Consider the following 1,153,433-nt stretch of genomic DNA (forward strand, 5'->3'; position numbering starts at 1 on the left):
AGCAGACACGTTGGTTAAACCAAAACATACGACCCCAAAACCAGGCTCTAACTAGGAAACACCCTCTACTTACTCCAATATCCCAACGAATAATCAACTACCGTAACGAACACCAAATAGGAAACCAAAAACAAAACTGCAAACAATCAAATATATTCACTCCTAAACATAAAATCCCCAAAATAGACACATCTCTAGCAAACTCAATAAATAAGCAAACCGATCCAAACATAGCTAAATCCACCTCACTAGCTTACATACATCAAAACTGGCCAAATTGGTGTCACATCTACACAGACGGATCCTCTAATCCGATCACAAACCGCACAGGTTTCGGAGTCCACATAGCACAACCAAATAGGAATACGCAATCTTTTCGACTCCCAAACAACCAATCCATCTTCACTGCAGAGCTAATGGGCATGGCCACAGCCCTCCATAACCAGCACACTAAAAACCATAAAAAAATCCTAATACTCACAGACTCTCTGAGTGGACTTCAGGCCCTCCAAAACAAAAAAACACCAAGAATCACCCTAAACACATAAACCCAATACTCAAAAGCGCAAATAACTTAACAGAGGCAAGCAAGCAAATAGTATTCATCTGGATCCCAGCCCACGTAGGAATATACGGAAACGAAAACGCCGACCAAGCCGCTAAACAATCCCTCAAAATACCCGAAATAAGCCTAAAGCTACCAATATCTAAATCAGAGATCAAAAGTATCAACAAACGTAAAATCACTCAAAGATGGCATAACCGCTATCTAAAACAAATACTCAAATCATAAAAATCCTCAAAAAAAACCTAACCAAACCAAAAATCCTCCACCCCTCCAAAAAAATCGATAGAATTATCACCAAACTCCAAACAGGCAATACTAAACTTAATAGCCAACTCCTAAAAATGAAAAAACACAACCGGGAAGTGCCCCCACTGCACACACCTAGAAACCCCGGATCACGCACTCTTACACTGCACCCACTACCACACCCACCGAGCAACATTACAAACAAACCTAAATCTAAATAAGGCTCTTACTCTAGAGGCAATCCTAAACTCACAAAATAACATAGAAAAATGTAAAGCCCTAGTCGTATACTTAACCAAAACAGACCTAATAAATCGCATCTAAAATAATCCAACCACCCAAACATACCACATAAACCAACAAACACACCTTAACAAACTCCCTTAGTCCCCACCACATCCCCCAGGCATTCATTCCAAATTTCAAAATTTCAAAATCTTATATAAGCAATCACTAAAAACCCCCTGTCTGGTTGCAAACCTTTCGTTTTCCCTTTCAAACCACTAAATGGCCCGGCCGGGCCCGTGTGCGAAATACGCTTCAGTCGGAAAGCGCACGTAAAATCTCCTAGTATAAGTAAGTAAGTTAAAGTAGACCTCTTCTCCCTATACTCACAACTGTCAAACAAGTGTTCGGTCCGACTTGGCCCGGGGTGTCAAAATTAACTTTAAACTCACATATGTGTCATCAAAAGGATTCACATCTATAAACTAGTATAATATCTACCAAAATACCACTTTATAGTGTCTCAGATTGCAGTATTTATAGAAAACAAGGGGCTCAAAGTGAAGCCCTTTTCCCTCTACATTCTCAACATAGTCTTTATCAGAAGTGTTTGGCTTGTGTGGGTCCGACTTGGCCTGGGCTGTCAAATCAACAGATGTATCATCGAATGTATTTACATGTATACAAAGTGAAGCATACTCTCAAAGTAGTGGTTGTTTCGCCTTAGCCAAAATTCACCATAACCTTATAGATATGAACCTTGTATTTGTCATTTTAACTGTAACCTTTTGATCGAAATCCTATTCTTTTGTAAAAGAAAATAACTTACACGTTTAGAGGCCTCCCAATCTTAAATCCTTGGTAGAAAAAGAATGACAAGGTAGACACAATTGTATGGATAACATTATCAATAAAATTGTGTCTAACCTGTCATCCGTCACCTTCTAAGTAATGCCTCTCAAAGAAAGAGAAAACGAATGCGTTGATGTACAAATGTTTCAACTGTTAGATGAATAGTTGACGTCACACATCGTTCGATCATTGTAGTGGTCAGTTTACTGACCAGGTGTATTGACATTTGTCATCAGCAGGTTGTCAGTTACTGACCAGACCAGACCACACCACGTGTGTTTGTGTCTACGTAAACATACTAATTGTGTTTTAAGATCACAGACCCCCCTCGTATGAAATTAGTCCTTTTTAATTGAAAGAAACGCGGGAAAGGATTATTCCAAATAATTAGATACTGACAGGTTGCGTAGACGGGGACGAAACATATAAGTTGTTGGCTTCTAATTGTGTCACTATCAAATCATCCAACCCAGGAAAACCCACCGTCCCTTGGTGGAATGAGGAAATAGAACTAACTAGACTAAAACGCAAATCGGCCTTCAACAGAGCTAAACGAGACCCCTCTCATCTCAAAACAGCCCATGAACTTAACCACCAAGTCCAAAACCTAGCTAGTTAAAACTGCTAAAACCAAAAACTGGAAAAAATTCTGTGAGGAGCTAAACCACCACACCGACGCTAGGAAGGTGTGGCGCAAAATTCACGCCATCCGAGGCATCAAACGGCACAAAAAAAGCCCCAATATAAACAACTCAACTAACCCCACCCAAAAGGCCAACAACCTAGCCAAACACTTCTCTAAAGTTAGTAGCAACATTAACTGTAGCAAGAAATTCCAAGATAAACTAAAAAAAGAAACCAAATTCTCCAAAGAAAACAGACAAGACAACCTAGAAATAAACCAGCCTTACACCCTAGAAGAACTAAATCACGTACTAAACAATAGAAAAAAAGGAACAGCCCCTGGCCTAGACCTCACCTCTTACCAAATAATAAAACACTTACCTACCAAACTACTCCAAACTTTACTTAAACTATACAACCTAGTCTACCTAAACGGACAGGTCCCATCCTCATGGAAGGAAGCTCTAGTAATCCCAATACCTAAACCAAATAAACCAGCAGATCAGGCTAACTCCTATAGGCCCATCTCCCTAACCTCAAATCTCTGCAAAATAATGGAACTTATGACTAAAAATAGGCTACAGCACTACTTAGACCAAAACAACATCATAAACCTCGACCAAAGCGGCTTCACTCCTGGCCGATCAACCCTCGATAACCTCGCCCGACTAGAACAGGATATAAAAACAGGACAGCTAAACAAGCAATACACCATAGGCATATTCCTCGACTTCTCTAAAGCTTTCGATATGGTATGGCACCACGGGCTAATACAAAAACTTAAAAAAATAGGACTAAAAGGCCAAATAATAAACTTCATCCAAGATTTCCTAACTGTGACAATCGCAAAATAACCGTGGGTATAGACCACACGCTATCGGACCAGTGTCCCTTAGAAAATGGCACTCCCCAGGGCACCATCCTCAGCCCAACCCTCTTCAATATAATGATAAACGATCTATTCGAGGGCTTATCCCCTAAACTAAACACTTCAAAATTCGCGGATGATGGAGCCATCTGGATCCGCACTAAAAGCATGAAAATGGCAGAAAACTTAATCCAAAAATCTCTAAATAAAATACAACAATGGGCAGACAAATGGGGCTTCTCCCTTAACTCAGATAAAACAACAGGAGTAGTATTCAAACATAAAAACATGAAACCTGCCTTCCCAATCCTCCAGCTAAACAACCAAAAAATCAAATTCCAAAAACAAACCAAATTCTTAGGACTCATTTTCGATCAACACCTCACCTGGGAGGCTCATGTCCAAAACCTAATAACTAAATGCAGCAAAGACCTTAACACACTAAGATGTATCACCGGCTCTAACTGGGGAGCCTCTAAAGATACCCTCCTCTCACTCTATACAGCACTAATTAGATCAAAACTAGACTACAGCTGCGCCATATACAATACCCTAAACAACTCTCTATCTAAAAAAACTTGACTCAATACAATACCAAGCCCTTAAACTAATTACACGCACCCAACATGGCACCTCCTACACCTCACTTCAAGCACTTACAGGGGAAATGCCACTAAATCTACGCAGGGAACATCTAAGCCTTAATTTCTGGGCCGCATCCCAAACAAACCCTCTCATCCAAAACTTGATTAACCAAAACATTAGCCCAAGAAACCAAGCTCTAGCTCGCAAACATCCCTTACTCATCAACAAACTACCTAAATGAACACCAAACTCAAAATTTTAAACAAAACTGCGAAAAAACAAATATCTTCACCCCTAAACTCAAAATACCCAAAATAGACACAACGCTAGCAAACCAAATAAATAAACAAACCGACCCAAACATAGCTAAAACCACCACACTCGCATACATACACGAAAATTGGCCAAATTGGTGTCACATATACACTGACGGATCTTCAGACCCGATCTCCAACCACACAGGCTTCGGAGTCCATACCACACAACCAGTTATATCCACACAATCTTACCGACTCCCGAACAATCAATCAATATTCACGGCCGAACTTATGGGCATGGCCTCAGCCCTGCATAACCAACAATCTAAAAACAACAATAAAATCCTAATTCTCACCGACTCCCTTAGTGGACTACAAGCCCTCCAAAACAAAAATACCAAAAAACGACCTAAATTAATAAACCAAATACTTAAAAGCTCCAACGACCTAACAAAAGCAGGCAAACAAATAACCTTCTTGTGGATCCCCGCCCACATAGGAATTTACGGCATCGAAAGCGCCGATAAAGCAGCTAAATTATCTCTCAAAATACCAGAAATAGGCCTAAACCTACCCATCTCAAAATCAGAAATTAAAAGTGTTAACAAACAAAAAATAACCAAAATATGGCATAATCAATATCAAAACTCAAATAGCCAAATCAAAAAAGTGCTCAAAAAACCACTAACCAAACCTAAAATCCTACACCCCTCAAAAAAACCAACAGATCAATTACAAAACTCCAAACAGGACACACTAACCTAAATAACCACCTAAAAAAACTTAAAAGGCACACCACAGGCAACTGCCCCCACTGCAAACAACCCGAAACCACAGAACACACACTCATCCACTGCACCCACTACAAAACACACAGAACCACACTACAAACCACCCTCAATCTAAATAAGGTTCCTACTCTAGATGAAATACTAAACCCTCAAAATAAACTAGAAAACTTCAAGGCCCTAGACGTATTCCTAATCAAAACAGACCTAATTAAGCGCATCTAAAAACTAATTAATCTACCAATCCAAAATCCAATAAACATACAAAAACCCACCCCACCCGGCTCCCTTAGTTCCCTCCTCCACCCACCTCGGAATTTATTCCGAATTTAAAAATTCCTAAAATTCAATATAATTAAGCAACCCCTAAAAGCCCCCTCTTGGGTTGCACACACCACTTTCACCCTTTTCGGAATACACTAAATGGTCTGGCCAGGCCCGTGTGCGAAATACGCTACAGTCGGAAAGCGCACGTTAAATCGTCTATATCAGTCAGTCAGTCTGTGTCACTATTAGTTCGATGTATTTACTACATGCCATTCCACTTCCCGTTATTAGTATTTCTATATTTATAATCCCAAAATAAGTGAGTAAATGCTTTTGACATCCGCATTCACGAGATTAATATAAGCTTGTATACCTTGTTTGATCTCATTGTAGAGTAAGTTTTGCAGCTATGTTGCTGAATAAATTGTAACTTAAACTGTTTATTCCAACAACAGATAAAGTCTGTTGAAGTTTTGGCATGTTTATATGGTGTCATAAGCTATGATCTTTAGTCAAACGTGTTTTGAATTTGTGAGAAATGTAAAAAACACTATTTTCAAGACTCACATATATGTTGTTGTTTTTTATGTTGATTCAGAAAACTCAGCATTCATATTCATATTTATTGTAATGTGAATTTTAAACATGTGTTTCTCAATTATGTTTTGCCATTTTACGCAATATTTGTTCCAACATCAGATGTAGACACTTGTCTGTCAGAAACACAACCTTGCGGTTTCTTTGCCGAACGCAAATTATAATCTCAGAAGATAACTAAACTGTAATTATGAATATACCGATGCGGGTTGAGAATGCATTTACAAATCTGATTCACATGTACTCATAGAACAAACGCATAATATTTCCAAATGAGAATTATTCATAACGTACTCGTTGATAAAAGTGACAAAAATCCGGAATTTTTCCACTTTTATCAACTCGTGTTGATATATTTGATATCAAAAGGCACTCGGGTGAGATTCTCTATATGTACTTACATCTGAGGTACCACTTGGGTACCAGGTTTTCGTACCTTAATATATGCACATGTACATCTCTTTTGCACGAAAAATACCTTCCTGCACCAAAACTGTTGAGTTGATAACATTAATGTTTGGTTTCACAGTTCATGCATCGTCTCACAATACGCTGATTTGATTATTCGATTACACTGAATTATACTGGAGAAACGTTTTTGAGAAACTTGTGTCTCATCGATCATTCTCATAGCGTCCGTATATGCACGTTAAGTGTGGAATTAATCCAAATTACACCTGTACTCAGCTTGCTTAATTGCCCCTTGTGTAATTGCGATCAAGTAGGTGTTGCGTAATCAATTTTCCAATTGCCCTTAATTAGCTGTCCAGAGCTTTTAGCTGTAGTTAATAGCATACCGTTTCATTGATAACTTATGCATTTAGTGAGGCTAATTAACAAAACCCATTTATTTTATCTTCAACTTCCGTTAACATGTTTGTCCTAAAATGCTTGATAGTGTCGTGTCCCTCACAAAGAAGGAAATAAAGTTATAACATATCGCCATATTGGTATGAAAAATACTATCACTGGCCACTGACAAATACTAGCAGTATTAGAATAAGAAACATAATTAAATCCAGTATGACGTGATGATGTGTAAGCATACAAAAAAATAGAGAGCCCAACTTACTTCAGTTTCTGTTGGTGTACTTGGGCTTACCTCCTTTTGCATCCAGCGTATCATTCAACCTGTCGGATCGACTTGACCCGGGTGGTTAATAATCTTAAACATCACGACTGTAAACTTACTTACTTATATTGGAGATTTTACGTGCGCTTTCCGACTGCAGCGTATTTCGCACACGGGCCCGGCCAAGCCATTTAATGTGTTTCCGAAAAGGGGAAAAAGTTGTTTGGCAATCCAGTAGTGTTTTAGTGGTTGCTTATATAGAATTTTGGAAAAATGCCAGGGGGGTTTTGGGGACAAACTAAGGGACCTGAGTATGGAAGTTTGTTAGTTTGATTATGTGGTCTGGTTTTGGTAGTTTATTGGGGTTTTAAATGCGATTTATTAGTCCTGTTTTGATTAAATATACGCCTAAGACTTTGAATTTTTCTATTTTATCTTATGGGTTTAGGATTGCTTCTAGAGGAAGAGCCTTATTTAGATTAACAAACTCCCTTAGTCCCCACCACACCCCCCAGGCATTCATTCCAAATTTCAAAATTTCAAAATGGGTGTTGTCTGGTTGGGAAGTTTGGTTTGTTTTAGTTGGAGTAGTTTCTATTGTTTCCTCAGTAGTGGAGAAATCATAGGTTAGATTAGGGTTAGCTGTTTGAGTTTCCATGGGGGAGGCATGTGATGTGTAGGGTTGTGTAGGTGTTTGCGGGATGGGTGTAGCTGATGATTTCTTAGTGTTTGTGTTTTGTTGTTGTGCTTGCTTGAGGGGGAGTGTTGTTGCCATGTGGGCTGTAGGGTGCTTGGATGAGGGTCGTGTTGTTTTGTGGTTTGTTTTGCTTACTTACTTACTTACTTACTTACTTTGGAGATTTAACGTGCGCTTTCCGACTGATGCGTATTTCGCACACGGGCCCGGCCAGGCCATTAAATGTGTTTCCGAAAGGGGCGAGGGTGGTCTGTGCAACCCAAGAGGGTGCTTTAGGGGTTGCTTATATAGAATTTGGGAATTTTGAGATTTGGAATAGATGCCGATGGGGTTGGGGAGGAGAACTAAGGGAGCTGGGTATGGTGGATGATTGTTTGTTTATGTGATTTTGATTTGGTAGGTTATCATGGTTTTAGATGCGTTTTATTAGTTCCGTTTTGATTAAGAATACGCCTAAGGCCTTGAAGTTTTCTAGTTTATTTTGTGGGTTTAGTATTGCTTCTAGAGTGAGAGCCTTGTTTAGATTGAGGGTGGTTTGTAATGCGGTTCGATGTGTTAGGTAGTGTGTGCAGTGGATGAGTGGTGTTCTGGGGTTTCTGGTTGTTTGCAGTGTGGGCAGTTACCTGTAGTGTGTTTTTAAATTTTTTTAGGTGGTTATTTAGGTTGGTGTGTCCTGTTTGGAGTTTAGTGATTACTCTGTCGATTTTTTTTGATGGATGGAGAAGTTTTGGTTTGGTTAGTGGTTTGCTGAGCACTCTTTTGATTTGGCTATTTGAGTTTAGATATAGGTTATGCCATTTTTTGTGATTTTTTGTTTGTTTACACTTTTAATTTCTGATTTTGAGATGGGTAAGTTTAAGCTTATTTCTGGGATTTTGAGGGATAGTTTAGCTGCTTTATCGGCGTTTTCATTACCGTATATTCCTACGTGGGCGGGTATCCACAAGAAGGTTATTTGTTTGCCTGCCTTAGTTAGGTCGTTGGAGCTTTTAAGTATTTGATTTATTAATTTAGGTCGGTTTTTGGTATTTTTGTTTTGGAGGGCTTGTAGTCCACTTAGGGAGTCAGTAAGTATTAGGATTTTTTGGTGGATTTTGGATTCTTGATTGTGGAGGGCTGAGGCCATGCCATTAGTTCTGCCGTGAATATTGATTGGTTATTTGGGAGTCGGAAGGATTGTGTGGTTTTAGTTGGTTGTGTGGTATGGACTCCGAAACCTGTGTGTTTGGAGGTCGGATCTGAGGATCCGTCTGTGTAAATGTGACACAAATTTGGCCAATTTTTGTGTATGTATGCTAGTGTGGTAGTTTTAGCTATGTTTGGGTCGGTTTGTTTATTTATTTGGCTAGCTAGTGTAGTGTCTCTTTTGGGTATTTTAAGTTTAGGGGTGAAGATATTTGATTGTTTGCAGTTTTGTTTAAGATTTTTAATTTGGTGTTCATTTAGGTAGTTTGTTATTCTTTGGGATATTGGGGTAAGTAAGGGGTGTTTACGAGCTAGAGCTTGGTTTTTAGGGCTGATGTTTTGGTTTATTAAGTTTTGGATGAGAGGGTTTAATTGGGACGCGGCCCAGAAATTTAAGCTTAGCTGTTCCCTGCGTAGACCTAGTGGCATTTCTCCTGTTAAGGCCTGAAGTGAGGTGTAGGAGGTGCCATGTTGGGTGCGTGTAATGAGTTTGAGAGCCTGATATTGTATTGAGTCAAGTTTTTTAGATAGAGAGTTGTTTAGGGTGTTGTATATGGCGCAGCCGTAGTCTAGTTTTGATCTAATTAGGTATATGTAGAGAGAGAGGAGAGTATCTTTGGAGGCTCCCCAGGTAGAGCCAGTTAGGCATCTTAGGGTGTTTAGGTTTTTACTGCATTTAGTTGTTAGGTTTTGGATGTGAGCATCCCAGGTGAGATGTTCATCGAAAATAAGTCCTAAGAATTTGGTTTGTTTTTGAAATTTGATCGTTTGGTTCTTTAGCTGGAGGATTGGGGAGGCGGGTTTCATGTTTTTATGTTTGAATACTATTCCTGTTGTTTTTTCTGAGTTAAGGGAGAAGCCCCATTTGTCAGCCCATTGTTGTATTTTATTAAGAGATTTTTGGAGTAGTTTTTGGCCATTTTCATGCTTTTAGTGCGGATCCAGATGGCTCCATCATCCGCGAATTTTGATGTGTTTACTTTAGGGGATAGACCCTCGAATAGATCGTTTATCATTATATTGAAGAGGGTGGGGCTGAGGATACTGCCCTGGGGAGTGCCATTTTCTAGGGGACATTGGTCCGATAGAGTTTGGTCTATACCCACGGTTATTTTACGATTGTTTAGGAAGTCCTGGATGTAGTTTATTATCTGACCTTTGAGTCCTATTTTTTTAAGTTTTTGCATTAGCCCATCGTGCCATACCATGTCGAAAGCTTTAGAGAAGTCTAAGAAGATGCCTGTGGTATATTGTTTATTTAGTTGTCCTGTCTTAATATCTTGTTCTAGTCGGACGAGGTTATCTAGGGTTGAGCGGCTAGGAGTGAAACCGCTTTGATCTGGGTTTATGGTGTTATTTTGGGTTAAGTAATGTTGTAATCTATTTTTAGCCATTGATTCCATTACTTTACATAAGTTTGAAGTTAGGGATATTGGTCTATATGAGTTAGCTTGATTAGCTGGTTTATTAGGTTTAGGGATTGGTATGACTAGGGCCTGTTTCCAGGGAGTAGGAACCTGTCCGTTTAGGTAGATGAGATTGTATAGTTTGAGTAGTGCCTGGAGTAGTTTTAGGGGGAGTTTTTTAATTATTTGGTAAGAGGTTAGGTCTAATCCTGGGGCTGTGCCCTTTTTCCTGTTTTGGATTACGTAGAGGAGCTCCTCCATTGTGTAGTGTTGATTTATTTCTAGATTGTTATTGTTTGGTTCTTTGGTGGGTTTGTTTTCTGTTTTAAGTTTATCTTGGAATCTTTGGCTGAAGTTGCTGTTACTGCTAACGGCCGAAAAGTGGTTGGCGAGATTATTTGCTTTTTGGGCGGGGTTGGTTGAGTTGTTAATGTTATGGGTTTTTTAATGTCGTTTTAAGCCTCTAATGGTGTGGATTTTGCGCCAGACCGTTCTGGCATCTGTACGGTTATTTATACCTTCACAGAATTTTTTTCAGTCTCTACTTTTGGCTATTTGGACTAGTTTTTGAACCTGGTGGTTTAGTTCGTGGGCTATGTTTAAATATTTGTAGTCGCGTTTTGCTTTATTGAAGGCTGATTTACGTTTTCGTCTAGTCTGTTCTATTTCCTCATTCCACCATGGTACTGTCGGTTTGCCTGTCTTAGATGTTTTGAAGGGGATGGAGGTTTTGGCTGCGTTTATTATATAGTCTGTTAGGTTTTTACAATGTTTCTGGATCATTATTTTCTATTTCGTTTAAGTTAGCTTCGTTGCAGATATCTTGGAATTGGTCCCAGTTAGCTTTATTGTAATGGAATTTTGGTTCTTGGTTTTCTGTTTGGATTGGTACGTTTGTATTTACTATGGTTATGTTTATGGGGAAGTGGTCACTACCTAGCGGGACTTCGTGCACTTCCCATTGAGTACTTTGGGCTAGATCTGTGGTGCATATGGTTAGGTCGATAGCCGACATTTTTTGGTTTATCTTATCGTACCTCGTGGGTTGGTTGCTATTAAGGAGTACTAGGTCGTTTGTTTCTATCCATTCGGAGATTAATTTGCCATGATTATCTATTTTATCATCTATGCTCCATGTAGGATGGTGAGCGTTAAAGTCTCCTAGGAATATAGTAGATTTATCGCTTATTTTGAGTAGTTTGTTTAGATCCTCAGGTTGGACTTTTTGTTCCGTCCAGTGGTAAATATTTATGATGTTTATGTTTCGGTTATTTAATGTGATTTTAATGCCGTTGGCTTCTAGGTTTGGCGTGTCTATTTTTATTTCTTCGTAATTTATATCTTCCCTGTTTTGCATGCGGGGGTTGATGTTTTGGCTATGTGAGATGTGGGAGGGTTCGTGGTTGGTTGAGTGGCTGCTTGTGTGTTTGAGGTGGGTGCGGTTTCTTGGTAGGGGCCCCAGGCAGAGCTGTCAGTTATGGGTGGGGTGTTTGTTTGTGGGAGGGTGTTTGGGTGTGGTGTAGGGTTTAGATGCAGGTGTAGCAAATTTTCGTGTTTGGAATTTAGCCGTGTCTATGTTTATGTGTTTGTTGGCCTGCTGGGTGAGTGTGTGTCTGTGTGGGCATTGGTTTGAAAGTGAAGTGTGTTGGGTGGATTTGCAGTGGATGCACCAGGGTGTGCATGTGCCTGGGCAGTCTGTTTGTGCGCATTTTTTACATTTAGTTTTACGGTATGTGCATTGGGAGGCAGTGTGGTTGTATTTGAGGCACTTTGAACATTGCTTAACCTGCTTTATATAGGGTTTGACTTCTAAGTTGGTGTGGGCTCCGAAGGATATGTGTTTGGGAGCTTCAGGGAATTTAGCGGTCTTTTTGAAGTTGATTATGACAATGGAGGTTGGGGCCGTTTTTCCGTTTCTAGTTGAGGTTATTCTACGCGTGCTGGTGATTAGGGGTTGAGGGTTTTGGTCTTGGTTTATGTTAGCTTCTAGAGAGTATAATTGTAAGTCCTCAGTTGTTTCCCTTGGGTTAACCCTAATTACGCCTCGGGTATATTGTTGCCAATTAGGTGTTTGTTTGATTACCGTGACGTGGAATATTTGAGTTATTTTATTTGCTGCGTTGTAAGATTCTTGGTTAGGGAAGATTATCTGGTATCCTTTGTTGGCTTTTCTAATATTGTTGTAATTTATATTTTCTCTTTTAAACCAAAGTCCTGTTTTATCTGCCGAAAGTTCTAGTGAGAGAGTGGTTCCTGAGCCTGCTGAGAAGAAGTAGAGGGCGAAGGTGGTGAGGAAGGCGGCCGGGGAGGGTGTGGGCGATGGAGGTGGAGTGGATGTGTCGAGTTTGCGTTTTTTGGTGTTTTGAGGTGGCGAGTTAGCTGGTTTGGTAGGGGTGGTGTGTGTCGTGTTTTCGCCATACTCGGTCGGGACGATGTGTTGTGCGCTTCCGCAGGCGTGGGTGAATAAGGAGCTGGAATGTCTGCGAGTGTGGCGTTTCTGGTGTCAGTCATGTTGTTTGGGTGTTGTGTTGGAGTTACTTACTTACTTACTTTGGAGATTTAACGTGCGCTTTCCGACTGATGCGTATTTCGCACACGGGCCCGGCCAGGCCATTTAATGTGTTTCCGAAAGGGGCGAAGGTGGTCTGTGCAACCCAAGAGGGGGGTTTTAGGGGTTGCTTATATAGAATTTGGGAATTTTGAGATTTGGAATAGATGCCGATGGGATTGGGGAGGAGAACTAAGGGAGCTGGGTATGGTGGATGTTTGTTTGTTTATGTGATTTTGAATTGGTAGGTTATTGTGTTTTTAGATGCGTTTTATTAGTTCCGTTTTTATTAAGAATACGCCTAAGGCCTTGAAGTTTTCTAGTTTATTTTGTGGGTTTAGTATTTCTTCTAGAGTTAGAGGAAATACTAAACCCACAAAATAAACTAGAAAACTTGGAGAGTTGGAGAGCGTGTGTTGTGGTGAGTGGTGGTGAAGTGGGAGTGGTGTTTTGGGGAAGTGAGTTGGTTTGTTGTTTTTACTGGGTGAGTTGTGTTTAGGAGGCGGAGGAGGTTGCGGTGGTTATTTGTTGTTGGTTTTAGTAGGAGGGTTTGGGAAATGGATTAATTATTATTAAAGATGCTTAATTGCCTCACCCCTATTATATGAATGGGCATTGTCCATCTCAGGCTGTTAACTAATCCAAGCTCTAATCTAATCCAAGCGGCCTAGAGGTTCAAAGTGAAGTTTTTTACAACCTATGACAACTTCTCACAACTCTTGTTTGGCTTGGTCATTCTGTTAATCTTTAGTTGTTTTGAATGTGCAAGTAAATCTTGTTTAGTAAATAAATCTTATTTAATAATTAAGGTGTAAAGAAGCCTATCATCGCTTCTCACATTGTTTGTAATTGTTACAAATTGGTTAGTTCTTAGTATTGGTTTAATTAAAGGAAATAAGATGTCTGCTCAATAGTTGAACTGTTATTGTTGTTATTATTGTATTGGTATATATGTACCTGACCTATCAACTTACTATCAAAACTATCACAAAGTCCAAAATTTACTCCAAAAATCTCTTAATAAAATACAACAATGGGCTGACAAATGGGGCTTCGAGAAAAAACAACAGGAATAGTATTCAAACATAAAAACATGAAACCCGCCTCCCCAATCCTCCAGCTAAAGAACCAAACAATCAAATTTCAAAAACAAACCAAATTCTTAGGACTTATTTTCGATGAACATCTCACCTGGGATGCTCACATCCAAAACCTAACAACTAAATGCAGTAAAGACCTAAACACCCTAAGATGCCTAACTGGCTCTACCTGGGGAGCCTCCAAAGATACTCTCCTCTCTCTCTACATATACCTAATTAGATCAAAACTAGACTACGGCTGCGCCATATACAACACCCTAAACAACTCTCTATCTAAAAAACTTGACTCAATACAATATCAGGCTCTCAAACTCATTACACGCACCCAACATGGCACCTCCTACACCTCACTTCAGGCCTTAACAGGAGAAATGCCACTAGGTCTACGCAGGGAACAGCTAAGCTTAAATTTCTGGGCCGCGTCCCAATCAAACCCTCTCATCCAAAACTTAATAAACCAAAACATCAGCCCCCAAAACCAAGCTCTAGCTCGTAAACACCCCTTACTTACCCCAATATCCCAAAGAATAACAAACTACCTAAATGAACACCAAATTAAAAATCTTAAACAAAACTGCAAACAATCAAATATCTTCACCCCTAAACTTAAAATACCCAAAAGAGACACTACACTAGCTAGCCAAATAAATAAACAAACCGACCCAAACATAGCTAAAACTACCACACTAGCATACATACACGAAAATTGGCCAAATTGGTGTCACATTTACACGGACGGATCCTCAAATCCGACCTCCAAACACACAGGTTTCGGAGTCCATACCACACAACCAACTAAAACCACACAATCCTTCCGACTCCCAAACAACCAATCAATATTCACGGTAGAACTAATGGGCATGGCCTCAGCCCTCCACAATCAAGAATCCAAAAAACACAAAAAAATCCTAATACTTACCGACTCCCTAAGTGGACTGCAAGCCCTCCAAAACAAAAATACCAAAAACCGACCTAAATTAATAAATCAAATACTTAAAAGCTCCAACGACCTAACTAAGGCAGGCAAACAAATAACCTTCTTGTGGATACCCGCCCACGTAGGAATATACGGTAATGAAAACGCCGATAAAGCAGCTAAACTATCCCTCAAAATCCCAGAAAAAAGCTTAAACTTACCCATCTCAAAATCAGAAATTAAAAGTGTAAACAAGCAAAAAATCACAAAAAAATGGCATAACCTATAACTCAAATAGCCAAATCAAAAAAGTGCTCAGCAAACCACTAACCAAACCAAAAATTCTCCATCCATCCAAAAAAATCGACAGAGTAATCACTAAACTCCAAACAGGACACACCAACCTAAATAACCACCTAAAAAATTTAAAAAAACACTACAGGTAACTGCCCACACTGCAAACAACCAGAAACCCCAGAACACGCACTCATCCACTGCACACACTACCTAACACATCGAACCGCATTACAAACCACCCTCAATCTAAACAAGGCTCTAACTCTAGAAGAAATACTAAACCCACAAAATAAACTAGAAAACTTCAAGGCCTTAGGCGTATTCTTAATCAAAACGGAACTAATAAAACGCATCTAAAAACACAATAACCTACCAAATCAAAATCACATAAACAAACAAACATCCACCATACCCAGCTCCCTTAGTTCTCCTCCCCAATCCCATCGGCATCTATTCCAAATCTCAAAATTCCCAAATTCTATATAAGCAACCCCTAAAACCCCCCTCTTGGGTTGCACAGACCACCTTCGCCCCTTTCGGAAACACATTAAATGGCCTGGCCGGGCCCGTGTGCGAAATACGCATCAGTCGGAAAGCGCACGTTAAATCTCCAAAGTAAGTAAGTAAGTAAGAACTATCACAAAATGGAGTTGAAGGGAACATGGCAAACTTCATAGACAGCTTCCTGCAAGACAGGTCGCTATCAGTTAAAATAGGGAACAATCGATCGGATCCTATGGCACTGGAAAATGGCACGCCACAAGGCAGCATTATAAGCCCAACCCTGTTTAATATCATGATCAATGATCTTTTTGACCATGTCAACTCTCCTACCCAAACTTCTAAGTTCGCTGATGACGGAGCAATATGGGTAAAACACAGAGATATCTCACAAATCAGAAAAAAACTCCAGTCAGCCCTGTACGGAGTAGAGCAATGGTGCAATAAATGGGGATTCACCCTTTCAAGTGAAAAAACGGTTGGAGTTCTATTCAAACGCCGGGGGAAAGATGCCCCGTGTCTCCATAAAAGGCAAACCTATCAAATTCGAAAAATCTGCAATATTTCTTGGAGTTATCCTTGATCAACACCTCACTTGGCGCACGCATATAGAATATGTGGAAAACAGATGTCAAAAATACCTGAACGTATTACGGGCAATTTCAGGCACATCTTGGGGCACATCGAGGGACACTCAGCTGGACCTCTACAAAGCTCTTATCAGATCAAAAATTGACTACAAAGGGTTACACCCTCCCTGGACTTTACAAACTCCCAAAGTTGACACTGCTTTAACATCAGAAGTCACTAAAAGAGAAAACCCAACCCTACTACGATCAGTAGCTATCACTAAAATTCAAACTACCTGGGACAGCTGGGCCCATATATACACTGATGGATCCAAGAATCCTATCAACAACAGTGCTGGTTACGGAATCCATATCCACAGCTCCAAACCCCAAGCACATTCAGTTCGCTTGCCTGATGGTCAGTCAGTATTCACGGCTGAATTGGAGGCAATTAATCATGCACTCAAACTCATACCGGAACTCCCGGAAGCAAAGGCAGTCGTCCTATCAGACTCGCTAAGTGCACTTCAGGCCATCAGTGGGAGAAACTCAAACTCCAGGCCAAACACAGTCAACAATATTCTATACGAATATACAAAACTATCGGACCAAGGGCAACAGGTGGAGCTGTGTTGGATCCCCTCTCACATAGATATTCATGGAAATGAAAAAGCAGACTCACTGGCGAAGCTAGCTCTAGACAAAGCGGATATACAGCCTATTCCCTTTAGTAAACTAGAGATAAAAAGCAAAATCAAAGCCTCCATAGCAAAAAGATGGCAAGCCCAATGGGACGCAAGTAAGATCGGCAGATGGCTATACAAATTTCAACCCAAGGTCCAACAAAAGCCAAACTCATACTCAAATGAAAGGAAAATTGAAACTGCTATCTCACGCCTCAGACTTGGTCACAAAAAGCACTATGACAAGGTTTGTTCATCTTGCAATCAGGCTGAAACCATTGACCACGTGTTACTAGAATGTCAAGACCATGCCCCAGCCCGGGCTAGGTTAAAACAAGAATTGCAGTTAGATCCGCTATCTGTCATAGATCTCCTAAAGCCAAGAGATGCAATAGCGAAGGCCAAACTAACTCTATTTCTGAGAGATGGACAGCTGCTCGAACGTATATAAACAGAGCAGCCAAGGATAAAAATGAAATCATATCAATATAAGAAAATAGAAATCATATCAATGCAAAAACAGAAATTATGTGAACACCGAAATCACAATAGATATGTGAACCCTTCTCACACACAGGAGTCCCAAAGAGGGACAGGTCAGCCGAAAGGACGACAATCTCTTAAACACCTAATGCAACAACAACAACTTACTAGTAAAAATGGCACTCCACAGGGCAGTATCCTCAGCCCCACCCTCTTCAATATAATGATAAACGATCTATTCGAGGGCCTATCCCCTGAAGTAAACACATCAAAATTCGCGGATGATGGAGCTATCTGGATCCGCACTAAAAGCATGAAAATGGTCCAAAATTTACTCCAAAAATCTCTTAATAAAAAACAACAATGGGCTGACAAATGGGGCTTCTCCCTTAACTCAGAAAAAAACAACAGAAATAGTATTCAAACATAAAAACATGAAACCCGCCTCCTCAATCCTCCAGCTAAACAATCAAACAATCAAATTTCAAAAACAAACCAAATTCTTAGGACTTATTTTCGATGAACATCTCATGTGGGATGCTCACATCCAAAACCTAACAACTAAATGTCGTAAAGACCTAAACACCCTAAGATGCCTAACTGGCTCTACCTGGGGAGCCTCCAAAGATACTCTCCTCTCTCTCTACATATACCTAATTAGATCAAAACTAGACTACGGCTGCGCCATATACAACACCCTAAACAACTCTCTATCTAAAAAACTTGACTCAATACAATATCAGGCTCTCAAACTCATTACACGCACCCAACATGGCACCTCCTACACCTCACTTCAGGCCTTAACAGGAGAAATGCCACTAGGTCTACGCAGGGAACAGCTAAGCTTAAATTTCTGGGCCGCGTCCCAATCAAACCCTCTCATCCAAAACTTAATAAACCAAAACATCAGCCCCCAAAACCAAGCTCTAGCTCGTAAACACCCCTTACTTACCCCAATATCCCAAAGAATAACAAACTACCTAAATGAACACCAAATTAAAAATCTTAAACAAAACTGCAAACAATCAAATATCTTCACCCCTAAACTTAAAATACCCAAAAGAGACACTACACTAGCTAGCCAAATAAATAAACAAACCGACCCAAACATAGCTAAAACTACCACACTAGCATACATACACGAAAATTGGCCAAATTGGTGTCACATTTACACGGACGGATCCTCAAATCCGACCTCCAAACACACAGGTTTCGGAGTCCATACCACACAACCAACTAAAACCACACAATCCTTCCGACTCCCAAACAACCAATCAATATTCACGGTAGAACTAATGGGCATGGCCTCAGCCCTCCACAATCAAGAATCCAAAAAACACAAAAAAATCCTAATACTTACCGACTCCCTAAGTGGACTGCAAGCCCTCCAAAACAAAAATACCCAAAACCGACCTAAATTAATAAATCAAATACTTAAAAGCTCCAACGACCTAACTAAGGCAGGCAAACAAATAACCTTCTTGTGGATACCCGCCCACGTAGGAATATACGGTAATGAAAACGCCGATAAAGCAGCTAAACTATCCCTCAAAATCCCAGAAAAAAGCTTAAACTTACCCATCTCAAAATCAGAAATTAAAAGTGTAAACAAGCAAAAAATCACAAAAAAATGGCATAACCTATAACTCAAATAGCCAAATCAAAAAAGTGCTCAGCAAACCACTAACCAAACCAAAAATTCTCCATCCATCCAAAAAAATCGACAGAGTAATCACGAAACTCCAAACAGGACACACCAACCTAAATAACCACCTAAAAAATTTAAAAAAACACTACAGGTAACTGCCCACACTGCAAACAACCAGAAACCCCAGAACACGCACTCATCCACTGCACACACTACCTAACACATCGAACCGCATTACAAACCACCCTCAATCTAAACAAGGCTCTAACTCTAGAAGAAATACTAAACCCACAAAATAAACTAGAAAACTTCAAGGCCTTAGGCGTATTCTTAATCAAAACGGAACTAATAAAACGCATCTAAAAACACAATAACCTACCAAATCAAAATCACATAAACAAACAAACATCCACCATACCCAGCTCCCTTAGTTCTCCTCCCCAATCCCATCGGCATCTATTCCAAATCTCAAAATTCCCAAATTCTATATAAGCAACCCCTAAAACCCCCCTCTTGGGTTGCACAGACCACCTTCGCCCCTTTCGGAAACACATTAAATGGCCTGGCCGGGCCCGTGTGCGAAATACGCATCAGTCGGAAAGCGCACGTTAAATCTCCAAAGTAAGTAAGTAAGTAAGAACTATCACAAAATGGAGTTGAAGGGAACATGGCAAACTTCATAGACAGCTTCCTGCAAGACAGGTCGCTATCAGTTAAAATAGGGAACAATCGATCGGATCCTATGGCACTGGAAAATGGCACGCCACAAGGCAGCATTATAAGCCCAACCCTGTTTAATATCATGATCAATGATCTTTTTGACCATGTCAACTCTCCTACCCAAACTTCTAAGTTCGCTGATGACGGAGCAATATGGGTAAAACACAGAGATATCTCACAAATCAGAAAAAAACTCCAGTCAGCCCTGTACGGAGTAGAGCAATGGTGCAATAAATGGGGATTCACCCTTTCAAGTGAAAAAACGGTTGGAGTTCTATTCAAACGCCGGGGGAAAGATGCCCCGTGTCTCCATAAAAGGCAAACCTATCAAATTCGAAAAATCTGCAATATTTCTTGGAGTTATCCTTGATCAACACCTCACTTGGCGCACGCATATAGAATATGTGGAAAACAGATGTCAAAAATACCTGAACGTATTACGGGCAATTTCAGGCACATCTTGGGGCACATCGAGGGACACTCAGCTGGACCTCTACAAAGCTCTTATCAGATCAAAAATTGACTACAAAGGGTTACACCCTCCCTGGACTTTACAAACTCCCAAAGTTGACAATGCTTTAACATCAGAAGTCACTAAAAGAGAAAACCCAACCCTACTACGATCAGTAGCTATCACTAAAATTCAAACTACCTGGGACAGCTGGGCCCATATATACACTGATGGATCCAAGAATCCTATCAACAACAGTGCTGGTTACGGAATCCATATCCACAGCTCCAAACCCCAAGCACATTCAGTTCGCTTGCCTGATGGTCAGTCAGTATTCACGGCTGAATTGGAGGCAATTAATCATGCACTCAAACTCATACCGGAACTCCCGGAAGCAAAGGCAGTCGTCCTATCAGACTCGCTAAGTGCACTTCAGGCCATCAGTGGGAGAAACTCAAACTCCAGGCCAAACACAGTCAACAATATTCTATACGAATATACAAAACTATCGGACCAAGGGCAACAGGTGGAGCTGTGTTGGATCCCCTCTCACATAGATATTCATGGAAATGAAAAAGCAGACTCACTGGCGAAGCTAGCTCTAGACAAAGCGGATATACAGCCTATTCCCTTTAGTAAACTAGAGATAAAAAGCAAAATCAAAGCCTCCATAGCAAAAAGATGGCAAGCCCAATGGGACGCAAGTAAGATCGGCAGATGGCTACAAATTTCAACCCAAGGTCCAACAAAAGCCAAACTCATACTCAAATGAAAGGAAAATTGAAACTGCTATCTCACGCCTCAGACTTGGTCACAAAAAGCACTATGACACGGTTTGTTCATCTTGCAATCAGGCTGAAACCATTGACCACGTGTTACTAGAATGTCAAGACCATGCCCCAGCCCGGGCTAGGTTAAAACAAGAATTGCAGTTAGATCCGCTATCTGTCATAGATCTCCTAAAGCCAAGAGATGCAATAGCGAAGGCCAAACTAACTCTATTTCTGAGAGATGGACAGCTGCTCGAACGTATATAAACAGAGCAGCCAAGGATAAAAATGAAATCATATCAATATAAGAAAATAGAAATCATATCAATGCAAAAACAGAAATTATGTGAACACCGAAATCACAATAGATATGTGAACCCTTCTCACACACAGGAGTCCCAAAGAGGGACAGGTCAGCCGAAAGGACGACAATCTCTTAAACACCTAATGCAACAACAACAACTTACTAGTAAAAATGGCACTCCACAGGGCAGTATCCTCAGCCCCACCCTCTTCAATATAATGATAAACGATCTATTCGAGGGCCTATCCCCTGAAGTAAACACATCAAAATTCGCGGATGATGGAGCTATCTGGATCCGCACTAAAAGCATGAAAATGGTCCAAAATTTACTCCAAAAATCTCTTAATAAAAAACAACAATGGGCTGACAAATGGGGCTTCTCCCTTAACTCAGAAAAAAACAACAGAAATAGTATTCAAACATAAAAACATGAAACCCGCCTCCTCAATCCTCCAGCTAAACAATCAAACAATCAAATTTCAAAAACAAACCAAATTCTTAGGACTTATTTTCGATGAACATCTCATGTGGGATGCTCACATCCAAAACCTAACAACTAAATGTCGTAAAGACCTAAACACCCTAAGATGCCTAACTGGCTCTACCTGGGGAGCCTCCAAAGATACTCTCCTCTCTCTCTACATATACCTAATTAGATCAAAACTAGACTACGGCTGCGCCATATACAACACCCTAAACAACTCTCTATCTAAAAAACTTGACTCAATACAATATCAGGCTCTCAAACTCATTACACGCACCCAACATGGCACCTCCTACACCTCACTTCAGGCCTTAACAGGAGAAATGCCACTAGGTCTACGTAGGGAACAGCTAAGCTTAAATTTCTGGGCCGCGTCCCAATCAAACCCTCTCATCCAAAACTTAATAAACCAAAACATCAGCCCCCAAAACCAAGCTCTAGCTCGTAAACACCCCTTACTTACCCCAATATCCCAAAGAATAACAAACTACCTAAATGAACACCAAATTAAAAATCTTAAACAAAACTGCAAACAATCAAATATCTTCACCCCTAAACTTAAAATACCCAAAAGAGACACTACACTAGCTAGCCAAATAAATAAACAAACCGACCCAAACATAGCTAAAACTACCACACTAGCATACATACACGAAAATTGGCCAAATTGGTGTCACATTTACACGGACGGATCCTCAAATCCGACCTCCAAACACACAGGTTTCGGAGTCCATACCACACAACCAACTAAAACCACACAATCCTTCCGACTCCCAAACAACCAATCAATATTCACGGTAGAACTAATGGGCATGGCCTCAGCCCTCCACAATCAAGAATCCAAAAAACACAAAAAAATCCTAATACTTACTGACTCCCTAAGTGGACTGCAAGCCCTCCAAAACAAAAATACCAAAAACCGACCTAAATTAATAAATCAAATACTTAAAAGCTCCAACGACCTAACTAAGGCAGGCAAACAAATAACCTTCTTGTGGATACCCGCCCACGTAGGAATATACGGTAATGAAAACGCCGATAAAGCAGCTAAACTATCCCTCAAAATCCCAGAAAAAAGCTTAAACTTACCCATCTCAAAATCAGAAATTAAAAGTGTAAACAAGCAAAAAATCACAAAAAAATGGCATAACCTATAACTCAAATAGCCAAATCAAAAAAGTGCTCAGCAAACCACTAACCAAACCAAAAATTCTCCATCCATCCAAAAAAATCGACAGAGTAATCACGAAACTCCAAACAGGACACACCAACCTAAATAACCACCTAAAAAATTTAAAAAAACACTACAGGTAACTGCCCACACTGCAAACAACCAGAAACCCCAGAACACGCACTCATCCACTGCACACACTACCTAACACATCGAACCGCATTACAAACCACCCTCAATCTAAACAAGGCTCTAACTCTAGAAGAAATACTAAACCCACAAAATAAACTAGAAAACTTCAAGGCCTTAGGCGTATTCTTAATCAAAACGGAACTAATAAAACGCATCTAAAAACACAATAACCTACCAAATCAAAATCACATAAACAAACAAACATCCACCATACCCAGCTCCCTTAGTTCTCCTCCCCAATCCCATCGGCATCTATTCCAAATCTCAAAATTCCCAAATTCTATATAAGCAACCCCTAAAACCCCCCTCTTGGGTTGCACAGACCACCTTCGCCCCTTTCGGAAACACATTAAATGGCCTGGCCGGGCCCGTGTGCGAAATACGCATCAGTCGGAAAGCGCACGTTAAATCTCCAAAGTAAGTAAGTAAGTAAGAACTATCACAAAATGGAGTTGAAGGGAACATGGCAAACTTCATAGACAGCTTCCTGCAAGACAGGTCGCTATCAGTTAAAATAGGGAACAATCGATCGGATCCTATGGCACTGGAAAATGGCACGCCACAAGGCAGCATTATAAGCCCAACCCTGTTTAATATCATGATCAATGATCTTTTTGACCATGTCAACTCTCCTACCCAAACTTCTAAGTTCGCTGATGACGGAGCAATATGGGTAAAACACAGAGATATCTCACAAATCAGAAAAAAACTCCAGTCAGCCCTGTACGGAGTAGAGCAATGGTGCAATAAATGGGGATTCACCCTTTCAAGTGAAAAAACGGTTGGAGTTCTATTCAAACGCCGGGGGAAAGATGCCCCGTGTCTCCATAAAAGGCAAACCTATCAAATTCGAAAAATCTGCAATATTTCTTGGAGTTATCCTTGATCAACACCTCACTTGGCGCACGCATATAGAATATGTGGAAAACAGATGTCAAAAATACCTGAACGTATTACGGGCAATTTCAGGCACATCTTGGGGCACATCGAGGGACACTCAGCTGGACCTCTACAAAGCTCTTATCAGATCAAAAATTGACTACAAAGGGTTACACCCTCCCTGGACTTTACAAACTCCCAAAGTTGACACTGCTTTAACATCAGAAGTCACTAAAAGAGAAAACCCAACCCTACTACGATCAGTAGCTATCACTAAAATTCAAACTACCTGGGACAGCTGGGCCCATATATACACTGATGGATCCAAGAATCCTATCAACAACAGTGCTGGTTACGGAATCCATATCCACAGCTCCAAACCCCAAGCACATTCAGTTCGCTTGCCTGATGGTCAGTCAGTATTCACGGCTGAATTGGAGGCAATTAATCATGCACTCAAACTCATACCGGAACTCCCGGAAGCAAAGGCAGTCGTCCTATCAGACTCGCTAAGTGCACTTCAGGCCATCAGTGGGAGAAACTCAAACTCCAGGCCAAACACAGTCAACAATATTCTATACGAATATACAAAACTATCGGACCAAGGGCAACAGGTGGAGCTGTGTTGGATCCCCTCTCACATAGATATTCATGGAAATGAAAAAGCAGACTCACTGGCGAAGCTAGCTCTAGACAAAGCGGATATACAGCCTATTCCCTTTAGTAAACTAGAGATAAAAAGCAAAATCAAAGCCTCCATAGCAAAAAGATGGCAAGCCCAATGGGACGCAAGTAAGATCGGCAGATGGCTATACAAATTTCAACCCAAGGTCCAACAAAAGCCAAACTCATACTCAAATGAAAGGAAAATTGAAACTGCTATCTCACGCCTCAGACTTGGTCACAAAAAGCACTATGACAAGGTTTGTTCATCTTGCAATCAGGCTGAAACCATTGACCACGTGTTACTAGAATGTCAAGACCATGCCCCAGCCCGGGCTAGGTTAAAACAAGAATTGCAGTTAGATCCGCTATCTGTCATAGATCTCCTAAAGCCAAGAGATGCAATAGCGAAGGCCAAACTAACTCTATTTCTGAGAGATGGACAGCTGCTCGAACGTATATAAACAGAGCAGCCAAGGATAAAAATGAAATCATATCAATATAAGAAAATAGAAATCATATCAATGCAAAAACAGAAATTATGTGAACACCGAAATCACAATAGATATGTGAACCCTTCTCACACACAGGAGTCCCAAAGAGGGACAGGTCAGCCGAAAGGACGACAATCTCTTAAACACCTAATGCAACAACAACAACTTACTAGTAAAAATGGCACTCCACAGGGCAGTATCCTCAGCCCCACCCTCTTCAATATAATGATAAACGATCTATTCGAGGGCCTATCCCCTGAAGTAAACACATCAAAATTCGCGGATGATGGAGCTATCTGGATCCGCACTAAAAGCATGAAAATGGTCCAAAATTTACTCCAAAAATCTCTTAATAAAATACAACAATGGGCTGACAAATGGGGCTTCTCCCTTAACTCAGAAAAAAACAACAGAAATAGTATTCAAACATAAAAACATGAAACCCGCCTCCTCAATCCTCCAGCTAAACAATCAAACAATCAAATTTCAAAAACAAACCAAATTCTTAGGACTTATTTTCGATGAACATCTCATGTGGGATGCTCACATCCAAAACCTAACAACTAAATGTCGTAAAGACCTAAACACCCTAAGATGCCTAACTTGGAACATGGAAGAGTTAACAAGACTAGCTCAAATAGTAGGCAAAAATGGGATAATCCTTGGTGACTTTAATGCCCACAGCCCTCTCTGGGAAGACAGGAATGATTCATGCAAATACGGCAAAATGGTAGAAAATGGGTTGAGGACGACAATCTCATAACTCTGAACAACGGCAGTCACACACGTTATGACCAAGTCCACAACACGTGGAGTTCAGTTGATCTCACAATTGCCACCAAAAACCTCGCCTCACATTGCCAATGGCAAGTCCATGACGACACTTGGGGAAGGATCACCTTCCTATACTCACCTACATAGGTAGCCCACCACAATTAGAGGAACAGCCCAATCCTCAGCCCACATGGGACTATGCAAAGGCTGACTGGCCTAAATTCAGGAAGGAATGTATATCATTCAAGTCCTCAGAAATTGCCTCGGATGATCCTGATCTTTTTTGCCAAAACCTCACCTCAGCAATTATTGCCGCAGCTGAAAAATCAATTCCAAAAAAAGACCACAAAACTGGCAAAACGCCGGTACCATGGTGGAACAGGGAAATAGCAAAAGCTAGGAGAGTGAGAAAGAAAGGGATAAATCAGCCTTCGCCCAAGTCCGAGCAGCCAGGACAAAAGTAAGACAACTCATAGACGATTCTAAAAAAGAGTCATGGCAGACCTTCTGCAAATCCCTTAATGAGAAAACAAATGCTAAAACAGTAAACGTAAACCCACAAAAATTCCCAAGTTAGCCAACGCCCATACAGTCAAAGAAAAGGCCAACATTCTAGCTGAGCACTTCTCATCTGTCAGCAGCAACACAAATTGCAGTGAAGAATTCAAACAGGAAAAAATGCTTATGCCTAAGATCTCAAAACGGCCGCAAAGCAAGCATCTGGTATACAATATACCATTTACTGTGACAGAGTTTGATGATGCGATACAACATAGAAAAGGCACAGCACCTGGTCTTGACACAACCAGCTACGATATATTGAAAAACCTACCTGATCAAACCAAAGGCTTACTCACTGAGTTGTATAACACGATATGGTCCAAAGGAGAAGTCCCAAAAGCATGGAAACATGCTGCGGTTATCCCGCTGCTAAAGCAAGGGAAAGACGAAGCCCTACCAAACTCTTATCGACCGATCTCACTCACCTCAAACATGTGCAAAGCCATGGAAGCCATGGTTACAAAAAGGCTCATGCATCACCTTGAAACTGGCAACCACATAAAACCTGACCAAAGTGGCTTCAGGAAGGGACACTCGTGTCTAGATCATATTCTAAGACTGGAAAATGAAATTAAAAAAGCTCAATTAAACAGACATTACCTAGCCGCTGTATTTCTGGACTTCAGCAAAGCCCTCGACATGGTATGGCATGACGGACCCCTCTCAAAACTATCACAAAATGGAGTAGAAGGGAACATGGCAAACTTCATAGAAAGTTTCCTGCAAGACAGGTCGCTATCAGTTGAAATAGGGAACAATCGATCTGATCCTATGGCACTGGACAATGGCACGCCACAAGGCAGCATTATAAGCCCAACCCTGTTTAATATCATGATCAATGATCTTTTTGATCATGTCAACTCTCCTACCCAAACTTCTTAGTTCGCTGATGTCGGAGCAATGTGGGGACGGAGTAGATCAATGGTGCAATAAATGGGGATTCACCCTCTCAAGTGAAAAAACGGTTGGAGTTCTATTCAAACGCCGGGGGAAAGATGCTATGATACCCCGTGTCTCCATAAAAGGCAAACCTATCAAATTTGAAAAAATCTGCAATATTTCTTGGGGTGATCCTTGATCAACACCTCACTTGGCGCAAGCATATAGAATATGTGGAAAACAGATGTCAAAAAGACCTGAACGTATTACGGGCAATTTCAGGCACATCTTGGGGCACATCGAGGGACACTCAGCTGGACCTCTACAAAGCTCTTATCAGATCAAAAATTGACTATAGTTGTAAGGCTTTTCATTCAGCATCAAATACTGTCTTGAGGCACCTAGACAGAATACAATACAAAGCCCTAATGCTGGCCACAGGCACCTCACTAGAAGCACTACAAGTAGAAACGGGAGAACTCCCATTGAAACTAAGAAGAGAGCAGGCAATATTATCGTTCTGGGGACGAACATCAAACCCTTTGGTTAAAAAGATATGGCAAGACAAAAACACTCGAGATGAAGCCCTAGCTCGAAAAAATCCCTCACTAAAGCCATCTGGGATATTAGTACGTGAACTCATTCGAAGTCACAATTGCGATGACATTCAGCCTCCAGAAAGTCACTACAAACGGTTTACACCCTCCCTGGACTTTAAAAACTCCCAAAGTTGACACTGCTTTAACATCAGAAGTCACTAAAAGAGAAAACCCAACCCTACTACGATCAGTAGCTATCACTAAAATTCAAACTACCTGGGACAGCTGGGCCCATATATACACTGATGGATCCAAGAATCCTATCAACAACAGTGTTGGTTACGGGATCCATATCCACAGCTCCAAACCCCAAGCACATTCAGTTCGCTTGCCTGATGGTCTGTCAGTATTCACGGCTGAATTGGAGGCAATTTCATCATACACTCAAACTCATAGCGGAACTCCCGGAAGCAAAGGCAGTCGTCCTATCAGACTCGCTAAGTGCACTTCAGGCCATCAGTGGGAGAAACTCAAACTCCAGGCCAAACACAGTCAACAATATTCTATACGAATATACAAAACTATCGGACCAAGGGCAACAGGTGGAGCTGTGTTGGATCCCCTCTCACATAGATATTCATGGAAATGAAAAAGCAGACTCACTGGTGAAGCTAGCTCTAGACAAAGCGGATATACAGCCTATTCCCTTTAGTAAACTAGAGATAAAAAGCAAAATCAAAGCCTCCATAGCAGAATGATGGCAAGCCCAATGGGACGCAAGTAAGATCGGCAGATGGCTATACAAATTTCAACCCAAGGTCCAACAAAAGCCAAACTCATACTCAAATGAAAGGAAAATTGAAACTGCTATCTCGCGCCTCAGACTTGGTCACAGAAAGCACTATGACAAGGTTTGTTCATATTGCAATCAGGCTGAAACCATTGACCACGTGTTACTAGCATGTCAAGACCATGCCCCAGCCCGGGCTAGGTTAAAACAAGAATTGCAGTTAGATCCGTTATCTGTCATAGATCTCCTAAAGCCAAGAGATGCAATAGCGAAGGCCAAACTAACTCTATTTCTGAGAGATGGACAGCTGCTCGAACGTATATAAACAGAGCAGCCAAGGATAAATATGAAATCATATCAATATAAGAAAATAGAAATCATATCAATGCAAAAACAGAAATTATGTGAACACCGAACTCACAATAGATATGTGAACCCTTCTCACACACAGGAGTCCCAAAGAGGGACAGGTCAGCCGAAATTGCCAAGGCAGAAGGCGACCTCTTAAACACCTAATGCAACAACAACAATTACTAGTAAAAATGGCACTCAACAGGGCAGTATCCTCAGCCCCACCCTCTTCAATATAATGATAAACGATCTATTCGAGGGCCTATCCCCTAAAGTAAACACATCAAAATTCGCGGATGATGGAGCCATCTGGATCCGCACTAAAAGCATGAAAATGGTCCAAAATTTACTCCCAAAAAATCTTTTAATAAAATACAACAATGGGCTGACAAATGGGGCTTCTCCCTGAACTCAGAAAAAACAACAGGAATAGTATTCAAACATAAAAACATGAAACCCGCCTCCCCAATCCTCCAGCTAAACAATCAAACAATCAAATTTCAAAAACAAACCAAATTCTTAGGACTTATTTTCGATGAACGTCTCACCTGGGAAGTAGTATAGGTAATGATGGTTCTGGACCACTTCCACTGGAGCCGGATTTATCTACCCATACCACCACTACAGGGGCATTTTTCAATGCCAAAATGATTATGCGATTCAATGATAGTCATAAGATTCAGCTAAATTGACTGTAGCTCACCACCACCTGGAGCCAATGATATAAATTTTTATAGGTAATGATGGTTCTGGACCACTTCCACTGGAGCTGGATTTATTACCTATACTGCTACTACAGGGGGGATTTTTTATGCCAAAATGATTATGCGATTCAACGATAGTCATGAGATTAAGTTAAATTGGCTCTAGCTCACCAATACCTGGGGCCAATCATTGCTTTAGATGAGCCTAAATGGTAATAAAAATATTCTTCATTATTTTTATCGATAAAGCGATATTCAACATTTTTATTAAGTTCTTCGTTCATTTTACTAGGAGACCAGACTATATAACTACACTCTTCTTGTAAATTGATAAGAAACAATTGATAACTGTATTTGGTTGGTTTGACATCACTGATATAATAAAAACCTTGTGGTAATTCTCTCCATTTAATAGCTTTTTCCATTATTATATATATTTATGTAAGCATTTGTCTAAATGTGATCAAACGATAGTAAGCAATCTATTTTTAATCTCCAACCAGTTCTTTGGTTTTGGCACGGAATAATTGACGCACTTGTTGCCTCCCCTGTTCTATGAACTTTTTTTTCTCATCCTCGCTAATACTACTGGTCTTATAAGATTTTGATCGAATCTCCTGCTTCATTTCATTGTATTTGGTGAGTTCTGACAGCACTAAACGAAACTCATCCTCGGATATCTTACAATCGACCATTGCTGTCGAAATATGAGCCTCAATGCTGTTCAACTTTGCTTCGGCGAGTATTCGAATACTATCGTGTTTTAATGCTTTCTTTTGTAACCTACGAGAAATGAATTTTATCGCTATTCCTGCCAGTCCAGAGACTCCAGCGGCTATTTCCATGCCGAGCACGATAGGCGCGTTGATTATAGTTGATAGTAAACCGACACCGGCTACACCGAGTCCCATACCAGCTGCTACAAGAGCGATGTCAACTCCGTCCAGAGCATTCACGTCTCTGCGATACTTTTTATACAATCCAAGTCTCAACTCCCTATCCTTCTCTATTCAATGTTTTATGTCACTTATTTGATGTAATCGAAATCCATCAACAGTTTCCATCTTTTCAATTGCTTCATCGAGCGCTGGATATAAACTCATAGTGTATATTACGAATATATAATAGTCTTTAATTGGTCTTATTAAATGTTTTGAGAGTATACATCAACCTTATCAAATGTATATTATACGGCAAGAATATCTTAGAAAGAGAAATACTACCACCTTTAATAATTTGAACCCCCTCGAGGGTTGCAACGGGTGATGCTCCGACATGAATAATACTGCAACGTTGACGCTCGTGTTTCTTGAGCCATTTAATTGATAGACCTGGTAATATTTCAAAGGCATCTACCGGTGTATCTCCGAACAAGACTTCAATAATAAGCGTAGAAATATTAGGTATTGCACTCAAGTTAACTTTAATATCATCTAATTCAGCAACCAAATTAAAACTAACATTTTGGATTGCCGGAAGACTATATAACATATGACCTGGTTTTTCTTGCAGGGGAGTGACTAACACACTTTTTCGTTTTGACGGGATATAGGCCGCGAGTACGATACCACTATTTATTATCTTAGTTAGATTAATTCCCTTACCCATCATCGCATAAGGTGGGGTAATGACGATATTCAGTAGCACTTGATGTTTGCTTCGACCATAGTCCATTTATTCTCGGCGCTGCGAATAATATTGTACGGAGTGTTTTTAAGGAGTCTACTAACGTCGACATCGCTTAAATCTTCTAGATTTTCCGGGAATATAACTTCTTTCCGCTTGTATACATTATTGTGTAAGTGTAAAGCGTATAACTTACCATTGGTACCGGGTTTACCGAATCCTTCTGTGTCTCCGAGATCGGAAAGCGCAATAGTATTACATTGTCTGAGCGTTCCAGGGCCTGATGCATCAACCATTATTTATAATATGGAGTGTTACACTTAAGTATCCTATATGTACAGGTTGGTGTTTTACATCTAATATAGAAATTTTTAGGTCTGAAATAATACCCCGCTTCAATTTTTTATATTGTAATAACGAGAAAGATTCCGTTCTGCCACTATTGTATTTTTCATTTTTCACTGGAACACTTCTGAGCAGAGTTGAAGGACTTTCTAGTTGAATATTATCGGTCGTGCTTATTTGATCAAGATGGATGAACAACTCTTTATAGGGAACTAAATCAGGTAATTTAACCTCCTGATCTGGTAACTTGCGTATTGTACCAACTAAGCGTGTAAATTCAAGTGTAGCTGATCGGTCCAATAAAATTATAGTTTCTTCATGGTCGAATTTCACTGTCCCAGTCGCCTCATTTTGTGTGAGACTAATTCCACTAGGCTTAAAATTTTCATCATTGAGTGAGTTTAGGCTGTAATATCCATCAGGTATAGTAATGGATTTGCTAGTACCACGTGCGGTTAATATCATTATCCTATTATTATCTTTTGCAGCATTTATATTGGTCCACCTCGGGTAATACGTTACATCTCATAGAGCGACTTCGAGTTGTCCATCCGAGTTATCGATAGTACGAAGCAGTTGAATAGACTGATTATTTGTTATTCCCAGGAGTGTAACATACATATCAAATATACAATGATACTATATCATAACTTAAATATGGAATCAACCATTATTTATAATATGGAGTGTTACACTTAAGTATCCTATATGTACAAGTGGGTGTTTTACATCTAATACAGAAATTTTGAGGTCTGAAATAATACCCCGCTTTAATTTTTTATATTGTAATGATGAGAAAGATTCCGTTCTACCGCTATTATATTTTTCATTTTTCACTGGAATATATCTGAGCAGAGTTGAAGGACTTTCTTGTTGAATATTATCCGTCGTACTGATTTGATCAAGATGGATGCACAACTCTTTATAGGGAACTAAATCAGGTAAATAGAGTCCCTGATCTGATGTCTTGATTATTGTCATTTCTCCTCCCCATCTAAGTGTGTATGCTAAGTTCTCGTAAAGCTTTACATCCTTTTTTCCAGCGTTTAAAATCAGTAACCCATTCGACTCATTTTGTGTTAGACTAATTCCATTAGGCTTAAAAAATTCATCATTGAGTGAGCATACGCTGTAATACCCATCAGGTATAATGTATTTTTGACCATTTATTTCTGTCTCATTATTATAACCCCTCGTAGCATTTATATTGGTCCACCGTGGGTAATACGTTACGTCACAGAGGGCTACTTCGAGTTGTCCATCCGAGTTATCGATAGTATGAAGCAGTTCAATAGACTGACCATTTGTTATTCCCGGGAGTGTAACATGCATATTAAATATACAATGATACTATATCATAACTTAAATATGAAATCAACTTACATTACTAATCAATCGATTATAGTAACTGCCTCTGGTGCTGAATTTTTCGTTAAATTCCCCGATATCTTTGAAAAGTACAGGGTCACGGCAACTAGCGATATAATGGTGCACGATTGGTTTCACAATCCGATGCAATTTTGGCAGAATCAGTTAAACTTTGCCATATGGTGTGCCACAACGGGATGTGGCGTATCTCTTTATGCTCCAGGATTTGAACAGAATAAGACTGTTATAACATTTCACGTGTACTATCAGATTAGACGTATACTTAAAGAAATTAGTGCTCCATTACCGCATAATCGAGCGTGGAATTCCACAAATAATAATTATGATAGGTCCGCGTATGAGCGTATTTGTCAGGAATTTAATGTTTCTACGAGTAAAGATTGGCGTATTAAAGGAGCAAACCATGGTCTAGTTGTTCCTTACACAGAGGAAAAAATATCCGTCAAAGAAGAAAGCGATTATGTATATAAAGTACTTAATACATTTTCAGTTAATTTTGGTAAGTTGTATAGTACCAGCAAACTTTACGCAAGACTATATGATCATTGGCATAAAACCGGTGATTGGTATAAAGGCTGGGAACTTTATAGTAACGATTGGAGAGGGGATATTATGAGTTTTAAGAGTGGTTTAATTTACATTGTTACAAAATTTATACAAATGAACGATACCGTAAACGCTTGGAATGAATTTCTTAATGATAAAACGGAAAATAATTTTACTAACCCAGGATTTGTAAGAGTTAATGAATCGATAAGAACTTATGTATGGGCAATTCTCGGAGCACAATCGCACAAACACCACATGTTTCACAAACATCTACTGACGCACAAGTACCACCGCATATTGCGGCTAAAAATCAACAACATATCGATGAAAAAACAGCGCTTGTAGTAGGTGGAGTCACGGTTGGTTTACTCATGATTTGGTTAAATAGTTCTTAATGAACTGATTTGGTTAAATAGTTCTTAGCGAATACGTACAACAGCCCTGCAATTGCTACGATCAACCCCCACAAGTTTTGACTAAGCCAAGTGGTGGTCTTAGCTAATAAATTCAATAGCCAGGAAACAACACTCCCTATTATACCGGGAAGTGCGGCCGTGGCTTTCTCAGTGAGCTTTCCCAGTGCTGAACCTAATGCTTTTAAATGCCTTTTTATCCACTCTTTTATCCCATTTTTATCGTTAGGCGGTGTACTACCACCTGTACTGCCACCTGTTAATGAGAGAGTCAAAGTCGATATAATAAATCCCAACGCGGTTAAAATACTGGCAATTGTTATTCCCTGTTCTCTGAACAAGGTTTTAATTTTATCGGCCAGTGTAGTGTCATCGTTGAGGACTCGATCGATAGTTTCTCGAATTCTACTGATTTGTGAACGAAGTGCCTCTTCATTAGTGGAAGCCGCTTTGATGCGGGTCGATCTTTCGTCTTCTAGGTTACGCAATCTTTCCGCTACGCTGCGTCTACTGAACTCATCGCCCGCCTGTTCGAGTTTTGTTTTCTCATAAGCTACATGCTTGTCGAGTTCGGATAGCACGGCTATATTATTTATCAGTTCTCCCCGAATTATTTGCATTGCCTTGTCAAGACCTCGTAAATCCCTAAGACTGAATTCTAAGGATGGTGATACCTGTAACTGAGGATTATCAATGGTATCCAAGATTTCTCCGAGTCCGTTCGAGGCCCGCATCGAGGCTGCTCCCAAATCATCTGTATTATCGAGTTCATCACGCACGGTTCGAAGAACCTTAGTAGTCTTGGCGGGAAGTCGTTCGTAGTCCACAAAACCTAATTCATTGCGAATAAGGTTGATACCACCACGACGTCCGGCTAAAGTAGACAAGGCTAGGGGCTTACGAGTACTATAATGCATAAGATCAATATGCGGAGAGTCACGCAGTCGCAATATTCCTTTACTATCTTTTGTAAACTTTAAATAGTCACGACCTATTGGGTTAACATAATTTTTATCTTCTTTTAAGGCATCGTAATAATCATTGACGTTTGATTGTAAAAGTTCATCGTTACCATTATGGAATACTGTAAGGGACATTCTCGCGATCTCGCATTCTCGCGATCTCGACCTTTGGAAATATGACCAAAACACGAGAATGCGAGATCGCGAGAACGCGAGAACGCGAGATTTGGCCAAAATCTTGCGTTCTCGCGATCTCGCATTCTCGTGTTTTTGGTACATAGCACTTTTTGTCAAAAGTCGACAACGCGAGAATGCGACATTTGGACATGATGCAAAATCTCGCGTTCTCGCAATCTCGACTTGTCAAATTAGGCCACAAAAAACACGAAATCGCGAGAACGCGAGAATGCGACATTTCATTTTCTCGCGATCTCGCGATCTCGCGTTCTCGCGTTCTCGCGTTTTAGACGCTGTCCGTGCGCATGCGTAATATCATAAGGTCAAGCGCATGCGCACGTTAGTAGTCCTATGGTCATGCTTCTTTCATGCTCTTCATTCTCCAAGTAGCATTTTGCAAACTTATGACTTGAGCTTGGAAATGCTATGTAATTTACATACACAAAGTTGTTACAGTTTCCTATGTACTTTTTAATAAACCCCTCAACATGCACAATATAATTTACAAAAGACATTGTGTGCATGACTCTCCAATAATGGTGAAAACATTAGTGTGTCCGAAAGCTGGAAACAAAACTATCACCGTCAGTGAGTGAGTGAGTAATATTGCTTAAAGCCGCATCAGCAGTATTGCAGCTATTCGCGGCTACACTGTGAGTTACAGAAATAATCACAAGCCAGTGAGTTTCTCAATGAGGCAATTTTATACACGGCTAGAATATTCATTAAAATAAAATTCTCACAGACCAATTTGTAGCATTCGGATAAAATGATATTGTCCGATGTTTTTTATTGTTTTTGTTTTTTTATACGATACCATATTCGCTACTTTAATTAATTGATTTTCATCCCGCCTGACAACAAAACATCCTGCCTTACATTATTCTAATGCCCTCAAATTCCTAGAAATAGAAGTATCGTTAATATGAGTGTTCCTACTTTCTTTACCTGATAAAATATTCCGCACACGTAGCCCTACTGAACACACATGATGCATGCGAATCGCATCCGTCGACAGCAATTGTACACATATGCCTAAAGTAGGTTAATAAGAACAAAATAGAACGTTAAATTTAAACGTCTTCTGTCTCCCATGTTTTTAAAAAATCAATCAAACTGTAACTATTAATTTATTGCAGCCTTAACATCCAAATGACAGGCATGCTTATACTGAAAAAGTACCCCCAATATCAAGCCTGGGGGACCGGCATGGCTCTGAATAAGTGAGTGAGTTTGGCTTAACACTGCTTTGAACAGTATTTATATTTCAGTTATATCCCAGCTTGTAGGTTTAAAGGGGCACTAATCTCCTTCTCGGCTGTCTAACACTGCCAGCGGGGGTTCACTATCTGCCGATTTGCTCGCTGACGCAACTGAGCGTGACAAGACTACCGTGTTCAAGAACACTGATTGGTTACCTGTAATCTCTGAATCTCAGACACAGGGCGCATGTTAATTAATTTCGTCAGCCTAACAAACGGACAAAAAGAACGATGGAAGCTCATCGGATGTCGTTATTTGGAAATACCCCAGATGGTTATAGACTGAGGGCCAAAAGAAACGTTACCAACATTAACTGATTTGCCACTTTGAAACAAACAGTAAAGAACACATTTCACGAATACAACCTTCATGTTCTCTGTCGTTCTTTACACGTGCTTTACGGATTTTGGGAAATATTGGTGTTTTCAGCATTTTTATAAAACATTCTTTCCCCAATTACCGTGCAACCCGGGTATAAGTTACGCACGGATCTGTTCCCTATCACTGGTTGCGATGATTAACACCAACGAACATGCCAAGACTGACCGCTGTCCAGAGGGAGAGAGCCATGTATGCTGCAGATAGGAGCGACACGGAGAGCGGTTGCCATTAACATGAACTGCTCCAAGATGACCATTACCAGACTGGTCGCACGTCTCCGACAGACCGGCAGAACCGCAGACAGACCACTGAGTGGCAGACCAAAGGTCACGTAACCGCAGGATGACCGCTTTTTACGGGTACTTCATCCGAGGAACAGATTTCTTACTGTGACGTCATCAGCTGCCAACAACTTAGGACATCCGGTCAGCAGACAAACAGTGACCAGAAAACTACGACATTATGGTCTCCGGGCTTATTGCCCTTTCAAGGGCATGACCTTGACCCGTCAACATCGACGTGCCAGATTGACGTGGTGCAGGCAAACTCAGCGATGGCAACAAAGGGATTGGCGGCGAGTGCTGTTTAGTGACGAGAGCAGGTTCCAACTCTTCAAACCTGATGGGCGGACGCGAGTTTATCGACGACGTGGTGAACGTACGGCTCCTTGTTGTGTCCAGGAGGTTGAACCTGACGGGGGCGGAAGTGTGATGGTCTGGGGCGGCATTTGCGGGGACGAGAAGACGGAACGTCTCATCATCGAAGTCAATCTGACAGCACAACGCTACATTGACAATATCTCACGGCCAGTGGTTCTTCCTTTCATCCAGCGACAACAACGGACGGTGTTCCAACAAGATAATGCCACACCCCATAAAGCCCGTATTACTAGAGACTTCCTCAACGCCAACAACGTGACTGTTCTGCCGTGGCCAGCTCGATTACCAGATCTCTGGGACCAGCTGGGGCGTCGGCTTCGGAAACGTCAACATCCTCCCTTCACGAGACAAGCGTTGATCGTTGCCCTCCGTGAGGAATGGAATCGGATACCTTCGGTCGATGTGAGGACGCTTGTCTACTCAGTTCGACGCCGCTTTCGAAGATGCATTGCCGCTCATGGAGGTCATATCCCGTATTGAACGGTCTGGGCCGTCGTCACCTTAAAGTTGTAACCAATGTTGTTGATCGAATACTGGACGAATGACCCCTTGTCAAGAAATGTCCCTTGAGGTCAAGGACTTTGTTGTCGAATTAGCAATTTTACGGTTCTGAATGATGAATTTCTACAATACAATAATTGGCCCATGGGAGAGATGGTGTAAATATTGAGTTTTTGAACTCTTTTTTTTTCATTTTTCCTTCCTTAGTATGTTCCCATGAAAACAGCATGCTTATTTTTGTAAATACCTTTGACCGAGACTGGGAAAAGACCGTAGAGTTTCTGGACTTTTGGGTTTCCAGAATTAAAATGGGACGTGTTAATTGTTATTGCTGCTTCAATTTGTGTTGGTCATATTTTATCCTAGAAATATCGTTGGTAACGTTTCTTTTGGCCGTCAGTTTATTTTTATAGTTTAAAAAATGGTATCCCAGCAGTGAAAGCATTTTCGGATTTTGGATTGCGCGGATAATACGATCGCTACCTCTTGTTGTTATCCACGTTTTCGGGCATAACCCTACACCTGTGTCTTTGCTGAGTTAATGAACCTATTACAGGTATAGTTCGTGGTAGCACTACTCAGATTACCTGAAAACGGTTCCCATTTGGCATGTCTTGTGTCTGGGGTAATCATTTCACCTGAATCCAGGTTTGAAGTAAGGTGAAATGTATGTTATGTAATATTCACGTCGCAACCCAGCAAGAGGAGTGATCAGTTCATTTACGTTTTTGTAAACGGATCATTCCTCGCCATCAAATGTTCCACAGAAAATACGTTCATTTATTAATCACTGTTATCTTGCACAGTGGATTTGTAAGTGTTTACATGTGTAGGTTTACTAAAGCAGACGGAAAACATCATGGCAGGAAGTGCCGATGTAAAAACAACATACTTGGTTCAAAGGATTAGCCGATATTACGTTTATTGATTGTTCATTGCTTTCTAACTCCATGGATATTTTAAAGCACCATGGACATCATGAACATAATTGTCACACGTGCTATCTCAGCTGACCGATGAGACTAGACACCTGTGTGAAACATCTGAAACAAACTTAGTGATCAGTGGAGAAACGAACACGGGTTATAATATCCAGAAACGCTATATGTATATATTTTAAAACATTTGAATGTAACAGAGCCATGTGAAGTCGAATAAATTTATTTGTACAGCTGCAGACGTATGGGATATTGTTCCTATATGTGAATGTTCACGGATGTATACATAAAACTTCGGTGGGTCGTTATTATGATATTTGTATTTTGTTTTCATTCATTTGCTGTTGCATTGGATAGAATCATTTTTGTTCCTCTTGTGCCTGTAGGCGTGTATACATGTATGTTACAGTCAATGTGCAAAATGGGATTCACTCAGGCAATTTATAAAATGTCTAAATATATCAGTAATATAGAAATTGACTGAATCCGAGTCTAGATTGACTAACAATTTTTAAGAGGTCTAAAAGGGCTTAAAAATAGACTATTTATCCTAGTATTAGAGTGAGTGAGTGTGTTTGATTTTACCCCGCTTTTAGCACTATTTCAGCAATAACCACTAGGCTACCCGACCGCCCCGCAAGTATTAGAAGCCAAAACTATAGAAACGTACTTTGAATTTCGTTTTCTTTAATTTAATTCTATCATTTTCAGTCACTGGGTGATGAAATTAAAACATAAAAATGTTTGGAATTCGTAATTACAATAACATAAATTGACCGATTTTCAGTCAATTTGTAAAAATAACTGAATATTTAGGCGTTGCAAAAATTGCCTTCGTGAAATTTTATACATTTTGGCTAAACAATATACCCACGATGAAATACTATAATAAATAAAAGCGATACATGCGCTTACGAATGGCGCACCACAGGTCTCGAACTAGTCTTGATATCTGCTAAATCATTCGGATACTCACGGTGGGGAAACAATAGCAAAGACAACCAGTCTCGGGGCATTGCTGTAGATCAGTGCCCCTTTAAAATGGGAGGACACCTACCATTGGGATTGCCTAAAAGTCGGGCCAAGAAAAGTCGGGCCGGGCCGGGCCAGCGGGTAAATACTAAATATGGATTGCAGAATAATAAAACGAAACGTGCATATCTAGGCAGATCTCAAATGTCCAGAAACGTATAGTTTTGCTTATTTAATTGAGTTTGAATCAAAATGCATCTTCAGCAGTGTAATAAACTGATAATTATAGCTACATACCGAGAGTCCATACCGAAAAGTCAGTGTCTTGACTGTGTCTTTACTTTGATGATAAGGTTTCTCACCGACCATAGCGTGCAGGGGTGTGATGTACTGGGCAGGAAATGACAGTGTTTTGACTACTCTTCTTTCATTAATTTACATGTTTGGCATCCCTAATTAACCTTTACTAATTCATGTTAAACAATCACAGGAGGTTTTCTGCAAGTGGATATTCGCGAATGTCATAGGACTGACACGACACGTGTTAATAACTGTCAAAGCGCTTCTAAAATTACCAACACAAGCCAAACACTTCTGATACAGACTATGTTGAGAATGTAGAGGGAAAAGGGCTTCACTTTGAGCACCTTGTTTTCTTTAAGTACAGCGATTTGAGACACTATTAAGTGGTATTTAGGTAGATATTATACTAGTTTATAGAAGTGAATCCATTTGATGATACATATGTGAGTTTAAAGTTGATTTTGACAGCCCGGGCCCAGTCGGACCGAACACTTGTGTGACTGTTGAGAGTATAGGGAGAAGAGTTCTACTTTAACCAACGTGTCTGCTTTAAATACGACGATCAGTGACATCATAAAGTGGCATTTACTTAAATATAGTACGTTCCTATAAATATAAACGCTATGCTGACAGATGAAAATTTGTATCACGATAGCTAGAAGTATTTGATACGTTTCAAATCTTATTTCGTTTAACGATTGCTCTTTTACATGTTACCATGATCAGCGACGCTTACACACAGCTCCACTTTCTGGTTTTCAAGCGATTTACTCCGAATTACTTATTTATGGTGCACGTATTTTGTTGGTGATTGTTCATTAATGTCATGTGTGTATGTTGCATCAATTATGTGTAGGTATGATCGCCGATAATGAAGTAATTAGCCAGTAACACTTTGGCCCGTCTTGGCCCGGCCCGGCCCGGCCCGACTTTTAGGCAATGCCCCTACCATTGTAGGTTTCTGGCACATCCAAGGGACGCAACTCTACACAACAAATTGCGACAACTCAGACGACTGAGCCACAAGATAACTGTACAGGCAATCAAGCACAAAAACACGAGAACGCGAGATCGCGACACTTGACCAATGTCGTCATTGGTCAAGTGTCGCGATCTCGCGTTCTCGTGTTTTTGAAAATAGTTACAATAACTGTATGGGCAATTAGCACAAAAACACGAGAACGCGATATCGCGAGATCGCGACACTTGACAAATGTTTTCGTGTATTTTATAAATAGCTACATTTAAGTGTATAGGCAATTGTATGGAATACTGTAAGGGACATTCTCGCGATCTCGCATTCTCGCGATCTCGACCTTTGGAAACGAGCTAAATATGCCCAAAACACGAGAATGCGAGATTTGGCCAAAATCTCGCGTTCTCGCGATCTCGCATTCTCGTGTTTTTGGTACATAGCACTTTTTGTCAAAAGTCGACAACGCGAGAATGCGACATTTGGACATGATGCAAAATCTCGCAATCTCGACTTGTCAAATTAGGCCACAAAAACACGAAATCGCGAGAACGCGAGAATGCGACATTTCATTTTCTCGCGATCTCGCGTTCTCGTGTTCTCGCGTTTTAGACGCTGTCCGTGCGCATGCGTAATATCATAAGGTCAAGCGCATGCGCACGTTAGTAGTCCTTTGGTCATGCTTCTTTCATGCTCTTCATTCTCCAAGTAGCATTTAGCAAAATTATGACTTGAGCTTGGAAATGCTATGTAATTTACATACATAAAGTCTGAGTCATCTACCGTTGTTACAGTTTCCGATTTTTTTAATAATAAAACCCTCAACGTGCTCAATATAATTTACAAAAGAAATTTCGTGCATGAATGTCCAAAGGTAGTAAAAAAAAATTAATGTGTCCGAAAGCTGGAAACAAAACTATCACCGTCAGTGAGTGAGTGAGTAATATTGCTTAAAGCCGCATCAGCAGTATTGCAGCTATTCGCGGCTACACAGTCAGTTGAAAAAATAATCACAGGCCAGTGAGTTTCTCCATGAGGCAATTTCACACACGGCTAGCATATTCAGGAAAGGCAAAATTCTCATAGACCAATTTGAAATACAAAATTAACTATCATATTTTCATCCGCTCCAACCTGACTACAAAACATCCCGCTTTACATTATTTTATAGTTAAAATGGATATCATTCGCATTAAACCGCCCGCATCCATCATAAATGAGCGGGCCACTGTTGAAGAAATATACGACGACTGGGGGTACAATACAACACTGCAGGGAGAATAAACCACGAGGGGCGAGTGTTTTATTGTACAATAAACAACAACCACGAGTCGTTTAATGATTTTATGAGATAATAACATTATGTACAGCCTCTTTAAGGATGTTGATAAAATGTACAAGGTTTAAAAATATTTACCACTATTTAAGGTGGGTATTTCCCGCATATGCTCACACAATCCTCAGGTCGATTACACGTACCTTTCTCCCAAAACCGATTGTCAAATTGTAACCGGGGACTGTGATGGAAAATACAATTTCAACCATAGGCTACGGGTGTGAGTGTTTACTTCCAGAGTACAAAATGACATCCTTTAATGTACAAAACAATAACATTATAAAGACAATACTGCATAGGTTTCACACACATACATATTCACACATTCATTCATTTCATATAAACATACGTCTATATTCTGTACATGAACATGAACTTAATAATCAATGGTATACAAAATAATTATCTTAACCCAAAATAAACCAACAATTCATCAAGGGCGATAACTCGATCCCGACATCACTCATAAGATACAATATAAACCTGGTCCATGTTGTAAAATACACTTAACATTATAAATACAATTACCACTTTTTTGAAACTGCTGTATTTATTCAGTAACTCACATATATTTGGCACGATACACTATTTACAATTCATATTTCGAGACACGACAAACATGTAAATTACCCGTACCCTGTTGGTGACATTGAGATGCTTATCGCCTTCATGCAACCGCATTTCTTACGAAATCACTGCAGCTACTGAGCCCTCGAGAAAGGCGAATGTTTCGATCCCACAATCATAAGTTTCGGGCGTGCCCAACTGACGGAACTCTGCACAGAGAATCGCGGCGCCTCAGACGACTGGGCCACCCTAACGAGTGTTGATATATTTGATGTTAAATAGCTGGAAAATTGATGAGTGCCGCGTTAACAACAAACAAACTCTTTCTGAAAAATACCTTTAGGCATCCATGTTGGTTATTTGAATGTTAGTTGTCAGACAATATTTGTCAAATTCAGTCAGTTCAGAGGCAAGAAACGGAGAGTGTTCTTGACATTATTATGTTACCAGTCTACATATATATTTCTGTATAATCAAAAGACTTGGAACATTTGCATTCTGACATTGTCAAAAGTCACGTGATTTTGAGCAGCCATTTTGAAATAAACTGCATTAATTTGCAAAGCAGAAATTTCTATGAACGTTGTGGTTCATCCCGTCGTTTTGATGTTAAAAGACACGAGCGTGAGATTTTATTCATCATCCAACATCATTCTTCCAACTTTTTTCAGTTTGTAGACAGTAATAAGATGTTGGATACAATGGTTCGTGCGCACCTCAGTTCACACCGCTGCACGCGAGTTTACCGTGAGTGAGTGAGTTTGGTTTTACGCCGCTTTTAGCAATATTCCAGCAATATCGTGGCGGGGGACACTAGAAATGGGCTTCAAACATTGTACCCATGTCGGGAATCGAACTCGGGTCTTCGGCGTGACGTGCGAACGCTTTAACCACTAGGCTACCCAACGGCCCCGAGTTTACCGTGACGAATTCCCTTACAAAATAGTTACATATAACTGTAAAGACAATTAGCACAAAAACACGAGAACGCGAGAACGCGAGAACGCGACACTTGACAAATGTCGCAATCTCGCGTTCTCGTGTTTTTGAAAATAGTTACATATAACTGTATGGCAATAAGCAGAATAACACGAGAACGCGAGAACGCGACACTTGACCAGTGGTTTAGTGTGAACATTACCATGGTTCAATGTGAACATTACACAGGTTCATAGTGAACATTACGGTGGTTCAATGTTAACATTACAGTGGTTCAATGTGACCATTACATTGGTTCAATGTGACTATTACAGTAGTTCAATGTGATCATTACAGCGGTTCAATGTGATCATTACAGTGGTTCAGTGTGACCATTACAGTGGTTCAGTGTGAACATTACAGTGGTTTAGTGTGAACATTACAGTGGTTCAGTGTGAACATGACAGTGGTTCAATGTGATCATTACAGTGGTTCAATGTTAACATTACGGTGGTTCAGTGTGAACATTACAGTAGTTCAATGTGAACTTTACAGTGGTTCATTGTGATCATTACAGCGGTTCAATGTGATCATTACAGTGGTTCAATGTGAACATTACAGTGGTTCAATGTGATCATTACCATGGTTCAATGTGAACATTACACAGGTTCATAGTGAACATTACGGTGGTTCAATGTGAACATTATGGTGGTTCAGTGTGACCATTACAGTGGTTCAATGTGAACATTTTAGTGGTTTATAGTGAACATTACGGTGGTTCAATGTTAACATTACAGTGGTTCAATGTGACCATTACATTGGTTCAATGTGACTATTACTGTAGTTCAATGTGACCATTACAGTGGTTCAATGTGAACATTACAGTTGTTCAATGTGAACATTACAGTGGTTCAATGTGAACATTACAGTGGTTCAATGTGAACATTACGGTGGTTCAATAAAAACATTACAGTGATTCAATGTTACTATTAAAGTAGTTCAATGTGACCATTACAGTTGTTCAATGTAACCATTACAGTTGTTCAATGTGACAATTACAGTTGTTCAATGTGAAGATGACAGTTGTTCAATGTGAACATTACAATGTTTCAATGTGAACGTTATTACACTATTTGAATGTGAGCATTACAGTTGTTTAATGTGGCCATTACAGTAGTTGAATGTGAACTGTGCAGCGGTTCAATGTGAACATTACAGTGGTTCAATTTGACCATTACCGTGGTTCAATGCGAACATTACATTGGTTCAGTGTGAACATGACAGCGGTTCAATGTGAACATTTTAGTGGTTCAGTGTGAACATTACAGTGGTTCAATGTTAACATTACACTGGTTCAGTGTGACCATTAAAGTGGTTCAATGTGAACATTACAGTGGTTGAATGACCATTAAAGTGGTTTAGTGTGACCATTACAGTGGTTCAGTGTGAACATGACAGCTGTTCAAAGTGAACATTTTAGTGGTTCATAGTGAACATTACGGTGGTTCAATGTTAACATTACAGTGGTTCAGTGTGACCGTTAAAGTGGTTCAATGTGAACATTACAGTGGTTCAATGTGACCATTACAGTGGTTCAGTGTGACCATTAAAGTGGTTCAATATGAACATTACAGTGGTTCAATGTGAACATTACAGTGGTTCAATGTGACCATTACATTGTTTTAATGTGAAAATTACAGTAGCTGTATGTGAACATTAAAGTATTTCAATGTGGATTGTAGTAATAAACGCGACGTACACTGTGTACTTTATTGCCTTTGTTGTCTTCTTGCTTTAAGAAAAGGAAGGTTAATGTATACTATTACCAAGCGTTTGTCGAAGACACTCTCTAACTCGCTCTAACACTCTCTCACATGGCAGAGCCACCTTCATAAATCAGTTGACATGCGAGATCTGCAGTGAAAATCTTAGATGTTTCAGCCAGATATGCCTTTTCTCGCATTAGCGGCCATTATTACCGAAGGTTGTTGATCACTCGATCAACGAGTGCAAGCCCATGTCTTTGGTGTGTGCACGCAAGCTTATGGGAAGCATGGTGACACAATGGAGGCGTTAGTAGTCCGGCGTTGACAGCTACTGGTTCAGTGGGCTCCGCGGCGGACACAGATATAACATAGAGGGCCGACAAACAGAGAGACTGTCATGGCGTTCCTATGTCCCAGCAGGCTAGGTGGCGGCAAGGAGAAGAGGAAAAAGAAAGGTAAGGGGTGTTTCGTGTCGCAGGTTCAAGTGTGTGTGTGTGTGTGTGTGTGTGTGTGTGTGTCCTGGAGTTTGTATGTGGGTATGTCCGTGGATGAGTGTAGGATGATAAGCTTCGATGCTAATGTGTAGGGACAGGTGTCACCCTGCCCCAGTATGTGTTTGGCTAGCTCTATATATAGCTTTAAAAATAGGTGTTCGATGCCGTCTGGTCGATATCCTACACAATGTATGTCATAGGAATAGTCATGACATGACTTCCACTCGTGAGATATTTACATGTAAGTACATCGTGCTACTGATACTTTTATTCGATTGACGCCAGGGCCCAGTTCCACAAAGCGAAAAACGTTAGAGTAGATTTATGTTATAACGCGTCTAGCGGGAACCAAAACACTGGAAATAGAACTGTCCCGTCGACTAACTGTACCAGTTATCGCCATAACACGCACCCTGGTTCGGTTCGTTTTTTTTAGTGTCTCTGTTGTCGCACCCAGTTATTTTATTCATTAAAATTAATAACAAAGGGGGTTTTGATATCTTAAAATTGTATTTTGGGAAGATAATGTCAAATAAAAGTCAAATGGATTAGGCACAAGTGACAGACTTACGATGCCTTCTCCTACATACATTTCATTATATTGTAATATGTGAATAATAATAGAAAAATGTACAGGGTATAATACAGACGTACATATAAACAGTATTACACACGTAACATCTACCTACATGGACACACACACATACACGCAAACACATGTACGCGTATACATATATATACATGAGATACATTTATATTTATTGTTATACAATGGTGCATGTGTTAACGATATTTAATGTATTTATAATAAGACAGTAGTTTTAATTAAACGATAGACATTTTAAGTAAAGGACGGAAACTATAGAATATTACTAAACTGTGATAATTACATGGAATGTTATTGATTTACATCAAAACCAAAGTCATAACGAATACCAAAACTATCAGAAAAGTAAATATAAGTAAGACCGGGAATACATGACAGACACGTGGTGACAAGCGACAGAACTAAATGTGCATCGTCGTGTTCTTGAATTTCTGTTTACGGGATGAAGTCACGTGACACCACACGCATTTCTTCAATTGTAATGAGTATATCAAAGCGTCAGCTAATCTCTTACTGCCATTGTATGTACAACTAGTCAGCCATGCATTACATAATGGTGTCTTACCCGAATCATGATCTACTGATAACACGATAACTATTCCCAAAAACAAAGGCAATCCAAAAGAACCAGAAAGCTACAGAGGCATAACCCGTGTAAGCTATTTAGGTAAGCTCTTCACTTCTGTAATCAGTACACGCCTCCAGTCGTATTCTGATCATGTTAATCGTCTAGGTGTTAACCAAGCCGGATTCAGGAAAGGGTAATCAGCAACAGATAAACATGTAATAAAAGCCCTCATCGGTATTTGTTCTAGCCAAAAGAAAAGACTATTTCAGGTTTTTGTTGATTTTCAAAAAGGGTTTGATACTGTATGGAGATGTGGATTGTGGTCATTGATAATATAAAGTAATGTCAAAGGAAAATGTTTTAGAATTATATTTAACATGTGTCAAAGTATTAAATCTTGTGTGTCTAGCTATGGAAACATATCGTCATTCTTTGACTTCAAAATCACTGACAGACTGAGTGGAAATCGGTCTTATTTGCGTTGTATTTCAATGATCTTGAGCAGTACCCTTTACAAAATGATGTAATTGATATGAAATGTGTTAGTGATCCAACACAGCATGATGTACATATATTTCTAAAGCTTCTCAGATTATTATTATATGCAGATGATACAGTAGTAATGGCAGAAACAGATAAGGATCTTCACAAATCAGTAAATGTTTTTAGTGATTGTTGCATTTTTTTTTAAACTTAAGATAATGTGGTGGTCTGTTTTGTAGGGCACACAAGCACCTATGCGAGCAAGCCTCCAGAGCCATGTTTTGTTGTTCTTACAAAAATACGACAGTTGGAAATGTCCGTTGACTTTCAATTAAATTTGTTTGACCACATCATTCAACCAATATTATTATATGCCTCTGAAGTGGGCGGCTTTGAAAAGCCAGTTATGATAGAAAGAATTCATTTCAAATATTGCAGGCGTATCCTTAGAGTTAAGCAATTAACCCCAACCTTTATGGTATGCGGTGTACTTCGTATATGGCCACCAAACATTATAAAACCTAGAATGATTTTATATTGGATCAAAGTTTTACTTACACCAAATCAGCTGGTGAATGCAATGGACGTATGTATCAACTGCATCAATGTAACAAGTGTCAGTTTTGTTTATCATCTTCGGATAAATATTTCTCTCGTCTAATGAAAACGAACAAATGCAAAACGAGATGCAATCACGTGCGCACTATAACGGGGTGCTGGCGATAATTGTTCCTCGGCGATATCTGGTCGCTAGCTACCGGTAATAATTAATGACGTGTATAGCGAACTAAAAACGCAATCAGTATCACTGGCAATTAATAGCACTCGCCTCAATTAGCAGCGAATCAACATCAGTGGCAAATCTGCATTATCAACAAAACACTTCTAAATCTCAACTGCCAGGCAGGAGATAAGTACCAGTACCCCCGTGAATGTGAGGTGAAATACCTAAAGCCACTTCTGCGAGGCATGTAACCGAGGTCAAATCCGATAATGTTCTCACACGGGGTAATGTATATGCATTATGGTGGTAACCTCCTATGTGTCAGACAGCTTGTTACAACATATTTAGTTGAGTGCACAGCAAACCAATTGCCGATTACCTCTAGTTGGTGAGACCAGTGAAGGTCCGGGCTAGAATAGGTCTTCAGCAACCAATTTTTGCCATAAAAGGCGACGATGCTTGACGTAAGAGGCGACTGACGGGATAGGGTGGTCAGACTCGCTGACCTGATTAATGCATGTCGTATCCCAATTGCGGAGATCGATGCTCATGATGTCTATCACTAGACTCGATTGTTTACAGACCGCCGTCATTTAGCTGGAATATTGCTGAGTGCGGCGTTAAACAACATACATTCAAACAAACAAATCCAATTGGTGATGGAATCATCCATATGTAAACAACAACAAATTTATTGTAGCCTCTAGTTTCCCAGACAAGTGTCTTATTTTTCAAATTTTATTCAAAGCATGTTTCTGTGTAGCATATATGATCCAACACTATATGCAGGAAAGCACCGAAGGCATGTAAACAGGTACACTTTGCACACTCATATGCACGAGACTTCACTGACTTCTGAACTGAACGTTTTTACTGAAATGTATCCGCAACATTGTAACCATGGTGAGTGAATCTGCTTATAAAGCCAATGCCAAATTATTTGACTTAACATTTTCAAATGTTTTGGGTATGTTCACCCCTCCTGACAAGGAAGTATATATTTTTTTAAATCTGAAATAGGATATGTAAAATCAGTTGAAAAATCCAATATTGTCTACAGAATAATGCTGATGGCAGTGACAACTAGTGATGTGAAAAATACTTTTAATTTCTCACTTAAGTATGTGTGACTTCGGAATTCCTATGAAAAATCTTACCTGTCACAGAAAAATATTCACATTGCCTTTATTTTATCTACAATTAATTTGAACACTGATGATCTTAGAAAGTTTTTAAGTGTATCAAAAGCTTCATTAAGCCTGTTCCATCAATAAATAGTTGTGTATCATCTGCATAATGTCATTGTTTGTGGTCCTCCACATTGAGCTGTATTGATTTCGGTATTGTCCCTTATATATTTTTTAAATATTTCAGCAACAAGGAGAAATAAATAGGATGAAAGTGCATCTCATTGTCTGTACATCCTCTTTTATTCGGGATTAACGATTACAACATATCCGTTGTGTATATAGAGATTACACGAGTTGTAACATAAATGCTATCTGACAGGCACGAGGTCAGTAATCTTTTTCTTACAGACCCTCAAATCGCACCTTTTTAGTATCGAATCGAAGCATTTTGTCTATTCTTATGATCGCAGTGGCGCATTATTTCATAACACCACGGTCATGAGTGACGTCATCCGATGTACTGTTAACTATTCATAAATAATGTGACCCTACAAGTAGTCTCCGTGTGCGACAAATCTCCAATATAAGGAAGTAAGTAGTCTCAAATGTGGGAGCCAATGTATACAACAATATTAGAAGAATGGATCTCTCCAATAGGAGAAAATGCTACACAGTGTAAAATCTGAATTTTGCTTTGTTTACATTTCAACAAGTACAATTTTCCAAGCATAGTGTTCGTTTCCACACCTAATTTATTTCGCGTGATTTCATCTAAATATTTTGCAGTGGTGACAAAGATCATTTGTCATTTGATTCTAAAATGTATGAGGAATTCAGGGATGCATGTATCGCAGCTGAATTTGAAATATACGTGATCTAATAGGCGTCTTTTATAACCGCATACGTGAAAGGTGATTTTGTAAACACCATCCAGTATGATGGAACGTACACTTCGGCCTTCGTGTTTGCGTATTTTTACCATTTTCCAAAACATTCTAAACGATTCTAGCCTTATCGGCAACGTTTCAGAATTATCATTAGTGTTTTGATGAAAAAAAGATACCCGTAATCACCAATATGCTAGTTTTGAAATTCAATCCTTCGACTAAATATGTAATATTTAGATTTCTACACACACTGTAAATAACGCCGTGAATGTGTGATTTAGTAATGTATCAAACCTCGCGAGATTTACGATGTACCTCATATCATCCACTGTCATTTTAGTCAAAGCAAAATTACTGAAAAGGACATCTGATAATTAGGTACATAGATTAGTCCGGACTGATGCCGATTTATAGTGCTAGCTCACTGAGATACCATGCTGCAGTTTAACATGAATATCCCACTCAAACACAGTGTACTGACTCCGAGCCGACCAGTCCTTGTTGCAACCGAGCGCCAGACAGGGTAACAACAAGTACCATCTTTTAACTTCTTTTGGTATGACGCGGCCGGGGATCGAACCCCGGACCTTCCGCTCTCCAGGCGGACGCTCTACCACTAGACCACGGAGTTGGAGATGCCGAGTAGTTTTTTCTGACGTACATTTTCCAAAGATCTGAAAATTAAAGGTGGTGCGGCACTTGATCTACCTCCGGCTATAAAATTACTTGGAGATGTATAATATTAAATTCCCCCTCGGATGGTGTAAATTGAACTGCAATTATTAAACCGGTTTTAAAAAAAGACACTGTTAAGTGTTTTCCGAGGTTTTATTCTGCGTTGAGAAACAGCTAATCCCTCCGCTTTTCATCGTACACCGATAAAAGTACTGTCCGGCGATTTTTGTTATTCAGCAGTTTTACCGAAAAAAATAGCGAATAAAATATCTGAATGATATAAATACATACCCTAATGGTTTTTTGTTTATGCATAACGTTATACATTAAATACAAAAAATAGCCTGCCGTAAATGACAAAAACTGATTTGCCCCTATGACGTCAAAAGACGACAGAGATTACACACGTACAAAGAAAAGGGGCATAACTCCGCTATACTTAGCACTAGTTTATAACTCGGATCACTTGGTGAGAATTACCTGTCGGTAAGGACAGTATATTTTCGTGGTGATTTGTTCACGAGGAGCCAAACTATTCCAACACATATATCGATATTGAAACTGTATACGTTTAGGTATAAACAAACCCATAAGAAATGATGAAATCGTACTTTAAAAAAAAAGTAATAGCGAAATTGATGGCCCTATCTAACCTATGAATTAGTTCTTAGATTCCAACATTCTCCTCATTGCGCAAATGTAATTTGACTAATGTTGCACCATTATTAATGAAGCACTAGCCTTATCATCAAATTAATGACTTACTAAAAATATGACACCATTATATTTGACGTCATGGCTTGTTTCCTGGCACTGACAACGTCGAAGAAAGACACTCGTTAGACACCTTTTGAAACAACTCGTTGTAAGATAAATGGTAGATCCAAACTCATATAGACCAATAACAATTCTCAGCTGTTTCGGAAAATTCTCCATAAGTATCCTTAATGCGAGGCTCACTAAGTTTGTAGAAACTAAAAATATTTTAAGTCCAGCCCATGCAGGATTCAGAAAAGGTTTCTCCACAAGTGACAATGTATTTGTTCTACATGCAATCAGGGAAATTTTAAAACAAACAAAACGAAATCTCTTTTGCGTCTTTATTGATTTTACAAAAGCATTCGACATTGTGTGGAGGGCTGGTCTACGGGATAAATTGATAAATTATGGTATATATGGTAAATTTCTTAACTTAGTAAAGAACATGTACCATAACATAAAATCCACAAAAATATGTGCACAATTGGCCTACCACGTTTTTCATGTTTATACTATAGACTATGGCCAAGATGCTCTTTAGCTTACAATGTAACATAAAAGTAGGTATGTTCCCTGATCTGATTGGTTAAAAAGTGTTGTCGAATGAGCATAACATCGCTGAATGTTTGGGGTCTCATCACCGTGTATGTATACATTAATTAATGGAACTATTTTTGAAATCATCAATATGTAGGAACAGAGGGAAATTTACCTTGACTTCCACATCGGAGATTTCGATGAAATATTGAGTGAATGGGACGACGAGGCATTTTCTGAGATAATTCGAGAATTTGCAGGTAAATGAAATTTACCTTTTTCCATTAATTACAAAATAATAATCATAATTAATGTAATTTTCTTGGGCTTGGCCAAAGGAAAAACAAAACAAAATCAATTTTTAACAGAGTAAAAAACATTTATTGCAACTCTTTATTAGTTATGACTTTCATACACCCACCTAATTTTGTTCTTATTATAACCCACAACAGCTGTTGAAGCTGAAAACAGTTCTGAGATGGCCCCTGAACTAGGAAATACAGCCAGCGTTACCGTAGAGCCCAAAGTTCAAGCGTCCAGTGACCGCTTCGCGTCCCTTGATGAAAAAGCATTAAAAGGACATCGTGGATGGGAACCTCTCCAAATCTACAGGCAGTTAAAATATTTCGACGTAAGCCATTGAAACATAAAAGAATACATAAACACATACCAACATTTCCTACGCAGTTTCGATCAACATCAGCGAGAGTTACCTCCCTTACACCATTGCCATGATAGCAATGTAAAGCGTGACCAATGTGTCATCGCAAAAATTGGCAATAATATAACGAGATTGACCAAAATCTTAACATAAATTAAATATTTCGTTTTGTAAGATTTGAGATATGTTATACTAAATGGATATACGGAAATTTCATTTAAACACGACACCGTAATAATAACGAATTACTCCCACTTACCGTCACATTTGTACCCTGAACAAGGCAATCTTTTCACTTCCAGAATGGCTTGGTTTCCGAGGTTTTGAAACCACGTTCGAAGAGCTTCCTGCTTTTCAACTGAATGAGAGACTGGGGTTCTTTTATGCCGAAGTCAGAAATGCTGAGGGAGACCTTTACTCAAAATCGAGTTTTGTTGGGTTGCGTGCTGCCATGCACAGGCACATCAGGGGACCGCCATTTGAGCGCAGCATAAACATTATCCAAGACCGGGAATTTCACACTGCAAACTGCCGTCACTTTGCTGTCAAACGCAGGTATTGAAAATCGAGAGATTTGCAAAATTACCGGCCACAAAACCGATGAATCGTTGAAGTCGTATTCCATTGACTCGAGCTCGGCTCAAAAACGACATTATTCGAAATTTTTTCAGGGACAGCAGCAGCTCGCTAACGAACGTAATTTGGTACCTGTCAAAGATACAAATATCCTGCCACTGTCCACTGCTCCCGTGAATAATTTCCAGGTTAATTCTTCTGCTAATTCCCACGGTCTCTCTCACATGTGTTATTCCACTATAACAGTAAACAACTTTTTTCCATCCCAGCTAAGCTGCATGTCTGAAATTTCGCACATGTTTGACGTCTCTTGTCACCACCTCAGTTTCAGGCGAGTTGACACTATCTTGTACAGGGGCCAAACAGTATGTACGTCTTTTCTAATTTTGATTATTTGTATTTCATAGATACGCATAACTACAAATTACAAGTAAGATGAGGAACTGTGATAAAGAATTGAATTTGTGATATTTCCTCCTGTTTGTTTATTTTCTGAGAAATGGGCTTGAACATGTGACCACCCCTTTCGTAAAATGGACCATCATTATTGGAGTACCTCGAAACCATTGATCGGTTTCGCGGCACCCCATATCATGCATCTTTTCGAAGGCGAGCACGAGGAGACGTATTACGAACGACAGTCTTGTTGTGTCATGCGCTCAGTAAATTAGTTCCTCCTAAATATCTATATGGATGTACGGAAATTTTTCATTTGAAAACTCCGCCTTACGGCGTCGTGTTCAAATGAAATTTCCGTACATCCATTCAGCATAACATCACGCAAATCTTACAAAACGAAATATTTATCTCCTACCAAATCATGGTACTTGGGGATAATATTATATGAAATGTTGTTTACATTTCTACTGTAAAAATCCTTTTATTGTAACATGCATGCATAACTTACACAGATATTAATATGAATAGCAGCCCTGCTTACATTAAAAAAACATAAGCTAAACATAATGCTTTAACAACATAAAAAATGTAAGATATCAAATTCACTTTAATCACATTATTATTCATAATTATTGTCCCTTAGAATTGGCAAGACCAATGTATGGAAGTATACACATATATGTTTATGTATGTAACAGGTATGTGTATGTGAAGGCATGTTTTTATATGTATATGGTTGATATATATTTGGTGTTTAGATGCACACAAAAACGAAACAATACAGGCAAAAATAATTATTTTACTACCCGATAATAGGTAATCGTAGTGTAAAACATTGTTGTTTTTTTCCGTCATTACAAATTAATAATTCTACTATAACTCCCTTGAAATAATCAAAATAAAAACTTACTTTCGACAGATTTTCGCAAAAAATAAGCCCTCTAATAATATTTACAGTTAAAAAATAAACACATAATCACAAACAATTTATTGAACATTGTCAAATCAAACTGGTATTGAATAATACAGTAATCCTCACTTAAACACTGCCACAACAAATTAGTTCTTGACAAAACTGCCCTGACAAAGGTAAGCTGACCTAGATCTGAGACCGCCCCGTCCGGCGGGCGACTTGGGCGAGACGCACGTGCCGTACCTTTTTCTCTCGATCTGCATTCGTGCGGATCTGATCACTCCACTCTCACTGAGCCTGCACTTAAAGGGGCACTGATCTAACGCAATTCCCCGGACTGGTTGTTGCCTTTGTTATTGTTTTTTCCCCGTAAGTACCCGGATGATACGCAACGCAACTGAGCGTGACCAGAGACTGGGCTACCGTCTGCAAGGACAGCTAAATACACTTGGAGGCCGGAGGCAATATTTGTTTTACGAATTTTTGCATTAACACTGATTGGTTAACTGTGATTTCGACAAAGGGCGCATGCAAATTAATTTCTTCAGCCTAAACAAACAGACAAAAAGAAAGGCGGAGCTCATCGGATTTGGAAATACCCCAGATGGTTATAGTTTAATACTAAAAAAAAGTATCTATTCAGTGAAAGCATTTTCGGATTTCGGATTGCGTCGATAATACGACTACTACTCTCTTGTTGTCATCCACGTTTTCTGGTATAACCCTACATTTGTCGTCATTCACTTGATGCTCAGTTAATGAATTTATTACAGGTACAATTAGTGGTAGCACCACTTAGATTACCTAACAAAGGTTCCCATTTGGCATTTATTGTGTCTGGGGTAATTATTCAATCTAAATCCAGGTTTGAAGTGAGGTGAAATGTGTGTTATGTAATATGCACGTGGCAGACCAGCAAGAGGTGAATGATCAATTGATTTACTTTTTTTTGTAAATCAACGGATCGTTCCAAGTCATCAAAGGATTAAGAAAATACGTTGATTGATTAATTACTGTTATCTTGCACAGTGGATATGTCAAAAGTGAGTGTTTACATGTCTAGGTTTACTAAAACAAAGGTAATACACTCATATCAAGGCGGGAAGTGCCGATGTAAAAACAACATACTTTGTTCAAAGGGTTAACTGATAATACGTTGATTGATTGATCATTGTTATCTATCACTCAATGGATTTTTTAGGAACCGTGGACGTTATGAAAATAGTTGTCACGTGGGCTTTCTCAGCCGACCATTGAGACTTGGCACCTATGTAAAACACCTGAAACAATCCAAGTGATCAGTTGAGAAACGAACACGGGTTCTAATATCCCGAAACGATATATATGTTTTAAAATATTTGATTGTTACTGAGACACGTGACATCGAATAAGTTTCTTTGTACAGCTGCAGACGAGTGGGATATTGTTCCTTTGTGTGGATATTCACGGATACATTCCTCGAACAAGGAAGCTCCTAAAATTTATACACATAAATTTGGTAGGTTGCAATTATGGTATTTGCATTTTGTTTTCCTTCATTTGAACCGATTCGTTCTTGTTTCTCAACGTCTTGGTTGGGAAATTCTACAATGCACGACAGACGTTGTTTTCACATGTCTTTTCCTTTTTAAGCGTGTATATATTACCGTCAATTTGTAAAATGTGATTCTCTCAGGCAATTTATAAAATGTGTAAATATTTCAGTCATTTGGACTAAAACATCTGTCCAGATTGATTAAGATGATCAAAAGGGCCTACAAACATCACAACAGACTATTATGTAGGATTAGAAGCCAAACAACATAGAAATGTACTTTTCAACGTAACATTTTCAGTCTCTTGTGGTGACATTAAACATCAAAATGTTTGCAATTCGTTAACATAATAATACAAATGGAAATCTTTTTTAGTCACTTTTAATAAATTTGAAAATGTTACACATTTTGACAGTAAAAATTATACACAATATAAAAAAGCAATGCTCAGGTGAAATATTTACTTTGTGTTGCTAGTCAAAATAGTGTAAACGAAAATCGCAAAATTACAAAGCAAGTGACTTATCAAAACTTCGTCGCCATTACCGATGCTACCAACAAATATACCTACATTTCCTTATTATCTCGAAAACTGTATTTCATTTTGTTGATCAATGTGACCATACGCCCTTATTACTACCCATAAAAGTGACTGATGCGCTTACGAATTGCGCAGCAGAGGTCGCGAACTAGTCTAGATTTCTGCTATACATCCGGGTACTCACTGGGAAAAAACAATAACAAAGGCAACAACCAGTCCCGGGGAATTGCGTTAGATCAGTGCCCCTTTAACTATAACAACTACGCCGCCTGTTTCCCAGTGTCCAAAAGAAATGTCAAAGACTCTTGAAAAACTCCGCATCATGGTAGACCATATTAACTTGTGAGTAAATGTATTTTTGTGTCATATCTATTTCTTACTTTCCTGTTCTTTCATTCCTTTCTTGTTACAGAATATACCGTGTACACAACATACTCTTATCTATCGAGTTCACATGCAAAATTATGACATTGGAAGATCAGATAATGGTTGACAATATAAAAATAATCAGCACAAATTGCCAAGGCCTGAACAACAACAAAAAACGTATAGATGTTTTCAAAATTTGAACAGGAAAAAAAAGCAAATATACATTGCCTGCAGGACACCCATTTGACTAAGAACATTGAAAATAAAATTAAACAAGAATTGGGATAAAAACATTGTATATTTAGTTGTTATAAAAGTAACGCCCGAACGGTAGCTGTCATGTTTGAAGCAAACTTTGAATTAAAAATATTAAAAGAAGTCCATGATAATGAATTTGGTAACTTTCTGCTCTTAAAATACTATAAAGAGAAAAAACATTTACTTTAATCAACCTGTAGGGATCCTAAACGATTGTGTAATGTTGCCTTCTGATCAATAAAAAGAAGACCACTATTAGATCTACCATTGAAAAAAGGTTCCATCCAAAATAGATTAAAATATACACTTATTGCGGGATGAATGACTTTGATAGGTGTTGAGAATTAACTGTTACTTGAATTGAAAACTCTTGTATCTGTCTGTTACAGTTGACTTATTCACTCACATTAAAAAAATACAAAAACAGATTTTAGTACCGAAATAATGCAATTTATATTTTCATTAAATATGTTTTCACCTCAGTACACAATAAGAATTACTTTGAATAATGAGAAAGTATTGTTTTAAGAAAAATGAAACACACCAAACTTTGCCCAAACAAGTCCATGGTCCACCACTGTATGCAGCTCAGGGGCGTCTGCTACACCAAAATATGATATTTCCTTACAACTATTAATGAATGACTTGGTGTTCATTACACAGTGGCCTCAGAAGAATAGTATTCAGAGTTATATCCCATTACTTTCTTGACAACTTATTTTATAGCAGTTCATGCCTTATGCACCTCAAATGAATGGATTATGAACTCACTACTTGGAAAATTATGCAGATAATGTAGGACTTTAAATCATACCTTCACCACACATTATGGATCTTTTTATCTACCAAACGTAATAAAATAAAGTTACCATGGCTCATCAATTTGTGCATCCTCTCACCAAACAAGTTACCACAAAGTGCAAGTTTTGAATATTAAAATGATGTGCAAATATTAAGAGTATATTTTAGCATTCTAATTATCATAATTATCATAAAATAGAAAGTAATAAACTCAAAGTGTTTCAGAGTGGTTTCAAGAGTGATAAAAGAATATCCATATTACTATTCACTACGGTTTATTTAACTGTTATTACTTTATGTCTATACATCATATATATGTTTCTAATGTTTGGCATAACATTTCAACATATGTTTGAAGAAAATCGCAATCATTTTAAACGGCATTTATCTATTCATATGCCTGTGTTTCACAGAATCCTTCACTGAAATGATTTGTTTGTTTGCTGTTTAACGCCGCACTCAGCAATAAACAGCTGTATGGCGCCGGCCTCTGAATACTCAAATCTGGACCAGACAATCCTGCGATTAACATCATGAGCATCTATCTACGCATTTGGGATACAATGACATGCACCAACCATGTCAGAGAGCCTTGCCACCCAATTCCGTTAATGGCCTCTGACGAACATGGGTTGCTGTAGATCAACTTTAACCTGGTTTTGATATTACCATGACAACTTGAGATATATATTGGTAACCATCTAGTCAGCAAAATACAGTGAACATGCATGTTTTAAATTTTGTACGTGTTTACACAGTATTTAGTTTTTGCAGAATGATGTACATTTTCTTTTATCATGACGTCATTTTTGTGAACCAAATATGCGCTCTCAACTTGATGACGTCATATATTGGATGACATTATTTCTTAGATGGAAGTGTCCAGTGGGTTGTTCCCCATAGATGTAGCTAAGTCACACAGATAAAGACAGTGGCAGAACGATCACACCCAAAAGTGGGAGACATATATGACAATCAGTATTAGGAGAAATGGTACAGTTAATGGACGTGAGGATGGCGAGAAAATGCGGGAAATACCAAACTTAACCCACTTGTTTGTAAAATTGACTTGTTTGACATTTCTGAAGTCAGTTTCTGTTCAGGGAGTCATTATTATTAACATTTGGGTAAATATTTTTAAAGCTTCCACAGGGGGCACGGGTGGCCCAGTCGTCTAAGGCGCCGTGATTCGCTGTGCAGAGTTGCGTCCCTTGGGCACGCCAGAAACCTATGATTGTGGGTTCGAATCCTGGTTCGCCCCGATTATGTTTCTAGGTTTGTCAGCACCATACCCGTGCTCGTGGGTTTCACCGAAGTGGTAAACGTCTGAGACCTGCATCACTTCGGGCTTTCCTCCCACATTAAGCTGACACGCCATGATATAACTGGAATACTGTTAAAAGCGGAGTCAAACCCAACTCACTCACTCACTCACTCACTAAAGCTTGCACAGTTCATCAACATCCTTAAACAGGCAGTTCATAATGTTGATATCATATATAAGAAATAGACATCTCGTGGTCGTTGTTTTTCATACAATAAAACACTGCTGCGCCCCTCATGGTTTGTTCTCCCTGCAGTGTTTTATTGTGCGATAAATAACTCAAACTGGAATAATAAACCAGATAAAATTAAAACGCAAAATCTGAAAAAAAATTATGCTGATGGTGGGCTTAGAATGGTGGACATTAAAATATTTATAGAATCACTAAAATTATCTACATTAAAAGAGTACATATAATAATCCCTCAGTTTTTTCTTTCACTGATATGATAAATTTAGGAGTCAATGCTGATAAATATTTATGTGTGAAAAACCCTTTTTGGAGAGATGTTTTAAATGTTTGGGGAAATTACGGCAGAAAATTTACAACAAATTCAGAAAGGATTTCCGAAATTCTATCACAGCCCCTATGGCTAAATCACCAATTTAAACATGAAAACTATATAATCAAAAATTGGTTTAAAAAGGGTATAATGGCAATTAAGGACTTATGTAATGAGAATGGATTTTTGCCATTTGAAATATTAAAAGTACGTTATGATATACAGGGTACAATACTAGATTATAATAAGGTTAAACTTAGTATACCTAAAGAATTGAGAGACACTGTCAATCATTATATCAAAATACCAATATATGACTTAAATCTTTGTCCACAATTGAGGGATATATTTATACCCGTTCAAGGATCTAGGTTCTTTTATGATAGACTAATTACAATAACAAAACCACCCTTAGTAAATGGAAAATGGCAATCTCTTTTTGACAATGATATTCAATGAAAAGAAGTTTATTCAAATTTCAGAAAATGTACTAAAGATACTAAATTGATTGACTTTCAGTTTAAGTTTATCCATAGAATAATTTACACCAAAAAATGAAACTAGTTGATAATGAAATCCTACACAAATTAAAATAATAATCATGCCCTGTACAATAAGGCGATAGATCAGTTACGCCTCAAATAACAATACTATCATAATTGTTTTAGTTATATCTGACTATCGGTACAACTTTTCATGCTCTTCTTGAAGTGTGTGTGTGTGTGTGTGTGTGTGTGTGTGTGTGTGTGTGTGTGTGTGTGTGTGTGTTTGTGTGTGAACCTGATGTACAACCCTTTGAAAGGAAAAAAAAAGTCCCCAAAAAACAAAACTCACACTGGTTGTTTATTTCTTAAATACAATCACTTTTATACAATATGTACATTTGATTTATGCGATAAACAGATACCCTAACATGAAATTAATACATCCTATTAACATATAGTTCACAAAAATAGTACACAAACGTCAAAGTTTCCTTTTCTGTTTGCCATAACAATCTGATTGTTAATGTAGTGGTAAGTGCATATTCACATCTTATCAATTATTTATTATTAACACAACACAAGCCTGAAACAAAAACAAACAAGTTTCGAATTATATAATAGCACAGCATGAACAGTTTCATAAACCTCAGTGTTAATTTTAACTAATATGTTTCTCGTGCTCAATGCAAATGCTTTCAACCGAAATGTAAACACTTTTCTATCCCTGAATGGGTATAACTGTACCTCAATTAAATGTATTATTATACATGTAAACTTATATTTCATATCACTATTACATTATCAAATGGTTACAATTCAATGCAAAACTTACAGGGTATCTGCTACTCATATGTTAGGCACTCCACATCATTTTGTGACCACATGCTGAATGTGTAATTGTCTCGTGCGATCCGTGTTGACACTTCATTTATACCCGTGCAAAATAATACCGGGCATGTCATTTACGGTTTGTTTTATTCTTTATATTAATTAAAACCGTTATTATTTACACATCCAAATATTTAATGTTGCGCGCGATCTTCCTGTTTTATTACAGTTGTATTTATCAAATGCCTTTATCTTCAAGATTGTCTCCATGACAGTTTTCTTACGTACCGACATGGAGAAATAAATCATTAAATACACAAAGGTTAAACTACATGGTCATAAAATTACACATTCGGAAGTGTGAAAAATATTTACGTTTGTTCTTCTTATAAAAATTAGTGTAAACCGTAAGAATAATTCCGCCCGGAATTACAAGTTGAGCCGATGTGAATGATCGAGCAGCACAAACGGCAGCCATTACAGCCGAGTCGGGATCGGACGTGGGATTGGCGCTCTGCGTTTGGATCCAACTGACATATATCTGGATACTGTGCTATGCTGATTTCTTGATAATTATCCCCCGCCCCAACGAAGTTGGCGGGGGATATAGAAATGGGTTCCGTCCGTGTGTGTGTGTGTGTGTGTGTGTGTGTGTGTGTGTGTCTGTGTGTCTGTCTGTCTGCGTCCGTCCGTCCCGATATCGTTTCCGGAGCATAACTCAGAAACCGTTAAATATTTCTCTACGAAACTTTGCATGTCTATCAGACTCATGCTGAACTGGTGCCTTTTGCTATTTGGGAATTTTATAAATTTATATTTTTTACGTTTCCATGGCAACAAGTTTGACTTAGGTTCTATATGGGTGGTGTTCGTTTCCGGAGCGTAACTCAAAAACCATTAAATCCTTTCTTACAAAACTTTGCATGTCTACTAGGCACATACTGAACTGGTGCCTTTTGCTATTTAGGAATTTTATAAATTTATATTTTTTACGTTTCCATGGCAACAAGTTGGACTTAGGTTCTATAAGGGTGGTGTTCGTTTCCGGAGCGTAACTCAAAAACCATTAAATCCTTTCTTACAAAACTTTGCATGTCTACTAGGCACATACTGAACTGGTGCCTTTTGCTATTTAGGAATTTTATAAATTTTTATTTTTTACGTTTCCATTGCAACAAGTTGGACTTAGGTTCTATAGGGTAGAGTTTCTTTCCGGAGCATAACTCAAAACCCATTCAATACTTTCCAACAAAAACTGTGCATGTTTACCAGACACATACTGGACTGGTGCCTCTTGCTATTTAGGAATTTTAGAATTATTTATTTGTCACGTTTCCATGGCAATAAGTTGGACTTAGGTTCTACAGGGGTGGTGTTCGTTTCCAGAGTGTAACTCAAAAACCGTTAAATACTTTCTTACAAAACTTTGCTTGCCTACCAGGTACATACTGAACTGGTGCCTTTTGATATATAGCACTTTTAGAATTTTTTATTGTTTATGTCTCCATGACAAGTTGGATTTAAGTTTTGATATAGGATTGGTTTACTTAAGTAGTATAACAAATAAACTGTTAAATATTTCCTTGCCAAACATTGCATGTCTATATATAAAGCGCATACTGAACTAGTGCCATTTGATATTAAGGAGTTTTAGAAATGTTTATTTTAGAATTTCCATTGCAGCTATTTTGACATGGGCTAAGAGAAATGTTGGGTCAGTTACCTGGTTTGGGACCATAACGAGTTAAAATGGGCGGGGGATATAGATGACTTTGTCAACTATACGCTTGTTATGTTAAGTATTGCTGTTATTGGTTATTCAGATTGTTTATTTGTCGGATAAGTGCATATTAAAGAAGGATTGCAGCTTTTATTTCAAGGCATTTTGCAGTTTCGTAAAGCACGCATCCGGGGAATCCCGTGACGTCATTAGGCTGCCTACAACCTGTACGGTCCAAATACCGACACACCAGCATTCTTCGAAAAAATAATAGATACTGTCACTGAGTTTGAGTCGGATCACTGCTCCATCTGTTGAGATTGGAATTTTATCCAAAACCCAGACACTGATTTGTATAACTATAAAAACGTAAACAACCCAAAAGCTAGAGATATAATATTAGATTTCATAGATGAACAATCCTTTTTTTTTTAACCCTTGGTGAGATTTGAACCCAGACGAGAGACGATACACGTGGAGACAAACCAAACCCATAAAACAAGCCAGATTAGATTACTTCTTGTTTTCAAGAGACCTTGAAAACCCCGTAGATAAAGTTGGTATAGACCCTGCTTACAGATCAGATCTTTCTATACATTAGATCTCGTTAAAGAAGAGGCTATTGGAAGTTTAATAATTCCCTACAAAACGACAAAACTTTTGTTGAAAAAACTAAAGAAGCAATTAAAAATACAATAGAACAAAATAAAACAGGTGTCGATGAACACGTCAATGACATATTTAATATAGACGACCAACATTTTTTTGAAACACTAATGTTGATAAGAGGCCAAACTATAAAATACTCCTCGGAAAGGAAACGAAAGCGACAACAGAAAGAAAACGACTTACAAAAACATATCGAAGCATTGCATAGACACCTCAAAGGATATAGAAATTAAAAACAAAATACTAAAGAAACTTAAAGAGGCAAACATTGAACTGGAAGAAATAAATAACATAAAAACAGAAGGAATAATCCTGCGATCTCGGGCAGAATGGAGAGAAATGGGAGAAAAGCCAACAAAATACTTCTTATCCTTAGAAAAAAGAACTATCTGAATAAGGCAATAGCTAAACTAGAAACAAAGAATGGACATACCATAACTGAAACAAAAAAATATCATCAACGAAACCAATAGATATTACGAACAGTTGTACATAAACCAAAGCAGCACTTAAAAAATTGGAGACCAATTTCGCTATTAAATGTTTCCTATAAGATAGCATCAGCAGTAATAGCAAATAGAATTAAAAAAAGTTCTGCCAACAATAATTAACGAAGATCAAAGAGATTTTATGTCAAAACGATACATTGGAGAATGCACTAGAATAATTTATGAAATTATGGACTTTACTGAATGCATGGAAACCCCAGGGTTGTTGTTACTTACAGACTTTGTAAAGGCGTTCGATTCAGTAGGCTGGGTTTTCATCCAAGAAGCTTTGACCTTTTTGTAATGTTGGACCTTCAGTGAAGCACTGGATAACAACATTCTATCACGATATAAAATCTAGTGTTTTAGTTAACGGTTTTGCTTCAGATTATTTTTAAAGTAACAAGAGGATGTAGACAGGGTGACCCGTTATCTCCTTATATATTCTTGTAATGCGCAGAAATGTTGGCAATAATGCCACGCGCTAATAAAAATATAAACAGAATTAAGATCGATGAGATAGAATGTCTAATTTCCCAATACGCAGACGACACATCTCTCATATGAGATGGATCTGAAAAATGTCTCCAAAACGCCATGACAATTTTTCAAACATATGCGTCTTTTTCAGGCCTAAAAATTAACACAAGCAAAACGCAAGTGTTGTGGATTGGCTCACAACGCTTCTCTGATAAAGCTATGTGCATACCAAATTTCCCACTCGTCAAACAAGAAATAACCGATTCATATTACATGGACAGAAATATATCATATTCACAATGTAAATACACACAGTTCATGACATTTTGGTCTCACTGTCACCACCTATTCGTTTAAAATCACGAACTTGCACAATCCAACAATATGACACTGGAATAGTTTTTGTTTGTTATCATCTATAGATATACTTTGTAACTTGTATGTATTTAAGATTGCATGTGAACTATATTCTGTAAACATATTGTTTGTGTACTCCAAAAGGAAATAAAATCATAGAAAATAAATAAAAAATAAAATCCACTGTTATGATACATAATGAAATATCCCCATTCTTCCCATGCAACTTTTTTTGTCACTTTTTATTAATGACATTGAGGCCTTCCTACTGGAATGAGGAAGTAAAGGTGTTAATTTAAATTACCAAAACGACATCAATCGAATATTTTGGCTGCATGAGATCGAACCCCAGACCTTCCGCCCTCCAGGCGGACGCTAACTGGACCACGGAGGCGGTCGAATGGTATCTATAGACGTATTGCGTTGGTCACAAGTATTGTAGCGGAAACAAAATCACCGGTGTGTACCTCGCAAATACATGAATCACATCTCTTCATATTCAACGTAACATCGAATGGTGATGCTTGTATATCATCAAAAGTTCAAATAAAAGAAGGGGCAGTCGGGTAGCCTGGTGGTTAAAGCGTTCGCTCGTCACGCTGGATGACCCGGGTTCGATTCCCGACATGGGTACAATGTGTGAAGCCCATTTCTGGTGTCCCCCGCCGTGATATTGCTGGAATATTGCTAAAAGCGGCGTAAAACCATACTCACTCACTCAAATAAAAGATACCGATAAACTTGCATGTGGCGTGTTGATTCATTGTCTACCGTTTCCGGGTCAAGGGAGCATGCAAGGTCAAACGGATTTAATAATATGTCTATTGTATCGTGAAAATCACATAGTAATTTCATGTTAATGTTGATTACTGAAACTATGTAGTGATTTGTGTTCATTCTGTATGTGACAGGCGAAATGTTTCAAAATTTACTGTAATTATTTTTTAACGAAAGATTATCAGTAGACCACCCCCTGACTGTGACATCACATCCGGTGACCTTTGCACTTACTGAAATATTGCTGTCAGAAATCACGATCTTTATTTTCTTTTCTCTTTCGTCATATTAACGGAAAATGGCAAATGATAATTCTTCGATTGAGAAGATCGTCAACTTTCGTCAAGGCATATGTATGAAGGCAATGTAAACTTTGTTGGTATTAAAATAGCAATTAGTTATGCCGAGGTCGGGCGAGATCCGCCATGTTTGATTTTCGAACGTCTGCAAGCATCATGACACGAGATTTGTATTTTCGCATATCGTAAATATTCAACCAAAACACTTGAAATTAGGATTGGTGAATATTTATCAGTCATTAATTGTTGCCTGCCAAATTTTATGACATGACACGTCAGATAAACCCGAATGTTCGTATTTCTGCTGACATGATGACCTCGGAAATTGAGTTTTATTTACTGACATGGTTCATAATTTACCATCGCGCTGTTACATGCCGATAAAAAAACCCATCGAATTTATACTCTGGTAAAATTAAGATATCGAAGATTTGATTATTAACATCAATTTGTACAAATTTAACGATTTAAACAGGTTCCTAACATGAAACGCAAACCGCCTTCAATAACGTAAGTCAAGTCATAAAATAACAAGTAAATTTTCATATTTTGTGTACTCTTTGGTCTTTACCTTGGCATGATTGAAAGCATCAGGATATGTTTACATAGTAATGTGTAGTTTTCTATCAGGAATAAATATGCCAAAGATTTCTTCAATAGGCCCTTGTTTAATGAAACACCGACGGAAATCGTCCACCCTATTCACAGCGCCCGATGCTAAAACAATTCAGCAGGCTAAAGGTTAAACAAAAACACGGACACGTGGTTACACTTTCCCAAACGTTTTAGTGGAATTAACATTAAACTTGGTATATATATTTTCTAGGATAGAGTCCGTGTATACAATATAGCATGTGTTATGAATCACTATCAAATAGTGATGATACAAGGTGTTTATAAAATGGTGAGCGTATCCTGCCCCACTGATGACGCCCGTCACAAAGACATACAACGCATCTCATAAACACGGGAACATATGGAACACGTCAAATTTGGGAATTGGGCACTGTATAAACAAGAAGTTATCGTGTTCTCCCAGAAAAAAAACTAAAAACTAAAATGCACCGCCACTTACTTTTTTTTCAAAAGTTAGATGATAATCTGGTATTAATTTATATCGGCCTAATCTAGGAAGGGTAGAAGTATGTTGGTGTCGCTCTGTGTTTATTGGATGTTGCCACGGTGTTATAGCTTCTTATATAGAACTCTAAATCTTTACAATGTATAAAGAAAGTATGATAATGACAGTTTAGTGAATATTTTCATTTAAAAAAATCCCCCATAAAATCAGAGGTTTACAGTTTTGTGTGTTTCTTAAAACATTTTGCAGTTGTACACTTATCTATACAAAAATTATTTCTTAATCTTGAGTGGATGTATGTAAATATATAGATATGAGAATGACTGCTCGAAATAAATTAGTATTAGTACGTTAGTAGGTTATGTACCAGACAATCGGCGCATGAAGTTTGTTGTCTCCCCCTGCACAGTTATGGCATTTAGAAGTTTTGGAAAGTTAATCTAACCTCTCTCAGTCAAATACTAGTATATAAAACAAGAATAATGCCTTATTTGGCACGTCCTACTTTTTTGTGACAGTTAGATGATATGTCGATCATGTGCAATTACTTAGCCAATGGCATGATCCAATCAATATAAATATCTAAATCTACAGTTTTAGTGTTATCGTTTGTTTTAACATGACCAATTAATGACATTTTCAAATGGGTTGTGTGAAATTATTTCATGAAGCAAATGGGATAAAGGTCGTCATTCACATTAATTTGGCGACTCTTTAAATTCATGACAGTATTTAGATTCTTCTTGTATGTGTTTCCCGTCTATAACTAGTCCAAGAAATGGTGTTGTTTAAGATACTGGCCCAGAGGACAATAAAGCAGATGCATATAGAGGACATGTTATGGTGGTTGACATATTTTACAACAACTGTTAATTATTCTCTTTTATCATACCATTCAAGTTGTTTTTGCATGATTTTACTTCTCAAACGAAATGGTCGCGACCAAACCACTTCCATCAAGGCTCATCTACAAGTTTATAGAAAATAGTTCCAATTTTACGGAAAAGTATTAAACAAATGGTCCTCGCGTGCTGGAATGGTTTGTAATGACTAGGAAAAAGTATGCCAGTATGATATATGTCCATTGTAAGCACCTGAAGGAATAAAGTATGCAAGTACAATATTTGTCCATTGTGAGCATCTGAAGGAATAGAGTATGCAAGTGCAATATATGTCCATTGTTAGCACCTGAAGGAATAGAGTAGGCAAGTAAAATATATGTCCATTGTTAGCACCTGAAGGAATAGAGTATGCAAGTACAATATATGTCCATTGTTAGCACCTGAAGGAATAGAGTATGCAAGTACAATATATGACCATTGTTAGCACCTGAAGGAATAAAGTATGCAAGTACAGTATATGTCCATTGTTAGCACCCCTAGGAATAAAATATGAAAGTACAGTATATGTCCATTGTTAGCACCTGAAGGAATAAAGTATGCAAGTACAATATATGACCATTGTTAGCACCTGAAGGAATAGAGTATGCAAGTACAGTATATATCCATTGTTAGCACCTGAAGGAATAAAGTATGCAATGAAATTAGAACAGTCGCTATATTTTCGAACAAGTGATCAGCCCCATATGTAAACATTCTGCATATGTCATCAACGAAGAATGAACCATACAAAAAATAAGGTTTAGAAAAACATAAACAACTACCAATAAGTGCCAAGTGTCGTTAACTATCGTCTATGGTTCTTTTCATGCCATGATGTCAGTTGTTGCAGTGAAAGTATATTATATATATCATATTATCACAAGAATGAGAGTACCTTTTATCGTCATTCGTTTGAGATTTCCAATTGTATAAGAATGTTATTGAGCCAATATCGGCAGAAATATTTAATGTCAAGCATAAGCATCTAATTTTGTTGCAATCAGTCTGTGACCGGGAATGGGTTAAAAGACTTTTACAGCCTGAAAAATTATGATTAACAATATTATTAACAATATGATAAACAGATTGTATGGAAAATGAACAAAGAAAAACTTACATGGACATTTCGAGAATGAAGACCATTTTCTGTTATTATTCAATGACTTGATAGGTTTTAATTAAAACACAGATCGTTATTTTACTTTAATGATTACAAATGTGTCCATGTCATTGCTATCTTCGAAACTAACCAAAATATCCTTAATGTGATTTGACTTTGTATTTTAAAGAGAGGGAACCACTGTTTGGTCGGATCACCGGCAGTGATAGTGTGGACACACTGGTGCGAGTTGGCATGGAGAAGCAGCATGGACTCTGTCCAGACTCCAAGATGGTGACGGTTCGCGGCTTCACGGCGTGTGCAGATAGAGAGCTCAGCCTCGACCAGGGCCAAGCAGTTTACGTCTTGTACAAGGAGAATGGTTGGGCATATGTCCTCACAGAAGATAACAGAGAGGGTTTTGTCCCATTGTCCTATATAGCTGCGTGTGCCAGTTCCAATGCTTGTAGGTCCCTTTCTCCGCCACTGCAGGGTGTGTCCGAAGAGCTGGAAGTAAGAGAAACGGACCCTTTCTCTATCGCGGCGGTGTCTGAGTCTCGGTCATCTGATTCTCAAAGTAGCATTTTCGCCTACCGGAAGCAGTCATACGGCCGCTATGTAGTAGTGTTCGACTTCGATACCAGCGAAGAGAATGACGTGAGTGTCGAACGTTGTGAGCTTGTCACTGTGGTCAACATGGAGGACCCCGACTGGTACTGGGTCGTCAGAAGCATGGGAGAGGAGGGATTCGTACCAAGATCCTACCTCTGTCCTTTCCCCGCCGACCTTGCCTTCAAAGAAGAGATATCAGGCACTATGTCAACAGCATCCTCCCATTGTTAGGAATGACGCCTTTTTGTAACACAATGATCTGAAATGTTGAATAATTTGACATTAAATCGTGAATTCATTTATTTGATTGTATTTCACAAAAGTGTGATCCTACTTGTAATAAGTATTTAGCTTTACCTCCAACGTTTCACGTTTGTACATGTTCATTTTGTGTTGTCAGAGACAGACAGACATACAGTTTGTTTTGCATGAGACCCATGAAGATCCGGGCTAGTAAAGGTCTTCAGCAACCCATACTTGCCGTGAAAGGCGACTAACGGGATCGGGTGGTCAGGCTCGCTGACTTGGTTGATGCATGTAATCGTATCCCAATGGCGTGGATCGATGCTCATGATGTCAATCACTGGATTGTCTGGTCCAGACTCGATTACTTACAGACCGCTGTAATAAAGCTGGAATATTGCTGCGTGCGGCGTCAAACAACAAACAAATAAATAAATATTTTGCATGAAGCCCATCAAACTCATTGTAGAAAACTATGTTTACAAGTACGATTTACAAGTGATTTATTTTACTGTGAAGATATAATTCAGGAACCTGGCAATATTTAACATGACATTACCATTTGTTGACTGACATATTCTTTGTATATACTAATTATCATTACAGTTTTGGGAATTGACTATTTCCACTCACTATCGTAGAACACACAGTGATACATCACATGTATTTTGCATTCAATTACATTACAATGCTTGCACACAACTGGATACCAAAGGTGTTATGACCACTTCTAAATTTAGTTAGCAGTCATAAACTCTTTCACCCAAACTTGTGCAGGGGGCACGGGTGGCCCAGTCGTCTAAGGCGCCGCGATTCGCTGTGCAGAGTTGCGTCCCTTGGGCACGCCAGAAACCTATGATTGTGGGTTCGAATCTCGGTTCGCCCCGATTATGTTTCTAGGTTTGTCAGCACCATACCCGTGCTCGTGGGTTTCACCGAAGTGGTAAACGTCCAAGAGCTGCATCACTTCGGGCTTTCCTCCCACATTAAGCTGACACGCCGTGATATGACTTGAATACTGTTAAAAGCGGCGTTAAACCAAACTCACTCACACCCAAACTTGTGCAAAATAGACGAGTGAGTGTGGTTTTACGCCGCTTTAAGCAATATTTCAGCAATAATACGGCGGGGGACACCAGAAATGGGCTTCACACATTGCATAAACCAGACGAAGCCAAATCCATAAAGACATAGCAAATGTTTTACATAAGATGCCCATTTAGGGCGTTTTCTGTCTGCCGTTTACAATAACAATATATTACATACAGATGGATATCTACTTGGGTGCATTTGTAATATTTTGAGCCAGTACTTAATACATTTAATGTGATACATAGTATGCAATGAAACTTTACCACATTATCCATGGGTTACTGCATTGTCTATACTCTCTTTTTCAAAACCGCAGATTTCTGTTTCATGTTTATTGGCACAGTCTTCTTATCAAATATATTAAAAGCAGTCAGATTGCTTGGCAGCCAAGTTATCATGAGACGACCCCTCTAATGCGGTCATTCCCTGTACGGTTATGTAGCACGTGCAATACGTGTTTGCCCTGTTCCTTCTACTGTTGCGGAAACGTCCAATTATGTTCCTACATGTACCCTAATCAATCCAGATACTTCAGGATATCGTTTGTTCACTTATTTTCGGCACTACAATGTCAATATTGAGGGGAGAGACAGCAATTATTCCCCTCTGTCAAATCCACTGTCTTCCTGGTCAAGGGCGGGATGTATGTGTCACAATTCAATTCGTACTTGATGGCTTAGACACGGAACAACATCCATTTGGTATATATCTCTGTCAGCATGTGTCAGGTTTATAGCTAGAATATTGCTGAGTGCGGCGTAAAACAACAAACCACCAACAACAACAATTTGTTACTATTCTGTTGTTTTTTAATCTTGATGTCGCCAACCTTATAATAATATATAATGTTGGCATGAACAGCTCACCTTACTTGTGGTTTGCCGGGTATACCCTGGGCCCTGGCACATGCAGCCCCCGCAATTACTGTAGGGGAAGGTCATATGACTGTTCTCTGTAAAAAAAACTACATGTGCTTGGGGCCCAGCACACACAATGCCGGGCAGCCTAGATACCACGTAACATCTAATTTGAGTGAGCATAGAGTGAATGTTGAATTATAACAATTGCAAGTTTTAGCTGTTTTATTTAAACATGCAATAGTTTATTTTCAAGTGTGAAGTATATTATAGATGCTTCTACGGGTGGCCCAGTCGTCTAAGGCGCCGCGTTAAATTGTGGGTTCGAATCCCAGTTCGCCCTGATTATGTTTCTAGGTTTGTCAGCACCATACCCGTGCTCGTGGGTTTCACCGAAGTGGTAAACGTCTGAGAACGCATCACCTCGGGCTTTCCTCCCACATTAAGCTGACACGCCGTGATATGACTGGAATAATGTTAAAAGCGGCGTTAAACTCAACTCACTCACTCACTCACTCACTCACTCAAGTGACCAGGGGACAAGGGTATTGTACCCAACACCAAAGGTAACATATACTTGTAACAAATAAAAAGCATTGTTTCGTTTATTGATATACGCTGCAGTCAGCATGAATGCAATATTTCAGCAATATCACAGTGGCCTGAGTTTGGATGTGGTTAAAAAAAGTCTTGGTTGTCAGGCGCCGCCCGAATCATCAAAATGTCTGACGCACATTTCGTTTTTATTTCCATTTTAAAAAAAAATCCTTAAATATTCCATGTCTCGAACACATGAACCGGGAAGTGAAATCCTACAATACTGATAAACAATGAGATTTACATATTCAATGGTATTTGTGTACTGTATGCCGGGCAATGTGTCATACCCAGAGGTTAAGATTGCATGTGTATTTGTCTCGTAAGATAAGCTGGAAATAGCAATCAGCTGTTCACACATTTTCACCCTGATCAGTGGGTGATTTAGTTTAAAAATACTAAATGTCATGGCCAATATCATAACTGAAAAGAAATTTCAATACACTGATAGGAAGGCCGAAGACTGTATCTAATGTTCGTTTCAAGGCGAGTTCATGGTAAGTTGATGAGATTTGCCGATCAGTTCATACAGGTTTCATCGAAATTTATGTAAACAATATTGAATGAAATCTTGGATAAAAGTAATATAATGGATTACAATACACATGAAACACTTTTATAGCCAGATAGTGTAATAAAAGGACTAACTGCGTACCGCAGTACAGCAATGTCGACATGATTTTTCTGTTGTGTCCTCCAGGTTGTGAAATAAAATCAAAGCCCATTGTATGCGTGTAAGTATAGGGAATGGTGATTCTGGCTCACTTCCACTGGAGCCAGATTTATACCCCAATACCTGTACTACAGAGGTATTTTTTTGTGCAAAAACCACGATGCACACAAATAATCGTCATGATACTAAACTAAACTGTAATGAAAAGGCCTCTGGCTCACCACCACCTGAGCCATTCCCGAACCCGATCAAAGGATATAAATTTTTATAGGCAATGGTGACGTGCATGCACGTGTATGTGTGTGTGTGTGTGTGTGTGTGTGTGGCTGCTTGTACTAGTCCGGGCTGATGCTGATTTATAGTGCTAGCACACTGACATACCATGCCGCAGTTAAACATGAATACCCCACTCAGACACAGTATACTGACTCCGAGCCGACCAGTCCTTGTTTTAGCCCCTTAATGCCGAACGCCAGACAGGGTAACAACAAGTACCATCTTTTAACGTCTTTTGGTATGACGCGGCTGGGGATCGAAGCCCGGACCTTTCGCTCTCCGGGCGGACGCTCTACAACTAGACCACGGAGGCGGTCCCCCAATACCTATACTACAGGGGTAAATTTTTTTATGCAAAAACCGTGATGCTATTCAATAATCGTCATGAGACTAAACTTAATTGTAATGAAAATAACTTCTTATATTTTTACTCATACCATCATTGTGAAGAAAGTTATATTCAACATTTTTATTAAGTTCTTCTTTCATTTTACTAGGAGACCAGACTGTATACTCTTCTTCGAAATTGGAAAGAAACAATTGATAACCGTATTTTGATGGTTTGACATCACTGATACAATATATACCTTGTGGTAATTCTCGCCATTTGATAATTTTGTCCCGGAGCATAAATGCTTCAGTAGCTTTTTCAAGTTCTTCCTTTGTTGGCTTGTAATTCTCCAGTATTATAGACTTATGTAGGCATTCATCTAAATGATTTTTTTTTATTGCATGTGATTTACAGTAATATCCAGGAAAACAATCTATTCTTAATCTCCTGCCAGTTCTTTGGTTTTGGTACAGAATAATTGACGCTCGTATTGTCTCCCCTGTTCTATGAACTTTTTTTTCTAGTCTTCACTAATGTCACTGGTCTTACGAGAATTTGATCGAATCTCCTGCTTCATTGTATTGTATTTGGTTAGTTCTGGCAACACTAAATGAAACTCATCCTCGGATATCTTACAATCAGCCATTTCTGTTGAAATATGATCCTCAATGCTGTTCAACTTTGCTTCGGCGAATATACGAATACTATCACGTCTTAATGCTTTCTTTTGCAACTTACGAGAAATATATTTTATCGTTATTCCTGCCAGTCCAGAGACTCCGGTTGCTATTTCCATGATAAGTAGGCGCAGCGATTATATACTGAACCGCAAAATGGTTCGTCACCATGGATAGATATATGAGAAACCTTATTTGTCCAAACACTGTAAACAAACTTTGAGACATATTAAAAAGATGACACTTGGCGAAACTGATCATCAAGGTTGAAATTAAAGTGTCAAATGTTCTGAAAGTGAAACACAACACTAGTCTCTGAGAAAATGGCATCACAAGTCAGTATCTCATGTGTCGCCATGTGCATTGATGACGTGCTACGACGATACATTGAATGGATGAGGTGCTGGATAAAGGCCATAGGCACTTGAGCCCACACTCTGAGGAACGTCTGATGCAGTTCAGCTGCAGTTGTTGGTCTTGGTCGGATGTCATTCAGCCGTCTTCGAGTCTCGTCCCACAGGTGCTCAATGGGATTTAAATCGATACTGAGGGCAGGCCACTGCATCATTCTGATGTCATTCTGCTGGAGGAAGTCTTTTGTTGCTCTCGCAGTGTGGGCATGGGCGTTATCATGCTGAAACTCTTGGTTGCGGCGACGTGCCAAATGAGGTATGGTGTGTGGTCTCAAGACTTGAACAATGTACCAAGCTTCTCTGACACCATTGCCTCTTCCTGGACTGATGTTCCGTAAGACCACAGGGCCAACCCTCTGTGCAAGAGCAATTCCACCCCACATTAAGATGCTCGGACCCGCCCACGAGTCTCTCTCAACAACACAAGCATCGGAATAATGTTCCCCAGGGCGTTGCTAGACTCTCTCTCTGCCATCTCCTGATGAGATACAGTAACGGCTGTCGTCTGAGAAGAGGACTCTTCTCCACTGCTGTTGGCGCCAATGCTGGTGCTGTGTTGCCCACTGAAGACGGTCCCGGCGATGATGTGGTGTCAGAGTTGGTCCTCGGTGTGGCCTGTGACAGTGGAAGTGTCTGCTCATTAATCGTTGACGCACGGTGTCCGCACTAATGTGTAGCTGGTGTGTCTCCATGGTCTGTTGAGCAGTTTCCGCAGCAGTAACAAAGCGATCTTGAAGATGCTGTCGCACAATCTGACAATCCTGACGTCGGGTGGTGACCCTTGATCTTCCACTACTGGTCGGTCATCTGTAGTTTTGGTGGTCTGGTACCATTGCTGGAGCCTGTATATGGTCCTTAAGTGGACTTGAAATGCAGAGGCTACGAGTGCCGGGCAGTTTGTCCAGCTTGCAATCGTCCAAGGGCTTGGTGTCGCTGATTTCTTGTCAATCTTGGCATGTGGTATCAATTCAATAACAAATGAATGTTATCCGATCTGGGTGGATTTTTATAGGGCACGAAATGGGGGACGCGTTCGGGCCATCGGTTTTATTGTCATCTGATTTGTTTTTTATCATCAAATTTCATTTTTCCGGACAAGGTAATGTTAAATTTTAGAAACTTTGACAAAAATTACCCAGATATTTAGATGACAACTTTTCATGCATTGTGACTTGGGGTGACGTTTCTTTTGCGGTTCAGTATAGTTGATAATTAACCAACACCGGCCGCACCAAGTCCCAAGCTAGCTGTTACAAGTGCAGTGTCAACTCGGTCGAGAGCATTCACAACTCTATGATACTTTTTATACAATCCAAGTCTGAACTCCCTCTCCTTCTCTATTCGAGGGGGCACGGGTGGCCCAGTCGTCTAAGGCGCCGCGATTCGCTGTGCAGAGTTGCGTCCCTTGGGCACGCCAGAAACCTATGATTGTGGGTTCGAATCCCGGTTCGCCCCGATTATGTTTCTAGGTTTGTCAGCACCATACCCGTGCTCGTGGGTTTCACCGAAGTGGTAAACGTCTGAGACCTGCATCACTTCGGTCTTTCCTCCCACATTAAGCTGACACGCCGCGATATAACTGGAATACTGTTAAAAGCGGCGTTAAACCAAACTCACTCACTCACTCTCTATTCGATGTTTTATGTCGCTTATTTGATGTAATCGAAATCCTTCAACAGTATCCATCTTTTCAAATGCTTCATCGAGCACCGAATATCGAGCATGAATATTATTATATTATATAAGAGTCTTTAATTGGTCGTGTGAAAATGACGAAGTGGAAGGGGGATATAGGAATGGGTGCCGTGCCGTCCGTCCGTCCGTCCGTCACATTTTGTTTCCGGAGCAGATCTTGAAAACCGTACCATATTTCTTCACCAAACTTGGCACATAGATAGATCTAGTGTTGAACTGGTGCCTTTTGATAGTTTGGGATTTTTAAAAAAGGTATTTTTTGAGTTTCCATGGCAACGACTTTGATTTAGACTGAAAATGGCGTTTGTCCTCGTTTCCGGAGCAGATCTTGAAGACCGTACCATATTTCTTCACCAAACTTGGCACATAGATAGATCTAGTGGTGAACTGGTGCCTTTTAATAGTTTGGGATTTAAAAAAAAGTTGTTTTTCGAGTTTCCATAGCAACAACTTTGATTTAGACTGAAAATGGAGGTAGTCCTCGCTTCCGGAGCAGATCTTGAAAAACGTACTATATTTCTTTACAAAAAGGCCCAGTGAACATAGTTCACAGGAGCTAATGCATTGCACACACCCGACATGTCATATTGGCGGGGGATGTGAGTATTTCATGCTTGTTAGATGTATAATATATGGCATAAATATCTTAGTAAGCGAAATGCTTAAACTTTTATTAACTTGGACCCCCCTCAAGGATTGCATCGGGCGATACTCCTATATAAATAATACCACAACGTTCGTGTTTTTTAAGCCATTTAATTGATAGACCGGGTAATATCTCTAGGACATCTTCTGGCGCATCCCCCAACAATACTTCAATAATAATTATAGAAAGACCAGGAACAGCATTCAAGTTATTTAATATATCATTGAATTCAGTAAACAAATTTAATCTAATATCCTTTAATGATGGGCGACTCAATAACATATAGCCTGTGTCATCTAGCTAGGGAGCGACTAAAACACTCTTTCGTTTTAAGGGGATATAAGCCCTGAGTATGATACCACTATTTATTATCTTAGTTAAATGATGTCCATTCCCTTATGGTGGAGTATGACCATATTCAGTCGCCATTCGATTGTTTGTTCAACCATAGCTCATTTATTATCATCACTGCGAAAAAGATTATATGAAGTGTTTTTATGGAAACTACTAATGCTGACATCATTTAAATCTCCTAAGTTAGGTGCTGGTCCTGTGAATACAACTTCTTTCCGTTTGTATACATTATCTTCTAAGTGTAAAGCATATAACTTGTCATCGGTACTGGGTGTATCAAATCCTTCTGTGTGTCCAAGATCAGAAAGCGCAATTGTATTACATTGTCTATGGTTATGCGTTGCATTATTTATGATATGGAGTGTCACACTCAAATATCATATATGTACAGGTTGATGTTTTACATCTAATTCAGAAATTTTGAGATCTGTAATATTACCCCGCTTTAATTTTTTATATTGTGATGATCAGAAATATTCTGTTCTACCACTATTGTATTTTTCATCTTTGACTGGAATATCTCTTAGAAGCGTTGAAGGACTTTCGAGTTGAATATTATGCGTTGTCTTCTCAAGATGGATGCAAAAATTTTCACGGGGAACTATATCGGGTAATTTAACTCCATGCACTATTGTGTTGAATGTTACTTCTCCTCTCATAAATCCAAGTGTATTTGTTCCTAAGTCCCTGTGAAGAATAATAGCCTGTTCTCTACTGCTTAAAATCAGCACCCCATTAGACTCATTTTGAGTGAGACTAGCTCCAAAAGGGTTTAAAATTTCATCATTGAGTGAGCATACACAGTAAGACCCATCAGATAGTGTGCCAGTCCATACCTATATATATGTTATTATTACCTCTTGCAGCGCTTATATTGGTCCACTGCGTATCGCAGAGAGAAACTTGAAGTTGCCCAGCCGAGTTGTCGACAGTGTGAAGCAGTTGAATAGACTGGCCATTTGTTAATCCTGGGAGTGTAACATACATATTAAATATACAAAGATACTTTACCAGATACTTTATTATAACTTCAATATTTGAGGTGCTAATACCGAGAGTAGTATCGAAGCAACATACCTTACGAACCAGTCGATTTTAGTAAGAGCCTCTGGCGCTAAGTTTTTTGTTCAGTTTCCTGATATCTTTGAAAAATACAGGTTCATGGCAACTAGTGCCAAAATGGTACATGATTGGTTCCACAATCCAATGCAATTTTGGCAAAACCAGTTAAATGTGCCACTGGCAACAGGATGTGGTGTATCTCTTTATGCGGCTGGCTTTGAACTTAATAAGTCTGTTTTGTCATTTCATGCATACTATCAGATTAGATGTATACTTTAAGAAATAAGCGCCCCATTACCGCAGGATAGAGCATGGAATGCATCAAATAATCTGTACAATAGTTGGGCATATGAGCATATTTGTCAGGAATTTTATGTTTCTATGAGGTAAAGATTGGCGTCTGCATGGAGTGAACCATGGTCTAGGTATTCCGTACGCTGGTGCACACTCTGTAAAAGAAGTCAGCAATGATTTACTGAAAAGAGGTCGGCTTCTTTCAAGCTTTGCTCTCTCGAGTAACGAGTGGATAGACGATCGTATGAACTTTAAGGATGGTGTTGCTTTCACCATCCAAAAGATTGAACAACCACAAGATGTCAAAAATGCTTGGAATGAATTTCTTTATGATAAAACAGAACATAATTTTACAAACCCAGGAGTTGTAAGAGTTAATGAATCAATAAAAACTTATGTATGGGCAATTCTTGGTGCACAGTCACAAACACGAACAGGAATAATTGGTTCTGGGATGGTGCTTGATGCACAAAACAGTTTGTTGCAAATGTAGAGGATGCTATTGTTTCACGAGTTGACATACCATCTTCTATAAAATGTTATCAAGATGTATTACAGTACACTCAATCCAAAGTAGACTATGTTTTAGGGGCAGGACTATACATGTCTCCAAGAATATGGAACAAAAGATTGGCCAAGTGATAGGTTATAATAATAAAATTGTGGTTGCTACCGATAAACAAAAACCAGGTATAAATTCAGATATTAACAACGAATTAATTATGCAAACAAACACAGGTGAAACAGGAATAGTCAAGCCACAGTCATCTTCAAAACCACATGTTTCACAGCCACAAGTTGTAAAACCACATATTGCAGCCAAAATTCAACAACATATCAATGAAAAAACAGCGCTTATAGTAGGTGGTGTCACGGCTGGTTTACTCATGATTTGGATAAATAGTCTTTTACGGATAAGTACAACAGCCCAGCAATTGCTACGGTCAGTGCCCACAAGCCAAGTGGTGGTCTTAGCTAATAAATTCAAGAGCCAGGAAACAATACTCCTTATTATACCGGGAAGTGCAGACGGGGCTTTCCCAGCGAGCTTTCCCAGTGCTGAACCTAATGCTTTTAAATGCCTTTTTATCCACTCTTTTACACCCTTTTTATCAGTAGGGGGTGTGCCACCTCCTGTACCACCGGTTAATGCGAGAGTCAAAGTTGATATAATAAACCCCAATGCGGTTAAAATACTGGCAATGGTTATTCCCTGTTCTCTGAACAATGTTTTAATTTTATCAGCCAGTGTAGTATCATCGTTGAGGACTTGATCGATAGTTTCTCGAATTCGACTGATTTGTGAAAGAAGTGCCTTTCTATTACTGGAAGCCGCTTCGAGGCAGGCTGATCTTTCGTCTTCTAAGTTATGCAGTCTTTCAGCAACGGCGTCTACTGAATTCATCACCCGCCTGTTCAAGTTTTGTGTTCTCATAAGCTATATGTTTGTCGAGTTCGGATGGCTTAGCTACATTATTGACGAGTTCTCCCCGCATTGTTTGCATTGCCTTGTCAAGACCTCGTAATTCCCTAATACTGAACTCCGAGGATGGTACACTGACCGTGGAATTATCGTAGTAGGTATCCAAGATTTCTCCGAGCCCGTCCGAGGCCCAGCTTCGAGCTTTCTTCCAAATTATCTATATCTATGACACCGAGTTCAGCATGCACAGTCCGAAGAACCTTAGTAGTCTTCGCAGAAAGTTTTTCTCGTGAGTAGTCTAGAAAACCTAATTCATTACGAACAATATTGATGCCATGTTTACTGGCTATCGTAGACAAGGCTAGGGGCTTACGAGTACGAGAATTCATAAGACCAATATCTGGAGTGCCATGCAGTCGCAATGTTCCTTTACCATCTAATTCAAACTTTGAATAGTCATGACCAATTGGGCTAACATCTTTAAAGGTATCGTAATAATCATTAACGGTTGATTGTAAAAGTTCATCGTTAAGATTCATGCCACCAAAGCTGGTTTCATCAGTACTCTCTTCGATTGTACTAGGGTTATCAAAGTCATCTAGATTAAAATCAATCATTTTTATATTAAACATAAGGTTACATAATTTCAATATAACAATGTCTTCGCAATACGGAGGCAGGTTAAACCCACAACGTAGACTTTGAGACCCATTAGGGGTCAAAGCAATTCGTCAGTCTGTAACTATAACTAATAACCCTTGTTCCATCGATCAGAATCAAACACTTCTGGTTTCGCTTTCCTAATCTCGACGCACACGATGTGTTAGTTCCGGGTACTGTCCGACTAGCATTTACGATTAGTTTGAATTCTACTGACGTTAACAGGGAGCCTGTTCAGAACATAGGTCGTGCTATCGTTAAGAAAATCACGATTAAAATTAGTGGTAATGAAGTTTTGAGTATCGATGATAGCGATGTATACTATTGTTACATGGAATACTGGAGAACGGATAAAGAGCGGAAAACTTACAGTACCAAGGTATTTGTAATTGGAACACATTGAGACTGCGTGTAGGTGCTGATAATGGTGATAATACTGTCGTAAAAGATCTCGCTGTTGCCGGCGCATTAGGTAACCGATCCTATATTCCGCTAGACTTTGAATTACTAGATAGACACATGCCCTTTTATCAAGCATCCCTAGGCGATAGGTAAGAATTCGAACTCACTTTTGATGACTACGGCAGAGTAATCAGAGCTGCTGAAGATGCTAGCTATTCCATTGACAATATCTCACTGGAGTATGATATGATAACAGATCCTGAATTAGCCAGACAAATTCGTAACCAGTATACCGGAAGTTTAGCCATTTTGTACGATCGCATGCTTCGACATCGAAAGATCATATGGAGCATAAAAGATATGACGTGGAATATCAATCTAAACGTCCCCACGAGATCATTGAAGGGTATTTTAATGTTGTTACAAAAGAACAATTGACTATCGACGGCGTGCCTAATCAACTATATAGTCAAGGAATGCTAGCGTATCAACAATGGGATGAGATTAAAAAACTCCCTTCTATAAAACGAAGCCCAGAAGTTAACGCGGTCGCGAAAGATTTGTCTCTCGGGGATGTATCGATGGGTGAATACCTCACCAAGTATGCGCTATGGCTCGACATGCAAACCATGGACAATGACTAACTACACGGCAGTGGGAGGAGAATAGAAAATGCTAGCGAGTGTGTCACTAAACAGATAACGAAGCTCCAGGAATCGGCTGGTAAATTAAACATATATTTGTGTGTGATTATGGATGCGCAACTTAATATACAGAATGGATGATTCGTGCAAGCAATCTATTGATAATCTTTTACCTAAAGAACCACACTGCACTATCATCTGCAGCCAAACGGGTTGTGGAAAAACAGCTTTTATTCTAGATATTTTAGAAAGTCATTATCGGGGTGTTTTCGACCATATTATTATTCTGTGCCCGACTATAAGCGTTAATAAAACATACGTATCGAGAGATTGGGTAATGAATGATCCTGGGGTGTACAAAGTTGATCCAGGCGATCGTTTACAAGACTTTTTACGAGTATGTAACGAAAAATACAAAGGAGAATCAACCCTTTTCATAATAGAGGATTGCAGTGTGAGTAAAGAACTAACCAAAAAGAAAGATATGCTTTCATATTTAGCATTCTCCGGTCGACATACTCAGCATAGCGTTTGGGTACCTACTCAAAAATACAACTCTGTCCTGAAAGATCTGAGAGAGCAGACCAAATGGGTAGCCCTGTTTCATTGCAAAGACCCAGATTCATTTGAGGAATGTCTATGCGAAAATGATGTTATTTATACCAAGCTCGAACGAGATAAAGGCAGAAAACTGTTAGCTTCAACAAAGCGCTGTAAACTTGTATTAAATTGCTTAGCAAATTATAGCAAAAATAGCAAAATAACAGCAAATATAGCAACTGCTAAGCAAAATTATATAGCAAAAATAGCAAAATTATAGCAAAATTATAGCAAATTTATAGCAAATTTATAGCAAAAAGATAGCAAAATGGCAAAACTACGATAAATTGAACATTAATGGTTATTATGTAATAATGTGGCTTGAAATCCTCATTCTTTCACAAGAGGTAATAATTACTGGTTGTATTGGATATGCCATATTTTATTATGTTAGACTTAAATATCTCCTTAGGTATTACATTATGGAATGCGACGAACTCATCGAACAAATGCTCAAAGAACCAGATCAACATGCAGAAGAACATACAGATAAACATAGTGAAAGACTCGCCGCTTTAGTAGCTGGTGGAAAATGTTCCGAATATTTGGGGGAAAATTATACCATCGAAAAAATTGATAACATGACCAATGAAGAAATTAAAAAACTGTACGCGCGTTACGAGTCTAGACTGGGAGCTACCATGACTAAAACAATAGGGTTGGCTATGTTACAACTATACACAGTCAAAGCTAGTGCATTTCTTCCTATCCCGGCAGAACATCGCCCATATTTATGCGAATCTCTCGAGAAAGACCCATTCATCAAACACGCTATAAGCGCAGTAAGCTGTGTTTTATCATAGATACGGAATGTTCTTAGCTCCGATGACCACTGCTTTTAATAACAGCTAGGTATTGTCAATTTAAACATAAGTGCCTACTTAATAATAATGGAGACTCAAGTGACACCACAGATTGTGGAGACGCAACAACAAGTGAACGAGGAAATACCAGTGATTGCGAAATCACAAGCCAGAGTTACTAAGAACCCCAGAAAAATCTCAGCTGGTAGGAAGGGCGCGCTAGCGAGGAACGTGAAACTAATGCATAATTCAAACATAATCGTCCGATTAAAACTTGGGCTCCCTATGCACTAGGAGTTGTTGCTATAGCGGTGGTATGGTTGTTTTATAAGACTGGAGAAGAGAAAACGTCACCCCCAATTACACAAGTTCAATTATAATGCTATAATGACTACTCCAGTTACAGACGGTAAAATGTTGGTAAACGCAACGTATCATTCAGCGGTGGTCAGTGGTTTGGCCAGTGGCTATGCCTGTATAGCTAAAGTGATTACTAAAGCCACACCACGCAAGCAAAATTTTTTAGGTTATGATATCGGTATGGTAATTCTCGATATTGGATTGGTTATGGCTACAAAATATATGCTCATCAAACAAGGGCTTATCCCAGAAGACATAATGAAGTAATTAAACATTTGAATATTTTATATTCATATAAATATGGCAACAATTTCGATGATGGTTGGTTGAGCTATTGTTAATGCTCTAGCTTTTTCGGGGAGTAATTATTTATTTTCTACTCTGAGGGAATCAAATGCTAAAGAAGTTGAAGAGGAGCGTAAACGACATAATAAAGCATTAGAACAACTCGAAGCAGCCCAGTCACAATGGACAAGACAGAGGATATTAAGATTAGATTTTAGTAATGAAGAACTGCGTAAGCAAGGACATTCAATTCAAACGTTTAAGGATGTTGAATCTGCCATGCACGAATACTTCCTCGTTTATGGAAAAAAACTTGACCCAATACAGAGACCAACAATAGGTCAGTTTTATACACCATCAGAGGAACAAAAAAACAGAACAGAGAGATAGCATTTATAGCTTGGGATTGACAGTCATTGTAGATTTCAGTTATACTACATTTACTACACATAAACCATGACCTGGTCAGGGTGAGTCTTATCAACCATGTCACCCTGACTGCTAATCTATAAATAACCCTGACTGGCTGTTAAGTTATGTCTAGCTGGCTGTTGTCTATTTTTAGCTACACATAAGCTATGATCTATTATCAGCCCAATCAGCCTTTCCCTAACAGAAAACCAGCCGTCAAGGCAGGTCAATTCAATGGCCCCTTCCCCCGTGGATCTCAATGAAATGGCACCCTGGTTACACCAATATGCTAAGGTCAATGACAGAGATGCAAATTATTTATGGGTAGGTTTTAGCTTTGGTTTTAAGCTAGAGTTCCAGGGAAGCCGCACTGGTCGCCTGGCACGAAACTTGCGATCACAAAAGGAAGTCGACATTGGCAGGATGGCGGGGCCCTTCAAGGACACCCCCCTGGACAAAATTCGACATTCAGTCGGCCTTTAGAATTATACCAGTCCACCCATCCAATTTCGAGCTGCTAGGCATCAGATTCGAAGGTGAGTTCTATTTTGATAAATGCTTACCATTTGGCTGCTCCATATCTTGCGCCATATTTGAAACGTTTAGTACCTTCTTGCAATGGTGCATGCAATCACATCGTGTCAGATCATGCATTACCTGGATGACTTCCTAACAGGGGGCACAGCAGGCACCAGCCACTGCTCAGACAACCTCAACGGATGCGTGAATACACTAGAACAGCTTGGGGTCCCTATTGCGCACGACCAAACGGACATTCTTAGGGCTGGAAATCGACACTAATGCAATGTAGATCAGAATCACAGAGTCCAAGATCAAGGAGGCGACAAGGGAAATCCAAGACATCCTGTCAACAGGTAACATCAAGGTCACAAAAAGGGCCCTTCAGTCCCTCATAGGCAAGCTTAACTTTATGTGCAGGGCTATACCGATGGCAAGGGCATTCAGCTGAAGTCTAATCGATCTGCTTAGCAAAGGTAAGCAACCATTTCACCACACTAGGATTACCAGCTGGGTCAAGGAAGACCTACAAACGTGGTTAACATTTCTTATGAGTTATAACGGCATTTCAGTGTTTCAGGACCAACTATGGGTAGACAGCGATTTCCTCCAGCTGTTTTCAGACGCAGCGGGTGGTGCCGGCTTTGGGGCCTACATGCAGGGCAAATGGTTTAACGGCGCATGGCCAACCCAGTGGGTGACGGATGGAACTACACGGGACTTGACGCTCCTTGAGCTGGCTCCTTGAGCTGGCTCCTTGAGCTGTTCCCCATCACACTGGCCATCCAACTCTGGGGCAAGCAACTTGCAAACAAAAAGGTCCTCTTCTACTGCGACAACCAAGCCGTCGTAGCAATAATCAACATACAGTCTACCAAGGCCCCCTGAGTGATGAACTACTCGTCGCCTAATCCTGCAGTGCCTCTTATATAATATTCTGTTTAAGGCAAAGTATGTCTGTTCCACTGCTAACACTATTGCCGATGCTTTCTCGAGGTTTCAGCTCAAACTCTTCCGAGAGGCAGCACCAGCCGCGGACCAGAACCCCACACCTATCCCGTGCAACATATGGCTGATTTGAGGCAGGAAGCCGGTGTCCCGGTATAAACTCTCCCCCGTACAAATTCTCCCCCCCCGGAGATTTTATACCGGTACAGATTCTCCCCCGGAGAATCTGTTCTGAAATAAAATCTCCCCCGGGCGGATATGTTTCGCGCCCCCCTCAGTATAAAGTCTCCCCCCTTATTATTCGGTTTGTTGCAATGTCTTTCAGTACTATATTCTTTAAATAGTTATCTTTAATGTAAGGAGGGTTACTTTAAAAAAATATATTATGAAATATGGTCATAATGAATTGATATTTCAGCATATTTTATTTGGTAACTGTACCTTCCATCCTAAAATAATTATAAGACATAATCATACCAAACAAATTTGAATGAAATGACTTAATGTAACAAATACATGTACGGTTACTGTTGTAACAGAATTCAGAAATCTTATTAATCCTCGCAAACATTCGGTTTTAACACTTACTACGTAAAAACTGTCAACATATCCACGCGCGCCTCAAGCTCAGGCTGTCCGTTATACTCTGATATAAGATCTAAAATATATTCCTTAATACAGGCTACGATTTGAAAATGGTATCAGTGTAATATCAGTGGCTAGAATATCATGGTGCAAGCAGGTTTCTGTTAAACATACATCATAACTATCTAATTCAGCACTGATAAAATCTACTTTGTCTTTAAGACTGCGTACGTTTAGATATATAATCTTTAAATCTGGACTATGCAAAGGTCCTGGATTCGGATGGATATCACCGCAGCAGAAGAGAAAAAGTAAAACTAAGAATGATAATCGGAAATTAGATAAGAAAAGTAACCCAAAATATAGAGAAATGTGTATCATCTTCCCGAAATGATTAGCATGTAGAATAGATTCAAAAACACCCACCACCAGCCTGTACTGAATAACATCAACCGGCATCGTCAAAGCAAAGTGTACATGTAATTGTTACAATCGGGCTGGCCGTGAATCTTAATGAAGAACACCCTGTTAAAAAGACACACCGAAACTGATTTGCATAACTGATGACCACAACCATCAAAATAGTAAAAATGATACAGTATAACCTCATACAGAAGAGAAAACAAGAAAAACACAGAGAAGTAAAATAGCATGTCATATAGAAATGAGATAAAGTAATCTGAGAAGGGATTCATACGTTATATACAACTTAAAAAAATAATATTATGAAAAAAAAAATGAAAAAAAGAAAGAAAGAAAAATACCCCGCAAAATCAATAAAAACCAAAATCAACAAATAAAAGAACACAACTACACACACACAAGTAACTAAATGTATATTTAGATAAATATATAACTCAGAAAAAATAAAGGAGAGAAAAAAATAAATACAAAATACATTTTTTTATTATACAAATAAACATTAAAACCTAGAGGAATATGAAAAGCCAATGTGTAATGCTAAAGCACGAAGACACGATAAACTGTACCAACATTACAATGTTCCCCGATGTGCATGCTTTACCTGGGCTACATACGGGTGATCTAAGTTAGAAATATATGACTGATATAAATTCTTTATACACGGTAATATCGAATATGCTTGGATTATCTTTTTTTTCAAATGTGCTCCATTCAAGAAAAGTTATTTAGAATTATATATTTACGCTCCCCCGTGTATTTTGCTCTTTTATGTAAAAGCTTTTTCACCTTACACATTTTAATTACAGATTCCTTTGTTTTGATTTCAATGCAAACAAACCAGGCTTTTGAAATGCTATACAAAAAGTATGCTTAAAAGTTCGGCGACTTTGTTTCCATAGTGCCCGGTTTGGCGCGGTTTCACCAACTGCAAACCGCTAGGGGCTAGCGGTTGGTAAAACCGCGCAAATCGAAACAGTTCATTTATGATGACGATGTAGTATTTCCATTGGCGCGGTTAGGACCGTTCGGCTAAAAAAAAAATCGAACAGTGCTCGATTATCTTAAACCGCGTGGTTAGCCCAGCGGTTCTACCCGAGCAAAGGGTAATTTTACAGAATAAGGCCTAGTATCTTGGAAAAAACCTTGCATAGCGGTTTCACTTGAGGTGCGCCGTTTGAATTTATACAGAGTTTTTGTATTACATTTCAACCACCTCCCAAAACGGGCCCCCAAACCGCGTGGCGAACTGACCGAATGAAAGTGTTTTTCATTCAAAAGAAACACGTCAGAAAGATATATTCTTAATTGAATATTGAATTTTAGGATTTTTAATATAGCTATTGTTGCTTGCATTATTGAAAAGTAAGCTTATAAACGTAATATTAATTTATGAATGTAGTACAAACCAACAAAATCATTTTCAAACGAACTATTCCAACGTGTCAGTAGATGACTAGCCGTCACTTCGTTGTAGTTGTGTAACCGAAAGTTGTACTGTAAATACAAACCTAACACTGACATATTTAAACTAGAAATTATGTCCAATGAACGTGATGTATTGAAGCAATTGACCTTGAATTTGTTTTCCAAAATATGCTATCATGCTTGTGAAAGTGCTATCCATAAATACAGAGTTTGTTGTTTCTAATAGAGTTTTTGTTGTCTGTATACATTTTTTTTAATATACCAGTTTGAGTCTACATGTGAACACAATCGATGGTTGAAATGTAAGTCTAAGAACAAAACATGAACTAATTCTCAAGAACTCTGATGTATAAAGTTTCCTTCATCTTTGATTGACTGATGTATTTTCAATCTTTATTCAGCACTGAAGAGGCCACATGCCTATAGTAGGAAGCATGAATAATCAGCATTGATTTTGACTCCATAAACTGTCATAAAGTATTCATAAAGTATCAGGGGTCATTTCAACTTGCAAAATAATTGACATAGTCCTTTATAGAGCGAGGATTGGGCTGTTTTCCCACCCGATTGACTGATATTACAAGATTCACATGGTTTAGAACGGTACAATGAATGGTTAAGCATGCATATTACACTAATACGCGATATTTCATAAGAAAATATCATATCTCCGTTAAAACATAAAAGTAATATTTATGAGTCTACATATTGATATAAGACTTTATCACTGTATCCAATTCCAAAATTTTAGATATAAACTTAGGACAGTACAGTTCAAAATTCTTCAACCTTTAATACATCACAGGATTTGTAGCTAGACGATGGGAATCTACAGTCTTGACTGTGTTTTCTTTGATGAGAATGTTTCTCACCGACCTTAGTGTGTAGGGGTGTGATATCCTGGGCAGGAAATGACAGTGTTTTGACTACTCGTCTTTCATTAATTAACATGTTGGGCATCCCTAATTAACCTTTACTAATTCATGTTAAACCAACACAGGATGTTTTCTGGAAGTGGACAATCGCGAATGCCATATAGGGCTGACACAACACGTGTTAATAACTTCTAAAGTTACTAAACAATCTTTATACCTAACGACTAGCATATAAACTAAACATCGTCTCTATCAGAAGCAAACCACTAACCAAACCAAAAATTCTCCATCCATCAAAAAAGATCGACAGAGTAATCACTAAACTCCAAACAGGACACACCAACCTAAATAACCACCTAAATTTTTTTAAAAAACACACTACAGGTAACTGCCCACAATGCAAACAACTAGAAACCCCAGAACACGCACTCATCTACTGCACACACTACCTAACACATCGAACCGCATTACTAACCACCCTCAATCTAAACAAGGCTCTCACTCTAGAAGCAATACTAAATCCACAAAATAAACTAGAAAACTTCAAGGCCTTAGGCGTATTCTTAATAAAAACGGAACTAATAAAACGCATCTAAACACAATAACCTACCAAATCAAAATCAAATAAATAAACAAACAAACATCCACCACACCCAGCTCCCTTAGTCCTCCTCCCCAACCCCATCGGCATCTATTCCAAATCTCAAAATTCCAAAATTCTATATAAGCAACCCCTAAACCCCCCACGCCATGAAAAATCCACGCCATTAGAGGCTTAAAACGTCACCAAAAAAATACCCAACATAAACAATTCAACCAACCCTACCGAAAAGGCAAAAAACCTAGCAAACCACTTCTCGGCCATAAGCAGCAACAATAACTTCAGCGAAAAATTCCAACAAAAACTTAAAGCAGAAGCCAAACCTACTAAAGAACCAAATAATGATAACCTCGAAATAAACCAACCTTACTCAATGGAAGAACTCCAGTACGTACTCCAAAATAGGAAAAAGGGAACTGCCCCAGGACTAGACCCAACATCCTACCAAATAATCAAAAAACTCCCCCCCCCCCCCCCAACCTACTCCAGGCACTACTTAAACTATATAACCTAATCTATCAAAACGGACAGGTACCAACTCCCTGGAAACAGGCACTAGTCATCCCTATCCATAAACCCGATAAACCAACTAACCAGGCAAATTCTTATAGACCAATATCCCTAACCTCAAACCTATGTAAAGTAATGGAATCTATGGCCAAAAATAGACTACAACACTACTTAACTCAAAATAACATCATAAACACAGATCAAAGCGGTTTCACTCCTGGCCGCTCAACCTTAGATAATCTCGCCCGACTAGAACAGGACATCAAGACAGGACAACTCAACAAACAATACACAACAGGCATCTTTCTGGATTTCTCCAAAGCATTCGACATGGTTTGGCACAACGGACTAAAAAAAATAGGACTAAAAGGACAAATAATAAAATACATTCAGGACTTTCTAAACGAACGTAAAATAACAGTGGGGATAGACCAAACTCTATCGGACCAGTGTCCCCTAGAAAATGGCACTCCCCAGGGCAGTATCCTCAGCCCCACACTCTTTAATATAATGATAAACGATCTCTTCGAGGACCTATCCCTTAAAATAAACACATCCAAATTCGCGGATGATGGAGCCCTCTGGATCCGCACTAAAAGCATGAAAATGGCCCAAAATTTACTCCAAAAATCTCTTAATACAATACAACAATGGGCTGACAAATGGGACTTCTCCCTTAACTCAGAAAAAACAACAGGAATAGTATTCAAACATAAAAACATGAAACCCGCCTCCCCAATCCTCCAGCTAAAGAACCAAACAATCAAATTTCAAAAACAAACCAAATTCTTAGGACTTATTTTCGATGAACATCTCACCTGGGATGCTCACGTCCAAAACCTAACAACTAAATGCAGTAAAGATGTCCTAAACACCCTAAGATGCCTAACTGGCTCAAACTTGGGAGCCTCCGAAGATACCCTCCTCTCACTCTACATATCACTAATTAGATCAAAACTAGACTACGGCTGCACCATATACAACACCCTAAACAACTCTCTATCTAAAAAACTTGACTCAATACAATATCAGGCTCTAAAACTAATTACACGCACCCAACATGGCACCTCCTACACTTCACTTCAGGCCTTAACAGGAGAAATGCCACTAAGTCTACGCAGGGAACAGCTAAGTTTAAATTTCTGGGCCGCATCCCAATTAAACCCTCTAATCCAAAACTTAATAAACCAAAATATCAGCCCCAAAAACCAAGCTCTAGCTCGTAAACACCCCTTACTTACCCCAATATCCCAAAGAATAACAAACTACCTCAATGAACACCAAATTAAAAATCTTAAACAAAACTGCAAACAATCAAATATCTTCACCCCTAAACTTAAAATACCCCAAATAGACACAACACTAACTAGCCAAATAAATAAACAAACCGACCCAAACATAGCTAAAACCACCACACTAGCATACATACACGAAAATTGGCCAAATTGGTGTCACATTTATACAGACGGATCTTCAGATCCGACCTCCAAACACACAGGTTTCGGAGTCCATACCACACAACCAACTAAAACCACACAATCCTTCCGACTCCCAAACAACCAATCAATATTCACGGCAGAACTAATGGGCATGGCCTCAGCCCTCCATAGTCAAGAATCCAAAAACCACAATAAAATCCTAATACTTACCGACTCCCTAAGTGGACTGCAAGCCCTCCAAAACAAAAATACCAAAAACCGACCTAAATTAATCAATCTAATACTTAAAAGCTCCAACGACCTAACTAAGGCAGGCAAACAAATAACCTTCTTGTGGATACCCGCCCATGTAGGAATATACGGTAATGAAAACGCCGATAAGGCAGCTAAACAAACTATACCTCAAAATCCCAGAAATAAGTTTAAACTTACCCATCTCAAAATCAGAAATTAAAAGCGTAAATAAGCAAACAATCACCAAAAAATGGCATTACCTATATCTAAACTCAAATAGCCAAATCAAAAAAGTGCTCAGCAAACCACTAACCAAACCAAAAATACTCCATCCATCAAAAAAAATCGACAGAGTAATCACTAAACTCCAAACAGGACACACCAACCTAAATAACCACCTAAAAAAAATAAAAAAACATACTACAGCTAACTGCCCACAATGCAAACAACTAGAAACCCCAGAACACGCACTCATCTACTGCACACACTACCTAACACATCGAACCGCATTACAAACCACCCTCAATCTAAACAAGGCTCTCACTCTTGAAGCAATACTAAACCCACAAAATAAACTAGAAAGCTTCAAGGCCTTAGGCATATTCTTAATCAAAAACGGAACTAATAAAACGCATCTAAAAACACTATAATCCACCAAATCAAAATTACATAAACACACAAACATCCACCATACCCAGCTCCCTTAGTTCTCCTCCCCAACCCCATCGGCATCTATTCCAAATCTCAAAATTCCCAAATTCTATATAAGTAACCCCTAAAGCCCCCTCTTGGGTTGCACAGACCACTTTCGCCCCTTTTGGAAACACATTAAATGGCCTGGCCGGGCCCGTGTGCGAAATACGCATCAGTCGGAAAGCGCACGTTAAATCTCCAAAGTAAGTAAGTAAGTAAGTAAGTCTATCAGAAGTGTTTGGCTTGTCTATAGATGTAAACACATTTGATGATACATCTGTGTGTTTAAAGTTGATTTTGACAGCCCTGGCCAAGTCGGACCGAACACAAGCCAAACACTTCTGATAGAGACTGTTGATAATGTAGAGGGAAAAGGGCTTCACTTTGAGCACCTTGTTTTCTTTAAATACCGCGATCTGAGACACTATAAAGTGGTATTAAGGTAGATATAATACTAGTCTATAGGTGTGAATCCATTTCATGTTACATCTGTGAGGTTTAAGTTGATCTTGACAGCCCGGGCCAAGTCGGACCGAACACTTGTGAGACAGTTGAGAGTATGGGGAGAAGAGGTCTACTTTAACTAACGTGTCTGCTTTAAATACGATGAACAGTGACATTATAAAGTGGCATTTACTTAGATATAGAACGTTCCTATAAATATAAACGCCATGACGACGGATGGAAATTTGTATCACAATAGCTTGAAGTATTTGATACGTTTCAAATCTTATTTCGTTTAACGATTGATCTTTTACATGTTACCTAGATCAGCGACGCTTACATCTCACTTTTGGTTGGTGCTTGTTCATAATGTCATGTGTCTATGTTGCATCAATAATATGTAGGTATGATCACCGATAATGAAGTAATTAGCCAATAACACTTTGGTCCGTGTTGGCCCGGCTGGCCCGACTTTTAGGCAATACCCTCAACTATTGACTTACTTACTTACTTACTTTGGAGATTTAACGTGCGCATTCCTACTGATGCGTATTTCGCACACGGGCCCGGCCAGGCCATTTAATGTGTTTCCGTCCTATTGACACTCAAACAGCTTAACCTAATCTAACCGATGATGTAGATTTCTCCACTACTGAGGAAACAATAGACACTACTCCAACTAAAACAAACCAAAATTCCCTTTCAGCCCCAAAAAGGAAGAACAAACTAAACCGCAAAACTCCCCAACCAGCTAACTTGGGACCCAAAACTGAAATAACCTCACCTGACTCCTAGTATACATGCATAGTCAAAACTCACCAAAAGCTAGCATGAAATGCTTCCACAAAGTAGCTTTCAATATAAAATTAACCAATCTTCCCTTCTTCCTCTTTAACCTCCACCTAAAAGAAGTCACCGAATAAAATAAAAACTAAAAATTAAATCACCAATCACCCGAACCCAATAATGGAAGGACTAATTATTTTTCAGTGGAACGCCAACGGACTCACCTCCCGCGGCCATGAACTAAAAACTAAATTTAAACTAAATAAAGGCCTTCACATTGCTTGTATCCAGGAAACAAAATTCTCAAAAAAATCCAAATTCACACTACCTAACTACAACTCAGTTAGAACTGACAGAGCTAAACCAAAAACAAGAAGAGCCGCAGGAGGACTAATCATATTTATCAGGGAAGATATAAATTACGAAGAAATAAAAATAGACACGCCAAACCTAGAAGCCAACGGCATTAAAATCAGATTAAATAACCGAAAAATAAACATCATAAATATATACCACTGGGCGGAACAAAAAGTCCAACCTGAGGATCTAAACAAACTACTCCGAATAAGCGATAGATCTACTATATTCCTAGGAAACGTTAACGCTCACCATCCTACATGGACCATAGATGATAAAATAGATAATCATGGCAAATTAATCTCCGAATGGATAGAAACAAACGACCTAGTACTCCTAAATAACAACCAACCCACGAGTTACGATAAGATTAACCATAAAATGTCGGCTATCGACCTAACCATATGCAACGCAGATGTAGCTCAAGGTACTCAATGGGAAGTGCACGACGTCCCGCTAGGTAGTGACCACTTCCCCATAAACATAACCATAGTAAATACAAACGTACCAATCCAAACAGAAAACCAAGAACCAAAATTCCATTACAATAAAGCTAACTGGGACCAATTCCAAGATATCTGCAACGAAGCTAACTCAAACGAAATAGAAAATAATGATCCAGAAACCTATTGTAAAAACCTAACAGACTATATAATAAACGCAGCCAAAACCTCCATCCCCTTCAAAACATCTAAGACAGGCAAACCGACCGTACCATGGTGGAATGAGGAAATAGAACAGACTAGACGAAAACGTTAATCAGCCTTCAATAAAGCAAAACGCGACTACAAACATCTAAAGTTAGCCCACGAACTAAACCACCAGGTTCAAAAACTAGTCCAACTAGCCAAAAGTAGAGACTGGAAAAAATTCCGCGAAGGTATAAATAACCGTACAGATGCCAGAATGGTCTGGCGCAAAATCCACGCCATCAGAGGCTTAAAATGACAAAGAAACTAACATTAACAACTCAACCAACCCCGCCCAAAAAGCAAATAATCTCGCCAACCACTCTTCGGTTGTTAGCAGTAACACCAACTTCAGCCAAAAATTCCAAGATAAACTTAAAACAAAAAACAAACCCACAAAAGAACCAAACAATAACAATCTAGAAATAAACCAACCCTACACAATGGAGGAGCTCCTCTACGTAATCCCAAACAGGAAAAAGGGCACAGCCCCAGGATTAGACCTAACTTCTTCACAAATAATTAAAAAACTCCCCCTAAAACTATTCCAGGCACTACTCAAACTATACAATCTCATCTACCTAAACGGACAGGTTCCTACTCCCTGGAAACAGGCCCTAGTCATACCAATCCCTAAACAAAATAAACCAGCTAATCAAGCTAACTCATATCGACCAATATCTCAACTTCAAACTTATGCAAAGTAATGGAATCAATGGCTAAAAATAGATTACAACATTACCTAACCCAAAATAACATCAACTATTGAACTGCATGGCAAGTATTTATAAAACGACCGGGGGAGGAAATATTCTGGGGGGAGATTTTATTTCGTAGGTTGGGGGAGAGTTTATTTCGAGAGGGGCAGAACTGTACCGGTATAAATTCGCCGGGGGGAGATTTTATTCTGGGGGCAAATATATTTCGTGACACCGGCAGACTCCTACAACAATCTCTGTCTACAAACACATGGGCCACTTACCAAACAGGCATCAATGCCTTGCACCAGTTCCGGTCCACACACCAGCTACAAAAGGTGTGGCCAGTCCCGCTGGATCAGGTTGTAAACTTTATTGCTTATCTGTCAGTCACTCACCACACCCCTAACACAGTCAAGACTTACATTGCAGCGCTGTCTTCACAGCACAAATTCCACGGGCTCACCGACTGTACAAACCATTTCCTGGTGGGCAAGATTTTAACAGGCTTACACAAATCAGCGGGCCGACCAGACACCATGCAGATCTGCTGCAGGTAGTAACCAACAATCTGCCACAAGTATGCTCATCAGCATATGAAGCCAGACTGTTCAAGGCAGTCTACTGCACAGCCTTCTTTGGTTTCTTTGGGGTTAGCGAGCTGGTCCAAACTGGACCCTCAAAAAACAGGTTGTGCCATCCAGATTTTAAGATTCTCAGGGAACCTCCAGCAGCTTTCAATCCATCTACCACACTCAAAGTCTGATCAGTACAGGATGGGGACAACAGTTACAATGTCATCTATACAAGGTAATCCGCTATGTCCGGTAGTCGCCATCAAACACTACTTGGAGGTGCACCCTTCCGGCCCACAACATGCATTCGTTCATTTCGACCATTCCCTGTTACAAGGTACCAATTCCAGGCACTCCTAAAAAAGGCCTAAGCACACAGCAACATAAACACGGCTTGCTATTCTTTGCACTCCTTCCGCATGGGGGCAGCCACATCAGCAGCCATGAACGGGGTGCCGGAACACCTCATACAGCAATACAGCAGGTGGAAATCAGATTGCTACAATGCTTACCAACAAATGTAATGCTGCACAATTAATTCAAATAGTCTTTTCATGGTACTTACTACACTTCTTATTGTCTACAGTTTGGATGGTGGGATCCAGCTACATGGCCAGGGCACGACAGTACTTGCTCCTGAATGGCACCAGTCCGAACCAACCGAGGATGCTATGGCTGGCACGAGGGGGGATGAGGTGGAAGGAGCTGGACACCATTCTAGATGCACAGGTCAAGGCGACATGGCGCAGCCCCAGAGCCCTCATCATTCACCTGGGCTCTAACGACCTGTGCTCGGTCAAGGGCAGCCAACTCTACCTTGACATGGTGGCATCAATCCTTCGGATACAACTCCAGCTTCCTGACACCAAGGTCATGGTATCGTCAATGCTACCCAGGCGCTACTGGCACGATGCCAGGGATCCACTAAAGATCGAGGGGATGCGGAAGAATATCAACCGCCAACTGGCCAACCGAGTCAAAGAGCTCGGCGGTACAATAGTGCCACATTCCCAGATCCTAGCATCAGACAAGACATGGTACGCCTTGGAGAGCGTCCACCTCAGTGACAAAGGACTGTGTGTGTTTAAGGACAATTTATTGCATGCTCTGGCGCTTGTTTTGCGCCAGTAAGGATGTTTTCAGTACATAGGCAAGCTGGGCAACAATGCTATCTCCCCGTGGGTGTGGGGTAGCACTCTGGTGCTTTGTGGGGGGGTTCTTGTGGGCTACACTGCTAGTAACAAATTAACTTGCTTCCAAATTAATACTCGTGCTTAAGGCTACCTGCTTTTCAGCGAGAACCTTTCTGGGGCTACCTGCTTCTCAGTGGGATCCTTGTCTTTCCCGATTTTTCAGCCGGGGAATCGTAAAATAACATACGTTGGGGCAAACAATTGCCACATATATGGGCCCGGCGGCAGAAGTCGTCTTGTCAAGCGGTAGCTGACATTTGGGTCCGCGGCGGTAGTCGCACAATGGTTTGCTAATGGGGCCAGGCAGTGGGATCTGCTTTGGCCGGCTACCTGGGGCCGGGCAGCGGTAGCTGCTTTTGACAGCTTGGTAGTTGCCAAGCAATGGTAGAGTTTAAATATGTTACCGTGGGGGCCGGACAGCGGTAGCACTCTCAGGCCAGCAGCGCTAGCTGCGAATCGCCGTTGGCCACGCTAGAATTTTGGTATACACAACTAGCAGCTTAGTAGCCCACTAGTACCTTCACACCCTCAGCCATTTAATCCAATCTCATCTTGTGTTTTTATTATCGGCACGGGCATCCACGGCTTGGTGGCCCATGCCTCTCCTTGGCATATCGCGGGATAACCACTCTTATTACATCAGGCAGGGAAACATTAACTATACATGTTCTGTGTGCGGGATAGGGGTCAAAGGTCGTTATTGTTTATGTAAGAAACACTGTGCTGATAGGGTCAGAAACCAGATTATTTACTCTAGGAAGAGAGATTACATCAAGAGGAATAGGTTGGGGAGAATACGTATTTAGATATATGAAAAACAACCATTTAGAGATTTGACTCATTTTGCATAAACCATTAAATCACAATGGTTTTTGTCAGAGAGTTGAAGGCCTTGGCAAAGCAACGCGGTCTACATGGATATTCTCGAATGAGAAAAGCTGAATTGATTGATTTACTCGGTTTGGAATACAACAAACCCCAGACTGTTAGAGAACTCAAAGATCAAGCAAAAAACAGTGGGCAGAGAGGTTATTCTCGAATGAGAAAAGCTGAATCAAGCGCTTTACTAGATAATAATCAATCCGATGATGTTGATAAAAATAATAAATCCGATGATGTTGAAAAAAATAAAAAGTTAAAATTTGTACCCACAGCCGGCGTTGGTAAATATCTAAGAGGTTGGAAGATGGATATTAATTCCAACATTGAGGTTAATGATGTTAAGCTCATCGTATCAAGCAAAATTAACGAGGAGTTAGATGATTTACATAGAATAAAATACCAGCTGACGATTAAAATGTCATTGAGTAAAAGTAACAAAGACGATAGCACTGAATATACCGAACCATATTTCCGTAGCAATCAAGAAGTTATAACTGAATCTGATACTATAAGCGCATCATTAGATACATCAATTCAGAGGATACAAGAAATTTTAGAACGCTGGACTAATAGAGGTTCGGGTTGGGGTGTGGATAAAATCGATAGTTTATATTTAGATATAGCAAATTATATGCCTTTCAAAGCTGGATCTTATATAGATTTACCCCCGTATTATAAAAAGAAAAAAGCCATAATCAATGTAAAAAATAAATCCGATGACTGTTTAAGAATGATGATAAGATCTGCATTGTTCCCCGTAGATTCTAAAATTGCAAATAGACCTTCTAGCTATCCTCAAAACGATGGACTAAACTTTGATGGCATAGGCGAAACTACACCAATATCATAAATTGATAAGGTGGAAAAGCAAAATAATTTAGCTATAAATGTTTTCGGACATTCTAAAGGAATTGTTGTATACAGGATCAGCTCCGCCCCAGAACAAATTCCCAGAATCAATTCATTTCTGATCGAAAAAGATGGAACATATCATTATACGTGGATAAAGAGTTTAAACAGGCTATTATACGATCAAACAAAATATAAGGAAAAGAAATATTTCTGCGAAAGATGCCTACATGGGTACAGCAGACAAGATCTATTAGAAGCGCATAAAGAAGACTGCAGAGGTGTTGGACACAATGCTATCAGTGTGATATGCATAAAGAGGGGAAAAATATATTAAAATTTGAACATTATTGTAATCAAATGCCAGTACCGTACGTAATTTACGCTGACTTCGAAGCACTTATCAAACCTATAGAAAATACCAACTGAAGCAATCAAGATAATCAAGATAGTTTTACATACAAAACTCAAGAACATATTCCTTGTGGGTTTGGATATATAGTTGTAAGGTATGATGGGAAAACAAAACCGCCTGTGATTTACAGAGGTCCCGATGCAGCAGGAAAGTTCCTAGAATATCTACAAAATGAAGAGAGAATAAACAGGGAAAATTGATCGCGTAAGAAACCCATGTGTATGACGAGGGATGATTGGAGGGCCTTTAAGAAGTCAACGAGTTGTCATGTTTGTAATAAACCCCTGAATGGAATCCCTAAGAGATCATTGCCACGTCACGGGTAATTATCGGGAAGCCGCGCATAACAAGTGTAACTTGAAACTAAAAATGAATTCTCAAACAATACCCATCCCTGTTGTGTTTCATAACCTTAGAGGATATGATTCACATCTCATTATGCAAGCTATCTCAAAGACTGACGGCGGCAATAACAAATCAATATACTGATCGGATAACTCGTCATTTGTTGTTGAGAAAAGGTTTATATCCTTACGAATATATGGATGATTGGTCTAGATTCGACGAAATTAAATTACCACCCCTTGAATCATTCTATAGTAACTTAACAGAATCTAATATAACCGATGCCGATTATGAACACGCTCTGACTGTGTGGGATAAATTAGGTTGTAAGAATTTAGGTGATTATCATGATCTGTACTTAAAAACCGATGTACTGTTACTTGCCGATATATTTGAGATATTCAGAAAGACGTGTTTAAAACAATACGGCTTGGATCGGGCATGGTACTATTCCAGTCCCGTACTGTTGTGGGATGCATTTTTGAAGAACACCGGTGTAGAACTAAAACTACTCACCGATTACGATATGCACATGTTTATTGAGAAAGGATTAAGAGGTGGTATATCGATGGTAGCGAAAAGGTATTCTAAGGCTAAAAATAAATTAGTGGAAGGATATGATCCGAGTAAACCCGACACGCACATATTTTATCTCGACGCCAACAATTTGTATGGATGGGCTATGAGTCAACCTTTACCCACGAGTGGTTTTGAGTGGGTCGATGATATCGATGTGAATGATATCCCCACAGATTCCGATAAAGGGTACATACTAGAAGTTGACTTGGAATATCCAAAAGAGTTGCACAAAGACCATAACAGTTATCCTCTAGCTCCCGAAAGGTTAATGGTGAATAAAGATTGGATGTCGGAATATCAACACTCCTTGATGGGTAATACTAGGTTAGCTAACGTAGAAAAACTCGTACCAAATTTGATGGATAAGACAAAAAACCTATATAAGCTCATGAATAACTCAGTATTTGTTAAAACTATGGAGAATCTTAGGAAGCGTGTCGATGTTCCGTTTTTAAACAGAAGCAAGATATTTGATAACGACTTAGCGGCGCTGCATATGCAGAAGAGTAATATAAAATTCAACAGACCGGTGTACGTTGGTATGAGTATTCTTGACTTGTCAAAACACTTAATGAATGACTTTTATTACGACGAACTTAAGAAGCAATACGGCGATAGATGTGAGGTGTTATATACCGACACAGATTCTTTGTTGATGGAAATACAAACAGAGGATGTATATAAAGATATGGCAGAAAAAATAGATATGTACGACACGAGCGATTACCCAAAAGATAATCCACTGCACAGCGTAGTAAATAAAAATGTGTTAGGTAAGATGAAGGATGAATGTGCTGGGACTCCTATAGTGGAGTTTGTCGGATTAAGACATAAGATGTATTCTATAAAGAAGTCTGATAATGGAGAAATAAGAAAAGCTAAGGGCGTTAAGAAGTATGTGGTAAAAAGAGACAAGAACAGTATAAGGAAGCATTTTACATTCAAACATGAGATGAACACTTTAAGAAGTGACAGTCACAGGATCTATGGATTAAGAATGAACAAGACATCATTATCCCCCTTAGATACAAAGAGATGGATTGATAAGGATGGTGTAACTACCTATGCTTATGGTTATGGTGGTCATACTGTATCGTCGGGAACTATGAGCAACTCTTCTCGTACAAATGCCCTGCCCGGTCCATCTTTAAGATAATAAAAAATAGGCTCTCCATCGTACAAATGCCCTGCCCGGTCCATCTTTAAGATAATAAAAAATAGGCTCTCCTTCTTTCATAACCAATCGACTAATGTTATATGTTTTAAGGGACCAAATCCGTTCAGTTGCGCAACGTAGGCCTCCTTCAAGTTCACCGGGCTGGTATTAATATCTTACGCTTACTCTATCCGGAAGTTTTTGTTCTTTGCCTCTCCTCGGTGCTGAAGATTCGGAAGTAACAGATTTCATTTTAATTGCATCGGATGGTTTCTTCCCAATTAATCCCGTTACTTCATTATTCAGTGCTGATACAACAGCTGATAATCGTGTCACCCATTCGGTTGATTTCAATTGTTCCGATTTCTTTTCAATCCCATACTGATAGCCAAACAAACGTTCCGCTTATGTCCGGTTAAATCTTTTGACGATAGCTTGACTACAGTGGGCCTCTTATTGACCACCGCTGATTTCGACATCGTGCTTTGTTAACAGTTTAGTTACTGATCCCATAAACTCACGACCGGGATCTACTTGAAATAACTTAGGCCATTTAAGTGGTCCGCGTTTATATATGCGACTCTGTGCATTAGCGACTTCTGTTGAATCTTTCGAGGTTAATGGCTCAGCCTCTTTGTATCAACTAGCCACATCCACTACTGTTAAAGCGTATTTATACGTTTTGCGTTTTACCTTATCGTGGGGAAGAAACAAGAGGTCAGCCTGATGAACTTTATTCGTTGTAAAAAAATCAAACTTCTTCCTCGGTATATAACGCGGTGCTGGTAAGTATATTTGCCACATCGCTTGTTTCTTTAGCCAATCCTTGGCAACATCTTTAGATACCTTAGCCACAGTGACTAATTTTTTTATTGCTCCTATACCTTTCCAATATCCTCGTGGGCTATAGTAAATTTTATTCATTATCAATTAATATAGATGTTTCTTTTAATACGACTTATGACGATCGTTAAATCGCATCAGCGTTTTGCATAAAAAATTCCCGCTGTATTGGTGGTATAGGTATATAAATCTGGCTCCAGTGGAGTTGCGGCAGAACCCCTATTACCTATACTACTTCCGGAGAGTCACTCAGTCGCAATATTCCTTTATTATCTATTGGAATAGTCATGGCCAGTAGGAGTAACATATTTTTTGTCTTCTTTTAAGACATTGTAATAATCATTAACGGTTGATTGCAAAAGTTCCTTGTTAAAATTCATAAAGCTGGTTCTATCAGTACCATCTTCTACTGTACTAGTATCAGTTAGGTTATCTAGATTAATATCATCCATTTTCATATTAAACATAAGGTTACATAATGTCAATATAAACAAGTTCTTCAATATACGGATGCAAGTTAAATTCACAGCATAGACTTCGGGACCCATTAGGAGTCATAGCAATTCGCCAGTCTGTATCTATAACTTACAACCCAAGTACCATTTATCAGAATCAGACACTTCTGGTTTGCTTTCCTAATCTCGGCGCACACAATGTGTTAGGAACTGCCCGACAATCATTTACAATTAATTTGACTTCTGTGGACCTTAGAAGGGTCAACAAATGTTCAGAACATAGATCGTGCAACTGTAAAGAAAATCACGGTTAATGATCGAGCATTAAAAAGATGGAATGCGATGAACTTATCAAGCAACTGCTCCAAGATGAGCCAGAACTTGTAGTTACAGATCAACATAGAGAAAGACTCGCGGGTTTGGTAGCCGGTGGAAAATGCTCCCAATACTTGGGGGAACAATACACCACTCAAAAAATTGATAACATGACCGATGAAGAAATAAAAAAAATGTACACGCGTTACGAGTCTAGACTGAGAGCTACCATGACTAAAACAATAGGGTCAGCTATGGTAAATCTATACACAGCAGAAGCTAGTACGTTTCTTCCTATCCCACCATAAAATTGTGTGTATTTTTGCGAATCTCTCGAGAAAGACCCATTTATCAAACATGCTTTAAGCGCCGTAAGCTATGAGTTTTACCATAGATACGGAATGTTCTTGGCGCCAGTTACTACTGCTTTAATAACGGCTAAGTATTGTCTATTCAAACATACATGCCCACTTAATAATAATGGAGGTCGAAACACCACAAGTGATTGCACAATCACCGCAAGTGAATGAGGAAACATCGCAAGTGAGAGTGACTAAGAATCCTCGAAAAGTCGCAGCCGGTAAAAGGGGAGCGCTAGTAAGGAAGGCAAAACTACTACACACTGAACTTAGTTCACACCCTATTAAAACTTGGGCTCCCTATGCCCTCGGCGTTATAGCAGTGGTATGGTTGTTTTTTAAGACTGGAGAAGAGAAAACACCACCAGTCGAGGTTCAATTAGAGTTAAGCCCTCATGTAATGTTATAAAAAGCATGACTACTCCAGTTAAAGATGGTAAAATGGTGGTAAACGCAGCATATCGGCTGTGGTTAGCGGAAGAGCTATCGGCTGTACACATATAGGTAAAATGATTACTAAAGCCACACCACCCAAGCTAGAATTTATTGGTTATATCGATATACTGGTCCTAGATGTAGGCTTAACTATGGCTACTAAAGATATGCTAATCAAACAAGGGCTTATCCCAGAAAACATTATGAAGTAATTAAACATTTGAATATTTATCAACATAGCATTGTTGAACACAGTTCAAGCATTAAATGGCATCAACTGCGATGATGGTCTATGGAGCTATTGTTAATGCTCTAGCTTTTTCGGGGTGTAATTTTTTTATTTTCTACTATGAGAGAATCACATGCTAAAGAAATTGAAGAGGAGTGGAAATGACACAATAAAGCATTAGAACAACTCGAAACAGCCCAGTCACAATCGTCCAGGAGAGGGACCCAGAGATTAGATTTGATTAATGATGAACTTTGTAAACAAAACCATTCCATTCAAATGTTTAAGGATGTTGAATTTGCCATGCATGAATACCTGAGTACAAGACCAAGGCTATCACAGTTTTATACACCGTCAGAGGCTCACAAAGACCGCGAGATAGCCTTTATAATTTTGGGATTGTTGGTGGTGTCTATTTTTAACTACGCTATTACGCATAAGCCATGACCTATTAATAGCCATGATGGCTCGGCTGAGTCTCGGCTCTGTCGCTATGACCTGGCAACACACTAGGCAGCATAAATCATGAGCTATGACGCGCTGGGTCTTATCAGCTATGAGCTGGCCGAAACTCGGTTGATTTGCATTTAGACAAATGATATGATAGGTGTATAACAACCATGAATCTGTGCAGATTTACACTCATCTGGAAACCCCCTATTTGTGGAAGACGGTGTGTGAGTCTTTACTGTGGAATTCATGCTTATTACATTAGACAGGGAAAAATTAACTATACATGTTTTGTATGTGGGGTAGGGGTCAAAGGTCGTTACTGCTTATGCAAGAAACACAGTGCTGATAAGATCAGGAACCAGATTATTTCATCACAATGGTTTTTGTCAGAGAGTTGAAGGCTTTGGTGAAACAATGTGGTCTACGTGGTTATTCTCCAATGAGAAAAGCTGAACTGTTTTCCTTACTGAGTTTGGAATACAACAAATCCCAGACTGTATCATGATATAACATTTATACTAAGTTTTCCTACAATAATTAGATCGACATCAAGTGCTTTTATGACTTATCATGGTGTAATATTTATACATCATTTCATATAATTATAGTTTAGTAAGTAATACTTATCAGGTAAAATGCATATATAAAATATCAGTAGTTTCAGTTATAGCTTTTTAGATAGATGCTAGCCTAAGGTAATGGGAGCGCAACTCCTAGACATACTATTCAATAAGACAAGGGTTATGTCTACATAGTTTAATAGATTTGAAGCTTTTAGATAAATGCTAGCCTAAGGTATCAAGATCCCATCTCCCAGACAAAAGATATGTCTACATAGTCTTATAGATTACCTTGAACTATTTTATTTAGGTAAATCTGTCATCACCTATATTAGAATAACATTCAGCAATTACTTACAGGATTAGCCCCCATACAAGCTTCTCTATAGTGCATTAAGGATTAGCCCCCATACAAGCTCGTCTATAGGGCATTAAGGATTAGCCCCAACACAAGCTCGTTTATAGTGACGCCATAATCTCTTGCAAAGCATCCAGTAAATATGTCAACAAGATTAGTGCCAGTCCAACAGGATAAACAGGATTAAGTATTCCCCTCTGTCTAGCCATTCATTTAGCATAGGGCACAACCCATCGTGTATCAACCAATCATATTCCATTTTATTGTTCTAATTTTTGTTAAATACATACAGAAACCTTGTTAGGGCAGAGAATCTAAACTTAACCAATCTACCCTTCTTCCTCTTTAACCTCCGTCTAAAAGAAGTCACCGAATAAAATAAAAACTAAAAACTAAATCACCAATCACCCGAACCCAATAATGGAAGGACTAAATATTTTTCAGTGGAACGCCAACGGACTCACCTCTAATGGCCATGAACTAAAAACTAAATTTAAACTAAATAAAGGCCCTCACATTGCTTGTATCCAGGAAACCAAATTCTCAAAAAAATCCAAATTCACACTACCTAACTACAACTCAGTTAGAACTGACAGAGCTAAACCAAAAACAAGAAGAGCCGCAGGAGGACTAATCATATTTATCAGGGAAGTTATAAATTACAAAGAAATAAAAATAGACACGCCAAACCTAGAAGCCAACGGCATTAAAATCAGATTAAATAACCGAAACATAAACATAATAAATATTTACCACTGGGCGGAACAAAAAGTCCAACCTGAGGATCTAAACAAACTACTCCGAATAAGCGATAAATCTACTATATTCCTAGGAGACTTTAACGCTCACCATCCTACATGGAGCATAGATGATGAAATAGATAATCATGGCAAATTAATCTCCGAATGGATAGAAACAAACGATCTAGTACTCCTAAATAGCAACCAACCAACGAGGTACGATAAGATAAACCATAAAATGTCGGCTATCGACTTTACCATATGCACCGCAGATCTAGCCCAAAGTACTCAATGGGAAGTGCACGACGTCCCGCTAGGTAGTGACCACTTCCCCATAAACATAACCATAGTAAATACAAACGTACCAATCCAAACAGAAAACCAAGAACCAAAATTCCATTACAATAAAGCTAACTGGGACCAATTCCAAGATATCTGCAACGAAGCTAACTCAAACGAAATAGAAAATAATGATCCAGAAACCTATTGTAAAAACCTAACAGACTATATAATAAACGCAGCCAAAACCTCCATCCCCTTCAAAACATCTAAGACAGGCAAACCGACCGTACCATGGTGGAATGAGGAAATAGAACAGACTAGACGAAAACGTTAATCAGCCTTCAATAAAGCAAAACGCGACTACAAACATCTAAAGTTAGCCCACGAACTAAACCACCAGGTTCAAAAACTAGTCCAAATAGCCAGAAGTAGAGACTGGAAAAAATTCTGCAAAGGTATAAATAACCGTACAGATGCCAAAACGGTCTGGCGCAAAATCCACGCCATCAGAGGTTTAAACCGACATAAAAAAACACCTAGCATTAACTCAACCAACCCCGCCCAAAAAGCAAATAATCTCACCAACCACTTTTCGGCCGTTAGCAGTAACTCCAACTTCAGCCAAAAATTCCAAGATAAACTTAAAACAGAAAACAAACCCACAAAAGAACCAAACAATAACAATCTGGAAATAAACCAACCCTACACAATGGAGGAGCTCCTCTACGTAATCCCAAACAGGAAAAAGGGCACAGCCCCAGGATTAGACCTAACTTCTTCACAAATAATTAAAAAACTCCCCCTAAAACTACTCCAAGCACTACTCAAACTATACAATCTCATCTACCTAAACGGACAGGTTCCTACTCCTTGGAAACAGGCCCTAGTCATACCAATCCCTAAACCTAATAAACCAACTAATCAAGCTAACTCATATAGACCAACATCCCTAACTTCAAACTTATGTAAAGTAATGGAATCAATGGCTAAAAATAGATTACAACATTACTTGACCCCAAAAAACATCATAAACCCAGATCAAAGCGGTTTCACTCCTGGCCGCTCAACCCTAGATAACCTCGCCCGACTAGAGCAAGATATTAAGACAGGACAACTAAATAAACAATATACCACATGCATCTTCTTAGACTTCTCTAAAGCTTTCGACATGGTATGGCATGACGGGCTAATACAAAAACTTAAAAAAATAGGACTCAAAGGTCAGATAATAAACTACATCCAGGACTTCCTAAACAATCGTAAAATAACCGTGGGTTATTGACCAAACACTATCGGACCAATGTCCCCTAGAAAATGGCACTCCCCAGGGCAGTATCCTCAGCCCCACCCTCTTCAATATAATGATAAACGATCTATTCGAGGGCCTATCCCTTAAAATAAACACATCCAAATTCGCGGATGATGGAGCCATCTGGATCCGCACTAAAAGCATGAAAATGGCCCAAAATTTACTCCAAAAATCTCTTAATACAATACAACAATGGGCTGACAAATGGGACTTCTCCCTTAACTCAGAAAAAACAACAGGAATAGTATTCAAACATAAAAACATGAAACCCGCCTCCCCAATCCTCTAGCTAAAGAACCAAACAATCAAATTTCAAAAACAAACCAAATTCTTAGGACTTATTTTCGATGAACATCTCACCTGGGATGCTCACGTCCAAAACCTAACAACTAAATGCAGTAAAGACCTAAACACCCTAAGATGCCTAACTGGCTCAAACTGGGGAGCCTCCGAAGATACCCTCCTCTCACTCTACATATCACTAATTAGATCAAAACTAGACTACGGCTGCACCATATACAACACCCTAAACAACTCTCTATCTAAAAAACTTTACTCAATACAATATCAGGCTCTCAAACTAATTACACGCACCCAACATGGCACCTCCTACACTTCACTTCAGGCCTTAACAGGAGAAATGCCACTAAGTCTACGCAGGGAACAGCTAAGCTTAAATTTCTGGGCCGCGTCCCAATCAAACCCTCTCATCCAAAACTTAATAAACCAAAATATCAGCCCCAAAAACCAAGCTCTAGCTCGTAAACACCCCTTACTTACCCCAATATCCCAAAGAATAACAAACTACCTAAATGAACACCAAATTAAAAATCTTAAACAAAACTGCAAACAATCAAATATCTTCACCCCTAAACTTAAAATACCCCAAATACACACAACACTAACTAGCCAAATAAATAAACAAACCGACCCAAACATAGCTAAAACCACCACACTAGCATACATACACGAAAATTGGCCAAATTGGTGTCACATTTACACGGACGGATCTTCAGATCCGACCTCCAAACACACAGGTTTCGGAGTCCATACCACACAACCAACTAAAACCACACAATCCTTCCGACTCCCAAACAACCAATCAATATTCACGGCAGAACTAATGGGCATGGCCTCAGCCCTCCATAATCAAGAATCCAAAAAACACAAAAAAAATCCTAATACTTACCGACTCCCTAAGTGGACTGCAAGCCCTCCAAAACAAAAATACCAAAAACCGACCTAAATTAATAAATCAAATACTTAAAAGCTCCAACGACCTAACTAAGGCAGGCAAACAAATAACCTTCTTGTGGATACCCGCCCACGTAGGAATATACGGTAATGAAAACGCTGGTAAAGCAGCTAAACTATCCCTCAAAATCCCAGAAATAAGCTTAAACTTACCCATCTCAAAATCAGAAATAAAAAGCGTAAACAAGCAAAAAATCACAAAAAAATGGCATAACCTTTATCTAAACTCAAATAGCCAAATCAAAAAAGTGCTCAGCAAACCACTAACCAAACCAAAAATTCTCCATCCATCAAAAAAAATCGACAGAGTAATCACTAAACTCCAAACAGGACACACCAACCGAAAAAACCATCTAAAAAAAATTAAAAAACATACTACAGGTAACTGCGCACACTGCAAACAACTAGAAACCCCAGAACACGCACTCATCCACTGCACACACTACCTAACACATCGAACCGCATTACTAACCACCCTCAATCTAAACAAGGCTCTCACTCTAGAAGCAATACTAAACCCACAAAATAAACTAGAAAACTTCAAGGCCTTGGGCGTATTCTTAATCAAAACGGAACCTTTAAAACGCATCTAAAAACACAATAATCTACCAAATCAAAATTACATAAACAAACAAACATCCACCATACCCAGCTCCCTTAGTTCTCCTCCCCAACCCCATCGGCACCTATTCCAAATCTCAAAATTCCCAAATTCTATATAAGTAACCCCTAAAGCTCCCTCTTGGGTTGCACACACCACTTTTGCCCCTTTCGGAAACACATTAAATGGCCTGGCCGGGCCCGTGTGCGAAATACGCATCAGTCGGAAAGCGCACGTTAAATCTCCAAAGTAAGTAAGTAAGTAAGAAAAGGGGTTTGTCACTCTAACCAAGCAGATCTCTCTCCCACAGCCCAGAGGGTTGTAGCGACTCTCTGTGGCACCCTCAGTTATTTTTCTAAGATATTGTAACTTGCTCATTGTTAATTGTTCTTGTAAATAAAATTGTAATTAGTCTCCTGTGACTCCGGCTCTTTGCTTACTAATTCCCCAAGAAAACCAGCACGCCATTTGGAAGGTATGTTCACCAAGAACAGTTCCATGATAACTGTTAGAGAACTCAAATTTCAAGCGAAAAAAAGTGGGTTGAGAGGTTATTCTCGTTGAGTTAAGATTTGAACCCACTTCCGGAGTTGGATGGATAATAATTCCAACATGGATGTTAATGATGTTAAACCCATCATATACCTAACCTTATTTCAGAGGCAACCAAGAAGTTATAACCAAATCTGATTCTATAAGCGCATCATTAGATGCTTCTATTCAGCGGATACAAAAATCTTTAGAAAGCTGGACTAATAGAGGTTCGGGTTGGGGTGTGGATAGAATTGATACTTTATATTTAGATATAGCAAATTATGTGCCTTTGAAAGGTGGATCTTATTTAGATTTACCCTCGTATTAAAAGAAGAAAAAAGACTGTGAACAATAAAGGCGATGATAATATCTTCCCAGTTTCCCGCAGACAAAAATCCTGATAGGCCTTCTAGCTATCCCAAAGACGTTGATCTCAACCTTGATGGTATAGACAAGCATACACCAATCTCACAAAATGATAAGGCGGAAAAACAAATAATTTAGCTATACATGCTTTAGGACATTCTTCTACAGGAATTGTTGTACACAGGATAAGAACATATTCCCAGAATCAATTCATTTCTGATTGAAAAAGATGGGAAATATCATTTTACATAGATAAAGAGTTTTAGCAGGCTGTTATGCGATGAAACAAAACATGCGGGAAAGAAATATTTCTGCGAAAGATGTCGGCATGAATTCAGCAGACAAGATCTATAAGAAGCGCATAAAGAAGACTCCAGAGGTGTTGGGCAGACTACTATCAGGATCGATATGCCTAAAGAGGGTAAAAATATATTAAAATTTGAGCATTATTGTAATCAAATGCCAGTACCGTATGTAGTTTTCGCTGACTTCGAAGCACTTATCAAACCGATAGAAAAGACCGAAAACAGTTCTGAATGTAGTTTTACATACAAAACATAAGAACATACTCCTTGTGGGGTTAGTTGTTAAGTATGATGGGAAAAAAAAATGCGCCCATGATTTACATAGGTCCTGATGCAGCGGAAAAGTTCCTAGAATATCCACAAAATGAAGAGAGAATAAACAGGGAAAATTTATCGCTTAAGAAACCAATGTGTATGATGAGGGATGATTGGAGGGCCTATAAGAAGTCAACGCGTTGTCATGTTTGTAATAAACCCCTGAATGGGGATTCTGCAAGAGATCATTGTCACGTCACGGGTAATTACAGGGGAGTCGCTCATGACGAGTGTAACTTGAAACTAAAAATGAATTCTCAAACAATACCCATTCCCGTTGTGTTTAATAACCTTAGAGGATATGATTCTCATCTCATTATACAAGCTTTCGCAAAGACAGATGGCAGCTTAACGTGCATTCCTAATATATAAGCTGATGAATAACTCGGTATTTGGTAAAACTATGGAGAATCTAAGGAAGCGTGTTGATGTTGAATTGGTCAGATCTAATGAGGAAGAAAGACTTAAAAAACTTATAGCCAGTCTGGCTCTTAACAGAAGCAAGATATTTGATAATGACTTAGCAGCATTAAATATGCGGAAGAAAAACATAAAATTCAACAGACCGGTGTACGTTGGTATGAGTATTCTTGACTTGTCAAAACACTTAATGTGTGACTTTTATTACAACGAACTTAAGAAGCAATACGGCGATAGATGCAAGGTGTTATATACTGATACTGATTCTTTGTTGATGGAAATACAAACCGAGGATGTCTATAAAGATATGGCAGAAAAATAGATATGTACGATACGAGCGATTACCCAAAAGATAATCCACTGCACAGCGTAGTAAACAAGAGTCATCAGAAGATGACATATCCCCCCGACGTTGCATGTCGGTTAACTGTGTGTACCTTCAAATGTATTTAGATTGGCAAGGAAATCTTTTTCCTTGATGCCAAAACCAGAAATATAATGAAGGTTATTAAATATTGGTTCATGTAGCTCACTTTCTGATGATCTCATGAAATTGTAATAACAATAACTTCGCAGATTCGCATATAAATAGCGCTGTAGTAGCCTCATGACACAAAGGCATAAAGAGAATGTACTAGGTTATGTAGCTCACATCATATATAGTATATGATATCGGTAAACAACAAAAATATAAAATTCTAAAAATCTCAAAATAGCAAAAGGCACTTCTACTGAGCCTGATTGTTAAGTGTACCAAGTTTTGGGAAGCTAGGTTGTACGGTTTAGGTAAAATGCTCCGGACAAGAGCACTACCCTCAAATTTCCTAAGTTCATCCATCATATTTCCACGTAAAAACGACAAAAATAAAAAATTCAAAAATTCTCTAAATAGCAAAAGGAACTACTACTGATTGATAAGTGTACCAAGTTTTGGGAAGCTAGGTTGTACGGTTTAGGTAATATGCTCCGGACAAGAGCACTACCCTCAAATTTCCTAAGTTCATCATATTTCCATGGAAACGACTAAAATAAAAAAATCTAAAAATCTCTAAATTGCAAAAGACACTTCTACTGTCCCTGATTGGTAAGTGTACCAAGTTTTGTGAAGCTAGGTTGTACCGTTTAGGAAATATGCTCCGGACAAACAATGATTACAGACGGACAGACATACTGATGGCTATATTCCCCCGTCATTATATGTCGGGGGGATAATAAAAAGGTATTAGGTAAGATGAAGGATGAATGTGCTGGGACCCCTATTGCGGAGTATGTCAGATTAAGACCTAAGATGTATTCTAAAACGAAGTCTGTTAATGGGGAGATAAGAAAAGCTAAAGGCGTTAAGAAGTATGTGGTAAAAAAGCATATCAAACACGAACAGTATAAGGAAGCATTTTACATTCAAACATGAGATGAACACTTTCAGAAGTGTCAATCACAGGATATATGGATTAAGAATGAACAAGACATCATTATCCCCCTTAGATACAAAGAGATGGATTGATAATGATCAAATCTGAAACAATTTTGGTTTGCAACAGATAAAAGACTCATATAAGTGTTCAAATGGTTTAATTTGCCATACTAACTTCAGAAAATGCGTGATTTCATAAAAAAAAATGAAGATGACAAAATGGCAATTTACAAATCATTAGCGTGTGTGTCCACCTCTGGTTGTGATGCAAGCAACACATCTTCGTCTCATGGAATGGACCAGGCGTAGCACAAAGTCCTGTGGGATATCTGTCCATATCTGCTGGAGCATGTTTCGAAGTTCCTGGAGTGTCTGGGGAACACGTGGTTGACATCGAAGGCGCCGATTCATCTCATCCCACATGTGCTTAATTGGTGAGAGGTCAGGGGAGCGAACCGGCCAGGAGATGACATTCACGTTGTTTTATTGAAGAAAATCCTGAACAAGTCGAGCAATATGAAGCCGGGCGTTGTCATGTTGAAAGGTAATGCCTGGGCCATGACGACGCAAAAACGGTAGAACAACAGGGCCGATGATCTCATCGCGGTAGCGCTGTCCATTGAGATTTCCCTCTTCCACTATCAAATGGGTCCTCTGTCTTGCAGTAATTCCTTACCATACCATAACGCTGCCGCCCCCGAACCGATCTTCTTCTGTGACACAATGATTGACCTAACATTCACCTCGACATCGGTACACTTGAATCCGTCCATCGCTGTGGCTGAGGTGAAAACGAGACTCGTCAGTGAATAGAACTTGTCCCCACTGCATGGCCGTCCAGCGCAGATGCTGTCTGCACCACTGTAGACGTGCTTGACGGTGGTTTCTTGTCAAAATGGGATGTCTGGCTGGTTTTCTGGCGACAATCCCTGCACATTTGAGGCGATGACGTTGTTTGTGAAGATATCCGTCGAAGGCCAGGGATGCTTCTTGCAGTCACTGTTGCTGGCTGGAATCGAGGTGTGTTGTTCGAATCCAGCTGTCTCGTGGCCTGCCACTCCGAGGATGGTCTCTGACTGCATGTTTGCCAACGTTGCCATAAACACCAAATGGTGTGTCTGTGGATGTTAAATTGTCTTGCAAAATCACGTTGACTCAATCCTGCTTCAAGCATACCAATGGCTTGCAGACGCTCATTTTCGGACAGGCGTGGCATTTCGTAATGTTGAATAATTTTGTTGTTTTTCTGAGTGGTTGTTGTCAGCACGATACTAAACAATGCATATGGAATCCTGTTAACAAACGTTTTATATCCATTCTTGGGTAGTGAATTGCATGGGGCTTGCATAAATGGCACCTTTTGCATGAAATGCATGCTTTTCTGTAGCAGTTGCGTTTTTGTGACGTGATTCCATACATGTACTACAATATTGAAAACCAAACTTTGTTTGAAAAATACACCAAAATATTGGTGTAACAGGAACTTTTGTTGTTGAGTATAGTTATGCTGGTAATACTGTATCATTGGGAACTATGAGCAACTCTTCTTGTACAAATCCCCTTTCAGGTCCATCTTTAAGATGATATAGAATAGGCTCACCTTCTTTAATAACCAGTCGACTAATGGTATATCTTAAGAGACCAAATCATTGGCCTCCTTCGAGTTCACCGGGCAGGTGTAAATATCTTACGCTGGCTCTATCCGGAAGTTTTTGTTCTTTACCTCTCCTCGGTGCTGAAGATTCGGAAGTCACAGATTTCATTTTAACCGCATCTGATGGTTTCTTCCCGATTAATCTCGTTTCTTCATTATTCATCGCTGATACAACAGCTGATAATCGTGTCATCCATTCGGTTGATCTTAATCGTTCCGATTTCATTTCAATCCCATACTGACATCCAAACAAACCTTCTGCTTATGTCCGGTTAAATCTTTCAACAATAGCTTGACTACCGTGGGACTCTTTTTACCCGTGCCTGATTGTGACATCGTGCTTTGTTAATAGTTAAGTTACTGATCCCATAAACTCGTGACCGGGATCTACTTGAAATAACTTAGGCCATTTTAATGGTCCTCATTTATATAAGTAAGGATAAGAATTTATGAACAACTTCTTTATTACAATTAAGAGCGACGTTTCGGTGTAGGTTCTAACACCGTTATCAAGCAAGTTAGAACCTTGTTAGAACCGTGTTAGAACCTACACCGAAATGTCGCTCTTAATTGTAATAAAGAAGTTGTTCATACATAAATTCTTATCCTTACTTAGTACTCCAACTTCTATATGCCTATCAAAGAACTCATTTATATACGCTGTTCAGTGCCATTAGCTACTTCTGATGAATCTTTTGAGGTTAATGGTTCAGCCTCCTTGCTGCGACTAGCCACATCCACTACGGTTAAAGCATATTCATATGTTTTGAGTCTTACCTTATCATGGGGGAGAAGTAAGAGGTCAGCCTGATGAACTTCATTCGTTGTAAAATATCAAACTTCTTCCTCGGGATATAACACAGGGCTGGTAAGTATATTTGCCACATTGATTGTTTAGATCTTTAGATACCTTAGCCGCTGCAGTTAGTTTTGGTATTGCCCCTATACCTTCCCAATATCCTTGCCGACTATAGTAAATTTTATCCATTATCAATTAATATTGATGATTCTTTTAATACTAGTCATGACGATCATTTGTTCGCATTGTGGTTTTTGCATAAAAAATTACCTCTGTAGTATATTGGGGGTATAAATCTGGCCAGAATCAGCATTCCCTATGAAAATTTACAGCATAGAAGCATTGATGGGGTTCGGGAATGGCTCAGATGGTGGTGAGCCAGAGGCTTTTTCATTACAATTTAGCTTAGTCTCATGACGATTATTTGTTTGCATCATAGTTTTTGCACAAAAAATTACCTCTGTAGTATTGGGGTATTATATTATGCACACACTGTAAGTCCAACGGTAGGCAAATACAGTATTCCAGTATTTTACTCATCAAGGAATACATGTATGTAGGGAGGCCCTTTCCCAGGTTGATTGTAGACAAATGGTAATTTGGTTACATATTAGTCTGAACAACAACAAAAACAAAACACAATGCCCGCCCGCACTGTTTTCAAAAGCCATTGCCTGAGAACCAATTCTTTTATTTTGTGAAGCCTATAACATTCGAATTGAAATATCACAACACAAGAATAATGGTAATTAAATTTATTATTTACAACAACTGAAGGAGTCGGATATTTGCCATTAGAAACACGCAGAGGTTAAACTGTACATGGCAGACTTATATCTGGCAACAGAAAGATTAAGTAATACATATGAATGGCAGGCAGACAGGAGGAAGGAGGGTAAGGTAACCACCTGAACAAAAAAACACATCTAAAACTGGACAGTTATTGATGAACAAAATCTAGATCAAGAGATCATAGCATCCATTTCGTATTCATAACCTACTGGCCAATTTTGAAAATATATACAAGTTTTACCAAAATTATAACAATGAGGCCTATATTTAAACATTACAGGAATAATTTCAGACAATCCTTAATTTGAGACAGGTTTGTAAGCAAAACTACAGCAAAAGATGAACATATATATAATTTACCTGTTCAATTAGTGAAAATATCAATGGGGAAAATGTTTCCTACAATTGTTGTCATTTTTCACACAAAACATGCTGTTGGAATGTGGAAAATAATTCAAAACTATGATAGAAATTTGTTTGTTCTTCATAGTAAAATAAACACTGAATATTAAACAAATATTTTAAAAAATTGTAAAACAAATGTTCTTTCTTTCAAATCCATTTATGATGATTCACACTGATTAAGAACCCACATGTACTTATTTCTCAATATGTAATGTTCTTAAAATCTGGGATTAGATACAATGATAACCATCTTAGATATGATTCTATGAACTTGCTGCTTTAAAAGAAAACAGTGAAAATTTCTAAAATGGCTCAAGATGATTAATACATTGCAGTTTCAAGTAAACAATGGAAAATATTGGAAATACTGATGGGCGGATCTATCTTTCACTTTGCAACAATGAAAAATATCCAGTGTTTGGCCAAAGTGTTTCTTTATCACAAAATATCATCTTGTCACTGTACAATGGTTGATGTAATCCTCACATAAAGTGTTCAATGCTGATGCTAAATATGGCTGCTAGTTGAGCATACAAGACTCATATGTAGGAACCATGTACTTGATATTAATAAACGCATCTTCGCCACCATGACGCTCAAAGGCCTCCAATGTTTCTTGTATTAAGTCTCCCACATTTTCCCGTTTTTGCTGGCTGTAGTCTATTCCATCACCAGAATTCACTGAAACACAGTTAATCATATTAGGGTCAATACACCGTGTGATCCTCCTGGTAACAATTGGGAAGATTATGATTATTATCTGAATTGTTTGATAGGCATTACTTAGAAGTTGATGGATGACAAAGTAGACACAATTTTATGGATAACAACTTCTTTAATATTGTAAAGGCGACGTTTCGCCTTGCTTGACATTGGTACAAGGATCTATACCGAAACATTGCCTTTAAAATATTAAAGAAGTTGTTATCCATAAAACTACTTTGATTATCATCTGATAAGAAATTCACATAACAGCAATGTTGACAGTTGATTGAAAGAGGGAGGCCATTACATTAGAGCTTTGCTATTGCAGCAAAAAACAAACTAGTTTTGACTTCTCTTCTTATATTTGAGAAAGTTTTCAGTAGCAAAAATGTTTCTTATTAAATTGAAACTTATTAATCATTCCTTCTTCCAGTAACTATTGAGTTTCCCATTTCACAAAATAAACATCGGACTAGTTCTCACAGTTCTTCTGTTTGAAGATGTTGAGGATGGGAAGGATCTGGCGGTAGTACGGGACGAGGGCCTCTCCCACCATGTCAGCAGAAACCACTAGATGCTGCAGCACTTTCAGGGTAGTACACAGAACAATATGTGTTCGCATATTCAAGGCATCTGTCACATAATCACAAACACATATATACATAATATATACATTCTTTATGCAGGGATTATACACAAATTAATAATATATATCACAATTACACAACATGATGCAGAAAGCATGACACAAGCTGATGCATGCAGAAGAAAGTTCAGTGTAAACAAAGCTATATTTGGTCCTGCTTCTAATGTGCCTTGATTAAAAAAGTATTGTAGTCAAGCTCAAAACCAAGACTATCCTTAATTTTGAACATTAGCTGATATACTAACAAAAAACACTCAATACTGCTTGTGACCAAAATGATATGCTACAATGTCATGTATAACAATATTGTGCCAAGTACTAAATTAGGGTTGCTCATTAAACAGATGCATTAAGGACCTGGTAAGGAATATGTAGAACAGAATTTTGAGATACACAATTGATCCATGAACCAATATAATTGTAAATATTTTTACTAACAAAGCATGGAATGTTTTTTTAAATATGTTACACTCTGTGCTGTCGTGGCAAGAGACTTACTCTTGATAGGGATGATAAGCTGAGGTATTACAGGTAGAATCTTAGAGCCACCATGCTCCAGCATGTCATGAACACCCTGTCTGGCAAAGAACTCATATGGGTGTTTAGTCTCACACAGACCATCATAAAACAGTGGCAGGTAGTGGTGGTAGTCTAACTTCTCTATCTCCACCTAGAAACAGATATATATTGACGTTAGCACTCAGTAGAATGAGTAAAATCTAAATATTTTTTACATTTTTTACTGACCTTCCGTCGCTGTCCTGTGACCTTCATGACACCTAAGGTCATCTTCTTCACATCACTGCCTGTCTCCCGAGCTCTTAGAAAAACATACTTTTCAGCTTTCTGAAGCCAAAGTGGGGAAGCAAGTCTTGCGACGGATGGGCCTTAAACTTAGTAATGCAGGATAAGTATACAAATGTAACAAATATTTAGATTTTACTAAATTTTTTACTTATCCTGCATTACTCCTTAATGCATATGTATCGGATGGTTTGGAGGTGGGTAAACCTTCAGAATACAGAAACCTCAATAATTCACACCCTGAAATACGACACCAGTTGGTCGATAAACCGTGAAGTTCAGAAAAACGTCATTACGGTAGGGTTGTTCAAATATCCGATTGAACATAGGAATTAAAGAGAAATACCCTGTACACACTTAGTTATAAAGAAAATAATAGCTAATCAGCTAATTCTTTACTTACTACGTCATAGAGCCGTCGTAGACAAACAAGATTGTCTAATATTCTTCCACTGGCGGCAACGGAGTAACTGCACATGGAAGTAGGCTGGCTCTGTATAGGGTGAGTTCATTATTGCGTCAGGGGTTGGTAACCTGCTGGGTTACAACCAGAGGGCAAAAACTTCACATGTCTTCAACGTCCTCAAGAGCCACAACGCCAAGATAATGACTAACGAAACCTGTGTCGAACCTCCAAAAATATTCTTCCGTGATTGTTCATAATAAAAACCAATTGCAGTGTTAAGCCCTGGTAAAGGCTAACACCCTGAGATCGTGAGGGTAATTCGCTCTTGGCGGATTCCGTTTTAGCGATCTCGTAGCCCTGAAGGATGACTGTGCATAACCATAGAGATATGGTGTTTGCGACTAACTTCAGTAGTGGACGTAGTAAACACGGGTATAAATAACCACTTCCTCGAACCACGCCTAGTCTTGGAGCGGCGAATGAAAAACTCGAAATTGCTCGCACCGAGCCCAGGAGAAATTCACCTTCATGTACAGCTCCCACAATAGTCGATATTGGTGGGATGATGAAGGAATGATCGAGTTGGCCTGGTAGTTGATTTTAGCAATAAAATCCCAGCATAACCCAAAATGTACCGCTCCGTGCGTTCAATGCTCGATCACATGTAGTTCACTCACCCATGCCGCCGTGGCTAAAGTCAAGAAAAAACATTTCCTTGGTGAGGTCATAAAATGAGGAAGCATAGAGGGGCTCGAAGGGGGCAGTCACACACCTCGAAGTACCATGTTCAAGTCCCAAGCAGGTGGGCGGAACTTGGCCTTCTGATCCTCAAAACCTGAATGAGCGTAAAAGGGCCTGTAGTTCCGTGACGTTAATCCTTTGTGATTATCCGGAACAGCCAACAGAGTTAAGTGCAACAAATTACGTAGTAATGGTGCTACCTTCCAAGTGTTTTTGGGTACGCAAAGGAGGTAGGAGGTATTCCACGAGGGATTATTGTGATGTAATCGTAGGGTCTTGATTCTTTTGCCTTGAAAAAGTCTCAAATGATCTTTGCTGCCTGTGCGAAAATTAACCCTTCGCACTTCGCCTTTTAAAGACGAACCATGCGTGCAGACGTTGGCTGAGGCAATTTTGCTCTTAGGTTGGATCAGTAGGGTGGAGGGGTAGTGGATCATCTTCTGCTAGATTTTTCTGAGCTCGACAACCACCTTCTCGCCGGCCACCAGGGCGCGACCAAAGTGAGAGCAAGATACCTGTATCACCTTGGGAAGTAAAACTGGTGGCGGTAAAGTGTATGGTTTTAGCCCTTCCCAAGGGATACTGAACGCGTCCACTGCCCAAGTCTGCAAATCTGGTAACGAGGAGACATACATCATGAGTTGGTGAACTTGGCAAGTAGCAAGCAAGTTGATGTTTGGTTGCCTGAACTTCTGAAGCAGTAATTGGAGTGCTTCTGTGTGAAGTTTCCACTCTTAGGGGGCCACCTTGTCTGGACGCGATAAAGCATCGGCCAGAATGTTTCGACATTCGGGGATGTGCTGAACTATGAACTGTAGTTGCAGCCGATCCACTAGATGGAAAAATCTGAATGTCTGTTGAAGTGGAGAGTGGGAGTGCGTTTGTCCCTGATTGCGCCGGCACCACACCACAGTGTTGTTGTCAGTGGATATTGTGAGTTGGGCTGACTGTAGTTGATATGGCCAGAATTAAAGCCTCCAACTCCAAGTTGTTTATGTGCCACTTTCGCTGAGCTCCGGACCATAGCCCTCAGGTTGTCTGGTTTTGCAAGTGAGCACCCCACCCCTGAAGGGAGGCATCCACGAACAGGTGTATATTCGGGGATAACCTGAATAAAGAGACCCCTCCGAAGACATTCAACTCCACCAATTGAGGTAAGGCCTTAGTTTAGCCGGTAGAGTGATGGCCTTGAGTGGATCCTGATGCAAGGGTTCAGGAAATAATGAATTGTAAATGGCAAAAGCTAGTTAAGTCCTGTGCCGGGGTGAGTAACCCTAGCAATACTTGCCCTATGTGAAGTGTGCGTGGTTGGTGTAGAACAGATGACAAGAGGCGTAGAATCTTGTGCCATCTGTTCCTCGGTACTGATAGGAGATCCTGGTCTGTCTGGAACAGGTCTCCTATGTACTGAAGACGATAGGAAGGAGATAACTCCAACTTCGACTCATAGAATATCCATCCCAGTTAAAAGATGTAGTAGCCGTCTGCCTGGTGAATACCCAGTGACGTACTAACATTGGCATGTGTTGATGACACTGTAGACTGCTCTCTAACTATGACTCAAACCAAGTGTTCGTCAAGTGTAGATACGCAGTTATTGGCTTCGTTACTCCTGTAAATAGGGTCACTGAAATGCCAAATGGGAACACTACCCATTGGTAGTGAACCCCACTGAACTGGACCTGAGGAGTCTGCAGTTGGGATAAATAGTCGAGACTTACAAAGGATAAAATGTATTGATGTTGATTATGAGCGATCTCAACGTGGTGAGGCAGCAACAATGTGGATGCTTCAGATAACGGTTGTTGAACACGGAGAGATCATTCTCATCTTGTCTGGGTCCTTCATGGGTTACGGTACCCTGATATAGTATGATGAGTACGTAATCGTCCTTGAGACTTGCCTCTGCCACGCCCTTTCTCACTAAGGGAATACTGGTTTTTCTTGAGAGACACGCGTCAAGGCTTAAAATTGCCTGACCTGCCAGCCCACTGGGATAGACTAAAAGAGACGTGCTCTTAGACTAGTCTTGGTTACAGTGTCATTCCAAGCGTTTTGGGACCTTGGCGTGCGTGTCTGTGATCTGTTCATTGAACAAGGAAGTAGTTGACCAAGGTTGATGTAGCAGCCTGCCCTTGAAATCAGAGTCCCAGTTGGAAAAAACTCTAAGGTCTTGGTGTGACGGTAAACTCCACCAGGATGGCCTCAAAATGAATTTTCCTGTGTTCAATCTGACGCTGTAGGAAAATCACCATAGTTTGGAAGTGATCTAATCAGATAGGGTTATCCTCTGATAGATCCTGATCCACTGCAAGCATTGGCGATGTTGGTGGCTTAAATGACGGAGCAAATGTAAGTTTGGAGAAGTCTTTCTCCAATGACCTCGTGGTGTCTCTCTTATTTACCCCACTTTTCGCATTAATTTCAAGATTTACAGTATTTATCTGTTAACAAATTACCCTACCAACGTTAATCCATCTTCACAAAAGTGCTTTTGGTTTAACAGCCAATTAAGTATTCACTCAGAGTCTATGCATGTCAGAGCTTTACACTAGAATACATTGCATGAAGCATTTCTACACAAACAGCCAGTTTATGTGTGAATAAAGTATTGATGCAAAGTTATCTAAACTTTAATGTTTATCAAAGCATACATCTCTTTCGATACTTGTGCAGTAAAGATGTATGAATAAATAAATAGAACTCCATCTCTCTGATCTGTATGTGACCTATAGCGCTTTACAGCACTACCTCAAACCCCACACTGAAGCACTATAGAGATGTGGTGCAGTGAAGCAGACAGCTGCCATGAGGAGTTCACAAAAATATACAGTTATTGTGGAAAGAGATTTTCAAGGAATATATGATCATTAAAATATGTAGATTAGTATTTTATTATCGATATTATGATTACTTGATCAATAATTGAATTTTGGTATACAACCAGTAAGTGGATAGGATTAATCAGAGCAACACTAGTCACATATTTAGGCAAACTGCATTGTTAAAACCAAAAATAACTTTAAACATAAATAGGTTTACAAATAGTCTTATATTATTGTGCAATCATTTTATAAAGTGCATAGTGTTTCAATCGTAAGCTAATGCACCTTTTTTTTTCATGGATTTGAGTTTTCGTTCCACTATATCCTTAAACTCATTACCATTCAAGAGCATTTACAAAGCCTGGAAAATAGATGCAGATGAGAATGTCAACCAAATAAATGTCACTTGATCTCTCAAAACAAAATGTCTGAAGATTCAGAATATATATTTTACCACCAATGCAAAAATACAGTCTCGCAACATTTTGTTTTGCCAGATGAAAGCACCCTCTTAGAATAATTGTGAATGCTCTATGTTTGTGCATGTGTAAATCATCAACGGAAATGGGGGCACCTACATGTGTGTCCAAATTTTCTGTGATGGGAAAAGAGACAAACAAACACTGGAAAAGAGTCATTACCAAGTTGACAGTTGGGGATGTAATTCCTGATTACCCTGAAGACAATTCAGAACTACATGTACAGAGAATTCTTACATCCAAGATAGTGGAAATCGTTGGAACAGACACTATCGTGCAATACCACAGTTCATGTTTTGCAGTATTTCAGCTGCAAATATATTCGCATGTACAGAGATGTCTGAGAGGCTCATGCCAAGGTTACAGTTCTCATACACACGTCTTACCCAGGAAAAGTTCATATTTACCAATATCTTAACCTTTTATAGAATGTACATGTACTAAACAGAGTTGGAGTATTTTAAACATTTTACCTTCCAAGCTATTTTATTGCCCTTTGTGTCATGTTCTAGCGCAATGGGAAAATCTCCTCTTTCATAGAACTTCTTGAAGGCTGTTGCCTTGCTTCGTCTCTCTTTGAATGCCCCAGCTTCAGGGGGTCCTTCAACCTGCAAGTAGCATCAATGAACATCATGAACAAGGACATAATTAAATCTATCCACCTGTACACACCAATATTCTTTATGAAAGATTTAAAATGTCAGTACTTGATCAGTAACATGTTAAGGCATTACAGTTTAGAAACATGCATAAGTTCAGTAATTATTATCTTCTACATCATAACAAAATGTACTACAATTTAAGAATGATTGATTTGGATGTAACTCAACTCTGAACATTTCTTTCATTTATATTATGGTATGTCAGCTTCATATGTTTACCAATGAGCATAGTAATGGTGCTGATAAACCAAGGACAAATCTGGCATTTGAACCCATGATAACAAGATCTGTGCATATCTAAGTGACCTAACTCTGCATGGTGCATGGTGCATGGTGGTGTTCTGTGCCCAGTGTATGAATTAGTTTCCAAAGTTAACTGGCCATGATGGCTTGTTAACTAAAACATGTTGCATGCATCTCATCCTATTTTACTAGCCTTAAAGCTATAGCCAACATAATTTGTGTTAACCTAAATGTATTTTGTTTGTTTTGGGACCATTATGCTGAACAGCGGTGATGCTCCTTGGTACTAAACATTGTCTGACATTTGTGGTGGTTCTTACACTTTCACATGCTTCGCTAATAATGTGTGTCCTTGTATATGAATCTTGATGAGTGTACAGCAAAAACCCTACTTACTACTTCGCATGGGTTTTTGAGAACCTATGAAATGAAAACAAAATGACAACAGACTTTTACAGTAAGCGACACCTTAACTGATTTGATGATTTGTAGAAATAAATATGTATTGACTAGAATTTTTACTAAACAGTCAGGCACTAAGCTTCATGGAAATGTTACTAACCCAAGTTTAAAGTCATTGGCATTTGGCTAGCAGGTAGGCACACTGCCTGAGCCCTACAATTAATAACTTTTTGGTACATACAACTAGATGAAAGTGATAACATGCACAAGACCTCAGGCTGCCTGTTTGGCTCCAAATCATTCTTGGGCCATCAAATATAATTGTAACATAGTTATACACCTAAAACACAATATGTTTACCACCTAATTTGACCATTTTATGCATGCATCTTATTAACAGTGGGTCCTGCTTTGGTGCTTTTTCAAATTCTAGTAACGAGGTGAAATCTTAAAGTCAGTTTAGGTATCACAATATTTTCTGTTCATTTTGTAGATTTATATCAGTTTGGTTAACCTGTTATATCTTTATCAGGTGGTCAGGCTCGCTGACTTGGTTGATGCATGTCATCAATCCTAATTGCGTGGATCGATGCTAATGATACTAAACACTGGATTGTCTGGTCCAGACTCAATTATTTATAGACTGCCGTCATATAGCTGGAATATTGCTGAGTGAGGCGTTAAACAACAAACCAACCAATCAAAATTATATCTTGAAAAGGTATAACAAATTAGTTTCAATTAGGTGTGAGTTTTCCCTTTACAATATTGCTTCTATCTTCTGGCAACTGACAGTATATTAATAAGACTATCAAAGAAAGATTTTTTTCTTGTTCATCGATGCAATCAGCAATATTCTGCATGTATGAAAGAATAAAAAGAGTAGATCAATCAAGTAGTATGATTCATATTCAGCTTAATTTGTGAAGCAATATACATAGTGTTTTGACTGCTTGTGTGCAAATGAGAGGTGATATTGCATTACGTCAATATTAGGAAAAGTTTACATTGTCCATGCCATCAGTACATTATTCCAAAATCTCTTTGGTGTTAATCCAATTAAGCATGAGGCACAGATGATAAATCATTAATTTTGACCACGGTCTGAAGATAACTATTGCTGGAATGAAATTGCCTTCTTATTGTGTGAAGAGCAACATGAAAGCGTGAAACCCAGAACATTAAGTAAGTCTCTTTTGACCGTTTGTCAGCTACAACTGGACCATTTACCTACAATTTAATAGATATCATTTTGTTGGCGACAAACCAAGGATTATAAATAAACATGGCCTAGATCATCATATTCTGTCATGAAAACGGGACAAAAGTCTGCACAGCAAATTGTTGCGCCTTAAATCACTGGGCTGCTACTCCTAATAAATCATGATAAAGCAAACTAATGAATTCACTTCATAAATTATTATGTTATCTTTAAACAATAAAGAAAATCATTGAATAAGTACAATCAAACAGCAAGTGCTAACAACAGGGTGCAATAGAACTCACAAGAGTATGCAATCACTTTTGAAATAATTGTAATTACTTGAAACAATAGCTAAAATGGAACACCAACTTGAAAACAATCAAGAAAATGTGCAATAAACTATTCATGAAAATTAAATCTACAGCAAGACTAATAACAGTGCTAACAACAGTGTGCATTATTAAGAATCTCATTCAAATCACATTTTAGTGCTTGCTCCAACTACACACAAATCTGAGGACATCCCAACACAGGTCATATCAGAAATTGTAGTTACCGCTCAGCTTTTCCAATCCATCATCTACTGTCACTGATACACAGATTAGGGTTATATCTAGGAATGAAAATTAAGTGCCCTTGGCAGGCAACTTGGGAAAAATTGTTATTTTGTTTCACATTGAGATGTTTTTAAAGTTCTTATTTTTACTGAATTCAGAAGAATCTTAACTTTGAATTTTAACATTACATTCAATGCAAGAAAGTTAAACTGAGCATTAAAGCCTCTTCCATTATACTTGTCTTGTTATCAGTGAAACACAAGTCACATCTACAAAGCCATAACATTATTTGGCCTATCTTAAGAATACAATACCACAAACTTTTCAAACATGTGACAATACCCTATGACGTAATCTGTAGTATTTTGTTACCAGACACACCAGAGAAACAATGCCCTGGACATCAGGGGTCATCGAGTGTGCATAAGCTCCTCCCAGTGATCTATCATCTCTACATGCAATGTCATTGAATACGGCAGCAGTGTTGAGAGTTTTGAATATTTGTTTACTAAATATAGCCTGCTGCGATGCATTTTATAGCAAGCGCTAGTTAATGAAAGCACTTTTATTTTCAATACATTTTTTATTTTTATTTTTTCGTATTTCAATTGGCTAAAATGATTATAAATGAGAACTAATTTTCATATATTATTTTTTTTAATTCATTAACTTTCATTATTATGCAAAGGAATGCAATTTATTAGGTATATTATATTTGCGCTGAACACATCCAAATGTAGACAGTGTTAGGGTAGCTTACCCCGAACTCTATCCTTAGCTCTTGGATCCCTTTTATGATCAATCACCCCTTTACTATCATTAGGGTTAGGTAGCCCTTGAATCCCCTTTATGATCTATCAACCCTAGCTTTACAATTATTAGGGTTAGGTACTGTTTAGTGGCTATTATAGATTCTATAGCGGCTCCTAATATTCTTCACAAAAAATAACGTCGAGAAAGCAGGAAGAAATGGTTCAGTGTAGAATATTTTAGCTACTGGAAACTGTCCTGGAACATTCACACAAGCCACTTTCACCCGCTACATTTATTCAGTACTGATTCAAAAGCCAACCTGCACTAATGCCATCATTAGCCATGCTTATGCCTCCCTCGTTCCTTGACAATTATCCATGTTATCCTTACAGTGTTCCCTACCACAATTTTCTGTCACAAAAATCATCCGACGAATTATTAAAATAACCATGTCATTCATGGGTACCCGCGAGTTTGACGTCCAACGACAAGAGCTGTTTTCACTTCATTCTTCACCACTCAGTATCTTGTAGATTACTGAATGAGACGAGTGTGTCACATGACATTGGGGTCACTCGTGAGCAGCGTTAGAAATTGGCACTAGTCCTATAGGCCTTGCCAAGTTAATGTATCCTAAGGACAAGTAGAAATTTGCCCTTTTGGATTTTACTATAAGTTATCATTTAAGGACTAATGGACTAAAACTCTTAGTTTCTACCACTGGTAAGTGTCTATAGACTAAAGACACTAGACACCATGCCTGTCCGTAACCAAGTTTGCTGCAGGTTTGAAGGCAAATATCAGCCCCTCTGCAGATCTAGACAAATCCTTGCCCATACAATTTCCTACAATATAACAACTAATGTAGAGTACGATGTTGATTTTACATATTCTGAAAATGAATTGAGTTAGGTTTTCCCCTTGTTGAGTTCTAAAAATACTTACCATGGTCGAGACAAGGACTCAAATCATATTAATTTTGGGACAAAATACATTCTTGAATTAAGATATTTTTTTCTCAAGGAAATACAGTACTTAAATGGTTTGGGAAATAGAGGGTCTCTTTAAGGTGCACCCTGACTGGAACAAAATCAGCAGACCCGAAAGAATGTGGCTGTATGAGGGACATGTCACTACATTATCAACCAGTAGATGTTGGATATAGTAAATTCTGATAACTTAGCTATGATTTATTATAAATGGCCGAGGGGATACAGAAACCACAGAGTTCAATGTGACGTGAAGATTCACTAAAGTAATAGCTTGAACAAAACACAACTAAGAACAATGTCCTTACGGATTAGGGAAGGGATGGTCGATTTCTCTGCTTGAAATTTCTTTATCCCAACAGGCGTTTGGTACACTTTTTCAAGTCTCTCCGAAAAATTTCACTGAAAGTTATACTAATGAAAGGGGATATTCTCTTCCCTTATAATTATTCTTTTACGATAATTAATGACCGCAGCAACCGAATTATGAAGTAAAGTTTTGTTATACTGCAAAGTTATACTGCAAAAGCGACGCAAAAAATACGCAAAAATGAGAGGTTGTTGGGTACCAAACTCCTGTGATTCCCATACTCACCGTGGCTTGTGTTTGGTAGCTCTTCGATGTGAAAGCAGTTGAACACGAACGTTTAGGCCTAGTTACCTTCTGTTTTCCCATTCCTTTGTTGGACTGTTGTGGGATGCCTTTTAGCATCTTGGCTTGTTTGTCGAATGCTGCACGAAAAGGTGAAATCACTTAACTAATGTGAAATTCCTTGCGAAATAACTACCGAGTAAATGCGACACCAAATATAATATGGATACCAGACCTCAGTATCTTGGCAACAGCCAAACAACCCGGATGACCATGTTTACGCATGGTCTGTTGCTATGGTAAGTACTTCCGGGTCAACTCACGAAACCTCGCGTTTACCGATTTAGACATCCGTTTCCGGCCAAAGTAACAAGGATGAGTATCAAACTCCCTTCAATGTATATAACTGCAAGAAGGCTGTTAACAAAAAATTGGATAACCGAGTCGAATATTCCTTTGGGTATCAACCAGCGCCACTTTCAACAACACCCCAACGTAAATAAATTCGACCGGCGATTGCTTACCTGTCAAGGTTGGTTTTGTTTACCATGATGCATGGGAAAAGTAATTCAAAGTAAGCCTAATTACAAATGAACTGTTCGCCAATTTGTACACAATTCGTACACACATCGGGTACCTCACATCAGCACATACTATAATGTGCTATTGAACTCGCCACTATAATTCCTCTTTAGCAGAGACAGGACATGCACTTATCCATCGTACTAGATCCGTGAAGAGCCAGGGTACCGTTTCACAAAGCAGTCGTAAGTCTTACGTGCGTGTAAAACTGGCGTAACTCGGAAATACTGAACTAGGGGCGTTTCACAGAGCTAAGTGTAATATTACGTCTGTGTAAAATTGGCGTAAACTCTACGTGTGGTCTTGGGGTGGTGTAAATATTTACGCAAGCGATAAAGATGGCGATCAATCCAAACACGGACGAGATTGCCAAAAAAGTATGTAAGCGAGAACGTGTTTTCCGCGACAGGTCGAACCCCCTCGACGATTTGGATGATCATGACATCATCGAGAGGTACCGCCTATCACGACACATGATATTTCCTATCATTGGTAAAGTGAGTGACAGACTTGAACATCAAACCCAGCGTTCCCATGCAATACCACCTTACCTTAATGTTTTAATTGCTCTGAGATACTTTTCCAAGGGTGGGTTTTACAGTGAGATTGCCGATATCCACGGTGTGAGTAAATCCTCCGTCTGCAGAGCAATCCACGCAACAACAGACGCATTATGTGCAACCATGGGTGATTTTGTATTTCCCACAATGCCTTCCACTCAGAAGAGTACCAAAGAATCATTCTTCGACATAGCTGGATTCCCTAAAGTACTCGGTGCAATTGACTGCACACTCATACCCATAATGGCGCCGAAACGTGACGAAGTAGCCTACGTTTGTCGGAAGGGTTACCATGCACTGAACATACAGGCAGTATGTGATGCCAACATGAGGTGAGATACATACACACACGGTAGATATGTCTGTTATCATGAATCAATTATTCTTATTCCTCTTGAACAAGGCACGACAAAATGTAAACATTACAACATGAAATAGACGTCCTTGACATTGACGCATGCTGCGCCTCCTAGGTAACGTTTTGGGCGAGATAAGTCATGATGCATACCAGTAAAAATGAATCCATTGTGATAATGTTTTCAAATTTCCATTGTTTCCATGTAGTATAACTGTTCCATAATTAAAATGTGAATTAATAGTGTTTATTTGTAGGCAGATGTAGATCTCTATATATATACATTAAATAACTAAATACGTAAATGAGCTTTGTAAAATTATGCATGTGCATTTTAAATACTGGATTTCTGTTGGATTTATATGGATATTAATTGTTATATTTTTCTCTCAGATTTACAAACTGTGTCTTCAAGTGGCCTGGCTCTGTCCATGACAGTTATATATGGAATAACTCTGCCCTTGGTCAGTACTTTGAAAAGAAGAATATTGATGGATGGCTACTTGGAGACTCTGGGTAAATAAAGCTACAACATATATACCTGAACTTCACTGATATATGGTAAATTCAGTTGAATCTTACAATGTGTGATAAACAAATCTGACAAAACTGCACTTAGTAAAATATTGATAATGTTTGATGACCTGTCTGGATATAGTGTTATCCTTATTACTTATGTTACAGATATGCCTGCAGACCATGGCTGCTGACCCCGGTGCTTAATCCCAGCTGGGAAGGACAGGAGAAATACAATAGATGCCATATCAAGACACGGAACACAATAGAGAGAGCATTTGGCTTGTGCAAGTCAAGATTTAGGTACGGTTTAAAGTGGCAACAGTAAGTTGGTAATGTAACCAAGAAATTATTGTAAGTGAAATAGTTAAATATTGAAGGTACAGTTACATGAAGAAAACATGTAATAGTATCTATTCATGGTATCATTGTTGAAAACTTGAAAAAACAATAAAATGGAGTTACTTCTTATCTCAAATTGAGCTTTTTTAAGTTGTTGTAGTATTTCAAAAGAATTGTTAAAAAACATTATCAACTTAATTTTGAACAAACTCATAGCCTGTCTAACAGGCGTCTGTGAAGAAGTTGGGAAAATAACTTATAATACAGAAAATGTGTTTCATCACATTTCCAGATGCCTTCACAAGACAACTGGTGTCTTACAATTCACCCCAGAAAGGAGTTGGTGTGTTGTCCGGGCTTGCTTCTTGTTGCATAACATGTGTATCAATGAAAGACTGCCACTTCCCCAGGACATTGAGCTACTCAGAGGAGAGGGAACTGCTACAGAGTTGCGATGTGCAGCTGATTTCGCAACAACAAGCTCTGGTTGTGATGGACTGTCAGCAAGAAATCAATTAATTTTGCATAAATTCACTTAAATTACAGCCTTATGCTATTGTTTTCATCATTTATAATAAGCACAAGAATATAAAATATGAGATGTAAGTGACTTTCTACTCTGTATTACTAGACAGTCATGACTTAATATAATTTCATATTATACACACAAAAAAATTACCCAGCTTTTGTCATGATCAAAAGAATTTTATTATGGGGGATACATTTTGTCCATTAAGTGGAGAAACATGTACAAATTCCCTGAGAAGCTTTAACTTCTCCTCCTCAATCTCTACTCTTCTGTTCTCTGCCAAGAGAATCTGGCTCTGTACAGCTATTAATTGCTGTATAGCTTCAGCAACTGGATCTGGTCCTGTAATAAAAAAATTGTCTAAATCAATATTGCAGTCTTGTATATTTTAGGGGTTTATGTAAAACTCATCACAGCTTGATATTCAGCCACAATTATGCAGCAAATGTAAAATTACAATATTTTATTTAAATAAAACAAATCCTCCAAGCATGTTAAAAAACACATAACTTGACTTAACCCTGATAACAGGACCGATGAAGAGGAAGATATTTTAATGTCTGTTTTTACATTAATATTGCATTCAATTTGACAGCCAAGGGCACTTAATTTGGAATCCTGGATAAATTCCTTCATTCATTATAAAGAAAATCATTAATCAATTTCAATGTGACTAACAGTGCCAAGTGCCTAACACCTTTGAATATACAAGCCCCAACTTGACCCAGAGCATCATTATCAGACATGTATTGTTATATGGATAAGTATTACCTGATCTTTCTATACTGAAGACAATGTTACCAGATTCGAGCTTCTGACACTTCGCTGATTGCACTTATAATTTAATAAGTGGTAATTTTAACTTTGTTCTGTTCACATATTGATAACTGATAAAAATGTGTGACTAAATGTTGCATAAATCTTTACCTGGTTCACCTTGTGCCTTTCTTGCTGTGATGTCTGAAAATAAAACGTTTGAGCACATTTATAATATATTTTGTGCAGTACATTGTTCAAAACTGACAAATGTCTCTGATACCGGATTACAATGACTGTGTTGATGCCAAGTTATTAATAACTATATATGTATTATATTATAATATGATGTAATTTATTGGTAGAAGATCAATACCTTCCATCATAATTGCAGTTCCTGTCCCTGCTGGAGTGATACACATTGATTCTGTTGTGTTGCAAGTGACTGTGTCTATGAAAGAAAGACAAATAAAGCAGTTCATCATCAAAAGTAACTCAATTTGTGTGGATAACATTTGTATCTCCCACCAAAAAAAATAAAGCAATTTGAAGCTGTCACATGTACACAAGTTTTATGACCTGTCCATGTCAGTATTTAGCATATCATCAAACAAAAGAGTTTTGTTTTAAATTTGTTTGATCTATATATATCTTTCAGGAAATCAATGTTACTATGAATATCTGAGTTGAGTATCTGTTTTGATAGGACCAAATAACTAAAACATCAACTGGTCTAATAATGTTGTTTTTTTATGTTTGCAAGAGTTATTATAATGCTTTATCTCAAATTATTTAATACATAAGGTCACAAACATTCCAAAAATTTATATTTGTGTATTATTTTTAATTAATGCCTACCATTAAAGTCACCGGTTAATGAAGATGTAGCCATTGCTGCTGTGCTCATATCAGGATCAGCCTCCAAAGCATAGTCCAGAAAAGACCCATCAACTTGAAATATAAATGGTTCAACACATGAATGATGACTTATGTAAATTTGCTTATCTGGGAGCATATCAATGAGTTGACTATGCCATGAAGATAATGAAAAAAAACATTTATATGGTTTGTGAACCACAGTCACTATCCTTAAATCAGCACTGTTAAGAGGAATGGCATGTAAATATTTACCTCCCGAATCAAATCCTCCAGCAAGTCCTTCAATCTGGCAAGGAGGAATCAAACTCACAATCTATAATTAAAGAAATGAAGAACACAGTTACTTCATGAAATATGAAACAAGTAAATAACTAAATGGTATCAGTATTTTGCATAAATATTTCTTCTATGCCAGTAGAAATAAAGTCAATTTAAGCTTTTTACAAGTCATATATCATTATATATAACACAAATAACTAAGAGAGGTAACATTTGTTTGTCTAGGTATCATATCACAATTTCTGGCCCAATCCATATGTTCATGCATAATCCAGATGTCATGCATTTAGGCAATTAGACTATTACATATGATCTGACATATTCTTCCTGTTGTGTTTCATACCTTCTGTTCAACAGTAGTGACTTGTGTAGGAGGGCAACCTCCACCAGTTCTCACACTCTCCTCCCTCCTTGTCACCTCCTTCTTCTTGGCTGCAGCCCTGAGGTCCTGCCATTTCTTTTTCAGCTGAGGCACAGTCCTTATATATATATTACCTCCGTGTTATTGGCGTTGATCCTGTAAACAAAAAATATTTCAAAATTATAAAATATGTTTTGCTCGATGTCACCCATGTTTGACAATTGCCTTGTTGTTGTCTACCATTAAATATGAAGATGTTTATAAATAAGTGATTCTGGAGTTTTTTGTTCCTAATCACTGAGCCGGACATTTAGGAAATTTACGTTTAGTCTATATGCAATTTGTTTTATAATGTGAAAATAGTTATACTTCCGCGACCTCTTATATGTGTGCATACATGTATATGCACTTATGCACAATATTTCAGATCTGTATCCCTAGCAATAACAGTAATTCCCACCTTTTCAAATTTTGCACTATCAAAGAAATATAGGCCTCTTGCAAGTTCAAGCAGATTTACAGTCACCTTTTATCGCTATTTGTTTACTTCCGCATAACAACAAGCGCGATAACTCTAAATGGAATAGGTATATCACTTCCAAATAAAACACATCCTTCATATGACAGATGTGGGTTCAATGCCGTGAAATGCACTCACTTTGTCAGAATATCCTCCCATATCTTCTTCTTCCGATTGTTTGTGATGCAAGAAGAAAAAGATGAAAACAACACATCTGAATTGCTGCCAACTTCTTCTGTAAGAATTTCTACTTCTGTGGCCGAAAAGTTTCTCTTCCTCGATTTCTTGTCGCTAATTTCCTCCATTTTAATGCGCTTCGTCATCTGCTCAGAGCACCTGCCACGGTAGACAACTCTAGTGCGGATTTTCCTACCTCACAAAGGGAAAGAGCTCCAATCGTATTTTTTACGTGCGTGTAAGTTGGCCGAGGTTACGCCAGTTTTTGTGTAGCTTTGTGAAACAGTCTTAGACTATGTCGTAAACATTGCGCAAATATGGCGTAAAATCTACGAGCGTGTAAATTTACGACTGCTTTGTGAAACGGTACCCAGGTTAGAAAAGCTCTTCAGCATCCCATGCTTGCCGTAAAAGGCGACTATGCTTGTCGTAAGAGGTTTTCCATGAATATTTCGCTCATCGCTTTCTGCACAGTTTCGCGGATACAAGCCATCGGACAACGTTGGGCCTACCTTCAGAATTCAGAACCACAAAGTTTACACGCAGGCCACAATACCCTATGATGTAATTTGTGACATTTTGTTGCAAACACACTGGCGAAACAATGGCATGTGACATTAGCCAAGCAACAATGTTGCTGGGGTCATTGAGTGTGCATAAGCTTTTCTCAGTGATATATCACCTCTACATGCATTGTCATGAATAAACCCAGTGATGTTGAGAGTTTTCAAGATTTGTTTACTAAATATAGCCTTGAAGCGACACATTTTATAGCAAGCGCTAGATTATGAAAACACTTTTATTTTCAATATTATTTATGTTTCTGTTTCAAGTTAGTTTATGGGACATAACAGATTATAACAAAGGAACTATTATGCATATATTATTTTTCAATTCAGACATTGTCATCATGATGCCAGTGTATAAAATTCCCTAAAATTTCAGTTAGACAACTGGACTGGAAACTTTGCAAAGTTACCAGACCAGATAAAATGTTGCCAGTCCAGAATTTTCTAGACTAACCAAAAAAGGAAAGAAAATGGTAAAAAAAAATGGTACTGTTTAATGTTAATTCTCAGCAAGTAACAATAAACTGGTGGATTGTAAACTTAGTAACTTTAACTTATTGAAATTAAATACATCAATAATGTGTTTAACGTTAACAGTTGATAAAAGGTGACTAATGGGATCGGGTGGTCAGGCTCGCTGACTTGGTTGATGCATGTCATTGATCCCAATTGCGTGGATATATGCTCATGATGTCACTTACTGGATTGTCTGGTCCAGACTCAATTATTTATAGACCGCTGTCATATGGCTGGAATATTGCTGAGTGTGGCATTAAACAACAAACAAACAAAACAAAACAGTTGATTTACCTCTTATATTGCATTAAAACTAGAATGCTTAGGTAACTTATCAGGCATGCAACTTTCAATACTGACTGTCGGTCAGCAAAATAGATTGTTTCGGACTGTCGGATGGGTGTTTTGAACACTGATTATGCACATGAATGAGAAGGATGTGTAGTGATATAGGTAATGGTGATTCTATCGCAACCCCACTGGAGCCAGATTTATATACCTATACTGCTACCACAGAGGGACTTTTTTTATGTCAAAACGCTGATGTGATTCAACGATCGTCATGACTCGTATTAAAAGAAACATCAATATTAATTAATAATGGATAAAATTTACTATAGCCCACGAGGATATTGGAAAGGTATAGAAGCAATACAAAAATTAGCCACCGCGGCTTAGGTATCTAAAGATGTGGCCAAGGATTGGTTAAAGAAACAAGCGATGTGGCAAATATACTCACCGGCACCGCATTATATCCCGAGGAATAAGTTTGATATTTTTACAACGAATGAAGTTCATCAGACTGACCTCTTGTTTCTTCCCCATGATAAGGTACGACGCAAAATGTATAAATACGCATTAACCGTAGTGGATGTGGCTAGTCAATACAAAGAGGCTCAACCATTAACCCCGAAGAATTCAACAGGAGTAGCTAATGAACTGAGCCGCATATATAAACACGAACCACTAAAATGGCCTAAGCTATTTCAAGTAGATCCCGGTCGCGAGTTTATAGGATCGGTAACTAAACTGTTAACAAAGCACGATGTCGAAATCAGGCGTGGTGAAAAAGAGGCCCACCGTAGTCAAGCAATCATTGAAAGACTTAACCGGACATTAGCGGAACGTTTGTTTGGCTATCAGTATGGGATTGAAATGAAATCGGAACGATTAAGATCAACCGAATGGATGACACGATTATCAGCTGTTGTATCAGCGCTGAATAATGAAGTAACGAGATTAATCGGGAAGAAACCATCTTATGCGATTAAAATGAAATCTGTGACTTCCGAATCTTCAGCACCGAGAAGAGGCAAAGAACAAAAACGTCTGAATAGAGTAAGCGTTAGATATTTATACCAGCCCGGTGAACTCGAAGGAGGCTTATGTCGCGCAACCGATCCGATTTGGTCCCTCAAGACATAAAACATTAGTAGGTTGGTTATGAAAGAAGGAGAGCCTATTCTTTATTATGTTAAAGATGGACCGGGCAGGGCATTTGTACGAGAAGAGTTGTTCATAGTTCCCACCGATACAGTATTACCACCATAACCATAAGCATAGGTAGTTACACCATCCTTATCAATCCATCTCTTTGTATCTAAGGGGGATAATGATGTCTTGTTCATTCTTAATCCATATATCCTATGATTGTAACTTCTTAAAGAGTTCATCTCGTGTTTGAATGTTCTACCATTGAATAATGCTTCTTTATACTGTTCGTGTTTGATTTGCTTTTTTACCACTTACTTCTTAACACCCTTAGCTTTTCTTATCTCCCCATTATCAGCCTTCTTTATAGGTCTTAATCCAACATACTCTGCAATAGGGGTCCCAGCACATTCATCCTTCATCTTACCTAACACCTTTTTATTTACTACGCTGTGCTGTGGATTATCTTTTGGGTAATCGCTTGTGTCGTACATATCTATTTTTTCTGCCATATCTTTATACACATCCTCTGTTTGTATTTCCATCAACAAAGAATCTGTGTCGGTATATAACACCTCACACCTATCGCCGTACTGCTTCTTAAGTTAGTTGTAATAAAAGTCATACATTAAGTGTTTTAACAAATCAAGAATACTCATACCAACGTACACCGGTCTGTTGAATTTTATATTACTCTTCTGCATAGGTAGCACGGCTAAGTTGTTATAAAATATCTTGCTTCTGTTAAAAGACGGACTGGCTATAAGTTTCCTAAGTCTTTCTTCCTCATTAGATCTGACTAATACTGTGTTATTCATGAGCTAGATGTAACTGGAGATTTCTATAGTGAACTATATATTTTGTCTTATCCATCAAATTTGGTACGAGTTTTTCTATGTTAGCGAACCTAGTATTAGCCATCAAGGAGTGTTGATATTCCGACATCCAATCTTTATTAACCATTAATCTTTCGGGAGCTAGAAGATAACTGTTATGGTCTATATATAACTCTGTTGGATATTCCAAGTCAACTTCTAGTATCAGGGTTCCCCCTAGACTTCAATATCTGAGAGTCACCTTGACTCCGCCTATGAATTTTTGGGAGTCAAAAATATATTTTGAGAGTCAAATGTTTTATTGTATGATTAATGAAATTTAAAGTGTTCACTTTAATGTTACACTTAAAGCTAAGTATCTTTTAAATATTATATGTCTTTAGTTTAAGTTAACAAGTGCTAATTAATGTTCTCAGCTGATTGTACTACAGAGAAATAAAGGATATATGAATGAAAAACAAAGTTTGTTGGTTATATTTTTTCACAATCTTTAATTACTTCACAGCTCATGAAACAATTTACAGTGACACAAATACAGGATAAATAAATAACATCAGTCTCAACTGTGAGACATAATTTTTAATCATGGATGGATATTAAAATACATTTCATATCAGATTATAATTTAATACCACTAACTCATTTACATGTTTTATCTAGTTATCTTGTATTATCTATCAACAGTGAAGTTGAACTGAAGAATTGTGAACACTCTTAATATTTTCTGGTTGAATACAGTTTATTAGCAACAACAAACACGCCCAAAGCTTTACATTTCGTAAATACCATATTTATTTGTGTATAATACACACTCGTGTATAATACACACCCCTAATTATAGGCAGTTAAATCCTGATAAAAATATCCCTCGTGTATAATACGCACAGACTTTTCTTCAGTCTCATTTCAGGCTGTCATGATCCGTCATCGGAAATAGCATAACAAATCCAAATTGAATTACGCAAGTTAATCCTGTTGTTACACTATCTGGTAATAAAAATGTGTTCTCTGTATATCTGACCTTATGTTTGTCATCTATTTTATTAATATTATTTAAAATTTCATTTAATAATGTTTACCTAAATTTCGTCAAAAACATGTGTCCCTCCGATACTTTCAACTTCTGTTTACCCCTTTCCATAGGTTCCGCTTAACCACATACTGTGACCGCGCCAAATCACATTATTCTCCGCAACATTGATAATATTTTCTTCTGTTTCACTTTGATGAATAAATATATTTTGTCCTGTACCTCACAGTCGCACAGTTTTAGTAGCATATCTATATAAATCATGCAAAACAATATGTAAAGCCCCTGGCTGTTCTGATTTTAGCGTTTGTTTTAAAACGAGAGAAAAGTCTGGTCATGTGACAGGCTATTCAAATTAGTCCGTGGCAGTGGTGTTATGCGAAGTTATGTTACTTCTAAAAACGACGATTAATTAAAAACTAGACGCAAATTTTAAGATGTTTGCATATATTGTCTTCAGAAAATGTTTATAAATTAAGTTCAGGTGAGTAGTTGTAATATTTTCATTCCAAAGCTGGTAAACAACAACATAGATATTTTGAAATTGCGTCAGTCATGACGCAGTCATTTATTTCTGGACGTATTTTTCCTTAATTGAGAGTCATATATGCAAGAATTCTGCGTCAGGGGAAACCCTGTAGTATGTATCCTTTATTCGCATCAACCTTGTGAATATCATTCACATCGATATCATTCACATTGATGCTCTCAAAACCACACGTGGGTAAAGGTTGACTCATAGCCCATCCGTACAAATTGTTGGCATCGAGATATAATATGTGCGTATCGGGTTTACTCGGATCATATCCTTCCACAAATTTACTATTAGCCTTAGAATACCTTTTCGCCGCCATCGATATACCACCTCTTAATCCTTTCTCAATATACAAGAGCATATCGTAATCGATGAATAATTTTAATTCTACACCAGTCTTCTTCAACAATGCATGCCACGATAGTCCGGGACTGGAATAGTACCATGCCTGATCCAAGCCGTATTGTTTTAAGCATGTCTTTCAAAATATCTCGAATATATTGGCGAGTAACAGTATATCGGTTTTTAAGTACAGATCGTGATAATCATCTAAATTCTTACAACCTAATTTATCCCACACCGTCAGAGCCGTCAGAGCGTTCATAATCGGCCTCGGTTATTTTAGATTCTGTTAAGTTATTATAGAATGATTCAAGGGGTGGTAATTTAGTTTCATTGAATCTTGACCAACCATCCATATATTCGTAAGGATATACACCTTTCTCAACAACAAATGACGAGTTATCCGATCGGTATATTGTTTTGTAATTGCAAAGTCATCGGGATTGTTCGCATTAGATAAATTGTCCAGGGAAGATAACAGAAACTGTATGGAGTCTATGAATTTAAGCCCATTACTTTGCTTTGTTCTAGCTTTCCCATCCTTGTACGTAAAATGTATAGTTTTAGTCAACGAGAATGGTGTGTATTTTTCCATATTATTAGGAATGCACGTTAAACCGCCGTCGGTCTTTGAGATAGCTTGCATAATGAGATGTGAATCGTCTCCTCTAAGGTTGTGAAACACAACAGGGATGGGTATTGTTTGAGCATTCATTTTTAGTTTCAAGTTACACTCGTTATGAGCGGATCCCCGATGATTACCCATGACGTGACAATGATCTCTTATGGGAATCACCATTCAGGGGTTTATTACAAACATGATAACTCGTTGACTTCTTATGGACCCTCCAATCATCCCTCGTCATACACATAGGTTTCTTACGCGATAAATTTTTCCTGATCATTCTCTCTTCGTTTTGTAGGTATTCTAGGAACTTTCCCGCTTTAGTATATTTTTTCCCTCTTTAGGCATATCGATCCTGATAGCATTCTGTCCAACACCTCTACAGTCTTCTTTATGCGCTTCTTAAAGATCTTGTCTGCTGTACCAATGCAGGCATCTTTCACAGAAATATTTCTCCCCGCATGTTTTGTTTGATCACATAATAGCCTTCTTAAACTCTTTATCTACATATAATGATATTTACCATCTTTTTCTGGGAACATGTTCCGTGGCGGAGCTTATCCTGTGTACAACAATTGCTTTATGGGAATGTTCGAAAACATTTATAGCTAAATTATTTTGCTTTTCCACCTTATCAATTTGTGAGATTGGTGTAGGTACGTCTATACCATTAGGGTTGAGTCCGTTATTTGGGGATAGCTCGAAGGTCTATTTGCAATTTTAGCATCTACAGGGAACAATGCAGATCTTATCATCATTCTGAATCAGTCATCACCTTTATTTTTTACATTAATTATGGCTTTTTTCTTTTTATAATACAGGGGTAAATCAATATAAGATCCACCTTTGAAAGGCATATAATGTGCTATATCTAGATATTAACTATTGATTTTATCCACACCCCAACCTCTATTAGTCCAGCGTTCTAAAGTTTCCTGTATCCTCTTGATTGCTTCGGAAATAAGGTTCGGTATATTCAGTGCTATCGTCTGCGTTACTTTTACTCAATGACATTTTAACCATCAGCTGGTATTTTATACTATTTAAATCATCTAACTCCTCATTAATTTTGCTTGATACGATGGGCTTAACGTCATTAACATCCATGTTGGAATTAATATCCATCTTCCAACCTCTTAGATATTTACCAACGCCGGCTGTGGGGACATATTTTAACTCACTATTATCAACAACAGTGGGTTTATCAACAGTCAGCGCTATTTATAGCTGAGTAGTCAGGGTTATTAATGGCTGATACGCAATAGATCATAGTTTATGTGTAGTTATTGCAATGACTGGTAACCCAAACATTATAAATGCTACCTCGCGGTCTTTCTGAGCCTTTGACTTATTGTTGGCCTCGGTATTGGGTCAAGTTTCTTTCCATAAACAAGGAAGTATTCGTGCATGGCAGATTCAACATCCTTAAACGTTTGAATTAAATGCCCCTCTTTACGCAGTTCATCATTAATAAAATCTAATCTTAGCATACTATTTGGGGCCCATTGTGACTGGGCTGTTTCGAGTTGTTCCAATGCTTTATTATGTCGTTTACGCTCCTCTTCAACTTCTTTAGAATTTGATTCCCTCAGAGTAGAAAATAAATAATTACTCCCTGAAAAAGCTAGAACATTTACAATAGCTCCATCGACCATCATCACAATTGTTGCCATGTTCAATAATATAAAATATTCAAATGTTTAATTACTTCGGGGATAAGCTCTTGTTTGATTAGCATATCTTTAGCATATCTTTTGTTGCCATTGCCAATCCAATATCAAGAACCACCATACTGATATCATAACCATTAAAATCTAGCTTGGGTTGTGTGGCTTTAGTAATCATTTTAGCTATATGGGCATAGCCAATGGCCAAGCCGCTGACCACCGCTGAATGATACGTTGCGTTTACCAACATTTTACCATCTGTAGCGGGAGTAGTCATTGCTTTTATAACACTATATGAGGGCTTAACTCTAATTGAACTTCTTGTGATTGTGAAATCGGGGGTGTCTTAAGTAGTATAGGTAATGATGGTTCTGGCTCACTTCCACTGGAGCCGGATTCATATACCTATACCATCACTACAGGTAGCATTTTTTATGTGTAAATGACTATGCGATTCAACGATAGTCATGAGATTCAGCTAAATTGACCACCACCTGGAGTCTATGATATAATTTTTTATAGGTAATGATGGTTCTGGCTCACTTCCACTGGAGCTGGATTCATATACCTATACTGCTACTACAGTTGGAATTTTTTATGCCAAAATGATGATGCGATTCAATGATAGTCATGAGATGTATTAAACGAAACATCAATATTAATTAATAATGAATAAAATTTACTATAGCCCACGAGGATATTGGAAAGGTGTAGGAGCAATAAAAAAATTAGCCACCGCGGCTAAGGTATCTAAAGATGTGGCCAAGGATTGGTTAAAGGAACAAGCGTTGTGGCAAATATATTTACCGGCACCGCGTTATATACCGAGGAAGAAGTTTGATATTTTTACGACGAATGAAGTTCATCAGGCTGACCTCATGTTTCTTCCTCACGATAAGGTAAAACGCAAAACGTATAAATACGCTTTAACAGTAGTAGATGTGGCTAGTCGATACAAAGAGGCTGAGCCATTAACCTCGAAAGATTCAACAGAAGTAGCTAATGCACTGAGCCGCATATATAAACGCGGACCGCTAAAATGGCCTAAGATATTTCAAGTAGATCCTGGTCGAGAGTTTATGGGATCGATAACTAAACTGTTAACAAAGCACGATGTCAAAATCGTCCGTGGTGAAAGAGAGGCCCACCGCAGTCAAGCTATCGTTGAAAGATTTAACAGGACACTAGCGGAACGTTTGTTTGGCTATCAGTATGGGATCGAAATGAAATCCGAGCGATTGAGATCAACCGAATGGGTGACACGATTATCAGCCGTTGTATCAGCGCTGAATAATGAAGTGACGAGATTAATAGGGAAGAAACCATCAGATGTGATTAAAATGAAATCCGTGACTTCCGAATCTTCAGCACCGAGGAGAGGCAAAGAACGAAAACTTTCGGATAGAGTAAGGGTAAGATATTTATACCAGCCCGGTGAACTCGAAGGAGGCCTCCTTCGTGCAACCGATCCCATATGGTCCCTTAAGACGTATAACATTAGTAGATTGGTTACGAAAGAAGGAGAGCCTATTCTTTATTATCTTCAAGATGGACCGGGTAGGGCATTTGTATGAGAAGAGTTGTTCATAGTTACCACCATAACCATAAGCATAGGTAGTTACACCATCATTATCAATCCATCTCTTTGTATCTAAGGGGGATAATGATGTCTTGTTCATTCTTAATCCATATATCCTATTCTACCGTTGAATAATGATTCTTTATACTGTTCGTGTTTGATATGCTTTTTTACAACATACTTCTTAACGCCCTTGGCTTTTCTTATCTCCCCATTATCGGACTTCTTTATAGAATACATCTTAGGTCTTAATCCTACATACTCCGCTATAGGAGTCCCAGCACATTCATCCTTCATCTTACCTAACACCTTTTTATTTACTACGCTGTGCAGTGGATTATCTTTTGGGTAATCGCTCGTGTCGTACATATCTATTTTTTCTGCCATATCTTTATACACATCCTCTGTTTGTATTTCAATCAACAAAGAATCTGTGTCGGTATATAACACCTCGCATCTATCGCCGTATTGCTTCTTATGTTCGTTGTAATAAAAGTCATACATTAAGTGTTTTGACAAGTCGAGAATACTCATACTGACGTACACCGGTCTGTTGAATTTTATATTACTCTTCTGCATATGCAACGCGGCTAAGTCGTTATCGAATATTTTGCTTCTGTTAAAAGCCGGACTGGCTATAAGTTTCCTGAGTCTTTCTTCCTCATTAGATCTGACTAATTTAACATCAACACGCTTCCACAGATTCTCCATAGTTTTACCGAATACCCAGTTATTCATGAGCTTATACAGATTCTTTTCGAAATCGCTGGTGGCTATCTTTCTTAAATCTGTGTTCAGCCTTATATAGGGCTCCATCCAAGGGCTTTGATCAAACTTTAGAACTCTGTGTATTTTCTTAAGTTTCATACCTAACGATAGATATAACTTGAGATTTCTGTAGTGAACTATATATTTTGTCTTATCCATCAAATTTGGTACGAGTTTTTCTACGTTAGCTAACCTACTATTACCCATCAAGGAGCGTTGATATTCCGACATCCAGTCTTTATTAACCATTTATCTTTCGGGAGCTAGCGGGTAACTGTTATGGTCTTTATGTAAGGAACTCGGATATTCCAAGTCAACTTCTAGTATGTACCCTTTATTCTCATCATTATTATTGATATCATTCACACTGACCCACTCAAAACCACCCGTGGGTAAAGGTTGACTCATAGCCCATCCGTACAAATTGTTAGCATCGAGATATGATATGTGCGTGTCGGGTTTACTCGGATCGTATCCTTCCACTAATTTATTATTAGCCTTAGAATACCTTTTCGCTGCCATCAATATACCACCTCTTAATCCTTTCTCAATAAACAAGTGCATATCGTAATCTGTGAGTAGTTTTAGTTCTACGCCGATCTTCTTCAACAATGCATCCCACGATAGTCCGGGACTGGAATAGTACCATGCCGGGTCCAAGCCGTATTGTTTTAAACACGTCTTTCTAAATATCTCGAATATATCGGCGAGTAACAGTACATCGGTTTTTAAGTACAGATCGTGATAATCGCCTAAATTCTTACAACCTAATTTATCCCAGACCGTCAGAGCGTGTTCATAATCGGTATCTGTTATTCTAGATTCTAGTTACTATAGAATGATTCGAGGGGTGGTAATTCAGTTTCTTCGAATCTAGACCAATCATCCATATATTCGTAAGGATATACACCTTTTCTCAGCAGCAAATGACGAGTTATCTTATCGGTATATTGATTTGTTATCGCGAAGTCATCGGGATTGTTCGCTTTAGCTAAATTGTCCAGGGAAGATAACAGAAACTGTACGGAGTCTATGAATCTAAGCCCATTACTTTGCTTTATTCTAGATTTCCGATCCTTGTCCCTATAATGTATAGGTTTAGTCAACGAGAACGATATGTATTTTTCCATATTGTTAGGAATGCACGTTAAACCGCCGTCGGTCTTTGAGATAGCTTGCATAATGAGATGTGAATCGTATCCTCTAAGGTTATGAAACACAACGGGGATGGGTATTGTTTGAGCATTCATTTTTAGTTTCAAGTTACAATCGTTATGAGCGGCTCCCCGATAATTACCCGTGACGTGACAATGATCTCTTACGGAATCTCCATCCAGGGGTTTATTACAAACGTGACAACTCGTTGACTTCTTGTGGGCCCTCCAATCATCTATAGTCATACGCATGGGTTTCTTACACGATAATTCTTCCCTGATTATTCTCTCTTCATTTTGTAGATATTCTAGGAACTTTCCCGCTGCATCGGGACCTCTGTAAATCACGGGAGTGTTTGTTTTCCCATCATACCTTACAACTATATATCCAAACCCACAAGGAATATGTTCTAATAGATCTTGTCTGCCGTACCCATGCAGGCATCTTTCGCAGAAATATTTCTTTCTAGCATGTTTTGTTTGATCATATAGCAGCCTGTTTAAACTCTTTATCCACTTATAATGATATTTTCCATCTTTTTCGATCAGAAATGAATTGATTCTGGGAATATATTCCGGAGCGGAGCTTATCCTGTGTACAACAATTCCTTTAGAATGTCCGAAAACATTTATAGCTAAATTATTTTGCTTTTCCACCTTATCAATTTGTGATATTGGTGTAGGTTCGTCTATACCATCGAAGTTGAGTCCATCGTTTTGGGGATAGCTGGAAGGTCGTGCCCGGATTTTTGTCTACGGGGAACAATGCAGATCTTATCATCATTCTTAAACAATCATCGGATTTATTTTTTACGTTAATTATGGCTTTTTTCTTCTTATAATACGGGGGTAAATCTATATAAGATCCACCTTTGAAAGGCATGTAATTTGCTATATCTAAATATAAACTATCGATTTTATCCACACCCCAACCCGAACCTCTATTAGTCCAGCGTTCTAAAGTTTCCTGTATCCTCTGAATTGATGTATCTAATGATGCGTTTATAGTATCGGATTCGGTTATAACTTCTTGATTGCTACGGAAATATGGTTCGGTATATTCGACGCTTTCGTCTGTGTTACTTTTACTCAATGACATTTTAATCGTCAGCTGGTATTTTATACTTTGTAAATCATCTAATTCCTCGTTAATTTTACTTGATATGATGGGCTTAATATCGTTAACATCCAAGTTGGAATTAATATCCATCTTCCAACCTATTAGATATTTACCAACGCCGGCGGATGTGGGTACAAATATTAATTCTTGTTGTTGTTGATTAACATTATTATTATCATCATTATCATCATTATTATTATCTAGTAAAGCGATCAATTCAGCTCTTCTCATTCGAGAATAACCTCTCAGCCCACTGTTTCTCGCTCGAGCTTTGAGTTCTCTAACAGTCAGGGGTGGTTCCAAACCGAGTAAGGTAATCAATTCAGCTTTTCTCATACGAGAATATCCACGTAGACCACGTTGCTTTGCCATAGCCTTCAACTCTCTGACAAAAACCATAGTGGTTGAATGGTATATGCAAAATGTAACAAATGTCTAATTGGTTGTTTTCATATATCTAAATACGTATTCTCCCCAATCTATTCCTCTCATTGATGTAATCTCTCTTCCTAGCATAAATAATCTGATTCCTGACCCTATCAGCACCGTGTTTCTTACATAAACAATAACGACCTTTGACCCCTATCCCGCATTCAGAACACGTATAGTTTATGTGTCCACGCTTGATGTAATAATTGTGTATACCGCAGTAAATTTCAACACAGTGGCGGTTACATAGAGTCGTCTTCCCCATGAGTGTAAACTTGCAGTTATTCATGGTATATACATCTATCATATCATTTGTCTAAATGCAAATCACATCTACACTATTGTTTAGCTGAAAATCAATACTGCAGATAACCCCATAATAACAAATGCGACCTCTCGGTCTTTCTGAGCCTCTGCCGGTGTATAAAACTGACTCATTGTTGGTCTAGGTATTGGGTCGAGTTTTTTCCCATAAACGAGGTAGTATTCGTGCATGGCGGATTCGACATCCTTAAACGTTTGAATTGAATGTCCTTCCTTAATCAGTTGTTCATGAATAAAGTCTAATCTCTTCATTCTCTGCTGCGTATATTGTAACTGAGCTGCTTGGTATTGTTCTAATGCTTTATTATGTCGTTTACGCTCCTCTTCAACTTCTTCAGCGTTTGATTCCCTCATACTGGAAAATAAATAATTACTCCCCGAAAAAGCTAGAGCATTAACAACAGCTCCACCGACCATCATCGCAATTGATGCCATATGAATATAAATATTCAAATGTTTAAATACTTCATTATGTCTTCCGGGATAAGTCCTTGTTTGATGAGCATATCCTTCGTTGCCATTGCTAATCCTATATCCAGAACCATCATACCTATATCAAATCCATTAAAATCTAGCTTGGGAGGTGTGGCTTTAGTAATCATTTTAGCCATACGAGCATAGCCAATGGCCAAGACGGTGACCACCGCTGAATGATACGTCGCGTTTACCAACATTTTACCGTCTGTAACTGGAGTAGTCATGCTTCTTATAGCATTATATGAGGACTAACCTCTAATTGAACTTGTTGCGGCGGGGGTGATGTTTTCTCTTCTCCGGTCTTATAAAAGAACCATACAGCCACTATACCAGCAACTCCTACTAGTGCCCATGTTTTAATCGGATTTGAATTATTTATTAATTTTGCTTTGCGCGCCAGCCCTCCCTTTCTTCCTGCATGCAATTTTTGGGGGGTTCTTAGTAACTCTGGGTTGTTTTTGTGTTTGTGGTGCATCCTCATTCACTTGTGGTTCCTCATTCACATGTGGTTCCGTAATCTGTTGTGTCTGTTGTGGTGTCACCTGTTGTGTTTCCGCAATCTGTTGTGTCTCCATTTATATTATTTAGTGGGCACATATGTTTAAATTGACAATACCTAGCTGTTATTAAAGCTGTGGTGAACGGAGCTAAGAACATTCCGTATCTATGATAAAACTCACAGCTCACTGAGCTTATAGCGTGTTCGATGAATGGGTCTTTCTCTAGAGATTCGCATAAATACATGCGATGTTCTGCCGGGATGGGGAGAAACGTACTAGCTACGACTGTGTATAGTTGTAATATAGACGACCCTATAGTTTTAGTCATGGTAGCTCCCAGTCTAGACTCGTAATGGGCGTACAGTTTTTTAATCTCTTCGTCGGTCATGTTATCAATTTTTTCGATGGTATAATTTTCTCCCAAATATTGGGAACATTTTCCACCGGCTACCAAAGCCGCGAGTCTTTCTCTATGTTTATCTGCATGTTGATGTGTATGTTGATCAGGCTCAGATTCTTTGAGCATTTGTTCGATGAGTTCGTCGCATTCCATAATGTAATACCTAAGGAGATATTTAAGTCTAACATAATATAATATGACGTATCCAATACATCCCGTAATAATGAACTGTTGCGAAAGAATGATGATTTCGAACCACATTTTATATTATATTAACCGCTAATGTTCAATTTGCTACATTTTTGCTATAATTTTGCTATAATTATGCTATAATTTTGCTACATTTGCTACAATTTGCTACATTTTGCTACATTTTGCTAAGCAATTGCATTAGCAGCTGGTTGATCGGTTTTTAATACGAGTTTACAGTGCTTCGTTGCCGCTAACAGTTTTCTGACTTTGTCACGTTCACCCTTGGTATAAATGACGTCATTTTCGCGTTAACATTCCTCGAATGAATCTCGGTCTTTGCAATGAAACAGCGCTACCCATTTGGTCTGCTCTCTGAGATCTTTCAGGACAGAGTTGTATTTTTGAGTAAGTACCCAAACGCTATGTTGAGTATGCCTTCCGGAGAATGCTAAATATGAAAGCATATCTTTCTTTTTTGTTAATTCTTTACTCACACTGCAGTCGTCTATTATGAAAAGGGTTGATTCTCCTTTGTATTTTTCGTGACATACTCGGAGACAGTCTTGTAAACGATCGATCGGATCGACTCTGTGTACCCCGTCATCATTCATTACCCAATCTCTGGATAAGTATGTTTTATTAACGCTTATAGTCGGGCACAGAATAATAATATGATCGAAAACGTCCCGATAATGACTTTCTAAAATATCTAGAATAAAGGCTGTTTTTCCGCAGCCCGTTTGCCCGCATATGATAGCGCAGTGCGGATCTTTAGGTAAAAGATTATTAATAGATTGCTTGCACGAATCTCCCATTTTGTATATTAAGTTGCGCATCCATAATCACGTACAAATATATGTTTAATTTACCAGCTGATTCCTGGAGCTTCGTTATCTGTATGGTGACACCCTCGCTAGCATTTTCTATTCTCCTCCCACTGCCGTGTAATTGGTCATCGTCCGTTGTTCGCATGTCGAGCCATAGTGCGTACTTCGAGGTGAGGTATTCACCCATCGATACACTCCCGAGAGACAGAATTTTCACGACCGCGTTTACTTCCGGAGAGCGTTTTATAGAAGGAAGTTTTTTAATCTCATCCCATTGTTGATACGCTAGCATTCCTTGGCTATATAGTTGATTAGGAACGCCCTCGATAGTCAATTCTACTTTCGTAATCTTGGGATTGTAGAACTTCTCGGTATTTCTTTTAAACGCATCGGAGGGGTCCTCGAACAACATTAAAATACCCTTCAACGACCTCGTGGGGACGTTTAGATTGATATTCCACATCGTATCTTTTTTGTCCCTCGTGATCTTTCGATGTCGCAGCACGCGATCGTACAAAATGGCTAAACTTCCCGAATACTGGTTACGAATTTGTCTGGCTAATTCGGGATCCGTTATCATATCGTACTCGAGCGAGATATTGTCAATGGAATAGCTAGCTTCTTCAGCAGCTCTGATTACTCTACCGTAGTCGTTAAAAGTGAGTTCGTATTCTAACCTATCGCCTAGGGATGCTTGATAAAAAGGCATGTGGGAATCTAGTAATTCAAAGTCTAGGGGAATATAGAATCTGTTACCTAATGCGTCGGCAACGGCCTGATCTTTTACGACAGTACCATCACCACTAGAAGCATCTCCGCGCAGTCTCAATGTGTTCTTATTACAAATACCTTGGTATTGTAAGTTTTCCCGCTCTTTATCCGTTCTCCAGAGATCCATGTAACAATAGTATACATCGCTATCGTCGATACTCAAAACTTCATTACCGCTTATTTTAATCGCGATTTTCTTAACAATTGCACGACCTATGTTCTGAACAGGCTCCCTGTTAACGTCGGTAGAATTCAAAACAATCTCAAATGCTAGTCGGACAGTTCCCGGAACTAACACATCGTGTGCGCCGAGATTAGGAAAGCGAACCAGAAGCGTTTGATTCTGATCGATGGTACTAGGATTATTAGTTATAGTTACAGACTGACGAATTGCTTTGACCCCCAATGGATCTCGAAGTCTACGTTGTGGGTTTAACTTGCGTCCGTATTGCGAAGACATTGTTATATTGAAAACATGTACCCTATGTTTAATATGAAAATGACTGATTTTGAACATAATGACTTTGATCTAAGTACCTTTGGTGACCCAATCGAAGATACTGATGAAACCAGGTTTAGTAGTCTTAACGATGAACTTTTACAATCAACCGTCAATGATTATTACGATGCATTAAAAGATGATAAAAATTATGTTATCCCAATAGGTCGGGACTATTCAAAGTTTATGCTAGATAGTAAAGGAACATTGCGAGTGCGTGACTCTCCGCATATTGAGCTTATGCATTATAATTCTCGTAAGCCCCTAGCCTTGTCTACTATAGCCGGCAGATATAGCCGCGAGTTTGTTCGTGATAAATTAGGTTTTGTAGAATACGGACGACTTCCCGCGAAGACTACTAAGGCTCTTCAGACTATGAGGAAAGAACTCGTTAATACAGATGATTTGGAAGCAGCCTCAATGGTGGCCTCGAACGGACTCGGAGAAATCTTAGATACCTACTACGATAATTCAACGTTACAGGTACCACATTCAGAGTTCAGCATTAGGGAATTACGAGGTCTTGACAAGGCAATGCAAACTATGCGGGGAGAACTCATCAATAATACAGCCAAGCTATCCGAAATCGACAAACATATAGCTCAAGAGAAAACAAAACTCGAACAGGCGGGCGATGAAAGATTGCGTAACCTAGAGGAGGAAAGATTGGCCCGCCTCGAAGCAGCTTCCAGTAATAGAAAGGCACTTCGTTCGCAAATCAGTCGTATTCGAGAAACTATCGATCAAGTCCTCAACGATGACACTACACTGGCCGATAAAATTAAAACATTGTTCAGAGAACAGGGAATAACAATTGTCAGTATTTTAACCGCGTTGGGATTTATTATATCGACTTTGACTCTGTCGTTAACAGGTGGTAGTACAGGTGGAGGCGGATCACCGCCTAACGATAAAAACGGTATAAAAGAGTGGATAAAAAAGCATTTAAAAGCATTAGGTTCAGCACTGGGAAAGCTAGCTGAGAAAGCCGCGGCCGCACTTCCCGGTATAATAGGGAGTGTTGTTTCCTGGCTATTGAATTTATTAGCTAAGACCACCACTTGGCTTAGTCAAAACTTGTGGGGGTTGATCGTAGCAATTGCAGGGCTGTTGTATGTATTCGCTAAGAACTATTTAACCACCAAATCATGAGTAAACCAACCGAGACTCCACCCACTACAAGCGCTGTTTTTTCATCGATATGTTGTTGATTTTTAGCCGCAATATGCGGTGACACTTGTGCATCAGTAGATGTTTGTGCATTAAAAGATGTTTTAGTAGATAACTGCGGCTTGACTATTCCCTTTTCGCCCGTGAACGTTTGCGTTATTAATTCGACGTTCATATCTGAATTTATACCTGGTTTTTGTTGATCGGTAGCGATAACAATTTTATTATTATAGCCTATCACTTGACCGATCTTAAGTTCCATATTACTCGGTGACATGTATAGTCCCGGTGCATAAACAAAGTCCACTTTGGATTGAGCGTACTGTAATGCATCTTGAAAACGCTTTATAGACGATGGTATGTCAACTGGTGAATTAATGGCGTCCTCCACGTTTGCGACAAACTGTTTTTGCGCATCGAACGCCGTCCCAGTACCGATAATGGACGTTCGTGTTTGTGTTGTGCACCGAGAATTGCCCATACATAAGTTCTTATCGATTCATTAACTCTTTCAAATCCTGGGTTAGTAAAATTATTTTCCGTTTTATCATTAAGAAATTCATTCCAAGCGTCTGTTGTATCATTTGGATGCACAAACTTTGTTATGATATAAGGAATGCCGCTCTCAAAGTTCATACGATCTGCTCTAAACTGTTTATCCGAGAGAGCAAAGCTTGAAGGGATCACACCCTCTTTAATTAAATAATCGCTTTTATCTTTAATAGTTCTTTGTCCAGAGTACGGAATACCTAGACCATGGCTAGGTCCTTTAATGCGCCAATCTTTGCTCGTAGAAACATTAAATTCATTACAAATACGTTCGAAGGCCCTCTTATCATAAATATTATTGGCGTGATTCCATACTGGATCCAGCGGTAATGGAGCATTAATTTCTTTAAGTATACGTCTAATCTGATAGTACACGTGAAATAATATAACAGACTTATATAGTTTAAATCCTGGGGCATTAACAGATACGCCACATCCCGTTGTGGCACACCATACGGCAAAGTTTAACTGATTCTGCCAAAATTGCATCGGATTGTGAAACCAATCGTTCACCATTTTATCGTTAGTTACCATGAAACTGTATTTTTCAAAGATATCGTGGAATTTAACTAAAAATTCAGCACCAGAGGCAGTTACTATAATCGATTGATTAGTAATGTATCTCGATTTCATATTTAAGTTATGATATAGTATCATTGTATATTTAATATGTATGTTACACTCCCGGGAATAACAAATGGCCAGTCTATTGAACTGCTTCAAACTATCGATAACTCGGATGGACAACTTGAAGTAGCTCTATGCGATGTAACGTATTACCCACGGTGGACCAATATAAATGCTGCAAAAGATAATAATAAGATATTTAGAATAGATGACCAAAATAGAATTAATAGAATTATTACTATACCTGATGGGTATTACAGCGTAAGCTCACTCAGTGATGAATTTTCTAATTCTAATGATGAATTTACTAATTCTAATGGAATTAGTATCACACAAAATGAGGCGACTGGGACAGTGAAAATCTACAATGAAGGATCAAAAATACTTATTAGTGAGAACTTAGCAATTACACTTGGATTTAGAGAAGAAATAACATTACAAAGCGGCTCAAATGTTATTGTAAGGAATACCGTACCTGATTTAGTTCCCTATAAAGATTTGTTCATTCATCTTGATCAAATAAGCACGACGGATAATATTCAACAAGAAAGTCCTTCAAATCTGCTCAGAAGTGTTCCAGTGAAAGATGAAAAATACAATAGCGGTAGAACGGAATCTTTCTCGTCATTACAATATAAAAAATTGAAGCGTGGTATTATTTCAGACCTCAAAATTTCTGTATTAGATGTAAAACATCAACCTGTACATATAGGATACTTAAGTGTAACACTCCATATTATAAATAATGGTTGATTCCATATTTAAGTTATGATATAGTATCATTGTATATTTGATATGTATGTTACACTCCTCGGAATAACAAATGGTCAGTCTATTGAACTGCTTCGTACTATCGATAACTCCGATGGACAACTCGAAGTAGCTCTATGCGATGTAACGTATTACCCGAGGTGGACCAATATAAATGCTACGAGAGGTTATAATAATGAGACAGAAATAAATGGTCAAAAATACATTATACCTGATGGATATTACAGCGTATGCTCACTCAATGATGAATTTTTTAAGCCTAATGGAATTAGTCTAACACAAAATGAGTCAAATGGGTTACTGATTTTAAACGCTGGAAAAAAGGATGTAAAGCTTTACAGGAACTTAGCATACACACTTGGATGGGGAGGAGAAATAACAGTAATCAAGACAACAGATCAGGGACTCAATTTACCCGATTTAGTTCCCTATAAAGAGCTGTGCATCCATCTTGATGAAATAAGTACAACGGATAATATTCAACAAGAAAGTCCTTCAACTCTACTCAGAAGTGTTCCAGTGAAAGATGAAAAATACAATAGCGGTAGAACGGAATCTTTTTCAACATTACAATATAAAAAATTAAAGCGGGGTATTATTTCAGGCCTTAAAATTTCTGTATTAGATGTAAAACACCAACCTGTACATATAGGATACTTAAGTGTAACACTCCATATTATAAATAATGGTTGATGCATCAGGCCCTGGAACGATAAGACAATGTAATACAATTGCGCTTTCTGATCTCGGAGACACGGAAGGATTCGGTAAACCCGGTACCAATGGTAAGTTATACGCTTTACACTTACACGATAATGTATACAAGCGGAAAGAAGTTACATTCCCGAAAAATCTAGAAGATTTAAGCGATGTCGACGTTAGTAGACTCCTTAAAACCACTCCGTACAATATTATTTACAACAGTGAGAATAAATGGACTATGGTCGAGGCAAACATCAAGTGGCTACTGAATATCGTCATTACCCCACCTTATGCGATGATGGGTAAGGGACATAATTTAACTAAGATAATAATTAGTGGCATCGTACTCGCGGCCTATATCCCGTCAAAACGAAAAAGTGTGTTAGTCAGTCCCCTGCCAGAAAAACCAGGTCATATGTTATATAGTCGTCCGGCAATCCAAAATGTTAGTTTAAATTTGGTTACAGAATTCGATGATATTAAAGTTAACTTGAGTGCAATACCTAATATTTCTACGCTTATTATTGAAGTCTTGTTCGGAGATGCACCGGTAGATGCCTTCGAAATATTACCAGGTCTATCGATTAAATGGCTCAAGAAACACGAGCGTCAACGTTGCAGTATTATTCATGTTGGAGCATCACCCGTTACAACCCTCGAGGGGGTTCAAATTATTAAAAGTGACAGAATTTCTCTTTCTAAGATATTCTTACCGTATAATATACATTTGATAAGGTTGATGTATACTATCAAAACCTTTAAGCAAGACCAATTAAAGACTATTATATATTCGTAATATACACTATGAGTTTATATCCGGCGCTCGATGAAAAGATGGAAACTGTTGATGGATTTCGATTACATCAAATAAGCGACATAAAACATCGAATAGAAAAGGATAGGGAGTTGAGACTTGGATTGTATAAAAAGTATCGCAGAGCCGTGAATGCTCTGGACGGAGTTGACACCGCTCTTGTAGCAGCTGGCATGGGACTCGGTGTAGCCGGTGTCGGTTTACTATCAACTATAATCGCCGCGCCTATCGTGCTCAGCATGGAAATAACCGCCGGAGTCTCGGGACTGGCAGGAATAGCGATAAAATTCATTTCTCGTAGGTTGCAAAAGAAAGCATTAAAACACGATAGTATTCGAATACTCGCCGAAGCAAAGTTGAACAGCATTGAGGATCATATTTCGACAGCAATGGCCGATTGTAAGATATCCGAGGATGAGTTTCGTTTAGTGCTGTCGGAACTCACCAAATACAATGAAATGAAGCAGGAGATTCGATCAAGATCTCATAAGACCAGTGGTATTAGCGAAGACGAGAAAAAAAAGTTCATAGAACAGGGGAGGCAACAAACGCGTCAATTGTTCCGTGCCAAAACCAAAGAACTGGTTGGAGATTAAAAATAGATTGCTTACTATCGTTTGATCACATTTAGACAAATGCTTACATAAATATATATAATAATGGAAAAAACTATTAAATGGAGAGAATTACCACAAGGTTTCTATTATATCAGTGATGTCAAACCAACCAAATACGGTAATCAATTGTTTCTTATTAATTTACAAAAAGAGTGTAGTTATATAGTCTGGTCTCCTAGTAAAATGAACGAAGAACTTAATAAAAATGTTGAATATCGCTTTATCGATAAAAATAATGAAGAATATTTTTATTACCATTTAGACTCATCTAAAGCAATGATTGGACCCAGGTATTGGTGAGCTAGAGCCATGACTATCGTTGAATCGCATCATCATTTTGACATAAAAAATGCCACCTATAGTAGCAGTATAGGTATATGAATACCGCTCCAGTGGAAGTGAGCCAGAACCATCATTACCTATAAAAATTTATATCATAGACTCCAGGTGGTGGTGAGCTAGAGTCAATTCAGCTGAATCTCATGACTATCGTTGAATTGCATAGTCATTTACACATAAAAAATGCTACCTGTAGTAGCAGTATAGGTATATGAATCCGGCTCCAGTGGAAGTGAGCCAGAACCATCATTACCTATACTACTTCTTATAAAATAACCATACCACCGCTATAGCAACAACCCCTAGTGTATAGGGAGTCCAAGTTTTAATCGGACGACTATGTTCAATATTTGAATTGTGTATTATAGTATGGAAGTTAATTTAAGGTACCGACATTTACTACAATATCTGAAAAACTATTGGACCTACTCAAGTCAAAGTTGGTATGAGATTATTAAACAGTTTTACATAACTGGATATTACATTTAAAGACAATCGGTGCATGAATAAAAATCTGTCTATTTCTCTATCACTATATTTCATCAACAACCAGACCTGTTCGTCACTGGTGGAACGAGCATTCATTGTAACAGCCATCTGCATAATGCTACCACAGCATATGACACAGTTGAACCAATCAACTCAAGTCGAAAGGTTGCACAGGAATCACGCACACACAAATACGGTGTTAGCATTAGATTTCATGATGTCTCAGCGCAAGCATCTTTCCGCTGATGCGAAAGGTTTCGTTGTTAAAATATTTCAATACTTTAGGGCTGAAAGTGAATGATGTTCGCCCTTCTTTGACATTTCAAAGTACACGAAAAAAACAATTCATGCGTTACAGCTCCCAAACAAACTGTAGTTAAGATTTTGAACTGTCATAAAAACACATGCTCCCCTGCACATCCCTTAGGGGGGCATCTCAAAACAGGATAGGAAATTAAAGTTAGGTTCCTTTGATAAGAAAGTTGTCAGGGACGTGATTCAGCGGTTAACATGAGAAAATGAATTTATTTCAACACGAAAACTAAAACAAATTCTCCTTACAGAGCATGACTTAGATATTTCCAAATGGATCATTTGTAAACTACTTTCCAAGTTTGGATATCAGTACAAAAAGACGAAAGGGTGGAAACTAGCAATATGTGAACGACCAGGTATCATTCGTTTGCGTATCAATTATTTGCGCACTATTAAAAAGAAGAAGGAGACTATGAGCCTGTCTGTTTGGATAAAACCTGGGTTAACGCCTGCCACACAGCGGCTTACCAATAGTCTCACCCAGATACCCTGGTAAAGGGGAGCGCTTAATTGTCCTCCGTGCAGGCTCCCACAGAGGTTTCCTCCCTGGGTGTGATGTAGTGTTCAGATCCAGATCTACAGATGGCAGAGACTAATATACCGAGATGAATAGTCAGGTTTTCACAACGTATGTTGCTCCTCTTAGCACTGCCTGATAAATCCTTAGTGGTTATAGACAATGCTCCCTATCACAGTTTTCGAGATCCTATTAACCATTGTCCAACCTCAAATTCCACCAAAGGTGAGATATGTCAGTGGTTGGACAACAACCGCATTGCTCGGCCAACGAAAGCCAAAAAAACTGACTACTACCAACTGGTTCTTCAGAACAAACCCCCGCCCACTTATTTGATTGACAACATGTTGAGAGAACACAGTCACGTAATGCTTAGACTTCCTCCTTACCATGGTGACTTCGAACTAATCTGGGGTTATTTGAAAAATATGGTTGCATGGCAAAATAAGACCTTCAAGCTTGCTGACGTCAAGCAGATTGTCTTGAAAGTGATGGGAGAAATTACAGATGTACGTTTGGCAAACTGTGTCCAACATGTTATCAAAGTTGAGGAAGAGTATTGGAAACAAGACTGTATCCGACCAGATACTGTCCAGTCGGTTGTTGTTCATAGATGACGGCACAGACTCCGAATCTGACGACGAGGGCATTTCGTGAGACCAAGAATAGTGCAATACATATACCGCTGTTTCACTATGACATGTAATAGCCCGAATTACCACGGATATGAATTCTTACATATTCGTACATATTCTTAATCATTTCGTAAGAATGTTAAATATATCTTATTTGATTCCCAAACATTCTTGTAGTTCGTGGGATTCGTGAGAAAAAATTTGTTTATCAAAGAATTTCTAGGAATTGTCTACGAATTTCAGGTTCATGCTTTGTAGTACATGTCGTAATTGGATCTTGTCCACTTTGTGCAATTCTTGGCTCAGAATTTGATTGTCTTTCACCCGAAACAGCCCCGAAAGTCTTGAATCATCTACGAATATATTACAATATTTTCTTCGAAACCATAAAGCAATGATTTGTCTAAATGAATAATTACGTATGATATATTACACCTAATAACATGATGCATGAAATATAATAATGTGGCAAGGAATGATACATTCAAGTCAATAACACTGACCTGAAAAAGAATGCAAAAATAATTGGATAAATATTATTAAATATCTGCACCGTATTCGTGCGTGCGTGATTCCCGTGCAACCTGTTGAGTTGATTGATTCAACTGTGTGCCATAATAACCGCTAATGTTCAATTTATCCTATTTTTGTTATATTTTTGTTATATTTTTGCTATATATGCTATTTTTTGCTATATTTTTGCTCAGCAGTTGCTATATTTGCTAAATTTTGCTATATTTTTGCTTAGCAGTTGCTATTTTTGCTCAGCAGTTGCTCAGCAGTTGCTATATTTTTGTTCAGCAGTTTCTATATTTGCTATATTTTTGCTTAGCAGTTGCTATATTTTTGCTAAGCAATTGCATAAGCAACTGGTTGATCGGTTTTTAATACGAGTTTACAATGCTTCGTTTCTGCTAACAGTTTTCTGACTTTATCTCGCTCGAGCTTGGTATAAATGACATCATTTTCGCGTAGACATTCCTCAAATGAATCTCGGTCTTTGCAAGGAAACAGGGCTACGCATTCAGTCTGTTCTCTGAGATCTTTCAGGACAGAGTTGAGTAAGTAACCAAACGCTATGCTCCATATGTCGACCGGAGAATGCTAAATATGAAAGCATATCTTTCTTTTCGGTAAGTTCTTTACTCGCACTGCAATCGTCTATTATGAAAAGGGTTGATTCTCCTTTGTATTTTTCATCACATACAGCAGATGATAGCGCAGTGTGGTTCTTTAGGTAAAAGATTATTAATAGATCGCTTGCACAAATCTTCCATTCTGTATATTAAGTTGCACGTCCATAATCATGTACAAATATATGTTTAATTTACCAACCGCTTCCTGGAGCTTCATTATCTGTATAGTAACACCCTCGATAGCATTTTCTATTCTCCGCCCACTGCCGTGTAGTTGGTCATTGTCTGTGGTTCGCATGTCGAGCCATAGTGCATACTTCACGGTAAGGAATTCAGCCATCGATAAATCCCAAAGAGACAGATCTTTTACGACTGCGTTAACTTCTGGGATTCGTTTTATAGAAGGGAGTTTTTTAATCTCATCCCACTGTTGATGTGCTTGTATGCCTTGACTATATAGTTTATTAGGCATGCCCTAGATGGTCAATTCTACTTTTGTAATCTTGGTGTTGTAGAACATCTCGGTATCTCTTGCAAATGCATCAGAGGGGTCCTCGAACAACATTAAAATACCCTTCAATGATCTAGCGGGGACGTTTAGATTGATATTCCACGTCATATCTCTTTTGTTCCTCGTGACCTTTCGATGTCGAAGCATGCAATCTTACAAAATGGCTAAACTTCCGGCATACTGGTTACGAATTTGTCTGGCTAATTCAGGATCTGTTATCATATCGTACTCCAGTGAGATATTATGGAATTGTTCGGATGAACAAAACCTTCCAAATGGCGTGCTGGTTTTCTCAGAGGAATTAGTCAGCAAAGAGCCGGAGTCACAGGAGACTAATCACAATTTTATTTACAAGAACAATGAACAATTTACAATATCTTAGAATATAGCCGAGGGTGCCACAGAGAGTCGGTACAACCCTCTGGGCTGTGGGAGAGAGATCTGCTTGGTTAGAGCGACAAAACCCTTCTGCTTAACATTTTGCTTCTGTATGTATTTAACAAAACTTAGGACAATAAAAAGGAATATGATTGGTTGATACACGATGGGGTGTGCCTTATGAATGGCTAGACAGAGGGGAATACTTAATTCTGTAAATCCTGTTGGACTGGCACTAATCTTGTTGACATATTTACTGGGTGCTTTGAAAGAGATTATGGTGTCACTATAGACGAGCTTGTATGGGGGCTAATCCTTAATGAATCTAAATTGAAGTAATTGCTGAATGTTATTCTAATATGAGTGATGACAGATTCACTTAAATAAAATAGTTCAAGGTAATCTATAAGCCTATGTAGACATATCTTTTGTCTGGGAGATGGGATCTTGATACCTTAGGCTAGCATTTATCTAAAAGCTTCAAATCTATTAAACTATGTAGACATAAAATTCCTGTCTTATTGAATAGTATGTCTAGGAGATGCGCCCCCATTACCTTAGACTAGCATCTATCTAAAAAGCTATAACTGAAACTACTGATATTTCTTGATGAGATGTATTACTTGCTAAACTATAATTATATGAAATGTATAAATATTACACTATGATAACTTATAAAAGCACTTAATGTGGATCTAATTATTATAGGAAAACTTAGTATAAATGTTATATCATAGAGATATTGCCAATACAATAGCTAGTACCATCTTCAGCGGCTTTGATTACTCTGCTGTAGTCATTATTCTAACCTATTGCCTAGAGAAGCTTGATAAAAAGGCATGTGACTATCTAGTAATTCAAAGTCGAGTGGAATATAGAATCCGTTACCTAATGCATCGCCAACAGCCTTACCTTCTACGACGGTATTATCGCCACTATCAGCACCCACACGCAGTCTGAATGTGTTCTGATTACAAATACCTTGGTACTGTAAGTTTTCCCATTCTTTAGCCGTTCTCCAGAGATCCATGTAACAGAAATATACATCGCTGTCGTCAATACTCAAAACTTCATTGCCGCTAATTTTAATCGCGATTTTCTTAACAATCGCATGACCTATGTTCTGAACGAGCTAGAGTCTGTAGAATTCAAACCAATTGTAAATGATAGTCGTACAGTTCCCGGAACTAACACATCATGAGCGCTGAGATTAGGAAAGCGAACCAGAAGTGTTTGATTCTGATCAATGGTACTCGGGTTATTAGTTATAGTTACAGACTGGTGAATTGCTTTGACCCCTAATGGATCCCTAAGTCTATGTTGTGGGTTTAACTTGCATCCGTATTGCGAAGACATTGTTATATTGAAATTATGTAACCTTATGTTTAATATAAAAATGGATGATTTTAATCTAGATAACTTTGATAATCCGAGTACAATCGAAGAGGGTACTGATGAAACCAGCTTTATGAATCTTAACGATGAACTTTTGAAACCAGCCGGTAATGATTATTACGATGCCTTACTAGATAGCCCAATAGGTCGTGACTATTCAAAGTTTACGATAGATAGTAAAGGAATATTGCGACTGCGTGGCTTTCCGGATATTGATCTTATGAATTCTCGTACTCCTAAGCTCCTAGCCTTGTCTACGATAGCCAGTAAACATGGCAACAACACTGCTCATAATGAATTAGGTTTTGTAGACTACTCATGCAAAAAACTTTCTGCGAAGACTACTAAGGTTCTTCAGACTGTGCATACTGAACTCGGTAACATAGATAAAGATAATTTGGAAGAAAGCTCGAAGCTGGCCTCGGAGACATCTTGGATACCTACTACGATAATTCCATGTTACAGGTACCATCCTCGGAGTTCAGTATTAGTGAATTACGAGGCCTTGACAAGGCAATGCAAACAATGCTGGGAGAACTCATCAATCATATAGCCAAGCTAAATGAATTCGACCAGTAGAAAGGCACTTCTTCACAAATCAGTCGAACTGGAGAAACTATCGATCAAGTCCTCAACGATGACACTACACTGGCCGATAAAGTTAAAACATTGTTCAGAGAACAGGGGATAACCATTGCCAGTATTTTAACCGCATTGGGATTCATTATATCGACTTTGACTCTCGCGTTAACCGGTGGTGGTGGTACAGGAGGTGGCACACAAAATGGTGTAAAAGAGTGGTTAAAAAAGCATTTAAAAGCATTAGGAGAAGCACTGGGAAAGCTTGCTGGGAAAGCCGCGTCTGCACTTCCCGGTATAATAGGGAGTATTGTTTCCTGGCTCTTGAATTTATTAGCTAAAACCACCACTTGGCTTAGTCAAAACTTGTGGGCACTGATCGTAGTAATTGCCGGGCCATTGTACTTATCCATTTAAGACTATTTATCCAAATCATGAGTAAACCAGCCGCGACTCCACCTTCTATAAGTGCTGTTTTTTCACCGATATGTTGTTGATTTTTAGCGGCAATATGTGGTGGCACTTGTGGTTGTGCGTCAGTAGATGGCTGTGGTGTCTGTGGCTTGACTATTCCCGTTTCGCCTGTGTTTGTTTGTGTTATTAATTCGGTGTTAATATCTGAACCTGGTTTTGGTTGATCAGAAGCAATAACAATTTTATTATTATAACCAATCACTTGATCGATCTTAAGTTCCATATTACTCGGTGACATGTATACTCCCGGCGCATAAACGTAGTCTACTTTGGATTTAGCATACTGTATTACATCTTGATAACGCTTTATAGAAGAGGGTATGTCAACTGGTGAATTAATAGCATCCTCTACGTTTGCGACAAACTGTTTTTGTGCATCGAGCGCCGTCCCAGAACCAATTATTCCCGTTTGTGTTTGCGATTGTGCACCAAGAATTGCCCATTCATAAGTTCTTATTGATTCATTAACTCTTACAACTCCTGGTTTAGTAAAATTATTTTCTGTTTTATCATTAAGAAATTCATTCCAAGCGTTTGCGGTATCTTTCAGTTGTACAAATTTTGTAACAATAAAATTAAACCACTCTTAAAACTCATAATATCACCTCTCCAATCATCACTCGAAAGTTCCCAGTCTTTATACCAATGATTTTTTTTTTAGAAAAAAATCATACATTCTTAAGTAAAGTATGCAACAACTTAAACGGACCTTTGTTAACTCCTTTTAATAAATCATCACTTTCTTCTTTGATGGTTGGGGGCGGTCGGGTAGCCTAGTGGTTAAAGCGTTCGCTCATCACGCCGAAGACCTGGGTTCGATTCCCGACATGGGTACAATGTGTGAAGCCCATTTCTGGTGTCCCCCGCCGTGATATTGCTGGAATATTGCTAAAAACGGCGTAAAACCATACTCACTCACTCATTCACTCTTTTCCCTGAGTAAGGAACGCCTATACCATGGTTTATTCCTTTAATACGCCAATCTTTACTCGTAGAAACATTAAATTCATTACAAATACGTTCGAATGCCCTCTCATCGTATGGATTATTTGTGGAATTCCATGCTCAATCCTGCGGTAATGGTGCACTAATTTCTTTAAGAATACGTCTAATTTGATAGTACACATGAAATAATAAAACAGACTTATTTAGTTCAAATCCTGGGGCATAAAGAGATACACCACATCCTGTTGTGGCACACCATATGGCAAAGTTTAACTGGTTCTGCCAAAATTGCATCGGATTGTGGAACCAATCATGCACCATTTTATTGCTAGTTGCCATGACCCTGTATTTTTCAAAGATATCAGGGAATTTAACAAAAAAACTTAGCACCAGTGGCACTTACTAAAATCGACTGATTAGTAATGTAAGTTGATTTCATATCTAAGTTATGATATGGTATCTTTGTATATTTTTAATATGTATGTTACACTCCCGGAAATAACAAATAGCCAGTCTATTCAACTGCTTCATACTATCGATAACTCGGCTGGTCAAATTGAAGTCGCTATCTGCGATGTAATGTATTACCTGCGGTGGACCAATATGAATGATGCGAGAGAAAAAAATAAGATACAGCTAATTGATATTGACAGTAGAGAAAGCACTCCCATTATTATACCTAATGGGTATTACAGTGTATGCTCACTCAATGATGAAATTTTTAAGTCTTTTGGAGCTAGTCTCATACAAAATGAGTCGAATGGAATGCTGATTTTTAGAGCTGGAGAAAAGTATGTAAGGTTTTTCCCAAACATATCAGCTACACTTGGATCTTTTAGCGAAGAAGAAGTAGAAAGGGGAGTAGAAAGAGGAGAACTAATACGATCCAACACAACAGTGTATTGAAGTAGATTACCCGATTTAGTTCCCTATTAAGAGTTGTGGATCCATCTTGATCAGATTAGTACAACGGATAATATTCAACTCGAAAGTCCTTCAACTCTGCTAAGAGCTATTGCAGTCAAAGATGAAAAATACAACAGCGGTAGAACGGAATCTTTCTCAACATTACTATGTATAAGATTAAAGCGGGGTATTATTTCAGACCTCAAAATTTCTGTATTAGATGTAAAACATCAACCTGTACATATAGGATACTTGAGTGTAACACTCCATATTATAAATAATGGTTGATTCATTAGTTCCTGGAACGCTTAACCTTAAAGGGGCACTGATCTAACGCCATTCCCCGGACTGGTTGTTGCCTTTGTTATTGTTTTTTCCCCCGTGAGTACCCGGATGATACGCAACGCAACTGAGCGTGACCAGAGACTGGGCTACCGTCTGCAAGGACAGCTAAATAAACTTGGAGGCTGGAGGCAATATTTGTTTTACGCATTTTTGCATAAACACTGATTGGTTAACTGTGATCTATAAAGATTCGACAAAGGGCGCATGTTAAATAATTTCTTCAGCCTAAACAAACAGACAAAAAGAACGGCGGAGCTCATCGGAAGTCGTCATTTGGAAATACCCCAGATGGTTATAGTTTAATACTAAAAAAAGTATCCATGCAGTGAAAGCATTTTTGGATTTCGGATTGTGTAATACAATTACTACTCCCTTGTTGTCATACACGTTTTCTCGTATAACCCTACACTTGTTTATTTGTCGTCATTCACTTGATGCTCAGTTAATGAATTTATTACAGGTACAATTAGTGGTAGCACCACTTAGATTACCTGACAAAGGTTCTCATTTGGCATTTATTGTGTCTGGGGTAATTATTCAATCTAAATCCAGGTTTGAAGTGAGGTTATGTAATATGCACGTGGCAGCGCAGCAAGAGATGAATGATCAGTTGATTTACTTTTTTTTGTAAATCAACGGATCGTTCCTAGTCATCAAAGGATTAACAGAAAATACGTTGATTGATTAATCACTGTTATCTTGCACAGTGGATATGTCAAAAGTGAGTGTTTACATGTCTAGGTTTACTAAAACAAAGGGAATACACTCATATAATGGCGTGAAGTGCCGATGTAAAAACAACATACAATTTGTTCGAAGGGTTAACTGATAATACGTTGATTGGTTGCTCATTGTTATCAAACTCAATGGATTTTTTAGGAACCGTCGACGTAATGAAAATAGTTGTCACGTGGCCTTTCTCAGCCGACCCTTGAGACTTGACACCCGAAACGATATATATCTTTTAGAATATTTGATAGTTACAGAGACACGTGACATCGAATAAGTTTTTTTGTATAGCTGCAGACGAGTGGGATATTATTCCTTTATGTGGATATTCACGGATACATTCCTCGAATAAGGAAGCTGCCTATTTATACACATAAATTTGGTAAGTTGTAATTATGGTATTTGCATTTTGTTTTCCTTCATTTGAACCGATTCGTTCTTGTTTTTCTACGTCTTGGTTGGGAAATTCTTCAATGCGCGATAGACGTTGTTTTCACAGGTCATTTCCTTTGTAAGCGTGTATAGATTACCGTCAATTTGTAAAATGTGATTCTCTCAGGCAATTTTTAAAATGTGTAAATATTTCAGTCATTTTGACTAAAAAATCTGTCCAGATTAAGACGATCAAAAGGGCCTACAAACATCACAACAGATTATTATGTAGGATTAGAAGCCAAACAACATAGAAATGTACTTTTCAACGTAACATTTTCAGTCTCTTGGTGATGACATTAAACATCAAAATGTTTGGAATTCGTTATCATAATAATACAGATGGAAATGTTTTTCAGTCACTTTGTAAAATAACTGAATATTTAGACGTTTAATAAATATGTTACACATTTTGACAGTAAAAAAATATACACACTATAAAAAAAGCAATGCTCAGGTGAAATATTTACTTTGTGTTGCAAGTCAAAATAGTGTAAACGAAAATCTCAAAATTACCAAGCAAGTGACTTATTAAAACTTCGTCACCATTACCGATGCTACCCACAAAGATGCCTACATTTCCTTATTATTTCCAAAACTGTATTTCATTTTGTTGATCAATGTGACCATACGCTCTTATTACTACCGGTATCCATAAAAGTGACTAATGCGCTTACGAATGGCGCAACAGAGGTCGCGAGCTAGTCTAGATTTCTGCTCTACATCCGGGTACTCACTGGGAAAAAACAATAACAAAGGCAACAACCAGTCCCGGGGAATTGCGTTAGATCAGTGCCCCTTTAAACAATGTAATACAATTGCGCTTTCCGATCTCGGAGACACAGGAGGATTCGGTAAACCCGGTATCGATGGCAAGTTATACGCTTTATACTTACAAGATAATGTATACAAGCGGAAAGAAGTTACATTCACAGGTAATCTAGGAGATTTAAGCGATGTCGACGTTAGTAGACTTCATAAAAACACTTCATACAATCTTACTCGCAACGATGATAATAAATGGACTATGGTCGAAGAAAAATTTGAGTGGCTATTGAATATCGTCATTACCCCACCGTATGTGATGATGGGTAAGGCACATAATTTAACTAACATAATAAATAGTTGGATCGTGCTCGGGGCTTATATCCCCTCAAAACAAAAAAGTGTGTTAGTCTCTCCCTTGCCAGAAAACCCAGTCCATATTTTATTGAGTCGTCTGGCAGTAAAAAATGTCAGTTTAAGTTTGGTTACTGAATTCAATGATATAAAACAGAACTTAAGTGCATTACATAATCCTTCTACGCTTATTATTGAAGTCTTGTTTGGGGATGCATCAGAAGATGCCTTCGAGATATTACCAGGTCTATCAATTAAATGGCTTAAGAAACACGAGCGTCAACGTTGCAGTATTATTTATGTAGGAGCATCACCTGTTTCAATCCTTGAGGGGGTCCAAATTATTAAAGGTGATAGCATTTGTGTTACTAAGATATTTATGCTGTATAATATACATTTAATAAGGTTGATGTATACTCTCAAAACACTGAAGCAAGACCAATTAAAGACTATTCATGGACAATAAGTAACTGTCACGGTGCTCTCTCATAGTCAGATAGATGTGATCAATGTAGAGAGCTTAATAAGGATGAATTTGCGAATGTGAGAAGAGTTAGTGCTAGGCATTCAAAATCTATGGATGAACATAGACCGTTGGCAGCTAAAAAAGCCAAACGCTTGACTTTGTAGGCTATACATTGACGAAAGGTGTTACGAATGTACCATTGTCAAATGATATGTCACTCTTCTTATTGGAAGGCTCAGACTCCTCTTTCTTACATCAGACATACCTGGTGAAGCATCTTCTTCGCCTTGATTGGTCATCAGTAAGGTCGATAAACCTGCTACAATCACGTCTTTGGCTTCTTATCATGACCTGTGACACAAGCTTCAGAGAGGAACGACAAACTTTACTTCTGCTACACGTTCGGTTAGACAGATTGGAGCATCGGGTAGAGAGTCCCAGGGACGTTGATGGACAGGAGCTAGCTACGATCATCAACAGCGTCATACCGTTCGATGTTCGACGAACTGTCCAGGAATTGGAAGAGGTTTGGCAATCGGACGTTGAGCATCAGAATCGACAAACACCAACTCATTCAATGAACCCTCCCTCAGAGGTTTGATGATCGGGATCTGGATTGTCAGCTTTCATATGACAGAGACTTTTGTCGAGAGAGTGATCATTCAATGTATTTGTACCAGAAGTATTGGCAAATGATTGATGATCACGATCAGGACTTTTTGCCCCTCTAGGATAGATATCATCAGGAAAGGTAGGATTGACAGGAGCGTTTGTTAAACCTCCACCCAAATGAGCGACAATTGTGATCAGGACCTTCTGGGGCTTGATTTAGTGATAAAACATGCACGATAGTGCTCATACATGACAGATTCCAGGGATTGATGGACCAACTATCCCAATTCTCTGGATATATAACAGCTATGCGTAGGAGGGTACACTTGCTCCTTGGACGGTCAGTTCCAAGTTAAATTAATTCAACTACCCTGGTCCTTCACCATGTTGTTTGCATACAGTATTCAGGCAGTCCGTGAAGTTACTGAGGACACTCAGCTTTAGATTTCAGTAGACTTATTGCAACTTCAGCGTCAGTAACTTCAAGAGATTCAGCACCGCAGGAGATCGACTCAATACAATCTGTCGCACTCGGATTTGAAGGAGGCCATTCGCTTCAAAAAGACCAACTTTTGTTGAGGATGCAGAAGTCCAGTGGCCACAGTCTAAAAAAACGTCATCTTCAATCAACGATTGGACAATATGGGGCACTCAGCACATGGACTTGTCAACTTTATAGCACAGCTGGAACCTTCTTCGACTAATTATTTGATCAGGAGACTAAATGGTCTGTCTGGACCTTCAAGATGCGTACCTTCATTTACCAATCTATCCTGATCATCGAAGATGTCTTCACGTCATCTTCCTATTATGGGAGGATTGGTTTCGAGCCATACATCGACCACATTCAAGCTCATGCGATTCCTTGTATCTTAAAGAAACAACTGCAATTCACCATGAGATTGTTACACCATCTAGGCTGGCTCGTTAATGCCAAGAAATTGGAGATGATCCCCACACGACTCAGGAGAGATAGGTGAAGATTCAATTAAAAAGTACCTTTGGCACTCAAACAATCTTGGAAAACTTTGTCAGTGGCAAGAAGCTTTTGGTCTCCAAACTCCACCCAGGCTCTTAAAACAAGATGTCGTTCCTGCAGAGGACCAAAGAAAAGAAGTATACATGCCTATCCCACAGAGATCCGACCACAGCCATCATCATGCAGACCCTGCACAATACAGAAGCCGCCTCACGGGCACCTATAAGGTGGACACTGTGTGTACAAGATATCTCATTGCGACTTACTAATTTGTGTTTACTTACATGAACGCAATCAAGGATATATATATTGTGTGACTGTTGAATAGTGCAACCAGGTATGTTTAATCAAAGCCAGTATGTTAATGCCAAAATGTGTCTTTCCAAAATTCAGTTTTGTATATGTGCAATATACTCCAAATTAACAATGCGTGTGGTCTGACGTTGATTAATGAATAATTTGCATAATCCTATATGCAAGGGGCCGACATATGGTTCTCAGTAGAAAGTGACAACTTGGAAACTATGGCTTGCAGTATATACAGTTTTACTTTATACATGTATATGTAGATATATACATGTACATACAAAAGACACAATGTGCCAGGTCAGCACATAGTGGTAGTGGTTGTCTACGTGCCCCGGAGCACCCAGCCTAGCCCTAGCTAGGCTAAGGGTAAGACCTTTCTTTTTTTCCTCTCAATCTCTTACTTACTTACTTACATTGGAGATTTTACGTGTGCTTTCCGACTCTAGCGTATTTCTCACATGGGCCCGACCGGGCCATTTAGTGTATTTCCGAAGAAGGAAAAGAAAATTGGCAACCCGGGGGGGGGATTTAGTGGTTACTTATATAGAAAAATTTGGAATTTTTGAGATTTGGAATAGATGCCAAGGGGGTATGGTGGGCGGACTAAGGGAGTTGATTAAGGTGTGATTGTTGGTTTATGTGGTTTGTTTTGCTAGTTTGTTGGATATTAGATGCGCTTAATTAGGTCTGTTTTAATTAAGTATACGCCTAGGGCTTTAAAATTTTCTATTTTATTTTTTGGGTTTAGGAATGCTTCTAGAGTAAGAGCCTTATTTAGATTGAGGGTTGTTTGTAGTGTAGCTCAGTGTGTTTGGTAGTGGATGCAGTGTATGAGTGCGTGTTCTGGGGTTTCTAGGTGTTTGCAGTGTGGGCACTTTCCTGTTGCGTGTTTTTTAATTTTTTTGAGGTGGCTATTTAGGTTGGTGTGTCCTGTTTGGAGTTTACTGATTATTCTATCAATTCTTTTGGATGGATGAAGGGTTTTTGGTTTGGTTAAGGGTTTTTTGAGAACTTTTTTAATTTGGCTATTTGATTTTAGATAGAGGTTATGCCATTTTTTGGTGATTTTTCGTTTGTTGATACTTTTGATCTCTGATTTGGATATGGGTAGCTTTAAGCTTATTTCAGGGATTTTGAGTGATTGTTTAGCAGCTTTGTCGGCGTTTTCGTTGCTGTATATTCCTACGTGGGCGGGGATCCAGATGAATACTATTTGTTTGCCTGCCTCTGTTACGTTGTTTGCGCTTTTTAGTATTTGGTTTATGAGTTTGGGGCGGTTTTTGGTGTTTTTATTTTGGAGGGCCTGCAGTCCACATAGGGAGTCTGTGAGTATTAGGATTTTTTTATGTTTTTTAGATTGCTGGTTATGGAGGGCTGAGGCCATGCCCATTAGCTCAGTCGAAAGGATTGTGTATTTCTGGTTGGTTGTGCGATGTGGACTCCGAAACCTGTGTGGTTGGAGATCGGATCAGAGGATCCGTCTGTGTAGATGTGACACCAACTTGGCCAATTTTTGTGTATGTATGCTAGTGTAGTGGATTTAGCTATGTTTGGGTCGGTTTGTTTATTTATTGAGTTGGCTAGAGATATGTCTATTTTGGGGATTTTTAGTTTTGGGGTAAATATATTTGATTGTTTGCCGTTTTGTTTTAGGTTGTTTATTTGGTGTTCGTTTATGTAGTTGTTTATTCGTTGGGATATTGGTGTAAGTAGGGGGTGTTTCCTAGTTAGAGCTTGGTTTTGAGGTTGGATATTTTGGTTTATTAGGTTTTGGATGAGGGGGTTTGATTGGGACGTTTAAGGTTAAGTGTTGTCTGCGTAGATTTAGTGGCATTTCTCCTGTGAGGGCCTGGAGTGAAGTGAGAGAGGTGCCATCTTGGGTTCGTGTGACTAATCTAAGAGCCTGATATTGTATTGAGTCTAGTTTTTGGGTTAGAGTTTGGTTTAGAGTTTGGTTTAGAGTATCGTAGATGGCACAGCCGTAGTCTAGTTTAGATCTAATTAGTGAAATGTATAGTGAGAAGAGGGTATCTTTAGAGGCCCCCCAGTTGGAGCCAATGAGACATCTTAGTGTGTTTAAGTCTTTGCTGCATTAAGTAGTTAGGTATTTTATGTGAGCATCCCATGAGAGATGTTCATCGAAAATTAGGCCTAGGAATTTAGTTTGTTTTTGGAATTTGATTGGTTTGTTGTTTAGCTGAAGATTAGGGGTGGCCAGTTTCATGTTTTTGTGTTTGAATACTATTCCTGTTGTTTTTTCCGAGTTTTGGGAGAAGCCCCATTTGTCAGCTCTCAGTCTCATATAGCCAAGGTCAGCTGACATTTAGTAAGTAATAAATATAAATGTAAACAGTAAATCATCAGTGACATACTTGCACATTTCGTTCAGGATGGCAGACGGTCGATGTACACAAAAATGGGGATTAACAACTAGGATTAGCATCTTATAAATAACAGCAATTAAGTGTTTCAAGGCATATAGATGTCATGGCTCCAGGGTAATGAGCCTTTGCAATTAAATGTTCTTCAGACAATGGGTGTCATAAATCAGTCGCTATGACACAACTCTCTCTATTTTCCTTAGGGGTTTCTAATAGAGCCTATATCATCAATTGTTTTGCTCACTTGACTGAAATTCAAATGAGCTTATGTCATAGCCTGCTTATTTGTCATCCGTTGTTGTTTGCAAACTTCTGAAAAAATACTGGAGCAAAGGCTGAGACCTATATGATGTAATTGATGTCATTGAATTTGATATTCAATATGGCCACCATGGCGGCCATTTTGGAAAAGCTACTTTCACTTTTGTACAAAATGTAATGCAAGTTTGTGTATGTTCAGTTAGTAGTGGATTTCAACACATATGAGGGTGATTGGTAAGCTCTAAGCCTTACATTGAAGGAATTGCATAATATTGAAATCTTTTGTTGTTGACATTACATGTTGTCACAGAGGTATACGCTCACAAAAACTGGAGTCAATTGTGGAAATTGTTAAGCCTGTGGGCTTGTGACCTTTGAAAAATGGACAAGCTTGAGGTGCTGTGGTCAAGTACTTGTTTGGGCTCAGGCTAGAAGCAGTGAACCCAGGTTTCGTCCTCAGTCACGAATTGTTGTTAGAACCATCCTGTATCAGCTTGGAACAAAGCTAGATTATCACGAGACATGTTGTGCCTGACGCAGATGTCAGAAGTTTTGGAACCTAAATCATGTTATGTCCACAACAAAGATTTCACTATTATGCAATTCCTTCTAGGCTTACAACATATCAATCAACCCTCATAAGTTCTGTTTTTCAATGATACGTTAAATTCTGATGCCATAGCAGTCATGTTAAAAGTTTTATTCCCATTACCAATTATATGGTTTTCTATTGGTGCCACTAGTTCACAACATCCTAGTGGCTCTGTGTTTTTAAGTATTAATTTCTTTTTTTTCAGGTACCTTGTTGCAGTTATTTGCAAGAAACTATGCTACAAAGCAGAACGTGTTTGCGTACTCTGGTAAGTTTGCAGGATCAGCTTGGTACCCATGGGGATTCCGGGTAAGAATAAAGAATCCCAAGCAACCTATGCTTGTTGTAAGAATTGGAAGGTTAGGCTTGGTGAATTGGTTGGTAGCATGTAGTAGTATAGGTAATGATGGTTCTGGCTCACTTCCACTGGAGTCAGATTTATATACCTATACCACCACTACAGATGGAATTTTTTATGTCAAAATGATGATGCGATTCAACGATTGTCATGAGATTAAACTAAATTGTCATGAAAATATTCTCTATTATTTTTACACATACGCATACCATTATTGTGAACAAAGTAATATTCAACATTTTTACTAAGTTTGTGGTTCATTTTACTAGGAGACCAGACTATATACTCTTTTTCGAAATTGGAGAGAAACAATTGACGACCGTATTTGGTTGGTTTGACATCATCGATATAATATATACCCTGTGGTAATTCTTGCCATTTGATTGGCTCCATTATTATATACTTATGTAAGCATTCGTTTAAATGTGATCAAGCAATCTATTTTTAATCTCAAACCAGTTCTTTGGTTTTGGCACGGAATAATTGACACGCTTGTTGTCTCCCCTGTTTTATGGTAAATGATACTTTATTTTCTCGTCTTCGCTAATACATCTGGTCTTACGATAATTGGATCGAATCTCCTGCTTCATTACGTTGTATTTGGTGAGTTCTGACAGCACTAAACGAAGCTCCTCCTCGGATATCTTACAATCAGCCATTGCTGTCGAAATATGGACCTCAATGCTGTTCAACTTAACTTCGGCGAGTATCGAAATATTATCATGTTTTAATGCTTTCTTTTGCAACCTATGAGAAATAAATTTTATCGCTATTCCTGCCAGTCCTGAGACTCCGGCGGCTATTTCCATGCCAAGTACGATAGGCGCCGCGATTATAGTTGATAATAATAATTCAACGCTGGCTACACCGAGTCCCATGCCAGCTGTTACAAGCGCAGTGTCAACTCCGTCCAGAGCATTCACAGCTCTTTGATACTTTTTATACAATCCAAGTCTCAACTCCCTCTCCTTCTCTATTTGATGTTTTATGTCGCTTATTTGATGTAATCGAAATCCATCAATAGTATCCATCTTTTCATGGAGCGCTGGATATAAACCTATAGTGTATATTATCATGTCATATAATAGTCTTTAATTGGTCTTGCTTCAATGTTTTGAGAGTATACATCAGCCTTATTACGGCATAAATATCTTAGTAAGAGAAATGCTGTCACTTTTATTAATTTGGACCCCCTCAAGAGTTGCAACGGGTGATGCTCCTACATGAATTATACTATAACGTCGACGCTCGTGTTTCTTAAGCCATTTGATTGATAGACCTGGTAATATTTCGAAGGCATCTTCTTGTACATCTCCAAACAAGACTTCAATAATAAGTGTAGAAAGATTAGGTATTACACTTAAGTTCTGTTTTATATCACTGAATTCAGTAACCAAATTTAAACTAACCTTTTTTACTGCCGGACGACTCAATAACATATGACCTGGGTTTTCTGGCAGGGGAGAGACTGACACACTTTTTCATTTTGAGGGGATATAAGCCGCGAGTACGATCCCACTATTTATTATCTAAGTGAATTGATGTCCCTTACCCATCATCACATACGGTGGGGTAATGACGATATTCAATAGCCACTCGATTTTTGCTTCGATCATAGTCCATTTATTATCATCGTTGCGAGTAAGATTGTATGAAGTGTTTTTATGAAGTCTACTAACGTCGACATCGCTTAAATCTCCTAGATTACCTATGAATGTAACTTCTTTCCGCTTGTATACATTATCTTGTAAGTGTAAAGCATATAACTTGCCATCGATACTGGGTTTACCAAATCCTTCAGTGTCTCCGAGATCGGAAAGCGCAATTGTATTACATTGTCTGTGTGTTCAAGGGCCTAATGAATCAACCATTATTTATAATATGGAGTGTTACACTCAAGTATCCTATATGTACAGGTTGATGTTTTACATCTAATACAGAAATTTTGAGGTCTGAAATCATACCAAGCTTTAATTTTTTGTATTGTAATGTTGAGAAAGATTCCGTTCTACCGCTATTATATTTTTCATCTTTGACTAGTATCAGTTAAGTTATCTAGATTAAAATCATCCATTTTTATATTAAACATATTAAGGTTACATAATTTCAATATAACAATGTCTTCGTAATACGGACGCAAGTTAAACGCACAACGTAGACTTCGGGATCTATTAGGGATCAAAGCATGTCGTCACTCTGTAACTATAACTAATAACCCGAGTACCATTGATCAGAATCAAACACTTCTGGTTTGCTTTCCTAATCTCGGCGCACACGATGTGTTAGTTCCGGGAACTGCGTGACTATCATTTACCATTAGTTTGAATTCTACTGACGCTAGCAGAGAGCGCGTTCCATTAAAATTAGCTGTAATGAAGTTTTGAGTATTGATGACAGCGATGTATATTTTTGTTAAATGGATCTCTGGAGAACGGCTAAAGAACGAGAAATCTTACAGTACCAAGGTATTTGTAATCAAAACACATTCAGACTGCGTGTGGGTGCTGATAGTGGTGATAATACTGTCGTAGGAGATAAGGCTGATGCATTAGTTAACCGATTCTATATTCCGCTAGACTTTGAATTACTAGATAGTCACATGCCATTTTATCAAGCATCTCTAGGTGATAGGTTGGAATACGAACTCACTTTTAATGACTACGGGAGAGTAATCAAAGCTACTGAAGATCCTAGTAACTATTCTATTGACAATATGTCACTGGAGTATGATATGATAACAGATCCTGAATTAGCCAGACAAATTCGTAACCAGTATACTGGAGGTTTAGCCATTTTCTACGATCGCGTGCTTTGACACAGAAAGATCACCAGGAACAAAAGAGATACGACGTGGAATATCAATCTTAACATCCCAGCGAGATCGTTGAAGAAAATTTTAATGTTGTTCGAGGACCCCTTTGAAGCATTTGCAAGAGATACCGAGAAGTTCTACAATCCCAAGACTACAAAAGTAGAATTGACTAATCAACTATATAGTCAAGATATGCAAGCATATTAACGGTGGGATGAGATTAAAAAACTCCCTTCTATAAAACGAAGCCCAGAAGTTAACGCGGTCGTGAAAGATCTGTCTCTCGGGGATGTATCGATGGCTGAATTCTATACCACGAAGTTTGTGCTATGGCTCGACATGTGAACCACAGAAGATGACCAACTACACGGCAGTGGGTAGAGAATAGAAAATGCAAGTGAGGGTGTTACTATACAGATAACGAAGCATCAGGAAGCGGTTGGTAAATTAAACATATATTTGTACATGATTATGGACGCGCAACTTAATATACAGAATGGACGATTCGTGCAAGTGATTTATAATAATCTTTTACCTAAAGAACTGCACTGCGCTATCATCTGCGGGCAAACGGGTTTTATTCTAGATATTTTACAAAGTCATTATCGGGACGTTTTTGATCATATTATTAATCTGTGTCCAACTATAAGCGTTAATAAAACATAAGTATCGACAGATTGGGTCATGAATTGCCCCGAGGTGTACAAAGTTGATCTGGGCGATCGTTTACAAGACTGTTTACGAGTATGTCACGAAAAAAAATACAAAGGAGAATCAACCCTTTTCATAATAGACGACTGCAGTGCGAGTAAAGAACTAACCAAAAGAAAGATATGCGTTCGTATTTAGCATTCTCCGGTCGGCATACTCAGCATAGCGTTTGGGTACTTACCGTATATGACCGCGGATAAGCCGACCCCGTAGATAAGCCGAGGTGTTAACTTGACCATTGAAATACGAAAGAAAATGATATGACCCGCATATAAGCCGAACCAGGAAGTGCAAGGCAAAAAACACTGCGAAGTCGGACTGCGCTGGTGGAAGACATGTGCCGGTACTAGCAGATATTCAATAATATAAGATGAAAAACGTTGTAATTATATTGAAAAAGTCATTATTATTTCTAATAAAGATTTAACAAACCAGTCATCCACTTTCATAATGTGGGAAGCTGAGAAAATGTACCAACAAATGAAACACAAGTCAAATATTTAGTTTCAAATCATTGTATTTTTGGTTATTTATTATGACCGTGTACAAATAACTAAATAAAAACATATATACATTATCATTTACATCACATCACATCATCCCTGGTAAATCCATCAAATTCGGTGTCGCTGTCCTCACTGGCCAGAATTGCCCACGCAGCTTCTTCTGTCGCATCGTCGTAGTAATCATCGAGGTCATCGCATGCCATGACATCTTCCACATCCGTAGAAACCAGGGCGGGGGAGACGAACTCCTCGAACAAAATGTCATCTTCAGATCCGTCCATTGCGTTTGAAATTCCACATTTCAAAAACGATTTCTGCACCACGTCTGTGGGGATCTCATCCCAAGACTCCACCACCCACTTTGCTACTTCTGCGAGTGGAGCTCCTCTCATAGCGTTCGACTTGGTGAAGGTGTGGTCGCTGTTTAGCATCCACTCGGACCACTTCTCACGGACGTGGGTCTTGAATGGTTTGTTAAGGCATACGTCAAGGGGCTAGAGATGGGATATTCATCCGCCTGGTATGACTGCTTGGTGTGTCTTGCTTTCTGTCAATTCCTTCTTTACACTCTGGCACAGGTGAGCTCGAAACATGTCCCATACATGTAGCGACTTGCATCCCCTCATGCCACCCTGCCTCAACATCTACACATCTGTCACCCATCGTTTAACTAAGTCCTTTGGGGTGTACTGCGACAACAACTCCAGCTGGAAACTTGTCTTTTGGCATTGTCTTTCTTTTGAACACAACTATAGGTTTCAGTTTTGTCCCATCAGCCAAACAGGTTAAAACAACAGTAAAATGTTGTTTCTCATTCCCCGTTGTCTTTACCGATATCGTCATGGCACCCATGTGGTCAACTATTCTGGAGCCTGGCATATCGACTTTCAAAGGTGTTTCGTCCATGTTGCCGATTTGACAAAGTTCATAGGCCATAGCTTTCCGTTCTTTGATGACAAAGGCATGAAACAAGTCCACTTTTGTGTTTACCTGGTCAGGGAGCCTCTGGGCGATGTGAGTTTTCTGCTTAAGTGTAAGGTGTCTCCTGTTCATAAACCTTGAACACCAGTGTGAAGATGCCTTAAACGTTGTTGGGAGGTCGAATTCCTTTTTCTTTGCCTTGTAAACCGTCAGTGCCCGTTGGCGAATCATATTTCCGGTTCCTGTGTAACCACACTGTCTTTGTTCCGTTATCCACTCATACAGGACATCCTCTAGTTTACTGTATGGTGATACGGCAAACCGTCTAGCTTTCTTTGTTTTCGGCATTTCTGTTAGTGCCGTCTTTTCTTTCTTCCAATTTCTAACTTGCCTCTCGTTAATATCAAATTGTCGTGCAGCCGCACTGTTGTTTGTCGACTCAGCAAAAGCAACGACTCGCAGTTTGAAATCAGCATCGTAAGCATGGCGTTTTCGTTTTGAACTCATGATGAGAATGCCAATCAATAAAAATATTCCAACTTTTATACACCTATGCAGTAACTCACCAATTTGCTTCAATTCAACTTCAAACATTGCCGCCACTATTGTATGTTAATCCAATTGAATTAAATATACTATGAACAAATTAAATGACCATCACTTACTCACAGGCTTCTTCAGTTTATTAAACTAATCTCTCGAAAACCAAAAAAGGAATTAATCCCCTACTCCCAACACGATCGCTAAGCACTCACAACTTGAAAGTGTTTGTGTAAACAACATAACAATACCAATCGGCCCGTTATCATCAGTGCTCATTTCCTTGTGTACCGTGTTGCTTTTTAAACAACAGGAAGCAATCACAGTGGTCACCGTTTGTGACGTCACAGGAAACAGCTGATCACATGTTTTTGCAAATGGCGAACGGAATAACTCACCGTTACAGTTGTTTATTTCCCCCTTTCAATAAAGGTAGATACTTGTTCACTATCAATTCATGATTTTGGCAAAACGTATGTACCGGTAATAGCTATGGCGATTTCATCTGCAGTGTCTGCTCTGGCTTAAATTTTCTTGGGGTCACTTGGACCCGTTCATCATAAAATTAGGGGTCCCAAACAAAATTGGAGGGGTCCAATTTATAGCATTATAACATAACATTAACAACAGAACACAGTGGTTGTGTAAAATAAGAAATCTTTTCGCAACTGCAAAATATCAACAAACAGGCAAAGTGAGAGAAAGGTTCACATCAGAGCACATCCTGCTCTCATAACCAAAAGGTTTACATTAAGGGACAAACAATTTCTTAAAAGGGACATTTGATATTAATGAATATTATAACACAAAATTATCCATGTTAATATCTAACTTCGTATATGAAAAGGCAGTACACGGGTCAGCCATTGGTAAGGGGTCATTGTGACAGACATTTGTGAATGTTTTTACCGAGATCTACCAATGATTTGAAGTTATGGATTCAGTTAAGTTCAGTGGCTGTTCTGATGCTACTGTACTGAGTATTGAGTTCATGTTGTAACTGTGACAATGATCAATGAGTCATAAAATATAATTGGCATATCGAACGTTTTTTTAGTAAGAGTATACAAAAAAAAAAGGCCAGAAAAGATGCATCCGAGACCGCCTTAATCATTCCCCGCAAGGCACATTTTTACCTTCTCCACAGGGTCTTAAGGAAGTCTCTAGATATTCCCAGCAAATGTCTCCACACCATCTCGGCAAACTACTCCAACTTGCAGCTTGCTGAGAAGTATCCAAGACTTCCTCACAGTACCTACTGAAGTAGTCTCCGATACTTCCTCAGAATTAACCTTATATGGCTAATTAAATATGCTTTGAACCATCTCGGCAAACCCACTTAGGAAGTCCCTGATTATTCTCCACAAACGTGTGTGACATAATCAAAGATGTTTCTAATGCATCCCCACAACACTTGCAAGGAAGTCTCCGAAGCATCTTCGCAAACCTATCAGGGGTAATTAAATATGCTTTGAACCATCCCGGGAAACCTTCTAAGAAAGTCCCCGAATAGTCTCCACAAACTATTATTAGGTAATCAAAGATGTTTCTGAAGCATCCCAGCAAAACTTGCAAGGAAGTCTCCGAAGCATCTTCGCAAACCTATCAGGGGTAATTAAATATGCTTTGAACCATCCCGGGAAACCTTCTTAGGAAGTCCCCGAATAGTCCCCGAATAGTCTCCACAAACTATTATTAGGTAATCAAAGATGTTTCTGAAGCATCCCAGCAAAACTTGCAAGGAAGTCTCCGAAGCATCTTTGCAAACCTATCAGGGGTAATTAAATATGCTTTGAACCATCCCGGGAAACCTTCTTAGGAAGTCCCCGAATAGTCTCCACAAACTATTATTAGGTAATCAAAGATGTTTCCGAAGCATCCCAGCAAAACTTGCAAGGAAGTCTCCGAAGCATCTTCGCTAACCTATCAGGGGTAATTAAATATGCTTTGAACCATCCCGGGAAACCTTCTGAGGAAGTCCCTGGTAAGTCCCCACAAACTTGTGTTATGCAATCAAAGATGCTTCTGAAGCATCCCCACAACACTTGCAAGGAAGTCTCTGAAGTGTCTTCACAAACCTGTCATGGGTAATTTAACATGCTTTAAACCATCCCGGCAAAGTTCTAAGGAAGTCTCCATAACAAAGATGTTTCAGAGACATTTTACCTTTCCATCATTTTCAGTAATACAAAAGATGTGCTTACATCATAATCTAGTCTTTCAACAGCATCCCAGAAGTGTCTGTGAAACATCCTTGCCAAACCTGTACTGTCAAAAATGAGATAACGAAGTTGTATAGTATTCTCTTTATTTGGAGTAATAACAGCAATAACAAGTAGCCAGAGGTGGACATCATCAACAGAAGATATCATTATATGGTAGCCATCATATGAAAGTGGAAGTCATCATATGAAAGTGGAAGTCATCCTCGTCCTGGCAGGGGTCGTCATGGAAGCTGTCCTTCAAGAGGCTGAAATGGGATCAAATGTTATTGTATATCAGTGACATAAATGAGTGAGTGAGTATGGTTTTACGCCGCTTTTGCGCAATGTTCCAGCAATATCACGGCGGGGGACACCAGAAATGGGCTTCACACAATGTACCCATGTCGGGAATTGAACCCGGGTCTTTGGCGTGACGAACCATCTTTAACCACTAGGCTACCAGACAGCCCCAATCAGTGCCATAAACAAATTACTTTATGTCAGACGTCATGGAGTGAGTGAGTGAGTATGGTTTTACGCAGCTTTTAGCAATATTCCAGCAATATCATGGCGGGGGACACCAGATATGAGCTTCACACATTGTACCCATGTCGGGAATCGAACCCGGGTCTTCGGCGTGACGAGCGAACGCTTTAACCACTAAGCTACCCGACCGCCCCCAGACGTCAAGGAGACTCATTAAAAACTATTACAAAAATTACTTTTTGGGGGCTACAAAATTACTGATGTTATGGTCAAAGAAACAAACCATGGCTCATTCACTTGAAGGCATTCCTAAGCGTGCAGATCTTGTTGCTCACCACAAAGTTCCAGTTGTTTTTTCTTTGCCGGTTTCAGAACTGATGAAAAAAATAACATGTTACACTGGATGATAAATCAAAGCTTCATAATTCATGATACAGTAAAAATAAATTGCAAACAAGATAAGAGCATTAAAATTGCACTCAGGTGAAATGGTTCCAGTCCAAATGTATGATGACTTGAAAGTTACAAAACTTACCACTTGTACCAAAACTAGATTTTAAATGATGTCAATTAGTTAACATCTTGTGATTAGATATTAACTTAATATTGATATGTCCATGTAAGTTGACCAAAGCATTACACATTCAAATGTCAGTGTGTTCTAGAAAAATGTAAAAAATGGTTTTGACATTTACAAGTACTCATATTGGCTCAAAAGTTAAACACAGGAAGGATATTTAGATTGTAAAACCTATTGATTCCTTACTATGATTCTGATATTAAATTATAAAAATTAAACCTTTAGTTTCATAACTTATTTAGTTACAGTTCCATTAACCTGAAATGAAATTTACCTGACACTTAACAAAGATACTGACCTTCGAGTACCACATCGGTGTCGGTAGCATCGTAAAAACACCAAGTTGCTGGCCACCAGGCAGCAACTGGCTTCTTTTCCTTGATCCCTTCTCATGAAACAGGCACATCCGCAGGAGTTCACGTCTTCCTATGAAGTATCGTTCCTTTTTTGTCTTCAAAAATCACCACAAGGAAGGGGGCTGAAAAATCAAGTTGCATTCATTAATAACCTAAAACTAAAAGGCGGGTATTGCTGGTCACAAAACAAAGTTCACACAGGCAACTTTGCCAAAATTTCAACAACCTGGTGCCAGTCCAAAACGTAATTCAGGATCTATACCGCGATGGCGATGGAGCATGTCGACGGGGAAAACGATAAGTCCACAACATTTACTGGGAACATATATCTATTTCAAACAAACGTTACAAAACATGAGTTTCCCTTACTTACGAGTTCTTAAAAAAATATCAACCAACATCCTCGTTATAAAACAGCAGGTTACAAAATGGCGGCGAATTCCGTACTAATTACCATACAACAATGGACATTTGTTTGTAAAAAAAACTAAGTTTTAATTTAAAATACAACTTAAGATAAATAGAGTTTAACATAATACAAATATATAATTTGTTATCTATTAATTCAATAATTTTATGAACTTATAACTACAGTCTGCGATCATATTTCACATTTCAGTGACCAGATACATAATTTGTTTTGAAGAAATACTTTTTTATCTCAGTCCCACATCGGTGCTCTCCGTAAATTTAACGGAGAACCACGATGTGATCGAAACATAAAATCTGAAAGGCCTGCGCAATATTACAAAATTACATCTGCGCCTATTATTTTTCATAAATAGTCCCAAATTAGATCAGTTTGAGGTTCCAAATTAGAACATAAATTTACGATTTATAAATTGAGCTTGAAAAAAGATTTCTCTTTCAGCGAATGCTAAAACTAAGTTCAATATCTAAGTGAGAATTGGTTTGGATCGGGGGTCGTTTCGGTGGATTATTTAGCATAATTGTTATGGAGACAATATAGAGGGCTATATTTTAAAAATATATTTATGTAACACAAACAGATCTAAAGTGTACCTACCGTTTGTTCAGGAACATACGTTGTCATCCTTGCTGAACTCAGAGTCGGCGTAGATTCTATCTCGATGAAGGTTTGGTGACTTTCTTTTTCAGTTTTTGCTTCTCTTTCAAATTATTATTTTTTATCGATAGATTAAAATATTATTCACTAGATCTATTTCCCGCAATGTTATTGAAAATAGAATTCTCCGACACACACTTTGACAATGGGTCCACATCGAACAAGTCAAAGAGCAAAATGAAAACGTGTCAATCAAATCTTTAGATTATATTTTACAAAGTAATAAATGAAATCAACAAAATTATTTATCTGTCTAAAAGTTGTCAAACTTAGATATAAGTTATCATTTCCATCTTTTCGTGCGATCGCGTGTGATGCGAGTCAAATGGCATCGCGGCTTTTAATAGTTTTATCGCCTCGATTTCTCCACAATGTTTAATGCCAAATATATGCAAGAAAAATCTTTGTCTCAGCTCGTAACCTGGCACGATACATCCACGAAGTTTCATATTTTTAATATAGATCGCGATTTCCTGCTTAAAACGTTCAGAACAACACGATTTAACTAAAACCTTTCGTCGAAGTCTGATATACACGAGTGCCGTTGCTGTAATTGGTTGTATAAGGTCACGTGCTCAATTTGACCAATCACGAATCTTATAGCAGATTTCGGCAAGAAAGCGTCACCAGAAACCAATAAAATAGCATGTTATAGTAATGTAAATACTCAAGGCGAGTTGACTATCGTGTAGATGACAAAATAAACGTTGAAGATAATGGTGTGTCACATGGTACGTGTTATTCATGCGAAGCTTCGAAAACGGAGATATTTCTTCATGCTACAGATCGGACAGCCACTGTCATCGGGAAAATGATGACAGATATTATTAATAATTCTTTTGAAAATAATTTTCCGATTAGAGTCTATATCTACGTATACAATAAATATGAAAAACAACAACAACAATAAATAGGTAGATCCACGGACGTATATATACGTCTTTGGTAGATCTAAGTTCTGAAAATCGTCAAATTTTTGTTTCCTCTGTCCTTATTCTGGACGTTATGAATGTGTTAGCTTGGATTATTTTTATTTACAACACACTTAATTTAGTTGTAAATGCATCATTTAAATAATGTGATAAACATAACTTTCATTGGTGGGGGGTGGTGGGGTGAAGAGGGACCACACCCAATGGACACAGAACAGCTACAATTAAAATATACCAGTTGTGAACAGAAGCTCATAAATCCTGAGACTATTATAACTGGTATTGCAGTACTTACTAAGGTGCAAAGACAATGAGTAACTTGAGTGATGTGTTTGAATTTTCTGATTGATCATTCATTCTAAGTATAATTTAACTTGAATAAACACTTTGACAGTCACTTGACTTGTATTTGAATTATGATTATAACCATTAAAACAGCCAATCATGTATTTCCTGGCACCCCTAAAAATGTAATGGCACTCTTAATTTGGCATAATTGTGCCCATTGGCAAACTTGAAATAAATTTAATTTCGATCCCTGTTATGTATATCTTGAGCCACAAATCAGCCACTATGTCTACAAGTAATATTACTTTATGTTGCCTTTTCTTATATACCTTTTTCTGAGGAGACTGTTATATGGAACACGGACACTGTTACGTTCTGATTGGAATTTATGAATATATTGTACATTTCTTTCTTTTTTTCTGATTATTGCATACTAATAATTCCTGCATTTGTTTTAACTGTATTTAATAGAAATATACCTCGGAGCATTAATTGTGTTGGGTATTTAATTATTAATGTCCTTGCTGACATATATAGGATTTCTAATTCATTGCATGTGAATGTTTTAGATAAAGAGCTTTAGTATTATCCTTAAAGAAAAATCAAAATAAATAATAATGATCATGTCATCTCTTCCAAGCAAGGGGCCTAGTTTTCCGAGATTTTGACTAAAGCTCAATGTATTGATCTGTATCAATTGAAAGGAAGTCTTTGAAAGATATATACTTACAATATAGTTTTGGCTAGTGAGGATGTATTCACATCATCATTGCAAACCGGTTATCAAGTTGCCTTGTGAGGAAGTCTCTGAATAGTCTTTGCAAAGTTCTTTCGAAGATTTCCACAAGCAAAGAAGACTCCACAGTATCTTTTCAATTTTGTTTATTTGTAAAGAAGTCTCCAAAAAGTCTTCGTTAGTGAGAATGCACTCAATACATCCTTGCAAACAGTCAGCTATTTTATTGCCTTATGAGGAAGTCTCCGAATAGTCCTCACAAAGTCTTTGTGGGGTCTTCGCTAGCGAGGATGCACTGATACATCTTTGCAAACCTTCAGCTACTTTATGGCCCTTCTGAGGAAGTCTCCGAATAGTCTTTGCAAAGTTGTTTTGAAGGTCTTCGCTAGCGAAGACGTATCGGAGACATCTTAAGAGATCTCTTAAGACATCCCCTGCTAGTGGAGATGCACTAGAAACGTCATCAGTAGGTTAATGCCTTTGTGGGGAAGTACTTGATTATTCCCCGGAATAGTCTTCGATGGGTCTCCGCAAAGTCTCGGCTAGCCGAGACCATAAAAATTGGCTAAAATCCCACAAAAGATGCATCGGGACGGTCTCGGGGCGGTCTCGGGTACATCTTTTCTGGGTTTTTTTTTTGTAAGGGTATGTTCAGGATCCAGCATTTCTTTGATAAATCTAGTCAACATGTTTCAGGTGCTATAAATGTTTAAACATGTCAGTAAAACCAATAACGGTCCTGGCAAAATGTGTTTTGCAATTCTTAATATGACTCACAAGATATTGAATTATTATCAGCTTGATAAGTCTGTTGTAGAATAACTAAATATTCAGAGTCCGCTAAATAAAAACAATGTACATCATTGTACATTCAAGTGTTCGCATTCATTCTTTATCATATACAGTGTCGCGGTATTGATAAATCTCGTAATCCACACAACCTGTCGACTGTTTACTTATGCAAATCTAAGCACGATATATTTCATCGCATGATCGAATACAGGACTCGTTGCGGTATGTCACGGCTACTTGTACACACGTTAACTTTTTTTATGACAGTTCCTGGGATGTTTTTGAAGTGGAATTACCCCTTCCTCCATTCAAAATTGATTAGAAAAAGAACCCATTTGTTCCAACAAAGTCCCTTGACCAAACCTCGGTCATATGCAAAATTCAAAACAGGAAGTGATATACCATATAATCCACACAGCCTTACTTACTGCAGTAAAGAAAATCAGCATCAATCAATCCAATGAACAACAAACATTTTGTGAATCACATATTTAATAAGTTTGTAAGCATGCCCCACTACGATCCATTATAAATTAACTACCGCAATAACATATCGTATCATCCTACACGGTCGCTCGATTTCGCGGGTCACTGTTACAATGTTCTGAAGTATACCCTTGATGTGCCTGGCTATTTTTAGTTTGACACAAGGTCAGGATATTTTCGACCAATCAGCAAGCTAAATTAATTACGACTATATCCGACTTGCTTAATATGTGGCACCTGATTGGCTGAAGCAAAGCTACCGGCCATACCGAAAATTAATACATGCAAAACCGACAATAGATATAGGTCAAGAAACCGGTTTGGGTATTTGTCATAAAAAGGGAGAGAATAATGAAACTGGTTTGGTTTAGCAAACAAAAGTGTTAATCAACATGCTTCGCTGTCTTGTTTGGCAACAAATACCTTTACGCAAAGACGTACGTCTTTGATTTACGATAACAGTGTCAATTCGATATGAAATTAATATAGCCCCAGTGACTGCGTCCACGAGACCCACAAATGTTACGCAGGTGCGTTCAAACTTATTTTTGTACGTCCAAGACTCAAAAACTCGCTCTTCAGCCAACACTGCATCTGTGAGTTATATATTGTCAAATGTAAAGATTGTGGAGTTTATGAAGAACAATAAACTTTGAACATTCAGTTGAAAACTTATTATCGGAAGTAGTAACATGCATAACATTTTTTTAATAATGACAACTTTGGTGTATAATGATAACTTTATTTATAATCTTTTACAATAATGGCTCTAATCCTGGCAACTTCCAAACTTTCTGGTTGTAATCTATCAGACCGTCATTCAGGCGATGTTTCTGTCGGATCACGATCTGAAAAATACTATCATGAAAGTATATCCCGTGGATAAGCCGACCCCTTTCTACAGAATCTTTTTTCTGGTCCGCTTTAATAACGGCTAGGTATTGTCAATTTAAACATAAGTGCCCACTTGACTCAAGTGACACCGATTGTGGAGACACAACAACAAGTACAAACCCCAACCTCACAACAAGTGAACGAGGAAACACCTCAAACACAGATTGCACCACAGATTGCACAAGAAGTGAATGAGGAAATACAAGCGATTGCACAACAACAAGCCAGAGTGACTAAGAATCCTTGAAAAGTTGCAGCTGGTAGGAAGGGTGCACTAGCGAGGAAGTCAAAAATAATACACAATTCAAATACTGAACATAGCACAATTAAAACTTGGGCTCCCTATACACTGGGGGTTGGTGCTATAGTGGTGGTATGGTTGTTTTATAAGGACGGAGAAGAGAAAACGTCACCCCGATTGACCAATCACAACAACAAGTTTACTTAGAGATAAGCCCTCATATAATGTTATAAAGGCAATGACTACTCCAGTTACAGACGGTAAAATGTTGGTAAACGCAACGTATCATTCAGCGGTGGTCAGCGGCTTGGCCACTGGCTATGCCCGTATAGCTAAAATGATTACTAAAGCCACACCACCCAAGCTAGATTTTAATGGTTATGATATCAGTATGGTGGTTCTTGATATTGGATTGGCAATGGCAACAAAAGATATGCTAATCAAACAAGAGCTTATCCCAGAAGACATAATGAAGTAATTAAACAATTGAATATTTTATATTATTGAACATGGCAACAATTGTGATGATGGTCGATGGAGCTATTGTAAATGTTCTAGCTTTTTCAGGGAGTAATTATTTATTTTCTACTCTGAGGGAATCAAATTCTAAAGAAGTTGAAGAGGAGCGTAAACGACATAATAAAGCATTGAAACAACTCGAAACAGCCCAGTCACAATGGGCCCCAAATAGTATGTTAAGATTAGATTTTATTAATGATGAACTGCGTAAAGAGGGGCATTTAATTCAAACGTTTAAGGATGTTGAATCTGCCATGCACGAATACTTCCTTGTTTATGGAAAGAAACTTGACCCAATACCGAGGCCAACAATAAGTCAAAGGCTCAGAAAGACCGCGAGGTAGCATTTATAATGTTTGGGTTACCAGTCATTGCAATAACTACACATAAACTATGATCTATTGCGTATCAGCCATTAATAACCCTGACTACTCAGCTATAAATAGCGCTGACTGTTGATAAACCCACTGTTGTTGATAATAGTGAGTTAAAATATGTCCCCACAGCCGGCGTTGGTAAATATCTAAGAGGTTGGAAGATGGATATTAATTCCAACATGGATGTTAATGACGTTAAGCCCATCGTATCAAGCAACATTAATGAGGAGTTAGATGATTTAAATAGTATAAAATACCAGCTGATGGTTAAAATGTCATTGAGTAAAAGTAACGCAGACGATAGCACTGAATATACCGAACCATATTTCCGAAGCAATCAAGAAGTTATAACCGAATCCGATACTATAATCGCATCATTAGATACATCAATTCAGAGGATACATGATACATTTAGAACGCTGGACTAATAGAGGTTCGGGTTGGGGTGTGGATAAAATGGATAGTTTATATTTAGATATAGCAAATTATATGCCTTTCAAAGGTGGATCTTATAATATAAATATCATTATACGTGGATAAAGAGTTTAAGCAGGCTATTATACGATCAAACAAAATATGCGAGAAAGAAATATTTCTGTGAAAGATGCCTGTATGGGTACAGCAGACAAGATCTATTAGAAGCTCATAAAGAAGACTGCAGAGGTGTTGGACAGACTGCTATCAGGATCGATATGCCTAAAGAGGGAAAAAATATATTAAAATTTGAGCATTATTGTAATCAAATGCCAGTACCATACGTAATTTATGCTGACTTCAAAGCGCTTATCAAACCTGTAGAAAATACCGACCGAAGCAATCAAGATAGTTTTACGTATAAAACTCAAGAACATATTCCTTGTGGGTTTGGATATATAGTTGTAAGGTATGATGGGAAAACAAACCCGCCCATGATTTACAGAGGTCCCGATGCAGCGGGAAAGTTTCTAGAATATCTACAAAACGAAGAGAGAATAATCAGGGAAAATTTAATGTGTGAGAAACCCATGTGTATGACGAGGGATGATTGTAGGACCTATAAGAAGTCAAAGGGTTGTCATGTTTGTAATAAACCCCTGAATGGGTTATTAGTAAGAGATCATTGCCACGTCATGGGTAATTATCGGGGAGCCGCACATAACGAGTGTAACTTGAAACTAAAAATGAATTCTCAAACAATACCCATTCCCGTTGTGTTTCATAGCCTTAGCTTACATGATGAGATGAGAATCATATCCTCTATCTCAAAGACCAACGGCAGCTTAATGTGCATTCCTAATAATATGGAAATATGCTTTATTCTGGCTTTCCCATCCTTGTCCCTATAATGTATAGTTTTAGTCAACGAGAATGATATGTATTTTTCCATATTTCAGTGATTCCTCACTATTGGGCGCTTCGATAAAGCGCTACCTCGGTTACTACGCGCGGTATCGCATGGCTCCCACATGGTACACTTTTAATACTGAGAGTTTTACACAGCCGTGATTGTATTGTTCATTGTTCATTGGCACATAACGCTTCTCATTGCATAATCAACCGTTTATCGTTGAATGGAGTTCTAATAATCTGTTTGAAAACATCCGCGGCAAGTCCCGGAAATACGATTGTTCTACTAGTTAACTTTTCACACTATACATCCTTTGATCTTAGAAGCGCATGCATTCAATAAAAGAGAACCACAAGCGAAGTTTATTTTCTTAATTAGTTGGCAATTCAATTTGAGGCGACACTGTCAACTCACATGTAGTTGCTGTCACAACACGGCGGTCATTCCTTTTGATTCGGATCAAGTAACCGTATCAAACCAATTAATCTGGCTTGAATGTGTATCTATATTTGCATGAATGTGTATGAATGCGCGTAGTGCTGGTCAAAACTCTCGTTTTCCGTATTTTAAGCAACATGACCAATCAATGCCACTGAATCACTCTGTACTTGTGTAATGAATTGTGATTGGCTCTTCACTCATAGCGTCTGGTACTACCATTATCGATCGATATTTTCATGTAAGTAGACTGCATTCACATTGAATGTGACAGTTAAGGCTTGTAAATGATAACAAACGGCGAAAACATAATGGATATATATTTTTACACTATGAACGGTAAACAACTTGTATCATTGCAATGTGTGAGACAAGGCGAAGATCGTGAGATTGGCCGAGATCGCTCCCCCGCCTCGGCCTCGGTTAAACGGCTCATCGTCTATAACGCCCACCAATTATTTGGACCCCATTGGTAGCGTTGTAGCGAGGGACCACTGTATTAGGAATGCAGGTTAAGCCACCGTCGGTCTTTGAGATAGCTTGCATAATGAGATGTGAATCGTATCCTCTAAGGTTATGAAAGACAATGGGGATGGGTATTGTTTGAGAATTCATTTTTAGTTTCAAGTTACACTCGTTATGCGCAGCTCCCCGATAATTACCCGTTACGTAATGATCTCTTACGGAATCCCCATTCAGGTTTTTTTTTTACAAACATGACAACTAGTTGACCTCTTATAGGCCCTCCAATCATCCCTCGTCATCCACATTGGTTTCTTACACGATAAATTTTCCCTGATTATTCTCTCTTCCTTTTGTAGATATTCTAGGAACTTTCCCGCTGCATCGGGACCTCTGTAAATCATGGGCGGGTTTGTTTTCCCATCATACCTTACAACTATATATCCAAACCCACAAGGAATATGTTCTTGAGTTTTGTATGTAAAACTACTATCTTGATTATTATCTTGATTATTTTCTATAGGTTTTATAAGCGCTTCGAAGTCAACATAAATTACGTACGGTACTGGCATTTGATTACAATAATGCTCAAATTTTAATATATTTTTTCCCTCTTTAGGCATATCGATCCTGATAGCAGTCTGTCCAACACCTCTACAGTCTTCTTTATGAGCTTCTAATAGATCTTGTCTGCTGTACCCATGTAGGCATCTTTCGCAGAAATATTTCTTTCTAGCATGTTTTGTTTGATCGTCTGCTTAAACTCTTTATCCACGTATAATGATATTTACCATCTTTTTCGATTAGAAATGAATTGATTCTGGGAATATGTTCTGGAGCGGAGCTAATCCTGTGAACAACAATTCCTTTAGAAGAATGTCCGAAAACATTTATAGCTAAATTATTTTGCTTTTCCCCCTTATCAATTTGTGATATTGGTGTAGGTTCGTCTATACCATCGAAGTTGAGTCCATCATTTTGGGGATAGCTAGAAGGTCTATTTGCAATTTAGAATCTATGGGGAACAATGCAGATCTTATCATCATTCTTAAACAGTCATCGGATTTATTTTTTACATTAATTATGTCTTTTTTCTTTTTATAATACGGGGGTAATTCTATATAAGATCCACATTTGAAGGGCATATAATTTGCTATATCTAAATATAAACTATCCATTTTATCCACACCCCAACCGGAACCTCTATTAGTCCAACGTTCTGAAGTTTCCTGTATTCTCTGAATTGATGTACCTAATGATGCGTTTATAGTATCGGATTCGGTTATAACTTCTTGATTGCTTCGGAAATATGGTTCGGTATATTCAGTGCTATCGTCTGTGTTACTTTTACTAAATGACATTTTAATCGTTAGCTGGTATTTTATACTATATAAATCATCTAACTCCTCGTTAATTTTGCTCGATATGATGGGCTTAACATCATTAACATCCATGTTGGAATTAATATCCATCTTCCAACCTCTTAGATATTTACCAACGCCAGCGGATGTGGGTACAAATATTAATTCTTGTTGTTTTTTATCAACATCGTCAACTGATTTATTATCAACATCATTATTATCTAGTAAAGCGATCAGTTCAGCTCTTCTCATTCAAGAATAACCTCTCTGCCCACTGTTTTTCGTTTGAGCTTTGAGTTCTCTAACAGTCTGGGGTTTGTTGTATTCGAAACCGAGTAAATCGATCAATTCAGCTTTTCTCATTCGAGAATATCCACGTAGACCACGTTGCTTTGCTAAAGCTTTCAGCTCTCTGACAACATAAGTCATTGTGATATATAGAGGTTATCACGCGAGTGTGTTTGGGGATGGTAAATATCCTGCATTAGGAATAAACATTGTATTTAGCGGGCCTTGGCGACGCCATGTTTGTTTACAAACAGTGAAAGTAGTCCTACTTGACCTTTGATATTTGCATCTCTATCCGCATATGACCCCAATGGATATCGTTTTTTTCCGTTGGCTTTATCCTGTCGAGAAACCTACCCATTATATGATAAATAAATACACGTGAACTAATGTCTAATTGGTTTGAATTCTACCCAATCTATTTATCTCATTTCGGTAAGCCTTTTTCCTCTCATAAATAATTTGAAACCGTTTCTTGTCAGCACCATGTTTCTTACATAAACAGTAACTACCTTTAACCCCAATCCCACATACAGAACACGAATAATTAATGTGCCTTTTTCTAATTGCAATGGAATGGATTCCACAAAAATCCGACATACAGCTCTTTCCACAAATTTGTGATCGGCCCATGCGTATGAATTTACATTTTGATGTGCCTCTCGCCATTGTGATAAATATACACTTCTAGTATCATTTGTCTAAATGCATGCCCAGCCTAACATCTCCACTGGTGATTTATTGATTAGCAGTCACTCTGACCTCGCTCGCGCACTCTAACTAGGTCATGGTTTTTAACTAGGTTATAGTATGAATGCTACCTCATGGTCTTTTTGTTCCTCTAACGGTGTATAAAACTGACTTATTGTTGGTTTTGGCATAGGTTTAAGTTTTTTCCCATAAACGAGGAAGTATTCGTGCATGGCAGATTCGACATCCTTAAACATTTGAATTGAATGTCCCGGTCTACGCAGTTCTTCATGAATAAAATCTAATCTCTCTATTCTCCGTTGGGTCCATTGTGACTGGGCTGCTTCGAGTTGTTCTAATGCTTTATTATGTCGTTTACTCTCAGAACCTCTCATCTGTCTGCCGTACAGAGGGAGTTAGCGGGAGAGGGGCCGGCCGACTCTTCGGAGTTGGCCGCGCAACTTACGGAGGTACATAGTCATCTTGCGAGGGACGCTATTCGTAGCTGTGCCTCGCAGATGATGTGCGCAGTCATGGGCATGCGCAGGCTGTGGATGTCGGTATCCAAATACTCGGCTTCCACACGCCAGGATCTACTTGCTTTGCCATATAAGATGGGTGCCACCCTCTTCCCTGGGGCTCAGCAGGTGGTCCGAGAGGCCGCACAGTTGTATGCCTCCATCAAGGATTCTAAGGCCTTGTTGGAGGTACCATGCGTTAAACCGTGTAAGCGGACCTCTCCACTTGCTTCCTCCTACGCTGATGCGCCGGGTCAGAAGTCTGCACCTGCTTGGAAGCAGCCGCTTCCTTCAGGTAAGGGCGCCGGGAGGAGCAAGAGAGGCAGGGGCCGGGGCAGGGCAGCTGGTCGAGGCCAGCAGCTTTTTCGCACGGCCGGGAGATGGGTTCCCATTAGCGCCCGAAGTGCCCCGGGCGGACCCACGGTCGCATGTTATCGAACTGCCGACAGCCGGGGTCCACTGCCTCAAGCCGGATGTCCCCGTAAGCGGCCGACTGGCTCTATTCCTGCAGGAATGGGAGACAGTCACATCCAATCCCTGGACCCTGTCCAATCTAAGGGATGGCCATTTGCCTCGGTGGAAACATCATCCGCCCCCCTTCTCCGGGATAAAGCACACTCCGGTGCCTGCTACCCTAGAGAGGGCGGAAATCCTCCGTGCCGAGGTCGACGCACTTCTTATGAAGGCTGCGATCGAACCGGTTCCCGTGGGACAGGAAAGCGAGGGCTTCTACTCGACATATTTCCTAGTCACCAAAAAAGACGGAGGGTTGAGGCCTATTCTCAATCTGAGAAGGCTGAACAAACTTATAGAGGTACCGTCCTTCAGGATGGAGACACTGCGCTCGGTGATCTCAGCTGTCGAGACCGGAGAATGGCTAACGTCAATAGACCTAAAAGACACCTATCTCCACGTTCAAACAGACGCGTCACTCTCCGGCTGGGGAGGCGTTCTGAACGATCACACTGCCTCAGGACTATGGTCCCAGCAGGAGATCAAACTGCATATCAATGTGCTAGAACTGAGAGCGGTCAGGTTGGTGTTCCAACGCTTCCTGGATCTGCTTCGTGGCCAAGTGGTGCGTCTAGAGATGGACAACCAAACGGCGATGACTTACATCCGGAAGCAGGGGGGAACGGTGTCTCCGTCGCTTCTCCAAGAGACGTGGCAGTTCCTCCTATGGTGCGACTCACACGTTATCAGGGTGCTACCTGTTTATCTCCCGGGGGTAGACAACGTCCTGACGCTCTGTCTCGCCGGATCCTCGCTCCTCACGAGAGGAGGCTCGACCCAGGGATATTCGGGATTATCTCCCAGTTATACGGGTCGTTCCAGGTGGATCTGTTTGCGTCTGGGGTGAATCACCAGACACCAACGTTCTGCTCCCGAGTCCCTGACCCAAGGTCGGTGGCACCGGACGCCTTCCAGCTAGATTGGACGGACAGAATTCTGTGGGCATTCCCCCCAGTACCTCTGATTTCCAAGGTCCTGTCTCAGCTAGCCACTCAGCCTGCGCGACTACTTGTGCTCCTGGCACCCCTTTGGTCGGCGCAGAGTTGGTTTCCAGTCATACTCAGGTTTCTGGCTCAGCCTCCTGTTCTATTACCTTTACGACCGGACCTCCTATCCCAGAACGAGGCCCTCCACCCGAATCCCAGGATTCAGTGGGTGGCTTGGCCACTGTCTGGAATCGCCTCCAGGAGAGTGGTATTCCTGCACGAGTTGCAGACACAATACTGGCTTCGCGGAGGGATTCGACAAACGTTCAGTACGAGGATAGATGGGCCTGCTATGCGCGCTGGTGTGTCCCTTTTCTGCAGATCTCGTAGCCGTACTTGAGTTCCTCCAGTCGCGACTAGATGTCGGCCTGGCCGCATCGACAGTCCGGGGGTACTCTACAGCTATCGCTGCCTTTCACGTCCCCGTCGACGGGGCACTGTTGGGTGCGCACCCATTAGTGCAGCGTTTTTTAGCAGGTGTGGACAGGATCCGACCGCCTGTCCGGCGGATCAGTCCCCCTTGGGAATTGTCAATCGTTCTTCATTGGCTGTCCGGTCCTTCCTTTCGGGATCTGTCGTCTCTCTCTCTTCAGCTGTTGAGCTGGAAGACGGCATTCCTTGTGGCGGTAACGTCCAGCAGACGGGTAGGCGACATTCACCATTCACGCAATGTCAGCCGATCCCGAACTAACTGTCTTTCACCGAGAAAGTGTCAGTATTCGCCTGCCGGACTCTTACCGTCCTAAGGTCGCACACGCCTTCCACGTGACGGCTCCTATTGAGCTACCTACTCTTTTACAGCCTTCTTCGTCGGGGACCACTACAAGACATGCTCATGTCTTGGATGTCCGCAGGACACTTAAGTCCTATATCAGCAGAGCTAAGGGTATCCTTAAGGATAATCAACTATTTTGCTGTTATGGCGGTAGGAAGGCTGGCTCACCTGCGAGCAAACAAACTATCTCCAGGTGGATAGTCTCTACTATATGTAAGGCGTACACACTTCAAGGCAGGGACCCCCCTACCAAGTTGAAGCCTCATTCAGTTAGAGCAGTGGCTACGACACAAGCGTATGCCGCGGCTCCGCCCATTGAGGAGATCTGCTCCGCGGCTATTTGGAGCCAGCCGAGCACGTTCATCAAACATTACAAACTCGACAAACACTCAAGCGAGCGTGCTCGGTTTTGTCAGTCAGTTCTCCGAACTGGGCAAAGTGCTACATCTCTAGCCGATTGAGCCTTCGAGATTTTAGACCGCCCGGACCGGTCATAAAACTGCTCAGTAACGGTCCGGATTTTATCTTCTACGGTCGATACAATACCAGCCATTACTACTCGATAATCATCGTATTTGCACATGCACTGCTTTGATTTACAGGGACCCTCTGGCCTAGCTCTGTGCAGGTTTATAGTATCTCGTGATCTGTGCCCCCAATATCACTTGTTCAAAAAAGTGGGGGGTGTGTGTCTCGAGTTCTCGATATGATAAGCCACAAAGAATGGCTCTTTTCATTGTGTATGGTCGATAACGCCCTGTCTCCAGCCCCCGCCTTTCGACGGTGGTGCCTCACGATAAGGTTGGTACCATTTATTGAACTCTTGTTTATTCATTGAAATAATCAAAATACGATGTTTTTATGCACGCTTGTTGCTGACGGATGCCACTTCCTAGATTATCTTTAGGAGTCTATCTTGATGCAATAAGTGCCCCAAGGAGGATTTAATCTGAAAGACAATTTTACAAACCTGTAGAGGTTATGAATTCTCTGATGAAATCCTCCTTGGGGCACGGCCACCCGCCTCCCCACATTCCGTCAGCATTTGACATATGGAAAGTGATTTGGGTGAGAGTTGCTTCCCTTGGCGTGACGGGCCGTTGAGGTTGAGGCACCATAAGGGTGGACGTATATCATACAAAAACAAAGTTTTTTGTGTGGTAACAATTTTTATTAAGGAAAATGGTTACAACTATGTCATGTAGATTTTCTTGAGCCAGGAAAATGCAATAAGTGCCCCAAGGAGGATTTCATCAGAGAATTCATAACCTCTACAGGTTTGTAAAAGTTTAGGTGAAAGCAGTTTCATAAGTTACCTGTTATGACCCGATAATACCACCTCTTAATGAACAATCACAACATTACACTGTCACTTAATAACAGCAATAACTTCACCTCACCACCCACTTACACAATGTAAGGTAGGTATTAGTAGTACTAAGTTACTGTATAGGAAAAAGTAACTTTAATTACTTAATGTGACTTGGTTACTTCATGGCTAACTACTACAAGGTAGAATATAACACCAGTAATACTAAATGAATATGATACGGTACCGTGATATATATATCCTATTTGAGTTCAACACCACTGACTAACCAATAACTAAGGTCAAACTATAAAACACTAATCCCATTAGAAATACATGACCCAAAACAATACTAAATTACTAAATAGCAAATGTTAGTATGCATGGTAAGTGATAAATACGTGCTATATTGTCTGTTCAGTTCAGTGTTCTGTCTGTTGTCAATGAGAAAAAAACAATAAGGAAACCTACTAGCCTATATAGGTGAAGGTATAAGTGTTAACATAGCTTTAGGGTAAGTTAGGTTTATGTTTCTTTGGAGCAAAAGTTAATAATTTAGTTGCTCTCCCTCACAACACAAGACTCATTCACACTAAACTTGATACTGAGTTTGAATATGGCAGCATGTCTATAATAAACCATGGTATACCAAAGCATGAAAACAACAGGTAATATTTTCAAATAGATCAAATTAAATAAACAACACAATCGGTGATCACCGGTATATTTGCAAATCATGACAACACAGCGCGTCAAGGGGATCCCGCCATCTGTGAAAGTGGCCAAGCATCTCATTCCGCGTACTTACAAGGAATAGTCCGAACATATATTTCATGAATGTCATAATTTGTTTTTAAGAACTGAGGTAAACAATTTTCCGAGGCAACTTACAAGACTTATGGGCCAGAAAGTTTCCTTGGTCATCTGTACTTCCTTTGCCTTTGTAGATCGGACGATTAATTCTGTTACACCATTGTTCGGGAAACATCCTAGTAGCAAATATAAGATTAAATCGTCCTTTATACAAGGGTAAAAATGTTGGCACTGAAGCTTTAATATATTCATTGATAATGTTATCCTGGCCACATGCCTTGTTACTCTTTAGTAGTTTGATGTCACATATTTCTTGTTCGCTTATATCAGTATTTAAAATATCATTACAATTATTGACATCAACATCAATATTAAAATCAGTCAATCATCAGGGATAGAGTTGACATTATGTGCATTTAGGTTTTTAAAAGAGTCAAAAAGTTTATCGATAGGTGGCAAAATTGCGTCATTCTCTTCTTGATGTAACATTTTCCAAAATGAGTGGGTGTTATTTTTCCGTAAATTAGAAATATTGTTTTGCATTTTGAAGTGATGACTATTATTGAATTTGAGAAGGTTTTTTTTAATAGCGTTGACTCCTGTTTAAAAGTTGAGTTTTGTTTTGTAAACTTTATTGTTTGTTAAAATTACATTTTGCCTGGTGATACCATCCCCTACTAGTCCTGCATTGGCGTCCAAACCAGGGCTTAGGTCTATTGCATCGAGGTCTACACAGGCGGATACCATGATTGACACGCGTCAGACCAAATGCTGATTTTGCTGTGTGTAAGAAAATGTTGTTAATATTACGTACAATAAGGTTTACATCGGCATTACAAATATCACCGGAAACCAAGGAATAAATGTGAAACATCATACAAGAAATGTCACTTTTTTTAATTGATTGTACAAAATCGTCAGCGCGTGTCTTATCCTAGGGTCCCAGAATGCACGTGGAGTCAGTGTTGTGAATTTCAGAGTCTGATTGACAGAGGTCCCTTGTTGATTGGGTTTGACCCGTGATATTGTTTACATTTGCTGATTCACATTTTAAAAGCAATTTCAGAGTGCAATGGGCATCAGATAAAATAGGATAAAAATTTACAGGTATTTTTCGTAAAAACCTTATCTTGACCAACTCTGCCATATACAATAAACAGTGAGTTATTTTTACACATGTCTGTGAGTTTATGTCCAAGATTTTTAACTCTCCCAGAATCACTAGTACATCTTGTATCTGAAATGCCTAGGTCAGATAAGCAATCAATGTCATTTACTTCATCGATTATATCATTTGGTATACCCAGGTGTTTTTACATAACACTTTCAATACATGTCTCTTCACAATATCAGCTAGACCCCCTGATCTTGTAGATGAGTGGCTGTTCTTGGTGTACACATCAAACAAAGGCAGATTTTCAGTGTCTGTGTCATCAAGTTTGGTCTCTGCAAATAGACCAATATTCAAACTTTCAATAAAATCAGAGAAGTCAGGATTTATCAATTTGGATGCAAGTCCACACACATTAATAAATTTTATACAGAGTTCAGTCATGTTATATGGATTGTTGTTTATGGTACTGTTGTTGTTGTTTTAGTTGTGAGTACTAGTGTCACACTTGTTATTACTGTAGTTGTTGCCGTCATATAGCTGGAATATTGCTGAGTGCGTCGTTAAACAACAAACCAACAACAACAACTGTAGTTGTTACTATTGTTGTTGTTTGTTGCCCCTAAGGGTCACTGTACCTTGCCTTTTCCCCGGGTTGAACAGTTGCTGGTGGAGATATGAGGGTGTTAGATGTCTCTCTGTTACTCCTGAAAGGCGGATAGTCTCTCTCATATTGCCTGTCTCCAGTGTTATGATCATGATAGTCACTGTCTGGGTAGATTTTTCTGTTCTCTATGTACAACCTGTACCTCACAAACACTGCCTGTTTACCATTTGCCTTAGCCTGTTTATATCTTGGCCACAACACTTTCCTTCTCTGGATTATTTCAGTAGGTAGATGGTCATTAATACCAATACTGGAATTTTTGAGTTTGTATGCATTTTTCTTTTACTAAATTTCTGTCCATCTTTGAATCAAACCAGGACCCTGAGTACTTCTGCGCCTGATGGAGGTACCTCTCAGATTACTGGAACACTGAAGTCTGTTACTACAACCTGGGTCCAACATCATGCACAGAAGTCTTCATGCTCTTCACCTTTAAATTGGAGGTTATTGAGCAGAAAATATTATCTTCAGAGGAAGTTGCTTGATCTTGAAGACCATCCTCCTCCGCCGTATTTGATAACAGATGGGGAAAGTTCTGCCAGTGGCGCTGAAGACGAGGATTGGATTGGGGAACTGTTTCAGTGCCTATGGTGGCGGAGTTTCTGTTCCACCTGAGAATGGTGGACAAACTCCTGACATTGAGGGATACCTGTCTGCCCTTACATCAGCTCTACAGCATGACAGGCTAAGAATTGAGATTATCCACTGCTCAGTTTTCTTATGAGATCGTTTCTGACTGAGGACATCAAGACTCAATGCACTTTTTCCAAATGGAACCTTTCAGTGGTTATATAGGTGCTTTTAAAACCTCTTTTTGAACCTTCAGCCATGTTACTTCAAACGACGAGGAAAACAGCTTTCCTGCTTGCCATGGCCACAGCAGCAAGAGTATCTGTTTAGCATGCTCCCAATGTCTCTAGTACGACACATGCAGAGGTTTGGAGCAATATTACTATTAGTGCCTTACTAGTATTGGTGGCGAAATATCAGGCCTTGTCTCTGGGAAGATTTTATAAAATCCCTTTTCTTGGCAAAGTGATGGATCCACCAAATCGACGTCTGTGCCCTGTTCATGCTCTCCGGTATTATTAAAGGGCGTCACAAAGTCAACGGAGCCATAGAAGACATGCAAATCAGCTTCGGATAAGGACATAATTAAAGCCACTGCAGCAGGCTAAAGACAACTATCTCAGATAGAAAGGGAGTGGAGTGGAGTGGAGTGAGTGCCTAAAACCACGAAAGAAGTTATTTTAGAATGATAGGCACTGGTTTGTAAACAACAGGGTAGTTGCAGTTGCGCCTTTAGTTGATTGTAGGGTTTCCAAAGCATGTGTGTCATCAACTGGACGTTGGCAGATATGTTCCAGGTCTTTTCATGCTTTTTATTCAAGGCACTCAAGTAATTTCACGCAAGGGACATAGAAGGGACATAACTGGAATTTTGTAGTCACTTAACTCCCTTGCCTCGGGAAGATGCCCAGTATTCTGCATCTAGGATTGCTCAAGTTGAAAAGAAGTGAGGTTTTCCTGCTTTGCATCTGTGCAAGAGGCCTGCATAGCAAGATGCGATTACTTGCACAACTTATTACGGATAGTTGACAGTGAAGAAGACTACTGTTGAAAATCTGAAGATTTTGTAGTGCGATGTCAGCCAAAATATGGGATTTAGGGCTATGATGTAATAGAAGAAGTATTCTTTGATATTATTAACAATGATAACTATTGTTTGATATAACTGTTGAGGTTGTTGGATCAGACTTTTGTTTTTATGGTTGAACTGCAAATGCCACATATTGTCCGTTTGTTGCGATATCGTACCGAAGAAATGCAAAATAGATACGATTTTGCAGCAAACAGACTATAATAGGAAGTAATTATTACTTTTTTTTATCTAGGTAGCTACAGAAATAGGACTATTATTATAATTATACTGCATTGCCGATGTGTTTTTCAAAACAGAAATGATGCCATTTGACAGAAAGCAATGTCATTGAGTGGAAATGCCTTGTAGTTCCTCGATATTTTAGCAAGAGGCACGGTACTTTCATCTGGTATATATCTGAGCATCCCACCCAATTGAAGGTAATGGTATCACACTGGAAATGTGTGGTGGTATGTACCAGTAATGAGTTCTGGTGCCTTTCTAATTCTAACGATGGTGGTGAAAGGGATGCTCCTGTGTTTGCAAGTATTTGAAAACACTTTTTCATAATAATGTTATGATCCATCTGTGTTTCTGTTCAGGGGACTTGGCCATGCGAAAGCCTCTGGAGCCACAGACTGTGCTGTACAGTGCTAAGGGACTGACAGACTCTTTGCAACAGTGAGTAATCTATACCATGTATATATACCACCAATGTTCTTTCAAGCTTAATGCAAGTGAATAATGCAGCCCCAAAATTTGTAGCATGAAAGTTACTGGGGACATTCTAGCTCACCTGACTCAAGGTCAAATGATCTTGTGTCATGGCCTACTTTTCTGGCATGATGCATAGGGACCAACATCTGTTGTCATCTCTTCTCAGAAACCAATGGACAAATGAAGCTGAAACTTCACTTGTTCCTGCTATCCTGCTACAGTGTGCAATGTGCTTCTTAACTTCGATATCCCTACCAAAAGTGAACAGTTCACTCCAACTCACCCTGGAAATCGGTCACCCATTTTGAAGTCAACTGCCCATGAACTTCCATTTGGTTTTCTGTAGCTCATAGGCATTCTTCCTTACTTATTTTTGTGTTAGTTTTTTATTGGCCATATTGTAATAATGCCCATAATGTTACTTCTGTGTGGATGTTTGTTACAACAAGGGGGTTCAAGTTGTTCAAGGCATCATAATTGGCTGTCAGGTAGCTGTCTTTGAGTAAAACCAAGAACAATTAAAAAATCTCCAGGAGGTTTGAATCTGATTTTCTAGCCATGTTGAAAATGTAAATACTATACGTTGGAGCTTGAGGCGATTATCATACAATGTTTGGCCCTCACTCCATGAAGGTTCATACTCCAATGAACTCACACAAAGTGAAAGTCAATCAATCATCTTACACAACACATGTTTTCAAATAATATTACCATTAGATGAGAAAGGTCTGTAAAGAACTACCTCAGTAAGTCAGTCACAATGACAGCGTGTCGTAATACATTGACATCAAGTACAAGACGTCAAAATGGCCGACACGATAAATGTGACGGGAGAGATTTCCGAAGTTGTTAATGAACTTGTGGTGGTTACATGTGTTAGTCATCATTGATCTGGCCGATCATTGAAAGGTGATTAAAGATGCGTCAAACAAACACAATGGTAAATTCATAGATTGCTGGAGACGGTAACTGTCAGCCTAGACACGGATCGAGTCGATACTTCTACCTTGGGTACTGCAAAAATTCTCGGACACAAAAAGGCTTCAGCTACTTTTTGTAGTGCCCTTCTGCATCTCCAGAATTTGCTAATTGCCAAGGAACATTCTTGGACATTCTAGGACACTAAGGTAAATTCATAGATTACTGGAGACAGTCACTGTCAGCCTAGACATGGATCGAGACGATACTACAATAGTTTGGATGTGCATTTCTTCGTTTGCTCATTAGGATGGGCCGTAGCGAGGATATTCGTGAACAATCATGCAGTCAAGCTCTCTGACTTTACTCAATGCATACTGAAACGCTGAGACCAAGATTAAAGGTTCTAAAAGATCAGAAAGACCGCTTATGTATGTTTTCCTGCAAGGGAATTCCCAGGGGTTTCCCAAGGAATGTAGTCCGTCAGTGTTTATGTCATTTCAAGAATACAGTCTCGTGAAAAACGTATGAACGTCAAATTGTTTCGTTCATATACTTATGAACGTCAATTTCACGGTCATGTGACCGACCTCTCGTCAAATGGAAAAGCCTTATATCGTGTAAACTTCAAATTAAAAAATTATTATGAAATAATTACAATAATTGTTACTCTATTAACTTGATGTTTTAGGAAAGTATAATCACAACACTAGGCATACAAGACCCTTCAGACAGGACTTATGTGTTTATGAACTTTGGTTGACTATTGAAAGACTGTCAGAATACAAAAAGACAATTATCAAAGATAATGTTTCGAAAAAGGGCAATCTTTTGAATGCATCTTTCAGACCAGACAATCCAGTGATTGACATCATGACTATCACTCCTCTCAATTGGGATAGGATGACAAGTCAGTGAGCCTGACCACCCGATCCTTTTAGTCGCCTCTCATGACATGCATCACCTTTTACAGGCAAGAATGCAATAGACTTAATAGCAACAGAAGATCTCAATCTACTTCAGTAGAACATGGATAATCTTATGAGAAGAAGGCCAAGAAGACAACACCGAGAGCAGTAGGTAGAAAATCCCTGCATTTGTCTGCTCTCTATTATTGATGATGATACATCAGACTCTTTCCTAACTAAACTGGATCACATTCGAACAAACCCGTACAACAGGATCGCCGCTGGATCTCCCGTCCCAGACACAAAAGATACTCAGTCTTCCGATTTTGACATTCTAGGACATTCTAGGATAGTGGCTTTAACAATGACAGATGCACATCAATTACATTAAGTAATACGTTACCACTGTTATACCGAGGCTGTTGTCTCCCACATCTGCTCTTATAGCGAAATCTACCACAGAGATGTCAATTACCTCATGCAGCACATGCGTAGCCACCTGAGCTGCCATGTGACACCCTTCACTCTTGTCTCTTCGCTTGCCTCAGCAAGACGTACAAAGACTGCTCGGAAGCGTTCTTGTTTCTTCATCCTTTGGTGATATTTATTACTGTTTAATACTTGCATATATACTGTATCTATTGAGGGCGTTTGCTTTAACTACGCTCGGAAATATTTTTCCCGCCAAAAGGAAAACAAATTCCCGCCCTTTTCTCTATATACTGAAGGGGGTGTCTCGTCTGCACGTTGCGTCTTACGTTTCCCTGTTATAGTATGTTACAAATTTTCACATCACCTATTTCTCTAACGCTAAAATATGTGGTTGATCTTTATTCGCATTACTCGTTTATTTTCTTGTGAAAATGTTCGTTGTGAATATTTGTGGTGCTTGTGTTGTAACCATGATTTGTTCTTTGTTTATAGCGTAAACAATGTCTGACATGGACACTTCGCCGTGCTCCACCCCCTCCACTCCCGCAACCAGGTGTTGCACGGTGTGCCGCAAATTTCTATCGTCCCGGGATCCCCACAATCATTGCCCGCAGTGCAGGGTTCCTTGCGGGGACACCCGATGTGCCCTGTGCGACGGTCTGGGGCCTGAGGCATTCGAACGCTACAGGTCTCCACCCCTGTGGTGGCCAGCTCGTCTGATCGGGGTCCCCTTGCGGGTACCACTTCCACATCTGCAGCGGATCCCCTGGCAGCCCTTGGGCTGACCGGGGACTCTGTTACCGCGTTGCTTTCGCAACTTGTTGACTCCAAGCTGGCGGCCTTATCCAAGGATAGGCCGCTGGCTGTTCCGTCCCCGGCCTCTTCGTTGGCAGGGGGTTGGCGACGGGGGCTCCCGTGGTCACCGGTCCTTCCCCCAAACCATTGGCTCTGCTATCAGTTAAGGTCCGTGTGACCATGGTTTATGACCTCTTTGAGGCCATGCCTAAGCCCCTGCATGTACCACGGTGAATCCACGGCTCCGTGGATTCCGCCAAGGTCTACAAGGAGTCGTCTGACAAGTCTTTCCCCGCTTCAACCTTGTTGCACGGTATTAAGCCTTCCCTGGAGAAAGCCTTTGCAATACCTCTGGTCGGGGACTCCCGTTGCCTCCGCCGTCATGGAGAAAGGGTTCATTCCCGTTGCATGACCTTGCCTTCCCCGACGCCAGTCCCACCGCGGAGGCCCACGTTGAGCGTTAAGGTGTTCGTGCCCCACCGCCTGCTACGCTGCCACAGGCTACCTTGGCGATCCATGCTCGCTATGTCGCATGGGGATACCTACTTGGCAGCAGCAGCCAGTCTGGTTGAAGGTTCTCCCACAGACCGAGACCAGCGCATTTAAACTGTTTCATCGGTTTAAATGCTTCGCTTGAGTACGTCGCCGGGGCTTCGGCCTTTCTTTCCGGTACGTGCCACTTGCCGCCTCGGGGTTGGACGCTGCTAACCAGGAGGTCCTCCTTTTGCAGCCTTGGTCTGCACGGACCCTGTTTAATAACAAGATCCCTGGCGTTCTGAAAGAACAACAGGCTGCTGTGTCCGCCGAGGCCTCTTGGCACACGCTGGATCCTGATGGGTCCTTGCATCGACGCCTGGGGGCGGCTGCTAGGCGGAGCGCCCTCCAGGATGCTGCGGATGGTAAGTCCAAGGGGTCGAGTCCTTCTTCCTCTGGGAAGAAGCCCCGCCCCGAGGGCGCCGGTAAGGGCAATCTGCTGCCCTTTCGCGGGAAGAAGGGACACTGGGGGAAGCCCAAACCGTCTAAGGACAGCAAGGGCTCCTCCATGTGACTCTCGTATGCCGACAGCGTCAACTTCGGTTGGCCCGTAGGCGAACCCGAATCACTCGGCCCTGGACAGTTGCGCCTGCCGCAGCCTGTCAGGCTTCCCTTTCCTTCCCCGGTAGGAGCCAGACTCCAGACTTACTGGGAGAATTGGGAACAAGTGTTCGACGACCCCTGGGTGGTCAACATGATCCGGTACGGCTATCAGCTAGATCTCAAGGCGGATCTGCCGCTCACCGTCGCCCCGTTAAAAGGTTTCTATTCGGAAGCCGATCTTCCTTTCCTAGCCGATGCCATTGGCAGGTTGGTGGAGAAGAGGGCGTTTTACTCCAGGATATTTCTCGTTCCCAAGAAGGACAGAATGATTCACAACCTGAAATCGTTCAACGAGTTTTACCTACACAAAACGCCGAAGTTCAGAATGTTGACCTTGGCAGACCTGAAAGCACTGATCATGCCCGCCGACTGGCTCGCATCGAACGACCTGAAGGATGCTTATCTGCATGTTCCGATTCATTCGGACCATCACAAGTATCTCAGATTCGTCTTTCAAGGCCGGCACTACGAATGGGTAGCACTCCCATTCGGCCTATCATCCGCTCCCTGGCTGTTCACCCGGTTAACCACCCCCATTGTAGGGTTCCTCCACCAGAGGGGTATCAGGTACTTCGCGTACCTGGACGACTCGCTAGTGGCCAATCGAATGACGGACACCCTGTCACACCAACTCGATTTCGCACTTCAGCTCTAGGAGCAATTGGGGTGGATTGACAATCTCCCCAAGAGCGAGTTAACCCCCTCGCAGAACTTGAAGTTCATCGGAGGTCGGTTCGACACGGTGACCCATCGCCTCTTTGTCCCTCCAGATCGTTGGCACAAGATTCAGGCGATGATTGCCAAAGTCTTAGCGGTGCAACAGACTGTTCACTTTTGGGAACAGCTGTTAGGGCTACTTGTATCAGCCCAAGACTGCACCACTGAACGGGGTCGTCTCCAACTCCACCCACTGCAACGGTTTCTCATCCAGTTGTTAGTACAGGGGGAGAACAGTGCGTCAGTTGCCCTCCCAGATGGTCCCATACAACGTCTTATCAGGAGTCTCTATGTGGCCCTTCCAGGCCACGTTGAACCTGTATACAGACACCTCTCTAGTGGGCTAGGGTGCCCATCTAGAGGGGGAGGTGAGCTCGCGCCTGTGGTGCGTAGACGAGCTAGGTCCTCACATCAATTGCCTAGAGTTCAAGGCAGTGATCAACGCAGTCAATCACTGGAAGCATCGTCTAGTCGGGGCCAGACTCATGCTGGCGACCGACAGCACGACGGTAGCGTCTTATGTGAACAAACTGGGGGGAACCCACAGTCACTCACTACTTGATCTCACTTTCGAGTTTAACGCTCTGGTTGACAGTATACTGTGCCAGGTGCGCGCCCGTCACATCCCCGGTGTGCGGAACGTACTGGCAGACGCTCTGTCGAGGCCTCGGGATCCGAGCCCCACGGAGTGAATGCTCAATCCAGTAGTGTTTCAGTGGCTGTGCGAACGCTGTCGAATGTTACTGATCGCGCCCATGTGGCTGAACAGATCGTGGTACCCCGACTTGCTGGCCCATGCCACGCAGTCGCCACTTCCACTGCTTCCACACCCTCACACCCGTCAACTTTATCTAAACGCAGGGCAGTTCAATCTGCACTTGTGGATGTTGTCACCGAGCGACTGAGGTGGAAAGGTTTCTCTCATCGGGCGTCTCGGGCATACGTTAGTATGCATCGTGATTGTACCCAGAAGGTGTATAATGCACGCTGGGCTATTTTCACAAACTGGTGTAGTAAACATCACATTCGTTCGCCGGATAAGGTATCTGTGCAGGACGTTGCTCGTTTCATGTCTCACTTATGAGAGACCCGGAAACTCTCCGGTACGGGACGTTGCTATGGGTACCAGTCTCTCCAAAGAGCCGGTGATTCGGGGTATTATCAAGGGTTTCAAGCAGCAAGATCTTAAAAAGGGCCGCCTTCAGGCACCGGCCTGGGATCTCTCCTTAGTGTTGCAATCATTTACGGAGGCTACGTATGAACCCTAGAGTAGTGCTTCGTTCCAGCATGTGACTCAGCATTTTTCCTCTCCTTTGCCATGGCGGCACGAGTGTCGGACATACATGCACTCGATGTCACCAAGGTTCGATTCGATAGGGGCGACGAAGGAGCGGTCCGCCTGGGCCTGCTCATGGGCTTCGTCGCTAAGAATCAGAAATTTGGCCAAACGGAGAGAGAATTCACTGTAAGATCACTCAATGAAATCCTGCTGATACCGAGGACAGATCACTGTGTCCGGTTAGGGCCGTTAAGCATTATCTTAAGGCCTCGAATGAACGTAGACAAGGGCACGACCGTCTGTTCATATCGTGTAACCCTAATCGGACTGCTGACAAAACTCGCAACTCGATTGCATTATGGCTTCGTTCTGTCATCAATCTGGGGGGGGTACCGGGGGGGTACCGGTTGCGAGGTCAAACCCGCACGAGATCCGGGCACTAGCGGCAACATTTGCCCTACACTCTAATATCTCTGTTCACAGAATATTGAGAGGTTGTTACTGGCGTTCTGACTTGGTATTTGCCAATCTTTACCTCAGAAAGGTTTCTGATGAAGATGTGGAGGGTGTGCACCGTCTTGGGCCGCTGATCGCGGCGCAAGCGGTCATCTAAGGGGTGTGCCTAGTGCAGTTACGAACTCCTCAGGCTTCAGACCTTTGCACGGTGGTCAATCTGGGTCAACTCCAATGTTCCCTCTGCCGTGGGAAACAGGAGTGGGGGTCCCGCAAACCAGCGCTCTCACACCACAGGTGAGGCGGCTTTTTGTGTGTTTTGTCCTTTTTTGTCTTTTTGACAATTATGTATTTAATTGTCCGTCATGTGTTCCAACCTTGTAATGCATGCTTACAAATACTGGAATTAGGTCACGCATCTAACGCATACTTTAAGTAGGCTTGCTTTTGGGATATACGGTCCGGATGAAATTAAATTCCCTCTTCCCGACTGTTTAACCTGATCTAAGATTCAACTCACACGGGTACTGTGTTCTCATCCACTGCAGCGATGAAATACCTATCCAGTGAGGCCGTTTGGAGTCACCAATCGTTTGGCAAAGACGATTGAGCCTTACGGTATGCCCTTGACACTGCTTTGGTATTCCTATAGGGTAATGCCAAGCTGGGAGCATACGCATCGAGTGCTTCCGCCTTGTTTACTTCCGCTGGTCGGAAAAGGAACAACGAGCAGTCAGGTTTGGGTTGTAGCGCTCCCCACCGCCTACTGTGGTAATCAGCCTCGGTATAACAGTGGTAACGTATTACTTAATGTAATTTGTAGAATTTTCCTATTCGGAATATTCTATAAGAAATACGTTACCACTGGGCTGATGCCTGCCCGACCGTCCCCCTGAGCACTTGCTCTCGCAAGAGACAAGAGTGAAGGGTGTTACATGGCAGCTCAGGTGGCTACGCACGTGCTGCATGAGGTAATTGACATCTCTGTGGTAGATTTCGCTATAAGAGCAGTTGTGGGAGACAACAGCCTCGGTATAACAGTGGTAACGTATTACTTATAGAATATTCCGAAGAGGAAAATTCTACAAAACGTCCACGAAGAGTCTTATGACCATAAATGGAAGTCATTTGAAGGAAATTGCAAGTCTAGTGATATACCATCCCCAACTACTGCAACACCTCAACACATAGTGGAATACCTTCAAGAAAGTTGAAGGGATCTACTCTTGCTACCTATCTAGCTGCTATCAACTTAGCGATTGCTGCGACCACAGTCTTAAAAATCTCCACTGTTGCGGAACTTCAACCTTTGAGATTCCGGCGTCCACCCTTGGATCTTTACATTACTACGCCATTTATCAGCTGAAGCTTATGAACCATTGGAAGACAAAGACCTAAAAACTTGTCCTATTTAAGACAGACTTTCTACTAGCACTAGCTACTGCAGCTTGAGTTGGCGAGGTCCATGCCCTTAATGTAAACAGGGTATGATTTGAAAGACACAGTCATGAAAAGGTAGGTTTAGGCCTCACTATTTTTTTAATAATAATTTTCCGATTTTGTAAACAATGAAAAAAAATAAGAAAAAGGTAAGTGGATATTATAAAATCTTACTATTGCCCCAAATCGCCACGATTTTCGCTTCCTTGGTGATCAATCAGGACAGTATGAATGCATTAGCTTCCTTTTTTTCTTAAAAGATAATGTGATAAACATAACTTTCTTATTCATTAAACAGTAGGATTAGACCTTTCAAACAGTGTATAACATAAAGCATCAAAGATGTTTTACAAGCAGATAATTTCCTTAATATATGTAGACTTTATCTATCACCCCAAAACTGTGAACTCAATGTCATGGCAGTAAAAGCTTCTAGTTGACTGGTGTTGAAAAGTTAAAGATCTAACTACAAGCTTTCAAACCCCTTCGTAGACTATGAAGGAGATCCACAATATCCTTCTGGCTGCGATCAGTCATTCGACAAGCTTTTCATACGCGGGTAAGCGATAATGGAGGGCTGTTTTTGGAGACAGTGTTTGCTTCACACTACCTGAGGGACCCCTCTGTCTTGGATGTGCAGGGACTGCACCAGTTTGGACCAATTGTACTGTCTCTACAATTGACAGCAGCCCACCAACGCAGATGATCAAGGATCAGTACTACACCAGTGTGTCTTATTGTGTATAGACGAGAAGAAATCTTTGAATTTATATCATCTTGTAGTCCTTATACTTATAGTTCGGGTTCCCAGACTTGAATACTGTAAATCTTGAAATTAATGTGTCTCCAAATTAATACGACTTCTGACCCCGAGCTAAAAATGCAACTCAATATCAATGCGACTCCCTGCCACCCCATCCACAGTGGAATGAAACATATCCTTTCCTTAATCTAATCAAACAGCAAATAGCACCGCCAATGAGCGCTGAGAAGAGCACTTCCGTAAAAACAGTAAACAATGTTTTCCTAAGGACAACACACAGTTTATATGTTTATTCTGTTGACTGGCATTAAGGATGTTCAAAGGCAATAAAATAATTGACACAACAACAGTTCACTGAGTGGTATGCATAGAAGGTGTCAACAAACTTGAAGGCAGATGACAAGACAAAGGGTGCAGATCTGAGGAGTGTGGTGAAGCCTATCGGGGGGAATTGTGTCGTTTCGGCCACTGACGAAGAGTTGTGTGGATGGCATCTGTCTGGTCTGCTGGAGTCAATGATGCCTAGTTTGACACAAGTAGGTTGAACTCTTGACCCCAGCAGTGATAACACACCGGATGTTCGTTGTTGAACATGGTGAAGACTGACACAGAAATGCTGTTGCAGTGCCGCTTATACACTACATGACCTACGTGACCAAAATAAACAAAAATATGTCGTATGAAGGTCTTGCTCAGTCATATGGAGATCGTGTTTATTTTTGTAGTCGTATGGACATCGTAATGATTCGGGTTTAATCGTATGGCGGTCGTGTTGATTTGTGTTAAGTCGTATGGGCGTCGTATGACAGTCGTGTTTGGTCATATGACAGTTGTATTGGGGTCGTGTTAAATAAGGTTAAATCGTGTTGTATTGTATAAATATCTTATGATGGTCGTATTAGTGTCGTGTTCAGTCGTATGAGGGTCGTTTTTTTAGCCGTGTGAGGGTTGTGTTTGGTTAAGATATTTGCATAAACCACAAGGTCGAGCACGGATCAACACGATTTTTCAACTTTTCTTAAATGGTGTTCGCAATTTCTTAAATTGTGTATGTGAGATAAGGGATTAATTCCTATTCTTTTAATGACATTGTTATATACTTGTTACAACTGCTGCTCAACAAACAATGTTTGTGTTTATATTCAAGTTGGTATTTCTGCTATCCAAAGTGTGCAGTGAGGCCGTCTGATTGTTGATAGTCATTTTGGAGAAATAAATACGAACTTTCATTAATGCAAGCAAAGACCATTGCATTTTTCACATTTAATTCACGCTCACATTCATTTCAAGATTTACAGAACCTATGAAGGGAGGAGATTCGTCTGTAGAGACTGTATGTCTTCAACACATCAGAAGTCGCGGCTTGCTATTAATAGATCTGTGTCCCAAATCCTCCAATCACCAACCGGTGGTTATGATTGAATAGTTTTGTTTCGAAGGCCCCCGAGAGTAGTTGTCGATCGTTCCTCTTCCTGTCATAGTGTTAGTCAATGACGAAGGTTGAAAGTTTTAACAGAGCGTAAAAAGATATACCAAGCAGTCACACCTTACATCAAAAGATGTATGTGTGCAGTCAGTCTTGAAGAACTTAACTGTCCAGGCAGGGCAAGGGATGATTAGCTCTCTGCTTCCTGCAGGGTGCGGTATTAGACCTACTTGAACAAGTTTGTCTTAGTTCCATTCTACGTGGTAATTCATGATCAAAGAATGATGTCCTGTGCAAAGACATGAAAACACATGGGTTACCTGACCTCATGATAATATTCCAGCTATATGACATCAGTCTGTAAATAAACAAGTCTGGATGAGACAGTCCAGTGTTTGATATCATGAGCTTCGCAATTGAGAAACTATGATATCCATCAACCATCACGGCGAGCCTAAATATTGGTTGTCTCTTATGGCAAGCAGGGGTTGCTGAAGACCAATTCTAACCATAAATCTTTGTATATATTTGTATTGTGTGGAATATTTTAGACTTCTATGCTTTATACCAAAGATCATTATTACCCTATGTGAGGACCTGTGAAGTGATTTGTTTCCTACAGTCATTCCAAAAATCTGTTAAATCTCTGCTTTACATAACAGCTGCAATAAATCACACGAGCAATATGGCAATGTTGAAAATTCATCCTCCGTTTAACGAAGGTACCACTAATTAGTTTTGTTTGGTATTCAGTCATGGTCTTATGGTGAGTATTGCATGTTGTGGATTAGATTTATGAAGGCTGGAAGTGGAATGGGGATATAGGAATGGGTGCCTTTCATCCGGTTTCGTTTCTGGAGCAGAACTAAAAAAAACATGAGATATCTATATTTGGTACATAGACTTTGACATAGAAAATGGTGGTAGTGTTTGTTTCATACACCATACACCAATATTATCATGTTTTAATGCTTTCTTTTCCAACCTACGAGAAATGAATTTTATCGCTATTCCTGCCCGTCCTGAGACCCCAGCCGCTATTTCCATGCCAAGTACGATGGGCGTGGCGATTCTAGTTGATAACAAACCAACACTGAGTCCCATGCCGGCTGTTACAAGAGCAGTGTCAACTCCGTCGAGGGCATTCACGGTTCTTCGATACTTTTTATACAATCCAAGTCTTAACTCCCTGTCCTTCTCTATTTGATGTTTTATGTCGCTTATTTGATGTAATCAAAATCCATCAACAGTAGCCATCTTTTCATCGAGCACTGGATATAAACTCATAGTGTATATTATTATATCATATAATAGTCTTTAATTGGTCTTGCTTCAATGTTTTGAGAGTATACATCAACCTTATTAAATATATATTATACTGCATGAATATCTTTGTAAGAGAAATGCTGTCAATTTTAATAATTTGGACCCCCTCAAGGGTTGCAATGGGTGTTACTCCCATATAAATAATACTGCAACGTTGACGCTCGTGTTGCTTGAGCCATTTAATCGATAGACCTGGTAATATTTCGAAGGCATCTAACAGTGCATCCCCAAACAAGACTTCAATAATAAGTGTAGAAAGATTAGGCATATCCTTCAAGTTATCTTTTATATCATTGAATTCAGTAACCAAATTTAAACTAACATTTTTTGCTGCCGGACGACTGTATAACATATGACCTGGGTTTCTTGGTAGGGGAGAGACTAACACACTTTTTCGTTTTGAAGGGATATAAGCCCCGAGTACGATTCCACTATTCATTATCTTAGTTAATTGATGTCCCTTACCAGTCATCACATATGGTGGGGTAATGACGATATTCAGTAGCCACTCGATTTTTGCTTTCGATCATAGTCCATTTATCATCATCGTTGTGAATAAGATTGTACGAAGTGTTTTTATGGAGTCTACTAATGTCAACATCACTTAAATTTCCTAGATTACCTGTGAATGCAACTTCTTTCCGCTTGTATACATTATCTTGTAAGTGTAAAGTGTATAACTTGCCATCGGTGCCGGGTTTACCGAATCCTTCTTTGTCTCCAAGATCGGAAAGCGCAATTGTCTTACATTGTTCCAGGGCCTCATGAATCAACCATTATTTATAATGTGGAGTGTTACACTCAAGTATCCTTTATGTACAGTTTGATGTTTTACATCTAATACAGAAATTTTGAGGTCTGAAATAATACCACGCTTTAATTTTTTATATTGTAATAATGAGAAAGATTCCGTTCTACCGCTATTATATTTTTCATCTTTCACTGGAATAGCTCTCAACAGAGCTGAAGGACTTTCGAGTTGAATATTATCCGTTGTACAGACCTGATCAAGATGGATGCACAACTCTTTATAGGGAACTAAATTGGGCAATTTAACTCCACGCTCTGTTTTGTTGGGTCGTATTAATACTTTTTGTCTAAAAAATCCAAGTGTATCTGCTAAGTTCTCGTAAAGAATTACAACCTCTTCTCCAGCTTTTAAACTAGACATCCCATTCGACTCATTTTGTGTGAGACTAGCTCCTGAAGGCTTAAAAATTTCATCATTGAGTGAGCATACGCTGTAATACCCATCAGGTATAGTGTGCTTGCTCCATTTATCCATATCTCTTTATTATATCTTGCTGCACTTATATTGGTCCACTGCGGTTAATACGTTACATCGCATAGAGCGACTTCAAGTTGACCATCCGAGTTATCGATAGTATGAAGCATTTCAATAGGCTGACCATTTGTTATTCCTGGGAGTGTAACATACATATTAAATATACAAAGATACTATATCATAACTTAAATATGAAATCAAATTACATTACTAATCAGTTGATTTTAGTAAGTGCCTCTGGTGCTAATTTTGTTGTTAAATTCCCTGATATCTTTGAAAAATACAGGGTCATGGCAACTAGCGATAAAATGGTGCATGATTGGTTTCATAATCCAATGCAATTTTAGCAGAACCAGTTAAACTTTGCCACATGGTGTGCAACAACAGGATGTAGTGTATCTCTTAATGCTCCCGGATTTGAACTAAATAAGTCTGTTTTATCATTTCACGTGTACTATCAGATTAGACGTATTCTTTAAGAAATTAGTGCCCCATTACCGCAGGATCGAGCATGGAATTCCACAAATAATCCGTACAATAGGTTCGCGTATGAGCGTATTTGTCAGGAATTTGGTATTTCTACTAGTAAAGATTGGCATATTAAAGGACTTAACCATGGTCTAGGTGTTCCGTACAATGGACAAATAACTGTTAAAGAAGAAAGTGATGATTTAGTTGAAGAAATTCACCAAAAACCATTCAATCCATTTAGGTTGTTACAGACAAACAAACTTAATGTAAGAATACATGATCTTTATTTAAAAACATATAATTGGTATCATGGCTGGGAACTTTCGAGTAAAGATTGGAGAGGGGATATTATGAGTTTTAAGAGTGGTTTAATTTATATTGTTACAAAATTTGTACAACTGAACGACACCGCAAACGCTTGGTATGAATTTCTTAATCGAATGAATTTCTTAATGATAAAACAGAAAATAAATTTACTAACCAAGGAGTTGTAAGAGTTAATGAATCAATAAGAACTTATGTATGGGTAATTCTTGGTGCACAATCGCAAACACGTACGGGAATCATCAGTTCTGGGACGGCGCTCGATGCGCAAAAACAGTTTGTCGCAAACGTGGAGGATGCTATTAATTCACCAGTTGACATACCATCTTCTATAAAACGTTATCAAGATGTATTACAGTATGCTCAATCCAAAGCAGACTATGTTTATGCACCGGGACTATACATGTCTCCGAGTAATATGGAACTTAAGATCGATCAAGTCCTCGGTTATAATAATAAAATTGTTATTGCTTCCGATCAACAAAAAACAGGTATAAATTCAGATATTAACACCGAATTAATAGCGCAAACAAACACAGGCAAAACGGGAATAGTCAAGCCACAGCCACCACATGTTTCACAACCATCTACTGACGCACAACCACAAGTGCCACCACATATTGCAGCTAAAAATCAACAACATATCGATGAAAAGACAGTGCTTATACTAGGTGGAGTCGCGGCTGGTTTACTCATGATTTGGTTAAATAGTTCTTATTTGGATAAATTGTCTTTAGCGGATACATACAACAGCCCTGCAATTGCTACGATCAGTGCCCACAAGTTTTGACTAAGCCAAGTGGTGGTCTTAGCTAATAAATTCAAGAGCCAGGAAAAAATACTCCCTATTATACCTGGAAGTGCAGACGCGGCTTTCCCAGAGAGCTTTCCCAGTGCTTCTCCTAATCCCATTAAATGCTATTTTATCCACTCTTTTACACCATTTTTATCACTAGGGGGTGTGCCACCTCCTGTACCTCCACCACCGGTTAACGCGAGAGTCAAAGTTGATATGATAAATCCCAATGCGGTTAAAATACTGGCAATGGTTATTCCCTGTTCTCTGAACAATGTTTTAATTTTATCAGCCAGTGTAGTATCATCGTTGAGGACTTGATCAATAGTTTCTCGAATTCGACTGATTTGTGAACGAAGTGCCTTTCTATTACTGGAAGCCGCTTCGAGGCAGGCCGATCTTTTGTCTTCTAAGTTACGCAATCTTTCTGCAATGCGGCGTCAACTGAATTCATCACCCGCCTGTTCAAGTTTTGTTTTCTCATTATCTATATGCTTGTCGAGTTAGGAAAGCTTGGCTATATTATTGATGAGTTCACCCCGCATTGTTTGCATTGCCTTGTCAAGGCCTCGTAATTCCCTAATACTGAACTCTGAGGATGGTACCTGTAACGTGGAATTATCATAGTAGGTATCCAAGATTTCTCCGAGTCCGTCCGAGGCCAGCTTCAAGCTTTCTTCCAAATTATTTATAGTACCTGGTTCAGCACGTACAGTCCGAAGTAACTTATTTGTCTTCGCAGAAAGTTTTTCACGTGAGTAGTTTACAAAAGTTAATTCATTACGAACAATGTTGATGCCATGTTTACTTGCTATCGTAGACAAGGCTAGGGGCTTACGAGTACGAGAATTCATAAGATCAATATCCGGAGAGCAACGCAGCCGTAATATTCCTTCACTATCCATCGTAAACTTTGAATAGTCACGACCAATAGGAGTTTCTTTTAAAGCATCGTAGTAATCATTTACGGCTGGTTTCAAAAGGTCATCGTTAAGATTCCTAGAGCTGGTTTCATCAGTACCCACTTCATTTGTACTCGGGTTATCAAAGCTATCTAGATTAAAATCATCCATTTTTATATTAAACATAAGTAAACATAATTTTAATATAACAATGTCTTCGCAATACGGATGCAAGTTAAACCCACAACGTAGACTTAGGGATCCATTAGGGGTCAAAGCAATTCGCCAGTCTGTAACTATAACTAATAACCCGAGGACCATTGATCAGAATCAAACGCTTCTGGTTCGCTTTCCCAATCTAGGCCCTCATGATGTGTTAGTTCCGGGTACTGTCCGACTAGCATTTACGATTAGTTTGACTTCTGCCGATGCTAGCAGAGAGCTTGTTCAGAACATAGGTCGTGCGATTGTTAAGAAAAGCGCGATTAAAATTAGTGGTAATGAGGTTTTGAGTATCGATCATAGCGATGTATACTATTGTTACATGGATCTCTGGAGAACGGATAAAGAGCGGGAAAACTTACAGTACCAAGGTATTTGTAATCAGAACACATTGAGACTGCGTGTGGGTGCTGATAATGGTGATAATACTGTTGTAAAAGATCTTGCTGTTGCCGACGCATTAGGTAACCGATTCTATATTCTGCTCGACTTTGAATTACTAGATAGTCACATACCCTTCTATCAAGCATCCCTAGGTGATAGATTAGAATACGAACTCACTTTTGATGACTATGGTAGAGTAATCAGAGCTGCTGAAGATGCTAGCTATTCCATTGACAATATCTCTCTGGAGTATGATATGATGACAGATCCTGAATTAGCCAGACAAATTCGTAACCAGTATACAGGAAGTTTAGCTATTTTGTACAATCGCGTGCTTCGCAGGGAAAGATCATAAGGAGCAAAAAAATATGACGTGGAATATCAATCTAAACTTCCCCACGAGATCGTTGAAGGGTATTTTAATGATGTTCGAGAACCCCTCCGATGCATTTAAAAGAAATACTGAGAAGTTCTACAATCCCAAGATTACAAAAGTAGAATTGACTATCGAGGGCGTTCCTAATCAACTATATAGTCAAGGAATGCTAGTGTATCAACAATGGGATGAGATTAAAAAACGAAGCCCAGAAGTTAACGCAGTCGTGAAAGATCTGTCTCTCTGTGGGTGAATACCTCACAACGAAGTATGTGCTATGGCTCGACATGAGAACCACGGACGATGACCAACTACATGGTAGTGGGAGGAGAATAGAAAATGCCAGCGAGGATGTTACTATGCAGATAACGAAGCTCCAGGAATCCAATGGTAAATTAAATATATATTTGTACTTTATTATGGACACGCAACTTATAGCCAGAATGGAAGATTCGTGCAAGCGATCTATTAATAATCTTTTACCTAAAGAACCGCACTGCGCTATCATATGCGGGCAAACGGGTTGTGGAAAAACAGCTTTTATTCTAGATATTTTAGAAAGTCATTATCGGGATGTTTTCGACATATTATTATTGTGTGCCTGACTATAAGCGTTAATAAAACATACCTATCCAGAGATTGGGTAATGAATGACCCCGAGGTGCACAGAGTTGATCCAGGCGATCGTTTACAAGACTGTTTACGAGTATGTCACGAAAAATACAAAGGAGAATCAACCCTTTTCATAATAGACGTCTGCAGCGCGAGTAAAGAACTTACCAAAAAGAAAGATATGCTTTCATATTTAGCATTCTCCGGTCGACATATGGAGCATAGCGTTTGTGTACTTACTCAAAAATACAACTCTGTCCTGAAAGATCTGAGAGAGCAGACCAAATGGGTAGCCCTGTTTCATTGCAAAGACCGAGATTCATTCGAGGATTGTTTACGCGAAAATGATGTTATTCATTCCAAGCCCGAACGAGATAAAGTCAGGAACGAGATGAAGTTGTTAGCTTCAACGAAGCATTGTTAACTCGTATTAAAAACCGATCAACCAGCTGCTTATACGATTGCTTAGCAAAAATATAGCAAAAATAGCAACTGCTAAGCAAAATTATAGCAACTGCTAAGCAAAAATTTAGCAAATATTGCAAAAATATAGCAAAAATACGATAAATTGAACATTACAGTTATTATGTAATAATGTGGTTTGAAATCCTCATTCTTTCACAACAGTTTGTTATTTCAGGTTGTATTGGATCTGCAATATTTTATAATGTTAGACTTAAATATCTCCTTCGGTATTACATTATGGAATGCGACGAACTTATCAAACAACTACTCCAAGATGAGCCAGAACCTATGGTAGATAAATCTTTAGATAAACATAGAGAAAGACTCGCTGCTTTGGTAGCTGGAGGAAAATGTTCCGAATATTTGGGGGAAAATTATACCATCGAAAAAATTGATAACATGACCGATGAAGAAATTAAAAAACTGTACGTGCGTTACGAGTCTAGACTGGGAGCTACCATGACTAAAACAATAGGGTCGGCTATGTTACAACTATACACAGTCGTAGCTAGTACGTTTCTTCCTATCCCGGCAGAAAATCGCCTGTATTTATGCAAATCTCTCGAGAAAGACCCATTCATCGAACACGCCATAAGCGCAGTGAGCTGTGAGTTTTATCATAAATATGGAATGTTCTTAGCTCCGGTAACCACCGCTTTAATGACGGCTAGGTATTGTCAATTTAAACATAAGTGCCCACTTGATAATAATGGAGAGTCAATCACAACAAGTACAAACCCCGATTGTATCACAACAAGTGAACGAGGAAATAACCCTGATTGTGAATGAGGAAATACCAGCACAACAAGTCAGAGTGACTAAGAATCCTCGAAAAGTCGCAGCTGGTAGGAAGGGCGGGCTAGCGAGGAAGGGCGGGCTAGCGAGGAAGGCGAAACTAATGCATAATTCAAATATTGAACATTCGATTAAAACTTGGGCTCCCTATGCACTAGGAGTTGTTGCTATAACGGCGGTATGGTTGTTTTATAAGACCGGGGAAGAGAAAACGTCACAAGTTCAAAAATTAGATGAGGTTCATTTAGAGTTAAGCCCTCATGTAATGTTATAAAAAGCATGACTACAGATGGTAAAATGTTGGTTAACGCAACGTATCATTCAGCGGTGGTCAGCGGCTTGGCCATTGGCTATGCTCGTATAGCTAAAATGATTACTAAAGCCACACCACCAAAGCTAGATTTTAATGATATCGTATGATGATTCTTGATATAGGATTAGCAATGGCAACAAAAGATATGCTAATCAAACAAGGGCTCATCCCGGAAGACATAATGAAGTAATTAAACATTTTAAATATTTTATAAACATACTATTATTGAACACAGTTCATAACATCAAGGCAACAATTGCGATGATGGTCGGTGGGGCTATTGTTAATGCTCTAGCTTTTTCGGGGAGAAATTATTTATTTTCTAGGGAGGGAATCAAACGCTAAGAAAGTTAAAGAGGAGCTTAAACGACATAATAAAGCATTAGAACAACTCGAAGCAGCCCACTCACAATGGGCTAGGCGAAGAATGGAGAGATTAGATTTTATTAATGATGAACTGCATAAAGAGGGGCACTCATTTCAAACTTTTAAGGATGTTGAATCCGTCATGCATGAATACTTCCTCGTTTATGGAAAGACACTTGATCCAATGCTGAGGCCAACACTCTCTCAGTTTTATACACCATCAGAGGCTCAGAAGGACCGTCAGATAGCATTTATAGTGTTTGGGTTGTCTGCAGTTGCTATTTATAGCTACACAATTATGCACAAGCTATGAACAGATCTGGCTGGTTGAGAGACTCGATATGTGCTTTTCATTTAGACAGATGATATGATAGGTGTATAATCATGAATCTGTGTAGATATACACTCATGGGGAAGCCAATTCAATGTCAGAAACCATGCATTGGTGTATATTGTAGTACTTACGCTTTTTACATCAGACAAGGAAATGTAAATTATACATGTTCTCTATGTGGGATAGGTGTCAAATGTCGTTATTGTTTATGTAAGAAACACGGCGCTGATAGGGTTAGGAAGCAGATTATTTATGCTAGGAAGAGAGATTACATCAACGAGAGGAATAGGTTGGGGAGAATAAGATATATGGAAATATAATCATTCAGACAAATGTCTTATTTTGTATATATACCACAATGGTTTTCGTCAGTAAGTTGAAAGCTTTGGCAAAACAACGTGGTCTACGTGGTTATTCTCGAATGAGAAAAGCTGAATTGATCGATCTACTCGGTTTGGAATACAACCAACCCCAGACTGTTAGAGAACTCAAAGCTTGAGCGAAAAAAAGTGGGCTGAGATATTATTCTCGAATGAGAAAAGCTGAATTGATCGCTTTACTAGATAAAAATCAACCAGATGATAAAAAAAACAACCAGATGATGTTGATAAAAATCAACCAGTTGATTAGTTCAAATTTGTACCCACAGACGGTGTGGGTAAATATCTAAGAGGTTGGAAGATGGATATTAATTCCAACATGGATGTTAATGATGTTAAGCCCATCGTATTGAGCAAAATTAACAAGGAGTCAGATGATTTAAATAGTATAAAATACCAGCTGACGGTTAAAATGTCATTGAGTAAAAACCGAACCTTATTTCCGAGGCAAGCAAGAAGTTATAACCTAATCCGATGCTATAACCGCATCATTAGATACATCAATTCAGAGGATACAAGAAACTTTAGAACGCTGGACTAATAGAGGTTTCGGGGTGGGGTGTGGATAAATTCGATAGTTTATATTTAGATATAGCACAAATTATATGCCTTTCAAAGGTGGATCTTATATAGATTTACCCCCGTATTATAAAAAGAAAAAAGCCATAATTAATGTAAAAAATAAAGGCGATGACTGTTTCAGAATTGCGATAAGATCTGCGATGTTCCCCGTAGACAAAAATCTGGATAGACCTTCTAGCTATCCTCAAAACGATGGACTCAACTTTGATGGCTTAGACGAACCCCCAACAAATCTCACAAATTGATAAGGTGGAAAAGCAAAATAATTTAGCTATAAATGTTTTTAGCGGAGTATGTCAGATTAAGACCTAAGATGTATTCTATAAAGAAGTCTGATAATGGAGAGATAAGAAAAGCTAAGGGTGTTAAGAAGTATGTAGTAAAAAAGCATATCAAACACGAACAGTATAAAGAAGCATAATTCAACGGTAGAACATTCAAACACGAGATGAACTCTTTAAGAAGTTGTCAATCACAGGATATATGGATTAAGAATAAACAAGACATCATTATCCCCATTAGATACAAAGAGATGGATTGATAAGGATGGTGTAACTACCTATGGTTGTGGTTAATTAGGGAGGTAAAACAGTTTCGTTGGGAACTATGAGCAACTCTTCTCTTACAAATGCCCTGCCCGATCCATCTTTAAGATAATAAAGAATAGGCTCTCCTTCTTTCATAACCAACCGACTAATGTTTTATGTCTTGAGGGACCAAATCGGATCGGTTGCGTGACATAGGCCTCCTTCGAGTTCACCGGGCTAGTATAAATATCTAACGCTTACTCTATCCAGAAGTTTTTGTTCTTTGCCTCTCCTCGGTGCTGAAGATTCGGAAGTCACGGATTTCATTTTAGTCACATCGGATGGTTTCTTCCTGATTAATCTCGTTACTTCATTATTCAGCGCTGATACAACAGCTGGTAATCGTGTCACCCATTCGGTTGATCTTAATTGATCCGATTTCATTTCGATCCCATACTGATATCCAAACAAACGTTCTGCTAATGTCCGGTTAAATCTTTCAACGATGGCTTTACTACGGTGGGCCTCTTTTTCACCGTGCCTGATTGCGACATCATGCTTTGTGAACAGTTTAGTTACTGATCCCATAAACTCGTGACCAGAATCTACTTGAAACAACTTGGGCCATTTTAGTGGTCCACGTTTATATATGCGGCTCAGTGCATTAGCTACTTCTGTTGAATCTTTCGAGGTTAATGGCTCAGCCTCTTTGTATCAACTAGCCACATCCACTACGGTTAAAGCGTATTTATACGTTTTGCGTCTTACCCTATCATGGGGAAGAAACATGAGGTCAGTGGGAATGAGGCACGTTATTCCCCGTTAAGTGAACAACAAGTCAAAAATATCATGTCGGACATTTTAATTAAACAGAAACAGAAGACAGAAACACAAACCTTCATTGACACACTAACCAAATCGCCCCAAAATGAAATGTTTCTATATATTCATCGAAAGTGAATAATTGACCACTTTCTGTTATAAAGTGGATAATGGAAGTTAATTCTAATATAAGCAAAGGCAATCTCCTGACTGGAGCTCTGAGGACGTCTTCGTCCCACAACGAATAAATGTCAACTTCCACATGTAACCCCGTTCAACGTAGTGGTCTGTCACATCAGCATGACACGCACGAGATTTACCACAAAAAAGAACATGCGCAACGGGTGTGTTCGGCCGAGCACTTCCATATCAATGGAGTGTATTTGGACGAGCTATACCAACCCAACCAAGAACAACTATTTCCTTCTGTTCATTCCCCCCTCCTTGACAGATTCCTGGCAACACAATACAAACAATATCAACACAATACTAACACTTCTAGCTTTTGCAATGAATTGAAATAAAACTGTACCATACTTACAAAATGATTGAAATTATTACAATCCATTAGTCCTTGAATATCCATGAATGCTCTTATCACATTTTACAATGTCACAGTTCAAGAGTCACGGTTCACAACACAATTCAGTTTCACGAAGTCACTGTTCACGACGTCAGTTCATGAAGTCACATTATCCGAAGTCACATTATCCAAAGTCACAATATCCGAAGTCACAATATCCAAAGTCACAATATCTGAAGTCACAATCCCGGATCACAGTTCACAGTTGACCACTCCAGTGGACAAATCTTGTTTGCTGCTCTAGTAATCACTGATTGTCCGATCCGTACATCCACGACACGCACATGTCCATCTCTTCCTGGGTATGTCTTGACAATTCTACCAAGTGGCCACTGTCCCCGTGGAGTGTCAGGAGATATCACCAGCACAACATCATCGATACACAGGTCTCTGCTTGGAGTTCGCCATTTCCGTCTTGGGTTCAGACCTGGGAGCCATTCCTTCATCCAACGCTTCCAAAAGTGCCTAATCAGTTCCTGAATACGTCTCCAGCGCTTCCTTGGGTGATAATCGGTTGTGTCTACGGATTCCGGAGCAAACATTCCTCCAATCTGGCCATGCAGGAAGTGATTCGGAGTCAGAGGAATCTCATCTTGGGGATGAGTCGACTGATATGTCAGAGGGCGCGAGTTGATCAGCTCTTCAGCTCCGGTGAATGCCGTTTCCAGTTCCTCATCTGTGACGTCACCATTCCCCAGGATAGCGAAGATAGCACGCTTAGCCGATTTTATCATCGTCTCGAATACCCCTCCAAAATGCGGCGAGTATGGAGGGTTGAAGTGCCATTTCACTCCTCGATTGGCCATGGAACGCCGTACAGCATCTTGATCCAGCATGTGAAGAAGTTCCTTGAGTTCTTTGACAGCACCAACGAAGTTTGTTCCATTGTCAGGTATGACATCTTGTGGTAGACCTCTTCGATTTACCATTCGGTAAAACGCATTTAGGAATACGCTGGTGTCCAAGCTGTATGCCATCTCTAGGTGAACAGCTCTTGTAGTCAAACAGGTGAATAGACACAAATAACGTTTCTGACGTGATTTTCCTCTGCCTTGGACTGTTATGAAAGGTCCAGCATAGTCAACAGCAGCCTGGCTAAATGCACGGAAGGATGTTCGAAGTCTCATTTTTGGTAACGGAGCCATCATTGGATAGGCAGGGTTTGCTTTATCCCTATGACATCGAGCACATTCTTTCTCCCAGTCACGTATAGCTTCTCGTGCTGAGATAATCCAGTATTTAGATGACACTGCAGCCAATGTTTGGTTTGTGCCCAGAACATGTTTACCATCTTCGTGATACTGTTTTATGATGAGCTTTGTCACCCAACTTCTACGAGGTAGAATTATGGGAAATCGCGCTCCAAGTGGCAAACATTCAGCATCGCCTAAGCGTCCACTCAATCTCATGACCCCATTTTCATCTAGATGTGGCTGAAGTGTAAGGAGTTTGGAACTGGAAGCCAACATCTTACCTGACAACAAAGTTGCATATTCAATTGAAAATGCTTCCGCCTGTGAATCGGCAATGATTCTGTGCTCAGAATCTGCTATTTCTTCTTCCGTCAGTTCACCTTTCATTTTGTAATCATCTGACGTGGAACAGTTACGCAAGAATCTGAAAATCCAAGCATTCACACGTGTCAATTTTCTCCAGCTGGACAGCTGGAGAATCTGGAAGGGTCAAGTCTCCACATCTCAAGATCAGGTTTCTGTATTGAAACTAGAGAAACCTGCTTATTGCTCGTTCTTCTTTCATCATCATTGATGATGTCAAGGGACAATGCTTTATCAGATGGACATTCAGTTTCATCTCTGAGCAAAAACCTAGGACCAGACCACCATAACTCATTGTGTATGAGTTGTGAAACAGACAGACCTTTTGTTAAGTGATCTGCAGGATTTTCTGCAGATGGTACGTGTCGCCATTGAGATGGATTTGTAGTGCTGTGTATTTCTCCAACTCTGTTGGCAACAAACGGTTTGAAAGTACGACTATTGTTTCTTATCCAACACAAGACATTCCTACTATCTGACCAGAAGGTAACTGTTTCAATCTCAATCTGAAGGACTTTAACCACTTCAGAGACAAGTCTGAGGCCAAGTACAGCTGCCATCAGTTCAAGGCGTGGTATGCTACAGGCTTTCAACGGAGCTACACGACTCTTTGCAGCAACTATCCTGCTTGACTTCTTTCCATCCATGTAAGTATAGATGGCGTAAACAACGGTGCCATATGCATCCTGTGATGCATCAACAAAGGTATGAATCGAGACTGAACAAACCTCAGCATCAAGGCGCAAACATCTGGGTGCCTGAACACCTTGTACTTCTTTCCATTGTACTAACCATTTTTCTATTTTCTGTTGCAGGTTCTGAGGCAGTTCATCATCCCAATCGTGTCCTGTTAACCACATTTCTTGTAACAGAATCTTTGCAGTGATTATAAATGGTCCTATGAATCTAAGAGGATCAAACAGTCTTGCAATTTGCCTGAGAAAACCTCTTTTAGTGGTTTCTTCTTCAGGAAACGTACCAACTTTGAATGTGAACATATCTTTTTCAGCAACCCACATTAACCCAAGTGCTTTCACTGATGGTAAATGGCCTTTACAAAGATCAATTTCAGAAGCCCTATCTTCTTCAGGAATGTTATCAAGGACATTCAGGGAATTGGACAACCATTTCCGAGCATGCATTGAAGCACTGGACCATAACTGAGTTAATTGGTTGTACAGTTCTATACCTTCATCCACATTCTCTACCGAGTCCATACTGTCATCCATGTATGTGGATTTTATGACAGTTTCTGCAGCCATAGGCAGATCTACCAGATGTGCCTTAGCATGTTCCTGGGTAACATACTGAGCCAAGAAAGGAGAAGAGGTGTTACCGAATACAAGACGACTGAACTCGTATACCTCAGGAGGCATATCTGTATTCATAAATCTCCAGAGAAATCTGTGGTAAGGTCTATCTTCCGGTGATATTTTGATCTGCAAGAACATCTCTGCTATATCACAAATGAGAGCTACTGGTTTTCTCCTGAACCGTATCAGCACATCAAAAAGCTCACTATGAAGCTTCGGACCTGGACTGATTACATCATTCAATGATGTGTCCTGATACTTTGCCGAAGCGTCAAAAGCAATATGGACCTTTGTTGTGGTCTTATCTGGGCGCAATATCGGGAAATGAGGAAGATACCACACATCTTCCCTCGATTCTTCATGATCTACTTTATGGATATAACCTTTTTCAACATACTGCAAGATGATATTGTCATAGGCTAGTGCCGTGTCCTGGTCTTTGGATAACTTCTTTTAAGTGCTAAGCAGCCTACGAAATGCCATGGCATAGTCATTTGGTAATGATGGAACGTTCTTCCAAGGAATACCAATCTGGTATTGGCCATTCATATACACTAGTGTCCCCTGTGCTTTGTGAAGAGCTTGCTCTTCATCTGGTATAAGGCATTTGAGAGGAGTCTTCAACTCTTCCAATTTCCCAAAATGACTTCACCAATGAGCACAATTCACCGTCTTTGCTGTATGTGTGGTATGTATATGCACAGTGTGTTTGGGATGTTGCCTGACTGCTTACATTGCCTATGCATGTCCACCCAAGAGGCATTCTCCTTGCAATAGGATCACCTACATCTCCACAAACCTCTTCGAATGACTGATGTAATTGCACATGATCAATACCTATCAGGAGATCGATAATTGGACGTCGCCCAATACTTGGAAAACTTATGTTCTTCAAGTGACTCCATCTGTGCCTGCATTTCTGCCAATCAATCACTTGCAAGTCGCCCGTGACCCTAGTAGTAGTCAGTGCTGTCATTTCCATATCCACCCTACCATCTTCACTCTCAATTCCAAATACCACTGGCTTGGTCTCAAATGTTTCTTTCTTACCATTCAAGACACTCACAGATATTTTCTCGATTGACCCCTGCATCCCTAATTCTGAAGCTACATCAGCATTAATGTATGACCTGGTACTTGCATCATCCAATAATGCGTTGACATGGATCCTTTTAGTTCCATTCTTCACCACTACTGGGACTGTCCGAAGTGCTGTGAACGGATGGTCAAATTCCGATGGCATAGTTGCATGTGCTCTTTCAGAAAAGCCCTGGTCATGACCTTTTGTTTGAGAACCTACCTGAATATCCTCCTTATCCACAACAAAACTATTTTCTGCAAAATCCAGATTGCCTTGTGCAATGTCAATTCCGGGTATGTTCTCATGTAAGAGTCTATTGTGGGTTTTCGTACACCCATTGATCCCACACCGATATGCATATCTACATTGTGAGCCAGGATGATTACCACCAAGACAGCGAAAGCATACTTTCATTTTCTTAGCAGTGTTCCATCTCTCAGAAACATTCATATTCTTGAACACATTGCATTTCCATAACACATGCTGTTCACCACAAACCTTGCATATGACCTCCCTCTTTGACTTTCTATTCAGCTCACCTACAAATGAGCACGATTCTTTTCTTTTCAACTCTAGTCTTTTGTTTTTATCAGAAACACCATGTATTGTTTCCGCTGCTATCGTTTGGTATTCAGCTTCCTGAAGTACCCATTCTCTTAGAGTCTCGACAGACTCTTGCCTATCTCTGTCATGAAGCCATCTTTGGCATTGTGCAATCATTGACTCAGTCATTTTCTTTTGTAAAGTGGCATAAAATAACCCATTACCAAGCTCTTCTATTCTATCTGCTTCTTTCAGACTAACGACTGCAATGTCCAAGACATCAGCAAATCTTTGAACATCTCTAGCATTCCATTGGCGAATAGTCTTCAAATTAGTCACTTCTTCTAACTGTAACGCTACTTCACGCCTCCTACCACCATACCTCCTTTCTAGGCGCTCTAATGCAATGTCATAAGCTATAGCACTATGCCCCAAAGCTTGTACTGTTTTCCAAGCCTCACCAGAAAGATATTGCCTTAGCTGCAATAGCTTGTATTCAGCAGTTGCTGGTGCTTGGTCTATGCATGTCAGAAATGCAGCTTTCCAACTTTCATAGCATTTAACATCTCCAGAAAATACTGGGATAGAAACACGCTTGAGTTGTTTCCATAGATCAGTGCCTATTGCATAACTGTGTGACTCTGCTTTATAAGTTCATGTGGTATGCTATGAACATCATGCCGAATGTCTTTCTGAATACATGGCTCACTTCCCGCAGCCTGTTCAGGTCTATACAGTTTATTGCGTCCCGTACTTGACAAGGAAGTCACATCTGACCTATTATCTAAGTGAAATTGTGCCTGTTCAACTACAGCATTAGTTTCATCCTCAAAATGACTAATCTCTCGTTCAGTTTTAGCGACATTTTCACCTTGCTGATTCTTTGCAAAAGCTAGAGTGAGTTGTGTCATAACATCGATTGCTTTCACCAGACTTTCATTTACTTTATCTATACCATCTCGTATGTCTATTCGAGATGGTTGGTCAGAAGATTCTAGTAAGCTGTACAGCTTGTTTTTGGCTTTTGTAAAGGTTGTTTTAACAACGCGTGTCAGTCCGACGTTGATTTATGAATAATTTGCATACTCGTATATATACAAGGGGCCGACATATGGTTCTCAGTAGGAAGTAACAACTTGGAGACGATGGCTTGCGGTATATACAGTTTTACTTTATACATGTAGATATATACATACAAAAGACACTATGTGCCAGGTCAGCACATAGTGGTTGTGGTTGTTGTCTTGGTGCCCCGGAGCACCCAGCCTAACCCTAGCTAGGCTAAGGGTAAGACCTTTCTTTTCTCCTTTTCTCCTCTCTCTGGACCAAGGCTTATATAGCCAAGGTCACCTGACATTTAGTAAGTAATAAATATAAATGTAAACAGTAAATCATCAGTGACATACTTGCACATCCTGTTCAATATGGCAGACGGCCGATGTACACAAAAATGGGGATTAACAAATAGGATTAGCATCTAATAAATAACAGCAATTAAGTGTTTCAAGGCATATAGATGTCATGGCTCCAGGGTAATGAGCCTTTGCAATCAAATGTTCTTCAGACAATGGATGTCGTAAATCAGTCGCTATGACAACTTCCCTCCGTTACGTGAAGCTTGGACCCCAAGCTTACATGAGTCCAAATTGATATGTGTGAGTTTTTTCACCAATGAAAACGACCATGCAAATGTGAACAAAATCAGTTACATGAAATCCTTATGCAACAAATATATCTATGCAATGGCGGTATGAAAGTGATCATCTAGCCAATTTGAATTAGTGCCAGTTTGAAAACTAAACAAAGTGATCTTTGTAATGTGCAATTTCACTACAAGTTAATTACCGCTTTGCACAGATTCAATAAATATATCACTGAATGTTCTTTGAATTCAGGAGTCTGGCTTGGCGGTACGACTCAGTACCAAATAATGATAATGATTAATGTCATAAAAAGTACAAATTAAACATCTCAGCAAATATTTCACATAAAGAAATTTGAAACCAGGAGTCTAGCTTTACCGCGTGACTCAAACGGTACTTGTGGGTACTATTGCCCTTTTAAGTACAATGGGTGCTCTTCCCGTGTCTTTGACGGAGCTTACCCAGATATTGTGGGTGCGATGCCCCCCCAAAAAATAAAAAATCCTTAATTCCGACATCAAAACTCTGAAATGCTGATTACTGCTGTGCTGTTAATTACTTAATACTGACATAAAATAAACATATGTGTGGGGGTGGCTCACCCAAGAATATCCCTAATCTGAATTCAAAGTCCCAGACAATACATTCAATTTTGTACGAAACTGTGCACATTAATTACTTGTAACAAATGACAAATTTTGTCGTTTAGATTTTTGAAATTACGAGTCGAGCTTAGAGGTGTGACTTGATAACCCTACAGCTTAGGTTTGTCTGGGCCCTAGCTGCAACTATATGTCTGGCGTAGCCTGGAGACATTTCAAAGATTCCCTACACAATAACTTCAAAGATCTAGCTTGACTAAAGATGTAATTTGGAGTATATTGCACACATACAAAACTGAATTTTGGAAAGACACATTTTGGCATTAATATACTGGCTTTGATTAAACATACCTGGTTGCACTATTCAACAGTCACACAATATATATCCTTCATTGAGTCCATGTAAGTAAACACAAATTATTAAGTCCCAATGAGATATCTTGTACAGTGTCCATCTTGTAGATGCCCATGAGGCGGTTTCTGTATTGTGCAGGGTCTGCATGAAGATGGCTGTGGTCGGGTCTCTGTGGGATAGGCGTGTATACTTCTTTTCTTAGGTCATGTGCAGGAACGACATCTTGAAGGGGAAGTCTTAGCAGTGTTGCTAAGATATTCGAGCAGGGAAGGTTTTGGATCGGAGAACTTGTTCTTGATCGGAGAGGTTCTTGTTCTTTCTTCAATCTTGTTACAGGCCGTTTCTTCGTTCTTGGTGATTGGCCTCCAGGAAGGTAGTATATCCTTTTAATAAGAGACTGTCACTTCCTACAGTTTTGTGAACCATATGCCATGCTGCAAAGAGGTACAGGAAAGGACAGACTAAGAAGTCTGTCATACCCGATAGCTCCACCAAATTAACAACGCATGTCAGTCCGACGTTGATTTATGAATAATTTGCATACTCGTATATATACAAGGGGCCGACATATGGTTCTCAGTAGGAAGTAACAACTTGGAGACGATGGCTTGCGGTATATACAGTTTTACTTTATACATGTAGATATATACATACAAAAGACACTATGTGCCAGGTCAGCACATAGTGGTTGTGGTTGTTGTCTTGGTGCCCCGGAGCACCCAGCCTAACCCTAGCTAGGCTAAGGGTAAGACCTTTCTTTTCTCCTTTTCTCCTCTCTCTGGACCAAGGCTTATATAGCCAAGGTCACCTGACATTTAGTAAGTAATAAATATAAATGTAAACAGTAAATCATCAGTGACATACTTGCACATCCTGTTCAATATGGCAGACGGCCGATGTACACAAAAATGGGGATTAACAAATAGGATTAGCATCTAATAAATAACAGCAATTAAGTGTTTCAAGGCATATAGATGTCATGGCTCCAGGGTAATGAGCCTTTGCAATCAAATGTTCTTCAGACAATGGATGTCGTAAATCAGTCGCTATGACAGTTTTAACATTTGCTTTTTGTTGTTGAGTTTCAAAATATTCTCCAGTTTTAACAGAGACCCTTCTGTTTCTTGGGCCAGAGACTCATTGCTCTTTACAGAGCCTCCCTCCTGCAGATACGACATAATTTATTTGACTTACCTTTTGAAACCACGCTCTGCTACCATATGGGAATGAGGCACGTTATTCCCCGTTAAGTGAACAACAAGTCAAAAATATCATGTCGGACATTTTAATTAAACAGAAACAGAAGACAGAAACACAAACCTTCATTGACACACTAACCAAATCGCCCCAAAATGAAATGTTTCTATATATTCATCGAAAGTGAATAATTGACCACTTTCTGTTATAAAGTGGATAATGGAAGTTAATTCTAATATAAGCAAAGGCAATCTCCTGACTGGAGCTCTGAGGACGTCTTCGTCCCACAACGAATAAATGTCAACTTCAGCATGTTACCCCGTTCAACGTAGTGGTCTGTCACATCAGCATGACACGCACGAGATTTACCACAAAAAAAGAACATGCGCAACGGGTGTGTTCGGCCGAGCACTTCCATATTAATGGAGTGTATTTGGACGAGCTATACCAACCCAACCAAGAACAACTATTTCCTTCTGTTCAGTCAGCCATGATGAACTTCATTCGTTGTAAAAATATCAAACTTCTTCCTCGGTATATAACGTGGTGCTAGTAAGTATATTTGCCACATCGCTTGTTACTTTAACCAATCCTTGGCCACATCTTTAGATACCTTAGCCGCGGTGGCTAATTTTTGGATTGCTCCTATACCTTTCCAATATCCTCGTGGGCTATATAAATTTTATTCATTATTAATTAATATTGATGATTCTTTTAATACGACTTATGATGATCGTTGAATCGCATCATCATTTTGACATAAAAAATTCCCTCTGTAGTAGCAGTATAGGTATATGAATCTGGCTCCAGTGGAAGTGAGCCAGAACCCCATCATCTATACTATAGATGTGAAGTTTGTAAGTGTGATTCATGTTTTATGTTTCACTGAAACTCACATCAATGATTACAGTAAAAGAGACCTCCAAGGATATCAAGTCTATCCAGGAGACACTATACATGGTATTACTGTGTATGTGTTTCTAGAACAGTGTCCAGCTATGTGATCTCCGAGTATTGAATACATTTCCTTTCCTGCTGGCAAGTTCTGCATTGCTTGTAGTGTTTACGTTCCTCCAAAAGTGTCATGGACATGGTTGTCCCATTCACTTACCGGTACTGATTTCAGGTAAAACCTTCAGGATTTCTCCAAGCAGCTTGAATGTGAACATATCCTAGTTACTGCGGATTTCATCTGTCATCTCAGTGAAAAACTGAAATTTGGAGATTTCTTTAATTTGGTGCTCAATGTATACTCTTCAAAAAAAGAAACTTGACAGTGACTTTCAAAATGTAATATAATGCGATTGTTTCCAAATAGGACACAGAAACCATAATTGAAACACTGTTTGAAGATCAATGCACACAGTGTTCAAAACATTAATCGTGTCACCTAGACAGACACACATACACGATACAGTTAATGTCACAGGAGTACAGAAAATGTCAGTATCGGTTGTGCCCACCACGTGCATCAATCACCGCTTGACACCGTCGACCCATAGATGCAATCAAGTTGTCAATAACACGCTGTTGGATGTGCTGCCATTCATGCTGAAGTGCATCAAGAAGCGCCGGAAGTGTTTGGGGCGGTGGATTCCTTCTGCAGACGCATGGATCCAACTCGTCCCACAGATGCTCAACCGGGGACAAATCTAGTGACCAGGCTGGCCAAGGTAATGTCTAGATGTTGTTGTTCTGTAAGAAGTCCTGACAAACACGTGCAATATGCGGTCGAGCGTTGTCCTGCTGGAACTGTCCGCCATGAACGTTGACGTGAGGAAGAGCGTAAGGCTGTAACGCACACCTGTCAATGCACCTGCCACATGCACGAGAGGCATCCTACCACCGTGATGAATTCCGGCCCATACCATGACACTCCCGCCGCTAAATAAGACAACCTGCTGCACACAGTTGGGGGCGTAACGTTCAGCCCGACGTCTGTAGACACGTGCGCGCCCATCAGCAGGAAGCAGTATGAAACGGGACTCGTCAGTAAACAGTACATTTCTCCACCTTGCACGTGCCCATCTAACCCTCTGTTGGCACCAAAGCAGATGGTCCGCCAGATGATGTGGGGTCAATACATGACGTTGAACAGGTCTTCGTTTAAAAAGTCCAGCCTCGCTCAGTCTGTTGCATACCGTTTGATCTGATATTCTGTGTAACCCAGGTATATGTGTGGTTGTAGACGTGGCTGTGGTAGTGTGGTCTCAGAGGTGTCGCAGCCGGATGTATCGATCTTGTGCTTGGGTTGTCACCCTTGGTCTTCCTGACCTTGGTCTGTCGTCAATTCTGTTGGTGTTGTTGTATGGGGTCCACAGTGCGGAGATTGTCTGTCTGGATACGCCTAAGTGCCTGGCCACTTCTTGCTGAGTTGCTCCAGCTTGTAATCTCCCAATGGCGTTGTTCCGTTGAGCTGCATTCAGTCTTGGCATTCTGTCACCGCCTCTACTGCCGTTATAAGGACTGTATGAACAGCCGTTGATGTGGATTTTTATACCCATTCAGTAGTGGGGCCTGCATGCCTAAATGCAGGATCCTGTGCTGCACGTTTTTTACAGGCTGTTGCGTTTGGATGAAGCTGTAAAATTGATCCCCAAACGCTACGTTTATGTGCTTTGCATGTGTTTTCGCGTATCATAGACACATCATCTTTCTGTTTGACTTATTTGGTTCTCATTTAATGTAATTATTTTAGATATTTGGCAAAAAGTGGTTTTACATCTATGTCAAGTTTCTTTTTTTGTAGAGTATATATTGAGGGAGTTTATAATGATAACTTAAAACTGCTATGTCGTTATTTTCTCATATTTTCCAAGTTCAATGTAGCATACAATATATTATAATGTATTAATTCCAACAGCGTTTAGTATTGGCACATCATTAATTATATTCTATGGTTTTTATTATAAGGTAAACATAAAGTCAACATTAATAGCCAGAAGACAATCTTCTTGCAGTTTATAACCAGATAAGGGTAACACTAACCACCCGGTTATGTATTAATATTATTATAAGAATCTACAGTAAGACAAACGTCAGTAATACATACATGTATCATGCTTGATGCAATTTCCCAGCATGCCAAAGTACGAGCATGCGCAACAATGATTCAAGGTCAGCCATCTTGTTCAGGTTTCATAAACAATGACAAGCAATCCCACCTCCATCCCCAACTACCGTCCATGTTTTTCCTTGTTGCACTCCTATTTTTGTTTCTGGATTCTCACTGTTGTATTCAATTTTTTGTATTTGCAGTGGGGGTATATTTACCCCTGCAGTCATTAGGATGGAATGCATTGGATGCCTGTTGTCAAAACACAGGTCAGGCTGGACCTCCATGGTATTTAACATCCAATGCGTTCTATCTGTAGTGTAGAATGATATATCATGGAACTGTTCTGGGTGAACAATACCTTCCAAATGGCGTGCTGGTTTTCTTGGGGAATTAGTCAGCAAAGAGCCAGAGTCACAGGAGACTAATCACAATTTATTTACAAGAACAATTAACAATTTACAATATACTTAGATAATAACTGAGGGTGCCACAGAGAGTCGGTACACACTCTGGGCTGTGGGAGAGAGGTCTGCTTGGTAAGAGAGTCAAACCCCTTCTCTGCTAAAACTTGGCTCCAGTATGTATTTAACAAAAATTTGAACAATAAAAAGGAATGTGATTGGTTGATACACGATTGGTTGTGCCTTATGCTAAATGGATGGCTAGACAGAGGGGAATAATAAATCCTGTTAATCCTGTTGGACTGGCACTAATCTTGTTGACATATTTACTGGATGCTTTGAAAGAGATTATGGTGTCACTATAGATGAGCTTGTGTGGGAGCGAATCCTTAATGCCCTATAGACGAGCTTGTATGGGGGCTAATCCTTAATGCACTATAGACGAGCTTGTATGGGGGCTAATCCTTAATGAGTCTTAATTGAAGTAATGTTATTCTAATATACCCCGGTAGGTGATGACAGATATACTTAAATAAAATAGTTCCAGGTAATCTAGTAGTTCCAGGTGTGTATAGACAAAACTCTATCGGACCAATGTCCCCTAGAAAATGGCACTCCACAGGGCAGTATCCTCAGCCCCACCCTCTTCAATATAATGATAAACGATCTATTCGAGGGTCTATCCCCTAAAGTAAACACATCAAAATTCGCGGATGATGGAGCCATCTGGATCCGCACTAAAAGCATGAAAATGGCCACAAATCTACTCCAAAAATCTCTTAATAAAATACAACAATGGGCTGACAAATGGGGCTTCTCCCTTAACTCAGAAAAAACAACAGGAATAGTATTCAAACATAAAAACATGAAACCCGCCTCCCCAATCCTCCAGCTAAACAACCAAACAATCAAATTTCAAAAACAAACCAAATTCTTAGGACTTATTTTCGATGAACATCTCACCTGGGATGCTCACATCCAAAACCTAACAACTAAATGCAGTAAAGACCTAAACACCCTAAGATGCCTAACTGGCTCTAACTGGGGAGCCTCCAAAGATAATCTCCTCTCTCTCTACATATCCCTAATTAGATCAAAACTAGACTACGGCTGCGCCATATACAACACCCTAAACAACTCTCTATCCAAAAAACTTGACTCAATACAATATCAGGCTCTCAAACTCATTACACGCACCCAACATGGCACCTCCTACACCTCACTTCAGGCCTTAACAGGAGAAATGCCACTAAGTCTACGCAGGGAACAGCTAAGCTTAAATTTCTGGGCCGCGTCCCAATCAAACCCTCTCATCCAAAACTTAATAAACCAAAACATCAGCCCTAAAAACCAAGCTCTAGCTCGTAAACACCCCTTACTTACCCCAATATCCCAAAGAATAACAAACTACCTAAATGAACACCAAATTAAAAATCTTAAACAAAACTGCAAACAATCAAATATCTTCACCCCTAAACTTAAAATACCCAAAATAGACACAACACTAGCTAGCCAAATAAATAAACAAACCGACCCAAACATAGCTAAAACTACCACACTAGCATACATACACAAAAATTGGCCAAATTGGTGTCACATTTACACGGACGGATCCTCAGATCCGACCTCCAAACACACGGGTTTCGGAGTCCATACCACACAACCAACTAAAACCACACAATCCTTCCGACTCCCAAATAACCAATCAATATTCACGGCCGAACTAATGGGCATGGCCTCAGCCCTCCACAATCAAGAATCCAAAAACAACCAAAAAATCCTAATACTTACTGACTCCCTAAGTGGACTACAAGCCCTCCAAAACAAAAATACCAAAAACCGACCTAAATTAATAAATCAAATACTTAAAAGCTCCAACGACCTAACAAAAGCAGGCAAACAAATAACCTTCTTGTGGATACCCGCCCACGTAGGAATATACGGTAATGAAAACGCCGATAAAGCAGCTAAACTATCCCTTAAAATCCCAGAAATAAGCTTAAACTTACCCATCTCAAAATCAGAAATTAAAAGTGTAAACAAACAAAAAATCACAAAAAAATGGCATAACCTATATCTAAACTCAAATAGCAAAATCAAAAGAGTGCTCAGCAAACCACTAACCAAACCAAAAATTCTCCATCCATCAAAAAAAATCGACAGAGTAATCACTAAACTCCAAACAGGACACACCAACCTAAATAACCACCTAAAAAAATTTAAAAAACACACTACAGGTAACTGCCCACACTGCAAACAACCAGAAACCCCAGAACACGCACTCATCCACTGCACACACTACCTAACACATCGAACCGCATTACAAACCACCCTCAATCTAAACAAGGCTCTCACTCTAGAAGCAATACTAAACCCACAAAATAATCTAGAAAACTTCAAGGCCTTAGGCGTATTCTTAATCAAAACGGAACTAATAAAACGCATCTAAAACCATAATAACCTACCAAATCAAAATCACATAAACAAACAATCATCCACCATACCCAGCTCCCTTAGTTCTCCTCCCCAACCCCATCAGCATCTATTCCAAATCTCAAAATTCCCAAATTCTATATAAGCAACCCCTAAAGCCCCCTCTTGGGTTGCACAGACCACCCTCGCCCCTTTCGGAAACACATTAAATGGCCTGGCCGGGCCCGTGTGCGAAATACGCATCAGTCGGAAAGCGCACGTTAAATCTCCAAAGTAAGTAAGGTAATCTATAAGACTATGTAGACATATCCTTTGTCTGGGAGATGGGATCTTGACACCTTAGGCTAGCATTTATCTAAAAGCTTCAAATCAATTAACTATGTAGACGTAACCCTTGTTTTTATTGAATAGTATGTCTAGAAGATGTGCTCCCATTACCTTAGGCTAGCAACTATCTAAAAAGCTATAACTGAAACTACTGATATTTTATATATGCATTTTACCTGATGATAATTATTACTTGCTAAACTATAATTATATAAAATGATGTATAAATATTACACCATGATAAGTCATAAAAGCACTTGATGTAGATCTAATTATTATAAGATAACTTAGTATAAATGTTATACCATGATAGATAGATGTGTAGTAAATTATAAACCTTTGTATTCTATGTATCACTCTTGACAATTGATCCCAACAGCTTGGGCCTGACCGATGCTCAGTGAGGTACGCATAATTCAGGTAGATGTAGTCAATTCTCCTGTGTTTATACCCAATGCTTGGGAAGGTTGTCAGTTGTGAAAGGCAAATCGATCCCTAGCTGGGCATGACTGATGCTCAGTCATGTACATGTACTAATAGCTTTCTAGTCACATGTTTGCAGTGAGAATCCCCTTACGCCAAACTTTGTTAGGTATGTGTTATATTGAATGTGTCTCAGGTATTAAATCATTGTTGCAATTTTTGTGTTGAATTGTCATTATAAAGTGCAGAAAATGACTCAACTCATTCACTCTCCAACTCACTGTCTTGAAGCTACACTGGACTTGTTGTTTACTGATCATGCCAGTGTTGTAGCATGCCAGACTCCAGTCTACTATTCAGATCATCAGATGATTGGTGCTGTACTTCTCAGCACACCTCATGGTCATGGTAACCCCTGCCTTCAATGATCTCTAAGTAAAGAAAGAACTCCTTTACTTCCCTGATTATTATTTAAGTAATAACACAACTCATCACAAATACAGTTCACATATTCTATCATAAACTGCAGATGGCAAGAAACACTTGTAATAACCTTTTTAGTGCTGCAATTAGGCCATTTACAAAAAGGTCCATTGAACACAGTTTATGGGGGCTAATGGCTTGCACACAATTGGACATGTCATATTAGTGGCAGATATGACTATTTCATGCTTGTTATTATTATAACAGAGTCACATTCGCATATTTCTATAGTTCGTTTAAGACTTCCCTCATAGCACTTCAAATCTTCACCTCAAATCTGAACTTGCCCTGAAACTGGAGGTTTTTGTTTTGCTTGCATAAACTTGGTATTGTTATCATTACAGATACATTCACCTTTGTAGCATGTGTCATTGGAAGAAGTCAGGGTGGGACCACCATCTGCGCCAAGACTTCTAGATGTAAATGCGGCAATGGCATGCATGACGCTGACTAATTTGAGCCCCTCTCTACCTGCCCCTTACCAGCTCTCCACGACACTTCAGGCGTCCCAGGATTTGGACAGTCGACCTTCCTCTCTGGGCCTCTCCAGCCGCCTCAGACGCCCTACATGGACTCGTCTTGGTTCCACGTCTTGCAGTCAATGTTCTCAGCAACCCATACCTAGGTTCACGGCCCATACCTATGCTCTCAGCCCCTCTGGTGCCTCTAGTCTAATCAGAGCCTCCAGCCTCTGTTACGCCTTTGGTGCTTCAGACAGCGCCTCCAGTGGACCTCGGTGGCGCCACTATGATACGCACTTCATCCTCCTTCAGCTCGACCTCTCCTGCCTCAAGGTGTTGTGGGAGTAAGTCCTTTCTATCTAGGCATAGCTCCCGTAGTTGTTCTCCGGTCTGACACCGTAGAGACTACCATTCAGACTCCTCGAAGGGCTCCTTCATCCCATCTTATGAGGGCTCCCTCGCTGATAGTGACTCTCACCTTGGCCTCAGCCAGGTATCAGACTGGATGGTGGATTGTGTGGCGGCTGTGGCACCCTCCCCTGGCTCTGACGTAAACAGAATGGACACTATATAGTCTCCTCCCACACCCATCCCTCCTGACCCTATGATTAAGGACATGGTCACGGTCTTAGATGAGGACTTTGCCAAGCTCTCATTTGCACCGTCCTTCAAGGCACCTAAATATAGGAAGGAAGGTATTCCTATCCACACCTTGGACATCGCATATACAGCTCACATCTTGGATGAGTACCTCCACCGGATGACCGGTTCCAACATCTCTACCACCATCCGTGTCCCAGACAATTGGCTGGCTTTTGTTGAAACTGAAATCTGACGATCCATTAGAGGACATACAAACAGCACCAGATTGATTACATGAGGGCCCATGTGAGAGGGGAATTAGCCAAACTCGCTAGCACTCGTCTTCTTGGCTACTTAGCACCTACTGAGTGGGACACAGAGTTTAAGAGGGATCTACTTTGCCAACCTGGTCTTCTACTTCCTTCTTCAACAGCCAGGTCTCCACCACACATGCTCATGTCTCTGCTTATGCCAGATGGGACTGCCCTCAAGTCCCTGGTGCATGTGTCTCAAGCCAGTGCTCCCAAGCCTTTTAGATTGGACACCTATCTGCCTAGGAGAAATTCCCTCCAGCCAAAACAACGCCGTGATACCATGGCTTTTCTGGGCAGAGGCCAAAGCAAAGGCAAGACTTCTAGTACCTACCAGCCACGTAGTGACCGTTCTCAGGGCAGGAGTGGGGACTGAAAGCAAAAGTATTGACTGGGAACTCCCACCCCCAGCTGTTAAAGTTGTCGAGACCCCTGTAGGTGGGAGATTAGGGTGCTACTGGCAGAACTGGGACATCCTCGGGGACCCACACATCATAATAAATACTGCGCCGAGGGTACCAACTCACTCTGAAAGACGACCCGCCCTTGATGGCGTCCCCCCTAGCCGACACTGACCCCTCTACACAACAGCAGCTTCCGCGCACCAAACGCTGCTTGCCAATGAGGCCATAGTTATCGTACACGCCAGCATTTACACCAGGCTTTTACTCACTGATATTCCTCGTCTCCAAAAAGAACTCTGACCAATATTGAAAGATCCACAACTTGGCTACATTCAACAAGCACTACCTGGACTGTCCAATGTAATTTCGGATGTCCACACTTAGGCTACACAGATCCAAGATCCAGGCCTGAGATGCCTTAATCAGCCTTTACATCAAGGACACGTACCTCCATGTACAGACCAACCCCAGTGAAAGGAAATTTCTCCGCTTCTTCTTCGGTGTCAATGGGCTGTCCTCCCATTTGGAATTTCCTTGGCCCCTGACTCTGCTGATAGGTGCGCCGTTTGCACCACTTCACTCAGCGTCATATTACAACCTCACCAAAAAGACCATATTTCTTTTGGCTCTAGCGACAGAGGCATGTCTGAGTGTGCTACATGCACTAGACATCACTTGTGCCAGATTTGAGCGCAGCTGTTCATCTTGGGTTGTGCTGGGACTTAATTGCAGAGAACAACTCCCAGGACAGCCGGAAGGAACCTTCACCATCCCACCTCTATCTTCGATAGTTGGGATGATGAACAAGAGCTCCTACTATGTAGGTACGAGCCAGCGATGTTTCATCCGACGCTCCAAGAATCGTTGGGGAAAAAGTTGTCGCCTCTTCATACCGATAGCTCAGACATCGCAGGCGGAAGTTCACTCAATATGTTCACTCTGTGGCTTAGTGCCCTCATCCTTCAGGCCTACGAGGCTGCGGGATTGAATCCTCCAAGAGCCAACAACCCTCAAGAGATCGGGGCGGTCGCCTCCACCATATTACTACATAGAAACTGCTCTATACAAGGAATCATGGAAGGCTGCTTCTGGCCCTCAGGCACCATCTTCACCAGCCACTACCTGCGAGTTGTTGCCCTTGAAGACGTGGAAGGCCTCCACAGACTGATGCTTCCACATGTCCAGAGCCAACCTATCGGACATCGCTGTTGCTGTTGGATGCAGTTTATAGAGAGCCCTCCTCTGTACTGTCCGATGCAGATGCATTAAGGAGTAAAGCAGGATGAGTTAGGAAATCTAATAAAATTCTCGATATTTTTTATAATACCCCTGACAAAATGTCGGGGGTATATAGTTATTCAAAGGTTCCGTCCGTCCGTCTGTCCGTCCGTCCGAAAACTTTGTCCGCGCGATTTCTCTTAAACTATTCAGTGGATTCACTCCAACTTAGTACATATAATATGTGTCATATGAAGGGGTACAGTCAAAAGAAAAAAATTGTTTTTATTAATTTTTATCGTTTTTTTATGAATTTTTCAAACCCTAACGTCCGTCTGAAAACTTTGTCCAGGCAATTTCTCTTAAACTATTCAGTGGATTCATCTCAAACTTAGTACATATAATCTGTGTCATAGGGAGGGGTGCAGTCAAAAGAAAAATATTGTTTTTATTAATTTTCCATTTTTTAATGAATTTTTCAAACCCTAACCCTATCCTAGCTATTTAATTTGTAACTACTGACACACTAGGCGGGTCGTGGGTATTAGTGAGCCACGCTCACTTTTGCACTTGTTTTTGTATACTTATCCTGCATTACTTCATCTGAATTGGCCCACCCTTTGCTGAGCTACCTCCCCTTGATGCCTTAAATTCAGTTATGCTGTTACAGCAGCAATGTGCTGTTCAGTGATGTCACCGCTTCCGGGATCATATGGGAGCTGTGTGATTGGGTTAGCCACACAACCAGTTGGAACAACATCTTCTTAAAGCCTGGTTCAACACTCTTTGGGAGAAATACCAAAATATTGATAATTATCTTTTCTCTGTGTCCCACACACTGCCAAAATGATTGATATAATTTTAATATTCTTTGTTTTTTGTATATGTTCTTTGTGCTTATTGAAAATCAAGCTGTGCAATGTGTGTTAAACTGAATAATTTTCAGAATTTCCTCTGGTAACATCAAAGACAAAACGGTTACACCAAAGGACATTAGCATTACTCTTACAACTTTTCTGTCACGTCACAATATTCTATGAGGAAACGATGCAGTATAGTTGGTGTTGCATATTTGCAATGGCATCAGACATTTTTGTTTCACAGTTACTTTGAAGTTAATACTGCTAACTTGTGGTAACAACACATTACCGTATTCGACTTAATAAGCGCCTCGCTCTAAAAAGCGCCCACGGCGATATTTGCTAATATATAAGCTAGTGAACAATCCCAATTAGCATCCCTTTCCGATTGATCAATGTACACAAGACTTATTTATTTGTGTATAATATGCACTCGTGTGTTATATGCACCCTTATTTATGGGCAATTAAATTCTGGAAAATATATCTATCATGTATAATACACACAGATTCTTCTTTTGTATCATTTAAGGCTGTCAGCATAAACCACGAAATTTACATTCTTTCAACTCTGTTTTTTTCTTACAAAAATTATATTCTAATAAGAGCCCCCTATTTCTAATTTTGAGAGTGCCGTGGGCGCTTATTACGTTGAATACGGTAAGTAATACCAAAGACATTTAGGGATCATAAAAGGACCTCAGTTATCATAAACTTAAATGTTAATTTGAGTTAAGAGTTGTAATAACAATGACATAAGACATGTTTTACCCATTTGATAATGACCCGTGTTCAAAAATATTCGTCCATATTCAAATCCTCAAATGGTTTGCTTCTACCAACGCCATCAAAAGATAGTAACCGCTTGCAGGACATCGCCGCCAAAAAATTGGCATGTGCCTGAGTGTCCTAGGGTTTTCTAAAGCCATTCAGAACATTGCGACCATGTTTGAATCCCCAAATGGTTTGCTTGTATCAATGCCATTAATATTTTTGCATACGTTTGTACACGTGTGTCACTTTGAGCCTGCCATTGCTGCTTTCAGCAATCTTTTAACATACACCCAAGAACAAAACGTGCGATGATGACATATAATACAAATTTCAATGGTTTCTGTGCATAACCGAGTTTAAAAGTTGATTTCTGAACCCACAGAAGTGTCTAGAATCTCTTTTTTTGTCACACCACAAAATGACACAAAACAAAACATGTCAGATCACAGTTTAGTGTATGTAGAAAACATGGAAGTCAAACCTGGGATTTGTGGATGCCTTTTAATATCGATTTGCATATGTAAATACTAAAAAGTGCCAAGTCTGACAGTTATTTGATGATCTGCTGAGGAACAATAGGTTAAGAGATGTTGTTATGCATGAATTATGTGTTATTTTCTCTCCGTAGACTTAAAAGCTATGTGGCTACAAGTAGATATGACAATCTACAATCATAGTCTACATACACACACAAAATTTGGTCGATCAGTGGTAGCCGAGTTACAGGTGTTTAAAAAACAGTGTATTTGAGGTCTAGAAACCCTGAACGGATTGCTTAAACACAGCTGTGGTCACTGGGTCATGTAATACCTTCAGTCATCTTGTTTTGCCAGCTGTCTTGTCTACATGTCTTGTGCTTTGATAATTCAGAGTCTATCTTAGCCCTTGTTTCATGTACTACATACCTTATTATCAAGGGCCTGTTATAAGTTTATGATTATACTCTTTACCTCGTCATTGATCTCGCCAAGTTTTCCAAAGTTTTGAGCTACAAAGCCATGCCCTTTGTCTCTTTGTTTACATGTTTGTCTATTCTAATGAATTATGTATCTTTTTTATATTAGTGTTGTGTTGTTCTCAATGCAGGGCGATAAATCAGCCAAGGATCCGCATTCCCGTTGTGCTGATTGTACTTTGCATTCATCCTCGTCGTTGAGGTGATTTTTGTCGCAGTCTCTCACCTAGTGAGTTTGCTATTTACATTAAAGTCTTAAGAAAAAGATACAACCAAGGTGACTGCAGATGGCTGACCACAGGGACACTTCACTGCAAAAAAAATCCATATATACAAGCTTGTATATCCTTGGGAAAGATGATATTTCCAAAGGATATACAAGATTGGAATGATGATATATACAAAAATATACAAGTTTGTATATACGACATATACAAAAATATACAAATTTGTATGTATGGTATATCCAAATTTGTTTTCTTTGTATATATTGGTAAAGGGAGATAATTGTTATGTATTTGTGTATAATTATTATATATATATGCAAATTGAAGTGTTTAAAGTTGAGCACTGTGTGTCTTTGTATATGTTTGTAAAGGAGCATAATTGTTTTGTATTTGCAAAATAGTATCAGCAAGTTACAAAAAACTGATATTGTTGCGTGTAACATTACTGGAATGTTTAATTAGTACTCCACACTGTTAGCGGGAGTACATACTCTCCTTGCAATGATATTGACGGGTAAGCGTCTGGTACTTGTACTGGCGCGGTGCTTGGTATGTGAGTAGACTTTATGGTCAAATGCACAGAGAGGATAAGCTGTCGGGGGTGATTGGCGGTGACTTCTGTATTGAAAGTGTTGAAATCGATTTGTGCTGAGCTTGGATTCGTTTGTACGGGGAGGCCACGATGTGATTTGTAACATGCTCTCGTGCACATGGCAGATTAGCCAACAGTGTGGATTGCACAGAGGATGAAAACTATTTTATTATTAATTTAAAGTGTTGAATTTGGTTTGTTCTGGGGTGTGGGTTTAATTGTAGGGAAAACATTGTTATAATGTCAAATCTAGGCGGAACGCGGAAAATCGCGTTTTTTTTAAAAACGGCAGTCCTTGGAAAAATCCTCTTAAAAAAATAATGAAAGATATTTTTTTTAGAATACTCCGAAAATACCGTGTTGCCGGACAACCTTTGCGGATTGTCCTGTTTTCGAGTTTTCAGCATCAAACATGCCTTTATTATTATTCATCACACAATCATGGGATCATTTCCGGACACCATACGTTTTCTATCCTGAATACTTGCACTATAACGGGAGGGGGTGTGGGTTGGGGGGAGGCGTCACACAGAAATTGTTAATAATCCAATAATGACTTTTTTTATGATACAGTTGTCTTTTATAAGTGAATGAGATGTTTTACAGTTGTTCATGTGAAAAAACTATGAATGTTTATTCAGCGTCCGAAAACCCATAAAACGGGGATATATGTTGTATTAATGTTTTATGTTTTACAAAAGATAATAAGTACAAAGGTATGCTTTTCTCAATATGCTTCAACATGGGGAAAGGGACATTGCACGTTTGTGGCAGTATTGCTTCCAGGTGGCGTCCTCGTCCACTAATGCCTACAGCCACTAATGCCTACGGCCTACAATAAACAAAGTCATGCACCAGTGATTTTCAGCGACACCTACTATCAGTGCATCATTTGTGCATCATTGCATTAGTTCTTATAGTATATACACCAGCAGATATTTGATGATTTCAAAGAAATTTCAAAGAGTTCATTCCTAGCATGGGTTTGTTGTTTTCATTGTGTAGGCATTATTCCACACTGTTTTATTTATTTGTAGGCAATAGTAACTGTAGGCAAAAGTGGACTTACGCATTAGTGACTGGAACCCAGATTGCGCAGAAACTATTCCCGATTTTTTAAAAGTACTGATTTAACTCCAAAATTTTACATCCGCCATCTTTGTTTTTTTACTTTTGCCACTGTTACATTTGTTGGTATGAATATTGTCCAAACGGCACAAAATTGCTTAAAAAGCAATCAAAAGCAATCAAGAAAATTTAAAAAAATTCTTACAAATACAAATGATAAGAAGTCGAATATGAATACTTATACCTGTACTTTTTAGAACAAGAAATTGACACATTGACATATTCAGATTAAATTGATATGTTCTTTACTTATGTAAATGGAAATGATAAAAAAATAATTAACAGTGAGATACTATCGCTATTGTGCAAAGCATCCAGTCCCAATGAAAGTGAACAGCATGCCGATGTTATACAAAGCAACCATATAACATATCGCAACTGATAGTTCTAAACAATCAGGCAATCAACATAATGACGGTATCAGCGGGCACATCGAGATATTTGAAGATAAAAAAATGATAACACATGTCAGCAGTCTGGGAAGTAATACACAGCATCTTGACAATGAACAAAAAGAAGAAGAAGAAGAAGAAGAAGAATAGTTTATTAAAGTGTCACTATTTAACCAACCATTTGGGCTTTTGAAACAAAATACGCATCACACACCCTACCCCCACCCCCCATAGAAGTACAACGAACACACACATCCGCAAATTCAGTCACTAACCCACCCACATATATTACGTTACACACCACACCACACCACACCACACCACACCACACCACGGGATTCCATACTCGGTATTGACCCATGACATATCCTTCTTCATGTCAGGGAATGGGTTTTTGGATGGTGGTCAACGGACATGTCTTGCCTTAGGGAAAGCTGCTGTACTGTCCAGCTTCTTCATGTATGTCTCATCTGCGAGCCTCTTCGCCATCCGCAGTTCCGTCGACTCGCAGTTCTTTGGTCGTACTGTAAAAAATCTTTATGCCGTCTTCGTCATAGTTACTTTCCTCGGAGGGCATCAACTGAGCTATCTTTAATGCGTCCTCGTACCTCTGTTTCTTCTGGACGGGAGGGGTTGCGATGGCGTATCCCGAGGACTTGGTTACGACTCTTCTGAAGAAAAACAACAACTTTATTTACAATTGCATTTCATACCGATAACCCTTAAGCAACGTGTCAGTATTATAGCTTGATGTATTAGAACAACACTATTTGGGAATGCCAGGTGCTACTGGTAGTGTTGGGTATGCTTACCCTTTTTGAAGATTCACTATTTGTAATTCGACATCAAACGGATTACATCACACTCTGAGTAAACAATCTCATTTAACCCTTAATTAGTTAATTAATCTGCAGTATATTGTATCACTTAGTATTGCCTTAACAAGGAGTAATCGCTTGTCAGTTGATGGTGAGTGATCAATTTATGTCTGGAGAAAGGGATTAGCCTTACTCACAATAAATTAACATTTCACACTGCAACAGAAGAGATTATCGATCATTATGCCTTTATAAGAAAGTGAGAAAGATAAAGATTGAATGATACATAACGGGCCGTGCCTGCATTATATAGCCTACAAGAATTGTCACTGTAAACTTATAGAGGATTAATTTCAATTTTACAGAATATTCAACTGCTAAGTATATGATAAAGTGTTGAAGTAGCATTAGATATGTTTGAGATTACAGTTTTCAATTAACTGTATAATGTAGCTTGCTGTCTTTGAGAGAGTCAGTATCTGTAGAGCTGGCTTGGTCTAATTGGTATTCAGTCCCTGGGACACAAATATTGTTTAATAGCATTGTTTTGTGAGCAGCCGGATGCGTAAATTATATGTAATATATTTCCGTATTATATTTTATAGTACTTGTTGTTTTTATATTGTTAACAACAGAGAGAACGAAGATTTTTTTTTGAAAAACCATAACAGTATGCATATGTTCTAGCAAAAGGAAACTTGATAAATATTCATTTTGCTTAATTTCTACTTTGGAAAACTTATTTGGAGCTCTGAAAACTTGAAACTGTATAATTTGGGACGCGCATGGCTGGATGCAAACTAAATGTTTAATTCTCGCAAATTAAGACACCAGCGGCGGTGTAGGAGCATATATCTAATGTCATTCAATGCAGAATAATACATGAAGATGAATCAATGTTAAGATTAAATATATCTAACGATATGGAAATTAAATCTTGCCAACTGTTTTTAATCTATGATATTTTGGGAAAATAATAGTGGAACTGGTTGAGTGACTGACGTATTCTACATTAAAAAATGACAGATACGTGATTTACATCATTAAAATTTAAAGTGATACAGTGATACAATTATAAGTGAGGGTTGTGATTTATTTAGGAACGAAGTCAGTATTTGGGGATTTAACTTGCGCTTTCCGATAAATATGCGTATTTCGCACACGATTAAGAAAATAATGTAATTCATTTATTTATATGAAGTACAAATGCATCAATCCTAAATCACCCGACTTGTTGAATGTTATTTCGTGAATACACAAATTGCATAACACATTCCCTGAGGACAAACCCAAATGGCCCGTCCCTTTGTGACAGGTGTTAATTAGAGAATGTATTGCCACCACATTATGTCCCGGCACTTTTATGACTTTTATGATGGTATACCTGTGGACGTTTTGAAAAATGAAGAAAGTCTTAAGTTTTTATACAGAACTTTTAACTTGTGTTTTCTTACTGGTAAAGTTCCAACTGACTGGTCAAAAGGAATCATTAACCCCATACCAAAGTCAGCAACAGATGACCCACGTGATCCACTCTCATATAGAGGCATAACGCTTGCCAACACATCTTATAAATTGTATTGTGGAGTTTTAAGCAATAGATTGACAGAACATGTGGAAGGGGCTAATATTTTATGTGATGAACAAAACGGTTTTAGAAGAGGACGATCAACTACAGAGCACATTTCTACTGTGACATCCATAATAGAGACTCGTAAGAGTATGGGGAAGCAAACTTTTGCTGCTTTCGTGGACTTCAAGAAAGCTTACGACTGTATTGATCGAGGTATTCTATTTAGTAAATTGAGTGACATCGGGATCCAGGGGAATATGTTTAATGCTATTGTCTCACTGTATCGGAATGTTCAGGCTTGTATGCGGATAAACGGGTCGTTTACGTCTTGGTTTAACGTCAAGAGTGGTCTACGCCAGGGATGCCTACTTTCTCCACTGTTATTCAACCTGTACATCAATGACCTCATAACTACGCTGAATGCCTTAGAAGTTGGTGTATCTGTTGACGATGAATGCATTTGTGTTCTAGCTTACGCTGACGACATCATTCTTCTGGCTGAGAGTGAACAGGACTTAAATATACTTCTTAACGGGCTTGGGCAGTGGTGTACGACAAACAAGATGTCAATTAATCCCAACAAATCGAAGATTGTGCATTTTCGGAGCCAGGCAGTGACAAGAACGGATAGTTTATTCCAGTGTAGCGGCAATAATTTGGAAATAGTGGAGAGTTACTGTTACCTCGGTTTGTTACTAACAGAACATCTGGACTACACTCGGATGGGGAATGCCGTGGCAAGTGCTGCAAGTCGTGCTCTGGGACTTCTCATATCAAAGAGCAAGATTCTAGGAGGGATGGAGTACAAAACATTTACCAAGCTGTATGACTCCATGGTGTGGGCAACAATAGACTATGGAGCTGCGATATGGGGAGCTCATCACATTCCAGCTATCAGCACCGTACATAACAGGGCCATGAAGTATTTTATGGGAGTGAGGAAGTCAACCCCAAACAGCGCTGTATCTGGGGACATGGGATGGGAGCCACCGGTTGTACGGCTATGGAGAAATGTAGTAAGGTATTACAAGCGATCATGCGACGTGAATCCGGACAGATTTATATTTAAAGTGTTCAAGTGGGCAGACTCAGCGGCGTCATTAGGCACACGTAACTGGAATCTCCGTGTCCACAAGAAACTACGAAGTTTACAGTTAGACCATTTTATCCCTATTGGAAACACTTTTTATATACACTTTTTAACGAGTACGGTTGGAGAGAAGATAAAGCAGAACTTCATACAGGAATGGAGTAAGTCAGTCAGACAGGAGGAAAGTAGACATGGAACAGGAAAGAACAAGCTCCGACTTTATCGACATTTTAAGACAAGTTTTGAAGTTGAACGGTATTTACAGTTTCCCCTACCCCGGTCTCACCGCCGTGCTATAGCTCTATTCCGCTGTGGTGTTGCCCGCTCCGTGTTGAGACAGGTCGCTACAATAATATACAATTGAATGAACGGGTGTGTTTTAACTGTCATGAATGCGTGGAGGATGAAAGCCATGTTTTATTTCATTGTCCTTTATATAAAAACATTACTGATAGCCTTTTAACTACATGTGCGAATCTCTGTGCTACTTTTCAAGTTTTATCTGATGTTGATAAGTTCTCTTTTATTATGTCCAATGATGATTTGTTGTTTCTAACGGCCAAAACCTGCAAACTTTTACTCGAAAAACGCAAGAATATTTTATATAATGATTTATCTTCGTGATATATTTTACCACTTATAAATTATACCTTGTATTTTTTTTTATGTGACCTCGTCTCTCATAACTCATACTGAGTGGTTCTGTACTTTTATCTATGTTCTATGTATATATGTATGTAGTATGTTGTACAGAAGTGAGACGTAAATAAACAATTGTCTGTCTGTCTGTCTGTCTATGACATGTAATGAACCTAGTCGGTCCCTGAATCTATAACAACATTGGTCTTATAAAATCAAAGTAGCATAAATGTTACGTAATTCGTATTAAAGAATTGACTGATAAATATAACATGAATATAATTGCCCTTTTGGGGATAACATAATATTGGGAAAATATACTTAAAAGTACATGATTAAAGAATTTCAGAATCAACTGTTTCTTGTATTTATGACTGACTTCACACAAACTGAATAATTAAACATATGTTTATATAGCTATAATTACATGCATGACACCTACATTATCATGAAATAATAATGTTGGTCATGTTTGTTAATTTGTACATTTCGTTGTTATTGGTATCCTGGGGATGTTGTAATTATACATGTGTTCTGATCTTATTTGACGTAGAATACATGAAAAACGATTGGTCAACAGTTTGGTGCGGTCGATGGAAAGGTGTTCAATTACTAAGAAAAGCTATTTAACTGTTAAATACTTAATACGTGTCTTAAAATATGAATTAATTCTTAAGTTATAACATTAGTGCAAATTCACCCGAACGCAGGATGTACATGGACCGATTTCAATATAGCTAAATTGACAAATTGTTTCCCATAAACCACTGAATATAAACTCACTTAGTCTTTAGAATAGAAAGGCGAATCGTTTCTTAATATATTGTCTTTTAAGCCGATGGAAGTTTAAATCACTACAACCGAGTCCGAGGCGATAAAGGATTATGTGACAAATTCTGGTATCATAGCTTAACTGTATATAAGTCACACTGTCCAAGTTTAATAATCCTCTATATCAGATGACTATTCCAATTATTAATGGTATCAGGTAGGAATAACTTGGCATAGCATTCTGTTCTACAACATATAGCCTGTATATTGGTTTGATTTCTATAAATGTAATTACTAACAGCAAAGATGTTTTCCATCTTGTAAAAAGGTGTAATGGCTGTATTAGTTTCTCTATATATTTTCTCGTGGCCTGTACCCCTTATCGCCCCACAAATAGTCCGTATAGTCCGTATTCAGTGAGTGAGTTAAAATTTAACGTCTCATCGGCAATATTTCACCGTCCGGAATGAATCTTAGTGTAAACATTCTAGGATTAATTCTTGTTCTTGGTACAATTATCCCAAATATGGGCATTATATGCTTGTTCGTAACTTCTAACGATTTATGTGAAAGGAGTTATTTAACTGGAGTTATTTAACTGAGTAAGTGAGTATGGTTATGGTGGACACCAGAAAGGTATCTAAGACTTCTAAGGCAATTAATCATAGGGATTTCCTTTTTAACTCGTCAATATCAGAATCTGACTGAAATATTATTCCCAAAGTCATAAATATTAATTCCTTTCATTTTAAGATTAGGTTTTGCACTTGGGAAGACTTTAATTTAAGGTGAAATAGAAAGCTTCTGTTTTCTCTGGATTCAATTTTACATACTTTCATCCATTTGGTAATTTTCTCCAAATCAGCATTAATATTTTACGCAGTAGTATTTGGAATTGTCCCTTTGGGGAATTGTCTGGACCCCACCGCAAACACAGTAAACAGAAATTCCAATGTGAATAATATGTACAATAGTTTGATGGCTCGACATGCAAGACTCCATAATTTTAGTTATAATTTCTAAAACTCATAGTAATATTAAATTATATTTAAAACAAATAATTAATGTATTTTACATGGGAGACGAAGCGACACACATTGTATTTTATAATAATGCACAATTTTGAATGCTTTAAACCTGTTGCATTAAACAAATACTGGATTTGATGTAGTCATATAGTGAATCAATATGTGTCTAGTCTTCCAAATGTTCTATTGCGAACACATATAGTGTCAGTGCTCATGATCGCCATATCTATGAATGAATAAAAATATCATCATTAATAAACTCACCTGAGCTCACTGTGTGTTCTGAAGACAAATCGCTGTTAGGAATCCTGCACGGCTTCGTTCAAGTTCACCCTCAAATGTACCATAGAAATCTGTGATTGTGCGTGTTCAATGTTCGAATGCATTTTTGCGACAGGCGTTTGTTTATTTATTAAAATTCCACTAATTCATTAATCACATTGAGTTGCTCGCCTCTTCTCCAGTTGCTTACACTCTCAACTGATGTAGCTGCTTTGATTAACTGGAGTCCGGATGTACCTAATTACAAACTCTGTTCTAATTATGCTAATCGTGGAAGTGCATTATACTGGATGACAAACTTAGTAATCCTTTCACACTAATGATCCTTGTTTACAATGAACGCATGCCAATTGACTAAACAAACATCCTTAAGTAGAAGTATCACAATGGACGGTGTGTACAACTGTTTGACAAACAAAATCAACCAATATTTCATATTTAGAATCACCATTACATGAAATCACAGAAACATATATATTAAATTTTACTTTGAAAACTCCAGAACTAATGTCGTGAACGTAATATAATAGGAATTTATTCCAACGATGTGTTTCCTATATATGTTTCCTTGTACAATTTTAAATTCATGGATTTTTTATCTATTATTTTGCAATGATCGTGACAATCACTAAAAGGCTACTCTCTTGCTATTCCGTTTAGTGGTTATTCTAGTTTAGACAGCGATAGCCTCTCGTTATACAACCAGTGCTTTTCTAACCCTGATTTATTTAAGACAGCGTCTGTCATTGTTATACAAACAGTGTTTTTTCTAACCCCGATTTAGTTAAGACAGTGGCAGCCTTTCCCCATACAAACAGTGCTTTTCTAACCCCAATTAAGTTTATACAGCGGCAGCCTTTCGTTAAACAAACAGTGCTTTTCTAACTCCGACCTAATTAAAACAGCAGCAGCCTTTCGTTATACAAACAGTGCTTTTTCAAACGGCGATTGAATTAAGACAGCGGTATTATTTACATTATCTGTTACTGAAATCTGCACAAATGTTCTATTTCTTATGTAAAATGCTGTCAACATAAAGAAATAAAAATTATTTCATAACACTCCAAATATAGTTGCCATAATGAAATAGTATTAACGTATTATTACCACGTGCAAAAATACTGTTCGGTAACATTAGTTTCAAACCCGAAGAAAACCTCTTACGAGTTCAAAAAATTCAATGAAGCAGTGGTAAAATCTATCCATATATACAAAATTGTATAGTTTTGGAAATACCAACTATACAAAATTGTATATTTTGGAAATACCAAATATACAAAATTGTATATTTTGTATATATGGGTATTTTTTCTTGTGCTTCTCCGATCTTGGAGATAGCCGATCACAATGACACAGATGTTTTATCTCTAACAATGCCGCAATCTTCACTGATGGAACAATCCCTCTCCTCACCACCGTTGTCTAATGCTTTCACACCTCGCCGTGACTGCATCCACAATTACCTCTGTGTCATCTGCATCCTGGCGCGGGCACGCCTAATATCTCCACATCTTTCCTCATGGTTTCAGCTCGTTTGCGACTATGTATTTGGACCCCGCCTGGGTTCACTGGATGCAGTCCATCGATGCACATTGCACCCCCGATTATACCACCAGTCCCGGCGCCTCTAGTGCCTTCAACCTCTGCTCCTGTGTTAATTAGTCCACTTATGCAACACATGCACAGTGCATCATCACCAATCACGATGACCACCAGTCATCCGCCGTTGGTTTCTTTAGAGGACACCACTTCATTTCGTTGGTCTCACGCAGCTACACCCCTAGATCATCCCATTCTAGACTCCAATCCTGTAGTCGCTCTCCATAGCGTCGATCATACGACTATGGCTCGGACTCTTCAGCAGGCTCAGCTCTTATCACTTGATTCAACAACATTGGAGCTTAACTCTCATTAAGGCCTTAACCATGTACAAGATTGGATAGCGGACCAGTTGACCTCTGATTTTTCCAGAGTCGGTACACACGAGTTCTTCCATCTGAACGATACAGCCGGAAACGGGACTCGTCGCTGAACCACACCCTCCTCCAACGGAGTTGCTGCCATATCCTGTGTGCGTGACACCACTGACGTCGATTTTGACGGTGCTGTGCTGTTAAAACGACCCCACGAAGGGGACGTCTTCCCCTAAGTCCTGCTTCTCGTAATCGGTTCCTAACTGTTTGGGCTCATATCCTTCGCATACCCGGAATGTTGGATGCCGTAGAGGATGCGGTTGTGACTCTGTCCCGGAGATAACGTAACCGGATGTATCGGTCCTACCCCCTGGTTGTCACTCGTGGTCTACCTGATCTGGGACGGTTACGTGTTGTTCCTTGATTTTGATATCGGTCCCACAGTCTTGTTATTGCTTGGCGACACGTTAAACACCCTGGCTACTGCAGATCGTGAATTACCAGCTTCCAATCTGCCTATTGCGTTGTTTCTCTCTGCTTTGCTAAGTCTTGGCATTGTTCTGCATTACAGTGTGCGTCAACAACAATTGCCACTCGAGTGAAAACCCTGCGCTTTTAATGCCTATGGAAGCATGTTACACGTGCAGTGAATGGGTGTGTTTTGGTGACATGGTTAGCACTTGGCTGCGTTTTGGTCAATTTTGCATGTTTTTCTCGCTGAAAAAATCTGAATCAAATTTCCATCTCATTCTTCATGGCATTTTGTACCCATAACACTACATCTCCCAAATCTTTCCTGAAAACACCAACATCCTCTATAATACTACTTCAGTAACCATTTTTATCCCTTTTGCGTTTCTTTTTTGGGGGAGTATAATAAATCGAACGATTACAATAGGCCTCTATAGCCTTTCGGCTTGGAGCCCTAAAAATATTTAGATTTTACTAATTTTGTGGCTGGGCAGTCAAATAGATAGTCAGTAGCTGATTAATTTTTCACATGAATTACAAATTTGTTCCAGAGCTTCAGAAAGTGTTCAACGCCTTAGCACAGTTGGGTATGCAGATGGGGTAAGTTGCCTTGGAGTCTTTATTTTACTTTGATTATGATGTTTTGATGTCAAACATGACAAGGTCCCTAGACTAGCAGTGTTAACATCAGACTGATTGTCTTCACTCTGTAGATCTTCCTCGCTTTCCTCGCTGATGACAAGACTTGTTTTACTAACCACAGGCATATATTGATATGGATGAATATGTGTATGGTCATTGAGCAGAAATTCAACATTTTCATCGATGGTATGTAAGGTGATGCCATTATGAACATGTGGAAGGTTTGGGGTTCGATCATACCACAAGACATTAAAAGATGGTACTTGTTGTTATCCTGTCTGACGCTTGGCATTAAGGGGCTATATCGATGGTATGTAAGGTGATGCCATTATGAACATGTGGAAGGTCTGGGGTTCGATCATACCATAAGACGTTAAAAGATGGAACTTGTTGTTATCCTGTCTGACGCTTCTCATTAAGGGGCTAAAACAAGGACTGGTCGGCTCAGAGTTGGTATACTGTGTCTGAGTGGGGTATCCATGTTAAACTGCGGCATGGTATCTCAGTGGGCTAGCACTATAAATCGGCATCAGTCCGGACTAGTACAAGCAGCCAGACACGTATGCATGCATGTCGCTATATAAGTGCAATCTTGGATGTGATGTTAAACCCCATTTCACCTCACCTCACCATTGTGAATGCTACTAATCTTCAAAACACTATACAGAAACAGTTATCATCTGCAAGTCAACTCTACACTACGATGTCATGACATGTGATGATAACTCAGCTCATTAACTCTCGGTAGTCTCTGGAATACGAGTAGGTTTTAACATTTTTTGCCACAAATAATGGCTTCAGAATTTTTTCCTTCTAGATACTTGTTTTAATATGCTTTGTAAATGATGTAGTCACATATTTATAGTTTACTGTAAATCTCCTTTAAACTTGGGATATTCATTCTTCCTATCATGTTTTTTTCTGTTTTTAAGCCCTGGGTTTAAATTTGGATAAAGTGTTACTCAATTGAGTTGGCAAAATCCATAATTAAACCCAGGGCTTATAAACTGGCAGTCCCAGTATTATTTACATTTGAGAAATATGTGTAGTGTGTACCGTATCGAAGGAAATTTTGTTGAATTTTCAATTAATTTGTAATGCCAGTTCATCATATGTCTATTATACAATGAATATTGTTCCAGGTTCACTCTTTTGTTTAATTAGCATCAGTTAAGTCATTTATTTCCTGCAGAAGGCAGCATGTTTGCCAAGTGCAGCAGCCAGAAAATGTTAACGAGTAACCAGCTGGTAACCGAAAGTTGAAAAGACTGTTGACATCACAGTGTTTATGAGTTACATTTGAATGATTAAGTCATATGTTTCAATTCTTATGGACAAATCTGGAATAAAACATTTCGTAGCACATTCTACTTGCTGTTTGGCCACTAGAAATAGTTCAAAATATGTCATTCTCACATGGTGGCCATTCTTGCAGAATGGTACATTCATGAAAACTCTACACCAGTGCTGTCTAATCTAAGGGCAAGGCAGATATCATCCAAAATATGATCATTTTTTATTTGAAATTTGTTTATCATTATGGTGAAAGAGTTACATGTATATCCATTTAGTTTTTGTTTTATTGTCATTCTGAAAACAAAAAAATTCTATGTTAGGACAGATTTTACCTGATTGTTTTTTTTCCCTTGATTCTTGGTATGATTTAAATGACAAAAAACATGATTTAACAACTTGGGTGTTGTAGATCACTGTCTTAAATGGATTAAGATCTTCCTTAGAAGAAGTCATCTTTGGAGATTGAGCTTTGATGTTCTTTAATTCAGGTTTTGAGGTGCCTAGATGTTTATCTTATGTAAGCTTGTCCACAATTGCACGGAATGTGGTACACTGCTCCTGATGGTTCTAGCTTGTGGCTGGATGGTGGTTTCCCTGTGGCTTTTATTGTGTTCTGAATGGTATGACTTCTTTCAAACTACATCAATGTTGGCCTGTTTCTTTAAGAGTCTCTGGATTTTGTGGCTAACTGTTCCAAAGTAGGGGAGGCTGGTCACAAAGGGTGCAGACTGTTGAGGGAAAGATTTCTGTGATTTCTTAGTCATGTTCTGTATCGTCTGTTGTTCTAGTTGCTCAGGGTAGAGGTTAGACTGTGTAAATACTTGTTAGAGGTGGCTTAGTTCAGTAGTTGATTCGTAGAGACATCAAAGCTCAGTTTCCAAAGATGACACAAAATCAGCTCTATCAGACCACATCCGTGACAACCCAAGCCACAGCATTCAGTGGGATAACGTCAAAGCCCTCACCACAAACCTCAAACGACGACCCCCTGTGTCGTATGAAAACAAACTAGTAAAAAATTGGAACTGGATTTGAAACTAACGAAAGAAAGACAATAAGAGTACAGAGTGTCTTTCTTTCGCGTGGAATGTGGACATGGCTTCCACTACGGACCTGCTTTCATCGGTCCAGGCTTCACCATTCTTCAATGACATTACTGCTTCGTTGAAGAGTGTTGGCATGGGGGTCAGGGATGACTTGGCCTTCAGTTTGAGATTCTGCAACGACTCTCGGATCTGTCAAATATACAAAATCACATTTAAGAAATGCAATATTTTAATACGTTTTATACGTAATTACATTTGCATAAATACATTTTCTCATACAGTAATCTAGTCTTTTTTACCTACAGTATCAATATTGATATTCTTATGAGGCCGTAATGCATACCTTAAAGTCATGATTCACTGGTTCATGGTTATGAGGACTTGACTCTTTCGTCATGATGTCATTGAATGTCGATACTGTGGAACGACAGTCTTTGTTGGTGCACTTCCAAGTAATCCAGTTATTCCTCTTCCTTTTTCCAACTCGGTAGGTGTAGCCACCAGTACAAAGGTATCCACTTCCGTGTGTAGTTGGAAGAAACGTGTACTGTAACTACGCGTTTGCCATATCGCGAATGATGACAGACTACCATGTTTCGGAGATTTATAACATAGTAACTGTTGAGTCAATCAGTTGAGTAAATGGTACTCACTAGATTATCAAAATCAGAGTTCACCAATTCAGTGAACACATTTCAGTTTGCGTGTACATATTTCAGTTTTTGACACTAACCAAGGAGTTAATTCCCTCCTAAAACAACACCACACATCAAAGGCGTACAGGTGGGTCGCCGTCCTGCGAATGGAAAAATTCAACGGGTCGTCGTCCTGCGAATACCCCACATCAAAGACTTCAAAATCAGAAAACTACAAGAAGCCATCAACATCAAAAGACTCCCGATGTCAATCAACCGTGACCAAGGCTATTACATTCCCTTCGCATACTATCAACTCATCAAAGACCCCAATCAGCCATAATCCTGTTGTTTATATTACTGGCTTCATCCTTTGTTTATGTCACTGACTTCACTGATGATTGTCATTACTACCCTTGTGTGTACATAAGAGACATCTCCATTCCAGTATAGCTACATCTGATATCTACGATACTGTATAAACATTGCCTCCTACCTATACATATACTTGTCACTTGCTTGATAACGGTGTTATCTCATTAACATTCACGAACTACAAACTGCACTTAAAAACAAAAACACAGCCCCAGCCACTGGATTAGACAACATTAGCTATAAAATCCTTAATCATGTCCCCATCAAAATTCAAAAATTAATACTACAATTATATAATCAAGTTTGGACCTCTGGCTACCTCCCCAAAACATTGAAAAATGCATTAGTGGTGCCAATTCTGAAACCAGGGAAATCCCCATCACGTCTATGTAAAATTATGGAATCAATAATTAATAATAGACTAAAGCATAAAATCCAAAACAATAGCCTCATTAAAGAGGACCAGAGCAGCTTCACAGCAAACGGACAAACATTAGACCATATTTTTAATTTAGAACATGATGTTAAGACAGCCCAAGCACAAAAACAATACACTGTGGCCATTTTTATTGACTTTTCTAAAGCATTTGATATGGTTTGGCAACAAGGCCTAATTCAAAAATTACTAGATAAAGCCATTGATGGAAGAATTTTAAATTTCATTCACTCTTTCCTAAATAACAGAAACATAACAGTAAAGTCAAACAACACACTATCAGATCCCCACATCCTAGAAAACGGTACACCCCAGGGAAGCATCCTGTCCCCCACACTATTTAACTTAATGATTGATGACATTTTCCCAACTCTTCCCAAAAACATAACTACAGCAAAATTCGCTGACGATATTTCATTCTGGACGTCATCAACATCCATAAAACAAATCGAAAAAAGAATTAAACCAATCCTCTCGGAACTAGAATACTGGGCTTCCCATTGGGGGTTCAAAATTAATACAAAAAAAACTATCGGCATTGTTTTCAAAAAAACATTCATGCTAAATTTAACGCCCAAACTCACCCTTAACAAAGAAACTATTAAATTTCAAAAAAATGCAAAATTACTAGGAGTCACATTTGACCAACACCTAACATGGGCTCCCCACATCAATAACGTGGTCAACTCCTGCCAAAAAGATATCAATCCAATGAGAGCCATCAGCGGCTCTCACTGGGGAGCTGACAAACAAACACTCATAAACATATACAAAACACTTATCCAAGCTAAAATAGATTATGCCGCTCCGGTCTTTCACTCCTTAACAGATAACCTCGAAAAAAAGCTTAATTCAGTACAATATAAAGCCCTCAAGATAGCCCTGGGGACCAGAAATGGCACCTCCCTAAACACCCTACAAATCATCACAGGCATTACATCAATCCAACTTAAACGTCATCAATCTATACTTAGTTACTGGGCTTGGGCACAACAAAACCCCATTTACAAAGAAATACTCCCAAAATACAAAAACTCAAGACCAGCTACCATCAAAAAGTTCAAAAACAACAAAAACCTAGCCCCCTTCATTATTCACCTTCACAATCTCATTAAAACCTACAATCTAGAACATATAACTCACTAGCCCCCAAACAACTCATACATTCTCGACCTCCCCCCGAAACAGACACATCTCTAACAAAAACACTCAGCAATCATAACAAACTCACAAACCTAGAAAAAGGTACCATATCACTAAATTACATCCAACAAAACTGGCCGGAACATACACACATCTACACAGATGCATCATATAACAGAAATAACAAAAAAACAGGGCTTGGTGTCCATACAACACAACCTATACCAAGCACAAAAAAATACCAATATGCAAACTATACACATACAAACACAGCAGAGCTACTAGCCATTCTTCAAGCTTACCACCAAGCTGAAACAACAAACCAAAACAAAATCATCATTATTTCTGACTCACTTAACTCAATAAAACAAATTGCAGATAAATATTCTAAATCCAGACCCGACCTAATCAAACAAATAGTAAACACCCACTCAAAACTCAAAATGGCAAATAAAACAATAACACTAGTATGGATACCCAGCCATACAGGCATACCAGGCAACGAAATAGCAGACCAATCAGCAAACCAGCAACAATTGACCAACTACCCACATTACAATTCCACACAAGCAAAGCCGAAACAAAAACACTAATAAAACAGACAACAAAGCTTTATTAATAACATCCAAAAATGTAAATCACAATGGATTAAAACACTGTTTACTAACCCAATCACTAAATGCAAGAACTACACAAACTCCATATTAGCAGATAAAATTATAAACAGAATACAAAGCAATCAAACAAACTTAAACGAGACACTCTATAAACAAAACAGACATCCAAATCCAAACTGCATACACTGTAATACCACAGAAGACATAAACCACATATTCACCACATGTAGTAAATATAAACAACAACAGCAAACACTATATAACTCTCTCCCGCCTAACTACAAAAACAATGTCACCATGCTATTCAAACCAAACAACCCACCAGCTACCTACCTACAAATAGCCACCTTCCTTAAAGACACAAAATTACTAGCTAAAATTTAGACCTTCCCAAACAAATTCTCCAAGCAATTTTCTCTCTTTACAGCAATACTTTAGATTCGTCTCGGGATTGAAATTCCCAGCGCGGACTGTCTTCTACGACGCCCGCGGCTCAAAATCTCAGCGCGGATTGTCTTCAGTGACGTCCGCACCCCAAACTCTCCCATATCCATTCATAGTGCCAACAACATAGCCGTTCAACCAGCCATCCACCCAATGTCAAGGACAACACGCTCACTGCCACACACGCCGACACATAGCCCTTACTTTTTTGGGCTAGACGTTTATCATTATTACCACTATTCATGATTCTATAGGACCCGTCTGCCCCGAGTGCGAAATAGCCAGAGGCTGAAGCGCTCGTTAAATCTCCCAACTATTGATTGATTGATAACCGTGTTAGTACCTACACTGAAACGTCGCTCTTAATTGTAATAAAGAAGTTGTTCATCCATAAATTCTTATCCTTACTTAATCATCATCATCATCATCATCCTTCAGAAGTCAATTATTAAATCAGTGGACTTGTGTCTTGAGATTGTTGTATATTTACAGAGGGAGAGGAAAGCACATTATGTGGAGGACATACAAGACAGGATGGAGGACCTTTTCGGGGCTGGTGCACACCTTGAACTTAGAAGTAAGTCAGTTCCTTATAACCTATGCCACATCCCCCTACCCCTGCCCCTTGAAGGTAACAACTGTATTCATCCTGTGAATATTTTCCATCCTCAGCCCAAACTGTCAAACTTCATTCCACCCAATGTTTTACACTGCATTGAATATGGGTTGCTCTCTTTAATGTTTTCACAAAGTTGGACTTCTAATTTCAGTTGCCAAATTGACAGTGGACATTCGAACAGTCATCCCACACTGTGTCAAGTTCAGTCAGGTAACTGACAGTAGCAAGGATGTAGTTTTGCATTCTGACAACTTGAGTGTGGAACTCCTACAATGTTGAACTTCCACAAAAAACAACAGGGATATACCTCTGTAACAGCATAAAATTCCTGTTTAGGCTGAGAATGATACCATATATCGCTGTGTATAAGGCAAGTTTTTCTTACCTAGAATTAGGGGACTTTCAAGTGGGGTCATCTTATACACAGGGTTGAAGAGTTTTGATGTTTCTCTCTGTTATGTACACAACTCACTGTTATGTACAGCAGCCACGGTCATATTACCACTATTGACTTTAGTGGATAGAGAATAAATATATATATACTCAACAACAAAAGTTCCTGTGACAATATTTTAGTGTATTTTTCAACCAAGTAAAGTTGGTTTTCAATATTGTAGTACATGTATGGAATCAAATCACAAAAACGCAACTGCTACAGAAAAGCATGCATTCCATGCAAAAGTTGACTTTTATGCAAGTCCCATGCATTTCACTACCCAAGAATGGGTATAAAAACATGTGCGTTAATGGGATTCCATATGCATTGTTTAGCATCGTGCTGACAACAACCACTCAGAAAAACAACAAAATTACGCAATTATTCAACATTACGAAATGCCACGCCTGTCCGAAAATGAGCGTCTGCAAGCCATTGGTATGCGTTATGGTATAGGGTGGGATTACCGCAAGGCAGAGGACTCGTTTGATAGTGGTAGAGGGAAATCTCAATGGACAGCGCTAACGCGACGAGATCATCGGCCTTGTTGTTCTACCGTTTTTGCATCGTCATTGCCCAGGCATTACCGTTCGACATGACAACGCCGGGCCTCATATTGCTCAACTTGTTCAGGATTCCCTTCAACAAAACAACGCGAATATCATCCCCTGGCCTGCTCACTCCATTGATCTCTCACTAATCAAGCACATGTGGGATGAGATGGATCGGCGCCTTCGACGTCAACCACGTGTTCCACAGACACTCCAGGAACTTCTAAATATGCTCCAGCAGATATGGACAGATATCCCACAGGACTTTATCCTCACATTGACTCTCTGAAATTCATATTTGTTGTAGTTTGACTATTATGTGTCAACATAAAGATTTCGCTATCGCGAGCCTGGGAGCATTGATGGTGATTGGTCAAATTGTTCCGTATGAAAAAATATCTGGCAATAGCGATCATCTGTACCGAAGTGCTACACTTATGGTTATTAATTTATTTCAAATATATATATATAGTAAAGCTGCAACTAAAATAACATGATATCGGAATAAATAAATTAGACGGGGAACCATCACTTCTTTCTGTGTTTCCAGATGAAAACAATTAAGACTTTTGTTGATCACATCTGAACACTTCGGTTGCTATTTTAAAATATTATGTCCACTCATCTCACCAGAAAAGCTAAAAGCTGTTCCACATCAGATCGGGGGTACGAGAAGAAAGAACGATATAGTAATTGGTTACAAATGTATTGTGGGATGAGGCTTTCATCCCCATTGTGACTGGTGTCTTCTCCGGATGTGGTAAAGATCAAGTCACTGGGGATCAACATCCAAGGTGCCAGTCATGCAGAATGAGCACTTGCATGCCTATTTGAAGATGCAATTATTTCAATAGTCTCTCTAACAAAATGTTAGACAAGGTTTCTAAGAGTGGCACAGAAATACTGACTCTTCTAGAAGCACTTAGTCATAAGTAAAAAATTAAGAATCATCGTCTGCTAATATTAAGAAGGGGCAAGTTTCTGGTGTGATACACACCACTGCAAGTCACTTGAGGGGCAACTTTGTTGCTCATCCCACCTTCTCACACTATTTAAAGGGCAGACATACCTTTCTGGTTTTCTGACGCCACTTGCGTACATCAAGGATGTCTGGTAAGGTGGGCCATCTAAGCTTGGTAGAAGTATCTGATCTCCACCAAATGCCATGGTCCCCCTTTAACTTAAATGAGTTCACAGATAAAATCATAGACAAAAAATGATAGACGTACACTTTTAATTATGAGCTGAGGAATTATTGCTTCTAAAAACCTCCGTATCCCAACAGATCTTTGATTGAATATGACAGGCCATTACCATGAGTTATCATGGACACAGCCAAGCTGAATCAGCAGATTACAAGGACAATAGAAGGGTCATTACAAGGCGTAGTGAATCTCATGGATCCCAGTTTTACCATGCACAGCATGAGGAAGATCATGCATCATGGGCATCTCAATTCAGCTGGCATAGAGGTGGACACTACTCCCCATCTAGTCACCATCATAATACCAGGTGGGCTGAAAGGGACTCTCATGCTAGTTACACAAGACCTCATAAGCATGCCCCTTCTCATACTGTTACGTGCTCCAGCCAAGCGTACACTGACTGAAGATGTTGCGTCATTCTCACTACGGTTATACTACACATGCTTCCTGCTCCTCAAGCCACAGATCTGATGACCAAGACAATACTTCGCAACATCATCACTTCTCCTCACTGCACAGATTACTTAGCAGGTGCGGCTCCATATCCAACACTGCTACTTCCTTGGATTTGGAATCTCCTTCAGAAGTCTCCAATAACTACTCATTCAAAGACATCATTGAAGGATTATATCACTTGATGTCAGCTTTACGTCCCACCACCAAGGAGAAGCAACCTACCAATCCTTTGCTAGCGCGCAGGGTATGATGAACTACTGTCCAGTACCTAATACTGAAGAATTCCACATTCATCCCTTACTGTCATACATGGAGAACATCATGAAAAAGATTGAATTCTCTCTAAATGGATCAGCTGCTTACATCCTTAGACTTGGGATGCCTTCTATCAGCAGTAATGGTTACAAAACACATGAATCTCCTTTCCTGCCTCATCCTATGATCGATGATGAGCATCATGATTTTGTCAAGAATCCCAACACTTGGATGCACATAGAGACAGCTAGAATCAGAGATCTGGATGTCAACAAGCAGATGTTGAATATCAGCTTGTACATCAATTGAGTTGCCGCCAGCATTAGTCCAACAGACCCAAACTCAGACCTTCCCTCAGACACATCAGTCAAAATGACCCTGCATCAAGCCGCATTTATTTACAGCTCCTTGGACCATATATTAAAAATGCAGGAAGATCTACAATCAGTGCTGATATGGATGGCAGATCATCTCATACCATTCAAAGGAATCACCTGCACCAACAAGTTCACCATGTGCTTCTGGAGTCGTTGAGAAGATGCATGTTGTCGCAGCCTATTACAGCTCCACAGATCTTCAACATTAGACTGAAGGATATCAAGGAAGCGATCATGTTGGCTACCAACCACAACTTCCAAGAATCAACTTGGCATGCAATATCAAAAAGCAATTCCCAGACTTCCAGATGCAGCGACAGCCTCCCAAGAGAAGACATGTGATGTCAAGGTGAGAATCCTTTCATGCCCCAGCCTTGAAGGATAGATCATCTTGTTCAAAGACCAGAGTCTCAAAAGAAGATCATCACTTCTCACAGCATCGAAGAGCCAGAGGCGTCCCCAGAGGCGGTCCTCGTCGCAAGGGATTCAGCAACAGTTCAGCACATCTCTCCTCTCTTCTGTTGACCTTGCCTGTCTAACTGACATTGATTTAAGACAACCAATATGCAGTACAACACGTAAACCAGGTCCAGTCAGAGGATGTCTAATGCAGTGTGCCAACTGTGATGCTGTCACAGTCGACTCCTGAAACCTCTATTTCCAGGAGTCTCCATTTTCTACTTTGACTAAGTCTGGTGATTCATCCTACAGGACAACGTTTTCATCTGACAGGCACCAAGGGAGCTCAAGCCAACTTGGCAGTACACTAGCTCCTAGACAATGGAGTCATGAGCGCTTAGAAGAATCAGATACCACACTGAATTCTACTCACCAATCTTTCTGAAATTTATGAAGAAATTAAGAAACGCCCTTTGAAAAAGAGATTGGATGGTCAGCCTAGAAGATATTCAGGAAGCGTATCCTCACATCCCCATCCATCCAAGTTACTATCTATCTACGGTTTGCAGTCTTCGGGCAGAGGTATCAGTTCAATGTTCTACCATTCGGCATATCCATAACTCCATGGTTGTTCTCCAGGATCACCATCATTGGGTTTGCCCATCTATTGTTGGTAAGACTAAACGGCCTCATCGACAAATTCCTATCAGCCAACCAGGACAAGTCACAGTTCAAGAAAAACTTCCTTATCCAACTATTAACTCACATGGGCTTCCTGGTTTTCCCCGACAAGTCAGAGTTAGAACCCATTCAAGACCAACTCATATTAAAGATGCCACAGTACAGGGGAAAGGGTCTACTCAAGAGAGACTTACATGACAATAGGCTGGAAATGTTAGCAATATTTCTAGCTATCTAAGCATGGCAAGTTCATGAGGACCAATCATCAGTACTGATTGCTACAGACAACTCGCCAGTGTAGCATCAAGGGGGCACATGGTTGAAGGTGGTTACACATTTATATGCCTTGGCAGGAACACTGAGCTGCCAGATGGAAACTCGTCACATACTGGGCATGCTCAACATACTAGCAGATTGATTTCCTAGGAGAACAAAATCATGTTCACGGAAATGTTCCTCCATCCAGAGATATTCCAATGGATAACCTCAGTTTGGGATTCTCCAAATCTCGACCTATTTGCATCCTGCCTCAACAAGATACTGCCTGTTTATATTCGCCCCATGCAAGACCTGCTAGCCCTCCAGGTCAATACCTTATCCATGAATTGGGAGGGAATATTCGCCTAAGCATTCTCCCCTTGGTCTCTCCTTGACAGAGTACTGTGGAAAATAGAAGAGACAGAATGCAGGATGATACATATAGCTCCGGCATGGCCCATCAGGACATGGTTTCCGAAATTACTACTCCTCCTAATGAGAGGACCTACCTTCTGCGACATATTTTAGGGCAGCCTCAACAACCCCAACCTTTACGCCTGGAAATTAACTTGACAAAGATGCTACTTTAAATCAGCTGCACAAAGACTGGCATGTTTATGTCAGATAATAGCCAAGAAGTGGTACATATAACCAGAAGTGAGGTCATAGATGACATCAGAACTGGAAATGACGTCTAAAGATGATCTCAGAACAGGTGGGTATGTAAGAGAGGACATCATAACCAGAAGTGACGTTATATGAATAGACCCGGAAGTGACAAGTGAAAGCCAAGTAAGTACTGGAAGTGACATCAGAACAAAATGCCAGCTATCTAGTGATACTAGATGCCACACCCCACCGATCCCACATCCCACCAGTCCCTCTGGTCTATACTGGCTAGGATGTAATAGAGGTAGGGTATTCGAAAGAATACTACCTCTATTACATCAGGAGTTAGTCTGTCCTACCTCCCCAACTAACTACATCTAATTGATGAGGGTTGTGGGTTGAAAGAAGTGATGATTTCCCGCCTTGTGCATGCAGTTTCATTTCCTGCGAAGGACAAAAAATTATTAAATTTTATAGTGTCATTCTCAGCCTAAACAGAAATTAATGGCTATGATGTAATAAAGGTTGTATTCTTGGAATTGTACACAATGATAAATATTGCTAGTTTTTTCATTGATTAATAGTAAACACTTTCTTTTTTGTTTTCATGTGTCAAGGTCATATCAAAGGTCAAAGACAGTCACACAGTGAAAGATGTGTGAACAGTATGATTAAGATTGTATTTACATTATGCTACACTAACTTTATGTTTAAATAACCACTTATGCTTTCAATTTGAAATTATCTGGAAATTCATGGATGAGCTTGAAGGACAATCATTAGACCCAAAGTGCTCATTACTTTCCTTTGAGAGTAGCTGTGGGCATGAGTTTCTGGTTTAAAATTGTGCTGCATTGGATATGTAAATCCCGTAGCAGAAAAGCTATACTTATGCTCGAAGTAAGGTCATTAGCACAATTAGAGTGGAAATACTTCATTTCACCTTTTAAGCTTCTCCTATGTTTGTCAGGGGAATGTAAAGCCTATTTTTCATGAGGGAATAACGGGAGAAATGACTGACTATTCCCACATACATTTGAGATTAGTGATGTTGAAATGTTGTCAGGACAAGAAGACCAAGGCTCAGCTGGTGGAGAAGATACAGATGAGGAAGAAGCTGCTGAAGTATCTTCGCCAGGAGGACTATCAGCGCTTCCTCTGGCTCTTGAGAGAACTGAAGATTCGCTATGCCCCCATCCAGGAATACCATGGCCATGCAAGCAAGAAGTTCCTTAAGAGAAGTTCCACAGTGAAGGCAGCATTTGATGTGAGAAAACAGAAACTGTTTGAACTTCGAGAACAATTAGATGCTGAACGGGTGGACTATGAGGTGTACAAACAAAAAACTTTGGTTAACATTAAGAATGATATTGACAAGCTAAACCTTGATAGAGAGCTTCTGTGGAAGCAGCAGGTGCGTGAATCAGTGACCAAGGCAGAGGTCAATTTACTTAAAAAATGATAGGCTGGCAGGACCTAAGATGCTTTTTCTGGGAAGAGCTGTCAGGTTGTTTGTGAGATATATAACTAAAAGGTTGAAACTAGCAGAAAATTTAAAGGTTTGTGTCAAGGTGAGTTGTCTGTGAGTTCTATTGAACTTTTATCATAGTTTTAGGCTTTCCATCTTCATCTCCTCTGAACCCAAAGTCATATGAAGCTAACATTTTGCATGTGAATGATGCAAGCATCTGTGGTCCACATGTGCTCACAGAATTACCCGTACATCATTTTGTGAATATGTTCTCTCATAGATGTAGACATAAAATAGTTCATTCAGCTATATTGTATTCATATTCTTCTAATAAATCTATGCTCGAATCAGGAAAGTGTATTTTTTAATTACTTTGACAAAAAACATCTGTTATATTAATCTGGCTGTTTGAAACAAGTGGAATATTCAACAATAGTAACAATTCTTCCGTTAACTTCTTTGAGTGGCATTTAGAAGTTGGAATGGTAACAATTTTGTCTTAATTCTTCCGTTGCAGATATTCAATGTATAAATGAATGTAATTACCAATTCATGGAAGGTTGATTTCTTTGAGTGTGTCCATAAAATTGTTATCATGGAAGTGTAGCAGGGCGTGCAGTCATCCCACAGATGACATCCTTTCCTTGTCAGCTTGCTGACGGGGTAAACCTCTTTGGTCATGTGGACAAGGCGTCCGACCTCTGATCAGAAGGTCCGTGGGTCGAATCCCATCATGGGACTCGGAAATTTTATGGCCGCTACATTGGCGCCCAATGTGGGGCTGAGCATGTTCATATTTAATTTAAGCAAATAAGTATCAGTACCCTGCTCAGAAATTTTATGGTCGCTACAGAAGCAAGATTGTTTTTAAAATATTACATACAAAATCCCTAAGGAGATAATTTATATGAAAAATTGTGATCTATTACATTATTGATATCAAGGGTATGAACATGTACCTGAAATATAATTTACAAATATGAGGTGTCTTATATTGTTCCAACATGACACTAAAAGAGTCTTGATTCTGATTGGTCAAAATAAAGATGAAAATCAGGTATCTAGTTCCATTCGATACCAAAAACATTGACATGCTTTTTTCACAACTCTATGACAGTTAGTAGCAAGTTGAACGTTATCAAATTATGTTGAATTGGCCATTGTGGACATTGTGTAAGCAGCTCATATTGCTGAAGTAGTAACCGCTTACAACAAGCATGGTTTCTGAAGACCAATTCTAACACAGATGTTCATTTGTTGAAAATCAAATATTTCTTATGAATCCTCTACCTCTATTACATCATTGCCAAATTCCTGTATTTTGGCTGCAATCACACTAAACTAACTTTCGGACTAAGTCCTCTTCACTGTCAAATTTAATTAGTTGTACCCGCAATAGCACAGCTTCTCATGCGTGAAGGTGGGAAAAACCTCACTTCTTTCCTGTGTGTGAGTCATCAACGCCTCCTCTAGCACTTAGTTGTACACGCCGTGATGTAACTGGAATACTGTTAAAAGCGGCGTTAAACCAAACTCACTCACTCACTCACTTGGTTGTATAGACACTATTCTAGTCCTTTTCAGTAAACAGTTATTAAAACTTCTATTATAATATTACTACATGAAGAAATACCGAGAAGTTCTACAATCCCAAGATTACAAAAGTAGAATTGACTATCGAGGGCGTTCCTAATCAACTATATAGTCAAGGAATGCTAGCGTATCAACAATGGGATGAGATTAAAAAACTCCCTTCTATAAAATGAAGCCCAGAAGTTAATGCGGTCGCGAAAGATCTGTCTCTTGGGGATGTATCCCTGGCTGAATTCCTTACCACGAAGTATGCGCTATGGCTCGACATGAGAACCACGGACGATGACTAACTACACAGCAGTGGGAGGAGAATAGAAAATGCTAGCGAGGGTGTCACTATACAGATAGCGAAGCTCCAGGAATCAGCTGGTAAATTAAACATATATTTGTACGCTATTATGGTTGCGCAACTTAATATACAGAATGGACGATTCGTGCAAGCAATCTATTAATTGTGTTTTACCTAAAGAATCGCACTGCGCTATCATCTGCAGGCAAACGGGTTGTGGAAAAACAGCTTTTATTCTAGATGTGTTAGAAAGTCATACTTCCCGGTATAATAGGGAGTATTGTTTCCTGGCTCTTGAATTTATTAGCTAAGACCACCACTTCGCTTAGTCAAAACTTGTGGGCACTGATTGTAGCAATTGCAGGGCTGTTGTATGTATCCGCTAAAGACTATTTATCCAAATCAGTTCATTAACCAAATCATGAGCAAACTAGCCACGACTCCACCTACTATAAGCGCTGTTTTTTCATCGATATGTTGTTGATTTTTAGCTGCAATATGTGGTGGCACTTGTGGTTGTGCGTCAGTAGATGGTTGTGAAACATGTGGTGTCTGTGGCTTGACTATTCCCGTTTCGCCTGTGTTTGTTTGCGTTATTAATTCGGTGTTAATATCTGAATTTATACCTGGTTTTTGTTGATCGGTAGCAATAACAATTTTATTATTATAGCCTATCACTTGATCGATCTTAAGTTCCATATTACTCGGAGACATGTATAGTCCCGGCGCATAAACGTTGTCTACTTTGGATTGAGTGTACTGTAATACATCTTGATAACGCTTTATAGAAGATGGTATGTCAACTGGTGAATTAATAACATCCTCCACGTTTGCAACAAACTTGTTAATGCGCATCGAGCGCCATCCCAGAACCGATGATTCCCGTTGAGTGGCTATTGAATATCGTCATTACCCCACCATATGTGATGACGGGTAAGGCACATAATTTAACTAAGATAATAAATAGTTGGATCGTATTTGGGGCTTATATCCCATCAAAACGAAAAAGTGTGTTAGTCACCCCCCTGCCAGAAAACCCAGGTTATATGTTATTTAGTCGTCCGACATAAAAAAATGTTAGTTTTAATTTGGTTACTGAACTCAATGATATTAAAGTTAACTTGAGTGCAATACCTAATCTTTCTACGCTTATTATTGAAGTCTTGTTCGGAGATGCACCGGAAGATGCCTTCGAAATATTACAAGGTCTATCGATTAAATGGCTAAAGAAACACCAACGTCAACGTTGCAGTATTATTTATATGGGAGTAACACCCATTGCAACCCTTGAGGGGGTCCAAATTATTAAAAGTGACAGCATTTCTCTTACTAAGATATTCATGCTGTATAATATACATTTGATAAGGTTCATGTATACTCTCAAAACATTTAAGCAAGACCAATTAAAGACTATTATATGATATAATAATATGGATTTATATCCAGCACTCGATGAAGTTGATGAATTTAGATTACATAAAATAAGCGACATAAAACATCGAATAGAGAAGGAGAGGGTGTTGAGACTTGGATTGTATAAAAAGTATCGCAGAGACGTGAATGCTCTCGACAGAGTTGACACCGCGCTTGTAACAGCTAGCATGGGACTCGGTGTAGCCGGTGTTGGTTTATTATCAACTATCGCGGCGCCTATCGTACTTGGCATGCAAATAGCTGCCGGAGTCTCGGGACTGGCAGGAATAGCGATAAAATTCATTTCTCGTAAGTTGCAAAAGAAAGCATTAAAACACAATAGTATTCGGATACTCGCCGAAGCAAAGTTGAACAGCATTGAGGATCATATTTCAACAGCATTGGCTGATTGTAAGATATCCGAAGAGGAGTTTAGTGTTGTCAGAACTCACCAAATACAACGCAATGAAGCAGGAGATTCGATCAAAGACCAGTGGTATTAGTAGCGAAGATGAGGAAAAAAAGGTCATAGAACAGGGGAGACAACAATTAATCCGTGTCAAAACCAACATTTAGGAGAATGTTTACATAAATATAAAATAATGGAAGTTATGCTCAGGGACAAAATTATCAAATGGAGAGAATTACCACAAGGTATATATTATATCAGTGATATCAAACCAACCAAATACGGTCATCAATTGTTTCTTTCCAATTACCAAGAAGAGTATATAGTCTGGTCTCCTAGTAAAATGAACGAAGAACTTAGTAAAAATGTTGAATATCACTTTGTTAAAAATAATGGTATACGTATGAATAAAAATAATAGAGAATATTTTCATTACAATTTAGTTTAATCTCATGACGATTGTTAAATCGCATCATCATTTACACATAAAAAATTCCCCTTGTAGTGGTGGTATAGGTATGTAAATCTGGCTCCAGTGGAAGTGGTCCAGAATCACCATTACCTATAAAAATTTATATCATAGAAGCATTGATAGGTTTGAAAATGGCTCCAAGTGGTGGTGAGCTAGAGACATTTTCATTACAATTTAGTTTAATCTCATGATGACCATTGAATCCCGTCATCGTTTACACATAAAAAATTCCCCCTGTAGTGTTGGTATAGGTATATAAATCTGACTCCAGTGGAAGTGAGCCAGAATCACCATTACTTATACTACTCACCTCACAAAAATATTTACATAGATGCATATAACAGGATATAAAAGTGAGCCACTCGTTAAGGGTTACGAGAGACTTAAAATATATCACAGTATATGCAGCATGAATATATTAATGTAAAAGGGGTATATAGAATATACTACCCGTCACTAGATGTATAATTTTGTTTTTCATTGGATAATTTTAAAGCAGGTTTTGACTGTGAAATATACATAATAAACTGACGTCCAAAAGAAACTTTACCAACTAAAAATATACATTTCAGACAAAATGTTTTGTTTTTTTCAATGAAGTCTATCTAAAACACATAACCTAAATACAACAATAGTGTATGCAGAAAATATTAATCGTCTGTTACATGTTTGCGAGATAACATGCGAAAAAGTGAAAAACACGTGCACCACGGACAACTGCAAATGCACGTGCGGGGAAGGGTATAAAACGATTGCAACGGCAAGTCAGACATCCACAGTCAGAGACTCAGGGCTTATGGAATCAGGGCTTTTAGACCATACAGAGGACAGCTATTGACAGCGCAACATCGTCGTCTGCGATTGAGACGGGCCCGGACTGTACGACGTTGGCAAAGACGTGACTGGCAGAGGGTTGTCTTCACTGACGAAAGTGGATTCTGTATGATTAGGGCTGATGGAAGACAATCTGTTAACCGCCGAAGGGGTGAAAGAACAGCGGCGTGTTGCGTGCAGGAGGTCGTACCATACGCTGGAGGGAGTGTCATGGTGTGGGGAGGGATCTGTGGTCATCGTTGTAGGAAACTTGACAGCTCCAGTTGTCCTACCATTTCTCCAACAGCAGCCACGTGGTGTCATTTATCAGAATGACAACGCTAGAGCCCATACAGCCAGAATTGTCACTAACTTTCTCGCAGCCAACAACATCAACGTCCTGCCGTGGCCTGCACGCTCACCCGACATGTCCCCCATAGAACACCTCTGGGACTTGATGGATCGTCGTGTTCGACAATGACCACACTATCCAGTCAACCAGCAAGAACTGATCTTGTCCCTTCAAGAAGAATGGCGTCAAATCCCACGTGACCTCATCAGACGACTGACTTTTTCTGTGCATCGAAGAGTTTTGGCGTGTATTGAGGCATTTGGTGGTCACACACGCTACTAATGACTTGTTATTGAACGTGAGCGATTGTTTATGTACTCTGCCTATTCTCCATGATTCTGAGACCTCGAGTTTTGTACCACACCCAACTTTGGGGGGCTCTGACGTCATTCTCGGTCGCGGTATGATTGTCATTTTCAGTGTTGATTATGGTGATATATAGATCTTCTCAATACACTTTACTTCATGCATGTATGTTTTGTTGTTTTGTTGTTTATCAGTTTTGCATAACTCTAGAAAGTTGGAATAGCTAAATTGACCTTTTCGTATAAACTTTCACGCAAATCATTGTACACAGGACAATCCAGCATGACAATTATCCTCAATACTTTCCTTACACTGAAATCACACTCTTTCATTCACATTCATATTCTAATATCTGCCTGTTTCCAACTTCAGAGGAGCAGTACCTGATCTAAATTTGGAGAAGGCAGAGCGGTAAGAATGAGGCATATACATACTTACATAACTTTCACACCCATACATATCTTTAAACATTCTATACGTACGTAATTTATTACCACCCGTTCTTCCGACAGACTTGCATAACGGGGTTCATTCCAATCAGACACATACTTTCCCATGCATATATCATGCACACGTACAACTACAATTTTCACGCTAACATTCTCAGAAATATTCAGACCCCATTCGTTTGCCTTACCCTCACACAAAAATTCCAGTTTTTCACACGTCCACCAGCATACCTTTCAGACCACATAAAAACATACTTATTTCATCTAAGGGACATTTTAGTAAAATGACAATACTGTCTAACAATACACATCCACAGTCTAACTATCGGGGGAATCCATCCCATATATCCATTAACAGTAACATTTGGAGCGTATTTACCCAGCCCTAAGAAAAATCTCAAAGCACGATGGTGAACAGTATTTACAGGAGAAATGTCACATAGACCCCAGATAGATGCCCCATAGCTCAAGACTGGCCAAACCATCGTATCATACAATTTGGAATATGAAGTGGATTGCATACCTCCGATTGCCTTGAACACAACCCTCCACGCTCACCAGGGTCAGCCCAACCCAACTGACGGGAATCCCTTCACTCTGGTCACCAGAAAAAAACTTCCAGAACAAACAGCCAAAGTGACTTATAGTCAAGCCTCATTAAATGTCCCTGACCGTTTTCAGAACAGATTCGCATTCCCAAGAACTAAAAACAAAGAACAAATCAATTACCATGTTCTCAGTGCTCAAGACATGCTTAAACGACCAAGCCCACCCAAGGCTAAAATCAAACAGAAAAGACAAAAAAATGGTCTCATCAGAGTCGAAGACAAAACAGAATAAAAGGTCATAAACCCAATGGGGAAAAAGTAGTCTTTAGCACTGACTTCTCCCAAGATCTTAAATAAGATCCTAACAGCTCAAGATATTGCCAAAGAGCTGAAGCACAAAAATATTAGGATAAATAAGTATGGAAGAGGCTACGTTGTTGTCTGGGACAACCTTACAGAATCAATTGACATGCCAAAAAGCATTAGCAAAATCAAACTAAAATGGGATACCATAAAATGTCTTAGTAATGTGTATTCAACTCTCTAAGGTTGAAAAATCCAAGCGACTACTAATCACTCTACTGAGCAGACAATCGAATCTGTGAGCACTGACACTGCTCACAGACACAAAGTCACTGCTACACGCAAGGGGAAGAAGACCAAAGCCCCCAAATCAAACCTCATGGATTCTACTACTCAAAAGGCTCAGATCTCAAACAAAGTTGATCTAAATGACAAGCAGGAAAATCAGTTCCAAAGCCAAAGCCACCCGCATCTTCGAACTGGTTTCAAAATACTGAAATACAAAGGAACAAGAAACAGTTCCCAAATAGTGTATGCCCTAAAATTCAATGAGCGCTAAACAATCATGGACTTGCTATTATTACAGTGGAACGCAAATGGCCTTAAGAGCCACGGCAACGAACTAAATGCACTCGTAAAAAAATAGGTGATAAAGCTGCATGTCATTCTAATACAGCTGGGGCCCATACTCAGCAAAAAAGCCAAATTCACGCTACCTGGGTACCCCTAATATAGAAAAGACAGAAACAGCCTGTCAACAAGGGAAGAGGACTAATGACCCTTGTCCACGACAGCTGTACCTCTAACACATCGAATCTAATGTAGGAAACCTTGAAACCCAAGTTATCACTTTAAAACTCCTAACTCTAAACAACGGCAGCCACACACGTTATGACCATGTTCACAAAGCATGGAGTTCAAATGATCCCACAATTGCCACCAACAGCCTCTCCTCACATTGCCAATGGCAAGTCCATAATGACACTTTTGGAAGCGACCACCTTCCTTTGCTCACCTACTGGACCTAGGTAGTTCACAATTATGGGAATAGCCCAGTCCTCAGCCAACATAGGATTATGCAAAGGCAGATAGGCCTTAAAGGGGCACTGATCTAACGAAATTCCCCGGACTGGTTGTTGCCTTTGTTATTGTTTTTTCCCCCGTGAGTACCCGGATGATACGCAACGCAACTGAGCGTGACCAGAGACTGGGCTACCGTCTGCAAGGACAGCTAAATAAACTTGGCAATATTTGTTTTACGCATTTTTGCATAAACACTGACTGGTTAACTGTGATCTATAAAGATTTCGACAAAGGGCGCATGTTAATTAATTTCTTCAGCCTAAACAAACAGACAAAAAGAACAGCAGAGCTCATCGGATGTCGTCATTTGGAAATACCCCAGATGGTTATAGTTTAATACTAAAAAAAGTATCCATGCAGTGAAAGCATTTTCGGATTTCGGCTTGCGTCGATAATACGATAACTACTCCCTTGTTGTCATCCACGTTTTCTGGTATAACCCTACACTTGTGTATTTGTCGTCATTCACTTGATGCTCAGTTAATGAATTTATTACAGGTACAATTAGTGGTAGCACCACTTAGATTACCTGACAAAGGTTCCCATTTGGCATTTATTGTGTCTGGGGTAATTATTCAATCTAAATCCAGGTTTGAAGTGAGGTGAAATGTGTGTTATGTAATATGCACGTGGCAGCCAAGCAAGAGGTAAATGATCAGTTGATTTATTTTTTTTGTAAATCAACGGATCGTTCCTAGTCATCAAAGGATTAACAGGAAATACGTTGATTGATTAATCACAGTTTTCTTGCACAGTGGATATGTCAAGAGTGAGTGTTTACATTTCTAGGTTTACTAAAACAAAGGGAATACACTCATATCATGGCGTGAAGTGCCGATGTAAAAAAAAAACATACTTTGTTCAAAGGGTTAACTGATAATACGTTGATTGATTGATCATTGTTATCTATCACTCAATGGATTTTTTAGGAACTGTGGACGTTATGAAAATAGTTGTCACGTGGGCTTTCTCAGCCGGCCATTGAGACTTGACACCTATGTAAAACACCTGAAACAATCCAAGTGATCAGTTGAGAAACGAACACGGGTTATAATATCCCGAAACGATATCTATCTTTTAAGATATTTGATTGTTACTGAGACACGTGGCATCGAATAAGTTTCTTTGTACAGCTGCAGACGAATGGGATATTGTTCCTTTGTGTGGATATTCACGGATACATTCCTCGAACAAGGAAGCTGCCTAAAATTTATACACATAAATTTGGTAGGTTGTAATTATGATATTTGCATTTTGTTTTCCTTCATTTGAACCGATTCGTTCTTGTTTCTCTACGTCTTGATTGGGAAATTCTTCAATGAGCGATAGACGTTTTCACAGGTCATTTCCTTTGTAAGCGTGTATATATTACCGTCAATTTGTAAAATGTGATTCAGACAATCAAAATGGCCTACAAACATCACAACAGATTATTATGTAGGATTAGAAGCCAAACAACATAGAAATGTACTTTTCAACGTAACATTTTCAGTTTCTTGGTGATGACATTAAACATCAAAATGTTTGGAATTCGTTATCATAATAATACAGATGGAAATGTTTTTCAGTCACTTTGTAAAATAACTGAATATTTAGACGTTTAATAAATTTGTTACACATTTGACAGTAAAAACATATACACACAATAAAATCCTCAGAAATTGTCTCAGCAATTATTGTCGCCGTTGATAATTATATTTTGAAAAAAAGCCCACAAAACTGGCAAAACTCCAGTACCATGGTGGAACAGAGAAATAGCAAAAGCTAGGAGAGTGAGAAAGAAAGCCCTTAATAGGTCAAAAAGGGACAATTCAGCCTTCACCCAAGTCCAAGCAGCCAAGACAAAAGTAAGACGGCTCATAGACAATTCTAAAAAAGAGTCATAGCAGACCATCTGCAAATCTATAATGAAAAAACAAATGCTAAAACACTCTGGAGCAAAATACATGCAATCAGGGGTAAGCATAAACCTACAAATATTCCCAAGTTAGCCAACACCCATACAGTCTAAGAAAAGGCCAACATTCTTGCTGAACACTTCTCATCTGCCCGCATCAACACAAATTACAGCAAAGAATTCAAACATGAAAAAATGCTTAAGATATCAAGACAGCCGCGAAAAAGCAAGCATCTGGTATACAATATATCTTTTACTGTAACAGAGTTTGATGATGTGATACAACATAGAAAAGGCACTGCACCTGGTCTTGACACAACCAGTCACGAGATATTGAAAAACCTACCTGATCAAACCAAAATTACTCACTGATTGTACAACATGATATGGTCCAAAGGAGAAATCCCCAAAGGATGGAAACGTACTGCTGTTATCCCGCTTCTAAAGCAAAGGAAAGACAAAGCCCTACCAAACTTTTATCGATCCATCTCACTCACTTCAGTATTGTGCACAGCTATGGAAGCCATGGGGCCAAAGGGCGAAAATTTGATAATAAGAAACTGAGTTCTTATTTAAGACACAAGGGCATCACTTACTATGTCACACAGAATGAAACCAAGGCTTCTTATGCTGAGAGAGTGATACGGACCCTCAAGACAACGATGTACAGATATTTTACGTTCAAACAAACATATCATTATTTGGATATTTTACAAGACCTCGTCCAGGATTATAACCACAGACCTCACAGATCGTTGAACAGAACAGAATAATACCTCTCTACTTTACCATCCCCTCTAATGCAGTGGTCGTGGGTCCATCTGGTTGTGGCAAGAACAGAATAATACCTCATAGAAAATACACATGAAACTTTGATTACGTAGTACATGCATACAGATGTAGATAAAATACAAACATATACAGCACATCTGTATGCATGTACTACGTAATCAAACTTTCATGGGTATTTTCTATGAGGTATTATTCTGTTCTTGCCACAACCAGATGGACCCACGACCACTGCATTAGTGGGGATGGTAAAGTAGAGAACTGTTCGTTTAGTGTTGGAGGAGGGGAGGTTAGGTTCCGGGAGGAGGTTAGGTTCCCGGAGGAGGAGAAGGAGGATATGAATGCATCTGCCTCATATGTCTATGCATATTATCATGTCTAGAGAACTGTCTCCCACAATCAGGATACGATTTGGACTTCATGACGAGCGGAGAGTAAATGAACATTTTCCAAAGAGGAAGACCCTTATATACTCTGAAGATCAGCTTCTGGGATCCAACTGTTAAACCTTTTAGGAAAGCTCATCCATTTCACAAACACTTTATTCTGACCAGATCTCTTTCTTTTCTTGAGTATTTTCTCCACTCTCCACACAGTGTCAGCATGCTTGTCTACTCTCTGTAGTTCATTTACATACAAACTGCCTTGAACTGGATCCTCTGCCATATCTTTCAACAGATAGATTATACCATCACGATAGTACCTTCTTCTTATGATAAAGATTTCCTCAGTCCATTTTTCTTGATAGTCTCTTTGAAATGTATGTCTCAAATGAGACAGTCTCACTTGATCGCCCACTTTAAACTTAAAGGGTTTCTTCATTGACTTCTGTGTGATTTCAACTTTCAATTTTGCCGGTTTCGTCAAAGCATCAATGTATTGTTCCTTCCATACTAGAGCATCATTAGTTTGATTAATATCTGAGGATTCTGTTCAGTTCAACAATCTGTGAGGTCTGTGTTTATAATCCTGGACGAGGTCTTGTAAAATATCCAAATAATGATATGTTTGTTTGAACGTAAAATATCTGTACATCGTTGTCTTGAGGGTCCGTATCACTCTCTCAGCATAAGAAGCCTTGGTTTCATTCTGTGTGACATAGTAAGTGATGCCCTTGAGTCTTAAATAAGAACTCAGTTTCTTATTATCAAATTCTCGCCCTTTGTCTGATCGTATAATTTGTGGCAGGGTAGCGCGGGTAAATATCTTTTTCAAGGCCTTAATGACCGCATCTGGTGTTTTATTTTTAATGGGCTCCACCCACAGAAATCGTGTAAATACATTTATAGCTATGAGTAAGTATTTCACACCATCATTGACCAAGGCTATATTAGATACATCAGCCAAGTCAATATCCCATCGAGCATTGAGACCTGAAGCCACCACTCTGTTCCGCTTGAACTTGTATCTTAAAGGTCGCTGAAGCGAATAGGCATCTTGTGATGCCAGCCATTTCTTGATGTGATGTAAACTAATATCAAATTTCCCCTCCTTTTTCACAATGTGATACAACTTAGCAGGGCCAGAAAAGGAGGCTGGGTGTTTGGGATTCAAATAAATACTAGACAAATATGCTTTCCATCCGTCAGCAGGCATGGTTACATGTGAAATGAAGACTACACGATGTAAATAGAGCCTTAATATTTATCCACTACATAGTCATTCATAACTATAGAGACGGGGCTGGGCTACATTCAGTGATAAACGTACTTGTGCATTTACGTTAACCCGTGGATACAGAGGAATGCCTTCCTCTAAGGTTTGTTTACACAGCTGATTGCCTTCAGTGGACAAGGCTGTTATGTGACCTAGTTCATCACTCTGTTCACAGTAACAAAACATTTTTCCTTTACCTATGCAACTAATGTAAACATAAAAGAACGGACAACATTGCTTCCTCACTATTTCAAAGGAATTTCATACATACTATTCTACAGATTTTGATACTTATTAGACCATGTTTGAATGTGTAACCGTTGATCTGTCTATAGCGCGGGATTTCCCGGTTATCGCACCACACCTTGAAATACACTGGTTCATGGCTACTGATCTCTATTTCTAGTGTGACGTCACCGTCTCAGACATGAATAGCCAATCAGAAGCACGTCCCTTCCTGTTAACCAATCAGAATACCGTCCCTTTGATGCAGAACACCCATTTCATATTCATCAGCCACAGGTGCAGCAACAGGTACGTCACTAGAAGCACTGCAAGTAGAAACAGGAGAACTCCCATTGAAAGGAGAGTGTAGGCAATATCATCATTCTGGCGATGGACCTCAAATCCTTTAGTGAAAAAGATTTGACTAGACAAACACACAGAGATGAAGCCTTAGCTCGGAAAAATCCCTCACTAAATAAATCTTGGATACATGTATGAGAACTCAACAATCGTGATGCCATGCAGCCACCAGAAAGTCACCACAAAGAGTTACAACCTCCCGGACTCCAAAGGTTGACACTGCATTAACATCAGAAGTCACTAAAAAAGAAAACCCAACCCTACTACGATCAATAGCTATCACTAAAATTCAAACAACCAGGGACAGCTGGGCCCATATATACACTGATGGATCCAAGAATCATATCAACAACAGTGCTGGTTACGGGATACATATCCACAGCTCCAAACCCCAAGCACATTCAGTTCGCCTGCCTGATGGTCAGTCAGTATTGTATTCACTGCTGAATTGGAGGCAGTTCATCACGCACTCAAACTCATACCGGAACTACCAGAAGCAAAGGCAGTCGTCCTATCAGACTCGCTTAGCACACTTCAAAGCCATCAGTGGCAGAAACTCAAACTCCAGGCCAAACACAGTCAACAATATTCTATACGAATATACAAAACTATCGGACCAAGGGCAACAGGTGGAGCTGTGTTGGATCCCGTCTCACATTTATACTACCCATCAAAAGTTTAGACTCGCTGAAACCACTCACTATATCTCGTAGGAAAATCGTATTTGTGAAAGCTAACAATAAAAATTTAAAAAATCATTCATTTAGGTCTTCAAATCCATGTTCAGAAGGACGTGTGCATTGATGATTAGTGAACCAGAATGCCGTATTCGCTAGTACCATACAAAAGTGAAATTGCAAAAGTTAATAATGGGTATGACCACCCCTGGCTCTAACACAGGCATTGCATCGACGTTGCATACCACGAATGAACAGTCCAATCTGCCGCTGGGGAATGTTTTGCCATTCCTCTAACAATGCATTGCGAAGTTGGCGAAGGTTAGCAGGGGAAGGAACTCTGGCATAAACACGCCGTCCCAGCAGATCCCAAACATACTCAATGGGGTTCATACCGGGCAATAATGCTGGCCAATCCATTCGATTCACCCCATGTTTGTGTAAACAAGCTGTCACGATGCGACCTCTGTGAGGCCTGGCATTATCATCTTGGAAAACCGTGTGACCTGGCATGGCCCTTAAGAATGGAAACACAATGGGAATGATGATCTCGTCCCTGTATCTCTGCCCAGTCAGATTTCCTTCCAGTACCAGTAAATCAGTTCTTCCAGTCATGGTGATACCTCCCCAGACCATAACGGATCCATCTCCAAACCGATCGTGCTCCACAATAACAACGTCAGCGTACCGCTCTCCCTGACGTCTGGAGACTGGGATCCGACCATCGTTGAAATGCAGATTGAACCTTGATTCGTCAGAGAAGAGTACCCTTGCCTATCTGCGGGGACCCCAGCGTAAATGTCCATTTGCCCAATTCAGTCTGTTCTGACGGTGCCCTGTAGTAATAGGGGGTCTTACGTCTTACAGCTGGACGACGTGCCCGCAGTCCGTAGTGACGTAATCGGCGGTGTATTGTTGATACAGATACACATCGTCCTGTAGCTTGTAGGAAAGCATTATTGGCTGCTGTGGCTGTAATGTGTCTGCCCATGAGACGTATCGGTCATCTTGCTGTGATGTTACCCTGGGCCTACCCCACCTGGATCGATCCTGGATCGATCCTGGACGGAGTTGGTCTGTTGAAAGCGTACCCAGAGGTTGGAAACTGCCTTTTGGGATACGCCAAGATGTCTGGCAACATACCGTTGTGATCTGCCATCTTGTAGGAGTGCCAAGGCTTGATGTCGTTGCTCCATACGGAGACTTCTCCCTCTACCCATGCTTGCATCAAAGAAGAAATTCTCCACTAACTCAGAGGAGCCAACTGCAATCCTTATAAAGATGAATTGCACGAGTAACCCGCGTATAATTGCTGCTAAAACACGTGCATTATCGTGCATGTGAACAGCTGCATTTTGGTGCGAAGTTTTGTATAAACATTTGCGACATTTCACTGAGTTTGATCAATTAATGAACTCAAAACTCTAATCTTTTCACCAGTACAGGTTTGGTTTTACGTCACATCAGTTCAAAAAGTACCTGTAAAAAGTTTAGAATATTTGGCTTTATCTGGTTTGGAACGGTTGAGTATAGTGAGTGGCTACATTTACACTGGTGAGTCTAAACTTTTGATGGGTAGTATATATTTATGGAAATGAAAAAGCAGACACACTCATGGGCGATGTTAGCACTAGACAATAAGAGATACTGACTATTCCCTTAAGTAAACTAAACTAAGCGGCAAAAGAAAGTATAGGTTGGCAATTTGTAACCACAAACGATAACTGGTGGAAAGTGGGTATTGGGAATATGGCTGCCCAGGAACAGGTACCCCAAAACACCCCACCCGAACGCGCCACCTTTGACGACGCTCGTGCAATGACAAAAAAATGGTGAAACAGGTTTCCCGCCTATGGCATAAACTGCACGTGCATGTAAACTGTATAAATGCGTTCGTGTCCAGGGTATAACCACACGTGATGAAAGCACACAAAAGGAATGCCACGACTGTCACAGGAGCAGAGAGAGAGAGCCATCGGTATGGCTGAAATGGCAACACAGGTCCAAATTGGCAGAAGTTTGGTTGTACACCATTGACAGTAGCTAGGCTGATTCAACAGTACAGGCAAACAGGGAGGACACAGGGCAGGCCTAGAACTTGACAACCCCGAGTGACAACACCACTGGGAGACAGGTCAGATACGGCTCATTCATCTGCGAAACACATTCGTAACGGCGACGGCGACGGCGACGGCGACGGCAGCAACAGCGTTGGGACATCCCATTAGCCAACGTACAGTACTACGACGACTTCAAGCTGCTGGAATCCGAGCGTATCGTCCTTTCCGAGGAATGGTACTGACTGATCAACATTGACGCCTGAGACTGCGAATGGCGAGGCAGGTTCGACGCTGGCAAGTGAGAAATTGGCGTTGAGTGCTGTTTACTGATGAAAGTCGGTTTAACTTGTTTCGAAATGACGTCAGAGAGCGCGTTTTACGACGCAGAGGGGAACGTTTGGCTCCGGCGTGTATTCGAGAGGTCCATCCATTCGGTGGGGGAAGTGTCATGGTGTGGGGCGGTATTTGTGGAGATCAGAAGACTGATTTGGTGTTTATACAGGGAAACCTGAACGCTGTGCAGTATTGAGACCACGTGTTACAGCCAGTTGTGCTTCCTTTCTTACAAAACCAACAGCAGGGGACATTTTTTCAACACAACAATGCCAGGCTCCATACTGCAAGACTGACTCGGAACTTTCTAAACCAGCAGAACGTTGACGTTTTGCCCTGGCCTACCCGATATGAATCCTATTGAACATCTGTGGGACCATCTTGACAGACAGATTAGAGCACGCCATCAGCCTCCCGTCAACAGACAAGAATTGTAGCAGGCCCTGAGAGACGAGTGGCAACGGATTCCAGTTCACGTCATCAGAAGACTGATGTCATCGATGAGGCAGCGTATCACAGCATGCATTGAGGCAGCTGGATGTCATACACGCTATTGAAGGCAACTGTGTCGACAGTGAACTTGTAGTGTGTCTGACAATGTTTTGGTGACATTTCAGACAACTTTTGAAATTGAAATTTCTTACCCCCCCCCAATTGTTACCTTGAGCTTACATTACCTGTGATTGCACAATTTCATGTAAATTGTGGTTGATCAATCGTTTGTTACCCCTCCCTAGATTATATTATCATTCACAACAACACCTCTTCTTGTTATTTTTTTATTGATCATGGAACTCGACCTTTACTTTCTTTTGCCGCCCAGTTTAGTAAAAGTCAAAACCTCCAAAGTGCAAAGATGGCAAGCCCAGTGGGACGCAAGTAAGATCGGCAGATGGCTAGCCATACTCATACTCAAATGAAATGAAAGTTGAAATAGCCATCTAACGCCTCAGACTTGGTCACAAAAAGTACTATGACATGGTATGTCCAACTTGCAATCAACCTGAATCCATTGCCCACTTGTTACTGGAATGTCAAGACTATACTGCAGCCCCGGCTGGGTTAAAACAAGAAATGCAGTTAGATCCGCTATCTGTTGTAGATCTCCTAAAATTTAAAGCCAAGTGATGCAATAGCGAGGGCCAAACTAATTTTATTTCTGAGAGATGGACAGCTACTCAAACGCATATAAACAGAGCAGCCAAAGATAAAAATGAAATCATATCAATATACGAAAATAATATCAATACAAATACAGAAAATCTATGAATACTAAAACTCATTATAGGTATGTGTACCCTACTCACATACATGAGTCCCAAGGAGGGACAGGTCAGTCAAAGACAGAAGGCGACCTCTTGAATTAGAGGTAACTAGACATACAGCATTTTCAGTGTATGCTGGCCACCCGTCGTTTCACTCGGTACTGAAAACCTTCATATACAAGACTGCGGCCACCACGATGGTTGGGAATGAACTTGACAATCACATGTGCATTTGCCATTTTTAAAAAAGTTCTCAGTATCTTTTACTCTGATGTATACTGAAAGTGCCTTAATTATTTAAATTCCAGTGAACAGAGTTTTGGGCATGATCAATGTGCTCTTATAAACACAGTGATATAAATCCCATGCAGTGTGGTGACAAAGTGAGAATAAGCATCTGTGTTAAAGACGACCCAACTTTGTCAGAATCTGTGTTTGTCTGTAACAACTTCCAGCTGGTGAAATTTTGGTGAACTGACAAGTGATGATGAATGTTTATATTCATATCATTATAGTTTGTCAAGTCCATGTGGGGAAATGTCAGTGTGGGGTATTGTCCGAGCGGGGAATTGTCCTACATTCTCGCCAAATATATAGTGTTTGTGTGTGAGTTTAAATGATAAGTCACACCAGCAATTTTTCAGCTATATTGGGACGAAATTATTACCAGCTTGTTGGATTAAATGTAACATAGCTGCTTTACTTGACATGTATATTTTCTAATAATACAGATGCTTGAATGCTCCAGTAGTTCACGATCAATTAGATATTCTATTGTGTCAACCAATCAGTCAAGCTTGAAATAAGCTGATAAATATGGATCGCACAACAATGAATGTTGGCACTGACTACCAATTTTTTCTCTTACTTTTAGATTTAATTCATCTCAATTTTTCAGTTCATCGAAACTGTTAAGAATATGGTTAACATGATCACGAGGTAATGAGTCTGTTGAATGTTACCCTGTGAGATCTGTCACATCTAGCACTAATTTGATGCTTTCTTCGCATTTAGCCATTTCTACATTTGTTTGTCCATTTCATGGACTAGCAAATAGGCAATAACATTATGAATTAACAAAGTCTTTGTGTGGGATCGAACTGACGTCTATGTTCATAAAGAAAGGAGGAGGGTCTTTCTCTGACATAAATAATTCAACATACTCAATTCGCAAATACAACCAACTATACAACTGAAACAGGGGTTGAATGTGCAGAGATGTGGATACAAAACTTGATGCACATGGTGAACAAGTTCATGTTGATATAGAGTTTTCAGCAACATGTATTTGGAGGAGATTGTTTGTGGGAAAAAGTACACGATATAGAGGTGAAGCAAGTAAATTGACATAGAGGTCTTTAATATAACAACAATCAACAAGTATTAATCTGTTAACGAGTTAACCTTGTTTTCTGAATGTCATTATGTATCATTGATTATATACGAAATTCACCGTTTTGTAGTGCCTCCAATTCCATGTGTGATATGCTACTTTCGTTTGAATGTATCGCTGTTATCGTGTTAAAAGACTTTGACATCGTATTTAAATTTCTCTTGTTTTGAACATATTTATTTCACAGAATGTGTGAAACTGGTTTGGCAAACAAGTAAAGACTTATGTCAATACCGCTGCAGTTGTCAACAATTATAGTGTACAGTCAAAAGTAAGTAATAGGGTAATTATTTTGCATGAAAACACAGTTGTCGACTCTGAACCTGCTGAAGAAAAACGCTACAAGCACAAGTCAGTAACATGAGAGATTAAATGATAGTTTGCATTTAGACTAAGTTTGGAAATCTGCCAGAGGCTGTTCTGAAATTATAAATGGATTTGAGTATTTTGCATTTCCATAAAGATTAGAATTTAGATCACAATCTTTTGAGTAAAAGTAAATGTTTTTTCTTCTGCTGTAGTAGTTGGTACAGGTAAAGAAATAGTGAAGTGCATCTTCATGGTGGTAGCCAAAGGAACAGTTTGGATTAGCTGATGTAAACATTTTAAGCCTGTCAGCATAGAGGTCACTACAACCAAGTCTCAGGCGACACAGTATGGTTGAAGCTTGAGTCATAGTGTAAAAAGTTGTTTGTTGCAATGCTTTTCATCACCTTTTGTCATTCTAAAAAGTCTTTCAATGTATTGGCTTCAGTATATGCAGTAGTCTGACTTAATCCGGAAGAAACGATTTGGTATTTCTTGCTGTTCTGCAATTTAGAGTCGATGTTTTAGAACTATTCTTCAGGTTGTAGTCATTAGTTCACAGAGAAAGCTAGCTGCAAGATTATGTATGTTAGTATGGTTTGATATCTTCTTTCACTTAGAGGCAGAAAATTTGTTTCCATATATATTTTGCAGTGCCTAGTACCACGAACCGCCCCATATATTGTCCTAAACTCATCTAAGTTTAGTTGTTCAAGCATCAGTGACTGCTCCTTCAAACAGTTATCCCAGATGTGAGAGCAGTAGTCAACATTTGGTGCTATAAATGATATGTACATAGTTCTTAAAGTTTTCCTATTTAAGCGATATTTAAAACTTCTGAGACAGTTTATCATAGGACTAACCTTTGTAACTATTTCACTGATATGCTCACCCCAAGATCAATGGTATTCGAGACTAATTCCTAAATGTTTGTAGAATTGAACTTCCTTGATGATAATGTCTCATTTTTAGATCAGGTATAGGAGTTACTTTACATGTGAACTTGATAGATTCGGTCTTCTGTAGATTAAATTTAACTTGCCAGGCGTCCACTCAAGTAGACATTCTACTTCGGTCATTATTTAGGTACTTTGCTGCAATGGTCGGGTCATGCACTGCACCTCTAATCTGTTCAATCTTACCCGACTGCAGTCAGACATTCTACATATCAATCATCACATCCAAATTACCAACCCAGTCACCACCAGTTACAGCCTTTCAGCTTCCCACTCTACGTTCTGAACATTACATTCCTCTGCCACATACAATTAGGGATAAGGGGTCATGTGGCCCTCTGCCTCCCAGCTGGTGACTGTGGACAATTCTCAGGTCCAAGGCAGCATAACATAATGAAATCTTCTAAATACACAATACTTCTTTCTGTTTGTTGGCTTGAGTAAACGTATCACAATAGCAAGTGTACACACATTAAAACAATTGAAATATAACAAAACGGATCTCACTTCTAAATTATATTTATGTATTATTTACATTATGGTGTATGATAACAAACGATAAAAACAGTTTCTTCAGCAAAACCAATGGCATATAAACAAATGTGCCTCAAAAGGAAATTGTGCCCCGACTCAGAATAGTCAGAGTTAGCAGGCAACACGTAATTGCATTGGTGCAGCAGTATATACACGTCGTTGTCCTATTCAGATTCAAAATATCTGGCCAGTCTCAGTTTTTGAGTAAAGTTCTTTAAGTCTGTTTTGATAGCCTCCGGATTGGGTGTGGGTGTGGGTGTAGGTGTAAACTTTAAACCTTTTTTCAGTAAACTGACTTCATTTACACTGAGGGGATGACAAGACAGGTTTATGATTTTAGGATCTTTTATGTGATTCCCTGCCTGGAATTGAAAGCGCTGGCCAATTAAAACTGTGTTCAATCTTACTCCACTTATTTAATTATTACTATATTGTGCCTGAGAGTAAGAACTTTACTCTGCTATATATATATATAGCTCAAAAACTGAGACTGGCCAGATATTTTGAACCTGAATAGGACAACGACGTTGAATGAGATGATGACGCAGGCAATAAGAAAAATGGTGAAAGTCTGGTGAAAAATAAATAAAGATTTATACCTCCACGCGGGAGAGAAAAATATTTGTAAGCCTTTTATGGTAAGACTTGAAAGTGCTCATATTCATGTAAAAAAAACCAAAAAAACCTATCTAAATGTGAATTGAAAGGCCTTACTAATCTTAAAAATAATACAGACATCGTTGTTAAAGAAGCCGATAAAGGAGGCGCTATTGTTATTATGAATAAATCATTTATCAAAGAAAGATAATGTCCATTTTAAATGATGATAAATATTATAGCAATTCTAGTAAAAGTGAAAAAAATCTGTCCAGAATAAGGTTAAGAAATTGTTAGATAGTTAGTATGATGACGAAATTTTAGACAAAGAAAAAGACTATCTTACCAATTTTGAACCTAAGACCGCAAATTTGTAAGGCCTACCCAAAGTACATAAAAGTAAATGAATTCAAAGGAAATCAATGATAAAATTGTGAGGTTATTTCTATTGAAAATCTATTTAGATTTACCATTTAGACCTATTGTGGGAGGATCAGAGAGCTGTACTCAGTGTCTTAGCAATTTCAGAGATATTATTCTTAAGCCTTTATGTAAACATGTAAAAATGTTTCTCAGAGATGACATTGATTTTTAATGTAAATTACCTACTGAGGTGCTGGAAGGATCTATGTTGGTTAGTTTTGACGTTGTTAGTTTGTATAGTAATATTGAAACTGAGCTCGGACTGGAAGCTATCAGATACTGGCTGAAAGAATACCGCCATGAAATACCAGATAAATTTTCGGTTGAGTTTATCATTGATGCAATGAAGTTGGTTATTGCCAACAACATGTTTTATTTTGATGGATCTTATTATTCACAGAAGTTAGGAGTAGCCATGGGTATTAAGGTAGCACCTACTTATGCAACCCTTGTGTTGGGATTTTTAGAGAATATGTTTTATGATAAGGTGAGAGATACTCTTGGTGAATCTATGAAAGAACAAATTGAATATTCATGGAAAAGGTATTTAGACGACTGTTTTATCATATTAAAAACAAGTGAAAGTCAACTTACAGCTGTTCATGAAATTCTAAATTCACTTAATGCGTCACTCAGTTTCACTATGGAAAAAAGCGAATCCAGTTTAACCTTTCTCGATGTAAGAATCAATTTAATATCTGGGAGATTTGTACAAATTGATATATTTTATAAAGATACTGATACGCACCAATATTTGGATTTTGGATCATGTCACCCGTATCATACAAAACGAAATATCCCTTACTGTCTCGCAAGACGTATTTGTACCATTGTTTCCGGGAATGATGTTAAAACTACCCGCCTTGCTGAACTTAAGAGTTTCCTACTGCATCAAAATTATCCCGCAAAGCTAATTGAAGAAACCCTACAGAAGGCGCTTAGTATTGAGCAACTAAAACTGAGAGAAAGGTCTGAAGAAAACAATATGGGGAATAATTTAACTCTAGTGTCTACCTTCAACCCTAATAATCATGAAAAAAAACATTATCCATGGTTCAACGATACCTGCCTATTTTGAATCAAAGTATTAAAATGGAGAAGATATTGAGCAAATACAAAATTATCAACAGCCAAAGACAACCAAAAAATCTTAGAAAGATTTTGACAAGTTCTAAATGTGATTCTGTTGTTCATAAATGTAAAGGTGTAAGTTATTTGTCCATAGTCACCTTGGTATTGTGACGTCATAGTTCTCCTAAATGTTATGACGTCACGTAACTATATGTTATCAACAGTCGTCCTCTTCACTGGCAACATATCTAATAGTTGTGGGGGAAACCGTACCCCTCACTTCTTTCAATCCCTTACCCCTAATCCACTAGATGCAGACATTTTGGGAGGCGGGGCGGATTAATTCCTGATGTAAGAGAGGTAGAATTCTTACAATTGTACACAATGATAAGTATTGTTAGATAATTGTTCTGGGTTAGACATAGATGATGTCATATTACTAATGTATTATACTTATATTTAGCCATCAATGTGATACTCAGACATACTATAACGTCACTTCTGGTGATGACATCACTTGTGACGTCACTTCTGGTTGCAATTCCTATGACTTCATTTCCGGTTTTACGCCTTATATGACATCATTTTACTGATGGTAGTATCACCACTTCTTGGCTATTGGTAAGTTCTTAGTCCAGATCTCAAGTCTCTTCCGGTGGTAGTACATTATACATCCTAGATTATCATGTAGAAACTGCATATCACTTTATATCCCTTCGATCTATGATTTCAGTGTTGCCACTTGACTTGCCTACTATTCGATAGGGGGGCGGTCTGGTAGCCTAGTGGTTAAAGCGTTCGCTCCTCACGCCGAAGACCCGGGTTCGATTCCCAACATGGGTACACTGTGTGAAGCCCATTTCTAGTGCCCCCCGCCGTGATATTGCTGGAATATTGCTAAAAGCAGCGTAAAACCATACTCACTCACTCACTATCCGTACAAAGGCTAACTTGCCCTGAGTTCATGAGGTATTATGAAATCTTCATACCCTTGGTTTTGCCCTTTCCTGACGAAGGTGTGCAAGAGATAAAAGGCGTTTTCTCTGCTTTTTGTGGGGTTGAGTAGCTGTAATGAAATATCTCAAGGCTCTTGTGGGACAAAGTAATCTGTCTGGATAGTCCACACTTTTACTTAGGGCTGGTATCGTATATTGCCTGTGTCCGAGAGGGCCGAAGGTCGATGATTGGTTTTTTGGCATTATAATCCGGAAGTGATCTGAACGACACTGATTTCCATTCAAGGGTATGAGTTACAGTGGAAATGTCAGTAGCGTGTAATTCTGATACACGAGCCGAGCCGCAGTGGCCATGGCTAGGAGGAAAGCTGTTTTCTGGAAATTAAGATACTCTTAATAAAAGAACATATACATGCATAAATTTGATGACACCGGACCCGATCGTTTTTGTATGGTAGAAATTTAATTTTATTTCTTATGTAATCATTGAATTTCATTAGATTTTCGAGTAAACATGCAGATTGCCCGAAACGTAATGTTGTGACGTCGCGACGGAGCAATTCGCCAAAATTCGCCAGTTGCAATGCCATACACGTGCAGCATACAATTTTCTGAACTGTCGTGACAATTCCTCTGTCAGTAAGGTTTAAAAGGCCAGGACAATGACAATGAAACACAACAGCATGTGGCGCAGGTGATGGGTGGGACCAGATTGACCATCTCTAAGTTGTGGACACATTACAACCATATGGGGAAGGCTCATGCCACTGATCGGCACATGCGACAGTAAAAAGTGCCTGTGAGCTGACCCACATCTCTGTGTTATTGTTTATATCCCCTAGTAGTATAGGTAATGGGGGTTCTGGACCACTTCCACTGGAGCTGGATTTATTACCTATACTGTTACTACAGATGGCATTTTTTATGCCAAAATGATTATGCGATTCCACGATAGTCATGAGATTCAGTTAAATTGGCTCTAGCTCACCAATACCTGGGGCCAATTATTGCTTTAGATGAGCCTAAATGGTAATAAAAATATTCTTCATTATTTTTATCAATAAAGCGATATTCAACATTTTTATTAAGTTCTTCGTTCATTTTACTAGGAGACCAGACTATATAACTACACTCTTCTTGTAAATTGATAAGAAACAATTGATTACCGTATTTGGTTGGTTTGACATCACTGATATAATAAAAACCTTGTGGTAATTCTCTCCATTTAATAGCTTTTTTGATCTCCATTATTATATATATTTATGTAAGCATTTGTCTTAATGTGATCAAACGATATTTTTAATCTCCAACCAGTTCTTTGGTTTTGGCACGAAATAATTGACGCGCTTGTTGCCTCCCCTGTTCTATGAACTTTTTTTTCTCATCCTCGCTAATACCACTGGTCTTATGAGATTTTGATCGAATCTCCTGCTTCATTTCGTTGTATTTGGTGAGTTCTGACAGCACTTAACGAAACTCATCCTCGGATATCTTACAATCGACCATTGCTCTCGAAATATGATCCTCAATGCTGTTCAACTTTGCTTCGGCGAGTATCCGAATACTATCGTGTTTTAATGCTTTCTTTTGTAACCTACGAGAAATGAATTTTATTGCTATTCCAGTCCCGAGACTCCAGCGGCTATTTCCATGCCGAGTACGATAGGCGCGTTGATTATAGTTGATAGTAAACCGACACCGGCTACACCGAGTCCCATGCCAGCTGCTACAAGCGCGGTGTCAACTCCGTCCAGAGCTTTCACGGCTCTGCGATACTTTTTATACAATCCAAGTCTCAACTCCCTATCCTTCTCTATTCAATGTTTTATGTCACTTATTTGATGTAATCGAAATCCATCAACAGTTTCCATCTTTTCAATTGCTTCATCGAGCGCTGGATATAAACTCATAGTGTATATTACGAATATATAATAGTCTTTAATTGGTCTTGCTTAAATGTTTTGAGAGTATACATCAACCTTATCAAATGTATATTATACGGCAAGAATATCTTAGTAAGAGAAAAACTACCACTTTTAATAATTTGAACCCCCTCGAGGGTTGCAACGGGCGATGCTCCGATATGAATAATACTGCAACGTTGACGCTCGTGTTTCTTGAGCCATTTAATCGATAAACCCGGTAATATTTCGAAGGCATCTACCGGTACATCTCTGAACAAGACTTCAATAATAAGCGTAGAAATATTAGGTATTGCACTCAAGTTAACTTTAATATCATCTAATTCAGTAACCAAATTTAAACTAACATTTTGGATTGCCAGACGACTATATAACATATGACCTGGTTTTTCTGGCAGGGGAGTGACAAACACACTTTTTCGTTTTGACAGGATATAGGCAGCGAGTACGATACCACTATTTATTATCTTAGTTAAATTATGTCCCTTACCCATCATCACAGAAGGTGGGGTAATGACGATTTTCAGTAGCCACTTGATGTTTGCTTCGACCATAGTTCATTTATTCTCACCGTTGAGAATAATATTGTACGGAGTGTTTTTAAGGAGTCTACTAACGTCGACATCGCTTAAATCTTCTAGATTTTCTGGGAATATAACTTCTTTCCGCTTGTATACATTATCGTGTAAGTGTAAAGCGTATAACTTACCATTGTTACCGGGTTTATCGAATCCTTCCGTGTCTCCGAGATCGGAAAGCGCAATTGTATTACATTGTCTGAGGGTTCCAGGGCCTGATGCATGCATCAACCATTATAAATAATATGGAGTGTTACACTTAAGTATCCTATATGTACAGGTTGGTGTTTTACATCTAATACAGAAATTTTGAGGTCTGAAATAATACCCCGCTTCAATTTTTTATATTGTAATAACGAGAAAGATTCCGTTCTACCACTATTGTATTTTTCATTTTTCACTGGAACACTTCTGAGCAGAGTTGAAGGACTTTCTAGTTGAATATTATCTGTCGTGCTTATTTGATCAAGATGGATGAACAACTCTTTATAGGGAACTAAATCAGGTAATTTAACCTCCTGATCTGGTAACTTGTGTATTGTGCCAACTAAGCGTGTAAATTCAAGTGTAGCTGATCGGTCCAATAAAATTATATCTGGGTCTTCATTGTCGAATTTCACTGTCCCAGTCGCCTCATTTTGTGTGAGACTAATTCCATTAGGCTTAAAAATTTCATCATTGAGTGAGCTTACGCTGTAATACCCATCAGGCATAGTAATGGATTTGCTAGTACCATATGGGGATAATAGCATTATCCTATTATTATCTTTTGCAGCATTTATATTGGTCCATCTCGGGTAATACGTTACATCGTATAGAGCGACTTCGAGTTGTCCATCTGAGTTATCGATAGTACGAAGCAGTTGAATAGACTGACCATTTGTTATTCCCAGGAGTGTAACGTACATATCAAATATACAATGATACTATATCATAACTTAAATATGGAATCAACCATTATTTATAATATGGAGTGTTACACTTAAGTATCCTATATGTACAGGTTGGTGTTTTACATCTAATACAGAAATTTTGAGGTCTGAAATAATACCCCGCTTTAATTTTTTACATTGTAATGTTGAGAAAGATTCCGTTCTACGGCTATTGTATTTTTTATCTTTCACTGGAACACTTCTGAGTAGAGTTGAAGGACTTTCTTGTGGAATATTATCCGTCGTACTGATTTGATCAAGATGGATGCACAACTCTTTATAGGGAACTAAATCGGGTAAATCGAGTCCATGATCTGATGTCTTGATTACTGTTATTTCTCCACCCCATCCAAGTGTGTATGCTAAGTTCTCGTAAAGCTTTACATCCTTTTTTCCAGCGTTTAAAATCAGTAACCCATTCGACTCATTTTGTGTTAGACTAATTCCATTAGGCTTAAAAAATTCATCATTGAGTGAGCTTACGCTGTAATACCCATCTGGTATAGTAATGGATTTGCTAGTACCATATGGGGATAATAGCATTATCCTATTATTATCTTTTGCAGCATTTATATTGGTCCACCTTGGGTAATACGTTACATCGCATAGAGCGACTTCGAGTTGTCCATCCGAGTTATCGATAGTACGAAGCAGTTGAATAGACTCACCATTTGTTATTCCCGGGAGTGTAACAAACATATTAAATATACAAAGATACTATATCATAACTTAAATATGGAATCAACCATTATTTATAATATGGAGTGTTACACTTAAGTATCCTATATGTACAGGTTGGTGTTTTACATCTAATCCAGAAATTTTGAGGTCTGAAATAATACCCCGCTTTAATTTTTTACATTGTAATGTTGAGAAAGATTCCGTTCTACGGCTATTGTATTTTTTATCTTTCACTGGAACACTTCTGAGTAGAGTTGAAGGACTTTCTTGTGGAATATTATCCGTCGTACTGATTTGATCAAGATGGATGCACAACTCTTTATAGGGAACTAAATCGGGTAAATCGAGTCCATGATCTGATGTCTTGATTACTGTTATTTCTCCTCCCCATCCAAGTGTGTATGCTAAGTTCTCATAAAGCTTTACATCCTTTTTTCCAGCGTTTAAAATCAGTAACCCATTCGACTCATTTTGTGTTAGACTAATTCCATTAGGCTTAAAAAATTCATCATTGAGTGAGCATACACTGTAATACCAATCAGGTATAGTGTATTTTTTACCATTTATTTCTGTCTCATTATTATAACCTCTCGCAGCATTTATATTGGTCCACCGTGGGTAATACGTTACATCACATAGGGCGACTTCGAGCTGACGATCCGAGTTATCGATAGTATGAAGCAGTTCAATAGACTCACCATTTGTTATTCCCGGGAGTGTAACATACATATTAAATATACAATGATGCTATCTCATAACTTAAATATGAAATCAACTTACATTACTAATCAATCTATTATAGTAACTGCCTCTGGTGCTGAATTTTTCGTTAAATTCCCTGATATCTTTGAAAAGTACAGGGTCACGGCAACTAGCGATAAAATGGTGCACGATTGGTTTCACAATCCGATGCAATTTTGGCAGAATCAGTTAAACTTTGCCATATGGTGTGCCACAACGGGATGTGGCGTATCTCTTTATGCTCCAGGATTTGAACTGAATAAGTCTGTTATAACATTTCACGTGTACTATCAGATTATTAGTATACTTAAAGAAATTAGTGCTCCATTACCGCATGATCGAGCGTGGAATTCCACAAATAATAATTATGATAGGTCTGCGTATGAGCGTATTTGTCAGGAATTTAATGTTTCTACGAGTAAAGATTGGCGTATTAAAGGAGCAAACCATGGTCTAGGTGTCCCTTACACAGAGGAAAAAATATCCGTCAAAGAAGAAAGCGATTATGTATATAAAGAACTTAATAAACTTCCAGTTAATTTTGGTAAGTTGTATAGTACCAGCAAACTTTACGCAAGAATGTATGATCATCGTCTAAAAAACGGTGATTGGTATAAAGGCTGGGAACTTTATAATAACGATTGGAGAGGGGATATTATGAGTTTTAAGAGTGGTTTAATTTACATTGTTACAAAATTTATACAAATGAACGATACCGCAAGCGCTTGGAATGAATTCCTTAATGATAAAACGGAAAATAATTTTACTAACCCAGGGTTTGTAAGAGTTAATGAATCGATAAGACCTTATGTATGGGCAATTCTCGGAGCGCAATCGCAAACACGAACGGGAATTATCGGTTCTGGGACGGCGCTCGATGCGCAAAAACAGTTTGTCTCAAACGTGGAGGACGCCATTAATTCACCAGTTGACATACCATCGTCTATAAAGCGTTTTCAAGATGCATTACAGTACGCTCAATCGAAAGTGGACTTTGTTTATGCGCCGGGACTATGCATGTCTCCGAGTAATATGGAACTTAAGATCGGTCAAGTGATAGGCTATAATAATAAAATAGTTATTGCTACCGATCAACAAAAACCAGGTATAAATTCAGATATTAACGTCGAATTAATAACGCAAACGATCACGGGCGAATAGGGACAAGTCAAGCCACAAACACCAACTATCGCTCAACCATCTACTGACGCACAAGTACCACCGCATATTGCGGCTAAAAATCAACAACATATCGATGAAAAAACAGCGCTTGTATTAGGTGGAGTCGCGGCTGGTTTACTCATGATTTGGTTAGCGAACTGATTTGGTTAAATAGTTCTTAGCGAATACGTACAACAGCCCTGCGATTGCTATGATCAGACCCCACAAGTTTTGACTAAGCCAAGTGGTGGTCTTAGCTAATAAATTCAATAGCCAGGAAACTATACTCCCTATTATACCGGGAAGTGCGGCCGCGGCTTTCTCAGCGAGCTTTCCCAGTGCTGAACCTAATGCTTTTAAATGCTTTTTTATCCACTCTTTTATACCATCACTGGGCGGTGTACCACCACCTGTACAACATGTGCCACCGGTTAACGCTAGAGTCAAAGTCGATATAATAAATCCCAACGCTGTTAAAATACTGGCAATTGTTATCCCCTGTTCTCTGAACAATGTTTTAATTTTATCGGCCAGTGTAGTGTCATCGTTGAGGACTTGATCGATAGTTTCTAGAATTCGACTGATTTGCAAATGAAGTGCCTTTCTATTAGTGGAAGCAGCCTTGATGCGGGCCGATCTTTCCTCTTCTAAGTTACGCAATCTTTTCGCTACGCGGAGTCTTCTGAACTCATCGCCCGCCTGTTCAAGTTTTGTTTTCTCGTAATCTATATGCTTGTCGATTTCGGATATCTTGGCTATATTATTTATGAGTTCTCCCCGCATTGTTCGTATTGCCTTGTCAAGACCTAGTAATTCCCTAATACTAAACCCCAAGAATGGTGGTACCTGTAACTGAGGATCATCAATGGTGGTCAAGATTTCTCCGAGTCCGTTCGAGGCCACCATCGAGGCTGCTTCCAAATCATCTGTATTATTGAGTTCAGTACGCACAGTCTTAAGAACCTTAGTAGTCTTCACGGGAAGTATTCCTTTGTAGTTCACAGAACCTAATTTATCACGAACAGTTTTGATGCCGTGTCTAGTGTATATCGTAGTAAAGGCTAGGGGCTTACGAGTTTGAGAATTCATAAAATCAATATGCGGAGAATCACGCAGTCGCAATACCCCATCCCTATCTAACATAAACTTTGAATAGTCACGACCAATAGGACTATCATGTTTAAACCAATTGTAATAATCATCAATGGCTGGTTGTAAAAGTTCATCCATAAGATTCGGGCCAACAAAGCTGGTTTCATCAGTACCCTCTTCGATGGTACTAGTATCAGTTATGGTATCTAGATCAAAGTCATTTTTATATTAAACATAGGGTACATGTTTTCAATATAACAATGTCTTTGCAATACGGACGCAAGTTAAACCCACAACGTAGACTTTGAGATCCATTAGGGGTCAAGGCAATTCGTCAGTCTGTAACTATAACTAATAACCCGAGTACCATCAATCAGAATCAAACGCTTCTGGTTCGCTTTCCTAATCTCGGCGCACACGATGTGTTAGTTCCGGGAACTGTCCGACTAGCATTTACAATTAGTTTGACTTCTACCGACATTAACAGGGAGCCCGTTCAGGACATAGGTCGTGCCATCGTTAAGAAAATCGCCATTAAAATTAGTGGTAATGAAGTTTTGAGTATCGACGATAGCGATGTATACTATTGTTACATGGATCTCTGGAGAACGGATAAAGAGTGGGAAAACTTACAGTACCAAGGTATTTGTAATAAGAACACATTGAGACTGCGTGTAGGTGCTGAAAATGGTGTTGATACCAACGAAAAAGATAAGGCTGTTGCCGACGCATTAGGTAACCGATTCTATATTCTGCTAGATTTTGAATTACTAGATTCCCACATGCCCTTTAATCAAGCATCCCTAGGCGATAGGTTAGAATGCAAACTCAGTAATCAGATCTGATGATGATGCTAGCTATTCCATTGACAATATCTCGCTCGAGTACGATATGATAACAGATCGAAAGATCACGAGGGACAAGAAAGATACGATGTGGAATATCAATCTAAACGTTCCCACGAGGTCGTTGAAGGGTATTTTAATGTTGTTCGAGGACCCCTCCGATGCATTTAAAAGAAATACCGAGAAGTTCTACAATCCCGAGATAACAAAAGTAGAATTGACTATCGAGGGCGTTCCTAATCAACTATATAGCCAAGGAATGCTGGCGTATCACCAGTGGGATGAGATTAAAAAACTTCCTTCTATAAAACGTTCTCCGGAAGTTAACGTGGTCGCGAAAGATCTGTCTCTCGAGAGTGTATCGATGGGTGAATACCTCACCACGAAGTACGCGCTCTCGCTCGACATGCGAACAACGGACGATGACCAATTACACGGCAGTGGGAGGAGAATAGAAAATGCTAGCGAGGGTGCCACCATACAAATAACTAAGCTTCAGGAATCAGCTGGTAAATTAAACATATATTTGTACGTGATTATGGATGCACAACTTAATATACAGAATGGGAGATTCGTGCAACCAATCTATTAATAATCTTTTACCTAAAGATCCGCACTGCGCTATCATATGCGGGCAAACGGGCTGTGGAAAAACAGCTTTTATTCTAGATATTTTACAAAGTCATTATCGGGACGTTTTTGATGATATTATTATTATGTGCCCGACTATAAGCGTTAATAAAACAAACCTATCGAGAGATTGGGTAATGAATGACGACGGGGTACACATAGTCGATCCGGGCGATTGTTTACAAGACTGTCTCCGAGTATGTCACGAAAAATACAAAGGAGAATCAACCCTTTTCATAATAGACGACTGCAGCGCGAGTAAAGAATTAACAAAAAAGAAAGATATGCTTTCGTATTTAGCATTCTCCGGTCGGCATACTCAACATAGCGTTTGGGTACTTACTCAAAAATACAACTCCATCCTGAAAGATCTCAGAGAGCAGACCAAATGGGTAGCACTGTTTCATTGCAAAGATCGAGATTCATTCGAGGAATGTTTACGCGAAAATGATGTTATTTATACCAAGCTCGAACATGACAAAGTCAGAAAACTGTTAGCGGCAAAGAAGCACTGTAAACTCGTATTAAAAAACGATCAACCAGCTGCTTATGCAATTGCTTAGCAAATATAGCAAAATTATAGCAAAATGTAGCAAAAATATGGCAAAAATGTAGCAAAATTATAGGAAAATTATAGCAAATATAGCAAACTTACAGCAAAAATACGATAAGTTGAACATTAGCGGTTAATATGACATAAAATGTGGTTCGAAATCATCATTCTTTCGGAACAGTTCATTATTACGGGTTTTATTGGATATGTCATATTATATTATGTTAGACTTAAATATCTCCTTAGGTATTTCATTATGGAATGCGACGAACTCATCGAACAAATGCTCAAAGAATCTGAGCCTAATGTAGATAATTCTTTAGACAAACATAGAGAAAGACTCGTGGCTTTGGTAGCCGGTGGAAAATGTTCCCAATATTTGGGAGAAAATTATACCATCGAAAAAATTGATAACATGACCGACGAAGAAATTAAAAAACTGTACGTGCGTTATGAGTCTAGACTGGGAGCTACCATGACTAAAACGATAGGGTAGGCTATATTACAACTATACACAGTCGTAGCTAGTAAGTTTCTTCCTATCCCGGCAGAACATCGCATGTATTTATGCGAATCTCTCGAGAAAGACCCATTCATCGAACACCCTATAAGCTCAGTGAGCTGTGAGTTTTATCATAGATACGGAATGTTTTTAGCTCCACTCACCACAGCTTTAATAACGGCTAGGTATTGTCAATTTAAACATACATGCCTACTTAAAAATATAAATGGAGACTCAACAGGTGACACCACAACAGATTGTGAAAGAGAATGCACAACAGATTGTGGAAACGGAACAACATGTGAACGAGGAACAACAGATACTGAATGAGGAACCACAAACATAACATGTGAATGAGAAAATACTAAAAGCCAGAGTGACAAAGAACCCCCAAAAAATAGCAGCAGGAAGAAAGGGAGGACTGGCGCAAAGCGAAATTAATAAATAATTCAAATATTAATCCGATTAAAAAACATGGGCAATAGTAGGAGTTGTTGGTATAGCGGCTTTATGGTTGTTTTATAAGACCGGAGAAGAGAAAACGTCACCCCCAATAAAACAACAAGTTCAATTAGAGGTTAGCCCCCATATAATGCTATAAGAAGCATGACTACTCCAGTTACAGACGGTAAAATGTTGGTAAACGCAACTTATCATTCAGCGGTGGTCACCAGCTTGGCCATTGGCTATGCTCGTATGGCTAAAATGATTACTAAAGCCACACCTCCCAAGCTAGATTTTAATAGTTTTGACATCGGTATGATGGTTCTGGATATTGGATTGGCTATGGCAACGAAGGATATGCTCATCAAACAAGGGCTTATCCCGGAAGACATAATGAAGTAATTAAACATTTGAATATTTTATATTATTGAAGATGGCAACAATTGCGATGATGGTCGGTGGAGCTATTGTTAATGCTCTAGCTTTATCGGGGAGTAATTATTTATTTTCTAGTATGAGGGAATCAAATTCTAAAGAAGTTGAAGAGCAGCGTAAACGACATAACAAAGCTTTAGAACAACTCCAAGCAGCCAAGTCACAATATACGCGGCAGAGAATGAAGAGATTAGATTTTATTCATGAAAAACTGCTTAAGGAAGGACATTCAATTCAAACGTTTAAGGATGTCGAATCTGCCATGCACGAATACTTCCTTGTTTATGGGAAAAAACTCGACCCAATACCGAGACCAACAAAAGAGTCAGTTTTATACACCGTCAGAGGAACAAAAGAACCGCGAGGTCACATTTGTGATTATGGGATTGACTGCTGTATTGATTTTCAGCTATACAATTACGCATAAATAACCACAGCTGTGGCTATGCATAAACCATGATCTATAAATAACGTTGGCTGACTGCCTAATCAATAGTGTAGCTGTGATTTGCATTTAGACAAATGATATGATAGATGTATAACCATGAATGATTGCAAATTTACACTCATGGGAAAGACGACTCTATGTAACCGACGCTGTGTTGATATTTACTGCGGCGTACACAATTATTACATCAGGCGCGGAAACATAAACTATACGTGTTCTGAATGCGGGATAGGGGTCAAAGGTCGTTATTGTTTATGTAAGAAACACGGTGCTGATAGGGTCAGGAACCAGATTATTTATGCTAGGAAGAGAGATTACATCAATTAGAGGAATAGGTTGGGGAGAATACATATTTAGATATATGAAAACAACCAATTAGACATTTGACTCATTTTGCATATACCATTCAACCACAATGGTTTCTGTCAGAGAGTTAAAAGCTATGGCAAAGCAACGTGGTCTACGTGGATATTCTCGAATGAGAAAAGCTGAATTGATTACCTTACTCAGTTTGGAATACAACAAACCCCAGACTGTTAGAGAACTCAAAGCTCGAGCGAGAAACATTGGGCTGAGAGGTTATTCTCGAATGAAAAGAGCTGAATTGATCGCTTTACTAGATAATAATGATGATGTTGATATTGATAATGATGATAATAACCAACAACAACAAGAATTAATATTTGTACCCACATCCGCCGGCGTTGGTGATAATCACGGGTAATTATCGGGGAGCCACGCATAACGAGTGTAACTTGAAACTAAAAATGAATTCTCAAACAATACCCATCCCCGTTGTGTTTCACAACCTTAGAGGATACGATTCACATCTCATTATGCAAGCTATCTCAAAGACCGACGGCGTCTTAATGTGTCTTCCTAATAATATGGAAAAATACATATCGTTCTCGTTGACTAAACCTATACATTATAGGGACAAGGATGGGAAATCTAGAATAAAGCAAAGTAATGGACTTAGATTCATAGACTCCGTACAGTTTCTGTTATCTTCGCTGGACAATTTAGCTAATGCGAACAATCCCGATGACTTTGCAATAACAAATCAATATACCGATAAGATAACTCGTCATTTGTTGCTGAGAAAAGGTGTATATCCTTACGAATATATGGATGATTGGTCTAGATTCGAAGAAACTGAATTACCACCCCTCGAACTTTCTATAGTAACTTGACAGAATCTAAAATAACAGATACTGATTATGAACACGCTCTGACGGTCTGGGATAAATTAGGTTGTAAGAATTTAGGTGATTATCACGATCTGTACTTAAAAACTGATGTACTGTTACTCGCCGATATATTCGAAATATTTAGAAAGACATGTTTAAAACAATACGGCTTGGACCCGGCATGGTACTATTCCAGTCCCGGACTATCGTGGGATGCATTGTTGAAGAAGATCGGCGTAGAACTAAAACTACTCACCGATTACGATATGCACTTGTTTATTGAGAAAGGATTAAGAGGTGGTATATTGTTATAGAAGTCCAATTTAAACAGTAATTGTAATCAGAGTACATTTAGAAAACCTTATCCATCATTAGTGTCACCTATTTTCGTTACATCACGATCTATCTGCAAATGTCCATTCACAATTTTCACATTAAAGCAAATAATAAGATTATAGTATCATAGATAGTTACCTGGACATGAACTTCTATCGGATTCAACTTTGTGGGTCATGATCACTGCTGATAGCTATGTTTATCTATCACTGAACGTTCGCGCGAGCAGCACTTGTCAGGCATGACCTGATTACCACTGTGTGTCACTACGCTATTTACATCCATGAATAATATACCTATTGTTATTATTATGCACTATCACTGTACAGGTTGATGCATTCCATGTTACCTTGTTATTATATTTGTTCACTGTTTAGATTCATGATGTATTTTCGGTGATAAGAATAATGTTTGTCAGGGACTATTTCTTGTATACACTCTTGCATCGTGGCTATTTTTAGACAGTAAGTTGACATTTGATCTAGATAAACAATGACCTAATACACTGGTTATTGAAGATTTTCCGATAACTTTCTTGCTCTAAAATGTTTCAAAGTATATTTCACTTTGGATATTAATGATAATTACACTTGATTGCAGTAAATAACTAATTTGATCAGTTTGACATTTCTGAGGTTACGGTGACCTGTCAATTATGTCTACGCTTGGCATAGTGACTGTTTATAACTTGGATGTCCGTTTTCACATCAAAGTCATAGATTCATGATAAAGTATTTTTCTGCAGTCTAATCTAGATTTGCAATATTCAGACACATAGAGGACAGCATATACGTTCCCATATTTCTTGCATTTGTACCTGCAATATGACAGTTGTTCTGTGTTATGACATTTCATTGCCGACAGTTCAAGGCAATATTGACTTTCTGTTTGTCCGTTTCTCTGTTAATATTTGCCAAGTATTTTAATGAATCGTGTTACTGTCCGAATTATTAAAGGACTTATAGGACAACACCAATACTTGGAATGAGGGCATATTTTGTCCTATAGGCCTATATTTGTCAATAGTCTTAGCGTACGTTTGACGTCTGTCAAACTGTCCTCCCAGTCGCTTGGTCTGAATCTATCCTTGTCCTAAATATCATTGTATCAGATATTAGCACAAATTCTGTTTGTTCAACATGTTCAATCTATTCGGACACTTTGTACATTATAAGGACAATACCAATTGATAACAGAAACTGATTGTTTTGTAAATTTCACTTGTAACGGAGATGACCACCAACCAAGATGGCGGCCGCTGACGCTACGTTGGCGTAAAGATATTGTCCATTTAATTATAACAAATCGTCTCGATGTCCTGATTATTTCTACTGTGTCCTAATTGTATTCGGACAAATAGGACAAAACAAGGACATTTTGTAATCACTTACTTGTGTTGGAAATGACATTACCTATGCCATGCTTGGGATATGAAAGCCATCCAACTTGTGTTCTGATTGGCTAAGAAAGGTCACATGACCTGTTAATGATGCCTATAAATACGATCACGGGTCAAGGTCTAGGACACTTCTACTTATCATTCACTACCACTAGGTACATATTTTGATACATTTTTAGGCCAAATTTAGAAGAAATCTCTTGACATTTTATTACTTAAAATAACATTTTCTCAAAACAATAAAGCTAATATAACTTAATATTATTACTTCTTTGGAGACTGAGCCCTGTTAGTAAAATCGTTTAGACTTAATAGTAGTTGGTCGAAACTGGGGGTATTTATTGGCATCACTTTTCATCACATTGTTAATAATTTATGTCCACATTGTTGACATTTAAAACCAAAATTAAACATAAAGTTTGTAAACGCCATTACAAACTTGGACTGCTAAATTTCATCGTTGCTTGTGTTATTTGTGTTTTCACTAGCACCCTGAGGGTGTTACAATATCGATGGCAGCAAAAAGGTATTCTGAGGCTAATAATAAATTAGTGGAAGGATAAGATCCGAGTAAACCCGACACGCACATATTATATCTCGACGCCAACAATTTGTACGGATGGGCTATGAGTCAACCTTTACCCACGGGTGGTTTTGAATGGGTCGATGATATCGATGTGAATAATAATGATGAGAATAAAGAGTTCATACTAGAAGTTGACTTGGAATATCCAAGTTCGTTACATAAAGATCATAACAGTTATCCGCTAGCTCCCGAAAGATTAATGGTTAATAAAGATTGGATCGGAATATCAACGCTCCTTGATGGGTAATACAAGGTTAGCTAATGTAGAAAAACTCGTACCAAATTTGATGGATAAGACAAAATATATAGTTCACTACAGAAATCTCCAGTTGTATCTATCGTTAGGTATGAAACTTAAGAAAATACACAGAGTTCTAAAGTTTGATCAAAGCACTTGGATGGAGCCCTATATAAGACTGAACATAGATTTAAGAAAGATAGCTACCAGCGATTTCGAAAAGAATCTATATAAGCTCATGAATAACTCAGTATTTGGTAAAACTATGGAGAATTTAAGGAAGCGTGTTGATGTTAAATTAGTCAGATCTAATGAGGAAGAAAGACTCAGGAAACTTATAGCCAGTCCGGCTTTTAACAAAAGCAAGATATTCGATAACGACTTAGCCGCGTTGCATATGCAGAAAAGTAATATAAAATTCAACAGACCGGTGTACGTCAGTATGAGTATTCTCGACTTGTCAAAACACTTAATGTATGACTTTTATTACAACGAACTTAAGAAGCAATACGGCGATAGATGTGAGGTGTTATATACCGACACAGATTTTTTGTTGATGGAAATACAAACCGAGGATGTGTATAAAGATATGGCAGAAAAAATAGATATGTACGACACGAGCGATTACCCTAAAGATAATCCACTGCACAGCGTAGTAAATAAAAAGGTGTTAGGTAAGATGAAGGATGAATGTGCTGGGACCCCTATAGCGGAGTATGTAGGATTAAGACCTAAGATGTATTCTATAAAGAAGTCCGATAATAGAGAGATAAGAAAAGCTAAGGGTGTTAAGATGTATGTGGTAAAAAAGCATGAACAGTATAAAGAAGCATTATTCAATGGTAGAACGTTCAAAGACGAGATGAACTCTTTAAGAAGTTACAATCATAGGATATATGGATTAAGAATGAACAAGACATCATTATCCCCCTTAGATACAAAGAGATGGATTGATAATGATGGTGTAACTACCTATACTTATGGTTATGGTGGTAATACCGTACCATCAGGAACTATGAACAACTCTTCTCGTACAGATGCCCAACCCGGTCCATCTTGAAGATAATAAAGAATAGGCTCTCCTTCTTTCGTAACCAATCTACTAATGTTATACGTCTTAAGGGACCATATGGGATCGGTTGCGTGACGTAGGCCTCCCTCGAGTTCACCGGGCTGGTTTAAATATCTTACCCTTACTCTATCTGGAAGTTTTCGTTGTTTGCCTCTCCTCGGTGCTGAAGATTCGGAAGTCACGGATTTCATTTTAATAGCATCGGATGGCTTCTTCCCTATTAATCTCGCTACTTCATTATTCAGCGCTGATACAACAGCTGATAATCATGTCACCCATTCGGTTGATCTTAATCGTTCGGATTTCATTTCGATCCCATACTGATAGCCAAACAAACGTTCCGCTAATGTCCTGTTAAATCTTTCGACGATAGCTTGACTGCGGTGGGCCTCTCTTTCACCACGGACGATTTTGACATCGTGCTTTGTTAACAGTTTTGTTATCGATCCCATAAACTCGCGACCGGGATCTACTTGAAATAGCTTAGGCCATTTTAGCGGTCCGCGTTTATATATGCGACTCAGTGCATTAGCTACTTCTGTTGAATCTTTCGAGGTTAATGGCTCAGCCTCTTTGTATCGACTAGCCACATCCACTACGGTTAAAGCGTATTTATACATTTTGCGTTTTACCTTATCGTGGGGAAGAAACAAGAGGTCAGCCTGATGAACTTCATTCGTTGTAAAAATATCAAACTTCTTCCTCGGTATATAACGCGGTGCCGGTAAATATATTTGCCACAACGCTTGTTTCTTTAACCAATCCTTGGCCACATCTTTAGATACCTTAGCCGCGGTGGCTAATTTTTTTATTGCTCCTATACCTTTCCAATATCCTCGTGGGCTATAGTAAATTTTATTCATTATTAATTAATATTGATGTTTCGTTTAATACAACTCATGACTATCGTTAAATCGCATCATCATTTTGGCATAAAAAATGCCATCTGTAGTAGCAGTATATGTAATAAATCCAGCTCCAGTGGAAGTGGTCCAGAACCCCCATTACCCCCATAATGAATAAAATTTACTATAGCCCACGAGGATATTGGAAAGGTGTAGGAGCAATAAAAAAATTATTCATTCTTAATCCATATATCCTATGATTGTAACTTCTTAAAGAGTTCATCTCGTGTTTGAACGTTCTACCGTTGAATAATGCTTCTTTATACTGTTCGTGTTTGATATGCTTTTTTACAACATACTTCTTAACACCCTTAGCTTTTCTTATCTCTCCATTATCAGACTTTTTTATAGAATACATCTTAGGTCTTAATCCTACATACTCCGCTATAGGGGTCCCAGCACATTCATCCTTCAATTTACCTAACACCTTTTTATTTACTAGGCTGTGCAGTGGATTATCTTTAGGGTAATCGCTCGTGTCGTACATATCTATTTTTTCTGCCATATCTTTATACACATCCTCGGTTTGTATTTCCATCAACAAAGAATCTGTGTCGGTATATAACACCTCACATCTATCGCCGTATTGCTTCTTAAGTTCGTTGTAATAAAAGTCATACATTAAGTGTTTTGACAAGTCGAGAATACTCATACTGACGTACACCGGTCTGTTGAATTTTATATTACTCTTCTGCATATGCAACGCGGCTAAGTCGTTATCGAATATCTTGCTTTTGTTAAAAGCCGGACTGGCTATAAGTTTCCTGAGTCTTTCTTCCTCATTAAATCTGACTAATTTAACATCAACATGCTTCCTTAGATTCTCCATAGTTTTACCAAATACTGAATTATTCATGAGCTTATATAGATTCTTTTCGAAATCGCTGGTAGCTATCTTTCTTAAATCTATGTTCAGTCTTATATAGGGCTCCATCCAAGGGCTTTGATCAAACTTTAGAACTCTGTGTATTTTCTTAAGTTTCATACCTAACGATACATACAACTTGAGTTTTCTGTAGTGAACTATATATTTTGTCTTATCCATCAAATTTGGTACAAGTTTTTCTACATTAGCTAACCTTGTATTACCCATCAAGGAGTGTTGATATTCTGACATCCAATCTTTATTAACCATTAATCTTTCGGGAGCTAGCGGATAACTGTTATGATCTTTATGTAACGAACTTGGATATTCCAAGTCAACTTCTAGTATGTACCCTTTATTCGCATCATTATTATGGATATCATTCACTTCGATATCATTCTCATTGACCCACTCAAAACCACCCGTGGGTAAAGGTTGACTCATAGCCCATCCGTACAAATTGTTGGCGTCGAGATATAACATGTGCATGTCGGGTTTACTCGGATCTTATCCTCCCACTAATTTATTATTAGCCTCAGAATACCTTTTTGCTGCCATCGATATACCACCTCTTAATCCTTTCTCAATAAACAAGTAATATCGTTATCTGTGAGTAGTTTTAGTTCTACGCCGGTCTTCTTCAACAATGCATCCCACGATAGTCCGGGACTGGAATAGTACCATGCCGGGTCCAAGCCGTTTTGTTTTAAACATGTCTTTCTAAATATCTCGAATATATCGGCGAGTAACAGTACATCAGTTTTTAAGTACAGATCATGATAATCGCCTAAATTCTTACAACCTAATTTATCCCAGACCGTCAGAGCGTGTTCCTAATCGGCATCTGTTATTTTAGATTCTGTTAAATTACTATAGAATGATTTGAGGGGTGGTAATTCAGTTTCTTCGACTCTAGACCAATCATCCATATATTCGTAAGGATATACACCTTTTCTCAGCAACAAATGACGAGTTATCTTATCGGTATATTGATTTGTTATTGCAAAGTCATCGGGATTGTTCGCATTAGCTAAATTGTCCAGCGAAGATAACAGAAACTGTACGGAGTCTATGAATCTAAGTCCATTACTTTGCTTTATTCTAGATTTCCCATCCTTGTCCCTATAATGTATAGGTTTAGTCAACGAGAACGATATGTATTTTTCCATATTATTAGGAAGACACATTAAGACGCCGTCGGTCTTTGAGATAGCTTGCATAATGAGATGTGAATCGTATCCCCTAAGGTTGTGAAACACAACGGGGATGGGTATTGTTTAAAAATTCATTTTTAGTTTCAAGTTACACTCGTTATGAGCGGATACCTGATAATTACCCGTGACGTGGCAATGATCTCTTACGGAATCCCCATCCAGGGGTTTATTACAAACATGACAACTCGTTGACTTCTTATGGGCCCTCCAATCATCCCTCCCCATACACTTGGGTTTCTTACATGATAATTTTTCCCTGATTATTCTCTCTTCATTTTGTAGATATTCTAGGAACTTTCCCGCTGCATCGGGACCTCTGTAAATCACGGGCGGGTTTGTTTTCCCATCATACCTTACAACTATATATCCAAACCCACAAGGAATATGTTCTTGAGTTTTGTACGTAAAACTACTATCTTGATTATTATCTTGGTTGGTATTTTCTATGGGTTTGATAAGCGCTTCGAAGTCGGCGTAAATTACGTACGGTACTGGAACTTGATTACAATAATGTTCAAATTTTAATATATTTTTTCCCTCTTTTGGCATATCGATCCTGGTAGCATTCTGTCCAACACCTCTGCAGTCTTCTTTATGCGCTTCTAATAGATCTTGTCTGCTGTACCCATGAAGGCATCTTTCGCAGAAACATTTCTTTCTAGCATGTTTTGTTTGATCGTATAATAGCCTGTTTAAACTCTTTATCCAATTATAATGATATTTTCCATCTTTTTCGATCAAAAATGAATTGATTCTGGGAATATGTTCCGGAGCGGAGCTTATCCTGTGTACAACAATTCCTTTAGAATATCCGAAAACATTTATAGCTAAATTATTTTGCTTTTCCACCTTATTAATTTGTGATATTGGTGTAGGTTCGTCTATACCATCGAAGTTGAGTCCATCATTTTGGGGATAGCTAGAAGGTCTATTTGCAATTTTAGAATCTACGGGGAACAATGCAGATCTTATCATCATTCTTAAACAGTCATCAGATTTATTTTTTACGTTAATTATGGCTTTTTTCTTCTTATAATATGGGGGTAAATCTATATAAGATCCACCTTTGAAGGGCATATAATTTGCTATATCTAAATATAAACTATACATTTTATCCACACCCCAACCCAAACCTCTATTAGTCCAGCGTTCTAAAGTTTCCTGTATTCTGTGAATTGATGTATCTAATGATGCGTTTATAGTATCGGATTCGGTTATAAATTCTTGATTGCTTCAGAAATATGGTTCGGTATATTCGGTGCTATCGTCTGTGTTACTTTTACTCAATAACATTTTAATCATCAGCTGGTATTTTATACCATGTAAATCATCTAACTCCTCGTTAATTTTACTCAATATGATTGGCTTAATATCGTTAACATCCATGTTGGAATTAATATCCATCTTCCAACCTCTTAGATATTTACCAACGCCGGCGGATGTGGGTACAAATATTAATTCTTGTTGTTTATTCTCAACATCATTATCAATATAATTATGTTCAACATCATTATTATCTAGTAAAGCGATCAATTTAGCTCTTTTCATTCGAGAATAACCTCTCAGCCCACTGTTTCTCGCTTGAGCTTGGAGTTCTCTAACAGTCTGGGGTTTGTTGTATTCCAAACCGAGTAAGGTAATCAATTCAGCTTTCTCATTCGAGAATATCCACGTAGACCACGTTGCTTTGCCATAGCCTTCAACTCTCTGACAAAAACTATTGTGGTTGAATGGTATATGCAAAATGAGACAAATGTCTAATTGGTTGTTTTTCATATATCTAAATATGTATTCTCCCCAACCTATTCCTCTCGTTGATGTAATCTCTCTTCCTAGCATAAATAATCTGGTTTCTGACCCTATCAGCACAGTGTTCCTTACATAAACAATAACGACCTTTGACCCCTATCCCGCATACAGAACACGTATAGTTCATGTTTCCGCGCCTGATGTAATAATTGTGTATGCTGCAGTAAATATCAAGTTTTTTACCCATGAGTGTAAATCTGCAATGATTCATGGTTTATACATCTATCATATCATTTGTCTAAATGCAAATCACATCTACACTATTGATTAGGCAGTCAGCCAACGCTATTTCTAGATTAGCTGTCACTCTGACTCCCCTAACTAGGTCATGGTTTATGCGTAGCCACAGCTGTCACTCTGGCTTATGCGTAATTGTATAGCTGAAAATCAATACAGCAGTCAATCCCATTATCACAAATGTGACCTCGCGGTGTATAAAACTGACTCATTGTTGGTCTCGGTATTGGGTCAAGTTTTTTCCCATAAACGAGGAAGTATTCGTGCATGGCAGATTCGACATCGTTAAACGTTTGAATTGAATGTCCTTCCTTGCGTATTTCTTCATGAATAAAATCTAATCTCTTCATTCTCTGCTGTGTATACTGTGACTGGGCTGCTTGGAGTTGTTCCATTGCTTCGTTATGTCGTTTACGCTCCTCTTCAACTTCTTTAGCGTTTGATTCCCTCAAAGTAGAAAATAAATAATTACTCCCCGAAAAAGCTAGAGCATTAACAATAGCTCCACCGACCATCATCGCAATTGTTGCCATGGTTTAATAATATAAAATATTCAAATGTTTAATTACTTCATTATGTCTTCCGGGATAAGTCCTTGTTTGATGAGCATATCCTTCGTTGCCATAGCCAATCCAATATCCAGAACCATCATTGGTATATCATAACTATTAAAATCTAGCTTGGGAGGTGTGGCTTTAGTAATCATTTTAGCTATACGGGCATAGCCAATGGCCAAGCCGGTGACCACCGCTGAATGATAAGTTGCGTTTACCAACATTTTACCGTCTGTAACTGGAGTAGTCATGCTTCTTATAGCATTATATGGGGGCTAACCTCTAATTGAACTTGTTGTTTTATTGGGGGTGACGTTTTCTCTTCTCCGGTCTTATAAAAGAACCATACAGCCGCTATACCAGCAACTCCTACTATTGGCAACCCCATCTTTTAATCGGATTAATATTTGAATTATTTATTAATTTCGCTTTCCTCGCCAGTCCTCCCTTCCTTCCTGCTGCTATTTTTGGGGGGTTCTTAGTAATTCTGGGTTCTTTTTGTGTTTGTGGTGCAATCGCTGGTTTCTCATTCACATGTGGTTCACTAGTTGTTCCTCGTTCACATGTTGTTGCGTTTCCGCAATCTGTTGTGCATCCTCGTTCACAATCTGTGGTGTCTGTTGAGTCTCCATTATTTATTTGAACTTCGTTCTTTATATTATTAAGTGGACACATATGTTTAAATTGACAATACCTAGCCGTTATTAAAGCTGTGGTGAACGGAGCTAAGAACATTCCGTATCTATGATAAAACTCACAGCTCACTGAGCTTATAGCGTGTTCGATGAATGGGTCTTTCTCGAGAGATTCCCATAAATACATGCGATGTTCTGCCGGGATAGGAAGAAACGTACTAGCTACGACTGTGTATAGTTGTAATATAGCCGACCCTATCGTTTTAGTCATGGTAGCTCCCAGTCTAGACTCATAACGCACGTACAGTTTTTTAATCTCTTCGTCGGTCATGTTATCAATTTTTTCGATGGTATAATTTTCTCCCAAATATTGAGAACATTTTCCACCGGCTACCGTGAGTCTTTCTCTATGTTTATCTAAAGATTTATCTACATTTTGATCTGCATCAGATTCTTTGAGCATTTGTTCGATGAGTTTGTCGCATTCCATAATGTAATACCTAAGGAGATATTTAGGTCTAACATAATATAATATGGCATATCCAATACATCCCGTATTAATGAACTGTTGCGAAAGAATGATGATTTCGAAACCACATTTTATGTCATATTAACCGCTAATGTTCAATTTATCATAATTTTGCTATATATTAACCACATTTTGTTATAATTTTGCTACATTTTGCTACATTTTGCTACATTTTGCTATAATTTTGCTACATTTTGCTATATTTGCTAAGCAATTGCATAAGCAGCTGGTTGATCGGTTTTTAATACGAGTTTACAGTGCTTCGTTGCCGATAACAGTTTTCTGACTTTATCTCGTTCGAGCTTGGTATAAATAACATCATTTTCGCGTAAACATTCCTCGAATGAATCTCGATCTTTGCAATGAAATAGGGCTTCCCATTTGGTCTGCTCTCTGAGATCTTTCAGGACAGAGTTGTATTTTTGAGTAAGTACCCAAACGCTATGTTGTGTATGCCGACCGGAGAATGCTAAATACGAAAGCATATCTTTCTGTTTTGTTAATTCTTTACTCGCGCTGCAGTCGTCTATTACGAAAAGGGTTGATTCTCCTTCGTATTTTTCGTGACATACTCGGAGACAGTCTTGTAAACCATCACCCGGATCGTCTGTGTACCCCGTCGTCATTCATTACCCAATCTCTCGATAAGTATGTTTTATTAACGCTTATAGTCGGGCACATAATAATAATATGATCGAAAACGTCCCCATAAAGACTTTGTAAAATATCTAGAATAAATCTGTTTTTCCACAGGCCGTTTGCCCGCATATGATAGCGTAGTGCGGATCTTTAGGTAAAAGATTATTAATAGAGTGCTTTGCACGAATCGTCCATTCTGTATATTAAGTTGCGCATCCATAATCACGTACAAATATATGTTTAATTTACCAGCCAATTCCTGGAGCTTCGTTATCTGTATAGTGACAACCTCGCTAGCATTTTCTATTCTCCTCCCACTGCCGTGTAGTTGGTCATCGTCCGTTGTTTGCATGTCGAGCCATAGCACGTACTTCGTGGTGAGGTATTCACCCATCGATACACTCCCGAGAGACAGATCTTTCACGACCGTGTTAACTTCCTGGAAACGTTTTATAGAAGGAAGTTTTTTAATCTCATCCCACTGGTGATACACTAGCATTCCTTGGCTATATAGTTGATTAGGAACGCCCTCGATAGTCAATTCTACTTTTGTAATCTTGGGATTGTAGAACTTCTCGGTATTTCTTTTAAATGCATCGGAGGGGTCCTCGAACAACATTAAAATACCCTTCAATGACCTCGTGGGGACGTTTAGATTGATATTCCACATCGTATCTTTTTTGTCCCTCGTGATCTTTCGATGTCGCAGCACGCAATCTTACAAAATGGCTAAACTTGCGGTATAATGGTTACGAATTTGTCTGGCTAATTCGGGATCCGTTATTATATCGTACTCCAGCGAGATATTGTCAATGGAATAGCTACCTGCGGCTTGACTATTCCCTTTTCGCCTGTGATTATTTGCGTTATTAATTCGACGTTAATATCTGAATTTATACCTGTTTTTTGTTGATCGGTAGCAATAACTATTTTATTATTATAACCGATCACTTGACCAATCTTAAGTTCCATATTACTTGGAGACATGTATAGTCCCTGCGCATAAACGTAGTCTACTTTGGATTGAGCGTACTGTAATACATCTTGAAAACGCTTTATAGACGATGGTATGTCAACTGGTGAATTAATGGCGTCCTCCACGTTTGAGACAAACTGTTTTTGCGCATTGAGCGCCGTCCCAGAACCGATAATGGACGTTCGTGTTTGCGATTGTGCACCGAGAATTGCCCATACATAAGTTCTTATCGATTCATTAAATCTTACAAATCCTGGGTTAGTAAAATTATTTTCCATTTTATCATTAAGGAATTCATTCCAAGCGTTTGCGTTTGCGGTATCGTTCAGTTGTATAAATTTTTTAACAATATAAATAGACCCACTCTTAAAACTCATAATATCCCCTCTCCAATCGTTACTCGAAAGTTCCCAGCCTTTATACCATTTATGTGTTTTTTTATTATAATCATATATTCTTAAGTAAAGTTTGCTGGTACGCAACAACTCTAGAAAATCAACTTTACCTTTATTAAGTTCTTTATATAAATAATCGCTTTCTTCTTTGACGGTTATTTCCCCTGTGTAAGGAAAACCTAGACCATGGTTTGCTCCTTTAATACGCCAATCTTTACCTGTAGAAACATTAAATTCCTGACAAATACGTTCGAATGCCAACCTATCATAATCATTATTTGTGGAATTCCACGCTCGATCATGCGGTAACGGAGCACTAATATCCCCTCTCCAATCGTTACTATAAAGTTCCCAGCCTTTATACCAATCACCGTTTTTTTAGACGATGATCATACATTCTTGCGTAAAGTTTGCTGGTACTATACAACTTACCAAAATTAACTGGAAGTTTATTAAGTTCTTTATATACATAATCGCTTTCTTCTTTGACCGATATTTTTTCCTCTGTGTAAGGGACACCTAGACCATGGTTTGCTCCTTTAATACGCCAATCTTTACTCGTAGAAACATTAAATTCCTGACAAATACGCTCATAGCGGACCTATCATAGTTATTATTTGTGGAATTCCACGCTCGATCATGCGGTAATGGAGCACTAATTTCTTAAAGTATACTAATAATCTGATAGTACACGTGAAATGTTATAACAGACTTATTCAGTTCAAATCCTTGGGAATAAAGAGATACGCCACATCCCGTTGTGGCACTATATGGCAAAGTTTAACTGATTCTGCCAAAATTGCATCGGATTGTGAAACCAATCGTGCACCATTTTATCGCTAGTTGCCGTGACCCTGTACTTTCCAAAGATATCAGGGAATTTAACGAAAAATTCAGCACCAGAGGCAGTAACTATAATCGATTGAGTAGTAATGTAAGTTGATTTCATATTTAAGTTATGATATAGTATCATTGTATATTTAATATGTATGTTACACTCCCGGGAATAACAAATGGTCAGTCTATTGAACTGCTTCATACTATCGATACCTTGGATGGGCAACTCGAAGTCGCCCTATGCAATGCAACGTATTACCCGCTGTGGACCAATATAAGTGCTACGAAAGAAAATAATAAGATACATATAGCTGATGGAGTTAGTTTTCCCGAAATAATTACTATACCTGATTGGTATTACAGCGTATGCTCACTCAATGATGAAATTTTTAAACCTAATGGACTTAGTATCACACAAAATGAGTCGAATGGGTTACTGAAATTAGACACTGGAGAAAAGGCGGCAATGATTTTATTGGACTTATCAATTACACTTGGATTTGCACGCTTAATTGGCACAATATACAAGACATACTCACAGGGGGTTAATTTGATCAAATCAGTACGACGGATGATATTCAACTAGAAAGTCCTTCAACTCTGCTCAGATCTATTCCAGTGAAATATCATGGAAATGTTCTGTGAGGACAATACCTTCCAAATGGCGAGCTGGTTTTCTTGGGGAATTAGTCAGCAAAGAGCCGGAGTCACAGGAGACTAATCACAATTTTATTTACAAGAACAATTAACAATTTACAATATACTTAGAAAATAACTGAGGGTGCCACAGAGAGTCGGTACAACACTCTGGGCTGTGGGAGAGAGATCTGCTTGGTAAGAGAGTCAAACCCCTTCTCTGCCCAAAACTTGGCTACAGTATGTATTTAACAAAAATTTGAACAATAAAAAGGAATGTGATTGGTTGATACACGATTGGTTGTGTCCTAAGCTAAATGGATGGCTAGACAGAGAGGAATACTAAACCCTGTTAATCCTGTTGGACTGGCACTAATCTTGTTGACATATTTACTGGATGCTTTGAAAGAGATTATGGTGTCACTATAGATGAGCTTGTGTGGGGGCTAATCCTTAATGCCCTATAGACGAGCTTGTATGGGGGCTAATCCTTAATGCACTATAGACGAGCTTGTATGGGGGCTAATCCTTAATGAGTCTTAATTGAAGTAATGTTGTTCTAATATACCCCGGTAGGTGATGACAGATATACTTAAATAAAATAGTTCCAGGTAATCTATAAGACTATGTAGACATATCCTTTGTCTGGGAGATGGGATCTTGACACCTTAGGCTAGCATTTATCTAAAAGCTTCATATCAATTAACTATATAGACGTAACCCTTGTTTTATTGAATAGTATGTCTAGAAGATGTGCTCCCATTACCTTAGGCTAGCAACTATCTAAAACGCTATAACTGAAACTACTGATAGTAGCTCGTGAACACCCCTTACTTACCCCAATATCCCAAAGAATAACAAACTACCTAAATGAACACCAAATTAAAAATCTGAAACAAAACTGCAAAAAATCAAATATCTTCACCCCTAAACTTAAAATACCCCAAATAGACACAACACTAGCTAGCCAAATAAATAAACAAACCGACCCAAACATAGCTAAAACTACCACACTAGCATACATACACAAAAATTGGCCAAATTGGTGTCACATTTACACCAACGGATCCTCAGATCCGACCTCAGAACACACGGGTTTCGTAGTCCATACCACACAACCAACTAAAACCACACAATCCTTCCGACTCCCAAATAACCAATCAATATTCACGGCAGAACTAATGGGCATGGCCTCAGCCCTCCACAATCAAGAATCCAAAAACCACCAAAAAATCCTAATACTTACTGACTCCCTAAGTGGACTGCAAGCCCTCCAAAACAAAAATACCAAACACCGACCTAAATTAATAAATCAAATACTTAAAAGCTCCAACGACCTAACTAAGGCAGGCAAACAAATAACCTTCTTGTGGATACCCGCCCACGTAGGAATATACGGTAATGAAAACGCCGATAAAGCAGCTAAACTATCCCTCAAAATCCCAGAAATAAGCTTAAACTTACCCATCTCAAAATCAGAAATTAAAAGTGTAAACAAACAAAAAATCACAAAAAATGGCATATCCTATATCTAAACTCCAATGGCCAAATCAAAAGAGTGCTCAGCAAACCACTAAACAAACCAAAAATTATCCATCCATCAAAAAAAATCGACAGAGTAATCACTAAACTCCAAACAGGACACACCAACCTAAATAACCACCTAAAAAAATTTTAAAAACACACTACAGGTAACTGCCCACACTGCAAACAACTAGAAACCCCAGAACACGCACTCATCCACTGCACACACTACCTAACACATCGAACCGCATTACAAACCACCCTCAATCTAAACAAGGCTCTCACTCTAGAAGAAATACTAAACCCACAAAATAAACTAGAAAACTTCAAGGCCTTAGGCGTATTCTTAATCAAAACGAAACTAATAAAACGCATCTAAAACCATAATAACGTACCAAATCAAAATCACATAAACAAACAATCATCCACCATACCCAGCTCTCTTAGTTCTCCTCCCCAACCCCATCGGCATCTATTCCAAATCTCAAAATTCCCAAATTCTATATAAGCAACCCCTAAAGCCCCCTCTTGGGTTGCACAGACCACCTTCGCCCCTTTCGGAAACACATTAAATGGCCTGGCCGGGCCCGTGTGCGAAATACGCATCAGTCGGAAAGCGCACGTTAAATCTCCAAAGTAAGTAAGTAAGTACTACTGATATTTTATATATGCATTTTACCTGATGATAATTATTACTTGCTAAATTATAATTATATGAAATGATGTATTAATATTACACCATGATAACTCATAAAAGCACTTGATGTAGATCTAATTATTATAAGATAACTTAGTATAAATGTTATACCATGATAGAAAAATGAAAAATATAATAGCGGTAGAACGGAATCTTTCTCATCATTACAATATAAAAAATTAAAGCGGGGTATTATTTCACACCTCAAAATTTCTGTATTAGATGTAAAACACCAACCTGTACATATAGGATACTTAAGTGTAACACTCCATATTATAAATAATGGTTGATGCATCAGGCCCTGGAACTCTCAGAAAATGTAATACAATTGTGCTTTCAGATCTCGGAGACACAGAAGGATTCGATAAACCTGGTACCGATGGTAAGTTATACGCTTTACACTTACACGATAATTTATACAAGCGGAAAGAAGTTACATTCCCGGGTAATCTAGAAGAATTAATTGATGTCGATGTTAGTAGACTCCTTAAAAACACTTCGTACAATATTATTCTCAACGGCGAGAATAAATGGACTATGGTCGAAGCAAACATCGAGTGGCTATTGAATATCGTCATTACCCCACCTTATGTGATGATGGGTAAGGGACATAATTTAACTAAGATAATAAATAGTGGTATCGTACTCGCGGCCTATATCCCGTCAAAACGAAAAAGTGTGTTTGTCACCCGTGCCAGAAAACCCAGGTCATATGTAATATAGTCGTCCGGCCTTACAAAATGTTAGTTTAAATTTGGTTACTGAATTCGATGATATTAAAGTTAACTTGAGTGCAATACCTAATATTTCTACACTTATTATTGGAGTCTTGTTCGGAGATACACCGGTAGATGCCTTCGAAATATTACCAGGTCTATCGATTAAATGGCTAAAGAAACACGAGCGTCAACGTTGCAGTATTATTCATATCGGAGCATCACCCGTTGCAACTCTCGAGGGGGTCAAAATTATTAAAAGTGGTAGTATTTCTCTTACTAAAATATTCTTGCCGTATAATATACATTTGATAAGGTTGATGTATACTCTCAAAACATTTAAGCAAGACCAATTAAAGACTATTATATATTCTTAATATACACTATGAGATTATATCGAGCGCTCGATGAAGCAATTGAAAAGATGGAAACTGTTGATGGATTTCGATTACATCAAATAAGTGACATAAAACATCGAATAGAGAAGGATAGGGAGTTGAGACTTGGATTGTATAAAAAGTATCGCAGAGCCGTCAATGCTCTGGACGGAGTTGACACCGCGCTTGTAGCAGCTGGCATGGGACTCGGTGTAGCTGGTGTCGGTTTACTATCAACTATAATCGCTGCGCCTATCGTGCTCGGCATGGAAATAGCCGCTGGAGTCTCGGGACTGGCAGGAATAGCGATAAAATTCATTTCTCGTAGGTTGCAAAAAAAGCATTAAAACACGATAGTATTCGGATACTCGCCGAAGCAAAGTTGAACAGCATTTAGGATCATATTTCGAGAGCAATGGTCGATTGTAAGATATCCGAGGATGAGTTTCGTTTAGTGCTGTCAGAACTCACCAAATACAATGCAATGAAGCAGGAGATTCGATCAAAATCTCGTAAGACCAGTGGTATTAGCGACGACGAGAAAAAAAAGTTCATAGAACAGGGGAGGCAACAAGCGCATCAATTATTCCGTGCCAAAACCAAAGAACTGGTTGGAGATTAAAAATAGATTGCTTACTATCGTTTGATCACATTTAGACAAATGCTTACATAAATATATATAATAATGGAGATCGAAAAAGCTATTAAATGGAGAGAATTACCACAAGGTTTTTATTATATCAGTGATGTCAAACCAACCAAATACGGTTATCAATTGTTTCTTATCAATTTACAAGAAGAGTGTAGTTATATAGTCTGGTCTCCTAGTAAAATTAACGAAGAACTTAATAAAAATGTTGAATATCGCTTTATTGATAAAAATAATAAAGAATATTTTTATTACCATTTAGGCTCATCTAGTTTGAGTTTGAGCAAGAAAGTCTATACTGTGGGGGTTTATAGTTAAATTGAAATTGAATTAATTAAATTCTCCAAACAGTTAAGAGCTCCTGAATTATATTTCCCTTCCACCACCAGCCCCTCTAGCCACCTATATTCATGTACATTTTAGTTCACTGTACTGTTTCAGCATGCATGTTCCAGTGTTTTTCTATTGAATTCAATTATGCGTTTTTATTCTATTTCTCCAGTCTGGGTCATCCTAAATAAGAACACACCACACACCCCCCCCCCCCCCCCCCCCACACACCCCCCTCTCACACACACACCCCCCCACCCCACCCCCAAATAAACTTACAGACCAAGTGAGCATAACATCGCTTGAAGCTACTATATATAATATGATTCATAGGATCAGTAGTTTGACCTTTGTGTAGTTCTTTTGTATGCCCGTAATGTTACCAATGGTCAAAGTTTCATTGGAAACAAAATAAGAAACATGGTTGCAAAATTACAATAAAATCTAAGTTAAATACAACACATTGGTAAAGAAATATATTACCAAGGGTAAACACCATTATCTTAGTAGTAAAGTCAAGAAAATTACAGTCACATCATATGCTTCTTCTGCATAACTCCCAAACTGTAAAATTGATCTTATGCATGTTGTTATTCATTTCGCTCTATAACCTGTCTCGGAAACTATATAGCTTACCTTTACCACAGGGGGTTGTCTATGCAAACGTCAGAATGGAAATAGCCTGAAAACTTAGTGGCACATCTGTGGGCCTCTTTTTTTTCGCATGGAAATAGTTGAAAATACAGGTTTGAAATATGATTACCTCTTTCCTTAACCGTTTAGACATAAATAGAATAAAAAGGATCGTTCTATATCATGTCTCGGAAACTTTAAAGCTTCCTTTTAACACGGGGGGTTGTCCATGCAACCGTCCGAATGGAAATAGCCTGAAAACTTAGTGGCACATCTGGGAGCCTCGCATGTTTCGCATTGATTTTACTTAAAATACGGGTTTGAAATATTATTATATCTTTACTTAACCGTTTAGGAATAACATAAAGTAAAAAGAGTCGCTCTATATCATGTTTCGGAAACTATATAGCTTACCTTTACCAAAGGGGGTTGTCTATGCAAACGTCCGAATGGAAAACTTAGTGGCACATCTGGGAGCCTCGCATTTTTCGCATGGAAATAGTTGAAAATACGTGTTTGAAATATTATTATTTCATTCCTAAACCATTTAGGCATAACATTATTTAAAAGGAGTCGCTCTATACACACTTTTGGAAACAATATAGCTTCCCTCAAACACGGGAGGATATCTATACAAACGTCCCTATGGAAATAGGCTAAAACTTAGTGGCACATCTGGGAGCCTCGCATGTTTCGCATTGATTTTACTTAAAATACGGGTTTGAAATATTATTATCTCTTTACTTAACCGTTTAGGCATAAAATGAAGTAAAAGGAGTAGCTCCATATCCTCTCTCGGAATATTTATATAGCTTCCTTTTACCACAGGGGTTTTTCTATACAAACGTCCCTATGGAAATAGCCTGAAAACTTAGTGGCACATCTGGGAGCCTCGCATGTTTCGCATTGAAATAGTTTAAAATATGGGTTTGAAATATTATTATCTCTTTAATGAACCGTTTAGACATAAAATAAGTAAAAAAGGATCGTTCTATATCCTGTCTCGGAAACTTTATAGCTACCCTTTAACACGGGAGGTTGTCTATGCAAACGTCCCTATGGAAATAGCCTGAAAACTTAGTGGCACATCTGGGAGCCTCGCATGTTTCGCATGGAAATAGTTTAAAATACGTGTTTGAAATAGTATTATCTCTTTCTTCAACCATTTAGGCATAAAATAACTTTAAAACAGTCGCTCTATACCCCCTAATGGAAACTATATAGCTTCCCTTTAACACGGGGGGTTGTCCATGCAAACGTCCGAATGGAAATAGCCTGAAAACGTAGTGGCACATCCGGGGAGCCTCACATTTTTCGCATGGAAATAGTTTAAAATACGTGTTTGAAATATTATAATCTCTTTCCTCGACCATTTAGGCATAACACTACTTAAAAGGAGTCCCTCTGTACCCCCTCTTGGGAACTATATAGCTTCCCTCAAACATGGGAGGCTATCTATACAAACGTCCCTATTGAAATAGGGTAAAACTTAGTGGCACATCTGGTAGTCTCGCATTTTTCACATCGAAATTACTTAAAATACCGGTTTGAAATATTATTATCTCTTTACTTAACCGTTTAGGCATGAATAAAGTACTATGTCTTAGACGAACGTATTGTCTCTGAAATTAACATATGTTACAGATACAATCAGTTGTTAAATATTAGTTATGAAATATATTAATAATAAATACTCTCTTCATTTTCAGAGACAGGGAGGGGGTCAGGCTTGGGAAGGCACGGTGTCGGCTGGCGAGCTTGTGTGGTGGTGGAAGCTGGAGCTTACTGTTTCTCCCCAGCCAGGAGCCTCCTGGCTAGGTCAAGCTCCCCTAGAGGGGGGAGAGTCAGGGGGAGAAGATACTTTTCCTCTTTCTCTTCTTCCTTCCGCGTCCTGTCCCTCTGGAATCGAGGGGAGCGAGTTCCAATGCTGCTGTTGGGGGCGGAGGGGTGGTGGGTAGGCTCTCCTGGATCTCCATGGCGGCGACTAGTGGAGCCTTCCTCACTTTGGGCGGCCTGGCCTTCTGTACCGGGCGTGGTGCAGCAGGGATAGGGGCCGAGGTGGTTTTCTCCTTAGGCTAGGTCTTGACCGGAGCTTTGACCAGAGGCTTTTTCTTTTGACCTAAGTCAAAGGAGATGGAGAGGGTGGAGCAGTTGGACTTGAAGGAAGTCCTGAGGGAGTAGTCCCCAACCCTGAAAGCCAGCAAGGGCTCCAGGATGGCAACTAGCTCCCTCGGTAGCGACAGAGCGATGTCTCTCATAGTTGAGCGTGGGTAGCGAGCTTGGAAGGACACGTCTGCACGGGGTGAGAGTCTGGTATAACCTTACACTTGCGTATTTGTCGTCATTCACATGATGCTCAGTTAATGAATTTATTACAGGTACAATTAGTGGTAGCACCGCTTAGATTACCTGACAAAGGTTCCCATTTGGCATTTATTGTGTCTGGGGTAATTATTCAATCTAAATCCAGGTTTGAAGTGAGGTGAAATGTGTGTTATGTAATATGCACGCGGCAGCCCAGCAAGAGGTGAATGATCAGTTGATTTACTTTTTTTGTAAATCAACGGATCGTTCCTAGTCATCAAAGGATTAACAGAAATTACGTTGATTAATTAATCACTGTTATCTTGCACAGTGGATATGTCAAAAGGGAGTGTTTACATGTCTAGGTTTACTAAAACAAAGGGAATACACTCATATCATGGCGTGAAGTGTCGATGTAAAAACAACATACTTTGTTCAAAGGGTTAACTAATAATACGTTGATTTGATTGCTCATTGTTATCTATCACTCAATTGATTTTTTAGGAACCGTGGACGTTATGAAAATAGTTGTCACGTGGGCTTTCTCAGCCGACCCTTGAGACTTGACACCTATGTGAAACACCTGAAACAATCTAAGTGATCAGTTGAGAAAGGAACACGGGTTATAATATCCCGAAACGATATATATCTTTAAAAATATTTGATTGTTACGGAGACACGTGACATCGAATAAGTTTCTTTGTACAGCTGCAGACGAGTGGGATATTGTTCCTTTGTGTGGATATTCACGGATACATTCCTCGAACAAGGAAGCTGCACAAAATTTATACACATAAATTTGGTAGGTTAAGTTGTAATTATGGTATTTGCATTTTGTTCTCCTTCATTCGCTGTAGCATTGAACCGATTCGTTCTTGTTCCTCTACGTCTTGTTGGGAAATTCTTCAGATTGACTAAGATTGATTAAGACGACCAAAAGGGACTAACAACATCACAATAGATTATTATGTTGGATTAGAAGCCAAACAACATAGAAATGTACTTTTCAACGTAACATTTTCTTTCCTTTGGTGATGACATTAAACATCAAAATGTTTGGAATTCGTTATCATAATAATACAGATGGAAATGTTTTTCAGTCACTTTGTAAAATAACAGAATATTTAGGCGTTTAATAAATTTGAAAATGTTACACATTTTGACAGTAAAAAAATATACACACTATAAAAAAAGCAATGCTCAGGTGAAATATTTACTTCCTGTCGCAAGTCAAAATAGTGTAAACGAAAATCGCAAAATTACCAAGCAAGTGACTTATCAAAATTTCGTCACCATTACCGATGCTACCCGCAAAGATACCTACATTTCCTTATTATCTCGAAAACTGTATTTCATTTTGTTGATCAATGTGACCATACGCCCTTATTACTACCCATAAAAGTGACTAATGCGCTTACGAATGGCGCAGCAGAGGTCGCGAACAAGTCTAGATTTCTGTTATACATCCGGGTACTCACTGGGGAAAAAACAATAACAAAGGCAACAACCAGTCCCGGGGAATTGCGTTAGATCAGTGCCCCTTTAAGTGTCTAATGTCCAGAAATCTCTCGAAAAATCCGACAACGATTTCAAAGTTATTTAATATTTCTGCAAAATCTAAAGGTTCTAGCTCTGTTTACACTATACTTGTAATGGGATGCTCTCAGTGGTAGCGAGAACGTGTATCCGATTTCCTGAGATTGAGGTAATCTAGGCATGTGATTAATCCTGTTTTGTTTATTTAAAGCAGTAATTGTTTATTGTTGAGCAAGTTTATCTCTGCAGCCGTTGAGTTATGCAGCTACTCGCCGATTCGTCTCGCATCAAAACGCGAGGCTGTGTACTCGCGGGCAACAACAACACAACAACAACAAACGTATATTTCGCTTCAAGGTCATAGCTATGACATATTGAAGGTACAAATGGAGATTTATGGTGACACGAGGCAGGAGACTATACGTTTAACTGCAACACACTCTTTGTTTTCTTTGTTCAGGTAAACTTTCAGTATTGAATAACATATCAAGAAGTATCGAACTAGGTCTTGTAAAATACTTCTTTTGAATATATAACTTACGCAAGTTATGCAGAAAAGGACATATTAGTAGATAGTGATATTCGTCAGCTAAGTCATGTTTATTACAGTGACTACAAATTCTGTCTTCCCGCGGTATATTTTCCCATCGCCCCTTTTCTATTAGTAATCTATGGTTTGTGGATCTTATTATAGTAATCGGGATACTGAGTCTTTAGGGTAGCGACAGCATATGATTTTGTAACTGGATTTTATGTTTAAATATTCGATAAAATACTTCCTTGGGAGAGTTGTTTATATAACTTGTCCACGTCTGGCTAAACAGATCAAAGATAGTTTTTAATAACACGTTTTGATACGTTTATATTTGGCATGAATTGTTGGGTCCGTATAAAACTAAGGCCTAATCCATCAAATAGTCCTTTAACATATTCGAGCCAGCTGTATTTATGGTTACAGGAGTCTGCAAATAATACATGATACTTAACAGTACACAATTTCGTTGGTTTACTATAAGTTATCTTGGACCAAAAAAACATTCCCGAAAAAACAAAACATCATAATTCATACATACACATATACAGACAGACATACATACCTGAAAACACAAAGAAATAATTTAATTTATAGAAAATATCAACAGTACAGATTTGATGATATTATACATAAAATGCCATAGGTTGATCAACGGGTATATATTGCTTGACATCATACATTTGGAACATATGCAATTGATTTGATGGCTCAATATTTGAGAGGATGTGGTGAAATAATTTGCTTTCATCATTGTGGACATTTACATTTTGTGTGGATACTTTTCCAAAGAGTATATTTCTTTCTTTTGTGATTTTGGTACAGTAAAGTAGGTAGTGTTTTTCCTCATCAGTGGTTGAACATGTAGAGCATAGTTATAGTGGGGTGGGTGGCTTTGTATGTCTTCCAAGTTCTATAGTTAATTTATGGTTACTTGATCTTAGTTTAGAAAAGTGCACTCGATATTTTCTTATTTTACAGTGACTGAAATAGGATTCTAATTTTATTTCATTTTTAACTGTCCTGAATGTCCTCATTTTTTTCTTGCGCCTTTTGGGGCACGGTTGGCCCAGTCGTCTGAGGCGCAGCAATTCGCTGTGCAGAAATGCGTCCCTTGGGCACGCCAGAAATCTATGATCGTGGGTTCGAATCCCGGTTCGCCCCGACTATGTTTCTTGGTTTTGTCAGTACGACAACCGTGCTCGTGGGTTTCACTGAAGTGGTAAACGTCTGACACCTGCATCACTTCGGGCTTTCCTCTCACATGGAACTGACACACGGTGATATAACTGGAATATTGTTCAAAGCGGCATGAAACCCAACTCACTCACTCACTGTGCCTTTAGTTGCATTGGCATCTTGAAGAGATTCCTTGAAGAGGGAATCGAATTAAGACTGTGTTGTCTCTTTGAAAGACTTATATATTTTGTTTTTCTAAGAATAGATTGTGTTGATATTCCAATCCCAGAACCAGAACTTCACTATGTTGAAGAACCAACATAGTGATATCATTTCGTAATTTATATTAGTACTGTGTACATAAGAGTTCTGCTCGCCTTGCCCAATTGTGTGTTGTTTTGTTGACACCTAACATGGATTTACAACATCTGCGCCGCAGTTTCTCGGGGATTAATTAATCAAAGTTGTTCAGGCTAGGGGGATTGCTCCTATATCCCAGATTTGGGTAGATTATTGGTAGACTGAAGCTTATGGTAGGACCTAGGCCCTTTTCAAGAGAGGTTTGGTGCTATTATTAAGTTTACCATTTGCTTCAAATGTTATTCATAAATAATTATATCTATCCATAACTAGAATTTTTGTATCAACCACGGTCCAAGTATTCGTTTCTCCTATTTTACTTGATTTGCCAAACACTGCAACATTTTTTTTTTCACATTTAATCTTTAGGTTATTTGTTACACAAAATACTCTTAGACCATCAAATAACTCGTGCAGATTTTTTGGAAGTGGCAAATAGTACTGAGTCATCGGCAAACAATAAATGACAAATGTTTGAAACATTAAGTGTTATTTTTTTATTTTCCTGTTTGATATGTGTTGGACGATCATTCTGGAATATATTAAATAATGTGGGAGACAAAAAGCACCCATGTCCTTATGCCGATGTTGGATTTAAAGGATTGTGAAATGCCCTCGTCAATTTTCACTTTATACGAGCTATTTCCTGACATTTTATTTGAAATAGCTTTTTTAGGGGTAGTGCTCTGTCAACTGAATCAAAGGCCTTTTGAAAGTCTACAAAGCAAGTGTATACTTATTTCTAGGGAGTTATAGATGTCACAGCAATAACTGGATGACACATTTAGTGCTTCTGTGAGATCCTAAAAAGATAAGCACATTTCTTGCATTTGGCCTGGTACTATACTACCTGAAACCCAGAATGGGGCCAGCAGTTGACATTATGTAAGAGTGAGGTTCCTGGAGACGACAGGGCTAATTGATACATATAAACAAGGAGCATCCTGCCTCATGATTAAAGTGCTAACACCAACTAGCTACAGATGTTGGAAACTTAGACCGTGGTCAGCCTTTAACAGAACAGAACAGATATTTATTCATAAAAAAGACTTGGGCTTCAGCCCCTCGTCTAACAGAGACAACAAAAATATATATTGACACAACATTACGAAATGCCACGCCTGTCCGAAAATGAGCGTCTGCAAGCCATTGGTATGCTTGAAGCAGGATCGAGTCAACGTGATGTTGCAAGACAATTTAACGTCCACAGAAACACCATTTGGTGTTTATGGCAACGTTGGCAACAGACGAATGCAGTCAGAGACCATCCTCGGAGTGGCAGGCCACGTGTAACCAATAATCGACAAGACAACTGGATTCGAACAACACACCTACGAAATCAATTCCAGCCAGCAACAGTGACTGCAAGAAGCATCCCTGGCCTTCGACGAATATCTTCACAAACCGTACGTCCTCACCTCAGATGTGCAGCGATTGTCGCCAGAAGACGTGCCAGACGTCCCATTTTGACGGGAAACAACTGTCAAGCACGTCTATAGTGGTGCAGACAGCATCTACGCTGGACAGCCATGCAGTGGGGACAAGTTCTATTCACTGACGAGTCTCGTTTTCACCTCAGCCACAGCGATGGACGGATTCGAGTGTACCGACGTCGAGGTGAACGTTACGTCAGTCATTGTGTCATGGAAGACGATCGGTTTGGGGGCGGCAGCGTTATGGTATGGGGTGGGATTACACAAGACAGAGGGCCCGTTTGATAGTGGTAGAGGGAAATCTCAATGGACAGCGCTACTGCGACGAGATCATCGGCCCTGTTGTTTTACCGTTTTTGCGTCGTCATGGCCCAGGCATTACCTTTCAACATGGCCTCATATTGCTTGATTTTTCAGGATTCTCTTCAACAAAACAACGTGATTGTCAGCCCCTGGCCGGCTTGCTCCCCTGATCTCTCACCAATCGAGCACATGTAGGATGAGATGGATCCGCGCCCTCGTCGTCAACCACGTGTTCCACAGACACTCCAGGAACTTCGAAACATGCTCCAGCAGATATGCGACAGATATCCCACAGGACTTTGTGCAATGCCTGGTCCATTCCATGAGATGAAGATGTGCTGCTTGCATCGCAACCAGGGGTGGACACACACGCTATTGATTTGTAAATTGACATTTTGGCATGTTCATGTTTTTTTTATGAAATCACACATTTTCTGAAGTCAGTATGGCAAATTAAACCATTTGAACACTTACAGGAGTCTTTTATCTGTTGCAAACCGAAACTGTTTCAGATTTGGTAAAAAACATAACTTTGCATTAAATCTTTTTCAATGTCACAGGAACTTTTGTTGTTCAGTATATAAAACAAAACAAAATCCTTTTTGTCATCTGGACACACATGAAAAAAGTGAGGTGTTCCGGCCTTGCGTGCGCAGTTGCGTCTCTCACGTGGGATAGGGTTTCCCTCACAACTATTAGATATGTTGGCAGTGAAGAGGACGTCTGTTGAAAATTTATTCAACATTTGTAGTGCATTAACAGGAATTTATGGCAATGGTGTAATACAGGTAGGGTATTCAAAAGACTTATAAGAGTAGTTCCAGTGAAGGAGGTATCACATATTCACTGATTATATCCACTGCACAATTTTTAAATCCTCTAGAAGTGGTTCAAAGGATGTCAATTCTTGGAGATTCGAAGCAGTTTTATATGATGGGAACCATAGGTTTATAGGAATTGCTGTCAACTATACAGGGAGTGTACTGGAGGCAGAACCTGCATTTCCTATGGTATATTCTGGCAATGATGAAATAGAGGTAGAGGATTCGTAAGAATTCTCAAACAATAGTTACCATTGTTAATAATTCGAAGAAAACAACCTTGGTTACATCAGAAGTACTCCCTCTCACCTCCCCAATCATCTGTCTCTAGTAAATTGATCTTTTGAGAAAATCATTTGATGTTTTTCCCACCTTCACACACGAGAGTGATGTGGGCTGTTGGTGCTCTTGCGGATGCAACTAATTATTGTACAGTTGACAGTGAAGAGGACTTCTGTTGAAAATCTGAAAGTTTAGTTTAGTGCGATTGCAGCCAAATACAGGAATTTGGCAATGATGTAATAGAGGTAGTATTCTTAGAATTATTAACAATCATAACTAGTGTTTGATGTCTGCTCCCCAAGGGATTTGTCAGTAGAAGACGTGAAAGGCTTACGTTAAGTTGGACCACTGGTGTTGTGAAGCATTTGACCCTGCCACATGCATGCAGTAACAATTGAATGTGAATGTTACCAGATATACAGCTTGTTGGAAGTATCGCACCACCAAATTTGAAGTGTTTGTTTTTGTTTGTTTGTTGTTTAATGCCGCACTCAGCAATATTCCGGCTATTTGATGGCGATCTGTAATCGAGACTGGACTAGACAATCCAGTCATTGATATCATGAGCGTCGATAACTATGCAATTGGGATATTATGATATGCATCAACTGAGTCACCGTGCCTGACCATCCGATCCCATTAGTCGCCTATGACAAGCACAAAATTTGAAGTGTTCCATGGACAGATTTTCAAATGCTCCACTGTTTGTTGACACATCACCTGCTTGTAGAATGGTTGCCACCTTAAGTGCCCAGCCTTGTGGGTGCGTTTATGGGAGCAGTATGCACACATAAGGGGTCTCTATAGAGAAATTCATGTTTGATGACCGAAAGTCATGTCTTTACTGCTATCAATTTTGAAAGAATGACCTACTTATATGAAAGTCTGTCTTTAGAATGATTGTAACTGAAATGCCAAAAAAAAATATGAGATAGCAAATCATTTGCATGCACCAAACTGGCATGTCATGTTAGGCTTGGTTGAACATTAATCATACTCTAATCAGTCGATGCATTAGAAAACACACATTGACTGGACATATGAGAGACTTGCAAAAATCAAGATGTCCATGGAAGACCAATGCCAGAAAGGACACAGTCCTTGTATGCTTGCCTGCCAACTTCAACTTGCACCGTGCCTTGTCACAACAGTGTGTTGATATATATATCGTCTGCTAAGCTAGTCCCACTGCGCATGTCGGAAGTGGGGCTGCTGGGAAAATCTCGTGTTGTGAGAAAGCGAGTGAGCATGTGCCGGCCGGCGTGACAGGTTGTTTTTGTGTGGATGGTGTAAAGCTGAGGAAGAATAAAAGAAGCAAAGTGTCTACAGCGGTTGGTTTTGGTTATTGGACTGGCATTAACAATGGTAGCAGAGCGTGGTTGCTGAAAGGATTGATAATTCCCAGACGTAAATATCACTTCTTCTCACTTCATGATAGAACGGAAAATTTATCACCGTTCGCAAGTTGTTGACATGTGTGAAGTGTCACATATTATCTTAAATTCCGGACCTCTTGTTTTTCACAACTGTGAATGATAGAAACATTTGTGAGTGTATTTCAACAAACAAGTAATTTTTGTGATTGATTCGGCGAGATAAAAGCTTGTTTGAGAGATCGAAAGCTGGACAATTTTGGAGTGTTGACATTTTGTTTACGAGTGCGTTCGGCGTTGAATAGTTGAAAGATAGAATGGCAGCGAAACTGAATCCCCCCAAATTCTGCAAAGGGAAAAGTTATGAGAGATACAGACAGGAGCCACTTGCTTGGCGGGAAATTACTGAAGTTAAGAAAATGAAACAAGGAATAGTATTAGCTTTATCACTCCCAGAAAATGAATGTAGTATACGAGAGAAAATATTTGATGACATTCCTCTTGAAGATTTGATGAACGAAAATGGTTTTGAAACTCTGATAGATTTCTTTGACTCTCAGCTTGGAAAAGGTGATCTTGTTGATAGTCTTGTTAAATTTGAAGATTTTTCAAGGGAAGTGGGGCAATCTATCAATGAATATATCTCCAAATATGATCAAAAATATAATAAGATATTAAAGAAAAGCATGAGTCTGCCACAGGAAATCTTAGCATTCAAGCTCCTCAAAGAAGTAAAAATGTTAGTGTTGACAGGTATGGACTACACAAACAAAGCCACATTATATCAACAGGCCAAATTATCTTTGAAGAATATTCTTGGACAAAGGTCCTGTGATGGAGGAAATGGTATCAGTCAATTAAAGTTGAATCCTCAAACATCATTAATCATGACAATGAGGAAGCAGTAGTATAGGTAATGATGGTTCTGGCTCACTTCCACTGGAGCCGGATTCATATACCTATACTGCTACTACAGGAGGAATTTTTTATGCCGAAATGACTATGCGATTCAACGATAGTAATGAGATTCAGCTAAATTGACTCTAGCTCACCACCACCTGGAGTCTATGATATAAAGTTTTATAGGTAATGGGGGTTCTGGCTCACTTCCACTGGAGCCGGATTCATATACCTATACTGCTACTACAGATGGAATTTTTTATGCCAAAATGATGATGCGATTCAACGATAGTAATGAGATTCAGCTAAATTGACTCTAGCTCACCAATACCAGGGGCCAATCATTTTTATTAAGTTCTTCGTTAATTTTACTAGGAGACCAGACTATATAACTACACTCTTCTTGTAAATTGATAAGAAACAATTGATTACCGTATTTGGTTGGTTTAACATCACTGATATAATAAAAACCTTGTGGTAATTCTCTCCATTTAATAGTTTTTTCCATTATTATATATATTTATGTAAGCATTTGTCTAAATGTGATCAAACGATAGTAATCAATTTATTTTTAATCTCCAACCAGTTCTTTGGTTTTGGCACGGAATAATTGACGCGCTTGTTGCCTCCCCTGTTCTATGAACTTTTTTTTCTCGTCTTCGCTAATACCACTGGTCTTACGAGATTTTGATCGAATCTCCTGCTTCATTTCATTGTATTTGGTGAGTTCCGACAGCACTAACGAAACTCATCCTCGGATATCTTACAATCGGCCATTGCTGTCGAAATATGATCCTCAATGCTGTTCAACTTTGCTTCGGCGAGTATTCGAATACTATCGTGTTTTAATGCTTTCTTTTGCAACCTACGAGAAATGAATTTTATCGCTATTCCTGCCAGTCCCGAGACTCCGGCGGTTATTTCCATGCCGAGCACGATAGGCGCGGCGATTAAAGTTGATAGTAAACCGACACCAGCTACACCGAGTCCCATGCTAGCCACTACAAGCGCGGTGTCAACTCCGTCCAGAGCATTCACGGCTCTGCGATACTTTTTATACAATCCAAGTCTCAACTCCCTATCCTTTTCTATTCGATGTTTTATGTCGCTTATTTGATGTAATCGAAATCCATCAACAGTTTCCATCTTTTCAGTTGCTTCATCGCGCTGGATATAAACTCAGTGTATATTACGAATATATAATAGTCTTTAATTGGTCTTGCTTAATTGTTTTGAGAGTATACATCAACCTTATCAAATGTATATTATACGGCAAGAATATCTTAGAAAGAGAAATTCTGTCACTTTTAATAATTTGAACCCCCTCGAGGGTTGCAACGGGTGATGCTCCGACATGAATAATACTGCAACGTTGACGCTCGTGTTTCTTGAGCCATTTAATCGATAGACCTGGTAATATTTCGAAGGCATCTACCGGTGTATCTCCGAACAAGACTTCAATAATAAGCGTAGAAATATTAGGTATTGCACTCAAGTTAACTTTAATATCATCGAATTCAGCAATCAAATTTAAACTAACATTTTGGATTGCCGGACGACTATATAACATATGACCTGTTTTTTTCTGGCAGGGGAGTGACTAACACACTTTTTCGTTTTGACGGGATATAGGCCGCGAGTATGATACCACTATTTATTATCTTAGTTAAATTATGTCCCTTACCCATCATCACATAAGGTGGGGTAATGACGATATTCAGTAGCCACTTGATGTTTGCTTCGACCATTGTCCATTTATTCTCACTGTTGTAAATGATATTGTACGAAGTGGTTTTAAGGAGTCCACCAACGTCGACATTGCTTAAATCTTCTAGATTTTCCAGGAATATAACTTCTTTCCGCTTGTATACATTATCGTGTAAGTGTAAAGCGTATAACTTACCATTGCTACCGGGTTTACCGAATCCTTCCGTGTCTCCGAGATCGGAAAGCGCAATTGTATTACAATGTCTGATCGTTCCAGGGCCTGATGCATCAACCATTATTTATAATATGGAGTGTTACACTGAAGTATCCTATATGTACAGGTTGGTGTTTTACATCTAATACAGAAATTTTGAGGTGTGAAATAATACCCCGCTTTAATTTTTTATATTGTAATGATGAGAAAGATTCCATTCTACCGCTTTTATATTTTTCATTTTTCACTGGAACACTTCTGAGCAGAGTTGAAGGACTTTCTTGTTGAATATTATCTGTCGTGCTTATTTGGTCAAGATTGATGAACAACTCTTTATAGGGAACTAAATCGGACAATGCCTCTCCATCAAATGTTGACTTGAATATTGCTAAAATTCCGCGTGTAAATCCAAGTGTAGCTGATAAGTTCCCTACAATCCGTACACCTTTTTCTCCAGTGTCGAATTTCAATATCCCATTCGACTCATTTTGTGTGAGACTAATTCCATTAGGCTTAAAAATTTCATCATTGAGTGAGCATACGCTGTAATACCCATCAGGTATAATAATGAATTTTTAAATTAGATTTAGTTCATCTAATATCCATATCTTATTATTATCTTTCGCAGCATTTATATTGGTCCACCGTGGGTAATGCGTTACATCACAGATAGCTACTTCGAGTTGTCCATCCGAGTTATCGATAGTAGGAAGCAGTTCAATAGACTGACCATTTGTTATTCCTGGGAGTGTAACATACATATTAAATATACAATGATACTATATCATAACTTAAATATGAAATCAACTTACATTACTAATCAATCGATGATAGTAACTGCCTCTGGTGCTGAATTTTTCGTTAAATTCCCCGATATCTTTGAAAAATACAGAGTCACGGCAACTAGTGATAAAATGGTGCACGATTGGTTTCACAATCCGATGCAATTTTGGCAGAATCAGTTAAACTTTGCCGTATGGTGTGCCACAACGGGATGTGGCGTATCTCTTTATGCTCCAGGATTTGAACTGAATAAGTCTGTTATAACATTTCACGTGTACTATCAGATTATTAGTATACTTAAAGAAATTAGTGCTCCATTACCGCAGGATCGAGAGTGGAATTCCACAAATAATAATTATGATAGGTCCGCGTATGAGCATATTTGTCAGGAATTTAATGTTTCTACGGGCAAAGATTGGCGTATTAAAGGAGCAAACCATGGTCTAGGTGTCCCTTACACAGAGGAAAAAATATCGGTCAAAGAAGAAAGCGATTATGTATATAAAGAACTTAATAAACTTCCAGTTAATTTTGGTAAGTTGTATAGTACCAGCAAACTTTACGCAAGAATATATGATCATTGGCATAAAACCGGTGATTGGTATAAAGGCTGGGAACTTTATAGTAACGATTGGAGAGGGGATATTATGAGTTTTAAGAGTGGTTTGATTTATATTGTTAAAAAATTTGTACAAATGAACGATACCGCAGACGCTTGGAATGAATTTCTTAATGATAAAACGGAAAATAATTTTACTAACCCAGGATTTGTAAGAGTTAATGAATCGATAAGAACTTATGTATGGGCAATTCTCGGAGTGCAATCGCAAACACGAACATCCATCATCGGTACTGGGACGGCGCTCGATGCGCAAAAACAGTTTGTCTCAAACGTGGAGGACGCCAGTAATTCACCAGTTGACATACCATCGTCTATAAAGCGTTTTCAACTTAAGATCGGTCAAGTGATCGGTTATAATAATAAAATTGTTATCGCTACCGATCAACAAAAAACAGGTATAAATTCAGATATGAATACCGAATTAATAACGCAAACGATCACGGGTGAAAAGGGAATAGTCAAGCCACAAACACCACATGTTTCACAAACATCTACAGACGCACAAGTACCACCACATATTGCGGCTAAAAATCAACAACATATCGATGAAAAAACAGCGCTTGTAGTGGGTGGAGTCACGGTTGGTTTACTCATGATTTGGTTAGTGAACTGATTTGGTTAAATAGTTCTTAGCGAATACGTGCAACAGCCCTGCAATTGCTACGATCAACCCCCACAAGTTTTGACTAAGCCAAGTGGTGGTCTTAGCTAATAAATTCAATAGCCAGGAAACAACACTCCCTATACCGGGAAGTGCAGCCGCGGCTTTCTCAGCAAGCTTTTCCAGTGCTGAACCTAATGCTTTTAAATGCTTTTTTATCCACTCTTTTATTCCGTTTTTATCGTTAGGGGTTGTGGGCGGTGTACCACCTGTGCCACCTGTTAACGCGAGAGTCAAAGTTGATATAATAAATCCCAATGCGGTTAAAATACTGGCAATTGTTATTCCCTGTTCTCTGAACAATGTTTTAATTTTATCGGCCAGTGTAGTGTCATCATTGAGGACTTGATCGATAGTTTCTCAAATACGACTGATTTGCGAACGAAGTGCCTCTCTATTAGTGGAAGCTGCTTCGAGGCGGGCCGATCTTTCATCTTCTAAGTTACGCAATCTTTCCGCTTCTAGTTCTTTTCTATTGAACTCATCGCCCGCCTGTTCCAAGTTTTGTTTTCTCGTAAACTATATGCTTGTCGATTTCGGATATTTTGGCTATATTATTGATGAGTTCTCCCCGCATTGTTCGCATTGCCTTGTCAAGACCTCGTAATTCCCTAATACTAAACTCCGAGGATGATACCTGTAACGTGGAATTATCGTAATAGGTATCTAAGATTTCTCCGAGTCCGTCCGAGGCCACCTTCGAGGAAGCTTCCAAATCATCTGTATTACCGAGTTCATCACGCACGGTTTGAAGAGCCTTAGTAGTCTTCGCGGAAAGTTTTGGTTGTCGGTAGTAGTCCACAAAACCTAATTCATCACGAACAGTGCCGATGCCGTGTTTAGCAGCTCTTGTAGACAAGGCAAGGGGCTTACGAGTACGAGAATGCATAAGATCAATATCCGGAGCGCCACGCAGTCGCAATATTCCTTTACTATCTATCTCAAACTTTGAATGTTCACGAACAATAGGACTATCATCTTTAAAGGAATCGTAATAATCATTGACGGTTGATTGTAAAATTTCATCGTTAAGATTCATGCCACCAAAGTTGGTTTCATCAGTATCTTTGATTGGATTCTGGTTATCAAAGTCATCAAAGGTACTTAGATCTAAGTCATTATGTTCAAAATTAGCCATTTTTATATTAAACATAGGGTACATGTTTTCAATATAACAATGTCTTCGCAATACGGAGGCAAGTTAAACCCACAACGTAGACTTCGAGATCCATTAGGGGTCAAGGCAATTCGTCAATCTGTAACTATGACTAATAACCCTAGTACCATCGATCAGAATCAAACGCTTCTGGTTCGCTTTCCTAATCTCGGCGCACACGATGTGTTAGTTCCGGGAACTGTCCGACTAGCATTTACGATTAGTTTGACTTCTACCCACGTTAACAGGGAGCCCGTTCAGAACATAGGTCGTGCTATCGTTAAGAAAATCGCTATTAAAATTAGCGGTAATGAAGTTTTGAGTATCGACGATAGCGATGTATACTATTGTTACATGGATCTCTGGAGAACGGATAAAGAGCGTGAAAACTTACAGTACCAAGGTATTTGTAATAAGAACACATTGAGACTGCGCGTGGGCGCTGAAAATGGTGTTGATACCAACGAAAAAGATAAGGCTGTTGCCGACGCATTAGGTAACCGATTCTATGTCCCCCTAGACTTTGAATTACTAGATAGACACATGCCCTTTTATCAAGCATCCCTAGGCGATAGGTTAGAATACGAACTCACTTTTAATGACTACGGCAGAGTAATCAGAGCTGCTGATGATGCTAGCTATTCCATTGACAATATCTCGCTCGAGTACGATATGATAACGGATCCCGTATTATCCAGACAAATTCGTAACCATTATTCAGGAAGTTTAGCTATTTTGTACGATCGCGTGCTGCGACACCGAAAGATCACGAGGGACAGAAAAGATACGATGTGGAATATAAATCTAAACGTCCCCACGAGGTCGTTGAAGGGTATTTTAATGTTGTTCGAGGACCCCTCCGATGCGTTTAAAAGAAATACCGAGAAGTTCTACAATCCCAAGATTACAAAAGAAGAATTGACTATCGCCGGCGTTCCTAATCAACAATATAGCCAAGGAATGCTAGCGTATCACCAGTGGGATGAGATTAAAAAACTTCCTTCTATAAAACGTTCTCCGGAAGTTAACGCGGTCGTGAAAGATCTGTCTCTCGGAAGTGTATCGATGGGTGAATACCTCACCACGAAATACACGCTATGGCTCGATATGCGAACAACGGACGATGACCAACTACACGGCAGTGGGAGGAGAATAGAAAATGCTAGCGAGGGTGCCACCATACAGATAACGAAGCTTCAGGAATCGGCTGGTAAATTAAACATATATTTGTACGTGATTATGGATGCGCAACTTAATATACAAAATGGGAGATTCGTGCAAGCAATCTATTGATAATCTTTTACCTAAAGATCCGCACTGCGCTATCATATGCGGGCAAACGGGCTGTGGAAAAACAGCTTTTATTCTAGATATTTTACAAAGTCATTATCGGGACGTTTTCGATCATATTATTATTCTGTGCCCGACTATAAGCGTTAATAAAACATACCTATCGAGAGATTGGGTAATGAATGACGACGGGGTACACAGATTCGATCCGGGCGATCGTTTACAAGACTGTTTACGAGTATGTCACGAAAAATACAAAGGAGAATCAACGATTTTCGTAATAGACGACTGCAGCGCTAGTAAAGAACTAACCAAAAAGAAGGATATGCTTTCGTATTTAGCATTCTCCGGAAGGCATACTCATCATAGCGTTTGGGTACTTACTCAAAAATACAACTCTGTCCTGAAAGATCTCAGAGAGCAGACCAAATGGGTAGCACTGTTTCATTGCAAAGATCGAGATTCATTCCAGGAATGTTTACGCGAAAATGATGTTATTTATACCAAGGGTGAACGAGATAAAGTCAGAAAAGTGTTAGCAGCAACGAAGCACTGTAAACTCGTATTAAAAACCGATCAACCAGCTGCTTATGCATTTGCTTAGCAAAATGTAGCGAAAATGTAGCAAAATTATAGCAAAAATATAGTAAAATTATAGCAAATATAGCAAAATTATAGCAAAATGTAGCAAAATGTAGCAAATTGAACATTAGCGGTTAATATGACATAAAATGTGGTTCGAAATCATCATTCTTTCACAACAGTTCATTATTACGGGTTGTATTGGATATGTCATATTATATTATGTTAGACTTAAATATCTCCTTAGGTATTACATTATGGAATGCGACGAACTCATCGAACAAATGCTCAAAGAATCTGATGCAGATCAACATACACATCAAAATGTAGATAAATCTTTAGATAAATATAGAGAAAGACTCACCGCTTTGGTAGCCGGTGGAAAATGTTCTCAATATTTGGGGGAAAATTATACCATCGAAAAAATTGATAACATGACCGACGAAGAGATTAAAAAACTGTACGCGCGTTACGAGTCTAGACTGGGAGCTACCATGACTAAAACGATAGGGTTGTCTATATTACAACTATACACAGTCGTAGCTAGTACGTTTCTCCCCATCCCGGCAGAACATCGCATGTATTTATGCGAATCTCTAGAGAAAGACCCATTCATTGAACACGCTATAAGCTCAGTGAGCTGTGAGTTTTATCATAGATTCGGAATGTTCTTAGCTCCGTTCACCACAGCTTTAATAACGGCTAGGTATTGTCAATTTAAACTTACATGCCCACTTAATAATAATGGAGAATCAACAGGTGACACCACAACAGATTGTGAACACGCAACCACAAGTGAATGAGGAACAACAAGTGAATGAGGAACGACCACATGTGAATGCACCACATGTGAATACACAAAAACAACCCAGAGTTACTAAGAACCCCCCAAAAATAGCCGCAGGAAGAAAGGGTGGGCTGGCGCGCAAAGCGAAATTAATAAATAATTCAAATATTAATCCGATTAAAACATGGGCACTAGTAGGAGTTGCAGGTATAGCGGCTGTATGGTTCTTTTATAAGACCGAAGAAGAGAAAACGTCACCCCCGCCGCAACAACAAGTTCAATTTAGAGGTTAGCCCTCATATAATGCTATAAGAAGCATGACTACTCCAGTTACAGACGGTAAAATGTTGGTAAACGCGACGTATCATTCAGCGGTGGTCACCGGCTTGGCCATTGGCTATGCTCGTATGGCTAAAATGATTACTTAAGCCACACCTCCCAAGCTAGATTTTAATGGATTTGATATAGGTATGGTGGTTCTGGATATTGGATTAGCAATGGCAACGAAGGATATGCTCATCAAACAAGGACTTATCCCGGAAGACATAATGAAGTAATTAAACATTTGAATATTTTATATTCATTTACTATGGCAACAATTGCGATGATGGAGCTGTTGTTAATGCTCTAGCTTTTTCGGGGAGTAATTATTTATTTTCCAGTATGAGGGAATCAAACCCTAAAGAAGTTGAAGAGGAGCGTAAACGACATAACGAAGCGTCAGAACAATACCAAGCAGCCCAGTTACAATATACACAGCAGAGAATGAAGAGATTAGACTTTATTAATGAAAAAATGATTAAGGAAGGACATTCAATTCAAACGTTTAAGGATGTCGAATCTGCCATGCACGAATACTACCTCGTTTATGGGGAAAAACTTGACCCAATACCGAGACCAACGAGTCAGTTTTATACACCGTCAGAGGAACAAAAGAACCGCGAGGTCACATTTGTGATAATGGGATTGACTGCTGTATTGATTTTCAGCTATACAATAGCTACGCAGTGACAGCTGTGGCTATGCATAAACCATAATCTATAAATCAATATCTCACCAGTGTAGCTGTGATTTGCATTTAGACAAATGATATGATAGATGTATAACCATAAATAACTGCAAATTTACACTCATGGGGAAGACGACTCTATGTAATCGACGCTGTGTTGATATTTACTGCGGCGTACACAATTATTACATCAAGCGTGGACACATAAACTATACATGTTCTGAATGCGGGATAGGGGTCAAAGGTCGTTATTGTTTATGTAAGAAACACGGTGCTGATAGGGTCAGGAACCAGATGATTTATGCTAGGAAGAGAGATTACATCAATGAGAGGAATAGGTTGGGGAGAATACATATTTAGATATATGAAAAAACCAATTAGACATTTGTCTCATTTTGCATATACCACAATGGTTTTTGTCAGAGAGTTGAAGGCTATGGCAAAGCAACGTGGTCTACATGGATATTCTCGTATGAGAAAAGCTGAATTGATTACCTTACTAGGTTTGGAATACAACAAACCCCAGACTGTTAGAGAACTCCAAGCTCAAGCGCCCGTAGCAATCAAGAAGTTATAACCGAATCCGATACTATAAACGCGTCATTAGATACATCAATTCAGAGAATACAGGAAACTTTAGAACGCTGGACTAATAGAGGTTTGGGTTGAGGTGTGGATAAAATCGATAGTTTATATTTAGATATAGCGAATTATATGCCTTTCAAAGGTGGATCTTATATAGATTTACCCCCATATTATAAGAAGAAAAAAGCCATAATTAACGTAAAAAATAAATCCGATGATTGTTTAAGAATGATAAGATCTGCATTGTTCCCCATAGACAAAAGTCCGGATAGACCTTCTAGATATCCCCAAAACGATGGACTCAACTTCGATGGTATAGACGAACCTACACCAATATCGCAAATTGATAAGGTGGAAAAGCAAAATAATTTAGCTATAAATGTTTTCAGACATTCTAAAGGAATTGTTGTACACAGGATAAGCTCCGCTACGGAACATATTCCCAGAATCAATTCATTTCTGATCGAAAAAGATGGAAAATATCATTATACATGGATAAAGAGTTTAAACAAGCTATTATACGATCAAACAAAACATGCTAGAAAGAAATATTTTTGCGAAAGATGCCTACATGGGTACAGCAGACAAGATCTATTAGAAGCGCATAAAGAAGACTGTAGAGGTGTTGGACAGACCGCTATCAGGATCGATATGCCTAAAGAGGGAAAAAATATATTAAAATTTGAACATTATTGTAATCAAATGCCAGTACCGTACGTAATTTACGCCGACTTCGAAGCGCTTATCAAACCCATAGAAAATACCGAACGCAATAAAACGTACAAAACTCAAAAACATATTCCTTGTGGGTTTGGATATATAGTTGTAAGGTATGATGGGAAAACAAACACTCCCGTCATTTACAGAGGTCCAGATGCAGCGGGAAAGTTCCTAGAATATCTACAAAATGAAGAGAGAATAATCAGGGAAAAACTATCGTGTAAGAAACCCATGCATATGACGAGGGATGATTGGAGGGCCTATAAGAAGTCAACGAGTTGTCACGTTTGTAATAAACCCCTGGATGGGGATTCCGTAAGTGATCATTGTCACGTCACGGGTAATTATCGGGTATCCGCTCATAACGATTGTAACTTGAAACTAAAAATGAATGCTCAAACAATACCCATCCCCGTTGTGTTTCACAACCTTAGAGGATATGATTCACATCTCATTATGCAAGCTATCTCAAAGACCGACGGCGGTTTAACATGCATTCCTAACAATATGGAAAAAATACATATCGTTCTCGTTGACTAAACCTATACATCATAGGGACAAGGATGGGAAATCTAGAATAAAGCAAAGTAATGGGCTTAGATTCATAGACTCCGTACAGTTTCTGTTATCTTCGCTGGACAATTTAGCTAATGCGAACAATCCCGATGACTTCGCGATAACAAATAAATATACCGATAAGATAACTCGTCATTTGTTGCTGAGAAAAGGTGTATATCCTTACGAATATATGGATGATTGGTCTAGATTCGATGAAACTGAATTACCACCCCTCGAATCATTCTATAGTAACTTAACAGAATCTAGAATAATAGATGCCGATTATGAACACGCTCTGACGGTCTGGGATAAATTAGGTTGTAAGAATTTAGGTGATTATCACGATCTGTACTTAAAATCCGATGTACTGTTACTCGCCGATATATTCGAGATATTAAGAAATACGTGTTTAAAACAATACGGCTTGGACCCGGCATGGTACTATTCCAGTGCCGGACTATAGTGGGATGCATTGTTGAAGAAGACCGGCGTAGAACTAAAACTACTCACAGATTACGATATGCACTTGTTTATTGAGAAAGGATTAAGAGGTGGTATATTGATGGCGGCGAAAAGGTATTCTAAGGCTAATAATAAATTAGTGGAAGGATACAATCCGAGTAAACCCGACAAGCACATATTATATCTCGACGCTAACAATTTGTACGGATGGGCTATGAGTCAACCTTTACCCACAGGTGGTTTTGAGTGGGTCGATGATATCGATATCCATAATAATGATGAGAATAAAGGGTACATACTAGAAGTTGACTTGGAATATCCAAATTCCTTACATAAAGACCATAACAGTTATCCGCTAGCTCCCGAAAGATTAATGGTTAATAAAGATTGGATGTCGGAATATCGACATTCCTTGATGGGTAATAGTAGGTTAGCTAACGTAGAAAAACTCATACCAAATTTGATGGATAAGACAAAATATATAGTTCACAACAGAAATCTCCAGTTATATCTATCGTTAGGTATGAAACTTAAGTTCTAAAGTTCGATATAATATAAAATTCAACAGACCGGTGAACGTCGGTATGAGTATTCTCGACTTGTCAAAACACTTAATGTATGACTTTTATTACAACGAACTTAAGAAGCAATACGGTGATAGATGCGAGGTGTTATATACCGACACAGATCTTTGTTGATGGAAATACAAACCGAGGATGTGTATAAAGATATGGCAGAAAAAATAGATATGTACGACACGAGCGATTACCCTAAAGATAATCCACTGCACAGCCTAGTAAATAAAAAGGTATTTGGTAAGATGAAGGATGAATGTGCTGGGACTCCTATAGCGGAGTATGTAGGATTAAGACTTAAGATGTATTCTATAAAGAAGTCCGATAATGGAGAGATAAGAAAAGCTAAGGGTGTTAAGAAGTATGTGGTAAAAAAGCATATCAAACACGAACAGTATAAAGAATCATTATTCAACGGTAGAACATTCAAACACGAGATGAACTCTTTAAGAAGTTACGATCATAGGATATATGGATTAAGAATGAACAAGACATCATTATCCCCCTTAGATACAAAGAGATGGATTGATAATGATGGTGTAACTACCTATGGTTATGGTGGTAATACTGTACCGTCGGGAACTATGAACAACTCTTCTCGTACAAATGCCCTACCCGGTCCATCTTGAAGATAATAAAGAATAGGCTCTCCTTCTTTCGTAACCAATCTACTAATGTTATACGTCTTAAGGGACCATATGGGATCGGTTGCGCGACGTAGGCCTCCTTCGAGTTCACCGGGCTGGTATAAATATCTTACCCTTACTCTATCCGGAAGTTTTCGTTCTTTGCCTCTTCTCGGTGCTGAAGATTCGGAAGTCACGGATTTCATTTTAATCGCATCGGATGGTTTCTTCCCTATTAATCTCGTCACTTCATTATTCAGCGCTGATACAACAGCTGGTAATCGTGTCACCCATTCGGTTGATCTCAATCGCTCGGATTTCATTTCTATCCCATACTGATAGCCAAACAAACATTCCGCTAATGTCCTGTTAAATCTTTCGACGATAGCTTGACTGCGCCGGGCCTCTCTTTCACCACGGACGATTTTGACATTGTGCTTTGTTAACAGTTTAGTTATCGATCCCATAAACTCGCGACCGGGATCTACTTGAAATAGCTTAGGCCATTTTAGCGGTCCACGTTTATATATGCGGCTCAGTGCATTAGCTACTTCTGTTGATTCTTTCGAGGTTAATGGCTCGGCCTCTTTGTATCGACTAGCCACATCCACTACTGTTAAAGCGTATTTATACGTTTTGCGTTTTACCTTATCGTGGGGAAGAAACAAGAGGTCAGCCTGATGAACTTCATTCGTCGTAAAAATATCAAACTTCCTCCTCGGTATATAACGCGGTGCCGGTAAATATATTTGCCACAACGCTTGTTTCTTTAACCAATCCTTGGCTACATCTTTAGATACCTTAGCCGCGGTGGCTAATTTTTTTATTGCTCCTACACCTTTCCAATATCCTCGTGGGCTATAGTAAATTTTATTCATTATTAATTAATATTGATGTTTTGTTTAATACATCTCATGACTATCGTTGAATCGCATCATCATTTTGGCATAAAAAATTCCATCTGTAGTAGCAGTATAGGTATATAAATCCGGCTCCAGTGGAAGTGAGCCAGAACCATCATTACCTATACTACTGAAACTTTTGCCAATCAGTATACAAGTTCTGTCAGAAGTCGGGGTCGAAGTTACGTGTATGGTCGGGGCACGTGGCTTTCGGGGCAGAAGACAAGGCTGTGGAGAGGATTAAGACAGCCAGAGCGTAACATGAATCCAGTTGGCACCAATGGAAAAACTTTGGCCTGTGGGTCTTTCAGGCATTTAATTGCACACTGTCCTCACAGTTGGGAAAATATGTCTAAAGTTCACTATGTTGAAGGTGGAAGTGAAAATGAAACTGTTGAACAGGTCATTTTGTTTACAAGGAACATTAAAGATAACATGGCGCAGTTAGGCAAGATGTTGTTCGGTATTGGACAGTGGGGAAGTACGTGGATTCTTTATTTGGTTGACATGTGGTCAAGACTTACCATTTCTGTGTTTATTCAAAGGAAAACACCTAGTGAAGTAATTGACAAAATTATGACTCATGGGATCGGTGCAGGTTTTGGTGTCATGCAAGCTATATTAACAGATTATGGGGGTGAATTCAGTCTTTGAAGAATATTCTTGGACAAAGGTCCTGTGATGGAGGAAATGGTATCAGTCAATTAAAGTTGAATCCTCAAACATCTTTAATCATGACAATGAGGAAGCTTTTGCCAATCAGTATACAAGTTCTGTCAGAAGTCGGGGTCGAAGTTACATGTATGGCAGAGCACGTGGCTTTCGGGGCAGAAGACAAGGCTGTGGAGAGGATTAAGACAGCCAGAGCGTAACATGAATCCAGTTGGCACCAATGGAAAAACTTTGGCCTGTGGGTCTTTTAGGCATTCAATTGCACACTGTCCTCACAGTTGGGAAAATATGTCTAAAGTTCACTATGTTGAAGGTGGAAGTGAAAATGAAGAAACTGTTGAACAGGTCATTTTGTTTACAAGGAACATTAAAGATAACATGGCACAGTTAGGCAATGATGCAAGATGTTGTGCGGTATTGGACAGTGCATGTTCAAGTACAGTATGTGGCAGAATGTGGTTGGATGTGTATATGGACTCGCTGGACAAGAAGGATAGAGATACAGTTACAAGATGTGAAGGTGTGAAAATGTTTAAGTTCGGTGGAGGTGAAAAACTCAAGTCACAAGGTAGCTATGAATTACCAGCATTTATGGCAGGAAAGAATGTGAGAATTCGAACTGATGTGGTGGATTCAGATATACCGCTTTTACTTTCCTTAAGGTCAATGAAGGAAGCATGTGTCAAATTAGACTTGGAACATGACTCAGCAGAAATCCTTGGTGAAAAAGTTAGTTTAAATTACACATCATCAGGACATTACTGCATTCCCATAGACAAGTATGAAAAAATGCCAGTTGAAGTTAATGCTGTATTGTTACACAAGATGGAAGATGATGAGCGTTACAAGGTAATTCTCAAGTTACATAGACAGTTCGCCCACCCACCGGAGAGAAAACTTGTTGCTCTTATGAAAGATGCAGGAGTGTGGCAAAATGAATTCCAGGACACAATCAGCAAAATTTACAGAAATTGTCAGATGTGCAAAGCTTATACGAGAACACCTGCCAGACCTGCTGTAGCCCTGCCAATGGCATCACAGTTCAATGAAACAGTTGCAATGGATTTGAAGAAGTGGGGAAGTAGGTGGATTCTTTATTTGGTTGACATGTGGTCAAGACTTACCATTTCTGTGTTTATTCAAAGGAAAACACCTAGTGAAGTAATTGACAAAATTATGACTCATGGGATCGGTGCAGGTTTTGGTGTCATGCAAGCTATATTAACAGATAATGGGTGACTTCAGTGCTGACTAGATGAGAGAGGTAGCCAGTGTACTGAATGTCAAGGTTCACACCACTGCTGCCGAGAGTCCATTCCAGAATGGTCTGTGTCAGAGGATACATTCTGTTGTTGACATGATGTTCACAAAGATGGAAGAACAGTGTCCTAAAACTCCACTGAATGATCCCTTGTGTTGGGCAAATATGGCATGGGTATAGTAGTTATCAGCTTGTGTTTGGACAAAATCCAAACTTGCCGAATATCATGACTGATGGTGTTCCTGCCCTGGATGGTGTGACGAGAAGTGAGGCATTTGCACAGCATTTGAATGCTTTGCATCTTGCCCGCAAGGCTTTCATGGAGTCTGAGGCAAGTGAGTGGATACATAGAGCTTTGCGATCCAAAATTAGAGCATCAGAGGAAATCTACAATAATGGAGAACAAGTTTATTACAAACGAGAAGGCAGTGAGAAATGGTTAGGCCCAGGCAAGGTGATTTTCCAGGACGGTAAGGTTATCTTTGTGCGTCATGGTGGTGTATTTGTAAGAGTCTTCCCAAATAGACTGATTAAGACAGGACATGAAATTGGTGAACAAAAGTGTGAAGCGGCTAATCTTCGAGGACAAGAATTTGAAAATGACAATTTGAAAAATCTACCTTTTGAAATGCTTGAGTGTGACAATCATGTAACTGTTTCTTCAGATCGTCTGACTGCCAACACAGATGGTGAAAGTGTTGATACTATCAGTCTATGTAAGAATGATCAGATAATGTTCAGAGAGACAAGCTCAGATGATTGGGTGATTGAATAAGTAGAGCAGGGAAAGTTTCAGGTCAAAATAGGAACTGGTTTAATGTGCAAGTAAAGGGAGGAGAAAAAACAATGAGTGTAAATCTGGAAGGTGTTGATAGCTGGAAGCGTGTGACCCCAGAGGAAGTGAATATTGTTTCCATTCCAAAGTCGAGACATAGTGAAGAAAACAGTGTTAAAGCAAAACTAGAAGAACTGAACAAGTTGAAAGACTGTGGGCAGAATAAAAATTTCAACCAGATGGGTAGTATGTTAGAAAGGAGAACAAGTCAAGGCCAGAGGTTTTGAGGAAGATGTGGAAATAGAGATTTTCCAACAATAGGAAAGAGTGTATTGAAAGTGTTTTTAGCTTGGCAGCTTATCACAAATGGACTGTAAAAACCACTGACATTAAGTCTGCATTTCTACAAGGCAAGTTATTGGATAGAGATGTGTTCATCATTCCACCTCAGGAAGCTGAAATGGAAAATAATGGAATCATATGGAAGTTGAAGTATTGTTTATATGGTTTGAATGATGCAGCCAGGCAATTCTACAAAAGTGTCCGAGATGAATTATTGCAACTGAAGTGTGTGCAATCTTCACTTGACCCTGCTTTGATTTATATGCAAGACCATGGTCGTCTTATCGGCATGATTGCTAGTCATGTTGATGACTTTTTACATTGTGGACACATGTATTTTGATGCTAATGTGATTATGAAGCTTCAGGTGCGATTCTTAGCAGGAAAAATAGAAACAGGACTGTTTAGAAATGTGGGTTTTCAAATCACACAAGATCCTGTTGGAATCATGGTAGATCAACAAGAGTATTTGGACGAGTTGGAGATAGAAAACATTTCATTACAAAGGAAGACACAGAAACATGAACCTTCTCAGTCCTCATGAATATACTGTAACCTTTGGTTCCGGGTACTTTACCCTTCTACCTTTGGTCACTTGTACTTACAACCACTCCTTGGTTCTAGGGATGATGTAGCTCACTCAAAATCACAAGTCAGATGGTTTGCTCAAGTCCTTTTTATTTAGGATAGAATTAATCATAAATATACACACATGGTCCTCAGATAAGTTCTTGTTGTTGCCTGTATTACTTAAGTACAACACGTACCTAGATGATGCGTAGAAGAGCCTGATAGTTTTTCTGATGAATGTTTAACTCTACTTCTTTGCTGACACGGGTTCCCACTCTACATTGAACCTCTGTTCAGTTGTATGCTCCCGACTCCCCGCACCACTCTTGGACAACTAACAAAATACTATCGATCATAATTTTAGCTCCTCCCTCCAAAATCATATTTGACATCATGAGAAATGAGTCATAACGCTCACTTCTCTATGAACCCCAATTCCCATTTCAATCAGTCTTCTATCAAGTTCTTCTAACCAAACACTCAACTAATTTCCTAAATTAATGGTCAAACCATTGGTCAACTGAACATACCCACAACTCAAAACAACCCTAGATGAAAACCCAATACTCTCTCAGACTGGAAGGTGCCGAAAAGATACCCAAGCTTGTTATTTAGACATTCCGATCACGTAGTAGCACTCAGAAATATTTGATCACATCAAGACTAACAATTTTTGTTCCATCCATTCATTTCCCTTCTGGCCCTTATATTGCAAAACCAGATTCTACTAATTTCATCGTACTAATGAAAAGTTATCTCGATCACTTAAGAGAAGCAAAATCAATACTCATTTGCCCTGGGGGTGATGCCCTCACCCTGTACAGTCACTTCTCTCATATGCATCTATATTTTACCCAAAAGCTTAATTTAGTAAACTACATTTTAAGTAAATACCAAAAACCCTTTTTCTAAAATACCCTGGTTATACAACCAAGCTCAGAAGTCTTGTTGGAAAGCTCAACTGGCTTGTACAGGGTTCTAGGCCTGACCTTGCGTTTGAAATGATTGAACTCAGCACAAAGTTTAAGAGTGGAATTGTGGATGATCTACTGAGGGCTGTAAAAGTGATTCGGAAATTGAAAGACTCTGAAGCAAAGATTTACTTTCCATACATTGGGAATTTTTTGAGTTGGAAACTTGTGGTTTTCACAGATGCCTCACATGCCAATTTATGTGATGGTGTGAGTAGTGTTGGAGCACATGTGATTTTCCTTATTGGGGAGAATAATTGCTGCTGTCCTTTGGCATGGCATGCTGGCAAGATATACAGTTGTGAGATCTACGATAGCTGCAGAGACACTGAGTTTGCAGGAAGGACTTGAAGATGCATTCTATTTAAGAAAACTCATTGAAGAAATGACAGGCATGTTTAACATTCATGCGTTTGTTGATAACAGAAGTGTGGTGGAGGCTGTACATTCAACCAGTCTTGATGATGACAAGCGTTCGAGACTGGATACTGCTGTAATTAGCAGTCTCTACAAAACAAGGAAGTGACCTCTGTCAAGTGGATTCCTGGTTATCAACAACTTGCTAACGCAATGACAAAAAGAGGAGCGTCTTGGGTTCAGCTTTTGAGTATGTTGCAAACTGGACGTCCTCAAATTGATGGATGGTGACTTTGTGATGGTTTAAAAGATGCATGTGAGTGATAGTATGGGGCAGGAGGGAAGTCTACCCCTGAGATTTTTTTTCACATGCCTGTGTACATTGTATGTACATTGTATTCTTTTAAATATAAGTTAAAAAGTCCTAAAATATTTTTGAAAACATTAATTTCTTTACAGATTTTTATGAACAATGTTTGACACTGACTTCTCTGCTGGCAAGTAATGAAGAATAAAAAATAGAAAAAGAAAATGTATTGAATGTTGATATATCGTCTGCTAAGCTAGTACCACTGTGCATGTCGGAAGTGGGGCTGCTGGGAAAATCTTGTGTTGTGAGAAAGTGAGTGAGCATGTGCCGGCCGGCGTGACAGGTTGTTTTTGTGTGAATGGTGTAAAGCTTAGGAAGAATAAAAGAAGCAAAGTGTCTACAGCGGTTGGTTTTGGTTATTGGACTGGCATTAACACAGTGTCCCATTGCACCATCTGGAAGGATTAGGGGTCAGAAGATCAAAAAGACTGCCACTCCTCTCACCTAAACACATGAGGGCATTGTTCTGGCGATTTTTATTCTTTTTTTTATTGCACCACACTGATGGTTGGAGGCAAAGGAAACATCTTATCATCAGTGCAACATCCACTAAACAGTATCATGTGGTGGCCGCTCTGTGATTGTACGCATATTTTGTTCCTTTGATTGTAAACTTGATTTGGTCACAGACAAAGGTACCAAGATACAATATTAACAGTAATTTTGTTGTGCCTCATTTTGATAACCATGCTGTCTTCACGGAAGACAAAACCCTAAATCCACTGAGCACAAGCTTAGACTGGCTCCAGAACAAAGTCATTGAGACTGTTGTGGCCTTTTGATGCCCAGACATGAATCCGATCAAGCATCTATGGGATCAGTTGGGACTTAAGGTTAGAGCCAGGGACCCTCCAGTAAGGAATCTTCAAGAATTGACTCAGGCATTGCACTAGGAATGGCAACACATACCTCAGTTGAGGATCAGGCTTCTGATTTTGAGCATGTCAGTGGAGACGTCTTGCGGATGCAATCCGCTTACAGGGTGGCTGCAACAGATATTGACTTACACTGATCATTCAACTGTGACATGTACTTGTTGATCTGTCCATCTCATTCCGTACAGTTATCATACGTATACTGCCTCCATTTATCCCCAATTACAGTCCTTGTAGTTATGGCAAATAAACTTTTTTGTTTTCTTTGCAAATGCTCATACCTCCTATTACTCATAGTTGTGTAACTAAGCTTAACTCTTGTGTATTGCAACAGTGTTATGGTGTACCATATAAAATAATATATTCATTATTTCAAACTAAGAAACAATATCATCATGCATTCGATATTTCTTAATACTTATACATGGAAAATATTTTAATTCAGTTAAATAGTCAACAAAGACAAGTATTACTTATCTGGGTCAGTGTCGTAGCACTATTTTGTAATATCTTAAACAAATATTGATATACATACACATATGTACAGACTCTTCAAATTCTGTACGCACGAAGGGTGGACATTATTAATGAAAAGATATCATGTTGCTACTATTTATTGTGTATGGTTGATCATGCTTAAGGACAAGTAAACACCAATATATATATATATGAAACTGACTTTATTGCCGATGATGCAATGCGGTCTTCAAATAAGTATAAAGATAATATGACAACAAGAAATCAAAATTAGCCAAATCATTGAAAGTCAGCTCTGAAATAAGAAATAAGTAAAACAACATGTACAAGGACATGAGACAGGTGTGAAAACGACAGAATTTACAGCACACATCGCAACTCCAACAACCCAAGACAAATGTTTGAGTAGTATATTAAACCATGTTAGAAGTTAGAGAATACCAGTTCGATTAAGATGCAGATCTGATATTTTTTACTAAGTGTTGTCCCACAGTGAGGACATAACATGGGTTTCACCAAGAGTCACATGGGCCGCGGCCCATCTTCACTTACAAATAACACTACAGAAGACTGAATAACAAAAGGTTGATGTAAACAATTTGTAAAAAAACAACAATGATTATGAACATAGTTCAGATGAATAAAGGTCCACGGTGTTCAGTCTTGTTAACAGTCAACTTGCTGACAATCATAGATGAGTCACTCCCTCTGCTCGTTTGAAAAGGTAAATTTCAAACAAAACTCGGGTAGATAGTGTGAGCAATCATTGGGGTTTGAAAGTACTGAGTTTGTCTCCACTAATCCATCAGCCACTGTGGCCATATTGTCCCTGTGAAAATTCTTGACATTTTTTTGCTTCAGATAGTTGAATAAAAAAATGGGTTTGCAGCTGTAGCTGATAAATTATGTAGTGTCCACACAAAATCCAAAATCACAGCCCCTACCCCTCGAAATATCAACAATGACTGAAGGGAATAAAACTTTCACCTTGTTAGTGAACTCTACATGGCTTTTGAACATAGCACCATGTCTCTCTCCAGGAAGGAGGAGCATGTACAGACATCCAACACTGTACATCTGTTGGTGTGACACTTGCTACTGATAATGTGTTGAGTAGAAGAAAGGTGTGACAGTGGTCTCCATTGATGGAATATAGAGGAAACATGCAAGATATGTTGAGGAATGGTCTAAGATTCTTTCACAACCATGAGACAGGTGACATGCCACTTAAACAGTGACTTTTGCACAAGGTCACTTGACATACCGAGCAGGTCTTGAAGCAACACATCATATTCACCTGACATGGACTAAAGTTTGAATTAGTGCTCAAAACTAACGCACTGTTTTTGCAAATTAGGGACAGTCATATTTACAGATGAAAACAAACATCTTATGCAAAAAGGAAACATGGACAGTGTAGTGAAATCTTGAATTACAAGGAGCACATGGAATGTTGATGTACATCAGGACCTGGATGAGTCATCATCTACCAGGGTATAGTACTTTAAATACAATATGAGAGGTTTCTGTTGGTTCAGCTTACCAAAATTTGTTCATTTAAAAAATAAATATAGTATACAGCATTCAAACAAATGAAAGAAACTTATTTAAGTGCAAAAATTAAAGACCCTAGAAAAAGGACATGGAAGATCTATCCCTCATTACTTATTATTCACATCAGAGTGCTGATGAAGTCAGGAAATGTCAGGAACCATAATTACTGTAAAGGATAACACTGTCAAGGCTCTTCTTCCTAGGATAGCTTCCTGTTGCTTCCTCCCAGTCTAGGTGAGTCACTGTACAGGCATGTCCTCCTTCAGCCCACACATATCACAACATGCCTACATCCCAGGTAATACTTATCACCCTGAACATGCCCATATAACCGAGATCAGGTGCACAATATACATATTTCACTTGTTAACTATGTCCCTCTCAACGTAGGGTTTCATAAAATATTTGTATAGCATAACATATATCGGTAAATATCTATACACACAACATAAACCTCAAACCACTGAACCCAAAACATCAGAAAAGGTATGATTCCAAGACAAAAACAAATCTTAATTGCAAATATAGAAATGCAACATCTGTCTAAATTCTTTAGATTTTGACGAATACATGTTTGTAAAAATATTTATGTACAGATTTAAAAATCTGGAACCAAGAGAATCGGAAGATAAACTATAAATAAAAATAGTCATCATTGTGTATTATTCGAAGAATACAACCTCAATTACATCATTGCCTAGTTGCAGGAATAATGTGGAATCACACTAAAAAACTCCCTAGATTTTAATCAGACCTCCAATTCACAGTCAGCTATCCTTAACAGTTGCAAGGTATACCGTACCACATGCAAAAGCCATTGCACATGGCGGGAACAACATCACTTCTTTCTAATCACCACATCCACTAGATGAAGATAAATTGGGGAGGTGGGAGGGACTGCTCCTGATGTAAATGAGGTGGTATTCTGAGAATTATTCACAATGATATGTATAGCCATATATCAATACCCAACCTCTTACATCATAGCCAGAATACACAAGATGGATTGGTGGAATCTAGCATATAGTAATCTAGGATAGCTCATGCCAATAATGATAATGATCCATGGAAACATTAAGAAAATGCACAATACCTTGTTGCTTTCACTGGAAATACCATGATATTTGGCATCTTCATGATGTCACTTCTGGCTGTTACTATGTCACTTCCGGTTGTGATGATATCACTTTTCTATGAGTGATCTCCATCTGGATTTATTGACATCACTTCGGGCAACCTGTTGTCACTTTCTTCCATAGAACTATAGATCACCACAAGATGTTAGTATGAAAACCTGGATCTGTCCCCCTGAGGCCTATATTTGATAAAACAGTCAAATTTCCCTTGTTCTTTCCAGAAGAAAAAGCATGACCTGTTACAGGGATACTATAGCATGTGCACCAACCAAATGCCTCAAGGAATATAGACCCCTTTAATCTGGAAATGTCATGGAAGTAAAACTTGGTAAATGTATTTTGGGACCTCCAATGACAGCTTGATACAACTTGTTCTACTGAAACTGATCCCCAAGAAACCAGCGAAGTTGCTAATGCTCTGATCTCATGAGCCTTAAAGTCACTCAAGAAAGGCAGGGAGAGCTCTGCATGTTTGTACTTGCGGGGATTGTGGTTTGGAGATGTCTTCGGACGGCTTGCAGGACTTTTCCTGTGGTGACAATGGTTTTGCATTGCTGCAAAGTAATACTTTAGCGCTCGCATTGGACATAAAAGTCAGAATCCACACTTCAGCCTAGAGGAGGGATGGAGTATTGCCAATGACCTAACGGGCCTCTTGCCATAGTCCGATTATTTGGCAATGAACTCTGTGAGAGCCTGCAAAATTGGCACCCTCTCTCTCCTCTAGGGCTAGGCCTGCTTCCCCCTCGATTGTGATGCTAGAAAGTTATGGTTGTCTGAGGGGCGAGGACATGAGTAGCCAGGACAAAATAATCCTTCAGGCTCACACTTTTCCTTGCCACTGTTAGCAATTGTCCTAATGAGACTGAGCAGACTGAAACAGTCCAGATTTTCCCATGTCAAGCATGAAGAAACAGTCGGCCTCTTGATTTATGCCTGGCATATACTTCTTTGCCTCTCTTTGCGTGTAAACACTGTGCACTTGACCATCACATGAGTGAGTGGTAATCTTACAGAGAAATGTGAATCATGCTACTCCTCAACAGACAACTGTCGTGTTTTGTCGTGTCTGGGATAACCTTTCCGTGTTGATAAACCCGGACCCCTGGCTACTACAGCGATCTGGGCAGGGAGATAGAGGTGTGGTCAGACGGATTGGTAAGTCAAATGTCCAGACATGCAGCCTGTTGTCATGGATTCTAAACGATGATCAATATAAGTCGAAAAGGATTTAGCTGACAACGCTGTGATTAAGGCTTGCATGGATTCATTAATGGATGACATCAGTGACTTAAGTCGATGGTGATGGGAGGACACTACTGTATCCTTCCTGCCTGTGTGGGATATAGGACAGAGTCACAAAGTCCTTCTGCATAAAAAAATGTCCTGGTGGAGGACTCGGTAGATGCCTTCCCCGATGTTTTTGTCTTCCTAGATTACTTTGAAGATGACGACATAGCAGCAATGCCTCCCCATGACGATCGTAGAATGACGAAAGACGAGTCAGAGACACCGGTACATTCAATGTGTCGAGATGTAATAGTGCATAATACTGCTCGAAAGATATTACACTGAGTATGCGGTTCCCCGACTGTCATGGTGTTGCGGTACTCCAGGCAGGCTGGCAATGGGGTTGAGTGCCTGCTCCCAAAATACATAACAAAATCTTACCTACGTGCACCTAGATAAGAATGAATGTATAGTTTTGTCTTTTGCAATTTAGAACTTTAACTTTTGTAGTGAACAAAATAATGTAACTTGCACACAGAGGAAGGGAGTGCCGATTCCCGCCATGTGCAAAGGCTTTTGCATGATGGTTGCAAGTGAAGTTAATGTCTGTTAAAAATCTAGGGATTTTTTTATTGTGATGTTAGCCAAACTAGCTTTAGTATATTTTTATTTGCCGAACTGCTTCATCTTTAATTAGACAGAAAAGTAAATAGAGCTGCTAAAATGAAATAAAAGGTTCTTATTAACTTCATAAATAACTGATCAAATGAATGGTATGTATTCTGTAGCCTCTACAAGCACTCTATCTTGAGAACAAGCCTTCTCGGACAAGTAAATCCATAAAACCTTAAAAACAGTAAAGATACCTAAAAATGAACTTGTATTATTATGAATACACAATATTGTATTATTATATTCCCTCTAAACCGACTGCCCCATGCTACTCACCGGCAAATAAAAATATAAACATTGAGATACTATAATTTACTTTTCTATCTACCTATCCAAACTACTTGTTAAAAATAAGTGTAAACCATACAAAAAGTGTCCTTCTTTCACCATGCAATTGTACAATGACATAAAATGTAGATTGGGGAATCTTCCCATACACAGGATAAGAGTATGATAGATGCTCATAAACAAGTAGCCAATTTATTTGGCCCACTCCAAGTCTTCAGTTTGGCATATGAATTGGTTGATCCATTCAGTGTCAGCTAGGCTGAAGTTAACGGAATATGTTAATGCATGAACACCTTGGTCAGTATAATAATGACACACGGCCAAGAAAACATCATTCCTCTTGAACATGAGAAAAAAACTATTTTCATTAAACTACATGTACTTTGAATTAACCTTAAGGCAACATACCTTGTAAGGGTGTCTGAAGAATAGAAAATCTTTGCTCAACTAAGCATCGTAAGAATGGACTATAAAATGAATGTATTATTAACTTTATACTAGTGATAGGTTATATAGCTCAACATGAACTAAGTCAAGATTTCCTGTCACTTGGATCATCAGGATGCACAGATTGAAAGAAAAGAAAATAACCTCAGCCATCGGGCTCTGCAGGTGATGTGGATATTGTATTACATCAAATATTAATCAATCATACTTTCCAATCATTTAAAATAATATTTTGATTTTGGAAGTGTGGAAGTGGAATATTATTCTGAAGTGTTTATTATCCTTAAAATACAAGTCAGGTTACAGGCAAGATGGAGGACATGGTGAGCATAATATCAATCCTCTTGGGATCATACTAGTTAAAGTGAGAACCAATCAATAAGCCTTCTAACAACTGATCTGAAATTAGAGCAAAGAAATTAAACAAAATGTTTTTGCAAGTACTTGTCAAAGCAGAAACATGTTTCTTACAATCATTTTCATCAAAGCCTGAAAAATAGAGAAATACCACTGTGCACTTCCAGTTCAAAACCATTACTTGCTTACTATGAAAAATCTCAATCCAGAAAATACCATGTCTCCAGTTACAATAACAAAGAACTTAAATAAAATTCCAATCTGGACCAGGAACTTACATGCCTAATGAAGGAAAACTTGAGCTTTTCCAAGCCTAATAATAAGAAAGTAACATATCCAGTGTCACCTCTGGTTTTAAGAAACATATTTATACAGTGCAGGAGGACTTTAAAGAAGGACATTCCCTGTACCTCAATCTTACTTAAAAAGTAATTAAGATGCACTGCTGGTTGCGATGAACCAAAACTGTTATGACGTCATTAGCTGTTGTCCATAAATTATATATCTAAATACTACAACCACTGCTAAACAACATTTTACTGACTCCATTCAATGACGCTGTGGCCTTGATTTTGATATAAATCAGCTGAACTACTAATGATTCTCTAAAATCTAAAGATTCTACATGTAACTGTGCAAAGCTACTACCAAAGAATGAAAAATCAAGGTTCACAGAAACCTCAACACTGTAATCTTTTAACAGCAGGGTCCCATCCTAGAGTAGGCACAGTGGAATCTGTCTAAATCAGACTGGTGTGAACTGAGATTTATAAAGTCTGGTTTAGACAGCAGTCTGAATGAGAGACAAATCTGATTCTAGCAAACAGTTACCATATGTCTCTTGACGTCCAACGTGTACATGACCGTGATGCTTGGAATCCAGCCTACACTGGCAAAGCCCACTTGTCTTAACTGATCACAAATAAACACAATAAATATTCAAAACAATGACATTGCCTCCCGCAGTACCAGATGTGGCTTTTCTAAATTAGATGAGGTAAAATGGGGCTTAATATCCCATTCAAGATTATTGCATTACTATAGAGACATGCATGTGTGAGCGACTAAAATCAGTCTTAATAGCGCTAGCCCACTGAGATACCATGCGCAAGTAACATATTTATGTTTGTATAAGGCATATTTACATTCAAAAGATCTGATTAACTTGTGAAACAATACTTGGAACATTTACAGTCATCCCTGGTTGACCTGACCTGTCTCAGCATGCTTTATTTCCCATTTTCTGGCATTCTTTTCAGAGAAGAAAGACATCACATGACAAGAAGGGGAGAGAAAGGGTAAACACTATTTTTCAAACAAACTTAATCTTAACACTCAAATATACTATAATTCCTTATCAAATGTATCTGTTTGAGGTATTTGATAGTTATGTAAATGGAATTTAGAATAAAACTTTATTGTATGCTATGATATAAGGTATGTTACCTTAGAGCCAAGGCCATTCTCAACATCAATCAATCAATGAAACAAAATTTCATGAGCATGATATAGATATATAATTTGAATCATCCAATCAAAGTTACTGGACCAGAGGCATTATAGTTACAGGGAGGAAGTGAAAACTGTAAGTTTATGCTCTAGTGTTGGACAGAGCAATAGACAATGCACCAAAGCTACAAAAAAAAATCACTTGAACTTAAGTTCAGGCGAGCTAAAACAGTGAAAATGTTCATGATACCCAAAACAGATACTAGAAGACAAAGGTAAAGAAAAAACATATAACCCCACAAATACCAAAATCTGAGATGATCCAATAGGCCAGGTCTAACACTCTACTTGACTGTATTCAGCCTATTTCTGTGGCAGCTATCAGCTCATTTCTTCATGGTGTCAGCAGGATGTGATGCATTGGTCATAAGTTACCTCCAGAACATGAAGGTTGATCTGTCCACAAGTGCTGACACATCTCTTATCCATTATTTGAATCTGTATGTAATCTATTTGGTTTTGGCATTGTGGCACTTATTGGTTTCCTTGTGTATAGTAATAGAAAATGTCAGATCTTGTATCAAGGGTCCAGACTGTTTGGCACATTGTGATGATCCCTTGTCCTGATAGTCTCAATCAGTAGGCTAATCTTCTGTGTGCAGGCTACAGGTTGAGACATTATGACTCAACACAATCACAGGTCTAAGGTAGGTCAAGGCACAATTTATGTATGCTAGTATTTGATGTGTCTTCACTACCACAGTGTGACAATACATACTCTCTGTGTGAGCAATGACAACAATTTGCATAGAGATTATATGTGTAGTTAAATATATATCTATATAAATGTATGCCTCTCTTCAAGCAAGGCTAAATCTCACATCTGTGGCATACTGTGTGATACTTACACTGACAGCTAAAGGTGGTGCCAGTTGCAGGAATGTTGTCAAGTCTACATATTGTACAGATCATAAATAGTAATATCATTTAACAATAGACAGGAAAAAACAGTGTAAAAATATATACACTAGAAACAGCTTAACATGGGCATCGACTTTGGTTGGGACTTTAATGTTGATGCAGCACATATCCACTTAACATTAGGAATATAACATTTTTCAGTGTATTTGTAACATAACATGATCCATAAATGTTTTCAAATAGTTATTTTTAAACAGGAACATTCCTCCTTCATTACTGAAGACAAGTAGTGAACCTAGCTATGTCCATATCAGTGTGGAATACTTGGGGTTCCTTCTAAATCCTTGTAGTTGTGGGAAACATTACCGAGCTCCCATCTAGTATGCAGCAGTGACATGGCACTGATCAAGACAGCGACAGTTCAGAATACAGTATTAAATCAGCCTTCTACTCTTTTTCAATTTGTTTAGAACATGATCATGTAAAGTCACTGGGAATGACATTAAGACATCTTCATATAATCACAAACATCACTTGAATGGGAATGACATTATGGAGTTCCCTTCCTCTCTGTGTTGGCCATGAGGTTTCGCAGCTTCTGTAGGTTGGCCATTGTCATAGAATCATCAGGTTTCAGTTTGAGAGCAGACAGGTAGCTGCGCTCAGCCTCGGCCAACTTCCCATTGATATGCAGGATAGCACCCAGATTCATGTGAGCTGATGGCAACTGGAAAACAGAAATGATCCTTCAATTACAACTAGAAAGGTGTTTGCATTAGATGTAAATACAGAAACAGCTCCATCCCCACCTTTCCCTGAATGACCTATAACTTTCCCATGAGGAGAATGTATCATGAACTGTTTTGACTTTACCACATTAGGTGACAGTTGACATCACACTTGCCCAATGCAGTACGAACTATGAAACAGAAAGTCCTATACCTGTAGCTACTTTAATAACAAAGTCATAAGCACTTCAGCTTTAAAAAACATCTCTTCCTGTTTGGACCAACCCAAACACAATGCAGGACAACCCTGAAAGAGAATGTCATATGCTTCTGAATATCCTAATGAAGCACTATCGGTTTAATGACATCACTCTTGCCTCAGGAAAACACAATCGAATATAGTATTACTTTGATTTGGTTGGTTGGTTTGTTGTTTAACGCCGCACTCAGCAATATTCCAGCTATATGACGGCGGCCTGTAAATAATAGTATCTGGACCAGACAATCCAGTGATTAATATCATGAGCATCGATCCATGCAATTGGGATTGATGACATGCATCGACCAAGTCAGCGATCCTGACCACCCAAACACATACTACATACCAATGAATGCTAATATTTACAAGTCATTTCAAAACAGCCATGACATTATGACTCAATCATGACACATGGAAAGTGTTAAGTTAGTTATTTTGAACTAATTTCCAGTATTCATATGTATTTGCTACTTTTCTCCTGTTGGGTCTTGCATCCACGCTGATGAACCTATATTTGATATCTTGGAAGATGATATATCAAACATCACATCTCAATATCAACACTGTCATGTTTACATCACTGGTGATTTAAACGCCAGAACTGGGACGCTACCCGATTACATTGTAGAAGATGACGTCACTCTGTTACCAATTGAAGAAGAAGCAGGCTATTCACAAGATACTCCATGCGCAAGAACATCACAGGATACAGTCGTTAATAAACGAGGTCGTGAACTGCTTGAATTATGGCCAAAACCATATGAATAAAGAAGTTGTTTTACTTTTAGTGCCAAACAATTTATTCCTTTTTCTGCCAGATTGTATTGATAAGAATACACATGGCTAAGGATTATATTAGTTTTTTGAGAAACAAGTCAGAGCCAATATTTGACAATACGAACATGTTGATTGACTTGAAGTGAATAACGTCCAAGCTCACCAGGAGCAACTATATTGGGGACAAATCTCCCATATTGTAAAATATTCTTACAGATTCTATCATGTACATTGATGAAAGCCCCATATGTCTGAGCAGTGGAGAAGAACAGGTAGTATTTTGACATCAAATATCTGTAAAAGTACATTATAAGGAAGTTTCATAAAATCACTTGAGCCTGACCACTACGTGTAAATACAATAACTTTACTTTTGATTATATTGATAGACAATTTCCATTTATGACAATAAATCTTCATTTTGTCGAGGCGTCTTTGCAACCCCACTATTGAACTATCGAATAAGACCATATCATCTGCAAACATTAGAATAAAAAGTTCAATCATTCCTAATTAAATATTACGTTGCCCGTCTGAATTAAGAAAATCAACAATATCATTTACAAAGAATGAAAACAGAAAGGGAGATAACTCACATCCCTGTCGTACACCTGACTGGCAATGGAAAAAGTCTGTGTAGCCACCGTTAACAAATATACAAGATTTAACGTTTTCATACAGATTTTTAAGTATTCTAAATATTTTACCGTTAACATTACCTTTCCAGAGTTTGTAAAATAAACTTGTCCTACACACTGAATCGAACGCTGACTTAAGATCTATGAACACACAATAGAATCTACTTTTATGTAACAATAGATATTTTTCAATCAAAGCATTGATAACATACACATTATCAGATGTTCTAAATCCTTTTCTAAACCCGGCCTGCTCAGGTACTAAAACACTATCTTGATCTGCCCAATCGTTCAAACGTTTACACATTATCTTAGCAAATATTTTCCCTGAACACTCAAGTAATAATCAGAAGGGTTGTTTCTACTGCCTTTTTTGAATAGAGGCATAATTACACCTAGTGACCAGGCTTTAGGATATACACCAGTATTTAAAATGAGATTAAATAGTGAAAGTAACATTTCAATACATATGGTAGGGGCATTCTTCAAAAAATCTATCGGTATTCCACTATAACCAGGGAATTTACCATTTTTCATATCATTTATAGCATCAACAATTTCGCTGTGAGTTATATATCTATATCAAGTTCACTATTAATATCAATATTATCTTCAATAGAAGAAACAGACAAGGATAACACAAAATGGTTTATGTAATTATAAAAGTCTTGCTGTTCTTCGTGTAGGAAGTATTATTAAACACACTCTTAAAATAATTCACAATGTCAGATGGTTTTATGTTATCAAAACAAAGGTTTTTTCGTCCTTTCTATAATTTCCAAAAGTCTGCATTTTTTCGTTTTTAGTGCTGTTTTTAAACTGTCACAATATGTATTAAAAGCATGTTTTGACTTCTGGTTGCAAAGGTGTTTATAGTAGTTCCATGACTCGATGTATTCATGCCATGCACGAGCGTTGTTGGCAGCATGAAATGCACACAGCTTGTATTGTGCATGTGACCTAGCGTCTCGGCATTTGTTGTCATACCAGTTGCTTCCATTTGCAGAATTTGACATTTTGTATGTTTTCTTACAGTCATTTGCACAGGTTAATAACTTATTTTGAAATTAGGAGATAAACATACTGTGTTTTCAATGTAGAGCTAGGTTACCTGTAGTTTTAACCCCGCTAAATTGAATTTGGAACCGAACGCGCAGCGTGAGGTTTCAAATGTTAAATTTAGCGCGGTTAAATCTACAGGGAACCTAGCTCTACTTTGAAAACAGTATGTTTATCACCATTCTACCATGACTAAATAAAACGCGAACTCTTTGGTGTTAGCAAATATACTGAGTGAAGCGGCATGGGTTGAGTTCAGTGTTTTGAGTGGGTTATTGATCTGAATTACGGAATCACCGAACAAAATATGGTGCTCTATATACTCAAGCAGTTTGTTTACACCGTAATACTTCACTCGAACATATGACAGGCATTGAAAGCATATAAGCACGGCAACTTGGTAAGCTAACATGAGGTGAGCATCCCTATAGAAAACAAAGCAAGCTTTGCAAGGCTTTCGCTCTACGTCTCGTGTCACCATTATGACGCCATATCGCTCATTGTGACGCAAAAGATACGACGTCACAGTCGTATATAGAAAAGCGCCAAAATTTCAAGCTCTCTGTTGTCTCCAACATGTAAATACATTCCCTTTGTTGATTTCTGTCGAGTTTTTCTGCACGAAATGTATTGCAACACATCCTTTGAATATTGTAGTAACCGCATCTGTGCATTTTGTGACCTGTAATTGTAGATATAGTTATTTAAATATGCCTACCGACAATGACTGAAAATAGTACTATTCTATGAATATTAGCTTCCGCGGTGATGGCGGCCGTCAAACCAGCTGTTTCAATCAGAGGGGGTTTATTGTGATTTAATAGCCTCTGATTGACCAATCAGAATCAAGTAAATTCCAAATTCATGGTAGAATTCTTCATATACGCTGTCTACATCGTCAGAATGTTCAGTTTGGTTGTTTTCACCATTCCAGTTTTCTACATATTTTTCATTAAAGTTCTGTGGCAAGGTATATCTAACTCTTGGTAACACATATTCGTGTCCATTAACGGGATGGTTATCTGATGTAAATAATGAAAAACAAAGCGGCATAAGGGAAGATCCTACTTCTGTCATTACCTTAAAGTCTCTAATAATTGATCTTGCGTTGTTATCACATATCTAATAGTCAATAACACTTTGCCCATCATTTGTGATATATGTAGATTTACCAATATCTAGGTCACCGAATAGTATCCCATTACAGATCCTGAGACCATTTATTTTACACTGGAATTGTCAAGGAGTAAATCATATTGGTTTTATTGATAACTTTAAAACAAGATGTATTGATATAGATAACCAACAATGGTCTAGCAGTTTAAGAACTTACTCAAAACTTTCTTTTTATTCTTGTATTAAGCAATATAATGTATTTGAAAATTATCTAGATTGTATTCCAGTAAGTGCCTATTGTATTGCTTTGAGTAAATTTAGATGTTCTGGTCATACTTTGCTAATTGAAAATGGAAGGAAGTACAATATACCTAGAGCTAAGGGACTATGTCCATTTTGTGTAAGACCTGAAGTGGAATCTGAATATCATTTTTGTTTACAATGTCCATACTATGACAGTTTGAGACGTAAGGTTCTACCTTATTATTTTTACACAAATGTAACTTTTGATAAATTTGTAACACTCTGTACATCTAAAACACCATGCATAATTAATGCTTTAGCTAAATTTATATTTCTTGCTTTTAAAAAGCATAATAACTTTCTCATTGGCACTGAAATTGTCTAACTCTGATATCATGTATTGTATAATAGGCCGGAGACCCCCTTTACTGACATAAAGCTCCATCTCTCTATTTTGAACTAATCTTAACCGATTGCATATTAAACCTTTGATCTTTCATGTATAAATACGAAATGTCCTGACCTGTGAAACATATTTCAGAATTTAAGTTTTAGTGACCTTGACCTGATATTGAGATCACCAAGAGTTGATGCCATCGAGAGTGTTATGAGGTTGATTAACAACCTACAGACGATCAAGATGAATTAAGATCATGTCATGACACTGAAGTATTTATCATGACTAACAGCCTTATGTATGTTCCACTCCGGAGACAGTGAAGTAAAGCTCTACGAGTTGGGGATGTGAAGTTGTATGTTCCACTGTTGAAACAGTTGTTACGAGTGGAAGTGGAACGAAGGGATACACTCCAAATCCATTCGCACAATTAAAGGATCGCACAACAATTAAGACAGATATTTATTAACAATGCATGATAGATTACCAATACAGTTAAGTTTACTATGGGAGAATAAGGCTTGGGCTACCATGTACAAATAATATCACCATCAAAGGGCTACAGCAAATTGTATACTTATATAGTCACCCTGATTTCCATGTTTGATTGTTCACTCCACTCCTTGGTCCACGAAAACACATATATCCATAGTTGCACATAAGCTCACACTGCAAGTTTTCCAAGGCACACATTTGCAAATATCAGCATGATTTTTAGTTCAGTTTCACAAGCCCCGACATGGGATACAATCTCTCACACAGTGTTCTGAACTTTAACATTAAAAATGAGGAGGTTAAAATACAGGTCTGGCCAACACCCAAGAAGCAGAAAAAACTAACTATTTTTGAATCACCACCACCTTATACTATAATGCTGATGAGCTACAAGCTTCACTTGTGACATAATTACTTAACCCGCTCAGTCAGCCCGCTCCCCAGGTGTAGTATTCAAACAAAATTACGCAACCCAAGCCTTCTTGTTTCAATTCAAGTCTAAATGCATCTGATATACTAACAAACATATAAAAGCATACACCCATACACATAACACAGTGAAGTTATGACCTTAAGAGTTGGGTAGGTGAAGTTGTATGTTCCACTGTTGAGACAGTGAAGTTATGACCTTAAGAGTTGGGTAGGTGAGTGTGAAGTTGTATGTTCCACTGTTGAGACAGTGAAGTTATGAGCTAAGAATTGGACAAGTGAGAGTGTAGTTGTATGTTCCACTGTTGAGACAGTGAAGTTATGAGCTAAGAATTGGACAAGTGAGAGTGAAGTTGTATGTTCCACTGTTGAGACAGTGAAGTTATGAGCTAAGAGTTGGACAAGTGAGAGTGAAGTTGCATGTTCCACTGTTGAGACAGTGAAGTAAAGAGCTAAGAGTTGGGCAGGTGAAGTTGTATGTTCCACTGTTGAGACAGTGAAGTTATGAGCTAAGAGTTGGACAAGTGAGAGTGAAGTTGTATGTTCCACTGTTGAGACAGTGAAGTTATGAGCTAAGAATTGGACAAGTGAGAGTGTAGTTGTATGTTCCACTGTTGAGACAGTGAAGTAAAGAGCTAAGAGTTGGGCAGGTGAAGTTGTATGTTCCACTGTTGAGACAGTGAAGTTATGAGCTAAGAGTTGGACAAGTGAGAGTGAAGTTGTATGTTCCACTGTTGAGACAGTGAAGTTATGAGCTAAGAGTTGGACAAGTGAGAGTGTAGTTGTATGTTCCACTGTTGAGACAGTGAAGTTATGAGCTAAGAATTGGACAAGTGAGAGTGAAGTTGTATGTTCCACTGTTGAGACAGTGAAGTTATGAGCTAAGAGTTGGACAAGTGAGAGTGAAGTTGTATAGTCCACTGTTGAGACAGTGAAGTCATGAGCTAAGAGTTTGACAAGTGAGAGTGAAGTTGTATGTTCCACAGTAATATAGACAATGACAGTTCTGGCTCACTGCCACTGGAGCCAGATTTATATACCACTATACCTGTACCACCACTACAGATGGAATTATTCATGCAAAAATGATGATGCGATTCAACGATCATCATGATTCGTATTCAAAGAAATATCAATATTAATTAATAATGGATCAAATTTACTATAGCCTGAGAGGATATTGGAAAGGTATAGGAGCAATACAAAAATTAGCCACTGCGGCTAAGGTATCTAAAGATGTGGCCAAGGATTGGTTTAAGAAACAAGCGATGTGGCAAATATACTTACCGGCACCGCGTTATATACCGAGAAAGAAGTTTGATATTTTTACAACGAATAAAGTTCATCAAACTGACCTCTTGTTTCTTCCCCATGATGAGGTAAGACGCAAAACGTATAAATACGCTATAACCGTAGTGGATGTGGCTAGTCGCTACAAGGAGGCTGAGCCATTAACCTCAAAAGATTCAACAGAAGTGGCTAATGCACTGAGTCGCATATATAAACGCGGACCACTAAAATGGCCTAAGCTATTTCAAGTAGATCCTGGTCACCAGTTTATGGGATCAGTAACTAAACTGTTAACAAAGCACGATGTCGAAATCAGGCGTGGTGAAAAAGAGGCCCGTTTGTTTGGCTATCAGTATGGGATCGAAATGAAATCGGAACGATTAAGATCAACCGAATGGGTGACACGATTATCAGCTGTTGTATCAGTGCTAAATAATGAAGTAACGAGATTAATCAGGAGATACCATTCGATGCGATTAAAATGAAATCTGTGATTTCCGAATCTTCAGCACCGAGGAGAGGCAAAGAACAAATACTTCCGGATAGAGTACCGGTAAGCGTAAGATATTTATACCAGCCCGGTCAACTCAAAGGAGGCCAACGTCGTGCAACCGATCTGATTTGGTCCCTTAAGATATATAACATTAGTCGGTTGGTTATGAAAGAAGGAGAGCCTATTCTTTATTATCTTAAAGATGGACCAGGCAGGGCATTTGTAAGAGAAGAGTTGCTCATAGTTCCCAACGATACAGTATTACCACCATAACCATAAGCATTGGTAGTTACACCATCCTTCTCTTTGTATCTAAGGGTATCTAAGGGGGATAATGATGTCTTGTTCATTCTTAATCCATATATCTTGTGATTGACAACTTCTTAAAGAGTTCATCTCGTGTTTGAATGTTCTACCGTTGAATAATGCTTCTTTGTACTGTTTGTGTTTGATATGCTTTTTTACCACATACTTCTTAACACCCTTAGCTTTTCTTATCTCTCCATTATCGGACTTCTTTATAGAATACATCTTAGGTCTTAATCCGACATACTCCGCAATTGGAGTCCCAGCACATTCATCCTTCATCTTACCTCACACCTTTTTATTTACTACGCTGTGCAGTGGATTATCTTTTGGATAATCGCTCGTGTCGTATATATCTGTTTTTTTCTGCCATATCTTTATACACATCCTCGGTTTATATTTCCATCAACAAAGAATCTGTATCGGTATATAACACCTCGCCGTATTGCTTCTTAAGTTCGCTGTAAAAAAAGTCATACATTAAGTGTTTTGACAAGTCGAGAATACTCATACCAACGTACTCCGGTCTGTTGAATTTTATATTACTCTTCTGCATATGCAGCGCCGCTAAGTCATTATCAAATATCTTGCTTCTGTTAAAAGACGGACTGGCTATAAGTTTCCTAAGTCTTTCTTCCTCATTAGATCTGACTAATTTAACATTGACACGCTTCCTTAGATTCTCCATAGTTTTACCAAATACTGAGTTATTCATGAGTTGATATAAGTTCTTTTCAAAATCGCTGGTAGCCATCTTTCTTAAATCTGTGTTCAGCCTTATATAGGGCTCCATCCAAGGGCTTTGATCAAACTTTAGAACTCTGTGTATTTTCTTTAGTTTCATACCTAACGATAGATATAACTTGAGATTTCTGTAGTGAACTATATATTTTGTCTTATCCATCAAATTTGGTACAAGTTTTTCTACGTTAGCTAACCTAGTATTACCCATCAAGGAGTGTTGATATTCCGATATTCCTCGAATATATCGGCGAGTAACAGTACGTCTGTTTTTAAGTACAGATCGTGATAATCGCCTAAATTCTTACAACCTTATTTATCCCAGACCCTCAGAGTGTGTTCATAATCGGCATCGGTTATTTTAGATTCTGTTAAGTTACTATAGTTTTTTCAAGGGGTGGTAATTTAGTTTCGTTGAATCTAGACCAATCATCCATATATTCGTAAGGATATACACCTTTTCTCAACAACAAATGCAGTGTTAACCGATCAGTATATTGATTTGTTATTGCAAAGTCATCGGGATTGTTCGCATTTGCTTAAGATAACAGAAACTGTACGGAGTCTATGAATCTAAGCCCATTACTTTGCTTTATTCTAGCTTTCCTATCCTTGTCTGTATAATGTATAGTTTTAGTCAACGAGAATGATATGTATTTTTCCATATTATTAGGAATGCACGTTAAGCCGCCGTCCGTCTTTGAGATAGCTTGCATGATGAGACGAGAATCATATCCTCTAAGGTTATGAAACACAACAGGGATGGGTATTGTTTGAGAATTTATTTTTAGTTTCAAGTGACACTCGTTATGTGCGTCTCCTTGATAATTACCCGTGACGTGGGAATGATCTCTTACGGAATCCCCATTGAGTGGTTTATTACAAACATTACAACTAGTTGACTTCTTAAAGGCCCTCCAATCATCCTTCATCACACACATGGGTTTCTTATGCGATTAATTTTCCCTGATTATTCTCTCTTCGTTTTGTAGGTATTCTAGGAACTTTCCCGCTGCATTGGGACCTCTGTAAATCACGGGCGGGTTTGTTTTCCCATCATACCTTACAACTATATATCCAAACCCACAAGGAATATGTTCTTGAGTTTTGTACATAAAACTACATTCAGTATTGTGTTCGGTATTTTCTATAGGTTTGATAAGTGCTTGGAAGTCAGCGTAAATTATGTATGGTACTGGCATTTGATTACAATAATGTTCAAATTTTAATATATTTTTTCCCTCTTTAGGCATATCGATCCTGATAGCAGTTTGCCCAACACCTTTGCAGTCTTCTTTATGAGCTTCTAATAGATCTTGTGTCATAGCGACTGATTTACAACACCCATTGTCTGAAGAACATTTAATTGCAAAGGCTTATTACCCTGGAGCCATGACATCTATATGCCTTGAAACACTTAATTGTTGTTATTTATAAAATGCTAATCCTAATTGTTAATCCCCATTTTTGCGTACATCAACCGTCTGCCATCCTGCTGATGAATTACTGTTTACATTTATATTTATTACTTACTAAATGTCAGGTGACCTTGGCTATATAAGCCTTGGTCCAGAGAGATTGAGAAGGAGAAAAAGAAAGGTCTTACCCTTAGCCTAGCTAGGATTTTTGTCTTCGGGGAACAGTGCAGATCTTATCGCAATTCTAAAACAGCCATCGCCTTTATTTTTTACATTAACTATAGCTTTTTTCTTCTTATAATACAGGGGTAAATCTATATAAGATCCACCTTTGAAAGGCATATAATTTGCTATATCTAGATATAAACTATCGATTTTATTCACACCCCAACCCAAACCTGTATTAGTCCAGCGTTCTAAAGTTTCTTGTAACTGTTGAATTGATGTATCTAATGATGTGTTTATAGACTCTGGTTCAGTTATAACTTCTTGATTGCTCCGTAAATAAGGTTCGGTATATTCGGTGTCATTTTTACTCAATGACATTTTAACCGTTAGCTGGTATTTTATACTATTTAAATCATCTAACTCCTCATTAATTTTGCTCGATATGATGGGCTTAATATCATTAACATCCATGTTGGAATTAATATCCATCTTCCAACCTCTTAGATACTTAACAAGGCCGGCTGTGGGTACAAATTTTAACTCGATGGGTTGATTATTTTTATCAACATCAACATCTGGTTGATTTTCATCAATAACCGGTTCATTTTTTTCTACTAAATCAATCAATTCAGCTTTTCTCATTCGAGAATAACCTCTCAACCCACTGTTTTTTGCTCGAGCTTTGAGTTCTCCAACAGTCTGGGGTTTGTTGTATTCCAAACCGAGTAAATCAATCAATTCAGCTTTTCTCATTCGAGAATAACCACGTAGACCACGTTGTTTTGCCAAAGCTTTCAGCTCTCTGACGAAAAAAACATTGTGGTATATACAAAATGAATCAAATGTCTAAATGGTTATATTTCCATATATCTTATTCTCCCCAACCTATTCCTCTCGTTGATGTAATCTCTCTTCCTAGCGTAAATAATCTGCTTCCTAATCCTATCAGCACAGTGTTTCTTACATAAACAATAACGACATTGGACACCTCTCCAACATACAGAACATGACTCGTGACTATTCAAAGTTTATAATAGATAGTAGAGGAATATTGAGACTGCGTGGCTCTCCGGATATTGATCTTATGAATTCTCATACTCGTAAGCCCCTAGCCTTGTCTACGATAGCCAGTAAACATGGCATCAACACTGTTCGTAATGAATTAGGTTTTGTAGACTACTCGCGAAAAAAACTTCCTGCGAAGACTACTAAAGTTCTTCAGACTGTGCGTACTGAACTTGGCGCCATAGATAAAGATAATTTGGAAGAAAGCTCGAAGCGGGCCTAGGACAGACACGGAGAAATCTTGGATACCTACTACGATAATTCCACGTTACAGGTACCATACTCGGAGTACAATATTAGGGAATTACAAGGTCTTGACAAGGCAATGCAAACAATGCGGGGAGAACTCATCAATAATACAGCCAAGGTATCTGAACTCGTGAACTCGACAAGCATATATAGCTTATGAGAAAACAAAACTTGAACAGGCGGGTGATGAATTCAGTAGACGCCGCGTTGCTGAAGGATTGCGTAACTTAGTAGATGAAAGATCGGTCCGCCTCGAATCAGTCGAATTCGAGAAACTATCGATCAAGTCCTCAACGATGATACCACACTGGCCGATAAAATTAAAACATTGTTCAGAGAACAGGGGATAACCATTGCAAGTATTTTAACTGCATTATATATTCATTTATTACATATATTTATATATACTTTGACTCTCGCGATAACCAATGACAAGTACAGGTGGTCGCACACCGCCTAGTGATAAAAATGGTGTAAAAGAGTGGATAAAAAATATATTTAAAAGTATAAGGAGAAGCGCTGGGAAAGCTCGCTGGGAAAGCTCGCTGGGAAAGCCGAATCTACACTTTCCGGTATAATAGGGAGTATTGTTTCCTGGCTCTTGAATTTATTAGCAAAGACCACCTCTTGGCTTAGTCAAAACTTGTGGGCACTGATCGTAGCAATTGCCAGGCTGTTTTATGTATCCGCTTAAGACTATTTATCCAAATCATGTTTGATTTTTAGCGGCAATATGTGGTGGCACTTGTGGTTGTGCGTCAGTAGATGGTTGTTGTGGTGTCTGTGGCTTTACTTTTCCCATTTCGCCTGTGTTTGTTTGCGTTATTAATTAGGTGTTAATATCTGAATTTATACCTGGTTTTTGTTGATCGGTAGCAATAACAATTTTATTATCATAGCCGATCACTTGACCGATCTTAAGTTCCATATTACTCGGAGACATCTATAGTCCTACCCCATCAACTTAGTCTACTTTGGATTGAGCTTACTGTAATACATCTTGATAACGCTTTATAGAAGATGGTATGTCAACTGGTGAATTAATAGCATCCTCTAGGTTTGCAACAAACTGTTTCTGTGCATGGAACGCCGTCCCTGAACCGATTATTCCCGTTCGTGTTTGCGATTGTGCACCAAGAATTGCCCATACATAAGTTCTTATTGATTCATTAACTCTTACAACTCCTGGGTTAGTAAAATTATTTTCTGTTTTATCATACAGAAATTCATTCCAAGTGTTTGCGGTATCGTTTAGTTGCACAAATTTTGTAACAATATAAATTAAACCACTCTAAAAAACTCATAAGATCTCCTCTCCAATTGTTACTCGAAAGTTCCCAGTGATGATTGAGATTATGCAATCTTACAAAAAGATTGATTCTGTAACAACTTGAATGGATCGAATGGTTGATGAGTTTTTTTAACTAAATCATCGCTTTCTTCTTTAACAGTTTTTTGTCCACTGTACGGAACACCTAGACCATGGTTAAGTCCTTAATACGCCAATATTTACTCATTGATGTACCAAATTCATGACAAAAATGCTCATACGCGAACCTATTGTACGGATTATTTGAGGAATTCCATGCTCGATCCTGCGGTAATGGTGCACTAATTCTTTAAGAATATGTCTAATGTGATAGTACACGTGAAATGATAAAACAGACTTATTTAGTTCAAATCCTGGGGCATTAAGAGATACACCACATCCTGTTGTGGCATACCATATGGTAAAGTTTAACTGGTTCTGTCAAAATTGCATTGGATTGTGAAACCAATCATGCACCATTTTATCGCTAGTTGCCGTGACCCTGTATTTTTCAAAGATATTGGGAAATTTAACAAAACAATTAGCACCAGAGGCACTTACTAAAATCGATTGATGTAATGTAAGTTGATTTCATATTTTAAGTTATGATATAGTATCTTTGTATATTTAATACGTATGTTACACTCCCAGGAATAACAAATGGCCAGTCTATTCAACTGCTTCATACTATCGATAACTCGGCTGGGCAACTTGAAGTCGTTCTCTGCGATGTAACGTATTACCCGCGATGGACCAATATAAATGCTAATAATAGGTAATAATGAGATGTGGATAAATGACAGGGTTAGAAATTGGCACTAGTCCTATAGTCCTTGCAACACTGCCCAATAGTTAAGGTATCATAAGGACTAGTAGATATTATTTTAAGGGTTTTGCTATATATTATCATTATAAGGACTAGTGGACCAAAATATTAGTTTCTATCGCTGAAATTGTGGTGTGTACATTATATATGATGGGTATTACAGCGTATGCTCACTCAACGATGAAATTTTTAAGCCTTTGGGAGTCAAATGGGATGATGATTTTAAGCGCTGGAGAAGGGTATGTAATTCTTTACGAGAACTTAGCAGATACACTTGGATTTTTTAGACAAAAAGTAGTAACACAAACCAAGGAAACAACACATGGAGTTAAATTGTCTGATTTAGTTCCCTATAAATTGTGCATCCATCTTGATCAGATCAGTACAACGGATTATATTCAACTCGAAAGTCCTTCAACTCTGTTAAGGGCTATTCCAGTCAAAGATGAAAAATACAATAGCGGTAGAACAGAATCTTTCTCATCATTACAATATAAAAAATTATAGCGGGGTATTATTTCAGATCTCAAAATTTCTGTATTACATTTAAAACATTAACCTGTACATATAGGATACTTGAGTGTACCACTCCATATTTTAACTAATGGTTGTTTCATTAGGCCCTGGATCGCATAACCTTAGACAATGTCATACAATTGCGCTTTCCGATCTCGGAGACACAGAAGGATTCGGTAAACCTGGTACCGATGGCAAGTTATACGCTTTACACTTACAAGAAAATGTTTACAAGGGGAAAGAAGTTACATTCACAGGTGATTTAGGAGATTTGAGCGATGTCGATGTTAGTAGACTCCATAAAAACACTTCATACAATCTTACTCGCAACGATGATAATAAATGGACTATGATCAAAGAAAAAATTGAGTGGCTACTGAATATCGTCATTACCCCACCATATGTGATGATGGGTTAGGCACATAATTTAACTAAGATAATAAATAGTGGGATCGTACTCGGGGCTTATTTCCCATCAAAACGAAAAAGTGTGTTAGTCGCTCCCCTGCCAGAAATCCCAAGTCATATGTTATTGAGTCGTCTGGCATAAAAAAATGTTAGTTTAAATTTGGTTACTGAATTCAATGATATAAAACAGAACTTGAGTGCAATACATAATCCTTCTACGCTTATTATTGAAGTCTTATTTGAGGATGCATCAGAAGATGCCTTTGAGATATTACCAGGTCTATCAATTAAATGTCTCAAGCGTTGACATTGACGTTGTATGAGCTAAGAGTTGGGCAGATGAAGTTGTATGTTCCACTGTTGAGACAGTGAAGTTATGAGCTAAGAGTTGGACAAGTGAAGCTGTATGTTCCACTGTTGAGACAGTGAAGTTATGAGCTAAGAGTTGGGCAGGTGAAGTTGTATGTTCCACTGTTGAGAGAGTGAAGTTATGAGCTAAGAGTTGGGCAGATGAAGTTGTATGTTCCACTGTTGAGACAGTGAAGTTATGAGCTAAGAGTTGGGCAGATGAAGTTGTATGTTCCACTGTTGAGACAGTGAAGTTATGAGCTAAGAGTTGGGCAGGTGAAGTATGTTCCACTGTTGAGACAGTGAAGTTATGAACTAAGAGTTGGGCAGGTGAGTTGTATGTTCAACTGTTGAGACAGTGAAGTTATGACCTAAGAGTTGGACAAGTGAAGCTGTATGTTCCACTGTTGAGACAGTGAAGTTATGAGCTAAGAGTTGGGCAGGTGAAGTTGTATAATCCACTGTTGAGACAGTGAAGTTATGAGCTAAGAGTTGGGCAGGTGAAGTTGTATGTTCCACTGTTGAGACAGTGAAGTTATGAGCTAAGAGTTGGGCAGATGAAGTTGTATGTTCCACTGTTGAGACAGTGAAGTTATGAGCTAAGAGTTGGGCAGGTGAAGTATGTTCCACTGTTGAGACAGTGAAGTTATGAACTAAGAGTTGGGCAGGTGAGTTGTATGTTCAACTGTTGAGACAGTGAAGTTATGAGCTAAGAGTTGGACAAGTGAAGCTGTATGTTCCACTGTTGAGACAGTGAAGTTATGAGCTAAGAGTTGGACAAGTGAAGCTGTATGTTCCACTGTTGAGACAGTGAAGTTATGAGCTAAGAGTTGGACAAGTGAAGCTGTATGTTCCACTGTTGAGACACTGAAGTTATGAGCTAAGAGTTGGGCAGATGAAGTTGTATGTTCCACTGTTGAGACAGTGAAGTTATGAGCTAAGAGTTGGGCAGATGAAGTTGTATGTTCCACTGTTGAGACAGTGAGGTTATGAGCTAAGAGTTGGGCAGATGAAGTTGTATGTTCCACTGTTGAGACAGTGAAGTTATGAGCTAAGAGTTGGGCAGGTGAAGTATGTTCCACTGTTGAGACAGTGAAGTTATGAACTAAGAGTTGGGCAGGTGAGTTGTATGTTCAACTGTTGAGACAGTGAAGTTATGACCTAAGAGTTGGACAAGTGAAGCTGTATGTTCCACTGTTGAGACAGTGAAGTTATGAGCTAAGAGTTGGGCAGGTGAAGTTGTATGTTCCACTGTTGAGAGAGTGAAGTTATGAGCTAAGAGTTGGGCAGGTGAATTTGTATGTTCCGCTGTTGAGACAGTGAAGTTATGAGCTAAGAGTTGGGCAGGTGAAGTTGTATGTTCCACTGTTGAGACAGTGAAGTTATGAGCTAAGAGTTGGGCAGATGAAGTTGTATGTTCCACTGTTGAGACAGTGAAGTTATGAGCTAAGAGTTGGACAAGTGAAGCTGTATGTTCCACTGTTGAGACACTGAAGTTATGAGCTAAGAGTTGGGCAGGTGAAGTTGTATGTTCCACTGTTGAGACAGTGAAGTTATGAGCTAAGAGTTGGACAAGTGAAGCTGTATGTTCCACTGTTGAGACAGTGAAGTTATGAGCTAAGAGTTGGACAAGTGAAGCTGTATGTTCCACTGTTGAGACACTGAAGTTATGAGCTAAGAGTTGGGCAGATGAAGTTGTATGTTCCACTGTTGAGACAGTGAAGTTATGAGCTAAGAGTTGGGCAGATGAAGTTGTATGTTCCACTGTTGAGACAGTGAAGTTATGAGCTAAGAGTTGGGCAGATGAAGTTGTATGTTCCACTGTTGAGACAGTGAAGTTATGAGCTAAGAGTTGGGCAGGTGAAGTATGTTCCACTGTTGAGACAGTGAAGTTATGAACTAAGAGTTGGGCAGGTGAGTTGTATGTTCAACTGTTGAGACAGTGAAGTTATGACCTAAGAGTTGGACAAGTGAAGCTGTATGTTCCACTGTTGAGACAGTGAAGTTATGAGCTAAGAGTTGGGCAGGTGAAGTTGTATGTTCCACTGTTGAGAGAGTGAAGTTATGAGCTAAGAGTTGGGCAGGTGAATTTGTATGTTCCGCTGTTGAGACAGTGAAGTTATGAGCTAAGAGTTGGGCAGGTGAAGTTGTATGTTCAACTGTTGAGACAGTGAAGTTATGAGCTAAGAGTTGGGCAGATGAAGTTGTATGTTCCACTGTTGAGACAGTGAAGTTATGAGCTAAGAGTTGGACAAGTGAAGCTGTATGTTCCACTGTTGAGACAGTGAAGTTATGAGCTAAGAGTTGGGCAGGTGAAGCTGTATGTTCCACTGTTGAGACAGTGAAGTTATGAGCTAAGAGTTGGACAAGTGAAGCTGTATGTTCCACTGTTGAGACACTGAAGTTATGAGCTAAGAGTTGGACAAGTGAAGCTGTATGTTCCACTGTTGAGACACTGAAGTTATGAGCTAAGAGTTGGGCAGATGAAGTTGTATGTTCCACTGTTGAGACAGTGAAGTTATGAGCTAAGAGTTGGGCAGATGAAGTTGTATGTTCCACTGTTGAGAAAGTGAAGTTATGAGCTAAGAGTTGGGCAGGTGAAGTATGTTCCACTGTTGAGACAGTGAAGTTATGAGCTAAGAGTTGGGCAGGTGAAGTTGTATGTTCCACTGTTGAGACAGTGAAGTTATGAGCTAAGAGTTGGGCAGGTAAAGTTGCATGTTCCACTGTTGAGACAGTGAAGTTATGAGCTAAGAGTTGGGCAGGTGAGTTGTATGTTCCACTGTTGAGACAGTGAAGTTATGAGCTAAGAGTTGGGCAGGTGAGTTGTATGTTCCACTGTTGAGACAGTGAAGTTATGACCTAAGAGTTGGGCTGATGAATGTATGTTCCACTGTTGAGACAATGAAGTTATGAGCTAAGAGTTGGGCAGGTGAAGTTGTATGTCTGACTGTTGAGACAGTGAAGTAAAGAGCTAAGAGTTGGGCAGGTAAAGTTGTAAGTTCCACTGTTGAGACAGTGAAGTTATGAGCTAAGAGTTGGGCAGGTGAAGTTGTATGTTCCACTGCTGAGACAGTGAAGTTATGAGCTAAGAGTTTGTCAGGTAAAGTTGTATGTTCCACTGTTGAGACACTGAAGTTATGAGCTAAGAGTTGGGCAGGTAAAGTTGCATGTTCCACTGTTGAGACAGTGAAGTTATGAGCTAAGAGTTGGGCAGGTGAAGTTGTATGTTCAACTGTTGAGACAGTGAAGTTATGAGCTAAGAGTTGGGCAGATGAAGTTGTATGTTCCACTGTTGAGACAGTGAAGTTATGAGCTAAGAGTTGGACAAGTGAAGCTGTATGTTCCACTGTTGAGACAGTGAAGTTATGAGCTAAGAGTTGGGCAGGTGAAGCTGTATGTTCCACTGTTGAGACAGTGAAGTTATGAGCTAAGAGTTGGACAAGTGAAGCTGTATGTTCCACTGTTGAGACACTGAAGTTATGAGCTAAGAGTTGGACAAGTGAAGCTGTATGTTCCACTGTTGAGACACTGAAGTTATGAGCTAAGAGTTGGGCAGATGAAGTTGTATGTTCCACTGTTGAGACAGTGAAGTTATGAGCTAAGAGTTGGGCAGATGAAGTTGTATGTTCCACTGTTAAGAAAGTGAAGTTATGAGCTAAGAGTTGGGCAGGTGAAGTATGTTCCACTGTTGAGACAGTGAAGTTATGAGCTAAGAGTTGGGCAGGTGAAGTTGTATGTTCCACTGTTGAGACAGTGAAGTTATGAGCTAAGAGTTGGGCAGGTAAAGTTGCATGTTCCACTGTTGAGACAGTGAAGTTATGAGCTAAGAGTTGGGCAGGTGAGTTGTATGTTCCACTGTTGAGACAGTGAAGTTATGAGCTAAGAGTTGGGCAGGTGAGTTGTATGTTCCACTGTTGAGACAGTGAAGTTATGACCTAAGAGTTGGGCTGATGAATGTATGTTCCACTGTTGAGACAATGAAGTTATGAGCTAAGAGTTGGGCAGGTGAAGTTGTATGTCTGACTGTTGAGACAGTGAAGTAAAGAGCTAAGAGTTGGGCAGGTAAAGTTGTAAGTTCCACTGTTGAGACAGTGAAGTTATGAGCTAAGAGTTGGGCAGGTGAAGTTGTATGTTCCACTGCTGAGACAGTGAAGTTATGAGCTAAGAGTTTGTCAGGTAAAGTTGTATGTTCCACTGTTGAGAAAGTGAAGTTATGAGCTAAGAGTTGGGCAGGTAAAGTTGCATGTTCCACTGTTGAGACAGTGAAGTTATGAGCTAAGAGTTGGGCAGGTGAAGTTGTATGTTCCACTGCTGAGACAGTGAAGTTATGAGCTAAGAGTTGGGCAGGTAAAGTTGTATGTTCCACTGTTGAGACAGTGAAGTTATGAGCTAAGAGTTGGGCAGGTGAAGTTGTATGTTCCACTGTTGAGACAGCGAAGTTATGAGCTAAGAGTTGGGCAGGTAAAGTTGCATGTTCCACTGTTGAGACAGTGAAGTTATGAGCTAAGATTTGGGCAGGTGAAGTTGTATGTTCCACTGTTGAGACAGTGAAGTTATGAGCTAAGAGTTGGGCAGATGAAGTTGTATGTTCCACTGTTGAGACAGTGAAGTTATGAGCTAAGAGTTGGACAAGTGAAGCTGTATTTTCCACTGTTGAGACAGTGAAGTTATGAGCTAAGAGATGGGCAGGTGAAGTTGTATGTTCCACTGTTGAGAGAGTGAAGTTATGAGCTAAGAGATGGGCAGGTGAAGTTGTATGTTCCACGGTTGAGACAGTGAAGTTATGAGCTAAGAGTTGGGCAGGTGAAGTATGTTCCACTGTTGAGACAGTGAAGTTATGACCTAAGAGTTGGACAAGTGAAGCTGTATGTTCCACTGTTGAGACAGTGAAGTTATGAGCTAAGAGTTGGGCAGGTGAGTTGTATGTTCCACTGTTGAGACAGTGAAGTTATGACCTAAGAGTTGGACAAGTGAAGCTGGATGTTCCACTGTTGAGACACTGAAGTTATGAGCTAAGAGTTGGGCAGGTGAAGTATGTTCCACTGTTGAGACAGTGAAGTTATGAACTAAGAGTTGGGCAGGTGAGTTGTATGTTCAACTGTTGAGACAGTGAAGTTATGAGCTAAGAGTTGGACAAGTGAAGCTGTATGTTCCACTGTTGAGACACTGAAGTTATGAGCTAAGAGTTGGGCAGATGAAGTTGTATGTTCCTATGTTGAGACAGTGAAGTTATGAGCTAAGAGTTGGGCAGATGAAGTTGTATGTTCCACTGTTGAGACAGTGAAGTTATGAGCTAAGAGTTGGGCAGATGAAGTTGTATGTTCCACTGTTGAGACAGTGAAGTTATGAGCTAAGAGTTGGACAAGTGAAGCTGTATGTTCCACTGTTGAGACAGTGAAGTTATGAGCTAAGAGTTGGGCAGGTGAAGCTGTATGTTCCACTGTTGAGACAGTGAAGTTATGAGCTAAGAGTTGGACAAGTGAAGCTGTATGTTCCACTGTTGAGACACTGAAGTTATGAGCTAAGAGTTGGACAAGTGAAGCTGTATGTTCCACTGTTGAGACACTGAAGTTATGAGCTAAGAGTTGGGCAGATGAAGTTGTATGTTCCACTGTTGAGACAGTGAAGTTATGAGCTAAGAGTTGGGCAGATGAAGTTGTATGTTCCACTGTTGAGAAAGTGAAGTTATGAGCTAAGAGTTGGGCAGGTGAAGTATGTTCCACTGTTGAGACAGTGAAGTTATGAGCTAAGAGTTGGGCAGATGAAGTTGTATGTTCCACTGTTGAGACAGTGAAGTTATGAGCTAAGAGTTGGGCAGGTGAAGTTGTATGTTCCACTGTTGAGACAGTGAAGTTATGAGCTAAGAGTTGGGCAGGTGAAGTTGTATGTTCCACTGTTGAGACAGTGAAGTTATGAGCTAAGAGTTGGGCAGGTGAAGTTGTATGTTCCACTGCTGAGACAGTGAAGTTATGAGCTAAGAGTTGGGCAGGTAAAGTTGTAAGTTCCACTGTTGAGACAGTGAAGTTATGAGCTAAGAGTTGGGCAGTTGAAGTTGTATGTTCCACTGTTGAGACAGTGAAGTTATGAGCTAAGAGTTGGGCAGGTAAAGTTGCATGTTCCACTGTTGAGACAGTGAAGTTATGAGCTAAGAGTTGGGCAGGTGAGTTGTATGTTCCACTGTTGAGACAGTGAAGTTATGAGCTAAGAGTTGGGCAGGTGAGTTGTATGTTCCACTGTTGAGACAGTGAAGTTATGACCTAAGAGTTGGGCTGATGAATGTATGTTCCACTGTTGAGACAATGAAGTTATGAGCTAAGAGTTGGGCAGGTGAAGTTGTATGTCTGACTGTTGAGACAGTGAAGTAAAGAGCTAAGAGTTGGGCAGGTAAAGTTGTAAGTTCCACTGTTGAGACAGTGAAGTTATCAGCTAAGAGTTGGGCAGGTGAAGTTGTATGTTCCACTGCTGAGACAGTGAAGTTATGAGCTAAGAGTTTGTCAGGTAAAGTTGTATGTTCCACTGTTGAGACACTGAAGTTATGAGCTAAGAGTTGGGCAGGTAAAGTTGCATGTTCCACTGTTGAGACAGTGAAGTTATGAGCTAAGAGTTGGGCAGGTGAAGTTGTATGTTCCACTGCTGAGACAGTGAAGTTATGAGCTAAGAGTTGGGCAGGTAAAGTTGTATGTTCCACTGTTGAGACAGTGAAGTTATGAGCTAAGAGTTGGGCAGGTGAAGTTGTATGTTCCACTGTTGAGACAGTGAAGTTATGAGCTAAGAGTTTGTCAGGTAAAGTTGTATGTTCCACTGTTGAGACACTGAAGTTATGAGCTAAGAGTTGGGCAGGTAAAGTTGCATGTTCCACTGTTGAGACAGTGAAGTTATGAGCTAAGATTTGGGCAGGTGAAGTTGTATGTTCCACTGTTGAGACAGTGAAGTTATGAGCTAAGAGTTGGGCAGATGAAGTTGTATGTTCCACTGTTGAGACAGTGAAGTTATGAGCTAAGAGTTGGACAAGTGAAGCTGTATTTTCCACTGTTGAGACAGTGAAGTTATGAGCTAAGAGATGGGCAGGTGAAGCTGTATGTTCCACTGTTGAGAGAGTGAAGTTATGAGCTAAGAGATGGGCAGGTGAAGTTGTATGTTCCACTGTTGAGACAGTGAAGTTATGAGCTAAGAGTTGGGCAGGTGAAGCTGTATGTTCCACTGTTGAGAAAGTGAAGTTATGAGCTAAGAGTTGGGCAGGTGAAGTATGTTCCACTGTTGAGACAGTGAAGTTATGACCTAAGAGTTGGACAAGTGAAGCTGTATGTTCCACTGTTGAGACAGTGAAGTTATGAGCTAAGAGTTGGGCAGGTGAGTTGTATGTTCCACTGTTGAGACAGTGAAGTTATGACCTAAGAGTTGGACAAGTGAAGCTGGATGTTCCACTGTTGAGACACTGAAGTTATGAGCTAAGAGTTGGGCAGGTGAAGTTGTATGTTCCACTGTTGAGACAGTGAGGTTATGAGCTAAGAGATGGGCAGGTGAAGTTGTATGTTCCACTGTTGAGAGAGTGAAGTTATGAGCTAAGAGATGGGCAGGTGAAGTTGTATGTTCCACGGTTGAGACAGTGAAGTTATGAGCTAAGAGTTGGGCAGGTGAAGTTGTATGTTCCACTGTTGAGAAAGTGAAGTTATGAGCTAAGAGTTGGGCAGGTGAGTTGTATGTTCCACTGTTGAGACAGTGAAGTTATGAGCTAAGAGTTGGGCAGGTGAAGTTGTATGTTCCACTGTTGAGACAGTGAAGTTATGAGCTAAGAGTTGGGCAGGTGAAGTTGTATGTTCCACTGTTGAGACAGTGAAGTTATGAGCTAAGAGTTGGGCAGGTAAAGTTGCATGTTCCACTGTTGAGACAGTGAAGTTATGAGCTAAGAGTTGGGCAGGTGAGTTGTATGTTCCACTGTTGAGACAGTGAAGTTATGAGCTAAGAGTTGGGCAGGTGAGTTGTATTTTCCACTGTTGAGACAGTGAAGTTATGACCTAAGAGTTGGGCTGATGAATGTATGTTCCACTGTTGAGACAATGAAGTTATGAGCTAAGAGTTGGGCAGGTGAAGTTGTATGTCCGACTGTTGAGACAGTGAAGTAAAGAGCTAAGAGTTGGGCAGGTGAAGTTGTATGTTCCACTGTTGAGACAGTGAAGTTATGAGCTAAGAGTTGGGCAGGTGAAGTTGTATGTTCCACTGTTGAGACAGTGAAGTTATGAGCTAAGAGTTGGGCAGGTGAATTTGCATGTTCCACTGTTGAGACAGTGAAGTTATGAGCTAAGAGTTGGGCAGGTAAAGTTGTATGTTCCACTGTTGAGACAGTGAAGTTATGAGCTAAGAGTTGGGCAAGTGAAGTTGTATGTTCCACTGTTGAGACAGTGAAGTTATGAGCTAAGAGTTGGACAAGTGAAGCTGTATGTTCCACTGTTGAGACACTGAAGTTATGAGCTAAGAGTTGGGCAGGTGAAGTTGTATGTTCCACTGTTGAGACAGTGAAGTTATGAGCTAAGAGTTGGGCAGGTGAAGTTGTATGTTCCACTGCTGAGACAGTGAAGTTATGAGCTAAGAGTTGGGCAGGTGAAGTTGTATGTTCCACTGTTGAGACAGTGAAGTTATGAGCTAAGAGTTGGGCAGGTGAAGTTGTATGTTCCACTGTTGACACACTGAAGTTATGAGCTAAGAGTTGGGCAGGTGAAGTTGTATGTTCCACTGTTGAGACAGTGAAGTTATGAGCTAAGAGTTGGGCAGGTGAATTTGTATGTTCCACTGTTGAGACAGTGAAGTTATGAGCTAAGAGTTGGGCAGGTGAAGTTGTATGTTCCACTGTTGAGACAGTGAAGTTATGAGCTAAGAGTTTGGCAGGTAAAGTTGTAAGTTCCACTGTTGAGAGAGTGAAGTTATGAGCTAAGAGTTGGGCAGGTGAAGTTGTATGTTCCACTGTTGAGACAGTGAAGTTATGAGCTAAGAGTTGGGCAGGTAAAGTTGTAAGTTCCACTGTTGAGAGAGTGAAGTTATGAGCTAAGAGTTGGGCAGGTAAAGTTGTATGTTCCACTGTTGAGACAGTGAAGTTATGAGCTAAGAGTTGGGCAGGTGAAGTTGTATGTTCCACTGTTGAGACAGTGAAGTTATGAGCTAAGAGTTGGGCAGGTAAAGTTGCATGTTCCACTGTTGAGACAGTGAAGTTATGAGCTAAGATTTGGGCAGGTGAAGTTGTATGTTCCACTGTTGAGACAGTGAAGTTATGAGCTAAGAGTTGGGCAGATGAAGTTGTATGTTCCACTGTTGAGACAGTGAAGTTATGACCTAAGAGTTGGACAAGTGAAGCTGTATTTTCCACTGTTGAGACAGTGAAGTTATGAGCTAAGAGATGGGCAGGTGAAGTTGTATGTTCCACTGTTGAGAGAGTGAAGTTATGAGCTAAGAGATGGGCAGGTGAAGTTGTATGTTCCACGGTTGAGACAGTGAAGTTATGAGCTAAGAGTTGGGCAGGTGAAGCTGTATGTTCCATTGTTGAGAAAGTGAAGTTATGAGCTAAGAGTTGGGCAGGTGAAGTATGTTCCACTGTTGAGACAGTGAAGTTATGACCTAAGAGTTGGACAAGTGAAGCTGTATGTTCCACTGTTGAGACAGTGAAGTTATGAGCTAAGAGTTGGGCAGGTGAGTTGTATGTTCCACTGTTGAGACAGTGAAGTTATGACCTAAGAGTTGGACAAGTGAAGCTGGATGTTCCACTGTTGAGACACTGAAGTTATGAGCTAAGAGTTGGGCAGGTGAAGTTGTATGTTCCACTGTTGAGACAGTGAAGTTATGAGCTAAGAGATGGGCAGGTGAAGTTGTATGTTCCACTGTTGAGAGAGTGAAGTTATGAGCTAAGAGATGGGCAGGTGAAGTTGTATGTTCCACGGTTGAGACAGTGAAGTTATGAGCTAAGAGTTGGGCAGGTGAAGTTGTATGTTCCACTGTTGAGAAAGTGAAGTTATGAGCTAAGAGTTGGGCAGGTGAGTTGTATGTTCCACTGTTGAGACAGTGAAGTTATGAGCTAAGAGTTGGACAAGTGAAGCTGTATGTTCCACTGTTGAGACACTGAAGTTATGAGCTAAGAGTTGGGCAGGTGAAATTGTATGTTCCACTGTTGAGACAGTGAAGTTATGAGCTAAGAGTTGGGCAGGTAAAGTTGCATGTTCCACTGTTGAGACAGTGAAGTTATGAGCTAAGAGTTGGGCAGGTGAGTTGTATGTTCCACTGTTGAGACAGTGAAGTTATGAGCTAAGAGTTGGGCAGGTGAGTTGTATGTTCCACTGTTGAGACAGTGAAGTTATGACCTAAGAGTTGGGCTGATGAATGTATGTTCCACTGTTGAGACAATGAAGTTATGAGCTAAGAGTTGGGCAGGTGAAGTTGTATGTCCGACTGTTGAGACAGTGAAGTAAAGAGCTAAGAGTTGGGCAGGTGAAGTTGTATGTTCCACTGTTGAGACAGTGAAGTTATGAGCTAAGAGTTGGGCAGGTGAAGTTGTATGTTCCACTGTTGAGACAGTGAAGTTATGAGCTAAGAGTTGGGCAGGTGAATTTGCATGTTCCACTGTTGAGACAGTGAAGTTATGAGCTAAGAGTTGGGCAGGTGAAGTTGTATGTTCCACTGCTGAGACAGTGAAGTTATGAGCTAAGAGTTGGGCAGGTAAAGTTGTATGTTCCACTGTTGAGACAGTGAAGTTATGAGCTAAGAGTTGGGCAAGTGAAGTTGTATGTTCCACTGTTGAGACAGTGAAGTTATGAGCTAAGAGATGGGCAGGTGAAGTTGTATGTTCCACTGTTGAGACAGTGAAGTTATGAGCTAAGAGTTGGGCAGATGAAGTTGTATGTTCCACTGTTGAGACAGTGAAGTTATGAGCTAAGAGTTGGACAAGTGAAGCTGTATGTTCCACTGTTGATACACTGAAGTTATGAGCTAAGAGTTGGGCAGGTGAAGTTGTATGTTCCACTGTTGAGACAGTGAAGTTATGAGCTAAGAGTTGGGCAGGTGAAGTTGTATGTTCCACTGCTGAGACAGTGAAGTTATGAGCTAAGAGTTGGGCAGGTGAAGTTGTATGTTCCACTGTTGAGACAGTGCAGTTATGAGCTAAGAGTTGGGCAGGTGAAGTTGTATGTTCCACTGTTGACACACTGAAGTTATGAGCTAAGAGTTGGGCAGGTGAAGTTGTATGTTCCACTGTTGAGACAGTGAAGTTATGAGCTAAGAGTTGGGCAGGTGAATTTGTATGTTCCACTGTTGAGACAGTGAAGTTATGAGCTAAGAGTTGGGCAGGTGAAGTTGTATGTTCCACTGTTGAGACAGTGAAGTTATGAGCTAAGAGTTGGGCAGGTAAAGTTGCATGTTCCACTGTTGAGACAGTGAAGTTATGAGCTAAGAGTTGGGCAGGTGAGTTGTATGTTCCACTGTTGAGACAGTGAAGTTATGAGCTTAGAGTTGGGCAGGTGAAGTATGTTCCACTGTTGAGACAGTGAAGTTATGAGCTAAGAGTTGGGCAGGTGAGTTGTATGTTCCACTGTTGAGACAGTGAAGTTATGACCTAAGAGTTGGGCTGATGAATGTATGTTCCACTGTTGAGACAATGAAGTTATGAGCTAAGAGTTGGGCAGGTGAAGTTGTATGTCCGACTGTTGAGACAGTGAAGTAAAGAGCTAAGAGTTGGGCAGGTGAAGTTGTATGTTCCACTGTTGAGACACTGAAGTTATGAGCTAAGAGTTGGGCAGGTGAAGTTGTATGTTCCACTGTTGAGACAGTGAAGTTATGAGCTAAGAGTTGGGCAGGTGAAGTTGTATGTTCCACTGTTGAGACACTGAAGTTATGAGCTAAGAGTTGGGCAGGTGAAGTTGTATGTTCCACTGTTGAGACAGTGAAGTTATGAGCTAAGAGTTGGGCAGGTGAGTTGTATGTTCCACTGTTGAGACAGTGAAGTTATGAGCTAAGAGTTGGACAAGTGAAGCTGTATGTTCCACTGTTGAGACACTGAAGTTATGAGCTAAGAGTTGGGCAGGTGAAGTTGTATGTTCCACTGTTGTGACAGTGAAGTTATGAGCTAAGAGTTGGGCAGGTGAATTTGTATGTTCCACTGTTGAGACAGTGAAGTTATGAGCTAAGAGTTGGGCAGGTGAAGTTGTATGTTCCACTGTTGAGACAGTGAAGTTATGAGCTAAGAGTTGGGCAGGTGAAGTTGTATGTTCCACTGCTGAGACAGTGAAGTTATGAGCTAAGAGTTGGGCAGGTAAAGTTGTAAGTTCCACTGTTGAGACAGTGAAGTTATGAGCTAAGAGTTGGGCAGATGAAGTTGTATGTTCCACTGTTGAGTCAGTGAAGTTATGAGCTAAGAGTTGGGCAGGTAAAGTTGCATGTTCCACTGTTGAGACAGTGAAGTTATGAGCTAAGAGTTGGGCAGGTGAGTTGTATGTTCCACTGTTGAGACAGTGAAGTTATGAGCTAAGAGTTGGGCAGGTGAAGTATGTTCCACTGTTGAGACAGTGAAGTTATGAGCTAAGAGTTGGGCAGGTGAGTTGTAAGTTCCACTGTTGAGACAGTGAAGTTATGAACTAAGAGTTGGGCTGATGAATGTATGTTCCACTGTTGAGACAATGAAGTTATGAGCTAAGAGTTGGGCAGGTGAAGTTGTATGTCCGACTGTTGAGACAGTGAAGTAAAGAGCTAAGAGTTGGGCAGGTGAAGTTGTATGTTCCACTGTTGAGACAGTGAAGTTATGAGCTAAGAGTTGGGCAGGTGAAGTTGTATGTTCCACTGTTGAGACAGTGAAGTTATGAGCTAAGAGTTGGGCAGGTGAAGTTGTATGTTCCACTGTTGAGACACTGAAGTTATGAGCTAAGAGTTGGGCAGGTGAAGTTGTATGTTCCACTGCTGAGACAGTGAAGTTATGAGCTAAGAGTTGGGCAGGTAAAGTTGCATGTTCCACTGTTGAGACAGTGAAGTTATGAGCTAAGAGTTGGGCAGGAGAAGTTGTATGTTCCACTGTTGAGACACTGAAGTTATGAGCTAAGAGTTGGGCAGGTGAAGTTGTATGTTCCACTGCTGAGACAGTGAAGTTATGAGCTAAGAGTTGGGCAGGTAAAGTTGTATGTTCCACTGTTGAGACAGTGAAGTTATGAGCTAAGAGTTGGGCAGGTGAAGTTGTATGTTCCACTCTTGAGACAGTGAAGTTATGAGCTAAGAGTTGGACAAGTGAAGCTGTATGTTCCACTGTTGAGACAGTGAAGTTATGAGCTAAGAGATGGGCAGGTGAAGTTGTATGTTCCACTGTTGAGAGAGTGAAGTTATGAGCTAAGAGATGGGCAGGTGAAGTTGTATGTTCCACGGTTGAGACAGTGAAGTTATGAGCTAAGATTTGGGCAGGTGAAGTTGTATGTTCCACTGTTGAGACAGTGAAGTTATGAGCTAAGATTTGGGCAGGTGAAGTATGTTCCACTGTTGAGACAGTGAAGTTATGAGCTAAGAGTTGGGCAGGTGAGTTGTATGTTCCACTGTTGAGACAGTGAAGTTATGAGCTAAGAGTTGGGCAGGTGAAGTATGTTCCACTGTTGAGACAGTAAAGTTATGAGCTAAGAGTTGGGCAGGTGAGTTGTATGTTCCACTGTTGAGACAGTGAAGTTATGAGCTAAGAGTTGGGCAGGTAAAGTTGCATGTTCCACTGTTGAGACAGTGAAGTTATGAGCTAAGAGTTGGGCAGGTGAAGTTGTATGTTCCACTGCTGAGACAGTGAAGTTATGAGCTAAGAGTTGGGCAGGTAAAGTTGTATGTTCCACTGTTGAGACAGTGAAGTTATGAGCTAAGAGTTGGGCAGGTGAAGTTGTATGTTCCACTGTTGAGACAGTGAAGTTATGAGCTAAGAGTTGGGCAGGTAAAGTTGCATGTTCCACTGTTGAGACAGTGAAGTTATGAGCTAAGAGTTGGGCAGGTGAAGTTGTATGTTCCACTGTTGAGACAGTGAAGTTATGAGCTAAGAGTTGGGCAGGTGAAGTTGTATGTTCCACTGTTGAGACAGTGAAGTTATGAGCTAAGAGTTGGGCAGATGAAGTTGTATGTTCCACTGTTGAGACAGTGAAGTTATGAGCTAAGAGTTGGACAAGTGAAGCTGTATGTTCCACTGTTGAGACAGTGAAGTTATGAGCTAAGAGATGGGCAGGTGAAGTTGTATGTTCCACTGTTGAGACAGTGAAGTTATGAGCTAAGAGATGGGCAGGTGAAGTTGTATGTTCCACGGTTGAGACAGTGAAGTTATGAGCTAAGAGTTGGGCAGATGAAGTTGTATGTTCCACTGTTGGGACAGTGAAGCCATTTGAGATGAAGCAACTCACCTCCGGCTTCAGAATGACAGCCTTCCTGTACAGGTCCTCTGCATCAAGGTCTCTACTGTTTTGCCTGCAACCACACGAAACATGCTCTGTGTAGACAATGTTGATACATGTTCTGTGTACTCAATTACTGGTAGTAGATACATGTTCTATGTACACAATTACAGATAGTAGATACATGTTCTATGTACACAATTACAGGTAGTAGAGACATGTTCTATGAACACAATTACAGGTAGTAGATACATGTTCTATGTACACAATTACAGGTAGTAGATACATGTTCTATGTACACAATTACAGGTAGTAGATACATGTTCTATGAACACAATTACATGTAGTAGATACATGTTCTATGTACACAATTACAGGTAGTAGATACATGTTCTGTGTACACAATTACAGGTAGTAGAGACATGTTCTATGTACACAATTACAGGTAGTAGATACATGTTCTATGTACACAATTACTGGTAGTAGATACATGTTCTATGAACACAATTACTGGTGGTAGATACATGATGTTCTACGTACATAATTACTGGTAGTAGATACATTTGTCATTCTCCTAGGACACTTAAAACCCTGGAGGCCGAGTTATTCCTCTGATCTACATGTTTATTAGTTCTCAAAAGTGACTGTCTGGTGAGAATTGCGCTAGTGTGGCACTGGATCTATCTCAGACTATAAAATGACGCTGGGATGTAGAATATTTAAGTTCCCATTTGATGGTTTGAAAGTGAACTGCAAATGTTAAACTGGTTTGAAAAAGAGACTGGTAAAGGTTGTCCGAGATTTTGTTATGTGTACAAAAACAACTTATTTCGCCACTTTATTTCATATACTTAAAGAAATGTGCGATGACAAACTTTATTTAACAGCCTTATGGAAACTTTGAGCGAACAAAATAATGCCCAATATTTGAACAACGTACATATATATATATATCTCAAATGGGTTTGTTTACTGATGTAATCTTATACACTCGATACAAAAAAATCGCTTGCCATAAATGACGAAAACCTCTTTGATGTTAAAAGACAAGAGAGGGGTTACAAATGGGGTATAAGTCTGCTATGCTTAGCACCAGTTCTTTCTAACTCTGCTCAAATAGCCTGCCGACACCTTCCGTTTTTATCCTTCCCAAATTATCGAAAAGGTATGTTGTTTCACACTTCTTCAGCATGGACTCAGATAGAAATATATTGTAAGCTATCGACTCCACAGTTATGTGGATTGCTGTCGCGATTAAGAACCTTTTTGACGTGAAATCCTTGATGCGTGCTTCGTGTTTTCGAAGTGTCAATTTAAATCACACAGTTTTACAAAATGAAATGTCAATGTTTGGACGTAAAGCAGACTAATTGTTTGTCAAAATATCTATGGAAAGGTATGCCACCATCTTGGATGAAGATAAAATAAACTTATGACAGGTATGGGGCTATCTTAGATTTACAACAATCTTGAGATATCTTAGGGCTACGATAGTTTCGAAAATATGCTACGATAGCCTACGATTTCCTTACGATAAATTTACGATAATTATAGGGCTACGGTCGTTTCGAAAATCTAGGCCCTGAATAAAGAATTCAATACAATACTCAATACATTACATATCAATGCTTGGTATTCATACACCACTCTGAAAGTATACTGAAGCATACGTAAAATATGTATATCAGGCCCATTGTCAATACATAACACCTATGTGAGAGAGTATCATTATTCCCATTAGCTTTGCTGCTATAATGAACAATGTCAAAGGTGAAGGCAGAATGTTCCAAAGATCACTGCCCTAACCTACCTGTGGCATCCTTAATGGATTTGAACCATTTCCATGCTAGACTGTGTAGACTATGAATTTACAATTTGCAAAATATGGACACAATGACCTAAATGCTTCAACCAGAGCTAAGCCTTCCTTTTTTGTTATGCTCCTGTTCTTCCTTGTCAAAATTTACACATAGCATATTTGAGTGTGTTGAATGCCTTAGGGACCACGGCGACTTTGGTTTCTTCCCTAGGGCCTCCTTTTGCCTCTGAATGCTTCTTTAGTAATGCATTCAGTGGAAGCACTATGTTAGCGTAATCTTTCACATACCGGTACTCTCTGTGGAAGCTTGTGCAGCCTAATAAAGTGTGAACCTACTTTGGCCATCGGGAAGGTTTTAATTGCTTCTATCTTTTTGCCATAAACTTGAGAACACCTCCACATGATAAAACATGACCCAGAAATGAAACCTTGTCTGTTGTAAAAATTGCATTTGGTTTTCTTTAGTGTTAATTTTGGCTGTTCGAGGTAGTAGCAATCTCATTAAAATCAGACCTTAGTTTTCGCTACTGCCAAACAAAGATCTGAGGACATCCCATTACGGGTCACGTCAGAATGACCTTTCGCAAACTTTGACCGACCAATGAAATGACTGACAAGAAATCGACATAAGCCAATCAGAAGACAGCTTTCTCGAGCTTTACAACACCAGTTTCAAACTGGTGACTACACTTAGAAACACATTTTCACACATTCTCGATTAAAATGTTTAAACCTGATCAAAAGAACATTCTTGAATGGCTTATAGATTGCCTAGATTGTATGGATATAATCATAATACCCGTAACTGTCATTCGTAATACCTTCTGTTAAATATTTCGAGGTTGCATGATTAGAAAACATATTCCAACTGTCACTTTCATGATCTGGTAAGAGACGCTCTGATTGGTTGGATGAAAGGACGTGGTGATCCGTAATGGGATGTCCTCAGATTTGTTTAGCGGTAGCGAGAACTAAGATCTGATTTTAATGAGAATGAGGTAGTAGAATACTTGCTTCAATGCTTCAATTGTTTGAGATGCTCTTCAAAGTTTTTTGCTGTAAATTATCATCAATGATAATCAGTGCAACCTTGAAAAGAAGCTTTCATAACAGTTTGCTCACGAGCTGCTGAAAAGAAAGTGGGGAGTTTGACAAATCTTGGGGCAAATGTTTTAACTGATAAAGGCCTTCATTGGTGACAACAGCAGTTGTATGCTTTGAATTTTCCTGTTTTGGAACATGGGAAAAAACATTAGTAAGGTCTGAGTGGAGAAAATCTTAGCTTGGGCATTCAACTTTCTGTAGTCACAAACAAATCTATATAAGCCATCACATTTCTTGACTAGGATGATGTACCTGAATAAATAGAATTAAACACCTCAATCAAATCATACTTTAGAAAATAGTCTACAAGTTCTTCAGTGTCTTTTGAAGATGAGGAGATTGGCGATAGGGTCTATACTTAACGGGTGGGTGGTTGCCAGTATCAATAATATGTTGGTGCATTTTAGTCTTTTCTAAATCTATCAGACCTATTGAGAACATGTCTCTGTTTTGTTCCAAAATCTAAGTAGTCTGTGTTGTTGGTCTGGAGTCAGTTGTGTATTGGTCAAATCAAATCCTAATTCTTGTGCAATCTTGACATAATCGTTGGTGTCACTGTCAATCTTCCCATCTCCAAAAAGTCAAAGACATATACTAGTTTAGTAGGCTGGGGTGCATTGTATGGAGAAAAAGTACACCGGTGGATCCATAGGGGGGTGCATAGGATGCACATCCCCCCTTTTATTCAGACACCTTACAAGTTAATTGGGACTTGAGTATTATATGCAACCAGGTGGTAGATGGTCAATACTGGAAAGAAAAGCTATTTGGATGGCATAGCAGGCATTTACTCTGGCACATGACTTCAGAGGAAAACACACTGATCTTGTGTCTGATGACACCACTACTGTATCTCCATGAAAAAGGCGGATCAAGATATGAAGTCTGCAATGAACTTGAAAGAGAAAACAAGATTTGGTGTAAAGAACATTTATTATATAAAATGTGGTTATCACTTTCTCACATTGCAGAAGAACGCAACTCAATGGTCCTGGGACACCAAAATGTTTGGTGAGACCATTTCTCATCTTAAAATCAACTCAAATATTGTTATGTTTGCATCTCATCTCAATAGAAACATAAATGAATTTGTCAGTTGGTGACCAGAGCCAGAAGCAATAGCAGTTGATGCACTCCACCAGTCAAGGAGTTCAGATTTGATATACTTAATGATTTCTGCCATTTTGTCTTATGTCTAGATGTTTACAAAAGATTGAATCTGATCAAGCTACTGTACTCTTTATTACTCCACTATGGGCGATTCAAGCTAAGGAATAGGAGATAGAATCAAAGTCAAACATCAGCTTACAGGTAAATTATCAGATAATAAGGAAAGAGTAGTCTGCTAGTAGGTGTGACCTAGTGTGTTTGGCTTATAAAACATAAATGCAAAAATATTTGCTGGGTTTGTTGAACAAATGTCATGGAAGTAATGGAGTATCTGACTTTCAGAAAATAGAAAGTGTTGGATTACCATATGGGGTAATCTGCCACTAATTACTTTACTGTCCACTGCCTGTACATACAAGGTTTACATGCAACAATTGATAAAATTTTATCACAACAAATTTCTTAAAATATCTATTCTTTTCATTTTGGGTGGCCTGATTGTCTAAGGTGCAGTAATTCGCAATGCAGAGTTTCGCCCCTTGGGTATGCCAGAAACCTATTATCGTGGGTTTGAATCCTAGTAGTATAGGTTCACCCTATTTCTGCTTTTTTGATGGTCAACACCATACCAGTGCTCGTGGGTTTCACCAAAGTGGTAAACGTCTGAGATCTGCATTACTTCAGGCTGTCCTCCCATATTAAGCCGACATGCTGTGATATAACTAATACTGTTAGAAGCGGCGTTAAACCCAACTCACTCATTCTTTTCAATCTAAGTTATGTAAAGAATATATGTATGAACTTCAGTGTCAAATTCTAAACAACAAAAAAGTGAATGCAAAACTAGCAGAAAATCTTAATAACAATGTTGTAAGCACTTCTGGTTGACTGACCTTGACCTTCATAGGAAAAACTTTCTCAACTTCGAACTGCATAGACCTTGACAATTGGCACATGAAAAGTGTTGATTCAATTATTTAGAGTCTATCATAAGTGATTAGAAACACTTTGCTGTTTCATGAACTAATCTGAAATTTCTTGAAATTTGGACCATGTTTCATAATTTGTGCTTTAGTAACCTTGAACTCATACAGAGGTCAGTATCTGTGATCATGGGCCTGTCTTTCATCAAATTCCATTCATAAATACTCAAGTTGTTGAGTAGGTGTAGTTTTATACTTCCACTTCATCCTGAGTGCCATCCAGTCATACATCAGAACCTGTCCCCAGAGTAAATAGGAGGTATATCTGGTATAAAGCAGCTAATGGCTGTCATAACCGTGTGATTGAGAAAATCAATTGAGGCAATTAGACAAACACATTAAACAGCCCCTACTAAATTCAGAATTTATCAAAGCAACTAGAGAACAGGGATAGTTTCAAATGCATTTTTCTTGACATTATATACAGTCTTCAATCTAAAATGTGTTGTAAGCTGATCAATGCAAAAAAAATTGGTCAAAATGCACAGATATATGTTCAAGATTCTGTGTGATCATTGACCCTTCAAGCTTTGCCCAATTGGCTACTGATTGAATTTGACTTGTTCCAAATATAGAACGCTAAAAGTACCAAATAGGTGAAATCCACAACATTTGTCAATGTTTTCATTCCCAACACAGGCTCAAAACCAGCTTGAGTCACTGTCATCTGACCTCTGACTTTGTTAATATCAACAGGTTTGACTGGTTACTGAACTTGACATGTCTTTACATGTTGAGTGAAGATAAATACGAGTTACATAAATCAGAACACACAAATAACTACCGGTATGTTGATATCTCCAATAAACTGTCTATGTAGAGTTGTAGTATGCCACAGGAGACAAATTTCAACACTTTCTACTTCTTAAACATACATACCTCACAGCTGTCTTGATCTACTTCTGGAACATAAATGAAGACAGCCTGTAGAACAGGGCAGTCTGGTCCTGATTAGATTACAACCTACCTGAAGGCATTTGCTGCATTAAACAAAAGCTCAAAGTCTGGTGTTGTTTTTGACAGGGCTAATCTGTAGCGGACCTCTGCTTCTATGTGACGGCCAGTCTCTGTCAGGAACTGGGCTGAAACACATCGCATGCAGTACAGGCTACTGTGTCATCTTGTTACATATAATAAACACGGATGTAAGAGGAACTGCTGATTTTGCAACTAGTCCAAAATGTGTTCACAGGTTTTCTTTTATAAATTGAACATGCTCAATGTTGGAAAACCAGAGTACCACACATGCAGGAGTTCATCTGTATTTAGTGATAAAGCATTTCAGGGTTGAACATGCAATATATACACTATACATGGACACTTTACACAGTACATGAACATTATTTACATTACATGGACACTATACACATTACATGAACAATGTATACACTACATACATACTACATGAACATTATATACATTACATGGACACTATACACATTACATGAACAATGTATACACTACATACACACTACATGAACATTATATACATTACATGGAAACTATACACATTACATGAACAATGATACACTACATGGACACTTTACACACTACATGAACAATAGATACACTACATGACACTTAGGATTAGGATTAATTCAGACCTTTCAAATAGTGTATGGCCAAACATGTAGTAGAAAAGATGTTTTACAAGCAGATAATTTCCTTGATAAATGTTGGCTTCATCTATCACAAAATAGTCTCTGGGAACTTGGTGTCACAGCAGTAATCTTCTTGTTGGCTGGTGCTGAAAGAGTTAAACGTTGCCCATGCTGCCAAAATAGCAGCGTCTTTCAAGCATTTCCACCCATGACATGAATATTGTTATATTGGCATTTGTGCACAAGCTAAGATATTTTTTTTTCATACCTACCTTACTTTTTAGGACAAAATTCAAGTTAAAAAAAATGTGAGAAGATTTTCATTTTTTTAAATTGCCCTGCCTCACTTTTGAAATGAGTTTGAAATCCGTAAACCAAGCAATAAAAAAAAGTGTCGCCATACATGAACAAAATATACACTATATGGACACTTTACACAATACATGAACAATATATACACTCCATGACACTTTACACACTAAATGAATAATATATACACTATACATGGACACTTTACACACTACATAAACAATATATACACTATACATGCACACTTTACACACTACATGAACAATATATACACTCCATGACACTTTACACAATACATGAACAATATATACGCTATACATGGACACTTTACACATTACATGAACAATATATACACTATACAAGGACACTTAACACACTACATGAACAATATATACACTATACAAGGACACTTTACACAATACATGAACAGTATATACACTATACAAGGACACTTTACACACTACATGAACAATATATACACTCCATGACACTTTACACACCACATGAACAATATATACACTATACATGCACACTTTACACACTACATGAACAATATATACACTATACAAGGACACTTTACACACTACATGAACAATATATACACTATACAAGGACACTTTACACACCACATGAACAATATATACACTCCATGACACTTTACACACTACATGAACAATATATACACTATACAAGGACACTTTACACACTACATGAACAATATATATACACTATACATGGACACTTTACACATTACATGAACAATATATATACACTATACATGGACACTTTACACAACATGAACAATATATAAACTCCATGACACTTTACACACTACATGAACAATATATACACAATACAAGGACACTTTACACACTACATGAACAATATATACACAATACAAGGACACTTTACACACAACATGAACAATATATACACTATACAAGGACACTTTACACACTACATGAACAATATATACACTATACATGGACACTTTACACACAACATGAACAATATATACACTCCATGACACTTTACACACTACATGAACAATATATACACTACACATGGACACTTTACACACTACATGAACAATATATACACAATACAAGGACACTTTACACACTACATGAACAATATATACACTCCATGACACTTTACACACTACATGAACAATATATACACTACACATGGACACTTTACACACTACATGAACAATATTTACACTATACAAGGACACTTTACATAATACATGAACAATATATACACTATACATGTACACTTTACACACCACATGAACAATATATACAGAACATGACACTTAACACACTACATGAACAATATATACACTATACATGGACACAATACACACTAAATAAACAATATATACACTACATGACACTTCACACACTACATGAACAGTATATACACCATACATGGACACGTTACACACTACATGAACAATATATACACTCCATACACACTTTACACACATGAACAATATATACACTCCATGACACTTTACACACTATATGAATAATATATACACTATACATGGACACTTTACACAATACATGAACAATATATACACTCCATGACACTTTACACACTACATGAACAATAGATACAGTACATGACACTTTACATGCTACATGAACAATATATACACTATACATGGACACTTTACACACTACATGAACAATATATACACTACACATGGACACTTTACACACTACATGAACAAAATATACACTACATGGACACTTTACATAATACATGAACAATATATACACTATACATGTACAATTTCACACCACATGAACAATATATACAGAACATGACACTTAACACACCACATGAACAATATATACACTATACATGTACACTTTACACACCACATGAACAATATATACACTACATGATACTTTACACATGAACATAAGTTGTATAGGTAATGATGGTTCTGGACCACTTCCACTGGAGCCAGATTTATATACCTATACCACCACTACAGGGGGAATTTTTTATGTGTAAACGCTGATGCGATTCAACGATCGTCATGAGATTAAGTTAAATTGGCTCTAGCTCACCACTACCTGGAGTCAATCAATGATACCATAGAGGGAATTTTTAGTACAAAAACGATGAGACTAAACTAAATTGTAATGAAAATATTCTCTATCATTTTTACTCATACATATACCATTATTTTGAACGAAGTGATATTCAACATTTTTACTAAGTTCTTCATTCATTTTTCTAGGAGACCAGACTCTATATTCTTCTTGGTAATTGGAAAGAAACAATTGATGACTGTATTTGGTGGGTTTGATATCACTGATATAATATATACCCTGTGGTAATTCTCTCCATTTGATAATTATGTCCCTGAGCATAAATGCTTCGATAGCTTTTTCGAGTTCTTCCTTTGTTGGTTTGTAATTCTCCATTATTATAAATTTATGTAAGCATTCGTTTAAATGTGATCCAACGATAGGAATTTTTAATCTCCAACAAGTTCTTTGGTTTTGGCATGGAATAATTGACGCAATTGTTGTCTCCCCTGTTCTATGAACTTTTTTTTCTCGTCTTAGCTAATACCACTGGTCTTACGAGAATTTGATCGAATCTCCTGCTTCATTGCGTTGCATTTGGTGAGTTCTGACAAAACTAAACGAAACTCCTCCTCGGATATCTTACAATCAGCCATTGCTGTTGAAATATGATCCTCAATGCTGTTCAACTTTGCTTCGGCGAGTATCCGAATATTATCATGTTTTAATGCTTTCTTTTGGAACTTACAAGAAATGAATTTTATCGGTATTCCTGCCAGTCCAGAGACTGCAGCCGCTACTTCCATGCCATGTACAATAGGCGTTGCGATTATAGTTGATAATAAACCAACACCGGCTACAGTCCCATGCTAGCTGTTACAAGCGCGGTGTCAACTCCGTCGAGAGCATTCACAGCTTTGCGGTACTTTTTATACAATCCAAGTCTCAACTCCTTCTCATTCTCTATTCGATGTTTTATGTCGCTTATTTGATGTAATCAAAATTCATCAACAGTATCCATCTTTTCAGATGCCTCATCGAGCGCCGAATATAAACTCATAGTGTATATTATTATATCATATAATAGTCTTTAATTGGTCTTGCTTCAATGTTTTGAGAGTATACATCAACCTTATCAAATGTATATTATACGGCATGAATATCTTTGTAAGAGAAATGCTATCACTTTTAATAATTTGGACTCCCTCAAGGGTTGCAATGGGTGATACTCCGACATGAATAATACTGCAACGTTGACATTGGTGTTTCTTAAGCCATTTAATTGATAGACCTGGTAATATTTCGAAGGCATCTTCTGGTGCATCTCCAAACAAGACTTCAATAATAAGTGTAGAAAGATCAGGTAATGCACTCAAGTTATCTTTAATATCATTGAATTCAGTAACCAAATTTAAACTAACATTTTTTGATGACGGACGACTCAATAACATATGACCTGGGTTTTCTGGCAGGGGAGAGACAAACACACTTTTTCATTTTGATGGGATATAAGCCCTGAGTACGATCCCACTATTTATTATCTTAATTAAATTATGTGCCTTACCCATCATCACATATGGTGGGTTAATGACGATATCCAGTAGCCACTCGATTTTTTGTTTGATCATAGTCCATTTATCATCATCGTTGCGAGTAAGATTGTACGAAGTGTTTTTATTGAGTCTACTGAAGGCGATATCGCTTAAATCTCCTAGATTAACTGGGAATGCAACTTCTTTCCACTTGTATACATTATCTTGTAAGTGTAAAGCGTATAACTTGCCATCGATACCAGGTTTACCGAATCCTGTGTCTCCGAGATCGGAAAGCGCAATTTGTGCCGTAACAACACAAGAAGGAGTAAATGGAATATATTTATTCATTAATATGATATATGGCAAAATTTGGAGGCAGACTCAGCCCGAGATGCGTTGTCGTGGGGTCGAAGACCCGGACTATCTCGTGGGATATGATGCCCTGGGGTCGTGGACCCGGACTATCCCTGGAATGTGTGCCCTGGGAATGTGGACCCGGACTATCCCAGCTATGTGCCCTGTACTACTTGGGGGATACTTAGTTCACTCCATGTGAGTGTTGCCATGGGGTGATGTATAAATGCCGTATAAAAGCTGAGGTGGTGTATAAATGCTGCCAAATCTGCCTCCTCACATGGGAGGGTGGGCAGGAGTTAAAAAACAATGGCAACAGGACAAAGTTGAACAAGGCAGAGGTCATGTGATCAATTCTTTAAATAGCAAAACAGACCGATGAGCATGCGCATACGTAATACTGTGTAAATAAGTTGTAACTACTAAAAGTGGAAAAAGGGGTACTGGAAACAGGATTGTGATAATTATAAATGATAAGAAATAAGAGTGCATGGATGGATAAGATAACTGTTATGAGCTGCACAAACAAAAATATATAATTTACATTTGTATTACATTATCTAAGATTATGCGTTCCAGGGCCTAATGAATTAACCATTATTTATAATATGGAGTGTTACACTCAAGTATCCTATATGTACAGGTTGATGTTTTACATCTAATACAGAAATTTTGAGGTCTGAAATAATACCCCGCTTAAATCTTTTACATTGTAATGTTGAGAAAGATTCCGTTCCACCGCTATTATATTTTTCATCTTTGACTGGAATAGCTCTCAACAGAGTAGAAGGACCTTCTAGTTGAATATTATCTGTTGTACTGATTTTATCAAGATGGATGCACAACTCTTTATAGGGAACTAAATAGACTGACCATTTGTTATTCCCGGGAGTGTGACATACATATTAAATATACAATGAAACTATATCATAACTTAAATATGAAATCAACTTACATTACTAATCAGTCGATTTTAGTAAGTGCCTCTGGTGCTATTTTTTTTGTTAAATTCCCTGATATCTTTGAAAAATACAGGGTCACAGCAACTAGTGATAACATGAGGCACGATTGGTTTCACAATCCGATGCAATTTTGGCAGAACCAGTTAAACTTTGCCATATGGTGTGCCACAACAGAATTTCAACTAAATAAGTCTGTTTTATCATTTCATGTGTACTATCAGATTAGACGTATACTTAAAGAAATTAGGGCCCCATTACCGCAGGATCGAGCATGGAATTCCACAAATAATCTACACAATAGGTTCGCGTATGAGCGTATTTGTCATGAATTTGGTATTTCTACTAGTAAAGATTGGTGTATTAAAGGACTTAACCATGGTTTAAGTGTTCCGTACAATGGACAAATAACTGTTTAAGAAGAAAGTGATGATTTAGTTGAAGAAATTCACCAAAAACCATTCAATCCATATAGGCTGTTACAGACAAACAAACTTTGTGTAAGAATATGTGATCTTTATTTAAAAACACATAATTGGTATCACGGCTGGGAACTTTTGAGTAACGAATGGAGAGGAGATATTATGAGTTTTAAGAGTGGTTTAATTTATATTGTTACAAAATTTGTACAACTGAACAATACTGCAAACGCTTGGAATGAATTTCTTAATGATAAAACAGAAAATAAATTTACTAACCCAGGAGTTGTAAGAGTTAATGAATCAATAAGAACTTATGTATGGGAAATTCTTGGTGCACAATCGCAAACACAAACGGGAATAATTGGTTCTGGGATGGCGCTCGATGCACAAAAACAGTTTGTCGCAAATGTGGAGGATGCTATTAATTCACCAGTTGACATACCATCGTCTATAAAGCGTTATCAAGATGTATTACAGTACGCACAATCCAAAGTAGACTATGTTTATGCACCGGGACTATACATGTTTCCGAGTAATATGGAACTTAAGATCGGTCAAGTGATTGGTTATAATAATAAAATTGTTATTGCTTCCGATAAGCAAAAACCAGGTATAAATTCAGATATTAACACCTTATTAATAACGCAAACAAACACAGGCGAAATGGGAAAAGTAAAGCCACAGACACCACAACAACCATCTACTGACGCACAACCACAAGTGCCACCACATATTGCAGCTAAAAATCAACAACATATCGATGAAAAAACACAGCTTATAGTAGGTGGAGTTGCGGCTGGTTTACTCATGATGTAGTTAAAGAGTTCTTAATGGGATAAATACTCTTTAGTGGATACATACAACAGCCCTGCAATTGCTACAATCAGTGCCAACAAGTTTTGACTAAGCCAAGTGGTGGTCTTTGCTAATAAATTCAAGAGCCAGGAAACAATACTCCCTATTAAACCGGGAAGTGCAGACGCAGCTTTCCCAGCGAGCTTTCCCAGTGCTTCTCCTAATGCTTTTAAATGTTTTTTATCCACTCTTTTACACCATTTTTATCACTAGGTGGTGTGCCACCTCCTGTACTGCCTGTACCACCGGTAAACGCGAGAGTCAAAGTATAATAAATCCCAATATGGTTAAAATACTGGCAATGGTTATTCCGTGTTTTCTGAACAATGTTTTAATTTTATCGGCAAGTGTAGTATCATCGTTGAGGACTTGATCGATAGTTTCTCGAATTCGACTGATTTGTGAACGAAGTGACTTTCTATTACTGGAAGCATCTTCGAGGCGTGCCGATCTTTCATCTTCTAAGTTACGCAATCTTTCAGCAACGCGGCGTCTATTAAATCCTTCGCCTGCCTGTTCAAGTTTTGTTTTCTCATAAGCTATACGCTTATCGAGTGCGGAAAGCTTGGCTATATTATTGATGAGTTCTCCCCGCATTGTTTGCATTGCCTTGTCAAGGCCTCGTTATTCCCTAATACTGAACTCCGAGGATGGTACACTGGCCGTGAAATTATCGTAGTAGGTATCCAAGATTTCTCCGAGTCCGTCCGAGGCCAGCTTCGAGCTTTCTTCTAAATTATCTATGTTACTGAGTTCAGCACGCACAGTCTGAAGAACCTTAGTAGTCTTCGCGGAAAGTTTTTCTCATGATTAGTCTACAAAACTTAATTCATTACGAACAATATTGATGCCGTGTTTACTGGCTATCGTAGACAAAGCTAGGGGCTTAAGAGTACGAGAATGCATAAGATCAATACCCGGAGAGCCACTCAGTTACAATATTCCTTTACTATCTATCGTAAACTTTGAATAGTCACGACCAATTGGGCTAACATATTTTTTATCATCTTTTAAGGCATCGTAATAATCATTAACGGCTGGTTTCAAAAGTTCATCTTTAAGATTCATGCCACCAAAGCTGGTTTCATCAGTACCCTCTTCGATTGTACTAGTATCAGTTATGTTATCTAGATTAATATCATCAATTTTTATATTAAACATAAGGTTACATAATTTCAATATAACAATGTCTTTGCAATACGGACGCAAGTTAAACCCACAACGTAGACTTAGGGATCCATTAGGGGTTAAAGCAATTCGTCAGTCTGTAACTATAACTAATAACCCGAGTACCATCGATCAGAATCAAACGCTTCTGGTTCGCTTTCCTAATCTCGGCACACACGATGTGTTAGTTCCGGGAACTGCACGACTATCATTTACAATTAGTTTGAATTCTGCCGACGTTAGCAGAGAGCTCGTTCAGAACATAGGTTGTGCGATCGTTAAGAAAATTAGCGGTAATGAAGTTTTGAGTATTGACGACAGCAATGTATATTTCTGTTACATGGATCTCTGGAGAACAGCTAAAGAACGGGAAAACTTAAGAGTACCAAGGTATTTGTAATCAGAACACATTCAGACTGTGTGTGGGTGCTGAAAGTGGTGATAATACCGTCGTAGGAGATAAGGCCGTTGCTGATGCATTAGGTAACCGATTCTATATTCCGCTAGACTTTGAATTACTAGATAGTCACATGCCCTTTTATCATGCATCCCAAGGCGATAGGTTAGAATACGAAATCACTTTTAATGACTACAGCAGAGTAATCAAAGCTACTGAAGATCCTAGTAGCTATTCTATTGAAAATATCTCACTGGAGTATGATATGATAACAGATCCTGAATTAGCCAGACAAATTTGTAACCAGTATACCGGAAGTTTAGCCATTTTGTACGATTGCGGGCTTCGACACCGAAAGATCACCATGAACAAAAGAGAAACGATGTGGAATATCAATCTAAACGTTCCCGCTAGATCGCTGAAGGGTATTTTAATGTTGTTCGAGGACCCTTCTGAAGCATTTGCAAGAGATACCGAGGTGTTTTACAATCCCAAGACTACAAAAGTAGAACTGACTATCGAGGGCGTGTCTAATCAACTATATAGTCAAGGCATGCGAGCATATCAACAGTGGGATGAGATTAAAAAACTCCCTTCTATAAAACAAAGCCCAGAAGTTATCACGGTTGTGAAAGATCTGTCTCTCGGGGATGTATCGATGGCTGAATTCCTTACCACGAAGTATGCGCTGTGGCTCGACATGCGAACAACGGACGATGACCAACTACACGGCAGTGGGCAGAGAATACAAAATGCCAGCGAGGGTGTTACTATACAGATAACGAAGCACCAGGAAGCGGCTGGTAAATTAAACATATATTTGTACGTGATTATGGACGCGCAACTTAATATACAGAATGGACGATTCGTGCAAGCAATCTATTAATAATCTTTTACCTAAAGAACCACACTGCGCTATCATCTGCGGGCAAACGGGTTGCGGAAAAACAGCTTTTATTCGAGATATTTTACAAAGTCATTATCAGGATGTTTTCGATCATATCATCATGGAACTGTTCTGGGTGAACAATACCTTCCAAATGGCGTGCTGGTTTTCTTGGGGAATTAGTCAGCAAAGAGCCAGAGTCACAGGAGACTAATCACAATTTTATTTACAAGAACAATTAACAATTTACAATATACTTAGAAAATAACTGCGGGTGCCACAGAGAGTCGGTACACACCCTGGGCTGTGGGAGAGAGGTCTGCTTGGTAAGAGAGTCAAACCCCTTCTCTGCTTAAAACCTGCCTACAGTATGTATTTAACAAAAAATTTGAACAATAAAAAGGAATGTGATTGGTTGATACACGATTGGTTGTGTCCTAAGCTAAATGGATGGCTAGACAGAGGGGAATACTAAATCCTGTTTATCCTGTTGGACTGGCACTAATCTTGTTGACATATTTACTGGATGCTTTGAAAGAGATTAGGGTGTCACTATAGATGAGCCTGTGTGGGGGCTAATCCTTAATGCCCTATAGACGAGCTTGTATGGGGGCTAATCCTTAATGCACTATAGACGAGCTTGTATGGGGGCTAATCCTTAATGAGTCTTAATTGAAGTAATGTTATTCTAATATACCCCGGTAGGTGATGACAGATATACTTAAATAAATATCCTTTGTCTGGGAGATGGAATCTTGATACCTTAGGCTAGCATTTATCTAAAAGCTTCAAATCTATTAAACTATGTAGACGTAACTCTTGTTTTATTGAATAGTATGTCTAGAAGATGTCTTCCCATTACCTTAGGCTAGCAACTATCTAAAAAGCTATAACTGAAACTACTGATATTTTATATATGCATTTTACCTGATGATAATTATTACTTGCTAAACTATAATTATATGAAATGATGTATAAATATTACACCATGATAACTCATAAAAGCACTTGATGTAGATCTAATTATTATAAGATAACTTAGTATAAATGTTGTACCATGATAACTTGGTGGAGAATCCGGGTATGACAGACTTCTTAGTCTGTCCTTTCCTGTACCTCTTTGCAGCATGGCATATGGTTCACAAAACTGTAGGAAGTGACAGTCTCTTATTAAAAGGATATACTACCTTCCTGGAGGCCAATCACCAAGAACGAAGAAATGGCCTTTAACAAGATTGAAGAAAGAACAAGAACCTCTCCGATCAAGAACAAGTTCTCCGATCCAAAACCTTCCCTGCTCGAATATCTTAGCAACACTGCTAAGACTTCCCTTTCAAGATGTCGTTCCTGCACATGACCTAAGAAAAGAAGTATACACGCCTATCCCACAGAGACCCGACCACAGCCATCTTCATGCAGACCCTGCACAATACAGAAACTGCCTCACTGGCACCTACAAGATGGACACTGTGTACAAGATATCTCATTGCGACTTACTAATTTGTGTTTACTTACATGGACTCAATCAAGGATATATATTGTGTGACTGTTGAATAGTGCAACCAGGTATGTTTAATCAAAGCCAGTATATTAATGCCAAAATGTGTCTTTCCAAAATTTAGTTTTGTATGTGTGCAATATACTCCAAATTACATCTTTAGTCAAGCTAGATTTTTGAAGTTATTGTGCAGGGAATCTTTGAAATGTCTCCAGGCCACGCCAGACATATAGTTGCAGCTAGGGCTCAGATAAACCTAAGCTGTAGGGTTATCGAGTCACACCTCTAAGCTCGACTCGTAATTTCAAGAATCTAAACGACAAAATTTGTCATTTGTTACAAGTAATTAATGTGCACAGTTTGGTACAAAATTGAATGTATTGTCTAGGACTTTGAATTCAGATAAGGGATATTCTTGGGTGAGCCACCCCATCACATATGTTTATTGTATGTCAGTATTAAGTAATTAACAGCACAGCAGTATTCAGCATTTCAGAATTTTGATGTCGGAATTAAGGGTTTTTTTTCTTGGGCATCGCACCCACAATATCTGGGCAAGCTCCGTCAAAGACACGGGAAGGGCACCCATTGTACTTAAAAGGGCAATAGTACCCACAGGTACCGTCTGAGTCACGCGGTAAAGCTAGACTCCTGGTTTCAAATTTCTTTATGTGAAATATTTGCTGAGATGTTTAATTTGCACTTTTTATGGCATTAATCATTATCATTATTCGGTACTGAGTCGCACCGCCAAGCCAGACTCCTGAATTCAAAGAACCTTTAGTGATATATTTATTGAATCTGTGCAAAGCGGTAATTAACGTGTAGTGAAATTGCACATTACAAAGATCACTTGGTTAGTTTTCAAACTGGCACTAATTCAAATTGGCTAGATGATCACTTTCATACCGTCATTGCATAGATATATTTGTTGCATAAGGATTTCATGTAACTGATTTTGTTCACATTTGCATGGTCGTTTTCATTGGTGAAAAAACTCACACATATCAATTTGGACGCATGTAAGCTTGGGGTCCAAGCTTCACGTAACGGAGGGAAGTTGTCATAGCGACTGATTTACGACATCCATTGTCTGAAGAATATTTGATTGCAAAGGCTCATTACCCTGGAGCCATGACATCTATATGCCTTGAAACACTTAATTGCTGTTATTTATTAGATGCTAATTCTATTTGTTAATCCCCATTTTTGTGTTCATCGACCGTCTGCCATCCTGAACAGGATGTGCAAGTATGTCATTGATGATTTACTGTTTACATTTATATTTATCACTTACTAAATGTCAGGTGACCTTGGCTATATAAGCCTTGGTCCAGAGAGAGGAGAAAAGGAGAAAGAAAGGTCTTACCCTTAGCCTAGCTAGGGTTAGGCTGGGTGCTCCGGGGCACCTAGACAACAACCACTACCACTATGTGCTGACCAGGCACATAGTGTCTTTTGTATGTATATATCAACATGTATAAAGTAGAACTGTATATACCACAAGCCATCGTCTCCAAGTTGTCACTTCCTACTGAGAACCATATGTCGGCCTCTTGCATATACGAGTATGCAAACTGTTCATTAATCAACGTCGGACCGACACACGTTGTTAATATTATTATTCTGTGCCCGACTATAAGCGTTAATAAAACATACCTATCGAGAGATTGGGTAATGAATGATCCCAGGGTGTACAGAGTTGATCCGGGCGATCGTTTACAAGACTGTTTACGAGTATGTCACGAAAAATACAAAGGAGAATCAACCCTTTTCATAATAGACGACTGCAGTGTGAGTAAAGTACTCACCAAAAAGAAAGATATGCTTTCATATTTAGCATTCTCCGGAAGACATACTCAGCATAGCGTTTGGGTACTTACTCAAAAGTACAACTCTGTCCTGAAAGATCTCAGAGAGCAGACCAAATGGGAAGCCCTGTTTCATTGCAAAGACCGAGATTCATTTGAGGAATGTCTATGCGAAAAGTATGTTATTTATACCAAGCCCGAACGAGATAAAGTCAGAAAACTGTTAGCTTCAACGAAGCATTGTAAACTCATATTAAAAACCATCAACCAGCTGCTTATGCAATTGCTTAGCAAAAGTAGCAACTGCTAAGCAAAAATATAGCAAAATTAGCAACTGCTAAGCAAAAATATAGCAACTGCTGAGCAAAAATATAGCAACTGCTGAGCAAAAAATATAGCAACTGCTAAGCAAAAATATATCAAAAATACGATAAATTGAACATTAGCGGTTATTATGTAATAATGTGGTTTGAAATCCTCATTCTTTCGCAACAGTTTATTATTTCAGGCAGTATTGGATATGCCATATTTTATTATGTTAGACTTAAATATCTCCTTAGGTATTACATTATGGAATGCGACGAACTTATCGAACAAATGCTCAAAGAACCTGATCAACATGCAGAAGTAGTTACAGATAAATCTTTAGATAAACATGGAGAAAGACTCGTGGCTTTGGTAGCCGTAGGAAAATGTTCCCAAAAATCCCCCCAATATTTGGGGGAAAATTATACCACTGAAAAATTTGATAACATGACTGATGAAGAAATTAAAAAACTGTACGCGCCTCTAGACTGGGAGCTACCATGACTAAAACAATTGGTTCGGCTATGTTACAACTATACACAGTCGTAGCTAGTACGTTTCTTCCTATCCCGGCAGAACATCGTCCGATGAACTTATCGAACAAATGCTCAAAGAACCAGATCAACATGCTGAAGTAGTTACAGATAAATCTTTAGATAAACATAGAGAAAGACTCGCGGCATTGGTAGCCGGTGGCAAATGTTCCCATTATTTGGGAGAAAATTATACCATCGAAAAAAATTGATAACATGACCGACGAAGAAATTAAAAAACTGTACGCACATTACGAGTGTAGACTGGGAGCTACCATGATGAAAACAATAGGTTCAGCTATGTTACAACTATACACAGTCGCAGCTAGTACGTTTCTTCCTATCCCGGCAGAACATCGACCGTATTTATGCGAATCTCTCGAGAAAGACCCATTCATTGAACATGCTATAAGCGCAGTAAGCTGTGAGTTTTATCATAGATACGGAATGGTCTCAGCGCCGGTGACCACTGCTTTAATAAAGGCTAGGTATTGTCAATTTAAACATACGTGCCAACTTCATAATAATGGAGAGTCAAGTGACACCACAAAAGCTTGTGGAGACACAACCACAACAAGTGAACGAGGAAATAACCCCGATTGCACAATCACAACAACGAAATCACAAGCCAGAGTGACAAAGAATCCTTTGAAAATCGCCGCTGGTAAAAAGGGTGCGTTAGCGAGGAAGGCTAGAAAACTAATGTATAATTAAAAAATTGAACACTGGAGTCAGATTTATATACCTATACCGCAACTGCAGATGGAATTTTTTATGTCAAAATGATGATGCGATTCAACGATCGTCATGAGATCGTTTTAAAAGAAACATCAATATTAATTAATATTGAATAAAATTTACTACAGCCCGAGAGGATATTGGAAAGGTATAGGAGCAATACAAAAATTAGCCACTGCGGCTAAGGTATCTTTAAAGATGTGGCCAAGGATTGGTTAAAGAAACAAGCGATGTGGCAAATATACTTATCGGCACTGCGTTATATACCGAGGAAGAAGTTTGATTATTTACAACAAATGAAGTTCATCAGGCTGACCTCTTGTTTCTCCCCCATGATAAGGTAAGACGCAAAACTTATGAATACGCTTTAACCGTAGGGGATGTGGCTAGTCGCTACAAGGAGGCTGAACCATTAACCTCAAAAGATTCAACAGAAGTAGCTAATGCACTGAGCCGCATATATAAATGCCGACCACTATAATGGCCCAAGTTATTTCAAGTAGATCAAGTAGTTTATGGGATCAGTATCTAAACTGTTAACAAAGCACGATGTCGAAATCAGGCGTGGTGAAAAAGAGGCCCACTGTAGTCAAGCTATCGTTGAAAGATTTAACCGGACATTAGCGGAACGTTTGTTTGGCTATCAGTATGGGATCGAAATGAAATCGGAACGATTAAGATCAACCCAATGGGTGACATGATTATCAGCTGTTTTAGCTGAATAATGAAGTAACGAGATTAATCGGGAAGAAACCATCCAATGTGATTAAAATGAAATGTGACTTCCAAATCTTCAGCACTGAGGAGAGGCAAAGAACAAAAACTTCCGGATAGAGTAAGCGTAAGATATTTATACCAGCCCGGTCAGCTCGAAGGAGGCCTACGTCGCGCAACCATTCCGATTCGGTCTCATAAGATATATAACATTAGTTGGTTGGTTATGAAAGAAGGAGAGTCTATTCTTTATTATCTTAAAGATGGACCGGGCAGGGCATTTGTACGAGAAGTATTACTACCATAAGCATAGGTAGTTACACCATCCTCTTTGTATCTAAGGGGGATAATGATGTCTTGTTCGTTCTTAATCCATATATCCTGTGATTGACACTTCTTACAGAGTTCATATCGTGTTTGATTGTTCTACCATTGAATAATGATTCTTTATACTGTTCGTGTTCGTGCTTTTTTATCACATACTTCTTAACACCCTTAGCTTTCTTATCTCCCCATTATCTGACTTCTTTATAGAATACATCTGAGGTCTTAATCCGACATACTCCACTGTAGGGGTCCCAGCACATTCATCCTTCATCTTACCTAATTCCTTTTTATTTACTACGCTGTGCAGTGGATCATCTTTTGGGTAATCGCTCGTGTCATACATATCTATTTTTTCTGCCATATCTTTATACACATCCTCAGTTTGTATTTCCATCAACAAAGAATCTGTGTCGGTATAAAACGACTTGCACCTATCACTGTATTGCTTCTTAAGTTTGTTGTAATAAAAGTCATACATTAAGTGTTTTGACAAGTAAAGAATACTCATACCAACGTAAACCGGTCTGTTGAATTTTAAATTACTCTTCTGCATATGCAACACGGCTAAGTCGTTATCAAATATCTTGCTTCTGTTAAAAGCCGGACTGGCTATAAGTTTCCTGAGTCTTTCTTCCTCATTAGACCTTACTAATTTAACATCAACACGCTTCCTTAGATTCTCCATAGTTTTACCAAACACTGAGTTATTCATGAGCTTATATAGATTCTTTTCAAAATCGCTGGTAGCTATCTTTCTTAAATCTGTGTTCAACCTTATATAGGGCTTTGATCACACTTTAGAACTCTGTGTATTTTCTTTAGTTTCATACCTAACGATAGATACAACTGGAGATTTCTGAAGTGAACTATATATTTTGTCTTATCCATCATTTTGGTACGAGATTTTCTACGTTAGCTAACCTAGTGTTACCCATCAAGGAGTGTTGATATTCCGACATCCAATCTTTATTCATCATTAACCTTTCAGGAGCTAGCGGATAACTGTTATGATCTTTATGTAACGAACTTGGATATTCAAAGTCAACTTCTAGTATGTACCCTTTATTCACATTGACCTCATGGATATCATTCACTTCGATATCATCCACATCAACCCACTCAAACCCACCCGTGGGTAAAGGTTGACTCATAGCCCATCCGTACAAATTGTTGGCGTCAAGATATGATATGTGCATATCAAGTGCATATCGTAATTGGTGAGTAGTTTTAGTTCTACACGGGTTTTCTTCAACAATGCATCCCACGATAGTCCGGGACTGGAATAGTACCATGCCGGGTCCAAGCCGTATTGTTTTAAACATGTCTTTCTAAATATCTCGAATATATCGGCGAGTAACAGTAACTCGTTTTTTAAGTACAGATCGTGATAATCACCTAAATTCTTACAACCTAATTTATCCCACACCATCAGAGAGTGTTCATTATCGGCATCGGTTATTTTAGATTCTGTTAAGTTACTATAGAATGATTCAAGGGGTGGTAATTTAGTTTCATCGAATCTTGACCAATCATCCATATATTCGTAAGGATATACACCTTTTCTCAACAACAAATGCCGTGTTAACCGATCAGTATATTGATTTTTTATTGCAAAGTCATCAGGATTGTTCGCATTAGCTAAATTGTCCAGGGAAGATAACAGAACCTGTACGGAGTCTATGAATCTAAGTCCATTACTTTGCTTTATTCTGTCTTTCCCATCCTTGTCCGTATAATGTATAGTTTTAGTCAACGAGAATAATATATATTTTTCCATATTGTTAGGAATGCACGTTAAGCCGCCGTCAGTCTTTGAGATAGCTTACATAATGAGATGAGAATCATATCCTCTAAGGTTATTAAACACAACGGGGATGGGTATTGTTTGAGAATTCATTTTTTGTTTCAAGTTACACTCGTTATGCGGGGCTCCCCGATAATTACCCGTGACGTGGCAATGATCTCTTACGGAATCCCCATTCAGGGGTTTATTACAAACATGACAACCCGTTGACTTCTTATAGGCACTCCAATCATCCTTCGTCATACACATGGGTTTCTTACACGATAAATTTTCCCTGATTATTCTCTCTTCGTTTTGTAGATATTCTAGGAACTTTCCCGCTGCATCGGGACCTCTGTAAATCACGGGCGGTTTTGTTTTCCCATCATACCTTACAACTATATATCCAAACCCACAAGGAATATGTTCTTGAGTTTCATACGTAAAACTATCTTGATTGCTTCGGACTGTATTTTCTATATGTTTTATAAGTACTTCGAAGTCAGCGTAAATTACGTACGGAACTGGCATTTGATTACAATAATGTTCAAATTTAGAAATATTTTCCCCCTCTTTAGGCATATGGATCCTGATAGCAGTCTGTCCAACACCTCTGCAGTCTTCTTTATGCGCTTCTAATAGATCTTGTCTGCTGTACCCATGTAGGCATCTCTCACAGAAATATTTCTTTCCTGCATGTTTTGTTTGACCTCATAATAGCCTGCTTAAACTCTTTATCCACGTATAATGATATTTACCATCTTTTTCGATCAGAAAGTGTCGCCTCCGTGGTCTTGTGGTAGAGCGTCCGCCCGGAGAGCGGAAGTTCCGGGTTTCGATCCCCAGCCGCGTCATACCAAAAGACGTTAAAAGATGGTACTTGTTGTTACCCTGTCTGGCGCTCGACATTAAGGGGCTAAAACAAGGACTGGTCGGCTCGGAGTAAGTATACTGTGTCTGAGTGGGGTATTCATGTTAAACTGCGGCATGGTATCTCAGTGAGCTAGCACTATAAATCGGCATCAGTCAGGACTAGTACAAGCAGCCACACACACACACACACACGTGCATGCACGTCGCTATATAAGTGCAATAATCTTGGACGCGACATTAAACCCAATTTCACCTCACCTCACCTCGATCAGAAATGAATTGATTCTGGGAATATGTTCTGGAGCGGAGCTTATCCTATGTACAATTCCTTTAGAAGAATGTCCGAAAACATTTATAGCTAAATTATTTTGCTTTTCCCCCTTATCAATTTGTGAGATTGGTGTAGGTTCGTCTATACCATTAGGTTTAGTCCATCGTTTTGGGGATAACTAGAAGACCTATCCGGATTTTTGTCTACGGGGAACAATGCAGATCTTATTCTGAAACAGTCATCGCCTTTATTTTTTACATTAATTATGGCTTTTTTCTTTTTATAATACAGGGGTAAATCTATATAAGATCCACCTTTGAAAGGCATATAATTTGCTTCAACTAAATATAAACTATCGATTTTATCCACACTCCAACCCGAACCTCTATTAGTCCAGCGTTCTAAAGTTTCCTGTATCCTCTGAATTGATTTATCTAATGATGCGCTTATAGTATCGGATTCGGTTATAATTTCTTGATTGCTCCGGAAATAAGGTTTGGTATATTCAGTGCTATCTTCTGCGTTACTTTTACTCAATGACATTTTAACTGTCAGCTGGTATTTTAATCATCTAACTCCTTGTTAATTTTGCTCCATACGATGGGCTTAACATCATTAACATCCATGTTGGAATTAATATCAACAATGCATCCCACGATAGTCCGGGATTGGAATAGTACCATGCCGGGTCCAAGCCGTATTGTTTTAAACATGTCTTTCTAAATATCTCGAATATATCGGATATATCGAATAACATCATTAACATCCATGTTGGAATTAATATCCATCCTCTTAGATATTTACCAACGCCGGCTGTGGGTACAAATTTTAACTCATTTTTATCAACAACATCGTCAACTGATCGATTATTATCTAGTAAAGCGATCAATTCAGCTTTTCTCATTCGAGAATAACCTCTCAGCCCACTGTTTTTCACTTGAGCTTTGAGTTCTCTAACAGTCTGGAGTTTGTTGTATTCCAAACCGAGTAAATAGTTCAATTCAGCTTTTCCCATTCGAGAATATCCATGTAGACCATGTTGTTTTGCCAAAGCCTTCAACTCTCTGACAAAAACCATTGTGATTTAATGGTATATACAAAATGATTCAAATGTCTAAATGATTGTTTTATATATATAAATATGTATTCTCCCCAACCTATTCCTCTCATGAATTTTTATAACCCTGTCTGATATAATAAGAATGGGTCCCACAGTAAACACCAACACATGGCTTCTGACATTGAATTGATTTCCCCATGAGTGTATATCTGCACAGATTCATGGTAATACACATATCATATCATTTGTCTAAAAGGTAAATCACATCTCCACTGGAGAGTCATAGCTGTCATCGCTATTTATAGCTCATAGCTTATGTGTAGCTTTGAATAGACAACAGTCACCGCGACATAGCTGAAGAGCCAGTCAGCGGTATTTATAGATTAGCAGTCAGGGTTATTATTAATGGTTGATACGCAATAGAAAATAGCTAAAAATAGCCACGGTGGACAATCCCAAAGCTATAAATTTTAATCTCTCGGTCTTTCTGAGCCTCTGACGGTGTATAAAACTGACTTATTGTTGGTCTCTGTATTGGGTCAAGTTTCTTTCCATAAACAAGGAAGTATTTGTGCATGGCAGATTCAACATCCTTAAACGTTTGAATTGAATGTCCTTGCTTATGCAGTTCTTCATAAATAAAATCTAATCTTAATATTCTGCGCCTGGCCCATTGTGACTGGGCTGCTTCGAGTTGTTCTAATGCTTTATTATGTCTTTTCTGCTCCTCTCCTCTCATACTAGAAATTACTCCCCTATAAAAATTACTCCCCGAAAAGTTAAAACATTAACAATAGCTCCATCGACCATCATCGCAATTGATGCCATTTTATATGAATATAAAATATTCAAATGTTCAATAATATAATATATTCAAATGTTTAATTACTTCATTATGTCTTCTGGGATAAGCTCTTGTTTGATTAGCATATCTTTTGTTGCCATTTCCAATCCTATATGAAGAATCATCAAACCGTTATCATAACCATTAAAATCTAGCTTGGGTGGTGTGGCTTTAGCAATCATTTTAGCCATACGGGCATAGCCAATGGCTAAGCCGCTGACCACTGCTGAATGATACGTTGCGTTTACCAACATTTATCGTCTGTAACTGGAGTAGTCATGCGTTTACATTATATGAGAGCTTACCTCTAATTGAACTTCTTGTTGTGTAATCGGGGGTGACATTTTCTCTTCTCCGGTCTTATAAAACAGCCATACCACCGCTATAGCAACAACTCCTAGTGTATAGGGAGCCCAAATTTTAATCCGACGACTATGTTCAATATTGCGTATTAGTTTTGACTTCCTCACTAGCGCACCCTTTCTGCCAGCTGCAACTTTAAGAGGATTCTTAGTCACTCTGGCTTGTGATTTCGCAATCTCTGGTATTTCCTCATTCACTTGTTGTGATTTCGCAATCGGGGTTATTTCCTCGTTCACTTGTTGTGATTGTGTCTGCACAATCTGTGATACAATCTGGGTTTGTACTTGTTGTTGCGTCTCCACAATCGGTGTCACTTGAGCACTTATGTTTAAATTGACAATACCTAGCCATTATTAAAGCGGCGGTCACCGGCGCTAAGAACATTCCGTATCGATGATAAAACTCACAGCTTACTGCACTTATAGCGTGTTCGATGAATGGGTCTTTCTCAAGAGATTCGCATAAATACGGACGATGTTCTGCCGGGATAGGAAGAAACGTACTAGCTACGACTGTGTATAGTTGTAACATAGCCGAACCAATTGTTTTAGTCATGGTAGCTCCCAGTCTAGAGGCGCGTACAGTTTTTTAATTTCTTCATCAGTCATGTTATCAAATTTTTCAGTGGTATAATTTTCCCCCAAATATTGGGGGGATTTTTGGGAACATTTTCCTACGGCTACCAAAGCCACGAGTCTTTCTCCATGTTTATCTAAAGATTTATCTGTAACTACTTCTGCATGTTGATCAGGTTCTTTGAGCATTTGTTCGATAAGTTCGTCGCATTCCATAATGTAATACCTAAGGAGATATTTAAATCTAACATAATAAAATACGGCATATCCAATACAGTCTGGAATAATAAACTGTTGCGAAAGAATGAGGATTTCAAGCCACATTATTACATAATAACCGTTCAATGTATCGTATTTTTGCTATTTTTGCTATATTTTTGCTTAGCAGTTGCTATATTTTTGCTTAGCAGTTGCTAAAATTTTGCTCAGCAGTTGCTATATTTTTGCTTAGCAGTTGGTAATTTTGCTATATGTTTGCTTAGCAGTTGCTACTTTTGCTAAGCAATTGCATAAGCAGCTGGTTGATCAGTTTTTAATATGAGTTTACAATGCTTCGTTGAAGCTAACAGTTTTCTGACTATATCTCGTTCAAGCTTGGTATAAATAACATCTTTTTCTTGTAGACATTCCTCAAATGAATCTCGGTCTTTGCAATGAAATAGGGCTTCCCATTTGGTCTGCTCTCTGAGATCTTTCAGGACAGAGTTGTACTTTTGAGTAAGTACCCAAACGCTATGCTGAGTATGTCTTCCGGAGAATGCTAAATATGAAAGCATATCTTTCTTTTTGGTGAGTACTTTACTCACACTGCAGTCGTCTGTTATGAAAAGGGTTGATTCTCCTTTGTATTTTTCGTGACATACTCGTAAACAGTCTTGTAAACGATCGCCCGGATCAACTCTGTACACCCCGGGATCATTCATTACCCAATCTCTCGATAGGTATGTTTTATTAACGCTTATAGTTGGGCACAGAATAATAATATGATCGAAAACATCCCGATAATGACTTTGTAAAATATCTTTGTAAAATAACCCGTTTGCCCGCAGATGATAGCGCATTGTGGTTCTTTAGATAAAAGATTATTAATAGATCGCTTGCACGAATCGTCCATTCTGTATATCAAGTTGCGCGTCCATAATCACGTACAAATATATGTTTAATTTACCAGCCGCTTCCTGGTGCTTCGTTATCTGTATAGTAACACCCTCGCTGGCATTTTGTATTCCCCGCCCGCTGCCGTGTAGTTGGTCATCGTCCGTTGTTCGCATGTCGAGCCACAGCGCATACTTCGTGGTAAGGAATTCAGCCATCGATACATCCCCGAGAGACAGATCTTTCACGACCGTGTTAACTTCTGGGCTTTGTTTTATAGAAGGGAGTTTTTTAATCTCATCCCACTGTTGATATGCTCGCATGCCTTGACTATATAGTTGATTAGGCACGCCCTCGATAGTCAGTTCTACTTTTGTAGTCTTGGGATTGTAAAACGCCTCGGTATCTCTTGCAAATGCTTCAGAAGGGTCCTCGAACAACATTAAAATACCCTTCAGCGATCTAGCGGGAACATTTAGATTGATATTCCACGTCGTATCTCTTTTGTTCATGGCGATCTTTCGGTGTCGAAGCACACGATCGTACAAAATGGCTAAACTTCATGTATACTGGTTACGAATTTGTCTGGCTAATTCAGGATCTGTTATCATATCATACCCCAGTGAGATATTTTCAATAGAATAGCTACTGGGATCTTCAGTAGCTTTGATTACTCTGCTGTAGTCATTAAAAGTGAGTTTGTATTCTAACCTATCGCCTTGGGATGCTTGATAAAAAGGCATGTGACTATCTAGTAATTCAAAGTCTAGCGGAATATAGAATCAGTTACCTAATGCATCAGCAACGGCCTTATCTCCTACGACGGTATTATCACCACTTTCAGCACCCACACACAGTCTGAATGTGTTCTGATTACAAATACCTTGGTACTGTAAGTTTTCCCGTTCTTAAGCCGTTCTCCAGAGATCCATGTAACAGAAATATACATTGCTGTCGTCAATACTCAAAACTTCATTACCGCTTATTTTAATCGTGATTTTCTTAACAATTGCACGACCTATGTTCTGAACAAGCTCTCAGCTAGCGTCGGTAGAATTCAAACTAATCATAAATGATAGTCATGTAGTTCCAGGAACCAACACATCGTGTGCGCCGAGATTAGGAAAGCGAACCAGAAGCGTTTGATTCTGATCAATGGTACTTGGGTTATTAGTTATAGACTGACGAATATCTTTGACTCCTAATGGATCCCAAAGTCTATGTTGTGGATTTAACTTGCGTCTGATTGTGAAGACATTGTTATATTGAAATTATGTAACCTTATGTTTAATATAAAAATGGATAATTTTAATCTAGATAACTTTGATAATCCAAGTACAATCGAAGACGGTACTGATGAAACCAGCTTTATGACTCTTAACGATGAACTTTTACAATCAACTGTAAATGATTATTACGATGCCCTAAAAGAAAGCCCAATAGGTCGTGACTATTCAAAGTTTACGATAGATATTAAAGGAATATTGAGACTGCGTGGCTCTCCGGATATTGATCTTATGCATTCTCGTACTCGTAAGCCCCTAGCTTTGTCTACGATAGCCAGTAAACACAGCATCAACACTGTTCGTAATGAATTAGGTTTTGTAGACTACTCACGAGAAAAACTTTCTGAGAAGACTACTAAGGTTCTTCAGACTGTGCGTACTGAACTTGGTAACATAGATAAAGATAATTTAGAAGAAAGCTCAAAATTGGCCTCAGACGGACTCGGAGAAATCTTGGATACCTTCTACGATAATTCCATGTTACAGGTATCACCATACTCGGAGTACAGTATTAGGGATTTACGAGGTCTTGACAAGGCAATGCACACAATGCGGGGAGAACTCGACAAACATAGCTTATGAGAAAACAAAACTTGAACAGGCAGACGATGAATTCAGTAGACGCCGCGTTGCAGAAAGATTGCGTAAGACGAAAGACAAAGACGAAAGATCGGACCGCCTTGAAGCGGCTTCCAGTAATAGAAAGGCTCTTCGTTCACAAATCAGTCGAATTCAAGAAACTATCGATCAAGTCCTCAACGATGATACTACACTGGCCGATAAAATTCAAACATTGTTCAGAAAACAGGGGATAACAATTGCAAGTATTTTAACTGCATTTTATATTCATTTATTATATATATTTATATATACTTTGATGCCAAAGTATTTTAACTGCATTGGGATTTATTATATCGACTTTGACTCTCCCGATAACCGGTGGTGGTGGAACAGGAGGTGACACACCACCCAGTAATAAAAATGGTGTAAAAGAATGGATAAAAAAGCATTTAAAAGCATTAGGAGAAGCACTGGGAAAGCCTTGTCTTCACTTTTAGGAAAACTTGGCTTAGTCAAAACTTGTGGGCACTGATCATAGCAATTGCCAGGCTGTTGTATGTATCCGCTAAAGACTATTTATCCAAATCAGTTCATTAAGAACTATTCATCCAAATCATGAGTAAACCATGAGTAACTCCACCTACTATAAGCTCTGTTTTTTCATCGATATGTTGTTGATTTTTAGCTGCAATATGTGGTGGCACTTGTGGTTGTGCGTCAGTAGATGGTTGTTGTGGTGTCTGTGGCTTTACTATTCCCGTTTCGCCTGTGTTTGTTTGCGTTATTACTTCGGTGTTAATATCTGAATTTATACCTGGATTTTGTTGATCGGTAGCAATAACAACTTTCTTATTAGTACCTATCACTTGACCGATCTTAAGTTCCATATTACTCGGAGACATGTATAGTCCCGGCGCATAAACGTAGTCTACTTTGGATTGAGCGTACTGTGATACATCTTGATAACGCTTTATAGAAGATGGTATGTCAACTGGTGAATTAATAGCATCCTCTACGTTTGCGACAAACTGTTTTTGCGCATCGAACCGATTATTCCTGTTCATGTTTGCGATTGTGCACCGAGAATTGCCCATACATAAGTTCTTATTGATTCATTAACTCTTACAACTCCTGGGTTAGTAAAATTATTTTCTGTTTTATCATTAAGAAATTCATTCCAAGCGTTTGCGGTATCGTTCAGTTGTACAATTTTTGTAACAATATAAGCTAAACCACCCTTAAAACTCATAAGATCTCCTCTCCAATCGTTACTAGAGAGTTCCCAGCCATGATTAAGATTATGCAATCTTACAAAAAGATTAAATGGATCGAATGGTTGATGAGTTTTTAAACTAATTCATCGCTTTCTTCTTTAACAGTTCTTTTTCCGCTGTACGGAACACCTAGACCATGGTGAAGTCCTTTAATACGCCAATCTTTACTCGTAGAAATATTAAATTCCTGACATATACGCTCATACGAACCTATTGTACGGATTATTTGTAGAATTCCATGCTCGATCCTGCGGTAATGGGGCACTAATTTCTTTTAAGTATACGTCTAATCTGATAGTACACGTGAATTGATAAAACAGACTTATTTAGTTGAAATCCAGGGCATAAAGTGATACAGCACATCCTGTTGTTGCACACCATATGGCAAAGTTTAACTGGTTCTGCCAAAATTGCATCGGATTGTGAAACCAATCGTGCACCATTTTATCACTAGTTGCCGTGACCCTATATTTTTCAAAGATATCAGGGAATTCAACAACAAAATTAGCACCAGAGGCACTTTCTAAAATCGACTGATTAGTAACGTAAGTTGATTTCATATTTAAGTTATGATATACAGTGGTCCCACCAATGGGATCCAAATAATTGGTGGGCGTTATAGACGATGAGCCGTTTAACCGAGGCCGAGGCAGGGGAGCGCGCTCGGCAAATCTCAAATCATCAATATGTGTTTATCTCACGTCATGTCAAAATAGTATATATTTTTATGGACCTATATCTACCTGTAATATCATTCATTTATTAAATCTGTCACATTTCACAATGTCTCAAATACGTATTCCATTTCAATTTACCATATTTTCTTGAGTATAGTGCGCATCCATGTATAATGCGCACCCCCCTCTAGCGGGTTCAATATTTTGGAAAAAAAAGAAATTTGAATATTAAACGTTGAAAAAATTTACACAGTACCCTTTCAGCGAAGTCCGGCAAACGAACGGGTGATGAAAAACTTTGTCCTAACAAATTCGAAATTTGAGATAAAAAATCACCAGACATGTTTATTTACCGTTTAAATAGTATTTATTGTTCTGCTAGGCATTGTTTTATATCCAGGGATTAAGATTACCTTGTGTATTTTCTCGTAAACTAAGCCGGAAACAGCAATCAGCTGTACACACGTTTTCTTGGAATCGACTGGTGATTCGGTCAAGACACACCCAATGATATAACTTTATAGGATTTTTTAATGCAAGGATCGGCAAAAATTGTATCTGAAACTATTTTATTTATCAGGAATAATATATTTCATTATTTTCTTAATTATATGCAGCCTTTACTAAACATATTTAAAATAAAAATAACCCTAAGCGAAGCAGCTGATCGCTATTCCCGGGTAATATTTTTTACATGGAACCAGACTGACCAGTCACCGTCAAGGCTCACGCGCACGTGATCGCGTAATCGCGAGAATTTCATGTTGACATAGAATCGTCAAACAAAAACAAATATGACTTTTAACGAGTCTAAGTATGTCATTTATGATATATGTATCCATTCTCTGTCAACTAAAGTTCGTTTTAAGGGGTCAATAGCGGTATTCTGACCATGGTTGCTGTTAATAACGGTGAGTTGTGCGATCTTCCGATCGCTTCACACACGATTTTGCCGAAATTAATAAAAACAATATTAAAAGGAATTTTCAACAAGTATTTGTCACAAAGTGTCAAATGTCCCCCGCCTGTATATACACCATAGTTCCAAATATGAAGGCAATCCTGCGATTAGTTCTTGAGATATCGCGGCAACACCGTTTTCCAACTCCACAAGCAGATTTGCCGGCTGTCACCTTGAAAATGGGGTCAAGGTCACCAAAACTGACTGGTGTCTGCGATGTCTGTATATACACCATAGTTCCAAATATGAAGACAATCCTGCGATTAGTTCTTGAGATATCGCGGCAACAAACAGGTGGGATGGACGTACGGACGGACGGATGTGCGTACGGACGGTCGTGAATACTATATCCCCCGCTTCACGCTTTCGCGCTGCGGGGACAATAAAATTAATGAAATAAGTTACAAACATAAGTCTAGATATACAAAGAACACTTTTTATAGCCAGACAGTGTAATTACATGATTATTTTGCGTACTTCAGTATGGATTACGGTAATATCTTTCCATGGGGGAAAAAAACATCCAAACTCATAATTCATGTATAATGCGCACCCCCTTCTGTGTTTTTTGGAAAAAAAAGTGCGCACTATACTCAAGAAAATACGGTATCATTTTTTATCCATAAATTAAAAAAATATTTCACTATTTCCCGCGATGTTATTGAAAATAAAATTCTCGGATACACATTTCGACAACAGGTCGGCATCGAACATGTCAAAAAGCAAAATAAAGACGTTTTAAGCAAATCTTTAAATATATTATACAAAGTACTGTACCATTTTATCAGTAGTTAGACATGTAGACAGTGATAGTAATTTCCAATATTACTTGCACCGGACAAGTTAAAATAAGTGATTTTGTTACTTTACTTACTTACTTAGAGATTTAACGTGCGCTTTCCGACTGATGCGTATTTTGCACACGGGCCCGGCCTGGCCATTTAATGTGTTTCCGAAAGGGGCGAAAGTGGTCTATGCAACCCAGGAGGGGGGTTTAGGGGTTGCTTATATAGAATTGGGGAATTTTGAGATTTGGAATAGATGCCGATGGGGTAGGGGAGGAGAACTAAGGGAGCTGGGTATGGTGGATATTTGTGTGTTTATGTAATTTTGATTTGGTGGATTAGAGTGTTTTTAGATGCGTTTTATTAGTTCCGTTTGGATTAAGAATACGCCTAAGGCCTTGAAGTTTTCTAGTTTATTTTGTTGGTTTAGTATTGCTTCTAGAGTGAGAGCCTTGTTTAGATTGAGGGTGGTTTGTAATGCGGTTTGATGTGTTAGGTAGTGTGTGCAGTAGATGAGAGCGTGTTCTGGGGTTTCTAGTTGTTTGCAGTGTGGGCAGTTACCTGTATGTTTTTTTATTTTTTTCAGGTGGTTATTTAGGTTGGTGTGTCCTGTTTGGAGTTTAATGATTACTCTGTCGATTTTTTTTGATGGATGGAGAATTTTTGGTTTGGTTAGTGGTTTGCTGAGTACTTTTTTGATTTGGCTATTTGAGTTTAGATATAGGTTATGCCATTTTTGGTGATTTTTTGCTTATTTACGCTTTTAATTTCTGATTTTGAGATTGGTAAGTTTAAAGGGGCACTGATCTAACGCAATTCCCCGGGACTGGTTGTTGCCTTTGTTATTGTTTTTCCCCAGTGAGTACCCAGATGTATAGCAGAAATCTAGACTAGTTCGCGACCTCAGCTGCGCCATTCGTAAGCGCATTAGTCACTTTTATTGTTAATAATAAGGGCGTATGGTCAAATTGATCAACAAAATGAAATAGCATCGGTAATGGTGACGAAGTCACTTGCTTGGTAATTTTTCGATTTTCGTTTACACTATTTTGACTTGCAACAACCAGTCCGGGGAATGTCGTTAGATTAGTGCCCCTTTAAGCTTATTTCTGGGATTTTGAGGGATAGTTTAGCTGCCTTATCGGCGTTTTCATTACCGTATATTCCTACGTGGGTGGGTATCCACAAGAAGGTTATTTGTTTGCCTGCGTTAGTTAGGTCGTTGCAGCTTTTAAGTATTAGATTTATTAATTTAGGTCGGTTTTTGGTATTTTTGTTTTGGAGGGCTTGCAGTCCACTTAGGGAGTCGGTAAGTATTAGGATTTTATTGTGGTTTTTGGATTCTTGACTATGGAGGGCTGAGGCCATGCCCTTTAGTTCTGCCGTGAATATTGATTGGTTGTTTGGGAGTCGGAAGGATTGTGTGGTTTTAGTTGGTTGTGTTGTATGGACTCTGAAACCTGTGTGTTTGGAGGTCAGATCTGAGGATCCGTCCGTGTAAATGTGACACCAATTTGGCCAATTTTCGTGTATGTATGCTAGTGTGGTGGTTTTAGCTATGTTTGGGTCGGTTTGTTTATTTATTTGGCTAGCTAGTGTTGTGTCTATTTGGGGTATTTTAAGTTTAGGGGTGAAGATATTTGATTGTTTGCAGTTTTGTTTAAGATTTTTAATTTGGTGTTCATTTAGGTAGTTTGTTATTCTTTGGGATATTGGGGTAAGTAAGGGGTGTTTACGAGCTAGAGCTTGGTTTTTGGGGCTGATATTTTGGTTTATTAAATTTTGGATTAGAGGGTTTGATTGGGATGCGGCCCAGAAATTTAAGCTTAGCTGTTCCCTCCGTAGACTTAGTGGCATTTCTCCTGTTAAGGCCTGAAGTGAGGTGTAGGAGCTGCCATGTTGGGTGCGTGTAATTAGTTTGAGAGCCTGATATTGTATTGAGTCAAGTTTTTTAGATAGAGAGTTGTTAAGGGTGTTGTATATGGCGCAGCCGCAGTCTAGTTTTGATCTAATTAGTGATATGTAGAGTGAGAGGAGGGTATCTTTGGAGGCTCCCCAGTTTGAGCCAGTTAGGCATCTTAGTGTGTTTAGGTCTTTACTGCATTTAGTTATTAGGTTTTGGATGTGAGCATCCCAGGTGAGATGTTCATCGAAAATAAGTCCAAAGAATTTGGTTTGTTTTTGAAATTTGATAGTTTGGTTGTTTAGCTGGAGGACTGGGGAGGCAGGTTTCATGTTTTTATGTTTGAATACTATTCCTGTTGTTTTTTCTGAGTTAAGGGAGAAGCCCCATTTGTCAGCCCATTGTTGTATTTTATTAAGAGATTTTTGGAGTAAATTTTGGGCCATTTTAATGCTTTTAGTGCGGATCCAGAGGGCTCCATCATCCGCGAATTTGGATGTGTTTATTTTAGGGGATAGGCCCTCGAAGAGATCGTTTATCATTATATTAAAGAGTGGGGGGCTGAGGATACTGCCCTGGGGAGTGCCATTTTCTAGAGTATGGTCTATCCCCACTGTTATTTTACGTTCGTTTAGAAAGTCCTGAATGTAGTTTATTATTTGTCCTTTTAGTCCTATTTTTTAAAGTTTTTGTATTAGCCCGTTGTGCCAAACCATGTCGAAAGTTTGGAGAAATCCGGAAAGATGCCTGTTGTGTATTGTTTGTTGAGTTGTCCTGTCTTGATGTCCTGTTCTAGTCGGGCGAGATTATCTAAGGTTGAGCGGCCAGGAGTGAAACCGCTTTGATCTGTGTTTATGATGTTATTTTGAGTTAAGTAGTGTTGTAGTCTATTTTTGGCCATAGATTCCACTACTTTACATAGGTTTGAGGTTAGGGATATTGGTCTATAAGAATTTGCCTGGTTAGTTGGCTCATAGGGTTTAGGGATAGGGATGACTAGTGCCTGTTTCCAGGGAGTTGGTACCTGTCCGTTTTGATAGATTAGGTTATATAGTTTAAGTAGTGCCGGGAGTAGGTTGGGAAGGGGGTGGGGGGGGGTGTTTTTTGATTATTTGGTAGGATGTTAGGTCTAGTCCTGGGGCAGTTCCCTTTTTCCTATTTTGGAGTACGTACTGGAGTTCTTCCATTGAGTAAGGTTGGTTTATTTCGAGGTTATCATTATTTGGTTCTTTAGTAGGTTTGGCTTCTGCTTTTTTGTTGTTGGAATTTTTCGCTGAAGTTATTGTTGCTGCTTATGGCCGAGAAGTGGTTTGCTAGGTTATTTGCTTGGTTGGTTGAATTGTTTATGTTGGGTGTATTTTGTGACGTTTTAAGCCTCTAATGGTGTGGATTTTTCGCCATACTGTTCTGGCATCTGTGCGATTATTTACTCTTTCACAAAATAATTTCCAATCTTTGGTTTTAGCTATTTTGACTAGTTTTTGGACCTTGTGGTTTAGTTCGTGAGCTACCGTTATATGGTTATGGTCGCGATTGGCTCTATTGTTTTACGTTTGCGTCTAGTTTGTTCTATTTCCTCGTTCCACCATGGTACCGAGGGTTTGCCTACGTTATTTGTTGTATAAGGTATTGATGCTTTGGCTGCAGTTTAGGTTTTTGCAGTAGATTTCTGGGTCCTTATTTTCTAGTTTGGTTAGGTTGGCTTGGTTGCAGATATCCTGAAATTTGTCCCTGTTAGCTTGGTTATAGTTGAATTTCGGTTCTAGGTTTTCTGTTTGGGTAGGAACGTTTGTATTGCCTATGGTAATGTTTATAGGGAAGTGGTCACTACCTAGTGGGGTGTCGTGAACTTCCCATTGAGTACTTTGGGCAAGCTCTGGGGTGCATATGGTTAGGTCGATAACCGACATTTTATGTTTTTTCTTATCGTATCTAGTTGGTTGGTTATTGTTTAGGAGTACAAGGTTATTTGTTTCTATCCATTCAGAGATTAGTTTGCCATGATTATCTATTTTTTCATCTATGCTCCAGGTGGGGTGGTGAGCGTTAAAGTCTCCTAGGAATATAGTTGATTTATTGCTTATTTGGAGTAATTTGTTTAGGTCCTCAGCTTGAATTTTTTGTTCTGCCCAGTGGTATATGTTAATGATGTTTATTTTTTGGTTTTTGAGTGTTATTTGGATGCCGTTTGCTTCTAGGTTTGGTGTGTTTATTTTGATTTCTTCATAGTTAATGTCTTCTCTGATTAGTATAATTAATCCTCCTGCGGCTCTAGCGGTTTTAGGTTTGGCTCGGTCTGTTCTAACCGAATTGTAGTTTGGTAAAGTAAATTTAGATTTTTTTGAGAATTTGGTTTCTTGGATGCAGGCAATGTGCGGACCCTTATCTTGTTTAAATTTTGCTTTTAGTTTGTGGCTGTGGAAATTAAGTCCGTTGGCATTCCACTGAAATATGTTTAGGCCTTCCATTATTTGGGCTTTTAGTGTTTGGAGGTTAGGTTTGATTTAGGCTGTTGGTTTTTACTTGGTTGAGGTAGGGCTAACTAATTCGAGGCCTATGCTGAAGAATTCGTAGGTAAGGGTTGTCAGTTTAAGCTTATTTGCTACGGTATAGAAAGCTTTAGTGCTAGCGTTTGGGTTTACTTCCTTTAGCATGTATGCGAGAAGGATGGTTAAGTTGTTTAGTTTGTTGTTTGACATTTGCTGAGGCCTGCGTTTAAAGATTTTGTTTTTTTGGGGGGTTGAGAGAGTTATTTCGTTTATGTCTTCCTCGGTTGTGCATTCGTATTCTTCTGTGTTGTTAAGTTTAGTTTCCTCACATTGCATGGGGGTGGTTTGCGTGCGTGCTTGTGTTTGTGGTAGTGGTCTGGATGTGGTTTCCTTACTGTCTGGGTTTTCGGGTTGTGATTGCTTGGGATCGGTTGTTGTTGCCATAGCGGCTGTGGTTTGTATGGTGCCGGGTTGGGTTGTGGCGGGCGTATTGTTGCTTTTTTTGCGTGCAGGTGTGGATGTTGTAAATGTGCTAGTGGAGGTGGAGGGTTGTGGGATGGATGTGTGGTGGATGTGTGTTTTGGGCGCTGGGTGTACTCTTTGCAGGATGCCATCCCATGCCGAGTTTAAGTGTGGTGTGTTGTTTGGTTGTGGTGTGGGTAGCAGAGGTTGTTTTGTATGCTGTGGTTGTCTTTTTGTTTGGAGTTTGGGCGTGTCGATATTGATGTGTTTGTTGGCCTGTTGTGTGAGGGTGTGTCTATGAGGGCAGTGGTTGGATAGTGAAGAATGTTGTATACTTTTACATTGTCAGTTTGGGCGCATTTCCTGCATTTAGTTTTTTGGAATTTACATTGATTGGCTGTGTGGTTGTATTGGAGACAGTTAGAGCATTGTTTAACTTGTTTTATGTATGGTTTGACTTCTAATTTAGTGGTTGCCACGAAGGAGATAAATCTAGGTGCTTCTGGATATTTAGCTGATTTTTAGAAATTGATTATGACTATTGGTGTGTTTGAGATTTTCCCGTTTCTATTTGAAGTTATTCTTCGGGTGCTAGTTATTTTAGGTTGGGGGTACATATCTTGGTTATCGTTAGCGTCTTGTGCGTACATGTCTAAGTCTTCGTTGTTTTCTTTAGGATTTACTCTGATAACGCCCCTAGTGAATAGCTGCCAGTTTGGGGTTTTGGGTTACTGTGTATTGGAAGATTTGGGTGATTTTTTTGGCTGCGTTTAGGGAGTCCTGGTCTGGGAAAATTATTTGGAAATCTTTGTTAGCCTCTTTAATTTTGTCGAAGTGAATTTTGTGCTGTTTGAACCAGATTCCTACTTTATTGGCTGTGAGACATTTAGAAAGGACGTTTATGGGGCCTGTAGCGCAAAAGTAAAAGGCGAATGTGGTGATGATGGATGCGGGCGACATGTTTGGTGTCGGTTGTGTGTTGGAACTGTTCAGCTTCCTTTTTTTGGTGTTTGTTGTGGGGATCGGCGATACGGCTGTTTTGGTGGGTGAAGCTACTGGTGATTTGGAGCTGAAACCGCCAAGTATGAGTGTGATGGATGTCCTCCCGGAAGTGTTGCGGGCTTCCGAAGGTGTGGGTGATTCTGTTTGGTGGATGTCTGCCTGGGTAGTGTTGCGGGAGTCGGACATGTTTTGCGGCTAGTGGGGTGAGGTGAGTGGATGTGGTGAGTGGGTTTGTGTGGAGTGAGTTGGTAGTGAGAGGTGTGTTTTTAGGTTGAGCAGGTTTGTTGAGATGTGTTTAGGTTTTGTGGATTATCCTATTGTTTACCTATGAGGATTTTTAGTGTTTTTGTGGATTTGCAGGCTTGGGTGTGAGTAGATTTAAGAGAGAATGTGGGTGTGTGTTTTGATAATTACCTCCTTTGCTGGCTATCAGTGAAACTGTTCTGGCTTGGGAGGCTTTGCTGGGTGAGGTTGGCTTGGTGGCTGGTTGGCTTGGGTGGCTTGGTAGGCTGGAGGGGTGTTGCTAGCTTGGAGTACAAACTGCGGCTGAGTGATTTTGTTGCCCGACCTCATATTTCTACCTGCCCCGGGAGTCGGGAAATGGCAAATTTCCACCCCTGAGTGGCATTGATTGGTCATGTTGCTTAAAATACGGAAAACGAGAGTTTTGACCAGCACTTTGACCAGCACTATGCGCATTCATACACATTCATACAAATATAGATACATATTCAAGCCAGATTCATTGGTTTGATACGGTTACTTAATCCGAATCAAAAGAAACGACCGCCGTGTTGTGACAGCAACTACATGTGAGTTGACAGTGTTGCCTCAAATTGGATTGCCCACCAATTAATAATATAAACTTCGCTTGTGGTTCTCTTTTATTGCATGCATGCGCTTCTAAGATCAAAGGATGTATAGTGTGAAAAGTTAACTAGTTGAACAATCGTATTTCCCGGACTTGCCGCGGATGTTTTCAAACAGATTATTAGAACTCCATTCAGCGATAAACGGTTGATTATGCAATGAGAAGCGTTATGTGCAAATGAACAACGAACAACAATACAATTATGTCTGTGTAAAACTCTCAGTATTAAAAGTGTACATAAATTTTGGGAGCCATGCTTTACCTCCAGTTGCAGTTTCTACCCCAAGCGAGCAACACCTCCCAAGCCAGCACAGAGCATTGCCTGATAGCCAGCCAAGGAGAACTCCAACATCGGTAATTATCACGTCATCCTTTCAGCCTTATTCACATACTCTTACAATCACTCTCACCGTTTGTTTGTTTGTTGTTTAACGCCGAACCTAGCAGTGTTCCAGCTACAGGACAGCGGTTTGTAAATAAACGAGTCTTGGCCAGACAATCAGTTGCAGTTTGTACTCCCAGCGAGCAACACTTCCCAAGCCAGCACAGAGCATTGCCTGACAGCCAGCCAAGGAAACTTCACCATCGGTAATTATCATCACGTTATCCTTTCATCCTTACTCACATACTCTTATCATTCTCACCAAATTAATCACAAAACCCCTACATCCTTAAAAAAAACAACAACACTCAAACACACCCTTTAGTCTCAAACCAACACCTTACCCTCCCCCATCTCCTTAACACAGCACGCTCTCATTTCTATTCACTACCCACGCCCTCCACTCAAACGCACCCTTTGACCCAACTCCTAAAAACAAAAAACACCTAATCCCCCCTTCTCCTAAACACAACGCACGCATTTTCCTACTCACCACCCACGCCCACCACTCACCTATCACTCCACTCCTTCGACTAAATATTTCCTAATCCCAGCTCTCCACTTGTCTCACCAACCCCAGCAAAAAAATAAATCTCTAGGGTTCAGGCACCACACATCTCAACTCTCCCAAACACCCCAAAACATGACAGACACACGCATCATCTCACACGCAGACACCCCAGATCCTGACTTACCCACACCCGCGGAAGCGCACAACACCTCCGGGAGGACAGTCGAAAACATTGTTCCGGACGAGTATGGCTCAGACATGGAACATACCACCCCCACCAAACCAGCCAACTCGCCTCCACAATACACAAACCCCAAAAAACGTAAGCTCGACTCATCCACTCCACCACCTTCTCCCACACCCACCCCGGCTTCCTTCATCACCACCTTCGCACTATACTTCTTCGCCGCAGGCTCAGCATCAATCCTAACTAAACAACTCTCAGCAGATAGGATAGGTTTATGGTTTAAACGCGAAAAAATCCATTACAGCAACATCAAAAAAGCAAATAAAGGTTACCAAATAATATTCCCAAATCAAGATTCATTCAATGCAGCTAAAAAAATAGTACAAATGTTTCACGTAACCGTAACAAAACAAATTCCAAATTGGCAGCAATTCACCCGAGGGGTAATAAGAGTAAACCCTAGAGAAACAGCCGAAGACCTAGAACTCTACACCCAAGAAGCAAACACAAATCAATACCCTCAACCCCAAATAACAAGCACCCGCAGGATAACAACAAACAGAAACGGCAAAACGGTCCCTACATCAATCGTTATTGTAAACTTAAAAAAAACTGCTAAATTTCCTGAAGCCCCTAATCACATCTCTTTCGGTGCCCACACTAAACTAGAAGTTAAACCATACATCAAACAGGTCAAACAATGTTCTAACTGCCTTAGATATAACCACACGGCCACCCAATGTACATTCAAAAAAACTAAATGTAAAAAATGCGCCCAAACCGATTGCCCAGGTACATGCTCTCCCTGGTGCATCCATTGCAAATGCATAAAACATACATCACTCTCAAACCAGTGTCCGCACAGACATGCCCTAACACAACAGGCCAACAAACACATAAACATAGATTCGGCCAAAATCCAAACAAGAAAATATGCACCACCTACATCCAAACCTCTCCTCCCCACACCACACCCAAACACCACACACAAACTCTCGGATTCAATCTGGGGCAACCACATAGAAACCGCACCCACCACTTCCACACATCACCTCACACAGCCACCTACCAACTCCCCCATAACACCCGCATGCAAAGCAAACAGCAAAACCACAGACACACAACGACCCTCAGCCAGACACTCTACAGCCCACAAGGCAACAACACTTCCCCACAAGCAACCACAACAAAAAAACTCAAACACTGAGGAAACTACAGCTACACCCAACACGCAAGCACAAACTCAACACCCCACACCACAAACACCTCCACAGGCCTCCCCAATGAAAACTCAAACAATAAAAACCAACCTAACCGACGAAGACGAGTATTCTTCCACCGAGGAAATAAATGAAATCACTTTCTCAGCCCCTAAAACCAACAAAAACTTCAGGCGCAAAAATCCTCAATTAACCAGCACTAAAACTCTTAATAACCTCACACTACTCCTAGCCTACATGCATAAGCAAAACTCACCAAATGCTAGTACTAAAGCTTTTCACTCAGTAGCACAAAAACTAAAACTCACAACTCTCTCCTTTGAGTTATTTCTCTCCCAACTTAGGGAAGCTACCAATTAAACAAAACCTAAAACTCAAAACAAAATAATAACCTCTCATCCCCCAAAATGGAAGGACTAAATATATTTCAGTGGAACGCCAACGGATTAGCCTCCCACGGCCAGGAATTAAAAGCTAAATTCAAACGAGACAAAGGTCCACACATAGTCTGTATACAGGAAACTAAATTCTCTACCAGATCTAAATTCACCCTACCAAACTATAACTCAATAAGAACTGACCGAGCCAAAACAAACCCAGGTAGAGCCGGAGGCGGCCTAATCATATACGTCAGGGAAGATTTAAGCTACAAAGAACTAAAAATAAACACACCGAACCTAGAAGCAAATGGTATCCAAATAACAAATAACAACCAAAAAATTAATATCATAAATATATACCACTGGGTAGAAAAACAGGTCAAACCTGAGGATTTAAACACCCTCCTCCAAATAGGCAATAAATCTACAATCTTCCTAGGAGACTTTAATGCCCACCACCCTACCTGGGGTATAGAAGATAAAATAGATAAACACGGAAAACTCATCTCAGAATGGATAGAACAAAATGACCTAATACTACTAAATAACAACCAACCTACTAGATACGACAAAATACACCACAAAATGTCGGCTATCGACTTAACCATATGCACCCCAGATTTAGCCCAAAGTATTCAATGGGAAGTACACGGGGTACCACTAGGTAGTGACCACTTCCCCATAAATATAACTATAGGAGACGTAAACATCCCATCGCCAGCCCCAAACCAGGAACCTAAATTCCACTACAACAAAGCCGACTGGGACAAATTTCAGGACATTTGTAACCAGGCTAACCTAGCTGACCTAGAAAGTAACGACCCCGAAATCTACTGTAAAAACCTCACTGACTATATAATAAACGCAGCTAAAAACTCCATTCCTTTCAAAACAACCAGCATAGGCAAACCCTCGGTTCCTTGGTGGAACGAGGAGATAGAACAAACTAGGCGTAAACGCAAATCCGCATTCAATAAAGCCAAACGTGACTTCAAACACCTAAAGATAGCACATGAACTAAATCACAAAGTACAAAGCTTAGTTAAAACAGCTAAAACAAGAGACTGGAAAAAATCTTGCGAAGAAATTAACCATCATACAGACGCCAGAACAGTTTGGCGCAAAATCCACGCCATTAGGGGCATTAAACGTCATAAAAAAACTCCCAACGTAAACAATTCAACAAACCCCACTGAAAAAGCTAATAACCTAGCAAATCACTTCTCGGCCGTCAGTAGCAATAGCAACTACAACCACAAATTCCAGGAACAACTAAAAGCAGAAACCAAATTTACCAAAGAGCCAAAAGATAATAACCTAGAAATTAATCTCCATTTCACAATGGAAGAACTACTCCACGTCCTACAAAATAGGAAAAAGGGCACAGCCCCAGGCTTAGACCTTACTTCATACCAGATAATTAAACAACTACCACCCAAACTACTCCAAACTCTACTGAAACTCTATAACCTCATATATCTAAACGGACAGGTCCCATCACCTTGGAAACAAGCCCTGGTCATACCAATCCCCAAACCCAATAAACCAGCTGACCAGGCTAATTCATACAGACCAATCTCCCTAACTTCTAACTTATGCAAAGTAATGGAATCAATGGCCAAAAACAGGTTACAACACTACTTAGAACAAAACAACATAATAAATCCAGACCAAAGCGGTTTCACTCCTGGACGCTCAACCTTAGATAACCTCGCCCGACTAGAGCAGGACATTAAAACAGGCCAACTTAACAAACAATATACTACAGGCATCTTTCTAGACTTCTCCAAAGCATTCGACATGGTTTGGCATAACGGGCTAATACAAAAACTACAAAAAAATAGGACTTAAAGGTCAAATAATTAACTACATCCAAAGTTTCCTAACAAACCGCAAAATCACCGTGGGCATAGACCAAACGCTATCGGACCAATGTCCCCTAGAAAATGGCACTCCCCAGGGCAGCATCCTAAGCCCAACACTCTTCAATATTATGATTAACGATCTATTCGAGGGACTATCCCCCAAAGTAAACACATCAAAATTCGCGGATGATGGAGCCCTCTGGATCCGCACTAAAAGCATTAAAATGGCCCAAAACTTACTACAAAAATCTCTAAATAAAATACAAAAATGGGCTGACAAATGGGGCTTCTCCCTAAACTCAGAAAAAACCACAGGAATAGTATTTAAACACAAAAATATGCAACCCGCCACCCTAAACCTCCAACTAAACAACAAACCAATCAAATTCCAAAAACAAACCAAATTCTTAGGATTAATCTTCGATGAACATCTCACCTGGGATGCTTACATTAAAAACCTTGTAACCAGATGCAGCAAAGACCTAAACACGTTAAGATGCCTAACCGGCTCCAACTGGGGGGCCTCTAAAAACACTATCACTAATTAGGTCCAAACTAGACTATGGCAGTGCCATTTACGACACCTTAAATAACTCTCTCATTAAAAAACTAGACTCAATCCAGTATCAGGCCCTAAAACTAATCACACGAACTCAACATGGCACCTCTTCCACCTCACTCCAGGCCTTAACAGGAGAAATGCCACTTAAACTACGTAGGGAACAACTTACCCTAAACTTCTGGGCCGCGTCCCAATCAAACCCACTAATCGAAAACTTAATAAAACAAAATATTAGCCCTAGAAACCAAGCCCTAGCCCGGAAACATCCACTACTTACTCCAATTTCCCAAAGAATAACCAATTACCTAAACGAACACAAAATAAATAATCTTAAACTAAACAATAAATCATCCAATATCTTCACTCCAAAACTTAAAATACCAAAAATAGACACAACACTAGCCGATACACTAAATAAACAGACCGATCCTAACATCGCTAAAACCACCTCACTAGCATACATACATGAAAATTGGCCAAATTGGTGTCACATATACACAGACGGATCCTCAGATCCGATCTCAAAACACACAGGTTTCGGAGTCCACATCGCACAACCAGCCAAAGACACACAATCTTACCGACTCCTAAAAAACCAATCAATATTCACGGCCGAACTAATGGGCATGGCCTCAGCACTACACAATCAGCAATCTAAAAAACACCAAAAAATCCTCATCCTAACCGACTCCCTCAGTGGACTACAAGCCCTCAAAAATAAAAACACTAAAAACCGCCCCAAACTAATAAATCAAATACTCAATAGCTCAAACAACTTAACTAAGGTAGGTAAACAAATAGAGTTCATTTGGATCCCCGCCCATGTAGGAATCTTTGGAAATGAAAAGGCAGATAAAGCAGCAAAATTATCCCTTAAACTCCCAGAAATAAGCTTAAACTTACCCAGCTCAAAATCAGAAATCAAAAGTGTCACTAAACAAAAAATTAACAAAAAATGGCAAAATATATACCAAAACTCAAATAGCCAAATCAGGAAAGTACTCAACAAACCCCTAAATAAACCAAAAATACTACACCCATCCAAAAAAATCGACAGAATAATTACCAAACTACAAACAGGCCACACCAAACTAAATAATCACCGTAAAATAGGTAAACTACACACAACAGGAAACTGCCCACATTGCAAACAACAAGAAACACCAGAACACATACTCATTCACTGCACACACTACCAAACACACCGAACAACACTACAGACCACCCTAAATCTTAAAACCGGACTTACACTAGAATCAATCCTAAATCCACAAAATAAATTAGAAAAATTCAAAGCCTTAGGCATATACCTAATAAAAACAGGACTAATTAGTCGCATTTAAACCCCAAATAAAATATTAAAACCAAACCTACCTTATTTGATAACCACCCAACACACACAGCTCCCTTAGTTCGTCCCCCACCCACTCTTGGCATTCTTTCCAAATCTCAAAATTTCAAAATTACTATATAAGTAACCCCTAAAGCCCCCTCCTGGGTTGCACAAACTCACTTTTCCCCTTTTTGGAAACACATTAAATGGCCTGGCCGGGCCCGTGTGCGACATATGCTTGCAGTCGGAAAGCGCACGTTAAATCTCCAATATAAGTAAGTAAGTAAGCTTTACCTCGCGTAGTAACCGAAGAGCACAATAGCGAGGGATCACTGTAGTATCTTTGTATATTTAATATGTATGTTACACTCCCGGGAATAACAAATGATCAGTCTATTCAACTGCTTCATACTATCGATAACTCGAATGGCCAACTTGAAGTTGCCCTATGTAATGTAACGTATTACCCTCGTAGGACCAATATAAATGCTGCGCGATATAATGATAGATATATAATTGATAGTGACAATACTAAATTCATTCACATCTTTATATCTGATGGGTATTACAGTGTATGCTCACTCAATGAAGATATGTTTAAGCCTAATGGACTTAGTCTCACACAAAATGAGTCTAATGGGATGCTGATTTATAACACTGAAGAAAAGCTTGTAATTCTTAAAGAGAACTTAGCATCCGAGACCCCCTTAATCATCCCCCGCAAGGCACATTTTTACCTTCTCCGCAGGGTCTTAAGGACGTCTCTAGATATTCCCGGCAAATGTCTCCACACCAACTCGGCAAACCACTCCAACTTGCAGCTTGCTGAGAAGTATCCAAGACTTCCTTACAGTACCTACTGAAGTAGTCTCCGATGCTTCCTCAGAATTAACCTTATATGGCTAATTAAATATGCTTTGAACCATCTCGGCAAACCCACTTAGGAAGTCCCTGATTATTCTCCACAAACGTGTGTGACATAATCAAAGATGTTTCTAATGCATCCCTACAACACTTGCAAGGAAGTCTCCGAAGCGTCTTCGCAAACCTATCAGGGGTAATTAAATATGCTTTGAACCATCCCGGGAAACCTTCTTAGGAAGTCCCCGAATAGTCTCCACAAACTATTATTAGGTAATCAAAGATGTTTCTGAAGCATCCCAGCAAAACTTTCAAGGAAGTCTCCGAAGCATCTTCGCAAACCTATCAGGGGTAATTAAATATGCTTTGAACCATCCCGGGAAACCTTCTTAGGAAGTCCCCGAATAGTCTCCACAAACTATTATTAGGTAATCAAAGATGTTTCTGAAGCATCCCAGCAAAACTTGCAAGGAAGTCTCCGAAGCATCTTCGCACACCGATCAGGGGTAATTAAATATGCTTTGAACCATCCCGGGAAACCTTCTTAGGAAGCCCCCGAATAGTCTCCACAAACTATTATTAGGTAATCAAAGATGTTTCTGAAGCATCCCAGCAAAACTTGCAAGGAAGTCTCCGAAGCATCTTCGCAAACCTATCAGGGGTAATTAAATATGCTTTGAACCATCCAGGGAAACCTTCTTAGGAAGTCCCCGAATAGTCTCCACAAACTATTATTAGGTAATCAAAGGTGTTTCTGAAGCATCCCAGCAAAACTTGCAAGGAAGTCTCCGAAGCATCTTCGCAAACCTATCAGGGGTAATTAAATATGCTTTGAACCATCCCGTGAAACCTTCTGAGGAAGTCCCTGATAAGTCCCCACAAACTTGTGTTATGCAATCAAAGATGCTTCTGAAGCATCCCCGCAGCACTTGCAAGGAAGTCTCCGAAGTATCTTCACAAACCTGTCATGGGTCATTTAACATGCTTTGAACCATCCCGGCAAAGTTCTAAGGAAGTCTCCATAACAAAGATGTTTCAGACACATTTTACCTTTCCATCATTTTCAGTAATACAAAAGATGTGCTTACATCATTATCTAGTCTTTCAACAGCATCCCAGAAGTGTCTGTGAAACATCCTTGCCAAACCTGTACTGTCAAAAATGAGATAACGAAGTTGTATAGCATTCTCTTTATTTGGAGTAATAACAGCAATAACAAGTAGCCAGAGGTGGACATCATCAACAGAAGATATCATTATATGGTAGCCATCATATGAAAGTGGAAGTCATCATATGAAAGTGGAAGTCATCCTCGTCCTGGCAGGGGTCGTCATGGAAGCTGTCCGTCAAGAGGCTGAAATGGGATCAAATGTTATTGTATATCAGTGACATAATGAGTGAGTGAGTATGGTTTTACGCCGCTTTTGCGCAATGTTCCAGCAATATCACGGCGGGGGACACCAGAAGTGGGCTTCACACATTGTACCCATGTCGGGAATCGAACCCGGGTCTTTGGCATGACGAGCGAACGCTTTAACCACTAGGCTACCGGACAGCCCCAATCAGTGCCATAACCTAATTACTTTATGTCAGACGTCAAGGAGACGCATTTAAAACTATTACAAAAATTACTTTTTGGGGGCTACAAAATTACTGATGTTATGGTGAATGAAACAAACCATGGCTCATTCACTTGAAGGCATTCCTAAGCGTGCAGATCTTCTTGCTCACCACAAAGTTCCAGTTGTTTTTTCTTTGCCGGTTTCAGAACTGATGAAAAAAATTACGTTACACTGGATGATAAATCAAAGCTTCATAATTCATGATACAGTAAAAATAAATTGCAAACAAGATAAGAGCATTAAAATTGCACTCAGGTGAAATGGTTCCAGTCCAAATGTATGATGACTTAAAAGTTACAAAACCTACCACTTGTACCAAAACTAGATTTTAAATGATGTCAATTAGTTAACATCTTGTGATTAGATATTCACTTATTATTGATATGTCCATGTAAGTTGACCAAAGCATTACACATTCAAATGTCACTGTGTTCTAGAAAAATGTAAAAAATGGTTTTGACATTTACAAGTACTCATATTTGCTCAAAAGTTAAACACAGGAAGGATATTTAGATTGTAACACCTATTGATTCCTTACTATGATTCTGATATTAAATTATAAAAATTAAACCTTTACCTTACAAGTCTGTGTGTGCACTTTGTAAGTACCAGTTAGTTTCATAACCTATTTAGTTACAGTTCCATTAACCTGAAATGAAATTTACCAGACACTTAACAAAGATACTGACCTTCGAGTACCACATCGGTGTCGGTAGCATTGTAAAAACACCAAGTTGCTGGCCACCAGGCAGCAACTGGCTTCTTCTCCTTGATCCCTTCTCATGAAACAGGCACATCAGCAGGAGTTCACGTCTTCCTATGAAGTATCGTTCCTTTTTTGTCTTCAAAAATCACCACAAGGAAGGGGGCTGAAAAATCAAGTTGGATTCATTAATAACCAAAAACTAAAAGGCGGGTATTGCTGGTCACAAAACAAAGTTGACACTGGAAACTTTGCCAAAATTTCAACAACCTGGTGCCAGTCCAAAACGTAATTCTAGATCTATACCGCCATGGCGATGGAGCATGTCGACGGGGAAAACGATAAGACCACAACATTTACTGGGAACACATATCTATTTCAAACAAACGTTACAATACATGAGTTTCCCTTACTTATGAGTTCTTAAAAAAATATCAACCAACATCCTCGTTATAAGACAGCAGGTTACAAAATGGCGGCGCTTTCCGTACTAATTACCATACAACAATGGACATTTGTTAGTAAAAAAAACCTAAGTTTTAATTTCAAATACAACTTAAGACAAATAGAGTTTAACATAATACAAATATATAATTTGTTATCTATTAATTCAATAATTTTATAAACTTATAACTACAGTCTGCGATCATATTTCACATTTCAGTGACCAGATACATAATTTGTTTTGAAAAAATACTATTTATCTCAGTCCCACATCGGTGCTCTCCGTAAATTTTACGGAGAACCACGATGTGATCGAAACATGAAATCTGAAAGGCCTGCGCAATATTACAAAATTACATCTGCGCCTATTATTTTTCATAAATAGTCCCAAATTAGATGAGTAAAGGGTCTAATATTGAAGTTTCTAACTGACTTATTTCAGTTTGAGGTTCCAAATTAGAACATAAATTTACGATTTATAAATGGAGCTTGAAAAAAGATTTCTCTTTCAGCGAATGCTAAAACTAAGTTCAATATCTAAGTGAGAATTGGTTTGGATCGGGGGTAATTTCGGTGGATTTATTTAGCATAATTGTTATGGAGACAATATAGAGGGCTATATTTTAAAAATTTATTTATGTAACACAAACAGATCTAAAGTGTACCTACCGTTTGTTCAGGAACATATACGTTGTCATCCTTGCTGAACTCAAAGTCGGCGTAGATTCTATCTCGATGAAGGTTTGGTGACTCTTTTTCAGTTTTTGCTTCTCTTTCAAATTATTATTTTTTATCGATAGATTAAAATATTATTCACTAGATCTATTTCCCGCAATGTTATTGAAAATAGAATTCTCCGACACACACTTTGACAATGGGTCCACATCGAACAAGTCAAAGAGCAAAATAAAAACGTGTCAATCAAATCTTTAAATATATTTTACAAAGTAATAAATGAAATCAACAAAATTATTAATCTGTCTAAAAGTTGTCAAACTTAGATATAAGTTATCATTTCCATCTTTTCGTGCGATCACGTGTGATGTGAGTCAAATGGCATCGCGGCTTTTAATAGTTTTATCGCCTCGATTTCTCCACAATGTTTAATGCCAAATAAATGCAAGAAAAATCTTTGTCTCAGCTCGTAACCTGGCACGATACATCCACAAAGTTTCATATTTTTAATAAAAATTGCGATTTCCTGCTTAAAACGTTCAGAACAACACGATTTAACAAAAAACTTTCGTCAAAGTCTGATTTAAACTAGTACCGTTGCTGTAATTGGTTGTATTAGGTCACGTGCTCAATTTGACCAATCACGAATCTTATAGCAGATTTCGGCAAGAAAGCGTCACCAGAAACCAATAAAATAGCATGTTATAGTAATGTAAATACTCAAGGCGAGTTGACTGTTGTATAGATGACAAAATAAGCATTGAAGATAATGGTGTGTCACATAGTACGTGTTATTCATGCGAAGCTTCGAAAACGGAGATATTTCTTCATGCTACAGAGTGGACAGCCACTGTCATCGGGAAAATGATGACAGATATTATTAATAATTCTTTTGGAAATAATTTTCCGATTAGAGTCTAGATCTACGTAAACAATAAATATGAAAAACAACAACAACAATAAATAGGTAGATCCACGGACGTATATATACGTCTTTGGTAGATCTAAGTTCTGAAAATCGTCAAATTTTTGTTTCCTCTGTCCTCAATCTGGACGTTATGAATGTGTTAGCTTGGATTATTTTTATTTACAACACACTTAATTTAGTTGTAAATGCATCATTTAAATAATGTGATAAACATAACTTTCATTGGGGGGGATGAAGAGGGGCCACACCCAATGGACACAGAACAGCTACAATTAAAAATATACCAGTTGTGAACAGAAGCTCATAAATCCTGAGACTATTATAACTGGTATTGCAGTACTTACTAAGGTACAAAGGCAATGAGTAACTTGAGTGATGTGTTTGAATTTTCTGATTGATCATTCATTCTAAGTATAATTTAACTTGAATAAACACTATGACAGTCACTTGACTTGTATTTGAATTATGATTGTAACCATTAAAACAGCCAATCATGGATTTCCTGGCACCCCTAAACATGTAATGGCACACTTAATTTGGCATAATTGTGCCCATTGGCAAACTTGAAATAAATTTAATTTCAATCCCTGTCATGTATATCTTGAGCCACAAATCAGCCACTATGTCTACAAGTAATATTACTTTATGTTGCCTTTTCTTATATACCTTTTTCTGAGGAGACTGTTATATGGAACACGGACACTGTTACTTAGTGATTGGAATTTATGAATATATTCTACATTTCTTTTTTTTCTGATTATTGCATACTGATAATTCCTGCATTTGTTTTAACTGTATTTAACAGAAATATACCTCGAAGCATTAATTGAGTTGGGTATGTAATCATTAATGTCCTTGCTGACATATATAGGATTTCTAATTCATTACATGTGAATGTATAAGATAAATGGCTTTAGTATTATCCTTAAAGAAAATTAAAAATAAATAATAATGATCATGTCATCTCTTCCAAGCAAGGGACCTAGTTTTCCGAGATCTTGACTAAAGCTCAATGTATTGATCTGTATCAATTGAAAGAAAGTCTTTGAAAGATATACACTTACAAAAGTCTTCATATAGTTTTGGCTAGTGAGGATGCATTCACATCATCATTGCAAACCGGTTATCAAGTTGCCTTGTGAGCAAGTCTCTGAATAGTCTTTGCAAAGTTCTTTCGAAGATTTCCACAAGCAAAGAAGACTCCACAGTATCTTTTCAATTTTGTTTGTTTGTAAAGAAGTCTCCGAAAAGTCCCCACAAATCTTTTTGTGGGATCTTCGTTAGTGAGAATGCACTCAATACATCCTTGCAAACAGTCAGCTATTTTATTGCCTTATGAGGAAGTCTCCGAATAGTCCTCACAAAGTCTTTGTGGGGTCTTCGCTAGCGAGGATGCACTGATACATCTTTGCAAACCTTCAGCTACTTTATGGCCCTTCTGAGGAAGTCTCCGAATAGTCTTTGCAAAGTTGTTTTGAAGGTCTTCGCTAGCGAAGACGTATCCGAGACATCTTAAGAGATCTCCTAAGACATCCCCTGCTAGTGGAGATGCACTAGAAACGTCTTCGGTAGGTTAATGCCTTTGTGGGGAAGTACTTGATTATTCCCCAGAATAGTCTTCGATGGGTCTCCGCAAAGTCTCGGCTAGCCGAGACCATAAAAATTGGCTAAAATCCCACAAAAGATGCATCGGGGCGGTCTCGGGGAGGTCTCGGGGAGGTCTCGGATACATCTTTTCTGGGTTTTTTTTTTTGTAAGGGAAAGGAGATGTAGCAATACCGCCCCATGCAACACGGTATGGAGTTACATTACCCGATTTAGTTCCCTATAAAGAGTTGTGCATCCATCAGATAAGTACGACGGATAATATTCAACTCCAAAGTCCTTAAACGACCGGTGAAAAAACAGCTGTGTTTTTTGGTAAAAAAGCGCACACTATACTCAATAAAATACGGTATGCTGAGAGCTATTCCAGTCAAAGAAGAAAAATATAATAGCGGTAGAACGGAATCTTTCTCATCATTACAATATAAAAAATTAAAGCGGGGTATTATTTCAGACCTCAAAATTTCTGTATTAGATGTAAAACATCAACCTATACATATAGGATACTTGAGTGTAACACTCCATATTATAAATAATGGTTGATTCATCAGGCCCTGGAACACTCAGACAATGTAATACAATTGCGCTTTCCGATCTCGGAGACACAGAAGGATTAGGTAAACCCGGTATAGTGGGATCGTACTCGGGGCTTATATCCCCTCAAAACGAAAAAGTGTGTTAGTCACTCCCCTGCCAGAAAACCCAGGTCATGTGTTGTTGAGTCGTCCAGCATTAAAAAATGTTAGTTTAAATTTGGTTACTGAATTCAATGATATAAACCAGAACTTAAGTGCAATACATAATCCTACGCTTATTATTGAAGTCTTGTTTGGAGATATACCAGAAGATGCCTTCGAGATATTACCAGGTCTATCGATTGAATGGCTTAAGCGATGACGTTGTAGTATTATTTATGTAGGAGCATCACCCGTTGCAACTCTTGAGGGGGTCCAAGTTAATAAAAGTGACAGCATTTCTCTTACTAAGATATTTATGCCGTATAATATACATTTAATAAGGCTGATGTATACTCTCAAAACATTTGAAGCAAGACCAATTACAGACTATTATATGATATAATAATATACATTATGGATTTATATCCTGCGGTCGATAAAAAGATGGATACTGTTGATGGATTTCGATTACATCAAATAAGCGACATAAAACATTGAATAGAGAAGGAGAGGGAGTTGAGACTTGGATTGTATAAAAAGTACCGTGAATGCTTTCGACGGAGTTGACACCGCGCTTGTAACAGCTGGCATGGGACTCGGTGTAGCCGGTGTTGGTTTATTATCAACTATCGCGGCGCCTATCGTACTTGGCATGGAAATAGCAACTGGAGTCTCATGACTAGCAGGAGTAGCAATAAAATTTATTTCTCGTAAGTTGCAAAAGAAAGCATTAAAACATGATAATATTTGGATACCCGTGAAGCAAAGTTGAACAGCATTGAGGACCATATGCATATTTCTACAGCAATGGCTGATTGTAAGATATCCGAGGAGGAGTTTCGTTTAGTGCTTTCAGAACTCACCAAATACAACATAATGAAGCAGGAGATTCGATCAAATTCTCGTAAGACCAGTGGTATTAGCGAAGACGAGAAAAAAAAGTTCATAGAACAGGGGTCACAACAAGCGCGTCAATTATTCCATGCCAAAACCAAAGAGATTAAAAATAGATTGCTTCCTATCGTTGGATCACATTTAAACGAATGCTTACATAAATATATAATAATGGAGAATTACAAACCAAGAAAGGAAGAACTTGAAAAAGCTATTGAAACATTTATGCTCAGGGACAAAATTATCAAATGGAGAGAATTACCACAAGGTATATATTATATTAGTGATGTCAAACCAACCAAATACGGTCACCAATTGTTTCTTTCCAATTACCAAGAAGAGTATATAGTCTGGTCTCCTAGTAAAACGAACGAAGAACTTAGTAAAAATGTTGAATATCACTATGTTAAAAATAATGGTATACGTATGAGTAAAAATAATAGAGAATATTTTCATTACAATTTAGTTTAATGTCATGAGGATCTTTGAATCGCATCATCATTTTGACATAAAAAATTCCATCTGTAGTAGCAGTATAGTATATAAATCTGACTCCAGTGGAAGTGAGCCAGAACCATCATTACCTATACTACTCTGTATATAATGTTACATATTCAATATAAAAATAAACTTAACATAAATGAGGGGAATTAAGTTTTCACTATGACATGAAAGACGACAGAGAGGCGTTAACTCCACTGTGCTTCAAACTAGGCCATTGTAACTGAGATTGCCGGGCTAGAATTGGCTATGGATCATGACAGTATCTTTAGGTATTCTTTTGTTCACGAGTAGCCTGACCTGACTTTGAGATATTGAAGTGATGATTACTATTGGAAGAATGAGTGAGTACAAAGATGTGTGACTGTTGGAGCAGATCCGCTACTTACCATAGTGGTGATCTATACTGGCATCCTTGGAATCAATGGCAGATGCCTTCTTGAACCATTTCTCAGCTTCTTCATATTGTTTCTATAACAGTTATCACACACAATGTTACCAACTGAGTGAAAAAATTTAATACAGCTTGAAACAATCAAACTGCACAGACATGTTCCACATAATTATTTTTTCGATTATATAAAAATACACTGTATTATGTATAAATGCAAATTTTCCACTGCAAAATCTTAAACATCAATACTCAGTGAAGAAACAATGTTTTCCCTCATAAGGTACTATTGACGCAGCTGCTCACACAAAAGGTAGTTTTGTTAGAGGATTCAAATATAAAATGAATATCATAGATTGCTTTGAATTTGCATACTAGTTAATGTTGTGGGCAAATCTATAAATTTGTATTTCGGCATCTATCGAATGATACTTGTTAGTGTACTTTTATGGATTATAATATACTCAATAAAAAACAAACAACGCACATCCTAAAGTTTGGATGTCGCCACCTGAGATTAGCCATTGACAACTGATGCACTGAGTTTCCTGACACAGGTCTGTGGTTGGTTGTAATTGTCTGTCTGGCAGTAGTTGATGCTGGTAGGTGGTGTTGGTGCAAGTGAGAAAGGATGATAACCATGTCTCTACACAAAAACTTTACACTTTGACAACTGCTTCTTGGGCGACCCTGCTCACTGTTTGTTTGTGCATTACGTGCAAAAAGATGGGAAATCATAGTGTGGTGAAATTGTTGCTACAGTTCACTTTCATGTGCGCCTTCCACACCAATCAATCCATGTTTCACATTACAAGTGTGCATGTTGCTCTTAGCACGTCCTCAGAAAGACACATTCTAACAAATTTGTCTCATGGATATGAACAGTTTCTTTTCTGTTTCAAATCTAAAACGAATGCATGGAACATTTCCAGACATGCTAAAAACTTAGCACTGTGTGTCTTTTGTTGTGAAAGTTGTTCACTTTTATTGGATATCAATGAGATTGGAAGTTACAAAATCAGAAGAGCGTTTCTTTTGGAATTTAGTATATGTCTTACATAATTATTTTTTAAATACCTTAGGTCTTGACAAAACTGTAAGAGTGTTCAAAAGAGCATAAAACCCCAAACCTGAAGTCAGTGCTTAAAAAAAAAGAAAAAAACACTTTCAATTGTTTGGGTCTTCTGTGAAAACATGGTCGGTAGGTATTGAAAAAATATGTTGCACCAAACTCTGACAGAGCAGAAACTGGAACTGTAGCTTTAGTGTCATTCCTATTATGATTCTCTCCAAACTTGCCACACTTGCTACACATGATATCAGATATGATTGCGTTATCTCCCAACATAAGAGGAAGAGCATCTCCTTTTGTCTCCATGAGTCTGAGTTTACAAAATATTAATGTCAGTGAACTCTTCCCTGGGAGACCAATAGAGACTTTAAAATAGGAGTACTGTATTTTCTTGTGTGTAGTGTGCACACATTTTGAAAAAAAATAAATTCAGTTGTGTGGAGGGGGGGGGGGGGGTGGCCGGCCTTATACAGGCCTACAATGAATGTTGATGTTTTACACGAACGCAAAGACATTGCTGATTGTTTACAGGCCACTTGCAGAAGAGAATATACACAAAACTGAACTCTTCAATCAACAACAGACTGCATTATAGATCAATCAACATCAGGACTGCCATGAAAATAAACACAGATCTACACCAAGGCATATTTTATTTCATTAATTTGTTTATGGAAACACTGACCATAAAAAGCAGAAAAAAATTAATCTCAGTTAAGACTTTTTTATGTCCACTGAATCTGAAAACCCCATTTAGCAAAAAAATACATAATAAATTGTGTTCATACCTGTCCTGACAAAAGATAAATACTGGATGACCCACAAAACGTGCACACGCTGTGCAACTGGCGGTGAATCGATACAGGCGAGGCCACTTCTGTTTATAGCTGCACTAACATACCATAGTTTTCACTGCGATGAAAAGCCAATCATCAGATTGATGATCATCAGATTACCATATTGACACTAAACTAGATGGTAGGTGACAGCTATTGTTTTAGGTGGTTAGCCCCTGGTAATTAGGGTGCTGTCTAGACTCAAGGTTATTTTAGGATATTGGTGTTTTTTTTGGGTTGGATTATAGGGTTTCAGGTTTGTTTACATTGATACTTAGACACCACAAATTAAGTCATAGCTTACATGGCATTTAGATTAAACATTGTTTCAATACAGATAACTATTGAATGTTTTGGTTCATGTGGCAATGTATCTATGAACAAGTGCAAAAGTGAGAGTGGCTCACTAATACCCCTGACCCGCCTAGCGTGACAGTAGTTACAAATTCAATAGCTAGGATAGGGTTAGGCAGGGTTCCCCCTTGACTCCAATATTTGAGAGTCACCTTGACTCAGGCAATGAATTTTTGGGAGTCAAAAATATTTTTTGAGAGTCAAATGTTTTATTGTATGATTAATGAAATTTAGAGTGTTCATTGTTAATGTTACACTTAAAGTTAAGTAGTATCTTTTAAATATTATATGTCTTTAGTTTAAGTTAACAAGTGCTAATTAATGTTCTCAGCTGATTGTACTACAGAGAAATAAAGGATATATGAATGAAATACAAAGTTTGTTAGGTTTATTTTTTCGCAATCTTTAATAACTTCACAGCTCATGAAACAATTTACAGTGACACTAATACAGGATGAATAAATAACATCAGTCTCAACTGTGAGACATAATTTTTAATCATGGATGGATATTAAAATACATTTCATATCAGATTATAATTTAATACCACTAACTCATTTACATGTTTTATCTAGTTATCTTGTATTATCTATCAACAGTGAAGTTGAACTGAAGAATTGTGAACACTCGTAATATTTTCTGGTTGAATACAGTTTATTAGCAACAACAAACACGCCCAAAGCTTTACATTTCGTAAATACCATATTTATTCATGTATAATACACACTCGTGTATAATACGCATCCCTAATTATGGGCAATTAAATCCTGATAAAAATATCTCTCGTGTATAATACGCACAGACTTTTCTTCAGTCTCATTTCAGGCTGTCATGATCCGTCATTGGAAATATCATAACAAATCCGAATTGAATTACGCAAGTTAATCCTGTTGTTACACTATCTGGTAATAAAAATGTGTTCTCTGTATATCTGACCTTATGTTTGTCATCTATTTTATAAATTTTATTAAAATTTCATTCCATTATGTTTACCTAAATTTCGGCAAAAACATGTGTCCCTTTGATACTCACAACTTACATTTACCCCGTTCCATATGTTCCGCTTAACCACATACCGTGACCACACAAAATCACATTATTCACCGCAACAATGATAATATTTTCTTCTGTTTCATTTTTTACGAGTCTACACATCTAGATAAACATATGTCATGGTTAACTTTTAGTGAGAAAATATGCCGAAACGTGAAAAACTGTGTCCATTGCGGAGTTTTCCTTTGTTTACATCACATGCTGTCATCGAAGCCACACGGAGACAGAGTGTGAGAGTTACGTTCACTTTGATGAATAAATATATATTTTGTCGTGTACCTCACAGTCGCACAGTTTTAGTAGCACATCTATATAATTATGCAAAACAATATGTAAAGCCCCCGGCTGTTCTGATTTTAGCATTTGTTTTAAAACGAGAGAAAAGTCTGGTCATGTGACAGGCTAGCCCATGCAAATTAGCCCGTGGCAGTGGTGTTATGCAAAGTTATGTTACTTCTAAAAATGACGATTAATTAAAAACTAGACGTAAATTTTTAGACGTTTGCATATATTGTCTTCAGAAAATGTTTATAAATTAAGTTCAGGTTAGTAGTTGTAATATTTTCATTCCAAAGCTGGTAAACAACAACATAGATTTTTTGAAATTGCGTCAGTCATGACGCAGTCATTTATTTCTGGACGTATTTTTCCTTAATTGAGAGTCATATACTCAAGAATTCTGCGTCAGGGGAGACCCTGGTTAGGGTTTGAAAAATTCATAAAAAAATGGAAAATTAATAAAAACAATTTTTTTCGTTTGACTGCACCCCTTCATATGACACAGATTATATGTACTAAGTTTGAGATAAATCCCCTGAATAGTTTAAGAGAAATTGCGCGGACAAAGTTTTTGGACGGACGTTAGGGTTTGAAAAATTCATAAAAAAATGGAAAATTAATAAAAACTTTTTTTTTCTTTTGACTGCACCCCTCCATATGACACAGATTATATGTACTTAGTTTGAGATGAATCCCCTGAATAGTTAAAGAGAAATCGCGCAGACAAAGTTTTTGGACGGACAGACGGAACCTTGGTATAACTATATACCCCCCGACATTTTGTCGGGGGTATAATTAATATTTAGAACATTGCAATGCTATTTTATTTCAATACTTTATTTATCAATGTATATCTATAATGTATGAAACTACGGCCTGCCTTTAGAATACAGTACCACAAACTTTTCAAACACGTGACAATGCCCTATGATGTAATTTGTAGTATTTTGTTGTAAGTCACACTGGGAAACAATGGCCTGTGACATCAGGGGTCATCGAGTGTGCATAAATAAGCTCTCCCCAGTGATCTATCATCTCTACACGCAAGGTCTTTGAATATGCCCAGCGATGTTGAGAGTTTTGAATATTTGTTTACTAGAAAAAGTCTGAGGCGGCGCATTTTATAGCCAGCGCTAGTTTACGAAAGCACTTTTATTTTTTATATATTTTTTATTTTGTTTTTCTCATAATTCAAGTTGCTAAAATGGTCATATATGGGAACTAATATACATATATTATTTTTTCTGTTCCTTAATTTTCATTTTTATGCACAAGAATGCAGTTTGTAGGGATATTATATTGGGGCTGAACACATCCAAATGTTGCCAGTGTTAGGGTAGGTTACCCCAAACTCTATCCTCAGCCCTTGGATCCCCTTTACGATCAATCATCCCTTTTTGATCATTAGGGTTAGGTACCCGTTTAGTGGCTATTAGATTATCAGAACCCTATCCTTAGCCCTTGGATCCCCTTGACGATCATTAGGGTTAGGTAGATTTACCCGTTTAGTGGCTACTTTAAATTCTATAGCGGCTCCTAATATTCTTCACACAAAAATGTTGAGTAAAAAGGATGAAATGGTTTTGTGTCGAATACTTTGGCTACTGGAAGCTGTCCTGGAACATTCACACAAGCCACTTACACCCGCTACATTTTTTCAGTACTGATTCAAAAGCGAACTCACCGTTGTGTCATCACTAGCCATGCTCATGCCTCCCTCGTTCCTTACTATTATACCATGTCATTCATGCGTACTCGAGAGTCTGACGCCGGGAGCCGTTTACAGTTCGCACCATATCAAATCATTTCTCGCCAATCGGTATCTTGTAGATTACGGAATGGGACGAGTGTGCCAAATGGCATTGGGATCATTCATAAGTGTCCGTAGCCTAAAGTCACGAGACAACATGCCTACCCGTAACCTTCGTCAGTGTCCGTCACCTATTCCACCCTTTTCGTTCAGTTCCGTAACGTCGTAGGCATGACTAGGTAAATTTGCATTTTGTTTCACAGTGTGGACGTAGCTCAGTCAGTTAGCTGTTGGGCTAACAATCCGATGGTCGCGAGTTCACGTCCAATGGATTCTCACTAAAACTGGTTGCTTGTCTTTGAGACATGAGACCTACGACAGACATTGTCCTCACGAGATGTTGTGGTACTGTATTCTAAAGGTGCTCTGAAACTACCAGTTTCTAAGTTAATTTAGAATGTTAATTTTATATTTTTGTTTGTGCAGTGATCAACATTGCCTTTCACCTATTATTAACATTGATGTCTACACAACAGATGTATATATTTGTCACCTACGTAAGGTTTTTCCCTTTATTTCCAGTTGTCATTTATCATTCAGAACCATCCATGAACGATCACATTTCTTCTCTGTATCAAGTTACTATTTTCTATCCCAGAATGCAATATTTTTTCTACAGAGCATGCTCAGTACTACGGATGTGACGTCAATTTGTTTATCTATATTAACAACAAGAGCCTAAATGTCGTTAAGCTTGTTTCCATTGTTCTCTCAGGTGTCATTACGAATCACGATCATTCAAGGAAAATCTACAACAATCCTTTGCCATCCTATGCGGTAAAACAGTTTGTTGTTATCGTAACAATGGCTGACAGACAACGATCTAAAGCCAGATCTCAATCAACACGAAGGGTTAACCTGGGTACAACCTCTGACCTGAATGAAAACAACAATGGCGACGATCATGGCGAAGCGTCTTGTCCAGCTTCCTCTCACAGGAATGTAAACAGAAGCCCTCCATATTTGACAGCAGCTGATATTCGATAACAGAAAGCCACAGGAGCAAGTAGTGATGTTCCCAGACAGCTAAACAGGGATGTACCCTTGGATTCACTGCCACACATACACACCATTTCCTCCACTCTAAAATGGAAAATACAACAAGGTAAATATGTCAATTTAGCCTTGCTTCTTCTGCCAAATCAGGAAAATTTAGACAGAGTGTCAGATTTTGATGGACAGACTTTCAACTTACATGATGAACCAAGGATTAATCGCTCATTAACACTTGGAGAATTCATCAAGGCATTTGGCATATACAAGGACATATACTGTGCTGGCAATGCAGAGAAATGATGTCAACTGGACGGCCATGAACAGACAGTGATTGATTTGGCCACTCAGTATGGTGGGACAGCCCACTATGATTACCACAGATTGTTCGCGGCAAGAGTGGCAGCCTTTTCTGAGAAAGGCACCAGCATTAGGTGGGACATATCCGATCAGAGACTATGGACAAGAGTTTCATCTGGCCTCCGATCTCGTGCTTGTAATGTTTGCCATAGCTTTACCCACAACGCAGAGTACCAATGTGGCAGATCCCAACAGACGATCAACCTATAAGATCTTGGACTCATAACAACAACAATCATCAGACAGACTAAAAGGGCCGTCCACGTGTTATGAATCACGGATGAGAAGTATGTAACAATTTTAATGACTTTGGGTGTACTCTACACAACTGCCCATTCTTACATGTTTGTACAAAGTGTCAAGTCACTTCACATGGACAATCCAAATGCCACGGCCACGGCAGTAGCAAGAAAGACAAGAACTGACTACCAGCCCCAGTGACTTCCCAATATCCATTACCACCAATCAATGTTACAAACATGCAACTTGAACTTTCTTCCCATCCAGACAGGAACTTTGTAAATTTTCTGATTCACGGCTTAGAGGATGGTTTTTCACCCATGCTAAATTATTTTCCCCAAGACACTGTTGAAGGTAGAAACAACCTGTCGGCACGCAAGGCCCCAGATGTCGTCACTAAAGCAGTGGAAACAGAAGTCACAAGGAGTTATGTGATTGGACCTTTCGGCACACCACCATACAGCGTGTATAGAGTCTGTCCTCTAGGTGTCGCTGAAGGGAAATATTAAAAAAAGAAGAGACATATTCTGGACCTATCAGCACCTCATGACAGCGAGTCCCTAGTATCAATGAACCTATTGATAAAGAGACATGCTCTCTCCAATATGTGACTTCTGACCATGCAATTCGCATTATTAAAATCCTAGGGCAGGGGGCCGAAATGTATAAAGCAGATATCATAGACGCCTTCTAGCAAATGCCTTTGAACCCTACCTGTTGGCCATATTTTGGATTCAAGTGGCTTGATGAGTATTATTTCTATACCAGACTTGCCTTTGGATGCCGATCAGCTGCAACAGTTGGCCATGGTGGATACTTCAATGGGGCCTGGTTTGCAGAGAAATGGCCATCAGATGTTACAAAATTCCTGGAGCACAAACCTTCCATGGCATTCATGCAGCTGTATCCTATCGTGGTTGCTGCTAAACTTTGGGCACATTTGTGGCATTGTGACAACCAAACCAGTGTGTTTATTATTAAGAAAGGTTGATCAAAATGCAGGAAGATTATGGCTTTGATGAGAACACTGACTTGGACGGCAGCTTGAAATAATTTTGTTGTGTCAGCTCAACATGTGCCTAGAATACACAACAAAATTGCTGATTCTCTTTCTCGGTTCCAGATGGAGAAATTCCGCAGACTGGTGCAGCAGGCAGATGTACTTCCGCAACAGTGCCCACCCAGCTCAGACATCATGTGGACTTGAACAGTTACCTCAGTACCCTGTGGTCAGCAGTCAGGGTACTAAATCTGCATACTCTACAGGCTTCCAGTGCTATGTAAATTTTCTGTTGAAATTCAGCCTAGTCAGCAACCTGTTACTCCAGTCCACACTCCCACCGATAAGTGAGACTTATCAACAATATTTCATGGTCCATTGTTTCAGAGTGCTAAAACTGAAACACGACACAGTGAAAACTTACCTGGCCGGCATCAAGTTCATGTACCTCCAAGCTGGTATCAAGACCCTTTTTGACGATGTATCTTCTCGAGCAGTACACAGACTACAGACTTAATTAAGAGGTTACAAGAAAATGCAATCAACATCTACAAAGAAGAGCTTGCCAATTACTGAGTGTCTTATGTAAACTAGTGGCTCAGTTACGAGCAGGTGTGTTTGGATATTTCAATAATCTGGCTATGCAATGTATGTTCATAACTGCCTATTTTGGATTTCTCTGTTGTGGAGAATTTACTTGTGCCTCGTCGTTTGATCCAGATGTACATCTAACAGTGAGCGATGTGCAATTTGAACAGACACAACATAATTGCATCCTAACCTTAAAAGCTTCCAAAACAGATCCCTTCAGAAAGGGTGTGCAACTAGCGTTGTTCGCTTCATCGAAGACTGAGTGTCCTTACATGACCCTTATGACAAGGCTTCAAGGTAGGAAGTTGAACGGAGCAAGACCCAGTGATCCTCTCTTTGTGGAATTGAACTCTAGAACTATATCCAGAACTGTCTGTCTTTTTGTCCTGGCTGAACATTGCTTTCACCAGGCCAGGCTTAGAATCCAGTGCTCATTCTGGACACTCGTTCCGCATTGGTGCAGCAACTACAGCTGCCAGTGCCAGTGTGGAAGATCATTTGATTAAGACATTGGGCAGGTGGAATTCAAACTGTTTCACCAGATACATCAGAACACCAGAAGAGACATTAAGGAAAGCACAACAAGCATTATGCTATGAGTGACTCTTTCGTTCACTAGAGGCTTGACCAATGTGTGTGTTGTGACTAACATTATTCTGTGCTTCTGATGCCTCAACCCACTTGACTGAACTGTTATTCCTATTGGTGCAACTAACACTCATCAGTGCTTCCTGACACTGTTCAATCTTGTTCTGTGACATTACCTGGATAACATAACTTATTGGATTCAGTTTTTAATTCTCATATGTATGATATTTAACATCATCGCCTTACATCACTCATTTTATACTTTTCTTATCACTATGGGGGCTCTCAGTTTTCACCTCGCTTTGGGCTTTGCAAGTCAATCATTCTGTAAACTATCAATATATGGCTTGCGGCCCCCAAAGTATTTTCATTCACTCATACCCGCAGGGCATCACCCTATCCACTGACCTGCAGGGTCTCTAAATTACATTGCCCGCAGGGCAACCTTTCTCGTCTGGTATAACCTTTTTAGATCTACCCGCAGGGTTCTAAATCATTTTCATATATATTTCAAATTTACTTATGCAACCCGCAGGGCCGCCTTTTTTATACTACTTACCCGCAGGGTAAGTTACCTTTCCATCACCGAGTCAGCCCCCGAATCTTATGTCATGTCTTGTATATAATAAACATTTGATCGTACTCAATTGTTTTTTGTTGTCACTGCACAAATTTAAACATTATGCATTATTATAAAACTCATGTTCATATTTTATGCCCATGAAACAGTTCACCAATATTTATGTAAACAATATTGAATGAAATTTTGAATAAAATCAATAACAAACATAGTCCAGATGTACAATGAAGCATTACCAGTATTTTGGCAATATTCCAGCCATATTACGAGGGAAAGGAGACTTTGTTTGATAGGTGGTGTTCATGGAAGGATGTTGGCAAAGATTTTGATAAATTGAGTCAGCTGATTTTATTGGAAGATTTCAAGCAGTGAGTGCATGCCAAGATTAAGACTCATTTTGATGAACAGAATGTAGATCAGTTAACTGGTTCAAAACAGGATTCAGGTTTGACATCAGGTATTAAATAATAATGATGATGTGTGTACTATATGGCACTAGCCTCCATACACTCAGTGCTCGCTCAAAGCGCTAACATTATTACCATGGTCAATGGATCAGAGTGAACTTGATTGTTATTCCCAGCTCCCTACAGTCTAAGCTGCCTTGTCAGGTACTAGAAGGTTAACAGTCACATTACAATCTCATTCTACTGGGTACCCGTTCTATTGCTGGGTCAACAGAAGCTTATTTAGGAAGATTGGCCCAACACAGCTGAGGTTACTGGCTGGCTCTGGACCTGTCTTAGGTGTCGTTTCATCTCATACCAGACGTGTTCTATGAGGGAGAGGTTTGGAGTTATGCAATGTTATGCTGCCTCAAAAAGTGCATGGGCGGGTATTATACTGCCGGAACGTGACGTTATGTCCCAGCATTTACACTAAGGGTAGAACATGATCTCAAATGATGTCATCTTGGTAGCATATGCCATTCAAATTGCCATTAAGAATGATGCGTTGTGTTCTTGCATGAGTTGTAATGCCAACACATACCATTACGCTTCCACCCGAAAACAGGTGACGTTTAGTAACACAAGTACCATTAAAACATTCTCCCCGATGATTGTGGACCATCAGAGCTGTCCAGATGAAACCTGGACTCATCGGTGAACAGTATACCGTCCCAGTCTTGTCTTCTGAACCTCAGATGCTGTCTACACCAAACTAGGCATGCCAGACGCTGATGTGGAAGCAAAATTGATATAATCCGTATTCAATACTTGTAACCATCATCAGGACCTGAGTAAAACAATGATAACACTCAACCTAGGTACTTGTCTGGATTTCACCTTGACAGCACCCTGTATAAATACTAAAATTTAATGCAAACACAGATACATATGACCAGCCAAGTCATACAATACATGAGCTTATTGGTTATCAGATTTATCAGAAACTACTGGTAGGCGAGGATAAGTTGAGTTGTGACCTGAAAAATAACCCCGTACGACTGTATGAGGTTCGCCCACTGGCGCATACCATTGTGAAGAAATGGGCAGTGAGTGGGCCATGACAAGTAGTACGATGGACATGTGCGCGTCCTGTCTCGGCTAACACGAAGTTTTAGTGGCGCGATCGATAGCACATAATGGGAGGTACCTGATGATTGTGAACTGAACTGAACTGAACTGAACTTTATTTACGCTCAGGCCTCTATAAGCGGCATCAGAGGTACAAAATTATTTCAACAACATAATACATATACATATATATATAGAACATATTACAAAAAACATCTTGGCCGAGCATGCATGCATATTTATACAGATTTACTATGGTAGCAATGTATGTGCAATTCAAAAAGAGGGAGAGTTACTTGATAGATTTAAACAATGACATGATGATTTTACAGAATTTCGACAGTATTCTCGGTGTTCCTAGTCGTGAATTATTGATTTCATTTTCTAAAGATGGACAAATAAACAAATAATGAAATTCATCACCTATGTCAGATAATTTGCAAAGTTGGCATTTCCTTTCGGTTAAAGGTATTTTTCTCCATCTCCCAGTTTCAAAAGGTAGATTATGATTACAAGTTCTAAACTTAAGTAAGACTCGCCACGTGTTTTCCTGCAGTACGTTTAAATAATATTCAAAATTAAGGCAATCCTTTTTAATGATACTATACATTGTGCCTTTTGAAGACTTATCCCCTGTAGTGGTCCAACACTGTCGGTTAATGTCATTTATTTTGTCATGGACTAGATGTTTTAGGTATGAAGGATTTTTGAAACTTTGTGAAAACCAAATTTAGCTAAGTCCAAGTTCATCAAAAGTTCTTTGATATATGTAATCCATTTATGTTTACATTTTCCAAATAGGTCATCATTAAATAAGAACTTGTATACAAGAAAGGATAATTTAGATGATTTCCCGGAAAGTAATTTTGCCCCCAAACTTATCATTCTCATTTTGACGATGTTTGATAGATGAGGTCTTCCATGAAATTTGGTGTACATTTTCTTAAAGGGGAAGTGTACACACAAAAATCACTTTCTATCTTTGTCTAAACAAAACGCAATGTTAGAATGAGTTGGTATCTGTGTTTGAAAATATACACTCATTTTTTTCACAGTGAAAGTAGGAAGCTCACAATAGTGTGAAAAGGATATGCCGTTATGAGGCCTTTGTTTTTCGAGATAAACAGGCCTGAGTTATCCCCCTTAGATTATGACGTAATTGGTGCCAATTCAACTGGGTCCCTGTCTATTCTCAACGCAAAAGATATCAAGTACCAGTTTGTGGTAAAACAACATGGCCTACGACACACTCCGGCGCAGTGGTGACCCAGCATAACACTATGCTGGCTGGCATCTTGAGACGCTAGAATCACACACCTGTACCTACACCACGTGAAGCGGCTCTAACAAAGCTTGATGACGTCATAATGTTTATCAATTGGCACCAATGACGTCATATTGTAAGGGGCATAAGCCATGGTGTTTTTGTTATGGAAATAGAACACTTGGTAAATGTGAAAAATATAAATCATTTTAATGCAAAAAATATGTCAATTATTAGTGATATTTTTATATTTTTGACAATGACACTTCCAGGTTAACACTTTTAATGTGGAAAAAGTACAAGAAAAATAGGTTCATTTCCGTGTGAACTTGCCCTTTAATGATAAAAGATATTTTAGGAAACGCAAATGTAAACTTTCTGGAGCTGAGATGTTTTCAAATCCCCATACTTCGCATCCGTAGAGAAGAAACAGGTACAACCATACTGTCAAAAAGCCGCAGTTGACATTTGAGTGACAAATTTAACTTCCGTCCTTGGCATAAAACATAGAACATAGCTTTCGTTGCTTGTTCTATTAACTTTTTCTTTGTTAAAGTGAATTTTCGAATTTTTTGGGAAAGATAACACCAAGGTAGTTATAGGAATCAACTTTATCCAAAATATCATGACCAATTTTGAAATTATGTTTATAATCAGTTTTTGATCCACCAAATATTAATATTTTAGTTTTGGTAGTATTAACCTTAAGCCACCAGTGTATACATTAATTATGAAATGAGTCTAACATATGTTTCAGATCATAAGCTTTAGCGGCCAATAGCACTGCATCATCTGTGTACAGTAATACAAATAGTGTGACAATATTTTCTATTTGATCATAGAATTCATCTGGTTTCAATTGGACACCTTTACATAAATCCTGTACAAGAGATGCCTTGAGGTCATTTAAAAATATTACAAACAAGACAGGCGACAGGTTTTCTCCTTGTCTTACTCCAAATTTGCATGAAAAGAAACCTGTTAAATTACCATTGCAGGAAACACATGATTTGATATTCTGGTACATATTATAAATAACGTTAAAACAGTTTCCAGATATGTTATTTTGTAATAGTTTTTGCCAAAGTCCTGATTGCCAAACTGTGTCAAATGCTTTCTGAAAATCTACAAATGCCGAAAATAATTTCTTTTTCCTAGCTTTTAATAATTCCATGAGGTTATATGGAGCAAAGATGTGATCACTGGTAGAATAACCCTTTCTGAAACCTGCCTGAGCTTCCAACAATATGGAGTTTGTTTCGATGAATGTTTGTAAACGGTTATTTAAAACTGCTCTGAAAAGCTTACCGAAACAGATAAGCAGGGTAATGGTTCTGTAATTTTCAGGGTTTTGTGGGTCACCTTTACCCTTAAATATGGGTTTGATAACACCTACTAACCATTTTTCTGGAAATGTACCAGTATCAAGAACCATGCTAAAAGGTTTGGTATAAATATCTACGAAGACATCAATTGTGCTTGTAATATATTCATTAATTATATTATCAAGACCAGCATCTTTGTTATTTTGTAAATTCTGCACACAGTTTATTATTTCACCTCTTGTTACAGCTGCATGAAGTATTGTGCTTTCTTCCATGTTTACTTTACGTAGATTATCAATATCAAAGTCGCCATCTGCCGAAACTTCATTTAAAGATTTAAACAAGAGTCATCAGAAAGATGACATATCCCCCGGCAGCTGTCTGTAAAGTAACCACTAGTAAATGTGCAACTCTGTATGTAATGAGTCAACAGTTTAATGTTCTTTAAGAAGCATACATTGTTTACCCACAAAAGATCCACCATGGCCGCATCCATATGAATACCAAGTTTCGATCCAATACACTGAATGGTTTGGGAATTCTGCCCCGGAAACAAACCCCATCCCCAATTGAGTCTATGTCCAACTTCATTCCATAAAAATTTAAAAAAATAAAAATTAGAAAAATCCCCAAATATCAAAAGGCACCACTTCAGTATGTGCCTGATAGCTTTGCCAAGTTTCAATCAAATACACTGAATGGTTTTGGAATTCTGCCCCGGAAACGAACCCCATCTCCAATTGAGTCTATGTCCAACTTCATTCCATAAAAATTTAAAAAAATAATAATTAGAAAAATCCCAAATTATCAAAAGGCACCACTTCAGTATGTGCCTGATACCTTTGCCAAGTTTCGATCAAATACACTGAATAGTTTTCGAATTCTGCCCCGGAAACGAACCCCATCCCCAATTGAGTTTATGTCCAACTTCATTCAATAAAAATTTAAAAAAATGAAAATTCGAAAAAAATCCCAAAATATCAAAAGGCACCACTTCAGTATGTGCCTGATAGATTTGCCAAATTTCGATCAAATACACTGAATGGTTTTGGAATTCTGCCCCGGAAACGAACCCCATCTCCAATTGAGTCTATGTCCAACTTCATTCCATAAAAATTTAAAAAAATAATAATTAGAAAAATCCCAAATTATCAAAAGGCACCACTTCAGTATGTGCCTGATACCTTTGCCAAGTTTCGATCAAATACACTGAATAGTTTTCGAATTCTGCCCCGGAAACGAACCCCATCCCCAATTGAGTTTATGTCCAACTTCATTCAATAAAAATTTAAAAAAATGAAAATTCGAAAAAAATCCCAAAATATCAAAAGGCACCACTTCAGTATGTGCCTGATAGATTTGCCAAATTTCGATCAAATACACTGAATGGTTTGGGAATTCTGCCCCGGAAACGAACCCCATCCCCAATTGAGTCTATGTCCAACTTCATTCCATAAAAAAATTAAAAAATAAAAATTCGAAAAATCCCAAAATATCAGGAGGCACCACTTCAGTATGTGCCAGATAGATTTGCCAAGTTTCGATCAAATACACTGAATGGTTTGGGAATTCTGCCCCGGAAAAGGAAATGATTACGGACGGACAGACGGACGGACGGACAGACTGGCTGATCGCTATATCCCCCCACATTATATGCCGGGGGGATAAAAAGCTGAATAATGCTTCACTATCTGGTAGGTTTTCATCGACAGACTGCCTTTGCTTAAGAAGTTTCCAAAATGAACAGGGTTCATTTCTTTCAACATTATAATTTGTCTTGAAGTTTTTAAAAATGCATATTTGAAAATTTATGAATGCAGTTTTTATAACTTTTACTTGCATTAACTAGTCGTTGTTTATTTTGGAATGTTTGACTACGTTTGAAATATCTCTTGGCCTCAAAGTATTTTCCACGGGCGATTTTACATTGTTTACCAAACCAAATTTTAGAGTGCTTGTGGGGTGTTGATTTTCTCAGACTCTTTTTAACAAATCCGAACACTTTGACAGTAGTACGAAGAAGCACATCACTTATTTTGTCATTTTCTTTTGTTATAACATCAATTGGCTTACAATAATCAGCACAAAGTAGCTCAGATTCAATGGATTGTATAAGCCCTTTGTCAGTAGAGTCGACATATTCAGTAGCAAGCGTCCTATTCCATTTTCTAAGGTTGGGGCTTGTGTCGTTCTCTGGTCTCAACGCTTGGGGTGTAACAGGCTTATCCAAGTTTTTTGTTAGTGTTACAGTGATAGGTGAGTGGATATCTGAGAACCATGGTTCAAAATCCAGGACCTTGAAATCTTCTATTGTTGGGAAAACATTAGCACTCGCTACAGCATAATCAACCAAGCTTACTCCTTTACATGTATCTTTGCCAACTCCTTTGTCATGTCCAACTCGGCCATTGACAATGTATATATTGTTGTTTTTACATAAATCAACTAGCTTATAACCATGTGAGGTTGGCATCCCTACATCCTGAATTGACCTTTCTAACAATACATTAGCATATTTTAGTCTTTCAACATCATTCATATAGTCAACAAAATCGTTGGGGAATATATCCTCGTTGATAGAGCTTGAGTTTTTTGTAATAAAATCTGACAAAGTCAACAATGATAAAAATACTATTGTTGCAATCTACTGATAATTTACACAAGATTTCATTATGTAGTTTTAGAAATGTTTCGTCAGAATAATATGGTGAACCCTCTGGTGGGATATATGAGATACCAATATATATATCTCCATTACAGGGTACATTAAATATTTCATAGGAAGCGAGAAACCATATAGCATATTCTGAGGATACGGCTATTCTTTGGAAATGCTGTACGTAATCATGCTTCATAGCAGCGGCTATACCGCATTATTTTCTTGTAATTCTATGTTTATAAAACATTACATATCCAGGAATGTCAATACAATCAAATTCATCTGGTTTTGTTTCAACATAGCATAACGTTTCATAGTTTCAAATTCGTAAATTCAGGAATAAGTAATCTCGATTTCAAACCACATACATTTAAGTAAATCAGTTTAAAATGAGAACCCTCACTGTAAAATGATATGAAAGCGCCTGTTGGCGAGGGCTCATACACAGGCGGCTCTGTTGGTTTTCATTATCTGCATGTACACGAATATCGTCACAATATGATTCACATGCTTTTTGTTGATGGGTGACACATTATTGTTATTTGTAACATACACATCACAATGGTCTATTGCTAGCTGGATATATATTGAGATAACTGGATAATCATAGCACTAGTCTTCACATTGTGATGTGCTTTAGCGTAGATTCAGACAGACCAGTGGCAATGCTAGCTTTTGACAAATCCGAGATTTCTTTGTACATTCTTTTGTCAATGTAACATAGGCACTATAGGCCAAGTCTCGAGCCTGAAAATGTACGATTTGGCCATACTTACCTAGCTTTGACATGCTTACCCGGTATTTGTTTGTAATTAACTTCTATCCAACAACTTTTAGAGAATTGTGGTAGCGACTTGTAGTATGTAGTATGTAGCCTACATAGTGATTAATATTTAGAGTGTGGATATGACAGAGTTTGATTGCATAAGTTATTTTTATGAGAAATCGAACAATAGTTATCATTGTTTATAATTCTAAGAATACTACCTCTTTTACATCGTTGCCATGTATTTTGGCTTCAATCACACCATACTTAACTTTCAGATTTTTAAATGGTGTCCTCTTCACTGTCAACTATACAATCAGTTGTACCCGCCATAGCACTTTAGCAGCCTACAGCTCTGCTGTGTGTAAAGGTGGGAAAACCTCACTTCTTTCCAAACACCAGTCTACTAGAGCCAGATGACTGGGGAGGTGAGAGAGGGTACTTCTGACGAATTAGAGGTAGTATTCTTAGAATTATGAACATTGATAACTATTGTTTGAACTTGAATGCAGTCATCTAGATAAGAATTGAACATGATCCCTTGAAGATGTAGGAACTTCGTGATGGGTCGGGTCTGGCGTGTAAAAAGCCACGGGGCCGAAAAAATTGCAAACGGGAGCACCTTCCATTGGTAATGGTGGTCTTGAAAAACAAACCGGAGGATGTGACGGTGCTCCCGATGGATGGGAATGTGCAGATAAGCGTCTTGGAGATCGTGATGGATCATATAATCGCCGGGATGAATGAGCGTACGAAGGAGCGCGATTGATGTCCTGCGAAAATGTGGTGGGGTTTCGAGGTATGTAGCGTTGAAAGTCTTCATGTTGAAAATGAGCTGTAGTTTTAAACTGTCCTTTTTGGGTACAAGTAAAATGGGGGAATAAAACCCGGGGGTCGCGGGAAGTGTGCCGAGAAGTGTTTGCAAGTTACGTACCTACCGTTTCAATCAATGTTGGTAGCTGCCTGGACGGATACGTTTTCCGATGGGGATGGAGTGCCGTAGGTGGTGGTGCGATCATCAGTAATCGATACCCTTGTTGAAGCAGCTGCGTCACAAAGGGGTCTGCGAGCGTGGTCCAATTGTCTGCAAAAATCTGGAGTCTTCCGCCTACGGAAGGTTCGCGCTGGGCAGGAACAAATTTGGGATATTGGTAATCCTTTTTCTGAACCTCCAATTACCTTTTCTGGAGACATAGAAGGTCCAACTTGACCTAGGCTAGAATTTCTCTGCACGTCCTGTGCAACCTGTTGTATCACGTCAGCAAACAAGGAGCGGGAAGACCAGGGTTGCTGATACAGTTTGGCCTTAAATTGGTCATCCCAGGAAGAATGTTGTAGCGCACCATGGCGACGAAGAGCCGTCATGGAGCCGGCGTGGTGAGTGAGGAGGTCCAAAATCTGCGTAAGCTTGTCTTGTGTAAGGTTGATTAATCCCCGAGTAAAGGCATCTTCTTGGGAATGAGTGGAGAGAGATGGAGACTGCGTCCATGGCTGACATAATAGTAGACACGAGTGGGAGGGTACGGCGTACTGTGGTATCCAAGTGCGTTAGGTCCCGATCTTCAACCACTTAAGACGAGGTTGAGTGCTTCTGAGACAGAGTAGAAACGTCACTGTCAATCTCGGGGGAGACGACCGTAGTAGACATGCCATGGGTGTCTGTGTCTTCAAGGATGAAGCAGGGGATATGGAGACGATCCCGAAGTCGACGAAAGGACGCGAAAGCCGTATCTAGGTTAGAGTTAATGTCCAGTAAGACCGGTCTTGGAGGGAGCGTGATCTTGGACAAACTAGCTGATGGAACTCCCACAGAGGAAGGCGCTGACACGGGGTCGTCAAGTACGCCTATCGGCTGTGAACTGTCAGTTGGTTGAGCCTGGGTATTGGGATCGCCCAAAGTAGAAGCCAAACCACCCGAGCCGGGTGGCGTTGAACGGGAGGCAACCAGAACAGGAACAGGATCAGTAGGTTGAGGATTCGATGAAGGATCTGAACGGTGAAAGAGGACAGTGGGTATTGCTTTCACCAGAGAATTAAACGATGTTTCCGAAGTCTGTTGTTGATCCCTGTGATCCCAACTCGTGGGAAGGATTGGTGGACCAGGGTCAGAAGGAGCCGACCTAGAAGAATTACACTCCGGCGATCTGTGTGCCGAACGAGAATGGCTCCGAGAATGACTTCGACGATCTCATTCTTTATACGACGACGAACGCTAATCCTGTGAACTGTGAGGTGGGTAGGCGTAGACGGCAGAAGAACGGTAGTCAGGAAACCGTGAGTAAGGGTATCGGGGACGCTGGATCGCTGGTAATAAGCGTCATGGTAGATAGGGTAGGTATCCCATCCTCTATGGGCCGCATAGGTATCCCCGCCGACAAGGTCCCGTGAGGCTAGCCGCTATGCTGGTAGTCAACAATGGATGACCGGTCTCTATCGTTAGTCGAAGACGATCGGGAGCAGGATCGATAATGCTCATTGAAACTCGATTGAGAATGCCGATCCTTAGAGCAGGAGCGCCGATCCTGTGAGCGAGAGCACCAATTCCGGGAGCAGGAATGCAGATGCTTGGAACGAGAGCGCTGATCGTGGGAGTGGGAATGCCGATCAGTCGTCTTGGAGGGAGAACGTTGTAACGAAGTGTGACGATGTAAAACGACCCGAGATGAAGTCATATCGACGACCGTATCTCTAGCCCCCAGGGGGGGTGCTGAGCTAGCCGAAACCAAGAGCGGGACTTTAGAAAGGGCAATCTGGAGCAATCTGTCGCTGGTATAACGGGAGCTGGACCTGGGTTGATCAGACGGACCGAGCGCACATCGACCTGCATATCTTGCTTTGGAGTTGTAGACAGGTTGTGAGAAGACAAGTTGTCTGTAAGGAAGCTGTCTGAGAGGGTGTCGTCTGTGACAGAAATTACAGGTTCGACAGGATTGTCTTTAAGGCATGATGAGCTGGTACTAGCTTTGGAATCCCCTGCTTTGGAACGGCGATCGGTAATACAACGACGACAACGTTGCAGGTAAACTTTAAAAGCCAAGTTAGTTAGGGAATGACATTTCGCACATCGGGAACCCAGGGTGCACTGTCCCTGACAGTCGCAACATAATGAGTGGGGATCCGACGTGGAATAGGTACGTCTGCATTCTTTACAAGCAGGACGTTGATCGGCCTTCTTTCCCATATTTTTCTATTTAAGATACGCAAACCAACTGGCGAAGGACAATAATTCTGTTCACGGAGGCGATGAGAAAGAGAATGAATTGGTAGAGGCGCACACGTGGGCAGTTCAAGCAGGCACTGCGTGCACGAGAGGCACATAATTGACCTAGCCTTTGGACCTAACCATGGAGATGCAGGGGGGCTTGGGGGGCTATTTTTAGTTTAGAAGCTGGAAACATGATTCAAGCACGTTCCCACATAGGATCGAAGAAGAAGGGAGAAATGCAAAGTGTGAGATAGGATAAGTTTAGAAATATAAGATTTCATAAAATCCACTTACCTATTTCTTTTTTAATTTCATTGTTTAGGTAATTTGAAAATTATTTTAAAAAGAATTATAAATAGTATCTGTCATCACCCATTTCCGATAACAGTGGCTGTCCAATCAGTAACATGTAAAAATGCCTCCGTTTTCGAAGCTTCATATAAATAACAAGTTTGTCAAAGACTGACATATGACACATCGCCAGAAAGCTTGTTTTTTCATCTACACGCTCGTTACATAGCCTCAAGTCTATTCGTATATATAACATGTGATTTTATTGGATAAAAATTGGTTTCTTATGATGCTTTCTTGCTGAAATCTGCTCGGTTTGATTGGTCAAATTTGAGCATGTGACCTAAGGCAGCCATTCAAATTACGGCTATGGTACCGTCCTTGCGTATGATGAATTTCAGATTTTGACAAAAGATATTTGTTAAATCGTGTTATTCTGAACATTTTAAGCAGGAAAACATGATCTATATTAAAAATATGGTGCTTTGTGGATGTATCGTGCTAGGTTACAAGCTGTGACAAGCATTTTACATGCATATATTTAGGCATTACACATCATGTTCGAGCCGAGAATTCGGGGCAACGAAAGTTTAGATGTCATTTGACTTACCACCTGTGAAGATCTGAGGGTAGAATAGGTCTTCAGCAACCTATGCTTGCCGTAACAGGCGACTACGCTTGTTGTAAGAGGCGACTAATGGGATTGGGTGGTCAGACTCGCTGATTTGGTTGATGCATGTCATCGATTCCAATTGCGTGGATTGATGCTCATGATGTCAATCACTGGATTGTCTGGTCCTGACTAGACTTATTTACAGGCCGCTGTCATATAGCTGGAATATTGCTGAGTGCGGCGTTAAAAAACAAACAAACAAATCATTTTTACTCTTACATTACATGTGGATGCGAGAAAAGATGGAAATAATAACTTATCTGTAAGTTTGACAATTTTTAGATATATTTTTGTTGATTTTATTTATTACTTTGTATGCTATATTTTAAGATTTGCTAGAAACGTCTTTATTTTGCTCTTTGACATTTTCGAAGTCTGCCCGTTGTTGAAGTGTGTATCCGAGAATTTTATTTTCAATATTGCGGGAAATAGTGAATAATTTTTTATTCTATTGATAAAAAATGATAAATTGAAATAGAATACATATTTCAGACATTGTGAAATGTGATAGATGTAATAAATGAATGATATGACAGGTAAATTCATAAAATTATGTACTATTTATAGGTAATGATGGTTCTGCCGCAACCCCACTGGAGCTGGATTTATATACCTATACTGCTACTACAGGTGGCATTTTTTATGCGTAAATGACTATGCAATTCAACGATAGTCATGAGATTAAGTTAAATTAGCTCTAGCTCACCAATACCTGGGGCCAATCATTGCTTCTATTAGTATAAAAATGATGATGTGATTCAACAAAAGTCGTTTTAAAAGAAATATCAATATTAATTAATAATGAATAAAATTTACTATAGCCCACGAGGATATTGGAAAGGTGTAGGAGCAATAAAAAAATTAGCCACCGCGGCTAAGGTATCTAAAGATGTAGCCAAGGATTGGTTAAAGTAACAAGCGATGTGGCAAATATATTTACCGGCACCGCGTTATATACCGAGGAAGAAGTTTGATATTTTTACGACGAATGAAGTTCATCAGGCTGACCTCTTGTTTCTTCCCCACGATAACGGTAACCAAGGTAAAACGCAAAACGTATAAATACACTTTAACAGTAGTGGATGTGGCTAGTCGATACAAAGAGGGAGAGCAATTAACCTCGAAAGATTCAACAGAAGTAGCTAATGCACTGAGTCGCATATATAAACACGGACCACTAAAATGGCCTAAGCTATTTCAAGTAGATCCCGGTCGCGAGTTTATGGGATCGGTAACTAAACTGTTAACAAAGCACGATGTCGAAATCAGGCATGGTGAAAGAGAGGCCCACCGCAGTCAAGCTATTGTTGAAAGATTTAACAGGACATTAGCGGAACGTTTGTTTGGCTATCAGTATGGGATTGAAATGAAATCCGAGCGATTGAGATCAACCGAATGGGTGACACGATTATCAGCCGTTGTATCAGCGCTGAATAATGAAGTAACGAGATTAATCGGGAAGAAACCATCTGATGCGATTAAAATGAAATCCGTGACTTCCGAATCTTCAGCACTGAGGAGAGGCAAAGAACGAAAACTTCCGGATAGAGTAAGGGTAAGATATTTATACCAGCCCGGTGAACTCGAGGGAGGCCTACGTCGCGCAACCGATCCCATATGGTCCCTTAAGACGTATAACATTAGACGATTGGTTACGAAAGAAGGAGAGCCTATTCTTTATTATCTTCAAGATGGACCGGGCAGGGCATATGTACGAGAAGAGTTGTTCATAGTTCCCGACGGTATGGTATTACCACCATAACCATAAGCATAGGTAGTTACACCATCCTTATCAATCCATCTCTTTGTATCTAAGGGGGATAATGATGTCTTGTTCATTCTTAATCCATATATCCTATGATTGTAACTTCTTAAAGAGTTCATCTCGTGTTTGAACGTTCTACCGTTGAATAATGCTTCTTTATACTGTTCGTTTTTGATGTGCTTTTTTACAACATACTTCTTAACACCCTTGGCTTTTCTTATCTCTCCATTATCGGACTTCTTTATAGAATACATCTTAGGTCTTAATCCTACATACTCCGCTGTAGGGGTCCCAGCACATTCATCCTTCATCTTACCTAACACCTTTTTATTTACTACGCTGTGCAGTGGATTATCTTTTGGGTAATTGCTCGTGTCGTACATATCTATTTTTTCTGCCATATCTTTATACACATCCTCGGTTTGTATTTCCATCAACAAAGAATCTGTGTCGGTATAGAACACCTCGCATCTATCGCTGTATTGCTTCTTAAGTTCGTTGTAATAAAAGTCATACATTAAGTGTTTTGACAAGTCGAGAATACTCATACTTGAATTTTATATTACTCTTCTGCATATGCAACGCGGCTAAGTCGTTATCGAATATCTTGCTTCTGTTAAAAGCCGGACTGGCTATAAGTTTCCTGAGTCTTTCTTCCTCATTAGATCTGACTAATTTAACATCAACACGCTTCCTTAGATTCTCCATAGTTTTACCTAATACCGAGTTATTCATGAGCTTATATAGATTCTTTTCGAAATCTCTGGTAGCTATCTTTCTTAAATCTGTGTTCAGCCTTATATAGGGCTCTATCCAAGGGCTTTGATCAAACTTTAGAACTCTGTGTATTTTCTTAAGTTTCATACCTAACGATAGATACAACTGGAGATTTCTGTAGTGAACTATATATTTTGTCTTATCCATCAAATTTGGTACGAGTTTTTCTACGTTAGCTAACCTACTATTACCCATCAAGGAGTGTTGATATTCCGACATCCAATCTTTATTAACCATTAATCTTTCGGGAGCTAGCGGATAACTGTTATGGTCTTTATGTAACGAACTTGGATATTCCAAGTCAACTTCTAGTATGTACCCTTTATTCGCATCATTATTATTCACATCAACATCATCGACCCACTCAAAACCACCCGTGGGTAAAGGTTGACTCATAGCCCATCCATACAAATTGTTGGCGTCTAGATATAATATGTGCATGTTGGGTTTACTCGGATCGTATCCTTCCACTAATTTATTATTAGCCTTAGAATACCTTTTTGCTGCCATTGATATACCACCTCTTAATCCTTTCTCAATAAACAAGTGCATATCGTAATCTGTGAGTAGTTTTAGCTCTACGCCGGTCTTCTTCAACAATGCATCCCACGATAGTCCGGGACTGGAATAGTACCAAGCCGTATTGTTTTAAACACGTCTTTCTAGATATCTCGAAAATATCGGCGAGTAACAGTACATCGGTTTTTAAGTACCGATCGTGATAATCACCTAAATTCTTACAACCTAATTTATCCCAAGACCGTCAGAGCGTGTTCATAATCAGCATCTGTTATTTTAGATTCTGTTAAGTTACTATAAAATGATTTGAGGGGTGTTAATTCAGTTTTTTCAAATCTTGACCAATCATCCATATATTCATAAGGATATACACCTTTTCTCAGCAACAAATGACGAGTTATCTTATCGGTATATTGATTTGTTATCAGCAAAGTCATCGGGATTGTTCGCATTAGCTAAATTGTCCAGGGAAGATAACAGAAACTGTACGGAGTCTATGAATCTAAGCCCATTACTTTGCTTTATTCTAGATTTCCCATCCTTGTCCCTATAATGTATAGGTTTAGTCAACGAGAACGATATGTATTTTTCCATATTATTAGGAATGCACGTTAAACCGCCGTCAGTCTTTGAGATAGCTTGCATAAAGAGATGTGAATCGTATCCCCTAAGGTTATGAAACACAACGGGGATGGGTATTGTTTGTGAATTCATTTTTAGTTTCAAGTTACACTTGTTATACGCGGCTCCCCGATAATTACCCGTGACGTGACAATGATCTTTTACGGAATCCCCATCCAGGGGTTTATTACAAACATGACAACTCGTTGACTTCTTATGGGCCCTCCTTCGTCATACACATGGGTTTCTTACACGATAATTTTTCTTTGATTATTCTCTCTTCATTTTGTAGATATTCTAGGAACTTTCCCGCTGCATCGGGACCTCTGTAAATCACAGGAGTGTTTGTTTTCCCATCATACCTTACAACTATATATCCAAACCCACAAGGAATATGTTCCTGAGTTTTGTACGTAAAACTACTATCTTGATTATTATCTTGAATATTTTCTATGGGTTTGATAAGCGCTTCGAAGTCGGCGTAAATTACGTACGGTACTGGCATTTGATTACAATAATGTTCAAATTTTAATATATTTTTTCCCTCTTTAGGCATATCGATCCTGATAGCGGTCTGTCCAACACCTCTGCAGTCTTCTTTATGCGCTTCTAATAGATCTTGTCTGCTGTACCCATGCAGGCATCTTTCGCAGAAACATTTCTTTCTAGCATGTTTTGTTTGATCGTATAATAGCCTGTTTAAACTCTTTATCCATGTATAATGATATTTTCCATCTTTTTCGATCAGAAATGAATTGATTCTGGGGATATGTTCCGGAGCGGAGCTTATCCTGTGTACAACAATTCCTTTAGAATGTCCGAAAACATTTATAGCTAAATTATTTTGCTTTTCCACACTATTGGTGTAGGTTTGTCTATACCATCGAAGTTGAGTCCATCGTTTGGGGGATAGCTAGAAGGTCTATTTACAAATTTAGAATCTACGGGGAACAATGCAGATCTTATCATCATTCTTAAACAGTCATCGCCTTTATTTTTTACATTAATTATGGCTTTTTTTTTTTATAATCCGGGGGTAAATCTATATAAGATCCACCTTTGAAGGGCATATAATTTGCTATATCTAAATATAAACTATCGATTTTATCCACACCCCAACCCGAACTTCTATTAGTCCAGCATTCTAAAGTTTCCTGTATCCTCTGAATTGATGTATCTAATGATGCGTTTATAGTATCGGATTCGGTTATAACTTCTTGATTGCTACGGAAATATGGTTCGGTATATTCGGTGCTATCGTCTGTGTTACTTTTACTCAATAACATTTTAATCGTCAGCTGGTATTTTATACTATGTACATCTAATTCCTCGTTAATTTTACTTGATATGATGGGCTTAATATCGTTAACATCCATGTTGGAATTAATATCCATCTTCCAACCTCTTAGATATTTACCAACGCAGGCGGATGTGGGTACAAATATTAATTCTTGTTGTTGTTGAATATTATCATCATCATTATTATCAATATCTAGTAAAGCGATAAATTCAGCTCTTCTCATTCGAGAATAACCTCTCAGCCCACTGTTTCTCGCTTGAGCTTTGAGTTCTCTAACAGACTGGGGTTTGTTGTATTCCAAACCTAGTAAGGTAATCAATTCAGCTTTTCTCATTCGAGAATATCCACGTAGACCACGTTGCTTTGCCATAGCCTTCAACTCTCTGACAAAAACCATTGTGGTTGAATGGTATATGCAAAATGAGACAAATGTCTAATTGGTTGTTTTTCATATGTATAAAAAATTCGTATTCTCCCCAACCTATTCCTCTCATTGATGTAATCTCTCTTACTAGCATAAATAATCTGGTTCCTGACCCTATCAGCACCGTGTTCCTTACATAAACAATAACAACCTTTGACCCCTATCCCGTATACAGAACACGTATAGTTTATGTTTCCGCGCCTGATGTAATAATCGTGTATGCCACAGTAAATTTCAACACAGCGTCGGTTACATAGAGTTTTTTTACCCATGAGTGTAAATCTGCAATGATTCATGGTTTATACATCTATCATATCATTTGTCTAAATGCAAATCACATCTACACTATTGATTAGGCAGTCAGCCAACGTTATTTATAGATCATGGTTTATGCATAGCCACAGCTGTGGTTATTAATGCGTAATTGTATAGCTGAAAATCAATACAGCAGATAACCCCATTATCACAAATGTGACCTCGCGATCTTTCTGAGCCTCTGACGGTGTATTAAACTGACTCATTGTTGGTCTTGGTATTGGGTCAAGTTTTTTCCCATTACGTTTGAATTGAATGTCCTTCCTTACGCATTTCTTCATGAATAAAATCTGATCTCTTCATTCTCTGCCGCATATATTGTGACTGGGCTCCTTCGAGTTGTTCCATTGCTTCGTTATTTCGTTTACGCTCCTCTTCAACTTCTTTAGCATTTGATTCCCTCAAAGTAGAAAATAAATAATTACTCCCCGAAAAAGCTAGATCATTAACAATAGCTCAACCGACCATCATCGCAATTGTTGCCATATGTTTAATAATATAAAATATTCAAATGTTTAATTACTTCATTATGTCTTCCGGGATAAGTCCTTGTTTGATGAGCATACCCTTCGTTGCCATAGCCAATCCAATATCCAGAACCATCATTGGTATATCATAACTATTAAAATCTAGCTTGGGAGGTGTGGCTTTAGTAATCATTTTAGCTATATGGGCATAGCCAATGTCCAAGCCGGTGACCACCGCTGAATGATACGTTGCGTTTACCAACATTTTACCGTCTGTAACTGGAGTAGTCATGCTTCTTATAGCATAATATGGGGGCTAACCTCTAATTGAACTTGTTGTTGCATTGGGGGTGACGTTTTCTCTTCTCCGGTCTTATAAAAGAACCATACAGCCGCTATACCAGCGACTCCTACTAGTGCCCATGTTTTAATCGGATTAATATTTGAATTATTTATTAATTTCGCTTTCCTCGCGAGTCCTCCATCCTCCCAGCTGCGATTTTCAAAGGATTCTTTGTCACTCTGGCTTTTAGTATTTTCTCATTCACATGTTGTGTTTTCTCATTCACTGGTGGTGGTTCCTCATTCACTCGTTGTTCTGCAATCTGTTGTGGTTGTGCAGTTTCGTTCGCAATCTGTTGTGGTGTCACCTGTTGAGTCTCCATTATTTATTTGAACTTCGTTCTTTATATAAGTTGGCACGTATGTTTAAATTGACAATATCTAGCCGTTATTAAAGCTGTGGTGAGTGGAGCTAAGAACATTCCGTATCTATGATAAAACTCACAGCTCACTGAGCTTATAGCGTGTTCGATGAATGGTCTTTCTCGAGAGATTCGCATAAATACATGCGATGTTCTGCCGGGATAGGGAGAAACGTACTAGCTACGACTGTGTATAGTTGTAATATAGCCGAACCTATCGTTTTAGTCATGGTAGCTCCCAGTCTAGACTCATAACGCACGTACAGTTTTTTAATCTCTTCGTCGGTAATGTTATCAATTTTTTCGATGGTAAAATTTTCTCACAAATATTGGGAACATTTTCCACCGGCTACCAAAGCCGCCAGTCTTTCTCTATGTTTATCTAAAGATTTATCTGTAACTTGTTGATCAACATGATCTGCATGATCTGCATCAGATTCTTTGAGCATTTGTTCGATAAGTTCGTCGCATTCCATAATGAAATACCTAAGGAGATATTTAAGTCTAACATAATATAATATGACATATCCAATACATCCCGTAATAATGAACTGTTGCGAAAGAATGATGATTTCGAGCCACATTTTATGTCATATTAACAGCTAATGTTCAATTTATCGTAATTTTGCTATATTTACCACATTTTGCTATAATTTTGCTGCATTTTGCTATATTCGCTAAGCAATTGCATAAGCAGCTGGTTGATCGGTTTTTAATACGAGTTTACAAGGCTTCGTTGCCGATAACAGTTTTCTGACTTTATCTTGTTCGGACTTGGTATAAATAACATCATTTTCGCGTAAACATTCCTCGAATGAATCTCGATCTTTGCAATGAAACAGTGCTACCCATTTGGTTTGCTCTCTGAGATCTTTCAGGACAGAGTTGTATTTTTGAGTAAGTACCCAAACGCTATGTTGAGTATGCTGACCGGAGAATGCTAAATACGAAAGCATATCTTTCTTTTTTGTGAGTTCTTTACTCGCGCTGCAGTCGTTTATTACCAAAAAAGGTTGATTCTCCTTTGTATTTTCCGTGACATACTCGTAAACAGTCTTGTAAACGATCGCCCGGATCGACTCTGTGTACCCCGTCGTCATTCATTACCCAATCTCTCGATAAGTATGTTTTATTAACGCTTATAGTCGGGCACAGAATAATAATATGATCGAAAACGTCCCGATAATGACTTTGTAAAATATCTAGAATAAAAGCTGTTTTTCCGCAGCCCGTTTGCCCCCATATGATAGCGCAGTGCGGATCTTTAGGTAAAAGATTATCAATAGACTGCTTGCACGAATCGTCCATTCTGTATATTAAGTTGCGCATCCATAATCACGTACAAATATATGTTTAATTTACCAGCCGTTTCCTGGAGCTTCATTATCTTTATAGTGACACCCTCGCTAGCATTTTCTATTCTCCTCCCACTGCCGTGTAGTTGGTCATCGTCCGTTGTTCACATGTCGAGCCATAGCGCGTACTTCGTGGTGAGGTATTCACCCATCGATACACTCCCGAGAGACAGATCTTTCACGACCGCGATAACTTCCAGGGAACGTTTTATAGAAGGAATTTTTTTTATCTCATCCCACTGGTGATACGCTAGCATTCTTTGGCTATATAGTTGATTAGGAACGCCCTCGATAGTCAATTCTACTTTTGTAATCTGGGATTGTAGAACTTCTCGGTATTTCTTTTAAACGCATCGGAGGGGTCCTCGAACAACATTAAAATACCCTTCAACGACCTCGTGGGGATGTTTAGATTGATATTCCACATCGTATCTTTTTTGTCCCTCGTGATCTTTCGATGTCGCAGCACGCGATCGTACAAAATGGCTAAACTTCCTGTATAATGGTTACGAATTTGTCTGGTTAATTCGGGATCTGTTATCATATCGTACTCCAGCGAGATATTGTCAATGGAATAGCTAGCATCTTCACCAGCTCTGATTACTCTACCGTAGTCATTAAAAGTGAGTTCGTATTCTAACCTATCGCCTAGGGATGCTTGATAAAAGGGCATGGGGGAATCCAGTAATTCAAAGTCAAGAGGAACATAGAATCGGTTACCTAATGCGTCGGCAACGGACTTATCTTTTACGACAGTATCATCACCATTATCAGCCCCCACGTGCAATCTCAATGTGTTCTTATTACAAATACCTTGGTACTGTAAGTTTTCCCGCTCTTTATCCGTTCTCCAGAGATCCATGTAATGATAGTATACATCGCTACTGTCGATACTCAAAACCTAATTACCGCTAATTTCAATGGCGATTTTCTTAACGATAGCACGACCTATGTTCTGAACGGGCTCCCTGTTAACGTCGGTAGAAGTCAAAATAATCGTAAATGCTAGTCGGACAGTTCCCGGAACTAACACATCGTGTGCGCCGAGATTAGGAAAGCGAACCAGAAGCGTTTGACTCTGATCGATGGTACTAGGGTTATTAGTTATAGATACAGACTGACGAATTGCTTTGACCCCTAATGGATCTCGAAGTCTACGTTGTGGGTTTAACTTGCGTCCCTATTGCGAAGACATTGTTATATTGAAAACATGTACCCTATGTTTAATATAAAAATGGATGATTTTGATCTAGATACCTTTGATGACTTTGATAACCAGAATCCAATCGAAGATACTAGTGAAACCAGCTTTATGAATCTTAATGATGAACTTTTAAACCCAACCGTAAATGATGAACTTTTGAAACCAGCCGTTGATGATTATTACGATACCTTTAAAGATGATAGTCCTATTGGTCGTGACTATTCAAAGTTTGAGATAGATAGTAAAGGAATATTGCAACTGCGTGGCGAACCGGATATTGATCTTATGCATTATCGTACTCGTAAGCCCCTAGCCTTGTCTACGATAGCCGGTAAACACGGTATCAGCACTGTTCGTGATAAATTAGGTTTTGTGGACTACTCGCGGCTTTCCGCGAAGACTACTAAGGTTCTTAGGACTATGCGGGAAGAACTCGTTAACAACACAGATAATTTGGAAGCTTCGTCGATGGTGGCCTCGGACGGACTCGGAGAAATCTTGGGTACCTATTACGATAATTCCACGTTACAGGTACCATCCTCGGAGTTTAGTATTAGGGAATTACTAGGTCTTGACAAGGCAATGCGAACAATGCGGGGAGAACTCATCAATAATACAGCCAAGATATCCGAAATCGACAAGCATATAGCTTACGAGAAAACTAAACTTGAACAGGCGGGCAATGAGTTCAGTAGACGCCGCGTAGCGGAAAGATTGCGTAACTTAGAATATGAAAGATCGGCCCGCCTCGAAGCAGCTTCCAGTAAGAGAAAGGCACTTCGTTCGCAAATCAGTCGAATTCGAGAAACTATCGATGAAGTCCTCAACGATGACACTACACTGGCCGATAAAATTAAAACATTGTTCAGAGAACAGGGAATAATTATTGCCAGTATTTTAACCGCGTTGGGATTTATTATATCGACTTTGACTCACACGTTAACCGGTGGCACAGGTGGTACAGGTGGTGGCGGATCACCGCCTACGTCGGATGGTATAAAAGAGTGAATAAAAAAGCATTTAAAAGCATTAGGTTCAGCACTGGGAAAGCTCGCTGAGAAAGGCGCGGCTGCACTTCCAGGTATAATAGGGAGTATAGTTTCCTGGCTCTTGAATTAATTAGCTAAGACCACCACTTGGCTTAGTCAAAACTTGTGGGCACTGATCGTAGCAATCGCAGGGCTGTTGTACATATCCGCTAAGAACTATTTAACCAAATCAGTTCGCTAAGAACTATTTAACCAAATCATGAGTAAACCAACCGCGACTCCACCTAATACAAGCGCTGTTTTTTTCATTGATATGTTTTTGATTTTTAGCCACAATATGCGGTGACACTTGTGGTTATGCGTCAGTAGATGGTTGAGCGATAGTTGGTGTTTGTGGCTTGACTATTCCCTTTTCACCTGTGATTGTTTGCGTTATTAATTCGACGTTAATATCTGAATTTATACCTGGTTTTTTTTCATCGGTAGCGATAACAATTTTATTATTATAGCCTATCACTTGACCGATCTTAAGTTCCATATTACTCGGAGACATGTATAGTCCCGGCGCATAAACGTAGTCCACTTTGGATTGAGCATACTGTAATACATCTTGAAAACGCTTTATAGACGTTGGTATGTCAACTGGTGAATTAATGGCGTCCTCCACGTTTGAGACAAACTGTTTTTGCGCATCGAGCGCCGTCCCAGAACCGATAATTCCTGTTCGTGTTTGCGATTGTGCTCCGAGAATTGCCCATACATAAGATTCATTAAATCTTACAAATCCTGGGTTAGTAAAATTATTTTCCGTTTTATCATTAAGAAATTCATTCCAAGCGTTTGCGGTATCGTTCATTTGTATAAATTTTGTAACAATATAAATTAACCCACTCTTAAAACTCATAATATCCCCTCTCCAATCGTTACTCGAAAGTTCCCAGCCTTTATACCATTTATGTGTTTTTTAAAAATAATCATATATTCTTGTGTAAAGTTTGCTGGTATGCAACAACTTAAGAAAATTAATTTGACCTTTATTAAGTTCTTTATATGAATAATCATTTCTTCTTTGACGGTTATTTCCCCTGTGTAAGGAACACCTAGACCATGGTTTGCTCCTTTAATAGGCCAATCTTTACTCGTAGAAACATTAAATTCCTGACAAATACGCTCATACGCGGACCTATCATAATTATTATTTGTGGAATTCCATGCTCGATCATGCGGTAACGGAGCACTAATTTCTTTAAGTATACGTCTAATCTGATAGTACACGTGAAATGTTATAACAGACTTATTCAGTTCAAATCCTGGGGAATAAAGAGATACACCACATCCCGTTGTGGCACACCATATGGCAAAGTTTAACTGATTCTGCCAAAATTGCATCAGATTGTGAAACCAATCGTGCACCATTTTATCGCTAGTTGCCGTGACCCTGTACTTTCCAAAGATATTGGGGAATTTACCGAAAAATTCAGCACCAGAGGCAGTTACTATAATCGATTTATTAGTAATGTAAGTTGATTTCATATTTAAGTTATGATATAGTATCATTGTATATCTAATATGTATGTTACACTCCCGGGAATAACAAATGGTCAGTCTATTCAACTGCTCCATACTATCAATAACTCGGATGGACAACTTGAAGTTGCCCCATGCGATATAACGTATTACCCGCTGTGGACCAATATCAATGCTGCGAGAAAGAAATAATAAGATGTTTATACCAGGGGAAAACAGTGGTATTAAAAAATTCATTATTATACCTGATGGGTATTACAGCGTATGCTCAATCAATGATGAAATTTTTAAGCCTAATGGAATTTGTATCACACAAAATGAGTCGAATGGGACAGTGAAAATATACACTTGAGAAACAGGTATAGTTATTGACGAGAACTTAGCAATTACACTTGGATTTGGACAGCCAGTAACATTACCACCCAACAAAACAGTGAGTGTATATGCATTACCCGATTTAGTTCCCTATAAAGAGTTGTGCATCCATCTTGATCAAATCAGCACGACGGATAATATTCAACTAGAAAGTCCTTCAACTCTGCTAGGATCTATTCCAGTGAAAAATGAAAAATATAATGGTGGTAGAACGGAATCTTTCTCAACATTACAATATAAAAAATTAAAGCGGGGTATTATTTCAGACCTCAAAATTTCTGTATTAGATGTAAAACACCAACCTGTACATATAGGATACTTAAGAGTAACACTCCATATTATAAATAATGGTTGATTCCATATTTAAGTTATGATATAGTATCATTGTATATTATGTATGTTACACTCCCAGGAATAACAAATGGTCAGTCCATTCAACTGCTTCATACTCTCAATAACTCGGATGGACAACTCGAAGTCGCCATATGCGATGTAACGTATTACCCGCTGTGGACCAATATAAGTGCTGCGAAAAGAAATAATGTGATGTATATAGTAGGTGAAAACAGTGGTATTGATAAAAAACTCAGCATACCTGATGGGTATTACAGCTTATGCTCACTCAATGATGAAGTTTTTAAGCCTAATGGAATTAGTCTCACACAAAATGAGGCGACTGGGACAGTGAAATTCGACCATGAAGAAACTATAATTTTATTGGACCGATCAGCTACACTTGAATTTACACGCTTAGTTGGTGCAATACGCAAGTTACCAGATCAGGAGGTTAATTTACCTGATTTAGTTCCCTATAAAGTGTTGTTGATCCATCTTGATCAAATAAGCATGACGGATAATATTCAACTAGAAAGTCCTTGAAAATGAAAAATACAATAGTGGCAGAACGGAATCTTTCTCGTTATTACAATATAAAAAATTGAAGCGGGGTATTATTTCAGACCTAAATATTTCTGTATTAGATGTAAAACACCAACCTGTACATATAGGATACTTAAGTGTAACACTTCATATTATAAATAATGGTTGATGCATCAGGCCCTGGAACGCTCAGAAAATGTAATACAATTGCGCTTTCAGATCTCGGAGACACAGAAGGATTCGATAAACCCGGTACCGATGGTAAGTTATACGCTTTACACTTACAAGATAATGTATACAAGCGGAAAGAAGTTACATTCCCGGGTAATCTAGAAGATTTAAGCGATGTCGATGTTAGTAGACTCCTTAAAAACACTTCGTACAATATTACTCGCAACGGTGAGAATAAATGGACTATGGTCGAAGCAAACATCGAGTGGCTATTGAATATCGTCATTACCCCACCTTATGTGATGATGGGTAAGGGACATAATTTAACTAAGATAATAAATAGTGGTATCGTACTCGCGGCCTATATTCCGTCAAAACGAAAAAGTGTGTTAGTCTCTCCCCTGCCAGAAGACCCAGGTCATATGTTATATAGTCGTCCGGCCTTAAAAAATGTTAGTTTAAATTTGGTTACTGAATTCGATGATATTAAAGTTAACTTGAGTGCAATACCAAATATTTCTACACCTATTAATGAAGTCTTGTTCGGAGATGCACCGGTAGATGCCTTCGAAATATTACCAGGTCTATCGATTAAATGGCTCAAGAAACACAAGCGTCAACGTTGCAGTATTATTCATATCGGAGCATCGCCCATTGCAACCCTTGAGGGGGTCCAAATTATTAATTAAACTTATTATCGATTGTAAGGTATCCGAGGAGGAGTTTCGTTTAGTGCTGTCGGAACTCACCAAATACAACGCAATGAAGCAGGAGATTCGATCAAAATCTCGTAAGACCAGTGGTATTAGCAAAGACGAGAAAAAAAAGTTCATAGAACAGGAGAGGCAACAAGCACGTCAATTATTCCGTGCCAAAACCAAAGAACTGGTTGGAGATTAAAAATAGATTGCTTACTATCGTTTGATCACATTTAGACAAATGCTTACATAAATATATATAATAATGGAGATCGAAAAAGCTATTAAATGGAGAGAATTACCACAAGGTTTTTATTATATCAGTGATGTCAAACCAACCAAATACGGTTATCAATTGTTTCTTATCAATTTACAAGAAGAGTGTAGTTATATAGTCTGGTCTCCTAGTAAAATGAACGAAGAACTTAATAAAAATGTTGAATATCGCTTTATTGATAAAAATAATAAAGAATATTTTTATTACCATTTAGGCTCATCTAAAGCATTGATTGGCCCCAGGTATTGGTGAGCTAGAGCCAATTTAACTTGATCTCATGACTATCGTTGAATCGCATAGTCATTTACACATAAAAAATGCCACCTGTAGTAGCAGTATAGGTATATAAATCCAGCTCCAGTGGGGTTGCGGCAGAACCATCATTACCTATACTACTCGAGGCTTCTTGGCTGGTGTACCGGCCTACAGTGTTGAAAGAGTTAATGACATCACTTCTGGAACCAAAAGAAGTCATTTTCTTCCTTATGACCTCATTTCCAGTACCTATGGCATCATTTATGACGTTACTTCCGGTCTCATTTATCCTCTGATTTCACTCCTGGTCATCCAGTTGACTCAACTTGAATGATGCATGGTTTCTTTAAGGATCTATCCTCAGTGGAAGAGAAGAAAGGTAGCTGAAGCTATTGGTGAAAATTCCTCTCCCCAACCCCCCCCAACACACATACACTTTTTTTCGTAGAAGGGAGGGAAAACTACTGATTATTTATCGTCTATGCTGTGACAATAGGGCCTAGCGAGTAAATCTTTTAAGATCGCGCTGAATATCAACTAAGTAAAAGGATGTGAAAGTGTTCTGCAATTCCCCCAGGCAGCTTGAAATCACTTGTTCTGAGGAAACTGCATGAAGTCCATGAGGCAAGACTTGGGGCTAGACCTCTGATTTCATGGGCGGAACACGATCCAAGGAGAGGACGGGAGTCCTGGGCCTGACGATAACTTGAGGCTGTGGTTGCCTTAAGCCATCCCGCTACTGTGGCCTTAGTAATGTCTTTGTCGGAATGAGTCTGGCCAGAGATGAATAATTTTTCCGACATCAGCAATGAGGATCTGTCGCTGCTAGATAGCACTGAGAGCTCTTATTGGGCACAAAAGATGGTCGGGATGATCCACCGAAGGTCCTAGTGCAGGAATGGTGTAATGTCAGTGACCCAAGGGGCAAAGCGCAACAGCTTGGTTCTTTGCTACGAATTCTGTGAGAGAACCTAAGGTGATGAAGACCAGTTAGGGGTATTAGTGAGACTTGAGTAGTCCAGTGCAAGTACCTTAGAGAACCTAGCAACAGTAGCCATCGATAATAGGAAGGCTGTTTTCTTTGATTTTTTTTAGAAATGTAGCGAAAGCGAGTGGTTCAAAGGGTTCTGTTAGCAGAGCTGATAAAACCACTGACAGGTTCAATTTCAGGAAATTGCGAGGAACACAAACATCTTCCAAAAGGAATGAATGCATGGGTGTGTGTAAGATAGGATGAAAAGATCTCGTTTTGGAGAACTGAATGAAGAGCAGATCGATGACGAAACTTGTTATTCTGACACAGATGTAGGACTAAGTCGGCAACTATAGTGATGGTATTAATAGTAACATTTTCTAATTCAGATCGTTGTCCCCACTGGATAAACTTATCCCATCATCTGATTGTACCAGTCGGTAATGTTCGAATGATTTCAATCATGAGATTTAGGGATGTTATCGGCACATGGAGATAGGCATCTTGAAGGTCTATGCTGATGGACGAATTTTCCTGATGCAGTGTAGATCTTAGCTTCCACACAGATTCCATCTGGAATTTTGGAGGAGATATGAGAAAATCCTTGTTCATCTTGAGGTTGATGATCATTCTCATTTCTGTGTTTCTACTTCGGTAAAAGGAATACTGGGGAATAAAAAAGCCCTTGCTGACATCCTTGTCCTGGAGAAGGCATATGGCTCATTTCTCCAATAATGTGTTGATGGCAAGATTGGCTGCCCGTAATGAAATTCCAGATGAAATCTGTGGCCTCAGGGTTGAGAAGTGAGAAGAGGTTGGGTCTGGAAGTGTAGTTTGTAGCCTTGAGAGACTACATCTAGGATCCAGTGATTGGAGGTGATAAATTTCCAGTAGGATGACAGACTTCTGCCAACTGGACCCATGTTGGTGATAAGTCTAACAGTGTCCATGACTCTGACAATATCTGTCCACGGATTGGCTGTTGTGTAACAGATACTCCCATACGGAGCTTGTGTTGTTGAGTGGCTAGTCCTATTACCGGTTTATAATCCAAGCAGTCAAAGTGGCCCAGTTGTTTCTCATACGGTAGCCTTGAAGTCCATAGAGCCTGTGGGGTCCGTACAGAAGCCAGACTGTGGTAAGGCCTTAACAATGGGTTGGGAGGCTAATAACCAGTGCGGTCTGTGAGAGAACCATTAGGCGGCTTCTCTACTGGCTTAGTCAGATGGCTGGTAGAGCCGTGTGGGGACTTGCATGGTCTTGCCACCTGTGAGGGTAAGGGAGACGGCTGTTTAGAGATGGACAGTTGGCTGGTGGCTGGTGGCTGGACTTGAAGCTCCATCCGGTGGCCCATGGTCCCACATGTGGTCTCTTGGCCTGGGGATTCTTCTGCGCCTGGGTGGAATCGAGTCTTTTCATCCATTCTACCTGCAGTGATAGAGACGAAAGACAGAATTTAAAACGTGATATCTCGGATTTCTGCTGAGCAAGTAATCGCTCCAGTAGGGCAACAGGAAATTCCGGGTGTGCCGGCAGCACAAACAACTGTTGAGTGTCGGACGGTTGATCAGGCTGAGGGGTAGGTTGTTTATTAGTCTGGGAGATAATAATATCATCAACCTTTCCCTTGGTTGCATCTTTCCTCTTAGCCTTAGTGATAGCATCATTTAGCTTGGCAAAGGCTTTCTTGGAGAGAGGGAGACAGATAGGACAGTGACTGTCCTCTGTACAGGTAGACTCTTTGCACTTCCAACACTTTTATTTATGTATGGGTCACCCGAGATCACAAATTGGCCACATTTGTGACAAGCTGACTGAGAGGAAGCCATCGTGGAGAGATTGCAAGATAACACTCATGCAACCCGTACTTACGAATCAAGAGTCCACAAAACTACTAATACATTAGTAGATTTAGAAACTCATACTGAAACAAATTAGAATAGTGTGACTACAGCTTAGTGCTAGAGAAATATGTAGACGTGTTGACTCTCGCATACACAGGAAAGAAGTGAGGTTTTCCCCCTTTATGCACTGAAGAGCTATAAGCTGCTATGGCGAGGACAACTAATTGTATATTTGACAGTGAAGTGGACCCCAGTTGAAAATCAGAAAGTTTAGTACGGTATGATTGCAGCCAATATACAGGATTTATAGCAATAATGTTATAGAGGTAGAGCATTCGCAAGTATTATGTATATTAATGATGTTAACCATAAAATGAGAGTGCTATAACAGTGTTCACTCGATTTTGCATCCCTCAATACAGCACAAACTCACGGTAATCCATGGCTCCCAAATTTTACATACATTTTAAATAAAAACAAGTTTTGCACTGGTAACATATTTTTCCCAACGTAAAGACATTGCCAGCTGATTTACATGAGAACATAGCCTGGCTTACCCTAATCTTGCAGTACTTACAGTTTTCAGTGTGTATTTGTAATAAATACACCGTGGCAAGCTTCATCATTTTTCACAATATTTATAAGTAGTAACAAGTATTTGTCACAGAGTGACGAAATATCCCCCGCCTGTACACCATAGTACCAAATATGAAGACAATCCAGCGATTAGTTCTTGAGATATTGTGGCAACACCGTTTTCCAACTCCAAAAACAGATTTGCCTGCTGTGACCTTGCAAATGGGGTCAAGGTCACCAAATCTGACAGGTGTATGCAGTGTCTGTATATACAATATAGTTCCAAATATGAAGACAATCCAGCGATTAGTTCTTGAGATATCGCGGCAACACTGTTTTCTAACTCCAAAAGCAGATATGCCTGCTGTGACCTTGAAAATGGGGTCAAGGTCACCAAAACCGACTGGTGTCTGCGGAGTCTGTATATACACCATAGTTCCAAATATGAAGACATTCCAGAGATTAGTTCTTGAGATATTGCGGCAACACCGTTTTCCAACTCCAAAAGCAGATATGCCTGCTGTGACCTTGAAAATGGGGTCAAGGTCACTAAAACCAACTGGTGTCTGCGGAGTCTGTATATACACCATAGTTCCAAATATGAAGACAATCCAGAGATTAGTTCTTGAGATATTGCGGCAACACCGTTTTCCAACTCCAAAAGCAGATATGCCTGCTGTGACCTTGAAAATGGGGTCAAGGTCACCAAAACCGACTGGTGTCTGCGGAGTCTGTATATACACCATAGTTCCAAATATGAAGACATTCCAGAGATTAGTTCTTGAGATATTGCGGCAACACCGTTTTCCAACTCCAAAAGCAGATATGCCTGCTGTGACCTTGAAAATGGGGTCAAGGTCACCAAAACCGACTGGTGTCTGCGGAGTCTGTATATACACCATAGTTCCAAATATGAAGACAATCCAGTGTTTAGTTCTTGAGATATCGCGGCAACAAACAGGTGGGACGTACGGACGGACGTACGGACGGTCGTGAATACTATATCCCCCGCTTCGCGCTTTCGCGCGGCGGGGGATAATTATTGCTTACTGTATGATTATTAGATTTCTGTCGTCTTCAGTAAACACGGATCATAGCGGTCATGTTGGAAGGGTGTGTCTCATAATCTTGCGGTATGATTTCAATTGGCCTATAGTTTTTTTTCTGAGCACCCTAGGTAAGCTGGTGATCATTTGACTTTAAGTAGCAAGCAAACCAAGTTTTGCGATTAGCAACAAGTTTGTGAGACAGGAACTTGTTAAATCATTATGCATTATGGACACAGGGTGAATATTCAGGTTCTATAGACCCATGTTTTCATTTCCTCATTATATAATTACTTCGTAATAACAATAGCCAAAACATTCTGGAAAATTTAGCCATAAATGACATCCTTGCACTTTCTAGTTATTGCATCTGCAATGTAAACAACTGCGTTGTCTATTTATAGCAGAAAAATGTATTGCCACAAGACTAAAGAAAGGGAGAAAAATGTAGAAGGGAGTATAAAACCAGAAATACCAGTCAACAAATCCAAACTGAAATATGCAATTTAATCCTCTTATCAACTTCAATAAAATTTCACTCAATATTGTTCACATTAATTTCGGAGAAATCATGTGTGAAGTGATTGGCAGATTGTACCAAACCACTGTTAATTACAGTAACTACGATCAGATTACCGCTATTAATGCCTCAAAAGAACCTTAGTTGTCACAGAATGGATACATGTATCATAGATGCTATACTTTGAGCCATTGAAAGTCATATTTTTGCAGTCTGACTCTCATCAAAATCAAAATACATGTAGCGCAGGAAGTCTCAAGAGTCACTGGTCAAATTGTTCCATAAGTAAAAAGTATTCGGTAATATCAATCAGCTGTACCGAAGTGCTGCACAAAATGTTATAATGTTTTAAAATATATACAGTAAAAAATGCAGCCAAAATATAATGATATTAGAATAAATTTTTCCTGATAAAATAATAAATTGTTACGATCATTATATCAAAATTATTTGAAGTTGAATCATCGGTAGATTTGGAGAAAATGTGTGTACAGCTAAATAGCTATTTCCAGCTTAGTTTATGAGAAAAGACATATGGTAGTCTTAATCTTTGCATATAAAACATGCCAAGCAGAACAGGAAATACAACTTAAATGGTAAATCATCATTTCTAGTGATGTTTTATCTCAAATTTCACATTTTTATTGACCAAGTTTGTTGTCACCTGTTCGTTCACCTGAATTTCTGAAGGGATACGATGAAGTTTTTTCTCTGTTCATAATATTTAAATAATAAAACATAACATCTTTCTTTACACTATGAATCATAAACTACGATATTCTAATTTTTCTTTCAAAACTGATATGCAACGTACAAGGCAAGGCAAGGCTATAGCATGTTAAGTAGGTCGAGTATGTACTGTTGAGTTGTTCTACTACTCTCTACAACTCCCCCTCCCTTAAACAGTTGATCGTCGATAATGCTCATCAATCATTTGGACCAAGGGGCAGTCTGGTAGCCAAGTTGTTCGATTCCCGACATGTGTAAAATGTGTGAAGCCCATTTGTGGTGTCCCCCACCATGATATTGCTGAAAAATTGCTAAAATTGGGGTAAACCCATACTCACTCACTATTACAGTGTTGTAGTGAGGGATTACTGTATATATCATAAGTTGTCATTTGTTTCTATATTCAAATTCTCCCTGATAGATGCAAACATTGGACTGATGCTAAAGGCTATGACTATGCCTGACATACTCTGGCCATTTATCACATGTATGTGGTAAGGTCCTGCTGTTTCCAATCTGAGCATGTGAAAGTGTCCATTCATTCAAGGAATGCAATTCTGAGACTGTAGATGCAGTGGCCAGTGTCATAAAAAAAGCCCCAACATCCGATCCGCCTAATTGGGCCGCATGCACAGTAAACATATTTAATGAATAAGGGAAAAGGTTCAATCCCATTGTGCCTACATCTGAATTTACCGACAGAAATTAATGTAGGTACATTGGGAACTCAGTTTCATCCCTATTTATGTAAATGGACTGAACCTAACTATTGTTTGACTTATTATTTAGTTATCTGTTGCCCAATCAAGGCAGGCTTGTACTGTTGCAGATTCCTGTATAAAATGTTAGTAACTAAAAAATACTGAGTAGAGGAATTAATTATTCATTTCTGTATAAACAACTATTTTTAAGATTAATGCAACTTAAGTTCTAATCCATTGTTGTTCAAACAAGCAAATTCTTAAGCTGAGAGAAGATGTTAATAAATATGACTATAAACTTTAGTTTCTGATAATTTGATGAACGATCATCGCAACATCTGTCAAACAATCAGGTCTCGCAAAATACAGCACTACTTATAGGCCAGTTGATTGGGTTGATCTGCCACATCGGTGACCATCTGCAACATATCTTGATAAAATAATCTTCTGGTGGACTATCTATTCCATTGTCTAGTTGGAATCTGACTCCAATATATATGATATCTTGCATAGGGTTTACTTCCGACTTGGTTTGGTGAACCAAAAAGCCAAGATGAAACAACGCTTGTATCAGGAAGATGGTACTCTGACAAATCTGATTCTTGTTCTGATCTGCCGATAGAAGTCATTGACATATCTATGAAGGAGCACTAGTTTAAAAAAAATTGTGAGCCAATATGCCAGGAGATTTAGAGCCTATAGTGGGGAAACACAAACAAATTGCAACAGAAACAAATTGTTTTGATTCTAAGTCAGAAATACCTCACATACTAAAAGTCTTAAGATATCTTAGGTGGGGAACATTATCGAAATTTAAGTTAATTATAAAAATATGATATTTAAAAACAACAACCAAGATCTGTTTTTCATATTTTTTAACGAAATATCTTGAAACTTTATATTTGTAAGCAATATATCTAGTGAAAGGTTATAATTCTATATTCATATTGATATAAATCTGAACAATTTAATTTTAAATAGTAAAATAATATTTTAGATTTATATGCAATTTTACCTATTATGACAGAGAAGGATTTAGAACTTTTCCAAAAATAATTATTTTAGCAAATTTTCTTGATAAAAAGTAAGAGAAAAAATACTTTTTTGTTCTTGATAAAGTGTATATGCTAAAACTAATTATTAAGACATACATTTTATTTTATGTATTATCTTGTGGTTTGAGAAGATCATATTGCATAACAAATAGTCTTCAGGAAAAGAAGTGATAAGAGTTATCCCCCTTTGACAACATTGACAATGCCTTGGAACATTTCATCTGGACTGGATATTGTTTTTTGTGCACTGCAACGGTCTTCGAGACAATTTTCACTGATAAGAGAGGTATGTACATGCATTTATAGATGTTCTTGACCCAACTGTAATTGACAAAGTTAATAAACAAATACTGATATATCTAGCCTTAAGCAAGCACTGATTTCAAGAATTGCAGTACCACCAGACATATCTGTAGCATTATAAATGGGAGATTATTAACCTTATAAAAATTGATCAACAGGATTTGCATCTTCCTAAATGAAATATGTTAACCTCTGCAACTATATGATGCTTTGTTTGATGAAATACTTTATTAATTGGAATTATGGACCCATGGTCACTATGACCTAGGAAAGGAAGTTGTTACAGGATACTATTTTCAAACTCTATTTCTCCTGGCCTATGCGGTGCAATGGATATCCTGAACAGGAGTACTAAGAACTTGGAATGGTGACCATCTACTGTGAATTAGAGTTATTACCTGGATCTCCAATGAATAGAACATGTATGGTACACATCCTGTAAATCCAGGCTGGTCATCCAGTTCCTCCCCTGCCCATCCCCAATTCTGAGCAAAATCTGCATTTTGTTTCCATCCAGAATTTTGGGGATTGTCCAATAGTTAAAAGTGCTGATCCCCTTTGCCAGCTTGTTGTCCAACCTAGTAACCGGACCTGTAGTAAGGACTGGGCCACTGATGGGGATCTGTCTTTTGGAGTTGCAACTGCAAAAGCTTGTCTCCCCAGTAAGTAGGCCTGTATCCCTGTTGTGAGTCCTTCCCAGATGGCACAGAAGATTTATAAGCTGGTATGTATCTTTTTGTGCACAGATATTGACAGGATGTAGGCAGACAACATTTGTAATGCTTGGGAAAGTGGTGAGACCTGACATTGTTTCTAGAGAGCAACTGTAATTAGCATGGCTAAGAGTCTCTAGTCTGTTCATGTGCAATCTTGCCTGACCTCCTGACCACTGACTGAGTGGTGGTCTAGGTCCTTGTTTCATCTGCCATCCTCTTTACATGCACAAAAACTGAATGCTATTCTGTACAAAGTTTTATTGTTGACAGTCATTAACAGTCCTGTCTGTGCCAAACCTGTCCGTGTTAAACATGTTAAACCTTTAAAGTGCAGTCAAAAGGTCCTTAGGAGCTCATTCCTACATTCTTGTCATCATTCCCTGATGTATTATTGGCTGCAATGGGTATTATATCCTTAGTTCAATGATGACCATACTTCAGTTGGAGTGACATATACATGTATTATCTCCCTTGGCACATAACGTGAAGCATCACTTAAACAACTGTTAGAATAACGTAGAATTGATGTGCTGTCCCCTCTTACTTGATAACTGCATTGGAAGAATAGTTCTTATATTAGATGCAAAGAAAGAGAATTAGGACAAAATACCTATCAACGATCTGCAAAACAGAGTTGACGGTGTGTGAATATTAGGATAACAATATCATCCTTTAGGTTTAGGATTCAGATAGAAGTCATTCTTGTGCATAGTGTAGATTCTTTTTCCATTGGCTTTGGAAAATTATCTGGACACCATACTTGCCATAATAAGGAACCTAGGCGCTTATCAAATTGACAAGAAGGTTGCTTATTAACACCATACACAACAAGATAATTGTTGTCGATAAGAAGTGAACAAACTTAGTTCAAACGTCAGTGAAATTAACATAATAGTTACTAGGCATCTGAACCAGTCATCGGGAGAACACCAATGAGCCGTTGGGACTTCGCCTCCTTAAAAGAAGACTGAAAGGTCACCAAAACTGGTAAGGTCTAGTTGCAGGTCAAGGAACTTGTAAAGCCAAGTTGCAGGTCAAGAAACTGGTAAGATCTAGTTGCAGGTCAAGAAATTGATCTAGTTGCAGGTCAAGAAAATGGTAAGGCCAACTTGCAGGTCAAGAAACTGATAAAGGCCTAGTTGCAGGTCAAGAAATTGGTCTAGTTGCAGGTCAAGAAACTGGTAAGGCCTTGTTGCAGGTCAAGAAACTGGTAAGATCAAGTTGCAGGTCAAGAAATTGGTAAGATCAAGTTGCAGGTCAAGAAACTGGGAAGGTCCAGTTGCAGGTCAAGAAACTGGTAAGGCCTAGTTGCCGGTCAAGAAACTGGTAAGGTCTAGATGCAGGTAAAGAAAGTCCTAGTTGCAGGACCAGAAATTGGTAAGGTCCAGCTGCAGGACCAGAAATTGGTAAGGTCCAGTTGCAGGTCAAGAAACAAGGAAGGTCTAGTTGCAGTTCAATAAACTGGTTAGGTCTAGTTGCAGGTCAAGAAATTGGTCTAGTTGCAGGTGAAGAAACTGGTAAGGTCGAGTTGCAGGTGAAGAAACTGGTAAGGTCTAGTTGCAGGTCAAGAAACTGGTAAGGTCCAGATGTAGATAAAGAAACTGGTAAGATCAAGTTGCAGGTCAAGAAACTGGTAAGATCTAGTTGCAAGTCTAGAAACTGGTAAGGCCTAGTTGCAGGTCAAGACACTGGTTAAGTCTAGTTGCAGGTCAAGACACAGGTAAGGTCAAGTTGCAGGTCAAGAAATTAGTAAGGTCTAGTTGCAGGTCTAGAAACTGGTAAGGCCTAGTTGCAGGTCAAGAAACTGGTAAGGTCCAGTTGCAGGTCAAGAAACTGGTAAGATCTAGTCGCAGGTCAAGAAATTGGTAAGCTCTAGTTGCAGGTCAAGAAACTTGGAAGTCTATTTGTGGGTCAAGAAACTGGAGAGATCTAGTTGCAGGTAAAAAAATTGGTCAAGTTGCAGGTCAAGAAACTGGCAAGGCCGACTTGCAGGTCATGAAACTGCTAAGACCTAGTTGCAGGTCAAGACACTGGTCTAGTTGAAGGTCAGGAAGAAGGTAAGGCCTAGTTGCCAGTCAAGAAATTAGTAAGGTCTAGTTGCAGGTCAAGAAACTGGTAAGGCCTAGTTGCAGGTCAAGAAATTGCTAAGGTTTAATTTTAGGTCAACAGAGTTAACCAATGGTATTTTAGATGTCTTTACAAAAAATGTAAGACAGAAGACATTTTAAATTAATACTCATACTCAATTCGAAAGATCATGAAGCGAGGGTCGCATTATAGGATATGGAAACCAAAATACCAACTTTAACAGACAGACATACATTAGTGTTTCGTGTCTCTGCTGTACTAAAAAAAAACATGCATAAAATTACAGCTATACAAAATTGTGATTTATGAGAATAAAATATAGGCACCAGTAAGATTACATGCTTGACGTCCTTTTGCATGTTAAAGCCCCTCCAACGAAGGGATTGGATGTTATTTCTTGAAATCCGGATGATAAGTGTGAGAAGCCATCAAAAAGATGGCATCGTGTTTGTTTAGGATAAATAACAATGACTTCAAACACATTACACTACGCAGTCCATTAATCATCTTGTTCTAAACATTCCTTCACTGCAATTGGATTGATATGCAGTATTTAATTAATTTCAATTACTTTAAATTTGAAGCTAAAGGGTAATGACAATTTCATGTATCAATACCAGCTCTTTTTAAATTTTCACAAAAGGAGAGAGAGTTAAAATTGAGACATTCTCAAGTCAAATTATAGATGTGCGCCTGCACTAATGAAGTAAGTGAAAGTTAAGAAGACGAGATCACATGTATCCAGCATCATAGAAAACAATGGCGGGTATACTCAACATATGGTTTGACATGTTTGTTAAAAATGGATCGGATAAACAAGCCAGTGCTGGACTATGTTAGTGCCTCTCCGAAGATCTGAATTCAAGGTTATCATACTCATGGCATATATTATATACTAAAATAAACACATCTACAACGCGTGAGTGTTGGCTCGTTGGTTATATACTACACCATGCATCAATGGTGTGTAGGACATTCTCTTAGTATCAGTACATGTTTTAGCATTTCCATATAATACTAAATCATATAATACATGAAGTCTTATCCTTTAATGCAGTAATACATAGTGTTCTGAAGATTGCAGTAGTTACATGGAAAGAAGTAATGTGTAGGATCCTCATAATGGTATCCACAGGAGCAGGTAGTAGACTCATGAATATGTCTATGATATTTGTGTGCATTTAAATCACTGCATCATAACCTGAGGCGGCAAGGGATAATTTGACAGAAACGGTTACCATAATCTATGTTAAAGCCAGATATTTTATGATTTTCCATTGTGGTGATATTTTTAGTGAAGTCATATACAGTAATAGAGGTTATCACACGAGTGTGTTTGGGGATGGTAAATATCCTGCATTAGGAATAAACATTGTATTTAGCGAGCCTTGGCGAGCTTAATACATAATGTTTACTCCTAATACAAGATATTTACCATCCCCAAACACACAAGCGTGATAACCTCTTTATCATATAATGTCATTCTTTAATTCTGTGCTTTAAAATCGCTTTCCTTCTCTCACAAATATTACCGAAACATTGCGTGTTTTCCTTAAATGTGCGCATTAATATTTATTACGTCACAGGGAATGTGATGTGTCAGTCGGACAGTGACAGTAGCCAATATAGTTCCAACTGAAAACAGTGGCGAAGCAACACATACGCAAAACAACAGTTGTTTTTAATTGCCTTTCGCGGCAATCCATCGGTCTGTCCACTAGAGTAACTGCCCTTGCGAAGCTACTCTAACCCTAGTCTATGAGACGTCACAGCCACGGTCAGACGTTGACAGTCGGTCCATCCTGTCATAACGTTAAGAAGTGTAGTCAGATGTATACACAGCGACAAAACGAAACAAGGTAACAATTCAAACATATTTCGGCCAAATCCAACTATTTTAATTTGTGGAGAAGGTTTCAAGCCGCAGGTCTTCTACAGGCACAGATATGGCTACTGATCCCGCTTGGCTAGGCCTCGTGCCCTCGCAAAATTGTTTCGAAATTTATATCTCCAAAGTTGCCAAAACTTATAAAAATGCCTTAGCTACGTCACAGTTAAACACTGATTTTCAGTATATTAGACTGTTCTTTTGATAATGATAGCAATTATCCCTGTAGTTTATCCAGATTCCTGAAGGTTAATTCTGACTCGATCGCCGAATGACGAGGCAAAGCCATGTTTGTTTATAAACAGTGAAAGTAGTCCTACTTGACCTTTGATATTTGCATCTCTATCCGCATATGACCCAAATGGATATCGTTTTTATCCGTTGGCTTTATCCTGCCGAGAAACCTACCCATTATATGATAAAAATGTTTACTAAACATTATCCGGTAATTATCCCCTGTCCAACAAAGTTGGTGGGGGATATAGAAACGGGCTCCGTCCGTCCGTCCGTCATGTTTCGTTTCCGGAGCAAAACACAGAAACCGTTCAATATTTTTTCATCAAACTTTGCAGGTCTGTCAAGTACATGCTGAACTGGTGCCTTTTGCCATTTAGAAATTTAAGAAAATTTTATTTTTTACTTTTCCATGGCAGCAAGATGGACTTATGTTCTGTGAGGGTAGGGTTTGTTTCCGGAGCATAACTCATAAACACTTTGAAACTATGACACTTTGCAGGTTTGTCAGGTACATCCTGAACTGGTGCCTTTTGCTATTTAGAAATTTTAGAAATTTTTATTTTTTAGGTTTCCATGGCAACAAGATGGACTTAGGTTCCAAACTCTTCTTTTTTTAAAAATTTCCATGACAAGTTCCACCTCGGTTAAAAAAGGTTAGGGTTTGTTTAGATTTAATTATGTCATAAATTCTGCAACAGGGGCGGGGGTTATAGCCACGTTAGTTGCAAACTCTTATCTATTCTTCATTCGCTCTCTATTGGGTAAAAATGATTTGGTTGTAGTTAACTGTTCTAGCATTTACAGTCTTTGTTTATCTGTTCTCCATTTAAAAATTTTAGATTTTTAAAATGAATTTACTTTATAATAGCCCAAGATTAAGAACATTGACGATCGGTTGTGTAAACTAATTAGAGTTTAAACCCAGAAAGAATATTTCATAAATATGTTTACAAATTTTTAGTAAAGTTATCTTTTTACCCCATCTGACTGCTCAGAAAATAGTCTCAGATAAACACAGATTCTAGCCAAGAGATCTTTTTTGACAAAGAATGTATGAACTGGTTGAGTGACCTCCTTCCATCAGGTTGAAAGGATTACCCATCGAGAAAGAAAGGATTAGAAATCTACATGCTATTATGTATTCACTACCAACTTCCTCTAATACTAAACTGATACCCTTGGTATCCCCTAATGAGATCATGTAAACATGGTCACGTTCGGTAATTGTTGAGATTGCAAATACTATCTACAGTCGGACAACAAGGCAGTCTATCTGTTTCCAATATGCTCTTATAATTAGTGACAAATGTAGGAAAACACATTCTGAAGGACATTAGACGCCTCAAAACGTCCACTTCATAATATTCTTAAGTCTAATGTTTGATGTTGGCTTATCTACTTACACCAATAATAAGCTTATCGCGAACAGTATTATATTGGAGTTGGTGCATACAATGAGTACAGATACATGAGGGCGGATATAGTTATAGTGTAGTTGATAAAGGGGCATGATGAGAAGGGTGTGTATGTACGTAAGCATGAGTACGATGGATACATTGTGGCTGATATAGATATAGTGAGATGGATGTAATATGGTGAGGAATCATAATTATGTGCGTGCGTGCAAGGAGATATGAGGGTTGGCGTAGATATATAGAGAATACTACTCATTTCCTAAAAATGGTATCTAACGAGAATGAGTGTGGTATTTTATTTATTACCCACGTTAAATATATATTTAAGAGTAAATACATAACAACTTTCATTCGTTGACAGACCAAACTGAAACTGGTTGCAAAATCTGGTTGCCCATGAATATTTATATATGACCAAATATGGGCATTGTTGACATGTTTATGCATACACATTAACAACATGCGCCTGCTGTTCTGTTTGCAAACAAACCAGCACCGACGCTCAAGATCCTTTTGGAAGAAAGTCTTCATCTTATGGTAATTCAAGCGCCATGTTGTTAGTACGCAGGACACCGATAAGAAAATTTGAAATGTCACATTAGCTCCGCGCTTTGAATATCGGACCAACAGTCACATGCATCACACTGCCTGGGCCCCGTCTGTGCAATCAAAATGGTTCGGTTTCCTTGATCTATCAGCTGAATTTATATCATGTCCGTACCATTTTGGAAGAGGGAAATCAGACTGTTCGCCAAAGACATTCATGTTAACTATACCACCCTATATACTTGTTGTAGCCATTATATGTGCATATGTGTCCCAGATAACATAATGACACAGGCTAGGGTGTGAGGTCTGATTATTTATTCTGTCGTGATAAACCGACACCCTTTATATAAGTATATCCTTTCTTCCAGTCCAGTGCACAGTAAAGTAGTAATGCCAAGTGCAGGGTGAAAACAAAGGGGTTTGAAAGTGGGACACAGAGATTTAAAACTAGCCAATCCAGAGGACGCCTGGGCTTACACTCTGATTGACCACCAAGCAGTTGACTGATCCATTAAGTAAAACATGACATTAGAATAGGGCTTTAATGATAATACTTGACTTACAACTATTTAAGTATGCAGCCTGAAATGAGAAATACAATAAATAATTCTTGATTACTGCAATATCTGAAATATACAAAATACCATTATTGACAACATACATAGTAAATTAAAAGCTAATTAATAAAACATGATTAATATATACAGAACTACTATCTACCACACACTTCCCCCCCCTGGGACTAAATGATGTCCTCATCATTTGCCTGAGATAAGGTGAAGTAGAGTGTCTTGAACTTGTCCAGGATCACTCGTCAGAATACCACTGAGCATCAATGAAGTGAGGTACTCTGCTCTGGACTTCCAATCAGGTTTTGGTACAGCTGCTGACATCACATATTCACCACTGGTCATCCACTGTGGTTTAGTCCTGGAACGACTGGATGTCCTGGGACATGGTACTGGTGGTGTGACCAATCTCTCTTGAGGTACGCTAACATCTTGTGCTATCCCTGGTTCTGAAGGTAAATTCAGAACTTCAGATGTTTTGTCCTCCTGTGATGTCTGTGCTGTGTCAGATGTATCATTGTTGGAACTATCCACTGCTGAAGATGCACCCACATCCTGCTCCAAATCTGGAGCAACTTCCTGTGACTGGTCCTCTGCATCTTCATCATCAGCAGTACTATCTATATCTGCCTCTACCTCAGCTGGCCTATCAACTACATCTGCAGCTGAAAGTGACGGTTCTGATGAAGAGATGGGGACAAGTACAAAGTCATCATCTTCACTCTCTGCGGTGGTGTTTTGATCATTATCGGTTGATGTTGTCTCTCTCATAGTAGGTTGCAGACGTGGGCTAGACCTCCTTTTCCGTGGTTTGGGGACAGGAATAGCTGTTTCTGGTCTAGGAAGAGAACCAATGGGCAGTAACAGATTCCTATGAAGAGTCTTCTTCCTGCCCCCTCCGTTTTCCTTTTCAACAACATACACTGGTATAGAAGGGTTTGGTTGGCTTGTGACAATGTAAATGTCATCTTCCCACTTGTCAGCTAGTTTGTGACGACCGTCAAAAGCTACTACTTTAACAAGGACACGGTCACCCACATCTAATACAGCTGCTCTTGCACTCTGATCGTAGTAGGACTTTTGCTGGGATTGAGACTGTTTGGCTTGTCTAGTAGCTATCTCATAGGCATTACGCAGCTTTTCCTGAAAGGTCTTGGTGTACTTGAGAATTGATCTCGTGGTGACAGGTTCTATGTCTAGTCCAAAGGCCAGATCTATAGGAAGTCTGGGATGACGACCAAACATGAGATAGAAAGGAGAGTGTCCAGTAGATTCATGTCGTGTACAGTTGTACGCATGCACTAGTGGTGCAAAATGGGTCTTCCAATCCTTCTTGGCTTCAGGTTCAAGTGTTCCAAGCATATTGCACAATGTCCTATTAAACCTCTCGCACATTCCATTACCCATGGGATGATAAGGTGTTGTGGAGGACTTGTCGATCTTTAGAATCTGACAGAGCTCAGTCATCACCTTGCCCACAAAGTTAGCTCCCTTGTCCGAATGAATCCTTTTGGGCAAACCATAATGGACTACAAAGTTGTTGAAGAACAGCTCTGCTGTGGTTCTTGCTGAAGTGTTCTTTGATGGATATGCCTGTGCATAACGAGTAAAATGATCTGTTATCACAAGAACATATTGCTGACCACCTGTAGAGGGTTCCAATGTAAAATAATCCATGCACACTAGTTCAAGTGGCTGAGATGTTGCGATACTAACCAGAGGTGCACGAACTGAGGTGGAGGACTTGCGCTTCATGCATCTGCCACAAGATTGTATGTGAATCTCAACATCCTTGGTCATACCAGGCCAGTAGAACCTTTCCTTGAGGAGAGAAACTGTCCTGTCTCTGCCTGGGTGTCCTATATTTTTGTGAAGACTTCGTAAAGCTGCTGCTCGACACCGTGAAGGGAGAACAAGTCGCTTCTGTTCAGTTCCATGCTGTTGAACAACACGGTAGAGAACATCCTTCTGGATTTTGAAGTGGTCGTAGTTCTTCAACAATATTGTCATCTCTGAGTTCCCTATATATGACCTTCTGTCAGGCTTGATCCTGTTCTCCAGTCTCTCAATGATGGTTGCAAGACAAGGGTCTCTAGCTTGCGCACGTCTCCAATCACTGGCATTCATGTTACACTGATCTTCGTCTACATTGATTTCCTTCTCTCCTGTTACATCTGTGGACATACAGAGACTTTCTACCAAGCTGTTTACATTGATCATTCCACAGATAGCACGAACTGAATCTGCTGTGATTTGATCAACTTCAGTATTGGCTTCTTCAGTGGGCAGCCGGGAAAGAGTGTCTGCATCCACGTTCTCTTTTCCTGGTCTATATCTGATGCTAAAGTTGTAGCTTGCCATGGCTGCCAAACAAAGATGACCCGTAGCATCAAGTCGAACTGTAGTTAGTACTTATGTGAGCGGATTATTATCTGTCACTACAGTAAAGTCATTACCATACAGGTAGTCGTGGAACTTATCAGAGATAGCCCACTTCAGACATAAGAACTCTAATTTATGTGCTGAGTAGTTTCTCTCTGAACGGTTCAAACTCCTACTGGCGTAAGCAATGACCTTTAGGTGACCTTCTTGTTCCTGGTACAGTACTGCACCGAGACCTTGGGTACTGGCATCAGTATGAAGTTCAAAAGGCTTCAAGAAATCAACGTAACCAAGCACTGGCGGTGTTGATAACTTTATCCTCAACTCATTGAAAGCTCGATCCTGCAAAACACCCCATGTCCATTCCTGTTTGGTCAGCTTCTGAGCTCTTGACTTCTTGGAAGCAGTCTTTGGCAGTAGTTCAGATAAAGGCTTTGAAATCTTTGAAAAGTCCTTGACAAATTTTTGATAATAGCCTGCAAACCCCAGGAATTGTCGAACTTGTTCTGGTGTAGTTGGCGTAGGCCATTGACGAATCTTGTCAATCTTCTCAGGATCTGCTTCAATGCCATCAGCTGAAACAATGTACCCGACGTATTTGACCTTTCTCTTGAAAAACTTGCATTTCTTGGGAGCTAGCTTAAGTCCACATTCCTGCAGCCGCTGGAACACAAGCTTAAGCCTCTCAACATGCTCCTCATATGTCCTGGAGAAAATGATCAAGTCATCAATATAGATCAGACATATATTCAAGTGCAGACCTTCTAAGCACTTCTCCATCAGTCGTTGATAAGTAGCTGGAGCATTGGATAAGCCAAAGGGCATGCGGTTATACTCAAAAAACCCTAAAGGACCTACTGTAAATGCGGTTCTTTGCTTATGATCTTCCTCCACCTCTACCTGATGGTAGCCGCTCTTCATGTCAAGGACAGAAAAATAGGTCATACCACCTAAACAGTCAAGCATTTCTTCGATTCTGGGGAGTGCGTAGGAATCTTTGATGGTTCGGCGGTTCAGTTGCCTGAAGTCTATACACATCCTGAGTTTTCCATTTTTTTTCTTAGCAAGGACTACATTGGATGCCCATGGGCTGTGTGAGTGTCTTATTACACCTGCAGATAGCAACTCCTGTAAATGACTTCTAACTTCATCAAACATAGCTGGTGGAATACGACGATGTCTCTGCTTAAAGGGCGTGTGGTCATAGAGCTCAATCCCATGCCGAACTTGTGTTGAGTGACCCAAGTCATCATCTGCCTTGGAAAAGATGTCCTTGAATTTGAGTATGGTGTCTAATCCTTCCTCAATCTGATCACGTGTTAGGCCCTCCTTATCCATCTCTATCTGATCAATCAATGTGTCAGAGTCTACGGGACGACCAGGTGGTAGATCTTGAATTGTGACTGGTTGCAGCTCACATAAAATAGCCCGAGTCGGAATGACGACAGCCTTGGTAGTGACATTTGAGATGTGCACTTCAATGGTATCCTGTCCTTGAGGGTTGTATTGGATGATAGTTGGGGCAATGTCAAGATCATGTGGTACTGCAGAAATGATGGTTGGTTGTAGCAATGCACATACCTGAGGATATGCTAACCCTCTGCTCAGTTGGCCCTTGATGACTGTGGTGCTATTACTAGGGATTATAACACTTTTATGTTCTGCATTCCTAACCAAAGCAAGTTTCCCATGGTTTCTCTCCAATTCCTTTTCATGTAATACAATACTTCTGAATGCTAAGTACCAGGGGGTATGCAAATTGGCCTTCTGTAAAAACCTATCTCCATTTAGGTTTTGGCATGTTTCAAGAAAATGTGATAACACATTTGTGCCCAGTAAAACTGGCACCTTTGCATTGTATCTGGTGTCAGATACCACAAGAAATAGACAAGATACAGAGTCCTCATTAACACCACCTCCAGGAGTCCTAACTGTAACCTCGATAATTCCCTGATATTGGAGTTGCTCACCACCAGCACATTCAATATCAAGCAACTTATCCAAAGACACTAATGGGATGATTCTCATAAAAAGATTGAGAAAGTATTGATACAGTGGCTCCAGTATCAAGAAGGGCGCACACTGGAATGTCCTCAATGTAAACTTCAACTTCATTAGAAGTTCCTACTAATCCTTGAGGCAGTTGCCTGTGTGTGGGGCGTTGAGAATTGCCTAATGGTAGCCCCTCCCCATAGGCCCGGGCAAGTTTAAAGGGCGCCTCTGATGATCCAATAAGACACGACAACCATAGGCTAAATGGCCTGGATATCCACATCTGTAGCAAATAGGTGTGTTTCCTTGAGGTTGTGTGTTATTCCACTGTGACGTGATACGTCCACCTGTCGGCTGAGACTGCTGTGGGCTGGGGGGCTGATACAGTGGTGCAGCCGCACCCTGTGGGGCATCCCCTGACTGTGCACCCCTCCAAGTAACATTTTGTCCACACCCTCTACGTCTGGGATCTCTGCCTCTTCCCCTCCATGAACCACTCTGGTGTTGTCTGTCCTCATAGCTTGGTGGATTGGGATGTATAAATGACTGACACTGATATACCTGAGCAGACATCTGTGTCTGTTGTTCTTTCATCTCTGAAATTTCTGCTTTCAATTCTTCCATCATGTCCTTTAGTTCCGAAAGGTCTCTTTCTTTGGCAGTCTCAGTTGTCGAGGCCATCTTCACAGTTGCAGACTTGGGCCTGATCTTGGGTGTGTCTCGTTTCCCATGGTTCAGATCAAACTCAAGTTCACGGAGGCATAGTCTTAATTCATCAAAATTGGATATAGCATCGTATTTGTATCCAGCTAGACTCTTAAGCGATGAGTGTAGACCATCCCAAAGTCTTGACCTTAGCATATCATCCTGTTCTTCTTGTGAGATGTGCTTTAGTTCAGTAAGCTGGAACAATAACCTCTCCAACCTACAACTCCAGGTTGCCACGTCCTCGTCATCATGCTGACTGGTACTGTAGAACTCTGATAACAAGGAGGAACAACTCCGTAATGTTCCAAAAGCACTCTTAAATTTGGACAACAACTCTGCAATAGATGCCTTATGACCTAATTTCATGGAAACCAAAGCTGCTTCTCCTTTAAGTGATTTGCGAAGGGCTTGCAATATTACCTCGGGGCTGTATGTCTTACTCTCCATGAGGCAATCCACCTCACATCTCCAAAGATCATACTCTGTATCTTTCCCATGTTCTCCACTGAAGAATGGTAATCTGGGGAAATGCTGGTAAGACACTGATGTCGGATGGCTTTGACTTGTTTGCGGCTGTGAGGTATCAGACGAGTCTTCCATCTTTATAGCAATACCTTCCTCTTGAGACATTCCATGTATCCAATGCTTTAAATCCTCTGGAGTATCATCTTTAGGTGTCATCCCCATCTTTCTAAACAGTTTCACCATGTTACCCATCTCCTCCTTACTGAGTTCCATATTGGACAGAGTGGATATAATCGCGGACAAATGTTCTAAGAAGAGTTTATATTAACAAGTGTCACTAAGACGAAAAAACTAAAGTGCAATATGGCGCCAGCGCTGTTGTCACCTTTGTGACTAAGTATGTATGTGACGATGAAAGAAGCAAATTGACAAGAATGTGATTATAGCTAAAAAGAAGGCATTATGAGCTGAAAACGAAATGAAGGGCAGTAAAGCAGACTTGATATAACCAAGTGAAGCAGCAAAGTCATCTGAGTTGATCACCTGGAAAAGAATATGAACATGTGTGCAAGGTGCCGAGAGTGCAGGGTGTTGATAAATATATGTAGTGAGTCAGTCACAGAGTCATTCTGGGTTTATGGATAACCTGTTTTGGTTTGGTTAATGCATAATGCCTAAGATGAATGCCTACACACTTTATTAATTAAGCAAGTATTTAAATCTTATCTAAGCATTATGTAAACACAAAGCACACCACTCATACACATCACAATGATATACCATGCATCACTAATGCATGTGTATCCGGGTACATGTAGTCAACACTAATAAATAAAGAAATACAGTTTACAGTGACCTTCAGGGTAAGACTCAACAAACTGACACACCTAACTGAGTCATGAGTAATGGCACCATGGTTGAATATACAAAAGAAAAAAATGTGTTGCAACACAGGAATAACACTGCAGTGTACAATCAGTAACAAAGTATGACAGGGAACACCATTTGAATTTTCAAAGAAATATAAGATGCATCTTCTGTAGAGTATAACACAATTATGACTGTTTGCTGACAATAGAACAAATGCGCATTTGATGAGACAGAGCTTAAGCAATTGCTTCATAGCTAGCTTTGGAAACGAGTCCATGATTGCGTGAATCTTGGTACAAGTTGATAACATTCTGCACCCAAATAGTTCATAATTACCACGTATTCACATGGGTATGCAGTCCATTACTGGATCACTGGGATGGTCACTGGATCACGGGAATTGTCACTCCACCCAACATCAGTCGTCAACAGATCCTCACTGGGGGCTCCATTGTTGTAGCCATTATATGTGCATATGTGTCCCCGATAACATAATGACACAGGCTAGGGTGTGAGGTCTGATTATTTATTCTGTCGTGATAAACCGACATCCTTTATATAAGTATATCCTTTCTTCCAGTCCAGTGCACAGTGAAGTAGTAATGCCAAGTGCTGGGTGAAAACAAAGGGGTTTGAAAGTGGGACACAGAGATTTAAAACTAGCCAATCCAGAGGACGCCTGGGCTTACACTCTGATTGACCACCAAGCAGTTGACTGATCCATTAAGTAAAACATGACATTAGAATAGGGCTTTAATGATAATACTTGACTTACAACTATTTAAGTATGCAGCCTGAAATGAGAAATACAATAAATAATTCTTGATTACTGCAATATCTGAAATATACAAAATAACATTATTGACAACATACATAGTAAATTAAAAGCTAATTAATAAAACATGATTAATATATACAGAACTACTATCTACCACATACTGAAGACGTGAAAATCAACAAACTCAAATCTGCTTGCATGTCAGTGACAGCTTCGAACGATCGAAGGGCAAGGTCGCCACCGGAATAAGAAAAGACAACCGCGATCCACTCACAGCGTTTTACGCTGGAGATAGGGAATGTTACTGTTCACATTTGGGATGTTTGGGGCCACAAAATCAGAAGTCAAGCACACTTCCACGGAGTTTTCGAATGATTTGTATCGGAACTGTGAACATTGAGTGATCTGGTCGTGCTGTCGTGTTCGTTCATTCATGAACAACACCTCCCGAAACAGCGCCATAAAATACGCCTCAAAGGGGACACCAATGGCACAACCGGATCATCCCAAGTAAGTCTAGATATCTGTCCAGATAGTTTAAACAGACTTCATTTCACCACGCTTATCCTTTTACATTAAATCAAATTGAAAGTTGCGAAAATGGTCGGGTGCGTCACGCTCAAGGGACGCGCTCGATCGGCAGTCGTACATTGTAAATCGATTTATAGATCTAGCTCGATTATATGTCTGTGGGAGCTCTATGCATAACTTATATAGAATGCAAACCGAATTTGATGCGTGTGACTATCTTGTTTGGTTTAATAAAGTGTTTGTAAATATCCCTCGTTCTCATGAATTTCTTCAGTTCTGCCTTGTAATCGCAAAATGAATGACATCTCGCGATTTTTTATGAATGAAAAAAGTAGTCCCGGTGTGACAGAGGTCACGGTTATCCAATCAAAACAAATAAAACAAGGTCAACCTTGTACGACACACGTGTGACGTACGGATTTAGTATCTTACCACCTGTATCTTCACCACGTGGGTAATAAAGTAAGTGAGTGAGCGGTTTTTAATTTTACATCGCATTGGCAACATTACAGCCATATTGTGATGCGTACCAGTAGATATAGTAAGATGGTTGTGTAAGTATGTGAGGTGGATGACGATGCATGCAGGCGGGTATGTGTATGGATATATGAGAGGACATGAGTACTTGAAGTTGCATGATTAGACATTATTAATTTTTTTTTTAAAAACCTTGGCCGGGCATTGTACATAGCCACCCGAAATACCCGGACTATGCTGGCAGACTGCATGGGAACAGCTATATTTACACAGACTGAAGCCCTTACAAAATGATATCATATTTGCATCGCTTAAACAAAATTTATTTAAAAAGGAAAGGGGATTGTGTCGACAGCCATAGAAGTGTAAAGGACTATATGAAGAACTCTACAGTACACAATAACGATCAGAAATGTAACATGTAACCGAAATTAGTAACAGAATACATCTTGCCTTGCCGGCATTCATTGGAAATATCAAGGTAGGTTTTAACATGAACATGTAAAATAACATCAATATTATTTCTGATAATACCTTGGGTCGTTGTTGAGAATATTGTGGTTCTCATTACTTAACCATTCGGGTGACTCCAATATGTTTTGTGTGTGTGACTGATAATTGCATTGCACATTTTTAAGTACCACAAATGGTGAGGCATTAATACATTCTAATACCCCTCTGGTACTTTGCCTCGTCTCTCGAATAAACAAATCAAAGCAAAGCTTGTGTAATTGGCAACGATGTAGTCACCCTAACAGACGAGCATGAAGCTTTGATGATAATACCCCAATTACTTCATGACATACATGATGATGAATGAGCGACCATAGTGTGCCTTTGTTGTCTATGCGTATGCTTTATAGCACCTGGTCGTGTTTAACAGTAGGTTATTGATGCATAAGCGTTTGTCCGGAAGCGATATTTTAAATACGAATTTTACAAGGATTGGCATATTCTTTTCATTTATAATTCATTTTCATTTGCATGTGTTCAAAATTCATTAATCAAGATTCACAAATGTCATAATGGGATCCACAAATGCAAACAAAATCATTTGTGATATGGTATATAGAATATGACACTATATATGTGCATATGTTGTTTTTTTTTATATGAATAAGCGCATTTACAAGCAAATATAATTTGACAAGTGTCGTGGCATTGCTGAATGGTTGTCTGGCCAATCAGGGGCTGGTGTTGGGGTGTCTGCAGTGTGTTATCAGGCACCCTATAATTTATCTGGCAAATAAATATTAAAATGCCAGCCTTCGTGGATAGTTGAAACCTTAGTTCACCATCGTTAACTTCACTTACTTGTCTGTGAAACAGTCCCGATAATCCTCTTTTGTTTTACCAATCAACATGTTTCATTGGTTTGCCTACATGAAACAATAGAAGCAGACATTCCGGGAAGTCCCCACAATAGAATTACATTTTCCTTGAGGATATGAGACATTCTGGAAATATGTTTTTACAAAAACGCTTTTCGCAAAAGAGTGATCTTGGTTGTTTTTTTTACATTGTTTCTGACACATGTTCTCTGGATAGAGCAGTTATTAGCGATGTTGGTTTCATTGTTTGATATTTGTAAACACTTCAATTTTATTAAGTTTGAGCTTGAGCATATGTTCAGGAAAGTAAGTGGTTTAAACTTATTTTTATTTCAACTGAAAATTGGGATCGGTAAACAAGTTAGCTCTTATTTGAATACCTCTCCCTACATGGAAATCAGGTAAAAAGATAGTCAAGGTGTAGACACACATAATATTTACACAGAAATACCTTGGTGGTCAGTTAATTATCAAGCATGATCAGCAGTTTCCTGGTTTTGATAGTCAGAATAATGGGGTTATACATAATATTAAGTACCACATAATGTACACAATATACATATATATTATATGTGAGGGTTTGGTGTATTATTTATGTTTAAATCTACCAGAATTTGTGATGAAAGTATGGACAGATAGATGAAGTTCTTGATTCGAATCAGATGATAGGCCTTCACATCTGTAAAGTTCTGAATTAATATTATATCCTTTTATGTAATATAATAAATTGTTTCTAATTTGATCATAATTGCAACAAACAAAGAAGTTGTGTAGCGGGTCTTCATAGAGGTGACCACAGGAACAACCTGGGCTGTCAATTATGAACCTATCAAATTTACAATATTGATAATAAAAGCGACAAAATCCTTTCCATATTTATAAGAACTCTGTGCTAAAAGCAGTCGATTGTACGATTCCGACTGTATCGTGGGCATGTGTTTATAAATGACTATAAAATAGTGATGGTACAGGGAATTCGCGAAAAGGCAATACCATGAAAACGGAAAATAATACAACACAATCGTCTTGCCACCTTTAATTCCAGAAAATACCACTGAATGTCTTTGACTTGCCTTTGCATGGGTTTGAAATGGATACGCTCTAAACCTGGTATCATCATTAAATGATTATGATTCATAAACACATGCTTTTGATATAGTCAGATTTGAAAATGTACTCTGCTTTGGGCACAGATTTCTTATGATTATGGAAATGGTTTTGTTGGGGTTTTATTTGCATCTCAAAAAGCGTATTGTTTACAATGTTAATACCCGTTTACACATCAGGAACTGTGTAACAGCACTGTGTAATACAAACACCTAACCATGTAATATTGGTTGAAGGACTTTATCATAGGAAAACTTTAATAACAAAACGATTTAGTCCAGACTAGTTCACGTTATATACAGAATGAAACTTATCAAGAAACATAATGGAATACTGGACATGTACTGAACATAAGTTTGTTAGAGCTTTCCTGAAGGTCATATTGGCCTACATAAGATTGGGTGTGAATCTGTTCTCTTTAAGCTGTAACCGTGAAAAATACTGTGTACAAGTATCTCTGATTATGGCCAAAAGGTCACCTTACGTTTGCAGTTTAAATAAAATATAGTAGTATAGATGATGGGGGATCTGGACAACTTCCACTGGAGCCAGATTTATATACCTATACCACCACTACAGGGGGAATTTTTTATGTGTAAACGCTGATGCGATTCAACGATCGTTATGAGATTAAGTTAAATTGGCTCTAGCTCACCACTACCTGGAGTCAATCAATGATACCATAGAGGGAATTTTTAGTACAAAAACGATGAAGGTTGTGTCTCGATCAGTAAAACATCACTGTCAATCTTGGACAGAGTAATCAACTGCAGCATCAATGTTTTACTCTGCTTCCTCAATTTGTTCACACCTCGAGTCAATGCAACCCATGATATCTCGGCACATGGAACAGGGAAGATGGGGGTCCTTGGTGGACTTGTAGAAATGACAGACCCAACACTTCTTATCATGCCTTGGTCTTGAAGCCATACTTGTGCACAATTGAAATAAACAAAATGATATTTTGACTATTGTGTAAAAGTGAAAAATTTAAATATAAAGCACTGAATAATAATTTGATATGTATAGAAACTAAATGAACTTAAAGCATAAACTGTAAATATTGTGAGCCTTTTGGAAAACAAATCTGGTCATGTTAGCACAAGTTAAAATAATGCTGGTTCAAGGTGGAGTCTGCAGTTTCCTGTGCATGTGATAAAGGAGGAAACTCATACAAACTCATGTGCCACACTCAAAAACATTATTTCTTGTGGAGTCTCCCTAACATGGAGAATAAGGCTATTGTAGTCTTAGTCGTGGTGTTTAAGCTAAAATTATATTTTTTCACAAACCAATTACTTCAAAGCTCAATTTTCAATTAATTACTTATATCTTAGATGTAGTAAGTATGATTTCATGTGAGAATGACTTACAGAGAAGGTTAATGTGGTTTTTTTCTTGTATCTCAAATGGTATATGATCTTATCTTACAATAAGTATACTGATAAGGGATGAGGGACTATTGCTATGATCAATTGTGGGTTATCTCTTGTAAGAATCACTTACTGTCAAGAGATTAAAGACTGATGCAAATACTTGCCAGGGTAAGTAGTAGATGATCTCATGGTAGAAGCATACAAATCATTCCTATACCTGTATACCATAACATGCTCCTCATTAAACACTAAACTAACTGGGGACAAGCCCATTTTTAATTCATGGGGGTGCAATATCGTAAGTGTACACAGGCACACCTGATTACCTTTCTGTAGGCAAAAGAAGATGTAGGCGAAAGTGGATGGAACCTTCACATGGACATCAGAATGAATGACAAAATGTCTATGAATGCACCAACCTTCTTCTGCAGTAGCTTGGCTATAGTGAGATGTGCAGGAACATGGTCTGGCTTGGACTTGAGAGCCTTTCGGTACCAGCGTTCTGCTGTCACCAGGTCGCCCATCTTGCTGTATACCTCACCTGGAAACATATAAACATATAAACACATAAACAGAAACATCCCAGTCATGAACACCCTCCAAACAGCTTGTCTCCATTACCTTCCACTTTCAGAAGTAAATTTCCATGTTATGTCCTAACAAAGAATGAGGGTCATGCTGACCCTCAGTTTTCCAACATGACATGGTGAACATTACTTGGACAGCCTTGAGACTGTATGGTAGACAGGAAAATGTCCCACTCTCAAAAAGATAGTCTTGGAAGGCTCAAATTGACAAGACACAAGTTCAAATAAAATATAAAGAAAACATTAATTTGAAGACCCTTCAAACCAATTTTCTTCTAAGATACTGAAATACAAAAAATAGTTATCATTCTGTATAATTCAAGGAATTCTACCGCTACTCCATCATCTATTTAATATCTGTCTTGAGGTGAAACAGTATCTACAGTCTTAGTGCTTCTGAGCATGCATGAGGAGGGATAACCTCACTCCTTTCTGTGAACCAACATCCTCTAGATGCTGATAAAATGGGAAGGTGAGGCAATAATCCTGATGTAATAGAGGTAGTATTCTTAGAATTATACACAATGATAACTGTTGTTTGAAAATTCCTTCGAACACTTCACCTCACCTCTATTACATCATAGCCAAAATTCACCAGATGGAAAGGAGTGATATGGCATCTTGTAATCTGGGATAGTTTACAGCAGTAAAGAATAAGTACATGGAAAATGATAAGAAAAAAGGCATAATACCTTTAATTTCTTGAAATCTGTAATATCAAACAATAGATATCATTGTTAATAATTCTAAGAATACTACCTCCATTACATCTTTGCCATAAATCCTGTATTTTGGCTTTGGTCACACTAACTAAAATTTTCAGATTTTCAACAGACGTCCTCTTCACTGTCAATCACACACAATTAGTTGTTCCCAATATAGCACCATAGCAACCAAAGCTATGACATGCGTAATGGTGTGAATCTCAATTCTTTCTTGTGTGTGCTAGAGTCAGCACCTATTGTTATAGCACTTGGTAGTAGTTGCATTAGTCTAAGATTGTTCTGATAGTTTTCTATAAAACAGACCCATTAAGTCAATATTAATAGCTGCTAATTGTAGTGACGATCATACTCACGCAAGTATAAGCTGGAGGGAATGTCAATTCTTTCCCACATCTTACCACTAGAGGTAGGGGAATTGGGGAGGTGGATGGGAGTACTCTTGATGTAATAGAGGTAGTATTCTTAGAATTATTAACAATGATAACTATTGTTCGATAATTCTTGCGAATCCTCTACCTCTATTACATCTTTGCCAGAATATACCACAGGGACCAGGCGGGATCTGCCTCTAGTAACTTTCTGTAATCCTCTTCTGGAAACCATTTCATCAAGGATTCTAATCCTGACCCAAGATAATTTCCTCTGAAATTTTTCTTGAGGACAATGAAAATCAGAATGCATCAAGAAACAGTCAAATACATGATAACTTCGCTAGAATTACCATTATGTTTGCTGATCTTGTTAGCTATAATCACGTGATTTCTGGTCTTTTTCTCCCAAATGACGTCATTTTCTGTTAAAATGGACTTCTGACACTATTTCCGGTGCTGACGTCACTTCCGGTTCTCATTTCCGGTTTGTCACTTCCCTTTTATTGGATAATGATGTCTCTTATGGTCTATTTCTACTTAAAGACGTCATTTCCTGATTAGATGGATCTTGTTTTCGAGACTGGATAACGAAGGATCTTCCCACTGAACGGATGTCCATGAAGCAAGACTCGTGGCTAGGGCTCTGATCTCATGAGCCGAGGAGGATCCAAGACGGGGAGTGGAATTCTGTGCCTGTGTATAACTCGCTGCAATGGTAGACTTAAGCCAGCCTGTTACCATAGCCTTGGTGATGTCCTTGTTGGAAAAGAGGCTTGCAGGATATAAATAGTCTCCTTCAATGGTGTCTATGTAGGTCTGTAGCCGAGAGGTAGAATTTGAGAGCTCTGATGAGATAGAGAAGTCTGTCTGGGTGATCCACTGTTGGCCCAAGACAGGAATGGTAAGTGTCTATGGCCCCTACCATGGTGGTAGACTGGTTTGGGCTACAAAAAGTGGCAGTGATCTTAGAGTTATTGATGCCCGATGTTGATCATAGATTGCGGGTTACTGGCGATGTATGAAGAAGCTGAGAGCAATTGAGGCCCGATGTTGATCATAGATTGTGGGTTACTGGCGATGTATGAAGAAGCTTAGAGCAATTGAGGCCCGATGTTGATCATAGATTGCGGGTTACTGGCAATGTATGAAGAAGCTGAGAGCAATTGAGGCCCGATGTTGATCATAGATTGCGGGTTACTGGCGATGTATGAAGAAGCTGAGAGCAATTGAGGCCCGATGTTGATCATAGATTGTGGGTTACTGGCGATGTATGAAGAAGCTTAGAGCAATTGAGGCCCGATGTTGATCATAGACTGCGGGTTACTGGCGATGTATGAAGAAGCTGAGAGCAATTGAGGCCCGATGTTGATCATAGATTGCGGGTTACTGGCGATGTATGAAGAAGCTGAGAGCAATTGAGGCCCGATGTTGATCATAGATTGCGGGTTACTGGCGATGTATGAAGAAGCTGAGAGCAATTGAGGCCCGATGTTGATCATAGATTGCGGGTTACTGGCGATGTATGAAGAAGCTGAGAGTGAAGCTGAAGAAGAAGATCGACCCTCAGAGGTAGATGGTAAAATCTTCTGTCTGCGACATTGTTAAGTGTTGTTAACCAACTTCGTGTTGGTCAATTGGGTGTGACCAAAAGCAGTGTGAGGCTGACTGTATCTTCTGTATAACCTGATGTATAATGCCGGTTGTGGATAGGCGTAAGCGTGTAGTCTCTCCCATGGGATTGCTGATGCATCGTAGTGACTTTGACGTATTTCAGTGAATTCCCACTTTTCATTACAACCATTCAGTTGAGTTTGCCTGTGCAACCTTTGGGAGACACCCAGGAATGAGCACATGGCTGAATAAACTTAGTCAGATGAGCTCTCCTGTTGAGTCTTAATTACCAATACATGACATGGTCTCAGAAGTGGTAACACTAGTGTAAGAAGCCAGAACAGAGACCAAGCAGGTACATAAATGTTGAAATGGAGGGAGCTGCATGGAATTAAGTCATTCAAAACACATGCACAGTTCATGTTTAATGGGCCTCTGAAGAAGGAAACAGGAAGAAAGCTGCAATTACCTTATGATATGGATAGGAGAAAAGGGAAGAATGTTATTCTCAACAAGGGATTTAACTGAAGAAGAGGCAAAGTTGTTGAAAACTTACTACGACAGGTTTGAAGCATATGTGCTACCCAAAACAAACCATGTGTTTTCAAGGTACAAGTTTGGTTGCAAAGTACAAGAAGAAGGGTAAACTTGTGAACAGTTTGTCACACAGCTCAAACTTTTAGTTAAAGATTGTGGCTATGACAATCCTGACGAAATGGTGCGAGACAGAATTGTGTTTGGCCCTGACACAACAAAGTACGAGAACAGCTTATCAGTGAAGGATCAGACCTTACCCTGGATAAGGCAGTTAACATCATCAGAACATACGAAACAACTATGGCACAACTTAAATCCATGACGACAGAAACCATGTAGATGTAGATGTAATTTCCAGACAAGGAAGACAAGGAGGGCCAGGTACCCTTGTGGACAGCATGAGAGGTGGTGGTAGGGGACAGCATGAGAGGTGGTGGTAGGGGACAGCATGAGAGCTAGTGGTAGGGGATATTTAGAGCTGTGAAAAAGAGACCGAGAGGAAATGTGCGTCAACTACCGAAACCAAAAGTGCCCGGCTGAGTGCAGGAAGTGCAACAAATTTGGCAGATTCAATCACTTTTCGTCTGTATGCCACTCACAACCACCATTTCGCAGCAGTTCTCAGCACCAAACTGTAAACCAACTAGATCTGAAGGAAGATCCCCCCAACTATGTGTATTATGACTGTGATGGAGATGACTTCTTCATCGGAATGTTAAATATACATGGTCTGGACTAGGAATCTGTAACTGGACCACAGAGACAACAATTAATGGAAACACTGTAACATTTCAGATTGACACAGGGGCCAAGTGTAATGTGTTACCATTGGAAACTGTTAGGAAGATAACAGCAGGGCCACTGAAAAAATCATCAACTCCCTCGAAATCTTATTCTGGACATGTCATTCCAGTTGAAGGAACAGTAACATTGCCTTGTGTGGTAAAGGGAGTTGAACATCACGTCCTGTTCCATGTTGTAGATATGACAGCCACGCCTGTTTTTGGTGCGCAGACAAGTAGTGAGATAGGTCTGGTCCAGCTCTCAAATCAAATTTCAGAATCTTTGGCATAGAAGAAGAGTATATAGATTTGTTTGAGGGACTAAGATGCTTGCCTGGAAAACACAGCATTCAGATTGACAAAACGTACCATCCCATCGTCCATCCACCAAGAAAGGTCCCATATGCCTTACAAGAGAGAATTCAAGACAAATTAGACAGAATGGAGAAGGCAGAAGTTATTGTGAACCAAACAGAACACACTGAGTGGGTTAACAGTATGATTACGGTCATAAAGCCCAACAAAATCCGGATATGCATTGATCCAGTTGATCTCAACCGAGCAATAAAGAGAGACCAAGAGCTCCAGATAAGCTTTTGGTGTTATGGGTATTTTACCAATGCATTTTAAAATCATTGGGTATCAGTAATTCTATCTGGGTATTCAAATTTCTGTTACCCACTAGTTTTTACAGATGTGGGTATTTAAGTTGAATATTTAAAAACACTATTCATCTAGTCCCTGCAAACTGGTGTCGTGTGGGTTCGAGAGCTTTATAGGACTCAAAAATACCAACGATACTTCCACAAGAAAGTGAGATGGCAAATGATCATGATGTAACTGTCATCGTGGAGTTTGGCAAGGTTGACGGAATGCCTGTTTATAATTTCAAAATAAGTTGCTGATTTGCTAATCAAATACGCAGGGTTACTTCACAATATTTTGATGATACGCACAAGTTTTATTTTTGTAGCATATCTGTAATGTTCGTTGCGTATTTGATATGCTTGGATTTTATTTTACTGCATATTTCTGCATTTCTGATCTGTATTTTACGCAGATACGCAGCCTATCTGGAGTTCTGGAGACCACTTAAGACAATTGAAGATTTTGTAGCACAATTGCCAGATGCAAAAGTCTTTACCAAGCTTGATGCCACGTCAGGGTTTTGGCAGATACAGCTTGATGAAGATAGCTCAAAGGTTTACACATTCAATTCACCATATGGAAGATTTTACAAGGCTTCCATTCAGGGTAAAGTCTGCTCCTGAAGTATTTCAGAAAATTATGAGCCAGATGGTGGAAGATATCAAAGGTGCAGAACCTATTATGGACGACATCTTGATCTGGGGAACAAACACACAGGAACATGATGATCGGCTGAAGCAAGTACTAGACAAGGCCAGATCGTACAACCTTAGACTGAGCAAGTCCAAGTGTAAATTCGGCAAAGAACAAGTAACATATGTTGGACATCTGCTTACCAGTGATGGTTTGAAGCCAGATTCTGAAAAAGTAAGAGCTGTTCAGAATATGAACAGACCGGAAAATGTCAAAGAACTTCATACGTTTTTAGGTTTCATCCAAAATTTGGCAAAGTTCATGCTAATCATGTCTGATGTTGCCAGACCCCTCTGTATCCTCATCTCAAATGATGTTCAGTGGCACTGGGATCAACAGCAGGAACAAATTTTGCCATGCATAAGAAAATGGCAGCAAGTGCTCCTGTCCTTGCCTACTATGATTCCGATAAGACAGTCACCCTGTCTGTTGATGCTAGCTCTACCGGACTCGGTGCAGTACTGCTTCAAGAAGTAAAACCTGTTACTTATGCATCGTCTGCCCCAACTGCAACTCAAACACGGTATGCTCAGATTGAAAAAAAAAGCTACGTGAAACATGGACAATAGAAAATGATTTTAGTGACATTTTTTCAGAGTATAAACTTTTTTTGTTTACCTTCCACAAAAATGTCCCAGTTCAGGAAGTATTCAGGAGGAACAGAGGTTTTGATAAAATATTCACTGGTAAGATATATTATTGATGTTAAATACGGAGAAAACGCTATCACTATTCTGTTTGATAAAAGTATGTTGGTTTCAATAGAGATACATTATGTGTGTTTACATATATCCAACCAGAGAGATCGACCTGGTATGATAACAAAGATAGACAAAATGGGGTAGAGATTTTACTGTATTTTTTATTGAGTACATTGGAGGTGTACCCAGCTGTTTCTATCATTGTACTTGGAGACATGAACAGTAGAACCGCTGTGACGCTGTACTATGTGGAGAACGATGTTATTCACCAAGTTGAGGGTAATGATTACTAAGTAGATTTTTTTACACAATTTGAGATGGAAAGGTATTCATGTGATAAATTATTTAATAACTTTGGAAAAACACTTTTGGATATGTGTTCAATTCTGAACATATATATTGTAAATGGAAGATTTGGGACTGACTATCAAATTGGTGATTATACATTTATTGGACATTTAGGGTGTAGTGTCACAGATTATGTCTTATCATTGAGTGACATGTTCCCAGGTATCACCGATTTTGATATATTATCTAGATCGAAATCACAGCATCTACTTGTACATTTAGGCATTAAAAAAAGCTGTTGCAGAAAGTCAGACTCCTTAGGTAACCGTAAAGAATACAGATATACATGGAAAGACCATGTCCACAGTATGGGATCCTCTTTGACAACAGACATATTAGAGAATGCAGCACTGTGTTCTCTTACAGACGTGTCTGGTGCAGTCGCGTTATAAACTGATGCTATTTTATCAGACGCTTCTGTGATGAAGACACGAGTGAGCTATAACTACAGACGTTCACCGTGGTATGATGATGAATGTCTGTGTAAAAAATAAGAACAGTGCCATTATATAAATGCGTTTAGAAAAACTAAAGATAACTCAATTCGTATAACAAAGTTAGCAATGAATACAGATCACTATGTAGAATAAAGAAGAACCAATATGCAAAATGTAAAAGGAGTGACCTAGAAAATGCTGCAGCGGGAGACCCAAAACGTTTCTGGGACACAATAGAGCTTATGTCTGGACGACCGCAAGGCCCCAACCCTATTGATATACAAGACTGGGGGGACTATTTCTCGTCGCTATATTCCGAACAGATGGGTATCCAGGCTGATCTTGGTGAGGTAGAGGACATGGTGACATGTCCAGAATATGTGCAAGAACTAACACTTGACATTTTAGATTCTTCAATCACCAGATCCGAACTTTTTGAAAGTATCAGTGCCCTGAAAAATAATAAAACAGCTGGTCTTGATGACATTCTTAGTGAATATCTAAAATATTTGTCCACTGTTATAATACCTTATTTAGAAATCATATTTAACAGCATTAATCAAAATGGTGTTTTTCCTGAATGTTGGGCAACTGTTATAATTATCCCATTACAGAAAAAAGGGGACGCCTCGGTTCCTGATAACTATAGAGCTATAAGCCTTCTGACTATCCTCCGTAAAGTTTTTACATCTATTTTAAACAGAAGACTAGTGTATTGGGCTGCAATACTTGACAAAATATCTGAATGTCAGTCAGGGTTTCGAAAAGGTTATTCATCTATTGATAACTGTTTTGCTATAAATTCTGTTATTCAGTGTTATCTTTCACGTAAAGGAGGTAAATTTTATGTAGCATTTGATTTCTCTAAAGCATTCAACTCAATTCACCGTCATCTTCTATGGAAGCTATTGTACAAACATGGTTTGAGTTCTAAAATGGGTAAAATGTTACAATCCATCTACAGTAATGTAAAAGCTTGTGTTCGTTCAAACAACAGAGTATCTGGTACATTTAATTGCTTCATGGGTGTGAGGTAAGGGTATATGCTTAGTCCTTTTTTGTTTCCGTTTCTTATCAACGAATTGGTTAGAGAAATGGAACAAAATTGTCGTTTTGGTGTTCAGTTACATCCGGAATGTATTCACATTCTTCTACTTCTATTTGCGGATGATCTTACTGTGTTTGGCAATACTGTCAACAACTTACAAAACAACTTTCGAAAACAAAAATAGTTGTTTTTAAAAATGGGGGAGGTTTATCACGTTATGAAAATGGTATTATGATGGAAATGAGGTTGAAGTGGTTACTGGATACAGATATCTTGGTTTGTATTTTAGCAATAGATTACTGTGGTCGAAAGCTTTAAGTAATATTGCAATTTAGGAAAGAAAGGTGTTCATGATCCTTTTAGTACTATTCATTCCTTGAAACCATACTCGCCTCACTTTTACATCAAATTATTATCATGCAGCCTGGTTTCCTGGGTATGCTGCGCTGGCGCTACACTGAACCAGGCAATTACTGCACAATGGCTGCCTCCACTAGACGAACAAACATGGCCGACACGCCATGTATTTACTATAGAAAAACTCTAGAACTGATGGTTATAAAATTTTCTTAGCATTTTCATGAATGCTCTTGAAATGTATATGTCATGAGAATAATGTCCATTCCTACTTTTACTGAAGGAAAACATTATTTAAGCTGTTTCAAGACTCAAAAGTGGTTGTCACATCGGTGAAATGTAAACAATGACACATACCCCGTTTTCAACAGTGATATGTGCGTTAATATTTCATGTCAGCTCACTGTTGTCACGAAATCGTATACATAATACATGGAATTAAACGACCACGTCAATGAAATACCTTTGGCATCTTTATCTTAGCAAATTCAATGAAGCAAATGTGGCTGATTATGCCACCTTTTCTCCCATTGTGAAATGGTGGTTTAGCGGAATTATTGAATGCCCAGTATCTGTAATAATGGTATTTAATGATAGGGTCTGTCATTGGTTCTGATATTTGGCCTCTGAATTTTATTCACTTGAAAAGCCATTTATTTGGCATTTGTTTTCTTATTACACAATTAAATTAATCAGAAATAGATCTAATAATTTTGCCATTGTGCAGTCATTGCCTGGGTCAGTGTAGCGCCAGCCCAGCATACCCAGGGAACCAGGCTGTGATTGTACAAGTTCCATCCAATCGCTGATGTTACGATTCCGATTGTTTTTGTTTACAATTAGTTACACCGAAAGTTGCTAATTTTTAGAAATTAAGGAAATATCGTCAGCAAAAAACCAACTATGATCGTATATGAAAAATGATAAAATTGTAAAGAAAATATCAGACTGCATGCCGATCAACGTGATGTGCCTTAAGTCAACAATGGCCGTTTCTTGTAGTTGTGTGCTAAAAAGATAGGCCGAAACATTTTTAACTCGATATATTTTCATTTTGAGGTAAATAAACTACTGAAAGTTTTAATATTGAACAAGCTGAAAATTTATGCATGTTCTACGTAATTTAAATGTTATGCAAAGCCTTCTTGGTAAATAGATATGGCGAGTTTTATTTTGAGGTGTCGTTATCAGTTGCACTGGAGGTGACACCTCTGTCGAATGGGTTCGATGTTAGCGTGCAAAGCTTTAATGCCAGTCAACAGAATAAACATATAAACTGTGTTTTTTTTTAGGAAAACACTGTTTTTAAGGAGGTGCACTACTCAGTACTAATAAGGGGTGCTATTTGCTGTTTGATTGGAATAAGGTACGGATATGTATCATTCCACTGGGGATGGGGTGGGGGAGTATTTTTGAGTCACATTTTTGGCTAGGGGTCAGCAGTCGTATTAATTTGGAGACACACTAAATTCAATATTTACAGTATACATTTTTCCAAAATGGTATATGAACAACTGATATGCACACACGGGGGCACACATCATCACATCCTGTGTGTGGCACGGGGGCACACATCATCACATCCTGTGTGTGGCATGGGGGCACACATCATCACACCCGGTGTGTGGCACGGGGGCACACATCATCACACCCTGTGTGTGGCACGGGGGCATACATCATCACATCCTGTGTGTGGCATGGGGGCACACATCATCACACCCGGTGTGTGGCACGGGGGCACACATCATCACATCCTGTGTGTGGCACGGGGGCACACATCATCACACCCGGTGTGTGGCACGGGAGCACACATCATCACATCCTGTGTGTGGCACGGGGGCACACATCATCACACCCTGTGAGTGGCAAGGGGGCACACATCATCACACCCGGTGTGTGGCACGGGGACACACATCATCACACCCTGTGAGTTGCACGGGGGCACACATCATCACACCCTGTGAGTTGCACGGGGGCACACATCATCACACCCGGTGTGTGGCACGGGGGCACACATCATCACACCCTGTGAGTGGCAAGGGGGCACACATCATCACACCCTGTGAGTGGCAAGGGGGCACACATCATCACACCCGGTGTTTGGCACTGGGGCACACATCATCACATCCTGCTTCCTGCGCCGGACTGTACAAATCTCAATATATTCACAAGCATCATGATTGGTAATATGTACTCAATACAGCTGTAGCTCTGGAAAACAATTTCCATATATCAAACAATGGTTATCATTGTGTATAATTCTGAGAATACTACCTTCTATTACATCATAGTCAATATTCTTGTCTTGTTTGATAAGCATTACTTAGAAGTTGACGGATGACAAGGTAGACACAATTTTTATGGATAACAATTTCTGTAATACTGTAAGACGTGACATTTCGGTATAGATCCTAAAACTGTTGTCAAGCAAGGCTGAATGAGGGACATATACTTACTTACTTACTTACTTTGGAGATTTAACGTGCGCTTTCCGACTGATGCGTATTTCGCATATATTGTATAGAATATATATATAGTAGGTGGAAGATTAACAGTTACAACAATTGCATACATGAGTGGGATAACATAATGAGTAAGTGATGACAACAGAAGGATAATACTGTCACAACATGATGGACAGAGAACACATAGTTGGAAGCCAATGGGACATGAAGCCAAGTAAGCAGGATAAGTGATTATTGCTTAATGAGTTCATAGAAGGCGTATGGGATGAAATTGCCTTGATCTCTGTTGATTGGTGACTTGTGCCGGTAATTGTGGACTGCTTCTGTTGGTTTCCTTTCATTGAAATCATGGAGGTTGTTAGAGAAGATTTGGACGTTGTCCCAGTTGATGTTGTGATTAGGACAGTTGCTGATATGGTCCAAGATGGCTGATTTACTGTCGGATTTGATGGCCTACTACGAACTCATTAAGCAATAACCACTTCTTTCCTATCACTACTTCCACCATCTAAAAAAAATTAAAAAAACATACTACAGGTAACTGCCCACACTGCAAACAACTAGAAACCCCAGAACACGCACATATCCACTGCACACACTACCTCACACATCGAACCGCATTACAAACCACCCTCAATCTAAACAAGGCTCTCACTCTAGAAGCAATACTAAACCCACAAAATAAACTAGAAAACTTCAAGGCCTTAGGCGTATTCTTAATCAAAATGGAACTAATAAAACGCATCTAAAAACACCATAATCTACCAAATCAAAATTACATAAACAAACAAACATCCACCATACCCAGCTCCCTTAGTTCTCCTCCCCAACCCCATCGGCATCTATTCCAAATCTCAAAATTCCAAAATTCTATATAAACAACCCCTAAAGCCCCCTCTTGGGTTGTACACACCACTTTCGCCCCTTTCGGAAACACATTAAATGGCCTGGCCGGGCACGTGTGCGAAATACGCATCAGTCGGAAAGCGCACGTTAAATCTCAAAAGTAAGTAAGTAAGTAAGTACTACTTCCACTTGATGCAAATATATTGGGGAGGTGGGTGGGATTACTTTTTGATGGTTCTTTGAATTATACACATTGATGACTATTGTTTGATAATTCCTTCAAATACCTTACGTTTATTACATCATAGCCAGATTTCCCATGAGGGTTTAGTGGGATCTAGCATACAGTAATCAAGGAGTTAATGAAATATAAATACATAAAAATGTTAAATCACCAATACCTTGATACTTGCACTGTAAATACTGTTATATTGGCATTCCCATGATATCACTTCCAGTCTATGACATCACTTCTGGGTCACGTGACATCAATACTGGTTGTGTCTCTTCTGGTTCCAATGACATCACCTCTGGTAACCAGACGTCACTTTCTTCTAGTATGTCACTTCCGGTTGCGTTGACGTCATATCCGGTGCTGACAACTTCTTATGCTGTCATCACTTCCACTTAAATCTAAGATCACCTTCAGATATTCCAGTGTGAAACCAGTAGCTAACCTATGATCTTGGTGATCACTTTATCAGCAGTATGCTTGCAGGAGATGAAAAGTCATTTCCTGTGTTGACAATGTTCTTGCCTATATGTGATATAATATCTCAGTACTTGCACTGGACACTGAGTAGCCTATTTGGATGGTCCATGTTGCTGCTTATGCCAGGGATGGAGTATTGCCGGTGTTCTAGCAGACCTCTAAGCCCTGACTGATTCTTGGCAATGATCGCAAAGTGATTCTACTCCAATCAGGTGCATCAGTGAGAAGTAACTTGCATGTAGCTCTGACACTCTCTAGCTGCAGTTGCTATGGCAAACAGAAAGGCAGTCTTCTTCGTATATGTAACTGTCTACCCAAATATATTGTCGGACATATTTTATAAACTCTGGCCCATCATGGCCATGAGGGGTGATGGATAAAATGCTGACAGTGATGGAAGAGTCCAGATGGGAACTGTGGTTGCTCGACAACCCCAACAACTTACACAAACTTATACAAATTGTCTCCAATTGATCACCCATTATATTTTAGTCCTGATTTTAAACTCAAATTGTGTGCAAAATGTACTGAAAATGTTTCAGGTGTCAGGCTTAGCACACACATATAGGACAGAAGTGATATTTTTCTAACCCCTGCACATGCTCTGTGGCATTTGGCATGATATGCAGTATTCCTAACAACTGATTAGGATGGCTGACAGTGATGAGGACATCCTTTGAAAGAAAATCAAAAGATTTGTGTGAAGTTAACCAAATTACAAGAATACTGGCTATGATGTAATAGAGATAAGGTATTCATAGGAATTCTACAAGGAATTAACCAGTTGTACCCTTGGCAAGAAATCAGAACTATGTTAAGCTTCAACATGCCAAACTTGTACAAATACAATATATGCAATAAAAAAACACTGGCAATGCGGTAATGTCAGGAAACTTAAACATGCTCACTGAAATTGGATCAGATTTATGTTTTTAAATGGCCCCCAAAGCATCTATATTAAATATACTTCTAATCTCCCAGATGTTATCCATCCATACAAAGGCACAATTTCATAGTCCCTGCAATTTCAGAGGACAAAAGGTCAATTTTAATGAATGAATGACAAACAAACAAATGACGGAAAACCCACCATAAAATAATATTTTGCACAAATCACATGGAGCATCACTACATTTGCATTGGACCATGAAGGTTAAAGCCTCTGGTACACATCGCCCATGAGTGGTGTCCGAGATGCTCAAGAATAAGCCAGGGCACTGTAGCCAACCTGGATATGTCAACAGTCAAATGTCAACAGTCAAATGTCAACAGAGACAGACACTTAAAAAATGTTTTTCAAATCCTTTCTGAATAAATACTGAAGACAAAAAGTATTAACAAATATGAAACATTCTAAATCAGCAGGAAAAGAGTACTACTGGGGCTGTTGCAGAACATTGTTGCAAAACACAATAGTTAAATGTACTTCACACATAACACCGAGCCACATAAACCTTCCAAGGAGATTAATATTTCTAATACAATAGAAGTCTTAGAATTATTTTATAAACAACACAGTACAATCCTGTGGATTTTAAGTTCAACTTCCTCAGTCTGTCAATTTCAGAGATTCTTTTGTGTTTACAGAGAAAATAAACTGTGGTGTTCTGAAATGAATTTCATCACGTTTGATAAGCTGTCACTTCAGTTGGGACATTGTTTTCGTGGACTTTCGAAGGGGAGTGTTTTCTGATGGACTTTCAAATCCCTCCTGCCAAATTCGAACGGTGGTGGTTGACGGAGATGGCAACGAATATCGATCAGAAAATGGTTTGTAAACAACATGTTGTCATGAATAAAGTTTTTTCAAACAATTTTTATAATGTTATATTTTACTTTCATTGTTGGTTGTTTCAATGAGGAAATAGCTTAAATTGTTCCCGAGTCTTGTCACCATAGAACATTTCTCTAACACTTTCATAAACATTTCATTTGTATGCATTCGTTAAATCTTTTAATGTCATCATCAGTCAGGGTTGCGGCCTAGAACGCCCCAAACATCCGATATCAAACTACCCTTGACTCGGCGTTTATCAGAGACCTGGCTGGTTTTAGAGACCCAGCATGTATTAGAGGAAATAAAGATTTGTTTAACAGTTTATATGGGGGTGATTGATCGACAGCCATTTTTTATGAATCGATGAGCACACATTTTTGTGTGAAATGGCTTAATATATTTGAAAGGGGTTTCCATAGCAAAAAGGAAACCTCTTTTTAACCAATCAGAATCAAGCATTCATCAATGTCATGGTAGAATTAATTCAAACAGTTTTTTACAGTTATGGCTATGGCAGCCATACTCATTTCAACCTCTTGAATAAATTCAGATTTAATCAGTGGTGGGAATAAGCATCTGGAGTTTTAACTTCATTGGTAAAGGTTGAAATGTATCATATTGCAAAAATTCGAACAATTTTGTTAAGACCATACTTACTACACATAAACCAAATCTAATTACACTATGGCTCAGTAATGGCCATAAAATAATTCAGCTTTTAGCATGGCTGAAGTGCAAAGGTGAAATGTATTACATTTTGTACAAAAATGAGTAATGGCTACAAATTGCATTTTTCAATATGGCTGTAGGGACGGCCATAGGGAAAATCAGATTCAAAACTCTTGATCAAATTTGGGTTTCATCATTGGTGAGAACAATAGTGAGGTGCACATTCATTTCAAATTGATGCACAAGTTTTGTTTTTTGAACTCATATGAGGGTGAAGTCCTATAGATGAATCCTGGTCCGAGTGTTAAAGGGGCACTGATCTAACGCAATTCCCTGGGACTGGTTGTTGCCTTTGTTATTGTTTTTTCCCAGTGAGTACCCGGATGTATAGCAGAAATCTAGACTAGTTCGCGACCTCTGCTGTGCCATTCGTAAGCGCATTAGTCACTTTTATGGATACCGGTAGTAATAAGGGCGTATGGTCACATTGATCAACAAAATGAAATACAGTTTTCGAGATAATAAGGAAATGTAGGGATCTTTGTGGGTAGCATCGGTAATGGTGATGAAGTTTTGATAATTCACTTGCTTGGTAATTTTGCGATTTTCGTTTACACTATTTTGACTTGCAACATAAAGTAAATATTTCACCTGAGCATTGCTTTTTTATAGTGTGTATATTATTTTACTGTCAAAATGTGTAACATATTTATCAAACGTCTAAATATTCAGTTATTTTTACAAATTGACTGAAAAACATTTCCATCTGTATTATTATGATAACGAATTCCAAACATTTTGATGTTTAATGTCATCATCAAGAGACTGAAAATGTTACGTTGAAAAGTACATGTCTATGTTGTTTGGCTTCTAATCCTACATAATAATCTGTTGTGATGTTTGTAGGCCCTTTTGATAGTCTTAATCAATCTGGACAGATTTTTTAGTCAAAATGACTGACTGATATAGAAGATTTAACGTGCGCTTTCTGACTGTAGCGTATTTTGCACACAGGCCTGGCCGGACCATTTAGTGTATTCCGAAAAGGGTAAAAGTGGTGTGTGCAACCCAAGAGGGGGCTTTTAGGGGTTGCTTATATTGAATTTTTGGAATTTTTAAATTTGGAATAAATGACTGAAATATTTACACATTTTATAAATTGTCTGAGAGAATCACATTTTACAAATTGACGGTAATATATACACGCTTAAAAGGAAAAGACCTGTGAAAACAACGTCTATCGCGCATTGAAAAATTTCCCAACCAAGACGTAGAGAAACAAGAACGAATTATCGGTTCAAATGAAGGAAAACAAAATGCAAATACCATAATTACAACCTACCAAATTTATGTGTATAAATTTTAGGCAGCTTCCTTGTTCGAGGAATGTATCCGTGAATATCCAAACAAAGGAACAATATCCCACTCGTCTGCAGCTGTACAAAGAAACTTATTCGATGTCACGTGCCTCTGTAACAATCAAATATTTTTAAAAGATATATATCGTTTCCGGATATTATAACCCGTGTTCGTTTCTCAACTGATCACTTGGATTGTTTCAGGTGTTTCACATAGGTGTCAAGTCTCAAGGGTCGTCTGAGAAAGCCCACGTGACAACTATTTTCATAACGTCCACGGTTCCTAAAAAATCAATTGAGTGATAGATAACAATGATCAATCAATCAACGTATTATTAGTTAAACCTTTGAACAAAGTATGTTGTTTTTACATCGGCACTTCACGCCATGATATGAGTGTATTCCCTTTGTTTTAGTAAACCTAGATATGTAAACACTCACTTTTGACGTATCCACTGTGCAAGATAACTGTGATTAATCAATCAATGTATTTTCTGTTAATCCTTTGATGACTAGGAACGATCCGTTGATTTACAAAATAAAGTAAATCAACTGATCATTCATCTCTTGCTGGGCTGACACGTGCATATTACATAACACACATTTCACCTCACTTCAAACCTGGATTTAGATTGAATAATTACCCCAGACACAATAAATGCCAAATGGGAACCTTTGTCAGGTAATCTAAGTGGTGTTACCACCAATTGTACCTGTAATAAATTCATTAACTGAGCATCAAGTGAATGACGACAAATACACAAGTGTAGGTTATACGAGAAAACGTGGATGACAACAAGGGAGTAGTAATCGTATTATCGACTCAATCCAAAATCCGAAAATGTGCACTGCATGGATACTTTTTTTAGTATTAAACTATAACCATCTGGGGTATTTCCAAATGACGACATCCGATGAGCTCCGCCGTTCTTTTTGTATGTTTGTTTAGGCTAAGAAATTAATTAACATGCACCCTTTGTCGAAATCTTTATAGATCACAGTTAACCAATCAGTGCTTATACAAAAATGCGTACAAAAAATATTGCCTCCAGCCTCGAAGTTTATTTAACTGTCCTTGCAGACGGTAGCCCAGTCTCTGGTCACGGTCAGTTGCGTTGCGTATCATCCGGGTACTCACGGGGGAAAAAACAATAACAAAGGCAACAACCAGTCCGGGGAATTGCGTTAGATCAGTGCCCCTTTAAGCACTCTAAAAAAAATGTCCATTTTTGGACAATTTTTCAAAAATTGAATCTGAAATTGCGAATTGCAATTGTTTGAGTAAAATGCGCATACTTTGCCTGCATAACATAACTCTAATTGTTATTTGAAGCTGTAACTATGTCGGGGACAAACAAGAATGAAATTATTAATGTTTTGAATATATTTGCAGGCCACAAATTAAAGTTGACTGCTAATTTAGATATTCTTTCAACTGGGACCAACATTGTCTACAAATCCCAGAAAGTAGAAGCAGGCAACAGTGGATCCATCCTGCTTCTTTTGTATGCACTTCTACAACCTGTGGGCCATAATCTTGTCAACCAACCTCCGATAAAACAAGTGCATCCAGTGGCAAAAAGTACATTTGCTGAGGAGAAACAGCACGAACAGGAATGGATGACTGCAGTTCTAATGCTCCATACCTTCTGATTTTGATACTAAAAGTGGGACTCCAGTGATGTGGTCTTCATTCTGTCCAAGGGCATAGCTTTTGCCCTCGGATGGCAGCTCAGGGTGATGGTGGAAGACAAATCTCAGGGGTGAAGTTTAAGACAACTGCAGCCATGTTTATTGTTGCAGGTTGAAACAGGTTGAAATGGTACGAGTTGATAATCATGTGACAGAATGCACACTGGGACTGAGTTGCCAGTGATCCTGGGTGTGGAGACCCGCTCTGTCACTTACACACAGCAGGAAGTTGGATGGTGATTCTTCATCATCGACGTAGTTGTTTGTGAGGTGATGGCCTTGGCTGACGCCACGACTAGCCGTACAATCTGTCCGCTTCTGTTGCTGATCTGGGTCTGTCTCTCTGATTGACCATGTCAGTCAGGTTTTGGGGATACAGTGAGGTATTACATAAGACTGAGCAAGGCCAGTGACCAACATACATGTACATACATGAGATTTGATGATGTAAGGTAGTGTAAACTGACATTTTTTAGACACCACTGGGGCCCGGAGGGGGCTTACAATTAGAAGGGATATGCCAAACCTTTGCTGTACATATACACAAAGGAAAAAGTTAAGCACACCCTAATATATTTCATTATTGTTCGGTCCCAATATTTGTAACAGTCATGAAAGATATAATTACGAGAAGAATTATGTAAGAATAAGCAGTATATCCAAACATCAAAATTGCTTGGTTTTAAACAGTTATTCCATGACATTGTGTGATCATGGCACGAAGGCGATTATCAAACGCCACAAGATTGCAAATAATCAACATGCATAATGCAGGAATGTCTTGTAATGCGATTGGTCGGAATTTGGGGTATCACACTGTCGTAAGCTGTTTAGTCGAGAAACATGCTCAGACCTGTGATGTACAGGACCATCCCAGATCCGGAAGATCTACTGTGACGACACATTGCGAAGACAGGGACCTCTTCATCTCATATGACGAGAACCCTTTTTAACAAGTACTCGTCTGAAACTGCCCAATCATCGTTTCAGCACAAAAACGGTCAGGAACCGGCTGAAAGCAGCAGGACCGAGGGCTAGATGAGTCATAAAGCATCCAGTGTTGAGAGATCACCACAAAGTTGCTTGTTTAGCATGGTGTATTGTGCAACAGAACTGGAATCTGGGTCCATTGGTCAGACAAAAGTCGCTTTCTGCTCTATGTCACTGATGGAAGAACGAGAGTTTGGAGGCACCGGAACACGGCCTACACCCCAGGTACATTAAACCGACTGTTGCATACGGCGGGGTCTCGGTAATGGTTTGGGGGTGTATTTCTCATGATTGCAGGTTGGATTTGGTCACCATAAGGGGCAACTTAACAGGGGCTCAGTACATCCGGGATGTTTTGAGGCCAGTCGTTCCTCATTTTGACAACCACCCTCTTGCTACTCGACCTCATTACATGGATGACAATGCCAGGCCTCATCGTTTGCATGCAGTCGTGGATTACATGAGGGCATATGCAATAACGACTCTACCCTGGCCTGCAATGAGCCCAGATTTGAACCCCCTTGAACATGTTTGGGATATTCTGGGGCGGCGCATACAGGCACAAGATCCTCCTGTACAAGATTTACGCCAATTGGAAGCAGCATTGCATCAGGAGTGGTTGTATCTTCTTTATTTGTTATCAAATGTTTGTTCTATCCGATGACATTGGTATCGCCCAGCTCCTGTGGTCTGTCATCCCATGCCATGATTTTTGCAATTTGTCATGGTTCAGAAATAGGGGTGTGCTTTACCTTTTTCTTTGTGTATATTACACAAGCAAATGGGATAGAATTTGGTGCACTTGGATACATTGAAACAATTAGGTATTTTAGATACAGGTAGTTTTAAAGAAACATATTGAATGGTTTGCACTATAGCAATTCCATGCTGCTTGATCAGATGCTGTTGGGTAAGCAGATAAAAGCATTGAAGCTCTTCTGCCACTTTTCCATGAAAAAGTGGCCACTCCAGAAATAAGTGAGTTGGGTTTAATGCCGCTTTTAACAGTATTCCAGTTATATTGCAGCTTGTCAGCTTAATGTGGGAGGAAAGCCCGAAGTGATACAGGTCTCAGACGTTACCACTTCGGTGAAACCCACGAGCACGGGTATGGTACTGACAAACATAGAAACATAATTTGGGCGAACCGGGATTCGAACCCACAATCATAGGTTTCTGGCGTACCCAAGGGCCGCAACTCTGCACAGCGCATTGTGGCGCCTTAGACAACTGGGCCACCCGTGTCCCCCATTCCAGAAATAATTGGACTTTGGATGGGGCTGGTGAGAAAAACTAGAGAGCACCTCAACCCAAACCAAATTCCTGTGTTGGGAGTTGACCAACTACAATGACCAAAATAATGCTGCGGCCCTTCCCTGATATCTTTAGGGAGGACAAGTATGTGGTAATGCTAGGTGAACTTCACATTGAAATGACATTGTGGAGCACCATGGGCGATCTTTTGCATCCTGAAAGAAGTGGGACTAGTGAAGACTGAAGCAGCATCTACAGCTGAAAGCATCCAATGCAATGAGAACAAGATATGGCCCTCAATTCACTGTTGAAGTACTCAACAGCTTTCTGAAGTGAGCCTATGGAGACATTGGATCCGAGAAGACCCTTGAGGATTGGGTCATGCTAGCTTCTCAAGAAAACCCAAGTACCAACAGAACATGTTCATGCTCATGGTCATCTGGTCACATAGGGAACGAAAGTTAAAGTTCATGGTCAGTACCCTGTGGAAACTTGTGCCACTGTTTTTAGCTCTGGATCACCCGAATTATGCAAGGTGGCTTCCAATTTTTATCTTAGACCTCTAAGCAATCACCGTTTCTCGTTCTTACTAACTGATCAAGCACACGAGCAAGTCAACAAAAGTCTGAAAGGAGTTGGTGGCATGTTTGGTGTCTAAGAGAACACTGCCATGTTAGAATGCTGGATTGTGACTAACCCTGAAATCTGCCTTGTCATTGAGGAATTCACAGGTGTGAGCGATAATAATGATGGTGAAGAGCTACCTCATCAAGAGGAAGGATTTACATCTCAGCACCAATTTCAACACCAAGTCAAAAACCTTACAGAGGCATTATTGAGCAAGAGGAATCCTTTTGAGGAGGACAGTGAAGACCTGGTAACAAATGACAACAAGGTATGTGAGTCTGTGGCTGCTGCTGTGTCTTTCCATGGAGTCGAGTCTACTTTCTTGAATGAAATCAAACACCTCTGACAGCACTGATCAAGCTGAAACTTAATGTTATTCCATGACAAAAACTATTATGAAGACAACAATGATGCTGAGAGTGCAGCATTTCAAGCATCATGCAGAGCTCTATGGACAAGCTTTTATTTTGGCTAAATAGCTGTGGAGGGGGATTGGGAGGAGATTTTTCACCACATACCTTCCCCATACCCACCTGCTCTGTCAATCAAAGGGTCCTTCAACTCTTGTACCAAGTCAGATTTATTGGTGCACATCATGGAAGACACAAATGCAAGTGTTTCTGCTTCTGTTGAAGAGCTAGTTGCACCAGTTATTTATGACGGCGCATTGATACACACACTTTCTGGAACAACTGCTCAAGACAAGACCATTCATTCCAATTTTGACACGGTTTTCCTCCCAAGAGTTTGCCATGACTTGAAATGATCGACAAGATTAGACAGTCTGGGACCAGTTTCATGCACTGACAATCAAAGGAGGCACAAGGGGAAGATATGGAACAGGCACCCCACAGCATGCATCATGCACTGCCAAAATCCCGGGAAATTGGCAGACGTCTTTTTGCAAATGCTGATAACAAGAAGGAACTCTTCTTTTTTCTGTCCAAAAAGAAAAAAGTGCAATTGCCTGATGACAATGATGTCTACATCACTGCAAATGATCAAATCCACCATGTTAGAAACAGTTCACCAATGGGTTAATGCAACCTTGGGGAAGCAGACACTCGTGTTCTAGTACATCTCCACTGTGCCCTACAAACAGCTTCACTTTGGATGGTTCATACTGGAGATACAAATGTAATTCTTCTGAGTTATTTCCATAACATCAAGGCTATCATTCTAGCTGCAGAAATCTGGATCTGATTCAAAGCAGGAAAGACAACATGAATGATCTCTCTGAACACTATTGCTATAATCCATGGCACAATAAGTAGTATAGGTAATAGGGGTTCTGGACCACTTCCACTGGAGCTGGATTCATATACCTATACTGCTACTACAGGGGGAATTTTTTATGCCAAAATGATTATGCGATTCAACGATAGTCATAACTCCAGCTCACCAATACCTGGGTCCAATCATTGCTTTAGATGAGTCTAAATGGTAATAAAAATATTCTTCATTATTTTTATCGATAAAGCGATATTCAACATTTTTATTAAGTTCTTCCTTCATTTTACTAGGAGACCAGACTATATAACTACACTCTTTTTGTAAATTGATAAGAAACAATTGATTACCGTATTTGGTTGGTTTGACATCACTGATATAATAAAAACCTTGTGGTAATTCTCTCCATTTAATAGTTTTTTCCATTATTATATATTTATGTAAGCATTTGTCTAAATGTAATCACACGATATTTTTAATCTCCAACCAGTTCTTTGGTTTTGGCACGGAATAATTGACACGCTTGTTGCCTCCCTTGTTCTGTAAACTTTTTGTTATCGTCTTCGCTAATACCATTGGTCTTACGAGAATTTGATTGAATCTCCTGCTTCATTTCGTTGTATTTGGTGAGTTCCGACAGCACTAAACGAAACTCCTCCTCGGATATCTTACAATCGGCCACTGCTGTTGAAATATGATCCTCGATGCTGTTCAACTTTGCATCGGCGAGTATCCGAATACTATCGTGTTTTAATGCTTTCTTTTGCAACCTACGAGAAATGAATTTTATCGCTATTCCTGCCAGTCCCGAGGCTCCAGCCGCTATTTCCATGCCGAGCACGATAGGCACGGCGATTATAGTTGATAGTAAACCGACACCGGCTACACCGAGTCCCATGCCAGCCACTACAAGAGCGGTGTCAACCCCGTCCAGAGCATTCACGGCTCTGTGATACTTTTTATACAATCCAAGTCTCAACTCCCTATCCTTTTCTATTCGATGTTTTATGTCGTTTATTTGATGTAATCGAAATCCATCAACAGTTTCCATCATTTCATCGAGCGCTGGATATAAACTCATAGTGTATATTACGAATATATAATAGTCTTTAATTGGTCTTGCTTAAATGTTTTGAGAGTATACATCAACCTTATCAAATGTATATTATACGGCAAGAATATCTTAGAAAGAGAAATACTACCACTTTTAATAATTTGAACCCCCTCGAGGGATGTAACGGGTGATGCACCGACATGAATAATCCTGCAACGTTGACGCTCGTGTTTCTTGAGCCATTTAATCGATAGACCTGGTAATATTTCGAAGGCATCTACCGGTGCATCTCCGAACAAGACTTCAATAATAAGCGTAGAAATATTAGGTATTGCACTCAAGTTCTGTTTAATATCATCGAATTCTGTAACCAAATTTAAACTAACATTCTGGATTGCCGGACGACTATATAACATATGACCTGGTTTTTCTGGCAGGGGAGTGACTAACACACTTTTTCGTTTTGACGGGATATAGGCCGCGAGTACGATGCCACTATTTATTATCTTAGTTAAATTATGTCCCTTACCCATCATCGCATAAGGTGGGGTAATGACGATATTCAGTAGCCACTTGATGTTTGCCTCGACCATAGTCCATTTATTCTCACTGTTGTAAATAATATTGTACGGAGTGGTTTTAAGGAGTCTACTAACGTCGACATCGCTTAAATCTTCCAGATTACCCGTGAATGTGACTTCTTTCCGCTTGTATACATTATCGTGTAAGTGTAAAGCGTATAACTTACCATTGGTACCGGGTTTACCGAATCCTTCCGTGTCTCCGAGATCGGAAAGTGCAATTGTATTACATTGTCTGAGCGTTCCAGGGCCTGATGCATCAACCATTATTTATAATATGGAGTGTTACACTTAAGTATCCTATATGTACAGGTTGGTGTTTTACATCTAATACAGAAATTTTGAGGTCTGAAATAATACCACGCTTTAATTTTTTATATTGTAATGATGAGAAAGATTCCGTTCTACCGCTATTGTATTTTTCATTTTTCACTGGAATAGATCTCAGCAGAGTTGAAGGACTTTCTTGTTGAATATTATCTGTCGTGCTTATTTGATCAAGATGGATGAACAACTCTTTATAGGGAACTAAATCGGGTAATTTACGCCCCTGACTTGATGACATAATTACTGTTGCTTGTCCTCTCCATCCAAGTGTAAATCCTAAGTACATTGAAATCAGTACACCCTTTTTTCCAGCGCTTAATTTTATTTTCCCATTCGCCTCATTTTGTGTGAGACTAGCTCCATAAGGCTTAAAAAATTCATCATTGAGTGAGCATACACTGTAATACCCATCAGGTATAGTAATGGATTTGTCAACAACATTGTCATCGTTTTCATCTAATATATACATCTCATTATTTCTTCTCGTAGCATTTATATTGGTCCACCGTGGGTAATACGTTACATCGCATAGAGCAACTTCGAGTTGTCCATCTGAGTTATCGATTGTATGAAGCAGTTCAATAGACTGACCATTTGTTATTCCCGGGAGTGTAACATACATATTAAATATACAATGATACTATATCATAACTTAAATATGAAATCAACTTACATTACTAATCAATCGATTATAGTAACTGCCTCTGGTGCTGAATTTTTAGTTAAATTCCCCGATATCTTTGAAAAATACAGAGTCACGGCAACTAGCGATAAAATGGTGCACGATTGGTTTCACAATCCGATGCAATTTTGGCAGAATCAGTTAAACTTTGCCGTATGGTGTGCCACAACGGGATGTGGCGTATCTCTTTACGCTCCAGGATTTGAACTGAATAAGTCTGTTATGTCATTTCACGTGTACTATCAGATTAGACGTATACTTAAAGAAATTAGTGCTCCATTACCGCATGATCGAGCGTGGAATTCCACAAATAATAATTATGATAGGTCCGCGTATGAGCGTATTTGTCAGGAATTTAATGTTTCTACGAGTAAAGATTGGCGCATTAAAGGAGCAAACCATGGTCTAGGTGTTCCTTACACAGAGGAAAATAAATCCGTCAAAGAAGAAAGCGATTATGTATATAGAGAACTTAATAAACCTCCAGTTAATTTTGGTAAGTTGTATAGTACCAGCAAACTTTACGCAAGAATATATGATCATTGGCATAAAACCGGTGATTGGTATAAAGGCTGGGAACTTTATAGTAACGATTGGAGAGGGGATATTATGAGTTTTAAGAGTGGGTTAATTTACATTGTTACAAAATTTATACAAATGAACGATACCGCAAACGCTTGGAATGAATTTCTTAATGATAAAACGGAAAATAATTTTACTAACCCAGGATTTGTAAGAGTTAATGAATCGATAAGAACTTATGTATGGGCAATTCTCGGTGCACAATCGCAAACACGAACGTCCATTATCGGTTCTGGGACGGCGCTCGATGCGCAAAAACAGTTTGTCGCAAACGTGGAGGACGCCATTAATTCGCCAGTTGACATACCATCGTCTATAAAGCGTTTTCAAGATGCATTACAGTACGCTCAATCCAAAGTGGACTACGTTTATGCGCCGGGACTATACATGTCTCCGAGTAATATGGAACTTAAGATCGGTCAAGTGATAGGCTATAATAATAAAATTGTTATCGCTACCGATCAACAAAAACCAGGTATAAATTCAGATATGAACGTCGAATTAATAACGCAAACGATCACGGGTGAAAAGGGAATAGTCAAGCCGCAAACATCTTTTAATGCACAACCATCTACTGATGCACAAGTGTCACCGCATATTGCGGCTAAAAATCAACAACATATCGATGAAAAAACAGCGCTTGTAGTGGGTGGAGTCTCGGTTGGCATACTCATGATTTGGTGGTTAAATAGTTCTTAGCGAATACGTACAACAGCCCTGCAATTGCTACGATCAACCCCCACAAGTTTTGACTAAGCCAAGTGGTGGTCTTAGCTAATAAATTCAATAGCCAGGAAACAACACTCCCTATTATACCGGGAAGTGCAGCCGCGGCTTTCTCAGCTAGCTTTCCCAGTGCTGAACCTAATGCTTTTAAATGCTTTTTTATCCACTCTCTTATACCGTTTTTATCGTTAGGCGGTGATCCTCCGCTACCTGCACTACCACCTGTTAACGAGAGAGTCAAAGTCGATATAATAAATCCCAACGCGGTTAAAATACTAGCAATTGTTATTCCCTGTTCTCTGAACAATGTTTTAATTTTATCGGCCAGTGTAGTGTCATCGTTGAGGACTTGATCGATAGTTTCTCGAATACGACTGATTTGCGAACGAAGTGCCTTTCTATTACTGGAAGCCGCTTCGAGGCGGGCCAATCTTTCCTCTTCTAGGTTACGCAATCTTTCAGCAACGCGGCGTCTACTGAATTCATCGCCCGCCTGTTCGAGTTTTGTTTTCTCTTGAGCTATATGCTTGTCGATTTCGGATAGCTTGGCCATATTATTGATGAGTTCTCCCCGCATAATTTGCATTGCCTTGTCAAGACCTCGTAATTCCCTAATACTGAACTCTGAATGCGTTGAATTATCGTAGTAGGTATCTAAGATTTCTCCGAGTCCGTCCGAGGCCACCATCGAGGCTGCTTCCAAATCATCTGTATTAACGAGTTCTTTCCTCATAGTCTGAAGAGCCTTAGTAGTCTTCGCGGGAAGTCGTCGGTAATCTACAAAACCTAATTCATCACGAACAAGGCCGATGCCTTTTTTAGCGGCTATCGTAGACAAGGCTAGGGGCTTACGAGTACGAGAATGCATAAGATCAATATCTGGAGCGCCACGCAGTCGCAATATTCCTTTACTATCTATCTCAAACTTTGAATATTCACGACCTATTGGAGTAACATAATTTTTATCATCTTTTAATGCATCGTAATAATCATCAACGGCTGGTTTTAAAAGTTCATCATTTACGGTTGGGATCATAAAGCTGGTTTCATCAGTACCCTCTTCGATTGTACTAGTATCAGTTATGTTATCTAGATCAAAGTCATTATGTTCAAAATCAGTCATTTTTATATTAAACATAGGGTACATGTTTTCAATATAACAATGTCTTCGCAATACGGACGCAAGTTAAACCCACAACGCAGACTTCGAGATCCATTAGGGGTCAAAGCAATTCGTCAGTCTGTAACTATAACTAATAATCCTAGTACCATCGATCAGAATCAAACGCTTCTGGTTCGCTTTCCTAATCTCGGCGCACACGATGTGTTAGTTCCGGGAACTGTCCGACTATCATTTACGATTGTTTTGAATTCTACCGACGTTAACAGGGAGCCGGTTCAGAACTTAGGTCGTGCTATCGTTAAGAAAATCGCTATTAAAATTAGCGGTAATGAGGTTTTGAGTATCGACGATAGCGATGTATACTATTGTTACATAGATCTCTGGAGAACGGATAAAGAGCGGGAAAACTTACAGTACCAAGGTATTTGTAATAAGAACACATTGAGACTGCGCGTAGATGCTTCTAGTGGTGATGGTACCATCGTAAAAGATCAGGCCGTTGCCGACGCATTAGGTAACAGATTCTATATTCCCCTAGACTTTGAATTACTAGATTCCCACATGCCATTTTATCAAGCATCCCTAGGCGATAGGTTAGAATATGAACTCACTTTTAACGACTACGGTAGAGTAATCAGATCCGCTAATGTAGATGCTAGCTATTCCATTGACAATATCTCGCTCGAGTACGATATGATAACGGATCCCGAATTAGCCAGACAAATTCGTAACCAGTATTCGGGAAGTTTAGCCATTTTGTACGATCGCGTGCTGCGACATCGAAAGATCACGAAGGACAAAAAAGATACGTTGTGGAATATCAATCTAAACGTCCCCACGAGGTCGTTGAAGGGTATTTTAATGTTGTTCGAGGACCCCTCCGATGCGTTTAAAAGAAATACCGAGAAGTTCTACAATCCCAAGATTACGAAAGTAGAATTGACTATCGAGGGCGTGCCTAATCAACTATATAGCCAAGGAATGCTATCGCATCACCAGTGGGATGAGATTAAAAAACTTCCTTCTATAAAACGCTCTCCGGAAGTTAACGCGGTCGTGAAAGATCTGTCTCTCGGGAGTGTATCGATGGGTGAATACCTCACCTCGAAGTACGCGCTATGGCTCGACATGCGAACAACGGACGATGACCAATTACACGGCAGTGGGAGGAGAATAGAAAATGCTAGCGAGGGTGTCACCATACAGATATCGAAGCTCCTCGAAGCGGCTGGTAAATTAAACATATATTTGTACGTGATTATGGATGCGCAACTTAATATACAAAATGGGAGATTCGTGCAAGCGATCTATTGATAATCTTTTACCTAAAGATCCGCACTGCGCTATCATATGCGGGCAAACGGGCTGCGGAAAAACAGCCTTTATTCTAGATATTTTAGAAAGTCATTATCGGGACGTTTTCGATCATATTATTATTCTGTGCCCGACTATAAGCGTTAATAAAACATACTTATCCAGAGATTGGGTAATGAATGACGACGGAATACACAGAGTCGATCCAGGCGATCGTTTACAAGACTGTCTCCGAGTATGTCATGAAAAATACAAAGGAGAATCAACCCTTTTCGTAATAGACGACTGCAGCGCGAGTAAAGAATTAACAAAAAAGAAAGATATGCTTTCGTATTTAGCATTCTCCGGTCGGCATACTCAACATAGCGTTTGGGTACTTACTCAAAAATACAACTCTGTCCTGAAAGATCTCAGAGAGCAGACCAAATGGGTAGCGCTGTTTCATTGCAAAGATCGAGATTCATTCGAGGAATGTTTACGCGAAAATGATGTCATTTATACCAAGAATGAACGTGACAAAGTCAGAAAAGTGTTAGCAGCAACGAAGCACTGTAAACTCGTATTAAAAACCGATCAACCAGCTGCTTACGCAATTGCTTAGCAAAATGTAGCAAAATTATAGCAAAATTGTAGCAAAATGTAGCAAAATGTAGCAAATTGAACATTAGCGGTTAATATTACATAAAATGTGGTTCGAAATCATCATTCTTTCGCAACAGTTCATTATTACCGGATGTATTGGATACGTCATATTATATTATGTTAGACTTAAATATCTCCTTAGGTATTACATTATGGAATGCGACGAACTCATCGAACAAATTCTCAAAGAATCTGATCCTGATCAACATGCAGATAAACATAGAGAAAGACTCGCGGCTTTGGTAGCCAGTGGAAAATGTTCCCAATATTTGAGAGAAAATTATACCATCGAAAAAATTGATAACATGACCGACGAAGAGATTAAAAAACTGTACGAGCGTTATGAGTCTAGACTGGGAGCTACCATGACTAAAACGATAGGGTCGTCTATATTACAACTATACACAGTCGTAGCTAGTACGTTTCTCCCCATCCCGGCAGAACATCGCATGTATTTATGCGAATCTCTAGAGAAAGACCCATTCATCGAACACGCTATAAGCTCAGTGAGCTGTGAGTTTTATCATAGATTCGGAATGTTCTTAGCTCCGTTCACCACAGCTTTAATAACGGCTAGGTATTGTCAATTTAAACATACGTGCCCACTTAATAATATAAAGAACGAAGTTCAAATAAATAATGGAGACACAACAGGTGACACCACAACAGATTGCGCAACCACAACAGATTGTGGAAACGGAACAACAGATTGCGGAAACAGAACCACAAGTGAATGAAGAACCACCAGTGAATGCACCACAAACACAAAAACAAGCTAGAGTTACTAAGAACCCCCAAAAAATAGCCGCAGGAAGGAAGGGAGGGCTGGCGCGCAAAGCAAAATTAATAAATAATTCAAATCCGATTAAAACATGGGCACTAGTAGGAGTTGCTGGTATAGCGGCTGTATGGTTCTTTTATAAGACCGAAGAAGAGAAAACGTCACCCCCGCCGCAACAACAAGTTCAATTAGAGGTTAGTCCTCATATAATGCTATAAGAAGCATGACTACTCCAGTTACAGACGGTAAAATGTTGGTAAACGCGACGTATCATTCAGCGGTGGTCACCGGCTTGGCCATTGGCTATGCCCGTATGGCTAAAATGATTACTAAAGCCACACCTCCCAAGCTAGATTTTAATGGATTTGATATAGGTATGATGATTCTGGATATTGGATTAGCAATGGCAACGAAGGATATGCTCATCAAACAAGGACTTATCCCGGAAGACATAATGAAGTAATTAAACATTTGAATATTTTATATTATTGAACATATGGCATCAATTGCGATGATGGTCGGTGGAGCTGTTGTTAATGCTCTAGCTTTTTCGGGGAGTAATTATTTATTTTCCAGTATGAGGGAATCAAACGCTAAAGAAGTTGAAGAGGAGCGTAAACGACATAATAAAGCATTAGAACAATACCAAGCAGCTCAGTTACAATATACGCAGCAGAGAATGAAGAGATTAGACTTTATTCATGAAAAACTGATTAAGGAAGGACATTCAATTCAAACGTTTAAGGATGTCGAATCTGCCATGCACGAATACTACCTCGTTTATGGGAAAAAACTCGACCCAATACCTAGACCAACAATGAGTCAGTTTTATACACCGTCAGAGGCTCAGAAAGACCGAGAGGTCGCATTTGTTATTATTGGGTTATCCGCAGTATTGATTTTCAGCTATACAATAGTTTAGATGTGATTTGCATTTAGACAAATGATATGATAGATGTATATACCATGAATAACTGCAAGTTTACACTCATGGGGAAGACGACTCTATGTAACCGCCGCTGTGTTGATGTTTACTGCGGTATACACAATTATTACATCAAGCGTGGACACATAAACTATAAGTGTTCTGAATGCGGGATAGGGGTCAAAGGTCATTATTGTTTATGTAAGAAACACGGTGCTGATAGGGTCAGGAATCAGATTATTTATGCTAGGAAGAGAGATTACATCAATGAGAGGAATAGGTTGGGGAGGATACGTATTTAGATATATGAAAACAACCAATTAGACAAATGAATCATTTTGCATATACCATTCAACCACAATGGTTTTTGTCAGAGAGTTAAAAGCTATGGCAAAGCAACGTGGTCTACGTGGATATTCTCGAATGAGAAAAGCTGAATTGATTACCTTACTCGGTTTGAAACCACCCCAGACTGTTAGAGAACTCAGAGTTCGAGCGAGAAACAGTGGGCTGAGAGGTTATTCTCGAATGAGAAGAGCTGAATTGATCGCTTTACTAGATAATAATCAACAAGACGAGGATGATATTCAACATAATGATGATAATGATGATGATAATGATAATGTTAATCAACAACAGCAAGAATTAATATTTGTACCCACATCCGCCGGCGTTGGTAAATATCTAAGAGGTTGGAAGATGGATATTAATTCCAACATGGATGTTAACGATATTAAGCCCATCATATCGAGTAAAATTAACGAGGAATTAGATGATTTACAAAGTATAAAATACCAGCTGACGATTAAAATGACATTGAGTAAAAGTAACGCAGACGATAGCGTCGAATATACCGAACCATATTTCCGTAGCAATCAAGAAGTTATAACCGAATCCGATACTATAAACGCATCATTAGATACATCAATTCAGAGGATACAGGAAACTTTAGAACGCTGGACTAATAGAGGTTCGGGTTGAGGTGTGGATAGAATCGATAGTTTATATTTAGATATAGCGAATTATATGCCTTTCAAAGGTGGATCTTATATAGATTTACCCCCGTATTATAAGAAGAAAAAAGCCATAATTAACGTAAAAAATAAATCCGATGATTGTTTAAGAATGATGATAAGATCTGCATTGTTCCCCGTAGACAAGCATCTGGATAGACCTTCTAGCTATCCCCAAAACGATGGACTCAACTTCGATGGTATAGACGAACCTACACCAATATCGCAAATTGATAAGGTGGAAAAGCAAAATAATTTAGCTATAAATGTTTTCGGACATTCTAAAGGAATTGTTGTACACAGGATAAGCTCCGCTCCGGAACATATTCCCAGAATCAATTCATTTCTGATCGAAAAAGATGGTAAATATCATTATACGTGGATAAAGAGTTTAAACAGGGTGCTATACGATCAAACTAAATATAAGGGAAAGAAATATTTCTGCGAAAGATGCCTGCATGGGTACAGCAGACAAGATCTATTAGAATCGCATAAAGAAGACTGTAGAGGTGTTGGACAGACAGCTATCAGGATCGATATGCCTAAAGAGGGAAAAAATATATTAAAATTTGAACATTATTGTAATCAAATGCCAGTACCGTACGTAATTTATGCCGACTTCGAAGCGCTTATCAAGCCCATAGAAAATACCAACCATAATAATCAAGAGAGTAGTTTTACGTACAAAACTCAAGAACATATTCCTTGTGGGTTTGGATATATAGTTGTAAGGTATGATGGGAAAACAAACACTCCCGTGATTTACAGAGGTCCCGATGCAGCGGGAAAGTTCCTAGAATATCTACAAAATGAAGAGAGAATAATCAGAGAAGAATTATCGTGTAAGAAACCCATGCGTATGTCGATAGATGATTGGAGGGCCCACAAGAAGTCAACGAGTTGTCACGTTTGTAATAAACCCCTGGATGGGGATTCCGTAAGAGATCATTGTCACGTCACGGGTAATTATCGGGGAGCCGCTCATAACGAGTGTAACTTGAAACTAAAAATGAATTCTCAAACAATACCCATCCCCGTTGTGTTTCATAACCTTAGGGGATACGATTCACATATCATTATGCAAGCTATCTCAAAGACCGACGGCGGTTTAACGTGCATTCCTAACAACATGGAAAAATACATATCGTTCTCGTTGACTAAACCTATACATTATAGGGACAAGGATGGGAAATCTAGAATAAAGCAAAGTAATGGGCTTAGATTCATAGACTCCGTACAGTTTCTGTTATCTTCCCTGGACAATTTAGCTAAAGCGAACAATCCCGATGACTTCGCTATAACAAATCAATATACCGATAAGATAACTCGTCATTTGTTGCTGAGAAAAGGTGTATATCCTTACGAATATATGGATGATTGGTCTAGATTCGAAGAAACTGAATTACCACCCCTCGAATCATTCTATAGTAACTTAACAGAATCTAGAATAACAGATACCGATTATGAACACGCTCTGACGGTCTGGGATAAATTAGGTTGTAAGAATTTAGGCGATTATCACAATCTGTACTTAAAAACCGATGTACTGTTACTCGCCGATATATTCGAGATATTTAGAAAGACGTGTTTAAAACAATACGGCTTGGACCCGGCATGGTACTATTCCAGTCCCGGACTATCGTGGGATGCATTGTTGAAGAAGACCGGCGTAGAACTAAAACTACTCACAGATTACGATATGCACTTGTTTATTGAGAAAGGATTAAGAGGTGGTATATCGATGGCGGCGAAAAGGTATTCCAAGGCTAATAATAAATTCGTGGAAGGATACGATCCGAGTAAACCCGACACGCATATATTATATCTCGACGCTAACAATTTGTACGGATGGGCTATGAGTCAACCTTTACCCACGGGTGGTTTTGAGTGGGTCGATGATATCGAAGTGAATGATATCCATAATATCAATGTGAATGATGAGAATAAAGGGTACATACTAGAAGTTGACTTGGAATATCCGAGTTCCTTACATAAAGATCATAACAGTTATCCGCTAGCTCCCGAAAGATTAATGGTTAATAAAGACTGGATGTCAGAATATCAACGCTCCTTGATGGGTAATAGTAGGTTAGCTAACGTAGAAAAACTCATACCAAATTTGATGGATAAGACAAAATATATAGTTCACTACAGAAATCTCCAGTTGTATCTATCGTTAGGTATGAAACTAAAGAAAATACACAGAGTTCTAAAGTTCGATCAAAGCCCTTGGATGGAGCCCTATATAAGGTTGAACACAGATTTAAGAAAGATAGCCACCAGCGATTTCGAAAAGAATCTGTATAAGCTCATGAATAACTCGGTATTCGGTAAAACTATGGAGAATCTAAGGAAGCGTGTTGATGTTAAATTAGTCAGATCTAATGAGGAAGAAAGACTCAGGAAACTCATAGCCAGTCCGTCTTTTAACAGAAGCAAGATATTCGATAACGACTTAGCCGCGTTGCATATGCAGAAGAGTAATATAAAATTCAACAGACCGGTGTACGTCGGTATGAGTATTCTCGACTTGTCAAAACACTTAATGTATGACTTTTATTACAACGAACTTAAGAAGCAATACGGCGATAGATGCGAGGTGTTATATACCGACACAGATTCTTTGTTGATGGAAATACAAACCGAGGATGTGTATAAAGATATGGCAGAAAAAATAGATATGTATGACACGAGCGATTACCCTAAAGATAATCCACTGCACAGCGTTGTAAATAAAAAGGTGTTAGGTAAGATGAAGGATGAATGTGCTGGGACTCCTATAGCGGAGTATGTAGGATTAAGACCTAAGATGTATTCTATAAAAAAGTCCGATAATGGAGAGATAAGAAAAGCCAAGGGTGTTAAGAAGTATGTTGTAAAAAAGCATATCAAACACGAACAGTATAAAGAATCATTATTCAATGGTAGAACGTTCAAACACGAGATGAACTCTTTAAGAAGTTACGATCATAGGATATATGGATTAAGAATGAACAAGACATCATTATCCCCCTTAGATACAAAGAGATGGATTGATAATGATGGTGTAACTACCTATGCTTATGGTTATGGTGGTAATACCGTACCGTCAGGAACTATGAACAACTCTTCTCGTACAAATGCCCTACCCGGTCCATCTTGAAGATAATAAAGAATAGGCTCTCCATCTTTCGTAACCAATCTACTAATGTTATACGTCTTAAGGGACCATATGGGATCGGTTGCACGACGTAGGCCTCCTTCGAGTTCACCTGCCTGGTATAGATATCTTACCCTTACTCTATCCAGCAGTTTTTGTTCTTTGCCTCTCCTCGGTGCTGAAGATTCGGAAGTCACGGATTTCATTTTAATCGCATCGGATGGTTTCTTCCCTATTAATCTCGTTACTTCATTATTCAGCGCTGATACAACGGCTGATAATCGTGTCACCCATTCGGTTGATCTCAATCGCTCGGATTTCATTTCGATCCCATACTGATAGCCAAACAAACGTTCCGCTAGAGTCCGGTTAAATCTTTCGACGATAGCTTGACTGCGGTGGGCCTCTCTTTCACCACGGACGATTTTGACATCGTGCTTTGTTAAAAGTTTAGTTACCGATCCCATAAACTCTCGACCGGGATCTACTTGAAATAGCTTAGGCCATTTTAGCGGTCCGCGTTTATATATGCGACTCAGTGCATTAGCTACTTCTGTTGAATCTTTCGAGGTTAATGGCTCAGCCTCTTTGTATCGACTAGCCACATCCACTACTGTTAAAGCGTATTTATACGTTTTGCGTTTTACCTTATCGTGAGGAAGAAACAAGAGGTCAGCCTGATGAACTTCATTCGTCGTAGAAATATCAAACTTCTTCCTCGGTATATAACGCGGTGCCGGTAAATATATTTGCCACAACGCTTGTTTCTTTAACCAATCCTTGGCCACATCTTTAGATACCTTAGCCGCGGTGGCTAATTTTTTTATTGCTCCTACACCTTTCCAATATCCTCGTGGGCTATAGTAAATTTTATTCATTATTAATTAATATTGATGTTTCCTTTAATACATCTCATGACTATCGTTGAATCGCATAATCATTTTGGCATAAAAAATTCCCCCTGTAGTAGCAGTATAGGTATATGAATCCAGCTCCAGTGGAAGTGGTCCAGAACCCCTATTACCTATACTACTCAATAACATGTGAAGACCTGGATGTGAAGAGCACTTGCACAAGTACCTGCTCTCTCTGCAATGTAAGGGGGCAAAGTTAAAATGTACATGTCTCTGCAAATGCAAATGCGAGAGGTAGATGGGCCAGAACAATCTCAATAATTCTAATACTGTGCATTTGTTAGAATCTTTCAGCTTATCGGACCTATGATCCTTGTTCTGTTTTGTGGATATTTGCCAATATTGGCAAAATTATTGTTTCTATGCTTAATAAACTTGACAAATAAGTTGTTATTCCTGATTTCCAATCAAACTATATCTTTTTTGAAAGTTCTGGCCATACAATCAAAAGTTATAGTAGTTTGAATATTTAGCATAGGCTAGTGAGGGGGCATGGTCGTGTGCCACAGCCCAAAAAGGCCAATTTCTTATACACACTCGGACCTAACTTGTTCTCAAAGACCTTACCTTCAAGTTTGTACTGAAAAAGAAACATTTGCATTAATTTGAAATGAAATGAAACTGTTACATATGTGGGGAACCCCACTACAAGCATGTGAAGTTGAACAATATCTGTTCAGTAGTTCTGAGGAGAAGATGTCGAGGAAAGACGCAGGACAAACAGGTTGCGACAGAAGCTGACATGACTTTCAGTTAGGTGAGATAAAAACACTATCTAAGAAAACCATTTTATGGGGCAACTGTTTATTTAGACATATAGAGATGTTATATACATGTATAAACTGAAACAGTTGTGCTGCTTATAGAGATGTAAAAATCTGATCAGTAACTGATATTTAGTGTGCTGATGAGTGAGGTGTGCTTTTGACAATATTGAGACATGCAGACATCAATGAAGTCCATAGAGGTACAACAGCTAGATAAGTCACAGTTATGTCTTACTTATTCCAGCTGCATATGGGGGACAAAGCAGAAACACATGAGTCAGCACAAAACAAGATGGAGGAAAACAAGTACACTACTTACATTATATATGTTCTAACTGGGACTGAGGGTGAGGGAGTGTGAGGTGTTATTGGTGGGTATAATTGTGATGATTACAGTTCATGCAACATCACATTCTACTAACCAGATTCAGAAGTCAAATAGAACAAGTAATATGAATTAATAGTACTTTTCTATGACAAAATAAAAATAATCTAGGATCTTATCTATCTACAAGGAATACAGTTTATTATTAAAACAAATACTGCTGAAGATCCTACACACCATATATTGCATGAAGAGCAGAGAATGGCAAGGTAACAGTCTGCAGCATCTGTAACTCCTTAAACAGATCAATGTAGCTTCCAAACTGATGCAACAAATTCAAGTGATCAGGCAAAAATGACAAGAGTTTGCCACTAATGTGGCTATATCCCCCGCCCCTGTTGCAGAATTTATGACATAATTAAATCTAAACAAACCCTAACCTTTTGTAACTGAGGTGGAACTTGTTGTCATGGAAATTGTAAAAAAAAAAGAGTTTGCCACTAACGAGCCCAAGTCTCCTGTCCAGCAAATGAAGCGTATATTATGTCAACAATAGTGAAATTTGATCACACAAACACACACATTTGAAAATATTCAAAATTTTGTAAGGTGTAAAAGGCAGCAGGTGAGCATCTTCTTGATGTAAATGCAAAATATCCCGAAGAAACAAAATAAAATGCTGCAAAACACAATTTCTATGAAGTTCAAGAAAAAAATGAAACCTTCTCCATAAAAAAACATGATGGAAGTATAAACTGACAAAACCAGTCACTACATATTTACTACTGAATTCATTAGGGTGGGAGAAAGAAAAAACATTACAAGTCATGTTACCGGCACTCACAACGAGAAAGTAGGCTGCCACGAGTGCCACACACATTTTATGTTGTGGCTTTTTAACAATGTGGTCATACCATGAGATATGATAAAGTGAAAAATAAAACTAGACAATATTATAAATGTGAAGGTTAAAACTTGATAGCACAAAAGTGTGCTGAAAACTGTAAAAAGTTTCATAGAGAAGTATGCCATCTTATCGCACACTCATCTCTGTCATAATCAATGCAGAAGTAAGGGATGATGGATTTGATAATGAAGTCGTTAAACGAAAGTTACCCTCAACCATTATTGAGGCACATACGGACAACTTGGTAGAAGGCATGCACAGTTTCCCCTACTATGGGAGATACCTCAAACACAAAATGTAGGCACACAAAAAAACTTTGTTATGACTTATAAGAACAGGTTAAATGGGTATCAAGTTGAATATTTTGGCATTTATTAGAAGAATTCATTAATTTCTAAAAGTTCAACTTGTTGCCATGGAAAAATAAAAAAGAATATAAATTTCTAAAATTTCTAAATAGTAAAAGGCACTGGTTGAGCATGTACCTGACAGACCTGCAAAGTTTCATGAAAAAATATTGAACGGTTTATGAGTTATGCTCCGGAAACGAACCCTACCCTCACAGAACCTAAGTCCATCTTGTTGCCATGGAAATGTAAAAACTAAAAACTTCTAAATAGTAAAAGGCACCAGTTCAGCATGTACCTGACAGACCTGCAAAGTTTCATGAAAAAATATTGAATGGTTTATGAGTTATGCTCCGCAAAAGAACCCTACCCTCACAGAACCTAAGTCCATCTTGTTGCCATGGAAACATAAAAAAATTTAAAAAAATTCTAAAATTTCTTAATATCAAAAGGCACCAGTTCAGCATGTACCTGACAGACATGCAAAGTTTCATGAAAAAATGTTTAACGGTTTCTGCACCCACTCAAAGACAAATGTTATGTAGTAACATAGCTTAACTTCCTGTTGGGCGGGCTGTGCATACAGGCGGGACTTAGTGAGTTTTTCAATTGCCACGTGTCCTTCCAGCATTGCCTAAAAAATTGGGTTTCATTACTCAGTATCAGTGACTATATGAATAAGTTTCAGAGGACGCAACATCGTCACCATGGGAAAGGCAAAACTGAAGAAAACTATATGTTCTCAAGCAGAATTTGAAGAAAATGAATTTACTGAGTTGGTTGATGCAAACAGGTTGTCGTTTGAAAGTAGGGGAACTTTCCGCACACTAAGTTTCATTTCACAACTAATCACTGAGGATACAGTCGATAGACACTTCTCTGACTGTTTACCGTTGGCACAAACACTTTTGCTTAAGAGGGCAGTCAAGAATTTAACTCCTGAAATGTGGGAAACTGACAAACCGGAAACTGACGAACCAGTTTGCTCTCCAAGTGACATCACCAACAAAGATGGCAAGCCCCATGATTGCCTGCCATTTGCCCAATCGGAAAGAAAACCTGCTCTAAATAAGCCCCCGCAAGCCTCACCAGTGACAAAGAATGATAGCCTGTCTGCGGGGGGACATTGCTAACTTGCTTTTGTTTGTTGTTTAACACCGCACTCAGCAATATTCTAGCTATATGACAGTGGTCTGTAAACAGAGCTCCAGATAACCTTTTGAGCAATTGGGTTATTACATTTTTCATTGGGTAACTAATAATTTTTTCATCACTCTATTGTTTTTTTTCCAAGATGAGTAAGCATTTTGAGATTTTAAAAAATCAAATAATGTTTTAGATGTATATAAAGGTTCTAAATATATGCTTGACTCCGAAAGTAAATTAGCTCCTAATAGTGTTTCGGAAATTAGCTCCGTTGTACACATGTTAAAAAGCTTCATTGGGTATTTACGCCTGCTGTTTTCAAACAATTGAGGTTTTTTATTTTACGCATGCGTTTCTGTACAAAAGTTTAATGAAAGTAATTGGGTTTTGAATAGTTTGGGGGGGTATTTAATAAAAAATATGCGGCTTATCTGAAGCTCTGTGTAAATAATTGCTTGTGAAAAGAGAGCAGCCAAAGCTCAGTGCAATACCCCAGCCAGGACGTACACTCAGACTAAGTCAACCTCGCCAAACAGCCAAAATCAACCCCCACTCAAACATACCAATATGTAACAAATGGAACTCGAGGGGTGGTTGTCCCTATATACCATGCCGTGTCTCGCATGTTTGCAGCATATGTTTTGGATCCAATACCAATTTAATAGAGCATCCCTCAGTACCAGTGATGCAGTCTCATTCTAGGAACTACAATAAAGTACAGTCGGAAATGCTAGAAAACTGCTTTTCTGGCTTAGTAGTATAGACAATGATGGTGGGAGCCAGATTTATATACCTTTACTGCTACTACAGAGGGAATTTTTTATGTGAAAATAATGATGTGATTCAAAGATCGTCATGATTCGTATTAAAAGAATCATCAATATTAATCAATAATGGATAAAATTTACTATAGTCCACAAGGATATTGGAAAGGTATAGGAGCAATACAAAGATTAGCCACTGCGGCTAAGGTATCTAAAGATGTGGCCAAGGATTGGCTAAAGAAACAAGCGATGTGGCAAATATACTTACAGGCACGACATTATATTCCAAGGAAGAAGTTTGATATTTTTATAACGAATGAAGTTCATCAGGCTGACCTCTTGTTTCTTCCCTATGATAAGGTAAGACGCAAAACATATAAATACGCTTTAACCGTAGTGGATCTGGCTGGTCGCTACAAGGAGGTTGAACTATTAACCTCGAAAGATTCAACAGAAGTAGCTAATGCACTGAGCCGCATATATAAATGAGGACCACTAAAATGGCCCAAGTTATTTCAAGTAGATCCTGGTCGCGAGTTTATGAGATCAGTAACTAAACTGTTAACAAAGCAAGAAGTTGAAATCAGGCGTGGTAAAAGAGAGGCCCAACGTAGTCAAGCTATCTTTGAAAGATTTAACCAGACATTAGCGGAACGTTTGTTTGGATATCAGTATGGGATTGAAATGAAATCGGATCGATTAAGATCAACCGAATGGATGACACGATTATCAGCTGTTGTATCAGCGCTGAATAATGAAGTAACAAGGTTAAACGGGAAAAAACCATCCGATGCGATTGAAATGAAATCTGTGAATTCTGAATCTTCAGCAGCGACGAGAGGCAAAGAACAAAAAACTGCTGGATAGAGTTAGCGTAAGATATTTATACCAACCTGGTGAACTCGAAGGAGGCCAACGTCGTGCAACCAATCTGATTTGGTCTCTTAAGATATATAACATTAGTCGGTTGGTTATGAAAGAAGGGGAGTCTATTCTTTATTATCTTAAAGATGGACCGGGCAGGGCATTTGTACGAGAAAAGTTGCTCATAGTTCCCTAAGATACAGTATTACCACCATAACCAATAGCGTAAGTAGTAACACCATCCTTATCAATCCATCTCTTTGTATCTAAGGGTAATGATGTCTTGTTCATTCTTAATCCATATATCCTGTGATTGACACTTCTTAAAGCGTTCATCTCATGTTTGAATGTTCTACCATTGAATAATGCTTCTCTTTATACTGATAGTGTTTGATATGCTTTTTTTCTCACATACTCCTTAACACCCTTATCTTTTCTTATCTCTGCATTATCGGACTTCTTTATAGAATTCATCTTAGGTCTTAATCTGACATTCCCCTGCAATAGGGGTCCCAGCACATTCATCCTTCATCTTACCTAATACCTTTTTATTTACTACGCTGTGCAGGGGATTATCTTTGGGGCAATCGCTCGTGCACTCTTTATGCACATCCTCGGTTTGTATTTCCATCAACAAAGAATCTGTGTCGGTATCTAACACCTTGCATCTAACACCGTATTGCTTCTTAAGTTCATTATAACAAAAGTCATACATTAAGTTTTTTAACAAGTCAAGAATAGTCATACCAACGTACACAGGTCTGTTGAATTTTATATTACTTTTCTGCATATGTAGTGCAGCTGTGTCGTTATCGAATATCTTGCTTCTGTTAAAAGCCGGACTGGTATACGTTTCCTGAGTCTTTCTTCCTCATTAGACCTGACTAATTTAACATGAACATGTTTTTCTTAGATTCTCCATTGTTTTACAAAATACTGAGTTATCCATGATTTTATATAGGTTCGTTTTTAAATCGCAGGTAGCCATCTTTCTTAAAACTGTGTTCAGCCTTATGTAAGGCTCCATCCAAGGGCTTTGATCAAACTTTAGAACTCTGTGTATTTTCTTTAGTTTCATGCCTAACGATAGATATAACTGGAGATTTCTATAGTGAACTATATATTTTGTCTTATCCATCAAATTTGGTACGAGTTTTTCTACTTTAGCTAACCTAATATTACCCATCAAGGAGTGTTGATATTCCGACATCCAATCTTTATTCACCATTAATCTCTCGGGAGCTAGCGGATAACTGTTATGATCTTTGTGTAACTCTGTTGATTATTCCAAGTCATCGTCTAGTATGTACCCTTTATCGGAATCTGTGGGGATCGATATCACATCGATCGACTCAAACCCACCCGTGGGTAAAGTTTGGCTCATAGCCCATCCGTACAAATTGTTGGCGTCTAGATATAATATGTGTGTGTCGGGTTTACTCGGAACATATTCCTTCCACTATTTATTATCAGCCTTAGAAAAACTGTCTCAACAAACAAGTGCATATCGTAATCAGTGAGTAATTTTAATTCTACACAGGTCTTCTTCAACAATGCATCCCACAATAGTCCGGGGCTGGATCCAAGCCGTATTGTTTTAAACATGTCTTTCTAAATATCTCAAATGTATCGGCGACTAACAGTACATCAGTTTTTATGTACAGATCAGGGGTCCGGAAAATTTAAAATCCCAATTGGACATTTGCATTTAGGCCACGCCCCCTTCAAATAGCATATTTTAGTACGACTTTTCACACACATTACAAGTTATTACGAATTCATAATATGATGAATTATGAATTGTTTCAATTTAAATTGTTTAATTCACCTGACAATTAATAACAAATATTGTCATATTAGATATACATGGAAAACATACGTTTGTTTCTGTTATAATAACGATCTGTTCTGACGATCATGAGTTATATTCATGAGTCTGCTCAAGTGTACGCGTTGTAACATTTGGATCGAGACTATTATCCCATATTTGGTTATCATGTGACCTCACGGGAAAAGTTGTTTTTTACACTAAAGATTATTTAAAAGCAAGACAGATAATATAATCACAAATACTAAAATATCATTGATAGCAATAGTTATTTGAATACTTTTTTCATCTGTACTTAATTATTGACCATATTTGATATCGATCGTCACAGAAAGCAAAATGGCAGTCAATCAAGATTCTATTATACGACTAGCTACTGAAAACAATAAAATCTGCAAATCCTCATTGTATGTCAACCAAGTGAAAGTCGTTAGCCACGACTTACAAAATGATCGTCCAGACTTTGAGGGTTTGGCAGATCCGCTTGACTGATCTGCATCGGTCGACTGGCTGTTGTCACGCTTTCGCTTCTTGTCTGAGGTTACGTATCGTAGCATTGTGAGGATAATGAGGTACATCGATTATGCAAGGTATTTATGAACAGTTGTAAACACCTTTCACTCAAATTAACAAGATGTTCTCAGTAATTAATCCTCGATTAATCAGTGTCAACTCAGTTTATTGCCAATTACAGTGATTGACCGATTGGACTATCATGTAGGTACGATGTATTTACAGCAATCAAAACAAACAAAGCTTGTCAGTGTAGATAATCTTCATTGTGTTACAACTGCAGCACTAGCATACATACACGAAAATTGGCCAAATTAGTGTCACATTTACACGGACGGATCCTCAGATCCGACCTCCAAACACACGGGTTTCGGAGTCCATACGACACAACCAACTAAAACCACACAATCCTTCCGACTCCCAAATAACCAATCAATATTCACGGCAGAACTAATGGGCATGGCCTCAGCCCTCCATAATCAAGAATCCAAAAACCACAAAAAAATCCTAATACTTACCGACTCTCTAAGTGGACTGCAAGCCCTCCAAAACAAAAATACCAAAAACCGACCTAAATTAATAAATCAAATACTTAAAAGATCCAACGACCTAACTAAGGCAGGCAAACAAATAACCTTCTTGTGGATCCCCGCCCACGTAGGAATATACGGTAATGAAAACGCAGATAAAGCAGCTAAACTATCCCTCAAAATCCCAGAAATAAGCTTAAACTTACCCATCTCAAAATCAGAAATTAAAAGTGTAAACAAGCAAAAAATCACAAAAAAATGTCATAACCTGTATCTAAACTCAAATAGCCAAATCAAAAAAGTGCTCAGTAAACCACTAACCAAACCAAACATTCTCCATCCATCAAAAAAAATCGACAAAGTAATCACTAAACTCCAAACAGGACACACCAACCTAAATAACCACCTAAAAAAAATAAAAAAACACACTACAGGTAACTGCCCACATTGCAAACAACTAGAAACCCCAGAACACGCACTTATCCACTGCACACACTACCTCACACATCGAAACCGCATTACAAACCACCCTCAATCTAAACAAGGCTCTCACTCTAGAAGCAATACTAAACCCACAAAATAAACTAGAAAACTTCAAGGCCTTAGGCGTATTCTTAATCAAAATGGAACTAATAAAACGCATCTAAAACATAATAACCTACCAAATCAAAATCACATAAACAAACAAACATCCACCATACCCAGCTCCCTTAGTTCTCCTCCCCAACCCCATCGGCATCTATTCCAAATCTCAAAATTCCCAAATTATATATAAGCAACCCCTAAAGCCCCCTCTTAGGGTTGCACAGGCCACCTTCGCCCCTTTCGGAAACACATTAAATGGCCTGGCCGGGCCCGTGTGCGAAATACGCATCAGTCGGAAAGCGCACGTTAAATCTCCAAAGTAAGTAAGTAAGTACAACTGCAGACAGAAACTGCTCAGTCCTAACTGTTGATCATGTCCGGTCAAAATTTAAAATATGTCCGGACAATACTTTTTAAAATGTCCGGACAGAAAAATTTAAATGTCCGGTAAGCAATATTTTAAACCGGACATTTGAGATTCCCAATCCCAAACCCCTGGTACAGATCACGATAATAGCCTAAATTCTTACAACCTAATTTATCCCACACTGCCAGAGCGTGTTCATAATCGGCATCGGTTATTTTAGATTCTGTTAAGTTACTATAGAATGATTCAAGGGGTGGTAATTTAGTTTTGTCGAATTTAGACCAATCATCCATATATTCGTAAGGATATACACCTTTTCATAGCAACAAATGCCGTGTTAACCGATCAGTATAATGATTTTTTATTGCAAAGTCATCAGGATTGTTCGACTCAGCTAAATTGTCCAGGGAAGATAACAGAAACTGTACGGAGTCTATGAATCTAAGCTTATTACTTTGCTTTGTTCTAGCTTTCCCATCCTTGTCTGTATAGTTATAATTATAGTTTTAGTCAACGAGAATGAGATATATTTTTCCATATTATTAGGAATGCACTTAAGGCGGCGTTGGTCTTTGAGATAGCTTGCATGGTGAGATGAGAATCATATTGGGTATTGTTTGATAATTCATTTTTAGTTTCAAGTTACACTTTTAATGCGCCGCTCCCCGATAATTACCTGTGATATGACAATGATCTCTTACAAAAGCCCCATTCAGGGGTTTATTACAAACATGACAAATCGTTGACTTCTTATAGGCCCTCCAATCATTCCTCGTCATACACATGGGTTTCTTACACGATAAATTTTCCCTGATTATTCTCTCTTCATTTTGTAGATATTCTAGGAACTTTCCCGCTGCATTGGGACCTCTGTAAATCACGGGCGGGTTTGTTTTCCCATCATACCTTACAACTATATATCCAAACCCACAAGGAATATGTTCTTGAGTTTTGTACGTAGTACGGTATTTTCTATAGGTTTGATAAGTGCTTTGAAGTCAGCGTAAATTATGTACGGTACTGGCATTTGATTACAATAATGTTCAAATTTTAAAATGCAGTCTTCTTTATGCCCTTCTTATAGATCTTGTCTGCTGTACCCATGCAGGCATCTTTCGCATAGATATTTCTTTCTTGCATGTTTTGTTTGATCGTATAATAGCCTGTTTAAACTCTTTATCCATGTTTTATGATATTTACCATCTTTTTGGATCAGAAATGAATTGATTCTAGGAATATGTTCTGGCGCTGAGCTTATCCTGTGTACAACACAATTCCTTTAGGAGAATGTCCGAAAACATTTGTAGCTAAATTATTTTGCTTTTCCACCTTATTAATTTGTAATATTGGTGTAGGTTCATCTATACCATCAAGATTGAGTCCGTCGTTTTGGGGATATCTAGAAGGTCTAGATCTATATAAGATCCACCTTTGAAAGGCATATAATTTGCTATATCTTAATATAAACTATCGATTTTATCCACACCCCAACCCGAACCTCTATTAGTTCAACGTTCTAAAGTTTTTTGTATCTGTTGAATTGATGTATCTAATGATGCATTTATAGTATCAGATTCGGTTATTACTTCTTGATTCCTCCGGAAATAAGGTTTTGTATATTTGGGTCATTTTTACTCAATGACATTTTAACCGTCAGCTGGTATTTTTATACTATTTAAATCATCTAACTCCTCGTTAATTTTGCTCGATACAATGGGCTTAACATCATTTACATCCATGTTGGAATTAATATCCATCTTCCAACCAGTTAGATATTTACCAACGCCGGCTGTGGGTACAAATCTTAACTCAATGGGTTAAATATTTTTTTCAACATCATCTGGTTGATTTTTATCAACATTCAGTAAAGTGATCAATTCAGCTTTTCTTATTCGAGAAAAACCTCTCAGCCGAATTTTTTTCGCTTGAGCTTTGAGTTCTCTAACAGTATAGGGTTTGTTGTTTTCCAAACCGAGTAAATCAATCAATTCAGCTTTTCTCATTCAAGAATAACTATGTAGACCATGTTTTGCCAAAGCCTTCAACTCTCTAACAAAAACCATTATGGTTTAATGGTATATACAAAAGGAGTCATATGTCTAAATGGTTATATTTCCATGTATCTAAACACATATTCTCCCCAACCTATTCCTCTCGTTGATGTAATCTCTCTTCCTAGCATAAATAATCTGCTTCCTGACACTATCAGCACCATGTTTCTTACATAAACAATAACGACCTTTGATCCCTATCCCACATACAGAACATGTATAATTTACATTTCCTTGTCTGATGTAAAAAGCATGAGTACCTCAATATATACCAACGCATTGTTTCTTACATTGAATTGGCTTCCCCATGAGTGTAAATCTGCACAGATTCATGGTTATACACCTTTCATATCAATTGTCTGAAGGCAAACCACACATAGAGTCTCTTGTGTGATAGATGAAGCCAACATTTATCAAAGAAAATATCTGCTTGTAAAATATATTTGCTACTACATGTTATACACCATTTGAAAGGTCTGATCCTATGGTTTTAAATATGAACGTTATGTTTTTCACATTATTTAAAATAATGCATTTACAACTTAATTAAGTTCGTTGTAAATAAAAAATGTAAGCTAACATGTTGTTAACATCCAGATTAAGGACCAAGGAAGCGAAAACTTGACGATTTTCGGCAAATATAAGATTTCATAAAATCCACTTACCTATTTCTGTTTTATTTTCATTGTTTACGTAATTGGAAAATCATTTTAAAAAGAATTATAAATAGTTTCTGTCATCACCCATTTCCCGATAACAGTGGCTGTCCGCTCAGTAACATGAAGAAATACCCCCGTTTTCAAGGCTTCGTATGAATAACACGTTCGTCGAAGAATGGCATATGACACATCGCTGGAAAGCTTATTCCTTCATCTACACGCTCGTACCATTGCCTGTTTTTTTTCCGCAGTAATAACAAGCGATTTCACTGGATTAAAATTGGTTTCTAATGACGCTTTCTTGCCGAAATCTGCTACAAGTATCGTGATTGGTCAATTTTGAGCACGTGACCTAAGGCAGCCAATCAATTTACAGCTGTGATACCAAGCTCGTGTTTGATAAATTTGGCGAAAGATTTTTTTCAATTTTTTTCATGTTATTCTGAACGTATTAAGCAGGAAATCACAATATATATATATTTAAAATATGGAACTTCCTGAATGTATCGTGCTAGGTTACGAGCTGTGACAAAGATTTTTCATGCATATATTTTTGCATTAAACATTGTGTCCGAACCGAGAATTCAAGGCGACGAAAGCCGAGATGTCATTTTACTTACATTACACGCGATTGCACGAAAAGATGAAAATAATAACTTAGATGTAAGTTTGATTACTTTTAGATATATTTTTGTTGATTTTATTTATTACTTTGTATAATATATTTAAAGATTTGTTTAAATTTTTTATTTTGCTCTTTGACATGTTCGATGTGGATCCGTTGTCGAAATGTATGTCTGAGAATCTTATTTTCAATAACATCGCGGGAAATAGTGAATAATTTGTTAATTTATCGATAAAAAATGATAAATTGAAATGGAATACGTATTTCAGACATTGTGAAATGTGATAAATTTAATAAATAAATGATATTACAAGTAGGTCCATAAAAATATATACTATTTTGACGTGACTACGGCTTGGCCGGTTAACCGGCCTACGGTGTTGAAAGAGTTAATAGCTGATATGACTCAGCCCAACATAGATCATAGCTTATACGTAATTGTGTAACTGAAAATCGCAACTACAGACAGCCCAAAAACTATAAACGCTATCTCGTGGTCTTTCTAAGCCTCTGACGGTGTATAAAACTGAGAGTGTGTTGGCCTTGGTATTGGGTCAAGTGTCTTTCCGTAAACAAGGAAGTATTTGTGCATGGCAGATTCATTCATCATGGCAGCTTTATAATGTCGATTACGCTCCTCTTCAATTTCTTTAGTGTTTGATTCCCTCAGAGTAGAAAATAAATAATTACTACCCGAAAAAGCTAGAGCATTAACAATAGCTCCACCGAACATCATCGCAATTGATGCTATATTATATGTTTATAAAATATTGAAATGTTTAATTACTTCATTATGTCTTCTGGGATAAGCCCTTGTTTGATTAGCATATCTTTTGTTGCCATTGCTAGGCCTACATCTAGAACCATCATACCAATATCATAACCATTAAAATCTAGATTGGGTGGTGTGGCTTAAGTAATCATTTTAGCTATACAGGCATAGCCAATGGCCAAGCCACTGACCACCGTTGAATGATACTTTGCGTTTACCAACATTTTACCATCTGTAACTGGTCATTGCTTTATAACATTACATGAGGGCTTAACTCTAATTGAACCTCAGCTAATTTTTTAACTTGTGTTTTCTCTTCTCCGGTCTTATAAAACCATACCACTGCTATAGCAACAACCCCTAGTACATAGGGAGCCCAAGTTTCAATAGGACTATGTTCTGTGTTTGAATTGTGGGCCTTTGCCTTCCTCGCTAGCGGACCCTTCCTACCAGCTGCGACTTTTCAAGGATTCTTAGTCACTCTGACTTGTGATGCAATCACTTTCGGTGGTTGTGCAATCGGTGTTTCCTCGTTCACTTGTTGTGCATTCGAGAATTGTACTTGTTGTATCGACAATACCTTGCCGTTAATAAAGCGGTGGTAAGTGGCACTAAGAACATTATGTATCTATGATACAACTCTGTCCTGAAAGATCTCAGAGAGCAGACCAAATGGGTAGCCATTGTTTCATTGCAAAGACCAAGAATCATCTGAGGAATGTCTACGCAAAAATGATGTTATTTCTACCAAGCTAGAACGACATGAAGTCAGAAAACTGTTAGCAGAAACGAAGCACTGTAAACTCGTATTAAAAACCGATGAATCAGCTGCTTATGCAATTGCTTAGCAAAATTATAGCAACAAATAGCAAAATTATAGCAAAATTATTGCAAATATAGCAAAATTTAGCAAAAATACGATAAATTGAACATTAGCGGTTGTTGTGTAATAATGTGGTTTGAAATCCTCATTCTTTTACAACAGTTTATTATTTCGGGCTGTATTGGATATGCCATATTTTATTATGTTAGACTTAAACCTTGGTTTACAAATGATAACAATGCTGCGGACATGTACAAACTGCACATGAGTGGGAGGAAGGCTTGTAAGCTTCCTGAGAGGAAACGCGTATCTGCGCATGCTCCTGTCAAACTTCCTTCCTGTCAAAACAAATAGTTAAGACTATGACAGATGTGGCTGTCGATGGCACAAGCAATAAACTGTAAAGGTTAAGAGTGCATTTAGAGAAGGGAATTATATAGCTGGTACAAGCTAGGACAGCATGACCTGCAAAAATATGTACGTAGCAGCACCTTTGTCGTCACTTAGTGTAAACAATGCATGATGGGCAAACTGCTGCTAACCGCAGCATAGCACACATATACCAACAAAATTACTTTACAAGTAAAGATATACATGCAAGTAGCAAAAACAATACATGGTTGTTTTATTGTCATCATAAAAGTGCTCATAGTACCAAAGAGCTATAATTGATCTGTAACTACAGGCTCATCTTGGAGCAGTTGTTCGATAAGTTCATCGCATTCCATAATGTAATACTTACAGTTTTTGTCCACTAGTCCTTATAATGATAACATATAGCAAAACCCTTGAAATGGGCCAATTTCTACTAGTCCTTAGGATACCTATACCATTGGGCAGTTTGGTAAGGACTACAGGACTAGTGCCAATTTCTAACACTGTAAACAATGACAAGCAGTTTTTAATCGAAGCCATCTTGCCTCCCCGGGCTTGTTACGAGTTGGAATAAGAGTAGTCGTGCTTCACAGTAATAATGCCACCTGTGAGACGAAAAAAGACACCCAAGTCATCTAGGAACTCAGCCACTCCTGGGCGATCAGGTAACGCAGAATCTCATGTCGATCTTCAGAATGCTGACACAGGAGAAATTCTTCATGTGGAGAATGTAAACTTACCAGGGTCTTCCACAGCATTCCAGTCTTCAGTCCATGTTAATGCTACAGGGAGACCGGCTACAGTATGAAGCAATGTCAGAAGAGATCAACGTCCATACCAGACATTCCCTCGGAACTGGTCACTGCCCCTTATCTGCAGCTATATCAAAGACACACTCAACATCACAGCCCCATCAGGCCTGAACCGACAACAGTACCAGCGGTTTTATACTGACAATCTCCACCTTCTTCACAACCAACCATCAGTGAGTGAAAACTTCTCAGATAGTGACATAAACACTCAAGTGCTTCCTCCGGACATCCCACCTCATTCCAGTGTTAACTTAACAGACATTATGACTGCCATGTCGTCTTCACATCTTCATAAAATGATACAGCGGAATGTCCACGATTTATCCAACGCAGTCCAACACAGAAATTATAGATGTTCCAGTTCTGAGCTATTCTAGGTCTCTGGACGAGAATGAAATATGTTTGTCGTGATGAATATGAGCAGCGTAATTGAACAAAAAAACATAATATGTTTTACGGCACCAATCTTTATCCAGTGGTGTACGGTATATCTGCAGTTTATAAGTAGCATTTCCCACAATATATATGGCAATTGGTGATTTCAACAGTGTTTTTCTTCGTTGTGTTCGTCTTGCCTCATCTGGAATCTGGATGACAACGATCGTGTAAAAAACCCTGGCAATGGTCAAAAATATTTTCAAGTGATCAAAGTGTTTTTTTGTCATTTCCATGACATGTTTTCATTGTCCATTAGCAATGTATTTTGGCAAAGTCACACTTGTCTGATGAAGCTCCTCATGCCGAATCTAGTCTATGAATCAATTTATGATGTAGATCGATTCGCTTTGCTTCGGAAACATATTTTTAATAAACATCGGAACAAAGATAAAGTTGACCTGGTTCTTTTATGCTGGTGCAATGGTAGATGTAGTAGTATTTCTTTTATTAGATCGGTGCGCAATTTTCCACAGCGGCAGCAAAATTGAGACACGAAAACATTGTATTATTTCACGTCGGAATGGAGATAAAAATATTAAAATACGGACAGCCTCACAGACTTCGAAACCATGTGCAGATAAATATTTGTTCACATTAATTTTGTCATGTGCGTGAAAATGGATTTCAACATTATTTTCATCAAGCTTATTCAGGTTGCTGGCTGCACAGATCATACTCTCTTGTAAACTACTTCGGCATTAACACATGTTTTGTCTCGAAGCTCAAAGCAACAATGTTTCTCTCAGATACATTTTTTTCTCCATCCATGACGAGCATCTGTAATAATGTCAGTGCCTCAACAATCATCCTGGTCAGTTGAATTCAACGATGTAATACACATGGCCGCATTCATGGCGTCATCACAAAGATTCCTTCCAAATACCAATCACGTGATCAGGGTTTCGAGCTTAGGATAAATTAATAAATTAATTTGCATTTTTAGAAAAGAATTTTTTGTGTGAATGTGATTATTAAAATATATCCTGTACATGGTACTTTTGGATTGCACTGCATATTTCATTTATTACTTTCTAAAACATTTTGTTTTCCCCTTTCTGACCATACGATCTCCAAGCAACCATGCCCCATGAGCGCATCGAGTTGCTGCTTACAACTGTCAAGAACTTTGCAATTTCGCTTGTCTTCGCTTATGAGCAACAAAACATTTTGTTTAGGCAACAAGCCTAATTTGATGAAGATAATCAGGGAGCCTTTGGTCCAATTCAGTGATTCTTGGGATTAGTGAATCAGTGTCAGTGCTAGATTTCATTGTGGAACCATATGAAGCCGAATATGTATGTTTGATAATGACATTGGTGACTTTATCGTGGAGAAAGTTCCAATTCAAGATGACATCATTCTGATTCACAACTCGAAATGACCAGATGGCGCCTCTCTTCCCACCCTTGCAAGTGCAACAGAAACTTAGACAAATTCAGTGCCGATTCTTGGAATTAGTGAATCAGTGTCACAGCTAGATTTCATTGTGGAACCAGATGAAGCCAAATATGTATGTTCACACTTCTTTTGTCAACCATGCGTGACACGGCACAGGCAATCACAGTTAGGGAATGGTGCAGCAACCATGTTGCAGGAATTCGACGATTCGAACACATTGCTTCTGGACTGAGCTAAATAACGAAGTGTTTGGAGAGATCATAGATACTTGGACTTGAAGAATCGGATATTAAATGTTGCAGCAGATGAAGGATTGGTGTGGACAAAATGGGAAAAGGATCCCAGATGTGCGCAAAGTGTAGCCAAATACCCAGAACAAACAAGTGCAAAAGTGAGCGTGGCTCACAAATACCCCTGACCCGCCTAGTGTGTCAGTAGTTACAAAATTTATACCTAGGATAGGGTTAGGCAGGGTTCCCCCTAGACTCCAATATCTGAGAGTCACCTTGCCTCAGCCTTTGAATTTTTGAGAGTCAAAACTATTTTTTGAGAGTCAAATGTTTTATTGTATGATTAATGAAATTTAAAGTGTTCACCAGGGGTCCGGAAACCGTCATATGCGCCGGACATGTCCGATTGGGAATCTCAAATGTCCGGTTTAAAATATTGCTTACCGGACATTTTAAAAAGTATTGTCCGGACATTCTTAAATTTCGACCGGACATGATTAACAGTTAGGACTGAGCAGTTTCTGTCTGCAGTTGCAACACAATGAAGATTAACTACACTGACAAGCTTTGTTTGTTTTGATTGCTGTAAATACATCGTACCTACATGATAGTCCAATCGGTCAATCACTGTAATAGGCAATAAACTGAGTTGACACTGATTAATCGAGGATTCATTACTGAGAACATCTTGTAAATTTGAGTGAAAGGTGTTTACAACTGTACATAAATACCTTGCATCATCGATGAACCTCACTATCAAACACACAGAACCACACTACAAACCACCCTCAATCTAAATAAGGTTCCTACTCTAGATGAAATACTAAACCCTCAAAATAAACTAGAAAACTTCAAGGCCCTAGGCGTATTCCTAATCAAAACAGACCTAATTAAGCGCATCTAAAAATTAATTAATCTACCAATCCAAAATCCAATAAACATACAAACACCCACCTCACCCGGCTCCCTTAGTTCCCTCCTCCACCCACCTCGGCATTTATTCCAAATTTAAAAATTTCAAAAAATCAATATAAGCAACCCCTAAAAGCCCCCTCTTGGGTTGCACACACCACTTTCACCCTTCTCGGAATACACTAAATGGTCCGGCCAGGCCCGTGTGCAAAATACGCTGTAGTCGGAAAGCGCACGTTAAATCTTCTATATCAGTCAGTCATCAGTCGATGTACCTCATTATCCTCACAATGCTACGATACGTAACCTCAGACAAGTGGCGAAAGCATGACGATAGCCAGTCGACCGATGCAGATCAGTCGAGCGGATCTGCCATACCCTCAAAGTCTGGACGATCATTTTGTAAGTCGTGGCTAACGACTTTCACTTGGTTGACATACAATGAGGATTTGCAGATTTTATTGTTTTCAGTAGCTAGTCGTATATTGAATCTTGATTGACCGCCATTTTGCTTTCTTGGACGATCGATATCAATTTTTTTTATGGTCAATAATTAAGTACAGATGAAAAAAGTATTCAAATAACTATTGCTATCAACGACATTTTAGTATTTGTGATTAAATTATCTGTCTTGTTTTTAAAAAAATGTTTAGTTTAAAAAAAACCTTTTCCCGTGAGGTCACGTGATAACCAAATATGGGATAATAGTCTCAATCCAAATGTTACAACGCGTACACTTGAGCAGACTCATGAATATAACTCATGAATATTAATTAGACCGTTCGCTACGTTAACAGATCGTTATTATAACAGAAACAAACGTATGTTTTCCATGTATATCTAAAATATTATTTGTTATTAATTGTCCGGTGAATTAAACAATTTAAATTGAAACAATTCATAATTCATCATATTATGACTACGTAAACTTGTACTGTGTGAAAAGTACTAAAATACGCTATTTGAAGGGGGCGTGGCCTAAATGCAAATGTCCGATTGGGATTTTAAATTTTCCGGACCCCTGGTTTTCACTGTTAATGTTACACTTAAAGTTAAGTATCTTTGAAATATTATATGTCTTTAGTTTAAGTTAACAAGTGCTAATTAATAAACTACAGAGAAATAAAGGATATATGAATGAAAAAGAAAGTTTGTTGGTTTTATTTTTCACAGTCTTTAATTACTTCACAGCTCATGAAACAATTTACAGGACACTAATACAGGATGAATAAATAACATCAGTCTCAACTGTGAGACATAATTTTTAATCATGGATGGATATAAAATACATTTCATGTCAGATTATAATTTAATACCACTAACTCATTTACATCTTTTATCTAGTTATCTTGTATTATCTATCAACAGTGAAGTTGAACTGAAGAATTGTGAACACTCGTAATATTTTCTGGTTGAATACAGTTTATTAGCAACAACAAACATGCCCAAAGCTTTACATTTCGTATATACCATATTTATTCATGTATAATACACACTCGTGTATAATACGCACCCCTAATTATGGGCAATTAAATCCTGATAAAAATATCTCTTGTGTATAATACGCACAGACTTTTCTTCAGTCTCATTTCAGGCTGTCATGATCCGTCATCGGAAATATCATAACAAATCCGAATTGAATTACTCAAGTTAATCCTGTTGTTAATAAAAATGTGTTCTCTGTATATCTGACCTTATGTTTGTAATCTATTTTATTAATTTTATTTAAAATTGCATTCAATAATGTTTACCTTAATTTTGGAAAAAACATGTGTCCCTACAACTTCCGTTTACCCTGATCCATAGGTTCCGCTTAACCACATACCGTGACCGCGCCAAATCTCATTATTCACTACACATCTAGATAAACATATGTCATGGTTAACTTTGAGTGAGAAAATATGCCGAAATGTGAAAAACCTTGTCCATTTGCGGAGTTTTCCTTTGTTTACATCAAGTGCTGACATCGAAGCCACACGGAGTGTGAGAGTTACGTTCACTTTGATGAATAAATATATTTTGTCTTGTACCTCACAGTCGCAGTTTTAGTAGCATATCTATATAATTATGCAAAACAATATGTAAAGCCCCCGGCTGTTCTGATTTTAGCATTTGTTTTAAAACGAGAGAAAAGTCTGGTCATGTGACAGGCTATGCAAATTAGCCCGTGGCAGTGGTGTTATGCGAAGTTATGTTACTTCTAAAAACGACGATTAATTAAAAACTAGACGTAAATTTTAAGATGTTTGCAGATATTGTCTTCAGAAAATGTTTATAAATTAAGTTCAGATGAGTAGTTGTAATATTTTCATTCCAAAGCTGGTAAACAACAACATAGATATTTTGAAATTGCGTCAGTCATGACGCAGTCATTTATTTCTGGACATATTTTACCTTAATTGAGAGTCATATACCGTATATGACCGCATATAAGCCGAATTTTGAGGACCAGAAAAAAGATTCTGTAGAAAGGGGTCGGCTTATCCACGGGATACACTTTCATGATAGTATTTTTTAGATCGTGATCTGTCAGAAACATCGCCTGAATGACGGTCCGATAGATTACAACTTCCCGAAAGTTTGGAAGTTGCCACGACTAGAGCCATTATTGTTATAAATTATCAATAAAGTTATTATTATACACCAATGTTGTCATTATTAAAAAAATTGTTATGCATGTTACTAATTCCGATAATAAGTTTTCAATTGAATGTTCAAAGTTTATCGTTCTTCGTAAACTCCACAATCTTTACATGTAGCAATATATGTAATTCACAGCTATAATATATAATCCCCAGATAAAATCGCCAATAGCTATGACGTACGTTTTGCAAAGTTCATAAATTGATAGTGAACAAGTGTCTACCTTTATTGAAAGAGGCAAATAAACAACTGTATCGGCGAGTTATTCCGTTCGCCATTTGCAAAAACATGTGATCAGCTGTTTCATGTGACGTCACAAACGGTGACCACTGTGATTGCTTCCTGGTGTTTAAAGCAGCACGGTACACAAGAATTCTGCGTCGGGGGAAACCCTGGTTAGGGTTTGAAAAATCCATAAAAAAATGGAAAATTAATAATAATTTTTTTTTCCTTTTGACTGCACCCCTCCATATGACACAGATTATATGTACTAAGTTGGAGATGAATCCACTGAATAGTTAAAGAGAAAACGCGGACAAAGTTTTCGGACAGACGAACGGACGGAATCTTGGTATAACTATATACCCCCGACATTTTGCCTGTTGCTTTTTTATCGTCTGTTTCATGCTATTTCTGTTTTTCAAATTTGATTTTGGTCAAGCATTTGTGAATATGAATACCCTAAAGTATTAAAATCTGCAAAGTTGCCATGTTAACTTGACTTACCCCTTAAGGCTCTACTGGACAGTTCAGCTAATGATTATCAGAATGAGGGCTAAAACTGAAAATTTCAAATGATTAGAAATCTGTTCATCTGTGTAATTTCCAACTTCTAATTAACATTTTCAGCAGAGAGTGTACATATGACATCTACACATTTTCCCCAAACTACCTACCTATATCTTAAACCCATTTACAAATGAAACTTACTGGGCATGCCAACCACCAAAACTAGGTACAATGTGCACACACTGCTAGTGATCCAGCTATGACAGCTAGAACAAAGACTGTACTTGCTAGACAATTGGTGGGGTCAGCGAATATGGAGGATGGGGTTGGCTTCTGTGGGAGGTACATACCCATCATGTTGTACAGCGACTGGGGTGCATAGTGGGAGGGCCGACGTTTGAGAGCCTCCTCATAAACTGACAATGCCTCCTGCAAAACAAAATAACATGTAATCTCAATTCAACAGAAACTATTGATGATTATATTACAATGGTATATTGGTGATGTTATAAATATTATCAGTATTCAATATCTAGTTAATTGTTTTCTCTCATCGTCAGCACTTCTGAATTTTGCATACTATATGGGTTCCATGCACATATTACCAACACAAATCTTTTTCTGCTTAACATGTTGTGTACATACATCTTCCCAAGGCAAGGGAGTTGACTGACTTTAAAAGTCCAATTTCCACCCTTGCCGCACTAGGCTGGAATTACGGAGTAATAATTTGGCTGGACTAACGAGTCTATAAATAGTCCAATCAAAATGCTGTAACTAAATCGACATCTGGTTTATTAACAACATGGCAACAGCCATGCCGATTTCGTTAGACAGCAGAATTTGCAGAGCATGTGTACCATCAGTTGAGCGTTGACAGATATTTTACAAATCTTTTCATGTTTTCAGTCAAGTTACTCAAGTGACATGATGCACTTTGGGAGGTAAAACCAATTTTATTACAACAAAGAACTTTATTGCAGATGAAATCGTCTCGACTGGGCGCCACCATTTTGTTTGAAGCAAATTCAAGTGATATGAGAGGTGGAATCTCATTGGTCAGGAAGGGGGAACATAGAAGGCACAAAACTCGTAATCGCCACTGGTAGCACTCCAACCAAGCCCAGAAATTCCAGTCTAGTTCAGCAACAGATGTATTTTTTTTCAAATACAAAGTTTTCAAATCTTTTGAAATTTCACTGTAGTTCAGTCCCATCACTGACAGATCCTATATATAGATTGATTGCATTATGTAAGATAGTTTCGCTATAAATCACAAAGAAAAGTGAAGGTATATTCTATTATGATGTCATTTCTGGAGATCTGAACATGCACTCGCAATTTTTATAAAAAAAATTTAAAAAATTGTTATTCATTTCAGTATATGATGCTATATATTTTCACATAAAATAACACAGTACCTAATATTATAGTTATTAGGTGTAGATTACATATACTCACACGCAAAAGAAACGCAAGTGGTTTTAAGCAAATAGGTAACAAACACGGAACCATAAATTGATACAAGTTTTAGCATGTAGTGAAGCCTGATGGTGTTATCAATATTTTTGGTTGCATTTTGGAAGCTCCAAGTAAAAACGCAACATAAAAAACGAATCGCCAAAACGCACCATTTCAATGAATATGTGGGTATCATGCACCCATTTCTCGCAAAATTGAAAATGCACGAACTGTCACGAACTGTAGTGGGTATAAAACTGTGGCCGATTCTTGGACCTACCACTCCTTGGTCAACAATGCCACGCCTAACTCAAATTCAGAGAAACCAGGCTATTAGACGTTTGGAAGCTGGAGAGTCAGCCCGTCATTTCAACGTTAACATAACCACAATTTACAACACTACACAGACCACAGATGACCTTCCTCGGAGCTGTCATCCTAGGGTCACCACACCTCGACAAGATCAGCAGATTACCCATCAACACCAGTGACATCCGTTCCCTAAGTGAAAGTGCTCGACAGACCATAGGAACACATAATCAACACATTAGCCGGGACACTGTGATCTGATGTCTCCGTTCCAACAACCTCAGATGTCGCCGACCAGCACGTCGTCCTGTTCTCCAACCACGGCATCGACAAGCACGACTTCATTGGGCACAGGGTCATCGCAATTGGCGTCATCGTGAGTGGAGGCGTGTCATCTTCTCTGATGAAAGTCGCTATTGTGTCTCCGATGCAGACGGAAGAGTCAGAATATGGCGGCGTCAAGGTGATCGTTTCACTGACAGAAACGTTGTGGAAAGGGATCCATGGGGTGGACCTTGCGTCATGATATGGACAGGGATTGGACTTAATGCGAGACTTGGACCCATGTGCTTTCTGAATATTGGTCAAGGTCGGGGACACGGCGTCACTGCTCAGCGGTATATCAACCAAGTGATCAGACCCCACGTTGTTCCATTTTTTGCACAACATCAACTACACATTTTCCAGCAGGACAACACTCATCCTCATGTTGCCAGAGCTACCATGGCCTTTCTGCAACAACACAGCATCCGTGTTCTACCGTGGCAAGCCCTCAGCCCTGATCTGAACCCCATCGAACACTTGTGGGATGAGGTTCAAAGGCGTCTGCACAATGTGCACCCTGTCCATACAACTACCAATGAACTACGCACAGCTGCTCTGGATGTGTGCAGGGCCTTCACAAATTGTCTGATCCACTCCGTGTACAGGAGATGTGTGGCAGTGATCAATGCTAATGGTGGTCACACCAGGTATTGATTGACATTTTGGGTATTGACCCGAAACTGTGTAAGCCCTTAACATTTGAAAAAAACAATGTATACTGCATACTCGACTTTTGTGTCTTTTGCGTGTGAGTATATATACGTATACAGAGGATAGCAAATTATCGTTGGCTAGTCATTATACAATTAATTTCTCTAGGTGAAATAAGTCTTCATAAAGTTTTCAAGTGACAATTTGGTTTTCTTACCTGTAAAGTCCTAGATATTTTTTATAATCGCTATACTTATCCTCGTTACTGCTTAATGCATATATTGCTTGTTCTTGACAGAGATAGAGAGCTGTATGAGGTCTTGTTGAACAAGAGTGCTCTGAGAGCAGAACATCCCCCGCATGAATTTTTTTAACAAGTTTATATTTTCTTTGTATTTTATGAAATAACAACAGTAGATGGCACTGCATTTGAAACAAACTGTCAAGAACATTTTGTTGGGAGGCATCAAACCAAGCATTACCATTTAGCAAATATCAAAATATTTACATCAGATCACAATTGAATATCTAACATCAATGTGAATATTTGACAATGTTGAAAGGAATTAAATTGACATGAAAATATCATATAGCCATCTACAGTAAGATTCATTAACAGGCTCAATGTTTTATGGAACATAAACAATCAGATGCAATATAACTCTTTTGAAACTGATAGCAATGGATTATCATTGTCATATGTTTATATAACAACATACATGCATCCAATGTATTGTTTCGAAAATATTATCTGGATTTCACAGAATCTTTCAGTTGACAAAAATGAGGATCATAAACCAGGGTAGTAACTCTGTTATAATAAATCAAATTAATAACGACTGCGATATTTGTATCAATAACACATGTTGTGTGTAGAGCGGCATGTGTTTAGAGCAGGGGTTCGGAAAATTTAAAATCCCAATCGGACATTTACATTTATGCCACATCCCCTTCAAACAGCGTGTTTTAGTACGACTTTTTACACACAAATTACAAGTTGTTACGTATTCATAATATGATGAATTATGAACTGTTTCAATTTAAATTGTTTAATTCACCGGACAATTAATAACAAATAATATCATTTTAGATATATATGGAAAACATACGTTTGTTTCTGTTATAATAACGATCTGTCAACGTTGTGAACGGTCTAATTAATTTTCATGAGTCTGCTCAAGTGTACGCGTTGTAACATTTGGATCGAGACTATTATCCCATATTTGGTTATAACGTGACCTCACGGGAAAAGTTGTTTTTTTAAACTAAAGATTATTTAAAAACAAGACAGATAATATAATCATAAATCCTAAACTATCATTGATAGCAATAGTTATTTGAATACTTTTTCATCTGTACTTAATTATTGACCATAAAAAAAATTGATATCGATCGTCCAAGAAAGCAAAATGGCGGTCAATCAAGATTCAATATACGACTAGCTACTGAAAACAATAAAATCGGCAAATCCTCATTGTATGTCAACCAAGTGAAAGTCGTTTGCCACGACTTACAAAATGATCATTCAGACTTTGTGGGTTTGTCAGATCCGCTCGACTGATCTGCATCGGTCGACTGGCTGTCGTCACGCTTTCGCTTCTTGTCTGAGGTTACGTATCGTAGCATTGTGAGGATAATGAGGTACATCGATGATGCAAGGTATTTATTTAACAGTTGTAAACACATTTTACTCAAATTAACAAGATGTTCTCAGTAATAAATCCTCGATTAATCAGTGTCAACTCAGTTTATTGCCTATTACAGTGATTGACCGATTGGATTATCATTCTAGGTACGATGTATTTACAGCAATCAAAACAAACAAAGCTTGTAAGTGTAGATAATCTTCATTGTGTTACAATTGCAGACAGAAATTGCTTAGTCCTAACTGTTGATCATGTTCGGTCAAAATTTAAGAATGTCCGGATAATACTTTTTAAAATGTCCGGACAGAAAAATTTAAATGTCCGGTAAGCAATATTTTAAACCGGACATTTGAGATTCCCAATCGGACATGTCCGGCGCATATGACGGTTTCCGGACCCCTGGTTTAGAGCATCAGGGATATTCCCTGAAAAATGTAGGAGGTGACATCACAAAAACAGTACCCTCTCTCACTGTTGTGCAAATCAAGCTTCATAAACCAAGGGCAGTAACTCTCAACATGAAGAGAAATGAAACGTGACTGTGATATGGATATATTAAACATGTGCAAATTTTAACTGTAGGAGGAGTTGATTTCACAAGCTTAGTGCCCTCTCTCACAATTAGGCAAATAACGCTCTGTAAAACAGGGGCAGTAACTCTTGTCAAAAATTTGTCGATATGAAACGGGACTGCGATTTGAGTATCATCAACATGTCGACATCTTGTGTGTAGAGTGTCAGGGATATTCTCTAAAAGCTGGAGGAGGAGTTGATTTCACAAGCTTAGTACCTCTCTCACAATTAGGCAAATGAAGCTCCGTAAAACAGGGGCAGTAACTCTGTCAAAATTAATCGAAATGAAACGGGACTTGATATGCGTATCATCAACATGTCGACATCTTGTGTGTAGAGTGTCAGGGATATTCTCTGGAAACTGTAGGAGGAGTTGATTTCAAAAGCTTAGTACCCTCTGTGGGACGGACAGACGGACAGAGAGACGGACAGACGACCGCACGGACTGCGCCATGACATAATCCCCCTTCAGCCATTCTGGCCGGGCGAGAGATAAAAAGGACAGTCAGTTAGCCTAGTGGTTAAAGTGTTCGCTCGTCATGCGATGACCCGGGTTCAATTCCCGACGTGGGTAAAATGTGTAAAGCCCATTTCTAGTGTCCTCCGCCTTGATATTGCTGGAATATTGCTAAAAGCGGCGTTAAACCATACTCACGCACTCACTTGTTGAAAAAGAAGTTGTTCCAACTAGCTGAGTGACTAACCCTTGTCTATCACACAACTCCCATGTGACTACGGAAGTGTTGACGTCAGTGATCAGCACATTACTGCTAAAAACAAAGCATCTGAAGACATCGTGGGGAGGCAGCTCGGCAATGGGTGGGCCACTTTAGACGCAGTAATGCAGTATAAGTATACAAATATACAAAAATATCCAGGATTTTACTAGATTTTTTTAACTTATCCTGCATTACATCTTAATGCATCTTAATGCATCCAGTGGTATGACTGAAGGCATACTTTCAGAAGCCATCTTCAATTAAGTTCTCCAAACCAATCAGCAATAGCAATGGCTGGCATCGAGTGACCATTCCTGTTGACAGGGAGGGAGAAAGTTAGGTATGCATGAAATACAGGTATTGATACTGTTAACAACGCGTTGGTCTGACGTTGATTAATGAATAATTTGCATACTCGTATATGCAAGGGGCCGACTTATGGTTCTCAGTAGGAAGTGACGACTTGGAGACGATGGCTTGCGGTATATACAGTTTTACTTTATACATGTAGATATATACATACAAAAGACACTGTGCCAGGTCAGCACATAGTGGTTGTTGTTGTTGTCTAGGTGCCACTGAGCACCCAGCCAAACCCTAGCTAGGTTTAAGGGTAAGAACCTTTCTTTTTTCCTTCCTCTCAATCTCTCTGGACCAAGGCTTATATAGCCAAGGTCACCTGACATTTAGTAAGTAATAAATATAAACAGTAATTCATCAGTGACATACATGCACATCTCGTTCAGGATGGCAGATGGTCGATGTACACAAAAATGAGGATTAACAATTAGGATTAGCATCTTATAAATAACAGCAATTAAGTGTTTCAAGGCATATAGATGTCATGGCTCCAGGGTAATGGGTGTCGTAAATCAGTAGCTATGACCGTCATGAAAGTTAAATGAAATTAAAGTCCAGAAATGATGTACTGAGTGTGGGGATTTGTATTTGGTGCCACCTATCCCCAGGTACAGAGAGGACCTCTCGGCTGGTTTGGAATAGGTCACGGATCAATTGGAGATTAAATGAAGATGTAAGTTCCAATTTCCGCACATTGATGATCCATCCTAGTTGTGTGAAGTCCCTCTGACAGATGAGCGTGGCTCAGTCCTGATGGTTCAGACACAGCCATGCCTGTGATGATCATGAGTAAGTGATGAATAATCCAAGGCGTGTAATTCAGAAACTCCACAAGCCGTTACCCTGGCAAGGAGGAAGGCCTCTTTTTGTGATTATTTCAGCAAGGTAGCATTATAAAGAGGGTCAAAGGAATCCATAAGAAGTGCCGACAAGACTACCGATAAGTTCCATTTAGGGAAAATCCAAGGAGTCCAAACATCCTCCAGTAGAAAGGATCCATGAGCCTGTTGAGAATGGGATGATTGCCAATAGAGAGTCTGTCATGCTGAAGGATCGAGTGAAGCGCAGAATGATAACCCTCCATTGTGCCACTATCAGGATGGTAACTGGATCATCAACTATTTCTCATCATCATCTCCAGTGGACAAAGTTATCCCATCGGTTGTCGTATATGGAGGAGAAAGAAGGTCTCAATGACTTAGCTTAAGACACAGCTGAAGAGGCAGATTGAGAGAAGCCGGAAGCTTTCATCATCTGTGTGATAACTTTCAGGGGGCGAGATGAAGATTTGAGAGATTCTGAAAAAAGATAACTGGGTTGGCGTAGAAGATTGCTGTGGAGAGGAAGTGGAATTTGGTCTTCCATCAGTAATGGTAGAAGTTGAGGGAACCAGGTTCTGCTTGGCCAAACGGGAGCGATCAGAATGACCAAACAATCTGTGACTTCCAGTATCCGAAAGAACCTTGTCCAGGATGGACCAAGGATGGAAAGCACACCAAATGATACCTATCCAGTCCATCGAGAGAGAGTCGACTTGGTGAGCCTTTGAATCCAGTACCGGACTGGCGTACACTCGTAATTGATTGTTGTTCAGGTAACTGGCAAAAAGTACTAGACTTGCTCCACGAGAAGACTTCTGGGTGAAGATCCATTCCTTTGTTATAACTCATCCCCGGTGGGAAAGGCTGTCCGCCAGTATGTTGAACTTCCAGGGTATATGCCTCGCTTCCATCCTGCAGTTGATGGAGTCTGCCAAGGCAAACAATGGTGTAGTTTTTGTCATAAGGGAGATGTAATTGGTTCTGCCTTGTTTCTGTAATTAAGCCACGACCATGGTGTTGTCAGTGGCTATGAGGACCGAGGAGCAAGAGAGTAAGAGTGTCTGAGAGCATAATATATAACGTCTTATATTTCCCTGCAGTTGATGTCCCTGGATCATGAGATCATCCATGTGGGCTCCCCATCCTGAGTCAGAGGTGTCTGTGAACAGGTGATGTTCCGGGACGGGAAAACTAGAGGGATGCCCATCATCACGTGATCCCTGTGAGTCCATCAAAGTAATACCTGTAACAATTCAGGGGGTATCTGAATTAGAGAGTCCAAGGCTAGGGAACAAAGTATGTTGATTGAGCTCTGGAGGGGGCAACATCGTAATCTCACCCTGAAGGTCATGTCTTGGAGTGACGTCAAGTTTCCCAGTGGAGACATCCACCTACAAATGAGCCAAGAGGGCCAAGATGAGATCATGTGTATCATCATCAGAGCCTTGACAAGGCGATGTTCCCGTGAGTAGAGGCCCCAATGTATATGATGTATAACAAGTTCAATCAGGAAGATCATATTCTGGAGGAGTTGGCCTTTGTCTTGGTCCGCTGTCCAGATACCCTTGAAGATGTACTAGATGTAGATTGGCGAAGCTGATGATGGGAGCCGTAATCCTGGTGAAGGTGATGTGGTGAAATGAGGTGTAACATCGTGAACCAAGATTATTGCACTAATATAGTGACGTGCCTGCACGTATGTAAGTGTATGTGTGGCTGATTGTACAAGTGGGAGGAGGTGCCAGAAACAATTTGTTTTGGACTTTCAGATTGATTATCAGTTGATGAACTGCAGCTTGTACAAATGAGTAACCAGGTTGAGGATCCAGAGGTCGGACGTGATATGTTTTGGGGCATAAAACGACAAATGTCCTCCCACTGGACCCACTGGACCCGAAGATCATAATATGTAAACAAAGCCAGATCGATAGGGTCGGGAATGGCGTAATGAACGAAGGTAGTCATTGTTGGTTGCACCCTCGTCCGGCAGATTTGAATCCTTTTCTACCAGAACTACGATGTCTGATTGATAAAAAGAGTCGGCTGGCCGTTGGGATCTGTCAGGGTGAAAAGAGTTGGCTGGCCGTTGGGATCTATCAGGGTGAAAAGAGTCAGCTGGCCGTTGAGATCTGTCAGGGTGAAAAGAGTCGGCTGGCCGTTGGGATCTGTCAGGGTGAAAAGAGTTGGCTGGCCGTTGGGATCTGTCAGGTTGATGGTTAGGTTAAAAAAAGACTTGTGGCAGAGATCTTTAATATGGGATGCTGGTAAAGACATCTTGGTGTTGGGTGTTCGTTCCAACTTAAGGAAATCATCATCGAGAACTGGAGGATCTGGAAAGAGGCTGTCATTGGTCTGATATAATCTTAATTTAAGAAGAGGTAAGGGAAATTGCTCATCAAATTTCAATTCTGTAGATTCTCTGGAGCCTGTTTGATTACCAGATGTGCATAGCTAGGCCAAGGCAAAGACTCATGAACATGTAGTGATGTAGGAGGGGTGTGGCAGCCCACATACTCCGGCATTTAGTCTGTTCCAATTCGGGTTGTACTGTGAGTATCAAGTGATTAATTTCCTCAATAAGGTCCACAAAAGTATGGCCTGGGACATAATCACGATGAGGTGAGTCCGAAGATTGAGAATAAACATCGTCTTGAACATCAGCACCTGAGTGTGACAGGGTATGAGAAACTCCCAGGAGTTCCATTGACTTGTGAATAGTATCCATGGTGACGTAGGTCTCCAATAGGCTTCCGTGGTCAGATGATGGGGTCCATGATTCAGCAATGAACTGCGTACCTGGAACAGGAGAAATGTAATGCTGAACAGGACTTGAATGGGTACCTTGGTCAGCTGTAGATCCATTAGGGTCATCAAAGGCAGCAAAGGTATCACAACTGCATACGGAAGGTGCTGGTCGTGTATGTGAATCCTGTGCGGGGTTGTTCATTGCAGCTGAGAAATCCATGCGGGAGCTGCATGGGAGGCCCATAATGATAAACGGCATGAGGCATGAACTGTCTGTGCATGGACCGGATGAATTATGGGCAGATTTCGCAGTAGAAGGCTGGTGTCCTGCGGAGTCAGTGCGCGAGCCGAGAGATTAATTTAACAATCCTGTGGACTTAGATGTCTCCTGATCGAACAGTATTGGCACCTGCTGGTCCGTGAGCATCATGTGATAAGCAGGATGGTCAGGACTCACAGTGGGGTAAAGCATGAGAGCTACTATCTAACTGAAGTGGTGATAATCATCTGGAGGCTGTGCAGCAAGGTTAGAATGTCGTGGCTCAGCAGGAATCAGATCCCAATGAGGCCTCTTGGTGGGGGATTTCTTCTGAGCCAATTCTGTCTACGATCGTATTATTTGTTTCACTTCCAAGGACAATGCTGACGGATGTGAATCTAACAAGGCCGAATTCTATTTGGAGAAAAGATGCTCCAGGAGGCTAATATAAAACTTGAGGTAGAGTCGGGTTGAGCCGGTATCTTGGGGTTAGAAGGCCATGTCGAAGAGGTGGTGAGAGGTGCAGACGAAAGAGAAGATACAGCAGTCAAAACTTCAATAGACTTCTTGGTGACTTCCAACAAGTGGAATGAGGGTCACCAGGCTGTCACAATGAAACGTCTACACTTTGTGCAGTTGGAAGGAGAGCTTGTCAACACAATGGTAAACATGCATGAACACACTCAACTAGTAATACTCATGTGAATAACCGGCTCTTACGAATGATAATTCATTGTTAGAGACAAGATCCTGATAGGACATGTGTCCTTTAGCACACACACAGGAAGAAAGTGACTCCCCCCCTGCCCCCTTGCACACAGGAAAACTGTAAGTGCTATTAAGAGAAAAAATTAATCATGTGCAGATGACAGTGAAAAGAACTTCTGTTGAAAATCAGAAATGTTAGTTACAGTTTGATTGCAGCCAAAATACAGGATTCGTGGCAATGATATAAAAGAGGTAGAGGATTTGTAAGAATTTTGCAACTTTATGGATAACAACTTCTGGTTTCTTGCACTCTGCAACATTTGTATGTAGCTTCTTATACGGTTATCAAGCCCAAGTGACTACAACCCCAAGCGATATACAGTGACATCTGTCCAAATCGGACTCTGTCAAGTTTGGATTTTGGTGAAAACTGGAAGTTTTCTCCTGACCCGTCAGTACCTTAATAAATCATCATTTCTCAAACTGACCTACAACACCATAGTTCAGACTTTTAACACTTAATAATCAATTGTTCCCAGTTACCGAGACACTCCAAGTTACGTGGACGGCCAATCAGAAGGCTAAGATGAATTCCCAGCTTTTTTCTGATTGGCTGAAGGACTTGAACAGACAGATGCTCAGATAGAGAAGGAAACTTTTCTGTTTATAGATAATTCTCCATCTCATCCAAACATTGTATCTTGCAATGTGAAAATTGATGACTTTGCCTCCTAACTGCACCTCTGCATTACAGACACTCGATCAAGGAGTCTTTAGAGTGCTCAAAGCATGGTTACGAAAGCTGCTAATGAAATCACTTGTGTCTCAAATAGACTCAAATGGACTGTGTAAACCAAACCTTTTTAACAGTCCCAACCTTTGACCCCAATCCCATATACAGAACACGAACAGCTCTTTCCACAAATTTGTGATCGGCCCATGCGTATGAATTTACATCTTGATGTGCCCCTCGCCATTGGGATAAATATACACTTCTAGTATCATTTGTCTAAATGCGAGTCCTGCCCAGTCAGTCAGTCAGTCATCACGACATAGCTGAGTAGTCAGGGTTATTAATAGCTGAGTAGTCAGCTCGACATAGCTGAACAGCCAGTCAGCGCTATTTATAGATTAGCAGTCAGTGTTATTGTGGCAGTTACAGGTTTTTTGTTTGATGGTAAACTAACCAGTAAATCACTTAGTGTCAGTATTACTATATAGTTTATATACCGGTAATACATAGTGTAGTTAGTATTAGCATTTGTCATTAGTATTATTATTAATATTAGTATTTAGTATTAATATTTAGTATTAGTATTTAGTATTAGTATTTAATATTAGTATTTAGTATATAGTATTAGTATTAGTTTGCAGCATGGGTTTTAGGGATTTTAATGAAGATTTGATACAACACCTCAGCTTTGCATGCTTTTTAACCCTCACTTGCACCTCAGTCACTACACAGACAAGTCACTGACAGACGACAGCAAGGTATGTTTCCAATTAAATACTTAAACATATATAAACCTATCTTTTCATAAATAAGATTATATATATAGGTGTACATTAAATAAGGTATTTGATATGATGTGTGTGAGATTTAGTCAATGTCTGATTCTCCTGGACAGGGTGTTGTTTGAATATTTTTATGAGGCTATTATCATATATGTGTTAAATATATTGTAAGTGTGTGGACATTTATGATAGTTTTAGGATGTTTAGTCATTTATTGTGTTTTATGGTAGTGCTGAAATCTGTAAATATGTATAAACAATAGCACTGATTTGATAATAATGTCCACACTTTATGTATGTATAAGGTAATCCTAATGAAGTATCATGTTCTCATTTTAATTGTCATAATTTACAAGATTCTTATTCAGTGTTATTGTGCACTTCAGGGTGTGAAAGAAAAGTATACCATATATACTCGTCATCTAATAAAATGAATCACACCTGTAGCCGTGTTTCGACATCATTTATCGATGCACACACATATTCTGCTACATTAATAATCTGCTACATACATAATAGATCATGGATTATGTGAAGTTATTGTATAACTGAAAATTGCAATGACTGATAACCCAAACATTATAAACGCAATCTCGCGGTCTTTCTGAGCCTCTGACGGTGTATAAATTGAGAGATTGTTGGTCTCGGTATTGGGTCAAGTTTCTTTCCATAAACAAGGAAGTATTCATGCAAGGCAGATTCAACATCCTTAAACGTTTGAATTGAATGCCCCTCTTTACGCAGTTCATCATTAATGAAATCTAATCTCACTGGGCTGTTTCGAGTTGTTCTAATGCTTTATTATGTCATTTACGCTCCTCTTCAACTTCTTTATCATTTGATTCCCTGAGTAGAAAATATAAAATTATTACCCGAAAAAGCTAGAGCATTAACAATAGCTCCAGCGACCATCATCGCAATTGTTGCCATATTCAAATGTTTTATATGAATATAAAATATTCAAATGTTCAATAATATAAAATATTCAAATGTTTAATTACTTCATTATGTCCTCTGGGATAAGCCCTTGTTTGATTAGCATATCTTTTGTTGCCATTGCCAATCCAATATCAAGAACCACCATACCGATATCATGACCATTAAAATCTAGTTTGGGTGGTGTGGCTTTAGTAATCATTTTAGCTATATGAAAATAGCCAATGGCCAAGCCGCTGACCACCGCTGAATGATATGTTGTGTTTACCAACATTTTACCGTCTGTAACTGGAGTAGTCATGCCTTTATAACATTACATGAGGGCTTAACTCTAATTGAACTTCTTGTTGTGATTGTGCAATAGCCTGTGACGTTTTCTCTTCTCCGGTCTTATAAAACAACCAAACCGCTGCTATAGTAACAACCCCAAGTACATAGGGAGCCCAAGTTTTAATCGGACGACTATGTTCAATATTTGAATTGTGTATCAGTTTTGCCTTCCTCGCTAGTGCACCCTTCCTACCAGCTGCGACTTTTCGAGGATTCTTAGTCACTCTGGCTTGTTGTGATTGTGCAATCGATGTTATTTCCTCGTTCACTTGTTGTGATTGTGTTTCCACAATCGGTGTCATTTGAGTATGTTTAAATTGACAATACCTAGCTGTTATTAAAGCGGTGGTCACCGGTGCTAAGAACATTCTGTATCTATGATAAAACTCACAGCTTACTGCACTTATAGCTTGTTCGATGAATGGGTCTTTCTCAAGAGATTCGCATAAATACGGGTGATTTTCTGCCGGGATAGGAAGAAACGTACTAGCTACGACTGTGTATAGTTGTAACATAACCAAACCTATTGTTTTAGTCATGGTAGCTCCCAGTCTAGACTCGTAACGCGAGTATAGTTTTTTAATTTCTTCATCGGTCATGTTATCAATTTTTTCAGGGGTATAATTTTCCCTCAAATATCTCTATGTTTATCTAAAGATTTATCTACATGTTGATCAGGTTCTTTGAGCATTTGTTCAATAAATTCGTCGCATTCCATAATGTAATACCTAAGGAGATATTTAAGTTTAACATAATAAAATATGACATATACAATACAGCCTGAAATAATAAACTGTTGCGAAAGAATGAGGATTTCAAACCACATTATTACATATTAAGCGATAATGTTCAATTTATCGTATTTTTGCTATATTTTTGCTATTTTTTGCTAAATTTCCAACATAATTTCTTAGCAGTTGCTATATTTTTGCTCAGCCATTGCTACATTTGCTATATTTTTGGCTATTTTTGCTATAATTTTTCTCAGCAGTTGCTATTTTTGCTGAGCAATTGCATCAGCAGCTGGTTGATCGGTTTTTAAAACGAGTTTACAATGCTTCATTTCTGCTGATAGTTTTCTGACTTTATCTCGTTCGAGCTTGGTATAAATAACATCATTTTCACGTAGACATTCCTCAAATGAATCTTGGTTTTTGCAATGAAACAAGGCTACCCATTTGGTCTGCTCTCTGAGATCTTTCAGGACAGAGTTGTATTTTTGAGTAAGTACCCAAACGCTATGCTGAGTATGTTGACCGGAGAATGCTAAATATGAAAGCATATCTTTCTTTTTGGTAAGTTCTTTACTCACACTGTAGTTGTCTATTATGAAAAGGGTTGATTCTCCTTTGTATTTTTCGTGACATACTCGTAAACAGTCTTGTAAACGATCGCTCCGATCAACTTTGTACACCTCGGGATCATTCATTACCCAATCTCTCGATAGGTATGTTTTATTAATGCTTATGGTAGGACACAATATAAAGATATGGTCGAAAACATCCTGATAATGACTTTGTAAAATATCAAGAATAAAAGCTGTTTTTTCACAACCCGTTTGCCCACAGATGATAGTGCAGTGCAGTTCTTTAGGTAAAAGATTATGAATAGATTGCTTGCACGAATTGTCCATTCTGTATATTAAGTTGCGCGTCCATAATCACGTACAAATATATGTTTAATTTACCAACCGCTTCCTGGTGCTTCATTATCTGTATAGTAACACCCTCGTTGGCATTTTCTATTCTCCGCCCACTGCCGTGTAGTTGGTCATCATCTGTGGTTTGCATGTCGAGCCATAGTGCATACTTCATGGAAAGGAATTCAGCCATCAATACATCCCCAATAGACAGATCTTTCACGACCGTGTTAACTTCTGGGCTTCGCTTTATAGAAGGGAGTTTTTTAATCTCATCCCACTGTTGATATGTTCGCATGCCTTGACTATATAGATGATTAGGCACGCCCTCGATAGTCAATTCTACTTTTGTAATATTGGGGTTGTAGAACTTCTCGGTATCTCTTGCAAATGCATCAGAGGGGTCCTCAAACAATATTAAAATACCCTTCAACGATGCAGCGGGGACGTTTAGATTGATATTCCACGTCTTATCTTTTTTGTTCCTGGTGATCTTTCGATGTCGAAGCACGCGATCGTACAAAATGGCTGAACTTCTGGTTACAAATTTGTCTGGCTAATTCAGGATCTGTTATCATATCATACTCCAGTGAGATATTGCCAATAGAACAGCTAGTAGGATCTTCAGTAGCTTTGATTACTCTGCTGTAGTCCTTAAAAGTGAGTTCGTATTTAACCTATCGCCTACGGATGCTTGATAAAAGGGCATGTGACTATCTAGTAATTCAAAGTCTAGCGGAATATAGAATCGGTTACCTAATGCATCAGCAACAGCCTTATCTCCTACGACGGTTTTATCGCCACTATCAGCACCTACACGAAGTCTCAATGTGTTCTGTTTAAAAATACCTTGTTACTGTAAGTTTTCCCGTTATTTAGACGTTCTCCAGAGATCCATGTAACAGAAATATACATCGCTGTCGTCAATACTCAAAACTTCATTGCCGCTAATTTTAATCGCAATTTTCTTAATAATCGCACAACCTAGGTTCTGAACGAGCTCTCTGCTAGCGTCGGTAGAATTCAAACTAATTGTAAATGATAGTCGGGTAGTTCCTGGAACCAACACATGTGCGTCGAGATTAGGAAAGCGAACCAGAAGTGTTTGATTCTGATCAATGGTACTCAGGTTATTAGTTATAGTTACAGACTGACAAATTGCTTTGACCCCTAATGGATCCCGAGGTCTACGTTGTGGATTTATCTTGCCTCCGTATTGCGAAGACATTGTTATATTGAAATTATGTAACCTTATGTTTCATATAAAAAAAGATGATTTAGATCTAGATAACTTAACTGATACTAGTACAATCGAAGAGGGTACTCATGAAACCAACTTTATGAATCTTAACGATGAACTTTTACAATCAACCGTAAATGATTATTACGATGCCTTAAAAGAAAGCCCAATAGGTCGTGACTTTTCATAGTTTAAGATAGATAGTAAAGGAATATTGCGACTGCGTGGCTCTCCGGATATTGATCTTATGAATTCTTGTACTCGTAAGCCCCTAGCTTTGTCTACGATAGCCAGTAAACACAGCATCAACACTGTTCGTACAGAATCAGGTTTTGTAGACTACTCACGAGAAAAACTTTCTGTGAAGACTACTAAGGTTCTTAAGACTGTGCGTGCTGAACTCGGTACCATAGATAAAGATAATTTGGAAGAAAGCTCGAAGCTGGCCTCAGACAGACTCGGAGAAATCTTGGATACCCACTACGATAATTCCATGTTACAGGTATCACCATACTTGGAGTACAGTATTAGGGAATTACAAGGTCTTGACAAGGCTATGCAAACAATGAGGGGAGAACTCATCAATAATATAGCCAAGCTATCTGAACATTTTAAAGCATTAGGAGAAGCACTGGGAAAGCTGGCTGGGAAAGCCGCATCTGCACTTCCCGGTATAATAGGGAGTATACTTTTCCTGGCTCTTGAATTTATTAGCAAAGACCACCACTTGGCTTAGTCAAAACTTGTGGGCACTGATCGTAGCAATTGCAGAGCTGTTGTACTTATCCGTACTATAAGCGCTGTTTTTTCATCGATATGTTGTTGATTTTTAGCGGCAATATGTGCTTGTGCGTCAGTAGATGTGTTAGTAGATTGTTGTTGAGGTGACTGTGGTTTGACTATTCCCGTTTCGCCTGTGTTTGTTTGCGTTATTGATTGGGTGTTAATATCTGAATTTATACCTGGCTTTTGTTGAACGGAAGCAATAACAATTTTATTTTTATAACCTATCACTTGACCGATCTTAAGTTCCATATTACTCGGAGACATGTATAGTCCCGGCGCATAAACATAGTCTACTTTGAAGATGGTATGTCAACTGGTGAATTAATAGCATCCTCTACATTTGTGACAAACTGTTTTTGTGTATCGAGCGCCGTCTCAGAACCAATTATTCCCGTTCGTGTTTGCAATTGTGCACCAAGAATTTCCCATACATAAGTTCTTATTGATTCATTAACTCTTACAACTCCTGGGTTAGTAAAATTATTTCTGTTTTATCATTAAGAAATTCATTCCAAGCGTTTGCGGTATCGTTCAGTTGTACAAATTTTGTAACAATATAAACAAGAGTGCTCTCAGAGCACAACATCCCCTGCATGAGTTTTTTTAATGAGTTTATATTTTCTTTGTATTTTATGAAATAACAACAGTAGATGGCACTGCATTTAAAACAAATTGTGCAGAACATTTTGTTGGGAGTAATCCAGGCAGAATGCTAATGCCATAAGGATGTAGGTCACCAACAAAAGCCTTTAACAAGGAAACTAACTATAGTTATAGTTAGATATTGTGATATTCTCTGGAAACTGGAGGAGGAGTAGATTTCATGAAGGTCCGTAAAACGGGCAGTACATCTGTCAAAATTTGCCGAAATGGAAAGGGACTGCGATATGTGTATCATCAACATGTAGACATCTTGTGTCTAGAGTGTCAGGGATATTCTCTGGAAACTGTAGAAGGAGTTGATTTCACAAGCTTAGTACCTTCTGTGGGACGGACGGACAGACAGACGGATGGACTGCACCATGACATAATCCCATTTCGGCCATTCTGGCCCAGCGGGGGATAATTAATCCACTCTTAAAACTCATAATATCTCCTCTCCAATCGTAACTCGAAAGTTCCCAGTCTTTATAAAAATTATCGATTTTAGAAAAAAATCATACATTCTTATGTAAAGTTTGCTCGTTTGCAACAACTTAAACGCATTAAACAGACCTTTGTTAACTTCTTCAAATAAATCATTGCCTTCTTCTTTGACGGTTATTTTCCCTGTGTAAGGAACACCTACCACAAGACCAAATAGCGTCCATTCCAATTTGGAATGAACGTTGGAATGCTTTGGAAAGATAGCTCATTCCAAACTTTCCAAAGCTTGGAAAGATCGATCTTTCCAAAAAATCCAAAATTGGAATGGCAACATTTCCAAACATATTTCCAACACTGGAAATGTTTGGAATGGTTTGGAATGGTTTGGAAATATGGTTAGAAGGAACAAGTTAAAATATGTTTTATCAGTAATTTGAACAATAAAAAGACTATAAATAAGGGGCTATAGGGCTTGCTTATATAGTAATTTTGAAATTTTGAGATTTGGAAAGAATGCCAAGAGTGGGTGGGGGACGAACTAAGGGAGCTGTGTGTGTTGGGTGGTTGTTAGATAAGGTAGTTTTGGTTTTATTATTTTATTTGGGGTCTAAATGCGACTAATAAGTCCTGTTTTAATTAGGTATAAACCTAAGGCTTTGAATTTTTCTAATTCATTTTATGGATTTAGGATTGATTCTAGTGTAAGTCTGGTTTTAAGATGTAGGGTGGTCTGTAGTGTTGTTCGGTGTGTTTGGTAGTGTGTGTAGTGAATGAGTACGTGTTCTAGTGTTTCTTGTTGTTTGCAATGTGGGCAGTTTCCTGTTGTGAGTAGATTAGCTATTTTACGGTGATTATTTAGTTTGGTGCTGCCTGTTTGTAGTTTAGTAATTATTCTGTCGATTTGTTTGGATGGGTGTAGTATTTTTTGTTTATTTAGTTTTTTTTTGAGTACTTTCCTGATTTGGCTATTTAAGTTTTGGTATATATTTTGCCATTTTTTGTTGATTTTTTGTTTAGTGAGACTTTTGATTTCTGATTTTGAGCTGGGTAAGTTTAAGCTTATTTCTTGGAGTTAAAGGGATAATTTTGCTGCTTTATCTGCCTTTTCATTTCCAAAGATTCCTACGTGGGCGGGGGTCCAAATGAACTCTATTTGTTTACCTGCCCTAGTTAAGTTGTTTGAGCTATTGAGTATTTGATTTATTAGTTTGGGGTGGTTATAATGTGTTTTTATTTTTGAGGGCTTGTAGTCCACCGAGGGAGTTGGTTAGGATGAGGATTTTGTTTTTGTTTTTTAGATTGCTGATTGTGTAGTGCTGAGACAACTACTGACTGATATAGAAGATTTAACGTGCGCTTTCCGACTGCAGCGTATTTCGCACACGGGCCTGGCCGGACCATTTAGTGTATTCCGAAAAGAGTGAAAGTGGTGTGTGCAACCCAAGAGGGGGCTTTTAGGGGTTGCTTATATTTTTGAGATTTTTAAATTTGGAATAAATGCAGAGGTGGGTGGAAGAGGCTAAGGGAGCCGGGTGAGGTGGGTGTTTGTATGTTTATTGGATTGGTAGATTAATTAGTTTTTAGATGCGCTTAATTAGGTCTGTTTTGATTAGGAATATGCCTAGGGCCTTGAAGTTTTCTAGTTTATTTTGAGGGTTTAGTATTTCATCTAGAGTAGGAACCTTATTTAGATTGAGGGTGGTTTGTAGAGTGGTTCTTTGTGTTTGGTTGTGGGTGCAGTGGATGAGTGCGTGTTCTGTGGTTTCGGGTTGTTTGCAGTGGAGGCAGTTGCCTGTGGTGTGTCTTTTAAGTTTTTTTAGGTGGTTATTTAGGTTCGTGTGTCCTGTTTGGAGTTTTGTAATTAATCTGTCAATTTTTTTAGAGGGGTGTAGGATTTTAGGTTTGGCTAGTGATTTTCTGAGCACGTTTTTGATTTGGCTATTTGAGTTTTGATATTGATTATGCCATTTTTTGGTTATTTTTTGTTTGTTTACACTTTTTATTTCTGATTTTGAGATGGGTAGGTTTAGGCTCATTTCTGGTATTTTAAGAGATAATTTAGCTGCTTTATCGGCGCTTTCGTTGCCGTAAATTCCTACGTGGGCGGGGATCTACAAGAAGGTTATTTGTTTGCCTGCTTTTGTTAGGTCGTTGGAGCTTTTAAGTATTTGGTTTATTAATTTAGGTCTTTTTTTGGTATTTTTGTTTTGGAGGGCTTGTAGTCCACTAAGGGAGTCGGTGAGAATTAGGATTTTATTGTTGTTTTTAGATTGTTGGTTATGCAGGGCTGAGGACATGCCCATAAGTTCGGCCGTGAATATAGATTGGTTGTTAGGGAGTCGGTAAGATTGTGTGGATATAACTGGTTGTGTGGTATGGACTCCGAAGCCTGTGTGGTTGGAGATCGGGTCTGAAGATCCGTCAGTGTATATGTGACACCCATTTGGCCAATTTTCGTGTATGTATGCAAGTGTGGTGGTTTTAGCTATGTTTGGGTCGGTTTGTTTATTTATTTGGTTAGCTAGCGTTCTGTCTATTTTGGGTATTTTGAGTTTAGGGATGAAGATATTTGACTTTTTGCAGTTTTGTTTAAGATTTTGAGTTTGGTGTTCATTGAGGTAGTTATATATTCTTTGGGATATTGGGGTGAGTAAGGGGTGTTTGCGAGCTAGAGTTTGGTTTCTTGGGCTTATGTTTTGGTTAATTATGAGACAACTAATAGGTCTCAAGATTAAGTATTCGGCTGGATGGCAGCTGCCATTTAATTACAAAACAGACAGTCGTCTAGACGGCTCACATGTAAGTGCGCCGACATGTGCCTAAGATCATAAAATGGACAATCTTTGGTAACATCTAATTTATTGTTGTCTCACGCCAGAGCTGTGAATAATTCTGTTCATTGAACAATTGGAATTCAGGAAGTTATCAATAATTGTTTTACTTAACATAAGATAAGATAAGTTGTTTACAACACAACATTATGATGTCAGGACGTACTACAATCAAAACCATATATTTTAAAATCAATTTAATGACAGACTATGATTTCCAAGTCCCGATTAGCAAATCAATGAGGTATCAGTTTCACCACATGTGCACAGACCGCCTATACTTATATATATATTTTTCATAACTATTCTCCAGTTAAAGTCCTATCCTCTTATCAAAAAATCTGTGAAAGTGATCATCATTAACGAAACTCATTCTCGTCAAAGAATACAGAACAAATGAAGAATCAGATGCAAGTCTGACTGATATACCGGTAGAAGATTTAACGTGCTCTTGCCGACTGTAGCGTATTTCGCACACGGACATCACAAATTAGTTAGTTAGTTACTTTGGAGATTTAATGTGCGCTTTCCGACTGATGCGTATTTCGCACACATCACAAGTGCGCACACAAACCTTATATATGCAATAAAAATATGTTTATCTTGCGTTGTTTTTTTTCTACAATGATAGGTCGCGTGTGTAACTCCGGCACACGTCGCCATTTTGTGTTTACACGGTACGATACCAAATTGGTGCCCGTAAAATAAAATTCATTTATGAAGTAATAACATATAAGAGACAATGGTGAGTAATTTAATCGCCAATTAACTATGTTGTAACTAACTAGGCTTATGTTTGCTTCACATTCAGCGTGTTTATTCCACAATCACTTGTACACACCGTCTCCAGCACTTGTTAATACAACTGTGAAAACAGCGGGAATTGATTTCAGCTTCACCGGTTATCACATGTTAGGTCACATGTGCAATATGCAAATGATTACCGGTACTTCCGGCTCTCTACTCACGGATGTTGATTGTTTTACCGTGTCAGCTGGTTTGACAATCTGCATCGAGGAGAGGGTCATTTCAACTTTATTTGCAGAAATTATTAAACTTTATTCAAGGAAAAGAGATACAAATCATGTTTATGTATCGAAATAGTTATTTGAACAGTTATTTAGGACGAAATGCGAAGTTTTATTGTCAAATGCTGGGCTGGCTATCGGATGCCGGTTGACATCGACAGTGGAAAAAAATGTGAGATCTTCGACTCCGTGTATAAGACGACCCCCCTTCTTAGCCCCCTCATTTTAGGTACGAAAAACTCGCCTTATACACAGCGATATACGGTACATTTATTGCCATGCTTCATTCATCACGAAGTAGATTTACATACATTTGTGAATAGCACTTAAACTGTGATAATGAATTTTACCATTGTCCATATCATATTATAAATATTAACCATAATATGGATTTCCGAATATATAAACGACTCCAAACGTTGATATTTCAGACAAAAACAAAGTCAGCTGTCTTTTAACGTTCAGGGCAAAAAAGGGTTTGCTTTCACAATTGAACATTTGTTTTCACCAAAGGACAATCAAATCAAGCCAAAAACAGTAAAAATACACATATATGGTTAGCGACCGCCTTTATACAGCAAGGGGGGAAATTCGTCTGCATTAACTGCCTTCACAAAAAACATTCCAGCCCTTAATTACCGAGGCAGCTGTGACGTAGTAGCATTACATTCGCTGCGTTTGCAGCATATAAGATGTGTGATCTGTGGAATGACTAACGTAATATTACGGCTGAAATCTTACTTGCATGGTTGTTTTAATAGAAAACTTACGGTTTAAAAACACAATTGTTCTTATATAATGTTTTTAGGTTTGGTTTATAAATACAAGAGAAGATTTTTTATACATATAAAACTGGTCGAAAATACAGCTGAACAATAGAAAAATAAAAATAGGAGTTGTGAATAGTGACAAATTTTAATTACATCACCGTGTCAATAATTATTGATTGATTCCGTCAAACAATTGTCAAACCATTTATTGCCATGTACGTACATGTACACAGGAAGTCGGCGCTGTCGGAGGCTCCAGGTAAATAAACATCGTGGTTTTATGACGGGAGATCAGACGAACCGTGAACCAGGGGCATGCGACGTAATTACACCTAAAGGTGGTAGAACCAGGGTATTGTCTCTTGGACTGGCTAATTGACTGTATGTATAATTGGTAAATATATTCGTTTTGACACCCGTGTTTCATGCGCATCCCGGCTCATAAGCAGAATACAGACAAATGAGGCCCCGTGATCAGCGGAGCGTGAACAACATGGATGCTGCCTTTCCGACGTACCCAACAGTCAAGCTGCGATCTCGGAACTGAATCCAATTGCAAGCGGAGACAAGATTACTTCCCTTACCCAAACATGATCGTTGCTCAGAAATGTTCAAATCTATCTTCAGTAAATCATGAAATTAATGCGAGCATGACATTTATGCGAAAAATGCGATCGTCAGTCCCTCTGATTATTTTAATATGTTTCATTTCATCATGATAAAAAAGTTAGTCACTTATAAGGTTACCACGTTGAAAATGGAAATGATCGTTAACAAAAACAACAAAATGTATTCTCTCATCACTCAGCCTAACAGTGATATAACTGCAAATTAAACAATCAAGTACGCTAAAGTATTACTCATGGAGGACCAGGGGCACTTTGAGTTTGACAGGTGTCATCAACTGGTCAAGTAACATCACGGTTTGTATATTCACGTTGATTGGACAGTCTAGACTGGCGCCAACTAATCATGACGGCGTATTCAGAACAGAACAGAACTTTATTTCTCCCAGGTTTAGGCTTACGTGGATAACGGAAAATTTTGTTTAAGTGATAGCACATTTGTAATTCAATCTAATATACTTTCCTTGATTGATTATATGGCTGCTGTCGTAGATCCGGATGTATCTAAATATGCTCAGTATATGCACAGGGTTTATTGTTATACTATTAGGATTAATAGATACAATTGAGTATTTATACCCTTGATCATAAAGTTAGTCACTACTTTCACACTTTGATTTGTTTGATTTGGGTTATGATTAAATTGACAAAATAAGAAATCATTCCATGTATATGAGTATTATATATTGTACCCCAATACATAATTAAATTGTGTATAAATAAGGACACTAGGTTCATTACTGTAACTGATTATTTGATAAACATATTCACATTTAGTTGTGTGATATGTCACAGAGGTAAAGCTAATTCATAACAACTAATTGTCCCATTTATTTGGTTTCTATCTTTTATATGAAACAAATGCTATAACATGGGGTGATAAACTTCATTGGCAATAGACGTTAGATATAATTGTCCACATGAACAGTCTACTCTGTTCCAGATATGTTTATTCATTTTGTCAGCATTTAAATCGTTGCATTCCTGGCTAGATGATTCATTTGACGAAATCTTGTTCCCTGTTTTGAATTACCGTCAGATAGTTCCAGAACAATTATAAAATTTTCAGCCCTATGTGTTGTGCATAATTCCGAGATAATTCGAAGTTCATATTCTTGTACGAACACTTATCAAAATTCATTTATACCTAGTACTATTATGTACATATGTATATTAGTTCAAATTATAATAATGTGTCCCTCTATATTCTCGAAACGGTCTGTGTTCTACGACAACCATAAGGCGGTATGGGAAAACAAAATATTTGTTTAATTGTTCAAAGTTCAAAGTCAGTGTCATATGATTATAGACAAGGAAGATAAGAAATTAAATATAAAGAGCAGCCACTTTAATGACAGAATTTCTTTTAGTTAAATTTGCTCATGATTTGGTCTTTTCGTGGTACATAGTGCCAAAATACTCTTAATTATTTACTTTCATGTCATTACTAATCTCACATAAGGTCAAAAGTTGTATAACAGATATGATTATGACATGTTGTATCCAAACATTTCCAAACAAATCCAAACAAATCCAAACAAATCCAAGCTTGGAAATATGACATTTCCAAATATTGGAATGGTCATATTTCCAATTGGAATGGTCATATTTCCAATTGGGAATGGTGGTATTTCAAAGTTTTGGATTTTTTGGAATGGATGATATTTTGTCCAGTGTACACCATGGTTAATTCCTTTAATACGCCAATCTTTACTCGTAGAAACATTAAATTCATTACAATACGTTCGAAGGCCCTCTTATTGTATGGATTATTTGATGCATTCCATGCTCGATCCTGCGGTAATGGTGCACTAATTTCTTTAAGAATATGTCTAATGTGATGGTACACGTGAAATGATAAAACAGACTTATTTAGTTCAAATCCTGGGGCATAAAGAGATACACCACATCCTGTTGTGGCACAGCATACGACAAAGTATAATTGGTTCTGCCAAAATTGCATTGGATTGTGGAACCAATCGTGCACCATATGAGGATTTTATCGCTAGTTGCCTTGACCCTGTACTTTTCAAAGATATCAGGGAATTTAACAAAAAAATAGCACCAGAGGCACTTACTAAAATCGACTGATTAGTAATGTAAGTTGATTTCATATTTAAGTTATGATATAGTATCTTTGTATATTGTTACACTCCTGGGAATAACAAATGGTCAGTCTATTCAACTGCTTCATACTATCGATAACTCGGCTGGTCAACTTGAAGTCACTTTATGCGATGTAACGTATCACCCGCGGTGGACCAATATAAGTGCAGCGAGACATAATACTCAGGTACTAGGTGGATTAGATGATGGTGATTACATTATACCTGATGGGTATTACAGCATATGCTCACTCAATGATGTATTTTTTAGGCCTTTGGGATTTAGTCTCACACAAAATGAGTCGAATGGGATGCTGATTTTAAACTCTGAAGAAAAGTGTTTCATGCTTACCCTGAACGTAGCATAATAATGACAATAATAAATCCCAACGAAACACGGCATGGAACTAAATTACCTGATTTAGTTCCCTATAAAGGGTTGTGCATCCATCTTGATCAGATCAGTACGACGGATAATATTCAACTCGAAAGTCCTTCAACTCTGCTGAGAGCTATTCCAGTCAAAGATGAACAATATAATAGCGGTAGAACAGAATCTTTCTCAACATTACAATGTAAAAAATTAAAGCGTGGTATTATTTCAGACCTCAAAATTTCTGTATTAGATTTAAATTTCAACCTGTACATATAGGATACTTGATTGTAACACTCCATATTATAAATAATGGTTGATTCGCAATGATGATAATAAATGGACTATGGTCGATGAAAAAATCGAGTGGCTACTGAATATCATCATTACCCCACCGTATGTGATGATGGGTAAGGCACATAATTTAACTAAGATAATAAATAGTGGGGTCGTACTCGGGGCTTATATCCCATCCAAACGAAAAAGTGTGTTAGTCGCTCCCCTGCCAGAAAACCCAGGTCATATAGTCGTCCGGCAGTAAAAAATGTCAGTTTATATTTGGTTACTGAATTCAATGATATAAAACAGAACTTGAGTGCAATACATAATCCTTCTACGCTTATTTTTGAAGTCTTGTTTGGGGATGCATCAGAAGATGCCTTTGAGTTATTACCAGGTCTATCAATTAAATGGCTCAAGCAACATGAGCGTCGACGTTGTAGTATTATTTATGTAGGAGCATCACCTGTTGCAACCCTTGAGGGAGTCCAAATTATTAAAGGTGATAGCATTTCTCTTACTAAGATATTTATGCCGTATAATATACATTTAATAAGGTTGATGTATAATCTCAAAACATTGAAGCAAGACCAATTAAAGACTATTATATGATATAATAATATACACTATGAGTTTATATCCTGCGCTCGATGAGGCATCTGAAAAGATGGATACTGTTTGATGGATTTCAATTACATCAAATAAGCGACATAAAACATCGAATAGAGAAGGAGAGGGAGTTTAGACTTTGATTGTATAAAAAGTACCGCAGAGCTGTGAATGCTCTCGATGGAGTTGAAACTGCGGTTGTAACAGCTGGCATGGGACTCGGTGTAGCCGGTGTTGGTTTATTTCCAACTATAATCGCTGCGCCTATCATACTTGGCATGGAAATAGCAGCTGGAGTCTAAGGACTGGAAGGAATAGCGATAAAATTTCATTTCTTGTAAGTTGCAAAAGAAAGCATTAAAACATGATAATATTCGGATACTCGCCGAAGCAAAGTTGAACAGCATTGAGGATCATATTTCAACAGCAATGGCTGATTGTAAGATATCCGAGGATGAGTTTCGTTTAGTGCTGTCAGAACTCACCAAATACAACGTAATGAAGCAGGATATTCGATCCAATTCTCGTAAGACCAGTGGTATTAGTGAAGACAAGAAAAAAAAGTTCATAGAACAGGGTAGACAACAAGCTTGTCAATTATTCCATGCCAAAGCCAAAGAACTGGTTGGAGATTAAAAATAGATTGCTTGATCACGTTGGATCACACTACAATAATTTAGACGAATGCTTACATAAGTATATAATAATGTCAACAACATTTATGCTCCAGGACAAAATTATCAAATGGCGAGAATTACCACAGGGTATATATTATATCAGTGATGTCAAACCAACCAAATACGGTCATCAATTGTTTCTTTCCAATTTCGAAAAAGAGTATATGGTCTGGTCTCCTAGTAAAATGAACAAAACTTAGTAAAAATGTTAAATATTACTTTGTTCAAAATAATGGTATGCGTATGAGTAAAAATAATAGAGAATATTTTCTTTACAATTTAGTTTAATCTCATGACTATCGTTGAATCGCATCAGCCATTACACTACTCATAGAGCCCTAATAAATCGAATGATTACAATAGGGCTCTACAGCCTTTCGGCAGAGCCCTAAATATTTGTTTCAGTTATAGTGTTTAGATAAATACTAGCCTAAGGTAACAAGAACCCATCTCCCAGATATACTATTCAATAAGACAAAAGTTACGTCTACATAGTTTAATAGATTGCCTTGAACTATTTTATTAAAGTAAACCTGTCATTACCTATATTAGAATAGCATTGAGCAAATATTTCAATTTAGGCTCATTAAGGTTTAGCCCCTATTCAAGCTTGTCTATTGTGATATCATAATCTCTTTCCAAGCACCCAGTAAATATGTCAACAAGATGATGCCAGTCCAACGGGATTAAGTATTCCCTTCTGTCTAGACATTAATTAACTGTAGGGTACACCCCATTGTGTATCAACAGCCAATCATATTCTTTTTATTGTTCTAATTTCAGTTAAACACATGCAGAAGCAAGATATTAGGCAGTTGGGGTTTGAAGCTCAAACCAAGGAGACCTTTCACCCACGGCCCAGAGTGTTGTACCGACTCTTTGTGGCACCCTCAGCTATATAAGATATTGTTCATTCTGTTCTTGTAAATGGAATTGTAATTAGTGTCATGTGACTCTGGCTCTTTGCTGACTCATTCCCCATGAAAACCAGCACACAATTTGGAAGGTTTTGAATATCAGAACAACAGAGCCATAATAATAGATTTAATTGCAATCTTTAGTACGGATTGTTTACAGGTACTTCCAGTTTTACGTGAGCACTGTAATCAGCTGGCAATGTCTAAGAATTGGTGAAGAAAGATTTTGTCAGTGTAAAACTTAAGTTTATTGCAAATGTACATAAATTTTGGTAGCCAAGCGGTACCTCACACTATTACCGAATTAACTATATATTGAAGGGTGCAATAGCAAGGGGAAACTGTTCTTTTGAAACTGACTGACTGTCGAAACATGATTAACCAGTTACAGCCTAACTTACTGTTAGTAGAATCACTGCTTATCTGTTATAGTAGGGCTGGGACGGGTAATTCGGGTACCCGGGTCGGGTGGGTACTGAGTAGGACTACCTGGACCCGTGGTTAGTCACATGATATATTGTTTAATGACAAAAATTATCTTGAACCCTATGGTTACACTACAAGTCAATAATGTCACATTTCTTTCTGACTATGCACCCATTCTTTCTGATTTTTCATATGGTTGAATAAAGATATAACTTAATTCAACTTCAGTGTATGAATGACCAGATTATTTAATACGTCTATCTAAATACATTTTGCCAGGGCTATGCTAAAAATGTTCCCAATCAGACATTTTGAGACATCTCCTGAGACCTACAGTGGGTACCCGGGTAGGGTTGGGTAATAAGGGGGGGTACCCAGGCAGTAAATTTGGACGCATCCCAGCCCTTACTTACTGTTGTATTTCTTATCGAGGCTACTGCTAATTGATGGTGGGAGGATGAGTGTTTACATGTTGTCTTTCAGCTCCCTGCCTATTTGGTAATGGTGGGTGTAGGGTCCCTTGCTTGTTATAGTTGTAGTTGAGTTGTAGTATGTTTAAGTGCTCAAGCTTTAAATAGTATGTCACGGTGGGTTAGACTGCCAGTGTTTACATAAAAGGCTTGTTAACAGCTCTTTGCCACAGCATCTTGGGTACCAGCTAACCAGTTAAACATTATACTGTACACCACATGATTACGATTGGTGCCGTGATACATATTATGGATATTTGTTCAATTACACTGCTCTTATTCATCATGACAAAGATATTTCGTTCTTGTCCAGAGAATAATTTGTGTGTTGGATAAATCGTGGACATTCCACAGTATCATTTTATATAGATGTGAAGACGACATGGCAGGTAGGTTTTGAAACCCAAGACATACACGTTTTTTTAAATGTCTTGGAATCCTTTGATGGATATTTACCATTAAATCTTACATACTTGTTGTCAAATGGCCCAAACGGTCAAGTGAGAAAGGTCCTCATCCATCGCCATAATCATATCCTTCAACATGGGGTCAGGTGGGATGGTGTCCAAAAAGTGTCCTTCTGAGCCAGGACAAGGCACTACAGCCTATAGATGGTCAGCCATCCAGTCTGGCATCTGGGCAGAGGTGAGTATCCCACTCCGCAGGGTTGTTGAAGGACTCAGCTAATGACCCCTCAGAGGAGTCCGATAGATAATGCTCTGAACGGCGGACAGGAAAGCGGCTCCTGGCATGTTGATAATGAATCCTGAGACTTGATCAGTGATGAAGACAGGGTAACCAAGCCCACCCCGGGTACAGCCATAGACGTAGATGGGACTGAGACAATCCCACCCAGGGTACAGCCATAGACATTGAGGGGACTGAGACAATCCCACCCGGGGTACAGCCATAGACATTGAGGGGACTGAGACAATCCCACCCGGGGTACAGCCATAGACGTAGATGGGACTGAGACAATCCCACCCGGGGTACAGCCATAGACGTAGATGGGACTGAGACAATCCCACCCCGGATACAGCAATAGACGTAGACTGGGACTGAGACCAGGGGTCCGGAAACCGTCATATGCGCCGGACATGTCCGATTGGGAATCTCAAATGTCCGGTGTAAAATATTGCTTACCGGACATTTAAATTTTTCTGTCCAGACATTTTATAAAGTAATGTTCGGACATTCTTAAATTTTGACCGGACATGATCAACAGTTAGGACTGAGCAGTTTCTGTCTGCAGTTGTAACACAATGAAGATTATCTACACTGACAAGCTTTGTTTGTTTTGATTGCTGTAAATACTTCGTACCTACATGCTAGTCCAATCGGTCAATCACTGTAATAGGCAATAAACTGAGTTGACACTGATTAATCAAGGATTAATTACTGAGAAACATCTTGTTAATTTGAGTAAAATGTGTTTACAACTGTACATAAATACCTTGCATCATCGATGTACCTCATTATCCTCACAACGCTACAATACGTAACCTCAGACAAGAAGCGAAAGCGTGACGACAGCCAGTCGACCGATGCAGATCAGTCGAGCGGATCTGCCAAACGACTTTCACTTGTTTGACATACAATGAGGATTTGCAGATTTTATTGTTTTCAGTAGCTAGTCAATATTGAATCTTGATTGACCGCCATTTTGCTTTCTGTGATGATCACCATATCAAAACTTTTTCAATAATTAAGTAAAGATGAAAAAAGTATTCAAATAACTATTGCTATCAACGATATTTTAGTATTTGTGATTATATTATCTGTCTTGTTTTTAAATAATCTTTAGTTTTAAAAAAAACTTTTCCCGTGAAGTCACGTGATAACCAAATATGGGATAATAGTCTCGATCCAAATGTTACAATGCGTACACTTGAGCAGACTCATGAATATAACTCATGAATATTAATTAGACCGTTCACTACGTTAACAGATCATTATTATAACAGAAACAAACGTATGTTTTCCATGTACATCTAAAATGATATTATTTGTTATGAATTGCCCGGTGAATTAAACAATTTAAATTGAAACAATTCATAATTCATCATATTATGAAGACGTAACAACTTGTAATGTGTGTGAAAAGTCGTACTAAAATACGCTATTTGAAGGGGGCGTGGCCTAAATGCAAATGTCTGATTGGGATTTTAAATTTTCCGGACCCCTGACTGAGACAATCCCGACCCGGGTACAGACATAGACGTAGATGGGACTGAGACAATCCCACCCCGGGTACAGCCATAGACGTAGATGGGACTGAGACAATCCCACCCGGGGTACAGCCATAGACATTGAGGGGACTGAGACAATCCCACCCGGGGTACAGCCATAGACGTAGATGGGACTGAGACAATCCCACCCCGGGTACAGCCATAGACGTAGATGGGACTGAGACAATCATCATTGTCTCATTTGCAGGAGATGCTTGAGATATTACATGATTTGGGTATCTGTGCTTATCTGAGGCACGAGCGCTGGCGTAACTTGCTGTTAGTGTAGTTGCAGGCGTCTGAACAAAGGAAGGCGCATGCGCTTGATAAAACATGGCCTGCATAAATTATTGTCAATTGTAGAAAAGAATGACGGTATTAGCTGAGCGGATTCCGATGATGAAGACATGCAAGGAGGGATCGATTGTGTGGAACCAGCCATACCCTCCTTTGCAGATGCAAATAAGACTCTTAAAACATTCAGATTTCCTGAATACGCAAAAGTCAACTGTGTTGACATCATTCGATAGTTTGGCTGATCTCAACGATGCAGCTTCACAATTGCAGTCAGCAAAACAAGGCCAGGATGTTATGAATTTAATGTTATTAAGGGAATGCTAGGAAGTGATCACTGCTGCAGTTATGTGTATTGTGTTTTGTTTTGTATTATCAAAGATGGCAGATGTTTCTGGGCAAAAATCTATATAACGAACATATACATAACAAACTGATTTCTCCGGTCCCTTGTAGTTTGATATATCTGTGTTTTTCTGTACACTGAAACATTTTACGCAGAAGTTGCTATGAGTACGGTATCCAATTAAAGAGAACAAAGTTTACATTCAAGATAATGGATTTTAACATATAATAAAGATGTGTATTACACTATAAACGTGGAGAGAGAGCTAAAGGTATTTATACGTAATGATAATACCTAACCAACAATGAGCGATAGTTGCAAAGGACCGCAATGTGACAGCATTTCATGATGGCGGAACAGAACAACAACACATGAGTGAGTGAGTTTGGTTTTACGCAACTTTTAGCAATATCACGGCTGGGGACACCAGAAATGGGCTCCACACAAGGTACCCATGTGAGGAATCAAACATGGGCAAGCGAACGCTTTAACCACTAGGCTACCCAAACAAGGGTAAACGACCCAACAACACATGAAAGACACATGCTAATATTAAATATTACTGCATATAAGGAACATCAAACCAGACACCACGTTGAAATTGACAGGTCACACCATGCAGATAGGCCCAACCTCATGTCAAAATGTCCAGCTCGTCTGCAGGCTACAAAGTGGCTGTTCAGTCATACTCAGTTCCATTGGTAATCATACTGTACCAGCAAGCTTGATCATTCCCAGTAAATCTACAGGTTAATGTTGAACCACATCATAGATTGGGGTTGTCATCATGCTTCATTTAACACGTTACGGAGAATGTAAACACAAGATTGTCAGCCATTGACAGCTGTGAGGTGTGAGTAATTGTATGTAGGTCAAGTTCTGCCACATCCAAGTTCGGGGTGGAGAGGCATTTATTTTGATGTTATTATTGGTTACTGGGGGTAATTGCTTACTAACTAATAACACTTACACATGTTAGATGTATAATAGAATGTTATTTCATAAAATTTGTTGTAGAAATATATTCGTTTAGCATTTTAAGACTTTTTTGTTCAACATGTCATCCCTATGATGGAAATGGCATGTTCTATTTCCAAGAAATGATCTCTCTCGCATAATTCCAAGAAAAGACATCGCCAGTCCAAACAGTGCAGAACGGGGTCGTAGAAATTAAAACTTCTGTCTTTGGACTAAGTTTGGAGTGTTTTTGTCAACTTCTTCTTTAAAAACTGTGTGTTTTGAACACTTATTTTAAACTTCTTAAGACTATGGTGTTTTTAATCTTGAACTTTAGTAATAATTGTTACATATATAACTACCTGTGACCACTTTTTGGAATTTTCTAAGATTGCAGACCTGTGTACCTGTGTTGTTATGCATTGCAAGTGACAACTATTTTCAAACAGTTGTTGATGTAGTCCCACTGTAGAGTACATACCTCCTTCTTTCAATATCCAAATTAAAATAATGAGGTATCTACTCTATAGTGGGACTGCATCAAATGAATGAAAACAAAATTGTAAATATCATAATTACAAAAGACCAATGTGGTATGTATAATATTAGGTAGTTATCTTGTTCGTGGAATGTATCCGTGAATATCCACATGAAAGAAAAATATCCCACACGTCTGTAGCACACATGACAACTATTTTCATGATGTCCATGGTTCTTTAAAAAAATCCTTTGACTTAGATAAAAATGACCAGTCAATCAATGTATTATCAACTACCTTTGTCCTTCGAACAACATGTGTAGTAGAATAGGTAATGGTGATTCTGGCTGACTTCCACTGGAGTCAGATTTATATACCTATACTGCTATTACAGAGGGAATTTTTTATGCAAAAACGCTGATGCGATTCAACTATAGTCATTACATTAAACTAAATTGTAATGAAAATATTCTCTATTATTTTTACTCATACATATACCATTATTTTTTACAAAGAGATATTCAACATTTTTACAAATCTCTTTATTCATTTTACTAGGAGACCAGACTATATACTCTTCTTGGTACCGGTAATTGGAAAGAAACAATTGATGACTGTATTTGGTTGGTTTGACATCACTAATATAATATATACCCTGTGGAAATTCTCTCCATTTGATAAATTTGTACCTGAACATAAATGCTTCGATAGCTTTTTCGAGTTCTTCCTTTGTTGGTTTGTAATTCTCCATTATTATATACTTATGTAAGCATTTGTTTAAATGTGATTCAACGATAGTTAGCAATCTATTTTTAATCTCAAACCAGTTCTTTGGTTTTGGCATGGAATAATTGACACGCTTGTTGACTCCCCTGTTCTATGAACTTTTTTTCCTCGTCTTCACTAATACCACTGGTCTTAAGAGAATTGGATCGAATCTCCTGCTTCATTACGTTGTATTTGGTGAGTTCTGACAGCACTTAACGAAACTCATCCTCGGATATCTTACAATAAGGCAGTGCTGTTGAAAAATGGTCCTCAATGCTGTTCAACTTTGCTTCGGCGAGTATCCGAATATTATCATGTTTTAATGCTTTTTTTTGCAACTTACAAGAAATAATTTTATAGCTATTCCTGCCAGTCCTTAGACTCCGGCGGCTATTTCCATGCCAAGTATGATAGGCGCAGCGATTATAGTTGATCATAAACCAACACCAGCTACACCGAGTGCCATGCCAGCTGTTACAAGCGCGGTGTCAACTCCGTCGAAAGTATTCACGGCTCTGCAATACTTTTTATACAATCCAAGTTTCAACTCCCTCTCCTTTTCTATTCGATGTTTTATGTCGCTTATTTGATGTGATCGAAATCCATCAACACTATCCATCTTTTCATTGATATAAACCCATAATGTATATTATTATATATTATAATTGATCTTGCTTCAATGTTTTGAGAGTATACATCAGCCTTATCAAATGTATATTATACAGCATAAATATCTTAGTAAGAGAAATGCTATCACTTTTAGTAATTTGGACCCCCTCAAGGGTTGCAACGGGTGATGCTCATACATAAATAATACTACAACGTCGACGCTCATGTTGCTTGAGCCATTTAATTGATAGACCTGGTAATAAGTCAAAGGCATCTTCTGATGCATCCCCAAACAAGACTTCAAAAATAAGCGTAGAAGGATTATGTATTGCACTCAAGTTCTGTTTTATATCATTGAATTCAGTAACCAAATATAAACTGACATTTTTTACTGCCGGACAACTCAATAACATATGACCTGGGTTTTCTGGCAGGGGAGCGACTAACACACTTTTTCGTTTGGATGGGATATTAGCCCCGAGTACAATCCCACTATTTATTATCTTAGTTAATTGATGTCCCTTACCCATCATCACATATGGTGGGGTAATGATGATATTCAGTAGCCACTCGATTTTTTCTTCGACCATAGTCCATTTATTATCATCATTGCGAGTAAGATTGTACAAAGTGTTTTTATTGAGTCCACTAACGTCGACATCGCTTAAATCTCCTAGATTACCTGAGAATGTAACTTCTTTCCGCTTGTATACATTATCTTGCAAGTGTAAAGCGTATAACTTGCAATCGATACCGGGTTTACCGAATCCTTCTGTGTCTCCGAGATTGGAAAGGCAATTGTATTACATTGTCTGAGTGTTCCAGGGCCTGATGAATCAACCATTATTTATAATATGGAGTGTTACACTCAAGTATCCTATATGTACAGGTTGATGTTTTACATCTAATACAGAAATTTTGAGGCCTGAAATAATACCCCGCTTGAATTTTGTATATTGTAATGATGACAAAGATTCCGTTTTATCGGTATTATATTTTTCTCCTTTGACTGGAATAGCTCTCAGCAGAGCAGAAGTTGAATATTATCCGTCGTACTGATCTGATCAAGATGGATGCATAACTCTTTATAGGGAACTAAATCGGGTAATGTAACTCCATACCATGTTTGGTTGGGTTGTATTAAACTTGCTCCTCATAGACCAATTCCAAGTGTATCTGCTATGTTCTTATAAAGAGTTAATTGCTTTTCTTCAGCTTTTAAACTCAGCATCCCATTCGACTCATTTTGTGTGAGACTAGCTTCCAAAGGCTTAAAAATTTCATCATTGAGTGAGCATACGCTGTAATACCCATTAGGTATAACAATGCGAGTGTGATCAATACCAAAGTTACCTATTAAAAACCAATTATTATATCTCGCAGCATTTATATTGGTCCACCGCAGGTAATCGCAGAGAGCGACTTCAAGTTGACCATCCGAGTTATTGATAGTATGAAGCAGTTCTATAGACTGACCATTTGTTATTCCCGGAGTGTAACATACATATTAAATATACAAAGATACTATATATCAAAACTTAAATATGAAATCTAACTTACATTACGATTTTGGTAAGTGCCTCTGGTGCTAATTTTTTTGTTAAATTCCCTGATATCTTTGAAAAATACAGGGTCACGGCAACTAGCGATAAAATGGTGCACGATTGGTTTCACAATCCAATGAAATTTTGGCAGAACCAGTTAAACTTTGTCGTATGCTGTGCCACAACAGGATGTGGTGTATCTCTTTATGCCCCAGGATTTCAACTAAATAAGTCTGTTTTATCATTTCATGTGTACTATCAGATTAGACGTATACTTAAAGAAATTAGTGCCCCATTACCGCAGGATCGAGCATGGAATGCATCAAATAATCCGTACAATAGGTTCGCGAATGAGCGTATTTGTCAGGAATTTAATATTTCTACGAGTAAAGATTGGTGTATTAAAGGACTTAACCACGGTCTAGGTGTTCCGTACAGTGGACAAAAAACTGTTAAAGAAGAAAGCGATGATTTAGTTAAAAAAACTCATCAACCATTCAATCCATTTAAAGGGGCACTGATCTAACGCAATTCCCCGGGACTGGTTGTTGCCTTTGTTATTGTTTTTTCCCAGTGAGTACCCGGATGTATAGCAGAAATCTAGACTAGTTCGCAACCTGTGCTGCGCCATTCGTAAGCACAGTTAACGTTGTCCCTTTTATTGATAGTATGAGGACGTATGGTCACATTGATCAACAAAATGAAATACAGTTTTCGAGATAATAAGGAAATGTAGGGATCTTTGTGGGTAGCATCGGTAATCGTGATGAAGTTTTGATAATTCACTTGCTTGGTAATTTTGCGATTTTCGTTTACACTATTTTGACTTGCAACACAAAGTAAATATTTCACCTGAGCATTGCTTTTTTAATAGTGTGTATATTTTTTTACTGTCAAATGTGTAACAAATTTATTAAAGGTCTAAATATTCAGTTATTTTACAAAGTGACTGAAAAACATTTCCATCTGTATTATTATGATAACGAATTCCAAACATTTTGATGTTTAATGTCATCACCAAGAGACTGAAAATGTTACGTTGAAAAGTACATTTCTATGTTGTTTGGCTTCAAATCCTACAGCATAATCTGTTGTGATGTTTGTAGGCCCTTTTGATCGTCTTAATCAATCTGGTCAGAGTTTTTAGTCAAAATGATTGAAATATTTACACATTTTATAAATTGCCTGAGAGGATCACATTTTACACATTGACGGTAATATATACACGCTTACAAAGGAAAAGACCTGTGAAAACAACGTCTATCGTGCATTGAAGAATTTCCCAACCAAGACGAATCGGTTCAAATGAAGGAAAACAAAATGCAAATATCATAATTACAACCTACCAAATTTATGTGTGTAAATTTTAGGCAGCTTCCTTGTTCGAGGAATGTATCCGTGAATATCCACACAAAGGAACAATATCCCACTCGTCTGCAGCTGTACAAAGAAACTTATTCGATGTCACGTGTCTCAGTAACAATCAAATATTTTAAAAGATATATACTTGGATTGTTTCAGGTGTTTTACATAGGTTTCAAGTCTCAATGGTCGGCTGAGAAAGCCCACGTGACAACTATTTTCATAACGTCCACGGTTCCTAGTGATAGATAACAATGATCAATCAATCAACGTACTATCAGTTAACCCTTTGAACAAAGTATGTTGTTTTTACATCGGCACTTCACGCCATGATATCAGTGTATTCCCTTTGTTTTAGTAAACCTAGACATGCAAACACTCACTCTTGACATATCCACTGTGCAAGATAACAGTGATTAATCAATCAACGTATTTTCTGTTAATCCTTTGATGACTAGGAACGATCCGCTGATTAACAAAAAAAAGTAAATCAACTGATCATTCATCTCTTGCTGGGCTGACACGTGCATATTACATAACACACATTTCACCTCACTTCAAACCTGGATTTAGATTGAATAATTACCCCAGACACAATAAATGCCAAATGGGCACCTTTGTCAGGTAATCTAAGTGGTGCTACCACTAATTGTACCTGTAATAAATTCATTAACTGAGCATCAAGTGAATGACGACAAATACACAAGTGTAGGGTTATACGAGAAAACGTGAATGACAACAAGGGAGTAGTAATCGTATTACCGACGCAAGCCGAAATCCGAAAAAGCTTTCACTGCATGGATACTTTTTTTAGTATTAAACTATAACCATCTGGGGTATTTCCAAATGACAACATCCGATGAGCTCCGCTGTTCTTTTTGTCTGTTTGTTTAGGCTGAAGAAATTAATTAACATGCGCCCTTTGTCGAAATCTTTATAGATCACAATTAACCAATCAGTGTTTATGCAAAAATGCGTAAAACAAATATTGCCTCCAGCCTCCAAGTTTATTTAGCTGTCCTTGCAGACGGTAGCCCAGTCTCTGGTCATGCTCAGTTGCGTGGCATATCATCCGGGTACTCCCGGGGAAAAAAACAATAACAAAGGCAACAACCAGTCCGGGGAATTGCGTTAGATCAGTGCCCCTTTAAGTTGTTACAGAAAAACAATCTTTTTGTAAGAATGCATAATCTTAATCATGGCTGGGAACTTTCAAGTAACGATTGGAGAGGAGATCTTATGAGTTTTAAGGGTGGTTTAGCTTATATTGTTACGATACCACAAACGCTTGGAATGAATTTCTGTATGATAAAACAGAAAATAATTTTACTAACCTAGGAGTTGTAAGAGTTAATGAATCAATTAGAACTTATGTATGGGCAATTCTTGGTGCACAATCGCAAACACAAACGGGAATAATTGGTTCTGGGACGGCGCTCGATGCGCAAAAACAGTTTGTAGCAAATGTGGAGGATGCTATTAATTCACCAGTTAACATACCATCTTCTATAAGGCGTTATCAAGATGTATTACAGTACACTCAATCCAAAGTAGACTACGTTTATGCGCCGGGACTATACATGTCTCCGAGTAATATGGAACTTAAGACTGTTCAAGTGATCGCTTATAATAATAAAATTGTTATTGCTACTGATCAACAAAAACCAGGTATAAATTCAGATATTAACACCGAATTAATAACGCAAATAAACACAGACGAAACGGCAGGGCTTGAAATGCAATTTTGCCAAGTGTGCCACAAGGCACAAGGTATAAGATTTAGGTGTGCCTTGGGAAATCATGGGGTGCCCAGCCAATTATTTGTTACATTTCAGCATTAAAATTTTTAACAACCATTAAAGTGTTTGTTGTTTATTTGTGTCTCTCTGTCAGTAGTTCAATCAAAATGTTAATAAATTCATGTAATTGTAAGTAAGTGAGACATCTGTGATCTTAATAGTAAGTGATTTATTCAAGTTAAAGTGAGTTACAAACTTACTTTACTGACTTCCATTTAATGACTGTGACAGACAAGCCCCCACAACTCAGTTACTGTCAGATTGTGACACAGAGGCTTTAACCCTAGGCTCATAAGCTGGGGTCCACCTTCTGTTGACTGCACACATCCACTTAGCTATTGCACCCTGTGGACTGTATTTCTCTAGTGTTGTGTTGCACTGGGCAACTGTCATGGGTGTACTTGACTTTAAGCATGATTTCCAGGCTGTCTTTACCCTCCCCATTGTTTAAGGCTTCAGGTCTGTCTTAGACAAAGACATGAATCTTGGGGTTCTAAGATACCACAAACAGTGAGAGTTTGGTGGACATGTTTTACTCAGTCGGCAAGATGGCTGCACACCCAAAGTTGTGACGTCATACACATGACGTTATACAAATGACGTCATACACAAATGCTGCTAGTAGTGAGACTACTTGTCACATATCCCTTTCAATAAACAAATTAAAGTTCACATGGAATGTAGGGAGTATTGATGGATGACTAGAGTCATAAGTTAAAGTCAAAATATTTGGCACAACTGTTCCTTGTATATCGCATTTCTTGTATGTCACTGTTGTTAACTTTCACTTGCTCAAGAGTCATCATGGCACAGTAGGGAAGATTATGAACACCTTCATGTCTGTGGTGACTGTCCAACATAACAATGAGAAACATTAACTTTAACTGAGAATGGACAACAAACGTAAGACTGAAAGTCGGTTAGTTGACCCACTTAAATTAAGTTTAACTGCTAACATTTTTAACACTTTAACTTGATACGTCCTATTCTGTGTAGTCCTTGAGATATTCTGGTTTGCGTATCTCTCTACCTGACCGTGTTGTAACACGATGCTGGGGTTCATGGGTTTGGTACCCATGTTCTGGCTGTGACTTCGTAGGTGTGTGTGCAGGACTGTGATGCACACCTCTCGAAGGTACGTTCACACTTGTCGTCTCAGGTGAGCTTATGTCTGTCAGCTTTGGAGATTTCCTTGTTACCTCGAGTGTTTCACGACTTGGTGATTCAGATGTTTTTCTCAGATGTCTGCGATTTCGTCTCAGGATCTGATTGTCCTCTGTAATGACCTCGTAGGAACGGGGTCTGTCTTTGATTGGTCCCAAGACTTCTGCTTTCCGCCACAGTTTGTCGCCAATTGTTTTGGGTGAGATTCTCACGCTATCACCTCTCTGAAGAAAAGGAAGCTGTTTCGTACCCTGGTTGTAGTATTGAACTGCCTTGTACTTGAGGTTTCTCATCTTTTCAGTAGTTCCTGAAACAGTCTCCGGAATCAGCAGATTTTCAGGGATAGGTAACAATGTTCGTGTTCGCCTGCTCATGAGCCTTTGAGCAGGACTCGAGTCAAGACCCTGTGTCGGTGTGTTACGAAAGTTCAGTATGGCCAAGTAAGGGTCACTCTTGGCCTGTTTGGCTTTCTTCAGTAATTGTTTTGCAGTTTTCACTGCCTGTTCTGCCTTTCCGTTGCTCTGAGGGTAGGCTGGAGAGGATGTTACATGATTAAATCCCCAGTCATGAGCAAACTTCTTGAATTCCTCTGCTGAGAACTGTGGACCGTTGTCAGATATGCAAGTGTCTGGTATGCCATGTCGTGCGTACTGTCCCTTTAGCTTGTTCACTACTGTGGCTGACCTGGTATCTGTAAGGTAATCAATTTCCCAATAGTTTGAGAAGTAATCTACAGTGATGAGATAGTTGTTGCCATCTAGAATGAACAGGTCTGCTCCAACTTTGGACGATGGTCGGTCTGCTACTGCGTGTGACAACAAGGGTTCCTTAGCTTGTTCCCTGTCACTTTCACGGCAGATGTCACATTTTGCGACATAATCTTTGACTGCCCCATTCATCCCAGGCCAGTAAATACATTCCCTTGCACGTCGGAGACATCCTTCTGCTCCAATGTGTGAAGAATGAATTTGCACTAACAAGTCTCTTCTGAGGATTCGGGGAATCACTACTCTTTGATCTCGGTAGATAATTCCATCTTGTACAGTCAACTCATCTCGACAGTGGAAGTATGGTCTTGCAGCGTCAGGAACATCTTTCAACTGATCCGGCCAGCCCTTCCAAATGATGTCATACACTTGTTGTAGATCTGCGTCCGACTTGACTTTCTCCCGTATCTCTTCTATTCTTGGTTTAGCAATTGGGACGTAGTCTATCATGTTGATGAATTCCTGGTCCATTCCTGTATCTGCAAGTTCAGGCAGTGGTGCTCTGCTTAATGTGTCGGCTAAGTGCATCTGTTTCCCAGGCCTGTATGCGAGCTGAATGTCGTAGCGCTGCAGTCTTAGCAACATTCTCTGCAGACGCTTGGGTGCACTGTGTAGTGGCTTCCTAACTATAGTCTCAAGTGGCTTGTGGTCAGATTGAACGTCAACTGGCCTTCCGTACGTGTATTGGTGGAACTTTTCCAGCCCATATACAACTTCCAACAATTCCTTCTCGATTTGGGCATACCTGGTTTCGGCGTCTGTCAATGCCCTACTAGCAAAGGCCACAGGTTGACCATCTTGGAGAAGAGCTGCGCCCAAACCTGACATAGATGCAACACACTGAATCGTGACCTGACTCTGTGTGTCGAAGAACTTAAGCACAGGGTACTTGCTTACAAGCCTCTTGATATCATCGACGGCGTCATCATGAATCTGTTCCCAATGCCACTCAACATCCTTCAGAGTCAGCTGCCTAAGTGGTTCACAGGCACTGCTCAGATGTGGGAGGAACTTGCTTAGATAGTTCACGAATCCAACGAAGCGAAGTACACCTTGTACATCTGTTGGTTTCGGCATATCCAGAACAGCTTTGGTCTTTGCTGGGTCAGGCTCTAGACCTATGGATGTAAGACGATGTCCGATGAAGGTAACTTCCTGTACTTTAAATGTTATCTTGTTGGGGTTGATCCGCAGGTTGCGAGCTCTGCAGCGTTCCATGAGCGCTCTGAAGTTTGCATCATGATCTACAGATGCTTCTTCAATGGAGTCTCCTTCGCCATTGATGAGAATATCATCCGCAACTCCTCGTACACCCTTGAGCCCTTCTATGACCTGATCTTGCCGTCGCTGGAATTCCTCTGGAGTGGAGGATATACCAAACGGCATACGTAACCAACGAAAACGTCCAAACAGGGTGTTGAACTTAGTGAGGTATGAACTACTGTCTTCCATAGCCACATGCCAAAACCCATTCTTTGCGTCCACAACGCTAAACACTTAAGCTTTGCCAAGGTCCGGTAAGATATCCTCAATAGTTGGTAGTGGGTAGTGACTGCGGAGAATTGCCCGGTTTAAGTCTTTTGGATCGATGCAAATCCTAAGTTTATTGGGTTTCTCCACGATGACGAGACTAGATACCCAAGGTGTTGGTTCAGTGACAGGAGCGAGTATTTTAAGATTCACCAGACGCTCTAGTTCAGCCTTCAGCTTCGGCTTCAGTGCTAGTTGCACTATCCTTGGAGGGTGAACGACTGATGCCACTGATGTGTCAAGTCGGATCTTGTATGCTCCTTCAAACTCTCCTGTTCCCGTGAAGACTTCTTTGAATTCCTCTTTTACTCCCTTCAATGTTAGATTCTGAGGAACATTAATTGAGTGCATGGATGCTGTCATTACTTTATCAACCATAGTAATGTGTTCATGATCCACTCTTATCAACTTCATACTCATAGACGCGTGACTGCCTAATATTGGCGTAGCACAAGGGTCACTGAGGACAATAAAGTCTACCTTGTACTTTCTCCCATCCTTGGGGTTGACTACTTTTACAGGGCATTTGCCTAAAGGCTTGACGACAGTCTTGTCGTACATTCTCAACAACTGGGATGTCTGCTGTAATTCTGTAGTAGGAGGTAGTAGAGAACTTGGTATCAGGTTGCAGGTGGCTCCCGTGTCGACTTGAAATGAAACTGGTTTACCTGCAATGTTCATGGATGCGAATATTTGTCTGGGATATTCAGACTCCTCTTGCACCTGATGCACATCTATCACTGGCTCTGTGAGAGTGAGTGAGTTGATGGTGAAATATTCATCCGAGTCTTCATCTTCATGGATGATATTTACACATGGTCTAGAGTGGTGAGGTGATTGCATTGTGCGACACATGGCTGGACACATCTGGAGCAAGTTTTTCCAAATGCAGGGCAGACACTTCAGTTCCTCTCATGTTCTCGCCCACAGAATCTGCACTGTATTGTGTTGCTACTTACAATTGGTTTCACTTGAGTGGCCCGTTGACTGTGCAATCTATAATTCTTTTTCTGTGAGTGATGCTCGCCGACATGTGCAGTGTTCCAATTCTTTGGTTTATTTGACCAGCTCTTTTCTCTAACTGTGTGAACTGTTTGCGCAGTGTCCAAGGTTTTTAATTGTTCCTTAGAAATTTCTGATGCTCTGCAAAAGCGTACACACTTCTCCAGATCCAAACCATCCTCTCTCAAGAGTCGTTCACGAAGTTGCTTGTCTGTAAACCCACAGACAATGCGGTCTCTAATCAGTGATTCACTCAATGTACCAAAGTTACATGTGGTAGCTAGGATTTTCAGGTCAGTTATGTATACATCATAGCTCTCACTAGTGTCCTGATTCCTGGTAAAGAATTTATACCTCTCCACAGTTTCCGATTTCTTTGGATTACAATACAGTTCAAACGCATCAAAAACATGTTGTAATGTTCTTTCACCCTCTACCAAGGTGAAGGTTTCATACACTTCCCTACCTTGGGGCCCGATCAGATATCGAAAGTACTTTATTTTCGATTCTGCAGACTTGCCTTCCATAGAAAGATCTAGGTACAGCTCCGTCTCTTCTCTCCACTTCTTCCATCTGTGTTGAAGATTAGGGGAGTGAAAATCTAACTGATTTGGAGGTTTGAGATGTATGGGTCCTCTCACAACACTCACGTGGTTGCCGCCATTTTCTATGATCTCTTGCGCCTCCTCGTCTCCCATGACGATCCAATGCTGTTTGAAAACGAACGTACGACTCTCCTCACTGTAATACGTGATGAATGACGTCCGCTTACACTTCTGACACCATGTTTAAGGCTTCAGGTCTGTCTTAGACAAAGACATGAATCTTGGGGTTCTAAGATACCACAAACAGTGAGAGTTTGGTGGACATGTTTTACTCAGTTGGCAAGATGGCTGCACACCCAAAGTTGTGACGTCATACACATGACGTTATACAAATGACGTCATACACAAATGCTGCTAGTAGTGAGACTACTTGTCACACCAATCATTGAAAATCCCCTCTCACATTCTGCAGAAGAGACTGCAAGTACCAGACTAATTTTCAACAATTCCAGGATGTTGCAGTATTGGTTGTAAACTCTGTCCTGTTTCGATCATTCTTGACCATATGTGCAATACAAGGTATAGCTATAACATGAGGTACATCATGTTTCAGTTTAGTGGCCACACCCCCTTTCTTCCCATCATAACTGGAGCCCCATCTGAAGTAAAATCCACTTACCTATTTCTGTTTTATTTTCATTGTTTACGTAATTGGAAAATCATTTTAAAAAGAATTATAAATATTTTCTGTCATCACCCATTTCCCGATAACAGCGGCTGTCCGCTCAGTAACATGAAGAAATACCCCCGTTTCGTCGAAGAATGGCATATGACACATCGCTGGAAAGCTTATTCCTTCATCTACACGCTCGTACCATCGCCTGTTTTTTTCCCGCAGTAATAACAAGCGATTTCATTGGATTAAAATTGGTTTCTAATGACGCTTTCTTGCCGAAATCTGCTACAAGTATCGTGATTGGTCAATTTTGAGCACATGACTTAAGGCAGCCAATCAAATTACAGCTGTGATACCAAGCTCGTGTTTGATAAATTTCAGAAGTTGACGAAAGATTTTTGTTAAATTGTGTTATTTTGAATGTTTTAAGCAGGAAATCACGTTATATATTAAAAATATGGAACTTCGTGAATGTATCGTGCTAGGTTACGAGCTGTGACAAAGATTTTTCATGCATATATTTTTACATTAAACATCGTGTCCGAGCCGAGAATTCAAGGCCACGAAAGCCGAGATGTCATTTTACTTACATTACACGCGATCGCACAAAAAGATGAAAATAATAACTTAGATGTAAGTTTGATTACTTTTAGATATATTTTTGTTGATTTTATTTATTACTTTGTATAATATATTTAAAGATTTGTTTAAAACGTCTTTAATGCTCTTTGACATGTTCGATGTGGACCCATTGTCGAAATGTGTCGGAGAATTATATTTTCAGTAACATCCCGGGAAATAGTGAATAACTTTTTAATTTATCGATAAAAAATGATAAATTGAAATGGAATACGTATTTCAGACATTTTGAAATGTGATAGATTTAATAAATGAATGATATTACAAGTAGGTCCATAAAAATATATACTATTTTGATGTGACTACGGCTTGGCCGGTTAACCGGAATACGGGGTCTGGGGACTCGATGCTTCTTGGCCGGAAAAGGCAAGATTGATATTTATCATTAAAATTTAGTAAAATCTAAATATTTTTTACATTTGTATACTTATCCTGCATTACTCCTTAATGCATTCACTGCTTACTTACGACAACTAGAAGGACAGCGCTGCGAAGGTCCTGGGTGAAGAAATAAAGTTGTTGTTCTCAAGTCCCAATCAGTGGCCTTCCGTCGCTGTCCTGTGACCTTGATGACACCTAAGGTCATCTTCACATCACTGCCTGTCGCCCAAGCTCTTAGAAAAACATACTTTTGAGGTTTCTGAAGCCAAAGTGGTGAGGCAAGTCTTACGACGGGTGGGCCTAAAGCGTAGTAATGCAGGATAAGTATACAAATGTAAAAAATATTTGGATTTTACTAAATTTTTTACTTATCCTGCATTACTCCTTAATGCATCTGTATCAGACGGTTTGGAGGTGGGTAAACCTTCAGAATACAGAAACCTCAATAATTCACACCCTGCAATACAACACCAGTTGGTCGATAAACCGTGAAGCGGAAAAGTTCAGACAAAAACGCCATTACGGTAGGGTTGTTCAAAAATCAAAAAGATTGAACATAGGAATTAAAGAGAAATTCCCTATACACGCTTAGTAATAAAGAAAATAATAGCTATTCAGCTAATTCTTTACTTACTGCGTCATAGAGCCGTCGCTGACAACCAAGATTGTCTAATATTCTTCCACTGGTGGCGACTGAGTGACTGCACATGGAAGTTGACTGGCTCTGTATAGGGCGAGTTCATTATTTGCGTCAGGGGTTGGCAATCTGCAGGATAACAACCAGAGGGCCAAACTTCGAACGTCTTCGACATCCTCGAGAGCCCAACGCGAAGGTTGTGACTAACGAAAATAGGTGTCGAATCTCCAGAAATATCCTTCCGTGATTGTTCCAAAACCACAATTGCCGTGTTGAGCCCTGGTAAGGCTGACACCTTGAGATCTTGAGGGTAATTCGCTCTCGGCGAGTTCCGTTTGATGATCTCGTAGGCCTGAAGGATTACTGCTCGTAACCATAGAGATATGGTGTTTGCGATTATGCGACTAACTTCTGTCGTGGACGAACCACGCCTAGTCTTGGAGCGTCGAATGAAAACTCGAACTGCTCGCATCGAGCCCAGGAGAACTTCACCATGTACGATTCCCACAATAGTCGATATCGGTGGGATGGTGAAGGAACGGTCGGGTTGGCCTGGTAGTAGATTTTAGCAAAAAAAACCCAGCATAACCCTAGATGAGTCGATCACATGTAGTTCGCTCACCCGTACCGCCATTGCTGATGCCAAGAGAAACCATTGTTTCCTTGGTGAGGTCCAAGCTCCTCACACCGATAGCCCGTTCACGGAGCTCTCTATACTATACCGAGAGTGTAACGAAGGTGTCACGCGCTGGGAAGGAGCTTGAAAATGAGGATGCAATGAGGGGCTCGAAGGGGGCCCTTGCAAACCTCGAAGTACCACGTTCAAGTCCCAATCAGGTGGGTGGAACTTGGCCTTCTGATCCTCAAGCCTGAATGAGCATAATATGGCCTGTAGTTCCGTGACCTTAATCACATTGTGATTTTCCGGAAACGGCCAACACTAAGATAATTGCAGCCAATTACGTATTAATGGTGCTACCTTCCAAGTGTTTTTGGGTACGCAATGTAGGAGGTATTCCTCTAGGAATTGTGACGCAATCGTAGGGTCTTGATTCTTCTCTTCCCTGTAAAAAGGCTCAAGTGATCCCCACTTGTCATCGTCGTCTCTGGGAGAGTAACGATGAACTAAAGCTATAGCTTTGCTGCCGTGTCGAAATAACCCTTCGCACTTAAACGCCTTTTAAATACGAACCATGCGTGCAGACGTTGGGTGAGGCAATTTTCTGTTGAGGGTGGATGAGTAGGTTGGACCACTGTGAGAGGGGTAGTGAATCGTTTTAGATTTTTCCGAGCTTGACGAACTACCCTCTCGCCGGTTACCAGGGTGCGACCAAAGGAGAGATCGAGATACCCTGTCTCCTTGATCCCCTGTATCACCTTGGGAAGTAAAAGTGGTGGCAGAAAAGTGTTAGTTTTTTGCCCTTCCCAAGTGATACTGAACTCGTCCACCGCCCAAGTCTGCGGATCCGGCAACGGGGAGATATACGTCATGAGTTGGTGGCCTAGGCAAGTAATAAACAAGTCAATGTTTGGTTGCCTGAATTCCTGAAGCAGTAACTGGAATGCTTCTGTGAGAAATTTCCACTCGGTGGGAGCCACCCTGTCTGGACGTGATAAAGTATCGGCCAGTATGTTTCTACACCCGGGGATGTGCTGAACTATGAACTTTAGTCACAGCCGATCCACTAGATGGAACAAATCTGAATGTCTGTAGAAGTAGAGAGTGGGAGTGTGTTGTTCCCCGATTGCACGGGCACCACACTGCAGTGTTGTTGTCTGTGGACATTGCGAGTCAGGCTAACTGTAGTTGATTCTGCCAATGTGATATAGCCAGAATTAAAGCTTCGGCAACAATGCAGTTTACCGGGCGCAGCCCGAGCTCTACCATCCGCTCAATTACCGCGCTATAGTGCCACCGCTGTCTCGTTATACCGTTACCGTGCCTCACGCTCTGGTGACTCTCGCTTCACGATCCAACACCCGTTTTCGATCTTAGGGAAACTTACACATCTTTACAATCAAACACCCCTTTTCGGTCTTAGGGAAACTTACACGTCTTTACGATCCAACACCCGTTTATCGGTCTTAGGGAAACTTACACGTCTTTACGATCCAACACCCGTTTATCGGTCTTAGGGAAACTTACACGTCTTTACGATCCAACACCCGTTTTCGGTCATTAGGGTTAGCCTGCTTTGGGCAAGGGTGAGCCATAAATTCTTACCTTTACAAGCGTTAATCCTTTTAATCCCATTGGTCGGTCATGCTGACAAAAACAATTGCGGGTGTGGTTTCAAGAAAACATGAATGGGAGCGCGGACCGTGACGTCATACGCATGCGCAATTCATTGTTTACTGATTACGCGAGCATGTCAATGGGGATTCTAATGACCCGTTGAACGAGCACTGATTATATGTGATAGCGCCTGTGGTCCAGTGGTAGAGCGTCGGCTAATTAACGCATTAATTAGCAGAACCGGTGAGCCGGCGAAGCGCGTTCGAGCCCCCACAGCGCTAATTGGATCTGAAAAAGTGCGCCCGGTAAAGTGCACTACTCCCAAAGCTTCCAACTCCAAGTTGTTTATGTGCCACTTCCATTGAGCGCCGGGCCATAGCCCTGAGCTTATCTGGTCTTGTAAGTGAAGACCCCACCCCTGAAAGGGGACGTCCACAAACAGGTGTGTATTCGGGGAAAACCCGAATAAAGAGACTCCGCAGACATTCAATGCCACAAATTGAGGCAAGGCTCTAGCTTAGTCGGTAGAGTGATGGCCTTGAGTGGATCCTGATTCCTGATGTAAGGGTTCAGGAAAAAATTGAATTGGTCGCAGTTGTAAGCGGCCAATGCTAGTTAACTCCTGTGCCGAGGTGATTAACCCTAGCAACACTTGCCACTGGCGAAGTGTGTGTGGTTGGTGTAGAGTAGATGACAAAAGAAGTAGAAACTTGTGCCATCTGTCCCTCGGTACAGATAGGATATCCTGGTCTGTCTTGAACAGGTCTCCTATGAACTGAAGTCAATAGGAAGGAGAATACTCCCGACTCTGCCTCGTTGATTGTCTATCCCAGTTATTGACATGTGTTGATCATACAGTAGATCGCCCTCCATCTACGACTCGAACCAAGTGTTCGTCACGTGTAGATAGTTATTGGCTTCATTACTCCTGTAAATAGCCATAAGTGTCACTGACATGTCAAATGGGAAATACTACCATTGGTAGTGAACCCCAATGAACTGGACCTGAAAAGTCTAAAGTTGGGATGGATAGTCGAGACTGATCAAGAATCAAACGTTCGTTGAACACAGAGATGTGGATCATTCTCATCTTGTCTGGGTCCTTCATGAGTACCAGGTAGGTGTGAGGATAAAACCCTGGTGTAAAGACTGGGTTGTGAACCCACTCTACAGCTCTTCTTACCAACAGTATGGCTATGTTGGATTTTCCCAATCAAACTGTGGTCAACGGTAGGGTTATCTCTACCCGTATACGGACACCATGATATAGTGCAATAAGTACTAAATCGTCCTTGAGACTTGTCTCTGCCACTCCCTTTCTCAGTAAGGGAATGCTGGTCTTCCCTGAGAAACGCGCGTCTAGGCTTATAATTCCCTGACTTGCCAGCTCGCTTGGACTTTCCAAGCTTTTTGGGAACTTGACGTGTGTGTGTGCGATCTGTTCGTTGAACAGGGGAGTAGATGACCAAGGTTGACGTAATAGACTGCCCAGCATCTCAGTTGGAAACGCTATAAAGTCTTGGGTATAACGATAATCTCCGTCAGAACGGTCTCAAGATGAATTTTCCTGTGGTCAAACTGACGCTTGTAGGAAAAACACCATAGTTTGGAAGTGATCTAATCAGATAGGGTTATCCTCTAATAGATTCTGATCCACTGCAAACATTGACGATATTGGTCGCTTAAATGAGGGAGCAAATGTGAGTTTTGGAGAAGTCTTCTTCCAATGACCTCGTGGTGTCCCTCTTATTTACCCTGTTATCAGGGGAGGACGTTACTGACACAAGATGGTCTGCTTCCCAATCGGGTACATGTGCTAAGCTGATCATGTGCCGATTACGTAACCGAGTACACTGTAAGCCTTGGGCTAACGTCATTGTAGAGACCTTGATTGGTACGCAGACGCTGCGCTCAGCGCAGGTCTGGAATGTTGGAATGTCTGCGTAATAGGAGCGCTTTGGGTAGCAGTCAGACGCTGCGCTCGGCGCAGGTCTATGCTGGATATGTTGGAACAGCGTTAAGCTGATCGTGCGAAGCTTGCGTAATAGGAGCGCTTGGGTAGCAGTCAGACGCTGCGCTCGGCGCAGGTCTATGCTGGATATGTTGGAACAGCGCTAAGCTGATCGTGCGTCGCTTGCGTGATAGGAGCGCTTGGGTAGCAGTCAGACGCTGCGCTCGGCGCAGGTCTAAGCTGGATGTGTTGGAACAGCTCTAAGCTGATCGTGCGTCGCTTGCGTAATAGAAGTGCTTGCATTGTAGTCAAGTGCTGCGCTCGACACAAAGCTCAAAAGTATTGACTGGATCAAGGCTTGTGTCTAATCTACCCCCATCATAGCATTGTGATACGCTGGTGCTGTCGCCGACGTCACAGATTAACATACATGTATCTGGAAGTGTCCAGCGGCTGAAAAAATAGGAGCAGTTACGATACTCACAAAATCCTCCGGTATTGTTGATTTCGGTGGATGGTGTACTTCTGCAGTCACAGGCGCCATAATACCTGCCGATAATAACGGTTGGGTGGTAATGACCGAACCATGTCATTCGCTATTCTGCGATAGTGACATTCCTCTCGTCTCACGACGGAATAACTGCAAAATATGATTGTGAGTAATCTGCTTTATATAGTAAACTCGTTGGATTAGAGATTTACACAAAAATTACATTTTGAATTTTGGCGAGCACATCCACGTGCATGCCTAGGACCGTGGATAAAAAGCTTTGGGCGATTATTCCACGACAATATGTACACCACGCAAACATAAATTACGCAATTAAACCATTGAAGAAATGGTACTGGAAGAATGCCGTAGAATTGAACAGTAATCTATCGGCAAAAATACGAATTGCAAGGGTATACAAAAAAAGTATATACGCAATTCAATGTAAACCAAGGCTATTTACATTTAGAGATTGGAGAGCACATCTGCGCGCAAACCAACCAACGTGGATGATAATCTTTGTAAGTTTTTTTCCACGACAATTAGTACAATGCTCAAAGGTATGTTACGCAATTAAACCCTTGTTGATGAGGAAATACTGGAAGAGTGCCGAAGAATTTGAACACTAATCTATCGGCAAAATTATGAGTTGCAAGGGTATACAATATTTTTGTATGCGCAACTCAATGTAAACCAAGGGTATTTATATTTTCATTTAGGGTTTGGAGAGCACATCTGCGTACAGACCAAACAACGTGGATGATAATCTTTGTAAGATTTTTCCCACGACAATTAGTACCACGCTCAATCATAAGTTACACAATTACGCCATTGTTGATGAGGCGGTACTGGAAGAATGCCATAGAATTGAACAATAATCTATCGGCAAAACTACGAGTTGCAAGAGTATACAATAGTTCATATACGCAACTCAATGTAAACCAAAAAGACCAACAACAAAAACTATTTAATCGCATAAACATAGGTACGCAATAAAAGAATTGTTGATGAAGCGGGACTGGAAGAAAGCCGTAGATTTGATATTAATCTATCGGCAACCATATTTTTAACGAGTTGAAAAAGTATACAATAATTTGAGTATACGCAACTCACTGTTACGCCAAAGCTAGTAGTATTTAAGAACATAAGAATATGTTATACATATGTAGCTGAGAATTGTAAACAATACGAGGCAGGCAAACGATAGTAACACAATTCAAAATGGCGGCGAACAACAATATTTTGGCGGGAAAAAAGACAAGAGTCTTTTCACGCCTAACTAATTCACATAAAACTACACAACATGGTGAAAGTAATATGAAAAGAATACATCACCCATCGCAGATCAATTTTTAAGATTGTAGACAAACTGAAGGTCTAAAATTAATCCAAAAGGAGAGCTCCGCTTGGACACGTCCTAGCTGTGCTGCGACAAGCAGTGATGTGAAGATGACCTTAGGTGTCATCAAGGTCACAGGACAGCGACGGAAGGCCACTGATTGGGACTTGAGAACAACAACTTTATTTCTTCACCCAGGACCTTCGCAGCGCTGTCCTTCTAGTTGTCGTAAGTAAGCAGTGAATGCATTAAGGAGTAATGCAGGATAAGTAAAAAATATGCCTTATTTGGCAAAGGTTAATTCCTGTTTTCCAAGCTAGCCATCAAGGCACGAAGAGCATGATTTAGCCCTGCCATTTACATTTTAGGTGTGCGATGGCACGCAAAATATGGTTAATTTCGAGCCCTGAACGGGAGTAGTCAAGCCACAGATATCTACTGACGCTCCTACTAACACATCTACTAACGCACAACCACATGTGCCACCACATATTGCAGCTAAAAAATCAACAACATATCGATGAAAAAACAGCGCTTATAGTAGGTGGAGTCGCGGCTGGTTTACTCATGATTTGGATAAATAGTTCTTAATGAACTGATTTGGATAAATAGTCTTTAATGGATAAGTACAACAGACCGGCAATTGCTATGATCAGTGCCCACAAGTTTTGACTAAACCAAGTGGCGGTCTTAGCTAATAAATTCAAGAGCCAGGAAACACTACTCCCTATTATACCGGCTTTCCCAGCGAGCTTTCGCAGTGCTTCTCCTAATGCTTTTAAATGCTTTTTTATCCACTCTTTTACTCCATTTTTATCACTAGGCGGTGTGGGTGGTCCACTACCACCGGTTAACGCAAGAGTCAAAGTCGATATAATAAATCCCAATGCGGTTAAAATACTGGCAATGGTTAGCCCCTGTTCTCTGAACAATGTTATTTTATCGGCCAGTGTAGTATCAGCATTGAGGACTTATTTGTGAACGAAGTGCCTTTCTTTTTCTGGAAGCAGCTTCGAGGCGGGCCGATCTTTCGTCTTCTAAGTTACGCAATCTTACAGCAACGCGGCGTCTACTGAATTCATCACCCGCCTGTTCAAGTTTTGTTTTCTCATAAGCTATATGCTTGTCGAGTGCAGATAGCTTGGCTATATTATTGATGAGTTTTCCCCGCATTGTTTGCATTGCCTTGTCAAGACCTCGTAATTCCCTAATACTGAACTCCGAGGATAGTACCTGTAATGTGGAATTATCGTTGTCGGTATCCAAGATTTCTATGAGTCCGTCCGAGGCCAGCTACGAGCTTTCTTCCAAATTATCTTTATCTATGGTACCGAGTTCAGCATGCACATCAAGAACCTCAGTAGTCTTCGTGGAAAGTTTTTCTCATGATTAGTCTACAAAACCTAATTCATTACGAACAGTGTTGATGCAGTGTTTACTGGTTATCGTAGACAAAGCTAGGGGCTTACGAGTAAGAGAATTCATAAGATCAATATCCGGAGAGCCACGCTATCGTGAACTTTGAATAGTCACGACCTATTGGGCTTTTTTTTAAGGCATCGTAATAATCATTAACGGTTGATTGTAAAAGTTCATCATTAAGATTCATAAAGGTGGTTTCATCAGTACCCTCTTCGATTGTAGTCGGATTATCAAAGTTATCTAGATTAAAATCATCCATTTTTATATTAAACATAAGGTTACATAATTTCAATATAACAATGTCTTCACAATAAGACGCAAGTTAAATCCACAACACAGACTTTGGGATCCATTAGGAGTCAAAGATATTCGTCAGTCTATAACTAATAACCCAAGTACCATTGATCAGAATCAAACGCTTCTGGTTCGCTTTCCTAATCTTGGCGCACACGATGTGTTGGTTCCTGGAACTACATGACTATCATTTATGATTAGTTTGAATTCTACCGACGCTAGCAGAGAGCTTGTTCAGAACATAGGTCGTGCAATTGTTAAGAAAATCGCGATTAAAATAAGCGGTAATGAAGTTTTGAGTATTGACGACAGCGATGTATATTTCTGTTACATAGATCTCTGGAGAACGGCTAAAGAACGGGAAAACTTACAGTACCAAGGTATTTGTAATCAGAACACATTCAGACTGTGTGTGGGTGCTGAAAGTGGTGATAATACCGTCGTAGGAGATAAGGCCGTTGCTGATGCATTAGGTAACTGATTCTATATTCTGCTAGACTTTGAATTACTAGATAGTCACATGCCCTTTTATCAAGCATCCCAAGGCGATAGGTTAGAATACAAACTCACTTTTAATGACTACAGCAGAGTAATCAAAGCTACTGAAGATCCTAGTAGCCATTCTATTGAAAATATCTCACTGGGGTATGATATGATAACAGATCCTGAATTAGCCAGACAAATTCGTAACCAGTATACATGAAGTTTAGCCATTTTGAACGTTCCCGCTAGATCGCTGAAGGGTATTTTAATGTTGTTCGAGGACCCTTCTGAAGCATTTGCAAGAGATACCGAGGCGTTTTACAATCCCAAGACTACAAAAGTAGAACTGACTATCGAGGGCATGCCTAATCAACTATATAGTCAAGGCATGCGAGCATATCAACAGTGGGATGAGATTAAAAAAATCCCTTCTATAAAACGAAGCCCAAAAGTTAACGCGGTCGTGAAAGATCTGTCTCTCGGGGATGTATCGATGGCTGAATTCCTTACCACGAAGTATGCGCTGTGGCTCGACATGCGAACAACGGACGATGACCAACTACACGGCAGTGGGTGGAGAATAGAAAATGCCAGCGAGGGTGTTACTATACAGATAACAAAGCACCAGGAAGCGGTTGGAAAATTAAACATATACTTGTATGTGATTATGGATGCGCAACTTAATATACAGAATGGACAATTCGTGCAAGCAATCTATTCATATCTTTTACCTAAAGAACCGCACTGCGCTATTATCTGCGGGCAAACGGGTTGAGGAAAAACAGCTTTTATTCTAGATATTTTACAAAGTCATTATCAGAACATTTTAGACCATATTATTATTTTGTGTCCGACTATAAGCATTAATAAAACATACCTATCCAGAGATTGGGTAATGAATGATCCCGAGGTGTACAAAGTTGATCGGAGCGATCGTTTACAAGACTGTTTACGAGTATGTCACGAAAAATACAAAGGAGAATCAACCTTTTTTATTATAGAACTGCAGAGAAAAGAACTTACCAAAAAGAAAGACATGCTTTCATATTTAGCATTCTCCGGTCGACATACTCAGCATAGCGTTTGGGTACTTACTCAAAAATACAACTCTGTCCTGAAAGATCTCAGAGCAGACCAAATGGGTAGCCCTGTTTCATTGCAAAAACCAAGATTCATTTGAGGAATGTCTACGTGAAAATGATGTTATTTATACCAAGCTCGAACTAGATAAAGTCAGAAAGCTGTTAGCGGAAACGAAGCATTGTAAACTCGTATAAAAAAATGATAAACCAGCTGCTTATGCAATTGCTTAGCAAAAATAGCAACTGCTGAGCAAAAATATAGCAACTGCTAAGCAAAAATATAGCAAAAATAGCAACTGCTGAGCAAAAATATAGCAACTGCAGCTGCTAGGCAAAAATATAGCAACTGCTAAGCAAAAATATAGCAAATATAGGAAAAATATAGGAAAAATAGCAAAAATATAGGAAAAATATAAAAAATATGATTAATTGAAGATTAGCGGTTATTATGTAATAATTCTTTGTTTGAAATCCTCATTCTTTCGCAACAGTTTATTATTTCAGGCTGTATTGTATATGTCATATTTTATTATGTTAAACTTAAATATCTCCTTAGGTATTGCATTATGGAATGCGACGAACTTATTGAACAAATGCTCAAAGAACCTGATCAACATGTAGATCAACATACAGATAAACATAGGGAAAGACTCCCCCAATATTTGGGGGAAAATTATATACCATCGAAAAAATTGATAACATGACCGATGAAGAAATTAAAAAACTATACTCGCGTTACGAGTCTAGACTGGGAGCTACCGTGACTAAAACAATAGGTTTCGGCTATGTTACAACTATACACAGTCGTAGCTAGTACGTTTCTTCCTATCCCGGCAGAACATCGTCCGTATTTATGCGAATCTCTCGAGAAATAGCGTGTTCGATGAATGGGTCTAAGCCCAGTAAGCTGTGAGTTTTATCATAGAAATGGAAATTTCTTAGCACCGGTGACCACCGCTTTAATAACTGCTAGGTATTGTCAATTTAAACATACGTGCCCACTTACTAATAATGGAGACTCAAATGACACCGATTGTGGAAACACAATCACAACAAGTGAATGAGGAATTACCAGCGATTGCACAATCATAACAAGCCAGAGTGACTAAGAATCCTCAAAAAGTCACAGCTGGTAGGAAGGGTGCGTTAGCGAGGAAGGCAAAACTAATATATAATTCAAATATTGAACATAGTCGTCCGATTAAAACTTGGGCTAGCTATGCAGTAGGGGTTGTTGCTATAGCGGTGGTATGGTTGTTTTATAAGACTGGAGAAGAGAAAACGTCACCCCCGATTACAAAACAAGAAGTTCAATTAGAGGTAAGCCCTCATATAATGTTATAATGACTACTCAGGTTACAGACAGTAAAATGTTGGTAAACGCAACATATCATTCAGCGGTGGTCAGCGGCTTGGCCATTGGCTATTCCCATATGGCTAAAATGATTTCTAAAGCCACACCACCCAAGCTAGATTTTCATGGTTGTGCTTTCGGCATGATGATTCTTCATATAGGATTGGCAATGGCAACAAAAGATATGGTCATCAAACAAGGGCTTATCCCAGAAGACATAAATGAAGTAATTAAACATTTGAATATTTTATAATATTCAACATTGGAATATTTTATATTCATATAATATGGCATCAATTGCGATGATGGTCGCTGGAGCTATTGTTAATGCTTTAGCTTTTTCGGGGAGTAATTTTCTATTTTCTAGAGGAGAGGAGCATGAAAGACATAACAAAGCATTAGAACAACTCGAAGCAGCCCTGTCACAATGGGACAGGCACAGAATATTAAGATTAGATTTTATTAATGATGAACTGCGTAAGCAAGGACATTCAATTCAAACGTTTAAGGATGTTGAATCTGCAATGCACAAATACTAACTTGTTTATGGAAAGAAACTTGACCCAATACAGAGACCAACAATCTCTCAATTTATACACCGTCAGAGGCTCAGAAAGACCAAGAGATAAAATTTATAGCTTTGGGATTGTCGACCGTGGCTATTTTTAGCTATGTTCTATCGCGTATCAACCATTAATAATAACCCTGACTGCTAATCTATAAATAACGATGACAGCTATGACTCACCAGTGGAGAATTGATTTATCTTTTAGACAAATGATATGATATGTGTATAACCATGAATCTGTGCAGATATACACTCATGGGGAAATCGATTCAATGTCAGAAACCATGTGTTGGTGTTAACTGTGGGACCCATACTTATTACATCAGACACAGATATAAAAATTATGTTTGTTCTGTATGTGGGATTGGGGTCAAAGGTAGTTTCTGTTTATGTAAGAGTCACGATGCTGATAGGGTCAGGAAGCAGATTATTTACGCTAGGAAGAGAGATTACATCAACGAGAGGAATAGGTTCGGGAAAATGCGCATTTGATATGAAAAACAACCATTTAGACATTTGAATCATTTTGTATATACCAAAGCTGAATTGATTGATTTACTCGGTTTGGAATACAACATACCCCAGACTGTTAGAGAACTTAAAGCTCAAGCGAAAAACAGTGGGCTGAGAGGTTATTCTCGAATGAGAAAAGCTGAATTGATCACTTTACCAGATAATAATCGATCAGTTGATGATGTTGTTGTTAGTAATGAGTTAAAATTTGTACCCAGAGCTGGCGTTGGTAAATATCTAAGAGATTGGAAGATGGATATTAATTCCAACATGGATGTTAATGATGTTAAGCCCATCGTATCGAGCAAAATTAACGAGGAGTTAGATGATTTAAATAGTATAAAATACCAGTTGACGATTAAAATGTCATTGATAGGTCTTCTAGCTATCCCCAAAACGATGGACTAAACCTTGATGGCATAGACGAACCTACACCAATATCACAAATTGATAGGGCGGAAAAGCAAAATAATTTACCTATATATATGTTTTCGGACATTCTTCTAAAGGAATTGTTGTACACAGGATAAGCTCCGCTCTGGAACATATTCCCAGAATCAATTCATTTCTGATCGAAAAAGATGGTAAATATCATTATACATGGATAAAGTGTTTAAGCAGGCTATTATGCGCTCAAACAAAACATGCAGGAAAGAAATATTTCTGTGAAAGATGCCTGCATGGGTACAGCAGACAAGATCTATTAGAAGCGCATAAAGAAGACTATAGAGGTGTTGGACAGACTGCTATCAGGATCGATATGCCTAAAGAGGAAAAAAATATATATAAATTTGAACATTATTGTAATCAAATGACAGTACCGTATGTAATTTACGCTGACTTTGAGGCGCTTATCAAACCTATAGAAAATACGGAACACAATACTGAATGTAGTTTTACGTACAAAACTAAAGAACATATTCCTTGTGGGTTTGGATATATAGTTGAAAGGTATGATGGGAAAACAAACACGCCCTAGAATATCTACAAAACAAAGAGAGAATAATCAGGGAAAATTTATCGCGTTAGAAACCCATGTGTATGACGAGGGATGATTTGAGGGCTTAGAAGAAGTCAACTAGTTGTCATGTTTGTAATAAACCTCTGAATGGGGATTCCGTAAGAGATCATTGCCACGTCACGGGTAATTATCGGGGAGCCGCGCATAACGAGTACAATTTGAAACTAAAAATGAATTCTCAAACAATACCCATCCCCGTTGTGTTTCATAACCTTAGAGGATATGATTCACATCTCATCATGCAAGCTATCTCAAAGACCGACGGTGGCTTAACGTGCATTCCTAATAATATGGAAAAAAATATATATCATTCTCTGGACTAAAACTATTCATTATACTGACAAGGATGGGAAAGCTAGAACAAAGCAAAGTAATGGACTTAGATTCATAGACTCCCTACAGTTTCTGTTATCTTCCCTGGACAATTTAGCTAATGCGAACAATCCCGATGACTTTGCAATAACAAATCAATATACCAATTGGTTAACCCAGCATTTGTTGCTGAGAAAAGGTGTACATACTTACGAATATATGGATGACTGGTCTAGATTCGATGAAACTAAATTACCACCCCTTGAATCATTCAATAGTAACTTAACAGAATCTAAAATAACTGATGCCGATTATGAACACGCTCTTACGGTCAGGGATAAATTAGGTTGTAAGAATTTAGGTGATTATCACGATCTGTACTTAAAAACCGATGTTCTGTTACTCGCCGATATATTTGAGATATTTATAAAGAAATGTTTAAAACAATACAGCTTTTGACCCGGCATGGTACTATTCCAGTCCCGGACTATCGTGGGATGCATTGTTGAAGAAGACCGGTGTAGAACTAAAATTACTCACCGATTACGATATGCATTTGTTTGTTGAGAAAGGATTAAGAGTTGGTATATCTATGGTAGCGAAAAGGTATTCTAAGGCTAATAATAAATTAGTGGAAGGATATGATCAGAGTAAACCCGACACGCACATATTATATCGCAACGCCAACAATTTGTATGGATGGGCTATGAGTCAACCTTTACCCACGAGTGGTTTTGAGTGGGTCGATGTGAATGATATCGATGTGATATCGTTCCCTCAGATTCTGATAAAGGGTACATTCTAGAAGTTGACTTGGAATAGCCAACTTTGTTACATAAAGATCATAACAGTTATCCGCTAGCTCCCGAAGGATTAATGGTGAATAAAGATTGGATGGCGGAATATCAACACTCCTCGATGGGTAATACTAGGTTAGCTAACGTAGAAAAACTCGTACCAAATTTGATGGATAAGACAAAATATATAGTTCACTTCAGAAATCTCCAGTTATATCTATCGTTAGGTATGAAACTAAAGAAAATACACAGTGTCTAAAGTTTGATCAAAGCCCTTGGATGGAGCCCTATATAAGGTTGAACACAGATTTAAGAAAGATAGCTACCAGCGATTTCGAAAAGAATCTATATAAGCTCATGAATAACTCAGTATTTGGTAAAACTATGGAGAATCTAAGGAAGCGTGTTGATGTTAAATTAGTCAGATCTAATGAGGAAGAAAGACTTAGGAAACTTATACCCAGTCCGGCTTTAAACGGAAGCAAGATATTTGATAACGACTTAGCCGCACTACATATGCAGAAGAGTAATATAAAATTCAACAGACCGGTGTAGGTTGGTATGAGTATTCTTGACTTGTCAAAACACTTAATGTATGACTTTTATTACAACGAACTTAAGAAGCAGTACGGCGATAGATGCGAGGTGTTATATACCGACACAGATTCTTTGTTGATGGAAATACAAACCGAGGATGTGTATAAAGATATGGCAGAAAAAATAGATATGTACGACACAAGCGATTACACAAAGGATAATCCACTGCACAGCGTAGTAAATAAAAAGGTGTTAGGTAAGATGAAACATGAATGTGCTGGGACACCTATAGCCGAGTATGTCGGATTAAGACCTAAGATGTATTCTATAAAGAAGGCTGATAATGGGGAGATAAGAAAAGCGTTAAGAAGTATGTGGTAAAAAAGCATATCAAACACGAACAGTATAAAGAAGCATTACTCAATGGTAGAACATTCAAACACGAGATGAACTCTTTAAGAAGTGTCAATCACAGAATATATATGGATTAAGAATGACCAAGACATCATTATCCCCCTTAGATACAAAGAGATGGATTGATAAGGATGGTGTAACTACCTACGCTTATGGTTATGGTGGTAATACTGTATCGTTGGGAACTATGATCAACTCTTCTTGTACACATGCCCTGCCCAGTTCATCTTTAAGATAACAAGCATATGTTGACAAAGCCATCTATATCCCCCGCCCATTTTAACACGTTATGGTCCCAAACCATGTAACTGACCCAACATTTTGCTTAGCCCATGTCAAAATAGCTGCAATGGAAATTCTAAAATAAACATTTCTAAAACTCCTTAATATCAAATGGCACTAGTTCAGTATGCGCTTTATATATAGACATGCAATGTTTGGCAAGGAAATATTTATCAGTTTATTTGTTATACTACTTAAGTAAATCAATCCTATATTAAAACTTAAATCCAACTTGTTGTCATGGAAACAAACAATAAAAATTTCTAAAATTCCTAAATAGGAAAAGGCACCAGTTCAGTATGTGCCTAGTAGACATGCAAAGTTTTGTAAGAAAGGATTTAACAGTTTTTGAGTTATGCTCCGGAAACTAACACCACCCTTATAGAACCTAAGTCCAACTTGTTGCCATGGAAACGTAAAACATAAAAATTTATAAAATTCCTAAATAGCAAAAGGCACCAGTTCAGCATGAGTCTGATAGACATACAAACTTTCGCAGAGAAATATTTAACGGTTTCTGAGTTATGCTCCGGAAACAATTTCGGGACGCACGCACGCACACACGCACACGCACACGCACACATGCACGCACGCACGCACGCACGCACACATGGACGGAACCCATTTCTATATCCCCCGTCAACTTCATTGGGGCGGGGGATAATAAAGAATAGACTCTCCTTCTTTCATAACCAACCGACTAATGTTATATATCTGAAGGGACCAAATCGGATCAGTTGCGTGACGTAGGCCTCCTTCGAGTTCACCGGGCTGGTATGAATATCTTACGCTTACTCTATTCGGAAGTTTTTGTTCTTTGCCTCTCGTCGCTGCTGAAGATTCAGAAGTCACAGATTTCATTTTAATTACATCGGATGGTTTCTTCCCGATTAATCTTGTTACTTCATTATTCAGCGCTGATACAACAGCTGATAATCGTGTCACCCATTTGGTTGATCTCAATCGCTCCGATTTCATTTCAATCCCATACTGATAGCCAAACAAACGTTCAGCTAATATCCAGTTAAATCTTTCAATGACATCTTGACTACGGTGGGCCTCTTTTTCACCACGCCTGATTTCGAGATCGTGCTTTGTTAACAGTTTAGTTACTGATCCCATAAACTCGCGACCAGGATTTGTTTGAAATTCTTTTAGGCCATTTTAGTGGTCCGCATTTATATATGCGTCTCAGTGCATTAGCTACTTCTGTTGAATCTTTCGAGGTTAATGGGCTCAGCCTATTTGTATTGACTAGCCACATCCACTACAGTTAAAGCGTATTTATACGTTTTGCGTCTTTCCTTATCATGGGGAAGAAACAAGAGGTCAGCCCGATGAACTTCATTCGTTGTAAAAATATCAAACTTCTTCCTCGGTATATAACGCGGTGCCAGTAAGTATATTTGCCACATCGCTTGTTTCTTTAACTAATCCTTGGACACATCTTTAGATACCTTAGCCATGGTGGCTAATTTTTGTATTGCTCCTATACCTTTCCAATATCCTCGTGGGCTATAGTAAATTTTATTCATTATATATTCATTTTGACATAAAAAATTCCCTCTGTAGTAGCGGTATAGGTATATAAATCTGACTCCAGTGGAAGTGAGCCAGAATCACCATTACTTGTACTGTTTTTACATCGACACTTCACGCCTCGATAGGAAGTATTCCGTCTGCTTTGGTAAACCTACACATTTAAACACTTACTTTTGACAAATCCTCTTTGCAAGATAACAGTGACTAATCAATCAACATATTTTGCGTTACTCCTTTTATTGATGTTTGTTTGTAACTCAACTGATCATTCCTCTTTTGCTCAGGTGCCACATGTACGTGGGGTGTTCATTAAAGATTTCCCCTGACCCACTTCTGATGGACCTAGTGGAATGAAACTTGGCATAGGTATTAGTCTTTCTCCACATAGGAACCACCAAGAGTTACACACTTCTCCCATCGTTTTATGCAACTATGGAGACCTCGCTTGTAAAAGCCCTCATTTTGCGTCTCAAACCAGGACTTGACTTCAGGAATCAGTGTTTCATCATCTGTGAAACGTTCTCCCTTCAAAAATGACTTCATGGTTGGAAAGAGGTGGAAGTCAGATGGTGCAAGGTCAGGAGAGTAAGGAGGATGTGGAAGGATTTCATAGCCACAGGATCATGCTTCTGTCAAGACAAGACAAGACAAGACAAGACAAGACACTGGAGCATTGTCTTGCAGGAGACCGACACCCTTGGTCAGCATGCCACGCCTCTTAAGCTTATTAGCGTCCCGCAATTTCCGCAGCACCTGTAATTGTGGTACCCTTTGCCAAGAAATCCATCATCACTACTCCGTGCTGGTCCCAAAACACCGTGAGCATGAGAGGGGTGGCGACTCCACATGCTTCCATTGCATCGACTGAACTTTAGTCTCAGGATCATAGTAATGGACCCATGTTTTATCCTGTGTGATAAGTCTGTCAAACAAGTTTGCCTGGTTTTTGGGGCACATGTCCAAAAGATCCTTTGAGCAATTGACTCGTTCCTGCTTTTGGAAAGGTGTGAGCAACCTGGGAATCCATCGTGCAGACACCTTATGCATGTTCAAATTGTCATGGATGATTTTTTTCCACAGACCCTACACTGATCTTGACATCTTGTGCTAACTGGCGAACAGTTATACGTCGGTCTGCCAAAATGGCGGTCTCCACTTGATGGATAGTGTCCTCATCAATGGCTGAATGGGGGCGACCAGGAATGGCAGCTGTTTCCACAGATGTCCGACCACACTTGAACTGGCGTTGCCAGTGTTTAACAACGTCATATGATGGGGCATCTTCCCCATAAGTTGCTTTCATTTCATCGAAAGTTTCTTTTGGTGTGCGACCTTTCAAATATAAAAACCTAATCACTGCTCGGTATTCTACTGGCTCCATTGTCACCCCCTACTTGATCATAACACCTGTAAAAGTGGTAAGATTAATAGTTCGGTGCTGCAAATTCAGACATAACCTATAGATACATGTATCATTACACATGTGAAATTTCAACCAAATATGATAACCCTAAGTGGTTTAGGGGAAATGTTTAATGAACACCCCTCGTATATTACATAACATACATTTCACCCCACTTCAGACCTGGATTTAGAGTGAATAATTACCCCAGACACAAGAAGTGCCAAATGGGGACCATTGTCAGGTAATCTGAGTGGCGCTACCAATAATTAGGCCTGTACTACGAATAAATTCATTGAATGAGCATCAAGTGAATGACGACAAATACACAGGTGTAGTGTTATATCATGAAACATGGATGACAAAAGGGAGTAGTCATATCATGGTTTCGGTTGAAGAAAATATTTAAGATGTGCCCTTTGTAATACTGAAATCTTCAGAGATCAAGGGTAATCAATCGGTGTGCAATCAAGTCTGCCCAGGGTCCTGCAGAGTGGGAGAGATGGTTTAAGCATGTCTGCTCAGGGTCCTGCAGAGTGGAAGAGAGGGTTTAAGCATGTCTGCTCAGGGTCCTGCAGAGTGGAAGAGACGGTTTAAGCATGTCTGCCCAGGGTCCTGCAGAGTGGAAGAGAGGGTTTAAGCATGTCTGCTCGGGGTCCTGCAGAGTGGAAGAGAGGGTTAAAGCATGTCTGCTCAGGGTCCCGCAGAGTGGAAGAGAGGGTTAAAGCATGTTTGCTCAGGGTCTTGCAGAGTGTTAAAGCATATCTGCTCAGGGTACTGCAGAGTGGAAGAGAGGGTTAAAGCATGTCTGCCCAGGGTCCTGCAGAGTGGAAGAGAGGGTTTAAGCATGTCTGCTCAGGGTCCTGCGGAGTGGAAGAGATGGTTTAAGCATGTCTGCCCAGGGTCCTGCAGAGTGGAAAAGAGGGTTTAAGCATGTCTGCCCAGGGTTCTGCAGAGTGGAAGAGAGGGTTAAAGCATGTCTGCCCGGGGTTCTGCAGAGTGGAAGAGAGGGTTTAAGCATGTCTGCCCAGGGTCCTGCAGAGTGGAAGAGAGGGTTTAAGCGTGTCTGCCCAGGGTCCTGCAGAGTGGGAGAGAGGGTTTAAGCATGTCTGCTCAGGGTCCTGCAGAGTGGGAGAGAGGGTTTAAGCATGTCTGCCCAGGGTCCTGCAGAGTGGAAAAGAGGGTTTAAGCATGTCTGCCCAGGGTCCTGCAGTGTGGGAGAGAGGGTTTAAGCATGTCTGCCCAGGGTCCAGCAGAGTGGAAGAGAGGGTTTCAGCGTGTCTGCCCGGGGTCCAGCAGAGTTGAAGAGAGGGTTTAAGCATGTCTGCTCAGGGTCCTGCAGAGTGGAGGAGAGGGTTTAAGCATGTCTACTCAGGGTCCTGCAGAGTGGAAGAGAGGGTTTAAGCATGTCTGCTCAGGGTCCTGCAGAGTGGAAGAGAGGGTTTAAGCATGTCTGCTCAGGGTCCTGCAGTGTGGAAGAGGGTTTAAAGCCCCATCTGCGGTAGTAACTACCGCACTCTAGTGGGCGGAGCTTATACAAGTGATCTGACAGGTCAATCTGACGTCATGATAACACATACATTTCATTGGTTAATGCGTAAACGGGTGACGTCATGTAAACACCCAAAGGACGTTTAATGGTTATATAAATATCTACCAAACGATTCCAAGACTTTTCAACAAACACGTACGTCTTTGGTTTCAAAACCTACCTGCCATGTCGTCTTCACATCTTCATAAAATGATACAGTGGAATGTCCACGATTTATCCAACACAGTCAAACACACAAATTATATTTCTAGATCTCTGGACGAGAACGAAATACGTTTGTCGTGATGCATATGAGCAGTGTAAATGAACAAGAAACATAATATGTGTTGGCGCACCAATCGTTATCCTGTGATGTACGGTATATCTGCAGTTTATAAATAGCATTTCTCACAATATATACGGCAATCAGTGATTTCAACAATGTTTTTCTTCGTTGTGTTCGTCTTGCCTCATCTGGAATCTGGATGACAACGATCGTGTAGAAAACCCTGGTAATGGTCAAACATATTTTCAAGTGATCAAAGTAGTTTTTTGTCGTTTCCGTGACATTTTTTCATTGCCAAGTAGATCTAGCAATGTATTTTGGCAAAGTCACACTTGTACGATGAAGCCCTTATGCTGAAGTAACTCGATCCGTGAAACTTGGCGGGTCCCAGTGACCCACATCCCTGTTGACTGGCATGCCAAGTGTCATTTGCATAAAGCCATCCATATTGTTTGTATGTGTTTCTCCCCTCAAGCCTGAACTAACCAGAGAGTGGGCGGACGAAATAAAATATATTACTTATAAAAAAATCTCTTTCAATGATTGTGTAAGTTATTTTATGACATTTAAAAAAAGGGTTTAACACTTGGTACTCGAATCTAGTCTATGACATTAATTTATGATGTAGATCGATTCGCTTTGCTTCGGAAACGATTTTTTAATAAACAACGGAACAAAGATAAAGTTGACCTGGTTCTTTTATGACGGTGCAATGGTAGATGTAGTAGTATTTCTTTTATTAGATCGGTGCGCAATTTTCCACAGCGGCAGCAAAATTGAGACACAAAGACATATTATTTCACGTCGGAATGGAGATATAAATAATAAAATACGGACAGCCTCACAGACTTCGAAACTATGTTCAGATAAATATTAGTTCACATTAATTCTGTCATGTGAAAATGGGTTTCAACATTATTTTCATCAAGCTTACATTCAGGTCGCTGGCTACTTCGGCATTAACACATGTTTTGTCTCGAAGCTCAAAGCAACAATGTTTCTCTCAGATACATTTTTCTCTCCATTCATGACGAACATCTGTCAATATGTCAATGCCTCAACAATCTGCCTGGGCAGTTGAATTCAACAATGTAATACACACGGCCTCATTCACGGCATCATCGCAAAAATTCCTCCCAAAAACCCACCACCTGATCAGGGTTACGACCATGGGATAAATTGATAAACTAATTTGCATTTTTAGACAAGATTTGTTTTCGTGAATATTATTATTAAAAAATATCCTGTACATGGTACTTTTGGATTGCACTGCGTATTTCTGTTATTACTTTCTAAAAAAAATTGTTTTTCCCCTTCTGAGCACCGCGATCTCCTAGCACCCACGCCCATGAGCGCATCGAGTTGCTGCTTACAACTGTCAAGAACCTTGCAATTTCGCTTGTCTTCAATATGAGCAACAAAACATTTTCATGTGAAGCCTAATTTGACGAAGAGTTGTTCGAGATAATCAGGGAGCCTTTGGTCATTTCAATTATGACATTGGTGACTTTATCGTGGAGAAAGTTCCAATTCAAGATGACATCATTCCGATTCACAATTCGAATCGACAAGATGGCGCCTCTCTTCCCGCCCTTGCAAGTGCAACAGAGACTTTGATAAATTAAGTGCCGATTCTTGGGATTAGTGAATCAATGTGACAGCTAGATTTCATTGTGGAACCAGATGAAGCCGAATATGTATGTTCACACTTCTCTTGTCAACCATGCGTGACACGGCACAGGCAATGTGCTTTGCTATTTATAGCGCAACCGTAAATAAGCTCCGCCCACTGTGATTGATGCAGACACCAAACACGATCGATTCGATTTTTTATGATAAAACTACAGAAAATTTATTGACTTATATCTTGATATGGAGCCATTTATTGTATCCATGGTTTGTCATTCAAGTTGATACGAAGTTTGACGGTCAATGGTGATCTGGTTCCCGTATGATTTTCAAAAAACCTCTCCCGACACTCGGTTGTGTTTACATTGACAGTCATTGTCCGAAACTGAAACACCGCCACCTTGCGGGCTATCTATAGTCAGGGTGGGGCTTTAAGCATGTCTGCTCGGGGTCCTGCAGAGTGGAAGAGAGGGTTTAAGCATGTCTGCCCAGGGTTCTGCAGAGTGGAAGAGAGGGTTTAAGCATGTCTGCCCAGGGTCCTGCAGAGTGGGAGAGAGGGTTTAAGCATGTCTGCTCAGGGTCCTGCAGAGTTGAAGAGAGGGTTAAAGCATGTCTGCCCAGGGTCCTGCAGAGTGGGAGAGAGGGTTTAAGCATGTCTGCTCTGGGTCCTTCAGAGTGGAAGAGAGGGTTTAAGCATGTCTGCCCAGGGTCCTGCAGAGTGGGAGAGAGGGTTTAAGCATGTCTGCTCTGGGTCCTTCAGAGTGGAAGAGAGGGTTTAAGCATGTCTTCTCAGGGTCCTGCAGAGTGGAAGAGGGTTTAAGCATGTCTGCCCAGGGTCCTGCAGAGTGGAAGAGAGGGTTTAAGCATGTCTGCTCAGGGTCCTGCAGAGTGGAAGAGGGTTTAAGCATGTCTGCCCAGGGTCCTGCAGAGTGGAAGAGAGGGTTTAAGCATGTCTGCTCGGGGTCCTGCAGAGTGGAAGAGAGGGTTTAAGCATGTCTGCCCAGGGTCCTGCAGAGTGGAAGAGAGGGTTTAAGCATGTCTGCTCAGGGTCCTGCAGTGTGGGAGAGAGGGTTAAAGCATGTCTGCCCAGGGTCCTGCAGAGTGTAAGAAAGGGTTTAAGCATGTTTGCCCAGGGTCCTGCAGAGTGGAAGAGAGGGTTTAAGCATGTCTGCCCAGGGTCCTGCAGAGTGGAAGAGAGGGTTTAAGCATGTCTGCTCGGGGTCCTGCAGAGTGGAAGAGAGGGTTAAAGCATGTTTGCTCAGGGTCCCGCAGAGTGGAAGAGAGGGTTAAAGCATGTTTGCTCAGGGTCTTGCAGAGTGTTAAAGCATATCTGCTCAGGGTACTGCAGAGTGGAAGAGAGGGTTAAAGCATGTCTGCCCAGGGTCCTGCAGAGTGGAAGAGAGGGTTTAACCATGTCTGCTCAGGGTCCTGCGGAGTGGAAGAGATGGTTTAAGCATGTCTGCCCAGGGTCCTGCAGAGTGGGAGAGAGGGTTAAAGCATGTCTGCTCAGGGTCCTGCAGAGTGGAAGAGAGGGTTTAAGCATGTCTGCCCAGGGTCCTGCAGAGTGGAAGAGAGGGTTAAAGCATGTCTGCTCAGGGTCCTGCGGAGTGGAAGAGAGGGTTTAAGCATGTCTGCCCAGGGTCCTGCAGAGTGGGAGAGAGGGTTAAAGCATGTCTGCCCAGGGTTCTGCAGAGTGGAAGAGAGGGTTTAAGCATGTCTGCCCAGGGTCCTGCAGAGTGGAAGAGAGGGTTTAAGCATGTCTGCCCAGGGTCCTGCAGAGTGGGAGAGAGGGTTTAAGCATGTCTGCTCAGGGTCCTGCAGAGTGGGAGAGAGGGTTTAAGCATGTCTGCCCAGGGTCCTGCAGAGTGGGAGAGAGGGTTTAAGCATGTCTGCTCAGGGTCCTGCAGAGTGGGAGAGAGGGTTTAAGCATGTCTGCCCAGGGTCCTGCAGAGTGGAAGAGAGGGTTTAAGCATGTCTGCCCAGGGTCCAGCAGAGTGGAAGAGAGGGTTTCAGCATGTCTGCCCGGGGTCCAGCAGAGTTGAAGAGAGGGTTTAAGCATGTCTGCCCAGGGTCCTGCAGAGTGGAGGAGAGGGTTTAAGCATGTCTACTCAGGGTCCTGCAGAGTGGAAGAGAGGGTTTAAGCATGTCTGCTCAGGGTCCTGCAGAGTGGAAGAGAGGGTTTAAGCATGTCTGCTCAGGGTCCTGCAGTGTGGAAGAGGGTTTAAAGCCCCATCTGCGGTAGTAACTACCGCATGTAGTAACTACCGCACTCTAGTGGGCGGAGCTTATACAAGTGATCTGACAGGTCAATCTGACGTCATGATAACACATACATTTCATTGGTTAATGCGTAAACGGGTGACGTCATGTAAACACCCAAAGGACGTTTAATGGTTATATAAATATCTACCAAACGATTCCAAGACTTTTCAACAAACACGTACGTCTTTGGTTTCAAAACCTACCTGCCATGTCGTCTTCACATCTTCATAAAATGATACAGTGGAATGTCCACGATTTATCCAACACAGTCAAACACACAAATTATATTTCTAGATCTCTGGACGAGAACGAAATACGTTTGTCGTGATGCATATGAGCAGTGTAAATGAACAAGAAACATAATATGTGTTGGCGCACCAATCGTTATCCTGTGATGTACGGTATATCTGCAGTTTATAAATAGCATTTCTCACAATATATACGGCAATCAGTGATTTCAACAATGTTTTTCTTCGTTGTGTTCGTCTTGCCTCATCTGGAATCTGGATGACAACGATCGTGTAGAAAACCCTGGTAATGGTCAAACATATTTTCAAGTGATCAAAGTAGTTTTTTGTCGTTTCCGTGACATTTTTTCATTGCCAAGTAGATCTAGCAATGTATTTTGGCAAAGTCACACTTGTACGATGAAGCCCTTATGCTGAAGTAACTCGATCCGTGAAACTTGGCGGGTCCCAGTGACCCACATCCCTGTTGACTGGCATGCCAAGTGTCATTTGCATAAAGCCATCCATATTGTTTGTATGTGTTTCTCCCCTCAAGCCTGAACTAACCAGAGAGTGGGCGGACGAAATAAAATATATTACTTATAAAAAAATCTCTTTCAATGATTGTGTAAGTTATTTTATGACATTTAAAAAAAGGGTTTAACACTTGGTACTCGAATCTAGTCTATGACATTAATTTATGATGTAGATCGATTCGCTTTGCTTCGGAAACGATTTTTTAATAAACAACGGAACAAAGATAAAGTTGACCTGGTTCTTTTATGACGGTGCAATGGTAGATGTAGTAGTATTTCTTTTATTAGATCGGTGCGCAATTTTCCACAGCGGCAGCAAAATTGAGACACGAAGACATATTATTTCACGTCGGAATGGAGATATAAATAATAAAATACGGACAGCCTCACAGACTTCGAAACTATGTTCAGATAAATATTAGTTCACATTAATTCTGTCATGTGAAAATGGGTTTCAACATTATTTTCATCAAGCTTACATTCAGGTCGCTGGCTACTTCGGCATTAACACATGTTTTGTCTCGAAGCTCAAAGCAACAATGTTTCTCTCAGATACATTTTTCTCTCCATTCATGACGAACATCTGTCAATATGTCAATGCCTCAACAATCTTCCTGGGCAGTTGAATTCAACAATGTAATACACACGGCCTCATTCACGGCATCATCGCAAAAATTCCTCCCAAAAACCCACCACCTGATCAGGGTTACGACCATGGGATAAATTGATAAACTAATTTGCATTTTTAGACAAGATTTGTTTTCGTGAATATTATTATTAAAAAATATCCTGTACATGGTACTTTTGGATTGCACTGCGTATTTCTGTTATTACTTTCTAAAAAAAATTGTTTTTCCCCTTCTGAGCACCGCGATCTCCTAGCACCCACGCCCATGAGCGCATCGAGTTGCTGCTTACAACTGTCAAGAACCTTGCAATTTCGCTTGTCTTCAATATGAGCAACAAAACATTTTCATGTGAAGCCTAATTTGACGAAGAGTTGTTCGAGATAATCAGGGAGCCTTTGGTCATTTCAATTATGACATTGGTGACTTTATCGTGGAGAAAGTTCCAATTCAAGATGACATCATTCCGATTCACAATTCGAATCGACAAGATGGCGCCTCTCTTCCCGCCCTTGCAAGTGCAACAGAGACTTTGATAAATTAAGTGCCGATTCTTGGGATTAGTGAATCAATGTGACAGCTAGATTTCATTGTGGAACCAGATGAAGCCGAATATGTATGTTCACACTTCTCTTGTCAACCATGCGTGACACGGCACAGGCAATGTGCTTTGCTATTTATAGCGCAACCGTAAATAAGCTCCGCCCACTGTGATTGATGCAGACGCCAAACACGATCGATTCGATTTTTTATGATAAAACTACAGAAAATTTATTGACTTATATCTTGATATGGAGCCATTTATTGTATCCATGGTTTGTCATTCAAGTTGATACGAAGTTTGACGGTCAATGGTGATCTGGTTCCCGTATGATTTTCAAAAAACCTCTCCCGACACTCGGTTGTGTTTACATTGACAGTCATTGTCCGAAACTGAAACACCGCCACCTTGCGGGCTATCTATAGTCAGGGTGGGGCTTTAAGCATGTCTGCTCGGGGTCCTGCAGAGTGGAAGAGAGGGTTTAAGCATGTCTGCCCAGGGTTCTGCAGAGTGGAAGAGAGGGTTTAAGCATGTCTGCCCAGGGTCCTGCAGAGCGGGAGAGAGGGTTTAAGCATGTCTGCTCAGGGTCCTGCAGAGTTGAAGAGAGGGTTAAAGCATGTCTGCCCAGGGTCCTGCAGAGTGGGAGAGAGGGTTTAAGCATGTCTGCTCTGGGTCCTTCAGAGTGGAAGAGAGGGTTTAAGCATGTCTTCTCAGGGTCCTGCAGAGTGGAAGAGGGTTTAAGCATGTCTGCCCAGGGTCCTGCAGAGTGGAAGAGAGGGTTTAAGCATGTCTACTCAGGGTCCTGCAGAGTGGAAGAGAGGGTTTAAGCATGTCTGCTCAGGGTCCTGCAGTGTGGAAGAGGGTTTAAAGCCCCATCTGCGGTAGTAACTACCGCACTCTAGTGGGCGGAGCTTATACAAGTGATCTGACAGGTCAATCTGACGTCATGATAACACATACATTTCATTGGTTAATGCGTAAACGGGTGACGTCATGTAAACACCCAAAGGACGTTTAATGGTTATATAAATATCTACCAAACGATTCCAAGACTTTTCAACAAACACGTACGTCTTTGGTTTCAAAACCTACCTGCCATGTCGTCTTCACATCTTCATAAAATGATACAGTGGAATGTCCACGATTTATCCAACACAGTCAAACACACAAATTATATTTCTAGATCTCTGGACGAGAACGAAATACGTTTGTCGTGATGCATATGAGCAGTGTAAATGAACAAGAAACATAATATGTGTTGGCGCACCAATCGTTATCCTGTGATGTACGGTATATCTGCAGTTTATAAATAGCATTTCTCACAATATATACGGCAATCAGTGATTTCAACAATGTTTTTCTTCGTTGTGTTCGTCTTGCCTCATCTGGAATCTGGATGACAACGATCGTGTAGAAAACCCTGGTAATGGTCAAACATATTTTCAAGTGATCAAAGTAGTTTTTTGTCGTTTCCGTGACATTTTTTCATTGCCAAGTAGATCTAGCAATGTATTTTGGCAAAGTCACACTTGTACGATGAAGCCCTTATGCTGAAGTAACTCGATCCGTGAAACTTGGCGGGTCCCAGTGACCCACATCCCTGTTGACTGGCATGCCAAGTGTCATTTGCATAAAGCCATCCATATTGTTTGTATGTGTTTCTCCCCTCAAGCCTGAACTAACCAGAGAGTGGGCGGACGAAATAAAATATATTACTTATAAAAAAATCTCTTTCAATGATTGTGTAAGTTATTTTATGACATTTAAAAAAAGGGTTTAACACTTGGTACTCGAATCTAGTCTATGACATTAATTTATGATGTAGATCGATTCGCTTTGCTTCGGAAACGATTTTTTAATAAACAACGGAACAAAGATAAAGTTGACCTGGTTCTTTTATGACGGTGCAATGGTAGATGTAGTAGTATTTCTTTTATTAGATCGGTGCGCAATTTTCCACAGCGGCAGCAAAATTGAGACACGAAGACATATTATTTCACGTCGGAATGGAGATATAAATAATAAAATACGGACAGCCTCACAGACTTCGAAACTATGTTCAGATAAATATTAGTTCACATTAATTCTGTCATGTGAAAATGGGTTTCAACATTATTTTCATCAAGCTTACATTCAGGTCGCTGGCTACTTCGGCATTAACACATGTTTTGTCTCGAAGCTCAAAGCAACAATGTTTCTCTCAGATACATTTTTCTCTCCATTCATGACGAACATCTGTCAATATGTCAATGCCTCAACAATCTGCCTGGGCAGTTGAATTCAACAATGTAATACACACGGCCTCATCGCAAAAATTCCTTCCAAAAACCCACCACCTGATCAGGGTTACGACCATGGGATAAATTGATAAACTAATTTGCATTTTTAGACAAGATTTGTTTTCGTGAATATTATTATTAAAAAATATCCTGTACATGGTACTTTTGGATTGCACTGCGTATTTCTTTTATTACTTTCTAAAAAAAATTGTTTTTCCCCTTCTGAGCACCGCGATCTCCTAGCACCCACGCCCATGAGCGCATCGAGTTGCTGCTTACAACTGTCAAGAACCTTGCAATTTCGCTTGTCTTCAATATGAGCAACAAAACATTTTCATGTGAAGCCTAATTTGACGAAGAGTTGTTCGAGATAATCAGGGAGCCTTTGGTCATTTCAATTATGACATTGGTGACTTTATCGTGGAGAAAGTTCCAATTCAAGATGACATCATTCCGATTCACAATTCGAATCGACAAGATGGCGCCTCTCTTCCCGCCCTTGCAAGTGCAACAGAGACTTTGATAAATTAAGTGCCGATTCTTGGGATTAGTGAATCAATGTGACAGCTAGATTTCATTGTGGAACCAGATGAAGCCGAATATGTATGTTCACACTTCTCTTGTCAACCATGCGTGACACGGCACAGGCAATGTGCTTTGCTATTTATAGCGCAACCGTAAATAAGCTCCGCCCACTGTGATTGATGCAGACGCCAAACACGATCGATTCGATTTTTTATGATAAAACTACAGAAAATTTATTGACTTATATCTTGATATGGAGCCATTTATTGTATCCATGGTTTGTCATTCAAGTTGATACGAAGTTTGACGGTCAATGGTGATCTGGTTCCCGTATGATTTTCAAAAAACCTCTCCCGACACTCGGTTGTGTTTACATTGACAGTCATTGTCCGAAACTGAAACACCGCCACCTTGCGGGCTATCTATAGTCATGGTGGGGCTTTAAGCATGTCTGCTCTGGGTCCTGCAGAGTGGAAGAGAGGGTTTAAGCATGTCTGCCCAGGGTTCTGCAGAGTTGAAGAGAGGGTTAAAGCATGTCTGCCCAGGGTCCTGCAGAGTGGGAGAGAGGGTTTAAGCATGTCTGCTCTGGGTCCTTCAGAGTGGAAGAGAGGGTTTAAGCATGTCTGCCCAGGGTCCTGCAGAGTGGGAGAGAGGGTTTAAGCATGTCTGCTCTGGGTCCTTCAGAGTGGAAGAGAGGGTTTAAGCATGTCTTCTCAGGGTCCTGCAGAGTGGAAGAGGGTTTAAGCATGTCTGCCCAGGGTCCTGCAGAGTGGAAGAGAGGGTTTAAGCATGTCTGCTCAGGGTCCTGCAGAGTGGAAGAGGGTTTAAGCATGTCTGCCCAGGGTCCTGCAGAGTGGAAGAGAGGGTTTAAGCATGTCTGCTCGGGGTCCTGCAGAGTGGAAGAGAGGGTTTAAGCATGTCTGCCCAGGGTCCTGCAGAGTGGAAGAGAGGGTTTAAGCATGTCTGCTCAGGGTCCTGCAGTGTGGGAGAGAGGGTTAAAGCATGTCTGCCCAGGGTCCTGCAGAGTGTAAGAAAGGGTTTAAGCATGTCTGCCCAGGGTCCTGCAGAGTGTAAGAAAGGGTTTAAGCATGTCTGCCCAGGGTCCTGCAGAGTGGAAGAGAGGGTTTAAGCATGTCTGCCCAGGGTACTGCAGAGTTGAAGAGAGGGTTAAGCTTGTCATCGACAAGATAATCTTGTGCTTGTTATTATTAAGTCATGATCAGTTTGTGGGATTGTCTGTGGTTTGACCAGACACTAAATTTTGTTGATGTACCTGATATCGTTCTTCCTCTGTATAAAGGCGTCCAAGGTTGTACAAGCAGGATATTTTTGTTGCCTCATGTAGTCTAGGGTCCTTAAGGCCAGATGTGTCCAGATCAGCACAGTGACGGTATATCTGAAAACACATGAATGTTGTATCAGTCTGTTGTACATCATCCAGTACTGAAATGGCAACACTGAGGACAACCACCTTATTCTTATATTTGTTGGATGTAAATGGGCTCAAAGCAAATGCCGAGATAAAACAAAAGCATGTGAGAAAGTATCTGCCTTGTTGAAACTTTCTCATCTGACATAATAATGAATGATTGGTTCCCAATATTACGTTTGAGTGTAATGAGGCTATCTAAGTATAACAACAGTTATTATAGAGGAGGTAATCTGCATAGGTGTCAAGGAAAAACTATTCACTTTGTCATTTAATGGAGACTGTATTTGCCATTGGTGTTTAGAAAATGAACAAATGGGTGCTCTTATTGAAACCATTCACAAGTTTAAATATAATGCTAGAGATCATTGTTCAAATACAGATGGCAACTATGATAAAAGGTTATGAGATTTGAAAATTTTAAGTATATTGTTCTGGTAGGCATCTAAAAACGAAAATTTAGCCATAAAGCTCTGTAGTTCACATGAATCATGAAGAAACAATTAAATGATGGTTCAACTTTAGGTAGTGCAAGTAAACAAGAAAACAGCGTCATCCCTATCCCCTGCCATCAGCCACATTAAAATTTTGCTTGTTTATATTGTAGTGAATAGCACATTTTCACTCAAGTAACGTCGGTTGTTTTAGAGAAGAATTGTCCCCATTGCAGACACCATGCACAAAGTTGAAAAAGCATGGAGCAAGGGCCCTAACAAATTTAAGACACCAATTCTCGAACTCAACGAGATTATGACCAGTTATATCAGTGTGTAAAATTTCATTTCTCTAACTTAAATAGTTTTTAAGAAAATTTGTGCCCTTTGAGAAGTGGACAGGCGGACGGACAGATGAACTCCGATTCTATATTCCCTGCCCCACTTTGTGTCAGGGCATAAAAATCAAATTGGTCGTGTTTGGCTGCATCAATGTCTGTGGGTGGAGCTTATTTAGGGTTTACTATATACGGCCCTGTGTGACACATTCAAAGGAATTGAAATTATTAATCAAATTTTAGGGAATTGGAGGAAAAGAAATGGAACATTGATAGGTAAAATTACAATTGTCAAAACCTTGGCCCTGTCAACCTCAGTACATATATTTTCCTCTCTTCCAAACCCTCCAAGTGACTTTATTGATGAACGAAACAAAATATTAAGCAGATTCATCAGGAATGATAAAAGGGACAAAATAAAACGAACAACATTAATTAGAAAGTATGACAAAGGCAGACTTAGAATGATAGAGGTAAGGTCTTTTATAATTTCTCACCAACTGTCAATTCCAAAAAAACATCTTCAAAACAAAACACTGTGATAACCCAAGCATCTTTCCAATAAAAAACATATTCCTACTTGGGGCCAATATTGAAAACTGTATACACTTTCCTAACCCTTACTGGAGAGATGTTTTGTCTGCTTGGGTAACATTGTACAGAAGACACAGAACTAACTCCACAAAACCTGGAGAAGTACTATCAGAACCTCTTTGGTGTAACCATCAGTTTAAAAAAACTGATTTCATCATAAGAAATTGGTTTTTAAAGTGAATTTACAATATTAAAGATCTCTGTAAAAAAATGGAGATGATATAATGCCCTTCAATGAACTTAAAAGAAAATACCAAATTAAAGGCACAATTATATAAACATTATATTGAACATGCCAAAATCCTGGAAAGATGCTATTAGAAATAATCACATTATGTTATATAATCAGCATTTAAATACGACTTCGATGGACTTACTTGTAGTGCCTAAAGGCTCCAGATACTTTTATGATAAGACTTTAACTACAGCAAATCTACCAACAGTCTGTGAAAAATGGGATACCATTCTTGACTTATCTATATCATGGAAGGATGTTTTTATCAGATACGGAAACCATACAAAAGATGTAAAATTACCTGATTTTCAATACCGTATTCGACGTAATAAGCGCCTGGGGCGCTCTCAAAATTAGAAATAAGGGGTTCATATTTGAATATAATTTTGGTGAGAAATATATTTTCCAGAATTTAATTGCCCATAATTAAGGGTGCATATAACATACGAGTGCGTTTTATACACGAATAAATAAGTCTTGTGTACATTGATCAATCGGAAGGGGTGCTAATTGGGATTGTTCACTAGCCACTATATCAGCAAATATCGCCGTGGGCGCTTATTAAAGCGGGGCGCTTATTACGTCGAATACGGTATATATTTATTCATTGCATCATCTTTACAAAGAAAGAATTGTTTAAAAGGAAAATTCTCGATGATGATCTATGCTCACTTTGTGCAACTGATACTGAATCCTTACTTCATGTATATTGGGACTGCAAGCATATTAAAGAGTTTTGGCCAAAGTAGAATGTTTTCTTAATGCAAAACTGGCATGCAAAAAATATATGTATTTATCAAGTATTAAAAAAACCAAATTGTCACCTGAAAACTTTCTGAAGACTTTAATCGATATATTTTGGATAGAGAAATCAATTGCACACAGAAATAATACAGTAAGACAGTTTGACAGAAAATGGAAAAAATTGGCAAATGAATTGTCTAGTTAATATGTCTCTATTTTGAACATGAACAATTTCCACAAACGTGCTGTAAGGATTTAGCTTCACACGTAGTTAATGATGACCCCAATAAACATGGCAAATGTAGCCGGCTCATTTCACCATTGGTTAACATTGTTGTACACCTGTAGCCAACTAAAATTTGCTGTCTGCTGTATAGGTATGTAACCTACACCTGATAAGTATATTACATGTCATGTTTACTCAATGTAAAACTATGTTCCATCATGTACAGAATTGAATAAAAAATGAAAAAAAAAATGTGACAGTAATGATACATAAATACGAAATTGACGTTAGTTACATAAGAATTATCCGGGTATAGAATAGGTCTTCAGCAACCCATGCTTGCCAAAAGAGGCGACTATGCTTGTTAGATGATGCAACTAACGAGATAGGGTGGTCAGGCTCGCTGATTTGGTTGATGCATGTCATCGTATTCCAAATGTGTAGATCCATGCTCATGATATCAATCACTGGATAGTCTGTTCCAGACTTGATTATTTACAGGCCGCTGTCATATAGCAGGAAGTGAGGCATTAATCAACAAACAAACCTAAGCATTAGCGACCAGTAGTATAGGCAATGGGGGTTCTGCTGCAACCCCCCCCAAGACCAGGACCGAACCCTATCAATGCTTCTACAGAGGGTCATTTTTTTATGCAAATTATGCGATACGATCCAATGATCGTCATGTGACTAAGCTAAATTGTTGTGAAAACATTATTTTTACTCATACGCATACCATTATCAGTATTAAAGAAAGATCAATATTAATTAATAATGGATAAAATTTACAACAGCCCACGAGGATATTGGAAAGGTGTAGGGGCAATACAAAAACTAGCTGCAGCAGCTAAGGTATCTAAAGATGTTGCCAAGGATTGGTTATAAACCAAGTAATATGGCAAATATACTTACCAGCCCTGCGTTATATACCGAGGAAAAAGTTTGATATTTTTACAACGAATGAAGTTATCAGGCTGACCCCTTGTTTTTTTCTCATGATAAGGTAAGACACAAAACATATAAATATGCTTTAACTGTAGTAGATGTAGCTAGTCAGTCCAAGGAGGCTGAATCGTTAACCTCGAAAGATTCATAAGATTACTAATGCACTGGGTCGTATTTATAAACGTGGACCAATAAAATGGCCTAAGTTGTTTCAAGTAGATCCTGGTGGCGAGTTTATGGCATCAGTAACTAAACTATTAACAAAGTACAATGTTGCAATCAGGCGTGGTGAAAAAAGTGGCCCACCACATCCAAGCTATCGTTGAAAGATTCAACCGGACATTAGCGGAACGTTTGTTTGGATATCAGTATGGGATTGAAATGAAATCAGATCGATTAATATCAGCTGAATAATGAAGTAACAAGACTAATCAGGAAGAAACCATCCGATGCGGTGAAAATGAAATCTGTGACTTCCGAATCTTCAGCACCACGGCGAGGCAAAGAACAAAAACTTCCTGATAGAGTAAGAGTAAGATATTTATACCAGCCCAGAGAACTCGAAGGAGGCCAACGTCTTGCAACTGATACAGTTTGGTCTCTTATGATATATAACATTAGTCGATTGGTTATGAAAGAAGGCGAGCCTTTTCTTTTAGCTTCTTAAGTAACCATAAGCATAGGTAGTTACACCATCCTTATCAATCCATCTTTTTGTATCTAAGGGGGATAATGATGTCTTGTTCATTCTTAAACATATATCCTGTGATTGTCACTTCTTAAAGTGATCATGTCGTGTTTGAATGTTCTACCATTGAGTAATGCCTCATGTACTGTTCGTGTTTGATATGCTTTTTTACCACATACTTCTTAACGCCTTTAGCATTTCTTACTTCCCAATTCTTTATAGAATACGTCTTAGGTCTTAATCCAACATACTCTGCAATAGGAGTTCCAGCACATTCATCCTTCATCTTAACTAATAACCTTTTTATTTACCGCACTGTGCAATGGATTATCTTTTGGGTAATCGCTTGTGTCGTACATATCTATTTTTTCTGCCATATCTTTATACACATCCATTTGTATTTCCATTAACAAAGAATCAGTATCGGTACATAACACCTCACATCTATCACCATATTGCTTCTTAAGTTCCTTGTAATAAAAGTCATACATTCAGTGTTTTGACAAGTCAAGAATACTCATACCAACTTATACTGGTCTGTTGAATTTTATGTTTTTCTTCCGCATATGTAATGCTGCTAAGTCATTATCAAATATCTTACTTCTGTTAAAAGCTGGACTGGCTTTAAGTTTCCTAAGTCTTTCTTCCCCATTAGATCTGACCAATTTAACATCAACATGCTTCCTTAGATTCTCCATAGTTTTACCAAATACTGAGTTATTCATGAGCTTTACTTGAATCATATCCTTCCACTAATTTATTATTAGCCTTAGAATACCTTTTCGCCGCCATTGATATACCACCTCTTAGTCCTTTCTCAACAAACAAGTGCATATCGTAATCGGTGAGAAATTTTAGTTCTACACCGGTCTTCTTCAACAATGCATCCCACGATAGTCCGGGACTGGAATAGTACCATGCCGGATCCAAGCCCTATAGTTTTAAACATGTCTTTCTAAATATTTCAAATATATCGGCGAGTAACAGTACATCGGTTTTTAAGTACAGATCATGATAATCACCTAAATTCTTACAACCTAATTTATCCCACACCGTCAGAGCGTGTTAATAATCGGCATCAGTTATTTTAGATTCTGTTAAGTTACTATTGAATGATTCAATGGGTGGTAATTTAGTTTCATCTACTCTAGATCAATCATCCATATATTCGTAAGGATATACACCTTTTCTTAGCAACAAATGCCATGTTAACTGATCAGTATATTCATTTGTTATAGCTAAGTTATCGGGATTGTTTGCATTAGCTAAATTGTCCGGGGAACATAACAGAAACTGTATGCTATCCACAAATTTAAGTCCATTACTATGTTTTGTTCTTGCTTTCTCATCCTTGTCCGTATAATGTATAGTTTTAGTCAACAAGATTGATATCTACTAAACCGCAAACGAAACGTCACCATGGATAGATATATGAGAAACCTTACTTGTCTAAACACTGTAAACATACTTTGAGACAGTAAAGAAGAAGAAACTTGGAAATTAAAGTGTCAAATGTTCTTAAAGTGAAACACAATACTAGTCTCTGAGAAAATGGCATCACAAGTAAGTATCTTGTGTGTCCGCCATGTGCATTGATGACTGCCGTGCAATGTCGATACATGGAATGGATGAGGCGGTTGATGAAAGCCATAGGCACTTGAGCCCACACTCTGAGAAACGCCTGACGCAGTTCAGCTGCAGTTGTAGGCCTTGGTCGGATGTCATTCAGCTGTCTTTGAATCTTGTCCCATAGGTGCTCAATGGGATTTAAATCCGGACTGAGGGCAGGCCACTGCATGGTTCTGATGCCATTCTGCCGGAGGAAGTCTCTTGTTGCTCTCACAGTGTGGGCACGGGCGTTATCATGCTGAAACTCGTGGTTGCAGTGACGTGCCAAATGAGGTATGGCGTGTTGTCTCAAGACTTGATCAATGTACAAAGCTGCTGTGACACAATTGCCTCTCCCTGGACCGATGTTCTTAAAGACCACAGGGCCAACCCTCTGTGCAAGACCAATTCCATCCCACACCATGATGCTCGGACCGCCCCATGAGTCTCTCTCAACAACACAAGCATTTGAATAACGTTCCCCGCGGCAGCGCCAGATTCTCTCTCTGCCATCTGCTGTTGAGATACACTCTCGTCTGAGAAGAGGACTCTTCTCCACTGCAGGTGGTGCCAATGCTGGTGCTGTGTTGCCCACTGAAGACGGTCCCGTCGATGACGTGATGTCAGAATGGGTCCTAGGTGTGGCCTGTGACAGTCGAGGTGTCTGCTCGTCAATCATTGACGCACAATTTGAAGATGCTGTCGCACAATCTGATAATCCTCATGTCGGGTGATGACCCTTGGTCTCTTCCACTACGTGGTCGCTCATCTGTAGTGTTGGTGGTCTGGTACTGCTGCTGGAGCCTGTATATGGTCCTTACGTGGACTTGAAATGCATTGGTTACTTGCGAGGTGGTTTGTCCAGGTTGCAATCGTCCAAGGGCATGGTGTTGATGATTTCTTGTCAATCTTGGCATCTGGTAGCAATTCAATAACAAAAAATGAATGCTATCTGATGTGGGTGGATTTTTATAGGGCAAGAAATGGGGGAACACATCTGCATTTCAATTTGTATTGGTATTGTTTGAGAATTCATATTAAGTTTAAGTTACACTCGTTATGCACGGCTCCTCTGTAATTTCCTGTGACATGACAATGATCTCTTACAGAATCATTTTCCATCAGCCACCAAAGCTGCAAGTCTTTCTCTAAGTTGTTTTGTAGATTTATCTACTACTGGTTCTTGCTCATCGTGGAGCAGTTTTTCGAGAAGTTTGTCGCATTCCATCTTTTGAATTTAATACACTAGCCGATATTTAAGTCTAATATAATGAAATATGAAATATCCAATACAGCCCCAAATAATAAACTGTTACAAAAGAATGAGGACAGACCACATTATTACATAAATGGTTTTTAAGTACTGTTGGAAATGCTAGAAAACTGCTTTTCTGGCTTCATTTAATAAATACGAGTCATAGGACTAAAAAAAGAGCTTATATCAAAATAACGCGCTATAACGCGATTAGGGCGCTAAATTGCCCTAATCTAGCCTGTCCTGACACTGTGATTACTCTTAAAATGTACTTTTACAGGTAAAATGATCAAAAAATTAGAAAATATTCGTGTTTTGTCATGCTTGTATGAAATGGCCTATAACCTGAGGTAATTACCTATCACCTGTCCCGAGGTGATGACCTCACACAGGCCCGTGCATTCTCCCAGGTGCAAATGTCACCGAGTTGGGGGTGGTCTCAAAATATTGCTGTTATTGTACTTAATTGACATGCATTGATGAGGTAGCAATTCAGGATATGTACTGCATTATATTTTCTTGGGAACATGATGGACCAGTTAAGAGCTATGAAACGGGATGAGTATTGGAAGGTTGCGGTTTTGGAATCCAGAAGTATTTGTTGTTCTACAGATGGTTTCTTGGGGTAGCATTTATCTCCGCAGATGACGTATATGAATCTGTACTTTTGAATGATGTGTTGTGTCTTGCCACGAACCCTGTACATTTAGCCAAGATAGACACAACAGGGTTGAGCTCACAATGTCTGACTGCCGTACGTAAGACAAAACCGTGTTGTGCCGCCAACACATATGTCTTGTACTTTACTTGTTTCTTATTCAGCCAAATTTTTTCCATGAGTTGAACTTTCGTTTCATATGGTCTGAAGTCTACCAATGTCATATATTCCTGTATGGTCGCCTTCAGACTACTCATGGTTTGGGCGACAGTATCTGATTCCCAGACGTTATATTAACTGGCGTTATCCATGACAATCACACTGACGTTGTTTAAAACGGGTAATAGCTGAAGTTCCAACCAGTGTATGAACACATCATCTCTTATAATGTCCTTATGAAAATCACCAGTTTTCTTTTTCGTCTCGAAAACATCCATCAATAAGCCCCATATCATGGGTTGCAGTGTGCAAAACAATGACACGATTACCTTTACCTGATTGTACCGTGGGTGCTTTTTGTCCATTTGCCAATAGCCACATGTAGTCAGTGGAAAGATTCACCAAGGTAAATTATCTGAACGCCCTGACTGTGATAGTTATGAATGGTTTGGAGATAATGTGACCTCATAGACAGGATGGAATATTTTCCCCTGAAAAGTGTTCGGTCTAAATCCTTTTACGCCCCAGTTTTGTTTTTGAGACCACCCCTATACTTGTTTTGTTTTCTTATCATACCGTAGACTTGATGGTATGAATTGAAAACACCATAGCTTGGGCAGTTCGGTAATTCATCCTATATAAAATATTAAATTGTTTCCCTCTATCTCTCTAAAGTGTAAAGAACTTGTATGCATTTCCAAGTACAGATTCCATATCGTGTACCTTGGTTATCGCTATGCAAGTGGTGTAATGTAACATGCATCATGGGAGCAATGTTAACAAAAAAACGCAGCGTCATTTTGTCCTTTTAGAAGATGCTCATATAGAATTTTCTCAAAATGATTTTTGTGTGTGGAGTAGATGTTTTTTGAAGACTACATTATTATCATTGTAACGGAGTCACGTGCGCATATTTCTATAGTCCGTTTCAGACTGCCATCATTGGACTTAGAATAAATGTGAACTTCATCTTTTCATTCGAATTTGTCTCCTGTAAACTTGTCGATTGGACTCCTTGTGACTGAAATAATTCAAACCACAGGTAGGGCGATCGGTAGTTATTCGATATTTCAATAACAACAGGCTGTGAAAAATTATATTCCTTTTTAACAGACAAAAAGCAGTTTTCTAGCATTTCCGACAGTACTTTAGTGTTCAATTTACCGCATTTTGCTATATTTTGCTAAAATTTGCTAGGCAGTTCCTAAAATTTGTGAAGCATTTGCTTAATTTTGCCAAGCGTTTGCTAAATTTTACTTAGCATTTGCTAAAATTTGCTAAGCAGTTGCTAAATTTTGCAAAGCAGTTGCTAAAATGTGCTAAGCAGTTACTATATTTTGCTAAGCAATTGCATAAGCAGCTGGTTGGTCAGTTTATAATACGAGTTTACAGTGCTTTGTTTCTGCTAACAGTTTTCTGACTTTATATCGCTCGAGCTTGGTAGAAATAACATCATTTTTGCGTAGACATTCCTCAAATGAATCTTGGTCCATGCAATGAAACAGGGCAACCCATCTTGTCTGTTCTCTGAGATCTTTGAGGACATAGTTTATGTTTGAGTAAGTACCCAAGCACTATGCTCCATATGCCATCTGGAGAATGCTAAATATGAAAGCATATCGTTCTTTTTGTTAAGTTCTTTACTAGAACTGCAGTCGTCTATTATGAAAAGTATTGATCGATTCTCCTTTGTATTTTTCATGCAATAATTGTAAACAGTAAACGATCGCCCGGATCAACTTTGTGCACCTTGGGATCCTTCATTTATAGTCTAGCACAGAATAATAATATGCGCGAAGAAATTGTGATAATGACTGATAAATATCTAGAATAAAAGCTGTTTTTCTGCAACCCGTTTGCCCGCAGATGATAGCGCAGTGCGGTTCTTTAGGTAAAAGATTATTAATAGATCGCTTACACAAATCTTCCATTTTGTGTATTAAGTTGCGCATTCATAATCACGTACAAATATATGTTTAATTTACCAGCCGTTTCGACCATCACATTGTCTGTATAGTAACACCCTCACTGGCATTCTATATTCTCCGCCAACTACCGTGTAGTTGGTCATCGTCTGTTGTCCGCATGTCGAGCCACAGCGCATACTTCGAGGTAAGGAATTCAGCCAGCGATACATCCCCAAGAGCCAGATCTTTTGCAACAGCATTAACTTCTGGGCTTCGTCTTATAGAAGGATGTTTTTCAATCTCATCCCACTGTTGATATGCTCGCATGCCTTGACTATACAGTTGATTAGGCATGCCCTCGATAGTCAATTCTACTTTTGTAATCTTGGGGTTGTAGAACACCTCGGTATCTCTGGAAAATTGTTCAGAAGGGTCCTCGAACAACATCACAACCCTGGCACATTTAGATTGATATTCCACATTGTGTCACTTTTGTCCCTGGAAATCAATCGGTGCCGAAGAATGTGATATTACAAAATGGGTAAACGGCTATTCTGGTTACAAATTTGTCTGGCTAATTCAGGATCAGTTATCATATCATACTCCAGTGAGATATTGTCGATGGAATAGCTAGTTTATCACCGGCTTTGATTACTCTGTGGTTAACATTAAAAGTGAGTTCATATTCTAACCTTTCGCCTAGTCATGCTTGATAGAAGGGCATGTGACTATCTGGTACAGTGATCCCTCGCTACAACGCTACCTTTGATGTCCAGTTAATTGATGAGCGTTATGGATGATCAGCGGTTTAATGAAGGTTAAGTCGTAGGTGGAAGATGACCAACAAAACAGTATACATGCTCTGCCTACCTAACACGATCTACGTTGCACATTTCAGAGTTTAAAAAAAGATTAGAATAGAAGTTGTTTAGGATTCATAGTGTAAAAAAGTATCTATCGAGTATTAATATGCACTTTCAAAAAGCCACATCGTATCCCTTCAGTGAATTCAGGTAAATAAACAGGTATAACAAACTTGGTCAATAAAAGTTTGAAATTTGATATAAAACATCACTGGTCGGAAGAAATTGTATCTGAAATTATTATTTTATCTGGAATAATATATTCCAATATTGTTTTATTTAAGTTGGAGCTTCCACTATTCATATACTTAAAATTATAAGAATCATAAGCGTAGCACTTTGGTACAGGTGGTATACGGGATATTATTTTTTTTACGTATGGAACAATTTGACTACTCACCGTAGGGGGCGGTCGGGTAGTCTACTGGTTAAAGCTTTAGCTTCGTCACGCCGAAGACCCGGATTCAATTCCCGACATGGATACAATGTGTGAAGCCCATTTGTGGTGTCCCCCACTGTGATATTGCTGGAATATTGCTAAAAGCGGCGTAAAACCTGACTCACTCACTCACTCACCGTACTTCCCGCGCCATATGTATTTCGATTGAGAAAACATTATGTTGACATTTAATTGTCAAACTGCCTCAACTATGACTTTTAGTGAGTCATAGTACAGCATTTATGATAGGTGTATCCATTCTCTTGCAACTAAATTTTGTTTCAAGGTGTCACTGGCAGTAATCTGACCGTGGTTGCTGTAAATAACAGTGAGTTGTACAATCTACCAATCACTTTGCATATGATTTCACCAAAATTATTGTAAACATTATCAAAATTATTGAATGAAATTTTGAATATAATTAATAAAATATATTGCAAACATTAGTCCAAATAAGTGAGTGAGTGATTGAGTTAATATTTAACGTCACATCGGTATTATTTCAGCCATATCGTGACGATAGTCCAAATAAACAATGAACAATTTGTCTATAACCAGATATTATAATAATAGAATTAAATTGCGTACTTAGTTTGGATTTGTTGACTGGTATTTCCGGTGTTACGTGATCGCACTGATCAGCTGATAATGTTTTCTGAGATGGGGGTAAACATCGTGTCATTGGAAAACTTGAGTTTATCTTAGTAAACTTTGGAAGCCATGCTTTACCGCTCGCGCTATAACCGAGTTAGCACTATATTGAAGAGGGAACACTGTAATTCAAAGTCAAGTGGAATATAGAATTGGTTACCTGATGCATCATCAACAGCCTTATCTTTTACAATGGTATTATCACAACCAGCATAACCTACACGCAGTCTCACTGAATTTTTATAACAAACATCTTGATACAGTTCCTGGAACTAACACATCAAGAGCGCCGAGATTAGGAAAGTGAACCAGAAGTGTCGGATTCTGATCAATGGTACTTGTGTTATTTGTTATAGTTACAGACTGGCGAATTGCTTGGATTCAATATGGATCCCAAACTCTACATTGTGGTTTAACTTGCGCCCATATTGCGAAGACATTGTTTATACTGAAATTATGTTTCCTTATGTTTAAATCAAAACTTAACTGATACTATTGCAGTCGAAGGGGTACTAATGAAACCAGCTTTATGAATCTTAATGAGGAACTATTGCAATCTGCTGTTAATGACTATTTGTGCAGAAACAACAAAACATGATGTAGGTAAAAATATGTTTATTTACAACATTATTTGGAGAATTGAGGAGGCTACTTCGGTTGCCGGAGGGTCACCAACCCTGGGTATGTTAGATATTAAGGATAACCTGTAGGTCGTGGACCCGCGGTTAGAGGGCAAGGGAAATAACCTGTAGGTTGTGGACCCGCGGTTAGGACGGCGAGGACCTAATGGTGGGATTAGTTGCCCTGGGGTCGTGGACCCGGACATCCCTATGGACGGTTCCTGGTGTAAGATCGGAAAGCCCATGTAGATAGTGTCCCGCCGCCGTATGAATTGGGGGCTAGTCAGCTCACTCTGTACTTCCGTACTGGCGATTAAAAGCACTGAATGAGCTGAAGGCCCAAAGGAGGTTAGCAACCGAGAGCCCCCAATGAATAGTAGGGATATATATGTAAGATGTAAGGAGAAAAACATGAATATGTGAAAGTTACCAACGTTTGATTTTCAGTGAACAGAATGCAGATGTTAGAAAATTTACATGGTGGAAACATAAACCCAGACAGCAAGCTAGGCTAGACTTTTTTTAGGTTAGTGAAGATATTTTAAACCTATCCTTTGCTGCTGACATTCTCCCAGGTTATAAATCTGACCATTCGGCTATTTCTTTATGCCTAAATGATTCTCTGATAAATAATAGGGGCCGTGGATATTTTAAATTTAACACTTCCCTTTTAAGAAATAAACAATATGTGGATATGGTTACGACTGTTTTGGATGAAACAAAACAACAATAAGTTGATCCATCTTATAGATCAGACCATTCTGCTCCTTTTGATGATTTGGATTTAAAACTGAATATACATGATTCCCTATTCTTGGAAACCTTTTTAATGAATTTGCGAGATAAAACAATCTCTCTTTCCTCATATTTGAAAAAGAAAAGAGGAAAGAAGAAGAAAGCAAGATAAATGCTTTTAATAAGAGACTACAATGGTATGAGGAGGGAGAGAAACCAACAATACTTTTACCGTCTTGAAAATAGAATTTTTACAAATAATATCATCTCCTCCTTGATCAATAATGATGCTGAGGAACTGAATGATACAACTCTCATTATCAAAGAACAAGAATCATTTTATAGAAACTTGTAGCAAAAAAATAGTTCAGTAGATACTGATCCAAGCCTGATGTTAAACAATATTCCAATTCCAAAACTAGAGAATGATATGAACAGCCGTTATCCTTAAACAAAATTGGTAAAGCTACACTTGCAATGAAAAATAATAAGCGCCCAGGTCTTGATGGCTTCCCAATTGATTTCTTTAAATTTTTCTGGAAAGATTTAAGAGTCTGGATATGGAGATACTTTAATCACGCTTATCATTCTAACTCTTTGACTTTTACTATGAACTGGGGCGTGATTACTTGCATTCCAAAAGCAAATAAAGATAGAAAAAGGTTAAAAAATTGGCGTCCCATTACTTTATTAAATGCTGTATATAAGATTTTAAGCTCTTCTATTACTAATAGAATTAAGCAATCCTTAAACAAATTAATTCATTGTAATCAATCAGGATTTATCCCTGGGAGAATAAGTGAATATACTAGATTACTTTACGATATCATTTTTGAAACTAAGAGACTTGACAAAAAAGGTAAGTTGATACTCATTGATTTTGAGAAAGCGTTCGACACCGTGAATAAAGATTTTATTTTCCTCGTTCTGGAAAAATTTGGCTTTGGGCCAAATATGATTAAATGGATACATATACTCATATCTAATGCCTCTTCTTGTATTGTCCAAAATGGCCACCTCTCTGAATTTTTTATGAATGAAAGGGGTTGCAGACAGGGTGACCCAATTTCCCCCTATTTGTTTCTTTTCGTTGCTGAAATTCTCGGTATCATGTTTATAATAATGAAGATATAAAAGGTATACTTCTACACAACATTGAACACACATTGGGCCAATATGCTGATGACACCCAACTCTTTTTAGATGGCTCCGAAAAATCTTTAAAATCAGCCATGGATACACTTGAAACTTTTTACAAAATTTCAGGATTAAAAATGAACTCTGAAAAAAAAAGCAATATGGATAGGCAGTATGGCTAGTAGTAAAGTCCGATTTTGTCCTAACTTAAAGCTAGATTGGCATGATGGCAACTTTGAAGTTCTGGGCATATGTTTTAATGTTGACTTAAAAGACCTTTGGGTAATCAACACTAAAAAACGCCTAGATAATATCTATGGTATTATAAGCAAATGGAAAAAACGTAATTTGACTTTGGTGGGTAAAATAACAGTTGTTAAAACTTTAATTCTCTCTACACTTGTACATATTTTTTCTGCTCTCCCAAATCCATCAAAAGCTTTTATTGATCAAATGAATAGAACTCTTTTTAACTTTATTTGGAGTGACAAAAGAGATAAGATTAAGAGGGATTATTTGAAAAGGAATTATAGTCAAGGTGGATTGAAAATGACTGATATACCCAAATTTATATCATCTTTGAAAATTTCATGTTTAAAAAGATATTGCGAAAAAAACCCATTAATTATGACCTTGCTTGTTTTCAGTTAGCTCATATCTACACTTTAGGTGCCAGTTTGCACAAGAATCGGGAAATTGTAAATCCTTTCTGGAAAGATACCCTTATAGCCTGGAGTGACTTTATGCATTTATATGACATTGAAGACTTCGAAAAAGCAGAAATTGCTTCCCAACCCATATGGTTAAACCATTATTTTAGAGATCCAGTATTAATTTTTAATGACTGGTTTAAAAAAATTATAAATACGATAAAAGACTTGTATGATGAAAACGGATGGATCCCTTTCCCACGTTTACAACAACTTTATGATCTTAAAGGAACTTTTCTCGACTATAACCGTATGTTTTTTAATATTCCAAGAAGTTGGAGACAAAACATTGATAAAAATCTACATTCCTCCTCTAACCTCACAGTATCTCCTTGGATTTATGATCTTACACGTTCTATTAAAGGAACAAAAGTTTTTTATAATAAACTGATAGGGAATTCCCTCCCTCTCACTAAATCTTGTTTGAAATGGGAAAATCAGCAAGGATGTTCTTTTCCATGGAAACAAATATTGAGTGTATATTGCCATGGGTTAAGGGACACAAAACTCTGAGACTTCCAGTATAGATTTTTTCATAAAGTAATATTTACTAAACGTGAGTTATCAAGAATGAAACTTATTGATAACGATGAGTGTTCTATGTGTCATACTCACAAAGAAAATGTTTTTCATGTTTATATTGAATGTCATGTTGTTAAGAATTTTTGGTCAGATTTCTGTATTTACTTGACAAGCTCCTTTTTGGTACCTCTGATGTTTTAATTAACCATTTGACTGTAGCTGCTAAAAGATTTATCTTTGTCCAGTGTATTAAGAATGAAAATGTTGACTTTGTTGCTTTTAAGAACACAATAAGAAGTATCTATGACGTTGAATATCATATTGTACGTAGAAATAACGACTTCTCTGCCTTTAACAGAAAATGGGCTTTGTTTACTCAAATTGTAAAATAACTTATTCACTTGATGCTTGCAACATAATTTGATGTACCATAAATACCGCACCTTCTTAATTGTATACATAAATATGCCTTCATCTGTACCATGCTGTGGATTATGCCTTATGCCTCCTCTGTACCACATCCTTTTGCAAATTACCTTTATACATGAATTTGTACTGTTATTCCACTGTATCTGTATCCTGTGTATATGACTGAATAATAAAAATTTAAAAAAATAAAAAAATAAAAACAATAAAAAATTAAAGCTGCAAGCAGCAATGGCGGGCTCCAAGAAACACTGTGCCCAAACGTCCATGTTCGAATCCTCAAAGGGTTTCCTTGAACCAAATCCGTCAAATGTAGGCACCACTTGCAGGGTATCGTCGCAAGGAAAATGGCGTGTGCCAGGGTGTCCAGGTCTGTTCTAAAACCATTTCCGACCTCGAACATGTTCGAATCCATAAAAGGTTGGCTTGTTCCAACTCTGTCAAAAGATAGTCACCGGAAATCGCCGCTACGAAATTGGCGTGTTCCAGGGGTGTCCCAAATATAAAACACCAAGCGGTGTTACTTTTAGCATACAACCAATAACAATAAATGAGATGCATATGGCACACTAACTTCATATAAACTTGCAATAGTTTCTGTGGAGAACCTTACAAAATTTCGTTGAAAAAAATGATCAAAATCAAAATTCAATACGACCGTAACTAAAAAGAATTCCAAAATCGGCTATTAAAGTTTGATGTGTTATGTATGGAGACAATTATCAAAAAGTTTGAAAGCATTTCATGCTGTGGACTCGGAGTTGTATGCGTTTAAAGACAGGTACCCAATAAACACTGCGGAAACCTTGAATCCAAAATGGCTGCCAAACCACGAGACCAATGACCAAAGTTAAAGAACAAAAAATGTCAAGCAGCTCAAGCAGCAGATACATGCAAGGTTTCAAAGTAATCGGATAAGCGGTTGCTGAGCAATAGGGCGAAATACATCTTCAAAATATTCTGTTCTTTTAGTTATCTGCCCTTGGCTTTTGAGCCTACGGCCTTGGGTTTTTGGGGGGCACTAGTACCCAACAGTCCACATACACACACAAAATGTGAACAAAATCGAGCCAGTGGTTATTTTTCTAGCTCTGGTACAAAAATCAGCGGAATAATAATAATATTAAATCAAACGCTAACACTGGGACTCTTCAGCCTTTCGGCCTGGTGACTCTTTAACAGGCCGTAACTTCTTTGTCAGTTGGGCTCCAGTCAAACGGATTAGCGTTCTGCGTTCGTCCGGGCCCCGGGGTTCCTGTCGCATTGCTGAGATAAAGTGCTAAATCTGTTTCCCACCTCGTTCATATATTCGAATCCTCAAAGGGTTTACCTGTACCAACGCCGTGAAATGTAAAGAACCTCTTGTGAGACAATCACCACTACTAAATTGACCTGGGTGTCCCAGGATGTTTTAACCAATTTCCAACTTCGACCATGTTCAAATCCTCAAATGGTTTGTTAGTATAAACGCCATCAAATGTAATGAACCGCTTGTGAGACATCACCACACGTGTCCCAGTGTGTTCTTAACCCATGTTTGACTTCGACCATGTTCGAATCTGCATATGGTTTGTTTGTACCAACGCCATCAAATGTAATGAACCGCTTGTGAGACATCACCACACGTGTCCCAGTGTGTTCTTAACCCATGTTTGACTTCGACCATGTTCGAATCCCCAAATGGTTTGCTTATACCAACGCCATCAAATGTAAAGAACCTCTTGTGAGACATCACCACTACTAAATTGACCTGGGTGTCCCAGGATGTTTTAACCAATTTCCAACTTTGACCATGTTCGAATCCTCAAATGATTTGTTTGTACCAACGCCATCAAATGTAAGGAACCACTTGCAAGACATCGCCACATGTGTCCCAGTGTGTTCTTAACCCATGTTTGACTTCGACCATGTTCGAATCCGCATATGGTTTGCTTGTACCAACGCCATCAAATGTAATAAACCGCTTGTGAGACATCACCACACGTGTCCAGGGTGTTCTTAACTCATGTTTGACTTAGACCATGTTCGAATCCGCATATGGTGTGCTTGTACCAACGCCATCAAATGTAATGAACCGCTTGTGAGACATCACCACACGTGTCCCAGTGTGTTCTTAACTCATGTTTGACTTAGACCATGTTCGAATCCGCATATGGTTTGCTTGGACCAATGCCATCAAATGTAATGAACCGCTTGTGAGACATCGCCACATGTGTCCCAGTGTCTTCTTAACCCATGTTTGACTTCGACCATGTTCGAATCTGCATATGGTTTGTTTGTACCAACGCCATCAAATGTAATGAACCGCTTGTGAGACATCACCACACGTGTCCCAGTGTGTTCTTAACCCATGTTTGACTTCGACCATGTTCGAATCCGCATATGGTTTGCTTGTACCAATGCCATCAAATGTAATGAACCGCTTGTGAGACATCACTACACGTGTCCCAGTGTGTTCTTAACTCATGTTTGACTTCGACCATGTTCGAATCCGCATATAGTTTGCTTGTACCAACTCCGTCAAAAGATAGTCACCGTTTGAAGGACATTACCAAATTGGCGTGTGCCACAGTTTCCCAGAGTGTACTAAACCAATTTCCGACCTCGACCATATTCTAATCCGCAAATGGTTTGCTTTAACCAACGCCGTCAAAAATAAGGTACCCTAGCAATTGGCAATTGAGAAATGAAGAACTAAGCCAGCGAGTCTGACCACCCAATCGGATTTGTCGCCTCCTGTGACAAGCATAGTTGCCTCTTGAGACAAGCATAGGTTGAAAAAGGCCAATTCTGATCCTGGTCATCAAGGGTAGTACACACAATATTGAACAAGGCTGTGGAGAACGCTTGGATATCTGCAAAGCCAGTGAATGGGGGTGTATGGTAGATTTATGAGGCGCTTCCTTCAGTATTTGTACTCAAGTCTGATTTTTTTACTTAAATCAAATAATACCACACCAAGCAGTGGTGCTTTCAGTATGCAACCCAGCACAAAATGAGCTACATATAGTCTCAAAACTTCATGCAATCTTTCAATAGTTTCTGTTAAGAACATTACAAGCTATGATCTTAAAGGTAAAATTTCCGTGAAAAAAATGATAAAAATCAAAATCCAATATGGCCTTAACTACAAAAGATATCGAAAAATGGCTATGCTCATTTGTTGTGTTCTATATGGAGACAATTCTCGGAAAGTTTGAAAGCTTTTCATGCAGTGGATTCAGAGGAGATAGTATTTGAAGACAGGTACCCCAAACACCCTTTGAAAACCTTGAATCCAATATGGTTGCCTAACCACGTGTCCAATGACCAAAGTCAAAGAACATAAAATGTCAAGCAGCTCAAGCATCAGATACATGCAAGGTTTGAAAGTAAACGGACAAACGGTTGTGGAGCAACAGGGCAAAATATATCGTCAAAAAATACTTGTTTTTCAGTTATCTGCCCTTGGCCTTTGGGCCTATGGGCTTGGCCTTTTGGCGGGCACTAGTACCCAACGGTCTACAAACGTGCACAAAATTTGAACAAAATCGAGCCAGTGGTTATTTTGCTAGGGCAGGTACAAAAATCGGCGGAATAATAAATAATAATAATAATAATTAAAGCTGCAAGCAGCAATGGCGGGCTCCAAGTAACACTGTGCCCAAACGTCCCTGTTCGAATCCTCAAACGGTTTCCTTGAACCAAATCCGTCAAATGTAGGCACCACTTGCAGGGTATAGTCGCAAGGAAAATGGCGTGTGCCAGGGTGTCCAGGTCTGTTCTAAAACCATTTCCGACCTCGAACATGTTCGAATCCATAAAAGGTTGGCTTGTTCCAACTCTGTCAAAAGATAGTCACCGGAAATCGCCGCTACGAAATTGGCGTGTTCCAGGGGTGTCCCAAATATAAATCAAATATTACCACCAAGCGGTGTTACTTTTAGCATACAACCAATAACAATAAATGAGATGCATATGGCACACTAACTTCATGTAAACTTGCAATAGTTTCTGTGGAGAACCTTACAAAATTTCGTTGAAAAAAATGATCAAATCAAAATTCAATACGACCGTAACTAAAACGAATTCCAAAATCGGCTATTAAAGTTTGATGTGTTATGTATGGAGACAATTATCAAAAAGTTTGAAAGCATTTCATGCTGTGGACTCGGAGTTGTTTGCGTTTAAAGACAGGTACCCAATAAACACTGCGGAAACCTTAAATCCAAAATGGCTGCCAAACCACGAGACCAATGACCAAAGTTAAAGAACAAAAAATGTCAAGCAGCTCAAGCAGCAGATACATGCAAGGTTTCAAAGTAATCGGATAAGCGGTTGCTGAGCAATAGGGCGAAACATATCTTCAAAATATTCTGTTCTTTTAGTTATCTGCCCTTGGCTTTTGGGCCTACGGCCTTGGGTTTTTGGCGGACACTAGTACCCAAAGGTCCACATACACACACAAAATGTGAACAAAATCGATCGAGTGGTTATTTTTCTAGCTCTGGTACAAAAATCAGCGGAATAATAATAATATTAAATCAAACGCTAACACTGGGACTCTTCAGCCTTTCGGCCTGGTGACTCTTTAACAGGCCGTAACTTCTTTGTCAGTTGGGCTCCAGTCAAACGGATTAGCGTTCTGCGTTCGTCCGGGCCCCGGGGTTCCTGTCGCATTGCTGAGATAAAGTGCTAAATCTGTTTCCCACCTCGTTCATATATTCGAATCCTCAAAGGGTTTACCTGTACCAACTCCGTCAAATGTAAAGAACCTCTTGTGAGACATCACCACTACAAAATTGACCTGGGTGTCCCAGGATGTTTTAACCAATTTCCAACTTCTACCATGTTCGAATCCTCAAATGGTTTGTTTGTACCAACGCCATCAAATGTAAGGAACCACTTGCAAGACATCGCCACATGTGTCCCAGTGTGTTCTTAACCCATGTTTGACTTCGACCATGTTCGAATCCGCATATGGTGTGCTTGTACCAACGCCATCAAATGTAATGAACCGCTTGTGAGACATCACCACACGTGTCCAAGTGTGTTCTTAACTCATGTTTGACTTCGACCATGTTCGAATCCTCATATGGTTTGCTTGTACCAATGCCATCAAATGTAATGAACCGCTTGTGAGACATCACCACACGTGTCCCAGTGTGTTCTTAACTCATGTTTGACTTCGACCATGTTCGAATCCGCATATGGTGTGCTTGTACCAATGCCATCAAATGTAATGAACCGCTTGTGAGACATCACCACACGTGTCCCAGTGTGTTCTTAACTCATGTTTGACTTCGACCATGTTCGAATCCGCATATGGTGTGCTTGTACCAACGCCATCAAATGTAATGAACCGCTTGTGAGACATCATCACACGTGTCCCAGTGTGTTCTTAACTCATGTTTGACTTCGACCATGTTCGAATCCGCATATAGTTTGCTTGTACCAACTCCGTCAAAAGATAGTCACCGTTTGCAGGACATTACCAAATTGGCGTGTGCCACAGTTTCCCAGAGTGTACTAAACCAATTTCCGACCTCGACCATATTCTAATCAGCAAATGGTTTGCTTTAAACAACGCCGTCAAAAATAACGTACCCTAGCAATTGGCAATTGAGAAATGAAGAATCAAGCCAGCGAGTCTGACCACCCAATCGGATTTGTCGCCTCCTGTGACAAGCATAGTTGCCTCTTGAGACAAGCATCGGTTGAAAAAGGCCAATTCTGATCCTGGTCGTCAAGGGTAGTACACACAATATTGAACAAGGCTGTGGAGAACGCTTGGATATCTGCAAAGCCAGTGAATGGGGGTGTATGGTAGATTTATGAGGCGCTTCCTTCAGTATTTGTACTCAAGTCTGATTTTTTTACTTAAATCAAATAATACCACACCAAGCAGTGGTGCTTTCAGTATGCAACCCAGCACAAAATGAGCTACATATAGTCTCAAAACTTCATGCAATCTTTCAATAGTTTCTGTTAAGAACATTACAAGCTATGATCTTAAAGGTAAAATTTCGGTGAAAAAAATGATAAAAATCAAAATCCAATATGGCCGTAACAACAAAAGATATCGAAAAATGGCTATGCTCATTTGTTGTGTTCTGTATGGAGACAATTCTCAGAAAGTTTGAAAGCTTTTCATGCAGTGGATTCAGAGGAGATAGTATTTGAAGACAGGTACCCAAAACACCCTTTGAAAACCTTGAATCCAATATGGTTGCCTAACCACGTGTCCAATGACCAAAGTCAAAGAACATAAAATGTCAAGCAGCTCAAGCATCAGATACATGCAAGGTTTGAAAGTAAACGGACAAACGGTTGTGGAGCAACAGGGCAAAATATATCGTCAAAAAATACTTGTTTTTCAGTTATCTGCCCTTGGCCTTTGGGCCTATGGGCTTGGCCTTTTGGCGGGCACTAGTACCCAACGGTCTACAAACACGCACAAAATTTGAACAAAATCGAGCCAGTGGTTATTTTGCTAGGGCAGGTACAAAAATCGGCGGAATAATAAATAATAATAATAATAAATAATAATAATAATAATAATAATAATAATAATAATAATAATAAATCGAACGATTACAATAGGGCTCTACAGCCTTTCGGCTTGGAGCCCTAATTAAAGCTGCAAGCAGCAATGGCGGGCTCCAAGAAACACTGTGCCCAAACGTCCATGTTCGAATCCTCAAAGGGTTTCCTTGAACCAAATCCGTCAAATGTAGGCACCACTTGCAGGGTATTGTCGCAAGGAAAATGGCGTGTGCCAGGGTGTCCAGGTCTGTTCTAAAACCATTTCCGACCTCGAACATGTTCGAATCCATAAAAGGTTGGCTTGTGCCAACTCTGTCAAAAGATAGTCACGCGAAATCGCCGCTACGAAATTGGCGTGTTCCAGGGGTGTCCCAAATATATATCAAATATTACCACCATAGGTGTTACTTTTAGCATACAACCAATAACAATAAATGAGATGCATATGGCACACTAACTTCATGTAAACTTGCAATAGTTTCTGTGGAGAACCTTACAAGATATGATCTTTAAAGCAAAATTTCGTTGAAAAAAATGACCAAAATCAAAATTCAATACGGCCGTAACTAAAAATGAATTCCAAAATCGGCTACTAAAGTTTGATGTGTTATGTATGGAGATAATTATCAAAAAGTTTGAAAGCATTTCATGCAGTGGACTCGGAGTTCTTTGCGTTTAAAGACAGGTACCCAAAAAAACACTGTGGAAACCTTGAATCCATAATGGCTGCCAAACCACGTGACCAATGACCAAAGTCAAAGAACAAAAAATGTCAAGCAGCTCAAGCAGCAGATACATGCAAGATTTCAAAGTATTCAGATAAGCGGTTACTGAGCAATAGGGCGAAACATATCTTCAAAATATTCTGTTCTTTTAGTTATCTGCCCTTGGTTTTGGGGCCTACGGCCTTGGGTTTTTGGTGGGCACTAGTACCCAACGGTCCACATACACACACAAAATGTGAACAAAATCGAGAAAGTGGTTATTTTTCTAGCTCTGGTACAAAAATCAGCGGAATAATAATAATATTAAATCAAACGCTAACACTGGGACTCTTCAGCCTTTCGGCTTGGTGACTCTTTAACAGGCCGTAACTTCTTTGTCAGTTGGGCTCCAGTCAAACGGATTAGCGTTCTGCGTTCGTCCGGGCCCCGGGTTCCTGTCGCATTGCTGAGATAGAGTGCTAAACCTGTTCCCTACCTCGTTCATATATTCGAATCCTCAAAGGGTTTACCTGTACCAACGCCGTGAAATGTAAAGAATCTCTTGTGAGGCATCACCACTACTAAATTGACCTGGGTGTCCCAGGATGTTTTAACCAATTTCCAACTTCGACCATGTTCGAATCCTCAATTGTTTTGTTTGTGCCAATGCCATTAAATGTAAGGAACCACTTGCATGACATCACCACACGTGTCCCAGTGTGATCTTAACCCATGTCTGACTTCGACCATGTTCGAATCCGCATATGGTTTGCTTGTACCAACGCAATCAAATGTAATAAACCACTTGTGAGACATCACCACACGTGTCCCAGTGTGTTCTTAACCCATGTTTGACTTCGACCATGTTCGAATCCGCATATGGTTTGCTTGTACCAACGCCATCAAATGTAATGAACCGCTTGTGAGACATCATCACACGTGTCCCAGTGTGTTCTTAACGCATGTTTGACTTCAACCATGTTCGAATCCCCAAATGGTTTGGTTGTACCAACGCCGTCAAATGTAATGAACCGCTTGTGAGACATCACCATATGTGTCCCAGTGTGTTCTTAACCCATGTTTGACTTCGACCATGTTCGAATCCGCATATAGTTTGCTTGTACCAACTCCGTCAAAAGATAGTCACGGTTTGCAGGACATTACCGCTACCAAATTTACGTGTGCCACAGTTTCCCAGAGTGTACTAAACCAATTTCCGACCTCGACCATATGGTTTGCTTTAAACAACGCTGTCAAAAATAAGGTACCGTAGCAATTGGCAATTGAGAAATGAAGAATCAAGTCTGAAGCGAGTCTGACCACCCGATCCGATTAGTCGCCTCCTGTGACAAGCATAGTTGCCTCTTGAGACAAGCATAGGTTGAAAAAGGCCAATTCTAACTCTGGTCGTCAAGGGTAGTACACATAATATTGAACAAGGCTGTGGAGAACGCGAGGGTATCTGCAAAGCCAGTGAATGGGGGTTTATAGTAGATTTATGAGGTGCTTCCTTCAGTATTTGTACTCAAGTCTGATTTTTTACTTAAATCGAATAATACCACACCAAGCAGTGGTGCTTTCATTATGCAACCCAGGACAAAATGAGCTGCATATAGTCTCAAAGTTTCCTGCAAACTTTCAATAGTTTCTGTTAAGATCCTTACAAGCTATGATCTTAAAGGTAAAATTTCGGTGAAAAAAATGATCAAAATCAAAATCCAATATGGCCGCAACTACAAAAGGTATAAAAAAATGGCTATGCTAATTTGTTGTGTTCTGTATGGAGACAATTCTCAGAAAGTTTGAAATCATTTCATGCAGTGGATTCAGAGGAGATAGTATTTGAAGACAGGTGCCCAAAAAACCCTGGCAAAACCTTGAATCCAATATGGCTGCCAAACCACGTGATCAATGACCAAAGTCAAAGAACAAAAATTATCAAACAACTGAAGCAGTAGATACATGCAAGGTTTGAAAGTAAACGGACAAACTGTTGCTGAGCAACAGGGCAAAATATATCGTCAAAAAATACTTGTTTTTCAGTTATCTGCCCTTGGCCTTTGGGCCTACGGCCTTGGCTTTTTGGCGGGCACTAGTACCCAATGGTCTACAAACACACACAAAATTTGAACAAAATCGAGCTAGTGGTTATTTTGCTAGGGCAGGTACAAAAATCGGCGGAATAATAAATAATAATAATAATAAATAATAATAATAATAATAATAATAATTAAAGCTGCAAGCAGCAATGGCGGGCTCCAAGTAACACTGTGCCCAAACGTCCATGTTCGAATCCTCAAAGGGTTTACTTGAACCAACTCCGTCAAATGTAGGCACCACTTGCAGGGTATCGTCGCAAGGAAATTGGCGTGTGCTAGGGTGTCCAGGTCTGTTCTGAAACCATTCCCGACCTCGAACATGTTCGAATCCATAAAGGGTTGGCTTGTTCCAACTCTGTCAAAAGATGTCACCGGAAATCGCCGCTACGAAATTGGCGTGTTCCAGGGGTGTCCCAAGTATTGATCAAATATTACCACCAAGCGGTGTTACTTTTAGCATACAACCAATAACAATAAATGAGATGCATATGGCACACTAACTTCATGTAAAACTTGCAATAGTTTCTGTGGAGAACCTTATAAGATATGATCTTTAAAGCAAAATTTCGTTGAAAAATATGATCAAAATCAAAATTCGATACGGCCGTAACTAAAAAAGAATTCCAAAATCGGCTATTAACGTTTGATGCGTTATGAATGGAGAGAATTATCAGAAAGTTTGAAAGCATTTCATGCAGTGGACTCAAAGTTGTTTGCATTTGAAGACAGGTACCCTAAAAACACTGTGAAAACCTTGAATCCAATATGGCTGCCAAACCATGTGACCAATGACCAAAGTCAAAGAACAAAAAATGTCAAGCAGCTCAAGCAGCAGATACATGCTAGGTTTCAGCGTAATCGGATAAGCGGTTGCGGAGCAATAGGGCGAAATACATCTTCAAAATATTCTGTTCTTTTAGTTATCTGCCCTTGGCTTTTGGGCCTACGGCCTTGGGTTTATGGCGGGCACTAGTACCCAAAGGTCCACATACACACACAAAATGTGAACAAAATCGAGCCAGTGGTTATTTTTCTAGCTCTGGTACAAAAATCAGCGGAATAATAATAATATTAAATCAAACGCTAACACTGGGACTCTTCAGCCTTTCGGCTTGGTGACTCTTTAACAGGCTGTAACTTCTTTGTCAGTTGGGTTCCAGTCAAATGGATTAGCGTTCTGCGTTCGTCCGGGCCCCGGGTTCCTGTCGCATTGCTGAGATAAAGTGCTAAATCTGTTTCCCACCTCGTTCATATATTCGAATCTTCAAAGGATTTACCTGTACCAACGCCGTCAAATGTAAAGAACCTCTTGTGAGACATCACCACTACTAAATTGACCTGGTGTCCCAGGATGTTTTAACCAATTTCCAACTTCGACCCAAATCGGCTATTAACGTTTGATGCGTTATGAATGGAGAGAATTATCAGAAAGTTTGAAAGCATTTCATGCAGTGGACTCAAAGTTGTTTGCATTTGAAGACAGGTACCCTAAAAACACTGTGAAAACCTTGAATCCAATATGGCTGCCAAACCATGTGACCAATGACCAAAGTCAAAGAACAAAAAATGTCAAGCAGCTCAAGCAGCAGATACATGCTAGGTTTCAGCGTAATCGGATAAGCGGTTGCGGAGCAATAGGGCGAAATACATCTTCAAAATATTCTGTTCTTTTAGTTATCTGCCCTTGGCTTTTGGGCCTACGGCCTTGGGTTTTTGGCGGGCACTAGTACCCAAAGGTCCACATACACACACAAAATGTGAACAAAATCGAGCCAGTGGTTATTTTTCTAGCTCTGGTACAAAAATCAGCGGAATAATAATAATATTAAATCAAACGCTAACACTGGGACTCTTCAGCCTTTCGGCTTGGTGACTCTTTAACAGGCTGTAACTTCTTTGTCAGTTGGGCTCCAGTCAAATGGATTAGCGTTCTGCGTTCGTCCGGGCCCCGGGTTCCTGTCGCATTGCTGAGATAAAGTGCTAAATCTGTTTCCCACCTCGTTCATATATTCGAATCCTCAAAGGGTTTACCTGTACCAACGCCGTCAAATGTAAAGAACCTCTTGTGAGACATCACCACTACTAAATTGACCTGGTGTCCCAGGATGTTTTAACCAATTTCCAACTTCGACCATGTTCGAATCCTCAAATGGTTTGTTAGTACAAACGCCATCAAATGTAATGAACCGCTTGTGAGACATCGCCACATGTGTCCCAGTGTGTTCTTAACCCATGTTTGACTTCGACCATGTTCGAATCCGCATATGGTTTGTTTGTACCAACGCCATCAAATGTAATGAACCGCTTGTGAGACATCACCACACGTGTCCCAGTGTTTTCTTAACCCATGTTTGACTTCGACAATGTTCGAATCCCCAAATGGTTTGCTTGTACCAACGCCATCAAATGTAAAGAACCTCTTGTGAGACATCACCACTACTAAATTGACCTGGGTGTCCCAGGATGTTTTAACCAATTTCCAACTTCGACCATGTTCGAATCCTCAAATGGTTTGTTTGTACCAACGCCATCAAATGTAAGGAACCACTTGCAAGACATCGCCACATGTGTCCCAGTGTCTTCTTAACCCATGTTTGACTTCGGCCATGTTCGAATCCGCATATGGTTTGCTTGTACCAATGCCATCAAATGTAGTAAACCGCTTGTGAGACATCACCACACGTGTCCAGGGTGTTCTACACCCATTTCAGACGCCGTCCATGTTCGAATCCGCATATGGTTTGCTTGTACCAACGCCGTCAAACGTAAGGAACCGCTTGCGAGACATCATAACATTTTTCCCAGTGAGTTCTTAACCCATTTCCGACCTCGAATCCTCATGTTCGAATCCTCAAAGGGTTTGCTTGTACCAACTCCGTCAAAAGATAGTCACCGTTTGCAGGACATCACCTCTACGAAACTGGTGTGTGCCAGAGTTAACCAGAGTGTTCTAAACCCATTTACCTCCCAGACAATGTTCGAATCCCGATAATCATCTCTGAGACAAGCATGGGTTGCTGAAGACCAATGCTAACCCTCATCTTCAAGGGTAGTATGCATACTGCAAAAGACACTTTACGGTCAAAGGGAAATAAACCTAGGTTTCCTGGGCGATGTATTCGGTATTTTGTCAATATTACCACCAAGTGGTGTTACTTTTAGCATGCAACCAAGAACAAAAGATGAGGTACTTATGTCCGACTAACTTCATGTGAACTTTCAATAGTTTCTGTGGAGAACCTTACAAGATATGATGTTTAAAGTAAAATTTCGTTGAAAAAAATGATGAAAATCAAAATTCAATACAGTCGTAACTAAAAAAGATGTCAAAAATCGGCTAATAAGATTTGATGTGTTATGTATGGAGACAAGTCTCAGAAAGTTTGAAAGCATTTCATGCAGTGGATTCAGAGAAGATAGGTTTTGAAGACAGGTACCCAAAAGACACTGTGAAAACTTTGAATCCAATATGGCAGCAACTAAAAAAGATATCCAAAATCGGCTAACAGAGTTTGATGTGATATGTATGGAGACAATTCTCAGAAAGTTTGGATGCATTTCATGCAGTGGGTTCAGAGGAGATATGCTTTGAAGACTGGTACCCCCAAAATCCTGTGAAAACCTTGAATCCAATATGGCTGCCAAACCACGTGACCAATGACCAAAGTCAAAGAACAATAAATGAGGTACATATGGCACTTTAACTCCATGTAAACTATCAATAGTTTCTGTGGAGAACCTTACAAGATATGATGTTTAAAGTAAAATTTTGTTGAAAAAAATGATCAAAATCAAAATTCAATACGGCCATAACTAAAAAATATATCCAAAATCGGCTAACACAGTTTGATGTGTTATGTATGGAAACAATTCTCAGAAAGTTTGAATGCATTTCATGCAGTGGATTCAGAGGAGATATGCTTTGAAGACAGGTACCCAAAAAACCCTGTGAAAACCTTGAATCCAATATGGCTGCCAAACCACGTGACTAAGGACTAGTGACGATTGAACATAAAATGTCCAGCACCTCAAGCAGAAGACACATGCAAAGTTTCAAAGTAATCAGACTTGCGGTTGCGGAGCAATAGAGCAAAATATACCTTCAAAAAATATTTGTTTTTCAGTTATCTGCCCTTTGTCGATGGGCCTACGGCATTGGGATTTTTGTGGTATCTAGAACGCCATGGTCTAAATACACATACAAAGTTTGAACGCAATCGTGCTACTGGTTACTTTGCTAGCTCTGGTACAAAAATCGGCGGAATAATAATAATAATAAAATATAGCTGCAAAGCAGCAATGGCGGGCTCCAAGCTATACTGTGCACAAACGTCCATGTTCGAATCCTCAAAGGGTTTCCTTGTACCAAATCCCTCAAATGTAGGCACCACTTGTAGGGTATCACCGCTACAAAATTGTCGTGTGCCGGGGTGTCCAAGTCTGTTCTTACCCCATTTCCGACCTCGGACATGTTCGAATCCATTAAGGGTTTGCTTGTACCAATTCCGTAACAAAATAGTCACCGGAAATCGCCACAACGAAATTGGCGTGTTCCAGGGGTGTCCCAAATATTAATCAAATATTACCACCAAAGGTGTTACTTTTAGCATGCAACCAAGAACAAACAATAAGATGCATATGGCACACTAACTTCATGAAAACTTTCAATAGTTTCTGTGGAGAACCTTACAAGATATGATCTTCAAAGTAAAGTTTCGGTGAAAAAAATGATCAAAATCAAAATCCAATAGGTCCGTCGATATAAAAGATATCCAAAATCGGCTAACAGAGTTTGATGTGCTATGTAAGGAGACCATTCTCAGAAAGTTTGAAAACATTTCATGCAATGGACTCAGAAGAGTATGCATTTAAAAACAGGTACCCAAAAGACACTGTGAAAACATTGAATCCAATATGGCTGCCAAACCACGTGACCAATGACCAAAGTCAAAGAACATAAAATGTCCAGCATCCAAAGCAGCAGACACATCTAAAGTTTGAAAGTAATTGGACAAGCGGTTGCGAAGCAACAGGGCTAAATATAGCTTTAAAAATTGTTTATTTTTCAGTTATCTCCCCTTGGTCTTTGGGCCTACGGCCTTGGAATTTGTGTGGTATCTGGTACATAAGTATCTGGATACACATACAAAATTTGAACAGAATCGAGACAGTGGTTATTATGCTAGCTCTGGAACAAAAATCGGCGGAATAATAATAATATTAAATCGAACGATAGCACTGGGACTCTTCAGCTTTTCGGCTTGGTGACTCTTTAACAGGCTGTAACGTCTTTGTCAGTTGAGCTCCAGTCAAATGGATGAGCGTTCTGAGTTCGTCGGGGCCCCGGGTTTATGTCGTATTGCTGAGATAAAGTGCTAAACCTGTTTCCGACCTCGTCCATGTTCGAATCCTGATATGGTTTGCCTGTACCAACGCCGTCAAATGTAATGAACCGCTTGTCAGACATACCCACATGTGTCCCAGTGTGTTCTTAACCCATGTTTGACTTCGACCATGTTCGAATCTGCATATGGTTTGCCTGTACCAACGCCGTCAAATGTAATGAACCGCTTGTCAGACATCCCCACATGTGTCCCAGTGTGTTCTTAACCCATGTTTAATTTTGACCATGTTCGAATCCTCAAATGGTTTGCCTGTACCAACGCCGTCAAATGTAATGAACCGCTTGTCAGACATCCCCACATGTGTCCCAGTGTGTTCTTAACCCATGTTTGACTTCGACCATGTTCGAATCCTCAAATGGTTTGCCTGTACCAACGCCGTCAAATGTAATGAACCGCTTGTCAGACGTCCCCACATGTGTCCCAGTGTGTTCTTAACCCATGTTTGACTTCGACGGTGTTCGAATCCTCAAATGGTTTGCCTGTACCAACGCCGTCAAATGTAATGAACCGCTTGTCAGACATCCCAACATGTGTCCCAGTGTGTTCTTAACCCATGTTTGACTTCGACCATGTTCGAATCCTCAAATGGTTTGCCTGTACCAACGCCGTCACCGTTTGCAGGACATCACCACTACGAAATTGGCGTGTGCCAGAGTCAACCAGTGTGTTCTAAACCCATTTACCACCCAGACAATGTTCGAATCCCGATAATCGCCTCTTAAGACAAGCATGGGTTGCCGAAGACCAATTCTAACCCCGATCTTCAAGGGCAGCATACATACTGCAAAAGACACTTGACGGTCAAAGGGAAATAACCCTAGGTTTTCTGAGCGATATATTCGGTATTTTGTCAATATTACCACCAAGCGGTGTTACTTTTAGCATGCAGCCAAGAACAAAAGATGAGATACATGTGCCCGACTAACTTCATGTAAACTTTCAATAGTTTCTGTGGAGAACCTTACAAGATGTGATCTTTATATAAAGGAAAAAATCGGTGAAAGAAATCATCAAAATCAAAATCAAACAGAGCCGCCACTAAGACAGATATCCAAAAACGGCTAACAGAGTTTGGTGTGTTATGTGTGGAGACAATTCTCAGAAAGTTTGAAAGCATTTCATGCAGTGGATTCAGAGGAGATAGTATTTGAAGACAGGTACCCAAAAAACCCTGTGAAAACCTTGAATCCAATATGGCAGCAACTAAAAAAGATATCCCAAATCGGCTAACAGAGTTTGATGTGATATGCATGGAGACAGTACTCAGAAAGTTTGGATGCATTTCATGCATTGGATTCAGAGGAGATAGGATTTGAAGACGGGTACCCCCAAAACCCTGTAAAAACTTTGAATCCAATATGGCTGCCAAAGCACGTGACCAATGACCAAGATCAAAGAACAGAAAATGTTAAGCACCCGAAGCAGCAGACATGTGTAAAGTTTGAAAGTAATCGGACAAGCGGTTGCGGAGCAATAAGGCGAAATATATCTTCAAAAAATACTTGTTTTTCAGTTATCTGCCCTTGGCCATTGGGCCTACGGCCTTGGGTTTTTTGTGGTATCTGGTACCTAACAACTTGCACACACGCACAAAATTTGAACAAAATCGAGCCAGTGGTTAAACTGCTATCTCTGGAACAAAAAACGGCGGAATAATAAATAATAATAATAATAATAATAATAATAAATAATAATAAATCGAACGATTACAATAGGGCTCTACAGCCTTTCGGCTTGGAGCCCTAATAATAAATCGGCCGATTACAATAGGGCTTCCAGCCTTTCGGCTTGGAGCCCTAATAATAAATCGAACGATTACAATAGGGCTCTACAGCCTTTCGGCTTGGAGCCCTAATAATAAATAATAATTAAGGCTGCAAGCAGCAATGGCGGGCTCCAAGAAACACTGTGCCCAAACGTCCATGTTCGAATCCTCAAAGGGTTTCCTTGAACCAAATCCATCAAATGTAGGCACCACTTGCAGGGTATCGTCGCAAGGAAAATGGCGTGTGCCAGGGTGTCCAGGTCTGTTCTAAAACCATTTCCGACCTCGAACATGTTCGAATCCATAAAAGGTTGGCTTGTTCCAACTCTGTCCAAAGATAGTCACGGGAAATCGCCGCTACGAAATTGGCGTGTTCCAGGGGTGTCCCAAATATAAATCAAATATTACCACCATAGGTGTTACTTTTAGCATACAACCAATAACAATAAATGAGATGCATATGGCACACTAACTTCATGTAAACTTGCAATAGTTTCTGTGGAGAACCTTACAAGATATGATCTTTGAAGCAAGATTTCGTTGAAAAAAATGATCAAAATCAAAATTCAATACGGCCGTAACTAAAAAAGAATTCCAAAATCGGCTACTAAAGTTTGATGTGTTATGTATGGAGCAAATTATCAAAAAGTTTGAAAGCATTTCATGCAGTGGACTCGGAGTTCTTTGCGTTTAAAGACACGTACCCAAAAAAACACTGTGGAAACCTTGAATCCATAATGGCTGCCAAACCACGAGACCAATGACCAAAGTCAAAGAACAAAAAATGTCAAGCAGCTCAAGCAGCAGATACATGCAAGGTGTCAAAGTAATCGGATAAGCGGTTGCTGAGCAATAGGGCGAAACATTTCTTCAAAATATTCTGTTCTTTTAGTTATCTGCCCTTGGCTTTTGGGCCTACGGCCTTGGGTTTTTGGAGGGCACTAGTACCCAACGGTCCACATACACACACAAAATGTGAACAAAATCGAGAAAGTGGTTATTTTTCTAGCTCTGGTACAAAAATCAGCGGAATAATAATAATATTAAATCAAACGCTAACACTGGGACTCTTCAGCCTTTCGGCTTGGTGACACTTTAACAGGCCGTAACTTCTTTGTCAGTTGGGCTCCAGTCAAACGGATTAGCGTTCTGCGTTCGTCCGGGCCCCGGGTTCCTGTCGCATTGCTGAGATAAAGTGCTAAACCTGTTCCCCACCTCGTTCATTTATTCGGATCCTCAAAGGGTTTACCTGTACCAACGCCGTCAAATGTAAAGAACCTCTTGTGAGACATCACCACTACTAAATTGACCTGGGTGTCCCAGGATGTTTTAACCAATTTCCAACTTCGACCATGTTCGAATCCTCAAATGGTTTGTTTGTACCAATGCCATCAAATGTAAGGAACCACTTGCATGACATCGCCACATGTGTCCCAGTGTGTTTTTAACCAATGTTTGACTTCGACCATGTTCGAATCCGCATATGGTTTGCTTATACCAACGCCATCAAATGTAATGAACCGTTTGTGAGACATCACCACACGTGTCCCAGTGTGATCTTAACCCATGTTTGACTTCGATCATGTTCGAATCCCAAAATGGTTTGGTTGTACCTACGCCATCAAATGTAATAAACCGCTTGTGAGACATCACCACACGTGTCCCAGTGTGTTCTTAACCCATGTTTGACTTCGACCATGTTCGAATCCCCAAATGGTTTGCTTGTACCAACGCCATCAAATGTAATGAACCGCTTGTGAGACATCACCACATGTGTCCCAGTGTGTTCTTAACCCATGTTTGACTTCGACCATGTTCGAATCCGCATACAGTTTGCTTGTACCAACTCCGTCAAAAGATAGTCACGGTTTGCAGGACATTACCGCTACCAAATTTACGTGTGCCACAGTTTCCCAAAGTGTACTAAACCAATTTCCGACCTCAACCATATCCTAATCCGCAAATAGTTTGCTTTAAACAACGCTGTCAAAAATAAGGTACCGTAGCAATTGGCAATTGAGAAATGAAGAATCAAGTCTGAAGCGAGTCTGACCACCCGATCCGATTAGTCGCCTCCTGTGACAAGCATAGTTGCCTCTTGAGACAAGCATAGGTTGAAAAAGGCCAATTCTAACTCTGGTCGTCAAGGGTAGTACACATAATATTGAACAAGGCTGTGGAGAACGCGAGGGTATCTGCAAAGCCAGTGAATGGGGGTTTATAGTAGATTTATGAGGCGCTTCCTTCAGTATTTGTACTCAAGTCTGATTTTTTTACTTAAATCGAATAATACCACACCAAGCAGTGGTGCTTTCAGTATGCAACCCAGGACAAAATGAGCTGCATATAGTCTCAAAGTTTCCTGCAAACTTTCAATAGTTTCTGTCAAGAACCTTACAAGCTATGATCTTAAAAGTAAAATTTCGGTGAAAAAAATGATAAAAATCAAAATCCAATATGGCCGCAACTACAAAAGATATCGAAAAATGGCTATGCTTATTTGTTGTGTTCTGTATGGAGACAATTCTCAGAAAGTTTGAAATCATTTCATGCAGTGGATTCAGAGGAGATAGTATTTGAAGACAGGTGCCCAAAAAACCCTGGCAAAACCTTGAATCCAATATGGCTGCCAAACCACGTGATCAATGACCAAAGTCAAAGAACAAAAATTATCAAGCAACTGAAGCAGTAGATACATGCAAGGTTTGAAAGTAAACGGACAAACGGTTGTGGAGCAACAGGGCAAAATATATCGTCAAAAAATACTTGTTTTTCAGTTATCTGCCCTTGGCCTTTGGGCCTACGGCCTTGGCTTTTTGGCGGGCACTAGTACCCAATGGTCTACAAACACGCACAAAATTTGAACAAAATCGAGCTAGTGGTTATTTTGCTAGGCCTGGTACAAAAATCGGCGGAATAATAAATAATAATAATAATAATAATAATAATAATAATAATAATAAATTAAAGCTGCAAGCAGCAATGGCGGGCTCCAAGTAACACTGTGCCCAAACGTCCATGTTCGAATCCTCAAAGGGTTTCCTTGAACCAAATCCATCAAATGTAGGCACCACTTGCAGGGTATCGTCGCAAGGAAATTGGTGTGTGCCAGGGTGTCCAGGTCAGTTCTCAAACCATTACCGACCTCGAACATGTTCGAATCCATAAGAGGTTGGCTTGTGCCAACTCTCTCAAAAGATAGTCACCCGAAATCGCCGCTACGAAATTGGCGTGTTCCAGGGGTGTCCCAAATATTAATCAAATATTACCACCAAGCAGTGTTACTTTTTGCATACAACCAATAACAATAAATGAGATGCATATGGCACACTAACTTCATGTAAACTTGCAATAGTTTCTGTGGAGAACCTTACAAGATATGATCTTTAAAGCAAAATTTCGTTGAAAAAAATGATCGAAATCAAAATTCAATACGGCCGTAACTAAAAGAGATATCCAAAATCGGCTATTAACGTTTGATGTGTTATGTATGGAGATAATTATCAGAAAGTTTGAAAGCATTTCATGCAGTGGACTCAAAGTTGTTTGCATTTGATGACAGGTACCCAAAAGACACTGTGGAAACCTTGAATCCAAAATGGCTGCCAAACCACGTAACCAATGACCAAAGTCAAAGAACAAAAAATGTCAAGCAGCTCAAGCAGCAGATACATGCAAGGTTTCAAAGTAATCGGATAAGCGGTTGCGGAGCAATAGGGCGAAACACATCTTCCAAATATTATGTTCTTTTAGTTATCTGCCCTTGGCCTTTGGGCCTACAGCCTTGGGTTTATGGCGGGCACTAGTACCTCACGGTCTACATACACACACTAAATTTGAACGAAATCGAGCCAGTGGATATTTTTCTAGCTCTGGTACAAAAATCGGCGGAATAATAATAATATTAAATCCAACGCTACAAGGGGACTCTAGAGCCTTTCGGCTTGGTGACTCTTTAACAGGCTGTAACTTCTTTGTCAGTTGGGCTCCAGTCAAACGGATTAGCGTTCTGCGTTCGTCCGGGCCCCGGGTTCCTGTCGCATTGCTGAGATAAAGTGCTAAACCTGTTTCCCACCTCGTTCATAAATTCGAATCCTCAAAGGGTTTACCTGTACCAACACCGTCAAATGTAAAGAACCTCTTATGAGACATCACCAATACTAAATCGCCACCGCCACATGTGTCCCAGTGTGTTCTTAACCCATGTTTGACTTCGACCATGTTCGAATCCGCATATGGTGTGTTTGTACCAACGCCATCAAATGTAATGAACCGCTTGTGAGACATCACCACACGTGTCCCAGTGTTTTCTTAAACCATGTTTGACTTCGACAATGTTCGAATCCCCAAATGGTTTGCTTGTACCAACGCCATCAAATGTAAAGAACCTCTTGTGAGACATCACCACTACTAAATTGACCTGGGTGTCCCAGGATGTTTTAACCAATTTCCAACTTCGACCATGTTCGAATCCTCAAATGGTTTGTTAGTACAAACGCCATCAAATGTAATGAACCGCTGGTGAGACATCGCCACATGTGTCCCAGTGTGTTCTTAACCCATGTTTGACTTCGACCATGTTCGAATCCGCATATGGTTTGCTTGTACCAACGCCATCAAATGTAATGAACCGCTTGTGAGACATCACCACACGTGTCCCAGTGTTTTCTTAAACCATGTTTGACTTCGACAATGTTCGAATCCCCAAATGGTTTGCTTGTACCAATGCCATCAAATGTAAAGAACCTCTTGTGAGACATCACCACTACTAAATTGACCTGGGTGTCCCAGGATGTTTTAACCAATTTCCAACTTCGACCATGTTCGAATCCTCAAATGGTTTGTTTGTACCAACGCCATCAAATGTAAGGAACCACTTGCAAGACATCGCCACATGTGTCCCAGTGTCTTCTTAACCCATGTTTGACTTCGACCATGTTCGAATCCGCATATGGTTTGCTTGTACCAACGCCATCAAATGTAGTAAACCGCTTGTGAGACATCACCACACGTGTCCAGGGTGTTCTTAACCCATGTTTGACTTCGACCATGTTCGAATCTGCATATGGTTTGCTTGTACCAACGCCATCAAATGTAATGAACCGCTTGTGAGACATCACCACATGTGTCTCAGTGTTTTTTTAACTCATGTTTGACTTCGACCATGTTCGAATCCGCATATGGTTTGCTTGTACCAACGCCATCAAATGTAATGAACCGCTTGTGAGACATCACCACACGTGTCCCAGTGTGTTCTTAACTCATGTTTGACTTTGACCATGTTCGAATCCGCATATAGTTTGCTTGCACCAACTCCGTCAAAAGATAGTCACCGTTTGCAGGACATTACCAAATTGGCGTGTGCCACAGTTTCCCAGAGTGTACTAAACCAATTTCCGACCTCGACCATATTCTAATCCGCAAATGGTTTGCTTTAAACAACGCCGTCAAAAATAAGGTACCCTAGCAATTGGCAATTGAGAAATGAAGAATCAAGCCAGCGAGTCTGACCACCCAATCGGATTTGTCGCCTCCTGTGACAAGCATAGTTGCCTCTTGAGACAAGCATCGGTTGAGAAAGGCCAATTCTGATCCTGGTCGTCAAGGGTAGTACACACAATATTGAACAAGTCTGTGGAGAACGCTTGGATATCTGCAAAGCCAGTGAATGGGGGTGTATGGTAGATTTATGAGGCGCTTCCTTCAGTATTTGTACTCAAGTCTGATTTTTTTACTTAAATCAAATACTACCACACCAAGCAGTGGTGCTTTCAGTATGCAACCCAGGACAAAATGAGCTACATATAGTCTCAAAACTTCATGCAATCTTTCAATAGTTTCTGTTAAGAACCTTACAAGCTATGATCTTAAAGGTAAAATTTCGGTGAAAAAAATGATAAAATTCAAAATCCAATATGGCCGCAACTACAAAAGATATCCAAAAACGGCTATGCTGATTTGTTGTGTTCTGTATGGAGACAATTCTCAGAAAGTTTGAAAGCTTTTCATGCAGTGGATTCAGAGGAGATAGTATTTGAAGACAGGTACCCCAAACACCCTTTGAAAACCTTGAATCCAATATGGTTGCCGAACCACGTGTCCAATGACCAAAGTCAAAGAACAAAAAATGTCAAGCAGCTCAAGCATCATATACATGCAAGGTTTCAAAGTAAACGGACAAACGGTTGTGGAGCAACAGGGCAAAGTATATCGTCAAAAAATACTTGTTTTTCAGTTATCTGCCCTTGGCCTTTGGGCCTATGGGCTTGGCTTTTTGGCGGGCACTAGTACCCAACGGTCTACAAACACGCACAAAATGTGAACAAAATCGAGCTAGCGGTTATTTTGCTAGGGCAGGTACAAAAATCGGCGGAATAATAAATAATAATAATAATAATAATAATAATAAATAATAATAATAATAATAATAATAATAAATCGAACGATTACAATAGGGCTCTACAGCCTTTCGGCTTGGAGCCCTAATAATAATAATAAATCGAACGATTACAATAGGGCTCTACAGCCTTTCGGCTTGGAGCCCTAATAAATCGAACGATTACAATAGGGCTCTACAGCCTTTCGGCTTGGAGCCCTAATAATAATAATAAATCGAACGATTACATTAGGGCTCTACAGCCTTTCGGCTTGGAGCCCTAAATATTAATACCACCCAACGAAACACAGCATGGAGTTAAATTACCCGATTTAGTTCCCTATAAAGAGTTGTGCATCCATCTTGATCAGATCAGTACAACGGAAAATATTCAACATGCAATCTAGGATATTTAAGCGATGTCGCCGTTAGTGGACTCAATAAAAACACTTTGTACAATCTTACTATTGAACTATTGAATATCGTCATTACCCAACCATATGTGATGATGGGTAAGGGACATCAATTAACTAAGATAATAAATAGTGGGATCCTACTCACGGCTTATATCCCCTCAAAATGAAAAAGTGTTTCAGTCTCTCCCCTACCAGAAAACCCAGGTCATATGTTATTGAGTCGTCCGGCAGTAAAAAATGTCAGTTTATATTTGGTTACTGAATTCAATAATATGAAACAGAACTTGAGTGCAATACATAATCCTTCTACGCTTATTATTGAAGTCTTGTTTGGAGATGTACCCGTAGATGCCTTCGAAATATTACCAGGTCTATCAATTAAATGGCTCAAGCAACACGAGCGTCGACGTTATAGCATAATTTATGTAGGAGCCCATTGCAACCCTTGAGGGGATCCAAGTTAATAAAAGTAATAGCATTTCTCTTACTAAGATATTTATGCCATATAACATACATTTAATAAGGCTCATGTATATACTCTCAAAACATTGAAGCAAGACCAATTAAAGCCTATTATATGATATAATAATATATATTATGAATTTGTATCGATGAAAAGATGGATACTGTTGATAGATTTCGATTACATCAAATAAGCGACATAAAACATCGAATAGAGAAGGAGAGGGAGTTGAGACTTGGATTGTATAAAAAGTATCGCAGAGCCGTGAATGCTCTCGATGGAGTTGACACCGCGTTTGTAACAGCTAGCATGGGACTTGGTGTAGCCAGTGTTGGTTTATCATCAACTATAATCGCGGCGCCTATCGGACTTGGTATGGAAATAGCCGCCGGAGTCTCTGAACTGGCAGGAATAGCGATAAAATGTATTTCTCAGAAGTCCCAAAAGAAAGCATTAAAACATGATAATATTCGGATGCGCGCCGAAGCAAAGTTGAACAGCATTGAGGGACATATTTCAACAGCAATGGCTGATTGTAAGATATCCGAGGAGGAGTTTCGTTTAGTTTTGGCAGAACTCACTAAATACAACGTAATGAAGCAAGACATTCGATCCAATTCTCGTAAGACCAGTGGTATTAGCGAAGACGAGATAAAAAAGTTCATAGAACAGGGGAGACAACAAGTGCGCCAATTATTCCGTGCCAAAACCAAAGAACTGGTTGGAGATTAAAAATAGATTGCTTCCTGTCGTTGGATCACATTTAAACGAATGCTTACATAAGTATATAATAATGGAGAATTACAAATCAACAAAGGAAGAACTCAAAAAAGCTATCAAAGCATTTATGCTCAAGGACAAAATTATCAAATGGAGAGAATTACCACAAGATATATATTATATTAGTGATGTCAAACCAACCAAATATGGTCATCAATTGTTTCTTTCCAATTACCAAGAAGAATATATAGTCTGGTCTCCTAGTAAAATGAACGAAGAACTAAAAATGTTGAATATCACTATGTTAAAAATAATGGTATACGTATGAGTAAAAATAATAGAAAATATTTTCATTACAACTTAGTTTAATGTCATGATGATTGTTGAATCGCATCATCGTTTACACATAGAAAATTCCATCTGTAGTATCGGTATAGGTATATAAATCTGGCTCCAGTGGAAGTGGTGCAGAACCATTATTACCTATACCACTTTCTCATCTCATTATGTAAGCTATCTGAAAGACCAACGGCGGCTTAACATACATTCCTAATAATATGGAAAAACATTTTTATCATTCTCGTTGACTAAAACTATAAATTATACGAACAAGGATGAGAAAGCAAGAACAAAACATAGTAATGGACTTAAATTCGTGGATAGCGTACAGTTTCTGTTATCTTCCCTGGACAATTTAGCTAATGCAAACAATCCCGATGACTTAGCTGTAACAAATGAATATACTGATCAGTTAACATGGCATTTGTTGCTAAGAAAAGGTGTATATCCTTACGAATATATGGATGATTGATCTAGATTAGATGAAACTAAATTACCACCCATTGAATCATTCAATAGTAACTTAACAGAATCTAAAATAACAGATGCCGATTATTAACACGCTCTGACGGTGTGGGATAAATTAGGTTGTAAGAATTTAGGCAATTATCATGATCTGTACTTAAAAACCGATGTACTGTTACTCGCCGATATCTTTGAGATATTTAGAAAGACATGTTTAAAACTATAGGGCTTGGATCCGGCATGGTACTATTCCAGTCCCCGACTATTGTGGGAGGCATTGTTGAAGAAGACCAGTGAAGAACTAAAACAACTCAACAATTACGATATGCACTTGTTTATTGAGAAAGGAATAAGAGGTGGTATATCGATGACAGCGAAAAGGTATTCTAAGGCTAACAATAAATTAGTGGAAGGATATGATCCCTTTAAACCCGTTTCACACATATTATATCTTGACGACAACAATTTGTACAGATGGGCTATGAGTCAACCTTTACCCACGGGTGGTTTTGAGTGGTTTTGAGTGGGTTGATGTGAATGATATCCACAATGTAGATGTGAATAAAGGGTACATACTAGAAGTTGACTTTGAATATCCAAAAGAGTTACACAAAGACCATAACAGTTATCAACTATCTCCAAAAAGATTAATGGTTAACAAAGATTGGATCTCAGAATATCAACACTCCTTGATGGGCAATACTAGGTTAGCTAACGTAGAAAAATTCGTACCAAATTTGATGGATAAGACAAAAAGAATCGTTCACTACAGAAATCTCCAGTTATATCTATCGTTAGGCATGAAACTAAAGAAAATAAATAGAATTCTAAAGTTTGATCAAAGCCCTTGGATGGAGCCCTTTATAAGGGTGAACACAGATTTAAGAAAGATGGCTACCATTTCGAAAAGAATCTATATTAGCTCATGAATAACTCAGTATTTGGTAAAACTATGGAGATTCTAAGAAAACGTGTTGATTAGTCAGATTTAATGAGGAAGAAAGACTCAGAAAACTTATACCCAGTCCGGCTTTTAACAGAAGCAAGATATTTGATAACGAATTAGCTGCACTACATATGCAGAAGAGTAATATAAAATTCAACAGACCGGTGTATGTTGGTATGAGAATTCTTGACTTGTCAAAACACTTAAATGTAAATTATATATTTTTGTTTGTGCAGCTAATAACAGTTATCTCATCCATCCATGCACTCTTATTTCTTATCATTTATAATTATCACAATCCTGTTTCCAGTACCCCTTTTTCCACTTTTAGTAGTTACAACTTATTTACCTACCTACACAGTATTACGCATGCTCATTGGTCTGTTTTTGCTATTTAAAGAATTGATCACATGACCTCTGGCTTGTTCAACTTTGTCCTTTCGCCATTGTTTTTAACTCTCATTATGTCACTTTGAATCCCGGCTCAATCGATCTAATTTCAAGCCATCCATGACACTTACGTATTGATCTCAAAAGCAAAGATGTCGAAGAAATGTTCTTCCATGCCTACAAGCCCGAGAACACATTCTAATTCTCATACATCGATTCCTCCTAACAATGACGTGGAAAGTGGAAGGGTCAATGTTGCCTTGGTTTCCAGAATGCCGACTTCCAACCCGTATTTGACAGCCAAACAACTACAGGCTCCTTTATTGGACATGGGATTTCGCATTCCAGTATCTTGGAGTAGGAGGACGATGATCCAGCTCTATACAGAAAATCAGAGTGCGACACGAGAGAGGTCACGACCCAGATCCAGGCAGCCAATGAGTACTGTGACGTCATCGGACAGTTTACCTCTCGCTTCAACATCAGCTCAGTCCCCTGCCCAGGTTTCTTTACACCCAAGGAACGTCAGTCCTGATGACTTAGCATCGGAATTTCCAGCTGATAATGTTGCTATCAGAATTGTTGATCTGCACGACTCCACACTCAGTGACGGCAATTCATTCATGCGCACTGAGCAGCTTCTGCCATCTTCTTCTTCCGTTGATCTGCTTGGCATCCGGCAAGAGTTACAGGAATTAAAAGATCTTGTTTACACTGTCGTCAAGGATAAGCAATGTGATGCCACACGTCAAGACAACACCATGCAGCCTGCAACAGTTCGACAGCCAGTGTCATCTAACTCTTTGCCGCATATTGACACTGTCGCACCAGCCATCGTGAAACGCATATAAGCAGGTAAATACGTGAACTTATCACTTCTACTTCCTAACCTAACATCAGGGGAATACCCAACTGCCAAATTCAACGGACAGACATTCCAACTGAAGGATGATCACAGGTTTAACAAGTCACTCACTCTGCCCAAATTCCTAGATGCGTTTAGCATATATAAACAGATCTTTTGTTCAGGTAATCAAGAGAGGTCAGACGACTTAGACAATCATCAAAGAAATGTGGTGTACTTAGCAAAACACTATGGTGGTACTGCATTTTATGATTACCATAAAATGCTTGCTTCAAGAATTGCTGCATACGCTGAAATTGGAACACCAGTTCGTTGGGGTGAGAAAGATCCTGATTTATGGAGTCTGTGTACGTCTGGTCTTAGAGCCAGAGCTTGTGCTGTATGCCACAGTGTGACGCATGCCACAGACATGTGCCCAAGTGTAGCAAGTAGTCCCACCAACACAAATTAGCGCCATCACCAATACAGCCAGCAGGACTTCCAACAGAAATTCTCCTCTTCATCAACTGACGCCAGGGGTCGACAAAGAATCAGAATCCAAGGGAAAGAAATGTTTGGAATTCATTATCATAATAACATAAATAGACACATTTTTCAGTCCATTTGTAAAATAACTCAATATTTAGGCAGCTAATAAATTACCTAAGTGAAAATTTTACACATTTTGACTATAAAATACACACACGATAAAATAAGCAATGCTCAGGTAAAATATTTACTTTGTGTTGCAAGTCAAAATAGTGTAAACAAATTTCACACAATACCAAGCAAGTGACTTATCAAAACCTTGTCATCATAACTGATGCTACCCACAAAGATCCCTACATTTCCTTATTATCTCGAAAACTGTATTTCATTTTGTTGATCAATGTGACCATACGTCCTCATACTATCAATAAAAGGGACAACGTTAACTGTGCTTATGAATGGCGCAGCACAGGTTGCGAACTAGTCTAGATTTCTGCGATATCATCCAGGTACTCACGGGGTAAAAACAAAGGCAACAACCAGTCCCGGGTAATTGCTGTAGATCAGTGCCCCTTTAAGTTTAAAAATATAAACAGATCATTGTGTAGCATAACTGTTGAATGCAAGTGACTAAAACTTAACATATAAGCTACCCAAATATATGTAATTTTCGGATTGAACTGAAAGAATCTTGTCGCTAATACTTGTGTAACAAAAGTCAATTTCATATTTATGTATCATGACTGTTAATTTACTGAAACTGTATTTGTGCTGTAAATATATACACCACAATACAATCTGACCACAAATGCATCGAATGTATCACATGCAAACATGACCATGTGCTATGGTATCTATAGCGCAACCCTAAATAAGCTCCAACCACTGTGATTTGAGGCAGACGCTCAAACACGACCAATTCTATTTTTTTATGACAAAACTACTGAAACTTTATTGACTTATATCCAGATATGGAGCCATTTGTGATATCCAAGGTTTGTCATTCAAGTTCATATATGAAGTTTGACGGTCTTTGCTGATCTAGTATATGTACAGTTTTCAAAAATCTTGACGTTGCCAGTCACTGTTTCACACTGAAACACTGCCACCTTGCGGGGTATTTATAGTCAGGGTTGGGCTTTAGGTCCATCACAAGAAAAAGACCCATCTTGAAGGGTTGAAGGTCCATTAATGCTCTCAGTGCAACTGTTGAACCCATTTGACAGTGGAAGAACACCCCAAATGAAACTCTCTCTAACTGTTTAACGAGTAGGCTTTGCATATATTTTATGTTACATACGGTATGCATAAATGCGCAGCTTGCAAAGTATCAAAACTTTCAGTTGTTTATTTACATTAAAAAGAAAACATCTCAAGTTAAAAAAGTATCGACCAAATTTATCGACCATTGTTGATTTTTGGCACTTCATGTTGAGCGGCATACAATCCAATATTTTCTTTATAATTTTATCATTTTTCATATTCGATCATAATTTTTTGTTTGCTGACGAAAGGAAAACACTCAAGTTCCTTAATTTCTAAAAATTAGCAAATTTCAATGTAACTTAATTATAAACAAAAACAATCTGTATTGTAACATCATCGATTGGATGGAACTTGTACGATCATGGCAACGGCGGTAAACAAACAACTCCCATAAGACTGTTACAATAATTCTGTTACATCCAACTTAATTTTCCTGATTTATTGACATGGATGTATAACTCTTTGTAAAAAAATATCTAGGTTTTATACAGTTTGCAAATGATTTCGTTTGATTAACTTTCGGACACATTGACAAGCCGACAATAGTCAGTGACACGTTTAGGGCGTGGCCTAACTCGCGATTTGTTTGGTTGAACTAAGTCAACAAACACTGCAAATAATGACAAATAAACCCTTCAACAGCAAAATAATACAGTTTATGAAAAATAATCAAAATACTTGCAATTTTAGCTATCATTTCTGAAACCAGAAGCACGTACCACATGACACACATCAAAGCAAAATATGCAAAAGTTGGTAAGCTAACATAATCAAATTCTGAAATAGATTCAAATTCAAAAGAAAATACATACTATTTTTCATCAACTGTTTACTATTAATTGATCTGGATAGCAGTCTTCACTCCTATTTGTTTCATATTTGTTTGTGATTGCGTAACATCAAATTTGTAAGTCTTAATCCAAAACTGTAAAGGATTCCACGCTCGATCATTTGAAAATTATTGTCTGAAAACGACGGCAGCGGGGAGCGATATAACATATTCATATGCCATGATAATAACAACATAATATTGTTATTGGTCTGTCAGTGCAAGAACAATTTAGAATTTTAAAAATTGTTTTTTAAAAGTTTACTCCCCCTCCCCAATCTTCAGAACGGATGAAAGCAAGTACACATGTCGACTGTATGAATGTAGGGCCTATGTGATTTTGTACCCCCCCAAAAATTGTATCCAAAGTACTGGGTGATTTTGTACCCAAGAAAACTAAATTAAATCTGTATTATTTTACTATTTTTTTTCATGTTAATTGCAAACAATGAACTGATTATTATGATAAAACATTTCATCAAGATCATAATATGACTGACCTAAATGTATGTGGTCCTTGAGTGAAGTCAGTCCACATTGGTACAACTCAAATTGATTAAATGTGAGAGGAAAGTAATAAATTCTTGAAGAAGAGGCCAGTAAATTGGTGAACTTTAAGTTAATTGTAGTGTTTTGACAAGAAAGTGATTATAATTTTACTTTTTCATACAAAAAGTAATGTGTAGCTTTGAAACTACATAACTGTTACATAAAATTATGCTGGATACATACCGGTTTGGGTACAAATTCTCAAGAAATTTTACATACAAAAAGCACATTTCAAATGGATTTTGTGGAACGATGGGATAAAAAAAGATTTCTCATCAGTGGAATACCTTTTTACATATTAAAACAAGTATTTGTTTATGTATTCAAACTCAGGTAGATGGCCCATGTTTTGTCCTAAAAGCAGAAAAAAAATCTGAAAAGTATTGACACCTCAGAAATGAGGGCTTTTATAGTAACAATTCTGTCTCACTTGTCAGATGGTTTGACGTTGGTCTATCAAAGAAAACTCCTCATGAAATTTAAAAAAACTAAATTATGACACTGAAAATTTCAAGCACTTAACCTAAAATAATTCAAGGAAAGACAAATGTTTGTTGCAAATACTTTTGTTTTTGGCAATTCTTGTCTCATGATGGGCACTTACATACACACCAACTGAGGAACTTGTGACACACCAGCTGATGAAGTTGGATACTGTGATTGGATACAAGGGAAAAACAGGTTTGCAGCAGTACATGTATGCAAAAATAAACCGCATGAGGTGACATAAAGTCCTGGGGTGTGGCTGACAGGATAAAATACATCTGACAAGGATAATCATGTATACAGGGACATTTCTTTTAACTCCACCCAGAAGGCTGAGACACATATAGAACAAAAGGACCTATACTGACTGGACATTCAGAAACCCATCAAATGATAAAGGATGTCAGATCCAAAGCCGGTGATGATCTGCATTTGTTTTGAATTTTTGTACATCACATTGACTGATAGACGAAAACCTGTTAATCACATTTCACAATGGTTCATGTTCCTTAAAGGGGGACATGCATGAGCGTCACTGTCACACACACAAGAGCATACTGTAACAATCCTGGAAAGTCCTGCCAGATTAATTACACATTATTTCATTGGTGAGAACCCTGAAAAAATACATAAAAAAGGATATTTCCATGTACCTTTCTCCAACAGAACTGCAAAAATTGTCAATGTACGTATATATGTGCCCTAGTCATTTTTCAAAAGATAATGTTCTCTCATAAATATATGGCTAACTCACCAGTTTAAGTGCCACCCTGGTTCTTGTGATTTAACATACAAAAATCTCATGTAACTGATACAAGAAATTAATGTATCGTATTCATATAACAATTATATTTAAGAATTGTTTGGAAAGAAACCACTTCACACACAAGATTAATGTCCATATGAGTTGTGTATGTGTATGTTCATATGGATCTTATCTATTTCTTTATTTTTTATGGAACAATAAATTGAAATAATGATATCAAAGAGTAACTTATTCACATATTTGATAATCAGGTGAAAGAAAATAATTGTTGAATAAACTATCTTTAAACTAAAAATAATAATTGAAGTTTGATCAGTTACACTGTGCTGATGCATTGACCAATATTTAGTGCCGATACACATAATCATTGTGGAAAAAAAGCTATTATTTATGAAAAAATATAACATAATATGTGAACAGCTGTAAATAATTAAACATTAACAAATCTATCATCAAGATGCAATTATGGCGGTTTTTGGAATAAATTTTAAAATGCTCCGTGAACATCATGCTAGAATTGATAAATGTATTATAAAAGGAAAAGTTCTTTAAATCCCACATTTAATTAGAAAATAACACTGAAAATAAGTATGTAGTATTTTATTGATATATACATCACACGTTTGGGTATATCCTATCATATTCGGCATCGCATGAATGCTATTTTGACACACGTTTTGTCACGCCTATTTTCGTGCACATGTGGTGGGTGATCATTGCAGATCGACGATATCTATAGACCAATTGCCTTAAAATCAATTATTATAGTGAAAACAAAATCATCATCATGTACATCACAGATACATGGATCATATCCATTTATATTCAACGTAACATCAAATGTTGATCCTTATATATCAACAAATGTTCAAATAAAAGATACCGAGAAACTTGCATGTGGCATGTTGATTCATCTTCTACCTTTTCCGGGTCATGGGAGCATGCAAGGTCAAACAGATTAAAAAATATGTCAATAATATCGTAAAAATCACTTGTGTTAATTTGTGTTAATTTGTGTGAATTCTGTATGTGACAGACGAAATATTTCAAAATTGACTGTAATTGTTTTGTAACAAAAGCTTATCAACGGACTACCCCTGTCTCTGACATCACATCGGGTGACCTTTGCACTTACTGAAATATTGCTGTCAGAATTGACAATCTTTATTTTTGTTTTTCTCGTCATATTAAACGGAAATTGACAAATGAAACATTCTTCGATTGAGAAGATCATCAACTTTTGCCAAGGCATATATATGAAGGCAATGTAAACTTTAAGTTAAGCCAAGGTCGGGCGAAGCGCGCAATGTTTGATATTAGAACGTCTGCTAGCATCATGACACGGGATTTGTATTTTCGTATATCGTAAATATTCCACCAAAACATTTGCAATTAGGAATGGTGAATATATATGAGTCATTAATTGTTTCCTGCAAATTTTATAATGTGCCACGTTAGATTAACCCGATTATTCGTATTTTTGCAACTGACATGATGACCTAGAAAATTAGTAAAATCTAAATATTTTTTACATTTGTATACTTATCCTGCATTACTCCGTATTGCATTTACTGCTGTCTTTGACAGAGAGAAGAACTGTGTGAGATCCAGCTGCTGAAGAAAGTTGTTTCCATCTGTCCAGGAAGCAGCGCCCCCTCCCACACAGTCAGCACGTGACCCGGAAGACATGACGTCATGTCAAAACACATAACTGCTTTAACATAACATCGGAAACTTCGTGGGGAGGAAGCGGAGCGCAGGGGGGCACTTAGACTTCGTAATGCAGGATAAGTATACAAATGTAAAAAATATTTAGATTTTACTAAATTTTTTAACTTATCCTGCATTACTCCGTATTGCATCTTTATCAGACGGCACGGCCGGTGGGCATACCTTCAGATGTGAGCCAGAAGAAAACCCTCGTCAAGGTCCGATGAAATTGCACCGCATGGACAAGAGATGACCGGAACACCAGCGACCATTCCTGTCGAAGGAAACGAGAGTCGATGCAAAAGAGGGAACCCGAAATAGGTGACAGAAATAGTATGAGGCGGGAAGGCCAAACTAGAACTGACCTAAGAGCAAATGCGGAACGCAGTAGAGCCCTCTAGTCTGGGGTGATAAACACCAGAGAGTTCGACGGGCCCCGCTCAGGGTAACGGAGAATCAGTGGCGTCGGAGGTTGGTGACCTGTTGAGCTACCACCAGGGGACCAAAGCTATGAACGCTGGCGACATCTTCCAAGGCTACATCACGGAGGTAGTGGCTGGCGAAAACGGTGTAGGATCGCCAAAAACAGCCTTCCATGATCGATTTGAGGGAACAGTTACTGTGCAGAGCCATGGTAGAGGCGACCGCCCGAATCTCGTGGGGGTTGTTAGCCTTGGGGGGGTCCAATCCGGCGACTTTATATGCTAGGAGAATGACCGCCCGGAGCCACAGGGAGATAGTATTCCGGCTGACCTCCGACAGCGACGAAGGGGAGACCGGTAGGAAAAGGCGTTTCCTAGACTTACGGCAGTCTTTAGATCGTCGCAGGAAAACCTTCAGGGCCCTACTGGGGCATAATAAAAGCTCCTCCACGTCGTCGGCACCCACAATCGACGAAAGGGGAGGGATGGTGAAGGATCTATCAGGCTGACCTGGGAGTTGATTCTTTGCGATGAAGTCCCAGCACAGCCCAAGATGAACTGCGCCATGAGTCCCGCGTTCGAACCGGACCCGAGAGACGTCGAGGGCATGGAGCTCACTAACCCGGGCGGCCGTAGCCAAGGCCAGTAGAAACACCGTCTTCTTCGTTAAGTCGTAAAAGGAAGACGTGTGGAGTGGTTCGAAGGGAGCCTCCTGAAGAGCCTTTAAGACCACATTCAGATCCCATGCAGGCGGTCTGAACTTGGCTTTCTGGTCGTCGAGACGAAACGAGCGCAGCAACGCCTGAAGTTCGGGAATTTTCGTCATTCTCCGGTCATCCGGGATGGCAAGGACGGAGTTAATGGCGACCAGGTACATGGATATGGTAGTACAGAAGAAACTCAGCCAGGAACTGCGGTGACGCCGTCATCGGATCCTGATGCTTGTCAGAGCAGAAAGCCTGGAACGAGGACCATTTATCATCATATAATCCCCGAGTAGATGGACGATGGGCGAAAGCAATAGCCTTGGCCGCTCTAGTTGAATAGCCCTTGGCTCCTAGGGCTTTTTGCAGATGTGCCAGGCGTGCAGATGAAACCGAGCGGGACTTGGGTGTGGCAACCGACTGTGTGGGTGGAGCAGCAGCTTGGACCACGCCGGCAGTTCTAGAGGGTTGTCTCTGGTGACGTTTCAGAGGTCGACAAACCAACTTCTGGCTGGCCACCAAGGCGCGACCAAAATCAGTGTCAAGTGTCGAGTGGCCTGGATCTTTTGCAGAACCCTGGGAAGGAGAACCGGAGGCGGAAAAGCGTACGCGCAGCTGGCAGTTCTGAGACGTGGCGAACAGATCGATGTTTGGAGTGGCGATCGTTTGACAAAGGACGGTGAAGATCTCTGGGTGGAGTCGCCATTCGGTGGGAGCCACCTTGTCCGGCCTGGACAGAGCGTCTGCCAGAACATTCTTGCAACCTGGAATGTGCTGAAAAAGGAATTGCAGGTCTAAGCGGTCCACCAGGTCGAAGAATCGGAAGGTCTGGTTGAGCAGGGACTGAGAGTGGAGAGTACCCTGATTCCTCAGACACCACACCACGGTGATGTTGTCCGTGGAGATGGTCAACTCGGCTTGACGGAGAATGTTCTGCCAGTGGGAGACGGCCAGGATGAGAGCTTCGAGTTCGAGGTTGTTGCTGTGCCAGTGGAGTCGATCTCCGGACCACAGCCCTGCAACTGTTTGAGTCCCCAAATGAGCCCCCCAACCCTGTTTGGATGCGTCGACGAACAGGTGGAGGGAGGGCTGTAGAGCGGTCAAGGAGACGCCGCCGCAGACGTTCCATTCCACCGTCCACCATCGGAGGAAGGGGTGGAGGTGGACCGGGAGGACGATGAGGGACTCCGGATCCTGCTGCCCGATAAAGGGTGCGAGAAACCGTTGAATTGGACGGAGTTGGAGACGACATCTGGCAGTCAGGTCTTGAGCCGACGTGAGGAGACCCAATAGAACCTGCCATTGGCGGAGAGTTCAAGCCTGTTGGAGGGCGGGGAAGAGATGAGCGAGGATTTTCAACCACCTGTCTCTGGGGACTTGAAGGAGGTCCTGATCCGTGAGAAACAGGCCCCCGATAAACTGCAGACGGAACGATGGGGTCAGCTCTGACTTCGTCTGATTGACGATCCAACCCAACTGATGGAAGAGCCGCAGGGTAAAATCCCTGTGACGCAGTAGCAACGCCGAGTCCCGATTGTTGAGGAGACAATCGTCGATGTAAGGATCGAAGTTGATGTGCCTCAGGTGCAGGTAGGCGGCAACCGGTCGGGTGATCCGTGTGAAAAGCCACGGGGCCGTTGAAATTCCAAATGGTAGGACCGCCCACTGGTAATGGGTACCATTGAAAAAGAACCTGAGGAAGCGCCGGTCGTTGGGGTGGATGGGTACATGAAGATAGGCAATGACTGCATCCAAGCTTGCATCCAAGATGGATCCATAAACGATGACGGAAGGGCATGTCCATAATTAGGAGGCGCAGCACAATTCAAAGGCGCCGAAGTAGACAGAGGCGCCGGATACATCGGAGGTGCCAGAGACATCAGAGGCGCCGGATACATCGAACACATCAGAGGCGCCGGATACATCGGAGGCGCCGGTGGTAGAGGCGCCGGTTGTAGAGGCGCCGGATACGTCGGAGGTGCCGGTGGTAGAGGCGCCGGAGTTGTCGACTTAGATGGTAGAGGTGATAGGGAACCCGAAACGGGCGATGCTGCAGACAATGATGTCGAAGCAGGCGATGGTAAGGGTGGTGTAGGAGACCGTGTACGGTCGTATGTCGTGCCATGGGAGGCAGACTCTACGTTGGATGGCATGTTGGAGTGTCGACGCACACGTTGAGTGAAGCGTTTCCGAGACACTCGTAGGTAGGCGGTGAAGGAGACTGGCGACAGGGGACTACAATATCTGCACCGCTCTGTGAAGGTACACGGGTACAGTCCAGGCAGCAGGGGTGGGGGTCCCGTCCAGAATTATTCCCGCGGCAGCGAGAGCAGCGAGACATACTGGAATTGAAGCAAAAGCATAACGATGTGTAAACACACAACGTTAAACATAATGCAACTCAACATAACTTATTCTTGGTACAAAGTTAATAAGAGCAAACAATTACGCTTCAACAACGCCAAAAACAACCATTAAACTTAATGTAAAACTCCAACCACAGAGCGAATTCAAGACACAAAACACGAAAGTACGTGGACACTACTTGTGAATCGCAAAAGGGCCGGAAAAAATGGCGGGAAACCAAAATGGCGGGAAACAACATTACGCTCGGAAAAACCGTGACGAGAGCCACAGCCCGAGCAAGAAACGTTACCAATTAACAATATAATGAAGGCAAAGGTAACAAACCAAATACAAGAAACAACACAGCAGACTTTTGTTGTAGTAAACGATAGAAAGTCAGGACCAATAAAGCTTTAATAATTCCACTGAGGGATACAGTATACGTCTGATCCATGTGGTTGACAAAGCAGTTATGTGTTTTGACATGACGTCATGTCTTCCGGGTCACGTGCCGACTGTGTGGGAGGGGGCGCTGCTTCCTGGACAGATGCTTCTCTGTCAAAGACAGCAGTAAATGCAATACGGAGTAATGCAGGATAAGTTAAAAAATTTGAATTTTTTTTCTGTTAAACGTTTGGATAATAAATTTACTGAAATGGTTCATAATTAACAACCGCACTGTTAATTGCTAATAAAAAACATCGAAATTTATACTGAGTTAAAATTAAGATATCGGAGATATGAATATTGAAATCAATTTGCACAAATTTAACGATTTAAAAAGGTTCCTTACATGAAATGTAAACACCTTCAATAACGTAATTCAGGCAAGTTCACGAAAATTTACAATTTTTTTGGTTCGCTTTGGTCTTAACCTTGGTATGATTGAAAACATCAGACAATTTTTACATAGTAATGTGTAGTTTTCTATCATGAATAAATGTGCAAAACATTTCTTCAAATGGCCCTTGTTTAATGAAGCACCGACAGTTTGAAATCGTCCATCCTCCAGCGCCTTATGCTAAAACAATTCATCAGGCCAAAGCAATGGGTCTTTTGGCTTTGCCTGACCTAGGGCTAGCCAACACACTGTCAAAGTAGTCGTAATGCTGGCCCACCATCCGTACACAGCTTTGATCTAGTTGAACTTGTTTCACTATTTGCTCATTTATCATAAGGTTTAGGATGGTAAAATATTTCCAGGCTAATCCTTGTCACTTCTTGCCATTGCTCCATAATGTAAGCAGGCAATTCCATGAAACATAGTGGCAGGCTTTTCTTGTGAAGTCTAAGATATACTTGTCCAGCTTTGCATCTACCTTGACTTTTCAGCTTTTCCTTTCGGGTGATACACCAATTATCACAGTGTAAAGGTGTCAAGGTTGAATCAAGATAAAAATTCATAATATCCGAAAGAAACAGAACATACATGTTCGGCCCTAACTACACATATGCAAAAAAAATCAATACATTTTGAAAAGATGGCCTTAAATTAATGGCTGTGGATCAGAACCTCTTTGAACAATTTGGGATTTCATCGTTGGTGGAAACAACCGTGTGAAATTTCACACATTCATACAAACAGCCCACAACAAAATCTCACTTGACTTTTAGTCACATGACCTAAAAATTATAAACAGGCTTTACTGTATATTGCCATCTATAATACAACCCTGCCTATAAGGGTTTACCCCTGTAAAAGCCTTCAAAGTTGAGAATAAATATCACTAGACATGATTTACCGATTAAATTCAATTTCCTGTTCTGCTAGGCATTGTTTTGTTTGCAGAGATTAAGATTAACGTGTGTATTGTCTCGTAAACTAAGCCGGCAGCACTCAACTGTACACATGCTGTTCGGAATCTACCGATGATTCAGTTACAAATTACCCAATAATATAACTTAAACAATTTTGATACAATGAGCAGAAGAATTGTATCTGAAACAATTATTTCATCAGGAATAATATATTCCAATATCATGTAATTTTAGTTGCAGCTTTACTATATTTGAAATAAATAAATAACCATTAGCTTAGCACTTTGGTACAGCTTATTGCTATTGCCGGATATTTCTTTCTATGGAACAATTTGATCAATCACCATCAATAGCGGTAATCTGACTGCGGTTGCTGTGAATAATGATGTGTTGTGCGATCAGTTGAAATGAATGTAAACAGTATTGAATGAATTCTTTATCAAAATTAATAAAATAGATTACAAACATAAGTCCAGATATACAATGAACACGTTTTATAACTAGACAGTGTAGTCACATGATTAATTTGCGTACTTCAGTACAGATTTGTTGACATGGTATTTCCAGTGTTGAGTGCTAACAACAATGTCTTTGTGTTGGGGAAAAATACCATCAAAACTCTTCAACCCTGAGTACAAGGCGACTGCCCTTAAAAGCCCCCTAATTCTAGGTATGAAAAACTTGCCTTATCCTCAGCGATGTACTGTAATTGATATTTCCATTCATGCTGCCATGGCAGCCTTATTCTAAAATCAAATCGTAATTCTGTAGGCAATTTTAAACACAACATTGCTAGGATCCTTCATGCAAAGTTTCAGCTTCATAAGCCTTTTGGCTTCACAGGATATGTCATAAAGTGGACTGCCAAATGGACAGACAACATGACATAACACAAGCTCAGGTGAGATGAATGACATTTGGAAATTGGCTAAGATGGATGCCATTTGTAAAATCAAGTACACATTTTGTGCACCATTTTTGGAGACATATATATATATATTTAGCATGATAGATCATATTGAATAATGACAAATGACAAGACATATAACAGATGTCTTTTGTGGCTACAGCTGTTGCAAAAATGTTAACTATTGTTGATAATAAATCTATCTAATATATGCTGGAACTCCTAGGGAAGTAGAAGGGTGTTCTCACCTTGGCAGCATTTTCATTTTGACCAAACTGAGCCGTGAGGATGCCAAGGTTTAGATGTGCCACTGTAAGAATAAATATAGTTCATTTAACATTCTGTACATCTGGCAGAACTAGCTAAACATCTTGTGTGAAAGATCGCACAACATGATTTTCTTAACATTATCAAAGTTATTCATGGTATGTCAGTGGTTGTAACAGCTAAAACTTGCCACAGCACTGTAGCTCAACAGGAAAAAATACACACAAAAGCACTGTCGGAAATGCTTTTTGCCCGTTAAAACAAGATAGAAGAATGTTTCACAGACTGTTGCTATTGAAATATCAAGTAACTACCGATCTACTTAACAGTAGTTTGAAGAATTTCAGTCACAAGGAGTCCTATCGGCAATTTTACAGGAGAAAAAAAATGAACGAAAACAGCAAGCTCAGATTTATTTAAGTCCAATGAGGGAAGTCTGAAAATCGACTATAGAAATATGTGCACGCGACTTCACTAATTATTGCTTTCCAAGTGATAGGATAGTCAATACACTGACCATGGCATTATGACCGAGCACTTTTCAGGTAAAAATATTTCATCCTGTCTATGAGGTCAGGGCTTTCAGATTATTTACCTTGGTGAAACCTCGGTGACTAAGAATCTTTCCACTGATGAAAAGCACCCTTGTTACCATCAGGTTAAGGTAATCGTGTCATTTTTTTGCATGCCGGAACCGGTGGTCTTGGGCTTATTGATGGATGTGAGCTAGTTTTCTATGTGAAAATAAAACTGATTGTCATCAGGAAATGAATGGTGATGTGTTCATAGACTGGTTGTAGCATCAGCTACTGCACAATCTGAACAACTCCAATGTAACTATCACGGATAACGCCACTTATAAAGTCAGGGAACCAGATACTGTCACACCAACCATGAGTAGTCTAAAGGCGACCTTATCTGACAGGATGTCGTTCAGACAATAGGCAGTATATTGCTTGCTCAGTTTCCATAAAAATGTTCATTCCACAGTACTTTTATCGGTGCATGATAAAATGTGGCAAAATTTGCTGTTTTCTTGTATCCAACAAGATCGTGGATAGCATTAAGCAGTGTCTACTTTCTAAACTAGTTTAAATATCTGTAATTAATTTGACATTCTCAGACAGGTAATTTCTCAGCGTAATTTGATAGTCAAACACTCCACAGCAAATTCTTGCACAATATTTACTTTCAGAGTTTATAAAAATGTACATCATAAAAATAACTTAGCATCCAGGGGGTTAAATCATCAAAGAACATTTCAGAGAAATAAATACACAAACATCATGAAACATCATAAATATCACTGGCACCATAGAATCTTAGCATTTGTCAATAACTATTGTTTGATAATTCTCGTGAATACTCAACTTCTTTTACATCATTGCTGCATGCAAAAATGTACGAGAGGGAAACTGGGTTCTGGCTTCAGTATAATCCCTGTATAGTTGACAGTAACGTTGTATTATCCTTGTGTTTCCATCACATAACTGTTTCAAATCCCTAAGACTGTTATGTCTTGAGCCATTTCCAGAGGCCTTGAAAATCATGTAGTGGAGTAATCAGTCATTATGTGATAACTTCTTTAGAACTACCATTATGTTGCTGATATCCCTATTTATGATTATCCCTATAGATATTCTTGGATATCATAACTTTGATATATTTTATGTCATTTCCTGTCTTTTCTGTCGGCTTCTGATGTCACTTCTGGTTGAAATGATGTCATTTCCTGTTTATGACATCACTTCCGATACCTAAGACACCAATAATGACGTCACTTTTGGTCCCAAAAGAATTCATTTCATTTCTTATGACCTCATTTCTGGTCCCTTTGACGTCAATTATGACCTCTCTTTCGGTTATGACGTTCCGGTCTCATTTCTCTTCTGATTGTGATGTCACTTTCGGTCATAAAGATGACTCAGCTGTTATGATACATGGTTTCTCTAGGTATCTATCCTCATGGAAGAAAGGTGTACTCACCTGCTGAAGTTGTAGGTGAAAATTCCTCGTCCCCACCCCAAATGTTTTCCATAGAAGGGAGGAAAAACTATTGGTTAATAATCGCAAGTAAATCTTTTAAGATCGGGCTGAATATCACCCAAGTAAAAGGATGTGAGTTCTGCAATTCCCACTGGCAGCTTGAAATCACTTGAAATCACTTGTTCTGAGGAAACTGCATGAAGTCCATGAGGCAAGACTTGTGGCTAGACCTCTGATTTCATGGGCGAAACACAATCCAAGGAGAGGAGAAGAGTCCTGGGCCTGACGATAACTTGAGGCTGTGGTGGCCTTAAGCCAACCCGCTACTGTAGCCTTAGTAATGTCTTTGTCGGAATGAGTCTTGCCACAGATGAATAATCTTTTCCGACATCAGCAATGAGGATCTGTTGCTGCTAGATAGCACTGAGAGCTCTTATGGGGCACAAAAGATGGCCGGGATGATCCACCGAAGGTGCTAGTGCAGGAATGGTGTAATGTCAGTGACCCAAGGGGCAAAGAGCAACAGCTTGGTTCTTTGCTACGAATTCCGTGAGAGAACCTAAGGTGATGAAGACCATTTAGGGGTATGAGTGAGATTTGAGTAGTCCAGTGCAAGTAGTGAGTGAGTACGGTTTTATGCTGCTTTTAGCAATATTCCAGTAATATCAAGGCTGGGGACACCAGAAATGGGCTTCACACATTGTACCCATGTCGGGAATCGAACCCGGGTCCTCGGCATGACAAGCGAACGCTTTAACCACTAGGCTACCCGACCCTCCCTCCAGTGCAAGTAGCTTAGTGAGTGAGTTAAGAATTAACTTCACATCGGCAATATTTCAGCCATATAGTGACGATCAAGTAGCTTAGAGAACCTAGCATGGATAATAGGAAGGCTGTTTTTCTTTGATTTTTTTAGAAATGTAGCGGAAGCAAGATGTTCAAAGGGTTTAGTTAGTAGAGCAGATAAAACCACTGACAGGCTCCATTTCGGGAATGTACGAGGGACACTAACATCCTCCAAAAGGAGTGAACGCATAAGTCTGTTTAAGATAAGATGATTGCCGATCGAAAGGCTCTTGTGTTGGAGAACTGAATGAAGAGCGGATCGATATCCCCCGATTTGTCCCATGACTAAACTTGTTATCTCGACAAAGATGTAGGAGGAAGTCGGCAACTATAGTGATAGTAATGGCAACATTTCCTAATCCAGATTGTCGTCGCCATTGGATAAACTTATCCAATCTATTATCATAAAGGAGAGAGGAAGACGATCTCAGTGATTTAGCCACCACTGTAGAGAGAGATTCAGAGAATCCGGAGGCCTGCATTCTTTGCATGATAGCCTCCAGGCGTTGAGATATAGGTTCAGGGGATTCTCGTAGGAAAGGTCCGATCAAGGCTGACGCAAAAGATCTCTGCGGAACAATATTAGGAGAGGATCTTCAAATTAATAGGGCAAGGAGTCTGGGAAACCAAGGTCTTTTGGTCCAGATCGGGGCCATTAGAAAGATGATACAATGTGTTAAACCTATCACCTTGTCTATGAGAGACCATGGAGGAAATGCATATGCATATAGGTTGACCCATTCCATGGACAGAGCGTCAATCTGCAGATCCGGTACCAGGCTGCTGTAGACTGGGAACTGATGGTTTAGACAAGTCACAATCAGATCCAGGTGAGTGTCCCATGACGATGTCTGGATGAAGAGTCCATTCTGTGGAAACGATCCTCCCGTGTCTGGACTGGCTGTCCGTGAAGATGTTCAACTTCCCTGGAATACGTCTTGCTTCCATCCGGCAGTTGTATGAGTCGGCCAAGTAGAATAAAAGCGAGGTCTCCATCATCAGAGAACTGGGCTTGGTTCCTCCTGTTTTTGTACACTGTAAATTTTGAAATTAATGCGAGCATGAATTAAATGCAAAAAATGAGAGTGGTCTTTGCTCGCATTATTAAACATCGCATTTATGTCAACAATAAGACATTTTGGATAGCAGAAATACCAACTTAGACATATCCTGAAAAGAAACAACTGTGTATTCCACATCACTTGTAACAAGCATATTAACAATTTTATTCAAACACTAATTACATCCTGTGAATTGTCACTGCTTGGGTCAAGACAAGGTGAGGTGAGGTGAAATGGTGTTTAACGTCGCGTCCAAGATTATTGCACTTATATAGCGACGTGCATGTATGTGTGTGTGTTTGTGTGGCTGCTTGTACTAGTCCGGACTGATGCCGATTTATAGTGCTAGCTCACTGAGATACCATGCCGCAGTTTAACATGAGTACCCCACTCAGACACAGTATACTGACTCCGAGCCGACCAGTCCTTGTTTTAGCCCCTTAATGCCGAGCGCCAGACAGTGTAACAACAAGTACCATCTTTTAACGTCTTTTGGTATGACGCGGTCGGGGATCGAACCCCGGACCTTCCGCTCTCCGGGCGGACGCTCTACCACTAGGCCACGGAGGCGGTCTGGGTCAAGACAAAAGTTCTACTCACTTATGTCATCACTGATCACACCTGCAAGTCCAGACAGACGCCACCCACGCAACACGGTGCTTTTGTTCTTTGCGACTACGTCAAAGGCCGACACAAGGCAGAACGCATGTATTGTTTTAGCGAAAGTACTCAACTCAGCTCTAATAAGCAGTGCTATTTGGTGTGTGATTGGATTTATGTAAGGTTCGATTAAGGTTAGGATTCAGAGGACGTTTTCTTTAGACATAAATCCACTGATGCTTGAGGGGAGGGGGGTGTCACATTCATATTGAGTTGCATAGTCTGTGGCGAAAAGAACTAAGGAGATCTTAGCCCTCATCTCCCTGCAGTTGATGTAGAGATCCTTCTCTGTCTCCATCCATGAGACCTGTGTCCGGAGATCTGACAGATGGGCTCCCCAACCCGAGTCTGAAGCCTCTGTAACCAGACAATGCTTTGGCGGGTAAAAAGTGAGAGGGATGCCCATCATGAGATGCTGTTGATGCGTCCACCACAGGAGGTGGTCTTTGAAGGTGATTGGTTATGTAACCAGGGTGTCTAACGATAGGTTTCGATGACCGTTTATCCAGGCCTGTAGAGGCAGTACATGTAGCCTTCCTCTGTAGGTCAGGTCCTGGAGAGATATAAACCTTCTGATGATGGACATCTACCATCTGATCGTATGAGTCAGTAAAGTCAGAGCATTGTAGATCAGGAGGGTCAGAAAAGTCCAGTTTTGAGGCAGAAAATCATCCAGGTATCCATGAAGGCGGACAAAATGGAGATTGGCACAGCTGATCATGGGTGCTGTTATTCTGGTGAACAGCCATGGCACAATCAAGATTCAGAATGACCTGGAACTCGTGGCAAGACCATTCATTGTGAACCTGAGGCAGTTCTGAGATAAAGGATGAATCAGCACATGGAGATAGGTGTCTTGAAGGTCTATACTATCTTTCTGACACAGTGTAGATCTTATCTTCCAGACAGATTCCATCTGGAATTTTGGAGGAGGTATGACAAAATCCTTGTTCAAGATCTTGAGGTCGATGATCATTCTCATTTTGGTGGAATTCTTCTTCCATATCATGAACCCTGGTGAATAAACGCCCTTGCTGGTGTCCTTGTGTGCGTATGGCTCATTTCTCCAATAATGTGTTGATGGCAAGATTGGCTGCCCTTAATTTCTTGCCTTCCAGAACAGGTCAGGTCCGTAAAAGTAATTTGTCACCATGAAAGACAACATCTAGGATCCAGTGATCGTTGGTGATCAATTTCCAGTTGGTGGACGTCTGCCAACTGGACCCAGGGTTGGCGAAATGATGAAGGGGGGTAATCGTAGATTGTAGTCCACAGAAATCAAACAATAGTTATCATTGTGAATAATTCTAAGAATACCACCTTTATCACATCAGTGCCATAAATTCCTGTTTATGCTGAGAACCACAATATAAATTTTTATAAATTTTCAACAGACGTCCACTACACTGCCAACATATCCATAGTTGTGAGGGAAACCCTATCCCTTGCCAGAGGCGCCACTGCGCATGCGCAAGGCGGGAATCTAGTCACTTCTTTCAACCCATACTCTCATCAACTAGATGCAGATATTTTGGGAGGTGGGAGGGATTAATTCCTGATGTGATAGAGGTGGTATTCTTAGAATTATTCACAATGATAACTATTGTTTGATAATTCTTGTGAATACCTCACCTCTATCACATCAGTGCCAGTATACACCAGAGGGACCGGCGGGTTCTGGTATCTAGCATCCCATAGATATTTGGCTAGTGAAGTGGTAAAACCAAGGATTATATGCCAAAAGGGGTCTTAAACGGATGTGTCTAATAGTCTACTTACAAGACTTAGACGTATAGAATTTTCAAGGCGTCATGTGAAGGGTATATGTTTATTCCCTTGTGATACTTAGACTTTTTAGTGACGTCGTTTCCTGTGATGATGTCATCTGTGACGTCACTTCCGGTGATGATGTCATCTGTGACGTCACTCCCGGTGTCACTATTCTCCCGTATCAGTTATGACGTGGTTTACCGTTATGCCCTTTTGGATAGTGATATTTAACGTATCTTAACGTTTCTCCGGTGTGATGACTCCTATGACGTCACTTCCGGTGGTAGTACATTGACGTTCCTATCATGTAGATTACCGTATATCACTTAATCCTTCGATCTCTGATTTCAGTGTTGACATTTGCCCTGTTTTACTAACTCAATAGCGCAGTCCAGTAACAAAGTACAACTTACCCTGAGTTCATGAGGTACTTCTGAAATCTTCGCCCCCCCCCCCCCTCTTTTTTCCCTTTCCTGGAAGAGGGAGGGAACAGGTTACTTTAGTTGGTGACTATCACCTGGTCGGCCACCAAAGGCCCCAGAGTGTATAGTCCCTTTAGATCGGTCTGTATGTCTCGTAAGTAAAAGTTTGAAAAAGTGTTGTGGGACTTCCAATGGCAGCTGGCCATGATTTGTTCGATGGATGCAGTATTCCATGTGGCTAGGCTTGTTGCCAGTGCTCTGATTTCGTGGGGTCTGCAGCTACCCCAAATCGGAGTGGAGATTTGCGCCATTTTATAGCTATCTGTGATAACTGTTTTAGCCTTCCCGCTACAGTGCCCTTTGCGTTGTCCTTTTCTGACGAGGGCTTGCAAGAGATAAATAGGCGTTTTCTCTGCTTTCTGTGGGGTTGAGTCGCTGTGATAAAATATCTCAAGGCTCTTATGGGGCAAAGCAATCTATCCAGGAAGTCCACACTTCTACTTACGGCTGGTATTGTGTTTATTGCCGGTGTCCGAGTGGGTCAAAGGTTGACGACTGTTTTTTGGCAATAAATTCATGGAGCGATCTGAACGACACTGCTTTCAATTCTTTGGTATGGTTTACAGTGAAGATATCAATAGCGTGTAGTTCTGACACGCGAGCCGCCGTAGCCATGGCTAAGAGAAAAGCAGTTTTCTTGGAGACTGATAGTAATGTCGCACTACTCATGGGTTCATACGGTGCTTTCATCAATGCTGACAATACTATAGATAGATCCCATTTAGGAAAAGTACGTGGTACTTTTATATCTTCCAGGGCAGAAGACTTCATAAGTCGATTTAGTACTGGATGGGTACCTATAGATAGGTCATCGTGTTGTAATACTGATGACAGGGCTGATCTTATCCTTCGATAGTGCCGTGTCGTAATTTCTTGTCATTTCTGAGATGGAGCAAGAAATCGGCTACTATAGGTATCGTTATATCTCCATTCGACGAAATTGTCCCATCTCTTATTGTATAATGCAGATGAGGTTGGTCTCCATGACCTAGCCACTCTTCGTGCAGCTGATTTAGAGTAACCAGCTGCTTGCATCTTATGCGAGATAACTTCCAAGCGTGAAGATGAAGGTTGTCGAGGCGGCCGTAAAATATGTCGGTCTTTGGTTGTCTCAATAGGTCGTGACGTACTGGGAGTTTCAGAGGTACATCTATCAGGTGTTGTAGAAGTCTGGGAAACCAAGCCCTTTAGGCCAAGCCGGGGCTATGAGGATTATGACACAGTCCGTTTCCTCTATTTTCTTCAGTACTCTGTCTACGACAGCCCATGAGGGAAAGTGTATGCAAACATTCCCTCCCTTTCCATGGTGAGCGCATCGACTTGGAGTGCTAGTGGGGCTGGTACCGGGCTGACGTAGACTGGTAGTTTGTTGTTGAGACATGTGGCGAATAGATCTAGGTTTGGAGTATCCCACTGAGACGGGGTGATATGGCTGAGGGTAGCGTAATCCCGGTCGTCTGATCTACGGCTGGCCGTGCGGGAATCACGTGTTCTATAACTGTGTAATAGTGACGTAACATCTCCCTCGCTTTCTCCGCCCGTGTAACTGGACTGTGTGGCAGTATGAGATGGCGCATGCTTAGGAATTCTATCCTGATTAGCACGAGCTTTGTCAATTCGTCTATATTCCTGAGCCTACTGCGATGCAAAGTCCGTGATTCACGATCTGCCCTATGGTGCGTGTGGTAGGGAGGTAATCTATCTCTTTTATGTCCTGTGTCCTCATAATAATCACATACAGCATAGGCTTGCATTATCTGCTGTATGAGGAAGTACTGCCATATTCAGCCTTAGATCTCACTTAATCTCGTGCTTATCAATCCCCGTTTGGTCATGCCGGGTTTGTGCAATCACTTCTTTTAGATATGATTATTGAGCCATTGATTGCGTGCGCTTTTATCAATTATTACAACATTGAGTTGGTTAATTTCTCCGAATCCCTTTAGTTAAAATCCTGTGAGGTACATCTGCTCCTCAACTTTATTGGGAGATCTTTAGATCTCTTGAATCTCGTGATCGACCCCTGTTGGCCAAGCCCGGGTTGTGCGACAGATTCTTTTGGATATGAGATTTCCTGAGACATTGATTGCATGCGCTTTTATCAATCTGATCGACCCCTGTATGGCCAAGCCGGGGTCATAGATTGCATGCGTGTGTCAATCATAACAGACATTGAATTTGTTATTCTTTCCGTGAACTCATTTATGTTAAAGAGGTAACGCGGCAGAGGGTGAAAATCGTTAGTTTCTGTCCAAACTCGATGATCGACCGTACGAAGACGTTGCCGGATGCAAGTTAGAGGCTTTCTGTTTGACCGGTAAAATGCATCTGTTCCTCAACATTATTGGGAGAGTGGGATGAGCGACGGGGTCTCTTCTCCTCATAAGGTGAGACGGCGCCCTCGCGCGACACTCACGCTTTTACGCTTTATACATCATTACAGACACTGAATTCCGAACTCAATTTAGTTAAAAGGGGGAACGCGGCAGAGGGTGAAAATCGTTAGTTTCTGTCCAAACTCGATGATCGACCGTACGAAGACGTTGCCGGATGCAAGTTAGAGGCTTTCTGTTTGACCGGTAAAATGCATCTGTTCCTCAACATTATTGGGAGAGTGGGATGAGCGACGGGGTCTCTTCTCCTCATAAGGTGAGACGGCGCCCTCGCGCGACACTCACGCTTTTACGCTTTATACATCATTACAGACACTGAATTCCGAACTCAATTTAGTTAAAAGGGGGAACGCGGCAGAGGGTGAAAATCGTTAGTTTCTGTCCAAACTCGATGATCGACCGTACCATACGTTGCCGGATGCAATTTAGAGGTACTTTCTTTTTGACCGGTAAATGCATCTGCTCCTCAACTTTTGTGAGAGTGGGATGAGCGACGCGTTCTCTTCTCCTCATAAGGTGAGACGGCGCCCTCGCGCGACACTCGCTTGTAACCCACGTGATTAATATGGCCACCAATGGCTTCATCACTTGTTTTTACTTGATGCTCTAGTAATGTTTGTAATCAGGATTGTTGATACATGCCTTGTAGAGCTTGTCAATTTTCTCCTTTGACAGAGGCTCGCAATAGCTGCACCTTGCTTTTGTGTGCAACTGCTTGCATGATAGACTTCCAGGGTGAGGGACACCAGGTATCTGGTGTTGCCCACAGCCTGAACAGACGGGTGTCTGTCCTTGAGATGAAGATCTCATCCCACAAAACGTTTCTAACTAATTACTTACTAGAACTTCCGATCTTCTTATACCCCCGTTCTCTGCTTGTAGAACTGCTCACTGCTTGTAGTCCTATGAAGCTTGAGAAGATCTAATGTGCTTTGTAAGTGTGGAACTCAATCACGTGTACGGATGTGCAACAAAATATTTTCCTTGTTGTCATCTGGACACACAGGAAAGAAGTGACTAGATTCCCGCCTTGCGCATGCGCAGTGGCGCCTCTGGCAAGGGATAGGGTTTCCCTCACAACTATGGATATGTTGGCAGTGTAGTGGACGTCTGTTGAAAATTTATAAAAATTTATAGTGTGGTTCTCAGCATAAACAGGAATTTATGGCACTGATGTGATAGAGGTGAGGTATTCACAAGAATTATTGCCAGATTGATTAGGTTTGTGAGGAGGAGCAGGAATGTAGTCATCTATGGTCTCTGCAACCTCCCAACTTGGAGCCCTTCTGTTGATCCCAGACCTGATTGACAAAAAGAGATGATACTGTGATTGATCTGTTCGTCTGAATGGTTGAGATGATTCTTTGCCAGAAGGGATATACTTCTTCCAGGGTGGTTCAAGGAAGGGTCATCTCTTGAATGGTCTCTAGGTCTTTTAGATGCTTCATGAGCTCTGGTGGTGAGGTTAATAGTAGATACTTGAAACCTCTCAGCTGTATCTGTTGGAGGTGGATAGTTCATTAACGTGATTAGCAGGTAGAGACAATCTCATGCTTGGATTCTTGACAGTTTTGAGAAAATCAGTGTCCATTTCTTGAGTCTTCAGAAACGGCGACTCATGTGTCTGGCTTCTCTTCAAGTCATCATGTCAAAATTTTTGAAGATCATCTTAAGTACAGTCAATAATCTCTTGCGCATAAGTCGGTCATGGGAGTGTCTGGTGGACGTGAGATGTCACTGGGGCGTGGCAGTCTGCATATTCCAGCATAAGTGATGAAATTGTCCACAAAGGATAGAAGAGCATGGCATAGAAACTTAACTTCATGAAATTCAACAAATGTTATATTTGGGACAACACATTCTTAGTAAAGTACAGATTCTTGTTCTTTTTTCAGGTTGAGTCCTATCCAGGATTTAAACTCACACTGCCAGAAACTTCTTGTTCAGAAGGGATGTGGGAGGCGGTTGTATGCTGGTCATATAAACGATTAGAGTCTAGGTAGCCAAGCGGGGGCCATGTAATGTCCATGCAGATCATCGTCTAACAGTGTTCATGACTCTGGCAAGATCTGTCCACAGGTTGGCTGTTGTGCAACGGAAGCACCCATATGGATGTCTGGCTGTTGAGTGGATAGCCCCATGACTGGTTGATAATTCAAGAGGGCCGCGCTGTCCATGCGGGCACTGTATGGTGGCCCGAGTTGTTTCTTAACGGTAGCTTAGAAGTCCGTAAGCTCCAGCAGTTCAGACGGGAGCCAGCCAGTTGAAAAACTGACTCCTTAACAATGGGTTGGGAGGCTGAATAACCCATGCAGTCCAAATGGTTCGTGAGATGGCTTCTCTATTGGCTTAGTCAGATGGTTGGTAGAGCCGTGCAGGGATTTAGACAGTCTTGCCACCCATGAGGGTAAGGCAGACGGCGTTTTGGAGCTGGACGGTTGGTTGGGAGCTGAGCTTGAAATTGCGTCTGGAGGCCGGTGACTATAGCCCCAGCAGTAGCTGGCTGAAATGAATCCGGATTGGCTGGAGGATTTTTCTGTGCCTGGGTAGAACCGAGCAAATAACTGCTCCAGCAGGGCGATAGGAAACTCCGGATGTTGAGATTCAGACGGTTAATAAGGTGGAGGAGTAGATTGTTTATCAGTCTGGGAGATAATATCATCAACCTTTCTACTTGGCCGCATCCTTCCTCTAAGCCATTGTGATAGCATCACTTAGCTTGGTAAAGGCTTTCTTAGAGAAAGAGACACTCTATATTGAGGGTCGCCTGAGATCATACATCTGCCACATTTGTGACAAGCTTGTAATACACTAGTAGGATTAAGAAACTTAAACCGAAACATGTTAAAATAGAGTTGAGTGACTACAGCTAAGTGCAAGAGAATATACATCGACGTGTTGACTCTCACACACAGGAAAGAAGTGAGATTTTCCCGCCGTCATGGACTGAAGAGCTGTAAGTTGCCAAGTGCTGTAGCTGTGTGGTGTGACTGCAGCCAAAACACTGGATTTATGACAATGATGTAATAGAGGTAGAGTATTTGCACGAATTATGAAATTTTGAAAACTTCCTAAATAGCCAAAGGCACCACTTCAGCCCCTGGTGAATACATGGAGCAGGTTTGGAAGAAACATTTTCACGATTTTCAAGTTATGCTCCGGAAACGAAATACGGATGGACAGACGGACTACATGATGACTATATCCCCCCCCATTATATGCCGGAGTGATAAAAATGACATAAATGACCAGTCATTCTGCAGCTATGGTAAATAGGAAAATATGTTTTCAAATGATGCACTGAACATTAAATCTGGAACAACCTTCAACATTTTGCATCAGATGCAAAAAATAAATTGTGCAAGCTCTTGGACTAAAATATATAAAGTTCTTGACTCACTTGAGAGCTTGGGTCGGTAGTGTATTGCTCGCTGATAACTCTCCAAGGCCTCATGGAATCGTTTCTGTTCTTGCAGCAGGATGCCACTGTAATTAAAACAGATTACACATACCAACAAAAGTTCAATCAGAAATGTCTAATTTGTGTCTCACCACATTAATTATTCCCAACTTACTTGTCCATATTGAATTTCAACTTTCATCACATTAATCTTTATGGTTACAATATTCATCAATATTCTCATAAAAAAGCCACAAGGCTCTGCAGCTCACTTGAACTTTTCTGTAATTTACGTAAAATCAGAAAGGTCTTACTAGTCAGGCTTCAAAGTAAACTCTTAACAAGGAGCCCAAAGAATCTCAAGGAGCCAAGCCATAATGCATGAAGCCAAAAGTTACATTTGCATTTGGATTGTGTTATTTGACATCACAAAGTAATAAAACACAAGTTCAAGCTAACACAAAATTCCTTTTTAATTTGTCAAGTCACTGGACTCCAGTTATATCGAAAACAACAATGATTTGTTATAGCGAAGCAAAGTTGCCAACTGGCAAAGGCATTCCTCAAGTCTGCAGTCTGATACATGATTGAGTGAGTGAGTGAGTTGGGTTTCACCCTGCTTTTATCATTATTCCAGTTATATCACAGCGTGTCAGCTTAATGTGGGATGAAAGCCCGAAGTGATGCAGGTCTCAGACGTTTACCACTTCCATATGGTGCTGACAAACCTAGAAACATAATCGGGGCAAACCAGGATTCAAACCAACAATCATAGGTTTCTGGCGTGCCCAAGGGTCTCAACTCTGCACAGCGAATCGCGGCACCTTAGACGACTGGGCCACCCGTGTCCCCCCACTTGATTGAAGCATACCGTCCAGGCATTCCTCAAGTCTGCAGTCTGACACAAGATTGAAGCATACTTTGCAGGCATTTATCATGTTCTGCTGTTCATTGCTGACGATCGGGTTGGCTGGGCTGCTGTCTGTCGTCTTCTTCTGTTTCCCGTCAAGATGGCGGCTGGCTTGACGCTGCTTTTGTCCCCCATCACCTCTGAACTACCATTTGGTTTGCTGTGAGTTAGGGTAGGGACAGCAAACTCACGCTACCCGGATAATTCTCCATCATCTATCATGTTCTGATTAAAGGGGGTAGCTTAGCCAGGTAGAACAAGAGATGACTAGTACAATATACATAGATTCATATACATGAACATCATATACATAAGTAGCTAACAAATATTACAACATTGGCGAGCATACATATTCTTCCCAGGGACCGAGCATGTTCCTAGGAAGGCAAAAGCAAGTCTGTAGACACTTACTTACTTACTTAAATTAGGAATTTAACGTGCGCTTTCCGACATATGCGTATTTCGCACATGTGCCAGCCAGGCCATTTAGTGTTTGGTCGAAAAGGGTTATGTCCGAAAAGGTGAGGCAACCTAGGTGGGGCTTTTTAGGGTTGCTTACGTAATTTGGAGAACAAATTGGAATTTTGAAATATGCCATGCAAAAACGTTTGTAAGTCATTTAGGGGGTTTAGTACCGTTGCTAGTGTCATTTGATGTCAATTAAGTGTGAATTGGAGTGTTGTTCTGTGTTGCTGGAAATGTGTGCAGTATAGTATTACGTGTTCAGGCGTTTCTTTTAAGTTGCAGTGGGGGCATTTACCGGTTTGGTGTTTTTTGATTTGGTGTAGGTGGGAGTTTAACTTAGTGTGGTCGGTTTGTAGTTTAGTTATTATTACTCTGTCATTTTTTTTGGTTTTATGATGCATTTTTGTTTTTTGGAGTGGCTTTTGTAGGAGGTGTTTTAGTTTGCAATCAGATGTCAGATAGTTATTTTGCCACTTTGGGAAGATTTCTCCTTTGTGATACTTTTGATTTCATTTTTGATATTGATAGGTTGATGCATACTTCTTCCAATTTTAGTGCTGATTTGGCTGCTTTGTCTGCGTGTTCGTTGCCAAACACTCCAATGTAGGCAGGGATTTAAACAATTTCTATGTCTTTACCTAGTTTACATAGATTGTTGGTACTTTTTATTATCTGTTGTATTAGTTTTGGGCACTTTTTTGTGTTTTTGTTTTTTATGGCCTGGAGCCCACTTAATGAGTCTGAAAGAATTAGGGTTTTTTGGTGTCTATTTATTTGATCGCTGTGCAGGGCTATTACTATCCCCATTAATTCGGCTGTGAAAATTGATTGATTATTTGGGAGCCTATATGATTGTGTTTCTTTTGGGGGTTTGTTGATATGGATGCCGAATCCTGTGTGGTTTTGAGCACTGGTCAAAGGACCCATCTGTGTAAATGTGACACCAATTTGGCCATTTTTCGTGAATGTGTGCTAGTGTGATGGATTTAGCAGTATTTGCATCAGTTTCTTTATTTAGTCTGGTGGAGAGAGATATGTCGATTTGGGGGGTTTGGAGTTTGGGTGTGAAGGTGTTATTTGGGGCTGTGTTTAACTGTAAATTATTTAGCCTGTGTGTATTTAGGTAATTTATTATGCGTTGTGAGATTGGTGTTAATTGAGGGTTTTTGCGAGCTAGAGCTTGGAGTCCGGGGCTAATGTTAGTTTTAAGGATCTGTTGGATTTGTTGGTTTTGTTGGTTTTGTTGGGTTGAGGCCCAGTAATTTATTGTTAGATGTTCTTGGCGTAGTTCCAGGGGTATTTCGCCTGTTAGTGCTTGTAGCGAAATGCGCGGCGTGCCATGCTGGGTGCGTGTGATTATCTTGAGTGCTTGATATTGAATTGAGTTTAGTTTATTGCTTAATGAGGAGTTTAAGGTGTTGTATATTTGGCACCCATAGTCTATTTTTGATCTAATTAGTGATTTGTAAAGTGACAGTAGGGTCTCCTTGGAGGCCCCCCAGTTGGAACCTATCAGGCAGCGTAGTGTGTTTAGGTCTTTAGTGTATCTATTTGTTACCGTATATCGCTAAAAATCAACCCAAAATCCTATACTCCGTGTATAAGGCGACCTGGAATGAAACACATCACAAGTCTGACTGATATACCGGTAGAAGATTTAACGTGCTCTTGCCGACTGTAGCGTACATGTATTTCGCACACGGACATCACAAATTAGTTAGTTACTTTGGAGATTTAATGTGCGCTTTCTGACTGATGCCTATTTCACACACATCACAAGTGCGCAAACAAACCTTATATATGCAATAAAAATATGTTTATCTTGCGTTGTTTTTTTTCTAAAATGATAGGTCGCGTGTGTAACTCCGGCACACGTCGCCATTTTGTGTTTACACGTTACGACACCAAATTGGTGACCGTAAAATAAAATTCATTTATGAAGTAATAACATCTAAGAGACAATGGTGAGTAATTTAATCGCCAATTAACTATGTTGTAACTAACTAGGCTTACGTTTGCTTCACATTCAGCGTGTTTATTCCACAATCACTTGTACACACCGTCTCCAACACTTGTTAATACAACTGTAAAAACAGCGGGAATTGATTTCAGCTTAACCGGTTATCACATGTTACACTACTGCCTAAAAGTTCATTCCCCTAACACGCGTTGAGAACGCGTGTTACACGCATGTGACACGGGTGCTCAACGGGTTGGACACGGGTGTGCAACGGGTGTGCGTCGCGTGTGCAACCCGTTGCACACGCGTGTGCCACGCGTGTAACACGGGACCGGGTTCCAGTTGAAGTTGACAAATTTATCAAATGAATAGTGAGATAAAACAAAACAGTGAGATGTGAAATTTGAGTTAATGAGCGGCCATTGAGCTGTGCTCACCAGACCGTAAATACAAGGTCGGCCCATCTTAATTAGTGTTCGGTTGCTAGACTTTTATGGCATGAACCATTCCACTAGGGTCCAGTCTAGCCATTGTGGCTAGCCGACAGTAGAACAGTAGTGAATTTAGATGCGAGTTTATTGCTAGGGGAACCCCCGTGTTGACACGATTGTCGCGGGTTGGTAAATGTTCGCCATTAATAAAATGATTGTTTGTGGATTGCGAACATATTCATTTGCCCACACGAGTCATTCCATCTGATTGCAAATATAACGTTTTTCGTTCGCCAAATTTATGCTTTAGACAGTACAATTATGATATAGCCGTCACCAATACTAATGTCTCATTATTTCATGTAGGAATATGTCCCATTTCCCCACACCCCACTTTCTGTGTTGTATTTTGAAAGAATAAATAAAAGAAGGTTCTGTGTGGGACACTTTTATACTAATTATAAGAGGATGTTGTAAATGAATATGAACAGCCATGCTGTCTGACAGTTGATAGAATTTGAGATCTTCACAATCACCGGGTGTGACCATGTTGACAGAATCACGTTAGGGTTTGTGATTTTTACATTTGCCCAATGACCATGGTGAGTATTGCTGGGGATACCAAACGTAACAGTTTATTATTAGAGGTTGTGAGTACCTATACCACGTAGATAGGATATCTTTAGGATTTTAATCCTTCTTTGAGAGGCATTTAGAAGTTGGAGTACTACGTTAGGAGAAGATTTATGGGTGACTTTAATCCTTTCTTTCTCTGTGGGTAATCCTTTCATGTTGATTGGAGGAAGTCACTCAACCAGTTCATGACAGGTCGTGAGTTTACTCACTAACTACTGTGAGCGTTTTTGGCATGACATCTTTTCTTGTATAAACATAGAAACGATGCTCACTCACTCACTGTTAATCTTCTGCAGTTTGCTGGCAAAATGGGGATAAACCTCAGCGTCAAAGACGATCAAATTTAGTTCGAATCCTTGTTTATATGTGACATCTCCCAAATGGGGACATTTTCATAAACTTGGCAAGTGATGATGAATTTTAATATTAATATTATTATAGTTTATGAAATTGTTAATAAAACTTTAATAAAATTGTGCTTCACTCTCACGAAAAATATATTGTCTGTGAGTAAATTTATATGTCACGTTACATCGGCATTTTTCAGTGATATTGGGACTACATGAAACATGGCTGGTTTTACATTTCTGATACAGGTGCTTGACTGACTGAGTAGTTCATGATCAATAAGATATGTTTAAATCAGTCAAGTTTGCAACAATAGACGAATAAGTTGATACATTTGGACCGCAGTTACCGATTAACAACTTCAGACATAGAGACAGGGAGGAGATATATAACCAAACCTATGATCCTGTTGAGACAGTTGACAGTTAGAACATTGGATTAAATGACAGTAACTAATTTGAACATTCCCCATTTATATCATAAAATACATCATAACTCATAACAGTCCGAGAGACAGCTTCCAGACTTATACTAGTATTGAAGGGACAATAGCTTTTGACAGTTTAAAAGTAAACTCACCTTAAGGTGCTTGGCAAGTCAAAACTTACCTCCCTGTATATGTTTTTTAGGTTTGACAGCAACTATGCTTGTAGATTTCATAGATAGACATGATTGGTTAGCTAGATGTTATTACAATAAGCGAAAATGTCTTAAAAGTCCACAGTTTGTTTAAAAGTACAAAAAGTGTGTTATAGATCTATCAACGTTTTCTTTTATTGAACATAATATTTGCACTATATTGCTGTAAGCTGTAAATAATCTAGCCTCCCAATGTACGTAACTTACATATATTTATGTATGACCAGAACAGCAAATAAAGTTCTGGTAGATAGGTACCTCGGAGATTTAACGTGCGCTTTCCGACTTTAGCCTATCTCGCACACGGGGAAGCACTTATACTATTAGGGTAAAAAAGCGTAATGATTAAATAAAGAAGTGCAAACACAGAGAAGTGGTACAAGTCTGTGGAGTTTGTGATGTCTTACTCGATGTCCTGTCCCCCTTTCTTGTGCACCATGACGAAAGGGACTCCTTGTTTGGCGTAGAGATATTCCTTTGGGGTGTTGATCTGGTCAACCTTGAGATCCGGCCGGGGCTTGTAGTGGTTGATCGGAATGTGTGATTTTTCCACTAGTAAATAAAGTTCTTTGGTATGACCTCTTTTATCCCTGCTGACGTTATCCTAATGTTCAATTTCAGTCTGCCTCACCAAGCGTAAGAAAGCATTGTACATGATAAACCACACTGATGCAATTTTCTCTATATATATTTGTAGATATGAAGCATTCTAGTTAATTGTGGATACACTGGGCAGACAGAATTGTGTTTATTTCCAGGCCATCCTGATCGTCGTTTACTACTATAAGGTGTATGGTTGGAGGCAAGATCAAATGCGCCGCACAGCATTTATTAGATAACAGACGGGGTCGTCCGTTTCGCTTTGAACAACCACCCCACCTGTCTGTAGGAGTTATATAATCAGTGCGCAAATAACTGTGTCAAGTCCACTGCCGGGCTGATGCGGTGTCAGTGTCAGCGATGAACATGAATGCCAAAATCATAGACCTGTAGCACTAACAAGTTGCTTAGCCAAAATATTTGAAAAGTGTATATTCAATTCTCTGATAACAGCAAATATAACCTTAGAAAAAGATTCAACATACAAACAATCAAATGTAGAACACAGACCTATGCTTATTATCATTTCTTCTGGATATGATCAACCTGCGGAACCCTCTATCCGATGAAGTAACTAATGCTCGCTCATTAAAAGAAATCAAATCCTTAATTAATCGTTCTGATGCAATTATTAATAATTTTGACTTCAAATATTTTCATAGATCATGCCAAATTGTCCACTGTCGCCTTAGGCTCGGCTGCAGTGACTTAAACGTTGATAAGTTTAGACGACATGTATCAGACATACCAGACTGCACTTGTGGATATCACCTTGAAGATGCAATTCACTTTTTCTATAACTGTTAAAAAATACGATAATATCAGAAACACTGTGTATTTCTACACACATGGGTATGGTCTAAACATGATATTACATGGCAGTAGTTAAGCAGTTCTACAAACATGACTCTTCTTAAATCAGTTCATGACATCATTGTCAAAAGCAAAAGGTTTGAGTAAATTAATTTTATGCATGTAGTATTAAAGGAAAACTGCATTACCTTATTTCACAGACACCACTTGCTTCAGTGTACTGGCTTCGTGTATTTCATTTGTGCATTTTGTATGTTTATGTTCATCACTCTCTTATATATATATATCCAGCTGTTGTTAAGTTGTTACCTGGAGAGGTATTACATAAGCAAGTTTTGCTTGTTTACCGATCCAGATTTCTTTTGAAATAAAAATACGTTTAAGCCAACACAGCTAACCCTAAAACACATGATTGTAAACTATTCAAAAAGGAGCACTAATCTCTGGCTTCTTCTCGGGTGTCGAACTCAAACGCAAACTCATTTATTCTTAGAATAACATGACATACAATTATCTACAATTTTTATTATGTACAATTTAACAAAAATAATAAAAATAGGATACGTGGATACTAATACAATTTACCAATTGTATTGTACACATTGTTAAGGAATTTAGATAGGCCTTTTAGATTTCTTACACTGTTAGTGGTCATAATTTTCTTAAATGTTTGGAAACTTAAGATATTGCTTATTTAAGAGTTCATATCGCCGTTGGTGTAAAGCTTCACATCGGAATGAATAATCCAATTCATCTCCCACAGCGATTGAATCACAGAGTGGACACTGGCTGTCTTCCCTGGGAATGTTCAGCCATCGACCAGTTTCAACTGGTAATCCGTGGTTAGAAAGTTCTGAATTTTAGTATTGGGAGAAATATTGATTTTAAGAGCAGTAGATATTTCGCAAATGAAGGTTGATTCTTCAGGTAATACGACCTTTGGATTTCCGCTTGGGCTTACTAGCTGCCGTGAGTCAATTTGCTCGTTAACGCAACCGAGCGTGACAAGAGACTGGGCTACCAGTCTGCAAGGACAGCTAAATAAACTTACGCATTTTTGAAAACTGATTGGTTACCCGTGATCTATGAAGATTTCAACAAAGGGCGCATGGTAATTAATTTCTTCAGCCTAAACAAACAGACAAATAACGGCGAAAGCTCATCGGATGTCGTTATTTGGAAATACCCCTAATTGTTACAGTTTGATAATAAAAAAAGTATCCCTGAGTGAAAGCATTTGCGGATTTCGGATTGCGTGGATGATACAATTACTACTCCCTTGTTGTCATCCACATTTTCTGGTATAACCCTACACTTCTGTATTTGTCGTAATTCACATGCTGCTCAGTTAATGAATTTATATTATGTATACTCAGTTGTAGCACCACTCAGATTACCGGATAAAGGTTCAAATTTGGTCTTTCTTGTACCTGGGGTAATTATTTAATCTAAATCCAGGTTTGAAGTGAGGTGGAATGTGAATTATGCACGTGGCAGCCCAGCAAGAGATGTATGATCAGTTGATTTACTTTTTTTGTAAATCAACTGATCATTCCCAGACATCAAAGGATCAACAGGAAATACGTTGATTGATTAATTACTGTTATCTTGCACAGTGGATATGTCAAAAGTAAGTGTTTACATGTGAAGGTAGGGTTACTAAACCTAGGGAATACACTCATATCATGGCGTGAAGTACAGATGTAAAAACAACATACTTTGTTCAAAGGGTAACCGATAATACACTGACTGGTTGTTCATTGTTATCTAACTCAATGTATGTTTTTAAGAACCGTGGACATTATAAAAATAGTTGTCACGTGGGCTTTCTCAGCTAACTTGGCACCTATGTGAAACAATTGAAACAAACTAAGTGATCAGTTAAGAAACAGACACGGGTTATAATATTCGATACATTTAAATAACGTTTAAAAACGATATATTTAAATATTTTAATATATTTCATATATATTCCAAATATTGTTTCCAAATAATTATTATTAAAGTATTTGATTCTCACATAGACATTTGACATCGAATAAGTATTTTTGTACAGCTGCAGACGCAATGGATATTGTTCCTTTAGGTTGATATTCCCGGATACATTATAACTTTGGTAGGTTGTAATAATGATATTTGCATTTTGTTTTCATTCATTCGCTGCAGCTTTGAACAGAATCATTCTTGTTCCTTTCCGTTTGGTTGGGAAGTTTTTCGATGCGTGATAGACGTTGTTTTCACAAGTATTTTCTTTTGTAAGCGTGTATATGTTACAGTCAATGTGTAAAATATGATTCACTCAGGCAATTTATTAAATATCTAAATATTTCAGTCATTTTACAAATTGACTGAATAATCCATTCATTTATTTAACCGACTGACTAAAAATGATAAAGACGACCAAAAGAGCTTAAACACATCACAATATATTTATTATGCTAAGAAAAGAAGCCAAACAATACAGAACTGTACTTGGTGATGATATTAAACATAAACAAATATTTGGAATTCGTTATCATATTAATAAAGATGGACATATTTTTCAGTTAATTTGTAAAATAAACTGAATATTTAGGCGTTTAATACATTTCCTTAGTGAAATCTGTTTACATTTTGAATGTAAACATATATACACGGTAAAATAAGCAATGTGCAGATGAAATATTTACTTTGTGTTGCAAGTCAAAATAGTGTACACGAAGATCGCACAATTACCAAGCAAGTGACTTATCAAAACTGCATCACCATTACCGATGCTCCCCACAAATATACCTACATTTCAAAAACTGTATTTCATTTTTGTTGATCAGTGTTACCATATGTCCTTCTACTTTCAATAAAAATGCGCTTACGAATGGCGAGCACAGGTCGCGAACAAGTCTAGATTTCTGCTATATCATCCGGGTACTCACTGAGAAAATACAGTAATGCACAGGTAACAACTACTCCCGCGGAATTGCTTTAGATCAGTGCTCTTTTGTACGTTGAAATACTATATATTGTGAATGCCAAAATGATGTATCAAGGATCAAGTAGAAGATACATTGACCGTTGCACTGGGAGTTTATTCAACAGACCGTGAAAATAACACTGCTGTATCTTATTATTTATTTTAGATGACGCAGTCAAAGCTCACTTCTCCTGGCGGCCATTATCGAACGGCCAGCTAAAACACAACCCCGCGCTTACGTCTACAGGTCTCTTCCTGTAGTACGGTAATTAGTATTCTCTCCCTCAAGTGTATCCTCAATGATATAACTAACCCACCCTCATTAATTACATGCTGCTCTTTTCCAGCCTCACGGCTATGGAGCTGTGATAAAGAGTCCAAGTCATCATAAAGTAATTAGGGTCCAATAAAAACAATGCGCCGCCAAACCTCATACATATTATCACTGAAAGTCGTACTACAGATGGTTAATGTCAAATCACAATAAAAGCATTTCAATTGCAATAACATGTTCCAGGACCATGTATTCTCTTAACACCATCGGATTTAGAAGCAATGGTCGTATAAAACAAAACACATCTATTTGATCACAACAGTATTCATGTTATTCCCACAAAATCACATAAAGAAAGGAGACATTAGGAAATACATGTGCATTATCATTTTTCGTCAGGATAACAAAATTTTCTCTCCTTGTTACCACCTCCAGGTTCAGCTTAAGACGGGTCCTCCTTTGGTCAAAAGTTTGTTCCCCCTCTAATGAGTGTGTCACGCGTTGCACACGAGTGGCGGACGGGGTGCACACCCGTGTGCAACGCGTTGCACACGGGAATCACACGCGTGACCAACCCGATGCACACTGGTTGCGTAACGCGTTGCCCATGCGTGTAAGGGGAATGAACTTCTAGGCAGTAGTGTAGGTCACATGTGCAATATGCAAATGATTACTGGTACTTCCGGCTCTCTACTCACGGATGTTGATTGTTTTACCGTGTCAGCTGGTTTGACAATCTGCATCGAGGAGAGGGTCATTTCAACTTTATTTGCAGAAATTATTAAACTTTATTCAAGGAAAAGAGATACAAATCATGTTTATGTATGGAAATAGTTATTTGAACAGTTATTTAGGACGAAATGCGAAGTTTTATTGTCAAATGCTGGGCTGGCTATCGGACGCCGGTTGACATCGCCATTTGAAAAAAATGTGAGATCTTCGACTCCGTGTATAAGACGACCCCCTTTCTTAGCCCCCTCATTTTAGGTACGAAAAACTCGCCTTATACACAGCGATATACGGTAGGTTATTATTGTGAGTACCCCAGGTGAGGTGTTCATAAAAGATTAGTCCAAGGAATTTGGTTTCTTTTTGGAATTGTATGGGTTTTTTGTTTAGTTGTAGTTTGGGGGTGTTTGCACGCATATTTCAGTGTTTGAATACTATCCCTGTGTTTTTTTTTCGGCATTTAGCAAGAAACCCATTTATTTGCCAATATTTGAATTTTATTTAATGCATTCTGCAGTAATTATTGAGCCATATTTATACTTCTGGCGCAGACCCAGAGGGCTCCATCATCTGTGTATTTGGAAGTTTGAATTTTATTGGGTATTCCCTCGAATAGGTCATTAATCATAAGGTTGAAAAGTGTTGGGCTTAGAATGCTACCTTGGGGTGTGCCATTTCCTAAGGGACACTGGTCCGATAGCGTTTGGTCGATACCCACAGTCATTTTACGATTAGTTAGGAAGTCTTGGATATAGTTTATTATTTGACCTTTAAGTCATGCTTTTTTTAGTTTTTGTATTAGCCCGTTATGCCATACCATATCGAAAGCTTTAGAGAAGTCTAGAAATATGCCTACTGTGTATTGTTGGTTTAGTTGGCCCGTTTTGATGTCTTGTTCTCATTGGGCGAGGTTGTCTAAGGTTGATCGGCCTTGGGTGAATCAACTTTGATCTTGGTTTATTAGATTGTTTTGGTCTAGATAGTGTTGGGAGTCTATTTTTGACCATTGCCTCCATGATTTTACATAAGTTTGAGGTTAGGGAGATTGGTCTGTAGGAGTTTGCCTCATTTGCTGGTTTGTTCGGCTTTGGTATTGGGATGACCAATGCCTCTTTCAATGAAGTAGGAACCTGACCGTTTTGGTAGATGAGATTGTATAGTTTAAGTAGTGATTCCAGAAGACTTTGAGGTTGCTGTTTAATCATTTGGTATGAGGTAAGGTCTGGTCCTGGGGCTGTTCCTTTTTTTCTATTATTTAGTACATGGAGTTGTTCCTCTAGTGTATATTGTTGGTTAATTTCTAGGACATCATCTTTGGGTAATTTGAAGAATTTATTTTGATTTTTGATTTTTTTTTTGAATTCCTCAGGGAAGTTACTATTACTACTAATGGCTGAGAAGTGGTCTGTGAGGTAATTTGCTTTTTGTTTAGGGTTTGTTGAGTTATTTATGTTTGGTGTTTTTTTGGTTGGTTTAATGCCTCGGATTTTGTGTATTTTACGCCATACTGTTCTTGCGTCTGTGTGTGGGTTATTTCTTTGCAGAATTTTTTCCAGTTTTTGGCTTTTGCCTTTTTGACAAAGCTTTGTACTTCATGGTTTAATTGATGTGCTATCTTTAGATATGTGTAGTCTCATTTAGCTTATTAAATGCGCTTTTGTGTTTTTTCCTAGTTTTTTAAATTTCCTCAGTCTACCAGGGTACTGTGGTTTTGCCTACTATTGGTGTTGTGAAGGGGATATTCCTATACTGCTACTACAGAGGGAACTTTTTATGTCAAAATGATGATGTGATTCAATGATCGTCATGGGATTAATATAATTAACCTAAATTGACTCTAGCTCACCACCACCTGGAGCCAATCAATGCTTCTATGATATAAATTTTAATAGACAATGTCAGTTTTACCACAACCCCACTAGAGCCAGATTTATATACCTTTACTGCCACTACAGAGGGAATTTTTTTACAAAAATGATGATGTGATTCAACGATCGTCATGATTCATATTATAAGAAACATCAATATTAATTTACCATAGCCCATGAGGATATTGGAAAGGTATAGGAGCAATACAAAAATTAGCCACCATGGCTAAGGTATCTAAAGATGTGGCCAAGGATTGGCTTAAGAAACAAGCGATGTGGCAAATATACTTACCAGCACCGTGTTATATACCGAGGAAGAAGTTCATCAGGCTGACCTCTTGTTTCTTCCCCACGATAAGGTAAGACGCAAAACGTATAAATACGCTTTAACCGTAGTCTATGTGGCTAGTCGATACAAGGAGGCTGAACCATTAACCTCGACAGATTCAACAGAAGTAGCTAATGCACTGAGCCGCATATATAACCACGGACCACTAAAATGGCCAAAGTTATTTCAAGTAGATCCTGGTCGCGAGTTTATGGGATCAGTAACAAAACTATTAACAAAGCATGATCTCGCAATCAGGCGTGGTGAAAAAGAGGCCCAGCGTAGTCAAGCTATCGTTGAAAGATTTAACCGGACATTAGCGGAACGTTTGTTTGGATATCAGTATGGGATTGAAATGAAATCGGAACGATCAACAGAAGAGGTGACACGATTATCAGCTGTTGTGTCAGCGCTGAATAATGAAGAAACAAGATTAATCAGGAAGAAACCATCAGATGCGATTAAAATTAAATCTGTGACTTCCGAATCTTCAGCACCGAGGAGAGGCAAAGAACAAAAACTTCCGGATAGAGTAAGCGTAAGATATTTATACCAGCCCGGTGAACTCGAAGGAGGCCAATGTCGCGCAACTGATCCTATTTGGTCCCTTAAGATATATAACATTAGTCGATTGCTTATGAAAGAAGGAGAGCCTATTCTTTATTATCTTAAAGATGGACAGGGCAGGGCATTTGTACGAGAAGAGTTGCTCATAGTTCCCTAAGATACAGTATTACCACCATATTAAGCATAGGTAGTTATACCATCATTTTCAATCCAACTCTTTGTATCTAGGGGGCATAATGATGTCTTGTTCATTCTTAATCCATATATCCTGTGATTGACACTTCTTAAAGTGTTCATCTCGTGTTTGAATGTTCTACCATTGAATAATGCTTCTCTATACTGTTTGTGTTTAATATGCTTTTTTACCACATACTTCTTAACACCCTTAGCTTTTCTTATCTCTCCATTATCGGACTTCTTTATAGAATACATCTTAGGCCTTAATCCGACACTCCGCTATAGGGGTCCCAGCACATTCATCCTTCATCTTACCTAACACCTTTTTATTTACTACGCTGTGCAGTGGATTATCTTTTGGGTAATCGCTCCTATCGTACATATCTATTTTTCTGCTATATCTTTATACACATCCTCGGTTTGTATTTCCATCAACAAAGAATCAGTTCCGGTATATAACACCTCACACCTGTCACCGTACTGCTTCTTAAGTTCGTTATAATAAAAGTCATAATTTAAGTGTTTTGACAAGTCAAGAATACTCATACCAACGTACACCGGTCTGTTGAATCTTATATTACTTTTCTGCATATGCAGCGCCACTAAGTCATTATCAAATATCTTGCTTCTGTTAAAAGACGGACTGGCTATAAGTTTCCTGAGTCTTTCTTCCTCATTAGACCTGACTAATTTAACGACTTATTTAGGGCTCCATCCAAGGGCTTTGATCAAACTTTAGAACTCTGTGTATTTTCTTTAGTTTCATACCTAACGATAGATATAACTGCAGATTTCTATAGTGAACTATATATTTTGTCTTATCCATCAAATTTGGTATGAGTTTTTCTACATTAGCTAACCTAGTATTGATATAGTGTTGATAGTGTTGATATTCCGACATCCAATCCTTATTAACCATGAATCTTTCGGGAGCTAGCAGATAACTGTTATGATCTTTGTGTAACTCTGTTGGATATTCCGAGTCAACTTCTAGTATGTACCCTTTATCGGAATCTGTGGGGACATCGATATCATTCACATCGATCCACTCAAAACCACCCGTTGGTTAAGGTTGACTCATAGCCCATCCGTACAAGTTGTTGGCGTTGAGATATAATATGTGTGTGTCGGTTTTATTTGGATCATATCCTTCCACTAATTTATTATTAGCCTTAGAATACCTTTTTGCTGTCATCGATACACCACCTCTTAATCCTTTCTCAACAAACAAATGCATATCGTAATCGGTGAGTAATTTTAGTTCTACACCGGTCTTCTTCAACAATGCATCCCATGATAGTCCGGGAGCGGAATAGTACCATGCCGGGTCCAAGTCGTATTGTTTTAAACATGTCTTTCTAAATATCTCGAATATATTGGCGAGTAACAGTACATCGGTTTTTAAGTACAGATAGTGATAATCACCTAAATTCTTACAACCTAATTTATCCCACACCGTCAGAGTGTGTTCATAATCGGCATCGGTTATTTGAGATTCTGTTAATTTTTAAGTTACTATAGAATGATTCAAGGGATGGTAATTTAATTTCGTGAAATCTAGACCAATCATCCATATATTTGTAAGGATATACACCTTTTCTCAATAAAAAATGCTGTGTTAACCGACCAGTATATTGATTTGTTATTGCAAAGTCATCAGGATTGTTTGCATTAGCTAAATTGTCCAGGGAAGATAACAAACTGTACGGAGTCTATGAATCTAAGTCCATTACTTTGTTTTGTTCTAGCTTTCCCACCCTTGTCCGTATAATGTATAGTTTTAGTCAACGAGAATAAGATATATTTTTCCATATTATTAGGAATGCACGTTAAACCACCGTTGGTCTTTGAGATAGCTTGCATGATGAGATGTGAATCGTGTCCTCTAAGGTTATGAAACACAACGGGGATGGGTATTGTTCAAGAATTCATTTTTATGAGCGACTCCCCGATAATTACCCGTGACGTAAAAAAGGTTCTCTTACGGAATCCCCATTCAGGGGTTTATTACAAACATGACAAATCGTTGACTTCTTATAGGCCCTCCAATCGCGATAAATTTTCCCTAATTATTCTCTCTTTGTTTTGTAGGTATTCTAGGAACTTTTCTGCTGCATCGGGACCTCTGTAAATCATGGGAGTGTTTGTTTTCCCATCATACCTTACAACTATATATCCAAACCCTTAAGGAATATGTTCTTGAGTTTTGTATGTAAAACTACATTCAGTATTGTGTTCGGTATTTTCTATAGGTTTGATAAGCGCTTCGAAGTCAGCGTAAATTATGTACAGTGCAATAATGTTCAAATTTTAATATATTTTTTCCCTCTTTAGGCATATCGATTCTGATAGCAGTCTGTCCAACACCTCTGCAGTCTTCTTTATGCGCTTCTAAAAGATCTTGTCTGCTGTACCCATGCAGGCATCTTTCACAGAAATATTTCTTTCCTGCATGTTTTGTTTGAGCGCATAATAGCCTGCTTAAACTCTTTATCCATGTATAATGATATTTACCATCTGATTCTGGGAATATGTTCCAGAGCGGAGCTTAACCTGTGTACAACAATTCCTTTAGGAGAATGTCCGAAAACATTTATAGCTAAATTATTTTGCTTTTCCACCTTATCAATTTGCGAGATTGGTGTAGGTTCATCTATACCATCAAGGTCGAGTCCATCATTTTGGGGATAGCTATAAGGTCTATTTGCAATTTTAGAATCTGCGGGGAACAATGAACCATTATTCTGAAACAGTCATCGCCTTTATTTTCTACATTAAATATGGCTTTTTTCTTTTTATAATATGAGGTTTAATCTATATAAGATCCGCCTTTGAAAGGCATATAAGTTGCAATATCTAAATATAAACTATCGATTTTCTCCACATCCCGACCCGAACCTCTATTAGTCCAACGTTCTAAAGTTTCTTGTATCCGTTGAATTGATGCATCTAATGATGCGTTTATAGACTCAGATTCGGTTATAACTTCCTGATTGCTCCAGAAATAAGGTTCGGAATATTCGGCGTCATTTTTACTCAATGACATTTTAACCGTTAGCTGGTACAAGTAACCTTGGTATTTAAATCATCTAACTCCTCATTAATTTTGCTCGATATGAAGGGCTTAACATCATTAACATCCATGTTGGAATTAATATCCTTCTTCCAACCTCTCAGATATTTACCAACACCGTCTGTGGGCACAAAATGGCTTGATTATTTTTGTCATCTGGTTGATTTTTATCAACATTCAGTAAAGCGATCAATTCAGCTTTTCTCATACGAAAATAACCTCTCCCTTGAGCTTTGAGTTCTCTAACAGTCTGGTGTTTGTTGTATTCCAAACCGAGTAAATCAATCAATTCAGCTTTTCTCATTCGAGAATAACCATTTAGACCACGTTGTTCTGCCAAAGCCCTCAACTCACTGACAAAAACCATTGTGGTTTAATGATATATACAAAATGAGTCAAAAGTCTAAATGGTTATATTTTCATATAACGTATTCTCCCAAACCTATTCCTCTCGTTGATGTAATCTCTCTTCATAGCATAAATAATCTGCTTCCTGGCCCTATCAGCGCCATGTCTATCCCACATACAGAACACATGTAATTTACATTTCCTTGTCTGACGTAATAAGCATGAGTGTCGCAGTATATACCAACGCAACGCCGGTTGCATTGAATTGACTTCCCCATGAGTGTAAATCTGCACAGATTCATGGTTATACACCTATCATATCATTTGTCTAAAAGGCAAATTACACCTCCACTGGTGAGCAGTTGAGTCATCGCTATTTATAGCTTAGCCAGTCAGCGTGACATAGCTTAGTAGTCAGGGTTATTAATAGCTGATAAGACTCAGCCCGACATAGATCATAGCTTATGTGTAATTGTGTAGCTGAAAATTGCAACTGCTGAGAACCCAAACATTATAAATGCTATCTCGCAGTCTTTCTGAGCCTCTGATGGTGTATAAAACTGTTGGTCTCGGTATTGGGTCAAGTTTCTTTCCATAAACAAGGAAGTATTCGTGCATGGCAGATTCAACATCCTTAAACGTTTGAATTAAATGTCTTTGTTTACGCAGTTCTTCATTAATAAAATTTAATCTCAACATCCTCTGTCTGTCCCATTGTGACTGGGCTGCTTCGAGTTGTTCTAATGTTTTATTATGTCTTTTTTGCTCCTCTCCTCTCATACTAGAAAATAAAAATTCACTCCCCGAAAAAGCTAGAGCATTAACAAAAGCCCAACCGACCATCATCCCAATTGATGCCATGATATGTTTATATGTTTATAAAATATTCAAATGTTTAATTACTTCATTATATCTTCTGGGAGAAGCCCTTGTTTGATAAGCATATCTTTTGTTGCCATTGCTAATCCTATATCGAGAACCATCATACCGATATCATAACCATTAAAATCTAGCTTGGGTAGTGTGGCTTTAGTAATCATTTGAGCTATACGGGCATAGCCAATGGCTAAGCCACTGACCACAGAATGATACTTTGCGTTTACCAACATTTTACCATCTTTAACTGGAATTGTCATGCTTTAATAACATTACATGAGGGCTTAACTCTAATTGAACCTCATCTAATTTTTGAGCTTGTGGTGTTTTCTCTTCTCTTAAAAACCATACCTCTGCTATAGCAAAAAACCCTAGTACATAGGGAGCCCAAGTTTTAATCGGGCTATGTTCAGTATTATAGGCCTTTGCCTTCCTCACTGGCGCTCCCTTCCTACCAGCTGCGACTTTTCGAGGATTCTTAGTCACTCCGACTTACGGTGGTTGTGCAATCGGTGTTTCCTCATTCACTTGTTGTGCAATCAAGAATTGTACTGGTTGTATTTCCGTCTCCATTATTAGTTAGTGGGCACATATGTTTAAATTGACAATACCTAGCCGTTATTAAAGCTGTGGTAAGTGGCGTTAAGAACATTCTGTATCTATGATAAAACTCACAGCTTACTGAGCTTATAGCGTGTTCGATGAATGGGTCTTTCTCGAGAGATTCACATAAATACAGTCGATGTTCTGCCGGGATAGGAAGAAATGTACTAGCTACAACTGTGTATAGCTGTAACATAGCCGAACCTATTGTTTTAGTCATGGTACCTCCCAGTCTAGACTCGTAACACGCGTACAGATTTTTAATTTCTTCGTCGGTCATGGTATCAATTTTTTCAGTGGTATGATTTCCCCAAAAATATTGGGAACATTTTCTACCGGCTACCAAAGCCGCGAGTCTTTCTCTATGTTGATCTATATGTTGATCAGGCTCATCTTTGAGCATTTGTTCAATAAGTTCAACGCATTCCATAATGTAATACCTAAGGATATATTTAAGTCTAACATAATGAAATATTGCATATCCAATACAGCCATAAATAATAAACTGGATTTCAAACCACATTATTAAATAATAACCGCTAATGTTCAATTTATCGTATTTTTGCTATATTTGTGTGAAATTTTGCTATATTTTCTAAATTTTGCTCAGCAGTTGCTATATTTTTGCTTAACAGTTGCTTTTTTTCCTATATTTTTGCTAAGCAATTGCATAAGCAGCTGGTTGATCGGTTTTTAATACGAGTTTACAGTGCTTCGTTTCCGCAGTTTTCTGACTTTATCTCGTTCTTTGCAATGAAACAAGGCAACCCATTTGGTCTGCTCTCTCAGATCTTTCAGGACAGAGTTGTATTTTTGAGTAAGTACCCAAATGCCAACCGGAGAATGCCAAATATGAAAGCATATATTTCTTTTTGGTAAGTTCTTTATTCGCACTGCAGTAGTCTATTATGAAAAAGGGTTTTCCTTTGAATATTTCGTGACATACTCGTAAATATTCTTGTAAACGATCTCCCAGTTCAACATTGTACACCTCGGGATCATTCATTACCCAATCCTTCGATAGGTATGTTTTATTAACGCTTATAGTCGGTCACAGAATAATGATATGGGCGAAAACATCCCGATAATGACTTTGTAAAATATCTAAAATAAAAGCTGTTTTTCCACAACCCGTTTGCCCGCAGACGATAGCGCAGTGCGGTTCTTTAGGTAAAAGATTATTAATAGATCGCTTGCACGAATCTGCTGGTTACGAATTTGTCTGGCTAATTCAGGATCTGTTATCATATCATATACCCCAGTGAGATATTATCAATAGAATAGCTGGCATCTTCAAGTAGCTTTGATTACTCTGCCGTAGTCATTAAAGGTGAGTTCGTATTCTAACCTATTGCCTAGGGATGCTTGATAAAAGGGCATGTGACTATCTAGTAATTCAAAGTCTAGCGGAATATAGAATCGATTACCAAAAGCATCAGCAACAGCCTTATCTTCTACGATGGTATTATCACCAGTAGAAGCACCCACACACAGTCTCAATGTGTTTTGATTACTAATACCGTGGTACTGTAAGTTTTCCCGTTCTTTAGACATTCTCCAGAAATCCATGTAACAGAAGTATACATCGCTGTCATCAATACTCAAAACCTCATAACCGCTAATTTTCTTAACAATCGCATGACCTATGTTCTGAACGAGCTCCCTGGCAGTGTCAGTAGAAGTCAAACTAATTGTAAATGATAGTCGGGCAGTTCCTGGAACTAACACATCGTGAGTGACGAGATTAGGAAAGCGAACCAGAAGCGTTTGATTCTGATCAATGGTACTCGAGTTATTAGTTATAGTTACAGACTGGCGAAATGCTTTGACCCCCTAATCAGGGGTCCGGAAAATTTAAAATCCCAATCGGACATTTGCATTTAGGCCACGCCCCCTTCAAATAGCGTATTTTAGTATGACTTTTCACACAGTACAAGTTTACGTATTCATAATATGATGAATTATGAATTGTTTCAATTTAAATTGTTTAATTCACCTGACAATTAATAACAAATAATATCATTTTAGATATACATGGAAAACATACGTTTGTTTCTGTTATAATAACGATCTGTTAACGTAGCGAACGGTCTAATTAATATTCATGAGTTATATTCATGAGTCTGCTCAAGTGTACGCGTTGTAACATTAGGATCAAGACTATTATCCCATATTTGGTTATCACGTGACCTCACGGGAAAAGGGTTTTTTTTAACTAAAGATTTTTTTAAAAGCAAGACAGATAATGTAATCACAAATACAAAATATCGTTGATAGCAATAGTTATTTGAATACTTTTTTCATCTGTACTTAATTATTGACCATAAAAAAATTTGATGTCGATCGTCCGAGAAAGCAAAATGGCGGTCAATCAAGATTCAATATACGACTAGCTACTGAAAACAATAAAATCTGCAAATCCTCATTGTATGTCAACCAAGTGAAAGTTGTTAGCCACGACTTACAAAATGATCGTCCAGACTTTGAGGGTTTGGCAGATCCGCTCGACTGATCTGCATCGGTCGACTGGCTATCGTCACGCTTTCGCTACTTGTCTGAGGTTACGTATCGTAGCATTGTGAGGATAATGAGGTACATCGATGATGCAAGGTATTTATGTACAGTTGTAAACACCTTTCACTCAAATTTACAAGATGTTCTCAGTAATTAATCCTCGATTAATCAGTGTCAACTCAGTTTATTGCCTATAACAGTGATTGACCGATTGGACTATCATGTAGGTACGATGTATTTACAGCAATCAAAACAAACAAAGCTTGTCAGTGTAGTTAATCTTCATTGTGTTGCAACTGCAGACAGAAACTGCTCAGTCCTAACTGTTGATCATGTCCGGTCAAAATTTAAGAATGTCAGGACAATACTTTTTAAAATGTCCGGTAAGCAATATTTTAAACCGGACATTTGAGATTCCCAATCGGACATGTCCGGCGCATATGACGGTTTCCGGACCCCTGCCCCTAATGGATCCCGAAGTCTACGTAGTGGGTTTAACTTGCGTCCATATTGCGAAGACATTGTTTATATTGAAATTATGTAACCTTATGTTTAATATAAAAATGGATGATATTAATCTAGAAAACCTAACTGATACTAGTGCAATGGAAGGGGGTACTGATGAAACCAGCTTTATGAATCTTAACGATAAACTTTTGAAACCAGCCGTTAATGATTATAACGATGCCTTAAATGAAACTCCTATTGATCGTGACTATTCAAAGTTTACAATAGAGAGTAAAGGAATTTCGTGACTGCAAGGCTCTCCGGATATTGATCTTTTGAATTCTCGTACTCGCAAGCCACTAGCCCCCTAGTCTACGATAGCCAGTAAACATGGCATCAACATTGTTCGTAATGAATTATGTTTTGTAGACTACTCACGAGAAAAACTTTCTGCGAAGACTACTAAGGTTCTTTGGGGCGGTCGGGTAGCCTAGTGGTTAAAGCTATAGTTCGTCACGCCGAAGACCCAGGTTCAATTCCCGACATGGGCACAATGTGTGAAGCCCATTTCTGGTGTCCCCCGCCGTGATATTGCTGGAATATTGCTAAAAGCGGCGTAAAACCATACTCACTCACTCACTCACTCACTAAGGTTCTTCGGGCTGTGCTTACTGAACTCGGTGCCATAGATAAAGATAATTTGGAAGAACACGCGAAGCGGGCCTCAAACGGACTCGAAGAAATCTTGGGTACCTTTGGTGATCCCACGTTACAGGTATCACCATCCTTGGAGCTCAGTATTAGGGAATTACGAGGTCTTGACAAGGCAATGCAAACAATGTGGGGAGAACTCATCAATAATATAGCTAAGCTATCTGAACTCGACAAGCATATAGCTTATCAGAAAACAAAACAGGCGGGCGATGAATTCAGTAGACGCCACGTTGCGGAAAGAATGCGTAACTTACAAGACGAAAGATCGGCCCGCCTCGAAGCGGCTTCAAGTAATAGAAAGGCACTTCGTTCCCAAATCAGTCAAATTCAAGAAACTATCGATCAAGTCCTCAACGCTGATACTACACTGGCCGATAAAATTTAAACATTGTTCAGAGAACAGGGGATAATCATTGCCAGTATTTTAACTGCATTGGGATTTATCATATCAACTTTAACTCTCGCGTTAACCGGTGGTACAGGAGGTGGCACACCCCCTACTGATAAAAAGGGTGTAAAAGAGTGGATAAAAAAGGCATTTAAAAGCATTAGGTTCAGCACTGGGAAAGCTCGCTGGGAAAGCCGCGTCTGCACTTCCCAGTATAATAGGGAGTATTGTTTCCTGGCTCTTGAATTTATTAGCAAAGACCACCACTTGGCTTAGTCAAAACTTGTGGGTACTGACCACTGCAATTGCCGGGCTGTTGTACTTATTCGTAAAAGACTATTTATCCAAATCATGTGTAAACCAGCCGTGACTCCACCTACTATAAGCGCTGTTTTTTCATCGATATGTTGTTGATTTTTAGCAGCAATATGTGGTGGCACTTGTCGTTGTGAAACGTGGTGGTTGTTGCGGTGACTGTGGTTTTACTAATCCCGTTTCGCATGTGATTGTTTGCGTTATTAATTCGGTGTTAATATCTGAATTTATACCTGGTTTTTGTTGATCAGTAGCAATAACAATTTTATTATTATAAGCGATCACTTGACCAATCTTAAGTTCCATATTACTCGGAGACATGTATAGTCCTGCCCCATAAACATAGCTAGTCTACTTTGGATTGGGCGTACTGTAATACATCTTGATAATGTTTTATAGAAGATGGTATGTTAACTGGTGAATTAATAGCATCCTCTACGTTTGTGACAAACTGTTTTTGCGCATCAAGCGCTGTCCCAGAACCAATTATTCCCGTTCGTGTTTGTGATTGTGCACCAAGAATTGCCCATACATAAGTTCTTATTGATTCATTAACTCTCACAACTCCTGTTTTATCATAGAGAAATTAATTCCAAGCATTTGGGGTATCATTTAGTTGCACAAATTTTGTAACATTATAAGCTAAACCACTCTTAAAACTCATAAGATCTCCTGTCCAATCATTACCCGAAAGGTTCCCAGCCATGATTAAGATTTTGCAATCTTACAATAAGATTGTTTTTCTGTAACAACTTAAATGGATCCAATGGTTGATGAGTTTTTTAACTAAATCATCACTTTCTTCTTTAACAGTTTTTTGTTGGGTGCTTAATGGGTCGAATACAGTATTAGTAATGTAAGTTGATTTCATATTTAAGTTTTGATGTGGTAGCTTTGTATATTTAACATGTATGTTACATTCCCAGGAATAACAAATGGTCAGTCTATTCAACTGCTTTATACTATCGATAACTCGGCTGGGCAACTTGAAGTGGTGGATCAATGTAAGTGCTACGAGAAAAAATGATATGGTATTACTAACTGAAAACAATAAAATAATCAAACCATCATTATACCTGGTGGGTATAACAGCGGATGCTCACTCAATGATGAAATTTTTAAGTCTTTGGGAGCTAGTCTCACACAAAATGAGTCGAATGGGATGCTGATTTTGAATGCTGGAGAAAAGGGTGTAATTCTTCTCCCGTACTTAGCAGATTCACTTGGATTTTTTGGACAAAAAGTAGTAACACAACCCAACAAAACATCACATGGAGTTAAATTACCTGATTTAGTTTCCTATAAAAGTTGTTTCATCCATCTTGATCAGATCAGTACAACAGATAATATTCAACTCGAAAGTCCTTCAACTCTGCTAAGAGGTATTCCAGTCAAAGATGAAAAATACAATAGCGGGATCTTTCTCATCATGACAATATAAATAGTTAAAGCCGGGCATTATTTCAGATCTCAAAATTTCTGTATTAGATGTAAAACATCAACCTGTACATATAGGATACTTGGGTGTAACACTCCATATTATAAATAATGTTTGATTCATCAGGCCCTGGAGCGCATAACTTTAGACAATGTAATACAATTGCGCTTTCTGATCTTGGAGACACAGAAGGATTCGGTAAACGCGGTACCAATGGCAAGTTATAAGCTTTACATTTACAAGATAATGTATACAAGCGGAAAGAAGTTGTATTCACAGGTAATCTAGGAGATTTATGCGATGTCGACGTTAGTAGATTCAATAAAAACACTTCATACAATCTTACTCCCAATGATGATAATAAATGGACTATGGTTGAAGAAAAAATCGAGTGGCTACTGAATATCGTCATTGCCCCACCATATGTGATGATGGGTAAGGGACATCAATTAACTAAGATAATGAATAGTGGGATTGTACTCTGGGCTTATATCCCCTCAAAACGAAAAAGTGTTTCAGTCGCTCTCCTGCCAGAAAACCCAGGTCATATGTTATTGAGTCGTCCAGCATTAAAAAATGTTAGTTTAAATTTGGTTACTGAATTCAATGATATAAAACAGAACTTGAATGCTATACCTGATCTTTCTATACTAATTATTGAAGTCTTGTTTGGAGATGCACCAGAAGACGCCTTCGAGATATTACCAGGTCTATCGATTAAATGGCTCAAGAAACACGAGCGTCGACGTTGTAGTATTATTTATATGGTAGTATCACCCATTGCAACCCTTGAGGGGGTCCGAGTTAATAAAGGTGGAAGCATTTCGCTTACTAAGATATTAATGCCGTATAATATACATTTAATAAGGTTGATGTATACTCTGAAAACATTATAGCAAGATCAATTAAAGACTTATTATATTATATAATAATATACATTACCGTATATCGCTGTGTATAAGGCGACCCCACGTATAAGACGACCCCCCTGTAGACGCCTTAAAAATCAACCCAAATTCCTATACTCCGTGTATAAGGCTACCTGGAATGAAACACATCACAAGTCTGACTGATATACCGGTAGAAGATTTAACGTGCTCTTGCCGACTGTAGCGTATTTCGCACACGGACATCACAAATTAGTTAGTTACTTTGGAGATTTAATGTGCGCTTTCCGACTGATGCGTATTTCGCACACATCACAAGTGCGCACACAAACCTTATATATGCAATAAAAATATGTTTATCTTGCGTTGTTTTTTTTCTACAATGATAGGTCGCGTGTGTAACTCCAGCACACGTCGCCATTTCGTGTTTACACGGTACGACACCAAATTAGTGCCCGTAAAATAAAATTCATTTATGAAGTAATAACATATAAGAGACAATGGTGAGTAATTTAATCGCCAATTAACTATGTTGTAACTAACTAGGCTTATGTTTGCTTCACATTCAGCGTGTTTATTCCACAATCACTTGTACACACCGTCTCCAACACTTGTTAATACAACTGTAAAAACAGCGGGAATTGATTTCAGCTTCACCGGTTATCACATGTTAGGTCACATGTGCAATATGCAAATGATTACCGGTACTTCCGGCTCTCTACTCACGGATGTTGATTGTTTTACCGTGTCAGCTGGTTTGACAATCTGCATCGAGGAGAGGGTCATTTCAACTTTATTTGCAGAAATTATTAAACTTTATTCAAGGAAAAGAGATACAAATCATGTTTATGTATGGAAATAGTTATTTGAACAGTTATTTAGGACGAAATGCGAAGTTTTATTGTCAAATGCTGGGCTGGCTATCGGACGCCGGTTGACATCGCCAGTGGAAAAAAATGTGAGATCTTCGACTCCGTGTATAAGACGATCCCCCTTCTTAGCCCCCTCATTTTAGGTACGAAAAACTCGCCTTATACACAGCGATATACGGTATGAGTTTATATCCGCTGCTCGAAAAAGGATCTGAAAAGATGGATACTGTTGATGGATTTCGATTACATCAAATAACCGACATAAAACATCCAATAGAGAAGGAGAGGGAGTTTAGACTTGGATTGTATAAAAAGTATCGCAGAGCTGTGAATGTTCTCGACGGAGTTGACACTGCGCTTGTAACAGCTGGCATGGGACTTGGTGTAGCCGAGTTGGTTGTTATCAACTATAATCGCCGCGCCTATCGTACTTGGTATGGAAGTAGCAGCTGGAGTCTCAGGACTGGCAGGAATAGTGATAAAATTTATTTCTTGTAAGTTGCAAAAGAAAGCATTAAAACATGATAATATTCGGATACTCGCCGAAGCAAAGTTGAAAAGCATTGAGGATCATATTTCAACAGCAATTGCTGATTGTAAGCTATCCGAGGAGAAGTTTCGTTTAGTTTTGTCAGAACTAACCAAATACCACGTAATGAAGCAGGAGATTTGATCCAATTCTCTTAAGACCAGTGGTATTAGCGAAGACGAGAAAAAAAAGTTAATAGAACAGGGGAGACAACAAGCGCATCAATTATTCCATGCCAAAACCAAAGAACTGGTTGGAGAATAAAAATAGATTGTTTACTATCGTGGATCACATTTAAACGAATGCTTTCATTAGTAAAATATGTTAAATATCACCTTGTTCAAAATAATGGTACGTGTATGAGAAATAATAGAGAATATTTTCATTACAATTAAGTATAGTCTCATGATGATCGTTGAATCGCACCATCATTTTGACACCATTTTGGTCTGTTTTATCTTTAACCCCCCAGGAGGGGTGGTGGGCGTTGAAGTCCCCTTAAAAGATGGTGGATTTACGGCTATAGACACTGACAGCGTATGTCACACACTGGACACTTCTTCCAGACCAATATTTATACTAACTAATATAAGGGTAACGCTATTTTTCAGGGCATTATCATTTGCAGAAGCCCGAGGTCTTCCATTAACTGCCCGACGAATGATAATGCCCTGAAAAATAGCGTTACCGTTATTATAGCTAAAATGGATGGAATTTGTTTTTAAATAAAACGAAACAACAATATCGATTTTTGAAACATTTACTGCAATCAACATGAATGTCACTGATCCACTTTTACAAATATGGAAACGTCATAGAACAAACCAGATGACGTCACTATAGAAAGTGACGTCACCTATCTCTATCCTATGACATCACCTAACAACGGGCGTGATAATGGCCCGTCATCAAGTAATATGAAGGCATTATCAAGTTACAGTGGCCCGCACATTTCTGATAACATGCAGGCGTTTTAATGATAACTCTATCCATTTTAGCTATAATATGTGGTATACCATGGGTTTGGGTAAGTTGACCAATCACAACAAGGTTAGGTTGTGTTGACCAACCATATTAGGGATTCACATTTTTGTGAATGTTTTTATAAGATTTGGAACTATTTGGAACCTTAAGATGTGTATCCTTTGACGCTAACTAGTTGGCAGGTGATATCTATTGTTTTAGATGATTAGCTCTAGGTAATTAGGGTGCTGTCTAGACTTATTGAATACAAAGGTAATTAAGTGGTGGAAACAATGTTATTTTAGGGTTATGTTTATATAGTTGGATTATGGGGATTAAGTGGTGTTTTTGTGTATATAGCATCATTACAAAAGTTATATACATATTTAATGCCCATGATACATTCCTCAAGTCTGCAGTCTGACACATGATTGAAGCATACTGTGCAGGCAATCCTCAAGTCTGCAGTCTGACACATGATTGAAGCATGCTGTGCAGGCAATCCTCAAATCTACAGTGTTAAACATGGTTGAAGCATACTGTGCAGGCAATCCTCAAATCTACAGTGTAAAACATGATTGAAGCATACTGTGCAGGCAATCCTCAAGTCTGCAGTCTTATACTTGATTGAAGCATACTGTGCATGCAGGCAATCCTCAAGTCTGCAGTCTTAAATATGATTGAAGCATACTGTGCAGGCAATCCTCAAAGCTACAGTGTTAAACATGGTTGAAGCATACTGTGCAGGCAATCCTCAAATCTACAGTGTAAAACATTATTGAAGCATGCTGTGCAGGCATTCCTGAAGTCTGCAGTCTGACACATGAGTGAAGCATATTGTGCCGGACATTGCTTATAGAGGGACCATATTTGCCATAAGTCATTTGACTCAAGTTCTTTTAAAAAACACAACAAACTTCTCAGAGTCATCATCAGCCATAGGGGTCATTGCAAGACTGAAGTTGTCAGGATTATTATCCTTTTCATTAAAATGCCCCTTTGTTGTTTGTACCTTAGTAAAGATTTTTATATATTTGCAGCTATTTTTCGGGCAACTAAACCTTTGCACACTGAAACAATCACGTGTAGTAAATAGTGAACAAGTGCTTCCTTATATCCTTGTTTGGAGCTTACATTAACAGTAACTAGGAAGCGAAAAGTTAAGATTTGCTAGCATAATATATATTTTTAGTGAGAACATGCTATATTATTAACTTTATTTCCTGTTTATTTTGTGAAACCTTTGACTTTACAATGACACTGCAATGTACAACCTGCATGGAAAAATGTATGAACGTTCAGCCTCTTCGATATATGTTTTAACTTTATGGATATCAAACAATAGCTTATTATTGTTATTTAATTCTAAGAATACTACCTCTATTACATATCCGCCATAAATCCTTTATTTGAAACTATTGGTAGACGATAGTTTCTGCTGCGACCAGGGGTCCCGAAAATTTTAAATCCCAATCGGACATTTGCATTTAGGCCATGCCCCCTTCAAATAGCATATTTTTGTACGACTTTTCACACACATTACAAGTTGTTACGTACAGTGTTCCCTCGTTATTGCGCACTTCGGTTATAACAGCGGTAAAGCATAGCTCCCAAAATTCACTAACATTTTTAATAAACTCAAGTTTTCCAATGACACAATGTTTTCCCCCATCTCAGAAAACATTATCAGCTGATCACCGCGATCATGTAACACCGGAAATACCAGTCAACAAATCCGAAACTGAAGTACGCAATTTAATCCTATCATTATGATTTCTGGTGATAAAAAAAATTGTTCATTGTTTATAAGACTTAGCTAAGTCAGATTTCTAAAACTTAAGTTTAGACTTAAGAAAAATCTTTGTTTTTTTATGAATACTGCCCCTGGACTAGAGTTTGCAATATATTTGATTAATTTTATTCAATATTTTTGAAGTAGCTTTAGCCATAGGCTCATAAGGTTCCATTAACAATGCCGATAGTACCCGAGATAGATTCCACATGGGGAAGATACGAGGAGTTCTAATATCTTCTAGTAGAAAGGATCTCATTAGTCTGTTGAGAATGGGATGGTTTCTCATTGATATTCCGTCACGTTGAAGTACAGAATGAAGGGCTGATCTGTAACCTTCTATCGTCCCATGTCAGAATTTGTTGTCTTGACATTGATGGAGTAGAAAAACCGCTACCATAGGGATTTATATAGCATAAGTAAAAATCCCTAGTTGTCTTCTCCACTGGACAGACTTGTCCCATCTGTTGTCATATGAGAGGGAGGCTGCAGGTCTCCACAATCTTGCCACAGCTTCTGAGGCAAGCTCAGAGTATCTTCTGCAGATTTTCGTGAAAATTGCTGGACTTGGGCTGTCATAGCAGATCTTGAAGAAGTGGTTCACTGTATAGGTTCCACCATTAGTAGCTGACCCGTGAAGATCCGGGGTAGATTAGTTCTTCAGCAACCCATGCTTTGCCGTAAAAGGCAACTATGCTTGTCGTAAAAGGCGACTAATGGGATCGGGTGGTCAGGCTCGCTGACTTGTTTGATGCATGTCATCAATCCCAATTGCGTGGATCGATGCTCATGATGTCAATCACTGGATTGTCTGGTCCAGACTCGATTTTTTAAAGACCGCCGTCATATAGCTGGAATATTGCCGAGTGCTGCGTAAAACAACAAACAAACAAAACCATTAGTAGCTTTAGTAGTCTGAGCCTTACTGGAGTTATCAGTATTATTACACAATCCGTCTCCACCACCTTGTGGATGACTTTGTCTAGGAGAGACCATGGTGGGAATGCGTAGCCAAATAGGTTCGTCCAATCCATAGAGAGAGCATCGATCTGGTGAGCTCTTGGGTCCGGAACTGGGATGACATCAACCCGGACGCTGGTTGTTCTGGCAGGTGGTGAATAGACCTATATGTGGTATGTCCCATAACTTGGTTATCCAGGTAAAGATCTGTGGATCTAATGTCCATTCTGCTGCCACTATTCTCCCCCGAAGTGAAACACTGTCGGCCAGTATGTTCAGTTTCCTGGGTATATGTCTCGCTTCCATCCGGCAGTTGAAGGAGTCTGCCAAGGCAAACAATCGTGTCATCTCCATCATCATGGAGCTGGATCTGGTTCCTCCCTGCTCTTGAATATAGGCCACTGCTGTGGTGTTGTCCGTGACTATGAGAACGGATGATAGATGAAGATGTATCCTCCATTCTAGGATCGTATAATATACTGAACAACAAAAGTTCCTGTGACATTGAATAAGATTTAATGCAAAGTTATGGTTTTTACCAAATCTGAAACAATTTCGGTTTGCAACAGATAAAAGACTCCTGTAAGTGTTCAAATGGTTTAACTTGCCATACTGACTTCAGAAAATGCGTGATTTCATAAAAAACATTAACATGCCAAAATGTCAATTTACAAATCAATAGTGTGTGTGTCCACCTCTGGTTGTGAGCAACACATCTTCATCTCATGGAATGGACCAGGCATCGCACAAAGTCCTGTGGGATATCTGTCCATATCTGCTGGGCATGTTTCGAAGTTCATGGACTGTCTGTGGAACAGAGCCGGCTAAGTGAACACGTTCACGTTGTTTTGTTGAAAGAGAATCCTGAACAAGTCGAGCAATATGAGGCCGGGCGTTGTCGGGTTGAAAGGTAATGCCTGGGCCATGACAACGCAAATACGGTAGAACAACAAGGTCGATGATCCCGCCGCGGTAGCGCTGTCCATTGAGATTTCCCTCTACCACTATCAAACAGGTCCTCTGTCTTGCTGTAATCCCTCCCCATACCATAATGCTGCCGCCCCCGAAGCAATGATTGATGTAACGTTCACCTTGACGTCGGTACACTCGAATCCGCCCATCGTTGTGGCTTAGGTGAAAACGAGACTCGTAAGTGAATAGAACTTGTCCCCATTGCATGTCCGTCCAACGTAGACACTGTCTGCACCACTGTAGACGTGCTTGAAGGTGGTTTCCTGTCAAAATGGGACGTCTTGCAGGTCTTCTGGCAACAATTCCATACATGTAATACAATATTGAAAACCAAACTTTACTTGTTTGAAAAATACACTAAAATATTGGTGTCACAGGTACTTTTGTTGTTGAGTATATATGGTCTTCATTTCCCTGCAGTTGATACAGTGGTCCCTCGCTACAGCGCTACCAATGGGGTCCAAATAATTGGTGGGCGTTATAGACGATGAGCCGTTTAACCGAGGCCGAAGCAGGGGAGCAAGCTCGGCAAATCTCAAATCATCAATATGTGTTTATCTCACGTCACGTCAAAATGGTATATATTTTTATGGACCTAGATCTACCTGTAATATCATTCATTTATTAAATCTGTCACATTTCACAATGTCTGAAATACGTATTCCATTTCAATTTATCATTTTTTATCTATAAATTAAAAAAATATTCACTATTTCCCACGATGTTATTGAAAATAAAATTCTCGGACACACGTTTCAACAACGGGTCCGCATCGAACGTGTCAACGAGCAAAATAAAGACGTTTTAAGCAAATCTTTCAATCAAACACGAGCTTGGTATCACAGCTATAATTTGATTGGCTGCCTGAGTCACGTGCTCAAAATTGACCAATCACGAAGCTTGTAGCAGATTTCGGCAAGAAAGTGTCATTAGAAACAAATTTTAATCCAATGAAATCGCTTGTTATAACTACGGAAAAAAACCAGCCGATGTTACGAAAGCGCGATTACGAAATGAATGACCGCCGTGTTGTGACAGCAACTACATGTGTGTGACAGTGTCGTCTCAAATTGGATTGCCCACTAATTAAGAATATAAACTTCGCTTGTGGTTCTCTTTTATTACATGCATGCGCTTCTAAGATCAAAGGATGTATAATGTGAAAAGTTCACTAGTTGAACAATCGTATTTCCGGGACTTGCCGCAGATGTTTTCAAACAGATTATTAGAACTCCATTCAGCGATAAACGGTTGATTATGCAATTAGAAGCGTTATGTGCAAATGAACAACGAACAACAATACAATTATGTCTGTGTAAAACTCTCAGTATTAAAAGTGTACATACATTTTGGGAGCCATGCGTTACCGCGCGTAGTAACCGAGGTAGTGCTTTATCGAAGAGCACAATAGCGAGGGATCACTGTATGAAGGTTCTTCCCCTCTGTTTTCAATGATCCCTGTACTATGAGATCGTCCACATGGGCTCCCCATCCCAAATCTGACGCGTCTGTTAATAGATGGTGTTCTGGTGTCGGATAAGTCAGAGGGATCTCACTTATCACATGATTCCAACAATGGAGGTCTTGTAGTAATCAAGGAGGTTACTGAGTATAGAACTCTAGGCCGTGAGATCGTATAGAGTTTACCCATGTCTTTAGAGGACGTAGCATCAGCCTTCCTCTGAAGGTCATATCCTGTAGAGATGTTAAGTTGCCTAGAAGAGACATCCACGCTTGACAACTTTCAATTTCCCGTTGACTGTTGTGGTTGCTGATATAGGCTGTGACATCATGAACTTCTTGGTTTGGTTTGACACGGCTCTGGATCTGATCTGGGCTAAAAGTTGTAGCCTTAGAAGTTGTGTAGAGGTCCAGGAGAGTAATTCATCCTGCATCCTGACAATCAGGTCTAGGAGGCTATGGATGAGTCCGACTTGATCGGTCCTAATAGTCATGCGTGTTTCCGGCATAATTCCTTCATAGGATGGTTGTAAAGGTTGGATGATAGTGGCCTTTGGTATCTCCCATGGGGGGTGGATAATCAAAGCACTCCAAGTATGCCCCATAGGGTTCGTCACCCTCTGGTGACCATGATTCCGGTATAATCTGTCCCTGTCTGGCTTGTGGCCTGTGGATAACATTAGCCATGTGGTGGCTGTCCTCTCTGCTGGCTGGCCGGTCGGCTGGACGGCTGGCTGGGTAATCCCGTGTAGTCTGTGCGGCTGGCTTAGTAGCCGTTGGTTGATGAAGGTCATACGGCAAGCCATTGTTGTTCGGTTGGGTAGCCGTAGGTGGCTGGACCATGGAGTCTGTGTGACGGCCGTACAGTGTCTTAACGGCTGGCTGAACGGCTTAATGGTCAGCTGGGTTGCCATGGAAGGCAGGCCCATGGGGTCCAAGTGACCATTGTACGGCCTCTGGCTGGATGGCTTGGTTGCCGCGGATGGCCTTTCCATGGACACCGTGCGGCGCCTTAAGAGTTTCGTAAGAATTATTACTTATTATTTATGTAAACTTTTCTCTGAATTTAGGAGGAAATAGCTATCAATATTTAAAGGTGTAAATCCCTCTCTCTTATTGTAATCATAAAACCAATAATATAACATAGCGGAACCCACAACAAATTCCGCACACCAACCGAAGAACTTGTGGCGCACCAGCTGATGAAGTTGGATACTGTGATTGGATACAAGGGAAAAACAGGTTTGCAGCAGTACATGTATGCAAAAATAAACCGCATGAGGTGACATAAAGTCCTTGGGTGTGGCTGACAGGATAAAATACATCTGACAAGGATAATTATATTTAAGAATTGTTTGGAAACAAACCACTTCACACACAAGATTAATGTCCATATGAGTTGTGTATGTGTATGTTCATATGGATCTTATCTATTTCTTTATTTTTTATGGAACAATAAATTGAAATAATGATATCAAAGAGTAACTTATTCACATATTTGATAATCAGGTGAAAGAAAATAATTGTTGAATAAACTATCTTTAAACTAAAAATAATAATTGAAGTTTGATCAGTTACACTGTGCTGATGCATTGACCAATATTTAGTGCCGATACACATAATCATTGTGGAAAAAAAGCTACTATTTATGAAAAAATATAACATAATATGTGAACAGCTGTAAATAATTAAACATTAACAAATCTATCATCAATATGCAATCATGGCAGTCTCTATATTGATGGAATAAATTTTAAAATGTTCCGTGAAATTGTTCTAAAATCATGCTGGAATTGATAAATGTATTATGAAAGGAAAACTTCTTTAACTATCCCACATTTAATTAGAAACTAACACTGAAAATATGTATGTAGTATTTTATTGATATATACATCACACTATACATCCTATCATATTCGGCATCGCATGAATGCTATTTTGACACACGTTTTGTCACACCTATTTTCACACACCTGTTGTGGAGGGTGATCATTGCCAATCGACGATATCTATAGACCAATTGCCTTGGGACACGATTATTATGGTAAAAACAAATAGAATGTTAATAAGATCCAAAGCTTTATGGGTGGAAATGGGAGCCAAAATATCAAAATACTTTTTGAACCTGGAAGCAAGGAATTTCACAAACAAAGCATATGTGCACATTGAAACTGTTTATGGAAGTATATTAATGAAGCAACACAAGATTCTAATCCATCCTACATCTAATTGACAGGATAATCAAGGTTGCTGCGATCCTCGCCCCTCCCCCCCCAACTTTTTTTTTCGATAGGAGGAGGAAACTATTGGTGGATGATAAGTTTGCGTTGCAACAATGGGCCCAAGAGAATATGCACTCCTGCATGTCACGCAAGTAAAAGTTGGTGAAGGTGTTTTGTGAGGCTAGACACCACTTGTTCACCGAACGAATGTCCATGAAGTGAAACTCGTGGCTTGGGCTCTGATCTCATGAGCCGAGCAGGATCCTAGACGGGGAGGGGAATTTTGTGCCTGCGTATAACTCGCTGCAATGGTGGACTTAAGCCAGCCTAGTACAGTAGCCTTGATAATATTCTTGTTGGAAAGAGGCTGGCAGGATATGAATGGTCCCCTTTGATGTCATCTATGTGGGTCTGTAGCCGAGAGGTAGAATTTGAGGGCTCTGATGGAATAGAGAAGTCTGTCTGGGTGATCCACTGTCGGCCCCAAGGCAGGAATGGTATGGTGTCTATGGCCCAACAGCCCCATAGTAGTAGACTAATTTTTGGCTTCAAAATCTAGGAGCGATCTTAGAGTAATTGAGGTCCAATGTTCATCATGGGCGAGACTATAATAGTCCAGAGCATGAAGTTCTGAAACGCTTGTTGCTGTTGCTATGGCTTGGAAGAAGGAAGCTTCCTGGATTTTCGGAGTAGGCGGCCTTAGCCAGGGGCTCATAAGGTTCTGTTAAAAGTGTTGATAACACAACAGATAGATTCCACTTGGGGAAGATACGAGGTGTGCGAACATCTTCTAGTAGGAAGGATCTCATTAGTATGTTTAGAATGGCATGGTTTCAAATTGAGAGTTTGTCATGTTGAAGTACAGAGTGAAGTTCCGATCTGTAACCTTCTATCGTCCCATGTCAGAACATATTGTCCTGACGTAGATGTAGCAGAAAGTCCCCTACAATATTAGTTATAATCCCTTGTCTTCTTCTCCACTGGATGACATTTTCCCATCTGTTGTCATATATAAGGGAGGATGAAGGTCTTGATGATCTTGCCACATCTTCCGGTGCAAGTCCAGAGTACCTGGATGTCTGCATCTTTTCATGATAACTTCCGGCGGTTAGATGTAGGCTAGGCAGATTGTCATAGAAAATGTTTGACCTGGGCTGTTGTCTCAGATCTCGACAGGGAAGTAACTGGAGAGGCTCTTCCATTAATGGACTTAATAATCTGCGGAACCACGCTCTGCTGGGCCAGATTGGTGCTATCAGGATTATCATGCAATCCATCTCCTCCACCTTGTGGATGACCTTGTCAAGTCAAAACCATGGTGGGAATGCCGTCCAATCCATCGATCTGGTGAGCCATTGGATCGGGAACTTTTTTTTTTTATTTAAACATATTTTATTCAGATTGAAATGGATTGGGAACAAGTTATCAAACTTAGGACTCCCTCTCCATGGTATTTACAAAGCTTGTACAGTAAATCATATACAAGGAAAACAGAAAAGAAGATGAGTGTAAAGATAACAAGAAATGTACAAAAGAGAGAGACTAGTATATGTACATTAAAGTGTTACCCAAATCTCTTTGTATGACTTATAAACATTTGCACTGCTTTAAAGATGTGTTGATTTTCGATAATGGGCAAACATTCATTTCCGTTTAACATCAAATTTAAATCTAATTTAGCATTTTTGTTCACGGCGTTCTGTAAAATGTCCCGAATTATTATTAACATAGTTTTTCTTTGGTGGGCGTACGATGGACACCTTAATAAATAATGAAATGCGTTTTCACATGGATCACCACATTGACATGTTGGATCACATTTTACCTCTATTTTGTATAAATCATAATTTAACTGGCTTTTCATGTATCTTAATCGAGTATGATAAATATTCAACTTTCTAACACCATAGGAAAAATATGGAGGTGCAATGACTTGCTCTTTTTGTATGTATGTCTTGAATTGGGATCTAGATGTACAATTTCTACCTGCTGCAGGAATAGTGTTCCATAACCTTACAGTTGATGGAATAAAAGAACACGTTGAGTGTTTTAATCTAGTATATGGAATCTCAATATTGTCTGAATTTCTTAAATTATATGATATATTTGAACCTACAGTGGTTGGTACATTGTCTTTAAGGTAAGTTGGGGCAATATTACTTTGTATTTTGTAGAACAAACATAGCTTGCGTTTCCTTCTTCGTTCTATTAACGTTTCCCATCCTGTTTCATAATACAGATGTGTGTGCGAAGTATACTTTGGGAGCCCAGTAACTACTCTGGCAGCTTCTAGCTGGAGATTTTCTAACTGAGTTGATAATTCTATATTACACCCATCCCACACTTCACACGCATATTCAAAATGGGGTCTTATGAAGATTGTATATACTTTATTTAATGTATTTCTGTTCAATATGAATTTTAATTTTCTCATTGAATTTATCATTTTTGATGTTGACTTAATTATGTTATCTACGTGGCAGGACCATTTTCTGTTTGATGCAAACGTTATACCCAAATGTTTATGATTGTGAACATTCTTAACTTTACATTCATCAAAGTACAAGGTAATGAGGTCTGATTCATCTTTTAGGGAAAATTTAACCGCTTCTGTTTTATCTGGGTTGTATTTAATTAACCAGCGTTTTGCCCAGTTACACAGCTTGCTCAGATTTAAATTTAGAGTTGATTCAACAAGTTGATTGTCTGGTGAAGAAAAGCCGAGTGCTGTATCGTCAGCAAAGAGTCTTGTTATGCAATCTAATTCATCAGAAATGTCGTTAACAAACACAATGAATAAAAAGGGACCTAACACCGACCCCTGTGGAACGCCAGCCTTCAAAATCCTTGGCTTGGATAGAGCCCCGCTTACAAACGCTGATTGAGTACGATTGCTTATGTAACTGGACAGCCATTCAAGTAAATTCCCTTTTATACCATACATTTCTAATTTGTACATAAGCCCTCTATGCCAGACACGATCAAATGCTTTTGACACATCGCAAAAAAACATGCAATATTTTTCTCTATTATCTAAAGATATACAAATTTGATTATACAATTCAATTAATTGATGGACAGTGGAATGGCCTTTTTGAAAGCCCGACTGGTATTTAAATAACAATTTATTGTCATGAAAGTAGTTATAAAGATGCTTTAATACAACTCTTTCAAATACTTTACCAATACAACTAATGAGCGATATTGGTCTGTAATTTGTCACAACTGAATGATCTCCTTTCTTATACAATGGCATGACATGCGCTCTTTTCCATTCTGTTGGATATGCTTTTAAAGCCAATGAATGATTGAATAACATACATAAAACAATACTAATGCTGTTTACTGTTTTCTTTGATAGGTTGTTACTTATTCTGTCTGGACCAGATGCCTTGTTAATTTGAAAACATTTTATAACGTCAGATATTTCATTTTCTGAGACAGTTAATTTGTCAAAAATACTCTTAGTGCGTTGATTGAAATATGGTAATTCTTCCCGTTCTTCTGTTAGGGTAGATATGGATTGGAAATATTCATTTAATCTCTCTGATTTTTCTAAATAGGAAAATATAGTGGGACAGTAATCGGTATCTTGTTTCCTTAACGGGGGGATGCTCGTAGATGTTCCAGAGATTTTGACGACATATCTTAGTAATTTCCAATATGATTGTTTATTTACTATATATAGTTCCGAAAGAAATTCATCGATGTTAGAATAGAACTTTTCTTTCGCATAACTTTTCATGTTGTTGACTTTATTGCGTTTTTTTTTGTATGCTATAATATCTGTCTCCTTATTACTCCTTTTTGATTTCTTTCGTAACCTATTACGTATCCTACACTCCTTTCTTAAATGTGAATCAAACCATGGTTTGTCATTTGGTCGAATAGTGACAATTTTAGATGGAATACATTGTGTTACAAAATCATTCAATCTTTCATACAACACTTCACACATATCATCAACATTTGTACATTCATTAAATAATACAGACCAATTGGTAGTGTTTATGAGATCATTCAATTTAACAAAGTCACCTTTGTTATAACATAAAACCTTGCATTTATAAGCTATCTTGGTGCATATCTGTGTGTCCATTTCCATATAAGTACCTCTGTGATCAGATATTGTACTATCGAAGTCGATCACACCACTGACCTTTACATCAACATCTTCACTAACAATGATTGGATCTAAAAGTGTGCTAGATTTAGAAGTGACTCTGGTGGGCTCATCAATTACATTCCTTAAATTTTTTCTGTGTAAAATTTCGTTTATGTAATTTTTCCTGTTAGATAATAAATTTTCATTTAAATCACCGACAATCACCATTTTACTAGATATATCCAATGCACCCTCGATAGAAGTATCTAACCGACTCCAAAACTGTATAGAATTGTGTTCTGGTCTGTAAACAGCACAGAGTAATAAAGGCCCTTGAGGAAGAAATATTTTTATCCATATACTTTCATCAGTAATATTTTCTAGTTCGTGCATTCTCTTGTATGTTAAACACTTAGTGATGTATATCATAACCCCTCCCCCAAAAGCATTTCTATCTTTCCGTAATGGATTATGAAATGATTGCCACTGTAAAGTTTCATTACCTACAGATTCATCCAGATGTGTTTCAGTGAAACAAACTACATCATATTCAGACAAATATTCTGCAAGATACCTTTGCTTATTACGGACACTCCTGGTGTTTAAATGGAAGATCAACAATGAGTGGTCAAGATTAGTTACATCACCGGTCAGTGGGCCAGGATTAAGTTCAACGTCCCCTGCAAGCTGTATTAATAATAGGAGTACGAGAATTACATTTACATTGCCGAGATAAGCCTGCAGAACACAAAGGCACAGTCGAGTGTTACAAGCTTTAACTTCTAGTGATAAAATATAATGCATTATGTCCAGCTCGTTCAAAAGAAACTTTGTGATGGAAGATTTGCAGATAAACAATTAACACAACCTGTTAGAAGACTTTACAACACAGTCGAACACCCCGATCGCAACGCGATACTGAGATATATCGTTACCCATATATCAGTTTTAGTCTGGGAACAATCGTACTTTTCTTCTGGGTTAACGATCGGGGAATGTTAGGACGCTGTGACAATATGCTGAGTGAGGAATCTGCGTGTACATAGCATGGCAATACAAGAATGGATTGTATATATATTGGATTTTTCATTTTCTGGGAATATAAGAGGAGAGTGAGATTCAGGGATATGGATAAAACAGGAAGTAAATGGAAAGCTAAGGATAAGGTAAGACAATATACAGATAGTATGTACAACATGACTAACATTGTCAGCCCAGGCGAAGTAATGTATGTGTTGTGTTATCATAAATATACATATACAGTATATACTGTGTTTAATACTCACTAATACGTTCCTTGGAGTAATAAAGAAATCCTTACACATACATCCTTTGAAATGGCATATATAAATCCACATACACTTTCGTCCCTTGCGATATCACAAGTTTATTCTTGACACCTAATGTTTTTACACAAAGCAGTTTTTGCATCTTTAGTTCTTTTGGCGGTATCTGTCCAAATCAGCATCACGCTGTATGTGGCGGATCTTCCCTTCTGGTTGGTCTCTGGTGTAGATTCTCCCATCAAATGTCCATGTGCCATCAAACCTTCCTTGTTTCTTTAATTCTCTGGCAGATTTGTACAGCAAGCTCCTGCGTTGAGTTAGGTCCTCATTGATGTACACCGAATCCATCTGTCCTCGAAGTTTTCTTCTGTTCATTATCACCTGGTTCCTGTCCCAGTAGCTCACAAATTTAACGATGATCGGGAACTGGTCTGACATAAACCGGAAGTTGATGGTTTAGGCAGGTGGCAAAGAGATCTTGATGCGGTGTGTCCAATAACGTGGTTATCCAAGCAAAGATTTTGGGATGTAAGGTCCATTCCGTTGCCACTATTCTCCCCGGCGGGAAAAGCTCACGGCAAGGATGTTCAGCTTCCTGGGAATATGTCTCGCTTCTATCCAGCAACTGATGGAGTCTACCAAGGCAAACAATCATGTAGTCTCCATCATCAGAGAACTGGATCTGATTCCTCCTTGTTTCTGAATGTAGGCCACTACTGTGATGTTGTCCGTGGCTATGAGGATGGACGAATGGAAGAGACATATTTCCCTTGCCAGGATGGCGTAATAAATGGCCTTCATTTCCCTGCATTTTATATGTAGGATCCTCTCTCCAGTTTTCCACGATCCTTGTACCGTGAGATAGTCCATAGGGACTCCCCATCCCGAATAGGACACATCTGAAAATAGATGGAGTTCAGGCGTCGTAGTGTCAGAGGAATGTCGCTCATCACATGATCTCTGTTAGTCCACCAATGCAGGTCCCATAATAAGTAGGGAGGTAACTGAGTCTTAGTGGTTGTAGTGAGTTGATCCATGTCTGTAAAGGATGTAACATCAACCTTCCTCTGAAGGTCATAACCTGTTAAGACGTTAGGTTGCCTAGAAGAGACATTCACCACCTCAGTGACCTGCTGGGTTGAATTGATAGGGATTGAATCATCACAACAGTCTTGACGAATCGATCCTCTGGTGGACATAGATATCCTTTGTTAAGTTGGAAACGTGCTCCGATGTATACGATGTCTTGATCCGGAGTGGTCTCGGACTTGGAGGGATTGACTAAGAAGCCAAGATAGGTCATAACCTGAACCAGAAATAGCATGTTCTGGTGTAACTGAGCTTCTCCTTGGTCTGCTGCCAGGAATCGTCCAGGTACCCAAGCATTTGTATTAGCTGGAGGTGGGAAAACTTGATGACTTGCGCTGTAATCCTAGTTAACATCTAAGGGACTATTGATATCCCCAGTGGTAAGACCTGGAACTCATAGTGTCCACCATTGATTAGGTCGAGACTGAAGAGCCAATCTCCTGTCCTCAAAGTTGACCACAACTTCCGTACGGATTCCATTTGGAACTTTGGAGGAGGTACCAGGCATGATTTGTTGAGGAACTTTAGTCTATCATCATCCTCATGTCGGGCAAATTTTTCTTCGGAACTAAGAATACAGTGCAGAATGAAGCTGCAAAGTGTGGTCGTTGCAGTTGATGGTGAACAAGCGGTTGAAGTGACGCTCCCGTAACAGTCTGCTGGCTACTGTCGGATCCATGCGGTGACCGTACGGTGTCTTAGATGAGGAAGATGGCTTTGTGGTACCCCCACGGGACAGTAGATACAATTCACACTTGTGGACTTAATACACTGTGGTCGGCAAATAGGGCACGCTGGGTGTGGGTCCCTCACCAATTTGATCTTTTGCCACAGACTTGCATATTGCAAGGCTTTACATGCCCCTTGCAGAGTGTACACTGCAAAGCAGCGTAGACAATACGGAAGTCACACACGACCGTGAACTGATACATGGCTGACATGAAACAAATTACACACATGCCGAGCTCAAATGACAAATTTAGGAAGTGATAAGCAAATACCACATGCAAGACATATAATAAAAATATAGTACATTCAAATCTGTACAAAGGATAAACTGGGTGAGAGCTTCTCATGACAGGACTTGTCTCTGTGCGCGAAAAACAACAAGAGTGTCGTGTGCACCTTGGTTCACATGTTCGCGAATGTTTTTTGCAGATGTTTCCTCTCTGAGAATAATCTGCTGGGCTTATGTTTCAGTTCTACAGCACGAGATTGCATTATATGTAAAGTTAAAAACAGGACAATGTAATGGCCATAAAATCAGATTTGAACCTCTTGAAGCAACCGAGATGTTATCTATCAGAGGAATAATATTTGAAGTTTCAGCTTCATTGGTCCACTGGTTTCTAAGGAGACTATGTTTTTGTCGGAAGCCGAACGCTGCAAGGTGGAGGCAAGACAAACAGCCCATGACATAAACTCACTTCACTTTCAGTGAGGTCAGCTGAAAATGCATCTCATACATAAGGACTGTCAAGTAAACCTTCTGGCCGAGTACTTGGTGCTCATAAAGATTACTTACAGCTTGGTCTAAATGTTGGTCAGTGGGTGCTAAGACTGCAAATATGGTACTTGTAATGTGTCATACAATAGGTAGATACATCTCACAACAGATAATGTACATGGTCATATTTATAAAATAGACATTAACATATTATATTTTGCATGACATCTTACACACAGCTAAGGTCCAGTTTACCTTAAAGCATAGGGACCAAAAAGACATGGGTCACAAAAACAAAGCTTTTTGACAGTGACCAAGTTGGGATTATCACTGCCTTGAACAGTATTTCAGTTACATTGCAGCCTGTCAACACAATGTGGGAAGAAAGACCAAAAGTGATACAGGTCATGGACATTAAATAAAATATATTTGTTGAATGACTCGAGGCAGGAAACTAGATGTTTGACAGGAATGATGGATGTATGGTCTACTCACAGGTTGTAGTGGACATCAGCCATGTTGCCTCTGTATCTAAGGGCATTACGATATGCCTCCTCAGCATCTGATGTCCGGCCCTGCTCGTTCCAAACATTGGCCAAGTTTCCCCAGGCTGTGACAGGACAAAGAACTACCCATAGTTGCATTCATTCACAAGTACCAATCCTTGTTTTTATACAATAGATATTTGCATTAATGTAATTCTGTTAGTGAAAAATAATCCAAATTGTAGTGCTATATGAAGAAACTGACATCATGTTATGGCTGGAAAAGCAATTCTATGAGGAGTCTGATTGTGACACCTCTGTAATATTCCTTATTTATAAAAATACACACGTACAAGTGAAACATACATGGCAGTATATATATATATATATATATATATATATATATATATATATATATATATATATATATCATAAATAGTAAGCAGATAGATAGCTCGGATAAATTGTCCTATCATCAACCCAGTCAGTGTAACAAATTACTTCAACGTGTTGTTTAACCTGGAATTGCTGAGTCTGAGGAAATGCATGAAATGCAAGTGGGAGTGTGCAGTGACTGCAGTCATGTATGCAGCATGAAATGTGTCAGAATTGTACACATATGTACAGTGCAGAATGAAGCAGATTATGCAACATACCAGCGATAACTCACGCCACAGGAAGCAACAGCATTTCCCAAATGTATGTATGCAAGAAACGCATCATCTGACATCCATATGACCAACATTTGAAATGTACATATCATTTGGCAGCCAATTTGCTTATATAACGCAGGTCATGAAACATAAGAGCATACAAGTGATTATGAACATATCTGACAGAGGTGTGTGATTATGGTCATCGTTTTCATGTATTGTCTGAGGTGAGAAATAATCATAAATGTTGCTCTTAGCAGACAAAGATTTCATTACAATTGAAATCTTGAATGACAAGGTTTAGATATATCCTATGTTTCATATGGTCCAAAATGTTTGGTCAAAGGTAAATGGAAGAGTACCATATTGTGAAAGTAGTATAGGTAATGATGGTTCTGGCTTACTTGCACTGGAGCCAGATTCATATACCTATACCACCACTACAATATGAAACATCAATATTAATTAATAATGAATCAAATTTACTATAGCCCATGAGGATATTGGAAAGGTATAGGAGCAATAAAAAAATTAGCCACTGTGGCTAAGGTATCTAAAGATGTGGCCAAGGATTGGCTAAAGAAACAAGCGATGTGGCAAATATATTTACCGGCACCGCGTTATATACCGAGGAAGAAGTTTGATATTTTTACAACGAATGAAGTTCATCAGGCTGACCTCTTGTTTCTTCCCCATGATAAGGTAAGACGCAAAACGTATAAATACGTATTAACCGTAGTGGATGTGGCTAGTCGATACAAAGAGGCTGAACCATTAACTTCGAAAGATTCAACAGAAGTAGCTGCACTGAGTAGCATATATAAACGCGGACCACTAAAATGGCCTAAGCTATTTCAAGTAGATCCTGGTCGCGAATTTTTGGGATCAATAACTAAACTGTTAACAAAGCATGATGTCGAAATCAGGCGTGGTGAAAAAGAGGCCCACCGTAGTCAAGCTATTGTTGAAAGATTTAACCGGACATTAGCGGAACGTTTGTTTGGCTATCAGTATGGGATCGAAATATAATCGGAACTATTAAGATCAACCGAATGGGTGACACAATTATCAGCTGTTGTATCAGCGCTGAATAATGAAGAAACAAGATTAATCGGGAAGAAACAATCAGATGCAATTAAAATTAAATCTGTGACTTCCGAATCTTCAGCACCGAGGAGAGGCAAAGAACAAAAACTTCCGGATAGAGTAAGCGTAAGATATTTATACCAGCCCGGTGAACTCGAAGGAGGCCAATGTCGCGCAACCGATCCTATTTGGTCCCTTAAGATATATAACATTAGTCGATTGCTTATGAAAGAAGGAGAGCCTATTCTTTATTATCTTAAAGATGGACAGGGCAGGGCATTTGTACGAGAAGAGTTGCTCATAGTTCCCTAAGATACAGTATTACCACCATATTAAGCATAGGTAGTTATACCATCATTTTCAATCCAACTCTTTGTATCTAGGGGGCATAATGATGTCTTGTTCATTCTTAATCCATATATCCTGTGATTGACACTTCTTAAAGTGTTCATCTCGTGTTTGAATGTTCTGCCGTTGAATAATGCTTTTCTATACTGTTCGTGTTTAATATGCTTTTTTACCACATACTTCTTAACATCCTTAGCTTTTCTTATCTCTCCATTATCGGACTTCTTTATAGAATACATCTTAGGCCTTAATCCGACACTCCGCTATATGGGTCCCAGCACATTCATCCTTCATCTTACCTAACACCTTTTTATTTACTACGCTGTGCAGTGGATTATCTTTTGGGTAATCGCTCGTGTCATACATATCTTTTTTTCTGCCATATCTTTATACACATCCTCGGTTTGTATTTCCATCAACAATGAATCAGTTCCAGTATATAACACCTCACACCTGTCACCGTACTGCTTCTTAAGTTCGTTGTAATAAAAGTCATACATTCAGTGTTTTGACAAGTCAAGAATACTCATACCAATGTACACTGGTCTATTGAATTTTATATTACTCTTCTGCATATGCAACGTGGCTAAGTCGTTATCGAATATCTTGCTTTTGTTAAAAGACGGACTGGCTATAAGTTTCCTGAGTCTTTCTTCCTCATTAGACCAGACTAATTTAACATCAACACGCTTCCTTAGATTCTCCACAGTTTTACCAAATACTGAGTTATTCATGAGCTTATATAGATTCTTTTCAAAATCGCTGGTAGCTATCTTTCTTAAATCTGTGTTCAACCTTATATAGGGCTCCATCCAAGGGCTTTGATCAAACTTTAGAACTCTGTGTATTTTCTTTAGTTTCATACCTAACGATAGATATAACTGGAGATTTCTGTAGTGAACTATATATTTTGTCTTATCCATCAAATTTGGTACGAGTTTTTCTACGTTAGCTAACCTTGTATTACCCATCAAGGAGTGTTGATATTCCAACATTCAATCTTTATTCACCATTAATCTTTCAGGAGCTAGTGGATAACTGTTATGATCTTTATGTAACAAATTTGGATATTCCAAGTCAACTTCTAGTATGTACCCTTTATCAGAATCTGAGGGGATATCATTCACTTCGATATCATTCACACCGACCCACTCAAAACCACCCGTGTGTAAAGGTTGACTCTTAGCCCATCCGTACAAATTCTTGGCGTCGAGATATAATATATGTGTGTCGGGTTTACTCGAATCATATCCTTCCACTAATCTATCATTAGCCTTAGAATACCTTTTCGCTACCATCGGGACTGGAATAGTACCATGACGGGTCGAAGCCATATTGTTTTAAACATGTCTTTCTAAATATCTCGAATATATCAACGAGTAAGAGTACATCGTTTTTTAAGTACAGATCGTGATAATCGCCTAAATTCTTACAACCTAATTTACCCCACACCGTCAGAGCATGTTCATAATCGGCATCGGTTATTTTAGATTCTGTTAAGTTACTATAGAATGATTCAAGGGGTGGTAATTTAGTTTCGTTGAATCTAGACCAATCATCCATATATTCGTAAGGATATACACCTTTTCTCAACAACAAATGACAACTACGATCAGTATATTGATTTGTTATAGAAAAGTCATCGGGATTGTTCGCATTAGCTAAATTGTCCAGGGTAGATAACAGAAACTGAGTCTATGAATTTAAGCCCATTACTTTACTTTATTCTGGCTTTCCCATCCTTGTCCGTATGTATAGTTTTAGTCAACGAGAATTATATATATTTTTCCATATTATTAGGAATAATAATATTGTTTGAGAATTCATTTTTAGTTTCAAGTTACACTCGTTATGTGCGGCTCCCCGATAATTACCCGTGTCGTGGCAATGATCTCTTACGGAATCCCCATTCAGGGGTTTATTACAAACATGACAACTCCTGAACTTCTTATAGACCCTCCAATCATCCCTCGTCACACACATGGGGTTCTTATGCAATAAATTTTCCCTGATTATTCTCTCTTCATTTTGTAGATATTCTAGGAACTTTCCCGCTGCATCGAGACCTCTGTGAATCACGGGCGGGTTTGTTTTCCCATCATACCAGGGATTGACTTAGCCCGCGATTCCGCGATATTCTCGCATTGTTGTCGTAGATATCGCATCAACATTCAATCAGCGCGATTGAAAATCGCGAAGAGCTTTCAATAGTTTTATCTGCATTAACACTCTCATTTTCACCAACAAAAATCTAAAATGTTGTATTGGTTGAATAAATTTACCTACGGTACCTAAAAATATCAATACAAAACTTACACGCTTGTTTATTCCATCGTCAAATGTTGTCACTCGCAACATTGCATGCTACATTTGTATCTCTTAATACTGTGCATAACCGATTCCTATATCACTGCATGGAGCTTTGCATCAGCTGACAATGGCGGAGTGCGCAACATTTGTTTTATCCCCGATTGGCAAACAAGTGATTGTTTTTACAAACTAAACACTTTGGTAGCGTACAAAAATGTTATTCCGTGATCTACAAATCCAAGTCATTAAACATATTTTTTTAAGACTTAAATCCTAGCAGAAATCAAAGACGTTGAATTACATGTATGTGCGTCCAAGCAGAAATTAAGAGAGAAAAAGTCAATCACGGGTAAAGTTTCAAAACATGAGCAAATTTCAATTTTGGAATGACAGCAAAACAAAAACTAAATGAATATATATACAACTCTTTCTCCATAATAATCTACAAATTGTGGATCAGAAACGATCGTGATTTAGATGAGATTCGCCTAGCCAGTGACGGCACCAGTGGAAGAGCTTTCATGAACGTACCTCGTGCAAGAATGGCCACCGTGCGTGAATTACAAATTTTGAACTATTTCTAGTGGCCCACGTTTGCTTCAAAATTTGTCCATAAAAATTTAAAACTGTGACTTAATCATTCAAATGTAAGTCTTAAACATTGTTAAAGTCAACAGTCTTTTCAACTTCCGGTTACTCGTAAACATTTTCTGGCTGCTGCACATGGCAAACACGCCGTCTTCTGTGTGAAATAAATGACTTAATTGTTGCTAATTAAAAAAGAGGGTGAACCTGGAGCAATAGTTGTTGTATAATGAACTGATTAATTGATTAATTAATTGAAAAGTGCATATTGATAAGATTTCATTTGATACGATCAGAGACCAGGCCTCTGATATGGAACACACTTCAGACGGAAATAAGACAGCGAAATTGATGAAAGCACTGCAATGTAAATAATATATTTTTTGCCAACAAACTGTAATACCATTCATGTCATCACTCTAAATATATTGAATTACGATCTAAACACACATTGTCGAAATTTGATAACTGCAGATTGTTGTCTCCTGCATGCCAACGACATGAACAGCTGATGGTGGTAAACATGCCTCCTAAACGTTCTATAATTGTCCTCGCGAATAATTCCCCATCAAGTCAACAATGAACAGAAATACATAAATATTAGTGTAATTTATTCTTAAGTAGAACAGATGTGTAAGTTGAATGTAAATTTTTGTTAATACGAATGATAATATTTTTAAATAGAATCTACATGTATTCGCAGTGGAATAATTAATGTTCGAAAATAGGATATATCTATATAATCTAGTAATATTACTTGCAACATTATTTGAGTCACAAGTACCAAAAATCAAATACAGTTTTCACACTGTGTGAATATGAAATATCTCTGAAAATTAGCAAAATCTCATCACACGCCAAAAAATCTCATTGCTTTTGGACCAGGGGAGATTTTCTCTCATAGGTAAAAATTTCCAGGATAATCCCTGTCATACCTTACAACTATATATCCAAACCCACAAGGAATATGTTCTTTAGTTTTGTACGTAAAACTACTATCAGTATTGCGTTCAGTATTTTCTATAGGTTTGATAAGCGCTTCGAAGTCAGCGTAAATTACGTACGGTACTGGCATTTGATTACAATAATGTTCAAATTTTAATATATTTTTTCCCTCTTTAGGCATATCGATCCTGATAGTGGTCTGTCCAACACCTCTGCAGTCTTCTTTATGCGCTTCTAATAGATCTTGTCTGCTGTACCCATGCTGGCATCTTTCGCAGAAATATTTCTTTCTAGCATGTTTTGTTTGATCGTATAATAGCCTGCATTTCTTTATCCACGTATAATGATATTTACCATCTTTTTCGATCAGAAATGAATTGATTCTGGGAATATATTCCGGAGCGGAGCTTATCCTGTGTACAACAATTCCTTTACAAGAATGTCCGAAAACATTTATAGCTAAATTATTTTGCTTTTCTGCAATATCAATTTGTGAGATTGGTGTAGGTTCGTCTATACCATCGAGGTTTAGTCCATCATTTTGGGGATACAGTGCCGTGCCAGTTATATTCGTACGATCCATAACGGTTTATAACCGTCGAATATTTTACGAGCACAAAAATGTTTCGTGTAGCATCAATAATGCTCGGAACCATGTTAAATTTGACATGACGTCACGTGATGTCCTTCAAAGTGTAGTCTGCTGTTTTGATCAAAACATACGATAATCAGTGCAAACATGGGGAGAAAATCTAAGGAATTGAGTAGTGATGTGAAAAGAATAGCGTTAAAGTTAAAAGAAGAGGAGAAAAGTTATCAAGCGATTACTGACCTGTTGGGGGGTTCCCAAGTCTACTTTGGGTAGTATTTTTGCTAAAGTTCAGCGAACGGGTTCGGTAGAAAACATCCCGAGACATGCTAGACAAAGAAAGTTGTCAGACAGAGATCACACTGCCCTGTTCAGACCCGTTAAAAATAATAGACAGAGACCTTTGAAGGATATCACTGGTAATTTCAATTCTGTGAAAGACCAACCTGTCTCTAAAAGAACAATTCAAAGGGAATTACACGGAGAAGGATTTTACAGGCGCATCACGAAAAAAAAAAGATGGTTGTTAGGGGGGTGAACAGAAGAAAACATGTCTTATGGTGTCGGAGTATGCGGAAACAAACTGTCAATGATTTTTGGAAAAATGTAATCTTTACTGATGAGAGTCAGGTGGTTATTGGAAATAATAATCGTGTATACATTTGGAGAAAGAAAAATGATGCTGATCGACCCGAGTGCGTGTGTCCCCCTCGAACCAGGAAGTAGAGTTTGATGGTGTGGGGGAGTATCAGTTATCATGGTGTGGGGACTTTGGTGCGTGTAAATTGTAACATCAATACCCAGAAATACATAGAAATTGTGGACAATAATTTGTGGCCAGTAATTTGTAGACATTTTCCTGACAATAACTACATATTTCAAGACGACAATGCGCCCGTTCATAGGGCAAATATTGTGAAAAAATTCATTGCCGACAATGCCATAAACACGATGGATTGGCCAGCACAATCACCGGATTTAAATGTTATAGAAAAGGCTTTGCCAAAACTAAAGAAAAAACTACAGGACACCGTAAATGACATCACTAACCAAGATCAGCTGTTTGAAGCGATCCATATCACTTGGCAGGACATTGAGCTAGACATTATTCGTGGCCTTTATGAATCTATTCCACGCCAGATATCTAAAGTTCTGACTATGAAAGGGCATCTTCACAAGTATTAAGGTATGTAGATAATTTTTTCATTAATAAATGACGCTCTGTAAAAGCGATATGTGAACAAACGGCGGCCATTTTGGATCATACAAATACGACTAGCACGGCATTGCAGCTAGAAGGTCTATCCAGATTTTTGTCTATGGGGAACAATGCAGATCTTATCATTCTGAAACAGTCATCGCCTTTATTTTTTACATTAATTATGTTTTTTTCTTCTTATGATACGGAGGTAAATCTATGTAAGATCCACCTTTGAAAGGCATATAATTTGCTATATCTAATTATAAACTATCAATTTTAACCACACCCCAACCCGAACCTCTATTAGTCCAGCGTTCTAAAGATTCTTGTATCCTCTGAATTGATCTATCTAATGATGTGCTTATAGTATCGGATTCGGTTATAACTTCTTGATTGCTCTGGAAATAAGGTTCGGTATATTCAGTGCTATCGTCTGATTTACTTTTACTCAATGACATTTTAATCGTCAGCTGGTATTTTATACTATTTAAATAATTTAATTCCTCGTTGATTTTGCCTGATACGATGGGCTTAACATTATTAACATCCGTGTTGGAATTAATATCCATCTTTCAACCTCTTAGATATTTACCAACGCCGGCTGTGGGTACAAATTTTAACTCAACAGTGGGTTTATTTTTATCTAGTAAAGCGATCAATTCAGCTTTTCTCATTCAAGAATAACCTCTCAGCCCACTGTTTTTTGCTTGAGCTTTGAGTTCTCTAACAGTCTGGGGTTTGTTGTATTCCAATCCGAGTAAATCGATCAATTCAGCTTTTCTTATTCGAGAATATCCATGTAGACCACGTTGTTTTGCCAAAGCCTTCAACTCTCTGACAAAAACCATTGTGATTTAATGGTATATACAAAATGAATCAAATGTCTAAATGGTTGTTTTTCATATATAAATACATATTCTCCCCAACCTATTCCTCTCATTGATGTAATCTCTCTTCCTAGCGTAAATAATCTGCTTTCTGACCTTATCAGCACCGTGACTCTTACATAAACAGTAACTGCATTTGACCCCCAATCCCACATACAGAACAAACATAATTTTTAAAACCCTTTCTGATGTTATAAGAGTGGGTCCCACAGTAAATACCGACAGATGGCTTCGGACATTGAATCGATTTCCCTATGAGTGTATATTTGCACAGATTCATGGTTATACACATATCATATCATTTGTCTAAAAGGTAAATCACATGTCCACTGGTGAGTCATAGCTGTCATCGTTATGTATAGATTAGCAGTCAGCGCTATTTATAAATTAGCAGTCAGGGTTATTTATAGATTAGCAGTCAGGGTGACATAGTGTGTTTACAGGTCATAGTGGTTGATAAGACTCACCCTCACTAGGTCATGGTTTATGCGTAGTTATTGTATAACTGAAAATTACAATGACTGATAACCCAAATATTATAAATGCTATCTCGCGGTCTTTCTGAGCCTCTGACGGTGTATAAAACTGACTTATTGTTGGTCTCTGTATTGGGTCAAGTTTCTTTCCTTAAACAAGGAAGTATTCGTGCATGGCAGATTCAACATCCTTAAACGTTGAATTGAATGTCCTTGCTTATGCAGTTCTTCATAAATAAAATCTAATCTTAATATCCTATTTCTGGTCCATTGTGACTGGGCTGCTTCGAGTTGTTCTAATCCTTTAGCATTAACAATAGCTCCACCAACCATCATCGTAATTGTTGCCATGTTCAATAATATAAAATATTCATATGTTTAATAACTTCTTTATGTCTTCTGGGATAAGCCGTTGTTTGATGAGCATATCTTTTGTTGCCATAGCCAATCCAATATCAAGAATAACCATACCGATATCATAACCATTAAAATCTAGCTTGGGTGGTTTGGCTTTAGTAATCATTTTAGCTATACGGGCATAGCCAATGATCAAGCTGCTGACCACTGCTGAATGATACGTTGCGTTTACCAACATGTTACCATCTGTAACTGGAGTAGTCATGCTTTTTATAACATTATATGGGGGCTAACCTCTAATTGAACTTGTTGTTGTTTAATCAGGGGTGACGTTTTCTCTTCTCCGGTCTTATAAAATAACCATACCACTGCTATAGCAACAACTCCTAGTGCATATTTGAATTATGCATTAGTTTTCTAGCCTTCCTCGCTAACGCACCCTTCCAACAAGCTGAGATTTTTAAAGGATTCTTTGTCACTCTTGCTACTGATTTCGCAATCGCTGGTATTTCCTCATTCACTTGTTGTGATTGTGTTTCCACAATCTGTTCTGATTGTGCAATTGGGGTTATTTCCTCGTTCACTTGTTGTGATTGCGTCTCCACAATCTGTTGTGTCACTTCAGTCTCCATTATTATTAAGTGGGCACGTATGTTGAAATTGACAATACCTAGCCGTTATTAAAGCTGTGGTCACCGGAGCTGAGAACATCCCGTATCTATGTTAAAACTCACAGCTTTCTGCACTTATAGCATGTTCGATGAATGGGTCTTTCTCGAGAGATTCGCATAAATACATGCTATGTTCTGCCGGGATAGGAAGAAACGTTATAGCTACGACTGTGTATAGTTGCAACATAGCCGAACCTATTGTTTTAGTCATGGTAGCTCCCAGTCCAGACTCGTAACGCGCGTACAGTTTTTTAATTTCTTCATCGGTCATGTTATCAATTTTTTCGATGGTATAATTTTCCCCAAAATATTGGGAACATTTTTCACCGGCTACCAAAGCCGCGAGTCTTTCTCTACGTTTATTTAAAGATTTATCTACTTCAGCATGTTGATCTGGTTCTTTAAGCATTTCTTCGATGAGTTCGTCGCATTCCATAATGTAATACCTAAGCAGATTTTTAAGTCTAACATAATAAAATATGGCATATCCAATACAGCCAGTAATAATAAACTGTTGCGAAAGAATGAGGATTTCAAACCACATTATTACATAATAACCTCTAATGTTCAATTTATCGTATTTTTGCTATATTTCCTATATTGTTGCTATATTTTTCCTTAGCAGTTGCTATTTTTGCTATATTTTTCCTTAGCAGTTCCTATAATTTTGCTATTTTTCCTATAATTTTGCTATTTTTGCTTTATATTTTTGCTTAGCAGTTGCTAATTTTGCTATAATTTTGCTTAGCAGTTGCTATTTTTGCGGAGCAATTGCATAAGAAGCTGGTTGATCGGTTTTTGATATGAGTTTACAATGCTTCGTGTCCGCTAACCGCTTTCTGACTTTATCTCGTTCAGCCTTGGTATAAATAACATCATTTTTGCGTAAACATTCCTCAAATGAATCTCGGTCTTTGAAATGAAACAGGGCTACCCATTTGGTCTGCTCTCTAAGATCTTTCAGGACAGAGTTGTATTTTTGAGTAAGTACCCAAACGCTATGCTGAGTATGTCTTCTGGAGAATGCTAAATATGAGAGCATATCTTTCTTTTTGGTTAGTTCTTTCCTCGCACTGCAATCGTCTATTATGAAAAGGGTTGATTCTCCTTTGTATTTTTCTTGACATACTCGTAAACAGTCTTGTAAACGATCGCCCCGATCAACTCTGTACACCCCGGGATCATTCATTATCCATTCTCTCGATAGATATGTTTTATTAACGCTTATAGTCGGTCACAGAATAATAATACGATCGAAAACATCCCAATAATGACTTTGTAAAATATCTAGAATAAAAGCTGTTTCTCCGCAACCTGTTTGCCCACAGATGATAGTGCAGTGTGGTTCTTTAGGTAAAAGATTATTTATAGATCGCTTGCACGAATTGTCCATTCTGTATATTAAGTTGCCCGTCCATAATCACGTACAAATATATGTTTAATTTACCAGCCGCTTCCTGGTGCTTCGTTATCTGTATAATAACACCCTCGCTAGCATTTTCTATTCTCCGCCCACTGCCGTGTAGTTGGTCATCGTCCATTGTTCGCATGTCGAGCCATAGCGCATACTTCGTGGTAAGGAATTAAGCCATGGATACGTCCCCGAGAGACAGATCTTTCACGACTGCGTTAGCTTCTGGGCTTCGTTTTATAGAAGGGAGCTTTTTAATCTCATCCCACTGTTGACATGCTCGCATACCTTGACTATATAGTTGATTAGGCATGCCCTCGATAGTCAATTCTACTTTTGTAATCTTGGGATTGTAGAACGCCTCGGTACCTCTTGCAAATGCATCAGAGGGGTCCTCGAACAACATTAAAATACCCTTCAACGATCTAGCAGGAACGTTTAGATTGTTCCTGGTGATCTTTCGATGTCGAAGCAATCGATCGTACAAAATGGCTAAACTTCCGGTTTACTGGTTACCATTTAATCTGGCTAATTCAGGAGCTGTTTTCATATCGTACTCCAGTGAGATATTTTCAATAGAATAGCTACTAGGATCTTCAGTAGCTTTGATTACTCTGCTGTAGCCATTAAAAGTGAGTTCGTATTCTAACCTATCACCTAGGGATGCTTGATAAAAGGGTATGTGACTATCTAATAATTCAAAGTCTAGCGGAATATAGAATCGGTTACCTAATGCATCAGCAACGGCCTTATCTCCTACGACGGTATTATCGCCACTATCACCACCAACACACAGTCTCAATGTCTCAGCTGATTTTCTTAACAATCGCACAACCTATGTTCTGAACGAGCTCTCTGCCAGCGTCGGCGGAATTCAAACTAATTGTAAATGATAGTCGTGCAGTTCCTGGAACTAACACATCATGTGCGCCGAGATTATGAAAGCGAAGCAGAAGCATTTGATTCTGATCAATGGTACTCGTGTTATTAGTTATAGTTACAGACTGACGAATTTCTTTGACCCCTAATGGATCCCGAAGTCTACCTTGTGGGTTTAACTTGCATCCTTATTGCAAAGACATTGTTATATTGAAATTATGTAACCTTATGTTTAACATAAAAATGGATGATATTAATCAAGATATCATAACTGATACTAGTACAATCGAAGAGGGTACTGATGAAACCAGCTTTGGTGGCATGAATCCTAACGATGAACTTTTGCAATCAACCGTTAATGATTATTACGATGCCTTAAAAGAAACTCCAATAGGTCGTGAGTATTCAAAGTTAACGATAGATAGTAAAGGAATATTGCAACTAAGTGGCTCTCCCAATATTGATCTTATGAATTCTCGTACTCGTAAGCCCCTAGCCTTGTCTACGATAGCCGCTAAACATGGCATCAACACTGTTCGTAATGAATTAGGTTTTGTAGACTACTCACGAGAAAACTTTCTGCTTAGGTTCTTCGGACGGAACTCGGTAACATAGATAAAGATAATTTGGAAGAAAGCTCGAAGCTGATCTCGGATGGGCTCGGAGAAATCTTGGATACCTACTACGACATTTCCACGGCCAGTGTACCATCCTCAGAGCTCAGTATTAGGGAATTATGAGGCCTTGACAAGGCAATGCAAACAGTCCGGGGAGAACTCATCAATAATATAGCCAAGCTATCCGAACTCGACAAGCATATAGCTTATAAGAAAACAAAACTTGAACAGGCGGGCGATGAATTCAGTAGACGCCACGTTGCTGAAAGATTGCGTAACTTAGAAGACGAAAGATCGTCCCGCCTCGAAGCTGCTTCCAGTAATAGAAAGGCACTTCGTTCAGAAATCAGTCGAATTCGAGAAACTATCGATCAAGTCCTCAACGATGACACTACACTGGCCAATAAAATTAAAACATTATTCAGAGAACAGGGGCTAACCATTGCCAGTATTTTAACCGCATTGGAATTTATTATATCGACTTTGACGCTCGCGTTAACCGGTGGCAGCGGACCACCCACACCACCATTTTAAAAAAGCATTTTAAAGCATTAGGAGAAGCACTGGGAAAGCTCGCTGGGAAAGCCACGTCTGCACTTCCAGGTATAATAGGGAGTATAGTTTCCTGGCTCTTGAATTTATTAGCTAAAACCACCACTTGGCTTAGTCAAAACTTGATCGTAGCAATTGCCGGGCTGTTGTATGTATCCACTAAGAACTATTTAACCAAATCATGAGTAAACAAGCCACGACTCAACCTACTATAAGCGCTGTTTTTTCATCGATATGTTGTTGATTTTTAGCTGCAATGTGTGGTGGCACTTGTGGTTGTGCGTCAGTAGATGGTTGTGAAACATGTGGTGTCTGTGGTTTTACTATTCCCGTTTCGCCTGTGTTTGTTTGCATTATTAATTTGGTATTAATATCTGAATTTATACCTGGTTTTTGTTGATCGGAAGCAATAACAATTTTATTATTATCACTTGACCGATCTTAAGTTCCATATTACTCGGAGACATGTATAGTCCCGGCGCATAAACGTAGTCTACTTTGGATTGAGCGTACTGTAATACATCTTGATAACGTTTTATAGAAGATGGTATGTCAACTGGTGAATTAATAGCATCCTCCACGTTTGCGACAAACTGTTTTTGTGCATCGAGCGCCGCCCCAGAACCAATTATTCCCGTACGTGTTTGCGATTGTGCACCAAGAATTGCCCATACATAAGTTCTTATTGATTCATTAACTCTTACAACTCCTGGGTTAGAAAATTTATTTTCCGTTTTATCATTAAGAAATTTATTCCAAGCGTTTAAGCTATCGTTCAGTTGTACAAATTTTGTAACAATATAAATTAATCCACTCTTAAAACTCATAATATCCCCTCTCCAATTGTTACTCGAAAGTTCCCAGCCGTGATACCAATTGTGCGTTTTAAATAAATATCATGTATTCTTACATAAAGTTTATTTGTCTGTAACAACCTAAATGGATTGAATGTTTTTTGGTGCTTTACTGGTAGAAATACCAAATTCCCGACAAATACGCTCATACTCGATCCTGCGGTAATGGAGCACTAATTCCTTTAAGTATACGTCTAATCTGATAGTACATGTGAAATGATAAAACAGACTTATTTAGTTCAAATCCGGGGGCATAAAGAGATAGGTTGTGGCACACCATATGGCAAAACTGGTTCTGCCAAAATTGCATTGCATTGTGAAACCAATCGTGCACCATTTTATCGCTAGTTGCCGTGACCATGTACTTTTCAAAGATATCAGGTATTTTAACAAAAAAATTAGCACCAGAGGCACTTACTAAAATCGACTGATTAGTAATGTAAGTTGATTTCATATTTAACTTATGATATAGTATCATTGTATATTTAATATGTATTCAACGCATTCAGAACTCTGCAGCTAGATGCATCACTAAAGTTTCAAGAGCCAATCACATCAGTCCTGTCCTCAAAGCACTACATTGGCTTCCAGTCTCCTTTCGTATAAACCATAAGATATGTATCATCACTCACGACTGCCTCAACAATAGCGACTATCCTGACTATCTCAAAGATCTTATATCCCTGTACTCTCCAGAGCGTGCTCTCCGATCCTCTGGTGGAACTCTACTGTATCAGCCTCTGTCTACTTTTGCTATGTCTGACCGTGCCTTCTCCTTTTGCAGTCCACAGTTATGGAACTCTTTGCCTTTGAATCTGAGAAACTCTGCTTCTAAGGAAACGTTTAAGTCTCTCCTCAAAACCCACTTCTTCACTTCAGCTTTTCAATAGATCTCCTGATTGTTGGCATATGTACATAGACATTACTTTTTAACTTTGTCACAGCGCGAGTGAGCAACTGTCGATGGATATTAGGCGCTTTACAAATCAATTATTATTATTATCATTATTATTATTATTATTATTATTATTATTATGTCACACTCCCGGGAATAACAAATGGTCAGTCTATTCAACTGCTTCATACTATCGATAACTCGGATGGTAAGCTTGAAGTCGCTCTATGCGATGTAACGTATTACCTGCGGTGGACCAATATAAATGCTGCGAGAGATAATAATAGGTTTGTAACAGGTAACTTTGGTATTGATCACACTAGCATTGTTATACCTAATGGGTATTACAGCGTATCCTCACTCAATGATGAATTTTTTTTAAGCCTTTGGGAGCTAGTCTCACACAAAATGAGTCGAATGGGATGCTGAAATTAAGCGCTGGAGAAGAGAATTTACTTCTTGTCGAGATCTTAGCAAAAACACTTGGATTTGATGGCAGAACGCGGAAAATACCACCCAAAGATATAGTGCATGGAGTTAAATTACCCGATTTAGTTCCCTATAAAGAGTTGTGCATCCATCTTGATCAGATCAGTACGACGAATAATATTCAACTTGAAAGTCCTTCTACTCTGTTGAGAGCTATTCCAGTCAAAGAAGAAAAATATAATAGTGGTAGAACGGAATCTTTCTCATCATTACAATATAAAAAATTCAAGCGTGGTATTATTTCAGACCTCAAAAGTTCTGTATTAGATGTAAAACATCAACCTGTACATATAGGATACTTGAGTGTAACACTTCATATTATAAATATTGTTTGATTTCATATTCAAGTTATGATATAGTATAATAGTATATTAAATATGTATGTTACAATCCCAGGAATAACAAATGGCCAGTCTATTCAACTGCTTCATACTATCGATAACTTGGATGGACAACTTGAAGTCGCTATCTGCGATGTTACGTATTACCCGCTGTGGACCAATATAAATACTTTGAGAAATAATAATGAGTTCGTACAAATTAACTTAGATGATGGGGATAACACTTGCATTGTTATATCTGATGGGTATTACAGCGTATGCTCACTCAATGATGAAATTTTTAAGCCTTTGGGAGCTAGTCTCACACAAAATGAGTCGAATGGGATGCTGATGCTGATTTTAAGCGCTGGAGAAAAGCAAATATTTCTTGAAAGGAACATGGCAAATACGCTTGGATTTGTAAGCCGTGTTGGAGGAATATTAATAGATCCCAACACACCACAGCATGGAGATAAATTACCCGATTTAGTTCCCTATAAAGAATTATCCATCCATCTTGATCAGATCAGTACAACGGATAATATTCAACTCGAAAGTCCTTCTACCCTGCTGAGAGCTATTCCACTCCAAGATGAAAAATATAATAGCGGTAGAACGGAATCTTTCTCATCATTACAATATAAAAAATTAAAGCAGGGTATTATTTCAGACCTCAAAATTTCTGTATTAGATGTAAAACATCAACCTGTACATATAGGATACTTCAGTGTAACGCTCCATATTATAAATAATGGTTGATTCATTAGGCCCTGGAACACTCAGACAATGTAATACAATTGCGCTTTCCGATCTCGGAGACACAGAAGGATTTGATAAACCCGGTACCGATGGCAAGTTATACGCTTTATACTTACAAGATAATGTATACAAGCAGAAAGAAGTTACATTCACAGGTAATCTAGGAGATTTAAGCGATGTCGACGTTAGAAGACTCAATAAAAACACTTCGTACAATATTACTCGCAACGAAGATAATAAATGGACTATGATCAAAGAAAAAAATCGAGTGGCTACTGAATATCGTCATTAACCCACCTTAAGTGATGATGGGTAAGGCAAATAATTTAACTAAGATAATAAATAGTTGGATTGTACTCGGGGCTTATATCCAATCAAAACGAAAAAGTGTGTTAGTCTCTCCCCTGCCAGAAAACCCGGGTCATATGTTATATAGTCGTCCGGCAGTAAAAAACGTTAGATTAAATTGGGTTACTGAATTCAGTTATATTAAAGTCTTGTTTGGAGATGCACCGGTAGATGCCTTTGAAATATTACCAGGTCTATCAATTAAATGGCTCAAGAAACACGAGCATCAACGTTGCAGTATTATTTATATGGGAGCATTACCCATTGCAAACCTTGAGGGGGTCCAAATTATTAAAAGTGACAGCATTTCTCTTACGAAGATATTTATGCCGTATAATATACATTTAATAAGGTTGATGTATACTCTCAAAACATTTAAGCAAGACCAATTAAAGACTATTATATGACATAATGATATACACTATGAGTTAATATCCGGCGCTCGATGAAGCATCTGAAAAGATGGATACTGTTGATGGATTTCGATTACATCAAATAAGCGACATAAAACATCTAATAGAGAAGGAGAGGCAGTTGAGACTTGGATTGTATAAAAAGTATCGCAGAGCTGTGAATGCTCTCGACAGAGTTGACACCGCGCTTGTAATGGCGAGCATGGGACTCGGTGAAGCCGGTGTTGGTTTATTATCAACAATAAAAGCCGCGCCTATCGTACTTGGCATGGAAATAGCGTCTGGAGTCACAGGACTGGCAGGAATAGTGATAAAATTCATTTCTCGTAAGTTGCAAAAGAAAGCATTAAAACATGATAATATTCAGATACTCGCTAAAGCAAAGTTGAACAGCATTGAGGACCATATTTCAACAGCAATGGCTGATTGTAAGATATCCGAGGAGGAGTTTCGTTTAGTGTTGTCAGAACTCACTAAATACAATGTAATGAAGCAGGAGATTCGATCAAATTCTCGTAAGACCAGTGGTATTAGCGAAGACGAGAAAAAAAAGTTCATAGAACAGGGGAGACAGCAAGCGCGTCAATTGTTCCGTGCCAAAACCAAAGAACTGGTTGGAGATTAAAAATAGATTGCTTACTATCATTAGATCACATTTAAACGAATGCTTACATAAGTATATAATAATGGAGAATTACAAACCAACAAAGGAAGAACTAGAAAAAGTTATCGAAGCATTTATGTTCAAGGACAAAATTATCAAATGGAGAGAATTACAACAAGATATATATTATATCAGTGATGTCAAACCAACCAAATACGGTCATCAATTGTTTCTTTCCAATTACCAAGAAGAGTATATAGTCTGGTCTCCTAGTAAAATGAACGAGGAACTTAGTAAAATGTTGAATATCACTTCGTTCAAAATAATGGTATACATATGAATAAAAATAATAGAGAATATTTTCATTACAAATTAGTTTAATGTTATGATGATCGTTGATGCAGATCATCATGTTGACAAAAAAATTCCCCCTGTAGTGGTGGTATAGGTATATGAATCTGGCTCCAGTGGAAGTGAGCCAGAACCATCATTACCTATACCACTTGGGAAAAATGAGCATTTATTTTCAATGGTTCAGTAACCATTCAGCATAACTGCATTATATTCCCAGCATTGGCTCGTGTGCTAATGAGTGCTAATGAGTGTGTGACAGGAGTGATGAGGTAATTAGTAACATGGCGAGAGGAGATTTTCCCATTGTGCCTACAGTCCCAATGTGCCAACACCATTGTGCCTACAGAAAGTGGTGTAGGCACAATGGGATATGATTTTCACTCCTCTTAGAATAATGGAGCATCCCTGATCACTGCTTGTATCATCAATTACATGAAGTGGAAACTATTATATCTCAGAATAATGGAACATCCCTGTAAGTAATTATCGGAAGAAGAAGAAGACATTTGTTGTTGTTGTTGGTTTATGTGTTTTAGACGTTGCCTTCTGCAATTTCGGCTGACCTGTCCCTCTTTGGGACTCATGTGTGAGTAGGGTACACATGTCTATGTCAAGTTTGGTATTCCCATAATTTCTGTTTTTGTATTGATATGATTTCTATTTTCGTATATTGATATAATTTCATTTTTATCCTTGGCTGCTCTGTTTACATACGTTCGAGTAGCTGTCCATCTCTCAGAAACAGAGTTAGTTTGGCCTTCGCTAATGCACCTCTTGGCTTTAGGAGATCTATGACAGATAGCAGATCCAACTGCAATTCTTGTTTTAACCAACCCCAGGCTGGGGCATGGTCTTGACATTCCAATAACAAGTGAGCAATAGATTGCAAGACGAGCCTGATTGCAAGATGGACATACCTTGTCATAGTGCTTTCTGTGACTGAGTCTGAGGCGTGAGATGGCCATTTCGACTTTCCTTTCATTTGAGTATGGCTTTTGGTGGATCTTTGGTTGCATTTTGTATAGCCATCTGCTGATCTTACTTGTGTCCCACTGGGCTTGGTATCTTTGGAATATGGGGGCTTTGATTTTGATTTTGATCTCTAGTATACAAAAGGGAACAAGCTGTATCTAAGCTTTGTCTAGAGCTAGCTTTGCCAATGTGTCTCCTTTTTTATTTCCATGAATATCTATGTGAGAGGGGATCCAACACAGCTCCACCTGTTGCCCTTGGTTCGTTAGTTTTGTATATTCGTATAGAATGTTTTTGACTGTGTTTGGCCTGGAGTATGAATTTCTGCTTCTGATGGCTTGAAGTGCACTTAGTGAGTCTGATAGGAAAACTGCCTTTGCTTCCGGAAGTCCGATATGAGTTTGAGTGCATGATGAATTGCCTCCAATTCAGCAGTGAATACTGACTGACCATCAGGCAGGCGAACTGATTGTGCTTGGGATTTGGAGCTGTGGATATGGATCCCATATATGGCTCCAGTTGTCCCAGGTTGTTTGAATTTTAGTGATAGCTACTGACTGTAATAGGGTTGGGTTTCCTTTTTAAAGACTTCTGATGTCAAAGCAGTGTCAACTTTCAGAGTTTATGAAGTCCAGGGAGGGTGTAACCCTTTGCAGTGAGGCTGAATGTCATCACAATTGTGACTTCGGATGAGTTCTCGTACTAATATCCCAGATGGCTTTAGTCAGGGATTTTTTGAGCTGGAGCTTTATCTTGGGTGTTTTTGTCTTGCCATATCTTTTTCACCAAAGGGTTTGATCTTCGTCCCTACAACAATAATATTGCCTGCTCTCTTCTCAGTTTCAATGTGAGTTCTCCTGTTTCTACTTGTAGTGCTTCTATTGAAGCACCTATTGCTGCACATGTGGCAAGCATTTAGGCTTTGTATTGTATTCTGTTGATGCGGCTGAAGGCAGTATTTAATGCTGAGTGAAAGGCCTCACAACCAGTCTATTTTTTTATCTGATAAGTGATTTGTAGAGGTCCAGCTGAGTGTCCCTTGATTATTTAAACAATATTTATTTCCATGAAAAAGGAATGGGATCTGTGAACAGGTTCAACCTATTTAAACACCTCTCCCTACAAAGGACATTTAACAGTTAAGGAGAGAAAAATGTACATAGAATAATAAATTTAGATTAATCGTACCTACTGTTGCAAATATATTGAACCGCAAAAGAATTGTCACCCCAAGTAACATTGCATGAAAAGTTGTCATCTAAATATCTGGGTAACTTTTGTCAGTTTCTAAAATCGGACATTTCCTTGTCAGGAAAAAAATAAATTTGATGATAAAAAAACAAAACAGATAACAATAAAACCGATCGCCCAAACTCATCACGGCAACAGCCATGGTAACCCGATGCACGTGAGTTCCGTGCAAATTGAAATGCACATGCGTTCCCCCATTTCTTGCCCTATAAAAATCCACCCAGACTGGATAACACTGATTCATTATTGAATTGCTACCACATGTCAAGATTGACAAGAAATCAAGCCCTTGGACGAATGCAAACTGGACAAACAACCTGGCAAGTAGCCAATGCATTTAAAGTCCACGTAAAGACCATATACAGGCTCCAGCAACAGTACCAGACCACCAACACTACAGATGACTGACCACGTAGTGGAAGACCAAGCGTCACCATCCGACGTCAGGATTGTCAGATTGTGCGACAGCATCTTTAAGATCGCTTTGTTACTGCTGCGGAAACTGCTTGGCAGACCATTGGGACACACCAGCGACACCGCGCACACCGCGTGTCGACGATTGACAAGCAGATATCTCCACTGTCACAAGCCACACCGAGGACACATTCTGACACCACGTCATCTTCAGTGGGCAACAAAGTACCAGCATTGGTGCCACCAGCAGTGGAGAAGAGTCCTCTTCTCAGACGAGAGATGTTAGTTTATCTCAACAGCTGATGGCAGAAAAAGAGTCTGGCGATGCCGTGGGGAACGTTATTCAGATGCTTGTGTTATTGAGAGAGACTCGTTGGGTGGTCCAAGCAACATGGTGTGGGGTGGAATTGGTCTTGCACAGAGGAACGACTCTGTCGTCTTCCAAAACATCGGTTCTGGGAGAGGCAATGGTGTCACAGCAGCTTTGTACATTGATCAAGTCTTGAGACCACACGCCATACCTCATTTGTCACGTTGCCGCAACCACGTGTTTCAGCATGATAACGTCCGTGCTCACACTGTGAGCGCAACAAGAGACTTCCTCCAGCAGAATAGCATCAGAACCATGCACTGGCCTGCCCTCAGTCCGGATTTAAATCCCATTGAGCACCTGTGGGAAGAGATTCAAAGACAGCTGAATGACGTCTGACCAAGGCCGACAACTGCAGCTGAACTGCGTCAGGCGTTCCTCAGAGTGGGGGCTCAAGTGCCTATGGCCTTCATCAACCGCCTCATCCATTCTGTATATCAACATTGCACGGCAGTCATCAATGCACATGGCGGCCACACGAGATGCTGACTTTTGATGCCATGTTCTCCGAGACTAGTGTTGTGTTTCACTTTAAGAACATCTGACACTTTAATTTCAACCTTAATGATCAGTTTTGCCAAGTTTCATCTTTTTAATATGTCTCAAAGTATGTTTACAGTGTTTGGACAAATAAGGTTTCTCATATATCTATCCATGATGACGTTTCATTTGTGGTTTGGTATATTATGATGATATACAAGTGATACACTAATACACACATACATGTATCGGTACAAACAGCATAACCAGCATATCACACATACAAACACCTATTTGATCGCTGTAATCCTTAAGAAGTCATATTTTGATTTTAAATATTGTAGATCTTGCAATGAACAAATTGACAGATTGTACAATAGCATGGTTAGTATCAGTAGATGTTGTAGCACTTCCATATAAACTGGGTGGCAAAAGAAAGTATAGGTCGAGTACCATGATGGATAAAAAAATAACAAGAGGTTTTGTTGTGAATTATAATATATTCTAAGGGGTAACAAATGACTGATCAACAACAGTTTGAATGAAATTGTGCAATCACATGTAATGTAAGCTCAAGGTAAACAATGGTGGGGTAAGAAATTTCATTTTGAAAAGTTGTCTTAAATGTCACCAAAAAATTGTCAGAAACACTACAAGTTAATTGTCGACACAGTTGCCTTCAATAGCGGGTATGACCTCCAGCTGCCTCAATACATGCTGTGATACGCCACCTCATCGATGACATCAGTCTTCTGATGACGTGGACTGGACTCTCAGGGCCTGCTGCAATTCTTGTCTGTTGACGGGAGGCTGATGGCGTGCTCTAATCTGTCTGTCAAGATGGTCCCACAGATGTTCAAAAGGATTCATATTGGGTGAGTGGGCAGGCCAGGGCAAAACGTCAACGTTCTGCTGGTTTAGAAAGTTCCGAGTCAGTCTTGCAGTATGGAGCCTGGCATTGTCGTGTTGAAACAATGTCTGCTGGTTTTGTAAGAACTGAAGCACAAATGGCTGCAACACGTGGTCTCTGTACTGCACAATGTTCAGGTTTTCCTGTATAATCACCAAATCAGTCTTCTGATCTCCACAAATACCGCCCCACACCATGACACCTCCCCCGCCGAATGGATGGGCCTCTAGAATACACGCCAGAACCAAACATTCCCCTCTGCATCGATAAAATCGTTTTCTGACGTCATTTCCAAACAAGTTAAACCGACTTTCATCAGTAAACAGCACTCGACGCCGATTTCTCACTTGCTAGCGTCGAGCCTGCCTCGCCCATCGCAGTCTCAGGCGTCGATGTTGAGCAGTCAGTTCCATTCCTCTGAAAACGATACGCTCGGATTCTAGCAGCACGAAGTTGTCGTAGTACTGTACGTTGGCTACGTTGGACGTTGGGATGTCCCAACGCTGTTGCTGTTGCTGCCGTCGCCGTTACGAATGTGTTTCGCAGGTGAATGAGCCGTATCTGACCATCTTCCAGTGGTGTTGTCACTCGGGGTCACTCGGGGTCGTCCGGTTCTAGGCCTGTCCTGTGTTCTCCCTTGTCTGCCTGTAACGTTGAATCAGCCTGGCTACTGTCAATGGTGTACAACCAAACCTTCTGGCAATTTGGACCTGTGTTGCCCCCATTTCGGCCATACCGATGGCTCTTTCTCTCTGCTCCTGTGACAGTCGTGGCATTTCTTTTGTGTGCTTTCATCACGTGTGGTTATACCCTGCAGACGAACGCATTTATACAGCTAACATGCACATGCAGTTTATGCCATAGGCAGGAAACCTGTTTCACCATGTTTTTGTCACCGTCGAAGGTGGCATGTTCGGGTGAAGTGTTTTTTGGGTACCTGTTCCTGGGCAGTCATATTCACAATACCCACTTTCCACTAGTTATCGCTGGTTTTTTTCACCGCTGAGACATTAGGAGGAACAAGATTACATAGATATTCAGGGGCCAGCTTGTTAACCATATTGTAAAATGGTTTTAATTTATGAGATTGCAGTCTTTTGGATAAGGGTGTAAGGTTTGTTTCAGAGTATAGAGACTTGTGACTGGTACCATGAGTAGCTCAACATATTGTTCTTAGTGCGTCTAATTTTAGCCTTACCAATACCAACGCTTGTTCTTGAGAACTGTTATCCCATACCTGGTCACAATAGTCGAATATTGGTAAAATAAAAGATAAATATATATATTCTGTAACGTTTTTCTGGACAGGCGGTATTTGAAAGTTCTAAAGCAGTTAATCATTGGGCTTATTTTATCTACTATATTATCTATATGATTTGACCAGTAGCCATCTTGCTGTAAAACTAGCCCTTGGTGTTGGTGAGATGAGACCCCTGTTATTGGAGAACTTTTCATTTTAAGAATAGGTTTTTGACTTGGGTTAATTTTTCTTGAAAACATCATGGTTTCAGTTTTGTGTGGACTAAACGTTACTTGCCATTTATTCACCTATGCGGATATCCTTTCTAGATCAACATTTAAATTAATCGCTGCTGTGTTAGGATCATCGACATAAATATAAAGTGACGTATCGTCTGCAAAGAGACGCATATTACTGTCTATATCATCAACCAGGTCATTTATAAAGATCAAAACTATAATAATGGTCATAGGATTGATCCCTGTGGAAAACCTGCCGTGCTAGATTTTAACTGATTCTTTACCATTAATAACCCCTTTTTGTATTCTATTTGATAGATAACTGTCAAATCATTTCAACGATTTTCCTTGAATTCCACACGAAGATAATTTATAAAGTTATCCTTTATGACAAATTTTGTCAAAGGCCTTGCTAATGTCACAAAACACTGCCCTTACTTCTTTTCCATTGTCTAGAGCCTTTGAAATAAAATTATACAGGTCTAATAATTGGCAGCTTGTGGAATTGCCTGGTATACCGGTAAAACCTGACTGGAGATTGCTCAGAATACTGTTGTCTTTGAAGATGTTGAACACATGTTTATGGATACATTTTTCAAATACTTTTGCCAAGCAACTGGTAAGTGCGATTGGTCTATAATTCCTGCATTCATTTACAATTCCTTTTTTGTGAATTGGCAATAGAGATGTTATTTTCCATTTTGATGGAAAAAAAGAATATTGAAGTGACATGTTAAAGATTACTGATAATGGGAGGAATATACTTTAAGCAGAAACTTTGATAAGTTTGTTATTTATACCGTCAGGTCCAGATGCCTTGGTGGTATTAACAGAAAGTAAAACATCTTGAATTTCTCCTGAAGTGAGGACAATATGGTCCAACATGTTAGAACACTCAGTACTTACAGCTGGCAATGTTTGTGATGGGAATTCGACTGTTGAGTGTTTAGAGAAATAATCCTGTAAAATATTTGCTTTACAAACATCATCATCATAAACCTTATCTATATATATAACAGCTGGAAAGAGAGTCTTTGGATTTTTCTTTTTGAGAAAGCGCTTCACTAAACTACACTGAGGTTTAGAACCTCCGGAATTATTAATTTTTACATCTATTTTTTTGCAGTAATTTTGTTTTTTGTTGTGCAATTCTAACAGGTGACAACTAGATTTCGTAATTGTCTAAAGTTTTTTCCAATCTGGGGGATAGTTTCTCTTTTTTGTAGTTTTATGTTTACGGTTGCGTTTACGCATTAAACGACGGATCTCATTGTTCATTTATGTGCTATTTATCATTGTGCTACTTATTAACTCGTTCCAGTCATTACCATTGAGATCTACCAATAATCCATAAGCATCAATAAGATTATAATTAAATTATTTCTGGTATATACAAAACATTTTGGTTTAGGTATATTAATTCCTACGTACACTGGACAATGATCACTACAAACAGGGTCAAGCACACCTAAGGTCGTGTCCCTCGATGTGCCCCAAGATGTCCCTGAAATTGCCCGTAATACATTCAGGTATTTTTCACATCTCTTTTCCACATATTCTGTATGTTTGGGCCAAGTGAGGTGTTGATCAAGGATCACCCACAGAAATATTGAGGATTTTTCGAATTTGATTGGTTTGCCTTTTATGGAGGTGTCATAGCATCTTTCCCCTTTCCAACAGTTTTTTCACTGGAAAGGATGAACCCTCATTTATTGTACCATTGATCTACTCCGTCCAGGGCTGACTGGAGTTTTTTTCGGATTTGGGAAATATCTCTGTGCTTCACCCACGTTGCTCCATCATCAGCTAATTTAGAAGTTTGGGTTGGAGAGTTGTGTTAATATGATGTTAAACAGGGTTGGGCTCATAATGCTGCCTTGTGGCGTGCCATTGTACAGTGTCATAGGATCAGATTGACTGTTCCCTATTATAACTGATAGAGACCTGTCTTGCAGGAAGCTGTCTATGAAGTTTGCCATGTTCCCTTCTACTCCATTTTGTGCTAGTTTAGTGAGGAGTCCATAATGCCATACCATGTCGAAGGCTTTGCTGAAGTCCAGAAATACTGCAGTTAGGTATTGTCTGTTTAATTGAGCTTTTTTCATTTTATTTTCCAGTCTCTGACTTGGTCATAACGTGTGTGACTGCCGTTGTTCAGAGTTATGAGATTGTCGTCCTCAGTCCATATCGCTACCATATCTTGTAGTATTTGCATGAATCATTCCTGTCTTCCCATAAAGGAGTGTGGGCATTAAAGTCACCAAGGATTATCCCATTTTTGCCTACTATTTGAGCTAGTCTCGTCAGCTCTCCCATGTTTGTTTCATTGGTAACCTTGTGGTAAATGTTGGCTATGCGTAATTCATTGCCATTTGCCAGTTTTAGGGAGATTACTTGGGTTTCAAGGTTTCCTACATTTGATTCTATATTTTTGTAGGTACAACTGTCGTGGACAAGGGTGATTAGTCCTTCTCCCTTGTTGCCAGGCATAAGTCTTTTTCAGTCTTTTCTATATTGGGTGTACCAAGGTAGTGTGAATTTGGCTTTTTCGCTGAGTTTAGTCTCCTGTACTAGAAAACATTGGCTTTTTCACCGGTTTCTTGACAAGTGCATTCAGTTCATTGCCGTGGCTCTTAAGGCCATTTGCATTCCAGTGTATTGATTCCATGATTTTTTTGATGAGCGCTTATTGAGTTTTAGGGTATACCCTTTTTTGGAACTGTTTATTTGTTCCTTTGTATTTCAGTATTTTGGAAACTTGTTTGAGGATGCAGGTGGCTTTGGCACTCATTTTACTGCTTGTAAGTTGGATCAATGCAGTGGCAATGAACTCTACAACTTTGTTTGTGTTTTGAGTCTTTTGTTTACCATGAGCTGGTGTATTCTTTGCCTGACTGATTTGTTGGTCGTGTGCTTCAGTTTGTGAATTAGAAGGCATGGGGTTTGATTTGGGGGCTTATGTCTTTTTCCCCTTGCGTTTGTGCAGTGGCTTTGAGTCTGTGAGCAGGCAGATCAGTGCTCACTGATTCGATAGTTTGCTCAGTAGAGGCAGATTTCATTGTTTGCTCAGTGGAGTGATCAGTAATCGCTTGAGTTTTTTCGACCTCAGTGGGTTGAATAGATTTGGATTCAGATTGCTAGGTAGGTATTTTATTTAAGCGTTTTGGCGCCAAGGATGAATGACCCTCTTTCTTTCAGTTTGTACACCATGTGTTGCAGTCGGGAGCAGTTTTTGCACATGGGTGGCTGGTTGCATGATGTTTTTGTATGTCCATAGAGCATACAGTTTGTGCATTGGGTTGGCCTTTTCCTGTATGGCATAGTTTCTATGTCCTTACAGCCTAAATTAAGGTGGCGGGGACTGACTGGCCTAGTAATGTGAGTATTCCTGTTCACGTGTTGGTTGTGCCCTTAGATTTGATCCCGAACACCGACAGGATTGTAGGTTGAGTGACTTTCTTTTGGGCTTGACAGACAAGTTGAAAAAGCTTGTCGTCATGAATTTTCTTGTCCAGATGTACAGCGCATCTGACATTGCTAAGCCACTTTAGGGTTCCCCATTTTAGTTTGATCCTGTTTATGCTCTTGGGCATGCCAACTGACTCTGTGAGGTTGTCCCCGACAACAACATACCCTCTTCCACACTTATTTATTTGAATAATACTTTTGTGCTTTAGCTCTTTGGCAATATCTTGAGCTGTTAGGATCTTATTAAGATCTTGTGAGAAGTCAGCGCTAAAGACTACTTTTTCCCATTTGGTTTGTGGTCTTCTATTTTGTTGTGTCTTTGACTCTCATGAGACCATTCTTTGTCTTTCCTGTACTATTTTATGTTTGGGTGGGCTAGATTGAGGCTGTTTTCGTCTAAGCATGCCTTGAGTCCATAGGTCACTATAATCAATATTTTCTTTGTTTTTAGTTCCTGAGAACGTATGAGCAGAAGACTTATATCCAAATATATCTATACATTCTAAAAAGATAGAGGGGTACAATGAATCAGAACTTTATCCTGAGTAGATGCATCAATACAATTACATGCTTTTACTGAACATGATAATCCTGAGAAGATGCTGGAGCCTGTACATCTTGTTTTTACTTTTGAGGGGCGGTCGGGTAGCCTAGTGGTTGAAGCATTCACTCGTCATGCCGAAGACCCGGGCTCCAATCCCGACATGGGTACATTGTGTGAAGCCCATTTCTGGTGTCCCCTGCCGTGATATTGCTGAAGTATTGCTCAAAGCAGCGTAAAACCAAACTCATTCACTCAATTTTACTGTTGAGGATTATCCTCTCAGAGTGAGACAGCAGAGCACAAACTAATCTTAATCTCCCTATCTCCTGGTCAGTCGATTAGGAGATTATTTATAAAACAATAGATCAATGTACCTAGGTGAGAGATCTGCCCTTTCAGCATATTTATCCAATTTACATAACCAGTTTAAATAATGACGTTTACCAACCCAACATGGGGTGATCCTTGATCAACACCTCAACTGGCACAAACATACAGAATATGTGGAAAACAGATGTCCAAAAGACCTGAACAAATTACAGGCAATTTCAGGCACATCTTAGGGCACATAGAGCGACACTCAGCTGGACCTCTACAAATCACTTATCAGATCAAAAATAGACAATGATTGTGAGTTCTTTTACTCAGCATTAAATACTGTCTTCAGACGCCTGAATACAATACAAAGCCCTACTGCTGGCCACATGTTCAGCAATAGGTACTTCACTAGAAGCACTACAAGTAGAAACAGGAGAACTCCCATTGAAACTAAGAAGAGAGCAGGCAATATTATTGTTGTAGGGACTAAGATCAAACCCTTTGGAGAAATCATTTGGTGAAAAAGATATGGCAAGACAAAAACACCTGAGAAAAATCCCTCACTAAAGCCATCTGGGATATTAGTACGAGAACTCATCCGAAGTCACAATTGTGATGACATTCAGCCACAAGAAAGTCACTGCAAAGGGTTACACCCTCCCTGGACATTATAAACTCCCAAAGTTCACACTGCTTTGACATCAGAAGTCACTAAAAAAGAAAACTAAAAACTAAAATTCAAACAACCTGGGACAACTGGAGCCATATATACACTGTTGGATCCAAGAATCATTTCAACAACAGTGCTGCTGGTTATGGGATCCATATCCACAGCTCCAAATCCCAAGCACAATCAGTTCGCCTGCCTGATGGTCAGTCAGTATTCACTGCTGAATTGGAGGCAATTCATCATGCACTCAAACTCATATCGGACTTCCGGAAGCAAAGGCAGTTTTCCTATCAGACTCACTAAGTGCACTTCAAGCCATCAGAAGCAGAAATTCATACTCCAGGCCAAACACAGTCAAAAACATTCTATACGAATATACAAAACTAACGAACCAAGGGCAACAAGTGGAGCTGTGTTGGATCCCCTCTCACATAGATATTCATGGAAATGAAAAAGGAGACACATTGGCAAAGCTAGCTCTAGACAAAGCTTAGATACAGCTTGTTCCCTTTAGTATACTAGAGATCAAAACCAAAATCAAAGCCCCCATATTCCAAAGATACCAAGCCCAGTGGGACACAAGATCAGCAGATGGCTATACAAAATGCAACCAAAGATCCACCAAAAGCCATACTCAAATGAAAGGAAAGTCGAAATGGCCATCTCACGCCTCAGACTCGGTCACAAAAGGCACTATGACAAGGTATGTCCATCTTGCAATCAGGCTCTTCTTGCAATCCATTGCTCACTTGTTACTGGAATGTCAAGACCATGATTCATCTCCTGAGTAGGCTGTGACAGAGAGTGCAGGAAGAAGTGATGCCCATACAACAAATGGTGAACCAGTTTCAGCACCATCCAACTCAAGTCATCCCTTTACCGCCACAGAAGTAAGGTCCTGCCAAAGCTTCATCAGTCTCTACCCGAGGTTCAACTTAAGGGAGCATGGACTCAAGACAAAAGATGCGTAAGATAGACATAATTTTATGGATAACAACTTCTTTAATACTGTAAAAAGCGACGTTTCAGTATAGATCCTTATGCTGTTGTCAAGCAAGACTGTTTAATTGGCTTCATGTCCCATTGGCTTCCACCTATGTGTTCTCTGTCCATCATGTTGTGACAGTATTATCCCCTTGTTGTCAACACCTTACCTATGTTATCCCACTCATATAATGCTATTGTTGTTGCCGTTAATCATCCACCTACTATATATATTCTGTACTAAGTCCCTCATTCTGCAAAGGTATAAATAACCGTACAGATGCCAAAATGGTCTGGCGCAAAATCCACGCCATCAGAGGCTTAAAACGACATAAAAAAAACCCTAACATTGACAACTCAACCAACCCCGCCCAAAAAGCAAATAATCTCGCCAACCACTTTTCGGCCGTTAGCAGTAAGCATGAAAATGGTCCAAAATTTACTCCAAAAATCACTTAATAAAATACAACAATTGGCTGACAAATGGGGCTTCTCCCTTAACTCAGAAAAAACAACAGGAATAGTATTCAAACATAAAAACATGAAACTCGCCTCCCCAATCCTCCAGCTAAACAATCAAACAATCAAATTTCAAAAACAAACCAAATTCTTAGGACTTATTTTCGATGAACATCTCATCTGGGATGCTCACATCCAAAACCTAACAACTAAATGCAGTAAAGACCTAAACACCCTAAGATGCCTAACTGGCTCTAACTGGGGAGCCTCCAAAGATACCCTCCTCTCTCTCTACATATCACTAATTAGATCAAAACTAGAGTACGGCTGCGCCATATACAACACCCTAAACAACTCTCTATCTAAAAAACTTGACTCAATACAATATCAGACTCTCAAACTAATAACACGCACCCAACATGGCACCTCCTACACCTCGATCACTTCAGGCCTTAACAGGAGAAATGCCACTAAGTCTACGCAGGGAACAGCTAAGCTTAAATTTTTGGGCCGCATCCCAATCAAACCCTCTCATCCAAAACTTAATAAACCAAAACATCAGCCCCCAAAACCAAGCTCTAGCTCGTAAACACCCCTTACTTACTCCAATATCCCAAAGAATAACAAACTACCTAAATGAACACCAACTTAAAAATCTTAAACAAAACTGCAAACAATCAAATATCTTCACCCCTAAACTTAAAATACCCAAAATAGACACAACACAAGCTAGCCAAATAAATAAACAAACCGACCCAAACATAGCTAAAACTACCACACTAGCATACATACACGAAAATTGGCCAAATTGGTGTCACATTTACACGGACGGATCTTCAGATCCGACCTCCAAACACACAGCTTTCGGAGTCCATACCAAAAACCGACCTAAATTAATAAATCAAATACTTAAAAGCTCCAACGACCTGACTAAGGCAGGCAAACAAATAACCTTCTTGTGGATACCCGCCCACGTAGGAATATACGGTTTTGAAAACGCCGATAAAGCAGCTAAACTATCCCTCAAAATCCCAGAAATAAGCTTAAACTTACCCATCTCAAAATCAGAAATTAAAAGTGTAAACAAGCAAAAAATCACAAAAAAATGGCATAACCTATATCTAAACTCAAATAGCCAAATCAAAAAAGTGCTCAGCAAACCACTAACCAAACCAAACATTCTCCATCCATCAAAAAAATTCGACAGAGTAATCACTAAACTCCAAACAGGACACACCAACCTAAATAACCACCTAAAAAAAATAAAAAAACACACTACAGGTAACTGCCCACACTGCAAACAACTAGAAACCCCAGAACACGCACTCATCCACTGCACACACTACCTCACACATCGAACCGCATTACAAACCACCCTCAATCTAAACAAGGCTCTCACTCTAGAAGCAATACTAAACCCACAAAATAAGCTAGAAAACTTCAAGGCCTTAGGCGTATTCTTAAAAAAAAAAGAACTAATAAAACGCATCTAAAAACACAATAACCTACCAAATCATAATCACATAAACAAACAAACATCCACCATACCCAGCTCCCTAAGTTCTCCTCCCCAACCCCATCGGCATCTATTCCAAATCTCAAAATTCCCCAATTCTATATAAGCAACCCCTAAACCCCCCTCTTGGGTTGCATAGACCACTTTCGCCCCTTTTGGAAACACATTAAATGGCCTGGAAAAGCGCACGTTAAAGCGCACGTTAAATCTCCAAAGTAAGTAAAGTAAGTAAGTAACCCTCATTCAGTCTTGCTTGACCACGGTTTAAGGATCTATACCGAAACGTCGCTTTTTACAGTAATAAAGAAGTTGTTATCCATAAAATTGTGTCTACCTTGTCATCCGTCAACTTCTAAGTAATGCCTATCAAACAATTTAAAAGATGCGTAGCAGTTATTGTGTGTAGATGATGGTGACAATGATAGGATTCTAGCTTTTGCCTCTGATGACATGCTTACCCTGCTTCATCAGGCTGACATATGGTACATGGATGGAATGTGTGCCCATCCTTATGGAATCAACTTTATGTTATACATTGTATGGTGAATTGTGCCATGTACCCATGTGTCTATGCTCTCATACCTAATCGAACCAGGGCTACCTATGTTAGATTTTTCACAATCCTGAATGATGTGGTAAGGGCTGGAATTGGTTAATGGACAAGTTCATTTATTATTGGTAAATCAGGTGAAAAGTTATATACTTCAAACTGACCATCTGACCATTTTTTAAAACTGAAGGCACACTGGGACTGTAGGCACATTGGAAAGCTACCAGAGAGGATGCACTTTATTACAGGACAATGAAGATTCCTATGTGATTTCATCAAATTACTGCATGGATTGCTATCAGCTTTTTACTTAACAATGGCATATAGGAAGTATAATGAAAATGTTGTGAATATGATTTGAAACAAAAAATTCTAAATGTGTGGGCAAAAAGCTTGTTTTAGTCCTCGTTTGTGTTTAAATAAGAAATTCATAGGTATACACAATGTGCTAGAATTTAATAAGCCGGAGTGAACAATACAATAATATGCAAGCTTTTCAAAGGTTAGGTGATGTTCAGAATTGAGGTGTACACTTCAGTCCTCATATTCAATTGAATACAACAACAAGCCTATAGTTTCCATTCTGTGACTTTTCTCGTGTTTCTATAGAATAACAGCTTCTTTTGACTTAATGACAACATGTACAAACTTCTCACTCAGCTCTGTAAAACTGAGGATCCTGTTCAAAAGCATTTATGCTTATGTATTTAGTCCTGTTGTCGATGACACATAAGTGTTTTTTCTAAAGTTTTCCTTCAATATTACTGTCACATGTTGGTAGGCACTCTTGCTTTACTCATTGTAATGTCTCAATTGTTTGTCTTATCCTCCATTGCATGAATAATTTGAGTTGGATCAGCGAATCAGATGATTATTTTGCAATGCCTGTGAAATATCCACTGGGATACTGAAATAGCATAAATTGAGTACCTGAAGGAAACTACCATGTCATGCATTTCAAGAACTAATGTTCCGAAAACCAAAGACTTATCTAATAAGCTCAAAATGAATATTTGCAGGCTGCAGCCTTTGAAGCTAGGGTCCCAGGCAGTGTATCGTTTAGAAATTCAAGCCTGTGAGTTTAAATTATTTCATGCCCTGAGCCTGTCTGAAAATGATTAGCAATCAAATATGATCTGTGTCTTAAAATTAGTAGTGGGCACTACCTCTCCCCAGAAGACAGACGTCTGATTGGTAACTATGCTGTAAAAAGTGTTTTGGTTCGATGACATTGAACAATAATTGTCACTGTTAATAATTTTAAGAATACTACCTCTAGTACCGGTGGCACAAGCCAAGGCAAGTCACAAATCAAAATAGGTATCTGCCTCTGACATCATTTTTGTCAGTGATGCCTCAAACACATGCCAGCGTATCAATATCTCAATATCTATACCTATATTACATCTCTGCCATGAATCCTGTATTTTGGCTTCAGTCACACTCACTAAAATTTTTAGATTTTCAACAGACGTCCTCTTCACTGTCAATTACACACACTTAGTTGTTCCCAAGTAGCATTGTAACCATCCAAGCAATGAGGTATGCAATGACGGGAACCTGACTATTTTCCCATTAACTACTAGAGGTAGATGAGTTGGGGGAGGTGAGTGGGAGTACTTCGGATGTAATAGAGGTAGTATTCTTAGAATTATTAACAATGATAACTATTGCTCGATAATTCTTATGAAATCTCTGCCAGAATATACCAGAAGGACCTGGAGGGATCTGCTTCGAGTACCTCCCTGTGTAATTGACAGTAATCCTCTTCTGGAAAAAACATTATTTACTGATTCTAATCCTAACTCGAGATAATTTCCTATGAAATTCCCCCCGAGAACTTGAAAATCAGAAATGTATCAGAAATCAGTCAAATATGTGATACCTTCACGAGAATTACTATTATATTTGCTGATCTTGTTCGTAATAATGATGTCATTTCTAATCTATTTCTGCTTAATGACGTCATTTCTTGTTAAATTTGGATTTGGGACACTAAAACCATTGTTGACGTCACTTCTAGTTCTGACTTCACTTCAGGTTATGACGTCACGTTATGATGCTGCTGGTGCCAGATCCTCGCTACGAAGTCTGGGAGCGATTTTAGAGTTATTGAGATCCATTGTTGTGTCATGGGTGAGGCTAGTATAGTCCAAGCCATGAAGTTCTGAAACTCTTGCTGCTGTGGCCATTGCTAGATGGAAGGAAGCTTTCATGGATTTTTGGAGTAAGGTAGTTTTAGCCATGGACGCCTAAGGTTCCATTAACAGTGCCTATAGTACAACGGATAGATTCCACTTGGGGAAGATACAGGGTGTGCGAACATCTTCTAGTAGAAAGGATCTCATTCGTCTGTATAAAATGTGATGGTTTCCGATTGATAATCCCTCATGGTGAAGTACAGAGTGAAGAGCCGATCTATAACCTTCTATCAGACCATGTTGAAATTTATTGTCTTGACGTAGATGTAGTAGAAAATCCACTACCATAGGGATCGGGTGTAACTTGCTTCCAATTTTCAGCGTATGACAGAAGACGCCCTTCCACTAGAGTCAGCATTATCTTGAAAGACAATGGTGTTAATCACAGTCCAGGTCAGAATTTGCGTTCGCCTCTGCCTCCAGATCTTCAACAGCGTTTGAAGCCTAGTTTCTTGTAGTCTGGCTGACGAAAAGATTCCAGAGAAGATTGGTGCTTTTGGTACCCCCGATTCGGTTGGAATAAATTGTTCCCAGAGGGGACAAACTTCTTCTTAGGAGGCTGTTTAAATGATGAAGCTTTCTGGTCCCAGGAATGCCTCTAGGGATGGAACGATCCATGGGACTTGGCAGCTAGGCTGATAGTCAGCATATGGAATCCTTCCCTAGTATTTTGTCTGGCCTCGTCTATTACGCATACCAATTTCCCGTTGAATGTTGTGGTAGCCGATATCGGTTGTGACATGATCAACTTCTTGGTTTTGTTAGAAACAGCTTTAGAACGGATCTGAGATAGCATCCAAACTTGCATCCTGACCATGGTGTCTAGTAGGCTGTGGATGAGTCCAACTTGATCAGTCCTAATAGTCACAGGCGTGTCTTCGGTTATGCCTTCATAAGATGACTGTAATATTAATGGTGAAATGATGTGTCTGGTTCTGATGACAAACCAGTTGATATCAGGGCCAATGTCCATTGAGTATCTGGAAACTGATGACAGATCCTACAACCGCGAAGCAGTTAACGTGACATTAGTACTAGGGTTGCGTACTAGCTTGGTGAAATCTTCGTCCATACTCGGAAAATACTGAAGTGGAGCATGGTGCGTCCTGTACAACTTCAGCTTCAATGGAGGTAAGGGTAGTCGTTCATTATGTCTGAGCTTGTCCAGACTGTCCGACATCTGGTCTTCTACCTTGCCTGCATGTGTTGAGACGATGTAGGAGCATGACATCCCCCATATTCCGGCATCTGGAGTGGCGCTCTGTCACAGGAGATTAGAGTTTTGGCATGAGGGGGTATAATTTATCTAGTTTCACGTAAGTATAACTTTCGGTATAATCTCTACTGGGGTGAGTCGTCAGCCTGGTCTTCAAAACACTGTTTCTGCCTCCGAGTGTCCGAGGGTAGCTCCCGTGGGGGATGGTTAATCGTGGTGGTCCGCCGCGTCTACCCCATGCAGTCTGTCCTCTTCCGGTGTCCAGGACTCCAGTATGATTAAAGTCTGTGCAGCTTGCGATGGTCTGCATGTAACGGGACCTGTACGGTGCTTATCATCTCGGTTGGCTGAACAATCCCGTGAGGTCTGTGCGGCTGGCATGGGATCCGCCGATTGATAGAGATCATACGGTAAGCCGAACAACTGGACGGTCGGCAAGGAGTCTGTGCTGTAGCCATACTGTGTCCTAACGGTGGGCTGGCTGGGTAGTTGGTCTGTCGGCTGGGTTGCCGTGGACGGCTGGCCCATGGAGTCTGTGCGGCAACCATAACGGTGTCTTAACGGTCGGCTGGCTTGATGGTCACCTGGCTGGATGGCTGGGTTGCCGTGGACAGCTGGGTTGCCATGGTCGGCTGGGCCATGGATACCGTACAGTGCCCGGGAGTAGTGGGAGACTCCATTACGACCTCACAAACACCTAGCACCAGTTATACTCATGTGCATGCAATCGTCACTCCAGAAGCAGCTATTAATATTTACTTATGTGTCTGTTATTATAGAAAACTTTTAGAACAATCTTAGAGTAATGTGACTTACTACCAAGTGCTAGATCGTTACTTCTGTTACCATAGGTTATGACTTCTAGCACACACAGGAAAAATGTGAGGTTTCCGCTATTGCATGCGTCATAGCTTGGGTGGTTACGATGCTACTTGGGAACAACTAATTATGTGTGAATGACAGTGAAGAGGATGTCTGTTGAAAATCTGAAAATTTTAGTGAGTGTGAATGAAGCCAAAATACAGGATTCATGGCAGAGATGTAATATAGGTAGAGATATTGATATCCTGGCATGTGTTTGAGGCATCACTGACAAAATTGATTGTGACTTGCCTTGGCATGTGTTTGTGATGGGTGCCACCTGTAGGGCATGAAACGATCACCTTTTTGCAAACACCTATGTTCAAACTTTCTTTCTCCAAAGGGGGAGAGTGTTATGTGGCAGTGTATGTTTTTGTTTAACAATGTTTGTAACTGTGTTACATTGTTTGTTGATAATGGGTAGAAGCTTATAATTGTGTTTGGACAGTGATCAGTTGTCAGGAAATTATTATAGTTAGATGCCAGTGGGGTGTATAAAGTTCCAGTTCGGTATACCGCGGATGGTGATAGTATGTTACAGACACATGTGGAATGTTCCATAGCTGCTAGACTGGTGAGGGCACTGTATAGAAATTTTCATTGGCTTGTCAGGGGCCGGGTATATATAGTGGGACAAGAGCTTGTTGAGGTTTCTCTCACACTTTTCATCACATCAAGACCAGCTTTCGTATGTGGATCACTCATCACCCATGAATCCCTGACCCTTGGAAGCTTGATCGATGTAGTCGTGAATATATATTATTATCACTTACTTTTGCTATTACCACTGTAATTTTGTATCTGAAACTTACCATTGCCATCATTATATATTGTCATTGAATATTATACTACCACTCTATTGTGTACTGCCATTTTAATTGCCATGCAGTAATTTGTGTTGATTTGTAAACATAGTTAATTTTGTAATACAATTGTTAATTGCATACAATTTGTTGGTTGTTTGTTGGTTTCAAATTACAGTAGAACACGTATATAACGAACTACAAGGGACCAGAGAAATCAGTTCGTTATATCCGTTGTTCGTTATACACGTTTTCGCTCAGAAACGTCCGCCATCTTGGATAAAACAAAACACAATACACGTAATTGCAGTGTTACACGTGAAATCTTCATGGCCTAATTTCACTGCAAGTTCGTCTTTCTTGGTTATTATGCCAGCATCAACAGCATTAATAATTCTCAATTTCGTGTCTAAACTGATAGCTTTCCTCTTATTATTGCCCGCCATGATAGCATATGCAAGTGAACTGACACTTGGACACAATCTCATAAAAATGTAAATGTTTGCTGTTTGTTTTACAGACAAGATTACATGTACAGGAAAGATTAACACAATGCAAATTTAACAAGGTTGATCCGTCACCGCTGATTGTATTGATTCTCCACCATTGTGTTGATTCGCCACTGATTGCGACACTTGACACTGAGTGAGATTCTCAGTTTGCTATACACGTCAGTAATTAGTGATAGATGGGCTTGTCAGTGATCAGATATCATCAGTTCGCTGTATCCATTAGTTCGCTGTAGAGAGTTCGTTATATACGTAAATTTTATATGATATTATATAGGAGATAAATCAGGGATTTTTTAACAGTTTGTTGTATCCGTTTGTTCGCTATATCCGGGTTCGTCATATCCGTGTTCTACTTAAGTTCTTTTACGTACAGAATTCTGGGTTAATACATTGCTTCAATTTGCGAATTGACACGTGCTTGATCTGTTCGGAGGTTCATGCCTAATTGTCTAAAAAGTCCAGATATCTCAAAGTTACAACATGGTCCCTAAGGTTTGAGATAATGGGGTTCAACTGCAGTATTCTTAGAATTATTTTCACTGTAAACTATTGTTTTGATTATATTTGTGAATATTCAACCTCTATTACATCTTTGCCAGAGCATTCTAAAGGGATAGGTGCCTCTTGTAAAACTCTGTATAGTTGACAGTAGATCACTGATCACTTGTGACTCTACTCTCTAATAGTTGTTTCAAATCCTAATGGGAAATAACCTGTACTGACTTACCTCAAGAGAACTTGAAAAATAAATAAATATCATCTATCGGTCAAATATGTGATATGATCACTAGAATTACTGTTACATTTGCTGATATCCATATTTGTGACATCGTCAGATGTTCTAAAATCATCTTTCAGACCATCATTTCCGGTTCTGATGACACTTCCGGATTTAGTGTCATCACTAGCTATCATAATGTAATCATTTCTGCTTCATTATGACATCATTCCTGTTTTTACAGCGTCTGAAGTCACTTCCAATATTAAGTTCATCAGTATTATGTCATTTCTGGTCTTATTTGATGTGACTTACGGTTAGGACATCACTTCCAGTTTTGACGGCTCTTCCAGTCAACATGATTTCACTTCCTGTCAATCTGTTATCAACGTTTGCAACTTCAGGCTGGCGTTTCATCTTGCCCCTTTCTATAGAATGAGGTAAACTATTTCGATATGATACTTTGAGCAGCCACTATAAAACCAAGGGAATTTCTTGGAAGTCTGGTTGTACATCACTGAGGTAAAAGTTGGTGAATGTATTGTGAGTGCCTTATTGGCAGTTGGACAGTACTTGTTCCACAGAAACAGATGGCATTGAGACAAAGCTCATAGCTAATGCTTGTATGTCATGAGCTGAACAGGAACCAAGTATTGGAGTAGAAACTTGGGCCTGATGATAACTTGTGGCAACAGTAGACTTCTGCCAGCTACCTACTGTGGTTTTTGTAATATCTTTGTTGGAATGAGTGGATATAGGCTGGGAAACCATGTCCTGCTTGGCCATATCGGAATTATCAACATGGTCATACAATCGGTGGTCTCTAGCTTCTGAATTACTTTGTGTATGTCGACCAAGCAAAGGTGGGAAAGTGTACGCAAATAGACCTGTCCAATCCACAGGTAGCACTTTCACATGGATATCCATCAGCTCCAGTACTGGGCTGACATAGACCAGTAATTGGCTGTTCAGGCAGGTCACAAAGAGGTCAAGATGTGGTGTGTCCCAAAACAAGGTTATCTTCCCAAACACCTCTGGAAGAGGTGACCATTCCGGTGTAACAAAAGAGGCTGTCTGCTTGGATGTTGAATTTCCCTGGAACATATCTCGCTTCCATCTGGCAGCTGATGGAGTCTGCCAAGGCAAAATTATCATGAAGGCTCAATCATCAACAGCTATATTTGGTTCCTCCTTGCTTCTGGTTGTATGCCACCACCCCGGTGTTGCACATGGCAATCGAGCAGATGAGACTTCCTGGTCTTGAAAGTGTAAAAGATTGCCTTCAGTTCTCGGCAGTTGATGTGGAGATCCATCTTCCCAAGGCAAAGCGAGTTAACTGACTTTAAAAGTCCAGTTTCCACCCTTGAGGAACTAGGCTGATATTCTTGGGCTTGATCGTAGCGCCACCAGTGGCTATTACGAATTATGTCCCTTCTATGCCTCTCCTATGGACCAATCAAATTCCACCTCTCGTATCACTTGCCTTTGCTTCAAATGAAATGGTGCCACCAAGTCAAGACGATCTGATCGATAATCAATATCTATATTGTGATAAAACGGGTCTTACATCCCGAAGTGAATGAAATCACGTGAGCACCTTGATTAAAAATATGAAAAGATTTTGAAAATATCTGTTGACTACGAGTTGGCAGTGTACATGCTTTGTAAATCCTGCAATTGACTGAAATCTGCCCAACGGTTTATGAACTAGATTTCGATTTCATTGCGCAATTTTCATTGGTCTATGCATCGACTTGTTAGTCCAGCCAAAATGTAACTCAATAATACCAGCCTAGTTTGGCAAGGGTGGAAACTAGACTTTTATAGTCAGTTAACTCCCTTGCCTCCGGAAGATGGTGGACATCCTACTCGTAAGCTTTCAATAAGCCCTGGATCTTGAGACTGTCCATGTGGGCTCACCAACTCAGTCTCACCATATGATCACTCTGAGTCCACCAATTGAGTTCCAGTATCAAGTTGTGTGGCATCTGTACCAGAAAGTACAGAGTCTGAAATCTCCGCTAGTTAATCCAGTTTTGGACTGAGCATAATCTCAATCTCCCTCCGCACATCATGTGGTGGAGAGAAGTAAGCTTCCCTAGAGGAGACATCTACCATCGAAAAGAGAGAGTCGGATGAGCTGTTACCGTACTGATCATAGTTTATGCCTTTTGAAAACTATTCTAGACGTCCGAATTGCCCCAATGTACACGATTTCCTGTACTGTTATTGTTTTGCACTTTGGATTTAGTTGGATGGATTAGTAATCCCAGATGAGTCATTCGTTGGAGCAAAAATATAATGTTTTAATGAAGCTGGGCTGTCTTGATCCGCTGCTAGGAAGTCATCCAGCTAGGAGGTAAAAGAAATGACTTGTTGAAAACTTTGATTTCGATTATCATTCTCATCTCTTGGTAGTTCTTCAGGACTAAGAAAACTGGATCGTAGAAACCCTTTCTGTATCGAAAAGGCAATTTTTTCTAGTAGCGTCTCTTTGGCCAAGTCAGCTGCCTCCAATCTGGACCCTAGCTATCTTCAGCCTATTGGCTGGTATACAAGGTAGGGGTGGCATTGGAAGTGTAACTTGTATCCTTCCAAAACATCGTCGAGGATCCAGTGGTCGGCATGATTTGCTTCCTTTGTTTGGTGTATGACAAAAGGCATCTTCCGACTGGTCCCAGCATCAGCATTATGTTGAAAGGTGGTATGCGAAAATCTTAGTCCACAGACAGGATCAGGTACAACGGGAAGGGTATGTATGACAGGCACACAACACACCATCCAAACGGTATATTTATGTAAGCAGCAATAACCAACTTAGTTGAAATAAATTACCACATAAATAACTTCTAAAAGTACTGAAAAGTAGCTAGCATACAGTGTGAAACACAATCAAGTGCTAGAAAAAGTATCAGACAAGTTGTTGTTTGCTCTGGCACCCAAAGGAAAGAAGTGAGCTTTTATTCTTTGCAAATGGTGCTGTTATGTATAGTCATGTATAGTTGAGGATTATAAGGTAGTAGAGTATTCGCAAGAACTGTACCTTGTACTAAAGCCTTTGTGCACGGTGGGAATCGTCACTTTTTTCCAGTCAATACATCCACAAAATGCGGAGAGACTGGGGAAGTAGAGGTAATAGAGGTTGTAATCTTACAATTATACACAATGCTATATAGTGTTTGACCCTCACTTGCACCTAGAACAGGGATGGAATGTTGCCTATGACCAAAAGTCATGGTCTTGGAGAACCCACAGAGTGATTTACTCTAATCAAGTTGTGAGTAGAAATCATTGGCATGGAGCTTGAACATTCTATCTGCTGTTGCCATAGAAAGCAAAACCTCTTAGAGGTTTGCAAAAGAGTTGTTTTATGCAAAGGCTCATATGGTGCTTCTATACTGAACAACAAAAGTTCCTGTGCCATTGAATAAGATTTAATGCCAAGTTATGTTTTATGTCTGAAACAATGTTGGTTTGCAACAGATCTTAGACTCCCGTAAGTGTTCAAATGGTTTAATTTGCCATACTGACTTCAGAAAATGTGTGATTTCATAAAAAACATGAACATACCAAAATGTCAATTTACAAATCAATAGCGTGTGTGTCCGCCGCTGGTTGCGATGCAAGCAACACATCTTCGTCTCACCAGGCGTCGCACAAAGTCCTGTGGGATATCTGTCCATATGTGCTGGACCATGTTTCGAAGTTCCTGGAGTGTCTGTGGAACACGTGGTGGACGTCGAAGGCGCCAATCCATCTCATCCCACATGTGCTCGAATGGTGAGAGATCAGGGGAGCGAGCCACGTTGTTTTGTTGAAGAGAATCCTGAACAAGTCGAGCAATATGAGGCCGGGCATTGTCAGGTTGAAAGGTAATGCCTGGGCCATGACGACGCAAAAACGGTTGAACAACAGGGCCCATGATCTCGTTGCGGTAGCGCTGTCCATTGAGATTTCCCTCTACCACTATCAAACAGGTCCTCTGTCTTGCTGTAATCCCACTCTATACCATAACGCTGCCGCCCCCGAACCAATCTTCTTCCATGACACAATGATTGACATAACGTTCACCTTGACGTCGGTACACTCTAATCCGTTCATTGCTGTGGCTGAGGTGAAAACGACACTAATCAGTAAATAGAACTTGTCCCCAGTGCATGCTGTCTAGCGTAGACGCTGTCTGCACCACTGTAGACGTGCTTGACGGTGGTTTCCTGTCAAAATGGGACATCTGGAGGGTCTCCTGGCGACAATCCCTGCACATCTGAGGCGATGACGCATGGTTTGTGAAGACATTCGTCGAAGACCAGGGATCTTCTTGCAGTCACTGTTGCTGGCTGGAATCGATTTCCTTGGTGTGTTGCTTCAAATCCAGTTGTCTTGTCGATTATTGGTTACGCGTGGCTTGCCACTCCGAGGATTGTCTCTGACTGCAATCGTCTGTTGCCAACATTGCCATAAACACCAAATGGTGTTTCTGTGGATGTTAAATTGTCTTGCAACATCACGTTGACTAGATCCTGCTTCAAGCATACCCATGGCGAACAGACGCTCATTTTCAGAAGGCGTGGCATTTCGTAATGTTGAATAATTGCATAATTTTGTTGTTTTCCTAAGTGGTTGTTGTCAGCCCTATGCTAAACAATGCATATGGAATCCCGTTAACGCACATGTTTTTATACCCATTCTTGTATAAAAGGCAACTTCTGCATGGAATGCATGCTTTTCTGTAGCAGTTGCGTTTTGGTGACTTGATTCCATACATGTACTACAATATTGAAAATGAAACTTTACTTGTTTGAAAAATACACTAAAATATTGGTGTAACAGGAACTTTTGTTGTTGAGTATATAAACGACAGACAAATTTCACTTTTGGAAAGTGGGCGGGACTTTGATATCTTCCAGTTGAAATGACTTTATGAGTTGATTTAGAACTGAAGGGTGGCCATGGAGAGCCAATCATGCTGGAGGACCAATGCTATGGCTGATCAGTAACCCTAAATTGTGCCATGTCTGAAATTCTTCTCCTTGCATTCTGGTAGTAGAAAATCTGCAACCATGGTAATTGGTTAATTTCATGTGCTCCAATGCCCTTACTCTTTGACACTGTCAAAACTTGAGCCATCAGATGTAATATGTGTCTGAAGATGAAGATCTCCAAGACAATGAAACAGCATCGGTGGCAATCGTGGAGAAATCAGATGCCAGCATTTTTGCCATGATAGTTACCAGGCGTGTAGGTGGAGATTTTGGAGGCTTCCATGGAATACATCCAATCTTGGCTTGTGGGGCAGAACGAGACGAAGTTGGAGCTGGTGTGGTGCTGCCATAAGGAGGGAAACAGAAACAGTTTGGAAACATGAGGAGGGAAACTTAGATCTGTTTGGCCAGGCTGGAGCTATTAGAATAATGACACAATCAGACTCCTCCACTTTCATCAATCAGAGGCTAACATTCCCTCCCAACTCATTGAAAGGGCATCCATGTGGAGAGCCTGCAGGTCTGGTACTAGTCTCACATATACAGTTAACTTGTGGTTGAGACACGTCCCAAAGAAGTCGATTTGGGGAGTGTCCTTGTTATCCATTTTGGTATGTAGACATCACTCCGTCAACACGATCTTGTTCTCTGAGATAAACAATCGGAAAAGATGTTCAGTTTCCCGAGAATGCGTCATCCTTTCAATCTGCAGTTGATCAAGTCAGCCAAGTCAATTACATGTATAGTCTCTCTCCTTCAACAAACATTGTTGACTTTGTTCCCCTCTGTTGTTGTAGGTATGCTTCTACTGTGGTGTTGTCAACAGCACCTACACCAACAATCAGATCTGCCCAGGTTTGTATTGTATGGTAAATTGCTAGCATCTCTGAATACATCCAACTTGACTGACTGGTCTGGTGACAGTCATACCAGGGCATCGACATAGAGGGATCTTGTCAAGTTCCTGTAAGTTTGTAGAGGGTGGAGTTAGTGACATCCTGGTTGGATAAACAAGAAACAGGTAGGTAGGACAGCAGCTGTATCAAAAAAATTGTATTTCATTAGAGCTGCTGCTTATTGAGATTTGCTGAGAGGAAGTCGTCGATATAGCTGTGTAATCTGATGAGCCTGACATGGACAAAGCCGATCGATATGTCGAATGGGAGCACAAGCATTGCATATCTCTTCACGTTGACAGCAAAACAGAGAAACTGTCTGCAATCAGGATGTATAGGGACATAGAGATATGCGTCCTGTATATTCAAGCTGACTGACCAGTACACAATCCTGAGAGCAGTCCTGGGCTTTCTGATGGATTCCATCTGGAACTTGGATGGACATACCAGAAAATCTTTGTTGAGAAGCTTCAGCTTGATGATCATACACATCTCTTGACCTGTTCTTTTTCGGCACTAGGAATACCGGAGGATGAAAACCTCTGTTGGTATCTGAGTAGGCTTGTGCACGAATTGGTGTCTCTAGTAACGTCTGAATGGCCAAGTTTACACTCACTAATGTAGTCCCTTCCAGATGGAACCAATGACCTGTGGATCTACAAATGCTGGATGCTGGTGAAAATGCAACTAGTATCCCGTGCGAATATCCATGAGAAAACAATTGTCAGACGTGATAAGCTGCCATTTGTTGTAGTAGGCTTGTCCCCCTACAGGTCACAGAGTTGATCTCAAGTTGAAATCCAGTAGAAGATATGAACATCCAGAGACAAAACCAAGTCCATGTGATTTGTTGATAGAATGGTTCACCCCTGTAGGTCAGAATCAGGGCCCTCTACTGCCCTTTAGGCGGGGCCCACTCCCTCCTTGACGGTGATGCTGGGTAGTCGTCGCGTTATGCTTGTCTGAGGGGGAAAGGGCATATGAAAAGATCCTCGTCATGTTGGCGCTTCGGCTGACGAGGCTTGTTGGCAGGGTATTTGTGTGCTGATGCCACCAGACTGATGGTTGACGTTCGGAATCAGTCAGGCAACTGAACCAGACAATCCAGTGAATTGACTGATTGCAAGTCCTTGAACATAGTCTTGGGACACTCATTCTTTTCGAAGACGATATGATGAGACAACAAAAGTCACCATTGATGGAGGGAGACCCCTGTGTCAGATAAGTTGACCACTTAATAGACGGCATCCGATTTAGTGCATGAGAGCTTGTCATTTACATGAAAAATTACTTCGGTTGTACAAGACGGCGGCAGCAGAGTAGGCAAGGTCAGCTCAACATGTGGCCGAAGAATGGACAGAAGAGGGGTATAGTTCCTCTATGGGAATAAGTAGTCTGGACTAAATAATCTGGCAGGCTCACATGTCCCTCGCCACTGGCCTGAGATTCACACTCTATGCATCCACACAAGTTGGCTGTTGTTGTTGGCAACCCAAGATGGACAGCTCTGTGGATTGAGGGGATGAAAGAGAGACTAATCTGATGCAGATATTTCTTGGTCTTGGTTCTAGCTGGAAAAAGCAGACTACCATGTGGGCGAGAGACACTGTTATGCACAGATATTCATGAATCATGCTGCTCCTCAACAGACAATCAGACAGGTGTGTTTCTGACATGTCTGGGATAACTGCCACCATGTTAAATTTCCCTACCCCTGGCTACTACAGAGATCTGGGCAGGGAAAAGGGGCATGGGCAGACGGATCGGTAAGTCAAATGTCCAGATCGGTGACAGATTCCAACAAAGACTCTAAACAACAATACATCAAATTAGGGTCCGGGTGGGAACTGGTGTGGGGCTGCTTTCCACAAAAGGAAAGTGATGATTTCCACTGTGTGCAAATGCCTTTGCACAAGGTACAATTAACCTTACAACTGGTTGGGATGGCAGATAGTGAAGTGGATATCTGTTGAGTGGGTGAGTGAGTGAGTGAGTTTGGTTAAACGCCGCTTTTAACAGCATTCCAGTTATATCGCGGCGTGTCAGCTTAATGTGGGAGGAAATCCCGCAGTGGTGCAGGTCTCGGACGTTTACCACTTCGGTGAAACCGACAATACATAACTTATCATAAATCTCTTTGTATGTTTGCAATGGAAATTGTTTAAAAATTGACATGGCACCAATGGCAAAGGAAAGATTTAGCTAACACAGAGAAAAGTATTTTGATGTCAATACATTTGTTTCTTTGTGAGTTTCAAAGCCTTACACCTTTTTAAGCATGTGCTCGCAAGTGTAATAGTCAAATAGCAACAGCTATGACTTTTGGAAAGTCATATTAATGTAGTCATTCTCTGCCACCTTAGGTTTGTTTTAAGGTGTCAATGGTCAATCTGATCACGATTGCTGTAAATAACGGTGACTGGAAGATCAGCTCCATATGATTTTGACAAAAGGAATGTAAACAATGTTTAATGAAATTTGGAATAGAATTCATGAAATAGATTGAAAACATGAAGCCAGAAAGATACACTAAGTACATTCAGTACAGATTTGTTGAACTTGAAAATCATCAACTGGATGGACAACGACAAACAGTGATACTAAGTGTGATTTGCCTGAACTGGAAATTCACTTGCCCTGGTTGTTGGGCAAGGAGATTTTTTAACCCCTGTTCTATGACCCCTAAAACTGCTTCACAAATAGTTGAGATGTAATAAATTTCAAATTTTCGGTACATAGAAGTAAAGTGTGGTACGGTTCCTTTTGATCTCATTGCAAATGAAATCTATGTTATTTTTATTTTAAATTGATATTTTTCATGAAAAGAAACTGCTTGTAGTTACGATTCCTCAAAGCATAAAAAAAACAGATGTGAAATTCTTCTTCTAGGAAAAAGAGTGTTTTTATGTTATATGGAAAAAGTCTTCAGGCAACATATAGAAATGAATAGATAGCTTTATGACATTCATTCCACATTTGCCAAGAGACATGGACTTGTGAGCTTTTGTTTGCTATGTTCAAATCTTCATTCTCAATGAGTTTTCGCTCCGTGGATGAGGAAGCACAGCAGCAAATCCTAAGCAAAAGATAAATATTTACCAAAAAAGGTTCAGTGGTTATATCACAGAGACAGGTCTTATCTTGCAATTATGTATATTGCCTAACAACTCTCTTTGACTCTTAAAAAATAGAAAGTGACTTCCCAGCTAGCACACCTACATCGGGCCGACGTTGGCTTTACATCGGCAACCGCCGGCAATATCGGCATCGGCAAACCGCAGCGGTCCGCTGTCGGGCCAATGCTGTTGATTGGCACTGACATTGAACCTGATATATGATTTGATTTTGTTATGATAACATAAAAGAAATAACACATTTGTCGATTACAATGTGACAAACCTTAGATCAAATATAATTACGAACAATACAATAATTCTATTCGAACTCAAAATATTAACTTTATTTTTAATTTTTAAATGAAATAGATCAAGCACATTCACTGACCATTTTTGGCTGCACATATACAACAGAAAGAGAATATACAGACGGGATTCGTCACATCTTACAATTCATTCAGCAAAATACAAGATGTTGGCAAAAGTTTGGAATATCGCGATCGGTTATGTTACGTTGGTCCAACGTTTTCACAACATGCTTCAAGCGAAGCTACTCTTGTAATAGAGGGCGCTGTTACTCACGCGCGTCTTTTCAAGCAGACGACGAAAGGATGATGCGTGGAGGGCTGAGGGAAAACCTATTTTGCGGTAAGTGTTTACTTCATTTCTGTATTTACGAGGGGTTAATTTCATTTTCAAACCTTACAATTTAAACGAGAAACAGTGTTCATTCAAAAGTGTCAACGTGAGTAGAGAAATCTAGGCCTGTGTGTTTTGGAAGTTCGAGAAACACACTGTCAATATTCTACGTCAATGACAAAATCCGTGGAATATGTCGTGACACTGCATCCTCACTAGATTCTCTATTTATATTTTTTAAACACCATATACATATTTCTAGCAAAACGCGGGGACAAGGGCAAATACAAAACATGACAAGATATGTTTTATTTCCATGTATATTCAGCGATGTTCAACCAACGAGTCGCAATCTCGGAATGAGAGTATTACAGCGGCAAGCAAATGAATAGCCAAACAATTACTTACATTAGTATTTTTGAGTGAACATTGCTTTATTTGTCATTGTCACAGGCGTATTTGTTAAGTGTGGGGATAGATGAGGTTAGGAAATTGATTACAAACTCGAATTTACAAATCAATGTTGTGATTGCTGTCAGCGCAAAAAGCATTGAACATGAAATTCATAACGAGGCTTTCGGAAACTTTCAGCATTGCGATCCAGATAATGTTCCTACTGATCGATGAACGGAGCTACACTGCCGAGTTCGGTTTTCGATCACCCAAAAGTTGAAATAAAAAAAAGAGTAAAATTGATGTTTTTTAATGTCATAATTACTTGCGAATTTTGAACATTTTCTGGATAATGGGCGAAATGAAAGGACAGCTCTTTTTGTAAACGATCAATGCGTATTACAGGTGTGGGCAATTTTATCAAGATCTACTTGGATACCTCACATAGACCTAGACCTATATATCGATCAGAAATCTTATACCGATGTATGGTATCTGTATCGATTGATTAAGGTTTTGAGATATGGCTAATTCAGAATGGATTTTATTTTTTTATTTATTAATCTTTTTTTTTTGGGGGGGGGGGGGGGGTGGTAGTCTTATCTACTTAAATAATTTATGATGTACATTTGTGATGAAATACTGATATAAATTTAAAAAATGTACTATTTCAAAGGTATGATGCTAAATATATATTACAAGACAATTTAGAATGTCATTTATTTAATCAAAATTCAAATTAATTGTAAAACTTTGATGAGGAAGAATAGATACTTCAATACAGATTTTTCAGGACATTATCCATTGTAGAAAAACACCCAGAGCCTTGTTTCAAATTTGATTTATTCTAACTAAAGATATATTGTTTCAGTTTATCATTATCCCTTTTCCTATGTTTACAAGCATTGAAACTGTGCATAAAATTACTTGTCCCCAATACTTTCCTGCTATTTTTGGCATACAAGTGTTTGTAATATGTACATACCTTGGTATCTGATCTTTTAATGATAAACGTTTATTTGCAGTTTTGGTTTACCATGATGTAATCTACATATTTTGGTATCATATAATAAATGAAATCTGTTTTGTGATAACCAGACTTCACAGGATCGGTTCAATATTATGTCAATATGGGGATTTTCTCACTGCTTTTCAATGGATGCGGCTATAGCTATTAAAGTGAAACTACTTTCCCTGAGAAATTTTTCTGCTACATGGCTCCAGATAAGGACTGTATGTACAAGTGCAAATATACGAGATAAGATGTATGAATTAAGGAAAGGACCTGATATCTGTGTATGGCCAAAGCTTTATTTAAATGTTACTTTTATGTTTTGAGCAATATTCCCCTCAACCTCTTGACATCATCACCATAATAGCTTAGTGCTCACTGCTGCTACACAACCTTGATATATAATATTCTTATATTTCTATTTAAGAAAACCAGATGTTCAGCCATTGCCTATTGGCAAACATGGATGAGCTGAATGAACTCTTAGCAGCTTTTCCAAAATCGAGCAACTGAGAGAGCACTGGTGAGTGGATTAAATTTCTTTAGATGTATCAAGTATGGGAAATTTACTCCAATTTTGATTCATATAGAAGATCCGGGGTAGAAGATATCTAAGAAGATATCTTCAGCAACCCATGCTTGCCGTAAAAGGCAACTATGCTTGTCGTATGGGATGAGGCGACTAATGGGATCGGGAGGTGAGGCTCTCTGACTTGGTTGATGCATGTCATCGATCCCAATTGCATGGATTGATGCTCGTGATGATAGTCACTTGATTGTCTGGTCCAGACTCAATTATTTACAGACCGCCGTCATATAGCTGGAATATTGCTGAGTGAGGCGTTAAACAACAAACCAAACCAACTGATACATGTTTCTGCTTGAAATATTTATAAGCATATATTTAATATCATGTTTGCCCTATTAAGGGCCCCTGACACTTACTATGGTAATCTTCCAAATGAAATTTCATGCTGACTTACTTTTGATGGACATACAAGAGAAATTGCACACCTAAAACTTTTCTCCAGCAAGATTGGAGGAGGGGGGTTATCATGTGGTTATTGGGGATGTTTATTGGGCTAAATTAATAGGGTGATATGTCAGTTATAAAATCTTTTTTAATTGACATAAGAAACAGATTAGGGATCTACCATGCAATATTGGGAGGGGTTATGTTATTTGCGTATATAATTACACATAATTCAATTTACTTATTTACACATATTATAAACTCATCAATTTACTTACTGGGATTCCGATAATTCTAGGGCGGGGCCTTCTGCTTTTAGCCCCTAAATTTGGAAAAAGGCTCACATTTTCAAATACAATGGGACATTTTAACATTGTGCTGTATGGGCAAGTGCAGGTGTACCTAGGGAATATATGAAATTGTCACATAAAGGGCCCATGGCAGAAAATTCCTTGAGTGAACCCTGTATTTATTAACAGGTGTCAATACTTAAAATAATCTATACACACATATGTAAGGTGGTGCATGTGAACAGGGTATTACTTATTCTATTATTCCATTATATTATCAATAGCTTGTTTTGACACACTTGTGAAGTCCATTACTCGTAATTGTGAGAGTGCATGCAATGACTTATAATATGCATTTTTTGCTATCATTTGTAACAGAAGCTGAGGAGGAAGCCTGTAGCTGGGCTCTTACAAGCCACTGACAAGTACATGGTGACCTGTGTAAAAGAAAGGCTTCGAGTTCCAGGAGCAAGGCTTAGAAATGGCATAAGGAAAACGCGTACTGAAAAACAGAGGTGTAGATTGAGAATCTGCAAACAAAAGTGCTGAATTGCAACGGAACAAAGAAATCCAAAAAGCTGGTGTTGACAACATATTTTTCACAGGGTTATGACCCTTGTTTTTGAACTTGGAACATATACTGCCAGCTTCTCTTGGACACTACTGAAGTTAGTAAATGAAACTTTCCGTGTTTATCTAAGGTACAAACTCCAGAAGATGGTTATAAGAACTTATTTTGTATGGAGTTATGGCCTTTGCTTCATGCTTTTTTAACTTGATGAAATAGGGGGGAAAAGTTCGTCTCGCAAACGAATTTGAAGCCACATAAATGAAATTTTGCAGGGCAATATGAGGGGTATATGTTTAGACTGTGTTTTAAAACTGGTTTTGAGAATATATGTTTCATATCTGCCTTGTTGCAGGTAGTAACACTGTTTTCTTGTAAATAATAATTAATTAATAATAAAGTTTATTATTCTATTTTGCTCTTTGTGTTTATTTATAAGTATTAACTACACATGTATTGGGGTACATAAAAAATAGTACTGTAACTAGTGTAATCATTTCGATTGTTTTGGATAGCTAGAAGTATTTATATTACTTACATTTGGTTTTCAAAGTATTAACTATGATAAAAAAATATTATCTTTTTAAAAATTCAGTATTTTTAGTTTTACCTTTTATCTTTGTAACTTTAACATCACAGCTAGTTGCAGCTTTTAGAAATGTTTAGTTTTATGTACCCTAACACTACAATTGGAAAAGTTCTATTGTGGCATCATTTACATGAAATATTAAGATGAGATGTTGTCAGTTATGACTTCTGATGACATCAGCCTATTTAAGACAATGGCAGATGGCAGATGCTGCGCTGATAATTGTTGTCGACATTGGGCCGATGTCCATCCGATGCTGATTCCATAACAGTTGCCTATTTCTGGACGAAGGCTGGCCAGATAACTATTTACGACGTTGTGCCAATATCGATCCGATGAGCAAAACTTCATCGGCCCGACAATGTTTACTGTCGCTGAGCCAATGCTGGGCCGGAGCAGTGCCGATGCAGGGCCGATGATGTTTGCCGGCGTTGGGCCGATGTCGATCCGATGAGCAAAACTTCATCGGCCCGACAATGTTTGCCGACACTGGGCCGATGCTGGGCCGGTGCAGTGCCGATGATGGCATGCTACCTGGGTTGAATCTCCGGTTTGTGATGAGCGAACTGGTTGACATGGTTTACTTGACCTGGCAGACAGCACTTCCCTGGGATTCATGCCATCATGGTGACAATGCACTTACCACAAACAACATAATCAGCCTACAGTGAACAAGTGTCAACCACATGTAGCATGTGTGAAATGTCAATTGTCTATGGCAGACAAGGCACCAGTTCAGCATGTACCTGACAAGCCAGGCAAATTTTACATGAAAAAATATTGAACGGTTTATGAGTTATGCTCCGGAAATGAACCCTACCCTCACAGAACCTAAGTCCATCTTGTTGCCATGGAAACGTAAAAAATAAAAATTTCTAAATAGCAAAAGGCACCTGTTCAGCATGTACTTGACAGACCTGTAAAGTTTCATGAAAAAATATTGAACGGTTTCTGAGTGGTTTCTGAGTTATGCTCCAGAAACGAAACATGGCGGATGGACGGCCGGACAGAGCCCGTTTCTATATAATACACATTTCTAGATCAAGCACCCAATTTGTGACAGGGTACAGTTATCAACATGTACACAAAACTTTAAAACATACAACTTACCTTGTCCATTCACTTGGAATCCTCATACTATAAGAATCATGAGCCATACAAAAGAACAGTGAAATGTTTTAGCTTAAACTAAATCGGTTGAAATGGCATTACAACAGGTGAAAAATTATATTCTGGCCATGAAATCTATTTTATATACCTTTGGCTGGGTTCACCTTGATCCCTGAAGTGTAAAGCTTCTCCTCAGTGTGCCAGGCAAAGTTCCTAGAGACAGTCTTAGCACTGAACAGCATCAGTATCACAGCAACAGCCATGAGTACAAGGCGTCTCTTGCTAGGACTGGAACACATGCTGTACAGGATTTCTGCTCCTTCAGCAATCAAAAGGCAAAACCCCATGCTAGGAATGTACAAAATCCTTTCAGCTATGACAAATCCTACATAGAAAAATAAATTTGAGGCTGGTATAAATGGAAAAATAATTATGGCTAAAGAAACAATGAGCACATTGCTGTGTTTAGCAGATACAGATGGAGTCACAAGTTCTTCATTCTCAGAAGAACTTGCAGATTCTCGTCTTTTTAACCTTGGTTTGCAATTGGTTGGGTTTATTTTACCATTATTGACATTATGGTGAACCCCATTGCCATTCATCTGTGATTTCAGTCCCAGGTATGGATTTCTGACTGTTTGGTTCAACTGCTTTAAAATAACCTGAGCAAAATAGGCTATTGAAATGTACATGATGACTGTATATACATTTCTATAATCACTGAGTCTTTCAACCAATGGCACAGACTCCATGGACCAATCAAAGCTGAGGATTGAGGGACATAGGAGCAGCCATATGTTAAGAGTAGGCAGGAAGTGATAGGTTAGAAATCTAGTCATCATGCAATCAGAGTCAGAAGCTGGGTTATCCGAGGGAGCGAACTCTGGTGGTTTGTTCCCCATGAAGTAGATTCTGGTAGCCACAAGAGAGATACCACACGTCGAAAGTAGCACCAGTCCCTCACACAGACCTCGAAAATGGCTCTGCAAAATATAAACACACACAAATTATTTGTGATGCCATTAAATACTAACAAAGATGTAATATTTTGGGTGGTTGTCCAGTACATTGGCATCAGTGCAGTCTGATCGAGTGTTTGAAACACAGATGGGCAATACTCACTATTGTGCACAGGTGCTTTAAGTATATCAATTCCTAACATAGAAAGCTGACAGTAATGGAGAGTTTATACAAACAAAAATCTGAGAAGTGCAACTACTGAGACGCATTAAGTGTAATGGACTGTGAGACTGCACTATTTTGGGATTAACCTCCATTACAAAACTCTGAAACCATTATAACTATCACTTAAAGGGGAACTTAAAGGGGCACTAATCTCTGGCTTTTTCTCAGCTGTCTAAAATAGTGCCTGTTAGGGCTCACAAGCTGCCTTGAGTTGATTTGCTGGCTAACGCAACCAAGCGTGACAAGAGACTGGGCTACCGTCTGTAAGGACAGCTAAATCAACTTGGAGGAAATATTTGTTTTACATTTTTTTGAACACTGATTGGTTAACCGTTTTCTATGAAGATTTCAAAAAATGGCGCATGTTAATTAATTTCTTCAGACAAAAGAAACAAACAAAAAGAACGGTGGAAGCTCGTCGGATATCAGTATTTGGAAATATCCCTGATGGTTATAGTTTGATAATAAAAAAAGTATCCATGCAGTGAAAGCATTTTCGGATTTGGGGTTGCGCGGATGATATGATTGCTATCTCTTGTTGTCATCCATGTTTCGTGGTATAACCCTACACCTGCGTATTTGTTGTCATTCACTTGAAGCTCAGTTAATGAATTTATTACAGGTATAGTTAGTGGTAGCACCACTCAGATTAACTGAGAAAGATTCTCATTTGTCATTTCTCGTGTCTGGGGTAATTATTTAATCTGAATCCAGGTTTGAAGTAGGGTGAAATGTATGTTATGTAATATGCACGCCAGCCCAGATCAACTAATCATTCCTTGCCATAAAAGGATCAACAGAAAATATGTTGATTGATTAATCACAGTGGATTTGTCAGAAGTAAGTGTTTACATGTGTAGGTTTACTAAAGCAGACGTAATAGACTCATATCATGGTGTGAAGTGCAGATGAAAAAACAACATACTTTGTTCAAAGGATTAGCCGATAATAGGTTGCTTGATTGTTCATTGTTATCTAACTCTTAGTTTTTTTAAAGAACCATGGACACTATGAAAATAGCTGTCACGTGGGCTTTCTCGGCTGACCTTTAAGACTTCAAACCTTTGTGAAACACCTGAAACAAACTAAGTAATCAGTTGAGAAACGAACACGGGTTATAATATCCCGAAACGCTATATATATTTTAAACATTCGCAAGAATTACCGAGCAATAGTTATCATTGTTAATAATTCTAAGAATACTACCTCTATTACATCATAGCCATAAATCCTGTATTTTTGCGGCAGACATACTATTACTAAATCTTCAGATTTTCAACAGAAGTCCTCTTCACTGTTAACTACACACAAAGAAGTCCTCTTCACTATCAACTACACACAACTAGTTGTTCCCCTAATAGCCCAGGTAGCTCTTTAGCTCTTCAGTGCAAAAAGGCGGGAAAAAAGTCACTTCTTTCCAAAACATCACTAGAGGCAGATGAATTGGGGAGGTGGGTGGGAGTACTTCCTGATGTAATAGAGGTAGTATTCTTAGAATTATTAACAACGATAACTATACATCATAGCTAGAGTATACCAGAGGGATAAAAAAAATAAGGTGGGATCTGCCTCAAGTAACTCCCTGTGTTGTTGATAGCAATCCAATACTGTATTATGATTATATCAGTCAATATGTGATACCTTCACCTGAAGTACCTTATTATTTGCTGAGAGTCATGAAATGATGTCTTGAGTTCTATTTTAACTCATCATTTGTCTCTGATTCTGAGAGTGACGTCACTTCCGGTTTATCAACTTCCTGTTATGACGTCACTTCCGGTTCTATTTATGTCAATTCCTCTTTTACAACTGGTTTATGATGTCATTTCTAGAACATCTGACGTCATTCATGACGTCACTTCCGGTTATAATGTCACTTTCAGTCTATATTCCTTCCGATTGTGACGTCACTTCCGGTAGATCTGTTTGTCAGCTTTTCTAATACAGGTAGCCCTTGAATTTGTTACATACCATACTAGTTAGTCTGTAGCTGCTGATGACAGATCCTCATAGAAAGAAGGAAAAACAAGGGACATTGACGTATAATCATTCCCAACGAATGAATACCTGTCAAGTCTGGCTGGATATCTCACAAGTAAAAGCCAGTGAAAGTATTGTGTGACCCCCATTGGCATCCTGCTCCGACTTGTTCAATGGACACGGATGACCAGGATGCCAGACTTGTTGCCAAAACTGAGATTTCATGGGCAGAGCTAGAACCCAAAATAGGAGGAGTATCTTGTGCTTGCCAATAACTTGTTGCTAAGGTTGTTGCCAACCAGCAACCATAGTTTTAGTGATATCTTCATCCAAGTGGGTCTTGCACGAGATGAATAGACGTCTTTGTTGTTGGCGATGTGGATAAGTGGCTGTCAGATAGAACATGAGAGCTCGTACAGGACAAAGGAGGCAATCGGGATGATCCACCATAGGTGCCAAGGCGGGAATAGTATAATGTCTGTGACCCAATGGACCAGGAGCCATGGACTGATTCTTGGCAATAAAGTCTGGTAGACGGGGATGGAGGTCCAGTTGGGAGCGTGAGTGAGACTGGAATAGTTGAAAGCATGGTGTTCAGAAACTCTAGCTGCGGTAGCCATGGCTAGCAAAAATGCTGCTTTATGTGATTTTTGGAGAATAGTAGCGTTTGCGTATGGAGAGGCTAGTAGAGCAAGCAGGACGACTGATAAATTCCATTTTGGGAAGATCTGGGAAATGTGAATATCCTCTAGGCTGAATGAGTGTGTTAAGCACCGGATATGTTACAATCATTAATCCATCGAGCTGGAGAACAGAATGGAGGGAGGATCTATATCCTTCAATGGTTCCATATCAGAAGTTATTATCCTGTCATAGGTGTAACAGGAAATTCACAACCATGGGAATGTCCACTGTGACATTAGTTAGACCACATCTGTGTCTCACCTAGACGAATTTGTTACATCTGTTGTCATAAAGTTTGGCGGATGATGATCTCCATGATCTTGTGACAGCAGTATAGGCAGCTTGAGAGTACCCGGAGGCCTGCATTCTCTGTGAGATAATTTTCAGGCAGTGAGATGGAGGCGATGGAGGCTGGGAAGATTGGAGAAAAAATAGGTTCGACCTGGGCTGACGCAGGAGATCTTTGTGAAGTGGAAGAGTGAGTGGCTCGCCCATCAGGAGCGATAGTAGTCTGGGATGCCATGTCCTGTTTGGCCAAGTTGGAGCGATGCGGATGATTGTGCAATCTGTCACTTCCAACTTATGTATGACCTTGTCTAGGAGACACCATGGTGGGTACGCGTAGGCGAACAGTCCTGTCCAATCCATGGATAGTGCATCTATCTGGAGAGCTCTCAGACTTGGAACTGGGCTGACGTAAACCGGAAGTTGATGGTTGAGACAGGTCGTGAAGAGGTCCAGATGCGGGGTGTCCCAAACGGAGGTTATCCAGGTAAAAACGTCTGGGTGAAGAGTCCACTCCATGGTAACGATCCTCCCTCTCCGGGACAGGCTGTCCACTAGTATGTTCAGTTTGCCTGGAATATGTCTCATTTCCATCCGGCGGCTGAATGAGTCGCTCAAAGCAAATAGCCGAGGTGTTTCCATCATCAGCGAACTGGACTTGGTTTTCGCCTTGCTTCTGAATGTAGGCCACCACTCTCATGTTGTCTGTGGCAATCAGCACGGATGATTTGATGAGGCGATATTTCCAAGTCTGGAGAGCATAATAGATTGCTTTCCTCTCTCTGCAGTTTATGTGTATAGCTGTTTCTGTCTCGGTCCATAAACCGGCTGTGTCCAGTTTGGCACCTTTCAGGTGAAACATGCGTTCCTCTGGACACGATACAAGTCCAGGGTTCTTGAGAATATGTAGCTTGTGATGGATAACGTCTAAAATCCAGTTGTCGGTCGTAATGTGCATCAAATTTTCGGCGAATGACAAAAGAAACCCTCCCACTGGACCCTGAGAAGGCGTTGTGTTGAATGGGGGAGTGAGTGAGTGATGTTGGTTTAACGCCGCTTTTAACAGTATTCCAGTTATATCGCGGCGTGTCAGCTTAATGTGGAAGGAAAGCCCGAAGTGATGCAGGTCTCAGACGTTTACCACTTCGGTGAAACCCACGAGCACGGGTATGGTGCTGACAAACCTAGAAACATAATCGGGACGAACCGGGATTCGAACCCACAATCATAGGTTTCTGGCGTGCCCAAGGGACGCAACTCTGCACAGCGAATCGCGGCGCCTTAGACGACTGGGCCACCCGTGCCCCCGTTGAATGGGGGAAGTTGTGTATCTTTATCCATAGACAAAATCATTACGATAGGAACTGTGATGCCTGGAAGGGTCATCTTCTATCCCTGCAACCTCCAGACTTGAAACCTCTATGGCCAGATCCCCGGAGTCTGAGTTCCGAAAGGAGTCTGACGATGGCTTGTCATAACGCGGGGATGCCGGGTAGGAATCCCTTTGCTGATGAGATATACTTCTTTCGCGGTGGTTCGTGGAAAGAGGAATTCCTGGCCGGTTCTCGTGATGGTTTAGGCGGGTACTGCGGTCAATGTGACTTGACTGCCAGGTTGATCATAGACACTTGAAATCTCTTTGTCGTGTCCTGTCTGACTCCTCCTGATTGGCCCAGCTTGTTGTTAAAGACCGTTGATGATGTGACTGGCTGTGACATGACCTTCTGCTTGGCATGCTTGGAGACAGCCCTTGATCTGACTTGAGACAGGAGTTGTTGATGTTGAAGCAGTCAAGGCCTGCGTAGATAGCATATCCTCCTGCATGCTGACAAATTGTGTGTAGCAGAGTGCATAAGTCCCACTTGGTCTGTTTGGATGGAAATCAGAGTTTCTGCTGGGACATCATCAAAAGACAAAAGACGTTGGTAGAGGTGGCGTAGCATGTCAGATTCCTGCGATGAACCAATTGAGATACCTGCCAATGTCTATGGAGTACTTGTTAACCGTAGTTAAATCCTTAACTCGGCTGGCCAGGAGCATGTGTTTGGTGTTAGGATTCTTAACCAGCTTGCTGAACTCGTCATGCAGTGGCTGTGACCCCGGGAATGGTGATGCATGCATCTGATACAACTTCTTCCTCATAGTTGGGAGTAGAAGCCGTTCATCGTGACGGAGCTTCTGTCGAAGGCATAGAGATCGTCTCCTTAGGGGACGATAAGATAGAGTCAACTTTCTTCTTCGAGGCCTCCTTGTGCTTTGCCTTGAGTATGGAGGCATCTAACTTCATGAAGAAGGACTTTGATAGGGGAGAACACATGTCACATTTTGCCTCTCCCGTACGTGAAGCCTCTCTATACTTCCAACAGAAGTTATGTGGATCTCCAGTAAGCATGAACTGGCCACACTTCTGGCATGTCAGCGGGGAAGTGAAGGACGCAACAGTGAGAAAACCACAAAAAACAAACCCTCTTATACTCATGTATCCAGCCAGATCCTAATAACATTTCTGAAGAAATTAATAAACAGTATGACTACCTTATATCAGGTGCTAGATGACATTAAAAAAACAGGTGTTGACTCTAGCACACACACAGGAAAGAAGTGACGTTTTTCCCGCCTTTAGAACTGAAGAGCTGAAGAACCATTTTAACTTTACCACATAGAGTGACAGTTGACCTCACACGTGCCCAAAGCAGTACAATTTGGAAAACAGTAAAGCCTATGCCTCTAATTATGTCAAAAAAAAGTCATGAGTGCTTCTGGTTAAATGAGAACACTCCTAATTTCAGAAAACACATGCTCAAAGCAGTACTTTTTTTAAACAGACAAAACTCCTTTGAAGCATTAGAATATGTGTATGAAGCAGCTGATGGTTGATGTCAATTAAACCTGCTGCAAGAATCTATTGTGTACATTTTGCAAACGTATAAGAGTCTGGACCTGAGCCTGTACTGTGTTATCCCAGGTAAAGGGACAGTACAGTAACACGCATGGAGTTCATGTCATTGTTTTGCCTATGGCTACTCAAGTACACCATTTACTGAACCTGCTACTTATCTTGTGGTTACTCTGGGAAAGAAATGCAAGATCGAACTAGCTACATTAATATGAAAGTCATAAGCACTGATGGTTTAACAACATTACATCTGATTTAGACAACAGATGCCCAATGCAAGATAACTTTCAAACAGAAAGTCGGTACTTTAATAAAGTCATTACCACTTTAATGTCTTTGATGTCAATGTTAGCCATGAACTCCCAAGATATTGTGTACTCAACCTTATTTGGGACCTTGACCTTCAACATCATCCAATCACATGCGAGAACATAAAGTTGCAAACTTGTGTGATATTACAAATACAAAGACTCCATATGAACCTGCCAATACTTTCTGAATGAAATATTTACAATTCACGACCAGTTCATTATTTAGCATCAACCAAAAATAATCAAATTCCATCTATACATATTCATTTTTCTTATGCCTTGTTCATATGACTTCAATGTCATCCAATCATACGTTAGAAAAATTACACAGGGGTATATAGGAGGTACCGTATTTTCTTGAGTATAGTGCGCACCCATGTATAATGCGCACCCCCTTCTAGCGGGTTCAATATTTTGGAAAAAAAAGAAATTTCAATATTATTCGCAGAAATAAATTACACCGTACCCTTTCAGCGAAGTCCGGCAAACGAACGGGTGCAGAGAAACTTTGTCAGTACAAATTCGAAATTTGAGATAAAACATCACCAGACATGTTTATTTACCGTTTAAATAGTAATTATTGTTCTGCTAGGCATTGTTTTATATCTAGGGATTAAGATTACCTTGTGTATTTTCTCGTAAACTAAGCCGGAAACAGCAATCAGCTGTACACACGTTTTCTTGGAATCGACTGGTGATTCGGTCAAGACACACCCAATGATATAACTTTATAGGATTTTTAATGCAAGGATCGGCAACAATTGTATCTGAAACTATTTTATTTATCAGGAATAATATATTCCATTATTTTCTTAATTATATGCAGCCTTTACTAAACATATTTAAAATAATAATAACCCTAAGCGAAGCAGCTGAGCGCTATTCCCGGGTATTATTTTTTACATGGAACATGTCTGTCCAGTCACTGTCAAGGCTCACGCGCACGTGATCACGTGATCACGTGAGCGCGAGAATTTCATGTTGACATAGAATCGTCAAACAAAAACAAATATGACTTTTAACGTCATTTATGATATATGTATCCATTCTCTGTCAACTAAAGTTCGTTTCAAGGCGTCAATAGCGGTATTCTGACCGTGGTTGCTGTTAATAACGGTGAGTTGTGCGATCTTCCGATCGCTTCACACACGATTTCGCAGAAATTAATAAAAACAATATTATAAGGAATTTTGAATAAAATTAATGTAGTAAGTTACAAAAATAAGTCCAGAAATACAAAGAACACTTTTTATAGACAGACAGTGTAATTACATAAATATTTTGCGTACTTCAGTATGGATTTGTTGACATGGTATTTCCGGTGTTTCGTGCTCACGGTAATGTCTTTCCATGGGGGAAAAAAACACCCAAACTCATAATTCGTGTATAATGCGCACCCCCTTCTACACAGCTGTGTTTTTTCAAAAAAAAGTGCACACTATACTCAAGAAAATACGGTATATCAGGTATGAAGTATCTGATATATTTCACAAGCACTTGCTTGAAAAAACACAACTGTGATGGCAAACACATTAAGAACAAGAAAAACATGAATATGTAAAGGTCAAAAGTTGTAGCTTGATCAAAAATCAAAATATGCAAAAAGCGCTTATTATATTGTTTTCTGAATACGACGACTTAAAATCGATCCTGGATAGGCATCGATTCTCCAAACAAAACAAAACAATATCTCCCATGAACCATAGAGTCAGCCAGGTTTGGTAACTCTTTTCACGTTTCATCAAGGTTATCAAACACATTCGAGTGCAGAAAACGAACCAAGATGAGAAGAGGAATGATCAACAATATTCTATAGCAAGGACCTTCGAACCCAAACCCTACATCACATATACCCAAAGCAGAGTAGTGAGCGGAATGAAGGTTCAGGACACCAATATTAGTTTTATGAACGTCCGCTCTAATGGTGACTTCATATATGAAAACTAAAACGTCTCTACAGATGAGCTCATCATCCCTCCAAAAGAGACTCGATCTGGGAAAACCCGAAAAATAAAAAATCACAAAACACCAAAGCATATATTCAATGATTTATACTGTACATACAATTTGTAACCCGCAAGGATCACGATTTGTACTCACACGCAAAAGAAACGCAAGTGGTTTTAAGCAAATAGGTAACAAACACGGAACCATTAATTGATACGAGTTTTAGCATGTAGTGAAGCCTGATGGTGTTATCAATAGTTTTGGTTGCATTTTGGAAGCCCCGAGTAAAAACGCAACTTAAAAAACGAATCGCCAAAACGCATCATTTCAATGAATATGTGGGTATCATGCACCCATTTCTCGCTAAATTGAAAATGCACGAACTGTCACGAACTGTAGTGGGTATAAAACTGTGGCCGATTCTTGGACCTACCACTCCTTGGTCAACAATGCCACGCCTAACTTAAATTCAGAGAAACCAGGCTATCAGACGTTTGGAAGCTGGAGAGTCTGTCAAAGATGTTGCCCGTCATTTCAACGTTAACATATCCACAATTTACCGTCTCCTGCATCGATACAATGCTATAGACCACAGATGACCTGCCTCGGAGAGGTCATCCTAGGGTCACCACATCTCGACAAGATCGGCAGATTACGCGTCAACACCAGCGACATCCGTTCCTAACTGCAAGTGAAAGTGCTCGACAGACCAAAGGAACACATAATCGACACATTAGCCGGGACACTGTGATCCGACATCTCCGTTCTAACAACCTCAGATGTCGCCGACCAGCACATCGTCCAGTTCTCCAACCACGGCATCGACAAGCACGACTTCAGTGGGCACAGGGTCATCACAATTGGCGTCATCGTGAGTGGAGGCATGTCATTTTCTCTGATTAAAGTTGCTTTTGTGTCTCCCATGCAGACAGAAGAGTCAGAATTTGGCGGCGTCGAGGTGATCGTTTCGCTGATAGAAACGTTGTGGAAAGGGATCCATGGGGTGGACCTAGCGTCATGATATGGGCAGGGATTGGACTTAATGCGAGACTTGGACCCATGTGCTTTCTGAATGTTGGTCAAGGTCGAGGACACGGTGTCACTGCTCAGCGGTATATCGACCAAGTGATCAGACCCCACGTTGTTCCATTTTTTGCACAACATCAACAACACATTTTCCAGCAGGACAACGCTCATCCCCATGTTGCCAGAGCTACCATGGCCTTTCTGCAACAACACAGCATCCGTGTTCTACCGTGGCCAGCCCTCAGCCCCGATCTGAACCCCATCGAACACTTGTGGGATGAGGTTCAAAGGCGTCTGCACAATGTGTGCCCAGTCCCTACAACTGCCGATGAACTACGCACAGCTGCTCTGGATGTGTGCAGGAGTATCCCAAAGGCCTTTACAAATCGTCTGATCCACTCAATGTAGAGGAGATGTGTGGCAGTGATCAATGCTAATGGTGGTCACACCAGGTACCAATCTATCTTTTTTCCTATATATTGTTCTCTTTTCTCTTCCTATTTTGCATAGTATTGGTGCTGTATATGTATCCTTGGGATCCAATTTTGCAACTTTTGGTTTGTATCTGCCTTGGATATTTTTGTTGGTTGTTTGGATGGTGCAAGAATAGTTTTGGAATTCTTTGCTTTTGTATAGCATCAAAGTGGTCCAAACTCCACACCTTCGTTTGTGGAAGATAGTATGTCTATACGAAATATTGGACAAGCGCGAAACCCAAAGTCTCCAATTGCAAATTCTACTGCTCTTTCCCATTTCGACGGATCTTCTACTGTCTCTTTTTTCGGATGTATATGTATCCTTGCTATTCTCCTAGTTTTTATGTGTGCATACCGTGCTGCAAATATCTTACCAAGAGGTCTAGAGGCGACTATACAACATCTATCCAATTTCTTTGCCAAGTTTCTCCATTGGCTTTCTGGTGGTTGTTTGAGAAATAGTGGTTCTTCTTTGGGGGATACCAACTCTAGAATTTCGTCTACAACCCAAGGTCCTGTGTCTTCGTCTGGTGCATACACAGATACTTCTATTCGAGAACAACCCCTTTTCTGTACGTCTGGATGCAAAAATGTTTTTCTTAGGTGTCTATTTGGACAATTTACGTATTCGCAAAGATGTGGATTTGGAATTCCGAAACAACTTTGTTGTATATCTTCGCAGAAAATGATCTATTGTTCCTACTGTATACCCAAGTACATACATGTTCTCCTACAGACGCTGTATTGTCTAGAATTGTTCCTTCTCTTTCTCCACTATTGTATTGTATACCTTGTAGAAAGTATTCCTCGCTTTGAAGGTATTCCACTAGTTTTTTCCTATCTAGTACACCAGAAAAGTCTCTAGTATAGTCTATGGAATATATCTCGTATCCAAAGGAACATAGTTGCTCGTGTAGTGCATCCAACCCTTTTTGTGTTTCCTCTAGAGACAACTCGGAGACATCTATTTTGCACACAAATATACCTTTGGGTTCCTCGTCGGAAAATCTTTCCATCCATTTTTTCTTCACTTTGTATCCTGTTTGTTTTTGTATTTGTTGTATTGTGTCTCGTATTTTGCTCCCGGGGCCTCCTATATAGGAAATTGTATTTGCAATAGTAGCATGCACGCAACATCTGTATACTTTCTGCGTTGCTATTTGTATTTCTTGTAGTATACGTTTTGCAGATCCATTTTCTCCAGTTGTACAAGACACAGATCCTCGTAGAGATACTAAATCGTTTTCTTCTAGATAGCCAAATACATACATACATGAGTGAGTGAGTGAGTGTGTTTGGTTTAACGCCGCTTTTAACAGTATTCCAGTTATATCACGGCGTTTCAGCTTAATGTGGGAGGAAAGCCCGAGATGCAGGTCTCAGATGCAGAAGAGGACGTAACGTATACGCGAGACGTCTCTCGTACAAGTGACCACCTGGGAGGGGTCACTCGTATGCATGACGGCCTGTCAGTTGACCATGGATTTCTGCATGTTGCACAACAAATGTCTCTGCAAGTGTTATTTGTGAAAATAATAAAACAAAATTAAGTACAGTTACTTATCAGTATACTAGTTATCGAATGACATGATAAAATTGTCATAAGAAAAATAATAAATGGTCAAATTAGGAGAAAAATGTGCAAAAATCGAGCAAAATCTTCTATTTTTGACAGCGATTTTCTCCTATGTACATATTTTTCAGAAACTAACATGAAGTATTTTCTAAAAGCTTATTCATCATAGAATTACAAAATATATGAATTATTTCACGCACACCAACGCACACCCGTTTTCCATCGCATTGAAACATGTTTACTTTCTTCGAAACTGCGCGAACCGTCTTGCGTACAAGTGACTGGTGGACAAGCCGATAAAGGGAGGTAACTTATGCCTGACTAAAATGTTCAATCGGAACATCCGTCTTGTTACACTAAATGTGTCTGAATCAGAATGGTGCGTATAATATGCACGATATTTATTTAGCGCGTAGTTTCGTGGTTAGAACGAGGAGGAAATGTATTTTGATCACGTATTAGGAAAACAATTTTGCAGTGGGTAATATATTTTTAGGTGGAAGTAAAATTGTTTGAAAACACGGCAAAGACTTCTGCTGATTTCCAAACAATGTGCCTTGGATTTAATTTAGTTTGTACTGAAATATTATTACTCTGGACATACATCAACAGCACATTATCTTCTTGTAATTGGGGTATTTATGAAGCATCAAGTTTTTCGTCTATTGATATTTTCTTGAACAAAAGATGGTCAATATCAATTTGTTAACAACAGCCAGATAGCTAGCGACATGATTGCCATGACTAGGATTGCTTTCACAGTATCGCAAAGTCGTTACGCGCACGAGAGACGGCCACCCGCTATGCAATATTTTGAATCGTAGAAAACTTGAAATGTGGGGCAAACTTAACCCTTTCTGGACAGCCATTTGTGTCATAGTGTATGTGAATGATAAAACAAACATACGTACTGTCGTTGACTTTTATATACATGTTATGAAATGACACAAAATGTAAAATATAATCAATTAAACGGTCAAATGTGGAAAGAAAAGTGGGAATATTTATGTGATAATAAAAATGTTTAAATTAGAAATGTGACCTAAGCTAGCCCTTTTGGGACAGCGATATTTTCCTATCTACATATTTTACAGAAATAATTTTTGTTATTTACTTGAATCTTATTCCTCGTAGAGTTGCTACCTATGGACACCCTTTCTGGAGTATTTCTATGAAATAATGAATAATGCTTGGTATCGAACAAAATAAAATATTGAAAAGTAAATTTAAAGAGTCAAATTTTGGGATTTTGGGCAGCGATTTTCTCCTATGTGTATATTTTTCAGAAACATAATTTCAGTATTTTCTTAAAGCTTATTTGTCGTAGTGTAGCAACATATATATACTTTTTCAGGCACAAGAACGCACACCTATGTGCCAGCGCGTTGAAACATGTCTACTTTCTTCAAAATGCTCGCAACTGGTAACAAACGAAACGCCACCTTAGTTACAACAATCAACAGTATTTTCCGGCGACCCTCTTCCGATAATGGTAAGTATTTTTTCTCATTATTATCCCCCGCCACGAATGGGTGCTGTCCGTCCGTCTGTCCGTCCTTCCGTCCTTCCGTCTTTCCATCCTTCCGTCTGTCACATTTCGTTTCCGGAGCAGATCTTGAAAACCGTACCATATTTCTTCACCAAACTTGGCACATAGATAGGTCTAGTGGTGAACTGGTGCCTTTTGATAGTTTGGAATTTAAAAAAAAAATATTTTTTGAGTTTCCATGGCAGTGACTTTGATTTAGACTGAAAATGGCGGTAGTCCTCGTTTCTGGAGCAGATCTTGAAAACCGTACCATATTTGTTCACCAAACTTGGCACATAGATAGATCTAGTGGTGAACTGGTGCCTTTTGATAGTTTGGGATTTTTCAAAAAAATATTTTTTGAGTTTCCATGGCAGCGACTTTGATTTAGAATGAAGATGGCGGTAGTCCTCGTTTCCGGAGCAGAGCTTGAAAACCGTACCATATTTCTTCACCAAACTTGGCAAATAGATAGATCTAGTGGTGAACTGGTGCCTTTTGATAGTTTGGGATTTTTCAAAAAAATATTTTTTGAGTTTCCATGGCAGCGACTTTGATTTAGACTGAAAATGGCGGTAAACTTTTTTTAGCGCTGCAATTAGGCCATTTACATTGCACACAACCCGACATGTCATATTGGCAGGGGATGTGAGTATTTCATGCTTTATATGTGGTATTAGGTGCACAGTCTTGTCATGATATGTTTCTTTGTTAATTAACGCCGCACTCAGCATTATTCCAGCTACATGACGGTGCTCTGTAAATAATCGAGACTGGACCAGACAATCCAGTGATTGACATCATGACCATCGATCAACACAATTGAGATGGATGACATGCATCAGCCAAGTCAGCAAGCCTGACCACCCAATCCCATAAGTCGTCTCTTACCCCTCGTCACCACTCGCCCCTTTCTGTATCCTACAAAAACCTCCCCCCGCCCCCCATCCATGAATGCTATGTGCGGAAATACCACAAACCAATCAGACTTCCAAGTACGGTCAAACGAAATTGTTTTGAATGTACACGTCTTGTATTTAAAATTGTACAATATAACCATGATACAGTGTTCTCGATGTGTTCAGCAATAGCATCTTGACATGGGAAAACGTACGTGAATCATTACGCAACGAGTTGACAATTCTTTTAATTCAACAGCTCAGCCGGTTTGTGTTTAGAAGGACACAGGAAGCGTTCCCTGGATAAACACGAGTTCGTCACGAATGGAACATGCAAATGTCAAAATCTCTATAGAACATACCATATACCCTACTCACAGAGTTGTATAATGTATACCCTCAAACTATGGTACTTCATGGATCCTTCATTTCACTTTTCACTCGAGGAGGCTATGCCCGGAGCTTTATATATATTCCGAATGTATTACATGCAAACCTACAAATAACATAGATTTCGACTTATACCATTTGCACGTTCATCATAAGCGTGTTCATCATTGTAGTATTCTATTGTGTGCAGCTTAAAGCTGAACAAATTAACATAATAGTGTTATTCACTTAAGAATCAAAACTGCTATCCCATCGACTGTGTGATTTTATGATTTGCTGTGAACAACACTTTCTACACTTAAATAACATAACGTGCTGAACCGATACCTTGAAACTAGTCCACTCTATAAAGTATACTGTCCCTCTTATACGCACTTTTTATGAGGACATCAAAACTCGGGTCTGTCGTCTCGCCGGCGCCACTTCAATTAGATAGTGTATTCACTAGATGCAAATTAGCATAACACTGTAGCGGGTAACATCGGAAATCCTGTTATTACACTATACACAATATTCCATTCAATCCTTTTCAGATATACATTGTGTCAAAATCGTACATCAATAAACGGATTTATCTACAGGTCAAATTACCGCTAATGAACAGGTAGATGTGAGCTGATTGCTATTTCCGGACTATAATTCACGAGAAAATACATGCGGTAATTTTAATATCTGCATATAAAACAATGCCAAGCAAAACAGAAAATACTACTTCGCATAATATGATAATGATCGTGTATCACTAATCAACAACAAAAACACGTCAATCTGGCTATTGCTCAGAAAGGTGTCATTTGGCGCATCAAGAATAGAGCGGAACCGCAATCAGGCGCATTTATCATTATGACTAAGCGTTTCTCCACTCCAAAAGGCTAAATTGTATATCACATGATCGGACATTTCGATGATGAAAAGGACTCTTGTGAGGAAATATTTCTTAAAACCCTACATAATCACCTTGCTCAATACAACTTTAGAAAAGACACGCCGGTGGTGTCACGTGACTAATTCACGTGAAAGTATCTATGATTCCCTTTCATTTCTGTTATTGCTTCCTAGCTTCCTCAAAATACAATTCTGAAACCTATTTGAGCTACATATAGGGATAAGCAAGATAGAATTTGGGGAATAAAGGGCTTATGTCAGTTTGCAGAGAATAAATTGATAATAACATTTCTTATTAATCTTGGTGAATTAAAAAAAAACATTGAGCGCGATAACTGAGATACCCAAAACATGTAATTTGTAAACTGGAACTGTGGGCGTGATCACATGCCAGAAGGCGTTGGCGATAACTGGTACAATAAGTCACCGGGAAAGTTTCCACTGTTCCCTATCGTAGCAGAGACAGACATTGTAACTATATAACCCAAATCAACTGAATCTTATTCAACAAAGCGCATATGCTCATAGTTTCACAAAAATTAAAGTTATTGGTACATTCAACTTTGTAGCCTGCTTTCGCGGTACTTGTCATGTACACTAAACGGAACAAAATGCACTCAATAACATTTATGATTATTCATGTTCTAAGTATGGTGATGTCAGACTTCAGTGATTTGTCCAAAGACAACACATATAAAATTCTGAATGTGTTATCATTATAGGTATTCAATGCATATTTACTGAAAAGTAACTGAAAAGTAGGAACAAATATCTAAAAGCAACAAAATATCAGAAATGATATTTTAAGATTTTTGTTGGATAAAAAAATTGGATGAAAATAAATTGAAAAAAAAATGGAAAACATGTTATATATGTAATATATATATATATGTAAAATATATGTAAAGCACTCATGGTCCGAGAGCGGGAAAAATGTGCGGTCTACGTAACTTCCGTTACCTTATTAGTCGCCATGAATATGCAGATAACCTAGTTCAGGTCAATAGAGAAAGTTCATTTGGGAACTGTCGGTCATATTGTTGTCCATTGACAAATGGGTGTAAGGCAAAAAAAAAAATGATGCCAGAAGTAAGTATCAATGCGTTAATGACCCCTCACTTGCATCAAACAGAACATTCCCAGAAAATTGAAATTGTTTACAGGGCGAGCACTTCCTGGTTACTGATTTTCAGACAGCCGCTAAAAGGCGTGTTCCGCGTGAACGACTGGAAATCACAAATGCGGCGGTACCACGAGGTCCGAGTACACACGGAATATGTCAGAAATAACAAGAAAAAATGGCGATAACTGGTCCCTAGCTTCGACGTGTACACTTTCAAGTGTATCCAGTCCAGAATGACACGTAACTGTTCGTAAATAGGGTATGTGAAGATTGGAAGGCGGATGCCTCGATGCACATGCGACCTGCCTTGGGTGGATTTTACATAGCGCTATAATTACTTTCACGTAGGTCGCGGATGACAGCACAGCCACGGTGATTGAATTAATTAGTATCAAGCGCCTCACTGAGTACTGCGGACCGCACCCGTCTCTCGTACAAGAGACGGCAGAGCCGTTTCGCGTACACGTTACGTCTGCGACTGTTTACCACTCCGGTGAAACCCATGAGCATGGGTATGGTGCTGACAAACCTAGAAACATAATCGGGGCGAACCGGGATTAATATATACATATCGTCTACAAATGTTGGCAGGCCCTCCAAAGGTTCTAGATGTGTTCTACCCAGATTTCCTTCCAAATAGTCTACCTTGGCTATATCTGGTAGCAAGTTGTCTTCGTTTGCATTCTCCACTAGTATATGTTGGAACACAGACATTTCTGCTCGTATGCCCATGCTCTCAATAGTTGTATATTTCGCTTCTTCCATTTTTGTTCTATACTCCAGCTGGGCACAAAAGTTCAATTGGAAATTCTTTGGACACAGTTGTATGCTTTGGACACATCCTATTGATCTAGTGGAAAAAATATCGCAGGGGTGCCGAAATCTGGGGGTGGTCAACAAGAAAAAGACGCCCTCTTGAATGGCTCAGCCTCTTGGTATCTACTAGCCACATCCACTACCGTTAAAGCATATTTATACGTTTTGCGTCTTCTGGGGAAGAAACAAGAGGTCAGCCTGATGAACTTCATTCGTTGTAAAAATATCAAACTTTTTCCTGGGGATAAAACGCGGTGCCGGTAAGTATATTTGCCACACCACTTGTTTCTTAAGCCAATCCTTGGCCACTTCTTTAGATACCTTAGCCACAGTGGCTAATTTTTTTATTGCTCCTATACCTTTCCAATATCCTCGTGGGCTATAGTAAATTTTATCCATTACTAATTAATATTGATTTTAATACGAATCATGACGATCGTTGAATCGCATCATCGTTTTTGCATACAAAATTTCCCCTGTAGTAGCAGTATAGGTTTATAAATCTGGCTCCAGCGGGGTTGCGGCAGAACCCCCATTACCTATACTACTGCCAGTATGTTTAGTTTAAGTCTTGCTTCCACCCGGCAGTTGAAGGAGTCTGCCAATTCCAACAATCGTGTAGTCTCCATCATCAGGGAGCTGGATCTGGTTCCTCCCTGCTTCTGAATATAGGCCACTACTGTGTTGTCCGTGGCTATGAGAACTACTGATAGATGAAGTTGTGTTCTGGATGGCGTAATATACTCAACAACAAAAGTTCCTGTGACACCAATATTTTAGTGTATTTTTCAAACAAGTAAAGTTTGGTTTTCAATATTGTAGTACATGTATGGAATCAAGTCACAAAAAACGCAACTGCTACAGAAAAGCATGCATTCCATGCAAAAGTTGCCTTTTATGCAAGCCCCATGCATTTCACTACCCAAGAATGGGTATAAAGACATGTACATTAATGGGATTCCATATGCATTGTTTAGCATTGTGCTGACAACAACCACTCAGAAAAACAACAAAATTATGCAATTATTCAACATTACGAAATGCCACGCCTGTCAGAAAATGGGCGACTGCGAGCCATTGGTATGCTTGAAACAGGATCGAGTCAACGTAATGTTGCAAGACAATTTAACGTCCACAGAAACACCATTTGGTGTTTATGGCAATGTTGGCAACAGACGAATGCAGTCAGAGACAATCCTCAGAGTAGCAGGCCACACGTAACCAATAATCGACAAGACAACTGGATTTGAACAACACACATACGAAATCGATTCCAGACAGCAACAGTGACTGCAAGAAGCTACCCTGGCCTTCTACGAATATCTTCACAAACCGTACGTCGTCGCCTCAGATGTGCAGCGATTGTCGCCAGAAGACCCACCAGACGTCCCATTTTGACAGGAAACCACTGTCAAGCACGTCTACAGTGGTGCAGACAGTGTCTACGCTGGACGGCCTTGCACTGTGGACAAGTTCTATTCACTTACAAGTCTTGTTTTCACCTCAGCCACAGCGATGAATGGATTCGAGTGTACCGACGTCCATGTGACGTCAATCATTGTGTCATGGAAGAAGATCGGTTCGGGGGCGGCAGCGTTAAGGTATGTGGTGGGATTACAGCAATACAGAAGGCCCGTTTGATAGTGGTAGAGGGAAATCTCAATGGACCGCGCTACTGCGACAAGATCATCGGCCTTGTTGTTCTACCGTTTTTGTGTCGTCAAGGCCCAGGCATTATCTTTCAACATGACAACGCCTGGCCTCACATTGCTCGACTTGCTCAGGATTCTCTTTAACAAAACAACATGAATGTCATCCCCCTGGCCGGCTCGCTCCCCTGATCTCTCACCAACCGAGCACATGTGGGATGAGATGGATCGGCGCCTTCGACGTCAACCACGTGTTCCACAGACAGTCCAGGAACTTCGAAACATGCTCCAGCAGATATGGACAGACTTTGTGTGACGCCTGGTCCATTCCATGAGACGATGATGTGTTGCTTGCATCACAACCAGGTGGACACACACGCTATTGATTTGTAAATTGACATTTTGGCTAGACTAACATTTAGTCTCTGAAATCTTATATTACACAATATCCCTCTTGACTCTAAAAATAAAAAAAAAATTCCCTATGCTGATTTCAGAATGTGGAAAAGAGCTAGCTTGAGCTGGCTAGACTTGCTTTTGTATGCGTTTCTAGATTATTTCATTTTTTCATAAAATAAATATATTCTACGGTCATGGTGCATGACTACATTTTGGCATGTTCATGTTGTTTTATGAAATCACGCATTTTCTGAAGTCAGTATGGCAAATTAAACCATTTGAACACTTACAGGAGTCTTTAATCTGTTGCAAACCGAAATTGTTTCAGATTTGGTAAAAAACATAACTTTGCATTAAAGCTTACTCAATGTCACAGGAACTTTTGTTGTTCAGTATATATGGCCTTCATTTCCCTGCAGTTGATAGGAATGTTTTTCTCCAGTGTTTCACGATCCCTGTACTGTGATTCCACCAATGAAGGTCTTGTAGCAAAGTGGGAGGTAACTGAGACTGGAACTCTAGGCCCTTCGATCGTATAGAGTTTACCCATGTCTGTAGAGGACATAACCTTAGCCTTCATCTGAAAATCATATCCTGTAGAGATGTCAAGTTACCTAGCAGAGACATCCACCACCTCAGCGACTTGCTGGGCTGACCTGAGATTGATTGGATCATCTTAATAGTCTTGTTGAATCGATCCTCTGGTGGGCATAGACATCCTGTCTAGCTGGAACCTTGCTCCGATGTATATAATGTCTTGGACGGGAGTGATCTCTGACTAGGCTGGGTTGACTAGGAAACCTAGGTAAGTCATAAGTTGAAGCAATAATATCATGTTTTGCTCAAGCTGATTTTTTCCTTTGTCTGCCGCTAAGAAGTTGTCCAGATAACCACGGATTCGAACTAGCTGGAGATGGGCGAACTTGTAATTCTGGTGAATAGCCAAGGTGATATTACTATCCCGAATGGTAGGACTTCGTAGTTTTGGCCATTGATTACGAAGCATAGATATTTCCAAGATGAGGGTGTATCAGGAAGTGAAGATATGCATCTGTAAGATCTAAGCTGATAAGCCAGTCTGCCTGCCTCAACGTCGACCACAGTTTCTGTATGGATTCCATCTGGAATTTTAGAAGCGGCACCAGATATCTCTTGTTGAGGATCTTTAGATCTATTTTCATCCTTATCTCGGTTGTGTTCTTCGGAACTAAAAAGACTGGGGAGTAAAAACCTTTGGTGTTTTGGGACTCCTTTAGTTCCCGAATGGCTCGCTTCTTTAGTAGTTTCCTGACAGCTAATTCTGCAGCTGCTAACTTGGCACCGGTCAGGTGAAACCCAACGCATGTCTCTACAGGCTTGGATGTTTCCTGAAGTGTGGCTTGTAACCGTGAGCCTTGTCTAGAATCCAGTGGTCGGGCGTAACTTGCTTCCAATTTTCGGCATATGACAGAAGGCGCCCTCCCACCTGGCCCGGAGTCGGCTTTATGTCAAAGACGGTCGGTAAATCGCAATCCAAAGACGTAACCAGGTCGAAATGGTCCATAACGTCAGAGAGGTTTGTAAGGAAGTCCGAATTTTCTTTCCCCTCTGCCACTTGATCTTCCACTGCGATTATATCCCCTTAACTGGCGAAAAGAGTCCTGTGAAGATTGTACCTCTGCCTCTGTTGGAACGAATCCTTCTCCTCAGGAGGATCCTTGGATGCAGATGACTTACGGTCCCAGGGTGTGATGACTCAGGTGCTCACACCGCAAGGTCTATGGTTGAAGTCTGGAAACCCTTGACTGTATCCTGCTTGACTTTGACTATCACATTTCTGAGCTTGCCATTGAAAGTTGTGGTCGTTGAACTTCCTGATCTGGCTCGATACGGCCCTTGACCTAATTTTAAATAGGAGCTGTTGTCGCTGTAGTCTCAATTACTGTGAGGAAGTCCAGACTTGGGATGCTAGTAAATCTTCCTGCATCTTAACGACCGTGTCAAGGAGGCTGTGCATTAGTCCGGCTTGATCGGTCGTAATATACTTTACCACAAAAGAAACGTCACCATGGATAGATATAGGAGAAACCTTATTTGTCCAAACACTGTAAACATACTTTGAAACATATTAAAAAGATGAAACTTGGCAAAACTGATCATCAAGGTTGAAATTAAAGTGTCAAATGTTCTTAAAGTGAAACACAACACCAGTCCCTGAGAAACTGGCATCACAAGTCAGTATCTCGTGTGTCCACCATGTGCATTGATGACTGCTGTGCAACGTCGATGCATAGAATCGATGAGGCGGTTGATGAAGGCCATAGGCACTTGAGCCCACACTCTGAGGAACGCCTGATGCAGTTCAGCTGCAGTTGTCGGCCTTGGTCAGACGTCATTCAGCCGTCTTTGAATCTCTTCCCACAGGTGCTCAATGGGATTTAAATCGGGCCAGTGCATGGTTCTAATGCCATTCTGCTGGAGGAAGTCTCTTGTTGCTCTCGCAGTGTGAGCATGGGCATTATCGTGCTGAAACATGCGGTTGCGGCGACGTGCCAAATGAGGTATGACGTGTGGTCTCAAGACCTGATCAATGTACCGAGCTGCTGTGACACTATTGCCTCTCCCTGGACCGATGTTCTGGAAGACCACAGGGCCGACCCTCTGTGCAAGACCAATTCCACCTCACATCATGATGTACGGACCACCCAACGAGTTTCTCTCAACAACGTCGCGGCCATCTGCTGAAGAGGACTCTTCTCCACTGCTGGTGGTGCCAATGCTGGTGCTGTGTTGCCGACTGAAAGCAGTCCCGGTGATGACGTGGTGTCAGAATGGGTCCTCGGTTTGGCCTGTATCAGTGGATGTGTCTGCTCGTCAATCGTCGACACACAGTGTCCGCACTAATGTGTTGCTGGTGTGTCCCCATGGTCTGTGAAGCAGTTTCCGCAGCAGTAACAAAGCGATCTTAAAGATGATGTCGCACAATCTGGTGGTCTGGCTACGTTGCTGGAGCCTGTATATGATCCTTACGGGAACTTGAAATGCATTGGCTACTTGCCAGGTTGTTTGTCCAGTTTAAAATTCCAAGGGCCTGATTTCTTGTCAATCTTGGCATGTGGTAGCAATTCAGTAACAAATGAATGTTATCCGATCTGGGTGGATTTTTATAGGGCAAGAAATGGGGGAGCGCATGTGCATTTCTATTTGCATAGGCATCGGGTTACCATGGCCGTTGCCGTGATGCGTTTGGGCGATCGTTTTTTTTGTCATCTGCTTTGTTTTTTATCATCAAATTTCATTTTTCTGGACAAGGTAATGTTAAATTTTAGAAACAAAAAAACCCCAGATATTTAAATGACAACTTTTCATACAATGTTACTTGGGGTGACATTTCTTTTGCGGTTCAGTATAGTCATGGGTGTTTCCGGCACAATTCCTTCATAGGATGGTTGAAGAGGCAGTATGATGTGTCTGATTCCAGCAACAAACCAGTTTATACTGAACAACAAAAGTTCCTTTGACATCGAATAAAATTTACGGTATATCGCTGTGTATAAGGCGACCCCACGTATAAGACGACCCCCCTGTACACGCCTTCAAAATCAACCCAAAATCCTATACTCTGTGTATAAGGCGACCTGGAATGAAGCACATCACAAGTGCGCACACAAACCTTATATATGCAATAAAAATGTGTTTATCTTGCGTTGTTTTTTTTCTACAATGATAGGTCGCGTGTTTAACTCCAGCACACTTCGCCATTTTGTGTTTACACGGTACGACACCAAATTGGTGCCCGTAAAATAAAATTCATTTATGAAGTAATAACATATAAGAAACAATGGTGAGTAATTTAATCGCCAATTAACTATGTTGTAACTAACTAGGCTTATGTTTGCTTCACATTCAGCGTGTTTATTCCACAATCAGATGTACACACCGTCTCAAACACTTGTTAATACAACAGTGAAAACAGCTGGAATTGATTTCAGCTTCACCGGTTATCACATGTTAGGTCACATGTGCAATATGCAAATCCTTACCGGTACTTCCGGCTCTCTACTCACGGATGTTGTTTGTTTTACCGTGTCAGCTGGTTTGACAATCTGCATCGAGGCGAGGGTCATTTCAACTTTATTTGCAGAAATTATTAAACTTTATTCAAGGAAAAGAGATACAAATCATGTTAATGTTTTTAAATAGTTATTGGAACAGTTATTTAGGACAAAATGCGAAGTTTTTTTGTCAAATGCTGGGCTGGGTATCGGACGCCGGTTGACATCGCCATTTGAAAAAAATGTGAGATCTTCGACTCCCCTTCTTAACCCCCTCATTTTAGGTACGAATACACAGCGATATACGGTAATGCAAAGTTATGTTTTTTACCAAATCTGAAACAATTTCGGTTTGCAACAGATAAAAGACCCCTGTAAGTGTTCAAATGGTTAAATTTGCCATACTGACTTCAGAAAATGCGTGAGTTCATCAAAAAAACCATGAACACGCCAAAACGTCAATTTACAAATTTACAAAGGTGTGTGTCCACCTCTGGTTGCGATGCAAGCAACACATCTTCATCTCATAGAATGGACCAGGCGTCGCACAAAGTCCTGTGAGATATCTGTCCATATCTGCTGGAGCATGTTTCGAAGTTCCTGGACTGTCTGTGGAACACATGGTTGACGTCGAAGGCGATCTTCTTCCATGACACAATGATTGATATAACGTTCACCTCGACGTCGGTACACCCGAATCCGTCTATCGCTGTGGCTGAGGTGAAAACAAGACTTGTAAGTGAATAGAACTTGTCCCCACTGCATTGCCGTCCAGCATAGGCACTGTCTGCACCATGGTAGACGTGCTTGATGGTGGTTTCCTGTCAAAATGGGATGTCTGGCTGGTCTTCTGGCGACAATCCCTGCATATCTGAGGCGACGACGTTGTTTGTGAAGATATCCGTCGAAGGCCAAGGATGCTTCTTGCAGTCACTGTTGCTGTCTGGAATCGAGGTGTGTTGTTCGAATCCAGCTGTCTCGTGGCCTGCTACTCCGAGGATGGTCTCTGACTGCATGTTTGCCAACGTTGCCATAAACACCAAATGGTGTTCCTGTGGATGTTAAATTGTCTTGCAACATCACGTTAACTCAATCCTGTTTCAAGCATACCAATGGCTCGCAGACGCTCATTTTCTGACAGGCGTGGCATTTCGTAATGTTGAATAATTGCGTAATTTTGTTGTTTTTCTGAGCGGTTGTTGTCAGCACAATGCTAAACAATGCATATGGAATCCCGTTAACGCACGTTTTAATGCCCATTCTTGGGTAGTGAAAAGCATGGGGCTTGCATAAAAGTCATCTTTTGCATGGAATGCATGATTTTCTGTAGCAATTGCATTTTTGTGACTTGATTCCATACATGTACTACAATATTGAAAGCCAAACTTTACTTGTTTGAAAAATACACTAAAATATTGGTGTCACAGGAACTTTTGTTGTTGAGTATATAATATGCCCTGATATCCATGCAGCATCTAGCAACCAATGCTAAATCCTTGACACATGATGCTAGTGATGTAACGTTCATGACATCTTCATCCAAGTGTTGGAACTCGGGAAGTGTAGCATCGTGTGTCTTGTATAATTTTGGTTTCATAGGTGGAAGAGGTAGACATTTATCTTGCTTGAATCTATGGATGTTATCCGTTGATTGTTCTACAACCTTGCCCACGTAGCTGGGCCAAGCTAATCTATGATGAATTTGCTTAGATAGAGCAGGCACATGACGTCCCCCTTATTCCGGCATCTGGGGTGGTGAATCCTCTGTCACATATGGTCGAAGTGTAGGCACAATGTGGTACAGCTCTTCGATAAGTTCAACAAAAGTGTAGATTTCGCTGTAATCTCATTGTGGTGAGTTGTCAAGCTCCTCCAAACCCTCCGATTCCGGCTCTGAGTAGCCTTGGGTATCTCCTGTGGGGGGTGGATAATCATATCCCTCAGCTTCTGCCCCTTAGGGCTCATCATCCTCCGGTGACCATGGTATGATATGCCTCAGTAGTATAGGTAATGGGGGTTCTGCCGCAACTCCACTGGAGCTGGATTTATATACCTATACTGCTACTACAGGTGGCATTTTTTATGCCAAAATGATTATGCGATTCAATGATCGTCATGAGTCTTTTTAAAAGAAATATCAATATTAATTTATAATGAATAAAATTTACTATAGCCCACGAGGATATTGGAAAGGTGTAGGAGCAATAAAAAAATTAGCCACCGCGGCTAAGGTATCTAAAGATGTAGCCAAGGATTGGTTAAAGAAACAAGCGATGTGGCAAATATATTTACCGGCACCGCGTTATATACCGAGGAAGAAGTTTGATATTTTTACAACGAATGAAGTTCATCAGGCTGAACTCTTGTTTCTTCCCCACGATAAATACGCTTTAACCATAGTGGATGTGGCTAGTCGATACAAAGAGGCAGAGCCATTAACCTCGAAAGATTCAACAGAAGTAGCTAAAGTAGTATAGGTAATAGGGGTTCTGGACCACTTCCACTGGAGCAGGATTCATATACCTATACTGCTACTACAGGGGGAATTTTTTATGCCAAAATGATTATGCGATCCAACGATAGTCATGATTTGTATTAAAGGAAACATCAATATTAATTAATAATGAATAAAATTTACTATAGCCCACGAGGATATTGGAAAGGTGTAGGAGCAATAAAAAAATTAGCCACCGCGGCTAAGGTATCTAAAGATGTGGCCAAGGATTGGTTAAAGAAACAAGCGTTGTGGCAAATATATTTACCGGCACCGCGTTATATACCGAGGAAGAAGTTTGATATTTCTACGACGAATGAAGTTCATCAGGCTGACCTCTTGTTTCTTCCTCACGATAAGGTAAAACGCAAAACGTATAAATACGCTTTAACAGTAGTGGATGTGGCTAGTCGATACAAAGAGGCTGAGCCATTAACCTCGAAAGATTCAACAGAAGTAGCTAATGCACTGAGTCGCATATATAAACGCGGACCGCTAAAATGGCCTAAGCTATTTCAAGTAGATCCCGGTCGAGAGTTTATGGGATCGGTAACTAAACTTTTAACAAAGCACGATGTCAAAATCGTCCGTGGTGAAAGAGAGGCCCACCGCAGTCAAGCTATCGTCGAAAGATTTAACCGGACTCTAGCGGAACGTTTGTTTGGCTATCAGTATGGGATCGAAATGAAATCCGAGCGATTGAGATCAACCGAATGGGTGACACGATTATCAGCCGTTGTATCAGCGCTGAATAATGAAGTAACGAGATTAATAGGGAAGAAACCATCAGATGTGATTAAAATGAAATCCGTGACTTCCGAATCTTCAGCACCGAGGAGAGGCAAAGAACGAAAACTTTCGGATAGAGTAAGGGTAAGATATTTATACCAGCCCGGTGAACTCGAAGGAGGCCTCCTTCGTGCAACCGATCCCATATGGTCCCTTAAGACGTATAACATTAGTAGATTGGTTACGAAAGAAGGAGAGCCTATTCTTTATTATCTTCAAGATGGACCGGGTAGGGCATTTGTATGAGAAGAGTTTACATAGTTACCACCATAACCATAAGCATAGGTAGTTACACCATCATTATCAATCCATCTCTTTGTATCTAAGGGGGATAATGATGTCTTGTTCATTCTTAATCCATATATCCTATGATCGTAACTTCTTAAAGAGTTCATCTCGTGTTTGAACGTTCTACCGTTGAATAATGATTCTTTATACTGTTCGTGTTTGATATGCTTTTTTACAACATACTTCTTAACGCCCTTGGCTTTTCTTATCTCCCCATTATCGGACTTCTTTATAGAATACATCTTAGGTCTTAATCCTACATACTCCGCTATAGGAGTCCCAGCACATTCATCCTTCATCTTACCTAACACCTTTTTATTTACTACGCTGTGCAGTGGATTATCTTTTGGGTAATCGCTCGTGTCGTACATATCTATTTTTTCTGCCATATCTTTATACACATCCTCTGTTTGTATTTCAATCAACAAAGAATCTGTGTCGGTATATAACACCTCGCATCTATCGCCGTATTGCTTCTTATGTTCGTTGTAATAAAAGTCATACATTAAGTGTTTTGACAAGTCGAGAATACTCATACCGACGTACACCGGTCTGTTGAATTTTATATTACTCTTCTGCATATGCAACGCGGCTAAATCGTTATCGAATATCTTGCTTCTGTTAAAAGCCGGACTGGCTATAAGTTTCCTGAGTCTTTCTTCCTCATTAGATCTGACTAATTTAACATCAACACGCTTCCTTAGATTCTCCATAGTTTTACCGAATACCGAGTTATTCATGAGCTTATACAGATTCTTTTCGAAATCGCTGGTGGCTATCTTTCTTAAATCTGTGTTCAGCCTTATATAGGGCTCCATCCAAGGGCTTTGATCAAACTTTAGAACTCTGTGTATTTTCTTAAGTTTCATACCTAACGATAGATATAACTTGAGATTTCTGTAGTGAACTATATATTTTGTCTTATCCATCAAATTTGGTACGAGTTTTTCTACGTTAGCTAACCTACTATTACCCATCAAGGAGCGTTGATATTCCGACATCCAGTCTTTATTAACCATTTATCTTTCGGGAGCTAGCGGGTAACTGTTATGGTCTTTATGTAAGGAACTCGGATATTCCAAGTCAACTTCTAGTATGTACCCTTTATTCTCATCATTATTATTGATATCATTCACACTGACCCACTCAAAACCACCCGTGGGTAAAGGTTGACTCATAGCCCATCCGTACAAATTGTTAGCGTCGAGATATAATATGTGCGTGTCGGGTTTACTCGGATCGTATCCTTCCACTAATTTATTATTAGCCTTAGAATACCTTTTCGCTGCCATCAATATACCACCTCTTAATCCTTTCTCAATAAACAAGTGCATATCGTAATCTGTGAGTAGTTTTAGTTCTACGCCGATCTTCTTCAACAATGCATCCCACGATAGTCCGGGACTGGAATAGTACCATGCCGGGTCCAAGCCGTATTGTTTTAAACACGTCTTTCTAAATATCTCGAATATATCGGCGAGTAACAGTACATCGGTTTTTAAGTACAGATCGTGATAATCGCCTAAATTCTTACAACCTAATTTATCCCAGACCGTCAGAGCGTGTTCATAATCGGTATCTGTTATTCTAGATTCTGTTAAGTTACTATAGAATGATTCGAGGGGTGGTAATTCAGTTTCTTCGAATCTAGACCAATCATCCATATATTCGTAAGGATATACACCTTTTCTCAGCAGCAAATGACGAGTTATCTTATCGGTATATTGATTTGTTATCGCGAAGTCATCGGGATTGTTCGCTTTAGCTAAATTGTCCAGGGAAGATAACAGAGACTGTACGGAGTCTATGAATCTAAGCCCATTACTTTGCTTTATTCTAGATTTCCGATCCTTGTCCCTATAATGTATAGGTTTAGTCAACGAGAACGATATGTATTTTTCCATATTGTTAGGAATGCACGTTAAACCGCCGTCGGTCTTTGAGATAGCTTGCATAATGAGATGTGAATCGTATCCTCTAAGGTTATGAAACACAACGGGGATGGGTATTGTTTGAGCATTCATTTTTAGTTTCAAGTTACACTCGTTATGAGCGGCTCCCCGATAATTACCCGTGACGTGACAATGATCTCTTACGGAATCTCCATCCAGGGGTTTATTACAAACGTGACAACTCGTTGACTTCTTGTGGGCCCTCCAATCATCTATAGTCATACGCATGGGTTTCTTACACGATAATTCTTCCCTGATTATTCTCTCTTCATTTTGTAGATATTCTAGGAACTTTCCCGCTGCATCGGGACCTCTGTAAATCACGGGAGTGTTTGTTTTCCCATCATACCTTACAACTATATATCCAAACCCACAAGGAATATGTTCTTGAGTTTTGTACGTAAAACTATCTTGATTATTGCGTTCGGTATTTTCTGTGGGTTTGATAAGCGCTTCGAAGTCGGCGTAAATTACGTACGGTACTGGCATTTGATTACAATAATGTTCAAATTTTAATATATTTTTTCCCTCTTTAGGCATATCGATCCTGATAGCATTCTGTCCAACACCTCTACAGTCTTCTTTATGCGCTTCTAATAGATCTTGTCTGCTGTACCCATGCAGGCATCTTTCGCAGAAATATTTCTTTCTAGCATGTTTTGTTTGATCATATAGCAGCCTGTTTAAACTCTTTATCCACGTATAATGATATTTTCCATCTTTTTCGATCAGAAATGAATTGATTCTGGGAATATATTCCGGAGCGGAGCTTATCCTGTGTACAACAATTCCTTTAGAATGTCCGAAAACATTTATAGCTAAATTATTTTGCTTTTCCACCTTATCAATTTGTGATATTGGTGTAGGTTCGTCTATACCATCGAAGTTGAGTCCATCGTTTTGGGGATAGCTGGAAGGTCGTGCCCGGATTTTTGTCTACGGGGAACAATGCAGATCTTATCATCATTCTTAAACAATCATCGGATTTATTTTTTACGTTAATTATGGCTTTTTTCTTCTTATAATACGGGGGTAAATCTATATAAGATCCACCTTTGAAAGGCATGTAATTTGCTATATCTAAATATAAACTATCGATTTTATCCACACCTCAACCCGAACCTCTATTAGTCCAGCGTTCTAAAGTTTCCTGTATCCTCTGAATTGATGTATCTCATGATGCGTTTATAGTATCGGATTCGGTTATAACTTCTTGATTGCTACGGAAATATGGTTCGGTATATTCGACGCTTTCGTCTGTGTTACTTTTACTCAATGACATTTTAATCGTCAGCTGGTATTTTATACTTTGTAAATCATCTAATTCCTCGTTAATTTTACTTGATATGATGGGCTTAATATCGTTAACATCCATGTTGGAATTAATATCCATCTTCCAACCTATTAGATATTTACCAACGCCGGCGGATGTGGGTACAAATATTAATTCTTGTTGTTGTTGATTAACATTATCATTATCATCATTATCATCATTATTATTATCTAGTAAAGCGATCAATTCAGCTCTTCTCATTCGAGAATAACCTCTCAGCCCACTGTTTCTCGCTCGAGCTTTGAGTTCTCTAACAGTCAGGGGTGGTTCCAAACCGAGTAAGGTAATCAATTCAGCTTTTCTCATACGAGAATATCCACGTAGACCACGTTGCTTTGCCATAGCCTTCAACTCTCTGACAAAAACCATAGTGGTTGAATGGTATATGCAAAATGAAACAAATGTCTAATTGGTTGTTTTCATATATCTAAATACGTATTCTCCCCAATCTATTCCTCTCATTGATGTAATCTCTCTTCCTAGCATAAATAATCTGATTCCTGACCCTATCAGCACCGTGTTTCTTACATAAACAATAACGACCTTTGACCCCTATCCCGCATTCAGAACACGTATAGTTTATGTGTCCACGCTTGATGTAATAATTGTGTATACCGCAGTAAATTTCAACACAGCGGCGGTTACATAGAGTCGTCTTCCCCATGAGTGTAAACTTGCAGTTATTCATGGTATATACATCTATCATATCATTTGTCTAAATGCAAATCACATCTACACTATTGTATAGCTGAAAATCAATACAGCAGATAACCCCATAATAACAAATGCGACCTCTCGGTCTTTCTGAGCCTCTGCCGGTGTATAAAACTGACTCATTGTTGGTCTAGGTATTGGGTCGAGTTTTTTCCCATAAACGAGGTAGTATTCGTGCATGGCGGATTCGACATCCTTAAACGTTTGAATTGAATGTCCTTCCTTAATCAGTTGTTCATGAATAAAGTCTAATCTCTTCATTCTCTGCTGCGTATATTGTAACTGAGCTGCTTGGTATTGTTCTAATGCTTTATTATGTCGTTTACGCTCCTCTTCAACTTCTTCAGCGTTTGATTCCCTCATACTGGAAAATAAATAATTACTCCCCGAAAAAGCTAGAGCATTAACAACAGCTCCACCGACCATCATCGCAATTGATGCCATATGAATATAAATATTCAAATGTTTAAATACTTCATTATGTCTTCCGGGATAAGTCCTTGTTTGATGAGCATATCCTTCGTTGCCATTGCTAATCCTATATCCAGAACCATCATACCTATATCAAATCCATTAAAATCTAGCTTGGGAGGTGTGGCTTTAGTAATCATTTTAGCCATACGAGCATAGCCAATGGCCAAGACGGTGACCACCGCTGAATGATACGTCGCGTTTACCAACATTTTACCGTCTGTAACTCGAGTAGTCATACTTCTTATAGCATTATATGAGGACTAACCTCTAATTGAACTTGTTGCGGCGGGGGTGATGTTTTCTCTTCTCCGGTCTTATAAAAGAACCATACAGCCGCTATACCAGCAACTCCTACTAGTGCCCATGTTTTAATCGGATTTGAATTATTTATTAATTTTGCTTTGCGCGCCAGCCCTCCCTTTCTTCCTGCAGCTATTTTTTGGGGGTTCTTAGTAACTCTGGGTTGTTTTTGTGTTTGTGGTGCATCCTCATTCACTTGTGGTTCCTCATTCACATGTGGTTCCGTAATCTGTTGTGTCTGTTGTGGTGTCACCTGTTGTGTTTCCGCAATCTGTTGTGTCTCCATTTATATTATTTAGTGGGCACATATGTTTAAATTGACAATACCTAGCTGTTATTAAAGCTGTGGTGAACGGAGCTAAGAACATTCCGTATCTATGATAAAACTCACAGCTCACTGAGCTTATAGCGTGTTCGATGAATGGGTCTTTCTCTAGAGATTCGCATAAATACATGCGATGTTCTGCCGGGATGGGGAGAAACGTACTAGCTACGACTGTGTATAGTTGTAATATAGACGACCCTATAGTTTTAGTCATGGTAGCTCCCAGTCTAGACTCGTAATGGGCGTACAGTTTTTTAATCTCTTCGTCGGTCATGCTATCAATTTTTTCGATGGTATAATTTTCTCCCAAATATTGGGAACATTTTCCACCGGCTACCAAAGCCGCGAGTCTTTCTCTATGTTTATCTGCATGTTGATGTGTATGTTGATCAGGCTCAGATTCTTTGAGCATTTGTTCGATGAGTTCGTCGCATTCCATAATGTAATACCTAAGGAGATATTTAAGTCTAACATAATATAATATGACGTATCCAATACATCCCGTAATAATGAACTGTTGCGAAAGAATGATGATTTCGAACCACATTTTATATTATATTAACCGCTAATGTTCAATTTGCTACATTTTTGCTATAATTTTGCTATAATTATGCTATAATTTTGCTACATTTGCTACAATTTGCTACATTTTGCTACATTTTGCTAAGCAATTGCATAAGCAGCTGGTTGATCGGTTTTTAATACGAGTTTACAGTGCTTCGTTGCCGCTAACAGTTTTCTGACTTTGTCACGTTCACCCTTGGTATAAATGACGTCATTTTCGCGTTAACATTCCTCGAATGAATCTCGGTCTTTGCAATGAAACAGCGCTACCCATTTGGTCTGCTCTCTGAGATCTTTCAGGACAGAGTTGTATTTTTGAGTAAGTACCCAAACGCTATGTTGAGTATGCCTTCCGGAGAATGCTAAATATGAAAGCATATCTTTCTTTTTTGTTAATTCTTTACTCACACTGCAGTCGTCTATTATGAAAAGGGTTGATTCTCCTTTGTATTTTTCGTGACATACTCGGAGACAGTCTTGTAAACGATCGCCCGGATCGACTCTGTGTACCCCGTCATCATTCATTACCCAATCTCTGGATAAGTATGTTTTATTAACGCTTATAGTAGGGAGGTCAGGCCCGGCGGCCATCTTGTTTATTAAATAAAGATTAACAAAATTCATCACATTTCAGCTTCATTAACAGAAAGAACAAGAAGATTCATGCTTATGAAGAATGTCTAAATAAAACATTATGCCTATTCTTGTTTGTTCTCTTCGCTTATTTCACCATGAATAGAATGTTTATTTAAGAATGCAGCTTCTTTAGATTACAAGGGTATGCACTTTTGGCCAAAATGGCACCATAAAATCTTGGTACCTTCGACGTTGAGGGAAAAACTAGGAGGTGTGCCTGGATTCACATTACAACAATACTTATATCACATGACAGATGGAAGACTCTATTTTACGACTTTGATATCGTTCTGGAGCTAGCGGCGCGAAATTTGAAAACAAAAATCATTCAAAGGTAAGTTTACTAAAATTTTCAGTGAAAATTTTAAAATGGCGGCAAAACGAATAGCTACTATGTATTTCAAGACTATCTAGTTTCTAAATATTGTAATCGAAAAACTGTAAAATTCTAGGCACACCTACTTTTTTCTCAACAAAGTTCCGTCGATTTCATCTAGCAGCCGACATTACCGCCGATCAGACGAGCTTATTGTGGAAGGGGACAATGCCAAAGATGGAAGTGTCCCACGGACAATGTGAAAGGTAAAACCCGTTAAAAAAAACTTACATAGGTAGAATGTTGGTAAATAAAAAAACATGTTTCCTTTATCAGATATCAATTGATGTTATTTGTTGAAAAAGGAAAATAAACAACAGGAAAAAGATTATAGAGTTACTACCTCTCCCCTATCAATAAAATTAAACTCGTCCAAGGTTTTTCCTAGCTGTCGCTTTCAGTAGAAGTCTTGACAATAAACACATTCAAGACTTCGTGTGTATATTCACAATCCTGAAATGTCCCCCAAAATACCACTTCCATTGAAATGTTATATTTGGAACGCATTCTGTTTACATGTCATCCTAATTAGGCCCAATTTCCATCACAGCCGTGACGACAGCTCTGTCGCACTCCGAGTGGGCTTGGTCCATAGTAGGGGTGACAAGGGAGAAAGTACAGGAATTGCTGACACGCCCTGTCTTAGTTGGGGTGACTTAGTCTTTTGTAGACGTAGTAATTTGTATTGATAGGCAATAAACATTTATTGTTGGGGTAACACAATGTAAAACTTTATTTTTATGTACATTGAGATTTTCATGGCAGCCCATTTCCCCCGTATCAAAATGGACTAGTCCACGGTTCGTAGCGCAACTGTTTACTACTTCATTATTTTTTAAAGAAGGCATTTTGTGTGATTTCACATCTGGTTACCATCTACACACATACTCGAAAGCACAGCACTTTGAAAAAAGATTATTGTCAGCAAGATTCAGCTAGCTGCCACTGAATTGCCGTCATACAAACATGAAAACAATTGTCAATTTTACTTCCGGTTTGCTTAGCGTAAAGATGCCGCTGACTTATCAAAACGAAATTGATGACACTTGAAATATACCCCGGTACTTTATCCTGACAACTTAAGTGAAATGTTGCTAAAAAGTCATGAAGTTAATTGTATACGCTATACAATTAGAAGGAAATGTTGACAATGTATTTGAACATTCCAAAATTTAGTTTTTATATCTACCAATGAAAAAATGACTGCGAAAGGGGGTGGTGATGGTCAAAATATAATGCAACTGCAGGGGGAGTGAATCATGAAAATAGTTACAGTGCTTTATTTCCAAACAAAAATAAATTATTTTATAGAACTTAAATTAATACTGGAATTCCAGTCAACTTAACATGATTTCATTTTGTAGACTGCATCCTTATTCACCAAATATTTATCAATTTTAATATTTTTATCCGTGTATTTATTATATGATTATCATCACTTAAAATAGATCTATACAGGTTTAAAATTACATTTAGCAAACTGAACAATATTGAATGGCCCTAGTGTGTGATAGTGAGTGATATGACTTTGTGTTTTATTTATAACCTATCCCATATCACACTTTGCATTTATTCAGCCGTTAGACAGTGGGGTGCAAATACCCAAGCTTGTAAAAGACCTGTTATATATTAATGAGATTAAGTCAGGTAAAAATTATTTTTCCTGAATATAATTACACATTACAATTGCTTGAATCTTTTCTTCTTATATCTCCCTTGACACTGAACTGGATATGAGTTCAAGTGATTCCAAATATTTGTTTCAGATGACTGGTCACTGGATGAGATTAGCCAACCAGTCTTCTGCTCCTTGGAATTCTGAAGGCTGGTTCGTCAGGTGAAAAACAGCAGTGAACACTTCACATTTAATACAAATTTAAAATGTGTATTGTAAAATCTTCTTCATCAGACTTGTAAGTATGTACTCGGTCCGGTCAGTCCATGCGATACAAATGCGAATAAAATTGATCAAAACTGCATATCAAGGTTGTTGTTCTTTGTATTATAGAGGAGATAAAACCTTATTACTTGCAGTAAGAGGAACATGATGATGCACCCCAAATGGAGCATTGAAAGATGTACATGCCTTCCAAAATTCACTGAGATATCTTCATTAAAAAAATAATTATGTTCAATTTTGTGCATGTCATTGAAGGAATTCCGATCACTGCATGGTGCCACATCTATTTTCAAATGAAAATTGATAAAGGTACATTTTCGTGATGATTTTTGAAAATGATAATGAAGGAATTGATTGTTTTTTACTTTATTTATTGTGAATAAATATTATTGTTGAATCACATCAGGGATCTTAAAATGCAAATGAATTGTCAATGCACTTCTAACACCATTCAAAGTATGGTAATTTTGGCTATTGTTGTGCATATGAATGGCCATTTTCCATGTTTTTAAATGTTAAAATTAAAAGTTATGATACAGTCAAGGAGCTGATTGTTAATGGCTTGGTTGAGACTGTTTCTTTCCAGGTAAATAATGTATTAAAAATAGGAAAATACCTTTTCAGTTTATTTTCCCGGAGCTTTTTAATCCTGAAAAATATGCAAACTTAATGGCGGCCATCTTGGAAAACAAAATGGCCGTCTTTTACACTCCTTAAAACAGCCATATCTCAAAAAGTTGTTGACATAAATTAAAAAGGAAAAGTGCTTTTTATTCAATTTTACATAAACTAAATGTAGATGCATAAACCCGTATAAAATAATATATGTACAAAATAAGCCTGACCTCCCTACTTATAGTCGGGCACAGAATAATAATATGATCGAAAACGTCCCGATAATGACTTTCTAAAATATCTAGAATAAAGGCTGTTTTTCCGCAGCCCGTTTGCCCGCATATGATAGCGCAGTGCGGATCTTTAGGTAAAAGATTATTAATAGATTGCTTGCACGAATCTCCCATTTTGTATATTAAGTTGCGCATCCATAATCACGTACAAATATATGTTTAATTTACCAGCTGATTCCTGGAGCTTCGTTATCTGTATGGTGACACCCTCGCTAGCATTTTCTATTCTCCTCCCACTGCCGTGTAATTGGTCATCGTCCGTTGTTCGCATGTCGAGCCATAGTGCGTACTTCGAGGTGAGGTATTCACCCATCGATACACTCCCGAGAGACAGAATTTTCACGACCGCGTTTACTTCCGGAGAGCGTTTTATAGAAGGAAGTTTTTTAATCTCATCCCATTGTTGATACGCTAGCATTCCTTGGCTATATAGTTGATTAGGAACGCCCTCGATAGTCAATTCTACTTTCGTAATCTTGGGATTGTAGAACTTCTCGGTATTTCTTTTAAACGCATCGGAGGGGTCCTCGAACAACATTAAAATACCCTTCAACGACCTCGTGGGGACGTTTAGATTGATATTCCACATCGTATCTTTTTTGTCCCTCGTGATCTTTCGATGTCGCAGCACGCGATCGTACAAAATGGCTAAACTTCCCGAATACTGGTTACGAATTTGTCTGGCTAATTCGTGATCCGTTATCATATCGTACTCCAGCGAGATATTGTCAATGGAATAGCTAGCTTCTTCAGCAGCTCTGATTACTCTACCGTAGTCGTTAAAAGTGAGTTCGTATTCTAACCTATCGCCTAGGGATGCTTGATAAAAAGGCATGTGGGAATCTAGTAATTCAAAGTCTAGGGGAATATAGAATCTGTTACCTAATGCGTCGGCAACGGCCTGATCTTTTACGACAGTACCATCACCACTAGAAGCATCTCCGCGCAGTCTCAATGTGTTCTTATTACAAATACCTTGGTATTGTAAGTTTTCCCGCTCTTTATCCGTTCTCCAGAGATCCATGTAACAATAGTATACATCGCTATCGTCGATACTCAAAACTTCATTACCGCTTATTTTAATCGCGATTTTCTTAACAATTGCACGACCTATGTTCTGAACGGGCTCCCTGTTAACGTCGGTAGAATTCAAAACAATCTCAAATGCTAGTCGGACAGTTCCCGGAACTAACACATCGTGTGCGCCGAGATTAGGAAAGCGAACCAGAAGCGTTTGATTCTGATCGATGGTACTAGGATTATTAGTTAGAGTTACAGACTGACGAATTGCTTTGACCCCCAATGGATCTCGAAGTCTACGTTGTGGGTTTAACTTGCGTCCGTATTGCGAAGACATTGTTATATTGAAAACATGTACCCTATGTTTAATATAAAAATGACTGATTTTGAACATAATGACTTTGATCTAAGTACCTTTGGTGACCCAATCGAAGATACTGATGAAACCAGGTTTAGTAGTCTTAACGATGAACTTTTACAATCAACCGTCAATGATTATTACGATGCATTAAAAGATGATAAAAATTATGTTATCCCAATAGGTCGGGACTATTCAAAGTTTATGCTAGATAGTAAAGGAACATTGCGAGTGCGTGACTCTCCGCATATTGAGCTTATGCATTATAATTCTCGTAAGCCCCTAGCCTTGTCTACTATAGCCGGCAGATATAGCCGCGAGTTTGTTCGTGATAAATTAGGTTTTGTAGAATACGGACGACTTCCCGCGAAGACTACTAAGGCTCTTCAGACTATGAGGAAAGAACTCGTTAATACAGATGATTTGGAAGCAGCCTCAATGGTGGCCTCGAACGGACTCGGAGAAATCTTAGATACCTACTACGATAATTCAACGTTACAGGTACCACATTCAGAGTTCAGCATTAGGGAATTACGAGGTCTTGACAAGGCAATGCAAACTATGCGGGGAGAACTCATCAATAATACAGCCAAGCTATCCGAAATCGACAAACATATAGCTCAAGAGAAAACAAAACTCGAACAGGCGGGCGATGAATTCAGTAGACGCCGCGTTGCTGAAAGATTGCGTAACCTAGAAGAGGAAAGATTGGCCCGCCTCGAAGCAGCTTCCAGTAATAGAAAGGCACTTCGTTCGCAAATCAGTCGTATTCGAGAAACTATCGATCAAGTCCTCAACGATGACACTACACTGGCCGATAAAATTAAAACACTGTTCAGAGAACAGGGAATAACAATTGTCAGTATTTTAACCGCGTTGGGATTTATTATATCGACTTTGACTCTGTCGTTAACAGGTGGTAGTACAGGTGGAGGCGGATCACCGCCTAACGATAAAAACGGTATAAAAGAGTGGATAAAAAAGCATTTAAAAGCATTAGGTTCAGCACTGGGAAAGCTAGCTGAGAAAGCCGCGGCCGCACTTCCCGGTATAATAGGGAGTGTTGTTTCCTGGCTATTGAATTTATTAGCTAAGACCACCACTTGGCTTAGTCAAAACTTGTGGGGGTTGATCGTAGCAATTGCAGGGCTGTTGTACGTATTCGCTAAGAACTATTTAACCACCAAATCATGAGTAAACCAACCGAGACTCCACCCACTACAAGCGCTGTTTTTTCATCGATATGTTGTTGATTTTTAGCCGCAATATGCGGTGACACTTGTGCATCAGTAGATGTTTGTGCATTAAAAGATGTTTTAGTAGATAACTGCGGCTTGACTATTCCCTTTTCGCCCGTGAACGTTTGCGTTATTAATTCGACGTTCATATCTGAATTTATACCTGGTTTTTGTTGATCGGTAGCGATAACAATTTTATTATTATAGCCTATCACTTGACCGATCTTAAGTTCCATATTACTCGGTGACATGTATAGTCCCGGTGCATAAACAAAGTCCACTTTGGATTGAGCGTACTGTAATGCATCTTGAAAACGCTTTATAGACGATGGTATGTCAACTGGTGAATTAATGGCGTCCTCCACGTTTGCGACAAACTGTTTTTGCGCATCGAACGCCGTCCCAGTACCGATAATGGACGTTCGTGTTTGTGTTGTGCACCGAGAATTGCCCATACATAAGTTCTTATCGATTCATTAACTCTTTCAAATCCTGGGTTAGTAAAATTATTTTCCGTTTTATCATTAAGAAATTCATTCCAAGCGTCTGTTGTATCATTTGGATGCACAAACTTTGTTATGATATAAGGAATGCCACTCTCAAAGTTCATACGATCTGCTCTAAACTGTTTATCCGAGAGAGCAAAGCTTGAAGGGATCACACCCTCTTTAATTAAATAATCGCTTTTATCTTTAATAGTTCTTTGTCCAGAGTACGGAATACCTAGACCATGGCTAGGTCCTTTAATGCGCCAATCTTTACTCGTAGAAACATTAAATTCATTACAAATACGTTCGAAGGCCCTCTTATCATAAATATTATTTGCGTGATTCCATGCTGGATCCAGCGGTAATGGAGCATTAATTTCTTTAAGTATACGTCTAATCTGATAGTACACGTGAAATAATATAACAGACTTATATAGTTTAAATCCTGGAGCGTAAAGAGATACGCCACATCCCGTTGTGGCACACCATACAGCAAAGTTTAACTGATTCTGCCAAAATTGCATCGGATTGTGAAACCAATCGTTCACCATTTTATCGTTAGTTGCCGTGAAACTGTATTTTTCAAAGATATCGTGGAATTTAACTAAAAATTCAGCACCAGAGGCAGTTACTATAATCGATTGATTAGTAATGTATCTCGATTTCATATTTAAGTTATGATATAGTATCATTGTATATTTAATATGTATGTTACACTACCTGGAATAACAAATGGTCAGTCTATTCAACTGCTTCATACTATCGATAACTCGAATGGACAACTCGAAGTAGCTCTATGCGATGTAACGTATTACCCGCGGTGGACCAATATAAATGCTACGAGAAGAAATAATGAGATGTTTATATTAGATGAAAACGACGACAATGTTGTTGACAAATCCATTACTATACCTGATGGGTATTACAGTGTATGCTCACTCAATGATGAATTTTTTAAGCCTAATGGAGCTAGTCTCACACAAAATGAGGCGAATGGGAAAATAAAATTAAGCGCTGGAAAAAAGGGTGTAATGATTTCAATGTACTTAGGATTTACACTTGGATGGAGAGGACAAGTAACAGTAATCGAGGCATCAGATCAGGGGGGTAAATTACCCGATTTAGTTCCCTATAAAGAGTTGTTCATCCATCTTGATCAAATCAGTACAACGGATAATATTCAACAAGAAAGCCCTTCAACTCTACTCAGAAGTGTTCCAGTGAAAAATGAAAAATACAATAGCGGTAGAACGGAATCTTTCTCGTCATTACAATATAAAAAATGAAAGCGTGGTATTATTTCAGACCTCAAAATTTCTGTATTAGATGTAAAACACCAACCTGTACATATAGGATACTTAAGTGTAACACTCCATATTATAAATAATGGTTGATGCATCAGGCCCTGGAACGCTCAGACAATGTAATACAATTGCGCTTTCTGATCTCGGAGACACGGAAGGATTCGGTAAACCCGGGTACCAATGGTAAGTTATACGCTTTACACTTACACGATAATGTATACAAGCGGAAAGAAGTCACATTCACGGGTAATCTGGAAGATTTAAGCGATGTCGACGTTAGTAGACTCCTTAAAACCACTCCGTACAATATTATTTACAACAGTGAGAATAAATGGACTATGGTCGAGGCAAACATCGAGTGGCTACTGAATATCGTCATTACCCCACCTTATGCGATGATGGGTAAGGGACATAATTTAACTAAGATAATAAATAGTGGCATCGTACTCGCGGCCTATATCCCGTCAAAACGAAAAAGTGTGTTAGTCACTCCCCTGCCAGAAAAACCAGGTCATATGTTATATAGTCGTCCGGCAATCCAAAATGTTAGTTTAAATTTGGTTACAGAATTCGATGATATTAAACAGAACTTGAGTGCAATACCTAATATTTCTACGCTTATTATTGAAGTCTTGTTCGGAGATACACCGGTAGATGCCTTCGAAATATTACCAGGTTTATCGATTAAATGGCTCAAGAAACACGAGCGTCAACGTTGCAGTATTATTCATGTCGGTGCATCGCCCGTTGCAACCCTCGAGGGGGTTCAAATTATTAAAAGTGGTAGTATTTCTCTTTCTAAGATATTCTTGCCGTATAATATACATTTGATAAGGTTGATGTATACTCTCAAAACATTTAAGCAAGACCAATTAAAGACTATTATATATTCGTAATATACACTATGAGTTTATATCCAGCGCTCGATGAAATGACGGAAACTGTTGATGGATTTCGATTACATCAAATAAACGACATAAAACATCGAATAGAGAAGGATAGGGAGTTGAGACTTGGATTGTATAAAAAGTATCGCAGAGCCGTGAATGCTCTGGACGGAGTTGACACCGCTCTTGTAGTGGCTGGCATGGGACTCGGTGTAGCCGGTGTCGGTTTACTATCAACTATAATCGCCGTGCCTATCGTGCTCGGCATGGAAATAACCGCTGGAGTCTCGGGACTGGCAGGAATAGCCATAAAATTCATTTCTCGTAGGTTGCAAAAGAAAGCATTAAAACACGATAGTATTCGGATACTCGCCGATGCAAAGTTGAACAGCATCGAGGATCATATTTCGACAGCAGTGGCCGATTGTAAGATATCCGAGGAGGAGTTTCGTTTAGTGCTGTCGGAACTCACCAAATACAATGAAATGAAGCAGGAGATTCGATCAAATTCTCGTAAGACCAATGGTATTAGCGAAGACGATAACAAAAAGTTTACAGAACAAGGGAGGCAACAAGCGTGTCAATTATTCCTTGCCAAAACCAAAGAACTGGTTGGAGATTAAAAATATCGTGTGATTACATTTAGACAAATGCTTACATAAATATATAATAATGGAAAAAACTATTAAATGGAGAGAATTACCACAAGGTTTTTATTATATCAGTGATGTCAAACCAACCAAATACGGTAATCAATTGTTTCTTATCAATTTACAAAAAGAGTGTAGTTATATAGTCTGGTCTCCTAGTAAAATGAACGAAGAACTTAATAAAAATGTTGAATATCGCTTTATCGATAAAAATAATGTAGAATATTTTTATTACCATTTAGACTCATCTAAAGCAATGATTGGACCCAGGTATTGGTGAGCTGGAGCTGAATCTCATGACTATCGTTTAATCGCATAATCATTTTGGCATAAAAAATTCCCCCTGTAGTAGCAGGTATATGAATCCTGCTCCAGTGGAAGTGGTCCAGAACCCCTATTACCTATACTACTGCTAATGCACTGAGCCGCATATATAAACGCGGACCGCTAAAATGGCCTAAGCTATTTCAAGTAGATCCTGGTCGCGAGTTTATGGGATCGATAACTAAACTGTTAACAAAGCACGATGTCGAAATCAGGCGTGGTGAAAGAGAGGCCCACCGCAGTCAAGCTATCGTCGAAAGATTTAACCGGACATTAGCGGAACGTTTGTTTGGCTATCAGTATGGGATAGAAATGAAATCAGAACGATTGAGATCAACAGAATGGGTGACACGATTATCAGCCGTTGTATCAGCGCTGAATAATGAAGTAATGAGATTAATAGGGAAGAAACCATCCGATGCGATTAAAATGAAATCCGTGACTTCTGAATCTTCAGCACCGAGGAGAGGCAAAGAACGAAAACTTCCGGATAGAGTAAGGGTAAGATATTTATACCAGCCCGGTGAACTCGAAGGAGGCCTACGTCGCGCAACCGATCCCATATGGTCCCTTAAGACGTATAACATTAGTCGAGTGGTTATGAAAGAAGGAGAGCCTATTCTGTATTATCTTCAAGATGGACCGGGTAGGGCATTTGTACGAGAAGAGTTGTTCATAGTTCCCAACGGTACGGTATTACCACCATAACCATAAGCATAGGTAGTTAAACCACCATTATCAATCCATCTCTTTGTATCTAAGGGGGATAATGATGTCTTGTTCATTCTTAATCCATATATCCTATGATCGTAACTTCTTAAAGAGTTCATCTCGTGTTTGAACGTTCTACCAATTGAATAATGATTCTTTATACTGTTCGTGTTTGATATGCTTTTTTACAACATACTTCTTAACGCCATTAGCTTTTCTTATCTCTCCATTATCGGACTTTTTCATAGAATATGGCACATATTTGGTGAGTTCTGACAACACTTAATGAAACTCATGCTCGCATATCTTACAATCGACCATTGCTGTCGAAATATGATCCTCAATGCTGTTCAACTTTGCTTCGGCGAGTATCCGAATACTATCGTGTTTTAATGCTTTCTTTCGTAACCTACGAGAAATGAATTTTATCGCTATTCCTGCCAGTCCCGAGACTCCGGCACCTATTTCCATGCCGAGCACGATAGGGGCGGCGATTATAGTTGATAATAAACCAACACCAGCTACACCGAGTCCCATGCCAGCTGCTACAAGCGCGGTGTCAACTCCGTCCAGAGCATTCACGGCTCTGCGATACTTTTTATACAATCCAAGTCTCAACTCCCTATCCTTCTCTATTCGATGTTTTATGTCGCTTATTTTATATTATCAAAATCCATCAAGAGTTTCCATCTTTTCAATTGCTTCATCGAGCGCTGGATATAAACTCTTAGTGAATATTACGAATATATAATAGTCTTTAATTGGTCTTGCTTAAATATTTTGAGAGTATACATCAACCTTATCAAATGTATATTATACGACAAGAATATCTTAGAAAGACAAACGCTGTCACTTTTAATAATTCGGACCCCCTCGAGGGTTGCAACGGGTGATGCTCCAATATGAATAATACTGCAGCATTGACGGTGTTTCTTGAGCCATTTAATCGATAGGCCTGGTAATATTTCGAAGGCATCTTCCGGTGCATCTCCGAACAAGACTTCAATAATAAGAGTAGAAATATTAGGTATTGCACTCAAGTTAACTTTAATATCATCGAATTCAGCAACCAAATTTAATCTAACATTTTGGACTGCAGCACGACTATATAACATATGACCTGGGTTTTCTGGCAGGGGAGAGACTAACACACTTTTTCGTTTTGATGGGATATAGGCCGCGAGTACGATTCCACTATTTATTATCTTAGTTAAATTATGTCCCTTACCCATTATCACATAAGGTGGGGTAATGACGATATTCAATAGCCACTCGATGTTTGCTTCGACCATAGTCCATTTATTTTTCACCGTTGAGAATAATATTGTTCGAAGTGTTTTTATGGAGTCTACTAACGTCGACATCGCTTAAATCTTCTAGATTACCCGTGAATGTAACTTCTTTCCGCTTGTATACATTATCGTGTAAGTGTAAAGCGTATAACTTACCATTGGTACCGGGTTTATCGAATCCTTCTGTGTCTCCGAGATCGGAAAGCGCAATTGTATTACATTGTCTGAGTATTCCAGGGCCTGATGCATCAACCATTATTTATAATATGGAGTGTTACACTTAAGTATCCTATATGTACAGGTTGGTGTTTTACATCTAATATAGAAATTTTGAGGTCTGAAATAATACCCCGCTTTAATTTTTTATATTGTATTGGTGAGAAAGATTCCATTCTACCGCTATTGTATTTTTCATTTTTCACTGGAATAGATCTGAGCAGAGTTGAAGGACTTTCTAGTTGAATATTATCCGTCGTACTGATTTGATCAAGATGGATGCAGAACTCTTTATAGGGAATTAAATCGGACAATTTATCTCCATGCACTGTTTTGTTGGGTAGTATTAATATTGCTATTCTTTCGTCTCCTATTACAAATCCAAACGTATCTGCTAAGTTCCTGTGAAGATATATATCCTTTTCTCCAGAGTTAAAAATCAGCATCCCATTCGACTCATTTTGTGTGAGACTAACTCCCAAAGGCTTAAAAAATTCATCATTGAGTGAACATACACTGTAATACCCATCAGGTATAATGAGTCCTTTTCTATTTATTCTTAGCACATTATTTCTTTTTGCAGCATTTATATTGGTCCACCGTGGGTAATACGTTACATCGCATAGGGCGACTTCAAGTTGTCCATCCGAGTTATCGATAGTATGAAGCAGTTCAATAGACTGACCATTTGTTATTCCCGGGAGTGTAACATAGATATTAAATATACAATGATACTATATCATAACTTAAATATGAAATTCACTTACATTACTAATCAATCGATTATAGTAACTGACCTCTGGTGCTGAATTTTTCGTTAAATTCCACGATATCTTTAAAAATTACAGGGTCACGGCAACTAGCGATAAAATGGTGCACGATTGGTTTCACAATCCGATGCAATTTTGGCAGAATCAGTTTAACTTTGCCATATGGTGTGCCACAACGGGATGTGGCATATCTCTTTATGCTCCAGGATTTGAACTGAATAAGTCTGTTATAACATTTCACGTGTACTATCAGATTAGACGTATACTTAAAGAAATATGTGCTCCGTTACCGCATGATCGAGCGTGGAATTCCACAAATAATAATTATGATAGGTCCGCGTATGAGCGTATTTGTCAGGAATTTAATGTTTCTACGAGTAAAGACTGGTGTATTAAAGGAGCAAACCATGGTCTAGGTGTTCCTTACATAGAGGAAAAAATATCCGTCAAAGAAGAAAGCGATTATGTAAATAAAGTACTTAATAAATTGCCAGTTAATATTGGTAAGTTGGGGAGTACCAGCAAACTTTACATAAGAATGTATGATCATTTTCTAAAAACCCATCATTGGTATAAAGACTGGGAACTTTCGAGTAACGATTGGAGAGGGGATATTATGAGTTTTAAGAATGGTTTAAGTTATATTGTTAAAAGATTTATACAAATGAATGATACCGCAAACACTTGGAATGAATTTCTTAATGATAAAACGGAAAATAAATTTACTAATCCAGGATTTGTAAGAGTTGATGAATCGATAATGGGCAATTCTCAGTGCACAATTGCAAACACGAACTATACATGTCTCCGAGTAATATGGAACTTAAGATCGGTCAAGTGATAGGCTATAATAATAAAATTGTTATTGCTACCGATCAACAAAAAAAAGGTATAAATTCAGATATTAACGCCAAATTAATAACTCAAACAATCACAGGTGAAAAGGGAATAGTCAAGCGACAAACACCAACTATCGCACAACCATCTACTAACTCACAAGTAGCACCACATATTGAGGCTAAAAATCAACAACATATCGATGAAAAAACAGCACTTGTATTAGGTGGAGTCGCGGTTGGTTTACTCATGATTTGGTTAGCGAACTGATTTGGTTAAATAGTTCTTAGCGGATACGTACAACAGCCCTGCAATTGCTACGATCAGTGCCTACAAGTTTTGACTAAGCCAAGTGGTGGTCTTAGCTAATAAATTCAAGAGCCAGGAAACAACATTCCCTATTATACCGGGAAGTGCGGCCGCTGCTTTCTCAGCGAGCTTTCCCAGTGCTGAACCTAATGCTTTTAAATGCTTTTTTATCCACTCTTTCATAACATCCAACGTAGGCGGTGATCCGCCACCACCTGTGCCACCGGTTAACGCGAGAGTCAAAGTCGATATAATAAATCCCAACGCGATTAAAATACTGGCAATTGTTATTCCCTGTTCTCTGAACAATGTTTTAATTTTATCGGCCAGTGTAGTGTCATCGTTGAGGACTCGATCGATAGTTTCTCGAATTCGACTGATTTGCGAACGAAGTGCCTTTCTATTACTGGAAGCTGCTTCGAGGCGGGCCGATCTTTCGTATTCTAAGTTACACAATCTTTCCGCTACGCGGCGTCTACTGAACTCATCGTTCGCCTGTTCAAGTTTTGTTTTCTCGTAAGCTATATGCTTGTCGAGTTCAGATAGCTTGGCTATATTATTGGTGAGTTCTCCCTGCATTGTTTGCATTGCCTTGTCAAGACCTCGTAATTCCCTAATACTAAACTCCGAATATGGTGATAGACTGACCGTGGAATTATCGTAGTAGGTACCCAAGATTTCTTCGAGTCCATCCGAGGCCACCATCAAGGAAGCTTCCAAATTATCTGTGTTGTTAACGAGTTTATCACGCACAATCCGAAGAGCCTTAGTAGTCTTCGCAGAAAGCCACGAGTAGTCCACAAAACCTAATTTATCACGAACAGTGCTGATACCGTGTTTACCGGCTATCGTAGACAAGGCTAGGGGCTTACTAGTACGATAATGCATAAGGTCAATATCAGGTTCGCCACGCAGTCGCAATATTCCTTTACTATCTATCTCAAACTTTGAATAGTCACGACCAATAGGGGTATCTTTAAAGGTATCATAATAATCATCAATGGCTGGTTTCAAAAGTTCATCATTTACGGTTGGGTTCATAAAGTTTGTTTCATCAGTACCCTCTTCGATTGGATTCTGGTTATCAAAGTCATCAAAGGTATCTAGATCTAAATCAGTCATTTTTATATTAAACATAGGGTACATGTTTTCAATATAATGATGTCTTCGCAATACAGACGCAAGTTAAACCCACAACGTAGACTTCGAGATCCATTAGGGGTCAAAGCAATTCGTCAGTCTGTAACTATAACTAATAACCCTAGAACCATCGATCAGAATCAAACGCTTCTGGTTCGCTTTCCTAATTTCGGCGCACACGATGTGTTAGTTCCGGGAACTGTCCGACTATCATTTACGATTATTTTGACTTCTGCCGACGTTAACAGGGAGCCCGTTCAGAACATAGGTCGTGCTATCGTTACAGAAAATCCCCATTAAAATTAGCGGTAATGAGGTTTTGAGTATCGACGATATGCTATTGTTACATGGATCTCTGGAGAAAGAGTGGGAAAACTTACAGTACCAAGGTATTTGTAATAAGAACACATTGAGACTGCACGTAGATGCTTCTAGTGGTGATAGTACCGTTGTAAAAGATAAGGCCGTTTCCGACGCATTAGGTAACCGATTCTATGTTCCCCTTGACTTTGAATTACTAGATTCCCTCATGCCCTTTTATCAAGCATCCCTAGGCGATAGGTTAGAATACGAACTCACTTTTAATGACTACGGTAGAGTAATCAGAGCTGGTGAAGATGCTAGCTATTCCATTGACAATATCTCGCTGGAGTATGATATGACAACGGATCACGAATTAGCCAGACAAATTCGTAACCAGTATACAGGAAGTTTAGCCATTTTGTACGATCGCGTGCTGCGACATCGAAAGATCACGAGGGACAAAAAAGATACGATGTGAAATATCACGAGGTTGTTGAAGGGTATTTTAATGTTGTTCGAGGACCCCTTCGATGCTTTTAAAAGAAATACCGAGAAGTTCTACAATCCCAAGATTACAAAAGTAGAATTGACTATCAAGGTCGTTCCTAATCAACTATATAGCCAAGGAATGCTAGCGTATCACCAGTGGGATGAGATTAAAAAACTTCCTTCTATAAAACGTTCCCTGGAAGTTATCGCGGTTGTGAAAGATCTGTCTCTCGGGAGTGTATCGATGGCTGAATACCTCACCACGAAGTATGCGCTATGGCTAGACATGCGAACAACAAACGATGAACAACTACACGGCAGTGGGAGGAGAATAGAAAATGCTAGCGAGGGTGTCACCATACAGATAACGAAGCTCCAGGAATCGGCTGCTAAATTAAACATATATTTGTACGTGATTATGGATGCGCAACTTAATATACAGAATGGACGATTCGTGCAAGCAATCTATTAATAATCTTTTACCTAAAGATCCGCACTGCGCTATCATATGTGGGCAAACGGGCTGCGGAAAAACAGCTTTTATTCCAGATATTTTACAAAGTCATTATCGGGATGTTTTCGATCATATTATTATTCTGTGCCCGACTATAAGCGTTAATAAAACATACCTATCGAGTGATTGGGTAATGAATGACGACGGGGTACACAGAGTCGATCCGGGCGATTGTTTACAAGACTGTTTACGAGTATGTCACGAAAAATACAAAGGAGAATCAACCCTTTTCGTAATAGACGACTGCAGCGCGAGTAAAGAACTCACAAAAAAGAAAGATATGCTTTCGTATTTAGCATTCTCCGGAAGGCATACTCAACATAGCGTACTTACTCAAAAATACAACTCTGTCCTGAGAGATCTCAGAGAGCAGACCAAATGGGTAGCACTCTTTCATTGCAAAGATCGAGATTCATTTGAGGAATGTTTACGCGAAAATGATGTTATTTATACCAAGCTCGAACGAGATAAAGTCAGAAAACTGTTATCGGCAACGAAGCACTGTAAACTCGTATTAAAAACCGATCAACCAGCTGCTTATGCAATTGCTTAGCAAAATGTAGTAAAATTATAGCAAAATTATAGCAAAATGTAGCAAATATAACAAAATGTAGCAAATTGAACATTAGCGGTTAATATAACATAAAATAAGACCAGTGGTATTAGCGAGGATGAGAAAAAAAAGTTCATAGAACAGGGGAGGAAACAAGCACGTCAATTATTCCGTGCCAAAACCAAAGAACTGGTTGGAGATTAAAAATAGATTGCTTACTATCGTTTGATCACATTTAGACAAATGTTTACATAAATATATATATAATAATGGAGATCGAAAAAACTATTAAATGGAGAGAATTACCACAAGGTTTTTATTATATCAGTGATGTCAAACCAACCAAATACGGTTATCAATTGTTTCTTATCAATTTACAAGAAGAGTGTAGTTATATAGTCTGGTCTCCTAGAGCCAATTTAACTTAATCTCATGACGATCGTTGAATCGCATAATCATTTTGGCATAAAAAATGCCACCTGTAGTAGCGCTATAGGTATATAAATCCAGCTCCAGTGGAGTTGCGGCAGAACCCCCATTACCTATACTACTGCCTCCGTGTGGCTTGTAGCCAGTGGGTAATGGTAGCCATGCCGTGGCTGGCTGGCTGGGTATTCCTATTGTAAACAGCACACAACGGGCAAGTATAAGAACACGTCTTGTTTATTTCAATTCAGACTAAATACTAACCGTAATACATCCGTTACTCCCTTGACAACCATACATCAATATCCTAGCAATATTACCTAGCATATTCTATCACTTACCCTAAAATCTATCTCTTAGCGACTTCCGAATCCATTCATTCATCTAACTTCTATTTACATTCGATACACTTCCGGTGAATACTTTTCTGGTAATCAGAGCTACTTCCCTTTAGTCTACTTCACAGATGGCTGGCTGGACGGCATATCCATCGGCTGGAATGCCGTGGGAGGCAGGCCCTTAGGCGTCTGGCTAGTATGCGTCTATGCCAGAGCTACTGTTGTGATCTTAGCGTCAATATCGGCCAGCTTAGCATCAAGCATGTCTTTCATCATCTCCTGCTGTTCTCTCAGAAGTTGTTGGATGAGGCTCAGGGGTGAGAGCAGGAGATGATGGAGAGGGAGGCGCTGGAGAAGAAACTGACTTCTCAGTGATGATTTTATCTACTTTTGCTTTTGCTTTTGCCGCCTCTCTTCTCTTGGCCTTAGTCGCGGCCTCTGACATCTTGGAGAATATCTCTTCTGATGTACGGGTGCATTTCTCACATCTCTTCTCCAATGTGCAGGTCATCCCTCTGCACTTCATGCAGTTTACATGAGGATCTCCCATCATGATAAATCGACCACACTTCTTACACCCAGGGTTGATGGGAAAATGCGTGGCGACCTCACAAACCCCAACACCAGCTAAACTCACGTGCATGTAGTTTCTTTCAGCAACACTATTACTTTAAATATATATTTATATGTCAGTTATTAAAGTAAACTTATTAGAATAATGTTAGGTTCATGTGATCTTCTACCAGGTGCTAGATTGTCACTACTTCAAGAGTGGTTGTGTAACATCAATGTGGCAGGTTATGAGACTACTTGCCGGCAACTAATTGTGTGTAATTGACAGCGAAGAGGATGTCTGTTGAAAATCTGAAACTTTTAGTTAGTGTGATTGAAGCCAAAATACAGGATTTATGGCAGATATGTAATAAAGGTAGAAGTTTCGTAAGAATTTTTAAACATTTTATGTTTGCTTTTGTCTTAAACTCTGTATGTTTGAAAATGCTTGATATTTTAATGTGACGATGTGTAATTTTCTATCAGGTATTACTGTGCAAAATATTGGTTACAATGTCCCTTGTTTAAAAAGGCACCGACCGTATGCTAGCACCTTATGCTAGAATTAATCCAGCAAGCAGGGCTAAGAAGAGTAAAAACAATTCAGCAGGCTAAAGGTTAAATACAAATGGATAGTAACTCAATTTCAAGGGCACTGACTACAATGTTTATACATTCACCAAGAATGGACACCAGGCAGCAAAGCCTGGACTCCCAGGTAAGGGCAGGTGAGTAACAACAATGTATAAGCATGTTCAAATTGAAAAGTTTTCAGTTCACTTAAGAAAATACGAAAGTGTGACAGTCTAGTGGCCTTTGAGGACTGCACTGGTAAATTATCCTTCCAAAATATAGGTAAATTCTTAGAGACATGGACATATGTACTCACCATTGTGAAGATGTGTAGCTGCAGTATTTCCTGAAGTTTCACGCGATGAAAGACAAAAACATCGTATGTAGCACAGACACCAAGAACTGCAATGGCCTGTTCTTTTGTCAGTAGACTTGCCACGGTGAATACACAAACACTGACCACATACAGCCAACGATGGGAGGCCATGTGGGCGGAAGTCCGGTATTCCACATATTTCATGTAACTCAGGAATGTAAGAAGAAAGAAGAGACATGCACCAATGTCAGCCCGACCAACAATGCCAGCAACAGCTTCAGTGTGTATGGGGTGGGCTGCAAACAACAGTCCTGCTACATAGGTTGCAAATTTCCTCTTCAGCACCTTTTGCGCTAGACAGGTGAAGACTGCTGTGACTATTGCATGCAGGAGGACATTACCCAAGTGGTAGCCCCAGGGATTTAGCTTTCCCAAGGCATAGTTGAATCTGAAGGACAGGACACAGAGTGGTCGGTAGGACTTGTGTGAGCCACTATGTGTGAGAGGTGTCCCCCAGAAGTCATCAAAGAAAATATTCACCAAGGGTGTTTCTGGTAACAAGTCTTGGTTCTTCTGGATTGCCCGACTGAAACATACAATAAGTTATTATCTCAATTAGTACTGATTCATACAACATGTACAATGCAATAGGAGTATAATGCATTTTGATACTCTCTGAAACAATACACGTACTGTACTGTACTGTTACAAAACCATACAAGCCTCATGACATGTTAACTTCAATGAAAAATAATTGTAAAAGACTATTTCCTGTAGAAAGTTGTCAAGTTTTTATTATCACACTTTGTATCATTTTGCGACCTCACCTTTGAGATAATTATCACACTTCAATCGTTACAGCCCCAATACAACCTTCTATGAAAAGCCTTGATAATGTTGAACCAATGTAGTTATTACATGTCTAGTGATCAGGTGAAATAGACTACATATTGCATTTGTGGTGTATGATGAAAAAGCTTTTGTAACATGACCATGATGACTTGTACACAATGTTAACAATCCATGTGATCTTACCAAATGATCTAACTTGAGTAAATCCAGTTAATTACCTTTTGTTTGACAGCCATCAGCAAATGTTTAACAGACAGACAGATTTATTTGTATAAGGCCATTTGACCCATTTTTACAAAATACATTTACATTATATTTATCAAAGAGAGTTTCCTAATTGATACTTTTTTGTGTGTTGAGAACACGTACATTAGAAATTTTGCAAAATTTATCATTGTATCGTTGTTGGATAGTTGACAGAATCTTTCTAAACAAATATAATTATGATTAAGTAACTGTCTTTGGGATATACATTTCCTGCCGACTTGCATAAAGAGGACAGTTGTATATAACATAAAGTTCATCCTCAATTACATGTTTAAAAAATATGTTCATATTTACACAAAACGGAGCAATATTAAGTAAATAAATAGACAGTTAATTCACAATGTAATTACATCGGATCAGCCTAATAGAATCCCATGATCTATAATCTTTACATGTTATTAGGGTTGTGACAGATTCCAAAGGACTGGAGTTCTTCAGGAAGAGAGACAAATTGAAATGAAACTTGCAAGCTCCTCACAGTGATACTGTCACTGCCAAAGTCGTAGCTCCCCTGTGCGAGGCAGCCTGCAACCATGCAACCTCCTGACCATTATGTTTAGGAGATGACATATCCCACTTTCTGGTGCAATTTAGAAATCAAGTTTGGTTACTTCAGGATACATTCAGGTCAGTGAAGAAATAATAATGCTGTGCATTATTTTTTAATATCCCAAAAAATCAAAAGGTTCAAGTTCCCCACTAGACTGATTGATCAGCATAGCAATTATCATTTGGCATTTTGGCATTGAATGGAAAGAAATTTATGAAAAGAGATGTCCAACAGCGGATGTTGTGCTCCTTGCAATGCTCACATGCCTGCCAACCATAAGTACAAGGCCCAATTACAGAATTTTGTAGTTGGTTGCCCTATGGAGAGGATCACTATAGGTATCAAGAGTCCTCTGGATCGGAGATAACTTATGAAGAAGCTCTGAAATCACTGAAAGGAATGAAAAATGAAAAAGGTCCTGGCCCAGATGATTTCACAACAGAAAATGTTTTTAAATTTTTGAATGATTTTGGACAATTTTGGCTTGAGTCTGTTAATCATGCATATAGAAATGAATCTCTATCCAAAACACAAAAACAGGGATTAATAACATGTATTCCTAAGGAAGATAAGTCGAAACTTTTCCTAAAATAGTGGCGCCCTATCTCTCTCTTGAATACCTAGCAGTAATTGCAAATAGAATTAAAGAAATTGTAAGTATAATTATAGGTGAAGATCAGAAAGGTTTTGTCCCGGGAAGATATATATTGGGGAGGATTAATATATGACTTGATGGAATATACTGAATCATATCAAATACCTGGATTACTTATGCTGATTGACTTTGAAAAAGCTTTTGACTCTGTTGATAGACATTTTATCTTGAATACTTTTAAATTTTTCAACTTTGGTTTAAGTATAGCAAAATGGATATCAACATTTTTCAGTGAAATTGAATCAAGAGTTTCATGGGTTTCATTAGTCAATGAGTTTGGTAGCCATTTTTTAAGATAACAAGAGGTTGTCATCAGGGGGATCCAGTATCACCTTATATATTTATTATATGTGCAGAGATACTTGCAATAATGACAAGAAAAAACAGAAGTATTAAGGGAATAAAAACTAGCACAATTTGCAGATTATACAACTTTGATGTATCTGAAAAGACTTCTACAATGTGTTAAATACACTTAACTTTTTTGCTAGATTTTCAGGATCAAAAGTTAATACTGACAAAACCAAACTGATATGGCTTGGTTCAAAATATGTCACTGATGAAATTGTTCCTGCTGCAGAAAACTATTTTTGGAAAGATGTAGTAGTATAGACAATGTTGATTCTGGACCACTGCCACTGGAGCCAGATTTATACCCCTATTTTTTTATGCTAAAACTGCGATGCGATTCAACGATCGTCATGAATCTTATTAAAAGAAACATCAATATTAGTTAATAATGCCTGCAAGGATATTGGAAAGGTATAGGAGCAAAACAAAAATTAGCCAATGCAGCTGAGGTATCTAAAGGTGTGGCCAAGGATTGGTTAAACTAAAGAAACAAGCGATATAGCAAATATATTTACCAGCCCTGGGTTATATACCGAGGAAGAAGTTTGATATTTTTACAATGAATGAAGTTCATCAGGCTGACCTTGTTTCTTCCTCATAATAAGGTAAGACGCAAAACATATATAGATGCTTTAACCGCAGTGGATGTAGCTAGTCGCTACAAGGAGGCTGAGTCATTAAAGCCCCATCTGCGGTAGTAACTACCGCACTCTAGTGGGCGGAGCTTATACAAGTGATCTGACAGGTCAATATGACGTCATGATAACACATACATTTCATTGGTTAATGTGTAAACGGCTGATGTCATATAAACACCTATTCACGTGGGACGTTTGACAACAAGGACGTGAGTTTTAATGGTAATATAAATATCTAACAAACGACTCAAAGACTTTTCAACATACACGTACATCTTGGGTTTCAAAACCTACCTGCCATGTCGTCTTCACATCTTCATAAAATGATACCATGGAATGTCCACGATTTATCCAACACAGTCAAACACACAAATTATAGTTCTATATCTCTGGACGAGAACGAAATACATTTGTCGTGATGTATAAGAGCAGTGTAAATGAACAAGAAACATACTATGTGTTGGGGCACCAATTGTTATCCTGTTGAGTACGGTATATCTGCAGTTTTTAAAAAGCATTTCTCACAATATATACGGCAATCGGTGATTTCAACAATGTTTTTCTTCGTTGAGTTCGTCTTGCCTGATCTGGAATCTGGATGACAACGATTGTGTAAAAAAACCTGGTAATGGTCAAAGATATTTTCAAGTGATCAAAGTAGTTTCTTGTCATTTTTTCATTGCCCAAATGTATTTTGCTATGCCGAAGTAAATCCATCCGTGAAACTTGGCAGGTCCCAGTGACCCAGATCCCATTTGATTGGCATGGCAAGTGTCCTTTGCCTAAGGCCATCCATATTTTTTGTATAAGTTTCTCCCCTCAAGTCTCAACTAACTACAAGCCTCAACTAACCAGAGATCGGGCGGACGAAATAAAATATATTAGATCTACTTAAGTAAGTTATTTTATGACATTTTAAAAAAAGGTTTACACTTATTATTAGAATCTAGTCTATGAATTAGTTTAATTTATGATTGATTCGCTTTGCTTCGGAAACAAATTTTTAATAAACAACGGAACAAAGATAAAGTTGACCTGGTTCTTTTATCTCGGTGCAATAGTAGATCTAGTGGTATTTCTTTTTTTAGATCGGTGTGCAATTTTCCACAGCGGCAGCAAAATTGAGACACGAAGACATTATATTATTTCACGTCTGAATGGAGATAAAAATATTAAAATACGGACAGCCTCACAGACTTCGAAACGATGTTCAGATAAATATTTGTTCACATTAATTCCGTCATGTGCATGAAAATGGGTTTCAACATTATTTTCATCAAGCTTACATTCAGGTCGCTGGCTACTTCTGCATTAACACATGTTTTGTCTCGAAACTCAAAGCAACAATGTTTCTCTCAGTAGCATAGCTAATGATGGTTCTGCCGCAACCCCACTGCAGCCGGATTTATATACCGCTACTACAGATGGAATTTTTTATGCCAAAATGATTATGAGATTCAATGATAGTCATGAGATTAAATTAAATTGGCTCAAGCTCACCAATACCTGGGGCCAATCATTGCTTCTATTAGTATAAAAATGATGATGTGATTCAACGAAAGTCGTTTTAAAAGAAATATCAATATTAATTAATAATGAATAAAATTTACTTTAGCCCACGAGGATATTGGAAAGGTGTAGGAGCAATAAAAAAATTAGTCACCGCGGCTAAGGTATCTAAAGATGTAGCCAAGGATTGGTTAAAGAAACAAGCGATGTGGCAAATATATTTACCGGCACCGCGTTATATACAGAGGAAGAAGTTTGATAAGATAGACACAATTTTTATGGATAATAACTTCTTTAATACTGTAAAAGGCGACGTTTCGGTATAGATCCTTATACCGTTGTCAAGCAAGACTGAATGAGGGACATAGTGCAGAATATATATAGCAAGTGGATGATTAACAATAGAGGATTAACAGTAACAACAAGGGCATACATGAGTGGGATAACATAGGTAGGTGTGACAATAAAGGGATTATGCTATCACAACACGATGGACAGAAAACACATAGCTAGAAGCCAATGGGGGCATGAAGCCAATAAACAGGTGATTATTGGTTGATGAGTTCATAGTAGGCGGATGGGATGAAATAGCCTTGATCTCTGTTGATTGATGGCTTGTGGCGGCGAATATGGACTGCTTCTGTTAGTTTTCTTTTGGTGAAGTCATGGAGGTTGTTGGTGAGGATTTGGACGTTGTCCCAGTTGATGATGTGATTGGGACAGTTGACTGTTGACCAATCATCAACTGTCCCAATCACATCATCAACTGGGACAACGTCCAAATCCTCACCAACAACCTCCATGACTTCACCAAAAGAAAACTAACAGAAACAGTCCATATTGTTAATCATCCACTTGCTATATATATTCTACACTATGTCCCAAACAAACCCTCTCATCCAAAACCTAATTAACCAAAACATTAGCCCAAGAAACCAAGCTATAGCTCACAAACACCCCTTACTCACCCCAATATCCCAAAGAATAACTAACTACCTCAATGAACACCAAACTCAAAATCTTAAACAAAACTGCAAAAAATCAAATATCTTCACCCCTAAACTCAAAATACCCCAAATAGACACAACGCTAGCTAACCAAATAAATAAACAAACCGACCCAAACATAGCTAAAACCACCACACTTGCATACATACACGAAAAATTGGCCAAATTGGTGTCACATATACACTGACGGATCTTCAGACCCGATCTCCCACCACACAGGCTTCGGAGTCTATACCACACAACCAGTTATATCCACACAATCTTACCGACTCCCTAACAACCAATCTATATTCACGGCCGAACTTATGGGCATGGACTCAGCCCTGCATAACCAACAATCTAAAAACAACAAAAAAATTCTCACTGACTCCCTTAGTGGACTACAAGCCCTCCAAAACAAAAATACCAAAAACCGACCTAAATTAATAAACCAAATACTTAAAAGTTCCAACGACCTAACAAAAGCAGGCAAACAAATAACCTTCTTGTGGATCCCCGCCCACATAGGAATTTACGGCAACGAAAGCGCCGATAAAGCAGCTAAATTATCTCTCAAAATACCAGAAATAAGCCTAAACCTACCCATCTCAAAATCAGAAATTAAAAGTGTAAACAAACAAAAAATAACCAAAAAATGGCATAATCAATATCAAAACTCAAATAGTCAAATCAAAAAAGTGCTCAGAAAACCACTAGCCAAACCTAAAATCCTACAACCCTCTAAAAAATTGACAGATTAATTACAAAACTCCAAACAGGACACACTAACCTAAATAACCACCTAAAACAACTTAAAAGACACACCACAGGCAACTGCCCCCACTGCAAACAACCCGAAACCACAGAACACGCACTCATTCACTGCACCCACTATCAAACACACAGAACCACACTACAAACCACCCTCAATCTAAATAAGGTTCCTACTCTAGATGAAATACTAAACCCTCAAAATAAACTAGAAAACTTCAAGGCCCTAGGCGTATTCCAAATCAAAACAGACCTAATTAAGCGCATCTAAAAATTAATTAATCTACCAATCCAAAATCCAATAAACATACAAACACCCACCTCACCCGGCTCCCTTAGTTCCCTCCTCCACCCACCTCGGCATTTATTCCAAATTTAAAGATTTCAAAAAATCAATATAAGCAACCCCTAAAAGCCCCCTCTTGGGTTGCACACACCACTTTCACCCTTCTCGGAATACACTAAATGATCCGGCCAGGCCCGTGTGCGAAATACGCTATAGTCGGAAAGCGCACGTTAAATCTTCTATATCAGTCAGTCAGTCCCTCATTCAGTCTTGCTTGACAACGGTATAAGGATCTATACCGAAACGTCGCCTTTTACAGTATTAAAGAAGTTGTTATCCATAAAAATTGTGTCATCAATTGAAGTTCATCAGGCTGACCTCTTGTTTCTTCCCCACGATAAGGTAAGACGCAAAATGTATCAATACACTTTAACCATAGTGGATGTGGCTAGTCGATACAAAGAAGCAGAGCCATTAACCTCGGAAGATTCAACAGAAGTAGCTAATGCACTGAGCCGCATATATAAACGCGGACCGCTAAAATGGCCTAAGCTATTTCAAGTAGATCCTGGTCACGAGTTTATGGGATCGATAACTTAACTGTTAACAAAGCACGTTGTTGAAATCAGGCGTGGTGAAAGAGAGGCCCACCGCAGTCAAGCTATCGTCGAAAGATTTAACCGGACATTAGCGGAACGTTTGTTTGGCTATCAGTATGGGATCGAAATGAAATCGGAGCGATTGAGATCAACAGAATGGGTGACACGATTATCAGCCGTTGTATCAGCGCTGAATAATGAAGTAACGAGATTAATAGGGAAGAAACCATCCGATGCGATTAAAATGAAATCCGTGACTTCCAAATCTTCAGCACCGAGGAGAGGCAAAGAACGAAAACTTCCGGATAGAGTAAGGGTAAGATATTTATACCAGCCCGGTGAACTCGAGGGAGGCCTACGTCGCGCAACTGATCCCATATGGTCCCTTAAGACGTATAACATTAGTCGATTTGTTACGAAAGAAGGAAAGCCTATTCTTTATTATCTTCAAGATGGACCGGGTAGGGCATTTGAACGAGAAGAGTTGTTCATAGTTCCCAACGGTACGGTATTACCACCATAACCATAAGCATAGGTAGTTAACCCATCATTATCAATCCATCTCTTTGTATCTAAGGGGGATAATGATGTCTTGTCCATTCTTAATCCATATATCCTATGATCGTAACTTCTTAAAGAGTTCATCTCGTGTTTGAACGTTCTACCATTGAATAATGATTCTTTATACTGTTCGTGTTTGATATGCTTTTTTACAACATACTTCTTAACACCCTTGGCTTTTCTTATCTCTCCATTATCGGACTTCTTTATAGAATACATCTTAGGTCTTAATCCTACATACTCCGCTATAGGGGTCCCAGCACATTCATCCTTCATCTTACCTAACACCTTTTTATTTACTACCCTGTGCAGTGGATTATCTTTAGGGTAATCACTCGTGTCTTACATATCTATTTTTTCTGCCATATCTTTGTACACATCCTCGGTTTGTATTTCAATCAACAAAGAATCTGTGTCGGTATATAACACCTCACATCTATCACCGTATTGCTTCTTAAGTATATATGTGTGTGTCGGGTTTACTCGGATCGTATCCTTCTACTAATTGATTATTAGCCTTAGAACATCTTTTCGCTGCCATTGATATACCACCTCTTAATCCTTTCTCAATAAACAAGTGCATATCATAATCTGTGAGTAGTTTTAGTTCTACGCCAGTCTTCTTCAACAATGCATCCCACGATAGTCCGGGACTGGAATAGTACCATGACGGGTCCAAGCCATAATGTTTTAAACATGTCTTTCTAAATATCTCGAATATATCGGCGAGTAACAGTACATCGTTTTTTAAATACAGATCGTGATAATCGCCTAAATTCTTACAACCTAATTTATCCCAGACCGTCAGAGTGTGTTCATAATCGGCATCGGTTATTTTAGATTCTGTTAAGTTACTATAGAATGATTCGAGGGGTGGTAATTCAGTTTCTTCAAATCTAGACCAATCATCCATATATTCGTAAGGATATACACCTTTTCTCAACAACAAATGACGAGTTATCTTATCGGTATATTGATTTGTTATCGCAAAGTCATCGGGATTGTTCGCATTAGCTAAATTGTCCAGGGAAGATAACAAAAACTGTGCGGAGTCTATGAATCTAAGTCCATTACTTTGCTTTATTCTAGATGTCCCATCCTTGTCCCTATAATGTATAGGTTTAGTCAACGAGAACGATATGTATTTTTCCATATTATTAGGAATGCATGTTAAACCGCCGTCGGTCTTTGAGATAGCTTGCATGATGAGATGTGAATCGTATCCCCTAAGGTTGTGAAATACAACGGGGATGGGTATTGTTTGAGAATTCATTTTTAGTTTCAAGTTACACTCGTTATGAGCGGCTCCCCGATAATTACCCATGACGTGGCAATGATCTCGTACGGAATCCCCATCCACATGATCCAGGGGTTTATTACAAACATGACAACTCGTTGACTTCTTATGGGCCCTCCAATCATCCCTCATCATACACATGGGTGTCTTACACAATAATTTTTCCCTGATTATTCTCTCTTCATTTTGTAGATATTCTAGGAACTTTCCCGCTGCATTGGGACCTCTGTAAATCACGGGAGTACCTTACAACTTTCATACCTTACAACTATATATCCAAACCCACAAGGAATATGTTCTTGAATTTTGTACGTAAAACTACTATCTTGATTATCTTGATTGCTACGGTTGGTATTTTCTATGGGTTTGATAAGTGCTTCGAAGTCGGCGTAAATTACGTACGGTACTGGCATTTGATTACAATAATGTTCAAATTTTAATATATTTTTTCCCTCTTTAGGCATATCGATCCTGATAGCGGTCTGTCCAACACCTCTGCAGTCTTCTTTATGCGCTTCTAATAGATCTTGTCTGCTGTACCCATGTAGGCATCTTTCGCAGAAACATTTCTTTCTAGCATGTTTTGTTTGATCGTATAATAGCCTGTTTAAACTCTTTATCCACGTATAATGATATTTTCCATCTTTTTCAATCAAAAATGAATTGATTCTGGGAATATGTTCCGAAACGGAGCTTATCCTGTGTACAACAATTCCTTTAGAATGTCCGAAAACATTTATAGCTAAATTATTTTGCTTTTCCACCTTATCAATTTGTGATATTGGTGTAGGTTCGTCTATACCATCGAAGTTGAGTCCATCGTTTTGGGGATAGCTAGAAGGTCTATTTGCAATTTTAGAATCTACGGGGAACAATGCAGATCTTATCATCATTCTCATTCGGATTTATTTTTTACATTAATTATGGCTTTTTTCTTTTTATAATACGGGGGTAAATCTATATAAGATCCACCTTTGAAGGGCATATAATTTGCTATATCTAAATATAAACTATCAATTTTATCCACACCCCAATCCGAACCTCTATTCGTCCAGCGTTCTAAAGTTTCCTGTATCATCTGAATTGATGTATCTAATGATGCGTTTATAGTATCAGATTCGGTTATAACTTCTTGATTGCTACGGAAATATGGTTCGGTATATTCGGTGCTATCATCTGTGTTACTTTTACTCAATAACATTTTAATCGTCAGCTGGTATCTTATACTATGTAAATCATCTAACTCCTCGTTAATTTTACTCGATATGATTGGCTTAATATGTTTAACATCCGTGTTGGAATTAATATCCATCTTCCAACCTCTTAGATATTTACCAACGCCGGCGGATGTGGGAACAAATATTAATTCTTGTTGTTTATTCTCAACATCATTAGGTTGATTATTATCTAGTAAAGCGATCAATTCAGCTCTTCTCATTCGAGAATAACCTCTCACTGTTTCTCGCTTGAGCTTTGAGTTCTCTAACAGTCTGGGGTTTGTTGTATTCCAAACCGAGTAAGGTAATCAATTCAGCTTTTCTTATTCGAGAATATCCACGTAGACCACGTTGCTTTGCCATAGCCTTCAACTCGCGACAAAAACCATTGTGGTTGAATGGTATATGCAAAATGAGACAAATGTCTAATTGGTTGTTTTTCATATATCTAAATACGTATTCTCCCCAACCTATTCCTCTCATTGATGTAATCTCTCTTCCTAGCATAAATAATCTGGTTCCTGACCCTATCAGCACTGTGTTCCTTACATAAACAATAACAACCTTTGACCCCTATCCCGCATACAGAACACGTATAGTTTATGTTTCCGCGCCTGATGTAATAATTGTGTATACTGCAGTAAATTTCAACACATCGTCGGTTACATAGAGTTTTTTTCCCCATGAGTGTAAATCTGCAATGATTCATGGTTTATACATCTATCATATCATTTGTCTAAATGCAAATCACATCTACACTATTGATTAGGCAGTCAGCCAACGCTATTTATAGATTAGCTGTCACTCTGACTCCCCTAACTAGGTCATGGTTTATGCATAGCCACAGCTGTCACTCTGGTTGTTTATGAGTAATTGTATAGCTGAAAATCAATACAGCAGTCAATCCCAACATGATAAATTTTACCTCGCGGTTCTTTGGTTCCTCTGACGGTGTATAAAACTTACTCATTGTTGGTCTCGGTATTGGGTCAAGTTTTTTCCCATAAACGAGGAAGTATTCGTGCATGGCAGATTCGACATCCTTAAACGTTTGAATTGAATGTCCTTCCTTACACATTTCTTCATGAATAAAATCTTATCTCTTCATTCTCTGCCGCGTATATTCTGACTGGGCTGCTTCGAGTTGTTCCATTGCTTCGTTATGTCGTTTACGCTCCTCTTCAACTTCTTTAGCGTTTGATTCCCTCATACTAGAAAATAAATAATTACTCCCCGAAAAAGCTAGAGCATTAACAATAGCTCCACCGACCATCATCGCAATTGTTGCCATATGTTTAATAATATAAAATATTCAAATGTTTAATTACTTCATTATGTCTTCCGGGATAAGTCCTTGTTTGATGAGCATATCCTTCGTTGCCATGGATAATTCAATATCCAGAATCATCATACCTATATCAAATCCATTAAAATCTAGCTTGGGAGGTGTGGCTTTAGTAATCATTTTAGCTATACGGGCATAGCCAATGGCCAAGCCGGTGACCACTGCTGAATGATACGTTGCGTTTACCAACATTTTACCATCTGTAGCTGGAGTAGTCATGCTTCTTATAGCATTATATGGGGGCTAACCTCTAATTGAACTTGTTGTTCTCCGGTCTTATAAAAGAACCATACAGCCGCTATACCAGCAACTCCTACTAGCGCCCATGTTTTAATCGGATTAATATTTGAATTATTTATTAATTTCGCTTTCCTCGCCAGTCCACCCTTCCTTCCTGCAGCTATTTTTTGGGGGTTCTTAGTAACTCTGGGTTGTTTTTGTGTTTGTGGTGCATTCACATGTGGTGGTGGTTCCTCATTCACTAGTTGTTCCTCGTTCACATGTTGTTGCATTTCCGCAATCTGTTGTGCATCCTCGTTCACAATCTGTGGAGTCACTTGAGTCTCCATTATTTATTTGAACTTCGTTCTTTATATTATTAAGTGGGCACGTATGTTTAAATTGACAATACCTAGCCGTTATTAAAGCTGTGGTGAGTGGAGCTAAAAACATTCCGTATCTATGATAAAACTCACAGCTCACTGAGCTTATAGCGTGTTCGATGAATGGGTCTTTCTCGAGAGATTCGCATAAATACATGCGACTGTCGGGATAGGGAGAAACGTACTAGCTACGACTGTGTATAGTTGTAATATAGCCGAACCTATCGTTTTAGTCATGGTAGCTCCCAGTCTAGACTCGTAACGCGCGTACAGTTTTTTAATTTCTTCGTCGGTCATGTTATCAATTTTTGCGATGGTATAATTTTCCCCCAAATATTGGGAACATTTTCCACCGGCTACCAAGCAGCGAGTCTTTCTCTATGTTTATCTAAAGATTTATCAACATTTTGATCTGCATCAGATTCTTTGAGCATTTGTTCAATGAGTTCTTCGCATTCCATAATGTAATACCTAAGGAGATATCTAAGTCTAACATAATATGATATGGCATATCCAATAAATCCCGTAATAATGAACTGTTGCGAAAGAATGAGGATTTCGAACCACATTTTATGTCATATTAACCGCTAATGTTCAACTTATCATATTTTTGCTGTAATTTTGCTATATTTGCTATAATTTTACTATATTTTGCTATAATTTTGCCATATATTTGCTATATTTGCTACATTTTGCTACATTTTGCTAAGCAATTGCATAAGCAGCTGGTTGATCGGTTTTTAATACGAGTTTACAAGGCTTCGTTGTCGCTAACAGTTTTCTGACTTTATCTCGTTCGAGCTTGGTATAAATGACGTCATTTTCACGTAAACATTCCTCGAATGAATCTCGATCTTTGCAATGAAAGAGTGCTACCCATTTGGTCTGCTCTCTGAGATCTTTCAGGACAGAGTTGTATTTTTGAGTAAGTACCCAAACGCTATGATGAGTATGCCGACCGGAGAATGCTAAATACGAAAGCATATCTTTCTTTTTTGTTAATTCTTTACTTGCGCTGCAGTCGTCTATTACGAAAAGGGTTGATTGTCCTTTGTATTTTTCGTGACATACTCGGAGACAGTCTTGTAAACGATCGCCCGGATCGACTCTGTGTACCCCGTCGTCATTCATTACCCAATCTCTCGATAAGTATGTTTTATTAATGCTTATAGTCGGGCACGGAATAAAAACATTCCGATAATGACTTTTTAAAATATCTAGAATAAAAGCTGTTTTTCCGCAGCCCGTTTGCCCGCATATGATAGCGCAGTGCGGATCTTTAGGTAAAAGATTATTAATAGATTGCCTGCACGAATCTCCCATTCTGTATATTAAGTTGCGCATCCATAATCACGTACAAATATATGTTTAATTTAGCAGCCGATTCCTGGAGCTTCGTTCTCTGTATGGTGACACCCTCGCTAGCATTTTCTATTCTCCTCCCACTGCCGTGTAGTTGTTCATCGTTTGTTGTTCGCATGTACGCGCATACTTCGTGGTGATGTATTCACCCATGGATACATCCCCGAGAGACAGATCTTTCACGACCGCGATAACTTCCGGGGAGCATTTTATAGAAGGAAGTTTTTTAATCTCATCCCACTGGTGATACACTAGCATTCCTTGGCTATATAGTTGATTAGGAATGCCCTGGATAGTCAATTCTACTTTTGTAATCTTGGGATTGTAGAACTTCTCGGTATTTCTTTTAAAAGCATCGGAGGGGTCCTCGAACAACATTAAAATACCCTTCAACGACATCGTGGGGACAATTAGATTGCTATTCCACATCGTATCTTTTTTGTCCCTCGTAATTTTTCGGTGTCGAAGCACACGATCGTACAAAATGGCTAAACTTCCTGTATAATGGTTACGAATTTGTCTGGCTAATTCGGGATCCGTTATCATATCGTACTCCAGCGAGATATTGTCAATGGAATAGCTAGCATCTTCACCAGCTCTGATTACTCTACTGTAGTCATTAAAAGTGAGTTCGTAATCTTACCTATCGCCTAGGGATGCTTGATAAAAGGGCATGAGGGAATCTAGTAATTCAGAGTCTAGGGGAACATAGAATCGGTTACCTAATGCGTCAGCAACGGCCTTATCTTTTACGACGGTATCATCACCATTATCAATGTGTCTCAATGTGTTCTTATTACAAATACCTTGGTACTGTAAGTTTTCCCTCTCTTATCCGTTCTCCAGAGATCCATGTAACAATAGTATACATCGCTATCGTCGATACTCAAAACTTCATTACCGCTAATTTTAATGGCGATTTTCTTAACGATGGCACGACCTATGTTCTGAACGGGCTCCCTGTTAACGTCGGCAGAAGTCAAAATAATCGTAAATGATAGTCGGACAGTTCCATTTGCGTTTGATTCTGAACGATGGTACTAGGGTTATTAGTTATAGTTACAGACTGACGAATTGCTTTGACCCCTAATGGATCTCGAAGTCTACGTTGTGGGTTTAACTTGCTTCTGTATTGCGAAGACATTGTTATATTGAAATTATATAACCATATGTTTAATATAAAAATGACTGATTTTGATCTAGGTTATTTAGATAACCCGAATCCAATCGAAGAGGGTACTGATGAAAACCAGCTTTACGAATCTTAACGATGAAATTTTACAATCAACCGTAAATGATGAACTTTTGAAACCAGCCGTTGATGATTATTACGATACCTTTAAAGATGATAGTCCTATTGGTCGTGACTATTCAAAGTTTGAGATAGATAGTAAAGGAATATTGCGACTGCGTGGCGAACTGGATATTGATCTTATGCATTATCGTACTAGTAAGCCCCTAGCCTTGTCTACGATAGCCGCTAAACACGGTATAAGCACTGTTCGTGATGAATTAGGTTTTGTAGACTACTCACTCGACTTTCCGCGAAGACTACTAAGGCTCTTTGGACTGTGCGTGATAAACTCGTTAACAACACAGATAATTTGGAAGCTTCCTCGATGGTGGCCTCGGACGGACTCGGAGAAATCTTAGATACCTATTACGATAATTCCACGTTAGAGGTACCATCCTCGGACTTTAGTATTAGGAAATTATGAGGTCTTGACAAGGCAATGCGAACAATGCGGGGAGAACTCATGAATAATACGGCCAAGATATCCGAAATCGACAAGCATATAGCTTACAAGAAAACAAAACTTGAACAGGCGGGCAATGAGTTCAGTAGACGCCGCGTAGCGGAAAGATTGCGTAACTTAGAATACGAAAGATCGGCCCGCCTCGAAGCAGCTTCCAGTAATAGAAAGGCACTTCGTTCGCAAATCAGTCGAATTCGAGAAACTATCGATCGAGTCCTCAATGATGACACTACACTGGCCGATGAAATTAAAACATTGTTCAGAGAACAGGGAATAACAATTGCCAGTATTTTAACCGCCTTGGGATTTATTATATCGACTTTGACTCTCGCGTTAACCGGTGGCACAGGTGGTACAGGTGGTAGCGGATCACCGCCTACATCGGATGGTATAAAAGAGTGGATAAAAAAGCATTTAAAAGCATTAGGTTCAGCACTGGGAAAGCTCGCTGAGAAAGTAGCGGCCGTACTTCTTGATATGATAGGGAGTGTTGTTTCCTGGCTCTTGAATTTATTAGCTAAGACCACCACTTGGTTTAGTCAAAACTTGTGGGCACTGATCGTAGCAATCGCAGGGCTGTTGTACGTATCCACTAAGAACTACTTAACTAAATCAGTTCGCTAAGAACTATTTAACCAAATCATGAGTAAACCAACCGCGACTCCACCTAATACAAGTGCTGTTTTTTCATCGATATGTTGTTGATTTTAAGCTGCAATGTGCGGTGACCCTTGTGGTTGTGCGTCAGTAGATGGTTGTGAAAAATGTGGTGTTTGTGGCTTGACTATTCCCTTTTCGCCTGTGATTGTTTGCGTTATTAATTCGACGTTAATATCTGAATTTATACCTGGTTTTTGTTGATCGGAAGCAATAACAATTTTATTATTATCACTTGACCGATCTTAAGGTCCATATTACTCGGAGACATGTATAGCCCCGGTGCATAAACGTAGTCTACTTTGGATTGAGCGTACTGTAATACATCTTGAAAACGCTTTATAGAATTTGAGTGGATATCATTCACTTGATGTTATGAATACCAACCCACTAAAAGCCACCCGTGGGTAAAGGTTGACTCATAGCCCATCCGTACAAATTGTTGACGTCGATATAATATATGCGTGTCGGGTTTACTCGGATCATACCCTTCCACTAATTTATTGTTAGCCTTAGAATACCCTTTAGCTGCCATCGATATACCACCTCTTAATCCTTTCTCAATAAATAAGTGCATATCGTAATCGGTGAGTAATTTTAGTTCTACAGCGGTCTTCTTCAACAATGTATCCCACGATAGTCTGGGACTGGAATAGTACCATGACGGGTCCAAGCCGTATTGTTTTAAACATGTCTTTCTAAATATCTTGAATATATCGGCGAGTAACAGTACATCGCTTTTTAAGTACAGATCGTGATAATCACCTAAATTCTTACAACCTAATTTATCCCAGACCGGGTATTGTTTGAGAATTCATTTTTAATTTCAAGTTACACTCGTTATGTGCGGCTCCCCGATAATTACCCGTGACGTGGCAATGATCTCTTACTGAATCCCCATTGAGTGGTTTATTACAAACATTACAACTCGTTGACTTCTTATAAGTCCTCCAATCATCCCAATAATGTTCAAATTTTAATATATTTTTTCCCTCTTTAGGCATATCGATCCTGATAGCAGTCTGTCCAACACCTCTGCAGTCTTCTTTATACACTTCTAATAGATCGTGTCTGCTATACCCATGCAGGCATCATTCGCAGAAATATTTCTTTCTAGCATGTTTTGTTTGATCGTATAATAGCCTGTTTAAACTCTTTATCCGCATATAATGATATTTAACATCTTTTTCGATCAGAAAAGAATTGATTCTGGGAATGTGTTCCGGAGCGGAGCTTATCCTGTGTACAACAATTCCTTTAGAAGAATGGCCGAAAACATTTATAGCTAATTTATTTGCTTTTCCGCAATATCAATTTGTGAGATTGGTGTAGGTTCGTCTATACCATCGAGGTTTAGTCCATCGCTTTGGGGATAGCTAGAAGGTCTATCCGGATTTTTGTCTACGGGGAACAATGCAGATCTTATCATTCTGAAACAGTCATCGCCTTTATTTTTTACATTCATTATGGCTTTTTTCTTTTTATAATACGGAGGTAAATCTATATAAGATCCACCTTTGAAAGGCATATAATTTGCTATATCTAAATATAAACTATAGATTTTATCCACACCCCAACCCGAATCTCTGTTAGTCCAGCGTTCTAAAGTTTCTTCTATCCTCTGAATTGATGAATCTAATGATACGTTTATAGTATCGGATTCGGTTATAACTTCTTGATTGCTGCGGAAATAAGGTTCGGTATATTCAGTGCTATCGTCTGCGTTACTTTTACTCAATGACATTTTAACTGTCAGCTGGAACTTTATACTATTTAAATCATCCAACTCCTCGTTAATTTCGCTCGATATGATGGGATTAACATCCGTGTTGGAATTAATATCCATCTTCCAACCTCTTAGATATTTACCAACGCCGGCTGTGGGTACAAATTTTAACTCATTATTATCTACAACAGTGGGTTTATTTTTATCATTGGGTTGATTATTATCTAGTAAAGCAATCAATTCAGCTTTCCTCATTCAAGAATAACCTCTCAGCCCACTGTTTTTCGTTTGAGCTTTGAGTTCTCTAACAGTCTGGGGTTTGTTGTATTCCAAACCGAGTAAATCGATCAATTCAGCTTTTCTCAATCGAGAATATCCATGTAGACCATGTTTCTTTGCCAAAGCCTTCAACTCTCTCACAAAAACCATTATGGTTTAATGGTATATGCAAAATGAGTCAAATGTCTAAATGATGGCCTTTGACCCCTATCCCACATATGGAACAAACATAATTGATATTTCCCGGTCTGATGTAATAAGAGTGGATCCCACAGTAAACGCCCACACAACGTCGGTTGCATTGAATCCATTTCCCCATGAGTGTAAATCTGCCCAGATTCATGGTTATACATCTATCATATCATTTGTCTAAATGCAAATCCCATCTCCACTGGTGATGCTGTCATCGCTATTTATAGCTCATAGCTTATGTGTAGCTGAAAATAGACAACAGTCAGCCCGACATAGCTGAACAGCCAGTCAGCGCTATTTCAGGGCGAAATGGCTGATAAGACTCAGCCTGACATAGTATGTTTACAGGTCATGGTTTATGTGTAGTTATTGTATAACTGAAAATCGCAACTACAAACAACCCAAACATTATAACTACTATCTCTCTGGTTTTTTGTTCCTCTGACGGTGTATAAAACTGACTTATTGTTGGCCTTGGTATTGGGTCAAGTTTCTTTCCATAAACAAGGAAGTATTCATGCATAGCAGATTCAACATCCTTTGAATTGAATGTCCTTGCTTACGCAGTTCATCATTAATAAAATCTAATCTCAACATCCTCTGTCTGGCTCATTGTGACTGGGCTGTTTCGAGTTATTCTAATACTTTATTATGTCGTTTACGCTCCTCTTCAACTTCTTTAACGTTTGATTCCCTCAGAGTAGAAAATAAATAATTACTCCCTGATAATGCTAGAGCATTAACAATAGCTCCACCGACCATCATCGCAATTGTTGCCATATTTATATGAATATAAAATATTCAAATGTTCAATAATATAAAATATTCAAATGTTTAATTACTTCATTATGTCTTCTGGGATAAGCCCTTGTCTGATTAGCATATCTTTAGTAGCAAATGCCAATCCAATATCAAGACCCATCATACCGATATCATAACCATTAAAATCTAGCTTGGTTGGTGTGGCTTTAGTAATCATTTTAGACATACGGGCATAGCCAATGGCCAAGCCGCTGACCAGCGCTGAATGATACGTTGCGCTACCAACATTTTACCGTCTGTAACTGGAGTAGTCATTATAACATTATATGAGGGCTTACCTCTAATTGAACTTGTTGTTGTGTAATCGGGGGTGACGTTTACTTCTCCGGTCTTATAAAACAACCATACCACCGCTATAGCAACAACCCCTAGTGCATAGGGAGCCCAAGTTTTAATCGGACGACTATGAATTATGTATTAGTTTTGCCTTCCTTGCTAGCGCACCCTTCCTCCCAGCTGCGATTTTCAAAGGATTCTTAGTCACTCTGGCTTGTGATTTCGCAATCGCTGGTATTTCCTCATTCACTTGTTGTGATTTCACAATCAGGGTTATTTCCTCGTTCACTTGTTGTGATTGTGTTTCCACAATCTGTGGTGTCACTTGAGTCTCCATTATTAGTAAGTGGGCACATATGTTTAAATTGACAATACCATTATTAAAGCGGTGGTCACCGGCACTAAGAACATTCCGTATCTATGATAAAACTTACAGCTTACTGCGCTTATAGCGTGTTCAATGAATGGGTCTTTCTCTAGAGATTCGCATAAATGAAGGTGATGTTCTGCCGGGATAGAGAGAAACGTACTAGCTACAATTGTGTATAGTTGTAACATAGCCGACCCTATTGTTTTAGTCATGGTAGCTCCCTAGACTCGTAATGCGAGTATAATTTTGTAATTTTTTCATCTTCATGTTATCAATTTTTTCAGTGGTATAATTTTCCCCCAAATATTGAGAACATTTTCCACCGGCTACCAAAGCCGCGAGTCTTTCTCTATGTTTATCTTAAGATTTATCTATGACTATTTCAGCATGTTGATCAGGTTCTTTGAGCATTTGTTCGATAAGTTTGTCGCATTCCATAATGTAATACAGTGATCGCTCGCTATAACGCTACCAATGGGGTCCAAATAATTGGTGGGCATTATAGACAATGAGCCGTTTAACCGAGGCCGAGGCGCGCGCTCGGAAAATCTCAAATCATCAATATGTGTTTATCTCACGTCACATCAAAATAGTATATATTTTTATGGACCTAGATCTACCTGTAATATCATTCATTTATTAAATCTGTCACATTTCACAATGTCTGAAATACGTATTCCATTTCAATTAATCATTTTTAATCGATAAATTAAAACATTATTCACTATTTCCCGCGATGTTATTGAAAATAAAATTCTCGGACACACATTTCTACAACGGGTCCACATCAAAGAGCAAAATAAAGACGTTTTAAACAAATCTTTAAATATATTATACAAAGTGATAAATAAAATCAACAAAAATATATCTAAAAGTAATCAAACTTACATCTAAGTTATTATTTCCATCGTTTCGTGAGATCGCGTGTAATGTAAGTCAAATGACATCTCGGCTTTCGTCGCCTTGAATTCTCGGCTCGGACACAATGTTTAATGCAAAAATATATGCATGAAAAATCTTTGTCACAGCTCGTAACCTAGCACGATACATTCGCGAAGTTCCATATTTTTAATATATATCGTGATTTCCTGCTTAAAACGTTCAGATTAACACGATTTAACAAAAAATCTTTCGCCAACTTCTGAAATTTATCAAACACGAGCTTGGTATCACAGCTATAATTTGATTGGCTGCCTGAGGTCACGTGCTCAAAATTGACCAATCACGAAACTTGTAGTAGATTTCGGCAAGAAAGCGTCATTAGAAACAAATTTTAATCCAATGAAATCGCTTGTTATAACTACGGAAAAAAACAGGCGATGTTACGAAAGCGCGATTACGAAATGAATGACCGCCGTGTTGTGACAGCAACTACATGTGTGTGACAGTGTCGCCTCAAATTGGATTGCCCACTAATTAAGAATATAAACTTCGCTTGTGGTTCTCTTTTATTGCATGCATGCGCTTCTAAGATCAAAGGTCGATAGTGTGAAAAGTTAACTAGTTGAACAATCGTATTTCCGGGACTTGCCGCGGATGTTTTCAAACAGATTATTAGAACTCCATTCAGCGACAAACGGTTGATTATGCAGTGAGAAGCGTTATGTGCAAATGAACAACGAACAACAATACAATTATGTCTGTGTAAAACTATCAGTAATAAAAGTGTACAAAATTTTGGGAGCCATGAGTTACCGCGCGTAGTAACCGAAGTAGCGATTTATCGAAGAGCGCAATAGCGAGCGATCACTGTACCTAAGGAGATATTTAAGTTTAACATAATAAAATATGGCATATCCAATACAGCCTGAAATAATAAACTGTTGCGACAGAATGAGGATTTTAAACCACATTATTACATAATAACCGCTATTGTAACATAAAAGTAGGTATGTTCTCTGATCTGATTGGTTAAAAAGTGTTGTCGAATGAGCATAACATCGCTGAATTTTGGGTGTCTCATCACCGTGTATGTATACATTGATTAATGGAACTATTTTTGAAATCATCAACATGGAGGAACGGATGGAAATTTACCCTGACTTTCACATAAGAGATTTCGATGAAATATTGAGTGATTGGGACGACGAGACATTTTCTGAGATAATTCAAGAATTTGAAGGTAAATGAAATTTACCTTTTTTCATTAATTACCCAATCATAATCATAAATGATGTAATTTTCTTGGGCTTGGCCAAAGGAAAAAGAAAAGAAAATCATTTTTTAACAGAGTAAAAAACATTTATTGCAACTCTATAATAGTTATGACTTTCATAATTATTATTATTATCACTCACAACAGCTGTTGAAGCTGAAAACCGTCTGAGATGGCCCCTGAACTAGGAAATATAGCCAGCGTTTCTGTAGAGCCCAAAGTTCAAGCATCCAGTGACCGCAAATGCAAATGCAGTACAGGACATCGTGGATGGGAACCTCTCCAAATCTACTGGGCGTAGTACCTCCTGGGGAGTTAAATTATTGAACGGTAAAGACGACTTCAAAATACAACTTCAAACTATGTTTACGTTCTAAGGCGTTATAATGAGGCAATTTCAGTTTCGTTGTAAGACGACTATCTTTGTTTACATTGTTTACGTTGAATACGTTGGTGGGTGAGGTTCAGAAAACTAAAATAGAAAGAAAATACAATTCTTACTTTAGGCTGAACCAATTAAATAGTCAAAATGACCAATTTAAAAGAATAACAAACAACTGTCTGACAAAATACTCAAAATTGCTTACAACTGCCAAATGGTTACTGAATTGAAGTTATAAATGCATTGAACACTTGAGAGATAACATAATATTAACTTTGGCATTGAAAAATATGAGTTTACTTACATTTGTGTTGCTTTACACTTTGGAGAATGTAACTGTGGTCCTAACAAGATGGAGATTTGACTGATTGTGTGGGGAACATGTGCTTTTTAGATCATGTGACTTGAAATGGAATTGAGGCTGTAAACAAGTAATTAATTTATCTGCAAAAGTTTATTGAGAAATGGGGATTTGAACTCACAATGTCTAGCTTTCAAAGGTCATGTGACATATTATAACCAAATACTTTATCCACTAAGCCAAAGTGAGGAGGTTCAAATGAAGATGACTTTAAGTGGACCAAATGTTTAACTAAGAAAAACTTTGTTTTTTAAAAATAAATGAAACTTAAACCATTACAAAAATATAGAAAATGAACTTTAAACAAAACTCTTGAAACAGATGAAAAACACCATTTCTGCATTTACATACTCGGCCTCTTAAACATACATGTTTAACCTAACTACTAAATGCAGAATATAAATAATCAACCATTCCAATCAATTGTCTTTTAGAGTCTCTGAAACACATAACTGCAATGTCAGTTAAACACTGATTAGTTCACTTTTCACTTGGTACCAGCAAAACAAGTTTGGTCACTGGTCGACGTAGTTCAGAGTCTTTATCTGAACACTGCGGACAAAGCCATCTTTATCGGCGTCTACACTGATCACACGTCCCATAGACCAGCAGGATCTATGGAGATTGTCATCTTTGACGAGCACAATGCCGTTGATCATCAGATTGCGTTGAGGTGTATTCCACTTCTGGCGTTCTTGTAGAGAGAGCAGATACTCCTTTTTCCATCTTGTCCAGAACACGTTGGCAAGATACTGGATTCTGCTCCATCGCCGACGCATGTACATATCGTCTCGTTGAAACTGTCCAGGAGGAGCTACATATACGTTGGACTTCATCTTTAGCAGATGATTTGGTGACAATGGAGTGAGGTCTCTGGGATCACTGGAAGATGTTGTCAGAGGTCTTGAGTTGATTATCTCTTCAACTTCACACATCAAGGTTCTGAATGACTCGTCCTCTATTCTATCTCCAAACTCATACAGCATTGGAGCCAGAACCTTTCTAACTGATCGCACCATCCTTTCCCAGGACCCTCCCATGTGGCTAGCTGATGGTGGGTTGAAGTGCCAGTCTATGTTGACTTTTAGCAGATGAGATTTCACTTGGTTTTGGTCCATTTCCATTAGAGCTTCCTTCAGTTCCCTTGTAGCCCCAATGAAGTTGGTCCCGTTATCAGACCACATCTCCTGCACAGGTCCTCTTCTGGCAACAAAATGACGTAGAGCATTGAGAAAGGAGTCTGTGTCGAGAGAGTTAGCAGTTTCTATGTGGACAGCTCTGCTCACAAGGCAAGTGAACAACACTCCATAACGTTTGACCTGCTTCCTGCCCTCCTTGATGATGAAAGGGCCAAAGTAATCAACACCAGTGAATGTGAACGGTGGTCCTGGACTTGTTCTACTTGGTGGTAAGTCGGCCATTTTCTGTTCACATGTTGGGGCAGTTAGGCAACGACATGTCACACACTGATGAAGCACATTTCTGACTGTTGAGTTGGCACTGACCACCCAGAGGTTTCTCTTAGCACTGACAACACATGATTTCTACCAGCATGACTCAGCTTATGATGGACGTCACGAATGATGAGTGTTGTCACATGGTTCTTTCTTGGTAAGAGTATCTGGTGCTTCATGGATTCTGGAACTTGAGCCTTGTTGAGTCTGCCTCCAACTCTGAGTACTCCATCAGAATCTATGAATGGATCCAACTTGGAGACAGAACTGCTTCTTGGTACTCGGCCTCGTTTACCAGATGAGTCTTGAAGAGAATTGATTTCACAACTGAAAGTCTTTGACTGAACATACTTAACTACAGCTTTTGAAGCATGCTCTAGGCGTTTTACGATGAACACTTCTGTCGTTTGGCAGTCAGGGACATGTTTCTCTAACTGGCACTTCATCCGTTCTTGAAGAATGTCCATCACACAACTGTAGACTGCAACTGCACGTTTCAATCTGTACCAATTTGAATAGCGATTGATCAGACAGTCCATACCACTTTCACAGATTTGAGCTTGTGTGACACACGATTCTACAGTCTCTCCACACTGTTCATCACAGTCAGTTGGTAGTTGCTTTATTTTCCATTCCGTTTCAGGAGTTCTGAGAAAAACTGGCCCATTGAACCACTTGTCGTCCTGGAGTAGTTTTGCTATAGTTGTTCCCCTTGAGGCGACATCAGCAGGATTGTCATATGTATCAATATACTTCCACTGGTTAGGAGAAGAGAAATCACGAATGAGCCGGACCCTGTTGGCAACAAACAGGGGGAATCTCTTCTTCTCACTGTTGATGTAGTGGATAACCGTTGTTGAGTCTGTGTAGTATGAGACATTGTCTATTTTCACATCAAGTTCTTTAAGGAGTTGTTGTCCAATTCTGATTGACATAGTTGCTGCTGTCAGTTCTAGACGAGGAATAGTGACAGTTTTCACAGGAGATATTCTTGACTTACCCATCAGGAAGGCAACATGGATGTTCTCACTCTTGTCACACAGTCTGAGATATACTACACATCCATATCCCCGAGTGCTTGCGTCGGAGAACACATGCAGTTGAGCTGATGTGACTTCCCCAAAGTCAAATGGCTTTACACACCATGGAATGTTCAGAGTTTTCATCAAGTCAAGTTCTGACAACCATTTCTTCCATTCACATGCAAGTTCACTAGATATGTCATCATCCCAATCTAGGCTTTGGTCGGTGCACAAGTCCTGGAGTATCTTCTTTGCAGGCAGAATAACTGGGGACACCATTCCAAGTGGATCATACAATGAAGACACGGTTGACAGGATTCCTCTGCGAGTCACTGGTTTGTCTGGTAACTCCACAGAAAATCCAAACATATCAGAGTTCACATACCATCTCATGCCCAGGGCTCGTTCTATTGGTAGATCATCATAGTCAAGGTCTCTGGACTGCAGCTCTTTGGAATGATCATCTGTGGGAATCGACTTCAGTAGATTTCTGCTGTTAGATGTGAACTTGGTTAATCTGAATCCACCATCTGCACAGGCTGATACAAGATCTTGCACCAAACTCACAGCTGTGTCTTCATCCTTTGCAGCTTTTAAGCAGTCATCTACGTAGAAGTTCTTTCGGATGGTCTCAGCAACAAGAATACCATACTTTTCTTCTGCTTTGGATGCTGTGTGTTTCAAGGCAAAGTTGGAAATGCTTGGGGATGACACGGCACCGAAGATATGTACAGCCATTCTGTACTCTTTAAAGTCAGTATTAAGATTACCTTCTAGCCACCAAAGGAATCTCAGATGATCGTGTTGTGAAAATGGAACCTTTACTTGATAAAACATAGCCTCCACGTCACTCATGAAAGCTACTGGTTCGTCCTGAATCTTGTCAGCACACCAATCAGAGAGTTCATTAAATCAGGTCCCTGGAGAAGTCTGTCGTTAAGAGAAGATCCTTCATATCTGGCACTGCAGTCGAATACAACACAAATTTTCTCAGGTTTCCTTGGGTGGTAAATACCATGGTGTGGAAGATACCAGACGTTATCAGCAGATGCAGAGAGTTCATCATCAGGCACAGGATTGGCAAAACCTTTCTCTAGGAGATTGTTGATGAACACAGTGTAGTCTCTGTGGTAGGTTTCACTTTCCAGCATCTTCTTTCTCTGCCACTTAACTCTGCTGAGTGCTTGTTGTCTGTTGTTTGGAAAGTAGGCATTAGGATTCCGGAACGGTGGTGGTAGCTGATAGTGACCATTGATGAACTCCACATTCTGTTCAACCATATCCATAAACCGCTTGTCTTCTCTGGAATAGCCACGTTGACCAGGAAGATCACCAATGTCTTGTTCGCTGAAGTCCTTCTCCAGGAGTTTCACTACAGTGTCCGTTGTTAAAGATTCTTTTACAACCGTTGATTCAGTGAAGATCACTCTGTTGCAGCAAAGAGAATTCTGAACCTGATCATATTTCACATGCAGAGGCCCATTTACAGTCCATCCGTGTTTATATAGCACAGCAAAGGGACCATTGTCACCCGAAGGGATTACTTGTTGTGGTTCCAGTGCTTGAGGACAATTGCTTCCAAATTAACAGTCCAACTTCAAGATTGGGATACACACTTGGAAGCTTGTTTGCCATGTCATGAAGATAAGGCCATTTCTTCAAGAATTCTGGATCAGGAATTTGATCACGGTTGACAGGGAAATCATTTTTCACATATGTCTTTGGAAGTGGAACAGGATTAGCACAATCAATGTCCATAACCACAAGACCAGTCACCACTGAGGTCGGCACAATGTAAATACCATGCATCATGCGAAGCTTTAAGGTTGTCTGTGTTGATGGAGCACCAAGCTGACACTGAAAATCTTCAGTCATGAAACACCCTGAGCTCCAATTATCCAGGAAAGCATATGTCTTTATGTTCACACCATTGTCTTCAAGATGCACTGTAACTGGAAGAATCGACTGGAGAACTGTTTCCATGGCATCTGAAGTTGCTGCACTGCAGGACGTGGTTACACCATCGCTTGACCTTGATACTTGTTTGGCTTGAGTGTCTGTTAACTGCGGTGTTGATTTCATGGTGAAGTTGTCATCATGAAGTAAAGTTGGATGACGCTTCTCGCACTTCTTACAGAGTCTTTTCTTCAAACATCCTTTAACAGTGTGGTTGTAAGCGAAACATCCAAAGCACATTTTCTTCTCCATCATAAAGCTTCGTTTCTCAGTGAGCGTCTTTTTGGCAAATTCGAAACAGTCGTCAATATCATGCGACTTTGAACAGAAATAACATGACAGTGGTCTTCTCGGTTTATCAGTTGAGGAACTGGAATTAACTGAAGTAGCAAATGCAGTTGATCTAGACTTTGATGATGGTTGTCTGCCCTTAGTTGTTTTACCTTGTGAAGATGTACTTAACTGTTCTCTATGCTGCATGGCTTCTTCTCCAAACGCTGGTTCGTTGGCCGATTTGGCAGCAATGTCAATGAACTCGACAAGATCTTTGAACTCCATTGACCTTGAACTGATGATATGGCACTTTGTCACTCGATCTCTCCATCTGTTCTGAAGATGAGATGGCAATTTGTGGACAATTGCTTGAAGATTCGGAGCATGGTTCAGCACTGACATGTGGGATATGTTCTTCATTGCATGGAGACACTTTGTCTGGAACACAGAGAACTTCTTCAGTTTCTGGCTGTCATCATACTTGATATCAGGCCATAACATAACCTGGTTGATGTAGGACATTGACACCTTATATGGATCACCATATTCCTTGTCCAACAGCTCCCTTGCTTCTGTATATCCATCGAACTGAGACATATCAAGTCTTTCGGTTCACCTTCCAGTTGCTGATCGAGGTAGCACAGCCTGTCTCTGTCACAGTTAGTATGAGGCACTATTCTAGCATCAAATGCCATCATGAAGGATCCATATTCAATTAGGTCACCTTTGAACTTTGGTACTTCAGGTTGAGGGAGAAACATGGCAGTCAACATCTGTTGCTGAGCTTGGACCATACTTTCTGTTCCAGGTTGAGTAAACGTTGAGCTGAATGCAGGAGGATTTAAGCTGGGAGGCGTTACAGTGTCACAGACCGGAGTGTTATGCTGAACATGTACAGTACTCTGTTGACTGGAGGAAACAGGATATATAATGTCTTTAGCATCATGTTGCAGTTCTGATTGAGCATGCAGATGATCACCTCGTGGCTGTACAATTGGTGGCACTGTTGTTTGAAATGATGGAGACTCCATTTCTGCATATACTCTCTCCCTTGCCTCAGCCTTTGCAATTTCAATATCAAGCTTTATTTCTTCTAACTTGCGAATATCTTCAAACTTGACCTTTTCTGTAAGCAATTCTGCAAGGCGAGCTCTCTCCTTGGCTCTTGCTGATTGTGTTGAACTTGTTGACTTAAATGAAGATCTTGAAGCAGAGTCAATGTTGTCTGCAAGTTGAACTTCTATGTTGGAGATCCATTGGGAAACGTGTTCTCTGTATTTGATGAAGTCGTGTTCCTTTTCTTTATTCGACTTGCTCTCAATACTCTTTAGCTCTTCTGTCTCTAATGCAGCAAAATATGCATCAAAACACATTGTGTATTGATCAAACAGTTCATTTAGATGTTGATAACTCATCTTCACTAAGTGCAAATTATCTCCACGTTCCATGAGCCTTGAGATTTCGTTGCGCTTCTTTGTCACTGCTGTGGTAGTTGCTATCTGTTTATTCTTCCAAAGTCTGAGTCTCTCAACTTTCCCTTTATCAGTTAGAGTCCTAACCTTTCTAAGATTTCGACCTTCACTTTCTCCTTCATCTTCTTCAAAGCTCACTTGTCTATTCTGCTCATGTGACAGATCAGTCTCATCATCAACTATTGAATAATCATGACTTGTTGCCATGGTTACGTTGTACTTGAAAAGTCACAGTTCAGTTTTAGCTTTTTATCAATTTCAGTTTTGGACAAGTCTAGTTTCAACGTTATCTTGCAGTATAAACTAATGTAGATGCAAGAAACACAAACTTCTGACACTCGCACCCACAAGGAATTTTATTACATGATGTTGAGCGTTAATCACAATGTTCAGTACAAACGTTGAATAATAACCCTTCAAACATAATCGTTGGTAAAGGAGTTGAATTGAAGAGCTGACGTTGAACGGTAAAGGCGACTTCAAAATACAACTTCAAACTATGTTTACGTTCTAAGGCGTTATAATGAGGCAATTTCAGTTTCGTTGTAAGACGACTATCTTTGTTTACATTGTTTACGTTGAATACGATGGTGGGTGAGGTTCAGAAAACTAAAATAGAAAGAAAATACAATTCTTACTTTAGGCTGAACCAATTAAATAGTCAAAATGACCAATTTAAAAGAATAACAAACAACTGTCTGACAAAATACTCAAAATTGCTTACAACTGCCAAATGGTTACTGAATTGAAGTTATAAATGCATTGAACACTTAAGAGATAACATAATATTAACTTTGGCATTGAAAAATATGAGTTTACTTACATTTGTGTTGCTTTACACTTTGGAGAATGTAACTGTGGTCCTAACAAGATGGAGATTTGACTGATTGTGTGGGGAACATGTGCTTTTTAGATCATGTGACTTGAAATGGAATTGAGGCTGTAAACAAGTAATTAATTTATCTGCAAAAGTTTATTGAGAAATGGGGATTTGAACTCACAATGTCTAGCTTTCAAAGGTCATGTGACATATTATGACCAAACACTTTATCCACTAAGCCAAAGTGAGGAGGTTCAAATGAAAATGACTTTAAGTGGACCAAATGTTTAACTAAGAAAAACTTTGATTTTTAAAAATAAATGAAACTTAAAGGGGCACTGATCTAACGCAATTCCCTGGGACTGGTTGTTGCCTTTGTTATTGTTTTTTTCCAAGTGAGTACCCGGATGTATAGCAGAAATCTAGACTAGTTCGCGACCTCTGCTGCGCCATTCGTAAGCGCATTAGTCGGTAAGCGCATTATGGGTAGTAATAAGGGCGTATGGTCACACTGATCAACAAAATGAAATACAGTTTTCGAGATAATAAGGAAATGTAACTTTGTGGGTAGCATCGGTAATGGTGACGAAGTTTTGATAAGTCACTTGCTTGGTAATTTTGCGATTTTCGTTGACACTATTTTGACTTGCAACACAAGGTAAATATTTCACCTGAGCATTGCTTTTTTTATAGTGTGTATATTTTTTTACTGTCAAATGTGTAACAAATTTATTAAAGGTCTAAATATTCAGTTATTGTACAAAGTGACTGAAAAGCATTTCCATCTGTATTATTATGATAACGAATTCCAAACATTTTGATGTTTAATGTCATCACCAAGAGACTGAAAATGTTATGTTGAAAAGTACATTTCTATGTTGTTTGGCTTCTAATCTTACATAATAATCTGTTGTGATGTTTGTAGGCCCTTTTGATCGTCTTAATCAATCTGGACAGATTTTTTAGTCAAAATGACTGAAATATTTACACATTTAATAAATTGCCTGAGAGAATCACATTTTACAAATTGACGGTAATATATACACGCTTACAAAGGAAAAGACCTGTGAAAACAACGTCTATCGCTCATTGAAGAATTTCCCAACCAAGACGTAGAGAAACAAGAATGAATCGGTTCAAATGAAGGAAAACAAAATGCAAATATCATAATTACAACCTACCAAATGTATGTGTATAAATTTTAGGCAGCTTCCTTGTTCGAGGAATGTATCCGTGAATATCCACACAAAGGAACAATTACTCACTCGTCTGCAGCTGTACAAAGAAACTTATTCGATGTCACATGTCTCAGTAACAATCAAATATTTTAAAAGATATATATCGTTTCGGGATATTATAACCCGTGTTCGTTTCTCAACTGATCACCTGGATTGTTTCAGGTGTCTTACATAGGTGTCAAGTCTCACTGGTCGGCTGAGAAAGCCCACGTGACAACTATTTTCATAACGTCCACGGTTCCTAAAAAATCCATTGAGTGATAGATAACAATGATCAATCAATCAACGTATTAACAGTTAACCCTTTGAACAAAGTATGTTGTTTTTACATCGGCACTTCACACCATGGTATGAGTGTATTCCCTTTGTTTTAGTAAACCTAGACATGTAAACACTGTGCAAGATAACAGTGATTAATCAATCAACGTATTTTCTGTTAATCCTTTGATGACTAGGAACGATCCGTTGATTTACAAAAAAAGTAATCAACTGATCATTCATCTCTTGCTGGGCTGACACGTGCATATTACATAACACACATTTCACCTCACTTCAAACCTGGATTTAGATTGAATAATTACCCCAGACACAATAAATGCCAAATGGGAAACTTTGTCAGGTAATCTTAGTGGTGCTACCACTAATTGTACCTGTAATAAATTCATTAACTGAGCATCAAGTGAATGATGACAAATACACAAGTGTAGGGTTATACCAGAAAACGATGACAACAAGGGAGTAGTAATCATATTATCGACGCAAGCCGAAATCCGAAAATGCTTTCACTCCATGGATACTTTTTTTAGTATTAAACTATAACCATCTGGGGTATTTCCAAATGACGACATCCGATGAGCTCCGCTGTTCTTTTTGTCTGTTTGTTTAGGCTGAAGAAATTAATAAACATGCCCCCTTTGTCGAAATCTTTATAGATCACGGTTAACCAATCAGTGTTTATGCAAAAACACGTAAACAAATAATGCCTCCAGCCTCAAAGTTTATTTAGCTGTCCTTGCAGACGGTAGCCCAGTCTCTGGTCACGTTCAGTTGCGTTGCGTATCATCCGGGTACTCACGGGGGAAAAAACAATAACAAAGGCAACAACTAGTCTGGGGAATTGCGTTAGATCAGTGCCCCTTTAAACCATTACCAAAATATAGAAAATGAACTTTAAACAAAACTCTTGAAACAGATGAAAAACACCATTTCTGCATTTACACAATGTGTCATCGCAAAAATTGGCAATAATATAACGAGATTGACCAAAATCATAACGTAAATTAAATATTTCGTTTTATAAGATTTGAGATATGTTATGCTAAATGGATGTACGGAAATTTCATTTAATCACGACGCCGTAATAGGACTAATAACAAATTACTCCCACTTACTGTCACATTTGTACCCTGAACAAGGCAATGTTTTTCACTTCCAGAATGGCTTGTTTTCCGAGGTTTTGAACCCAAGTTCGAAGAGCTTCCTGCTTCTCAACTGAATGAGAGACTTAGTTCTTTTATGCCGAAGTCAGAAATGCTGAGGGAGATCTTTACTCAAAATCGAGTTTTGTTGGGTTACGTGCTGCCATACACAGGCACATCAGGGGACCGCCATTTGAGCGCAGCATGAACATTATCCAAGACCGGGAATTTCACACTGCAAACAATGTTTTTCTGTCCATGATATATTTTTGCTTTAATTTGCTAAGCAGTTGCTAGATTTCGCTATATTTGCTAAGCTGTTGCTAACATTTGCTTAACAGTTGCTAAAGTTTGCTAAGCAGTTGCTTAAGTTTTCTAAGCAGTTGCTATTTTTGCTATATATCTGCTATTTTTGCTAAGCAATTGCATCAGCAGCTGGTTGATCGGTTTTTATTACGAGTTTACAAAGCTTCGTTTCCGCTAACAGTTTTCTGACTTTATCTCGCGTAGACATTCCTCAAATGAATCTCGGTCTTTGCAATGAAACAGGGCTACCCATTTGGTCTTCTCTCTGAGATCTTTCAGGACAGAGTTGTATTTTTGAGTAAGTACCCAAACGCTATGCTGAGTATGTCTTCCGGAGAATGCTAAATATGAAAGCATATCTTTCTTTTTGGTAAGTTCTTTACTCGCACTGCAGTTGTCTATTATGAAAAGGGTTGATTCTCCTTTGTATTTTTCGTGACATATGTTAACGATCGCCCAGATGAACTCTGTGTACCTCGGGATCATTCATTACCCAATCTCTCCATAGGTATGTTTTATTACCGCTTATAGTCGGGCACAGAATAATAGTATGGTTGAAAACGTCGTCCATTCTGTATATTAAGTTGCCCGTCCATAATCACATACAAATATATGTTAATTTACCAGCCGCTTCCTGGTGCTTCGTTATCTGTATAGTAACACCCTCGCTGGTATTTTCTATTCTCCGCCCACTGCCGTGTAGTTGGTCTTCGTCCGTGGTTCGCATGTCGAGCCATAGCGCATACTTCGTGGTAAGGAATTCAGCCATAGATACATCTCCGAGAGACAGATCTTTCACGACCGCGTTAACTTCTGGGCTTCGCTTTATAGGAGGGAGTTTTTTAATCTCATCCCACTGTTGATATGCTCGCATGCCTTGACTATATAGTTGATTAGGCACGCCCTTGATAGTCAATTCTACTTTTGTGATCTTGGGGTTGTAGAACCTCTCAGTATCTCTTGCAAATGCTTCAGAGGGGTCCTCAAACAACATTAAAATACCCTTCAACGATCTCGCTGGGACGTTAAGATTGATATTCCACGTCGTATCTCTTTTGTTCCTGGTGATCTTTCGGTGTTGAAGCACGCGATCGTACAAAATGGCTAAACTTCCGGTATACTGGTTACGAATTTGTCTGGCTAATTCAGGATCTGTTATCATATCATACTCCAGTGAGATATTTTCAATAGAATAGCTAGTACCATCTTCAGTAGCTTTGATTACTCTGCTGTAGCCCTTAAAAGGGAGTTTGTATTTAACCTATCGGCTAGGGATACTTGATAGAAGGGCATGTGACTATCTAGTAATTCAAAGTCTAGCGGAATATAGAATCGGTTAACTAATGCAACAGCCTTATCTCCTACGACGGTATTATCGCCACTATCAGCACCTACACGCAGTCTCAATGTATTCTGATTACAAATACCTTGGTACTGTAAGTTTTCCCCTTCTTTAGCCTTTCTCCAGAGATCCATGTAACAGAAATATAGATCGCTGTCGTCAATACTCAAAACTTCATTACTGCTAATTTTTATCGCGATTTTCTTAACAATCGCACGACCTATGTTCTGAACGACCTCTCTGCTAGCGTCGGTAGAATTCAAACCAATTGTAAATGATAGTCGTGCAGTTCCCGGAACTAACACATCGTGAGCTCCTAGATTCGGAAAGCGAACCAGAAGCGTTTGATTCTGATCAATGGTACTCGGGTTATTAGTTATAGTTACAGACTGACGAATTGCTTTGACCCCTAATGGATCCCGAAGTCTACATTGTGGGTTTAACTTGCGTCCGTATTGCGAAGACATTGTTATATCGAAATTATGTAACCTAATGTTTGATATAAAAATGGATGATTTTAATCTAGATGAAACCAGCTTTATGAATCTTAACGATGAACTTTTACAATCAACCGTTAATGATTATTACGATGCCTTAAAAGAAAGCCCAATAGGTCGTGACTATTCAAAGTTTACGATAGATAGTAAAGGAATATTGCGACTGCATGGCTCTCCCGATATTGATCTTATGAATTCTCGTACTCGCAAGGCCCTAGCCTTGTCTACGATAGCAAGTAAACATGGCATCAACATTGTTCGTAATGAATTAGCTTTTGTAGACAACTCACGAGAAAAACTTTCTGCGAAGACTACTAAGGTTCTTAAGACTGTGCGTGCTGAACTCGGTACCATAGATAAAGATAATTTGGAAGAAAGCTCGAAGCTGGCTTCGGACGGACTCGGAGAAATCTTGGATACCTACTACGATAATTCCACGTTACAGGTATCACCATACTCGGAGTACAGTATTAGGGAATTACGAGGCCTTGACAAGGCAATGCAAACAAAGCGGGGAGAACTCATCAATAATATAGCCAAGCTATCTGAACTTGACAAGCATATAGCTTATGAGAAAACAAAACTTGAACAGGTGGGTGATGAATTCAGTAGACGCAGCGTTGCAGAAAGATTGTGTAACTTAGAAGACGAAAGATCGGCACGCCTCGAAGCGGCTTCGATTACATAATAGAAAGGCACTTCGTTCACAAATAAGTAGAATTCGAGAAACTATCGATAAAGTCCTCAACAATGATACCACACTGGCCGATAAAATTAAAACATTGTTCAGAGAACAGGCCTAGGGGATAACCATTACCAGTATTTTAACCGCATTAGGATTTATTATATCGACTTTGACTCTCACGTTAACCGGTGGTAGTGGTACAGGGGGTGGCACACCGCCTAGTGATAGGGCTGGTGTAAAAGAGTGGATAAAAAAGCATTTACAAGCATTAGGAGAAGCCTATGTTGTTGATTTTTAGCTGCAATATGTGGTGGCACTTGTGGTTATGCGTCAGTAGGAGCGTCCGTAGATATCTGTGTCTTGACTATTCCCGTTTCGCCTTTGTTTGTTTGCGTTATTAATTCGGTGTTAATATCTGAATTTATACCTGGTTTTTGTTGATCAGTAGCAATAACAATTTTTATTATTATAACCCATCACTTGACCGATCTTAAGTTCCATATTACTCGGAGACATGTATAGTCCCGGCGCATAAACGTAGTCTACTTTGGATTGAGGGTACTGTAATACATCTTGATAACGTTTTAAAGAAGATGGAATATCAACGGTTGAATTAATAGCATCCTCCACGTTTGCGACAAACTGTTTTTGTGCATCGAGCGCCGTCCCAGAACCAATTATTCCCGTTTGTGTTTGCGATTGTGCACCAAGAATTGCCCATACATAAGTTCTTATTGATTCATTAACTCTTACAACTCCTAGGTTAGTAAAATTATTTTCTGCTTTAAGCATGTTAAGAAATTCATTCCAAGCATTTCCAGGTCGTTGCTCAACCTTTTGGACAGTGAAAGCAACACCACCCTTAAAGTTCATACGATCATCTCTCCACTCGTTACTTGAGAGAGCAAAGCTCGGAAGAAGCCGACCTCTTTTCAGTAAATCATCGCTGACTTCTTTAACAGAGTGAGTACCAGCGTACGGAATACCTAGACCATGGTTAACCCAACTCAGACGCCAATCTTTACTCGTAGAAACATTAAGTTCCTGACAAATATGTTTGAATGCCCACCTATTGTACGGATTATTTGTGGAATTCCATGCTCGATCCTGCGGTAATGGAGCACTAATAAGTATATGTCTTATCTGATAGTACACGTGAAATGATAAAACAGACTTATTAAGTTCAAATCCTGGGACATAAAGAGATACACTACATCCTATTGTGGCACACCATATGGCAAAGTTTAACTGATTCTGCTAAAATTGCATCGGATTGTGGAACCAATCGTGCACCATTTTATCGCTAGTTGCCGTGACCCTATATTTTTCAAAGATATCAGGGAATTCAACAACAAAATTAGCACCAGAGCACTTACTAAAATCGACTGATTAGTAATGTAGGTGAGGTGAGGTGAAATGGGGTTTAACGTCGCGTCCAAGATTATTGCACTTATATAGCGACGTGCATGCACGCACGTGTATGTGTGTGTGTGTGTGTGTGTGTGTGTTTGTGGCTGCTTGTAATAGTCCGGACTGATGCCGATTTATAGTGCTAGCACACTGAGATACCATGCCGCAGTTTAACATGAATACCCCACTCAGACACAGTATACTGACTCCGAGCCGACCAGTCCTTGTTTTAGCCCCTTAATGCCGAGTGCCAGACAGGGTAACAACAAGTACCATCTTTTAACGTCTTTTGATTAGTAATGTAAGTTGATTTCATATTTCAGTTATGATATAGTATTTTTGTATATTTTATATGTATGTTACACTCCCAGGAATAACAAATGGTCAGTCTATTCAACTGCTTCATACTATCGATAACTCGGCTGGGCAACTTGAAGTCACTCTCTGCGATGTAACGTATTACCCGCAGTGGACCAATATCAAATATAAGTGCTGCGAGAAATAATAATAAGATACAACTAATTGATGATCATAACATTTACATTATACCTGATGGGTATTACAGCGTATGCTCACTCAATGATGAAATTTTTAAGCCTTTGGGAGCTAGTCTCACCCAAATTGAATCGAATGGGGTGCTGATTTTAAAAGCTGGAGAAAAGAGTATACTTCTTGAAAGGGGTTTATAAGATACACTTGGATTTTATTGGGTTAAACCAATAATACTATCCAATAAAACATTGCAGGGAGTTAAATTGCCCGATTTAGTTCCCTATAAAGAGTTGTGCATCCATCTTGATCAGATCAGTACGACAGATAATATTCAACTCCAAAGACCTTCTACTCTGCTGAGAGCTATTCCAGTCAAAGATGAAAAATACAATAGCAGTAGAACGGAATCTTTCTCATCATTACAATATAAAAAATTAAAGCAGGGCATTATTTCAGATCTCAAAATCAAAATCTGTAAAACATCAACCTGTACATATGAGGATACTTCAGTGTAACACTCCATATTATAAATAATGGTTGATTCATCAGGCCCTGGAACACTCAGACAATGTAATACAATTGCGCTTTCCAATCTCGGAGACACAGAAGGATTTGGTAAACCCGGATCGATGGTAAGTTATACGCTTTACACTTACAAGATAATGTATACAAGCGGAAAGAAATTGCATTCTCAGGTAATCTAGGAGATTTATGCGATGTAGACGTTAGTAGACTCAATAAAAATACTTCGTACAATCTTACTCGCAACGATGATAATAAATGGACTATGATCGAAGAAAAAATCGAGTGCCTATTGAATATCGTCATTACCCCACCATATGTGATGAGGGGTAAGGGTCATCAATTAACTAAGATAATAAATAGTGGGATCCTACTCGGGGCTTATATCCCCTCAAATAGAAAAAGTGTGTCAGTCTCTCCCCTGCCAGAAAACCCAGGTCATATGTTGTTTAGTCGTCCGGCAGTCAAAAATGTTAGTTTAAATTTGGTATAATATAACGATCATTATGAGATTAAAAAAAAACAAGAGAAACGGCTTCCCACATTATGAAAGTGGATGATTGGTTTGTTAAATCTTTATTAGAAATAATAAAGACTTTTTCAATATAATTCCAACGTATTTCATCTAATATTTTTTAATATCTGCGAGTACCGGCACATGTCTTGCAGTCCGACTTCGCAGTGTTTTTTGCCTTTCACTTCGTGGTTCGGCTTATCTGCGGGTCATATCATTTTCTCTCATATTTCAATGGTCAAGTTAGCACCTCGGCTTATCTACGGGGTCGGCTTATCCGCGGTCATATACGGTACTGAATTCAATGATATAAAACAGAACTTGAGTGCAATACATAATCCTTCTACGCTTATTATTGAAGTCTTGTTTGGAGATGTACCGGTAGATGCCTTCGAAATATTACCAGGTCTATCAATTAAATGGCTCGAGAAACACCAACGTCAACGTTGCAGTATTATTTATATGGGAGCATCACCCGTTGCAACTCTTGAGGGGGTCCAAGTTAATAAAAGTGATAGCATTTCTCTTACTAAGATATTTATGCCGTATAATATACATTTAATAAGGTTGATGTACACTCTCAAAACATTTAAGCAAGACCAATTAAAGACTATTATATTATATAATAATATACATTATGGGTTTATATCCGGCACATCTGAAGCATCTGAAAAGATGGATACTGTTGATGGATTTCGATAACATCAAATAAGCGACATAAAACATAGAATAGAGAAGGAGAGGGAGTTGAGACTTGGATTCTATAAAAAGTATCGCAGAGCCGTGAATGCTCTCGACCGAGTTGACACCGCGCTTGTAACGGCTCGCATGGGACTCGGTGTAGCCTGTGTTGGTTTACTATCAACTATTATCACCGCGCCTACCATACTTGGCATGGAAATAGCGGCTGGAGTCTCAGGACTGGCAGGAATAGCGATAAAATTCATTTCTCGTAAGTTGCACAAGAAAGCATTAAAACATGATAATATTCGGATACTCGCCAAAGCAAAGTTGAACAGCATTGAGGATCATATTTCAACGGCAATGGTTGATTGTAAGATATCCGAGGAGGAGTTTCGTTTGGTGCTGTCAGCATGGTCAGAACTCACTAAATACAACGCAATGAAGCAGGAGATTCGATCAAATTCTCATAAGACCAGTGGTATTAGCGAAGACGAGATAAAAAAGTTCATAGAACAGGGGAGGCAACAAGCGCATCAATTATTCTGTGCCAAAACCAAAGAACTGGTTGGAGATTAAAATTAGATTGCTTCCTATCGTTGGATCACATTTAAACGAATGCTTACATAAGTATATAATAATGGAGAATTACAAACCAACAAAGGAAGAACTCGAAAAAAGCTATCGAAGCATTTATGTTCAGGGACAAAATTATCAAATTGAGAGAATTACCACAAGGTATATATTACATCAGTGATATCAAACCAACCAAATACGGTCATCAATTGTTTCTTTCCAATTATCAAGAAGAGTATATAGTCTGGTCTCCTAGTAAAATGAACGAAGAACTTAGTAAAAATGTTGAATATAAATTTGTGAAAAAATAATGGTATACGTATGAGTAAAAATAATAGAGAATATTTTCATTACAATTTAGTTTAATGTCATGACGATCGTTGAATCGCATCATCGTTTTTGCATTAATAATTCCCTCTGTAGAAGTGGTATTGGTATATAAATCTGACACCAGTGGAAGTGAGCCAGAACCATCATTACCTATACTACTGACATCTTTACCTCTTGACAGTTTGGAAGTACCTATGACAACAGTGAATCTTGGTAAATCCATGATGCAGGATGTTCAAGAGACATCTTCACCTCTGGACAGTTTTCAAACACTTATGACACCAGTGAATCCAAAACAAATCCATGATGCAGGATGTTCAAGAGACATCTTCAGCTGTGGACAGTTTTCAAACACCTATGAAACCAGTGAATCCACAAAAAATCCATGATGCAGGATGTTCAAGAGACAAAGTTTTCGGATGGACGTTAGTGTTTGAAAAATTCATAAAAAAATGGAAAATTAATAAAACCAATTTTTTTCCTTTAGACTGCACCCTCCATATGACACAGATTATATGGACTAAGGTTAAGATGAATCCACTGAATAATCTAAGAGAAACCGCACGGACAAAGTCTTCAGATGGACATTAGGGTTTGAAAAAATCATAAAAAATGGAAAATTAATAAAAACATTTTTTTTCTTTTGACTGCACCCCTCCATATGACACAGATTATATGTACTAAGTTTTAGATGAATCCACTGAATAGTTTAAGAGAGATCGTGCGGACAAAGTTTTCAGATGGACAGACGGACGGAATCTTGGTATAACTATATACCCCCGACATTGTCGGGGGTATAAAAATTAGAACAATAAAAAAGGAATATGATTGGTTGATACACGATGGGTGTGTGCCCTATGGTTAATGAATGGCTAGACAGAGAGGAATACTTAATCCTGTTGGACTGGCACTAACCTTCTTGACATATTTACTGGGTGCTTGGAAAGAGATTATGGTGTCACTATATAGCTTGCATGGGGGCTAATCTTTAATGAGTCTGAATTGAAGTAATTGCTGAATGTTCTAATATAGGCGATGACAGATTTACTGAAATAAAATAGTTCAAGGCAATCTATAAGACTATGTAGACATGTCTTTTGTCTGAGAGATGGGATCTTTATACCTTAGGCTAGCATTTATCTAAAAGCTTCAAATCTATTACCGTATTCGACGTAATAAGCGCCCCGCTCTAATAAGCGCCCACGTCGATATTTGCTAATATATTGGCTAGTGAACAATCTCAATTAGCACCCCTTCCGATTGATCAATGTACATAAGACTTATTTATTCGTGTATAATACGCACTCGTGTGTTATATGTACCCTTAATTAATTAAGTCCTGGAAAGATATATCTTTCGTATATAAACATTTCAGGCTGTCAGCATAAACCACGAAATCTACGATCTTTTAACACCAAAATGATATTCTGAAAAAAGCCCCCTATTTCTAATTTTGAGAGCGCCCTGGGCGCTTATTACGTCGAATACGGTAACATGATTAAACCATGTAGACATAACTCTTGTCTTACTGAATAGTATGTCTAGGAGATGCGCTCCCGTTACCTTAGGCTAGCATCTATCTAAAAAGCTTTAACTTGAAACTTGAAACTACTTATATTTTATATATGCATTTTACCTGATGATAAGCATTACTTGCTTAACTATAGTTATATGAAATGATGTATAAATATTACACCATGATAACTCATAAAATCACTTGATGTGGATCTAATTATCATAGGAAAACTTATTATAAATGTTATATCATGATAGAAAACAACTATATGCAGGATGAGACTTGAAGTATTTTAGTAATGTATTGAAATGTAATGCGCGTTTAAGACGACGTTGTTTCGGGGAAGGTTCACTGGCCTCCGTGTATAAACTATCAACAGGAGATGTCCGTAAAGCTCCAAGACAGAGCCTCAATCCCTTATGATGTATTGAATCCAATTTCTGTAAACTTTTACAGTCTCCACCATAAATGATCGACCCATAATCTACTTTTGATGAATCAGTGATCTGTACAAATGGAGAAGGGTTTTCTGATCCCCTCTCAGGCATTTTGCTTTGAGATATTTAATATGTGGCAGGAATGTCAGATGACGATAAAAAATAAGTCTGAAAAACTGGGCCTCCTTAACTACTTCAATGGGGTTGCCAGATAGAAACAGTTCTGGCTCCTTAAGTGTCAAACTAGTTTTATCTTTGGAAAATTTAAAGTCACTTTTATTCAGACACAATTGCAGTTGTCTCTCAATAGCATGCATGTTTTTACCCCGACAAGAAATATTAAAATCATCCAAAAACAGCGATCCATCTACTGAATCGCTTACAACTTTTGAAAGACTATTTGTCTTGATACTGACTGAACAGTGTGACAGACAAAATATTGCCTTGTGGGACACCCTGATCCTGATTGTAAAGGTCAGAGAGGTTTCAACCCACTCAGACTTGAAATTGCCTGTCTGTTATAGTGTCAAAAACTGTGATATAAAATGAGACAAACGACCTCTCAAACCAAAATCATGTAAATCCTTTAGAATGCTTTTTCCGGGTAGTATCGTATGCTTTCTCTAGATCAAAGAATATTGATACTGTTGTTTGTTTATCACAGCCTTTTTAACAAATGATTCTAATCGTACTAAATGATCAATAGTTCTTCTATTTTTTCGGAAACCACATTGAATATGAGTAATTAGATTATTGCTTTCAAAATACTATACTAATCTGTTATTTACCATTCATTCCATGGTTTTGCAAACGCACCTGGTTAATGATTTACGGCAATAATTTGGGGGATCTCCTTGATCCCGGCCAGGTTTTGGTATTTGGACTACAATGGCATTATGCTACGAAGGAGGAAAATTCAAGAGGTGATAATGGATATTATAATCTCCTGTTGCTCTATCATGAGCTTGTCCAAGGGTAGTATGAAGCCCATATAATGTAAATACTTCATTATGGTCTACACCATTGTCCGAATTAAAATTGACGTTTTTCTTCTCCTGCTGTTTCTGAGAATTTTTAAACTCCAGGACATAATTTGATGATGAAGAATGTTTGGCTGGAGTTTCTCCAAGTTTATTTTCAATTTCAGTTTTATCAGTCACTAACTGATCACCATCTTTAAGATGGTGAACAGAAGATTTTGAATCTTTGCCCTTTATTTCTGAACCATGTTCCGCAACCTTGGATATGGGTGTACAAGATCTTATTTTGGTTGGCTGGTTGGTTGGTTTGTTGTTTAACGCCACACTCTGCAATATTATGGCTATATGATGGCGGTCGGCAAATAATCGAGTCTGGACCAGACAATCCTGTGAATAATATCATGAGCATCGATCCATGCAATTTTAAGCATTGTTCATACATGGTCTTCAATAAGGTCCCTACTGTCCAGTGTGTCCACACCTTGTGAGTTCTCATTTATGTTTATTTCAGTTTATGTGCCTAGGGGCAGTTGAGGTTTGGTGCAATTTTTGTTGTTGATACGACATGCAGCACGTGGAATTTCTCGTTCAACCCACCCACCACACCAAGAGGGTTTCTTCTACTTTGTAGCTATTGTTCTGTCAAGTAGCAGAATAAACTTGACCTTTTTACTTTAAATCCAAAGTTGTGTTACAGGCTTTCTTAACCTGCCACATCGTTTAATGTTGAGTTTGTCTCTACAAAGAGATTTTACGACAATTCAATGCCTTCATAGCGATTGGAAATTGCCACAAGGCCTATAGTCCTTGCCAAATTGCCCAATAGTTAAGGTACCATAAGGACGAGTAGAAATTTGCCATGTTAAGGGGTTTGTTATATAATGATGTAAGGGAGGTAACTCTAAACCTGGAAGTATTTCTATAATAAGAACGCAATGTTAACATAGTTTGGAATGTTTGTGTGAGTGTTGTGATGATGTCATAGTAATACCATTGTGTTGTCAGTTATGGTTTTGATCTGAACAAGTAAACATCATTTGAGTTTACCGGCGACTTGAGTCTTCTTTCAATATGTTACCATTGTAAGGACTTGTGGACTAAAAATGCTGTCTTCTGCTGTCTCAGCAACTAACTTTTAAACTCGCACCTTCAAAGGTTCTGCATAGAAACCATGGAGACCCGGCATGATACATCAACATCGTTTGTTGCACATTTTTGTTGTTGCCCCGCCATTGTAGTAACATAATGTCATTGTCAAGTTAGGATTCGAAAAATCTTATGACAATGTATATGAAGTTATGTGAAGAATGTCGAGGTATCAAAGATTCCATAAAAAAATCCAAATTAAAACATCTCTATTGAAATGTTCTGTTCAGTGTCACTGGTGACTTCAAATCTGCCATAATTTCCGCAAACTGTCTTTAGGAATGCCATCATAGTGAATTTTGAAAAGGTTACGACTGACCAGATTTCCCGGAGTGAATTGACCTTTTTGTTTGTATGATCAGATTCTTTGAGAAAACCAACCAACTTCCCACTTACATTCTTACTATACCAATTACATGATAGTTAAAATGAAATAGAAATTCAAACTGACAAAAGAGAAATAATTCAGCTTGGGTAAGAGTAGTCGGTGTTATGACAGACATCACTTGCATGTAAACATAATGGTCAATCGTTTGCGAGTTCAACTCCATGCATGGTTGTGGGGAGCTTTGACTGGTGGTAGAAATAGTATAGACAGCTCCATTAACAGGCTATAGCTCTGAGGAGTTTGGGTGGGTCTTGGGAAAGGGAGGTCACTCTTGGTTAAAACTCGGTTTAAGTAAGAGTCATACTACATACTTTGCTGTCCCAATTATTCAAAATGGCCAGATCAAAGGTCTTTTCAAACACTCAACAATGTACATGCAATGGCATCGATCAGAGCAGCTGTCACACACCCCAGGGTCTGTAGCTTCAGGACACACACCCAAAGAGGTCTGTTTTGGAAGCCAATTACATGTGATTTCAGCACCTTGGCATTGGATATTTTAATACTTTCCACCAATGTTATGAATTTTTGTCTCTCAGGTACTTGACTTCAGATATCTAGGAAAATTAAATCGCAAATCGTTTTTCACAATCACATCATGCACTTTCAGGTAGATCTAGTGCATCATATCAACCAACATTAACTGTTTTATCCTCACATTGAAGATTTTTGGAGTGGATAAAGAATATGTTTGCCAATGTTTTCACTCAAGGATCTAAGAGATAATTTTAAGGATTGAGTTCGGGGGTAACCTTTCCTTACCCTAATTATCGAAGAGGCATGTGTGATCGCGGTGATACTATTGGGTGGCGAACACATTCTTTAATCGCATACTGTTTACGGGTTTAATTTTGAATACACTGACACAAATGCAACATTTATATTGATAAACGCCAACAGTTTGAGTAAAAAAGTTGAGTTCTTTACACTTCAAACAAACCATGACTCATGTGGCACAAGCTCCAACAAATAGTCCAAACACGTCTCCGAGTTACCTACACTCTAGTGTCAGTCGTAAGAAGGCGAGGGGGCACACCTGGGCGGGGGAGAGACTCATTATTTGACGATGTTAGCAATCATTAACAACGTACCTATCATCGTAGGCGAAGTCTGCATCAAGGGTGTTGAGGTAGAGACACAGGGAGACGAGACACGCTGCTAATACCGGGTAATCCATTCTCTGTCTTTGCCGTAACGTTTTGCCATGTCGAGACTATTTACTTCAATGAAAATAGACGCCAAGCGCATGCGCAGACACTGAAGTGTTGATCAAAGGATTTGGTTAGCTGAGCCGGTTTGGGATAAGCACAAACACACGCGTGTTTGTAAGGAGACTAAATAGTGGAGTATACGTAGCCCGATGTATACTTGAATTCCACTCCAGCTAAACACGTTATTACAACCCAATCCCTATTTAACGTTTTGACGATCAGAAAAGGTCAGCTAACAGTGTAGTGTAAATATAGAACTGTAAGCTCCCCATGTGAATAATTAATTCTTTGGAATGGTGAAATTGCTCGAAATCTGTCTTCCTCTGTGGCTGGGAAACAGGAGCGCGCAAAAGAACTAATTTAAAGTTTTCATATTTTTAAAAATATTATAATCATGTAACGAAAGGGTGGAGAATGGGTGGGTCTTAAATAAGTATTTGAACCCTTTAATATCTTATAAATATCGATTGAGTCACAGTCCAAATACGAATAAATGACATGATTTTATTGGCTAACAAAGTGCAACACACGTGCCACAAGATCTTCTTGATTAAAAACATTTCGTATTAATTTTACTGAATACAATATGTGAATATAATACCAGAGATAATAAGACCATAATTTAATTGTAAGACTGGTCGAAGACGTGATGAAGGTACAAAATACATTTGACCTTTGTTTTGTTCGTACATGTCACGTTACCCTCATAACATTTGCATTTTGACAATGGGCTCGAGCCAATTGTTCAGATTCACATAATTCAGAATTCCAAGCCGTCTGACCCAAAATACGTTACATATATATGTAAATGTATAGCTGCATCTTAATATCTCTTTGTTCAAACATTTTGACAATTTAAGCAATTTGTTTTAAATTTGAAGATGTATATTATTTTGCTTCATCCAATATATAATTAGAATTAGTTGTATATTCTGGCAAGTACAAATTACGTTCTACTGCATAACACGGGCAATAAAAAATACACGACTTTCATCTTCTTTTACAAAGCAGGTTTTACACAAGACTTCAGGATCATATAATTAACTTTTACCTTCACGAAAGCTATACAACACCAAGAGAATTCATACGTTATTTAAATTTTAACAAAGCTTTTTGTAATAACACAGAGAGCGAATATCTGTTAAATACAGTTTACATTTAAATATACATTTTCAAAAAGAGTAGAAATCAAGACATTTACAACCACACATCTCGACATGCCTGTCTTGTTCAGCGGAATCAAGAACACGTTCCTGAAATGACTCATCAAACATTGCAGTGAGTGAGTGAGTTAAAATTTTACATCGCATCGGCAATATTGCTGCCATATCGCGATGAGAACAAGGAAGTTACTATAATTAAAGAACTGTCCACGAAGGACAGAAAGGCAAACATCACAGTTGAGATTTAAAACAAACCTAAGCAATAATAAAACAAAGAATCTTTAGTAGATTAGTTCCTATAAATTACAACCAGGCTATAGACCACCAGCAATCAAAGCTGGACCACCTCACTGGCAATCATGGGGACTTACAGTGCTTTTGTTTCCTGCATGATTCCCGGCAGGATTTATGCCATCACTTTTGTCACCAGTGGTTTCGTGTAATACTGACCAATATTAAAAATAGAAGCACAATCAATACATTAATACACCAGTTGATATTAATCACTTAAACATAGATGGACTCACGTGCCACTGTCAGGGGGACAATAATTTTACACTACGTTAACCCCCTGAGTGGCACAGCCTTCAATACGTTCTGTTGTAATTAACGTCACACTATTTTAAAACATTCAAAATTAAAAAATTATCAAATAGTTCTATTTCTTTTAAAACACTGATAATTAAACGAACATTGATATTTATAAAAAGATCCTTTAAAGAAGTTGAATGATAATAGGTATCCCTTGTAAGAGAAACATCTAATACAGTCAAGCAAAATATGCTTGACTGTAATTCTCTCATCACAAGGGACACAAAACGGAGGATCCTCACCTTTTAAGAGATATTCATGTGTGTAACGACTGTGGCATCGTCGCAGAACAACCTCGTCATGTCTGGACTTGCACCCCAAGTAGGTGTAACCTAACTGAGGTTTAAATTCATGAAGTTTATTTGTACCTACTTGGGTGTCCCATCTTTTCTGCATCAAACTACGAATATATTCCTTGATGCCTTGTTTAAAATCACTGTAGGGAATGGTAAGGTGAGACACTGGTTTATCAAGAGCTGCTTTAGCTGCAGCGTCAGCTCGTGTGTTTCCAGCAATACCAACATGACTAGGCAACCAACATAAAACGATGTGGTATTGGCCAGTAGCAATATTATTATAAAGTTCTAAAATATGACGTATTAACGGGTGATTCGAGTTGACAGTTTTAAGCATGATAAAGAATCAGAGAAAATGATGAACTGTTTACATGTAGTTTGTTTCTGAATATATGTCAATGCTGTTTGAATGGCTTTAGCTTTCAGCAGTACATATTGAGCTGTTATCTGGTAATCTTGAAGAAATAGTTTTTGAACCAATGATGGTGGCACTGGCAACTTTGTGAACATGGAGCGGTGAGAATTATATTTAGAACGTAACTGGACATATTCTTGTTGAAAAATTGGCTGGTTTGTTTCAGATATTTTATAGTTAGTAAGTGTAAGGTCTATTTCTGGTTTGACTAATTGCCAAGGAGGCGTAGACAGTAACCGGTAGGGTGTATTAATATCAAGGTCAATATGAGCTGCTGTTATAAACTCAACAACAAAAGTTCCTGTGACACCAATATTTTAGTGTATTTTTCAAACAAGTAAAGTTTGGTTTTCAATATTGCAGTACATGTATGGAATCAAATCACAAAAACGCAACTGCTACAGAAAAGCATGCATTCCATGCAAAAGTTGACTTTTATGCAAGCCCCATGCATTTCACTACCCAAGAATGGGTATAAAACATGTGTGTTAACGGGATTCCATATGCATTGTTTAGCATCGTGCTGACAACAACCACTCAGAAAAACAACAAAATTACGCAATTATTCAACATTACGAAATGCCACGCCTGTCTGAAAATGAGCGTCTGCGAGCCATTGGTATGCTTGAAGCAGGATCGAGTCAACGTGATGTTGCAAGACAATTTAACGTCCACAGAAACCCCATTTGGTGTTTATGGCAACGTTGGCAACAGACGAATGTAGTCAGAGACCATCCTCGGAGTAGTAGAGTACAGGTAACCAATAATCTACAAGACAACTGGATTCGAACAACACACCTACGAAATCAATTCCAGCCATATCTACTTTGGATGAAAAGTTGACCTAACATTGGAATCGTTTCAAAGTGTAATGATAATTATAAAACGGGTTGAGAGTCTTATAACAAAGTGAAATGCACATAGCAACCCGTTTTGTAATAAAGTTGCAAAGTGTAATAAACTTGGTGAATGATGCTGAAAGTGTTCAATTGGCACCCATAACTTGCTTATAAGTTCAATTAGGAACACAAACGGTATTTACGTTAAGATTGGTCGTCATCATATCTACTTTGGATGAAAAGTTGACCTAACATTGGAATCGTTTCAAAGTGTAATGATTATTATACAAAACGGATTGAGAGTCTTATTATAAAGGGGGCGGTCGGGTAGCCTAGTGGTTAAAGCGTTCGCTCGTCACGCTGAAGACCTGGGTTCGATTCCCCACATGGGTACAATGTGTGAAGCCGATTTCTGGTGTCCCCCGCCGTGATATTGCTGGAATATTGCTAAACGCGGCGTAAAACCATACTCACTCACTCTTATTATAAAGTGAAATACACATGGCAACCGTTTTGTGATAAAGTTGCAAAGTGTAATAAACTTGGTGAATGATGCTGAAAGTGTTCAATTGGCACAAGTTCTGAAGGAAGTTTAGTTCCAATGCAAAGTGGCTGTTACGAAGTAAATTGTAATAAAAAGGTAAATTGTAATACTTGCAGCAAATTGTAATAATTTTGACGTTAATTGTAATAACAACGTAAATTGTAATAATATTTGACGTAAATTGTAATACGCAAATTGTAATAAAAATTGACGTGAATTGTAATAATCTCTACTTGCGGTAAAATGTAATAAATTCTTACGTAAATTGTAATAACCTTACTACCGTAGTGTCCAAGACCCCAATTGACTAGAAATGATCTTCGTCAGTTGAGCTTGCGTTTCACATGTACAATTCGAGAAATTCTGTGTATGATGACAAACGTACAAAACTGTTAAGTTAGGGATGGTTGGTATAGGCTTTATCGTACAATCGTCATTAAAGGGTGGTGTCAACATCGATAAATTTAAATGACTGAAAGATCCATCCTTGGGTTCAAAATGATGGGTTACACAACCGTATATTCGACAAATAACTTAATAGTGACATATTGTTCAATACTCTTATAAGGCTATTCAAGATGTTTTTTGCATGACTTGCTTCAACAGTACGTTGACCAGTTCGACACGACTGAACGAGTAATGACGAAGGGTACAAACACAGGCTGGTCAACCAGTGTGTCGATTTGCAGTGGAAACGCTATACGAGTTGATAAGGAGTACATGATCCTTTTCTTGAAACAAACGAGCGAATTTAATCATATTTCTACAATTCATTTTATTTTGACGAAGAATTGAAATACAACAAATGAGTTGACAGATCCCGTGCATACACAAATAACATCCGGTATCTTCGGATAACTCTTGTACAGTTTCAAAGAGTATACGAATTATCATAAATTTCTTGCAATCAATTGCTGAAATATATCTGCTTGTATCCAAATAGAAAGGAATTGAAAATTTATAATGAAAATATGTTTGTCACTAAAGTAAATTTTCTCCTTGACCTTGAAACGTACTTGAAGATCATTAGACTCGACAATCGTTGGTGGATTGCGCCAAGAAACCTTGATACGAAATATATACGTACAATAATCCCCTGAAAACATAACCTCCTCTGAAAGATTAAGAGGATTAAAGTAATTTGGGCTAACATCAAGCACTGTAATAACATACTCTCTTAAAATTCCAATGAAATGACTGGTGACTTACCAAAAAGTCAAATTATATTTTGCTCCGATTTTTTTACCTAGTTCTAATTGCCTACCCTTATCACTTTTTTTTCTGAAATTGAGTTAAAACTTCTAAATTTGTGACTGCAATATATGTCTTCAGAGGGTATTTCATACACTATGTAACATGTTTTACCCCATTTCAAATTTGATTTCATGCTGCATCGCTCTTTTCAACTACTGCTAACACACTTTAAATGCAATGTTTGTGGCATGCCATCATCTACGTAGAAGATACTACCATCTGCGTAGAAAATACTATCATCTATGTAGAAGATACTTTCATGTACGTATATGATAGTATCTTCTACGTAGATGATAGTATGCTTCTAGATACTATCGTCCACTTACATATTTTCATCTACGTGCATGATACTGTCATCTAGAGTATGTAGAAGTGCAGTCATATATGTGATACCAATGACATAAAGCTCACATTTACTGTCATTACATACACACCTACATGCGCTCACACACACATACAGACACACATACATACATACATACATACATACATACATACATACATACATACATAAACACACACATACATAAACACACACATACATACCTATGTGTTTGTATGTATGTGTGTGTGTTGGTGTGTGTGTTGGTGTGTGTGTGTGTGTGTGTGTGTGTGTGTGTGTGTGTGTGTGTGTGTGTGTGTGTGTGTGCTGATGAGGGCATAGTATCGGAGATACATATTATTTGGTTTCTTAGTTAGTCACTATTCTTTTCATTGGAATTTTATGCTATAATTTCAATATTTCATTACAGTGCTTGATGTTAGCTTGAAATATTTTAATCCTTTTTAACCCCCAGAGAAGATTATCCTCTGAGGTAATTTTTGTCCGTATATATGTCACAAATTAGTGATAACTTATGAAAAACGTAATTATCTGTTTCGAAAATTATGTACCGCATTATACGCGAGTTACCAAATTGGGTATCAAGGTTGCTTGGCGCAATCCACCAACGGTTGCCGAGTTTAATGATCTTAGAATACTCTTCGTATAAGGTCAAAGAGAATATTTACGTTAGTGACAAAACCCTTTTCATTATAGATTTTCCATCCGTCCAACTTGATCAAAACAGATATATTTCAGCAATAATTGATTGCAACAAATTTATTATACATTCTGATGCTCTTTGAAACTCAACAAGACATGCCCGAAGATACCGGATATTATTTGTGTATGCTTTGAATTATGATTTCGTGCCGTTATCATGATGGATTCTGTTTTTGTTGTTGGGCAAGGAGTTATTATCCCAGCAAAAGTTGTCAGTAAGTTGTTGTTAGTTCTTCATGACATATGAAAGGAATCCAGACAGTTACATTTATTCATTTATTTCATTTAATATACTTCTTCCTATGAAAGGAAATATTTTATGTTATATTAATGATCCAAATGTTAATCATACATTGCTACAAATATTGCATAAGTTAATATGGTTTGCATTTATTTATTATTATTTCTTTATCTGTGAGAAGTTCACAGAGATCGAGAATACACAATATCTAATAGTATATGCAATGTAGGTAACGAATATCCACGCCCCTCTTTTGATATTAATAAAAACATTGTATATAATGTTATGTATTAAGTATTCTCCTTTCCCATGCATGTGAAATCTGTTTGCATTGGGTTTTTTCCTTTGACATTGCACAGGAGATCTGTCACACATTTGTTGTATTTGAATTCTTCGCCAAAATATAATGTATAAATACGATTGAATTGTCTCGTTTTTTTCAAGGAAACGGTCATGTGCTCCTTATCAAATTAAGTAAACCTCCAATGCAAATCGACATAATTTCAGGGTCCGGTTGCACAAAGCTCTCTTCGGTAACTCGTAACTCAATGTTATTGCAATGGACTCCTAGCTAAGCTACCATTGGATGATAAATCAATTAACCTATTTGTCGAATAGACGCACCTAATGTAATCCATCATTTTTAACCCGAGGATTGATCTTTAAGTCATAAATTTCGATGTGTACAGTTGCTAGAGTATCATTCTAAAAATACAGACATGACACAAGCTGCACGTAAAATAATTAATAAAGGTAGTCCTTGCGGGTTCACATACCTACATGTACATCCCCCAGGACATTGTCTTTATTTGCTCTACATCCTCCGAGCAACGTTATAAAAATTGAAACTTGAATAATAATAAATTGATATTATGTCTATGAACATGTATAAATCAGCTTGCACACAGACTACTGCAGAATGACATCCATTTGCTAGTTTAGTTTAAACATATTTTATTCACAGAACAAATTGAGAATTGTATTCGGGACAAGTTCTTGCAACTTAGTAAGCCCCTCTCCGCATAAAATATGTACAAATATACAGTTGCAAAATCAATAAATTTGCTTCAGTCAGTAAAAGTCAGACTTTCCACATTTACACATCAATATATTTATGTAAGTTTGTTACGTTATAATTATTCCATTGTGTATATTACTAAATACTTTACCAATTAAAATATATAATTCCATCAGGTTCAATATGAACAATTATGATGAAAATCGTCAATAGGATATATTACAATTAAGTACAAAACACACACACTAAGTTCATTCTAGTAATTAATCCTCTTCTGGACAACCATAGAAATGAAATTCCAATGCGTTTATATATACATATAATTATATGACAATGTACGATAACGACCTCAACTCTAAATTTTTATTACAATTTGCGTATTACAATTTACGTCAAGTTTTAGAACAATTTACGTTATTACAATTTACGTCAAAATTATAACAATTTGCTGCAAGTATTACAATTTACCTTTTTATTACAATTTACGTCGTAACAAGACTCTCAACCCGTTTTGTAATAATCATTACACTTTGAAACGATTCCAATGTTGGGTCAACTTTTCATCCAAAGTAGATATGATGACGACCAATCTTAACGTAAATACCGTTTGTGTTCCTAATTGGACTTTTAAGCAAGTTATGGGTGCCAATTGAACACTTTCAGCATCATTCACCAAGTTTATTACACTTTGCAACTTTATTACAAAACGGGTTGCTATGTGCATTTCACTTTGTAATAAGACTCTCAACCCGTTTTGTAAGAATAATTACACTTTGCAACTTTATTACAAAACGGGTTGTAACAAACCTTCGACGAATATCTTCACAAACCGTACGTCGTCGCCTCGGATGTGCAGGGATTGTCGTCAAAACACCCGCCAGACGTCCCATTTTGACGGGAAACCACCGTCAAGCCGGTCTACAGTGGTGCAGACAGTGCCTACGCTGGACGACCATGCAGTGGGGACAAGTTCTATTCACTGACGAGTCTCGTTTTCACCTCAGCCACAGCGATGGACGGATTCGAGTGTACCGACGTCGAGGTGAACGTTGGGTCAATCATTGTGTCATGGAAGAAGATCGGTTCGGGGGCGGCAGCGTTATGGTATGGGGTGGGATTACACAAGACAGAGGGCCCGTTTGATAGTGGTAGAGGGAAATCTCAATGGAGAGCGCTACTGCGACGAGATCATCGGCCCTGTTGTTCTACCGTTTTTGCGTCGTCATGGCCCAGGCATTACCTTTCAACCCGACAACGCCCGGCCTCATATTGCTCGACTTGTTCAGGATTCAACAATCTTCAACAAAACACCGTGAATGTCATCCCCTGGTCGGCTCGCTCCCCTGATCTCTCACCAATCGAGCACATGTGGGATGAGATGGATCGGTGCCTTCGACGTCAACCACGTGTTTCACAGACACTCCAGGAACTTCGAAAGTAGTTGGTAGCGGTACTACAGGACCACTCTGGGTCATGCGCATGCGCGATGACGTCACTTCCGGTTCCGGTGGTGTGCGCATCCGTGATGGCGTCACGTCCTGTTCCGGTGATGCGTGCGCATCCAAGATGGCGGCATGTCCGTTTCCTTGGAGGCGTGCGTACCTCCAAGAAGGCGGCACATCCATTTCCGGGGAGGAGGGGACCCTAAGAAGCGCTCGTACAATCTGAAAGAAGCGCCTGTAACATCCTTTAAAAGAAAAAAGAAGGGGTGGTGGTTGTGGTGGTGGAGGGAGGAGGAGGAGGTGGGTTCTTTGTTTGGGTTTGAGGGTTGTCAAAGCCATGGATGAAAGCGTTCTTTCGGGAGAGATGGATGGCCCTGAAAAGGGCCGTTTTGGAGAAGAAGTAGATTACTCCCTCTCCCACAAAGGGGCTGTGCTGCAAAGGAACGGATGGCCTGCCACCTGTCTCCTGACAGGACACTGACTGGTGTGGCGATGGCATGTGGAGATGATAGATCACTGAGACGAGCTTATAATACACGGTCGACGACCCAGCAACTTTGTTGCTAGGCTGACGTCATATCAGCGAAGGATCTTGCAACAAAATTCCACAAATCATGTCATCGGGTATTATGATGTGATTGTAAACTTTGAGGTGCAGGGTCTCGTTCCACAAGGCCATCGTATTGTAGCGCAATGGCAGTCGTTCGTCTAAGTTACAGTAGGTAAGTTGCGATCACCTTAGCGCTACGATCATGTTGTGGAACGGATGCCTGAATTCTAAAGGTGAATCGACATGCACAGACATGAACGTGATGTAGGTATGCCTACGTGATGTATTTCGTGTCTCCATGCAATTTTTTTTTTACGTGGTGCCACGCGTGACTACAAACAGACGTTTATCAATATTATTATTATTATTATTATTTATACCGAGGTGTTGGCACTCGTGTATGTTAACATGCGTACTGTCACGCGTTTCTTCAAACAGACGTTGTGTACTACGTGTCTTCAAACACACATGGTGTACTACGTGTCTCCATGCAAACGTGATGTACTACGTCTCTCCATGTAAACGTGGTGCCACTCGTGTCTTCAAACAGACGTTTATCCATATGATTATGACGTTGTCACTCGCTCATCCCTGCCGAGGAGTTGGCACTCGTGTATGTTTACATGCGTACTGTCACGCGTGTCTCCATGCAAACGTGAGGTACTTCGTGTCTCCATGCAAACGTGGTGTCACGCGTGTCTCCATGCAAAACGTGGTGCCACGCGTGACTACAAACACGTTACTAAGAGTTTAGATCGATACACATGCGTGACGTTTGCAAACGGGATGTACTTCGTGTCTCCATGCAAACGTGATGTACTTCGTGTCTCCATGCAAACGTGGTGTCATGCGTGTCTTCAAACAGACGTTACTGATCGATAGACATACGTGGTGTTTGATTTGTGTCTCCATGCATCCGTTCCACAACATGATCGTAGCGCTAAGGTGATCACCACTCACCTACTGTAACTTAGACGAACGACTGTCATTGCGCTACAATTGACCTTTTTCACACTTTCGCCATCTTGGATCGAAAACGAGGCGTGGAGAGCATAGCTCCATGCAGTGTGAGTCGCATCAGCTCATAGGGAACAGACAGCATGGTGTGCATTTTACTGATGGACATTTCAAACAAAAAATGGTATCCTCTGTATCTAATACAGAAGATATTACACATTTAATCATGAGGTCCAACTTAAATATGCCTGTAATACACTGGAATTAGCATTTTGCTGTCAGGATCCCGGAAGTGAATCGAAAGGTGCATTTCGAGATACGTATTTCAGAAATAGATTGTTTTATCATAACCTCGTCGGCATATAGGTACAATGTGGCAGTACATTAACAGACAGAAGTTTAGTATCGTAAATGAACCGCATAACATGAAACATGTCAGTGTACTTTTGCAAATTTGCTCAGTCAATCAATGCGTGGCTTGGCGAACTCGAGATCGTCGATCATGTTTATTTCACGTTTCATAGTGGTGTTTGCTGCACAACGCACTATCGTTTTGCCATGAGTCCAGTTGACAAAAGACACTTTTTCTGCTATGATTTTCATCTTAATATATTACGATGTAAATGACATTAGTTCACAAAATAATTTGTGTGTCAAAATAAATATTCAGAAGGGGCAATAACTCTATTCAGTGTGTACAATGACAGACGATACTTTTCTTGTTCTTCAAACATCACTTACTTAACTGATTGTTGCCGATTGAGATTGCACCGTGCACGACAAAAGTAATAATGTGTGAACTGTTTAAAATAAGTTAAAAGGAAACTAAAAATTGATAAATATAAATAATGCATGAAATTGAAGAAATATAAGAATTGATACAACCACCAACTTCTTGAACACCCTCACCTAATCCTGTATGATGATAGGTAATTGTATATCAAAAGGAAGCTACCAATACATTTATCCTGAATAGTTTGAAAATGTCTTGATCAGATATGAGTACAGATAAAATAACAAAAGACAAAAAGGAATCAACTTCAGTTGGTAATCAAGCCAAGATAAAATATATGTTTCGGTACAAATTATGTTGATGGAACAATCTGGATTTCTCATTTTTAACAAAGAAAAACAAACCCGAATTTTCATGTCTTTATTTCTCACAATATAAGTTTTCCAAACTGTTAGTCAAAAGCACCTAATTAAATTCCAGGAGAAAATAATTTTCTTGCTTGTAAACAAATGGTACAATGTGCTTTTTTAGTGTCTGATAAATATTGGCCATGTTGATTGAATGAATATGGCTTTTGACTTCCTCGTCCTTTGACAGGACGCACATTGTAACCAGTGTGTTACTGTCAGCAGAAAGCTTCTCCAGACATCCATCACCGGATACTAGTACTTCATTGTGTTGACTGAAATGAATAATTCAATATTACTGTAATAATATTTCTACTTCAATAATTTTTTTTATAAACAATGCATATTCACCTTCTCTCAAAATATTGCTTATTTAGAAAACAACATTCTTCTGAAATAGAGAAATTTAAGGAAAATTAATCACAGTGTGTAACATTACATGCTACTTTAGAACAATCTTGAAGGCATCAATTCATCTGATATGTCTAAAACTCAAACAGTATACTCTGTGTAAACAGTAAACTCAACAGATGTATCAATTTTATGACAGTGCACTACAGCTCTTTATATCAATGTCACACAGAAATTCACTCTTGTTTTAATGAAACACGTTTTGATATTTGTATTACCGGTATGTATTTAATCATTAAATCCTTTGTTTAGTCTGACCATGCTGAAAACATACTTTCGCTAGAGTGAAATAAATAAGATTTTTTTATTAAAATCAGGTGAATTATCACGTTTTGTCACACCTACAGTCAGTCTGCCTCATTGACACTATGGTTTTCTGAGTAAGGTCATGAAGATCACAAAGAAAATATAAGACTTGAATTTATATTGTCAAATGAAATGTTTATCTCTTCTTGTGGTTTACTAAAGTTGATATCTTGACTTGAAAATATATACTTTGTCAGATCACAAGATGAGATAAATTCATGCTATCATTGTTATTTGACAAGGAAAACAAATTTCTTCTATGTATTTATATTTTTATATATTTCTAGTTTTGATTGAATTATAAAAATTATCAAAATGATCACACCACTTGACTTGATTGAAATAAACTAGAGTTCTAAAGATTGTTAACAATAGTAAAATATTACATCATAACAATATAATTATTGCAAAATGACACGGTAAGCACAACTATATTCTTACATATATATTGATATGATTAATAATCAATAATACATGGCAATTGCTTGCACAAAAGAAATCATTTTGTTTTAAAAGTTACAAAAACATGTTTGTGGACATAAAACCAGATGTGTTTCATAATTAAACAAGGGGAATAAATGAGTAATGATTGCAATATGCATGGGAATTAAAAATAATTCTGTTCATACTTTAAGTTCATAGTAATGTCAATATCAATTTATGCATTTGAAGTATTTGAATACAAACTTAAGGAGTTATCTGTTTCTGTAAATTATATAAAGATCACATGTAGATTGAACATTTACTGGCCATTAATTGTTTGGTTTTTGTTCATTTTATGACATGATGAATTTGGTACAGTAAAGTAAATATCATTTTGGTAGAAATATTGTTTACAAAATTGCAGATCAAACTGTACTTTACTTCAAATATTTACACACCCTTTATGTAATAAATCAGTTAAAATATTACACCTCATGCTATCTAATCTGTCAACATTGACAATCAAAATAACTGTTCACAATCACAACAGCACAAGTAGATCTAGAGGTCTAATATTTTATTGGAATGCATTTGAGTCCATTACAAATTACGTCAAATACGCAACGGAAGCAAAATTCTGATTTGTTACGATTGTAAATTCTCAGTAGGTTACAATTTGATACATTATATATATATAAAGGTCAATATTTCGACTTCAAATACAACCCGCAAAGTTATTTAAACTCACAATAAATAGTTTGGCTTAATGGTGTGTAAACAATGAATTATTCTTTACAAGATCTCAGTAGCATTTGTATTAAGTATGTTCAGCTACCATAAACTGCACTGGGAGTTACCAGGTTCTCATGGATATTATAAATTGAAATCACAACAGAACGGTCAGACTCAAATTTATATCGGTAAGGAGACCAGATAACAGTAGAATAGTTTGTCAATGATAAGAATAAGAATAATCTTCAATACTTACGATAAATGTACCGGGATGGTTAAATTGTCAAAGTTTGTCCCGATTGCGTGCCTTGTTGACATATCCATGTGTTTCATGTGCTATCCAACCTTCACCTTCTGCTCTCCAAGCCTCGCTTTCAAACCGGAAGTAGCAAAGTGTGAAAAAGGATAACACGATCGCCTTGTGGAACGAGACCCTGCACCTCAAAGTTTACAATCACATCGTAATACCCGATGACATGATTTGTGGAATTTTGTTGCAAGATCCTTCGCCGATGTGACGTCAACCTAGCAACAAAGTTGCTGGGTCGTCGACTGTGTATTATAAGCTCGTCTCAGTGATCTATCATCTCCACATGCCATCGCCACACCAGTCAGTGTCCTGTCAGGAGACAGGTGGCAGGCCATCCGTGCCTTTGCAACACAGCCCCTTTGTGGGAGAGGGAGTAATCTACTTCTTCTCCAAAACTGCCCTTTTTGAAAAAAAAAAAAAAAATGTACATCAAGGATCTTACAGGCGCTTCTTTCAATTTTGATCTTTTCATATTGTACGAGCGCTTCTTAGGGTCCCCTCCTCCCCGGAAAAGGATGTGCCGCCCTCTTGGAGGTGCGCACGCCTCCCGGAAACGGACATGCCGCCATCTTCGATGCGCACGCATCACCGGAACCGGATGTGACGTCATCACGAATGAGCATGGAACCGGAAGTGACGTCATCGCGCATGCGCTGAATCCAAAGTGGTCCTGTAGTACCGCTAACAACTACTTTCGAAACATGCTCCAGATATGGATAGATATCCCATAGGACTTTGTGCGACGCCTGCTTATGAAATCACGCATTTTCTGAAGTCAATATGGCTAATTAAACCATTTGAACACTTACAGAAATTCTTTATCTGCTGCAAACCGAAATTGTTTCAGATTTGGTAAAAAACATAACTTTGCATTAAATCTTATTCAATGTCACAGGAACTTTTGTTGTTCAGTATATGTGGTTGTAATCTGATCCCTAGAGGTGGCACTAGCTTTGGTTTAGTATGGAATAATTCCTCGTAGGGAGGATTAAAAATGCAATCATATGCTGGATTTGATGGGTTTGATCTTAATTTTGTTATATATTGAAGCGCAAGTTTTAAACGGCTCATCAGCCTCTCCATACAGACTATCAACAGGAGAGGTCCTGAAAGCTCCAAGACAGAGCCTTAGACCCTGGTGATGAATTCAATCTAGTTTCTGTAAGTTACTTTTACAGGCCTCACCATAAATGATGGAACCGTAGTCCAATTTTGAGTGGATCAAAGATCTGTACAAATGGAGGCGGGTTGTCTAATCCCCACCCCATTTAGAGTGTGATACGACTTTCAGCAAGTCTGGTGATTTCAGACACTTTGCCTTAAGATATTTTATATGTGGCAGGAATGTCAGGTGGCGGTCAAAAGTAAGCCCAAAGAACTTGGTCTCTTCACCAACTTTAATGGGTGTATCAGATAAAAAGAATTCTTGGTCTTTGTGCTGTCTATATTTTCTGCAGAAGTGCATACAATTAGTTTTAGTTTTAGAAAATTTGAAGCCATTAGCAAGCGACCATTTGTGGATTTTGAGACACAATTGCAGTTGTCTCTCAATAGTGTTCATGTTTTTTAATGCGAGAAGAAATGTTAAAATCGTCAACAAATAAAGATCCATCAACTGAATCATTCAAAACCTTTGAGAGACTGCTTATATTGATACTAAATAATGTTACAGACAAAATACTGCCTTGTGGGACACCCTGATCCTGATTATAATGGTCAGACAGGGTTGAGCCCACTTGGACTTGAAATTGCAAGTCTATTAAAAACTGTGATATATAATGAAGCAAACGTCCTCTCAAACCAAAATCATGTACATCCTTTAGAATGCCATGCTTCCAAGTAGTATAATAGGCTTTCTCAAGATCGAAAAAGACTGACTGTTCTTTATTTACAATAGCACCTTTTTACAAAGGATTCTAATCATACTAAATGGTCAAACCAAAATCATGTAAATCCTTTAAAATGCCACACTTCCACGTAGTATCTAGTATCGTATGCTTTCTCAAGATCAAAGAAAATTGATACTGCGTGTTGTTTATTTACAATAGCATTTTTAACAAAGGATTCTAATCGTACTAAATGGTCGATAGTACTTCGATTTTTTTGGAAACCACATCGGATATTTGTAATTAGATAATTGGTTTCCAGAAACCAAATTAATCTATTATTCACCATTCGTTCCATGGTTTTACACACGCAACTTGTTAAGGACATAGGTCGATAATTAGAGGGATCTGTATGATCCCGGCCAGGCTTTGGCATTGGGACTACAATGGCATCATGCTATGAAGGAGGAAAATTCCCAAATGTTCATATTTGATCAAATATATCTAAAAGTGTCTCCAGACATGATTCAGATAAATGTTATAAAAGCTGGTAGTGTATGTTATCAGCTCCCGTTGCTGTGTCATGAGCTTGCCCAAGGGCGGTATGTAGCTTATGTAATTAGAAGACTTCATTATAGTCTTCCCCATTATCAGAAGTGAAATTAACTTTTATCTTTTCCTGTTGTTTCTTAATTTGTGGAAACTCAGGGACATAATTAGCCGTTGAAGAATGTAAGCTTATTTGCAATATCAGTTTTATCTGTCAATAACGTGTCACCTTCCTTAAGATGGTGAACAGATGATTTTGAACCTTTGCCTTTTATTTTTTGTTCATATTCCACACCTTGGCTAGGGCGTGCGGGAATTTATTTTGGAGACATAGTTCTTCCAAGACTGACGCTTATTTTGTTTAAAAGCACGTCGTGCCTTGGCATTTGTAATTGTAACCTTATCTAAATTATGGACTGTAGGATGTTGGCGGAAATATTTTTCCACTTTCTTCCTATATTTTCATCAGCAATTTCATTCAGCATGTCCGAAAACAACTGTATCGGATCTTGAACATGTTGAAAAATGTCAGGTGTTAATTTTTCAGTGGATAATATTTCATATAATGACCAATCAGTCTTTGTAAAATTCCATTGTGTTGTTGGTGGATGGTCAGTAGGGTTAACAGTTTTAAAGATGGTAGGGAAATGGTCACTCAGACAGAGGTCATCATGGACTGACCATTCAAATTCGTTGTAAAGGTTTGAATCTGTGATTGACAGATCCAGTGCTGAATATGTACCAGTAGCAGGATGTAAATAAGTCTTCGAATCGTCATTTAATATGCAGAGATTGTTGTCAGAAATAAAGTCTTCAAGCACTTTTCCCTTACTGTTTGTATTTGGACTTCCCCATAGAGGGTTATGCCCATTTAAATCGCCCATAATGATATAGCGCTTTGGTAGCTGATCATAGAGATTTTAAAGATCAGCCTGCTGAAGAGTATTTGAAGGAGGAATATACAAAGAGCACAAAGTAAGTGCAATGTGCAATATAAGTCGGACAGCAACAGCTTGAAGATTTGTATTGAGTGGAACAGTGCTGTGGATGATGCCTTGCCTGGTCAATATAATAGAACCTCCAGTAGCTTTATCACCTGGAGGTGAAAACGAATGATAGCAATTATATTGCCTTAAATGTGCTGTAAGATAAGTCTCTTGGAGACACAGTGCTGATGGTGTCAAGTCCTGAACTAGCAATTGTATCTCATTATTTTTTCCTGAGTCCTCTGCAATTCCACTGAATCATATGAGGCGTTTGAGTCATGGCGGCTCAATAGGTGTCCTCAAACGCGAGCGTGAAGAAGATGAACTCCTAGCACTGGCCTGTGAAGACGGAGTTACCTCCATATCCAAAGGTTCAAGGGAGATATGGATAGGCACCCCTGCAGGAGAGGATGTCCTAAGATGTTGTCTATTTAGCTTTTTTGTTTCTGTCTTTGTCATATGAACATTTCCTGTTTTATTCACGAAATTGCAAAGATTGTGGATCAGTCTGTGATTCTAAAGATGATGTATTGGGCTGACAATCTGATTTGTTTGGATCAAAGACAGATGTTGATTCAACTGGTTGATTGGAGTGAACACATGTCAACTCAGCCTGACATTCGATTGATGAAGTGACAACAGAACGAGACACTGCGGCAGAATACTTTAAAGTTTATGGCAACTGGTTAGCTACTTGCTTTTTGGCTTCCATATGTGAAATATTGTTTTGATGTTTTAGTTTTAATATCTGGCATTCAGTTTTCCATAGAGGACAGGACTTTGACGAGGCTTCATGTTAGCCATTACAGTTGGCACACTTGACATCTGCCCTAATTCAGTGTTGTCATGTTTACCACCACAACGCTGGCAAATCTTAGGTTGATCACAGGATTTTGAACCATGGCCAAACTTTTGGCAAGTATAACATCGGAGTGGATTGGGGACATACACCTCCACTCCGATATTAACATAACCAGCTTTAATTGAACGAGGATTACCTGTCGATCAAATGTGAAGAGATAGGTGTTTAGGGGAGAGATAACACCATAGACCTTTTTCGTGAAACGTTTAACAGCTGTCACTGCTTGATCCTTCAACTCTGTAACAACTTCTTGTTTAGACATGTCAGAAAGGCATCGAGCTCTGACTTGAGTTTAGAGTCTTGTGTGCTGAAACAGCAACCTCAACATTTGCAAACTGACTGATCGACAAGAGGTTTAGAGATTGCTGTTTCTTCACACCCTCCACATGAATAGAACCACTACGGAGACGAGTGCCATTTTTCACTTCTCGACAATGTCTGTTAATAGATTTTGAAATAACAAACGGATTCAATTTTAAAGGTAGTTTATCAGCAGCCTCGATCACCAGGAATTGGGCCCATGAATCGTAGTTGTTGGGAATGTTCCCAGAATCGGGCCAATGAATCGTAGTTGTTAGGAATGTTCCCATCTTCGAGACGTCTTTGTCGTCATGGCAAATTGAACCAAGTTTCACAGTCACACTTAATGAGAAACAAAAATACACAGACCAGTACGTCAGCCTCTCAGACAGAGAATCCTACACCAGATCCATCTGAACCACCATCTGAGCCAACTTCTGAGCATGAAATTGACACAGTTCCCATGTCAGAAAAGAAAAAGAACAGTTGAGGGAAAAGGTCAGGGCACTCCAGCATATGGAGGTGCCTTCTTCTTTGGAAATCCCTGTAACGATTCACAATCCATTTGAACCGCTTGATATGGACGTAACTCCATCACACCCTTTACATGGGAGTGGCCATTCCACACGTTCTAGATACCCAGTAGAGCCTCCATGAGTGACTGCCTAAATTTGATTCATTGGAATTGCAGAGAACTCGGGAATTTATTTTTATGAGAAACAATTGTTGGTACAAGATTTTAAACCATCTGCACTATGTCGCCAAGAGACATATATTAAACATACCGATAAATTTGATTTAAGGAAGTACAACTGTCATCATTCCTTTTCTCCGCCAGGGGATAAGGCATCTGGAGGATCTTCTATTTTTGTGAGGCAGGGTGTCATTTATAGTCCTGTTCCTCTTGATACATATCTTCAAGCTGTTGCTGTTCGTTTAACTTAACATTATGTGCTCATTGTACATTGCTCCGTCCACTACACTTCGACAATCTGATCTTCAAAATCTATATGATCAGCTCCCTTAACCTGGACCAGACGATCCAGTGATTGATATCATGAGCATCGATCCACGCAATTGGCATCGATGACATTCATCAACCAAGTCAGCGAGCCTGACCACCCGATCCCGTTAGTCGCCTTTTACGACAAGCATAGTCGCCTTTTACGGCAAGCATGGGTTGCTGAAGACCTATTCTACCCCGGATCTTCACGGGCCTAGTTTACTAATGACTGCAAACAGACACGGAAATGTAGGAAGAAAGCAGAAAATTATTTTCACCGAAATCCTACAGTTCCTAATCTAGATTATGTAAAAATTACAAATTTAAAAACATAGGGGTGCTTTTAAACAAAGTAAGCGTCAATCTTGGAGGAACTTTGTCTCCAAAATAAATTCCTGCATGCCTATGTCCAAGGGATGGAACATGATACAAAAAATAAAAGGCAAAGGTTCAAAATCATCTGTTCACCATCTTAAGGAAGGTGACACGTTATTGACAGATAAAACTGATATTGCAAATAAGCTTACATTCTTCAACGGCTAATTATGTCCCTGAGTTTCCACAAATTAAGAAACAGGAAAAGATAAAAGTCACTTTCACTTCTGATAATGGGGAAGACTATAATGAAGTCTTCTAATTACATGAGCTACAAAACGCCCTTCAAAGGATCTTCTGTTCACCCGCTTAAGGAAGGTGATCAGTTATTAACTGAAAAACAGACATTGCCAATAAACTTTGGCAAAACATTCATCATCATCTGATTATGTTCCCGAATTTATAAAATATCAGAAACCAAAGGAGAAGAAAAATATTAATTTTAATTCTGATAATGGGGAAGACTATAACGAAGTATTTTCATTATATGAGATAAATAATGCCCTAATAAAGCTCATGATACGGCGGCGGGTACTCATGGTATTCACCATCCGCTCCTTAATCAAGCAGTTGAAGAGGCCAAGTTCTTTGGGCTTATTTTCGACTGCCACCTGACATTCCTGTCACATATAAAATATCTCAAGGCAAAGTGCCTGAAAGCTCTAGACTTCCTGAAAGTCATATCAAACCGTCAGAAGGGCGGGGATCAGACAACCCGCCTCCATTTGTACAGATCTTTGATCTGCTCAAAATTGGACTATGGTTCCATCATTTATGGTGGTGCCTGTAAAAGTAACTTACAGAAAGTAGATTCAATTCATCATCAGGGCTTGAGGCTCTGTCTTGGAGCTTTCAGAACCTCTTCTGTTGATAGTCTGTATGTAGAGGCTGATGAGCCTTCTTTGAAACAACGTCATTTAAAACTTTCATTATAATATATTACAAAATATTAATCAAACCTGTCAAATCTAGCATAAGATCCTCCCTACGAGGAATTATTCCAAACAAAACCGAAGCTGGTTCCACCTCTGGGGATAAGATTACAACCACATATAACAGTAGCCCACATTGACCTTGATATTATTGCACCCAACTGATTACTTTCTACACCTCCTTTGCAATTAGTCAAACCAGAAGTAGACACTTAGAAATTCTAAAAAATCCAATACAAACCAGTTTCAGCAAGAATATGTCCAGTTATGCTCTAAATACAGTTCTCACCGCTCCATCTTCACAGATGGATCCAATATTTACTGCTGAAGCTATTTAAACAGCCTTTACATATATTCAGAAACAAACTGAATGTACACACTTCATCATTTTCTCTGATCATTTGTCAGGCCTAGAGGCACTGAAGACTGTCAGTTCGAATCATCCGTTAATTCTTGATATTTACAGTAATCTTGCTACTAGCCAATACGTCCTTTGTTGGTATTGCTGGTAAGACACAGCTGATACTGCAGCTAAAACAGCTCTTGATAAATGAATGTCTCACATTTCCATTCCCTATAGTGATTTTAAACAATGCATCAAGGAATATATCCGTTGTTTGATGCAGAAAAGATGGGAGATCGAAGAAGGTATTGATAAACTTCATGAATTTAAACCCAAATTAGGTTACACCTACCTGGGTTGCCAGTCCAGACACTTCGAAGTTGATCTGCGACAATGTCGCATTGGCCGAAGTCGCTACACTCATGAATATGTATGGAAAGGTGAGGATCTTCCGTTTTGTGTCCCTTGTATTGAGAGAATTACAGTCAAGCATATTTTGCTTGACTGTATAGACGTGTCTCTTACAAGGGATACCTATTATCATTCACAGTAGGGAAAGGATCTTTCTATAAATGTCAATGCTCGTTTAATTCTCGATTTCTTTAAAGACATAGAATTATTTGATACATTTTGAATTGTTTTAAATCAGTGTGATGTTATTAACAACTGAGAGTATTGAAGGCTGTGCCACTCAAGGGGTTAAATTAGTGAAAAATGATTGTTCCCCCTGGCAGTGGCATGTGAGTCCGTCTATATTGAAGTGTATAATATCACCTTTAATGTATTGATTGTGCCTCTTTTTGTTAATATTTGTTAGCATATCATATAACCGCTGGTGACTAAAGTGATGGAATAAATCCTGCCGGGAATCATGCAAGAAGCAAAAGCACTGTAAGTCCACATGATTCACAGTTAGGTGGTCTAGCTTTGGTTGTTTGTGGTCTGTAGCCTGGTTTTAATTTATATGATCTTATCTCCTGAACAATTCTTTGTTTTAATATTGCCAAGGGTTGTTTTATATCTAAACTGTGATATTTGCCTAACTGTTTTACCCATCGCGATATGGCTGCAATATTGCCGATGCAAGTCATTCACTCACGGAAACGAACCTTAGTTGTTACAGAAAGGATAGATATATTGTTATAGTGCAAACCATTTCAATACTCTTACTTAAAACGTCATTCATCTAAAATGCCTAATTGTTTCAATATGTTTCCAAAGTGCGGCGAAATTTCACCACCTTTGTGTAACAGTCCCCATATCCCCTCTATTCATAAGCTCCCTCCTGGCAAGACCCTTTATCTCCCGCACGTTCTATAAATGTCAGGTAAAACCTCCTCATGTCGCAGGATCTTATGTATGTGAATGTACGTGGGTCACTGACCTTGCCCCATGTTATGTAGTACCTCTATCTACAAAATCTGACTAACATGGTCAGTCAAAGAGACGGACCCAGACCATCGACAGAACTGGTCGTGGCATGGGCTACGGCCGCCGCCTCACCAACGACTACGGCGACGATGAAGAATAGCGTCCGACGTCCTCCCTATGTGCAAGTGACAGAGAGGTTATCCGCACCAGAACATATTGGCCACTCGGTCCCAGTGTTCGTTCAATCACGTGTTTGCCATTACATGTATCTTTTGGACCCATATTCCCCATCAACAATAAACACTGCCGCTGTCATCTAAACTCCTGACATTTGTCTTCTGTCGTTCACCCTAAACTACCATCCAAAACGTATGCTCTTGGACTATATCATAAATGTCATACCTTGACTTGTAATATGTCATAGTTGTTATTTGACTATTGTGTGTCAATATATTGCTTTTGTGACCGAAATAACAAGGCTGCATAAAGCCTTTATTTTTTATCTCGTGTGGTTGATCGCATATGGTAATTCCTCGAACTGTTCCATTAACAACCGGTAATTTACCAGAGCACTACACTTCTAATCGGTTATATTTTAAATACAAATAGTAGAAGTACCACCTAAAACAACAAGAAATTAGAAAATAATTATTCCTGTTATACAATAAAAAATTCATATTGTATCTCTTCCTATCATGGCATTAAAATTGTGTTGAACTATAATAATTATTACCGGTTTTGCTGTCTTGTGATCACACGTGGAACAACTTGATCTCATACTGTCAACATTCATTTTATAGCCCTTAGTTTTCTTTGTTTCAAATAATTATGAATAAACAAGACGAGCAGGATAGACGAGGGGGTTCTGGCTCACTTCCACTAGAGCCAGATTCATATACCTATACCACCAATACAGAGGGAATATTTTATGTCAAAATGCTGATGCGATTTAACAATCGTCATGATATCATATTAAAAGAATCATCAATATTTTTACTAATGTAAGCATTCATTTAAATATGATCCAATGATAGGAAGCAATCTATTTTTAATCTCCAACTAGTTCTTTGGTTTTGGCACGGAATAATTGACGCACTTGTTGTCTCACTTGCTCTATGAACTTTTTTTTCTCATCTACGCTAATACCACTGGTCTTATGAGAATTTGATCGAATCTCCTGCTTCATTGCATTGTATTGGGTGAGTTCTGACAGCACTAAACGAAACTCATCCTCGGATATCTTACAATCAGCCAATGCTGTTGAAATATAGTCCTCAATGCTTTTCAACTTTGTTTCGGTGAGTATCTGAATATTATCATGTTTTAACGCTTTCTTTTGCAACTTATGAGAAATGAAATTTATCTCTCTTCCTGCCAGTCCTGAGACTCCGGCCGCTATTTTCATACCGAGCACAATAAGCGCAGCGATTATAGTTGATAATAAACCGACACCAGCTACACCGAGTCCCATGCCAGCCGTTACAAGAGTGATGTCAACTCCATCGGGAGCATTAACAGCTCTACGATACTTTTTATACAATCCAAGTCTAAACTCCCTCTCCTTATCTATTCTATGTTTTATGTCGCTTATTTGATGTTATTGAAATCCATCAACAGTATCCAACTTTTCAGATGCCTCATCAAGCTCTGGATATAAACCCATAGTGTATATTATTATATTATATAATAGTCTTTAATTGGTCTTGCTTAAATGTTTTGAGAGTATACATCAACCTTATTAAATGTATATTATACGGCATGAATATCTTAGTAAGAGAAATGCTGTCACTTTTAATAATTTGGACCCCCTCAAGTGTTGCAACGGGTGATGCTCCAATATGAATAATACTACAACGTTGACGTTGGTGTTTCTTTAGCCATTTAATCGATAGAACTGGTAATATTTCGAAGGCATCCTCTGGTGCATCTCCGAACAAGACTTCAATAATAAGTGTAGAAAGATTAGGTATTGCACTCAAGTTCTGTTTAATATCATTGAATTCAGTAACCAAATTTAAACTTACATTTTTTTATGGCCGAAGACTTAATAACATATAACCTGGGTTTTCTGGCAGGGGAGCGACTAACACACTTTTTCGTTTTGATGGGATATAAGCCACGATTACGACCCCACTGTTTATTATCTTAGTTAAATTATGTGCCTTACCCGTCATCACATAAAGGTGGGGTAATGATGATATTCAATAGCCAATCGATTTTTGCTTCGACCATAGTCCATTTATTATCATTGTTGCGAGTAATATTGTACGAAGTGTTTTTATTTAGTCTACTAAGGTCAACATCGCTTAAATCTCCTAGATTACATATGAATGCAACTTCTTTCCACTTGTATACATTATCTTGTAAGTGTAAATCGTATAACCTGCCATTGGTGCCGTCTTTACCGAATCCTTCTGTGTCTCCTAGATCGGAAAGTGCAATTGTATTACATTGTCTAAGGTTATGCATTCCAGGGCCTGATGAATCAACCATTATTTATAATATGGAGTGTCACACTCAAGTATCCTATATGCACAGGTTGATGTTTTACATCTAATACAGAAATGTCAAGATCTGAAATAAAACCCCGCTTTAGTTTTTTATATTGTAATGTTGAGAAAGATTCCGTTCTACCACTATTATATGATCATCTTTGACCAGAATAGCTCTCAACAGAGTAGAAGTACTTTCGAGTTGAATATTATCCGTCGTGCTTATCTGATCAAGATGGATGCACAACTCTTTATAGGGAACTAAATCAGGTAATTTAACTCCATGCACTGTTTCGTTGGCTCCTGTTAACATTTTATTTTCTCCATTAATAAATCCAAGTGTGGCTGCTATGTCCTGGAACAGAAATATTTGCCGTTCTCCAGTTTTTATGATCAGCATCCCATTCGACTCATTTTGTGTGAGACTAATTCCATTAGGCTTAAAAATTTCATCATTGAGTGAACATACGCTGTAATACCCATCAGGTATAACACTGTTTTCAAATGTATATATCTCATTATTACCTCTGGCAGCACTTATATTGGTCCACTGTGGGTAATACGTTACATCGCAGAGGGCGATTTCAAGTTGTCCATCCGAGTTATCGATAGTATGAAGCAGTTCAATAGACTGACCATTTGTTAGTCCTGGGAGTGTAACATACATATTAAATATACAAAGATACTATATCATAACTTAAATATGAAATCAACTTACATTACTAATCAGTCGATTTTAGTAAGTGCCTCTGGTGCTATTGTTTTTGTTAAATTCCCTGATATCTTTGAAAAATACAGGGTCACTGCAACTAGTGAAAAAATGGTGAAAGATTGGTTTCACAATCCAATGCAATTCTGCCAGAATCAGTTAAACTTTACCATATGGTGTGCAACAACGGGATGTCGTGTATCTCTTTATGCCCCAGGACTTGAACTAAATAAGTCTGTTTTATCATTTCATGTGTATTATCAGATTAGACGTATACTTAAAGAAATAGGTGCTCCATTACCATAGGATCGAGCATGGAATTCCACAAATAATTCGTATGATAAGAGGGCCTTCGAAGTATTTGTAATGAATTTAATGTTACTACGAGTAAAGATTGGCGTATTAAAGAAATTAACCATGGTTTAGTCGTTCCTTACGCAGGGAAAATAACAATCAAAGAAGAAAGCGATGATTTATTTAAAGAAGTTAACAAAGGTCCATTTAATGCATTTAAGTTGTTGCATACCAGCAATCTTTACATAAGAATGTGTGATTATTTTCTAAAAACCCATCATTGGTATAAAGACTGGGAACTTTTGAGTAACGATTGGAGAGGAGATATTATGAGTTTTAAGAGTGGTTTAATTTATATTGTTACAAAAATTGAACAACTGAATGATACTGCAAATGCTTGGAATGAATTTCTTAATGATAAAATAGAAAATAAATTTACTAACCCAGGAGTTGTAAGAGTTAATGAATCAATAAGAAATTATGTATGGGCAATTCTTGGTGCACAATCACAAAAACGAACGGGAATAATTGGTTCTGGGACGGCGCTCGATGCACAAAAACAGTTTGTTGCAAACGTGGAGGATGCTATTAATTCACCAGTTGACATACCATCTTCTATTAAACGTTATCAAGATGTATTACAGTATGCTCAATCCAAAGGGGACTACGTTTATGCACCGGGACTATACATGTCTCCGAGTAATATGGAACTTAAGATCGGTCAAGTGATAGGCTATAATAATAAAATTGTTATTGCTTCAGATCAACAAAAACCAGGTATAAATTCAGATGTTAACACCGAATTAATAACACAAACAAACACAGGCGAAATGGGAATAGTCAAGCCACAGACACCACATGTTTCACAACCATCTACTAACGCAACCCACAAGTGCCACCACATATTGCTGCTAAAAATCAACAACATATCAATGAAAAAACAGCGCTTATAGTAGTTGGAGTCGCGGTTGGTTTACTCATGATTTGGTTAAATAGTCTTTAGCGGATACGTACCACAGCCCGACAATTGCTACGATCAGTGCCCACTAGTTTTGACTAAGCCAAGTGGTGGTCTTAGCTAATAAATTCAAGAGCCGAGAAACAATACTCCATATTATACCTGGAAGTGCAGACGTGGCTTTCCCAGCGAGCTTTCCCAGTGCTTCTCCTAATGCCTTTAAATGCTTTTTTATCCACTCTTTTAGACCACCCCAATCACTAGGCGGTGTGCCACCTCCTGTACCACCAGTTAATGTGAGAGTCAAAGTCGATATAATAAATCCCAATGCGGTGAAAATCCTGGCAATGGTTATCCCCTGTTCTCTGAACAATGTTATAATTTTATCAGCCAGTGTAGTATCATCGTTGAGGACTTGATCGATAGTTTCTCGGATTCGACTGATTTGTGAACGAAGTGCCTTTCTATTACTTGAAGCAGTTTCGAGGCGGGCCGATCTTTCGTCTTCAAATTTACGCAATCTTTCAGCAACGCGACGTCTACTGAATTCATCACCCGCCTGTTCAAGTTTTGTTTTCTCATAAGCTATATGCTTGTGGAGTTCAGATAGCTTGGCTCTATTATTGATGAGTTCTCCCCGCATTGTTTGCAATGCCTTGTCAAGACCTTGTAATTCCCTAATACTGAACTCCGAGGATGGTACACTGACCGTGGAATTATCGTAGTAGGTATCCAAGATTTCTCCGAGTCCGTCCTAGGCCAGCTTCGACCTTTCTTCCAAATTATCTATGTTACCGAGTTCATCACGCACAGTCCGAAGTACCTTAGTAGGAAAGTTCACGGAAAGTTTTTCTCGTCGTGAGTAGTCTACAAAACCTAATTCATTATGAACAATAATGATGCTGTGTTTACTAGCTATGGTAGACAAGGCTAGGGGCTTACGAGTACAAGAATTCATAAGATCAATATCCGGAGAGCCATGCAGTCGCAATATTCCTTTACTATCTATCGTAAACTTTGAATAGTCAAGAACTATAGGAGTTTCTTTTAAGGCATCATAATAATCATTGACGGCTGGCTTCAAAAGTTCATCGTTAAGATTCCTAGAGCTGGTTTCATCAGTACCCTCTTCATTTGTACTCGGGTTATCAAAGCTATCTAGATTAAAATCATAATTTTAATACAACAATGTCATCGCAATACGGACGCAAGTTAAATCCGCAACGTAGACTTTGGGATCCATTAGGGGTCAAAGCAATCCGCCAGTCTGTAACTATAACTAATAACCTGAGTACCATTGATCAGAATCAAACGCTTCTGGTTCGCTTTCCTAATCTCAGTGCACACGATGTGTTAGTTCCAGGAACTGTCCGACTAGCATTTACAATTAGCTGTTCAGAACATAGGTCGTGCGATTGTTAAGAAAATCGTGATTAAAATTAGTGGTAATGAGGTTTTGAGTATCGATCATAGCGATGTATACTATTGTTACATGGATCTCTGGAGAACGGATAAAGAGCGGGAAAAGTTACAGTACCAAGGTATTTGTAATCTGAACAAATTGAGACTGCGTGTGGATGCTGATAATAGTGATAATACCGTTGTAAAAGATCTCGCTGTTGCTGATGCATTAGGTAACCGATTCTATATTCCGCTCGACTTTGAATTACTAGATTCCCACATGCCCTTCTATCAAGCATCCCTAGGTGATAGGTTAGAATACGAACTCACTTTTAATGACTACAGTAGAGTAATCAGAGCTGCTGAAGATGCTAGCTATTCCATTGACAATATCTCACTGGAGTATGATATGGTAACAAATCCCGAATTAGCCAGTCAAATTTGTAACCAGTATACCGGAAGTTTAGCTATTTTGTACGATCGCATGCTTCGACATTGAAAGATCACAAGGAGCAAAAAAGATACGATGTGGACTATCAATCTAAACATCCCCACGAGATCGTTGAAGGGTATTTAAATGTTGTTCGAGGACCCTTCTGAAGCATTTATAAGAAATACCGAGAAGTTCTACAATCCTTAGATTACAAAAGGAGAATTGGCTATCGAGGGCGTGCCTAATCAACTATATAGTCAAGGAATGCTAGCGAATCAACAATGGGATGAGATTAAAAAACGTCGCTTCTATAAAACGAATCCCAGAAGTTAACACAGTCGTGAAAGATCTGTCTCTCGGGGATGTATCCATGGGTGAATACATCACCACAAAGTATGCGCAATGGCTCGACATGCGAACCACGGATGATGACCAACTACACGGTAGTGGGCGGAGAATACAAAATGCCAGCGAGGGTGTTACTATGCAGATAACGAAGCTCCAGGAATCCAATGGTAAATGAAATATAAATTTGTATGTGATTATTGACGCACAACTTAATAGACAGTATGGAAGATTCGTGCAAGCGATCTATTAATAATCTTTTACCTAAAGAACCGCACTGCGCTATCATATGCAGGCAAACGGGTTGTGGAAAAACAGCTTTTATTCTAGATATTTTAGAAAGTCATTATCTGGATGTTTTCGACCATATTATTATTCTGTACTCGACTATGAATGTCAATAAAACATACCTATCGAGAGATTGGGTAATGAATGATGATGGGGTACACAGAGTTGATCCAGGCGATCGTTTACAAGACTGTCTCCGAGTATGTCACGAAAAATACAAAGGAGAATCAACACTTTTCATAATAGACGACTGCAGCGCGAGTAAAGAACTAACCAAAAAGAAAGATATGCTTTCATATTTAGCATTCTCCGGTCGGCATACTCTTCATAGTGTTTGGGTACTTACTCAAAAATGCAACTCTGTCCAGAAAGATCTCAGAGAGCAGACCAAATGGGTAGCCCTGTTTCATTGCAAAGACCGAGATTCATTCGAGAAATGTCTACGTGAAAATGATGTTATTTATACCAAGCTCGGACGAGCTAAGTCAGAAAACTGTTAGCTTCAACGAAGCATTGTAAACTTGTATTAAAAACCGATCAACCAGCTTCTTATGCAATTGCTTAGCAAAATGTAGCAACTGCTTAGAAAATATAGCAAAATATAGCAAAAATATAGTAAATTGAACATTAGCGGCTGTTATGTAATCATGTGGTTTGAATTCCTCATTCTTTCTCAACAGTTTATTATTTCTGGCTGTATTGGATATGTTATACTCCATTATGTTAGACTTAAATATCTCCTTAGGTATTACATTATCGAATGCGACGAACTCATCGAACAAATGCTAAAAGATGAGCCAGATCAACATTTAGATAAACATAGAGAAAGATTCACCGCTTTGGTAGCCAGTGGAAAATGTTCCAAATATTTTTGGGAAAATTATACCATCGAAAAATTGATAACATGACCGATGAAGATATTAAAAAACTGTACGCGTGTTACGAGTCTAGACTGGGAGCTACCATGACTAAAACAATAGGTTCTGCTATGTTACAACTATACACAGTCATGGCTAGTACGTTTCTCCCTATCCCGGCAGAACATCGCCCGTATTTATGCGAATCTCTCGAGAAAGACCCATTCATCGAACATGCTATAAGCTCAGTAAGCTGTGAGTTTTATCATAGATACGCAATGTTCTTAGCTCCGTTCACCACAGCTTTAATAACGGCTAGGTATTGCCAATTTAAACATATGTGCCCACTTAATAATAATGGAGAGTCATACAATCACAACAAGTACAAACCCCGATTGTATCACAACAGTTGAAGAGGAAATACCACAACAAGTGAATGAGGAAATGCCAGCGATTGCACAGTCACCACAACAAGTCAGAGTGACTAAGAATCCTCGAAAAATTACAGCTGGTAGGAAGGGTGGGTTGGCGAGGAAGGTGAAACTAATGCATAATACTGAACATAGTTGTCCGATTAAAACTTTGGCCCACTACATACTAGGGGTTGTTGCTATAACTGTGGTATATTTATTATTACAACAAGCGAACGAGGAACACAAGCGATTGTGGAAACACCACAAGTCAGAGTGACTAAGAAACCTCAAAAAGTTGCAGCCTGTAGGAAGGGTGCAATAGCGAGGAAGGCAATGGCCTACATTACTGAACATAGCCCGATTATAACTTGGGCCCACTACGTACTAGGGGTTGTTGCTATAGCAGCGGTATGGTTTTATAAGACCGGAGAAGAGAAAACGTCTCAAGTTAAAAAATTAGATGAGATTCAATTAGAGTTAAGCCCTCATGTAATGTTATAAAAAGCATGACTACTCCAGTTACAGACGGTAAAATGTTGGTAAACACAACGTATTATTCAGCGGTGGTCAGCGGCTTGGCCATTGGCTATGCCTGTTTAGCTAAAATGAGCCACACCACCAAAGCTAGATTTTAATGGTTATGATATTGGTATGATGATTCTCGATATAGGATTAGTAATGGCAACAAAGGATATGCTCATCAAACAAGGGCTTATCCCAGAAGACATAATGAAGTAATTAAACATTTGAATATTTTATAAACCTAGTATTATTGAACACGGTTTGAAACATCATGACAACAATTGCGATGATGGTCGGTGGAGCTATTGTTAATGCTCTAGCTTTTTTTGGGAGTAATTATTTATTTTCTACTCTGAGGGAATCAAACGCTAAAGAAGTTAAAGAGGAGCGTAAATGACATAATAAAGCATTAGAACACCTCGAAGCAGCCCAGTCACAATGGGCCAGGAGCAGAATGGAGAGATTAGATTTTATTAATGATGAACTGCGTAAGGAAGGACACTCAATTCAAATGTTTAAGGATGTTGAATCTGCCATGCACGAATACTTCCTCGTTTATGGAAAGACACTGGACTAAATGCCGAGGCCAACAGCCTCTCAGTTTTATACACCGTCAGAGGCTCAGAAGGACCGTGAGATAGCATTTATAGTGTTTGTGTTGACCGAAGTTGCTATTTATAGCTACACAATTATGCACAAGCTATAAATAGATCTGGCTGGTTGAGGGACTCGATATGTGCTTGTCATTTAGACAGATGATATGATAGGTGTATAATCATGAATCTGTGCAGATATACACTCATGGGGAACCAATTCAATGTCAGAAACCATGCGTTGGCGTATATTGTGGTACTCATGCTTTTTACATCCGACATGGAAATGGAAATTATACGTGTTCTGTATGTGGGATAGGTGTCAGATGTCGTTATTTTTTATGTAAGAAACACGGCGCTGATAGGGTTAGGAAGCAGATTATTTACGCTAGGAAGAAAGATTATATCAATGAGAGGAATAGGTTGGGGAGAATAAGATATATGGAAATATAACCATTCAGACAAATGTCTTATTTTGTATATATACCACAATGGTTTTAGTCAGAGAGTTGAAAGCTTTGGCAAAACAACACGGTCTACATGGATATTCTCGAATGAGAAAAGCTGAATTGATCGATCTAGTCGGTTTGAAATACAACAAACCCCAGACTGTTAGAGAACTCAAAGCTCGAGCGAAAAAAGTGGTTTGAGAGGTTATTCTCGAATGAGAAAAGCTGAATCACTTTACTAGATAAAAATCAATCAGATGATGTCTATAAAAATCAACCAGTTGATGAGTTAAAATTTGTACCTACAGACGGTGTGGGTAAATATCTAAGAGGTTGGAAGATGGATATTAATTCCAACATGGATGTTAATGATGTTAAGCCCATCGTATCGAGTAAAATTAACGAGGAGTTAGATGATTTAAATAGTATAAAATACCAGCTGACGGTTAAAATGTCATTGAGTAAAAGTAGCGCAGACAATAGCACTGACTATACCGAACCATATTTCCATAGCAATCAAGAAGTTATAACCGAATCCAATACTATAAACGCATCATTAGATACATCAATTCAGAGGATACAAGAAACTTTAGAAAACTGGACTAATAGAGGTTCGGGTTGGGGTATGGATAAAATCGATAGTTTATATATAGTTTAGATATAGCAAATTATATGCCTTTCAAAGGTGGATCTTATATAGATTTACCCCCGTATGGGTACAGCAGACAAGATCTATTAGAAGCGCATAAAGAAGACTGTAGAGGTGTTGGACAGACTGCTATCAGGATCGATATGCCTAAAGAGGAAAAATTTATATAAATTTAAACATTTTTGTAATCAAATGCCAGTACCAAACGTAATTTACGCCGACTTGGAAGCACTTATCAAACCTGTAGAAAATACCGAACGGAATACTCAAGATAATAAAGATAGTTTTAGGTACAAAACTCAAGAACATATTCCTAACAATATGGAAAAATACATATCATTCTCGTTGACTAAAACTATACATTATACGGACAAGGATGGGAAAGCCAGAATAAAGCAAAGTAATGGGCTTAGATTCATACACTCCGTACAGTTTCTGTTATCTTCCCTGGACAATTTAGCTAATGCGAACAATCCCGATGACTTTACAATAACAAATCAATATACCGATTGGTTAACACATCATTTGTTGTTGAGAAAAAGGTGTATATCCTTACGAATATATGGATGATTGGTCTAGATTCAACGAAACTAACTTACCACCCCTTGAATCATTCTATAGTAACTTAACAGAATCTAAAATAACCGATGCTGATTATGAACATGCTCTGACGGTCTGGGATCAATTAGGTTGTAAGAATTTAGGCGATTATCACGATCTGTACTTAAAAACCGATGTACTGTTACTCGCCGATATATTCGAGATATTTAGAAAGACATGTTTAAAACAATACGGCCTGGACCCGGCATGGTACTATTCCAGTCCCAGACTATCGTGGGATACATTGTTGAAGAATACCGGTGTAGAACTAAAATTACTCACTGATTATGATATGCACTTGTTTATTGAGAAAGGATTAATAGGTGGTATATTGATGGTAGCGAAAAGATATTCTAAGGCTAATAATAAATTAGTGGAAGGATATGATCCAAGTAAACCCGACACGCACATATTATATCCTGACGCCAAAAATTTGTATGGCTCGGCTATGAGTCAACCATTACCCACGGGTGGTTTTGAGTGGGTCGATGATATCGAAGTGAATGATATCCATAATATCAATGTGAATGATGAGAATAAAGGGAACATACTAGAAGTTGACTTGGAATATCCAAATTCATTACATAAAGATCATAACAGTTATCCGCTAGCTCCCGAAAGATTAATGGTGAATAAAGATTGGATGTCAGAATATCAACACTCCTTGATGGGTAGTACTAGGTTAGCTAATGTAGAAAAACTCGTACCAAATTTGATGGATAAGACAAAATATATAGTTCACTACAGAAATCTCCAGTTATATCTATCGTTAGGTATGAAACTAAAGAAAATACACAGAGTTCTAAAGTTTGATCAAAGCCCTTGGATTGAACCCTATATAAGGTTGAACACAGATTTAAGAAAGATAGCTACCAGCGATTTCGAAAAGAATCTATATAAGCTCATGAATAACTCAGTATTTGGTAAAACTATGGAGAATCTAAGGAAGCATGTTGATGTTAAATTAGTCAGATCTAATGAGGAAGAAAGACTCAGGAAACTTATAGCCAGTCCGGCTTTAACAGAAGCAAGCGAATTAAGATATTTGATAACGACTTAGCCGCGTTGCATATGCAGAAGAGTAATGTAAAATTCAACAGACCGGTGTACATTGGTATGAGTATTCTCGACTTGTCAAAACACTTAATGTATGACTTTTATTACAACGAACATAAGAAGCAAGACGGCGATAAAAAGGTGTTAGGTAAGATGAAGGATAAATGTGCTGGGACCCCTATAGCGGAGTATGTCGGTTTAAGACCTAAGATGTATTCTATAAAGAAGTCTGATAATGAAGAGATAAGAAAAGATAAGGGTGTTAAGAAGTATGTGGTAAAAAAGCATATCAAACACAAACAGTATAAAGAAGCATTATTCAACGGTAGAACATTCAAACACGAGATGAACTCTTTAAGAAGTTACAATCACAGGATATATGGATTAAGAATGAACAAGACATCATTATCCCCCTTAGATACAAAGAGATGGATTGATAAGTATGGTGTAACTACCTATGCTTATGGTTATTTAGGGCGGTAATACTGTATCGTTGGGAACTATGAGCAACTCTTCTCGTACAAATGCCCTGCCTGGTCCATCTTTAAGATAATAAAGAATAGGCTCTCCTTCTTTCATAAGCAATCGACTAATGTTATATGTCTTAAGGGACCAGATCGGATCAGCCTCCTTTGAGTTCACCGGGGTGGTATAAATATCTTACGCATACTCTATCCGGAAGTTTTTGTTCTTTGCCTCTCGTCGCTGCTGAAGTTTCGGAAGTCACAGATTTCATTTTAATCGCATCGGATGGTTTCTTCCCGATTAATCTCGTTACTTCATTCTTCAGCGCTGATACAACAGCTGATAATCGTTTCACCAATTCGGTTGATCTCAATCGTTCCGATTTTATTTCGATCCCATACTGTTGTCCGGTTAAATCGTTCAACGATAGCTTGACTACGGTGGGCCTCTTTTTCACCATGCCTGATTTTGACATCGTGCTTTGTTAACAGTTTAGTTATTGATCCCATAAACTCGCGACCAGGATCTACTTGAAATAGCTTTGGCCATTTTAGTGGTCCGCATTTATATATGCGGCTCTGTTGAATCTTTCAAGGTTAATGGCTCAGCCTCAATTATCGACTAGCCACATCCACTACGGTTAAAGCGTATTTATACGTTTTGCGTCTTACCTTATCGTGGGGAAGAAACAAGAGGTCAGCCTGATGAACTTCATTCGTTGTAAAAATATCAAACTTCTTCCTCGGTATATAACGTGGTGCCGGTAAGTGTATTTGCCACATCGCTTGTTTCTTTAACCAATCCTTGGCCACATTTTTAGATACCTTAGCTGCGGTGGCTAATTTTTGTATTGCTCCTATAACTTTCCAATATCCTCGTGGGCTATAATAAATTTTATTCATTATTAATTAATATTGATGTTTCTTTTAATACGATATAATGACGATTGTTAAATCGCATCATCATTTTGACATAAAAAATTCCCCCTGTATTGGTGGTATAGGTATATGAATCTGGCTCTAGTGGAAGTGAGCCAGAACCTCCATCATCTATACTACTAGACGATTAGCAAACAGCACTAATTGGTTACTTGAACGTAGGTTTTGCCTGAATTTCCAACAGTATGCTAATGCCCAGCTAAAGTAACAAACGCCTACATTGTTAAATATACAGATTTATGGTACAGGTCTACTCCGTCTGTTGAGCAAATGCCTGTACATTAATAATAAATAATACACTAAACCGTTTCAGATGCTGTTTGATATATTTTTTATTCAGTACTAGTTCATCTTGAGCACATGTTCGATAGCAGTGATAAACTCAAGAGGAATCAATTTATTCAGTGCTTTAAGTGTTTAAGAGGTCGCCTTCTGCCAAAACAATTTCGGCTGACTCGCCCCTCAATGGGACTCATGTGTTTGATTAGATACATATATCTATCGAGATCTTTAGTATTGATAAGATTTCTCTTTCTTATTGATATGATTTGATGTTTTTCAAATTGATGACATTTCTTTGGCAGCTCTATTTAGATACGTTCGAGCATCGTCCCGAGGCAAGCGTGTCCACTTACCTTAATCAAAGTATAATTTAGGCTTTAGTAAATATAGCCTAGTGCACCTCTTGTCTTTGGAAGATGACGTTCGAGTAGCTCGATAGATAACGGATCTAACTATATTCTTGTCTTAACTAAGCCGGGCTACTGGAAGGTCATCGACATTCCAGTAAAAACTGTTGATGTGAGTGATGGATTCCAGTTGATTGTAAGACGGACATAGTGATTTTTTATGACCGAGGCGTGATAGGGCTACTTCAACTTTCCTTTCATTTGAGTGTGAGTATGTCTGCTTTTATTTTTTTGGTGTGAATTGTGTTGCGTCCTTGTGAGCTTGCTATTTTGGGGGTGTGGAGGCTTTGATTTTGATTTTGCTGAATAGGCTGTATATCCACTTTGTCTAGAGCTTGCTTCCCATGTTTAAAGTCCAGGGAGGGTGTAAAACTTTGTAGTGATTTTCTGGTAGCTGAAAGTCATCATAATTGTGACTTCAATTAAGTTCAGGTACTAATATCACATATGGATTTTGTGAGGTATTTTTCCCTATCGAGCTAGTGCTTTTGTGTTTTTGTCTTGCCATATTTTTGTCACCAAAGAGTTTGCTGTTTGTCCCCAAAATGAAAATGATACCTGCTGTCTTCTTAGTTTTATTACGGTGCATATATTTCTTGATAGATTTTTATTATTTTTCAAATTATCCTTAACAAAAGAAATTCTTATATTTACAAGCCGTTGGGCAAAGTAAAGCTAATTTATCACGGCACTAGTCAAACGCAGCGTCATTTCCTTTGCAAACCCATTTTCGTAAACCTTAAATTAGGTAATCATAGATAAATCATGGTGCATCCATGTCGGCAAGCCTTTCTTTTCTTGGTCAAGCATTGATAAGTATTCCCTCGCCAGCAGGCGCATGTTTAACGACCTTCCAAACTGTAATTAAAATCAGCTTTGTTGGGCAATACTGTGATTACTAAAGATTAGCTAGGTCTAAATGGCTGCTTATAATATATTAATTACCTAGGCACTATCCAAAATCATTTTAGGTATATTGCGTCATGGACTCCTTCAGTTATGTCTTTAATGTCCAAAACCGTTACTCTATTTCTATATTTCCGCATCTACAATCATATCCTATTCTAGATTTTCATGCACATGTACATGTGGCTTAGTGACGAAACGGTTCCTAGAATTAACATAACTACTTCAAGCAATATTTTTTAAAAAGGTAGGTCAGTTATTTCATATTTTCCGAAGTCCCCCCATCAAATATTAAAAAAGTAGATTTACCTCCCGTACGCGCCAACAGTATAACGTATAACAACACTGCATTCTGTATTTCTAAATGTTTTATGTTTATGTGAAGGTATTTAAATATTGTGAAAGGTCTCTTCCTTATTCAGTTATATGGGGAACAATATAGCCTGCACGCCAATTTCATTACCATAGTCATTTGAATACAGTTATAGTCTTCTTTTATATCGTTGTAATATACAATTGGCACTCATGAAAAGCAACTTCGACTGGTGAGTGCTGGGTAAAGTTAATATCTTTTCCCCCGTGTGGACCCGGGGTAGAATGTGTCCTCGGCACCCCAATGCTTGTCGTATGAGGCGACTAAATTGGGCAAACTGTTTGCCGTGGGTTGCGCCACTGTGTCGGCGGAGGAGGGGAGTCTGGTATTTGAGGGAACTGGTTCCAGGTCCTGTGTTCCTTTGCCCAACACACTACTTTAGAATGAGCCCGGTTCTGTCAATCAGCTAGTGCATAAAAAGCCCTGTGCATAAAATTGTGTATGCAAACATGTGATTTATTTAGATGTATTGTTTGGTCTTTGCCATCTATTACATGTTTGAATTCTCAAATTACTTCTGTATTAATTTGTCAGGAGTCTTATGCCAGAAGGCAGGGGCTAAAGTGTCAATTTGGTGATTTTGATCTCCAATTTCTTGTCATATATTGTCTTGTGTCATATTTGCTGGAGTATAACACCCCTGTATCCCTGGTGTTTGCATCTTGGATATCTTTGTGACACTCCATGATGGGTGGGGAACAGGGGTGCTGAATCACTTATTTCATCATACCCTGGTTCAAACTTTTCAAAGCATAGACATGTCGATGTAGAAGAAACTGATCAAACTGAACCATTATCTCGTGGACTCGATTCCTGGGCCTGATTTGCTGCTGATAAACAGCCTATTAAGCTTAATCCATTTGCCATCTAAAAAGTTGTATCTGGAAATTGCTCTCTTCTTATTGAGTGTTCACGAAAACAGTAATCTCTCAATCTTTTGTCATTAATACGATTTGCAAATATTGAGAATGTGTTTCTGTGCACAAAACCTTGAATTCCCGCAGAGTCTTTGTTCGAGACAGAGTTCGTTGTCTGTCCAACATGCCGGAGCAAGAAATCACTGAAGAATTAAAAACTCAAGGAGTAACAGCAGAAAAGCGTTTTACTATGAAAACTAGAGACGGTGACATCATCCCGCACAATACATATCTGTTGGCCTTTCCAATTTCGGCACTGCCAAAATCAGTCAATCTTGTTATCTCAACATCTGAGTGGAGGTGTATTTCCCTTATCCACATCGATGTTTCAAGTGCCAAAAGTTTGGACATGGATCCAAGTCATGTCATCAATCTATGGTCTGTCAGCACTGTAGTGACGGTCGTGACAACACCTGTTGCACAGCAGACATAAAATGTTCAAACTGCAAATGGCAACATCTGGATTCATCAAGGTTATGCCCAGTGTGGCAAAAATGAAAACACGAAACATGAACATGAAAACAATATATCATTTTACGAGGCTGAGAAGCTTATTGAAAGTCAGTCTTCGTCAACTTCACAAACCACAACCTATTCCGCTGCTGTCACTGTCTCTGTAACTCAAACTCTTCCCAACAGTATTTCTATCCAGACAGATCTGGCATCGATTACATCAGATCAACCTGTCACCATACCTTCTGGGCTTTCTTCAAATACGTCTTCGACTCAAACTCTGTTACGAAAGAACCAGAGGCTATAGAACAAGCCACTTGCCATCTGTCATTGTTGCTCTGACCAGAAAAGAAAGCAAAAATAAATAAATAGGAACCAGACGACCAGGAAATCCTCGTCTTCGGAGGTACTTCTCGACAAATCCATTGATGCTCTGGACATGTGTGTATCCCCATCGTCCCAATGTAGTAGTGGTTTGAGTCCTTCCTGGCGTGTATGTGAGCGATCACCTATTGAGCCTCCATTACTCATTCCTCAAACAGCATCTAGCCTAAGTCCATGTTATACAATGGTACACTGTTGACTGCAAACAAGGTCGGAAGGCTCGGAAAAAGGATGAGCATTATTTCCGTCGCTTTCCTATGGTACATAATTTGAAATCAATTCAAAATTTAAAATGCTAATGCCTCGCGTACGTTTTAAACAAAATAAACGCGAGTCTCAGCAAAATCATGTATAAAAAATACACTTATGTACGCCTATGTCGAAAGTATGAAACATGATCCAAAACATCAAAGCTAAGGGTTTTTAATCACCATCTTAAAATAGGGATGAATTATTGATAAATACTTCAGATATTTCAAATAGACTTGGTAAAACTTTGGCTTAACATTCTTCCTCAACTAACTACGACCCTAAATACCCAAACTATTAAAGACAGCAAGAAAAGAAAACTACTTATTTTAAATCAGACAAGATTATAATAAACTATTCTCTATTAATGAACTCGATACTGCCCTTGGACAAGCTCACGATAATGCGACAGAAGCTGATAACATTCATAATCAACTCCTGAAACACTTACCAGAATCATCAATCATCAACATTATTATCTATGTTTGAGGAAATTTGGACGTCTAGGAAATTTCTTTCTTCCTGTCGTGATGTTATAGTTACCTCAATATCCACGCCTGGGCAAGATCATACATACGCTTCAAATTATTGACCAGTATCATTGACAAGCTGCATTTTCAAACCATGGATCGCATGCTAAATAATTGACTAGTTTGGTACTTAGAAACCAACAATCTCATTATAAATATACAATGTGGTTTCCAGAAAAAAACAGAAGTACCACAGATCATTTGGTCCGTTTGGAATCATTTGTTAAAAATGCAACAATAAATAACCCACATGGCGTGTCTATCTTTGTCAATCTCGAAAAAGCATATGACACGACTTCGAATCACGGTATATTAAAAGATTTACATAACTATGGATTGCAAGGACGCTTGCCTCAGTTTATATCAAACTTTTTAACAGATAGACAACTCAAGTCCAAATCTAAAACAAGCTGTATTCATTTTTGTAGAAAATAGAAATCTCACCAAGACCCAGAACAAATATTAGATAACACCCCTATTATAGTTGTAAAAGAACCTAAATTTTTAGGTATAATTTTGATCATCATTTAACCTTTCTACCCCACATTAAATACTTAAAGAATAAATATCTGAAGTCCCTAGATTTATAAAAAGTTGTCTCTAATTCAAAGTGGGGAGGGCATGAGAAAACCCTCCTCCCCAGAGCTCCAAGTATACAAAGCACTTATACGTTCTAAACTTAATACAGCTCCATTATCTATGATGGGACTTTACTTGTAGAAGCAATTTAAAATTATTAGATACCATTCATCAACAAGGCCTTACGCTTTGCCTTGGAGCCTTCCGAACTTCACCTATTCACAGTTTGTATGTGGAGGCTGATGAGCCGTCCCTTAAAGAAAGTTGCATCAAGTTATCTTTACAGTATATCTCTAAATTACGTTCTTCGAAATAAAATTCAGCATATGACTGTGTTTTTCATCCTCTTTACAAAAGTCTCTACAATAAAAAATCATCTCTTATTCCCCCACTTGGAGTAAGAATACAATCTGATATTTCTGCTGCTCAAATCAATCTTGAAAACATAACCCCCACTCTGCTTTTCTCTTCTCCTCCATTGTAGTTAGTACAGCCAGAGGTGGACCTAACATTAACTGAAGTAAAGAAATCTGACACAAATCAACTAAACAGCAATATAATGAATTACGAAGCACATATGATATTTACAACTCTTTATTTACAGATAGATCCAAGGATGGAGACGCTGTTGCCAGATTACCTGATAACAATTTTTCAGACTCTCTTTCTTGCCTTCAGGCTGTCTTCCACATACCCACATTTAATAGAAATTGTTGAATTGTTTAATGATCTTGCTACTGGCCAATACGACATCGTTTTCTGTGGGTTACCTAGCCATGTAGAAATCACTGGGAACTGGAAACACAGCTAAAAGCAAAAGCATGACACAACAAATCTGTGACACCACTTCTGATCCAATACAGCGATATCAAACCTGTAATTAGATGTTATATTCGAGATCTCATGCTAAAGAAGTGGGACACCCAAGTAGGTATAAATGAATAACATGAAATTAAACCATTTATCAGTTACACCTACTTGGACTGTCAGTACAAATTTGAAGAGGTCATTATGCGACGATATATATTGTCCACAGCAGATTTACACATGCATATTTATTGAATGGTGAGGATCCTACATTTTTTCTATCCCTTGTGATGAAAGAATCACGGTCAAGCATGTCCTGCTAGACTGTTTTGATTTTTCCATCACAAGGGTTAAATATTATGGTGTGAAAACAGTCAAGGACCTTTTTAGTCATGTACATTCTTATTTAAAATTGTGCTTTTTAAACGAAATAGAATTAATTCATAAATTCAGACATACATAATTGTGTTATTTTATATATCATTAGTGCTGATTAGTAACTTAGAATGTTAGTATCTGTACCCTCGAGGGGGTTTGAAGTAGCTACAGGAGCTGATAACATACATTAACACCTCTTAAAACACTTACAAGAAACATGTTGAGAAACCCTTCTGTTAATATTTGATGAAATATGGACATCAGGAAACTTTCCGTCTTCATGACGTGATACCATAGTTGTTCCCATACCAAACCTGGACGGCATCATACTGATCCCTCAAATTAAAACCTTTTTCATTGACCGGCTGCGTTTGCAAAACCATGGAATGCATGGTCAACAATAGACTAACATGGTACTTGGAATCTAATTATTTATTTACTAAAATTCAATGTGGATTTCGGAAAATTCGAAGTACTGTTGACCAATTGGTTCGATTGGAGTCTTTCATCAAGAATGCCATTATCAACACGCAACATGCAGTGTCTATCTTTTTCGATTCAGATGTTCATGTGGGTTCTACCCTGTCTAAACATTATAATCAGGATCAGACTGTCTCACAAGGCAGTATTTAGCCTGTCACATTAAAACAAAATAAATAGCCTATCTAAGGTATAAAATGAATGCTTTGATGGATCTCTATTCATGGATGATTTAACATGTCATGTAGTGGGTAAAAATACGAATACTGTTGAAAGGCAACTACAACTGTGTCTAAATCAAAATCCATAAATGGTCATTAGAAAATGGTTTTATTTTTTAAAAATAAAAAACGAATTGTATACATTTTTGTAGAAAACACAAGCCCCATAAAGACCCAGAAGTAGTTTTGGATAGCACTGATATTAAAGAGGCCAAGCTCTTGGGCATTATCTTTTATCACCATCTGACCTATTTACCGCACAATACAATATTGGAAAAATAAATGTCTGAAGGCCCTTGATTTGTTGAACGTCGTTTCCAATTCAAAGTGGGGAGGGGATCAGAAAACGCTCCTCCAACTGTACTGAGCACCCATTTTCTCTCAACTATACTCACACGCAAAAGAAACGCAAGTGGTTTTAAGCAAATAGGTAACAAACACGGAACCATTAATTGATACGAGTTTTAGCATGTTGTGAAGCCTGATGGTGTTATCAATATTTTTGGTTTCATTTTGGAAGCCCCGAGTAAAAACGCAACATAAAAAACGAATCGCCAAAACGCACCATTTCAATGAATATGTGGGTATCATGCAACCATTTCTCGCGAAATCGAAAAATGCACGAACTGTCACGAACTGTAGTTGGTATAAAACTGTGGCCGATTCTTGGACCTACCACTCCTTGGTCAACATTGCCACGCCTAACTCAAATTCAGAGAAACCAGGCTATCGGACGTCTGGAAGCTGGAGAGTCTGTTCAAGATGTTGCCCGTCATTTCAACGTTAACATATCCACAATTTACCGTCTCCTGCATCGATACAATGCTACACAGACCACAGATGACCTTTATCGGAGCGGTCGTCCTAGGGTCACCACACCTCGACAAGATCGGCAGATTACCCGTCAACACCAGCGACATCCGTTCCTAACTGCAAGTGAAAGTGCTCGACAGACCAAAGGAACACATAATCGACACATTAGCCGGGACACTGTGATTCGACGTCTCCGTTCCAACAACCTCAGATGTCGCCGACCAGCCCGTCGTCCTGTTCTCCAACCACGGCATCGACAAGCACGACTTCAGTGGGCACAGGGTTATCACAATTGGCGTCATCGTGAGTGGAGGCGTGTCATCTTCTCTGATGAAAGTCGCTTTTGTGTCTCCCATGCGGACAGAAGAGTCAGAATTTGGCGGCGTCGAGGTGATCGTTTCGCTGATAGAAACGTTGTGGAAAGGTATCCATGGGGTGGACCTTGCGTCATGATATGGACAGGGATTGGACTTAATGCGAGACTTGGACCCATGTTTTTTCTGAATATTGGTCAAGGTCGGGGACACGGCGTCACTGCTCAGCGGTATATCAACCAAGTGATCAGACCCCACGTTGTTCCATTTTTTGCACAACATCAACAACACATTTTCCAGCAGGTCAACGCTCGTCCCCATGTTGCCAGAGCTACCATGGCCTTTCTGCAACAACACAACATCCGTGTTCTACCGTGGCACAGCTGCTCTGGATGTGTGCAGGTGGATCCCTAGGGCCTTCACAAATCGTCTGATCCACTCAATGTACAGGAGATGTGTGGCAGTGATCAATGCTAATGGTGGTCACACCAGGTATTGGCTGACATTTTGGGAATTGACCCTAAACTGTGTAAGCTCTTAACATTTGAAAAAAACCAATTATGTCATCTGCCTTTTAATCCATTAAACTGTCTCCAGTCATTTTTTTGTCAATCTTGCCCTATTAGTATTTCTTGTCTATACTGTTGAAAATAAATAACATGTATACTGAATTTTCGACTTGCGTTTTTTTTTGCGTGTGAGCATAGATTATGCCTCCATCCCATCATCATGTATAATTATCTAAATATTTTAAAAGGTTTCGTTCCTGTTATATGGCGTACAACACAGCATATATGGCAATTTCATTTCCGTAGTCATTTAAATACAGTTATTGTCTTCTTTAATAAACTGACGTCCAAAAGAAACTTTACCAGAGTTTGAAATCACTCTTGCCCAAAACAACAAAACATACATGCATGAAGTAAAGTGTATTGAGAAGATCAATATATCAACATAATCAACACTGAAAATGACAATCATACCGCGACCGAGAATGACGTCAGAGCCCCCCAAATTAGGGTGTGGTACAAAACTCGAGCTTTCAGAATCATGGACAATAGGCAGAGTACATAAACAATCGCTCACGTTCAATAACAAGTCATTAGTAGCGTGTGAGACCACCAAATGACTCAATACACGCAAAAACTATTCGACGCACAGAAAAAGTCAGTGGTCTGATGAGGTCACGTGGGATTTGACGCCATTCTTCTTGGAAGGCCAAGATCAGTTCTTGCCGGTTGGCTGGAGAATGTGGTCGTTGTCGAACACGACGATCCATCAAGTCCCAGAGGTGTTCTATGGGGGACATGTCGGGTGAGCGTGCAGACCACGGCAGGGCGTTGACGTTGTTGGCTGCGAGGAAGTTAGTGACAATTCTGGCTGTATGGGCTCTAGCGTTGTCATGCTGATAAATGACACCACGTGGCTGGTAGGACAACTGGACGAAGAATGTTATCCATGTAACGCTGAGCTGTCAAGTTTCCGTCAACGATGACCAGCGGTGTCCTCTCCTGCCAACAGATCCCCCCCCACACCATGACACTCCCTCCACCATATGGTACGACCTCCTGCACGCAACACGCCGCCGTTCGTTCTCCCCTTCGGCGGTACACAGGTTGTCTTCCATCAGCCCTAAATATACAGAATCGACTTTCGTCAGTGAAGACAACCCTCTGCCGGGCCCATCTCAATCACAGACGACGATGTTGCGCTGTCAATAGCAGTCCTCTGTATGGTCTAAAAGCCCTGATTCCATGAGCCCTGAGTCTCCTGGCCACTGTCTGTCGACTAACCCTTTGACCTAAGGCATTTGTCGTCGATGACGTCACTGTCAGGAAGCGATTTCGGAGGTGCAAGGTACGCAAGTACCGGTCATCATGGGACGTGGTCACCCTGGGTCTGCCTGTTCTTGGCCTGTCAGCGGTCCGCCCTGTCTGTCTGTAACGTTGCATCAAGTTGGTAACGGCAACATGGGAGCATCTGAAGGTTCGTGCAATACGGGCGTGGGTGGCTCTCATCTGTACTATACCCAAGGCTCGTTCACGTTGTTCGACTGTGAGTCGTGGCATTTCTTTTGTGTTTTTGTATCACTCTGGATGTCTGACTTGCCGTTGCAATCGGTTTATACCCTTACCCGCACGTGCATTTGCAGTTGTCCGTGGTGCACGTGTTTTTCACTTTTTCGCGTGTTATCTCGCAAACATGTAACAGACGATTAACATTTTCTGCATCCACTATTGTTGTATTTAGGTTATGTGTTTTAGATAGACTTCATCGAAAAAAAAATTACCTTGTCTGAAATATATATTTTCAGTTGGTAAAGTTTCTTTTGGACGTCAGTTTATATCACGACAATGTACATTCAAATGAACAAGTATGTATAAGATTACCATATTCACTCCATTATCTGTGACCGTCTCGCTCCGTATATATATATATGAAACGCAAGTACGTCAAGAGCAACATCGCCTTCGTGTTATATTACCGTAGTCACCAAAGTAATCACTACTGAAACTTACAATTCTCTCTCTAAAACTGAGCTAAAATCTTCTGCAGTGTACCTCCCGATCGTTACTCTGAAAAATCACCACGCTATTTTACTTACCGTATTTGCCGAAATAATTGTGCCATGAAAGTTATTACTTAAAGAACACACATGAATCTTTACCGCCTTTACCACGGTAAATGTCATATTCCTCATCTAAACACTGTCGTCAAGGGTGACGTTCAGACGACAGCAGCCATGTTTATTGTTGGTGGGGAATATCTGAAGAAAAGATAAAAGTAATGGCAATCACGCGACAGAACGCACACTGGACTGCGTGGCCAATATGTTCCCGGTGCAGAGACCCCCTCTGTCACTTGAACATGGGCAGAAAGGCGAACGCCGATTGTTCATCTTCTAAGTAGTCGTTAGTGAAGGGCCACTACTAGCCATGCAATCAGTCGGCTACTGTGATGATCTGGGCCACGTCTGTCAGATTGACCATGTCAGTCAGGTTTGGAGATGGAGGTATTACATTACGAGTGGTGAGGCCCGGCGACATAAGTAGTTGTTAATGGACATTTATTAAAAGCGCTGGAGATGTAAATTATAATGGGGTTTTAACTTAAAATTATATTCCTTTAGAGCCTCTGAGTAATAACATTTGCCTTAAGAGATCCGCCATAATGAAAAAGTAGCACGCCAGGTGCACCTTCGATGCCATGTCGTATGTTGACTCTGGTGCTGCGTCACCTAACGTCTAACTTGCACACTCTCGGGTGATAAGAGAACAGATGTTCTGTAGCAACATGTTGTTTCACTCGCGTGAACTCACGAAACTCTCGGCATTTACAGGAAGTCTCTTGAGCAATGCCATCTTTATTGCAGACAACAGAAGCGACGAGAGCGTCGAACACTCCCTTCGTGAAGTTTGGTTTGGATGTGTCTGATGTCTTTCTTATGTTATTTTTAACTCTAAGTAACACTTTGGGTTCTTTTCCGAGTGGATTACTGATTTCATTACCTCATCAACATGAAGATTTCTACTTATCGGTAATTGATGAATTCTGCCGCTGATTCTTCCGGTGCTGCAGGATTCACGAGTTCTATTTATTAGTAGTGGCACAGGTGACCCAGTTGTCTAAGGCACCTCGATTCGCTGTGCAGAGTTGCGTCCCTTGGGCACGCCAGAAACCTATGATTGTGAGTTCGAATCCCGGTTCGACCCTATTTTGTGCTCGTGGGTTTCACCGAAGTGGTAAATGTCTGATACCTGCATCACTTCGGGCTTTCCTCCCACATGAAGCTGACATGCCGTGATATAACTGTAATACTGTTAAGAGCGACATTAAACCCGACTCACTCACTCACCTTCTTTCAGTCTAGGGTCCTCTTCTAGTCTGTTTCAGGAACCTATTCTATCCAATGCCAGGTGCCCCTTCTGCTCTGTAGCCCAGGTTAATCTTCCATCCAAGATCAGGGGTCTCTTTTGTTGAAGATCATGAGCCGCTTCTTCTTATAGGCCAGGTGTGCGTAAATTGCTCTAAAGAACTGGCCAACATCTGCCCAAAGCCAGAGGCCTCTTCTCTCTTATGCATATTCCAAGCCAGGAGCGTCTTCTGTTCTAGATATCAGGGGCCTCTTCTGATATATAGACCAGGGGCCTCTTCTGCTCAACATTAGGAACTTCTTCTGTTCTACTAACAGTTTTGCTTTGAGCTCTTCGGATATAGAGGTGGCACATCCGTTAAGTATTCTGACGTGACAATTAGACGAAGCGATGAGGGTGCTAAATGTCAGTAGCAGAAGCAGACAGCCCAAGCAGGTATATCCGATAATTGGTTTAATTTCATGTAACTTAAGTATACCTACTTGGGTATTCCACTTCTTTTGCGTTAGATCACGAATGTAAGATCTTAGCACAGGTTTATCTTTGGGATAAGACGTGGTGTCACGGATTTGTTGAGTGCTGCTTTTGCGGCAGCATCGGCCATTGTGTAACCAATGATACCAACATGGCTGGGTGACCAACAAAAGACGATATAATATTGGCCTGTAGCAAGATCATTAAAAAACTCAAGAATTTCAATTAAAAATGGATGTTTACTTGACGTAATTTTAATAGTCTGAAGGCAGGAAAATGAATCTGAAAAAATAATGAATTGTTTATATTTGGATTGGTTGTTGATATATTTCAGTGCTGTTAAAACTGCGTTTGCCTCTGTTGTGAATATTGAACTGTTATCTGGTTATCATAAAGATACTGATGTGGATCCAATTACAGTGGCACTAGCAACTGCACCACCATCCTTGGATCCATCTGTAAATATAGATTTATTAGTGTCATATGGGTTTCGTAATTGATTGTATTCTTGTTTAGAAAGTAGTGGATTCGTATCAGATGTCTTAAGTCTTGTTAATGTGAGGTCTCCTTTTGGCCTTACCATTTGCCAAGGAGGCGATGAAAAAAGTTTGATGGCTCTTATATCCTGAAAGTAAATTTTAGCAGCGGAAATGACAAATTTGATTCTTATTCCAAGTGGTGGAACAAGAGGGTGATTTTTTATTGTAAATATATTCGTGAAGACGATTAAATACGAAATTAAAAGCTGGATTTGACTGATTAGAATATTATTTAGTGGTGTATTGTGAAAATAATTTTAGACGGCGTTATTTAAGAGAAGGCTCATCCGCCTCCACAAACAGTGAATAGAAGTTCCAAATGCTCCAAGGCAAAGCCTCAGGCCTTGATGATCAATAGTATCTAGTAGATGTATACAATGTGTGAAGCCCATTTCTGGTGACCCCCGCCGTGATATTGCTGGAATATTGCTAAAAACGGCGTAAAACCATACTCACTCACTCACTAGTAGATGTAAATTACTTTTACAAGTTTTTAATATGTGGTAAGAAAGTTAAATGGCCATCAAAAATGAGTCCTAAAATCTTGGCCTCCTTTACAACTTTGACTGGGGTGCCATTCAGAAATAATTCAGGGTCGTTATGCGGCTAATATTTTCTGCTGAAATGTTTACAGTTAGTTTTTGATTTAGAAAATTTAGACCCGTTTTCAAGAGATCACTTAAGAGGCGACTAACGGGATCGGGGGGTCGGGCTCGCTGACTTCGTTGATGCATGTCATCGTATCCAAATTGCGTGGTTTGATGATCATGATGTCAATCACCTGATTGTATGGTCCAGACAAACATAACATTTTGGAAAGACACATTAGATGCTTAGAACAAATATATATATAAAGGTAATGTACGTTAATAATAATGATAATAACAGTGAGTGAGTTAATGTTTAAAGTCACATCGGCAATATTTCAGCCATATCGTGAGTAAATCAAGTTGGACATTAATCATATATAAATACAGACATTTAAATCTGTCGACGAAGGACAGTAAAATCACTAGACTATCACAGATGTAGATTTAAAACTAGCAGATCATCATAAAATTGGAACAATTCAAAACAGTACACAATAAAAAAGGGCTATAGATCACCAATAACCAAAGGTAGGTCACCATACTAGGTACCATCGGGACTTACGATACTTCTGCTACCTACATGGTAACCCAGCAGTATTTACACCATCGCTCTAGCTACTGGTGATTGTCAGTGAGTTTTAGCCACATCAGTAAAAAACAACAAGAATTCTATGATTAAAAGCATGGAAAATGAAAAAATACTTTGAATGAAATGGGACTGACATACCTTCTCAGGGGGACAATTATTTTACGTTACTTCAACCCCCTTTGAAGGTACAGCCACTAACAATCACAGTTATATAATCATTTAACCAAATTAAAAGCACATACTTTATACAATACATATCAAAATTTATCAATCAATTCTATGTCTTTTAAAAAAACAAGAATTAAATGAGAATTAATCTGATTAAAAAGATCCTTGATGGATGAAACTTTGAAATAGTTATCCCTTGTGATGGAAAAATCAATACAGTCAAGCAGGACATGCTTGACCGAGATTCTTTCATCACAAGGGATACAGAACGGAGGATCTTCACCTTTTAATAAATATTCATTTGTATATCTTGAATGGCCAATTCGACATCGTCGTAAAATGACCTCTTCAAATCTGGACTGACAACGCAAGTAGGTGTAACCGATATTTGGCTTAATTTGATGTAATTTATTGATACCTACTTGGGTGTCCCACTTCTTTTGCATAAGATCTCTGATGTGACATCTGATCACAGGTTTGTAATCACTGTATGGAATTAGAAGCAGTGTCACAGATTTGTTGAGTGCCGCTTTAGCTGCAGCATCAGCCATTGTGTTGCCTTTTATGCCCACATGACTAGGCAACCAACAAAAGACGATGTCGTATTGGCCAGTTGAAAGATCATTATAAAGTTCTAAAATGTTTAAAATAATTGGATGATTAAAAGAGACGTTTTTCAGTGCCTGAAGGTAAGATAGAGAATCAGAAAAGATTATAAATTGTTTACATGCAGACTGTTTCTGAATGTATAACAAGGCTGTAAGGATAGCATTGGTCTCAGCAGTGAAAATAGAGCTATTGTCTTGTATTCTAGATGATAAATGTTTTGATCCAACGACAGCGGCACTGGCTACTTTGCCACCGTCCTTGGATCCATCAGTAAAGACTGAACGGTGTGTATCGTATTTAGATCTTAATTGTAAATACTCCTGTTGATATACTAGTTGATTAGTGTCAGATTTGATAAAACGAGTGAGGGAAATGTCTACCTCCGGCCTCACCAACTGCCAGGGAGGAGAAGACAAAAGACGGTAAGGAGAGATAATATTCAGATTTAAATTGGCAGCATGAAAATGAGTTTTGATCCGAATTCCAAGTGGTGGAACCAGCTTTGGTTTCTTCTGAAACAGCTCTTCATATAGGGGATGAAAAACGGAATCATAAGCAGGATTGGAGGGATTGGAACGTAATTTAGTAACATACTGGAGAGACAATTTAATACGGCGTTGTTTCAGAGAGGGTTCATCAGCCTCGACATAGAGGCTGTCAACAGGAGAAGTTCTAAATGCACCAAGGCACAGTCTAAGTCCTTGATGGTGGATTGAATCTAGCTGCTTTAAATTACTCTTGCAAGCTCCAGCATAAACAATGGAGCCATAGTCCAGCTTAGAACGAATTAAAGATCTATATAAGTGAAGAAGGGTTTTCTGATCCCCTCCCCACTTTGAATTTGAGACAACCTTCAATAAATCTAGTGCCTTCAGGCATTTAGTCTTTAAATATCTGATATGTGGCAGAAACGTCAAATGGTGGTTGAAAATCAATCCAAGAAATTTGGCCTCTTTGACAACCTTAATTGGAGTACTATCTAAAGAGAGCTCTGGGTCTTTATGGGTTTTATATTTCCGACAGAAATGTATACAATTTGTTTTGGTCTGTGAGAACTTAAATCCATTCTCAAGACACCATTTATTAATTTTATTAAGACACAGCTGTAACTGTCTTTCAATGGTACGCATATTTTTACCACGACATGAAATATTAAAATCATCCACAAACAATGACCCATCAATTGAGTCATTTAAAACTTTAGATAAACTATTTATTTTAACACTAAACAATGTGACAGACAAAATACTGCCCTGTGGAACCCCCTGATCCTGATAATAATGATCAGACAGGGTTGATCCAACACGAACTTGAAATTGTCTATCAGTTAAAAACTGTGATACGAATTGAGGCAAGCGGCCTCTTAAACCAAAGTCATGTAAATCTTTTAAAATGACATGCTTCCAAGTGGTATCATAAGCTTTTTCGAGATCGAAAAAGATAGATACAGCATGTTGTTTATTCACAAAAGCATTTTTAATAAATGATTTTAAACGAACAAAATGGTCAATTGTACTTCGGTTTTTACGAAAACCGCATTGGATGTCACTGATTAGATTGTTGGTTTCTAAAAACCAAACTAATCGATTATTTACCACGCGCTCCATGGTTTTACAAACACAGCTAGTTAATGAAATGGGTCGATAATTTGAAGGATGGGTGTGATCACGTCCAGGCTTAGGTATTGGTACAACAATGGCTTCACGCCATGAGGAAGGAAACTCACCCGATGTCCATATGTCATCAAATATTAGCAGAAGGGTTTCTAAACAGGGTTCCGGTAAATGCTTCAAGAGTTGATAACGTATATTATCAGCTCCCGTCGCAGTATCATGGGCTTGGTCAAGTGCAGTATGAAGCTCATGTATGGAAAAGATTTCGTTATAATCTTCCCCATTGTCTGATTTAAAGTTTATAGTGTTCTTTTCTTGCTGTTTTTGGTATTTTTGAAATTTTGGGACATAGTTAGAAGAAGAAGAATGTTGAGCGAGGGTTTCTCAAAGCTTATTAGCAATATCAGATTTGTCAGTTAATAGCTCGTCTCCATCCTTAAGATGATGGATGCTAGATTTTGAACCTTTACCTTTAATTTTCTGGATCATATTCCATACCTTAGACATGGGCGTACGAGAATTTATCTTGGAAACATAATTTTGCCAAGATTGGCGTTTATTTTGTTTAAACGTACACCTGGCTTTAGAATTTAAAATTTTAAATTTATTCAAATTATGTACCATGGGATGGCGACGGAAGTAGTGTTCAGCCTTTTTCCGTGCCTTCCTAGCTTGTTTGCAGTCCACGTTAAACCATGGTTTACGAATGTGAGGATTTGTAGAGGACTTAGGAATACAGTCATCAGCGATTTTGTTTAATTCCTCAGAAAATAATTGTACAGGGTTAGTAGCATCAAGAAACAGATCAGGTTGTAACTTTTTGGATGCAAGTATTTCGAATAAAGGCCAGTTCGCCTTAGTAAAGTTCCATCTTGTTGAAGGAGGAACATCGGACGGTAAGACGGGTTTTAAAATGGTTGGGAAATGATCACTTCCACAGAGGTCTTCCTGGACGGACCATTCGAATTCGTTTAATAATTCAGAATCTGTTACTGACAAATCGAGAGCAGAGTAGGTTGCAGATACGTATTTGAACCATCATTATGGATACACAAATCGTTGCTGGAAATTTTTCCTTGTTATTAGTCTGAACACTACCCCAAAGTGGATTGTGTCCATTTAAATCGCCCATGATAATACAGGGCTTTGGGAGTTGATCATAGAGAGCTTGAAGTTCAGACTGACGGAGAGAAGAAGATGGTGGAATATAGAGCGAGCACAATGTAAACACAATGTGCAAAGTCACACGGACTGCAACAGCTTGAAGGGGGGTTGCAAGATGGACGGGGCTATGGATAACACCTTGTTTTATTAAGATTGAAGAGCCCCCAGTAGCCTTAGCACCAGGAGGTGAAAAGACATTGTAGGGGGAACAACCTCGTATATCAGTTTCTTGTATCTTCTAGTTTCTAGTATGTTTCTTGTAAACATAACGCTGATGGTTTAAAATCTTGAATTAAGAGTTGTAAATCGTTATAATTATTCCTAAGACCTCTACAGTTCCACTGTATCAAATGTGATGATTGAGGCATGGTGGCTCAATTGGTGAACGCTCACGAGAATGTGAGGAAGAAGAACTCCTTCTGGTCTCTGGAGATGGGGTGACATCCATGTCCAGAGCATCAAAGGGGTTGTTGCGAAAAACCTCTGAAGACGAGGATTTCAAAGTAGTATGTTTCCTGTTTAATTTTTTTCTTTCTTTTCGTGTCAGAGTAACAACGGCAGATTCGATAGTAGCTGGTTCTACAGCCTCTGGCTCCTTGGCAACAGACTCCACACCAGCTGTATCAGTCAAAGGTTCGGATGGGCTTACTGTTTGAGTGGAAGATGTCTTTGAAGTTACTACAGAAGATATGTTACCAGGTTGATCGGATGTAATCCATGTCAAATCTGTCTGGATAGAAATGGATGTTTTTGTAGGATTTGGAGGAGCAGCGATAGCCACAGCAGCAGAATATGTTCTGGTTAGTGGAGTTGATGTAGATTGATTGTCAATGAGCTTCTTAGCCTCATAAAACGACATATTGTTCTCATGTTTGAGCTTCAGGATTTTTGACTGTTTTTGCCATTCAGGACATAACTTTGATGAAGCCAGATGTGTTCCTTTGCAGTTGGCACATTTCACTACAGCCGTGCAGTCGGTGTTGTCATGGCCTTCGCCACAGCGCTGACAGACTACAGAGTGATTGCAAAATTTAGAACCATGTCCAAACTTTTGGCACTTGAAACATCGGAGTGGATTGGGGACATACACCTCCACTCCGATGTTTAGATAACCAGCTTTGATTGACTTAGGAAGGGCCGAAAGAGCAAAGGTAAGCAGATAAGTGTTTGACGGGATGATGTCACCGTCTCTCGACTTCATAGTAAAACGCTTAACTGCTGTTACCCCTTGAGTTGTAATTTCATCAGTAATTTCCTGCTCTGACATGTCGGACAGGTAACGAGCTCTGTCTCGAACAATGCCTCGGCAAGAATTCAAGGTTTTGTGGTCGGACACAGCAACCTCAATATTTGTGAATGTAGTTACAGACAAAAGATTCAGAGATTGCTGAGATTTTTCACTTCTCCACAAATTCCTAAAACAGCTTTCGAAATGGCGAATGGATTTAGCTTGGTTGTTTGTCAGCTGCCTCAATCACAATAAAACGGGACCAGGAATCTAAGCCATGAGATAATTGTTCACTTTGATCAATGTCATCAAGATCGACATGTCTTCGTTTTGAACGGGTTGAACCAGGGTTTTGGTGCGACATGGTGAAATATAGTAATTCAGCACCCCTGCTCCCCACCCACCATGGAGTGCCACAAAGAGCGATGTTTTGTTGCACCGGATCTCCAACATGCAAACACCAGGGATACAGGGATGATATACTCCAGCAAGTATGACGCAAATAGCAATATTTGTATACCAAATTAAATGCCAGGCTGGTTCGGCCCATGACAAGTAATCGGATACATACTGAATTTGGAGGTGAACATCACCAGATTGGCCCATGAGCCACCGCCTTCTGGCGTAAGACTCTAGGCAATTTATTCAATCCAAATTGGAGAATTCACACAAGTAATGTACGGCCAAGACCAAAAGATACATTAAAACATAACACAGGTGTGCATACACAATATTACGCACAGGGCCTGGCATGACCAGCCGACTGATAAGACCGGGCCCATCTTACCACTCCTCTAGGGGAAGTAAGGGTCGAAGTAGTGTGTTGGGCAAAGGAACACAGTTCCAGGAACCAGTGGCCTCAACTACCAGACTCCCGTCCTCCGCCGACACAGGGGCGCAACCCACGGGAAACAGATTGTCCATTTTAGTCGCCTCATACGACCAGCAATGGGAGGCTGTGGAAATATTCTGCCCCGGTTCCACACGGGGGAAGAGCTATTAGCGCTACCCAGCACTCACCACGAGGAGGTTGCTCTTCACGAGTGCCAATAATAATAATAATAAAAATAACAATAAATAGCGGGCTCCAAGTAACACTTTGCAGAAACGTCCCTGTTCGAATCCTCAAAGGGTTTCCTTGTACCAAATCCGTCAAATGTAGGCACCACTTGCAGGGTATTGCCACTACGAAATTGTCGTGTGCCGGGGTGTCGAAGTTTTTTCTGTACCCATTTCCGACCTTGAACATGTTTGAATCCTCAAAGGGTTTGCTTGTACCAACTCCGTCAAACAATAGTCACCGGACATTGCCGCTACGAAATTGGCGTGTTCCAGGGGTGTCCCAAATATTAATCAAATGTTACCACAAAGCGGTACATTTGGCCTCGTGAGAGAACCACAAGACTTCAGAGGCGCTGATAAACCACAATGCTTTCAAGAATCTCTTGTATGCCAGCAACAGATATTTTACGCCCGTTTCCTAAGGTTCATGGAAAGTATGTTTGAAACATAATTTTTTTCATAAATGCTGTTTCAGAATGTTCGTTTGTTTTCTTTTGCTGCTTCTCGGTCTTGACTGTCCGTGTATTTGACGTGACGAGCACTTGTAGAGGCGACTAATTCACAGTGAGAGTTCTCCTCCCGTAGGTAAACTTACACAAATATAAATATGTAGCTTGTAACGCCATTGAACGAAATGTGAGTGAGTGAGTTGGGTTTAACGCCGCTTTTAACAGTATTCCTGTTATATCGCGGCGTGTCAGCTTCATGTGGGAGGAAAACCCGAAGTAATGCAGGTCTCAGACGTTTACCCCTTCGACGAAACCCACGAGCACTGGTATGGTGCAGAGAAACCTAGAAACAAAATCGGAGCGAACCGGGATTCGAACCCACAATCATAAGTTTCTGGCGTGCCCAAGGGACGCAACTCTGCGCAACTCAGCGAATCGAGGCGCCTCAGACGACTGGGCCACCCGTGCCCCCGCCATTGGACGAAAAACCCAGAGACACTACAGATAACAGATGAAACAAATAACATATGAAATAAAAGTTAAAGACTTAGATAGATTATTCTACGATGAAAAGAGTATTCTGCATCAATAAGTGATAACTGTAATATTAACATCCTTTGCAGAATGTTAAAAATACGCACCCTATCTTGTTTTGATATTACATTTTCTTTAGGAAAAGTATAATGTGAATTAGATAAGGTAATATAAGATAACACTTTATTATTCCAAAGAAAAGTTGGGTTACATCAGTATAAGGTCTCAGTTCATTGATAAACACACATACAAATAAATAAGAATATCACAAACGTAATTATCATATATACATACCTTATTACATATCAGTTATATAGTACGATGTGCGAATGTTAGATGTACATTAGACACACTGAAAATAATATTTCAGCAAACCAATCATTGCATCATTTTCACAATTTCAATGCAAGGAAAAACAAATCGATATGCAAAGTATACATTTTAAATGTAAAGTTGATGTTTTCAGTAAAAATTAACATGGACTCAATTCTCTTCATATATGTCGTCGATTTAGATGTTGTGTCCACACTTTTAAAATCTTTGTGATAAAAGGTGAATCTGTTTAGGTAATTCACTCACAGGGACGCGTAGTTTGATCAGTCAATGTATCGCTGTTAAAACGCTTTACGTTTCTCCATATTTCGCAATCGGTAGAACTATATAACATATACTGGCGGAATAAAGTTCCCGTGTATCACTGACTATTATGGGAAATTATGAATATTGACACAAACAAAAACGATTTATTAATTAATATATTAATTAAGGATAAGAATTTATGGATGAACAACTTCTTTATTACAATTAAGAGCGACGTTTCGGTGTAGGTTCTAACACCATTATCAAGCAAGTGCTATACAGAGTGTGGTTGACAAGTATATGTATAGGTAGGAGGCAATGTTTATACAGTAGAATAGATATCAGATGTAGTTATACTGGAATAGAGCCTGTTATGTGCTCACGAGGGTAGTTACGATCATCACCGGTGAAGTCAGTGACATAAACAAAGATTGAAGCAAGTAATATTAACAACAGGATTATGGCTGATTGGGGTCTTTGATGAGTTGATGGTACGCCGGGGGTATGTAATAGCCTTGGTCACGGTTGATTGACGGTTGGAGTCTTTTGATGTTGATGACTTCTTGTAGTTTTCTGATTTTGAAGTCTTAGTAGTATAGATGATGGGGGTTCTGGACCACTTCCACTAGAGCCAGATTTATATACCTATACTACTACTACAGAGGGAATTTATATGTCAAAATGATGATGTGATTCCACGATCGTCATGAGATCGTATTAAAAGAAACATCAATATTAATTTATAATGAATAAAATTTACCATAGCCCACAAGGATATTGGAAAGGTATAGGAGCAGTACAAAAATTAGCCACTGCGGCTAAGGTATCTAAAGATGTGGCCAAGGTTGGTTAAAGAAACAAGCGATGTGGCAAATATACTTACCGTCACCGCCTTATATACCGAGGAAGAAGTTTGATATTTTTACAACGGATGAAGTTCATCAGGCTGACCTCTTGTTTCTTCCCCACGATAAGCTAAGACGCAAAACATATTAATACGCTTTAACTGTAGTGGATGTGGCTAGTCAATACAATGAGGCTGAGCCATTAACCTTGAAAGATTCAACAGAAGTAGCTAATGCACTGAGCCGCATAAATAAACGTGGACCACTAAAATGGCCAAAGCTATTTCAAGTAGATCCTGGTCGCAAGTTTATGGGATCAATAACTAAACTGTTAACAAAGCACAATGTCGAAATCAGGCATGGTGAAAAAGAAGCCCACTGTAGTCAAGCTATTGTTGAAAGATTTAACTTGACATTAGCGGAACGTTTGTTTGGCTATCAGTATGGGATTGAAATGAACTCGAATCGATTGAGATCAACCGAATGGGTGACATGATTATCAGCTGTTGTATCAGCGCTGAATAATGAAGTAACAAGATTAATCGGGAAGAAACCATCCGATGCGATTAAAATGAAATCTGTGACTCCCAAATCTTCAGCACCGAGGAGAGGCAAAGAACAAAAACTTCCGGATAGAGTAAGCTTAAGATATTTATACCAGCCCAGTGGACCGAACAGGGCATTTGTACGAGAAGAGTTGCTCATCGTTCCCAACGATACAGTATTACCACCATGACCATAAGCATAGGTAGTTACACCATCCTTATCAATCCATCTCTTTGTATCTAAGTGGGATAATGATGTCTTGTTAATTCTTAATCCATATATCCTGTGATTGTAACTTCTTAAAGAGTTCATCTCGTGTTTGAATGTTCTACCCTTGAATAATGCTTTTTTATACTGTTCGTGTTTGATATCACCCTTAGCTTTTCTTAGCTCCCCATTATCGGACTTCTTTATAGAATACATCTTAGGTCTTAATCTGACATACTCCGCTATAGGGGTCCCAGCACATTCATCCTTCATCTTACCTAACACCTTTTTATTTACTACGCTGTGCAGTGGATTATCTTTTGGGTAATCGCTCGTATCATAGATATCTATTTTTTCCGACATATCTTTATACACATCCTCGGTTTGTATTTCCATCAACAAAGAATCTGTGTCGGTATATAACACCTCGCATCTATCGCCGTCTTGCTTCTTATGTTCGTTGTAATAAAAGTCATACATTAAGTGTTTTGACAAGTAAATAATACTCATACCAACGTACACCGGTCTGTTGAATTTTACATTACTCTTCTGCATATGTAGTGTGGCTAAGTCGATATCAAATATCTTGCTTCTGTTAAAAGCCGGACTGGCTATGAGATTCCTGAGTCTTTCTTCCTCATTAGATCTGATTAATTTAACATCAACATGCTTCCTTAGATTCTCCATAGTTTTACCAAATACTGAGTTATTCATGAGCTTATATAGATTCTTTTCGAAATCGCTGGTAGCTATCTTTCTTAAATCTGTGTTCAGCCTTATATAGGGCTCCATCCAAGGGCTTTGATCAAACTTTAGAACTCTATATATTTTCTTTAGTTTTATGCCTAACGATAGATATAACTTGAGATTTCTGTAGTGAACTATATATTTTGTCTTATCCATCAAATTTGGTACGAGTTTTTCTACATTAGCTAACCTAGTATTACCCATCAAAGAGTGTTGCTATTCCGACATCCAATCTTCATTAACTATTAATCTTTCGGGAGCTAGCGGATAACTGTTATGATCTTTGTGTAATGAATTTGGATATTCCAAGTCAACTTCTAGTATGTATCCTTTATCGGAATCTGTGGGGATATCATTCACATCGATACCATTCACCCACTCAAAACCACCCATTGGTAAAGGTTGACTCATAGCCCATCTGTACAAATTGTTTGCATCGAGATATAATATGTTCGTGTTGGGTTTACTCAGATCATATCCTTCAACTAATTTATTATTAGCCTTAGAACATCTTTTCGCTACCATCGATATACCACCTCTTAATCCTTTCTCATTAACAAGTGCATATGGTAATCAGTGAGTAATTTTAGTCCTACACCGGTCTTCTTCAACAATGCATCCCACGATAGTCCGGGACTGGAATAGTACCATGCCGGGTCCAAGCTGTATTGTTTTAAACATGTCTTTCTAAATATCTCGAATATATCGGCGAGTAACAGTACATCGGTTTGGTTTCGTCGAATCTAGACCAATCATCCATATATTCGTAAGGATATACACCTTTTCTCAACAACAAATGACTAGTTAACCGATCGGTATATTGATTTGTTATTGTAAAGTCATCGGGATTGTTCACATTAGCTAAATTGTCCAGGGAAGATAACAGAAGTCTATGAATCTAAGCCCATTACTTTGTTTTGTTCTAGTATTCCCATCCTTGTCCGTATAATGTTTAGTTTTAGTCAACGAGAATGATATGTATTTTTCCATATTGTTAGGGATGCATGTTAAACCACCATCGGTCTTTGAAATAGCTTGCATGATGAGATAAGAATCATATCCTCTAAGGTTATGAAACACAACGGGTATGGGTATTGTTTGAGAATTCATTTTTAGTTTCAAGTTACACTCTTTATGCGTGGCTCGCCGATAATTACCCGTGACGTGACAATGATCTCTTACAGAATCCCCATTCAGTGGTTTATTACAAACATGACAAATCGTTGACTTATTATAGGCCCTCCAATAACCCCTCATCATGGGTTTCTTATGCGATAATTTTACCCAGATTATTCTCTCTTCTTTTTGTAGTTATTCTAGGAACTTTCCTGCTGACATGGGGACCTCTATAAATCATAGGTGGGTTTGTTTTCCCATCATACCTTACAACTATATATCTAAACCCACAAGGAATATGTTCCTGAGTTAAGTACGTAAAACTACATTCAGTATTGTGTGCAGTATTTTCTATAGGTTTGATAAGTGCTTCAAAGTCAGTGTAAATTACGTACGGTACTGGCATTTGATTACAATAATGTTCAAAATTTGGTATATTTTCTCCATCTTTAGGGATACCGATCCTGATAGCAGTCTGTCCAACACCTCTATAGTCTTCTTTATGCGCTTCTAATAGATCCTGTCTGCTGTCCCCATGCAGGCATCTTTCGCAGAAATATTTCTTTTCCTTATGGGTTGTTTGATCGTATAATAGTCTGCTTAAACTCTTTATCCATGTATAATGATATTTACCATCTTTTTTTATTAGAAATGAATTGATTCTGGGAATATGTTCTGAGGCGGAGCTTATCCTGTGTACAACAATTCCTTCAGAAGAATGTCCAAAAACATATATAGCTAATTTATTTTGCTTTTCCACCTTATCAATTTGTTAGATTGGTGTAGGTTCGTCTATACCATCAAAGTTGAGTCTGTCATTTTGGGGATAGCTCGAAGGTCTATCCAGATGTTTGTCTATGGGGAACAATGCAGATCTTATCGAAATTCGTAAACAGCCATCACCTTTATTTTTTACATTACCCCGGAAATAAGGTTCGGTATATTCGGTGTCATTTTTACTCAATGACATTTTAGCCGTTAGCTGATATTTTATGCTATTTAAATCATCTAACTCATCATTAATTTTGATTGATACGATGCACTTTACATCATTAACATCCATGTTGGAATTAATATCCGTCTTCCAACCTCTTAGATATTTACCAACAGCATCTGTGTGTACAAATCTTAACTCATAATCTGGTTGATTTTTATCAACATCATCTGGTTGTTTTTTATCAACATCATCTGGTTGATTTTTATCTAGTAAAGCGATCAATTCAGCTTTTCTCATTCGAGAATAACCTCTCAGCCCACTTTTTTTCGCTCGAGCTTTGAGTTCTCTAACAGTCTGGGGTTTGTTGTATTCCAAACAGAGTAAAACGATCAAGTCAGCTTTTCTCATTCGAGAATAACTATGTAGAACTTTCAACTCTCTGACGAAAACCATTGTGCTATATACAAAATAAGACATTTGTCTAAATGGTTATATTTCCATTTATCTTATGTTCCCCAACCTATTCCTCTCGTTGATGTAATCCCTCTTCCTTGCGTAAATAATCTGCTTCCTAACCCTATCAGCGCCATGTTTCTTACATAAACAATAACGACATCTGACACCTATCCCACATACAGAACACATATAATTTACATTTCCTTGTCTGATGTAAAAAGCATGAGTACCACAATATACACCAACGCATGGTTTCTGACATTGAATTGGCTTCCCCATGAGTGTATATCTGCACAGATTCATGATTATACACCTATCATATCATCTGTCTAAATGAAAAGCACATATCGAGTCTCAACCAGCCAGATCTATTTATAGCTTGGCCAGTCAGCCTGACATAGCTAGCTGATATAACTCAGCCTGACATAGTGTGTTGATAGGTCATGGCTTATGCATAATTGTGTAGCTATAAATAGCAGTGAGTGAGTGAGTTAAGATTTAACGTCACATCGGCAGTATTTCAGCCATTTAGTGACGAGAAGTACATTAATAATACAACTATTTAGACTAAATAAAAACCTGTCAACGAAGGACAGTACAATAACCAGAATATCACAGATTCGATCTAAAACTAGTTGAGAATATATAAAAGTCATAAGTATCAGTGAACAACACAATATAAAAATGGGCTAGAAATCGTCAGCCACTGAAGGGAGATCACCATACTGGGGACCATAGGGACTTACAGTACCTTTGCTACTCGCATGGACCCCAGCAGGATTTAGATCATCCCTCCAAGTGTTTGCGATTATTTGCTGAGTTAGCCTAACATTAAAATGACACATATTCTATGATTAAAAACATGGTAGTTGAAAATTTACCTTAAAAGAAGTGGAACTTACCTACCCTCTCAGGAGGACAATAATTTTATAGTACTTTAACCCCCCTCGAGGATACAGCCATTAACAATCTCAGTTGCTTATTTGACCTACCAATCATAAAACATCTATATTTTACAAGACACAATCCAAATTTTGCAAACAACTCTATTTCCTTTAAAAACCCAATGATTAAACAGGAATTGATACTGCTAAAAAGATCCTTTATAGATGATGATTTGAAATATTTATCCCTTGTGATGGCAAAATCAATACAGTCAAGCAGGACATGCTTGACTGTGATTCTCTCATCACAAGGGAAACAAAGTGGAGGATCCTCACCTTTCAACAGATATTCATGAGTATACCTGCTTTGTCCAATACGACATCGTTGTAAAATGACCTCTTCAAATCTGGACTGACATCCCAAGTAGGTGTAACCAATAGTTGGTTTTATTTCATGTAATTTATTCATACCTATTTGGGTGTCCCACTTCTTTTGCATCAGATAACGAATATAGGATCTAATCAGTGGCTTGTAATCAGTGTATGGGATCAAAAGTGGTGTCACAGATTTGTTGAGTGCTGCTTTTGCAGCAGCATCGGCCATTATATTACCAGTGATTCCAACATGGCTTGGTAACCAACGGAAAACGAGGTCGTATTGGCCAGTAGCAAGCTCATTAAACAATTCAACAATTTCCATTAAAAGTGGATGCATGGAAGACATGTTTTTAATAGCTTGAATGCAAGAAAGAGAGTCTGAAAAAATAATGAACTGTTTATGTTTACTTTGGCTGTGGATGAATTTTAGAGCCGTTAAAATAGCATTTGCCTCTGCTGTGAAAATAGAACAGTTATCTGATAATCTGGTTGAGATAGTTCTGGATCCAATGATGGTGGCACTGGCAACAGCGTCACCATCCTTGGATCCATCTGTAAATATAGATTTATGAGTATCATACGTGCTTAGTAATTCATTATATTGCTGTTGATAAATTAATTGATTTGTGTCGGATTTCTTTAGTTTACTTAATGTTAGGTCTACCTCAAGCTTCACTAGCTGCCATGGTGGAGAGGTGAACAGCCGAATGGGGGCTATGATTTCAAGATTGATTTGGGCAGAAGAAACATCACATTGTATTCTTATTCCATGTGGTGGAATAAGAGATGTCTTTTTATTGTAGAGATTTTTGTACAGAGGATTAAAAACACAGTCATACGCTGGATTGGATTCAGTAGAACATAATTTAGAGAAATCCTGTAAAGATGATTTAATGCGTCGGTGTTTAAGGGATGGCTCACCAGCCTCCACATACAAACTGTGAATAGGTGAAGTTCGGAAGGCTCCAAGACAAAGCCTCAGGCCTTGGTGATGAATGGTGTCTAATAGTTTTACATTGCTCTTACAAGCCCCACCATAGATGATGGAGCCGTAATCAAGTTTAGAGCGTATAAGAGCTCTGTATAGTTGGAGGAGGGTTTTCTGATCCCCTCCCCACTTGGAATTAGAGACAACTTTTAACAAATCTAGGGCTTTCAGACATTTATTCTTTAAGTATTTTATATGTGGTAAAAAGGTTAAATGATGATCGAAAATTATACCCCAAAATTTCACTTCTTTTACAACTTTAATGGGGGTGTTATCTAATATTAATTCTGGGTCTTTGTGAGGTTTATATTTTCTACAAAAATGAATACAGTTAGTTTTAGATTTGGAAAATTTAAAGCCTTTTTTTAGACACCATTTTTGGATTTAATTTAAACACAATTGCATTTGCCTCTAAATCGTATGCATGTTCTTACCACGGCAAGAAACATTAAAGTCATCCACAAACAAGGATCGATCAATTGAATCATTTCAAACCTTTGCTAAACTGTTGATTTTAATGCTAAACAAAGTGACAGACAAAATACTGCCTTTTGGACACCCTGATCCTGATTATAATGATCAGACAGGGTTGAACCCACATGGACTTGAAATTGCCTGTCAGTTAAAAACTGATATAAATTGAGGCAAACGGCCTCGCAAATCAAAATCATGTAAATCTTTTAAAATACCATACTTCCATGTAGTGTCATATGCTTTTTCTAGATCGAAAAAGATAGACACTGCATGTTGTTTGTTTATAATGGCATTCTTAACGAATGACTCCAATCGAACTAGACTGCGGGACTAATGGGACTGCAATTTTTACGAAATCGACATTGAATATTTGTGATTAAGTTATTGGAATCTAAGTACCAAGTTCCATGGTTTTGCAAACGCAGCTAGTCAATGAAATTGGTCTATAATTGGAAGGATCAGTGTGATCACGTCCAGGTTTAGGTATGGGAACAATGATAGCTTCACGCCATGAAGAAGGAAATTCTCCTGACGTCCAGATTTTATCAAATATTATCAAAAATGTTTCTAAACAGGATTGCAGTAAATGTTTTAGGAGCTGATAATGTATATTATCAGATCCTGCAGCAGTGTCATGAGCCTGCCCAAGTGCAGTATGGAGCTTGTGAATGGAGAAGACTTCATTGTAATCTTCCCCGTTATCTGAATTAAAATGTAAAGGTTTCTTTTCCTGCAGCATTTTGTATTTTTGAAATTGAGGGACATAATTAGACGAGGAAGAATGGTGATCCAGAGTTTCACCAAGTTTATTTGCAATATCTGATGTATCAATTAATAATTGATCCTCATCTTTGAGATGGTGGGTGCTTGATTTAGTACCCTTACCTTTTATTTTCTGAATTATGTTCCATACCTTGGACATTGGCATCTGTGGATACATAATTTTGCCAAGATTGACGTTTGTTTTGTTTGAAAGTGCGCCGGGTTTTCGCATTTACAATTTGAAATTTATTGAGATTATGGACCATTGGATGGCGTTGGAAATATTGTTCATCATTTTTCCGTGCCTTCCTAGCTTGTTTGCAATCGTTGTTGAACCATGGTTTTCGTATGTGAGGATTTGAGGAGGGCTTCGGAATACATTCATCAGCTATTTTTGTTAGTTCATCAGAGAACAGTTGTATAGAGTCGGGAACATCAATAAAAACTTCAGGTTTTAGTTTGTTAGAACAAAGGACTTCACATAATGCCCAGTTGGCTTTAGTAAAATTCCATCTTGAAGATGGAGGGACATCAGAAGGCGTAACAGATTTTAAAATGGTAGGAAAATGGTCACTCCCACAGAGGTCATCGTGGACTGATCATTCAAATTCATTAAGTAAATTAGAATCTACAACTGACAAGTCCAGACAAGAGTAAGTGCCAATTGCAGGATGAAGATATGTGTGAGATCCATCATTAAAAAGGCATAAATCATTATTTAAGAAAAAATCCCCTAGTATTGTTGGTGGCATTACTACCCCAAAGTGGGTTATGACCATTCAAATCTCCCATGATAACACAAGGCTTAGGGAGTTGGTCATATAGTGCCTGAAGATCAGACTGTCGGAGAGAGTACGATGGTGGTATATACAAAGAACACAAAGTAAAAACAATATTTAATGTTACACATACTGCAACAGCCTAAAGAGGGGTATTGTGAGGAACAGGACTGTGAGTGACGCCTGCCTCACCATAAGAGACGACCCTCCAGTTGCTTTATCCCCTGGAGGGGAAAAGCAATAGTAAGAATCGTACTGTCGTAAATCAAAATTATCTGTTGGTTTAAGGAAAGTTTCTTGTAAGCAAAATGCAGATGGTTTGAAATCCTGAATTAATAGCTGAAGATCATTAAAATTGTTCCGAAGTCCTCTACAATTCCATTGTATTTAGGAGGAGGAGCAACTCATGGAGGTTCAATTGGAGATCATGAGCAGGATGAAGGTCCTCTATGCTGTAATGACAGCGATTGAGTGACCTCCATGTCTAGAGGTTCAAAGGGGTTATGAACCTCTAAGGGATCTATCATTGAAGCAGGCACCTTGATATGCTTAAGGCCCTTTGCTTTTTTGCTTTTTTGTCTATTTCTTTCGTTTTTAGTTGAACGAACATTTGTTGTTGGTTTACTACGGGATTCTGGCACAGGTTCAGATTATGGCACAGGTTCAGATTATGGATCAGATTCTGGATCAGGGTCTGGAGGGAGTTCTGCTGGCTGAGACTGAGAGGTAGATGTTGTATCAGTCTGAGTTTCAGTTGTTGATACGGTCATCTCAAGTGGGAACAGCATTGTTTGTTGGTCTTTGACCCAGCTAATTGCTCTCTGACATGCACTATTTACCTTTTGGATAGAAGAGGAGACTGCGACAGAGTATGGTTTCAAAAATGGAGTAGTTGGAGCCTGGTCTGCTACCAATTTCTTGGTATCAGAGAAAGAAATATTATTGGTGTATTTGATTTTAACAAAAGGGTTTAACTTGAGTGGCAGGCCATTTACACCTTCCACAACCAGAAATCGAGGCCATGAATCAACGTTTGTAACTGAAGTTTCATCATCAGAAGATGAAACTAAATCAACGTGTCTTCTCTTATTTTTGGAACGAGAACCAGTGATTTGTAGGGAATCCATGATGAAAGAAAATAAATTCAACACCCCCGCTCCCCACCCACCATCGAAGGACAACAAGGACAGTGTTGCAGTTGAAACTGACGACAAACATTCGGGTTACAGGGGTGCTATACTCAAGCAATACCAACACAGGTAGCTAAGAAAGCCAAACAGAATAAAAGTCAGGTTGGTTCTGCCCTATACAGTTATCCGAAGGCTATTAGAACCTGGAGGTCAATAAAGCCGGATTGGACCATGAGCCACCACCTTCTGGCATAGGACTTTAGGCAAAGTTGTAATACATTCAGAATGTAATGTTCCGTACAGTGTGGAATACACTTAAATATTCAAATTGAGGGCGACCATGCACAGGGCATGGCGTGACCAGCCGATTGATAAAACCGGGCCCATTCTACCACCGTCTAGGTGAAGTTAGAGTCAAAGTGGTGTGTTGGACAAAAGGAACACTGTTCCTGGCTCCAGTGCCCTCAACCACCAGAATCCCTTCCTCCACCGACACAGGGACACAACCCACGGCAAACCGGTTGCCCAATTCGGTCGCCTTTTACAACCAGCAATGGGGTGCTGTGGACAAATTCTAACCCGAGTCTACATGGGGGAAGAGCTATTAGCGTTACCCAGCACTCACCACGAGGAGGTTGCTCTTCACGAGTGCCCTATAAATAGCAATTGCAGACAACTCAAACACTATAAATGCTATCTTTCTGAGCCTCTGATGGTGTATAAAACTGAGAGGCTGTTGGCCTCGGCATTGGGTCAAGTGTCTTTCCATAAACAAGGAAGTATTTGTGCATGGCAGATTCAACATCCTTAAACGTTTGAATTGAATGTCCTTGTTTACACAGTTCATCATTAATAAAATCTAATCTCTCCATTTTGTGCCAGGCCCATTGTGACTGGGCTGTTTCAAGTTGTTCTAATGCTTTATTATGTCGTTTACGTTCCTCTTCAACTTCTATAGCGTTTGATTCCCTCAGAGTAGAAAATAAATAATTACTCCTCGAAAAAGCTAGAGCATTAACAATAGCTCCACCAACCATCATCACAATTGTTGCCATATGTTCAATAATATAAAATATTCAAATGTTTAATTACTTCATTATGTCTTCTGGGATAAGCCCTTGTTTGATTAACATATCTTTTGTAACCATTGCCAATCTAATATCGAGAACCATCATACCAATATCATAACCATTAAAATCTAGCTTGGTTGGTGTGGTTTTAGTAATCATTTTAGCTATACGGGCATAGCCAATGGCCAAGCCGCTGACTACTGCTGAATGATACTTTTGCGTTGACAAACATTTTACCGTCTGTAACTGGAGTAGTCATGTATTTATAACATTACATGAGGGCTTAACTCTAATTGAACCTCATCTAATTTTTGAACTTGTGGTGTTTTCTCTTCCCCGGTCTTATAAAACCATACCGCTGCTATAGCAACAACCCCTAGTACGTAGTGGGCCCAAGTTATAATCGGGCTATGTTCAGTAATGTAGGCCATTGCCTTCCTCGCTATTGCACCCTTCCTACAGGCTGCGACTTTTTGAGGTTTCTTAGTCACTCTGACTTGTGGTGTTTCCACAATCGCTTGTGTTTGTGGTGCTATCGCTTGTGTTCCTCGTTCGCTTGTTGTATTTCCATCTCCATTATTAATAAGTGTGCATGTATGTTTAAATTGACAATACCTAGCCGTTAATAAGCTGTTGTCACCAGTGCTAAGAACATTCCGTATCTTTGATAAAACTCACAGCTTACTGCGCTTAGACCCATTCATCAAACACGCTATTTCTTGATAGATTCGCATAAATACGGGCGATGTTCTGCCAGGATAGGAAGAAACATACTAGCTACGACTGTGTATAGTTGTAACATAGCCGACCCTATTGCTTTAGTCATGGTAGCTCCCAGTCTAGACTCGTAACATGCGTACAGTTTTTTAATTTCTTCATCGGTCGTGTTATCAATTTTATCGCTGGTATAATTTTCCCCGAAATTTCTTTGGCTCATCTTGGAGTAGTTGTTTGATAAGTTCATCGCATTCCATAATTAATACCGAAGGAGATATTTAAGTCTAACGTAAAAAAATATTGCATATCAAATACAACCCGAAATAATAAACTGTTGTAAAAGAAAAGGATTTCAAACCACATTATTACATAATAACCGCTAATGTTCAATTTATTGTATTTTTGCTATATTTTTGCTATATTTGCTTCATTTTTTCTTAGCAGTTGCTATAATTTTGCTTAGCAGTTGCTAATTTTGCTATATTTTTTCTAATTTTGCTAAGCAATTGCATAAGCAGCCGGTTGATCGGCTTTTATTATGAGTTTACAATGCTTCAATTCTGCTAACAGTTTTCTGACTTTATCTCGTTCGAGCTTGGTATAAATAACATCATTTTAGCGTAAACATTCCTTAAATGAATCTCGGTCTTTGCAATGAAACAGGGTCTTCCGGAGAATGCTAAATATGAAAGCATATCTTTTTTTTTGGTAAGTTCTTTACTCGCACTGCAGTCGTCTATTTTGAAAAGGGTTGATTCTCCTTTGTATTTTGTGACATAACGTTTATAGTCGGGCACAGAATAATAATATGGTCGAAAACATCCAGATAATGACTTTGTAAAATATCTAGAATAAAAGCTGTTGTTCCACAACCTGTTTGTCCACAAATGATAGCGCAGTGCGGTTCTTTAGGTAAAAGATTATTAGGAGATTGCTTGCACGAATCTTCCATTCTGTATATTAAGTTGAGCGTCCATAATAACATACAAATATATACTAGCCACATAAAGAAACTGTGGACGGAGAAAATATATTCTGGATTGAAATACAACACAGCAAGAACAAAATGATGCAGATGCTGTAGCAGCTGAATGATCGATCCATAAGAAAATGTCAACGGGACCTGAACAACATCTGTTACGATGACGTCAGAAGATCAAAATGGAGTAGGGGGTCAAACGACAAAGTCACAAAGTCAATAACGGGTATGACCACCCTGTGCGTGAATCACAGAAGTGCATCGACGACACATGGAGTCCACCAAATGGGCATGGAATGGCCTGCCATATCCTCCTCAAATCCTGTGCAAAGTCACGGACGTTATCTGGAGGATGTGGAAGACGACGCAGAGGGCACTCCATTTCATCCCACACATGCTCTATTGGGGAGAGATCTGGAGAAATTGCAGGCCATGGCAGTAACATGACATTGTTATGGTGAAGGAAATCCATTGCGACCCTAGCCGTGTGAGGACGAGCGTTGTCCTGTTGAAATGTCAATCCCGGGCCATGACATTGCAGGAAAGGAATCACCACAGGCCTCAGAATCTGATCTCTCTAGGCAACACCAGTGATATTGCCCTGAACAACCACCAAAAGGGTTCGGTGCCGTGCTGTTATCCCACCCCAAATCATCACAGAGCCACCTCCAAAACGATTCCTCTCCACAATACAGTTGCGTGCATAACGTTCTCCCAAACGCCGGTAGACACGTTGGCTCACGTCACTGTGGGAAATGTTGAACCTCGATTCATCTGTAAAGACAACATTTCTCCACCATATTCGAGGTTGGCGAACATGATTTCGACACCATCTTAGAAGGTTGACTCGATGACGGTGTGTCAGGATGGGACGTATGGCAGGGCGTCGTGGTCGAATCCCGTACTGACGTAAACGATTCCTGACAGTGTTGGGATGGATACGGCGCAGTCAAGGAATTGTCTGGGACGTCGTTACTGCCGTTTGGAACCTGTGTCGGAGATGTGTAACTCGAATCCATCTGTCCTGTCTTGGCATCGTTACTCGGGGACGTCCTGAACGTGGGTGGTCGGCAACATCATTTTTGTTCTGATAACGCCTCACCAATGCCGATATCGTGTTACGATGGCATTGGAAATGTGTTGCCACCTGTTGTTGCCTCATTCCCGCTCGGATCATTTCAATGGCTTCATGACGCTGTGCAGCAGTCAATCTTGGCATGATTTGCTTGTGATATGCTTGTGTCTGCGCCTGAGAAGTTTTGAATTTTTAAATGACCACAGATCATGCTTTCCAAAGCGACAGCGAATTTTGAGTTGCACATGCTGTGTACAGCTGCACAGGATGCACGTGCAGTAACACATTGCACGTCCATAGCCCCCCATCAATGACGTCATATCGCATGGCACGTGCATGAGCGTTTGAATGTCTCCAATAATTGCTGTGTTCAAACCTATCTTTCATATATAGACGGTGTGCCCTTGTATCTATATTTTCTCCGTGCACAGTTTCTTTATGTGGCTAGTTTATAATAATTTTACCATCGGATTCCTGGAGCTTCATTATCTGAATAGTAACACCCTCACTGGCATTTTCCATTCTACCGCCTACTGCTGTGTAGTTGGTCATCGTCCGTGGTTCGCATGTCGAGCCATAGCGCATACTTTGTGGTGAGGTATTCACCCATCGATACATCCGCGAGAGACGGGAAGGGAGTTTTTTAATCTCATCCCACTGTTGATATGCTAGCATTCCTTGACTATATAGTTGATTAGGCATGCCCTCGATAGTCAATTCTACTTTTGTAATCTTGGGATTGTAGAACTTCTCGGTATTTCTTTTAAATGCTTCAGAAGGGTCCTCGAACAACATTAAAATACCCTTCAACGATCATCTGGGGATGTTTAGATTGATATTCCACATCATATCTTTTTTGTTCTTGGTGATCTTTCAGTGTCGCAGCACGTGATCGTACAAAATAGCTAAACTTCCGGTAAACTGGTTACGAAGTTGTCTGGCTAATTCAGGATCTGTTATCATATCATACTCCAGTGAGATATTGTCAATAGAATAGCTAGCATCTTCAGTAGCTCTGATTACTCTACTGTAGTCATTAAAAGTGAAATCTTATTCCAACCTATCGCCTAAGGATGCTTGATAAAAGGGCATGTGACTATCTAGTAATTCAAAGTCAAGCGGAATATAGAATCGGTTACCTAATGCATCAGCAACAGTGAGATCTTTTACGATGGTATTATCACCACTATCAGCACCCACACGGGTGTCGATGTGTTCCGATTACTAATACCTTGGTACTGTAAGTTTTCCCGTTCTTTATCCGTTCTCCAGAGATCCATGTTACAGAAATATACATCGCTATCATCGATACTCAAAACCTCATTACCACTAAATTAATCGTGATTTTCTTAACGATAGCATGTTCTGAATGAGCTCTCTGTTAGCATCTGTAGAATTCAAACTAATTGTAAATGCTAGTCGGACAGTTCCTGGAACTAACACATCATGAGGGCCTAGATTCGGAAAGCAAACCAGAAGCGTTTGATTCTGATCAATGGTACTCGGGTTATTAGTTATAGTTACAGACTGGCGAATTGCTTTGACCCCTAATGGATCCCAAAGCCTACGTTGTGGGTTTAACTTGCGTCCGTATTGCGAAGACATTGTTGTATTAAAATTATGATTTTAATCTAGATAGCTTTGATAACCCGAGTACAAATGAAGAGGGTACTGATGAAACCAGCTCTAGGAATCTTAACGATGAACTTTTGAAGCCAGCCGTCAATGATTATTATGATGCCTTAAAAGAAACTCCTATAGGTCTTGACTATTCAAAGTTTACGATAGATAGTAAAGGAATATTGCGACTGCATGGCTCTCCGGATATTGATCTTATGAATTCTTGTACTCGTAAGGCCCTAGCCTTGTCTACCATAGCTAGTAAACACAGCATCATTATTGTTCATAATGAATTAGGTTTTGTAGACTACTCACGAGAAAAACTTTCTGCGAAGACTATTAAGGTACTTCGGACTGTGCGTACTGATCTCGGTACTATAGATAAAGATAATATGGTAGAAAGCTCAAAGCTGGCCTCGAACGGACTCGGAGAAACCTACTACGATAATTCCACGTTAAAGGTACCATTCTCAGAGTTCAGTATTAGGGAATTATGAGGTCTTGACAAGGCAATGCGAACTATGCAGGGTGAACTCATCAATAATATAGCCAAGCTATCCAAACTCCACAAGCATATAGCTTATGAGAAAACAAAACTTGAACAGAAGGGTGATGAATTCAGTAGATGCCACGTTGCAGAAGGATTGCGTAACTTAGAAGACGAAAGATTGGCCCGCCTCGAAACTGCTTCCACTAATAGAAAGGCACTTCGTTCACAAATCAGTCGAATTCGAGAAACTATCGATCAAGTTCTCAACGATGATACTACACTGGCCCATAAAATTAAAACATTGTTCAGAGAATAGGGGCTAACCATTGCTAGTATTTTAACCGCATTGGGATTTATTATATCAACTTTGACTCTCGCGTTAACCAGTGTTACAGGCGGTACAGGAGGTGACACACCGCCTAGTGATAGGGCTGGTGTAAAAAAGTGGATATAAAAGCATTTAAAAGCATTAGGAGAAGCACTGGGAAAGCTCGCTGGGAAAGCTCACTCAGTGATGAAATTTTTAAGCCTTTTGGACATAGTCTCACACAAAATGAGTCGAATGGGATGCTGATTTTAAGCGCTGGAGAAAAGGTTGTAAATCTTCTCACATACTTATCAGATACACTTGGATTTTTTAGAGGAAAAACAATAATACTACCCAACAAATCAGTGCATGGAACAAAATTGCCTGATTTAGTTCCCTATAAAGAGTTGTGCATCCATCTTGATCAGATCAGTACAACCGATAATATTCAACTCGAAAGTCCTTCAACTCTGCTGAGGGCTATAAAGCGATAGCATTTCTCTTACTAAGATATTTATGCCGTATAATATACATTTAATAAGGTTGATGTATACTCTCAAAACATTGAAGCAGGACCAATTAAAGACTATTATATGATATAATAATATACATTATGGGTTTATATCCGGCGCTCGGTGAAGCATCGGAAAAAATGGATACTGTTGATGGATTTTGATTACATCGAATAAGCGACATAAAACATCGAATAGAGAAGGAGTTTAGACTTGGATTGTATAAAAAGTATCACAGATCCGCAAATGTTCTCGACAGAGTTGACACCGCACTTGTAACAGCTAGCATGGGACTCGGTGTGTAGCTGGTGTTGGTTTATTATCAACTATAATCACCGCGCCTGTCATACTTGGTATGGAAGACTTATTTATTTCAAATCCTGGGGCATAAAGAGATACACCACATCCTGTTGTGGTACACCATATGGCAAAGGAGTCTCTGGACTGGCAGGAATAGCGATAAAATTTATTACTCATAAGTTGCAAAAGAAAGCATTAAAACATGATAATATTTGGAAACACGCCGAAGCAAAGTTGAACAGCATTGAGGACCATATTTCAACAGCAATGGCTGATTGTAAGATATCCGAGGAGGAGTTTCGTTTAGTGTTGTCAGAACTCACCAAATACAGCCTAATGAAGCAGGAGATTCGATCAAATTCTCATAAGACCAGTGGTATAAGCGAAGACAAGAAAGAAAAGTTCATAGAACAAGTGAGACAACAAGCGCGGCAATCATTCCGTGCCAAAACCAAAGAACTGGTTGGAGATTAAAAATAGATTGCCTCCTATCGTTGGATCACATTTAAACGAATGCTTACATTAGTAAAAATATTTATGTTTCTTTTAATACGAATCATGACGATTGTTAAATCGCATCAGCATTTTGATATAAAAAATTCCCTCTGTAGTAGTGGTATAGGTATATAAATCTGGTTCTAGTGGAAGTGGTCCAGAACCCCCATCATCTATACTACTGTCTTTGAGTGAGTGAGTGAGTGAGTGAGTGAGTGAGTTGGATTTTACGCCGCTTTTAGCAATATTCCGGCAATATCACGGCGGGGGACACCAGAAATGGGCTTCACACATTGTACCCATGTCGGGAATCGAACCCGGGTCTTCGGCGTGACGAGCGAACGCTTTAACCACTAGGCTACCCGACCGCCCTACTGTCTTTGAGGTTGGTGGTGAGGGCTTTGACTTTATCCCACTGAATGCTGTGGATTGGGTTGTCACGGATGTGGTCTGATAGAGCTGATTTAGAGTAATCTTTGGAGACTTTGATGTTCTTTAATTCGGGTTTTGAGGGGCCTAGATGTTTCGCCTATGTAAGCAGTAGTATAGGTAATGGGGATTCTGGCTCACTTCCACTGGAGTCAGATTTATATACCTATACCGCTACTACAGATGGGATTTTTTATGTTAAAATGATGATGCGATTCAACGATCGTCATGACATTAAACTAAATTGTAATGAAAATATTCTCTATTATTTCTAATCATACGTATACCATTATTTTTAACAAAGTGATATTCAACATTTTTACTAAGTTCTTCATTCATTTTACTTGGAGACCAGACTATATACTCTTCTTGATAATTGGAAAGAAACAATTGATGACCGTATTTGGTTGGTTTGATATCACTGATATAATATATGCCTTGTGGTAATTCTCTCCATTTGATAATTTTGTCCCTGAGCATAAATGCTCTGATAGCTTTTTCTAGTTCTTCCTTTGTTGGTTTGTAATTCTCCATTATTATATACTGATGTAAGCATTCGTTTAAATGTGATCCAACGACAGTAAGCAATCTATTTTTAATCTCCAACAAGTTCTTTGGTTTTGGCACAGAATAATTGACCTAATAATTTGATCTAATCTCCTGCTTCATTACATTGTATTTGGTGAGTTCTGACAGCACTAAACGAAACTCCTCCTCGGATATCTTACAATTAGCCATTGCTGTTGAAATATGGTCCTCAATGCTGTTCAACTTTGCTTCCGGGAGTATCCGAATATTATCATGTTTTAATGCTTTCTTTTGCAACTTAAGAGAATTTTTTTTATCGCTTTTCCTGCCAGTCCTGAGACTCAGGCAGCTATTTCCATGCCAAGTACAATAGGCGTGGCGATTGTAGTTGATAATAAACCAACACCGGCTACACCTAGTCCCATGCTAGGTGTTACAAGCACAAAGTCAACTCTGTCGAGAGCATTCACAGCTCTGCTATACTTTTTATACAATCCAAGTCTCAACTCCCTCTCCTTCTCTATTTGATGTTTTATGTTGCTTATTTGATGTAATCGAATTCCATCAACAGTATCCATCTTTTCAGATGCTTCATTGAGCGCTGGATATAACCCATAGTGTATATCATTATATTATATAATAGTCTTTAATTGGTCCTGCTTCAATGTTTTGAGAGTAAACATCAACCTTGTTAAATGTATATCATACGGCATAAATATCTTAGTAAGAGCAATGCTATCACCTTTAATAATTTGGACACCCTCAAGGGTTGCAATGGATGATGCTCCCATCTAAATAATACTGCAACCTTGATGCTCGTGTTGCTTAAGCCATTCAATTGATAGACCTGGTAATATTTTGAAGACATCTTCTGGTGCATCTCGAAAGATGTTTCAATAATAATTGTAGAAAGATCAGGTATGGCATTCAAGTTCTGTTTTATATCATTGAATTCAGTAACCAAATTTAAACTAACATTTTTTGATGATGGACGACTCAATAACATATGACCTGGGTTTTCTGGCAGGGGAGAGACAAACACACTTTTTCGTTTTGATTGGATATAAGCCTCGAGTACGATCCCACTATTTATTATCTTAGTTAAATTATGTGCCTTACCCATCATCACATATGGTGGGTTAATGATGATATTAAGTAGCCACTCGATTTTTGCTTCAATCATAGTCCATTTATTATCATCGTTGCTAGTAAGTGAGTGAGTGAGTTGGGTTTAACGCCGCTTTTAACAGTATTCCAGTTATATCGCAGCGTGTCAGCTTAATGTGGGAGAAAGCCCGAAGTGATGCAGGTCTCAGACGTTTACCACTTCGGTGAAACCCACGAGCACGGGTATGGTGCTGACAAACCTAGAAACATAATTGGGGCGAACCGGGATTCGAACCCACAATCATAGGTTTCTGGCGTAGCCCAAGGGACGCAACTCTGCTCAGCGAATCGCGGCACCTTAGACGACTGGGCCACCCGTGCCCCTGTTGCTAGAAAGATTATATGAAGTGTTTTTATTGAGTCTTCTAACGTCGACATCGTTTAAATCTCTTATATTAACTGGGAATGCAACTTCTTTCCGCTTGTATACATTATCTTGTAAGTGTAAAGCGTATAACTTGCCATCAATACTGGGTTTACCGAATTCTTCTGTGTCTCCGAGATCAGAAAGCGCAAGTATCCTATATGTACAGGTTGGTGTTTTAAATCTAATAGAGAAATTTTGAGGTCTGAAATAATACCCCGCTTCAATTTTTTATATTGTAATATTGAGAAAGATTCCGTTCTACCACGACTTTATTTTTCATCTTTGACTGGAATCTCTCTCAGCAGAGTAGAAGGACTTTCTAGTTGATATTATCCTTTGTACTGATCTGATCAAGATGGATGCACAATTCTTTATAGGGTACTAAATTGGGTAATTTAACTCCATGCATTATATCGTTGGGTGGTATTTTTCCCGTTCTGCCATCAAATCCAAGTGTTTCTGCTAAGATCTCGACAAGAAGTAAATTCTCTTGTCCAGCGCTTAATTGCAGCATCCCATTCGACTCATTTTGTGTGAGACTAAATCCATTAGGCTTAAAAAGTTCATCATTGAGTGAACATACAATGTAATACCCATTAGGTATAACAAAGCGAGTGTGATCAATACCAAAATTACCTATTAAAATCAAATTATTATTTCTCGCATCATTTATATTGGTCCACCGTGGGTAATACGTTACATCGCATAGGGCGATTTCAAGTTGTCCATCCGAGTTATCGTTAATATGAAGCAGTTGAATAGACTGACCATTTGTTATTCCTGGTAACATACATATTAAATATACAAAGATACTATATCATAACTTAAATATGAAATCAACTTACATTACTAATCAATCGATTTTAGTAAGTGCCTCTGGTGCTAAGTTTTTTGTTGAATTCTCTGACATCTTTGAAAAATATAGGGTAACAGCAACTAGCGATAAAATGGTGTATGATTGGTTCCACAATCCAATGCAATTTTAGCAGAACACGTTAAACTTTGCCGTATGGCGTGCAACAACAGGATGTGGTGTATCTCTTTATGCCCCAGGATTTGAACTAAATAAGTCTGTTTTATCATTTCACGTGTACTATCAGATTAGACGTATACTTAAAGAAATTAGTGCCCCATTACCACAGGATCGAGCATGGAATGCATCAAATAATCCGTACAATAGGTGGGCATTCGAACGTATTTGTTGGTGTTGCTTTCACCGTCCAAAAGGTCGAGCAACCACCTGGAAATGCTTGGAATGAATTTCTGAATGATAAAACAGAAAATAATTTTACAAACCCAGGAGTTGTAAGAGTTAATGAATCAATAAGAACTTATGAATGGGCATCTTGGTGCACAATCGCACACACGAACGGTAATAATTTGTTCTGGGACGGCGTTATGTGCGCATAAACAGTTTATTGCAAACGTGGAGGATGCTATTAATTCACCAGTTGACATACCATCTTCTATAAAACGTTATCAAGATGTATTACAGTACGCTAAATCCAAAGTAGACTACATTTATGCGCCGGGTCTGTACAAGTCTCCGAGTAATATGGAACTTAAGATCGGTCAAGTGATTGGTTATAATAATAAAATTGTTATACTACTGATCAACAAAAACAAGGTATAAATTCAGATATTAACATCGAATTAATAACGCAAACAAACACAGGCGAAACGGGAAAAGTCAAGCCACAGATATCTACTGACGCATCTACTAACGCACAACCACAAGTGCCACCACATATTGCAGCTAAAAATCAACAACATATCGATGAAAAAACAGCGCTTATAGCAGGTGGAGTCGCGGCTGGTTTACTCATGATTTGGTTGAATAGTCTTTAGTGGATACGTAAAACAGCCCAGCAATTGCTACGATCATTGCCCACAAGTTTTGACTAAGCCAAGTGGTGGTCTTTGCTAATAAATTCAAGAGCCAGCAAACAATACTCCCTATTATACCTGGAAGTGCAGAAGCGGCTTTCCCAGCGAGCTTTCCCAGTGCTTCTCCTAATGCTTTTAAATGCTTTTATATCCACTCTTTTACACCAGCCCTATCACTAGGCGGTGTGTCACCTCCTGTACCGCCTGTAACACTGGTTAACGCGAGAGTCAAAGTTGATATAATAAATCCCAATGCGGTTAAAATACTAGCAATGGTTAGCCCCTGTTCTCTGTTCATCGTTGAGGACTTGATCGATAGTTTCTCGAATTTGACTGATTTGTGAACAAAGTGCTTTTCTATTCCTGGAAGCAGCTTCAAGGCAGCCGATCTTTCGTCTTCTAAGTGACGCAATCTTTCAGCAACCCTGCATCTACTGAATTCATCACCCTTCTGTTCTAGTTTTGTTTTCTCATAAGCTATATGCTTGTCGAATTCAGATAGCTTGGCTATATTATTGATGAGTTCTCCCCGCATTGTTTGCATTTCCTTGTCAATGCCCTGTAATTCCCTAATACTGAACTCTGAGGATGGTACCTGTAATGTGGAATTATCTTAGTAGGAGTCCGTCCGAGGCCAGTTTCGAGCCTATTATCTATGTTACCGAGTTCAGTATGCACAGTCCGAAGAACCTGAGTAGTCTTCGAAGAAAGTTTTTCTCGTGAGTAGTGAGTGAGTGAGTGAGTGAGTTTGGTTTAACGCCGCTTTTAACAATATTCCAGTTATATCACGGGGTGTCAGCTAATGTGGGAGGAAAGCCCGAAGTGATGCAGGTCTCAGACGTTTACCACTTTGGTGAAACCCATGAGCACGGGTATGGTGCTGACAAACCTAGAAACATAATTGGGGCGAACCGGGATTCGAACCCACAATCATAGGTTTCTGGCGTGGCCAAGGGACGCAACTCTGCACAGCGAATCGCGGCGCCTTAGACGACTGGGCCACCCGTGCTCCCTCTCGTGAGTAGTCTACAAAACCTAATTCATTATGAACAAAGTTGATGCCGTGTTTACTGGCTATCGTAGACAAGGCTAGGGGCTTATGAGTACGAGAATTCATAAGATCAATATCCGGACAGCCACTCAGTCGCAATATTCCTTTACTATCTAACGTAAACTTTAAATAGTCACGACCTAGTTTCTTTTAAGGCATCATAATAATCATTGACTCCTGGTTTCAAAAGTTCATCATAAAGATTCGTAAAGCTGGTTTCATCAGTACCCTCTTCGATTGTACTAGTATCAGTTATGTTATTTAGATTAATATCATCCATTTTTATATTAAACATAATGTTACATAATTTCAATATAACAATGTCTTCGCAATACGGACGCAAGTTAAACCCACAATGTAGACGTTGAATTACTAGATAGTCACATGCCCTTTTATCAGCAGAGTAATTAAAGCTACTGAAGATCCTAGTAGCTATTCTATTGAAAATATCTCACTGGAGTATGATATGATAACAGATCCTGAATTAGCCAGACAAATTCGTAACCAGTATACCGGAAGTTTAGCCATTTTGTACGATCGCGTGCTTCGACACCGAAAGATCACCAAGAACAAAAGAGATATGACGTGGAATATCAATCTAAACGTCCCAGCGAGATTGTTGAAGGGTATTTTAATGTTGTTTGAGGATCCTTCTGAAGCATTTGCAAGAGATACCGAGAAGTTCTACAATCCCAAGATTACAAAAGTAGAATTGACTATCGAGGGCATGCCTAATCAACTATATAGTCAAGGTATGCAAGCATATCAACAGTGGGATGAGATAAAAAAAACTCCCTTCTATAAAACGAAGCCCAGAAGTTAACGCGGTCGTGAAAGATCTGTCTCTCGCGGATGTATCGATGCCTGAATGTCTTACCATGAAGTATGCGCTGTGGCTCGAGATGCGAACAACAAACGATGACAAACTACACAGCAGTGGGCGGAAAATAGAAAATGCAAGTGAGGGTTACTATACAGATAATGAAGGAACAGAAAGCGGTTGGTAAATTAAACATATATTTGTACGTGATTATGGAGGCGCAACTTAATATACAGAATGGATGATTCATGCAAGCAATCTATTGATAATCTGTTACCTAAAGAACCGCACTGCGCTATCATCTGCGGGCAAACTGGTTGCGGAAAAACAGCTTTTAGTCTAGATATTTTACAAAGTCATTATCTGAATGTTTTCATCCATATTTTTATTCTGTGTCTGACTATAAGCGTTAATAAAACATACCTATCGAGAGATTGGGTAATGAATGATCCCGGGGTACTCAGAGTTGATCCGGGCGATCATTTACAAGACTGTTTATGATTAAAATACAAAGGAGAATCAACCCTTTTCATAATAGACGACTGCAGTGCAAGTAAAGAGCTTACCAAAAACAAAGATATGCTTTCATATTTAGCATTCTCCGGACAGCTTACTCAGCATAGCGTTTGGGTACTTACTCAAAAATAACATCTCTGTCCTGAAAGATCTCAGAGAGCAGACCAAATGGGTAGCTCTGTTTCATTGCAAAGACCAAGATTCATTTGAGGAATGTCTACGCGCAAATGATGTTATTTATACCAAGCTCGAACGAGATAAAGTCAGAAAACTGTTAGCGGAAACGAAGCACTGTAAACTCGTATTAAAAACCGATCAACCAGCTGCTTATACAATTGCTTAGAAAAAAATAGCAACTGCTGAGCAAAAATATAGCAACTGCTAAGCAAAAATATAGCAAAAATAGCAACTGCTAAGCAAAATTATAGCAACTGCTAAGCAAAAATATAGCAAAAATATAGCAAAAATACGATAAAATGAACATTAGCGGTTATTATGTAATAATGTCGTCTGAAATCCCCATTCTTTCACAGTTATTTTTATTTACAGTTTATTATTTCAGGCTGTATTGGATATGCCATATTCCATTATGTTAGACTTAAATATCTCTTTAGGTATTACATTATGGAATGCGATGAACTCATCGAAAAAATGGTCAAAGAACCTGATCAACATGCAGAAGTAGTTACAGATAAATCTTTAGATGAACATAGAGAAAGACTCACGGCTTTGGTAGCCGGGGGAAAATGTTCCCAACATTTTGGGGAAAATTATACCATCGAAAAAATTGATAACATGACCGATGAAGAAATTAAATAACTGTATGCGAGTTACGAGTCTAGACTGGGAGCTACCGGCTATGTTACAACTATACACAGTCGTAGCTAGTACGTTTCTTCCTATCCAGGCAGAACATCGCCCGTATTTATGCGAATCTCTAGAGAAAGACCCATTCATTGAACAAGCTATAGGCGCAGTAACCTGTGAGTTTATCATAGATATGGAATGTTCTTAGCTCCAGAAACCACAGCTTTAATAGCCACTACGTATTGTCAATTTAAACATAAGTGCCCACTTACTGATAATGAACTCAAGTGTCACCACAGATTGTGGAAACACAATCACAACAAGTGAACGAGGAAATAACCCCGATTGTGAAATCACAACAAGTGAATGAGGAAATACTAGCGATTGCGAAATCACAAGCCAGAGTGACTAAGAATCCTTTGAAAATCGCAGCTGGGAAGAAGTGTGAGCTAGCGAGGAAGGCAAAACTAATATATAATTCAAATATTAAACATAGTCGTCCGATTAAAACTTGGGCTCCCTATGCACTAGACAGGAGAAGAGAAAACGTCACCCCCGATTACACAACAACATGTTCCATTTGTGCTAAGCCCCCATATAATGTTAGAAATGACTACTCCAGTTACAGACTGTAAAATGTTGGTAAACGCAACGTATCATTCAGCAGTGGTCAGCGCTGGTCAGCGGCTTGGCCACTGGCTATGCTCGTATGGCTAAAATGATTACTAAAGCCACACCACCCAAGCTAGATTTTAATGGTTATGATATCGGTATGATGGTTCTTGATATTGTTAATGCTCTAGCTTTTTTTGGAGTAATTATTTGTTTTCTACTCTGAGGGAATCAAACGCTAAAGAAGCTGAAGAGGAGCGTAAATGACATAATAAAGCATTAGAACAACTCGAAGCAGCCCAGTCACAATGGACCAGGTGCAGAATATTAAGATTAGATTTTATTGATGTTGAACTGTGTAAGCAAGGACACTCAATTCAAACGTTTAAGATGTTGAATCTGCCATGCATGAATACCTCCTTGTTTATGGAAAGAAACTTGACCCAATACTGAGACCAACAAGAAGTGTCAGTTTTATACACCATCAGAGGCTCAGAAAAACCGTGAGATAGTATTTATAATGTTTGGGTTATCAGTCATTGCTATTTTTAGCTGCACAATGACTACACATAAACCATGATCTATGTCAGGCTGAGTCTTATCAGCTATTGATAACCCTGACTGCTAATCTATAAATAGCGCTGACTGGCTGACTGCTTATGTTAGGTTGGGCAGGACCCGGCTGATGACATGCATTTAGACAAATGATACTAAAGTGTATATTTATCACTATGGCGAGAGGCACATCAAGATGTAATTCATCAGATGGGCCAATCACAAATTTGTGGAAAGAGCTGTATGTCGGATTTTTGTGGAATCCATTCCATTGCAATTAGAAAAGGGCATATTAATTATTGGTGTTCTGTATGTGGTATTGGGGTTCAAAGGTAGTTACTGTTTATGTAAGAAACACGGTGCTGACAAGAAACGGTTTCAAATTATTTATGAGAGGAAAAAGGTTCACCAAAATGAGATAAATAGATTGGGTAGAATTCAAACCAATTGGAGATTAGTTCACATGTATTTATATATCACAATGACTTATGTAGTCAGAGAGCTGAAAGCTTTGGCAAAGCAACATGGTCTACATGGATATCCTCGAATGACAAAAGCTGAATTGATTGATTTACTTGGTTTGGAATACAACAAACCCCAGACTGTTAGAGAACTCAAAGCTCAAGCAAAAAACAGTGGGCTGAGAGGTTATTCTCGATTGAGAAAAATGTCAAATTTATTATTTTAGTTTGTGCACAAACAACTAGTACCTTAGCCGCAGCTTCTCTTGCTTTATGTGTCCTACAACGTCATATATTTTAATATGAACTGTCATCACTTGTACATCGTACTCCATTTTTCTGCTATGGATCAGGTTTCACTTTACCTATCCCACAATCCAATACTTTGTCGGCAACGCATGCGCAAACCTATGCTTCTGACGTCACTCACAAAAGCCTATTTAACCCTTCACTCACCATCTGCTTGTTCTGGTTTCTCTCAAAGCCATCTTGTTTATTCTTCTCGTCATTGGCCTTAATCTCGATGTTATTTTGACATCCATTACCATATCGTGTTGCCTATTGTCCTCCTCTGGGCCAACATGTCTGCCAGCAGAGGGAAACAACCCCTTTCGTCTAGACGACCTCGTTAAGGCAAAAGTGTCAGCGGCTCAACTTTGACCCCAGATCACAACAAACAAGATCGCGACCTCACACCTCGCTCCAGTCGACCTAGCCGGGCAACCCCCCCGTATTTGACTGCGGCTGACCTGAGAAACCGACTATCACAGCTGGGAATGAAAGTGCCTACATCGTGGACTCGGGAATTCCTCCTTCAGCTTTACAACGAGAATGTGTCAAGCGGCAGATTAATCAAAGTGACCAGTGACACCCATGATACGACACACGAGGCTAAACTCGATAAGTTTCATCACCAGCCATCAACAAGTGCAGCTAGCAGTTTACAACCTTCTGTCAACGAATTAGCCAAGGCAGCTAGAACACCTATTCCGGTCGACACGGATTCAATTTACGGCAGTAACGACCTCTCCCTCGTGCTTTCTGACATGCCTGCCAGATCCCCGAATGTATACAACATGGCGAATGACAAGTCTCTCCGCGATGAAGTGTGTGAACTGAAAGCACTTGAAAGGGGATTCTACAACAACACATCAGCCAACAACCCTCCAGATGCCACAGGCCGTCCCTTCTGACTCACTGCCACCGACCAACACCATTCCAGCCCACCTCAAAGCCAAAATCAAACAAGGTAAATATGTCAACTTGGCATTATTACTACAACAAGATCTCGACATCAGCAGAGGGACGCGAAGATACCAAGCCAGGAACGTCTTTGTCACTACCCAACTTCATCATAGCATTCACTGCATACAAGAACATGTACTGCGAAAACAACCACGAACTACGTGCACAGCTGGATGACCATGAACAAACTGTAGTAGGACTGGCGAAACTCTTTCCCGGCAAGACTAATCATTATGATTATCACAAACTGTTCGCCGCACGTGTAGCAGCATATGCAGAAAAAGGAACGACTATTAGGTGGGACATGATGGACAAAAGGATATATACAATGTGTTCCACAGGACAGAGGGCCAGGTCATGTCATGTTAATCGTGCCAGAGCATAACCCAGAGATGCCCCAATCTCATGGACCCCAGGATCAGACGTCCAAGCCGGCAGTTTGACAGGACCTCAACAAGCTACCGTCAAGGGAAAGTTGACACCAGAGGTGGACCCAAAGTGCGCATCAACGGCAGAGAAGTGTGCAACAATTTTAATGACCAGGGCTGCCAGCGACAAACCTGTTACTTCGAACATGTGTGTGTCATCTGTAAAGACACAAGCCACGGGAAACAGAACTGCAGAGAGAGGAAGAATAAGACATGACCGACTCCAGACGGGCTGGCTCCCCTACTATCATGTAGACATGTTAACCTAACACCGATCAATGTGACTCATCTAAAATATGAACTTTCATCTCATCCAGACCAAATTTCCTCCAACTACCTTATCAATGGACTAACACTGGGCTTTCACCCTCTAATCTCTCCTCTGCCAACTACAACTGTCGAGTGTTTAAACAACCTAAGTGCCCGACGAGAGCCTTCTACCATCACAAAACTGGTCCAGTCAGAAGTGGCAAGGGGATATGTGATCAGACCTTTCACCAAGTCACCTTACCCCATCTATCGAGTCAGTCCTCTAGGTTTAGCTGAAGGCAAGTACAACCGCAAAAAAAGACTAATTTTGAACCTATCAGCCCTACATGACAAGCCAGACATTCCAAGTGTAAATGAACTAATCGACAAAGACTTGTGCTCCCTGTCCTATGTGACTATTGACAACGCTGTATCTCTTGTTCTGGAAGAAGGACCGGTGGCATTGATGTGCAAGGTTGACATTTCTGACGCCTTTAAACAGGTACCCATCGCGCCCAAGTTTTGGCTGTTCTTTGGATTCAAGTGGGAAGAAGAGTTCTACTTCTATACACGTTTGGCATTCGGATGCAGATCAAGCCCAAAACTTTTTGACTCCCTCTCAGAAGCAGTATGCTGGATTCTGCATAACAATTATGACGTCAAACATATTCTCCACCTCCTTGACGACTTCCTCACCATTGATGTGCCAACTGCTGATGCCCAGAAAACCATGAACACTTTACGTGAACTCTTTAGGCTACTCCAAATACCATTAGCTGAACATAAGTCAGCAGGCCCCTTTCCAGTCATCGAATATCTTGGAATTGTCCTGGACTCGCTTTCAATGACTGCTAAGCTTCCACGAGACAAGTTGTCCAGATTTTCAGCAATGGTCGACGAGTTTTCTCGACGGAAAAAGTATACAAAACGGGAACTGCTGTCACTAGTGGGGCATCTAAATTATGCATGCAGAGTCATTATCCCTGGTCGTGCCTTCACATCCTACCTGATCGACCTTTCTAAGACAGTGAAGAAACTCCACCATCACGTGTACTTATCCCATGCCTGCCGCCAAGACCTACACATGTGGGCCACCTTCCTGAAAGAATGGAATGGAGTGTCATTCTTCCATTACTGTACTGCCACCTCTAACTGTGACAAGGAACTATGGACAAGGAACTAGATGCGGCCGCTACTATAGGCTTTGGTGGTTATTTCCAAGGATCCTGGTTTGCCGACAAATGGCCTTCAAAACTGTTAGGTGGATTGAGCGTAGAACACAGCCTGCCTTCCTGGAATTATACCCCATTGTTGTGGCAGCCATCTTGTGGGGACATAGATGGCCACAAAAACGCGTGCTCTTTCGCTGTGACAATATATCAACAGTTCATATCATTAGGAAAGGCAGATCCAAATGTATTAAGATTATGTCTTTAATGAGAACACTAACCTGGACTGCTGCTAAAGGTAACTTTGTCATCATTGCACAACATATCCCTGGCGTTCATAACAACATTGCTGATGCGCTCTCTCGTTTGCAGCTCAAGAAATTCCGAAGTCTAGCACCATCAGCTGAGAAGAATGCCACACCATGCCCTCCCAGTTCACAAGTCATCTGGATTTGAACACCCATCTGAATACCCTGTGGTCCACTGCCATTACCCCTCGCACCAGACACACTTACGCCACAGGGGTGCAGTGCTACATCAAGTTCATGATCCATGTGTACCTGTTTCCAATGGAAGCTGACACTCTGCCTCCAGTGCAACAGACGTATCTCCAGTACTTTCTGGCCCACTGTTTGGGGGTCCTTAAGCTCGCCTATACAACAGTGAAAACATACCTGCAGGTAAGTATTAGGTATACTTACCTGCAAGCTGGATTAGATACTGTGTTTGATTCCCCAGCCTCTGGTGCCTTCGCCCGTATCCAGACATTAATGAGAGGATACAAGAAGTTACAATCTCCTGTCAAGAGTAAGAGGCCTCCCATTACGTATGACTTCTCCGTCGGATCGTCACTCTCCTAAGACAGGGTGTGCTAGGACCTTACAACGACTTGAATATGGAGACTATGTGCAGCATTGCCTTCTTTGGATTTTTACGTTGTGGCGAGTTTACCTGCTCATCTAGCTTCGATGTCGATGCCAACATCTGCGTAGAAGACATCACATTCGATGGCATGTGCATTTTACGACTCAAAGTGTCAAAGACAGACCCCTTCCGTCAAGGCGTACATATTTCATTGTTCGCTACGAAGAACCTGGTGTGCCCCTTTCGCAGCCTGACACAACTCGTATGGATCAGACGACGGAGTGGGGCACGTAACACCGGCCCCCTCTTTGTGGACAGCTCCTTTACAGCCATTACCAGGAATACCTTTCTGAGATGGCTTAGCATTATATTGTGTCGCGCCGGTTTTAGTTCCAGCGGATATTCAGGACACTCTTTCAGGATCGGCGCGGCCACGACGGCAGCTCAAGCTCGTCTAGAGGACCACCTTATCAAGACTCTAGGACGGTGGAGCTCTGACTGTTTTACTCGGTACATCCGAACCCCCGAAGCTACCTTGCGCCAAGCCCAGATCTCCCTATTTACCGTGTGACATGCATAGGCTCGACTTAGACCTGACTAGGTGCCATAGTCTACCATGTCAGTTTGTGTATATATTTAGATGGTCGTGAAACATCCTTCCCCTCCTATGTTTAATCATGACCGTTAGTTGTGTGCCATTGTTCTTAGTGCCAAATCATCTCAGGACTCTTCTGTTTGTCTATTGTACCCAACCGTGTAGAGCACAGTATATGGACTCCACTACATGCTAAGTGAGGATATACAGGCATTGTGCCATAAATTCCCCACCGCTACTACTGCCACCCAGTACTCGCTGTGATACAGACTATACGGCACGTGTACAAGGACTGATGCTATTAAACTTTGTTATAAGTCATTACATATTATTTTGCAATTCAGCCATTTCCCCATCTATTTTATTGGGGGCACTCGGTTGCTACATAACCTCTCTTTGGGCGTCTGTAGCCCCCAACTCATACCATATACCTCTCCCTAACCTAATACCCGGGGCTTCACGACCTCCAAGGGTACATCTCTACTAATACTGGGATCCTAGATCCCAGATTAATCCACAACAATACTCGGGTTGACGACCCATTAACAAGCTATCAACCCAGGATCAACGATCCTCGGGGTACTCTTTCTCTATTACTACCACTCGGGGTTATGACCCACTAGCACCAGCAACCGAGGTAGCCCCCCTTTGTCGCCAGTGTAAATAAATTATGATATTATATTACATTGTCTGTTGTTGTTTGCTGAACAAAATGTCAAATTTACTATTTTAGTTTGTGCACAAACAACTAGTACCTTAGCCGCAGCTTCTCTTGCTTTATGTGTCCTACAACGTCGTATATTTTATTATGAACTGTCATCACTTGTACATCGTACTCACTGTCATCACTTGTACATCGTACTCCATTTTTCTGCTATGGATCAGGTTTCACTTTACCTATCCCACAATCCAATACTTTGTCGGCAACGCATGCGCAAACCTATGCTTCTGACGTCACTCACAAAAGCCTATTTAACCCTTCACTCACCATCTGCTTGTTCTGGTTTCTCTCAAAGCCATCTTGTTTATGCTTCTCCCACCATCCATCCCCTTCATACCACCTTGTGAGGCTGCCTTGGTTGCTCCATCAGGCAGGGCGTCTGTAGCCCCCAACTCATACCATATACCTCTCCCTAACCTAACACCCGGGGCTTCACGACCTCCAAGGGTACATCTCTACTAATACTGGGATCCTAGATCCCAGATTAATCCACAACAATACTCGGGTTGACGACCCACTAACAAGCTATCAACCCAGGATCAACGATCCTCGGGGTACTCTTTCTCTATTCCTATCACTCGGGTTTACGACCCACTAGCACCAGCAACCGAGGTAGCCCCCCTTTGTCGCCTGTGTAAATAAATTATGATATTATATTCCATTGTCTGTTGTTGTTTGCTGCACAAAGGTGAATTGATTGATTGATAATAATCAACTCAATGATGTTGATAAAAATAATCAATCAGTTGATGAGTTAAAAAATTGTACCCACAACCAGCGTTGGTAAATATCTAAGAGGTTGGAAGATGGATAATAATTCCAACATGGATGTTAATGATGTTAAGGCCATTGTATCGAGCAAAATTAACGAGGAGTTAGATGATTTAAATAGTATAAAATATCAGCTGATGGTTAAAATGTCATTGAGTAAAAGTAACGCAGACGATAGCACTGAATATACCGAACCTTATTTCCGGAGCAATCAAGAAGTTATAACCGAATTAGAGTCTATAAGATCATCATTAGATACATCAATTCAACGGATACAAGAAACTTTAGAACGCTGGACTAATAGAGGTTCAGGTTGGGGTGTGGATAAAACAGATAGTTTATATTTAGATATAGCAAATTATATGCCTTTCAAAGGTGGATCTTATATAGATTTACCCCCCTATTATAAGAAGAAAAAAGATATAGTTAATGTAAAAAATAAAGTTGATGGCTGTTTAAGATCTGCATTGTTCCCCGTTGACAAAAATCCAGATAGGCCTTCTAGCTATCCCCAAAATAATTCGCGAAAACACATGCAAAGCACATAAACGTAGCGTTTGGGGATCAATTTTACAGCTTCATCCAAACGCAACCGCCTCTAAAAAATGTGCAGCACAGGATCCTGCATTTAGGCATGCAGGCCCCCCTGCTGAATGAGGCATAAAAATCCACATCAACGGCTGTTCATACAGTCCTTTTAACGGCAGTAGAGGCGGTGACCCGCATTGTGGACCCGATACAACAACACCAACAGAGTTGACAACAGACCAAGGTCAGGAAGACCAAGGGTGACAACCCAAGCACAAGATCCATACATCCGGCTGTGACACCTCCGAGACCGCACTACTACAGCCACGTCTACAACCACACAGATCCCTAGGGTACGCAGAATATCAGATCAAACGGTATGCAACAGACTGAGGGAGGCTGGACTTTTAGCACGAAGACCTGTTCGACGTCACGTATTGACCCCACGTCATCTGGCGGACCGTCTGCTTTGGTGCCAACAGAGGGTTATATGGGCACGTGCAAGGTGGAGAAATGTACTGTTTACTGACGAGTCCCGTTTCCTACTCACACGTGCTGATGGGCGCGCACGTGTCTACAGACATCGGGGTGAATGTCACTCCCCCAACTGTGTGCAGCAGGTTGTCCCATTTGGCGGCGGGAGTGTCATGGTATGGGCCAGAATTCATCACTGTGGTAGGACGCCTCTCGTGCATGTGGCAGGTGCATTGACAGGTGTGCATTACAGAGACTTGATCCTTCAGCCTTACGTTCTTCCTCACGTCAACGTTCATGGCGGACAGTTCCAGCAGGACAACGCTCGACCGCATATTGCACGTGTTAGTCAGGACTTCTTACAGCACAACAACATCCAGACATTACCTTGGCCACCCTGGTCACCAGATTTGTCCCCGATTGAGCATCTGTGGGACGAGTTGGATCGACGCATTCGCAGAAGGAATCCATCGCCCCAAACATTTCCGGCGCTTCTTGATGCACTTCAACATGAATGGCAGCACATCCAACAGCATGTTATTGACAACTTGATTGCATCTATGGGTCGTCGGTGTCAAGCGGTGATTGATGCACGTGGTGGGCACAACTGATACTGACATTTTCTGTACCCCTGTGACATTAACTGTATTGTGTATATGTGTCTGTCTAGGTGACACGATTAATGTTTTAAACATTGTGTACATTGATCTTCAAACAGTGTTTCAATTATGGTTTCTGTGTCCTATTTTGAAACAATCGCATTATATTACATTTTGCAAGTCAGTGTCAAGTTTCTTTTTTGAAAAATATATTTTAAAATTTGAACATTATTGTAATCAAATGCCAGTACAGTACTAATTTACGCCGACTTTGAAGCGCTTATCAAACCTATAGAAAATACGGAACACAATAGTAGTACTACACTGATAGTAGTTTTACGTACAAAACTCAAGAACATATTCCTTGTGGGTTTGGATATATAGTTGTAAGGTATGATGGGAAAACAAACCCAACGGTGATTTACAGAGGTCCCAATGCAGCAGGAAAGTTCCTAGAATATCTACAAAATGAAGAGAGAATAATCAGGGAAAATTGATCACGTAAGAAACCCATCTGTATGACGAGGGATGATTGGAGGGCCTATAAGAAGTCAACGAGTTGTTATAAACCACTCAATGGGGATTCCGTAAGAGATCATTCCCACGACACGGGTAATTATCAAGGAGCCGCTCATAACAAGTGTAACTTTAAACTAAAAATGAATTCTCAAACAAGATCTATCCCCGTTGTGTTTCACAACCTTAGAGGATATGATTCACATCTCATTATGCAAGCTATCTCAAAGACCAAAGGCGGCTTAACATGCATTCCTAACAATATGGAAAAATATATATCATTCTAGTTATCTAAAACTATACATTATACAGACAAGGATGGGAAAGCCAGAATAAAGCAAAGTAATGGGCTTAGATTCATAGACTCTGTACAGTTTCTGTTATCTTCCCTGGACAATTTAGCTAATACGAACAATCCCGATGACTTTGCTATAACAAATCAATATACTGATCGGTTAATACAGCATTTGTTGCTGAAAAAAGGTGTATATCCTTATGAATATATGCATGATTGGTCTAGATTCGACGAAACTAAATTACCACCCCTTGAATCATTCTATAGTAACTTAACATAATCTAAAATAACCGATGCCGATTATAAACACGTTCTGACGGTCTGGGATAAATTAGGTTGTAAGAATTTAGGTAACCACAATCTGTACTTAAAAACTGATGTACTGTTACTCGCCGATATTTTCGAGATATTTAGAAAGACGTGTTTAAAACAATACAGCTTGGACCCACCATGGTACTATTCCAGTCCCGGACTATCTTGGGATGCATTGTTGAAGAAGACCGGTGTAGAACTAAAATTACTCACCGATTACCATATGCACTTGTTTATTGAGAAAGGATTAAGAGGTGGTATATCAATGGTAGCGAAAAGGTATTCTAAGGCTAATAATAAATTAGTGGAATGATATGATCCAAGTAAACCCGACATGCACATATTATATCTCGACGCTAACAATTTGTACAGATGGGCTATGAGTCAACCTTTACCCACGGGCGGGTTTGAGTTGGTCGATGTGAATGATATCGATGTGGATGATATCCCCTCAGATTCCGATAAAGGGTACATACTAGAAGTTGACTTGCAATATCCAAATTCGTTACATAAAGACCATAACAGTTATCCGCTAGCTCCCGAAAGATTAATGGTTAATAAAGATTGGATGTCGGAATATCAACACTCCTTGATGGGTAACACAAGGTTAGCTAATGTAGAAAAACTCGTACCGAATTTGATAGATAAGACAAAATAAATAGTTCACTACAGAAATCTCCAGTTATATCTATCGTTAGGTATGAAACTAAAGAAAAAAAACAGAGTTCTAAAGTTTGATCAAAGCCCTTAGATGTAGCCCTATATAAGACTGAACACAGATTTAAGAAAGATGGCTCCCAACGAGTTCGAAAAGAACCTATATAAGCTCATGAATAACTCAGTATTTGGTAAAACTATGGAGAATCTAAGGAAGCGTGTTGATGTTAAATTAGTCAGATCTAATGAGGAAGAAAGACTCAGGAAACTCATAGCCAGTCCGGCTTTTAACAGAAGCAAGATATTTGATAACGACTTAGCCGCACTACATATGCAGAAAAGTAATATAAAATTCAACAGACCGGTGTACGTTGGTATGAGTATTCTTGACTTGTCAAAACACTTAATGTATGACTTTTATTACAACGAACTTAAGAAGCAATACGGCGATAGATGTGAGGTGTTATATACTGATACAGATTCTTTGTTGATGGAAATACAACCTGAAGATGTGTATAAAGATATGGCAGAAAAAAAAGATATGTACGACACGAGCGATTACCCAAAAGATAATCCACTGCACAGCGTAGTAAATAAAAAGGTGTTAGGTAAGATGAAGGATGAATGTCCTGGGACTCCTATAGTGGAGTATGTCGGATTAAGACCTAAGATGTATTCTATAAAGAAGTCCAATAATGGGGAGATAAGAAAAGCTAAGGGTGTTAAGAAGTATGTGGTAAAAATGCATATCAAACATGAACAGTATAAAGAAGCATTATTCAACGGTAGAACATTCAAACACAAGATGAACTCTTTAAGAAGTTACAATCACAGGATATATGGATTAAGAATGAACAAGACATCATTATAACCCTTAGATACAATGAGATGGATTGATAATGAAGGTGTAACTACCTATGCTTATGGTTACTTAGGGCGGTAATACTGTATCGTTGGGAACTATGAGCAACTCTTCTCGTACAAATGCCCTGCCCGGTCCATCTTTAAGATAATAAAGAATAGGCTCTCCTTCTTTCGTAACAAACCGACTAATGTTATATATCTTAAGGGACCAAATAGGATCGGTTGCGCAACGTTGGCCTCCTTCAAGTTCACCAGGCTGGTATAAATATCTTACACTTACTCTATCCGGAAGTTTTTGTTCTTTGCCTCTCCTTGGTCCTGAAGATTCAGAAGTCACAGGTTTCATTTTAATCGCATCGGATGGTTTCTTCCCGATAATCACGTTACTTCATTATTCAGCAATGATACAACAGCTGATAATCATGTCACCCATTCGGTTGATCTCAATCGTCCTGATTTCATTTCAATCCCATACTGATAGCCAAACAAACGTTCCGCTAATGTCAAGTTAAATCTTTCAACAATAGCTTGACTACGGTGGGCCTCTTTTTCACCATGCCTGATTTCGACATCGTGCTTTGTTAACAGTTTAGTTACTAACCCCATAAAGTCGCGACCAGGATCTACTTGAAATAACTTAGGCCATTTTTGTGGTCCGCGTTTATATATGCTACTCAGTGCATTAGCTACTTCTGTTGAATCTTTCGAGGTTAATGGCTCAGCCTCTTTGTAGCGACTAGCCACATCCACTACGGTTAAAGCGTATTTATACGTTTTACGTCTTACCTTATCATGGGGGAGAAACAGGAGGTCAGCCTGATGAACTTCATTCGTTGTAAAAATGTCAAACTTCTTCCTCAGTATATAACGCGGTGCTGTTAAGAATATTTGCCACATCGCTTGTTTCTTTAGCCAATCCTTGGCCACATCTTTAGATACCTTAGCCGCGGTGTCTAATTTTTGTATTGCTCCTATATCTTTCCAATATCCTCATGGGCTATAGTAAATTTTATTCATTATCAATTAATATTGATGTTTCTTTTAATACGACCCATGACGATCGTTGAATCACATCATCATTTTGACATAAAAAATTCCATCTGTAGTAGCGGTATAGGTATATAAATCTGACTCCAGTGGAAGTGAGCCAGAATCCCCATTACCTATACTACTTAAGCTTGTCCACAATTGCGAGGAATGTGGTAAAAGGCTCCTGATGGTTTTAGCTTGTGGCTGGATGGTGGTGTCCCTGTGGCTTTTAATGTGTTCTGAATGGTATGACTTCTCTTGAAAACTACATCCATGTTGGCCTGTTTCTTTAAGAGCTTCTGGATTTTGTGGCTAACTGTTCCAAAGTAGGGGAGGCTGATCACAAAGGGTGGAGACTGTTGACGGGAGATTTCTGAGATTTCTTGGTGATGTTCTGCATCGTCTGTCAGGGTAGAGGTGATACTCTGTACAGACTTGTTTGAGGTCAGTTCAGTGGTTAGATGTTGGTTCGTAGAACAGATGTTGTGAGCTAGGCTCCCTAGGGTTGAAATAATTCAATTCTTGACTTTAGGTGGATGAAGAAGGACAACATGTTGATGTCAATGAAACATGAATTCACAGTGACAGTGTCAACACATGACCTCTGTAAGCGTCATCTTAGGCTGAAAGTGGCGTGGTGTCAATTGTCTGTTCACAAGTCAGTTTCGGGTATGACCAGTATTAGCAGTGAAACAAGTGTGACAACGGCGCCTCATTGATGACACAAGGTGGTTGATGCCATCGCTGCTGTCAAGATAAAATCTTATTCGTCCGTGACGTGAAGAGGACTGACCTCCAGTCCAGTAACATGAACCTCATATGTTGTCTGCACAATGCCAGCTGTAGAGTACGATGACGTGGCAACCAAGTTGGACGTACAGCTGAGCGTCCGTTGTTATGCTCTCGTAATCGATTCCTCACAGCCCTTGCACTAATCGAATGTAAGTACGACCGCCGTCATATCGCTGGAATATTGCCGAGGGCGGCGTTAAACAACACACAAACAAACAGTGTCAATGTCAGTGTCAAGGTTGCAATCTGAAACCGATTTCGCTGGTGAACCAGACTGATATGATCATCTTGCCGACGTGACGTTATTCTTGGACGTCCAGGAACGTTGTCGGTCCCTGATGTTGCCTGTCTATACATATGGGGAAGGCTCATGCCACTGATCGGCACATGTGCCGGTGTCAGTGAGATGACCCACATCACTGTGTTGGTGTTTATATCCCCTTTCAGTAACAGCTGTGTTGTGGCGAGACTCCATTATCTGATAGAACCAGGGGGTCAGGAGACATAGACTACCATAGGCTCTTCCCAAAGCATAGACAACAAATCTGTCTTATTGTTCACATATACAGTATTATATACTGAACCGCAAAAGAAACACCACCATGGAAAGATATAGGAGAAACCTTATTTGTCAAAACACTGTAAACATATTTTGAAACATTTTAAAAAAGATTAAACTTGGCAAAACTGATCATCAAGGTTGAAATTAAAGTGTCAAATGTTCTTAAAGTAAAACACAACACTAGTCTCTGAGAAAATGGCATTACAAGTCAGTATCTCTTGTGTCCGCCATGTGCATTGATGACTGCCGTGCAACGTCGATACATGGATTGGATGAGGCGGTTGATGAAGGAAAAAGGCACTTGAGCCCACACTCTGAGGAACGCCTGATGCAGTTCAGCTGCAGTTGTCGGCCTTGGTCGGACGCCATTCAGCTGTCTTTGAATCTCTTCCCACAGGCGCCCAATGGAATGTAAATCGGGACTGAGGGCAGGCCACTGCATGATTCTGATGCCATTCTGCTGGAGGAAGTCTCTTGTTGCTCTCGCAGTGTGGGCACGGCGTTATCATGCCGAAACTCGTGGTTGTGGCGAAGTGCCAAATGAGGTATGGCGTGTGGTCTCAAGACTTGATCAATGTAAAGAGCTGCTGTGACATAATTGCTTCTCCCTGGACTGATGTTCTGGAAGACCGATCCTCTGTGCAAAACCCATTCCACCCCATACCATGATGCTCGGACCACCCCAACAGTCGCTCTCAACAAGACAAGCATCCGAATAACATTCCAAAGTGCGTCGCCAGACTCTTCCTCTTACATCTGCTGTTGAGATATAGTAACGGCTCTCGTCTGAGAAGATGACTCTTCTCCACTGCTGGTGGCGCTAATGCTGGTTCTGTGTTGACCACTGAAGATGGTTCCGGCAATGTTGTGGTGTCAGAATGGGTCCTCAGTGTGGCCTGTGACAGTGGAGGTGTCTGCTCGTCGATCGTTGATGCACGGTGTACTCACTTATGTGTCGCTTGTGTGTCCCCATGGTCTGTCGAGTAGTTTCAGCGATCTTGAAGGTGCTGTCGCACAATCTGACGATCCTGACGTCGGGTGGTGACCCTTGGTCTTCCACTATGTGGTCGGTCATCTGTAGTGTCGGTGGCCTGGTACCGTTGCTGGAGCCTGTATATGGTCCTTACGTGGACATGAAATGCATTGGCTGCTTGCCGGGCGGGTTGTCCAACTTGAAATCGTCCAAGGGCTTGGTGTCGCTGATTTCTTGTCAATCTTGGCATGCTGTAGCAATTCAATAACGAACGAATGTTATCCGATCTGGGTGGATTTTGATTGGGCAAGAAATTGGTGAGCGCATGTGCATTTCTTCAGAAGTTTGCAAAATGCTTACGAGACCATATGACAGCAGACAGGATTGCCCACATTATATATTCACACGCAAAAGAAACGCAAGTCGAGTATGCAGTATACATGTTATTTATTTTCAACAGTAAAGACAAGAAATACTAATAGGGCAAGATTGACAAAAATTTGACTGAAGACAGTTGAATGGATTAAAAGGCAGATGACATAATTGTTTTTTTCAAATGTTAAGGGCTCAATACTCAAAATGTCAGTCAATACCTGGTGTGACCACCATTAGCATTGATCACTGCCACACATCTCTACATTGAGTGGATCAGACGATTTGTGATGGCCCTAGGGATCCTCCTGCACACATCCAGAGCAGCTGTGCGTAGTTCATCGGCAGTTATAGGGACTGGGCGCACATTGTGCAGACGCCTTTGAACCTCATCCCACAAGTGTTCGATGGGGTTCAGATCAGGGCTGAGGGCTGGCCGCGGTAGAAGACGGATGTTGTGTTGTTGCAGAAAGGCTATGGTAGCTCTGGCAACATGGGGACGAGCGTTGTCCTGCTGGAAAATGTATTTTTGATGTTGTGCAAACAATGGAACAACGTGGGGTCTGATCACAACATTCAGAAAGCACATGGGTCCAAGTCTTGCATTAAGTCCAATCCCTGCCCATATCATGACGCAAGGTCCACCCCATGGATCCCTTTCCACAACGTTTCTGTCAGCGAAACGATCACCTCGACGACGCCAAATTCTGACTCTTTCGTCTGCATGGGAGACACAAAAGCGACTTTCATCAGAGAAGATGACACGCCTCCACTCACAATGACGCCAACAGTGATGATCCTGTGTCCACTGAAGTCGTGCTTGTCGATGCCGTGGTTGGAGAACAGGACAACGTGCTGGTCGGCGACATCTGAGGTTGTTGGAATGGAGACGTCAGATCCCAGTGTCCCGGCTAATGTGTCAATTATGTGTTCCTATGGTCTGTCGAGCGCTTTCATTTGCAATTCGGAACGGATGTCGCTGGTGTTGACGGGTGACCCTAGGACGACCGCTCCGAGGAAGGTCATCTGTGGTCTGTGTTGCATTGTATCGATGCAGGAGACGGTAAATTGTGGTTATGTTAAAGTTGAAAAGACGGGCAACATCTTGGACAGACTCTCCAGCTTCCAAACGTCCGATAGCCTGGTTTCTCTGAATTTGAGTTAGGCGTGGCATTGTTGACCAAGGAGTGGTAGGTCCAAGAATCGGCCACAGTTAGATACCCACTACAGTTCGTGACAGTTCGTGCATTTTCGATTTCGCGAGAAATGGGTGCATGATACCCACATATTCATTAAAATGGTGCGTTTTGGCGATTCGTTTTTTATGTTGCGTTTTTACTCGGGACTTCCAAAATGCAACCAAAAGTATTGATAACAGCATCAGGCTTCACTACATGCTAAAACTCGTATCCATTTACGGTGAGAATGGGAAAAATCAACCATGGGAGTCATGGGAGAATGGGAAAAATCAAACATGGGAGTCATGGGAGAAGAAAGTTTTTAAACTTTTGGGACAATGAAATGCACTTTGGATCTTTGAAAGTAATTTTGTTAAACCGAGAAAAACGAGTGATTATCATGACGTTTTTAACTTGACTGACTGTGACATGTGGACTCGGGAATTATGAAATGATCGTGATCAACCTAACGGTAGTAAGCTACGTACATATAGATTATATGAAATGAACCATCAACAAGTGTTTACGTGCGGTCTGTCCAATATCGGACGCCAAGATGGCGGCGGCGGCGGAAGGGGAGGGAGGGATGCGGCGGCGGAGGAATGAGGAGGGAGGAGGGAAGGGAGTCGGGTTCTTTGTTTTTTTCGGTTCGGTGGGTGGGTGGTTGGGTGGTGATGGTGAAGAAGGTAGTCAAAGCAATGGATGAAAGCGTTCTTTTGGGAGATATGGGTGGCCCTGAAAAGAGCCGTTTTAGAGAAGAAGAAGAAGGTTAGTCCCTCACCCACATAGTGCAAAGGCACGGATGGATCGTTAGCTGTCTCCTGACAGGACACTTACTTGTGTGGCTTAAACGCCTCACGTAAGTGTCCTGCAGGACTGTGTGACAATAGACACACTGGAATGTGCCATCACGTGCCCTCGTCCCATGCGCATACACGAGCAGGCAGCCATGGCAGAGGCTACATTGCCATGGAGGAAGCGATGGCAATGCTGGTACTGGTACTGCTGGACTTTGTAAGTCCCACCAACACTCTTTGCACAGTGGCAAAGGGTGCGCAACTGAAACTAACTCCAAGTCCCAATTTTCTGAGGCGTTTGCCATTCTCGATGTGATGCAGAATGCAGTGTGTGTGTGAGTGGGTTCGCTCTTGTTTTATAGGAGAGGCACTGACACCCTGCTTCATGATTGATCCAACACGCAGCACACTGATTGGTTCATTCCGGTGCCTGGCCTGCACCTCGGTTTTCCAAACTGAACCGATCCTTGTGTTTCTTTTCCATAGGAAATGGATTTTACCATGGGAGAGAAAGCACAACCCCTGGTTCAACCAAACAGAGGCCAGCACAGGCTGAGCGCGGCCTCTGATTGGTCCACAACCCAAGCCTCTGATTGGTCAGATTTCGATCCTGTTCTTTTGGGTAGTCATGTTTTTAGGTAGACAGTCGTCTGAATTCTAAAGGTGGACAGTCATGAACAGACATGGGGAATGCCTACATGATGTACTTTGTGTCTTCATGCAAACGTGACTACAAACAGACGTTTATCAATATGATTATGGCGTTGTCACTCGTTCATTCATGCCGAGGTGTTGGCATGCGTGTATGTCTACAAGTGTGCTACCATTCGTGTCTCCATGCAAACATGGTGTCATGTGCGTCTCCATGCAAAACATGGTGCCACGCGTGACTACAAACATACGTTTATCAATATGATTATAACGTTGTCACTCGTTCATCCACGCCGAGGTGTTGGCACACGCGTATGCCTACATGCGTACTACCATTGGTGTTTCCATGCAAACGTGATGTACTTTGTGTCTCAATGATAACGTGGTGTCACACGTGTCTTCATGCAAAACGTGATGTCAAACGTGTCTTTAAACAGACGTTTATGAATATGATTATTTATCATATTTAGATGGATGAGCATAGAGAGATCGATAGATATACGTGGTATTTTACTCGTGTCCATGCAAACGTGATGCCACGAGTGTACACATACAAACACACACACACACACACACACACACACACACACACACACACATACAAACAAACATATATAGAGATGTGGTGTCACTCGTAGGCGTGTCCCTCCAAGAGGATTGGGAAGGGTGTGGGTTCTTTGTTTTGGTTTGAGTGTAGGCAAAGCAAAACATGAAAGCGTCCAAGAAGCAACATCATGTCCAATCTTATTGTCAAGGCAAGGATCATGGATGCGGAACTTGCTGCCATCTGGGTATGCCATCTGGGTGCCCTGCATGGCACAACTTGTGGGTCCAACAAAGAAAAGCTTGTTGGAAACAGGAAATAGACTGAATCATCCACAACAACAGCAGTAACAGCAACAGCAGTAGACAAACGGGAACTGGAACATGAACAGGAACACGGGAAACGGGAAACGTCCTCTTAGGCAGCCGGCCATGCTACACCATTCGTGTTGCTCTGATTCACATTCACATTCATACATAGTGTAGCTGTAACTTCTTCTTGTGTCTCACCAGACCGGTCAGCTTGACTGTGATGAGGCTTCACCCAAGGCCACCGTGCTGCATTTATTCCATCATGATCACCATTACGATGTAGTCACTTCCACATTGCACAAAGCAATACTGCTGCCACCGCTGCCTCCACGCCAGCTGTTGTGGGCCCAAGGAAGAGCACGGGATCCCTTGCTTGACATGACAACGATGGTTCCCAAATCAACACTGTTACACCCAGCATCTTCAGTCACCGCCAGAGGGAAAACCTAGCACCTGTCAATCATTTCACAGGTGCCCGACCTGTTTTCAGCTTGTCCGCGTCTTGGAGACCCCCATGGCTCATCCCGAGTGCTCAGATGAAAGACGTCCCTGCTTAGTGTGTCGAGAACCCGTGACCCCAGACCATTGCTGCTACATGACGTGATGGCACATAACGCGCGAGCGTATGATCTACACTTGATCATGAAGGGCCTGTACCCACATCTGGTGAAACTCCCCACCAAGATTCGAAATGGACAACAGATTTTACAGTTGACCCTGGGACGATTGTGTTTTGAAGACAATTTCATGCCCTACCCACTGAAAGCATTTCCAATGACCTTTGGACTGAAAGAACTGAAGAAAGGGTATTTTCCACACTTTTTCAATATCGAACCAAACCAGACCTACAGAGCTCCCTTTCCAACAGCTGTCATGTACGATCCCGATGACATGTCTCCCGCGGAACGCACTGCCTTCCTCCAGTGGCATACCAAGAAAGTTCAAGAAGGAGCCTTGTTTGACTTGCAAGAAGAACTCTTAGCCTACTGTCAGAGCGATGTCAACATTTTGAGACGTGGATGCGCTGACTTCAGACAGAATGCCATCAGGACGGTTCGCATTGATCCCTTTGTAGAGGTGATGACAGCCGCTACGTTCACCATGAAATCCTTTGAAAACACGATCTGAAACCCGATACCATAACCATTCTTCCACCTCAAGGCTACCAACCCAAGAGAAACTAATCCCAGGCCTGTATGCACTGGTTAAGTTATCTCATGGAGACCGACCTTGATCTGCACCTCCAGCATGCCAGGAATGGAGGTGAAAAAGAGTTCACGTATGGAGAGGGCAAACATCCTTACAGTGTGGATGGCTACGATCCAGAGACAGGCACCATATACGAATTCCTGGGGTGTTTCTGGCATGGGTGTCAGAAATGTCACAAGACCGAACGTGGAGAACCTCATCCTGCCCTGGGTATGTCGATGGGAGCATGTTATACTGACACCCACTACCGCCTGAGTCCCTTGAACCAACACCCTGAGGTGAAACGGGCCGTCACCTTATTGGAATGGGAGTTTTAAAAAATGCAACAGGAGGTCTCAGCTTTGCAAGCTTTCTTGCAAGACCCTACTGTGTCAACTTACCTGGTCCGCTCAACCTTCGTGACGCCTTCTATGGAGGACACACCAATGCCACTTGATTATGCCACGATGCCCAAGAAGGTGAAACCATCAAGTATATTGATACCTGTTCACTTTATCCCTACATTTGCAAGACTAGAGCGTTTCCCATAGGACACCCGACTCTTCTCCATCAACCGCCTTTGGACAGGTTGTTTGAGCTGAAAGGACTTATCCAATGTCGTGTCCTACCCCCGAAACAACTCTACCATCCACTACTGCCCTACAGATCGGGTGGCAAACTGATCTGTCCTTTGAGCCGCACGTGTGCCGATACCTGGTCAGACTCAACCTGCGCTCACACGGACGAAGAGAGGTCTTGGGTGGGCACGTACGCCACCACAGAACTTCATGAAGCCGTGAAGAAGTATGGCTACAAGGTGCTTCAGATCTTCGACGTTTGGCATTTCGACACCCGAGACCCAGCGTGAAGGACTCTTTGACTCCTATATCAACCATCATTTCAAGGAGAAGCTCGAAGCCAGCGGATACCCCGAGGGTTGTACTGATCCCGACGCTTACCTCCAGGAGATCTATAACAAAGAAGGCATTTGGTTGGACAAGGACCGCATCGAGAAGAACCCAGGACTTCGCACTATTGCCAAGCTCTTTCTTAATTCGCTCTGGGGCAAGTTCGGACAGCGGTTAGACTATAATCAGAATGTCTATATGAACGACCCTGCGCAGTCTTTTGCCTTGTGGAGAGATGAACGAAATACTATCGAGGATGTCACCGTCGTCAACGAACACATGGTTGAAGTGACCTATACCCACAAGGAATATTCCAAACCCCTCATTCTCATTTCAATGTCGCCATAGCTGCTTGGGTCACCGCACAAGCGCGTCTCAAGCTGTACGAGCCCCTCGTCCTGGTGGGTTGCAGGGTCTTGTACTTTGACACGGACAGCGTCATTTACATTCATCAACCCCACGACACGAATCCAGAGCTGGGCCATTCGTTGGGTGAGTTTACAGATGGAAACACCATCAAGACATTTGTGTCAGGAGGCCCCAAAAACTTTGGCTATGAGTTAATGAACCCCAGACCCGATGGAACGCGCACGACGTGCAAAGTCTGAGGGTTCACCTTGAATTACAGAAACCAACAACACCTCAACTTTGACACCATGAAAGGACTGATACTGCGACAACGGCCTGGGAAGGAGGGGGAGAAAATCAGCTTGGATTACCCTCATCAGATCATTTGTAAAGGACCTCGGCACGGGAATGCTCTTGTGACCCAACCCACCCGAAAAGACTACCGCACCATTTACGACAAGTGATGCATCATCTACGACGAAACCACAGTCTGTAGACACACTCTCCTTTGGGTACAGAGACGACTAGATCATTTTGGGGTGTCACAACAGATCGAAAGTGAATCAACATGGACACCTAAAGAAAAAAACGAATTGAAATCTGACCAGTAAGAAGCCTGGGTTTTGGCCCAATCAGAAGCCGCCTTCGCCCTGAGCGGCCCTCTGATTGGTCGAAACGATATTGTGCTTTCTCTCTCATGCTACAAGCCTGACCCTATGGAAAAGAAAAAACACAAGGGTCGGTCCAGTTTGGAAAACTGAGGCTCAGACCAGGCACCGGAACGGACCAATCAGGAAGCAAGGTGTCAGTGTCTTTAAACCAACGGACGCTCTTCAGTCATCACTTTTCACTGAACTGTCCAAGCAACAACATCGTCCCTCTGATTGATGTTCCTCACGTTGTGTTGGCTGTTGCTGTTTTATCTGGAAGAAAACACGTGTTTGGAGAGAGCACCATCAAGTGTTGACACACATCGACGAAGACTTGGAAAGAAACAACGGACAGAAAAGTGAATCGACAACATCATGTCCAAACTTATGAATGCCAAGACATGGAGCCACATGAGTGGTTAAGGGAGCGGTGAAATAACCGCTGAACTGTGGGGTGAAGTGTACGACGTGATGTGTGCGAAGATAAAGACCGACGACGCGTACGCCAAGTTACGCGCGAAGGCCGACGATGTGATGTGCGACATGATACGTTCGAAGATAAGGAAATTGACTGAACCCAAGAAAGTAGCACCGAAGAAAAAGATAAATAAGACACAGAAGAAAAAAACAATCAAAACAGCAACAACATCCACAGCAGCTGCAGCAGCAACCACAGCAGAAGCAATAACAGCAGCAGCAATCACAACAGCAGCAGCAGCAGCAGACAGCGAAACGAAAGGGACATCCTTTTTGAAACCTGCAACACCTGCAAAAAAGCGACCATGGAAGAAGTTGTCTCTGAAGATCCCTCATCAAGAACAGCTGTAAGTACCATGCTATTCTTTGAGATGCGTATGCTGTTATGATGATAATGATGATGATGAGTATCACGAATACATGACTATGATCGTTGGTATACTTAAGGGTTCTTTTCTTGTTGGATTGACACGACACCCATCCTTCCTTCCCCGATGTCGGTTCAATGCAGTCCGTGTTAGAATAGTGGTGGGAACAAAACCCTCGGGAGTCAACCTATTCGCCTAATGTTCTGTGATGATGACGACCCCTCTGCCGCCACCGCCGCCTCCCTCCCCTCCTCCTCCTCCTCCCCCATCGCCGTCGCCGCCATCTTGGATGGGGAGATGGCCCCTAGGAAACGGACGTACCGCCATCTTGGAAGCGCACGCGTCATCGGAACCGGAAGTGACGCCATCTTGGATTCGCGCGCCACCAGAACCGGAAGTGACGCCATCTTGGACGCGCGCGCCACCAGAACCGGAAGTGAGGCCATCTTGGATGCGCACGCATGACCCACAATGCCCTGCACAGGTCACGTGACCTGATGACGTCATCAGAGGTCACGTGTCCAAACCGACCAATCAGAAGCCAGGAGCGGTTCTGTAGACATGCTACCAACTACTGACTGTGATAAATGCTGAAGCCTACTTTTTAATTGACTGCTACTGATCTACGTTACAAGCTTTTTTAAAATAGCACCTTTGGAAATATCTTGTTTCTACTTATTAGACATTTAAAGGCTTGTAAATATTTAATTCTTAACTTATGTATATATATAAAATAAGATTTAATGCAAAGTTTTGTTTTTTACCAAATCTGAAACAATATCAGTTTGCAACAGATAAAAGACCCCTGTAAGTGTTAAATGGTTTAATTTGCCATACTTACTTAAGAAAATGCGTGATTTCATAAAAAAAAAAGTGAACATGCCAAAATGTCAGTTTACAAATCAATAGCGTGTGTGTCCACCTCTGGTTGCGATGCAAGCAACGCATCTTCGTCTCTTGGAATGGACCTGGCGTCGCACAAGGTCCTGTTGGATATCAGTCCATATCTGCTGGAGCATGTTTCGATGTTCCTGGAGCTACTGTGGAACACGTGGTTGACGTCGAAGGCGCCGATCCATCTCATCCCACATGTGCTCGATTGGTTAGAGATCAGGGGAGCGAGACGGCCAGGGGATGATTCACGTTGTTTTGTTGAAGAGAACCCTGAACAAGTCGAGCAATATGAGGCCAGGCGTTGTCATGCTGTCATATATATATATGTGTGTGCGTGTGTGCGTGTGTGCGTGTGTGCGTGTTGGTGTGTGTGTGTTTGTTTGTTTACATCTAAACATGTTCTACCAGTCATACACATGTCCTATAGGCCAGTTTGGCTGGGCTTTACGCTCTTATTCTTTTGTAACATTGCCATTTTATTGTTATGTGTTTTAAATTGATTATTTCTCTTATCTCACTCCTGCACAGATCAGCCTAGTGTAAAGTTCCAATCAGGTGAGTTAAATATCCATAATCTTTATACTGTTTCATATTAAAATAAAAACATGTTCAAACTTTTAAGTGTTTTTTTCTTAGAACACTAAATGTATGTAATAAACTAGAACTGTAGATTATGTCTTAATATTCATAAATTTAGGTAAACAATCATACGTTATCGCTAAAATATATTCCATCACTTCTAATAAATAAATGATATGTGTTCAAGTGTTCTTTTACTTCTGAGATCTTTTATTAGCTTTTCTAACTGATGTTTGATATGTACGGATGTAGATGTATCAAATGCGAATCATTGCATATAGAATGTGTTCATTACTGTGATCAATATGTTAAATGTCAAATAGCGTATTTAGTCTATGTATTATTCATTCAGATGGATATGGCGTTACCATAAGTGTGGCAGTTTGGGAATTACGCTCTTGTGACACCGGCATTAAATTGTTTATATTTGTGTGAGACGTTATGTATTCTATACGTTATAATCACATATAATGTAATATCATATTTCATTCTGTCACAAAGTACTGTATATGTGTCCAAAGAATGTGTAAGCGTAATGTAATTATATTTTGTATATTGTCAATAACAAAGTCAAGGAGTTTTCTCCCTTGGATCTATTTTCGGCGACAGATTATGGCCACAACAAACTGTTAGTATTACTGAACGTAATGCCATTTAAAAATGAGGGCCATGTCTGTTGGTATGACACAATTTATACCTAGAGTATTTCAAAGAGGAAGATAAGCAATGAAGACGTAAGATATACTTATAATGTGAAATAATATTTATTTCTATATTACTTAGATTCGGATATATAAACACCAACTATGACAGCAGTTCTTGCGCTCTTTGTCAATCATTGAAGTGCATTTCCCGCATTTGCGTTACATGAACAGTGTAAGGTGTTTCACAGGACATCGATGAACTTTATGTGTTAGATAGACACCTCACTACCGACAATAATAGTGTCTGTGTCATGGCATATGAGAGATACAAACTGTTAGTGTTGGGAAATACAGTGGAAAGGGCTATTACATTTCATACATTATTCAATATGCAAATATTCGCATTTACTATATACAATATGTGAAGTGACTCTTACTCTAGAACTTGTTTATTTACTAAGCTAACTTTAACATGATATTTAATACTAGCAGAGGCAAATTACACAAGGATGAAATATGCAAAATTATGTATATTAGGGATCGTAGTTACTGTCACAAATGATCTTTGTTGAAGAACAGTACCATTCCTTATTTCCTTACCTATGTTACTACCAATGCAGTTTGTCAGATCCGTGTTCGTGTCTCCTCGGTACAGATAGGGTTTATGGCAATATGCAACTGCCCCTGTTGGTGGTGCTCAAAAACTATGCCAACAAAAGTTTGACTTCGCGTGGAAGCTAACGGGTAACATACAAGTCATGTGACACTTGATCATTTGTACCACAAGTCAGTTGCTTTCAATCAGTGCATAAACTGTGATTATATGATACTGTTTTTTACAGAATATATGCAAACAAGGCCTTGCAATATAACTTCTCAATGAAAAGCCACACGACCCTCTACACGACCTCACCATGTAGGATGTTTCCCACAAGCTTCTCGATACTGATATTGCCAACGATGCCCCGGAAGAAGACTGTTTCTAGCGTCATGTTACTGACACCCTGTAACCTTGACAAAAGCATAAGTAGACGGCCGAATCTCACGACCTGCCTCGGGTAGTTGAGTTGGGCATGGTCCGACAACATGAGCTGGGCCTGATCTTGTAGCGCCTCCACCGACTTACTGTCCGTCAAAGCAGGGGCGTCTGGGAGAGGAAAAAAATCACATTCGTATTGCACAATATGAGCTACATAGTCAGAATATATGAAATATAACAAATATTTCTAACAACAATAACAATTCCACTACTGTTTCGCATTACTCCCCACAGAACAAGGGCGGTCGGGTAGCCTAGTGGTTAAAGCGTGCGCTCGTCACGCCGAAGACCCGGGTTCGATTCCCGACATGGGTACAATGTGTGAAGCCCATTTCTGGTGTCCCCCGCCGTGATATTGCTGAAATATTGCTAAAAGCGGCGTAAGACCATACTCACTCACTCACTCACTACAGAACAACAATTCATCTCAAATGAGAGAATATTATTCTGTCCTTAACATCGAAATGTACAGTATGTTTATCGACCATTGTTAAAACCATGAACCTATTCAGATCATCGATGAATGACCTCGTGAAATATTGATGCATCTTTTCGCCACAAATACTACATCCTGTATGCCTTAATCAGATGGTTAATGCACAAGGTAGACCTTACCTGATTTGAACAAAGCGATGGCTTTAAGACACGTGAACTCAGTGGAGTCGAGATTCATCTCCCGAAACTTCCCAACGGTCTCATTTAGTCTATCCATCTCATTGTTCGTACATGGGTCTTCAGCCTCCAATCGGGGTCTACACACCATCTTGTTCACTGTATCCACCGGCAGTCCCCATTGTACAATTCCCAAAAGAAACAATTCCTTCCAGCAAGCTGTTAGCAACGATGTCTGAAAATAGATCCAGATTTTTTTCATCTGCTCCCCTTTTGAAGACACTAGGCCACGAAGTACTTTAATCGTTAAGATATCTCATGCATGTTTCCTTCCACACATTGGCGAGAAACTACACCATTAAACTATAAGTTGGCATGGTTATCCTTTGTACTTCTAAACAGTCAAATAAGCCATGTTCATTTTTTCATAATAAACGTAAAAACTAGCACGTTTTGTAGACATAGTTAGCTGTTGAAGAACAAAAGGACAAAACGTAGACAGAAGACCATCAAACGAAGTCTGGTTAGGTAAAATTCGACATGATCTCCAAATGAATACTGATAAATATAAAACGTCAATGTAACTTAATTATCCGCCAAAACAGATTCCATTTGGCCTCAACGGAAAAATAGCTATGACGATTACATGAATGGATCACTGAAAATCAGCGATGACGCCGGCCACACTTTTCCTAAGGTGAAGCATCAGAGATAAAGAATGCAATATATACATTTAACCCTGCCATCGTGGGACATAAATGGTTCACCAAGTCACGAAAATTGAAATCAAGTGTTTGATGCAAGTTATTGTAGGTGGCGCAACTGGCAGTGGCATGATTGAACTACAAGTGAAAAAACCCCAGTAGTCCACAGCAGCGAGTGGAGCTGTCCAGAATGGTGTTGTACTGGTATTAGAGTTATCTGCCTTTGTTGGGTGGATAAACATGACAGGTTTCTAGAACATTGATCGTTCTGGACAGTGACAATATTCTAATCTTTCATGAGTGCAATAACATTGATTTTAGGGGCTTATACTTCTTACTGATATCACTTATTTCACCAATTGTTTTGCCTTGTTGATTGTAAACCTAAACATGTGTAGTTACATTTAATTTATTAATTGTTAATTGAACGTCTGTAGTCATTTACTGACTTCATAATTTTGTTCTGTGCAACCCGATTTCTGGGTTAACTTCTGCATTTTATTTTGAACATCACCTCATGACAGAAATTGGGGTCATGTCCAGGATCTGACTTAAGTTTGCTGAAAGTTTAATATTTGTAAAGAAAATTCTTCAGTGCTTAATGTGCCAGTGATCACTTAAACCGACTAACTTTCTGATTACCTTAAGCCAAGTATTACATATTACAGTAGAGAAATCAAGAAACTTTTTGTTGAACATTTACTTAGGAAGGAAGGAAATTAGAATATTTTGAACTGAAGCAGCTTGGCATGGAATTGAAATTGTAGGAATAGGAATTTAAAAAGGAAAAATAAAAAGAGTAGAGAGAATTTCAAAACTAAAGAGAAAGATAAGAGAGTTAATTCAGATTGAGCCATCCAACAGGGCATCCAGATTTGTCTTCTTCTAATTACGATGTGATATTAAAGGGCATTGAGGTAATTACTAGTGCGCCTCTCCATTTTGTTGATCTGAAGTCAGGGTTGGGGTCGGGTTTGGTGAACGTGGGTGTCAAGAAACCCCCAGGCGCTGACTTGCTAGTTGGTAATGATATGGCAGGGTCAAAAGTGTTGCCTGATCCATGTATTAGCACTGAACCAAGTACTTGACAGAACTCTTAATCATTTCAGGGAGATATTTCAGCCAGAACATTAGATACATGCTATCTGCATAACTGGCACCACTGAGTTGTGTACTGATAAAGTTGTCTCCCCTGAGCTTGATGGCTGACATAATGTAGCTTTGTGCAGAGAACTGACAATTCAATTCAATTGTTATTGACAAGTTTGAGTGCTAACAATTTTCAAGGACGACTCTAAGTAGTTGGAATGATAAAACGAAAGCACAGTTATGCTGTAATGACAGCATTAAGAGCTCTGAAATAGATGAACTATTGATAGTCACAAGTGCATGCCTTTTATGCCCGATCTTTGGTTTTGAGTTGATGGTTTGTTTACCTTGTGGTGACAGGAGACCACTGACATCGCGGCGCTCTTTGATATATATATATATATATACTCACACGCAAAAGAAACGCAAGTCGAGTATGCAGTATACATGTTATTTATTTTCAACAGTAAAGACAAGACATGCTAATAGGGCAAGATTGTCAACAAATTGACTGAAGACAGTTGAATGGATTAAAAGGCAGATGACATAATTGTTTTTTTCAAATGTTAAGGTCTTACACAGTTTCGGGTCAATACCAAAAATGTCAGTCAATACCTTGTGTGACCACCATTAGCATTGATCACTGCCACACATCTCCTGTACATTGAGGGGATCAGACGATTTGTGAAGGCCCTAGGGATCTTCCTGCACACATCCAGAGCAGCTGTGCGTAGTTCATCGGCAGTTGTAGGGACTGGGCGCACATTGTGCAGACGCCTTTGAACCTCATCCCACAAGTGTTCGATGGGGTTCAGATCAGGGCTGAGGGCTGGCCGCGGTAGAAGACGGATGTTGTGTTGTTGAAGAAAGGCCATGGTAGCTCTGGCAACATGGGGACGAGCGTTGTCCTGCTGGAAAATGTATTTTTGATGTTGTGCAAACAATGGAACAACGTGGGGTCTGATCACAACATTCAGAAAGCACATGGGTCCAAGTCTTGCATTAAGTCCAATACCTGCCCATATCATGACGCAAGGTCCACCCCATGGATCCCTTTCCACAACGTTTCTGTCAGCGAAACGATCACCTCGACGCCGCCAAATTCTGACTCTTTCGTCTGCATGGGAGACACAAAAGCGACTTTCATCAGAGAAGATAACACGCCTCCACTCACGATGACGCCAACAGTGAAGACCCTGTGCCCACTGAAGTCGTGCTTGTCGATGCCGTGGTTGGAGAACAGGACAACGTGCTGGTCGGCGACATCTGAAGTTGTTGGAATGGAGACGTCAGATCCCAGTGTCCCGGCTAATGTGTCGATTATGTGTTCCTTTGGTCTGTCGAGCACTTTCACTTGCAGTTAGGAACGGATATCGATGTCGCTGGTGTTGACGGGTAATCTGCCGATCTTGTCGAGGTGTGGTGACCCTAGGACGACCGCTCCGAGGAAGGTCATCTGTGGTCTGTGTTGCATTGTATCGATGCAGGAGACGGTAAATTGTGGTTATGTTAAAGTTGAAAAGACGGGCAACATCTTGGACAGACTCTCCAGCTTCCAAACGTCCGATAGCCTGGTTTCTCTGAATTTGAGTTAGGCGTGGCATTGTTGACCAAGGAGTGGTAGGTCCAAGAATCGGCCACAGTTAGATACCCACTACAGTTCGTGACAGTTCGTGCATTTTCGATTTCGCGAGAAATGGGTGCATGATACCCACATATTCATTAAAATGGTGCGTTTTGGCGATTCGTTTTTTATGTTGCGTTTTTACTCGGGACTTCCAAAATGCAACCAAAAATATTGATAGCACCATCAGGCTTCACTACATGCTAAAACTCGTATCAATTAATGGTTCCGTGTTTGTTACCTTTTTGCTTAAAACCACTTGCGTTTCTTTTGCGTGTGAGTATATATATGGATGGATGGAAGATGCGAACAGCATTAATCACTATGTTACTTTTCAAAGAAATTTGACAATCAACAGAAACATTAAAATTGAGAAAGAAACCCTTGCCTATATTTTGATATTGCAACATTTGGAGGTGTATTTGGGAACTGTGATGTATTCAATTGAAATGTTCACCGATCACAAGCCACTTTTCTTCAGAAGATAAAGAACAAAAGTCGGAGATTGTTTAAGTGGAGTTTGTCTTTGCAAGAGTTTAATCTTGAGATTAAGGACAAAAACAGTTTGATATTGCGGAAGCTCTTTTTAAAGTCAGTTGATCGGATGAGTACAGTGTTGCAAAGTTTTTGTTGTTTGATTGTTGTTTAACGCCGCACTCAGCAATATTCCAGCTATATCACAGCGGTCTGTAAATAATCGAGTTTGGGCCAGACAATCCAGTGATTGATGTCATGAGCATTGATTCACGCAATAAGGATACGCTGACATGCATCAATCAACTCAGCGAACATGACCACCCGATCCCGCTAGTCGCCCTTTAACGGCAAGCATGGGTTGCCGAAGATCTATGCCACCCCGGACCTTCACGAGTCTGTTGCTAAGTATGCAGGTAGAAAGAATTTGATGTTCTTTTAATAGAGTCTGTTATGCAAGCATTCTTCTTGAATTGACAATTTTAAAGAATGGTTTCGCTGCATTCAAACTTTCTTGTCTTGAATGTTATGTGTGAGAAATTATGTTTGGTAAATTATGTGTGTGGTAAATATAGTTACTGCTATTAAAAAAATATCAAATTCTGTCTCGGCCAGATTTGAACAGCAGTCAACAGCAGCATGTGGGGATTTCCAGAATATTATTTTACCTGAATTAGTTAGCTGCCCTTGTACATAAAGATGGTTGACAAAGCTTGTCGAGAAGATTTGGAATTAACAGCTTTTAGGAGGCTGCCTATACCTTGAGGCTTTTATCGACTGGGCCTGTTTGTAATCAACTTGTCATGTGCACTTTGGATACCTATTTGGAAATACCGAATTCCTTTCAGCTTCAGACACTATTCAGGCCTCAAGAACTCCTTCGAGACAATCGACAATGACAGTATACTTAACTTTCGTAGTTACATTAACATTATGTCTACGGACAGCTTTTTGCCGACCCATTGTAAACCTACAACTATGTTTCATTATAACTGACTGATTATTTATTTATCCTGTGTGGCAATTTATTTATTTCACAGTGCATTACTGTGCATCCCGAAATCTGGGTTTACCTCTGTATTTCAATTTGGAAATCGCCTCGTAGCTTGAGCTTTAATGTTGCTTCAAGATGGCAGATCACAGCGATAAGTAGTATAGGTAATGGGGGTTCTGCCGCAACTCCACTGGAGCTGGATTTGTTACCTATACTGCTACTACAGATGGCATTTTTTATGCAAAAATGACTATGCGATTCAACGATAGTCATGAGTTGTATTAAAAGAAACATCAATATTAATTAATAATGGATAAAATTTACTATAGCCCACGAGGATATTGGAAAGGTGTAGGAGCAATAAAAAAATTAGCCACCACGGCTAAGGTATCTCAAGATGTGGCCAAGGATTGGTTAAAGAAACAAGCGATGTGGCAAATATATTTACTGGCACCGCGTTATATACCGAGGAAGAAGTTTGATATTTTTACAACGAATGAAGTTCATCATGCTGACCTCTTGTTTCTTCCCCAAGATAAGGTAAAACGCAAAACGTATAAATACGCTTTAACGGTAGTGGATGTGGCTAGTCGATACACAGAGGCTGAGCCATTAACCTCGAAAGAATCAACAGAGGTAGCTAATGCACTGAGCCGCATATATAAACGTGGACCGCTAAAATGGCCTAAGTTATTTCAAGTAGATCCTGGTCGCGAGTTTATGGGATCTATAACTAAACTGTTAACAAAGCACAATGTCAAAATCGTCCATAGTGAAAGAGAGGCCCACCGCAGTCAAGCTATCATCGAAAGATTTAACAGGACATTAGCGGAAAGTTTGTTTGGCTATCAGTATGGGATAGAAATGAAATCCGAACGATTGAGATCAACTGAATGGGATACACGTTGTATCAGTGCTGAATAATGAAGTAACGAGATTAATAGGGAAGAAACCATCCGATGCGATTAAAATGAAATCCGTGACTTCCGAATCTTCAGCACCGAGGAGAGGCAAAGAACGAAAACTTCCGGATAGAGTAAGGGTAAGATATTTATACCAGCCCGGTGAACTCGAGGGAGGCCTATGTCACACAATCGATCCCATATGGTCCCTTAAGACATATAACATTAGTCGATTGGTTACGAAAGAAGGAGAGCCTATTCTTTATTATCTTCAAGATGGACCGGGTAGGGCATTTGTACGAGAAGAGTTGTTCATAGTTCCCGACAGTACGGTATTACCACCATAACCATAAGCATAGGTAGTTACAACATCATTATCAATCCATCTCTTTGTATCTAAGGGGGATAATGATGTCTTGTTCATTCTTAATCCATATATCCTATGATCGTAACTTCTTAAAGAGTTCATCTCGTGTTTGAACGTTCTACCGTTGAATAATGCTTCTTTATACTGTTCATGTTTGATATGCTTTTTTACCACATACTTCTTAACACCCTTAGCTTTTCTTATTTCTCCATTATCGGACTTTTTTATAGAATACATCTTAGGTCTTAACCCGACATACTCCGCTATAGGAGTCCCAGCACATTCATCCTTCATCTTACCTAACACCTTTTTATTTTCTACGCTGTACAGGGGATTATCTTTTGGGTAATCGCTCGTGTCGTACATATCTATTTTTTCTGCCATATCTTTATACACATCCTCGGTTTGTATTTCCATGAACAAAGAATCTGTGTCGGTATATAACACCTCGCATCTATCGCCGTATTGCTTCTTAAGTTCGTTGCAATAAAAGTCATACATTAAGTGTTTTGACAAGACGAGAATACTCATACTGACATACACCAGTCTGTTGAATTTTATATTACTTTTCTGCATATGCAACGCGGCTAAGTCGTTATCTAATATCTTGCTTCTGTTAAAAGCCGGACTGGCTATAAGTTTCCTGAGTCTTTCTTCCTCATTAGATCTGACTAATTTAACATCAACACGCTTCCTTAGATTCTCCATAGTTTTACAAAATACTGAGTTATTCATGAGCTTATACAGATTCTTTTCGAAATCGCTGGTAGCTATCTTTCTTAAATCTGTGTTCAGCCTTATATAGGGCTCCATCCAAGGGCTTTGATCAAACTTTAGAACTCTGTGTATTTTCTTAACTTTCATACCTAACGATAGATACAACTGGAGATTTCTGCAGTGAACTATATATTTTGTCAAATTTGGTACGAGTTTTTCTACGTTAGCTAACCTAGTGTTACCCATCAAGGAGCGTTGATATTCCGACATCCAATATTTATTAACCATTAATCTTTCGAGAGCTAGCGGATAACTGTTATGGTCTATATGTAACGAACTTGGATATTCCAAGTCAACTTCTAGTATGGACCCTTTATTTTCATCATTATTATGGATATCATTATCATCGACCCATTCAAAACCACCCATGGGTAAATGTTGACTCATAGCCCATCCGTACAAATTGTTAGCGTCAAGATATAATATGTGTGTGTCAGGTTTACTCGGATCGTATCCTTCCACTAATTTATTATTAGCCTTAGAATACCTTTTCGCTGCCATCGATATAGCCCCTCTTAATCCTTTCTCAATAAACAAGTGCATATCGTAATCTGTTAGTAGTTTTAGTTCTACGCCGGTCTTCTTCAACAATGCATCCCACGATAGTCCAGGACTGGAATAGTACCATGCCGGGTCCAAGCCGTATTGTTTTAAACACGTCTTTCTAAATATCTCGAATATATCGGCGAGTAACAGTACATCGTTTTTTAAGTACAGATCGTGATAATCGCCTAAATTCTTACAACCTAATTTATCCCAGACCGTCAGAGCGTGTTCATAATCGGCATCTGTTATTTTAGATTCTGTTAAATTACTATAGAATGATTCGAGGGGTGGTAATTCAGTTTCTTCAAATCTAGACCAATCATCCATATATTCGTAAGGATATACACCTTTTCTCAGCAACAAATGACGAGTTATCTTATCGGTATATTGATTTGTTATCGCGAAGTCATCGGGATTGTTCGCATTAGCTAAATTGTCCAGGGAAGATAACAGAAACTGTACGGAGTCTATGAATCTAAGCCCATTACTTTGCTTTATTCTAGATTTCCCATCCTTGTCCCTGTAATGTATAGGTTTAGTTAACGAGAACGATATGTATTTTTCCATATTGTTAGGAATGCACGTTAAACCGCCGTCAGTCTTTGAGATAGCTTGCATAATGAGATGTGAATCGTATCCCCTAAGGTTATGAAACACAACGGGGATGGGTATTGTTTGAGAATTCATTTTTAGTTTCAAGTTACACTCGTTATGCGCAGCTCCCCGATAATTACCCGTGACGTGACAATGATCTCTTATGGAATCCCCATCCAAGGGTTTATTACAAATATGACAACTCGTTGACTTCTTATGGGCCCTCCAATCATCCCTCGTCATACGCATGGGTTTCTTACACGATAATTTTTCCCTGATTATTCTCTCTTCATTTTGTAGATATTCTAGGAACTTTCCCGCTGCATCGGTACCTCTGTAAATCACGGGAGTGTTTGTTTTCCCATCATACCTTACAGCTGTATATCCAAACCCACAAGGAATATCTTCTTGAGTTTAGAACGTAAAACTATCTTGATTGCTACGGTTGGTATTTTCTATGAGCCTGATAAGTGCTTCGAAGTCGGTGTAAATTACGTACGGTACTGGCATTTGATTACAAAAATGTTCAAATTTTAATATATTTTTTCACTCTTTAGGCATATTGATCCTGATAGCGGTTTGTCCAACACCTCTACAGTCTTCTTTATGCGCTTCTAATAGATCTTGTCTGCTGTACCCATGTAGGCATCTTTTGCAGAAATATTTCTTTTCCTTATGTTTTGTTTGATCGTATAATAGCCTGTTTAAACTCTTTATCCACGTATAATGATATTTACCATATTTTTCGATCAAAAATGAATTGATTCTAGGAATATGTTCCGGAGCGGAGCTTATCCTGTGTACAACAATTGCTTTAGAATGTCCGAAAACATTTATAGCTAAATTATTTTGCTTTTCCACATTATCAATTTGTGATATTGGTGTAGGTTCGTCTATACCATCGAAGTTGAGTCCATCGTTTTGGGGATAGCTAGAAGGTCTATTTGCAATTTTAGAATCTACGGGGAACAATGCAGATCTTATCATCATTCTTAAACAGTCATCTGATTTATTTTTTACGTTAATTATGGCTTTTTTCTTCTTATAATACGGGAGTAAATCTATATAAGATCCACCTTTGAAGGCCATATAATTTGCTATATCTAAATATAAACTATCGATTCTATCCACACCCCAACCCGAACCTCTATTAGTCCAGCGTTCTAAAGTTTCCTGTATCCTCTGAATTGATGTATCTAATGATGCGTTTATAGTATCGGATTCGGTTATAACTTCTTGATTGCTCCGGAAATATGGTTCAGTATATTCGGTGCTATCATCTGTGTTACTTTTACTCAATAACATTTTAATCGTCAGCTGGTATTTTATACTATGTAAATCATCTAACTCCTCGTTAATTTTACTCGATATGATTGGCTTAATATCGTTAACATCCATTTTGGAATTAATCCATCTTCCAACCTCTTAGATATTTACCAACGCCGGCGGATGTGGGTACAAATATTAATTTTTGTTGTTGATTATCAACATCATCATTATTATCTAGTAAAGCGATCAATTCAGCTCTTCTCATTCGAGAATAACCTCTCAGCCCACTGTTTCACGCTTGAGCTTTGAGTTCTCTAACAGTCTGGGGTATGTTGTATTCTAAACCTAGTAAGGTAATCAATTCAGCTTTTCTCATTCGAGAATATCCATGTAGACCACGTTGCTTTGCCATAGCCTTCAACTCTCTGACAAAAACCATTGTGGTTAAATGATATATGCAAAATGAGACAAATGTCTAATTGGTTGTTTTCATATATCTAAATACGTATTCTCCCCAACCTATTCCTCTCGTTGATGTAATCTCTCTTCCTAGCATAAATAATCTGGTTCCTGACCCTATCAGCACCGTGTTTCTTACATAAACAATAACGACCTTTAACCACTATCCCACGTATAGTTTATGTTTCCGTGCTTGATTTAATAATTGTGTACGCCGCAGTAAACATCAACACAGCGTCGGTTACATAGAGTCGTCTTACCCATGAGTGTAAACTTGCAATTATTCATGGTTTATACATCTATCTACACTATTGAGATATTGATTTATAGATTAGCTGTCACTCTGACTCTCCTAACTAGCCACAGCTGTCACTGCGAAGCTATTGTATAGCTGAAAATCAATACAGCAGTCAATCCCATAATCACAAATGCGACCTCGCGGTCTTTCTGAGCCTCTGATGGTCATTGTTGGTCTCGGTATTGGGTCTAGTTTTTTCCCATAAACGAGGTAGTATTTGTGCATGGCAGATTCGACATCCTTAAACGTTTGAATTGAATGTCTTTCCTTAAACAGTTTTTCATGAATAAAGTCTAATCTCTTCATTCTCTGCCGCATATATTGTGACTGGGCTGCTTGGAGTTGTTCCATTGCTTCGTTATGTCGTTTACGCTCCTCTTCAACTTCTTTAGCGTTTGATTCCTTCATACTAGAAAATAAATAATTACTCCCCGAAAAAGCTAGAGCATTAACAATAGCTCCACCGACCATCATCGCAATTGTTGCCATATAAAATATTCAAATGTTTATATGAAAATAATATATTCAAATGTTTAATTACTTCATTATGTCTTCCGGGATAAGTCATAGCCAATCCAATATCCAGAATCATCATTGGTATATCATAACTATTAAAATCTAGCATGGGAGGTGTGGCTTTAGTAATCATTTTAGCCATACGAGCATAGCCAATGGCCAAGCTGGTGACCACCGCTGAATGACACATTGCGTTTACCAACATTTTACCGTCTGTAACTGGAGTAGTCATGCTTCTTATAGCATTATATGGGGGCTAACCTCTAATTGAACTTGTTGTTGCATTGGGGGTGACGTTTTCTCTTCTCCGGTCTTATAAAAGAACCATACAGCCACTATACCAACAACTCCTACTAGTGTCCATGTTTTAATCGGATTAATATTTGAATTATTTATTAATTTTGCTTTGCGCGCCAGTCCTCCCTTTCTTCCTGCGGCTATTGTTTTGGGGTTCTTAGTAACTCTGGGTTGTTTTTGTGTTTGTGGTGGTGTTTTCTCATTCACTAGTTGTTCCTCGTTCACATGTTGTTGCGTTTCCGCAATCTGTTGTGCATCCTCGTTCACAATCTGTGGTATCTGTTGTGATTGTGTTTCCGCAATCTCCATTTATATCATTAAGTGGGCACGTATGTTTAAATTGACAGTACCTAGCCATTATTAAACCTGTGGTGAGTGGAGCTAAAAACATTCCGTATCTATGATAAAACTCACAGCTCACTGAGCTTATAGCGTGTTCGATGAATGGGTCTTTCTCTAGAGATTCGCATAAATACATGCGACTGTCGGGATAGGGAGAAACGTACTAGCTACGACTGTGTATAGTTGTAATATAGCCGAACCTATCGTTTTAGTCATGGTAGCTCCCAGTCTAGACTCGTAACGCGCGTACAGTTTTTTAATTTCTTCGTCGGTCATGTTATCAATTTTTTCGATGGTATAATTTTCCCCCAAATATTGGGAACATTTTCCACCGGCTACCAAGCAGCGAGTCTTTCTCTATGTTTATCTAAAGATTTATCAACATTTTGATCTGCATCAGATTCTTTGAGCATTTTTTCAATGAGTTCGTCGCATTCCATTATGTAATACCTAAGGAGATATTTAAGTCTAACATAATATGATATGGCATATCCAATAAATCCCGTAATAATGAACTGTTGCGAAAGAATGAGGATTTCGAACCACATTTTATGTCATATTAACCGCTAATGTTCAACTTATCATATTTTTGCTGTAATTTTGCTATATTTGCTATAATTTTACTATATTTTGCTATAATTTTGCCATATTTTTGCTATATTTGCTACATTTTGTTACATTTTGCTAAGCAAATGCATAAGCAGCTGGTTGATTGGTTTTTAATACGAGTTTACAATGCTTCGTTGTCACTAACAGTTTTCTGACTTTATCTCGTTCGAGCTTGGTATAAATGACGTCATTTTCGCGTAAACATTCCTCGAATGAATCTCGATCTTTGCAATGAAAGAGTGCTACCCATTTGGTCTGCTCTCTGAGATCTTTCAGGACAGAGTTGTATTTTTGAGTAAGTACCCAAACGCTATGATGAGTATGCCGACCGGAGAATGCTAAATACGAAAGCATATCTTTCTTTTTTATTAATTCTTTACTTGCGCTGCAGTCGTCTATTACGAAAAGGGTTGATTGTCCTTCGTATTTTTCGTGACATACTCGGAGACAGTCTTGTAAATGATCGCCCGGATCGACTCTGTGTACCCCGTTGTCATTCATTACCCAATCTCTCGATAAGTATGTTTTATTAACGCTTATATTCGGGCACAGAATAATGATATGATCGAAAACGTTCCGATAATGACTTTGTAAAATATCTAGAATAAAAGCTGTTTTTCCACAGCCCCTTTGCCCGCATATGATAGCGCAGTGCGGATCTTTAGGTAAAAGATTATTAATAGATTGCTTGCACGAATCTCCCATTTTGTATATTAAGTTGCGCATCCATAATCACGTACAAATATATGTTTAATTTACCAGCCGATTCCTGGAGCTTCGTTATCTGTATGGTGGCACCCTCGCTAGCATTTTCTATTCTCCTCCCACTGCCGTGTAGTTGGTCATCGTCCGTTGTTCGCATGTCTAGCCATAGCGCGTACTTCGTGGTGAGGTATTCACCCATTGATACACTTCCGAGAGACAGATCTTTCACGACCGCGATAACTTCCAGGGAGCGTTTTATAGAAGGAAGTTTTTTAATCTCATCCCACTGGTGATACGCTAGCATTCCTTGACTATATAGTTGATTAGGAACGCCCTTGATAGTCAATTCTACTTTTGTAATCTTGGGATTGTAGAACTTCTCGGTATTTCTTTTAAATGCATCGGAGGGGTCCTCGAACAACATTAAAATACCCTTCAACGACCTCGTGGGTACGTTGATATTCCACATCGTATTTTTTTTGTCCCTCGTGATCTTTCGGTGTCGCAGCACGCGATCGCACAAAATGGCTAAACTTCCTGTATACTGGTTACGAATTTGTCTGGCTAATTCGGGATCCGTTATCATATCGTACTCCAGCGAGATATTGTCAATGGAATAGCGGGCATCTTCAGCAGCTCTGATTACTCTACCGTAGTCATTAAAAGTGAGTTTGTATTGTAACCTATTGCCTAGGGATGCTTGATAAAAAGGCATGTGGGAATCTAGTAATTCAAAGTCTAGCGGAATATAAAATCGGTTACCCAATGCGTCGGCAACAGCCTGATCTTTTACAACAGTACCATCACCACTAGAAGCATCTACGCGCAGTCTCCATGTGTTCTTATTACAAATACCTTGGTATTGTAAGTTTTCCCGCTCTTTATCCGTTTTCCAGAGATCCATGTAACAATAGTATACATCGCTATCGTCAATACTCAAAACCTCATTACCGCTAATTTTAATGGCGATTTTCTTAACGATAGCACGACCTATGTTCTGAACGGGCTCCCTGTTAACGTCGGTAGAAGTCAAAATAATTTTAAATGCTAGTCGGACAATTCCCGGAACTAACACATCGTGTGCGCCGAGATTAGGAAAGTGAACCAGAAGCGTTTGATTGTGATCGATGGTTCTAGGGTTATTAGTTATAGTTACAGACTGACGAATTGCTTTGACCCCTAATGGATCTCGAAGTCTACGTTTTGGGTTTAACTTGCGTCCGTATTGCAAAGACATTGTTATATTGAAACTATATAACCATATGTTTAATATAAAAATGGGTGATTTTGATCTTAATGACTTTGATCTAAGTACCTTAGATGATCCGAATCCAATCGAAGAGGGTACTGATGAAACCAGGTTTAGTAGTCTTAACGATGAACTTTTACAATCAAACGTCAATGATTATTACGATGCCTTAAAAGAAGATAAAAATTATGTTACCCCAATAGGTCGTGACTATTCAAAGTTTACGATAGATGGTAAAGGAATATTGCGAATACGCGGCGAACCTGATATTGACCTTATGCATTCTCGTACTCGTAAATCCCTAGCCTTGTCTACGATAGCCAATAAACACGGAACCGTGTTTGTTCGTGATGAATTAGGTTTTGTGGACTACCGAGCAAAACTTCCAGCGAAGACTACTAAGGTTCTTAGGACTGTGCGTACTGAACTCGATAATACAGATAATTTGGAAGAAGCCTCGATGGTGGCCTCGAACGGACTCGGAGAAATCTTAGATACCTATTACGATAATTCCACATTACAGGTACCATCCTTGGAGTTTAGTATTAGGGAATTACGAGGTCTTGACAAGGCAATGCAAACTATGCAGGGAGAACTGATAAATAATATAGCCAAGCTATCCGAAATTGACAAGCATATAGTTTACGAGAAAACAAAACTTGAACAGGCGGGTGATGAATTCAGTAGACGCCGCGTTGCTGAAAGATTACGTAACTTAGAAGAGGAAAGATCGGCCCGCATCGAGGCTGCTTCCAGTAATAGAAAGGCACTTCGTTTACAAATCAGTCGAATTCAAGAAACTATCCATCAAGTCCTCAACGATGACACTACACTGGCTGATAAAATTAAAACATTGTTCAGAGAACAGGGAATAACAATTGCCAGTATTTTAACTGCGTTGGGATTTATTATATCGACTTTGACTCTCGCGTTAACCGGTGGCAGTACAGGTGGTGGTACACCACCTAGTGATAGTATAAAAGAGTGGATAAAAAAGCATTTAAAAGCATTATGTTCAGCACTGGGAAAGCTCGCTGAGAAAGCCACGGCCACACTGGCTATTGAATTTATTAGCTAAGACCACCACTTGGCTTAGTCAAAACTTGTGGGGGTTGATCGTAGCAATTGCAGGGCTGTTGTACGTATTCGCTAAGAACTATTTAACCAAATCAGTTCGCTAACCAAATCATGAGTAAACCAGCCGTGACTCCACCATCTACAAGCGCTGTTTTTTCATCGATATGTTGTTGATTTTTAGCCGCAATATGCGGTGGTACTTGTGCATCAGTAGATGGTTGAGCGATAGTTGGTGTTTGTGGCTTGACTATTCCCTTTTCGCCTGTGATTGTTTGCGTTATTAATTTGACATTCATATCTGAATTTATACCTGGTTTTTGTTGATCGCTAGCTATAACAATATTATTATGATAGCCTATCACTTGACCGATCTTAAGTTCCATATTACTCGGAGACATGTATAGTCCCGGTGCATAAACGTAGTCCACTTTGGATTGAGCGTACTGTAATGCATCTTGAAAACGCTTTATAGACGATGGTATGTCAACTGGTGAATTACTGGCGTTCTCCACGTTTGCAACAAACTGTTTTTGTGCATCGAGCGCCGTCCCAGAACCGATGATTCCCGTTCGTGTTTGCGATTGTGCACCTAGAATTGCCCATACATAAGTTTTTATTGATTCATTAACTCTTACAAATCCTGGGTTAGTAAGATTATTTTCCGTTTTATCATTAAGAAATTCATTCCAAGCGTTTGCGGTATCGTTCATTTGTATAAATCTTTTAACAATATAAATTAAACCACTCTTAAAACTCATAATATCCCCTCTCCAATCGTTACTCGAAAGTTTCCAGCCATGATACCAATGACCGACTTTATACCGATAATCATACATTCTTGTGTAAGGTTTGCTGGCCTGCCGCAACTTATAAAAATTAAGACCAGGTTTATGAAGTTCTCTATATACATAATCGCTTTCTTCTTTGAGGGTTGTTATTTCATCTGCGTACTGCACACCTAGACCATGGTTTGCTCCTTTAATACGCCAATCTTTACTCGTAGAAACATTAAATTCTTGACAAATACGCTCATACGCGGACCTATCATAATTATTATTTGTGGAATTCCACGCTCGATCATGCGGTAATGGAGCACTAATTTCTTTAAGTATACGTCTAATCTGATAGTACACGTGAAATGTTATAACAGACATATATAGTTCAAATCCTGGAGCATAAAGAGATACGCCACATCCCGTTGTGGCACACCATATGGCAAAGTTTAACTGATTCTGCCAAAATTGCATCGGATTGTGAAACCAATTGTGTACCATTTTATCGCTAGTTGCCATGACTCTGTATTTTTCAAAGATATCGGGGAATTTAACGAGAAATTCAGCACCAGAGGCAGTTACTATAATCGATTGATTAGTAATGTAAGTCGATTTCATATTTAAGTTATGATATAGTATCATTGTATATTTAATATGTGTGTTACACTCAATGATGAATTTTTTAAGCCTAATGGTATTCGTCTCACACAAAATGAGTCGAATGGGATACTGAAAATCGACACTGGAGAAAAGGATGTAAGGATTTTAACGAACTTATCATTTACACTTGGATTTTCACGCGGAACTAACACAATATGCAAGTCATCAGTTGATGGAGATACATTACCCGATTTAGTTCCCTATAAAGAGTTGTGCATCCATCTTGATCAAATAAGCACGACGGATAATATTCAACTAGAAAGTCCTTCAACTCTGCTCAGATCTATTCCAGTGAAAAATGAAAAATATAATAGCGGTAGAACGGAATCTTTCTCAACATTACAATATAAAAAATTGAAGCGGGGTATTATTTCAGACCTCAAAATTTGTGTATTAGATGTAAAACACCAACCTGTACATATAGGATACTTAAGTGTAACACTCCATATTATAAATAATGGTTGACGCATCAGGCCCTGGAACACTCAGACAATGTAGTACAATTGCGCTTTCCGATCTAGGAGACACAGAAGGATTCGATAAACCCGGTACCAATGGTAAGTTATACGCTTTACACTTACACGATAATGTATACAAGCGGAAAGAAGTTACATTCATCGGTAATCTAGAAGATTTAAGCGATGTCGACGTTAGTACACTCCATAAAAACACTTCGTACAATATTATTCGCAATGGTGAGAATAAATGGACTATGGTCGAAGCAAACATCGAGTGGCTATTGAATATCGTCATTATTTTATGATGGGTAAGGGACATAATTTAACTAAGATAATAAATAGTGGTATCGTCCTCGCGGCCTATATCCCGTCAAAACGAAAAAGTGTTTTAGTCTCTCATCTGCCAGAAAACCCAGGTCATATGTTATATAGTCGTCCAGCAGTAAAAAAATGTTAGTTTACATTTAGTTACAGAATTCAATGATATTAAAGATAACTTGAGTGCAATACCAAATATTTCTACTCTTATTATTGAAGTCTTGTTCGGAGATGCACCGGAAGATGCCTTCGAAATATTACCAGGTCTATCGATTAAATGGCTCAAGAAACACGAGCCTCAACGTTGCAGTATTATTCATATCGGAGCATCACCCGTTGCAACCCTCGAGGGGGTTCAAATTATTAAAAGTGACAGCATTTCTCTTACTAAGATATTCTTGTCGTATAATATACATTTGATAAGGTTGATGTATACTCTCAAAACATTTAAGCAAGACCAATTAAAGACTATGATATATTCGTAATATGAGTTTATATCCGGCGCTCGATGAAGCAATTGAAAAGATGGAAACTGTTGATGGATTTCGATTACATCAAATAAGCGACATAAAACATCGAATAGAGAAGGATAGGGAGTTGAGACTTGGATTGTATAAAAGGTATCGCAGAGCCGTGAATGCTCTGGACGGAGTTGACACCGCTCTTGTTGCGGCTAGCATGGGACTCGGTGTAGCCGGTGTCAACTATAATCGCCGCGCCTATCGTGCTTGGCATGGAAATAGGTGCCGGAGTCTCGGGAATGGCAGGAATAGCGATAAAATTCATTTCTCGTAGGTTGCAAAAGAAAGCATTAAAACACTATAGTATTCGAATACTCGCTAAAGCAAAGTTTAACAGCATTGAGGATCATATTTCGACAGCGATGGTCGATTGTAAGATATCCGAGGATGAGTTTCGTTTGGTGCTGTCGGAACTCACCAAATACAACGAAATGAAGCAGGAGATTCGATCCAAATCTCATAAGACCAGTGGTATTAGCGAAGACGAGAAAAAAAAGTTCATAGAACAGGTGACAACAAGCGCGTCAATTATTCCGTGCCAAAACCAAAGAACTGGTTGGACATTAAAAATAGATTGCTTACTATCGTTTGATCACATTTAGACAAATGCTTACATAGATATATATAATAATGGAGATTGAAAAAACTATTAAATGGAGAGAATTACCACAAGGTTTTTATTATATCAGTGATGTCAAACCAACCAAATACGGTTATTAATTTTTCTTATCAATTTACAAGAAGAGTGTAGATATATAGTCTGGTCTCCTTGTAAAATGAACGAAGAACTTAATAAAAATGTTGAATATCGCTTTATCGATAAAAATAATGAAGAATATTTTTATTACCATTTAGGCTCATCTAAAGCAATGATTGGCCCCAGGTATTGGTGAGCTAGAGCCAATTTAACTTAATCTCATGACTATCGTTGAATCGCATAGTCATTTTTGCATAAAAAATGCCATCTGTAGTAGCAGTATAGGTAATAAATCCAGCTCCAGTGGAGTTGCGGCAGAACCCCCATTACCTATACTACTCGATCTCTTGCAGACACCTAAAGGTATCCCTGTTCTCTTTCAACAGACCAATTATGTCCATGTCCCAATATTCTCATAGATTTCCTAACTAATGTCTACCTATAGTGGATAAAGGTAATTAAAAAAACAAAGGCTGGCGTTGAGTTGAGCCGTGGGCATTTTAGACTGACCGCCGACTTGTCAAGGGGATTATCGTTGTTGGTCAGCGTGTCAATCTGGAATTGACACGCAGCCGGTGACTGTAATGCGAACGGACATCTATTGTCTAAATTATGTCTCGCGGCATGCTTTGACAACCTACATGAGTTACTGCCATTTATGTGAGATGTCCGAGGTTTGACTGTAAAGATACGTGAGTTAATTTTATAAATTTTGAATATTATTTTTATATGTTTATATGAATTATTAAGCAAGTTTTTTTTACTGCACCTGAATAAATCTTGGAACGCTAGCAACTCTGATGTCATCATTTATTCTTAATTCTTCTCTTCTATTCTATTTTCTTGCTTTGTTTCAATGGTTGTTTTCATTCATGTTGAATGTGTATTTTGATTATTGTCTCAGATTGTTTTAATTGTTGTTTTCAAATATGTTGCATGTAGTTCATGATTATTGTCTTAGATTTCTTGAACATTGTATATTTTCAACCACATGCGTTGGTTCATTGTTAAGTTATTGTTTAATGTATTTTGAATCTTCGGTAACGATTAGGAATGTTTTCAATGCGCACTATGCCACTATAGGTATCACTATAGATAAATAAGAAATCTAGTACAAGTATCAACAACATCGTAAAGTAAAATATGTCATGTCGTCAATATGTGTAGATTCATTGTTAGCAGTAATGCTGGACTTAGTTAATAGTCAGTCAGCTTTGTTCTTGATAGGAAATGAAATACCTGTAACTTGATGTTAATAGTTGAATGCACAATGCTCGTATGCGAGCTCTGCATAAAGTAGCTAAATAACGCTTGTATTAGAAGAACTACGGTAATGCGCGAAACTGCATTACCGTAATACATGTACAAATACGTCTACCATTAATGTTGCATTATTTCAGCTGACATTGGCATTGTGAATCATATGTGTTGTCTTTGTTATTGTGCCGTTATTTAAAGTTCCATCCTGATCTATTTGTGTATAATATAATGGTGATTATTTGATATGTTATAAGATTGAAGAGAAATGCTTATTGATTTATATTCTGAGTAGTTATGTCATAAGAAACCACGACGTTATGACAATTGTTTGTAATGATATAATCTATGATTATTAGATATGATTATGTGATGAATTGAATTGAAATGTTTATTATTACACACTGCACCTGAATAAATCTTGGAACGCTAGCAACTCTGATGTCATCGTTTATTCTCAATTCTTCTATTCTATTTTAAGGAAAAATTATCGTGAGACAACACGTTCTCAGCTCCATCGCTTCCTCGCCAAATCGCTTTCTCGCTCTATCGCTTTCTCTCATGACTGATTATCCATAGTCATATAAGAATCGGGTGTTCTATAACTTCTTTTGAATGGTATATGTTTAGATTATTGCCATGACCCGCCACGCGCTGGCGGCGTGACAGTCCTATAAAACTCCTAAAAAGGGCCTTAAATAAACAGTACAGTTAAAATATGACCATAGGTATAATTTGAAATGTGACTGGAAAAATCTCAGGTCCAATGTAACAATTTATTACTACTGTTTTACGTATATACTTTCAAACGTATATAAACACATTAAACATGCGACCCCTATAGTGGCCAAGAGAGGATATTGCTATACTGCGAGGAAGCGAGACTAGAAAGCGATATACATATCGATTTCCCGTCTCGTGGTATCGCTTTCCCGTCTTGTGTTATCGTTTTCTCGCCTCGCGTTATCGCTCTATCGTATCGTGTTATCGCTTTCTCGCAGCCGTATTGAAGGCGAGAAAATGATGTCCCCTCTTGACCACTATATATTTCTGACATGTATAACTGATCATAAGAGTTGTTTTAGATGTGTTGCATGACTACAATGGACTTGTGGGTTGTCAGTATGACGTAAACATCATACAGTTCCGGGATGTTATGCACTATTTCAGGCCGCAACAATAATTATCAACACGACTTGTTCCCAGAGACGTTACTTGTATCTTGTGGCGACCAGTGTTTGTTGAACTCATCTGACTGAGAGTTAAATGAGCTTATGCCATGACCTTTTCGTCTGTCGTACGTTTTAAACATCATCTCAGAAACTAATTAGCTGAAACATACATGTTCCTACCAATGGGATGTTGCCGCCACAGCAAACCATAAGTTTTGGTTCAAGTTTGTTATGTGCTTAATTAGCAGCGGGATTGATATTTTAAATTTTGACCTTGATTTGAATTATACGTTTGGATCATGTTCTCACATTCTCTCATAAGGGACCCAACACTTAATATTCTGAGAGTGGAGGTGTGGATGGCTGAGAATTTAGTTATGTAACAGGACATATTTTCAGTGACTGCTTCGAAACATACTGTTTCTTTCTGTGAAAGGAGGAGCCCTACTATTTAATTTATTATCACATCTTTCAGGACACCCAGAATATGTACAGCCAACAATTTAATTTTGGTGCTAAAATCTGATGACAAATTATTAACAAGTGGTATGTTCATAATGCATATTTTGCACTGTAAACGTTTCCGTAATTGCCAGACTGTATGTTTCTTCTCATATCAGTTAGTTAGGATTGTAGTGTTAGTTTTTAGTCCTTAATATTTATACGGAAAAAAATAATAGCAATGCTGATGGCAGCAATTGAGGCTGCTTTTGTTGAATCTTAAACTGTCCATTTGAGCTGCTGTGTTGTGTGACCAATATGAACTCGGAGAACCACATAGCATATCAGTCATATATCACATAATAAAAAGAGAAAATCTGACTATTTGGGCTTTAATCTTTAACATAACTATTTCTTCCGTTGAACAAATGCTATAATCGTACGGTTATGAACTTGACGAAATCGTACTTTTTTAGTAGAAATATTAAAATTTCGATGATGCATTAAAAATGTATCCACACAGTTTGAAAGAATGTGTTTCATGGTAAACTGGCTTCGACAAGGAATACACATGGCAACATCTTAAATATAAAAGGAAAGCATGGATGAAAGTGTTTATGTCCTATACGGCATCGGACCTCCTCCGTGGTCTAGTGGTAGAGCGTCCGCCTGGAGAGCCGAAGGTCGTGGGTTCGATTCCCGGCCGCGTCACAACAAATTACGTTAAAAGTTGGTACTTGTTATTACCCTGCCTTGCGCTCGGCATTAAGGGGCTAAAGCAAGGACTGGTCGGCTCAGGGTCAGTATACTGTGTCTGATTGGAGTACTCATGTTAAACTGCGGCATGGCATCTTAGTGGGCTAGCACTATAAAATCGGCTATAGTTCAGATTAGTACAAGTATACACTAAGACGCGCAAGCATGAACGTCGCTATTCAAGTGCAATAATCTTGGATGCGAAGATAAAACACCATTTTACTTCATGATAATGATCGGCTGCAGCTTGTTAGTGGTTTGTTGATTCCAATTTGACTGCCGGTGTCACGAAATATATTCGGCCCCAGAATAAAATCCACCCCCCGGCGAATTTATACCGGTACAGTTCCGCCCCTCTCGAAATAAACTCTCCCCCACCCTACGAAATAAAATCTCCCCCCAGAATAATCCCTTCCCCGGTAAAGGTTTATTAGGGATGCCCAAAACGTTAATTAATGAAAGACGAGTAGTCAAAACACTGTCATTTCGTGCCCAGGACATCACACTCCTACACGCTAAGGTAGGTGAGAAACATTCTCATCAAAGAAAACACACAGTCAAGACTGTAGATTCCCGTCGTCTAGCTACAAATCCTGTGATGTATTAAAGGTTGAAGAATTTTGAACTGAACTGCCCGAAAATTTATATATAAAATTTTGGAATTTGATACAGTGATAAAGTCTTATATCAATATGTAGACTCATAAATATTGGTTTTATGTTTCAACGGAGATATGATATTTTCTTATGAAATATCGCGTATTAGTGTAATTTGCATGCTTTACCATTCATTGTACCAGGGTACCATTCTAAACCATGTGAATGTTGTAATATCAGTCAATCGGGTGGGAAAACAGCCCAATCCTCGCTCTATAAAGGACTATGTCAATCATTTTGCAAGTTGAAATGACCTCTGACACTTTATGGATACTTTATGACAGTTTATGGAGTCAAAATCAAGGCTGATTATTCATGAACTTAATGCTTCGTACTATAGGCGTGGGGCCTCTTCAGTGCTGAATAAAGATTGAAAATACATCAGTCAATCAAAGATGATGGTAACTTTATACATCAGAGTTCTTGAGAATTAGTTCATGTTTTGTTCTTTGACTAACATTTCAACCATCAATTGTGTTCACATGTAGACTCAAACTGGTATATTAAAAAAATGTATACAGACAACAACAACTGTATTAGAAACAACAAACTCTGTAGAGACTCTTGTCTCCGATCCTTTGTTTGGTATGATTATGTCTTATAATTATTTTAGGATGGAAGGTACAGTTACCAAATAAAATATGCTGAAATATCAATTCATTATGACCATATTTCATAATATATTTTTTAAAGTAACCCTCCTTACATTAAAGATAACTATAAAAAGAATATAGTACTTAAAGACATTGCAACAAACCGAATAATCAGGGGGGAGACTTTATACTGAGGGGGGCGCGAGTTTTTATTTCAGAACAGATTCTCCGGGGGAGAATCTGTCCCGGTATAAAAACTCCGGGGGGAGAATTTGTACGGGGGAGAGTTTATAACGGGACACCGGCATTAATTACATATTGCCGAACAATAGTCTAAAAGTGCTAAGTGTTTGGTACTCTATGCTCAATAGCCCTTTCATCCACAACAACGATGAATAAGACGATGTGACGAAAATGCAGAAATCGAACTGTCACCATTATTTGATCCCAAATTGCAAATGGCAAACAACATAAACCTTGCACATGCACATATTTCCCAGCTGTCGTGTGGAATAGTTTGAAAAATATAATTTGTTTCAGAAAACACTGAAAAAAGTCGAATTTGGCCTCAGGTGCTTCCTATTCCATTCGAGCCATGTGTATAGCTGGATGGGTGAGCCAGTTTGACACTTTTACCTCCTGAGAGTTCCCGTGGAATTGGTCGAGCCCCACACTGAAACACATGTTACCTGTGGTGTCTCCTCGGGCAAAGTGACCTTGTTCGAAATATTTCTCTGTTCACCCAGCAGTGAATGTGTGAACGCCTCATAAAAAACAATTTGGGTCTGGCATTGAGAAATTGCATCAGTGGCATATCAGAAATGACCATTATTATGTTTTATTATCATTTAGAAATAAACAATTGTATGTCTAAAACCAGTGACCGAGATGATATTCTGTCTGTTACCGAGACACACAGCGATGAAAACTGAAGCAATCTTGGGAAAGTAGCCCTAATGCTATCATACATGCTGAAAGACTTTGTACTATTCGTAGAGGGATGCAGAGAGATGTTACGATGTCGTGGTCTATTAGAGTTAGGGCGAAAGCTCACCTGGTCATTGTCGGAGAGTACGAGAAAAGCTGGAATCTGTTTGACCCAGCTGATTATGGTGAAAAGAAGTCGTGCCATAACCTCCTGCCATACATCATGTTGTAAGGTCATCATTGATGTCATCAACGGAGGTGATGTGAACGCTGAAGGGGCGTGTAAGCGCATCATTTCGGGCGGAAGTTCACCAGCGTATCCCATTACAACCATGGGGTGGTCAGGTCGGATACGGAACTTATGGAATGAGTCCACATCAAACTTGACGGCCGCAGACGCGTTCGTATTTGAGAGACTCAGATCTATAGGCCGGTCTTGAGAATGACTGTGGAGGGATACACACATTTCCGGGGACTTCATCTTGGGTTTCCTCGGGCCACGTTCATGCTGGACCGCTGTCCAAAACAACATACCTTCACTTCAGTATAATTGCTGTTACTAAATATGTGTAAAGATATGCAAATACCTTAAATTACTAAATTACTGTTCTATATATGTGTTACGGATGATTTGTTCACAAAAGACACTAGTTACATGATATAGGTAATGGATGATTTCATCCTACCGTCTTTGTTCATGTCTGAATCAAAACACTTGTTTAGCCTGCATGCTCTGCACTGGTTGCGGTGTGTCTTGTCTATGGGGCACATGCCCTTCATCTCGCCCTGTGCCTTGCAGGTGTACACGCGGTTCTTGTGTATACTGCGTTTGAAGAAACCGGAGCAGCCTGCAATAGTTCAAAGCTCAAAATGGCTGATACGCATGTGAGGCTTGTTCATCATCTATGTAGCATATGTACAGGACAGTATTCGACACACATTATTGTTCTGAATGCATAGACACGGTACTGTAGCATTTAGATTTTGTAGTTCTTATCAAACCTTTACATACATTTTGCAGATATTTAACAATAAAACAACATACATTTTTCAATGTTGATCAACTGATGTACCATGTAAATATGCATACCGTCACAGCTGTAGATGCCGTAGTGTTTGCCGGAGCTGCGGTCGCCGCACACACGACATGGGATGTCGAGCAATCGGTCGCCTTGGACAAAGGAAACATACTAAAATCACATGATACATTTTCGACACAAAAGGGTACAATATGAGACCATTATAGAAATTCTACAACAAGCTAAAGATTGTGCAAGCGATATGTATTCAAGAGAGAGTTATTGTAACATGATAGGAACCAGATGCCACTCCATCACAGCAGATTCTTTTAATGAACAGTCACATACAGACACATGAGGCAACAGGTGTAACATATCACTTTCAAAACACCTGTCCAACAAGGGTATACCAAGACACCAAACACCAGATGAACAACAAGTATGGCCATCTCGCGCATCTTGCAAGCCAAAACACGCCGCCGCACCGATGACGTCAAACGTCGTGTGACGTTAGCAAGAATATTTTGCCGTTCGTCCAGAGGAGACTGTTTCCCTGGCCGTTGATTGATGGTTCTGTTATTGCAGAAATGACAGCATCAAGGGACGCAAAACTTCATGTTGGTACCTCTGTGCATTCAGGTTGCAGTTAATGACGACACACCTTGTTTTCCCTCCTCCACAGACTACGACGCCACCTCTCCACACGGTTGGACTCGCTTGACATCGGCAAGTCCCTGGTCCATAGCATTCTCTAATGTCGGTGTTGACACGTTAACGTCACTCAAGGGTAGGGTCGTCGTGCTCTGATTCCATGTTTACTTATGTCAAGATCACAAGGTGTTTATATAATTATGTTAAAGTCACAAGTTTTAGTGTGAGATGAGCTGGGTGTATGGTCTTGTTATGTGGTAAGCTGAGTTCTTAGTGATTGTCTGTGGATTAATTGGATTACGTAAGCGGGCAGGGTTATGTTTTTTAGTCAAAGGTTGAGATTTCAGAGCAAGCTATATCAGCTTGTTGGAGTTCATTGCCACACATATAAAACTGAGAAATGGGACAGTCAGAGCAGATTCACGGCTAAGCTCCTTGGGGTATGGAATTTCAGTGTGGGGTTGTCTGGACTGTGACTTTCGTGTCGTAAGCGTGAGTATTTATGTACCGTATTTATGTATAGCACCATGTATACTGACTATGTCTAGGTCATCAAGCTATATTCTGTTGTTGTTTAACGCCGCGCTCACCAATACTACAGCTATATGACGCTGGTCTGTAAATAGTCGAGTCTGGACCAGACAATCCAGTGAAAGACATCATGAGCATCGATCCACGCAATTGGGATATGATGACATGCAACCAATCCCAATTCTAACGCTGACCTTCACGGGGTCAAAGTGTATTCAATGTTTTGGATTTTTATTATTGAGTAACATCTAACATATTGTAAGATTGTCATAAGGACAATGGAGCTCTCAGTTATTAAGTGTCTGGGCCGGGAGTGATCCCCAGTCAATGGGCCATGGAAGGACAGTGAAAGAGCCAGGAAGAAGCTGCAGATACTGGATCCTGGCTTGTGTGTTTGTCCCAGTACGGTATCCCCGTCAGTCATCGATGTTATGGGCCAAGTGTGTTCCCTGTCTATAACTGACTGTGAACCTGCACTGAACTATCAGACTCTAATTTGCGTGTATGCTGTGTCTATCGGATGTATTGGATAACGACAGGTTGTATGTACTTTTTGTTGTGATGTATAGTATTTGATGTGACGTGTGTTTGATAGTCGTGTATTGAGAGGGGTGAGTTAGTTGGTATTGTACATAGTCAGGGTGAGGTGTGAAGTTCTCTTCATTACACGTTGAGTGAGTAAGAGTGAAGTATGATACAGGTGAGTGATTGGTATGAGATCAAGGGCATGTGTGTGTGTGAGGGTAACTTGTAAATGTATCTGGGGAATACACTTCTGTCTGTCTAAAGATACGATATCCATGTGCCGTTGCCGTTGTGGGAAGGAAGCGGTTGCGAAGATGAAGAACTCGCAAGTGCCGGTCTTCTATGGGCGTGGTCAAACGTGCTCTTCCACTCCTTGGCATGTTAATGATCGTCCCTGTCTGCTGATGACGCCGCATTCGCCTCACAATACGGGCACAACCGAACGTTCTGGCAATGCGGTCTTACGCTGCCCCCCGCTGTACCATGGCATTGGTCTGTGTACTGTCGGTTACTGTGGTCTTGACGTTGGGTTTCAGCAGGTTTTGACAGCGGTTTTGCACGTGCATTTCGTTCTATGGGCGTAGTTTTCGTAGTCGGTTTTCTTGTCATGCACTATTTCTTATGAAACTAAACACACTTACCGGATTTCGTCATCAGATACATTTGGATGTGTTTGGGGATATTTCACTTCCATTATACAAATTATAATACATTTTGAATAAAATGACCTTTGTATCGTTTCTTTAGTCGCCAGTTCATCATCAAATCTTTTTTTAAAAATCTGATGGAATACGGCGTGTATTGTTTCATAAACTATGTGTATTCTATTCATTATGTCTGTGAGAGAAAAATTATACCCTTTTCGGTGGAAATTAGTTCATGTCATGCATTTATACAAATAGGTTGATTATGATATGGTCAAAGGGAGGCAATTCTTCTTCAATTTTAGAAGTTGCAAATGAGAGTTATCTCCCTTGATTATGGAGCAGACGACTTTTCCTGATATATGTCAGAAATGAGTGCAGAGGAGAAAAGAAGGTTGATTCTACAGCTCCATGATGAAGGCATGACTGATGCTGCTACATTAGCAAAGTGCACAGATACTCCTCTTTCTACAGTGTAAAAGAATGGTTCAGGAATTGAGCACATAAAAGGAGCGGGGAGACCTCGAAAACTGGTGTTTGGTGATCGTGTGAGACTGGGTATTTTGGCTTCTAAAAACAGAAGGGCGAGTATTTCAAATATCAAACATGAAATGGTAAATAGAGGGACAGTAAATGTATCCAAATCTATAGTAAGAAGAAATTTGATTGAACTTGGATGGGAAAAAAAGAAAGGAATTGCCTCTTCGCTTTTGAAACAAGAACACAAGGATAGACGTGTAGAGTGGTGTTTGGCGCATGAAAACTTTGACTGGAACAGTGTTATTTTCACAGATGAGAGCTCTGTATGGGTGTTTCCTAACAATGTTAAAATGTGGACAAAATGTCATTCCGTTCCATTGTACCAGAGACCAAAGTACAGTCCGAAGTTTCATGTTTGGGGAGGGATATCTTCACTTGGAACGACGCCCATGTGTGTTTTTGAGGGTAATTTAACCAGTGAAAGGTATACAGACATTTTGGAAGCTCACCTGATCCCAAATGCAGATGTTTTTTTATGGAAATACTTGGATTTTGCAACAGGATAATGACCCCAAACACACCGCAAGACATGCGCGGCAGTGGTTTGAGGACAACAATGTGACCGTTTTGGACTGGCCTAGCTGCAGCTCGGACTTAAATCCTATAGAAAATGTGTGGGGACTAATGGAGGAGTCGGTGAACCAAAAGGGATTGACAAAAGTTGATGACATGAAGCGCGAGGTGGTGCGATATTGGGACTCTCTCACCCACGAGACTCTAACCTCTCTCATAGGAAGTATGCCCAATCGTATATAACTGTTTGGAAGCAAATGGTGGTCTGATAAAATATTGATGTTACTGTGATGTGATTAAAGAAGGTTTGTGCTCACTTAAAATATGTTTTATTTTTTGGGATGAAATTTTCATATTTACAATTTTAAAGATTTTTCAATTCTCAATAATTATGACTCATACTGTATATGGCATTCTGTGATGTTTTAAAGGCATTCAGTAGATTGTGGTATAAGGGTTCTCATTTACAAATGGATAGAATATTGTGTTAAAGGTGATATGTTTTAATCGGTAAAACGTTGCAGAAGTAAAAGAAAACAAAGAGTATTCTCAAATGACTATGTCGGATGGAATCAATTTAACGACGGACATACTGCAAACCTTAATATAAGGACCGTTTTTGTACGTTGTGCAATGCATCATCAGTGTCTAAATATGACTTTATGCTAATGTCATTGTTCATCAAAACAGCTTAAAGATTTAGAAAACAAAAACAATACCGATCTACAAATTGTCCATAAATCGACCAAAGACTTACTTGTAACATCCAACCAAAGGAACACGGAAATAATACTTTTCCGATTTAAGAGAAACATTGATGACCTGTTACAACTGTTTGGAAATCCCTAGTTTCACTAATCGTCAACCCATCAGCACTTAGTATTAAACATTCACCGACAACTGTAAACAGACGGCTCACATAAATAACATAGACAGACCGTTACCATCACGGCGCAAATTCAAATTCATTTTAGACAGACGGAAACGCAATTTATCTACACCCTATTCATGAGACCCCACTTGACAGAAAAAATTAGTGTCAAATTGGACAGTCATGTTTGGAACAAAGAGTATTACCACACCAAATGCACAACTCGTCCAGTTCGTTCAATCATCATACCATAAACGTCCAGTGCCAATAAGATCAACCCCTATAACATAGACATTACGTTTACAAATGATCACATTTAATAAGGAAAAATGGAATGAACGTTACCACACAAGATTAAGAAATTCAGAACTTCGATCTATTTAGCATACATGTAAAAAATACTGCTCTCTGTCTTTGCGGCGGATTTTGCGAGAATTCCTATCATTACCGATTAGAATGTCCACAAATTAGATAAATACGGAAGAAAATGTTAAATAACATTCAACGTTTCAAAGACTGCATAAGTTATCAAAAATGGATTATGTCCATCACATGACACAGCAGCTGTCAGACGTTAAAATATGCATCACTTGTTAATTGAACACAAAAGTAATTCTTTTCACTGAAATGCACTTGTATTTATGCATCAGCACTGCAATCATTGTTTTCAATATCAGTGTAAGGAGAAGGTCCAGTAAGTCAACCGTGTGTCTTGGTCCCCCCATACCAAATATTCTCTTGAATAAACTATGTTGCAATTAAAAGAATATGATAGGATTCTTATAATCGTTACATTCTCAACAAAAAGCAAACATGACAAATACATACCTTAAAGATACATATTATAATAAATACATATTGTAGTAGCTGGTGCTGAACTTCTGTTAGTTTTTCAAACAGAAAAATTAGTTCAGAAGGTTGATAATAAAGTGGAATATATAAAGGAATGGCGGGATATTTTCGACACTCGCAGTCGGCGTGCAGAAGGAAAACATTCATAACAGTAATCAATATGACTGATGCACATCAATTTACGTTTTTTTTGTAATGATTTGGTGGACATGGTGGTGGCCGAGATAAGATCGATTACCAGTTTGTTCGTTTGCATAACTAACATATTCAAGTTATGTTTTGAAAATATAGATTTCAGTACCAAAGGTTGAAGGTTATAATGCTATGTGTGAAAATCTAATAATACAATTTTTGATAACCACAATGAAGTCTGTTAGTTTATAATCAATGTTAATGCCCAAGCATTTCGTTAACAATTTCAATTTCTTCCTTATCCGATCAGATAATCCGATGCTATTTTTTAATAATGAAAATCAGTATCACTAGTTCTTATAAGTTCATTTCACCATACAATTTGCAATCTGATTTCTCTATTTCTGAGCCCCTTAAAGGACCGGGAGAGGTGTGCAAAAAGAAATGACCAGCTCCATTAACAAGAACAATATGTGACCTGTTGACAAGAAACAAGCCTAACCATATAATGACATTCAAGTTGACACCAATATTATTACTGAGGATCAGGCTTGGTGGGCCCTGCATGGCTGACTGCCAAACGCAAGGTAGGAAACAGATGACAGTAACATCATGGTGCTGCAATTTGTGTAACAATAAACGTGAAAGGCGTTAACCTAAGAACGATATGTAACCTCATAGTTGTTTCATTCTCACCAAAACTAACATTAATACACACACTTGTGACACATGAAAAACGACATCAATTATGAAGCAGGGTATTATAAAAGGAAACCCTATAAAAGCAAATAATAAAAATTAATGCCACGGCAAGAAAATGATAGTAATGATCATTAAAAGTTCACAATGGTTCAATTTCAAAAATCAAATCAAGGTAAAAACGTACATCCTCAAGTCCCACAAATGTATCAAATGTCATTACATTTGAAGTGAAAAGAATGAATAATAGCTGAATAGATAGGTCTTCAATATGGCTGCCGGATTCGAACCTCTTGAACAAATGTGGTGTCATATTTCGTGAGGAAAAGCATGTGAAGTTTCAGCTTCATTGGTTAAGTGCTTTCTGATGAGATGATTTTTACTTGAAAACAGCATATTATTAGGAAAGAAATTATCCCGTTTATAATATGTTTCTTCAAAATGAAATGGCATTTGACCAGATTTGAATGACGATCTGTTTCCCCAATTATAGGATTTTGGCATAACCCGTAAGCAGCGGAAAATCATGTACAAAGCTGTAGCCCAGTATTAGTTATAAAGGACGTCGCTCCAACCACGTCAGGTTACAATCTCACTTTGGGGTATGGGCCCTTCCTTTACAGTGAGTGAGTTGGGTATAACGCCGCTTTTAACAGTATTCCAGTCATATCACGGCGTGTCAGCTTAATGTGGGAGGTAAGCCCGAAGTGTTGCAGGTCTCAGACGTTTACCACTTCGGTGAAACCCACGAGCACGGGTATGGTGCTGAAAAACCTGGAAACATAATCGGGGCGAGTGTGTGTGTGTGTGTGTGTGTGTGTGTGTGTGTGTGTGTGTGTGTGTGTGTGTCGAGATCTGACTTGGTTGTGGATTAGGGAAATTGGACAGCAAATCGCAACATGAAGCAAATTCTTCAACCTTACCTTCTTCCAACCATTGACCGCCAGAGGGAGCTGTTTCAACAGGACAACGCTCCACCGCACACAGCTCGTGTCACGGTAGACTACCTGCATAATGCCAACATCCACACCTGCCCTGGCCGTCAAGATCTCAACCCAATCGAACACCTCTGGGATGAACTTGATCGAGGTGTACGTCAACGTCAAAACACGCCGCAGACACTCCCACAACTGGCCAACGCGTTACAAGCAGAATGGCGCAGAATTCCGCAGGACAGAATTCGAACACTTATCCAGCCAGTGCCGAGGAGATGCAGAGTCGTGATTGATGCCCGGGGCGGTCACTCGAGACACTGAGTTCAGCGCCACCTTGTGGCCTTATGTGACACGACAATGAAATGTTTTCAATGCCTTTGTACAACGACAAAATGTGACTATCGAGATCCAAAATTTCATATTTGTATCTATGATATTACATTAAATATAGCCACTTGATTAGGTACAATAAATTTACTAAAAATCTGCCTGTGCGTTTCATTTTTGTGTGATCTGTTTTATTGGTGTTCATCAGCGTAGAAAGCTACAGCTTTGGTGATCTAAGAAAGTTTACATTTTGGTCTAAAACTTCCTCGTTATACCAGATCGGCTTAGTCTGATTGCGAATCCGTGGACTACTTTTTCTTCGGGACTAGTCATATAATTATAGGAGGGTGGGGAGGGGGTTGATTGGTCTTAGGACTGTGATATAATTTGCTGACCCCCCATTTCATTTAACATTTGTTTCATGGCCCCTGGAAACACTTGTAACCTATTTTTTCACGACCCCCTTCCCTATAATAAATGACTTAAATAATGTTCAAATTTATGACTTTAAAATTTGAAGATATATATCCGTGCCAAATTTTCATGTCACCCTCCCAATATGTTTGGTTGTGATACAATTTGACGACGCTCCCCCACCCCCTTTTTTCGCTGTGTCATTAATCTTGCCCCGTTCCCCTCCCTGTGGTAAACATATAATTCGTTCATAACTTGTGTTGTATTTTTCAATTCGTATCCATAGCACTACATGAAACCAAGCATTACCAAGCTTTTAAAAGTTATGTGAAGAAAATTTGGTTCAGTCACAAACAACGTTCCCGTCATCCAAAGCGTCGATGACACTTGTAAGCCACTGACTTCAAAATGTTGTTCCTCAGTATCACTGCTTACATCTGAATATTAGATTTCAAAGAACGGTCAAACCAAAATGAAATGAAAACAGTTAACAAAGCTCGATTAACAGATGTGTCGACTTACACAAAATTAAACAAAACGTGTCTTAATTGGGATTGACTTAGCAATAAGGCATGACAATAAAATAGCATAATTGTGAAATATCTACATGTACGCCGACGGGGTACGATGAGACGCAATCAACCATGTCACCAAGCCTGACCAGCCGATACATTTCGTTGCCTCTTACCTGCTGTGGAACAACCAGGAATCCTCACGGAAAAATCCATGTTTGTCCTTGTCGTGAGTTCGATTTCTGTGTTTATTATCATGTCATTAATATGCAAAAACGATCTTTTCTGAGTGTGTAATATAACTTAACTGCATTATTACTTTGTGTGTTCTGACATTATGTTCATTTCGATAGCTTGACGACATAGGCCATAAGGAGGAAGAAGCTTACCTAACACTGTTGAAGGTAATTGTACACTAAATTTCATAACCCCAATTACTATGTATATGCTTCATTGTATGTTTGTACTATTGATGTTGTAGAGGTCGAACACTACAAATATTTTTTTTTCAAATCTCTATCTTATGATTCATGTACATGAAAGGGTGCGATATCAGACACTTTAATACTTGTTTCACCCTTAAACGTATTTGCTTACCATGTTCATGCCTCGAATATAGGTTTTCCGGTTATATATTGTGTGCCTTTTTGAAGGCTGATCATAAATCCTCGATTATATTTTGTATAAAACACGTTTTTCATCATTCTTTCGAATGTCTTTGTAGGGGCTTTTGTTCAAACATTTACGGTTGGATAAGCTTCAGGAGCCTAACATCATACACAAGTAAAGTTTTGAAAGGACTCAGAATGTTTTTAAGTTACTTCTTTTGTTGCGTTTCCATGGCGGCAAGTCGGATTCATGTGGAAGTGAAGGTTGGAGTATAATTCATAAGCTGTTAAATGTTAATTTTGAAACTTTGTGTGCACATCAGGCAAGAGCCGAACTGATATCCTTTGCCTTTCAGGAATTTGAGAAACAAATCGTTAGTTTGCGTTTGAAAGGCAACACGTTGGAGACATGAACAAATGAGGATATGCTCCATATCCGGAGCTTACATCATGAGCCGTTCAATATTACTCAAGAGCTGAACTGGTACCATTTGCTATTCATGATAAGTATCAATTTGTATTTCTTTTGTCCAAGATAAAATAATGGGCTTCAGTAGACTTAGTAACGGTTCTCCTCCGGAAGATATCTCATACATTGTTCAGTATGTTTGATAAAACTTTGCATACACATTAGGCAACTGCTAAACCGGTGGCGTTTATAATTCAGGATTCAATTTATTTTAAGATCGTGCTCTCTGGCATACACTGCAACTGAGGAATAATTTTTGACCAGTGCCAAATTAATAAACATTTCAGTATTTCTCTAAGAAATGTAAGATCAGTAATTGTATAAGATTGTTTCTTTTGAAGTTTTGTTACATAAGTATACATCAATTTCAAAAACTGTATTCATTAAGAATCTATATTGCTATATGGCGGTTATTGCACTGCACCTTATTTGTTATGGGTTATTTGTTATGAGAAAATTAGATGGGGGCATGGGCCATGGGGATGAGTAATCGCTGGAAAGATGTAACCAAAGTTTAAAAAACCCACTTTGTCCCACATGTGTATGATGATATGCGTACATACAAAATACTAAAATAAATATAATGTTTAAACATTCCTAACAGTAAATTATTACACTAAACATGTCTATGTTATTCGGCTACAATCATTACAGGGAGTCACGTCCTGTCCTCGACTAGTTTACCTGCCATACAGCGATCGCGCTCTTCGCCTGGAGGCGAAGGGCAGAGAACCAGTCTAGCTCCATCCGACCTATTTCCCCATGCAGCATTTCGGAGACACGCATACAACATAATCCTATGCGGGAAACGTTGACCCATGTCCGTGTAGCGAGGCGTGCCTGTCGAGAGGGTACAGGCATATATCTTATCGCTATGCGGGAAACGTTGACCCATGTCCGTGTAGCGAGGCGTGCCTGTCGAGAGGGTACAGGCATATATCTTATCGCTATGCGGGAAACGTTGACCCATGTCCGTGTAGCGAGGCGTGCCTCTCGAGAGGGTACAGGCATATATCTTATCGCTATGCGGGAAACGTTGACCCATGTCCGTGTAGCGAGGCGTGCCTGTCGAGAGGGAACAGGCATATATCTTATCACTCTGCGGGAAACGTTGACCCATGTCCGTGTAGCGAGGGGTGCCTGTCGTAAGGGAACAGGCATATATCTTATCGCTATGCGGGAAACGGTGACTTAGTTCCCGTGAAGCGACATATAACTACTTTTGGACATAATTGACGTGTCAGGCTACTGAAGTAAACATATAACCATTAGGGAGGGAATTCGCATAGAGAAGTATGTTTCATGGTTGAAAATAACAAACGCAATTACAACGTTTCGGGTTTTAATTTTAACAATATCTACATGTTTCCATGTGCAGATATACATCAATATATCAATATTATTACAACATTGTAGCTATTACTTTGAAAAGATTAATTATGAAAACATATTAATAACTTTACATCTGAAGATATATCAATGTAAATAAGTATCATGTTTACCACTATGACTGTGTCAACGTAATACCCTATGTTTCTTGAAAACAATAACAAACGTTTCAGGAAGTCATTGTAGTGAAAATATATTACTAGTTTTGTTTTTATAATATGTTTGCTTTCTACTTTTATATTACATAAAAAGGAAATGTGCCACATTCTCATTCCTGATTCTGAAGGTACCACATGCAAATGATACTTGGTTTTATCTCTGGGTTACACATGTGCGCTTTTTGACAGTATAGGTACAATCATCAATAAGTAGGTATGCTACAAAATTTCTGTGCGCCGTGTTGAACTCTGGATCAAAGTGCCTATTACTGGTTTGGAATTTTGACAAAATGACTTCACTTTCACCTTCCATCGATTTAGACGGCATCTTACAGGAACGTCATGTCTTATCTTAAGCTAATTGAGATTACAGTGTAGTCCAGAATGAAGGGACTGTGATGATTTCTTCACCATCTTCCAAACATCATAATTATGCCGATGCCAGGATGCGGCTAAACTTGAGGATCTGAATCACTATTCTCCTCTTGATACTTTATTCGTTTTGTGTTTATATATTCGTTGTTAACTTCAATATTTATCGGTATATTTCATATGCACAATCGCACAACTTGTGACGAAGGTAATGGCATCCCTGAGTTGAACTTAACTTTGCTGTATCGGAGATTGTTTTATAGTTTGTTCTTTTTATTGTGGGTGATATGCTGCTTATCCCTGTGCTTCGACAGATGCATCTATGCATATATCTAAAACACCATGATACGCGTCTAATAGTTAGTTTTGTTTGGTTCCTAACGATTAAGACAACGTGCATACAGACATAATGTAGGAAACGACACTGATGGGACAATCGTGTATAGCCCAGTAAACAAATAAATAAATAAATAAATAGTCCTTGGACATTGTTTTCTAGTCCTGGGGTGCAATGTAGTAGGAATGTGGCATCTATAACACAGTCATACAATGAATTGCCGTCCACGAGCAGACCTCGCCGTAAGTGACAAGTTAAAATATCAATAATGACCTTACCGACATCAGCAAAACATGTTTCTGTGTAATGTTCAACTTAATTACATAAATCTAATATATCTACTCATGTGTGGAATGCATGTAGCTACATGAAAGAATATTAGCATAAACATTTTTAGTTCCCTGATGATTAAGCGTACAATACAATACATTGAATACCAGCCACAAAAGACACATTTACACTCATCTTAATTGACTGATACAATAACAATATTTAAAATTAAGTACAGGTACCATTCCCTATGTTTAGCTAAATATTTACTGACGTTTACTCTTGAAAAAGTTGAATATCGTATGTTTTATTTATGAGCAGGAAATAGATAAAAAAACTACTTATTTTATAGAGTTTTAGTTAATATTACATGTTGTAATCATTGCTTTGAGAAAACACGAATCATTTAACTATTGAAAATATAACCTACTGTTTATGACCACCATTGTTCAGATAAAAATGCTGACAATTAAATGTTAGAGAAATGATTTGGGTATTTCGGTTGCGTCAATCATTTTACGTAGTGTTTCACATCAGTAAGTCTGATCCTGCCGGCAAAGAACTCCACTGACTAATTGGAAGCTAAACACGGCCTATTGGGGAAGCACTTGAGCATCATGGCTTGCCGTACTCTCGTATTGAGCAGCGGCCAATACTGTATGGAATCATCGAGCGCACGGTTGGATAAATGCATCGCTTTCGCGATGAGAAGGCCGCACACTGAAGTCAATGGATGGTCCTTTTATAACAAATACTCAAATATCAATTTTTCATACGTTTCCATTTTTCGTTGGCTACAACAGCCGGTGAGGCCAGCAAAGTTTCCCAAGACTTCAAAGGCCGAGAGACGAAGAATTAAAAGCATCTTCGTAAGCTTTTTTCGGGAGAAGATTCATTTCATTATCGTCCTATAAGAGAATCGATCTGTGAGTGACAAGTATGGCACTGCGATGATCACAAGTGACAGAACGATCGTCCGGCTAGGGGTCGGAAAGGGGGCCTGGGGGAGGGGAAAAAGAGATGGGGAGTGGGGACAATCATGGATCTCCTGTTGTGGAATGCTATTGTCCACCGGCACAAATTAAGGTCGAAAAACGGACCTGTCTTCGTTTGAAGGACTATCGGAGGAAAACTGATGACTTCTCGTGAGACTTCTCGTTGCCTGAAGAGTGATACTCTGATGTTGGTCGATGCTGGAGGTCTACACCCAGTAGAAACAGCCTCACTCCCCCAGAGTAAAATTCGATCACGTCTAGCTTTGTCCCAACTTCTAAAGTTCAACCTTGGTATTCACACACTCGCCTGTCCATATCTCTTATAACACAAATTGACGACCAAATAATAACCAAATTCATGTGTGCATACCAGACAGCTTCCCCGTTTTCACGCACAAGGCATGCAACTTCAAATACTGGCGATTATCCAGGAACTTTACTAAATCAGAAGAATCCCTTTTGTCAGTGGCATGTGAATAACAGTCAAGCGTAAATTTGGTCTAGGCGCTGCATATTTCTTTGCAGAAAATTCGTTTCGTATTATTTTTGATAGAATTAAGGTACATAAGATTTTCTCTACTTACTGGGCGATAAAAGATGTTGTTTGTTTGTAATGTTGTTTGTTTGTAATATTTGTTTGCAATATTCCAGCTATATGACGGCGATCTGTAAATAATCGAGTGTAACGCCGCAATCAGCAATATTCCAGCTATATGACGGCGATCTGTAAATAATCGAGTCTTGACCAGACAATCCAGCGACTGACATCAGGAGTATTGATCTCCGCATTTGGGATATTAACATTCATCAAGTCACCGAGCCTGACCGACCAATCCCGTTAGTCGCCACTTACGCGATGAAAGATGAGGAAGGATGTCGAACACAAAGAAGTTCACCTATACAATTTAAAAATAATATGGACACGAATGGGTCTTTGTCATCTTTACGAATTATATCGTAATATCATATATCACTGCTACTGCCTGCTAATAAATACGCACAGCACGATATTATTAGTATTTAGAAAACGTTGCATCAAAACCATGGAACAACAGAACTGTCATCTGTATAGATTGATTATCAACATTTTAATGCGATAGGAAATAACCAAGATATTATGTAGACCGCATGCTTCATATGAGAAGACTCGAAAAAGATATGTTATTAACGGTCAATGTACGTGTAAACGACATCCGCATACAAAAGCCGTGTCAACGTTTGAAGGCAAATATAGGGTTATTGACGCGTTCTTTTGGACTGCTTCACAAGCTGGCTTAATGGCTGGCAGCTTGCCTGGGATACCCACACCTGAGGAAATGTCGATCGTTTCGAATTGTTAACTTTCCTCTTACCCGTCGATCTCGATGTTAATTACAATGCGACTAATAAGTCACATTCATTGATTCCTATCTTACGGGCTTCTATGAAAGCACTTAGAAAAGAGGAGGATTCGCCATACCTGCTTTCTCAGAAGCTAACGATTGGAGCGTGACTCATGATCATGCGCGTTTGATGGTTGGAAAGGTCTACCTGCTCTCAAGTAACGTGCACGTTTGATTCCAATATGGTAATTAGCCAAATGAGCCGTGTTGATAGGGGTTGATAAAGCATCTCAGCTGACGAGGATCACATGCGTTAATGATGCGGACAATCGCGCGTAAATTGTTAAATAAACACTGCTTATATATATATTATTGAACACACAACTACAGGACATATTTTTGTACGTGTACATTAGAGTTACACTAACATTCCATAAACACCGAATTATCATTCAAAGCTGGGTTTAGAGATAGCATAAAAATATCAATTATGACCAGAGTGAGTGAGTGATTGATTATTCCTTAAACACCGCATCAGCTATTCGCGTCGAGAGCTATTTGTAAACAAACACCATAAAAGTTACTTTGAAATCATCAAAGTTTAAGTTAAAAATAACATTCAAGGGCAAAATACAGATTGGTCAAATTAGGATCTATAAGTTGTCACAGATATTGATTTTCTTTAAATATGCCAAAATCGTGCTATTAGAAACTGTTCCAAAAAGTTAAGATTAGGCACGAACATCAGCATAAAATCACGGCCCGGGATGCGCAAAATCTGCACATTCAAGCAAACCCCGACTACGACAATGGAAACCAAAAGGCGGATCCTCTACCTTCGTCAAGTCCAAAGCGGCATTGCTGCAACACAATCCCCCTACCCAACCTGTGTCCCGATGACACGAAGACTACAGTTATGCCAAGAAGTCTGTGCAAACTTAGGGAATTCTCTTGTTGCTATGGTAGCTGAATAATGAAAATGAAGTAATATTTGAAGGTGATTTCATTGCTCAGCGAGTGTTATGTGTCTGTAAGTTCTGTGATTTCACTGCTTAGTGATTGTCTTGTTGATGCAGATGCGCTCAATTGTACTTCCAGTTGCAATCTATAGAAAGTGGGAGTCTCAAACGCAGCGAAATAATTTTTTCTTCAAGAACAAATCCATTAGGAACATCTTTTGGACAGTAAGAGCTAAACGTGCCAATACCAACAGGGTAACATGTACTAGTTTTCTCAACACGTATCATGCGATCCTTGACATTATTAATCTCGAGGGTCACTTCATTTTGCAAGTTTAGATATATATATAGCTGTAGTCCCGGTGTATCTGTGACAAAATCGCAATATATCTCTTCCAATCATTTCTATTGATGAATTCACTCGCCTTAGCGTATGATAACATAATAGTTTGGATTTTGTAGAAATTGCAACAGTCAAAATATAATGATATAGGAAATAAAGCTTAACTGTCAATATGTTTGAAATAGCGTGCATACAAATTCCACACATATCAGAATCAAATGTAGTGATGTGTTTGTGTAGATGTAATGTGTTTGTCTACCATATTTGGTAGACAAGACTGTTATCGAGTATTAAATTATTTTACTCCTTACTTGTCCCAATAACTTTGAACAAGGAGAATTTGAATTCAATACTTACTTATTATATCTTTAAACTATAAACTATTTCCATAAAAGAGAGAAAAACATATTTTACTTGTTTTTACCAAAATGGCAGAATTTTATAACATTATTAGTTCTGCTTATTTTGGGAATGAATATACCGATCACATTATTGGAAAAGAAGAAATGTTTGTTAGTTTTAATTAACATGCAATCCGTATCGCAATATTGCATAACTTAGAACTTTTAGTCATGTCAAGAAATGTCTAATTCCACAGTCTGACTGACATATACAAATATGTAAAGTGTATAGAATGCCATTATGAAATAAGACCACTATCGTTTTAAAAATTGTTTTGCAAGGTTTGTTATCAGTTCTTGTGTTCACTTTGAATTGTGTATGGATTCTTTCTTTCAGGAAGTGTAAGCTACAACTGATTACCCGCCAATATGTCATCCTTCCGTATGTGTTGATACTGTGCTAATTCCAAAGGATGGCAGTATATAGACGCAGCTGAACAATTAAATGTTTCAGTTTTAGAAAAGGCGTGTCGAAAATATTTTTAATTGGGTTCATTATTTAAGTTTATTGTGTGGTTAAAATTTAGTTAATTAATCATGGTGAACATGTTTTAAAAAAAATTATATGCTGAATTTATAAGCTTTAGCAACAAATAGCACTGTTATACAAATGAAATGTAAAGACTGATTTAAAATTGAGTTCATGAAGGAATTGATGAAACAATGTATAAATTAATATCTTGACGATATTTATCATTGTAGAAGAAGCAGAATACCATATGAGAAAGCTGGAAGTGATATGCATATCGTTGCAATAGTGAGGTTATTAATCTTTAATAGTAGCCAATGTTAAGTAAGCTAAATATTGTTTATACTCCTTGTTGTTTCATAGTTTTCCTGAGGTTGTTATATGAATTTGGTCTGTATCAACAGTTATGCATCTTTTGATCTGACCAACCGTAGGCTAACTACCTGTCATCTTTAATAAAACAATTCAGACACATTTTTGTATCCACGTCCCGCGTCCACGTCGGAAGACATTATTCCAATGACGTTTTATCATCGTGTATTCATCTTTCTAAAAGCGCTTTTATGTTTGAAGATGTTTCATCGACCGGAATGGGAGGAAACAATGCCTGTGAGAGGCAAGGATGTTTTAAAACCAACTTAACTACAGTATAAGGACTTATTGAGCGGGCGCAACAATACAAGTTAGTGCCCTCTTTGTCCTTCACTTTAAACAGAAGCTTTCTCTTTTAGTGGCATTTAGGTTTGTTGGGTTGAAGTGAAGTTGTGATGGGGTTCTTAACAGTACCTTCTGATCTGTGTAGGGCCCTCATGGCCGTGTGTAGCATGTACTGGAACATGCCTTTCTGACCTGTGCAGTCGATTGTCTAACGAACCAATTAATTGAGAACACATGAGAGAAACACCCTGGCGACGGACGCATTTACCTTTATTAACAACATAAATTCTTTTGGAAAACTCTCAGAAAATTCGTCAATCCCTTTAAATACTTGATATGTTGATTGATGCTCTTGTCGTTTACAAGACGGTCATTCGTCACATACCCGTTACGGAAAACGTTTTATAAATGCAAACAGAAGAGTTTTCCGTTTGAATAAATGTGAACATGGACCAGACATGTTAAAATAAATTAACAAAATAGAATCACACATAACCTACCATAGGACCCGACAACTTAATTAAGTCCTATTCAGCGTCCCAATGAATTAATCACACTCTCAGTTGTGGGTTTACACTATATACAAATCTCAAACTTTAAATATACTTGAAACATGTCCATACGTGTTCACTATTTAGTAGAAATGGAGTGAGCGAATTGAAATATACCGGCAGTATTTCAGCCACATAGTGGCTAGTTACAGATTAATAACAAATACATTTAGATTATATAAAACTAGTGGACAGTAAAACAAATAGATAATCACAGATTTGTATTTAAGACTAGTAAATGACCATACACCGATAAGGTAATAGGTAAAAAAACAATATAAAATACGGGCTACAGATCACCAGCTGCAAAAATTAGGTCATCATACTGGGGACCATGGAGACTTAATTTAACTGCATGGTACCCAAGCATGATGCCTACAGATAAAAGAGTAGAGTTCGGTATATTAATATTTACCCCCCCCCCCCCCCCCCCCCCCCCTCCAGGGCAACAATACGCTACTTTAAACCAATTAAGGATAAAGCTATTAAATTAAAAATAACACCACCAAAATTGTAACTGAGTACACAACTTAAAATACGGTTTATCAAATAGCCCAATTGATTTTAAAAAATCTGTAAATAAGTACTGACATTATGAAAAAAGTCCATGGGAGACGATGGTTTGAAATGTTTATTCCTTGTGATGGAAAAATCAACTAGCGTTTTTGTGTTAGAAAGAATTAGTTTCTGTCTTCCTTTCAAGACATTCGCCCTTTTTCTCTGAGAGGAGACAAACAGTTCCGAAGAACTCACATCAACCGAGCTTATTCAATGAAGGATTTTGTCACGGAGACAGTTTGTTTCAGAATCCCAGCATATACACCGCAATCCACATCCACTCCACACACAAAATATCAATTGTTCGCCCCCTTACTATAATAAGTTTCCACGCTACTAATGAAATAAATGAAAATATTACACTTACAAATCAGATGACAACAACGTTAACTTAAATGTGTCTCTATATTCTTTCTTTATAAAAATATATATAAATAATTAAAAAAACTGAGCTCTTCTTTCTTTCATAAATCAACTACAAATAAATTAAATATATTTATAGTGAAAAAGTGCATATGAAGTTTTTACTCACTTTTAGTTGGTGGCCGTGTAGAAGACATGTTAGAAAGTTATGCCAGTCAAGATCGAGGCGTGACTATCCAGGGGTACTGCGCGTGCGTGATGACGGGGAGAATGTGAAAGGACAACAGAGACATCGCTTATTTCAATCCTCCTGGCTTTAAATTGTTGAGAACGAGCCAGGTGTGGGGGCATCCCATGAACACCGATGAAATGTGCGTCTAGATGTATCGATTATCGCAGATCAATACCGTGTTATGCACAGGCAAATATAACTTTTAAGAAAGGTCACGCCATAAAATGCTTTGCCTAGTTATTCAAGTGTCGGCGGATTATCAATTTTCATCTTTTTATACAATGGGGTGGTATTTTGCCATCGGGGGAACATGCCTCCCCTAAGACGAAAATTGGTTTTTAATTTATTGATGTCTTGAGTCGCTTCTTTGTCTTGTAAGGCAAATTGCTCTCTTTTAATTATTGGTAGAAGGGTTATCGCGATGAGCCTCATCTGCACAGCAGGATCAGCAAAAACACTAACTTCTCACTAATCATAATTGTGAGGACCCAAACTTTGAAACAGAATTAAAATCTGAGCATGCAAGAAAATCACAACCTTTCGATTCATGAAGATGTCTTCTTGAATTGAATGTCATTATGTTGATAATTGATCGCATGTCGAAGAGGGAGTGGTGAAGGGCAACTGGGCATCTCTGGGCTTTCATTATGTCAATGGAGGTGCTTAAGTACACCAGTAACCTACATGATATGTGTAGATCTATATTTGTTTCTGTAAAAAGGCAAGAAACATAACGGCGTTGAACAGATACCACATATGATTCAGGGGTTCTGCTATCTCACATTAAGATATTGATCGCATTATTAATGTAAGAAGTATAAAGTCTGTTACACTCAAGTTCTTTCACTTAAAAAGAACAAAACCCAGTACATTCACTATATTATTGAACTATACACTTCATCAACGGTTGTTTTCTATCCAGACCCAGAATTGTTTTTTTAACTTCCAAAATTTACCATTCTTCTAAAGGGGACGGTCGGGTAGCCTCGTGGTTAAAGCGTTCGCTCGTCACGCCGAAGACCGGGTTCGATTCCCGACATGGGTAGAATACGTGAAGCCCATTTCTGGTGTACCCCGCCGTGATATTGCTGGAATATTGCTAAAAGCGGCATACAACCATACTCACTCACTCACCCATTCTTTTAAAAGATGGTGTCGATTAACATTTAATAATATTTTGTTTTCAATTATATATGAACTTGATTTATCACACAGTGTAAAATGAATGTGTCGGTGTGAGCGTATGTGTGTGTGTGTGTGTGTGTGTGTGTGTGTGTGTGTGTGTGTGTGTGTGTGTGTGTGTGTACTAAATTCTGATTGGTAGAAAACACGTTGTTAAATTGGATTCGAAGCCTGGATTGTTTTCGAATTTTTCACAGCGTATGAATACTTTTCATGATAACCCACGATAACTATTTTTTGCAAGTTCAATTTGGCTTGGTGAAATGGGTACAATGGGTAATTAAGCATTAACTTTGTATAATATTTATCAGAACAACTTTCACATTTTACGTCATTACATTCAAGGGTGATGTCATAGCGAGTGACAATTTAAAGTGAGAGACAGTGAAAAAGAGTGTTAACACGCCTTTTACAGAAATTTTCCTAGTGGTACATATATACTGAACCAGATTAAAAACTTTACAATCCTAAAATTTTAACATTTTGACCAGTTATCATTGTGGGCCCTTATTGTGTATTTAAACAGTAATGGCCACGTATTTTCTTCCGATAACACCTGTTTTTGTGCAGGTGAAACGATCAAAATCATGTGCACAGCACTATAGTGGCAAAAGTGTTTTTTCACGTGTAACTGGTCACGTGGTGGCCATAATACCGCACGTGTTTTCAGCCATACTTGTTAGCAGTCATTAACAAAAAAAGAATAACACAAGAAAACAAAAGTCTTTACGGCCATTTGTCATGCCACGCCAAATGTGCAACGTGAACGTGCCATCGGCATGTTGCAGACGGGAACGTCCGTAGCTGAAGTCGCAAGGACGATGGGTTGTAGTCGACGGACTGTTTATGATTTACAGACGCGTCTACAGCAAACGGGTACCACCGCTGATCGCCCTCGGCCATGTCGACCACGTGTGACGTCACATGCAGAATATCGTCAAATTGACTTACGTCACCTCCGTAACCGATTTTTGACGGCTACACCAACCAGAAATGAACTGTCTAGGTAGACTGAGTGCGCAAACTGTTCGAAACCGTCTGAGAACTGCTCACCTTCAAGCACGATGGCCATACTGCGGGCCGATTCTGACTCAATTACACAGACGTCAACGTCAATTGTGCGCACAGTGACACTTACGATGGACTCAGAGGAATTGGAATTAAGTCGTCTTCAGTGATGAATCCCGATTTGATCTTTGATTTGCTGATGGTAGGGCGAGGGTGTGGAGGCGCCGTCATGAACATTACGCCCAGTGTTATGTACAGGAAGTTGACAGATTTCGAGGCGGAAGTGTCATGGTGTGGGGTGCTTTCTGTGGCAATGCACGTTCCAGGCTTCTTGTCATCCGTGGCAACCTCAACGCTGCTGCTTACCGCGACCAGGTACTGGCACCAGAACTTCTGCCATTTATGGCAGCACATGGACCCGGTTTGATCTTCCAACACGACAATGCCAGACCCCACACAGCAATTTTGATAAGGAATTTCCTTCAGAATGCGGGTGTCAACGTCATGGACTGGCCGTCAAGGTCTCCCGACCTCAATCCCATCGAACACGTATGGGATGCTCTTGGCAGAAGTCTGCGCACTCTCCAGAACCAACCACAGAATTTGCAAGATCTTGGCACCATTTTGCAGCAACAATGGCGTCGTCTTCCCAATCATGTGTTCACAAGTATCACAAGGTCAATGTGGACGCGTTCTGTGGCAGTTGTCAACGCACATGGTGGTCATACACGCTACTGAACTTGTGTGCCATCAGATTCTCGTGCTTGGGACAATTGACCGCTGTTGCGCATGGATTACATCATGTTAAATAGTCCAGATTTCCTAAACGATATGTAACTCAACACTGTACAAAATGGAAGTGGTTCAGAAGCTATAATTCTTAAAAAATAATACGTTGTCCAAACCGAGTGCTATTCAATCTGTGACACATGTAACAACGCGACCTGCTTTGTCATATGATAGTAAGTATGCATCAACGTTTATGTCATAAACAATGTTTTTAAGGCTGATGAACTCAATTTCACATTGATGACCTAACAATGTGCATAGGTAAGTGGGTATGGTTTTACGCCGCTTTTAGCAATATTCCAGCAATGGTCTTGCGTCGGACACCAGAAATGGCGAGCGAACGCTTACACCACTAGGTTGCACACCGCCCCTTTATTATGGCAAGAAGTCGACCTGGAACATATTTATCGAACAACCTGATTTGTTGCAACCAACAGAAGAAACTGGTACCTTCAACATGAAAAAGACAGAAACATTTGTCGTCAATGTGTACAATCCAGCATCGACTGCAACTAGCATTAATACACTTACAGCTGACATGTTCCACAGTGAGTGAGTGAGTGAGTTAAGATTTAAAGTCACATCGGCAATATTTCAGCCATATCGTGACTAAATCAAGTTGTACATGAATCTTATATAAATAAAGACATTTAAATCTGTCGACAAAGGACAGTAAAAACACTAGACTGTCACAGATGTAGATTTAAAACTAGCATATCATAATCAAATTGGAACAATTCATAACAGTACGCAATAAAATAGGCTATAGATCATCAATAACCAAAGGTAGGTCACCATTCTAGGTATGTTCTACAGAGTTGGAGACCTAGAGGAACTCCCACCACACAACCACTACTCAGATGTCAGCACCAGTGCATCACGTGGTGTTCTGCACATAAAGGAAAGGCTGACATTCCACCACCAGAAGAGTATAGGTGGTCATCTACTGAGGATGTCATAGAACCCATCCCAATGACCTAGAAACGAATGCCAGCACTGTTGTCTAGAATTGCTCACATGTAAATGCACAACAGGCAGATGCTCCTCATCCAGGTGTAGCTGCGCCAAGAACATCATGGGATGTTCCCTTGGATGCAGTTGTGCTATGTCATGCATAAACAGAAACAACTTACCTACCTTTCCAGAAGAGATGGACTCTGACGATGACTAGAGGTGACATTATTTCACAGCCCTTGACTCTGTGATGTAATTTTTAATACTTCATAATACTACAAGTATTCTCATATTTTTTTCACTAAAACGATAAACTAGTGACATGCTTAGACAAAAGTGCAGTATATCTACAATTTTGAGTGAAACGATGTCCATTTGATTAAAATACGACTTTGGAGGTTGGTTGGTGTTGCTAGAGAAATTAGCTTTCGATATATCATTTGTTGTATTATTGGGGGATAAGATTACCACAGAAGTCAGTGAATAAGGTACATCATTGAAAAGACAATGTAAAAAAGCTTTCATATGACATATTACACGACCATGTTGAAGAACTAAAGTGCAGTATATCTACAATATTGAGTGAAAATATGTCCATTTTAATTTAAATCTACATTTGGGTATGGGTTGAAGTCGCAGGAGAAATTAGATTTCAATATTTCCTTTTTTCATTGTTGGGGGTCAGTGTACCACAGTAGTCAGTGAATAAGGTACATCATTGAAAAGGCAATGTAAAAAGCTTTTATATGATATATTACATGACCATGTTGAAGAACTATATAAGATCTTGATTTTGAAAACAGGTCAAAATGGCGGCCATCTTGAAACTCAAACATTTTTTTTCTTTATGAGTTTACTATTTTGGTGTTTTTAAGCATTGTTGCAATTATTCCACTCATTCACTACAGCAACATCATCTACCACCATATCTCAATAAGCAATTTTCGTCAAAATTGGTTTTTGAGGGGTTGGTTAACATTGTATACAATATCTCAACCCCTATGTAATATATTTTCATTTTTGTTTCTTGTATAGGATAGTACAGTGGTTAAGGCAGATTTTAATACCCAGTTATAGTGGTTTTATTGTCACAATTCAATGGAATTAGTGTTTTACCTACTCACAAGATTTGAAAATGAAGTAAAACAACATGATTTTTACCAATGTTTCCACTGAGAATTAGAATAACAGTTAAATGAAACAAAATGTTTGCCAAATTGAGATAACCGAACATATTACCTGTAATCAAAGACATTATTTGGATAGTTTGATGACTTCATACAAATGTTACAGCCAATTTTGTCAAATAATGCATTTTTCCTTCAATTTATGCAACTTTGACCCCCTGAAGATTGCTGCACACACTTGCAAGCTTACTACCCAATGAAAATTGTGTACAGATACCTCCTTTATGCAATAGAAAAGGTTTAAGGTATAGAGGGAAAATAAGGGAACGAAAATCTAAACTAAGCCTCTGACTATGGTGGCCAACTGACTATATTCCACGAGACAATGATTAGCAATTTCACATGTATTTGAACACGTACACTTCGCGTGTTCTTTTAATTCAATTGACTGCACATGTCGCCCATTTTTGTATGTAATATATCATGTTTCCTTTTTCCATATGCGAGGTGAGTGAATGAGTGAAATGGGGTGGTAAAGAATTCCTACAACAAGAAATCATGAAATTTCGACCCGACAAAGGAATATTCCACAATGAGAAAGTTGACTGGTAAAGAGATTCATACGAATACCTTCATGTATGAGGAAAATATATAAAACTGTATGAATATTTTGCAGCAATGGTTTTTGGTGGAATATTTGTTAGTTCAGAGCCATATTATGAATAATTTTGAAGCAAATTCAAAGTTTACGTTTCTTTCTACGCTTAACTATCCGTGCTCGTGGGTTTCATCAACACTGTAAATGTCTGTGACCTGCATCACTTCGGGCTTTCCTGCAACTTTACGCCATCTTCCCGAGGCAAAGGAATTAACTGACTATAAAAGTCCAGTTTCCACCCTTGCCGAACAAGTCTGGAATTTTGGAATTTTATTTTGGCTGGACTAACGACTAGCTGTATAGTCCAATCCAAGGCCGTGCAGAGGTCCGTCGATTGCAGCATTTGCAAAGCATATGTACCGTCAACTCTGCATCAACTGATATTTTCCAAATCATTTCATGTTTTTATTGAAGGTGCTCACATGATTTGATGCACTTATTATTAAACATATTTTATTGTCCAAAAAGACAAAGGGATTGGGCACAAGTACAGCACTTATTACCGCCTTCTCCCTGATGAACTTCGAGAAGTAAGACCCGTTTTATCACAATATAGATTTTGATTATCGACCAGAACACGTTGTTGGCGACGTAGCAGCGAGTGGTATGAGAGAGCAGCAACTTCTGACCATGATCAGTATGGGGCGGTTGTGGCATGGTTGAACTAACGAGTCTATGTGCAGTCGGTGCTATCCACCCTTAATTATGATGGCCGACGGAATGCGGGATGAACCTTTTATACAAGCAGCCGAGATGATAAACATTACAACATAGCTGTGAAGGCCCCTAAAAGACAGAAAAACACAAAGGCATGTTAGATCATTATACACAATTAATGAACATACTACTATTACTACCACTACCACTACCACTACTACTACTACAACATGGTAATAAGAAACATATTCACGTCACATTCATCCCATATAGCTGACAGATGAACTTCTCTTCAGATTTTGAGATGTCGTTGGTGAAGTCTTTTTCCAGTTGGCTGAGGATGCTGTGTTGATGCTGGAAGACACGGGAGGCCGTCTTCTTGCTGTGACCACTTAGTTGGGAAACAATGTCAGATCCAGTAATTGCATGGAAAGCTATCGATAATGATATTTGGTCGATGAGTACTTGACAATGAATCTCATGTACTGAGATATATTTAGGATGTTATGATGTTCCAGCTTTCATCAGCAGGGTCGTGCATTCCATTTTGTCGAAGTGAGCTAGGAGCAACACAAGGACATATGTGTCACGTACAGACACAACCATTGACTCCATATGAACATGAATACAGTGCAAAGTTAGACGTGTATCAGCTTCCTCGTGATCAGCCTCAATCAAAGTCTAGTCTTGGATCTGATGACTTTGCAACCTTAGCTTCGGTGAATCCGCCTGCAACAACCACTGACCACTAGGACTATGATCGATCAAATAGTTGGACAGCAACAAGGCAAGATCTGCCTTGTTATCTTCACGTGCCACGAATTTCGACCAAACAGATGGCACCGGAACCGACTCACTTTCAATAAGACGTCGGACTTGTTTTCCTCTCATACGCTTGGTTCTCTTTCCTGCTTTAATTGACTGGTCTGTAGCGATCAAACGTAACATCAGTCCCCTGAAAGGTGGCTCCAATCTTATACACGACATCTGCAAATGCTTTTGCATATTCTCCAAATGTGATTATTTTTCGGGGTTTTCCGAGAGCCATCACTAGTGCCTGACCATCAATGAGCCAGCAGCCTGGCCCATCCAGTGCAAAGGTCAGTGATGTAAGTACATCCTTGGTCAATATGTTGGCTAGCACAGACTTGTTCGTTGAGTGCAGGCTACCACTGGTTGTGGCAAGAGATAGCGGAACAAACATAGCTCATACTCAAGTTGACCTCACGTCCTGCCATATAATGAATGAATTGATATTTAAAGTCATATCGGCAATATTTCAGCCATATCGTGACTTGGCATTATAAAAACTGTCGCCGAAAGACAGTACGACAACTAACAATATATCACAGACTATAATTATAAAACTAGTTTTACAACAATAAAATGATCAGATTACAACAGACGACACATTATAAAAACGGGCTTTAGATAACCAGCAACCTAAGTGAGGCCACCATACCAGGGACCGTGGGGACTTACAGTACTTCTGCTACCTGCACGGTTCCTCAGCAGGATTTACACCATCGCTTCAGCTGCTGGTGATTGTAGTCAATTTAACCATCAATTAAAATTCACAAATATTCTTCGATTAAAACCTACGGTAGGAATAACACGCTTTGAATGATGTGGTCTTATGATACCCTCTTAGGGGTACTATAATTTTACGCTACCCCCTCGAGGGCACAGCCACAAACAATCTCGGTTAACAATTATACACTACCATCTCGTAAAAACGAACTATGCACATCAAAATTTATCAATTAATCCTATTTCTTCTAAAAAACCTATGATTAAATGATTACTTAGATTAAAAAGATCCCTTATGGATGAAACTTTGAAATATTTATCCCTTGTGATGGAAAAGTCAACACAGTCAAGCAGGACATGCTTGACCGTGATTCTCTCATCACAAGGGATACAAAATGGAGGATCCTCACCTATCAACAAATATTCATGTGTATACCTGCTATGGCCAATACGATATCGTCGTATTATGACCTCTTCAAATCTGGACTGACAGCCTACTTGAGTGTCCCACTTTTTTGCATCATATCACGGATATAGGATCTGATCTCTGGCTTGTAATCAGTGTATGGGAGCAAAAGTGGTGTCACAGATTTGTTGAGTGCTGCTTTAGCTGCAACATCAGCCATTGTGTTACCAATGATTCCGACATGCCTGGGTAACCAAAAAAAGACAATGTCGTAATGGCCTGTAGCAAGTTCATTAGATAATTCAATAATTTTGATTAAAAGTGGATGTTGACATAATAAGTTATGAATGGCCTGTAGGCAAGAAAGAGAATCGGAAAACACGATAAACCTCTTATCTTTTGACTGTTTAATAATCTGTAAATATAGATGTGTAAGTATCATATGAGTTTCTTAATTCATTATATTGTTGTTGATAAATAAGTTGATTTGTTTCAGATATCTTCAGTTTAGTTAAGGTTAAATCAACGTCTGGCTTTACTGGCCATGGTGGAGAAGACAGAAGCTGAGTGGGGGCTATATTTTTAAGATTTATTTCAGCAGCAGAAATATGAGATTGCAGCATTATTCCAAGTGGGGGGAGAACAGATGATTTTCTATTATAGAGATTTTCGTAAAGGGGGTTAAAAACACAGTCATATGCTGGATTTGAGTTATTAGAACGTAATTTGGAGATATACTGTAAGGAAAATTTGATTCCGCGTTGTTTAAGGGATGGCTCATCAGCCTCAATGTACAGACTGTGAATAGGAGAAGTTCGGTAAGATCCAAGACAGAGTCTCAGATGGAGTCCAAAAGTTAAAGATTGCTTTTGCAGGCTCCACCATAGATGATGGAGCCATAATAAAGTTTAGAGCGAATAAGTGCTCTGTACAGTTGAAGGAGGGTTTTCTCATCCCCTCCCCACTTGGAATTTGAAACAACTTTCAGTAGGTCAAGGGCCTTCAGGCATTTATTTTTCAAATATTTTATGTGAGGTAAAAAGGTTAAATGGTGGTAAAAAATAATACCCAAGAACTTAGCCTCTTTTACAACTTTAATTGGAGTGCTATCTAAAATTAAATCAGGGTCTTTAAGGGGTTTGTATTTCCTACAAAAGTGTATATAATTTGTTTTGGTTTTTTAAAATTTAAAACTACTTTCTAATGACCATTTATTTATCTGATTTAGACACAGTTGTAATTGTCTTTCGATACCATGCATGTTTTTACCACGACATGATATGTTAAAATCATCCACAAAAAGTGATCCATCTACTGAATCACTTAAAACCTTTGAAAGCCTATTTATTTTTATACTGAATAAGGTGACAGACAAAATACTGCCTTGCGGGTTTCGGTATGGGTATTACTATGGCATCACGCCAGGAAGAAGGAAACTTACCTGATGTCCATATATCATCAAAAATCAACAAAAGGGTTTCTAAACACGGTTCTGGCAAGTGCTTCAGGAGATGATAGTGTACATTATTCGCTCCTGTAGCAGTATCATGAGCTTGTCCAAGAGCTGTATGAAGTTCATGGATCGAAAATATTTCATTATAATCTTCCCCATTATCTGATGTAAAATTTATAGTTTACTTTTCCTGCTGTTTTAGAAATTTTTGGAATTGAGGAACATAATTTGAGGAAGAAGAATGTTTTGCTAACGTTTCACCGAGTTTATTTGCAATATCCGATTTATTAGTTATAAGGTCATCCCCATTCTTAAGATGGTGGACACTACATTTAGAACCCTTACCTTTAATTTTCTGTATCATGTTCCATACCTTGGACATGGGCGTTCGTGAGTTTATTTTGGAAACATAATGTTGCCAAGATTGCCGTTTATTTTGTTTAAACGTACGCCTGGCTTTAGCATTTAAGATTTTATATCTATTCAAATTATGGACCCTTGGATGGCGACGAAAATAGTGTTCAGCCTTTTTCCGTGCCTTCCTAGTCATTGTTGAACCATGGTTTACGGATGTGTGGATTTGTAGAGGACTTAGGAATACTTTCATCAGCGATTTTGTTTAATTCATCAGAAAATAATTGTACATATTCTACCCCGAGTCCACAGGGGGGAAGAGCTATTAGCGCTACCCGGCACTCACGACGAGGAGGTTGCTCATCACGAGTGCCCTCCTCAGACAGAAAGACAGGATCCAAGTAGAGAATGGTTTGCTGTATTGACATGTCACTGACCCAAAGCAAGGTAGGTTGAAGCAATTGGTACTCCCTCAGGCACCAGAGGAGACAGTATTAACAAGTCTACATGATCAGTGTGCTCATCAGGGTGAGGAGCGTACCACAAGTCTGATTAGGTCACGATGCTATTGGCCAAGGATGTTCAGTGACATTAAGAGTCACTGCAAGTCCTGTGAACGATGTGGATTAGCGAAACTACACTCGCCGAGGATAAGGAGTCCCATGAATCACCTTATAGCCTCAAAACCAAATGAGATTCTTGCAATCGACTTCACTCTCTTAGAGCCATCATCTGATAGGAAGGAAAACATACTTGCCATGACAGATGTTTTCAGCAAATACACAGTAGCTGTGCCTACCAAGGATCAGACTGCCATCACCACCGACAAGGTCCTGGTTTGTGAATGGATCTTGAAGTATGGAGCACCTCTCCGCATACATTCCGATCAAGGCCGGAATTTTGAGTCTAACATCATAGCTCAGCTCTGTAAGGTTTACGGAATTCGCAAGAGCCGCACGACGCCATACAATCCGGAGGGCAATGCAAAAGATTCAATCGCACCATGCATGATCTCTTGAGAACACTACCATCAAAACAGAAAAGGAGATGGCAAGAACATTTACCAGAAGTGGTTTCCATCTACAACTCAACACTACATGCATCAACTGGGTTCTCACCCTTTTATCTTATGTTTGGGCGTGGTACAAGGCTCCCTGTTGATATCCTTCTTGGCAATGAGGAAGAGTCATTTTCTGAAGCTCCTGATGACTATGTCAGCTTACATCAACTTCGTCTTCGCCTGGCGTACCAACAAGCAGGGGAGCGCATGAGGGTAGAGGCTGCTGCAAGGAAAGATGCTCATGATCAGCTTGCCAAGGAATTACCTCTGTCTGCTGGTGAAAGAGTGTGGTTGCGGAATCGTCCACCAGGTCGGAGCAAGATTCAAGATGCTTGGGACAGTCGTGTCTATAAAGTTGTAGAGAGACTTGATTCTGGTGTCTATATGGTTGGATCAGCTGATGGATATGGTGAAACGAGAACTGTGAATCGTCGGTCTCTCCGTGTGGTCCGGGTCAGTATCAGCAACTCCCCACCAAGCCAGAGAACACTTTTGAGACCCTTATGGATTCTGATAGTGATGGTTTTGGTGATAACGAGAGCCTTTCGTCAGGCTACGATAGCGACTTTGACGTGTGTGTACTTCCATGGGGTGTTACAACGTCAGAAGCAGGTGATGTTATCCCCCACCAAGAACCGCCGCTGCTGCGTCGGTCTCCAAGAGTAAATGCTGGCAAGCATTCTAATCCATTCAACGAGCCGAAGTCAGTGTTGAGGTGACATTACTCAGGACTTTGGTCAATCGTTGTCAGTTAACGATTGACCAGTTTACATTCCGTCAGTGTTCAGTATTAATAGTTCGATATTTGTTCGAATTTGATGTTGATTGTCTTTGATAGAGACCATCATGGTTTAGCAGGGGAGTGTGCGAGCAAGTGGAATCTAAGTTTTAATAATATTTTCCTTATTCCGTTTCCGCACAAACTAAGATTGCCTGGCCGAGTTTTTTTTATAAAATACCCATCACCAAGCACGCCGCTTGATTTACTTTCTGCCTCAAGATAGTAAGCATTTCAATAATCACTATATTTATTCCTCTGCGAAATACACTAGTTTTAAACCGACATCTGTGATAATCGAGTATCTTTACTGTCCTTTGTCGACAGGTTTACATTCTCAATTGATGTATTGTCTAGTTTGATATAGTCACTATATGGCTGAAATATTGCCGATGTGACTTTAAATATTAACTCACTCACTCACTCACTCTGCAAAATAATGATGTGTTGGAACAATGTACGTAGGTATTTTACATTGTTACAGGATAGTTTAGTGTTTATCATAAAGTTAGACTTTTGGGTACCACAAGGTCAATTTTCCCGCCTTACGTTAGCGGTATTTGTATGTTTACGAGTTGATTGATAATGGCAAACACTGTAAGATACTGTTTCTGTGTTGTTATTGGTATAAGTAGATATCAGCACAAGTTAACTGCACCATGTAAGACATAAGACTGACCAGTGTACTGCTGTGTTGCCGGTAAATGAGGCACACAGCTATGTATATCGAGTAAATGACACCTCATGCGTGATGTTTAGCTTGCATGATTAGAGTTAAATGTCTGTAGCAAGATGGCATTTAATTTTCGTGACTGAATGTTGATGTATATTATCAGATAGCATCCTTAAGTCAGTATATCTCTAGTCATGGTTGTATTGTCGGGTATTTTATGGAAGTTATAGGCCTAAACGTTCATGTAGATGAATATCAGCGCCAGAGGTCAAAGGTCAGATGTCACAGAGTTTATGGCGTTATGCTCTGTATCAATATTGTGCAAGCCATTTAACTAATATGTAATATTGGTTGCCATTATCTTTCTGGTACTTTGAGGCACTCGTGAAGAGCAACCTCCTCGTGGTGAGTGCTGGTAAGCGCTAATAGCTCTTCCCCCGTATGGAACCGGGGCGGAATATTTCCACAGCACCCCATTGCTGGTCGTAAGAGGCGTCGTAAGAGGCGACCAAAGTGGGCAGCCCGTTTGCCGTGGGTTGCGTCCCTGTGTCGGCGGAGGACGGGAGTCTGGTGGTTGAGGGCACTGGTTCCAGGAATAGCGTTCCTTTGCCCTTACTTCGCCTAGACGGGTGGTAAGATGGGCCCGGTCCTATCAATCGGCTGGTTATGCCAAGCCCTGAGCACCTTACCTTTTTGCTCAATTTTCGAAATATTCTGCTTGGAAATGTATATCTGTAATTGAATTACCGTTTGAATTTGTTGAATTTATGACATATGTTTGAATATACATGAATATTGATTTTGCTCTCCTTCATAAATTCCAAATTTGCCTAGATGCCAGTGCCGGAAGGCGGTGGCTCATGGGCCAATCCGGATATATATTGATCTTCGATTAATACTTCTGCTTGAGTATACCCTCCTGGTATCCTTGGTGCCGTCTGTTGGAGATCCACAGACGTGTGGCATCGTCCACGTTGACACTCCATGGTGGGTGGGGAGCTAGGAGGGTGAACCACATTTAAAACTACCATGGCACCCCCACTACCATGGCACCCCATCTGATGATTCGTTCTCTTCTGAGGATGACGATACTCATAAACGTCCCACAAATCCTGAATATTGGTCTCGATTTCTTGTGATGTCTGCTCCAGATGGTGGTCCTTTATTACTCAATCCGTTTGCCATAGCAAAGGGCATAGAAGGTTTGGCTGGCAATGTGAAAGAAGTGAAAAAACTACGATCTTGCTCTCTTCTAATTGAATGCAGAAAACCCACTCAATCTCAAATGCTCTTATCAACCAAATCACTTGCTAATGTTCCTGTTCAGGTTTCTCCTCACAGAACATTAAATAGCAGTAAACGCATCGTCCGTGACATCGGACGTTGCCTTTCAGACATGACAGAAAATGACATTGTGACAGAGTTGACCTCCCAAGGAGTAACTGCCATCAAACGCTTCACTGCAAAGAAAAATAATGAAATTACCCAAACCAACACTTATCTATTCAGATTCTGTCTTCCAGTGCGTCCGGACTCACTCAAAGCTGGCTACTTTATACATTTAGTCTTTATACACTTAGATCCAAATCCAAATCCCTTGCGATGTTACATCCTACCAAAAGTATGGCCATGGATCAAAGTCATGCCATTTTCCAGCGGCATGTCATCGATGTGCTGGCACATGTGAAAACAATACCATCTGTGACAAACCTCCACTCTGTGTCAACTGCTCTGGCAACGACCCCTCTTCATCCAAAGATTGTCCAACATGGAAACTCCAGTCTAAAATTTCACGAATCAAGCACGAGCGCAACATTTCTTTTTTCGATACCAGAAAGATTGTTCTTGATCAGGAACATCCAGGTCCAACCTATTCTACTGCTCTTTCAGCTTAACTTCAGATTTCTAAGACTAAACCTGTTACATGTCACTCCACCAGTTGCCAGACCGATTACACATGGACTAAAACATCTGGTCCCACGTTATTGTCTGCAGCAGTCCAGGTGAGGCATTCACAGGAGAATTGTAGTTCCCAAACACTCATCACGTCACAAGAAATAACTCAGTCCAAGACTTCTTGTGATAAGGATTCAACTTTAACTCGAGAACAGTTATCAACTATATCAGATCAACCATCTGACTCAGACAAAAATATCAAACAAATTGTTAAGAACAAGTCTAAACCAAAATCAGGATCTTCCAAAAGGTATCAGAGTGGTAGAGCCTCAAAAGGGGCAGAGAATATGATCCAACTTTTTAATAAGTATGGATCCCTTGAGGACATGGATGTGTCCGAAATCAGCCATCAAAGGGCACAAAGTTTGTCGCCCTCAAGGAAGGTGAGGGGTAGATCTCCTGTCAATCCCCCTAAAAGATAATGTCTTCAAATAATATTGTACAGTGGAATTGTAGAGGGATAAAGACTAATTTTAATGAATTACATCTCTTAGTCCAGGATCTTAATCCATCAGCGTTCTGCTTACAAGAAACCTATTTAAAGCAGACAGACAATTTTAATTTACGTCAGTTCAGTGCGTATCATTCGTTTTCTCCTCCAGGGGATAAGGCCACTGGAGGATCTTCAATCATTGTGCGACAGAACGTTATACACAGTCCTGTTGTTCTCAATACTAATCTGCAAGCTGTTGCAGTGAGACTTACTTTGCACGTTGCATTTACATTGTGTTCTCTGTATATTCCGCCGTCATCAGCTCTCCAGCAGTCTGAGCTTCAAAATCTCTACGAACAGCTCCCTAAGCCCTGTAAATCATGGGTGACTTGAATGGCCACAATCCACTCTGGGGTGGTACATCTACAAATACCAAAGGTAAAATACTTGAAGATTTTATATCTAATTATGATCTGTGTATCTTTAATGATGACTCCCATACGTATCTGCATCCTGCAACTGGCACTTACTCTTCTTTGGATGTGTCTCTCACTGATTCTACTTTACTGAACGGTTTCGAATTGTCATTCCACAATGATCTTTGTGGAAGTGACCATTTCCCAACTATACTATCAACTGTTAATCCGACTGATGTTCCACCTTCTACAAGATGGAATTTGACAAAGACCAATTGGTCTTTATTTCAAACATAATGCGCTGAAAGACTAAAACCCGAATTATTTCTAAATGACAATGACCCTATTCAGGTTTTTGCTGATGAATTGAATATAATAGCTATTGAATGTATCCCAAAGTCCTCTACGGTTCCACATATCCGTAAACCATGGTTTACCATGGACTGCAAACAAGCTAGAAAGGCTAGAAAAAAGGCTGAAAAATATTTTCGTCGCCATCCAACAGTCCATAACTTGAATCAATTTAAAATTTCAAATGCTAAGGCTCGTCGCACCTTTAAGCAAAATAAACGACAGTCATGGCAAACATATGTTTCTAAAATTAATTCACGAACGCCTATTTCAAAGGTTTGGAATATGGTTAAGAAAATTAAAGGAAAAGGATCCACATCCAGTGTTCGCCATCTCAAGGAGGGTGACACTCTTATAACCGATAATCTGATATTGCTAATAAGTTAAGTGAAACATTAGCTCAACATTCCTCATCATCTAATTATGTACCTAACTTTCAGAAATATAAGGAACAACAAGAAAAAAAGAAACTTAATTTTCACTCAGATAACGGTGAGGATTATAATGAAGTATTTTCCATTCATGAGCTCCATACTGCCCTTGGGCAAGCTCACGATACTGCTTCGGGGCCTGATAATTTTCATTATCAGCTCCTTAAACATTTACCTGAATCGTGTTTAGAAACTATGCTAAATATCTTTGACAATATTTGGACTTCTGGAAATTTTCCATCATGATGGCGAAATGCTACTGTCATTCCTATACCCAAGCCTGGTCGAGATCATACTGATCCCTCAAATTATAGACCAATATATCCCTCAGTAGCTGTGTTTGTAAGACTATGGAACGTATGATAAATAATCGTTTAGTTTGGTATTTGGAAACCAACAATCTCATTACTAACATTCAATGTGGTTTCCACAAAAATTGTAGTACCGTCGATCACTTAGTCCGTTTAGAATCTTTTATTAAAAATTCCATAATAAATAAACAACATGCTGTATCAATATTTTTCGATCTCGAAAAAGCGTATGATACTACATGGAAGTATGGTATTTTAGAAGATCTACATGATTTTGGTTTAAGGGGCCGTTTGCCTCTATTGATATCTCAGTCTATAAAAAATAGACAATTTCAAGTTCGTGTGGGTTCAACCCTGTCTGACCATTACAATCAGGATCAGGGTGTCCCACAAGGCAGTATCTTGTCTGTAACATTGTTTAGTATAAAGATAAACAGTTTGTCGAAGGTTTTAAACGATTCACTTGATGGATCATTATTTGTGAATGGTTTTAATGTTTCTTGTCGTGGTAAAAACATGCATACCATTGAAAGACAACTACAATTGTGTTTCAACAAAATCAATAAATGCTGTCTGGAAAATGGCTTTAAATTTTTAAAAGCCAAGACCAACTGCATTCATTTTTGCAGAAAGTATAAGCCACATAAGGACCCTGATTTAGTTTTGGATGGTGCTCCTATCAAAATTGTCAAAGAGGCCAAGTTTCTTGGTCTTATTTTTGACCATCACTTGACCTTCCTGCCACATATAAATTATTTAAAAACTAAATGCCTGAAGGCTCTTGATATAAAAGTAATTTCAAACGCAAAATGGGGAGGGGATCAGAAAACCCTCCTCCAAATGTACAGAGCCCTCATCCGCTCTAAACTTGATTACGGCTCCATCGTCTATGGTGGAGCATCATCAGGGCCTGAGGCTTTGCCTTGGAACCTTTTGAACTTCTCCAATTCATAGTTTGTACGTGGAGGCTGATGAGCCATCTTTACAATACGTTTCTAAATAACGTTCTTTGAATTCCAATCCAGCCTATGACTGTGTTTTCAACCCTCTTTATGAAGACCTATATACTAAAAAATCATCACTCACTCCACCCCTTGGACTAACAATACAATCGTCCATTTCGGCTCCTCAAATAAATCTCGAAAATATAGCCCCCACCCAACTTTTGACTTCCCCTCCATGGCAGTTAGTGAAACCAGAGGTGGATGTAACCTTAACTAAATTGAAAAAATCTGGATCCAGTCAACTAATTTTTCAACAAGAGTATAATCAGTTAAGAAACAAATATGATACTTATCAATCTATATTTACCGACGGATCAAAGGATGGTGACGCAGTTGCCAGCGCCACCGTCATCGGATCCAGGACAATATCATCTAGAATACCAGATAACTGTTCTATTTTTACATCCGAGTCAAACGCCACATTAACAGCACTAAAATACATTGGTAAACAATCAAATCATAAACAATTTATTATATTTTCCGACTCTCTTTCCTGTCTTCAGGCAATTACAAATCAATCTACAAAACATCCACTTTAATCGAAATACATGAATTATATAATGAACTTGCAACTGGCCAATACGACATCGTTTTTTCCTGGTTACCAAGCCATGTTGGCATCAAAGGTAACACAATGGCCGATGCTGCTGCTAAAGCAGCACTCAACAAATCTGTGACACCACTTCTTGTTCCATACACAGTTTACAGACCTGTGATTGGATCATATATACGAGATCTGATGCAACAGAAGTGGGACACCCAAGTAGGTATCAATAAATTACATGACATTAAACCAAATATCGGTTACACCTACTTGGGTTGTCAGTCCAGATTTGAAGAGGTCATTTTACGACGATGTCGTATTGGCCATTCGCGTTACACCAATGAATATCTATTGAAAGGTGAGGATCCTCCGTTTTGCATCCCTTGTGATGAAATAATCACTGTCAAGCATGTCCTGCTTGACTGTGTTGATTTTTCCATCACAAGGGATAACTATTTCAAGGTTCAATCTATGAAGGATCACTATTAGTTCTCATTTAATTTTTGGCTTTTTAAAAGAAATAGAGTTGTTCAGTAAATTTTGTTAATTAGTTTTGTATATAACAAATGAATTTTAGCATTAGTGGAATAAATAAATATCTGTGATTGATCGTGGCTGTATCCTCAAAGGGGGTTGACGTAGTGTAAAATTATTGTCCCCCTGAGAGGGTATCGTAAGTCCATATCATTCAAAGTATGTTTTTCCAACTACAGTTTTAATCGTAGAATATGTGTTTATTTAATTTGGCTAAATTTGTCAATAATTGCCAACACCTGAAGGGAATATGTAACTCCTGCTGGGGTCAATGCAGGTAGCATGGACCCTAGCATGGTGATCTACCTTCAGTTGTTGGCGATCTATAGCCCGTTCTTATAATGTAATGTAATATAATGTATAGTGCTATTGATTTTTATGATTACATACTAGTTTTAATTTTATTTCTGTGATAAGTCTAGTTATTTTACTGTCCCTCGTTGGCAGGTTTTTATATACGTTTCAATATATGTGTTATATTTAACCATTGATAGTCACGATATGGCTGAAATATTGCCGATGTGACTTAACATTTTAACTCACTCACTCTGGTACTTTGAGAGGGATGAATTGTCTTTGTTATTTGTGTTATATAGCCTAGCTGTACTAGATTATATGTCTTATAGGTTAAGGCGTTATGCTCTATTTCAATATTTCACAGGCTATTTTAACCAGTATGTAATGTTTACTGGTATTATCATGATTATGTAGCTGGTACTTTGAATTGTGTTGTCATTAATACTATTAGTGAACTGCCGCCCTTATCTAACCCTGTAATTCACAAATTCTTATAAGTAATTCTACTAATAAACAGACTTTAAATTCAATTGATGTGTGTTGTGACTATAAAGTGGACCTGGCTACCTTGGGAACAAACGACCATCGACTGAATACTGGCCACGATTCTTAGTGATTGAAACTGATGACAAGACTCCGCTTAGACTTAACCCATTTGCAGTGTCAAAGGGTATACAGGGTATAACAGTTGATGTCAAAAACATCAAACGATTACGTTCAGGTTCACTACTTATAGAATGTCTGAGAAAACAGCAGTCAACCAACCTGTTATCCATTAAATTGCTTGTCGGGATCCCGATCTTAGTCTCTCCATACATAACCCTTAATACCAGCAAAGGAATTGTGAGAGACAGGGAAAAGTTGTTTGCTGACATGTCTGAGATAGAAATCTCTGAAATAAAAGAACAAGGTGTCACTGATGTTGAAAGATTTACAGCCCGTAGAGACAAAGAAACTTTTAAAACAAACACATACCTATTTTTGTTTTCATCACCAAGTGTTCCCAAGTCAATCAAGGCATGTTACTGCAATATAAAGGTTGAAATATATATTCCAAACCCTCTCAGGTGCTTCAAATGCCAGAAATACGGCCGTGGTGTTAACACTTGCACATTGTCTGTCACGTGTGCTTACTGTAGTGAGACAACACATACAACAGGAGATTGTGAAAGTACCTTTAAGAAATGCACCAACTGCACAGGAAGTCACTCATCTTTTTCTAAAGTGAGTGAGTGAGTGAGTTAAGTTTTAAGTCAAATCGGCACTATTTCAGCCATATCGTGACTTGAGCAAGTTATATATTTATATAATATATTAAAACCTGTCGTCGACGGACAGTATAACATCTAGCAAAATATCACAGATTCTAATTGTAAAACTAGTTTCAGAACAATAAAATAAGAAGATTATAACAAACGACACAATTTAAAAACGGGCTATAGATCGTCAGCAACTGAAGGCAGACCACCATACTGGGGACCATGGGGACTTACAGTACCTTTGCTACCTGCATGGACCCCAGCAGGATTTACATCATACCCTCAGCAACTGGCGATTGTTTGCAAAGTTAGCCACAAGTAAAAAGACAAATATACTACGTTTAAAACACTAGTATCCAGAAATATTCTTTGAATGACATGGACTTACAATATCCTCTCAGGGGGACAATAATTTTACACTACGTCAACCCCCTTTGAAGATACGGCCAGTAACAAACTCAGATATAATTTCGTTCTACTAATTCTTAAAGGTAATTCATTTTATACAATATATATCATCAAAATTTGTGAAACAATCCTATCTCTTTTAAAAACCCAATAACTAAATGAGAATTAATATTATAGAAAAGATCCTTGAGAGATGATGATTTGAAATATTTATCCCTTGTGATGGCAAAATCAACACAGTCAAGCAAGACATGCTTGACCGTGATTCTGTCATCACAAGGGATGCAAAATGGAGGATCTTCACCTTTCAACAAATATTCGTGAGTGTATCTGCTATGGCCAATACGACATTGTCGTAAAATGACCTTCTCAAATCTGGACTGACAACCCAAGTAGGTGTAACCGATAGTTGGTTTTATTGCATGTAATTTATTTGTACCTACTTGGGTGTCCCACTCCTTTGCAAAAGGTCTTTGATATAGCATCTAATTAAAGGTTTGTAGTCGCTGTATGGTAGAAGAAGTGGGGTCACAGATTTGTTTAGAGCTGCTTTTGCTGCAGCATCAGCCGTAGAGTTACCCGTGATTCCAACATGACTGGGTAACCAGCAATAGACGATGTCGTATTGGCCAGTGGCCAGAGTATTGTGTAATTCTAAAATATCAAGAATGAGTGGATGACTTGAGTGGACATTTTCTAAAGCCTGTAGACATGACAAAGAATCAGAGAGGATGATGTAGTTTTTGCAGATATTTTGTGTCTGAATATATTCCAAAGCTGTTTGAATAGCCTTGGCCTCAGCAGTAAAGATAGAACAATTGTTTGGTTACCTGGAAGAAATAGTTTTTGACCCAACGATGGTAGCACTGGCAACTTTGCCACCATCCTTGGATCCATCAGTGAAAATGGAGCGGTGAGAATCGTACGTTGATCTCAACTGGATATATTCTTGCTGAAAGACCAACTGATTTGTGTCTGATTTTTTAAAATTAGTAAGTGTGATGTCTACAACGGGGTGGACTAGTTGCCAAGGAGGTGTAGAGAGTAAACGGTATGGTGCAACAAAATCAAGGTCAATATTTGCTGCTGTTATATGAGGTTTTATTCTAATCCCTAATGGAGGAACAAGCTTCGGTTTTGTATGGAATAAGTCCTCGTATGGAGGATTAAATATGCAATCATAGGCTGGATTGGACGGATTTGATGTTAATTTTGAGATATATTGTAAAGCAAGTTTTAAACGGCGGTGTTTTAATGAAGATTCATCAGCCTCCACATAGAGACTGTCAACAGGAGAGGCTCCAAGACAGAGCCTCAAGCCCTGGTGATGAATTGAGTCCTGTTTTTGTAAGTTACTTTTACAGGCTCCACCATAAATGATTGAACCATAGTCTAATTTTGAGCGGATCAAAGATCTGTATAAATGGAGAAGGGTTGTCTGATCTCCTCCCCACTTAGAGTTTGAAACGACTTTCAATAAGTCTAATGCTTTCAGGCACTTTGCCTTGAGATATTTTATATGTGGCAAGAATGTCAGGTGGCGGTCAAAAATAAGCCCCAAGAACTTGGTCTCCTCAACTACCTTTATGGGTGTGCCAGATAGAAATAGTTCAGGGTCCTTGTGCTGTCTATATTTCCTGCAGAAGTGTATACAATTAGTTTTTGTTTCAGAAAATTTAAAGCCGTTAGCAAGCGACCATTTCTGGATTTTATTGAGACACAACTGCGGTTGTCTCTCAATAGTGTTCATGTTTTTTAATGCGACAAGAAATGTTAAAATCGTCCACAAATAACGAGCCATCAACTGAATCATTCAAAACTTTTGACAGACTGTTTATCTTGATACTAAATAATGTTACAGACAAAATACTGCCTTGTGGGACACCCTGATCCTGAGTATAATGGTCAGACAACCCACTCGGACTTGAAATTGCCTGTCTGATAAAAACTGTGATATAAAATGAGGTAAACGGCCTCTCAAACCAAAATCATGTAAATCCTTTAGAATGCCGTGCTTCCAAGTAGTATCATAGGCCTTTTCAAGATCGAAAAAGACTGACACTACATGCTGTTTGTTTACAATAGCATTTTTCACAAAGGATTCTAATCGTACTAGATGGTCGATAGTACTTCGATTTTTTCGGAAACCACATTGGATATTTGTAATTAGATTATTGGTTTCCATATACCAAATTAATCTATTATTCACCATTCGCTCCATGGTTTTACACACGCAACTTGTTAAGGATATAGGTCTATAGATAGACGGATCAGTATGATCCCGGCCAGGCTTTGGTATCGGAACTACAATGGCACTATGCCATGAAGGAGGAAAATTCCCAGATATCCATATTTGATCAAATATATCTAAAAGTGTCTCCAGACAGGATTCAGGTAAATGTTTTAAAAGCTGATAATGTATGTTGTCAGCTCCCGTTGCTGTGTCATGAGCTTGCCCAAAGGCGGTGTGTAGCTCATGTAATGAGAAGACTTCATTATAGTCTTCACCATTATCAGAAGTGAAATTTACTTTGATCTTCTCCTGTTGTTTCTTAATTTTTGAAACTCCAGGACATAATTAGATGTTGAAGAATGTTTTGCCAACGTTTCTCCAAGCTTATTGGCAATGTCAGTTTTATCTGTTAATAACGTGTCATCATCCTTAAGATGATGAACAGAAGATTTTGAGCCTTTGCCTTTTATTTTCTGAACCATGTTCCACACCTTGGACATGGGCGTACGGGAATTTATTTTGGAGACATAGTTCCTCCAAGATTGACGCTTAGTCTGTTTAAAAGCACGTCGTGCCTTGGCATTTGTAATTTTAACTCTATCCAAATTATGGACTGTAGGATGTCGGCGAAAATATTTTTCTGCTTTCTTCCTACACTTTCTGGCCTGTTTGCAGTCATTAGTAAACCATGGTTTACGAATATGGGGATTTGCAGAGGACTTCGGAATGGTTTGGTCAGCAATGTCATTCAATAAATCCGAAAACAACTGTATCGGATCTGGAATATTCTGGAAAATGTTATGTTTTAATTTGTCAGTACACAGTACCTCGTATAAGGACCAATTGGCCTTGGTAAAGTTCCACCTGGATGACGGTGGTTCATCAGTAGGGTTAACAGTCTTAAGTACAGTGGGAAAATGATCACTCCCGCAGAGGTCATCATGGACTGACCATGCAAATTCATTATACAAAGTAGAGTCTGTGAGTGACAGATCGGGGGCAGAATAAGTACCAGTGGCTGGATGTAAATAAGTGCTGGAATCATCATTAAAGATACATAAGTTATTGTCAGAAAGAAAATCCTCAATGATTTTTCCTTTATTATTAGCATTTGGACTTCCCCACAAAGGGTTGTGTCCGTTCAGATCACCCATGATAATGCAGGGCTTTGGAAGTTGATCATATAGATTTTGAAGATCAGACTGTCGAAGATCAGAAGAAGGAGGGATATACAAAGAGCACAGCGTAAAAGCAATGTGCAGAGTCAGACGAACAGCAACAGTCTGAAGATTTGTATTAAGAGCTACAGGGCTATGTATGATGCCCTGCCGCACCAAGATAGTAGAGCCTCCCGTTGCTTTATCTCCAGGAGGAGAAAAGGAATGATAATCATCGTACTGCCTTAAGGTAAACTGATCTGTAGTTTTCAGGTATGTTTCCTGAAGACATAATGCTGACGGTTGAAGATCCTGTATCAATAATTGTATCTCATTAAAATTATGCCTAAGTCCTCTGCAATTCCACTGTATGATATTTGACAACTGAGTCATGGTGGCTCAATTGGAGACCGCTCGCGTGAATGTGAGGAGGAACTACTCCTCCGCCTGTCCTGAGAGGACAGAGTAACCTCCATGTCCAGAGGCCCAAAGGAGTTATGTAAAGTAACTTCTGAAGGCGAAGGGACAATAGGTGGCTGTTTTTTACTCAATTTCTTTTTCTCTTTTTTCCCCAGATTTGCTGGTTGTTTCCCAGACGGTTGCGATTGTGTCTCAGACTGAATCTCAGTCTGAGATCCAGAAGTTGATTGACTGATGGCAGGAATAGGTTTGGAAATAGTGGAATTTGGAATGGTAGCAACAGGTTGTTCTGACTTGACCCATGTCAAGTCAGTCTGACACGAAATAGATGATGTTGCTACTGGGCGTGAGACTGCAGCGGAGTAAGAAATAGTAGATGGAGTCGTGCTCTGATCTTTCAATAGTTTTTTAGCATCCAGGTACGGTATGTTCCTTTCACATTTCAGTTTCATTATTTGAGATTCAATCTGCCACACAGGGCAAGATTTAGATGAAGCAACATGAGGGCCAGTACAGTTAGCACACTTCAAATCAGTTTCGCAGTCAGTGCTCTCATGGTTGGCACCGCAACGATGACATACCACAGAGTTACGACAGGATTTGGAGCCATGACCGAAACGTTGACACTTGTAGCATCGGAGCGGATTGGGGACATACACATCCACTCCGATGTGGAAGTAACCTGCTTTAATTGACTGGGGAAGGGTTGTACGGGCAAACGTCATGAGATACGTATTTGTATTGGTGATGACACCGTCCTTCTTGAATGTAAAACGTTTAACTGCAGTAACAGCCTGGTCTGCCAACTCCGTAGCGATTTCTTCTTCAGACATGTCGGACAGACAACGAGCCCTATCACGAACAATGCCTCGACAAGAATTTAATGTTCTGTGCTCAGACACAGCAACCTCAATATTTGCAAATGTAGAGATAGATAAAAGGTTGAGAGATTGCTGTCTCAGAGCACACTCCACCAGAAGCGAACCACTACGGAGACGGGTGACGTTCTTGACCTCACCGCAAATCCCGGACACAGCCTTAGAAACAGCAAAAGGATTCAATTTTATGGGTAAGTTATCAGCAGCCTCAATCACCAGGAATTTAGCCCATGAATCAATATTTGGAGAAAGATTCCCCGTTGAAATTTCAATTTCCTCCAGACGTCTCTTTTTTTCATTACGAGATGAACCAGATTCTGGGAGAGCCATGTTGAAAAGAAAATGATTCAGCACCCCTGTTCCCCACCCGCCATCGAGTGTCAACAAGGACAGTGTTATATTGCACCGGATATCAAGGATGCAAACACCAGGGATACAAGGATGTTATACTCCAGCGAATATGACTTGTACAGCTATATTTATCTACCAGATGTAGTGCCAGGCAGGTTCAGTCCATGACAAGAAACTGGAGACATACAGAATACAGAGGTCAACATCACCAGATTGGCCCATGAGCCACCGCCTTCTGGCGTAAGACTCTAGGCAATTAATTCCATCAAAAATTGTTAATACATACAAAGTATGCATGGCTAAGACCAAAATATACAGTATAATACAAGACAGTGGTGCATATACAATATTACGCACAGGGCCTGGCATGACCAGCCGATTGATAAGACCGGGCCCATCTTACCACCCGTCTAGGCGAAGTAAGGGTCGAAGTAGTGTGTTGGGCAAAGGAACACAGTTCCAGGAACCACTGCCCTCAACTACCAGACTCCCGTCCTCCGCCGACACAGGGACGCAATCCACGGCAAACAGGTTGCCCATTTTAGTCGCCTCATACGACCAGCAATGGGAGGCTGTGGAAATATTCTACCCCGGTTCCACACGGGGGAAGAGCTATTAGCGCTACCCAGCACTCACCACGAGGAGGTTGCTCTTCACGAGTGCCCTTTTTCTAAAGAATGCCCAGTTTGGAAACAACAAGTTGAAATCAACAAAATATAATTCACGAGAAACATCAGTTTTGCTGATGCAAAAAAAACTTGTTCAGACATCAGAACTTAAGGAAACTTATGCTTCCATCACCAGGACACCTTCAAAAAAAACACTAGCTTAACAAGTTTGCCAGTAACCAAATCATCATTAACCTGTCAAAAAGATTTAACATGGGTGAAAACAGAGTCGCCTCAGATTTTTTCACCTGAAAAGTGCACTCAAACTGTAAAATCACTTCCGAGCACCTCTCGAATTCAGTCAGAATCATCTTGTTATCAGAAGCAACCACAAACTCAGACAGCTTCAATAACCCTATCTGAAACACATGTGAAACAAATCGTTAAAACTAAGATCAAATCTCGAATAGGGCCACGGGAGGTTCTTCAATCCTTGTGAGGCATAATGTTATCCACAGCCCTGTTACACTTAAAACTACTCCCCAGGCCGTTGCAGTTCGAATTCCTTTGCACGTTGCTTTTACTCTGTGTTCACTGTACGTACCGCCTTCATCAGCTCTCAGGCTGTCAGATCTTCAAGCTCTCTATGATGAATTACCTAAACCCTGTGTAATCATGGGCGATATAAATGGCCACAACCCACTATGGGGTGGCACTAACACTAACACTAAAGGTAAAATACTTGAAGATTTCATCTCTAATAATGATCTGTGCATTTTTAATGATGACTCCAACACTTATCTCCATCCTGCAACTGAAACGTGTTCTTCTCTTGATTTATCTCTGACCGATTCTAACCTACTCAACGAATTTTAATGGTCAGTCCACAATGACCTTTGTGGAAGTGATTATTTTCCTACTATTATTCAAGCAATAACTCCATCTGATATTCCACCTTCAACGAGATGGAATTTTTTAAAGGCTAACTGGTCTCCATTTCAGAGATTATGTTCACATAAACTAAAACCTGAGGTTTTCAGTGCTGTTGGTGATCCTATTCAATTTTTTTCTGACATGTTACATGAAATTGCAGACGAATGTATACCAAAATCCTCTACAAATCCACATATACGTCAACCGTGGTTTAACACCGATTGTAGTGAGTGAGTGAGTGAGTTTATGCTTTACGTCACATCGGCAATATTTCAGCCATATCGTGACGAGAAGTTATACAATATTTAAGCATATATGTAAACCAAATAAGAACCTGTCAGCGAAGGACAGTAAAATGACTAGAATATCACAGATTGAATGGTTAAAACTAGCATACAACAATAAAAAGATATCATTACATAGTCATGAAACAGTACAATATAAAAAAGGGCTGTAGATCGCCAGCATCTGAAGGCAGATCACCATGCTAGGGACCATGGGGACTTACATTACTTTTGCTACCTGCATGGACCCCAGCCGGATTTACATCATCCCTTCAGGTGTTGGCGATTATTAACATACTTAGCCATATTAAAATAACATATATACTACGATTAAAGACAATGGTAAGAATAAATCTACTTTGAATGACGTGGTCTTTCATACCCTCTCCAGGGGACAATCATTTTACATTACTTCAACCCCCTTCGAGGATACAGCCACTAACAATCTTAGTTATTGTATTTATCCTGCCAATAATAAAAAGTAGATTATATACACAACATATATTAATCAAAATTTATGGTACAATTCAATTTCTTTTAAAAAACCAATAACTAAATGAGAACTGATATTAAAAAGATCCTTAATAGATGAAACCCCTTGTGATGGCAAAATCAATACAGTCAAGCAGGACATGCTTGACGGTGATTCTTTCATCACAAGGGATACAAAACGGAGGATCTTCACCTTGTAACAAATACTCGTGTGTATATCTTGAATGGCCAATACGACATCGTCGCATAATGACCTCTTCAAATCTGGACTGACAACCCAAGTAGGTGTAGCCGATATTGGGTTTAATTTCACGTAATTTATTGATACCTACTTGGGCGTCCCACTTCTGTTGCATAAGATCTCGAATGTAAGATCGAATCATGGGTTTAAAATCAGTGTATGGGATCAGAAGTGGTGTCACAGATTTGTTGAGTGCTGCTTTAGCAGCAGCATCGGCCATTGTGTTACCTTTGATGCCAACATGGCTTGGTAACCAGGAAAAAACGATGTCGTATTGGCCAGTTGCAAGATCATTTATTAATTCGAGAATCTGGATTAAAAGTGGATGTTTGGGTGACATGTTTTTAATAGCCTGAAGGCACGAAAGTGAATCTGAAAAAATAATGAAGTCTTTATATTTTGATTTCTTCTTGATATATTGTAGTGCTGTTAAAATTGCGTGCGCTTCTGCTGTGAATATGAAACTATTATCGGGTAAACGTGAAGATACTGTTCTGGATCCAATGATGGTGGCACTAGCAACTGCGCCACCATCCTTGGATCCATCTGTAAATATAGATTTATATGTGTCATAAGTGTTTCTTAATTGATTGTATTCTTGTTTATAAATAAGTGGATTTGTATCAGATTTCTTAAGTTTAGTTAATGTGAGGTCTACAGTTGGTTTCAGACGGCGTTGTTTAAGAGAAGGCTCATCTGCTTCTATATAGAGACTGTGAATGGGAGACGTTCTAAAAGCTCCAAGGCAAAGCCTCAGGCTTTGATGATGGATGGTATCGAGTTTTTGTAAATTACTTTTGCAGGCTCCACCATAGATGATGGAGCCATAATCAAGTTTGGAACGAATTAGTGACCTGTATAAGTGTAAGAGGGTTGTTTGATCCCCTCCCCACTTTGAATTAGAAACAACTTTCAATAGATCGAGTGCCTTCAGGCATTTAGCTTTTAGGTATTTAATATGTGGAAGGAAAGTTAAGTGGTTATCAAAAATAAGTCCCAAGAACTTGGCCTCCTTAACAACTTTGATAGGAGTGCCATTCAGAAATAGTTCAGGGTCCTTATGTGGCTTATATTTTCTGCAGAAATGTATACAATTAGTTTTTGATTTGGAAAATTTAAACCCGTTTTCTAGACACCACTTGTTAATTTTATTAAGACATAATTGTAATTGCCTTTCTATTGTGTGCATATTTGTGCCACGACAAGATAGATTAAAATCATCCACAAAAAGTGATCCATCAACTGAATCATTTAAAACTTTTGACAAACTGTTAATTTTTATACTGAATAAAGTGACAGACAAAATACTGCCTTGTGGGACACCCTGATCCTGATTATAATGATCAGACAGGGTTGTACCCACTCGGACTTGAAATTGTCTGTCTGTTAAAAACTGGGATATAAAATGAGGCAGACGGCCTCTTAATCCAAAATCATGAAGATCTTTTAAAATACCATGTTTCTATGTTGTATCGTAAGCTTTTTTTAAATCGAAAAAAATCGATACAGCATGTTGTCTATTTACAATGGAATTTTTAATGAACGATTCTAAACGCACTAAATGATCGATAGTACTTCTGTTCTTCCGGAAACCACATTGTATATTGGTAAGAAGATTATTTGTTTCCAAGTACCACACTAATCGATTATTTACCATGCGTTCCATCATTTTACAAACACAGCTGGTTAGTGAGATAGGTCGGTAATTTGATGGACCAGAATGATCCCGCCCAGGTTTGGGTATTGGTATAACAATGGCAATATGCCATGAAGTTGGAAACGTCCCAGATGTCCAAATGTCATCGAACATAGTCAACAAAGTTTCAAGGCATGATTCGGGCAAGTGTTTCAGTAGCTGATATTGAATATTATCAGCGCCTGCTGCTGTATCATGAGCTTGCCCTAAGGCAGTATATAGCTCATGTAGTGAAAATACCTCATTGTAATCTTCACCATTATCAGATGTAAAATTTACTTTTTTCTTTTCCTGTTGGAGCTGATATTTTTGAAATTCAGGATCGTAATTTGATGAAGACGAATGTTGAGATAACGTTTTCCCAAGGCTATTGGCAATATCAGACTTATTCGTAAGGAAAGTATCGCCATCCTTTAGATGGTTAACTGTATAATTTGATCCCTTGCCTTTGATCTTTTTGATCATGTTCCATACCTTGGACATGGGGGTACGAGAGTTAATTTTTGAGACATAATTCTGCCAGGATTGACGTTTATTTTGTTTGAATAGACGTCTCGCCTTAGCATTTGAAATTTTGACGATGTTCAAGTTATGGACAGTAGGATGTTTACGGAAGTATTTCTCCGCCTTCTTACGACATTTCCTAGCGTGTTTGCAAGTGTCATCAAACCATGGTTTACGAACACGGGGGTTGATCGAGGACTTAGGTATTGATTCATCAGCAATTTCATTCAGTATATCTGAGAACAACTGAATCGGGTCAGTAACATTCTGAAAAGACGTAGGTAGTAATTTATCTTTGCATAAAGATTGAAATAAAAGCCAATCAGCCTTCACAAAAGTCCATCGAGGTGAAGGTGGATCATCAGCGGGATTAATGGGTTTAAGCACCGTGGGGAAATGGTCACTCCCACATAGGTCATCATGGACGGACCATGAGAATTCATTCAACAAAACTGAATCCGTCAAAGACAGATCTAATGATGAATACGTACCAGTTGCAGGGTGTAAGTAGGTGTCCGAGTCATCGTTAAAGATGCAGAGATCATTATCAAAAACAAAATCCTCGATCACTTTTCCCTTTTGATTAATGATTGCACTTCCCCATAAAGGTTTATGCCCATTTAGATCACCCATGAAGACACAGGGCTTTGGGAGTTGGTCGTATAGTTTTTGTAGATCATTTTGCTGAAGATTTGAAGAAGGTAGAATGTGTAAGGAGCAAAGTGTAAAGGCAATATGCAGTGTAGGTCTAACTGCAACTGCTTGCAGATTTGTGTCAAGCGGAACAGGACTGTGAACAACGCCCCGCCGCACCAAAATAGTAGCACTTCCAGTAGCTTTATCGCCCGGAGGAGAGAAGGAATGATACGAACTATACTGCCTTAATTCAAATTCATCTTGTAAAGAAATTGCTGATGGACTTAAATCTTTTGTTAATATTGTGCCTAAGTCCTTTGCAATTCCATTGACATATATTGGAATGGGTCATGGCGGTTCTATAGGAGATCGCTCACGTAAACGTGAAGAAGAGTCACCACTCATAGAAGATGGAGTAACATCCATCTCGAGAGGATCAAAGAAATTCTGAACATCTACAGATGTTTCAGTGAGAGTAGGGATCTTAGTAGTAATTTTCTTGTTTTGTTTCTTCTTTTGTTTGTTGATGGTTTGATAGTTGCTGGTAATTCAGGAGTTGGTTTAGGTGGGGCGATAGTCTGAGTCACAACCTGAGATGCTGGAGAGATGCCACATGATTGATTATCTGAATCATTTGTCTGGCTCTCTGATGTTGTAACCACAGGCACAGGGTTTTCAGAGTGTTCCCATGTCAAGTCAGTTTGACATTTTATAGATCTTGTGGTAGAAGGTCGAGAGACAGCAGCAGCATAGGTTTGCGCTGATGGAGGTGACCGACTGGCAACGATTTTTTAGCTTCCTGAAAAGAAATGCTGTTATTACAATTGACTGTTAAGATTTCCGTTTCAGGATTCCAAAGAGGACAGGATTTCGAAGACGCAACATGTTTACCCATACAATTAGCAGATTTGGGGTCAGCTGTACAATCTGAGGCGTCATGATTTGCAACACAACGGTGACAAACGATCGGCCGATCGCATGATTTGGAGCCATGTCCAAACTTCTGACACTGGTAACATCGGAGAGGATTGGGGACATACACCTCCACTCCGATGTTAAAATAGCCTGCCTTAATTGATTGTGGTATGGTCGACAGTGCAAATGTGAACAAATAAGTATTTGTTTTGATTATGTTTTCTCCGTCCATTCTAGTAAACCGTTTCACTGAAGTGACATGTTGATCTTTGAGTTCGTCAAGAATATCATCTTCTTTCATTTCCGCCAGACAACGGCCTCTGTCGCGGATGATCCCCCGACTCGAGTTCAACGTTCTGTGCGCAGAGACAGCAACTTCAGTGTTTGCAAATGTAGTACATTTCAAAAGGTTGGCAGCTTGCTGTCTCCGTGCACACTCTACCAAAGGAGAACCGCCCCGGAGCCATGAAACATTCTTAACTTCACCATAAATACCTGCAATGGCTTAAGATATGGCAAAAGGGTTTTTTTTAGTGGTAATTCATTTCTGGATTCAACTACCAAAAAACGTGCCCAAGAATTATTATTTGGTATGACAGAAACATCATCATCAGATGATAAAATCTCACTTTCCAGACGTCTCTTCTTTCATTGCGGTTCGAACCAGAGTGATTGTGACCCATGATGAAAGTAATTTATTCAACACCTCTGCTCCCCACCCACCATGGAGTGCCACAAAGAGCGATGTTATATTGCACCGGATCTCCAACATGCAAACATCAGGGATACAGAGGTGGTATACTCCAGTAAAAACAACATGAATAGATGAATTTGTCTATCAAATAAAATGCCAGGCTGCCAGAATGAATTCTCATGGTCCGTCCATGATGACCTGTGTGGAAGAGACCATTTTCCCACTGTACTTAAACCCATTAATCCCACTCATGATCCACCTTCACCTCGATGGAATTTTTTGTAGGCTGATTGGCCTTTATTTCAATCTTTATGCAAAGATAAATTAAAACCTACGTCGTTTCAGAATGTTACTGACCCGATTCAGTTGTTCTCAGATCAACTGAATAAAATTGCAGATGAATCAATTCCTAAGTCCTCCGTCAACCCACGTGTTCGTAAACCATGGTTTGATGACACTTGCAAACAAGCTAGGAAATGTCGTAAGAAGGCGGAGAAATACTTCCGTAAACATCCTACTGTTTATAATTTAAACACCGTCAAATTTCAAATGCTAAGGCAAGACGTCTATTTAAGCAAAATAAACGTCAATCTTGGAGGAACTATGTCTCCAAAATAAACACTCGTACTCCTATGTCCAAGGTATGGAACATGATCAAAAAGATCAAAGGCAAGGGATCACTTTCTACAGTTAACCATCTGAAGGATGGCGATACTTTACTAACTGATAAAACTGCTATTGCCAATAGACTTGGGAAATCTTTATCTCAACATTCGTCTTCATCAAACTACGTTCCTGAATTTCAAAAATATCAGCTCCAACAGGAAAAGAAAAAAGTAAATTTTACATCTGATAATGGTGAAGATTACAATGAGGTATTTTTACTACATGAGCTATATACTGCCTTAGGGCAAGCTCATGATACAGCAGCAGGCGCTGATAATATTCATTATCAGCTACTGAAACACTTGCCCGAATCTTGTCTTGAAACTATGTTGACTATATTTTATGATATTTGGACATCAGGGACGATTCCAACTTCATGGCATAATGCCATTGTTTTCCCCATACCCAAACCTGGGCGGGATCACTCTGATCCATCAAATTACCGACCTATCTCTCTAACTAGCTGTGTTTGTAAAATGATGGAACGCATGGTAAATAATCGATTAGTGTGGTACTTGGAAACAAATAATCTTCTTACCAATATACAATGTGGTTTCCGGAAAAACAGAAGTACTATCGATCATTTAGTGCGTTTAGAATCGTTCATTAAAAATTCCATTGTAAATAGACAACATGCTGTATCGATCTTATTCGATTTAGAAAAAGCTTACGATACAACATAGAAACATGGTATTTTAAAAGATCTTCATGATTTTGGATTAAGAGGCCGTCTGCCTCATTTTATATCAAGTTTTTAACAGACAGACAATTTCAAGTCCGAGTGGGTACAACCCTGTCTGATCATTATAATCAGGATCAGGGTGTCCCACAAGGCAGTATTTTGTCTGTCACTTTATTCAGTATAAAAATTAACAGTTTGTCAAAAGTTTTAAATGATTCAGTTGATGGATCACTTTTTGTGGATGATTTTAACATATCTTGTCGTGGTAAAAATATGCCTACCATAGAGAGGCAATTACAATTATGTCTCAATAAAATTCATAAGTGGTGTCTAGAAAACGGGTTTAAATTTTCCAAATCAAAAACTAATTGTACATTTCTGCAGAAAATATAAGCCACATAAGGACCCTGAACTATTTCTGAATGGCACCCCAATCAAAGTTGTTAAGGAGGCCAAGTTCTTGGGACTTATTTTTGATAACCACTTAACTTTCCTTCCACATATTAGATACCTTAAAGCTAAATGCCTGAAGGCACTTGATCTATTGAAAGTTGTTTCTAATTCAAAGTGGGGAGGGGATCAAACAACCCTCTTACACCTATACAGGTCACTAATCCGTTCAAAACTTGATTATGGCTCCATCATCTATGGTGGAGCCTGCAAAAGTAATCTACAAAAACTCGGTACCATCCATCATCAAGGCCTGCGGCTTTGCCTTGGAGCCTTTAGAACGTCTCCCATTCACAGTCTCTATATAGAAGCAGATGAGCCTTATCTTAAACAACGCCGTTTTAAATTATCTTTACAATACATCACTAAATTATATTCTAATCAGTCCAATCCAGCTTTTGAATGCATATTCATTACTCTCTACGAAGATCTTTACAATAAGAAATCAAAACTCACTCCACCACTAGGAATCAGAATAAAATCTGCAATATCAGCTTCTAATATTAAACTCCAAGATATAGCTCCTACTAAACTTTTCTCCTCTCCTCCTTGGCAAATGGTAAAACCAGAGGTAGACCTGACATTAACCAAACTTAAGAAATCAGATACTTACCAATTAATATACCAACAAGAATACCATCAACTAAGAAACACTTACGACACTTATAAATCTATATTTACAGATGGATCCAAGGATGGTGGCGCAGTTGCTAGTGCCACTGTCATTGGATCCAGAACAATCTCTTCATGTTTACCGGATAACAGTTCAATATTCACTGCAGAAGCAAACGCCATTTTTACAGCACTTAAATATATCAGTAATCAATCTAAACATAATCAATTCATACTGTTTTCAGATTCTCTTTCATGCCTTCAGGCAATTAAAAATATGTCCTTTAAACATCCACTTTTAATCCAAATTCTAGAATTATTTAATGATCTTGCTACTGGCCAATATGACATCGTCTTTTGTTGGTTACCAAGCCATGTTGGCATCAAAGGTAACACAATGGCCGATGCTGCTGCTAAAGCAGCACTCAACAAATCTGTGACACCACTTCTGATCCCATACACTGATTTTAAACCCATGATTCGATCTTACATCCGAGATCTTATGCAACAGAAGTGGGACGCCCAAGTAGGTATCAATAAATTACATGAAATTAAACCAAATATCGGTTACACCTACTTGGGCTGTCAGTCCAGATTTGAAGAGGTCATTATGCGACGATGTCGTATTGGCCACAGCAGATACACAAATGAATATTTATTAAAAGGTGAGGATCCTCTGTTTTGTATCCCTTGTGATGAAAGAATCACAGTCAAGCATGGCCTGCTTGACTGTATTGATTTTTCCATCACAAGGGATAAATATTTCAGTGTCAAAACAGTTAAGGACCTTTTTAATGATGTTAATTCTCATTTAATGTTATGTTTTTTAAAAGAAATAGAACTTGTCCATAAATTTTGATGTGCTTAATGTATTATTTTATAAATTGGTGGTGCTAATTAATAACTTAGATTGTGAGTGGCTGTACCCTCGAGGGGGGTTGAAGTAGCGTAAAATTATTGTCCCCCTAAGAAAGTATGTAAGTCCCAAACCATTCGTAGTATTTTTATGTATACCAGACTTTTAAATCGTAGTATATTTGTTAGTTTTATTCAATGGCTGAACTTGCATATAATCGCCAGCGACTGAAGGGATGGTGTAAATCCTGCCGGGGTCCATGCAGGAAGCAAAGGTACTGTAAGTCCCCATGGTCCCTGGTGTGGTGATCTCCCTTTAGTTACTGACGATCTCTAGCCAATTTTTATATTGTGTTGTTCCTTAATACTTAGTGCTTTTAAATGTTCCGCAACTAGTTTTAAATCTTATCTGTGATATTCTAGTTCTCATACAGTCCTTCGATGACAGGTTTTTATAAAGTCACGATATGGCTGAAATATTGCCGATGTGACGTAAAGCATTACCAGACTCACACTCACTTTTCAATAAAAAGTCATCCCTTATTCCACCACAAGGAATCAGAATTAAACCTTTCATTTCTGCTGCAAAAATTGAACTCGAAAATATATCTCCTTTCCGCCTGCTTTCTTCTCCTCCTTGGCAATTGGTAAAGCCACAGGTGGATCTTACATTATCTAAACGAAAGAAATCTGACACTAATCAACTACAATATCAAACAAGAATATAATCAATTAAGAAGCGAATATAACACTTACAAATCAATATTTACAGACGGATCCAAGAATGGAGGTGCTGTTGCCAGCGCCACCATCATTGGATCCAGAACTATATCAACTAGATTACCAGATGACTCTTCAAGTTTTACAGCAGAATCAAAGGCCATATTAACTGCTCTAAACTATATAAATAACCAGTCTAAACATAAGGAACATAAAGAATCATGGTCAAGCATGTCCTGCCTACTGTATTGATTTTTCCATCACAAGTGATAACTATTTCAAAGAAATAGAATTATTAAATAAATTTTGATGTTCTGTAAATAATACATATTTTAGAATTGGTAGCGGAAAACTTTTTCACTGAGATTGTTCGTGGCTTTACCCTTGATGGGGGTTGAAGTAGTGTAAAATGATTGTCCCCCTGAGAGGGTATGTCAGACCACGTCATTCAAAGTAATGTTTTTCACCACAATTTTAATCGTAGTATATATGTTCATTTAACCTGGCTAAATTTGTCATTAATCGCCAACAGCGGAAGGGATGATGTAAATCCGGCTGGGGTCCATGCAGGTAGCAAAAGTACTGTAAGTCCCCATGGACCCTAGCATGGTGATCTACCTTCAGCTGCTGGCGAACTATAGCCCTTTTCATATTGTACCGTTATTTACAGTGATATCTTTTTATAGTTGTATGCTAGTTTTAAATAATAAACTGTGATATTCTAGTAATTTTACTGTCCATCGATGACAGGTTTTAATTTAGTTAAAATATATGTATTACAAATGTAAAATTTCTCGTCACGATTTGGCTGAAATATTGTCGATGTGACGTAAAGCTTTAACTCACTCGCTCACTTTATTTTGTGCACCATATTCCACACCTTGGATATGGGCGTGCTGGAATTTATTTTGGAGACATAGTTCTTCCAAGACTGACGCTTATTTTGTTTAAAAGCACGTCGTGCCTTGGCATTTGTAATTTTGACCTTTTCTAGATTATGGACTGTAGGATGGCGGCGGAAATACTTTTCCGCTTTCTTCCTATATTTTCGTGCCTGTTTGCATTCGTTGTTAAACCATGATTTACGAATATGTGGAATTGCAGAGGACTTTGGAATTGCTTCATCAGCAATTTCATTCAACATGTCCGAAAACAACTGTATCGGATCTTGAACATGTTGAAAAATGGCATTTGTTAATTTTTCAGTGGATAATAATTCATATAATGACCAATCAGCCTTTGTAAAATTCCACCGTGTTGTTGGTGGACGGTCAGTAGGGTTAACAGTTTTAAGGATGGTAGGGAAATGGTCACTTCCACAAAGGTCATCATGAACTTACCATTCGAATTCGTTGTAAAGGTTTGAATCTGTGATTGACAGATCCAGTGCTGAATATATACCTGTAGCAGGATGTAAATACGTGTTTGAATCGTCATTAAATATGCAGAGATTGTTGTCCGATATAAGGTCTTCAAGCACTTTTCCTTTACTGTTTGTATTTGGACTTCCACATAGAGGGTTATGTCCATTTAAATCACCCATGATGATACATGGCTTTGGTAGCTGATCATAGAGATTCTGAATATCAGCCTGCTGAAGAGTTTTTGAAGGAGGAATATACAAGGAGTACAAAGTAAGTACAATGTGCAAAGTAAGTCGGACAGCTACAGCTTGAAGATTTGTATTGAGGGGAACAGTACTATGGATGATGCCTTGCCTGATCAATATAGTAGAACCTCCAGTAGCTTTATCACCTGGAGGTGAAAATGAATGATAGCAATTGTATTTCCGTATATCAAATACATCGCTGTGCTTAAGATAAGTCTCTTGGAGACACAGTGCTGATGGTGTAAATTAGCAATTGTATTTCATTAACGAACTTTTAGCACTGGCCTGTTAAGACGGAGTTACCTCCATATCCAAAAGCTCAAAACAGTTATGGATAGGCACCTCTGAAGGAGAGGGTGTCCTATGATGTTGTCTATTTAGTTTTTTCTTTCTGTCTTTGTGATATGAACATTTCCTGGTTTTTCAATAGTTGGCAAAGATTGTGAATCAGTTTGTGATTCTGAAGATGATGTAGTGGGCTGACAATCTGATTTGTTGGGCTGAATGACAAATGTTGTTTCAACTGGTTGAACGGAGTGAACCCATGTCAACTCAGTCTGACATTCTATTGATGAAGTGGCAGCAGAATACGTTAAAGTTGATGGCAACTGATTAGCTACTTGCTTTTTGGCTTCCAGATAGGAAATATTCTTTTGATGTTTGAGTTTTAATATCTGGGATTCAGTTTTCCATAGTGGACAGGACTTTGACCAGGCCTCATGTTGGCCATTACAGTTGGCACACTTGACATCTGCCCTACATTCAGTGCTGTCATGTTTACCACCACAACGCTTGCAAACCTTTGGTCGATCACAGGATTTTAACCATAGCCAAACTTTTGGCAAGTATAACACCGGAGTGGATTGGGGACATACACCTCCACTCCGATATTAACATAACCAGCTTTTATTGAACGAGGAATATTTGGTCGATCAAATGTAAAGAGATAGGTGTTCAGTGGAGTGATAACACCATTGACCTTTTTGGAGAAACGTTTCACACCTGTTACGGCTTGATCCTTCAATTCTGAAATAATTTCTTGTTCGGACATGTCAGAAAGGCATCGAGCTCTGCCACGAACAATGCCTCGACTTGAGTTTAGAGTCTTGTGTGCTGAAACAGCAACCTCAATATTGGCAAACTGACTAATCGACAAGAGATTTAGAGATTGCTGTTTCTTCAGATACTCAACAAGAATAGAACCACAACGGAGACGAGTGACATTTTTCACTTCTCCACAATGTCCGTTTATAGCTTTTGAAATAACAAACGGATTCAATTTTAAAGGTAGTTTATCAGCAGCCTCGATCACCAGGAATCGGGCCCGTGAATCGTAGTTGTTGGGAATGTTCCCAGAATCATCATCCTCAAGACGTCTTTTTTGTCGTTTCGAATTGAACCAGGTTGTTGGGTAGACATGGTGAAAGAAAAAGTGTTTCAGCATACCTGCTCCCCACCCCCAATGGAGTGTCAACAAGGACAGTGTTGTAGCGCAACGGATTTCCAGCATGCAAACACCAGGGATACAGGGATGTTATACTCCAGCAAATATGACTTGAATACCAGATGTAGTGCCAGGCAGGTTCAGTCCATGACAAGAAACTGGAGACATACAGAATACAGAGGTCAACATCACCAGATTAGGCCCATGAACCACTGCCTTCTGGCGTAAGACTCTAGGCAATTTATTCCATCCAAAATTGTTAATTCATACAAGTTATGGATGGCCAAGACCAAAATATACATTAAAATACAACACAGGTGTGCATATTCAATATTACACACAGGGCTTGATAAGACCGGGCCCATCCTACCACCCGTCTAGGCGAAGTAAGGGTCAAAGTAGTGTGTTGGGCAAAGGAACACAGTTCCAGGAACCAGTGCCCTCAACTACCAGACTCCCTTCCTCCGCCGACACAGGGACGCAACCCACGGCAAACGGGCTGCCCAATTCGGTCAATAATTTTACAGTACTTTAGGCACTCGTGAATAGCAACCTTCTCGTGGTGAGTGCTGGGTAGCGCTAATAGCTCTTCCCCCGTGTGGAACCGGGGTAGAATATTTCCATAGCACCCCATTGCTGGTCGTAATAGGCGACCAAAGTGGGCAGTCCGTTTGCCGTGGGTTGCGTCCCTGTGTCGGCGGAGGACGGGAGTCTGGTGGTTGAGGGCACTGGTTCCAGGAATAGCGTTCCTTTGCCCAATACACCACTTCGACCCTTACTTCGCCTAGACGGGTGGTAGGATGGGCCCGGTCCTATCAATCGGCTGGTCATGTCGAGCCCTGTGCATTTAATTTCATTTGCACATTTTTGGAAAGTATGTCATGAACTTTATTTCATGCTTTTGACTTGATCAATTTTGTTCTCAAGTTATTTCATAAACTGAACAGTGATATATTATTACACTCATACATGTGTCGACTTTTGAAATGTACTGTTAACTGTTACTGAAACATTTCTATATTTGCCTAGAGTCCCAATGCCAAGAAGGCGGTGGCTCATGGGCCAATCTGGTGGAACATTTTATCTGATGTTTCTGCTTGAGTATACTCTCTTGGTATCCTTGCTGTCGCCTGTCGGAGGCCCACAGGCATATGGCATTGTCCTTGTTGACACTCTATGGTGGGTGGGGACCCAAGAGAGTGACTCACAATTACTACTACCATGGAACCCCCATTCGATAATGAGAATGATAGTCTGCGGACGCCAACTATACCAGGAATCTGGGCCAGTTTTCGAATGTTAATCTCTACTTTGGATGGCACTCCTCTAAAACTCAACCTGTTTGCCGTTGAAAAGGCCGTACAAGGTATAGCAGGGGATGTTGAGGATGCCAAAAGACTACGCAGTGGATGCTTGTTGATAAAATGTAGGCGACACAAGCAAGCCATTAGCCTTATTTCAATTAAGTCCCTTGCCAATGTTCCTGTTGTGGTGTCCCCTCACAGGTCCCTGAACAGCAGCAAAGGTATAGTGAGAGATAGAGGTCGTTTCCTTGCTGATATAACCGAGGATGAAATTTTGGAAGAACTACACAACCAAAATGTCATATCTGTGAAACGTTTTTCATCAAAGAGGAATGGTGAGGTCATTAAGACAAATACATACCTCTTCACTTTCGGTCTCCGAAAAATCCCAACCTCAATCAGAGCAGGTTAATGTAACATCAATGTTGATATGTACATCCCTAACCCACTGCGATGCTACAAGTGTCAGCAGTATGGTCATGGTTCAAGAACATGTGTCAAACAACCTGTGTGTCATAGATGTGCTGGCAACTGTGGGGACAGTGCCGATTGTAACAAAGATCCTCTCTGTGTCACCTGTGGTGGAAACCATTTTTCCTCGTCCAAAGAATGTCCAACATTCAAACGTGAATAAAAAATTGTAAAATTGAAACACGAAAGAAATATTTCATTTCAAGATGCAAAGAAGATTGTTATGGATGAAGAACAGTCTCCTCGCGGTTCTTACTCCGTAGCCGTTTCCAGACCAATCTCACAACCTGCTCCTCAACGTGTTAAACAAGCTGTTTCATGCGTAGCTTTTGGATGTCAAACGGACTACACCTGGACCAAAACGGATTCTCCTGAAGTGATTTCTCTATCTGCGGATTCAACAACCAATTTAGAAACTGCCATTTCACAAACTTCTCACGACCAATCACCATCTCAGTCGCCTCCACCACTGCAATCAGAAACAAGTGTAAAACAGGTGATCAAAAACAAAAACAAACCCAAATCAGAATCATCAAAAAAGTATCTAAGTGGCAGGGTATCAAAAGGATCAGACAACAAGATCTAATTATTCAACAAGTTTGGATTTCTCGAAGACATGGATGTGTCTGACAGCAGCCATCAGAGGGCACATAGCTTGTCACCCTTAAATAAAGGGCGGGATAGATCCCCAATTAAACTTCCAAATAGATAAATGTCTTACAATATTGTACAATGGAACTGTAGAGGACTCAGAAACAATTTTAATGATTTACAACTTTTAACTCAGGATTACAATCCATCAGCATTATGTTTGCAAGAAACATACCTAAAATGTACAGGCAAATTTGATTTCAGAAGTTATGATTCCTACCATTGCTTCTCTCCTCCTGGTGAGAAGGCTACTGGAGGATCTTCTATTTTGGTGCGTCGAAAAACCATTCATAGCGCTGTTCCACTGACTACCCCTCTTCAGGCAGTTGCAGTACGTGTTACGCTGTATATTGTGTTCACTTTGTGTTCACTTTATATTCCGCCATCATCTTCTCTACGTCAATCAGATTTACAGGCCCTCTGTGACCAACTCCCTCAACCCTGCATTATCATGGGAGATTTCAATGGCCACAACTCCCTTTGGGGAAGTAATAACACCAATACAAAAGATAAGATCCTCGAGGATTTCCTTTCAAATGATGATTTATGTATTTTTAATGATGGCTCTAACACATATTTACATCCTGCAACTGGCTCCTACTCCTTTATGGATTTATCTGTTGCAGATGCCAATCTGTTTAATGAATTTGAATGGTCAGTCCACAATGACCTTTGTGGAAGTGACCATTTTCCGACTGTAATTTCAACCATAAATCCAACTGATGCTCCACCATCATCGAGGTGGAATTTTACAAAGGCCGAATGGTCTTTATTTAATACATTATGCACTGAAAGATTACAGCCAGAATTATCTCTAAATGTTCATGTATTCCGAAATTCTCTGCGGTTCCACACATCCGTAAACCTTGGTTTAACATGGACTGCAAACAAGCTAGAAAGGCTAGGAAGAAGGCAGAAAAATATTTTCGTCGCCATCCCACCGTCCATAACTTAAATCAATTTAAAATTTCGAATGCCAAGGCTCGTCGCACATTTAAACAAAATAAACGACAGTCATGGCAATCATATGTTTCTACAATTAATTCACGTACGCCTATTTCAAAGGTTTCGAATATGGTTCAGAAAATTAAAGGAAAAGGGTCCAAATCCACTGTTCGCCATCTCAAGGAGGGTGACACTTTTCTAACAGATAAATCTGATATTGCTAATAAGTTAAGTGAAACAATAGCTCAACATTCCTCATCATCCAATTATGTACCTAATTTTCAGAAATATAAGGAACAACAAGAAAAAAAGAAACTTACTTTTCACTCAGATAATGGTGAGGATTATAATGAAGTATTTTCCTTTCATGAGCTCCATACTGCCCTTGGGCAAGCTCATGAGTGAGTGAGTGAGTTAATATTTAAAGTCACATCGGCAGTATTTTAGCCATATCGTGACTTGAACCAGTTAGGCATTTATAGTATATATTAAAAGCTGTCATCGAAGGACAGTACAACAACCAGCAATATATCACAGATTATAATTTTAAAACTAGTTTTAGAGCAATAAAATAATCAGATACAATACAAACGATACAATATAAAAACGGGCTGTAGATCGCCAGCAACCAAAGTTAGGCCACCATACTAGGGACCATGGGGACTTACGGTACTTCTGCTACCTACATGGTACCCCAGCAGGATTTACACCATCCCTCTGGCCACTGGCGGTTATGGCAAGCTCATGATACTGCTTCGGGGCCTGATAATATTCATTATCAGCTCCTTAAACATTTACCTGAATCGTGTTTAGAAACAATGCTCAATATTTTTGACAATATTTGGACTTCTGGTAATTTTCCATCATGATGGCGAAATGCTACTGTCATTCCTATACCCAAGCCTGGTCGAGATCATACCGATCCCTCTCATTATCGGCCAATATCCCTTACTAGCTGCGTTTGTAAGACTATGGAACGTATGATAAATAATCGTTTAGTTTGGTATTTGGAAACCAACAATCTCATTACTAACATTCAATGTGGTTTCCGCAAAAATCGTAGTACCATCGATCATTTAGTACGTTTAGAATCTTTAATCATTAATAAATAAACAACATGCAGTTTCAATATTTTTCGATCTCGAAAAGGCATATGATACCACATGGAAGTATGGTATTATAAAAGATCTACATGAGTTTGGTTTAAGAGGCCGTTTGCCTCTATTTATATCTCAGTTTTTAAAAAATAGACAATTTCAAGTTCGTGTGGGTTCCTCCCTGTCTGACCATTACAATCAGGATCAGGGCGTCCCACAGGGCAGTATCTTGTCTGTAACGTTGTTTAGCATCAAGATAAACAGTTTGTCGAAGGTTTTAAATGATTCACTTGATGGATCATTATTTGTGGATGATTTTAATGTTTCTTGTCGTGGTAAAAGCATGCATACCATTGAAAGACAACTACAATTGTGTTTAAACAAAATCCATAAATGGTGTCTTGAAAATGGCTTTAAATTTTCAAAAGCCAAGACCAAATGTATTCATTTTTGTAGAAATTATAAGCCACATAAGGACCCTGATTTAGTTTTGGATGGTGCTCCTATCAAAGTTGTTAAAGAGGCCAAGTTTCTTGGTCTTATTTTTGACCACCACTTGACCTTTCTGCCACACATAAATTATTTAAAAACTAAATGCCTGAAGGCTCTTGATATAATAAAAATAGTCTCAAACGCAAAATGGGGAGGGGATCAGAAAACCCTCCTCCAACTGTACAGAGCCCTCATCCGCTCTAAACTTGATTACGGCTCCATCGTCTACGGTGGAGCATGTAAAAGCTATTTGAAAAAGCTGGATTCTATTCATCATCAGGGCCTGAGGCTTTGCCTTGGAGCCTTTAGAACATCTCCAATTCATAGTCTGTATGTGGAGGCTGATGAGCCTTCACTTAAACAACGTCGCGTTAAATTATCTTTGCAGTATATCACTAAACTACGTTCTTTGAAATCCAATCCAGCCTTTGACTGTGTTTTTAACCCTCTTTACGAAGGCCTCTATACAAAAAGATCATCACTCACTCCACCACTTGGCTTAAGATTACAATCTTCTATTTCGGCTGCTAAACTAAATCTCGAAAATATAGCCCCCCCACCCTACTTTTGACTTCCCCTCCATGGCAGTTAGTAAAACCAGAGGTGGATCTAACCTTAACTAAATTTAAAAAATCTGGATCCAGTCAACTAATTTTTCAACAAGAATATATTCAGTTAAGACACAAATATGATACTTATAAATCTATATTTACCGATGGATCAAAGGATGGTGACGCAGTTTCCAGCGCCACCATCATTGGATCCAGGACAATATCATCTAGAATACCAGGTAACTGTTATATTTTTACAGACGAATCAAACGCCATATTAACAGCACTAAAATTCATTCGTAAACTATCAAAGCATAAACAATTTATTATATTTTCCGACTTTCTTTCCTGTCTTCAGGCAATTACAAATCAATCTACTAAACATCCACTTTTAATTGAAATACTTGAATTGTATAATGAACTTGCAACTGGCCAATACCACATCGTTTTTTCCTGGTTACCAAGCCCTGTTGGCATCAAAGGTAACACAATGGCCGATGCTGCTGCTAAAGCAGCACTCAACAAATCTGTGACACCACTTCTTGTTCCATACACTGATTATAGACCTGTGATTGGATCATATATACGATATCTGATGCAACAGAAGTGGGACACCCAAGTAGGTATCAATAAATTACATGACATTAAACCAATTATCGGTTACACCTACTTGGGTTGTCAGTCCAGATTTGAGGAGGTCATTATACGACGATGTCGTATTGGCCATAGCAGATGTACAAATGAATTCTTATTGAAAGGTGAGTATCCTCCATTTTGTATCCCTTGTGATGAAAGAATCACTGTCAAGCATGTCCTGCTTGACTGCATTGATTTTTCCATCACAAGGGATAAATATTTCAAAGTGTCATCTATGAAGGATCTTTTTAATCAAGTACATGCTCATTTAATCATCGGTTTTTTAAAAGAAATAAAATTAATTAATAATTTTGATGCACAAAGTTATATATTTTATAAATTGGTAGTATATGATACTTAACGGAGATTGTTAGTGGCTATATCCTCGAAGGGGGTTGAAGTAGCGTAAAATTATTGTCCCCCTGAGAGGATATGTAAGCCCACATAAATCAAAGTAATTTTATATCTGCCAGTGTTTTAATCGTAGCATTTTTGTTGGTTTTAAATCTCCGGCTAAACCCTGTCAACGGTCGTCAGTGACTAAAGGGATGGTGTAAATCCTGCTGGGGTCCATGCAGGTAGCAAAGGTACTGTAAGTCCCCATGGTCCTCAGTGTCCTCACTTTAGTTGCTGGTGATATATAGCCCAATTTTATCTATTGTAATGTTATGAATTATCATATTTTATGGTTCTGTACTAGTTTTAAACATTTATTTGTGAGTGAGTGAGTGAGTTAAAGCTTAACGTCACATCGGCAATATTTCAGCCTTATCGTGACTATCAATGGTTAAGTATAATACATAGATTGAAGCTTATGTAAAAACCTGTCGGCAAAGGACAGTAAAACCACTAGATTATCACAGATGTAGATTTAAAACTAGCATATCATAATAAAATTCATAACAATGCAGAACAGTACACAATAAAAATGGGCTATAGATCACCAATAGCCAAAGGTAGGTCACCATACTAGGTACCATGGGGACTTACGGTACATCTGCTTCCTGCATGGAACCCCAACAGGATTTACACCACCCCTATGGCTACTGGCGATTGTTAGATATGTAAGCCAATGTAAAAACAACAAATATTCTACGATTAAAATCCTGGAAAATGAAGCATACTTTGAAGGGAGTGGGACTTACATACCCTCTCAGGGGGACAATTATTTTACGTTCCTTCAACCCCCTTTGAAAGTACAACCACTAACGATCACAGTTATATAATCATTTCACCAAATTAAAAGTACATACTTTTTACAATACAGTTCATCAAAATATATCTATGAATTCAATTTCTTTTAAAAAAACAATTATTAAATGAGTACTTACCTTAAAAAGATCCTTCATAGATGAAACCTGGAAATAATTGTACACTCATGAATATTTGTTAAAAGGTGAGGATCCTCCATTCTGTATCCCTTGTGATGAAAGAATCACAGTCAAGCATGTTCTGCTTGACTGTATTGATTTTTCCATCACAAGGGATACAGAATGGAGGATCCTCACCTTTTAACAAATATTCATGAGTGTACCGAGAATGGCCAATACGACATCGTCTTAATACGACTTCTTCAAATCTGGACTGACAGCCCAAGTAGGTATAACCGATATCTGCTTTAATTGCATGCAATTCATTCACACCCACTTGAGTGTCCCACTTCTTCTGCATTAGGTCTTTGATATAGGATCTAATAACAGGTTTATAGTCACTGTATGGTAGAAGAAGTGGTGTCACAGATTTGTTGAGAGCTGCCTTTGCTGCATCAGCCATAGTGTTACCCATGATTCCAACATGACTGGGCAACCAGCAAAAGACGATGTCGTATTGACCAGTAGCAAGGTCAACATACAATTCGAAAATATCTAAAATTAATGGATGATGTGAAGAGCTAGATTTGATTGCCTGTAGACACTGTTTTTGGATATATTCCAAAGCAGTTAATATTGCTTTGGCTTCAGCGGTGAAAATGGAGCTATGGTCTGGTAAGCGAGATGAGACGGTTTTGGATCCAATGACAGCAGCACTGGAGACTGTGCTGCCGTCCTTGGAGCCATCTGTAAAAATAGAACGGTGGGATTCGTATTTAGCTCTAACTTGTAAATATTCTTGCTGATATACTAATTGATTTGTATCTTGTTTTTTTAAATTGTGTGAGAGTCAAGTCCACCTCCGGTCTGATAAGCTGCCAAGGAGGGGAAGACAGAAGCCTGAAAGGAGAAATGTTATCTAAATCAATATGTGCAGCTGTAGTGTGGGGTTTAATCCGAATGCCTAGTGGTGGGACCAGCTTAGGCTTACTATGAAAAAGGTCTTCGGAATGGGGTTGAAATATACAGTTATATGCAGGGTTTAACGGGTTAGGACGTAATTTTGCAATATATTGAAGCGATAATTTGATACGCCGCTGCTTTAACGATGGTTCATCAGCTTCTACATATAAGCTTTCCACAGGAGACGTTCGAAATGCGCCAAGACATAGTCTTAGGCCCTGATGGTGAATGGAATCTAATTTTTGTAAATTGCTCTTACACCATAAACGATGGAGCCATAATCTAATTTAGAGCGGATTAGAGACCTATACAAGTGTAGGAGAGTTGTCTGATCACCTCCCCACTTCGTGTTGGCAACAACTTTCAACAAATCTAGAGCCTTCAGGCATTTAGTTTTAAGATAGTTGATATGCGGCTTAAAAGTTAAATGGTGATCGAAAATGAGACCCAGGAACTTGGCCTCTTCTACAACCTTGATAGGAGTGCCATGTAAAAATAGTTCTGGATCGTTGTGGTGCTTGTATTTTCTACAAAAATGAATACAATTGGTCTTAGCTTTTGAAAACCTAAAACCATTTTCAAGACACCATTTTTCGATTTTGTTGAGACATAGCTGTAACTGTCTCTCGATGGTACGCATATTTTTACCACGACATGAAATATTAAAATCGTCCACAAAAAGTGAACCATCAATGGAATCATTTAAAACCTTTGACAAACTATCAATCTTTATGCTAAACAGAGTTACAGACAAAATAATGCCTTGTGGGACATCCTGATCCTGATGGTCAGACAGGGTGGAACCCACACGAACCTGAAATTGTCGGTCTGTTAAAAATTGGGATATAAATTGAGGCAAACGGCCTCTTAACCCCAAATTATGTAGATCTTTTAAAATACCATGCTTCCAAGTGGTATCATACGCTTTTTCTAAATCAAAAAAGATTATTGACAATTGCATTTTTGACAAAGGATTCTAAACGTACCAGATGATCAATGGTACTTCTATTTTGAAGGAAACCACATTGTATGTTACTTATAAGATTGTTAGTTTCCAAGTACCACACCAGTCGATTTTTTACCATTCGCTCCATGGTTTTGCATGCACAGCTAGTTTGTGATATTGGTCTATAATTAGATGCATCACTATGGTCCCTACCAGGTTTAGGTATGGGGACAACTATAGCATTACGCCATGAAGGAGGAAAATTTCCTGACGTCCATATCTGATCAAATATATCAAGAAGCGTCTCTAAACATGAATTAGGTAAATGCTTTAGGAGCTGATAATGAATATTATCATCACCCGTTGCAGTGTCGTGCGCTTGACCAAGTGAAGTATTTAGTTCGTGTAGCGAAAATACCTCATTATAATCTTCACCATTTTGAGAAGTAAAATCAACCCTCTTCATTTCCTGCTGTTTCTGATATGTTTGAAACTTTGGATCGTAATTCGTCGATGAAGAGTGTTTGGCCAGCGTCTCGCCCAATTTATTAGCAATGTCCACTTTATCGGTTAATAAATGGTCACCTTCCTTGAGATGGTGGACAGTCGATTTTGAGCCTTTACCTTTAATTTTAGCAATCATGTTCCATACCTTTGTTATCAGCGTGCGAGAATCTATTTTAGCGACATAATTCCTCCAAGACGCTTAGTCTGTTTGAATGTACGGCTTGCCTTGGCATTTGTGATTTTTACGCGATCCAAATTATGAACAGTTGGATGTCTGCGGAAATATTTCTCCGCTTTTTTCCTACACTTTCTAGCCTGTTTGCACTCTTGATCAAACCATGGTTTTCGAATGTGTGGATTTGCAGAGGACTTAGGGATGGTTATATCAGCAATGTCATTTAGCTTATCCGAAAACAATTGAATTAGGTCGGTAACAGTCCTGAACATATCAGGTGTTAATCTGTCTGTGCAGAGTTCCTGAAAGGAAGGCCAGTTGGCCTTGGTAAAGTTCACTCTTGATGTTGGTGGAACATCAGATAGATTACTTGCTGTTAATAGTGAAGGAAAGTGGTCACTTCCACACAAATCATTATGGACCGACCACGTAAATTCAGTTAACAGATTTGAATCTGTTAATGACAGATCTAAAGCGGAATAGGTTCCAGTAGCAGGATGTAAATATGTATATGTTCCATCATTAAAAATGCACAAGTTGTTATCGGAAATAAAATCTTCAAGGACTTTACCTTTGGTATTAACGTCAACACTACCCCATAAGGGGTTATGTCCGTTCAAATCGCCCATGATCACGCAGGGCTTAGGAAGCTGATCGTACAGAGATTGAAGATCTGATTTCTGAAGCACAGAAGATGGAGAAATATATAGAGAACACAGAGTAAATGTTATATGTAAAGTCAGTCGGACTGCAACAGCTTGCAGATTGGTATGAAGTGAAAAAGGGCTGTGGATCACTCCCTGCTTCACTAAAACAGAAGATCCTCCAGTAGCTTTAGCACCTGGAGGAGAAAACGAATGGTAGGAACTGTACCAACGCAAATCAAAGTTGTCAGTCTCTTTGAGATATGTCTCCTGGAGACAGATTGCTGACGGCGTAAAATCTTGGATTAATAAATGTAGTTCATTAAAATTGGTCCTAAGACCTCTGCAATTCCACTGAATCAGTGGATGCATAATATTTAAGTTACTGGTGGATGTACAGGAGATCTATTTCTCCCATTTCTTGGCGACTTACTTCTGTTGCGCCCTTGAGATTGTGGAGAGACATCCATGTCCTCCAAGGTCTGAAATCGATTGTAAATTTGAATCGGGTCACGGCGACCCTTAGATACACGATCTGAAATCCTTGAATAATCAACATTCTTGTTAGCAATTTTTACCACAGATGATGGTTTTAGTTCCGATGCTGGCTCTGGTGCTGATGCCATTAACGATGTTGATACATTTGGTGATGGCGATGAATCAGTTTGTGAAGCCGAAGAAGACTGTATCAAGGAATAGTTGTCTGATGTAACCCAAGTTATATCCGTCTGACACTGAACAGATGTAATTGTTTTTGAAGGTGGGCGTGACACTGCTGTCGAGTAGGACCACTGCTGTGGTCGGAGAGACAGTGACCATGATTATTCGTTTTGCTTCGAGGAAGGTGATGTTCCTCTCATGTTTTAACTGAACAATCTGGTGTTGGATTTTAAACTTTGGACATGACTTCGACGAAGCAACATGGTTACCAGAGCAGTTTGCACATTTAGGATTTTTTGTACATTTGTCATCACTTTCATGATCATTTTCTCCACATTGATGGCATTTCTTGCGGTTGTCACATGAGCGGGCTCCATGCCCAAACTGCTGACATTTGTAACACCGAAGTGGATTTGGAATGTATTTATCCACCTCGATGTTGAAATAGCCTGCTTTGATACTTTTTGGAGGAGCTGGCTTTGCAAAAGTCATGTGTTTGTGTATGTGTTTGATTTGTAGATGGTATCATCTCTTTTGTATGTGAAGCGTCTGACATGTGTAATTCCCTGATCTTTTAATTCTTCCGCAATTTCAATTTCGGACATATCATAGAGACACCGATCTCTATCTCTGATAATGCCTTTGCTCGAGTTGGGAGTTTTGTGTGGCGAAATCAGAACAGCTGTAGAGACTAAATGTTTGGCAGCTTGTAAGGTTGTGGACTGTTTTTCTGTTTTACATTCGACCAATAGCAATCCAGATCGAAGTTTTTTGACATTTTGCACGTCGCCGGCAATGCCATAAAGAGCCTTGGAGATGGCAAAAGGATTTAGTCTCAATGGCGTACCATCAGCAGCAGAAACGACTAAAAATCGAAACCAACTATTTGAACAAGATTTTGGTGTAGAATGATCCTAGTCAGAGGAATCATCTAATGCTCTTTTTGTTTTTTTGGGTTGAGCCATGGTGGAGTTGTATATGGTTCACCATCCCAGCTCCCCACCCACCACGGAGTATCACACGGACAATGCTGTAAGCCAGTGGAGCTCCAACTGGCAGCACCAAGGATACTGGGATAGCATACTCAAGCAGATTAACGAAGAAAATCAATTAATCTACCAGATTGGCCCATGAGCCACCGCCTTCTGGGCATACGACTCTAGGCAATTCAAATATTTCACAAACAAAATACTAGATTCGTCACATCAAAATTTGGCCAAGTCCTAAATTAGAAACTTTAATCAAAAGTCACACAATTATAAACACAATGTGCACAGGGCTCGGCATGACCAGCCGATTGATAGGACCGGGCCCATCTTACCACCCGTCTAGGCGAAGTAAGGGTCGAAGTGGTGTATTGGGCAAAGGAACGCTAATCCTGCAACCAGTGCCCTCAACCACCAGACTCCCGTCCTCCGCCGACACAGGGACGCAACCCACGCCTCATACGACCAGCAATGGGAGGCTGTGGAAATATTCTGCCCCGGTTCCACACGGGGGAAGAGCTATTAGCGTTACCCAGCACTCACCACGAGGAGGTTGCTCTTCACGAGTGCCCAGTTATCTGTGATAATCTAGTTGTTTTACTGTCCTTCGTCGACAGAATTTTATACAGTTTACATATTTGTTATGAAAGTCACATTTTCTCTCGTCACGATATGGCTGCAATATTGCCGATGTGACGTTAAATATTAACTCACTCACTTCAGTACTTTAATCCCCTTCGAGGATACAGACTCAAACAATCACAGATATTTATCTATTCTACTGTTACAAAATTATTTTATACAAAACAAGTTAACACAATTTAATATACAACTCTATTTCTTTTAAAAAGCCAATAATTAAATGAGAACTGATATTATTAAAAAGATCCTTCATAGATTTAACCTTGAAATTAATTCTATTTCTTTTAAAATACCGATGATTAAAGGAGTCCTGATTTGATTAAAAAGATCCTTTATGGATGTAATTTTGAAAAAGTTATCCCTTGTGATGGAAAAATCAACACAGTCAAGCAGAACATGCTTGACAGTGATTCTTTCATCACAAGGGATGCAGAACGGAGGATCCTCGCCTTTCAATAAATATTCATTGGTGTAGCGCCTATGACCAATACGACATCGTCGTAAAATGACCTCCTCAAATCTGGACTGACAGCCCAAGTAGGTTTAACCGATATTTGGTTTAATGTTATGTAATTTATTGATACCTACCTGGGTGTCCCACTTCTTTTGCATTAGATCTCTGATGTACGATCTAATCAAGGGTTTAATATCACTGTAGGGGATTAGAAGTGGTGTCACAGATTTGTTGAGTGCTGCTTTTGCAGCAGCATCAGCAATTGTGTTACCAAGGATTCCAACATGGCTGGGTAACCAACAGAAAGCGATGTCGTATTGGCCAGTAGCTAGATCATTATATAATTCGACAATTTCGAGTAAAAGTGGATGTGTACTGGACATATTGTGAATAGTCTGAAGACACGAAAGAGAGTCTGAAAATATTATGAACTTCTTATGCTTAGATTGATTTTGAATGCATTTAAGAGCTGTTAAGATGGCGTGTGATTCTGTCGTGAAAATTGAACTGTCATGTGGCAACCTGAACGATATTGTTCTGGATCCAATGATAGTAGCGCTAGCAACTGCGTCTCCATCTTTGGATCCATCTGTAAACATAGATTTGTATGTATCATATTTAGTTCTCAGTTGATGGTATTCTTGTTGATAAATCAGGGGATTAGTTTGTGATTTCTTTAGTTCTGTTAGTGTCAGGTCTACCTCTGGCTTTATCAGCTGCCAAGGAGGTGAAGACAGAAAGGCGGTAAGGAGAAATATTTTCAAGGTGTGAATTCGCATCAGAAATTGCAGTTTACAACCTTATTCCAAGAGGGGGATAAGAGAAGATTTCTTTTGGTAGAGGTCCTCATATAGGGGGAGAAAAACGCAATCATATGCAGGGTTTGACTGATTTGAAGATAATTTGGTAATATACTGTAAAGTGAGTGAGTGAGTGAGTTAAGATTTAACGAGTATGGTGATCTACCGTCAGTTGCTGGCGATCTATAGCCCATTTTATAATGTATTGTCCTGTCTAGTGATGTATTTTTATGGTTCCCTGCTAGTTTTAAATACTAATCTGTGATAAGTCTAGTTTATTTTACTGTCCCTTGTTGACAGGTTTTTATGGTTTACATGTATTTATTATATATAACTTTTGAAAGTCACGATATGGCTGAAATATTGCCGCTGTGACTTAAAATCGTAACTCACTCACTCACTCACTAAGATTTAACGTCACATCGGCAGTATTTCAGACATATCGTGACGAGAAGTACATAAATAATACATATATTTAGACAATATAAAAAGCTGTCAACAATGGACAGTACAATAACTAGAATATCACAGAGTCGATTTAAAACTAGTTGAGAATATATAAAAGTCATAACTATTTGTGAACAACACAATATAAAAAATGGGCTAGAGATCGTAAGTAACTAAAGGGAGATCACCATACTAGGGACCATGGGGACTTACAGTGCCTTTGCGTCCTGCATGGACCCCAGCAGGATTTTTATCATCACTTCAGTCTCTGGCGACAGTGTACCAATTAAGCCAAAGATTAAAATGATGAGTTTTCTACGCTTAAAGTGAGTGAGTGAGTTATTATTTAATGTCACATGGGCAATATTTCAGCCATATCGTGACGAGAATTGACATAAAATACATATATTCGAATGGAATAAATATCTGACATCGAAGTGAATTTATGATACATATATTTAGACTAAATAAAAAGCTGTCAACGAAGGACAGTAGAATAACTAGAATATCACAGACTTGATGTAAAACTAGTTGTGAACGTTAAAAAACAGTAAGCATTAATGAACACCACAATATAAAAATGGGCTAGAAAGCGTAAGCCACTGAAAGGAGTGAGTGAGTGAGGTACTGCTTTACGTCACATCGGCAATATTTCAGCCATATCGTGACGAGAAATTTGACATGAAATATACAAATATTTAAACTTTATAAAATTCTGTCATCAAAGAACAGTATGAGAACTAGAATATCACAGATAAGATTTAAAACTAGTTGCAGAACAGTTAAAAGCATTAAGTAGTAAGGAACAACACAATATAAAAATGGGCTAGAGATCGTCAGTAACTAAAGGGAGATCACCACACCAGGGACCATGGGGACTTACAGTGCCTTTGCTTCCTGCATGGATCCCGGTAGGATTTACACCATCCCTTCAGTCGCTGGCGATTATATGCAAGTTTAGCCATTGAATAAAACTAACAAATATACTACGATTTAAAAGTCTGGTATGCATAAAAATACTACGAATGGTTTGGGACTTACATACCCTCTTAGGGGGACAATAATTTTACGCTACTTCAACCCCCCTCGAGGGTACAGCCACTCACAATCTAAGTTATTAATTACCACTACCAATTAATAAAATAATACATTAAGCACATCAAAATTTATGGACAAGTTCTATTTCTTTTAAAAAACATAATATTAAACGAGAATTAACATCATTAAAAAGGTCCTTAATTGTTTTTACATTGAAATATTTATCCCTTGTGATGGAAAAATCAACACAGTCAAGCAGGACATGCTTGACGGTGATTCTCTCATCACAAGGGATACAAAACGGAGGATCCTCACCTTTTAGTAAATATTCATGAGTATATCTGCTGTGGCCAATACGACATCGTCGCATAATGACCTCTTCAAATCTGGACTGACACCCCAAGAAGGTATATCCGATATTTGGTTTAATTTCATGTAATTTATTGATACCTACTTGGGCGTCCCACTTCTGTTGCATAAGATCTCGGATGTAGAATCGAATCATGGGTTTAAAATCAGTGTATGGGATCAGAAGTGGTGTCACAGATTTGTTGAGGGCTGCTTTAGCAGCAGCATCGGACATTGTGTTACCTTTGATACCAACATGGCTTGGTAACCAACAAAAGACGATGTCATATTGGCCAGTAGCAAGATCATTAAATAACTCAAGAATTTGGATTAAAAGTTGATGTTTTGAAGACATATTTTTAATTGCCTGAAGGCATGAAAGAGAATCTGAAAACAGTATGAATTGGTTATGTTTAGATTGATTACCGATATATTTAAGTGCTGTAAAAATGGCGTTTGCTTCTGCAGTGAATATTGAACTGTTATCAGGTAAACGTGAAGAGATTGTTCTGGATCCAATGACAGTGGCACTAGCAACTGCGCCACCAACCTTGGATCCATCTGTAAATATAGATTTATAAGTGTCATAATTGTTTCTTAGTTGATGGTATTCTTGTTGGTATATTAATTGGTAAGTATCTGATTTCTTAAGTTTGGTTAATGTCAGGTCTACCTCTGGCTTTACCATTTGCCAAGGAGGAGATGAGAAAAGTTGAGTAGGAGCTATATCTGGGAGTTTAATATTCGAAGCTGATATTGCAGATTTTATTCTAATTCCGAGTGGTGGAGTGAGTGCTGATTTCTTATTGTAAAGATCTTCGTAGAGAGGATGGAATATACATTCAAAAGCTGGATTTGACGGATTAGAATATAATTTAGTGATGTATTGTAAAGATAGTTTCAGACGGCGTTGTTTAAGAGAAGGCTCATCTGCTTCTATATAGAGACTGTGAATGGGAGACGTTCTAAAAGCTCCAAGGCAAAGCCTCAGGCTTTGATGATGGATGGTATCGAGTTTTTGTAAATTACTTTTGCAGGCTCCACCATAGATGATGGAGCCATAATCAAGTTTGGAACGAATTAGTGACCTGTATAAGTGTAAGAGGGTTGTTTGATCCCCTCCCCACTTGGAATTAGAAACAACTTTCAATAGATCGAGTGCCTTCAGGCATTTAGCTTTTAGGTATTTAATATGTGGAAGGAAAGTTAAGTGGTTATCAAAAATAAGTCCCAAGAACTTGGCCTCCTTAACAACTTTGATAGGAGTGCCATTCAGAAATAGTTCAGGGTCCTTATGTGGCTTATATTTTCTGCAGAAATGTATACAATTAGTTTTTGATTTGGAAAATTTAAACCCGTTTTCTAAACACCACTTGTGAATTTTGTTTAGACATAATTGTAATTGCCTTTCAATTGTGCGCATATTTTTACCCCGACAAGATAGATTAAAATCATCCACAAAAAGTGATCCATCAACTGAATCATTTAAAACTTTTGACAAACTGTTAATTTTGATACTGAATAAAGTGACAGACAAAATACTGCCTTGTGGGACACCCTGATCCTGATTATAATGATCAGACAGGGTTGTACCCACTCGGACTTGAAATTGCCTGTCTGTTAAAAACTGGGATATAAAATGAGGCAGACGGCCTCGTAATCCAAAATCATGAAGATCTTTTAAAATAACATGTTTCCAGGTAGTATCGTAAGCTTTTTCTAAATCGAAAAAGATCGATACAGCATGTTGTCTATTTACAATGGAATTTTTAATGAACGATTCTAAACGCACTAAATGATCGATAGTACTTCTGTTCTTCCGGAAACCACATTGTATATTAGTAAGAAGATTATTTGTTTCCAAGTACCACACTAATCGATTATTTACCATGCGTTCCATCGTTTTACAAACACAGCTAGTTAGTGAGATAGGTCGGTAATTTGATGGATCAGAATGATCCCGCCCAGGTTTGGGTATTGGTATAACAATGGCATTATGCCATGAAGGTGGAAACGTCCCAGATGTCCAAATGTCATCAAATATAGTCAACAAAGTTTCAAGGCATGATTCGGGCAAGTGTTTCAGTAGCTGATATTGAATATTATCAGCGCCTGCTGCTGTATCATGAGCTTGCCCTAAGGCAGTATATAGCTCATGTAGTGAAAATACCTCATTGTAATCTTCACCATTATCAGATGTAAAATTAACTTTTTTCTTTTCCTGTTGGAGCTGATATTTTTGAAATTCAGGATCGTAATTAGATGAAGACGAATGTTGAGATAACGTTTTCCCAAGGCTATTGGCAATATCAGACTTATTCGTAAGCAAAGTATCGCCATCCTTTAGATGGTTTACTGTAGAATTTGATCCCTTGCCTTTGATCTTTTTGATCATGTTCCATACCTTGGACATGGGGGTACGAGAGTTAATTTTTTAGACATATGTCTGCCAGGATTGACGTTTATTTTGTTTGAATAGACGTCTCGCCTTAGCATTTGAAATTTTGACGATGTTCAAGTTATGGACAGTAGGATGTTTACGGAAGTATTTCTCCGCCTTCTTACGACATTTCCTAGCGTGTTTGCAAGTGTCATCAAACCACGGTTTACGAACACGTGGGTTGATCGAGGACTTAGGTATTGATTCATCAGCAATTTTATTCATTAGATCTGAGAACAACTGAATCGGGTCAGTAACATTCTGAAAAGACGTAGGTTTTAATTTATCTTTGCATAAAGATTGAAATAAAAGCCAATCAGCCTTCACAAAATTCCATCGAGGTGAAGGTGGATCATCAGCGGGATTAATGGGTTTAAGCACCGTGGGGAAATGGTCACTCCCACATAGGTCATCATGGACGGACCATGAGAATTCATTCAACAAAACTGAATCCGTCAAAGACAGATCTAATGGTGAATACGTACCAGTTGCAGGGTGTAAGTAGGTGTCCGAGTCATCGTTAAAGATGCAGAGGTCATTATCAGAAACAAAATCCTCGATGACTTTACCCTTTTGATTGATGATAGAACCTCCCCATAAAGGATTATGCCCGTTTAGATCACCCATGATGACACAGGGCTTTGGGAGCTGGTCGTACAGTTTTTGGAGATCATTACGCTGAAGATTTGAGGATGGAGGAATGTATAAGGAGCAAAGTGTGAAAGCAATATGCAGTGTAAGTCTAACTGCAACAGCTTGCATATTCGTGTCAAGCGGAACAGGACTGTGAACAACGCCCCGCCGCACCAAAATAGAAGCTCCTCCAGTAGCTTTATCTCCCGGAGGAGAGAAGGAATGATACGAACTATACTGCCTTAAATCAAATTTGTCGGTTGTTTTAAGGTACGTTTCTTGTAAAGAAATTGCTGATTGACAAATATCCGTTGATAATAATTGCAGTTCGTTAAAATTGTGCCTAAGTCCTCGGCAATTCCATTGAATTAGATTCGAATGATTCATGGTGGTTCTACCGGAGATCGTTCACGTAAACGTGAAGAGGAGTCACCACTGTTGTGGTGTGAAGATGGAGTGACCTCCATCTCAAGAGGCTCAAAGAAATTATGAACATCTGTAGATGTGTCAGTGAGAGTGGGGATCTTAGTTGTGATTTTTCTGTTTTGTTTTTTCTTTTGTTTTTTTGCCATTTCAGTTGATGGTTTGTTGGTAGCTGGTATATCAGGAGTGGGTGAAGATGGGGCCACAACCTGAGTCACAATGATAGAATCTGGAGACATTTCACCTGGGCTGACAGAATGAGTTGTTTGACTGTCACATGATGTAGTCATAGGCAGTGGGTGTTCAGAATGTGTCCACGTCAAGTCGGTCTGACATTCTATAGATCTACTGGTTGAAGGGCGAGAGACAGCAGCAGCAGCAGCATGAGATTGTTTTGATGAAGGTGTCCGGCTATCATAGAGTTTTTTGGCATCAAAGTAACTGATGTTGTTTTGACATTTGTTTGTCAAAATGTCTTTTTCACGTGTCCAAAAAGGACAGGATTTAGATGATGCTACATGTTGACCCTTACAATTTGTACATTTCAGGTCTGCTGTACAGCCTGTACCATCATGATTTCCACCACAACGGTGGCAAACAGTCGGACGATCACATGATTTGGAGCCGTGCCCAAACTTCTGACATTTGTAACATCGGAGTGGATTGGGGACATACACCTCCACTCCGATGTTAAAATAGCCTGCCTTAATAGATTGTGGAATTGTTGGAAGAGAAAAGGAGAACAAATAGGTATTGGTTGGAACGATATTTTCACCATCTTTTCTAGTGAAACGTTTCACTGATGTGACACTTTGTCCTTTGAGTTCTTCCAAAATGTCTTCTTCTGACATTTCTGCCAGGCAACGAGCTCTGTCGCGGATGATCCCCCGACTCGAATTCAACGTTCTGTGTTCGGAAACAACAACTTCCGTGTTAGCAAAGCTAGTACAATTTAAAAGATTAATAGCCTGCTGTCTCCGTGCACACTCCACCAAAAGAGAGCCGCAAATCCCTTCAATGGCTTTAGATATCGCAAAGGGATTGATTTTCAAAGGTAGTTGATTTTGTGATTCCACAACGATAAACCGAGCCCAAGAATTTGAATTTTGTGCAATAGAAACATCGTCGTCAGATGAGAAAATCTCAGCTTCTAGACGTCTATTCTTGTCATTGCGGTTTGAACCAGATAAATAGTGAGCCATGATGAAATAAATGTATTCAGCACCCCTGCTCCCCACCCACCATGGAGTGCTACAAAGAGCGATGTTTTCCTGCACCGGATCTCCAACATGCAAACATCATGGATACAGAGGTGTTATACTCCAGTAAGAACAACATGAATAGATGTATTTGTCTATCAAATAAAATGTCAGGCTGGTTCGGCCCATGGCAAGAAATTGAAGACATACAGAACTCAGAGGTCGAAAGTACCAGATTGGCCCATGAGCCACCGCCTTCTGGCGTAAGACTCTAGGCAATTTATTCAATCAAAAATTGAGAAGTCACACAAGTAATGCACGGCCAAGACCAAAATATACATTAAAATACAACACAGGTGTGCATACACAATATTACGCACAGGGCTTGGCATGACCAGCCGATTGATAAGACCGGGCCCATCTTACCACCCGTCTAGGCGAAGTAAGGGTCGAAGTAGTGTGTTGGGCAAAGGAACACAGTTCCAGGAACCAGTGCCCTCAACTACCAGACTCCCGTCCTCCGCCGACACAGGGACGCAACCCACGGCAAACGGGCTGCCCACTTTGGTCGCCTCTTACGACCAGCAATGGGGTGCTGTGGAAATATTCTACCCCGGTTCCACACGGGGGAAGAGCTATTAGCGCTACCCAGCACTCACCACGAGGAGGTTGCTCTTCACGAGTGCCCCACTGAAAGGAGATCACCAGACTGGGGACCATGGGGACTTACAGTACCTTAGCTTCCTGCACGGACCCCGGCAGGATTTATATCATCCCTTCAGTCACTGAAGCCTTAGAATAGAATAACGAATATACTACGTTTAAAAGCCTTGTATGCAGAAAAATACCTCGAATGATATGGACTTACATACCCTCTTAGGGAGACAACAATTTTACGCTACTTCAACCCCCTTTGAGGGTATAGCCACTAACAATCTAAGTTATTAAATTGCACTACCAATTTTTAAAACAATACAGTTAGCACATCAAATTTTATGAACAAGCTCTATTTCTTTTAAAAAACATAATAGTAAACGAGAATTAACATCATTAAAAAGGTCCTTAATTGTTTTAACATTGAAATATTTATTCCTTGTGATGGAAAAATCAACACAGTCAAGCAGGACATGCCTGACTGTGATTCTTTCATCACAAGGGAGGCAAAACGGAGGATCCTCACCTTTTAACAACAATACATGTGTATGTCTTGAATGGCCAATACGGCATCGTCGCATAATGACCTCTTCAAATCTGAACTGACAGCCCAAGTAGGTGTAACCGATATGTGGTTTAATTTCACGTAATTTATTGATACCTACTTGGGTGTCCCACTTCTTTTGCATCAGATGACGGATGTAACATCTAATTGCAGGTTTAAAATCAGTGTATGGGATCAAAAGTGGTGTCACAGATTTGTTGAGTGCTGCCTTTGCAGCAGCATCAGCCATTGTGTTACCAATGATACCAACATGGCTTGGTAACCAACAAAAGACGATGTCATATTGGCCAGTAGCAAGATCATTAAATAATTCGAGAATTTCGATTAAAAGTTGATGTTTGGGTGACATATTTTTAATTGCCTGAAGGCATGAAAGAGAATCTGAAAACAGTATGAATTGTTTATGTTTAGATTGATTACTGATATATTTAAGTGCTGTAAAAATGGCGTTTGCTTCTGCAGTGAATATGGAACTGTTATCAGGTAAACGTGAAGATATAGTTCTGGATCCAATGACGTTGGCACTAGCAACTGAGCCACCATCCTTGGATCCATCTGTAAAGATAGATTTATAAGTGTCATAATTGTTTCTTAATTGACTGTATTCTTGTTGGTAAATTAATTCGTTAGTGTCTGACTTCTTTAGTTTTGTTAACGTAAGGTCTACCTCTGGCTTTACCATTTGCCAAGGAGGAGATGAGAAAAGTTTAGTAGCAGCTATATCTTGGAGTTAGATATTGCAGATTGTATTCTGATTCCGAGTGGTGGAGTGAGTGTTGATTTCTTATTGTAAAGATCTTCGTAGAGAGGATTGAATAAGCATTCAAAAGCTGGATTGGACTGATTAGAATATAATTTAGTGATGTATTGTAAAGATAATTTTAAACGGCGTTGTTTAAGAGAAGGCTCATCTGCTTCTATATAGAGACTATGAATGGGAGACGTTCTAAAGGCTCCAAGGCAAAGCCGCAGGCCTTGATGATGGATGGTATCGAGTTTTTGTAGATTACTTTTGCAGGCTCCACCATAGATGATGGAGCCATAATAAGTGTGAACGGATTAGTGACCCTCCCGAATTTGAATTAGAGTGAGTGAGTGAGTTAAGATTTTAAGTCTCAGCGGCAATATTTCAGCCATATCGTGACTTTCAAAAGTTATATATAATAAATACATGTAAACCATAAAAACCTGTCCACAAGGGAAAGTAAAATAACTAGAGTTATCACAGATTAGTATTTAAAACTAGCAGGGAACCATAAAAATACATCACTAGACAGGACAATACATTATAAAATGGGCTATAGATCGCCAGCAACTGACGGTAGATCGCCATACTGGGGACCATGGGGACTTACAGTACCTTTGCTACCTGCATGGACCCCAGCAGGATTTACATCATCCCTTCAGTTGTTGGCGACGATTAGGGAATTTAGCTGAATTTAAAAGAACATATATGCTACGATTAAAACTATGATAGGAATAACAGACTTCGAATGATATGGACTTACTATGCCCTCTTAGGGGGACAACAATTTTACGCTACTTCAACCCCCCTCGAGGGTATAGCCACTAACAATCTAAGTTATTAAATTGCACTACCAATTTTTAAAACAATACAGTTAGCACATCAAATTTTATGAACAAGCTCTATTTCTTTTAAAAAACATAATAGTAAACGAGAATTAACATCATTAAAAAGGTCCTTAATTGTTTTAACATTGAAATATTTATTCCTTGTGATGGAAAAATCAACACAGTCAAGCAGGACATGCCTGACTGTGATTCTTTCATCACAAGGGATGCAAAACGGAGGATCCTCACCTTTTAACAACAATACATGTGTATGTCTTGAATGGCCAATACGGCATCGTCGCATAATGACCTCTTCAAAGCTGAACTGACAGCCCAAGTAGGTGTAACCGATATGTGGTTTAATTTCACGTAATTTATTGATACCTACTTGGGTGTCCCACTTCTTTTGCATCAGATGACGGATGTAACATCTAATTGCAGGTTTAAAATCAGTGTATGGGATCAAAAGTGGTGTCACAGATTTGTTGAGTGCTGCCTTTGCAGCAGCATCAGCCATTGTGTTACCAATGATACCAACATGGCTTGGTAACCAACAAAAGACGATGTCATATTGGCCAGTAGCAAGATCATTAAATAATTCGAGAATTTCGATTAAAAGTTGATGTTTGGGTGACATATTTTTAATTGCCTGAAGGCATGAAAGAGAATCTGAAAACAGTATGAATTGTTTATGTTTAGAGTGAGTGAGGTAATGCTTTACGTCACATCGGCAATATTTCAGCCATATCGTGACGAGAAATTAGACATGAAATATACATATATTTAAACTTTATAAAAATCTGTCATCGAAGGACAGTATGAGAACTAGAATATCACAGATAAGATTTAAAACTAGTTGCGGAACATTTAAAAGCATTAAGTATTAAGGAACAACACAATATAAAAATGGGCTAGAGATCGTCAGTAACTAAAGGGAGAACACCATACCAGGGACCATGGGGACTTACAGTGCCTTTGCTTCCTGCATGGACCCTGGCTGGATTTATAACATTCCTTCAGTCACTGGCGATAGTTTACCAGTTAAGCCTTAGATTAAAATGACAAAAATACTACGTTTTAAAATTCTGGTATGCATAACAATACATTGAATGATGTGGGACTTACATACCCTCTTAGGGGGACAATAATTTTACGCTACTTCAACCCCCCTCGAGGGTACAGCCACTAACAATCTAAGTTATATATTAGCACTACCAATATATAAAAACATATTATGTACATCAAAATTTATGTATTAAATCAATTTCCTTTAAAAAGTGCAATACTAAATGAGAATTAACTTGACTAAAAAGGTCCTTGACTGTTTTGACACTATGATATTTATCCCTTGTGATGGAAAAATCAATACAATCAAGCAGGACATGCCTGACTGTGATTCTTTCATCACAAGGGATGCAAAACGGAGGATCCTCACCATTTAAAAGATACTCATGTGTATATCTTGAATGGCCAATACGACATCGTCGCATAATGACCTCTTCAAATCTGGACTGACAGCCGAAGTAGGTGTAACCGATATGTGGTTTAATTTCACGTAATTTATTGATACCTACTTGGGCGTCCCACTTCTGTTGCATAAGATCTCGGATGTAAGATCGAATCATGGGTTTAAAATCAGTGTATGGGATCAGAAGTGGTGTCACAGATTTGTTGAGTGCTGCTTTTGCAGCAGCATCAGCCATTGTGTTACCAATGATACCAACATGGCTTGGTAACCAACAGAAAACGATGTCATATTGGCCAATAGCAAGATCATTAAATAATTCGAGAATTTCGATTAAAAGTGGATGTTTAGGTGACATATTTTTAATCGCCTGAAGGCATGAAAGAGAATCTGAAAACAGTATGAATTGGTTATGTTTAGCTTGATTACTGATATATTTAAGTGCTTTAAAAATGGCGTTTGCTTCTGCAGTGAATATGGAACTGTTATCAGGTAAACGTGAAGATATTGTTCTGGATCCAATGACGGTGGCACTAGCAACAGCGCCACCATCCTTGGATCCATCTGTAAAGATAGATTTATAAGTGTCATAATTGTTTCTTAATTGACTGTATTCTTGTTGGTAAATTAATTCGTTAAGTTTTTGATTTCTTTAGTTTTGTTAATGAAAGATCTACCTCTGGCTTTACCATTTGCCAAGGAGGAGATGAGAAAAGTTTAGTAGGAGCTATATCTTGGAGTTGAATATTAGAAGCTGATATTGCAGATTTTATTCTAATTCCGAGTGGTGGAGTAAGTGTTGATTTCTTATTGTAAAGATCTTCGTAGAGAGGATTAAAGACGCAATTAAAAGCTGGATTGGACTGATTAGAATATAATTTAGTGATGTATTGTAAAGATAATTTTAAACGGCGTTGTTTAAGAGAAGGCTCATCTGCTTCTATATAGAGACTGTGAATGGGAGACTTTCTAAAAGCTCCAAGGCAAAGCCTCAGGCCTTGATGATGGATGGTATCGAGTTTTTGTAAATTACTTTTGCAGGCTCCACCATAGATGATGGAGCCATAATCAAGTTTGGAACGAATTAGTGACCTGTATAAGTGTAAGAGGGTTGTTTGACCCCCTCCCCACTTGGAATTAGAAACTACTTTCAATAAGTCGAGTGCCTTCAGGCATTTAGCTTTTAGGTATTTAATATGTGGAAGGAAAGTTAAGTGGTTATCAAAAATTAGTCCCAAGAACTTGGCCTCCTTAACAACTTTGATAGGAGTGCCATTCAGAAATAGTTCAGGGTCCTTATGTGGCTTATATTTTCTGCAGAAATGTATACAATTAGTTTTTGATTTGGAAAATTTAAACCCGTTTTCTAAACACCACTTGTTAATTTTATTAAGACATAATTGTAATTGTCTTTCTATTGTGTGCACATTTTTACCCCGACAAGATAGATTAAAATCATCCACAAAAAGGGATCCATCAACTGAATCATTTAAAACTTTTGAGAGACTATTTATTCTAATACTAAACAAAGTGACAGACAAAATACTGCCTTGTGGGACACCCTGATCCTGATTATAATGATCAGACAGGGTTGTACCCACTCGGATTTGAAATTGCCTGTCTGTTAAAAACTGGGATATAAAATGAGGCAAACGGCCTCTTAATCCAAAATCATGAAGATCTTTTAAAATACCATGTTTCCATGTTGTATCGTAAGCTTTTTCTAAATCGAAAAAGATCGATACAGCATGTTGTCTATTTACAATGGAATTTTTAACGAATGATTCTAAACGCACTAAGTGATCGATAGTACTTCTGTTCTTCCGGAAACCACATTGTATATTGGTAAGAAGATTATTCGTTTCCAAGTACCACACTAATCGATTATTTACCATGCGTTCCATAGTTTTACAAACGCAGCTAGTGAGAGATATAGGTCGGTAATTTGATGGATCAGAATGATCCCGCCCAGGTTTGGGAATGGGGATAACAATGGCATTATGCCATGAAGCTGGAAACATCCCAGATGTCCAAATATCATCGAATATATTTAACATAGTTTCAAGGCATGATTCGGGCAAGTGTTTCAGTAGCTGATAATGAATATTATCAACGCCTGCTGCTGTATCATGAGCTTGCCCTAAGGCAGTATATAGCTCATGTAGTGAAAATACCTCATTGTAATCTTCACTATTATCAGATGTAAAATTAACTTTTTTCTTTTCCTGTTGGAGCTGATATTTTTGAAATTCAGGATCGTAATTAGATGAAGAAGAATGATGAGATAAAGTTTCACCAATGCTATTGGCAATAGCAGATTTATCAGTTAACAAAGTATCGCCATCCTTCAAATGGTTAACTGTAGAATTTGATCCCTTGCCTTTGATCTTTTTGATCATGTTCCATACCTTGGAGATAGGGGTACGAGAGTTAATTTTTGAGACATAAGTCTGCCAGGATTGACGTTTATTTTGCTTAAATAGACGTCTTGCCTTGGCATTTGAAATTTTAACAGTATTTAAATTATGGACAGTGGGATGTTTACGGAAGTACTTCTCCGCCTTCTTACGACATTTCCTAGCGTGTTTGCAATTAGCATCAAACCATGGTTTACGAACACGTGGGTTGACAGAGGACTTAGGCATTGATTCATTAGCAATTTCATTCAGTTGATCTGAAAACAACTGAATCGGGTCAGTAACATTCTGAAAAGACGTAGGTTTTAATTTATCTTTGCATAAAGATTGAAATAAAGGCCAATCAGCCTTCACAAAATTCCATCGAGGTGAAGGTGGATCATCAGCGGGATTAATGGGCTTAAGCACCGTGGGGAAATGGTCACTCCCACATAGATCATCATGGACGGACCATGAGAATTCATTTAACAAAACTGAATCCGTCAAAGACAGATCTAAAGATGAATAGGTACCAGTAGCAGGGTGTAAGTAAGTGTCGGAGTCGTCATTAAAAATGCAAAGATCGTTGTCGGAAACAAAATCCTCGATCACTTTTCCCTTTTGATTAATGGTTGAACTTCCCCATAGAGGATTATGCCCGTTTAGATCACCCATGATGACACAGGGCTTTGGGAGCTGGTCGTATAGTTTTTGTAGATCATTACGCTGAAGATTTGAAGAAGGAGGAATATATAAGGAGCAAAGTGTGAAGGCAATATGCAGTGTAATTCTAACTGCAACTGCCTGCAGAGTCGAGTCAAGCGGAACAGGACTGTGAACAACGCCCCGCCGCACTAAAATAGAAGCACCTCCAGTAGCTTTATCTCCCGGAGGAGAGAAGTAATGATATGAACTATATTGCTTTAAATCAAACTTATCTGTATTTTTAAGGTACGTCTCTTGTAAACAAATTGCTGATGTATTTAAATCACTTGTTAATAACTGCAGTTCATTAAAATTATGCCTAAGTCCTCTGCAGTTCCATTGCATTATATTAGACAATTGAGTCATGGTGGCTCAATTGGAGATCGCTCGCGTGAATGTGAGGAGGAACTACTCCCCCGCCTGTCTTGTGAGGACAGAGTAACCTCCATGTCCAGAGGCCCAAAGGAGTTCTGTAAAGGAACCTCTGAAGGTGAAGGGACAATAGGTGTCTGTTTTCTACTCAATTTCTTTTTCCCTTTTTTTGACTGATTTACTGGTTCTGTCTTAGACGTTTGAGAATGTTTCTCAGGCTGAATCTCAGTCTGAGAACCTGAACTAGATTGAGTGGCAGGAAGAGGTCGATGGATTTGAACAGTAGCAACAGGGTCTTCTGACTTGACCCATGTCAAGTCAGTCTGGCACGAAATAGAGGATGTTGCTACATAGCGGGAGACTGCAGCAGAGTAAGAAATGGTAGATGGTGTCGTGGTCTGATCTTTAAATAGTTTTTTGGCATCCAGGTAGGATATGTTTCTTTCACATTTGAGTTTCATTATTTTAGATTCCATTTGCCACACAGGGCAAGATTTTGACGAAGCAACATGTGGGCCAGAACAGTTTGCAGACTTTAAATCATGATCACAGTCAGAGCTCTCATGGCTGTCACCACAGCGATGACAAATCACAGAGTTACGACAGGATTTGGAACCGTGACCGAAATGTTGGCACTTGTAGCATCGGAGCGGATTGGGGACATACACATCCACTCCGATGTGGAAATAACCTGCTTTAATTGACTGGGGAAGAGATTTTCGGGCAAACGTCATGAGATAAGTATTTGTGTTTGTGATGACACCATCTTTCTTTATCGTAAAACGTTTAACTGCAGTAACAGCCTGGTCTTCCAACTCCGTAGCGATTTCTTCTTCAGACATGTCGGACAGACAACGAGCCCTGTCACGAACAATGCCTCGACAAGAATTTAATGTTCTGTGCACAGACACAGCAACCTCAATATTGGCAAATGTAGAGATAGATAAAAGATTGAGAGATTGCTGTCTCCGTGCACACTCCACAAGAAGCGAACCACTACGGAGACGGGTGACGTTCTTGACCTCACCGCAAATCCCGGACACAGCCTTAGAAACAGCAAAAGGATTCAGTTTGATGGGTAAGTTATCAGTAGCCTCAATCACCAGGAATTTAGCCCAGGAATCAATATTTTGAGAACGATTTCCAGCTGAAATTTCAATTTCCTCAAGACGTCTCTTTTTTTCATTACGAGATGAACCAGATTGTGGGAGAGCCATGGTGAAAAGAAAATGATTCAGCACCCCTGTTCCCCACCCGCCATCGAGTGTCAACAAGGACGGTGTTATATTGCACCGGATATCCAGGATGCAAACACCAGGGATACAGGGATGTTATACTCCAGCAAATATGACTTGAATAGCTATATTTATCTACCAGATATAGTGCCAGGCAGGTTCAGTCCATGACAAGAAACTGGAGACATACAGAATACAGAGGTCAACATCACCAGATTGGCCCATGAGCCACCGCCTTCTGGCGTAAGACTCTAGGCAATTTATTCCATCCAAAATTGTTAGTTCATACAAGTTATGCATGGCCAAGATCAAAATATACATTAAATACAACACAGGCGTGCATATACAATATTACGCACAGGGGCTGGCATGACCAGCCGATTGATAAGACCGGGCCCATCTTACCACCCGTCTAGGCGAAGTAAGGGTCGAAGTAGTGTGTTGGGCAAAGGAACACTGTTCCTGGAACCAGTGCCCTCAACTACCAGACTCCCGTCCTCCGCCGACACAGGGACGCAACCCACGGCAAACGGGCTGCCCACTTTGGTCGCCTCTTACGACCAGCAATGGGGTGCTGTGGAAATATTCTACCCCGGTTCCACACGGGGGAAGAGCTATTAGCGCTACCCAGCACTCACCACGAGGAGGTTGCTCTTCACGAGTGCCGTTTATGTTTAGATTGATTACTGATATATTTAAGTGCTGTAAAAATGGCGTTTGCTTCTGCAGTGAATATGGAACTGTTATCAGGTAAACGTGAAGATATAGTTCTGGATCCAATGACGTTGGCACTAGCAACTGAGCCACCATCCTTGGATCCATCTGTAAAGATAGATTTATAAGTGTCATAATTGTTTCTTAATTGACTGTATTCTTGTTGGTAAATTAATTCGTTAGTGTCTGACTTCTTTAGTTTTGTTAATGTAAGGTCTACCTCTGGCTTTACCATTTGCCAAGGAGGAGATGAGAAAAGTTTAGTAGCAGCTATATCTTGGAGTTAGATATTGCAGATTGTATTCTGATTCCGAGTGGTGGAGTGAGTGTTGATTTCTTATTGTAAAGATCTTCGTAGAGAGGATTGAATAAGCATTCAAAAGCTGGATTGGACTGATTAGAATATAATTTAGTGATGTATTGTAAAGATAATTTTAAACGGCGTTGTTTAAGAGAAGGCTCATCTGCTTCTATATAGAGACTGTGAATGGGAGACGTTCTAAAGGCTCCAAGGCAAAGCCGCAGGCCTTGATGATGGATGGTATCGAGTTTTTGTAGATTACTTTGGCAGGCTCCACCATAGATGATGGAGCCATAATCAAGTTTGAACGGATTAGTGACCCTCCCGAATTTGAATTAGAGTGAGTGAGTGAGTTAAGATTTTAAGTCACAGCGGCAATATTTCAGCCATATCGTGACTTTCAAAAGTTATATATAATAAATACATGTAAACCATAAAAACCTGTCCACAAGGGAAAGTAAAATGACTAGACTTATCACAGATTAGTATTTAAAACTAGCAGGGAACCATAAAAATACATCACTAGACAGGACAATACATTATAAAATGGGCTATAGATCGCCAGCAACTGACGGTAGATCGCCATACTGGGGACCACGGGGACTTACAGTACCTTTGCTACCTGCATGGACCCCAGCAGGATTTACATCATCCCTTCAGTTGTTGGCGAAGATTAGGGAATTTAGCTGAATTTAAAAGAACATATATGCTACGATTAAAACTATGATAGGAATAACAGACTTCAAATGATATGGACTTACTATGCCCTCTCAGGGGGACAATAATTGTACAGTACTTTAACCCCCGTCAAGGTCACAGCCAATAACAATCTCAGTTCACAATTAGACTCTATCAAATTAAGAAACAATTATGTACATCAAAATTTATTTATCAGTTCAATTTCTTTTAAAAATGCAATAATTAAATGAGGACTAATATTGGTAAAAAGATCCTTAAGCGATGATGATTTGAAATATTTATCCCTTGTGATGGAAAAATCAACACAGTCAAGCAGGACATGCTTGACTGTGATTCTCTCATCACAAGGGATGCAGAATGGAGGATCCTCACCTTTAAGTAGATATTCATGAGTATATCGAGAATGACCAATACGACCTCGTCTTAAGACAACCTCCTCAAATCTGGACTGACAACCCAAGTAAGTATAACCGATATTTGCTTTTATTGCATGTAATTTATTTATACCCACTTGGGTGTCCCACCTCCTCTGCATTAGATCTCTGATGTAAGATCTAATGACAGGTTTATAATCACTGTATGGTATAAGAAGTGGTGTCACAGATTTGTTGAGTGCTGCCTTAGCAGCAGCATCAGCCAAAGTGTTACCAACGATCCCAACATGGCTGGGTAACCAACAAAAGACGATGTCGTATTGGCCAGTTGCAAGATTATTGTGTAATTCAATTATGTCAAGTAAAACTGGATGCTGACACGACATATTTTTTATTGCTTGAAGACAGGACAATGAGTCTGAAAAAATGATAAATTCCTTATGTTTGGACTGACTATTGATATAGTTTAGAGCAGTTAATATGGCATTTGATTCTGCTGTAAAAATTGAGGAGTCATCTGGTAACCTGGTTGATAAAGTTCTGGATCCAATGATGGTTGCGCCGGCAACAGCACCTCCATCCTTGGATCCGTCTGTAAATATTGATTTGTAAGTGTTATATTCGCTTCTTAACTGATTATACTCTTGTTGATATTGTAGTTGGTTCGTGTCAGATTTCTTTAGTGTAGATAATGTAAGATCCACCTGTGGCTTTACCAATTGCCAAGGAGGAGAGGAAAACAGACGGAGAGGAGATATATTCAAGAAATAAAAGGTTTAATTCTTATTCCGAGAGGCGGAATAAGAGATGACTTTTTACTAAACAGGTCCTCATAAAGGGGATTAAATACACAGCTGTATGCGGGGTTTAACTCATTAGAATATAGCTTTGTGATATACTGTAACGAAAGTTTAATACGGCGCTGTTGAAGAGATGGCTCGTCGGCCTCAATGTACAAACTGTCAATAGGGGAGGTTCGGAAAAATCCAAGACAGAGTCTTAGACCTTGATGATGGATTGGATCTAAAAGTTTAAGATTGCTTTTACAGGCTCCACCATAGATGATGGAGCAATAATCGAGCTTAGAACGGACAAGTGATCTATATAAGTGAAGGAGGGTCGTTTGATCCCCTCCCCACTTGGAATTAGAAACAACTTTCAATAAGTCGAGTGCCTTCAGACATTTAGCTTTAAGGTATTTAATATGTGGGAGGAAAGTTAAATGGTTATCAAAAATAAGTCCCAAGAACTTGGCCTCCTTCACCACTTTGATAGGGGTGCCATTTAGAAATAGCTCAGGGTCTAATGCGGTGAATATTTCCTGCAAAAATGTATGCAGTTAGGTTTTGATTTGGAACATTTAAACCCGTTCTCTAGACACCACTTGTGAATTTTATTGAGACATAATTGTAATTGCCTTTCTATTGTATGCATATTTTTACCACGACAAGATATGTTAAAATCATCCACAAAAAGTGATCCATCAACTGAATCATTTAAAACTTTTGACAAACTGTTAATTTTTATACTGAATAAAGTGACAGACAAAATACTGCCTTGTGGGACACCCAGATCCTGATGATAATGATCAGACAGGGTTGTACCCACTCGGACTTGAAATTGTCTGTCTGTTAAAAACTTGATATAAAATGAGGCAGACGGCCTCTTAGTCCAAAATCATGAAGATCTTTTAAAATACCATGTTTCCATGTTGTATCGTAAGCTTTTTCTAAACCGAAAAAGATCGATACAGCATGTTGTCTATTTACAATGGAATTTTTAATGAACGATTCTAAACGCACTAAATGATCGATAGTACTTCTGTTTTTCCGGAAACCACATTGTATATTGGTAAGAAGATTATTTGTTTCCAAGTACCACACTAATCGATTATTTACCATGCGTTCCATCGGTTTACAAACACAGCTAGTTAGAGAGATAGGTCGGTAATTTGATGGATCAGAATGATCCCGCCCAGGTTTGGGTATTGGTATAACAATGGCATTATGCCATGAAGAAGGAAACGTCCCTGATGTCCAAATGTAATCGAATATAGTCAACAAAGTTTCAAGGCATGATTCGGGCAAGTGTTTCAATAGCTGATAATGAATATTATCAACGCCTGCTGCTGTATCATGAGCTTGCCCTAAGGCAGTATGTAGCTCATGTAGTGAAAATACCTCATTTTAATCTTCACTATTATCAGATGTAAAATTAACTTTTTTCTTTTCCTGTTGGAGCTGATATTTTTGAAATTCAGGAACGTAATTTGAGGAAGACGAGTGTTGAGACAAAGTTTGCGAACACGTGGGTTGATCGAGGACTTAGGTATTGATTCATCAGCAATTTCATTCAGTTGATCTGAGTACAATTTAATTGGGTCAATAACATTCTGAAAAGACGTAGGTAGTAATTTATCTTTGCATAAAGATTGAAATAAAAGCCAATCAGCCTTCACAAAATTCCACTGAGGTGAAGGTGGATCATCAGAGGGATGAATGGGTTTAAGCACCGTGGGGAAATGGTCACTCCCACATAGGTCATCGTGGACGGATCATGAGAATTCATTTAACAAAACTGAATCCGTCAAAGACAGATCTAATGATGAATACGTACCAGTTGCAGGGTGTAAGTAGGTGTCCGAGTCATCATTAAAGATGCATAGGTCATTATCAGAAACAAAATCCTCGATGACTTTTCCCTTTTGATTAATGATAGAACCTCCCCATAAAGGATTATGCTTTGGGAGCTGGTCGTATAGTTTTTGGAGATCATTACGCTGAAGATTTGAGGATGGAGGAATGTAAAAGGAGCAAAGTGTGAAGGCAATAGGCAGTGTAAGTCTAACTGCAACAGCTTGCATATTCGTGTCAAGCGGAACAGGACTGTGAACAGCGTCCCGCCGCACCAAAATAGATGAGCGGAAGCTTTATCTCCCGAGGAGAGAAGGAATGATACGAACTATACTGCCTTAAATCAAATTTGTTGGTTGTTTTAAGGTACGTTTCTTGTAAAGAAATTGCTGATTGACAAATATCCGTTGATAATAATTGCAGTTCGTTAAAATTGTGCCTAAAGAAATTATGAATCTATAGATGTGTCAGTGAGAGTGGGGATCTTAGTTGTGATTTTTCTGTTTTGTTTTTTCTTTTGTTTTTTCGCCATTTCAGTTGATGGTTTGTTGGTAGCTTGTATTTCAGGAGTGGGAGTAGATGGGGCCACAACCTGAGTCACAATGATAGAATCTGGAGACATTTCACCTGGGCTGACAGAATGAGTTGTTTGACTGTCACATGATGTAGTCATAGGCAGCGGGTGTTCAGAATGTGTCCACGTCAAGTCGGTCTGACATTCTATAGATCTACTGGTTGAAGGGCGAGAGACAGCAGCAGCAGCAGCAGCATAGGATTGTTTGGATGAAGGTGTCCGGCTGTCATAGAGTTTTTTGGCATCAAAGTAACTGATGTTGTTTTGACATTTGGTTGTCAAAATGTCTTTTTCACGTGTCCAAAAAGGACAGGATTTAGATGATGCTACATGTTGACCCTTACAATTTGTACATTTCAGGTCTGCTGTACAGCCTGAACCATCATGATTTCCACCACTGAGGAGAAAAGCAATGGTAAGAAACATACTGTCGTAAATCAAAATTATCTGTTGGTTTAAGAAAAGTTTCTTGTATGCAAATTGCAGATGGTTTGAAATCCTGAATTAATAGCTGAAGATTAGTAAAATTGTTCCGAAGTCCTTTACAATTCCATTGGATTAAATTGGGGGAGCAACTCATGGAGGCTCAATTGGAGAACGGGAGCGTAGGGAAGGTCCTCTTTGCTGCAATGACAGCGATGGAGTGACCTCCATATCTAGAGGTTCCACCTCCAGTGGGGCTGTCAATGTAGAAGGCACCTCAATTTGCTTAAGTTCCTTGGACTCCATTTTCTTTTGTTGTTTATTTGCTTTTCTGGTAACAGTAACATTTTGTTTCAATACAGCCACAGGTTCGGGGGGAGTTTCAGGGTCAGGCACAGTGTCAGTCTCAGTTTGTGAACCTGATGTAGAGGAAGTATGGGTGACGGCAGCATCAATTTTGTATAACATGGTCTGTACATCGGAGACCCAGGTAATTGCCGTTTGGCACCCATGATCGACTTTGAGAGTTGAAGAGGAAACTGCTGCAGAGTAAGATAGAGTAGAAGGGGAAGGGGATGACTCCTTCTCTAGTAATTTCTTTGCATCAGCAAATGAAATGTCATTGCTGAACTTGATTTTAAGAATCTTAGTTTGTCTGACAAAAGAGGGGCATGATTTTGAAAAGGACATGTGTTCACCACTGCAGTTTGCACATTTGATGGATTCTGTGCACTCAGTACCATCATGGTTTTGACTGCAGCGGGAGCAAACTTGTTTGTTGCGACAGGATTTTGCGCCATGTCCGAACTGTTGACATTTAAAACATCGGAGTGGATTGGGGATGTACATATCCACCCCGATGTTGAAATACCCGGCTTTGATGGAAGAAGGGAGCTTTGTCAGTGCAAACGTAAAAAGGTAGGTATTCGTTTTAATGAATGTATCACCATCCTTCCTAGAGAATCTTTTGACAGAGGTAAAGCCTTGATTTTTAAGCTCTGCAGCAATTTCATCTTCAGACATATCTGAAAGGCATTTCGCATAGTCACGAACAATACCTCTACAGGAATTCAGAGTCTTGTGAACTGAGACAACAATCTCAGTATCAGCGAAATGATGTGCCTGGAGCAGATTTTGAGATTGTTGTCTCCGAGCACATTCCACAAGTAATGAACCGGACCGGAGACGAGTAACATTTTTTACAGTTCCACATATTCCTTCAACAGATTTTGATACTACAAAGGGGTTGATTTTGAGGGGTTCACCATCAACACCTTCAATAACCAGAAAACGGGGCCAAGAATCAATATGTGGTACATAATCCTCATCTGAGGATACTGCAGGATCTGAATCAATATGCCTGCGTTTACTTTTTTAGCGAGAACCAGATAAGTTTGGGGTAGCCATAATGAAAGAAAGTTGTTCGACACCACTGATCCCCACCCACCATGGAGTGTCAACGAGGACGGTGATCCAGTGGAAGCCGACTACACACACCAGGGCTACAAAGGTGTTATACTCAAGGAAGAAGGACACAGGTAGCTATTTTTGTCAAACAGGGTTAAAAGTCAGGCTGGTTCTGCCCTAGACAGTTATCTGATGACAAATAGAACCCGGAGGTCCGTAATGCCAGATTTGCCCATGAGCCACCGCCTTCTGGCGTAAGACTCTAGGCAATGTATTCAATCAGAAATTGTGAACTCATACGAGTTATGAATGGCCAAGACCAAAAATATACATGAAAATACAACACAGGTGTGCATATGCAATATTACGCACAGGGCCTGGCATGACCAGCCGATTGATAAGACCGGGCCCATCTTACCCGGGTCGAAGTAGTGTGTTGGGCAAAGGAACACAGTTCCAGGAACCAGTGCCCTCAACTACCAGACTCCCGTCCTCCGCCGACACAGGGACGCAACCCACGGCAAACAGGCTGCCCACTTTGGTCGCCTTTTACGACCAGCAATTGGGTGCTGTGGAAATATTCTACCCCGGTTCCACACGGGGGAAGAGCTATTAGCGCTACCCAGCACTCACCACGAGGAGGTTGCTCTTCACGAGTGCCTGCAATAGTTGAAAGAGAAAAGGAGAACAAATAAGTATTGGTTGGAACAATATTTTCACCATCTTTTCTAGTGAAACGTTTCACTGATGTGACATTCTGTCCTTTAAGTTCTTCCAAAATGTCTTCTTCTGACATTTCTGCCAGGCAACGAGCTCTGTCGCGGATGATCCCCCGACTCGAATTCAACGTTCTGTGTTCGGAAACAACAACTTCTGTGTTTGTAAAGCTAGTACAATTTAAAAGATTAATAGCCTGCTGTCTCCGTGCACACTCCACCAAAAGAGAGCCGCAAATCCCTTCAATGGCTTTAGATATCGCAAAGGGATTGATTTTCAAAGGTAGTTGATTTTGTGATTCCACAACGATAAACCGAGCCCAAGAATTTGAATTTTGTGCAATAGAAACATCGTCGTCAGATGAGAAAATCTCAGCTTCTAGACGTCTATTCTTGTCATTGCGGTTTGAACCAGATAAATAGTGAGCCATGATGAAATAAATGTATTCAACACCCCTGCTCCCCACCCACCATGGAGTGCTACAAAGAGCGATGTTTTCCTGCACCGGATCTCCAACATGCAAACATCAGGGATACAGAGGTGTTATACTCCAGTAAAAACAACATGAATAGGTGAATTTGTCTATCAAATAAAATGCCAGGCTGGTTCGGCCCATGACAAGAAATTGAAGACATACAGAACTCAGAGGTCGAAAGTACCAGATTGGCCCATGAGCCACCGCCTTCTGGCGTAAGACTCTAGGCAAATTATTCAATCCAAATTGAGAATACACACAAGTCATGCACGGCCAAGACCAAAATATACATGGAAATACAACACAGGTGTGCATATACAATATTACGCACAGGGCCTGGCATGACCAGCCGATTGATAAGACCGGGCCCATCTTATCACCCGTTTAGGCGAAGTAAGGGTCGAAGTAGTGTGTTGGGCAAAGGAACACAGTTCCAGGAACCAGTGCCCTCAACTACCAGACTCCCGTCCTCCGCCGACACAGGGACGCAACCCACGGCAAACGGGCTGCCCACTTTGGTCGCCTCTTACGACCAGCAATGGGGTACTGTGGAAATACTCTGCCCCGGTTCCACACGGGGGAAGAGCTATTAGCGCTACCCAGCACTCACCAGGGGGAGGTTGCTCTTCACGAGTGCCTCTATGCTTAAAAGCCTGGCATGCAGAAAAATACTTCGAATGATATGGGACTTACATACCCTCTTAGGGGGACAATAATTTTACACTACTTCAACCCCCCTCGAGGGTACAGCCACTAACAATCTAAGTTTTGAATTTTGCACTACCAATTTTTAAAACAATACAGTAAATAAATCAAAATTTATGAATAAGGTCTATTTCATTTAAAAAAATATAGTATTAAATGAGAATGAACTTTACTAAAAAGGTCCTATACTGTTTAAACACTGACATATTTATCCCTTGTGATTGAAAAATCAATGCAGTCAAACAGGACATGCTTGACTGTGATTCTTTCATCACAAGGGATACAAAATGGAGGATCCTCACCTTTAAACAAATACTCATGTGTATATCTCGAATGGCCAATACGACATCGTCGCATAATGACCTCTTCAAATCTGGACTGACAGCCCAAGTAGGTGTAACCAATATTTGGTTTAATTTCATGTAACTTATTGATACCTACTTGGGTGTCCCACTTCTTTTGCATTAGATCACGAATGTAAGCTCTAATAACAGGTTTATAATCACTGTATGGGACAAGAAGTGGTGTCACAGATTTGTTGAGTGCTGCTTTAGCAGCAGCATCGGCCTTTGTGTTGCCAGAGTGAGTGAGTGAGTGAGTGAGTTAAAGTTTAACGTCACATCGGCAATATTTCAGCCATATCGTGACGAAACAAAAGTTGACATGAACAATATATTTTAAACTGCATACAACTCTGCCGACGAAGGGCAGTATAATAACTAGAATATCACAGATGTACATAAAACTAGTCAAAGAGCATGTAAAAAGATATTAACATTTTACAACACAACATAAAAACAGGCTATAGATCACCAACAACTGATTGTGTTGCCAGAGATACCAACATGGCTTGGTAACCAACAAAAGACGATGTCATATTGGCCAGTAGCAAGATCATTAAATAACTCAAGGATTTCAATTAAAAATGGATGTTTACAGTACTAAATACGCAATTAAAAGCTGGATTTGACTGATTGGAATATAATTTAGTGATGTACTGTAAAGATAGTTTCGGACGGTGTTGTTTAAGAGAGGGCTCATCCGCTTCAACAGACAGACTTGGAATAGGAGAAGTGTGAAAGGCTCCAAGGCAAAGCCTCAGTAATGGTGATGGATAGTATCAAGTTTTTAAAAATTTCTTTTACAGGCTCCACCATAGACGATGGAGCCGTAATGAAGTTTTGAACGGATCAGTGACCTGTATAAGTGTAGGAGGGTTCTCTGATCCCCTCCCCACTTGGAATTAGATACAACTTTCAACAAATTGAGTGTTTTCAGGCATTTAGCTTTAAGTGATTAATGTGTGGTAAGAAAGTTAAATGGCTATCAAAGATGAGTCCCAAGAATTTGGCCTCTTTTACAACTTTGATAGAGGTGCCATTCAAAAATAATTCGGGGTCTTTATGCGGCTTATATTTTCTGACAGAAGTGTATGCAGTTGGTTTTAGAATTAGAAAAGTTAAACCCGTTTTCGAGAGACCACTTGTGAATTTTATTGAGATAGATTTGTAACTGCCTCTCTATGGTAGGCATATTTTTACCACGACAAGATACATTAAAGTCATCCACGAACAGTGATCCATCCATTGAATCACTTACAACCTTGGACAGACTATTTATTTTAATACTAAACAAGGTAACAGACAAAATACTTGCCTTGTGGGACACCCTGATCCTGATTATAAATGTCAGACAGGGTGGAACCCACTCGGACTTGAAATTGTCTGTCTGTTAAAAATTGTGATACCTCTCAAACCAAAATCATGTAAATCCTTTAAAATGCCATACTTCCACGTAGTATCGTATGCTTTCTCAAGATCAAAGAAAATTGATGCTGCGTGTTGTTTATTTACAATAGCATTTTTAACAAAGGATTCTAATCGTACTTAATGGTCGATAGTACTTTGATTTTTTCAGAAACCACATTGGATATTTGTAATTAGATTATTGGTTTCCAGATACCAAATTAATCTATTATTCACCATTCGTTCCATGGTTCTACATACGTAACTTGTTAAGGATATAAGTCGATAGTTGGAGGGATCTGTAAGATCCCGGCCAGGCTTTGGTATTCGGACTACAATGGCATTATGCCGTGAAGGAGGAAAATTCCCTGATGTCCATATTTGATCAAATATATCTAAAAGTGTCTCCAGACATGCTTCAGGTAAATGTTTTAAAAGCTGGTAGTTTATGTTATCAGCTCCCGTTGCTGTGTCATGAGCTTGCCCAAGGGCGGTATGTAGCTCATGTAATAAGAAGACTTCATTATAGTCTTCACCATTATCAGGAGTGAAATTTACTTTTATCTTTTCCTGTTGTTTCTTAAATGTTTGAAACCCCGGGACATAAGTAGATGTTGAAGAATGTTTTGCTAACGTTTCTCAAAGCTTATTTGCAAAATCAGTTTTATCTGTTAATAACGTGTCACCTTCTTTAAGATGGTGAACAGATGATTTTGAACGTTTGCCTTTTATTTTTTGTACCATATTCCACACCTGGGATATGGGCGTGCGGGAATTAATTTTGAAGACATAGTTCATCCAAGACTGACGCTTATTGTGTTTAAAAGCGCGTCGTGCCTTGGCATTTGTAATTTTGACCTTATCTAGATAATGGACTGCAGGATGTCGGCGGAAATACTTTTCCGCTTTCTTCCTATATTTTCGTGACTGTTTGCATTCTTTGTTAAACCATGGTTTACGAATATGTGGAATTTCAGAGAACTTTGGAATTGCTTCATCAGCAATTCAATTCAACATGTCCGAAAACAACTGTATCGGATCTTGAACATGTTGAAAAATGGCATTTGTTAATTTTTCAGTGGATAATAATTCATATAATGACCAATCAGCCTTTGTAAAATTCCACCGTGTTGTTGGTGGACTATCAGTAGGGTTAACAGTTTTAAGGATGGTAGGGAAATGGTCACTCCCACAAAGGTCATCATTAACTGACCATTCAATTTTGTTGTAAAGGTTTGAATCTGTGATTGACAGATCCAATGCTGAATATGTACCTGTAGCAGGATGTAAATACGTGTTTGAATCGTCAGTAAATATGCAGAGATTGTTGTCAGAAATAAAGTCTTCAAGCACTGTTCGCTTTCTGTTTGTATTTGGACTTCCCCATACAGGGTTATGTCCATTTAAATCACCCATGATGATACAGGGCTTTGGCAACTGATCATAGAGATTCTGAAGATCAGCCTGCTGAAGAGTATTCGAAGGAGGAATATATAAGGAGCACAAAGTAAGTGCAATGTGCAATGTAAGTCGGAAAGCTACAGCTTGAAGATTTGTATTGAGGGGAACAGTGCTATGGATGATGCCTTGCCTGATCAATAAAGTAGAACCCAACAGTAGCTTTATCACCTGAAGGTGAAAATGAATGATAGCAATTGTATTGCCGTAAATCAAATACATCGTTGTGCTTAAGATAAGTCTCTTGGAGACACATTGCTGATGGTGTAAAGTCCTGAATTAGCAATTGTATGTCATTAAAAAAATTCCTGAGTCCTCTGCAATTCCACTGAATCAAATGAGGCGTTTGAGTCATGACGGCTCAATAGGTAACCTCACACGCGAGCATGATGAACTCCTAGCACTGGCCTGTTAAGACGGAGTTACCTCCACATCCAAAGGAGTTATGGACAGGCACCTCTGAGTGAGTGAGTGAGTGAGTTAAGATTTATAGTCACATCGGCAATATTTCAGCCATATCGTGACTAAATCAAGTTGTACATTAATAATACATAAATATAGACATGAAAAAGCCGTCAATATGGCTTTGGCTTCAGCTGTGAAAATTGAGCTATGGTCTGGTAATCGGGATGATACAGTTTTGGATCAAATGACAGCAGCACTGGAGACTGCTGCCGTCCTTGGATCCATCTGTTAAAATGGAACGGTGGGATTCATACTTAGTTCTAACTTGTATATATTCTTGTTGGTATATTAATTGATTTGTGTCTGATTTTTTAAATTGTGTAAGAGTAAAGTCCACCTCCGGTCTGATAAGTTGCCAAGGAGGGGAAGACAGAAGCCTGAAAGAAATATTATCTAAATCAATATTTGCAGCTGTAATGTGGGGTTTAATCCGAATGCCTAGTGGTGGGACCAGCTTAGGCTTACTATGAAAAAGGTCTTCGTAAAGGGGTTGAAATATACAGTAATATGAAGGGTTTAACGGGTTAGAACGTAATTTTGTAATATATTGAAGCTATAATTTGATACGCTGTTGCTTCAAAGACGGTTCATCAGCTTCTACTTATAAGCTATCCACAGGAGACGTTCGAAATACGCCAAGACATAGTCTTAGGCCCTGATGGTGAATGGAATCTAATTTTTGTAAATTGCTCTTACAGGCTCCACCATAAACGATGGAGCCATAATCTAATTTAGAGCGGATCAGAGACCTATACAAGTGGAGGAGGGTTGTCTGATCACCTCCCCACTTTGTATTGGCAACAACTTTCAACAAATCTAGAGCCTTCGGGCATTTAGTTTTGAGATAATTAATGTGTGGCTTAAAAGTTAAATGATGGTCGAAAATGAGACCCAGGAACTTGGCCTCTTCTACAACCTTGATAGGAGTGCCATTTTAAAATAGCTCTGGATCCTTGTGGTGCTTGTAGTGAGTGAGTTAATATTTAACGTCACATCGGCAATATTGCAGCCATATCGTGACGAGAGAAAATGTGACTTTAATAACATATATGTAAACTGTATAAAATTCTGTCGACGAAGGACAGTGAAACAATTGGTTTATCACAGATGTAGATTGTAAAACTAGCATAGTATAATAAAATTCATAACAATTCAAAACAGTACACAATAAAAATGGGCTATAGATCACCAATAACCAAAGGTAGGTCACCATACTAGGTACCATGGGGACTTACGATACTTCTGCTACCTACATGGTAACCCAGCAGGATGTGGTGCTTGTATTTCCTGCACAAATTGATACAATTGGTCTTTACTTTGGAAAATTTAAAACAATTTTCAAGACACCATTTTTCGATTTTGTTGAGACTTAGCTGCAACTGTCTCTCGATGGTACGCATATTTTTGCCACGACATGAAATATTAAAATCGTCCACAAAAAGTGAACCATCAATGGAATCATTTAAAATCTTTGACAGGCTATCATTCTTGATGCTAAACAGAGTTACAGACAAAAGAATGCCTTGTGGGACACCCTGAACCTGATTATAATGGTCAGACAGGGTGGAACCCACACGAACCTGAAATTGTCGGTCTGTTAAATGAGTGAGTGAGTTAAAATTTAAAGTCACAGCGGCATTATTTCAGCCATATCGTGCCTTGAGCAAGTTATGTATTTATATAATATATTAAGACCTGTCGTCGAAGGACAGTACAATAACTAGCAAAATATCACAGATTATAATTGTAAAGCTAGTTATAGAATAATAAAACAATCAGATTATAACAGACGACACAATATAAAAAAAGGGGCTGTAGATCGCCAGCAACCGAAATTAGGCCACCATACTAGGGACCATGGGGACTTACGGTACTTCTGCTACCTACATGGTACCCCAGCAGGATTTACACCATCCCTCTGGCCACTTGCGATGATCAGACAGATTAGCCAAAGAGTTAAAATCAACAAAAATACTACGATTAAAAGCACAGAGAAATGAAATGATACGTTGAAGGATACTGGACTTACGTACCTTCCAAGGGGGACAATTGTTTTACGATACTTCAATCCCCTGTGAAGATACAGCCACAAACAATCTCAGTTATGATTTCATTCCACCAAATTAAAAATCATTTACTTTATACTACACATATTATAATCAAAATTTATCTATTAATTTCTTTTAAAATACCGATGATTAAAGGAGTCCTGATTTGATTAAAAAGATCCTTTATGGATGTAATTTTGAAAAAGTTATCCCTTGTGATGGAAAAATCAATGCAGTCAAGTAGGACATGCTTGACCGTGATTCTTTTATCACAAGGGATGCAGAATGCAGGATCCTCACCTTTCAATAAGTATTCGTGGGTATATCTGCTGTGGCCAATACGGCATCGTCGCATAATGACCTCTTCAAATCTGGACTGACAACCCAAGTAGGTGTAACCAATAGTTGGTGTTATTTCATGTAATTTACTTATACCTACTTGGGTGTCCCACTTCTTTTGCATAAGGTCCCTGATGTAACATCTGATAACAGGCTTATAGTCACTGCATGGAAGCAGAAGTGGTGTCACAGATTTGTTGAGTGCTGCTTTAGCAGCAGCATCAGCCATTGTGTTGCCAACAATTCCAACATGGCTTGGCAACCAACAAAAGACAATGTCGTATTGGCCAGTTGCAAGGGTATTAAATAATTCTAAAGTAGCAAGTATCAGTGGATGAGTCGAGTTGACATTTTTTAGTGCCTGTAGGCTTGACAATGAATCCGAAAATATGATAAACTGCTTACATTTACTTTGATGTTGAATATATTCTAGTGCTGCCAGTATAGCATTGGCTTCAGCGGTAAATATGGAGCTATGATCTGTTATTCTAGAAGATATAATTTTTGATCCAACAACTGTGGCACTAGCAGTGTTGCCACAATCCTTCGATCCATCAGTAAAATAGAGCGGTGACAATCATATTTAGATCTTAATTGGATATATTCCTGCTGGAAGACAAATGGGTTGGTGTCTGATTTTTTGAAAGTCGCAAGTGTTAGGTCTACCTCTGGTTTGACAAGTTGCCAAGGAGGCGTAGACAGCAGCTGATATGGTGCAATATCATTTAGGTCTATGTTAGCTGCTATGATATGTGGTCTAAGTCTGATCTCAATAGGTGGAACAAGTTTGGGTTTTCTTTCAAACAATTCTTCAAAAATTGGAGAGAAAACACAACTATATGCTGGATTAGACGTATTTGAGCGTAATTTAGTGATATATTGTAATGCGAGTTTAAGACGGCGTTGTTTGAGGGAAGGTTCATCGGCCTCCACGTATAAACTATCAACAGGAGATGTCCGGAATGCTCCAAGACAGAGCCTCAATCCCTGATGATGTATGGAATCTAATTTCTGTAAATTACTTTGACAGGCTCTACCATAAATGATGGAACCATAATCCAGTTTTGAGCGAATAAGTGATCTGTACAAATGGAGAAGGGTTTTCTGATCTCCTCCCCATTTGGTGTTTGATACGACTTTCAATAAGTCAAGAGCTTTCAAGCATTTTGCTTTTAGATATTTAATATGTGGTAGGAATGTCAGATGACGATCAAAAATAAGTCCGAGAAACTTGGCCTCTGCAACTACTTTGATGGGAGTGCCAGATAAAATCAATTCTGGGTCCTTATGCGGTCTATATTTTCTGCAGAAATGTATTCAATTTGTTTTATTTTTGGAAAATTTAAAGCCATTGGCAAGTGACCATTTATGTATTTTATTCAGACATAATTGTAGTTGTCTCTCAATAGCAGACATGTTTTGACCACGACAAGAAATATTGAAATCATCCACAAACAGCGATCCATCTACTGAATCGATTAGAACTTTTGAAAGACTATTTATCTTGATACTGAATAGAGTGACAGACAAAATACTGCCTTGTGGGACACCCTGATCCTGATTATAATGGTAAGTGAGTGAGTGAGTGAGTGAGTGAGTGAGTGAGTTAAGATTTTACGTCACATCGGCAATATTTTAGCAATATCGTGACGAGTGAGTGAGTGAGTTAATGCTTTACGTCACATCGGCAATATTCCAGCCATATCGTGACGAAAAACGTGACAATTTTAATACATACATTTTTGACGAAATTAAAACCTGTCATCGATGGACAGTAAAATTACTAGAATATCACAGTTTATTATTCAAAACTAGCATACAACTATAAAAAAGATAGCACTATAAATTACGGTACAATATAAAAAAGGGCTATAGATCGCCAGCAGCTGAAGGTAGATCACCATGCTAGGGTCCATGGGGACTTACAGTACTTTTGCTACCTGCATGGACCCCAGCCGGATTTACATCATCCCTTCCGCTGTTGGCGATTAATGACAAATGTAGCCAGAATAAATGAACATATATTCTACGATTAAAATTATGGTGAAAAAACATTACTTTGAATGACGTGGTCTGACATACCCTCTCAGGGGGACAATCATTTTACACTACATCAACCCCCATCAAAGGTAAAGCCACAAACAATCTCAGTTAACAATTTTTCCGCTACCAATAATAATTAAATGACTACTCACGTGATTAAAAAGATCCTTTAGCGATGAAACTTTGAAATACTTATCCCTTGTGATGGAAAAATCAACACAGTCAAGCAGGACATGCTTGACCGTGATTCTTTCATCACACGGGATGCAAAATGGAGGATCTTCACCTTTTAAAATATATTCATGAGTGTACCTTGAATGGCCAACACGACATCGTCGCATAATGACCTCTTCAAATCTGGACTGACAGCCGAAGTAGGTGTAACCGATATTTGGTTTAATTTCATGTAACTTGAGTGTCCCACTTCTTTTGCATTAGATCTCGGATGTAAGATCGAATCATGGGTTTAAAATCAATGTATGGGAGCAAAAGTGGTGTCACAGATTTGTTGAGTGCTGCTTTTGCAGCAGCATCGGCCATTGTGTTACCAATGATACCAACATGGCTTGGTAACCAAAAAAAGACGATGTTATATTGGCCAGTAGCAAGATCATTAAATAATTCGAGAATTTCGATTAAAAGTGGATGTTTGGGTGACATATTTTTAATTGCCTGAAGGCATGAAAGAGAATCTGAAAACAGTATGAATTGTTTATGTTTAGCTTGATTACTGATATATTTAAGTGCTGTAAAAATGGCGTTTGCTTCTGCAGTGAATATGGAACTGTTATCAGGTAAACGTGAAGATATTGTTCTGGATCCAATGACGGTGGCACTAGCAACTGCGCCACCATCCTTGGATCCATCTGTAAAGATAGATTTATAAGTGTCATAATTGTTTCTTATTTGAC

The 1,153,433-nt window shown here is 39.2% G+C and overlaps 12 protein-coding genes, 2 long non-coding RNA genes and 3 pseudogenes across 17 annotated transcripts; 7 read left to right on the top strand and 10 right to left on the bottom strand.

Annotated features, from left to right (window-relative positions):
- The first annotated feature begins 45,936 nt into the window (after nucleotides 1-45,936).
- On the top strand, nucleotides 45,937-70,620 carry LOC139474565 (SH3 domain-containing protein Dlish-like). 2 transcript variants are annotated; one of them, XR_011653987.1, is made up of 4 exons: nucleotides 46,120-46,201; nucleotides 53,063-53,241; nucleotides 53,574-53,826; nucleotides 54,173-54,344. XR_011653987.1 is itself a non-coding variant. In XM_071257627.1 (2 exons), the coding sequence occupies exons 1-2, from the start codon at nucleotides 46,144-46,146 to the stop codon at nucleotides 70,494-70,496; spliced, it is 711 nt and encodes a 236-aa protein (XP_071113728.1). In that variant the 5' UTR covers nucleotides 45,937-46,143; the 3' UTR covers nucleotides 70,497-70,620. The 2 variants fall into 2 exon arrangements, 1 of the variants encoding a protein (XP_071113728.1); XM_071257627.1 differs by lacking the exons at nucleotides 53,063-53,241; nucleotides 53,574-53,826; nucleotides 54,173-54,344 and adding an exon at nucleotides 69,844-70,620 and having other exon boundaries at nucleotides 45,937-46,201.
- A 46,403-nt stretch (nucleotides 70,621-117,023) lies between these two features.
- On the bottom strand, nucleotides 117,024-129,731 carry LOC139474106 (parkin coregulated gene protein-like). Of its 2 annotated transcripts, none has more exons than XM_071256975.1 (5): nucleotides 129,558-129,731; nucleotides 124,560-124,694; nucleotides 119,330-119,501; nucleotides 118,669-118,818; nucleotides 117,024-118,161 (listed from the first exon to the last, which is right to left on the bottom strand). In XM_071256975.1, exons 1-5 carry the CDS (start codon nucleotides 129,606-129,608, stop codon nucleotides 118,001-118,003), a joined length of 669 nt encoding a protein of 222 aa, XP_071113076.1. In that variant the 5' UTR covers nucleotides 129,609-129,731; the 3' UTR covers nucleotides 117,024-118,000. The 2 variants fall into 2 exon arrangements, with proteins under 2 accessions (XP_071113076.1, XP_071113075.1); XM_071256974.1 differs by having other exon boundaries at nucleotides 129,492-129,731.
- Nucleotides 129,732-129,814: 83 nt separating this feature from the next.
- Nucleotides 129,815-272,346, top strand: LOC139475945 (small ribosomal subunit protein uS15m-like). Its single transcript, XM_071259158.1, has 7 exons — nucleotides 129,815-130,020; nucleotides 174,235-174,297; nucleotides 203,358-203,436; nucleotides 258,060-258,108; nucleotides 264,635-264,719; nucleotides 264,913-264,971; nucleotides 271,055-272,346. Exons 1-7 carry the CDS (start codon nucleotides 129,864-129,866, stop codon nucleotides 271,448-271,450), a joined length of 888 nt encoding a protein of 295 aa, XP_071115259.1. The 5' UTR covers nucleotides 129,815-129,863; the 3' UTR covers nucleotides 271,451-272,346.
- LOC139475943 (putative nuclease HARBI1) lies at nucleotides 130,028-133,183 on the top strand. Its single transcript, XM_071259157.1, has 4 exons — nucleotides 130,028-130,962; nucleotides 131,379-131,501; nucleotides 131,670-131,804; nucleotides 132,136-133,183. Exons 1-4 carry the CDS (start codon nucleotides 130,409-130,411, stop codon nucleotides 132,380-132,382), a joined length of 1,059 nt encoding a protein of 352 aa, XP_071115258.1. The 5' UTR covers nucleotides 130,028-130,408; the 3' UTR covers nucleotides 132,383-133,183.
- LOC139475947 (uncharacterized) lies at nucleotides 132,539-134,741 on the bottom strand (annotated as a pseudogene).
- On the bottom strand, nucleotides 182,169-183,548 carry LOC139474463 (uncharacterized). The gene is made up of 3 exons (XR_011653983.1): nucleotides 183,446-183,548; nucleotides 182,851-182,941; nucleotides 182,169-182,347 (listed from the first exon to the last, which is right to left on the bottom strand). It is a non-coding gene; the product is annotated as an uncharacterized lncRNA (long non-coding RNA).
- On the top strand, nucleotides 207,413-208,337 carry LOC139473996 (uncharacterized; annotated as a pseudogene).
- Nucleotides 272,347-336,067: 63,721 nt separating the features above from the next.
- On the top strand, nucleotides 336,068-352,122 carry LOC139475018 (uncharacterized). The gene is made up of 2 exons (XM_071258233.1): nucleotides 336,068-336,086; nucleotides 350,342-352,122. Exon 2 carries the CDS (start codon nucleotides 351,065-351,067, stop codon nucleotides 352,100-352,102), a length of 1,038 nt encoding a protein of 345 aa, XP_071114334.1. The 5' UTR covers nucleotides 336,068-336,086; nucleotides 350,342-351,064; the 3' UTR covers nucleotides 352,103-352,122.
- A 4,744-nt stretch (nucleotides 352,123-356,866) lies between these two features.
- On the bottom strand, nucleotides 356,867-912,820 carry LOC139475942 (protein O-mannosyl-transferase TMTC2-like). Of its 2 annotated transcripts, XM_071259155.1 has the most exons (13): nucleotides 912,696-912,820; nucleotides 867,305-867,890; nucleotides 814,703-815,537; nucleotides 760,698-760,812; nucleotides 717,207-717,292; nucleotides 704,590-704,651; nucleotides 648,603-648,725; nucleotides 572,255-572,333; nucleotides 514,646-514,767; nucleotides 450,921-451,002; nucleotides 400,551-400,665; nucleotides 394,577-394,640; nucleotides 356,867-365,642 (listed from the first exon to the last, which is right to left on the bottom strand). In XM_071259155.1, exons 1-13 carry the CDS (start codon nucleotides 912,779-912,781, stop codon nucleotides 365,466-365,468), a joined length of 2,532 nt encoding a protein of 843 aa, XP_071115256.1. In that variant the 5' UTR covers nucleotides 912,782-912,820; the 3' UTR covers nucleotides 356,867-365,465. The 2 variants fall into 2 exon arrangements, 1 of the variants encoding a protein (XP_071115256.1); XR_011654036.1 differs by lacking the exons at nucleotides 356,867-365,642; nucleotides 394,577-394,640; nucleotides 400,551-400,665; nucleotides 450,921-451,002 and adding exons at nucleotides 443,588-443,836; nucleotides 444,162-444,252; nucleotides 444,794-444,973.
- Nucleotides 502,399-503,801, bottom strand: LOC139473997 (uncharacterized). The gene has a single exon (XM_071256858.1). It carries the CDS (start codon nucleotides 503,674-503,676, stop codon nucleotides 502,399-502,401), a length of 1,278 nt encoding a protein of 425 aa, XP_071112959.1. The 5' UTR covers nucleotides 503,677-503,801.
- LOC139475944 (uncharacterized) lies at nucleotides 698,741-700,036 on the bottom strand (annotated as a pseudogene).
- LOC139475948 (uncharacterized) lies at nucleotides 809,575-812,681 on the top strand. The gene is made up of 3 exons (XR_011654037.1): nucleotides 809,575-809,628; nucleotides 811,452-811,547; nucleotides 812,666-812,681. It is a non-coding gene; the product is annotated as an uncharacterized lncRNA (long non-coding RNA).
- On the bottom strand, nucleotides 890,645-891,148 carry LOC139475946 (uncharacterized). The gene has a single exon (XM_071259159.1). The coding sequence runs from the start codon at nucleotides 891,146-891,148 to the stop codon at nucleotides 890,645-890,647; it is 504 nt and encodes a 167-aa protein (XP_071115260.1).
- Nucleotides 912,821-1,001,067: 88,247 nt separating the features above from the next.
- Nucleotides 1,001,068-1,001,607, top strand: LOC139475385 (uncharacterized). The gene has a single exon (XM_071258603.1). The coding sequence runs from the start codon at nucleotides 1,001,068-1,001,070 to the stop codon at nucleotides 1,001,605-1,001,607; it is 540 nt and encodes a 179-aa protein (XP_071114704.1).
- Nucleotides 1,001,608-1,021,532: 19,925 nt separating this feature from the next.
- Nucleotides 1,021,533-1,048,172, bottom strand: LOC139475386 (nuclear receptor subfamily 2 group E member 1-like). The gene is made up of 6 exons (XM_071258604.1): nucleotides 1,048,086-1,048,172; nucleotides 1,047,496-1,047,595; nucleotides 1,047,092-1,047,253; nucleotides 1,046,533-1,046,921; nucleotides 1,022,288-1,022,519; nucleotides 1,021,533-1,021,780 (listed from the first exon to the last, which is right to left on the bottom strand). The coding sequence occupies exons 1-6, from the start codon at nucleotides 1,048,170-1,048,172 to the stop codon at nucleotides 1,021,533-1,021,535; spliced, it is 1,218 nt and encodes a 405-aa protein (XP_071114705.1).
- Nucleotides 1,048,173-1,090,375: 42,203 nt separating this feature from the next.
- On the bottom strand, nucleotides 1,090,376-1,091,614 carry LOC139475387 (uncharacterized). The gene has a single exon (XM_071258606.1). It carries the CDS (start codon nucleotides 1,091,612-1,091,614, stop codon nucleotides 1,090,376-1,090,378), a length of 1,239 nt encoding a protein of 412 aa, XP_071114707.1.
- A 42,543-nt stretch (nucleotides 1,091,615-1,134,157) lies between these two features.
- LOC139475388 (uncharacterized) lies at nucleotides 1,134,158-1,135,384 on the bottom strand. Its single transcript, XM_071258607.1, has one exon. The coding sequence runs from the start codon at nucleotides 1,135,382-1,135,384 to the stop codon at nucleotides 1,134,158-1,134,160; it is 1,227 nt and encodes a 408-aa protein (XP_071114708.1).
- Nucleotides 1,135,385-1,153,433: the final 18,049 nt, after the last annotated feature.

Source organism: Haliotis cracherodii, unplaced genomic scaffold, assembly GCF_022045235.1.
Source record: "Haliotis cracherodii isolate W230 unplaced genomic scaffold, xgHalCrac1.p SCAF_3, whole genome shotgun sequence".
In the NCBI taxonomy this organism is placed as follows: Eukaryota; Metazoa; Mollusca; class Gastropoda; order Lepetellida; family Haliotidae; genus Haliotis; species Haliotis cracherodii.

What these genes read in the sequence shown, in the direction of transcription:
- LOC139474565 (XM_071257627.1), top strand. Translation starts at nt 46,144, where the DNA reads ATGGCGTTCCTATGTCCCAGCAGGCTAGGTGGCGGCAAGGAGAAGAGG. An exon ending in GGAGAAGAGGAAAAAGAAAG is followed by an intron (nt 46,202 to 69,843) that starts GTAAGGGGTGTT and finishes TGTATTTTAAAG; the next exon opens with AGAGGGAACCACTGTTTGGT.
- LOC139474106 (XM_071256974.1), bottom strand. Translation starts at nt 129,608, where the DNA reads ATGCTAAAAGGCATCCCACAACAGTCCAACAAAGGAATGGGAAAACAG. An exon ending in GCAATAAAATAGCTTGGAAG is followed by an intron (nt 119,502 to 124,559) that starts GTAAAATGTTTA and finishes ATCTGTTTCTAG; the next exon opens with GTGGAGATAGAGAAGTTAGA. An exon ending in CATCTTCAAACAGAAGAACT is followed by an intron (nt 118,162 to 118,668) that starts GTGAGAACTAGT and finishes ACTGTGTTTCAG; the next exon opens with TGAATTCTGGTGATGGAATA.
- LOC139475945 (XM_071259158.1), top strand. Translation starts at nt 129,864, where the DNA reads ATGAGTATCAAACTCCCTTCAATGTATATAACTGCAAGAAGGCTGTTA. An exon ending in GAACGTGTTTGCGTACTCTG is followed by an intron (nt 174,298 to 203,357) that starts GTAAGTTTGCAG and finishes GTTTCTGTTCAG; the next exon opens with GGGACTTGGCCATGCGAAAG. An exon ending in CAGTTGGGTATGCAGATGGG is followed by an intron (nt 258,109 to 264,634) that starts GTAAGTTGCCTT and finishes GTATATTTACAG; the next exon opens with AGGGAGAGGAAAGCACATTA.
- LOC139475943 (XM_071259157.1), top strand. Translation starts at nt 130,409, where the DNA reads ATGGCGATCAATCCAAACACGGACGAGATTGCCAAAAAAGTATGTAAG. An exon ending in TGGCTACTTGGAGACTCTGG is followed by an intron (nt 131,502 to 131,669) that starts GTAAATAAAGCT and finishes CTTATGTTACAG; the next exon opens with ATATGCCTGCAGACCATGGC. An exon ending in TTGTGCAAGTCAAGATTTAG is followed by an intron (nt 131,805 to 132,135) that starts GTACGGTTTAAA and finishes TCACATTTCCAG; the next exon opens with ATGCCTTCACAAGACAACTG.
- LOC139475018 (XM_071258233.1), top strand. Translation starts at nt 351,065, where the DNA reads ATGAATCCAGTTGGCACCAATGGAAAAACTTTGGCCTGTGGGTCTTTT.
- LOC139473997 (XM_071256858.1), bottom strand. Translation starts at nt 503,676, where the DNA reads ATGACTGAGCTCTGTCAGATTCTAAAGATCGACAAGTCCTCCACAACA.
- LOC139475946 (XM_071259159.1), bottom strand. Translation starts at nt 891,148, where the DNA reads ATGGTGCGATCAGTTAGAAAGGTTCTGGCTCCAATGCTGTATGAGTTT.
- LOC139475942 (XM_071259155.1), bottom strand. Translation starts at nt 912,781, where the DNA reads ATGGATTACCCGGTATTAGCAGCGTGTCTCGTCTCCCTGTGTCTCTAC. An exon ending in CCAAGCTACTGCAGAAGAAG is followed by an intron (nt 451,003 to 514,645) that starts GTTGGTGCATTC and finishes TAACTGTTATAG; the next exon opens with AAACAATATGAAGAAGCTGA. An exon ending in AATGCAGCAAATGCCTTCAG is followed by an intron (nt 394,641 to 400,550) that starts GTAGGTTGTAAT and finishes GTGTGGTTGCAG; the next exon opens with GCAAAACAGTAGAGACCTTG.
- LOC139475385 (XM_071258603.1), top strand. Translation starts at nt 1,001,068, where the DNA reads ATGGAGACTATGTGCAGCATTGCCTTCTTTGGATTTTTACGTTGTGGC.
- LOC139475386 (XM_071258604.1), bottom strand. Translation starts at nt 1,048,172, where the DNA reads ATGCTATGGACCAGGGACTTGCCGATGTCAAGCGAGTCCAACCGTGTG. An exon ending in TACTCTCCGACAATGACCAG is followed by an intron (nt 1,022,520 to 1,046,532) that starts GTGAGCTTTCGC and finishes ATCTATTTTCAG; the next exon opens with ACATCGTTGCTAACAGCTTG. An exon ending in CATCGCTTTGTTCAAATCAG is followed by an intron (nt 1,021,781 to 1,022,287) that starts GTAAGGTCTACC and finishes TTCCTCTCCCAG; the next exon opens with ACGCCCCTGCTTTGACGGAC.
- LOC139475387 (XM_071258606.1), bottom strand. Translation starts at nt 1,091,614, where the DNA reads ATGGCTCTCCCAGAATCTGGTTCATCTCGTAATGAAAAAAAGAGACGT.
- LOC139475388 (XM_071258607.1), bottom strand. Translation starts at nt 1,135,384, where the DNA reads ATGGCTCTCCCACAATCTGGTTCATCTCGTAATGAAAAAAAGAGACGT.